Source organism: Diceros bicornis, chromosome 7, assembly GCF_020826845.1.
Source record: "Diceros bicornis minor isolate mBicDic1 chromosome 7, mDicBic1.mat.cur, whole genome shotgun sequence".
NCBI classification, from domain to species: Eukaryota; Metazoa; Chordata; class Mammalia; order Perissodactyla; family Rhinocerotidae; genus Diceros; species Diceros bicornis.
Window position 1 is genome coordinate 34094680 of NC_080746.1, and position 1153433 is coordinate 35248112.

Below are 1153433 nucleotides of genomic sequence, written 5' to 3' on the forward strand. Positions count from 1 at the left end.
TAGATAGCCATATATTTAATATGGTTATTTAGAAATAACCAATGTTAGTTAATAGCAGGGTTGATATCAAGTTCACTTTATAAGATGTGATTTTACCTTTGAGACTTTCAAAATGGCAGAAGGAATATGAGTTCATTGAAGATAAAAACAAGAAAACACAGATAGGCAAAAAGGTAATAATTATTCACTGTTTTGTCACATAGAGATAAAAGCACAGCTATTTACCAGTGGGGGATCCTACTATTCACCTCCAGATTTTTCAGAACAAGAAGCTGTCAGCATGCTTTTGGTGGCATCGCTTTTGAGGTTCCCTGTTACTGTGGTGGTGTTTCTGTAACCACTGCTAATTAGCTCAAGACTGTTTTTCTGTATTGGCTAGGCAGCCATATTTTCACTTCCTGCCTCCACCAGTCACTACCATTCACTCATCCTCAGGTGAAAGCGAATCATTGTCAGCTGTGCGTTTGGTAAGGCAAGGACTGCTTTGTCTTCCAGGGACATGCTGAAGTTTTAAAACCCAGCTGGAGCCTCCAAAAAGGTGGAAGAACACTAAAGGAAGTGGAACACTGGAAAAAAGAGTCAGGTCAGTAAACAGGGTAGATACGGGTAATTCTGGGCTTTCACTGTGGGTAGTGAGTGGGTTACCCAGAGCCTAAAGCCTCCCAAAGCTGACGCTCGAGCAGGTTTAATGGAGAGGTGCGTGGCAAAGTCATCGGTCTCCACCCGCGTCTCACCTAGCACAGTATTGTGCACATACTCTGAGGTTAATGGAACACTTAGATTGACGAGGATAATGGCACTTTTAAAGATACTGTATATATTTATAAATAACCACAGTGAAGGCTAGGGAGCTGTTGGCCTCAGTATCAGCGTTACTGGGGGAAATGGATTTCTGAACCAGGTCCTTGGACCAAACTAATGATCAGAGTCACATCAAGTGTGACAGTGGCATAGCAAGAATTTAACTCTTTTTATTTTTTCCCAGCTCTGTTAGGATTCTCTCTGGCCAGAAAGTGTGGCAGGACAGCTGCATACCCTGTAGGGAACCCAGGAGTGAGGGAAAAGCCAGGCCCAGGTCGGCTGCATCTGTTCCTGCCCTATGCAGCTATCTCTCTTCCGCTGTTTCTGAATTCTTGGCCAGTAAATTGGGAAAATACAGCAGGGTGTTTATGTGTACGTGGTCTCTTCCTGCCAATATGTAACTCACCTGCTGTTATCATTTTACCTTTTCACTGTTTAAAACAATACAAATAACACAGGTTTATTTAAGGAAAACAAACAAACCAGGGAACATGGATTAGCAAAAAGAAAAATAAATTATGGTGACTCAAATTAAAGATAGTGATAGAAGTATATTTTCACAAATGGAATCATCTTGTATGTACTGTTTATATTCTGCTTTCTCTCTTAGTGTAGACTGAGAATATCTTATCCCTAGCATCATATTTGAATTGCACTCAAAACCGAGTGCTGTTTCTTCTTTATGCTGTTCTCTAACCAATAGTACCCCCTGTAAAATTTTATTTTCCCGTTGAGGCAGTCATAATTCCCTTTCCTGTGCCATGAAAGGCAATAACACTCACTGTCCTCAAGATCCAACAAAACAGTGTTCGAGAAAGAATGGGGTCCTCTAGAAATGAGTTCCTGTGGGAACCGCACAGAAAGGGTAAGCAGAAGTACGGAGGGAAATAGAATGCTAAAAGACTCAGTTCTTTCTGCAGCAGAAAAGAGGGGCAGAGAAAAGAGACTGGGCTTTTCATGGGGTAGTGAAGTTTATTCAAATTTCAGACAACGCAAAAGCTGTGGAGAGTGAACCCAGTGCAGAGGAGCACGCGGAGATTTTCCTCTCTGTCTAGGAGAATACTGGGTCACCAACCAGAAGCTAATGAACACTTATGGATGGTTATGGTGGAATAGTGTGTTCAGAGAGGTCGTTTCTTTCGTAATCCCATGACAGATGTTTTACTTTCAAACTTCTAAAATTATACAGGTAATACATATTAATTTGAGAATAGAGAAATATAATGAAGGTAATCATTATTCTATATGCTGTCCATTTACAATTACACTACATTGCTTTTTCAAAATTGGGATCATGTTGTGTATTCGATTTTTTAGCCTTTCTCACCTTATCAATACATTTTTTTCAGCTGCATATGACTCAGTTTTCTATTTGATCTGAAACAAGATAATTAAGAGAAGGGCCATAAACTCCAGCTGTAGCCATACCTCCAGCTGCCCTGGTTCCTTAACTTACTGAGTCTTGATTGTTCAATTCTGCCTTCAATTCTGTGAGATAACCCAGGACCCTTTCAATAAAATCTTCCTTTTATTTAATCTAGGAAGTCACTTTTTGGTGTTTGATACCAAGAAAACATTAAGCAATATACACAAGAATTATGGGAAAGATAAAGAAAAACAGAGGAAGACACTCAGATCTAGTAAAAAGTGTTGCTCTCTGTGGGGCAAGTCGAAGTTAAAAAAACAAAATAAAAAACGAACCGGTATCCAAAACTGCATGAAAAAGCGAGAGAAACTTACAGAGAAATGGAACACATTTAAAAAGAGAATTAGATCTTGTGGCAGCAGGGAAAGATATTAGAAATTGAGGAGGCTGCAATTTCATTAACTTGGTAAGTGCTATCCAGAGTTTAAAAAATCTGAAAAAAAAAGCATACGGCAAGATTTTAGGGAGGAGTATATGGCCTAGGATTGTCTAAGGACATAAGTGTGAGAAGAACTGAACGATAGTAACCCTGGACTAGAAACACTGAGGATTCTCCGGCTGGCGAAACCTCTAACATGAGACAACATTGATTGGATGAAATGCCAGGGAAGAGGCAGGGCATTGGCCAGTATAGCAAAAAAGAAGAGGAGAATGAGAGTTGTTTCCTCAAAAAGATTTTTTTAAACCTTTCTGTATTTTGCAAATATTCTAAATTAAGCATGAACAAGCAGGAGGTTCTGTTTTGTTTGAGATAAAGTACACACTTCTTATTAAAATTTAAAAGCTCACTAAAAAAATTAGTTGACAATTGCCACTTCAGAAGGAAGATCTTGTAAACCTCATCAGCTCTTCTTAGATGACTCGTCACGTTTCTCACTTAATTTTTCTCTCCATTTTGTTGAAGAAACAGGGAGACCATTTTGAATTAAACTAATATTTATATGCATAAAAAATTGGATGCATTAAATCTCTAGGGTGAGTCCATCTTTTCCTAAGATAAAAAAAATTTTCAGGGGGAAAAGAGACCATATGTGGATTCTTTTACAATGTGTCTATGGGCTGGAACCCTAAATTTGTCCATTATACTGTCCTCAAATTCAGGTCTTGAGTGACTACCTATGGTTGGTCTGTGTCCTATTCTATCAAGTTTCAAGCTTGCCACTGTATTTACTGCCAATCAACGTTCAGAGTTTGCTAGGGTACTAATGGATCTTGATCAGCGATATCGATTCTTCAAACTCCTCAGCCATTATATTGTATACTTTTAGAAATAGGTATTCATCTTTCCTAGTTGGCATAGAGGACAGCACATTCACAGACAATAATGAGTCAAGAAGCTAAAATAGACTTCTGACTGTTAGTCTGCTTTTCAGATGCAATTACTATTATTGGGCTCAATTCCACTGGTAGGATAGAGAGTTATGTGAGTTTTGGAATAGCAGTTGAATAGAAAGTTACAAGTCTGCGGAGTTTACATTTGCTTACGTTTTTCCTCTAAGATGTAGAATGGACAATAATGAGAGTAATGAATCTAGTGACTTCCTTTGAACACGTTCACTTTGAACTGGAGAGAAGAGAGATGAATGGTCACTGGCGCCTCTTTGAAGGCCCATGCTAGGGAAAAGGGATAGGAGGTGGAAAGAGGGGCGGGAAAGGGAGAAGTAGAAGGATGGAGAGATGATTTCTTTTCTTTTTCCAGGCAGGGTTTCCCCAGTTAAACATGAGAAAAAGAAAAGGAACTTTAATTCTCACGAGCAATATTATTTGTAGCTTGAGTTAATTAAAGCCATATGAGAAATTGACTATGCTGTATAAACATTTTTTAGTATGGTTTTGTGGATTTTCTTTTACTTTACAGTTTATGTTGCATTTAAAAGTTCCAACCTTGTCTCGCTGAGGTAAAGGGAAAAGATGATTTTCCATGCTTTCAAGCTTTATGATTTAAAACCGTGCAAGTCAAATCTGCCAGCAGATCCGAGGGCCTCATTTAGGAATCAAGAGGTTATGTCAAAGCTCGGAGACTGTTAAGTGCAAGAACAGATTTCAAGGCAAGAAGCAAGGTGGAAACTGAGTAAAAAGAGACGTTTTTCCTCAGAATAGAGTTGGGATGCCCAGAACTCCTTTTTGTCAGATGCTAGTGTCCAATTGACTGTGTTCCGTTGTACACAGAATTACTTTTAGAGTAGATTTATGGCCTTGTGTGAGGTTGCTTCTGTGGATGATCTCTGGGAAGAGGTAGCATGGTCGTCTCTAAATTTATGTCCACATCCTTGTTTAGCTCCTCAGCTTGTATGAGAACGTCAACACCACCCACAACACAGTTAATTATTAGTATACTTTGCTCTATACGTAATTGGCATCAGAAAGGAACTCTCCCTCAAATGTTGGTCAAACAGTATAACCTTAAACCTGTCGTTGCCAGATAGCTACCCAAAACTCTGAGGATGTGCCATACATCCATTTATGTAGAACATAAAATCCTTCTGTGGTTTATTATTTCATCAAAGAATAGGTTCCCAGACAGTATCGTTGGCTTCCTATAGAACTGTTTTTACTGAATTATGCTTTCCTGAGGGTGCTGGCTGTGTGTTATGTAGGTTGGCATAACTGGATCACATGTGTTCTTTCCGAATAAAAGCTAATAACTGGTTAGCTTGATTGGTTCAGGTCTTTTGCCCCAATCTCTTTTGCCATTCGAGGAAAGGGATACTGAACCAAGCTATTCTGACCCAAGTATGTGGGGTCGGCATCATTTCAAACTCTGATGAGTCATGGAGCTCTTCAAATACTTACACTTTTCTCTGGATTTAGGACCCAGGCTGTCCTTTCCAATCCACAGGTATGCTGCACCTCCTCCCTTCAGCGATCTCTCATCCCTGGGCAAAGAAGGCTGCTAAGAAAAGTTATCAAGACTTGGAAATAAGGCAAGGATGACTATATGCTATTTCAATATCATTCTGGAGTGTTGTCCAAGAGGCTCACCAAAGGATTATCTAATTCTCTAGGGAAATATACTTTTGTTTGGTTTACTATTTATTATTGATTGGAGCCTGAATTCTGTATAGTTAGAAGACTGATAAATTACAAATGATTTTTACCAGTAGAAATTAAAAGCATTCTTTCCAGTAGAAGAAAAATAAATCCAGAGATTTTTAATTGCCCTATAGGACATAAAATAGTTTTTTTTTTTAATAATTTTATTTATTTATTTTTTTCCCCCCAAAGCCCCAGTAGATAGTTGTGTGTCATAGCTGCACATCCTTCTAGTTGCTGTATGTGGGACGCGGCCTCAGCATGGTCAGAGAAGTGGTGTGTCGGTGCGCGCCCGGGATCTGAACCCCGGCCGACAGCAGCGGAGCGCACTCACTTAACCGCTAAGCCACGGGGCCGGCCCAGGACATAAGATAGTTTTTATCAAACTTGTTTCATCACTCCTTTCCTGACTGACTGTATAAACCTCTGTTCTGCAAATGCTCTTTGAGCCAGCTTTACCATCCTGCTGGTTCCATCATGAATGAGGTAAACAAATCTTTGACACATGGTCACTATGTATTTGAATGAGAGTTGTATTTTTAACATTTGAAAATTACACTTTTGGGCCAGCCCCGGTGGCCTAGTGGTTAAGCTCTGCGCGCTCCGCTTCAGTGGCCTGGATTTGGTTCCGGGGCACAGATCTACACCACTCGTCTATCAGTGGCCATGCTGTGATGGTGGCTCACATACAAAATGGAGGAAGATTGGCAATGGATGTTAGCTCAGGGTGAATCTTCCAAAGCGACAAAAAAAAAAAAAATTACACTTTGACAAAGCCTTTCTTTATTTGCTCTGTGAGGTCCATCTTACACTATTTCAGGGTTTCCTTTGTTTCTCTTCTAAAGAACTCTCTGTTCTTGGATCCCTGAAAGCCGTATTCTTGCTTCTGATGATTTTTATGAAAGGCAGAATGATGTCATGAGCAGAGAATCAATTTTAGAGTCAGACAGATTTGAGCTGAAATCATAGCTTCCTGACATACTAGCTTTGCAACTTGGAACAGACCACTTAACTTCTCTGGTCATATTTTTCTTTAAGATAGAATGAATCACATGTGTTGCAACAATTAAATTTCTCAGTTTATTAATTTGTAAAGTGAAGAAGTCAAATTGGTTAATTTCTGAAGTCCTCTTCAGTTCTAAAAGTCTCTGATTTCGACATTTAAGAGCTTCTTATTCTCATTTAACTTTTAAGAGTCAGAAGTTTAAATGTGGAATGTTCCTTTCTCCTGGGTCAATAGTTGGTTATAGAATAGCAACAGTAGGTTGAGCAGGGAAAACTCAAATATCCTCCACAAAGCAGGCTCATAAATTCCCAGGATGCCCAGTCACCAGGCCATCTCCAGGTAACTTTCAGTTCTACTCATTAAAATACCAGTTGCTTCCTTAGAGTTTAAATCTAAGTATCTAACAATTATTACAACTGGTGCCAAAGTCCACTGAAAAAAATACCAGATGAGGCTAGTTTATTCCTGGGACCATGATACCATCTTCACAGACAGACCTTGGCAGATGGTGCTGTTTCAGGGAATTATACAAAAATGAGACTCTCTAACAAGAAATTATTTTTCTCTATTCCTCTGGGCTCATAAAACTAATTTTAAGATTTCCTTATATAAAACTCTAAAAATAGGGCATGTTTCGTCATGTTCATGAGCTTAAAGTCTGTCTCCATATTAATTTTTTACAGTAATACCAAAATATGTTTTAATGATGCTCTTTTATGGATAGTGGCATAGTGTTATCCTGATAACATTTCTGACCTTAGCTAACCTGGTTTAATTTTCTGAAGTAATTTTGAAATTATATTGCAAAGCAGAATAATAATTATAATAATAACCTAAATATTTCCAAAGACTTAATTATATTACCACAAAAGCTGATGATTTCCTGGTTCTAAGGCATATGTGAATGATACATCCATTCTCACATTTTACTGGTTTGCTTAACTAGACAGAAGTTAAACTCTTATATAGCAAAATCATGAAGGGATATTTGTGAAACAAGTAACAGATCCCACTCACAGTCGAGGGGAGAAGATTACACAGGAGTGTGAATACCTGGAGATAGGGATTACTGGGCGCCATTTAAGAGTCAGCTCACCACAATTCACAAAAAGTGTCACAAAGCTTTACCTATGATTAAATTACAGAGACACAATATTTTCCAATGAAATCATTCTGTGTCTAAAATTTAAGAGTACTTTCTCTGGTATTTCAGCTTAACTGAGCATACAACTCAGCAACTATATTAACTTGGATTCTGTTCTCTTCCCCACATTTATTTGTTTAGCTGTAAATATCATAGGAAGTAATTTTTTTATTCCAAAATTCTATCTGAAGACTTTTTTTTTTTTTTGTGAGGAAGATTAGCCCTGAGCTAAATTCTGTGACCATCTCCCTCTGTTTTGTATATGGAGTGCTGCCACAGCATGGCTTGATGAGTGGTGCGTAGGTCTGTGCCCAGGATTCAAACCTGCGAACCCTGGGCCGCCGAAGTGGAGTGCACAAACTTAACCACTATGCCACCGAGCCAGCCCCCAAGACTTGTTTTAATAGCTCCATTTTTTCAGTGGCAATAGCTTTAAATAGATATATTAACTCTCGTCTATTATTATCAACTCATCTGTACTGGGGTTTGTGCCAATGGAAATACTATTCTCAGATTTGTTCTGCCCTGCATTTTCCCTCCCAAAGATAAATGAAAAATCAATTTTACTTTTAAAAGCTGTCTTGGGGATTTTACATTTCATGAAGTCCTCGTGCATATGGTTAAGTTGGCTCATTTATGATGGTATTTGAATCAACTGTTGAATGAAAGATGCTGTTTTATACTTCTATCCAGAAAATGATTTCCGTGGAGAGGAGTCTAAAATTTTCTTATAGCAGGATAATCCCCAAACTTTGTCCTTTTTATTTAATCACATAACAAATCTAAGTATTTTAGGATATTAGTAGGGTGTACTATGGACTGGGGAATAATAGCCATGAGAACTTGGGGGCTGAGGGTAGCACCTAAGGGGAATCATGATCTATCTTACGAAAAAGTCTCTGTAGAGACAGAATTGTGGAATCAAGAAAGCACAGAATGTCACAGCTGGAAACTTTTATGTCTTCTAGCCCAGCCCTGGGTTTTTTATTCAAAGTTTTATGTGAACAATTTGATGGCTTATAGTTCACTGCAGAAGATCCACTGAAAAGCATTCGATGTAGTAGAGAGGAAGTCAAATTGGTTAATCTTCAATCAAGAGAAGTGTGTGCGTTTCTCTCTTTTTTTTTTTTTTGAGAAATGGTAAGATTTCAGCCATTTCACAATCAGATCTTGCTTTGTTGTTATATGACTTCCACTGAGTTAAGCTAGCAGCACGTAAGTTTTAAATAAGAGCTTTATATTTAAACCAGAAAGTATATATATCACATCATATTTAAAATAGTTATTATAAAACATTTATTTCAACTATTTGCCCATTTCTTAATTTCCAAACATTTTCTAAAAAATATTTTACCTTAAGTAAATGTGATGCACAAGTGTGATACTAAGAATAGCTTGTAATATTTTCTATGTTTACATTCCCTACCCCATAGATTATAGTTCCTTCTCACTTATCCCTAAGAGTTCCATTCAAATAGGGGGGAAACAACCTAGTATTCCAGATTCTATAGTTTGGAAGGGACTGAAAGGAAGCAATCCAGAAAAGCACAAAACTTTGAGTTTTTTAAATTTAGTTTTTATTGATTTTTAAAAATTACAATGATAATATAGGTATGTTGAAAAAAATTGAGGATTTTTAACTTTATATTGTTAAATGGTAAAGACTTCCCCTCCTGCTCTTGTCCTCCCCACTAACACTGTCAGCAGTTTGGTGTGTGTCTTCCTAGTCATTTTATGTGCACGTAGATATATGTAAAATGTAGCTTTAAAAAATTAGGTTATTTCTGCAGACTGTTCTGCATGTTTTTCCCAAATTCAATAACATACTTTGTTGGTAGATAAAGAGCTCGCTCATTCTTTGAAATGATGACATATTGTTCCATGGTATGGATGTGCCATCGTTGAGCTAACTCCTTTTCCCAGTCATTGATGGATATTCAGGATGTCTCCAGTTTTCATCTACTATATTGTATGTGAGTTTCTTTTCATTTAATGTAATCTGCCTTACAAATAATCCAAGAGTATTCAGTAGGTAACTTCACATTACTCTAGTTGAAAAGAAAATTAATCTGTCAAAAAAATATTTCTTGACTAACTGCCATGTGCTGATAAAGCACATTGCTAAGTATTTGGGAATCAAAGATGTATAGTATAGAGGTTTACCCTTAAGGAGCTTATAATGTAATATAGTGCTTTAGAGAGTGATGCGCCCAAGGTCTTGAACCTAATTATTCTAATCTCATGCTTTGATTTAGGGTTGCTATACAGTGCTGTCTTCCTGAACATATTATTTAAGTGGATAAAAATTAATAATCACAGATTAGTTATCTATTGCTATTTACCACATTACCACAAATTTAGCAGTTTAAAACAACACACATTTATTATTCACAGTCTGTGGCTCAGGAATCTGCACATGGCTTACCTGGGTCCTTGGCTTCCAGGTCTCTCATGAGGCTGCAGTCAAGATATCAACCAGGGGTCTCATCTGAGGCTTGAATGAGGAAGGATCTGGTTCTGAGTTCATGTGTTTGTTATGTCAATGCAAATAATTCATTATCTACATATAAATCAAAATTAGGGTGAGTTTATTATGAGCCAGATCTGAGGACTAGCCAGGGGCCTTCCTTCCCCAAGGAAGGAAGGACACCAAAGAAGTGGTGTGTACAGAGTGGTTTTATACCATCTTGGAACAAAGAGCATACATCACATATGATAGGAATGTCCCTTTTACAATTGTCACGAGATGCTTAGCTGGCACAGCAGAAGGCGAGTGGACACAAGGTGAGCATAACAGGTCAGTAATTAATCCTTAGTTTAGGGAGAGATACTTATCCTTAAGGAAATGCTGATATGGGGGAGGTTACATTCCTATCTTTAGGGGAATCATTCTTGTCTTTGGGACATAGTAAATATTTAAAGCAGACGTACAGTGCATGCTCAACAGGCCACATCAGGCCCTTTTGGGAAAAAAAGGTCAGGCTGAATTAGTTTTAAACCAAATGTCTTCCTCATATGCTCCAATATATACTTTTGCTTTTCATTTATTTATCAGTTAGCAGGATTCAGTTTCTTGTGACCTGTCAGACTGAGCGACTCATCTCCTTTCTGGATGTTGGTTGGAGGTTGCCCTCAAGTCTTTGCCACATGCGCCTCTCCATATGGTGGCCAATGAAGGGTAGCAGAACATTCAGCCTCCCCAAATATGCCACTTTGACATAAGGATTATTTTGAGCCAAAGGCAATTGAGAAGAAGCAGATGCAAGAAAAGCCCTCTACCCTTTTCCTATTTGCCTAAAAGCAGGACACAAATTTGTCAAGTTGTCAGTCCTCCTCTCTCTACCAGGAAGGACAGAAGTTAATCACCAAAGACAACTCTAGACCCTTATCAGCCCAGAGATGGCACCAGAGGAACCTACATAACAAACATTATCAACTAGCCCTCATCTTCCGTTAGTTCCCTGTGTATTTACCTTCCCACAATTTGCCACTCCTAGAAACTCAAATTCCTTTTCCTTTGTCTTGTCACTTCTCTAAAAATTTATTATTCTTTTGTTAAGATGCTATACAAGCCCAAATTCTAAGCACTCCTTGAGTTACTCATCCTTGAGTGCTCCCATGTGTATGCAGGATGCATGTGTTAATAAACTACTGTTTGTTTTTCTTTTGTTAATCTGTCTTTCATCAGTCTAATTTATAGGGCCCCAGCTGAAGAACATAGAAGGGTAGAAGGAAAAAGTTTTTTTCCTCCTCTGCACTTATGTCATGAAAGCCCGCACAGGAGAATCAATAAAAAATGTCTGTTAGTAAGACAGAAATTATAGTCTTATGTAAAAAAATCACAAAATGATATCCTCTTATCTTTGCTGCTTTTTATTGTTTAGAAACAAGTCACAGGTCCTGCTCTTACTCAAGGGGAGGGGATTACACAGGCGCATAAATACCGGGAGGTGAGGATCACCAGGGAGGATTGTATTTTAGTTTGCTCACCGCAATACACAAACACAAAGTGTCACAAAGCTTTACTTCTAATTAAATTCTAGAAATACAAATAACGCGCATAATAGTTGTTCAGAAACTAGAGAAAGCCCTGTACCAAAACAGATGAAAAACTATTTGTTGACTCAGCTCAAATTGCTTTACCTCTCTGGACTTATTTCCATATCTGTAAAAATAGATAATTGGACTAGAGGACACTCAGTGTCCTAAACCTCTATGGTTGCAAAAATCACTTAACTACTGAGCCTCAGTTTTCATAGCTATATCATTTATGATTATTTATTTATTTTTTATAATTTTATTTATTTATTTTTTCCCCCAAAGCCCCAGTAGATAGTTGTATGTCATAGCTGCACATCCTTCCAGTTGCTGTATGTGGGACGCGGCCTCAGTGTGGCCAGAGAAGCGGCGCGTTAGTGTGCGCCGGGATCCGAACCGGGACCGCCAGCAGCAGAGTGCGCGCAGGTACCCGCCAAGCCACGGGACCAGCCCTTATTTATGATTATTAACTTTCAGGGTGAATTCAATGTCAGAGAATCTGCAAATAGAAGGAACTTATCAGCTTTGAGATGTTCTCATTCCCAGAAGCCGTTAAAAATATTCACAATGTAACTAACAATAATTTGTTTGTGATATGTAGGATACTGACTTAAGACTCTGTTTCAGTGCCTCCTACTCTTTGTAAAATACAAAAACTGATCTCTGGGCAGTGGAAAACCATTTCAATACAGGCTGCTGGCCTGGATCTGTGGGTACCGTTTAAGAGTTCTGTGCCATCTGAGAATGGAGACAAAAAAGTAGTTCAGTGTTTTCTGTTTCACCCAGAAAAAAGAACCTCTCTGATACAGGTACCCAGATGCTTCCAAACTAAGCGTACAGAAAATGGGTCCCAGTGAAATTTAAGGGGCTGTACATAAGCAGAATCATAATCAGGAGATTCAGTATAAACCAGTATAAACCAGAACATTTGAATTAGAAAGGCAGCAAAGACAAAGAGCGCGCTTTGCATTGGCATGTTCTGAAGAGTGAGGAACATTAGATTCTATGAAAACAGAGGAGACTGCTCACACAGTGTTTGAATAAGCAAGTGGAACAAAGTCTGCCTAAAAAGGGAGCAAAAACAAGTCGAAATTATCCTACTAGGGCGTTTCAACACATTTTTTTGGATGCATTCTTAAACTTGGAGCTGATGGGAAAGAATGTGTAAAAATAATTTCTAAGAAACAAATTCCACTTTCAAGTCATCATTCTTTTAAAAATTGCCTCTTTTTCTGCATGTTACTTTCCGGAAAGTCAGATTGACCTTCCCATCATGTCAATCAAAGCAATTCCACCTTGAATTTTAGATTTAATTGCATTCTCCTTGTTATATTTCCTTAGTCACACCTCTGGATAATAAATCTGCAATCTCTTACTGTGTGTTAGTTTTGGAACTTCCTTTCTCTTTTTTCCCCTGAGTTCTGCCATCCTGATTTATTGAAAGCTATTTGAAATGACATCTTGAACTTTTGCAGTTGAAGACTGATTCTGCCTGAGTCTTCTCTGGGTGTCAGGAGAAGCCCATTCTCCCTGCGGGACTAAAGAAGTAGTAAGGAGAGCAGAGGGGAATTTCCTTTGCCTGGCTTGCAGAGCCCTGCCTAGACTGGACCCTCACAGGGGCAATACTTTCCCGAAGTCAGCTGGGGCTGACTGACTCTGATGCTATCTTGATGTCTCCAGATCCAAGGCAGCTCTATTGCATCAGGAAGCTGTAAGGAAGCAGTATTCCCATGAGAAGTTTCACGAATCTGAACAGCTCCAAGCACTCCCACAGAACAGGTGGCTTTTAACCTGTATAGGTCCACATGGGCTCATTAGAGTCAGATTTTGGCATTTCATGGGTATGCTCCCAAAGAGACAAACAATTGGTTTTGGAAGGGTAAATCCAGTGTTTAAGGTTCTGATTTACAACGAGAAAAACACCAGAATTTTAGATTTAGAACAGAACTTTGGAGTTCAGTGCTTCTCAGACTTTCCATGCATGTTGTTAAAAGTTAAACTGAGGCATATTAAAAATTTTAAGAGTTTATTTGAACATAGATTAATTCCAATCAAGCAGTGTCAAACCAGAAGTGGTTAGGAGTGCTCCACCAACAGGAGCTCGGGGAAGGACTTTTACAGAGAAAAGGTGGGAAGCAAAGTAAGGAAATTATTGATTGGCCGCAGCTTAAAGCCTAGTTAGCTGTTTGTGATTGGTTGTCCTTAGCGTTTTGATTTAGAAACTTGGAGGCATTTACAGGCTTAGATTTTGCTTTGCTTAGTGTAGGCTGCTACAGTATTAGAGTCACATCAGTCTAATGGCCTCCTGGTTTAATTAATTTAACAACCTGAATCACTCATGGATCTTGTTAATATGCAGATTCTAATACAATAGGTCGGGGTGAGGCCCAACATTCTTCAGCATTTCTAGCAGGATCTAGGCTGACTACGCTTGGAATAGCAAGGGTCTAGTTTAACCCCTCATTTTATAAGTAGATGGGGGTTAAAGGTGGTTAAGCAAGTTGCCTACAGTCAGGCAGATAGTTAGCAATAGAGCCAGGACTAAAAGCCAGATTTATTGATTCTCAGTTAAACACTCTTTGCCAAATATTTTATAACACCCTTTCTTCCCTCGTAACATCCCCAATACTTAGCATCATTAAGTCTCAATATATATGGATTTTAAAGGTACCCAACTTACCACCTATGCTAGAGGACGTAAGTCTTAATCTTTGGAGAATTTTACTTCAATAACATTTTTTTTTTCTTGGAAGGTAGAAGTGAGTTTTTATTTTTTCCTTAACCAAAAGGTGCTTGATTATTTCAGAATCCCTTAGTTAATATGAAACGTAGGAAAAAAGTTTGAGAAAAGAAACTATATACCACATCCATATAAGTGAGATGTTCAACAAACCACACAGCTGAAAAAAAATCCGTATTTTATATCTAGGCCTCCTTCTTCTACATGAACATTAATACATAAGCAACACAAAGAATAGTGAAATGAGAATGTGGGGGATCACAATTGGCCACCCCAAAATGTGTCTCTTTGGCTTGATAATTTTTAAGGGCAAAAGACGCTGAAAGAAACTTTGACCTTCCCCCTAACTACCTAAAAGAATTTAAGATAAAAGGCCTGTCCCTGGGACAGGCCATCACCATAGATAACTCTGGGTATGGTACACTGCGAGGATCCTTGCTAAGCCCATTTTTATCAATGTTCTCTCTCTCAGGTCACATTGTCTATAAATGGCCAAGCAAACATTTGTTTATCAAACATTTATTGTTCCATCTCCATGTGAATTGCCTTCCTCCTCTTTGAAGTCTCAAACCACTACCCCCAACATCCTCCTTTGTCTTCAGCTGAAGATGGTATTTAAGGTAGTGGCTTCAGTCATTTTGGCGAGTTACTCAGTCTTCCTGGGTTTCTCCCATGTATACATGTCACTAACTTGTTTGGTTTTCTCCTGTTTTTCTGTCGCATGTCAATTTCTTAGACCAGCCAGAAAGACCTAAAGAGTAGAGGAATAGTTCTTCCTCCCCTACAAAAACAGTTAGAAAGAGAGGACTGGAAAGACACGGGCAAAGTTGTGAACTAGGAGATTGCTCTGTCCATCTCAGGAGCAAATATACACACAGAGCAGAAAGGCTTTGAAAAGCGTATATTTGAATGGCAGATCTAAAGCAGAAGTAGGGAAAGATAAAATAGAGCTCCTTATCCTGACATGGAATCATATGTCAACTCTTAGAATCAACAGAGTTGGTGTGAATTTGGCTTGAGTGTGCTTGTTGTCTAAAAATCCAGCAATTTAACTATTTGCATATTGAGCATTGCCCAGAAGCAGGGCTGAAAGTTCTTTTCAGAAAGAGACGTCTCCCTTTCTCCCACACAGGGCCCAGTATAATTTCTAGAAAGGAGTATACATTGATAAAGTGTTGAAAGTGATTTTCTGGGTTAAGATCTGCATTACAACAAATATGGATTCAACCAGAAACATAAGCCTTAAATTGCTTACTCTTTTTTTGTAACCACGTTTCCTTTCGCTGCTGCCTAGATTGTTACACAAGCAAATAAATCCTTTTAATTGGCCCGCTTCTGGGGCAAACAGCTCACCCCAGTAAGTAATCATGTGGAAGAGTGGAGGCTGCAGAGGTGGGGTGCATCCTGCTGAACAATCTTTGCTTTTATTTTACCAACTGATTTTAAAAGGCAGCATTGTAACTTGGCATTAAATATTTAAGAATGATATTAAGGTAAGATTGATTCATTTAACAGACATAATGGAGTGGAGAAGCTGCATGGAGTGGCTAAAGGGCTTCACAGTGGGAAATCTATGCCAGCAGGCTTCAATCCGCACCTGGTAATGGCCGTGAATAGGCTCGCAGTCTTGCTATTTAAATAAATTGATGTGCAATTCATCTGCTGTTTAGAGCCATTGGAAATGCACTGCACTAACTCTATTCCTTGGCAAGCATCCCAATTAAGTGCCTGGGTCATTTATCAGAGTGCCAAGTATAGTTCAAGTGGCTACCAAGCTTTTACCACTTACGAAAATGGCAACTTGTTCTGAAAGGGTCTATAGGGGGATGTGGGGAACGGCAGGGTGTAGTGGAAAAGAAGCCGGACTCAGACAACTGCAGTTCAAGTCCTGATTTCTCCACTAGCCGCGTATATCATTGAATCTCTCCAAAGTTGTTTCTTTACCTCTATAATGGGAAGAATAATATGCCTGCTTTACTTACTTGTGAGGCACAAAAGAATGTAATGAAAGGGAAAGCACGTTTCAGTTTAAAAAGTGCTGTTCAAATTATGAGTTATCACTAACAGCATAGCTCTGGCAGGGGCACCATCAGCGCCCGCCATTTATTTTCCCTAGTGTTCTACACTGTTCCCTCGCCTCCCTTTTCTGGTCTTGGTCAGACAATCTCAGACCTGGGAGGAGAATAAATGTGTCAACCTTTTAAAAGGCTCACACCTTACGGAATACATAGGTTTGTATTTCTTGGTGCTAAAATGTTCAGACTAGTCTTGTAGTTTTATTAGCCACTTCTTGGTGATATATAAATCAATAAGAGAGCACTTCAAAAGCACTTAAAATAGGTATGATCATAAAGAGCAGCTAACTAATTTGAGAATTTTATTTATTTTATGATAAAATTTTTAATAGATTTCTGTTGATTCCAGTTATTTTGAAACATGCCATTTTTTCTTCTGTCTTGCTCAGTTGGATGTGTTTGGTGGCTTGGTTCTAGAATATGCAAATATGATTTATGCTTTTTAATTTTAGAGAAATATAACTCAGAACAAATTAAGTCTGTGCTTCGCATTGAAATGGGAGGTCTGAAAACAAAGTGCTTACTTTTCAATCATGAATTGTTTCCCATTGAAAATTTTGAAACACGCGATAAGATGGGTTATAACTATTTGTGGTCCATGTTTCTCTGCCAATTCAATTAAATGAAGTACACAGTAGCCCACTAAAAGTCCATTGATAGAGTTTGTATATTAAGAATTGTGTTGACTTAAGTTGTTTACCATGCTGACTCCTTTGTTGTCTGCTTTTCTAATTATCTTGTTTATATTATTAAATACAATGATTAATAAGATGGTTGAGGGCTGGCCCGGTGGTGCAAGCAGTTAAGTGCATGCGCTCCGCTGTGGTGGCCCGGGATTCGTTGGTTTGGATCCCTGGCGCGCACCGATGCACCGCTTGTCAAGCCATGCTGTGGTGGTGTCCCATATAAAGTGGAGGAAGGTGGGCACGGATGTTAGCCCAGGGCCAGTCTTCCTCAGCAAAAAGAGGAGGATTGGCAGATGTTAGCACAGGGCTGATCTTCCTCACACACACACAAAATATATATATAAGGTGGTTGACTATAGTTTGCTGAGTATCACTTAATCATTAATGTCTAATATACTTCAACATTCTCTGTGATTAAACCTGATGGCTGACTTAGTCAAATGAAGATATTTCCATTAAGGGCAAGCAGTGCAACAATAATTCAACTACACCCGTTGGGACCCTGTGCAGCGTCTCCTTTATGTAGCAAGGTGATATTTTCCAACCCCCCTCACTATACTCTGGCAATTGCCATTATATGGGCTATAATTCAACCATCTACTCAGCCTTCCACTATTGATTTTTATCTTTCCTGGCTAACTGTCACCAGATAATGATTTCAACAAGAATCTAGTTGGTATTGAGTTCTTTTTGCTTAGGAACCAGCACGGGCAAAGATGCATTGGTTATATTGATAAAGTTTAGTGAAAAAACAGCTGGCCACTCCTTTCCCAGATTAACGTGGAATGGAATTTCTAATGTTTTTCAGTTAAACATTCTTCACAAGACACTAAGAAAGAAATAGTGGTAGTAGCTGATTAGGGAGATAGCAAGACATTGCTAAAACAGACTGCCGCCTACCTGGATTTTTGATATGATAGTCAAATCTCTGACTAATCTTTTATGTAATAATCCAGTAGAATTCACTATTCTCTTCTTTAACTCAACTCCTCCCTTTCCCCATACAGTATTGTGATTTTGTAGTCGTATTTTTGTTAAACTATAGTCTTCAAAATATGTAAAATCGTGCCACTCATACAAGTATAAAATGAACACATTCCAAGATTTTAATTAACTTGTTAATTAATGGGAAAACCATTTAAATGTTGTGACTCATGTAAGGGAGAATCCGAAGAACAGACCTGTATGAGCAATCAGGAATGATGAAATAAATTTGACCCTTTTCTGAGTTAGAAGCCTGTGAGATGGTAGACAGTAAGGAAGAGTCAAGCAGTTTATCAGGAATATTGTCTCCAAGCTATAGTTTCTGTAACTGAAAACCCCCAAGGAAACATATGACATTTGGAAGCATGAGTATTTGCCACTGAGGCTTTAAGCATACAGCGCAGAGCCTGCTGTGGAGTTCTGTCCTCAGACACAGGACTTGTGGTCCCAGGTGGCTAGGGAACCCACCGCCATGTAGCTGTGCCCATTCAGTAGCTTTCGTGGCTTCATAAATCACAGAATACATTTCATCTTAAATTTTAATTTTATTTGCCCTCACAGAGCAATAAAGTCAATAAAAGTGAGGTTCATTTACCCTTAAATAATTAAAATCTTGGTTTTTAATAGCTATTAGATATCGAGATAGTCAATTGAATCCATTTTTAAAATACATTAAAACCTCTATTTTCATGAAATAGAAGGATACTTTAGCTGCTCAAAGGAAAAGAGTCTGTCAGATGTTACAGACCAAGTCTACCCTGCAATTCCTAACCATCTGATCATTCAAATAGCATTGCAGCATATGTATGTACATTAAGTAGATACATATAGCAAATTCTTCTAACCTATTGTACTTTTCTGGAACTAATGATATACTATAGGCATCTTAACTTAAGCTCCAGTCTTAGGTACATGTGTGCTGTCTCTAAAGCTGGGTTTTGTGAGAGAAAGATTTCCAAAGTGAGAACATTTCCAAGTGGACAGAGGTATGGAGAAGAAGAGGGCTTAGAATTTGAGGAATGTCTGTTGGAATCAGACATTGTAATCTTATAAAACAGCTAGTACCACTACAGTGACTTCAAGGACCACTGCCCTCTTCAGGGCATAAACACTTCAAAAATTGCATTGCCTTGTCTTCCCTTCTAAATTTAAAAATAGGTAAAAAAAAAAGCTTAAAATTTATCAAAATCTTTCCCAGTCCATTAAAAAAAAAAGACTTAACTCTGTATTGAGTCATCTATGTTAATGGAATCATCCAGTTTTTGATATAGGACTATTATAAAAATTTTATAATTGGGGCAATCTGTAACTTATAATGTTCAATATTGAGATTTTAACAAAAAGTCACCTGTTTCACACTATTTGAATGAATTCATATAATGTATCAAGGAAATAATTTTTGGTGAAAATTGATTATTTTGAAATGTGCAACCTAAAATTACCATTAAAGGAAATTAATTTATAGTGTGCTCATATAAGCTTGTTGAAATAGATATTTTCAGCTCAGGTAATTACCCAATGTGATGAATGTTGATAAAAATATAATATTAAAAAATTACAAATGAGTTCTGTTGTCTCCATTACTTATTTCCTACAAATAGCTTGACTGAGCAGACCTGGCTAAGTAGTTTTTTCAAATTAGTAATTGTACGTACAGATTTCAAAACAATTGAAATCAGTGATACCTTCTATACAGTCCCAGTTACTTAAGCTCTCTGTATGCTTTGTTTCCTCATTCATAATAACTGATGCTTTTCTCATTGGGCTGCTGTGAGGATTAAATAAATCAATACATGTAAAATTGAGGTCCTGGCATGCACTAAAAACCCAATAAATAACTTTTATTATGATTATCATCACTATTTGTATTATTGGCTGCTCCATTCAAGTCTACTTGTGCACTGGCCTCACCTGGATTGTGCTTATTCCTCCATACCTTCCCTCTTCCTCTCTGTCCATGGAACAAGTGTCATCCTCTCAAGATTCTTTCCTGAGTCGTGAAACCTTCCCTGAGCCAAGGCTGCCCTCTAATGGTTCTGCAAGTTGTACTTCGACAACTCCAAGGGGCACCCTTTACACTGTGATCATCATACTTAGAGAATTATTATGACAATATTCTAACAGATATCACAAAGTATCTTAAGGAAGGATGCTTATGTCAATTTGTACAAAGTCAACTTTTGGGCTAGTGGAGGTGCAATTATTATTCACCATTGAGCTTTCATTAATTCCCAAGCGTAGTGTAGTAGACAGAAAGTTAGATTTGGCGTGCATGTTCCTTGAGGATGAGAAAGTAGGTGGCCAAGAAATATTTGTTAAGTGACTAAGATTAAGTGACCTTTAATGCAAGAACCAAGCTGCATCAATTTCAGTATGGATTTTATGATAGACGATCTTAAATCCTGTTGGTTGTCTCACTCAACGCTGTGTGTGAAGACTTGGTCTGCAGCTGTAGGAATTAGATAGCCTCCACAAAATGAGACCTATACCACCTCTTTGTGTGTCAGCTTTCTCATTTTAAAATTGGGCTAAGAGCACTAGTCCTGCCTAATTCTGAAAATCAAAAAAGATCATGTTTCGGAAAGTGACTCGTAAGTGTAAGAATATTATTATATTTTGTTCCAAATGCCTTGGGAGAAATTCTCCCAATTTCTTTTTCTTATGTGCTTTGCATCTGCCCTCCTTCTACTTCTTTCTTGAAGGCCTACATGGGGCACAAGTTGGGTGAGTGACAGCTCTAGCTTCCTGTTCATGATGTCAAAGTAGCTGTTAATAAAAGCTGCATCTCAGGAAAGAGCTTGATCAGATTCTCAGTCTATTGGAGCCCACCGAGAGGGGGTTGGAGGTAGGTGAGCCATCCAAACAAGTGAAGCTGAGAAGCCTGATGAGAGAGCAGGATTGAAGAGGTCAGTGGGAAGTGGGCCCTGAAGTGATTCCTGAGCCGAGGAGCCACCCCTGTGGGGGCCATTTTTCTGGTTATCTGGCTATTTCTGTAACTGTAGACTCGAGTGTGCTGGGAGCTCTTGGAGGCATAGCCCTGAGCGGACACAATGCATGAGATTTAAGATCCTGAAGACTACAATTCAAACTGACACTTGAGAAATCTTAACATTTGGCTCTCGGATTAAAAGAGACAACTTGTTCCTTTTCACAAACACATGGTATCCTAGACTAAAGACTGAGCAATCCTGAATTTAGTAAGCAAGGCCTAAGTGGAACATAAGCTGATGCTTTAATAGAATGAGAATGGATGCTCCCAGCTCCCATAAACATTAATTTTTCCCAGCTCATGTGCACCTTTTCTTGGGGATGAAATCAATCTTCTTGAAATGAGGAAATGAACTGTGTCACTAGCCCTCAGAGTTATGAGCGAAAAATATGGCGGATGTTCAGTCTCACATAGGTACAGCAAATAATTCAGCATATTGAAAATGTCGTGTTGACCCCTCAGAAGATTTTAGCCTATATTTACCAAAAATCTTACTAAATTTGAATTCTTTAAGTTTTCAACTTATCCTGTCTGTTTTTAAGATTCTCTTTTTTAGAATGCGGGAATAGTTAGTGATTTCTATGCCTTTAAAATTTTTTTTAAACAAAATCGTAGATCTTTATAGCCAGAAGGGAGCTTGGACACCATGTAGTCAAATCCCTTCAATTTAAAGGTGAGAGACTGAGGCTCAGAGAGGTGAAATGATTGCCCAAGGTCACAGAGCAGAACGCTATAGAGCTGAGACCTAAATCAAGTTTTTCTCCTTCTCTTTCCTCTACACGACACTATTAAAAAAAAAGAAAATGAATAAATAAGGCAGTTTCTACTCATCAGTGTCAACTTAAAGGTTTTGTAAAAACCTTTTTGTGGAACTCGGCTGCATATGATATAATGATTAAGAGCATGGGTTGATATCTCACCTTGTCTCCATTCCAGCTTTTTCAACTCTGTGACTTTGGGCAAATTACTTAATTTTTATAAATTTCAGTTTCCTCATTTGTAAAAAGCGGAAAATGACAGTCCATATCTCACTTAATCCACACAATTATATGATGAGGTAATGCGTGTAAAGTGTATAGCACAAAGCCAGACACATATTGAATGCTTAGTAAATATTAGCTATTATTTTTATGTTTACATCTGAAAAACAAAATTTTTTGAGGACACATTTTGTGGTTAGATCCTTCCACAGTGGAAAAATGTTACAATCAATGGTCCTTGGGCTCAAAGTAATTTTGGAATCCTGATGAGCTAATTGATGTCAGTTTAAAAGTCAAACATTACATTTACATTGAAAGAAATCCTTCAATTTCCTTTAGAAAGATCTGCCCTCCCAGGATTTTTTACATCAGGCAATCAATTTCTGTTATTTTCCAATTGGAAAGCAAGTATAAGAGCTTTATCCAAGGGGAGGAAATAGTCAAACCGACTTCCCAGCCTTTGCCTGTGGTGTTCCCTCAGCTTGGAATGCTGTTCTCTTTCCTGCCCGTCCATATTCTACTCATCTGTCATAGTCTTGGCTCACATGCAGCAGGGACCATGCGCTAGCTTTCTGTGCTTGCCTCTCGAACAGCACTGATCACTGTTGTTAATAAGTTTCAACTTGGATGTTGCTTCTTCCAGGTTGTCTTTGGCCTCCCTCCCACTCCTAGGTTAGATCTCAACTCTCTGCACCACAGCACCCTATACTTTCCCCATCACAGAAGTTGGAGAGGTGACATGATGTTGTGGCTACAACATAGGCCCTACCCCCAGATTGCCTGGGTTCAAATCTTGGCTCTGCCATTTCCTGGGTATTTGATTTTGAATAGGTTACACACCCTTTCCGTTCCTGTTTTACCCTTTCTAAAATGGGGCTTTAAATAGTTCCCATCTCATGTGGTCAGTGTGAGGTTAAATAGGCTAATTCATTTAAGGACCAAAAAACGGTTAGTCAGCCATTATTATAATCTCATAGTATCATGACTGTCCTTTTACTTGTCAGTTTGTCCTGCCGGATTATGAACTCCATAAAGTCTGTACTCTTGATTGTCTCATCATTATTTTCTCTAAGGCCAAGCAAAAATATTCGTTGATAGAATGGAAGTGAAGATTGGGAGATCTTGAAGGACAGGAATTATATTTTTTTCGACTGTATACAGTCAGTGCCTAATACAGGCCTGGCTCATAATGGATACTCAATAAATGTTTGATGAATGCATATTCTTTCTAAAGCCTCTCCAATATCTTCTCCTTGCCAAGCCCAGGAATTAATTGCTAATTCCTTTGTGCTCCTGGATTCTTGCAGCACTTAGCTGGTTCCTTTCCTGTAGCACTTATGCATGACTGCCCTGCATTATACTTGTTTGCACTTTTATTTCCCTGACCAGTTTTTGAATTCCTTAAAGATGAGGCCCTGTGTTCCTACTGTATTTTTTTAAAGCAGTTAGCAGTGTGTAAGTGCCAAAGGCATGTTTGCTGCAAAATGAAACTAAAGTACAATGACTTTGGTCAAGGGTGATCTGGAGCATGCTGAGAATTTTATTGATCACTGAGTCCCTGCTTCCATCCTGATTTCTCTTCAAAAAGTTTTTTTAAAATGAGTTTCCTAGAAAAAAAAAGAAAGAACTTATTTTTAAAAAAGTGCCAACTAGTCATTCTCACAAAAAATTTTAGGAGGAGTCTTTTTCTATTTACTCCTAACTCCATATTCTATTATTTAGAACTACCTATTGTTGTTTCTTATTTTCTTCTTCAAGCTGTAGTATGCTTTGGATCTTATTTAAAAGGGAACATGTACTTCATCTTAATTTAAGCTACTGAACTTGCTGGAGGCACCGGGTTAGCTCGTTATAATATGGACATTGAGATGAAGTTGAATCAGCAACATCTCAGAAATGCATGTTGTAGCTGAACACAGCATCTGGTGTTGACTGTGTTTTTATTTCATAGCACACATGTCAGGACTAGAGCACATATTCTTTCCTTGGTTTGTTAATTCTGCCAAAATGTCATTCTTGTTCAAGTGTCTACAGAGGCCCACAGTAGATGTTAAAAATGTGGCCTCATGGAAAATTGCTGCTAATATGATTTAGCTTTTGAAACCAAGATACTTTTCTTTATAAGCATCTTGGTTTTTGTCATACCTCAGCATGACTACTTCTATGTGTGTGTGCCTTTCATAAAGGAACTAATTTGTTGAAATATTGTCACACAACTAGTAATTAGGCATTAAGATTATCCCCAAATTCTGCCAGGGCACTAAGGGTCACATAGGTTTATAGACACCTAGCTAATGAGTCAGACTCATTTAAAAAAATTCATTTGTCATGCTTATTAGAATGAAACTATATTCTTTTATTACCCAGTACAAATCCTTTGCACATCAAGCCCAGAGCATAAAATTAAAATTGCATGAAACTTTCATCTCCTTCTTCATTAATCATGCTAGATAATTATACACAGGTGTCAGCCTCTATCTAATGGCAGATGCTTTCTGACCCCCAGTATGATGCTGAATATTTGCTGTGTATACGTTAAAGGGAGTGAGATGTGTACAACACAAACCATACTCCTTTCATTATACCATGAGCTGAAAATTCTACCTGCATTATACCTAGGGATAACTTTAATTAGGAATATCTGACAGCTAATCCAAGAATAATGAATTTAAGAGTTTAAATGAACAAAAGGATAAAAAAGTGTAAAAATAGGTTAAATTAATTTTTACTAAATTAAATATTCATTTAGATAATGTTTCGAGACTTTCGTTTGAATCTCTTTGTTTAGCTTCCCTAATATGTTACATGAAATAAATAGCCAATAGTCATCACTCTAGAATTCTATAATCACTTGATATTGCATCTAGTAAAATATGCAGCACATAATGCCCTTTGAAAAGTGTTAATTAGTGACTGTTAACAGAGTCTCGTGCAATCGAGGATAGTCTGATATGAGAATAAGTCTTCAATCCATTGACTTACCTTTGGTATAACTTTAAATGTCTGTTCTCATTTAAGTTTCAATCAGCTGCCCCCCAAAAGAGTAAAGCCTCTGCTAGGGTATAGTGTACCATATGAGTTATGCTCATATGTGTTTCATTTACTCTGTTTTGTTTTTCTGGAAATGCCAAAAAATAGAACCTTCTTACTGGCATCAAAGACAAATCAAGAACTCCAGATATTTAGGCTAATATGACAGCAATGTTTTTAGAAAAGAAAACAAAAATCAAAATGTTAACCTAGTCAGTGAGTTTAGAATGGATCAGCAAAATTTATTGTTATTATTTTAATTTCACAGATATCCAGTGTGCTAGATATATGGTGTAGAAACTAGCCTTATCGTAAACAACATAAATTGTCTCATTACACCGTAGTTTAAGAATTGTTTACTGAAGATTAGCTATTTGTAGATCATTATGCTGGGTCCTGGAGATACAAACATGAAGGAGAATTCCGGATCTCAAGGATCTCATGGGCTGCTGGGGAAGAGAGATTAGCAAACCAGTAATTACAACAATGTGATTTGCATGGGGTGCTACAGGTACTCAGAAAAGAGGCTCCCAATCATGACAGGGGCGCTCAGGGAAGAATTCCCTGGCAGAGTGTCCCAGAGGAAAGTCTGAAAGAACAAGTTAGTTCAACATGAGAAGACAGGAGGGAATGGAATTCCAGAAAGAGGGAACAGCATAGATAAAGGCAGGAAGACTTGGAATAGAACAGCTTATTCTTGTGTGGTTATGGCTTTGGGGTAGAGTATATGCTGAGGAGTAGCAAGAGATGAGGCTGGAGAGGGCAAGGACAAGATCATGAAGAGTCTCGTGTGTAGTGTCACACTAAGGAGTTTGGATTAATTTTTGAAAGAAACCCAAAGGCATTGAACCATTTCAGACAGGCTAGTGACATGGTACAGTTTGATTTTTGTGTTAGAAAACCTGCTCTGATAACAGCAAGGAAGTTAGACCAGAGAGGCCGGGCTAGGTGGTTTTTATAGTATTTCAGACAAGAAATGACACAGTCCCGAACCAACACAGTGCAATGGAATGAAAAAGAGAGAAAAGATTAGAGATAATAAGATTCAACAGAACTTAGTTATATGTACCCATATTAACAGGAAATTTGACCAAAGTCAGGTTGGGTCAATACATGAGATGTTTTTCTGCCTGTATCTGTGTCTCCTCTCCCTTGTTTCCCATCAAGCAGGGTTGTTTATGTCCTAGTTGCCTCAGGGAGGTATGGGCCAAAGAGAGAGTAGAAGTAGCCAACATACTTTTTGGTCGTTGATTTTCAAAAGCCTAAGTTTTAGGAGAATTTGGAGGAATTTTCCAATTTGGCAAAAAGGAGTAGACTGCATGGGAATAATGGCTTGTTGTTAAAAAAAGAAAAAAAAAAAAGAATTTCCTCTGGATTAAAAAGGGATCCCTCTTTCACAGAAAGGAAGAGATCAGAAGAACTGAGCTGAGTGGTGCTGGCTCTGGATCCCTCATGAGGTGGCAGTCAAGATGTCAGCCTGTGCTGCAGTTGTGATAGCTTGACTGAGGTGGAAAATCCACTTCTATGTTCCCTGCTCACGGAGATGGCAAGATCAGAGAGAGAAATGGTCGCAGGATGCATTCCAGCAGATAGAACTAAGAGCAGTTTTGAGACAAGATGTCTGTGCTCCCAGTGTGGCCCAGAAGCAACAGAGATGCACAGAAGCTGAGGGGATCTCGTCAACAAGGACAGTAAATATTGTGGAAGAAATGGTTAAACTGATGTCCCAATAAATAGAGAATATGCACCACCCCATTGTTTGACAATGCTTAAGCCCTTAGAAACCTTGAGATGATCTTGAAGGAAACCCCTAAAACGAATAAGGTTGAGTTTACCACTAGCTCTGTGAAATGGGAATGGGAGCTCCAAATAAAAATTAGAATGCTTTATAGAAAAGAAAGAAAGTTCTACTTCTCCCCTACCTGAGTTTGTAAACTGAGCTTTAGATTTATTACATATATTTTTGGGGGTTTGAAAAAATTATATTTCTTACTTTCTTTTTTGGGTTTCTCTGGAAAAGAGAGTAGCAGGAAGCATGAGTAAATGGAGAAAAGACTGAAGGCAAAATTAGGTAGAAATAAGAAAAATGAGAAGGAAATAATAGTGTGAAGAAGATTCTTTAGTGAAGACCAAGAGTATTATAAAGTTTTTCTCATTTGACAAATTTTTTGGTCTTTCTCTAAATAACCCACCAGATCAATATAAAATACTTTGTATTTTATCCTCTCCAGAGATTTTGGAAATAACAGTACTTTTTGTGTGTGTGTGTGTTATCAATCTCTGTCCAGAACTTTTTCTTTATTAGTGAACAATTCGTGATAAAAAGAGAATCTTCTCATTGTCTATCTGTCTTCCTTCTCAGTGATGCTGTCTGCTTTGGGCAGGGCCATGTGTCACCAAGCAGGCACAGGGGAGGCGGTGGCACTTCGCATTATCAGCAGTGATTAGGGCTTCCTGGGATTGCTGCAACTGTGGGGTCAGAGTTATATACACTACAAACAGTGCTTTGGGGGATCCTATTACATGTTCTTTAGTGTCATCATTGCCTTCTCATAGTCTGACTTTGCTGCAAACGATAACTTCAGTTTGTATAAATCCTTTAAAACCTGGGGGTAAATTCTCTTGGTCTGCTTCTGTCATCTCTTTCTCTCCTGTTTTCCTTCAGATTTAAATTCTTTATCTTCAAAATCATTTATGAAGATTTTATTTTGTCTGTGATACTCCCAAAGACACTGCTGAGGGTACCTTCTTAGTTCTGGAACTTCCATAAACTGGTGGCTTTGGTTGTACTGTTTATAGAGAGAGTGGGACACAGCCAGGCTGGTGAACACCCACGTATATTGAGCATTTTATTTGCAAGATCTGGGACCATATGCGCTGCTTCTTCAACCAACTTTAGGAAAGCTTTGCATGTTTAAATGCAGTTCTTCTGTCCACTGTTGTTGCATGATTCTGGCTTTTCATTAGACCCTTGATTATCTTTGTTTGAAAACTCTCCTTGTACCCACAGAGGAGCATATGATAAACAAAAATAAAACATTTTTCAGTTAGTTTGAAATGTAAATTCACTATTGATTCAGATCTTATAGTTGATGGAAAACTCTTACAGCTTTACAGACTTTTTAAAAACATAGTTCTGGGGGCTGGCCCTGTGGCCTAGTGGTTAAGTTTGGTGTGCAGCCTGGGTTTGGTTCCCAGGAGAGTACCTACACCACTCATTGGTGGCCATGCTGTGGTGGAAACCCACATGAATAATAGAGGAAGATTGGCACAGATGTTAGCTCAGGGTGATCTTCCTCAGGAAAAAAAAAAAACTCATAACCTATTTGTGTTTCCAACTTCCTCAGTGGTTTTACAGATTTTTTTTCTGCAGAATTCTGGAGTTTCGTCTGAAGACCCTGAGTACCAAGTTCAAAGAAGGAGGAGATGGTCATTCATTCATTCATTCCATGAATGAATATTTATTGAGCATCTCCTGTGTACCAGGTGCTGTTGTGGGAACCTAGGATACATGCTGAACAAGGTAGGTCAGGTACTGGCCCCCTCGGAGCTTACATTGTTGTGAGAGAGAGGGATAATATACAATGGGGTTAAGTGATATAATGCACGTAAAGCACTTACCACAGGGCCTGGCACATAATAAGTGCCCAATAACCATTATTATTATTATTATTATTATTATTCATTATGACTGCAGTTGGTATCAGATGGATGCAGTTGGACCATCCCTTTGGGCATTCACTCTGCTGCCTTTGGGGTCGGGCTTTACTTTTAAATAAGTAAAGAAAGTTGCATTTTTGTTGTTGCACTTTTAGATAAGGTCACTAAGTCCATCAACCTCAGGAACTATCTTGGTGTCTGGCATCAGGGGAATCTGTTTTGGAGGAAGTCCTGGCCTGCCTGTGTACCCTGAGTCTAAATCGAAGGAGATATTGCCAGTAATCACTTCCCATTGCCCTGCAGCCATATTTCCGTCTTCTAGAATGCATCATTCAAACTTTTTTCTTCACTTTCTCTCCACCATTAGTGTGATATGTCAAAACAAGATGCAGCATATCAATCACTTCTTGGAGGAATTCAATAGCAGTTTTTGTGAGTAATGAAAATGATTACCAGGTTGATAGCGAATTTACTATTGACAATCTGATATGACAGTTGTCTCACACGCTAGCAAGTGTTAAATGAAGCTGAAAAGAAAACTGAGATGCCGGTATAAGTAGCAATGGAGGCTAGAGTTTACTCCTAAGGCTGAAACTTATGATCAAACATTTCTCACCCTGATAAGTACCTAAGGATCTAGATGGGAAAATATTTACTAAGACATTCTAGAATACAGACCAGAGCCCAGAGCCTAAATCTCTTAGTCACGGGTGTTAATATTAAGGATAAGATACCCTGTAGAGTTTATCTGATATCTCAACTTGCATCTCTGTTTTACTTTTGATTTTATTAATTTAGTTTTTCATTCAATAATTAAGACCTTTAAATTAAAAAAAAAAGTGTGGGGACCATTGTAAGATATTCATTTTTTATATGGCCAAGAATGAACATTTAAAAAACTTTTTATCTATTATCATTATTATTTAATAAAAGAGAGGATATTTTAAATACTCAAAAGGTTAGAAGGGCATAATCTCAGAATAAAAGATAGTTCTACAAATGAATAAAATTAGTTTTATTAAAAACTCTCTATACTGTCTTTATTTTTCTCATTTTCTAAGCACCCTGAGACAAGCTGTCACAGATTGGTATTAGTCAATTGTTATTCTTTAGTGATTTCGTTCAAACCTATTGTGCCTTCCTCGCATGCATTGTGAGGTCCAATACCACAGCAAATCATTCTCGTTCTCCCTGCCGGTGCCCACCTGCACTGGCCTTAGAGTAAAGGCTCAGTGAGATTGTAATAGATTACAGTGCACTATAAGAACATTCTACTACTGAGAGCTGTGTGAAGTTGGAAAGCATTATTTGTGTGTCAATAAGTTGTACGTTATTAGAGGTCGTCAAGCAGAGGCTGAATGACTTGTCAGGGAGAGTTATAAATGGCATTTTTCTTAACCTGGATTGTCTAGAAAACAGATCCTGAGGCAAGAGTGCTAATGCTTTATTTGGGAGATGCCAAACCTAGGGCAAGAGAGTGAGGAAAAAGACAAGGGAGGAGAGGAAGGCTGTGAAGTAATGAGAAGTCAGGTCCTATTTCACAACAGACCACGAAGAGATGCAGTAGAGCCTTAGTAGGTGCCTCGTTTTTGCATAAGGAAATTTTCAGGATGGACTTTAAAGAGAAACTGTGTCTAGATTGTTGGAGCAAAAAATAGAGGAATGATAGGTCAAAGTTTGCTCCATGGGTTAACTCTGCTGCACTTCTGAGTTTTAGCCTCTGGAACCTTCAAAAGCTGCTCTTTGTCAGATCCAATGCCCCGTGTGTGGTGTTTTGTCTAAATCTGGAAGTGGTAGAAAGAGCCAGAAACTCCATGTGTGGGGTTATTCAGCCATGTTGCTTTGAGGTGGCCAAAGGTAGGAAGGAGCCACGATTCCTATGGCAAGTGGCTTGTTGGTCCCAGGTGGAGGAACTCGGTGGGCATGAGCAGTGATGGCCGAGGTAGACAGGACAGCTGAGGGTCTGGGAGACAGGGATCTCCAAGGGAACCTGGCGGGGGGGGGCGTGGTATATAAAATTTGTGTCCAACGTAGTAGTCATGTACAGAAAGTTGAACTAGACCATGCTTTGCAATGTCTGTTACAAGTACCTTGTATACAAGATAATTTTAGTGGACTTTGATTGAGTAAATTTTAAATGTTAGGTGTTCGTTTTAATGCATATTAGGATAAAATAACTAGTACTTTAACATAATAATATTATATATTAGAGTATATTATATTCAAAACAATATAAATTTTTCCTTGAACATAAACTTTTTAAAATAAAAATTAGAGTCAATTTATAGAAACATAAGTAAATCAGAATGCAGGTTATATACAGATGTGACAAAAGTTGCTGTATAATGATTGAAGTTAAAAAATAGTGGACCAGATGATTCTTCTAATTCCAGTGTCCACGATCTGATGAATGCCTACACAATCTTGTCCTAGTGATAATAAGAGCTGCAAGGATGTCGAAAACATGGGGACCCTGTTCTCCAGTGTGTGAATTGCTTTGGCTTGGATCTGATTTTAGAACTCTACCCTTTTTCTCAATAAAACTCTGCTAGCCTCCCAGTTTGGTTTTATAGTGCCCCATTTTCTTCTTTCATTAAATATTTATTTTCTCCAGTCTCCTAAAGTGGAAAAAAAAGTAAACCTAGTAGTTATTTGTAGGGGTACTTATTCTCTCTCTCCACACTGAAGCATTACCACTAACCAAGATAATTCATCTTCATCCTTCATTAGAGTGTGTTATTCACTGAAGTGGTTTACAGCCAAATAGAGTGGCTGGCCTTGCAGATTCTGTTTGGCGTGGTACTGAATCAAATGTGTTCTTGATATCTAGATAAATCATGCCTTAGATTTTCTTTGTTGAATTTGTGTTAATTTCCCAAACTAACTGGCAAAAGAGATGAAACTTTACTAAAAAACATATTATATGGACACTCTAATTCAGATGGTTTCTCATTAAATACATCTTACCCTTAAATACATAAATGAATAATTAAAAGATTTTATTCTTCTCAACAAAACTAAAAGCCAAAATGTGTGAAAAGATGAGGGCGTATCTTTGATGGTAGCGCTTGTAAAAGTCGTATAGGAGAGTAAAATGGAGGCAGAAGAGCACTGCCAGGATAGACCTGTTAAAAATCAGCAAGAACTGGATCTGGGACTTTTTTGCCAAGCTGTACCCTTCCCTACAGACTGTAGCCAGTGCTTCTTGATATAATTTTAAAAATGATTTCAGGGTCCCATCCCAGTTTCTTTACAGGTGATTCTAATTTATTGCTTAATGAAATTTTGACAGAAAATTCTCTTGATGACAATGCTGTAAGGTAGCAATAACAGCTACTATTTATTAAAGCACCCATGTGTTAGGCACCGATACTATACACATTCTATGCATTATTTCATCTAGCTCTCATCATGACCCCATGAAATGGATATTTGTATTTTCATTTTAGAAAAAGAAAAGTAAGGCTAATTAACTTGTCTGAGATGGCAAAATTGGGATTTGAATTTGGTTTGTCTGTTTGCAAAGCCTGCACTTTTCTTTTTTTTTTTTTTGTGAGGAGATCAGCCCTGTGCTAACATCCGCCAATCCTCCTCTTTTTTTGCTGAGGAAGACTGGCCCTGGGCTAACATCTGTGCCCACCTTCCTCCACTTTATATGGGACGCCGCCACAGCGTGGCTTGCCAAGCAGTGCGTCGGTGCGCGCCCGGGATCCGAACCAGCGAAACCCGGGCCGCCGCAGCAGAGCGCGCGCACTTAACCGCTTGCGCCACTGGGCCGGCCCCGCAAAGCCTGCACTTTTAATGATTATGCTGTTCCCACAAAGGCTATAGCCAGAGGAAAGCAAGAGCAGAATAGATCAACTTGAGATGTATCACCCTGGTCATTGCCTAAAGTAAGCAAGAGATTGAATAGTGAATAATAAATAAATAAAATGATAAGAAATGGATGTTGCCAATCCAGGGTGACCTTCCCTTTGAAAGATGACCTGGATAAGAGTTCTGTAGTCTGGGTAACCTTTCTCTTTCCCCTCATCTCATTCTTCTTGGATGGGAAAGAATATTTAAGGAATCACTAATAACCTACCGATAGTTACTCGCTTTCTGTTTTAAATAGTCAAATCTGTCATGATGGATAAAATGTTAGGAAGACATAGCTCCAAAGAAAACTTGGATCCAGAAATTACAGCTGGACACCATCTTTCTCCACCTCTTTGCACAGGAATGTACGAATGACTTGAGCTTCTAAGCTTTTATGAGAGTGAATGGAGATCATTTCAATTTTTGACAAAAAGATATGGGATCAGAGTCCCAGGAAGGAGAGATGGAAAGAGCAGTAACTCTGAGAATGAATCCTAAGACAAGACAGTGATATTCATAGACCCAAATTAAGATCAGTAGATCCTGATATTTCAGCATCTTGGTCGTAATAATGGGAAAGGTAAATGGAAGTAATTACTGCACAGGCTGGAACTGGAGACACTTATGTGTTTTGTGAATTGGAAAGATGAGAAGTGGGAATATATAATCATCACTCTGTTTCTATGCCTTGGGTTTAGTTGGCTTACCTGAAGCTCTGATCACACTAGCTGGTAAATAGATTTAGGGAAGACCAGTAATAAATAATAATGTGCAAATTTTGACGCTGTGGAATTCCTCCATCTGAGAAGGTGGCTCTATTATTGACCCAGCAGAAACATGGTTCTAAAAAGCAGAGGAGATATGGGATTAGTCTGACACTCAGGTAGGCCACATTCGTCTATAAAAGTGAGGGTCTGAATCTCAGCACCACAACTGGGACTTTACTGCACCTTTCTCCTGGAGGTTGAATGTAAGGGTATGGAGGAAGCCCCACAGATTCTGGTAACAAGATGCCAGATACTTTTCTTTTATAATACTAGGTTATGGTTAATCCATAGACTTAGGCTTACTGAATGCAGTGTTTCTCAGAGTATAGTCCTTGACCTAACTGTACCAGAATCTCCTGGGGTGTTTATTAAAATTATGGATTTCTCGATCCCAGCTTTGGAGGTTTGGCCAGAAATTTTCAGTTGTAAGAGTACCTTAGGTCGGATTCCCCAGCAAACAGACTCTGAAACAAAGTTTTGTGTTAGAAGTTTATTGGAGGATTGCTTTCAGGTACAGCATTTGTATGGGAGCAAGGGAGGCAGAATTGGGTATTGTAACAGAAACCTCAGCCAATCCTGCAGGGAATTTTGGAGATAGGGCCCTTCAGATTTGCCATGAACTGAGGCAAAGGGACCAGGCCTTAGCATTTTTGCATTGAACAATTATTGAATAAGGGCTGGGGAGGGAGTGTAACTTTGAGTGGCGCATTTTCCTTTAGCTAAGAAGGATTGTAATCATCTACATCAGTAGCCAACACTCCTGGCATCTAGAGGAAAGAGTGCCTCAGTCTACAGCAAACACAATAGTCCATCCCTTGCACACTTGGGTATATTTGTGTCGTCTAGTAAGTTCTAGTAAGGTAAAACTTCCCCCAGGATTCTGATTTGTCTGTTTTCTGGCGAAACTTGTAAGGAGAAGGATAGTGAGATGAATTATAGCCTCAGCTACTGAAACTACTCTTAAGATTGCAATGAGCACCTATTGTCTTCCTTCTCAACCTTCCATTCTACATTTCTCTCACCTTGGCTAGCATCTCTGTTGGCCTAGAAGTATTACTTGGTGGAGTGATCCAGCCTCTTATCCCTGAGGGGTCTGAGTCTCTGGTCACTATATTCATCTCAGGCTCTGATTGTGCGCTTGTTCATTTACCATCAAAATTAGGAAGGGAAGAACCAGAAGATGCTCTGATGGATGACCTGGGTGCCAAATAATTCTTTCCTGCTCCTAATGTGTAGTAATAGCAGCCATACCTTTTCCTGAGGATCAGGGTCAGTTAAGCCTGCAGATATGGTGACTCATTTCTTTTCCATCCAGTCCCTGGGATGAGGAAAATGAAATAACTGGGCATCAGCCATAGCTTAAAGTTTAATGAGACTTTTACTGTGTCTTCTATTGTAAGCTTTTCTCTTCTAGGAAACCAGGTTTTCTAGAATTACAAGCTTTAAAAGTTCAAGGTCAGCTTCTATCTTTTGGTTCCCAGACCTATGTATTCTACTTATTAGGGACATAGTACCATATAATGGTCATTAATGTAGAGTGAATACTACCTTCCATACTTTGGTGCCTCTCAGGGTGCTATCTCTAAGCTAGTATCTCAGCTGCATCTTCAAAAATTTCTTCTGCTCTCTCAGGCAGACAGCTATTGGGTGGTGTAGCAAGTGAAAGAACCAGTAGGCCCCATCATTATGTGCCCACTGTTACACCTCCTTTGCTTTAATGTTGGTCCTTTAGTCTGGGGCAATATTTTGCAGTACAATATATTGGTGGTTCTAACACCCTGTAAGCCTGCAGATAGTGATGCTTGCTGAGGTCCTGCTGGCAGGATAGGCAAACTCATATCTGGAATATGTGTCATTTCCAGTCAAGATGAATTACTGTCCCTTAATGAGTAGAAAAGGTCCATCGAGTGGCTACCTGATCTCAGGATATGGTACTGTATCAGGGCCTCAATATTGGTCTCTGTTTCTCACAGGTTGGACATTCGGCAGTGGTTATAGCTAGGTCAAGCCTTGGTGAGAGGGAAATCATGCTGCTGGGCTCACAGTCTCCATCTCTTTAACAACTGCAGTGGGGTAGCTGATGATAGAGTCTGGCGGATGCCAACTGGTTGAGTAATTTGATCTACTTGATTGTTCTCTTTTTCAAGGTGGTTGCTCTCCAGTGGGCATTACCATGCAATACAATGAGTATCACATTTTTGTAACCACTCTTCTAGGTTCATTCACAAGCTTTTCCCTAGACCTCTTAACTCTGATCCTCATTTTTTTTCCTTCCATGCCCCTGTCAACCCATTCACCACTGCCCATAAGTTAATATATATTCTTACCTAGGCCACTTTTATTCCAACAAAGTAGTTGACTAGGTACATCCCCAAAGCTCTACCCATTGAAAGGATTTCCCTCACTGCTATCTTTCAGGTCACCCCTGAATGGGGCCGTAACACAGCAGACATCCACTTCCAGATTGCACACACATATTGAGCAGGCCCATTTGTGAACTAGATTTTTTCTTCTCCCTCAGTTGGTTATAAAGGCATCTTTTCCACCTTCCCTCCACAGCCATAGGTGTGAGCTGATGGAGAGACACAAATATAATAGTGGTAGATGACATGGAAGTCTGTACCACCCACTTATGCAGCTTACTTGCACCCTCTGGCCTTATTTGTGCTCAGTATGTCCCCTAAATTTATTGTTCCCTCTTGTGATATATTGCTATTATGTCCACCTATAACTTGGTGTATCTGACTATACATAACTTATGACGGGCAGCTCTAGATGCACGGTCTTTTGATTTCCCAAGCGAATGCTACATTTACATTTCCACTAGAGTTCAGTAAGATGGCAGATGTTTTTGAAAGATGTATATTTCTTTGCTGCAGATTGCAAGTCCTGGTACCAGATCCCTAGAGGATCTATACTGTGATTCTTCTATTAGAGCTTGCTATATGTTTCACAAAGCATCTTTTCCCACTAGATAACCACTAGTGCCATAGGATCTACCATGAATTGTGGCCCAAGTAGTAGGACTGTTTGCACCTCATGCAGAGCTGTTTCTTGCTCTGAGTCCATTCAGAGCTATATGCCTCTATGTCACTTGGAAAATGGGTCAGAGCAGTATTCCCAAGTGTGGAATATGCTGTCTCTAGAACATGCAGACGCCTGCCAGGTGATTGAGCTTCTTACCTGGTAATGGGAGTTCTGAGGTATAATAATTTTTCCTTTATTCTTTTTTTAAATTTTATTTATTGTTATTATTATTATTTTTTAATTTTTTGCTTATTGCAGTAACATTGGTTTATAACATTGTATAAATTTCAGATGTACATCATTATACTTCTATTTCTGCATAGATTACATCATGTTCACCACCCAAATGCTAATTACAACCCATCACCACACACATGTGCCGAATTATCCCTTTCGCCCTCCTCCCTCCCCCCCTTCCCCTCTGGTAACCACCAATCCAATCTCTGTGTCTATGTGTTTGTTTATTGTTGTTATTATCTACTACTTAATGAAGGAAATCATATGGTATTTGACCTTCTCCCTCTGACTTATTTCACTTTGCATAATACCCTCAACGTCCATCCTTGTTGTCACAAATGGCTGGATTTCATCGTTTCTTATGGCTGAGTAGTATTCCATTGTGTATATATACCACATCTTCTTTATCCATTCGTCCCTCGATGGGCACTTAGGTTGCTTCCAAGTCTTGGCTATTGTGAATAATGCTGCAATGATCACAGGGGTGCATGTATCTTTATGCATTGGTGTTTTCAATTCTTTGGATAAATACCCAGCAGTGGAATAGCTGGATCATATGGTAGTTCTATGCTTGATTTTTTGAGGAATCTCCATACTGTTTTCCATAGTGGCTGCACCAGTTTGCACTCCCACCAGCAGTGTATGAGAGTTCCCTTCTCTCCACATCCTCTCCAACACATGTTGTGTCCTGTCTTGTTAAATATAGCCATTCTGACAGGCGTGAGGTGATATCTCATTGTAGTTTTGATTTGCGTTTCCCTGATAGTTAATGATTTTGAACACCTTTTCATGTGTCTGTTGGCCATCTGTATATCTTCTTTGGAGAAATGTCTGTTCAGGTCTTTTGCCCATTTTTTAATTGGGTTGTTAGTTTTTTTGTTGTTGAGATGCATGAGTTCTTTATATATTTTGGAGATTAACCCCTTATCAGATGTACGGTTTGCGAATATTGTCTCCCACTTGTTAGGTTGTCTTTTCGTTTTGTTGATGGTTTCCTTTGCTGTGCAGAAGATTTTTAGTTTGATGTAGTCCCATTTGTTTATTTTTTCTATTGTTTCTCTTGCCTGGTCAGACATGGTGCTTGAAAATATGTTGCTAAGATCGATGTTGAAGAGCGTACTGCCTATGTTTTCTTCTAGAAGTTTCATAGTTTCAGGTCTTACATTCAAGTTTTTAATCCATTTGGAGTTAATTTTTGTGTACGGTGTAAGGTAAGGGTCTACTTTCATTTTTTTGCATGTGGCTATCCAGTTTTCCCAACACCATTTGTTGAAAAGACCTTCTTTTCTCCATTGTATGTTCTTGGCTCCTTTGTCAAAGATTAGCTGTCCATAGATGTGTGGGTATATTTCTGGGCTTTCGATTCTATTCCATTGATCTGTGTGTCTGTTTTTGTGCCAGTACCATGCTGTTTTTGTTACTATAGCTTTGTAGTATATTTTGAAATCAGGCAGTGTAATACCTCCAACTTTGTTCTTTTTTCTCAGGATTCCTTTAGCTATTCGGGGTCTTTTGTTGTTCCATATAAATTTTAGGATTCTTTGTTCTATTTCCGTGAAAATTGTTGTTGGAACTTTAACAGGGATGGCATTGAATCTATAGATTGCTTTAGGAAGTATGGACATCTTAACTATGTTAATTCTTCCAATCCAAGAGCACGGAATGTCTTTCCATTTCTTTGTGTCTTCTTCAATTTCTTTCAGCAATGTTTTATAGTTTTTGGTGTACAGATCTTTCACCTCTTTGGTTAAGTTTATTCCCAGGTATTTTATTCTTTTTGTTGCAATTGTAAATGGGATTGTATTCTTAATTTCTCTTTCTGCTACTTCGTTGTTAGTGTATAGAAATGCCACTGATTTTTGTATGTTAATTTTGTATCCTGCAACTTTACCGTATTCGTTTATTACTTCTAAAAGTTTTCTGGTGGATTCTTTAGGGTTTTCTATATATAAAATCATGTCATCTGCAAATAGTGACAGTTTCACTTCTTCTTTTGCAATTTGGATCGCTTTTATTTCTTTTTCTTGCCTGATTGCTCTGGCTAGGACTTCCAGTACTATGTTAAATAGGAGTGGTGACAGTGGGCATCCTTATTTGGTTCCTGTTCTTAGAGGGATAGCTTTCGGTTTGTCACCATTGAGGATGATATTAGCCGTGGGATTGTCATATATGGTCTTTATTATGTTGAGGTACTTTCCTTCTATACCCATTTTATTCAGAGTTTTTATCATAAATGGATGCTGGATCTTGTCAAATGCTTTCTCTGCATCTATTGAGATGATCATGTGATTTTTATTCTTCATTTTATTAATGTGGTGTATTACGATGATTGATTTGAGAATGTTGAACCATCCCTGCATACCAGGAATAAATCCCACTTGATCATAGCGTATAATCTTTTTAACGTATTGTTGTATGCGATTTGCTCGTATTTTGTTGAGGATTTTTGCATCGATGTTCATCAGTGATATTGGCCTGTAGTTTTCTTTTTTTGTGTTGTCCTTGTCTGGTTTTGGTATCAGGGTAATGTCAGCTTCATAGAATGAGTTAGGGAGCTTCCCCCCCTCCTCAATTTTTTGGAAGAGTTGAGAAGGATAGGTATTAAGTCTTCTTTGAATGTTTGGTAGAATTCACCAGGGAAGCTGTCTGGTCCTGGATTTTTATTTTTGATTACTGTTTCGATCTCCTTACTGGTGATTGGTCTGTTCTAATTCTCTATTTCTTCTTGATCTAGTTTTGGAAGGTTGTATGATTCTAAGAATTTATCCATTTCTTCCAGATTGTCGAATTGGTTGGCATATAGCTTTTCATAGTATTCTCTGATAATCTTTTGTATTTCTGAGGTGTCTGTTGTAATTTCTCCTCTTTCATTTCTGATTTTACCTATTTGTGCCTTCTCTCTTTTTTTCTTGGTGAGTCTAGCTAAAGGTTTGTCATTTTGTTGATCTTTTCAAAGAACCAGCTCTTGGTTTTATTAATTTTTTCTATTGTTATTTTAGTCTCTATTTCATTTATTTCTGCTCTGATGTTTATTATTTCCCTTCTTCTACTGATTTTGGGCTTTGTTTGTTCTTCTTTTTCCAGTTCCTCTAGGTGCATTGTTAGATTGTTTATTTGAGATTTTTCTTGTTTGTTGAGATAGGCCTGTATTGCTATAAACTTCCCTCTCAGAACCACTTTTGCTGTATTCCATAAATTCTGGCATGTCGTATTTTCATTTTCATTTGTCTCCAAGTATTTTTTGATTTCTTCTTTGATGTCTTCGTTGACCCAGTCGTTGTTCAGTAGCATTTTGTTTAATCTCCACGTATTTGTGGCTTTTCTGATTTTCTTCCTATAGTTGATTTCCAGTTTCATACCGTTGTGGTCAGAAAAGATGCTTGGTATTATTTCAATGTTCTCAAATTTATGGAGACTTGTTTTGTGGCCTAATATGTGATCAATCCTGGAGAATGTTCCATGTGCATTTGAAAAGAACGTGTATTCTTTGGTTTTTGGCTGGAATGCTCTGTATATATCTACTAGGTCCATCTGTTCTAGTGTGTCATTTTAGGCCAACGTTTCCTTATTGTTCTTCTGTTTGGAGGATCTATCCGTTGGTGTAAGTGGAGTGTTAAAGTCTCCTACTCTTATTGTGTTACTGTCTATTTCTGTTTTTATGTCTGTTAATAATTGCTTTATATATTTAGGTGCACCTACATTGGGTGCATAGATATTTACAAGTGTTATATCCTCTTGTTGGATTGTTCCCTTGATCATTATGTAATGCCCTTCTTTGTCTCCTTTTACAGTTTTTGTTTCAAAGTCTATTTTGTCTGATATGAGTATTGCTACCCCAGCTTTCTTTTCATTGCCATTTGCTTGGAGTATCTTTTTCCATCCCTTCACTTTCAGTTTGTGAGTGTCTTTAGGTCTGAAGTGTGTCTCTTGTATGCAGCATATATATGGGTCTTGGTGTTTTATCCAGTCAGCCACCCTATGCCTTTTAATTGGAGCGTTTAGTCCATTGACGTTTAAAGTAGCTATTGATAAGTATGTACTTACTGCCATTTTTTAACTTTTTTTTTTCAGTGTTTTAGTAGTCCTTGTCTGTTCCTTTCTCCTTCTGTACAGAATTGATGGTCTCTTTAGTTTGACCTCTGTCTGAAAGCTCTACTCTTTAACTCCCCTCCTCCCTCATTTTATGTTTTTGATATCGTATGTAACTTCTTTTTTGTGCATTTGTATCCATTACCCTCTTATCATGGAAATAGATAATTTTTCCTATTTGTGGTCTTCTCTTTTCCCTTTAAATCAGTCCCTTTAACATTTCTTGTAGCACTGGTTTCTTGGTGACAAACTCCTCTAATTTTTGCTTGTCTGGAAAATTTTTTTTTATCCTTCCTTTTTGAATGATAACCTTGCTGGATAGAGTATTCTTGGCTGTAAGTTTTTTCCTTTTAGCACTTTAAATATATCATGCCATTCTCTTCTAGCCTGTAAGCTTTCTGCTGAGAAGTCAGCTGATAGCCTTATGGGGTTTCCTTTGTGTGTAACTTGACATTCTCTTGCGGCTTTTAGGATTCTCTCTTTATCTTTAATTTTGGACATTTTGATTATGATGTGTCTTGGTGTGGGCCTCTTTGGGTTTATCTTGTTTGGGGTTCTCTGTGATTCCTGTACCTGGATGTCTGTTTCCTTCCTTAGGTTAGGGAAGTTTTCATCTATTATTTTTTGAAATAGATTCTCTGCCCCCCCTTCTCACTCTTCTCCTTCCAGGACACCTATAACACGGATGTTAGTGCGCTTGATGTTGTCCCAGAGGTCCCTTAGACTGTCCTCACTCTTTTTAATTCTTTTCTCTTTTACCTGTTCACCTTGGGTAATTTCGTCTAGTCTTTCGTCCAGCTCACCGATCCGTTCTTCTGTATCTTCTACTCTGCTTTTGAGTCCCTCTAATGAATTTTTCATTTCCAGTATTGTATTCTTCATTTCTGATTGGTTCTCTTTTATATCTTCCATTTCTTTGTTGACATTCTCACTGAGTTCATCTATTCTTCTCCCCAGATCAGTGAGCATTCTTAACACTCTTAGTTTGAACTCTCTGTGGGGTAGGTTGCTCATTTCTGTTTCACTTAGTTCCTTTTCTGGGGTTTTGTCCTGTTGCCTTACTTGGGCTGTATTCTTTTGCCTCCTCATTTTGCCTCTTTCCCTGTGCTTGTGTCTACTTATCAGGTAGGTCAGCTATGTCTCCTGCTCTTGGATAGGTGATCTTATGTAAGTGATGCCTTAGGAGGCTTCCAGTGTGCTTCCCTCAGTTCTCAATGTTCCAGGGGTGACCCCTATGTGTCCTTCTGTTGTGGCTTGTTTGCTCTCCCTGTAGGCGCCCAGGGAGGTTGAGTTATGCTTCTGGCCAGCTGTTGTAATGCTCAGCTGCTTGTAGTTGTTGTGGGCCCTTCAGTCTCTTTATCAGGTGTGGGGAGCCCCAGCACAGTTGGCTGCAAGTTCTACTAGCACATTTGTGTTGCAGTATTTCTTTTAAGTGAGTAGGCCTCCAGCGTGGCAGGTTGTTAGGCTCAGGGCCTTACAATTGCTGTAAGCCTCCAGGCTTTAGGTCTCTTGTCAGCTCTCTGAGGATTGCAGCTGGGTGGGGCTGGCCTCAGGCACGGGAGCACCCAATTGTTACACACTTTGTAGGGTGGGGCAAACCCCCTATGTGGGTCTTTGAGAAGCACAAGTGTTCTGCAGCTGACAAGCCCTGCCGCCCACAGGTCCACACACACAATCAACACAGTCCTGCCCCGTGTGCGTGCCCCGACCTCCTGAAGTGGACCCCGTCTCTCCACGGCGGGAGCCCCACACTCTCCACCCCCGCCCCACACTCTCCACCTGCTCCTTGTGCACGCCCTGCCCCACAGAAGTGGGCTCGGTTGCCAGGCTGCAGAGAATCCAGTCACCAATCTATGGAGGCCCACCAGTTGCCTGAAGGCTTGTTGTTGGGTGGGGCCAGTCTCTAGGGTGGGCTGCCTGCCCTGGCTGAGCTGGATTAAATCGTTGCTCTAGTGGGTGGGGCAAACCTGGGCTAGCAGGCCTCAGGGAGAACTCCAATGGCGTCTGTGTCAGCACGCCCACACCAGGCCACAACAACAGCCGCCGCCAATGTCCCAGTCCTTGGAGAGGTCTCACCTCTCACGGAGATGCACTCAGGGCCTATCAGGTGAGTCTCTTTTCACCCAAGCACTGTGCACCTTTCTTTCTGGTGATTTTAGGATGCTTTCTGAAACTGGTGAGTTTGCACGTGGGCCCTTTAAGAGCCGATTTTAATTTTTTTTGTGAACCAGCTTTTCTGGGGGTACTCCCCAATGTTTTAGTAGCAGGTTAAGTCTGATATTATGCCACTCATCTCGATTGTGCTGGGTCCACAAAAGGCCCACAGCGGGGCGCTCCCCGGCTCAGGGCCCCGCGCCTCCAGGGAGGCTGCATACCTGTGGGCTGCTCCCAGGCAGTCGTGAAGCTGGCAGCTCGCGAAGGCTGCGTTTTTTCTCTCCAGAAGGGAGTTTGTGACTCTTCCACCTCAATTGGGATTGTCCTTTGTTGCAAGAGTGCCTCTTATCCAGTTTTCAGTTCTCCTTCAGGGGTAATTTTTCCATGAGTAGTTGTAAATTGGCTGTGTCTGCAGGAGGAGTTGAGCTCAGAGTCTGCTTACGCTGCCATCTTGACTTCTCTCCTCTGCTCACTCCTTTAGATCTCTGAGAAGGTAACTTCTTCTCCAGGGTGGAAAGCCTTGTTCTTGATACAGTTCAATTCCTGAATCCTATGAGGAAAGAGTCTTTCTTTTAAGATTTTGTTTCCCTGGAGTCCATGCGTATGTCTTTTCCTATTTAAACGTTAACCATGTCCTACCCACAGACAGGCAGGGAGAAGCCCATAATCTGATCCTCTTTTCCTTATTCTTGAGGGGATGTCATGGCATGCCCCAGACCACTGGATCCCTGAAAAGTTCACAAAGGTGGGCCCCTAAATCTTCATAGAGTTTATCTTCCTTATCCTGGAGTACATGCTTCTTACCAAGGCCTTTGTCATAGTTGCCACTTCTTGCTCATCTGGTCCAATTATCATGATCTCATCAACATAATGCACCAATTAAATATTCTGTATAATGTGCAAATGGTCCAGGCCCTTTGAATTATATTATTGCAGAAGATGGGAGAGTTAACATAGCCCTTGGGCACCACCGTAAATGTATTTTGTTGTTCATCTCATGAGAATTCAGAGTGCTTCTGATTCTTCTTCTTGATAAGAATGGAAAAAATGGCATTGGCCAGATCAAGGGCAACACACAATGTTGCTAGGGCTATGCTGATCTGCTGAAGCAGAAATAACATATTTGGCAAAGCAGCTGCAATTGAGACTACTACTTTTTGAGTTTGCATGATTTGCTGCCATTTGCTAGCATCCAAAGATATAACCTTGAGTCAGGCAACTCCCTTTGGCTGAGGGAAATGCCTGGAGAGGGACTCAGCTGTGAGTTATTAGCAGCCAATACTCCTAGCAGCCGGAAGAATGAGTGTGTCCATCCAGAAGGTGAGATCTGGGGAAAATACCACAGAATACACTACAAACAGGCTCTTTTCGTGATTCTTATATGCAATGAAGTTTGAGTACTCTCTTTAGGGAAGGCGTCCTGTGTTCTTTAGCTATGACTCTAAAATCTATTTCTTTTGGAGCACTGGAAAATGCCCAGTTTTGGTTTATATTCCCTTTTCACTTTATTTTAGTCATTAGTTTGTGTCTCTGTGTTTTTGAAAAGTATAAAATTGTCATTTTAGAACTGTTTTCTTTGTTTCAAACTTTAGTCATAGTTTTATTCATTAGAACTGTCCCGGAGTTAAAAGTGAGTATATGAAATAGACAAATGGGTATTTCCTATTTTCAAATTTTCAGTATTTCCTATTTCCTATTCCTACATAGTGATTCTCACCCTTACACACACACACACACACACACACACACACACACACGCCCCAAGCAGGAATGCTTCATGTACCATCGCGCTATATTTACATTTCATTGTTTTTGTAAACCACATGTAGTCTAGATAAAACAAAATGAGAGGATTCAAAAAGTGCTACAAGACCTTTTTCTGGTTGTGGACAACTATTGCTATATGTAACAGTACAGATTTAGATCCTACCAGCTAGATCTTGTAAAGGACAACTCTGCATAGCATAGCGGTTATTAACATGCACCTTGGATCTAGATTTTCAGGGTTATGGGTGCTAACTATAGCTCTACTTTTTTTTTTTCTTTTCCACTCAAAATAGCTTTTCAGAAGCAAGTAAGCAAAAAAAAACAAAGACAATTTTTGGAATTAACTTTGAGTCATCTCTAATTTAAATAGAAAAATATCAGCTATTTATAAACATCTTAAATTATTATTAGTAACACATTGATTGTGATGTAGTGCACACCCGATCATGACATACCAAAGTGAGGAAACACCACTACTGAAAACTACTGCCTTAGTGCAAACTTTCCAAATTAGGCTATATATCAGAATAATCTGGAGTGCTTAGATAGTCCAGATTCCACGTCCTCTCCTTTCCCATGAAATCAAGATATAGAATAGTTCTATCACTCCCAAGTTTCCCCATGTTTTTTTATAGTCAACTCCTCCCCACAGGCCCAGATCCTGGCAACTGCTGATTTGTTGTCTGTTCCTATAGTTTTGTCTTTTCCAGAATATCATATAAAAAAATATAAATACATAGCCTTTTGAGCCTGGTTTCTTTTACTTAACACAATGCATTTGAGATTCATCCATGTTGTTATATGTGTCAGTAGTTCATTCCTTTTTATTACTGTGTAGTATTCCATTGTACGGTTGTACCACCTATTTTCCAGTGAAGGGCATTTGGGCTGTTTCCAGTTTTGGGTGATTAAGAGTAAAGTTACTATAAACATTTGTGTTTGGGATTTTGTGTGAAGATAAGTTCTTATTTACCTGGGTAAATACCTAGGGATGGGATTGCTGGGTCATATGGTAAATATAGATTTAACCTTATAAAAAACTGCCAAACTATTTTCCAAAGTGGTTTTACCATTTTGCATGCTGCCTCTGGCCTGAGCAATGTGGGAGAATTTTAGTTGTCCTGTGTCCTTGTCATCATTTGGTGGTGTTCCTATTTTAATTTTTTCAATTCTAATAGATGTGTAGTGGTATTTCATGTTGGTTTTAATTTACATTTTTCTTACAACTAGATTTTTAATGCATAGTTAGGTTTTAGTATCTGACTCTAAATCCTCAGTCTGCCACTTTCTAGTTGTCACCTTCAATAGGTTATTCAATTTCTCTAAGCTTCAGTTTCCTCAAATAGACAAAAATATTCTCTATCTCACAGGACTGATATGCAGTTAAACGTAAGAATGTATGTAAAAGACTAAGTATAATGTCTGAAATATAATAGATATTCAATAAATGTGGGTGCTCATGAGTCTTCTCAACTAATTCTGTTGTTCTCAAAATTCCAGGTTTAAAAAAAACACCTTCAGATACCGTAAAATACACCTGAAGCCAGGAAGACCCAGCTGACCATTTGGTCACGTCCTGATAAATTTTCCAGGCCACTAGCTACACAGGTACATGTTACCCAGTAGACCCCCAAAGTTTCAAGTCTAGAAGAAGACACTTGCAGCCTATCTGAGTGAGTTTATATTTTACCTGAAGCCTTACATTGTCTTTGTTCTTGTCTTGCTGGATAATGAAAGATGCGTTAATGGTACCCATTACCAGGTGTGAATTTGATTTACAGCTCTTGGTTGCTTTCTCTGGCAGTCACCATGCCATAGGAAAGTCCACACACAGCAATTTAAAGACAATTTAGAGTGAAATAGTTCTTTGCAATTTAGGCATTTAATTAGGGATTTTAAAGCTTAATTAAAAAGTTAAATCATTTGTCTTTATTTCTGAAACTGTGCTATTGTAGATGGTTCAAGTATGTAAAATAAAACATAATAAGATATGTATTTCCTTGTCTGAAGTTAGAGCGTCGTTCATACGTAACAGCGCAGCTCCATAAAACATATTTGAGAAGATACAACAAACTTGAAATATAGAGCCATTAAATATTGAAAGGAACTTCTGGTCTGTGAAGTTGTTTTTCTCTTTCGTTTCGTGGTCCTTCCAACATCTGATTTTTTCCTCCAAAAATGTAAATGATGATAAAAAAGATTTAAGTATATTACCTACAATTCTATCCAAAATGTGTACAAAGAAACTACAATGAAACTTCTCATCAATCTTTCGTTATTTCGCCCAGGAAAGAAACTGTACTGCTTGTTTCTGAGTAATCAGAAACATCCTTCAGGTGCATAAATGTACTTTCTAATTTTTAAGGAACTGTACCTGGGCCTCCCACTAACCTAGGCCCTGGACCTCTCCGTCTGTAATATTCTTGGCTCATCTCTCCCTTTCCTCATGTTCTAGGGATTTGATCTGTTATTTTTTCTTCTATAGCTGCCTTGATTTTGTGGAGTGTCTTTTGCCTTAAGATAGGCAAATGCACGTGGGATCAAATACCTGGATTGTAAAAATCTTGCTATTGTATGAAATTGGGACATATTGGAAGATCTGTGGTATCTAAATGTTCCTAAATTTGATGGGTCATATGATAAGCAATGGTTATGTCATGTTATATCTGGATAAGACCAAGATAGCAGATACCAACTGACAGTCTATACTGGAAAGAGCTGGAAGGAGCCAGGAGTGAGGGCAGTGTTCTGAGATGACTTAGATTATATATGTGTGGTCAGCACCTGTGATTGTGGAATATCCACCCCCATCCCTGTATAGGTATATTGTGGGCTAATGGAGGATGAATATAAAGAAAATGCATATAAACCTTTCTTATTGGATGATGATGATATTAGGATTTAGGGAATGGTATGGAAAATATCTGTAAATTGTGGAAGTTAGATTTTGATGGGAATAAGGGATTCTGGAACTTGATGAGACTAACCCCACCTTATGGCTATAGAAGATGTTGGTTCCTACACTGGTGTGAATGTCCTCAGATAAATAAAAGTGATCACAATCTAAGATTGGGTTGACTGGCCTACAATAGATATTACCTGGGCCTTGGTGTCTGTACTACAGGAGGGGTGTGCCTGGGGGACGGCTAATGGTTAAACACAGTTTCTTTACTTCTCGCTTCTAAGGAACCCTGCAAACAGGCCCTTTGTGTTTATAGTGGATCCTGTGGAGAGCCACACAGAGTCCCCCTTCAGGACTGAGCCACTCATTCTCCCAGCTTTGGGGATTGTTAGTGGCTGATGTCTCTCAGCTGACTCCTTTCTGGGACTTGCCCTCAGCAGAATAGAGCCTCCTCACTCAAGGTCACAGCCTTCCCTAGGGGCAGTCTGCATCCAATGACTGGTCAATGCAGGGGTATAAAGTCGTGTTCTCCCATCTCCCTCAGGACAACTGTGAAGGATCATCCCAACTCCACAGTGCTCCGTAGGATTGGCTGAGGCTACAAAATCTGGGGTTTAGTACATCTTCACTAAAGAATGAAGGCTTAAATAAGAATACCAAACCTACTGGCTGTAATAAAGCGTTAAGCTAGTGTCCATCTTTTAGACTTGGAGAGTTATTTCAGAATAATAATACATACCTTTTTTTTTGAGTACTTATAATTGCTTTTCATGTATTAACTCATTTAATCTCATAAGATCCCTATAAGATAGGTACTTGTATTTGAGGATGAGGTGATTTCGGCTCCATTGTGTTTATCTTCTTATCTTTGGTGGACTTTCTATCAAAAATTTGTTAATGAAAAACTCCTAGAATGTGAGAGTTGCTTTTTCTATTGCAGAATAAGTGTTAATCTACATTGTTGGTTTTATAATCATTCATAATTATAAATCTAGAAAGTAGCAGAGTCACAGTAAAATAATCTCTGGGTTATTTTAGGGAAAACTCCCATGACCTGGTTATTCTCTTGCTGCTTCTCCAGGGCTGGCCTAGCCAAATATCCTTGGTTTAGTCTTGCTTATTCCAGTGCTATTATGCCCGACACACCTGTAGGTATACTCTGTTTGGGGCAGACACTCATAAAGTTTTTCTCGAGATATTTCTTAAATGAAAAATTATTGAATTGACTTGTTTGTTGTTGTGGATGTTTGCTGGACAACTGCTTTCTCTCTTGCTTTTATTATTTTGCTCCTGTCTACACTTTCTTCACTCCTTCTCTCTCTCGTCATCCTCACTTTCTGTTCTCACCTCCTTCCCTCCCCACTTGTGCAGGTACTGTCTTCATCTTGGTCTCCTTCAGCTTAGCTTTTCTAATTTTTCACATTTTTCTACCTATTTTCTTTTTCACCTGCTTTGATCCTTCATTCATGCATTCATTCCATATTTTAATTAACAGTATCACCGTCTTCTGGAAAGAAACGTCGAATTGTTGCCAATATCTTTCTTTCCTTTGTACTAAGAGCCAAAACTTTGGAATCAGTTCTAGATTCAAATGCCAATTCTCATTCTTCTACTAATCCTTATAGAAAGTGCTTTATTAAGAGATCAAGTTGGAGGGGTGGATCCAATATCAATGGTCTCAAATGCCTAAACAAAGATTAAAAATTTCACTTTGCAAGTAGAATTAATTTTATGGTCATCAAAGCATGAATTTCTTTACCACTCTGAGCTCTTTGAAGGTATGGTCTGTGTCTTATTCAGTTTGTATATTTGTATCTCCAGTGCTCTGCACTTTGCCTAGCATAAGGTAGGACCTTAATAAGTGTTTGCTGAATGAAAGTAGTAGGGATCCATTGGAAGTTTTTAAACAAAGGGATGACACGGTCAGAGGTATAATTGGAAAGTGAATTTGTTGGTTGTATTTAGGTTGGAAGAGACTGAAGTTGAGGTTTGAGGAACCACAGAGAGAGAGAGAGTAGAGAAAATGGGCATAAATTATTTTGTTAGAGAAGTTTGACTCTGAATGGATGAAGAGAATGTAATATGGCTGTCACTGTTGTGGTAGTAGATCTTTTAAGAAATAGAAGAGATTTATGTATGCTTGAAATCAGTGAGGAAATTGCTTAAACATACATAAGAGTGAGACTGAAGGTAGAAAAGAGAGTGGGGAAAAGGTATCAAGTAAGTTCCTAGAGGAGGTGGGATGGATGGAGTTAAGGACACAGGTGGGGAGTTAGCCTTGAAAATGAATAGGCACATGTCTTCTGTGGAAAAAAGAAAAGTTAAAGTAGGTTAGAAAAAATGTTAAAGGGTGTGTGCGTGTGTGTGTGTGTGTGTATGCGTATGTAGAGGCTGGCGGGGGGGAGCATTGGAAGTTGAGATGATTGGCGTCAAATGGCCTAGTTCAGTGGTTCTTACCACTGGCTGCACATGAGAATCACTTGGGGAGTTTTAAAAAAATACTGATAAGTAGATTCCATGCGAGGCCAATTAAATCACAGTCTCTAGGAGCGGAGCTCAGACCCCAGTGTTTTTAAACTCTCCCGAGGTGAGTCTAATGTGCAGCCACAGTTGAAAGTTACTGGCCTTTATCTTCTTAGTAACACGGCAACAACGCTGTGAGCCGTGCTGTGAGCAAGGGAAATGGTGTGAGAATAAGACAAAGTTTAGAAGAGGAATAACTGAAGTGACTGGGAAAACCCAACAGAAAGTTAATAAACTATACTGAAAATGTTCTGAGGAGTCCAGGAGGCCCAAATGATATCAAGTAGTTTGAAACTTAGAAGATCCAACCAGTGTGGCATTGTGATGCTCTGTAGCAAAGCTTGGCAGCTAAGGAGTGGGGAAAATGAACATTAGGGTCATTCAGGTTAGATAATTGGCATTGTTAATAGTTCCCAAATCATGCTAGGCATCAGGATAACCCAAGAATCTTTGGAAAAATATAAATTCCAGGACTGCACCTCCAGTGAGCCTCTTTCAGTAGATCAGTAGGTCTGGATTGGGGCTGTCAATCTGTATTTTTAAGCAGCACTCTTGGTAAGTGTGGCAGCCACTACAGACCAGAGTTTGGGAACTACTGAAATGGAGGGTAGGCAGAATGTCAAGGAAGAAGAGGGGAAATTCTGTGATTACAGTGCATGCATGGCTGAAATATTAGACCCTGAGATTTATCAGAGTAGGGAGGCAAATAGAGTCAGAAGGGCATAGAAGAATAAGAAGCTGAGGAGGAGGTAAAGAGGTACAATGGGGCACTGCAATGGATTGGATGTTTGTGTATCCTCCAAATTCATATGTTGGAATCTTAACCCCAATGTAATGGTGTTAGGAGGTGCAGCCTTTGGAAGGCAATTAGTCATGAGGATGGAGTCTTCGTGAATGGGATTAGGGCCCTTATAAAAGGGACCCCAGATCGCTCTTTCATCTTCTTTCCACCATATGAGGGTAAAATGAGAAGTCAGCAGTCTGCAACCTGGAAGAGGGCTTTCCAGAACCAGACAATGCCAGCACCCTGATCTTGGACTTCCAACCTCCAGAACAGTGAGAAGTAGATTTCTGTATTTTATAAGCTACTCAGCCTATAGTATTTTGTTATAGAAGCCCAAACTGACTAAGGCAGGTACAGAACAGGATTTCCGGCAGAACAGAAAGGGAGGATTTTGAGACAATGAGGTATTCTGGCAAAAACAGTGTGTTGAGACTGGTCAGAGAGGGGAAACTCAAAGTGTCTGATCTTGGATTTTATCTTATATGTGCTTGTTTCAAACCTTCCCCCTCCTGCCTGAGATAGAAAAAGGAACCCAAGAAAACAGAGGTGGGCACAGTATTAGTTTTCTAGGGCTGTTGTAACAACAAATACCACAGACTGGGTGGCTTAAACCACAAAAATTTATTTCCTTACAGTTCTGGATGGTAGAAGTCCAAGAGCAAGGTATTAACAGGATTGGTTTCTTCTAAGGCCTCTCTCTTTGGCTTGTAGACGGCCATCTCCTCGTGATGTCTTCACATGGTCTTCCTTCTGTGTGCATTGTTTGTGTCCTAAATTCCTCTTCTTGTAAGGACATCAATCATATTGGATTAGGACCCACTCACACGACCTCATTTTCCTCAATTACCTCTTCAAAGGCCTTATCTCCAAAAACAGTCACATTTTGAGGTACTGGGGGTTAGGACTTCAACATATTAATTTTGGGGTGTATTAGTCTGCTTGGGCTGCTATAACAAAATACCACAGACTGAGAAGCTTAAACAACTGAAATTTATTTCTCATAGTTCTGGAGACTGGGAAGTCCAAGATCAAGGTGTTCACCAATTTGGTTTCTGGTGAGAACTCTGCTCCTTGTTTATAGATGGCTACCTTCTTGCTGTGTCCTCACGTGGTTGGGACAGGGGGCGGTGACAGAAAGAGAAAGAGGGAGAGAGGGAGGGAGAGAGAGCTTTCTGGTGTCTCTTCTTATAGGGACACTAATCCTATCAGATTAGGGCACCACCCTTAAGGCCTCATTTAACCTTGATTACTTCCTTAGAGACCCCATCTCCAAATACAGTCACACTGGGAGTTAGGGCTTCAACATATGAATTTTAGGGGGACACAAACATTCAGTCCATAACATGGGGGGACACAATTCAGCTCATAACAGGCACCAAAGCTAGGCATATGGTACTGAAACTCTCTGCTAAAAGAAAAGAAAAACACAAATATGCCTTTTTGTTGGCTGTTTAGAAATTGAGACAAATCTTTCAATAGTCTCACAGCTCAAGCTTTGTTTAGAGATGCTGTGAGCATGCGCTAAACAAACTTTCCCAAGAAGTTCTGCCCTCGTTGCTAGTTCTTGACCTAAGGTACTAGGTCCTTCTCTAGCAGGCACCACTGTCTGTGTGCACTGTCTTCTAACTGCATGAGGAAAGCGAGCCTGGCTTGATATACAAACCAATTTCCTTTTTGAATCTGCATGGGGAAATAAATTTGGGTCATTTAGCATCATGATGTTTAGAATTCAAATGACAATTTTTATAGAGAAAATCTAACATGTTATTTATTGATTGGATAGTCTTATCAAAACTGCCTAACAATAAGTATAAGAAAGGAAGAGAGATTTTGGGGATCTGAGCTAACAGTGGTTTTTAGTGACTTGGGTTTGATGTTAGTTATTCTCCTGTTTGTTTCCTGAATACCAAAAGAGGATATTCTCATTATCACCTTGCAGAGTTTGTCCCAGAAGCCTCCTGGAACCACAGCTGTGTAGAAACTTGATGTAGGCCCAGAGGTGCCATGGTTTTATTTTAAAAGCTTCCTTTTTTTTTTTTTTTTTAAACAACTCTATTGGAGTATAATCTGCATGTCATAAAATTCACTCATTTTAAGTGTACAATGCAGTGAATTTTAGTGATTTTACTGAGTTGTGCAGCCATCACCACAATGCAGTTTTAGAACATATCCATCACCCCAGTAAGATCCCTCCTGCCCTTTTACAGGTAATCCCCATTCCTACCCCCAGCCCCAGGCAATACTAAACTGCTTTTTCTCTCTGTAGATTTACCTAAGGCTTTTTTTTTTTTTTGTGAGGAAGATCAGCCCTGAGCTAACATCCATGCTAATCCTCCTCTTTTTGCTGAGGAAGACCTGCTCTGAGCTAACATCTATTGCCAATCCTCCTCCTTCTTTTTCCCTTTTTCTCCCCAAAGCCCCAGTAGATAGTTGTATGTCATAGTTGCACATCCTTCTAGCTGCTGTATGTGGGACGCGGCCTCAGCATGGCCAGAGATGCCGTGCGTCGTGCGCACCCGAGATCCAAACCTGGGCTGCCAGTAGCGGAGCACGTGCACTTAACCGCTAAGCCATGGGGCTGGCCCTACCTAAGGCTTTTATTGCTTTTCCTCCCCGGGTCCTGTAGTCGCATGCTGTAATGACTGAAGGCTAAATTCTCCTAGAATTGTTTTATAGCCTACAAAGGGTATATCTGAAGCTCAGCATGTGCCTTCTAATTCAAGCAAGGCACTGTAGAGGATACACGTGCTGGGGAGATCCCTCCTATTTTGAATGTAAACTGTGTTATTTTACTGGGATTCACACAAATCTGGTGGGGGCAGGCCTGCCAGGCATCTTCTGCAAGAAATGAGAACTCATCCTAGAAAAAAGAGCTTCTGCGATCATCACAATGTCTGCCTCTCACATGTCTCCTGCCTCAGTTTCCCCATGCACCCACCTAAAACTAGATTACCTCGATTATTTGAATAACATAATAGGAGTATTAAAATATAAAGTTATTAACATTCTACCTTCTATCCAACACCCTTTGTCCCGTTATTTTGTTAAATGCTGCGCAATTCAAAATTCTACTTTCTGCACATATGTCAGTAAAATAAAAACTAATTGATGGCTCTTTATTCAAATCCCCTAAGTTAGGTTTATAGGTTAATTCTAGTTGTAATGATTTTCAAAGTGAATTTAGTCATCAGGTCAATTTAATAATATTGGCAAAAAGTCTACTAGTCAACTTTATTCTGATATATTCCTCCTTTTGCTAAAGGTTAAGTCATGCATTTACTTAACCTAATAGCTTGTCCATAGTTTTATAGATAATTACTACTTTAGACATCCTTGATGCAGTCAGGACTGTCAGATGATGTAAAGCAAGTGTGCCAAATCTACGTGTTAAAAGTGAATTATCACTACTTCTTTCTAAGGACTGACAACCTTTTATTATTTCTAATTTCTACAAGGGGACAAATGGGTAGTCTAAGAAAATTGATTTCATTACTTTGGAAATGGAAGCCTATTATTTTCATTCCAGTAATTTCAACAAATGGTCATCACATTTAAATATTTTTTTCAAAGTGAGTCCTTTCCATCTATCCCTTTATGTTCTTCACTGAAAGCGAAAGCTGTAGTTTATTGCAAGTATGATATGTGAAAAGCCAGAGGTAACGCTGTGGTTCAAAAGGACACGAGCTTTTCCTTACTGTATAATTGAGACATGAAATAGTAAACATGAATCACGCATTTAATTGTATGCTGTCAAAATGAGACTGAAAATGTTACTTAAAATGTTCCTTTATCCATGCTCAAAGCACTTTTAAGGGACTGAGGCCACACACAGTGTATAATCTTTTATCTTTCTTTTTCTGCTTTCCACACAAGTTAATTATATTCATGTACCTTTTCCACACTATTTATTAGAATGTTTCTGATTATACCATCCACATTAGCATTCATAGCTCACAAAACCAAGATACGTACAATAATTATAGGGGAAAAAAAAACTCATGTGAAAATGAATGCAGAGATTGGAGTAATGCATCTACAGGCCAAGGAATGCCAAAAATTGCCAGCAAACGACCAGAAGCTAGGAGACAGGCATGGAAGAGATTCTCCCTTGCAGCCCTCAGAAGGAACCAATTCTGCTGACACATCGATCTCAGACTTTTTGCCTCTGAAACTGTGAGACACTAAATTTCTGTTGTCATCCAGTTGTGGTACTTTTTTATGGCACCCCTAACAAATTAATACACAAGGCTTTTATTAACCTCTCTCTGCCACATACATATATACGTAAAGTTTAAGTATGAGTTTCCTCATACATAAAGTGATAGCGATAATAGTATTTACCTTCTAGGTTTTTGTGAAAATTAAATGAGTTAATGAATATAAAGTGCTTAGAATTATGCCTGCTACATAGAGACAAAGGGCAGACACTACTGGTTGAATCAACAAGTATTCCTGTTTCCTTCTCCTTTGCCAAATACTAAATAGCAACCTGTTTGTAAGATGGGTTTTCTTCTTTCTTGAAGATCAATAATTCCCTACTGATGTAAGGGAACAGAAAACAAATTTTTTTGGCTTAGTAAGCTGGAAGTCACAGATTACAAGAAAGAAGGTAGAGCAAATCAAAATGGCCAGTTTCAGAAGGTTAGAGTTTTTGTTTTTTTCCCAGGAGGTTAGGGTTTAAAAAAAAAGACTAATGATTCAAAGGGCATCAGAGGCCAAATGTCAATATTTTTAGAAAAAGAGAGCAGAGTTGTTAGATGCATAGGTGTGAGCCAAAGGATGAAATGCTTTAGATACCCCCATCCTTCATCCCCTATGACCATGGTGCCTTTGGATCAAGATATTGGTCTTTATAAAGCTGTTTTAAAATGAAAATGTTACATTACGGTGCTTAACTATTTCTGAATTAGCATACCAGTTTATCTTATTAATATAAAGTTGAGTAGGCCTTGGAGAATGAAATACTACTTGGGTAAATTTTGACAAGAGGGAGATCAGTAGTCAAGATGATGTGGGGAACAAGTTCCCAGTGATGTCGCAATTGGTAGGAATGGAGGAAGGATTAGGCAATCTGGGGGAAAACTGGGCAGTTGGGGACAGCAGACGGAGTGAAGTTGTGAGGTTGGAGGAAAAGGAAAAGAGAGAAAACATGTATTACGGTGAATGCTTTTTATAAGTTCTGTTATCTGGGATAAATTAATTTCTTTGAGACTCAGTGTACTAGTTTCCTGGGGCTACTGTAACAAACTACCACAGACTAGGTGGCTGAAAACAACAAAACTGTATTCTCTCACAATTCTAGAGGCTGCCAGTCTGAAATCAAGGAATTGGCAGGGCCATGCTCTCTCTGAAGGCTCGAGGGAGGATCTTTCCTTGTCTCTACCTAGCTTCTGGTGGTTGCCAGCAATCCTTGGTGTTCCTTGGCTTGTAGACGTGTTACTCTAGTTTCTGCCTGCATCGTCACCATGGCATACTACTCTCTGTGTATCTGAATCCAAATTTCCCTCTTCTTATAAGGACACTAATCATTGGATTAGGGCCCACTTTAATCCAGTACGACATCATCTTAACTTGATGACACGTGCAAAGACGTTATTTCCAACTAAGGTCACATTCACAGATTCTTGGTACATATGAATTTTGGGGGATCACTATTCAACTCAGTATAGTCGGTTTCTTCACTATAACAGTGAAGGATTATAGTATATACTCTTGTTTCAGTTTCCTCATCTGTAAAATGAGGAAAGTAACAGTTTCTACTCTAAGGTTATCGTGAGAAGATGTTTGTTGTTTTTTTTGTTTTGGAAGATTCGCCCTGAGCTAAAACCTGTTGCCAATCTTCTTCTCCTTTCTTCTCCTTTTCCCCAAAGCCCCAGTGCACGGCCATATATGTGATAGTAGTAGGTTCTTCTAGTTCTTCTGTGCGAGCTGCCACCACAGCATGATGACTGAGAGATGAGTGCTATGGTTCTGCGCCTGGGAACCGAACCCAGGTAGCCAAAACGGAGTGCGCTGAACCCCAACTACTAGGCCATCAGGGCTGGCTCTGTTTGGTGTTCTTTGACTTTCCATTTTATCTTCCATGCAATACCCTGATTTCCTTTGGAGGAATTATTGCTTCCTCAGTGAATTAAGTTTATTAAGTTTAGTGGCTTGGTAATCATGGGCCCACCCCTCCCTAGCTGAAGGACATATATGTGACCAACAAATACCAACTGGATGGACTCTTTGGAAGTCCAATCCTGATCACAAGAATAAAAAGACTAAAAATGGATGGAATCTGTAGTATGGTGCTAAAGGCACACATTTTAGAGACAAGCCATCTACATATGAATCCTGACTCTATCACTTACCAACTATGTGACTGGGAATTATCTAGCCTCACGGTGCCTCAGTTTCCCCATGTGTGAAATGAGAACGATAATAGTGCCTATTTCATCCAGTGCCAGCTACTGTCCTCGGCATTAGGTATGCATCAGTGAATAAAATATACATTGTTTCTGCCTACATGGAGCTTTCACACTTTGAGAGAGAGAGATGCCAAACAGAAAAATGAATATTTATTACAAATTGTGATACGTATATATGTGCTATAAAAATGCTTAAAATAGTACCTAGTACATAGCAACATGTAAGTGTGAGCATTTACTCGTTTATTTTAATAGCAGTGTTTTGACTACACATTATCCTTGTAGTTTCTGATTCCTAGCTCTCTGGAGATGTCTTAGCTCCTGCTCATTTCTGAGCTTGGTTTTCTGCCCTTCTTGTTGATGCTGAGAATTCCACTATACTTCCACTGAATTTCCATTTGCTTAATTTAGCCAGAGGTGGTTTCCATTACTTATAGCCTGAGAACTCTAACTGATACAGAACATCATAGGGTTGTTATAAAGATTAAATAAGATTGTGTACATTAAGCATGTACATGCTCAATCAATATTAATTAATTTGGGGAGAGGCGACCTGGGTATACTAAAAGTGGAAAGAATAGAGTCAGGTGAGAGTGAGATGATAAACAGAAGCAAATGGAAAAACATTAGCAAATGAATTTGGTGAAAGGAAGACCAGGAGGACTGGCATGATGGTAAAGGAGGGCTAGCTTTCATTTACAGGGTCAAAAGTTTGAGAGTGGTTGACAAGTCAATCTGAGAAACACACAGAACTGATGACCTGAATGGAATACATTAAAGATACTGTTTTACTGTTGACAATATTGTCCCAGAAGATTTAACCTAGTATATGCAGTCCTGTAAAGAAGCAAATCCTTTCTTCTTTTTTTTGTATCACCTGAGAAAGCATTTTATAAAAAAACTTTTGAAGACAATGGTGTTTGTTCTTGGCATAAAGGACTACAAAAGGAAAACTAATAAAGAATGGTAGAGCCATTTGTTTGACACCAATCCGTGTAGACTCATTATTCTAAGGTGCAAAGGTATACGTGTTAAGCCCAGGAGGAAAGGTAATATTGTGCTGATGGATGCAATATTATAAATACACACATGCATATTCATATGTTGCCAATTATTCTTTTGAAGCTGTGTAAATTATGCATTTGAAAACTAAGAACTGAAAACATGATACATATGGAAAACTCTTCATCATTCTGAGATAAAAACTGAATGAAATAGAATTACTGCAAAAGCTCTTTTCCTGTCAAGTTTCCTCTATTCCATTTCTAATCATCAAATTCTACTCAGTCTTTTTAACTACCCCCATAGCGCAATTATCCTTTAGGCATAAGGAAACAGGAAATATTCCAACTCTTATTTGCTCCCAGTGCCAAGCTCAGACTTGACTTTTGAAGATAAGCTCTTATCCTGAGTTAAAGAGCTGAAACAATAGTCAGCTCCAATGCTTTCCACGACGCCATCAGCTAATCAACATTCATTCATTCATTCCACAAGTGTTTATCAAGTCTACGCTGTTTTTGCCTGGTGCTGTCCTTGGTGCTGGGCAAAAAGGGCGAATAAATGTAGTTACTGTCCATATAGAGCTCTCAAGCTAGTGAGGAAAACAGTAAAAAGAGAAACAAAGGAATATATATTTTCAGATTGTGGTGTGTGCTATGAAGAAAATATGCAGGAGGTGACTAGAGATGTGGGGAACAGGTGCGGGGTAGTGCTGGAGAGTGTGGACCTATTTAGATGGGGTCTACTGGGAGATAAGGCCTTCTCTGTAAATTGGAGTATGCAGATACGAGTGAGACGTGGCCCCAGGCCTCGGGAAGATCATTGTCAGGCACTGAGCAGGCAATTATGGTACCTATGGCTGGGGTGCTGAGATCGGAGCATCTGCATTTGTTTAGGCTGCTCTTGTGGCACCTGATGCTGGAGCAATAGTATTTCTCAAGTTGGTGGCTCCTGCCCATTGTTTGTTTTTTTACAGTTCTCTGGTCCTCCTGTTTTGATGAGGGGACTAGTTGATTCTAGCAGTGTCAGGAGAAGGTTGGCACTTAGTTTCTCTGTTCCCCAAAATGCCATGTTTCTTAAAGGGGCCCTGTCTTGACTGGAGACCTTGCAGCCAGTGAATCGAGTTCTTTGAGGGTTTTGACACTTTCCTCATCTGTCCTTTCTAGTGTCATTTGTCTTCTGTCTCCTCCTTGTCCTGTCCTGGGCTCCACAGATAATGAACCATAAGCTTTCCTGTGGGTTTTTCTTAGGTGTTCCAGGCATGACGTGACCTTCTTGTCCCCTGAACTCTCACATCCATTTAGCCTCTTCCCCATGCCAGTGCTCTGTTGGCTCTATTTCTCTCCATAACACTCCCCCCCCCCCCAAAAAAGGGAAATTATCATTAGACAGAAAGTACTAAGTTAGTTATTATTGAAAAATTATGGCAAAGGACACAGAAAGCACTTCCAGAAACTGAGTCAAGGCTCTAATGTACAATTCGGGCATCTGGGGGCGAGCATCAGGAAGCATTCTCTCCAGTGCACCCCCATCCTGCACAGAGGGATCCTAACTGGTAGGCTGTTTATGCTTGATCCTAGATCTCTGGCTTAATTCTACAGCACTAGCAGAGGCCTTATCTAGGGTGAGCAACAAGCCCATGGGGATGCTGAGGGGTGGCAGGAGGAGTAGAAAGGGACATTGTTATGAGATGTCTTAGGTTGGGCATCCTGGAGGCAGAGATTCAAGTATGGGATTTATTGTGGGAGAGCTCTTCAGAAAGGACCTGTTAGGGGGAGAGCAAAGGAGAAAAGGTGGGAGAAAAGAGTTGAGCAAGGATGTGGTCTCAGGTCGACTGTAGCCTTGGTCTGAACCTGGGGTTGGGGATGGGGACCGAGACACAGACACTTCACTGAAGAACTGACCCCTTTGAGGCATGGAGCTGGCTTTTGTACCACAACATAAGTCAGTCATTGGTTGTGAGATAACCCCATATACCATAAGGTAGGAGGATGTTAAATTCTCAGAATGGTAGCTTCATCACCTGGGGGCAGTTCTTCAATACTTATAGCAGCTGGTGATGGGAGTACAGGTCTGGTAAAGGGATCCGAGGGGGTTGTGCCACCTAACGTTGACCTCATGGAGGCTTAAAAGTTGGTACAATCTTTAAAAATAATTGTAATTTCATAGATTGTGGTACATTGCAAGTGACTCTCAGTAACTCTCTTGTATCCTCCCTCCCCTTTTATGGCTCTGATAGTTAAACTTTAGACAGAGGCAAAAGGAACTTTAAGTCTAAAATTTTGTTGGAGGCGATCATTGAGAGGATGTGACTGCCAGGTCCTGGGACGTGACCCTTGACCTGGACCCTAGAAATCAGTAGCTCCTCACCCCTCCCCTGTCCTTGGAATGTGCGTTCTGCCCACTGTTCCCATAGCTGGAGCTGTTTTCGAGGAGGCAGACTTGAGACAGCAATGTGTTGTTGAGACCATCTGAACAGTATATGTGACTGAACCAAATTAAGGCCTCTATATAAACTCTTAAGATTCTGGTAGGTGGGTGTGGAAATCTACTGCCCTGCAGCTGCCCAAGACAAGCCTTGTGTGTAAGTTTCCTTGACTATTAGAACTGCCACCTAACAATCTGGAGTGGTCTTCTTTTTTTGGTCACTCTGTGCGTTTTCTGTATGGGAAGTCAGTTTAGATTTCAGTCAGGAAGTTCCTGAGGTTTCAAACCGATAATTGGAGAGCCAGCCAGGCGATTGAAGAAGGTCTTGGCAGAGAGGCGTTGGCAAGGGAAATCCCAAGTTGACCTTAGGTCCCTATGTGGGGAGGGGTGGCCTGTATGTTGGATGCTGTGGACTGCTGCGTGAGAACGGGGATTCCTTGAAAACACTGGCTACTTTAATACACTTGTTTGAGGAACTATATATAATGTGCCAAAAGAGAGAAACAAATGGCTGCTACAGTGGGCTGGCCTCTACTGTGGGTAGTTCGGCTGGCTACCAATGCCCAGCTAGAGGCTGAAGCTTGAGTTAGAAAGCTGGAAGAAGAGGTTAGAAAATGACATGCAGTTGTCCACTACTCTGCTAGCTTCAGGCTGGCAGACAAGATGAGAGAGCAGGATAATGAACTGGAGACCTTAGCGTGCCATTTTGCAAAGCTAGGAGGGTACAAGCAGCCTCAGATTAAGGTCAGAGCCCTGTGACAAAGCCTGATTGGGATGCTTAGAGGTGGAATCCCTGGGAAAGTGGAGAACGATTGGGATGCTTAGAGGTGGAATCCCTGGGAAAGTGGAGAACCAAGAGGAAGATGTTATGGTGGTTGACAACGAGACAGATGAAAGGCCCTGTCCCATATGAGCCCTAATACAAAGGAAAACAAAAGCACGGCAACAACAACCCCAGCCAGCGGGGTAGCCCCCAATTCAGGAAACGTTCACCATGAGAGAATATACTCCTGCTAAGCTTATTGATGTAGCAGCCAGGTTCCAGCAAAAGGCCAAGGAGAGTATCCAGGCATGGTTGGTGCAGCTGTGGGATATGGTGGGGTGATGACATTTCTCTGTCTGGGCAGGAGGCAGAAAAAGTGAGCAACCTCACCACACACCCTGCCCTCTGGCAGTGCCCGCATGGTGTTCAGAGAATTCAAGGTACTCACTCTGTTATAGATTGAATTATTCTAGCCTGCAGGAAGGCTTGGCCCAATGAGCGGGATATCCCTGGGCATGTGGGACCCTGGAAATCTATAGAGGAGGTACAACAAATTCTTAGAGAGTTGGGAATGAGACAGGAAATGTATGTCCCTGACTTTGCAGGCCCCTATTGGGCCACATTTGCTCCAGGAATGAAAGCCAAGATACTCCAGTCTGCCCCCCAACACCTGGTATGGGACATTGATATCCATGCTGAGCCCAGTCATGGGACAAGACACTTATGATGTTGGGCAATCCAGTGCTGATCTGGGTCAAACTAACAAATCCCAGGAATGGGCACAAGCCATGATGAAGACCTGAAACAGAGAAGGAACTCAAAAAGCCAAAAGGCTATCCCAGTCAGTTATAAAGGGTCTGATAAAAGTAACCTGGAAGCAAATGTGGTTTGATCTCATTGCTGCTGGGACCCCACCTGAAAAGACAAACCAGCAACCCAATGCTGTGTTGCTCAGCCTATGGAAAGTCTTAAAACCTGAACAACCTATTCAACCGCAAGAACATGAAAGACGTGCAAGACTTTGTAGGGATTTTGGGGTTTTGGCAGACTTTTATTCTCCATGTGACACAGTGCCTCCATCCCTTAGACCACCTCATAAAAAAAGGGCACATATGGGATTGGGGATCAGAGCAAGAAGCCACGTTTGAGAAAGCAAAAATACTAGTGAAGCAGATCAAAGCTCGGGGCATCTTGCAAGCAGGACTACCATTTGAATTAAATGTGTCTGTGACTTCATCAGTATGGGTTGGGCACTGTGGCAGAGACCATAGAAGGAGAGCATACCCCTAGGATTTTGGTCCCAGCTCTAGAAAGGGGCAGAAACCCAATATACTCAATTTACTGGGGCAACAGCTCCTACCAATGTACACAGCACTCCTCCAGGTAGAACCTTTCATGAAGAAACAGCATATAATGGTAAGAACTTCCCTTCCTATCAAGGAGTGGGTTGAAAATATGTTCCATTGACCTAACACTACCGTGGTTTAAACTCCACTTTGACTAGGTGACATGGCTGTTTGCATCAGAGGAACACCCTGTCGCCAGCCCACTGTCTCTAGAAATGCGAAGGCTACTAGGCCCTGTAGGATATGTAGATCTTCCAAATGCCCCCACCTCTATTCCTGTGGCAGCCTCTGTGGCCTGTAGAGAGGCAATGGGGAAAATTCCCGCTGATGCCTGGTATACAGATGAGTCTAGTCAAGACAGCCCACCTACATGGACTGCAGTCACTATTCTGCCCAACAGTGACACCACCTGGATGAAAATAGAAATGAACTGCAGCAGCCAATGGGCTGAACTCAGAGTGGTTTGGCTGGTGATCACTCAGGAGCCCTGGCCATTAACGCTTTGCACTGGCAGTTGGACTGTTCTAAAGGGAGTAACCCTATGGCTTGGACAATGGAAGCAGAGGCATGGATGATCATGAATAAGCCCTTATGGGGTCAGGATATATGGAAAGACATTTAGGTTTGCTTGCAAGGTTTGTTCTCACTGTTTTCCTCCTCCCAGTTCATAAGGCACTGATGCCCTAGCTCAGGTATAAGCCCTAGTAATTGACCCTTCAGTAGATACAGCAAATTGGATACATAGAAAGAACAGCCACCATAGCACCTCGGTGGGATGGTGTATTGCTAAGGATGCCAGATTGTCCTTGAGATACAGTGACTTGCTTAATGCAGTAACAGAATGTTCTGTGTGTTCTAAACAACACCCAAGGCAACTGTCAAAGGAGTCTGGGGCCAAACGCCAGAGTTCCCAACTGGTGAGTGATTGGCAAATCGATTATATTGACTCCTTCCCTGTGAGTGAGGGTTCTAAATATACCTTGGTTTGTGTGGACACCACATCTGGCCTAACTCAAGCTTTCCCCTGTCACCGTGCAAAGCAGGCTGCCACCATTAGGGGATTAGAGAAACTGAGTACCACATATGGATACGTATACTCATAGAATAGACAGTGATTTCAAAGGTCACGATATGCAAGACTGGGCAAAAGAACATACCATTGAATGGAGGTTGCATTTCTCCTATAACCTGAAAGCGGCAAGTTTAATAGAAAGAAAAAATGGAATATTAAAGCAGCAGATTAAATTACTAACAGGTAAAACCACATTGGCTGGGTGGACTAAAGTACTATCCCAGGCTTTAATACATTTGAATGATCAACCAGTAAGGCCTGTTGCCCCCCATGCCAGACTGGGACCCCTGCTGAGACACCAAACACTGTGAAGGTATATAAAAGTATAGAAGTCACGGGAGACAGCCATTGCCCCAACTCTCAGCATGCATCAATGTGCTGTGCTCCTGAGAACAAGTCCCATCACTTCTGGGAAAGGCATTGCCTACTGGAATTTGCAATGGGACATCTCACTGGGATGGATGAGTTACTTCGCACCCCTGGGTGAGGGGGAACTACTCACTCTTCACTGACATTTTGCTGTCCTGCTGCAAGCTGGACCTATTGAAACACACTATACCTGGAATGGAACATGCTCCATTAAAAGAGCGGAAAAGATGGAAGTCTTGATCTGGCATATCCTGCCCGCTAGTCCATCTCCTCATGCATGGTAATGCTCTCTCCCTGGGCCAACTTGTATGGTATACACAACCAGGTCAGGTTCTTAAAGCTGCAGCCACATTAGCATCTAGGGATCAGGCCACAAGTGTAAATCTTATAGAAGGGGAAGGCCTTCCCATACATGTTCCACCCAAATATCTGTCTTTTTTACCTTAAACTTCTGCTTCTCCTGTGTTGTCTGATCACAGGATGGGCACATTCTGTTTTCTACTGGTACAATCACTTGGCTGCCATCTTTGTTCCTTCCATGGGCCTGGAGGACATTACAGCACAAATAGAAGCCTAAATTCACCCAATAAACCCTAAATAATAGCCGGCAAAGCCTATCTTTACTGAACACTGAGTTGTCTCTAATGAGAAAAGGTGTCCTCTAAAATAGGATGGCCTTGGATGTTATGACTGCCTCACAAGGAGGTATCTGTGCCATTATCTAAACAGAATGTAGTATGTTCACACCTCATGAGTCTGCTAATGTATCATCTTTATTAAATCACATGAGGACACAAATGAATGCCCTGAGTGATCCAACCCCCAGGTTAAAGAACTTAATAAACCAGTGGTTCAGATCATGGGGTTCTATACGGAAAAAATATTTATTTTGGGAATCATTATCTTAATCTATGTTTTCTCTTACATATATATATATTGTTGCTGTGGTATCTGCCTCCAATGCATCCAGATAGCCACCAAATGAGCCATCTCCATGCTAATGAAACCCCTTGCTGACTGGTCAGAGCACAGTGTGGAGGAGGAGAGCATATAAGATTATAAGAGCTGGTCATGAGGGGCAGAGTGTTGGAGGGGGTCATTGAGAGGACGTGACTGCCAGTTGACCTGCAAGCTGAACTCAGGCAATAAGAGGCCCTTCACCCCTTCCCTGTTCTTGGAATGTATGTTCTGCTCGCCATTCCTATAGCCAGAGCTATTTTCAAGGATGCAACCTTGGGAGAGCAATGTGTTGTTGAGGCTATCTGGATGGTATATGTGACTGAACCCAGTTAATTCTTCTATATAAACTTTTAAGATTCTAGTGGGCTGGTGCAGAAATCGGACACCCAAGATGAGCCTCATCAGCAAGTTCCCTTACTTACTAAACCTGCTACCTACCAATCTGTAGTGCTCTGCTTCTTTCCTCGGTCTCTCCTTGCCCTCCATGTATATAGGGGGTCAGTTTCAGATTTCACCCAGGAACCTCCCTAAGTTTCAAACCAACAGATATCAAGTCTGTCTCTTCACTACATTCAAGTTCAAGATCTAATATCTAAAGCTGCATAAAGAGGAAGGACCCACAAGAAAGTAGATGGATGGGCAGCAATGGAACATAAACAAAAGAAAAGTACTCTCTGGGGAAGGTTGCCCTACACTAGGAACTTCATTTGTCCCCTTCTGTGTCAGGTAAATCTGTGATATGAGAAAGAACAAGTTCTCTTTCTCTGATTCCACCCATAAGTACTGGCCTCCATTAACCTACTCCCTTGGCTCTGATCCCATGCTCACCAAAAGCAATCACATGACTGTAACTTGGTTTCTCAAATAGATCTGCCTGTGGCAAGAGAATGCTTTGTTATACCGACAGACACACTTCAGATGAACATAACAGCTATGTTTCTCGCTGAAAATGAACAAATTGGATCCCTGCTTGGACTTCAGTAAGTTGTGGGTTTGGTTTGCAGGAGTCATTTTCCCTGCACCTAATCAATCTTGTGACAAGGTCATAATAACTGTACGGCACATTCAAAGCTCAGAATTAGAACCAGAGCTAAGGTGACCTCCCCCAGTTTCCCTGACTTCCTTCTAGTGCACCTCTTTTTAGCTTTAACACATAGATGCTTGGAGGATGATGGATAAGTCTTTGGATCTTTGAGTGTTTGTGAGGAAGACAGAATTTAACTCTGGTCTTTATGAATGTGCATGTCAGAGAAGAACTCCAACTTCATAAAGGATGGAAAGGAGTAAACTTGCCACCACTCCATAGATGATTAGATAATGGATGAGAGTAAGACAGTTTAAATCTCAGCACTGGAAAGAATTATCCTATTCCCTTGCCTCCAAGTCCTACAGGCAGAGGCAATGAGCCCAGATGGATGCTATGCATGTGGTAGGTTGCATTGTCCTTGAAGTTTGGCAGACTCAGCAATAATGTGCATGGATTCTCAGGGCCCATAGAGGACTGCCTTTCCAAACAGTGCATACTCCAGAGAAATAGGAGAGAGGAAGGAATTCCAAGAAAGGGACTAGGTGTGCAAATCCTGTGAAGCAGAGTTAGCATCTGCCAGTTTAGCTTCAGCAGAGGGTCTCTCAGAGGAGTCAAAAAGACACTGCCAGAGAGAAAGCTTGTGATCAGATTCCAAAGGATTATACTCAGCTAAAGGGTTCTACTTTTCCAAAGGGGGCTAGATGATCACTCTATGGAATCTTAAAAGCAGATTCTAGGGTCCTTTTACTCTAATCTCATTATATAGAGAGGAAATGGGCACAGGAGATGCTTAATAGTGCTATGATCATATAAGTCAATTGATTAGTAGCAGAACAGGAAGTAATTCTAATTTCTGAAACATAATAATTGGCTAATTTGTATTAGCTATTATTTTCAACAACACAACTTTTCCAAAATAAGTGTCCAAAGTCCACCTAGTTAAAGATTTAGAATTTGAGACTCTGTAGAGGTTCTGGGAAATGGAGATGTTTATTCCCCGTCTCCTTGACTCTATTCCTAAGTTCCAAGACTGACTATATGTCTCTCCTGAGGCAGGCGGCACTCAGGCTTGTATGGACTTGTGTGGCTAATGCTTTGGGCAAAGAGAATTGAATAGGCTTCCCCAACCCCGGTCTTCCATGGCCACATAGAAAGCAGTGATGGTAGCTGAGTGCTGAGGGCTAGGAAGGCAGAAGATGAGTATGCTGGATCTCCTGACCCCAAGAGGCAGCTGACAGCCTATCTTTCCACCATTGGCTCACTAGATGAGAAGCCACTTTGCCAAGTCTCACCACCTATAAGATTCCAACACCAGACCTGAGTCATAATGAGAATAACACCTGTCCATCTGAGTGGCATCCCAACCAGAGAGTGTAGAATTAGAGTCAACAATCAGAATACAGCCCAGTGAAATAGGACTACAAGAGAATCAAAAGAACAGAGAAAAAGGAGCTCAGAGACACAATCTTCTAGTATTCTCTTCATATCCACTGGAATATGAGGAATCTGATCACAAGAAATGTCCCATCAACAATGGGACTAATTTCTTGCCTGTCTGCCCCAATAGAGTGTAATCTCCATTATGTTAGGGACCTGTCTCTATGGTCACCACTGTACCTCCCCCAGGCATTAAGTGTAATGCTCGGCACATGGTAGGCAATCAATAAAATGTGATGAGTAAGTAAACAAATGAAGAACCATCACTTCCCCTTTATTTTTCCCAGTTTTATTGAGATATAGTCGACATACATCACTGTATAAGTTTTAGTTGTATAGCGTAATGATTTGACTTAAAATGATTATGCAATAAGATTAGTTAGCATCCATCATCTTGTATAGACACAATAAAAAGAAAAAGCAGGGGCCTGCCCAGTGGCGTACCAGTGAAGTGTGCACAGGCTCTGTTGCGTGGACTGGGGTTCGCAGGTTCGGATCCTGGGGGCGCACCAATGCACCGCTTGTCAAGCCATGCTGTGGCGGCGTCCCATACAAAGTAGAGGAAGATGGGCACAGATGTTAGCCCAGGGCTAATCTTCCTCAGCAAAAAAGAGGAGGATTGGCATCGAATGTTAGGTCAGGGCTAATCTTCCTCAAAAGAAAAAAAAAAGGAAAAGCAAAAAAAGAAAAAAATTTCTTCTCCATGCAATGAGAAGTCTTAGGATTTACTCTCTTAACAACTTTCATATATATCATACAGCAGTGTTAACTATAGTCATCATATTGCACATACATCTTTAGTACTTGTTTATTTTATAACTGGAAGTTTGTACCTTTTAACCGCCTTCCTCCAATTTCCCCTCCCCCACTCCTACCTCTAGTAACCACAAATCTGATCTCTTTTTCTATGAGTTTTTTTTCCCCTAGATTCAACATACAAGTGAGATCATATAGTATTTGCCTTTCTCTGTCTGACTTATTTCACTTAGCATAATACCCTCAAGGTCCATCTATATTGTTGCAAAAAGCAGGATTTCCTTCTATTTCATGGGTGAATAATATTCCTTTGTATATACATACTACATCTTCTTTATCTGTTCATCTATCTACGGACACAAGTTGTTTCCATGTCTTGGCTATTGTAAATAATGCTGCCATGAACACGGAGATGCAAATATCTTTTTAGTTAGTGTTTTCGTTTCCTTTGGATATATTCCCTGAAGTGGAATTGCTAGATCATATGGTAGTTCTATTTTTAATATTTTGAGGAACGTCCATACTGTTTTCCATAGAGGCTGTGCCAGTTTACAATCCCACCAACAGTGTGAAATGTTTCCCCTTTCTCCACATCCTCGCCAGCATTTGTTTTCTCTTGTCTTTGCATGTACCTGCTGGTTATTTGTATATCTTCTTTGGGAAAATATCTATTCAGGTCTTTTGCCCATTTTTAAATTGAATTATTTTTTTTGCTATTGAGTTGTATAAGTCTTTTTGTATATTTTGAATATTAACCCCTTATCAGATTTATGGTTTGCAAATATTTTTTCCCATTGCTAGGTTTACTTTTCACTTTGTTGATTGTTCCTTTTGCTGTATGGAAGCTTTTAATTTTGACATAGTTCTACTTGTTTATTTTTTATTTTGATAGTTGCGCTTTAGGTATCATATCCAGAAAATCATTGCCAAGACCCATGTCAAGGAGATTTTTTTACTATGTTTTCTTCCAGGAGTTTCATAGTTTCAGGTCTCACATTTAAATCTTTAATCCATTTAGAGTTAACTTTTGTGAGTCTATCACTTTCTGTTGGCAACACTCTCTGCTGCTGTTGGATTCCCAAGGGGAAGGGGAGGGAAATCCCAACTCACCAGGTCTCGGGATGACGCGGGCCCACAGACACAGAAGACCGAACTTGATGCAAACGCAAGAGGTTTATTGAGCGGAGCTCCGGGTCGACTCGTGTCCCTCGCAGGAGACAGAGGGGTCGACCCCGAGCCTTAGGGGGCAAGTTCTTTTATAGGATTTGGGAGCATAAAGCGGAAAAAGGTTGGCGCGGTTTTACATGATTGGTTAATTCAAAACATTCAGACAGTTACATTTTATGGCGCGAATTGCTACGGCGCGAAACAGCTATCAAGGTGCACACACATGTCCCCACCTGGCCCCCCTCCACCCCGACCCTCCCAAACTTATCCCTCTGTAGCACTCCCTTGTTCTCAATTTTCTCTGAACAGTTTAGGGTGAGTCTTCCGCGAACAGAGTCAGTTGGGATCGATAGACTCTATTCATAGAAGACTCGCCCCAACTGCCCCTTAAGGTGTTAACATATTAAATTTTTAACATAATTTACATCCTTCACTGCCTCCAGTGTCTGCTTGTATTTCTTTTAAAACATCCACCGTCTATCCTGTGAGAGCTTTTTCTCCTTCTACAGTGAGTTTTCCCAGAAAATAATTCTAACATTTTAGAATTCACTGCCAATGTTCATGTTTTCTTAGACAAACTCTAAGAATCACTGACAAAATTTGTAGAAATTCCACTTGTCAACCTGAATGCCCCAAGGTTATCTTTTTTGTAGAGGAGATTAGCAAAGCTTGGGAAATCTGTGCAAAATCTCCATTACAAATAAACTGGGTCTGACCAGAGGGACCAGAAAAGCCCAGGAGGAACCTACAGGAATTTTAAGAAAGTTTAGCTGTCATGTCTATTTTCTAAGTAGATGAGACGTAGACATGGAGCCATTTTCTCAACATGCCAGAGAGAGGGCAGAATATAGCCCAGTTTGATCAGATCAATAATCACATTTAAAATTATATAGAAAGTAAACTTTTGGTTTCGAGGCAAAACTTTAAGAAGAAACGAAATGTAAGCTTTTGAGAAAGAAATAAGAAACAAATAGAGACACAGGCCTTGGCAATCAGAGCCTTGGATGTTTAAGTAGCAGCATGTATCTCTGTCAACTTTACTACCCTTAAGAAATTCCTGTCTTTTTACTATGATTTCAGCCTTTTTGGGAATCTGGTTCTCCATTATTGCTGTTTTGATTTGGCCACAATCTCTATTAGAGGTCTTTAGGACCTACAATTTAAAGTCCGAGTGAATTAAAATTAAATTTGGGATTAGTTTTTGGAGCAATTTCAGAATGTGAGACTTAGATCCATCTAATATTTATTGAGTATTTACTAGGTGCCAGGCATCTGCTTGGAACTGGGAATAAAAGGGTGAACAAAACAGACACAGTCCTTGCCCTTTCAGAATTTATAATTTAGTAAGAATAAGACGCACCAACTCACAATGATGTACTGTGATGTGGTCTGCGGCAGTGAAAGTGCAGGGTTCTGTGAGATCACAATGGAGGGTAGGAATGACAGCCTAGTGAAAGAGGATTATGAATTGACGTGAAGGAGGAGGGATACACCTGAGGCAGAGACATAAAGAGAGACATTATGCATAGAAATGCAGAGGAAAAAGTGGCATGTTTGGGGAACGGGTCCAAGAGATTGGATGGCTACGCCACTACGTGTTATGGAGGCTGGGCTCTGTACAAAAACACGAGGTGGGGGCGGACGTAGAAATCCAGTCAACACTCCCCTCACCAAGCCTTGCACCCTGGCATGAGGCTGCATCTGCTCTGAGAAAGGGCTGTTTTTTCTAATTTGCAGCAAAGTGTTATTTGGGCTAGCTGTGGTCCTGTGAAGGGGTAGGTTGTGGCCAGATTATGAAGGGCTTTGTAAATTGTCGACCTGAGTCCTGAGAGCAGTGTGTGTGTTTGCGCGCACCGGCGGCGGGGAGGCGGGGGGAGCTCCGGTAGCTTAAGCAGGAGAGTGACAGATGAGATATGCATTTTAGAAAGACTACTTATTAGACTGTGGAGGGCAATTTAGGGGTAGGAAGGCAGGGAGATGGGTGAGGAGACTATAGTAATAATCCAGAGAGACATAAGGGAGACTTAAACTGCGGTGGGGGTGGTATGGAGAGAAGTGATTGGTGATTGATTGGGATTTGAAGCACTGGAAAAGGTGAAGGGATAAGTACTATGTCCAAGATCTGTCCTTGAGCAACTGAATTGACTGTGCTGTTTCTGGAGGTGGGAGAGCAGGTTGAATGGAGAAACATCGACTTCAGTTTTGGACATGACTGAATTTTCCGTGTCTATGGTGCATCCAAGTGGAGAGGCTCACAGGAAGTTGGATATGTGAGTTTGCAGCGCAGGAAAAGATTGGGCTGCATAGATACATATTAAGGTGTTATTAAAATGTAGATGAAAAATTCATGGGCATAGATGAGAATACCCAGGGGGAGTATGTAAAGTTAAAAAAGAAGTGGAAACAGAATGGAATCCTGAGAGACTCTAATACTTAAAAGATGGATAGAGAAAGAATTGCCTGGAAAGGAGACTGAAAAATAGTAGCCAGAGATGCTTCTAGAATAGACTTCCAGCACAGTGTGTTGTTATTGAAGTCAAGAAACTGCAAGGTTTAGGGAGGAGGAAGTTTAAGGAGATAAAGACCAAAACATGTTTCTAAGAATTATTAGTCAGTGGAATTTTGGAAACAATGGTAAGTGGAGTGGATTGGAATGGGAAGACGAAGCAGGAAGAGTTAGGAGGGCATTGCAAATGCAGTGTAACGGGAAACGAGTAGTCAGACTGTTTTAATGCGGAAACTTAACTATTGGATTTATTTCCTTTTTCTTCTCTTTCCTTCTCAGGATTCTACCTGAGAAGGAAGGAAGGCTTCCAAACCACTGAAAGGAAAAGGATGACTACTCCCTTGAAAAGAATGGAATGAAAATATTTTTTTCTTTCAGGGAAATTTTGAAGATTAAGTCATCCCTCCCCTCAAGGAAAAGTTAAGCAAGTTTTTGGTTTCCAGTGATTTTTGCTTTGATTTTCATGGGCCATTGAGATCTACTCAAAGAAGAAGAGGAGACTAGGGCTTTTTGGGGGATGAGGATAAAAGAGAATATAGGGAAGAGAATAAGAAAGTAGAAAGGTGATGGGCAGATGGACACAGGAAAACAATTTCAAGGAGGCTCTGTTCCTCTGGTGAGTCAGGTGAATGATCCTAGAGGTCCCCTGCTAAGACGATTGTTCCTGTGCCCAGGAGTGTTAGGTTGCTGAATCATCACCAGTGATATCACCCCAGGGCCAGCACTCAGGCCTGTGTTTGCTGCTCCTCGGTCTCCTTGCAGAGGACCATCCTCAAAGGTTGCAGCAGCACTGCAGTCTGCCCAGGTGTGTGAGGTTTTGCCCATCCTCATACAACGATGCCCACCCTTCCTGCCCCAAGAAACCCATAAACCCAATGAAGGCACCTACTTCTCTAGCAGGGATGTGATGGAGATACATTCCTGAACCTGTATAGGTAAGGGTGGGAGGCAGCTGCTGCACACAATAAATTGGAGACACCTGAGCTGGGACATTTTTCGGTGATCACTGCAGTGTGAAGAAAGCATGATGTAAGGAAGGGCTGCCTAAAGACCTTGTAGGGGAACTGAAAGGCAAGTATGGATTAGAGATAAATTATGAAGGAAGAATAGGGCACAATGATTGATAAGACATCTGGGCTGAAGGAGAGAGGTCTCTAAGACAACTCCTTAATTTCAGTCCTGTGTGATTAGAAAAATATTTTAGAAAAATCAAAGCTGGAAATTTCTCTTTGTGCTTTTTGTGCCTTTGTGCCTTTTGGGAGGTATGTTGTCAGGGACAAAGAGGAAATTTGAGCTCCCTTGGAACCCAGTTATTTGGAGCATCCTTCCTATTATTTAGATGGTAGGAGAAAACTCTAGGCAGTGCATTGTTGTAAGCGTTTATATTTAACTTTTGCCCTTGCTTCCTTCCACTCACCAACTGCATCTGAAAAGAGATGAGGACAGGCTTCCAATACCCATTGCACACTGATATACTTCCTTGTTAATGGACTGAGTACCGGCTTGCACAGGGAACACCAGATTTTGAAACCCCAGTGGGAATGCAACAACCCACATTTTATAGAAGCAGAATAAAGTAGTGGTTAGTAGTAGTTAAAAGTGTGGCTTTCTCAACAGACTTAAACTCTGACCCCAGCTCTGCAGTGTAACTGGCTTGAGGCCTCAGCAAACCATTCAATGTCTCTAAGACTGTTTCTTCATTTGTAAATAAGGTTGTTGAGAGGATTAAATATGACAGTGTATGTAAGGTGTTTAGCACTCTTCCTGGCTTATAGCAAAGGATTAGTAAATATTAGTTATTAATTATGAACTGCTTTAATATAGTGTTTATTAATAATCTAGGGGTCCTCATCCCATTAGAATCTTCAAGCCCATCATGTCAGTACTTGGTTTTGGATTTGCCCACTATCTTCTCTCTGTCTTTTCTTGAATTAAAGGTATTTTTCTTTTAAATTACAAATTCAATAATATTTGTTGAGCTCTTATTATATACTAAATATAGATAATGTGCTGAGGAATATTTTAGAATCCTATATTTACTTTATCTCATTCAAGCTTCAAACTACTCCCTCCAGTTGGTATTATCATGGGCATCTTACACCTGAGAATCATAGAAGCTAAGAGAAATTAAGTGGCTTGACCAACGTTATAAAGATAGCAAGTGGCAGAGCTGGGATTCGATACAATCTGTCTGATACCAAGTCCCGCTATACCAAGTTGACTTTGTTGATGTCACTGTAGGAGATAAATAGGGAGAAACCTAAGTTTCTTCTTAAGTTTGGCTAAGTGATGTTTGAATACTTTCAAAAAAATTCCAAGTTATTTTGACATCATGTGGCGATAGTTTTAGTCACAAAGAGTTGTGCTTTGAAAATGGCTTTCAAATTTTGACTTTGGTTCGTTAGATTAGATTACCGTTGTGAGAATAGCTTTCCGTCCATCTCTACTTCTCAGGGATTTGCAATTTTGTGCAGGTATCTATCCTGGCTCCACAAAGCCATATGCTTTGGGGGAAGCTGACTCTGCCCCAGCTCCAGAGGTTGGCCTGGTTAGTCTAACGGGGAAATTCTCCTCTCTTTGCTGGTGAATGGTTCAGCAGTCAGGGGATGTAACCCCATTTTGGCTGAGACTTGAGGAGACATTTGGCTCTCCAAGACCCAGAAAATAAATTAAAAAATAAATACATCACGAAGAAAACAGGGTTTAGAGCAAAGCTTGGCAAAAATTGTAAATGACATGTATAAAAAATTTTTTTGAGTGTTTTTGTGCATTGTCTTTTTATCTGATCTCTTTCAATAGCATAAGTCACTGATATCATTTGTAAATTAAAATACAATTGATATGTTGAATATAAATCTATTACAAAAAATAATTCCAAACTTCATCATCAGTTTGGAATTTGTTCTGTATTTTTCTCCTTTTAATGGGAATTTGTTGAAAGATTATGGTAAGTCCTTGGCCCCTCATCTCATCTGGATCGTGTTCTCAGCTTTTAGGTCAAGCATGGTCATTGCTTGGGCTCAAAGGTAGAGATGACAATCCTTTGTTCAGATGCAAACTGTCTTCTGTCTGGGGAATAGTAACTGTGAGGACTCTGTTAATAAAACTCTCTAGTTTAGCCTGTTATTGTGGAATGATTTTTTTCATGGAGCACTTATTCTCAACATTCAAGAAATCAGTAACATTGTCATTTTAATAGCTTCTTTTTATGGCAGATACCATAAGCATATTTCCTTCCCCTTCTAGCGCACTGCCTATTATGCAGATACAACTTTAACCAAGCGAAGTTGTAAGAGGTATAAATAAATAATTTTGCATTTTCCTCATAGGACAAATGACTAAATGCTAATTTGGAACCTGGCAAACTTGGCTTGCTTGTTAGAAAATTTTAGAATAATGTGCCCCCTTACTGCAATTCATGCCATATATTCTATTTTATATGGCAAATCCCCAAATGAATAAATGAATTGTGCTTCTCCTAATGCTATTTTCTGGAAGACAGGAAGCTTATGCATGGCAGAGGCAGAAATTTAGTGTTGCTTCCACTGACTGAATCCTATTTTTCATTTATATATTCCTACCATCCCAGGTTGAAATGATGTTGTGTCTACAAGTTTGTCTATATGATGACCCAAGATATCACCTCTGATGTTTCATGAACTATTTTATTGCATGAGATTTAAAGTGCCTGTATTTTTAGTAAGTACAGACAGACATGGGTATTGATGGATGCTGAGAATTTCGTGCATAATAAGATACCTGCTTTAAATTCACTCTCTAGAGTGAGAGGATTTATGTTATTCTCTGATTCGTTTAAAATTATTTCAAACATTGAAGGACTAATTAGCATTCAAAAGCTGAATAGCACAAAGTGGAAATCTCTAAAACTCCTACTTTTGGTCCAAAATTATTTTTCAACAAAGATTTGCTGAGCACCAATTATGTGTCAGGCACTGATCTAGGCACTGGGATAACAACAGTGGAAAGAACAAAGCCCATGTTCTCATGTAGCTTATAGTTTAGTCTGAAGAGAAAGATAATACATTAATAAACTCATAAATGTATTACATGTCATGTGTGCTTTGGAAAAGGTAGACAATTAGAGATGCAGTTGTGGGAGGGTGGTGTTAATTTATATGGACTAGTCAGAGAAGGCCTTTATAATAAGGAGACATGTAAGGTGAGCAGCAAGAAGTGGATTTGGCAATTGAGAGACCGGTGACTGGAAGAACTATCTACGTGCAGGACCGAGCGTCAGCTAGTATGCAGATATGGCTGGACCAGTCTTTTTTACCACTAATTGGTCCCTGTTCCATACTAATTAAATGTTTTGAAAATCCTTCCTATCCATGATGGTATTAAAAAAAGGAGCCAAAGGGGCCAGCCTGGTGGCGCAAGCGGTTAACTGCGTGCGCTCCGCTGCGGAGGCCCGGGGTTCTCCGGTTGGGATCCCGGGCGCGCACCGACGCGCTGCTTGGCGAGCCATGCTGTGGCGGCATCCCATATAAAGTGGAGGAAGATGGGCATGGATGTTAGCTCAGGGCCAATCTTCCTCAGCAAAAAAAAAAAAAGAGGAGGATTGGTATCAGGTGTTAGTTCAGGGCTCATCCCCCCCCCCCAAAAAAAGAGCAAAAGATAATACAATTTTTTGACAAGACTATTTCTGTAGAAGGACACAGTGAGACAGGTGCTAAATTCTTCAAGGAACAAGGGAAATGAGCTGGAGGGGTGGATGTGAATGCATCAAGGAGGGACAGGTGGTAGTGTGGTTTAATGGCTTGAGCTTCAAAATAGCTGAAGTGTTTCAGGAAGGAGGCAGAGATAATGGTCCTCGGGTGGCAATAAGGAATAAAGTGGAGAGCTCACCACCTCCAGACCCAGTGAAATAAGTGGTGTGGGAGAGAAATGATGCCGCTTGAGTTGGCTACATGCAAAGCAACATCCTTAGAGGAGAGCAGATTTCAGTTAGATAGGAGTAGAGGGAATACTCAGAGAAGAAGTCAAGGATAAAGAGTATTTTGTCAATGACAGGTAGAGAGCCTCAGAGGGTATAGTAGAAGGTCAGAGAGGTCAGTGAGCGGTGGAATCTTCAGTCAGATTAAGGGAATATACAGACTAATATGTGAATAAGAGCCCAGGTAATGGGAGATCAACTAAGGGGTACTCAGTGATGTACGGCAGGGTGTGATGTTTCCTGAAGGCTTGTAGCATTGATTGTGGGGAAGATGGAAAGCAGTATATTTCTGGGCAAGGCATAGCTCCCCGGGTTCCTGGTTCAGTCACAGCAATGGTGGAGTGGAGGCAGTGGACGCACTGTTTCATCTGTAGGATGCGTGACTGCGGGCACTGTCTGTGAGCTCTGTCTAATGCCGTATAGCGAGCACATCATAACGGATTAATCAGATAAATACCATGGCCCTGCTTCAACTATACATCTGATATCAAAACATCTGACTCAAAATGGAAAACTTCCACTAATTATCCAGATGGTTTTGAAATATTCAGATAGTTTCATTATGTTGGACAAAACCTTTGCACAACTACCTGGAAATTTAACTTTGGTCTGATGTGCTTGATGTTTTAAAGACTTGCCTTTGCCTGTTTTGGTTAAAATTGCATATGCCTGATATTCTGTAGATGTTAGATCACTGCTTTACAAAGGAGGGGAGGAAGATCCTATATGAACTTAATTCCCGGATGTGATTAAAACTCTAAATTTTTAAAAATGGATCAACATAGAAATTCTGGAAGAGTTGATCCTCAGGAACCACCTTTTCTGGACATTAATCAGAAGTTGATTATTTAGCACCTTTGTGTGATAAATCAGGTTCGAGCATTTGGGGAAAAGGAGAATGAGCATCCTATAGTAGAAGAGTCACTAGGCTGGATTTTACCCCAATAGTGCTGTGTAGTGGCTTCTCAGGCTAAACAATCACTGCACAGATTAGGAAACGGATGTGGCCAAGGCCACAAATCACATTAGTGGCACATGTGGGACCGGATCCCTAAGCCTTGGATTCTTGAATGTTGTGTTCCCTTGACATCTGGAGCAACAATCTCTCTGGAGCTTGTTCAAACATCTTCCATCTGCCTGTTGGTTCACAACCTCGGGAATTTCCTGGGTGAAATCTGAAATTGGCCCCCATACATGGAAGGCAAGGAGAGACTGAAGAAAGAGGCAGACCACTTCAGATTGGTAGGTGGCAGGTTTAATAAGCAAGGGAACTCACACATGAGGCTTGTCTTGGTTGGCCGCAAGATAGGTAGATCTCTGCACCCACCTACCAGAATCTTAAAAGTTTATGTAGACGCCTTAACCAGGTTCGGTCACATATACCATCCAGATGGTCTCAACAACACCCCACTCTTTCAAGGCTACCTCCTTGAAACCAGTTCCAGCTATGGGAACAGTGGGCAAAATGCACATTCCAAGGACAGGGGAGGGGTGAGGAGCCTCTGACTGCCCAGATCCAATTCTAGGATCAATTGGCTGTCATGTCCTCTCGATGACCTCCTCCAATGTTGCCTTCAAGCTATTTCTGTTACCTCACAGGAGTGAAACCATGGAGGATGAGAAGGCCAAGCCTTGGGGCACGCTGGAGAGTCTGTCAACAGATTTGGGTCCCTCTCCTCCTAATAAACTCTGCTCTGAGGAGTAGAATGAGAGTCAGCAAATTGAGGAATAAGTTGGCACTTGCTTAGTAGATATTATATTTCTTTCCTCCTTAGCTTCCTCAAGTGTCAAACGAATGGATAGGAGCAGATAATCTCCAAGCTTCTTTTAACCCAAACTGTAGATAATCCTATGAAAATCTTAGGAGTCCAGAAAAGATCTTCAGTCTTGCAAATGTTGGACCAATAAGCATCTCTGAAATATTTTACTGAAAATGGGTTTTTAGTTGCAGCCTATGAGGAAAATAATTGTCAAACTGTTATACACATTTGCTGGGATTTTATTAATACATAGGTATCAATGCAATCAGTTCATATGAACCTTAGGAATAAGAATAACACATCCCCTATGGGTTTAACTTTTTAGTTTTATTCCACGAAGGAGACAAAGGCAGTTTACTTTTTCTGCAATTACTGTAGGTGGAAAGCTATCAATAAAATCTCGTGCTTTCCCCAGTGGTTATGCAATCCTAATAATTAAATCTACACATCTGCTGAATAACAGCAGATTCAAAGTCTAGCAATTTATATGGAAGAAAACAGATGTCATTCTGGTGTAATCTCTTCACTTTCACCATGAGTGCTGTGAACACTGCACACCCAGCAGTGATTAATCTATCAAAATACTCTACTCCATTTACTCCATTTTATTACATCCTGTGTCACAGGAGATGGAGCAGCTGTTTCTGGATAGAAGGCAAAGAACTGGTACAAAATAAAGCATTCTCTGAATAGGTGCAGCGAACCAATGTTCCTGAATTATTAGAAAAGAGAGATCAAGTGCCTACAATGGGGTGATTTTCAGAAACTCCTGTGGAACTTGTGTCTCAATCAACAGCATAAGTGGTGAATGACTTGAACCATACAATGGATAGGTGCATTTTCCCTTCACAGGAAAATACTTTTCAATGGAATCCCCTCCTTCGGAGTTGAAAAACCAAGTTAGTACCCTTTGTTAAACACAGCAATTTGGTTTAAAGACAGGTTCTTTCCAGTTACCATAAAATGAAACCCCACCTTAAGGGGAAAATACAACATGCAAGATCATCCCAAATTCTGGAAACTTATGTTGAGAGGTTTAGATAGAAAAAAGTAGGGTTTGTTATTCTAGTGAAATTTGTTTGATTATGAAAAATGTAACGAAAAAAGACATTGAAAGTTTGTTGGGATGAGTTACCAAATGGATTTTCATTGCTGCAAATGAGATACAGATTAGAGAGAAGGTAGATAAATTTTTTAAATTATACATATTTTTAACACCTTCTTAGGAGGAAAAACCATATTTCACTAGACAAGCAACTCAAACTTTGGTAGGCATAAGAATTCCTTGGAGTGCTAAAACTCCCAGAGACTCTGATTCAGTGAATCTGGGATGAGGTTCAGGAATCTGAACTTTTAAGATACCTGCTGGTTAATTCTGATGCAGGTCGTCCTTGGACAATTCTGAGAAATACTCTCTAGATAATTGTTCAGATAAACGTTTATTGTTACTAAGCATCATGTAGTATGTATAAATAGTAGTCACTCAACATATGTTTGCTGAATGCATGGAAGAAGTAAGAATTCTATCTTTGGAGTTGAACATCTGTGTTTGGTCTCCAGTTCTTCCTTTTGCTAGCTCTTTCTTTTTGGGCTGCATCTTTATTCTCTCTCAGCCTCAGTTTCCTTATCTGTAAAATGAATATACACATACCCACCTTCCAGGGTTGTTTTGAGGGTTTATGATTAATGATTAAACTCTTGGAAATATTTATCTACACTTGCTGCCTTCAATTCCTTTCCTTTCATTCTCTCTTAAACTCACTCATATCAGGTTTCTGTCCCCACTACACCATCAAAACTGTTCTTGTTGGGGTCACAAATGACCTTCACATTGCCAAATCCAATGGTAAAGTTTCCAGCTTCATCTTATTTGACCTGTTAGAAGAATTTACAAAATTGCTCATGCCTTCCTCTTCAATAGAATTTCTTAACATATGTTCTGGGAGCTGCCTTTTCATGATTTTTCTCCTATCTTGCTTTTTCTTTCTTCTTAATCTCGTTTGCTTACTCCTCCTTTTGTTCCTGATCTATTAATTTGGAGCGCTCCAGGGCTCAATCCTTGGTCAACTTTTTTGTCTACATTCACTCTCTGGCTTTATATACCACATCTGATGACTACCAAATTTATATCTCCAGTCTAGACTTTTCTCCTGAACAGACCAGAATCATACATCAAACTGGCTAATCAAATCATACATCTCCACTTTGATATCTACTAGACCTCTTGAATTTAGCATGGCTATAACTGAATAACTGATTCTCCTCCACTCCCCCAAACCTGCTCCACCTATGACCTTCTTTTTTATTGTGGTAACATTGGTTTATAACATTATATACATTTTGGATGTACATCATTATATTTCAATTTCTGTGTAGATTACATCATGTTCACTACCCAAAGACTAATCACAATCCATTACCATACACATGTACCTAATCACCCCTTTTACTCTGCTCCCTCCCCACTTTCTCTCTGGTAATTACCAATCCAATCTTTGTCTCTATGTGATTGTTTGTTGTTGTTTTTATCTTCTACTTATGAGTGAGATCAAATACCAAATATTTGGTATTTGACTTTCTCCCTCTGACTTGTTTCGCTTAGCATAATACCCTCAAGTCCGTCCATATTGTCCCAAATGGCCAGATTTCATCCTTTTTTTTTTATCACTGAATAGTATTCCATTGTGTATATATACCACATCTTCTGTATCCATTCATCCCTTGTTGGGCATCTAGGTTGCTTCCAAGTCTTGGCTATTGTGAATACTGCTGCAATGAACACAGAGGTGCATATATCTTTATGCATTCATGTTTTCACATTCTTTGGATAAATACCCAGCAGTGGAATAGCTGGATCCTATGGTAGTTCTCTTCTTAATTATTTGAGGAATCTCCATACTGTTTTCCATAGTGGCTGCAGGAGTTTGCACTCCCACCAGCAGTGTATGAGAGTTCCCTTCTCTCCACATCCTCTCCAACACTTGTTGTTTCCTGTCTCGTTAATTATACCCATTCTGACTGGCATGAGGTGATATCTCTTTGTAGTTTTGATTTGCATTTCCCTGATAATTAGTGATGTTGAACATCTTTTCTTGTGTCTGTTGGCCATCTGTACAGCTTCTTTGGAGAAATGTCTGTTCAGATCTTTTGCCCAGTTTTTAACTGGGTTGTTAGTTTTTCTGTTGTTGAGATGTATGTGTTCTTTGCATATTTTGGATATTAGCCCCTTATCAGATATGTGGTTTGCAAATATCTTCTCCCAATTGTTAGGTTGTCTTTTCATTTTGTTGATGGTTTCCTTTGCTGTGCAGAAGCTTTTTAGTTTGATGTAGTCCCATTTGTTTATTTTTTCCATCTTTTTCCTTGCCCAATTCGACACAGTACTTGAAAATATGTTACTAAGACCAACGTTGAAGAGCATACTGCCTGTGTTTTCTTCTAGAAGTTTCATGATTTCAGGTCTTACATTCAAGTTTTTAATCTGTTCTGAGTTAATTTTTGTGTGTGGTGTAAGATAATGGTCTACTTTCATTTTTATGCTCGTGGCTGTCCAATTTTCCCAACACCATTCATTGAAGAGACTTTCCTTTCTCCATTGTATATTCTTGGCTCCCTTGTCGAAAATTAGCTGTCTGTAGATGTGTGGATTTATTTCTGGGCTCTCGATTCTGTTCCATTGATCTGTTTGTTTTTGTGCCAGTACCATGCTGTTTTGTTTACTACAGCTTTGTAGTATATTTTGAAGTCAGAGCACGATACCTCCAGCTTTGTTCTTTTTTCTCAGTATTGCTTTTGCTATTGGGGGTCTTTTGTTTTTCCATATAAATTTTAGGATTCTTTGTTCTATTTCTGTGAAAAACGTCACTGGAACTTTGATAGAGATTGCATTGAATCTGTAGATTGCTTTAGGAAGTATGGACATTTTAACTATGTTAATTCTTCCAATCCAAGAGCACGGAATATCTTTCCACTTCTTTGTGTCTTCTTCTATTTCTTTCAACAATGTTTTATAGTTTTCTGTTTACAGGTCTTTCACCTCTCTGGTTAAGTTTATTCCTAGGTATTTTATTCTTTTTGTTGTGATTGTAAATGGGATTGTATTCTTAATTTCTCTTTCTCCTGCTTTGTTAGTGTACAGAAATGCCACTGATATTTGTATGTTGATTTTGTATCCTGCAACTTTATTGTATTCATTTATTGTTTCTAAAAGTTTTTTGGTTGATTCTTTAGGGTTTTCTATATATAAAATCATGTCATCTGCAAATAGTGACAGTTTCACTTCTTCCTTTCCAATGTGGATCCTTTTTATTTCTTTTTCTTGCCTGATTGCTCTGGCTAGGACTGCCAATACTACGTTAAATAACAGTGGCAAAATTGGGTGTCCTTGCCTGGTTCCTGTTCTTAGAGGAATAGCTTTCAGTTTTTCTCCATTGAGAATGATATTAGCTGTGGGTTTCTCATATATAGCCTTTATTATGTTGAGGTACTTTCCTTCTATACCCATTTTATTCAGGGTTTTTGTTGTAAATGGATGCTGTATCTTGTCAAATGCTTTCTCTGCATATATTGAGATGATTATGTGATTTTTATTCTTTAATTTGTTAATGTGGTGTATCACATTGACTGATTTGCAGATGTTGAACCATCCTTGCATCCCTGGAATAAATTCCGCTTGATCATGGTGTATGATCTTTTTAATGTATTGTTGTATTCAATTTGCTAGTATTTTGTTGAGGATTTTTACATTGATGTTCATCAGTGATATTGACCTGTAATATTCTTTTTTAGTGTTGTCCTTGTCTGGTTTTTGTTTCAAGGTAATGTTGGCCTCATAGAATGAGTTAGGAAGCTTCCCGTACTGTTCAATTTTTTGGAAGAGTTTGATAAGGATAGGTATTAAGTCTTCTTTGAATGTTTGGCAGAATTCACCAGGGAAGCCATCTGGGCTTGGACTTTTATTTTTTGGGAGGTTTTTGCTGTTTCAATCTCCTTACTGGTGTTTGGTATGTTCAAATTGTCTGTTTCTTCTTGATTCAGTTTGAAAGGTTGTATAATTCTAAGAATTTGTCCATTTCTCCTAGATTAACCAATTTGTTGGCATATAGCTTTTTGTAGTATTCTCTTATTATCCTTTGTAATTCTGAGGTGTCTCTTGTAATTTCTCCTCTTTCATTTGTGATTTTATTTATTTGAGCACTCTCTCTTTTTTTCTTGGTGAGTCTAGCTAAAGGCTTCTCAATTTTGTTTATCCTTTCAAAAAGCCAGCTCTTAATTTCATTGATTTTGTTCTATTTTTGGTCTTTATTTCATTTATTTCTGCTCTGATTTTTAGTATTTCCTTGCTTCTACTGATTTTGGGCTCTGTTCTTTTTCTAGTTCCTTTAGGTGCACTGTTAGATTATTTGAGATTTTTCTTGTTTGTTGAGGTAGGCCTATATTGCTATAAACTTCCTTCTTAGAACTGCTTTTATTGTATCCCATAAATCTTGGTATGCCATATTTTCATTTTCATTTATCTCCAGGTATTTTTTGATTTCTCCTCTGATTTCTTCGTTGACCCAATCGTTGTTCAGTGGAATTTTGTTTAATCACCACATATTTGTGGCTTTTCTGATTTTCTTCCTGTAGTTTATTTCTAGTTTCATATTGCTGTGGTCAGAAAAGATGCTTGGTATTATTTCAGTCTTCTTAAATTTATTGAGACTTGTTTTGTGGCCTAATATGTGATCTATCCTGGAGAATGTTCCATGTGCATTTGAAAAGAATGTATATTCTGCAGCTTTGGGATGGAATGTTCTATATGTATCTACTAAATGCAGCCGGTCTAATGTGTCATTTAAGGCCAATGTTTCCTTATTGATCTTCTGTTTGGATGATATCCATTGGTGTAAGTGGAGTGTTCAAGTCCCCTAGTATTATTGTGTTAGTCTATTTCTGCTTTTATGTCTGTTAATAATTGCTTTTTGTATTTAGGAGCTCCTAGGTCAGGTGCATAGATATTTACAAGTGTTATATCCTCTTGTTGGATTGTTCCCTTGATCATTATGTAGTGCCCTTCTTTGTCTCTGTATAGCCTAAGTATATAGCAATATATATTAAGTTGATGGTCTCTTTAGTTTCACCTCTTGCTAAAAGCTCTACTCTTTTACTCCCCTCCTCCCACATTTTATGTTTTTGATATCATATCTAACCTCTTTGTGTGTGTGTGTGTGTGTGTGTGTGTGTATCTGTTATCCTCTTATCAAGGAAATAGATAATTTTAGTACTTTGTCTTTTGACCTTCATATTAGCTTCATAGGTGGTTGATCTGCTACCTTTATTGTATATTTGCCTTTACCAGTGATTTTATTGCTTCTTTTAAAAAATAAATTTCTTATTTCTATCTGTGGTCTTCTCTTTTCCACTTAAATAAGTCCCTTTAGCATTTCCTGTAAAGCTGGTTTCTTGGTGATAAACTCCTTTAGTTTTCACTTGTTTGGGAAACTCTTTATCTCTCCTTCCATTCTGAATGATAACCTTGCCAGGTAGAGTATTCTTGGCTGTAGGTTTTTTCCTTTCAGCACTTTAAATATATAGTGCCACTCTCTTCTAGCCTGTAAGGTTTCTGCTGTGAAGTCAGCTGATAGCCTATGAGGTTTCCTTTGTATGTAACTTGTTGCCTTTCTCTTGCAGCTTTTAGGATTCTCTCTTTATCTTTAATTCTTGACATTTTAATCATAATGTGTCATAATGTTGGCCTCTTTGGGTTTATCTTGTTTGGTGCTCTCTGTGCTTCCTGTACCTGGATATCTGTTTCCTTCCTTAGGTTAGGAAAGTTTTCAGCTATTATTTTTTAAATTAGATTCTCTGCCCTTTTGTCTCTCTCTTCTCCTTCTGGGACACATTTAACACAGATGTTATTAGTGCACTTGATGTTGTCCCAGAGGTCCCTTAGACTGTCCTTGTTCTTTTTAATTCTTTTTTCTTTTATCTGTTCAGCTTGGGTGATTTCCTCTGGTCTTTTGTCCAGCGTGCTGATCCATTCTTCTGTATCATTTACTCTGCTATTGAGTCCCTCTAGTGAATTTTTCATTTCCAGCATTGTATTCTTCATTTCTGATTGGTTCTTTTTTATATTTTCCAGTTCTTTATTGAGGTTCTCACTGAGTTCACCCATTCTTCTCCCAAGATCAGTGAGCATCCCTATGATTCTTTGAACTCTTTGTCAAATAGATTGTTTATTTCTGTTTTGTTTAGTTCTCTTTTGCGTTTTGTCCTGTTCCCTTACTTGGAACGTATTCCTTTGTTTTCTCATTTTGCCTCTTTCTCTGTGCTTATATCTATGTATTAGGTAGATCAGCTAAGTCTCCCAATCTTGGAGAGATGGCCTTATGTAAGATATGCCTTATGAGGCCCAGCAGTGTGCTACCCTCTTGTCACCAATTCCAAATGTTCCAGGAGTGTCCCCTGTGTGGGCTCCGTGTGTCTTTATGTTATGGCAGAGTTTCTCTTGCTGCAGCTGCCCAGGGAGTTGAGGCTGTCACCCTGGCCAGCTGGTTGTAATGCTTAGCTGCATGTGGCTGCAATGGTCCTTTCAGTCACTTTATTGGGCATGGGGATCCCCAGTACAGTTGGCTGCAAGGTCTAATAGCACATTCTTGTTGCAGTTTTTCTGTTAAGTGAGTAGGCCCTCAGCGAGGCTGGTTGCTAGGCTCAGGGACTTAATTGCTACAGGCCTCTGGCCTGCAAGTCTGTTGTCAGCTTTCTCGGGGTTGCAGCTGAATGGGGCTGGCCTCAGGCATAGGAGCACCCAATGGTTTCAGGCTTTGGAAGGTGGGGCTGATCCCCTAAGTGGCTGTTTGAGTAGCACAAGTCTACTGCAATTGACACGCCCCACCGCCCACAGGGCCACACACCCTGTCAACATAGTCCTGCCTGTGCCCGTGCCCCAACCCCACTGAAGTGGACTCAGTCACCCTGCTGTAGAGGCCCCCCATACTCTACCAATGCAGGCTGCCCCTTGCGCACACCCTGCCCCACAGAGGCTGACTCGCTTACCTGGCTGCAGAGCTTCCAGGCACCCATCCTATGCAGGCCCACAAGTTGCCTGAGGGCTTGCTGTTGGGTGGCTGAGCTGGATTAAATTGGGGCTCTAGTGGGTGGGGCAGACCTCTGTGCTACAGGCCAGGGGAAGAACTCCAAAGGTATCTTCCCGTGTCTGTGTCAGCACACCTGTACTAGGTCACAATAATGACTGCTGCCAATGTCTCAGTCACTGGAGAGGTCTCACTTCTCACTGAGATACACCCACAGCCTATCAGGTGAGTCTCTTTTCACCAAAGGACTGTGCACCTTTCTTTATGATGATTTTAGGTTGCTTTGCAAAATGGGTGAATTTGTACATGGACCCTTTAAGAGCAAGTTTTTTTTTTTTTTTTTCCCCTTTATGTCTGATAGCTTTTCTGGAGGTATTCCCCATTGTAGTTAACAGCCAGCAAAGCCAGGTATTATGACACTTGTCTCAGTTGTGCTGAGTCCAAAAGCTGCTTATTGTGGTAACGCTCCCCTGCTTAGGTCCCCTACTCCTCCAGGGAAGGTTTCATACCTTAAGGTTGCTCCCGGCCAGCCATGAAATGTCGCAGTTAGAAGGTGGCTTTTTTCTCTCCAGAAAGGAATTTCTGCCTCTTCCACCTCAGTCAGCACTGTCCCTTGTTGTAGGGGTTCTTTTTATCCAGTTTTCATTTCTTTCTTAGGGGTAATTGTTCCAAGAGTAGTTGTAAATTCATTGTGTCTGTGGGAGGAGGTGAGTTCAGAGTCTACCTACCCTGCCATCTTGACACCATCTATATGACCTTCTTCATTTCAGCTGATGACAACCTTATCTTTCCATTTGTTAAGGACAAAAAACCTTGGAGTCATGCTGATGCCTCTTTTTATCTGACACCCCAAATCCAACCCATCAGGAAATCCTTATGGCTCTTCCATTTCTCCTCATCTCCACTGTTATCATTGTGATGTGAACCACCATGATATTTTGCCTGAAATACTGGAAAAGCCTACTTAATTTCCCTGCTTCCACCTTTTCCTCCCTACAATCTATTCTTTACAAGGCAACTAGAACAATCCTTTTAAAATGTGAGTCTGATCATATTATTCTTCTGCTTCAAACCATCCAATGGCTCCACATCTCACTCAGAGAAAAAGCCAAGTTCTCACAATGATCTACCAGGCTCTATGTTATGGTCCCCATTTTCCCCTCTAACCTTATCTCCTCATCTCTACTCCCCTCCATCCAAACTGGCCTCTTTGCCGTTCCTGAAACTAATATAACTGCACTGACTATTCCATCTCCGTGGAGCACTCTTATGGCTTTCTCCCTAACTTTCTTCAAGTCTTTGTTCAAAAGTCATCATTTTAGTGAGACCTCCCCTGATCGCCCTACATAAAACTGCAAGCTTTACCTTCTCCCTAACTCTATCTCCCTCCCTGTTTTATTTTTATGTATAGCATGTATCACTTCCTATACTATGTTCAATACTTATTATTTCTATTGTTGGTTGATAGTTGAAACTGAGATAGTCTTTGTAAAATAAAGACAATTTGAAAATAATTTCATTTGAGGTATAACCAATATACCTCTTTCTTCAAATTGATCCTAATAGGTGACATAAAGAAAGGGCTTACAATGTGCTAAATGTTGTGCTTTACATATACTACCTTGTTTAATACTTATAAATGACCATCAAGAATTATAATTATATTTATAATATTATAAATTATAATTATTATTATCTCTATTTTGCATGTAAGGGACATGATGAATAGAGAGGTCAAGTGACTTACTCAAGGTTCCACAGCTATTAAGCTTTAGGGCTGGGACTCAAGCAGGGAGCCTTCTCCGGACTCTGTTTTGACAATGCCCTGGGTAAATAATCACTTGGAGTCGCACAATCACTCAGTGACTGGTTGTGCTCAAAATACAGGTTGCTTGATGGCTTAAAATTACTTTTAAACAGATGTGTGTCAGATGTGGTCAGCCTTGATTCACTTTTCAGATGGTCTTTACAATCCTCCTCTTTCCTCTGTTCCTAAGACTTAGCTCTTAGATTGCTAAGTATTTATCTCTGTTTCTTACATTTTTGACTGCTAGAGGCTAATCAAGTGCATGCCCTATCTGAGAAAAATTTTTATAAGTATGTGTTATAGGCCTATTGGGTCCTTCAGCTTGGTCCATTTTCATTTCTTCTATAGAAATAACAGCTTGGCCTCAAACACGCTTTCAAGGAGACCCAGATGGTGAATAGTAATTTTAATAGATCCATTGTTCAATTTTAAAAAGACATCAGTCTGGTCATTAATGAAAACCAGGAAATTGCTTTACTGTAGTGAAGTACTGTCAAAAGACCATTTATAAATTGTAAGGGTATTACTTTTTCAATTAAATTTAAATATGATAATGAATGAAGAGAAAGGTGCACCAGCTCATAATTATAGGAACTTGTATAAACACAAAGGTGAGCAAAACATGAAAATTATCAAAGTACTTATAATTTCTATGAGCAGGAACCTCAAGAGCTCAATGTAAAGCGTCAATACCAAATGACTGCTATTATATTTTAACCTAGTTTGCTTGGGTTATTTTTAATCTTTTGACTTGTATTGCGGAGGTATGTTATCTACTAGAGACCAAATCTTTTATTGAGTTCAGATTCTGATTGAGGTCATCAGTGATTACGGGAGGACTCATAAATAACATTCCCCATATTCTGAGTTGAGATTAGGATTTTGAGAGTCCATTAATAATGGTTATTTTTTATATTCACTATAGTTGGATAAAAACAAGGTTAGACTGACCTGAGGAAGACAGAAAAAAAAAGTATATGCACTGACTTTTGGATAACCTGTAGAAAGTTAACTGAAAAACTATGGTCAAAGAGCTGAAAACAGCAAATCATTTGCTATAAAAACTCCAGACTTCTTTTGGTTTTTAGTTTCACACATATGTGCGACAATGCTTTAGTTTTTAGAAATTATTTTGGAACTTGAAATCATTTATGTGAGCATGTAATTATACTCTGCAATGTGACATAAGATATCTGATGGCTCTTTTTATTGATGTATTAATATATGTAAACTTTTCAGGCAGTTATTTTCTTTTGGCAGATTATTCAGTGTTGTCTGCAAAATGGAGGCCTTAGTGAACTCCAGAACATGAATTCATAGATAAAACTGGGCCCTAATAAGAGTTATATATATTACCGTTCAGCAGGTAATGTTGTTGCCCACCTACATTTGTTCTCCTTTTCCTCCTTTTTAATTGAACCTTAGTTTGGGTATCCACCTCAGTCTTCTACTTCAGGGAAAGTTAACTCTATTCTAGTGCAGGTATGTTCTTATTAGTTTAAGCTATTTAGCCTATGGGCTTCCTTTGAAGACTACTAGTGACTCAAAGGTTGATACATGACTTATTTTGATCAATCAGATTGTAGGAAAGGATGTATATTCCACAAGTGTAGGAGAGGTCTTTCTTTCTCTTTCCTGTTCAGTATGAACAAGAAAGTGAAGTTAAATGGCCAAAGATCGCCAACTTGGAATCATGAGAAATAACTCTTAGGATAAAGCTGACACTGAAGATGGTTGAGTGGAGGGAAAGAAAGAACCTGGATCCTTGATAACAGAATTGATCTGTCTGATTGAACTGGACAAATAGCACTCATACCTCTAGGTACCCATACCTCTATCTCATTAATGGTAGGTAATCAATGTCCTAATTGTTTCAACCAGTTTGAGGTTATACTTCATGCTATATTTGCAACTTGTTTTAGTCAACTCTGGCTGCTATAACAAAACACTGTAGACTGGGTGGCTTAAACAATAGATATTTACTTCTCACAGTTCTGGAAGCTGGGAAGTCCAAGGTCAAGATGCCAGCAGATTCAGCTCTTTAGGAAGAGGGCCATTATTCCGGCTTGTAGATGGCTGCCTTCTTACTGTATCCTCACATGGTGGGAGAGGAAGCTCTGGTGTCTCTTCCTCTTCTTATAAGGGCACTAATTCTATCACGGAGGATCTACTCTTCATGACTTCATCTAAACCTAATTACCTCCTAAATGTCCCACCTCAAATAGTGGCACCTTGGGGGTTAGGGTTTTAACATATGAATTTTGGAGGGACACATTCAGTCCATCACATTCTGTCCCTGGACCCCCAAAATTTGTGTCCTTCTTACATGAAAAATACATTCATTCTATCTCCACAGCTCTAAAAGTCTCAATTTATAGCATCAACTCTAAAGTCTCAAGTCCAAAGTCCAAAGTATCATCTAAATATCTCTAAAGCAAATAGGAGTGAGACTCAGGGATGATTCATCCTGAGGGAAAGTTCCTCTCCAGCTGTGAACCTGTGAAACCAGAGAAGTTATGCACTCCCAAAATGCGGGTATAGGACAGGGATGGGGTAGGAATTATCATTCTCAAAGGGAGAAATCTGAAGGAAGAAAGGGGTGACAGGTCTCAAGCAAGTCCAAAAGCTAGCAATGCAAAAACCATAGATCTTAAGGCTGGAGAACAAGCCTCTTTGGTTCAATACTCTGCCTTTGGACCCAATGAGGTGGCAGTACTCCCTCTGAATTTCTGCCTGGTGGGGGTCATGCCCCCAAGACTCTGCTGGGCTGGGGTCAAGCCCCTAAGGCTCTAGGCAAGCCTGCCCCCACCACTCTGGAGCAGCTGCCTTCTGGCCTGTTGAAATTGAGATGATGGCTTCACCCTTGGAAACTAAGGAGGGAGTCCTGATAGTCTTTGAGTTGCCTTTGGGGTTATTCTTCCCTTGTCTTGAGAAATAGTGCATATTTACAGCTGAATAGCTCTATGATTTTGTCCTCTAGGATCTAAGAAGTCCAACAGCTTTTCTTCATGCTATAGACTGAATATTTGTGTCTCTAAAATTTATATGTTGAAACCTAATCCCTAGTGTGATGGTATTTGGAGATGGGGCCTTTGGGGGGTGATTAAGTCATGATGGTGGAGCCCTCATGATGAGATTAGTTTCCTTACAAAAGAGACCCCACAGAGCTCCCTCACCCCTTCTGCTATGTGAGATTATAGTGAAAAGACAGCTGTCTATGAACCGGGCAGTGGACCCTCATCAGACCCTGAATCTGCCAGTGATTTGGTCTTAGACTTTCCAGCCTCTAGAACTATGAGAAATAAATTTCTGTTGTTTATAAAAAACCCAGACTATGGTTTTCTTTTCTAACAGGCCAAACTGATTAAGACACTTCATTTTGTCCCATTTATGTCTCCTTCAGTTCAAACTGGCAGTGTTTCCACTGGGATGGCTGATTAGGTTCACACCCATACTAATCTTCTTATCAAATGATTGTTTAGCCACACTCTTGGTATTCTCTGCAATATGGATAGATTGAGAGTTTTCCAAATCTTTAAGTTTTGGTTTCATTTTGCTTAACAATTCCTTCTTAAATTCATTTCTCTCTTCTTGCATTTTACTATAAGCAGTCAGGAGGAAACAAGCCACTCCTTCAACATTTTACTTAGAAATCTACTCAGCTAAATATCTAATTTTATCACTTAAAAGTTCTGCCTTCCAAAAAACACTAAAACATGAACACAATTCAGCCAAGTCCTTTGCCACTTTATAACAAGGATCGCCTTCCCTCCACTGTCCAATTATATGTTCCTCATTTCCATCTGAGACCTCACCAGAATGGCTTTTACTGTCCATATTTCTGCCAACAGTCTCTTCATGATTATTTATGTATTCTCTAAGAAAATGGAAACTTTCTATACAGTTTTCCTCTTTTCTTTCTGAGCTTTCACCAGAATCACCTTTAACAGTTCCCTCACAGCAATCTCTACATTTTCTAGCACGTCTCTCAAAACTCGTCAGCCACTACCCGCCAATTCTAGAGCTACTTCTACATTTCTCGGTATTTGTTACAGTAGCACCCCAATTCTCAGTACCAATTTCTGTCTTGCTCTGCTTGGACTTCTATAACAAAATGCCAGAGACTTAAACAATAGACATTTATTTTCTCACAACTCTGGACACTGGAAGCCTGAGAGCAGGGTGCCAGCATAGCTGGGTTCTGGTGAAGGTCTTATTCATGACTTGCAGATACCATCTTCCCACTGTGTGCTCGCATGGCCTTTCCTCAGTACGTGTGTATGGAGAGAGAGAGAGGGAGATCCTCCTCTCCTTATAAGGGCACTAATCTCATCACAGAGCCTCCACCCTCATGACCTCATCTAAACATAGTTACCTCCCAAAGACCCCACTTCCCAATACCATCACATTGGGAGTTAGGACTTCAACATGAATTTTGAGAAGACGCAAACATTCAATCCATAACACAACTAAAACATAACTGTTGCATACTAAAACTTGCATGTAAAAGTTATAATTAATATCTCCCTGGCCAAAAAAGATCTATTTATAGTTGGTTTGAATTCTTATTCCTCAGTTTATGGTAGCCTGAAGCATTTCCTCTAGATTTCTGCAAATATCCAGAGGCCTAATATTGTTGCTTTTCTGGATAAACAGCCTTCTGGTTAAGCAAATACATAGTGTTTACTGTACCATATCGATCCACATATGAAATATCAGGCCTCTTTGGGCTTTCCACAAAAGAATCCATTTACCTCAAGTAATCGTGAGCAACATGGATTTTAATAAAGCTTTTGTAGAAGGGATGGAGAAGGGGGTTACATTACAGCAATGCAAACAACTTTCACAAATATTTTAGTTTTTGACAGGCAGTGTTTGTTCTTGGGAGATGTGTGGTAAGTATGTGCAGGTGTGGTTTGAGTGCATGTACGTGTGTGTGTGAGTTTATGTGTGTGAGTGTATGTAAGTACGTAGTGCTTGGTCCAGTAGTCACACACTGGAAAAAATTGGGCAGATTAAACAGGTTCATATGCAGTTCACTAATAGACAGCTTGAGAATGTGACCTGATTTGGAGGGTTTTTTATTTAGCATGGGCTGCCATATGAAAATACCATACACTGGGTGGCTTAAATGACAGATATTTATTTATTTAGTTCTGGATGCTGGGAAGTCCAAGGTGCCAGCTGATTTAGTTACTGGCAAGAGTGCTTTTCCTGAGTTGCAGATAGCCACCTTCTCACTGTATCCTCACATGGTGGAGAAAGAGAGCTCTGGTCTTTTTTCCTCTTCTTATGAGGACACTAATCCCATCATGGGGTCTTCACCTTCATGATCTCATCTAAACCTAATTACCTCCCAAAGCACCAACCTCCAAACACCATAACATTGAAGATTAGGGTTTTAACATACAAATTTTGAGAGGACGCAAACATTCAGTCCATAACAGAAGGCTTATGATTTGATTTGAGACTTGGAGTTCCAAAGCCCCACCACCATTGCCTGCGTGACCTGAGATGTCATAGCCATCATCCATCATCCTGTTGGAAGGTCCTCCATCCTCCCACATTAGTACAGACTGCATTAAAAAGACTTGGGAAAGAGTTCTGCATGGGTGTGGAAGAAGGGAGTGGGGAATGGATCCTGTAGCAAGATCAATCCTTACTTGCAAGAAGGGAGTTTCCTGGAAGGTAGAAGGAGCTCTGCATGGGAGAGTTTAGATGAAGGAAACGCTTGGGCGGGAGGCAAAAAGCTAGGAGCAGAAAATAGTTTGTATCTTTATAGGCTTGCCTAGGGGTTTTGTAGAGAACAAAAGGGCAGAGTGCTGCACTCTGACCTCTCTAGCTAGCACTTGCGGAGAGGAAGTGGTGTCCACATAAGAGTCAGGGTCCAAGAGTTCCAGATGAGGAGCAACAGCAGATGAGTGGTGGTCCATGGCCGAGTAAGGAGAGACTGCTGCCCCAGAGGAGCTTCTGAATGGACAACGTGGGAGAGACTTAAGGAAAGCTTCACTTTTCAGAGCATTTTAGAGGAAGCTGACCCTTGAAATGGAGAGTAGGGGTGGGGATGGATATCAATGCTTGTGTTACATTTATACGTAATCTGGGTGTGACAGTGTTTCCTCCCATTTTTAGTACTGAAGGAGAGAATCTTTGCTAACCTACATAGGATAATTTTTACTGTGATCAACATTCAGAGTCTTCTTTGTACCCTTCAAAGAATGGAAGGGAAACTTCAAGTCATCGCAATTGTAATGCAAGTCCTTCCCTTCGAAAACTGCACATCTCACAGGAGTTATTACAAAATTGAGTGCCACCTAAGCTTTGCTGAGAAGCACACTGAGGACTCCTACACTAGACCACGGTTCTGCAAACCTTTTTTTGCAAAGGACCAAATAGGAAATATTTTAGGCTTTGTGAACCGTATAGTCTCTGCTGCAACTACTCAATCCTGCTGATGTAGCAGGAAGTAGCCACAGACAATATATAAATAAATGAGTATGGCCATATTCCAATAAAACTTTATTTATGGACACTGACATCTAAATTTCATGTCACATGACGTTGTTCTTAAAATTTTTTCCCAACCATTTAAAAATGTAAAAACTATTTTTAGCTTGTGGGCCACACAAAAACAGGTGGCAGGCTGGACTTGGCATGAGGGCCATAGTTTGCTGACTCCTGTGCTAGACATAGCAGGCAACAAAGGGTGCCGGGCCTCTCCCCTGTGAAGAAGGGTGAATGACAGTCTCTTAATATCAGTTCAGCCTCTTCACCTTTGAGAGCAGTTTCTCGTAACTAAATCACCTGTAGAGTACATCATTCTTACAAAGACAAGCATTAATTTTCCTCTGAGAAAATGCAGGCTGGTCTGGTAATGAGGAAAGGATGTTTTTCCCATCAGCTTGGGTTTTTGTGTTTTGTCCTTTGTGAACAACAGACCACCCCATTATTATGCTGAGAAGCATTTTGCACTTTCTTGCCAGACCTGAAACTTGGCTGAGTCACAAGAACAATCATGCTGGTTGTCACTGGCTGTTCTTTTTGGTGCGAGGAAGAATGGTGCCAACTACGATTAAATTATTTTGATTCTTGGCCTCCCACTGATGGAGACAATGAGAGGTGGTTCTTGCCAATTCATCCCACCACATATATAAAATTGTTTTTAACAAAAATAGCATTATATTGCACAGTTGCTTTGTAGCCTGTTTAGGAAAAAAACCACATGACAATGTAGCCAACATTTTCCCATATCATCAATAGCGTTATTTTAAACAGCCATGCACTATTTCATCATAAGTTGCAAATAATTTGACCAAATTCTCCAATGCTGCCTTTTAAGTAGTTGCCAATATTTTAATATCACAAAAAATTGTGTAATTAAAATTCTTTTAGATAAATCTTTGTGCAGCTTCATGATCATTTTTCTAGGATGAGTACCCAGAAATGGAACTGCTTGAGTAAGCCTATATTGAAGGCTTTTGATGTGTCACAAAAATACACTCCAAAAAGAGTCACCTCAATCAATTTATATTTTCAACAATACATGTAAGTATCAATTTCTCTTTACTCTTGACATTAAAAATTTGATTTGCTGGGAAAGCACAATGATTTAAATAAAACTTTATATACGTATACATAACTTTCCCAATATTGTGAATATTTAATGAGGCAGGGATATTGTCTTCTTGATTGTTTATTTTCAATTCCTAGCACAATGCCTGGCATATAGTACATATTCAATAAATACAGGTTGAATTAAAAACAAGAGAAAGAAAATAGACAATATCGCCAATACTTAGACGTATACTTCTTATACTTTACTCAATTTTTCAGACTGGTTACTTTCTTACAAAATATGATCTGATTAAATTTATGAGATCTGCTTTCCCAAAGCCATGCTTGCTAGTGTACTTTTTCTAAATATAGCCTAAAATGTAGAAGAAAAATGAAATGATTGTAGTACATGGTTTTGAATCTCTGAGTTCGATCTTCAGAGGAAACCTTTTGTTTCTATGACCTTTATACTGCTGATACCCTCCTTTCTCTCCCTCTTTCTCTGTTTAAAGTCCAATTATGTAGTTGATTGGATCAGGGATATACATCTTTTATTTGGGCTGTGTGTATATCCAAATACTTAGAAACCTTTTCAGTTTTTGGATACAGTCATTCACCATATAATGCATATCAGTCAGCAATGGACCATATAAATGACAGTGGTCCCATAAGATTAGTATCATATAGCCTAGGTGTGTACTAGCCTATACCATCTATGTTTGTGTAAGTACACTCTATGATGTTTTCACAACAACAAAATTGCCTAATGATGCATTTCTCAGAATGTATCCCTGTTGTTTTGTGACATATGATTGTACTTACACAGGTTGAATTAACAGCAAAAATAAAGGACCTTGGACAAGACATAAATGGAAATATCCTTGTTGTTGATTGAGTGTAATTAGGATTTTGCTCTCAAATGTAGTTGCAGCTGTGCATTAAAATAAAGACATGCCTGCAAGGGCAAGATTCTCTCTTTAGATTGATACTCTACTGCTACTTTATTGTCTCAGTTGACTTATAGACCCTGTAGTGTTGAGTAAAATAATTGTCTATTTACACAGGCAAAGCAATTTCTGACTCTGAGGTCACCTGCAGTTTATAGAAAAGAAATTTTTTGAAGCTTTACAGAAACAGCACTCGAGAGAGAGCCATAAGAAAGAATAACAGATTCTCTAGGCAGAACAATTCGAGGAATCCCCTACCTCCATTATGAGTTTTGTAGACTTGAAATGTTCATCTCTCTAAAAGAGGCATCACTGTTTTGTTCACTGATGTACTGCAAGCATAAAGAACAGTGCTTGATCTTTTCTGACCACAGTGGTATGAAACTAGAATTAATAATAGGAGGAAAGCTGGAAATTCACAAGTATGTGGAAATTAAATAACACAGTCCTGGACAACCAATGGGTCAAGGAAGAAATCAAAAGGGAAATCAAAAAATATCTTGAAACAAATAAAAATGGAAACACAACATACCAAACCTATGAGATGCTGCAAAAGCAGTACTCAGAGGGAGGTTTATAGCTACAAAAGCCTACATTAAGAGAAAAGAAAGATCTCAAATAAACAACAAAACTTTACACCACAAGCAACTAGAAAATAAGAACAAACTAAGCCCAAAGTTAGCAGAACAAAGGAAATAACAAAGATCAGAGCAGAAATAAATGAAATAGAGATCAGAAGAACAGTAGAAAAGATCAAAAAAACTAAGTTGGTTTTTTAAAAAGATAAACAAAATTGACAAATATTCAGCTAGATTAAGAAAAAAGAGAGATGACTCAAAGTAAAATCAGAAGTGAAGGAGGAGACATTATAGCTGATACTATAGAAATACAAATAAGAGACTACTATGAACAGTTGTATGCCAACAAATTGCTTAACCTAGAAGAAATGGATAAATTCCCGGAAACATCCAACCGACTGAGACTGAATCAGGAAGAAATAGAAAATCTAAACACCCAGTAACGAGGAAGGAGATTGAATCAGCAATCAAAAAGCATCCAACAAAGGAAAGTCCAGGACCCGATGGTTTCACTGGTGAATTCTACCAAACATTTAAGAAGAATCAGCCAATGCTTATCAAACTCTTCCAAAAAATTAAAGAAGAGAGAACACTCCCAAACTTATTTTATGAGGCCAAATAAGGACACTATAAGAAAAGAAAAATACAGGCCAATATTTCTGATGAATATAGATGCAAAAATTCTCAAGAAAATACTAGCAAACTGAATTCAACAGCACATTAAAAGGATCATACACCACGATCTAGTGAGATTTATCCCTGAGATATAAGGATGGTTCAATACATGTAAATCAATAAATGTGATACATCATATTAATAGAATAAAAGATAAAATTCAAATGATCATCTCAAGAGATGCAGAGAAAGCATTTGACAAAATAAAACATCTTTTCATGATCAAAACTCTCAACAAATTGGGTATAGAAGGAACATACCTCAACATAAAAAGACCATATACAAGAAGCCCACAGCTAACATCATACTCAACAGTAAAAAGTTGAAAACTTTTCCTCTAAGATCAGAGACAAGACAGGGTGCCCACTCTCACAACTTCTATTCAACAAGGTACTGGAAGTTCTAGTCAGAGCAGTCAGGCAAGAAAAAGAAATAAAAGGCATCCAAATTGAAAAGGAAGAAGTAAAATTATCTGTGTTAGCAGGTTATATGATCTTATATATATAGAAAATCCTAAAGACTCCACCAAAAAACTATTAGAACTAATCAACAAATTCAGTCAAGTTGCAGGATACAAAATCAATATACAGAAGTTAGTTGTATTTCTATACACTAACAATGAACTATGTGAAAAAAATAAACAACCTATTTGTTTTAGCATCAAAAACAGCATCAAAAACAATAAAATAGGAATAAATTTAACTAAGAAAGTGAAAGATCTGTACACTGAAAACTATAAGACATTGATAAAGGAAATAGAAAAAGACACAAATAAATGGAGAGATATCCTGTATTCATGGATTGGAAGAACTAATATTGTTAAAATGTCCATACTACCCAAAGCCATCTATAAATTCAATGCAATGCCAACCAAAATTCCAATGGCATGTTTTTTTTCCTTTTGGTGAGGGAGATTGTCCCTGAGCTAACATCTGTGGCAATCTTCCTCTATTTTGTATGTGGGACGCCACCCCTGTGTGGCCTGATGAGCAGTGTGTAGGTCCACGCCCAGAATCCGAACCCTAGGCCGCCAAAGCAGAACGTGCAAACTTAACCACTATACCACCGGGCTGGCCCTCCCAATGGCATATTTAACATAAATAGAAAAAACAATCCTAAAATTTGTATAGTACCACAAAAGACCCCAAATATCCAAAGCAATTTTCAGGAAAAAGAACAAAGCCAGAGGCATCACACTCTCTGATTTCAACCTATACTACAAAGCAATAGTATTCAAAACAGTATGGGACTGGCATAAAAATAGGCACATATGAATGGAACAGAATCAAGAACCCAGAAATAAACCCTCGTATATAGGTCAACTAATATTTGACAAGGGAGCCAAGAATACTCAATGGGGAATAGATAGTCTCTTCAGTAAATGGTGCTGAGAGAACTGGATAACCACATAGGGAGATGTTGGGCAAAGGGTACAAACTTCCAATTATAAGATGAGTAAGTTTTGAGGATCCTATGTGGCATGGTGATTATAGTTAACAATACTGCATCATATGCTTGAAAGTTGCTGAGAGAGTAGATCTTAAATGTTCTCATCACAAAAAAGAAGTGGTAATTGTGTAAGGTGATGGAGGTGTTAGCTAAGGCTGTGGTGGTATTCATTTTGCAATATATGTGTATCAAATCAACGCATTGTGCACCTTAAACTTATACAACGTTTTATCTCAATAATAAAAAAATGAAGAGTACCTGACACAACACAAAAGCTCAGTGAATATTTGTTGACTGAGGAAGAGTCCTTTATGATTTGCCTTCTTTAATCTGCCAATCAATCAACATTTTCTGAGCATTTACAAAATTCTTGGTGCTATGGATTTACACAATTTCTGTCTTCAAAGAGCTTATAGTCTAATTGGAGAGAAAAAAACCCAACACATGTGAGTTTCCCAGTTGAAATTTTATCAATATCTTAGCAGTCACAAATAACCATCTTTACAATCAAAACAACGAATTGGGGTTCAGTCCCCTCTAAGAGAAACCCCTTAGAAATACAAAGTAAAAATTCTGTGATAACGAGTGTCTGGGTTCCTTTCATCCAATTTACTTCTCCCTCATTCCTTGTTTCATACTACCACAACTGACTCTAATATGCCTTTCCCTAGATTAAAATCTTTCAATAGCTCCCATTCACTACAGGACAAAATTCAAATTCCGTAGGATGGCTGTGATAGATCAATGATGGCTACAAAGGCTTTGGCATTTCTCTCATTGAGAGGTGGGGTCTATGTCTCTTCCACTTGGGTCTGGGCAGGATTTATAGCTGCTTTGACCAATAGATATGGCAGAAGTGATGCTTTGCCAGTTTGTAGGCCCAGACCTTAAGAGATTGTCAGCTTCCACATTTTGTCTCATGGAGCATGCACTTTTGGAATGTGAGCAACAGTTTAAGAAGTTAAACTATCCTGCTGTAGACAGTATGTGGAGAAATCCTGAAACCATCAGGAGAGGGAGAGTGGCCCAACTGAGCATTGCTTTCCAGCCTTTCCCACCAAGGCACCGGATATATAAAAGAAGCTGCCTTGGGTTTTCTAGTCCAGCCTGGCTACCAGCTGGATGTCATCAAGTGACCTCATTCAATACCACGTGGAACAGGAGAGTCAACCAATTGAGGCTTGCGCATTTTGTAACTCATAGATTGTGAGCATTATGAAATGACTTTGGTTTCAAGCCATGAAGTTTGGAGTGGTTGGTTACACAGAAATAGACAACCATAATAGTTTATCAAGTTTTTATATCTTAACACCAATCTCTTTCTTCATCACATTTTCCTCTACTTTAAAAAAATTAATAGGCTTTATTAATTTTTTGAGTAGTTTTCAGTTAACAGAAAAATTGAGCTAAAAATACCGAGAGCCCCTATATAACCCTTATCCCCACTAATTTCTCCTATTTTTAATATCCTGTATTAGTGTGGTACATTTGTTACAATCAACAAGCCAATATTGATACATTATTATTAACTAAATTCTGTAGTTTATGTTAGGGTTCACTCTTTGTGTTGTACATTCTATAGGTTTTGACAAATGTAAAATGACATGTATCCACTGTTAAAATGTTATACAGATAGCCTCATTGTCCTAAAAATCCCCTGTGATCCTTCTCCCCACAACTGTTGTCAACCACTGATATTTTTACTGTCTCCATAGTTTTGCCTTTTCTGGAATGTCATATAGGTGGAATAATACAGCATGTAGCCTTTTCAGATAGGCTTTTTTCACTGAGAAATATGTATTTAAAATTCCTCCACGTCTTTGAGTGGCTTGATAGCTCATTCCCTTTTATCATCTGCACAACATCCCATTGTATGGATGTACCACTATTTGTTTACCCATTCACCTACTGAAGGACATCTTGGTTGCTTCCAAGTTTTGGCAATTATGAATAAAGCTGCTATAAACATTCATGTGGAGCTTTTGTGTGGATGTAAGTTTTCAACTCATTTGGATAAATACCAAGGAGTGTGATTGCTGGATCGTATGGTAATATTATGGTTAGTTTTGTAAGAAACTGCCATACTGTCTTCCAAAGCAGCTATATCATTTTTCATTCCCGCCAACAATGCATGAGAGTTTCTGTTGCTCCTCATCCTCACCAACATTTGGTGTTGTCAGTGTTCTGGATTATGGCCATTCTAATAGGCGTGTATTGGTATCTCGTTGTTTCAATTTGAATTCCCTAATGATGTATGATGTTGAGCATCTTTTTCATACGCTTATTTGCTGTCTGTTTATCTTTTTCTGTTCAGAGACTTTGCCCATTTTTAAATTGGGTTGCTTGTTTTCTTACTGTTGAATTTTTTGGGGGGGGGAGGGGAGAAGGAAGAGTAGCCCTGAGCTAACATCTGTTGCCAATCTTCCTCTTTTTGTTGAGGAAGATTGGCCCTGAGCTAACATCTGTGCCCATCTTCCTCTACTTTATATGTGGGACGCCTGACACAACATGGCTTGACGAGCGGTGCATAAGTCCACACCCAGGATCTGAACCTGTGAACCCCGAGTCGCTGAAGCGGAGCGCACGAACTTAACCACTGTGTCACTGGGCTGGCCCCTTTTATTGTTGAATTTTAAGAGTTCTTTGTATATTTTGGATACTAGTTCTTTATCTGAACTTTATGTGTTTTGCAAAAATTTTATCCCATTTCCCTTCGCCTTTAACCTTTATTCTCCTTCAAACACACACCTGTTATACTCAAATCACAGAAAAATCACTTGCTTCCTCTGCATATCAGGCTCTCTCTTATTTGCATACCTTTGCACAGGCTATTCTCCTGCTGTCTGCATTCAAGCTAGAGGAAACTTTACTTATACTTGAAGTATAACATATCCCATGTGAAACCTTCTTGTATTCCAGGCAAATTTAGTGCCTCCATTCTCTGTGCTCACAAATCACTCTGTATATACCTCAATTAAAACACTTAGCACATTGTATTCTAACTCTGGTTTATGATTCTGTCAACCCAAATAAATCATGGGCATCTCAAGGACAGGAGCCGTGTCTTTTACATCTTTATATGGTTCTCCAGAGCTCCATGTAAGAAAAAAGACACGTAATAGACACTAATTATGTGAAGGAATACCCAGAATAAATCTGGGTAGTGAGGTGTGGTAGGAGAGATCACGAGTTACTCTACTAAGCATTTTGTGATAGAAGCCGTAGGCTTCAGGGTTGAAGAATGAAGAATAACATTTGGCTAGAAATGAATGACAAAGTTCTGAAAAACTTTAGAAAACATCTATTTTCAGCAAAATTTTTCATTTTGGAATTTTCTTTTGTTTCACCACAATAATCAATCAAGTATACCTTTATGTTACAAAAATTTCAGAAAATATAGAAAAAATAAAGAGAAAATAAAATTATCTGTAATCCCACCACTTAGAAACAATAATGATTAATGTTGTTGTCAATTCATCCAGACTTTTTCTAATTATATATTTACAATGTTCTTTCTGTAATGAAGAAAATTTGTTCTAAAATAATATTATATTAAACTATTTTGCTGAGAGAAGAAGACTCATATGCTTAAAAAATTAGTATCTGATTCCTATTGCTCTAGTTCAATTTTCCTTTTGCCACAAAATTCACGCTTAGAAACTTCACTGCATAACATCATAGACTTTAGATTGTTGCTTTCTATTACTTTGCTTCTTTGTAATACAACCTCCTCAGTAGTATTGACTATAAAATGAACTGGTTTCACATAAGAAACAAAACAAGCGGGAGGAAATTGCAAATTCACTGGAGAATAGTGTATCATCAAAATACTATTCCCCTTATTCCATAGGAAGATATACAAAGGCAATTATTTTATTTGACGGTTAAGAATGAGTATATAATATGTTGCATTTTTTAAACCAGTGAGTGATGTCTTATAATGAAGACTATATCTAAGTATTCAGTGAATTACAAAATTTTGCTGTGATAGCCTGTAAGATGACCCTCAAATGTTCCCCAGCTGCTAGAAGTCACACTCCTGTGTAATCTTCACTCCTTGAGTGTGGGTTGGATATATCGACTCACATTTAATAAGTAAAATATAACAGAGGTGATGGGATGTCACTTCAAAGTTTCTGAGTTCCAAAAGACTGTGGCTTCCATCTTGGGAGCATTCTCTCTCACTTTCTTGGGTCACTAGCTCTGAGGGAAGCCAGCTGCTATGTTGTGAGACATGCTGTGGAGAGGTCCAGGTGGTGAGGGGTCGAAGGCTGCCAATAACTATGTGAGTGAGCTTGGAAGTGGATCAATTGATTGTGCTTTCTATACTGCTTAATAACACGTTATTTTCATTTAAGCTTACATTATTGTTCAGAGTCAGCTCTTGCCATGGCAGTAATTGAGTGCTCTGACTAAAGAAAAGGGAAGAGAGAGCCTGGTTAGAAGTTCTGGGTGGTATAGGTCACCTCCTAAGAGACTGTACGTAACCAACTCACCAGTGGCCACTCTTTGCAGCAACTAGTCCCATTTAGGAAGTCTTATATTCTAATATTGGTCTCCTAGAGGTCATAACTTTCCACCAGATCGCTGTCTTTAGTTTAGGCTCAAGGAATAATGGAAAATTTCCACAATTCAAATGAAAAACCAAAAGTTTTAAGTGCGTGATAAATTCATTTTATGTTAAAACTGGTCCATTCTGATGTGAGGCTATTTATAGTCTTTATTATTCCACTTTGCTTGAATATTTATCACTTTGCTGCAAAAATATTAATGTGTTTGATTATAGGTCTTCCCAGACCCTGTTGGAGATGTTACATAATTACAGTAAAAGCATTACATTATGTTTCTAATATCTGAAAAAATATGAATTCCGTAAAACATCTAGTCCTAAATTTTTGGACACTGGATTGTGGACCTCTATTGGTTTCTTTTGGGGTATCATGTCTCGGCTTGAAGTGCAAGACTGAGAACTAGAATCATAAGAAGATAGGAAGATCCAGCTTTCAGGAGTTGAAAGGGCTTATTTTCTCTCCCACTCCAATCTATCTCTTCCATTCTCCAAATGTGGACGTACTGAAATGCACATGATAATAATAGGACTTTTAGAACATATGGTGTTGGGATTGGCTCTTTCTGAACCAAAGCTGTGCTTGACGTCAGGTGGAGCTGGGGGGAATGAGATTAGGTTTAGGGCATCATTCAGAAACAATTCTGCCATTGGAACAAAACACTGCATTCCTGGAGTTTGTCCAAGACTTTTTATGTTGTCTTTTTCTTCTCCTCCTACTTCCCGAAGCAGAGATATGCTGCCTGCTAGTCCATTGTCCCCAAGGTTAATTCATTATAAGTCAAAGAAAATTCCTTGCTTTCCTTTACTCTTGTGGTCCAAGCATTAGAAATATAGACTCACTTCTGATTGGCTGAATTATTAATCCAGCTCTTGAGACATTAAATCTGAAACTAATATCTGGGCAGTCTCTAATTCAATGACTCAAAATCATACATAGAAAACTATCAGCTTAATAGCTGATATTTCAAAGGGATCATGACAACATCTTTAGAAAGTTATTTTAGCTTTCGAACCTCAATTTTTCCATCTGTAAAATGGTGCAAATAATAATAATCCTCCTTGAAGTTGTTTCAAAGATTGAATGAATTAATATATGTAAGACACTTGGAATAATACCTCACACATATAAGTGATAATGAATCTCCTTTCTTACACCTTCCAAACTTGTCTGATTTGTCCTTAGCCTAAATTTACTTATACCTTCTTCTTATATCATGGGCAGCCATTGCTGCCCTCCATCATTGCTATTATGGTTACAGCAAATAAGTCCTTTTTTCCAACTGAACTTTCTCTTGCTCTGAGCTAATTTTCTCTTGCCTTATTTCAGTTCTCTTTTTAGTTCAGTGCTTCTTGTATTTAAGTACACTTACCTTGTCTTGTCCAAGGTGTCCTGGATCAAACTTTATTACCAAAAGTATTTCCATTTTAAATCTTATTTCTAATTGTAGAATATAGGCTTTTTCTTCCTATTTTTTTAAAAAAAGGACTTTATATCATTAGTAAGCAGCAATTTGTTGATAATGTTTTGGTGGTGAAAGGACTTTTTTTGAGGTCCCTTAAGTCATATGTTATTGTCCCAATGGGTAAGGTTAGCTCTGACTAGGGAATAGCCCTGGGTTTTTGACCATTTAACTCACATGATTGCTCTTTGTATTTGTGACCCATACTCTTTTACAGGGTTTCACATATGTAATCACATGTGATCCTTACAACACAGAAAAATGGGTATTGCCATCATCTCTGCTTCTTGGATGAAGAAACTGAGGACAGATTGAATAATTTGTCTAAACTAAGCCACTAAGACATAGAATGTGGAGCCCTCCAGCCTTATGACTCCAAATCCTGGATCGTGCATCTCTTTCTCAATTCTCTTTCCAAAAAACGATAAATGTTGATAAATGCCAATTACCCAAAGCACAAAGAGGTTGTGGTGTACTATGTACCTTGAAATAAAGTTATAAAGACTTTTGCAAAAATCATCCTAAGTAAATTTCTATATTAGAAAGTTATAGTAATTCCCATCCCATTTAAGCCATCATGGGAGGAGGACATTTTTTTGTTATGAAGAATGAAACCCCCGTGACAACATAAAGCAAGTTGATAAAACACAGACCTGATAGCTCCATTCATAAATCCCAGTCTTTTGGTAAACTTTTTTCAATGTGAGGGGAAGAAGAGTTTTACATTTCTTAAAGAATCATTTTTCAAATTTATATTATTGACTTTTCTTCTAGTCACAAAACAAGTCTAAGAAACATCTCATAAAACAGAATTTATGTATGTAGATATACTACGGAGTTTTGCCTCCTTTGCCTATGCTCAGAGGCAAAGGTATCTTAAAATTGTTAACAAGAATTTACAGACCTCCGGCCCTGAGCAACTCCATCAAATGATCCAGCCCAACAGTGCATCGCCCTGGTGAAATAAGGTAGCTGATCAATGGAGCATTTTGCTTTATACCCAGCTAGTGTTTTACGGATGGCTCAAATAGACTGCTTTTGCTGTTACTGTGTTATAAAATCTTTACTGAAGGACACTCAAAATTCCATCTGGGATGCAGCTTTGGAAACAGAGAATGAAGGTTTTACCAACGTGGAGAGACTTGATGTTGTGGATGTGACATCCAAAATGAACTAATTGAAATGTGTAAAACTCACATGTTATTCGGGGTCACTGTGCTGTAATTTTTGCTCACTAAGCTATCTCCCTAACTCAATTATTGATTCTTTGAGGACAGGTACTGGGTCTCATTGATCCCTGTATTCACAGATCCTATAATGGAGTGAATATTTAGGAAGCACTTGTTGAATGGTTATAGTCCAAAAAAACTCCATGATTTGATAAAGCTTCTTATTTTATTGTTAAAAGTGATGTAGTATTACTTCTTTTTACAGCAAAAAATGCAAAATAGGGGTCTGAGGAGGGCAAGGCAAGAGACAGATATTGATCTGAGGTATATGCAGGATTCTGTTGGGTCACAGAGAAGTATTTTACCCAGCTTGGGCAGAAAGGGGAGAGAGAGTGTGTGTGTGTGTGTGTGTGTGTATGTGTGTTTTGCCTTTTGAAGGAAGTGATACCAGAGATGAGTTTTGAAGGATATAGAGTCATTAGCCAGGTATAGAAAGTAGAAAGGTATTTCTCATGGTAGGGACACCACAAACAAAGAGGTATGACACAGCACAATAAATGGGGAGGGGCCCTCTGTCCCTGTGTATGCTTCCTTTAGGTTTCTCTCCCTTCCTTCCCCTTTATATTATTTTCTAATCTATTCATCTAATCTTCAAACACTTGTATGTACTTTATCTCAAACATTTTCCCAATCTTCCTTATTTTTATAGTTTTATTTTTATCATAATTCATATTTTTAATCCTTAATTCCCTCTGTTACATTTTGCTTTTTATTTGATGGGTTTTAGCTTATAACAATAACCTTCTATGTCCTTTACTTTCATGGCTTTTGATCCACTAATCCTGTTGACCTTTATCTTTAATTTCACCTATTTTATCTTATTGTTTAAAAACTCTTAATCTCTTATCTTTCTTTGCATTCATGGGCTCGTTCTTAATTTCTACTTTTTACTTTTCCCCTACCCCACTCTCAGTTTCAGTTTTAATCTTTCCTAACTTTTTAATCTATTCCCTATTTTTTTAAAATTGTTTCTGCTTATCTTTCATTGTCCTCCTTTTGTTTCGTTTGCTTTCATCAGGGCAGCAGGAAGCGTAGCCACAAGGGAGGCCGCAAGGACAGACTCATTGCTGGGGAGGCTGGCAGCTTTCTCGCCAGCTGTGGTGACCCCACCCCAAAACCTGCTGCACTTCCTCCCACTCCCCCAGCCCTCCATCCTGTGCATCTTCTTCTTGGTAAATCCAGACATCTCGCCTTTCAGCAAACACCAGACTGAAGTCCCAAACCCACTGATGTTCATCCACTGATTACTTCACTTGAAGTGATCATTTTCCATGAACTAAAATGTATGTGAACATTGTTCAATGTAACATCTCTAAATGCAAAGTTCTCTCTCACCTGTCCAGCAGTAAAATTCTCATCTACTGTGAGCTGTACCTCATCCTCGGGCCCCTTGTTAAAATGTGAAGCCCTCCTCAGTGGGAGAATGGAGTGTGTGCTCTACGGCTGTGCTCTTTGGGCTTCAGAGAGGGATACCCAGAGGTGAAGGCAGCTGTGTCATCCTGAGTGTTGCAGAATGAAGTCTTCCACCCACTGCTCCTGGGCCCTGCATTTGCTCCCAGTCTAATGCATTGCCCCACCATGTGCTGGGGGCTGGAGTAGAGAGAGGAAAGGAATAAAAGAGAAAGCAAATGCATTCTTATTGACAGGAGTCTAACTTCCTATGCCTCTCCTACATTTGTCATTTTTGCTTTTATAAAAGGCTTTTTCTTTGTAAAGTCAGCTTTCTTTGAATTCTTTGAATCTTAAGAGGTTCTGGATTGAAACTAAACAAATGTCAAACTGTTTTCGGTATTGTGCGGCAGAAGTTTTGTAAGTCTGATCTAAAAAGGTGATCTACGCCTAGTTACTTGCACAGGTTCATGTTAATAATATAATGCTCTTTATACTTGTCTACAAATTCATATTAATAGTATGGTGCTGTTCATACTAATTTCTGATGTAAATAATGACTTCATTATAAAAATGAATCAAGAACAGATATAAAATTACCAGTGGCTTATTTAAAATACTATCTGTGTTAGTTTCCCAGGGCTGCTGTAACAAATGATCACAAACTGGGTGGCTTAATTTATTCTCACAGGAGGCCAGATGTCTAAAATCAAGTGGTGGCAGGGTGGGTTCCTTTCAAAGGATCTGGGAAAGAATCCATTCCATGCCTCTCCCCTGGCTTCTGGTGGCCTCAGGAGTTCTTTGGCTTATATGGCATGACTGCAATCTCTACTGTTTTCACACGGCCTTCCTGTCTGTATCTCTCTGTATCTCAAATCTCCTGGTCTTTTTTCTTATATGGACACTTGTAATTGAGTTTAGAGCCCACCCTAGATCCAGGACGATCTCATCTCAAGATCCCTAACTTAATTACAGCTGCAAAGACCTTTTTCCCAAATAAATCCACCATTACATGTTCTAGGGCTTAGGACTTGAATATGTCTTTTGGGGTGCCAGTATTCAACTCAATACACTGTCAGTCATAACTTGCTTCATTTTTTTCTTTGCTGATGTTGCTAAGCAGGGGTGAATAAATGATACATAGGATATGCTCTCAAATAATATTTCTTATTACTGGTCTAAACAAAGTTTTATATTATAAGGAAGTAAAACCCAAACAAGCTGGCTTAAATAAAAACAGATTTATTGTAATAAAATGAGAGGTTTGGTGGACACCTAAGGATAGGAAGGCACCACCGGCCTCAAAATTACTAGAACAGGGAATGGAAAGTAGGCAACTGAGGTACTGCCTTCCCTTTCTCTGGGGCTGAATTATCGTTCTTGTACTGCTTCTATCTGCTTTTCTCTATATGTGTCTTAGTTAGCTTGGGCTGCCACACCAAAATACCACAGACTTGGTGGCTTAAACAGCAGATGTTTATTTCTCATGGTTCTGAAGGCTGGAAGTCCAAGATCAAGGTGCCAGCAGATTCGGTCTTCAGGAAGAGGGGCCTCTATCTGGCTTGCAGATGGCCAACTTCTCGCTGAATCCACACAGGCAGAGAGAGGCAGGGCCCTGCTCTCTCTTCCACTTCTTATAAGGACACTAATCCCATTATGGGGGCCCCAGTCTCATGACCTCATCTAAACCTAATTGTCTCTCAAAGGCCCCACCTCCAAATACCATCACACTGGGGGTTAAGGCTTCAACATAGTAATTTGAGGGGACACAAATATTCAGTCTATAACAGTGCGGCAACTACAATCTCTTGTCTCTTCTGATTGGCCTTTTCTAATTGCCTACAGTTTCTAGGCCATGGTAACTTCTCGTATTTGGCTTTGACCTTCCTTAGTGATGACTCCATTCTTGTCTGACCTTCTAGTTCTTCTTACCATCGTTAGCTACAACTCTTTCTTCTGTGTCTCAATATTCCTCGAGAGGAATATGATTGCCCCATGCATTTTTCAAGATTATATAAACTGGAAATGTTGCCCAGCCTCTAGATGGGCCCCCTTCAGATTAGATGTTCAATCCTGGCACCATCAGCAATGGCTGGGGACATAACGAGAGGGCAGCATCATGTCATATGGTCAGCTGGACACTTAGCAGGGAACTGGGTAGGATTAGGTTCCCTGAGAAGATGACCAAGGAGGGGATATCCAACATAGTTAGTTTCTGGTTTAAACAGGATATCAAGCTCAGATAAGAAAACTTGGAAAATATAAACAAATGCAAAGAAGAAATTAAAATTGCCACAGCTCCACATTTTAGTGATAACTATTTCATCATGTACTTTCCATTTCTTTTCTATTTGTGCATATTTATTTATATTTTGAATATTTTGTTATGAAATATACTACATACAGAAGAGCTTATAACATATATGTACAATTAAGAAATAATAATTTAAAGAATATCTGTATACCTACTATCTTGCTTAAGAAATAGAATGTTAGCAATGTTTTTGAAGTGTCGTCTTCACTTTTACCCAATTATTCTCCTTCTCCACCCCTCAGAAATAGCCACATGCTGACTTTTGCATCAATCACTCCCTCATTTTTTTTCAGCTTTATTGAGATATTATTGACATATAACATATGTAAGTTTAAGATGTACAATGTGATGATTTGATACACATATATGTTCCCCTATTTTCTTTATAGTATCACCACATTTGTGTGATTACTCAAGAAAATATGATTTTGCTTGTCTTTGAACTTTATATAATGGACTATATTACATGTAATATTCTGAAACTTGTTTTTCTCACTCATCAGTACAATTTCTAATTTTTTATTTTGAAATTCACCAATACAGTTTAAAAATTCATTCATGTTGATGAGTATAGCTTTAGTTTATTTCTGTTCACTGCTATATAGTATTCCATTTCCTTAATAATCCACAATTTATCTAATCTCCTGTCCATGGTCATTTCAGTATTCCAACTATTTTACTATTTTTAAAAATACTGCTGGAAATATCTTGGTACATGTTTCTTGCTTCCCATGTATAAAAGTCTCTCTCTGAGTGTTTCTCAACCATTGTTGACTATGACCCACAATAAGAAATACCCGTTGCATATTGACTCTGTACAAAAACATATATGCACACACGCACTCCTCAAATACACATACACTTTAGTGAAACGGTAATTACCCTTCCTTCTTGCAATATAATCTATTTTCTTTTCTCATTCATTTTGTTCTAGTGAAATCTAGTCTATTTTATTTTTTAAAAAAGCTGGTTTTGACCTACAAGATCTGTGGTTTTTCACACTGTAGCACTTATCAGATTCAACTGGAGGCTTGTTAAAACACAAATTGCTGGGAGTTATTCCCAAGTTTCTACCCCAGCAGCTCTTCCGTGGGGCCCAAGAATTTGTAATTCTAACAAGGTTTCAGGTGATGCTGATGCTGCTGATCCAGAGACCACGCGTGGGGAACCATTGAACTATATTGATTTTGCAATTTACTTATTAACCCACAATCTTCAAGTTTACGTACTTTAGAGTGAAATTGCTGGGTCATAGTGTAGATACATATCAATACTAGATATGATTGTTTTTCAAAGTAGTTGTACCGATTTACTCTCCCATCAGTACAATATAGGAATTTTCATTGATCCATATACTTTCCAACACTTGGTATTGTCAGATATTGTACTTTCGCTAATTTGGTATGGAATTCTGTCACATTATGATTTTATTTTGCGTTTCCTTAATTATTGCTGATGTTGAGCTTCTGTTAAATGTTTACTGGTCATTCATGTTTGCTCTTATGTGAAATGCTTGTTCACGGTTTCACTCATTTTTCTATTAGGTTATGTCTTACTGATTGGTACATATATTCTAAGTATTAATTCTTTGTGAGTTATGCATATTGCAATCCTGTATGTAATTTGATTTTTAACTATCATATTGTGTTTTCAAGAACAAAAGGTCTTAATTTTAAATTAATTCTTTTATGGTTAGTGCTTTTTTGTGTCATTTAAGAAATCCATATATATTTCAAAGTCACAGAGATAATCTATATTTTCTTCTAAAAGTTATAGATTTGTAAAGTGACAGAACTTCAGAGAAGGCTCTTATGCCAAAACCAGATAAACTTGATAAAACTTGACAGGCAAAAAGTGGGACTTGGCACTCAGGGTATCTGAGTAGGTGCACTTGAAAATCTTGAATCCCTAAATTCTGAATCCTTTGGCTGCAAAAGTGGCTCACCCATCCCTGTGGAAGATACAGCCCCTTTCTTTGCTTGAAGACTACACAAGTGCCTCAAATGAGGCCGATACATTGTGTGACAGTCCCTCTCCTCCTCAAGACCTGACCTCACTTCTCTTGGCCACCAGACAACCAATAATGTCAAATTTTAGCATAAACCAACTAGAAAAGTGCTGGGACTGCTAAAGGAGAGAGATTATACACCAAAAGAACTACGGTACTTGGTTAACAAGAACTGGCACTAATGAGGAGTTAACCCTGAGGGTGCTGGATCAATAGGGGCAGAATACAAAGCTGGCTAAGAGGAGAATATCAATATAGAAGCACTCTGCTGTAACACGGGATTTAACATCCTGGCTTGGGCCCTGGGTGATTGCTTTAGCATGTTGCTAACATGGCTCTTTAATGCTTGGAAAAGGTGATAATTCTCATAAACGAAATAGAGATGCCAGAACTGCCATGGATAACTGTGGAGGAAACAATCAAAAGGCTCAGAGCAATGGGCATGCTCAGTTGGGCTCATTAGGTGACAGTTTTTCTTGAGAGGGCCCAAACCTCACTCCATTTTCCAAGGTGATAAGGAATGTGCTAGTGAGGGGGTCAATACATTGTTGAAAGGCTCAGGAATGTTTCATATTGTAGGAGATGCTATTATAGTAGTGGGCTCCTTAATAACAAGGTGGGTGATAGGACCCTGGAATAGCAGAGGACAGATGGCAACACTTCATTTTCACAATGAAGGTGGGCCTAATTACCATCATGGGCAGCAAGAATCTAGGGGGTCCTGACTCAAGGGATATATGGAGATGACTCAGAGAACATGGTTTACCTAGAGGGAAGATATGGGGGCAGCCAACAAGGGTACTGCTTAATGCATATAACCAAAAGGATCAAGAAGGGATGAATAGACAGCCCAGGTCAGCCTTCCCAAAGGTAAACCATGACTCTTTGACCAATTTCCAGACATGAGCCAGTTCTCACACTCAGAACCACAGGGTAAATGAGTCAGCATATCCCATGAAGAAGGACTCTAGAATATCATGACAAGTGTGTATATGTGATTCTCGCAGTTCTCCCAAAGGGATCTACTTATCTACTTAGGTAACTGTATACTGGGGAAAGGGGAATAGTTTTGAAAGCTTTGGTATACAGGATCTTAGTCAATGCTAAGACCTGGGGATTCAAATCACTCCCATGATAGTCTTGTTATAGTGAGTAGAGGCATCATGTTTTGTTTCTCATAAATGGGTTTTAGCTGGATTTTAAACATATCCAGTCTCACAATTTTGTTTTTTAACTGTTAAGTCTAGTACATTTATATTTATTATGAGTATTAATATATTTGCATTTATTTTTACCATTCATTTAGTACTTTCTATTTAGTTCTGTTTTTTATCCTGATTTTCTATTTTTTCTTCTTTTCTTGCATTTTTTTCTCAATCAAGTAATTGTTTCTCCCTCATCCCATTTTTTTTTCCCCTAAACTATTTTGGAAGCTATAAACTCTACACATGGTTTCATCAGTTAGCCTAGACATTTTAGTATGCGTATATTAAAATGTCTAAATAATTTTACTTTCTTTCCAAAAAAACTTAGAATATTTTGCCTTGTCTTTCCCTCCCAAATTGCACATTTTTCCCACTAGGATTTTAGTTCTATGTTTTTAAAGCTCACTATCAATGTTCATTTAGATTTATCCACATATTTAAAAATTTTCTGAGCCAGCCCTGATGGTCTAGTGGTTAAAGTTTGGTGCTCTCAATGCTTTGGCAGCCCGAGTTTGTTTCCTGGTGGTGGAACCCGTCTGTCAGTTGCCGTGCTGTGGCGGCGGTTCACATAGAAGAACTAGAAGAACTTACAACTAGGATATACAACCATGCACTGGGGCTTTGGGGAGGAAAAAAAAAGAGGCAGATTGGCAACAGATGTTAGCTGGGGGCAAATCCTTCCCCCCCAAAAAATGCATTAAAAAAAATTTATCTTTCTTCATTACTTTGCTATTTTAAACCTCCTTTCTAGAATTATTTTCTCTCTTTTAGCAGTACACATTTCAAAAGTTTCTTTAGAGATGATCTGTTGGTAGTAAATTCTCTGTTTCGTACAGAAATGTTGGTTCTTGCTCTTGAACCATATATTTGCTGAGTATCCAATCCCGTGCATATGTGTGTGCACACACGCTTGTGCACACATACACACACTATTTTTTTTTTTGTGAGGAGATCAGCCTTGTGCTAACATCTGCCAATCCTCCTCTTTTTTTTTTTTGGTGAGGAAGACTGGCCGTGGGCTAACCTCCGTGCCCATCTTCCTCCACTTGATATGGGACGCTGCCACAGCATGGCTTGTGAAGCAGTGTGTCGGTGCGCGCCTGGCATCCAAACCTGCGAACCAGGGGCGGCCACAGCGGACCGCTTGCACTTAACCGCTTGCGCCACCGGGCCAGCCCCCGCACACGGTTTTTTAATCCTGCATTTTTACTTAGGATAATGATGTGATATGAATATTACATAAGCTCCCAAATAATCTCAAATATGATTTAGTGGCTGTTTAATATTCTGTTGTATGGGTAAACTATAATTTATTTAAATCATCTCCAAATATTTATTATGTAGGTAGTTTCCAACCTTTTATTATTATAATTAATACTGTAGCAAACATTCTTGTACATAAATCTTTGTCCTCATTTCAGAACGTTTCTTTAGGGAATATTACTAGAAGTAGAATTTCTGGGTCAGAATATTTTAGCCTTATAAATTTAATTTAATTTTATTCCTTCCCCCATTGTGCACCTGCAACTGAGGCTCTGGAATTACTGTTTAAATTAAAATTTTTACTTACATCAAAGTAAAACCTGCACATGATTAAAAAATCAAATAGTACGGAAGGATTTAAAATGAGAAGGAATAGACTCCTGATCTTTACCTCCCCTTTCTATGCCCACTGGAAGGGCTTTTAACTCTTTTAGTTATAATTCTGCTAGCTACATCAACACTTCAAAATAGCTTGCGTGTTATATTTCAGCACTGTTTCATTTCTTTCCACTTTGTAAATGAAGATTTTAGCACCGTCACACTTTTCTCCCTCTCTTCTTTTTCTGACCATCTCTTACTTTCTGCTTGCTATAAATCAACATTTATACTTTCAAGATTAATAAGCTATACATTTTGTTTTGTAACCACATCCAAAATATTCTAGAAGCTGATTCTAAATGTTGAAAACAGTAAGATTTACTTGGTAATGACTATGTAAATGTTGCTCACTGTAGAGCTAAGCAGTATGCTATGATTACACTGCTTTCTCTTGGTTTTCTGCCTCTTTCTCTGTCCCTTCCTTCTCAGGTTTTTTCATTGCTTTTACCCTATATCTAAATATTGGGAGACCCCAGAGTTTGTTTCTGAGTCTTCCATCCATTCTCCTCTTCACCTGACTTTCTCCCTAGGCAATTCCATCCTTTACTATAGATTTAATCCTGTCCAAATGCTAATGAATGTCAAGTGTATCTCTTTAGCCTTTATCTCATCATGAGCTCTAGACTTGACATATTGGATTTTTACTAGTCATTTTCAACATAATGTGTCTAAATGCAGTTTTTGATTTTATTCTGAAACTATTCCTCACCCTCTATTTCTCTCTTCAGTGAATAGTATCACTCTTCACTTGGTTGATAAAGGCGAAAACTAGTAGTAGTTATCTTTGATGTCTCCTTTTTCCTCACCTACATATCTATTACACCAACAAAATATACGCTGTCTGTCTACATCTCTCTTTACACTGCTACCACTACCATTTATTACCCACACTATTGCAATAGCCTTCTAACTGGTAGAGGCTTTTTAAAATCCGATTTCCATACTGCAGAATTCTCTTCTTAAAATATAAAATCAGATCATGCAATTCTATTGATTTAAGACCTCCACTGCCTTTTTAGGCTAATATTCAAACTCCATTTTTTTTTTTCAGGGAAAGATTCACCCTAAGCTAACATCTGTTGCCAATCTTCTTCCTTTTTTCTTCCTTTCCGCCCCCCCAAAGCCCCAGTACATAGTTGTGTATAGTTGTAAGTTCTTCTGGTTCTTCTGTGTGAACCCCCACAACAGCATGGCTACTGACAGACAAGTTGTGTGGTTCCAGGCTGGGAACTGAACCTGGGCTGCCAAAGCAGAGCACGTTGAACTTTAACCGCTAGACCATCAGGGCTGGCTCAGCTAATACCCAATCTCTTTATGATGGTGTACAAGATCTTCCCTCCCTGCCTATCCCTCTGGCTTTATCTCTTGCCACCTTCCCTCAGCTATATTTCCTATCTGAATATTTTTCTAAACAGATGTGAAGTGAAAATTGTGGGAAAAATTATTTGAGACATTTCTTCCAAAAAGACAAAGGGATGATAAGGAATTGTTAACAGGAAACTAGTGAACTCAATCATTTACTTCATTATATTTACCCATTGTTACTTGCTGTGTTAGGTTTCTCTAAAGACGAATTGGGCAGAACCTTAGGGAGATCATCATCTGGTGTGGAAGACAGACATTCAAAAGTTGTAGCATATTGTGAAAATTGCTAGAATTAGGTGTGAACTTCTAAAAAGGTGAAGAAACTATTATTTTTTCTGTTTATTAGTTTCAAAGTAAACTAGAAAAAAAAGAAAAGTGTGGGAAATCAGCAGGCATATTTTGAGCAATTGACTCTTTGTGCTATCCATGAGATTCCTATGTTAGAGAGGAGGAAAATTTGAGGCGGATCCTGAAAGTACAGGTAAGTGTTCACTGGCAAGAAAAAAGAAGGCAATCTCATTCATGGAGGAGACATAGCAGTTGTCAAGGTATCAAGGTGAAGAAATTTGAATATTTTTGGAGTACTCGAAGTTGCTGGTAATGCTGAATTGCTTTAGAAAGACTCAGAGTTTTTTTCTTTAAATAACTGGCTAGCTAGCAAAATCATCAAATGGGGTAAGGAAGGCAAGAGAAAGAGTAATTTTGCTGGGAAAAATAGTTTTCAATATATAGAGTCTGAGGTAGTTGAGTGCCAGACCTACATATCTGGCGATGTACAATACGTGGAAATACGGGTCTGGAGCTCAGGAGAGAGTTCTCAGTTGGAGAAACAGATTCATGAAACTTCAACATATTTTAATGCTTTGCTGTTATTCAGAATTGGAATATAGTCGCCTTATATAGAATGATTTTCTAGTATATAAGTATTCTCAAAAAGTTATTTTTTCATTTTTTCCATTTCATTATCTTTTGATTTATGGAGAAATAGAGAGAGAGAGAGAACAAACTGTTGAGGTCAATCATAAATTTCTCTTTGTTAGGCATTCATGCCTTTGGCTAAGGGGGGTTTCTGAAATAATTGGAAAAAAGCTTCCATTTCTTCTCAGAAGTTCCTCTTCCCCTCAGAGTTTTATTCCAATGACAGATAATTGCAGGAGGAACGTTTTTCACTATAAGTGCTGTAGCTAACCATAAATGCTAAAACACTATAAAAGTGATTGGAAAATGTAGTGGAGCACTTTGACTTTCCTTGGACCTGGACTCCTTATAAAACATCACAGAAATTATAGCATTACAGAACACTAGAACATCCAAGTATCTTTGAAATAAATCCTTCTAAAGGCTTCCAATTATACCTGGAATCAAATTCAAAACTTCTTACCCCAGTCTATACGACCCTACATGATCTAAATCCTACTTAACTTTTTGGTCTCATTTCCTGCCATGGTTATCATAGCTCACATGCTATTTTTCCCCCCTGAACTATACCAAGATTGTTCCTGCCTCAGAGACTTTGTACTTGAAGTTCCTCTTGTTAAGAATGCTTTCTCTTGCCTCTTACAATGGGCTAGATCCTCATCAGTTTCAGCTCAAATGTCACCTCTTCACAGCAGCCTTCTTTCCCCTCATATCTAAAGCATATCTCTCATCTTGCATTCACACAGCACTCTAGTTTATTACAAATGTCACTCTCCAAAAAATTATCTTATTTATTTAATTATACACTTGTTTATTTTTGTGTTGTCCCAGCACCAAGATCATTGCCTGGTTAACGCTCAATAAACATTTGTGGATTTATTGAATAGATAAATGAATGAATGAATCCTCGGGGTACTAGCTCACCTGAGAAAAATCCAGGTATACCCGGAACCTGTCTTGTGATCAGGAGTATGAGGCTACCTAGACAGTGTTCAAAGGAACTCTTGCAATGACAGAGAACTTAGAAACACAACCCTCTGTCTTCATCCATCAGTGGGATCACACAGCTGCTCAAGGAAATGAATGAAAGCTAAAATAACCAAAGGAAAAACCAGTACAACTTACAGGCAACACTGAGTGCTCACCACATACCTAGCTCTGTGCTGAGTACTTCACACTCAGTGCATTACTCATTTCAACCTCACACCACCAGGTGAGATAGGGACTATTAAGTCTACTTTACATATGAAAAACCAGGCTGAAAGAGGGTCAGTAATTTGCCAAATGCTACTCATTTCTAATTGAGAAATAACTGGGAATTCAACTTAGGTGGGCTTTATTCCATAACACTAGAGTATTCTGCATTAATTTATTGAGAAAACCCAAGACAGAAATTGTACTATGAGGCTTACAGAGATCCAATGCCTTTCAATTCTACCTTTTAGAAAATCATTTTTGCATCAGTTTATTGCCTGATCCTTTAGCTCCTGAGCTCTAAAATGGATATTCTTTTTTTTTTGAAGAACAATAAAAACTGCTTTCTAGACAGTTGGCTAGTCAAAAATTACACCCATCCTCATATTAGCATGCCAACAAACTTATTCTGCTTAAATCTCTTCTGAAGATCCTTACAAACCAGGTTTCAGGGACTGTAGTGGAGGAGACCTGGGTTCTAGTATCTGCTCACCCAGTAACCCCACATCTGATTTGCTTCTCTGGACATTGGTTACATTGGTCCTTTGCTGCCAGCTTAGAGGACTCTTCAGATAGTCTCGTAGTGGGTTCTACAGCTGTCTTTCCCTAAGTAGACTGTGAGCTCCGTGAAAGTAGGAACTTCAAGACTAGATGGATCTCTGACATTTCAGATATAGAAAAGATCATAAAAGATGGTAGACAAGGCTTTTAACCATGATGCCAGGCCTTAGTAAAGTGAGAAAATTGGATTAGACCTTTAGATTAGACCCAGAGTCCTTTTAAATTAATATTTTATATAATTCTAAAATAATATTATATATAATTTATATATATAAGAAAATAAGGATTTGGAAAATTATGGGAGTTGAATTTTTGTGATACTTAAATTGAGTGTCATTAATTTACTTCACTTTACATTTGACTTGTGAGCCCACCACTGACATATGCAATGTGGAAAGACTGCTGCTATGTATTGCGGGCATGGTGGGGGAAGACTATCCTCTACCCTCTCTGGGTCCTTCTGGCTGGGGTACAAATTAAATTGACATGAGACAGAATAACAGGAGAAAATCAAACAAAGCTTTCTAACATGTATACACGGGAAAGACCTAGGAAAAACTAGGTAACTCCCCAAAATGACGGAGGTTCTCATTTTAAATACTACCTCCAGCTAAAGACAAAGGAGGATGTTGGGAGTGGGAAGAGTCAGCTATGGGAGACTACCAGAGAAGCACAGTAAACAAGAGTAAGGTTACTATGCAGATTTAAGTCCTTGCCTTCCGCATTGATAAGAGTTTCTAGAGATAAGGTCATCCCCCCTTCTTCCTGGTACAGAGAGGGAGATACCTTTACAGATGGAGATTTCTCTTACAAATGTAAATGTCTCTTACAAAGGGTCAATTCTACTTTTCAGAGCTTCTCCCATGTCTGCAGTTTTTAAAAGTAATAATCCTTGTGCCAAAGAGACACATTTTGGGGTGGCCAATTCTGATCCCCTACGTGAGTTAATGAAGAATATCACTTTTGATGAACTTGGATTTAAGCCAAGCTTTACTATTTGCAACTTTGCGTCTTTGGGAAGGATATTTAATGTCTGTAACCCTTAGTTTCCTTGTATATAAAGTGGAGACAATAATAATTTTTATGGTATTTAGGTATAAAACACGTAGCACATAAATATGCTCTTAATATATTTTATTTCTCTTTTCTTCTCCTCTTCTGAGCTCTAATTTGACCTTGCCTGCCCCCTAAAGTTGCTGTTTAGTAGCAGGGCATGGTAAAAATTATTAATCATTCTCTATAATCCAGTTTCCTTTCTTCTTTTTATTGATAGAACCCCCCGAGTTTTTCGTGGCATATATCCACCAAGATAGAGCTTGCCATTTCCAGCATTGCTTACAACTAGGTGTTGCATGTGACTGCTCTGGGCCAGTGGTATGAGAGTGGAACTGATGTGAACAACCTCTGGGTCATGTCCTCAAAATAAAGCTGCAAAACCTCCACTTTCTCTTTCCCCTTCCCACAGGCTAGAATGCAGACATGGTGATAATGAATCAGCTTGGACCTGTGGAGTTGGGGATGGCAGAGAAACAAGATAGAAGGAACCTGGGTTGTTGGATGATCACATGAAGCAGGGCCTCTCTATCCCTTGGACTGACCATCAGCTTAGATCTTTATGTGAGAAAAATATACCTTTCCTCTTATTGAAAGTACTGTTATTTTGCTCTCTGCGAAAGCAATCAAACTAATATCCTAATTTGTATTAGTATTAACTGTATAAAATTGCTGATATGGTAGGTCAACAGCGTATGAAGTAGATAACCACCCCAGGCCCCAAATACTGTAGAAACTGGAAATTTCAGAAAAGTCAAAATTCTAAGAAGAAAGCTAAGTAGAACTAGTAGAGGAGAAACCCCTTGATATAAACTAATAGAAGTTGCTATAGAAATTAGCATAATGTCTCTATCCAGTAGAGAAAGTAGGTACCTGATCTTTATGTGGACTATTACAGCATCCTGGGTCCCTGTCCTATACTCATGTCTACAAATATTATAAATAATTTTTTATAGAATTTTTTTATTTTTTAGATTATAAGCATCAGGCCTAGGACTGATGCTGGGCTATTGGAAAAGAAGCCCTTTTCTCCATGTCGGAATTGCTAAATAAATAGATGTACTATGGATTAAATAGTTCTTGAGGTCACCATTTGAAGAAAATAGACAATTTTGCCCCCCATGGGACATTTGGGAGTCTCTGGACACATTTTTGTCATCACAGTTTGGGAGGGGGTGCCGCTGGTATCTGGCAGGTAGAGGTCAGGGATGCTGCTGAATATCCTCACAGGACAGCTCCCACAGTAAAGAATTATCCACCCCAAAGTGTCAGTAGTGGTAATGTTGGGAAACCTTGAAATAAAGCAGAGGATTGCACGGAAAAGAGATGGAGGAACGTCCTAGCAATAGCTGCTCACCATCTAGATCCAGCTGTTCTCAAATCCTGGATCCTTTAGTTACACAAACCAGTAAATATTATCAGTCCCTTCCCTTTTCCCCACATAAGTCAGTGTAAATTTGGTTCTGTCGCTTGAAATCAAAAGAGTTCTGAGAAATTTTCTTGACCTAATCCTTCGCGAATGGTTTTCTCATTCTAATTTTGGTTGCTCTAAGGTCTGTCTATCTCCTCAAGTAGAGAATTTTGTTGGGTGGATGGTCAGTTGTGATCCTCTGGAGAATATCTGAGAAGGAGATTTTTACTCTGGTTGGTGGATGAGTCTCTCTTGATTGTCTTAAACATGAGTCCGTTCACTAACCACTAATCATTGCTGATGGGTCTATCAAATAGGAATCAATGAGAACATACCCTGAGGGACTGAAGCTTAAAAATATGATGGAAGCTCCTGGCACAAGGAAACTGGAATCTGTGGAAATTGCTGGCTTTTAAGTGTGAGGAGAGTGTTATGAACTGAATTGTGTCCCCTCAAAAGATGTTGAAGTCCTAATCCACAGTATCTGTGAATGTGACCTTATTTGGAAATAGCGTCTTTGCAGATGATCAAATTAAGATGAGGTCACTAGAGTGGGCTCTAATCCACTGTGACTCTGTCCTTATAGAAAGGGGCAATTTGGACACAGAGATAGATACACACACAGGGAGAACGCCACGTGAAGTTGAAGGCAGGGATGGTGTGATGCATGTACCAGCAAACGAACACCAAAGATTGTCAGCAAACCACCAGAAGCTAGGAAAGAGGCACAGAACAAATTCTCCCGCACAGTCCTCAAAAGAAACCAACCCTACTGACACCTTGACCTTGAACTTGTAGCCTTCAGGACTGTGAGACAATAAATGCCTGTTGCTTAAGCCACTCAGTTTGTGGTACTTTGTTAAGCCAGCCCTATCAATCTAATACAGAGAAATTTTAGAGGGAAATTCTATTTTCTCACATCTAAGAAGACACTAGCACTTAGCTCCTCTGAAAATGAAGACTTCAGTTATGCTGCATACCAAGTGAACTTGAACCAGTTATGGAGAACTAAGGAAGGTTTATTATGACCACATATTAGAAGTAGATATTAGTAGTTAATTTTTTGCATATTTAGATATATTTCTTAGGTTTTGGCACACTCAAAAGGTCATTACATATTTTCCTTTTTCTCTTCATCTCTGCTATAATCATATGCTACACTTTATTGTTTGAAAATTTTAGCTACTACATGAGAATCATTCAAAAAGGAGTTGCCAATTTAATTTATATTATATGTTTGTACTTGGAAAGGCCATAAAATACGTAGACTGAAACTATATTCAGTTTGTTAGATTGGTAAGTTTCCCTTTTTAAGTTAAAAATCTTGAATCAGTCAGATAAAAACTACTGTTACTGCTGAAATAACTTTTTTGTTTGGGAATTGTTGAATCCTCCTTCATAGTGAGTGTTCAAGCTTTGGCCGATATGTCAATTAGCGATTTTATTTCCTCTCAGTTCCACATTCACTCTCAAACCTTGCTCTGCAACTGGCTCTGGGATAATGGATGGAATTCCTTAAACCATTTCTCCTTTACGGTGAGCGTGATGTTAAGCTTCCTCAGTAGAGGGCGCTACAGGGATGTTGCAGGAGGACGAGGCATCTCTTACCGAATCCAGAGGCTGCAGTGCGTGGTCAGCCATGTGAGTGTGAGGATATCCGGTGGTGCCCTGCCCCAGACATAGAGCTGGAACACATGGTCCCTCTGACATTGTAGTCCTAGTCCAGCCCTGACAATCACCTTTTTGTGCCTCTCCCAACATGGACACCACGTGCCCAGGCCTCCTGCACACAGTGGCCCCTTGACTCCCTCTGTACGCATGCAGCCCACTGGCTGGAGCTGTTCTGTATCCCCAGAAGGTTACTTCCTACTTGCCCAGTTGCTATGGACTAGCTCTGGTTTAGGCAACACAGAGAACTTTTCTGCCATCCATTGGGTTGCAACTATACCTTCTCCAACAAAGTCTGAACCCGCTCCTTGGGGAGGGTACCTCCCATCCAGGTTTGTCCTTTCTTGGCTATTTTCTATCAGTCCTAGGGTATCCTATAGAGTTTTCTTTATATCTTATAGCATCTCTTTTATCATTGATTAAGGATTCTTTTAAACAAAATCTCTTTATATTATGTTATGGTTTCTGTCTCCTGTTTGGACCCAGATTGAAACAGTTGTAAAACCAAATTTTGAGGATGCTATAGAGGGTATTCAAGCATTAGATTCTTTGGAGAAAGAGTTGCTTTGAATGATCTTTTCTAATTTCTGCTAAAACCAAGCATATATATTTTTTTCTGAGTCTTCCCTTTTAAATAATGGGACGAATCTTGCTTTGAGAGAAGCATGGCTGGCAATTGATAATAGCTTTGTTTACTGTGGCCACAGCAATCATCTGCACTAATGGTAATTAATCTGAGAGAATTAGAGGATTGATCTATTTAATGAACCTACAGGTAACTGAATTTCTTTACTAATGACATCAGGGAAATTAGGCCTGTTAACATTTAAAACAGTTTAATGGACATGAACATCCTTTAAAAGAATAAAATCTTATATTTTCATCAATTCCCTTACATCTGAAATGGATGTTTTAGTTTACCACTTTCTTCTAATTACTAGAGCCTTGTCTACACACACGATGTGAGTAAATTGGCATAGGACTTATTTGTTCACTTTAGCCTCCTTCAAAACAGTAGAAGTATGGAAGCTGACTTTAAGTTAACTGAGTTGCTACTGTGTGCCAGGTGACTGTGTATTTTATTTGATGCTTGTATCAGTTATCTATTGCTATAATAATGCTGCATAACATGATCCCCCCCAAAACAGTGGATTAAAACAATAATCAAATATTTGAGTCACAGGTCTATTCATTGCTGCTTTTGGCTGGACTCAGCAAGATGTGGTCTTGGCTGATTTTGGGCATCTATCTGGGAATTGACTAGCTGTTGGATGACCTAGAATAGATTTATCTATGGTTACTCAGCTCTGTTCCATTTGTTTTTCTTTCTTCTAAAAGGTACTGAGCATGTTCTTAGGGTGATGACAGAGAACAAGAATGAGAGCAAGTGGAAAGATGTAAGTGCTTTTCCAGTTTACTTTTGTGTCGTGTATACTAACATCCTATTGGTCAAAGCAAGTTATACAGTGTATTAGTTTGCTAAGGCTGCCATAGGATACCACCGATTGGGTGCCTTAAAAAAAATAAATTAAATTTCTTACAGTTCTGGAGGCTAGAAGTCCAAGCTCAAGGTGGCGGCAGCTTTGGTTTCTTCTGAGGCCTCTCTCCTTGGCTTGCAGCTGGCCACCTTCTTGCTGTGTCCTCACATGGTCTTTCCTCTGTGTGCTTGCATCCCTTGTGTCTCTCCGTGTGTCCAAATTTCCTCTTATAAAGACACCAGTCAGACTGGATAGGGCTCGCCTAATCACTTCTTTAAAGACCTTATTTCCAAATACAGTCACAATTTGAGATATTGGTGGCTAGAGTTTTGACACGTGAATTTTTGGGAGGAAGACACAGTTCAGCCCATAACACATGACCAAGCCCAGAGTAAAAGTGGGAAATCATGGATACAAGGAGATGCAAGGGATTGGGCCATTTCCCCCCTCCATCTACCATAATGTTTACAAAAACCTCTCATGAGGGAAAATGAAGGTCAGCTGGATGTGAGTCCCCACATGTTCATGTTTTTTCTTTTTTTTTTTAATAATTTTATTTATTTATTTATTTTTCCCCCAAAGCCCCAGTAGATAGTTGTATGTTGCACATCCTTCTAGTTGCTGTATGTGGGACGCGGCCTCAGCATGGCCGGAGATGCAGTGCGTCAGTGCGCGCCCAGGATCCGAACCCGGGCTGCCAGGAGCGGAGCATGCGCACTTAACCACTAAGCCACAGGGCCGGCCCTCATGTTTTTTCTTATATGAAAACATTAATTAACTGAAATGAGGGTCAAGAGAAATCTTTTTTATTTTTAATTTTCCCATATTTGAGTTAGAGGCAACCTATTATATAGTGGCTACGAGTATGAGCTCTTGGCAATAGCCTGCCTGAATCTAAATCTCACCTTCAACACTTACTGGCTATTATACCTTGGGCAAGTTACTTAACCCTTGGGTATCATACCTTTCTGTAACATGAGAATAAGAGTACTACCAACTGCACAGCATTATTAGGGATTAAATTTCTTAATATATGTAAAGCTTAGACCACTGCCAGGTATATTCTAAACACTATAAACTGTTTGCTATAACAATAACAACCACAACAATCATTATAACCTTTTATGATTTAATGTGTGAGATCTATTAAATATAACATAATTCTTCTTTGATTAAGGTGACATTACCTGATGATCAGAGGATGAGCAAGCTAAATAGTTGGGTTAACAGCATATCACATATTAACTGGTACTCTGCTGCAGGGAATCAAATACTCCACTAAGAAATTCTCAAGTATTGATTAATTTGTGTTTTTTATAAAGTTGTGATATTTCAAATCTCAATTTTCTGTATAACTATCTGTTCATGAAGGGATAGGCCTATAGTGTCAATCAACTATTTGGCTTATTTCCATAGCTTCAAACTGATTTTTCAACTGTTAGTTTCTCTTGTTTCTAAACAATTTAACATACTGAGGTTAGATTCAGATTCAGAAAAACATCGATTTCATAATGTTACTCCTCTACTCAAGTCTTCAGTGGCTCTCGAGGACCTAAAGGATAATCTCCAACTCCTTATTGTAGCGTGCAAGACAGCCCATAGAATGATTGCCTCGTTTCCCACAGTTCCCTGTCATGACTTGCACATTTTTGTCACCATTATTTTGCTAACAGCTTTTTCCCAACATGCATTTCTCCTTCCCTTTTCTCCACTTAAGGAATCTTTTCCTTATGTTAACATTGGGATTTGGTGCCTGTGGGTGTGTCTTTTTTTTTTAAGCTTCAGTGCATGGTTGTGTATCATAGTTGTTAGTTTAATTCTTTATGTGAGCTGGCACCATAGTATGACATCTGACAGACAGACGGGAGGTGTGGTTCCACGACCGGGCAATGAACCCGGGCTGCAGTGGCAAGAGTGCCAAATCTTAACTGCTAGACCACCAGGGCTGGCTCTGTGTCTGTCTTTTGATTCATCAGTTTTGCACATTATCTATTGATTTTCTGTTAGGGAAGATAAAAATTTGATTTCTAATATAGATTTTTTATAATTATTGGTTAAATTAATAATCAGTTATTAAGTCTTTATACTATGCTTATACAAATGCTACTCACAGTTGACTGTTATAGTGTACTATGGTTATTCTTCCTTTCCCTTAAGGTAATAATAATTTCCTTGCTTGTTCATTTGCATAGTTTTCTTTGTACTCATCACTAATTCTTCTCGTACCTTTTAAGAGCTTCTTGGTATAATTTTCCACAAAGTCAATCCCTTCTGATCCTTGATCAATCCCAATTTATTTTTCCCTCTGAAACAAGCACTCGATTCTCTTGTCTGGGTGCATTGTTCCCCATTCTTGCTGCACAGTTTTCATCTTAGGATCTCTTTTTGTTGTCATTCTTGAAATTCCCTTTGCTATTCTCCTAGGTAGAGTCCTGGTCACCGAGATTCTGAATAATTTGTTTGTTTCTCTGTGCGTCTTTAGCATGAAGGTTGAGGGTGAATAAAATTTCCTGTAACACTGAGGATCCTTGGTTGCTAAATTCTAGTCAAAGAAGATTTTACTGCAGTAAATTTTAATATATTTCAAAAATTGTGAACACAACCTTCATTTAACAAGAGGACATTAGCTGAAACTGAGTTTTAAACATCTCATTAAAAAAAGGAATTTGGTACTTGTAATTCTTCAGAGTCTTTAGGTGAAAGGGGTAACTTCTGTTTTCTGTAACCCTTTGTCCTCACATTACATAACTTTCCTCTTGGTAGAAGATGAGATAGATTCTGTATTTACTTTAATGACTAGTGGCTAAAAGAAGCAATCATAAAGTCCAATGAACAAAGGAAAGATTATTGTGGGACAATTTCCTCTCCAGATCATTTAAACAGATTAATAAAAAGAATATTTAGTACCTCCAGTTGTATCACCTTAGCCATGGATGGGCTGACTTTAACTTTTTATGATAGTATAAAATTCATTTTTCACCTTTAAGTCCCCTTAAGTTGTCCCCATTGTACGATGAAATAGCTGAGGGATGAAATGTGTTCAGAATCAGTATTTGCGCGTGTATGCATTGTATGAGGAAAGAGGAAATAAACGAGGTGCTTCTAAATGGTTTAAGTGCCTTACCATTATTTCTTACCTTTTGTCAGTTTTCAAAAGCAGACCTCTGAGGGAAATGCGGGTTTGGGAAACAAGTATGGGAAACGAGTTTCTGTTTCTGAATCAATCAGTGTTATTTTATCTTTTGTGTGATGTTGCCAGAGATATTTTTATTCTATAAAGAAATCTTTAAAGCAAAACTTTGAGGAAGCAATTCACATTTTTTCTATCTCGCGGTCTGCTGCATGATCAGTAGCATTTTGCAAGTTTTTCTCCCTCCCTCCCTCCTTCTCTTCTTCCCTGCCTTCCTCCCTCCCCCACTCTACCCTTTCTTTTCACTTGACAAATATTTGTTGAAGTTCTACTAGGTGCCAGGTAATAGTCTATGTGTTAGGGATATAATGGAGAGCAAAACAAAGCCATTGATTCCAGGATGTTTATATTCAATTAGAGGCAGGGTGGAGGATTAGGGTGGTCAAGGTTGGCAGAGGTCCACCAATTTCCTTGAAAGCAAAAATACTAATGGCCATGATCTGAACACTGAGCTGAAAACATTCATCTGACAACTGAGAAATTCTTTGAGGTTTCTCCTTCTTTGGCTTAGATGGCATTAAAATATCCCCATTTTCCTGTGGACTCCGAGGGATAACGCTGGGCCTTCCGACCTCCTGCCCTATATGATTTTGAATGGATCATCTCACACTCAGTATAATTATAGAGGGGCTTATCATCTTTCCCCCAAACTGGCATTTCTTCCAGAGTCCCTTATTTTTGCCAATTCTCCCTGTCACTAAGATTTGAAGTTCCTGGCAGTTTCACTGGAATCATCCTTGATCCTTTATTTGCCTTTCATTATTCACTTCCATTTATTCACCAAATCCCGATTATTCTTCTTTCATTTGTCTACTCCTTATCTAGCTCTTCACATCTGCAGTATCTCTATAAGAGCCTTTTAGTTGGTATGTCTTTGTATCCAATTGGCCTCCTCCTACCACTGAAAGCTAGCACAAATTCTCCTGCCTGAAGAAATTATCCAATTCTACTTAAGTTTAATCTTATGATCCCATCACTAGATTGTATTCCTTCAGTTGTGACTTCAAGCAATCCCAGGGATTTTGTCTCTTAATATTTGTCAACTCAAACATTGACATATGTTCATCTATCTTCCTAGTAACCATAACTCTGACCTCATGCCCAAGATCAGCCTGATCTCCAAACTTTCTGACTGTCTGATATGCCTAAAGATTTCAGTTTGGCTCCTGCTTTCTTAGCTTAGCATTAACTATTACCTCTAATCTTATCCTATGACAGTGTAAGCTGCGTGTCTTACAGGCAGATATGCTTTGTGAGCCTATAGAGTATAGAGTATGCACTCAAAGGGCTTGCCACTATGGGAGGTTGAGAAGTGATTCTGGATGGCTCAGTCCTTAAATGAATTGCAGAGTTGCAGAAATAAGAATGAATGTTGTAGTGGTAGCTGCAATTCAAAGAGTAGTCTCCTCCTAGGAATAGTGTAGAAGGCACTGATGGCTGTGAGCTGATCTTTACAATGTGCCTGCCCCACAGAAAAAAAAACCATTTACTCATGAGTTTATTTATTTACCCAGAATATACTATGTGCCAAGCAGTGTGATAGAGGCTTGAGTTACAAGACAAATAAGATCTAATCTCTTCTTTGTTTTTGCTGAGAAAGATTCGCCCTGAGCTAACCTCTGCTGCCAATCTTCCTCTTTTTTTTTTGTTTGAGAAAGATTAGCCCTAAGCTAACATCTGTGCCAATCTTCCTCTATTTTGTATGTGGATTGCCGCCACAGCGTGGCTGACGAGTGGTGTATGCCTGTGCCTGGGACCTGAACTCACGCACCCGGGCCGCCAAAGTGGAGTGAGCCGAACTTAACTACTACGCCACGGGGCTGGCCCCTAATCTCTTAAGTAGCCTAATATCTAGGAGAAGAAAGGAGAGACATGTATATTAAACTACATACATAATTAAAATATATACTTCAAAAGATTGTTTTGAAGAGTAAATGAATAGATGTATTTAGAGGGCTTAAAATAGTCCCTGGCAAATAGAACACACTATATATATGTTTGCTATTAATTTTATGATGAGCTTTAATTATGTTCAAGTGTTAGGGCACTATGGCGTTTCCTTTGTATATAAAGCCTATTTGTCCATTCACAGGCTCTCATGAGGCTCCAACTAGGACTTTACACTACTGATTCCATGTTCATTCATTCAAAAAATGCTTATTTAGCATCTTTTACATGCTAAGACTGTGCTAGGCACAAGGGAAAAAAAGAAAAATAAGACAAGGTCCTCAGCTTCAAGGTGTTCACATTTGTATTTGTCTGGCGTTTGAGTAACGGAAGCTTATGAATAATTGGACTCACTACACTCCTTGATTTTTTCTGCCAATGACAAATAAATGTGGACATTTGGATTTTGTTCAAAGTAAAGAAAAATGCAGTCAGATTACTAGGGAATGTCCTGGGCCTGTACACATTTGGTTATGTGTTCTGCGCTATCTACATTCACAGGATTGCAGCAGGATAAACCAAGTTCCAATGTAACACTAAGCTCCAGAAGAGGCAGATCATCAAGAGGGGATGTATTTTCAATTATCACAGGCTTTATTATTAAGTATATTTTTCAAAATCCTTGGAAAATTGGTGACCCATAGATGGCTAATTTTAATTAAGTAGGATATCCTAACTTAATTCATAAGATATAGGAGAAAGCATGAGACCTAAAATCAGAAGATGAAGAGTCAATCCTAGTTTTATCACTTTCTAGCCATGCAGATTTGAGTAAATCATTTAACCTCTTCATTGGTGAAGTAATATGAATAAATACCTTATAGGGTTGATGAGGGGATTGCAAGAGATATTATACTCAAGAACTCTACTAAAATAGCTGGGACATAGTAAATGTTAGTCATATTTTAAATGGGGGTGGCTGTATATGTACACATGTATATGTAGCCAGGCTGTGTGTATGTATGTATATATGACCCTTTTTTATTCGTATTACTTCACCTGATTCCACAGAGGATTTCAGAGTACTATTTCCTTTGATATGTCACAAACTTTTTACATTTTTCTTTATGTTGGCTATCAGTGGAGGCTACGTTTACTTTGTCCTCTATGACTTAAGTTACATGAGAAAGCCATGTTCACGTGTATTCTGTGGATACACAATAAATTCATAAAGGGCGTGAATTCTTGGATACAGTGAGGTGTCCAGCATACTGGGAAATTCCAGCGGTTTCTAAATAACTCTTCTGGGCTGGATATTAATATGCTTCAGCTTCTTAGAGGTCAGTCATCTATTACAACAATGGCCATGGGGTATTCCTTCATCTCTATTTTATGCAAGCTTACTTAATACCCTTGCAACAGCAAATTGTCATGTGACATGCCATAGGAGAGATTTGATATCAATTTGTCAAGCGTGATTTAGGAATAATGAAATCTTTTGCCCAAGATGTGGTGGTGGGGATGGTGAGCGATAAATGAGGTGTTTATGCTAGAGGTTCCTTCTAACTCCCCTTATTCCTTGACTTACTAAACAAGGACGTTTCCTCTGTGAATTATATTGAAGGCTGGTTCTTCCCTTAGTGGCTGTAGGACTCCCATCAAAATAATTTAATGACGAAAATGAAACTGATCTAATTGAATTCAGTATGAACTAAGAGTCATCACCTTAGGGTGGGTTTAGCCCTTAGCACTTAATATTCTGCCCAGCAGTTCAGCTTTGTGACAAAGCCAGAGCTGTTGTCATTGTGGGCTTTAAGCTTAGGAAGACTTTTTCTCTTTAATACAGAGAATGAGAAGTCAGGCATGTGCCTGGAATTGAGATAAATGTAGGCACTCACCTTGACCACTTAGGAGCTTTGAAAGCCTGACAACTCATCAGCAAGTGAAAATCAACTCAGCAGGTCTCAATAAAGCTGATTTCGAAAGCTAAAAGTCAATTTTTGGCTTTCCCTTCAAAGGTTCCTGTTCCTTATTTAAAGAACTAAACCAAACCCAAACTCTCACCCTATTCTCCTTAGGAAGTAGTTTTAATGAGTATCAGTAGGTTTCCCAAGTCTCTGACATGGAGTTTACCTCAAACTGATTTTTAAAAATTGGGTTGGAAGCTCTAAGGACAGAATTCCCTAACTCACCCTGCTGTGAAATACTATGTTCACCTCCCCATTGTCTGCTCCTGCTTCATTTAACCAATGATGTTTTAAAGGCTAAGATTCAGTCTTCTATTTCATTTCACGGGGTCTCTGAAAGACAATCTAATGTTAAAATTGGCCTATTATCTAGACTGGTTTAATTTGTGCCTTAAAATGACTTTGCAAATAAGTTTTGATTAAAAAGTTACACGAGTGATGCATTTTCAGTATCACAAAGCAAAACCTATTTAAAGAAGTTATTCCTGCATACCAGATTGAGCAGAAGCCTTAATTCTCCCCGGTAACTATGTAGGCGAAAAGAAATTAGGAGCCTGGTGAATAAACAGGAAGCCATAAAAATCACAGACATCTTTGCTATCTGTCTTGTTTTTCCATCGAATGGATTGTGCAGTCAAAAATTACAACTGCAATCGAATGTAAAGTATTTTAAGAATGAATACACACATCTTTTTTTTTCTGAAATAACTATTAACAACCAAGAAACATATGCTTCAGTGAATACTTTTAGTTGAATCATAAACTACATTTCCAGCAACTGTCTTTCGAAGCCAGTTGAGACAACTACACAAGAGGATGTTAAAGCAAATCAAGCTCTCACAGAGCCCATCTGTGTCTTCCCAGTGAGTCTCTAGCTACTTCTTTTCTCCAAAGTTACTCTGAGCTGAACAGTTGCTGCCTTGTTAAGGGAGGCCCTATTCTTTTCTTCCAAATGTGCGACATAGTCCTCTAAAAATTAAGGAGAAAATTAAGACCCTTCTTTGCTCTTTTGAAACTGGGTGTAGGGAATGTAGTTCACCATGGAGAAGTTGCTGGAGATAATGAATTTTGCAAAAACTTAATTTTTCATATTATTGGATGTTTGCTATTTGCAGTATTTGATCCATCCTATGTTAGGAGGCCTAGGGAGGTGAGGCACCTCCAGCTGTCAATGACAACAGAGAAAATGAAACTGAACAAAGGGGGTCGAGTTGGTGTTGGATGCTGGGGGTGGATGAAGAGGAAATAAGAAGCCTCTGCAGCACACCAAAGCCTAGTATCCAAAGTTAAAGCCGAGTCTGGAGGCAGGTGCGGCAAGGTATCAATTCAGCACAGCAGGGCCAAGGTCAAGGAATTGAGTCCTAGAAGAAAGCGAAGATTAAAATCTGTCGGGGAGTAGGAAAATACTTGTTCACTCTAAATCCATTCACTTGTGCCGTTATGATGGGGTGTCTTCTGAAGATCCCAGGCCCTGCCTTTGCAAGATGAGTGGACTTCCTGCCATATTGGAGGTCTAGGGCTCTTAATTATAAAATTTTAAAAGACAGAAGGACCACTTGCTTGAAAGTGCAGGGGAGGGAATTAATATAATTCAGCATGGAAGCTAGTAAAAAAAACCAAGATTTTAATTTTAGTGCAAATATCTATGCTAATTCATATATATAGAAAGTGAGTAATCCTTACAATTAAGAAAATTATATAAAATGGTTAAAAGCTGAGACATCCCTACAAGGCTGCCCCTGACATTTGCATGGGTAAAGGTACAAATAGAAGTAATGCCTGTGACTTGTGACTCCCTTACCTTCTTCCTGCTGATTTTTGAACCCTGGATCTGCTCCAGGCTTGGAGATCTAAGCTTTATCCACAACCCTACCCTTGGCCAACAGTAGCCGCCTGGAATTCTTCCCATGCCTAGAGGTGCACACATCAGCACTGTGGTCTGTGCTTGGGAGAATGGAGCTGGGGCAGGAAGTGTGCAGGCCCTGGAAGTAGATTTGAGGATATCTGGGCCAGTAAGTTCAGGGTTAGGAGCACTTGGAGTATGGTTTAGAATGGAAGAGTGGAAGGGGATTGTGGGGGTTAGGAGGGTGAAGGGGGTGGGTGAAAGGCTGGGGGTAGGGCTCCAGGTGGGTATATTCACTTGGCCCTATAGACTTCTTGTCCCAAGAGGCGGGGGGCAGCTGGACAAGGGCCAGAGAGGGGCTTTCTGAAGGCTGGGGCCTAGAACAAAGGTTACAATTGCCAGGGTCTGTGGTTGGAACCGCCTCCTTATGAATATCTCATTGTTAACAGATAACTTGGCAAAGGCAGTCTTTCACCATCTGGCCTCCTCTCCAGTGTCATCTTCCTAATATCCATCTCATCTCAATCTCCAGTGACCTTAAAATTCTTGTTTTTCCACCAAAACATATGGCTTTCATTCTTTATATCATTTTCCATGCTGTTCCCTCTCTGGAAAAAACCTCTTTATGCCCAAAAATCTCTCAACAACTCTTGAAAACCCAACTCACATGTCACAAATTCTGTGAAAGCTTTCCTGGCTTCCTCAGAAGGAGTTAATTGCATCCTCCCTTTGGTGCCATAGTCCTTTGTTTGTGTCATTATTATTATAGCACATACACTGTATTTTAATTATTTCTTTGTCCCCTACCTCCCTCTTTCCTGGCTCCTTGAGTCTTCAGTATCAAGACTGAAGTACTGTCTTGATAGTATTGAGTACTTAATACTCAATAAAATTTGTTGAGTTGATTAGTTCATTGGACTGACCCTTCTATCCCAACAGGATGTATATTTAAGATTTCCTGCCTAAAGTGTGTCTTGCCTCAATTTTTATCCCCCCCACCACACAAGTTGGCATCTTGTTTCCTAACTTCCATACCTTTCCTAGACTCACTCTGATATCTATTTTCTGCCTTGTTCCTGCATTCATTTTAGATTCCCAGCCAAGTTTTTGACTTGTTGATTAATATGACTTTGCTATTTGTGTTTTCATGAGAAATGAGAGATAGGATTAAACTGATAAAGTCCAGCCAGCTAACGGAAGAAATTTGAATGGTCTGGCTAATGGATACATTATAATAGGTAAGTAACATGGTGAAGAGGTGTTTTAGAAAGGTTGATTTGACTGATTGGTCTTGGCATTAGTTAAGGCACAAAAGGATACAGGTAGATAGATACTTTGCAGAGTTGCTTTTGGTGGCTGAGAAGAAAAGTCCCCTCTCAGAAACAATTTCAGAGCTGATGGGGCTTGATCATGTAACGATTATCCATTCCTACACCCTTACTTAATAGCTGAGAAAACTAAAGCACCATGTTGACAAGAGTAGATAGTGACTGAGCCACAATTAAGACCCAGGCCAATTTATTCCCAGTTATTTATCTTTCAATTCTTTAGTGCTGTCTGCTTTCAATTGTATTTATACCCTTTCTCTAATTTAATACATTGATTCTAATATTTTTTTGACCAAGCTTGAAACTACATGCACAGTTCACTTGTTTAGTTATCATTTTATTAACATTAACGGTGAGGCCAAGGACAGGCATTGTGCTAGGCCCTGAGAATACAAAGATAAATAAGAACTTTCTTCGCTAAAGAAGCTCATAGTCTGGTGAGGGAGATAATCACACAATGGTAGGAGGGATGGTGCCTAACTCGGCTTGGAAGACGGGCAGTGAGACAGGTTTCCGTGAGAATATGATGTCAGATCTAGGCCTTAAAGGATGCTTACACTTTTGGCACTGAAGGAAATAGACAAGATGAGGTAGCTGTGAGGTAGCTCATGAGGGGAATAATTGACTTAAGTTATCTGAGTCTCAGTTTCATCTCCTGTTAAATGACGATGATAATACTTACTGGCTAGGGTTCTTATAGGGATTAAGTGGGATAAAGTTTGTGAAATCCTCTTCTTATGAATACCTTTCCTTTCCAGAGAAAGGCATTCTCTGCTCAGAGGGCATTGTGACTGAAACTATCAGGCAAATATTTCTCAGGCTCTTCTCAGTCACTCTCCTCTCCCTGCCAAGTTCTGATCCACATAAGAAACAGGAAATAAACATGGAAGTTAGGAACAAAGTAAAATATCAGCTTTACTATGGGTAAAATTGGATTAGAAAGCTCTGTTGCAGAAGAGCTGGAAAACTGCGATTTCTTTTCAGATTCAGAGCCTGAAAAGTGTTATATTTAAATTGTAATGGAAATCAGCTAAAGATAATACGATGAAATGGAAACAATCAGGCAGGACAGCTAGGGATGTATATGCACATTTTGGAATGAATTGGCTACTTGGTAGTTGTGGTATTTTGTAGTACTGTAAACAAATATTTCATTTTGTCTCCCTGTTGGGGCCCACCTTGAGGGAGTTTTATACATTTCTGTCCTGGTAAACTTAGGAGTGAGCATATGACTGGTATTCACGATGAAGTGTGGTGGAAGTGGCAAGTGTTACTTGCTGGCAGAAGATTTAAAAGCCTGTGTGTGGTTTTCTGTGTCTCTCTTCCTTCTGCCACCAGGACAAGCAATAGTCCAGACAGAGGCTGCTTGGGTCCTGGAGCAAAGCTGATACGGAGCAAAGCAGTGGCTAACCCCCAAGAGACATGCACCTTGAGCAGAAATAAAACTGTGTGTTATGAGCCACTAAGATTATTGGGTTATTTGTTATTGCAGCAAAACCTAACCTGGCCTTTCTGACCAGTAGTTGTTAAATCATGCCGTGTAAACTATTATTTAACCCAACGGGTCAAGTTTCTTTGTTAAATCTGTAGTTGTCTAGATTTTGTGTTTTTGGAGACAGTTCCATATAAAGTTGTTTAATTCCTTTATAGCTTGTTTTTGAGATTTTGCACATCAGGGATTTTTGCATGGCTGCCCCTCCTTCATCAAAACAAGAAACCATCATGAGAATGAACATTTAATTTTTTTCTACTTTTTCTAGTTTTTTGCAATATAGTTTTCATAGTTTTCTGTATGTGAATGTTCTACCCTAATGTGCAACACACAAATTTGTGATATTTATCTTATAGATTAGTCTTTGCCTGTGACCTGTCACTGACCAAGGGCAAGGATCACATCTGCAATGTGCCGTGTCCTTGTCTATGTTATAGCAAAATAACTACTAGAAAACGAAAAGTGTAGTTAAATGACAAATTTAGCATCCAGTGATTTTTAAAAATAAGTTCTGATTTTGGAATTTTGACTATAATTGCCCTATTTATAGTACAATATAGGCGTTTAATATAAATTTGTGGAATTAGTAAATAATGATGATACAGAACAGCTGTTATAACCAGATTAGATTAAAGAAGAATAGAGACAAGATCAGCCTTATCATCTTCAGACACAAAAGAAGCAAAATTTTGAATCACTTCTGTAGTTTACAATATTGGCAGCCACAGAGCCTTTTTGTTGGTAAGTCAGTCTCACCCTCCAACCAATAGCAGCCATTGAGCATCAACTGTTCAATATGCTGTAAATAAATGCAAAAGAAACAGGAAGGGCAGATTTTATTCTTGACGAAATTAAATCCAAGATAAGATCACTTACATGCAAGGAATGTGATCATTTGCAAATGGCATAAGTACTGCAAACAATATACAGGAAGTTGCTGGCAGGATTCAGAATTAATGGTAAGAAGTGCTAAATGGGAAAAGGATTAATATGATATTACAAAATAAATGAAAAACGACCTAAGCTGGCCTGTGCATTGTCACTACATTCAAATTATAGCTGAAAGACTGCCTTGCTATAATTAGGGAAAATCCCAATGGAAATTAGCAGACTCGGTATAATGTAAATGTTTTTTAATGACTATGGAGATCTTGTAAGTGGTATTCTCATTAATGATGCTAACTGTGTAGACTAACGCTTCTTGTCACATTCGACAAGATCAAAGTTCTGCAAGGATTGTTTCATTTAAATTTCAGTCTGTGAGGAATAAGAAGGCAATACAATTAAGTACCACACACCCTGATGTAGGCATAAGTGCCGTTAGCTACTACACTTATAAATCACTCTCAAAGAAGAACCTTCTTTTACCTTGCAAAGTTTGCACAGTTTGGAGCAGTGCTGTCTGATGGAACTTTCCATGATGATGGAAATGTCCTTTATCTGTGCTGTCCATCGCAGGAGCCACTAGCCACATGTGGCCATTGAGCAATTGAAAAGTAGCTAGTGCAACTGAACAACTGATTTTTAAATTTTATTTAATTTTAATTAATTAAAATTTAATTTTAAATAACCACATGTGGTACCAGCCTACTGTATTGGACAGTGTAGTCTAGAGATGTCTCTTCTAAAAGTTTTAGATTAAGAGAATTGCCCACATGTCCTATGTCATTTTTCCAAATCAGTTCTGCCAAAGAAGGCAGATTTAAAAGAAAACCAGACCTTATTTGTCTAAGTGAAAAATACTACCAGCCATATTTTCAAGTGCATCCCATGTCCCAAACATGGTTAAATAATTTCCATAGATTCTTACATTTAATTCTTAAAATAACCCTATTCTGGTGCTATTAGTTAGGTAGCATGATTTTCATATATCTAGACATCCCCATCGCAGGCCTCAGGATCCTATTCCTTCTCTATGAAGGCTCTTGCTTTGTCATAGGAGACTTGCCTGGGCTGACAACCCAGCTTTCTCTGAGGCTCTGCCTCTCTTTCAAGTCCTGTGACTGATTTTCTTTTTATCTCTCCTCTGGCAGCAGGAGATGAGTGTCTCTTTAAATGCTGCTCTCTGACTCTCACACTTTGCTTTAAATTGTTGGTGAATAGATTTGAGCCTGTCATGTTCTTTCTTCGGTGAATTGGTGGCACTTAAGAACAGTCACCAAATTTCATAGTCCGTATAGTTACTGTTTCTCCTTGACTTCTCAAACCCAAGATATTGTACAAGCCGGCCCTTCTCTTTTGCCTGTATCCCTTCCCAGTCCAGAAAAGATGGAGGTCTTAGCAGTTGCGCCTTTAGAGCATGCCATGAACTATAAATACAACCCCTATACCACTGATAGGCCCTCATTGCCATCCAGCCAGTGAGTGAGCCCCTCCAGAATCCCAGCCACAAAGTCTGCTTCTTAGAACCACTTCCACTACCAGTTATGTTGGGTCAAATTACCTTGAAGTAGAACCTGAGCTGGAGATCATTGTTCAAGTGATTCATTGAAGGAGGAGGTAAGTAAGGAAAACAGGATCGGGCAGGGGGAAAACTAAGCAAAAATGCTGTCTCAGCTGGAGACTGACTTCAGTCTTCACTCTCAGGAAAGCTCTGGCACACATATTGTACCATCGAGTTTGTCCCACCTTGAGTTAAGAGGGCTGGCCTTCTATATTCCCTTGCTTTCCCCTTGTCCCTGGCAATAAGTCAGGTCTGCAGTGGGGGGATGTGTTCCTTCTCTGGTGAAGATATCAGTTGTGATTTTTTCTCAGCCAACACTCACAGTAGCTGGGGTTGAGTTGGGGTGTGTATGTGTATAGTAAGTAATAAAAGTTTTCTGGGAAGGACACCAACAGCATCCACTATAGTAGGAATGGCACAGGCTCATAAGCTTCCTTGGGAGGGTCTTCAGCAAAATAAGTTGAAGCCTTAATTAACTAGGGGCTGAGAACTAAATGCTGCCTGCACAGCACGATTCTTTACACCTCATTGCATGGCCATGTTCATTCAGTCATTCATTCCAGAGATGATTAGGGAGACCCATTATGTTGTAGGACTAACCTGTGCTCCAGGAATAGAGAAATGATTAAGTTTACAGATCGTGAGCAATGGACTTGAAAGTAGATGATTATAGGAAAATGTGAATAGGTATTATTGAAGTGACGTGAACCTGTGCAAGCAGAGAAGGGAGAGACTAGGAGTGGGGAATTCAAAAAAAGTTCGTGGAGAAGTTGAACTAGGAATTGAGAGATGATGAGGAGTTTGTCAGGTGAATTTCCCAAGTTATATAGCAATCAACTACCTCGATACTAATATGTAAATAATTGTTTTTTCATTCTAGTAGTACTGTAATTCTAAACAAATGGTTTTGGATTTAGGGGAATGCTTGGATTAAGATCTTACAAAGGCCATAGGATATGATCCACCATCCCATTCCAGAGATCTGTGTTTGACCCTCTGATCCTATAATGTGTGTTCCTTTATTGACTCAAACATAGAGAAGATTATTCAGCTTCTATTCACTCAGTATTAGTATTGAAAGGCACACCAAGTGAACCGAAGGCCATTTCACACGAGAATTTCATGCTTATAACTTACATAGGTGGGTGGGTAATGCCTCAGCTTCCCATCAAATGGAGGTAATTGGAACAATAGACATTTATTTTCTCGTGAATCTGGTTCCATGGATTTAGCTGAGAGGTAACAGGATTCCAGTGTGATAGATTTTTCTCTTGAGAGTTTGAGCTGGAAGTTTGTCACAGGATAAAGGAAAACTATTATCAGTCCATTTAAAAAAAATCAAGTTGTGAGATTGAATATAAAACAGCTTCTATAGCGGTGTGCTTTGCGAGTTCCGTCTGCAATCAGTTATTTGTCATTCTCAAAGATTTTCCATCTTCCATTTCATTAACAGATAGCTGATTGGATTTGTTCATTAAATGGGCAAAGTCAAAGTCCATCTTTTGAAAGTTGTTAGAGTTAATTGGGGAGTACGTCAAGGCTTGAATCTGGTAACTCAACTTTGAAAATGAACAACTTTGTCTACCGGATGTTGTTCTTTGTAGAGCAAACAGATGAATACAAATGGTAAAGCAAAATTACATATTTTCTTCCTTCTGTTTCTGGAGTACCTGATACTCTTTATCTCCTTTTCTTTTAACTTATTTACTTGTTTTAATGAGACTGGGCTCCTAGTACTGACTCAGGGACACATAGATAAAGGCATTTTAAACATTATTATGATCACAACGCTGTTCTTTCAATAATAGGATAACACTGATATATGCTAACTGGCAAAACAGTAAGGAATTTTCTGCCAGCTTTCTGAAGTGTTGGAGTGATCCTTTACAGTTTCAGCTAAATCACCACTGATGAGAAAACACCTTAGGAGAACAAGCTGCTATCTTGCAAGGCATGAAATATTGTACTTTGACCCAATGACTATATGTGCTGCCTCCTTCAAGTTGAAAGTCTTAAGTCTTTAGTATCTGGAAATGGGAAATTATACTTTTCACCACTTCACCTAATGACCCTTCCTCCATCTTTTGCTTCCCTTTTCAGGGCCCTTGGGATCTAACTAAGTGGCCATTCCTTCTAAGTCTTATTTGCTGGTTCCTCCTCATCTTCCTAACATTTAAATCTTGTGGTGCCTGACAGCTACGAAATCCTTTGCTCTCTTCTCTCCTCTAGATACACTCAATCCCAAGGTAATCTCATTTAGTCCCATAGTTTTTAAAGTCTCCCAAATATTGATGATCTACAAATACACATTTTTAGCTCTGATGTCTAGACCTCTCTTGAGCACTAGAATTTATATCCAACTGCCCCTTTGATAACTACCCCTTTCTACTGGAATATTTATCAGTCATTTCAAACTTAGCATGTCTAAAATTGAACTCTTAATTCTTTACCTCTCTAAACAATCTACCTTCCCAGTCCTTATCTAGTTGATGGCACACCCTTCACCTAGTTGCTCAAGATAAAAATCTAAGAGTTATCCTTGATTGCTCTCTTTTCCTCACACTTTTCGTATAATTCATGAGCATTCCTGGTTCTATCTTGAAAATATATCTGCCATGTAACTTCTTTTCACAACTCCAGTCTAGTCTCCATTACTTCTCACCTTGACTACTCTAACAGCCTTTTCTGTGCTTCCACATTTGCCTCCATCCTCTACAATCTATTTTTCACAGAACAACCAGAGTAATTCCTTGGAAGTGTAACTCTGACTATATCACTTCTTTTCTCAAACTCCTTATAACAGGATGTTAAGAAATGTTTTGGCTGAGACTTTAAGGCAATAGCCATCAGATTACAAAGGGAGGTAGAAGACAGAGCCCCTTTAGGCATTTTGAAATAGACAGCCAAAAGCATTGACATGATTCTAAAATATATTATCTACATCGGGAGTGGAAAAAGTTCACTGAGACAAGAGGAAGACTCATGAAGAGGACTTCTGAAGAGGCATAATCTGGAGAGAACCTGGCTATGCGTCCTACCTCCAATTATCTAATGAGAGTACTTCAATAAGACTATTCAGAAATCTTAATATGTGATGCCTGCAGAATGAGTAAAGTGGTATAGTCTTTTTTTTTTTTTTAACTCCCACCTGAGAAATTTAAGGGGCTAGAGTTGGGCAGGCTAGCTGCTGATGCTGGAGGGAAGCTCACTGCATTGGGTTTGTTCCATGCAGGCAGAGTTGAACAGGACAAAGGATTTGTGTGTGTATTATGTGGATCAGATGTAGATCATGTAAGAGAGAATGCTGTCCTTAAGCTGTTTTAAATTCTGCCCAACAGCATTACTGTGAATAATAACGAGATTGAGCAGGAAATGACTAGGCAAAGGAAAATACATCTCCTACAACACAGAAATTGGAGTTAAATATACCTAGTGTGTTCTCTGAAAAACTCATGGAAGTTGCAATGAGATAAAGAATTAGGTTTAAACACCTGCTAAGCTCAGAGTGCAGCATGGATCTTACATTAGTTCTAGTTAAGTAAGAAGTTTTCTTGATCTTCTAATTTTTCCTTCTGGATCCCACCTCTATGACCTGGTAGGGTCAGAAGCTTAGGTTATAAAGAAATGGGAGGGGGGCTGGATTGGTGGTGGAAGTGGTTAAGTGCGCGTGCTCCGCTGCGGCGGCCGGGGTTTGCCGGTTCGGATTCCAGGCGCGCACAGACGCACCGCTTGGTAAGCCATGCTGTGGCGGCGTCCCATGTAAAGTAGAGGAAGATGGGCACGGATGTTAGCCGTCTTCCTCAACAAAAAAATAGAGCAAGATTGGCATTTGATGTTAGCTCAGGGCTGGTCTTCCTCAAAAAAAAAAAAAAAAAAGGGAGGGGAGGGGGAGTAAAAACTTAGGTCAGGAGAAGGGAGAAAAAGAACTATAATAACTTTCTTGGACCACAGATTTCTAATTTACAGACGTCCTCAACTGAAGATGAACAAGAATTTTAACTTTATTAATTATTACTATTAATCCACCTTTACTGAGATATAATTGACATATAAGATATACGTTTAAGGTGTACAATGTGGTGATTTGATACACTTATACATAATGAAATGGTTACCACAATAGGATTAGTTAACACTTCTATTAGCTCACAAGATAACCTTTTTTTTGTGGTGAGAACATTTAAGGTACACCTCTTAGCAACTTTCAAGTATGTAATGCATATTGTTAACTATAGTCATCATGCTGTACATTAGATCCTAGAATTTATTAATCTTATAACTAAAAGTTTGTACCTCTTGACCAATATCTCCCCATTTCCCCTACCCCGCAGCCCCTAGCAAACATCTTTCTACTTTATTTCTATGAGTTCAGCTTTTTGTAGATTATGTGTAAGTGATATCATACAATATTTGTCTTCCTCTATCTAACTTATTTCACTCAGAATAATGCCCTCAAGGTCCATCCACAATGTCAAAAAATCAGAATTTCCTTCTATCTCATGGTTAAATAATATTCCATTGTGTGTATATACCACATCTTCTTTATCCGTTCATCCATCCACCAGCACTTACGTTGTTTCCATATCTTGGCTATTGTGCATAATGCTACAATGAACATGAGAGTGCAGATATCTCTTTGAGATACTTAATTTGTTTCCTTCAGATATATACCCAGAAGTGGGGTTGCTGGATCATATGGTAATTCTATTTTTCCTTTTTTGAGGAACTTCCGTACTTTTTTCCATAGTGGCTATACCAATTTGCATTCCCACCAACAGCGCACGAAGTTTCCCCTTTCTCTGCACCCTCGCCAACACGTTATCTCTTGTCTTTTTGATGATAGCCATGGCTATGTGAGGATATTTCTCATTGTGGTTTTGATTTACATCTCCTTGATGAGTGATGTTGAGCATCTTTTCATGTACCTGTTGGCCATCTGTGTGTCTTTAGAAAAATGTCTATTCGGGGCCAGCCCCGTGGCTTAGCGGTTAAGAGCGTGTGCTCCGCTACTGGCGGCCCAGGTTCAGATCCCAGGCGCGCACTGACGCACCACTTCTCTGGCCATGCTGAGGCCGTGTCCCACATACAGCAACTAGAAGGATGTGCAACTGTGGCGTACAACTATCTACTGGGGCTTTGGGGGAAAAAAAGGAGGAGGATTGGCAATAGATGTTAGCTCAGAGCCAGTCCTCCTCAGCAAAAAGAGGAGGATTAGCATGGATGTTAGCTCAGGGCTGATCTTCCTCACAAAAAACAAACAAACAAAAAAAAACAACAACAAAAAAGAAAAGTGTCTATTCAGAGCCTCTGCCATTTTTTTAATTGGGTTGTTTGTTGTTATGCTGTTGAGTTGTATGTGTTCCTTATATATTTTGGATATTAACCCCTTATCAGATAGATGCTTTGCAAATCTTTTCTCCTGTTCCATAGGTTGCCTTATCATTTTGTTGGTTGTTTCTTTTATTGTGAGGAATCTTTTTAGTTTGATGTAGTCCCATTTGTTTATTGTTGATTGTGCTTTTGGTGTCATATCCAAAATATTGTAGGAAAAACCAATGTCAAGGAGCTTTTTCCTTATGTTTTGTTCTAGGAGTTTTATGGTATTAGGTCTTATGTTTAAGCCTTTGGTCCATTTCAAGTTAATTTTGTAAGTGGTATAAGATGGGATTCAATTCTCCTGCATGTGAATATCTGGTTTTCCCAGCACCGTTTTTTGAGGAGACTATCCATTCCCCATTGAGTATTCTTGGCTCCCTTGTCAAATATTAGTTGATTGTATATGCAAGGGTTTATTTCTGGGCTCTTCATTCTGTTACATTGCTCTATGTGTCTATTATTATGCCAGTACTATACTGTTTTGATACTACAGCTTTGTATTATAGTTGGAAATCAGGAAGTGTGTTACCTCCGGCTTTGTTCTTTCTGAAAATTGCTTTAGCTTTTTGGGGTCTTTTGTGATTCCATACAAATTTTAGGATTGTTTTTTCTATTCCTGGGAAAATTGTCATTGGAATTTTGATAGGGATGGCATTAAATCTATAGACGGCTTTGGATAGTATGGATATTTTAACAATATTAATTCTTTGGATCCGTGAACACAGGATATCCTTCCATTTATTTGTGTCTTCAATATATTTCATCAAAGTCTTATAGTTTTCTGTGTACAGATCATTCACTTTTTTGGTTAAATTTATTCCTAAGTATTTTATTCCTTTTGATCTATTGTAAATAAACTTGTTTTTTTTTATTTCATTTTCAGATAATTTGGTGTTAATATACAGAAATGCAACTGATTTCTATATATGAATTTTGTATCCTGCAACTTTACTGAATTTGCTGATTAGTTCTCACAGTTTTTTGGTGGAATCTTTAGGATTTTGTCTATATAAGATCATGTCTACCAACATAGATGATTTTACTTCTTCAATTCTGATTTGGATGTCTTTTATTTCTTTTTCTTGCCTAATTGCTCTGGCTAGGACTTCCAGTACTATGTTGAATAGGATTGATGAGAGTGAGCGCCCTTGTCTTATTCCTATCTTAGAGGAAAAGCTTTTAAACTTTGGCCATTGAGTATGTTGTTAGCTGTGGGCTTGTCATATATGGCTTTTTTAATGTTGAGATATGTTCCTTCTATACCCAATTTATTGAGAGTTTTTATCATGAAAGGGAGTTTTATTTTGTCAAATGCTTTTTATGCATCTATTGACATAATCATATGATTTTTATCTTTCATTGTTGATGTGGTGTATCACATTTACTGATTTGCATATGTTGAGCCATCCTTGCATCCCAGGAATAAATTCTGCTTGATCATAGTGTATGATCCTTTTAATGTACTGTTGAATTCAGTTTGCTAGTATTTTGTTGAGGATTTTTTCATCTATATTCATTAGGGATATTGGCCTTTAGTTTTCTTTTTTTGTAGTATCCTTATCTGGCTTTGATATCAGGGTAATGCTGGCTCCATAAAAATGAGTTTGAGAGTATTCCCTCCCCTTCAATTTTTTGGAAGATTTTGAGAAGGATTGGTGTTGATTCTTCTTTAAATGTTTGGTAAAATTTACCAGTGAAGCCATCTTGTTCTGGGCTTTTCATTGTTGGGAGGTTTCTTTTTACTGATTCAATCTCCTTACTCATCATTTGTCTGTTCAGATTTTCTATTTCTTCATAACTCAGTTTTGGTAGTTGTATGTTTCTAGGAGTTCATATATTTCTTTTTGTTATACACTTTGTTAGTGTATAATTGTTAGTAGTTGTCTCATATAATTTTTGTATATTTGTCATATCAGTTGTAATGTCTCTTCTTTCATTTCTGATTTTGTTTGTCTTTTCTCTTTTTCTCTTAGTCTACCTACATATTTGTCAATTTTGCTTCTCTTTTTAAAAAAACTCATAGTTTTATTGATCTTTTCTGTTGTTTTCCTGGTCTCCATTTCATGTTTTTAGCTCTGATCTTTGTTATTTTCTTTCTTTTGCTACCTTTGGGCTTAGTTTGCTCTTCTTTTTTAGTTCCTTGAGGTGAAAAGTTATGTTGTTTATTTGAGATCTTTCTTTTTTCTTAGTATCGGTATTTATTGGTATAAACTTTCCTCTTAGTAACGCTTTTGCAGAATACCACAGGTTTGGTATGTTGTGTTTCCATTTTTGTTTCAATGTGTTTTGCTTTCTTCTTTGAAACATTGGTTGTATGGAGTGTGTTGTTTAATTTTCACATATTTGTGAATTTTTCAGCTTTCTTCCTGTTATTGATTTCTAGTTTCATACTGTCATGGTTGGAAAAGATACTTGATATGATCTTAAATTTTCTAAAATTTGTTTTCAGACCTAACATGATATCCTGAATAATATTCCATCTGCAATTGAGAAGAATGTGTATTCTGCTGCTGTTGGATGGAATATTTTGTGTATGTCTGTTGGGTCCATTTGGTCTAAAGTATAGTTCAATGTCTCCTTATTGATGATGTATCATCATATGATGATCTATCCATTGTTGAAAGTAGGGTATTGACGTCCCCTGCTGTTATTGTATTGTCTATTTCTCTCTTCAGATCTGTTAGTATTTGCTTAATATAGTTAAGTGCTCCAATGTTGAGTGCATATGTGTTTATGACTGTTATATCCTTTTGGTGAATTGACCTCTTTATCATTATATAATGATCTTTGTCTCTTGTTACAGCTTTTGAGTTATTTTGTCTGATATAATATAGCTCCCCCTGCTCCTCCTGGTATTCGTTGAATGAAATGTCTTTTTTCATCCCTTCATTTTGAGCCTATGTGCGTCCTTAAAGCTAAAGTGAGTCTCTTTTAGGAAGCATATAGTTGGATCTTGTTATTTTATCAATATAGTCACTCTATTGTTTTTGATTAGAGAATTTGATCCATTTATGTTTAGAGTAATTACAAGCATACCTCGTTTTTATTGAGCTTTGCTTTATTGCACTTCACACATATTGCATTTTTTACAAGACCCTCCGCCAGCAAAAAGATGATTACTTACTGAAGGCTTGGATGATGGTTAGCATTTTTTAGCAATACAGTAATTTTAATTAAGGTGTGTACATTCTTACTGTTATTATTTGTTTTGCTGAGGAAGATTTGCCATGAGCTAACATCTGTGCCAGTCTTCCTCTATTTTGTATGTGGGTTGCCGCCACAGCATGGCTTGATGAGTGGTGTAGGTCTGCATCTGGGATCCGAACCCACAAACCTGGGCCACTGAAGTGGAGCACACAGAAGTCTAACCACTCTGGCATGGGACTGGCCCCATACATTTTGCTTTTTAGACATAATGCTATTGCACACTTAATAGACTACAGCATAGTGTAAACATAACTTTTATATGCACTGTATATAACCTGCAAAAAATTTGTATGACTTGCATTATTGTGATATTCACTTTATTGCAGTGGTCTGGAACTGAACCCACAATATATTTGAGGTATGCCTATATTGATAGGTAAAAGTATATTAATGCCATCTTATTAATTGTTTTATGGGTGTTTTGTAGTTCCCTTGTTCCTTTCTTCCTCTCTTGCTGCTTTCCTTTGTGAATTGATGACTTTCAATAATGGTATGCTTTGATTCTCTTCTTTGATCTTTTTCATATCTACAGTATGTTTTGGCTTTGTGGTTACCATGAGGCTTACATAAAACATCTTATAGATAAAACAGTCTATTTTACACTGATACAATTTATATTGCATACTAAATCTCTACTCCTTTAGACCCCCCTTTTATGTGTTCATGTCACCAATTTACCTCTTTTTATATTGTATATTCATTAACAAGTTACTGTAGTTATTTTGAATACTTTTTTCTCTTAACATTTTTACCACAGTTAGGTGGTTAAGGCACTACCATAGTAGGATATTAGAGTATTCTGAATTAGACCATATACTTACCTTTGCTTGTGTATAGTGTATTTTCATGTTACTAGTTAGCCTCCATTCATTTCAGCTTTAAGAACTCCTTTCAGAGTTCCTCGTAAGGCAAGTTTAGTGGTGATGAACTCTCTCAGCTTTTGTTTGTCTAGGAATGTCTTTATTGCTCTTTCATTTCTGAAGGGCAACACTACTGGATAAAGTACTCTTGGTTTGCAGTTTTTTTCTTTCAGCACTTTGAATATATCATCTCCCTCTCTCCTAGTCTGTAAAGCTTCTGCTGAGAAATCCACTGATAGCCCTAAGGGGATTCCTTGTAAGTAATGTGCTTCTTTTCTCTTGCTGCTTTTAAGATTCTCTCTTTGATTTTTTACAGATTTATTGTAATGTGTCTTGGAGAGGATCTCATTAAGTTGATTTTATTTTGTGACCTATAAGCTTCGTGCAAATGGATGTCCAAGTCTCACGGATTTGGGAAGTTCTAAGCCATTATTTCTTTAAATAAACTTTCTGCCCCCTTCTCCCTCTCTTCTCCTTCTGGAATCTCAATAATTTAAAAATTAGTTCTTTTGATGTTATCTCATAGATTGTGTAGGATTTCTTCACTCTTTTTCTTTTTTTTTATTTTTGTTCCTCTGATTGGAAAATTACAGTTGATCTGTCTTTGAGCTCACTTATTCTTTTGACATAGTTTTATTGTAATATGTTTTGGAGAAGATCTTTTTGAGTTGAATTTTTAGGGGGACTTATGAGCTTCCTGAAGTTTGATGAACTATCCTCTAGATTCAACAATTATCAATATTTTGCCATGCTTGCTTAGTCTATTCCTTTCTTTTAAAGATTTTTTTTTAGAGCAGTTTTAGTTTCACAGAAAAATTAAGAAGAAGGGACAGAGATTTCCCATTTACAGCCTGCTCCTACAAATGAATAACCTCCCTTTTATCAATATCCCCCACCAGAGTGGTGTATTGATTATAATTGATTACCCAACCTTGACACATCATAATCATCCAAAGATCGTAGTTTACATTAGGATTCACTCTTGGTGTTGTACATTCTATAGGTTTGGACAAATGTATAATGACATGTATCCATGATTATAGTATCATACAGAATATTTTTATCACTGCCAAAATCCTCTGTTCTCTATCTATTCATCCCTTCCTCCCCGCCCCAACTCCTGTCAACCACTGATATTTTTATTTGTCTCCACAGTTTCACCTTTTCAGAATGTCATGTAGTTGGAATCGTACAGTTGATAGCCTTTTTATATTAGCTTCTTTCACTTAGCAATATGCACTTAAGTTTCCTCCATGTGTTTCATGGCTTCATAGCCATTTCTTTTTAGTGCTGAATAACATTCCATAGTCTGGATATGTCTGGAAACTAGATACCACAGTTTATTTATTCTTTCACCTACTGAAGGACATCTTGGTTGCTTCCAAGTTTTGGCAACTACGAATAAAGCTGCTATAAACATCCCTGTGCAGATATTTGTGTGAACATATGTTTTCAGCTCCTTAGGGTAAATATCAAGGAGTGCAATTGTTGGGTCATAAGGTAAGAGTATGTTTAGTTTTGTAAGAAACCACCAAAGTGTCTTCTAAGTGGCCGTGCCATTTTGCATTCCTACCAAGAATGAACGAGAGTTCTCCTTGCTCCACTTCCTCCACAGCATTGGTGTTGTCAGTGTTCCAGAATTTGGCCATTCTAATAGGTGTGTAGTGGTATTGCATTGTCGTTTTGACTTGCATTTTCCTGATGATATATGATGTGAAGCATCTTTTCATATGCTTTTTTGCTGTCTGTATATCTTCTTACGTATTGTGTCTGTTAAGGTCATTGACTCATTTTTAAATTGAGTTCTTTGTTTTCTTATTGTTGAGTTTTAAGGGTTCTTTGTATATTTTGGATAACAGTCCTTTATCAGATGTATGTTTTGCAAATATTTTCTCTCAGTCTGTGGCTTGTCTTTTTATTATCTTGACATTGTCTTTCACAGAGCAGAGTTTTTAATTTTGATGAAATCCAGCTTATAAGCTATTTCTTTCATGGATCATGCCTTTGGTGTTGTATCAAAAGTCATCACCAAATCCAAGGTCATCTAGGTTTTCTCTTATGTTATCTTCTAGGAATTTATACTTTTGTGTTCTATATTTAGGTCTATGATCCATTTTGAGTTAATTTCTATGAAGGGTGTAAGATCTGTATCTAGATTCTTTCTTTCTTTCTTTTTTTTTTGCATGTGGATATCTAGTTTTTCCAGCATCATTTATTGAAAAGACTATCTTTGCTCCATTATATTGCTTTTGCTCCTTTGTCAAATATCAGTTGACTATATTTATGTGAATCTATTTCTGGGCTCTGTATTCTGTTCCATTGATCTATTTGTCTGTTCTTTCACCAATACCTTATTGTCTTGATTACTATACCTTTGTAGTAATTCTTGAAGTCAGGTAGTGTCAGTCCTCCAAGTTCGTTATTCTTCAATATTGTATTGGCTCTTCTGGTCTTTTGCCTCTCTATATAAACTTTAGAAGCAGTTTGTCAATATACACAAAATAATTTGCTGGGATTTTGACTGAGATTGCATTGAATCAAAAGATAAAATTGGGATGAACTGACATCTTGACAATATTGAGTCTTCCTGTCGATGAACATTAAATAACTCTCCATTTATTTAGTTCTTTGATTTTGTTCATCAGAGTTTTGTAGTTTTCCTCATATAGATCATATACATATTTTGTTAGATTTATACCTAAATATTTCATCTTTTTGAATGTTAATGTAAATGGTGTTGTGTTTTTAATTTCAAATTTCACTTGTTTATTGCTGGCATATAGAAATGTGATTGATTTTGAATATTAACCTTGTATCCTGCAACCTTGCTATAATTACTTATTAATTCCAGGAGTTTTTTTGTTGATTATTTTAGATTTTCTACATAGACAATCATGTCATGTACAAAGACCAATTTATTACTTCCTTTCCACTATGTATGCCTTTTATTTCTTTTTGTTGTTTTATTGCATTAGCTAGGACCTCCAGTACAATGTTGAAAAGGCATGCTGAGAGGGGACATCCTTGCCTTGTTCTCAATCTTAGGAGAAGGTTCTAGTTTCTTACCATTAAGTATGATGTTAACTGTAGATTTTTTGTAAATATTCTTTATCAAGTTGAGGAAGATACTCTCTATTCCTAGTTTACTGAGGGTTTTTATAATAAATAGTGTTGGATTTTGTCAAATGTTATTTCTACATCTACTGATAGGATCATGTGATTTTTCTTTTTTAGCCTGTTGATGTGATGAATTACATGAATTAATTTTTGAATATTAAATCAGCCTTGCATCCCTGGGATAAATCCTGCTTGGCCATGCTGTATAATTATCTTCATACATTGTTCAGTCTATTTGCTAATAATTTGTTAAAGATTTTTGCATCTATGTTCATGAAAGATATTGGTCTCTACTTTTCTTTTCTTGTAATGTCTTTGTCTGGTTTTGGTATCAGGGTAATGCTGGTCTCAGAATGAATTCAGAAATATTTCCTCGGCTTCTATCCTCTGAAGGAGATTGTAGATAATTGGTAAAATTTTTTCCTTATATGTTTGGTAGAATTCACCAATGAACCCATGTAAACCCAGTGCTTTCTGTTTTGGAAAGTTGTAAATTATTGATTCAATATCTTTAATAGATATAGTCCTCTTCAGATTGTCTGTTTCTTTTTGTAAGAGCTTTAGAAAATTGCGGTTTTCAAAGAATTGGTCCATTTCATCTGGGTTATCAAATTTGTGGGCATAGAGTTGTTTATAGTATTCCTTTATTATTCTTTTAATGTTTGTAGGATCTATAGTGATGTCCCCTCTTTCATTTCTGATGTTAATAATTGTGTCCTCTCTCTTTTTTTCCTTAGTTATCCTGACTAAAGGCTTATTGATTTTATTGATCTTTTCAAAGAACCAGCTTTTGGTTTTGTTGATTTTCTCTATTGAATTCCTGTTTCTAATTTCATTGATTTCTGCTCTAATTCTTATTATTTCTTTTCTTCTGCTTACTTTGGATTTATTTTGCTTTTCTTTTTTCTAGTTTCCTGAGGTGAAAACTTAGATTATTGCTTTTAGATATTTCTTTTAATATATGCACTCAATGCTATAAATTTCTTTCTAAGAATTGCTTTTGCTGCATCCCACAGATTTTAATAGTTTATGTTTTCATTTAGTTAAAATATTTTTAAATATCTTGAGATTTTCTCTTTGATGTATATGTTATTTAGAAGGGTATTATTTAATATCCATATATTTTAGAGTTTTTCAGTTTTCTTTCTGTTATTTTTTTCTAGTTTAATTCCATTGTAGTCTGAGAGCAGACACTGTATTATTTCTAATCTTTAAAATTTGTTTAGGTGTGTTTTATGGCCCAAAATGTGGTCTATCTTGGTGAATGTGCCATGTGAGTTGAGAAGAATGAGTATTCTGCTGTTACTGGATGAAGTAATCTGTAAGTGTCATTTATATCTGGTTGATTGATGGTGTTGTTGAGTTTAACTATGTCCTTGCTGATTTTCTGCTTGCTAGATATATCCATTTCTGATAGAGGGGTATTGAAGTCTCCAACTATGATAGTAGATTCATCTATTCCTTCTTGTACTTCTATTAGTTTTTGCCCATTGTAGTTTCATGCTGTGTTAGGGACACATCTATTCCTTTTAAAAAACTTCTTTCTCTTTTTATTTTCTTCCTTCCTTCCCTCCTTCCTTCCTTCCTTTCTTAATGTCCTTATTTCGTTCTTTCCTCTTTCTTATTCTCTGTAATGTTTTAAAATAAATCCCTTCTATTTTGTTTTATATCTTTTTCTAAAAAATTATCTAAAACAACTATAATACATTATTGCATCTAACAAAATTAGTATATCATATTCTATCTAGTCTATATCCCATTTTCCCTGGTTGTTTAACAAATGTCATTTATTATGCATGATTTATTTGAATCAGAATTCAAACAAGGTCTTTGCATTTTATTACATTTCTTAAGTTTCATTTAAAGAGGAATCTCCACTCTTCCTCTCCTTTTTTTCCCCATGTTATTGATTTACGCAGTAAACTGGATCGTTGTCCTAAAGAGTGTCGCACATCCTGGATTTGGCCAATTACTTCCTTGTAGTCTCATAAAACAGATTTTTCTATTTCCTATGTTTTTTGCAAATGATAGTTAGATATAGAAATTGATTAAATTCAGGATTCAGGGTTTTTTAAAATCGAGAATGCTTCGTAGTAGTATTATATATTTCATATTACATCATATCAGGTGGTCAGCAATGTATGATTGTCCCACTTTTAGTGACGCTAAAATTAATTAGTAGATTCAGGTGGTGGTAATCCAATGTCAGATTCCTCATCCACCATTCATGTAATGATTTGTTTTAGCATGCATTGATAAATGTTTGCCTGGATCAATATTTCATTGGGAGTTGGAAAATGGTGAGTTTCCAAATCTTATTTAGTTTCCATGTTCCATTGGGAACATTTTCAAGATGAATCTGTGTCCATTTATCATGACCCCATTTGTCTTTTTAACTTATTTTCATTCTGGCACTACTAGATGATGCAGACTTATCCTGTACAACTCTTGCCCCAGACCTTAAATCAACTATTTCTTCAAGGATCCGTGGTTCCCTTTAATGGATAACAGGGGCTGTCTCAGCCCAGGTTCCCTAGCGAATAGATTTTGGTGCAATCTCAGGGCAGCATGAGTAAGGAAAATAGAAAGTGAGGCAGGAAAGAATGGGAAGCAAGGTAAGGTAATGTGTCCTCGGCTCACTGCTTTATGCTAAGCTTTGATGGAGCCACATCCTTGTCAGATACATTTACATGGCCATGTGGGATGTCTCCAGATAGGCTATATGAAGAAATCTTGCTTTGGAGCATCCCTAGGAGAGAAAAGAGGAGATTAAGTTTATCTGTCTGGCTCTATCTATCTATTATTTCCCATTGGTCAAAGTTCACTCGCAAGGAATTAGCTTTTTGTACTTCTGTTCTGCATCATCCAATACTTTTAGGAGCTGGTTGAGAAGCCAGATCCTATGCCCTGCACTGTGAGATTTTATCTGCATACAGAAGTTGTGAGCAGGACCTGAACCCTCGAAGTAAGCCTGGTTGGCCTGACTTTGAGAATGGCAGCCAAAGGGTGTTGCCCAGTGCTCTAGGGCAAAGTATTGGTTGGTCCCATGCAGTGGAATTGAGTGGACCTGAAGGGAATTAGTTAGCTGGATGGCAGCTGAGGTGGAGCAAGCATCCCATGGTCTGGGAGGCAGAGGAGGCTAAGGGAGCCAAGAGAGGTACATAAAATATGTTTGATATAGAAATTTATGATAATTTAAAAATATAATTTTATTTATTTATTTATTTATTTATTTATTTATTTATTTATTTGTGAGGAAGATCAGCCCTGAGCTAACATCCGTGCTAATCCTCCTCTTCCTCCTCTTTTTGCTGAGGAAGACCGGCTCTGAGCTAACATCTATTGCCAATCCTCGTCCTTTATTCCCCACCGCCCCCCCCCCCCCCAAAGCCCCAGTAGATAGTTGTACGTCATAGTTGCACATCCTTCTAGTTGCTGTATGTGGGACGGGCCCTCAGCATGGCCGGAGAAGCAGTGCGTCGGTGCTCGCCCGGGATTCGAACCCGGGCTGCCAGTAGCGGAGCGTGCGCACTTAACTGCTAAGTCACGGGGCCGGCCCTAAAATATGATTTTAAACATCGAGATTTACTTCTTCAATCTGAAAAGATCCATGCTTTATCAAAAAGATATTATTCTTAGAAAGTAAAACCTAGGCTGTATGAGGTAGGATACTGCTAGAGAGCACACATCACTTTCATCACATTCCATTAGCTGGAATTCAGTTATTTTTCTGTACCTAAGTTAAAGAGAGGCTGGGAAATGTGATTTAGCTGTATTCCTGGGGAGAGGAGAAAACAAGTTTGGTGAGCCAGTTTCTGCCATATAGACAATGTTTAGCATTGGAATATTTCTAAAGTATTGTGATGATGTTCTCTTAAGTAGTTATCGGTTCTTGTTAAGGTTAATTTGTAATATGCCACAGAGATCACTGATGAGGGGATCTGGATGTTTGGCCAGATGTAGGATTTTTCTGGTAATTGTCATGGATTTAATTCAAAATTAGAAAATAGATGAGTAAAGATAGGAAATTGGCCATCTCAGAATATTTGTGTTATGCTACAGGTGAGTCACATGATGATAAAACTTGGGTTTCTAACTTCTTTTACTGAACCTTTAAAATTCAGGTCAAGAAGATATTGCTACTTTTCTATAATGTTTACAATTCCAGTGTAAACAATGATTAATTTGCTTATTAAAACTGTAGTTCAATTTTATGTGGTGGGAGCAACCAGCTACTTAGTGAATTTTATTTTGATCCATTTAATGTAGTTCCATGTAAAAATTTATTCTTGCATAATTATGAATCACTAATATATATTTTACAAAGATATGACTCAGTATTATTACTGTTACATAAATATTGGGGAAAAAGCAGAACACACTAAAGTGGCATGTTATAATTTTTTTCTGAGAACAAAAGTTTCTTTTATTAAAAGCATAGAAAGATAAATTAGGTTTTATTTGGTGTAAGTTTCCTTTTTGCATAAAAAGTTATCTTAAAAGAAAATGTTCCAATATTTTATTATAAGTGGTAAAGATTAAGACACAGAGATATATCCGTGTTCCCTATTAAAAGGTTTTAGTGATAATTCACAGGTGACTGTTCCTGCCAAGGAATCTAAAGCAGAGGGCTTTTCAAGTTTTTATTACGGAAAATATTAAACTTCCACAAATGTTGAGAATAGTATAATAAATGTCTACTAACCTATCACTCAGCTTCGACAATAATCAACATTCTTCGATTCTTGTTTCATAGCCAACCCTGGTGGTCTAGTGGTTAAGATTCAGCGCTCTCACCGCCACAGCCTGGGTTCATTTCCTGGGCAGGGAACCACACCACTCGTCTGTCGGTTGTCATGCTGTGGCGGCTGCATGTTGCTGTGATGCTGAAAACTATGCCACCAGTATTTCAAATACCAGCAGGGTCACCCAAGGTGGACAGGTTTCAGGGGACCTTCCAGACTAAAACAGACTAGGATGAAGGACCTGGCCACCCACTTCTGGAAAAAATTGGCCATGAAAACCCTATGAATAGCAGCGCAGTGTTGTCTGATACAGTGCCAGAAGGTGGGAGGATGGCACAAAAAGACTGGGCAGAGTTCCACTTTCCTGTACACAGGGTGATTAGGAGTCAGAACTGACTTGACAGCACTAACAACAAACATTTTTTAATATATTGTACTCCTCGTATTTTTCTTGAATATTTTAAGGCAAATTCTAGACATAATATCATTTTACTTGTACGTGCTTCAATATGTACCTATAGCTGATAAGGACTTAAAAAAATAACTATTAGTACTATTATCATTCTCTCTTCTCTTTCTTATACTCAGTCCATATTCAAATTTTCCCCATAGGGAAAAGGTTCTAAAGGTGTCTTTTTCTTAGTTGGTTTGTTTGAATCAGGATTCCAAGGTCATATGTTACATTTTGCTGATATTGCTCCTTGGTCTATTTTAATGCTATAACAGTTCACTTCCCCACTTTATATCCACATGCCATTTATTTGGGAAAAAACTTAGTCTTTTGTTCTGTTAGAATATCCCATATTCAGGATTTAGCTGATTCCTTCCTGTGGTATTATTTAACTTCTATTCTCCAGCACTTCCTGCTAAATAGCAATTAGGCCTCAAGTTTTGATAAATTCAGGTTCACGATAAAGTTTTAAAAGCAAGAATATTAAAGAGGTCACGCTGTGTACACCCTATTCTATCATATCAGGATGTGCTTAATGTCCATGTGCCTCCCTTTCAGGGATGGTAAGATCAGTGAGTTCAGATAATGGCAGCCTGATATTTCTACTGAAATGTTCTTCATCAGTGTTTTACCTAATGGTTTTAACATAAAATGGTAATCTTCGCCCAAGTAAATATTTATTATTTTTTAATTCTATCATTCCTTTTGCATTTATTAGCTGTGATTCTTTTATAAAGTAGAGCTATCTTTCATCAACTATTTGATTATCCTGAAACACAGTCCTTACAGGAAAGGTAGGATAAATACTTCTTTCCTTTTATATATATAATATATATATATTTATATATATATGTATTTTTTTTTTTTTGCTGAGGAATATTTACCCTAAGCTAACATCTGTTGCCAATCTTCCTCTTTTTTCGCTCAAGAAAGATTAGCCCTGAGCTAACATCTGTGCCAATCTTCCTCTATTTTGTATCTGGGTTGCCACACCACAGCATGGCTGATGAGTGGCATAGGTCCACTCCTGGGATCTGAGCGCCCACGATCCCTGGCCACTGAAGCAGAGCATGCTGAACCTTTAACCACTATGTCACGGGGCCGGCCCCTTTTTTATATTTTTATAACAATTCTCAGAATGATGAATCTTGAAATCAGCAAACATAACCAGTGATTTTTGTGTGTATTAGTATGAAAATATGGATTTTTAGATCTTGCATGTGCTTCAATCCATAGCTGTCTGTTTTCTTGTTGAGCTCAAGTTATCCCATCTTTGCTAGTGGGAGGAGTTTAAGTTGTCCTTTTGTCATGACCACGGTGTTTTTATAGACATAATAATAAGTCCCAGGCTCCTCTTGTACATTTTCTACCTGAGACCTTAAAACAGCTATTTCTCCAAGAAAGTCCTGATTCCTTTTAGTGGTAAATGGTATTTGGAGACCACAATTTGCACATTATTTATTCATTACTTGTATTATTTGTCCATTAATGGTGTTCATTGTTCTTCTAGGCCTTGGTAGTGAACAAAGCTAAAAAATAGGTCCTTTTTAAGAAAAGGTTAAATAAATTATGAATTCACACTGATATTTTAATTTTTTTTAATTATTATTATTTTTTGTGAGGAAGATCAGCCGTGAGCTAACATCCGTGCCAATCCTCCCCTTTTTGCTGATGAAGCCCGGCCCTGGGCTAACATCTGTGCCTATCTTCCTCCACTTTATATGGGATGCCGCCACAGCATGGCCTGACAAGTGGTGCATTGGTGCGTGCCTGGGATCCGAACCCGGGCCACCAGCAGCGGAGCGCGTGCACTTAACTGCTACGCCACGGGGCAGGCCCCCATACTGATATTTTTAAATCAAAGATTACAGATTTTATTTAACTTAAAAAATTTTATATATGTCCCTCTTTTCTCTTATCCTGAAAATTTACTCTTTTAATACTTTTAACATTTATACATTAGCTAGTTCAAAAATAATTCTACTAGTTATGCTACTCATGAGAAGACCAATGAATGTAGTTTAAGGTATTTTTTGGTGTGAGTGTATGTGTTTTGTCATTGGGATGTATGTCCCAGCCCATTCCCTTGGGAATGTACTGTCAAAATACTGACTTGAAATGCTTATTTATGTATTTATAATTCTTCTAAAAAGAAAAACATTTACTTATCAACCATCCGGTTAATATACAGCTAGGTTAGTTATTTTCTGTTTATTCTCGGTTTTTGGAGGTTGCTTTGTTTTTCCCTTTTGGTTTAATTTTTAAATTAATGTAAAACATTTATGTATTTCCAAAGTCAAAACTATGAAATAAGTACATTGAGAAAGAGCTTGCTTGTATCTTTGTTACCATATCCATTCTTTCCCTCTTCAATAGGTAACAATTTTTATTAGCCTTTAGTTTATTCTTCCATTATATCTTTTAGAGAATATTATCAAATACGTTTGTATTTTTCCCACTTCTTATACAAAAAGAAGCATATATTCACTGTTATACACCTTGTTTATTCACTTAACATTGCATATTTTTACTAGTCTATCTTAGGGATGGATCCTGAGACATGGGATTGTTAGGTCAAAGCGTAAATCCATACAAAATTTTACTATTATCACCAAATTCCCTTCAATAGCATTGCATCATTTTTTTTTTTTTTTTTTGTGAGGAGGATCAGCCCTGAGCTAACATCCATGCTAATCTTCCTCTTTTTGCTGAGGAAGACCGGCTCTGAGCTAACATCTATTGCCCATCCTCTTCCTTTTTTTTTCCCCCAAAGCCCCAGTAGATAGTTGTACATCATAGTTGCACATCCTTCTTGTTGCTGTATGTGGGACGCAGCCTCAGCATGGCCGGAGAAGCGGTGCGTCCATGCGCACCCGGGATCCGAAGCCGGGCTGCCAGTAGCGGATCGTGCTTACTTAACCACTAAGCCATGGGGCCGGCCCGCATCATTTTTTGTTTGAGAAGATTTTGAAAATAAGGGTTCCCTATTGAATTGGAACTCTAAGGTTTGGGTTCCCAGGTGATTTGGATGATCATCCAGGCTTGGGAAGCCTGTTCTAAAGGAAATTTTTAAGGCCAACATAAAATTAGATCCAATTAATTGCTCACTTGATATGTGCTAGGCATTGTACCAGGCACTGGGTGAGAGAAATCCTAACATAAATGTAATATAGTCTCCCTTGGAGGATCTCATAGCCTAGACAGTGGAGGAGAAACACTCATGAACAAATCATGGTAACATCATGTGATTGCTAGATAATAAAGATGTACAGTGGTACCAAGGGAGCACAGGAATTAAATAACTCTATGATAATCGTACCTGAGATAGATTGGGACAGACTATTCCTAATAAAAGCAGAAGTATGCGTTTAACAAACTCTTTACAAAACATGTTTAATGAAGTCTCCTTTCCTGAGAAGAAATAAATCATGAGTCTAACTCTGAATTTATTCCATTTGTACTTGCTTCTTTGCTTGGTTTATTCTTTGGCATAGCTTCCAATTTTCAAGTTGGAACTACCATGGACATCTATGGAGATTTTTGAACCTAAAATCGTAGCAGCATGCAGAGTCCTAACATAATGATATTTTCAGCATGAAAAAACTACCATAATCTTGAGCATACTGTGGTCTGCATGAAATAAATAACGCCGTTCATGTAGTTGACAGGAGAGAAGATAAAAGTCAATAAAAAGAGAATTATTTATTAAAAAGATCTAATGTTACAAGAACAGTACACAGAACTATTATCTGACTGTGCCTTCCACATGGTATATACCATTATATATAGTATATATACAGATTATATACAATATATTTAGCAGTTTGACATGGGGTCCACGGTACCTTCATTTGGGTATGCAAAACATTCGCTTTCATGAAATTTTTAATTACGAGGAGTGTTTTTTCTTCATAGTTAAATTGACATTATACAAAAATACAGTCTCTTTAGTGATTTCAGACTGTGTGGTTACTATCCCATCCAAGAAAAAGCTCACTTAGTACTGCAGCTGAAAAATAATGTACCTTGATGAGGAATGCTGTTTTGATTTCCACAAAGTAACAAGTATGTAATACATAAGTACATAAACATTTAAAACTTGTTTTTTTAAATAGGTTTATGACACAAAATACATAGTCTATGCATGTTGAGTAAAAACAGCTCATATTTCTGATTCCTGTAAGAATACAACATCAGACTATTTACACATTCTATATGTAAATATTCTGTCAGATATGCACCATCCATCAGCTAGTTAGAAATATTGGTTAATTTGAATTTGCCATATATTGACTTTATATTTTATGGGTTTTTTTTTTCACAAGAGTGTCAGTAGTAACTTAATTCTTAAAGTCCTTTGTTATGTCTAGTATAAAAAACCATGGAAAATGAAGAGAATGGTTTGATTCATCAAATATGAAGTAAAAACTATTGTCCATTCTTTATTATTCTTGCTGTATTTTTTCCAGATGCACAATATTCTCCTGCAAGCTACGCCATACTCAGGAGAACTCATATTTTGCCTGCTAAACAGTTAGCATCGCTCTAATTGCAAAGTACAGCTTCTCCCACCAAAAGAGGTGCTCAAGGAAGGCCACTTGGTGGTTATTACTCACAGGCTCCAATATTCACCATCTGTAGTAATTTACTATGATCTGTTAACTAAAATAGGCTTTAAATCCCTTCTTGTTTGTTTAGGGGTGTCTTGGACATAATTCCCCCCAAGGAGAATGAGTAACCAACATAAATAGTTGTACTGTGGCTCTGAAACCAATCTTTTAGTATGTTCAGAACAGAAACTCCAATTGCCTCTCTGATTCTACAGTGAGTAACCTCTAGAGCCAGCAGTTTGAGCTCAGTATTGCTTCATTTTGCTTGCTGTTAAAGATACAAGTAGAATTAATAGGTTTAGATTTTATAAAAGAAAAGAAACTAGTTTTTGTTCCCATACCAATATCACCTGTAAAAGTGTAGTTTCTTCAGGCTCGTTTTTGGCATATAACTTTGCAATAACTATCCCTCCAGGCATCTTGACTGTAAGGGAAACTCTGGCACATTCTCAGTTTGGTTAGAACTTTTGTAAGATATCAAGTAGAAAACTTTCACCTCACTTTCCAACAGCTATCTAGAATCACTTAGGTTCGAATTGACTCTTTAAAATAGCAAATGGGGATCACCTCCCAAGCAATGTATGGTTGGTTAGACTAGCTGAGCTCTTGTACTGAGGCCATGTTTCCACAGCTTAATTAAAAAAAATCAGTTTATCCAAGAGGTCCTGTTTATTTTAATAGTTCATAAGATTTTATAAGTGGGATGTGATTCATGGAACTGTTTTAAAAAATCGAAATTTGTTATGCTTGAACCATTTTAATTCACAGATTATCTGTATGCATAATTATTTGCACAAAAAATTTTTATTGTCCTTAAAATTTTTTGCAATTAGAAGAAAGGCTTGGACTTAATTCAACATCTGTTTTGGCAGTAGGTGGGGAAATGGGAAAGTTCTGTCTCATATTCATTTCGTTTTCAAGTTAGCACCCTTGGCAGCATGTCAGTGTCTGCAGTTTTTAGTGATCATATATTTTTTGTGACTTTAAACTCTCCTTTGTTATTAAAAATAAACATTTACTATATTTGCAGCTAGATAACATAGTACTTGATGAAAAACAATAGCACTTAAATTCATTTGGACTCACTTTCTATTCACCTTGTGCTAATGTAAATGGCTTATTCCCTACCTTAATAATTTGCTCCAGGGAGGCATATAAAATAGCACATTGACAAATTTTGCTATTTCACTATGCAATCATACAATATTTTTTGACAAAATTTTTGTGTACTTATTCTATAATGGATCACATAACTGAAGTATTTTTTTCATATCTCCTGCTGGTTTGTCAATTGGAACAGTCAGCCAAAGGGAAAATGAAAAACAGTAGACTCGGAGTCTTAAGCAAACTTTTCATTCTCAATTTTGTATTTATGTTTGAAACAGATCAGCTAGAGACCACTTACTTAACAAATGGATGGCACACACTCAGGGTCATCAGATATAAAATCAAATTCCAACATATTAAAAAAGTAAAGAATACATTTGACAGAAATTACCTTTGCTTACAAAAATTCATTACATACAATCTGCATATTTTTTATTGGACCAAGAACTGTCCTCTCCATTTACAAAAACCAAAGAGAAACCTGATAGGTAAGTAATATTCTCCCTAACTTCCTGTAAGTGCATCATGTGTAATCCCAAATTTCTAAAGCTCATCTCAGGGTCCTGGGTCTCCACTCACACTACACTCTATTTACCGCTGTTATCAAGCTAAAGCAAAGAAAAGCAAATTAAGTCTGCAGTTTTCACCAAGAGGTTGAAGGAATCATCAATGCCAAAAGCAACGTTACTGATGATGAAGACGTGGAGAGAGTGTGGAGGGTCGACTGAGCACTAGTGATTTTCCCACCTGTGAAAAACAAAAGCATTAAATGGAGCAAATTATTTTGGTTTTGCCTGAGCTAGGAAAGAGTGGTTTTTAGGTATGTAAGACAAATGAGAACAAGGTTGGTCCTATTTCTGATGAGCGTGTCCCTCGTACTGATGACACAAGACATTGTCTGGGGTTCCCAAAAGTTATATGGAGGGCAGAAGTACATATATGGAATACTATGTTAAAAAGGGTATGTCACATCTAACGAACACATCTAATCAGGACATTCAGCCTAGTTTTCACCAATGATGCATTGATGGAAAACATGTCAAATTCCATGTATGAAAAATAAAATAATTTCTATAGTGTGTAGTCCAGGACATGCAGTAAAAATAATTTGTAAAAGTTTTTGGCAATGGGTATTCATAATTTAAATACTGTAGTCAATTTTTCAATTTAATAATAATAAAATCTTATTTATTTTATTATATTTACTTATGGGTCCTTGAATGATTTGACTGTTTCAGTTGGGCAGGCTCACATTCCAGATTCTCATGCCAAACTTGGCAAAAGACAGCCATCTTTCGTTACTCTTACCTACACCCAGGAGAAGTTCTTTCTTCTTGACACCAAACATTGTATGCAGTTAATCTATTAGGCTGGTTGTTTGATTAAATTCACTGATCTGAAATGATTAGTTTGAAGTAGTTGTGATAGGTCCACATAATCACAAACTAAGTACTACCCTTAGATCTAACTTCAGGAACGATTCTTCAAGCCAGAAGTCTTCTGAAGTATCATCATCATGATTGATATTTGACACATCCTTACTATATGCCGTGCACTGTACTAAGCCCTTTACACATATTATCTTATTTGATCCTCACAACATTCCTATGCGATAAGTACTATTATTTATCCCTCTGCTGCAGATGAGGGAACTGGGGCTTAGAAAGATTACAAAACTTGCTTAAAGTCATTGAGCTAGGGATTAGTGGAAATGGATGCTCTTATGTATTGTCTCTTTTAAAATAATGATTGACCTTGACTAAAACCGTAATGATAAAATAATAATAAAACATACCACCCAAGTTTTGAAATCATCCCTCTGTCGAGTTATCCTCTCTGGCCAGATTGAGTGTAATGGGATTCTGGGCATGACTTTTGATACCAAAATAGAGTCTAAATTTATTTTCCAGATGCTTATTTATAAGCTGAAGAATCATTTGTTTGGTAAACCACACATACATACACACAAAGCAGCAAATCTTCTTCCCTTTGAAAATTTTTATACCGCTACGGCAATAATAAAACCTATTAATCAACATATTGGAGAATGTTACATATATTTCAACTTGTACAAAATGGGGTTATTATAAAGTGCATGGCCACATGTGAACTATAAGAAAGGCATGATGACAGAAGCCTCACTGAACTGGTATATGCATGCTTGCTAAATAAAAACTGCAAAAACATCCTTTCTATTTATTTGAGAGTGGCTGAGTCCTTGTTAAATCAACTTACATGACACTTTTACAAAAACATCTCACTTTCAGAATGCTAAGTAGGATCTACATTTCAAATTCCACATAGAAACCACAAAGCAAAAACATTATTTTGTTATAGCAAAACAAAACACAAGCAGCAACAACATTAGACTAAGTTCTAGTCCCAGCTTTAAAACTAACTAGCTATTTGACTTTAGCAAGTCATTCAACCTCTTAGCCTTCTTGGTTTTTGGAAAATAAGAATGAAACCAATTGTTGCTCACGTTTTATGGGTCTAAGATAGACAATACTATGAGATTTCACTTTATCAAAGCTCAGGAAATGAATTGCACTGGCAAAGTGTTATTAACTAAGCATAAAAGTTGACAATTTTTTTTAATGGAATATAAGTTACAAGTTAATTAAAATATAAATGGGAGAATCAAGGTCTTGATAAACACTTTCAAGCTCGGGGCTGATATTACCCAGATGATACTTTAGAATGTGATTGTGTTACAGTTGAAAGGAACCTTGGAGGGTCAAAGAATAATAAAAAACTTATAGGGTTGCTGCAAGGATAAAATAAGATAATATATGGAAAACACCTAAAACACCAAGAACACGATCAGGGCTCAGTAAAGGGTCTTCGTATTATTATTAGAAATTTGAGACTTATGAGGTAATCAAAGAGGAGAGTTGTCATCTTTTTCACTTTTCAGAAATAATCTTTAGTCTTTCATGGTGCTCTTGAAAATTTAACACGCACATCTGAACAGTTCAATTGTGAACTAATCAATGTAGAGACATCATTACTTTTCTTGCTCTAGAAACTGTATTTCTATAAATGAATCATAAAGTGTATTGAGGTTTAGTGTGGCCACAATGTATTTAAATTCTTAAGTCTTTTCACCTGAATTTCTGAAAAAGTCAGGTTCCCTGAATCTTATGGTTTTTATTTTTAATGTTTCATTTTGAAATAATTTTAGATGTACCAAAAAGTTGTAACAATAGAACAAAAAATTTATCCAGATTCCTTAAATGTTTATGTTTTACATTCTTGCTTTGTTATTCTCTCTATGAATATATACATTTTTCCTAAGCTATTTGAAAGTAAGTTGCAGACATGATATACCTTTAACACTAAATACTTTAATGTATAGTTCCTAAAAATAAGACATTTTCTTATATAATCACAGTACAATTTTTAAAAACAGGAAATTAATGTTGATATAACATTATCTAATCTACAGACATTAGTCATATTTTATCAGTTGTCCCAATAACATTCTTTATCTCATCTTTTTTTATGCCATAATTTGCTTACCAAGTATTATGTCAGTAGATTTTCCTCAAAGTTTTAGTCTTATTACCTTCTCCACTATATTTGCCTTCTATCTCACTTTGTGTCATCAAAAAAAAAAATCATAAGCAATGCCTCTGGTCTTAATCCAAGTTGATAAATGTAATATAATATACATATTGGATATATACATTATATATGAATATAATAGAACCTACAGGATGCCATTAGATTCTTCCCTTTAGGTTGACAATTCTGCCTTGGAGTGATTACTCAATAAATAATGCTCATTATTACCCATTAATGCACATTAAATATTTTCTATAGAAGACTTTAAGGAAAATTGCCTAATACTTTCTTAATGAGAGATTTGCACATTTAACTAAATCTTTTGCTTCCTTTTTTGACAACCTCAATGAAATAGTTACTTTCTTCCAAATTTGTAAAACCTCTCTTCCTTTAATTAGTTTTTAATTAATTTCCCTTGTAATTAGTAATAATGATGGTAGTAGTGAAGATATGTGGCCTTGGAGACAAGCAAACCTGGGTTTGAATCCTGGTTCTTTCACTTAGTGTGATCTTAGGCAAGTTACTTAAATTTTCTCTGTAAGACAGGAATAATGCCACCTACCTCATATGATTGTTATAAAGAGTAAACAAACTGATGTATGTAAAGCACTTACGACATATAGTAAGAGCTCAGAAAAAGCTAGAAATTATTAATATTGCTAATAATGACAAAGATGCTTGAAAAGTTTTGGGGGTCTAATATACGGCATGGTGATTATAGTTAATAATACTGTATCATATGCTTGAAAGTTGCTAAGAGAATAGATTTTACATGTTCTCACCACAAAAAAGAAACGGCAGTTATGGGATATGATGGAGGTGTTAGCTAACACTATGGTGGTAATCATTTTGCTGTGTATCAGGTGTATCAAGTCAACATGTTGTACACCTTCAACTTACATAGTGTTATATCTCTATATTTCAATAAAGCCAGAAAAAAAACAAAACCAAAAATCCAATGATGCTCAATACAATTTATAATCTATTTTGAAATCAATAAATATGATCAGATTTTAATTTTAAAAAGCATTCCCTTTACACTTTCCTGTCCTTCACTCTCCATTAGCTAATAATAAAGGCAATTAAGACAATAGAGAAGTAGGTATGTTAAACTAGTGGATTGCCAGTTTAAAAGCAATGTTGCAAAGCCCAAATGGCCACCAAGGTACTACTTGAGACCATAATAGGCAAGCAAATTTCACAAATAAGGACATTTTAATGAAAATGTTAACTCCTTTCCACATTTGTAGAAATTCTGCAACTGTGGGCAGACCACCATGGTTTGTATAATCGGAGGATGATATAGCAATCAGAGTTAGAAAAGAGACCCTTCAAAATCTCTGAGCCATGCAATCCATCATATTAATTTTCATGAGGTTTACACCATCTTGACATTATTGACAAAATTAAGCCTATTATGTCAAAACTCACCTGAATATGATGGTACCCTGATTTGGGAACTAGCTGTTCCATCCCCTCCTTCACTATATGCTCGAACTTCAATAATATAGACTCCAGCATCGGGGAGTGGTACTACTGCTTGAGGTTTCTGCGTTTCAATAACTTGACTGTTGCTGTGACCTTCTTGCCTATAAAAAACCTGGAATAATAACAGAGGTTTAAACAATTGATATTCAATTGAGGATTCCAAATGTTTATTGACTGCCTACTGTATGTCACATTCTGAGCTAAGTACAGGGAGCTTACAGCTTAGACAGATATGTCAGCAAATGCAATATGTGTTATATGCAGCGATCGAGGTAAATGTAAAGTGCTATGGAAGCACAGAGGAGAGAGTTTAGCTCTGTCCTTGATTTTAGGGAAGGCTTTTCAGAGGAGGTGAATCTGTGTTAAGTATTTAAAGATGAGTAGAGTTCACCATTTGGAGAAGGGGAGGAGAAGAATTCTAGGAAGACATAAGCGAAGATTAAAAAATAAATCTAAGCAATAAGAAACCCAGCATTAGGGTCTGGAGTGGAGAGAAGACATATGGGGATAGTGGGAAATGAGGCTACAGAGAGGTCAGACCACTGAAAGTCTTTTATTCCTGCTTCTTGAAATGAATAGTATCCTGAGGGAGTACTCAAAGCTGTCATCTTCAAACTGTTTGAAAGGAGTGAAGGGAAAATTTGCTAAATATATCAATAATAAATCTTTTTTTTTTTTTTGTGAGGAAGATTAGCTCTGAGCTAATATCCAATGCCAATCTTCCTCTTTTTGCTGGGCCCTGGGCTAACATCCATGCCCATCTTCCTCTACTTTATATGGGACGCCACCACAGCATGGCTTGACAAGTGGTGTGTTGGTCCACACTGGGAATCCGGACCTGCGAACCCCGGGCCGCTGAAGCAGAGTCCGTGAACTTAACTGCTATGCCACCGGGCCGGCGCCAGTAAATCCTTTACAAGGTAGGAAATGGCCAAAAATTTAAAATTTTATTAATTATTTTTGTTTTTACTTTTGAGTTTGCTTTTTGGTGAACTGGCATTTGGATACACTGAGTAGCAAAGTTAAGGCTTTTTTTTGACATCTGTTCACAGTACTAGAATTGAACATGTATTCATGGCAAACAGAGTTTCAGAACTACAAATTAGGACACAGAATTATCCTGTGTTTACATGTCATAAAACTCAGGTAAAAAGGTTATGTGATTTATATAAGATCATATGGCTAGTTAGGGAAGAAATTATATTGGAAGATCATATTCTGTTGATCAGTTCAGAGCTATTTCACTATATTATGCTGTTTCTGCTCATTTGCCTCCAATAAATCTTTTTTTTTTTGTATAATAGTCAAGTCGCAGCAGTTAAGATATTTTTTTTTTTTTTTGTGAGGAGATCAGCCCTGAGCTAACATCCGCCAATCCTCCTCTTTTTTTTTTTTTTTTTTTGCTGAGGAAGACGGCCCTGGGCTAACATCTGTGCCTATCTTCCTCCACTTTATATGGGACGCCGCCACAGCATGGCTTACCAAGCAGTGCATCTGTGCGCGCCCGGGATCCGAACCAGCGAACCCCGGGCCGCCGCAGCGGAGCGCGCGCACTTAACCGCTTGCGCCACCGGGCCCGCCCCTAAGATATTTTTAAATGAATTTTTATTCAGTTTCATTGTTTTTGTGCTTTTTCATAATTGTTGGTATTATCATATGATTGCTTTGCATAATGGGAAGAACAATGGTCTTACAGTCATACAGATCTGGATACAAAACAATCTCCTACGAAACGAAACAAAAAACAATCTCTTACACACTTCTCTCTGGGTAAATTTGGGCAAGTTACTAACCTTTCTAAACCTCAAGTGCCTGTAGTGTATAGTAGAGATAATTATATCTATTTCATGGTTTTGTTAGGAGAATGAAATGAGAAAGATGCATATAAAATACCTTAGCATGGTAAGCTTGATAAGAGAAAGCTATTTCTTCTGTTGCCTTCATTGTTCACTGCCAGTGGTCAGTTTTCAATTGCACCATAAAAGATGGACTGCCTTGGGAAGCTAGACAAAAGTTTATAATACTGTTTTCTTATAAAATATGTGTTTTGAGCTTGAACTAACCTATATACAAGAAAAAAAACTTTAGAAAAGCATTCTTTTCATATATTGAAGTCTGCCTGTACTTGATCCTCCCCTCTGCATTCTGGTAATGTATGCTCCCTCCATTTCACTTCCTTTGTCTTTCATGGATTTAAATTTACTTCCGGGTCTTGGGAGAGAAGTAACTTCTCTTTAAAAGTATATAACATATGCAATAATTGTATCTACTGAAATCCTTACAGGGAAGGAAGCCATAGCCTCAATGTGGTTGCAAAGTAATAAGAGCATCATCAAATATTTATTGGACATCTGATGTGGTCCAGGCACAATACTGGAGATTCATCAGAGAATAAGACCACATGGTTCCTGCCCTCGTGGCACTTACAGTCTGATAGTGGAGACAGATAACAATGAAATTAAGTGTGATATATACTGCAATAGGAAACACATTTGGTGGTATAGCCATGCACTGAGTGGGTACTTAGGGTTTAGGGAATCAGGAACAGTTCTTGGAGGATGCCTATACCAGGTTCTTTTGGCTTAAAAAAATGACAATTGTATCAGAATTTATGCTTCTCGTTTTGACTGTAGCAGTATAATGAATTAGAATTCTGATCATCTACATGAGGTAATTAGAAAGCAAATTTATAGCAATGGGAAAGTATGTAAATTGGTGAGGATTGGCAGGGGAGTGACTATTTTAGAGGACATTGTTATTATGGTTCAATAAATTACAATTCTTATAACAAAGAAAAAGTGCAGCCAGTAATGCATATCTAATGTTGCTGTGAAATCTAGAGTTGAAGAAAAATTTGTGGACCAGTTGAGATTTAGGAACAAAAGGTAAAGGCAGGGAAAACAATCAGTTAATGGTAGCAAAAGGAGTTTGAAATTAACTGTGGCTTTTACCAATACAGCCAGGAAGCTGTAGAGCTGTGATTTGGTAAGTAGGTATACTAAATGAAAAGATACATTAAATTAATGGTTAGTCTTAGGTGCTTTAGAGAATTTTGTCTCATTTTAAAATCCAGATTTAGAAAAAATGAATGAGAATGAGAAATATGAGAAGGTTAAGAAGTTATCAAGACATGTCAGATATAGTTATTGATAGTAGGGAGGGAATACTTTGACAATCTGGACATTTCTAGATTGACAGTTGCTATGACAGCTATCTTTGGGCATAAAGGAAATTGTCTAATGTATTGTCAAGACTATTCTCAAATTCTACTTAAAGAACTGAAAGCAGTAGGTTATCCAAAGAGGTGATCCTAAACAAAATTAATGCAGTACTGCTATTCTCAAAGGCATGATCTGGAAATGGCTAGTCTATATGTCTGATGGTAACAGAATGATGAGGTAAGTGTGTGTAAATATATAGCAGGATAAATTTTTGCAGGTTTCACCCACAAGTGCCACTGAGAAAGATGAATCCTATTAAAAGGAAGGGCTATTCAGCAGCTGAGCATCTTAAGAATAGTCTATGGGGACAACAGAGGATGAGAAATCTAAAGCCCTAATGGTAATGGCTGGGTAAGGAGGAGTCAGCAAGATGAAGAGAAGCTGGATGAAAAGAAGCTGGGAAGCACAAGTACCAGTGAGAAGCCACTGGGCTATAGGGTGGCTGAAAGCACTTTTAAGAATAGGACTTTCTAATGGGCAATTTTCAGATGTTTGCTTGTATGGTGTGCCTTTCACTCTATCACCCTCTGCCAACATTTCCATAAAGTCTGATATAAATAAATAAATAAATAAATATATATATATATATATATTTTTACATTATATAAGCCATTTTTGTTTTAATTTTTGAAAAATATTTTGAAAAAGTTTAAGCATAATCAAATGTGGAGAGGATAGTAAAGCCATTATATATGAATCTTTTTATTTGTAGGAATCACAGGAAGGAGATTGAGTCCCATATTTGGAGTGAATATAAGATGAAGGAACAGCTGCAAGATAAAGGAAATCAGTGAGACTAGAATGGCCAGAGACTAGGCTCCCTGAGATGCTGGTGAAATATAGGGATTGGCTTCAAAATCCCACACTGTGTGGAATACAATATCAGTCCAAGTATACATATATCTCAGGAGTCTGGAAGGCCCTAACTGCTATCTAAGTTGAATAAACAAACAAAAACTTCTGTCTATATTGATGGATCATATACTATCTGGTAAACTTTGAGCCTGATTCCCCCCAACTCTTCTTGGCTCTGTAAATGGGCAGAAAGTAGTGGTTCGGGGGGAGGTGGACAGTGAAGGGGTTGTGTCTCTAGGAAAGGATATTTTCTAGATGTCGACTAGAAAAACAAGACCCTGTTTTTTTGGATGTAGCCTGAGGCCCTTGTCCTGAATTCCTTCCGCCTGTTGTGTCTTTTCTGAAGGGACAAAAGTTTCTCCTGGTGGGGGAGAAGATATTTGCACAAGTGAAAGCATAGCCACTTGGCATTTAGTACTGATTTTCCCTTTCACTCGGGCATCAATCTGTACTGGGAGAATAAAGTGGGGATAAGATGGCTATTTTACCTGATAATCTTCATAAACTTCTTTCACAGAATAAAGAAAAAAAATTCTCCATTCTCAAGATCACTAAGAATAATTATGGCTGAATATACCTTAGTCCACAGTTTTGTTATTGGTATTTCTTTAAGAATGCCAATTACAGATGTATAACATGTTCCAAAGTTACTAAAGACTTTAGATACAGACCCCCAACTAGGGGTTTTAAAAAAATGAAGTTTTCTTTATTTAAAAACCTTTATTTGGGAAAAATGTCAAGTTAGGAAAATTTTTATTTGAAGTTTTTGTTCCACTTTCCTAAAAATTTATAAATAATATATTAAAATATGTGGCTGATTCTGAACTGGAAAACGTAAAAAAAAAAAAAAAAGAAAGTGTCACACATTAATTGACCTGAAGAAGTCATAAACAAGCTAAATAAACTTCAAAATTTGATTCAACTTTTCAAATGAGGAGTTATTTGAGTGGGAATAATTTGTAGCTATGTCTGTAAGAGACAACTCTTCTCCAAACTTTTTCTTGTTCTTCATGCTTCTATTCTTACTTGTTAATGAAAGCTATGATGTTTTGAAATTATTATTATTAAATCTAGACTTCTTAATCAAAATCCCAAGAAGGCCAGGATCTCTTGGATAGTCTCAAAAAGCGGTGAGAAATTTCACTACTAGGTAATGCTTAACAGTTATCTGAACGAATTCAGTTTTAATGCGTTACCTATGACAAAACCATATATGGCTCAATTCCATCCTTCTTTCACTGCATTCTTGCTCACTTTCCAGGTCCCTCATAAGATTTTGTGATGAGGAGATCTACCTTTTCCTCTTAACACCTTTGCACAAAATTTATCTTATCATCATATCTTTCTCTGGTAATATCCTTATGTACGTTGCTGACATCTCAATCTCTGAAATCAAGTAAGGAAGTAAGATCCAAGCTGTCTTAGAAAATGGATCAGTTGAATGTTAAATTCTGCTGTTTTATCTTATTATTCTATTTCTGTGGTTTATTTTTTGAAAATGAGTTGTATCCTGTATACAGTATCTTAACTATAAAATGGAAGAATCTAGTGGATTACTTATGGATCAAGTCTATGGTACAAATCCATTTTTCTCCATATTTATCACTTTCCAATCATTTTCACAATCTGGAAGACTTCTAGATGAAGACTTTTCTGAATTCATCTACCTTAAACTGGACTTGAATGCAAAAGGTGGAATACACAATCACTGCATTTTAAACCTCAGGCTTTGACTCCAAGTTTCCAGCCTCAAACCTACATACCACATATATTTCTAGTAGTCCCTTTTGTTTATAAAAGTAAGGTAACTTGGCAAAGACAAATGGTGAAAATAAATTTACTTCTGTTTTTGATATTCCACTTAATTGTGGAAGTTCTCCTTTGCCCTAATTAGCAGGACAATCTCTACCCCAGATTTTCCAAGAATCCCAGGGGGCAAATTCAGTCTTAATGGGTCAGGCCTAACTCAAATTACCTTGTAGAAAGAGAAATAATTAGTGTGCTACAGGTCTCTACTTCTGTTAGTCTTTTGTGACTGCCACACACTACTGTGCTTAAGAAGAGGTGGCCCACCATTACACTGGTGCCAGTCTCGGTCTGGCGGTAGTTATTTGGGATGTAGAAGGAATGGCAGAGGAAGTCTTCTCCCTCTGAGTACCATGCCCAGCTCTGGCCACACATTTGTGTGAACCTCCCTCCAGATGGTACAGCTCTTTCACTGCAATGCAGATCTTTGCCTAGGCCATGGTAGTTCTCTTCAAAGTCATGCTCAGAAAAGGGGGCTCTTAGCTTGTGTTCTCTGGATTACATCTAGTTAGTTTGTATTTGTATTGTTTCTAATCACATTCCTGTCCCACTGTGCCTGTGTCAGGAGGAGCTTTCATCCTTAGCCACCTGCCCTGTGAAAACCAGACCTTCCTGGGAGAATCCAGGCTCTAAGCCCCAGTCATCAGTCTGAAGTCCTTTTTCACTCATGGGGCCTTTGGTGCCATTCCTGCCAGTAGCTCTCTCATTGGGGATTAGCTCATCCATCAGAGGTTCTAACAAAGTTTAGAGGCAAAAGAACAGACTTTGAGGTCTCACTCCACTTGTTATCAGCAGACTTCTTTCTCAGGAACCAGCTCTTCCTTTTCAGGGACATAAGGAGGTACAGCCATTTCAAGAAAATAAAAGAAATAAAATCCTCTGTCAGTGTGAGCCTACTTGTCATTATTTATACAACTAAGATGGACCATGCTAGTGATTCTTCTCCCAGCAAGAAGGCATTCCAAGGTGACTTGTGCTGTCTTACTCAGAAGCTAGTGCTCTTTTCCCACTACATCACAACAAATGGGAAGGCCATGCTGGAAAAAACACACATCTGAGAATATACACTTATGAGCAATTGCATGACATACTTCTAGCTGGGTCAAAATTAATTAATTTATTCATGCATTCTAGAAGCATTGGAGATAAAGTGATGAGTAAGACAGAGTCCTTGCCTTCAATCACATATAGTCTGGTTGGGGAGATTTTCATGTATAAAGAGGAGGAGCACTGACAGAGATAGGAGGGGCAGTTGTGAGCAAAGAGAAGTGTCACTTCACCTGGGAACTCTATTCCCAACCTCACATGTTCTCCAGGTCATATGGTATTTCTCTTCTCACCTGAGAGGTATCTAGAGTTGAATGGCTGTTCCAGATGGCCATATGCTTTCATCTAGCTCTTTCTTGTGTTCTATTTGCCTCTCCAGTTTGGGAGATTGCTTGCCATATTTCTAATGATATTAGATTGGTTCTTGGATAGTAGATCACCATTTCTGGCCATATTGCTACCCTTAATCATTGAAGGGTATATTTGCCTTAGAGAACCAGTTGTGAGGACATGGTCTTTTGGGGAAGGGTATGGAAAGAAGAAGGCTAAGAGAAGAGTATAGAAAATGGCTCACCTGCCCTCCCCCAAAAGATCAAATTCAATATTCATAAAGATTAGGACAGATTTTAGTGTGTGTGTTTGAGTATGAGGGTGTCTGTGATCCATGCTAATTACAATCTGTAATAAATGCCACAGTCTGTGTCTTAAAATATTCTTAATGGGAATTACTTACCTTAAACACATATATATTCCATTTACAACTTCGTCAGTTTTTAGCTTCAGAATTTTAGCACTTTGTATACAAAATGCTGTGTTACCATCTTTGATAGTTGAAAAGCCATCTAAATGATGCTTTTTAGTCTAAATATTATCATTGAAATATTTAAAAATTCTGCTATAAATAATATTCAACTAATGATTCTATGTGGAGTTTAACACAATAAATAGAATCTGACGTATGGAACGAGAATTTGAAATTCAGCCAATTCAATACATAGACCATATATATTTTAAAGTCAGAGACAAAGTTGTTTTTCCAAAAAAAAACTGTCTAAATGTTTTCATATTTCCAGATTTCTTTCTGGCACATAGCAGGATGACCATACATGAAAGGTATTTTGGAGCTTGCTGTTTCTCTCCATGGACTCTTTCCTATCCAGCGTGCTGGCCCCAGCGTTTTTCCTTCTGTTTCTTTGCTAATAGAAAGTCTTTCTACTCAAACTAAGTCATCCAATCTTTACCATCTGCCAGCACAGTTTGTCTGCTGGGAGAGAATTCCGGGACTCTCTGCCTGAGTTCTGCTGGTCCTAACACTGTGCTTCATGGAGCCATCTTCACCTTGTATTCAAATTGATGTTGCTTTTCCTACCCATTCCCTTCCTTTGCCTTGTGCAGTTGAAACTGATTTTAATTGCCTTGGCTTCCCCACTGCAGGAAGTCTCTTTCTAAGATACAGATAGAAAATGATTGAGAAAAAACAGGTATGTTAATAGATCTTTTTATGCCTTACTAGTTGTACATCCACAAGATAACAATTTTCGAGATGAGTGTCTATCCAAGAGAGTGAAGAGACACTGACCTTGTAGCCCATGACTTCAGATTCGTTGGCTAATGGTCTGACAGGTTCCCAGCCCAGAGAAAGCTCAGAGCCTTGCTGCTCCCACCTGAGGTTGCTAGGTGCTTGACTGGGGGCTGCAAGATAAAAAGTGAAAGTGAACTGACAAGGAGTCTTAAACACATTACTTCACTGAAATCCTTTTGAGCATTTCAATCTTTTCTTGTGTTTAGTAGTTGGCTGGCACCATAAGGCTTCCTTCCAGCTAGAGTCAGATAAGGAGGGTTTTGCTCCAGGAGTGTCATTTTAATAGCTACTCTACTGAGCTTTTGAGCCTGAATCCTTTTATCTCTCTTCTGTGTCAAAATCGCTTAGCCCTGTTTCACAGGAAGATAACCTTTATCTACTGTGAATGCAAAATTTTCTGAGCTAGTTTTGGAATTCAGATCTAAGCATTGAAGCAAGACTATGAATCAAAACTCCCCTTCAACTCTGCTTGTTATGTACCTCACGTGGCTTTCAGAAATGTTAAAAGATGTTTCCCTTTTGTCTGAAACAAACAAAAAGCCCAGGTCACTTACGGGATTTCTTGGTGGTTGCACTCACTTCGCTGCTAGGTGGCCCATATCCAGCTCCATTATAAGCCCTCACTGTGAAGTGATATAACGTATTTCCTTCTAATCCTGTCAGGATGACAGATGACTCATTCCCCCTCGTTTTGACTGTTTCTGCTGCATCTTCTTGTTCCATGTCTTTCCGATAACCAACCTGTCAACAAATTATCACAGGACAGATTAATTTTAAAGTTTCCCTGTGCTTGTGATTGTTGGAACTTTTTTCTTTTTTTGGATGTTTCTCAAACCCATCCCTAGGAAATCACCTCTGTATCATCCAATTAACGGGTCCCACTAACGAGGCCAAAATCATAGTCATAGTCGTTGCCCGGTTTGCATCTGTGTGAATTGCAGCACCACGGCAGCACTCAGCAAAGCAGCAAAAGTTGCTACCTTGTACCCTGGTAGCATGAAGAACATTAAGGAAGAGTCATTCAAAGAAATGGAAGAAGTGCTCTTCTCTCATGGGTCATCAGAATCATTTACCATTCAAAGCCGTGGAGCTTTGAATGAGATATTTGAAAAAAAGGCATGAACAATATTTCCTTCTGGGCCCCACATAAAGGTGAATCACACAGGCTGTATGAGTCCAATAAAGAGGCGACAGAACATTCACAATACCTTGGACAGGTCTAAATGCAGAGGAATGGCATTGCTAGGACATGAGAGGAAATTAGAAAGGAAGAGCTTTTTGTCAAAGCACAATTTGTGCATTGAGATGATCTTTCCTGGTTATGAGCTCATGGGGATAGTCTTATACCAATCTTGATCCCTTTGTGACGCTCAGTAATTGTTTCTGGGTACCTGAAGCTTAACCCTATTCAGACACTAGAACTTAACCATGCATATATGCATAAAAGAGTGGGGTTTTTTTCCCTCTACTTATTTGCTGTGGTAAGAGTAATGGAAGAGTAGTTCTTTTTTCCCCAATTAATCACTGGGGTGAAGGAAGTGGATCACTGCACCCATTTCATCCTTTTGCAAGTGCTTTGTCTACTGTAGAGGCTAGAAAGCCAAATGCCACATTTTGCAGATTCTCTTTCAGCTAAGGTTGCTGCTACACAATGTGGGCAGTGAGCAGTTTGTTTTGAACTTGAGATATTTTGGAGCATGCCTAGGACTGCCTTTTCTTGTTGTGACCGTGGGAGGTCATTATAGGCTCTTATCTCTCAGGAAAATCATTTGAGTCACCACGTCATATTAAAAGGCCTCTACCAGCCTAGATACTGGCTGAAGGCAAAGGGAATAAGAAATGAGTACAGGAGGAAGGAAGTTACAAACTGTAACTGCAGCTTTATGAAATGAAGACTGTAATAGCCATATTTTCTTCCTTGTACTGTTTTGTATATAAATATTAAATAACGTGGACCTCTTCCTTTCTTCTGATATTTGATAGAGAGTGTTGTAGGTAGCTGGTAGGTAGCTTTCTAACGCATTTCACTAAGGGAGGAATAAACTTTTACCACCAGATGGACAGACTGACTACTGGAATTTTCTTTGGCTCTCCTTTTTAGGGAGATGGTGAGAACATTCTCATTTGTATAAGAGAGATTTGCACTATGTCAGTATGAAACATAGTTGTTGCTAATTGTTGCTTTTGGGGAGTTGTTGAATGGGGAAAAGAATGTGTATAGATGTTGAATAACCAATGGGATATGATACATTAGTGCTCAACTTCCATTTCCCCCTCATTCTAGTGTGTCTTCCTGTACTGAAGAAGATGGAAGGATAAAAACCATATTTCCAAGACTCCCTTGCAGTTAGGGCTCTGAATATGTTTAAGGTTTAGCCAGTCAGATGCACATGCCTGATATTAGAAAGTAAAGTGAGATGGAGGTTGATCTTTCACTGCTTCTGCTTTTTTGCTGGTAAGCATAGTAATGGAGTCATTACTTTTCCTTCTTTCTCCCCTGGTGTAGGCATTAATAAATGACTCGTCTAACCATTAGCTTCATGGGAGTCAAGAAGCAGGGCACAGGGCATCCGTCTTGTTGGTGCAAATCATAGCAAGCATGTTGGGACTCTGGAACTGGCAACAGTCGCAGAGGCCTCCAGACCACACCAGCTTCCTGAATGTAGCGCCATCCGGACCACGGCAGTGGAGTGTGCTTCTGGGGCTGGTGGCTTCCTCCTTTTAGAAGACATCAGTGTCTTCCTTTGTGGCTTGGTCCTATAGTTTGGCTTTAATAGTCATTCTTGAAAGAGCGCTCTGGAGTCTGTTAATTTAACTCAATGATTTTGTAACCATTTAATACCTATACTAGAACACTTCTTACTTAGACTAGTTAGAGTAATTCAGCTCTTTGCAACTGAACTCTGTGTGATACATCTACACAGATCTCTAATCTATATATTTTTACAAAAGGCTAATAAGATGATCAAATGCATATTTCTCATTCTCTTCACAGATTTGAACTGGCATTTAGCTGAGTAACTGAACTTCAGATATTGTTTGATTAAGCTGGAATCCTCTAATACTGTCTTTTATATGATGCTGGCCTGATTATTCTCAATTCCAAAAACTAACTTATCTTGCTTAGTCTCTAAGCATATTTATAATTGAAGAATTCTAATTTATTTTTAAACCACAAATTTGGCTGAGATGTTGCTGGATGAACAAACACGTATCTTTCCTTTCCAGTGATATATCTGATTTCCAGTTCTGTTTCAATTTTCTTTAATTGGCTAGGTTATTTTAACTTAATTAAATATATATGTATTTGAGGGAGTTGAGTGTGATTAAATTCAACAAATTACAGATTTTGATACAAATATAGATTTCAATACAAAATCTAGACTTCTAAATATTGAATGTTTAATGTTCTGATTTCCACGAAATTAAACATCCTAAGTAAGAGATACAATGTTTCCTAAGTAATTGAATGTAAGAAAAAACAAATTCTAGCTGCACCAGCTAAAATCTAGAGGGAAATCTAAGAAATCCACACATTATTTCTTTTTCTAGCGGGTAAAAAAAAAAGAACAGGAGGAGTTGTTACTTTCACAGTGAAGTGATAATTATTTACTTTTTCGTGTGTGTGTGAGGAAGATCAGCCCTGAGCTAACATGCATGCCAATCCTCTTCTTTTTGCTGAGGAACACTGGCCCTGAGCTAACATCCGTGCTGATCTTCCTCCACTTTATGTGGGACACCGCCACAGCATGGCCTGACAAGCGGTGCAACAGTGCCCGCCTGGGATCCGAACCCGGGCCGCCAGCAAAGGAGCATGCGCACTTAACTGCTACACCACGGGACTGGCCCCTATTTACTATTTTTTTTGATGAGGAAGAGGGTAAAACAAAACAAAACAAAAAACAGAACAAATATTTGGAGTTTAATATAGTCTTCTTTAGTGTTTCTTAAATTGGAATTGAGATAATATAGTATTCACAAGTTACACACACTTTCTAAAGTTGAAACTTCCTCTTCATTCAATTTCTTTCCCCACGATTTAATTTCTATACTGACGATAGATTTCATAACCCATAAACTTTGAACTGTATATGAGATCACCTGAAAAGAGGTTAAAAACCTTAAAAAAGATACAAATATCTAAAACTGGAAGGGTAGATAACCTACTGTTTTATCACCTTCACACAATTTTTTTGTGTGTGTGTTTGTATCCCTTTCTATATTTTTATTGCATTTATTTGATATAATTATGTACCTCTAATTTTATGTTCTACTTTTATTCTCTAACATTATTGTTACGTATAAATATTTTTCCATTTTTTAAAGTAATATTCTATCATATGCCTTGTGTACCAAATATTATTTAACCATTGTTCTATCGTGGAACATTTGGGTAGCTTCTAACTTTTGCTCTTTTAATTAAACTGTTGCCATCAATATCTTCATATTTATTGTTTTCCACATATTGGATTAGTTTCCCAGAATACAATCCCAGACAGGAGATTATGGGGTTCAAAGTTATGAAAATTTTTATGATTTTTAATACAAAAGTGCCACACTAGTTTTCAAATAGTTTGTACTAATTTTCATTTCCAGTGAAAGTGCATGAGTCTAAGAGATATGCCACACTGTTGCAAGATCTAGGCACATCATGACTTTGGAGACAGAAGGCTTATATTTTATTCTTACTTTTGATATCTGTAAGCTGCATATAATAGTAGAAGTTACTTAACCACTGAAATCTCTATATCCTTGTTAAGGAAACAGGTAAAATACTACTTACCTCAGTTTTATGAATCATCTTCAGGCAGCTGCCCTATTGTCACTCAACTACTCGAACTATCCTGTTTCTTGATGTTTTAATATTTCTGATTTTTGTTATTTGTAAGCCTATGAGTTTCCTGTGTTTTGTTATATTGCTTTGTTTTGATTTTCTCATTTTGTATTTCAAAATTATTTTCATTTAAAATGATAAGGATATATAATACTACAAGTAGCAGGCAAGAAGCATGAATTCTGAGTCAGCCAATAGCTGTAAGAGTTTAAATTTGAACTTAAATCTATAGGATAGCTTTTCTTAGTTGATCTCCCATTTTGTCCAAAGTTTATTCTCCAGGATAATGATAATTTTAACTATGCAGATGGTATATTTGATTGTCTGGCGTGATGATTCTAAGATCTTCTGTCACACACAATTCAGCTCCCTTCCATGAAGTTACAGGATCTAAAACCCATGATTGCTGCCATATACAGTTGATGGTTACTTGATGAGTTGTGAACTTTTCGCTACTTCTCAGTCTTCATTCAGTCATATATAAATTGAAGAAGTCTTCCTAATTTTTATCTTCTCCTATTCAATTTTTGTTGCCTGTTAGATTTTAAAAATACAACTCTTTTCTTAGCTCCTGTATTCACTTATTTCTATATCTTTAATTGTGCTCAATGATCACTGCTTGTTCAGTGTTGTGCTCCTTGAATTTAACAAACACAGCTCTATTTTCTGCTGTTATTTAATGCTGCAAAAGAGAAATCTGATTTTTGCACCATTGAAAGCAACTTATTCTTTCTGCTTGGGAGCTTAGAGTTTCTTTTTTCTGTTTTTAATAATCAAAATATGTATTGAAATGTAAATATTTTACTAGGTCTTGAGTTCTTAAAAATTATTAATTCAATTATTCATTAAAACATTTTTTTTGAATATGTATTATTTACCAAGCACTGTGCCTGCAGGCAACTGGGGATTAATGGTGAGTCAAAAAAGACACAGCATAGGCAGAACACAGAGGAATTTTAGGGCAGTGAAACCATTCTATACAATACTACAATGGTACACACATGGCATTATACGCTTGTCAAAACCCTTAGAATGTACAACACTAAGAGTGAACCCTAATTTAAACTCTGAACTTTGAGTGATAATGGTATGTCAATGTAGGTTCATCGATTGTGGCAAATGTACCACTCTGGTAGGGGATGTAGATAGTGGAGAATGTGGTAAGTGTGTGGGGACAGGGCGTATGTGGGAATTTTCTGTTCAATTTTGCTGTGGACCTACAACTGCTCTTAAGAAAAGGTTTAGTAATTGTAAAAAATAATAGCCAAAATAGACATTAAATGAATAACCATACAAAAGTAAAATTGCAGTTCTGACAGGCTACCTATTGCTAGGGATCTACAATGTGGGATAGGACTCAGTGGAGAGAGGCTGGTTAGGGAAGGCTTCACTAAGACAGGGACAGTTGAGCTTTGGCAGAGAGAAAAGTAGCAGCTAAGCAGGCAAAGAGGGAGGGAAGGCAGAGGAAAGGTGTGTGCCGTCTGGAGAGGAGAACAGTGTACATGTGGGCCTGGAACAAGTCCAGTAGGCTGATGTGCAGGTTGAGGGGGAGCGTGGCTCAATCTGATGCTAGAGAAAAAGGATGGAGCCAGAGCTTGTAGTTGGCCGTGTTAATGAGTTAGGAACAATTGCAAAACAGTGAAGGATTTTAAGCAGCGGTGAGAGTGGGAGTGTATATGTGACTTGATCAAATTTGTGTTTTGAAATGATACATACAGCAGTCAAAAGTTTTTTGTTTTTTTCAAGTACATAAATCAGATCACTCCTTTGCTAAAAACCCTCCATAGTGTACTTGGAATAAACTCCAAACTCATCTTATATCTCACCTCACATTGTTCGCCATCTTCCAGCAAAACGGGCGTCAAACATTCAATCATATTCCTGATTTAAGCCTTTGAATTGCTGGTGCCCTCTGCCTGGAAGCGCTTTTCACAGCTCTTTTTCTCCAAATGGCTATACCCTTTTCATCCAAGTTTCAGCTTAATGGAGAAGCCTCCTTTGGCTGCTTCTCTACAGAAACCCTCCCTCCTTTTGTCATCCTCTTTTATATAAGTCTGAGTTTTATTATTATAATATTACTTGTAATTATCACTATAGGAAATAATGCTCATTTGTCTGTTTGTTTGCTTTATGTTGGCATCCAGGAACTCTAGAATTTGTTGTAGTGAATAAATGGTTGCAATATGGAGAACAGATCGGAGAGGGGCTAGAGTAGATACAGAGAAATTAGGAGGCATTGCTGGGGTCTAGGTAAGGAATGAGGGTAGCTGGACCAGGGTTGTATAGTGGACAAGGTGATGGGAATGGAGTCAAGAAATATTTAGAAGTCAAAATCACCAGACTTTGGTGATATAGATTAGTTATGGGTATGACAAAGAAGGAGTTGTTAAGACTTTAATATTTCCTGAAACTCTCTGGGATTTCTCTATTTTAAATGTAGGGATGTTTTTAGGTTACTTTGTTTTTGGATTGATGTTTACTTTGGATTTTTTTATTTGTTGTCGTTATTGCTTTTGCTCCTTATGTTCTGTCATCTCGGCAGATATATATTGTTTATGGACCAAATTTCTTTTGCCCTTCATGTCTGCCATCTTCTCTCTCACCTTAAAATAAAAATTCCTTCTTCGTTTACTTTGCATTCTAGGATTACTTCTTGAGTTTGTACTCTGAAGCACTGGTTTAAATATTTAGAAGTACCAAATTTGCATTTTACTGCTTCTAATGAATATTTTATTTTAGTTACTTTGGTTTTGATTGTATTGCATTCTTTTCACATCCTGGATTTCTCTTTAAATATAGAAGAAATATTCTCTTTTTTCTCATTGATACCTAGACCCATATGTTAAAATTTTTCTTCTGATTTACAAGAAAGTCTTTTATAGTGGAAGGAATTCATACTGAGCCTCATCATCTGTTTTCTTCTTTCAAAGATTTTTCTTCTACCATTTGTTTCCTTCTTTTAAAGAGTTTTATTCTGTTTAATCATCCTTGGGTCTTACCTAACTGATCTTTAATGGTGTTCTGAAAGGAGTTGAATGTTTATTTGAATGGGGAGACATTCATCTCTAGACTGTGCCTCCAGACCAGTGGCCTATGCTGTGCAGGTAGACGCCATATTATTGGTTGTTAGTACAAACCTCCACTTATATTCTCTAAGCAAAACAAAGAAATCTACCCAGGCCTGAGCTGAGAGACAAAGCTTCATGTGCATGACTGCAGTTTGCTTCAGTGAAGAAAAAGATAAAGGAGGAAGAGGCCAGAGGCTATTTCATTGCTTACTTGAACCTAGAAAATGGGATTTTGAGGCTGGGTCATTGCACAAAGATGAAAAGAAAGAAAAACCTAGAAAATGCTACCAATAATTTTGTCTCATACTGCTTATTGTGATTGCACGAAGGATTCTCTCTTTTCTCATGGTTTCATGGTTACTTTAAGGGAAATTAAGAAAAGCTGGTTTTTTGGGCCGGCCCTGTGGCTTAGCGGTTGAGTGCGCGCGCTCCACTGCTGGCGGCCCGGGTTCGGATCCCGGGTGCGCACCAAGGCACCACTTCTCCGGCCATGCTGAGGCCGCGTCCCACATGCAGCAACTAGAAGGACGTGCAACTATGACGTACAACTATCTACTGGGGCTTTGGGGGGAGGGGGGAAGGAGGAGGATTGGCAATAGATGTCAGCTCAGAGCCGGTCTTCCTCAGCAAAAAGAGGAGGATTAGCATGGATGTTAGCTCGGGGCTGGTCTTCCTCACAAAAAAAAAAAAAAAAAAGAAAAGCTTGTTGTGGGCTTCCATTCACTTCACTGCCATTCTTAAATTCAAAAGTTGTAACTAATGTAAACTGAAGGTTAGAAGGCAGACATTTCACTACTAGTCTGCTTTCTCTAGTAAGCAGACTCTTTCCTCATCTTCAGATAAATTTTGAAACACTATGACCTTTTCCCTAATAATGCTTAAAATGCCTTTCACGTTCTTCTTTTCTTATGTAACATCGAAGTTCAGCCATATGGTTCTACTGAAAGTTTCAAAATCCTATACGTGGGGAGCACATTTCCCAGGGAAGATGAATTTGTTTCTCTCAGGAAAGTGTTTGCCTCAATTTAGTTGATCTCCAGCTCCCTAATCTCCTGAGTTTAGCACTAGGTATGGTTATTAAATGGACAATTCACAATCAATACTCAGAGATATGCTGGCAATCAGTATTATTAGATTGCATGCATATGAGTTGCTTTGTGCCCAGAGGTAATTTTACTATAAAGGATGCAATTTAATGAATCAAATAAGATAAATAAACAACGCTGAGTTAAACTTTTGAATATTTATGAGGCAGTTCAACAGTGATTAGAGGATATGAGGTGGGGAAGTTTAAAATGCACCAGGAACATAATAATGGATATAATTTACTGAATAAATTTGTATTTATTTTTCCTAGAAGCTGTCACTATTATCTAAAGAAAATATACTAAACAAGACCAGCTATAGATGTAATTGAATTTATTCTTAATACATGTAGCTCAGTGTAGGTCTTTTAAAAATGTTAGTTCCCTTCCTTTCTTGACCTTCTTTACTCAAATGTTTTAAAATACAGCATATCAAATAGAGAAAATCCTGTGAGTATTTTATTATAACTAGTGTGCTTAAACATGTTTTGTGAGATGTGCTGTAAACATAGCAGTCTCTTAATACATACGAATTAAATGAAAGAATAAAAGTTTTGATATGAAAGTTAATTCTTTTCTTTTTTTTTTGTGAGGAAGATCAGCCCTGAGCTAACATCCATGCCAATCCTCCTCTTTTTTGCTGAGGAAGACCAGCCCTGGGCTAACATTTGTGCCCATCTTCCTCCACTTTATATGGTTTACTCTATATAAGGTGCTAGGAATGCAGAGTTTTGGAGATGTATGGTTTTAATGTATATATTAGAAAAGACAAAAAAACAAAAATCAGTGATATATCCATCCTAAGGGGTTTGAAAAGGAACAGTAGATTTTTTTTTTTTTTTGCTGAGGAAGATTCCCCCTGAGCTAACATCTGTGCCAATCTTCCTCTATTTTGTATGTGGGTCGCTGCCACAGCATGGCTGCTGATGAGTGGTGTAGGTCTGTGCCTGGGATCCAAACCTGTAAACCTGGGCCACTGAAGAGGAGCGTGCCCAACTTAACCACTAGACCACGGGGCCAGCCCCAAGAACAGTACATTTTAAACCCAAATACACTGGAAAGAAGGATATAATAAAGATAGGAGCAACACTTAATGAATTTAAAAACAAACTATTGGAATAAAGAAAATAATAAAGCCAAAGTTAATTCTTTGAAAAGACCAAATAATTTGTAAATCTCTTTTGATCACTTTTGATCAAAAGAGAGAGAGAGACAGAGAGAAGAGGGAGAAGGAGAGGATATACAAATTATTGATAGAAAGAAAATAACACCACAGATCTTAGAGAGATTAAAAAGACAAGGATAGAAATGGTGGCTGAGTAAAATGGTCATGCAAATCCTATCCTAGATGAGAAATAGAAAAATCTTGGCAAGCTTCTGAGAGCAGACAGAAGCTGGGACAGTTTACTCTTGAAAAGCTGAAATGGCAACAGGTAAGTTTGTCGTTTTTATGTTTGAGAATAAGACTATGGTGCAGAAGACTGCAGCCTTACCAGCTGGAGTAGCAAAGGACAAAGTTTAGTGTAGAAAAAGCAGTTGGAAAGCTAAGAGGGAGATTGAAAATAAGAAAACTACAGAAATGATAAGACCCCACACTGGAGTATAAACTCTGTTGAAATTCTTGGCTGGATGATAAATTATGCTTGCCTAGGAAGAAACACTGGGAGACCTGGTAAAAATGTTGGCAGCGGCCAAGAGAAATCTACCCTTAAAAGAGCCGCATTGGGTGGTGTGTGGGATCAGAATTGGCCACCCCAAAATGTATCTCTTTGGTTAAGGACGAGAGACTCTGAAAGAAACTTTGACCTTCCCCCTAACTAAACTTCCCCCTAAAAGAATTTATGATAGAAGGCCTGTCCCCAGCACAGGCCATCACCATTGATAACTCTGGGTATTGACAGACTCTGAGGGTCTTCGCTAAGCCCATTCTTATCAAAGTTCTGCCTACCAAACATTTGCTTTCCATTTCCATGTAAATTGCCTTCTTCCCCTTTGAAGTCTCAAACTACTACAATGATCATGGATTAGGAAACTTAATATTGCAAGTGGATAATTCTCCCAAAATTGTTCTGTATGGTTGTTCCCAAACTGGAAACAACCCTGGGGCCTATCAATTGTAGAATAATAAATAAATAGTGAGATACTCATACAATGTAGTTTAGGGGAAAGCATGTAACAATATGAATGAATCTTACCAATATAATGTTGAGTAAAAAAAAACAAGACATAAAAAACTCCATATGACTCCAAAAACTAGCAAAACCAATCAGAAGTCAGGATACTGTTGTTGGGGGAGGTAAGAATAAGGATAGTGACTGTAGGAGACACAAAGTGGGTCTCTGTTTTTAGTAATGTTTTGTTTCATGACCTAGATTGTGTTTCATGGGTGTGTTTACTTTGTGGTAATTCATTGAGCTGTACATTTATGATTTACATACTTTTCTGTATGTAGATTAAAAAAAAAAGTCTTGCCCTTTTGAAAATAGGTCTCAGCCATTCAATAATTAGCAACTAGTCAATTAGTAATTGGCATTTTTATAATGCTAAGTATGTCATTTGTAAAGCTTCCTTTTTCTTTTCTGTTCAAGGACTTGATAAAAATCTCTCTATTTCTTAGTATAGAAAGCAAGACCATGTCTGTACCTATCTGTTCAACACTCACTGAGTTAGTACCTCTATGTCACAAGTACATTGTCAGGTGCTTAAGATGTAAACCCAGCCATCAAAAAGAGGAAGATTTTCTTGCAATTTGGTAATTCTCAAATAAGTTATTCTAAGAGAATGCCAATAAAAATGTTCCAAGTGTTTGTAAAATTAAATGGGTTGATATCTGCATTTGTGATTTCATTTTGTGCATGGATGCTCTGTGTATACAAATGTGTGTTATATAATAGAGAGTGAGACTATGGATGAACATATGATGAGCTCAGATTGGCTGGGTTTAGGAATGAGAAAACTCCTGTTTAGAGGTGGTACAGTAAATTCACATTTGTGTCAAAGAGTGAAAAAATGGGAAATACTTCTGAATATGATAAAAGATATCATCAATACTCTTTTGGTTCTTTATGTGGATAAAACAATATATTCAGGCAAATATTCTAATATTCTTGAAAATAAAATGGTTTATGTAAGAGTTTTAGTAGGATAAAATTTAAAAAGTGCTTTGGGTTAGAGAATTTCCTCCATGAAACATTGTATCTAGAAGCAAATGGAACAGAAACACAGTAAACTGAGTAATTAATTGCTTTCTAAAAGAACTCTATAGAGTTGCCTTTCAATAGGACAGCAGAAGGAACAAATGAAGCAACTGAGATGTTACTCTTTCAATTTCCTTTTGATCTCCTGATTTTTGAAAAACATAAATAGTTTTAGTTAGCTTCCCGGTCTATGAAAATAACCCAAGAAGAAAATCTAATGATAGTGATATGAAAGCTATTTGATTTAAATCAGAGTCTGCAGAATTTCAGAAAAGGAAAGGCAGAATTGCCATCTTATTTTCTTCTTACTGTTTAGTTTTTTATATTTTTATTTTTATATAGTCATCATAAAAAGCCAAAGAGAATCTGTCAAATAGCTGCTACCCACACCCCGTATGGAAAATAAAACAGCCTTTGTTCTAGCCTTCTGGTGACTGGCTTCATTTTGGCTTCTTTTCCCCCTTTAATTTATATCTGAAATTCCATTTTTCACACACGCATACACCCTCCCACCTCCCGCTATACAAATTAAATGCAATCTGCCTGGTATGAGTTATTGTTAGACAACAGTGAGGCCCATTTGTTTTTGTCTCCTGCTCTGATGATTAGAGTCAGATCATAAAATAAAGAACAATCACAATCTTGTTCCTTCCCCTTTTAAGAAATCCTCACAACAACTTATTTTATAGATCAAAACACAATTGGTGTCTTTTCAGTGCAGTCAATAAGTGGAAATGGCTTTAGTGACATGTTTAAAACGAACTTCTGAGTTAGTAGCCTCTGGAAGGTCTAAAATAAACGCATGCAAGTCTTGAACATAGCCCATGAAGAGGAGTTGCTAGAGGTGCCTTTTAGTGAGAAATGTAAAATGGGGCAAGTTGTTTTGTCTTTCGTTCCTCTTAATAATAAGCACAGAAAAGTTCGGAATTGAAACTAGGACACCGTGTGCTTGTCCCCATGTTACAAAGATACATTGTGGCTTATTATTGAAATGATTCCAGCCAATAAAAAGATACAAATACAGTTAATAATACTGTTATAAAAAGACCACAATAAATACAAGCACCATAAACTTGGCAATCATGGGGGACTTGGTCCTAAAGGCAGGATATCCAACATAATATTTAAAAAAAATTATGTCTAGTGAAAAAATTTTCCTTTTTATTTTATTCATTAAATAAATACTTTTTTGATTAATTATTTTAGTTAGGATAATTGAGGACATTTTAGGGACCGAAGCATCTATTCATGCAAACAGAAACTTATACCCATATAGGGCATCGGCATGGTTTTATTCTCACTAATGTTTCTTCAGAGGATTGGGATGCTAAGGAATCCTGGGGTAATTATAGACATGGGAATTGTATTATTGCAATGTCTTTCTCTCTCTCTTTTGTTTAAATTTCCCATAAACATCCCTCAATATTAGATTGTGAACTTTTTGAGGGCAGGGACTAGATCCTATTAAGTTTTGTATTTCCACTGCCTAGCACAGGGCCTGATACTTAATAAATGCTTGTTAAGTGAAGGAATGAAAAAAATGAATCATCAAACATTCCATTATCACACAGTTTCTTTCATTGTTCCTCCCTATCTGGGGAAATCAGAGAAAAGGTGATGAAATTTAGCCTTGTCCTTCTTTACTCCCCTTTCTTGCCCAACTAGCATCTGCTCTAATCTCGTATGCACATAAAAATCCTGATGTTCTCAGAAAAGCTTGAGAGGCTCTGCTCTAGGATTCAGGAATTACCATTCACAGGACACTGAATGCTGGTGGGTTCATAAATTCAAAACTGAACCTAATAATTTACTTTCATGGGCCAATGACAGGGATGGTAATCCAGATGGGACAGTCATGGTTATTCATGAATGGAAGTCATTCAATAAATATAGCCCATTTTCAATTTTCAATCATGCTGCATGTCATAAGCTAGAAATTTCACATATCTCAATGTCAATGCTTTTTACATTTAGTCTCTGCTGCTATGAAATCTCAAGCTACTTCCATGTAAGTAACCAAAATTCTCAAATGGGTGGGCCTAGGCAATGTCAACAAAATTGTTCAAATATTTGTAAAATACAATTAAATGGATTGGTGTCTACATTTGTGATTTCATATTCTTTCTTGTTCTCTAAGATGGTCTTTTTTGTGAGGTAACCCTAGATTTGTAGAAGGCAGACTTAAAAGCTTGTTGAAAAGAAAATACCACATTTTTTTTTCTTTTCACAGCAGAGTTCTAATCTAGCCTAACTGTGACATTTAGAAATGCCCATATGTGGACTCAGAAATTAAAAGAGATGACATTACTAAAATGTCCTGAAGCCCCTTACCATTAGTCATTTTCTGGTGGACTAGGGGCTGTCATCATTCTGACTCCGTCTTTATGCATAGTTATTCCTACCATCTCAATTGCCATGACCATTCTATTAGGTAGAGAAATTAGTGAAGTTAATAACAAAAATTGGTCAGCTTAATTTGAATTAATTGGTTAATGTATTTGAAAGTGTTAACTTAGTTGCAAATGAACATAGTTTGAGTCAAAATACTTGGTTCATTATTTCTTAAACCAATTAAGTTGTAATGGAGGCTTCCTTGCAAAAGACAAAAATGTGAAATATAAGTAGATTATTGACAGATGCTATCAGGGAAAGCCTCCTACTGAGATCCTTACTGCTGCATTATAGCACTGGCTACATCATCAAAAAAGAATATCAAGATAAGTTAAGCAAAAGGGGTTACCAGGAGTTAGGTCAAGACCTTAGACTAGGATTAAAAAACCAAAAACAAAAGAAAGAAATTGAAATAGAGTCTCCCTTTCTAGACTGTGAACTTTATAAGGGCAGGGACTCTGTCTATTTTACTTATTGTTTTACCCATGCACTGCACCAAAACATAGCAGGTATTCAATAAATATTAGGTGAATAAATAAATGAGTGAATAATAAATGATAAATGAGATTCAGACGAAACACACAAAAAGTCAGATCAGGGACATCTGAGATCTGAATTTGACTGCCATTCCAGGTCACAATCAGAGTCAGGCTGCAAGTCAATTGAGGAACAGTCAGAGTGAGAACTGGGGAGGGAGAACACAATGATAGGGACTTGGGTGTGGGGAGATCAGGTAAAGATATAAGCACCTTAAGGACTTCACTGCCCTTGATGATGTCTATCTTCTCCCGAAATGACACTTGCTCAAGGGTACCCTCCCATGAATAGTAGAAGAGAAAATATAAAGATTTCAGAGTCAAGGGAGCCACATATGGTTTCAAGTTTGATTCTTTATGAAGGAGAATGCACTGAGGTGTTATCATTAGTTAATGCCACACTATGTATTCCAGAGATACAGTTTGTCAATATCAAAATGGCAGGTGAGTATGTACTTGACAGGAACCATATCTGAGAAGGAAATAAATCTGTACATATGATTTCAGAAATGATTCCTTATTTCTCATGTACCTCCCCCATTATTCTTGGTATATCAAGGGAAATTTGCCATATAAAAGTCTCATCTTGACTTCTTTTAACTGCTTTTGTCTGAGGCTAAAGGAGTTTTCTGCAGTGGTTAATTAGACTCACTTATTATAACCTTTGACTGGTACAAAAATATATTCAGATGTTGTCTGACTCTTAACCATTTCTGATAACAACATTGGAGAGTTGTGATTCTTCTGTATGTCAAAACAACTTGGTATCCTGATAAGAGACTTAGATGATTCCACAGCAAATAAAGGTGTTGCTGGGCTGAGAGCTCTGAATTGAGGTTCTGTCTTCCAAAATTGTTGCCACAAATCACTCTTTAGGTAGAAGTAGTATTCTTAGGAGTATTAGAGGTCTGCAACCTGAAGTAACTAAATTGACAACATGAGGGATATTGATTACTTATTTGATTAGGGAAGTTTTCTGAAGACCACCAGTAGCCTCTAAACCCAATAGGCACTTTTCTGCCTTGATCTCACTTGATCTCTTAGCAGTTTTAAACATAATTGACCATTTCCTTCTTTTTGATCAGCTCTTTTAGTTTCTTTGATACCTCTCATATTTGGTTTTCCCTTTACCAAACTGATCTCTCTTTGCCAGTCTCTTTGCTGATTCTTCCTCTTCAGCTGAACTTCTAAACACTGAGTGTGCCTCCTTTCCTCTTTTCTCCTCTGGGAATTTTGTCCTTAGGTGCTTTCATTTCATAGCATGGCTTTAAATACCACCTCTGTGACTGCCACCTTTATGTCGTCAACCCTGATCTCTTATTTAGACCCCACATTCACATATTCTATTGCTTATCTGACTTATCCTCTTAGATTTCTAAGAGGCATCTCAAATTTAATTCAGCCAAAACAGAACTCTTTATTTCCCACGTTCAAATCTGTTCTTTGTCTAGTTTTCCCCATTTTTGGGTGAATGGCACTACCATTCATCCATTTAACCAAAGCAGTGATGTAGATTTCATCATTTGCCTTCCTTCCACATCTGATCAGCCAGCAAATCCTACCAGACCTGCCTTATGAAATATGTCTACTTCTCTCCTACTCCACTGCATTCACCCTAGTCTAAGTCACCATCACTTCTTGCTTGGATTTTTGCAATAACCTCCTAACTTCCACTCCTGAACTTTCTCCCCTCCCCCTTTCATTCTTCACATTAGAGCAACCAGTGATGTTTTTAAAAAAATGTAAATCAGACATTGTCACTCTCCTCCTTAAATTGCCCCACTGGCTCTCCACTGCTTTTGAAATAAAATACAAACTCTTTCTATAATCTATATATCCCAACATAATCTTGTCTCTGCCCACCTAACTCTCTGATTACTTTTAATTCCACTCACACCACTGCTCACTAAGGTCCAGTGGCTCGACTTCCTTCTGTTAAGGAAACAGGTTTGTTCCACCTTTGAACTTTCATATGAATTGTTATCTAAGTTTATTCTACTCACTTGTTTGCTTGTTTATTTTTTTATTTGTCTTATTAGGGTGCAACATTCATAAAAACAGAACTTTTTCTATCTTATTCACACATTTCAATTCAGGAAAAACAAGAGAGGTAGTCAAAAACACTGTTTTTGCTATTTTAAAAATGGCACATAGTGACTATAGTAACTAGCTCTTTCAGACATTGCAAGTAAAGCTAAAATTATGGCTAGAAAAATGACTCATAGGACCAATATGATAAATACACAAAATTTGAAACCAATCTCATTGGCTTCAGTGACAAAAAAATACTTTTTTATTGTCACCATGCTCAGAATTCTACCATTAGTAAATACAGCTAGGATTTTGGTTAGGATAGAATTGAAGAGGGAGATAATGACGAGATGAAATATTAAGCTGTACTACATTTTAGTAATATTCAAGTATATTTTGGAGAGATATTTTACTAAGTGAAAAAAAGAAGAAATAAAAAAAGGTAAAGAGAAGAGAAGTAAGTTCCAGGGTGGGTAAGGTGAAGGGCAGAGGAAGAGCTCTCCTTAAAGATGAAGAGTGCAGGAAAGAGAGGGTAGGAGAGATGCTGATACACTTTACTTACATCATATTTATTTTTAAATCTACCTGCAAGTATCCAGTTATGAGATAGTATAAATTAAAAATAGCCTTTGCGACTATATTTTACTTAAAATAACAGTTAATATCATATTTGACCACTGAATTATACAAAGTTTTAATTATTTTCTGATTATAAAAAGCATACATTTGGGGCCAGCCTCGTGGCTTAGCGGTTAAGTGCACACGCTCCACTACTGGCAGCCGGGGTTCGGATCCCAGGCGCGCACCGACGCACCACTTGTCCGGCCATGCTGAGGCGGCATCCTACATACAGCAACTAGAAGGATGTGCAACTCTGATATGCAACGGGGAGAAAAACGGGGCTTTGGGGAGAAAAACGGGGAAAAAAAAAGGGAGGAGGATTGGCAATAGACGTTAGCTCAGGGCCGGTCTTCCTCAGCAAAAAGAGGAGGATTGGCATGGACGTTAGCTCAGGGCTGATCTTCCTTGCAACAACAACAACAACAACAAAAAGGCATACATTTAATTTTCCCATTAATAAGATATTGATTTTTTTGGGTAACAAGATGCCATATTTTTTAAACTACAACTTAGAAAACACTATAAAATACTATAAAATAGTATAAATGCTACTTTGTCCGTGGATTCTGTCCTGTTTCTGTGTGTAAAAACAGTAGTGGAATTTGTGTTGATTTATTTTAATTAAAATATGTGGTCATTGTGATGATTGTTCCAGAATTTGATTTATTTCTATTAACGTTCTATCCCTAAGGATATTCTATCTTAGCTTGTGATAAGCTGTCATTTTTAATGAATTAGATTTAGCAAAAATATTGTGCTCTGACACTCTTGAGTGATCTTGATCTTGATCTCCAGTCAAGGCTTGATCACCAGCATTCCATAAAACCCCTCTCACCAAGGTCACTAGGGTCTCTGCATTGCCATATCCCTTGGGCAATCTCAGGCCCCATCTTTCTGAATTTCTTAGCAACATTTGACTCAGTAAAACACTCCATCTTCTTTTTTTTCCTTAGTGAGGAAGATGAGCCTTGAGCTAACATCTGTTGCCAATCCTCCTCTTTTTGCTGAGGAAGATTGGCCCTGGGCTAACATCTGTGCCCATCTTCCTCTACTTTATACGAGATGTCTGCCACAGCATGGCTTGATAAGTGGTGTGTAGGTCCGCGCCTGGGATCTGAACCTGCAAACTCCGGGCCGCTGAAGCAGAAAGCGCAAACTTAACCACTGTGCCTCTGGGCCGGCCTCAAAACTCTCCACCTTAAATTCTTCTCTTGGCTTCTGAATCTCTTCAGCGTCTCCCTTAGTTTCTTTGGCCAGATGCTCTTCCTTTCTTGAGTTCCAAATGGTAAGGCACTATAGGGCTCAATTCTCAGACATCTACTTTACCAACACTCAGTGATCTCAGCCAGAAACCATTATATGCTGATGATTCCTCAGAGTTATAGCCCATCTCTAACCTTTGTCTTAACACAAGACCTACTTGACGACTGTTTTTGGAAATAAAAAGGCTTATAAAATTTGACACATCTAAACCAGAATCCTTGATTTTTTTCTCTAAAACCTACTCTTCTCTGAGTTTCTCGTCTTCTGAATGACAATACCATTCACCCAGTTTCTTGGGTCAAAAAGCTCTGGAATATCTTTGCCTCCTCTCTTTTTCATAGTCCACATCCAATTCATTATCAAATTCTGTCATCCTTCCATTCAAAATATATCTTAAAAGACCCACTTCTCATCAACTCTGCTGCAACTGCTCTAGTCAAAAGCAACTTCATTATCACCTCGGTTGGAATAAGTGCCTCTCCACTGTTCTCCCTGAGGTCCTCTCTAGAGTCTATACTCTACCCTTGAGACCAAGAGAGGCTTTTAAAATATAAGTAAGTTAGATCCTTATTTGATTCTCCATGTTCAAAATCCTTTACGGTCTTCTCCTTATACTTAAGATAAAATCCAAATTCCTTTCCATAGTTCACAAGACCCCATATAACCTTGTCCTTATCCTGGCGATCTTTTCATCAACCTGCCACTACCCTCTCTGTTCACTGCTATTTGGCCCAAATCGCTCCCTTTCTGTTCTTTGAACAAGGCCACATGCTCTTACTTCAGAGCCTTTGAGTTTGCTGTTCTCTCTGCCTCTCTCTCTCTCTCATTTGGTCATGTTTTTACTCAAACGTCACAACCTCAGAAAGGGTGATTTCTCAAACCTCTATAAATAGCAGACTCCCTCACTCTCTATATTCTGGTCTAGTTTTATTTTTCTACAGAGGATTTATCATCAATTTAAATTATTTCACCCACTTATTTGTTAGCTTGTTTATTGTTTGCCTTCCCTACTACAATATAAGCTCCGCGAGGATAGAAACTTTGTTTTGCTCGTTGCTTTATCCCTATCATCTAGCTCAGTGTCTGATACTTAGTAGGCCTTCAATAAATATTTGTTGAATGAATGAATAAGTGATTTATATTTAGGAAGAGAAGAATTGTGCACAAATCTAAATCTTATGTGATCTCTGCAGGACCTCATAGAAAGCTGTTATTACAGGTGAATCATGGTGGGAATGTGAATGCCATGCTTTAGGGCAGGCAGAAAAAAGGTTGAGGGTGACTGGCTGTGTGAGAGGAGCAGCACTTGAGATGTAAGAGCCTGGGTCCTCATTTTTCTGTACACTAGAATATACTTTGTGGCTTTCTACAAGTATGAACACCAGATGTTCTACTTCAGAGGTCCAGGTGGATCTGTACTTAGGTGATTCTTGTGGGGAGGTAACTTTTCAGATAAGGCAGCACCCCTCAGTGGAGGGCAATTCTCCAGAGGAGAAGCCGAGAACCATTAGAAGCCAACACTCATGGCAGCTGGGGGATGGTGCACTGGCCCAGTGAAGGGAAGCTGGGCAGGCCACCTTAGTATCTTCTACAGTGATATTAAAAGGGGCTGATTGTGAAGCACAGCTATTTGTTCATTCAACAAATATTCATTGTAGCTATCATGGGCCGAGCACTACCAGTCCCAGGATTTCTTGGCGGACAGACACGGTCCCTGCAGCATGGATACGGATAAAAAGAGATTTTAATAAAATAAACATGCAATCATGATGACACATACTGAATTATCACCAAATAATAAATTGAAGCAAGATTGTATAAATAAATTCATTATATTGTATAGGTAGTGGTTTTCTATAAATGGTCCTTGCTATAACTCTTAGAAAGATTGTATAAACTCTTTATTACAGTTATCATTATCTAATGCTAGCTGTATATTAATCAAATAGTTCTCAGCCATTATTGGAAAACTCAAATAGAATAAAGAAATGTGTGTTTAGCTTAGAAACTATGTTGGGTACAAATCCTATACTTGATCATTGTTCAAAAATCAAGATGATATTTTTCTTTGTGAGAGTTGAAACAGAGGGAAGTAAGAATTACAAAGTTTAAAGGCAACTAAGATCTTGGGTTGTATGTTAGTTCTTTTTTGTCTTTTATAACTTACTCCCCTAATTCCTATCCCTAACTGGCAAAGGCAAGAACAAGAGCTGTATGAGAATTAGGGATCTTGTTTTTGTGGAATATTCAAGTTCACAGACTGTCTACAATCCTCTTGTCCATGTGGAGGCTAAAATTTCATTGAAGTCAATGAATTGTTATAAAATGTTCACTTTTTTTTTTTTTTTTTGTGAGGAGATCAGCCCTGTGCTAACATCCGCCAATCCTCTTCTTTTTTTGCCGAGGAAGACGGCCCTGGGCTAACATCCGTGCCCATCCTCCTCCACTTTATGTGGGACGCCGCCACAGCATGGCTTGCCAAAGCAGTGCGTCGGTGCGCGCCCGGGATCCGAACCAGCGAACCCCGGGCCGCCGCAGCAGAGCGCGCGCACCCAACCGCTTGCGCCACCGGGCCGGCCCCTAAAATGTTCATTTTTATAAGGCTGGCATAACTGTGTTTAAAAATAGCAAAATTTAAGGGACAAAAAATTCATTTGAGTAAATAGGTACAAATCACTAAGTTCTAAGCAAATTTGAGAAGTTCATTTAGGAGGTAAGATCTGCCAATATAATATAGTAGGAAAACCTATTTTATACATTAAATTATTAGAGGGAAATACACAAAAACATTTTTAACCACCAATAAATTGGATACCAGTAAATATCTACCTATACCTTCTGATTTTTATCTAAAGGGCCATTTTCATCTCTTTTTAACAAATCTTTGCATGGTGCTATGGAAACTACTATACTGAAAAATAAGCCAGCTAATGAGCAACATAATACGTGTCAGTAAAATAGTATATTTCTTACTGTCTTTGCTATACAGCAAAATTTCAAAGGAATATAATTCTGTTGAAATGTCACCAAACCATCTCTTTAGGAGAATGCAATGCCAGCAGAAATAACAAGGCTTATTTTCAATAATTCTGTTCATACCTCAAATCCCTGTGGTCTTCCTAGACTCTCTTTAATATGTTTCCATGCAATAAGAATCTCTGACACAGACATACTTGTAGCCTTGACATCTGTGGGAGCAGCACTGGGTTCTGTATGAAGGAAAATGGAAATAATAAACTGCAATGATAACAAGTTATGTCTATCAAAGCATTGCACCTGAATATGTCAGGTATTATTTCCTTCTACCTTATTTTTGAAATGAAGCACTGTGGTAGCTATGAAAAACACAACAATATCAAAAGATGATCTTTTGGATTTCTATATTTGAGTCAAGTCTCATCAATACCCTACCAATGAAAAATGACAAATCTAGCAAGACAAGCAAAGAAGATCTTTATCCTTGGATTAACTGGGATGTTTCTGGAGAAGTTAAGTTGTCTGACTTAAATTGTCTTCCAGTCTAGCACAATGATCAAAAGAATGGACTAGGGAATCAGTCTTGGCTTTTTTTGTTGCTGCCATTGTTTTCTGCCTTCAAAAAATTTATTTGCTTATTTAGCTTTAGGCAAATTGCTTCACCCCTTCCTAAACCCCAGTTCCCTGGTGTATAATATGGGCATAATAAGAGTACTTATCTCATAGATTTTTAAGATTAGTTTTAATTGGAATAATACATATCAAATATTTAGCACAGTGCTTGGCACTTGGCATTCATTCACCAAATATCACTTATTATTATTATTTTGTTTTATGTTTTTTATCCTGTGCAGGCACAAATAGAGTCTAAATTCCATTAGTTTTTTTTTTTTGTTCCAACCACAAAGCTACATTTCCATGATTTTATAAGGAATATGTTATGAATCATGATATTTAAAAGGTGTGTGTTGACTTTTAAGACAGGTATGGACCGAAAAGGAAAGTCCCGGAAGGTCTTGGTGCTATTGCTCAAAGCCACCTTTTCATTTGTTCCTATGCTCAGTGACCTTTCTCACTATTTTTTCAAATACACCATGTCTGCCTGGCATCCATCAAGAGGTGCACTTTATTTGAGGTTGCACTCTGTGTGAGGAACAAAATATTCCCAGCTTTGACATTGCTGAATCATAAATACTGTGTCACAAACACACGTTAAATGAAATGGCAGAATAAAGGCCATATATTAGTTCAAACATTTCTGTACAAAGTCGATTTAAAAAACCCCTACCCCATAAACATTGTAGAGACTTTGATACTAACCCCTCATCACTGACTGGTAAGAGTTCAGATTAATCTGTTGAAAATGTTTTTTTAGATTCAGGGAACAGTATGGCAAAGACAGAGTTCTAAATAAGATTTTTGAAAGTTAATATTAGGGATATTAAAGGAATCATAACTATTTTCTGAGATCTTTCCTTTTCTAATGAAAGGTGGTCACACATCTATCTGGAAAGCCTTTGTATATTATTAATTGAAAAATATCAGTCTAAAACATCTACCCTTGTTGCTGTAAAGAAGCCCACAAAAGACTTTTTCAAAGGTGCATGTTTGCACTGAGCAATGATTTTCTTTTGGTAAAGCTTTCATTAAAATCACATGCTATAATTGTGTTAACTCAAAGTGCCTTGGCAAATTCACATTAATCTTTACACAGAAGCTGATATTAATTCCTGCCATAGTGTAAATCGTAATTTCTCATTCTGCCACCCTTTGAATATCTTTTATTATTTTCTTTTGCTCAGTGGTTTCCCTCACCTCAATTTCCAGCTCATTATTTGTGCATCTACCCAATCAAAAAAAAATTCTGGGAAAAACTTCTATTTCATTCTGGAATTCTGATCAGCAGACCTGCAACAAAAAAATTTTTTTCATTGCTATTTAATAGGAGTTAAAATTCTTGATTTTGCAAGTAAATGAAAGGAAATACTGATATTCTTCAGGTGTGTGCAACCTGGTCTCCAGGATTTAGGATATGATTTATTTCAATGGGAGCCACGCTTTGAGTATCGTTTGCTATTTGGGAGCACTTCTGCTTTTCTTTTAAATGCATGCATTCCAGAGATTTGTGTGTGCCAAATTGTGTGCCAAACGCCTTCTTTCAGCTTTTATATTATTGAAGCAATTACATCTTTGTCAAAGAAGATTGCAGGGGTATAAATAATTTCAGAAACACAAAATATGTGGTTGGATGGCAGCCTTTCTCTCTCTTTTTATCTCTAGAGAAAGAAATGATTTCTCTATCAGCTTTCTGTAGCACTACACAAGTTTAAATACATCTGAAATAGAAATAAGAAAGTTGAAAAAAGACAGAAAAGTATTCAGAAATCTGCTTCCTAAACAAGCACCCTAATTTCTATTTAAAAGCTCTGAGGATTTTAAATCAAGGTCAGACCCAAGCTGACGTCTCAGAGTTGCGCTCTTGGAGGCTGCACATTATAGTGGCATCTAACTGAAGAAAGGTAAACGAATCAAACAAGAACTGAAGAGTCATTTTTTATTGGTTTCACCTTCTGGATGTAAATAGTATCAGAAATAGACCCATGCTGACCTGAACTGAAAATTTCAGCATGTAAAAAAAGTGACCTCCATCAGTTTATTTCCAGAAGTTTCAGTAGGTACTGTTTATAGCCGAGTGAACATTTTCATGTGGATCAAAAAGTTTGTCTGCAGGCAAGAGTACCCAACTGGATCACAGAATGTCTGGTTTGGATTGGAACTAGTTGTTCTATTTGGACATCCCATTGTAACTGAGTGATGGAAGGTCACAACTAGAAAGAATTTTAGAAAGTCATTTGGTTCAAAGGTCACAAATGAATGGCCAGTGGGTCTTCAGCCATGTTTAGTTTGCCCACATAATATATTAATTTATTCCAACATTTCATATAAAAATAAGAATTTCCAATTTATCTTGGAAAAAAACCAGTTATACCAACTCTGAATTCTTCGGTGTTGGTAGATGAGAATTAGCCCTTGGCCCCATTAGTCAGAGCATAGGCATTTCAGTTTGCCAGAGTCCCTACCACTCCCTATTGTCTCACACTGGAACTACTTCACTTGTTTATATTTCTTACCTGACCTGTATAGGCTTTTGAGTTATAGACCTGTGTTTTAAATCCATGCCCTCATTTTGCAGATGCAAAAAGTGACATATGTAAAAGTTGATTTATCCAAACTGCTTCTGGCTCTGAAAGAGCCCCAACTGGAACTCAGGTCTCAAGTGCTCTTTCCTGTGTTGTTTTTAAATTAGCACCAACCACTGGCTCATTCTCCATCTCTTAGTTTGGGGGCACACAAGAGATTTTACAAGGAACATATATAGTTCATTCTCTTGCTGCTCAATTACCTCCAAATAACTGACAGAGGGAGAGAAGGAATAAGATTAAAAACAAAGAAACAAACAAACAAAAAAACCCAAAATAGATGAGGGGTACAACCAAAGGTAATAATTACTGTTTATTGAGAATTTGCTATGTGCCAAGCCCTAATCAAAATTCTTTATATGTATTAATTAATCTTTCTAACAACCCTGCTATCACTATCACCATTTTCCTGATGAAGAAATCGAGGAGCAGAGATGTTAAGCAACTTACCCAAGGTCACACAGCTGCTGGAGGGTGGAGAGAAGATTTGAACAAGGCAGTCAGGTCCTAACCACCATGGAATTGTGCTTCTGTGCACAATTTTATCTGTCTTTACAGACCTGGTGCTGTTCCCTTTGCTTTTGCTCTCCCTTCTCCTTGCCCCACCATACTTAACTTTTCTCGAGAATATTGACATTGGAATCTTCACTTGGGCTCTCTACTCTAAGTCTTGCTCCAAATCACCTAGACCCCCATCATCTCCTATTTAACCCCACCACAGGCTTACTATTAACTCCTTTTATTCCTGTGTCATGGAATTTTTGATAGTTTTGAACCATAGCTGCACTGCTCCTCATAGATCCTGTCATATTCAGGCATCTCTGAAACTCTCCTGATCCATAAATCACAGGATGTTTCCTGCCACTCTCACTTCTGTCTATTACACTCAGGTAATTTGATGAAAATTCAGGGACTCATTTCTGAGATTGTACAAGCGTTATGTCTAATAGACTCAAAGACTTAAAAAGATCTCTTTTTTCTTTTACTCATGATGATATTAATTAGACCATGGATAACTCTTTCACTCCAATCTTGGCATTTGAAGTGGACAGACTGATTGATAGATTTCAGTTTCTGTTAGATTAAAAATTTTGAACAGCATTACCATGTTCATGAATTTAGATGATACATTTGTATTAAGTGACCCAGCAGCTGGAGTTTTCAAGTAATATGGGGGGATGTGCTTGTAATATTGATTATACGTCTGACTTTCCAGGTGGGGTGAGCAATAGCATTAATCAAAGGAGAGTTTAATAAACTCTTTGGGAGAAGGGTTATGGTTTCATTATTTAAAAATTCAGTGAAGACAGCTGTAGTTGAACTTTTACAGGCACTAATCCAAATGGATCATCCGGCAAAGACAGGAAATTATTCCTTGTATTTTACAACTAATATGCCAATTTATTAATTTTCAAGTTCACATAAATCCCACTGAGCTCAGTTGCAGCGAAGGACTGATCTGGAGAATAACACCTCGTGAATGTCGGGTTTTAATTTAAACTGTGGTAGCTCCATTTGCAAGGGGATAATTGCATATCATTTTCTGCAAATGAGGAGAGGCTTTTTGGTTTTAATAAAAATAAAAGCAGCACCATTTTTACATACAAGGCAAAAGCCAAAAAAACTGGAAAAGACTAAAGTGCATTGCAAGTAAACAAATCTTTCAACCTATAATAAAGCTATATTGAATTTCCCTCTATTTTTCTACTAGATGTAATTGAATGCTCAGATTCTTGCTCTTTCCAAAGCTATAGTAACAAGAACTAAGTGGAAAATGGATATAAGTTTCACTAATAAGTAGCTCTAGGCAGAGGGAAATGAAAGCTGATTTGATCTTTCATCTTGAAAAAAAATCACTTTTTATCACTTCTACCATGGGCTTTAAAATCACTTATGTTGGAAATTTGCTATTCTTTAAAAAAATTAGAATTGTTTCCAAAACGAGGGTGTTGTATAGGATTATACCATATCCTAGAGACCTGAAGTCAGTCAGGGTTAGAATGAACATAATTCTTGCTTGGTTCAAAGGGTATAGATAATTGATATATGTACAAGGTGTATGGAAGTACTGGCAGGCAAATATCTCTCGTTCCACGCTTACGTCAGATGCTGCTTGGCACTGACAGAGCCATTTCAGGGTCACTTCTGCTGTGGAAGCCTTGAAAGGTTTCAAAGGCTCAAGGGTGTTGGCAGAAAAACCATTTGGAGTTTTTCTGACAGTACTCGAGGGCAACAGTCAACCTCAGAGTCGCAAAAGTCAAGGTCATTTCCCAAGTGATTTACTAAGTATCAATATTTGTAAATGATGAATTCTTTTAATAACAGATCACATTCAAGGTTTTCCCTACAATAATGTAATTCTCACTCACATTTCAATAGGCTTTCTTGAGAGGAAAAGAAAAGGATGAAGGGTATGGGGAATGCACACAAGCACTTGTGGAAATGTGCTGTGGATGCGAATGTCACCATCATTGATGTGCCAGTGGCAAATGGGTTGAGCAATAGTACTGGAAGATGCGCCTTGAAGTCTTTGTGTTCTGTGTTTCCCTCCAAATGTGAATTCTGGTGGCTGCATTTGATATAGCATCTGGCACATTTTTCTTCATGGCTTGGGGTCAGCTGTGAAAACCTAGATTCTCCATGGTACTCTAGGTTTGTAGCTAGTATTCTCGATGTGAAGAGGAATAACTGTGCCCATAAATAAAGATAGAAATCCAGTCCCACTCCTCTTGTTCTTTATTTTATCTAAGAATACAGAGAGATTTTGAGACAATAAACAGGTGGGCTAGGTTAATGGAAGAACAAAGAAACAGAATTTGTCTTACTGAGAAATGCAGTCTCAATCAGATGAGTTGGGCTTTGGGCAAGAGTCTGATGATAAAGGCACACTGTGAATCTGCACAAGTGTCCACAGGCAAAGAAGAGAGGAACCTGCACTGACATGAGTACAATATATTATTTTATCAGCTTATTACAGGCCTTGACTCTTTGTTTAAAATGATTCAATCTTGAAAATGTTCACTGCTTTTCAAGAAAAGCAATTTGCCAAGTGACTAAAAAGGGATGTTGATTTCCCTCTTTTTATTAGATAGCAAAAGTTGATCTATTATTACTGCCTATTCTGGGACAACTAAAATTTAAAAGACTATTTTAGAATATAGAATAAATTGACAAAATTTCAGTTTTAGGTTTTTAATGGCTTCCAGAGATGCTCAAGTTCTAGACTTTCATTTTTAAAGTGGAAGAAGGTAAGCCTCAGAGAGGTGAATAAACTGCCCAAGATCTTTCAGTTATTGTGAGCAGATTGGAACTCATGCTCTGCTCACTCCAGGCAAATGCTCTTCATTTGCATGGTCCGGCCTTTCCTGGTTGACACAATTTAATGATGCTAAACTTTACTCATATTTACACACAAAGCTCCAAATTAGTAAATTTAATTAGTGAGCAAATGCCAAATATATGTTTGCATTTTGTCATCAGAACAAAGGCAGATTCTGTTCAGATTTAATTTTCTTGGTATCTTTCATATTTCAGTCTACCAAAATAAATGAAGTGTTATAGGAAATACGTTATAGCAACAACTTCAGTGTCTTTGAAAGAAAATATGCATATTTCTTATCTAGCTTGAAAGAGAAATCTCCAAAGGCAAGCCATTTCAAGTTTAAGGAAACACAGTATAAACAACTCATGGTGGCTGCTATAATTTAATTTCAAAGCAAAGGTCGACAAGGAACATGCAAATCTGGATTTCTTAAAGGCAGCCTTGGTGTTACCATACAAAGCATGTTCACGAACCTCTCCAATTCATCTCATGTGACCTTTGGGGCTATGTGCTTGATAATTAGGTTGAAGAAATTTTAAAGAAACAAGAATATGCACTTCCTGAATAAAACATATACTTCAAAATAGATTTTTGGAGTAATAAATAATACAAAATATTATTATTATTATATACAATAATGTAATACAATAACAAAATATTATTATTATATACATTCCTGGTGAGACAGTATATGATAGAGGTTAAAAGCACGAACTTTGTAGTCATATAGACCTGGGTTCAAATCCCAGCTCTGTCACTTACTATAGTTACTTAGAACTCTGGCACTTGTTGATGTGAATTTAAGCATGTTACTTAACCTCTCTGAGCCTTAGTTTCCTGAAAAGTAGATTGAGGCTTGAGATTCTTACCTCATATTTGGTTGTAAGAGTTAATATAAGTAATATGGTACACTGGTTATATCTGAAAACACATCATCAACTTGAGATGCTAAGTTCATGGGTATGTTATCAGAACATCTAGGAGTCCTTTTCATTAGTTGATTCTTCATTTTCCTGGTCATTCTTAGACTAGGATAAATTTTCTGCTTCTGCTTCAAAATTTGGCTCTGTGTTATAAAAATACAAGGCAGCTTATATTGAAAAACTGCATCTGAGATAAATCAAACACTACCTTTGTCCTTCAATATTCAAATGACATTATTTATTTCTCCCTACGAAGCTCACAGTACCAAAAAGATTAATAATTCTCTTCAGTTATTCAAGTCACACATGTGGGCACAAAGGAAGTAAAAGGGTCAGTTTAGATTGACAATGCTTATTTGGAAAGTCAAATGAGTCTCGTCTTTGGTGGAACATTTTCTAAGTCATTTGTCCAATTCAGGGAATGTGAGGCATAGTTTTTGTTAGCAGGGCCAATCAAAATTCTGCGCTTGAATAGAAGAAGGACTAAGAGGAAAAGGTAACTTTAGGAGTTAGATCTATCATGCTTTCTCTCAGAAAATTGCATTTTTGTATTAAAATTTGAAAGAACCAAGGATTTTGATGTAGGAAGCTGACTTAGCACTTCAACACTACCACTTATTTACTGTAACCCTGAATAAGTCACAGTTTTACAGTTTACTCATCTGTAAAATGGGTATATTGCCTACTATAATTCTCAATATATATTGATAATTAAATAAGGTTAGGCATATGAAGGCAGAGTGCTACAAAAAAAAATCAAGGATTTAATGATTAGACAGACCTGGGTTTAATTCTCAGTTATAAGCTGTGTAACCTCTAGCAAATTCCTTAACTTTTCTGAACTTTGATTTCTCTTTCTCTACAATGGGGCTAATAATGCCTATTAGATGAAATTGTCATAAGGATTTAATGATGTCACGTGTGAAAATCTTCCAAAAGAAAGCCCTGCCGAATACTTGTTTAACAGTACGATGTTTTGTGCATGAAGTTAGAAATAAATATTTATTGGTCATGTAAATGGAGTGTTCATTTAAATTTATTTCACATAAATTTAAATTTACTGGGTTAAAATATAAAATTGTCTAAATATCAAACCAAAAAGGATTGGTTAAATATCTATCCAGAGAATAGAGTACACTACAGGCATTAATAATATTATTATCATGGAAAGATACCTGTGATATATTGTTAGGGAGTGAAGAACATAAAGCAACATATATGGAATGATCAATTTTTTTTTAATGAAAAATTATTTGAAAAAAAATTGGAAAAATATATCTGAAAGACGTGGTGGGACTATGGGTGAGTTTTATTATCTTTTTTGGCATATCTGTATTTTCTAATATATATACAGTAATGTCTCATTCATATAACAAAATAAAATATTAAAATATTGAATAAAAATAATAGGGATAAAGAAACTGACCTCCTTCAGCTGAACAGATGACCACAATTTGACTAAAAGGTCCATCCCCTTTATTGTTATAAACGCCAACTTTCACTTCAAAGGGAGTAAGAGGAGGGACACTTTCATCTCTATAAATGAATTGTGAAGCCTCAGAGGATGTCACCATTTTTTCCTTCCAGCCACGTGTTCCATTGGGCCTGAAAGCCACGATGTAGCCAAAGCCTTCGCCATTCTGAAACTCTTCAGATACTGGCTAAAGAAGAAAAATGCAATTAATTATCAGCATAATAACTGATTAAGAAAATACACTTCTTCCAATTCTTTAAATTTTTAAAATTATGGATGACTAGAGAAAAGGAGACTCTCAAATCTTAAAATTTCCAATACATTGGAAGCTAACATAGCACAATCAAAACTTGGCAGTCTTTGGGAACTTAAGAGGCTTTAAACATAGATTAAAAATTAAATGATATCAGTTTGTATTTAAGAAAAGTATCAAGAGTATTGAAAACTCTTGAAGTGAAACAAATTTGCTCCAATTAGTCATGTATATGAAACAAAGGTCCTTGGATTCTACACCAGAATTTAACATGTTGGGGAAAACTGTCATATGGTCTGGTGGTCAGGGAAATCTCATCACTGGTAATGTTTTGCAGAGCCCTTTGCACAGAAAATCTAGGAGATATTAATGTAAGACCGTTCTCCTAGTGTTTTTGTCAATTGCTTTGTGCTTTACTAACATATGAAAAAATTGGAGTATAGTATTTGTTCAAGAAACTTCTTATACTATATTGCTTACATTTAAATTTGTTAAATGGGCATCAATTGCAAACTATGGAACAGAGTAATTGTGATTGACTAGTTAGTCAATGGAGCAGTTACCAGCCACTGCCTAGCACAGTGCTTGACACATAGTAGACACCCAATAAATATTTGCTAATTGTTTTTTCTTTTGAGTTTTGATTTGAGGAAAAACTGCATATTGAGTGGAGGAAAGGAGACAAAGCCTATTATATCAAAGTCCTATAGACCGGATGTTTGTATCCTCTCCAAGTTCCTGTGACACAATCCTAACCTGCAATGTGATGCTATTAGGAGATAGGTCTTTGGTAGGTGATTTGGTTATGAGGGCAGAGCTCTCATGAATGAGATTAGTGCCCTTAGAAATCCCAGAAAGCTCTCCCACTCCTCTGCACTTGAGGACAGAGAGAGAAGACGGCCGTCTGTGAAGCAGGAAGCAGGCCCTCACCAGACCCAAATTTGTTGGTGCCTTGATTTTAGATTTCCAGCCTCCAGAATTGTGAGAAATAAATCTCTGTCGTTTATAAGCCACCCAGTCTAGGGTATTTTTGTTATAGCAGCCCGAGTTGGCTAAGATACAAAGCTGATAGGGAAGGCAATTCCATTTAGAGAGATTTGATCTCAGTGAAGGTCAGGTATTGGGAAGTTAATAACTCTGCAGAAATCAAAAACAAGACATAACATTTTATTGAAGAAGAAGGGAGTGGACAGAATAACAGGAGAGAAGATGTGCTCATGGAAAATTTCTTACTGGGAAAAGATTTTTTTCTGTACCTTTTATCATTGTTCTTAGAGATTATTAGGGATTTGTTCAGTTTTCTCCGATAGACATTTCCATTTCTATTCCGTTTCCATAATCTAAAACATAATTCTGTGAGCTACATAGCTATACTTGATGTTAAGGTAATTTAACATCAAAAAAATAAAGTAGCTTCATGGAAAATAAATATACCTCTCACACACCTTATCCCTCCACTGCTTTCCTTTAATGGAAGAAACTTTGGAGATCATATGGTCAGGGAGACATAACTCAAGGTTTGTAATCAAAGTCCCAATTCTATTGCTTACCAGGAAAAGGTTTTAAACTGTGCCTCAATGTCATTATTTGTAAAACAAGGAAAATTATCCCCACTCATAGGATTGTTTTAGGGGATAAATGAGATAACCCAGGCACTGTGTCACAAACTCAGAGGAGGTCAGTTGGTCAATTCCTTCCTTCCCAATGGTTTTAGCCTCCAATTAAGTCAAAGGTGCTACTTAATAGTGAAATAATAAAATATCAAACTAAGCCAAAAACAATCTGAAGTAATTTGTGGGAAGATATGTTTTAATTATTCAAGCTTTATTCTGCAACAGCCTGTATGACAGGAAGGAATACCTGAGACTTGGAGGAAAGTCAACTGTGGCCTGGTATGAAGATGAGAAAGGTTTCTGTCGGCAGTATTCATCTGAGTAATGCATGTCAAGTGTTTCTTAATCTCATTTAAACAGAAATTACTCAATGTCTCTGCTTCAAATACAGATACTAAACGTGTAGCCTTATTTTCTAAGGAATCAACAAGTTCTGACATCTGATCAAAGGCTGTCTTACCTCCCAGGCGATGACTAACTCATGCCTTCTTCCACTTCTTCCACTGACGTTGGTGGGTGCTGTCTTTGGAACTGTGGATAAAAATGGGCCAAGAGCGAGGACAACAAATAGATGTGTAATTTAAGTGTCCTTACATCACAACCCTACTCAGGTTGGGTAAAATCCCGCAATAAACAAATCAAAGTTTGTTTGAAGTTAGAGTGGCCATATTCAATATTAAAACAAAATGTTTGCGACTGATACCCTACTTTTAAATCTGTGTGGGAGAGTTTGATGGATTTTTCACAGTCGCATACTGCATCCCCAAACTAGTCCCCCTGTAAATGTGCTGTGGTAGTAAAGTCTAAATCACAATTAACACTACAGTTAAGGACATCTACTAATGGTTAGCTAAATTTTGTCCTGCAAATTATCTCCACCTTTCTAGTGATGGGGCTCTCTTCTGTGGTCTTAGGGCTTGCAGAGCCCCTGGAAAATCCACAGGTTGCCATTGGCATTACTGCTTTACCAGAATGCCCCGGAAGCTCCAGTTTAAAGAAATCTGAGTAACAGTTCCATGGAGTGAGGACCTATTTAAATAAATAAACATTTAAAAAAACTATCAAGAATGAATCTCTCTGCAAACTGCAAACTATATAGGCAATCAGTGAAACTTTTTCAAATGAATAACTATTAAAAGAATAAATGTGTCAAAGGAATAAATTTCCCCTTCACTGCACCAAACCACAAAATCTGCAGCTGAAAAGGAACATTTTCAAATGAAGAACTGTTAAATGAAGAAAACTATTAAAAGAAATCATTTTCCAGGCCATGAGCCTGCATTAGCAATTTTACACTTCAGCGTTGCCTTTGTATCCCGGCACATAGCTTTTAAACGATGTTGATATACTCATAAACAATAAATTCACTCTTCATATATTACCTACTTAGATGAAAGGCTATTAATTACTGGTAGATAGTCACACAGCATTTTATATACCAGAAAAACTGATGCAGAATTTATATTCTACTAGAAAGGAAAAAAAATTCTCCTTGGACCAGGGAGGTGGGAGAGAAAAGTCTGTGAATATATAATTGGCTCCATTGAAATAAATGAACTTTATTCGCCACAGTCCAAATTTCAGTGTCCTTGGGCACTTTTCTCCATGAACATGAGTTCTTGTCTTGCTCATGTACATGCAGAAGGATATATACAGCACTAGCTACCAATCTTTCTTCTTTCACAGTTACATACATATTAAAGATTATTCATATGTGGAGTTCACTTTAATGAACTCCCTAGAATTATGTGAAATTGGATACCCCTTTGTCTCTCTTGCAAGAAATTACAAGGAATTCAACTGAGAAAAAATGATGGTATTAGAGCAACAACTCTGAATGTGTCCTAATTTATATGAACAGGAGGCAAGTTATTTATTAACTTGAGTTTTTTTATTAGTAGTCATAGTTATTGCTACATATAATGAGCTGTGACATAACAGTGTGCCTTGACACCATGTCTCAAAACCACTGTTATATAGTACTAGCTCAAAATTAATTTTGTTCTGTGGTATGAGTAAGGCACACAGCAAGGCTGGTTTAACTGTATGTGTACAGGGGCAGGGATATAAGGTTCCATATACTCCTCCAGTGACTAATATCAGAGTTCTAAATATTAAGATCATCAAGGCATGATCAAACAGTGGAAGCAAGTTAATTTATTGATATTATGCTATATGGCTTCTCTTAGTACCATTTTTTTTGTTAAAAAAAGTGTACACACACACACATATGCTTCACATTCATCTCTGACAACTAATAGTTAAAGAACATTATGAGTATTATCCACTAGAGCCACCTTCTTCTCTATTACATTGGAATTACTAAGTTTATACCCTAAATTTAGGATTTTGAATCCTCTTCTTTGAGGATACTCTCCCTCTGATCATAGGTTTTGTAGAAACAATAGTCATTGAAGATCCGTTTCTATTTTATTCAGCCCTGAGATATGATCCAAAAAAAGGACGCTTGGAACCTCTAGCTTAGAGTTGGAGAGTAGGCTATAGGCTCTCTAGTGAGCATCTCTTGAAGCCCATTTAAAAGATGAGTAGAATAAAGTACAAGCAACTATTTGAAGTCAAATCTTTCTTCTGAAGCTTTGATAGTGTTGTTTCATAGTCTATTAATGCTTTTATTTTTCAGAAAACGTATTTATATTTTTCAAAAGTTTTAACTTTTTGGGTGAAAAATTTGGTGAAAATTTCCACTTTGAGGAACGAAGAAAGTAAAATAAGACTTTCTATGATTTTATTTGTTTCTATGTGGGTAATTTCCACATTGAATTATCCATAAATTACCCAGATTCTGTAAAATCTCTTTTATTATTTGAAATCAGTTTTGAAGTTTTCTTTTTCCTGCTACTTTCTTTTCGAGAGAAGATAGCTCACACTCAACATAATATAAAGAAATAAGTTCCTCCTTTTCTCACTCTACTTCCAATTTTAATGCATAATAAATAACATAGAAACATTATAGTTCATTGTGTTTTAGTAGTATATGTGAATAAGCACCAACTATTCTTAAATAAAAAAAAGTTTTGCAAATATAATAGTAACTACTAATAGAAAACTTAAGGCTTACAGACATGGAAACAATTCATCCATTGATGGAAGAATAGATAAAGAGAATGTGATATATATATATATAGATATATATATATATATATCACACACACATATACACACACGCACACACACACGCACAATGGAATATTATTCAGTCATAAGAAAGAAGAAAATCCTGCCATTTGTGACAACATGGGTGAACCTTGAAGGCCTTATGCTATGTGAAGTAAGCCAGACAAAGACAAATACTCTATGATCTCACTTATATGTGGAATCTAAAAAAAGGAACTTATAGAAACAGAGAACAGATTGGTCGTCGCCAGAGGTGGAGGATGGGGGTTGGGGGAAATAAGTGAAGATAGTCAAAAGGTACAAATTTCCAGTTAAAGATAAATAAGTTCCGGGGATGTACGGTATGGTATGGTGACTATAGTTAACAATACTGTATTGTATATTTGAAAGCTGCTAAGTAAGTGGATCTTAAATGTTCTCATTACACGGGCTGGCCCAGTGGTGTAGCGGTTAAGTTTGTGTGTTCCACATCCGAGGCCTGGGGTTTGCCGGTTCGGATCCTGGGTGTGGACCTACTCACCGCTCATCAATCCATGCTGAGGTGGCGTCCCACGTAGAAGAACTAGAAAGACCTACAACTAGGGTATACAACTATGTACTGTGGCTTTGGGGAGAAAAAAGAAAAAAGAGGAAGATTGGCAACAGATGTTAGCTCAGGGCCAATCTTCCTCAAAAAAAAAAAAAGAAACAAGGAAAGAAAATAATTAATGCACAGCATTTAGTGCAGTGTTTTTTAAAAAAAATTCTCATTACAAGGAAAAATAATTGTAAATATGTGAGGCGATGGATGTTAACTAAACTTATTGCGGTAATCATTTTGATGTGAAATCATTATGCTGCACACCTTAAACTAATACAATGTTATATGTCAATTATATCTCAACAAAACTGGAAAAACAAACAAAAAAGAAAACTTAAGACTAATAGTTGCAGCTCAAGCATTGTGTTTTGCTGTCAGGATCACAATGTTTGAATTGGATACTCTAATTTTAATTGGCTTAAATTTCCTAATTAGATGCAGATGATTAGTGGAACCATGCTTATTCATTTCCTTTTCAAGTTGGTGACACACAATTATTATCTCTGCAGTCAACACTTCGGAGTGCACTGATTTTAATTATATCCTTTTATTTATAAAACAACATATTCATGATATGTAGAGATTTGACTTAATCTTTCAGAGCCCTTCTGGTATAAAAGTTCTATAATTCTTGTTAGGAGCATAAAATTAATATAATCAAACGTTAATAAATGCTTTCATTGAGTTCAGAGAAATACATATTTGCTTAAAAACCAAATATATTCTCAGTATATTTAATGAAAACCTGATTTAGAATTGAGCAGTTAGACACTTTTTTCCCTCAGTCGGCTACTAACAAATGTCGTGAGTTTATTAGCTTAAAGAATCAAGTTTACATGCATGGTTAGCGAGTTAAACTCTGATTCTTCTGAAGTTCTTTGTGAGCAATGCTCTTTCATGAACAGATAATGTAATTAATACTTTTCCCACAAGCTGCAAATGCCTAGCTGTTTTAATGCCTTATCTGGCATGTTGAAATGTGGTCTATTGTCTCTTTTCACCTTATACATTGGAAATATTGTTGTAAACGTTCAGAGTGACCAAAACATTGTGTACTACTTTAGTTTAAGCATGTGTGAACTTAAGCAGGATCTCAAAGAGCTCTTTCTAAGTGTAATGGTTTGAGCAAAGTCAATCACACTAACGACATTCTTTAATTAGCATTCAACTAAACAAAAGAAGACAGCATGAAATCATTTATCAATCTCTCTTTTTTCCCTGAAAAATTTTCAGTATCTATTACAGTAGATGTTTACATGGCTCACTAAATAATACAGCTTTAGTAGAGACCTAGGAGAAGCCATGTGATTTAGGAGCTTAATGGTAATCCAGCAATGGGTTTGGAAAGAAAGGTACAGAAGAATGGGAAGAAGGAAGGGAGGTTGTTTACACAGTAAAGGTGAGAGTCAAGAAGAAAATTTAAAAAGTATTTTTTTCCAACCTGAATTGAAGTATGTAGCACACAAATATTTCAGTTAACTGGTTATCATTTAAGGTCACTTTATTGAAAGAGTTAAATTTAAAGAATTTCCAAAATAGAAAATCCCAGTGGTGTTTCCTAAAGAGTTCAAATAATGCTCTTATTTCTTTCAATAGCATAGATGAGGTGATGTGCACAAATGTTATGTGTTGTTGTGGAAGCGAGAAAGATCTAGGCTTGAATCCCAGTTCTACCATTCCAGTTGGTTGGTTGAAAATATTTCTTAACCTCTTTGTCCTTCAGGTGCCTCAGGGAGATAGTAATAATACCTAAATTTTAGGGTTATTTTCATAATTATTTATCACAGTGCCTGGAGCTATAATTTATAAATATTACCTAATGTTATTATCTAGCCAGCCTTGCTGGTCTAGTGGGTAAGAATCAGCATCCTTACCACCACGGTCCAGGTTTGTGTCCCCATCAGGGAACCACATCACCATCTGTCAGTTGTCATGCTGTGGTAGCTGCATGCTGCTGTGATGCTGAAAGTTATGCTACCTGCCATTTCAAATCCCAGCAGGGTCACCCATGGTGGACAGGTTTCAGCAGAGCTTCTAGACTAAGGTAGAATAGGGAGAAGGACCTGGCCACTGGAGCACTGTCTGATATAGTGCTAGAAGTTGAGTGCATGGCGCAAAAAGACTGGGCAGGGTTCTGCTCTTCGGTACGCAGGCTTGCTAGGAGTCAGAATCAACTTGAGGGCACTAACAAAATGTTATTATCTACTTAGATTTGAAAAAGAGAAAGTGGTGAAGTCTTCTATGATAAACACTAAAAGTTCAGTATGAGCCTATACACATGTGATCTTGAAATAGACCATCCTTTTGGAAATCTGGATAATATTGATAGTACCATGGGGATTATGCTTTCAGTTTTGGCTCATCTTGTTTTAATTTGGAAATCTGGGCAATATGCTAATTTTGATTTGCAGAAAAGGTTGCTAGGATATTTCAGGAAATATAAAATTTCATTGATTTACAAAACTTCTCATGAATGACAACAGTCAAGAACTCAGGAGGCGCGTGTATACAATAAATGGTGTTTACCTCAACTCACATTCTCTTAACTTATTTATACAGGACCACAAGGAAGTAGAAGCAGAGGATGGGTAAAATAATCTTTGAATGAGATTTGTTGATGCATGTGGCAAAAACAGGACAAGGAAAGGGCAAGAGGAAGAAGGGAGCAGGGGAGGGAGATAATAACTCGGAAGGCATCATCGTTGGTCTGGGGTCTGGGTTAGAGTTCCAACTCTGTCGCTTACTTACTTGGTGACCTTGTGCAAGTTTTTAAAACTCTCTAGTTTTATTTTCTCATCTGTAAAATGGGGATAAACATTCCTTGCTTTAGAGAGTTGATATGAGAATTAAATGATATAATGAAGGGCAAGTGTTTAGCACAAGGCCTGGAATGTGGTTCGTGATTTATGACTGGTATATGGTATTACAGGGACTAGGAAGTTAGGAAAAGTTGAACTTGAGTGTCTCACATTTACTCCTGGGTTGATAACCTCTCATTGTCCATTTATCTTTCATGCTTCAATCTTCTGCTGTTCTTCCAACACTTTCCTATTTATCCGAAAAGAACATGCCTAACAATTAGCCAGGTCTCTTTCAGAAAGGCGCTTGTTAACGTTACCATCTCTGCTTGCAAAGTGCCTCAGAAACTGAAGATCTATTTCTTGTATATATTTTGTAGAAAAGACTTCCTGGACAAAAGTGGTTTCATGATTTAAAAGTACTGTCTGCTATATGAGCCATACTGTTATTTTCTTTTTACCTAATTATTGAGATTTGGTCTTAGAGGTCTGTTGCTTGCCATAATTTTGCCTTCTCTTAATGTTACTGAGAACCATTTCTTTAATAATACCATTAAATTACTCATCGGGTTGAAGAAAGCTATAATGTTCATTTAACAGTATTTTCTTTTAGAATTTCCAAATTATTTCAGCTGAATGCTTTATATTTTCTATGTAATATTTTCTTAGAAACATAGACTAGAGAGACCTTTAAAAACTCCATAGCCTTATGCTTTTTCTCTGCACACATCAGTACCTGACAACTGTAGTTTTCTAACTGCCTCCTAAAAATAATTCTGCCTGAGTCCTATTTGGTCTGGCCTTCAAACCTCATTAAATGCCATTTACAAGGCCAATCCACATATCCTCAGAAAAAACTAATTCAGCCTCATCTTATATTACAATGGTATTTTATTGTGTTCTTTCCATAACGTTTAAACTCAATGGAATTTCTTAAGTAATTATCATGGACAAGAATGGTGAAGATGAAAGTATGAACAAAATGAGATCCTTTCAGAAGGAGGAAGAAGATGTACAACGAAAGAGGCTGTAATAAATGAGTCTTTCCTGGACTTGGGATGAGCCACATGATGCTAAAGCGAGGTTGGCTAAATGAACCATAGAACTGCTAAAAAATAGACCCGTCATAACCCTTTCCCGCTATCCCCTTCAGCCCACGTACATAGGATTTTAGTACGAGGAATGTTTTGGAAGAAGATTGTCAGCTTAATAGACGGATGTGCTGTGGCATCTCCCTCCACCTCCAGATGTCAGTAGAAGAGAAAGGAGTGTCATTTTCCTCTCCAGCTGAGTGAGAAGGGGAGAATACAACTGTTGCAGAGAGTACGGATGCTTACATCTCACATCCTGGCTGGATGCTGTTGAGCTTCAGAATTTGTACGATGGCTCAGGCCCACCCTATGCCACCAGAGCAGCGACTAACATAGTTCTTGACAACACTCTGTATATCTAGAATTTGGCAAGACAGGAACGTGAAATGATTACTGTTGGCCAAGTGGACACTATGGGAGGTAGGCTTGAAAAAGCTTTTTGGGATCACACCAATAAGGCTGCCTGCAGGGGGATGGGAGAGTCTCCAAAGACCCCAGTGCACCCTGCAAGAGAAAGAGAAAGAAGCAGCATGTGCCCAAACGCCATCACACGGAGCACTCAGCACCCACGTGGGAACCACAGATCGTACCACTGAAGTAGTTTTTCCTCTTCTTCTAATCTGCCCTGGGAAGTGCCCAGAGTAGCAGTTGGAAGGTGGGGGAAGGAAGTGGAAAGAAGGAAGAAAAGACAGATCATAGCCCTTGGGTCAAGCCTGTGCTGGAATGGGGGAAGAGAAACACGGAATTGGGAGTGGGATTAAAGTTTTTATTCAAATGAAAATGGAATTTTTTAATACCTGAGAATGAAACTGCCTTAGTACCTAAAAGTGCATTGGATATAGTCGGGGCTAAAGCCAGAGATCAGATGGAGCATATTGGAGAGCAATGGTGGGAGAAAAAGCTACTTTATAATTAAACTCTACAGAGTTCAGTCGGTTAGTAAACCAATTACATGACTAGGATATAGCCCAGAAAGTTCTAAGGCTAGGAAAGATTTTCATCTGATTGTCTACTCAATACTCATATTTATCTGATTGAGCGTTAATCTCTTAAATGCAGAGAAAATATTTTTCCTTGTGTGGCCAGAAATATATGTGTGACATTTTCTATTTCAGAGTCAGAAGAGAATGTCAGGGCAGAGTACAATGTACTAAGCAACAGGAAAGCTGTTTGAACGTGGAGCAAATTTTTTTAAGCATAATCTTTCATTTGACGCTTCTTTTCCTTTGCTCCTTTTGCCTTATCTATGCTATAAGAACCAAAGAAAATGGCTACATGTTGGGACAATATCACAATCCACTTACAGAATGAGACCTGGCTAGCTAAGAAAAGCAGCATGGAAAACCAGACGTGGAGGGGAAGGGTGACTTAGAGGAGAGGTGTGCCCTGTACTGCGCACTGCACTCTGAAAGGTTCTCTTGACTCCCAAACAGCTCAGGTGAGATGAGTGGCAGGGCTTGATGGTATACTCTGCAGCAGAGACTTCTCACTGGGAGAGCATTTTGAGGGAGCCAGATGCAAGGCAAGAGACTGGATGCTCTAAATATATTGATAAACATATGTTTAACCTGAAAATGTTTCCTCAATATGAGAAAAGTAACTTGTGTGTGATTACTATTGTTTAAATTTCCATTTAATAAAGTAATAACTCACTTAATGATAATAATAATAAATGGCTAATATTAAGCATTTACCATGTGCCAGGCACTTTGCTAAGCTATTTACATGCATTGTCTTATTTAATACAATGATCCAAAGGAGTAGGTAGTTGCGTTATCCCCATTTTATAAGTGAGACAATTGACCTTTGAAACAATGTATATATCTTACCTATGTTCACTGCTAGTAAGTGGCAGAGAAGAACATTAATCCAGATCTAACTCCAAAAGTTAAACTCTTAATTCAGATAGAAGGTAGAACCTTCTTTTTTATATAGATAATTTTTATTATTTAATTTTTATAACTCATCATAATTTGAAAAAAAAGAAACTGCAAATATTGACATTTATACCAAGAGCTTTGATAATAACAGAAATTTTATACTACAGAGAAGACCAAATCTTTCTAAATTACAGGTTATATAATTAACTCTATCTTCTCTCCTTTTCATTTATCTTTCAACAATTATTGTTATAAATATGTAACTTACAGAACATTAAAGTTCAATTAAATCAGAGAATTGCTATTGCTGTATTCATTTCTATATATTTTTCAATTTCTACCATAGTGTAGAAATCAAATTCATTTCCTGAAATCTGATTCTCTCTCTCCAGTGTCATCTTTTTAAATGATAGAGAAATAATTTCCATTTTCAAACCCAAATTTATATACTAGTTTGATGATGTAACACATTTTCAAAATTAAACACAGGGATATGTCTATTTCTCTATCTATCTATCTATCTATCTATCTATCTATCTATCTATCATCAACTAAAACTTGTAAGAAAATAAATGGATAAATATAAATGTACATTAAAGTAAAAATATATATTTGTATTACTATTTTGACATCCTAATAATAAGAACTCAGACTGAACCAATTTATCTTTTATTTATTGACTACTAAGAGTGTTTTGATAACTGGAAAATTCAAAACATACCCTTGAGGAAAATTCAAAATATACCCCAGAAGGAATTGCAAAGAAAAATTAACTGTTTTTGGTGTGTGGGAATGGAGGTAAACGCTTTACTAAAACTGCTTTGGGATTTAGAGTATTCTAATAAATAGAAAAATTTTAAAGGGACATAAACCTTTTAACTCAATATCCCAAATGCGAGACCTTTTCTCTTCCAAGAAGCTCCATTGATTTTCAAAGTTTACTTGGTCCATTAGAAGAGCATCATTTTTAAAAACGAGGACATGTGCTTAGAGGCAGAGTGTGTCACTTGAGAGGACGTCTCAGGATATTGGTGTCCCTTTTAATCTGTGCTGCCTGACAAAACAGGCACAAAACTCAACACTTGGTTCAACACAATTAGTGGCTCTAGCTCTCTGTGGTACCAAAGCACAAGAAACGTAAAGTAGGCAGTACAAGCCTTGCTCAACTCGCTTTCAAAAGAGAGTATTTGATGCATTTTTTATGCTACTTCTCTTCTCTTCCATAAGATTTTAATGGACTAAATTATGTTATGTGTATAGAACTCATGATAAAATGGAGAGACAGGCACTATATATTTGAAGTAGCTGCAGAAATAGATGAGAGAGAAGTCTTTTAAAATGCATCATCTGAATACAATTTAGCCTGAAAAGTAGAAGTGTTTTTGCTAAAATGCTTTTTAATAGCACAAGGAGATTTATACTATAAAAAGTCTAAAAGGATTATTCATCCCAAACGGATTATTTCTTTTCAAAATGAATATTTATAGAGAGCCTCTGAATTAGGCAGTAATCTTTGCCTTTGTTTAAACACAATTAACAATATGCAAAATAAGGCAAGGCTTTTTAGAAAATATGTGAGCATGAGTACTATTATTGGCAGTCATTTCAATATCTGCACAGTGAGTATATAAATTGAGGAACGACTAACCTGTTATGCTCTTAATTAATGAACACCTGTACACAATGAAAGCATGGCTGATTTTATGAATGCATGAAAATCCAACTAGGCAATTAATGTTCAATTTAAAATTCTAAATATCGAAAAAGTAGCAAAAAAAACAACTCATATTAGGCAAATCACAAAAGAAGAAAAGTTGGATGTTCTGTGAATGAATCTTTTCCAACATATTTGGGCTACTTTATCTTCTATTTTCTTGGTTGCTTATTTGTTATACGGAACAAATTTGAACATTTTTTATATGATTATTCACACTTAATGCAATAAGTTGACCATTTGGGATTCTTTTTTTTCTTTCTTTTTTTTTTTTTTTTTTAAAGGACCAGACCTGGTGTGTTTTAGAGAAAGAATCAACTCTCTTGATAGTTTATTTTGATTGTTATAAACTTTGTTCAATTTGTAAGAAGTCACAAAGCACGTTTTTTGGTCCAATTCTACAACTGGAATACAAAACAGACACTGTTAATTCTCTGTCTTCTATGTACACATATTTCTGACCTAGGTCCTGATACGGGTATGGGCATATAAAGGAAAGAAAAGAAATATTCCCTTTCAACAAAGACATACGAGTACCAGTACCAGACACTGTTCTAGGTGCTGAAGATAGAACAGTGAACAAACAAGACAAAATCCTCATTCTCAGTGCACTTATATTCTAAAGATTATTGAGATTCATATGTTATCATTGAGTGTAAAGACACAAAAATTCTTTTTTTCCCCTCCCTGTATCTGCCATCTCCCCCCACATTTTTCTATTGTTTTCTGATTGTTCTCATTGACATTATTGACATTTGTGTTTGCCTAAGCTAGTACCTTACTAGATACATTTTTATATGCAATTTTATAAGAACATAAAAGATAAATCTCAATAAGATTTTGTCCAAGGTAATCAAGGCTAAAAAAATTTCTTTATATTGCTTGTTCTGGGTGATAGGCAAGATATCTTAAAATTTGTTTTTAAATAAACCTGTTAATTTCCCTTATGTAGTCATTAGAAACATTTTATCAGAGAAACATCACTCTAAAAGACTAGAATACTGCTGTATTTTCTAAATCAGGAAGCACATGGGTATTTATTTTACACATAGATTCAAGAAGGCAGTCGATCCAGGAAAGACTATGTTTGTCTTTGCCAAGTGTAATTTATACCGGGTTAGATGGTGAAGGGCAACATAAAGAGTTCTAAGGAAGTACACTGTAATTAAAGGTAACTGTTATCACCGGAGAAAAAGAGAGTGACCCAATCTATTCTGAATTTTATGGACTTGCTATATTGAATGAGCATGTAATTAGAAGAAAAAGTTAACTATTTCAATTTCATGATAACTTGAAGATGGGTGCAAGGGTTGGGAGGAAATTGAAGCATCTAAACACTTGTATTTGTGGAAACAAGGAGAAAAAAGATCCGAAAACAAATAAAGTAAAAGAATTATTTTCAAGGAAATGATTTTACGATGTCTAGTAAATGAATCAGGAAAAATTATACTAAAGCACGCAATCATATTTAGTTCAACTTGCTTTCGAAGTGATTAGAGGCATACCAAATAGCATTCTGATTCTCCAAATTCTTACCTGCTTCATTTGTGCGGATCATTCGAGATGGGGTGCTTGGATCTCCAGTCCCAATTCGATTGGTGGCCACCACTCTAAATTCATATTCCACCCAAGGGTTCAGGTCCACTGCCATGGCTGACTCCATGTCCCCTGTTATGATTTCTGGAACTATGGAAAGGAAGGAGATTTCACATCATTAGGAGGACTGGAAAATGATTACGAATGGCAATCAAGGCTAACATAGGCACTGATAGAACCAGCAGGCTGATGCATACTTCCCTGTAATACATGGTCATCGCATCACCTGTGGTCTCACTAGTAAAATGAAAAGCAATCTTTAAGGAAGTAAGCATTTGCACATGTCAAAGTTTGTTGTAGTTAGAATCCTTTCTTCTCATCTTTATACGTTAATTGCCGTAACATAACTTGCCATTATCTACACTAAAAATCATGTTGTCAACCCTTCTGCCCCACATAAGAGCCCAACTAATGCTGTAATTTAAGCAGCTATTTCTTCCAAAATTTCTAGGAAAGTTTCTTGAGCAGTTTGGCTCTCCAAGTTCTGGCAAACAAGCCTAGCCACTCGGCAGTTCCAAACAGCAGATTAAGAATACATCTCTCTAATTTAAAAACTGCCGTTTGTGGTTTCTAAGCGGAAGCTCTGAACTCCCCATGGAGTGACTTTTGTATTACATTTAGATTTTATTAAAGCATAAAATTTTCAATAAAATTACCACATAGTGAAATATTTTTTGCATAGCATATATGCTCTATTTGGGACTGCTGCCTAGGAAATATTTCTGGAAGGATATTTGTTACAGGGAAGAAAATGGAGAAAGAGGAAAACTTGCCTTATGATGTGCAAAGATACTCTGAATTTATACCAGTCCTGGATTTCTTTAAGCATGGTGGGGCAGTGGGAGGCTCTTAATTTGGTGACTAGGTGCAGTTTTACTATGGCAAGGTGGGATTAAATGTATCTTGGATTTTCCAAAAAAATCTCTTTCGAAAAGTATCAAGAGAATGTTACCAAATACCCAGCTCTGTGAAAGGTGAATGATCAGAGCACAGGCATGTGGGCTGCCTAACATATCTCACAGCACTGCAGAGCTGTGATTTTTTTAAGGAGAGTAATGAAGATCTGGAAAAAAGTCTGTCCTCTCTTCTGCACTAGCCAGTGAGCAATATCCTTGGAGTCTAGGAGGTAGGGGAAAAAAGGCCACTGTTCAGTCCATGGCTTGGTGAAATGCAGAGCTAAGCCTGCCAAATACAAAGGTGGGAAAAAAAGATCCCTAGACACTCAGCTCTCCCTAAGCCCCAACCTACACTGTGTTACCAATACATGCCTTGAGTCCTCCAGGCTTTACTTCATTGTTTCATTTACTTGTGTTTATGTCAGTCACCTCAAGCAACTCCATACTTGTAGGTCATCCTTCATCCCCTTTATTCTGATCCCCATTGAATTCTGCACATTTCCTTTTCTGCCCCAGTTCTTAGCTCTCCCTAGTCCTTGAAAGTCTTCTACTGTGATCTTTGGAAATCATAATCTATCATTAGCAAAATCCCCTATTTGCTCATTCTTCTTTCTGAATATTCTTCTAACTTTTTACTCTAATGGAAACCTGAAGCCCCTGTGAGAAAACTTTACCCCTCTCAAGGGGTGCCCTCTTAAGATATTGTAGAGAAGAGGAACCAATCCGTCTCAGTTGTGTCTCTTTTTCTCCCTGCAAAATTGTCTCTAATGGATTCTTTTTCTATTATCGTACAAGCATGTAGGTATTCTTCCCACCAAAAACAAAACAAACTCAAAATTTCCTTTCCATCTAGACTTCATCCAGTTTCGTGTTTCTTTTACGGCAAAACTTCTTGAGGGTTGTTATACTATTACTTGATGTCTCCAATTATTTTCCTTCTGTTCTCTCTTGAATCCACTCCAATCAGGCTCTTACCTCCAGCATTCTGTCATAACTGCTCCTGTCCAAGATCACCAGTGGTCTCTATCACTAAACCTTATGGTCAGGCCTCTGTTCCTCATCTTACTTGACCATCCTTTGACACAGATGATCGTTCTCTTCTCTTTGAAATACTTTTCAAAATATAATTTCTGTTTCTCTCCACCTGACTATGCCTTATCGGTCTCCATTGCTGGTTTGTTTTCATCTTCCAGATGCACCCTCATTCTACTAATTTCCATTTTCTCACTCCATGGTAATCTTATCCAGTCTCATGGTTTTAAATACCCTCTATATGCTGATGACTCCAATATATTCAGCCACGAACCCCTTGCCTAGGCTCCAGACTCATATGTACACTGGCTTATTATATTTTTCCTTTTGGATAGGGTCCTCAACCTTACATTTCCCAACCTCCCTAATGTACTTCTACAGTATTCCTTATTAAGTGAATGACAGTTCCATTCTTACAGATGTTGTAGCAATAAATCTTGGGGTCATCAGAGATTCCTTTCTTTCTCTTTTGTCTTACTCCAACCTATAAGCAAATTATGACATGTCTGTTGATTTTTCCACCTCTCTTTGTAACAAATTTCTTAAAAGAGTTATCTATATTAACTTTTCTCCCATTTTCTCTTGAACCCATTCTTGTCAGACTTTATTCCCTACCATTTTGCTAAAACTGCTATTGTCAAATCACCAATGACCTCCATGTTGCTAAAATCAATGATCAAGTCTCAGTCCTCATCTTACTTGACATTTCAGCAGCTTTTGACATAGTTGATTACTCTCTTTTCCTCCATAGATTTTATTCTTTTGTCTTCCATGATATCACATTGTCTTGGTTTTCCTTTCAACTAAATGTTTGCTTCCTCTCTGTGTGCGTTGGCTGGTTCCTCTTCTTCACAACTTTTTACTATTGGGTGCCCTAGGGCTCGATTTTCATGTTTTTCTTTGCTTTATACTTATATCCTTGCAGGTGACATGCAATCTTGTGGTTTTAAATGCAATTTACATGCCAATAATTTCCTAATTTATCTCTTTATCCTAAATCTCTGTCTTAAACTTCAGACTCGTGTATCCAATTGCCTACTTATCTCCATTTGTATGTCTAATGTATGTATTAAACTATCTCCTAAATTGAACTCCTCTTCCACCCCTACCCCAAATCTGTTCCAACCACATAGGCTTCTCCATGTGAATTGAAAGTAACTCACTCCATCCTTGAGTTGGTCAGGTCAAAAATCTTGTAGTCATCCTTGAATTATTTTTCTCTTACTCTCCTCACATCCAGTTTTTCAGGAAACGTATGGGCTCTATCTTCCAAATATTTCTGAATTCTGACCATTTTTACCACCTCCACTTCTGTCATCCTGAAGCACCACCTCTCAATTATAATAGCTTCCTAACTAGTTTATGTGACTCTCCCATATGCTATTTTCAACATAGTTTGAGTAAATATATTAAAAGATAAGACTTAGAATATCAATCCTTCAATGTCTCTTCACTTCTCTCAGGAAGAAAGCCCAAGTCCTACATGACTTTGTCCTGCCAATCTCTCCAAATTCATCTTATACCATTTTCCCTAAAGCTCACTCTGCTCCTGCCTCACTGGTCTTCTAATGTTCTTGCATATAATGCTTCTAATGCCTTTGCATTGTTGCTCCTTATACCTGGGCTGCTTTCCGCTCCTTACTGGCACAGCTAAATCCACACCTCCTTCAAATGTTCACTCAAATGTACCTTCTCAATGAAGCTCATCCTGACTATTTTATTTAAAATTGCAACGTGTCTGCTATGGACTGAACTGTGTCCCCCGTCTTCCCAAATTCATATGCTGAAGCCCTAACTCCGAGTGTGATTGTATTTGAAGATGGGGCCTCTAAGGAAGTAATTAAGGTTAAATGAGGCTCTGATCTGATAGGATTAGTGTCCTTATAAGAAGGGACACCAGAGACCTCGCTTCCTCTCTTTCTGCCATTATAAGGACATAGGGAGAAGGCTGCTATCTGCAAGTCAGGAGAGTTCTCACCAGGAACAGAATTGAATTGGCTGGCAACTAGCTCTTGGAATTGCCAGCCTCCAGAACTGTGAGAAAATATGGTTCTGCTTTTTAAGCTACCAAGTTTATGGTATTTTGTTATGACAGCTTGAGCAGACTAATACACTGCCCCTACCATAGTACTTCTGACCCTTCTTATAATATAATATGTCTTTATTTTTTTATTCATTAACTTCCAAGGTACTATATAATTTACCTATTTATTATGTTCTTTCTTTATTGTTTGTCCTCATTCATGAGAATGCAGTCTTCACAAGGGTAGGGATTTTTGGTTTTGCTTTGTTCACTCATGTATCCCAGGTGCCTAGAACACTACCTGGAAGGTGCTTGATAAATTTTTAATGAATGAATGAAAAGGGAGTTTAAACTGCCAGGTGTGATCAAAATTGGCATAATTTCTGTTTTGATCTTGATGTATTTCAGGCTTTATGTTAAAAAACAAAATTAGTATCAAATATAAAAATATACTTCCTCCCAGGCTACATATATCTATATCTTCTTAGCCATAATTATTAGTTTTAAAGACTCTTTTCTCCACCCCACATCCTCTCCACCATCCTTAATTCTAATCCTTCTTTTTTTTTTTTGTGAAGAAGATCAGCCCTGAGCTAACATCTGTGCTAATCCTCCTCTTTTTTTTTTTGCTGAGGAAGACCAGCTCTGAGCTAACATCCATCACCAATCCCCATCCTTTTTCTCCCCAAAGCCCCAGTAGATAGTTGTATGTCATAGTTGCACATCCTTCTAGTTGCTGTATGTGGGACGCAGCCTCAGCATGGCCAGGGAAGAGGTGCATTGGTGCGTGCCCAGGATCCGAACCCGGGCCACCAGTAGTGGAGCGCACGCACTTAACCGCTAAGCCATGGGGCCGGCCCCTAATCCTTCTTTAAAAAGGGGAAAAAAAACAAAAAACAAAACAGGTTTAGAAATTCTAAATTCATTGCTAGTTGTAAGGGCTATAAAATAATTGTAAAAGGCATGAGTCAAAGGTATTAATATTTTTGGTGAAATAACATGTAATATGAAATAAATTAGAAACAAACTTTTTTATAAAATTAGGATTTAGATTTCAAATGCAATATTGTGGAGATTAACGATAATGGAGAATGTATACCAAAGTAACTATTTTTAAAGCCTTGCAGGTATCTTTTTATAAAGATATTCTTTCTGAAGCTAAAGGGGACAGGTTGGTTCCAAAGAAAACATGCTGCTTCAGAGAGGACACACAGCAACTAAAGACAGTGGAGGACTTCATATCAATTCAGGGAGAGAAACTTGTTAAAATGCCTTTCCTAGTAAAAGAATTGCATCTAAGAATTTAATTAAATAATTAAAAGTAAACTACGCAAATAAGCCTGACTAGTCGACAAATTTAATCAACCAATCAATCAATGGAAAACATATCCACAGATAAAAGACATGTCCACTGATAGAAGAATAGTTAAGAAACACATTTGAATTAAGTAAACAATGCCCAATCAATTCAATGATTATAGGTGATTTGGTATTCCTAGGCAGACACAGCAAGAAACTAGGTCCGCTAATACTGCTCAATAATATGAAGAAGAAAGTCAGATTTCCAAATCAAACGCAGTTTGTATGAACCGAAAATGGGTCTGCAAGTGAAATTATCTGTTCCTATGGTTGTTTTCCTACTTTCTTCAAAATGAATAAATTAGTACCATTCACAGTGACCTGATTTGAGCCTGATGTTTGTGTTGGCAATATTGACAAGTTAATTCCAGTTGTGCTCAGCTAGAAGGTCCATGTGGAACTCATAACTTCATTTGTCAAAAATGAGGAACTCACTGCTCTTTGTATTCATGTTGGTGTATAAAGGAATCTTAAGTGCTTTCTAAATACTAGCTTATGAGTTGTATTACCTTTCCCAGAAATTTCAAACTCCAGACACATCTATTTTTTTCTAATAGATATTTCTGCATTAGAGCCAGTCTTTACTGAAATTGATGTAGATGAAGGAGCAAAAGGTCTGGGCTGTCACACTAAGGATAAGATGGGAGCACTGGAGTGGAGGTTATAAGAATTTGTGTCCTTTCCAGAATTATCTACTGGACTTAGAAATTCCCACAATGTCTTGGGTCTGTAGAGATGTCACAGGGTTAAAATGGAGCCAGGAACGAGGCTAATACCTACAATTATATATATTACAAAATAAATATGTAGACATGTATAGTATACTGCAATGACAATCGAACTGAATTCTATAATTAATATAGGAAGCTAATATCAAGAAAAACCTGAATTATAGTTTACATGCAGAAGAATATATTTCCTCTCCCCTAAATTGTAAATTTGTACAGGAAAAAAAAGTTTCTGCTCAAATTTATTTTATTTAAGCAACAAAATGGACCACTCTACTCCTGCAACATACTGCTTAATTGCATTTTATGGTTATTGCACTCAGATATTTTAATGGTTTTATATTTCACTTCTAAACAGGTAAATTGATTTTATATTTAAATAGAAAATAAAACAAAATCACAAATCCCTACTTGGTAAGGAAAACTGCTTCCGAAGATTACATTTTATAGACATTGCACACTTTTCAAATACCAGCATGTTAAACAAGTATCCAATAACGATCAAGTGAGTGTAATTTCACATATCCCTGCAGACAGCTACATTTGGAGAGTAGGGGCAGTTTAGTTATAACTTGAAAAGAAAACCATCAGAGAAGAAAATGATTTATAAAATAATGCAACTATAATGCAAACATCATAGAAGTAGGTATTAAAATGCAGCATTGCTTTAAATAATGTAATTTTATGTTAGATTTTCTTTTTATAAATAAAACAGATGTGTGACTCTAAAGGGGCAGCACAAGGAACTGGAGTAATGAAACAGTTCTTTCTCTGATTGTCTTGGTGGTTGCTTGAATCTACACAAGAAAATTTCATAGAATTTTATAAAGAAAAATTGCATATAAAAACTGGTAAAATCTGAATATGATCTGTAGTTTAGTTAATAGTATTGTACCAATGTCAGTTTTCTGATTTGATAATTGTACTATTGTTATGTAAAATGTTTATCACTGGGGGAAGCTGAGGGATGGGTTCACAGGAAATCTTTGTCCTATTTTTGCTACGTCTATGTGAGTCTAAAGTTATTTCAATAAACAAACAAATATAAATGATGTGGTCCCTCCTCAGGAATTGAAAAGAGAAGAAAGCAAGGTAGCTTTATAAAAAGAAGCAAACAATGGTTAACTTTATAATAAATAGCAAAGTTTCCAGAATCCAAGCTGATCCTACTGAGAGTGTTAGCAAAGATACCTCCTGACGTAGGAAGCTGCTCTGTTTGTATCTGATGTTGCCTTAGAGCCGTTTACCTGTTTTCACTGTTTGCCAGCCCAGGGAGAATGGGCTGCGAGCCTGCAGGTTGTAGGAGGAGACTGGGCTGTGGTTGTCAGCTGCTGGACTCCAGGAGAGCGTAGCTGTGCTGTCGGTGATCTCTTCAACGATCACTATCCCTGGTGGGCCCGGGGGACCTATAGGCAGAAGGGAATGGATAAAGTGAAGCACAAGCCACGATGAGGAGCCATGAGAAATTGTATTTCTAATAAGGATCCAATCAAACTATGTAATTGTCCAATGAAATACATATTTAGTAAAAAAAAATTGACAGTAAAGAGTGATGAGATGCAAGCTGGTTTCCATGATTTCTGAGGGTAACAACTATAGATTTAATTTTTTTCTAACACTTTTTGCTTGGAGGCAACTACCAATTAGCATTATATTTTATAGGAAAAGAAAAAATATTTAGAAACAAACACAAGAATATGAATGTCACTATCAACTACGGCTGTTGAAATCAATCACAGCTTACAGAGGCAGCAACAGAGAGTGATAGGCAATGCTGTCAGGAACAAGAATGATCCCATCATTACTAAAAAGCTATAGATGTATTGGCCTAATTTTCATGTTTGGGAAACCTGCAATGTACAAATACTGTGATGTGACTGTCAAGTACTTAAACTCTAACAGAGGAGATATGAAAGGCTCTGAAATAATGATAGTTCAGACCAAGAAAGGGTATATACTAGAAGTGAGGCATGAAAAAATTTTGTGGGGAGTTAAAAGGATGATGTGATTAGATTATTACTATTATTAATAGTGGTCAGGGTGGGAGGGTGGTGAATCAGAGACTATTTCTCTTTTGATCACGAAAAATTGGTATAGAATAGTGATGATCAATCTATAGCATGTAGACTCTAGCTTCAAGAAACAACTATGATCTGATATGAGGAGAAATATACCTTTGTATATTACTTCTAAAATAGTGATTTCTAATAACATTTAAAAATATGTAGAGTGTTTATATTTTAGTGGCTAAAAAGCAATGTCAGTTTTCTTATTAACATTCTTTTATTCCCTAATATGGACAATTCAAGATGCAAAGATGCTATTATTTTCAATGAAAAAATCCCATCTTTATTATTGTAAGTTATTTTCTGAGTTAGTCCTTATGTAGCAAGTTACTCTCTGAACTTGGTCTGAGCAGTAAGGGCTGACCTAGACTGTAAGAAGCTAAGACATGGTGGAGTGTCGAAGAGATAGAGACAGTTAGTAAAGACCTCAGGGTACAGAATTTAAACAAGGAAGAGATAATGAGATGGAGATAGAATTAAAAACCCTCTCCAGGCAAATGGCATTTTTATGAAATGAGAAATGAGCACTGTTATCAAGACTGAGAAGAACCAGTAGCAGATAGCAGAGAGCAAAGATATAGAAGACAGGGACTATTCCATCAGGAGGGTGACAAAAGATTGAGACTGTGGGCAAAAGTGTAGATGATAAGCATGAGAAGAAGTGGCAGCTTTTTCTCTCAGAGAAATGAAGGAAGAAACAATGATTAGAGAGAGAAAGCTTTTGAGAAGGCAAGAAGGGATGTTGAGAGAGCTCATTTGGTAAGATTCTCATTTTTTCACTTTCACAAACAAGAAAAAAAACCTACAAAAAGTAAAGGTGATTGGGTGAGAATGGGACTGAGCTAGAGCAGAATGGTAAAGGTCTGGAATAAGCACATGATAAAAGAGGAAAGATATGAAGAAGAGTGAAATATAAATGTTTTGGAATAGTATTGGAGTTCAAGTGTGGTTCAATGGCACCATTTTGAAGTGGAACTGACCAACTCAGCAAGATTAAGATAGAAAACCAGGACCAGGGCCAGAGAAAGTAGTTAATTGAATCCCTTCAGATTTAGGAGTTTGTAAATTTGGTATGGCTTATTATCAAAGATGCCAGTGGTATGAATGACCATAGTGTCAAGATGGACTAGGGAGTCAAGTGAAGCAGAAAGGTGCTGACAGACTAGAATAAGAGAAAGGAGTCAAGGAAACCAGATTATTATGAGGGGAAGATACAAGAATAAGAACTTGCTTTGTGAGGAGAAAATTGCAGAATTTGTGATTTAAGTGTAGGATACTTTTGAGTGAGAATTTGCTTGTATCCATCTGGAGTGAAGTGGAGAATATGAATTTTAGGGTTGACAAGGTCAAAGACTTAAGGAAGAATATGTTTGATGTGTCACCAATGTGAATGTTCAAAGCAGTAAAATAGTGGCTAAGGATGAGGTGAGGAAAATAAATGAGATTCAGGTGTTGAAGAAGATATCTAGCAAGTTGTTAGACTTTGGTGACAGGGATATGGAGGAGCAACTATAATGATGATAATATAACAATGATAAGAATATTAACTGTAATAATAATACTAATAGCTACCATATCCTCACTGTACTGTATTAAGGACTGTATTAAGTATTTTGCAAACATTAAGCTGTTCATTTGTTTCTATGTCACTGTGAGGTGGGCATTATTATCCTTGTTTCATAGAGGATGTAATGGAATCTCAAAGAGATTTAGTCAATAAATAATAAGCAAAATTACTTAGTTAATAACCATATTATATGTTAGGTGCTATGCTAGGCAGTGGGTATCAGAGAGTCCATTCTAATGAGGAGAAGTTATTTGCCCAAGTCACTCTGCTAGTGAACAGCACAGCTGAGATTTCAATTCAGAGCTAATTGTTAACCCTGATTTGTCTAAGGAAGCAAGGCGTATACAGATCCTTCCTCCTTTCAATGTTAATGTAGGGAGTAGTTTCAATTGAAGGAAGGAAAGAAAGAGAAAAAGTACGCATTAGGGAAAGCCACATTTAAATTATGTGGTAGAGATAGAGATGGCATTTGAAAAAAGAGTTTAGAACTTTGTGTAGCCTGTGTATGATGGCCACCAACCCTCCCCTTCCTCCCTGGACATGCAGGCCATTCCCTCACCGAAAGGTGGAGCCTATTCTTTCACTTTCTTGAATCTGGGCTGGCCTGTGGCTATTTCACCTAAAAGACAATGGTAGAAGTGACACAGCATGACTTTTGAGGAGAGGTCATAGAAGCATTGCAGCTTCATCCCAGATTTCCTGGAATTCTTATGGGAAAATCCAGCTGCCTAGTTAGAAATCTGATTAAACTGAGGCTGCCATTCTGTGAGGAAGTCCAAGCTAGCCATTTGGAGAGGCTAGTGGAGAGAGGGAGATCCAAGCTGCCCCCGGCTATTCCAGGCATCCCAGCCCAGGCACCGGACACGTGAGTGATGAAGCCTTCAAGTGACTCCAGCTTCAGCCACTAAGGGACTCGTGTGCACGAGAGATCCCAAGTAAGAGCCTGGCTGTGCCTGTCAGCTGCCAAAACCATGAGAGCAAATACTACATTGATATTTTAAGTAACTAAGTTTTGGGGCAGCAATGAATAATCGGGACAGACTTCAAAATAGTTTGGTTTGACAGTTTGTTCATAGATAAGGAGTTTGTCAGGAGCATCTTCAAGATGCTATGAAAAAAAGACTTGAAATGTAGCTAATGTATTCAAATAGGAATAATTATCAACATATTCATTTTTTTAAGCTCTTTTATTTTATTTCATTTATTCTCTTCCATTTCATCCATTCTATTTATTCACCTCTTCAAAAAGCATTTATTAACAACCATGTGTGACGTGTGATAGAAGATTTTGTGGAAAATAACTGTTAACTTGAATAAAATAATTTGCTTTTCTGAGTATTAAAGCTCTATGAAAATGTTTAAGTTAGTTCTCTTAAAGAAAGGTAAATTTCTTTCAATAATAGGTAATAATTACTCTAAATAATTTTTTAAAACTTCAGCTGGAACAGAAAATGGAATTTACAACATAATTAATAAATCCCCAAGTATTTTTCTCTATGTGTGGCTATTTTCCCAATTATGGTCCTTAGCAAAATAATCAGTGACAGTGAACAAGATTTATCCACCCAGGATACTGATTGTGGCTGTGCAATTACTTATAATTACAAACCATTGTAAATAACTAATTGTCTAATAATTATGTAATGCGTAAATCACAAAATCTTATGATAAAATATTAGGCAGCCATTAAACTGCCTAATATTTAAGACTATTTAATGATATGGGAAATGTTCACAATATAAGTGAAAAAAGTAGAATGCAACATTTTATGTAAATATGAATGTCTAAATAGTAATTTGCCAAATATGTAAAGGAAAAGACTGGAAAGAAATGCATTAAAGTATACATGGTGGTTATTGCTTGGAGGTGAGGATGTGGATGATTTAAATTTTATTCTTTATTCTTGTTTGGATTTTCCAATTCTGTACAATAAGCTTGTATTACTTCTACAATTATTTTAAAAGTTCATTAATTTAAAGAAAGCCTCCATATTGTCATATGCCTGTACTATTGTGAGTATACCCTATTTAACTAAATGTTTACTGAATGCAATTCAGTATTGTGTTATTAGTGCAATTAGTATGTGTGAAGCACTGTGCCGAGTGTGGGAGACGGGGGCGAGAAAGGTTTATAGGAGGGTAAGATAGGGTCCAGTCCCAGATGTGTTCAAGTCCAGTGGCAAAGACAGATCTTTTACAAAAAAATAAATGCCAGGCAGTGATAATGTTATGTTCAAGCGCTTTGAGAGTACATTTTACATCTCATTATAGCACTTATTACATTGAGTATAATTATTTTTCTATAATTTCCACTAGTTTGAATATTCAACATGGTACTTGGCATATATTAGGCCCTCAATAAATATTGGTAGAAGAAGAGATGGAAGGAAGAAGGGAGGATAAAAAAAAGGAAGAAGAAAGAAAAGGAAGGACATAAGTTATGTTTTGAGTTTGGAATGTTGTGTAACAATTAACAAGTAAAAGACTGTTTTAAAATAAAGTAATTATCATATAAGACAAAGATCCAATATGATAGCCTCTTTTTTGTTAAATAAAGTATATTTGAGCCAACAGTTTTTTTCAGTCAAGTTTAGTGTGGGGTGGTAATAAAAATGAGAGAATAGCTCTATGAATGAAGACAATAAACCCTTTCATATGATTTAATAATAGGGCTCATTCTTATTAGAAACTTAGAGTATTAAAGCCTATGGATAGATACTTTTTCAGATCCCTGTAAATCTGAAAGATTTTTACGAATATACTATCGTAAAACTCTTCTGAAAAATCAGTGATGTGATTTACCTTTTAAGACAGATTAAATACAATTTTCAACCATAATAAAAGTGAAAATGAGATTTACGGTTATTATATTAGTATTGGTTTATTGATGCTCTATTTATGGAGAAAATATATTTTTAAACACTCTGTACTGAATGCTGGCTGCAATTAGCTTCTTGTATATATTTAGGAGTGAATTACATTAATATTATATTAATGCAATCAATATCTGTTTTTAAGGTCTGTTAATGATGGTCATGTTTTCGTCATCCTTTGACTTTTTTTTTAAATGAGCCCTTCTCTTCAAAGGCTTTTATAGCTAAGTTACACAAGATATCTTTGAAAATAGATTAATAACAGATAAACATCTCAGAGATGACAAATGTGTGACAGTAGCTAGTGTCTGAATATAGATGCCACTCACTTAGCAGAAATCTCATTAATTTTATGCTTAGCTGTAATGATTCAGTGTCAGATGAGCAGGAATCTGGAAAGTCCCCCTCCTCTACTCTCCCCGTGATAGTGCTATTATATAGGATCACTAAAATAAATATTTTATTTGAAAATAGACAATCACGGGCCGGCCTGTGGCTTAGCAGTTAAGTGCATGCGCTCCACTACTGGCGGCCTGGGTTCGGATCCCGGGCGCGCACCAATGCACCGCTTCTCTGGCCACGCCGAGGCCGCGTGCCACATACAGCAACTAGAAGGATGTGCAACTATGACGTACAACTATCTACTGGGGCTTTGGGGAAAAAAAGGAAAAAAAAAAAGGAGGAGGATTGGCAATAGATGTTAGCTGAGAGCCGGTCTTCCTCAGCAAAAAGACGAGGATTAGCATGGATGTTAGCTCAGGGCTGATCTTCCTCACAAAAAATAAATAAATAAATAAAATAAAAAACTGTTAAAAAAAATAGACAATCTCAAAGAATGGACACAGTCTCTTCATATCTTCATGGTGAGGACTGCTGAGCAAATGACAGAGCACAAAAGCCCCTAGCAGATGCCATGTTCTCATGAATTCAATCTATCCTCAATCAAAGGCTCGCCAGGATTGCTATTAGATTGCTCTCAGATCTACTTGTTCGGTTGACCTAACGTTCAGTTAGAAAAATTTTCTTCTCTGGAGAAGACTGACTTTTAAAGCTGAAGAGCAAATAAAAAATATACATCTCCTTGCAAACTCTAAAGCTATTATTGTTATGCTGGTGACATGAAACAAGGACCTAAGACTTCAAGTAATAGTTAAGCAATGTTACAGTCTTGAAATTTTTAAATTAACTGCAGTCATCTAGTTCAGCCCTATTATTTTTCAAGTGAGGAAGGAGTACTTGAGACAGGAAAACTCCTCCTCAAAAACAGAGTCCAAGGGTCCTCTTGCTTTGAGGGGAACAGGAGTTGAAGCAGAGGTTGGCTTTAGTCTTGACAACCAGTGGAGGGGTGTTTCCTGTTCAGAGCAAATTCTGACAAACTAATGTGCTAACAAACAGGAAGTCGTGTACTGACTTTCCGTGAAATTATTGCCCATTCTCTTTTTAGACAACAGCTAGTGGTGTCAGGCTTTAGAGTTCTTGTGGTGTGACTGTCCAGCCCTTCTTAAGGAATAATTCTTAAAAAACATCCTCCTAATGCTAAGACTGACTCCCCATGCAGAACAACTTTTCTGGCTCTTTCTCACCCAGACAGCGTCACGTTCTCTGCCTGATTCTGATACCTACTGATTCAACAAATATCCCTATAGTTATATGTTATTTTTTACATTTTAAATCTATTGTTTGTTTTTATTTTTATTTGGCTTTGGGCACTTTTCTGCTATTTTTCCTCACATAGAAGTTTTAAGTGAAAAATTAAACCTGTTGGGATTTAAAACATTAAACAGGTATTTGCTTTAAATTGTTTAAAACCAAAATGAATAATCTGATACCAACTATGCCATGGTATCTTAAGTCAGTTCTCTTCTTAAGCCCATAAATATTGCTTGGAGACAGACACTATTTACTTCTAAAGATGTAGAAATATGCTACAAAAAAAAGGAAAGCAGGCATGGCAATCACTCATGGGAGCAAAGTCCTGATCATGCCTTTCTAATACCGAGTGGAGAGGAGATTCAGCTACTGTCTGGAAGATTAGACTAATGCAGAGAAACAAACTCAATAATTCAGGTGGCAAAGAGTATTTTTTATTTTTATCATGTAGTTTAATTATATGCAACCAACCATCCAGTACAAGGATCATTTTGCATAGACCCAATTTAAAAGACCATATACAAATAACAACAAAACCTTTCATTAAAAAGTAGTAGTCAATAATGTGAGTAGATTTTCTGAATTAATCACATATTAAAACCTATTAGTAACTGGTTGCTGAGGTTTTCATCTTTAGAATAGAATTATGAAGAATCCTGGTATACCCTTATTTAGGAAGTATGGTGTTATTGGGAGTATATTTATTTTTACACAAGAAAATGTCTCCTGACATACTCTTAGCATGCTGGGCTGGCAAACTTCATATAGCATTGCGTCTTTCCTTCTTTACCTTCTCCTCAGATACTTCCTTACCATCATTATGTTCCTCATGAAGTCTAGAGGGTGTTCTTAGATTTCTTTCGTATTCACTAAACTAGTTTAAATGACTTTTTCCTACTGTTCTCAATCCCATGAGAAGAACTAACTCTTTTTTACCAGGTACAGTTAAAGATGAAAATGAGAGACAAACAGTTCTAATTTTTTTTTTCAAAAACAACTTTGTTTTCAATTAATTTGGTAAAGCTCATCCTTTATTATATCTATCCATCTATCATATCATTATCTTTATTATCTATCATCTATCTGTCTGTCTACCTATCATCTATCTATCTATCTATCTATCTATCTATCATCATTTATGTAACCCTGTCTCTCAGAATGAAATTCTTTTCCCTCCTCACATGGCCTACTTAGGACCTATTTAGACTTCCAGTTTCAAATCTCTTTGCTCAAATTTCATTTCCTTGGAGGAGACTTCTCTGACTGCCCTGCCTAGGCAAAATCACTCGATTATATGCATTCAAAGTACCATGTAACTCTCACTCTGGTTGAAATCACAGTTGAAGCTTTCTACTTATTTATGTGACTTTTTATTAATGGTGGCTTTCCTCTTTGGATTTTAGGTACGGGGGGCTGGAATTGTGCTTGTAATTTGCTCACTATTGTATTCCCAGTGCGAGTACAGTTCTTGACACAAACTGTGTTATCAGAATAGATTTGTGATAAATGATTGCATAAATAATTTTTATTAACTTAACAGGCTAGCATAGCTGTTGAATTACTTTTGTACACATTTTCACCTTTGACCAATCAAAATATGAGAAAGAATAATACATCTTTACAAAATCACAGCACTGTTCTGGAAAAACTCTTACCATATATTAAAAAATAAGATTCTAATTATGTTACATTCTCATCTTTGTTACATGCTATTAATTAGATGCTCATCTGATCACACCGAGTTTCTAAACGACAGCAACAAAAAACAGGCTATTAGTGTCTCTCAGACTTGGATGAACAATGAAATCTCTGGCATGATTGTAAAAAAAAAAAAAAAAAAAAAGTGCATTCCAGGGCTATACTCAATAGCTACTGAATTTCAATTTCTGTGACTGGAGCCTCAAAATCATATTTTGTACGAGATGCCTAGGAAATTTTTATGCACCCTATATTTCAAGAAAAACTGGTCTAAAGAAAGGAGATTTGGATAAAGAGTCAGAAGAATCTTATTCCAGTTCTGACTTGTATGTAAGAGATTTCTGTAAGTTTCTGAACCCTGGGCAAGCTTCCGAACTTCGTTGAGTCTCAATTTCCTTACATTTTATAAAGGGGATGATATATCAATCTTATATCATTATTGTGAAGATTACATGGGGTAATGTATGTAAAAATTACTTTGTAAATAGCTACACTAGCTCTGGCTAGGCCTCTCAGTAACTCAGTAACTTTGACAATGTCATATGATCTCACAATGTTTCATTTTTTACTGATAAAAATAAGAACCTATGAGCCACATTTGGTTTTATCAAAATAAATAAGGATAGATGTCAAAATGATTTGAAAAAGAAAAAAATGTATTGTTATTGGTAGATTCAATAAACACTCTGTATCTTCTGGGAAGCTTATAATGTAAAATGGAAAAAAAGTATAATGCTGAAATGATAATGATTTAATGCCCACCTATCAGGTAGAAGGTTTCATGCCAGATGATACTTACTTTCTCTCTAATCTTTACAGCACATCTGGTATTGAGACCTTCTTTCCACAAATGAGAAGACTGAGTCTCAGAAAGTCCAGGTGACTCACTCAAGGTCACACAATATTCCAATAGTGGATCTGTGGGTTCAAGTCTGGTTCTTAGTTGCATATGTATCTGAGTTTTAACTCCATGCTATTCATTACTGCACAACACTACTTCACATAATTCAGCGTATACAGAAAATGTAGATTTCAGAAGATTAAAAATTATTATGAGCTGGGGCAAAAAATTTTTTTATTGATGAAAATGGATTTAGAGGTAGAAAATGTATGCTAGAGATGAAGTGAACTTTGTAGTTGACTCCGTAATATTTGTTCCACCTGTCCCAAGGTGGCATAGGGAATTAACTCCTCATTATATGAGTGGCCCTGATTAGTCTATGCCCTTCTTGGCAATCTCTCCTGCCTCTGCTAGTGATTGGTTCAGGAAGCTAGGTCTAAGCCCATCAGATCATGGCAATCTTCCTACGATAGGTGCTGGTTCAGGAGTAAGCACATGGTCTAAACTGGCAAAACCAGATGAAGGGATGGACATTTATAGAGATATGCTAGTTCTTTCTCCTGTTGTATATGAACAAGAAAGCATTTAGCCTCTACTGTTCTTGGTAGTCAGCCTATGACTACAATGAGCTGTAGGGTAAGGCTAACGTTGTAGAGGACAGAGTGAAGAGACGGAACCAACTTGGGTCCTTGCAAAAAACTTGAGACATCAAATCAACCAATTAAAAAAATCTAGTTTCCTGTCAAGAGAGCCAACAAATTTCCTTATTATTTAATCCTATTTGAGTTAGGCTTTATATTACTTGCAACTGGGAACACTGTAGGATACAAATAATAGCTGAGAACTCCCTTCATTTATGAAGGATTAAAACTGGAATAATTTCTCATCTGTGCCAAGACTGGTTATATTAGGATAAAGAGCCCAAAAAGAGGATCTCCAACAATATCTAATTACCCTTTGGAATTGAAAAATGACAAGTCAATTGGGAAAACTGACAGAACAGCTCGTGAACTAGAAGAAAACAGCCAGATAGGTAAACACACAATGCAATAAAATTATAAAAATGATTTAAAAATTTACCTATAGGAGAATGAAATAATCACATTTAGATAGAGACTTGAGACTTATTAAAGACATACTATTATAATCAATGTATTCCTATGACAATAAAGTTTAACAAAGTTTTGAGAATCAGAGAAAAATTTTAGAGCAAAATTGAAAAATCCCATTTTACAAAGTTACTATTAAATTTTCTATGTGGTTTTCATTGCTGCATCGATTTAAAAAAAAAAAGAAGCCTGGAAGGGTTGGAGAAACTACCCTGTGAGAACAAAAACAAAAAGCTAAACTTGACGTCTTTGAATGATGAAGGCTGACTAGATGCCATGAGACCCAGGTTCTCATGTAGGGGCTGCCATTTTCCAGAAGGGTGACTTAGGAATTCTCTTCATGTCTCCAGGACACAGAACGTTCTTTAGATACTGAGGCTGGAAGAATAGGTTTTTCAGTGAAGATTCCAAGAAAACAGTTCTTCTGGGCTAGTACTTAAAGACGGAATAGGTAACCTTTTTTTTTGGTGGCAAAAAGGATAAGTAAACAAATACACCAAAAGATTGGAAAATATAAGGCATTTTTGAAGAGAGGGAAAGCAAAAGAAAATTTAAGTTTGATCAGAGTAGCAGGAGTCTATAAAGGTGAGGAAAAAGAGGTTGAGGGAAGACCTTGAACACCAGGACAATAAGTTTGAACTTTGTTTTGTAGGTAGTGGAGAGCCAGGAAATGTTTTTAAATGGAAAGTTGACCAACACATTAGATGTTTTAAAGGAAGAGTGAAGAGTGGTAATGAGGGGGCCAGCCCCATAGCACAGTGGTTAAATTCGACACGCTCTGCTTGGGCAGCCTAGGGTTCGCGGGTTCAGATCCTGGGCATGGACCTACACCACTTGTCAACCATGCTGTGGCAGTGACCCACATACAAAATAGAGGAAGGTTGGCACAGATGTTAGCTCAGGGCTAATCTTGCTCAAGCAAAAACAGAGGAATATTGGTAACAGATGTTAGCTCAGAGCAAATCTTCCTCACCAAAAAAAAAAAAAAAAAAAGAGTGGGAATGAAATATTATTCCAGAATTTTATGCTTGGATAAATTGGAAGAAAAATGGTGGAATAAAGGGAAAACCTGGAGAAGGATCTCAGAATTTTTCTTTTCAATTTAGTGCAATTAATCTCAATTGAAATAAATTCTGATGATAACAGTCAAGTGCAGAGGTAAGAAGATGCTAGTTTGGAGCCTGAAGAGAGTTGAAAAGGTCTAGAATAGTCATTGTGAACAATGGGATGGGGAATCAATAACAGTTGAACAGTAATATTGCTAAACAACATTGAGAACTTATATGAAGTGAAAAACATGATTTTAAAGAGGCTGAGTCAACATTGTTCCATTAGATTCTTTATGCCCTATGTTTGCTCATAACCAGAAACAGAGATGATTGAGTTTAAAAGCTGACATGATAGGTATCAAGGAAGTCATGAGCTTCAGGTAGAAATTGAATTAGATATAGCTGGTGACCATACAGATTAAGTGGAGTCCATGTGAAACTCAGGGAAAGACTCAATAATTGTGGAGAGGCATCTCTTGCAGTAGAATAAAGCTGTGGTCAAAGGTTTCATGTCCCAAGTTATAGATCAAGATATACGTGACAGTGCTCCCAGGACATAAGTTGGGGCCCCTACAGTTGCAAATAGGGCAAGATAATAAGGCGCTGGCTCTCATCTGGCCAATGTATCAATTGAGAGTTCAAAGACTCCTCTCTTGGAGATAAAATCTTAGTGGACACATAAACCTTTTCTTTAGCACTCCTATTTAATTTCTTTCTTACATACGCCATGTAGCCAGAATCCGGCATACAAATCATTCTTTGCTATTTATTTCCATTTACTTTTTAACATTTAGATCAACATGTAAGAATGGCTGTGTGTGTGTATACTGCAAAGAATAGGGTGGAGTGGAAGGTGAGATAAAGTCATGAGAAAATGCTGAAGGACTTATACAGATGGGAGTGCCAAGCTTCAAAGAACTGTTTTGTGATTGCAGCCATAGGAAATCCTTTCCCACCACACTACTCTCAAATATTTCTTCCTCTTATTTCACTGTGTCCATTTCTCTGCTTTATTGACGTTATATAACATGACAACATAGTTAATATTAAATGCCTATGATTATTGTTTATTCAATTAATACTCCATATGCTGTCCATTCTTTCCTATTTATCTGATTTTTAAAAATGTAGTTACTGTCTATGGGGGAAAAGATTACATATTCATTCATTCATACATTTAATAGTTTCCTCAACAACACTGAGGAAATATCTACTGTGTGCCAGACTCTGAGAATAAGGCAGTAAACCAGATAAGGAAGGTACCTGTCCTTGTGAGTTTTACTTTCTAGGGAAGAGAAGACAGTCAATGAACAAATGAATGAGATAACTTCAGATAGTAATAAATGCAATGAAGAAAATAAAGTGGAGTGAAAACTGGGTAGAGGAGAGGCAGGACACATTAGGTAAGGAGCTGAGAAATAAATGATAAGAAAGAGCCAACCAGCCACATAAATATTATGGGCAAGAGTTTTCCAGGCAGACAACATCAATGAAAAAATTCCTAAGTGTTGACGAATTTGGCATATTTGTGGAACAGAAAGGATGCTGATGTGGTTCAAGCAAAGTAAAGGAAGAAGATAGAGGAGGGTGATGATGTTGGAAAGGTCAGTAGGTGCTAGGTAGTAGAGAGATTTAGAGGCAATGGTATTGAATTTGGATTTTATTCTGAGTGTGATGGGAAGCCATTGGATAAATGAGAAAAGTCAAAGGAAAGAAGCCATTGAAAACCATAGAGCAAAAGTGCAATGGAAGCCCTAGGAAGCTGTAGGAAGATTTGGGGGAAAGTCTATTTAAATCATTAAAAATACATGAGTATTTTTTTTTGCAATAAGATTTTGGTAGCAAATATAAATTGTGATGATTCAGTAAATTACGTTTCCTGTGTTGTTTTATTGTGTCACTGTTGCTTTGTAGAAGCTGTCAGTGTGGTTTCAGTGACAGTGGTAGTCTCAGAGGATGCTGTGCATACTGGTCTCTTGCAATCTTATTGAGAGTGTGATTCTTCAGCTTCCATTGTAAGCAAACCCTCCCCCCCCCCAAAAAAAACAAAAAACAAAACACCAACCACACCACTTCTTCCCCACCCTAGTCTTATAAAATTGGAATTTGATGACATTTATTCTGGTAGGTATAATTTGTGAACATGTAGTTGTCATTGGAACTCTGACTCCTTTGGGTTAAATGGGGTAGACAGAGCTATGTGATTGGTTCAGACCAGTGAGTAGTGAGCTAAAAGGACTTGTGCCATTTTTGGCTGAAGCATTTAATTACCAATGTGAGACTTTCCACAACACTATGTTTAAAATGTCTGCTTAAAGAATTCTTGTGTTGTTTTTTAGAAAAATACAAGCACATCTTGGTCAATTATGACAAACTTCAGGTGAAAGGTAAATTAACCAACAATTCCAGGTAGTTAAGTAGGCATAAATATTTAATGTAGTTTTACATGAGTTGAAGTTGCACACACTGTATATATTCCAATATAAAAGTAATGCTGTCCATCCATCGAAGGTGATCTTTCTGAAATGGAAAATAGATATTTGAGGGTCTATTTACAAACTGGCAAGAATAATTAAAAATTATCAGCTTGTTTATTCAAAACCTCAAGCTACCCTGAAATTAATTTATTAAGCTGGTATTACATAAATTCTAAGAACAGATGAGTTAAAGAAATCCTGTAGGAAAATACCACATGGGGTGTTAAAATATGCAAGGTACCATGTTTCTGCAAAGCGTTCTATAAATCCAATATTGGGTGTATTGAATATGACTCACTACAACTCTGCAATGCAAATTAAGATAGAAAATAACGTATGACTAAATGGGACTTTTAAATTTGTTCAGTTTCACTATTCATTTATGAATAATTTATAGATATTCTTGTGACTTACTTTTCAAAATATATCACGAAGTGAGTTTGGAATTATTATTTCCAATGATGCATTAGGGTAGCACATTTATAAAGCCATTCTGTTTAAGACAGGTGTGCCCTTGACAATAGTATGGACTAAACTGTAAGTAGGGAACTTTCTTTAATATGTTTTTTTCTGAAGTGTAAATTAGCACTTATTCTCATTTATTTAGTTTTTCCTTCATGATTTTCTTTGATACCAGCAACATGTTCTACAAGATGTCTATTTGAGACTAGGGACAGATTTCATGGTCATGGAAATGAACAAACGTTGACAAACATGTATCTAATGACTAGGGTCATTAATTTCATATTTTAACTAACTGAGCAAATCAATAGTCCCCTAAGGACTTAAAAAAGAATGAGTATTACTCCCTAAGTGCTTAACTTATTGGGCAATGGTTGAGATATAACGGAGAAAGAACTGTTTTAGTGGTTTCTTGATGGCTGCTGGCTTGTACTCTGAGGATTTTTGTTATACAACTCTAAGAAGACATTTACCATTATGCAGTGGACCATGAGAGCTCGGCACAGACTGAAAGATGACTGCTGTCATATGGTGACAGCGAACTTGGTACAATCCCGACGCCACCATTTAATTCATTTGGAGAAATGGAGACAGTGGGCTCTTGCAGAAGCACTTAAATAGAGCAGTCCTGGAGGGTGGGTAATTTGTAACAGATGTTCCAATAATGGATGGATTACAGGGAGAGTGTCTGCAATGCAGACTATCATTCAGTAGGGTATGATCGACGCTGCTTATTAGCTTGACTTAACATTCTATGAGCTGAGGGTATAAGACAAATACGTGAACTTTGATTTACTGATACATGCAGATCAAGTGATAAAATATCTTTGAAACAGTGATTAGCTATTTCAAATGAAGTTTACTAATAACAATTCTATTTCTTGAGTTGGCACAAAAGAAATAATTACATGAACCAATAACCTCCTGAACACAACATGTCATTCAAACAGATTGTTTTATGCCATAGTTTTCTGTGATTAATGAGCACTTAAATTAACCAGATCAGAATGCTGACAAATGAGAAAGCGGACACTTTGGTATAGATGATTAACTTCTGTGGTTTACAAAAAATTTCCTTTGCTTGAAATTTTGTACTTTTGACCTAGAATGTTTTAAAATCTAAGACCTAATTCCAGGGGAATTTGAAAACCATTTATACCATTTGGTTTCAATTTTTTAAAATCTAAGTCTTTATTTCACAAGTGCTTCCAAATCCTTTAGTGTCCTTGGTGGTGTTTATAAAGGCTTGCTACTCTTTATTTTAATTTTTGCATTGCGTCATTGCCAACTAAACTGAAGTTTGGCAAAGTTCTATGTAAACATTCATAGAATGCATATTTATGTTTTAAAAATATTGAATACTGTGGTTTAAATCAATTTTATAATACATATTTGGTGCTCATTTTATGTGATATCAAGCTGGTGACTGTATATTAGAGATATAGATAGTGATGAATGTCACTGACATGAAAGTAGTACTCTTAGAACTATGACCTCGCTGTTGTAGCCTCATTTACACATCTTTCGTAGAATGAAATATATTTTGTGTATTTAACTTTTTTTTTTTTTTTACTCCGTCTTATCCTCTTAGTGACTGTGTAACTGTACTTAAAGCCCTTCAGCATCTATTTCACATATGGGAAATTCCCTTGCACACTAAGATTGCTATTGTATTTTGCTCAAGGATGGATTCCTTCACAATGGAATCTCAATGCATATAAATATGTGTTAATGTAAGCAACCCACTTCAGGAAAATGATGCAAGATTTCATTGGCTCAGTTAACCGAATATACTGAGATGGCCCTGATGATGTTTCACAGTTTATCCTGCTGAAAGTAAACTGGCAGAGAACACAATTAAGCCTATCAACACACCAATTTGACCCTGAAGGAGGAGACGCAGTCAAAATGCTCCCAATCACGTTTAGAATGTATTAGCAAATTGTAATTGAACAAGATGGGCAAAACAATCACAATATTATTGAATATTTCAGTCAATGGATAATCAGATAGAATCACCTGTTGGATAAATGTATACAATTTTCCTGCCCATCCATACCATGAAGAACAATGATTCATCTCCTTAATCTTAAAGATGAGGGAAATGAAAATTCTTCCTCCAGTTAAGAATATCAATAACAACGTCTACCATTTACTGAGAAGCATTCTACCATTTTAAATCTCATTTCATTCTCCTATTAAACCTGCAAATTAGATATTATTATCCCCATTTTACAAAAGAAGAATCCAAAAGAGGTAATATGATTTGCCTATGGTTATCCAGCTAGCATCAGAGTGAGATTCAAATCTGGGCCTGGGTTATTTTTATAATGCTACACTATATGGGCTGGGTAAACTGGTTACTATCACTGCCATTTTAAACAGCTTGCATCATTTTTAAATTGGGCTATTGAAGTTCAACTAATGTTTGCTGAGCACCAGCTATAAACTACGTCCAGTGCTAAGCACTCTGGTTGCCCAAAGATCTTGCTTTTCCAAATGCAGCACAAATACAGCAGACCTTTTTGCACATCTTGAATTTATGCAATTTATTTTCTCATTGCAATAAATAACCTTGCAACTGTCACTTTTATAGCTCAGCTTTTCAACACCTGTCCACTTTGAATCTTGTAGAGGTTATTTTCTATTTTAACAAACTGTTTTTATCAAGCTAGGAATTATTTTTTTTCCCTTTCCCCCTCAGTTTTTAGGTACCTCGGCAATGATCCAGAAATTTCCAAAGGTAAAATCTACTGATACACTCAGTCAACAACAAAGGGTAAAGACCCATGCCAATCTTTACATATAATGTGTCAAATTAGATTTTCTCCATACATACTAAACAATAAGGTCTACACACTTTAGTTTTGAAAAATGAAAAAGGGAAACATCTATTTGAAAGATTTTGACCAAGAATGACTCACTTCTGTTTTTTTTTGTCTTGGCATGAACTGACGTCATCTGGTGTTCAGTTTTTTCCCTACTCTTTCACCTCAGTTGCTCTAACTCATTAGAGAGCTAATTGCCTTTGCAAGTCCAAATTAAGGAGTACTTAGTGAAATGGAGACATTACCTTTGCCAGGTGTTTGGGAGGACAAAATTCAATCTTCGGTAAAAGTCAGCAAAAGTTTCTTCTGATCAATGCTAGCCTCCTCTCTGTTCAATCTGCATGGATTTTGTGTTGTTCAATGAAAAATCATTCAGAGACCAGGCTACATGTTGTATGGTGTTACAAAATCAAGAAAAGAATTAAGAATCGAGTATTTTGGAACATAGACTGAAATAAAACAAGATTTTGGGATAGAGACTAAAGTGGTCTTACCAATTTTCCATTGTCTTCCTTGGAGATGTGACCAGTCATTGGGTTGACATTCAGCAGAACTTTTGCTTGGAACTTGGGTTCTTGGTGACCACATTTGGATTCTCAAAAAAGGGCCATGTAGTATGTATACATCCTACAAGACTGTGTATTCTAGGCTTCATATGAAAACAAATTACTACTCAGTATTCAAAAGACATGCTAAAACAATCTAGGTAACAGTCACAGAAAACAGAATGTATTTAGGAAAATTAAAAGGTCAGGTTTTAGAAAGGATTGGTGGTTGATTTAGGCTGTGTCTATACAAACTATATGAAAAGTGAGTAGGTAGGATGATTTTTCCAAACAATTAAAACAAACAAATGAACAGACAGATAAAATGTATTTCCAATAATTTGCCTAAGTAAATATTGGTGAGTTTAAGGATATTCTTCTGAATATCAAAGACCATTTTTTGTTTTGTGTTGTTTTGTTTTCATAACTCTTATCACAATTCATCCATAAGTAGGTAGGAAACAATGAGTATCAAGGGTTTGAAAGAATAGCAGCAGTAGTTGGAATGAAGGTCAGATGCTTTTTAAAGGAATTGGGAGTTTTGTCCTTGTCTCATAATTATGAAGATCAGAAGAAAGTTTAAATTGAGAGAAAGAGAAGAGGTTACGCAGAAAGAGGTCTATTATTTATTGATGCTTAACATTCCTGGTGGTATTTTGTCCAGAAGTGATTCCATTCTATCAAAATCTACAGTGTCTAGGTAAGAAGTCCCACAAGATGTCCTGAGAAAATAGTCATTAGAATTTGATATTTTATATGATTGGCAAGACATGGGGGTCAGAAGAAGTTCAGACTTGTCAGTACGGTTAGTGATCATTTGGACCGAGATATAAGATAGAAAGTGTTGATTAATAATGTTGAGTCTCCTGGTCATGTGGTCAAAGATTAGGTACTTGAGAGGATTAGAGAAAGTGAGGCCTATCCTTAGAGGCAGATGGGAGTGGCTATCTTCTGTTCTCCTTCTTGGCTTAGTAAAGGACTACATGTTCTTTAATCCAGCCCATATATCATCTGCTTGATAAAAATTCTCTGACTTCTAGGCAGAGCTTGTCACTGTATCCCCTTGTTTCTTATAGCCCTCACTTCCTTCCTTTCTTCCTTCCTTCCTTCCTTTCTCTTCCTCCCTCCCTTCTTCCCTCCCTCCCTCCCTTCCTTCCTTCCTTCTTCTTTGCCGTTCCCTTCCCTTCTCTTTCTTCCCTCCTTCCTTCTACAAATATTTATTAATATTTGTCAGGAACTATAGTGTGCCAGGAACTAAGTAGGTTCAGGGGATACAATGATGAATAAAATAGAAACAGTCTGGCAATTGATGATGGAAGGCAGTTGAGTAATTTAAAATGCTTGCTTTGAAGTTAGTCTGCCTGGACTCTACTTACTATTCTTCTGCTTATTAGGGTGACATTGGACAAGTCCTAAACCTCTCTGAGCCTTATCTGCAAATTGAAACTAAAAATAGTACCCCTCTCATGTCATTTTTATATGATATTCTAAATGGACAAGGTGAAATAATTGATATGGAGTCTTTAGCTCAGTGCCTTGAATATAGGAAGAACTTAATAAATGTTAGCTGTTTTTATTATTGGTAATGGAGCTTACAATCAGAGAGCAAAATGTGCTGCTCATACATCTGTAACGGCACTACTTATATTATATTGTAAAAAGATGTGTTCCTCCATGGCAGGAACATAAGTTGTTCACGGTTAGCTGGTTTTTAGCACAGTGCCTGCCACGTATTATGTGGTCTACAAATGTTTGATGAATAAGTATTGAATGAATGAATGAAGGGTGAGTGAGGTTAAAGTTAAGCAATCTGCCCAAAGTCATAGACCTAGTAAGACTTGTGGGGATGTGAAATGGTCTGACTTAAAGCCTATGCTTTTCTTAAGATACTGCGCACTACCTTTCATACATTATCTCTTGTCAATATCTCCATCTGCTGTAATGTGGTTATTACACCCATCATTCCACTGAATTTGCCCTTGCCAAGGTCATCAATTACTTTCAAATTGCTCAATCCAGTGGTGTATATTTGTTCTTATTTTACTTGCATTTGACATTGTTGCCTACTTTCTCCTCCCTGAAATTCTGTTTGTCCCTATGACTTGATTTCCTTGGCTTTCCTCCTAGTATCTCTCTGTCTTTGGCAGCTACTTCCCAATCTCCTTTGTAGATTCCTTCTCCTCTTCAACATTAGTGTTTCTGGAGGTTCTATCTTGAGCCTTTTTCCATTTTCCTTCTTCACACACTAATTTCATTTCCATCTGATCGTGCTCAAATCTACATCATAACTCCAATGTTTCTCTTCTGAGCTCCATAGCCACAAATCTATTTGATTTCTGGATATTTCTCTCTTGAGAGCCTTATCTTAAAAGTTATTCCTTTACCCCCAATGCACTTCTCTCCTTATCTTCCAGATTACATGAAAAGCATAATCATTCTTCATTAGGGTGACCACACAATTTATCATCTAAACCAGGACAATTTTGAGAATGAAGGGGCCTCATTAATAATTACTCTGGCACTCCAAGTATAACCTGAAACTGTCTTGGTCTAACCAGAATGTATGGTTTCCCTCCCATTGACCACTCAATTAAGCATTACAACTGGCATTGATCCTTGCCTCCTCTTTCCCATTTTTCATAGCCAGCGAGCCACCAAGTTCAGTAGATTCTGTCTCCTTCTTATTTTTTGAATATGAACATTTCTTTCCATCTCCATTTTCATTGCTTTTTTTTCAAACTCTTCATTTTTCTTGTCAGGATTACTGCTATGGCCTCCCATTTGGTCTACTAGCAAGTCACCAGTCTCATTCTCCTCTAAAACACCCTCTGCAGTTTTCAGAATGATCTTCTTAGAGTGCATATCTAATCACGTCCCTTTCGTGCTTTGGTCCTTTGATGGATACCCATAAATTTTAGCATGAAAATTAAGCTCTTTCCCATGGCATTAGAAGGTACTTATACCCAATTCCATCTCACCACTTCTCCCCCTTGCACGCTAGCACTGTCCTGGCACATAGTAGGCACTCACTAAGCAATGAATGAAATCAGCTTTTAAAATATAACCCCACACACCAATAACTTATCTCAACAAGTTTACATAAATGTGAAGTGATAGTAAATGTCATTTTTATATCAGGATGGATGTGTAAGTAAAATAAGTCTGTGGGATAAAATACATAGTGAAATGTGATCACCCTACAATTTGTGACTCAAAAATATATATAACATAAAATCCAGTTGATTAGAATTTTTCTCAAAATGGAAGAGTTAAGTCAAAGTACTTGTTTGAAAATAGCAAATTGTTCCCATCAGGAAACCTGAGAAAGTCTGTCAATTGACTAAAATATCAGTGCCTAAAAGAAAACATGGCTTCTAGCAGGCACTCAATATTTGTGGAGTGAATAAAATACGAGAAATTTAGTCTCCATCAATTGGTTGTCGGTATACAATGACTATTCCTTTGTTTTTTATTTGCAGATGCATACACACATAGATACAGAGAGATATATATTGCTTCAATCATTTTGGCCAGTCAGGTCACTTCAGTCAACTATCATTTCAATGATCCAATGATCCATTCTCTGCACGGTGTGGTGCAGAGAATCCACACGATTGACCAAAAAATGTTACCTTTTAGTCAGTTGTTAAAGAGTTCCAGAGATTATCAAACAACTATATGAAAAGTATAAGAGAAAAGAAAAGAAAAGAAACTAAATTGTTATTCAGTATCTAAAAGAAATTTTGTAGATGTCAATCAAACTAGTTAATGTAGAAAAAAGTCTAAGCTAGGAAAGCAAGGGATTGGTATAAGTTATTTAAATAATCTTATCCAATAGTAGTGATACTAATGATCTAAAATTTCCACAATGATGCAGGGGATTCCAATAAAGCACTGTATGAATGAGATTAGATTTTCTTAAAGAGGGAGGACATTTTATATCTCTATTTTAAAGATTTTTTTTTAATATTGTAAAAGCAAATATATTAACTGAATAACTTCTATTCTGCTCTAAAACATAAAACATTTGCAAATTTACTTACTATTAATATTAATTAAGGTTAAAATTACACTGAAAACATTTGTCATTGTCCTTTGATCCCCAAATACCAGCATATTGGCAAATCTGGCTTTGCTTTTTGTGACTACTGGCTCTTTTTCCTTTTCACTAAAGACTCTTTTGAGTTCCAGACATTACTCCACTCTATGAAAACTTGTGCAGTCTCCTTGTGTAAGTTACTTCATATCAGATCAATGGTGGGAAAGAAAAACTAAGCAAATTCCATCTTCCAAAAGATATTCCTGTCAAATATTTGTGCATTTCAAAGATTGGACACTTTCTGAAGTTGGCAGATGCTAAAGATAGACATTTATATCAATTTGGCATCTATAGGGTTCACAAGGCTAGTGGTGTGAGAGATATAAAGATAGAACACATTAATACTGCTTTAATTCTCAAATCAACAAATATTAGAAATATGTTTAAGGTTTACACTGAGCTTGAGTTTCCCTTTGTATTTGGGAAAAGGGTAGTACTTGCATTCTTCCAACGGCAAAAGGCAGAAAATTCTCAAACTTCTCTCTCTTGCTGGTGAGAATCACTGAAAATTACAGCTTGGAGAGAATTTGGAGAGTATTTAATCAAAAGTTCTTAATTGGTATCCATCAGGTAGTAACTGGTAGCTTTAGATTATTTTCAACTATTTGAAAACAAAATAAAACAAAACAAAACAGATAACACTTCACAACTACCTAAAATGCAAACTCTTTTCGCTGTTGGTTGGAATTAAGTTACCTGGTTTAAGTAATTAAGTAACACCAGCCACCTCATGAGGATAAGAGGTTTTGGTGGGAATTAAAATAGAAATGTGAATTAATGATTACTTCAATACAATAAAGAAAATCTTTCAAAACGTAAGCGTCAGGGAGTAGAATAATAAAAAAGACCTTTTGCGTAAAAAGCTGGTAAAACCTCTCAGGGTTTTAACATATGTGTGAAATATGCTAATTTTACAGAGGAGAAAACTGAAATTTAGACAACTTTGTTGTAATCGATCCCTTTCCCTTATTGAAGTCCTTTTGTGCATGTAGATTGATGCATAATTTAATAGCTGTGCAGGGCTGGTCTCATGGGTGTGTTACCTGTGTAGTCACAGAGCCCCTACCTTAGAAGGTCCCCATACTTGGATTAATGTTTTGCTGTCACTGTCTTGAAATTCTTATCCAGTTTTGACCAAAGGGGCTCTGCATTTTCTTTTTGCACGAGGTCCCACATATTATGTAGCCAGTCTTATAGCTATGCTTATGTTTTTTCCTGATATTACATTATTTCCCCTACAAGACTGAAAGTTATCCAGGGAGCTTTCTTCTTTGGTGTTTCTCACCCCACTCCCAAAGGTGCCTCTCACACTAGTGGACTAGTGGACGTAGGGCCACACAGAGGGCTGAGACTTTGGCGTCTTCACCTTTTGATTCCAAATGCCAAGCCCAGTGCTTGATATAGAGCAGGGGTCGAATGAATGGCTGAGTGAATAAATGAATAGCAAATTATCAACAAATACCTGCTGACTTCTTTAACTGACAAAACACTCGAACTTTTAATAGTTTTAGATTTGCAGTGAAAAGTGACTAGGTGGATTGGGAGAGATTAAAGGTAAAATATTCAAGGAAAAAAATCTTTCTTGGAAAGAATAATGGAATTGACTTGATGGATAGTTTAGAGCAAGTAAGACTGAAAGACAGGTTGAATTCCAAGTTGAACAAGAAGTGGTGGGTGGGAGGAGGAATGAATGGTTAAAAGCAGTTAGATGTCTTTCAACAGGTTACATACTGAGGTGGAGTCTTTCTTCTCGTATTCAACTCAATATACATCAGCTTCATCTTGTAAGTTGTAATTCCAGAAATGAAAATTGTCTAAGTTTGGGGAAAGGAGGGCATACAGGCTGTGCATTTAGAAGGAACCAAGAGATTATTGATTTTTCTTTGACCATCCCAAGAGTTCCTTGATCTACTGTTATGCATTAAGAAGCACAGCAATACAAATAAAAAAACTTTTATGAAGAACTGAATTTTTTATTGTTTCCTCTGCCTCTGTGCAGAATAGACGGAACTCATGCTTTGGTTCCCAGTTACCTTAGCTTACCTAAACACATTTATTCTTTAAACCATGATAGTCTCCTATCCTTATATTTGCTTTGGGAAACATATTTCTAACATGCATTTTTATAAAATAAAATAACAAAAAACTTACACTCCTTTCTCTGGAGTCTTTTATATTGTGTTCTATCACTTCTCCTGTTGCTTGGGAAAATCAGTTCTTTACAAACTATATATCCCCCTTGGTGAGGTTATCTCTTAATGGTCTATCTCCTTTACCCTGGATAAAATAATATAGTTTTATCCATCTCTAAAGAGGTTCCCTATAGCATTGTCTAGCCTTACTTTCCTTATTGTTGCTACATCACACTTGAATAAGTGACTTAAATTGTGCACAGATGTCCAGGTGTGGCTTTAATTTCCTTTTATTCCAGCAAAATAATTTCTTTTAACATATTCATTACTTCTACTATGTTTCTCCAAATTATGCATGGTGCTGTTATAATGCTGGTTCATTGAATATTAAGTGTGTGAGAGCAGCGATTTTATGCTTCAGATGATTATTTATGGGAAAATTCAATTTTTAGAGGATGATAATAATGGTGGAATAGAGGTGGTGAATAATAGCATTGAAATTCACAAGCGAAATAAAGCAACAGTAGAAAAAAGCATTTGGGGGAAAAGATAGTTTTAAAGTAGTGAAGGAGAAGAGAAGCAGGGAGCATTTCTTGTCAGGAATACTCAGATTCTAAACAGGCAATAGTGGGCTCCAATTTAGTGTGCTTGTGGGTACAGGTATAGAAGTGCAAGATTTGCTGAGATGCACAAAAGAATTTTGTAGACTATCTGGAATGGGAAAGGACAAGATAAAAAAGTAGCTTCCATCAATCTAGGAGAATATAGATTTTTAGCCCCTTAAATCTCCACTGGAAGTAGAATTGCAGGGTTATAAAAACATATTCCTTGCTACCCAAGAATGTTCCTCATGCTCAACATTGAGCAAAGAGAACTGCTGAGACAATTCAATGGTGGTATTCTATAAGCAGATGGCTGGTGGAATTGTCTTTACTGTTCCCATTTTTATGTGACACACACTTGAATAAGAGGGCCTTATGGATTCTGCTGTTGGAATTGTAGCCTTCACTGGAAAAACTCCATCTAGAGTGCTCATCTTTGAGCCTGTACAGTCAGAAAGCCCCGCATTTACAAACCAACAAATGGAGGAGTGGGAGAAGGAAGAATGGCAGGGTAAAACTATTTTGACTTTGATTTCACAAGCCAACATTAAAAACAGAAATGTTCAAGCATCCAAGTTCCTTCAATTACCCAGAGCTGTCAACTTAAAAAAATAATAGTAAAAATAAAAAAGAAAACCAGAACCATTAGTTCAATTTTTAAATCTAAGACCAACCAGACAGAAGAAGCAAGCTATTTTTACTAATTTTAGAAAAGTAATGCAAATATGTAATAGAAAATTGGTGACTTGATCAAACTCACTTCAAATGAAAGCTTGAGCTGAATGTTACATGAATATTCAGACAATAGCAACCTGTTTGAAATTGCTATTGAGTATAATTCCAAAATTTATGCATTTTATCACCTCCTAGGCATAAAGCCAAAGGTGAAAAGAGCAGAACATGAAAAGGCTGAACTTGAATTATGTTCTAAATCTTGTTGAGTTTAATTTTACTTACAAAGCAGAAAGTTAGTTTGCCAGTTAAATTTGCCCCTCACAGCCCTGTAAAAATACCTACTTTCTTGTCATCAGCCTCCAAATTGTGTTATTCATTTGGAAAGCTTCAATTTTAGGAGCATCATTCTAAATTACTAGGCAAGTGCTACACATAATAATAAATAATAAATACACATAATCTAAAACAGACCGTAGCAAGAGAAGAAAGCAATTTTCTATAAATTTGACTGCAGTGTGGGTTTGCAGTTCCATGAGCCTTGTAACTTCAAAAGGCATAAAGGAGAATTTTTAGCTAAAAGGAATATCATGAGAGAATGAGCACTTTAAAAAGTTGATTTTTTTAAATAGGGTAATACAGATATACATTCTAGATATAAATTTGGAGAAAAGTTCAAATAACCTTCTGAACAGAAACAAACACACAAGAAATGAACAAGCTGCCACTCACCCAGATACACACTTGTTTCAAAACATTTTACTCGGACCAATGATGGACGAACTACCAAAAATCAATAAACCTTTAATGATACGTACAACTAAAACAAAGAGGTGATGAAACTTACTATATGCCTCATATTTCCTGCTCAAGATTTTTATAATATTCATGAATATGAAAACATTCCAAGTGGTTAAAAGACATGTTAATCGAAAATAGATGTTTTTGCTATGGATTGTGTAATTTTTATTTGCAGAGATTGTGCAAGGGTCTTAGCATGCAATACTCACAACCACTCAAAATGTAATTGAGATCAAAAAGGGAAAGGCACTAGGTGGGATTCTGGTAATGTTCTAATTCTTGTCTTGAATGGTAGTTTCATGGTGTGTTCACTTGTGAGTTTTCATTGAGTTGTACACCTGTACACTTGTGATTTGTGAAATTTTCTGTAGGTGTATTGTATCTCAATAGAAAGCTAAAAGAAAAGAAAGAAAAAAAGGAAAGAAAAGAGAGAAAGAAAGAGTGAGAGAGAAAGAAAGAAAAAAGAAAATGCGTGCTAGAAGCTGCATTTCCCATACTGAGGAATAATGTACTAAAAGAAATTGGTGCTGTAGTCATTTACTTAATTCAAATAAGACATAGGTTTATAGGGTCACAGAATTTGGTGGCCTGGTTCATAGCTGGAAACCACTTAACTGTCATTTCTGCACAGAGAAACTGTGTTGACATTTTCAGACTTTAAAAAAATCCCTAGGGGTCACTTAGTTACAAATGCCACCATATTACGCACACAGTTTTCCTGTTTTTGGAAGCAGAATTTAGAAGTTAGTGGAGGAAAAAATAATGCCTGGGGGTTCCGCTATCTTTGCATTTGAAAAACACATATACACACAAACAAATTTTACCTCTAGTCCCAAGGTCTTTGTGGCTCAACTGTTCAAAATTTCTGTTTGGCATTAAGTTGGTTAAACACTCAGTGACCACTTATTATTACAGGTGTTTTAGACCCTGAAGTTGGATCTGTAGGTTTTGTCTGTTACTAAGGAGCAGTTTTCCATGTAATCTTTTCAAAGGCAAAAGGTTAAGCAAAAATGACATATATTGTAAAACTGCAAGTAAAATGCACAGTACTGATGTGCTCAAAGTCCATGCATTTAAATTCCTTTGTATGATAATTTATGGTGATCATGTCTTCAGACTGCACTATTAGCATACTCACCCCTAACAAGAAGTTCTGCCTCATCTGACACACTGTCTGCTGTGGTCTGTACCCTGCAGCCATATCTCCCAGCATGCATCAGAAGGATGTTCCTGATCATTAAATCTGCAGAGGATGCTTGCTGAAAGAGGGATGAAGTGCCAGTTTAAAATGGTGCAAATCTGCCTAGTTCAAGGTGGTTTAAGGGGAACTTTGCATATTCAGTCAAAGGGCCCAAATTTGGCCTTACAATTTCTATGACAACAATTCAGATATCAAACATGCCCTATTTTAAGGAACACATGGAAGTTATGTTTTCAACAACTATTAATAAAGGATTTAAACATTTAATATTGCATATAATGATCTAGCAGCTACAATATTTAAGAAATATTTAAATATGCACAAATTCATATCTTTAAAAGTATAGGAAAAATAATCAGTGAGCAAAGATTACTGCTTTGCTATTCAGAAACAGGCCTATTTTTGTGGGAAGAAAATAGTATTGAAAGGAAGAGCAGCTTGTGGAAATTAATTATGAGAAGATAGCAGTCAAAAGATTATCTTGTGTGGCTTTATTAAATGGTTCCTTTTCTAAGTACACTGTGGGCAACAGTATGAGACAGTGCTAGGTGAGAGATTGCCGGTCCCAAAGCCATGTGTCTTTACTTAACAAAGATTTATTCCTTCCATAACTACCACCATCAGGGAGTAGAGTCAGCCTGAATCTCTGTTAATCAATGCAGTTACAAAACACAAAGGAGGTACAAATCTAGTTCTTCTTGGGGGCAAGATGATTAGAACATTGTTGAAGAAACAACTGTAGTTAGGAGATCAATAAGTACCAGGGAGAATATCTTTTAGATGTCTTGGTTCATGGGATCAGTGATGATCTTACACTTTAGAATGACTGAGACAGACCTTTCATTACTTAATCTTGTCTTTTGTTTACTCTATCAGGAAAGATAGATTTCCTTTTTCATGAATATGTAATGATCTGGTATTTACAACAAGTCATGAGATATTTTTTCAGATAGTGACATAGAAAAACTCCAACATGCTTTTCAGTCTCCATGCTGTAATCAAAAACAATTGGCTGGAATGAGAGTAGATGCATGCAGCTTGAAATGACATCCTCAAAGAACTCAACACTTCTCTCCAACGGCAGTTGAGCACATGAGAGAAAGTTTAATATACGCCGTAGAAAAGCATCCCAGATCAGAGACCTGTTATTTTTGGATGGAATGGGTGAATTACTTTAAAAAAACGATGCATTTGTCCTTAGAAGGCAGCAGCCTGATGATTATTTAAGAATTTAGTTGTTTACCTTTATTTCAAAATAAACCAATGGGTTATACGAAAATCACGAAAGTGAGAGAAGTTTCCAGAAATCCTTTGGATTCTTTTTTTTCCTTACCATTCATAGAAAGGAAGTGAAGTCATTGGAAGTTTTTACCTCTCAAATGATGTGTGTTTCTTTAAATTAATTACTTAACTGTCTATTATATTTTAGACTATTTCTTTTTTTATTTCTTTCTTATTAGTCTTATGATAGGAACTTCTAAGGGTATTGAAGTTTTCTTTCATGAAATAATTGTTAAGACATGGTCTGGTTTAGTCATTTACAAGGGAATGCTTCATGGTGAGAATGCATTAAAATGTCATAACAATTATTTCAAGGAATGTGATATTTGTCCAGTGAATGTCCTACACTGCTAATTTCTTTAGGATAAATTGTTACTCTTAAATTTTGTTTTCTCATTTCTACTAGACTAGGTACTCACATCTTTCAAATCCAAAAACAAAAATTATGCTTTAAAACCCTTTGATTTAATATGGGAGAACAAAAACAAACTGTAAACATTATAAGCCATAATTCAGTTTCAAATCAATATAATTGAATACTGTGTAAATGAACTTCAATATATGTATCACTTTATGTAGCATGGGTCCATCCTAGGTGTTGAAAATCTCCGTTTCCCCCTGGATTTCGAAGAAGCTCTCCTAATGGGATACTCAATTAAATTAATCAGGAATCAAGGTGCACACTCTGGGCCCAGAATGGTGCCTAGGTCTAGTGGAAAAGCCAAGGCAAGGCTCAGAAAATCAGAGAGGACTTTATTATTTCCAGAAATAACGCTTCTAAAAGACTGTCCATGGTGTTTTTTGTTTTGCTGTTTTTTCATTTGCTTGTTTGTTTTTCAATATCACAAACTGATTGCTGGTAGTTCAACAGCAGAAAAAGTAATGATTATAAGTCATTTTTCAGGTTCACATTTTTGAAAAATTATTTTGTCAAACCACATTCCTGTGATTAAATAATTGTTTGTCTTATTTTCCAGAACTTTTTCTTCCCAAATACTTATTTCTTTTTGTCCTGGACAAAAGTATCCAAATTTTTGTCCTTTCTGTTGAATTATGGTGAAAGAAAACCTTAATGGGATCAGGAAGAGACTTTACTAAAAATCACATAAAAGCCCAAGGAATTCAGGAGAATGAGGTATAGATTATCTTTCCTATGCTGCCCTTTACTTGCTTCCTGCAATTAATAGTGTGCAATGCTCTATAAACTAGCTGAAGCTCCCTCATCATCTGTCAGGAATAAAATGTCTGCAGCCTATTGCATATCTATCAATGCCAAGACTATTTGGGAAGTTGAAACTGTCTCACTTTAGGCCCATCCCTTCACTTTTGGATTATATCTACATTATATTTTTACAATTCCAAACAGGGAAGATTAAAAGTAAAATGAATGGATTGTGAACACTAAGCCTCAATTACCCTTTCAAGAGATTTACTGATCTTTCAAAAGAAGTAATGAGAAGAAAGAACTCATGTGGGAGCCCATTACACTTAATCTCAGCACCACACACTACAGTATGCAGTTCCCGAGAGAGAACCTCCACAATTGAGTGCACTTATAGTGAAATGGTTACTCACAGCAGATGCTTGCTTTCTTAAGCTTAAACGTCATTTTCACTTTTTTTCTCTTAGGAGTTATTGTTTCTTTTCTTTCTTTCTTTTTTTTTTTTTTTTGTGAGGAAGATCAGCCCTGAGCTAACATCCATGCTAATCCTCCTCTTTTTGCTGAGGAAGACCGGCTCTCAGCTAACATCTATTGCCAATCCTCCTCCTTTTTTTTCCCCAGAGCCCCAGTAGATAGTTGTATGTCATAGCTGCACATCCTTCTAGTTGCTGTATGTGGGACGTAGCCTCAGCATGGCTGGAGAAGCGGTGCATCAATGCGTGCCCGGGATCCGAATCCCGGGCCGCCAGTAGCAGAGTGCACACGCTTAACTGCTAAGCCACGGGGTCAGCCCATCTTTTCTTGTTTTCTTTGACACTTGCTTTGTATTCTGTCTGTTTTTTGCTACTTTCTTTGGCTTTATGAAAAAATTGTGTAACATGTTGCTTCAAATGAACTTATCCACAACCAGTGCTTAACACCTACCGCTGTGCATGTCACATGGGGGGCTCAATAAATACTTGCTGAATGGATGAATAATTGAAGGCTCTTTAAGAAAGAGGCTGTTATGTTCACTCTCTGTGAGAGCAATGTGACTAAGTCATTTACATTCCTTCTTACATCACATAGTCTCATTAGAGCAGTCGCTAGATTATTATAACCTTTATTTATGACTTTCAAATAATAAAGGAAATGTCATCCTTCCACTTAAGTCCAGCTCTTTATTTGTTTTCACTTTGACTAAATGTCCTGCTCATCCAACATAAGACTCCCTAAAAATGGAAGCTAATTTAACTTTGCTGTTCAAAGTGTCCGCTGACTCTTATTGCCTTGAAGATAAAGTCCAATCTCCTTATTTCAGTGTAGAAGGCCCCTCAGAGCATGATTCTACCTCCTACAACTGAATCCCTTATTCCTACAACACTAGCCTCACATTTCCCCGTACATGGGAATACTCCCCATACATGGGAACAACTCTGCCTGTTGTTCTGTTGCAGATGCTCTTCTTCTTTTGCCAGGAAAGATACTTTTAGACATAGCTCAAATGCCTTCTCCTTGGTAAAGCGTTTCTGGATACTCTTTAGGCTTCTTTGGTTCTGCCACTGTTTAGTTATGCTTCAATAGCACTTCAATAGCTCACTTCTCTGAACTAGCACTTGACATTCTTGGAATTCTCCTCCAAGGTCCACTAGGGGCATTCCTAGAGCTGAGCTAGGTAACTAGTGCAGCTGATGATCATCAGGTGAGCTAATGAATGCATGAATGGCTTGCTCCCTTCCTTCTTTGTGCCTGACAATACATCCTTCTCCCCCTCTTTTTTTCTCTTAAAAACATTATAAAGGGAAAGACTATGTAGGAAAACAGTGGAAAAGAATACTTAAAAAGTATATACAGGTTTTGGAATGACACAGAGTTGAGTGAACCCCTGCTCTATCACTTATTAAATTTTGAACTTGGGAAAATTGCCACTCACAGCTTCTCTCATAGCTTCAATGTGATAATGCAAGTAAAGCCCATAGCAATGTGTCTGGCACATAGTAAGTGTTTGAGAAATGTTATCTGTTAAAGGGCACCATAATTGCACTCTTAGCCAAGAGGAATATTTCCTTAATTAGTATTCACTCCTTCAACAAACTCAATATCAACGTTTTCCATAGCTATAGTAAGTTCCCTGATAAATACTCAGCTTTATTTTAGATATTTGTATTCCCCCTTTCTCTCTTATAGAAAATCATTGCACTCATAATAAGAAGACCTGAATTCCAGCCTTATTTTCAGTACCATCCTCACCCTGCAACCCTGGAAAGTCAATTTACTGGGATAATAACAGCTGCACTGTCTCTCTCATGAGTATTGAGGGAAATCAGGTGAAACAATGCACATACATGAACTACTGGGAAATACTTCAAAAGTGTAAAGTACTTGTAAAGCATTTTTTCAGCAGGATTTAGCAGAATGCTGTGCACATAGTAAGCACTCTGAGAATGTTTGGGGAATGAATCATCTAAACAACAAGGTAACTTAAATTGAGTGTTTTCATAAACAGTAGACTCATCCTGAATGACTCAGTCAGAAGCTTGTAGGTATGGGAGTTTCCATGCCCTCATTTAGGGTTTATTTAACTTTCTCAAGGGGCTCACATAGGGCACTTCCAGCATCCCCAGCCTCCAACAAACAGACATAGAAACCATTCCTCTCTATAAAGCAAAGTAATGACATGTAAATTCTATCAGATGCAATTTTTTAAATCTTTTCTAACAAAAACTGTATATCAGCTATAAGACATGGAATATTAGATATGATTAATGTTCTTGATATAAAATCTTGGATAGTTAAAAGATTTTCCTGGTAACAGTATTTCTTTTTCTCAGACAATAATTTGTTTAAAGTTCCTTACCATGATAAGGAAATAATATACATATACATTTTTTCTTTTTATAGCTGTTTTTCCTTAAACATTTATATAATAAGATTTATATTCTTGATGAATGTGTTTTAGTAAATTTTTTAAGAAAGAAGCTGGTAGTAATTTGCATGCTTAAATAATTGGACATATTATGTGAAATAGAAATATTAATTGCTACCAGTGAAGAAAATGCTAGAAGATTTTACTTCACTACTAGTGAAGAAAATTCTAGAAAAAATACTACTTGACGAAAACATTTGTGTCTGTTATGGTGAACTATTAAATGTATCCAATACATTGAAGACTAAAAATGGGTAAAAATGGCTCTAATATCCCAATACTGGGACCTTGGTATTTAATTGCCAACACATATTCTAATAAGATATTTTTAAGTACTAAGAAAAATGCAGGAACAGTTTTACTTGGTGACATAGATTAAAGAGAAAAAAAATGAGTCGGTGACTCAATGATGAACTCAGAATGGCTAGATATCGAGATTGGATCATTTAGTATCATAAACACAAAGCCATGAATTCATGGTATCAGTCCACTATCTTGGTTGAAATGAAGATTAGGCATTATGAAACAGCTTAAAGCAAGAATATACAGTACTAATTACAATTAAATTTTAGTATAATGAATTTAAAAATAAAAATGTTAATTATACTTATTTCCTAGATGACAAAATTGGATATATCAAGAATACAGAAAGAATGACAAAACGCCATGTGTATCACCTTAGTGTTCCTCCTTTCCCAAGTAGACATACAGGATGATGGGGTGTGAATATTTAAGATGTCAGTGGATGCCAGACTTAGGTGGTATGTTTGTGCCCTGATTCGTGAAAGACGTCTTAACGTCTTGAATGACCCTTAACAGGGACTGGCTATATAACTTGTGAGTCCTAGGGTAAAATAAAAATGAGAGGCCCCTTGTTCAAAAATTATTAAGAATTTCAAAATCATGACAGTCAATACACTAAGCACAAGTTCCTTCTCAGTGTGGGGCCCTGTGTGACTACACAGGTCACACATCCATGAAGTTGGTCCTGTTGAACTCTCCAGTCCGCACTGATATTGCCTCTGATCTCCTAGAACATGTATGCACATTCTAGGCAATGGTGCTCTTTGGAATAAATATTGTGGAGTTGGCATACATCTCTTTGTAAATTGTAAAATGCCTATCCTTTCCTAACTTAATGTCTGTGCCTTCTCTTTTGTTCCTTATTGACTTGCAGTCTTTTTTTCAATGCTTGTTGGCACGAAAAAATAGAAATAGCATAGATTATATCTTCTTAAGGCTTGTATTAAGAAACACAGGGATAAACTTTGTTTTATATTAAATATTTGGTATGGGTCTATCCAGATATTAGTATATTTATGGGTTATTCTGTCCAAATATTTTTTTTATTACTTTTTTCTTGCATCTCCAATGCAAACACAAAGCTCACTGACACATCTCTGTCAACTTCAATCTGTTTACTTTACACTCAGTTTGTAGGTGACAAACAAGGAGACAACATCTCATGCTTTGAAAAATGGAGATGGAGACTCCCTCTAAACTTTACAGTCCTAGAGCTGAAAGGGACCAAAGAGGGACTTTCATTCTGACTTAGAAGCTGGCAGTTTTGTAATGGCAGACTTAGAAGCTGTCAATGGCAGACCAGTTTTCTTTAAGAGAATTCTAGGTAAGATTGGTATTTAAACTCACATCATTATTATTATGAGAAAATCCTTTCTAGTGTTTGTATGATAAATCAACTTTCTCATGAAAGCTCTTCAATAATAATATTTTATAATCTGAATAACACCTGATCCATAGGTTGGGTTAATGAGGCAACACTGGTAGGTAAAACAATCATGGGAGAAAATAAATGGTTTTCCTTAGAATGAATTACACCATTGTCTAGTAATGGAAGAATCTTACTACCTTTCACTAAGTCTATGCTTCTTAAGTTACCTCTTACTGATGTTACATAAAGATGAAAGAACTAGTCAGAAAAAATTTTCTTCATTCATGCATTAGCTTGTGCTTTGTACACAGCTAGTAAGGGCATGACCACCAGGAAAACTCTAGAATAATAACATTTTACAGTAGCTACACATTTTATTTTATGAGAGCTCATAGCACATACACAGTTATAAAACTGTTCATTCATTCATCAACCATTTGTTAGAGTGTCTATTTTGTCCCAACAGAAAATTGAAAATATTTGGCACCTTTGAAGTTATGCCCTTCACCTTTACTCATAGAAAATATGACTGAGCTTCAACCCAACCTACGGATTCTTCTCAACACAGTGTTTCAGTTGACTGGAGTTGGCACAGGAACTAAAATATATTTGTCATGTCTGATCTACACATGCTACAAGATAAAATATAAATTTCACCTTTGAGAAACTCACAATGCAATGTGAGAGGTAGACAACTAGCTATAATGCAATGTGTTGTGTAAAAATAGATAATATTACAAAAAGTCATTGCAGAAGACATTGATTTTAGTTGGAAAGAAAAAAACCAATCATCTGGCTTAACCATTTGCTATAGTGGTTGAGAAAACTGAGGGCTAAAGAGTATAGGTGACTTGTCCAAGGGCAAGATAACTGTGGAGCCAGAAGTAGAGCCTTGGGCACCTGACTCTCAGTCAAGTGTTGTTTCCATCCTACTATTCTGCCTATGAAACCAATCCTTGTTCTGCTTAAACCTGGAGGTAATTTGATTCACTAGTACTAATTAAAGCAAAATTTGGCAAGTGTATCAAAATAAAATGGTTTTATTGTATAGTAACAACCATAAAACTATTATTAGAAATTAGTTCTCTAAATAAACCATGGAATTATTCAGAGAGCTCATGCTTTAATGACTGCTTTTCATCAGCTGTATCTAGACATGAAATGCTGCATCTCCCTTTGAAAGGCCAAAATCACCTTTCTGATAACATGGGTAACCCATTAACCTCATTTGCTCATGCCATCATTAACCTTTTCTGTGACTGTTAACCCAGCATTAAGAGAATCCTCTATGTGACATATTTTCTTTTAGCCATGTGCAGTTTATAGTCACACAGTTTTAGTTGAGGAAGAACTGACCAAATTTGTCTTCTTAACCTAAGTGCATAATTTGGATGGACCAGTATTTGACCTATATATCAACGTTTCTGTTTTCTCTTTTCTAGTGTGGCCATATTTTCAATTTATCTTTTAAGGTTAACACTATTTTGTTACACCATCGTATACAGGCTTCTAGGGTCAATTGAGTTTTATTCTGCCACTAATTTTACATTGCAGAATAGTCAGTGTCTGTACAAAAGTCTAGTTATGGGGAGAGTGCTCAGACACCTGTCTACAGAATTTCTATTCCTTCCCTGAAATCAGTAAAGTCCAGCCAGGCAGAATATAGTAGCTCTCAACTCACTCATCAGTTAGGACAAGTATTTATCCTGTATTGTCATCAAGTCCCAAAGTCTTGGAAATGTAGTAGACCACTCTGCGTTTCAGTGATTTTTGCATAGAACTCGAAGAATGAGTCCAGAACAAGGCTAGTTTTTTGGTGGGCATCTGTTTTACTCAGGCCTCTTAGATCCAAGTAATTTATCACCCTGGGTCTGGGGCATGTTGGGGAGAGAGAGAGGCTAATTCTGCATTTAGAAGACCAAACGAGAAGAAATCTACCTTCTCTAATCTACGGCTTCTGTTTCTCTCCTTCCCTTGTCATTGGTTAATGACTCATATGTATGTGATCTTGCCTATTACTCCTTCTGGGGCATTGAGTCGACCTCTGCCTTTTGATCTCCAATCTCTCTCTAGAGTACAATACCTGTCAATAATTGGAATGGAGCTTTAATGCTCCATATGAATTAAATTTAATATCTTCAGATTTCCTTCACTTCTGCCCTGCTAGTGTTTATTTTTTCCTATTAGTTATCCTTTCCCCCTTCCAACAAGGTGAACTAAACATTGCACTATGAGGTGTTTAAAATTTGTTTCAGGGGCCAATGGTGAGACATACTCTATTGTATGATGGCTAAACATGGCACTATACTATAGTGAATCTCTCACAATCTGTTTTATACTACATTGGTTGCTATGCTTTATGGTGACACTACTTTCATAAAATGTTGCTCAAAGAATCTATTAGGCCTAGGATTTAGCTTCTTGTTCACTATGGTAGGTTAAGGATGGCCACACATATTTTGCTACTTGTTCTATTGAGAGGTGAAGTCTAATTTCCTAGGCCTTGAATATGGACTGGCCTTGTGACTTTTTGACTAATAGAATATGGCAAGAAATGATGTCTTGGAAATTCTGTGACTAGATCATGAGAAGACTTGCAAATTTTCCATGGCACCCTGGAACATTTGAGGGAGAAGCCAGCTGTAATTTAAAAAGTTAGACTATCCTGAGGCTGTCACCCTATAAAAAAGACCAAGCTATTTATGTGGAAAGACTTCACGGAGAAAGAGAGAAGTCTACATATTCCCAGTTGTTTTAACCATTCTAGCCCATATTCCCCTTCTAACCATTCCTGTCAATAAGGGAACCATATTGGGCATTCTGGACCCGGCAGAAGTACAGTGAACTAGGGAATCCATCTAACAGTCAGAACTGAGACTCAAGTCATATAACACCCACTGGGCTATCTGAGTCATCTCTAGCCACTTGGCTACCCCACCAGAAGTCTCAGCCATTGTGGAAGGGATTTAAGCCATCCTTGTGTTTCAAGACATCTTCACTGTTACCTGTCTGATTTCTTGACCCACAAAATTGTGAGCAGAGCAAAATGGTTATTGTTTTACACCACTAAGTTTTGGAGTGGGTTGTTGTACAGCAGCGAATAACTATAAAATAATTTGGTACCTAGAAGGGGGTTGCTGCTGTAACTAAAGCCTAAACTTGTGGCATTGCTTTGGGGTTATGGTGCAGAGGCTGGAAAGCTATGAGGACAGTATTAATGAAAACTGGAAGGATCTCAAGGAGACTATTGATAAGGGCTTGAGGAACAGTGAGGGAATGGTTATTGGAGACTGGAGAATTAGAGACTGGAGAAAAGGTGATCTTTTATGTAGTGTTGGCAAGTTTGGTAACACTGCCACCTAAGATAATGCAAACAACACATTATCCACAGAGGACAAATTTTGAATTTGCCTAAGGAGATTTTCAGGAAGAAAACTGAAAGTACACAGAGAGATGAGTTGAAAAGAGAGAATTGCTCATTTCTCAATCAGAATATAAAGGAAATCTAAAGGACCCAGGACTTTAGATTTAAAAACAGAACTACTCCTCATCTTTAGTCTCGCCAAGTGGTAAATGACTAGCAAAGTAAGAAATGGCCTCAGCAAACATCAAATCCAGGGTGCTACCAAATAAAGTATGTCCCAGGGTAAAGATCCCAAGAGTGTGGCTATCAGACCATTTGCTTACACTGGAACATTAAGGGCATTTTCTCATAGCAACCAGACCCTCAGTCCAAGATAGGGAAGAACCCCAAAAAATTGTTAATGGAGGATGGGAAAACATCAAGGAGATTGTAATTGGACGCTGGAGAAAAGTACCTGAGTTATGAACTGGCAGAAAAATTAGCAAAACCCTTGCCTGTGGTAATGTGGAAGATAGAAAGAGTTCCTATTGAACTTATGGATCTGATGAAGGAGTTTATAGGAAGAACGAAAGTGTTAAAAGTATTGACTACTGACTGACTTCTTTTAGCGGTCTGTGATAATGTATGAGAGGAGTGACCTGAGCTGAAAAAGGACCTCCATTTTTAGGAAGAATTTAGAGAAAATATTTCCAACCCAGAACTTGCTGGGTTGAAAAATAGACATTTCTCATTTCATCTTCTTGAGCTATAAAAGAACTGAAAAAAAAGAAAAGGCTCTGTATCCACTGGGTAAATACCACGTAAAGGCAATTTTGAAACCATATTTTGATCTTGTGGGTATCAACCATATTAGCACTTTATTCTTACAAATAAAGATGACATTCAGTTCACTACTATACCCAGTTCCTAGCACAATGTAGGCACATAGAAGCCTTTTCACATATATGAAAGAATATGGTTTGCTATAGAATAAGTGTGTTGACAGAAATTTTAAAAGAAAAAAAATGAGCAAGAATGGTGGAGAAACTTTTATATCTAACCTTTTTGCAAAAACATAATATTCCAAATGGAATAATTAATTTTATGTAAGAATTTCTAAAGATGAATTTGCCAGTTACATACCTGGCTGTTTCAAGTTTTTCCTTAAAATTCAAATCTTTCAGGTATTCACACTTTATTTGCAATATTAGTAAATATTTTAACAAGTGCAATTTTCAACAAGCAGCTGTATTATTTCAGCTATGTGCTTCACGGCCAAATACTGAGTATTCTTTTGCCAAGCCTAATTTCATAGTTACTAATGCTTAGGAACAAGTTTCTGAATGAAAAAGTACCTCACCGCACAAGAAGCAAATTTGGGTCACAGCATCCATTTAAGCACTGTCTTTCACAGTCATGAAGATTCTCATCAACATCAAAAATACTTAGAATTTAGGGAATTCAAACACATCAATGTCAGAAAAGACTAACTATTCAAACTACTGCTTAGATTGTGGGCTACAACAGCAATCTTCCAATGAAGATTCAAACAGGAGAAGAATAGTTCAGTTAAAAGAAAAGGTCAAATTGAATAAATGTGTCAATCAAAAGCCAACTAAGAAAAGTTCAAGGTCACAGACTCAGTCAAATTCAACTGACATTTTGAAAGCGCCGTCAAGACACTTTGCCACTGAAAACTCATTTTTAATAACAAGGCTTTGCAATTTTATGAAATAGAATTCACTAATTATTGAACATATAAAAATCAGAGTTTACTCAAACTGGGATTGAAAATCATCAGAGGCCATTATTTACTACTTCTCCTCACTCTTCTGTAACTATATAATACACCTTCAGATATTTCAAGGAACATTGACAAGATTCTTCAAAGCTGCACATCTTTGAATTGACAGCAACAGCAATGATCATATATGCCCATATATTTTGTCCTAAGATTTAATATTGGTAGGGCTTGAATATTGCATTATATGTGGAATTTGTGTGCATGTGTGTACTGGTCATATAAAATAAGGGATACCGATCTCTTACCCAGAAAAAAGGACATTGTTCCATTCTACGAAATTATTATTGCTCTTAGAGGAAATCTGTATTTAGCTTTAAAGAAACCTTTGATCATTTATCGAGATATTATGTATACTATGTATTCTTAGCCATAAGGAAGAATTCTGATTTGAGATTATTTTTCCAGTTGGAAAAATAATCCATCTGCATTAAGAATTTTACAGTTCTAAGGACATCATGAGACTTTGAAATATCTTCCATGAATCAAGCAGGTATACAATATTTAACAGAGAAAAACGTGACTTTGGAGCTACCAATGATTCCTTCAAAAAAATGGTTAGTGTTCACTAAAAATTTTAAAAATGACTTTACTGTTATTGGATGTCATATCTGGAGAGTTTCTTGGGTTTTAGTCTTTGAATATCACCTTAGAAAAATCTTGGAACCTTAGAATTAGATAGGAACATTAGGAGTCATTTACTCTAACTTCTTCACTTTGAAGATGAGAACTCAGAGAGGTGACATGACTCATCCAAGGTCATACAGCTAAATAGGGACAAAGTTGAGCCACACCGAAAACTCTTGACACCCTCTTCCCGCCCAATCTAGTAATCTTTTACTATACAATGATGTCACCCAGTAGTGTACGTTGATATTATATCATTTCTGTGAAAAAGTCTGGTAGCATCTATTTAAATTAGAAATAATTTTATTCTTTTACCTTGCGATCCATTCTTGGGAATCTATCCTACGGAAAGAAAATTGTTAATATAAATGGCTACAAATGTTTAGAGATGTTTTCTGTAGCATTGTTCATAAATCTTTCAAAACAAGAAACAAAGTTAATATTTATTAATAGGAAAATGGCTAAATTAATTAAGGTATAGTCATACCATGGACTATTATGTACCTATTGAAAAGAATCAGGTGACATGGAAGAATTTTCAAGATTATTGAATGAGAGTAATGAGATGCAGAAAATGTATGCAAAATATGTTTTAATTTTTTTAAATAATGACAAAAATATCCTTGTATATACATAAATCTGCCTAGGATTACAGTAGGACAGAGGAAAATATAGGACATATATTAGGATATTAACAAGCTTAAGTAGGTGTGGTAAGTGTCATTATGGGAAGACAAAAGTAGGGGAAAAGTATCCTAATAAAAGCAGGATGCATGATATGCTCTGACTTGTGTAACATGTGCGCCTGTGTGTGCTTGAAGAGATGCATGAAAACATGATTACAAAAGTTAAAGGTGATTATCTTAAGGTAATGTGATTCTAAGGGATTTTTACTCTCATCTTGTATTATTTATATAAGTAGAAACAAATCTAATTTAATTTGGTGAAAAAATGAAAAGCTGACTTAGATTTAGACCTGAAAGATATGGTTACTATGGAGAAGCACCAAGCTAAGTGTTTATCATCAACTGCAGATATTATGAACTAATCAGTTTGTGTGGCTAAAATGATCCATGCTTGATAAACAGCTCTTCCTACACTGTGTCCAACTGAAGATTCTCTTTCTATTTATACCTGCAGATGGTCATTTAGAACTGAGTCTCTTTATGATTCTGCCTCTCTGACTTATGTGGTCTTCTTGGGGCATCTGTTAAAGAGTCTTCATATTTCCTTTTGCTGACTATCAGAGTGGTCTAGCACTATGATTGCATGTTAGCAATCTGTAGCTGCATTCTGTTAGTCTTCACATGATATGTGGTTCTTCATATATTCTTTTAAAGTCTTTCGGCAAATGTCATATTTTAGTTAATCTTGGGGAAGCTGCTACAACCTTCTCTTGCTATTATCTGTTCTCCATGCCTGCTTAATCCAGCACAATTGTGTAAACGCTAGCAACTGTATTCCAGATCTCAAAAGCATGTTACCTTGCTTTTAACATTAAGAACTACTAGTGAGTAACATTGATGACAATAAATGTAAAGCTTATGATGGTAGATCTGAGACCTGAATCGCTGGTCAAGAACTTCTAGACACATGGAAGATGACATTTTATAACCGCTTTCTAGATCTTCAGATTTTACTAGAGCTCGATGTCACTGGGATGTTCCAAGCTGATAGACTTAGTCTTTATTTTTGGCTTAGTCAAGCGCATTGTACTATGTGTCAACTACCTAGAAATACTCAGCTATAGTTCTTTAAACTTATCTTGGTTGCACATGGGATTTCTATGCAGACCCATATACAATCTATATTTGAATTATCTTTTGGTATATTAAACCATACAGTTGAATTCATTTGTCAAGTCCTTTCGATTTCATTTGAGATTATAATGATGACTAGATAGGAAATTCTTAGAGGGTTTTCTGAAGGACTTTGATGGGATTCATGGTATTCTTTAGCATTACTAGCTAAAAATCAACCTCATGGAAAATTAATTTTATGCCATTATGTTCACAGGTAGAACTTTCACCTTTGAGTCCAAGGACTTCAACAAAACTGTCTAATGTGAACTATACTCATTATAAACTTTGTCAAAGTTTTGCATGTCTTAATCAATATACCTTAGTCATCTTTGTTGTTATCTTCAAATGTCTTTTGGAAACTCCTAAAATCTTTTGAATTCTCAAGGCTAACATTTACTTAAGGAACACAGTCACATCCTACAATCTGTATTCCTTTATTGTACCTTAAAGCCACAGTTATAAGCACAGTAATCTATATAAATAAGCTTCATAGGGAACAGAATTATTGCATGTAGAAGTTGAAAAGGATGTGAATTTGGACTAGTTAATTTTTTCATCTCTACTATTTTCCTTAGATTATTTTACCATTATCACGGCTTTATATAATAAACTCAATTTAATTCTAGATTGTGAACAGTTTCATAAATATTCTATTCTCTCCAACAGTTTAAGCCACAGCAAAATCAACGATAACACAAATAATAATACCACCATTCATTAATGAGAAACAACTAGAACATGCTGGCTAAGAGAACCTACAAATCCACTTTGGGTATGAAATATTCAGCATATTTCAAGTTTGTTTTAGATATATCTATAATCTCTTTTCAGCAGGTCATTAATAAATATATCTCCTTCTGTTTCTATCAAAATATAACTAAAGCACAGAAATCATTAGAACCAATTTTTGGAAGAGACATTTAATTTTTTGGAAGAGACATTTAACATGAATTATTTTAGGATAGATGAGGTAGCAAATATTATAATTGTCTTCAGAATATGCTATTTATCTGAAATACCAATTCATTCATTCATTTTTTTAATTAAAAAAATTAATATTTCTCTGTTAATTTCTTTCTTCTACCTGCTGCTAATTTTCTATTAACAAGTAAAGTGATTAAAATTTCCTAATATTTTAAAAAAGAGAACCCAAACCATATAAAATGGAAAAATGACTCTGTGTAACCAGACCAAGTGCTTTGATTGGCTTAATTTAATTCAATAAAAAAGTCTCAATTCAGATAGCTACTGATTAATTTAGTTAGAGCAGTTGACCTAGTTTGTGTTGCTAGGGACAGCACATATTGAGTTTTAGGGTTGTGCAAATGATTATTTTTCCAAATGCTCATTCTTTCCCCTATGTAACACCACATGTCTAATCTAGCTTTTAGTTTAGTCTTAAAAATGATACCATAACTGAAGTTAAGGGTCATTTGGCACTGATAATTAAGTGTTTAGACTGTGTGGTAGATTGCGGCAGTAATGGCCCAAAAGTTCTTCATGCCTTCCTTGATCCATACCCTTGTGTTACCTCCTACCACACTCACTGTGCCTCTCTATGTGACTTGCACTGGTCAATGACACATTAACAAACATGAAACATACAGATGCTTGCAATGTGCCTGTGCATTGGAGATCACTATGTTGGAACTTCTGTGACAACCACGTGGCATAGCGTGGGCTAGCCTACTGTAGGGTGAGAGACCACTTAGAACAGAGACATACCATCCTATCTGCAGCCTCCCCAAACAACTCCTAGTTGACCTAATAGCTGACTGCAGATGCATTAATAAGCCCAGTTGATACCAGCAGAAAAGCCAACCAAGTTCAGCTTAAATTACTGACCCATAGAATTGGATCATAAATTTTGTGGAGTTTATTTTGCAGCAAAAGCTAACTGAAACAGAAATGAGAACCACAATTGAATGGGACGTTTGTGAATCCTGGGATGAAGGTTGCAAGTTAGAGAAATATAAAAACTTGTGGCCAGAGAACAGATGGTGGTAGGTTGTAAAAAGGGCCACAATACTTTGCAGTTCCTCCCAGCAGGACTTTCTCCACTCTTTGAATCTGGTATGGCCTTATGTTTTAACCAATAGAATGTGACAGAAGTGACATTGAGCAAGTTCTGAGCCTAGGCTGAAGGGATCATGAGGCTTCTGATCTTAGAACCCTGAGACTCCACGTGAACAAGTCTGAGCTAGCCCGATGGATGATGAGAAACACGTGGCCCATTTGTTTCTGTAGCCCCAGCCAATAACCAGCTGATCCCCAACATTGGTGCCTCAAAGTTGGCTGGCAGCTGACTGCAGATGCATGAGTGAGCCTTGCTGAGACCAGCAGATGGACTCCAGCTGAGTCCAACTCAAATTGCCAACCCACAGAATCATGAACTAAATAAATGGTGGTTAGAAGCCACTAAGTTTTTGGGTGGTTTGTTTTGCCCCCAAAACTCACTGATACAGACTATATTTGTTGAATGGTCACCTCTATATGCATGTTTAGGATAACTACTCCTTAATTCCTCTCTATAGTTATTCATAGGAAATAAAAGGAGAAATGCAAAAGGTATTCATCGAGGGCCAGCCCCAGTGGCCTAGTGGTTAAGTGTGGTGTGCTCTGCCTTGGTGGCTCGGGTTTGGTTCCCAGCTGTGGACCTATACCACTCATCTAGCAGTGGCCACGCTGTGATGGCAGGTCACATACGAAATAGAGGAAGATTGGCAACAGATGTTACCTCAGGGCAAATCTTCCTCAGCAAAAAAAAAAAAAAAAAAGGTATTCATTGATATTTAAACTGTGAAATTTTCTCCTCTCTAAAGATATTTATATCTCCACATCTAAAATATATGTTAAAAAACAGACCAATAGATTATTCTAGTCAGAATTTTGGTATGAGACCAAATTTAGTTGGAAACAGCAACGTGGGCAAAACCCAAAAAAAGTTAGCTAAGAAAAAATGATCCTTAATTTCTTCTGCCTGATTATTCTTAAAGGCAAATAGAAACATTCTTATTGAAATGCCTGCATCTCTAACATTGGCTAAAGTTATTTTGAATACTAGAGACATTGCAGTAGCCTGTTCAGAAGCCTTACTGATGTCATGGGCACAGTGAGCAAAGCATGTCACAGGTCCCTTACTTCAGGGAAAGCCCAAGGTGTTTCGGTATTCTCTACCACTTAAGAGCCGGATAATGGCAATTAGAGTGCCAGTTTCAGAAATGCTTTTAGGAAATATTGTCACTATATTTAATAAGTACTTTAAAACAAGTTCTGTCAATAACCTATATTTATTTGTGGGGCTATCAGCAGTTAAAAAGGATAAAATATAGTGTTTTATAGTTTCCATCAGGCTTCTTGTTATGAAATCCTTGAACTGTTTAGTAGAATGTTGTATCTTCACGATGAATGTATTCTAAATTATTCTAGCGAATTTTGCTTCAAAATAGTTAATTCTTTTGGTTTAACAGATGTGTAAGGTGTATAATGAGAAAGCTTGATTTTACGGTAATTTAAAAATTATCAGTTAGATTATTACCTTACTTTATAGTAGTTGATTAAATAACCTTTAGTAATGAACTTAACTGAATTCAGTTGAACATTAATTCTGAGAACAAGTCTTTCTGCCAATGACATACTTGGTTAATAATTCAAATTTCTCCTCTAGAGTTCATTTCTTTCAACAGTATAATATCTCAATACTATAACAGTTACCACATTAAAGAGTTGTTTAAAAATCTTTCTAGAGTAAGAGTTCTAGAAGGGAAAGATCACACTTTATTCAACCGTATATTCCCTGCCCTGATATAGTGCTATACACATTACAGGTAACCATTAAGTTTTTGTAAAGTGAATAAATGTATTAAAAATTTTCCTGATATTGGTTTTTATTTTTTCTTTTTTGGTGTGATAGTTCAGCAGATGAACTAGGAAGTGAGAAACTGACTACATATAAGAGTATAAAGTTCTATTTGTTTATATAATAATTAATTTAACAAAAACTTTATTTAGCAAATAATCTGCCAGGCATGATGTTACATGCTGGCAAAGGTTAGCAAGATAGGTATGATTCCTGTCCTCAAATATATATAACGTAGTAAAGGAATAAATGTGGAAGGAAGCAGAAATTCTGATTTTAGCTCCTGTTTTCCTTAACTGCATTGCATTCTTAGAACTGCTTCTAGAATAACAAGCAGCTTTCTGAAAAAATCACATAGGGCTTCTCAGGGAATTATCTCAATGACCCTGAATATTGAATCTTAACATTGTAATAATTTCTTTTTTATACATCCCATAGAAAGCTTCAAGCAACATATAAATTTATGTAAAACACATATGCTAAGCAACATACAATTTATCCCTGGATTTAATTTGGAAAAATCTGGCAGCTTTACTTTTGCTAGGAATATGTAACTTGCTATAATTGGAACCAAGAATAATCATGGCCATTTACTTAATGTTCACAGGTCGTATGAGAAGCTTTCTTTAAAATAGAATTACCGGGCCGGCCCCGTGGCTTAGCGGTTAAGTGTGCGCGCTCCGCTGCTGGCGGCCTGGCTTCGGATCCCAGGCGCGCACCGACGCACTGCTTCTCCGGCCACGCTGAGGCCGCGTCCCACATACAGCAACTAGAAGGATGTGCAGCTATGACATACAACTATCTACTGGGGCTTTGGGGGGAAAATAAATAAATAAATAAAATTTAAAAAAATAGAATTACTATAGTAATAGATGAGGGTTGCTTTAACTGTACGATCACCATTTGTTATTGGGATTTGGTAGACAAAACCTCAGTGTCTTTCTTATTTTCCTCATGCTCAGTCTCTACCTGGAATGTCTTTTCTCCTTCTGCTTCCTTTCCCTGCTTTGCCTGCAGTACTTCTTATTCTTCCTTAAGAATAGGCTCAGGTATTATTTGGTTTAGGAAGTCTGTTCTGCTTCCACGGGTTGGAGGGTGTGTAACGTGGACTGAGTTCCCCGAGCATATGTCTTCCACTGCTCTTGCCACATATCGGTTTATATGTCTGTTCTTCTGTAAGACTCTAAGCTCCTCAAAGGTGGTGTTCTATCTCAGTTATATTGATATGCCTCCCGTAGAATGTTTGTTATTGATTACTACAGAATCCTCAGTTCCCTGACAGGTGCCTAGTGTATAGGTGCTCAATAAGTCTTTGTGGAACTGAGATAAATTCAGAATTCATCTATTGTACACTGATACTCTATAGAGCCATTAATTATTCATTGAAGGTAATGGTGTCACGCCTTCCAAATTCTCTAACTTGATCTTTTCCACTTCCCTTATATAAGGGATATCAGATGAAAAAAACGAAATGAATAATAATAGCTCAATAGTTATTTCTAAAATTTCCTATTGCTCCTTTTCCAAGAGAGAAAATATCTTTGAGAGGCTACCCACTGAGTTCTTAATTCCAGACTTCTAAAGTTCACTTTTATATGGTAATATGAAAAAATAGTCCATGAAAGAAACTAGAGGATTTTGAAAAGCTAACAACATCATAACAGTTAGGTCCCCTTTAGAATTTAATACAAAACAGATGCAGAAAGAGAAGTTGCTAAATAAAGGTAGAATTTCAAAGATGTCTTGAAAATAATGGCCTCTCAAAAACCCAACTCTTTGAAAATTACTTTGAGAAATAATACAGGAGTCAGTCTAAAATACAATACTTACATATCAATAGTATTTAAAATGTAAAACTGAAGGATGTTTGCTTATAAAAATCCTAAACCTTATGTGGTATTAGAGAATAAGGGGAGCCTTTTATTTACCAAGGCTTTTAAAAACTAAAAAGAAGAATCTTCTTTTATATATCATTCCTTCAAGGTAAAAATTCTAGTATTAAAGTCCTCATTATACTATGCATTTCATCACTCTGCAGGTTAAATTATATCCCATGGATACGTAGGTGTATAGAGGGCATTCTTTTCAAAATAACAAAAAGCCTATAAAACATATCAACATTGCTGCAACATGGTAACTAGAATCCAACTGTATATATCTCTTTTATTAAGAACTCCTGTGATTATTATTTCCAGAGAAAACAACTGCTTTTAGCACAATATCAAAAATATTTAAATTTTCATGTGAAGTAAAATGAGTAAAACTATTGATCACTGACATTCTCTATAATTATAATAGAAGTTAGAAACTTTCCTCAGTTAACAAAAAATATAAAAAAAGCTATTTAGATATTATAGTCAATATTTGTTTCTAAATGACCTACTCTAAATGGCTAGTTTTTAGTTCATATACTCCTACCGTCACTGATTCCTTTAGCTACTTTACAAATATTTACTTAGTTTTTAACGTGCACCTGGTACTGTGTTGAGGTCAAAAAATAAGCATGTTCCTTCTGGAAATGTAAAAGCTTGAAGGGAAAGATCTAAGCAATATTTACGGTAGATTTGGATACTTGCTCTGGTGAAGGAGTGGGAAAGGTATAAGGAAAGCACTGGGAGTACTGGGGGTGAGGAAAAGGAGGAATCTGAAACCCTACCAGCTATCTGACTTGAAAACTGGATTTTGGTGGCCAAAAACTCACGTGAAACCAGCAATGCCATAAGTAATGTACTCAGAAAGAACAGATATGATTTTAAATGTCTCAAATGTGGAAACAATATTTTCACCAGAAGAATAGTTGAGACCTTTGTACTCTACATTCTTGGCCTCATCTTCAGCAGTAAAAGCAACGTAACATATTGCATCTCATACGCATTTTGAGAGAATCTTCAAAAGACTAAAAAGGGAAGTTGATAAAAATGAGTTCACACACTATAAAGTGAAACAATTACAGCAGCCAGAAGAGTGAGCCTGAATTAATGGGAAAATACACCCACAGAACATCTGAAGAGGCAAGTGTAGTAGGATATTTTAAGATGTTTTTCAATCCATTCTCAGCAACTTTCATGGGAGAATTTTAACAATTTGGTGATTTGATCTTACAGAGCACATAATTTTAATGTTTTAATAGTGATCAAATAAGTAAAGTAAAAATAGGCCTGAGTCATCCAGCTAAAGAGGTGAGACTGCAGAGAAGAAACACAATCTCTTTATGTTTTTGATTTTCAAAATGCCACAGTGAAAAATTACAGCTAGTTTTAGTTCTTCATACCTTTGCTTTGAAACATCAAACCAGATTTGGAATATCATTTACAGCGATGATGTTTTAAGCTCAAAGAAGCTTAAATGATAATGGTGGCTGTGTCATAAATGTGCTTGTGTTGCTCAGAACCTCAGTAGTGAGGCCCTTCACCCCTCTTCCTTCCTGGGACTCAATTTCTTCTTTTTATCTAACTTGCCTGACTTACAATGTTGTGTGAGAATCAAACGAAATAATACATACAAGAGAGGAAGGGCAAAGTTCTTTTCATGATGTAAAATTCTATTTATATCTTTTAGCCTATGTCTTAATCGGATAATGAAACTGTTTCAAATTTATTCTGAAATGATTAACTAATGTTGAAGAATCTGATTTGTAGGGTTGCCTTTAAAAAATATATATATATAACAGAAACATATTTTTGGTAAAGGAATAGGAGATTACTCATGATAGTAAAGTTTACAAGTACTAGAAAAAAGAACTTGTATAGTGTAAATATAACCACATAATCATAGTATAAACTTTATAGGAGGGTGTGATTTTGGATGAATATATGAAAATCTTACCAGCAATGAGAATAATTGACCCACAAATTATAAAATGGATGAAGGATATTTATCTTCATTATTTACAAGATAATATAATTTAACGTTAAACTTATTGGAAAAGTAGGAAATTTAAAATGTTATCTCCCCAAATAGTTCTAGATCTGCTCTAGGTTTGATAAAAGATATTGGGAGACCGTGTTGTATTGGTGTTCAGAACTAGTTTGGATAATAACTTTCCTATACAATGATTGTTTAAATTTGGGAAAGTTGTGTACTTTTCTGAATTTCTTTTTCTTCTTCTGTCATAAGAAAAACCCCCAAGCAAAAACAAAACCAATTCTTGCATCATAGGGTATTTGAGAAGTAAATGAAATAACAACATTTGGAAAGTTTAGCGTGTTGCGAAGTATCTAGCAGGCATTCAATGGATGAGAGCTATTATTATAATTTTTTTTTATTACTCATACCTGTTTCCAGTGCTTTCTCAGTGATGGCATTTGCCATTATGTCTGTCTTAGGTCAGAGTTTCAGAGAAACAGACTCTGAGATGGAGACTTCACTGAAAAATGCCATTGAGATCAACATTTGTGGGGAAAATGAAGAAAGTAGAGTTGAGCAGAGGGGATGTTTAACTGTGATGCAGTCACAACAAAGACCTCAGCTTATCCCATAGAGAACTCAGGAGCTGAAATGACCCTTCAGAATTGTTTTACTTTGAGGCAAGGGACTCGGCCTTTATAACTATCCCTATGCACTCATCACCCTTACCGTTGGGCCTCTGCTGGAGGGTGGGGCATAACTTGGGCCAAACAAGTCTGTTTGGCTGAGGGTAATCCCCAGAAAGGGACTTAGCTGAGAGCTGTCAGCCCCCAACACTCTCAGTGGCTTAGGAAAGGAGTGCCTCAGTCTTGAAAGGGAATTCTGGGTAACACACCATGGCATCTACTACAGTGGCCTATGGTATCCTCATTAATAATTGACACAATTAGTTATCCTTCCTAATTCAATTTACTTGAACAGGCCCATGAATCAATATGAATAATGAAAGAGAGAGGAGCACAAGAAAACAAGAGGGAGACAGAGGTATTTGAAAAAATTGTCAAGATTTGTATAGCAGCCTTTCAAGAAATAAATAAAAACAAATACTGATTTTGTGCCAAACTGGAGTACTGAGAAAAGATGAGTATAGGCTCTGGAGATAATTTAGGTGCTCATTTCAGCTTCTTGACCTGAACATTTGCTACAAATGGAAAGCTACAATTTTATAACTGAAAGAGTGGGCTTGATATTATGCATTTATTTACTTATTCATTCTTAACTGTTTAGCACATATATAATTTATTTATAAAGATTTTTGCAGTCTTATAAGCCTTTGTCAGACTGGGATGGGGAAGTAATTCTAGAGTCAAGATCCACTGATTATTCTTCAACATACAATTGCAAAATAGTAGAATTTTAGAGTAACAATGAATAAATACAATGGAAATTCTAAACTGAAGCTCAAAATATTTGGAGTATTATTTTGAATGAAAATTTATATTTGAAGTTTGTTATGCATATTAGAAAGACTAAGAAGTCTAAGTAATTCACTGTTGAAAATCACAGAATTAGGTGAGAATTTGGTTTAATAAACATCACTGAAATAAGATAGATGTCGTGGTCAAAGGTAAAAACAATAACAACGGTTGCAAAACCTATAGGGGTCTACCAATGGTCAGATTTCCAAAGACACAGGTGCTTTATTCCAGATTAAATTCATCCTTTGGTTGGATTAAAAACAACCGCCCAAGGAGAATGTAGTATTATAGAAATCCAATCTGCATTAATATATGCATGGAATGGAAAAATAACTTTGGAGAAAAACAAAACTTCCCAAAGGGGAAAAATATGGAGTCCTAGACATAGAAGCACTTCTTAATTTCTGGAGTTAGTGAGCTAAAAACATATTTAATTTCTGGAGTTTACAATCTAGGAAAGTAAATTCTATTAAGAGGTAAGGAGTGTTTTCACTTTCTCATTCCCCACTTTTCCCAGTCCAATAACCTGGAACATCCCAGCTGGCTCTGAAGAGAATCTCTGGGAAGGATGGTACTTTTGTCCTCTCAGAGATGACAGAACAGAGGCTATTGATCTGATTTTTCCCAGCATGGCTGACACTAAAATTGCCTTTCTCTATCAAGAAGCTTTATTTTCCTCTCTCCCTCTCTCTCAAAAAAAAAAACAAAAAAATAAACCTGCAGTTCTGCACTGGAAAACATTGCAGAGAAACTAGTAACTGTTCCTATCACCCATCATGTTATATAATGGTATCATAAAGATAAAACAGCTGTCAAAAATGGAGGCTTTAAATGGACAAAAAAAGCTCTGTATCCTTACCATAACACCATATTCAGAAGGTTTGTTTTGGTGGACTATATTTAAATCAATAAAGTGAGGCCTGTGACTTGGATAGCTAAGCCTGTCTCTTTATATGTGATAAGTTTGGGGGGCCTTACCGGATTTTACTACATTTGACAAACTACAGAAAGTGAAGTAGGGGCCTGGCCCGGTGGCGTGATGATTAAGTTCGTGAGCTCTGCTTTGGCAGCCTGTGGTTCACCTGTTCGGATCCCAGGCACAGACATACACACCGCTCATCAAGTCATGCTGTGGTGGTGTCCCACATACAAAATAGAGGAAGATTGGCATGGATGTTAGCTCAACAACAATCTTCCTCAGCCAAAAAGAGGAAGATTGGCAACAGATGCTCAGGACCAATCTTCCTCACCAAAAAAAAAAAAAAGAACAAGAAGAAATACACTTCAAATTTTGCTTTGTAGGATCATCTGCCAATTAGAGTAAAAATGGAGGTGGATAATCAATATAACGTCACTATCCAGCTGTGACCCTGATGGTATTGTGGTCCACAGATTACTCAGATGACACCACCAGGAATTAAGGAAGGATTTCCTAATAATAGACTATCTTAGACGTCGCCTAAGGTGGTCATCTTTCATTCAGTTCTAAACCGTGGTAAAGTGAATGTCCAATGTTGCGTAAAACGTAAAAAAATCAAGGAAAATAAACTATTCTAACAACAGGTTTTAACAGAATTTTATGCAATATTTAATTATGTTAAAACCTCTGAGATAATGTAGTAGTTGGCTAAGCTGAGAAAATTCTTTATATCAAGTTTTTATTTTTTTTTTTTAACAATGACTGGCTGTTTTGTGGATATCTACAGTACAAAGTAATCAAAAGTAAAAACGCATATTAGTCTCTGCTTTTAGGGACCTCAAAGTTTAGCTTATTTCATTAATACATAAAGTGTTATAGAATCACAGATTTTATTGGCTTATTTTGGCTGTGTTCATATAACTACATGAAACATATACATGTACTAAAAAAGATGGACATTCTTTTTTTTGCTATGGAAACTACTACTACTTTGAGAAGATAGTGGGTGGAAGGACATTCTCTAATGCAGACAAGCAGGAAGAATGGACATGGTACACTTTCCTGGAATAGTTTGAAAATTCTGAGGCCTTTGAGGGTAACCTTTCTCCTTTTTAGCTCCCAAGTTTTGGCTGGTGGTTACTCTATTATTCTGTCCTATTAAAATGACAAAGTGACTTCTTTGTTAAGTCAGGTGAAAGACTGGGAGAGAACTGTTGTAGAGCAAATATGTGGCAGTCAAAAGATTACAGCAGAGAACAGAAAGTTGGTGGATTACTAGGTTGCCAGGATTCAGAGCAAGACAGAGACCCAGGAGGCAAGAAATTGAGTGATGAGGAAGGACAAGCCCTTTGCCAGCAGGGAGAGGGTAGGGCACAGAGTCCACGAGGCCATATTACTTGAAAGTACAAATATTGCTAGTGAGCAGAGTGAGCCAAAGAGAACATGTGCCTTTGGTAGAGCTACTGATCCTCTGCCCTTTTGTACACTTCCTGATTAGTTATGAAGTGCCTCCAAGTCTTACACCTGCTAATATGAAGAAGAGGATGCAGTAGATGCTTGGGAGGTCCTCAGAGCTTTGTGCCTTAGTAAACTCTGGCAGTCTTTTCCAATGATTTCATTTACTTTTATAATATTTATCCATCAGCATTAAGATTCATCCATCAGGAAAGAAAATGACGCCAGTAGAGCACTTACTGTCTTCTATTCTGAGATTTTTACTCCTTAGGAAATAGATGCTAATTCCTAAAAAAATAAACTAGGAACAGAAGTAACCATAGTAGGAAGACTGACATAGGCTAGAACGTTTCAGCTACCGTAAAATCCTTAAGGTACTAAGAAGTTTATATTCTGGCCCCTTTTTATCTACCTAACACTCCACAAAAACCACGTGTATGAATCAGGAATGTTGCTTTATGATTCCAATGCTTGGTATACAGATTATTGTAATTACTTCTACCTTCCAACTTTCCAACATTCAGATCTGGTTGGTAATGGTATGAACTACTTCAGAGGAGTGAGTTCCTCATTACTAAAAGGCTTACAGCCAACACTAAGGATACTGATGGAGAATCCATGTATCATCCTAGGACAAACTCAGTAATCTCCAAGATCCCTCACAACCCTGAGATACAATATCTTTTCCCATCTTAGGTTGCCTTCTCTTTCTTCTTTTCCTATCCTAATGCTACCCACCCTCTGAGTCTAGGTCAGGTAGCACCTTCTCCCTAAATAATATTTCTTTATACAGTTGTTATGAGGAATTGATGAGCTATTGCGTATATAATTTTTAGCTGAGTACTTGGCATACAGTAGGTGCTCAGTTATTTCCTTTTCTTGCCTTCCTCCACAATGATAAAAACTCACATTAATCTCTATCTTTTCTGGCCTTCAATAATATTTGGCTGTAATAAAAAATTAGTAAGATTTTGGTTTTATTTTTCTTGAATTACTTAATGTTCTACATAATCTTTACATTTATTAAAGACTAGAACCAAATCTTCCCTTTATTTCCCACAGTTTACAGACAAGGACTGAACACATAATGGTCAATTAATATGGAGAGGGTAAGCTTTATAAAGGAGAATCAACACAATGCAGTTTGAAAATCACACTGTAATCTTGTAACCACAATTTAGTATTCATGTGGCCTATAAAGTCTTAGGCGCAGTTTCCACATTAAAAAATGTGGTCAAATATCCCTACTCTGCCTTCCTGAGTGTACTCTTATAATCAGAGAATTGGGTATATATGAAGGACCATTCAAACAGTGCATTTTGATTTGATTGCCCATTTCATTGCAATTTAGCATATTTGGAGAGTTCACAATGGAAAGGGCAACTCTTCTTTAGCTGACCATCTTGATGACAAATGTTTGGTTTTTTTCCTCTGCCAGAAAACAGAGCAAATTGCAGGCTTGTATGATATTCAGTGTAGCTTGTTTATGCATTGTAAGGATTAAAACCAACTTACATCTTGAGTGAATAATTAGGGATTTCAAGTCTCTGGAAAACAATGGATCACCACAGTCCTTCATTAAGACTGTAGTTTTGGGGCCACACGGCCACACTCAGGTGCTGTTCAGACATCCTGAGAGTATTAAGACGTTCTCACAAAACTCTGACCAAAGAAACAATTGTGTTAAAACACAATTGTAAATGCTTTATTTGATGAACAGGATGGTTATCTAAGGCCAAAGCTTATAATGGTCGACTCCTCATTGTAACCTCTGCTTAACCAGTGTAGAATGGATGTGAAGTCCACAAACTGTTCAATACTTATTTTACATAGCTGTCAGAATTATCTTCCTAAAAATCAAATCTGAATCACATGGCTCCTTGCTGCATTCCAAATGCAACCCAAATTCCACAGCTTGGAAATCAGTGCCTTTTACAACGAGGCCTCTGCTGCTTTCCTTTAAATTTATTCAACAAATATTGACTTATTGTCTACTATGTGCTCTCACTGTGCTGTCAGGATCAGTGGTTCCACACTGTTCCTGAAACAGCTCTAAACTCTTCTGCCTTTCTGTCTTTGCTTCACCTGCTCGCTCTGTCTGAAACACAGTTTCTTCTCCTAGCCACCTGGGAGAATCCTACTTATCCAGGTCCAGGTCAAAACCAACTCCTCCTGCCAGCCGTATGCACAGAGTTCTCTGCTGATAGCACTGTTATAGCAGATCACTAGCCCATCCTGCTGTCTCTCTTCTTAAACTGTGCTGTCTTAGGGGTGAAGCGCCATGTCTTTTATTTTGGATCCCCCACAGCGCTTAGCTTGTAAAACTGAATTGAAATTAAAATCTTAAGAATAGCCTCACTAATTTGCCACCTTCAGTTAATTCATATCATTGCCAAAAAAGTGATTTGGGTGAATTAGATCAAACATTTATGGACTAATTGATTGCTTGGACCCTTTCAACAGTGACTTCAGTAATGGATTCACCTCAAATCAGTCCAATTGCTGAGTTTGTAAAACATGGCCTCAGTAAAGAGGGCAGGAGGAACAGAAGCATTTTCATTATAGATGTTTTAATTTAAATTTCAAAGCCATAGCCATTACTTTTTTAACCTGATGTGATTATACATTTATCTATTCACTCTCTTAAAATGCAGTCCAAAAGCACTATTTTATTTAAAACATAACAACGTGCATTGTACACAGATGTTATAAAAGCGACACATAAAAATTTGCCTAGAGCTTTCTCTACAAACCAATGGCTGTGTATAAAAGACACCAGTACAACTAGCTGAAAAGTAAAGAACTTAATTAAGCTGTATTTGGAATCCACAAGATGCTAAATATCAACACCATTGTTATCTTTTTTTATTTCCCCAGAGATTTGATTGATTCATTTGACACTATACAGTGCTAATATGCTTAAAAAGTATACCCCCACTTTCTCTTCTGTATCACCCCAATTTGATCACCCACTGGTGGGTTAGGTCCCAGGGCAGTTAATTTAGAGAGTACTCCAGGTAAAGGCACGCTCTATTCCTGCGTAAGTCTCTGAATCCCGTTTGGCTTTCTTCCTCTGCTGAGCCAGCTTAGACGTTAAGGTCCCTTCAGTGGGTCTCCTTTGAAACTCAAGAATAGGCCACAGATAACCCCACTTGGCTCTCAAACAGAAGGTATCCACAAGTTTGGAGGCCTTCCCAAATCTCCTTTCTTTGTAACACTTTCATTCCTCCCTCTAAAACATTATTTCTCAGACATATTATTTCACAAGGAGAAGGGCCGAAGGGAGATAGAATGTTTTTCTTTTTTCTCTCTGCCTTTTTAATGTCATAAAATGGAATTCTCTCCAGTGTATGTCCTTGAAGCCAGCCAGGACCCAATTGTTGTTTGAGGTAATTGGGAGAAAGGGGATAGACAATTTCTTTTACACTTTGCAGTTTTGAAGCTTCCAAATATTTTCAAGTGTACACATATTTCTATTTATTATTCTCAATATACAAAAAGTGGTAAGTCCTACATTACCTTTAAAGCTAAATGTTTTTCTCACTTCTCAATACGATAATTTGCTTTATTCCTCTATTCTGTAGTTAATTATCACTGTCTACAATCCACAGCCTAATTTTAACATAGCTTGTAACAATACGGGTTTGCATGGTGTAATGAGTCAATTCTGTACTTCTCAAGGGCACGAACAGCACATACATAAAGAGGGATGTAGCAGGTATTATTAACTGCCAACCTTACAAAAAGGATTAAAGGTATCTATTGATACAAATGAATGACATCAAACTAAAGTGGTAATGTCTAAGAGATAAAACAATAATTCATATAATTTTACCAAGACCATTAATTTCTCTATTGGTATTTTAAAGTAGAGAGGGGACTACTTAACTTATATGAAGAAAAACCAATATTCATTTTAGACATATTTTTACTTTATATACCTAATCACTCAAAATGAATGTTTACAGATAATCTTAAGAAGATATATTTTGATGGTATATTTTTTGTTTTCAAATGTGATATTTTTGTATCACATTTTTTTGGTTCTGTTTTATGACTTTCATGCCACAAAATTTGATCACAATTTTGAAGGAATTATCAACCCAAGGGAAAGGAAAAAGGAAAGTCACAAATTAGAGGAAAATGACTTTAATTTAACGTGATCTAAATATTTTGCATATAACATAACCATTAGTAATTAAAGTTAATTTGTTTAGTGAGAGGTGAACAATGCAATTGGTATGTAATTGTTTCTTATAGTGTCTTCCATTAATTGCAAAGTAAACCAAGATGAAAGAAATAATTTGGAATAAGATATTTAACTTTGGTTACATTGGAAAATGCAACCAAGAGAGCTCATCATTACTCTTCTACTAATATAAATTTATAAAATTCTATTATGAGAAGGGATCTTAGAAATCATGTGGTCCAACTTGTTCGCTTTACTTCTTTCTGAGATTAATGCCCAGGCAAGTCAAGCGACTGGCTTTTTGTTACACAGTTAATTAGAGATTGAGCTGGGACTTGATTCAGAAAACTCCTGACTTTAGATCTAAGACTTTTTTTCACTATATCATGTTACCTTTAAAATAAAATTCAATCCAAACTGAGTTTTATATGTTTGGGCTCACTACAGCTGTGGTTTCCCAGTGCTTTCCAAAGTGTCTGAAGAAGAATAAACTAATATTAATACATGGGTAGCAGCATTTTAAATTGGATTTGTAGGCATAAATTGTATTTGGATCCATCTCTTTAGCTAATATAGAAGGGATATTCCAGCCAAAATCTCTCTCTGCCACACTAGTTCCATCCCTTTCTCTCTCTTCCTCTGTCATTATGTTACTCTGTTACGTTAACAACACAGTGGGGGAAGGAGGTCTTTTTTCATTTCTCTATTGAATCAACACACTGTGATGGTTCTATAGGATTTGGTTCAAAAGATTCCCCACTCCATTTAGTTAATTGCCCGTAGATACATAAACTTAAAGAAGATATTACAAAGAAAAGATGTGGTGGACAAAAAATGGGTATGTTTATGAATCTTTATCTAAGGCTAATACGTATTTTTGACTATGAGTTGCATATTTAAGCTCTATAGCTTGTGAGAAATTAAAGAATCTCCAAAAATTAGTATTTCTTAAGAAGTAGGACAGGTAAGCTTATTTCATTTATTTATTGTATCATAATTACTGTTAAGAATGCTTGAAATAACACCAGCCACTTTATGTAGCAACATAACTTTTGAGAAGCAATGTGTAAATATTGCCAATATTAATCAAGTAAATAAAAGTGACAAAAAAACCAGATCTTCATAATGAGGTAGTACCAAATTTTTGCTAGGGGTTTTTAAATAATTACTGTCAGTTTGACATAAACATAAAATAATGAAAGTAATTGTTTGAATGAAATAGATTTTTTTCATATTTTTCCTTAGCATTTCATAGATAAAGTTTTTACATTTGAGTCTAAATTTCTAAAATTATTATTACTCAAAAAATAAAAGCATATTAACTTACGGCCCTGATGCTTTCAAAATGTCCACCTTCTTTCTCGAAATCAATAGGCTGTCCTTTTAGTGTCCAGTAGAAAGTGACATCCAGACTAGCATCGTGAATTGCTTTGCAATTAAGGACGATGCTTTCTCCCACTGTTAACTCTGTTCTTTTAGGAGTAAGTTCTATTCTTGTAGGTTCTATAGAAATAAAAAATACATTAATCAACATGAACAACATGCAGTATTTCCCTACGTTCTGTATTTTAAATAACAGAGAAAAACTTAAACAAGGAATTCATGCAATACAGTTGCTCCAGAAACACATCTGTAAATAAACTACTATTATTAATTTAAATATTACCTTTTTGTATACTAGGGCATTTTACTATGCTTTTGTAGGGAACTGAGGATTTTAAAGTCCCTGTTCCTGTTAAGTCAACTTGGACAAAAAAAGACGAGAGACTACATAACTAGAAACAGTATTTGGCATTCTGGAAGGAGGAAAATTAGAAAAAAAGAAGCTGTAGCCTCCCTGTCCACCTTCAAGGATCATCAAGTATAAGTACAAAAATCTTTACAATAAAAAATGCTCCATATCCAAAGAGGAAGAATTCAGGTGAGTTCACTTCTTTAAAGGTTATGGGAAGCACCTCCCCTCAAATTATCATCTTAAAAGAGATAGAAAGATACTGTTGCTACTATACCACCTTTTATTTGCTTTACAGGCTACAAAACCCTCTTATGAGTAGAAGAGGAGTAGAAGAGGCACCACTGGCTGATTATAAAATATCACTTTTCGTAGATTGTGGATGATTTAATTGAGATCTAAAAAGAAAGGCAAAAGATTGAGTGGAAATGTTTTTTGAGAAAAAATATTTATGTTTAATTACTTAATGATTCAGTTACGTTTTTAAAAAATAGATACATTTTTACTGGGTTTAGAGCAACTTTGAGCCAATAAAGGCCAGTATTGGTTGTATGTCTAAGAGTTATTTAAGCTAGTGGTCAGAGAGCTGCAATATGATGTGTTTTTTTGAATACAGTAGGGTGACGATGGAGACAGGATTTTGATTTTGTCCTTTTTCCTAATTAGGTTCCTGATTGTAGATACCTCAAGGAGACTGACACAAATGATTAAAAATTAGCCTAATTTTCCTATTCTAGCTCTGTTGTTGGCAATAGCATAGTCTGATGAAGCACCATTCTTAACCACTGATAAGATCCTTTCATCTGCAACATCCTTCTAAGTCATCATTGAGAGGAAAGTGCATTACCAGGAAAGGAATGCCACTGTACGTATCAATATTCTAGAAGTCAGATATTCTTTTTGGCATTCTAAGTTTTGGCTTCATCAGAGACAACACATAATCACAGCATACCGTAGTTTAGTCTTTGTGAGAATTGGAATGTTCTGAGTAACTAAATATTCCATTTAACTTGTAATTAACAGAAAACGTTTTTGTGATTATTAAAGAAAAAAAGGTCTGTGCATCCAGCATTACCTCGTTGTGAAAAAGATTGTTTAGCACACAGAAGGAATAAGACATGGACTAGAAGACTGACTTGGATTCCAGTAATGTATGCTATAAATGAAGATATATTTTAAATTACGTTTCTTCCTTCCGTTGAAGTTTGCCTCTTTTCTAAAATATCAGAGTGGTGGCTATTTTAATTACATTTCTATTTCTAAAGAAAGAGCAAAATTAACATTTCTGTATTTTTATGGCCAAATATGAGTCACTATATAATACATGCACAAATGGAAAAAAATAATTAAGAATATAGTTCAGTTGTGAAAAATATTCCTTTGCCAGTTAAAGAGACTGCCTAAGATATGAGATTTTCTTAGTGCTAAACAATGACGTGTAGTCTCAAAAGAATGTTCTAGGCTTAAATCTAGTTCTCTTTAGAAGTGAAAAACTAAGAGAAACATTTAAGCAGCAATGTTTATAATACTCAAAAATTCCATTGATGCAAACATCAAAGAGCGTCTCTGGTATCAGATTATCTGATGCACACTCTGACATTGCACATTCATGGTGTCCTTCTGCTACTCCTTTCTGCCCGAAATCCCCAATTGAAGTGGTAACAAAGGAATATTACTGATTGATGCTAAAATTAATCTTGGTAGAGGAAAAATATTTTTATACTGCTGGCATACTTTTAAATTTTGAGACATCAACTAAAACTTGAGAAAATTTTCTTTAGCCTCTCACATATTTTGTTCAAAGCAAAATATTTACAGTTCTACCAACAAGGTGTTCCTTCCTTTATGGTCCCCTAAATAATGGAAAGGGACAATTTGGCTGTGTTACTTCTATGTTTGCAATGTATTTTATCAACAGAAGCATGAGCACACATACGTGCAAGCACACACATGCATAGTACATTTATTCGCTTTCTGATAAGGTCATGAAACTGTGCTCATAAAACATTTAGCCACATTTTCTTACCTTTGACAGATACTGAAGCTACGATTTCAGCAGAACCAAAGACATTTTCCCCTTGGCAAATGTATTTTCCCTCATCTGATTTAGAAGCATTTAAGATCCGTAGACTCCCGTCTGGAAGAATAGCTATTCTGAAAATTATTAAAAAAGGTTTTTTTCCTGTTTTACTGCAAATCAGCTAAGTGGTAAGAAATTGATGAAGTCTGAAACCACTTCCAAGGTAATAATAAATAAGAGAAAGGATCACTGTGAAAATATGCAGTCATCTTAGAAATGTTTTACCTTTCCAGAAACTGTGCAATAAACTCGCTTAATATCATCTTATATTTAAGAAGGATAGAGTTACAGGTTATTTTTCTTTTGACACTTTTTGATAGTTAATTTTAAGACTTGTGGAAAAAGGTGACCCTGAATTTGGTTATTAAAACTTATACTATAATATCACCCAGTGATATTTTAATATTAAGCTTGGGTATTTCACCTCAAACCAAGAGTGACCTCAAAAATCAAATATAAAAAGAAACAGCATAAAAACAGAGGAGGACAAGTTCAGAACATAAAATTAATTGTATACAGCCAAGAGATGATTTATGGTGATTTCTCCACAGTGCCATCCGTGCAGCAAGGGTATGAAAATGAGACCGACACTTCTGCTGCTCACATTGCACTTTTTAAACATAAAAACATGATATCTGAGTTTGCATTTGCGCTCTTTTGAGACCTTTGTAAAAAGTGGACCTTGAGTCTTGTATAAAGGTGAAAGATTAAAGCATTATTAAAAATTTTTAGAAGTTCAGTGAAAATGAGGTTGACATTTGGGATTACCGTATTCTCCTGTGCTTTCAACATTCCAGAAAGATACAGATTTCAAATTTAATTAGTACTTTTGTCCTTTTCTCCCTTCCATATTCCTGAAATAGAACCCATTATATATATTTCACCAGTGTGTCTACCTACTCAAGCAACCTGAAACATAATAGAAGCGGCTGTGGTGGTTTTATTTGATATGTGCTGGGGTTTAGACTGACTTCTTTTAGGAAAGAGGAAGCAACAGGCTGTGCTGTTTTGGGTAAGAAATCAGTAACCCCACTGAACTTAAAATCCTAAAATTGGATCCTACTAGTGCTGAAAAGAATAGTTTGTTCCATGGCAATACGATAATATTAAACTATTTAATATACAAGAATAATGACTAAATCTGTTGAGTGAACATCCTTTATGTTATTTTAAAACTTGTATTGAATCTTGCCAGTCACCCCCAGAACTGATGGTTATTGAGAGCATTGAACGTCATAACAATTGAATTAGATTCTAGGCTGCTGAATATTGCTTATGAATTGATGCTTACCTGTTTTCATCAATAAAGATACCAGTTTAAAAACATGATACTGTTTTCAATATGGATAAAATTCAACTTACAACGTGTAAGAAGGGAGACAAATTTAGAAGCAAGCCAAACTAGGAGTAGAGAATTTGATTTTGTAGTTTATCTCTGGGAGGGATAAACTTGAGACATTTGGAAAACACAGTGCCTTTAAAAGTTATATAATCCTTTCAAGATGGTTAATGAAAAATTCTGTTCATTATTTGTATAGCGCTCAGTTTCTATAAAAATGGTATATAATATGTTTATTTCATTTCAAATCCAAAGATACACATGCTACAAAAAGATATATTTGAAAGCAAAAATTACACTTTTTGTAAACAAATAGGCATTCTCTTGCGAGAATGACAAACTTTATTGAAATTTATCTAGAGTACTATAATTTGTGCAGATTGTTAATATCTTGAAAATATCTGGATTTTCCTAGCTGGCATAAATTCTATCCTAGCAGGTGAGAAGTTTGGCTTAAAAGTTCACCTCTTTTAAAGAAATAATGTATCTTAGATACTGGCAGTATTTCAGCTCTTGATTTAAGGTAAGTCCTATCTCACTGACAGGAGACAATGTATTATACCCTTCTTTTAAAGATAGTTTATGAACACCCCTGTATGTTAGGCCCCTGAGACACTTGGGGGATGAAGAATTTTGAATACCATGATTTTTTTTATCTGTCAGGTGGCAGTGTCATTTAACCAAAAGCCTGTCTACTGATGCAAATTGCAAATTTTTATCAGATGAGCTATTTTTTTTTTTGATTTAGAAAAGAAAAAATAGATTAGACAATGAATGTGATTTACATTATAATGTCTGGCTATTGCACACATCATTACTTAGAAAATTGAATATTGAATTAATATTTCCTTGCAATTTCCAGCCTCTTTATCTGTCTTCTCCCCTCTGCTATTACCATGTGACTCCTACATTTGGAATTTTCAATTTGGACATTACTTCGGCTGAGACATCTTTGAGGTGAAGTTCTGTTGGAGGTAGGGAGAGATTTTAGAAATGCAAACCAGCATTCTAGCATTCAGTATCAAGTCATGCTTACTATATTCTGGTCTCTAGACTTCTCCATGAGTTTTTGCCTAGAACTGGAGACGTCTTGGTTCTCATCTTGCACTTGATTACTGGATCTCTGCCTTGTTATCCTGCCCAGTACCATAGCCTACCTAGGATAGCGCAGTGCTTACCCCTATCTTGCAAGGATTCATTGCTAGCTTCTTGACGCCTATCCTGATTTCCAAATTTCAGGACCATTTTCTGGAACCTCCATTTCCATGTTTGGCTTACCTCTCAAATACCACACAACCTGGTTTAGATCTTTCCGAGTACTCTTCTTGCCTGGGAGTACCACCTATTTACCGGCTGCCATATTATTTAGAGATCATGCTCTGACTTCCAGATCAGATTTCTTTCTGCTGTTATATCATAGTGGATATCGTATTATAGAATCACTAATAACTAATCAAGACTATGTATGTGCTTTAAAGTCAGAAAGGTTAGATTCAAATCACTGCCATTGACTAGTATGTGTGTGATCTTAAACAAAGTTACTTAATCTCTTTCTTTATATGTAAAACTATCATAATTATATCTAACTAGTTCTTTAAAAGTATTAACTAGATAATGTATGTAAGTTATTGTATTTTAGTGGTATGTGCAGACGTTAATTGAAAATTTATTCAAAAATTTAAATAAAATTTGTGACAAATTTTAAAAAGGAAAAAGTAGAGAGTGCCAGGGAAAGTTCTTAACTATGCAAACCTTAACTATTTAGCATGTTTGATAGGTCTTTTCTGGGGGGGGTAATATTTGAACTGAGAACTGAGTGATGAGAGGGAGTTAACTAGGTACAGTGTGGAAAAGCAGAAGGAATAGCATTTGCGAAGGCCTTGAGGTGGGAAGGACCACAAAACCTTGAAGAACCAAATGGCCAGTTATAATGGCAGCATATAAAGGGAAGCGGGGAGTGGCCCAAGCTGAGACTGGGGAGGTAGACAGGGAGTAAAATTATGTAGGACCTAGTATACCATGAGAAACATCTCGTCTTTATCTTAAGGTCAATAGGAAGCTGCCAATTTTTTAAACAACTTTATTGAGGTATCATAGGCATATAATAAGCTCATATGTTCAAAGTATATACTTTGAAAAGTTCTCACAAATGGATGCAGTCATGAACCCATTACCACAGGCAAGATAGTCAACATATACATCACCCTCAAAGCATCTCTGGGTTCCTTTCTCTCCTGCTAGCCTCTTCCCACCCCACCCCTATCACCAGGCAACTACTGATCTGCTTTCTGTCACTACAGTAAGTTTTCACTTTTACATAATTTTATATAAATGGAATCATAACATCATATGCTCCTTTTTGTTTAGTTTATTTCACTCAGCATAACTAAGTTAACATAAAGTTGAGATTCATCTGTGTTGTTGCAATGATCAGTAATCCTTTCCTTTTTATCACTAAATAGTATTCCATCGTGTGTGTATACCACAACTTGTTTATCCATTGACCTTTGGTGGACATCTGGGCAATTTTCAGCTTGGATCTATTACAAATAAAGCTGCTATTAACATTTATGTAGAAGTATTGTATGGATACAGTATTTGTTTTTATTTCTTTGGGATAAATACTTAAGGACTGTGATGGCTGGATCATCTGGTTTATGTTTATGTTTAATGTTTAATTTTTTACGAAGCTGCTGGGCCGGCCCCGTGGCTTAGCGGTTAAGTGCGCGCGCTCCGCTGCTGGCAGCCTGGGTTCGGATCCCAGGCGCGCACCGACGCACCGCTTCTCCAGCCATGCTGAGGCCGCGTCCCACATACAGCAACTAGAAGGATGTGCAGCTATGACATACAACTATCTACTGGGGCTTTGGGGGCAAAAAAAAAAGCTGCTCTACTATTTCCATGCGGCTGTACCACTTTACATTCCTAGCAGCATTGTATGCGAGTTCATGCAACACTTGATATGGTCGGTTTTTTTAATGTAAGCTATTATAATAAGTAGGTACCAGAATCTCATTGTGGTTTTAAGTTGCATTTCCTTAATGACTAATGATGTTGAGCATCTTTTCATGTGCTTACTTCCCATCTGTATATCTTCTTTGGTAAGGTGATTGTTTGAATATTTTACCGATTTTTTATGGAGTTGTTTTCTTATCGAGGTTTAAGAGTTCTTTTTATGTTCTAGATATAACTCCGTTTTCAGGTATGACATTTGCAAAAATATTTTCTACCAGTATGTGCATTTCTTAGCATTTTTCCAACAGCAGACGTTCTTAATGTTGATGAAGTCCAGTTTATCAATTTTATTTGATACTGTGTGCTTTTGTTGTTGTGCTAAGAAATCTTTACCTAACCTAAGGTCACAAAGATTTTCTGTTTTCTTCTGGAAATTTTATAGTTTTAAGTTTATGTCTATGATTCATTTTGAGTTACTTTTTGTTTATGTTGTGAGGTTTGAATCTAACTTATTTATTTACTATTGTCTTTTGTTTTTGTTTTTGCCTCAGGATGTCCAATTGCCCCAGCACCATTTTTGAAAAGGCTATCCTTTCTCTATTGAATTGTTTTTTTCCTTTTGTCAAAAGTCAGTTGAGCAATTTTGTGTGGGTCTATTTTTGAGTTCCCTATTCTGTTCCATTGATCTATATGTCTATCCCTATGCCAATACCACATTATCTAGATTACTGTAGCTATGTAGTAATCCTTAAGATCAGGAAGAGTCAACTCCTTTAACTTCATTATTCTTTGTTAAAATTGTTTTGTTAAGAATTTTGCATTGATTTTCTCAAGAAATATTGGTCTGTAATTTTATTTTCTTTTAATGCATTTGTCTGATTTTCTTTTCAGAGTAAAGCTAGTCTCATAAAATGAATTAGGAGATAGTCCCTCCTCTTCAAATCTCTGAAAGACTTTGTGTAGAGTTGACATTATTTCTTATCCTTAAATGTTTGGTAGAATTCTTCAGTAAAGCCATCTAGTCCTGGAGTTTTCTTTGCGGGAAACTTTTAAGCTGCAAATTCAATTTTTGCAATAGATATAGGGCATTCAGATCGTCTACTTCTTGAATGAGCTCAGAAAGCATTTTTAAGCTGGGGAATGTATTTGTAAGAAAGAAATTTCCTTTATTATTTACATAAATGAAATTTTTTTCTTGGCTTTTGATTCTTTAGTTCTGGCTTAGCCACGGATAAAATATTTAGTCTGATGAGGTTACAATCTAAGAAGAAGTTAATTCTAGTATATTATCACCTCTCTTGGATATATTCAGGCAAATTCAGGTTTTATTATTATCAGATACTGTAAAATTCAATAGCGCATTCAAAGATGCCACATTTCTTCTCACAAGTTTTTCTCATTTTCTTATCCTGGCCCTGTTTCTATTTGGTTACACTATATGAAATTTCCAATATTTGGCTTTTTTTATCCAACAGAAATGGAAGTTTGATTTGTTTCAATCTAATGGTTATATAAGACTTTTGTACACCAGTACTTTTGCAGCACTACAGAAGGAGGGAGATTCTGCTTATGTCAGGAGTGATGTGACACATCTGTTCCGTGGAAGTCTTCTCTGCTATCTCTGATTGCTTTTTTCCTCAACTGGCCCAATATCTGATGCTCATGATTTAATTGTTATGTAGTTGGTGGTTGGCTGTCTCAAGTAACATCAGCAAATGACTTTGGATCTTTTGGATGCCATCCACTGAAAGTCACTTTAATAATATTAATATTTAATAATTAAAGTCTCTTTAATATGTCACCATCCTTCAGAGAATCAGGTGGAAGTGGTTCTCCAGTTACCAAGAGAGAAAAAAGTGGAATATGACAAACTACACAAAGACTTTTAAAGTTGCCACATGGAAATGGTAACACAACACTTCTACTGACATTTCATTGGCCAAGCAAGGCATATGGCCTCAAATGACCTCAAAACAGCAGAGGAGCACAACCCTACCATGTGTTCGGAAGAAAAACTAGAAATATCTGGTCAATAGCACTAATGATTACTGTATTTCTTGTGCTATGACAAACAAGGCAGAGATGTAAAGGAAATTTTAAGGCACAATCTCTGTCCATAAAGTTTTAACAATTTAACTGTTCACACAAGGACTACAGAACAATAAAATTATGTGTCTGGCTACGATTCTCGTGTAGTTCAGAACAGGAGAAGACTGATAAAAGCTGGAAGAGTTCAGTAGCAAGAGGACAAGGTTTGATATCTATCTTAAAAGATGGATATATAGAAGGAAGTGGAAAAAGTTTTTTAGAAAAAAGGAACAAATAAGCAAAGGAGGAAAAATCAGAAGTGGGCATGATATGTTTATAGAAGGGAAGAGTTGAAGCAAACCAGAGTAGTGGTTTTGCTTTTAGGAAAAATAGCTAATAAGGTTTACAGAAGCATGATGGCAACTGTGCTGCTGGTAGTCACTCATCAATAGCAAAAAGAAGAGGTGCCACTCTCCTGTGGTGGAAGAGGGAATGGGCCTGAGGGTTTTGCTGCAGTACATTGACAAGGGGTTTGTGATCCAGAGAACAGGTTGGATCATGAAGCTGACATAAATATCGATACCCTTTGCTTTTGGCTCTACTTAGTTTCTCTGAACAGGACACACTCTCCTTTGAAATGAGAACCCCTACAGATTTTTTACACCAATTATAGGGTGAGGATGTGGCTATAAATCAGGTCAGAGGAAAGAACCCAGGCCAGAAAGAGAGCAGCTATGCAGAGGCTTTTCTCACCTCAAAGCTAAGAGCCCTAGTTTGACGGAATCTGGGTTGAGCATGTAAGTCATCTTCACACTACAGGACCTCTTGCAATATCCCCCAAAAGAGCACGGACATACAAGATTTCACACTGAAGGAACTTCAGACTCTACCTCTACCTCAGTTCCCTGTTTTCGTAAATGAAATAGTTACCCTTTGACTAGGAAAGACAATTATACCTGCAATTATGATTAAAGGAGAAAGGTGCTAAATGGAGATGTACGTTTCTAGAGAAAGTGATATCTAAGCTGAGAACTGACAGAGTGGTAGGAATTAGTCCACTGAATGGCTGGAAGCTGGGCAAAGAGTGAAGTGCTTTCAGTTAGATTTACCAACTACTTATTGAATGGCTTCTGTATTCCAGGCACTGTGGAAAGCATCAGGGATACAGTGATGACTAAGTCCCAGTTCCTACCCTTAGGAACCACAGGGAATAGAGGGAGCATCAGACAAGTAAGCAGGAAATTAACATTCAGTGTAATAAATTCTGGAAAGGAATAAGTACAGGGAATTATTTGGAATATGTAGGAGGGGCAGCTCACCAGCCTGGGGGATCCGAGCCTGGTTAGGGAAGGCATCTCAGAGGACGTGGCATCTCATTTGAGGGTTGAAAATTAGTAAGTCTTACCCTTATCCTGGTTTGGGAGGGGGATAGGTAAAATGACATACGATAAGCCTATTGATTTTTTTTCCTAATTGCTCTTCTGCACTCTATTCTTTCACTTCTTTCATTCAAATTGCACATTGCCTCTAGATTTACATTCCTAGATCATATTGATAATCACTCTCTTGTGTGAATTTTTTATGGTTCCCTATGGCCTACAAAATAACATAGTCCTTAGTAGAACCATTGAAAGTCTTCACCAAATGGCCATAATTTCCATCATTTTCTGATCTCCCACCCTGTCCTCTGCAGGTCTCCAAACTGTCTTATAAAGCATTCTCAATATATGAGTTTTATTTTATTTATAATTATGTATGCATCACGCACACACACACACACTCATACAGTACTACACTAATATACTAGGTACACTGTACAGACAATAATTGGAAATTATAATTATAATTAAAAGCAAATATATTATGCCATTTTCTCCTTTCCCTCCTCCCATCCCCTAATGGATCTCTTGCACATCTCTGAATTGTTCAAGCCTCTATTTGGAGACCTGTGCTCTAGTCATATAAGGCCACATACCTTTAAATGGTCAGACTCCTACCCATTTATCACTGCTCAAATATACAATCTCCCTGAAAGCCTCCTTAATCTTCTTTGGTTAGAATTATTCCTGCCTTCTTTTTTGCCTCCTCAGAACTCCATCATAGCATTTGTCACATTTTTCCTTAGTACACAACAGCCAGGGTATTTTATCCATTGAGCACCATGATTTCAGCATTTTCAAGGGCCTACATAAGGATTTGAAACCTGAAAAAAAATTATTGGCTCGAGTAATCAAAAATAACTACAGTATTGAAAACAATACAATGTAACATTGTAACAGCCAACCACAACTTATCTCTTCATTGTTATATAAAAAAGAGTTACCATCATAACAAAGTAGTAAAAAATTTACTATTACATTAACACTTTCAATGATAAAGTTATAAAAATTATTTAAAAATACTTTATAGCAAAAAGTACATTTCATATAGGATATAGGTATATTTTATTATTTTTGATAAAATATGGGATGAGACCTTTAAAAAAAAGAGAGCCTAGGATCTATGATGGTCTTAAAATGGTTCTGCTAGTAATAAACATTTATTAATCATGGTTTATGTGTCAGGCATCATACTAATCTTCCACATTATTTCACGTAATGCTTCTAACCACTCTGTGAGCTGAGTATTGTCAGTTTCATTTACTGATGAGAAAACTGTGGTTCATCATCATTTACTACTTTATTCAAGGCTATTCAGCAAGTGGCAGAGCCCTGATTTCAGCCAGGCTCTTTGATTTATTTGTTTGCCTGTCAGTAACTCCCTAACTAATTTGTAACCTCCTTCACTTATTGCCTTCATACACTCTACAATAACTGGTACTCAATAAATGGGGACTGAATTAAACTGAATACAAGTTTAACCAATTTATTTTATAGATGAAGAAATTGAGGTCCAGAGCTCATCAAATCACTTTTAAAAAAACTGACATGGCCTATAGTTTATTTTGATAACATTTATTAAGACCGTACTATTTGCAGGCCCTATACGAAGTTCTTTTCATACATTACCTTATTTTAATTCTTACAAAGACTCCGGGATATATTATCACCCTCATTTGACAAAGGAAGAGGAAGAAAATAAGGCACAGAGGACTGAAGTAACTCCCAGGATTTTAGATAGGCCTGCTGGATTCCAAAATTTGTACTACACTGTCAGTACTATACATTGACCCAAGGTAAACATCAAAAGAAAGCTTTGCATAAGATCACACGCTTAGTGGCAGCTCTGACCTACAATAGACGTTGACAGAAGTGGAAACTCAAGGGTAACAAGAGAAGACACATGTTTCCTATAGATGATGGAAATGAGAGAAATTTATACTCCTTGACTTGATCAGTAAGATTTTAAAAGCTAAGGGCAATACATACTCAAGGAGGGCTGTGCAGTCACCATGCTCTTCCCTTCAGATGCAGTTTAGCTGGAAGGAAGAAGTGAGGTGACCCAGAAAGACATGTATGACAGCCTTTAGAAAGCGAGAGAGAAAGCTTAAGCACAGAAGTTACTTTAATTAATGGACCTCGTCCTTGGCTCTCAGCATCACTGCCAGCATCCTGAAGAAATTGCAGAACCTTTTGTGCTGAGCCACTGAATAATTTCAGACCCTCCAGGCTCTGAAGGAAGGGTGAGAAGGAGGCTGCCTCTGTGTCAGAGCTAATTATCAGAAGCTGCTTGCCATTAAAAAAACAAAACAAAACAAAACCCCAAACACATAGTTGTGTTGTCCTCTTTCTGAAAGATATCTCTACCAAGGATTCGTCATAGGCACATCAAACTTAACACATACAGAACTACATCCAATCTTTTTCCTCAAATTGGCTTCTCACAACAATGTTTCTTATTTTACATGAATTTGTATGGAAAATTCTGAGTGTGCATGTACCTATTTTCAGGGAGACAATACGTAACTTTCCTCAGATTCTCAAGGGAGTCTGTGATGAAAACAAAGAACCACCATAGAGTCTTGTATTCTATAGATGAAGTAACTGTGCCCAGAGAAGGAAAACCTAGAGTATTTCTGTTTTAAAGCTCAGGACATAATTCAGGCTATTAACTCAGAAGTCATTATTTACTTTTCTTTTCCCTTAAAAAATTGGTCAAGCTGGACCTATTGCACATTTTAAGTAACTCTTAAACCCATTCCCTTGTTTTTGGCTTATTGGAGAGTGTAAATGCAGTGGGTAACAGACATGAAGTGGTTTTACTTTTTCTAGTCACTGTCTTTAACTATGTTCCGTCTAATCCATTTTTCCACTTCCTTCAAACATCCAAGAAGGTCCCATAGCTTTTAGCTAACTTTGAGTTGTTACAAAGGTAAAATTTCTCTTCGATTTCCTGCTCTTCACTTCCCCTCCCTGTTCAGCACTGACAAGTGACTCGGACCCAGGATCCTGCAGCTACAAGGAGAATGGAGAATGGTCTCTCTTCACACATTTTTCCTTCTTTCTTCCCAGTTCTTTTTCTCCTCTGTGTGTCAGAGGAGGGAGGAGAGAGATCCTAAGGGACCAGTGTCTCTTACTTATCCAACTTCTGTTGTGGTCTTTACTGGGACTTTGCTGCCACTCTGGGTAAAGCTGCTGTCCACTGAGCCGTTGCTGAGCAGCCTCCAAAGACTGGCTCTCATGAGCACATCAATGAGTCTTCGGGGCCTCCTTACTGCAGAGTTCCCTGATGTAGCCTCCTCTTCAGGCACAGCCTCTTCCAACTTTCTGTCAGCTCTCAACATGTGGCATTTTGCTCATGGAGCCCAGAAAGCTCTATGCTTGCCTACCATCTCCAAGGTCCATTCAACCCAGGGCAATCCCACATACTCTTGCCTTTCTAAATGGTGGGAATGTAAGTTTCTTTCCTGCCACTCCCCTTGCTGCTGTGTCATCTCTCTCCAATTATCTTTGCCCTGCTATTCAAACAGGGACAGAAGCCAACCAGCAAATCTGTTGCCTAAGCAAATGTTTCGTCAAAGAATATGATACCAGTTTTATAATTTCTGTGAGTGAGTCCTTGGAGCCTTCTCTTCACTTGAATTTGGAAGTGGGAAGGGTAAGAAAAAGCCTGCAAAGAATGCCTTCTCTTCTCTCTAATATTCTTTTATACAAACAGGGGTGAGGAGGGGTGAGGGGTGTCGATGGGGAAGGTAATGCTATGCTGGGATGATATTTCGACAAGCAGAACTGGCTCAGCTACCTAGGCTCTGGAGAAGCTATCTGGTTCCTAAATTTTTAGAAGTCTCTTCAGAATATTAGATGCCTAACGCAGCTTTGAGCCTCAGGCTTAACATGTAATTATCACTTTGTCTTATTACTTCAAACTTATTTGAAGCTCTCATCAGAATTCATCCATGTTACAGCAATTCTGCTTCCTTGGCCTTCAGTATCAGGCCACTCCCTGTTTTAATACATTGGTCTCACTGCCTTCATAGTGTGGCATATGATGCTGTTACCAACTGACTTAATTCCCATCTATGTCTCCACACATCATTCAGGACAAAATCCAAACTCCTTAGCATGATATATAATAACCTTCATAATCCTAATCTCTGTCTGCCTTCCCAATCTCATCTCAAACTCCCAGCTGCTTTCTCACATCTACACCCAACCTATCTTAATTCGTAATGAACTACTTGTCATTCTGTTTTCCCATGAGTCTGTTTTCCCATGAACTTGAATCTTTGCAAATAGTTCTCCTCCACCTGAGTGAGGCTTTTCCTGCTTCCCAGCCTCATATCTGTCTGGTAGATTACTTATTATTCTCTAACATTTTTGTTGTTGATGCTCAAATAACATCTAAGTGATGTTCCCTGATCCTCAGTTACTATCTTCCTACTCACATGTCATTATTCCTCTTTCCTCTTATACTTCTAGTGCATTCCTCAGAATCCCATATCTCAGGATATTATTTTATAAATGTTTTTCCTAGAATGAAAGTTATTTGAGGTAGGAAATGAGCATCATCATGACACAATAAGCAGTTAACAAATGGTGGTTAAACAGTGCTCAAATTCCTTATCACAGTATCTGATTAATCACCACATTTCAGTGTAAGTTAATTTATCAGACATTTTTTTCCATGAGGTCCATGATGAGAGCTCTGGCTATGTAACTATGGTAGGGAGGCAAAGAGTGAAATGTAGAAGGGGACAGTAGAAGGCATTTTGAGTTAACTTCATTTGATAGGATTGAAATTCCTGTCTTTATTTTCACTGTAAAAATATTTTTCATTCTTTTCATTGACTTAGGTACATTTCTTAGTGCTACCATGTGTCTAGTAGCATGAATGTGTCAGTTTTTTCTTTATTGACAATACAAAACTAATAAAAACTTAATGGACATTATTCCTTTGAACCATACTTTGAAAAACACTATTTATTAGCTAGATATAAACCTGTGTATTTATAACATTTTCATTCTACTTTATATTAAAGTTATTTCTTCCTTCTAGGCTCTTGAATGGTTTGGTAAAAACCTGCTTCAACTAGATGCATTTCTTCATTTTCCCCTGGAAGCATTTGGTTAGCACTGATGAGAAATTGATCTTACAAAGAGAGAGAAATTAAAATCAAACACAATAAAGCTAGGTAAATGCTTTTGGAGTGACTGTGCACTGGATTCTAAACTTTTCCACTGAGATGGTTCTAAAACTGAAAGATGCTATGGAATTGGATATAACCCCAAACTGAGAACTTTTTTAGTAAAAAACAGAGTTAAGATGGCATTGAATCATTTATCCGGTAGTTTTTCACAGTGTTCTGAACTGAATAATCTGTCATTTCACATTAACTTGGACATGAAACGTGCCAGTATTTATTAATGCAGACTAAAAAGGAAAAGGACAGGTATTTATAAAGAGTTGAAATCTTTATTACTCCTTGAATTTGTTGTGAGTTTTTGCGTTTTCTTTTCAATCTGCTGTCTGTATAAATATCTAAGTCTCATAGGAAATGGGGATAAATTATTGCTCTTCTGAAACCTCTAAGTTCACAGAGAGAGCATCCAGGGCAAAGTTATGAATTTTTGATATCCCACCTGGGATGGATTTTAGTCCATTTTAAATTAAACTGACCTAATTAGAAAGCTTGACCGTGGCTAAGCTCTTTAATATTAAAAGAATGCACTTTATTATTTTTTTATGAGTTCTTTCTTAGAGAGCAATTCTTCCACTATTTAGCTCAAGTTGCTTTTTGAACAGAGTCAAATCAACATCAGTTAATTCATTTTTATGTATGGTAATGTAGGGTAAGGTAAAGTACATTAGGCAGTTAGTACAAAACCCCACCTCTGATCTCATCTGTTAATTGACTTTTATTTTCATTCTATACCTCATCTCCCTCATCTATAAAATGAAGAGTGTGGGCTAGATTTCTAAGACACTTTTCACCTATTTACCCATAACTCCAAAGTTTTTTCTCAGTCTCAAGCCACACTCCATGATTTCTTTTCTCTCTTGGAGTAAGCCCCAAGCCCCAGAGACTCTGTCTGCATTCTGTATTCTTTTTTTTGGAAGCTGCCTTGAAGTTTCTTTCTCCTCAAGATCTGTCTCAGAACAAGACATGTTCCCAGTTTCAGACTTCCAATTTTCACCCAACCATAGACACGCAGGGGACTGTCCTCTTCTGGGGATGACATGTAAGAATATAAAACATTGCTCTGTGCCCTTGAGATACTCACTGATCTCTTTTTCACTTATGTGAAACACCGTGGCAACTAACAAGACTCAAGAACTAATTTGGGTGGTAGGGAATAACTATAAGTATTTGAGGAATTTTAAGTGAGTATTGACTAGAGAATATGAAGAAATCAAACATAAGTTAAATTTTCAGTTGAGTTTAGGGCTTACGCACTGTCACAAATAGAAAAGTTTGGAGAAATAGTAAGCTATTGTCTGGATAATCCAATCAGAAAACTATATTATCCCAACCATCTTAATTTTTTAAACACAAGTCTACTATAACTGCATCATTTGTGCATTTGATTTCTTTTAATAAAAAGTGGTAAAGTGCCAAAAAAAAGTCACACACAAGTTTTTTATTTTAGACAGACTCTGCTACTTACAGACTTTGCTACTCACAGGCAAGAAATGCAAGAAATTTTATATCTCTAAATAATCCATTTGTAAAATGAGAGATAATAATATTTATCTGCTTATAGTAAGAATTAGAAATGTATAAAGTGGCTCTCACTATGCTGAGGCTAGTAGAAAGCGTTCAGTTGACATTTGTTTTTTAGCTTAAAAATAGTAATAGCTACTATTTGTGGAGTATCTCCTGTGGCCAGGCACTGTGCTATATTCTCTTACCTTGGAAAGTTGGAGAGGTCTTTAAAGTAACATTAATCTAAGATCTCAATGATGAGAAGAAGACAGCCATTCAGAATCTGGGAGAAGATTATTCTTGTCAGAGGAAATCGTGAGTACAAGGCCCTGACACCAGAATGAGTTTGGGCCTAGGGACAGAGAGACAGCCAGTGTGAATGGAGTACTGGGCGAGCCTAAGTGTGGTAGATATTTATATTGATGGAAAAATTTAAGTGGATTAGCTGGACAATTAAATCTAACTTACTATGGAAGAAAAAGAAAAACGTCATGTTTTGTTTTTGGTGAGAATAATCTGAGTTGTGAATACAGATCTAATTACTTTAAACAGTATTCACTTTAGGAGACAAAATTGGGGACATTCATATCTTTGAAAGTAATAATGTTTTAGTATCACAAAATTGGCTGAAGTAATATGAATCATTTTTTAAAAAAATTTCATAGTCCTGATCAAGTGTTTTAGTTGGAAGATGACCATTTCAAAGCATATCTTTTAGCATCTTTAAACAAGGCAGTTCAGTTTTTCTTGTTATTTTTAGGGATCAATCTTGACACCTCTGAACTCAGAGAAAGCTAAGCTACCAATTGAATTTCATGATGTTGTACTAACAAATGCTTTTTACTCTTTCATTTACTTAGATATTTATTGAGCATTTACCATGTGTCAGCCATTGTTTCATGCTTTGTTCTCCACAGAGGAGGTGAAACAATTTTTTCAAATTTTTACAAAATTTTCAATGACATCTTTCTGTTCCTTGAATTAAAAAATGCAGCACACTAATGTCAGCCACAAGGCTTTGGGTCCAGAATGCTCCCTTACTCCATTGTTGCTATCTTCCCTTTGGATAGTTAACTGATACCTTATCCTTCAGTTCTCAATTTAAGTGTCTCCTCCTCTGAGAGGCCCTCACTGATTGCCTAAGCCCTTGTCTAGATCTGTTTCTTTTTTTATACACATGCATATGATCAGATTTATTTCCTTCAGAAAGAAAAGTAAACTGATGAACTCAATTTGTTATTATTAATTAATTAGTGTGATATTTATTAGATGCCTGCTTCCCCATTATAATATAAGCTTCTGGAGGGAACTTCCAAGTCTATTTAAGGCCATGATTGTATTCCTCATGTCTAACACGAGGACTGGCTCAGATTAAATGCCAACACAGTATTGAGTGAATAAATAAATGCATGAATTAATGAATTTTCTCAAGAAAGTCTCTCTTATTTTGCCATGCTTTAAATGTAGTATATCAGTCATTTCAATGTTTTTGTCTATTGCTATTAAAATGAAGCTTAAGAAACACTGAAAACTGAAAGGCTTGTTTTTAAATAACATCTGTCTTTTACACATAGAGTATGTCTTAATCACACTCTGAGAGCACAATAAAAGAAGATTAAGTACATTATTAACTTAATATTATTTCCTCTTGACTCGTTTTCATGAATATCTACCTTAGTATACTGTTTTAATTGAGATTTAGAGGCAGAGGCTAGAATTTGGGGCAGGCAATGCCACTTTAAAAGGGTTGAAAATGACATGAATTTACACTGAAGTACAATTAGGAACTCCTCTATGAAACACAGAATAGGAAGAAAAGCTAGGAATTAAGACACTTGGAGTCTAAGTCTTCTTCTGCCCATTGGTTGTGTGCCATTAAGCAAGTCATTTCACTTAGAGGCAATTTCTTTCACCTATAAAATGGGGGAGTTAGTCTAGGTGGTTTCTAAGGTCTCCGTCAGTTCTGAACATCGCAATTCTACAACTAAGAAAACTCATTCATGGACAAAGGTCTTTGTTTTTAATTTAGATATCTGAACAAACATGGATCCATCAGGAAAGCCGATCTTTCAAGATACCATTAGGCAAGTGTACACAAATTTAGGTCATTGACACAATCTAGTAACTACTTCCTTTTACTGCCCGTTCTGGATTAGATATGGTGATAAATGCAACTCAAAGGAAGGAGGACAAAATTGTTTTTCACTAATTCTAAAATATTCTTAAATTTTTGCTTAAATGAGGCTTCGGGAGGGCATGGGTTAATTAAAGGAAGTGTTCTTGGCATAATTACCAAGGATCAGTGAGTAATAGCCTAAGTTAGAATCAACTCCTTATATGGAGGCTAAATATAGTTACAATGGACAACGATAACCTTGAGCAATATGAAATGAACAACAGAGTTATTTCCATATTATCCTGAAGCACAAAGTGCCTTTTAGTGGAATATGCTTCTTTAAAATTTAGGACTGGTAATTAGATGTTTACATGGAACATTTTCACATGCCTGGGGTAGCCATCATCTACTAAAATATTATTATTGTAAGGTTTGTAATAATGTCTGGTCAGATGAAGCCTGATTCTCTAATTGGTTTCATAGTCTTCAGCAGTGCTGCCAGAATATCAAGTCTTGGTGACATCTTATTTTAAAAAAAGTTTTCATTTTTTTTCCTCAAAAAATCATGCTGTAATTTTTTGCTTCTTTTCATGTATCGTATATCATTTTGTAGTAGAGGAATTAATGAAATTGGAAATGCTACTTTTGATTTGGTAGGACTGATGAGATAGACTTGAATCACCAAGCAGCTACTGATAGTCATTTAGCAGGTAAGTTAGAACAAAGATTTAAGGGCCAGTGATTGCCATAGTAACAAGCCAAGGAGACACTGACACCTTTACGAAGCAGTGTAATGTAATGATACAGACTTGCAAGCGAAGGCTCAGGAGTTAGGAAAATCTGGGTTCAAATCCTTCCCTAGTCACTTCAGTCTGTGATGCAGGCATGTTTCTTAACTTCTTCGAGTATCTGTTTTGTGGATATAATAGTATCATCTCTCTCAAAGGATTGCCTTAAGGAGAGAGAGTACAAATGGATTAGCACCATGTCTAACACTCAAAAAACATTCAACAAATGTTGGCTATCGTTTATAAAGGAATTGTAGAATATTAAAATTGCGTGGAACTTTACACATTCACCCTCATGCTCACAGTAGGAGTTACTTTTATTGCTTATCCGATAGAGGATCATTCAACTTCAGTGTGTAAACACTTTAAGGGACGGGGAACTCACTATGTTGAAAGTAACCCATTTAATTGTTGAAGAGCTTTGTTGGAACTTTCTTAATAATAAGTCTAAAAATGGACTTCAATTAGTTAATAATAACATTTTCATATATCTATTTCGTTACAGATCACAAAGCACTTTTGGTACATTATGTCATTTGATACAACAACATTATAAGGGAGGTATGGTCCATTCATTTACCCATTCATTCACTCATTCATTCATTCACTAAATATTTGTTGAGAGCCTCCTATGTGCCAGGTACTAATCTAGGTGCTGGGGAGTTATGGCTTCTTAACAGACGACAGGGCCAAGTTGTAGGAGGCTGATACTTACCCACTTTAGTACAGTGGAGGCAGAATTGGCACCAAGATCTTTAGAATCTTATTTTAGTGTACTTCTACCAGATTATTTACAACATTAATTATTGTTTCCCATAGATGAGAACCCAAGTCTCTGATTTCTTCACAATATCTTCCATGTTGTCTCTCCTTATTTTAATTAATAAACTTTTTTAGAGCAGTTTTAGGTTCACAGAGAAAGTGAGTGGAAAGTATAGAGAGTTCTCATACACACACCACCTTCCCCCACACTATTAAAATCCCCCACCAGAGTGGTACATTGTTACAATTGATGAACCTTGACACAGCGTTATCACCCAAAGTCCATTGTTTACATTAGGGTTCACTTTGGCTGTTGTACATTCTATGGGTTTTGACAAACGTATAATCACAAGTATCTGCCACTGCAGTATTGTACAGATGAGTTTTACTGTTGTAAAAATCCTCTGTCCTCTGCCTATTCATCTCTCCCTTTCCCCTAACCTCTAACAACCACTAATTTTCTTACTATCTTTATAGTTTTGCCTTTTCCAGAATGTCATGTAGTTGGAATCACACATTATGTAGCCTTTTCATTTGCTCTCATTGCCTCTTTAAATTTCTCCTATTCTTGCTGTCTCAACCTAGTCCTGACCTTCATCACCTCATTCTTTATCTCACCTCCCTTGCATCTTCCTACTGTTCTGCTTTTATAAGGTTGCTCCTTGGCTGAAACCCATTAGCTGGAAACTAAGATTTCTTGAAAAATTATAAAATAAAATTGTACATTTATACAATATTTTGTGACTTTATGACAATTTCATGTATGATATCTCACTTGATTCTTAAAAATGTGGTAGATTAGAGATTATCAGATCCTTTGCAAAGTCGTTGAAAAATTAAGTGACTTGTGCAAGCAAGTAATTAGATGATTCAAACCCGCCAAAATCTTCTGGCTGAATTCTATGCTCTTGCCACTATTTCTGTTGGTTTTCTGTTACATTTTTACAAAAATCATATTAGATATGGATTACTAAATTATCCAATTATTTTTATTTTTATCCAAGGTATTATCATTTTCTTCCATGTCTTTTACATGAATGAAACAAATACGTAGTGCTAGTGTTATAATATATAATACAATGAACTACAGAAAATAAGAATAGGGAAATTGATAATTTTGACATTTATTTTGAGACCTCTCTGATTTCCCATTTATACTATGCTCTCCACGTTTTCTTTACTTCAGCTAGTTATAAGTAAAGTACGGATTTTTCCATTTAATTTGAAATTTATTCATGAGCTCAGTGTGATATGAGGATTGGTATATAGAATAAAGAAGATATATTTCCCACTTTTAATAAGATTATATTTTAATGTAGAGCAGAGATATAGCAAATAATCTAAAGGCATAATGAGAGTCAAAGAATTGAGAAATACAGAATCACCTTAAAAATATACATTATTAATTAGATATTTTGTCCTATCCTTCTATTCATCCTGTTGTTATCAGAAGTAGATTTTTAGCTTTGTGTATGTCATCAGTGCCAAGTGTTGGACATAGAGAACCATACAAACTTCATCTCTATATCTATCTCATGATTTAAAATTGAGTAAGGATCTATTAACATCCATAGCAATGAGCAGAGCAATCTACAAGGGTAGCTTAACAAAAGTAGGCTAGTTCTAGCCCTAGAGGTTCTTCCACACTTAGTCTTGTGGTTAGGAGTGTGGACTTGAGTTAGACAGCATTTTGACCTTGCGTGACTAATGTAACTTCTCTAAGCCTCAGTTGTTTCATCTGTAAAAAAGAATGATAATAAAAACTCTCATTTTATTTGGAGAAATAAATGACATAAGGCGTATGAAATACTTTTTGCAGTGTCTGATGCATAATAATAAATAGCAATTATTATGGCTGTTTTCACTTGGAAAACTCCTTTGTGATAATGGAAGGTCCTAGGGAGGCAAACAATTCCAAGCAGAGAAGACTAAATTAGAGACAAGGAAGTAATCTGTGAGCTGGAGAGGAGATTTTTGGTTAGAGGGTAAGTAAATTAACTTGGGTAAAGAAACAAGGCCAGGGGGAATAAGATGAGTGGGGTAGGCAGTAGGCCAGGAGATTGATTTCAAGACCTCTGCTATTTAAAATAAACTCTAAAGCGATAATGCAAGAAGTTGTATACTGTATTTGTTGACTTTGGGGCAATAGTTGCTTGATAAGTACTAGCATTAATGATGCCCAGCGGACTTCTTTCTCCAAGACATATGTTTATATGTATCTGTATCTTTATCCAGATCATCTATATCTGTAAATATATTATTGCTTTGTTAGATAAAACATTCATTTAAACCACTAACCTTGCAATGAGAGTCCTCCATAATGAGTGGAACAATATGAAAAATACAAACAATTTAAACAATTATAAATGTAATAAAATGGGTAATCTTTATGAGACTTCGTTTGTATCCCAGTTCCTTGTTTTTATTAGCTATTGTTTCAATCTTAATTTAAGATTCTTCAAATTAATTTTAACAAAGGATGTGTCTAGTTAAACGCTAAGCTAGAAATCTATTTTTTGTTTTGAACTTGTCAAAAATAACAAAATTTAGTACAGAAATTTTGGAAGATAATTTTTGCTAAATGCTCTACAAACAATGTTGGTTTTAAACTTAATACACTAGCACATTTCTCAGGTTGTAGGAGGCATGAAGGTAATAACGAACTAGTGCCTTATTTACACTCCTTTGGCTTCTCTAAGTGAGAATAAAACTTCATTTGGCATTCTAGAAAGAAACTGAGGTAGCTGGTACTCTGACTTGCAAAGCAGGTTAAGTACCATCTATCTCTCTCTTCTGATGAAAGATGTATTATTTAGCAACTGGAGAAAAAAGGCCATTACCAAGCAACATGCATTATATTCAAAGATATTATTACTATTAATATCAAGGGTGAAAAGGCATTTGTTCTATTAGCAAGCAATAAATGAAATAGTATATTTGAACCCTTCAGTTCTCTCATTTGTTTCTGTCACATTTCTGATGTTCATGGCTGTGACTGTGATTCTCCCTCTGGGCTGATGATAAACCTAAGTTTCTCTCTCTCTCTCCCTCTCTTTCCTCTCTCAATGAAGCTCCATTTCTACTGGAAGTCTTAAACAATTATCTTTCTTCATCTCTTAGGAATATGCATGTTGTGGTAAAGTGAGTGCAGTGCAGAGTACTTAAAAAACACTGCCTGAAGTAATAGTGCCCCATGGGAACTGCCTATCACTCCAGATTATGTCTGTCTGAGAGAGGTTTTTTGAACCCAAGAAATATACAAATATTCGCCAAGTTTACTAGAATAAGCAATAACTAGTATGTGCTATACTGTCAACCCATTATCTTTAGAAAGGAAACTTAATGACCTTTGTCACACAGATGTCTTCTACAATAACAACAACAAAAAAATAAAAAGAAAAAAACAGCCAAATGGCAGTAGAAGTATAAAAAGCCATACACATATGGACAGTCTACAATTTAGCTGATCTAGCAGTAATAGAGGGATTTTGGTGGAAGGTAGATATTTTAAATAATAAGTAAAAATTTTGTTGTGTTATGTCAAAGGTACATAAACCATTTGTGTATACTTTGAAAAAAATTATGAAGTGAACGCCTCTGTAACCATCATGCAGGTCAGGAGCTACAGTGTCGCCAGTACTTCTAAAACCCACTGCATGGTCCACCATGATCACAACCCCACCCACCATTCTGACTTTAGTGATAATCATTCTCTGGCTTCTCTTTTAGTTTTAACATCTATATATGCATTCCTCAACAATATGGTTTAGTTTTGCCCATTTTTGAACTTTAAAGAATCACACTATATACTTTTTCGTGTCTTGCTCTTTTCATTCAACGTTATGTTAATGTGATTCATCTATATTGTAAGATGTAGCTGTAGTTCATTAATTTACATTGTTGAGTAACATTCCATTATCTGAATATACTATAATTTATTTATAATTTCATTGTTGATGGACATTTGTGTCATCTTCAGTTTTTGCTATAACACATGGCTCTACTGTGAACACTGTTGTATGTGTCTCCTGATGCACATAGGCAAGAGATTAGCTAGGTATTTACATAGGAGTAGAATAGAAAAATTCTTGGGTATGCATATTCTTGCTACATAATGCCAAATTGTTTCCAAAGTGCTTGTGAAAATATACAATCTCTCCAGCAGGTATAAGATTTCTCTCTGCTCCTTTAAAATTTGGGATTGTCAGATTATGAAAATTTTTCTCAATTTGGAGGATGTGTAAGGATGTCATAGTATGTTTTTTTCTTTTTTTTTTAATTTTCATTTCCCTGATACTAATCAAGTTGAGCACTTTTTCCCATTGGAGTTCCTCTTTTGGGAAAAGCCTGTTAAGGACTTTCACCAATTGTTCTAATCTGTTTGTTTTTATTTTGTTTTGTTTTTTGTTTGATCACAAATCTTGATACTAGATAAGTTTAGCTATGTGGTTGGAATATGTTGTTCCACTCCAAGGTTTGTCTTGACACTCTCTTTAAGGTGTATTTTGAAGAACAAAATTTCATAATTTTAATACAGATCTTAAAAAAATCAGTCGTCCGGAAGGGTTGCTTTTTCTCCCTTTTTTGTCTTCTTTTTTAAAGAAATGGTTCCTTACTTCAAGGTCATGAAGATAGTCTCCTACATTATCTTTTAAAATTTTACATATTTAGGGCTTTAATCCACCTGAATGTATTTTTCAATACGATGTGGCAGGGGTAAAAAATTTTTTCACATGGTTTTTCAATTTTCCACTGATCTGCAATGTCACCTCTCTCTTAAGTATCCATAAATATGTGGATCTGTTTTTGGTCTGTAAGACAACTTGTGTCAGGATTTCATTATCTAAATTCTATAAATTTATAAGAATAAGACTGTATTATAGTTGTCATCATATTTTACAAGGCAAGTTCTCCACATTGTTCTTTTTCTTCATGTTAATATTTACAATTCTTGATTTTTTGTACTTTTGTATAATTTTTGGAATTTGCTTGTCAAGTTCCACAAAAGTTAAAGCCAAAATCCATGACCAGTGTTAAAACGCTGCTGAGCTATTGATTGGAACTGTTATTTTTACAAAATTGAGTTTTTCAGTTTATGGACATGGTATATCTCACACTTTTTTGGAACTTCTTTAATGCCTCTGAAAAAAATTTTATTATTTTCCTTCAGTGAAATATTGCCTATTTTAATTAGATTTATTCCTGGGTTCTGGATTTTATTTTATTCTATATTAAAAGCATCTCTTTAAAGTATTTTTATTTTGCAACCATTTGCTTTTATTACTATATAGAACTACAACCATGTTGAACTCTCTTATTTCTAGAAATTTATCTACGTATTCTGTGATTTTTCAAAATATGCAATTATATAATACATGAATAATGAGAGTTTTGTTTTTTCCTCATTCAATCTTTATACTTTGTTAGCAATATGTTATTACAAAGACTTTATTATTTAAAAAAATTCCTGCTTCTGGGGGCCGGCCCCGTGGCTTAGTGGTTAAGTGTGTGCGCTCTGCTACTGGCGGCCTGGGTTCCGATCCCAGGCACGCACCGACGCACCGCTTCTCTGGCCATGCTGAGGCTGCGGCCCCCATACAGCAACTAGAAGGATGTGCAACTATGACATACAACTATCTACTGGGGCTTTGGGGAAAAAAAAGGAGGAGGATTGGCAATAGATGTTAGCTCAGAGCTGGTCTTCCTCAGCAAAAGGAGGAGGATTAGCATGGACATTAGCTCAGGGCTGATCTTCCTCACCAAAAAAAAAAAAAAAATCCTGCTTTAACTAATATGCATATTAAGAAACAAATGGTAACATTTACTTAAGAAATATAGTAAAATTGCTATGTTTAAAATATAATCAAATTACTAAGTGGTGCTTAGTTTAGTAGCAGATAAACATTTCAATTTTAGGTAGACATGTACCTGACAAATTTGAAACCTACATGCACTAGAATACTTTATTGCTTGCTATTCTTTTTCATATTTGACCAAAAGTTAGCATAAAATAATATAATTTACATGTTACTATCAAATTATTGGTTAGCTTCATAAAATACTTAAATATTTTGATGATAGAAAATACAGTGACATTTGACATCAGATAAAATATTTTGGGGGGGCCGGCCCCGTGGCTTAGCTGTTAAGTGCGCATGCTCCACTACTGGTGGCCCGGGTTTGGATCCCAGGCGTGCACCGACGCACCCTTGTCTGCCACGCTGACGTGGTATCCCACATACAGCAACTAGAAGGACGTGCAACTATAACATACAACTATCTACTGGGGCTTTGGGGAGAAAAATGGAAAAAAAAGGAGGAGAATTGGCAATAGATGTTAGCTCAGGGCCGGTCTTCCTCAGCAAACAGAGGAGGATTGGCGTGGATGTTAGCTCAGGGCTGATCTTCCTCACAAGAAAAACAAAAATTTTGGCATAGTTTTACTTCTGCAAAGACTTTTTACACTCACTAAAATTTTGTGCCCATTTTTCAGGTGGGAAGCTGAGGTATTTATCAGTCAAGGAAGAAGAAAGGCTAGTATTCATGCTATTTGATTAAATAAATGGAATTTTGGAAATTTAAAATGAATACATTATTACTAAAGATGTTACATAAGTTTTTGTTTAAAATGAGTACTTTTTAAAGTACTTGTAAGCCAGGAAAATAACATTATTATTATTCAAGTAGTCATGAGTAATATTTAACCTAGTCTGCAATTCTGAGAAAATGATTGATTTTTAACTGATAGCGCAGATTTACTATCTAATAATGTTAATGGTACAATCCTGTGACAACAGAAAGTGGTAACATTATAAAAATCATGTAAATGATTTTGCTGATTAGAGTTTGATTATTTGAAATTCGAGTTGGTTCTAATTTTAGAATGTTTGCTATGTTTCTCTGGCCCCTTATTGTTTCTCATAAATCAGATGAAATGGAAAATTACATTTTTATTACTTCTTTTTGTGCTCATTTTTATGAGAATATTTTTTGCAGTTAAGCCATTAAAAATTCATATTTTATGGATAAAAACAATCTATGATGTTTTCTTCATGATAGCAATCTCATTCTTTGAGAAGGGCATGCATATGCAGAATGGTGCAATAAATCCTTAGTCTCTGTGTGAGCTTTGGCAAATTATTAACTTTCTGAACCTTAGTTTCCTCATCTGTAAAACAGAAACATTATAACCTACTTTGAAGGGTTTTGTATTATAGATGATGTTACTCATATAGAGTAGTCATTTAAAAATAGTCATTGATTAATAATTATAATAATAATAAAAATGATTGAACATTAATTTAAAGACAGTACAAAACCTTCTGACAGCTATTTATAAGTATTGAAGGTATTCAGATGCATTTAGGAGAAGGGACTAAAAATGCAATTTCCATTGGGGGGAAATCACAGGGAACGATGAGTCAATTTTTTTCAATTAATAGATATATATTGATCATACACTAGGTATCTTCATCAGAGCTCCATCAGCCTAACTAGATCACCCTTCACTTGCATATTGAGATTAGGTTCACTTCTTCTGTGCACACAGATGAGCGCTTTTTATTTAGCGTTTTTCTTGTGTGTGTTGGGGTGGGGAGCAGGGGTTATATATTTTTTGTTTTTGGTTTCAGCAGTAAATGAATTGGAAAATGCTTGGAACAGGGAGTCAGAAGACCTGAATTCCAGGTCTGACTCTGCCAGTAATTAGCCTTCCAGCTTTAAACAGATTACTTTAAGACATTGGTATCTCTGCTTCTAATAATGCTATCTTGTTAACTTCAAAGAATACAATAAGCCTTATTGCATGAGCTTCACCTAAAAAAACAGAAATAGCTGAAAAGAAGCCTTTGTGGTTAAGGAGGAGAAGGAGACAAATGAGTAGCTGTAAAAGTCACAACAATTTAGGCGGGTGGCCAAGTCACAGCCAGGGCAGAGTGTGGTGGACCCCTGACTGGTGATTTCACTTAGAGGGTCAAGGCTAAAGATTGCTCATTTCCTCCAGGAATGAAATTGTGGCTAAAGGAGATGTGGTTAAAGTCATATTGTGAAGGTTTAAGAGTTTCAGAAAAACTAGCAGACAGGATCAGGAGAGAATTCTGACTGAAAGATATTAAACAGAGCTGAGGCCAGAGGACTGGCTTTAACGACCTGTCAAGAACTTTTCATGTAGGAATAAAGACATGTTATACCCAGGAAGCTAAGAGACACCCAAACCTATTATAATGGGGCTGAAGACATTTCAAAATACTCTAGATATACAAAAAAATATAAGTAGCAGTCAATCTTCTGGAAAAAGAATACTCATGTACCTCTGAGTTGAGGAAAGCATTTCTATCTAAATTGCCCAAGACTATTTAACAAATCTGGGAAATAGGCATAGCTGGAACAGATTTAAGGACCTGGTGTGAGAATAAAAGCGAAGAAACTAAGTTGGTAATATCTGCCTAAATTAATGTGGGGAAACCACTTAGAACTGTACAAATGTTGATACCAGGTAGCTTGTCCAGTCAGGAATAAACCTGGTTTAAGCAGCATTTGTAAAAAGGGGTCTCATTAGATGCCTTGTGCTTTGGGCTCAAAAATCTTCACTACAATAGTCAACTAGGGACTATTGGTCCTCATAATCTCAGTTTCAAGCAAACAACCCTCTGACCACCATATATTATCCGTCTAGCTCCATCCTTCTAAAATTCCCACACTCTTTCAACTCCATAGAGATCTACAATACATTGATACTACCACCTTTTCACGCGCCCTGCCACCCTTATTTCCTCACATCCCACGTCTCCCAACTTAAATTTTATGTTCAATCATTGCCATCAATTTTTTTATAAACATACTCTTGTCCTTCTCTCATTTTATTGTACCCCATACACAAATCTCACTTCTGGTTAAATCCAATTAACCACTAATCCTTGCCTTTCTTTGCCCACTATATTGAACGTAATTGGAGTAAAACACACAAACTTGCCAACTGATGTCACTTTAAATCCATGATGCTCCATCTTAAGTGGGCCCTTCCTTAAAGCTATCTGGTCCTTATTTTTCTATATGATTATTTCAAAACATTTTTTTCTCCACGTTCCAAAACATCGTTCTGTAGCCTCACCCTAACCTAATGAACTTTACTATTTCATATTACTCCTTCTTTCTGGATCCTCAGGTCTGCCTTCCTTCCTGTTACTGTGTCTGCACTGTCCCGCTCTTAGTCAGCAGCATAGACCGCATTCCCTTCACTTCGCCTCTCTCCTCGATTCAAGGACAGTAGTCTGGCAGTACTCCTCTCTCTTGCATTATCAGTGTTCTCCTCTCCACTGGTTCTTTGTCAGTCTACAAACATTGTTATTTCTCCTATTTAAAAAAATGCCAAAACAAAAACCCTCTCAATTCCACTTGTTTCTTTTGCAGCTTCCCTATTTTTCTGCCTCTCTTTGCAGCAGAACTCCTCAAATTAGTGTTCTGTATTTTCCATCTCCTATTTCTTTCCTCTCCTTCTCTTAAACTCATTAAAATGAGTCTTTCCTCCAACTATGCCACTAAAACTGCTACTGGCAAGGTCACTAACAAATTCCATGTTATTAAATCCAATGTGGAACTCTCCTTTTTCATCCTACTTGCTGTGTCATCATTTGACCCAGTGATTACTCCCTGCTCTTTGACATCTTTCTTTCACTTTGTTTCCAGGGCATGATGTATTCTCAGTTTTCTTCCTACCTCTTTGGCTGCCTATTTTCAGTCTTCTTTATCAGTTTCTCCTCATCTCCTTGAACTCTAAATGTTGGAATTCCCAAGGGTTCAGTTCTTGGAGATCTCTTTTTTTTTTTCTTTAATAACATCTTTATTGACATGTAGTACACAGCACATATTTAAAGTGTACGCTTAGATTCATTTTTTCTTTTCTTTTTTTTTTAAATTTTTTGTTTATTGCAGTAACATTGGTTTATAACTTTGTATAAATTTCAGGTGTACATCATTATACTTCTATTTCTGCATAGATTACATCATGTTCACCACCCAAATACTAATTACAACCCATCACCACACACATGTGCTGAATTATCCCTTTCGCCCTCCTCCCTTCCCCCTTCCCCTCTGTCTTTTCTATCTACATTCTCCTGGTATGATTTCCTCTGGGACCATTGCTCTAAAGACAATCTATTTGCAGATAAATTCCAAATGTGTATATCCAGACTGGACCTCTCCTCTGAAGTCTAGTCTCATATGTCCATCTGTCTACCAGACCTCTCCACTCGCATGGCTAATGGACACCCCCAATTTAACATGTGCAAAACTGGGCTCTTGATTCTTTCCAAAGCCTGTTCCTGCTGCTGTCTTACTCGTTTAGTAAAATGGCCGTATCATTCTTCCCCTTTCTCAGCTAAAGTGGATGTGAACTCCTTTCTTCCCTTTTATCCCACATAAAATCCCTGAGCAAATCTTACTGGCTGGTTGTACATTCAAAATAAATCTGAAATTTGACTACTTCTCTTTACCTCTGCTACTACCACCTTGGACCAAATCTCCGTAATCTTTGGGTTACTACAATAGTGTCCTTCTGGGTCTTCCTGCTTCTACCCTTCTCAGAAGCTTCTCAGGGCCACCTTTCTTAGCCCATGTACCTAAACACATGATCCTCTCTACCCAGGCTTCTCTATCCCATTCCATCCCTATTTTATTTTTTTCCTTAGCACTTATTATAATAAAATATGCTCTATGTTTAACTTTGTTTTGTTGAGTGTCTGCCTGCCTCAACTTGTTCATATGCAAACTAGAACGCAAGCTCAGTGAGGATGAGGATTTTTGTCTCTCGCTCACTGCTGTTTTCCCAGTGCCCAAGATAGTGCCCGGAACACAGTATGCACGATACATTTATAAGGAACTCCACTGACACTGTGGAATGAGAATAAGGTACATTTATATATACAAGTATAATTACATACAACAGCTATATTCATTATAAAATGCATATCTTAGTCAGTTCAGACTGTTATAACAAATTACCCTAGACTGGGTGGCTTAAATCACAGACATTTATTTTTCAAAGCTCTGGAGGCTGGGAAGTCCAAGATCAAGGTGCCTGCACATTTGGTTCTTGGTGAGGGCTCTCTTTCTGGCTTGCAGATGGCTGCCCTTTCACTGTGTTCTCACATCGTGGAGAGAGAGCTCTGGTTTTGCTTCCTCTTTTTATAAGGACACTAACCCCATCATGGGGCCCCATCCTCATGACCTCATCTAAACCTGATTATCTCCCAAAGGCCTCACCTCCAAATACCATCACGTTGCAAGTTAGGGCTTTGACGCATGAATTTTGAGGAGGACACAAACATTCAGTCCATAACAATGCAATTCTGTTTTAATGTCCAGTTTTTTCTTACAAAAGATAAGAGAAAAGCCTTAGCCAAGTGCAGCCAGGGAATTAAGTCTTGTTTTATTAATTGTTCTTCTGCTTATGTTGGTCACATTCTGCTGATTTTCTGAGTATTCCATGTGCACAGAGACTGACCATATAATTTGTAATCCAAATTAGGACAATTTTGAGAGAGTACAATAATTTTGAGAAAAAATAACTAAAGTTACAGAATTTTTGAAATATTTATGGATTGATTGACAAATTGTTTATTTTACATTGGGTGGACCTACAAAATAATTCTATTTAAAAGCCATTTTCAAAAATAAAATTCTTTCAAAAATCAGACATAGCCTATGGCCATATACATTAAAGCAAAATCTAAAAAATCGTAATATTGATTTTATGGAAATTTAAAAATAGCCTAAGCAGAGTAATAATTCTGGGTACATATTCATATACGTTACTTAGCTTTTTGACTACGTAGGTGTCTAATGCTTTGTCACTTGTATTTTTCTGAAGAATACATGTTTTCAATTCTTGACATCTTAAATTGACCTTTTTCTGTAGACCATAACATATTTAATTGAGAAAATACTCTCTCTGTGAGTGCTAAGTTACCTGAGAAGCTCAAAGTGCATTTTGCTACATGGAAGAGTTCCTCAATTCTATTGGGGGTGATATTAAAATGTATAAATATTGAAGACTAAATATTTTCATAATACTGGTTTTTTTCTCCACTCCAAGTACTTTTTTCTTCTGTTTAGATTAGTAGAATATCATGGTTTGTTTGGATTAAAGTCTACATTATATGTGCACTAGATAAAATTCCAAAGACTTCTACCCCATAGGATTCTTAATTTATAGTGAATATTGCTTATAACATGACACTGCTACAACCAAATGTATAATTTAACATAATTTCAAAAGCAAATACTTTACCTTCAATTTTGAAATTTTAAACTGAATTACAGTAGCATTCACAATGGTGTCAGATATTTCATCTTCAACAGAAAGGATCACCAAGAGCTAGACTTTGATTCCGTGATGTGGGTGAAAGATACTGATTCATTATTCAAATAAACTTAACTGATATGAAATTTTTATCATATTGTTATAAAACTGGCATCATTTAACTGTTTGCAAGGTTCTGCTGCTGCTAATGGAGACAACACATTAGCAGCTGTTGCTTAACTTTTTGTACTTGCACAAGAAAACATGGAATAGAAAATTAGTGGAATTAATGTAGAAGAATAGACATTTATCTAAATGAGAAGTGATGCTTCACAGAGTAATATGTACGTGCAAAGTCAGCAGCTTCACATGTTAAATTGTCATCTTTGGACACAATCTTCCTAAAGTCTATTAATTTGTGAAGTGACGCCGATGTCTCATCAGCACATTTTTGTCTCCTGGTTTTCGAGTGCTCAGCAGCCCTTTTGGTAAATATCAACAAATATTTTGTACAATGTACATGTTCATCATCAACTTTCTTAAGAAACAGAAATTCAGTATTTAATTTTTCATTATTTCTTTTTTTTAGCTCATTGCTGCCAAAAGATTTGTTACTAAATAAAAAAGCATCACCAATCAAATGAATAAATAAATATATTTACACTATAAAATAAGTGATAAAACTACCATCTCAAGAGTATTCAGACTGCTCTCTATAGACTACAACAGGAGTGCCTAGCCTCTATTTCCCACACATGGTTCAGATACATCTGATCCATAATTTTCTAGGTTTCCCAGTGGTTCTGCTACTTGCAGGCCTGAGAGCTCCATGCATCTCACAGATGGCACATCAGGCCAGTACACCAAGAGGCAGGCAAGGGCAGCAGTCCCCAAAAGGACTCACACACTGAGATTAAAGGGAGTTAGCTAATCTCAGTCACCCTGTTTGGGGCCTGCAAACTTTGCTTTTATTTGTGAATGCTCTGCATATCATTCTTGAAAGGGATATATTCAAGTCTGGAGAGGAAGGGAAAAGAGAAAGAAGTCATTACTATTTGTCTTTCAGATTTAAGCATGAATTAAATTACAAACTGTTCGTGGTACATGCGCCTAGCATACTATTCAATGAAAGCACGGCATTTAGCCCTCAGCATCTCTTGAGAAGTTGTATCATCTTCCTCATCAATAGATGAAGATTTGGGGGCTCAGAGACAATAAATGGCATGTACAAGATCAACAACTAAGTGGCAGGGCTTGGATTAGAACCCAGGCAGGTCTCTGAAAGCTACGAAGATATAGCGTTCAGAGTTTATTAAAAACAAAGGGATAAAAGTTATAATTTAAAAAATCATGAGTATTTGGATAAGATATTATTGAAAACAGAAATGCCAGAGCCTATGAATAAGTTAAAAAGTTACTAGAATTGGCTCTTTCCAGAAGAGAGAAAGAAAGAGATGAAGGTTTAAAAAAGCTGTAATTTGGAAAGTCTTTTTTTATAGGAAATTGATTTAAAAAAATGCAATGGGACGTTTTCAGCATAACAAACACATACCTTCTTCCCTCCAGGTTTTAAACAATTAAGAAATATACACTAGGAGCCAGATGAGGACCTAAATGTCAGCAATCAGCTTTCTTTCTAGAAAGCATGATTATGATCATGGCAAAGCTTCCCATCTCCCACCACAAGTTGAAGTTAACACCCAGTCCCTGGAGAACGACAGATCTTTATAAGTTCAGGGCAGGGTTTGGTGCCCAAATTCTATTACTCATTTTCCTCTCTGGGCTTCAGGTGAAGAGTATGAAGGCAAAAAATAGAGTGAAAAGGACCAAAGAAAACCAATATAATATAATATAATATAATATAATATAATATAATATAATATAATATAATATAATATAATAATTATTTTTTCTCAAAAAATAATAAGCTTCCTAGCAGAGCTGGATTGGAGAATATGGTAACATGTAAGCACAAAGCAGGGCTTCTGAGCAGAATTGACTCAGTCACAGATTGAGATGCAGAGCCAGCTGATTCCGGTTTAACTCAAGAGGGCTAGGACGTAGATGCCAAACTCATTAAACCTAAGGGTGCAGAACTGAGGCAAGTCACCAGGAGACATGAGAAGTCACATATGAACAATGACCTTTAACACGTTAACCAGTGCATGTCTGGCTCTCATTAGTCTCAAAAATCAGATAAGCCACTCCTCATCTCCTGAAGAGGGTACAGAAAAAAACCAGAAGTGCTCACCCCTTTCCCTCATGAGAGTGAATGGCGTTAAAGGCAGCGGAAACAGTGTAAGCCAGATACATAGAGATATGGAACTGCCTGGAGTATGAGGGAGCTCCAGCAGCCCTGTCTTACTCCAGAGTTAATTCTGAGATGGGCTGGCAAAAGATGAAGATGAAAAGATGGGCCAGATCAGAGAGAATCTTGTTTGTCATGCTAAAGAGTTTGGATTTTATCCTACATAAAGGGAGAGATGAGGAGACTTTTAAAGACACGATCACATTTACATTTTAAATCTAGTTGTATTCTAGCAGAGAGATCATTTAAGAGGTGACTGAGGGCTGGCCCTGTGGCTTAGAGGTTAAGTGCCCGAACTTCGCTGCTGGCAGCCCAGTTTTGGATCCCGGGCGTGCACCTACGCACCGCTTCTCCGGCCACGCTGAGGCCGTGTCCCACATACAGCAACTAGAAGGATGTGCAGCTATGACATACAACTATCTACTGGGGCTTTGGGGGAAAAAAATAAATAAATAAAATTATTAAAAAAAAAAATAGGTTACTGAAATAGCCTGGCAAAAGATGAGGAAGACCTAGACAATAGGCAATGGTAAGAATGGAGACTGTATCTTATATTTTATTTTGCACATTGTTTAGTGTAGCATCTTGTATAGAGCTGACATTTGATAAATTTCTATTAATATATTTTCATATATTGTCCACAACATTTAAAACTCAACTTGCCTAATCATTTATATCCCTTTATATTAGCCTAAAGGTAAAAATATATTGGAAAAAAATGAATTTATCTTGCATGTAAAATGGACAAACAGACTTTTTCTAGCTGTATCACCATATTTTCAACAATGAATATGATTTACTTACTGAGGAGAGTAATTACAAATTCTGTGACATGTTTATTTTGAACTGCAAAATTTGTTACAGACTGACATAAATCTTATTTCATTTGTCACTAAAAACCTGAGATCCAAGAGTAAAGAACAAAACTTCATATAGTGAGAGAATGTTTCCTAAGAGAAACTAGCAAACTGTTTCTATAATTATAGTTTTAGCCCTCCTTATAATAAAAATAATAGATAAAACATAAAGTATATTTAAATCTTTTTTTTGTGTGTATATACTCCTGCTTACAAAATTTAGAATAAATATTTATTACAATATATATAACAATTAAAATGTACATAGAAGAAAATAAAGATCTTAGATAATTCCCCACCCAGATCTAATCACTGTCTACCTTTCGGGCTATTTTCTTCTAGTATCTAATGAAAGGTACTTATATGAGAAAAACTGTAACAGAGTCACTCTTAACCAAGCCCTGAATTTAAAACCTTTAAACATTATTATTAGCTATGCCTTCACAAGGAACCAAAAATCCCTTTGGTGGGTTACAAAATGTCCATGTTTTTATCTGTACTGCTGTATGCACTATGTTTACAGTAAAGCTAAAGGACATTTCTACCTTTTTACATAAGGATTAGGTCTTATGATGCTTGTGCTAAAATATCTCATGTGTTAAAATAAAACTCTTCTACTCCATGGTGTCTATTCTGATACTGGCCAATAATTTAACTAGCAAATCATGACTGTTAGGGAAAGGCTATTAATGGAGCTATTTGGGGACAATCACAGAACTGTCTTACAGATGAAAGCCCTTAAGGCCTCTCACAGTTTGTGATCAGGTTACCTTCAGTTCCCTTGTCTCTTGAGTCTGTCTATTGAGAGAACCTAACCCTGTTTGCTTAGAATGGCAGGATTCTTGAGACCCAAATCCCAAGAGTGCCTGGAATTTCAGACCATGTAGCCAAAAGCAAGTCAATAAGCCTTCCTGTATCTCTGTTTCATCAGTAAGATGATAGTAACGGCTCAGAGAACTAAAAGAAAAACAATGATGGCAAAGCACTTTGCAAATACAAGTTCTTAATTGACTGGTCATTAAGGCAATCTATTAGGCAATGATGACTCCCTAGAGGCTCCTGTCAAGTCACACTCTCCATCTAAATACAAACTGTGTGTTCACACATGCTGCTTATGTGCCACACAAACACCTCCCAGCATGAGTTACTCTTTAGAAGCTTAAACCCATCAGTATTCACTGAATTGAGATTAGTAGTCAAAGAGCAAACGGGCCAGAGGTCTGAAAATGCTATCCCAGTGCATGCCAAAAACACAACTTTCTTCAATAAGAACACATGTGATTTGTGAAAAATAGCCTTGTTGTCCCGAATGGTAACAATGACAAAGATAATATTTATTTGATGTTAAGTGCCAGATTATTTGCCAAGTGCTTTACAGGCATAATTTCATTTATTCTTCACAAGAACTCTATGAAGTAGGTACTGTTATCTCCATTTTTATGTATATCAACAATGGGACATCAGGAGGTTGTTACTTGCCCATGATCACACAGCAGTTAGTTGAGTTTGTTACCAACCTCCTGACTGCAGGTTGGTAACAAAATAGAATTTAAAAATGATGCCTCCTATGGGAGGGTCTCCAATTCATTGTGTGAAGTTGACAGCATAACACTGACACCCAAACTTGACAAAGACAGCATGAAAGTGGACGGTATGGACCAATTTCAGTTAGAGAGAGAGAGCAAGAGAGAGAGAGATGTCACTGGCAAATTGAGTTCTGCAGAACAGTCAAGTTTTTAAACATCATAACCTAGCAGAGGGCTTTACTATGAAATACAACAATAAGGTACCTTTATAATTCTTCACTTTAAATGGCTAAAGGAAAAAAAATATCATACTACCACCTAGATCAGCATTTCCCAATTGTATTTTGTGGATGACATCTAGATTGTTTAGCAGGTATTCTTAGAAAGGAGTCTCTGGGATTAAATGTGTTAAGAATTCATGCTACATCTCCCTTTTGAGAGTTGTACAGCAAATGCATATATTAAGTGCTCCAAGAAGTTCTGATATAAGAAGTCTGTTTACTCTTTAACCAGGTGTTTTTAAATTTGTTTCACTACAAAATGCATTGTTTTCTCAGACCACATATTAATATTCTGAGAAACGGGTTTATGAAACATTGATCTAGGAAGATGCTAAAATAGTATTTAGTAAAATCCTGTATTCATTAATGATTGAACCTGAATTGGCCATTTAGACAGATGTTGGTTTAAAACTTCAATAGAAATTGTTTATAGAGAATCATTAGAGAGAATGATGTAAAAAAAATGCCGCCTTTCTTAGCAAAATAAAACAAGAAATATACAAGATAAGCACAAAAATGAGAATCAGCTTGATAATAAAAGCCTTTGGACTATTTGTAGTTTTTCCCCATCATGCCTTGATGAAAAAGAAAAGCTAGAATCATACTATCTGATTTTTTCCTATTGATATCCCTTGTAGCATCATTCTGACTTCATGGGGTCCCTTTCCTTTGAAAACTTTGACTTATGCATGGGCAAATATGACCTCCTAATTCTTTTTGCCCTAGTAGAGACAGCCCCAAACGTTTTTATTTTTAATTAGAAAAAAGACAAAAAGGAAATGCATTAAAGGAATGGGTGCCAGCTCCCCTACAATCTGGTGTAGAAGAATATAGTGGGAACCCTGAGGTTCATTGCCATCATCCTCTCCTTCTTTTGGAATCAGAGAGGTCTTATTCCAGGAACTGCACATTGTCATTCTGTCCAGGGGTGACTGCAGACCTGCAGAGAGGGACTATTTAATGTCTGATCCAAGAGAAAATGAGACCTCTTCTTTTTCCTTGCATAACTAGACTTTGCCCTATGAATTCCATTTTTCTGTTTCTAGCTCATATTCACCCATGGCTAAAGCTGGCTGGAAGGAAGATCTTGTCTCCTGCTCAGGGACTGGCATTTAGTGTTTTCAGGCTTCAACCAGCTTCAGAATACGCTTCAAATATATTTAACACTCAGATAATAACGGGGAGGAGGGTGACATTTCCTTACAGATGTTGTCAAGGAAACGTGCTTCATTGTGCGACACATTTTCAAATATAACTGGGAGAAACATAAAACTAGGATGGAATCATTCACACATAATATTACGGTGTACATATATAACAATTTTCAGTTTACCATAAATAACACACATACTATCTAACTTAATCATTTAAATAACCCTGTCAGATTGGCATTTTTAATACCATTTTATTCATCTATGTAATAAATATTGATTTAGAGGCTACTCTGTGCCAGGCACTTTGATAAGCAGTGGGGATACAAAATTAATAGATATTACTTGTTCTCAAGACATTTCACTCTGAGATGAGGAGTACACAACTAGGACAAAATTCCTTAAGGGCTAGATAGAGATAAGCAGTTATCCTGTCCCTGAGACTGTGCTAAAGGCCGCTCCCTCTGCAAGCCACTATTAACAGGGGTCAAAAGAACAGCCCTGTACTCCCGGTAGGACAGCCCTTCTGCTGGCCATGAAGCAGAGTCCAGAAGGAGCCCCAGATCTCTGTGTGTTCCTGCAAAGCCACCCCACCTCTTATGGCCCTCAAAATAAGCAGTCTCACTAGTATGGTCTGCCTTGGAACCCTCAGGATTAGGAGAATCTCATTTTGCCCTCTTTCCCTGCTCCTTCAGTCACTGCAATAATGCCAAGACTCCCAGGTCCTCCCTTACTCCCTGGACTCTAAGCCCCACGTGGCTCTCTATCTTGCCCTTCTTGACCCCCAATTCCATCCGTCTCTAATTTCTAAAACCCTTACATGTGCCCTCTGGGAATGAAGAGCCGATCATCAACACACTTTCTTATATCTTCGGTCTTTCTCCCAATTTCTCCTTCACCATTTTGCTCCAGTGGAAACCTGGTTCTCCTCTCCTGACACTACTTCCCTTGCAGACTTCTGATGTGGAGTTTGTTTCCCTTACATCAATACTCCTGTCACAAGGATGGTAGATGTGGAGTCAGGGACTTCCTGGTTTCTCATTGCTCCTCCCAGCATGTCTCACTTTCTGCTCACTGAAACACCCAGCTTTGCCTTTTATGTCGTCAGACCCTATCTCCACTGATCTTTTGTTTTAGAGTTATAGAGCAGAGCCTCTGCTTTTCACTTTCATTTCTTGAAAATTTTAGCTCCTAGCTAATTTCTTTTTCTAACACTACTTCTGTCTTAATTCTTCGTAATTTTAAAACCGGGAAGATAACTATTCTACTTCTCTGGCCTCTTGGTTTCTTCTCTCCTCTGCACCAATGATCTTGTCCTCTGACTCACCTCAGCTCTTCACACCGGGTCATACCTTGTCATTGCTAATAATTGAAACCCTTCCATAAAGTCAACTACAAATATCCTGCTCTTGAACCTCAACTCCATCCTTCTAGCTTACCTTCTTCGGTACCCTGACTCCAACGAGACTTCCATCTCACCAGGACCAACTATGCATTAATCTCGTCTGTCTTAGTCTGTTCAGGTTGCTAGAACAAAATACCACAGACTGGACAGTTTATAAGCAGCAGAAATTTATTTCTCACAGTTCTGGAGGCTGGAAGCTTGAGATCAAGGTGGCAGCATGACAGAGTGATGGCTCTTTTCCAGCTTGCAGACTTCTCATTGTACCCTTATGTGGCATAAGGGGCAAAAGGGCTCTCTTGGGCCTTTTTCATAAGGGCAGTAATCACTCCCAAAGGCCCCACCTCCTAATACCATCACATTGGGCATTAGAATTTCAACATACGAATTTAGGGGGGACACAACCGTTCAGACCACAGCACTATCCTTTGCCATCTCTTTACCTGGCTTAAAATCCGTGGTCAGTTATTATAATCACCTCTTTCCATGTACCCTCTTCTCTCTCTTCTTCCTCTTTAGATTCAAAGACCCAAACATTATTAGACGCACCTCTCCACCTCCTTTATACCTGCATCCATGCAGCTAAACACATTTGGAGAAAAGACACAACATCATGCTGACTTATTTCTCTTAAAATTCCTTAGCACTAACTCAGGTGAACTCTTAACGCTGCCTGGAAATCACTGGTGTTTATTCTTCTGCTTTCTTAGGCAGTAATTCATACCAACTGCTTTCTGCTCAAACTTCCTGCTCCACTCCCCACTCCTCACTCGTTAAGTGACTACCTTGCTTGGTAGGTAACTGAAACAACAGAAGTAGTAAGTAGAGAACTTCCAATAAGTTCCCACCACCACAATTACCCACTTACTGATATTTGTACTCATGTCCTGCTTCTCCTCTTTCTCTGGTAAACTATCATAACTCCTAGCTGAGGCCACTCTACAGTGCACTAGATTAGTGAGTGAGCATGTACTCAAGAGCATTGCTCCAGCAATTCTCTTCTCTCTCTGTGTAACCATTGGTTTCTTCCCCTCACTAAGCAAAAGTCCTTGAAAAAAAATCTATTACTCGATGTCTCCAGAAATTCTTCTCTCGTTCTGTCTTGAGACTATTCCAATTATACTTTTGCCTCTGACACTTACCATAACTGCTCCTGTCAAGGTTACCATTGAATTAGATGTTACTAAAATTTTATGGTCAATTCTCTGTCCTCACCTTACTTGACCTACCATCATCACTGACACAGGGATCGCTTTCTTCTCTTTGAAATACTTTTTTTTCCATGACTTCTGCTGCTTTTTTCTCCTACCTAAGTGGCTGTGCCTAATCAGTTTCCTTTTCTGATTCTTTTTTTATTGCCAAGACCTCAAAATTTTGAAGTGCTCTACTTCTACAAATTCTTTCCTACCAATACTTACTCCATGATGAGCTAATCCAGGCTCATGGCTTTAATTACAATTTACAGGTTGATGAATGCAAATCTCTAGCCTTACTTCATCCCTGTTCCCATCTCATATATCCATATGTATAGGGTTCTCCCTTTCATTCCCCAGGCTCCCAAATTTACATTTGCTGCAAGCTTTCCCATTCAGTAAGGGCCAATTCCATTCTTCCATTTCTTCCAATTTTTCAGGTCAACATCCTAGAGTCATCCTGTACTCCTTTCTTTCCTTCACACTCCAATTCCAATCAATCAAAACATTCTGTCATTTCTATCTTTAAAACATGTCCAGAATCACACCACTTCTCACTACCTCTCCTACTACACACTCTGGTCCAAGCCATTCTTTTGCTTGCCTAAATTTAGACAATAGCATCCTAACCTATCTCCCTGCTTCTACCATTACACACTACAGCTGCTCATTCTTACACAGTAGTCATAACAATCCTTTAAAAAATAAGACAGGTCATGCTCCTCTCTACAGCCTCTCCAAAGGCTTCTAATCTCACTTATAGTGACAACCAAAGTCCTTCAGTGACCTGTAAGAGCCTACATATTCTGGCCTCTTACTGTCTCTGTAACCACTTCTCCTATCACACTTCCCCTCACTCACTCAACATCAGTCACACACATCTCTTTGCTGTTTCTCAAATGAGCAGGACTTTTCTGATCACATTATGTGAATTATAAACCCTTACCCTACTTTCTGTCACTCTTTATCTCATTCACCTTTCTTTATTTTCTCTTCATTGTACTTAACACAATCTGACAAATTACATAGTTTTTAAAAATTTTATCTGGATTCTCCAATGAAATATAAATTATTTGATGCAGGGACTTTGCTTTGTTCACTGCTGTTCCCAGCACTGAGAAAAGAGCCTGTCTGATAGTAGGCACTCCATAAATATTTATTGAATGAATGAATAATAACTCAAGAATGTTTATCAGCACCATTCTTTTTCCTTGTGCCAGACCTATATATCCAATTGCCTACAGGATTTTTACAGGTGTGTATTCCAAAGGCACCCATAAATCAAATTCCTTCCTAGCCTGCTCATTTTCTTATCTCTCTTATTTTATTCTCTTTTCTATTTCTATCTTAGCTAATGGCGCCCCAATCCAATCTGAACCTACATGACTCTCTCTCCCTCAATCTCACTTTCCATTATCCAGTTCATCAACCAACTTCTGTTAATTCTACCTCTTCAATATCCCTCAAGTCAGTCTTTTATTTTTCAAGTTCACTGCCAGTGTCAATGTTTAGGGACCTATTATTTCTCACCTAGATATTTATAATACCCTTTTAACTGGTTTCTCTGGCTCTCTTCCCACCTCTTTCAAATCCATCCTTCAGACTGTTGGCAGAATGACAACTACAAGTACAGGTACCGCTTTACTCTCCTTACTCTCATATCATCCTTGGCATCCTTTTGTTAAAGTACTTTTCTCAGTGTATTTCAATTAATTGTTTCCTGATTGCATTTTCCCATCAACCTGATAATGCACTGTAATAAACTGGAACAGAGGCTCATAGTGATAAAGTGACTTGCCTAAGTTTCCCAGTAAGTGATAGATTCTAGGTTTGTGATTTCTACTCCAAGACACTTCGTTCGTGTGTGTATATATATATATATATATATTTTTTTTTTTACATGATTAAGATTTTATTTAAGTAACATGAAATCGATAAATTGAGATAGTATTTAACCAGAAAAAAAATCCTCATCTTTTGATTTAATCATCTGGATATTTCAGATTAGAATTTATTTATTATGTAATTATTTGCATTCTTCCCTGTGAGAGTTCCAGTATTTAAAATAGTACTTGGCACATAGTTGGTGCTCAATAAATATGTTTTTTAAATGAATAAATAAACAAGTGAATAGTTTCTGATATGTTTCCAGTTTGAAACAAAATTCACATCTGAAACTCTGAATTTACTGACTCACACCAGGAATTTCACATTATAAGCCTCCCGTACAAGTACAGCAGCCTGAATGTTAAACTAGAAATTTAATTTTTATTTTGTATAACTTCCCTGTGTTGAGATAGTGCTTTATATATAAAAGCAAAATGGAGAGTAGGAAAAATCTTTAGTACAATATAAAGATCCACTATTCCAAATCTTTTATATGTCATATATTTTTATGTCATTGCACCTGGAATAAACATTTTAGTTAAAATATATATTTCATATATATATATTTACATCTGTTTAAGTAAATGCATATATTTTAGTAAAAAATATTAATTTGATCAAAATATCTGGATTCATTTACAATTTCTTCACTTTTCCTTGTAGGTATAGACATGGAGTTATATCACCATAGGCCCTTCTTGGTATGCAACCCAATAAAGAATGGAAAGGGGAAAAAATATATTATTTTTTCTCTTTTTTCCCAATTGTTTGGTTTATTGTGTATTGCTCTATTTTTTTTTTTTTAACTTTAGGAAACCAGTCCCATGTTTATTTTCATGCTCTTTATAACTGAAAGATGTTGACATAAATCTCTCCTGGTTTAAAATATACATATTTTGTTTGTTTAAACAAGTGATCATCTCTTAGCTTTGTTTAGAAGGAAATTTAAAAGAGCTGAAAACATACCTGTGACTGTCCAGGTAGTAGAAAAAGTATTAATTTATATGTTATTTTTTGATATAATTTATCATTAGATTGATTAGTAATAATAAAAATAACTCAGAAAAATTGAAAGAAGACTGTGAATCTAAGTTAGTTATTTTCTCTCCAAAATTGAAGATATAAACCTCAATAGAAGTAGGGCAAAGTTCATTTTTTTTTTTCAAAGTAAATTAGGAGAAAAGGAAAAGAATCAGCATAAATCAGACTTTTGGCAGGCTCTAAATCCAAATACAGATGAATAAGTGATCTTTAAAAAAGATGAGAAAATGCCACTGTCATAGGAGTGATATATGAAGAAATTTTATTTCCATTTATATTGAATGGAAGAATTGAAATGGCATGACTTGAATATCATATTCAAGGGCAAGATATCTCAAATTCTCAAGGCCAGTATTACCATGACGGCTGTTATTTTGTACCTTTACTTTGACAATCCTGGGTTTAATCTGATCTTTATTGAGCCATGTATGATTTAGCCACATCTGTTTTCCTAATTCAACAAAACACTATTCTAAAGTTTAGACAACATTGAATGATCTATAGATGGAGAGTATCGTTTTTATATGCCCTGAACATAGCACTGAAATTCCAGATAATGTTGACAAATAATGTCACGCACCAGTATTCAATAAATTGTAAGCAGGAATGAGGCCCGACCTAACTCAGAGAACAGCAAAGGTATATCTAACAAAGTAGATGATGGGCCATTATTTACAATCAGCCTGTAAGTTGTGATTGAAACCAAATGGAAACAAGAGATCATAAACTCAAATGAGAGATGAAAAAATTATGAAACAATACCAGCAACTGCAAGTGTGACAATAGCCATATTTATTAGTTAGGAAAGAGCCCAGTGAAATTATAATCAATGTTAGAAAACAGTAGAAAGGTTAGTGTTCATGAGCAATTTTATTCTTTCTTAAGATATTGAGCCATATTTGCCTGTCCTGGGCAAGTAGTAGATGTTTAATAAATATGTTACTTGTTTAATAAAGAAAATTAGCAATGGAAGGCAGTTAGAAAAATGATCAAGCCTAGGCCACACAACATTATAGTAAGAAGCACAGTTGTTTTATCTGGGAGATTTAAATAGTATAATTCTTTTTTTAAAAATATATTTAACATAACATGAGAAGTTATATCCAACATGGGAATATAAATATTCCTCATTACAACTTGAACCATGTTGTCTCTTTATGTCTTTAATGTCCCTAGAGAAAATATAGTATTTAGTTTTTGCAATAAACATAAAAAATGAAGCAATTACTCAGCTAATTAATTAAACCAATATATATTGAGAATTCTTTGTGTGTCAGACACTGTATAAGCAGTAACTAGGAAGAGATGAGTAGGTTGGAGGGGAAACATAGACAAATAATTGCAATAGCCTCAAATTTGGAATAGTGTAGAAGATAATAAAATACTATTGAAATACAGTGGGAGGGGCAACTCACTTTGCTTGTGTTGGGTAGATGGACTCAAGGCCACGGGAAAGCTTTCCTGGAGAATGATCATTTAAGTTGGATCTTGAAAGTTAAGTCAAAGTTAGGCAAAACAGCAAGTGTTGGTAAGGGCATTTCAGGCTGATGGATGATCTGAATGTGCAGTTTTCTTCCACAAACATTTTCTGAGCAGCTTCAATGTACTATGCATCAGTTACATGTAAAGGATACAAAGATGAACAACAGATGACCCCTGACTTATAGGAATCTCTAGTTCAGTGAAGGCAATTGACCGACAAACAGATATTTTTAATAAAATAACAAAACTACAATTTATCACTTAGTAGACATTAGCCATAAGCCAAGCATTGGCATAGGCACTTTATATTCATTACCTCATTTAAATCTCCACCACCCACTTCGTAATTTGTGAAACTGAGGTTTGGAAAAATTAATTTTCTCAAGAATAAACAGCCAGTAAGATGTGGAGGCTGAATTTTATCAAGTTAATACCATCCTTTAAGGGGAACACAGAAGGAAAAGAGATTCTCTAAACAGATTATGCAGGGTTTATAGTCTGCCCTTCCAAGTGCATATTTCACTTATTTTGGCAAAAACAGAGTTTAAAGGGAAAAGTTGGGGCCAGCCCCATGGCGTAGTGGTTAAGTGAGTGCGCTCCACTGCTGGAGGCCCGGGTTCGGATCCCAGGCGCGCACAGACGCACCGCTTGCCAGGCCATGCTGTGGTGGCGTCCCGCATAAAGTGGAGGAAAATGGGTACGGATGTTAGCCCAGGGCCAGTCTTCCTCAGCAAAAAGAGCAGGATTGGCATGGATGTTAGCTCAGGGCTGATCTTCCTCACAAAAAAAAAAAAAAAAAAAGAGGGAGAGAGAGAAAAGTCATGCTCAGTAAGTTCATTTTTGAAGGTAATTGAATTGCTGGAAGTAGCTATAAGCCCTTCTTCTCTATTAACTGTGAAAAGACACATTTCCTTTATCTTTTTGTTTGATATATTTAGGGAGTTTAAAAATATGTACTACTTGTATCTTTAGCAGCTTTTATCTCATTTTTCCATTTAGCTTTTCTTATTTCTACCCTGGCAATCCTTTGTTATTTTCTGACATTTTACTCTCTGGACCAATTTCGCTTTTGTCAGTCTTCCCATCTATGAATCCTTCTTTGGTATCATTAAAAAATAATCAAAATCAAATGACATTATAAATTGAATTTGAGGGAGACCCATCTTTGAAATTAGATACAAAATTGTATCATTCAATTTTTAACTCCAGTTATCAGCAAATAGCTGATTACACGCCCTTGGTAACCTCCCAATGGAACTAATATCAGTAATAAAGGGCCAAATCATCTCTCCTCTCCCAGATTACACGGGAAAGGGGGTCAGGCCCGTTGCTGCTGAGAACACAGAGTAGCTTAATAAATGTGTACTGAGGGAACGAGTGAAGGAGAGGCCTCGTGACCACATTCATAACTTTACATGATTCTTGGTGAATTGCATCAGGGTCAAATTACTCATCTTGGGTCCAATAAGCCCTAATAAATATGTTCTCTATGTAAAAGTGTGATTATATTTTCTTTGTAGTTGTCTGTGTTGCTAGAGATAAACAGGGAGTCTGGGTTTTTCACCTTTTCATTGTACCACTTTCATTGGCATTAGTAGAGTAGAATCTCTATGAAAAACTATATTTTCAAGGGAAGAAAAATTAAATATGCTAGACTGAATCTGACAACAAACCAAAGTGAATCCCATTAGCCAGCTGGACCTCCTAAATGGAACAGTTGATCCTCTGATGTTGGCAATTTTTTCTTTATCTTTTGATGACAGTACATTTTGTGCAGAGAATATCTAAAAACTGACAGCCTGTGTGAAGGGTGACAGGGGTTGAACCAGGGCCATCAACTGCATATGTAAGTTGCTATTCAACATTAATGTCATTGCCAATGTCTGTGCATAAACCTCAGTGTATATAATTTCTTTTAATCTATATGGCCATTTTTGAGAAAAAGGATTTCCAAATATCTTTGTTGTCCATTTTGTAATGTAATTAAAATTAATAATAAAATACACTGTTCTATTATTTTATAAAAGTAATTAAATAATTTACACTACATAATTAAAGTCTACAATAACCTTATAGAGAAATTAATACTAAAAATTAGAAAATATGAGTTGCTTCTATATTTGCAAAGCATAAATTGAAAGCACTAGTTTTGCTCCATATTGAAAGTAAAAATTGGGGTATTCGTAAATATTAGGGTTATCAAAGCAGGTAGTTTGTTTTCAAGGAAAATCCTTACTTTGAAAAATGGTTCTCTTTCTTCAGTGTTAGAATCTTTCGGTGCATTAACAATAGCACGTTACGTGGTTTCAGTTGTAAAAAGTGCATGTGAAACATTTGGGAATTTTATTCCTTAGTTACTCAAAATTTAAGTATAATGTTGCATGATACTCTCAAAAGATATATGTGATTCATCCAAATTGCTAAAACGTCTTCACTAGCAAGTTTATTTTAAGAATGTGCATAGTGGACCAATCCATGAAATCTCTATGTAAAAATAAACTATGAATGTCAAAAAATATATTTTAAAAATTCTAAAATTTCAGAGAAAACATTAAATAGGAAAGAGCAGCTGATTCTATTTCCTCAACTATTAGTACAATTACTACTCCTACTGCCCCCACTATTAACACCTCCCCCATCACTACTAGCACCTACCACATGTTGTGCTTTTAATATGTGCCAGGAGGCTCGATATGAGATGTGTTACATCCGTTACCACTTTTTATTTAATTCTCACAATAATTCTATTAAGTGAGTGTCTTGGTCCGTTGGGGATGCTATAACAAAATACTATATATTGAGTGGCTTATAAACAGCAGAAATTTATTCTCACAGTTCTGGAGGCTAGAATTTCAAGCTCAGGGTGACAGCATGGTCAGGTTCTAGTGAAGGCTGACTTCCAGGTTGCAGACGGTTGACTTCTTCTATCCCCACATGGCAGAAGGGATGAGCTAGTCTTTCACGAGGGCTCCACCTTCATGACCTAGTCACTTCCCATGGGCTCCACCTTTTAAGATCATCAATTTAGGCATTAGGTTTTCAAAATATTAATTTGAGGGGGGATGTGAACATTCTGACCATGGCAGTGAGTGTTATTTTTAAAGGTGAGGAAACAGGTCCAGGAGTTAGGAAAAGAAGGCATGGTTACAGAGTCATTAGAAAGCTGAGTAAGCATCGATCTCGGCCCTCAAAGACCTCTCAGTCTAACTGGTGAAGCTGTCTAGTGATGTCAACCAGGGCACAACTAGGAACTTTGATGGAGGCCTAATTTACTACGTGTGATTTGGTTTTTCCTTTCTTCAATGTTTAGTGTTCTTCTTGTCTCAAGGCCTCTTCTGAGAAATGAATCTGTTATGATTTATTGCCTTCTCTCTAAACTCACTGCTTGTATACGTTAGTCCCTCTGCTTGACATCCCTCCCTCCCCTTTGTCTCTGCCTGTCTTTTTTTTTGTGTGTGTGAGGAAGATCAGCCCTGAGCTAACATCCAATGCCAGTCCTCCTCTATGTTGCTGAGGAAGACTGGCTCTGGGCTAACATCCGTGCCCATCTTCCTCTACTTTACATGTCCGCCACAGCATGGCTTGACAAGCGGTGCATTGGCGCGCAACCAGGATCCGAACCTGCTAACCCCTGGCCACCACAGCGGAGCGCGCACACTTAACCGCTGCACCACCGGGCGGGCCCCTTAACTGCCTTTTCAGGCTGAATTAAATGCTCCTTCGAAGGTCACCAGAATACTCTGTACATACTTCCATCATGACACTTACCACCATTGTGTTGAAATAATCTCTCTGTCTCTCTTTTCCCAAGCTCACTCATCTGGACTATCAAGCAGGAATGTAATTTTAGTTTTTTTAGATCCGCATAGCTAAGCACATTGTTATGGCATGTTTGTTTCTTGAAACATTTTCATTTTTTGGCTTTCTTGTGAAACATGCTTTTTGTTCTCTCCTCCAATATTTCTGATCATTCTTTCTCTGTTTCCACTTTTAGTCTTTGGTCTTTGTTCCCTTCTCATGTATGCTCTCTCTTGAGACAATCTCTTCTACCTGCCTTGCTTCAACTACTATCTACACGCCAAAGAGTCCAGCCCAGTGTTTTTGTCTTGGTTGCCCATTAACATAGCCATTTGGATAACTCACAGATATCTTAACCCTAACATGTCCAAAACTTAAATATTGATCTTCTTCCTCACCCCATCCCAGATTCATTCTTCCTCCCATATCCACATCTCAGTAAAGGGTACACCTCTCCACCAAATTGTTCAATCCCTCATGACACACTTCATGTCAACTCCGTGTCAAGCCATGTTGCGCTTGCCTCCATCATATTCCTCAAATCCTGCTTTCCTTCCCTCTCTACCACAGGCACCATCTTTAGTCTCCTGAAGTACTAACATAGCCTTTTAATTAGTGATTCTGTGTCCACTCTTGCTTCTTTCCAACTCATTCCACACAAAAGTCTAAGTAAAATTCTTAAACTATAAATAAGGTCGGGTGACTCCCACGTTTAATTCTCTCACTATTGTCCTGAGTATAAAATAAAAGTTATTTAACATATTCAGTTTGAATTTGAGTGTAACTGCTTAGGTCATTCTGCTCTCAGTTTTCATCTTGATAACTAGTATCACATTAAAAATGATAAATAGCATACAATTCTAACTCCAAAGGCATCGCTTTTACATATTTGCCTGAAAGTCTTTATAGAACATGGAAGATAAGCATACCTCCAAATCAGTCAAAAATAAGTTACAAAAAGCCTATTTAAATTGTTCAGTTCTCCCCCACCAAAACTGTACTTCCTATAGATGGTGTCACATCTTTATCTCTCCACCCCACAAACAGTAACCTTTCTCACCTTCTTCAGATTATTTCTTCTGCTCTCCTTCACACACATCCACTTCAAAATCTTATCTAGTAGCATACCTCTTCAACAATGAAAAAGCTTACAAATTGTAAGCCCAAACAAATGACTCCCTGTGGGTCTTCCAGCACAGCTCTAGAAGCACCTTAGTTCTCCCAGCCATAGCTGCCCTGCACAGTCCTGCTTGATAAGACCTCACTTGTTTCATCTTTTGCCACTAGACACTTTGACTCTTGCTCACCATGACTAACTCCTTTCCACGTCACTGCCTTTACACATATTGTCCCCTTTGCCTGGAATGTTCTTCCTCCTACTCTTTGCATTACTCATATATTAAATTCTATTCTGGTTTGTTCTTTTATAGTTTTATTATAAGGTACATGAGGGCAGAGACTCTGTTGTGTTTGCAGCTCTATCTCTAGTACCTAACATAGTGTCTAGAATATGGTTGCCATTCAAAAAACTGTCTTGAATAAATATATGAATGAATAAGATAATTAATAAAGGAATAAAATGGATAAAACATACAATACAATATTTTGAATGACTATGACTCAGAGATGTCTGCATTTTAAGCTTTATTTTTAATTGTCTTCCTTAAGGAAAATGCAGATATCAATGGGAAAATGTAGATTTAGTTTGGATGTGTATGTCTTTGGTATTTCTTCTTTTTTTTAATTTTTTTTTTTTTGAGAAGAAAGGTTACTTACTTATTCCACTTACGTATATCCTTCATCATTAGCCCTGGTCTGAACCAATGGGGCATCATCTGTGAAAATTAGAATTTACATTCAATTCATGATATCCCTTCTAGATTCTTATTTTGGAAAGTTGTACTAATCAGGTAAATATAGATATATAAATTTGTACATATATTTAGATTTCAGAAGTGGAATATAGGATTCTTTCTGTTATATCCTAATTGTAGGTGTCATATGTGATTATGAGAAAAGTGTGTGGATTTGAACTGTGGTATTTTCTTCAGTAATATGATAATCCTCTGTGATATGCAACTTTATGGTTTTTAACTGTTTATTTTTGGGGGAAGTTTTTTCACTGGTAATTTAAATGCCTGTAGAGGAGCCAAAAGAACTTCTGTAGCTCCCAAGAAAATCAGAAAATATTCATGCTCAGAGAGCTATATATTTATGTCACTCTTTGGAAGGCCTAATGAAAATGGGCCTTAGCAACACTGCCAAGCAACTGCAGTTTTATCTGTGATTGCAATCTTTTCTCAGTGTTCAAAAGGATTTTGATTTGATGAGTGCCTGTGCATAAGTGTAAAAATGGAACCATAGGAAAATGGTTGTAGAATGGCAAATGATTTTTATGGATTGGGACTTTTATCAGTCCATTGGTCAGGATTAAGACAAATCTACATTGAAAATACATCTTGTGAGTTTCTGTCAAATTTCTAGCTGTGAATAGAAAAGAAGCCACCCAATAGGAGGTATAGCCTCTTTATAATGGCACGGCTCTCCATCAGCATATTCTGTGACACCGTCCATCCACCCATCCATACATACATGCATTTATTTACTTATTTGTTCCTTTGCAGATATTTTCTAAGAACCTACTCTATTCTAGGAACTGTGCAAGTTACTAGGACATAATAACAAACAAGGAAGACATAATTCTTGGTCCTGGATTCCCTGATGCTTATAGTCTACTGGAGAAAACATAAGTCTTAAACAAATTGTTACACAAATATTAATTAATTCAAATTGTAGCAAGTAGTATAACGGATAATTAGAGAATCTTATTAGAGTGTATGATGAGAGGGGGTTCTAATCCAGTCTGATGCAAATTCAAAGAATTTTTCCCTGGACAAGTAATATTTTAGGTGAGACCTGGTAGCCAAAGAGGAGTTAGTTAGGTAAAAGAGGGTAGGGTAGAAGTGGGGGTGGAGAGAAAGTATTCCAGAAAGAGGGGACAACACTTAAAACATCCCCTTGGGCCAGAAAGGAACGTGATGTCATGATGGGTTCGTTGTCATTCCAAGCTTCTAGAAGATACCCATATTCCTTGACTCCAGGCCCCTTTCCTCTATTTTCAAAACCAGCAAAGTTGTATCTCTCTGTGCCTTTTTTCTGTAGTCACATCATCCTCTAACTCTCCTATTCTGCCTCTCCCTTCTACTTTTAAAGACACTTGTGATTATACTGGGCCCACAGGGATAAACCAAGGAAATCTTCCCTAATTTAAGGTTAGCTGAGTAGCAATCTCATTCCCATCTGCAACATTTTGCCATGTAAAGTAACATACCCACAGATTCCAGGGATTGGGACGCGGTTATCTTTGGGGGGCCATTTTCCTGCCTACCACAATCATGAAAGATCTATAGGAAGGAGAATCAACTCGAGTTACCGATAGATGTGTTAAAAGATAAAGATGAAAGTATAAAGAATGACTTTTAAATTTCTGGTTTAAACGTATGGAAATATGGTGCTTTTGTTTACTAAGATATCAAGAATTGAGGAAGAGTCGGTTTAGGAATGAAGTTGAGGTTGTGAGTTCTGGTTTGGGCTTGTTAAAGTGAGACAGCCAGCCAAGTGGAGATGTTGAACAGGCAATTGGATATGTGAGTCTGGAGCTCACAGCAGATGTTTAGATTGGAGAAACAAATTTTGAGACTGATGGATAGATGATAATTGATGCAAAAGGGATTGCCTGCAGAGAGATATAAGAGAAGAAAGCCTAGGACTGAGAGTGGCCATTATTCCTACCCTAATAAACTCTATGAACATTAAGAGTCATCTAGCTTTCTACTTCCTTGACTCCAGGTAGGATTTCAGGTAAAACATTTTAGAAAAATGGTTACTCATCTTGATTTTAATAGTTTCCAGGGAGTGAAACTTCTGCCACAATTCATACAAATCTTTCCTGCTCTACAATTATATGACTAACCTTTCATATAAGGTGGGCACCTTGATCTTCCAAGCAAAATAACATAGCAAACTATGATGAACACCAGGGGATTGCCAAACAGGAAATTATGACTGCTTTCAAGGTAGGACTGTTATCACCGCTTCTAAAATCTGGAAAGGATGTCTGCATAAATGAGGTGGGTAGAACACATTTCCCACTTATTCTCTATCTTGTCTTATCTTCAAGTCTCAGCAGCAGCAACACTTAACTAGCTGTTTAGAGCAGTGGTTTCCCAGGCCAGCAGCATTAGTAATCATCTGGGAACCTGTTAGAGATGCAAATTCTTGGGCCCCACTCCAGACCTACAGAATAGAAATTCTGGCAGTGGGGCCCAGAAATCTGTACTTGAACAAGACCTCCAAGTGAATCCTATGAACACTAAAGTTTGAGAACCACTGGTTTACAGTATAAGAGCCACTTTATTAGCATGTGAAGAACTCTGGGTTATAATCTCTATTCAAGTGAGCAGTTTATTGGTACATAGTGTCGTTTCTTAACCTGGACACGTCTCTTGCCTGGGTTCCGTAGACATGGGTTTCTTTACATGATTCCCTACTGTTTCAATCACATTCTCAACTTTACTGCTATTTCTTTCAGAACTCTTGAAGAGTGAGGATTTGGCTTGTATTACAAGTACTGTTGTTGCATTCAGACAAAATCCCAATATAATACACTGTACTGATGCGCCCAAATTAATTGCTTTTCCTACCAGGGCTCAGAGACAGGAGTCTTTCTGAACTGGCTCTTGTCAGATATCTCTTTAAAAATTTCCCCAGTGGCCTCCCCTTGCCTCTCATCTTTATTTCTTTTATACTTTTTCATTTCATGCTGTTTACCTTTCTCTGTTCTCTGACTTCTCTGCCAGGTTCTATAATAATTTTATTGACACATATTTGCAAGCCTTTGGCCTTGTATTTAGTTTATATAAGATAGCTCTTACCTAGAGAAAAAAAGAATATTTTGAATATAGTAGGAAAGGGGGGTGCTAATTCTACCTTCGCCAATTTTTAAATGTTCAGTTTTCAGTAGTATGGGCTTCAGAGTCAGAATATCTGGGCTCAAATCCTACCTCTATCACTTGCTTTACGTGTGGCCTTAACCATTTTAGCAATTCTGAGCCTCAGTTTCTGTATCTTTAATATGGAGACAATAATAGCACTGATCTCAGAGAGTTCCTGAAAATATTAGACAAGATATTGTACATAAAGTTCTTAGCACAGTACCTAGTATACAGTAAACACTCAATAAATATTGGCTATTATTATAAAGAGGGCAATGGATTTTTGGTTTATGTCTGACTCCATTTGGGCTGCTATAACAAAATACCACAGACTGGGTGGCTTATAAACAACAGATATTTATTTCTAAAACTTCTGGAGACTGGAAATTCAAGATCAGGGTGCCTACATGTTCAGCTGAGAGCCTCTTCGGGGTTGCAGCATTCTCTCTGTGTCCTCACATAGCAGAAAGATGCCTAGAGAGCTCTCTGGGGCATCATCTTTTAAAGAGCATTAATCCCATTCATGAGTGCTCTGATCCTTATGGCCTAATCACTCCCAAAGGCCCCACCTCCTAATGCCATTGGGCATTAGGTTTTCACTATATGAATTTGTGAGAGGACACAACCATTTGGACTATACCAGTTTTTAAGTCTACTGTGGTATGTCCTAAAGACATTCTCCTTTATGACTTAATAGCTCTTCACTGCTGATTCAAATTAAGCTGGTGATGACATAGTAATTTCCAGACATTAATTTTTTTCTGTCATTTGGCATCATAGCAAATACTTGTAAAACTACCATAACCCTAGTGAGTGCTAATAAATATTGATTAACTCAATCTTATTTAGAAATACTTTTCTAACCTAATCAGTTTACAATCTACTGAACCTCTTTAATTGCATTTCAATTACTTATTGTTATTAATTTTGAGTATTAATACTCTTAAAGATAGATATGTTCTTCTGCCTAATATATTTCTGTCCCTCAAAGCATCTTGAGTTGCATAATTTGTTTTGATTACCCATTCTAGATTAGAGTATGAAAACTATCTCCATTTGCCTTAGGAATTTGGCTAATAGTATAATAAAAAATTTAGGGGAGAATTTTTAAATTATCAATGATGATTAATTTCAATTTTTAAATGAACTATTGGTACTTGAATCAGTTAAATGGCATCAAAAAGTGTTTGGCACTAAAGTGCCTTACATTACGTTACATTTGTGATTAGCATGACAAGTCACTATATTCATATTTATTCCATCTAGGAGGTTAAGATGTATTATTTATGAATTTGATTCCTTTCTCTGCATGAAATATTAAGGCTAGATATATACAGATGCAAAAGGAAGTGCTGATTTTCATCTAACAGTAATAGGAAAACCTAGTGGCAAAAACATTTCATGTTTAAAGGGTAGAAATTGTGATAGACTGATTTATTTATACTGTTTCACAAATTTTAAAGCTGGATAGTTAGTTCTGTCAAACTTCTGAAATATGAGAAAAAGATGAGTACATTCTTAGGAAAAAACAACCCAGGGCAAGAGTTGGAGATTCTACTTTTAGTCTTCAACTATGCTAGAGGCTAAATTAAGGGATGGGGCTCATAAAAGTTATTCACAAATGCCACAATAAACCCTCGGCTGTCTAGGAGTGTATTAACTGGTTTGTGGATTAAACAGAGTAACAAATAAGACCACATTAGCTTTAAAAAGTGACCAAGTAGAGAAATATATATATACTTTCTAGAAAGTATCTATGGATAGTATCCATATAAAAATCCATAGATACTACATTGTATGTACTGCACATGGGTTACTTCCCTTCTTTTGGCTGTCAGAGTTGCCCAGTGAAATAGCACCTTTTCTCTATGTAACAACCCTTGGACACAGACCACTCGGCACTAGGAAGGTGGGCAAGTGTGTGAAGAAGGAAAGGGAAAGCAAAAAACCACAAGCCATGACTACATCTCTGCTTATCTCATTCCTCATCTAACACTAGGGTTGGGGGTAGTGGGGAGAGGAGCTTATTGAAGCAACAGTAGTCTGTTTTAAGTAAATATCATATTTTGTCACAGGAGCTGGAGGGTAGAACAAGTGGGAGGAGATATTCCATTTCCAAAGTGTTAAAATGCAAAAAAATGTAAGTATAAGAATCAAAATATGTAGGAATATACTTCTGGGAAACAATTTACATGATGTTTTGGTCCTTAAACTATTACTTTGCAATCAAGTCTATATTTTTGAATAATAAAAACTTTACTTCTCTCCTGCTCCACGTGCAAACCAATAGCAAATCAATCAACGCTATCTTCAAAATATATCCATAATTTTTCCCTGGATATTGCAAAAACCTCCAAACTGATCACCTACTTCCATCATTTCCTCGAATCTATTCTCCACACAGTAAGGTGATTTAATATGAGTATGATAATGTCAAATCTTCAAACACATTGAGGAAAAAATCCAAAGTCCTTCTGTAACCTAACTATAAGGCCCTCTATGTTTTCCTACCACTGCCTCTTGGCTCTGACTTCCCCTCTGACACCTCTCACCTCACTTGCTACCCTATCAGAGTGGCCCCCTTGCTGGTCTTCAAACACCTAAATACATATTCTTGGGGCTTCACACTAGTTTTCCCCTCTGCCTATGAGCATCTTCCCCAGATAGTCACAAGGCTCACTTCTCATTTTACACAGATCTACGGTCAAATGTGACGTCTTCAGATTATCCTTCCCTGATCATCCTGTCTAAAGTAGCACTCCTCCATCATTCTCCATCCCTTTAATCTGCTTTATTTTTCTTCATAATACTTTCCTCCATTTGGCTTACTATATTTTTCATGTGTTTAATGTCTGTCTTCTCTCACTAGAATGTAATCTCCTTGGAGAGAAAACAAGATTGTCTGTTTCTTTCATGATTATGTCCCTGCACTTAAATCAGTGTCTGGTGCACTGTAGGTACTCAAAAAATAATTTGTTGAAGAAAATGCTAAACAAATATCTGTAGAATTACATGTTTGTTAAAAACACTAGATGGTATTATAACAAAATAAGCTTAAAATAAATTTATTTTATATTACATTATGGCTAATTATTTTTTTAAATAGTCATTTGTAGATATCTATACCTTTCTTTGTCCCTCATTATCCTGATTAGTGTAGAATTGACCATATTTAACAAGAATGATGTAAAAATAAGGTCAAGCCATCACCTCCAAGCCTGTTTACATAAAATCTACAAAATATACTTGAAGATAAACACTGTTTTCACATTATTTCCAGTGTTCTTAAATTCTGATTTTCCTCTTTCCCAAAATCTATGGTTTATAATCATAGATATTCCAGTATTGAAAACCAGACTGAGCCCTGGATTAAATGGGTCATGATTCTTCTGCCAAATCACATATCTTCCATTTCTCTCCTTTTCCTGACTACACTAATCCAGCTTGAACTCCTTTGAGGTGATTAAAATCCTCTGAAACATGGAATTGGAGGAAGAAAAAGAGTCATTGCTTAAACAGACTATTGACACTTTGATCAGTTTAAGTGCAATCAAAAGAACCAACTGGTATTCTCTTATACTTATACTGGTGGTGTAAATTTGATCAACTTCTCTGCAGAGCAACTTGTCAATAGGTATAAAAACCCACAATCACATCCATATTGTTAGATGCAGAAGTTCCAATTCTAAGGGAATAATTGGACAAAAAAGGCAAAGATGTATGCTTAATTATGTCCATCTGAAAATGGCTTAAATAGTGAACAGTAAAAAATAAATCACATTTAAAAATAGAGGACTGGTTAAATAAGTAATAGTACAGCCATGAAAGGAGACACTATACAGTCATTAAAATTTTGCTGTGGTTACATAAATTAATATGGAAAATGACCCTTGATATATGTTAGGTGAAAAACATACAGAACTGAATATAGAGTACACTCTGGTTGTAAATACATGGATATTCATATCTTCAAACTAAAATACTTCATTTTGTAAAAAAAAAAATCAAAGTGTTAATAACACTAATATGCAGAGCTCTCCTGTATTTTATTTGCTTAATTCAAGGCAGTTTAATGATCACTACCCTCATGACAATCTTTAGCCATAAACGCATTAAGGGTGTGGAAGGATTTCACCTAGCCTGAACTAGAGATAAAATTTAGATATGTCAACTTTATCTTTGATCTTTTCTCATCTACCTGTGTCTTCTCTAGCTTCATGGTTTTCTTTTCCTTTCCATTCGCAGAATCAGTCCTTACAGCAAGAAATCTGCTGTTATATATTCTTCCATAAATTCTTCTAAAATTGTTTATTATATGGATATTGCCTCAGAATCTGGGTAAGGTTGTTCTGTTATATTTTATTCATTCCAAAATTACTTTTTTAGGAAATGCTGAAGTGAAAAATACTCTAAAGAATGATTCCTTTAGGAAGTATTTTTGCATAATCAATCTTGGACATCTTAGTAAGAACTGTTTTGTTTGTCTGGTTACTGGTGAAGAGAAGAAGTTGTACTTTTCCAAGTAGTAATTTACATGTAAATAGCAATCACCAAATAGCAACAAGAGCATAACAATAATCTTGCAGCTGTTTGCATATCATTTGCTTCTTAGGGACCCCCAAGGAGAAACGTAAATGAATAACCATAGACAAATGGATCAATTTTCTTTTGCTGTAGTAATAGGTGTTTCTAACTTAACCTGTTTCCAGCGGAGAATAGAGCGATACTATGTTTATGCTACTGGACAATTCCAAATCAAGCCAAATAAGAGTTTAGAATAATATCTTCTGAAGGTGTTTTGTGTCTCTTGTTTTTCACAAGAGATCACTCTGTAGACATATGTGTTACGTGGTGAGTGAAATTCAGAGAATGTCTGGAATAATTCTTTATTTTGAACCAGTCTTTTTAAAAGGAGACTAAAAGCTCACACTCTGATGTGGTTAATGTACAAAATTTCTCTGGTTTATCAAACAGAAATTTAAAATGGCACAGCCATTTGTGACAGCATGGATGGACATTGAGGGTATAATGCAAAGTGAAATAAGTCAGAGGGAGAAGGTCAAATACCGTATGATTTCCTTCATTAAGTAGTAGATAATAACAACAATAAACAAACACATAGGGACAGAGATTGGATTGGTGGTTACCAGAGGGGAAGGGGGGAGGGAGGAGGGTGAAAGGGATAATGCGGTACATGTGTGTGGTGATGGGTTGTAATTAGTATTTTGGTGGTGAACATGATGTAATCTATGCAGAAATAGAAGTACAATGATGTACACCTGAAATTTTTACAATGTTATAAACCAATGTTACTGCAATAAACAAAAATTAAAAATAAAATAAAATAAAATAAAATAAAATGGCACAGGTTTTCAACTTTTTTCTAGGTAAACAATGTAATTTGAAAAATATAAATAGCATATGTGAATAAGGCTCTGTAGTTACCAAAAGCTATTTCTGTGTCCATTTTATGATTTTAAAAATAGAAGTTCTTAACAATTGTACATAAGAAGCATTTAAACCAAGATGGATATTCTTGAAGAAAAAAAACACATTCAACAAACTAAAATGGCTTATTGTATTCCAAAGCCTTTGACTATAGTCAATTCTGTCAACCTTTGTATGGTCAGGTAATTTTGCAAACCATAATATATGACACCAATATAAAATCAGCTTCCAAAATTAAAAAGATGTATTAGTTAAAATTCAAAGCAATTACAAATCCTCATTAACTCAGCACAGCTGAAGACAATAGATAAGTGTGAAATGCTGCCTGGTTTCACATCAATTCCCTGTTATTGAATAGTTTGTACCCAGTAATTTATTATTGACTCAGTCATTTGCATTTTATATCAATGGCATTTCCTTATGTCTATCACCAAATAATAACAGATAGGCATGGTTAAAATATACTAGAGTCTAATAAGCAGTATTGTCTTTACATTGACTTTTACAGCCTTTTCTATCTTTGTTTTGTATTGATCAATAGAAATTCAGAATCATAGTGGAGGTCAGCAACTTTTATTCTGCTATAGTGAGTAGCAGTCTAGTCCAATGTTAGTAAGGGAATCTCTTGCAATCCCTCAAAAGCCTACATTCAGAAATATTATTACATAAGTAAATTTAAAGTAGTTATTTTGAAAAGCACATGATATTCTCAGAAGTAATACAAATTTTAAAGGTAGCAACCATATTATCTCATATCATAGCTTTGACACGTTAGATATTACCTTCAATTTTGACAAACCTCTGTAAATTAGGTATTATTATGCCCATTACATGGATGGGGAAAAATGTCCCTGAGATTCAGCAAGTTAGATATATTTTCCCAGTTTGTATTGAATCTGCAATAGTATTCTGTTATACAGCCCAAATCAATATCACAGAGAGAGTCAGGTTCTCATACGTAGCATAATGAAACACACAGCCCAAGATACATTATATATTAATGCTTGAGTGGAGAGGCACTCTATTCAATTAACTCATTCATTCACTTATCCAATTGAATAATATTCACTTATTGAAAAACTAATAGATGTTTTGTTATGTAAAGTATAGATGCAATAAAATAGTGTGTTGAAATAGAATGCCATTCTTAAAAAAAATGTCCTGCAAAAGTTACTGAACTGATTTTTCAATAATAATTTTAGACTCTGGGTACTCATAAATCCTGTTTCTCAACCATGGTAATCATAGTGGCAGCAATTATACCTGGCACAAAGAGATTTTCAGATGATAGAGAATATTTTATTAGAGGGACATACTGGTAGTGACCCTGGCGCAAAGAGATTAATGTTTGTTGAGCACATGTTATGCAGTAGATATTTTAGACACACTATTTCACGTAATCCTTTCAGAAACACTATTTTGCAATAGATAGTATCAGGTCAGGGAACTTCATAAGTTTTGTGTTTTGGTCTTTTTCTTCTCATGACAGAATTCTATGATATAAATAAGACAGTAGAATCATAACACATAGTGGTTGGAAAGAGCACTATTTATCTCCTTCATTTTGCAAGACAAGTGATGGAAGTTCAGGGAAGTGACTTACTCAAAGTCATAAAGCAAATCAGTGGTCATGCCACATCAAGACCTAGTAGAACCCACGCCCTGGACCCTCACCGAAAAAATGCTTAAGGCAATGGTACATAGTGATTCTAATAGGCACACTGTGTTCTTGCCTAAAATCTCTTTGAAGAAGTAAGACAGCAGTTCCTTCTGCTGAGAGAAAACAAGCATGTGCTTATCTTAGAATCTTCTTACTTTTTTTTTGTGAATACAAGCCCAGACAAGCAAGTAGTGCTGACCGTGCGACTTTGATGGACACATTTACCGGCTGGAAAAAAAGTCAAGGAAGCTGAGAATTTCCTCACCTGCCACCTGTGATGTGCTTTCAAGGCAGGCAATTCAGTTTGCTCTATTATCCCAAAAGAGCTTCTTGGAAGCTGTTATCTAGTATTTCATTCACTTTGCTATATGCCAATGCTTTCTCTTTACAGTTACCTTAAATCTTATATTTTACTTTCTATCAACTATTCACACTTGCCAGAAGAAATGTGCAAAATCCATATGTAAAATAATATAAGACTTGCCTTCCAAAGATGAGATTCATCAAGAATAATAAAATAAGAATAATAAAAATATGGATATCATTTTCCTATTATATAGAGAAAAGCAAACTTGTAAAAGGCAATTATACTTTCAACTTGGCTCTCAGAAGCTATTTTTGTTCATACTCAGAAACATAAATGGGTTTACTCTCTCTTTTCTCTGGTAACAAAGTTTATAACAAATTTTTCTTTTTACTTTTAATTCCCTCTGGTATTCAAGCTAGTGACCAGTGATATCTGAATATATTATGTTTGCACTGTTCCAAGTTCAATTTATAACCATCAAACTTATTTTTTATTTTATGGGAAATCTCTCATGCTTCACAGGGTGTTTTACAAGTTGCAATTACATATCATAAATATAGGGGTGACTTCTTTTCATTTAAATGGTTCGTTGATAACATTGGTTTCTCTCCCAGCAAGGTAAAATGTAGAATGTGCTTTCTCTTTTACATAAAACTGCTGTTGGTTGAATGAATTATGGATGAATTCTGCTGACCCAGCAGGCAGGAGGACTAGTGCTCTTACATTGTTTCCTCTGCTTGCTGGTACTGATGGACGCCATATGTAACTTTTTGATATAAAAATAATCCATGCCTGGAGTCCAAGATTGGGCCAGATGCCAGGAGGGTTTGTTATACTGGCTGAGGGACCATCTTAGGGCACTAGAAGACTGGAACATCAAGCAGAAGTTGTTCTCTTTCAAAAGTGGTAATGGCTTCAGACAGATCCATCCAGCACATTCTCTCCTTCATCTCTCTTGTGGCCATTGGCCTGAATTTTTCATATGAATGGCTTGACGTAATATGTGGATGTAGAACCAGATTTTTCTCCATGTAAATCTCACTGGCCCACATATGAATAGATTTTTTGGCTTCTGAGTTTCAAAACAAAAATACTTTATAATTTTATCTTAAAGCAATGTCCAATTTTCCATTTAAATAATGGTTTTAAATCATGTATAAGGAAAGAGATAGAAAATCTTTCAAGTCTCACTAAAATTAAATGATTAAGAATCATATTATAATTTTAAAATATTGGTCTTTTACAAAAAATATTATTGGTATTAAAGTGACTTTTTACAGGTTCGTGGCATTTTTGGGAAAAGAAACAAGGCAAAGCATCCTATTTCTCTGGCCCCAATCCCTCCGTTACATTTACATCTGCTGGACACCATCATTCGTTAGATCTGCCATATCGTCCAGAAATAACATGTCTCAAAACATACTTCTCAACTTCTCCTCCCAAAGTAGTTCTCTCTCAAGGCTTCTTATTTCTTTTTGTTATTCAATCATTACATATATATCATTATATATATAATGGCAGATACCCTTGCACATATAGTATTCACTCAGTAAATGTTTTCTGCCACTGGTTGTGATGGAAGCAGCATATGAATAATATCTTACTCTTCAATTAGCCCTAATACATGATTGGAATAAAAAGACAGCTTGTAATTTCTGCATAGATAAAGCATGGCAGTAACTAAAGCCATTTTGCTAATAAACTGACCTGGACTTTGACTGAGATTTTCATGATGAAAACAGGTTTGTGCCATATTAATCAGAGCTTTCTTTCTTTCTTTAAATTTATTGCAGTCTACCATATTCCCTTAGTCCTACTTTGAGATTTGACTGCTGGAGAAGAAGTCCTCGAGAAACTGACTGGTGCTGGAGGCTGGGGATGTGAGTGCTGTCCAGTAATAGAGATGCAATATCCAGGGAGCTTCCAAGCCAGTCAGGATGGCGGGTGGAGAGGACTGGGTTCTTGGAAGGTGGGCCAGAAGGGTGGGTGACCCTCATCTGTCTTTGTAAAATCAAGATAACATTAGTATTTACTTTATAGAGTAGTTGTGAGGATTAAGTGAATTAATTTATAAAGTACTAAGCATAGTGCCTGGCACACAGCAAGTGCTTATTATTTATTTGTGGAATGAATGAGTGAGATGAAACATAAACTTAGCATTGAAGGATGAGAGGGAATTTGCTAAGTGTTGAAAAGAGGGATAGTCCACTAAATAGTTGGAGCAGAGCATTTTTCAAAGACTGGCAAGTAAACTCTGAGCAGAAGGAAGGAACTGCTGTAAGATGGGGGCTGAAAAGTCAGATTGGTCCTAGGTTTGCAGAACTTTTACATGCTACACTAAACAGTTTCAACAATGGGCAATGAGGGAGCTGCTGATGGTTTCTAGTGATAATCCATCAAATTAAAATTCTATTAAAAAAAGATAAAATAAAAATTTAACATGTGAGAGGATTTTTTAAAACATGAAGTTACTTAAGATGGCGATTAAGGAAAATATTTAAAAACTCCCTGCCACAAACTATTTTGACTATCTCATAAAACTGACACTTTGGGATATGATCTCAATACAGATAAATAAAACTGGACTGATATCAGCAACTGTGTATCACTGCCAGATCAGTTGCAGCCTGCAGATCTAGGATTAATGATTACGAATTGCCAAAATCTTCCCTTGAGTTTACACACAAAAATAATCTTAATCAAGACAAAAAGTTTTATCTGAATATTAAGTTTTCAAATTTTGATGTTGTCTCACAAATATAACAATGTCTACTTTTGATCTGATATCATGGACTACAACCTAGTACTTTTGCTTTAAATTGGTAAAATATAAAACCTTAGATGCATACCCAAAGAACAAACACTCTTCCTTATCCTTCAACGTTTTAATGGAAGAATAGGGTAGATACCATATGGACAGCAGTTCCAGCCAGATCAAGAACACACAGATCCAAGAGACACTGAATGGTAGATATTGTGCCTCAACTGGCTCTACTTGAAAATTCGGGAAGTATGGAGACGGTAAGTCTCAGAAATCTACATATGTGACATTCACTTGGTGACAACACAATGCTACTCATATGCTAAAAATTTAAAAAAAATTAAATCACCCAAATTTTACATAAATGGAGACTTTTAAACTTTTTGCATAGAAGCAAAATCTGGGTAACCAATGTAATTTTTATTTGAGGTAAAAGTAATTTGAAATATTTATAATGATGTCAAATTTGCAAAAAATTGTGTTAAGGACTGTAGCATATGAGTAGCATTGTGTTGTCACCAAGTGAATGTCACATATGTAGATTTTCTGTAAGGACAGAAAATTTGTTTTCTGATAAGAACATGTCCTATTTGGATATTTGGGGGTGATAGTGAATTATATGTTTCATAAGGGCATTTTTTCCCTCCCTTAATTACATTATTTTGCATTCAGCTTAAAATTGTGTCACAACCATTAATTTGAAACTTTCACTTCTTTATCTCTAGACTTAATTGTGCCATTTGATCAATCTCAAAATGAGTTGAATGGTTTCAAGTAAAGAAAGATGTGCCCCGCCTGTTGCCATCCTCTCATGTTTTTATCACCCTAGTTGTGAGGAATGAAAATGTGATTGCCAAAATTTCATAAAATTGTAGCAAGTATCCTACCATACTTCTACGTAGATATCAAAAATTTTCAGTTCCAACACTAGACTAATTTAGAAGGAACTAAGACAATGCAGGGATACTTGCTGTATTTGTGGTGTCTGGTAATATGTCACACCAATTCATATTTTAAAATAGAATTTCTTCACTTTTCATGCATTTATATCTCTGTTATTCATTGCATCAGTGTGTTTATCATCAGTGACATGCAGTAACAAACAAACGCTAAATCTCAGTATCTAAAAACCACAAGGCGCCTTTTCCCCCCTTGCTCCTGAACATGTTCACTGAAGGTCAGCTAGAGGTTCTGTTCTTCATTGTCTTCAACCTCATGACCTAGGCTGTTGGAGTGGCTCCTGTCTGTTTTGGTAGCAGAGGGCACAAGAACATGGCAAAGCAGTCTCTGGCTATTAAGGTTCCTCCCCAGAAGTGACACAGTCACCTTCTACTCACATTTCACTGGCCGAAGCAAGACACATGGCCATACCTAATTTCAAGTCAGCAGGGAGGTGCAGTCCCACCATGTGCTGAAGATAGAGAGCTGGAATATTTATGAACATTCAGAATGACTACCACAGCAGGGAAAGGCAGCATTTTAGGAAATATTTCTCTATATAACTTTGTATAAAAAAATGAGAGAGGGGGCCGGCCCGGTGGCGCAAGCGGTTAAGTGCGCGCGCTCCGCTGTGGCGGCCTGGGGTTCGCTGGTTCGGATCCCGGGCGCGCACCGACACACTGCTTGGCAAAGCCATGCTGTGGCGGCGTCCCATATAAAGTGGAGGAAGATGGCCACAGATGTTAGCCCAGGGCCGTCTTCCTCAGCAAAAAAAAAAAAAGAGGAGGATTGGCGGATGTTAGCACAGGGCTGATCTCCTCACAAAAAAAAAAAAAAAATGAGAGAAAGAAATAAGGTAAGAAACTACTTAATTCATAAATAAAAGACATTGCAAGAAAGAAAGAGATAATGAAATAACATTGCAGGAGGTAAACAGAAATATTATTATTGTCTCTTCTGTTTGAGAGATAATGAATAATAGAAGGAGGTTGGGGATGCTCAACTCTCAACTTTTCATTCTGAGGGCTGCTTCAGGGACAAATACATATCTCTCTGCCATGCCTCTGGATTACAAAGATAACTTGGCTGACTGATACACGCCTTTCAACCTTTTTGTCTTGTCTGTTTGCGATGTGACCTCATCAGTCTGTTTCATTCAATCTCTCTGTCCTTGTAATTTTGTCACTTTCTAAAGTGAATTGTTAACTGGATAATGTAACTGAAACGGAAAATGGCATCAGTTTTTAAAGAGTATCTACATGATCCAACAAAATGGGTAAATGGAAAAAGATTAGTCTAAACTTTCCTCTCCCCCGCCCAAATATCTGATCTTAGGTATCATTTATTATCAGTCTTGATATTGACAGGTCTCACATTTAAATCTAATGCGTTTCTCGCTCTCTCTCCCTTGATACACGTATATAACCATGTTCCGTTACAGAGAAATTTAGGGTTACAAATTTACTTTGGCTTTACATTTTTCACATTGACACTTTGGGAAGAGTTATATTCTAGTGAAGGATATGGTTTGAAATTCCCTCTTTAATTCAATACTCGATGGACTGCTGCACTTTCAGGAGCATACACACAAATACTGAAAGATAATAAAATGGCATCATTGATACTACCAGAGACTAAACATTTCAGATAAAACATCCCAGACTGAAGCGACATCAATCCCACATTTCACTGTCATTGTGGTAAATGGTTCCCCTGGCCCTGAGCCTTCTATCAGTCTCTGATTCTGAAGATGCAATCAGGGCAACCAGATTTGTCATTGGACATTTAATTAAATACGGAGCCCTTCAAGGTACTATTTATAAACAAATATACGTCATTTTTCTCCTACTGTAGAAAATTACAGTCTTTATTATGGATTACAAATTAAAGAGTATTTTGTTGTACATTATATGGTTTATGAATAGATTGTTCTGTGTTTTTCTTTCTCTAATGTATTTTATAATATCTAGTGAGGAATCTCATATCTAAGCTCACATTCTTATTATGAACCGAAATACATTTTGTTTTTTAAAAATTCAGAAAATAATTTAAGCATGAATCAGAAAAAATAGCAATCCTATGTTATTGAAAAATATCAATTTGGATAGAATTCCTTATAATTACACTTTTTTAAAATGCTACACTTATCTTCAGGGGTGTTCATATTCAGGTAATGTTCCTTTGTAAACTGATTTCTTTAATATAATTTACTTGAATGCTAAAAATTCAACATTATTTCTTAGATTTGTAGGATTTATAGAGAAAATTCTGCTCTGCCTTTCTATTTAGACAGCTAGAATATCAAATGAATGAGCTGACTCTAAAGCTGAAGCCAAATATGAGATGAATTCCTTAGATCCTATCATGAAGGTGAATGAAGCGGATCTTTACATTTTTCCTTCTGCCCTGCATGAGTAAGTTGTATCCTTGCTGTTTTTTTTTTTCCTGAGGAAGACCAGCCCTGAGCTAACATCTGTTGCCAATCCTCTTTTTGCTGAGGAAGATTGGCCTTGGGCTAACATCCATGCCCATCTTCCTCTACTTTATATGGGACACTACCACCGCATGGCTTGACAAGAGGTACGTAGGTCTGCGCCCGGGATCCGAACCTGCGAACCCCGGGCTGCTGAAGCAGAGTGCGTGACCTTAACTGCTACGCTATTAGGCCGACCCTGTGTCCTTGCTGTTTTTTGCCTTTCATTCTGAATCCTCATTTGAGCAGTAAAATCTTTCTGAAGTATAAGTTGAAATATAGAGTATCACTTTTTCTCTCCTATCTACAAAAAATTACTGAGGAGAGGTTAGTTAGTATTTTTTTTTTTTAATTAGAAAGAAAAAATAATAGGAGGGAATATGGCCAGGGGCAGTTCTATTGCCTAAGGGAAGAAGTAATGGCTTGGGTGGGCCCCAGCACTGTCTACCTCAGGAATGCCCCAAATACCATCATCTAAGTGATCTAATTTCTTCTTTGGGGATCCTTAAAAAGCAAATAATTTTAGTATTAGATGTGATTTAATTTTGTAGACTTTTCTTTAGTGATGAGAGAAAATCATAGTAACATGAAAGTACAGGACGCTGGAGATAAGAATTTGGCCAAGGGTGTTGGAATATCATTATAAGGGGGAAAAAGTCTTTCTCCATAAAGAGTTTGCATTTTTTCTAGAGCCAGTTCTGACAATGATAAATTTGTGCAAAAATCATAGAGCTAATATGCTGCCAAATGACTCTGGTCCTCCACCTTGCAATGGATCATCATTAAAAAATATTGAACTTTAATATGTGCTGGATATAACGGTGAGAAAAGGTACATTGTCTGCACTCTTACAGAGTTTATAGACTAGTTGTGGGGTCAGTCACTTTTCATATAAGGTAATATAAAAATTAATTAATCAAATGCTAAAATTGCTACAAAAAAAAAATATGAGATGTTATGAGAATATGTAACAGACGAGTCAAGGAGAGCATATGTGAGAATATATGAAAGAGACTCAAGGAGAAACTGTCTCAAAGCTGAACTTTTGTACCCAGGCTGCTTGTTTTTTCACAGGATCTTGACATAACACAAGAAACACTGCACATATAAAGAATTGAAATAATATATGGTTTTATTATTTCATTGGAGCTTTATGATAGAAATATGTGTCTCGCCCATTCTTTTCATTCTTCTTGCCAACTACCTTGTCCAGCACAAATCTAAATTATTGCATCAGCTTCTTACCTCCAATCTCTTTCCACTTCTCTCCTATCCCACACATGGCTGTCTGGTGATGTCTTTGTAAAACCACTTGTGTACCGTATATTATGTATTCCTTTACTGTATATCACTAATCCCATTGATTTCTATCCAAGCTTAAGAATATTTGTTAGCCAATCCTGAAAATCCTATAATATATCCCTATTCTCTATAAGATCAAACGCAGTCCTGGCCTTCAGAGGTCTCCCTAGTGTGAACTCAATCTCTTTTTCTAATCTTTGCACTCCTTTATTCCTGTAGAAATCTTCCACTATAGTCAAGCCAATCTGCTCAGAATGCCCTTTACTTACTTAGGTCTTTTCTTTATAAGTAAAGATCTCCCCAGTATTCTGTTTAGGTAAATCCTACTCAGCTGTCCAGGTTTCACCCAAAACAAACTTTGCTTCCTATAAACTACGTAATATTACTTTTTTTGAATAGTTGGATATTAAAAGCACACACACACACATATACATGCATATATATGTGTATATATATACACTTACATGTTAAAAAATATATATATATAGATTAGGTCTTTGAAAATGAAGACTTTCTTTTACTTTTATGAACTCTATGATTTTATATTTAAATTTTTCATAAGAATTTGTTAATTGATGAACTCGTGGTAATAAAGAGAAAAAGAAGTGCAATTATCAACTATCTGATGATAGAATCACACTTCAACCTACCTATATAATAAAGTGTTTTCTCATGTATTTGTTTTAGTTAGCCTTCAATTTAGTTCTCAAAATTGGTTGTCAATATGGTTCTCAAACATTCGATTTTACTGTAATTTGGTCTGATTTTAGCTACCACCAATATGTTTAGGTAAAAAATGATAAAACTATACTTGCGGCATCTGGAAACAAGTCTTTGTTCAATAATCCAGTGCACTCTGGGATTTGTTGGAATTGTCATAATTAGTGTATTTTAATATCGTTTATACCATGAAATTTTTTCATTAAGTCTATTGACCTCATGCTAAGAAAGAAATTATTTTTAATAAATAAGAATTTATCTACTAGTTGTCAGAAACTCTTATATTTTACACTAGGGGTCTTTATTTTCCTCAAAATCCACAGGATACCTGGCACGAAGGAAATAAAACTCTAATTTACTGACAAGTGTGTAAGCAAGGCAGGAGTGAGGGAAAAGTGGTCTTGGGGATACTTTTATTAGGCTAAGTTTATATTAGTCTACTTTATTAATATTTAAGTTATGTTCAGAAAATAATAAATCTAAATCCACTAAATCTACTTTCCAAATCTATTAAGTCTGATAAGTCTCAGTGAATGTTTTTATTTTTTGAACTTTTAGACTTAGGTATAAATAGATATGACAGAAGTTAGTATGTCCCAAGTGTCAAAATATTAAATTGCTTTCAGAGTTGACTGACCTCCAGAGGTGGTCAGAGACTCTCTTGAAGGTAGGATGTTATACAGAATATTTCAGGTGCTTCTGACAACAGTAGGCTATTGATTTCACGTTGTCCAGGCGGGGACACTGTTTTATTTAAGTACCGTATCACCTTATGATGTTCTCTATTAGAGACAGAGAGGCCGTTATTATTTTCTCTTCTCTTCCCCAGAAACAGACAATTTAAGTTAATTTCATAGGCAAATAGACAAATACCAATTGTCAAATATGGATAGTCTTATCATCTTCCAAACAAATACATTTTATTCTTACATTTCAAGGCAGCGATGGACCCCATTTTTACTGTGTTATATGATGGTTTTACCCAAACAACGTACAATTTAAACTGTAAGTTTACTTTATAAAGGGATTCTAGCAGATATGCCACTGTTTCAATATTGAAGAGTTTTCTTCATCTCCCCTTTTTTTCCTTTCTTCCTTATTCCCCTCCAGACACTTCTTTCCCCCCACTGTCACATGTCCCAAACTTGAGGAAAGGGAATTTTTGGTAAGGATTTAGAAAAAGATAAAATTTTGCATCACACAGTCTAGCTATCTCTTCAGCAAATCCCTCTCCCTTTTTCATGGACACCCAGTTAGATGGCATATTCTAATTAAGAATACAATTTATACAATGCTGTGCCACTTGATGGCCCTCATTCTCTGATTTCCTGGCAGTTAGGTATGGCTAAGTGGCCCGTGAGCGGATGTGACCGCTGTCATTCCAGGCCTATTCAAACTTCCCATGCCATTTCTTTTTTTGTAGCTTGATGCAAAGATGGCAGCTGCACAACTTGCAAGGGACCTGAGCTCCTGAATCACTATTTGTGGGAGAGCCACCTTCTGATCAGCAACACCAGTTCACACTTTACAGGAGCAAAAATCATGTTCATTTATGGTAAGCCCTGTGGTTTGAGGCCTAATCTCTTACATAGCTAGTGTTCCATTAAATGATACACTTTGTTAGCATACTTGAACATCGAAATTCTACTATAAAAGTGGGCAATGTTGTAAGAGAAAAGATTGTTTGACATAGAGGTGTTTCCTTTTGAAGAATTTGCATGTCTTAAAGATTTGCCTTTAAGCATCAGGATTTGCTATTGTGTGGATACTTAGGCACTGCCTGGAAACATGAAGATGTGGCTGTGGGGATTTTCGTCTTGAATTGGGACATACTGAGAGGCTGAGGGGCTGAGAGGATGAGACCTAGTGGGTGAGTACAATGAAGAGGAGGAAAAAAGAAGAAGAAAGCTCCAAAAGCAAAGGCAACAAAAGCAAAAATAAACCCCAAGTAGAACTACATAAAACTAACAATCTTCTGCCCAGCAAAGGAAACCACTGAAAAAATGAAAAGCCAGCCTACTGAATGGGAGAAAATATTGCAAATCATGTATCTGATAAGGGGTTAATATCAAAAATATATAAAGAACTCATACAACTCAATAGCCAAAAAACCCTAAACAATCCAATTAGGAAATAGGCAGAGGATCTGAATAGACGTTTTTCCAAAGATGACATACAGATGGCCAATGGGTACATGAAGAGGTGCTCAATATCACTAATCATCAGGGAAATGCAAATCAAAACCACAACCTCACACCTGTTAGAATGGCTATTATTGAAAAGATAAGAAAGAACAAGCGTTGACAAGAATGTAGGGAAAAAAGAACACACACTGCTGGTGAAAATGTAAATTGGTGCAGCCACTATGTAAAACAGTATGCAGGTTCCTCAAAAAATTAAAAATAGAACTACTATATGATCCAGCAATTCCACTTTTGGGTATTTATTTGAAGAAAATGAAAACACTAATTCAAAAAGATTTATGTGTCCCCATGTTCATTGCAGCATTATTTACAATAGCCAAGATATGGAAACAACTTAAATGTCCATCCATGGTTGAATGGATAAAGAAGATGTAATATATATAAATACAATGGAATGCTATTTAGCCACAAAAAGAATGAAATCTTGCTATTTTTGACAACATAGATGGACATTGAGAGTATTATGCTAAGTGAACTAAGTCAGACAGAGAAAGACAAACACTGCGTGGTCTCACTTATATGTGGAATCTAAAAAAAAACCCCAAAAATGAAAAAATCAAGCTCATAGATACAAAGAACAGATGGGTGGTTGCCAAAGATGGGGGGTGGGGAGTGTGCAAAATGGGTGAAGGGCGTCAAAAGGTACAAACTTCCAGTTACTAAATAAATAAGTCATGGGGATGTAATGTACAGCTTGGTGACTATAGTTAATAAAACTGTATTCCATATTTGAAAGTTGCTAAGAGAGTAGATCTTAAAAGTACTCATCACAAGAAAAAAAATTTTTTTGTAACTATGTAAGATCATTTAACAATGTATACAAATGTCAAATCATTCCTTGTACACCTGAAACTAACATAATGTTATATGTCAATTACACCTCAATAAAAACAAAAATCAGAAAAAAAAAAGAAGAAAAAGAAAGAAGGAAGGAGGCCAGGAGGTAGAGACTAAGCTTCTGGATACTCATCAAAGGCAGATTCAGAACAATAGGCAATTCACTGGGAAAAGTGTTATGTGTGTGGTCATTTTACAGTATGACTTTTCTTTCTGGTAAAGGTTTGTACCCATAGACTCTTCAGAATTTACGGGCATATTTGAGGAAATACATATGCCAATATGACACTTTGAGCTCTGTTGCTATGTGGTATACAAGTTGTTCCAAAAGACAATCATCCAAAGAATTCTTTGATTTGCTGTAAATCTCACAGAAGTCAGCATTTGCCTCTTGCTTGCCAACGAAGCACTGTGTCTCTGGCCACACACGTGTAACATAATCTCCGCTTACAATCTCAGCTCGTGCATCTCTCCTGGAAGCGTCTACGAAAACCTAGGTTTTCTCTTGCATGGAATCGTCTTTATGACAAGGATGTAATAGAAGTAGCAGGAGTCTGAAGTCGAATAACCCGAGTTCCAATCCTGTCTCTTCCCTTTAAGAGCAGAGTAACCCTGGGCAAGCTTATGAAACCCTTTTGGCTTAAGCAACCCCTTTGGAGAAGTTAACCCCTAAGTGTTAGTTTCTTCAATTGCACACTATGTATTATAAAACCTGCCTTTCTGGTTGTGATGAGGATGATATCTGGCCAAATTAGTGCAAAATACAAAGAATGTGTTACATCAAGGTGCATTCTTCACTACCCTGCCTTTATTACTGGAGTACTGCAGCATGCATCCTTCTCTGATTCTTATCACCCATGTCAAGTAGCATCTCTCCTCCTAATTCATGTGATATATACCATGAAGATTCTAGGATGCAAGTATGGTGAAGAACATTTGCATAGGACAAAAAGGCTAGAGAAACATGTGATATGTTTGTAGAAGTATACCATAGATCTCTTAATTAGAAAGAAGTAATACCACCAGGTTCAGGCACAAAACTAGCAGAGAGGTAAGATGTAATAATGGAGGGATCCACCTATCCAGATAGATACTATCACCTGCCTATTCTTCTCAAAGGAAAACACCTAAGGTCAGTATCTGTCTGTCTGTCTGTCTATCTACCTACCCAATCTATTTATCTAAAGTCAACTGTTTTTTCACCTAAGGATTATTCCTGTTAATACTTTGCTATATTTACCCTCATATGTATATGAAATTATATGTATAGTTTTTTATTCTGCTTCTTTCATATAAGCTTATGTTATGAAAAAATTCCTATGAAGTCAGGTGAACAATGTGAAAAAAAGGTAAAACTACCAGGCATTATGGTGTTTGAGACAACAGGGTGTTGGAAATTTTTTGGCAAACTCAGAGCTCATGACCTGCTGAAACAAAAAAGCCACTATTTAGATCTGTCAGTTGTGGCCATGCTGTATCTTGTAACGGTTCAAAAGAAAGTGGAAATCTCAAATTTTATGTAAAAATTTCCTGATTTTTAAATGTTATTTAAATTTTTTCCAAAAACAACGTAAAGACCAAACAAAATGTCTGAGAGATCCTTCACCTTGTCAGTTAACCATCTCTGCTTTAAATGTACTTCAAAAACATGAATTTAATGGTTGAATAATCACATAATTTTATTTAATCATCTCCTTATTCTTAGATATTGAGTTGTTTCATTTTTTCCTATAATAAATAATGCTTCAATAAACATTATTGAAATAAACGCTGGTGTGTGCTCTCAAAGATCAAGTCCTAGAGGTAAAATGTTGGGTCACATATAAATGGATGTTACCAATTCCAGCAATGTTCTAACAATGTAATTTCCTAGTAACAGGATAATGGGCCTGTCTCAATGCCATTTTCATTAGCACCTAAGTACTAACATTTTAAAAACTGTTTGCTAGTTTGATAAATGTAAACTGGCATCTACTTTTTTCCTGAATAATAATAAGGATGAGATTTGTTTTTAGGTGTATATATTCACGATTTTTTATTTCTTCTCTTTTGAATTACCTGTTCATGTGCTTTACTTGTTTTTCTTTCAAAGTGTTAGTGTTTTCCTTTTCAATTTGTATAAACTTTCTATATTTTTAGGGTAAATATTTTCCAAGCTTTTACCTTAGCCATCAAAATAAAGTCCAAACTCCTTAGCATGACATTTAAGTACCTCAAATTGTGTTCCTGCCCATCTCGCAACTCTCAGATCTCCTCAGCTCAAACTTGCCCCATCACATCCTGTTCCCCAGTCCCCCTCCAGCTTCTGTGCCTTGGCAACTTCTGTTTCAGTTTTTGACTGAAATGCCTTCTCTCCCTTGTCTGTATGGTGAATTCCTACTCAGACAAGGCTACATGATGTTCTCAAAAGTTACAGGTTTTTTAGGCAACTTAGTATTGAATTTGAGTTTTGCTGCTAACTAGTCTTACCACTTGGTTCCAGCTATGCACCCTCATCTCAGTTTCCATATCTGCAAAATGAGTATAACCAATCCTAACTTTCCTCAATGGGGGTCAGGATTAAATTAGATGATATATGCAGAGTGTCTAGTACAGTACTTGTTTTCTAGTGAGTACTCAACAAAAGATATTATATGTGACTATTTGTTCTGGAACTTCCTGCTCCTATATCTGACTATACGATGGTGCCTGAAAGCTACTCTTTTTTTACATGACGTTTTCTACCTTGTCTCTCAGAGTTTTGTGTTTGTTTTGTTGTAAGTAATGTGTGAGAAACAGATAATTTGATGATTTCCAGTGCTATTTGACAAAATAGAATCAAATGTAAAATAAATTCTGTGACTTTGTAAAGAGTTTCACAATTTCTATTTACTTCGTAAATTCAATCTTTATATTCCTCTGCTATAAGTCAAAGATCTCTGTTAACTCTTTCAGATATGTTAGAGAAAATCATCTTTAGCCTATGGAAGTTGCTAAGTGTGAGTCAAGGGCTCCTTATGGCACAAACACCCTTCTAGTAGAAATTTCTCCCAAACTGAAGAGAATGGTGTAATAATAGCTTCCAGGTTCCTTGTAGCATCTGCAAGCACTGCTGGGTAGAATGTAAGTAATTAAAACAGACTCTACTCTTCAACCACTCACTGACTGGAACAAAGCAGGATTTACAGGATTATGGCTATTCCTTCCAAAGGTGAGTAAGTTCACAGATGAAACACGCAGCTCTGAGTGCGGAATAGTGTTGTTAAAAATGAGACTTCAAAGTAAAAGGAAATAGCTACATCCAACTTCACCTCATCGAGGCAAGGTTAGGGAGCTGTAAACACTTGGAATACATTTTTTCTGGTTTAACAAGAAAAATGTAGTAAGTGCTCAAATTCCCATTACAAGGTTGTCACAGCAAAATTAGTACATGATGCGCTCCAAGACACAGATTGTTCAGAATTACCAACGCATGAAATCAGAATTAGGCAGGATGCTGGAATCAGGAGGAAAGCTGGCAAAGACTCATTTGCAGCTACTGAAGTGTCAATAAAAATATTAATATTTTTAACAGAATTTTCTCTTAAGTAAAGTCTAAAGGCAATAAGAATGTACCCATGCTAATTACTCTTTACTTATCGATTGTAATCATTTCTAACATTTAAAAAATATTTCACCTCAAAAATAAAATGTGGATTAAAACACTGTACACTGTATATCCTGAAAATGAGTTGAAGACATCTGATTCAGTGACTTTATATTCTAATTCATTTAATCTGAAGTTAGAACTGGAAGTCCAAGTGTATTATTTTAGAGATAAGAGGATTGGCCTCTAGAAAAGTGAAACAAATTAATTGTCAAGGAGGTTGTAGGGGAAATTCTTACACTGGGTAAGAGTAAAATGACCTTTAAACAAAGATTCAAGTGTTCTATGTCTTGTCCAAAATCACACAGCTAGTTAGAGATAGAATCCATGTCTCTTAATTAATCACACATCTGGTGCTAATGTTGAGATTGCTGGTAATTTAGAAGAGAGAAAAGTCATATAGTATGACCAAAGATCACTAACACTAATTAAAAATCTCTCCTTTCCTGAGTAACCTTTTTTTATCCCATAAGATAAATAAAATATATAGTAAAAACATACATTTTAGTAATATCTTTTATTAAAACTCTTCTTTTAAATATTTGCTATCAATGATCAGATTCTTGATACACCCCATTATTTTTTTCAGTTTTTGACCTCTTTACCACATTTGGCATTGTTTTACCTCTTTTCTTCTTGAAGCTCTCTGTTTTTGACCTCTGGAAAACTGCATTTTCAGGACTTTCTCCCACCTCCCTTTTTCCACAGCCTGTTTTCTGTTTCTTCATCTTCTGTCCTTTCCAAAAATGCAGGCATTTCTCCAAACTCTGCTCTATGCTTTGTAGTCTATGTGCATCTGAGCATGTCTAGGTCAATTATGTTCAAGTCTCTCAGGCTTTAACCAGAGATTCTGTTTTGAATCCCTAGTTGGTGATCAGATATTTCAAGATGGAATTCTTGCTCCAACCTGTCCCCAGCAAATCCCAAATGACTTATCATATCCCCCCTCAAAACAGCAACTCCCTCCAGTTGTGCTCTCTCTCTATAAAGAGCAGAATTCATCCATTTAACTCACTTTTTCATAATTATCGTTATTATTATCATTATTACTGTCATTAGTTGTTTATTTTTTAGCAGGCAGTAGGTGAGTAGCAGTCATTGTATTTGGTCCTAGTTATAAAGAAATTCAGTGATATACAGTGATGGCCCTTTCAGCAGCTTGGAGAAGGCAAGGAGAATGGATCATGAAGGATAAGTAGGAATTTCTCAGGAGAAAGAGTAAGGATCAAACAGAGGGAGCCATATGACCAAAGACAATGGAATCCAAAGAGTTGCAATAAATTCAGTGAACATAAGAAATTCTGTATCATTGAAGCATAAAAGATATATGGCTCAGTGGTGATAGACAAGGCTAGAAAAGTGGATTGTTCCTCACTTCAGAAATATAAATTCATGTTAATAACATACTTCTATGGCAAATGCCTTCTTCCCCATGTTTGTTTAACAGTGAAAGACCCCAAAGTGTTTTCCTGTCACTGGTGTTTTCCACTAATCTTTCATAAATGCTACTTTGCAAGCTCCTCTTTTACTCACATATACCGATAAACCAAGCTTACATACTGTAGCTTAGTTTCAATCATCATCAGGGCCATTCAAATCCATCTGTCCTTATCCTATATTCTATTCATGTGAAATTCTTCCATCCTCACTGTTATAGGACACCCTTTTTTATTTCCATTTCATGTATTAGATTATTTTATTTCCATTATCTGAAATGTCTTCTCCTTTTCCTCTGCCAAACCAAGTCCTACCTCTCATTCCCAGGACTGGTTGAAGTCCCACATTTTCCATGACATCTTTTGGATGACTTGTAGATGGCTTAACAGTGTTGTTATAAGCAAACTGGGGAATCAATCCTGCTCATAATTTAGACTCTCTTGTCCTAGGAAAATGTCTAAATTTAAGCAAATTGAGGTAAAGCAAATTTAGGTAAAGCAAATTACAGAGATTAACAACCCAGTAGCTGGACTTTTCCTCTTCTCATCTGCCAAGTCTTGTAATTGCCCGCCAAGTTCTGGGGAAGAAAAAGGCTGTTCTGAATATGCAGAAGTTATTATACAAGTAACACAAGCCAAGAGGAAGGGTGAAATATTATTTTTCTTTATACAATGTTTTCCTATATTACTGTATTTTTGGCTTGACTCATTAATATGATTAACTAATTCATGAAATAAACAAAGATTGGTTGGGTATCTACCAGGTACAGCAAAAGCGAATAGTCTACAGACGCTAGCCTCAAAGAGTCTCTAGAGTAGAGGAGGAAAAGATAAATAATTAAGCATTTGATGATAATATAAAAAGATAGGTGGTATGGTAGAAGTGTGTAGAGGACCTATCCACGTGGAAAGGAGGGGCTTGGTCAGGGAAAGCCTTCCAGAGGGATGAGGCCCAAGAAGAGTCCTATGTGCTCAGTATTTTTCTGGACACTGTGGGGACCTTAAGTCAGAATAGGCATTTCAAAGTGCAAACACAAAAACACAAGACCTCAAACAAAAGTGCTTCAGATCCCAATGCAGAATTCATATTGTATTGGGTTAGAAACAATATTATTGGAACTAGTTTCCTAGCTTTGGAACCCACAGCCAATTAAAAATCAGCTATGAGCTAAAAAAAAAAAAGATCAAAGGCTTTTCAGTGATGGAAAAGAAAATCCTCACATTGTAAGTCCCAGGAAAATAGTTTGTTCCTTCATTTATTCCACAAAAACAAAAACAAAAGAAATTACTGAGTGGCTACTAGATGTGGAAGATTATGTTAAATAAAGGGGATAAAAAATGGAAAATACAATTTAGTGAGATAATCAGATAACTTGGTAGACACAATGTGATAAGCGCTGTGAACAAATATGGGCCAAGTATCCTGGGAGCACAGAGGAGGTAGTGATTAATTCTTTAGATGGGAGAGACATCGCAGAGAAGGTAATTGGCAACTGTAAATTGAATGATTTTAGTAGAGAGAGAAGTGAAGGCCATTCTAGGCAGAGAGAGAGAGAGTAAGCACAAACTAGAAAGAATAAACATTCAGAAACATTAAAGTACATGTAATATTTGAAGAATGGCAATGTGATGTGCAGTGCTTTATAAGATGGCTTAAATCCTTTTGGAATAAAGCAGGATATAATCAACCAACTAATTAAATATAAGTAAGTATGCTAATAAAGGTCCCAAATAGTAGGGTAGGCTGATCTTATGCTAGTAGCTACTTAGTCACATAGATCAAGTGTCAAGGCCAATTTTAGGGTATGGAAAAGAATACCAGACTAGGAGTCAGAAATCCTAGTCCTTGTCTAGGGTGTCCAACCATCCCAGTTTGCTTGGGATGTGGGAGTTCAGTTCTATAATTGGCATGGTTTGGGACCAACTAAGATGGTTGGTCACTTTAACTTTGCCATCAGCTTGCCACAGTCGCTTGACCTCTCTAGGCTCCATTGGGTTTGTGTTTGTTTGTTTTAACTGTAATCAAAGTAAGTAAAATAAATTTTCTGTAGAAATTCTTCCAGGTCTGTAATAAATTATTTACAACACTGGCTGCAAACATTCTCCTCTCTATCTTCATTCTGTTCTACAATGTGACTTTGCAGTCCCTCCCCACTTACCTCTTCCCCACTCTGAATCCGGGCTGGTTCTATGACTTGCTTTGACCAACAGAATGCAGCAGAAGTGATGCTGAACCAGTTCTGAGGTTAGACTTTAAGAAACCTTGCAAGCTCTCCATTCATTCTCTTGGAACTCTGCGCACCACCAGGTGAGCAAACCTAGCTAGTCTGCTGGAAAATGACAGAATATGTGGACCAGAGTTAAGTCAGCCCAGCTGTGCTGGACAGATCAGACAGATGTGATGAGAGATGTGTAAGAAACCAACTAAGATCAGCAAAACTGACTCAACCTGCAGGTGAGTGCAGACAAATGAGGGAGCCCACCAGAAAAACCACACTGCTGACCCAAAAAACTGCTGAGCAATTAAACGGTTACCATTTGAAGCCACTGAGTTTAGGGATGGTTTGTTACACAGTAACAGATAGATCTAAAAGAGAATTTCTAAACTCAAAGTAAAGGAGGTGCCAAGGTACACTAATCTGATTGGAAATGGATGATATTCCAGCAAGGAGAACTGTAGGGACAAGGGTTGGGACTAATGTTTCTTACTTAGAGTAAATCTAACACACCAAGAAACAGACAAACACAACACAACACAAAAAGCTGTTGGGAATATAGGAATCCTAGTCAGAAGAGGGATCTCTTATCTGAAAACATCATATCCTTGGAATCCTAATATTATTCATATTTTGTAAGGATACTGCAAGTCAGGGATAATGATAGATATTCATACCTATATAATACAAGTAATCGCTACTCGATGTCATCTTTGAATAATATTGTACTCACTTTATAGTCTAATGACACATAACCTCTTTGCTTATAATAGCTATAATTCATGCTGAGATGTCTCTGGGTAATTGGACACAAGTTTTAAAACCGCAGTAGTCTCTTTATACTTAAATAAACATTAATGCTAACAGACCAGAAAGAGCATATGCAGCCCATTTATAGAAGATGACTTTTAGCTCATAGAGCTAATCTATCAGCTAACTCATCTTATTGAATGTGAGTAATTGTGACAATGGGACAAATGGAAGATTTTTTTAAAATGCTCTCCAATTAAATTTCTCTTAAAATGCCCTTCGATAGTCACAATTTCAATTGACCTGCTATTGAAGGAAAACACATGGGAATAACAGAGTGTAATTTTTTCTTCAATATGTAGAATGTACATTCTGTCTCATTACATGAAAAATGAATGGCTTTTTTTAATAACACCTTGTGACAATGCATGAATCTCTCAGTCCCTAAAAATTTCAGTAACACTACATTTATTATTTTTAGAGAACTTTTTATCTCAAGATTGCTAAATGATTTCCAAATGAATGTTAAATCTAGACATCATCTTTCATTCCCTCTACTGCACTCTTCCTTTTGATCTCAGTAGTATCAAAATTTGATTTATCTCATCACATTATTCATTTGCCTGTCATTCAAGCCTTTTATGATTTCTTCTCCTTTCAGTCAATTGCCAGGAATAACTTCTTTTATTCTGTGTGGGTTTTTTTTTCACTTTCACTAACATTCTTCCACATCGGCGTAATGACACTGCACTCAGAAAACCTCTTCTTTTTAACTCTAACCTCCTTTATTCTCATGGAAAATAAACCTCTTTCTCATTATATAGGGGCAGTGTGGCATTCTGGGAAAGACACTTGGCTGAAATTTAGGAGAGGCAGGTTCATGAATTTGGGCAAATCATTTTACCTGTCTGATCCTTGGTTTTATTTTCTGTAAAATGAGTAAGTTGGACCGAATGAACATATGCTTCCTTAATACTGTGGAAAGCTCTGAGGGGCCTTATGATATATTAGAATTATACAGGTATTTCCTGCCCCAGAGTGGCTTAAGGAAAAGTAAATTTCTATGCTATCTCAATGGTCAAGGGAAAATAATCTACCTTTTTTTTGAGCTAAAATTTGTTGACCTCCATATCCTTAAAGAATGCAGAGAGGTGTAGAAAGACAAAGGAGGGTAAGAGTAAATAAAGGCTTGGGGAAAGCTGAGTTTCTCTGCTCGGGAAACAGCATTGAGGACATTGTTCCTCCCTGGCCACTGTGTTTACTTTAGCAGCTTCAAGACGCTTTTTGCATCAATTCTGCAATTTTTATTTGCCTTCAAATACACATGGAACTAAATTTACTTTCTCCCTTCTCTCTCCATGTGGTTGGGAAAGAGTTACAGGGCAAGTGATGGGGAATTATTGCTCTGAGAGACTAGTAAAAGTTTTAGAGCAGACTAATATACTGATAGAAAATGACTTTCTAGGTAGATTAATTTTACATGGTAGGATGTGTGGCCTACATTTTAGTATAGGTGAACTTGGAAACCGGATTTAAGTCAATAGGCTGAGATAGTCCAAGAGTGATGTGGTAGTTAGATTTAAAGGTTTTGGTGACCAATAAGGGCTTGGAGAGCAATTGTTCAAAGACGACTATTATTTCAAGCCTGTGGACTATAGAAGAATGGTAGCAATAGCGACAGAGCTCCAGGTAGAAGGGAGATCAGGTTTCAAGGGGTGAGACTAGGGAGATGTCTACACATTAGGCAATGTCAAGAGCTCCAAGTGAAAGGACCACCCCAGAATAAAGGTGTACATCAGTCGATGTGTGAATAATGGGTGTTGAACATGAGCCATGTGCTGTGTTAAGCATGTTGAAAGCATCGTCTCTTTTAATTCTTGCAAAAACTATAAAATAGGTAAGATTATCCTCTCTTTCTTATAAACAAGGCTCACAAAGATTAAATAACTTGCTTGGGATCACACAGCAAGCCATCAGTCTAACAAGTGGACTGGCTACATAATTTGTGGGGTGCAGTACAAAATAAAAACATGAGACCCTCTGTCCAAAAAATTATTAAGAATTTCAATGTGGTGACGGAAAGACACTAAGCCAAGCATGGAACCCTTCTAATTATGGTGCTCTGTGCAAAATGCCTATGAAGGCAGCCCTGTCTACCAATAATTAATCCCAGGCCTATTGGGCTCATAGCTGGTACTCTTGACCTCTACCTTATATCTGGGTTCTTGTTGAATGGGGAGCAGAACCATTTTGATGGGAGTTTAAAACAGTTATTATGACTAGAGATAAAGATATTGACAACAGCTCTTTGCTAAAAAATAATTGAGACATATTATCTGATGAAAAGTTTAAATATATCACCAAGAGCACACATGCGGATAAAAACTAAAATATTTTTGTTTTCTCTCACAGGCTTGAGAAGCCATCAGAAATACTTCCCGGAAGTTAAAAACACAAAGGCTTACATGTTAACCTGGTCTGAGCTTAAATTTAAGACTAAATTATTGATTGTGGGGAATGTGTGCCGAAAAAGTAATATCACATTTGTCAAACTTCACTTCAAACATCATCTTGCCCTATAAGATTCAAATAGAGACACTTACTTAAGATCAGGTTTTTTTGTTTGTTTTTTTGTGAAGAAGACTAGCCCTGAGCTAACATCTGTTGTCAATCCTCCTCTTTTTTGCTGAGGAAGATTGGCCCTGGGCTAATATCTGTGCCCATCTTCCTCTACTTTATATGGGATGCTGCCACAGCATGGCTCGATGTGTGGTGCGTAGGTCCATGCCGGGGATCAAAACCTGCGAACCCTGGCGAACCTGCGAACTCTGCCAAAGCAGAGCACGCGAACTTAACACTATGCCACCGGGCCAGCTCCTTAAGATCAGTTTTTAAAAAAGAAAGACAAATTTGAAATTAACTATGCAGAATGAACCCATGCACATTACAGATGTATTTGCATGTGTAGCATGAATATCAACTGTGATGTGTATGATGTTGCCTTTAGTCCTGCACTTCTAGATGCCGGGAAACTAAATGTGGGAGTGCATTCCATGGTTCCAAACATATTATAAATTCTCAATGAAGAACAATTATAGTAAGATTTCTAGACTTTTCCAATCCCAAAACACATTCTAGGTTTTTGTTGGCAACTCAGTGTAAACGAAGACAATTTGTAATTTCAGAAAGAAACATTTGAGAGTATATATCCATTTTCTAATTTGGAATCTTGCTTTTTATTTCATATTCTCTTAGTTTATTAGTTCTTTGTGGAATATTGTCATCTAACAAGCAATGTGGAGAAATCATGCTACAATATGGATGCTTTGCTAAAATATTCAGATCTCCGAGTGAAAGTGTTTAAGATTTGCTTACTTTCACTAATTTTTAAGTATATTTGCCAAAAGGGATTTTAAAAAATAATGATTTCCAAATATAAGTCTTGACTTACACTAGTGTTTCTATTTATGCAAGGTGAGTAATAAATTTTCATAAAAAGTATGTCTTCAAACATGAAACCAAATAATAAAGAATTTTTTCTTCTTTTTTTCCTTTCTCCTTTCCTCCCTCCCTCTTCTCCCTCCTTCCTTCCTTCCTTCCTTCTTTCCTTCCCTCCTGTCTGTCTTTCTCACTGTGTGTCTTTCTCTCTCTCTGTCTCTTTGTCTATCTCTGTATCTCTTTGGTGTGGGTCATGGGGAAGCTGGAGGTGAGGGATACCACCTAAAAGAGAGGTGCATCAGGACCTGGATACTATATCACCTTCCCTCCTCCCAACACAGGTCTTTACTTTAGTGGTGAGGAGAATAACTTTATGATTTAAACATTTCATAAAACTAAACTTAAGAGTTAAAGTGTTTAAAAACAGATTGATTCTTTAAAAATCAAGCATAACGAGAAAACTAACATAGATTTGAAAAATGCCACTTTAAGTTAAATGATTATTTATGCAGCAGATGTGGGAGGGGCAGATGGATTGGATTAAAGTCATGTGCTCAATATGATTCAGAGTGGAGTATGAGTAGTGATCCAGTTGCAATCAGGAGGAGAAACAAGAAGACACACAATGTGATGCAGAGGTGGAGAAAGGAGAAAGGTTGCAGTCAAGGTAAAACCTGCATCTTTCAGAAGTGATCAACCAATACAAGCTATAGTCTAGAGAGCACCTGAGGAAAGACAGGGCTACCAGCAGCTAGGCCAGGTCTGTGAGGTCTGAACTAGGGGTAAGAAAGAGCCATTCCTGTTGTCCTATGAAACACCATGGGTTTTGGGTAAACCCTGCAGTACTGCAAAACGTGTGGCTGGTCAGGTACTCAGCTGAAAGATGGTCATTGGGGACGAAGGAGACAGATACTGTATATCACTGATGAAGAGGCTCAAATACACATGAAAGACCCATAAAATGAGGCAGGAAGATGGGACTTAGCCTTTTCCTTCAAACATGACTGTGTTCCCCGAGAACTGCATGATGGAAGAAACCAGAGTGAGTGGGAGTCCTGGGAAACCCAGAAATTATGTCATTTACAGCCTCTATGTTAAAGAGCACATCTTGTTTTAGTTTCATTTTAAGCTTTAGGGCCCCTAACCAACTTCAAGAGAAAGGAAGTTGGAAATCACTGCAGTAAAATCTGATGCACAGGTGCATGGATGTGTACTAGATCCCCTCCGTCCCCTCTTCCCAGCACACGCATATACACAAGGAGGACAATCACATAAAATTTTAAGCGTTGATCTCAGTATGGGGGAAGAACACAGTCCTACTCCACACACATGATTTATACAGATATAACAGCTCTAATGCGGTATGCCACCCTCTAAATTTTTAAAACAATTTTACAATAGTGTTTAAAACCAAATAGGGACAGTTTGGAGAGCAAAGCTACATCAAAAGGTTTAGTTAAAATGATTTACTTGTGGGTTTTAAACAGCATTAAGTGGTTTGTGAAAAGTGTTCTGATTTGTGCTTAATATGGATGGTGCTTAAAAGTCTGGGCAGCGGAAAGGTACACCCCTAGAGACACATTCACCAGGAAAATGCAGGCCTTAAATACAGCTGGGTGTTTGCTTCCAAGACTGCCTTTCTGCATATTAGCATTTAAACCACCCACAGAGGCCTTGCAGATGCTTCACTGGGTAAATGAGGTGGAGATGAGAAAGCTCACATCTCAAGGCTGCTGCTTTTAATTTAGTGATAGTCCTAAAAACTGGGTTGACCAGAGAATCTGATTTGTAACTAGCATGAAAAAAGCTATCTTGGAAATCCAACTCCATTTAGTTAATTTTCTTAAATTACATAAACAAAGGGAACTGACTCTACTTCTGCTTACAACTTTCTGATTCGATTCCATGCTATTTTAATTCAACCATATAAGAGAGAAGCCTCAGATCTTCATGTGAATAATACGAATAGTCATAATACTATCACTTCCTTTATTATAATATCTTTCTCCAAAGACGCTCAGAGTGGTAAATGATGCTGTCTCCTCTAATTCTCATAATATCCTTAATAATTTAGCTTGAACTATTACCATATTCACTCACATTTGGGAGGCTGAGTCACGGAGACATAAAAGGTGAGCGCTGCAAAGGATTTGGGCACATATGTTGTTCCAGCACATTCATTTAAAAGTATATATTAATTTCTATGATGTGCAGGTCACCATTCTAGACTCTGAGGTTACTGAATAAAAGACAACCAAGGCCCCTGCCTTATGGAGATTCTATTCTTGAGAGAGAGAAAGATAATGAATGAGTAAATAAAAAATAGAGAAACAAGAACATTTCAGAGTGTGATAAGTGATTTGAAGAGCGCAAGATGAGGTGATGTGAGAGGGATAATTGGGATGGATTCTACTACAGATAAAGGGTCAAGAATATCTCTGAAAAGGTAACATTCAATCTAAGATCTAGATATCGAGGAGACAATAGTGCTACACTCTTGGGCAGTAGTGTTTCAAGCTGAGGAAATAGAAGGTGCCTTGCCCTGAGGCAGGAATGAATCTAGTTTGTGCACAGAACAGGAAGAAGGATGGTGGGGTTGGACCTTTATAATTAAGAGGAAGGGGAGTAACAAGATGAGGAGAAAGAAGGCCACAGTCAGCTCATACAGAGTCTCACATCATGGCGTGAAGTTTTATTTTTATTCTAAATAGAGGAGGAAGCCATTGGAAAGTTTCAAAATGTAAACTGACACGATTCAAGATACATTTTAAATGAAAGCCCTGGTTGTTGGATAGAGAATGCCATATGGAGACAAGGGTTGATAAAGAGAGGCTAGTTCGGGGCCGGCCTGGTGACTTAATGGTTAAGTGCGCGTACTCCGCTACTGGCGGCCTGGGTTTGGATCCCGGGCACGCACCAATGCACCGCTTCTCCCACCATGCTGCGATGCACCGCTTCTCTGACCATGCTGAGGCCACGTCTCACATACAGCAACTAGAAGGATGTGCAACTATGACATACAACTATCTACTGGGGCTTTGGGGAAAAAAAAAAAAGGAGGAGGATTGGCAATAAACGTTAGGTCAGAGCTGGTCTTCCTCAGCAAAAAGAGGAGGATTAGCATGGATGTTAGCTCAGGGCTGATCTTCCTCACCAAAAAAAAAAAAAAAAAAAAAAGAGAGAGGCTAGTTCAGAGGCTATAAGAGAGGATAGGCTAGATAATACAATGTAGATTATGTGGGTAGCTGGGGAGATGAAACTACGTTGAGTAATTCAAAATATTTTATTTCTGTGGCATAAAATGATAATGAGTGGCTGTGTAAAAATGTGAATAAACAATAGATGATAAATTAAGGACAAAATAAATGAATCAGATTTCACCTCTTTTTAAAGATGGGATTCAAAGATGAAAAGTCAGGATCCACTCTTTTCCAGAAGTTGAGGATACTGCCTGGCCTACTTGAACATGACCACCACTGCTGTCTTCAATAATATCGATAGTAGGCGGATGGTTGCTGTGGACTGAGTGTCTCCCACGTGCTAGACACCGCTTAAGGCAAAAATCTTAGCATCTCACAAAAATACTCTTAGTTACCACTGGTCTCATCTTACAAATGAGAGAACTGAGGAGCAGAAAGGTAGTCAGGCAAGCTCAGTATATGAGAGATATTATTTGTTTGTCAAGTGTTTATGAGCATAAGCTGAGGCTAGATTTCCTAGATGTGAAGCCTGCCACTCCCTTTACTAACTGAGTGACTGTGATCAAAATGGGAATGATTCGAAAACCAACCTTGCGGAGTGAACGAGCTTATATGTGTGATGCTTTCAGACATTCCTGGCCTGCTGTAAACCCATAATAAATGTTATTGATTATTGTTATTATTGCTTAAATCATGCATCTAATAAATGATGATGTTCACTTCTATTTAGTTTTTTATTTTCAATAATGATTATACCAACAAATAATGAATACAATGAAAAAATTGGGGTCAGACCAAACATCTTACAAATAAACAAGTAATTTTTTCAGGTTTCTTTGCTTACCAATAACTATCATAAAATGGGAGGCCAAAGATTTCCTAAATAGTATTTCAATTTTCTTTTTTTTTAGTGAATTTTAAAGTGTATATGTCAACTAGTATCTTATAGTAGATGTTAATAGAAATGCTTCAAAATATGCATATATAAACGATTCATTTCAACAGAGGAACCAGTAGTACAGAAAACAAAAGTATAGATAGACCAAAAATATTCCACATATTTTTCTACAAAAGCACAAACAATACCATAATCAGGTCTATACTCAGACATTCTCACACTGTCTGCCTTTATTCCATTTTTACTCACTTGTACACACACACACCCCACAAAATATCGAAACACCTTTAAAAGAAATAACATCTACAAATCACTAAGTAATACAGTTTGGCATACAATGAGAGTTTAGTAAGTGGTACCCATCAGTGTTGTTAGTTATCTCAGTCCAATGACACTGCTTGTGTGCAGGGATGAAGTGTGCAAAAAGTCTCTGAATTGCTGTGGGAAAATCCCAAACGCAAGCCAGTTGTTGTCTCTATAATTGCTTTGCATGGATTCTAAAGAAGAATGCTCCTCTGGCATCAGAAAAGAGAGAATAAGCAAATAGCTTATAGAATACAGGGCCTTGGGTGTAATATAGTTTGGGAAAAGTTATCATTTATGGGTAAATTCAAGTCTATGTTTTAACTAAATGTAGATTTTAAAATTAGGACATTACTAATCCCAGAAACATGCTATTTGTCCCTCCCTGAACAATTCCAAGGCCTCCCTCCCCTTTGATACTGTTGTAAAGTTCTCACTCTTTGTTTTGGTGTACAGAAATGCATATTTATTTTTGTTTTATTTTGTGTTTAGAAATCTACTTAAGTCTCTAAACAATTCAAATATTTTATATAGATTATTTTGGACTTTCTATGCATACTATTAAATATTTTGCCAATAATTAAACTTGTTTTCACTTCCCAATTCTCATACGTTGTCTTGTCTTCCTGTGCTGGCTAGGACTTGTATTGAAATGCTGAATTGAAATGGCTATAGCAGGAACTCTTGTCTAGTTCCCAGTCTCAAAGGAACTACTTCTAAGATTTGCCACTCGAAATTTGTTTATTTAATTTATTTATTTATACCTTTAGAGGTTTAGGAAGTTCCTTTTCTCCCCTCTAGGTGTTAAAAGATTTTTTTTTAAATTAAAAATGTGTTCTATCTTATCGAAAGCTTTTTCTGTCCTGTTGAGATGATCTCATCATTTTTCCTGCTTAATTTTAAGTGGTAAATTATATTAATTGATTTTCTTTCTTTCTTTTTTTTCTGCTGAGGAAGATTGGCCCTGGGCTAACATCCATGCCCATCTTCCTTTACTTTATATGTGGGACCCCTGCCACAGCATGGCTTGATTTCCCATGATAAACCAACTTGGTTTCCTGTGTGCAACCCAACTTGGTTATGTAGTATCTTTTTTAGATTCTGTTGTTTTCTATTTGCAAATGTTTTATTTAGAATTTTTACGTCCATGCTCATGAGAGTGATTGGTTTGTATTTTTACTTCTCATGCTCTTCTTGTCAGACTTAGTTACTAAGGTTATTTTCCTTCTTTTCTATACTATGACATAGCTGTGTAAGATTGGAATAATTTGTTCTTATTTTGTTTGGTAAAACTTTCCAGTAAAAGCATCTAGGCCTGGAGGTTTTTTTTGTGTATGTGTGTGAATGTTTTTAACTATTAATGTAATAGTTAGTGGACTATTTAGACTTTCCAGTTCTTCTTGAGTCAGTTTAGGAAATTATGTCTTATTTATCCATTTTATATAAGTATTCAACTTTGTTGACATTCAATGAGTCTTCAAATTTTTTTATTATCTTTTCAATTTGTCTGCAGAATCTATGCTTATGTTTCCATTTTTCTCTTAATGTTGGTTTTTTAATGTCTTCTCTCATTTTTTTGGATCACTAGAGATGTGCCACTTTTCTTAGTCTTTTGAAGGGACCAATATTTGGCTTTATCAATCTTTCAATTGTGTTTGATATTTGTTTGTAATTTAATTAATTTTTGCTTTTATTATTTTCTTGTTTACTCTCTGTAAGTTTAGTTTCATGTTCTTTTCCTAACTTCTTAAGATAGATGCATAGCTTTTTCATTTTCGGCTTTCTTCTTTTCTGATATAAGCATTTAAAGCCACAAATTTTCCTTTGTTCTGAAATACAAGAGAGATGTGTTAAATTCTCCTACTATAAAAGTGGGTTCACCTATTTTTTCTTAAAGAACTTTTAATTTTTATTTCACATATTTTGAGGCAATGTTATGAGATATGTACAGATTTAAAATTATGTGTGCTTGATCAGTTTAAGCTTTTATTATATAGTGACTATATGCTTCTTTTATAGTCTATTTTTCTGATATTGATATAGTTAAATAAGTTTTTTGGGGAGTTAGTATTTAACTGATATATCTTTTCCCACTCTTTAACTTCCAATCTTCCTATTTCCTTATACTTTAAGCATAATTCTTGTAAACAGTTGATTACTAGATTTTTATTTCAGTTCAGTATTTATTAATATCTTAATGTTTGAGTTTATGTTTACTAAGTTATTTCATGCTTTCTATTTGTCCCTCATTTGCAATACGTGTGTGTATTTTTTCTTCTCTGTTTTTTGATTAGTTAATTGTTTTCATTACATTTATTTCCTCATCTTGTTTGGAAACAGCCCACTATTTCAGTCCTTTTATTCATTGTACTAGAAATTTAAACAGGCTTAAATTTAGGAAATTTTAAAATTAATTAATGTAGTCACTCATTTCCAAATAACTTAAGCATCTTGGGACACTTTAACTCCAAATACCCTCTCATGTTATTGTTTTCAAGTTTTTGATTTTTTTTTTCTAGTCTGGTGAGATTAAAAAATATTACTGTTTTATATGACAATTTTTATTTTTCTTTACTACATATGGATACTTTCATTCTTTGCTGTACCTCAAGTGCCTTGGTTTACTTCCTGTTGGGGGCTATCTTAAAATTAAATTCTCACATTGAACTTTTCAGGCCACCTGGTTGATATAAATTAGGGTTGCTGGTCCTTAGTTACCAAACCTAAGTGGAGTATTTCCCCTCTTCCTTCAGAACTTGTGTCCATAAACACTCAAGACTGATAATTTTCCTTATGGTTTTCTGAGTTTGTTGATTTATATCAAGTTCACCTTTGATGTTGGAGAGGTAGCCATTTGTGGGCCTGCTCTTACAGGATGCATGCTCTAGCCTTTGTCTTCTTCCTCCTCTGCCCAGCAACATGTAAAAACCAATTCTCAATGTCAGTAAATGCCCTTGAAGTGAAAACCAGTTTCTGCGCATGGTTTTACTGCCAGAGTAAACAAAGCTCAGGTCTTGGCTTTAGCATTTCCTGATGACTTTCTTGCCAGCTCATTGATAAAATCAAGAAATTTAGATAATATATATGTATCTATTTTGTTTTTAAGTGATCATTTAAATTTTTTCTTTTGCGAAGATTGGTGCAATATTTAGGGTGTATTTTTCTGTTACATAAAACTTAAATATTGTTTTTAAAATTACATAATAAAAGTAGATGCCCCAAAATAGATGTGAACTAAGTCTTTCAAAGACTACCCTTTCGCTTTAAATTAAATGTAAACTCAATCTGTCTTTCCAAGTTCTCAATTTGTCCTCAGCTATCCAATCTTTTCAGCTTATCTCCATTTCTACACATAATATAAACTCTGGCCAAATAATAGTATTTACTTTTCACAAAAGTGTCCCGGATTCATGACTATGCTTCTGCAAATTCTGCTCTCTTTTTAAAATATACTCTACCTCTACGTGTCAAAAGCTATTCAAGGACGATTTCAAATGGCAGTTCATCCAAGAAGTTTCCCCTCATCTTCCATCCAGATTTTGTTTTCTCCTTTTCTTAACTCTCCAAGTTTGTTGTGGAGAATAGAATAGATGTGGAATAGATCAAGAATTGGTTTTTGGATTCAAAGAGAATTGGACTCTCTTTCTTACTCTGTAGTCAGATGTGTGTGTGATCTTAGGCAATCTCTCTGTAACTCAATTACTTTACTTAAAACAGGAATGATTATATCTTTCTTACAATATTATCTTAATTTAAGGATTGAAATAAAGTAATGCATATGTAAAATAGCCAGTGCTCAGTAAAGGGTAGTTAGTTTTATTGTTATCTTAATTCTTCTGTTAAAAATACCTAAATAATATCTATTAAGTATCCTATGTTAATAATCCTATATTATTATTACCTTAAATATCCTGTGTTATAGATTAGTTTTATTGCCCATTAGACAGGTGCCTCTTTAGGGGGTGAGATTCTTTTTTACTTGCCTTGGTATGAACTAGCATAGTGTCTTACATTCAGTAATGTTGAATACAGTTTTGTTTTCACTGAAATAAATGGAATAGAACAGTGTGTAGACGATATGGCATTAGAGAAAGGAGATATGGAGCTACAATTTACAATTGGAAAGAGAGAAACAAAAATAAATTGGTACTCTGAAACCTCAAGATACAACTAAGAACATAGTAGTCATCTTATATTTTTATATCTATCATCTATCTATCTATCTATCTATCTATCTATCTATCTATCTATCTTCATAAATAACTCTGTTACTTGAGCAAAGAGAAATAAGCATGCTAATGATAAAATTGGTTTAGGTTATCTTTTATGGAAATGATCTGCAAGTTGTTTTTCATTGTTGTCAAGGTTACTAGGGCTATGTTCTAATTTGTAACCAGCCCTCTAATACCCGTGATGAATAAACCATAGTTAAATTAGATCGTGATTTATGCAAAAACTGAAAAGAAGTGACTGTGAAATTCTCACAGGAAGCTAAAAATCTCTGTCATAAAATACTTTTTTCTAAACATCCTCAGAATCCTCTCTCTTCACTATTTTATAGTCACTGAAGAGTCGCTTGGGGAGGTAGTAGGATCAGTCAGTACCATGTACTTAGATGCTTGAATTCCAAAGTATTTTAGATGTGGTTTGTAATAAGGAAAAATTAAGCTGAAAGCTGTAGTCTAGGGGGCTTTTGGAAAAGAAAAGCCTTTAAGCAATTAATGGCTTGTTCAAGTTGTGTCTATGTGGAGAGCATAACCAGGCAACTTGTGGAGCAATTTATAGTAACTGGGGTAAATGAACCATATTTAGAAGTAGAATTTATGAACTATTTGCTAAACTGGTAATTAGCTAGAGATGTAATGCCACAAACTGAAGGTGTTCATAGTAGAACAGAGCCAGACTTATTTTGTTGTCATTTACAGCTTAAATTAATTGACTTCCTCAGTGTCATCTCCTTTGGGAGTTGAGACCTGTCTTGTTATATTTAACAATTAAAAAAAAAGTAGAAACAAGACAAACTGGTGGTGAGATCAGGAAACAAAGTTTGAAGACCTTTGAAGAGAAGCTTTTAGATTTTCCAAAACCTTAAATTTGGTAAATATTAGGAACAAATAATTTGAGGCTTTCTAACATGCATGTTTTCTGTGTTTAAACGGATGTCAGTTTGAAGATTTGTTGATCATTGTTATATCATTTAAACATACTGCTGAAAATGGAATCACTTGAAAATGTGAGAATTCTTTTGGTTTTCCATTCCCATTCAACTATTTGGCATGGTGCAAGCACATTGTTACTCAATAAATTTGAATTATTTTGAGTTATTCATTGTCTAAGAGGCACCAAATTTATAAACATCAAATACTCCTGAAAACAGTGTAGATCTACAATGGAAAAAAATATTAAAGTACAGCTCGGAAGCATCATGATAATGTCATCTTTAGAATACTTTGTCTATAACATTTGATCAATTGATCAATGTGTCACTGAAAAGAAAGAAAAATAAATATTTTTTGTAATTGGATTGTCAATCAATACCGATGTGATCTAGTTTACCATAAAGTAAGATGGAGAAAGAGAAAAATAAAGGCAAGATGAAATTTTGCCACTGTGTCTCTTAGTTTTCAGTTTGGCCCATGACTTCTATTGAAAGGAAAATTAGATTCAAATGAAGTTCTTTATTTGGAGGATTTTCTGAACATGTATGAGGAGTGTGTGTGTGTGTGTGTATGTATGTGTGTGTGCATGAAAACTGCCTGTGAAGTTGATTATGCACCTTTTGAGTATAGACCGGGAAGCAGAATCCTTATCAGAAACATCACAGATACTAAGAAGGAATTCCATCACAATTCTCCATGTAGATTGAAATGCAACATCACTGCTAAACAACTTTATTGTTAAGATTATCATAGAATCATTGACTAGGACCAGACTTGGTTTTAAAGGTCAGCTTTGCAGATGACCTTGAACAAGTAACTTAATCTCTTAGGTTTAAATTTCAAAATTTGTATATCAGAGACGACAATATCTAAATACAATCATAAAAAAAAAGAGATGACAATATCTAAATTAGAGGGTTGTCAATTGGCACATATTGAGAACTAAATTAAAAGTTAGAAGTTGACAAATTATTTATCTAATTTCCCACTAACTACAGCTCCTTGATAACTGTATCTGCTGGAGCCTTTCCAAAGGTGAGAAAGCATAAAAAGAGAGTCCTTTCCTTTGAGTCAGAATTTCAAATGTTTTTGAGGTTGACCAGCATGCTACAAGGAAGGGGAGGAGAGAGAATGGGAAAGTTTGAGTAAAGCTTACAAGGTGAGAAAATGAAGAACCTGTTTTGGGGAATTGTGAGTGTCCCGTATGGCTTGAAGTTAGAATGCTTTGTATAGTTTTCTGGGGCAGAGGGCAGAAATGTGTAGAGACACATGGAGAGAGAAAGATAGTTGAACAGGTAATGAGGCAGGTATAGACTCTGAACTCCATGTTGGTAGGTACCCTGTATGTTATTCATAGCTCCATTCCTGGCACCAAGCATTATAGCATATAGGCACTTACAAATATTAGGTAGAACTGTATGAAATTCTTTCTATTCACTCATTTTTAACAAAAATGGTAGTTTCACATGTTCAACTTAATATTTGTTAGATGGATTGATGAATAAATGCATAAAAATTATGGAGATCCTCATGTATACTCACGAATTATGGTTGTATTCAATAGAAGATTCAGATCAGTAGTTTCAGCAGGGGAATCACATAGTCAAAGTTGTGCTTTGGAAAGATTCCTCTATTTATAGGGGGAAGCATGGTTTATATGGGGAGGGAGAATGGAGGGAAATGAGAAGCACAATTTAGGGTGTTTCTTACCCGAGAGATTTTAAGTGCCTAATCTTAGGCATTGGCAAAAGAAAAAAGAAAAGAAAAGAAAGGAAAAGAAAAGAAAAGAAAAGAAAAGAAAAGAAAAGAAAAGAAAAAAGAAAACCCAGGGAAGAATGGTTATCCTAACACTTAAATTAGTTTGAAAATCTAATTTTCTGCTGAATGAAGGTTTGTTCAATTGGCTTGTTGATTGAAAGGATGGGTACAATAAGAGAGGGATGTATTCACACAGAATTAAAACTGAATTTCTAGGGCAAATCACATCATTTTTTCTGTTATACATCTCTTAAAAACTAGGGCAAGCAATTTGAATTATTTTCAAAACCAAGCAGTTGGGGGCCGGCTCCTTGGCTTAGCGGTTGAGTGTGTGCGCTCCGCTACTGGTGGCCCGGGTTTGGATCCCGGGTGCGCACCGACACACCGCTTCTCTGGCCATGCTGAGGCCGCGTCCCACATACAGCAACTAGAAGGATGTGCAACTATGACATACAACTATCTACTGGGGCTTTGGGGGTAAAAAAAAAAGGAGGAGGATCGGCAATAGATGTTAACTCAGAGCCAGTCTTCCTCAGCAAAAAAAAAAACAGGATTAGCATGGATGTTAGCTCAGGGCTGATCTTCCTCACAAAAAAAACAAGCAGTTGGTCTCTTTGAAGATGTAAAAAATAAAGCATTATGGATGAGAGTGTCCTAACCCCACAGTATATTTTATTTATTTATATACATACATATGCATATGTATGTATTATATGTATGTATATATAATTATTATTATACTTCTGTTGTAGTTACTCTTGGCACCTATCCTTTTTACATTTCCTTGACATCTTGTTACCAAATTTATGACTATTATTTAGCTTTTATGCACAATAGGTCTCTGTGTTTTACACTGTTTTGTGCTCCCATGTTCACAGGCCTGGTTTTATCTATTGTTAATGTTTTTAGTGTCCCTTGTCTCCCCCTGCTATTTCTGTCAGTGCCCCAGAGTTACTTCCTCAAACATTAATCTTGACACCAGTCAGGTGCACAAACCTATGTCGAACGTCCAGAGTCTACTAGGGCTCTAATGCAACTCAACTAGACTGAAGCAAGATGTTTGTTGATTCCCATCCTGTCATCTTTATGAGTATATAGAGGTAAATTGACTCCTGGAAAGTTTGAAACAGTATGTATTCCTTCCTTTGCTGGAAGAAATACACAGAATTATATAATTTCCAGAATCCATGGATTTCAATATTCTTCCTTTATATCACTATTTATTGACATTTTTTATTTATGAATCACTTCAAATCTTGGGAGTTATATCTTCTCTTGTCCTATTACTGGATTCATAATCTCCAAACTTATTTTGGATTAGTGTTGATGAGGTCAAGTAGGGATAGTAACATCTTGTCACTTTAAAGAATGGCTTCTATGTAGTAAAGGTTTTCAAGTCAACCTCTGTAGTGAGGCTCAGTTGCTGAATTTAGTAGTTATAGGTATAAAGATAGAGGTTAGTGGAAGATTCCTCCTATTGGCTTCTTATATTGACTTTTTTGAGTTTCAGAGGCCTAGGCTTGAATAAGCCATTGATCATTTCTTAATTGAGCTCATTTTTACTTGAAGGGGTGATTCTTCCTAGAGACCAAGAATTTGTTCATCTATATTTATAATTACAATGTTCATCATACATTGCTGCTATGACTGCATTTGGTTTTTCTCCCCTTTTGTTTTTTCACTAGTATTTATTGAAAGTGGTGAAGGTTAACCAACAGAGTCTTGTGCAGTTAGTTTTCAATGAAACCAGGAAGTCAGCATCCTAACCTCACCATAGTAAATGTAAGGCCATTTCCTCCTCATCCCCTTAAGCTCAGTGGACCTGTGGAACAGCAAGTCACCACTCCTGAGTGATAAAACATTGTATACTGTAAGCAGTTCATAGGCATTAAATCTTATGAAATCAGCTATCAACCTTCTCTTTCCTTAGATAAATAATGTCATTTTGATTATTGCCTTTGAAAGCACAGATTTTAATTTACAAACAAAGTTAACTGGTATATTCTTGATATATGAATGCTCATTTTCTGTCATTATACAATTTCTTAGACACTGAAAAAACCCAAGATACCTAGGGTCTGTGTTGTTTTATGTTCTTAATATGTAAAAGACATTGTCAAAGAGGAAACAACAAAACAGCTTGTTCATTAGCAAACACAGCATGTAGGTGGAAACAAAGGGACAGAAACTAGACCCTAATTATACCCATGAATTCTTCTTCTTCCTTAGAAAAAGTAAGAAGACCCCATTTTCCCCTCAGTAACAGTGTCCTTTAGGGCTTGCACTAAGAATATATTTTTCCATATGTCTGTAACTCAGTATGTGAGCCTGATCTTGTTGCCTAATAAACACAACATGAATTCCCACTAGAAGTCAACTAATGGGTACTTCAAATGCAATTTTCTGTGTGTGTTAAATGAGTAAGTTGAAAATTTTGCTGCTCTGAAGCTCCTTTGGTGAGCAGGGTTGTATTACAAGGGGTTTTGGACAAGTTTTTGCTTAGATTACAGTCTCATAAAAGAAAAATTATACTATAATACTGCCCCTCCATAGGATAGTTTTTATTTTTTGGATGCAGAATTTCTTTAGCACCTATTTGAATTATAGTCCGTTATCTCTGTAACTGGTACCCCCACTGTCTGCCTAAAAATGAAAACTGGCACTTAAAGTAGTTTGAAATTTCAATAATTGTGAATAATTTAAAAACATAAATGGCATATTCTATGGGTTTCAATAACAGTTTATATATGTGCAGATGGAAAGGAAACAAAATAAACTGTACCTTTACTAAGAACTATGTATTCTTCATTTTAGCCAAGATTGTCTTTGTCTGCAAAAAGTACAGGAAATTGAAGATGTAATAATGAAGGCTTAATATTTGTGCACTGCTGGAGTGCTTCTGGGTGATTATATTTTAACAAAAGTTAATGGCCAACTAATGGAAATAATGAGCTGAAGTGAAAATCCAGTATGGGTTTGATGAGCAGAACATTCTGAATGAAAGTATAGTGGAGGAGAAAATCCCTATGGAACATTTTATGTCTTAGTACTCCTGGAACTTATAAGTTTTAGTATGAAAATGGACATGACTGATAAAGGAACCTAAATGCATATGTGCTAGTGATCTTTAAAAGCCATGGGGCGAAACCTAGAGATTCCTTTAAAAAAACAGTACATGCACCCCTGTGTTCATTGCAGCGTTATTCACAATAGCCAAGACTTGGAAGCAACCTAAGTGCCCATCAAGGGACAAATGGATAAAGAAACTGTGGTATAGATACACAATGGAATACTACTCAGCCATAAGAAATGATGAAATCCAGCCATTTGTGACAACATGGATGGACATTGAGGGTATAATGCAAAGTGAAATAAGTCAGAGGGAGAAGGTCAAATACCGTATGATTTCCTTCATTAAATAGTAGATAATAACAACAATAAACAAACACATAGGGACAGAGATTGGATTGGTGGTTTCCAGGGGGGAGTGGGGGAGGGAGGGGGGTGAAGGGGATGGTTTGGTACATGTGTGTGGTGATGGGTTGTAGTTGGTGTTTTGGTGGTGAACATGATGTAATCTGTGCAGAAGTGGAGGTGTAGTGATGTACACCTGAAATTTTTACAATGTTGTAAACCAATGTTACTGCAATAAACAAAAAATTAAAAAAAAAAAAACAGTAAAAAAATCTTTGAAAGCCTTCTTCTCTATTTCCATCAACTCTCCATATGTACTGACCTATTTGCACATGGCCTATAATGCTGAGCAAGTAAATATTTAGCCTACCAGTACAAAAACTATCCTAAAGATACTGAACGAGGAGTAAGTAAGGTTGGTGAGAATGGCCGTGCCAGGAATAGATGATGAGAAATGGGGGTTTGGGGCTCAGGTGGGCAAAGAATGTCAATTTAGGGACATACATTAATGAATAACAAATTTATCACACAGAGGACCTAGAAGACTCCTTTAATCCCAGATAATAAGTTAACTCTTAAGTACTCTTTCCCTTAATTACTAGAGAAAGAAAAAGAGAGTGGTAAAAGTTTCCAGAATTAATAATAAAATAAATTGATGCCAGTAATCAAAGATTCAAAGGTGCAAAGGATAGCATCATTGTCACCACCACCTCCACCACCAGCAGCAGCAGCATCATTATCATCACAAGTAATAGTCACTGAGCACTTATTAAATGCCGTACATCGGCCCGTGTAGTTTACATACAAAATGTCATTCAGTTCTCACAACCCAATGAGATTACACTTTTGGATTCCAATTTTATAAGAAAGGATATAAATTAAGTAACTTTTTCAAACCTTATAGTCTGCAGGATAAGCAGAGCAACTAAGTCCTCTTTTGTACACTGGGTTATACTGTTACCCACAGTGTTAAAGTGCTTTGTAAATTATAAGTGCTATAGACTTACAAGCAGTCATCATTGTTATTAGCAATAATATGATTTCCTGTGTGAGTAGCAGCTCATATCGAACATTCTGTGATATAAACAACAAACTACTATAAACAACTCACAAGCTCTAATACAATCCATTTTCTTCTGTACTTTATGTGTATAATTTAGGACCAAATAAATGAAATACTTTGTAATATATAAGCAGGCAGCTTATTTATTAATCAAATTTCTTCTAAAAGTCATATTATGTTCTAGTTATTACGTATCGAACTTTAAACTTCAGGATAATGATTTATGTATTTGTTTAGTGAAACAGATAATTACAAAAAAAGGCTGTGTTTTGAAGACCCCCCTCCCAAAGCAAACAAACAAAAAAATCAAACCTAGAAGATTCAATCAAAATTTTGCACAAAAAGATAAGCCAATGAGTTATTTGGCCCTCTGCTGATAAAACGAATGATCGACTACTAACCTTCAGTTATTATAACATTGCGTTTACAGTTTAGAGTTAAATTACAGTTAACTCTAGGTTCAACTTCAATTTTTTGAGTGTCTGACATGTTTCCAGATGATTAGATAACTTTTCTGCAACTAAAATTTTTCATTACACTTTTATGTCATTGCTCTGGACATAATTTTATGCTTTGAAAGTGTTATATTTCTCACATTTAAATGTTTCTCTTATAAGACACTATTACTTTAACTCCTTTTCCCCAATATAATAAATACTAGTTTTTATTTGCCCATATACGAAACTGCCATTTGCTGTTTCAATCTTCAATTTGGAATGAACCCAAAGTAACTGGGAAAATTATGAATGAAAGCCAAGGTTAATTAATTTAACTTTTTTTTTTCAGTTGTTGTAGGTTGGATGAATGGGTAACATATTTGATGTAGATCACATGAATGATGACTATATTTATATCCCAATAAAATGAACCATGATTTGAATGTGTAGCCCCAATGTGAAATATATAACACAAACATTTCAAAGCTTTAACAGTTTTCTTTCACCTCCCTTTCAACTTAAATTTATATTTACAACTCCTATCAAATAGTTAGTGTGCTTTATAAAGAGAGAGAAGTAATGTAAAATATCTGTTAGAAAATAAGTTGTCATATATTACTAAATACTATTTTAAAGAATGTATAATATATACATTTGAGAATCTAAATTTCAAGTTTGTATTCATATTTTTATTTTTTTACTTTATTTCTTTTTGTGAGGAAGATCAGCCCTGTGCTAACATCTGCCAATCCTCCTTTTTTTTTTTTTTTTTTGCTGAGGAAGACTGGCCCTGGGCTAACATCCATGCCCACCTTCCTCCACTTTATATGGGACGCCGCCACAGCATGGCTTGCCAAGTGGTGCGTCGGTGTGCGCCCGGGATCCGAACCGGTGAACTCCGGGCCGCAGCAGTGGAGTGCGCGCACTTAACCGCTTGTGCCACCGGGCCGGCCCCCATTCATATTTTTAGAATGTAGTTTTCCAAATATCTGTGTGTGTCTTCTTACACTGCTTTGCGGAATTATTTCTATCGTTATTTAAAATCCTAGCTTCTTATTTTAGTATTTCAATGGTTGTGTTTTTTATATCCAGCTATATTATATTCTTCATGAAACCTGGGACTGGCCAATAGGGTAACAGGCTGTACATCAGTAACAACGGTATTTTGCAAGCGTGCCTATTGATTTTAAGAGTAAAAGTGCACTATATCTTTCAGCTTTGTTATTTTATTAAACCAATTTACAAATCTAAACATGTAGATTAGCGTAGGCAAAATGCTAAGTAAATGTGCTCAAGTCTTGCTTTTACTTGAATAAATAAAAACACATTTCAGCCTCTTTCTTAAATAGCACTTTGACCAGAGATATTGACGTCTGGAAAAACATCTGAGTTTGAGGTCAGTGTACTGTCTCACTAACCTGAGGGGATAGCAGTGAAGAGAAAGGGGGGCAAGAAAACTGGAAAATTCACAAACTGTATTTTTCAATTTCTGGAAAATAAAAAAGTTTATTATGTTTGTATTTGTTGAATAGAAAACTCATAACCTGTTCCTCTCCCAATACTTTTGCTTTGACAAAAGAGATGTCACCTAATTTTTTAAAACTCAATGTGATGTCTATGAACAGTTGATGAGGAACATTCTATGTGAACTGAAATGAATAGGACAAGGTTCATGCGCCATCCACAAACATAAAACAAAGTAATGCTATTTCCATTTGAAATGGCTTGCACTGATATGGCATACATATTTTGATGATATTATAAAAATTTTTAATGTATTGAGAAAAGGTGATAACAAAGCAATGTAAATTATTTGTTCTTACTATACAAAAAAATAATTTTCTTCTGCTTTAATAAGGTTTGTGTCTGGTGGTTTTTTTTTTCCCCCTATTTCTATGAACAACAATCTGAAAAAATTCAATTCAACCATATTCAACACTTATCTTGCAGTTTATGGTTTGCCCTGCCCCCCACCGTACACTCACTAAGAAAAAGAAATTCTCTTTCAAAACAAGATGTCCAACGTGACCCATGTCAATTCCAGGTGATCACCTTTTCCAGGCAGCATAGATCCTTGGCTCTAAACTGAACCCAATCATTCCACAAATTATTTCATCTAAGATAGACAATTTAAATCAGCATTTCTCAGACTTGAACGGGAAACAAAAATATTCTAAAGAAGTTTTTCAAATATTTCAAAATTACTTAAAGAAATAGTCAAATAGACCCCTAATGCTGACTTAAATTATTTTAACTATATGGTTACTTAGATCTTGACAAACATAAAACAAAGCATAAACTCCTTATCCCTTTTGATCAAATGAAAAACAAAACTCTAAAACAACATCTGCAACATTATTTTAACATAACCGAGGATAATATTTTGTCGAAGCTGAATCACCAATTGCAACACCAAAATAGTCATGATTGATAGAGCACGGAACTTTCAAGCTTGGCATACAGACTGTCATGTGATGATTTAATTCACAGACTGTCATGTGATGATTTAATTCTCTCTGTTTTTCCCAATTTGCACTCCTGTGATGTCCTTTGGCTTTACTTACCAAAGACAAATCTTTACACATTAAATATTCCTCTGCACATTTCTCATTTGCCTGTGGTAATCAAAGTAATCTTACATTATTTTGCATCAACATGATTGCAAACAAAAAGGCAAACACAGGCACAAATTTCACTTGGAAGTATTCCATCATAAAGTGATTATCCAGAAGATCCAGAATATGTTTATATTATCTTTAATATTAACATTGAAATGAGAACACAACTACTAAAAATTATCATACATAACTTGTGGATCCCCAAATCTGCAGACCCGAAATGAAAACCAAAAATAACTAGCTTAATGAAAGTGTTTGCTTTCTTCATAACCTGGTGAAATTCCCAACTGGTGTTCAAACACCACGGAGGCAAAGAAGTCTGACCATAGTGAAATAGAACTTTGAGTTCTTTTTTAATCACATAGACAAAACCATATTTCAATCAGTTCATGAGATGTGTCTCACAATTATTGCAAAACTCTTTCTTGTATACTTTGTGTGTATCATCTACAACTTCAAAAAAGTCTGACATTAAGAGTTTGAATTATGAAATAGACTTCTAACCTTTTGTTCTCTCTAACCGCTTTGTCTCCCTTCTTCCAAGAGATGGTAGGTTTTGGAGAGCCTTGGGGTTTGCACTCCATGACGACTTCTCGGCCTTTGGTAACAATTATTGTTTTCTTTAGATGATTCAGTGCAAAAGTGGGAGCTGAAGCTATGAAAAAGAAAATATTAGTTCTACCAGAGCAATGACAATCACCCCTAATGGGTGATTCATCAAGATTTTGCAACTTTTTCTTCTGGGATACATTTCTAATAAAATCACAGAATATCTACATAGAATATAAAAGAACATAGAATGTAAAAGGCACTGACTTGAAATTTAATTTATTATTAATTAATTAATTATTATTAATTTATAATTAATTATTATTATTAATTTATTATTAATTAATAAATATATTATTGGTTATTCCTTCCATTAGCAGGTGATAGTTTCATACAATGTGGGGCCCACCGACAAAGGCTGTTTCAAAAAAATCACATGCTTTAATTATGATTATCAACTTTAATCATGAAATACTAATGAGCACCTTGGGCAAACAGTAAAGGGGCTGGCCAAGGAATTCTATTTTGGGCTTCCTTTGGAAAAATGGAGATTACCCATGGAGATGGCAATCCTGCATCATCCATTTCCTGTCTATGAGTTTTAACTTAATGTATATTTTAGTTCAATATTATATAAAATTGAATATATTTTTTAAAGAAATACATTTTTAAGAAATTGAATTATTTAAATCTCAATTAAAATTTTTATTTAATTGGTTGTAATTATTCACCTAGTATGATTATTCAATAATATTAATATTGTGTTTACTAGATTTTTACGAAGATACTTTTGATTACAGCTCCCCAAGTAATTCCAGTGGTCAGCTGTGGCTGAGAACACTGAACAGAGAATACATGACACAGAGACTAATACAAATTAAAATCATAAAAAGACTTTTTAATCTAAAAGAGAATTTGAAAGATATGTCTACAAGTCTACTATAACTGAGACATTTATTTATACCAATGTGACCATTTCATGGATATTTTATAAATATTTTATGTCTATTATATAGCAGTATAATGCTTGGCACAACAACATTAAAAGATATGTATGCAACATAAAACAGATATGTATGCAACTGAAATGGGTTAAGAAATTGAAAGAAAAGTGAAGAAACTTTTGTGGCGATTACAGGCAACATTTTTGGTTGCCTACTGAGAATGGAAGTTACAAGATGTAATTTTGAACATATGTGTAGTGAATGAGAAAAGGACACCTTTGATAGTGTTTCTGGGTAAACTATTAACTAGGTGAAGGTTGAATCAGCTTTTTAACTCAGAATTATTGGCATGTGAGCTGACAAGAAAGTACATTAATATTTGACTGGTTAGGCTTTAGGAGATTGAAATGTAAACTCCTGTATCTATTTTGGATGGATTTGTTACAATGTGGAGACATTTCAAGTGCAAGAATTCATAATTCAGTAAGTTCCCAGATTCCTGAGATCTTGGATGTTTCTGTTGATGTCATGCTTTGGAAATTTAAGGGGGGAGGAGAAAGTACACTTGGGCCCTTGTCGACTTTTGGGAGACAATGAGTTAAGATCACTTAAGTATCTCTCTTTGTGTTACAAACATCCTAGACCCAAAGTTTAGGAAATCATCAGAGTGGGAAAAGGCAAAATCCACTCCAGTGGCCCAAATAAGCTCAATCTGGATAGCCTACTCCACTGGATGGAATCTTTCCTGTAGTATCTATCTACCTATCTACCTATCTATCTATCTATCTATCTATCTATCTATCTGCTGAGGAAGATTTGCTCTGAGCTAACATCTGCTGTCAATCTTCCTCTCTTTGTATGTGAGCCACCACCACAGCATGGCTGCTGACAGACAAGTGGTGTATGTGCCCACCCGGGGAACTGAACCCAGGCGGCCAAAGTGTGGTGCACCAAACTTAACCACTAGGCCACAGGGGCAGGCCTTCCTGTACTATTTAAATAGTGAAGTAGTGCCAGTGTCCTGGTTATATTCTTATCAAGGGTGTATCCCTATGAGACTGCTGGGCCTGGCCTTAGAAAGGCTTTCCCTTGTGTGCAAGGATGATAATGGTTGCTTCTCCATGATTAGAGGTGCTTTACCTTGAAGTCCTGCCTTGCAGGAGCCACACACCTACTGGCATGTAAGGGCTGCTTGGGAAAATATCACGCATTGCTATAGGAACAGAGAGAGGCTGCTGGAAATCTACATTCTGATCCCCTACCCTCAAGATGTGCCTTCTTGAAAGTTAACATATGTTTCTTATGTGATTTTTTTAATACCATAGAAAAAATATTGTATAAACCTGTTAAGATTAAAACTAAAGTTAAAAAAAAAACCTTACAAAACACGTTATGGGACAAATTGTACACAATGTAAACTGGTTCCCTAAAGCTTAAAAAACATATATATCAGCAAGACATAGGATTTCCTGTCAAGCTACAAAATTGGTTTTTACAATCACATCATAAAAACTTCAGTGTAGTAAGAATTAGAGCATGAAAAGAAACAACACTTTTTCCTATTTATTTACTTAGAAATTGCATACCTAGAATCTTCAGCTCAGCACTTGCATAAATGGTTCCATATTTATTTTCAGCCAAACACTGATACATTCCAGCATCTGATTGATTCACATTGTTGATCATCAATACTCCATTAACCATCTCAACCCTACTCTGTAATGGAATAAAAAAAATTAGACATAGAAAGTGAAAACATCATACAGATTTTGCAGTTTCTCTCTCCTAGACGAAGGAAAAAAAGCCTCCACTTAGCGCAGTTGAGTGTTATTTGACAACTTAGCAACACAAATTTATGTTCATTATTTTAACATGTCTTTTGTGAATTATAACTCTTTCTTGGGCAGAAAGGAAATTATAACTATATTTTCCTGTACTTATGCGTCTTAGTTTTAGTTTTGTTTTTAAACTGAGCTGCTTTTGTCTGTATGCTAGTTGAGCTTGTGAAGTATGATCAACGGATGATACTTTTCTTTGAATTCATTTTACAGATGAGAAGCAGGGTCACACATGGTGCAAAGGGGCTGTAGACACGTGGGATCAAGGTTAGAAATAGCCCAGGTCATAATAAGAATCCCTCTACTTTATTGGTCTGGTCAGGAGTTGGCCTTTTCTCTCACTTCCCAATAAATCAAAACAAATAAAATACCACCCTGCAACTGGATTCTGTTTAAAATTATTGGTCAGCAAATATAAACTTCGTTATCAGACAAAACTTAATATGGAAGTCAGAAAATTGACCGTGTACAAATGGAGGTAAACTGAGGCCAAGAGCACATTTCAAAAACAAATTTTAAATTTAAAATGTTGTTAAACACACCAGGTGTCTTGTCTACTTAATGCAAAGTAATTTATTCTTTTATTTTTAGTGAGCAGTGCTTTATCTATCAACAGAGACGCCAAATAATTTGACATCATTTTCAAAAGAAACCCATTCACTGCAGACGTATTATCTGCCAGCAGAATTTACTTTACTTGGATGCTGGGAGTAGAAAATAAGACCAAGAGGGTTTATCTGGTATCCCAGGAGAATTGGAGAGAAAGAGGCAATGCATCAGTGTCTCAGGATTACCCCCACCATCAGGCTTCTTTAACAGCTCTATTGTTCTTTTTATTTCTGTCCATCTTTTTGTGTAATTGCATTTTGTTTTGGCCTAATTGGTTTTAGGAGAAGGGAATTTAGGAGCTGGATGGGACTGTAGGGATGATCTGGTCCAATCTCTTCATTTTACAAAGAAGCAAACTGAAGCCCAGAGAGGTAAATGACAGAGAAGAGGCCCATTGGTAGTGGCAGGACCTGGGCAGAACCAGTGTTTGGAATTTCAACTTTATATACACTTCCCCTCCATTTTGGTCATAAATAGTGAACTATTCCCCATCTGCCCCGCTTCCTGCAAAGGCCACAACAAGGGAAAGGGTTAGCTAAAATTATTACTATTATTCTGAAATTAAATAGTAATTGATTTATGTTCAAATCCAGTACATATTAATTTGTTTTAAAAACATGCAGTAGATTTACTAAAAAGATATTTAAATCTATTGGTAGCATGATGTTACAGAAAGAATCTGCCCAGGACACAAAGACTAGGATTCTATTCCAATCTCATCTCTTGCTAGATATGCGATCTTGGGGAAACCACTTGGGGTTAACGTGATCATCTGCAAAGTGCCAGCAACAAGCCAGATAATATCTAAAAGTCAGCTAGCAAAGGCAATGAGACTATGATAATCATTGATATTTCCCTATAAATTTATAGGATTTAATAAAATTCAAAGAAACAATGTATTACTCAAAATTAATGAGGTAATTGAAATAAAAATAAAGTTTTGTTTATATATTTGTTATATTTCTTCCTCCAAATATATCATAAGGCATAAGTAGGAAATGGCTTTCAATAAGACTAAGGGAGGATAATTTGTCCTGTGTGAAATCCTGCTAAAATTGCACTGGAACAGGTTCATAGTTACCAACATACCTGAGGCAAGAGGGGCACTCCATTCTTCAGCCAGCGGTATGTGGGTCTGGGTTTTCCAGAAGCCTTACATTCCCATCGGAGAGGGCTCCCGCTGTCTAACTGAGTATCATTCAGTTTTTCTACCCAGTGTGGGTAAGCTGTAAGAGTTTGAGCATTAAAGAAGGGTGATTTCATTTCTCAAACACTTTACCAAGTTCAAAATTCATATGGAAATATTCATTGCATTAAAATTTTTTAAAATCAATTCATGTAACTATGGGTGTTTGGAAGAAGCACAGCATTGCATTGCACAGAACTCTATTTCCTGTGTAAAAAAATACAGAAGTGATGATATTTTGATAATTTGACACACTTTTGTAAGCTAAGTGAAGTATATCTTATTGTTTTACTTTACAGCAAGTGGCTTTTACATTTACAGCAAGTGGCTAGATTCTCCCCAAAGCATCAGAACTTGTTTAGTAGGAAGTCAGGTACTTAGAGGCATCATCTCCTTCAACTATTGGGGCAATGTTAGCACAGGTTGAAATAATACAACGTGCCCATTTATTGAATAACTGTTCTGCTTTTTTTTTTCCTAATAGAACCTGAATGGCTTCAGAAAAATAATTTGTAAATTCAAATTTCACTTGGTAAAATTTTTCTGTATTTACAAAATAGCATTCTTCAAATATATTTTTTAGAAAAATATTTCAAAATTACAACAGAGAAAAAATCCTATATCAAGAAAGATAATATTGTAATTGCATGAAAACTATAAGACACAGGTTAAAGTGTCTTTCCTCCTTTGGCTGATTTTTAAAATAAAAAACACTGAAAACAAGTGACTCTTTGTCCAAAAATATTCTCTTTGAAAGAACTGAAGCAATAAATACAAAAAAATATTGAACTGAATTGATAATTTCTCTCTAGCAACTTTTTTGGCACAAAACTATAAAATATTTTACTTTGTGCTGGTGAGGACTTTGATCATTGATTCATTCACCTCATACTATTTGTCCTTGCTCAATCTTAGAGGCTCTTAGGGGTACAGGAACACCTATGGCCTACATTTAAGGAGTTTATGCCATGGTAGAGGAGGTTTAAAGTCAATGTCACAGGAAAGGGTAGCATAAGAAAGGAAAGAAAATGTGCGGAAGGAAACTGCACAGGAATATCAGAATAGTGGGTCTGAAGCGACAGCAGATGTCCAAACCTAAGCCAGTTCAGAAGGGAGGAGAAAGAGCAAGAGAGAAAGAATGCTCATTTATTAAAAGCTAGTCCTAGACACTGAGCTATATTATCAACTGATCCCTGTAACAATGATCTTGAAAACAAACAGATTTCATTTTATGAATCAGGAAACTTAGGCTTGGAAATGTTGAAGGAATTTAACCACGATCACACAGTTATTAAGGGATAGAAACCACTTTCAAAGTCAGATATTTCTGACTCCAGGGAGCACACATTTCTCCCATCCCACTCTGGCAGATTCAAAAACGAATTGGAAGCATTTGCTGTATTCCTAGTGTGTTTTACCTTCTCCTTGTTTCTAAATGGGAATTTTGTTTTTACTAGCTTATTGGTCTTCCAGCCAATATATACATATACTGAAGATATATATGGATATATATATATATATATATATATATATATATATATATCCAGTCTGGTCTTTAAGGAGACTTATCTTGGCATAGTCAGGATTTGCAGAACTATGAATACACTCTGTGATTCAACTTCAAGTCTAGTAGCTATCATTCAAAAATCTTAACCTTGATGAGCTTCAAATATTGATCCTGATTTTTGTGCCTAGCTTCTGAAATCAGTCTCTTTGTAGTTACACATCACATATGCTAAAAATACTGATAGAAATGGTGAGATACAAAAGCAATATTAAACTCTACTTTCTCATTTGGGCTTTCTGTAAACTTTCCTTCTCTACTTTGCCAGACTACTTCATCTCACGCATGACCCCTGTAATCCAAGTACAAGGGCTTGCTGTCTCACAAGCTCACCCTGCATCTTCTTCAAATTGTTCAATCCATGTGGAATGTCCTATTTCTCTTCTCTGTATCTTTTAATTCCACTCATAATTAAAGGTTTAGCCTAAATTGTATAGGTTTGTTAATCCTCACCTTAAAAGGGTGTCATCTGCACCTTCACTGGACACACATAGTTCTTATTCACTTGGAAAATAGTCACATAGTAGTTGTTACCTTTCTTCTGTTGCTGACTTAAACTGTTATTGAATTTTTTAGTTGTTTATGGTATGACACTCCAGCTAGATAGCGAGATCATCAAGGGTAGAGTTGACTTGACATATATATTTACTTTAGACACAACACTGACCCACATATAATAGTTGATTACAGGATATTGGTTAGTTCGATTTGATATGTCTCTTAACGTATTACAACTGGTGCTGTGATATGCAGCTTGTGGGAGTTAAAAAGAAATTGAAAAGAGATCTTAAAAAGTTACTTAAATGAAAAATTAGAAAAAAAGAACTATTGAAATAAAAACAGATTGCATCATCTAGAAAAGAAAAAAACTAGAAACCAAAATAATGCTTATTCAAACATCATTTGGATTACTCTATAAAACTGCCCTAATTTAGAGTCCTGATTCCAAAATGAATTTGTCATAGGAATCAACAAGTAATTGACAAAATTAAAAAGAAATAATTCCTGCTTTCTTTTCATCTTCAAATATGTATTGGCACCACTATTGGCACAATGCTTAGTACTGAGAATACAAAGATAACACAATGCCACAATGTTTGTTTGCTATTAGCTCAAAATCTAGGAATAAGACAGACATGCAATTAAAATATTATTTAAATTCACTCCACCAACAATTCTACAAATAAAAATGGCCTATCACACTAGCTCCAGAATTTTAAAAAAATAGCTAGCCACTTCTTTTATCTAGCTTTTGTCAGGCTACCTAGTGTAGTGTGTAAAAAATTTGAACGACATATGGCACTTTAAACCCAGAAGCTGTTATGCTCTCACCAGATGCACTGTATAATGGCAACTACTTATGTAATACACTTGAGCTTCAGATCAGTCTCCAGGTTACATTTTTTAAAACACTAAACAGATGTGCATAAGGAAATTCTTGCCTATTTTCTCTTGTCATTAGAAATTCTGAAAATCTCTATTGACAAATGCTAATTATTATTAGCCTCCTTCGTTACTCCTGTACTCTTAAGTGTTGCAGAGTCAACATATTTTATCCACGTACATCATTTTCAATATTAGGACTCTCAGCTGTGGGCCAGTGAGAGGCAACATGGTATATTGGAAAGATTATAAAGTTGGGGGTAAATGTAGGTTCAAATCCCAGGGCTACCATGACCTTGTTCTAATATACGATCAGGAATGAGTTATTTAACTTTAATGAGTCTCATCTGCAAGCTGTAGATGGTAATTCCTATTTCAATGGGCTACTATGATGATTGCATACAACAAATGTTGGTTACTTTCCCCCCCTCAATCCATTGCCCATGCATTAACTTGAACTTCATTTTCTATCAACTGTGAATGTATATATGGTACCATTTTCATAACAATAGAACTTAAGGCTAGAAATTTTCTCCAAATAAATAGGATTGAAAAAATTTTCTTTGTGTATGAAATTGTTAATCAGGAATCCAAAATTTTATATTATTTCTTATAGGAAAGCTTTAATATATTTTAGTAGCTAAAACATCTTTAAAAATCGTGCCCGATATAGAAAAACAGCTTTGAAGAAAAGAAAAATAGAGAGTAAGAACTAATGGCAAGGATTTTAATGTATCAAACAGTTTTCTCTAACATAATAAAAGATGAGTAAATAGGAATTAACTACTCTTCATCCCATGCCTTAGCTCAGGTCCTCAACATTTTACTGAGAGGTAGCATCCTATAGTTGGAGATAGAATTTTGGTGTCATAGCCAGTTCTAAGTTGGAATCTGGTTCTACTGCTTATGATTAATGAGACGTTCAGTAACAAGCTTCTTAACTTTTCTAGGCCTTAGTTTCCCCATCTGTCAAGTGGGAATACTAATTCCTATGGGTTATTGTGAGTTAATATATGTAAATCACCTAGTAGTACAGTAGTGTCTAAAACATAAGCTCTTGGCAACTATTCATTCCCTTTAGTCTCTCCTGACTTTCATCTACTCTTTACAGTGTGCTTTGAAGAACGGTGTGCATACATAAGCATGAATCTTTATAACAGTATAGAGTTAAAATAAAAATTATCAACTGCATGCTGAACATAATTCTTAGTGCTGGAAAAATAGGAAAAATAACAAAGCAAAAAAATTGTCTTGAAAGAGCTCATACTCAAACTGCAGACTTTGGAAGCCATTAAAATTAATGAGGATATTGTCCAGAGACTTTACAAAAATAAGGAAATCTGTAATACTACACTGCACTGAAAAGAAAACTGTATTCCTTATTGGATATTTAGTACAATGAAATGTAATTTTCTTTTAAGCATCTTGGTTACACGTATATTTTAATACTGATATATTTCTAGTCTAAGTTGTAAATATAAACTATTCAGCGATCATAGTGACAGTGCCCTTACTTCACAGGGTGACAAACTGCTAGATGGTGGGGCACATGATATATATTTAAACTCATAGATCACACATCTTTATACAATAAGATTTTTTTGTACACAAAATACCCCCTATTATACATAAAAGTGTTTAAAATTATTTGGCTTCCTTCTTCCTCCTTCCCTCCTCCATTCTTTCTTATTTTTGTTTTCTCCTTCTTTCATTCTTTCTTTTCTTTTTGATAGGGAACTTTAACAAGCAAGATTTGACTTACATTGGAAATATAAAGATTAAAAATTTTGTGTAACTAGTTAAAACAAGGTTTTTTGGATTAATCATCAAAAACTAGAGGGAAATAATAATTAGAAATAATAATAAATATAAAAATAATAAGAAATAATCAAAGAAATTATTTCACCTATAAAACTATTCTATATTATAAACAAAAGGCATATTCAATAGAATAATTATACAGTTTAATATGAGGTTCAAAATATTACCAAAATTTTCTGTCTTAATTTTTGGCTAGTTTAAATTTTTTTCCTTTTTAGGAGTACTATTTTTCAAATCTATTTGTTTATGTTATATTAGACATGTAAGTTTACTTTAATTTTTATTTATTTAACTCCCATGGACCTCTTTATTTATGTTGTATCATTTGTTGTATTATGTTTACAATACATTCTGAGTTATAAAAAATAAAATATGTGGCTTAAATTTATGCCTATCACCTACAGTTTTATTGTGCTTCACTTTATTGCACTTCTCACATAGTATGCATTTTACAAACTGAAGGTTTATGGCAATCCTGCATCAAGCAAGTCTATTGGCTCCATTTTTCCAACAGCATTTGCTCACTTCATGTCTCTGTGTTACATCTTGGTAATTCTTGCAATATTTAAAATGTTTTCATTATTATTATATTTGCTGTGGCTTTCTGTGATCAATCATCTTTGATGTTACTATTGTAATTGTTTTGGGGCACCACAAACTGAGTCCATATAAAACGGTGAACTTCATCAATAAATGTGTGCGTTCTGACTGTTCCACTGACTAGTTGTTCCCCCATCTCTCTCCCTCTCCTCAGGCCTCCCTATTCCCTGAGACACAATGATATTGAAAGTAGGCCAATTAATAACCTTACAATGGCCTCTAAGTGTTCAAGTCAAAGGAAGACTCAAACGTCTCTCATTTTAAATTAAAAATTAGAAATGATTAAGCTTAGTGAGGAAGGTATGTTGAAAGCTGACATAGGCTGAGAGCTAGGCTTCTTGTACCAAACAGTTAGCCAAGTTGTAAATGCAAAAGAAAAGTTCTTGAAGGAAATTAAATGTGCTACTCCAGTCAACACACAAATGATAAGAAAGTGAAACAGCCTTATTATTGATACAGAGAAAGTTTTAGAGGTCTGGATAGAAGATCAAACCAGCCACAACATTCCCTTAAGCCAAAGCCTAATCCAGAGCAAGGCCCTAACTCTTCAGTTCTGTGAAGGCTGAGAGAGGTGAAGGCGCTACAGAAGAAAAGTCTGAAGCTAGTAAAGGTTGTTTCATGAGGTTTAAGGAAAGAAGCCATCTCCTTAACTTAAAAGTGCAAGGTGAAGCAGCAAGGGCTGATGTAGAAGCTGCAGCAAGTTATCCAGAAGATCTGGCTGAGATGATTAATAACAGTGGCTACACTAAAGAGCAGATTTTTCAATGTAGATGAAACAGCCTTATATTGGAAGAAGATGCCATCTAGGACTTTCATGGCTGAGAGGAGAAGTCAGTGCCTGGCTTCAAAGCTTCAAAGGGCAGGCTGGCTCTCTTGTTAGGCGCTAACGCAGCTGCCGACTTTAAGTTGAAACCAATGCTCATTTATCATTTTGAAAATTCTAGTACCCTTAAGAATTACGCTAAATCTACTCTGGCTGTGTTCTATAAATGGGGTAACAAATCTTGGGTGACAGTACATCTGTTTACAGCATGGTTTACTGAATATTTTAAGCCCACTATTGAGACCTATTGCTCAGAAAAAAAGATTCTTTTCAAAATATTACTGCTCCTTGACAATTCATCTGGTCACTCACGAGCTCTGATGGAGATGAACAACAAGATTAATGTTGTTTTCATGCCTGCTAACATAACATCCATTCTGCAGCCCATGGGTCAAGGTGTAATTTCAACTTTCAAGTATTATTATTTAAGTAATACATTTTGTAAGGTTATAGCTGCCATAGATAGTGATTTCTCTGATGGATCTGAGCATAGTAATTTGAAAACCTTCTGTGAAGAATTCACCATTCTAGATGCCGTTAAGAACATTGGTGATTCATGGGAAGAGGTCAAAATATCAACATTAACAGGAATTTGGAAGAAGTTGATTTCATTCCTCATGGATGACTTTGAGGGTTTCAAGACTTCAGTGGAGGAAATAACTGCAGATGTGGTGGAAAAAGCAAGAGAACTAGAATTAGAAGTAGAGCCTGCATATGTATGTGACTGAGTTGCTGCAATTTCATGATAAAACTTTAATGGATGAGCAGCTGCTTAGTATGGATGAGCAAAGAAAGTGGTTTCGTGAGATGGAATCTATTCCTGGTGAAGATACTGTGAAGAATGTTGAAATGACAACAAAGGATTTAGATTATTACATAAACTTAGTTGATAAAGCAGTGGCAGGGTTTGATAGAATAGACTCCAATTTTGAAAGAAGTTCTACACTGTGTAAAATGCTATCAAATAGGATCACATGCTACAGAGAATTGTTCATGAAAGCAAGAGTCAATCGATGTGGAAAACTTCATTGTTGTCTTATTTTAGGAAATTTCCACAGTCACCCTAACTTTCAGCAACCACCACCCTGAGCAGTCAGCAGTCATCAACATAGAGGCAAGACCCTCCACCGGCAAAAAGATTCTGACTCGCTGAAGGCCCAGATGATGGTTAGCATTTTTTAGCAATAAAGGATTTTTTAATTAAGGTATGTACATTGTTTTTCTAGACATAATGCTACTGCACACTTAATAGACTCCAGTATAGTGTAAGCGTAACTTTTATATGCACTGGGAAACAAAAAAATTCATGTGACTTACTCGATTGTGATATTTGCTTTGTTGTGGTGGTGTGGAACTTAGCCTGCAATATCTCCAAGGTATGCCTGTATATTAGCATTCATTTCATAATAATTTGACAAAAAATGAGACTAGAAAAGTTGTCTTAGAAACTTGGTTCATCTTTTGAGTCTAACAACTGAACATGTAAAACATTTCCATAATTACACTTCCAAGAAGAAAATGGCCACAGGAAAGACTTTATGTTTTCAATGTTCTCTGAATATTGACCATTTGGATAAAAAGTGTCATCCTCTACTTGTTCCAACAGGTAAAGCTCAGGTTACAGACTTCCAACAGGAATTCCTTCCACTGAGAGAAGAAGATTCTCCATACATACCACAGATACAGTGAAACCTTCATGCATCACGCTATTCTGTATCTACTGATAGTCAGGTGGAAATGTTAACAAAGATTCTTTCTACATTTTACAGAATTTGAAGGGTGAGGAGGAAAGCTCTCAGGTCAAACACAGCAATTTTAAAAGTTAAAAAGTTGGGTGATGTAATAACCAAGATACTTCTGGAAGTAAAATATGTCACAACCAAGATATGTATGTAACATATGTAACAACCAAGATACTTCTGGAAGTAAAATAGGACACTGTTCATATTTGCCCAAGTGCAACAGACATAAACTGGAACCATCCAGGGCAAATCAAGAGCAGGGCAAGAAACCAGCCTAATCATGGGGTGCAGTGAAAGGCCACATCCTCCCCAGATACCTTCCCAAACTGTCAGACGTATGTGCCAAAGTGGCTAGCTGGCCGTTTTTTGTTTTTTTTCTAGTCAATAATCTTGATTACTTTGTATTCAAAGTGATGCAAGCTTCAGTCAGCTTTGTCCTTACCCAGCTGGCCTACAGTGTACATCTACTTGTGCATGACAAGGGGAGCCCACAGTCCAGTAACATACCCTCTCACCAGAAGGTATACCAGTAATATGGAGTGAAAGCAATTTTTTCCTACTTCTGTGGCAACAATCATTACTGCCTATGAATCAAGTAGCTGGGGTGAAGAGGGGGGCGAGTAGAGTAGTGCCACATAGGAGCTTCTGTCCCAGACTGTAAATCTAATTCTTATTTAGGTGTGGGCCATTCTTCATGACACAGAGAGATTTGGGACTTTTCCCAAATAGCCTTAAGAGTAACAGGCACTCCTTGCATTTTTTGTGGTTTTCAATAGCAAAGTTCTGGTTGAACACTTGTCTTTCAGTATGAGATTTTTATCTGTAAAGAGGGACTAGTAATACTTCACACTGTTGCTGTGAAGATAAACTGACATAATGTATCTGAATGTTAATCATTGTTCATTGGGGTACAGGAGCGACAATTTTCTTCTATGGCTAAAGAATTGACTTAATGATGTAAGGAACTTTGAACAGTTTGCTTTGTGGATTTTATCCAAATATAATATCTATGGCCTAAAAATAAGCAAACCAGTGCTGGTGCTTCAGTCTTAACTTCTAAATGACTTTATGTCTCTTTCTTCCAGGATGCTTTCCCCTGTGTAGCATTTACGGTACAGATCCTCTGGAAAATTTCCCCTGAATCATTCCAGTAGAGTGCAGTAGACTGTGCTCCTATCATCCTTCACATATGCCATTATCACAGCAGACAGCATGCTCCACTCTAATGTGGGGTTTGCTTTTCATCTAATCCAATAGACCACGAGTTCCTTCAAAGATCTATTGCTAGCATATAGAGCAGTAATAGGTACTTAATAAACAGTAATTGAATCAATGAATGGATGAATAAAATGTGCATGGCATAGTCATTTTGGCTGTAGTGCTGAATTTCTAAAGGAGTTAGAGATAAAGAAAGAAAAACAGGTTGAATTCAGATATTAATATTTCAAATACTCTTTAAGAGTCCCTGTGAAGGACATTAAGCTTTTTAGGAGAACTGATCTTGAGATACAGCGACAGTGGTAGTTGCTAGGCAAATTCAGCAGAATATGCAATTTGGATAATTTCATATTGGCAGCATCCGTATTTGCTTATATCAATACTCTGGATTATTGTATTCCTCTCTCTCTTTTTTTTTTTTTTTGTGAGGGAGATCAGCCCTGAGCTAACATCCATGCTAATCCTCCTCTTCTTGCTGAGGAAGACTGGCTCTGAGCTAACATCTATTGCCAATCCTCCTCCTTTTTTCTCCCAAAGCCCCAGTAGATAGTTGTATGTCATAGCTGCACATCCTTCTAGTTGCTGTACATGGGACACGGCCTCAGCATGGCCGGAGAAGCGGTGCGTCGGTGCGCGTCCGGGATCCGAACCCGGGCCACCAGTAGCAGAGCGTGCGCACTTAACCGCTAAGCCACGGGGCTGGCCCTGTATTCCTCTCTTTTTTAGTGTCCTCATCTGGGAAATGAGAATACTATCACTCACTCATTATGTATAATGTGTATTGTACAGGCAAATATGAAAAGTAGATACAATATGTGATCTTTAGAAGTAAAAATGGGATTGTAGATATTTTTGAAGTAGATTTTCCCAATTCTTACACACAACCTGGTTGGCTTTTTGGCATTTTGGGACAACATAAACGCTTGCAGGCTGCAGAGGCTATTTATCATACAATATTAATTTAGGCCAGGGGTCAGCAAAATTTTTCTGTAGAGGGCCAGATAGCAAATATTTTAGGCTTTGCAAGTCAGCTGATCTCTGTCACAACTGCTTAATTCTGCCATAGCAGTGCAAAAGCTGACATAGACAATATTAAACAAATGGGTGTGGCTGTGTTCCAACAAAATTTTATTTATAAAAAAAAAAGGCAGCCGGGCAGGATTCTGTTCACGGGCAATAGACTGCAACTCCTGACTCAGGCTAAGGGCAAGAATAAGTTAACAAAGGTTACAAGATTTTTTACTTACCTGAGGATGGATTTGGTGCCAGGAAAAGATCTCATTTTTTAGGATATCAACTCTCTATGCTGTTCAAAGAACCTGATAATTCCCTGCTTATCTTTACTTTAAAGTATTTCTGTGCGTAGGGTAATTTTACATGATGATTTACCACACAAAAGAAGTATGATTATAAATTATTACTTGGTTTTTATGTACCTAACAAACAATATTTAGTTCAAATTAATTTGCATTTTCAGTTTGACTTTTGGGACTAGAGCATCATGCTTTGCTGAGAACACTTACTGTATACTTGTAATTGTCCACGAAAGGAATTTTTTCCACGAGAGTTTTCAGCTCTGCACTCATATGTGCCTGCATCGTCCAGCTGCACATTGGGTATTTCCAGCACTGCTTGAGATTTCCGCAGACGTGCCTTACTAGGAATATAACCATTAACCTTCATCCATGTGATTGTTGGAACTGGGCTACAATAAGGAGCAAAAATACCATTAATACAATTTCCACTATTAGGAACATAGATTCTGTTATTTGGTATTTAAGCACTTAATAGGCTGAGTGTAATACAGTGTAATCACAATTAAGAACCATATGCTGGGTGATATACTTCACTTTCCATATAGATTGTCTGGTAAGTAGTTAGTTAGATTACAAGGAAGATAGTTTCTCTTTCTTGCATATTTCAGGAAAAAAATTCAGAGACAATATTTTATACATTTTAATACGTTATACTTTATTTTTAAAACTTTCTAAGATTGTTTAAATGGCAAAAGTAACTTGGTGAAATTACAAAAAGTAATGTATGTTTGTTGCAAGGAGTAGAACAAAAGAGCCATGAACTAAATGAATTAAGAACTCTTTTTGCCCCCACCCCTGCAAATATCTTCTTTCTGCAACAAAAATACAGTTTGCATGTAATCTCGCACCTCATCTCTATGATGCATACATATATACTCATATAATGATTTAATTTTGGTTTGTTTAAAACAATGTAAGTCTCATATACTTTATTATTTTTTTTTTTTGTGAGAAAGATCAACCCTAAGCTAACATCCATGCCAGTCCTCCTCTTTTTGCTGCGCAAGACTGGCCCTGAGCTAATATTCATGCCCATCTTCCTCCATTTTATGTGGAACACCGCCACAGCATGGCCTGACAAGCGGTGCATCTGTGCGCGCCTGGGATCCGAACCTGGGCCACCAGCAGTGGAGTGCATGCACTTAATCACTATGCAATGGGGCCGGCTTCTATACCTGGTATTTTATTATTAAAAGATCAAATCCAAGATCAACTCCTGATATTCTGGTTAACGGCTACATATTATTCCATTGTATAGATGTATGAAAATTTCACTAACCATCTCCTACAGGTAGACATTAGCGTAGTAGTCTCATTTTTTTGCCACTCAGAAACAATATTGCTGTAAACAACCTTGCACATGTATCATATACTATTGCTTTTATTTTCTGCAGCAGACATTCACAAAAGCGGAATTGATGGATCAAAGAGCATGAACATTTTTCACTTTAATAAGTACTTCCCGATTGTTTTTCAATAATATAGAAGCAGTTTCCACCCCTATCAGTAATATACGAGACTGCTCCCCCATATTCTTGCCGCCACTATTTTATGTGATCAATCTGTTTAATTTTTGTCAGTACTGAAAGGTAAGAAATGGCATTTTGTTGCTACTTTAATTAATATTTCTCTGAACTCAAAGAAGATTTAACATCTTTTCATAATTTTATTAGCTATTTTCATCTGCTTTTCTGTGAATTGTTTGCTTCTGTTATTTTTCTGATTTTTTCTTTGCGTGTTTGCATTGTTTAAATTAATTTCTTAGAATTCTTTTTGTATTAGAGCCATTAAGATTTTGTTTCTCAGAAAAATTCTTTCTTAGTGTATTGTTAGTGTTTGATGGTATCTTTGATACAATTTTATAAACATTTTTGGGAGAAACAAACATATCTACAGTTTCCTTCATGACTTCTGAATTTTTGTTTGTTTATAAAATTTTCTGCAAACCCAAGTTTATGACCATATTTTCTTCAGTATTTCTGGTAGCAATTTTTTAAATTATTTTTAAACAGTTGGATCTTTAATCCATCTGGATTATATTCATATTTTTGGTGTGAGATAGAGAATGCAACTAATTATTTCAGCATCATTAAAAGTAAACTCCTTTTCCCACAATATTTGGAAGGTTGTCTTTGTCTTATAATTGGTTCTCACATCCTTGAATCTGTTTCAGCCTTCTCAGTTCTGTTCCGCTGATTTATTTATTACTATCTATATTTAATGCACTTTATTTTCTGGACCCAGTCTACTTTTTCAGTTTGATTTCTCATTACTTCCTTCCACATCTCGTGACCCAGAAACACATCTCTGTGTGTTTCCAATCATATCTGTTAAAATCCTACTAATCCTTTGAGACCTGTCCTAAATGCCTCTCCTTCAGAAAAGTCTCTCCTTATTTGTGTAGTCTGCTGGGATTTTTTTCTTTTAAATAACAAAGTGCTTTGTGTATTTTACTCACATCTCCTGTAACATTCTACCACAGATTACAATTGCTAAGTGTAGGATATTTTTCCACTAATTTTCCTTTTAGGAGTGATAGTAATGCACACTATTATAAACAATGCTATGATAAACACCTTGTGTATTTTAAAAAATTTTTTTATTGTGGTAATATTGGATGTATAACATTATATAAATTTCAGGTATACATCATTGTATTTCGATTTCTGTGTAGACTGTATCATGTTGGCCACCCAAAGACTAATTACCATCCATCACCGTACCCATGTGCCCTATCATCCATTTGCTCTCCCCCAGTGCCTTTCTCTCTGGTAATCACCAATCTAATCTCTATATCTATGTGTTTGTTTGTTGTTGTTGTTTTGTTGTTTTTATCTTTCATTTATGAGTGAAATCATATGGTGTTTGACTTTCTCTGTCTGACTTATTTTGCTTAGCATAATACCCTCAAGGTCCATCCATGTTGTTGCAAATGGCAAGATTTCATCTTTTTTTATGGCTAAGTCGTATTTCATTGTGTATATATACCACACCTTCTTTATCCTTTCAGTGTGTATTTTTGAGCACCTTTCTGATTTGTTCCTTAGAAATAAAAGAGAATTGAGATTGCTGGATTAGAGTTGACAATTTCTGCTTGTTTTTTTAGGTACATATATCCAACATCCAAAAAGACGGAACCTTGCATTTTGGAATAATCCTTACGTTGGCAAGGCATATAATTCTTTTAATATGTATGAGAATTGATTTGTGATTTTTTTATTTAAAATTTTTGCATCTTAATTCAAAGGTAAGATTGTAGCTTATTAGGTTGTCGGTTTGCATTTGTTCTTATTTGTTAGTGAGTCAGTGGCTGGTTTGTTTGCAAGCTAGCCTTGACAGCTTTGCTTTCATAGTGATGGATGACAGCTTTGTAAACATGCCAGAATATTCCCATCTCCTATTCTGTATCAGCTTAAGTAATAGAGAAATTATGTATTCTTTAGAACAATGATAGGACTCTCACAAAAAGTTGCCTGGGTATACAACCATCAATGGAGTTAGGTTTTGACAGTCTTTTCAATTACATCTGTTTTCTTTAATTGTATTATATTTAAATTTCTGCTTGAGTCAATTTTGGCAACTCATGTTCCCCTAGCAAATCAACTATTTCATCCATAATTTCAATGTTTTAGCAGTAAGTTATATAAATAGTAATTGTTTAAAGTTTTAAAAAATTTTTCAATCGTTAAGTGGTCACACATTGTAATAACAGACTTCCTGAGGATACAAGTAGCTCTGCAACTATAATTCTTTAACATCTTATTTCTTTAGTTCTAGCAAATGTAAAACGTGGTGAAAATATTACTACCTATTTCAGAGACTAATTGTGAACACTATGATTTAAAGTGCCTGGCACAGAACAAGCAGGCCAAAAAAAGTGTTTGCAATGATATGATGATGATGTTTGTATCTTCTTTATAATTTCAATGATATGAGTATATGTTTTCTCTATTTTCTCTGTACTTTTTTTAGCAGTGCACGTTAGTTAGGAGCATGAGCCTTCAGGAAATCCAGTTTAGTTTCAAATACAATTTGGACACAAAGATTCTATGTGACCTTGGGAAAGTTACCTAAGTTCTGTGAATTTGGTTTTCCCACCTGTAAAATGGGGATAATTATTTGTTCTTTCAAAAAGCCAGTATCTTGAGGGCAGTGACACCATTTCTCTTGCTCAGCAGTATGTCATACAGTGCTGGGCACATAGTTAGTACTAATAAATGTTTACTAAATAGAAGAATAAATGATTCTCATAATATTGCTTTGAGGATTAAGTAAGCTAAATTTTTGTAAATTACTTAACAAAATATACGGCAAATAAATATTAGCTACAATGATATTTAAATGATTAGCTTTTTCAGAGATTTGTTTATTTTATTGGTCTTTAAAATAAGCATTTTGGATTTTTATTACTGTTTGTTGAATCAATCTTTGTAGCTAAATATAGGATCAATTTCTGTGAAAGTTACATGTCTATTGGGAAAAGGTAAATTTTATTTGTGATAAAAGTTTAAAAATTAGCCTTTAGATAGTTTTTAATCCTGTAACTCAGATATTATTTTACTGTCTTTCATAATTTAACTTTTTATCAAATCAAGTCTTCTATGAAACATTTGTGCACTAATTTTTTTTAAACTCAATAGATAAAAGCAAAGCCACTCTGCTTGAAGTAGGAACAAGGGTCCTAGAGTTTACCTGTTTATCCCTCCACTTCACAGAGCATAGTAGAACATTACTGCTCTATAGACTTTTCATTTTTTGTCTGAATTGATCTGTCAGATTGAGAGAGGTGTGCTAAATTTCCCGCTATTACCATTATTCCTAGTATTTTTTTGAATTAAAAAAAATTATTATGCATTTTGATTAATTTTTTCTCTGCAAATAAATGTTCATGAAAGTTAATACATTTTAAGAGCTTTAATCTTTATCAAAATAAGATGATCCTCTTTCTAATGTAGTGATATTTTTACTTTAAATAATCTTTTATCCTAATTATCCTCTTCTTTTTTACTTTTTCTTTTGTGTGTGTGTGTGTGGTGTGTCACTTTGTTATGATCTGATTCCCCTAAATGGTAAATGGTTAGATGTAACTTTAGACTCGATTTGCAAATATTTGTCTTTTAACCATAGAATTTGACTTTTTAATTTTGTTTTTCCAATTGATAATAATTATTCTTATTAGCCATTTTGGAATTATGAAATGCAGGAAAACACATAATTTCATATGAAATGTTAATAGCAATAAAGTTTGGAATAAAAATGATCATCGATTAAAAAATGAACAAGAAGATATGAGTATAAAAGTGTGCAGATTAAAAATAAAATAGAAATTAACAAATAAAAATATAAATATATAAATATAAAATGTAATGAATGGATTAAACATCAAATCAGACATAGCTCAATAGAATATTTTCCAAAAGTGATGGATAGAGTTCCTTATACAGAATGACGCATCAATCGACAAGGAGATAGAACATATGGAATTATGGACATTAGTTAATAGACATATTATATAAACCTAGAGAGTATAACTTGATTCTAATCAAAGATCCAGATAGAGAAAGAAAAAAAGAGAGAGAGTGACTGAGAAAGAGAAAGAGAGAGAGATTGAGACTAGAGAGAGAGCGGAGACTATGTAATGTCTAAAGAGAAAATAACATAAAAATTTCCAAAATGATGAAGGACATGAATTCACAAATACAGGAAATATAACATATACTAAGCATGGCTAAGACCACAGAACACTAATGACATATATTAGGAGTAGTCAGAGAAGGGAGACAGATCATCTACAAAAGAACAATGATTTGAATGTTCACTGGCTTTCCAACAGCAACAACGCAAGCAGAAGATGTTGGAATAGTTATGTTCAATGTGCGTAGAGGGGCAAAAAAGAAAACTATAAACCTAGAGTTTTGTATCTAGTAAATTGTCTTTTAGGAGTAAAAAGGAAATGAATATTTTAACAGATCTACAAAAACTGAACAAGTTTATCACCAACAGACTATCATTGAAGGACATACACATTTTAGAAAAATAAAAATGCCTCCAGAAAGGAAAGTTAAGATGCAAAAAGAATGGTAATAAAAAAAAAACTATACAAATAATAATAATAACAACAACAATAACAACAACACTGTGGGCATATAAAAAGGGATGGAATTATAATACTGATCAAAAAGAGCATGTAATTAAAGAGAAATGAATAGAATTAATATGCCCGAAAGTGCTTTTATTTTGAGGAAGGGTGGTTAAGATATTGATGAACTTTAGACTTTAAGTAAGCATAGTAAAATTAATAGGGAAACCATTAAAAGAATAGTAAAAGAAAATATAGTTTTCCAAATAAATAGGGAGTGTAGCGAAGACTGGGAAGCTTAGCTCTTCCTAAAATCTATTTCTATTTTCTCCTGGGCACATATTTGCTCTTTTTCTATGCAAATAGGCATGACCATGATGCTGATTTCTGGCCATGAAATGTAGTGGAATTGTCTCAAGAAATCTGTGACTCTTCCACTCAGTGTTTCTCTGTTGGCAGGGTGAATATCAATGCCGAGGGCAAATTTGGAAGTCAGGGTTGAACAGTAGAGACTAGGTCTTTAAATGACTGTGTAGAGTGTTAAACGACTACTTCACCAATGCCAATAAATAATGATCTTTTTGGATACTGTATGAATGAGATATAAATATTTATCTTGCTAAGATCCTAATTTTTGAAGGTTTATTTGTTATACCTGCTAGCATTAATTTACTAACATAGAAATCAGTATATGGAAATGAATAACTGCGATAAAAAAATCATAAAATATTTGGAACAGTTGGGACCAAAGGAGTGAGAATCTGACACTGGAGAATGAGAGGATGAAGACCCTGTTATGCAGCGGCAAAACATTTGATAAAATTTTCATTTTTGATAACTTGGAAAGGTAATCCAAATGCTAACAGAGCATTGTGAAGGAGTTGGAATGTTAAAAGGGTGTGGGGATTGTCACTAGCTTCATTATCACAGTATTAGAAAAAAAGAGATGAGCTCAAGAAAATATTGGCTAGATTGTCAGCAGAATTAAGGAGAACAGAAAGACTGCAAAACGTGAGACCTTGATCAGTATAGCAGATTAATTGCAAAAAAGGCCTCAATTCTCCATCATTGTCTATATCCACATTCTTTGCCATCTAACCTTGTAGATCTTATCATTAGAAGACAGAATCTGTTAACCAATGCTTTGAATCTGGGTTGCCTTGTGACTTGCTTCGGCCATTAGAACGTAGCTTTAAGAGGATTTGTGGCTTCTTGGACCCCTGCCTTTGCCATGAGAACAAGTTGAAGTTAGCCTGCTGGAGAATGAGGGATCACGTGGAACAGAGCCATATCATCCAGGCTGAGGACATTCCACACCAGCCAGCCTCCAATGGATCCTACAGATGACATATTTAGGAGTTAGCTCAGCTGAGATCAGCGCAATCTGAGCCAAATCAGCAGAACCACACAGCCAATCAGTCTTGTGATAAATAATAAATAATTGCTGATTTAAATTGCTAAGCTTTGGGGTGGTTTGTTATGCAGCATTATTGTGGCAATAAATATGCAATACAGTTGGAAAATCTAACTTTTTCTAGATCCCAGATGATAAAAAATAAAAATAAAAAGATAAAGTAACAAGGGCCCATTAAAAATCAGTTTCATGACCAAGCTAAGGGTTTTGGTCTTCCCAAACAAACCTGATGGCCTCAAGGTAGCTGCCATTACACTGAGAAGAGGCATGGGGACTTAACTATTTCTAGGGAATAACTTTGAATGAAGTTACTAGTACATGGAATTGAGTAGAAGCAAATAGGTCAGAAGCCAATTGGATTTTGAGATGACCGCATTGCCAAAGAAACCAAGAGTCTGAATTTAAAACAACAAAACTGAGTATTTGAGCCTTAAAATAAATTTTAGCCTTCCAAACGTAGACCAAAAGGAATTTGAGCTACAAAATCTGTACAGCCCCCAAGGAGAGAATACTCCTCATATTTCAATTGTGGCCATGGAGTAAAACAAAAAGGAAAAATGTCAGAGAGTGGAGCCAAGATACTCTGAGAGGTAGACAAGTAACCTCCTTCCAAAGAGTGATATCAGTGTCTAAAAAGAACCCCTTCACTTTACGCCACGCACACGGCAGAGGGGCTTTACAATGAATGACTTTGCAGGAGAAGTTCGTATTTGTGATGGAGCAGTGACTAGTTTGGGTCTCCCATTTTTCTCTTTTCTGAATGGAATATTTTTTTCTGTGGATAATCAATTCCTGTTCCACCATTGTAGGAGAACACACAACTTATCTTTTAAGTACATATGTTACAGAATTGGGATGATCCATATCTGGACCTGATGGAGATCTGGAAATCTTGGACTTGAGCGGATGCAGAGACCAGATGGGATTTGGTTTGTCTCTCTTGCAGAGGCATGGGGGGTGAGTGCATTCAATGTGTGGGAAGAATTGAAATGTTCTTCAGAAGAATAGACTGGCTAAGTGTCCAAAAACCACATTTCTCTTTCTTCCTAAGGACATAATTAGATCTCATTTTCCAGCACCCCTTAGGTAAGGGCATGTGATCGATTTCTGGCCAATAGAATATGGAAAGAGTGATGTACCAAATATCATCCAAGTACCAAACCTTCCACCCGATCCTTTATTTTCACTTTCCTCCCATCTGCTGGATAGATGTTAATGCTGATGGTACCTCTTGTAGAAAAATATATAGGAAAATGTTTTTATGTCCTTGTACAGAAGGATTAATTTTTCAAACAATATGTAAAACATTGCTACCCATAAAAAATTATTGCTACATTTGACTGTATTAATATTAACAATTTATTTTCATTAAAAGATACAACCTGGGAGAAGTTATTTGCCACACAAATAATTGACAAAGACTAATAGATTAAATAAAGAACTACAAATCTATAAGAAAAACCACTCATAAAAATGAGCAAAAGACAAAAGAGGAAATGTAAATGATCAAGAAACATAGGAAAGTGCATTCGATCTTGTTGATAATCAGGAAATTACAAATTTAGACCACAATGAAATTCCATTTCATGCCTAACAGATTGGTGAAATATACAACGCTGACAAACCTGATAACACTAATTGTAGGCATGGATGTTAATTAATAAGAAGTCTTATACATTGATAGTGGGGTTTTATATTGTACAACCACTTTGGAAAACTATTGGAATCAACTTATGAGTGAGAATAGTTACATATTCTACAATCTGGAAGATCACTAATGTAACAGAAGGAAATAGAATCACTAATTACAATCCTCAGAGAAACTCTTGCACATGTCCACAAAGAATATGTACAAAACTTTTATAGCAATATATATATATATATTTTGTTTTTTTTGAGGAAGATTAGTCCTGAGCTAACATCTGTTGTCAATCCTCCTCTTTTTTGCTGAGGAAGATTGGCCCCGGGCTAACATCTGTGCCCATCTTCCTCTGCTTTATATGTGACGCTACTACAGCATGGCTTGACAAGTGGTGCATAGGTCCACACCCGGGATCCAAACCTGTGAACACTGGGCCAACTAAGCAGAGCATGTAAACTTAATCGCTAGGCCACCGGGCTGGCCCCCTATAGCAATACTTTAAAATAAACATTTTTTGAGATATAATTTACAAAAAATAAAATGAGTCCATTTAAGTGTACAGTTTGAAGAATCTTGACAAATGTATTTGCCTATGTAACCATCACCCCAATTAGGTTAATCGGAATATAGAATGTTTCTTTCACCCCAAAAAGTTTCCTCATGCCCCTTCCCCATCACCCTCACCCCTGTCTCAGGCAATCAATAATCTGACTTCCATAATTTAGGATTGCTTTTGTCCTTTTTAGACTGTTAAGTAAATTGAATCATATAGCTTGTAGTCTTTTTTGTCTGGCTTATTTCTCTCAGTATAAAATTTATAAGATTTATCTATGTTGTTGTGTGTATCAATAGTTCATTCCTTTTAATTGTTGAGTAGTATTCTAATATATGGATAAGCCACAAATTGTTTATCCAGTAACCTGTAGACTACTGGACATTTTGTTTGTTTTCAGTTTTAAGCTATTATGAATAAAAGTGCTTTGTACATTCATATATAAAATGTTTTGGACACATTTTTATTTCTCTTGGGTAAGTAACTAGAAGTAGAATTCTTGGGTTATATGCTAAGGTAAATGTTTAACTGTATAAAAAAACTGCCAAACTATTTTCCATGGTAATTATATAATTTTATACTTCCACCAGCAATGTACGAAATTTCCAGCTGTTCTACATTCTTGAAAATACTTGGTATTGTCAATGTTTTAAATTTTATTTAACATGAATATCTACATGTTACAACACTATTTGTTCAAAATATTACTTTATCCCCATTGAATTACTTGGCATTTTGGTGACAAACTAATTAACCTTATATGTGTGGGTCTATTTATGGACTCTCTTCTGTTCCATTAATCTGTAAACTTGTCTTATGCTAATTCCTCATTTTCTTTACAGAAAATCTTGAAATCATTAATGTTTGTTCTTTTTCTACCAAATTGTTTTGGCTAGTCTATGTCTGAATTTTAATGTAAATTTTAGAAGTAGTTTGCTAATTTCTATAAAAATAAAAGCCTCTTGGGACTTTGACTGGATTATGTTGAATTCATACATCAATTTGGGGTGAACTGACATCTGAACACTACTGATTCTTATCATCCATCCATATAGTACATTTCTTCATTTATTTAGCTATTCTTTGATATCTCTCAGCAATATTACATGAGTTCTCAGTGTACAGGTCTTGTGCATATTTTGTTTAGTTCACCTCTAAATATTAATTTTAGTAATTTTTTGTAGATTTCTTAAGATGGTATACGTATACATCTATGGCATCTGCAGAGTCAGTTGTATTTCTTCCTTTCCCATCTCTAAGGCATTTTATTTTTTTTATGCCTTATTTTACTGTCTAGGATCCCCGTTAAATGTTGAACAGGAGTGGTGAGAGAAAAAAAAAGGGAAATGTTTCAGTTTTTACCATTTAGTTTGATGTTGAATATTTTTTGTTTGTAGATTTTTTCTTTTCTAGCTGAGAAAGCTTCCCTCTAAGCCCACATTATTGAGAATTTCATTACGTATGTTGAACTCCATCATATGCCTTTCCTGCATTTACTAAGATGAATGTAAGATTCTTCTCTTTTATTTTATTCATGTGACAAATTACATTAATTGATTTTTTTTTTCTTTTGGTGAGAATGATTTGCCCTGAGCTAACATGTGTGCCAGTCTTCCTCTATTTTGCATGTGGGTCGACACCACAGCATGGCCACCGATGAGTGGTTTAGCTCCTCACCCAGGAACTGAACCCAGGCCACTGAAGCGGAGTGCACTGAACTTAACTACCAGGGCACAGGGCTGGCCCCTACATTAATTGATTTTTAAAAGTTAAACCAACTTTGCATTCCTGAGGTAAACCCCACTTGGTCACAGTGTATTATTTCTTCCTTATGTGTTTGACAGAATTCATCAGTGAAGCTATCCTGGTCTGAAGTTTTTGTAGTGGGAATATTTTTAATTGCAAATTCAATTTCATTAATAAATATGGGACAATTCAGATTTTTCTATTTTTTCTTGTGCCAGTTACAGAAATTCTGTCTTTTAAGGAGTTTATTTGGCTTAGTTGTAAAATTAAATGCTGTTAATAACATTCCCTTCCTGTCATTTTAATGTTTTAGGATGGAAATATAGTAATGTTTACTCTTTCATGCTTGATGTTGATGATTTGAATTTTATCTCTTCTTTTTGATGTTTATCAATTTTATTAATGTTTTCTTAAAAACCAGCTTTGGATTTCATTTTTTCCTGATTGTCTGTCCATATTCAATTTTATTGATTTCTATTTAATCTTTTTTTCCTTCTATTACTTTGACTTAAAATCGATTGACTTTTCTCATTGTTTAAGGTAAAAATTTAGATCATTGACTTTCAAGTTTCCCTTTTTAAAATATATAAATTTACATCTAAACACATATAAATAATTAACTACATTACGCACATGTTGTGTTTTCATTATTATTCAGTTCAAAATGTTTTCTAATTTTCCTTCTTACTTCTTCTTTGACGATCTGGTTATTTAGTTGTGTTTTGAAATTCCAAATATTTGGTGATTTTTCAAGTATCCCTTTGTTATTGATGTATAACTTATTTTTTTTTGTAATTAAAGAATATAATTTCTAAATGTTCAATCCTTTAGTAAAAAGTGATATTTGTTTTATGGCCCAGTATATGGTTTATCTTTGTGAACATTCCACGTGTAGATAAAAAAAAATGTGTATTCTGTAGTCGGTGGTTGTAGTGTTCCTTAAATATCAATTAGGTCAAGCCGGTTAATAATTGTGTTCAAGTCTTCTTTACTTTACTGATTTTCTGTTTTTTTTGTTGTTATAATCAATAAACTACTGGAGAAGAATGTCACTTTACTGATTTTCTGTCCTGCTGTTCTCTCTTTTTTTCTTTTTTTGGTGAGGAAGATTAGCCCTGAGCTAACATCTGATGCCAATCCTCTTCTTTTTGCTGAGGAAGATTGGCCCAGGGCTAACATCCGTGCCCATCTTCCTCTACTTTATACGGGACGCTGCCACAGCATGGCTTGACAAGCGGTGCGTCAGTGCGCACCCAGAATCCGAACCCGTGAACCCCGGGCCACCAAAGCGGAGTGCGTGCACTTAACCGCCATGCCACTGGGCCAGCCCCTGTCCTACTGTTCTTGTAACTGATCAATTACTAGGGAAGAGCATAAAATCTCCAGCTGTAATTGTGAATTTGTCAATTTCGCATTTAAGTACTATCAGAATTTGCTTCATATATTTGAAAGCTTTGTTATTAGGTGCATATGCTTTTGGGATTTCTAATGTCTTCTTGAGAAATTAATCTTATTATGAAATGCCCATCTTTATCTTAGGTAACATTACTTGAGCTAAAGTATCCTTTGCCTGATATTGCAATAGTCACTTCAACTTTCTTATGATTAGTGTTTGCGTGGTATATCTTTCTTTTGATCCTCTTGTTTTTACCATACATGTATGTTACATATATATCACATTTAAAGTGGAATTGTTGCAAATAAGATTATAGGGTCTTTCTTCATCATCCAGTCTGGCAATGTCTGCCTTTGGTATGTTTTTGTGAATTTACGTTCAACATAATTATCTGTCGTTGGGTTTAATTCTAGCATTATAATATTAGTTTTCTCTCTATCCCATCAGTTCTTTGTTCCTTTTTTGCCCTCTTTAATTGCCTTATTTTCTATTAATTAATTTTTTTATAGAATTTCACTGAAGTCCTCTATTGGTTTATCAGCTACAGCCCTTTGTTCTTTTTATGTGTGTATGGTCATCCCAAGGTTTACAACTATGCTTTCATGTCTCCTTTCCCATCCTTCGTGCTATTCTTATCCTACACGGTATTTCTACATACTTTATAAACCCTCCAAAACATTGTTATAATTTTTCTTTAGAGAAAAAAATGGAAATTAGAAATTTTAGAAATTTTTTTTTTTGCCAGTTGCCAATTACTTTTATTTTTTTTTACTTTTTTTTTTTTTAGAAATTTTAGAAATTAAAAAGAGCAAATATATTTTATATTTACACACATATAAAAATTTTTTTTTACTCTTTATTCCTTTGTGAGGATTGGACTTTCCAAAAGTATTAGTTTTGTTTCAGCCTAAAGAAGTTCCTTTAACATTTCTAATTGTACTGTATATGACAACAAATTATTCAGGGTTTTTTTTTCCTTTTTTTTTTTTTGCTTGATAATGTCTCTATTTCGCTTTCATGTTTGAAGAATATTTTCACTGGATAAATAACCCTAGGCAGACTATTTCTTTAATATTTTCCTTTTATCATTGTTTTTCAGCAATTAGATTATGGTGTGCCTTGATGTATTTTTCTTTGTGTTTATCTTGTTTGTGTTTCATTGAGCTTTGGGGCTCTGCATAGTTATGTTTTCAATAATGTGATAAGTTTTGGCTGTAATCTTCAAATTTTTTTTTTTGTCTATGCCTATCTTCTGGAACTAAACTTTCTTGTATGCTAGATGTTGTTTCATAGATCTCTTAGGCAGAATTCAATTTTTTTCTCTCTATATACTATAGTTTATATAGTTTCTATTGCTCTGTCTTCAAGTTCATTTGTCTTTTCCTCTGCATTGTCTAACCTGCTATTAAGCCAATTAAGTAAATTTTTCATTTTAGTCATGATATTTTTTCATTCTTAAAGTTCCATTTTTAAAATAGTTTCCATTTTTCCCTTGATTATGTTGATGTTTTCATTTAAACAACAGAACATATTTATAAGAGCTGTTTTAAAATACTTTTTTGTTAATCTACCATCTCTGATACTTCTGGGTGCGTATTTATTGACTGATTTTTCTCCTATTTATAGTTCATTTTTTTTTTTTTTTTGCTTCTTCACATTTCCAGCAATTTTTATGAGAGGCTATACATTGTCAGGTGCCTGAATTTTGTTTTTGTCCTTACAAGTGGTGAATTTAGTTCTGGCATGCAGCAAATTTACTTGTAGTTCAGCTTAATCCTCCTGAGGCTTGTTTATAATCTTTGTTAGGGTGGGTTCAGTGTAGCCTTTATTTTATGGCTAGGTTAACCCTGGTCCTAAGACCCAGTCCTTTTTAGGGTCTCTACTGAATGACCCATTTGTTCAATAAGGTTTTATCATGCTGGTTGTTTGGAGTTTGAATTTCTTCTGACTCAGTATTTTTTCAACTTCCTGGTGTTTTTTCCTTCTCCAAGAGTTTTTTTTAGGGTATGAAGACTCACTCTGCATACACAGCTTACTATTTGGTCTTATACTCAATGAAATGCCAATGCAGATTTCAGGAAGTCATTCTGTGTGTAGCTCCCCCCTTCTGTTATTCTGCCCTATACATTTCAGTCACCTCAGCCTCTCTGCTATGCCTTCTCTGTCTTTTCAGCTCACTGAGACTGTTGTGCTCTTCTTGGGTTCCTCCTCCCTGGGTCAGCTTGTAGTAAATGCCTCCTGGCAGAAAGCTGGAATGATGGTCAACTTTACCTTGTTTGTTTTCATTCTCTGAGGGATTACACTCCTGTACTATCTGTTACCCAATAAATAAAAACAATTGTCCCTTATATTTTGTTCAGTTTTTTAGAGTTGAGGCCTAGTATGATACCAACTTTTCTGCTATGCTTTGTAGTAGAAGTCCAGAGTTGTTTTAATAGAAAAAAAATAAATCTGGTAACAATCCAATCCCATTAACAGAAGGATGGATAAATATGTTTTATGTATTTATACATTAGATTCCTATTTATTAGATAAAATGAATAAACTACAACTACTCTCAACACTGTGAAAAAATCTATGTTAGAAACAAAGGTTGAGGAAACAAAAGCAAGTCACAAAAAACTACATATGTTCTAATATGATTTTAGAAATGTTTACAAACGAAGCAAAAATAAAGAATATATTTTTGGAGTTATATCCATATGTCATGTGATAATTTTGTTAAAACAAGTCACAAGGATGATAAACACATACTTTAGGTTGTTGGTTCCTCTTGGGGGAAAATAGGCAGGTGGGATTACTGAAGACCACAAAACGTTATTGTTACTTTTGGTACTGTTTTCATTCTTAAGTTGGTTGGTGGGTTCACAAACATTCTTTTGTAGTAATCATATTACACTAAAAATTGTATAGACTAAAAGTTTTTGATATTTTCATTCCTCACTCATATATTCTCAGAGAAAATTGTCATCCTTTGCCAAATGTAAATTTGGTAGATAAATAAACGTTATTTTAACATCTAAATTTCTTTTCTATTCATTTTATCATCATCAGGTTTTATAATCACTATTTTCTTATGTGATAGTATCTCCTGTAAAGCTATGCTTTTTCTTAAAAAATAGATATACATCTAAAAGAATTTATGTAAAGTCATTCATATCTTCCCACTGGCCTATATAGTAGCAGTGGCTTCAATTCTATCTTGGAGGACAAATGATTTCTGGTACTTTACATTAAGTTTCTTCATCCCTACATTCTCTGCCAATTATTTAATCTACACATAAATAGTTTAATGTAGTGGAGAAGTCCCATTGAAAAGACAGCCTAGTTATTTCCTATAAGAATAATCACTTCTTGATATTACTTTCTTACATCTAGATTTCTACATTTTCCCCTCAGTAAAATACAAAATTACTGAACTAAACACTTATTTTGCATGGAATCTTTTTCTTCTTCTTTCTTTTAAGTTTTTTGGGCTTACTAAATGAAATTATAGCGGACGTTTAATTATTTATCTAAGAATACACTATCTCAAATGGTCATGACCAAAGTTAAAATTGCTATTCTTCACTTTTCTAAATTTTTAATGTCTTAATTTTCAGGGATCTATTCATTGACTCCCTGACTCCTGCTTGAACCATTTTAAGCTCCTTTATTTACTTAACTGTAATAAAATCTTAATTCCTATATATCCCTCATTCAATCTCCAAGGGAGAGGAACCCAGTATAAATTAAAAAAGAAACCATGACATGGAAGGCAAGACTGTGGGACAGGGATGAGTAGATCCAGGATATGAGATTTCAGGGGGTATGAGACAATACTTCTGGTAACAGAGAGATAAAATTGTACTTTGAGGGCATAAGAAGAGAGGAGATCTAGCAAGGAAAAAAATCAAGAGAACTTTAGTAGTAAGAGTGATTATGGTCAAACGGCATGGTGAGCTGTCTCAAGTATGTTCACTAACTCCTTCAGTAAAACTTCTCTGAGTCCTCACTAGGTGCCAGGCCTGTATTAGAAGTGAGGATCAACAAAAAAGAATGATATAATGCCTTAAGGAATTTATGACTTAATTAGAAAGACAAATGAACCAAATGATTCAAATACAGAAGAGAATATAGTCAAGGAGACTGTTTATGTTAGACTGGAAGGTGAGGGGAGGCAGCCCAGAAGAGATGACATGTGAGGTGAGCCTTGAAGAATAAGGAAAATTTATGCAGGCAGCAAAAGTATGTTCTTGGCAAGGAAATCCGTGTGCATGAACACAGAGAAATATAAGATAGCATGACAGACTGGTAGAACTTCACATAGCTTGGCGTGCGACATTGCACGATGTGTGCAGGCAAGCACTGGTAAGTTGATGAGAAGTGCATATTTTCCCTTCAAAAAGAAAGATATCTTCAAATTATGAAAGTTTTAATGCTGTTTACTTCCAATATTTTCTTTCTTGTATCCTCAAAATTAGTATTCTAAAATTTTTGCCTCTAAGTTGTTATAAGCTGTGGAATGTGAAAATTTTGAAAAGCATAGATGGAGTGGCTGAAAACTTATTTAGAAAGTTTTTTGTATGCAATGACATATACAAGATATTATTAAATGAAATAGTGCTTCTGAGCCTACCGGCAGTGCTAACTTTTTACAGGAATTTTGCATACTCCATTTTCATTGATGTTGTTCATGACAATTAAGGGGAAATCAATTTTTGCTGTTTCCAAATGACTTATTTGTAACCAAGGATGATTCATTTATTTGTAGGCATGTGGGATTTAAAAAAATTGTCGGAGAGTATAGTAAGATTTTAATCTACTTAATGTTTTAATATTATTCAAAGCAAATTTCTTTTGAATAATGACCTAAAAGTGGGGTTGTGGCTTAAAAAGAGGACTGATTTTAGCTACACTGAAAGGGTGAGTAGAAATGGCAGCTTTGATGGTAAGGCAGAGCACAGTCATATTTTTCCCTATTTTAGTCTGTTGAAATTATATCTGTTCAACTACATAGTTGATTTTCATGCAGAATAAGCAACGCAACTTAAAGAAGATAAAGGAGCTTTCTTCAAGCTAATGTTATACTGAGGATGGCACTATTCATTTGGCTCAAAAATATCTCTGTTAATAGCAGTAAAAGACTATGTGAAGCCACACTGAAATTCTGACACAAGCTTTTTGTTATGCGCTGTTGAAGTGACAGGATAAATGTAGTTCTAGAAAGTAAGGTAAGTGTTGGATGAACTTTGGCCATTGTTGAAGTCATTAAAGATATTTTTTAAAGATCATTTTTATACATATGATAAGGTAATGTGTAGAATCTGTCAAGGCAGAAGGAATACTTAGCTGTAAAAATTTAACGATTTCAAAGGAAAGTACTCCCCAACTGCAAATCACCATTCATAGACAAATTGTAGGTCTGTCTAACGGAGCTTCCTATTTTCCTTGCATAAGTCACAAGTGAGATATGAATTTTACATCTGATGTGAAAATATATACAGTTATGGCTCCTTTGTGACTTGCACAGAAAAGAAGGAAACATTGTATATCTTTGATAGAAACTGAAAGAACCAAGTTTTATAACTTTTCTCTAAGAAAGCACATAAAAAGCCATCATAAAAAAGGCTATTGAGCCAAAGGTATTTTTTTTTTTACCTTTTACAATCCTGTATCTCAAAAAAAAAGAACAAAACTCAACCGCTAATGTGCTAATGTGGGTGATCACTGTGAGCTACACAACATGCAAAATTTTTGAAGACAAAACTTTTCTTTGTAAAAGTTGGGAAACTTTCAGGGGCAGTGAGCGCGATGCCTGGATCTTGCTTGAGAGGATCTCATCCTTGAGGCAAGAGAGCAGTGTCTCAGCTGCCAAATAATTGGACTAATTGGCATTTAGGGAGAAGAAATCGACTGCCTCTAACTTTAAGTATAAGCTTTAGATCTCGCTGCTTTCTGATTCCTGACTAGTGTATTAACTCATAGCCTTCCCATGGTATTATTTCTGCTTGGGACCTAAGAGACACAGATCAGAATACGTCATCTCACCATTTTTAATTATCTTAGGCAAAGAATCAAATTTAGGTAAAGAATTTGGGAGTTTCTGTGAAATTATAGCCTGGTATTGCTTTTATGATTTTACCATTGTTTTATAAAATTTACTAATTTTCCTTCCATTTAAAATAAGTAATGTAACAGTGAAAGCAGTCAATTCTGAGGCCAGCCCATGCCCCAAACATAGGCAATTGGATGCCTTCCTTTTCCACATGTAGTTCTGATCAGATGCTTCTTATCCTCCAAATCAGAGGGGACCCTTGACTCCAGCCAAACGATGAGGACTCAGAAGAATCATATGCCAAGCTATCTTTGCCAAGGAACAACACCACTAGGTTTGCAGGTAGCTGAAGGAAGTTTCTGGAATGATGCTATATTTATTCATTAAACAATTGTACATGATATACCTACTATGTGCTAGGCTTTGTAATATAGTTTGAGGTTAAAATGGTGAACGTGATAGATATGAAGCTTTCATACAATTACTTAGATAATGACTTAAAGAATAATAGGCATGATTTAGAGGAAGTAGAGGGAGAGGAGCACCCAATCTAGTATGGTGGGTGACAGAGAATATTTCCTTAAGTAACATGAAGTTCAGACTTGAAGAATGAGTAGGAGTTATCCAGGCAGAGACAAAAATCTTCAAGGAAGAGCTAACAGCATGTGCTGCTTCATGGGGGTAAGAGAGAAAATGATGTATTTAAGGAACTGAAAAAAATTCAGTATGGTTGGTGCTTGGTTGGCAGTAGCTAGTGACACGGCTGAAGAGGTAGGCAGGGTTGAGTATGAAGTGCCATAAAAATAATTTTAAAGAGTTTGACTTTTCCCACTGGTTACCGAAAATCATTGAAGTACTTTAAGCAGAAGTACGATGTTCATTTAAACTTAGGACAGGGGTCCACAAACTATTTTTTTTAAAGAAAGAGATGGTAAACATTTTAGGCTTGTGGGCCAAATGGTCTTTGTTGTAAGTATTCAACTCTGCCATTGTAGTGTGAAAGCAGACATAGGTGATACATAAATGAATTGGCATGACTGTGCCTCAATAAAACTTTGTTTATGAAGAAAGGTGATCAGACCATGATTCATAGTTTGCCAACCCCTGGTTCAGGATATTCTGTATGCAGTAAGTAGAATCCATAGAAAATTAGCAACATTAGAAGTAGGGAGAAAAATTAGGAGGCTGATGAAGAAATCTATATGAAAGGTGACTCTGATGTAGACAAAGTAATGGGGTGGGAATAAGAAGTGGGTATTTAAGATATTTAAGAGGTAGAAATAATAGAATTTGATGCTAGGTCAAGTATGAATGAGAAAAAAGGAGGTGGCCATGTTAGTTTCTGGGTTTGTGGCTTGTATAACTGAATGACAACAAGAGAGAATATTAATTGGGCTGTTACATGTGCCACACAGTGTTCAAAGCACTTTGTATATATTAACTCATTGAATTTATTTATTCATTTCTCCCTCCCTCCTTTCCTTCCTTCATATTGTGTTAAGAACACTGAACATGAGATCTACTCTCAACAAATTTTTAGCTGTCCAATGGAGTATGGTTAACTATCAGCACAATGTTGTACAGCAGATCTCTAGAACTTAATTGTCTTGCGTAACTGAAATTTTATGCATATGAATAACAACTCCTCATTTCCACCCCCCCCCCAGCCCCTGGCAACCACCACTCTACTCCCTGCTTTTATGTGCTTGACTATTTTATAGACCTCATGTAAGTGGTATCAAGCAGTATTTGGCCTTTGGTGACTGGTTTTTCACTTAATACAGTGTTCTCAAGGTTCATCCACACAGCAGGATTTTCTTCTTTTTAAGGATGAATGATATTCCATGATATGCATATACCACATTTTCCTTATTCATTCATTTATCAATGCATATTTAGATAGTTTCAAATCTTGGCTATTGTAAATAAATACTACAATGAATATGGGAGTGCAAAAATTTCTTTGAGATCCTGATTTCATCTTTTTGGATAAATACCCAGAAGTGGGATTGTGGGATTGCTGGATCATATGGTAATTTTATTTTTAACTTTTTGAGTAACTCCATACTATTTCCCATAACGGCTGAACCATTTTACATTCCCATAACAATGTATGAGGGTTCCAGTTTCTCCACATTCTCACCAACGCTGATCTTTTTTTTTTATAATAGCCATTCTAACAGGTGTAGGGTGCTATCTCATTGCGGTTTTGATTTGTATTTCCCCGACAATTAGTGATGTTGAACATCTTTTCATATACGTCTTGGCCATTTGTACGTCTCCTTTGGAAAAATGTCTTTTCAAGTCCTTTGCCCATTTTTTATTCAGATTATTTATTTATTTTTGCTATTGAGTTAAAGGAGTGCCTTATATATTTTGATATAACCCCTTATCATAAATATGGTTTGCATATATTTTCTCCCATGCTGTAGATTGCATTTTCACTGTTAATTGTTTCCTTTGCTGTGCATAAGCTTTTAAGATTGATGTAGTCCCACTCATCAATTTTTGCTTTTGTTGCCTGTGGTTTTGGTGTCATATCCAAAAAATCATTGCCAAATCAATGTCATGAAGATTTTCTCCTATGTTTTCTTCTAGGAGTCTTATAGTTTCAGGTCTTACATTTAAGTCTTTGATCCATTTTGAGTTGACTTTTGTGTATGATGTAAGATATGGGTCCAATTTATTCTTTTGCGTGTTGATATCCAGTTTTCCCAGCACGATTTGTTGAAGAGACTATCCTTTCTCCATTGTGTAGCTTGGCACCCTTGTCTAAGATTAATTGATCATATATGTGTGGGTTTATTTCTGGGCTCTCTATTCTGTTCCTTTGGTTTATATATCTGTCTTTATGCCAGAACCATTCTCTTCCCATTAGTGTAGCTTTGTTAGATAGTTTGAAATCAGGAAGTGTGATGCCTCTAGCTTTGGTCTTCTTTATCAGGTCTGTTTTGGCTGTTTGAGGTCCTTTGTGGTTCCATATGAATTTTAGAATTGTTTTTTCTATTTATGTAAAAAATATCCTTGGAATTTTCATAGAGATTGCATTGAATTTGTAGATTTCTTTGAGAAATATGGACATTTTAACAATATTAAGTCTACTAATCTATAACACAGGATTTGTGTCTTCCTTAATTTCCTTCATAAATGTTTTGTAGTTTTCAGTGTATAAGTCTTTCACTTCCTTAATTGAGTTTATTCCCAAGCATTTTATGCTTTTTGGTACTATTGCAAATGGGATTATTTTCTTAATTTCCTTATCAGATTATTTGTTGTTAGTTTATAGAAATGCAACTGATTTTTGAGTGTTGATTTTGTATCCTGCAGCTTTACTGAATTCATTTATTAGTTCTAACAGTTGTTTTTCCTGTGTATATGTGGCTTTTTTTTAGGGTTTTCTACACATAAGATCACGTCATCTGCAAACAGATAATTCTACGTCTTCCTATTCGATTTAGATGCCTTTTATTTATATTTCTTGCCTAATTTCTCCGGGAATTCCAGTACTATGTTGAATAGAAGTGTCAAAAGTGGGCTTCCTTGCTTTGTTTCTGATTTTAGAGGAAAAGCTTTCAGTTTTTCACCACTGAGCGTGATGTTATCTGTGGGCTTTTCAAATACAGCCTCTATTATGTTAGACTAATTTCCTTCTATTCCTAGTTTGTGGAGAGTTTTTATCATGAAAAGATGTTGAATTTCGTCAAATGCTTTTTCTGCATCTAATGAGATGAATATGTGGTTTTTATCCTTTTACTCTGTTAATGTAGTGTATCATAATAGTTGATTTTCATGTTTGACCATCCTTGCATTCCAAAGATTAATCTTATTTGGTCAATCCTTTTAATATGCTGTTCAATTTGTTTGCTAAAATTCTGTTGATAAAGTTTGCATCTGTCTTCATCAGGGATATTGGCCTGTGGGTTTTTTTTCTTGTAGTGTCTTTGCCTGGCTTTGGTATCAGAGTAATTTCAGCCTCATAAATTAAGTATGGAAGTGTTCCCTTTTCTTCAATTATTTGGAAGAGTTTGAGAAGAATTTGCATTAATTCTTCTTTAAATGTTTGGTAAAATTCACCAGTGAAGCCATCTGGTTTCTTTGTTTAGAGGCTATTGATTACTGATTCAATCTCCTTACTAGTTATAGATCTGTTCAGATATTTTTTTCTTCATTATTCTTGCTAGGTTGTATGTTTTTAGAAATATATCCATTTCTCCTGGGTTATCGAATGTTTCAGCGTATAATTGTTCATAGTAGCCTTTAATGATCCTTTTTATGTCTGTGGCATCAGTTGTAATGTCTCTTCTTTCATTTCTGATTTTATTTATTTGAATCTTCTCTCTTCTTTTCTTAGTCTAGCTATTGGTTTGTCAATTTTGTTTATCTTTTCAAAAAGCCAACTTTTGGTTTCACTGATTTTTTCCCAATGATTTTCTATTCTCTATTTCACTTATCTCTACTCTAATCTTTATTATTTCCTTCACTCTACTAATTACGGGTTTCATTTGTTTTACTTTTTCTAGTTTTTCAGGTGTAAAATTAGTTTGTTTGAGATCTTTCTTCTTTTTTAACGTTGGCATTTATCACCATAAACTTCCTTCTCAGTATTCCTTTTGCTGCATCTCGTAAGTTTTCATATGCTGTATCTTTGTTCTCATTAGTCTCAAGATATTTTCAAATTTCTCTATTTTTTTCTTTTACCAATCAGTTGTTTTGAGTATGTTGTTTAATTTCCACACATTTGTGAATCTTCCAGTTTTCCTTTTGCTCTTGATTTCTAGTTTCATTCTATTGTGGTTAGAAATGATAGTTGGTATTATTTCAATCTTCTTAAATTTGTTAAGAATTGCTTTGTGGTCTAATATGTGATCTATCCTAGAGAATGTTCCATGTGAGCTTAATAAGAATATATATTCTGCTACTGTTGGGTAGAATGTTGTGTATATGTCTGTTACATCCATTTGGTCAACAGTGTTGTTCAAGTCTGCTGTTGCTTTGTTGATTTTTCTGTCTGGATGTTCTATCTATCATTAAAAGTGGGGTATTGAAGTATCCTATAGTATTGTATTGCTTTATATTTGTTCCTTCAGTTCTGTCAATGTTTGCTTTATATATTTAGATGCCCTGATATTGGGTGCATACATATTTATAATTGTTGTATCTTTCTGGTGAATTGACCCTTTTATCATTATATAATGTCTGTCTTTATCTCTTGTGACAGATTTTGACATATAGTCTGTTTTGTCTGATATAAGTATAGTCCCTCCCCCCCACTTTCTTTTGGTTACTGTTTGCATGGAATGTCTTTTTCCATCTTTTCACTTTCAGCCTGTGTATGTACTTAAATCTAAAGAGAATGTCTTGTAGATAGAATATAGCCAGATCTTGGATTTTTTTTTTTTTCCAATCAATTCGAGTACTGTATGCCTTTTTTGGTTGTTTTTTTTTTTTTTTGGTGAGGAAGATTGGTCCTGAGCTAACATCTGTTGCCAATCTTCCTCTTTTTGCTTGAGGAAGATTGTTGCTGAGCTAACATCAGTGCCAATATTCCTCTATTTTTTGTATGTGGGATGCCACCACAGCATGGCTTGATGAGCGGTGTGTAGGTCCACACCCGGGATCCAAATCTATCAACCCCGGGCTGCCAAAGTGGAGTGCATGAATTTAACCACTACCCCACCCGGCTGGTCCTACTCTATGTCTTTTGATTGTGGAGTTTAATCCATTTAAATGTAAAATAGCTATTGATAAGAAAGACTTACTATTGCAATTTTATTAATTATTTTTGTCTGTCTTGTAGTTCTTTTTTTTTTTCTTTCTTTGATATCGTCCCTTGTGATTCATTGATTTTTTTGTGTTGATACGCTTTGATTTCCTTCTCTTTGTCTTCTGTGTATTTTTTATAGGTATTTTCTTTGTGGTTACCATGGGGCTTACATAAACAACTTATAGTTATAAGAGTCTATTTTAAGCTAGTCACAACTTAACTTTAATTGCATACAAAATCTCTAGACTTATTTCCCCCCCACACACTTGTGTTATTGATGTTAGAACTTATATCATTTTATGTTGTGTATCTATTAACAGTTTTGTATAGTTATAGTTATCTTTTAATATTTTGTGTTTTAACTTTTATACTAAAATTAAAAGTAATTTACCTAGAACCTCCACAGTATTACAGTATTCTGTATTTGGAAGTTTTGGGCCATTATTTCATTGAATAAACTTTCTGCACTTTTTTCTCTATCTTCTTTCTGAGACTTCTAGAATGCATATATTGGTCTACTTGATGGTTTCCCATAAGTTACTTAAGCTTTCCTGACTCTTTTTCATTCTTTTTTCTTTTTGCTCTTTTGACTGAATAATTCCCAATAATTTGTCTTTGAGTTCAGATACTTTTTTCTGCTTTATCTATTCTGCTGTTGAGAACTTCTAGTGATTTTTTTCAGTTCAATTCTTGTATTCCTCAGCTCCATGATTTAGTTCTGTCTGGTACGTTTTTATATTTTTGATCTCTTCTTGAATTGTCCCTTTTTTCATGCATTGCTCTCCTGACTTCATTGAGCATCTTTATGCTTGTTATTTTGTATTTTCTGTCAGGTAAATAATAAACCTTTTTCTTAATAGAGTCAATTTCTGGAGACTTATCTTGTTTCTTTGTTTGAAACATATTTCCTCATTTCTTCATTTTCCTTAACTCTTTGTATTAGTGTCTTCACAGTAGACCAAACAGCCACATCTCCCAGTCTTCACAGACTGGTCTCATGCAGGTGAGGATCCACACCAATAAACTCAGCAAGAGATTTTGCGGGCTCTCAAACCTTTGTGCTGGTTCAAACCACCGTATTTGTTCTCAGTTGCTCCTTTGCATGTAGAGTATGCTGAGTCCTGTCAGTGCTCTGAGACAGGGAAGACAGAAGCCAGTGCCTCTGAAACCCCCAGAAAATCAGAATGTTGCATGTATGGTCCAGGACTTTACTTCTTTCCCCCGGGGGAAGCTAGAAGCTGTGTTTTTGTCCCCCCCACACTCGCTTTGCACTGTCAGGAGGTGGAGCTGTGGCATGAGTTAGCTTTCTAGTTCAAACTACAGTCTTTGTTCTCAGTGGCCCCCAGGTGACGAGAGTATGCTGTGTCCCATTATCTCTTTGAGAGAGGTGACATAGAAGCCAGTGCCTCAAGAAATCCCCAGAAATATGGTGGATTTATGGGACATATGGACAGCTGGGATCTGAGGGTTTCCTCCCAATTGTATGGTGCTGTGTCAGAAGTAGGGCTTAGGAAGAGAGAGTCTTAAATATTCCTACTTGCCTTGATGTGGCTGGTTTTGCTCTTGTCCAGGATGCAGGAGCCGCTCAAGTAGTTTCTGGATGTCTCACAAAGGGTGTGGTTCTATGTATTGTTGTTGAATCAGTGTGCCTGTGGGAGGAAGGAAGGTCCAGGGCTTTCTACTCTGCCATCTTCCTGCCATCACTATCCTGAATTTATTTTTTATAACAATTCTACGAAGTACAAATTACCATTGTGTCTAACTTACATATGAAGTACAGAGCAGGTAAGGAACTTTAGAGTGAATTCTCTTATGATGGAAGAAATGTGGTTATATGCAAATGCAGAAGAGAAAAATCCAGTAGAGCAAAAGACATTGAAAATGTTGGAAAAGTTGACAATCAAGAGACTATACAGAAGGAAGTCAAGATGGCGGCGTAGGCAGACTCTGAACTCACCTCCTCCCGCCGACACAGCCAATTTACAACTACTCATGGAAAAATTACCCCTGAGACAGAACTGAAAACTGGATAAGAGGAACTCCTGCAACAACGGACAATCCTAATTGAGGTTGAAGAGGCAGAGACTCACTTCTGGAGAGGAAAAACGCTGCCTTCACAAGCCGCCAGCTTCACGGCCGCCGGGAGCAGCTCACAGGTACGCAGCCCTCCCTGGAGGCGCGGGGCCCTGAGCCGGGGAGCGCCCCGCTGTGGGCATTTTGTGGACCCAGCACAATAGAGACGAGTGGCATAATATCTGACTTTGCCTGCTACTAAAACATTGGGGGGTACCCCCAGAAAAGCTGGTTCACAAAGAAATTAAAACTGGCTCTTAAAGGGCCCACACGCAAACTTACCCGTTTCAGAAAGCAACCTAAAATCACCAGAAAGAAAAGTGCACAGTGCTGTGGTGAAAAGAGACTCACCTAATACGCCCTGTATGCATCTCAGTGAGGGGTGACACCTCTCCAGGGACTAGGACAGTGGCGGCGGCCATTGTTGTGGCCTGGTGTGGGCGTGCTGACACAGACGCCATTGGAGTTCTCCCTGAGGCCTGCTAGCCCAGGGTCTGCCCCACCTGCTAGAGCACCGATTTAATCCAGCTCAGCCAGGGCAGGCAGCCCACCCTAGAGACTGGCTCCACTGAGCAACAAGCCCTCAGGCAAATTGTGGGCCTGCATAGATTGGTGACTGGATTCTCTGCAGCCTGGCAACTGAGCCGACTTCAGTGGAGCAAGACATGCAGAAGGAACAGGTGGAGAGTGTGGGGCAGTGGCGGAGTGTGTGGGGCTCCCGCCGTGGAGAGACTGGGTCTGCTTGGGGAGGTTGGGGCGCTCACATGGGGCAGGACTGTGTTGACTGTGTGTGTGGACCTGTGGGTGGCAGGGCTTGTGAGCTGCAGAAGACTTGTGCTTCTCAAAGACCCACATAGGGGGTTTGCCCCACCTTCCAAAGCCTGAAACAATTGGGTGCTCCTGTGCCTGAAGCCAGCCCCACCCAGCTGCAATCCTCAGAGAGCTGACAAGAGACCTAAAGGCTGGAGGCTTATAGCAATTGTAAGGCCCTGAGCCTAACAACCTGCCACGCTGGGGGCCTACTCACTTAAAAGAAATACTGCAACACAAATGTGGTATTAGAACTTGCAGCCAACTGTGCTGGGGCTCCCCACACCTGATAAGGAGACTGAAGGGCCCACAATAACTACAAGCAGCTGAGCATTACAACAGCTGGCCAGGATCATAACTCGGCCTCCCTGGGTGCCTACAGGGAGAGCAAACAGGCCACAACAGAAGGACACACGTAGCCCACATAGGGGTCACCCTTGGAACATTGAGAACTGAGGGAAGCACACTGCAGGCCTCCTAAGCCGTCACTTACATAAGGTCACCTATCCAAGAGCAGGAGACGTAGCTGACCTACCTAATACGTAGACACAAGCACAGGGAAAGAGGCAAAATGAGGAGGCAAAGGAATATATTCCAAATAAGGGAACAGGACAAAACCCCAGAAAAAGAACTAAGGGAAACAGAAATGAGCAACCTACCCAACAGAGAGTTCAAACAAAGAGTGTTAAGGATGCTCACTGATCTGGGGAGAAGAATAGATGAACTCAGTGAGAATGTCAACAAAGAAATGGAAGATATAAAAAAGAACCAATCAGAAATGAAGAATACAATACTGGAAATGAAAAATTCATTAGAGGGACTCAAAAGCAGAGTAGAGGATACAGAAGAATGGATCTGCGAGCTGGACGAAAGACTAGAAGAAATTACCCAAGCTGAACAGGTAAAAGAGAAAAGAATTAAAAAGAGTGAGGACAGTCTAAGGGACCTCTGGGACAACATCAAGCGCACTAACATCCATGTTATAGGTGTCCCAGAAGGAGAAGAGTGAGACAAGGGGGCAGAGAATCTATTTCAAGAAATAATAGATGAAAACTTCCCTAACCTAAGGAAGGAAACAGGTACAGGTACCTGTACCTGTTACACGTACATCCAGGTACAGGAAGCACAGAGAGCCCCAAAGAAGATAAACCCAAAGAGGCCCACACTGAGACACATCATAATCAAAATGTCCAGAATTAAAGATAAAGAGAGAATCCTAAAAGCCGCAAGAGAAAGTCAAGTTACATACAAAAGAAACCCGATAAGGCTGTCAGCTGACTTCTCAGCAGAAACCTTACAGGCTAGGAGAGAGTGGCACGATATATTTAAAGTGCTAAAAGGAAAAAACTTACAGCCAAGAATACTCTACCCAGCAAGGTTATCATTCAAAATGGAAGGAGAGATAAAAAATTTCCCAGAGAAGCAAAAATTAAAGGAATTTGTCACCAAGAAACCAGTGCTACAAGAAATGTTAAAGGGACTGATTTAAGGGGAAAAGAGAAGACCACAAATAGGAAAAATTATCTATTTCCATGATAAGAACGTAATGGATACAAATGCACAAAAAAGAGGTTAGATATGATATCAAAAACATAAAAGGAGGGAGGAGGGGAGTTAAAGAGTAGAGCTTTCCGACGGAGGTCAAACTAAAGAGACCATCAATTCTGTATAGAAGAAGAAAGGAACAGAGAAGGACTACTAAAACACTGAGAAAAAAAAAAGTTAAAAAATGGCAGTAAGTACATACTTATCAATAGCTACTTTAAACGTCAATGGACTAAATGCTCCAATTAAAAGGCATAGGGTGGCTGAATGGATAGAAAAACAAGACCCATATATATGCTGCATACAAGAGACACACTTCAGACCTAAAGACACTCACAAACTGAAAGTGAAGGGATGGAAAAAGATACTCCATGCAAACGGCAATGAAAAGAAAGCTGGGGTAGCAGTACTCATATCAGACAAAATAGACTTTAAAACAAAAACTGTAAAAAGAGACAAAGAAGTGCATTACATAATGATCAAGGGAACAATCCAACAAGAGGATATAACAGTTGTAAATATCTACGCACCAGATGTAGGTGCACCTAAATATATAAAGCAATTATTAACAGACATAAAAACAGAAATAGACAGTAACGCAATAATAGTAGGGGACTTTAACACTCCACTTACACCAATAGATAGATCATCCAAACAGAAGATTAATAAGGAAACATTGGCCTTAAATGACACAGTTGAAAAGATGGACCTAGTAGATATATGTAGAGCATTCCATCCAAAAACCGAAGAATACATGTTCTTTTCAAATGCACATGGAACATTCTCCAGGATTGATCACATATTAGGCCACAAAACAAATCTACATAAATTTAAGAAGATTGAAATAATACCAAGTATCTTTTCTGACCACAATGGTATGAAACTAGAAAGCAACTATAGGAAGAAAATCAGAAAAGCCATAAATACGTGGAGATTAAACAAAATGCTACTGAACAATGACTGGGTCAATGAAGAAATCAAAGAAGAAATCAAAAAATACCTGGAGACAAATGAAAATGAAAATACGATATGCCAGAATTTATGGGATACAGCAAAAGCGGTTCTAAGGGAAGTTTATAGCCATACAGGCCTATCGCAACAAACAAGAAAAATCTCAAATAAACAATCTAACAATGCACCTAATGGAACTGGAAAAAGAAGAACAAACAAAGCCCAAAATCAGTAGAAGAAGGGAAATAATAAAAATCAGAGCAGAAATAAATGAAATAGAGACCAAAAAAACAATAGAAAAAATTAATAAAACCAAGAGCTGGTTCTTTGAAAAGATCAACAAAATTGACAAACCTTTAGCTAGACTCACCAAGAAAAAAAGAGAGAAGGCACAAATAAGTAAAATCAGAAATGAAAGAGGAGAAATTACAACAGACACCTCAGAAATACAAAAGATTATCAGAGAATACTATGAAAAGCTATATACCAACAAATTCAACAATCTGGAAGAAATGGGTAAATTCTTAGAATCATACAACCTTCCAAAACTGGATCAAGAAGAAGTAGAGAATTTGAATAGACCAATCATCAGTAAGGAGATCGAAACAGTAATCACAAACCTCCCCAAAAATAAAAGTCCAGGACCAGACAGCTTCCCTGGTGAATTCTACCAAACATTCAAAGAAGACTTAATACCTATCCTTCTCAAACTCTTCCAAAAAATTGAGGGGGGGGGGAAGCTCCCTAACTCATTCTACGAAGCTGACATTACCCTGATACCAAAACCAGACAAGGACAACACAAAAAAAGAAAATTACAGGCCAATGTCACTGATGAACATCGATGCAAAAATCCTCAACAAAATACTAGCAAATCGCATACAACAATACGTTAAAAAGATTATACACCATGATCAAGTGGGATTTATTCCAGGTATGCAGGGATGGTTCAACATTCGCAAATAAATCCACATAATACACCACACTAATAAAATGAAGAATAAAAATCACATGATCATCTCAATAGATGCAGAGAAAGCATTTGACAAGATACAGCATCCATTTATGATAAAAACTCTGAATAAAATGGGTATAGAAGGAAAGTACCTCAACATAATAAAGACCATATATGACAAACCCACAACTAAGATCATCCTCACTGGTGAAAAACTGAAAGCTATCCCTCTAAGAACAGGAACCAGACAAGGATGCCCACTGTCACCACTCCTATTTAACATAGTACTGGAAGTCCTAGCCAGAGCAATCAGGCAAGAGAAAGAAATAAAAGGGATCCAAATTGGAAAGGAAGAAGTGAAACTGTCACTATTTGCAGATGACATGATTTTATATATAGAAAACCCCAAAGAATCCACCAGAAAACTTTTAGAAGTAATAAAGGAATATGGTAAAGTTGCAGGATACAAAATCAACATACAAAAATCAGTTGCATTTCTGTACACTAACAACGAAGTAGCAGAAAGAGAAATTAAGAATACCATCCCATTTACAATTGCAACAAAAAGAATAAAATAGCTGGGAATAAAATTAACCAAAGAGGTGAAAGATCTGTACACGGAAAACTATAAAACATTGCTGAAAGAAATTGAAGAAGACACAAAGAAATGGAAAGACATTCTGTGCTCTTGGATTGGAAGAATTAACATAGTTAAGATGTCCATACTTCCTAAAGCCATCTATAGATTCAATGCAATCCCTATCAAAGTTCCAACAACATTTTTCACAGAAACAGAACAAAGAATCCTAAAATTTATTTATTTATTTTTTATTTATTTATTTATTTTTTAATTTTTTGTTTATTGCAGTAACATTGGTTTATAACATTTTAAAAATTTCAGGTGTACATCATTGTACTTCTATTTCTGCATAGATTACATCATGTTCACCACCAAAATTCTAATTACAACCCATCACCACACACATGTACCGAATTATCCCTTTTACCCTCCTCCCTCCCCCCTTCCCCTCTGGTAACCACCAATCCAATCTCTGTCCCTATGTGTTTGTTTATTGTTGTTATTATCTACTACTTAATGAAGGAAATCATGCGGTATTTGACCTTCTCCCTCTGACTTATTTCACTTTGCATTATACCCTCAATGTCCATCCATGGTGTCACAAATGGCTGGATTTCATCGTTTCTTATGGCTGAGTAGTATTCCATTGCGTATATATACCACATCTTCTTTATCCATTCGTCTCTTGATGGGCACTTAGCTTGCTTCCAAGTCTTGGCTATTGTGAATAACGCTGCAATGAACACATGGGTGCATGTACCTTTACAAATTGGTGTTTTCAAGTTCTTTGGATAAATACCCAGCAGTGGGATGGCTGGATCATATGGTAGTTCTATCCTTGATTTTTTGAGGAATCTCCATACTGTTTTCCATAGTGGCTGCACCAGTTTGCACTCCCACCAGCAGTGTATGAGAGTTCCCTTCTCTCCACATCCTCTCCAACACATGTTGTTTCCTGTCTTGTTAATTATAGCCATTCTGACGGGCGTGAGGTGATATCTCATTGTAGTTTTGATTTGCATTTCCCTGATAGTTAATGATTTTGAACATCTTTTCACGTGTCTGTTGGCCATCTGTATATCTTCTTTGGAGAAATGTCTGTTCAGGTCCTTTGCCCATTTTTTAATTGGGTTGGTAGTTTTTTTGTTGGTAAGATGCATGAGTTCTCTATATATTTTGGAGTTTAAGCCCTTATCAGAAGTATGGTTTGCAAATATCTTCTCCCAATTGTTAGGTTGTCTTTTCGTTTTGTTGATGGTTTCCTTTGCTGTGCAGAAGCTTTTTAGTTTGATGTAGTCCCATTTGTTTATTTTTTCTATTGTTTCTCTTGCCCGGTCAGACGTGGTGTTTGAGAAGATGTTGCTAAGACTGATGTCGAAGAGCGTACTGCCTATGTTTTCTTCTAGAAGTTTCACAGTTTCAGGTCTTACATTCACGTCTTTAATCCATTTGGAGTTAATTTTTGTGTATGGTGTAAGGTAAGGGTCTACTTTCATTTTTTTGCATGTGGCTATCCAGTTTTCCCAACACCATTTGTTGAAGAGACTTTCTTTTCTCCGTTGTATGTTCTTGGCTCCTTTGTCAAAGATTAGCTGTCCATAGATGTGTGGGTTTATTTCTGGGCTTTCGATTCTATTCCATTGATCTGTGTGTCTGTTTCTGTGCCAGTACCATGCTGTTTTGGTTACTATAGCTTTGTAGTATATTTTGAAATCAGGGAGTGTGATACCTCCAGCTTTGTTCTTTTTTCTCAGGATTCCTTTAGCTATTCGGGGTCTTTTGTTGTTCCATATAAATTTTAGGATTCTTTGTTCTATTTCTGTGAGAAATGTTGTTGGAACGTTGATAGGGATTGCATTGAATCTATAGATGGCTTTAGGAAGTATGGACATCTTAACTATGTTAATTCTTCCAATCCAAGAGCACGGAATATCTTTCCATTTCTTTGTGTCTTCTTCAATTTCTTTCAGAAATGTTTTATAGTTTTCGGTGTACAGATCTTTCACTTCTTTGGTTAATTTTATTCCTAGGTATTTTATTCTTTTTGTTGCAATTGTAAATGGGATGGTATTCTTAATTTCTCTTTCTGCTACTTCGTTGTTAGTGTACAGAAATGCAACTGATTTTTGTATGTTGATTTTGTATCCTGCAACTTTACCATATTCCTTTATTACTTCTAAAAGTTTTCTGGTGGATTCTTTGGGGTTTTCTATATATAAAATCATGTCATCTGCAAATAGTGACAGTTTCACTTCTTCCTTTCCAATTTGGATCCCTTTTATTTCTTTCTCTTGCCTGATTGCTCTGGCTAGGACTTCCAGTACTATGTTAAATAGGAGTGGTGACAGTGGGCATCCTTGTCTGGTTCCTGTTCTTAGAGGGATAGCTTTCAGTTTTTCACCAGTGAGGATGATCTTAGTTGTGGGTTTGTCATATATGGTCTTTATTATGTTGAGATACTTTCCTTCTAGACACAAAGAAATGGAAAGACATTCTGTGCTCTTGCATTGGAAGAATTAACATAGTTAAGATGTCCATACTTCCTAAAGCCATCTATAGATTCAATGCAATCCCTATCAACGTTCCAACAACATTTCTCACAGAAATAGAACAAAGAATCCTAAAATTTATATGGAACAACAAAGACCCCGAATAGCTAAAGGAATCCTGAGAAAAAAGAACAAAGCTGGAGGTATCACACTCCCTGATTTCAAAATATACTACAAAGCTATAGTAACCAAAACAGCATGGTACTGGCACAGAAACAGACACACAGATCAATGGAATAGAATCGAAAGCCCAGAAATAAACCCACACATCTATGGACAGCTAATCTTTGACAAAGGCTCCAAGAACATACAACGGAGAAAAGAAAGTCTCTTCAACAAATGGTGTTGGGAAAACTGGATAGCCACATGCAAAAAAATGAAAGTAGACCCTTACCTTACACCATACACAAAAATTAACTCCAAATGGATTAAAGACGTGAATGGAAGACCTGAAACTATGAAACTTCTAGAAGAAAACATAGGCAGTACGCTCTTCGACAGCGGTCTTAGCAACATATTTTCAAGCACCATGTCTGACCGGGCAAGAGAAACAATAGAAAAAATAAACAAATGGGACTACATCAAACTAAAAAGCTTCTGCACAGCAAAGGAAACCATCAACAAAATGAAAAGACCACCTAACAATTGGGAGAAGATATTTGCAAACTATACATCTGATAAGGGCTTAATCTCCAAAATATATAAAGAACTCATGCATCTCAACAACAAAAAAAACTAACAACCCAATTAAAAAATGGGCAAAGGACCTGAACAGACATTTCTCCAAAGAAGATATACAGATGGCCAACAGACACGTGAAAAGATGTTCAAAATCATTAACTATCAGGTAAATGCGAATCAAAACTACAATGAGATATCACCTCACACCCGTCAGAATGGCTATAATTAACAAGACAGGAAACAACATGTGTTGGAGAGGATGTGGAGAGAAGGGAACTCTCATACACTGCTGGTGGGAGTGCAAACTGGTGCAGCCACTATGGAAAACAGTATGGAGTTCCTCAAAAAATCAAGGATAGAACTACCATATGATCCAGCTATTCCACTGCTGGGTATTTATCCAAAGAACTTGAAAACACCATTGCATAAAGATACATGCACCCCTGTGTTCATTGCAGCGTTATTCACAATAGCCAAGACTTGGAAGCAACCTAAGTGCCCATCAAGGGACAAATGGATAAAGAAGATGTGGTATATATACGCAATGGAATACTACTCAGCCATAAGAAACGATGAAATCCAGCCATTTGTGACAACATGGATGGACATTGAGAGTATTATGCAAAGCGAAATAAGTCAGAGGGAGAAGGCCAAATACCGTATGATTTCCTTCATTAAGCAGTAGATAATAACAACAATAAACAAATACATAGAGACAGAGAAAAAAAAAGAGACTATATGAAGCAAGCAGAAGGAGATAAGATGCAGAATGAAGGTAGATTTGCATTAGAGATAAGGATGCCTTCTTTGTTGTTGTTCTAAAAAGAGGTAAGGAAAAGGGGTCTGTAGAGAGATTGGGAGGTTTGTAGGTTTGGAGTCAAGGAGTGAAGCCATTTTCTATCTAACAGTTTCAATTATCTCTGTAAAATAGCATCTGATATTGCCTGCTAAAGCAGAATATGGAAGTTTGAGGACAGTGGTGAGTGTTGGAATTAGCCACTACAAAGACATAGCAGGCTAGAGGGCGGCACTGAGATCCTAACTAAGGCTAGGGACAATACATTTATAGTGGGACGATGCTGTAGAGGTCTCTGCTTTCTTCAGTAGTTCTAAACAGCTTGAGTAGAGGCACACAGACATTGAATGATTAGATTCAGTGAGAATTTGAAGAATGGATATAATGAAAGAACATTGTGGTGAGAGAGCTAAAGATCATGAGAGAGAGTGACAAAAGCAGTGCACCATGTTCCCTAGTTCATAAAAAGTAAGAGATGAAGACAGAGGTCCTAACAAAAAAGAAGAAATTAGAGACGGTAGGTAATAAGGTAATTTTGATGTGGCTGAAGACTGAATGAGGTTGCTAATCATATAGTAAAATATTTGTAAAGATGGGATGTCATAGAAAGTGTTATGATTTTATTATTTCATAGGCAATGTAATTCCACATATGGATATATCTTGACAATAAACATTCTCTCTTATTTTACCCTCTACTGTGCTCTCATTTTCCACTGTAATTTTCCACTTTCTGCCAGAAAAGATGTCTTGTTTCCCAGCACCCCTCCCAAATATGATGTTTATAGTTTGGAACATTGCAAAGTCTGCTTGTCTGGGTTTATTACAATGTATTGCCTTTAAAATTTTGTATATGCTTTGTAGAAAATAGATATGTTGGATTAAAATTTACATGGAAAAAGGATCTGCTGTATAGAAAGACCACAAAGCCTATGATCACCCACTCTCTATATTAACTTCCTACTTAATTTCATCCTGTTTTCATCTACGCAGAGAATTTTATTAAATTATATAGCCTTTTAGAATATCACAAAGCAATAGACATTTTATTAAAAGAAAAGGTTACATAAAATTTTAGAACTGTATTCTGCTGTCAAAATAATGAAACTGAACCTGGAAACCAACCAAAAATATTCATTCATTAAAAATTCATATTTGTAGATTAAAGTGAGAAAGAAATTTCATTCTTTTATATTGATTATATCTAGTCTTATACTCAAGGACTATGTAAGGATCATATGAAACAACATTTTAGTAAAGCTACTTGTGAACTATTCCCCTAAATGTGGGCAGCTATAAGAAAAGAAATTCAGTATTTAAAAACAACATTTAGAGACAAATGGAGATCATCAGAAATTTTCATGACAAATTCATGCAGTAATTCTGTTTTGGTGCAGTAATGCTGGTATAACAAACAGTTGGACTGTTTTGGCTGTCAGACAGTCAAAGGACTGGCAGACAGTCCTGTCTTAATACTCCTTAAACTTTCATTTTTGATGAATATATAATCATAATAAATCCATAGGATTAGACTTATCCTTGTTGTAAGATTCTCAGTAATTGTTATTCCAAATAGTACATTGCTCACCAAGAGGAAACCTGAAGCTACTTAATATATTTTTTTGCTAATTAATTTTGCAAAAGTATAAGAAACATAATGCTTTTTCTCTCTAGAACATTTCAAGTTATTTTTATTTATCACCCAGTCATTTTGAGTCATTTCCTGTTTTGGCTAGTGGTAAGGGATAAGTTTGAAGTTGAAAATAATACTTAAAGTAGTGCATAGTAAAATAAAATTTAATTCCTTAGTATAATAAAACTAAATCTTCATTAATATAACTAAATGCTATAGTAGAAAAAATAGCATTTAGAATGTTCGAATTGATAACCTGATTTGCTGTGTCTAATGATGTTACAATAACATTCTCAGAATGAATGCCCTCTCAGAATCTTCATGGGGCAAATGTGTCAAAATAAAGTTATATTTCTCACTCTCCTCCATCCTTCAAGTTCCTGAAACATTGTTTCAAGTTGAATTGAGTACACGGTTAGGTGCATTAGAAATTATGTGATATTAAAGCATATGGTTCATATGTTCATGGTTGATCCTATGAGTTCTGTCATTAACAACAGAAGAAAGTAAAATCTCTGCTTTCCGGCGTGTCTTTTCATCAGTAAATCAGAGACATATTAACATGGATGCTGGCAGCCAGGAGAGTTTTATGTAAAGCTAGTATCTATATATTCTATGCAGTGGAAAATAGAGTAAATGGTACTGAGATGAGGATTCTAGACCCAGTTTTGTAATTTTAGATGCGATTCTCGGCAGTTATTTAATTTCTCTCTAGGCCTTACTTTGTGAAAAGATTGCATTTGGGAAGTGTGGTTTTCCAACTCTTGAGTCATCTCTGACTCTTGGACTATAAAACTATATAGCTATTATTAATTGAGCTTTTACTTTGTTCTCAGACTTTTATTTGGTATATCATTTAATTTTCACCAAAGCCTAAGAAGTATGTTTTATTTCCGCAATTTTACAGGTAAGTAATCTGACAAGGAAATTAAGCAATCCTCTAGTTAGAAAGCAAAGAAAGATGACTCTGAAGCCACTATTCATGTACACGTTCAATATACATATTCATGTATATTATGTCTTTGGCTTTTTAGAGTATATATCAACAAGAGATGTAGAGAAGTGGACAATGAGGCATACAGAATGTATGGCATATTGTAGTATTTGTACACAGTACATTATATAAATCTGTGGTATAGCTTAATCTCTCAGGTAGTTAACATGCCATGCTAGTGATATAGTATGCTAATGAGAAGGCTATGGCTTTCACCTACTTTTAGGATAGTAAATTCTGTTCTCTACTATAGTCACATTTATGACTACAGTATTTTTTTGCACTAACCACCTAATTCTTTACCATTAGGTGGTTAGTGCAAAAGTGTACCAAACATGACAATTTGATTATATTGGTACAAATTAATTCTATCTATTTCTCCCTATCCTCACCCATAGTGAGTCCAGAGCATAGCACACTATAGTTCCAAGTACAGCACAGAACAGTTCGTGAAGGTTAACACTTATTCAGCTTATATTTATGGAGCACAATGTTTTGAATGAATTTACATTCAAGTTAAGTACAGAACAAATCTTAATACTCTACTTTTTAAAATAGAAGACATAAGCAGATATTGAACAATTTATTAACAGACAATATTAGTCACTATTTTATTGTACAGATAGAGTGAAAGGGCTGTAAAGATTTAGTCCCAATCTTTACATGTTTAAATTTACATTATTTATTAAAAACTTTTTTTAACTAAAAAAAGCCCACAAAAGCCAAGAGGCAAAAATAGCCCATTCTTCATTTCATATAAGGGGGAGATTACTCCATCATCTATCTCAGCTATGGAGGAACAGAGGTTCAAATTTGACTTTCAGTGTCATTTTCTCAAGTTGTATTGATATGTGCATTCCATTTGCATTTTTATAATTGTCTTACTTACAGATTTTAAAGTCACTGAGGCTCTTTTTAAGCAGAGAAGATTCCAGCCCATATTGTAATTAAAACCAGAATATGGCTCAAGCTATTTTCTTTGACCATTTTTTCTTACATCCAGATCAAATGGATCTTATAGCAATAGTTATTAATCTATGGAAACTAATGATGGAGCAATATTTATCTATTTCATATATAGGTTTTTTTTCCCCTAAATACTTGACTTTTGGTATTTATGTTTTACAAATTTTTTTGCCTCTTGGCATTCTCTAAGACCAGTATGTCAAATTTGATGCTAAAATAATGACATAAAATATTTTAAATCTTAACAGCAGCTAGAGTAAAATATCACCCTTGACTTAATATGTAAAGTCAGCTCTATAAAATAGCCTTTAAACTCATGGGGAAAAAAAGAAGGGTTTTGACCTGAAAGAATGTTTGGGAAAGATAAAACTGACAAGAAATTCCCAACTATGGAAGTGGATTTACAGGTTCAGAGTTTCTTTGGATTACAAAGGCATATATATATATATAAATATATATATATACATATACATAAATTATATATATATATATAAAGGCACATATATATATATATTACTAAGGCATATATATACATATTACTAATGCATATATATATATAATAACCAGAAAGCCAGAGAGAGACTTTTTTATAATCCATTTTCAGTTGAAACCTAGAAAGGTGAATGGCAGCACAAACCTCTATAAATAGAGGTTTATAGAATGCTAGCATTCCTGGTTTAGGAAAAGCTTTAGAAATGAACTGTGACTTGGAGAGTATATCAAAAAGACTCAGAACACTAGAGCATAGGCAAATGCTTTATCAAATAAACACTGCTTCACAAATGTTCCAGAGAACTAGGGTGAAAGAGGAAATTAACATGTAATTGACAGGTCTTTACATATTGATTCTCTTAGTGAAATCTAATAGCAATTTTATAAAGTAGGTATTGTTATTTCTACTTTACAGATTTTGAAAATGAGACTCAAAGAAGGTAACTCATCTGATGTCATGTAGCTGGTAAATGATTGAGTTGATATTTGAAATTAGATATCTCAAACTACCAAGGCTTTGTTCTTGTCCTGCCACTTGGAACTAAAAATACACCTTATTCAACTATAGAAAAGTTATAGGCTTCTATGAATTTAATCTGGCAGAATATTTTTTTTGAGGATTGTAGGTTAAATTTAAAAATTACCTTTGCCTTTACTTCTTCTGTTTTAAATTCTTTCTGAGGAAGGATTTGGTCAAAGAACCGTCCTATTACATTTCTATTGCCAGAATTTGTACATAATTTCTTCTAATAAAGACAGGTAAAATATGCTATATCTCATATGGAGACTGCTTTATTTCTGCCTTCTTGGTATAATAAAGATGGTTAGGGTAACTTTACTTTTGACCTTTCATTTACTTCTTACTGAGTAACTAAAAATGACTGAGGAGGAAACATCTAAAAGCTAGAAAAAATATATGAAAAAATAGATCTCAAAATATTGGCCATCAGGTTGTGAAGGACAATGATCCCTGAAATAAGATAAATAAGTTAAATGAGTCATACAACTGCCTCAGCTTGCTCCCTGGACAAAGTTTCCAAGCTTCCAAAGTTTCCATAGGGAGGGAAGACTCAGGCAAAACCCGGCTATCTTTCCGGGTTGAGGAGACAGATCTGGGAGTCTGCGGAAGCTAAGGCAGCTAGAGTTCACAGTACTTGAAAGAGGAGAGCTGCATAGAGAGAGAATGTTAGAGATCTTCAGAAGATCTCCCTTGAGTATTCAGTTTAGTACTCATGAGCCAGGAATAGTTCCTACCCTAACAGCCAAAGTGGAGAATCTCATAATTCGGGCACCATTGGCTAGAGTATTAAGAAAAGTCTTGCTTCAGTGGTGGGGAAGAATTAACCTTAAACTAAATGCTGCTCAGGTCTTATCTAAAAAAGCTTAAAAGAAAGACCTGAAAGAATCAAATTGTTTCCAAGTAACTTAACCATAACTCAGAATAAAGGTCAAGAATACAAAAATACCCGACATCTAGCAATGTAAAATTCAAATACCTGGCATCAAATAAAAAAATTGCCAGGTATACAGAGAATCAGAAAAATATAACTCTTAATGAGGAGAAAAAAATTGATCAACTGAAACCGGCACGAAAAGGACATATATGATAGAAATAGTAGAGAAGAACATTAAAACAGTTATTGCAACTATATTACGTATGTTCAAGGACCTATAGGAAATATTTAACATGTTATTTAGGGAAAAATGAAGCCTGATGTGCATACAAAGACTTGTAAACAAATGTTAGAAGTTTTATTGGTAATAGATGAAACCTGGAAGCAACCCAAATGTCCATCAACAGGTAAATATATGAACACATTGTGATATAGGCATAAAATAGAAAACTACTCAACAACATAAAGGAATGAACTATTGACACACCCAGCAACTTGTGTGAATCTCAAGATAATTATTCTAAGTGAAAAAACCCAGACAAAACAAGAGTGCATATTGTATGATTCCAGTTACATAGGACTCTAGAAAAATGCAAACTAATCTATAATGACATAACAGAGCTCAGATCAGTGGTTTCCTGGGGTTGGGAATGCATGGACGGGAAGAAGGGAAAGATTACAACTGTATGTGCAGAAATGTTTATGGGTACTGAATATGTGATTTTGTGGCTATGTGATAGTTTCACGGATGTATACATATGTTAAAACGTATCATATTTCACACTTTAAACTTTTTATTGCATGCCAATTATACTTCAATAAAGCTTTTAAAAAGCAGCCTGAAGAAATACTTCAGCAGTACAGTTAATTTACATAATTGGACTTCTGAATTAATAGATTTTATTTTCTCTACACATTTAAGTCACTGAAAATATATTAGAATATTTATTTTTCCATTATACTCCTTTAATCCCCAAACAAAAGCAAAACAAGAACCTAATGGGGCAATCATCTTATGATATCACTCTTTATGTTTCTTCTATTTTCTGTTATTTGTAACATATAGTCAATAAAACACAGAGACTCAAGAAATAATGAAAACAGTGGGCAAAGAGATTCTCCTGGACCAGCTTACTTTATATTTCAATCACCTTCAATTTTAAAAGGTGTTTGTGTGTGGAATGTCAAAGATGACACGGTGGGAAGTAACTGAGACTGTTGATGCTAGAATAACTTTTGTTAACTTAATAAGATAGAAATATCCAATCAAGGGGGCTGGCCCAATGGTATAGTGGTTAAGTTCGCGAGCTCTGCTTCCGCGGCCTGGGGCTCACAGGTTTAAATTCCGGGCGCAGACTGATGCACTGCTCATCAAACCGCGCTGTGGCAGCATCCCATATACAAAATGGAGGAAGATGGGCACAGATGTTATCTCAGGGCCAATCTTCCTCAGCTAAAAGAGAAGGATTGGCAAGAGATGTTAGCTCAGGGCCAATCTTCTTCAGCAAAAAGAGGAGGATTGGCAAGAGATGTTAGCTCAGGGCCAGTCTTCCTCACCAAAAAAAAAAAAAAAATACAATCAACAAACATTTTTCTAATAGCTTTCCAATGCTACAGGGGAGATATTTTGTTTATCAACTCAGAGTTTAAAAATTAAATTGCATATAAACGGAGGAAGAACATGTCATCACTCAGGTTCTGACTGACTTGATCACTACGTTAGGATTTAACATATGCCACCTTAGCCTTAATTACTCTAATTCATCACATTTAAGATACTTCTAATTGTGAGGCACACCATTATTTTAAGAATCACTAAGAAAACATTGACAACTAAACCATGACACACCATCAATTGTAATATACATCTGGATGTCATAAATGTTAAAATAAAAAGAAAATATGTGCTTTGAATGTATTATATCTATGCTTTCTTTCAATAGAACGTGGCTAAATGTAATGGAATTATATGAAGATGTCCTTCCTCTATTTGTCTGTGTAGCAAACACTGATGTGTGCTATTCTTTCAGAAATGTTGAGAAGGCTACATTTCTCTGTAGGGATGTATAAAAAAAGTGACCTGATTTCATAATGCACCGTCCTTTGAGAAAATGGCCATAAATAAGACATTCTAAAAGTTGTAACTAGATTGATTTGATCCCCAAAAGAAAAGAAAAGTAGGGAATAGAAATGACCAAAAGTACTTATCATTTGCCTTTTATACTATAAAACAGTATCTGACACACGTCCGCGTTGACTATCGTTTTTGTATCTATTGGCTATTAGCTAAAATTATTCTTCAGGCTAAAAATATTATTATAAAGATTTGACATGGAAACTATTCCGTGCTTTATAGCTACCGACAAAAACAGTGACAGGAACAGAAGGTAGGTGCTGCTATATTACTTTGCAAATAAAAAAGGATAAAGGAAAAACAGGATGACAGATATTTAGTGTATGTCTTAACATTTTGTGTCTTGAGAAATTCTTTCTGTGGATTTAACTATTTATTCACATACATATATGTACATACACCCACTTACATGTTTCACTTGTACAGGCAATGTATTCTATCTAATTGCAGCAAACGATAGCATGTACATGTGACTCTACCATTAAAAATCAAGCACACAGCCAGAGACAATGAATGCAAAAAGTACCAAATCAAAAAAAAAAAAAAAAAAAGAAATTAAGCCTTCTACTTTACTGTCATATGAAATAGAAAATGTTCAGATAGAATGAAGAATCAAAAAATGATTTAACTAAGGCAACAATGCATGAACTATAAAACAATTCAGAACAACTTTGTGCATTGTGCATGCAGATACATTTCACTTAATTGCATACTTTTAAAGTACTATTAGATTCACAACATAGAAGTGAAGAATATGAAGTTGCAATGTTTTAACTTCACAGTAATTTTTTTACAATAAATATTATTGCAGGGGTAAATAAAAACTAGCAAACGTTACCTTTAAGATAAAGGCATAGGAGACGGTTTTGAAAAATACAATTCACTTAATAGCCTTTTCCCTTTGATTTTACCTCCCCACTTCACCTCATCTCAGTGGCACCTGTTTCCAAGTTTTATGACACCCTAAAAGAAATACTCCAAAGACAAAGATGGACTTATGTCTCTGGTTACTCATTTGGTAAGAACAAGAGAGTGAACAAATAAACTTTATATGTGGTCTTCTGTGTCCTGGGTGTCATAGGCATCAGAGATATAGGGGAAAGTTTTCTCTTTATCTGGCAAAAAAGACTAAAGACATATAGATATGATGCATCCTCTGAATTTCAGGATAAATTCTGACTTGAAAAGAATAAGACTTACACCAGAATTGATGGGATTAGGTATTCATAGAAATATTTCTGATACTAGACCCTAGAATATACATTCTAAATATGTGACTAATGAGGCTAAAGTGCCCCCCTAAAAACCCAAAGGAAACCACCAACTTAAATATGTAATTAATAAAAGAAAAACTGTGCCTTTGGAAATTGTTATACATAGTCATGAAGTATTGTAATGCTAAAAACTTTTGTGTTATAAGAAATACTCAACTTTTAATTTTACAATCTAAAGGCCTATGCATGTGTGGTCTCAGGCTTAGAATTCTTTAATATATTAGTGTATTTCTGCTTCTCCTTGAGCATATTACACACCAGTTATGTTGATGAGTGATTTAATTCAGTCAATGAATGTTCACTTTGCACCAAGTGGGAATGAATTTAAGAGATATTTATGGTGATTAAACAGATGAAGATGAAAAGGAAGAAAGAGTGAAAGATAATTTAAGAGCTTATACTTTTTTTTTCTTTTGTGAGGAAGATCAGCCCTGAGCTAACATCCATGCTAATCCTCCTCTTTTTGCTGAGGAAGACTGGCTCTGAGCTAACATCTATTGCCAATCCTCCTCCTTTTTTCCCCCAAAGCCCCAGTAGATAGTTGTATGTCATAGCTGCACATCCTTCTAGTTGCTGTATGTGGGACATGGCCTCAGCATGGCCGGAGAAGTGATGCATCAGTGCACGCCAGGGATCCGAACCCGGGCTGCCAGTAGCGGAGCACGCGCACTTAACCGCTAAGCCACGGGGCCAGCCCAAGAGTTTATACTTTGAGTGACTACCTTGGTGGTCACCTCCAGTGACAGTAAAAACTCCTTATGTGGTCGGCCTGTGGCATAGTGGTTAAGTTTGGTGTGCTCCACTTAGGCGGCCAGGGTTTGTGGATTTGGATCCCCGGGGGTGGACCTACACCACTCATCAGCCATGCTGTGGTGGCGACCCACATACAAAATAGCAGAAGATTGGCACAGGTGTTAGCTCAAGGCAAATCTTCCTCAGCAAAGAAAAGAAAAAAAACCCTCCTTATATAGGTAGATGAGGAGTGGGTGTGGAAGCTGTATTTGAGCTGGAGTTCTAGGAATCCAGTCTGGACTCACCGGCTATGGAACAAAGCATTGAAGAATATAAAGTAGACGAAATTAAGAGGTGAAGCTGGAATTAACAACCAAATTAAAAGTACAAAAGAAGTAGTAGGCTAAATGGAATAGGAAGTGATAGGAAAATCAGGGTAGAGCCCTAGGAACTGCAGAAAACAGAACAGATAAAGTGCATGTAGCAGAGCTGATAAAAAGCAGCACTTGAACAAATTCGTAAAGCTGGTGGAACTTCAGTGTGATGACTTTTTTTTAAAGGACATCTCTAGTCTTATTTGCAGCAGAAATAAGAGAGGCAAACTGGTTCAGTAGTAATAGACTTTAACTACGGTTGTGGCAGATAGAATAGCAAGGAAGAATTGGACTTGAGGGATTTTTAAATGGCTGACAGATTGAAACAGAAGGTTTGAGGGTTTAAACATCAGTGCTAATGCCCAGGGTTTGAGGTGGGATACTTGGCTATTAGAATTAGGGAGTGGAAGATGTCAAGGAAGGCATATCATGTTAGTAAGTCATACTTGATCATGACATATTCAAATTTTCAGTTACTGACATGAAAAATACAAAATTTAAAAATCTATAAAATACTAATGGCATGCATATTACCAATGCTTGGTACCTAAATTACCAACTTAGTATCAAATCATTCTAAGAACTATATATGTAAACATCTTAACATTCTAAATTCATCTTTAGCTAGTGGACAAACTTTGATGCTGCTCTAGCTCAAATACCAATGTGACAAGAATAAACACATGACAAGTAGGCTTAATTCATAGCACAATGAATCACTAAGACACATACCACTCTTAAGAGTCTGTGTACTGTGACAGCTTTAAAAATGGAGTGTTGTCATCAAACATATCAACCAAAATGAGACCTCAAATAAAGGTACTCCAGCATATTTGTTGTTACATAAACAAACTTTGAAAGCAGTAACATGTGTATTAAATCATCATTAGAAGAGTTAACCATTGGGCATAAAATTTAAATTTCTAGTAGAACACTCAGTGGGAATTTGTGAGTGATTGATTACATAAAACTTATAGAAATCCAAGACTGGAAGTAGTTCAAAATAAGGAAACTGAGGTCAGAAGGATAAAGAATTTGCCTAAATTTATTCCTATTTTTTATCTATTGAGAAAAACACAGAAATGTGGTTAGAATTAAAGTGCCATATGGAAATCACCCAGCACAAGGTAGATGTTCAGTTTTAAGTATATTGAGACTTTTGACAACTTTTTGGTTAATATTTCTTCTACTTTTGCTTCACTAAAGGCTTGCTCAATTATCAAGATTACGTATTATGCAAATTTTTTGGAGGGTGTGGGATAGAAGTTAGAAACTCTTGATGGATATACTGATTCCTTATGTCCTGTCTATGAATGTTAACAGCCAACCAGTTTCTGATTTCACAGTCAATATCCAGTGGAACAAGTTATTCTACGAAACTCCAGGGAGATTCACTCAAAATAAAGCTGTTGAATGAGTCTAAACTAATTCAAGTAAAAATCTCAGTCATTTTGGGTTATCTCTTGCTTTATACCTTTGGTGGCTTGTCCTATATACTAATATTCTTAATTCTCAATCACTGAGATACTTAAGTGCATCCAGAAAAATATTTGCTACAATAAAGTGGAAATTACTCTTAGCAACTGAAAAGTGGTATGGTAAGTTGAGAAGAGCATTAGTTTTAGAATCAGGAGACCTGGTTCTGCCTCTATAGCTTGCTAGCTGTGAGGTCTTGTGCAAGTACGCAGTTTTCTGGTGAGGCAGATTAAGTGGTCCTAAGACAGCCCTGGAAAAGTTAGAAATATGATGCCAGTTAACTGTGACTCCAAATTTGAATAATAAATTGGTCTTGTTTCCCTAGAAATAGAAAACACCTCTGAGTGCAAAAGTAAATAAGTAAATAAACCCTCCCTTCCATAGTTGGCATTATGGAAGAATGTTGAAAATATAAAGAACATCAAATGAAGAAGCAACAAACCATTAGCTTGGCCAGCATGCCCACATGTCCTGGTCTAGCCCTTCCCTGTGGAGTCCCAGTGACCCATCCACAAATTGATATGAGGCTACGTGATCTTTAAGGATCTTTCAGCACCTCTCTCCTTTGGGTACCACCTGAGATGAGGATGCATCCTTGATCTCAACAATACTGAAGCAACCAATAGCTCACAGGGTAATTTTCTTGACTCCATAATGTACCACTTTCCTGTGATAGCTAAACATTTATTGATTCCTAGACTCAGTGACTAACTCCTATCCCCAGATCTTCTGTCAAGCGAACGATTAAGTAATTTGATTTTAGTTTGATAGACAAATACCACACAACTCCAATTTCTTTTTAATTCCTACAGCTCTTAGTGACTGGCAGTTCCAAATAAACACTATTAATAAATCATCAATCTGTAACTAAAGAGAAGGTTCTTTCAGGAATGTTTGCCAGTTATAGACTGTGGGAAGTCTCTGAGGAATATTTGTCATTCTCACGGTTACAATGGGACATAAGAGCAGCCATTTGAGACAGGTTGGCTAAAGACTGAGGAAAAGAAAATATAAACTACAGCAAAAATGACTTTATGACTTGACAACTGGTGCTTTCTTATTTGCAATAAACATATAAAAAGAGAAAAGAATTACTTAATGTTCTGGTTCCCTAATAGGCATTTGATGGAGTGTAACAAAAGATAATTTGTAAATGCTATCTGAAAGAGAGATAAGCAGGAACTAAAAAGGGCAGGAAATTGAATGTGTACTTCCCTCCCACCTCACCACCAGGTTTCAGATGAGTCTGGAAAGGTCATTCACATAATTATTACAGTACTGGTGCAAGGCCTTTTGAGCACAGCTGATCTGATTGTGTGTTAATGGCTGCAAAAGCAAGATAAGGAACATGTAAAGTAAAGGAAAAAAAAATCTGCCTGCAACATTATTAGCTTGCAGGATTGTCATAAGAGATAAACTGATGTTGCATTATAGCATATGGCTTTTTTATTACAGAATAACCCCAAGTTTGCCCTCGTGCACAGGGTCACTTAAGCATCAGTGACCAAATTTTACTTCTTTGTTGTTGGTGGCTATGTGACATATCTCATGATCTTTCTGGGGTCTACAAAAGGTCACATGGTGAAATGAAACCTGCCAGAAAAGTATAGCTAATGTAACATGGTCAGAATTTTCAGGGCCAAGACATGTGAAAGGCACCTGAAGACTTCTGTCTGACGAAACCAAGGCAATAACATATCTCCTGTTACAAAAGATTGACCACATTTCTCATACCTGAATTCAATTCAGTAAGCATATTCAGCACCTGCTGCATGTAAAAATATTCTAGGGATCCAAAAATTTAGCACAGTAAAGAAGACAGATACACATAGCTGGCCCAATGGAGCAGGCTAAATGGTGAAATATATAGCTATATGGTGGTCATATAGCTCTAAAGGTAAGAGATTGGTTCTCGAGTAAAGCAGGCAGGATTTAACAGAGAAGTAGCATTTGACCTAAGCCTAAAACTGAAGAGATTGTGAGCGTGGGATATTTTAGATTGAGGGAAAAGAGCTACAGGACCAGAGAAGCAGGAAAGCATGTGTGGATGAGGTATAGGAAGGGGTGTGGTTGATTAAGAGATAGGGATGAGTTTGAACATGTAAAGTGGCACCTGTACTAGTTATTAAATTACCATCTCTCAGCTCTACCCTTCTGACTCTGTTTTGTGATGTGAGGGCTGACTCTGTAAGCCACATTTCTGCACTGCGCTGGAGGGAGACTGCAAGACTTGAAGGGACACACTCCTGCTTTGCGCCCTGTCTGCTGGAGATTCCTGTAAATGGTACTTCAGTAAGGCGTCTTTCCCAAAGCAGCAAAGGAATCTAGTTTGAGTTTTTCCAACACTTGTAGGACAAGCTTCATTGAGCCCCAACTCAGAAACACCAGTACCAGCCAGACGGCTGGTATCTGCTTCTCAGAGGTCTGGGTCCCAGAGGGGTACCTCTGAGCTTCTAATTTTTAATAATTCCAACGCTTCCTAGAGATGGTCACTGCTTTCTGCAGTTACTAACTCTTCATCCTTTAAAGTTTTTATCTTACTCTGTGTCACCTAGTTAACTACTTGTATAGACTAGACTTAAAATCTGAGCGCAACCAGTTGAAAATATCACCAACTTTCAATTACATAACACGTTTAGAGAGAATCATTGAAAGGATATATTTATTAGGGCCCTAAGGGATTTCTTATTTGATTGTCCTTTGACCACTTATCTCTCATTTCCTTTCAAGAGTATTGTGTCCACTGTTTAAAAGAGGACCTGGGAAATATCAAAGATAACCCTCCTTCACTTATTAAAGTCTCTGGGCTGAATGCTGAGCAAGAAAAGGCAACACTCTTCATTTCTCCTCCCTGCATATGCCATCAACCACTTTAAAATGTTATGTAATAACGTGGTTGCCAAATGGCAGCTAAAGTCTGCCTGGGTCTCTAGCCTTCTACTCTTAATATTCAGCCTGAGTGGACAGATGAGCGGCCAGGGAAAGATGTTTAAAATTTTCTTTTCCAGCCCTGATCCAGACCATTTCTCTCCTTTCAAGAAACACTCCATCTAAATTATTAGAAGACAAATGAGTATTATTATATTCTTACAGCAGTCTGGGGAAAGAGCTCCTACAGCCACTGCTGATAACCCATTTTCCCTGTAACAACTTCTTTTTCATCAAGAACTTCTACTCTATGCCCAATCTAATTCTGCTAGTTTAATCCCATACTGTTGAATTTCACCCTCTTCCCACCTTGTTGAAACTGGAGAACAGCTTGTGAGCAATCTCTTGATAATAACCTTCCATATGTCTAAAACAGCCTTTTCTTCCCAAAGTAATTAATTCCTCTCCTTCTCTCGTCCCCCCTTTATTTTTTACACTTTGCTGTGTTTCCCAAGCTTTTACACACCTTTGTTTCCCTATGGATCCTCTTTAAGCATTTCCTATTTTTCTGGGGAGATAATACCTTTGCAGAATTAACCAGTACCAAGCATAGCATGTCACAGTCACTGCATGGATAAGTTCTGTACTCAGTATTGTATAATTTTATTTGCAGAGAGATTTCTAGGAGTGTAACTAGTACACTTCTGTTGTATTCTGCTGCAGCAGCCAAAGAGAAACCATTTGATTTTTGCTAAATTCAGATTTAAGTAGAGGTTTCTTTAGAAGAAAATTTGCAGTGTATAGCTTTCCTATTGACTTTGTACTTAACTTCAAATTAGGCTAGTTGGTAAACTTGTGTGACATTAAGAGAGAGTGAAATTCGATAACCTAAAATCATTTGTCTTCTGCTATTTTCCTTTAAGAATACAGAAAAAGTATCAGCTTATATATTTTTAAATTATCTGTGTAACTGTGGCTGCATTAATTTACTGCATTAATTTAATTTATTAAGAACTGAGCACCTGTAGGGACAGATTATATAGAGGTAAATGTACTTTTCAAGAGGAGTAAAAACGTAGTTTGTGAGCAATGGAACAGTATTCTGACATTTTGAATGCATTATTCTTTAACGATCAAAGAAATTCCCCAATTTGGCCTATCAAAGGTTCACGATCTTGTCATGAGTCAGAGAAAATTCAAAAGCAAGAAAATATGCTGTTATTGTCATTTAGTTTCAGTTTAAAGTTGGAACAAAAAGATGGGCAGTAAATCTCTCTAGAGATAAAAGTTGTCTGTGGGAGGACTCCTTATGTCCTGCTGCTTATGTAATGCTGTGTGCTGCTGCTTATGTAATGACTAAGACTGGACTCCAGGCTGTGTGATGCTAGACCCAACTAAATATATGAAGATAGAATGGCATCTTTGAGAACAGGGACTGTGGAAATCCCTGGAAGCTAGTACAGTGCCTGGCACATAGTTCTTAAAACCTCCAGACTTGTGTTCAGTTCTAGGTCCTTTCAAGATACTTTAGCCCATTTACATTTATAAGACGGTCTATGCAAAGCCCATTCCTTGCTTTTTGGCTCCTCTGCATTAAAGAATGAATCATTTTTCCTTGAGAGAGGAGGTGTATCTAGGAATGCATTTGATTCAATTAATAACATGATAAAAACGGTGATTTCTAGCAGGAAATCTGGATTATCCCAGTAACTCTGGGAGGAGGTAAGGTTTGAAACAGCAAGATTTTGTGCTTATGATCTTCTTGTTTGCCCTTCAAATATCATTATTGCATCAAATATCATTCTATGTGATATATATTTTTCACTCCGTTCTTTAGCCTAGTATTTAAGTATGGTAAATCTCTCTCATTCTGAACCTCACTCTACCACTCAAAGGAAACAAACCAACCAACAAACTCTTCTTGAGGGTCAATAGATTAAGAGAAGTATTTTGGATTGCTTTTGTTAAATAGTAACTATGACTTGGACATGATAATAAGCTTTCAGAATAAAATCAAAAGAGAAGGAGAAATCGTAGGTCTAAGAGAGAGAGAGACTTGATGGAGCGAGGCACGAATAGGCAGGAAATTGTGGGGACAAGAATACAAGTGTAAATTTGGGCATAAATGGGAAATGATGAGTGGGCAAGAGGTAGGAGCGTGGAGTGAATATGGGCGGATTTGTTTGGGATTATAAGAGTTAGTCGAGAGGCTGTATGCATAAAGAAGCTATTATTTATTATTTATCATCTGTTAATTATAAAGAATTGATTGAATTAAGTAGACACAGTATTTCTGAGTTCATTCATTCCTTCAGCAAACATTTCCTGAGTGCTGTCTATGTGCCAGGCACTGTGGCAGGCTCTAGGAATATACAAGGGAGGAATGCAGTCATGATTTCTACCTTCATGGGGCTTAAATCTTAATGATGGGGACTTGCTGTCTATTCTGTTTGCCTCCCTTGCCTGTCTTCCTCCTCCTCCCCAAGACTGTTTTGCTTGGCGTACTGCTGACTACATCCTCTGGACTTGCAAGCCAGCTTCAGGTTGCCTTCAGCCATGAGAGCCACCAGAGGAGACCAGAAAGAATGTGGAAATAGAAGTCAGGATGTGAATTTCCTGATTCTTTCCTCGGCTGTTCTGTTAATGCATCTCTTCATGGCTACAGAGACTACAGCTCCTATTGGGCGGACCCTGACCCACTCCATATCTCCAGCTCTCCCTGGTTCTGGTGACACTATCTCCTCCTCCTTGCTCATTCAGGCTTAAGGGTGGGAATAACTGCTTGCATCACTAGTCTACAAATGCCTCAGTTTCTTTCTTTGGTCCTCTTAACCCTGCTCACGGATCTTCAACTTGTGCCATTACTAAACTCTTTTGAACCATCTTGAACCATCTGAGTTGGATCCTGTTTCTAGCTGGATTCCTGACCAATACAGAGAATTGTTTTTTTAAGTAGAGAAACACATATGTAAATAATTTAAAACCATATTAAGGATTAGGAAGAAAAAATACAAGCATTTAGACAGAGAATAATGGGTGTGAGTTAGATAAAGTTGTCACTAATGGCCTTTTTAGAGGATGATATTTAATTTGAGGGCAGAGGATAAATGAGAGTGAGCACGGAAAGAATGGGGAAGAGTGTTGCTGATGAAGGGAACAGCAAGTGCAAAAGGCATGTAAAAAAGAGCTTGATAGCACTACGCCAGAATTTGGTCATAATACTCTATGAGGAACATTTGGTTCAAACACTGTATGTGGACAGACTGAGGGGAAAATTCAGCTTGAGTGGCAATGTCCTGATAGATATCTAGTGACAGGTACTCAAGTTCTTGGACAAAGGCCCACCAGAGAACCATATACTTGTTAAAGTGGGAAGCAGCTCAGGTGAGCTGTAGGAACTAAGCAGATGCTCAGGTATTAATTTGAAATTGCTGTGATCATTTTGGGACACAGTGATGATCTACTCCACAGGATAATGTGCTATAAAGGAAGATATTATTTCTTTGATCTTGTTTACTTTCATCAGAGTGGTAGGTTTGTCTCTAGGTAGAAGTAGATCTCCTATTAACATTTTTTTTTCATAATTGTGACACTTCATAGAAAGAATATCAAACGAGCAACAGAGATGTTCTTGACAGGCTGTGGGTCTTCTTCATCTTCCTTTTATTAATTTATTTTTGGGAGGGGCATGGGAGAGGGAGTAGCGAAGAAGGAGTGGAGAAGTTAAAGAAAATAAAATATTAAAAGAACATAATTTGACTGTTGAATCCTACCTAGAATGAAAGGAACCTTAAGGATCAACATACTAAGCATATTTCAAGACTTCCAGAAGTAAACATATCTAACTTACTAAATAAACGTGCCTGGGGAAATATCTCATATTGGTTTTTTGTCTGTAAATTCAGTTCTCTAATTTGTTTTACAATATGACCCCCCTTTGTTTGTGGTTTTAGTGAAAATTCTGGCATTTAAGAATTATTTAATTGCAGGATATACTAAAACCTTTAGCATAAAGCCAAAGTATACTATTTTTGTATTTATCAGAATTGAGCTGCTTACTCAGGACATTTTCAGGCATACTTGACACCACAACATGGGAAAATGGTGGAAAACAAGACTTTTAAGGTATTATTTAATCTTGTGCATTTAACTAATACAGTGGTCCCTTGGTATTCAAGGGAGATTAGTTCCAGGACTCATCATGGATACCAAAATCTGAGGATGCTCAAGTCCCTTAATTGGCTTTCCATATCCACAGGGTCGACTATATCTTTGGGTTTGGAAGGCTTCCTCAGGTATCTGCCTAAATCCCTCCTAGATGAATTTTAAGTACTTGAAATATATTTCTATTTATAGGCATCTTTTGCTTAAAAGATGGACCACACAACAATTTATTTTGTTTTTGGTCTATTATGATCGTGCTCCTACTTAGATTTAAGCAAAATTGCACATATATGTTATCTCAATCAGTCTTGAAATTAGAAAACATGGTGTTTACTATGTTCATGCCCTAAACTTCCTCTTATTAGCTGAATTTTTCATATTTACTAATATTTTCCTCACCCATAGGCTAAGTCTACTTTAAGCACATTTGTATAGCACGTTTTATCTCTAAGTACTTTATAGTCATGCGCTGGGCGTTAGCTCACCACAACTGAAGTTAAATGATTAGCAACTCTGATAGAGATGCATTTACGCAAATTATAATTATAGAGTCTAGAAAGGACCCTGAGGTCTTATCACCCTAAAAAAACAAAACAACACTCTGTTTAAAATAAATCATAATACTCTAATCAAATATAATCAAAATTCCATGCCTGCCTCTATGCCCAATACTCGTAAACATCATTGACAAGTGATTATATATCACGGGATTTAAACCCTCAGAAATAGACTCATTAAGCATAGCAGACATTAGAGTGTGATATAAATCCTCTCTCTGATTTGGGGAATGATTACATGTTGTACATATTGACAGCTGGTGCTATCATGTTATCATTTCAGGAGATACTGAAGTAATCAATTTGCTCACTACAACTGTCATTGTTATGATTTTTATACTGTTGTCTTATTATATCTTATCAGAATTTATATCCTATACATGAGGAGCAGATAGCACCTTATCCTTTTATCCTCTTTTTATTTTCATCATTGCTGAATGAAATTTAAGAATGATACTGAAATTTTAAGACACGTAAACAAAGAGATGTAAAGCTCTTCTTTTACTTAAAGAAGTTTCCTTTATGTTAAAATGGTAAAATTGTATACATTATTGTTCATAGAAATGACTAGAAAGATAATTATAATTGGTTACTTCATCAATTCCCATTTGCCCTTCTTTTAAAAAACGAATAGCTACCGAGGAGCTTCTGGGAAAATGAAACCTCGCAAAATAAGTCATCCAAAAATAAGCTATGTCACATTTTAATAAACAATTGTGTCTAATTATGGAAGAATATGTACTTACTTGCCAAGCGCAAAGCATTCCATCTTAACAGTTGTTCCCTTAGCAGCTGTAACCGTGAAAGGAAAATGGACCTCAATTTTCGGCTCATATTCTCCCATCACACCTGGGAAATAAAGAATAGTCTTTAAGCACAAAATGAAAGTCACAATTTCTTTCCAATCCTGGAGATGTTACACTGAAAAGCACTGTGGTTTGATTGTTAATGTCTGTTTGATGACTGCTAAATTTTTGATGCATTGAAATAAATACACTTAGGCTCAATCATTATGATGAAATCCTAGTGGTCCCTTAAGGATTGGATTGCCTGTATGTTCAATATCATTTAAGATAAAAATTATTGAAATTGTTAATCAACACTGGTAGTTTAGTTACTGATTATATTCTAGAGGAAATAAATAACTATGAACATTTCTCATGGTAAATAATTGTGTTGATTTAAAAAAATATACAAGTATAGGTATTAGAACTTTCTTTATCATTGTCATATAAATGAATACTTATTTATTAAGTCAACACACATTTTTTAAATCTCCATAATATGTAAGCATTTTGCTAGGCATTGTGGGAGTTACAAAGATAAATCCGCCATGAACTATGCTCTCAAGCACTCAACAAGTATATTCTTAAAGGAAGAAACAACATATACTCAAGTATAGGGGAAGAGCCATACAACAAAATAACTGTAATGCAAGATAGGAAGTGATGAATGTCATGAATGAGGTACCCCTAAAGTATTACGTGCATTTAAGGGGGTTATAAGAATAGTTAGGATTTGGATAAATAGGGAAAAGATAGCAGAGAAAGTAAATGGAACTGTAGGAACAAAGTCAAAGAGATGGGAAACCACCAGAAATAAGAATATTGGTTTTTCTGGCATGTTGGTATGTGAAGGGAAATGATATTAGGCAAATTTGTAAATACAAATGGAGTCCAAAAAACAGAGGGCTTTGATTATCAGAATAAGACAGTCAAACTTAAATCTGTAAGTAATTTGGACCCATTGGGGTTTTGAATAGAGGACTGGCATTTTGCTCAGATGTATATACTGGAATTGGAGCAGAGACTGATAAATCAATTACATTACTGTATGACACAACGTAGAAGTAATAAAGGCCTGGACTTGAATTATGGTAGTGAAAAAAGAGAAAAGGCACTAGATGGGAAAAACCAAGAAAGAATTGAACTTGGTACACAATGATGGTGCTGGGGATAAGGATGTGGGCCTCGTGAATAATAACACTAAGGAGGAGTTAGGGTAGTTTCCAGCCAGGGGGAAATTGGGCTACATCAATGAAAGAAAAAAGAACACAGCTACAGTGGGAAAGCTGATGACTTTCATTTTAGGAGTATTGAGTTTGATACCTATATGATATTCAAAAGAAAGTGGCCAGATATCGCAAAGACAGAATGAAGCTCAAGATGAGTTCTGGACTGGTGATACACACTTAGTGTCCTCATTTGGAGGCAGCAGTTGAAGCCATGATGTTGGGTGGGCTTTCACCTATCAAAACATAACGCACTAGATGAGGACTGGTGAGTTCCAGGGCTAGTGCCCTCAGGCAGCCGTGGAGCTAATTTCCTCCCCAAAATAATTTTTAGGAGATCCCTGTGTGTAAAGCACCACAGAGGACACAGTTATGATTTAGCACAGACACTTCTTTGAGGAGCTTGTGTGTGTGTCTGGGGGTGTCTATGTTTATGCCCATATGTGTACATATAGGTCTGTGTGTGATTCCTTTGTGCATGTGTGAGGGATAAGAGAGAAGAGAAAAGGAAAAAACCCAGACAGAGTAAAATAAATGCTATACGATATGAAGGCAAGATGCACTGGACGTGCAAAGGGAGAAAAGGTTACCTTTGGCAAAGAAAACCTTTGTGTTCATTTTTTGTCTATTTATTATTATTGATTTGAGCTGAGCCTTGAAGGAAGAATGTGGATAACTTTAGATAGAAAGTGTTTAAGTTCACTGAGAACAGGAAGATTATCTTTCCTCTTTTTGCTAGTTTTTTCGCAAAGCAATCATAGAGAAACTATTACTGATGTTTTCATCAAAGAGATTGGGCTTCTGGATCTGGCTCTGCTAACTAGACTGTACCATCTCTGACACGTTAGTGACCTCTGTGTCTCATTTTTCTAATCTATAAACTGAGGGAATAGAAGAGAATTACAATTAATGTAATGTCCTGCTCTAACAGGCTAACTCCCTGGATTGCTTCCCAGTTTAATGCTTGCTGTGCACCAAGAGTCTGACAAATAGCAAGTGAATTGAGTGGTTAGTACTATTATATCATTCAAAACAGATGTTTAAGGACTTTGTCTCTATCTCTTGCTCAGTAATGTTTTTCTCTTCTACTTCTTTTTTTATATCCTCCTCCTGACCTCCCCCGCAAACTTTCCAACTTCCTTTCTTTTATTTCCTCGTGTCTTCTTTTTTCCTTATATCTCTCCTGAACAGCAAGATTTGGCCTGCTAGTGGTACCTGGCTGAGTGTATCCAATGATGAGAAGTTTATCTTCAATGCCCTCCGGTAAGCTCCCATATGAGGACTCCCAGGCACCCTGTTCAGTGGCTACCTTTGACTGCCTACCTGAAGCAGTCCCTGAAGTCAGCTTCTGATCTCCCCATCCACTCTTAACATTGATTCTGTAGTATTCTTGTTCCTTGTCTGCCTGTTAATACGATGATTTAATAATGCATGATTTATCACGAGGCTTATTAAACTTAAGCTTATTAAACTTAATATCCTTACTTCCACGGGTTCCCGTGAGTCCTGGCAGTTGCTGAGTGCTGTGGAGTGGTGCAGAAGGGCAGTGAAAGTCAGGTTGAATTTAGAAAATATTTCTATATAATCATTTCCAGTAAATTCCTTAAAGAGGTCGCAGAAGAAAGGGACTTGAATCTCCAAATCTCTAGTAATTTGTGTTGATTTCCTATCCTAAATAAAAATTCCCTTTAGAGTCCACTTTTATATTAATACTTTTGTATTTTTTTACTAAAGAGGGTCCTATAATTGTACGTTTCAGGTCCTTTAAAACCTGGATAATACCAAAGTATTACTGAAGTTATTGGCTAATAGGAGCAATATCCATGTATTCTCTCTCTTCTCTTCCAGGTAAAGTTTGTGAATTGCAAGGAAGACATTCTTTTATAGCTTTAATCCTTAAGAACGACTCAAAGGATGGGCACTCCTGGTAGTATTTGGGAGGTAATTTTGTCCAGCTAGGGCCTTCTGGTGTTTCTTAAATGATTCCTCTTTGGCCCAAGACATTATTAAGCCTCACTGCAGGGCCCAAGAAGTTTGCTAATATGTGAACTAGATATTAAAATTAAAATTAAAATGTTTGAATAAGAGGCTTCAAATTCTATTACCTAATTTGAGCTGTACTGTAAGAAATAAAAAGTTCTTTTTAATTTTACTCTGATAGTGATGATATAAGAACAGATGGGAAAGCTCTTTAGATATGTCTTGCTCTTTAACAATTTATTACATTCGGGAACTAAGTTTTGTTTTATATTTCATTGGATAATTATGTTAGAGCTAAAGTTCAACTTAGCTTATATAATTTACTCTCTTTCTTTTAAAGATGAGAGAGCTAAGAGTCAAAGGGTAGGGGCATTGGCCCAAGGTCCTGTAGAAAGCTGTTGGTGGAAATGGGGCAAAAATAGGAGTTTTCTGACCTTAAGTCTGTGGCTATTTTCTTGACATCACTCTGTTGAGGGATTTCAATCACAGCGTATAACAGTTCAGGCACACCACATGTACTACATAAATCATTGATTGCCTGCCATTGCTACTTGGTTTATTTCAGCTGCAATTTTTAATATCTCAAGTCATATGCAGCTTAGCTTGTAATTTCTTTTGTTGGGTGGGGTATGATTATGAAAGGAAAGGGAAAAAGTCTTATAAGACACATAGCTAAAGATCAAAATATTAGGCTTATCTCTTCAGTCAAGGTAGCTCTTTTATTTTTTGATGGCCCCTAGTATTAAGCTAAATCTGCTCAAGAGACACTGCACTGCATCTTCATCTCTTTCCCCACACCCATCTCTTCTGGCTTAGTTGGCTGCCTTACTTTGGAATTACATGCCATTAAAAGATGACCTCAAATTACCCTAATTACTAATAAACAGAAGCCTTCCAGCTGAGAGCACATTACTCTCTTTCTGTCTTCACGGTTGTTGATTTTCTTATTTATTCCAATTAGTTACAAAGAGCTAGAGTGCTTTTCCATAAGTGGAATGCAACTTGGAGCAGTGTTTCTCCAAGTACATTGCCGAAGAGAGAGCCAGTGACAATCAGAAAAATCTGGAAAACTTACTAAAATTTCAGGCTACAGCGTTCAACTCCAAGCCTAGTGATAAATTACCGTTGAAGGTGGAGCTACAGACTCTCTATTTTAATGATTTTCCTAGGTCATTTTACGTACATTAAAGAAATTCGAAGTTCGACCTGCCTTAATTATGATTTTTATCATGTTGTCACATTGCATTCATTGATGACTTGCCCTAACAGTAGGACAAATTCTATTCAAATATAGGTACTAGTACTCATACCAGAGCTGGTTTTTTTTTTTTTTTTTTGATTGTCTGGAGATCAGTTCTGATTGGTCAATGTCCACATGATAGTAGTTGTTAAATATTTTAAATGACATTTATGTCTGACACTCATGGTAACACTCATTTCTAGGGTCAAGAATTCATGTCCAGTAAACCTTAAAAAATTGGCATAGCTAATGAGTTAAAAGGTTTGGCCAATCATTTTCTTATGTCCAAATAAAGGATATTTACATTTTTGTCTTCAACACCTTTGCCAATTGTACTCAACATCTGTTTCTTGTTTTCCAAGAATAGCAGCTATATTCTCAGTGCTTCTTTTGGGAAATGCCTCCTTCATCTTCTCTAACCTTGAGTTGAACAGGAGCCACTATCTTCTTATAGGTTCTGCTTTCTTGGCTGTGGTTATTAGCTTATTATGGGCATCTGATCCAACCTTGGCCAGTTAGATTACCCCATTGCTCTTGTACACAATGTTTGATTCATGGATGGGCAGCTGAGGTTGGGATTTTTGAACTAGAAAGTTCAAATTTTAGTTTCTCTTTGGTGGCAAAAAGGACCCTGCGTGTCTGAGAGCCACTGGAGCATCCACTAGTTGAAGGAGGTAATCTATCATTGAAGAGGATTAAGCCAATTTAGATAGAATTAAGCTAATGCAGATAGAGAAGAGATGGAAAGAGAGAGTACAGGTAGCATGTCACTTCTACTTGGGATTTAGCATTTTGCCCTTCTCTCAGTTAAATAAAATGAATTCCCTATTTTGCTTATTTCAAGTTGGGTTTCTCAGTTGCAGCCAAAAGAGTTCTTACTGATACCTCATCGGGCTCAGCATAACCAGTGGTGACCCAATGTTGTGTTGTATCTCATAACCTATCCAGATTCTGAGTCTATCATATTCTAGATTAGGCAAAGGACAAGATGGAGTAGTGGTGGGATAGGGGCCAAGACAATTCAATATGTATGATTTGTCCTATTTTTAAACATCATACCTTTTAGTAGAGAATATAAATTCTTGTAGAGAATATAAAACCGTATTATATATATCCTAACAAAAGAGAATAAATGAAATTAGAAAAGTACAGATAAAGTTCTAAGGGAGTTGAGAAGGAGAGATTATTGACTAGGAAAATGAGGGAACTGCTTTAAGTGGCTTGTGACAATAGGATTGGAGTTGAAGATGTGATGGTGGAGGTTTAGCGACTCTCAGGTGGAAGGGAAAGTGTTAGTAAAGACATGAAAATGAGAGCCAGCCCTGATGGCCTAATGGTTAAAGGTCTGTGCGCTCTGCTTCGGAGGCCAGGGTTCGGTTCCCAGGCATGGAACCACACCACTCATCTGTCGGTAGCCATACTGTGGCGGCAGCTCACATGGAAGAACCAGAAGAACTTACAACTATACACAACCATGTATTGGGGCTTTGGTGGGAAAAAAGAAGAAAAAAGGAGGAAGATTGGCGACAGATGTTAGCTTAGGTTGAATCTTCCTCTGAAAATAAAAAAAGACACGAAAGTGAAATTCTATCTGGAATTTTATCAGAAATTTAATTTTATTGCATTGAGTATGAAAGAATAGTGAGAGAGAAATTTCAAATGTAAGTAGGAGCTAGATGGTAAATAATATTTAGGAATGTTATATTTTATTATTCATTTATTAAGATGCCACAGCAGTGGCTTGATAAATTTGCATGAGCACTCACTTGGAAAAATAGTTTTAACATCAACAGGCACCTGATTTTATTTAGAGATAGTACCTGGAGTTAATATTACACACACTCAATGTTATCAGTGACTACATATTGGTAAATTGAACAGAATAAGTGTAATGAAGTTGTACCTAGGATAAGCATCAAAATGAACCGAACTGAACTATAGCTTGCACATTAAATGATTTGCATAGTTTAATGCATTGAAATTTCTTAATAAAATGCCTTGGGGATTTCCTTTTATTTTATCAGAAATATATCTGGTATCAGAGTTCCCTACATTATTTTTATTTTATACTTCTTGAGTTTCAATAGATGTTTCATTTGTAACTTTTTTTATTGTCTTTAGGAATCTGAATATAAATATATAGTTATTGTGCTATGCAAGCCCCCTAGTAAGGAAATGGAAGCTCAAATAAATAACAACAACAACAAATAATAATAATAATAATGATAGAAATGAGAGAAGAGAGAAAGGAAATGACTAAATAGTTCACATTATGATTACAAATGTCACGCTGGGTGTGAGACATGTCAGTGTACTCATCCTTTCAGGACATATTGAATATCAACCTGTGATTCCTAGATAAATGATGCAAATCCCAACTCTAGCCCTGGCTCTGCTGAAACACTGAGGCAAGCACAGAACCTCTTTAGATTCATTTTCTAGTGTATAACGAGAATGCTAATGTTACTGAGGGTTTAGAAATCTATTGGTATGTTAGGGAACATATATTGCACATTAATATATCCCTCTTTACATACTGTTTTCAAATAAATTAAAAGTTATTGTTTTTGGAAATTTTAATCATTTAGAAAAGTGTCCAGATGCCTCCTTTTCAATTCCCCAATAAGCCCCTGATAAGTAACAATTTCAGAAGCCTAGATAGATAGAACACATATAGTTTTCTTACCCCAAAAAGTGTATACTACCCTGATTCATAGTTTTTTTAGATGAATCATTGTTATGTAAATAAAAGGATTGAAGGATCTCTTGACAAGAGGAAATAAATGACTTGTGTTATCTTCAAATAAATGCACCATTATGAGTATTATTTATCTAGAGAGATTGAGAAGAGTTAGAGAGGTTTAATATTAGGAGATGTTTTTCATCACTATTATATATATTCTGAAAAATCAGAGAAACCAATAGATTTTTTTCCCCTTCCCAAGCATCTAGAATAAATTGATCAAGGGGCTGCCTCACACTGTAATTGCTTTCCTCTGATTACTGAATTTTAAGACGTATTTTCTTCTCCTGTTCTTGCCATTGTGATTTAGGGAGATATACCCATCTCTCTCTGCCATCATCGGAGGGCTTATTCTGTGTGCATCAATAACTTGTAAAAAGAACTTATAAAAAAAAAAGAAAGCAACTATGTATTTTTCTGAACAAACATTATAAGCTCTCTGAGCATTAAAATAATAGGCTAGATAGAGAAAACTTGAAAAATTTGATGGCAAAGGGATGAATTTTCATTTTGAGTAAGAATTATGTTGAAAAGTTTTCCTTTTTTAGAAAAGTAAATATGTTTACTATTTTCATAAATTTCTCTTCACAAATAAAATTACAGAACCTTCTCTGTAAATATATCTACATAACGAAAAACACATATAGTTTTATAATAAGTCCATTATTTAAAACTCTTACGGGTTAACTTTTTTTACTTAAGTTTTCTTTGACTTTGTGAAGTGTATGTGTGTGTGTCTGTCTATCTGTCTGCCTATGTGTGTGCCTTTTGAATATGAGAAAAATTCAGTACCTGCTAAAAATTTTGGTACTTTGGCTTTTATTATATGCCTCCAAGACCTATGTGCTTATAACAACAGTTCAGCTATTGAATGAACTAGGATCCTCATTTCTACAGCCAGGGACTCTGTTTTTGTTAATTTTTTTTTTGCTGAGAAAGCTTAGCCTTGAGTCAACATCTGTTGCCAATCTTCCTCTTTTTTTTGCTTGAAGAAGATTACCTTTGAGCTAACATCTGTGCCAATCTTCCTCCACTTTACATGTGGGTCGCTGCCACATAGTGTCTGACGAGTGGTGTAGGTCTGCACCCAGGATCTGAATCCGTGAACCTGACTGCCAAAGCAGAGTGCGCTGAACTTAACCACTATGCCATGGGGCCAGCCCCAGCGACTCTCTTTAAAAGCTAGTTTGACTGGGCCCAGTAATAATGGGCAAACAACTATTTTGACTCAAAAGGAAATTAAATAAAAATACAATGGTTCTGAATGACATTAACATCCAATCCAATAATTAAATGCTTTAAACGTCTCTAAATAATTCTATGGAAATTTTCCTCCCTAATCAGAGTTGGTTCTTCTCAATTTTGATTTAATTAGAAACTAAATTTCTATATAATTCATTCAAATATGTATTTCTACCAGAACATTTTTTTCCTTTAAAGAGAGAAAGTAAAATGCCCAGAAATATGGTGGACTTTTCTCACTGTATTAAACGCATTAACCATAAATTGTTATGTCCACAGTCCTTTGTACAAGAAACTAAAAGCATGCAGTGAGATACAAATAAGATAAAGGTGAGGCAAGGCAAACTGAAGTTATGAGGGGGCAGTTTCTACACACACACCATCTGGAAGGTAGGGAGGATATATTCGAATGGCAGGGTAAGACTAAGCCAATTAGAGAGTAGAAATGCGCTGTGTATAATAGCTGAGTCACATTATTGGGGAAGAAGTAAAGGGAATAGCCATAGATCCTGTTGCTCAGATTCCTGGAAGTATGTGGATTCAGTTATCTTCCAATCTCAGTTCTCATGAAGTCATGTCATATTATAGACCCTAATCTTGAGTTTCTCTAATATCTCCTTTCTTTTTTTAGGTCATATATTTCCTAAAAACAAAAGTCTCTTTATCAGGTTCATTTGAGTGAACTTTTGTTCCTTGCAACTACCTAGAACACTCACCCACGTTGCCTTTTATTTCTAAATTTTTAACATTCTTCAGAGAGATTGTTCCTTCCAGAAAATTTCTTACCCATAGCTATCTATTCATACAGTGATCACCAAGGAGTCAAGGGACTTAAAATATCCTGGAGGAATTAGTTCTGCCAGCTCAGTTGATTGGCTGCCTGGTTGCATAACTCTAGGAGAAAATGTGACAAATGGGTTGTTTTAAACTATTGTTAAAAGTTTATTTTTACCCTTTAATCTGCACAGATTGTTTTCTCACTTTAGTCTTGTTATTGAGAATGCCAGCATTCCTGCTGTTAGCACTCACATTTGAGATACTAAACATACCAGGCCCTGATTTGCTGTAAACAACTCACCACATATTTTATTTTATAGAGTCTTAGTGATTTCAAAGGCTCTATGGATGATATGGTTCAAAAGATACATGTTTCCAGAGGGGGAATGTCGATTATCACAGGTTCATCACAGGGCTTTACGTGCATTAAAGACTCTGGATATAAAGAGAGAGAATAAACACTGGCTGAACACCTGCTATAAGCCTGGTGCTGTGTTAAGTGGATGCAACTAAATTGTCATTTAAATCCTTCAAATACAGCAAGGTAGATACAGTTATCCGTATTATTTTAAATAAGAGAAAACTGATTATTGGAGAGGTTAAGCAACTTCCTCAACATCACTAGCTATTAAATGACAAGTAAGGGGTTCAAATCTAGGACTACATCAATTCCGAAGCCAACTTCTCCACATTATTCTATGCTGTTCCCCAGGAAAAGTCCCTGCTGTTTGCAAAGCAGAATTCGTTTTGTCAATTCCTGTTTTGTGGACAACTAAATTCTACCTCAAATATTACCTTTTTTTTTTTTTTTTTTTGGTAAAGAAGATCAGCCTTGAGCTAACATCCATGCCAATCCTCCTCTTTTTGCTGAGCAAGACTGGCCCTGAGCTAACATCCGTGCTGATCTTCCTCCACTTTATATGGGACGCCGCCACAGCATGGCCAGACAAGCGGTGCGTCGGTGTGCACAGGGGATCCGAACCCCGGGCCCACCAGCAGCGGAGCACGTGCACTTAAAGGCTATGCCACGGGGCCAGCCCCTTCAAATATTACTTTTTCAGGAAAGTTTTTCCTGACCTTCTACTCCCTGCTCCTTCCTACCCAACCAGGTTAATCTGTCTCTTTCTTTCTCTCTTTTTAGATATATATGAAAAGAAAGAGTACTATAATATATACATTTACATTATATATATTATGGTACTCTGTTTATATAATACATATATATATATCATACCCTGTTTCTATATTTATATATTATACTACTCTTTTCTTTTCTTGTAAAACTAATCATGATTATAAGAGATTGTTTAATCTCACCTCACTTGTATTCCTTTGCTCAATATCTGTTTCTCTTCTATTCTATAAGCTCTACCAGGACAGGGACCACATTGTTTTTTCCCTTTCTATTCTCAAACAGTGCCTGATACAAAGTCAGTGCTCAAGAATATTTGATACCAGAATTAACGAATCTGTTTGTCATAAACTATGTGGAAGATGTGTGCCAGGTGACATAGGAGCTGAGAATATTTTATTTTTATGTATTTCAACGCTTATGCTCTTTTTGATTTTGAGGAAAATTGAAAGTAATTTTCTAATCTGCAATCATAAAATCTATATTTTTGTTTTAAATTACTGTGATATGGTCATATGAGAAAAAAATATTTTGGGAATGAATAAAGTGATAAAGTCTCTCCATTTCTCCATAATCAATCAATTGCCAAGTTCCTGATTTGCTTTCTATAATATCTTTCCCATCCACTCCTTTTCTTCCATGCTGATCGTCTTTAATTTAGATTCCCTTTTATCCAGATCATTAGCTTTGGCAATGTGGAGATCCTTGGTGGCATGGGTGGTGGTCATTAAAGCCTTATAGGATTAGATAAAACAGAAAATAGGAGAGAAATTTGAGACATGGTTTAGACAAGTCTTGGGAGAAGTCTTGCTATAAAGGAAAGCAGAGAAAATAAGATGGGAGCTGGAGAGGGGTATTGAATCAAGAAAGCGTTGCTTTTAAGATAGTAAACGTTCTAATATGTTTACTGATGAGAAGGATTCAGTATGGAGGGAACAGATGGTAAGAGAGGGGATAACTGCAGAAGGAAACTCCTTAAATTAGGTAAGAGGGCGTGGGATCCAGTGCACAGAACTGCCAGGAACAGTTCATTAGTCATAATAAGAGGTAAGGTATCATAAATGGATACAGATACAGGGAAGATGTTATATTTGTTGCTGGAAAAATAAATAAAATCATAAATTTAAGGAAAAACCTGTGTTCAAAGTTATGTATTTTTTTCTATCCAGTCAGCTGCATAGATACAATCATAAAGTGAATGGGACAAAGGCTGAGGTTGGGTTAGAGATCTCTGCCAAATGAACAGAGTATAGTAAAGAGATTGGGGAGATACAGAGATGAGAGTGTATAGAGAAAAATGTTTATAATGGATGATTTTGTAATCTAAGCTAGAAATGGAAGGCGCTTGAGGACATGAGGGTGTGATGGACCCTGAAACAGTGGCTTGATCAAAGATTGGGCACCCTGAGAGGTTGAAGAATTGTTTGAGTGGAATGTGCTAAACAGAATTACCTGGACAGAAAGAAGACTATGGGCAGAGAGCTGTTTACTTAAAATTGAGATTTTGATGAAGGCAGAATAATTAATAAGGGCAAAATTCAGCCTATTACTTTTGTAAAGGTTGGCTAAGGTAGGATAGGGCACAGGTTCATGGGAAGCAAGGAGGTCCAGAAACTGAGAGGTCAGGACATTGAACGGATCACTGGTGTAAATATAGACGTTACCAAGACAGAATAACATCTTCTGTAAATAAGGAAGACTGAACTAGAAGGATGAGAGATTGTTACAATAGAGTTGACTGCAACCACCGAAAAGCATACCGTGGATCCTTTCTCTTAATTTACTAATGTCTCATTTGTTAGTTTTCCATTCAAAGACTTCAGTGTTCCAGTTTTAAGTTATCTTTTCAACTTTACCTCTCATTCTTCCCCTTTATGCATCCAATATTCTATTTAACAGAAATGCTTGCTATTTTCAAAATATACTTTATCCTTAACTAATTATGAGCCTTCGCATGCTGTTGGTCTTTATCTAAAAATACCTTACTATCATCCCATGCACACTAAAACTCAGTTTATTAATAAACTTCGCTTCAAATTGTATCTCATTAAGAAGACGAAGAAGGAGAAGGAGAAGTAGAGGAAGAGGAGGAGGAGGAGGAGGAGGAAGAAGAAGAAAGAACACAAAAAACCAGCTCTCCTCCTGGTAAAAAAACAAAAACAAGAAACTTTTGTAATTCCCCCAGCAAGAAATCTTATCCTCTACTTCTGGATTACCATGCTGTTTTATTTCTTATGATACTAATTGTGTTCTACCCCGTATTACGGTTATTTATGTACAGCTATTCCGATTATCTTACTGGTCAAAACCGTCATCATCAAATCTGAACTCTCCTATCTAGCTCAATCCTACTCGCAATTCTCCTTTAGTCTGTCTTCATTTCCAATGTCCCATTTCCAACATACCCTTTGAACTCCCAGGTTATTATAAGCAAACTCATCTTTTTGTACAACTGTTTTAATTCCTCATTCTATCTGCTTCTCAAAAAAGAAACTTGAATTTTCCTATATCATATTCCTTTGATTTTCATTAGTCGATAGATTAGTGCTGTGGCTTGCTGTCAATCCATTCTCTAAAACGTCATTTAAGACTACAGATCAACATTAGAAAGTGCTGCTCTGTCCTTCCTACTACTACTGGAGTTATTGTCCTGAAAGCAAGCAAGCAAATAAACAAACAACAAAAATAACAACAAAAACTTTTTAATAGCTAATTCCCTGCTTAAAGGACTCTGTTGACTCAATAATGTTTTTGAAATAAAATCTGAACCCCATAGCATAGCATTCTATTCAAAGCCCTTCACAATTTGGTCCTTACCTCTCTATTTAGTCTTATATTTAGCGACACCTCTCCTCGCAAATCTTACACTGTAGCCACACAACACTTTTCTCGACTTCCCAAACTAAACACGCCACCTTACAAATACATGCTTTTTGCCTTTCTGTAATTTTTTTAACCTTTTCCTCTATTTAATAAATTACCATTCAGCTTTAAAGATCACACTCAAATTTCATCTTCACATCTTTAGAAGAATTAATTTCACTCCATTCTTTGTTTTCACAATAGTCAGTTCAAATCATTATTTTAGCGCATATCTCATTGCATTTTAATGATGTTTACTTCTCTATATTCCTCATTGCATTGTGGTTTCTAGCAAAGAGGAAACAAAGTTTCTTCTTCTTTGTACCTGCAGTGCCTGAATGTAAATTGATTAACTTCTATCTGGCTACATGTCACTCTTTGGGTTAGCCTGGATTCCAGGATCCATAAGTTTCTCTCATTGAATACTTGATTTCTTTTTCTTAAGAAAATTTTGATCTGCTACCTTGTATTGGTTCTGATAAACATTTTCTTTACCTCCCATTTGAAGTTTGAGAGAGTTTCATGGGTATATCAAGGAATTTCATAATATTCTTTCTAGTATTTCTTGTGCATGTCTCTTTGTATTTCCATAGACATAATTTTAATTCAAACTTTCACTAACTTGACCTTGATCACTGGTATACTTGACCCCTTAGAAAAGACATAGAATATCTTTTCTATTGAATCCATTCTGTACAATGACTACCACTTGATCTTTGTAAAATAGCATTATCATCATTTATTCTCATTTCTTAAAAAATCAGTCATTTACCATTGCCTTATTGATGAAATTCAAACTCCTTATTTTGGCATATAAAACTCTAAAAATTGGGGCCAGGCAGGCGGCACAAATGTTAAGTGCACGCGTTACACTTCGGTGGCCCGGGGTTCACAGCTTCGGATCCTGGGCATGCACTGATGCGCTGCTTGTCACGCCATACTGTGGCGGCATACCATATAAAGTAGAGACAGATGGGCACAGATGTTAGCCCAGGGCCAATCTTCCTCAGCAAAAAAGAGGATTGGCATCAGATGTTAGCTCAGGGCTGGTCTTCCTCCCCCCCCAAAAAAAACCCTAAAAATCTGCTTAAAAGCTAACTTTTCAACCTTAGTTTCCACTTGACCATAATAAGCCCACTGCTCTGGTTAGACTGTCTGAAATGGCACTTATTCATTCATTCATTTGTTATATTGAAATTATCAACCTATATATCCACTCAAATACTCTCCATTAACAAGGTTGGATAAAATTTCTTTTGCTCAAGAATACCTTCTACAACCACAGTAGCCCACAATGATGGATCCATACTATAAATTCTTATAGCATTTACCATTTACACTTCTCATCTCTACTTAGTCATGTTTTATTTAATGTTTTGTGTTTGCATGTCTTGTTTCTCTAATGAGATAAATAATTTATTGGTAGCTAGAGCCACGTCTTACACTTAGTTTTGGCTCATACAGGCTAAGATTGTGGAAGGTTCATGCACGTAGGTAGTCCTAGTCTACTACAAGCCAAGTGATAGGGGCTAGTTACTGAGCACCAATTATATATTCAACATAGAATGACAACAAATCTTCAAATTCATTCAAGAATTTATCATTACTCAGGATTGAGAAACATCATAAAGCTTCCAGAATTTCCCCCAAATCCTCATAGATAATTTCAGATTTCAATATCATTTGGGGAGAAAAATTAGATTTATCAGTTTTTGATTGTGTATGGATGTATACATGTATATATAACAAAAAAGATATAATATTTTAAAAATGGATTAACCCCTTAATATATTGTAGAACTGTTTATTCTTTGGTCATTAAATAGATTTAATTTAGGTCTTTAACACTGATGAAATGGAGATTCTGTCTTAAGCCTGTTAATGATGAGGAATAAATCACAATGTATTTGAGTTTTCACATCTTTCTTTTCACGAAAGAATCTATTTGTCTTGGTGATATACAACAATAGGACTACACTAATAGTTTTCTTTATTATCCTTCTTTGTTGAACATATTATCCAGTATTAAGCTAAAATAAGGAACAAAAAGAATTTGATCACCAAATAAATGTAATTAGTGAATATAAATGTTCACATTAATAAGCAACAGCAATTAGGAACTGGTATTTAATAGACTATAAAAAATACACTTTTTCTTCCTTTGAAAAAGAAGGAAGTGAGTCAGAAGAGGATTCATAACAATTCAAAGGGTATCCTCCTTTGCAAGTTGTCCTACTTCTATGTGGATGTGAGTTAATGTTTTCAGAAGAGAACCAGAAGCAGGACTCTACCTATAGTAGGAGTAAGTGTTCACTGCAAACACACTGGCTATACAAATGTTGAATTTCGAACACTGAAAAGTCTTGGGAGATCTGTTTTTTCTTTTTTTTCTAAGTTACTCATCACCTTATCCCAGCTTGACAAATCTGTTCCACAGGCTTAAACAGGTTTAGTGAAATCAAGGTTTGGGGAAATAAGCAATATACTGACAGAGGCAAACATGGTCTGTAAGGTTTTGTTTCTTACTTAGAGTTGTATTATGATTTTTTTATATTGCTGGTAATTAGATGTTTGAATGTTTTTTTTTATAGCTTATAACCCTCTCCTCCCTTGCTTTTGTCACTTTTTTATAAGATTTCTAAAGTTGTAGAGATAAATTGAAACCTAAAATTACAGTTAGAGGCCTAGTATGACACATCAGGTCAAGCACTATTCACTGTTACATGTATAATGATAATATAGTAATGAAAATAACACTCAAATCCTTATATGGGGTTTACTATATACCCGCATACCTTTTTAAGTCCTTTAGATGTGTCTACTCTAATCCTCACAACCCTTTGAATTGATCTACTAATCATCTTTATTTTACCTCTGAGGAAACTGAATCAGAAAGGTTGAAAACTTGTCCAGTCATGCCCATTAAATACCACAGCCAGGATTTGGATTCAGTAAGTCTGGCTCCAGAGTCCATCCTCTTCTCTACAATGCTGAATAATGAATGAATCGTATTCCATGCGTTCCACAGTAAATCAGTGCTTTGGAGGCAAAGACACTTCTTCCATAGAAAATTGTAAGTAATGGTTTGGTTGCTATTTAATTCACAAAATACTACCGAGTTCATAACAAGTGATTTATGGTACTAACATGGAGATTTAGGGTTCTAATTCCTAGAAACAAAGATCTTTATGGTTAAGAACGAAGGAGAAAATAAATCACCTGTCTTCCCTACATGTGCTTCCTTCACAGATGCAGAGCCAGCCTTGGACAAAAACTTGAAAGATAGGTTTTTTTTTCATATTCCACTTCTTTTCATTTACCTTTCCTCCCTAGTTTCTTTGTGTATGTTTTACCTCTGTCTATAATGCCAGCCCAGAATTGGGGCAATTGACAAACTCCTTTTCTTTTTCAATACTGCACTGTAATGTCAACCCCACTCTGCAAATGCTCCTGATGGCCCTATAGACTTAGTTCCTGTCCTCTTTGCTCCCCTGACATATGATACCTCTTTATTTTACTCTGCACATTGTGATGTGACTTCTTTTAACACAACCATCACCTTGTCTAGCTTCTCTTTTAGATCATGAGTTCTTTGAGGGTCAAAGGATGTGTTATTCCTCTTGAACCCCTAACACCAGAAAAACTGTAAACCGTTTCAGATTCTTTACATGCATAATTATTCCAATCTTTAGGACAATCTCAAGGCAGATATAATCACTGTTATATGAATCAAGAAACCAAGCTTTAGAAAGGGTGGGTCGCATAGTTAAAATGAGGCAGAACTGGGATTACAAAATAATTAAGTCTGCCTCAAAAGCCCTCTGCTTGACTCAACTGATATATATATATATATATATATATATATATATATATATATATATATATATAATTTTAAATGTGACACTAAATTCCCTCCTATTACCCTTCACAATCCTATCCAACTCTCTTCCCATTTAACCCATACTCCTTTCTCTCTGGGAAGTTGTCTCAGTAAGATATTAAAAGCAAAAAGATACGATTTAACTAATATACACTAAAGTGAAAATTATTGACTTCTATTTCTTTCTGTTGCATTTTATTTTTTAAAATAGAATTATTATTCACCTAAATGACTGTTTAATTGGGGAGTTTTAGCCTGAGTGGTGTAAGTATGTTGCCATAGGGGAGGGAGAGGTTATAGACAGTGGGTCTGCTGCACTCGCCAGATCTGCCTGAGAGTCCATTTCTGAGTTTAGAGTCTCTAAATTGTTCCCACTGTTTTTTTTTTTTTTTAACTTTTTTTTTCACTCACTTATGAGTTTCAAATTCTTTGAAAGCTTCTTGAGGATATGTCTTTTGTTTAAACAAAGGCAAAGGCAGAAGGGTCTGCGGCAGTGACCAACTTGTGGCAGGCAACTATTTATACGTATGAATCATTTGCAAGTTGGCCATCTATAACATTTATACTACATGTATTTGATCATCATGAGGTCAGGATGATAGCGAGGTATTTATTTATGCTGGCTTTAATTTATTTATTAAACCAATGAGTAATAGAAATATTCTTTAGGATTCTGGATTTAGCACATTCTTCATTTTCTTTTTCTTTATAATTAATTTTTTTTAACATTCTGACATTTTAAAAGAAAACCTATATTTAAAGGAAAAAAGTGTGGTGTAATATTAAGTAGACCCTAATAATTATTAAGAAAATTAGGCTATGTATTCTCTTGACAGATATTTTGACAGATAATTAACACCCTATATAGCAGACAACCTTACATTCTCTATAGATGAATTCTGTCATTCCCAAAGATCAGGATAACCCCAATTTTACTTATATAGGTTACCCTTACACTCTATCTAATTTTATAAATTTGATGGATTCTCTTTTTCTTGATGAATTGAGAAAAAAATCCTCACAATATCTATTCCAATGAAATTGAGAAGAAGCAAATATTGCTTCTATGATAGGCATGCTATTCCTACTGAGGCTCATCTCTAACCACACCCTTTAAATTTGATTTTAGGTAATATTGATAAAGTAACTCAAAATCCCAGTTTGGTATTGATATCATAAGGATGCATAATGATCTAGTAGATAAACACTCGCTGCGAGTTAGAGCTGGAGTTCCACATGTCCCACCAACTATGACCGTGGGTGAGTCCCTGAACCAGCTGGTAACTGAGCAATAAAGTATAACATTTAGGAGTGTGCTCTTCAGAGTCATACAAACATAGGTAAGAGGACCTGTTACTTGTCTAAACGGCAGATTCTTTAACTATAAAAAAAAAGATAAGCTCAAAATGCTGTTTTGTTGTGAGGACAACTAAATGAGAGAATGTATGAAATGCTTTCAGCCCAGGGCTGGTGCATAGGAAAAACATTTATCATTATCAAGCCTCCACTTAGGCAGCTGCTATCTCCCCTCCACAGCACTGAGAGACAACGGTTATAAAATTGTAAGATGAATCATTGAGTTTTAAGTATTTAGAATAATGGCAAGATTATATGCATATAAGTAAATTGTCTCCCAGTATGTATACTCTGAAGAACACAACACTCATTTGAATATATGAGTTTCAGTACATTTGTTAAAAAAAATCAGTCTTGTTATTTATGATAAATTTGCAAATATCTCATTGGGGTGAACTGTGGAAGGAACACTTCTGAATATTACAAATACTTTCCAGAAGAAGTAGTTTTAGGACCCTCAATATCCTGGATGTAATTTTTAGCATTGAATAATAAAAGTGATCACAAAATAAGAATATAATTCAATACAGAAGAATATAAATAAGGATATAAATTCAATATCCTTGCAGGATAAGGGAAATCTTAAAATATTCACCACAGAGTTACTCAGCTTTAGACAAATTAACTGAGACAAAATGTGAGAATTAGTTTAGGAGAAAAAACGGAAGGAAATCATTTTAAATGATTCATAGCGAGACTTAAGGTTATTTTTAAATACTTTATTGGACGCTAAGAGAAAAGTCCGGTAGATCATATTAAGAATAGCAGTGCAAGGCAAGATAAGGAAAAGCAGCAACCACAGGAAAACGGGTACTTTATTAATAATAGAAAGATTGTCTAAACAAAGTGAAAAGGCCTGTGGCACTTTTGGTAGCTCAATTACAATGGCACTCCTCCAAAAGCAGCATATTAATCTAAATTTCAATAATTACCTTAAAGGTGATCTAAAACTATGATTTAAAAATATTCCAGAGGCAACTGACCAATTGCAGAAATACTATGATGTTTGATGATCATTATAAAGTCACAGTTGCTAATTGAGATAAAATAAAATGTCAGACATTCCCTAACCTCATCGAATGTAAAAATTCCTAGGGATGTGGTCAAAAATAAATATCTCTAATCTCCACTTCAAGCCTATTGAATCAGAATATTTAATGGAAAAACCTAGGAATCTGAATTTTTAGCAAGATTCTCCTTAATATGATTCTGTATAGTCTTTCGTCCACCTTTTGTTTGGAAATCCTGTTTGGTATAAAAAAGAGCTTTAAAAATATGAAGAGGTATGTAACATTAAAAAAAAAAAACACTTGGGAAGTAATGATTACTGCAGTGGTTCTCAACTGCACTGAATATATGAAATATCTGGGAAGTGCTATGGAAAATGCAGATTCCTGGGATTCACAGAGTGAGGACAACTTGCACACACATCTTAAACTACCTCTTTCTTCCAATCCTCTCTCTGAAGGAATACCAGGAACAGAAGGGCCCCACTGGTGAAGTCCAGGTGGTGTATTTGAAGACCCAGGTTCTCCTGAGAACTCCCAGGGAAAGAGTGTGTCTAGGACTTGATTCCTTTCAGAAATTTCCTGAAGGATGCAGCCTTTAGAGGCTGGTAAACATTCTTAAACACACTGCACAGTCTGCTAGCTGAGTGTGGTTCTGGGAGGGCCTGATGACTCACTGGACCTGGGAGAAGAAATGCTCTGTACTCTTAGTGAGAGAGATCATTTGGATTTAATTATTCCTAGTACTTTCACTTGGGAGAGGGCTGCTGGGGTCCTCTGGGGAGATAGCAGAGCAGACACATTCCATGTGTCTTGACAAAGATTTGTTGATAATTTATTCACTTTACAACATTTCTGGAGTTAAAAAATACTGATTTCTAGGACCATTTCAGAAATTCTGATTAGGTAGATCTTGGGCATGGCTCAATATTTCCATTTTTTTACAAGCACTCTAGATTATTCTCATGTAATTTTTGAGAACCACCCTATTAAATGCTGGCCTATCAGATGTAATGTTATAGAGTTCTAAAAGCTTTTGAGAAATTTTATTATTAAATGTTATTTTAAATCAAAAAAAGAGTGAATTGAAATAATGTGGAGGAATAATGTTTTGTCATGGTCAGTGAAATACCTTAGGTATGGGAAGCAACATGTTGGCAAAATGGAATAGTGCTCAGGTGTTGAGCTGGGGCTGGCATTTGTTGATTATTTCATAAAGTATCTTAATATGGGAATAATAAAATCTCCAAACTTTCAGGTGATACTGAGCTCTACTGTGTAGTGAAATATCAAACTGGCAAATATAATTTCCATGAAGATATCATAAGGCTGTGTGGGTGGGTATTATAAAAGTGGCAGATGAATTTCAATACGGACAAACATATGGAAATAATTTTAGAATAAAATCCAAACTATACTTATTACATGGTAGATTTTATTCCTGTTTATTGTCACTAACTAGCTATATCATCCTAGGCAACTCATTCAAATTCTTGCAGACAGAGCTAGGCGTTAAGAGAGCACCTCAAAAAGAGAGAACAGGAACAAAAGGAATGGATTCAAAAGTTTCTGGAGTAGGTTTTGGATGAAGAATTATTGAAGGTAAGCGATGCAATACAAAACTTCTCCCAATGCCACAACCCCCCACCTCTATTAAACCTCAATTCTAGACAGAGGAGTTGGAATTTACACAGTAAGCAAGAACAGCAGCAATAAACAGTACAGAATAGAAAGTAGTTCCTAACAGCAACAACCCCCACACTAGTGAGATGCAGTGGGAAATGTGTCATAAATACTGTGTTAATAGCTAACCTTTACTAAAGCTTACTATGTAACAGGCACTGTTCTAATTGCTTTGCATGTGTGATTACATTCAATCCTCACAACAACCCTATGAGACTAGTATTCATGCTATCACCATGTTCAGATGAATAAATTGAAGCACAGACAGGTTAAGTCTCTTGGCCAAGGATAAAGTAGGTGGTAAATCAAACCCAACTTTGTGACTGACTTACTTTAAACAAAATTAATCAAAATAGATTCTAGTTTAAATCTCTGTAATGGTGCCACTCTCATGAATTTGCTTTTTGTAAGCTTCCTTGATTGATGGTACAGGAGATGATGTTAGAGCTAGTTCACTGGCATTGTACCTGCAGCGTCTGTTTTCTTCTACAGTCTAGAATGTGGCAATGCTCTTGAAAGTGAGTTTTGGATAGGAATACTATTCACCTTATGTGAACTGTAGAAAAGGCAGTTGAAAGCCACCAAGCTGGGCAAAAGGTAAAATATGTTACAATTAGAAGTGAAAAGAGGGGGATGGATGAGGATGACATTGCAAATGTAGAATTCACAGGGCTTGCCAAACCAATGGAATATAGATGTGGTCATGAGATTAGAAGGATTCTAATTGACCCAGAAATATTTATATTAGATGTTTAGGAGAAAGATGATCTCACTAACAACATAGATATCAGCTGGAGAACTTAGTTTGTGGGAAGACTCTAAACTGGAAATAGAGAAATAGAAGTTCCCACTAAAGAAAAAGAAATATAGAAGGTACTCAGGAGTAGAATCCTTGAAAAACACCTACATTTAGAAGGATAAACCTCCCTAAATCCTTTTTGGAACAATGCCAAGTGTAAACAAGCCAGACAAGGGGTGAATAGATACATCCAGATGGATAGCTAAATGAATGACTGATTTAGGGGTAGATTAAGAAGAGGCGGTGAAAGATTCAGATGAAACTGTTTGGGAGAGTCTACTGCCAGTTAAGTCAAGAAGAGAAAATGTTTTCAGGTTTAAACATAGATTGCAGAAAGGTCAAGAATGATGAAGGCTGAGAAAACGCTGGCATATTTGATTAACAGATACTTGACTAATTTTCAGAAAACACCTTGAGTCACTGGTGTGGTGAGGGTCAATGTCAGATTGCAGATTAATAACTGAAGAGAGGAAGTATAGTGATGGAGACAGTGTCGACTAGTCTGACAACAGAAAAGAAAGTCAGATTAAAATACCTGAACATACATTTTCCACCTTCGTAAAAACCTCGTAGTTCATATTCCTTTCTTATATTAAGAATGATATATTTACTGTTACAATCCCAGTTATCAAAAGATTACCTCCTTTGGGATTTTAGTTCCTGGCAATAACAAGTTTGCATGTAGGAAATCAGGAAGAAGCCTGAGTTAGATACATATTTAACAAATTTATCTTATTATTTGTAAGCACTTATTAAATAATTCTTAAAAGTTTCTAAGACATATTAAGAGAGTTAATAAAATGATGCACATTGTTTTTCTTGATAAAAATCTTATCTCCATAGATAGAAGTTCAAATTGCTTTTATAAATCTGCTTGAGGAGAAATTGAATTGTATGAAATGACCGATTATCAAGGACATCTGAGCAAACAAAGTATTCAATTTATTTAGAAATCATCCAATGATTTCTTGATGTTTTTATTTAATTCGCATCATATCAAGATGATAAGCTTTCCAGAGAGACACATAGCAAAATAAATAAAAGATCAACAAAAGCCAAATAAGTTGCTATATTCCAGCAGAGTTTGACATCGTCTTAATATTATTCAGCTTTCTTTGCATAGATAAATATACCCAAATGGAAGTGTTCTTTTCACAAGTTTTCCAAGTCCCCTTGGAAATATTCATAAATTGAAAATTCTGAATAAAAATTAGGAGAAGAAAAAGTCTCTTGGGTTTAGAGTCGGACATTCAATACCCAAGAAGCAGAACTTAGAGGAGAAAATGAAAAAATTAAGAATACCCAAGCCATTTCAATTGCTGTATTCCTTTGTGATCAACAGACTGATCAGAAAATAAGAGACACTTTGTTGCATCTCACTGAGATCCCTCAAACCGAATTTTAGGGATCAGAAAGAGACAATAAACAAGATCCATTCTGTCTGCTTCATCCGGGGCAAAGCACACAGAGAGGAGTGGGGTGGAACAGGGGTACATTTAAATTGATGTTTATTCTGTCAAATGTTATTTCTGATCCAATGACTTGAATCTTAGGTGCTGAATAACCAGCAGAATGCTGTTTAACAGCCAGTAGTTCTCTGAGGTTGGAGGCTGATTTCAAGCTACCAAGAAGGGAAGAGAGGCACACAATCAGCTCTTACAAGCAGGAACAAGCCAGCTCCAACACTACTAGAGTAACCATGAATATCCCAAACACAAGTAAAAAAAAAAAATTTGGTCCAGATTTCTGTTTGGTCTTTGGAAGAGTTTTCTATGTTTGCTGCAACAAAATACCACAACTTGGTTATTTAAAATGACACACATTTATTCTCTTACAGTTCTGGAGATCCGAAGTTCAAAATCAGTTTCACTGGGCCTAAATCAAGGTGGCCTCCCTTGAGGGCAGAGGCACCTTCCTTTTGGAGGGTCTAAAGAGAACCCATTTCCTTGTCTTTTCCACATCTAGAGCTGCATTCCTTGCATTCTTAACTATGGCTCCTTCCTTCGTCTTTAAATCTCTACTTTTATCATCACATTGCCTTCCCCTCTTCTGCAGTCAGATCTCCCTCTGCCTCTCTCTTAAAGGAACACTTGTGACTACATTTAGAGCTGACCCTAATCAACCAGAGAAATCCAGGGTAATGTCCCTATATCAAGATCTTAGCTTAATCACATCTACAAAGTCCCTTTACCATATAAGGTAACATTAAAAGTTTCCAGGAATTAGGATGTGGACATCTTGGAGGCCATTATTCATCCTGTTACAGTCTTCAGGGACATGCCATTTTTAATATTTTTCCATTGTTTTTAGGACCTGCATTATTCAGTAGTAATTTAATGGGGTTGAGTCATGGATTATATAATTAGATAATTCTGTGCATAATTTCCTTGTTGACACAATTCTTGCCTTAAAAATAAACATATTGTTTACACACACATTCTCAGCTGATGACTTTGCCTGTAGTTCATTTAAGAAAAAAGCCATCAGACTTTCCACCACCAAATAGTAGGTTATCTGCATCTACAGTCTTTTTGCTTTTCTCCCCACTATGACAACGGATGAATTCTCTAGCAAAGGCCAATCTTTCTGCATGTCTGAATCTATTCCCACTTACTTTCTCAAGTTACTTCTTCAAGTATTCTCTCTACTGTATTATCCAGCTCTAGTGATGAGAAAAGAACACATGGACTTTTTTTTCTTTCTTTTCTTTTTTTATTATCCTCTCTGTAGCACTATGGAGCCATTATAGCCCCAGGGAAGGTGCTTGGGAGAACACTGCCTTAGGAAGGAGAGGGATATTGTAAGAGAAGATCCCATCTGGACTGGAAGAGGAGTGAAGAGCCTGGTCCTGTACCTAGTGGATTGTGGGAAGATGCTTATGCCTCCCATGTAGTAATTAAATGTAAGTGTTGGTTAAATAAAAGTAAAATAAGCTAAAAAAAAAAAGTTCCTTGAGAACTGGGATGGTAACTCAAATGAAAGTATGAAATTTCCATACTTAAGACAGAGACAGTGAGATCTTGAAGGGAGACTACAGGCAATAGCGTTGGTGGGGAGAGTCAGAGGTGTGTTGAGGGAGAGATATGGCGGTTGTAGAAATGAAAGCTTGGCAAAAGAGGGATGTAGTTAAAGGGGAGGTGTTTAACAAATTTGCTGTGTTATGTGGAATGCAAGCACTTCGTTCATTACCCTCCAAACCATTAGTGTCATATAGGTTAGATGTTCCTATTTGGGGTTACCATAGCAACACATGCCTGTGCATCTATCATAGCGATGCATTGTAATTATCTGTCTTTCTCACTAGCCCGTGAGCTCCTCAAAAACCTTATATATGTATCTGTATATATGTCACAGAACCTAACACACAATAAATGAAACATACTGACTGACTGAATAGATAAATGATAGAGTCTTAATTTATAAGAAAAATAAGTCTTCCACATTAGGGCATTTGAATTTTTATCCGTATTAGATGGAATTCCTTTCTGTAAGCAAATGTTCTAAGGCTGTGAAAATTGTCTATACTATCACCTATGTTTCAGACACTCGTTGTGCACCAACTCAAGTGATCTTGGCCAGAATTTTAACTCCTGCAACTCCCACTGCAACAAGGTCTGTGCAGGTGCAACCAGTATCACACAGTTGCAACTTGAGGGCAACTGTGCACAGGAGTTACCTGCCTGTGGAGCCACCCTCGGGGAATGGGAGCTGGAAGCCCATCCAAATGTCCACCAAGGAGACTATTCTGAGTGCTGTGGGCCTGTGGGATCCAGCTCCAGCTGCCTGTAGAAGTGGTCATCTCTATGATACAACCCTCTTCACCCTGTTTCACTCCTCAACTCCACCTCATCCCACACTCCTGCTCTCTGGTATAAACTTCAAATAAACTACCTACAAGAAAATTGTGTTTCAAGCTTTGCTTTAGGAGAACCCCAGCTAAGACAATAAATTCTACAATAGTTTACACATAAAATTTTATTTGTACTTGAAAGAAAATAATGTGCCTATGCATATAGCCTCTAGTATTTTTAGAAAGGTCTACTTTTTTGTTTTTAGAGAAGTGTAAAAGCACAACGTTCTTGAAATGATTTTTATAGCTAACTCTATGGTCACAGCAGATTAAACATAATTTTTATATTCAAACCCCTGCAGAGGTGTTTGCCAAGTTTGCAGAAATATGCATTATAATGCCTGTCTCTGCACTGAGAGGTTTGTAAAACCTGGCAGGAATTGCAGCTAACTGTGGTACAATAAATGGATTCATCCACAATCACATTCTATTTTTATTTTCAGACTAAATGTTTAATATATGCCACCTACTTGGCAAAACATTCAGGAATATGTCCTTCTCATGAACACTTGTTTCAATTATTTTTTTTTGAAGAGAGATCAAATAGTGATATGAAAGTTTTTGATTTAAAAATGATTCCAGTCTAGCCTATGCATTTCTTGGAATAATATTAAAAGTTTCCTGTTTTTCACACATTATCCTGGTATGAATTCTGTAATCATTCAATAAGCTCAGTAATTTCTAGTAGAAACTGTTAACTTAGAATTGCATGTGAATGTCAAGTCTGAGAAGCCTGGAAGTTGTTGCGGGTTCCCCTGTCTGTAGAATTGGTTCCCTTCTGAGGTGGGGGTGGAGGGATGGCTGGGGAAGGTGTGTTGATAGTCAGCTCTGCTTTGATGTGAAGACAAGGAACTGGCTGTCAGGCTATGGACACCCATATGCCGGAATGAGAAGGGTTTGCATTGTGTGCCACCATTCACGTTAAAAACTTTAGCTTTCCTGGAAAGTTCATTCACATTGTTAAGAGACAAGCCCTTTGGTCCTTTTGCATGTGAGGATAGGGAAGAGAAGGGATTCCAATATTTCACTGAAACAGATGTTCAACATTCATACCTTCAGTCTCCCTTTGTTCAGTCCCATTTCTTATGCCCACCCTTAGCTAACTTTGATTTCAGAGCTTCTTCAGGCTTCCACTGGGCGGTCTTGAGTCCCTTCTTTAGACACTTAAACTTATTCTATGTTTTAGTTTGTCCACCTGTTTAATCTTTTAACTCACATCCTTCTTTATTCCTCCAGAAATATATCAAAATGTCTCATTTGTTAGTGAAATGCTTCCTCTCCTTCAGCATTCTCATTGATGATATGCATTTCTTCTTGTAGGGTCTCAGAAGGGGGAAAGGCAACAAACACCTGCATTCAGTCCACCATCTTGAACTGCACGCCCACTTCCTACTGAAACACTCATTTCCTTTGGCTTCCTTGACATTGCACTACTGTTTTTCCTATTAGCTCTCTGACCTCTCCTTCCCACTATCTTTTGTAGGATTTTCATTCTTTATCCTTCCAATGCAATTTGGATTACTCAAGGCTTGGTCCTAAGCTAACTTTTCTTCATTTCATACTCTTTTCATGGGCATTCTTAACCACACCAATGTTTTCATTTACCATTTGCATTGTGATGACTCATGTTTATATTTAAACACTATTATTGAAGCTATTATATTTGTACAGCAGAATTTTAAGAGAAACCACATCCAAAATGTATCACAATCTTATTTTCCTTGTTATATTCAATTTAAGTCTCGCTTATGAAAAACACATATAGGAGAGCAAACATATCTAAAAATAACTTAAAAACTTGTAACAATATGATACCGAATGATAATTATATAGTTATAATTTGTAAATGTCTCCTGATTTTCAGCTTTTACAGTTAGTTTATGGGAAAGTTTAGAACATGTGGTTGTATTTGCAGGAGAGAACGTCAGAGAAAAGTGGCAGACAAAAGGACATAAAAGTAGCATAGAAAGGCTGAAGAAAAAAGGAGGAATAAAAATATCTTCATTTCATATCATAGGAAGTTAGGAATTATTTTCAAGAGCTAAGAGAACAGTAGAGATTTAAGTACATTATCAAAGTTAAAAAGGTATGCAACAGAAAACTATTACATAAATATAAAATAGAGGCTAGAAGAAGCATATGTATATTTATCATATGAGGGGGTCAACAGTTGTTGTCTAAATTTGATTAAAGAAGAAGCATAGATATTTTCTAGCATTATATGAGAAGCTCATGAAGAAAAAAAGGAAAAGTTAGGAAATTGGCTTTAGGGAGTGGGATTTGATGGGAGGGAGGGCTGTGGGCTTTTTTTTCTCATCAGTACATTAGGGGCCCGTCCCGTGGCGTAGCGGTTAAACGCACATGCTCTGCTGCTGGCGGCCCAGCTTCGGATCCCGGGTGCGCACCGACACACCACTTGTCAGGCCATGCTGTGGTGGCATCCCACATAAAGTGGAGGAAGATGGGCACAGATGTTAGCCCAGGGCCAGTCTTCCTCAGCAAAAAGAGGAGCATTGGCAGATGTTAGCACAAGGCTGATCTTCCTCACACAAAAAAATAAATAAGTAAATAAACATTAGTGGACAAATAACCGTCAAGGAAACAATGACCTTAAATAATCTACAGAAAGAAGAAATGTGAATTTTCTAACTTCTCTCATAAAATCTTAAATAAGACTGTCATTGAATGATGTAACTGAAATTTAGCAAATGTTTTCCACCTGTTTCTTTTGAACCTAAATGTTAACTTTAAAATAGCAATTTCCTTTTGCTTATTTGTATTGCTTTATTGAACCTTTCATATAGTACTGCTCAAATAATGATTCTTTGAAAATATAGATGTTCGTAAAAGAAAAAATTATTCAACAATTTTAACAGCTTCAGTAAACTCAACTAATATGATGACTAAAAAATATTTATTAGTTTAGTGACGTAGTATTGGTTATGTAAGAAATAATGACTAACAGTGTAATGTTCTGAAAAGACCAGAGGAAATGAAAATCAAGGGTCAAAGATGGAGGGATTGGTTCTAATAGGAGAATAGTATCTCAACTGAAATAGGATGAGGGAAAAAAAGTGTGGATGGAGATGTAGATTTGAATTTTATTAGTAGGAAGATGCATTTGATACTTATATAGTTTTTGTGAAGTGGTAGTGGTGGAGAAGTCCAGTTTAAGGAAAGCAGAGAGGCTTCCAAAAACTTTTGGGAGAATTACAGATTAACCATTCACAAAAACTTAGTAGGATTGAGTGGCAATGTTGATTTCCCATTTGGATCTGATGATCATGAATCCATGGCAGCTGTAACTCTCTACTAGCTCTCAGATTCTCAAGTCAGTCACAGATTAAAGGTATGGTAAGTTGGGGTTTTGCCAAACAAGAGCAATAGAAGACAGAGGGGCAAGGAAGTTTAAATAGTAGTAAAAACTTGTTCTAATTATTCTTGAACTATTTGACCATGGAAGCTAGAAGGTAAAGTTAAGTGATACAATTGGACCATGAAATAAAAGAAGTGCAAGAGGCTGTTGAACATGGGTACCAAATTTTTAAATTACTAGTGAAGGTGGTATCAGTTTTGGATTCCGACTTATACATGTGCTACTGTCCCTTGTCATGGTTAATGTAATGTTTAGGTCTATTGTGTGAAAAGAAGGCAGAAGAGCCTCCGCAGCCTCAGGCACTATCCAAATGTAAAATATTATTACATAAATGGATAGTGTAAGTGGAACTAGTTATTGGTTAGTCAGCAAAATGTTACAATTTTCAGACAAAGATGCTTTAAATTCTCAAGGAATTAATGACAAAATGCTCAGAGATTTTATGGAAATGGCTTGTAGAGAATTGCTTCAACTCTGAGATTTTGCCTAGACAAATTTTAAAAATGCATATCTGTTTTCCTTTTTTCTTTTCACTCTTCTAGACATTCTTCTATAATCCTGAAGTTGGCATACTATATACACTATCATGGCTTTAACCGTAGGGATGAAATACACAACGACTGTAGATTAAATTTCTTTCTCTAGCCTAACCCTCTCTTATGCATATTAGGCATATATACCTGAATACCTACTGCATATTTCCACATAGATTTCCCATGGATATTTCATCTTATCATATCCAAAGCTGAATTCCTCACATTCATCAACTCCTCAATCTATTCCTTCATCTATGTTATCTCATCTCATGAAGAGAATCATCACCAACTCAGTGAACTATGACAAAGCTTCCTCCTACCCTAGAGCTCCACGTTGAATTAATCATCATATCCTGGTAATTCTACCTCCTTAATATCCCAGGTATGTTTCCTGCCCACGAATGCTATTACCACTGCTTTCATTCTGTCCCTCATCACCTCCTGAATAGTTAGTTTCAATAGCCTCTGAATTGTTCTCCCAATTTATATTCTTGTTTCCCATCTATTCCTCCATGCCATTGCCCAGCTGTGTAACCTTTGGTAGGGCCTTCATCTCTCTAATATTGGCTTCCTCACCTCTAAAATAGATATTGCATTTATACTCTCTACCTGATAGGATTATTACTACTATATGTATATATATGCATATATGCAAATATTATATATACTATGAAGTCTAAATATATAAGATAAGAAACTAAGTGGTAAGCAAAAATCTTGTGGTATAACTCTGACCACACATTCCAGCAACATACATTCTAAAACTAAGCATATAAAAGAGTAGTGTTGAAATAGATTATTTTTTAAGCTTCACAATCAATCAGGATTCTCAAGCTCACTTCTTAATAATGCCTTCATAGATTTTTTATTGCATGAGAGAACAAGCCACATATCATATATCAGCTGTAATATAGCACTTGACTTCTTTAATGAAACGCTTAACTCTAAACGCCTATAACTACAAATGAGGTGTTTAAATTTGAAGATATTTAGATAGATGGCAATACCTATAATCATAGAATCATCATTTCTGCCTGAATTGCACTTAAAAGTTAAAGTTCCAACTGCTCCTATTATTGGAAAAGTAATAATAACAATAATAACTATACACTGAAGTATTAAAACCTGAACATTCAATTCGAAGCTAGCTAAAATAAAAAGGTAATGAAAAGTGAACCTCTAAAATACTTGTGATTCGTACACATATGCTATACAGAGGCACTAAAAAGCAAAGAAAAGAAGTATGGAGTCTTCATTACAGTTCATCTTCTCAGATTCTCTCCCTTTTTGGCATTAGAGTAACATTGTGCTTAGTATTTCTCATCCATAGGTCATCACTTTCCTATGTCAAAATTTTTATCCTAAGGTATGCATAATCAGACTAAAAATGTAGAGTTTCTAAATATAGCAAATACCTTTTTATTTTATTTGTGCTAGGTTTAAGTGCTTAGAAAAACACTAATACATCTTTATTTTTCACATCTGAGGTGGCTGATCATTTCACTCTGTGCCATGCAACTTACCATCATTACGCAGAGTGAGTGGTGTTGGAGGACTAAGTACTCGAGCATTTGTCACTGTGTTTTTCACCAGACAAATATAGCTGCCCACATCTGATGTTTGGACTTTAGAAATATAAAGGTTGCCTGTCTCCTGGGAAATGAACCGCCGGCTGTCTTCCGCCACAAAGGAAGGGAACTCGTTAAATACCCAGCTATAGATGATCTCTGAAAATACACAAAATTCAATTGTTGAAAGACACAAATTATTTTACTAACAGTTAAAGCTCAAACAGCAAAGCCTTTACTAAGTGTTAGATATATTGCAAGCCATACGTATTTGATCCAGATATCTGTATAATTTAGTATTTTATCTTCAAAGGACTGTTATTAATAACTACAGGAAGAGCTGAATATTTCTTAAGGATACTTAGCCTTTATCCATCCATCCATCCATCCATTCATCCATTCACCCATCCATCCATTCAATTCCAATGTGTGTTGAATGTGTATTAGATGATCGGCACTATGATAGCACTGAAATTAAAAAGATAAGAGAGACAGTTTCCCATTCCCAAAGATCAGTCTAATGAGAGAGATTTGCCCAAGCCTATGATGCAATGTGGAATAAAGAAATGGAGATGTATATTCTATTGCAAGGAGGGTATGGGAGAGGGGCAGTCATGTCGATCAGCAAAAACTTCTTAAGAGACACCTGAGCTACATTCATATACTCATTTGTTCAACAAATTCGGGTTGAGAGTCAGTTCTCACGGAGCTTTCATGATAGTGGGAATAAATAAGAATACACAAACAAATAAGTATATGTCAAGTGGCAATAAGTGCTATGAAGAAAACAAAGACATGTTAAGAGAGCTAGGGAGTGACAGGGCTGAGCAGGGCATGTGAATTTATATTTTAAAAGCTCTCTCTGACTGCTGAGTAGAGAAGAGACAGTGTTGAGGACAAAAAAGGGACCAGGGAGAGGGGAGCAGGAGGAATAATGTCCACTAGCCTAAGAAGCTATTTGCAAAATAGCCATGAAAGATATAAATAATATGCACTAGAATGATGGTGGTAGTGACAGCAGTGGTGAAGTGGTGAGAGTGACTGGTTCTGGTAAAAACGTGGTAGTAGAGTTGACAGGAGTTGCTGATGGACTGATTATGAAACGTGAGAAAGAGAAGAGTCAAGGAGTAAGATTTTGGACCTGAGTAACTGAACAACTAGAAGAATATATTTGCCTTTGCTTAAATGGGAAGACCACAGAAAGAGCAGTTCTTTGGAGATGTGGTGGTGTAAAACCAGGAGTTTAATTTTGACAGATTAAATTTGACATACCATCTGGTGCTCAATTAAAGAAATTGAGAAGGCAGTTTTATCTTTGAATATGGAGGCCAAGGCAGAAATTTATGCTTTGTTATTGTAAATTTGAGAGTCTTAGAAGATGAGTTGGAGCTAGCCAGGTGAAGAGTGTATGGGGTGCTGAAGGTATTCCAATCAGAGGAAACAAATGAGGAAGGTCATTCAGACAAGAAGTTGAATGGTACGAGTGGACCACTACCAACGGTTTTGTGTTATTGGAGTAAAAAATCCAAGAAAAGGAGTAGTAAGAGAAAATGTTGGAGAGATTGGAGATAAATCCAAATTACTAAACACAGATTAGTATGGTGCATATGTTATAATAAGGAGCTTGTGCTCTATCCTATATGTAGTGTGGCACCACTGGACATTTTCCAGCAAAGAGTTGACATAGATATGTACATTAGTTGGTTATTCTAGTGATTCTGATTTAAGTAAGAGCAAGGTTGCAGGAGAGAACAATAGACGATATTTCATACTGAAGATAAGGGCTGAAGAAATCTGAATCAGAACCATGACCATAATAATAATAAGAAGTACATTAGTCCAAGAAATATATCATAGGTAAGACAAAGGAAGAGACAAACAGTCCAGGAACACTGGACTTATCTCCCTGCGGGGCTGGGAAGAGGATGGCACAAGAAGTTCAGGACGGAGATATACGAAATCAAACTGGTTTAAAGATAATTGGTTCACTTTCAGGACATTTGAGTTTGAAGCGTGTGAGGCAAATCCAGGTAAGGAGCTCCAGCAGTTGGGAAATATGTGGTTGAAGTCCGGGAAAAGCAATCTGTGGTGAAGGTTAAATTTGCGAGTAGTCATTATATTGGTATAATTGATTCCATTTAAGTAGATGAGACTGACTGGGGAGAGTGGACATGGTGATAAGATAGTTCTCTGGGAAGTACAAATGTCTAAACAAACGTAAGAAAATGTTCAAAGGGTGAGAGAGAAGGAACTGTTGGAAAGATTCAAGGAGAATAAAGAAAATGTAGTGTCAGGCGCCCATAGCTTAACCATTTCAAAAAATTAAATAATGTCAAATAAGGTAAAAGGCCCAATAAAATAAAGAAAAATGTTCCTTAAGATTGGCATGTGAGATATCACTGAATGGCATCTTTAATAGATGAATGAGGATCAAAATCAGATTGTGATTGAGTAAATAGAAGATGAGGCATTGGAAGCATTGCGTGTAGGTTAATAGCATTCAAATCTCAATAGGCATTAGAATTACCTATGATATGGTTGAAAGAGCATGTTCCAAGGTCCCCTTTCCCCAGAGTTATTTGTGTAGTATAACTAGTTCCTTGAGTTTTTAAAAAGTTCACCATGTTATTCTAATCTACAGTGAGGCTTGGGAAGTCCTATTTTATGCCTTTTTCTACTTCCTTCCTTCCTTCCTTCCTTCCTTGCTTCCAACTTCCTTCCTAACTTCCTTCCTAACTTCCTTCCTCCCTAACTTCCTCCCTTCCTCCCTCCCACTCTCCCTCCCTTCTTTCTTTCTTTTTCTCTTATCTTTCTCTCCGTCCACCTATACCTATCTATCTACCATGGCTGGTTAAAAATATATTCATCACTCTGGCCCTCCCAGTTTCCAATGGGGAACCTGGCGTTTAGTCAGCCTTTCTGGATACTCAAGCAGAGACTTGAAGACTATCCATCTATATTAAAAGTCAATGTAACTCATTACAAAAATTATATATGGATCAATTAACTTTGAATAGAATCCCCCACCCCAATCTATTATTATTATTTAATTTTTTATCTTAATTGAATTTACAACCAATATAATGTTTCCAGTAAAGATAAATCATTAATTTTCATGAATATGTGTTTAAGAAAGGTGATGCCATAGGCTAACTCATGAGAAGGATCAGAAACATTTTCATAGATATCATCACAGACAGGTGTATCGTGTACAAACAACTGATGAACATTAAAAATTATATTTCCTCTGTCCAAAAATCCTCTCCTCCCGTGTTTTCTTCACTTAGTTCAGTTAATTGGGACTTCCAGAGGCAGTATAGTCAACTTGGCTACTTACAGAAGGTTTAAATTGATCCAGATTTTAACTAACTCTTTGAGGTTTGGTTTTCTTATTCAAAAAATGAGAATAATATTATCTATTTCATAAGCTTTCAAATAAGTTAATATAACCAGGAACTTAACACTTAACAAGTATTTATAGCATATGAAAAATAACATTTCTGTTATTCCCTTTCCCTTAAAATTGTTTGGTTAGGAGCTCCTTCTATGTTTTCCATTCAAATATAAGGAAAACAGTAAAGAGGATCTAAAAGAACACTGAAAGAATTTTGGGTTCTTAAATATTATTTTGATCTGTTTTCCATAGAAAACTTCGATGATGAGTTGATTCTAACCAAGATTTAGCCAATATTTATTACTTCTAAGGCATATATTATAGTTCTAGCAGATATCGGAGAATTTTGAAATGTTATAATGCATTAGCTTATAATTATAGTACACATACACAATATCGAAAACTTTCAAATATTTTAACAAATGTTTTACAAAGCGAACTCTGTTTTATAGCTACAGTTACCACTTGGCAGTCTTTAGTCCCTTTGATATTTTATTAAGAATTTATTAATATTATCCATGTGGCTTTACTCAAAGAAAACCCATAGAGTATAATTGAAGTACTTGATTCTCTTCTCACACTGCTCAACTACACTGTAAATTGAAGGACTTCTCACATTTAACAATATGAATTCTTCCAAGTGTTACAATGAGAGTTTCATTTGTTGTTCACACATCACTCACAGACATTTTGATATTTTTGCAGTTTTATTTTAGGTTAGATTTTACTGAAGTTACCTCAACGTTTGGTTTGTATTACTTGAAATTTGGGAGAAAAGAAAGCAGTGAACAATTAAATTAAAGGTTATCGTTCATTGAAATACTATTTCTTTTACACTGAGAGTGTTTGTTTAGTCAATGTTTTGTAAAATATTTTTAGAATAGAAAAAAATTTTACACAAAATTTATTTATACAAAATTGGCATTTTCTCAAATTTTACAAGTAATTGAATATTTGGGGGTTCAAAAATGCTTATTTAGTTTTTAAAATAAGTTTTCAGTTTTACATAGCAAAGCATTTCATAATTCCAAAAAGGATAAAAAGTAGAAAAGTGTATACAATAGAAAAGCTGACAACCTGAGTTTGGATTGGATTTTCTACCTGTTCCAAAAATAAAAGTATTGTGTTGGGCTAAATATCTTTTAAGATAGCTGTTCACTTTCTCCTATAAGGTTTTTCACTCTCTATAAGCATTTATTTAATATTTTTTTCAAACTTTTCTCTACTATCATAAAAAACAAGCATTAATTATATTTTTAGTAAAATGTCAGAGTCTGAAGATTATAAAATAACTCAGGGAGGTAGTAAAACATAGTTGGCTTTGGGGTCCTAGTCTTTAGCTTCATATACCATTTTGTTTCATACCAATTAGTATTCGATCTTTAAAAATATTTTAATACAAGCTTATTTATTAAGTATTCAAATTTTAATATTGTTATTCATTTCCGAAGCCTATTGAGACTAGTTGGTCAATTGTGATTTTCCCATTTTTCTCAAGTTCTCTTTTAATAGTATGTTTAGCTGAGACAATTAAAAATGTTTTAGAACTTCTTGATATGATTCTTCAGTGAGTACTCCTTGTTTTAGCAGATGATGACTACTTTCTGAGATATCCTGTGTGTCCTAGGTTGTGAGTCTCCCTCAAGGATGCTTTTGCATCAGCTTCTACCACAAGCCCCACTTGGGATCTATCTACTTGGGATCAATTTTTATGTTGAATTTTATTACTGCACTCTTTGTACTACGTGAGAATGTACATTTGGCTTACAAACCCATGTGCTGGGTCAGCTTGAGGTTTTGGCTTCTCATGGGAGATTTTTTGTCTTTTTCCCTGAGTCAGTGAAAGTCATTCAAGTTCACTGAGGACATAGCTCATTATGGGCCTGGCTTGGAGCAGACATTACTATTCTAACTTCCCCTCTCAGGTAGACCCAAAGACTTGTCCTTTATCTCAGCCTGAGCATTTATCCTCAGGTTCTTGGATTTTAGAATCTATTTCCACGACATATAAAGGATCCACCTGACTGCCAAGATCTCCTCAGGATTAACACTATTACCAGATTTAAGTTAGGATTTTAGCCCTGGATTCTTGTTTGTTTCTGATATCTGAGGATTTCCTTTTCTTTTTTGTGAGTTTAGCTGTATATTAAAATTTTCATTATTTTACTTATCATGTCTAGATTTTGGTAGTAGAAAAGTTTTTAGGTTGGCTCTATCTGTCTGTTGTCCTAATTGAATGTCCGGGTTTTATGGCTTCATGCATTGCAGACTTTCAACACAGTTGCTATAATTGATTCAGTGTCACGAAACAGACTATCTTCTCTTCACTCTTCTGACAAATAAGATGATTATTTAAATGATATATTTCCACATCTGCAGGGCATAAAAACAAGAGTACTCATATGGGCAATGATGCTCATTTCTCATAACTGTAGTGCCGTTAATATAAAAATTGTGAAAAAAGGGAATGAAATTTTATACTGGACTCTCTGAAGTCCTTGAAAACAATTTCAATGTGTAATCATATAAGATTCATTTCAATATTATTTAATATAACTACAAATTAGAAAATAACCATTCTTCTTTCTCATAATGTGTGTACATGTTAGAAGCTTTGGGTCAAAGGATTTAGAGAGAACACAATGGATATAGTGTCTGACTTGTTCACTACCCAATTAATAATGCAACTCTTCTAGAGAGCCTGTTTTCTTTATCTTTCTCAGCTATAAAAACAAAAACCTAGAAATCAGAAGCTTTTTTATTTTTATGATATACTTGATTTTACGGTTTATGGTAAAATTTTCAGTTAATGAGCTGTATTTAGCAAAATCCCTGATTTTATCCTTTTCTGGTTATTCCGTGTAATGTGAGATTTAATGTTATATCTGTCAAATAACTACAAATATAATTTGTTCTTTATTGTAAAAATATAATTTTTTTTAATTTTTTAAGTTTTTTACTTATAATTTGATATATTTTTGCATAAATTTTTACTGGATGCTGCTTAGTAAAGTATATGCCATAAGCATTTCAATTTTTACTAATTTCACTATAATCACATTTGTTTTCACAATTCCATCATCTATTATGACACCTCTCCCTCCTTTTTTTGATGAATTAGTTGATGTGAAGATACTTGAATAGGGGAATTTAGTAAGTTACTGGAACAAACAATTTGGCTTTAAAAATTGGCACTACAATTACTTTGTTTTTAGAAAATTTGCAGCTGATGCTACCATTTTGGATTTTAGAATTAACAACATCATGAAGGAAATTAATTATCCATTACTTATTACTTATCCATTATCCATTACGACTGAACATAAGGGGATACAATCTGAAATTAGTAGGAAATATCTTTTTCCATTGCTAATTTATACCTTCATTGTGATAGAAAATGTCATTATTAGCCACATCAAGTATTCTTAGCAGGGCAGAGACTAAATTTACTTTCTTGCCGCTATATCCATAGAACCCAACAGGATGCCTGGCATGTAGTTGCTCAATAAATATTTGAGGAACAAATGAATAGTTAGGATAAAAATTATCTATATATGTATTTTTATACCTCTCTCTAAATTTTAAGAACAAGAGTGGATTTTTTTCACATTTTAAACTTCATACCAAATTTTCTAAGGTGTACATAGACTTATTTGGACCTTGCGCATATGAGTCAAAGATGATGCTTGAAGTTGGGCTAAATACAGACACTAAGAAATAATGTTGGCAGTTTTAAGAATCTAGAAAGTACTGTCAATGAACAAAAGAGAAAAGATCATGTTTACAAAGTTACTATGAAATATTTTCATGATTTATTCTACTCGGCACATTGGACAGAGGTTGAAGGGGCATTAAATTTTAACCTCTCTGTCAGGTTAACAGCCTCCATGGATGGTCAGTCATTTCGCCTCTACTCGAACGTGTTCACTGACACTTTAGTGAGGAAGCTGATCTGGCAGCTCAGGTTATTAAATGGATCATATATAAGGATCATTTTGGCTGCTAGATTTAGGATGGGGACTGAGATCAAGACAACTAAAAGTATCAACAAGTGGTGATAAATTATTATATGCAAAGCACTGTTTAGGATATTAAGGAGATGTAAGGTGGGGCTGGTGAAGGAACTAACTTGAGAGTTTACTATGAGTCACACACTTTACACGTTTTTCCACTTAGTACTCCCCCACCCCCCACACACAGATTAGAAGGCAGCATCGTGAGTGAATAAGACCGTGCACTTTGGAATCTCAAAGACCAGAGTTTCAGAGATGGATGCATGATCTAGCAACTATATACCTTTGGGCAAGCTATTTAAGTTTACTAAAGCTTTAGTATTCTCATCTGTAAAATGCAATTAATGGAGGAAATTGTAGGTTAAATGAGATATTACATGTAAGGTTAGTACTGCAGAACTAGATGTAGTTATTATTATCAATATTATCATAATCATCTTTAACATCAAAGATCTAAACCTGAAACAGGTGAAGGGACCAGTGGAAAATTACAGCTAATAAGTACCAGAGAAAAAACTAAAACTTGTCTGATTCATTCTAAGCCCATATTTTACCATTATATCATACTGCTTCAATTATTAGATTCTAATCTTGCTGAGCCTCAATTTCAGTATCCATAAAATGGGATAGTAAAGTCTATATGATATGGTTGTGCTAAGGATTAGATAAGCCACTTAAATGTGAGTGTTCAACATGCAGGAACTGCTCTATAAGGATAGGTGTGGGCTCGGGATAAATGACCTAGTATAACGCAGGATTTGGTACAATGCAGATTCACCTTGAACCTTGTCCACTTGGATTTAATTTCTACACGTGTCAAAAGTTTCACCTATAAAACATATCCAGAAGCAAAGATCCTGGGAGTAACTGTAGAACAAAGCTGTCTGACACTTGGTTAATGCTGAGAGAATCAAGACATTTTTTAAATATTGTGAAGAATGCAAGAAAGAACATTTGTTCTATGTTTTAAAAATGAAATTACCTTAATACAAAGGCAGGCTGTATTATTACATTAAATTTCAGTTATCTTGGATGAACAAAACAAAGCACTAATTCTCCTTTTTTTTCAAGTTTTTGAGACATGTATTTTCATTATGTTCATTACTAGAGCCAGAAGCAGCAGAATTCTGCTTTAAAATTGTAATATGTTACCAAGACAAAATAAAATTTTATGTGCATATAATTCAAAACATCTTTAAGAAAACGAAAGATAAAGAAAAGAATATTTATAACAGAAACACTAGTAACTGACATTCTCTCATGATCTTCAACTCAAATGACTCTGAGTAAGTGAATTCCAAGTTCTAGAGTTTAAGTGATTAGACCAACTGGATGACAGTGGCTATTTTTATTTTCTCTGTGGAATGCTTCACACCACAGAGGACATTTTTTTATCCCAGGAGTCCTGTGTCTAGATATAAAGGTCATTGCTAACTCTTTTCAAAATGCAACCTAAATTTCTTGCTTTGCTAAGGGGTTTTAAAGTTATTTTTATTGAATTGTAAACTTCATCAGGTCAAGGACCAGCATTTACTTAACAGCGTGCAATAGTCAGTGGTGCAAGTTCAACTTAGGCTTCGAATTTTGCATTAAAATTCATTCACTCAAGACTTCCCACAATTTATTGTTAAAGCCCAGAAATCCCAGCTGTTAATCAACAATAGAATATATATACCTTAGAATCTTGCCAGGGAACACGACCTTGATGTGCTTATCAAAGTTATGAAGAGCTTAACTTAAAGAGACGATATGTGTGGAGAATTACTGGAAGACTGCAGTCCATCCATTAGACACGACCAAGGAAATCTAAAACTTTATCCTCCTCAAGTCAGAACATGAGACGGCTTAATAATAATAACAACAACAACAGTGAACATTTATTGTCTTAGGTCAATTTCCTAGAAAGGGGAGAAGGGGATTCTTTTGAATGTAATTTATTGATAGAGTGTTCCCAGGAGAAGAAATTAAGGGAAACAGGAGAGGGTAAGGAAAAAAAAAAAAAAAAAAAAACTAAGCAAAGATGTGGTCCCTGCCAGAGATTAGTTTAAGACTAATCCCACTTGGGGCTCTGGAACACACATTTCATTGCATTTTGGCAAGTATGGCAAAGGAAGGTAAAGAGATTCAGCCTTTCGTACGCTCCTCCCCTGCATCAGTTGGTTTTTGGCTGTTGGCTGGCGAAGGTGAGATGCAGTAAGGGCAGGGAACACAATTTCGGGAACACAATTTCCTATGTAAGAGAAATTCTCTGGAGAAGGAGCAGCTGCTGGATAGATGCATTAACCAGGTGGGGGAGATCTGGGTGTGGCACCAATAGGATCTGATAAACTTGTACAGCACTTAGTATGTACCAGACAGTGTGCTCTATATTAATTTATTTAACCCCTGCAAGGATAGGTGAGCCCATTTTACAGACGAGAAAACTAAGATACAGAGATCAATAACTTAACCAAGAATTATTATTGAGCACAGATCTTTGTTTGATAAAAGAAAAACCTGATTACTAGTGGTTTCAAGTATTTATTAGATTGAGTTATATATGTTATGGGGTCCAATTTTGCCAATTAAAACTTTGATGCTTTAAACAGCAAATAATCAGAGCAATGTTTAAATCGCACTCACCAGTCAAAAGCAGATTGCTGGATAATCTTATCAACCATCGAGTCACAATCTAATTAAACTGTGTTACAAAGCCACACAAGTTTTAACTATGTAGAATGGTGAGAATGTGTCCTGCTGGCAGAGAGACCTACTGTAAAACAGCAGCACAGTGTGCCCGAAATGCACATGTTCATAGGGGTAAAAGCAATATTATTGCATGATCACAAAGTGGATACTTAGTCCTCATCTCCTCTTACATTAGGATTTATAGAGTTTTCCAAATATTTAACGAAAAATTGTCCCATACATAAATAATCCAGTATTATCTGATATTAACAGGAGTCTGCAAGATGGCAGTCCTTGATGAGTAGAAAGCATTAATCTTGGGCCACATTCCAAAGGCAGGAAAATAAAAATCTTGGTTAGCAAAATAAAGTTTTCTCATTTTTCTGTGTTTTATTTAGTAAAATATCTTTTAACCAAAAGATCTTTGTCATTTGTATGTAACTAAAATAATTAAATTTCAATTTAGCTGTATGTATTGAAAGCAGAAGAAAATTCTTAAGGTAAGTATTCAAAGCATTCAACATTTTTCATTGACAGTGAATTTTTAAAAGATATCTTTACTTCTTTTAATTTTATGCTATGTAAATTTTATGGTTTAAATTTGAAGATTTATTGCAGGGTAAATATTAACAGAAACAAATACGAGTTTTATAAATGATTCCCCTTCTAGGTAGGTGAGTCACAGAGGACAAAATCCTCTACAGTTATAATTTGCCTAAATTTTGCATGTTAAATGTAGAACCCTGGTTGCTTTTGCATTACATTTATCATATAGGTGTAGTAGAGAATCTTCAGGTAAGATAAATTATTATAACGAGATTTTTCTGCCGCTCAACTTCTTCTTACACTCAATGTAATTTTTCAAGAACATTCTTTGTGCTTTTATGGCTTAACTAATGCTCATTAATCCTTCATGCAAATCTTTAATGAAGGTAATTTATTTGTCACATTGCCGTGCACCATATAGAAATAGCGGATATTGTCCATTTATCAAGAGGCACTGAAATGGTTTATTTTCTGCTCTGGGGGTTTGTCCCTATGGCTCACCTGCTTCAGAAAAAAAATCCTACTCATAAAATACATATTTATCTCTGTTGATATGTAATCACTGTAACAAATCTTCAAATTTCTATTCATACGAATTCACAAAGCAGGAAACTTTTGGCTAGGCCTTTTTTAGTTCATCTTTTTGGAAAAAATAGAAAAGCTGATATGAGTTATACTAATATAGACGGTACAAGAACTATTTAGAATCTATTCTCTTTCTAATTCTACAAGGGATTTTTCCTGCAAAAATCAGATGATTTTTCATTTTTATAATTCTGTTTGCATCTTAACCTCCAAATAGCTAATCTCTTCTAATTATTATCAAAATATGTCTGTGAACTAAACATTATGACAAAGTCCAGCATCGAATAATAGTGGGTTTGAGCAATCAAAGAACACATAAGAAAGAAGGAATATGCCTTTAAAATGGACATATTTAAGGTAAGTAAGAGTAGCCATAATTTTGAGCCTAATATTCGTGTCAGATATTAATGTTAGATATTCAGGATGTGTGGCATGCATATACTATGGAAATAAAAGGTTTGAATGGAAAAAATACATTGGTTCTCTCTGAGTCGATTATTTTTCCATATTTCCCCTTTCTTTTTTATTTATCTGCCCAGAAGTTTTCTAGACTTCGGTTTCCTAAACCAGCTGTTTTTTGGGCAGTTCCCATACTGCCTTCAACACTTTTTCTAATTCCTGGATACAAAAGAGATTTACTTAAAAGCAAAACGTGTTCACACTTCTTTGTTGAGTATTGATTACTTAGATGTGTTCTCTATATTCTCCACGAGTGTGGGCTCTGTAATGTATTTTTCCCCCCATTCTTCTCTTCCTAGTTTGTTGGTTAATTAATAATTCTGGTGATTGACTCAGTGATATTTTCCAAAATCACAAAACTACTAAGGAACCATAATAACTGAAATTAAAATACTATAATTTTCTTGGAACCCAAGAGGGTTAAATGGTATTATATTTTTAGAAATAGGAAAACTGTATGTCTGTAGGGATTACTGCAAATTTCAAGGATGATTAGCTGGCATTTAATCCCGTCCAAAATGTCCATAAGACGTGGTTTTGGCCAAAAGGTCCTTGACATCTGGTCATATTTGGTTCTGTCTAAAATGTCCATGTAGACATTTGGCCCACCCCAAAAAGTTCTTGATATTTGGTCCTGTCCAAAACCATTTGGCATGGACCAAATATGTTCATGGGCATTACGGATAAGACCAAATTATCAAGGACCTTTTTGGGGTGGACCAAATGTCCTGCAAGTTCAGGGATACAAATCAGTTGTTTGGTGGATCAATTTACTCAGAAACCACTGATTTAGGAGCTTACTGTTAAAGGCGAAAATGGGAGATTCTGATTTATAGAGATCACCTGAAGAAACTGTGACTGCAAATAAATTGCATAAATGGAAATCAAGAAATATCAGGATACATCATATCAGAAAACGGGCAGAGCAGGAAGATCAATTTTTTTATTGATAGTATTTATCCCTTATTTTTAGTGGAAAGAAAAGCTTTAAATATTGGTGATACTAACACAAATCATATATAGTAGAGTGAAATGAGATGTGCATTAGGTACCACCTTACCATTCCAATTGAGACCTCTGTGCAAGAACTGAGCCACGTGGGGCTCAACTCAGTGACCACATGTGTAGGTGTGAGGTAAAAAACGGAAAATCTCATGGACTTTACACCAATGCAAAAATATGCCTGAATCTTTGCACTATGACCTAGCAGCTGTGCAGTTTTCAGCTAATTACCTGACTTCTTCAGTTCTGTTTATTCATCTGTAAAATATTTATAATAATACCTAGTTCATAAGATTTGGGGACAAATTTCAGAAAAAGTGTTAACATAATTTCAGGACTATAGTAAGTGTTCATAAATGGTCTTTATTATCTAAAATGTTAACATAAATATATAAAACTTTTGCTATGTTTACTTTCTTTGCAGAATCAATCTAGTAGTCACTCTAAAAACCTCATAAAACATTTCCCATTACTTAAAAATATATTTATGCATAAAAGAGGGGGTTTGACTTTGCATGTCAGTAACATGTCCATATGCTATTCTTGTTCCAATGTATCATGTAACAACATATAAATTATGCAGAATTAAAATATATGTACACTTTATACATTTTATATATATGTTGTACTGTAATATTCTCATCTCATATCAAATTAGAGTTTAGGAGTAGTTTTATTCTATTCATGTCACATACCTACCAATAGACCTTAAGTGACTCTCTTTTGAAACTCCTTCATGGAATTTCAAACCTATCACAGTCTGCTCTGCTCTTATACCTCAACCCATCTCTTTCTTAACATCCAATATTATCTCCCACTCTTCATAATCAACAATGCTTCATCTTAGATGGGGTGATTCTTAAAGTGATATGTCTCTTACAATGTTATTTCCCTGGACTAGAATGCATTCCCATCTTCCCTCTGCCACGTCACATGCCTAGACACAAGCCAAGTGCAGGCGCCGTTTTCTTGAGGAAGGTTTCAGGAGTCACTTTAATTTACAATGAACTCTTCTGAAATTCTATAGATATATCATTAACTTGTGTCCTGATTTGCTTGGAACAGTGACAATTCATACCATTTTTCCCAGCAAGATTATTAATAGTCCCCCCTTTCACTCTCAAAAATGTTCCAGTTTGGATATCAAATAAATTATACTGTCTCCCTACTCCCTACTCGTCATCCACACAACACACTCCTCTTGTATTGGCACTGACAATGTTCTATCATTGTTCTCTGTTCTATGTGGATATATCATATTCCTTACCAGATTACATATTCACCTAGAGCAAGGGCTGTGTCATATGCTTACTGTATAAATGTGGCATCCATTTAAAAAAATAAAATTATTTAAATTAACTTATATTTAGAAACTTTAAAAAGAATGTGATGTTGCCACTAAAGATAGTTAGGGAATCTTGAATTGCCCCAAAGTACATATCATTGCTCTAGTTGTCTAAAATAGTTTCTAACTCATGACAGTGTCCTGTAAGCAGTTTATAAATCCCTTTTGGATGAGGAATGCAATGTTTTGTTGTTTAATCATTAGTGAAATAAGATGTTTGTTTTCTTATATTATTTCTTCAACCCTTGGTAATAAACCACAGTCTTGTAAATCCTATAAGACCCATGATTTTGCCCCCAGCTATCTCTTTAACCTTAACACTGTCTTCCCTTTTGTCAATCTACCCCAGTCATACTGGCCTTTCGATGTTAATTTTCAACTTAACACATATGCCTGAATATTTACCTTAGCCTGAAATATTCTTCCCCCAGATATTTGCATGGCTCACTACTTAACTTCTTTTAGGCCTCTGCTCAAATGACTTGCTCGGGGAGGTCCTCCCTGACCAACTCACCTAAACCAGCCCTATCCATACTCTGTGTGTGTATAAATATATATTTGCTTCTTATTGATTGTCTTCTGCACCACAATGTGAGTTTTCTCAGGGCCGGAACCTTACCTATTTCATGTACCACCCATACGCTCAGTCTCTCAGTATTGTGAAAAGTGGGGCACACCACAAATAATTGTTGAATGGATAGAGAATGAACGCAATAGTAAAAATGTTTCATACTATCTGTCATAACATAAATATTTTGGAAATTAAGACATTGAGTAGAGTTTTCCCATTTTTAAGCTAATAAATAAAATAATTAAAATTATTTATGTGGAAGTTTTTTCAGAATTCCTGGGAATACATGTATTCTATTATATATGTAGATACGTTGTGATGAGGACATGAGGCTTGAACAAATATCAGTATTCTAGCTGGTGAGTTTTATGGGGCTAATTAGGTTGGCAAAAAGTAAACAGAATTTATAAAAGCAACAATATGACGATTAGCAGCTTTCACAAATGTTGGAAGTGGAAGAGAAAAGGAAGGAAACAGGAATTTTAACTGATCAATTAGGAGAACCTATTAGCACAATTCAAAGTTATATTTTTTTTGGCTTATTTATTTCATTTGAGTTTACTGACTCAAAGTTTGTGCGAAAGTTTGTTAATAAAAGCCATGTCATCCTTGTTTTCTTATTAGTTCGTTTGCTATCACACCACCATTTTGAGATTTTGCTTCTTTGCACAGTTTTTGCATTTATTGCTTTTAACTCAGCCTGAACTTTCCCTTTAATTACAAAGAAATGCCATCAAAATGAATGCTTTAATCTACCTGGGGAAAACACATACTTTCCAGTGGTGGATCTTTGCTGTAGAATGGCAGCAATATTGCATTGATTTTATTAACTCTCTAATGAAGTCCTCAGATAGGATTGCCACAATTTTAAAACACAGCATGATAGCTCAGCTTTACAACTGGACAAGCACACTCCTATACCAATATTTCCGTCAATGACTGTGTCAGGGGAAAAATGAAAATGCATATGTGGAAGGTGACCAAGGAGATCCTAATAATGTTGACATTGTTGTAATACTATGCCTAAATGAATACTTTATGACCAGAGAATGTGCTAGTATCTTTATGAGAACACCAGAGTGCTGGCCTATATGGGGCCATTCCAATTTTAATAACTTTGAAACACCATACTCTTATTTGCTCATCTCCTATGGCTTTCTTTTCCAATTTTACTTTTGTCAAATAGTAGGTCATTAGTTTATTGACTATCTTTATTTTTGAGAGTGAGTACTCTCTAGTAATACTAATATTTTGAGGATCTAAAAACTAAAGAGTACAAATTATATAAACTTATTGCTGATATAAAATATTATCTTAAAGTGATAAGCTTTCTATTGTCTAGATCAAGGTTTCTCAATTTCAGCACTTTTGACATTTGGGGAAAGAAAAGTGTTGTAAGAAACAGTCCTGTGCATTGTAGGATGTTTATTAGCATCTCTGGCCTCTACTCTGTCCCCACTAGATGCCAATAGCATCTTATTCCTCTCCACCATCCTCACCTCCATTATGACAATCAAAAATGTCTCTAGACATTGCCAAATGTTCTCTGGGAGGAAATCATCCCTGTTTGAGAATCACTATCTAGATTAACCTAGAAGTGATATATTCTGGTTAACCAGCCATTTGAGTTATTCGGAAATTATTATATTTCTCTATATATTTCATTTTATAAATAGATGAAAGCTAACTGTTTTAATTTCACCTTTCATTTTATTTTTAAGGACAGAGTACTATACCTCCTTCATGACTTTAGTTCCATAAAACACATATATAGAATAGGTACTCAGTACAGTTTGCTGAATTGTGTTAGAATTGGGACCCCATAATATTCATAGCATAAAACTATAAGGAATATTATTTACTTTTGGTTTAATGAATCAAAATACATCATTTTGATAATGTCTCATGCCATTTTTTTTCCCTATTGTCTAAATAATTTTTTTAAGTGTCAAAGGCTGGGTTGAGTATATATTGACACAATGACACAACATGGACACTATCAGATTGCCATTTTTATCTTCCTTATATAAAAGTGGATGAGGTGTGGAAGAAAGTCCAGTTACATGAGCTTTCCAGTTGTTTGATTCTGAATAAATAAATTGCCTTGCAAACATACAGACTTGTGAGTTACATGCGAAATCTGAAACCATGCATTTAATTTACTTCTTTTTACTCCGTCATTTGAGGTTACTTTTTCCCACATTTTTAAAATAATGAAATATGTATTTTCAGAACTTATTTGATTGTATTAAAAATGAAGCCCATACAAATTAATTCAAGATAATGGAAACAAAATGCAAATTTATAGTAGACATAATGTAGGAGGAGGAAACAATTTGCACGAATATTTAAGGTACTGGGGTCTGAGCTAAATAGAGAAGAAAGGAATTGGTCTCTTATATTGTTAAAGAAACTTCCAGATTATTAAATCACTATCTTAAGGCATTTTATTGGCATGGCTTACAAGACTCCACATTTTTTACGTTATTTTTAAAGTATAGAAATTAGTCTAGAAACACTGGATGATTGGCAAATCAGTTCAATAAAAAGTAGTCTATTCTGGGCAAAGCTACACAAAAGTCAGTGTTTACCAAGAGTAATAAATTGTAAGAACTCACATTCTAGAGTGAGTCAAATCATGTACATGGTATTTCAGATACAAGGCAAATAATTTATTTCAGCTAGATTATTGGTTTTTAATTTTTTTAACCTTGCCTTCACTGCTTATTCTCTATGTAACCTTGGGCAAGTTACTGAATGTTCCTCAGTCTTTGTTGCTCTGTTTTAAAAATGGAGATATGTTTTCCTTCATATTTTTCTGTAAAGATTAAACAGATGTGACTTAAGCAAAGTACATAGCTTGATGCTTGGTGTCTAGAAAGCGTCCACTAAATGAAATCATATTCAATTTAGATTATCTTTTAGCTAGAGAAGATTTTTGAGACAGGACCAATCTATATATAAGGACAAAAATTCTAAGCTTGTCCTAATTCAATTGGCATTGAATTAATAATCTATTTTCTCCCATCTGACTTGGCTTAAAATAATTCAGGGCTATTGCCAGCTTCACTTCCCATCATATGCCTTGATTCCAAAAAAAGATACAAGATCTGATTGTTCCAAAGAATGAAATTTTCTCTTACACGCCACATAGTAAATGTGTTAGTACCCGTAAATATATTAAGCACTTACTATGTGCTAGATGTTTTGCTAAGCGTTCTCTATTACTTATGATAATGTATTTTATAGAATTGAAACTAAGGATTGGTAAACTTAGGTGGTTTTTTCCCTTACAAGACAGCGAGAAAGTGGCATAGGTATACTTGCAACCAGAGTCCTAGGAAGTAACTGAAACTGTGAAGACTTCCCTGAAATAGGGAGCCACTTGGCCTATGTTACCGTGGATTCAGAAATGAAGTATTAGCACAGAAACTATATTAGCACAAATCACACCCCCTCCTCCATAAAACCATTCAAAATCTGAGTTCTTTGTTGATTTTTTTTGTTGGATCCCATTCTTAGAAAAAATAAACATTATTTATTTTAAAAGCTTTAGAGCCCATTTGCATGATATGAACACTATCCCAAAACAGAAAGCAGGCCTCTATACCTTTAATAATAGGTTTTCGGAAATTTTCATTTTCTCTTATTAAACACAAGGAAAGATATAAAATGTAACGATGTGTATTTTTAATGCAGGCTAAACCTTCTATAGTTTACTGCTGCCTGGTTCAATTTCTAGATTAAAGACAGTCTATTAGTTAAACTTCAGACTGAAGCGTTGTAACATTTAGGAGATTCGGTTTCCCTGGGAAAAGTAGTGCTGCTATTATAGTACTTTCCCATCCTCCTGACCTGTTTGTCAAGCTTCAGGCTGCAGCTGCACACAGGCTCTGAAAGAGCTCATGTCCTAAGGGAAAAGCTAAGTTCTCAAGTACATTTAAAAAAAATAGCCTATAGTTTTCCCTTATCTTTTCCCCTTCTGTCTTTCTCTCGTGTCCAATATAGAGGCACCGAAATGGTACCCAGAATGATCCTTGTTGACATAACCCTGGACCACAGCCCGGGAACACACATCCCTGAAGCACAGTCCTGTCACTGCTGTCCGTTCTGCCTGCATCGGGACTGTGTTAATTGGGTGAGGTCAGCCAGTGCTCTCTCTCCAGACTTTCATTCTCCCTGAGAGAAGAATGGTTCCAATGAATGATCTGCCATGTCTAAGGGCACTCATTTTCGATGCTTGTTAGCTTAATGCCTCTTTGCAATATGTAAGAACAGCGTAAGGGAAAGCGTTTATATCACTAACCTCCGGACTGGCTTTGCAAAGCAGTCTTGGGACTGCAGCTCTTAGCAGCTGACTTGTCCTCGCCCCGTCGTACATGGGCATATTCTAACTAGAGTCACAGTGCTTATTATATTTTTAAGGGTCTAAAGAAATTCTGCTTAACAAGATGTAAAAAAAAAAGAACTCATTTGAAACGGCTATCGAATATAAAAATAAATTCAGAAAGATCATAGAACTAGCTAAAGAATCCTCTTTTTCCCTTTTCCCCTAGTCTTTTCATCTGAAAAATAAAATAATAATATGAAGATATATTTTATATGTATTGTGTTAATTTGATTAATCCATGCATAAGCTTAGCCCCGTGCCTCTCATGTGATAAGAATTCTATAAATATTGTTTTCTTCTGTTTGTTTGTTAATGAAAGAATGTGTTTCTATAACATATCCCTGCCTCGCTTATGCTTAATGTTTTAAGGAAAACCCCACACTTAAGACGATGGACTTCCACACCAACCAAGACTGTTTTGCCTGTTTGTGTGATGAGACAATAATGACAATGGTGCTTAAGATTTTACTTTCTTCATCTTCTTAGTCACATCTGGCTGCTTGAACCCCAGAGACTATTATCCTCCATATGCCTTGACCTTCACTGGGATGCCAACCCACCACGGGCTAGAGAGAGAGAAGGCTATGATATCTGATATTGTTTGGGCTTTTTAATAAGGTTCACATATAACTCTTTCACTGTTATGGGAAAGTCTGGATTTCTTCTCCTTTGGTTCAAAAATGCTGCTTGCAGCTAAGCACTTAACAGCAGGCAGTGTCTTTTTGAAGAAAGGAAAAGAAAAACTTGAAGCCATTTGGAGGATTAATTGGACAATGCTCGCCTAGTTCCTATTCTTCTTTGAAGAAAAAAAAAAGCAAGCAATACATAGTCTTAGACCTTTACTAAACTAAACCCCTGAAAGAAAACTAACTGGATGTTTGCTTAGGCAACATGCTAACTGTATTTTAAGAGAATCAGTCAATGGGCAGGTGGATGTTTATTTTTGCACGCCTTGATATTTATCCTCCTTGGTAAAGATTTCTTTTTTTTAACCTCCACAAATGTCTTAAGCAGGAAGTAAAAATAATGACTGTACCTTCTGAACATTGAACAGAGACTGGAGCTGTGAAGTTGGAGCCCTTCTACCTGGCAAAGTGTCTTTCTTGAAGTAGGTTTGATGAAGGAATAAGAATCTTTATTCCTGATGGAAGGACAAAATGAAACTAGAGAAGGACAGTCAGAGCACATGTGAGGGAAAGGCAATGAATACCTTTACAAAACTAAAAGAGAGCTGAGTTCCAGCAAGGCAGGATGAGAGAGGGGCCGGGAACATATCCGCTCTTCCTGCTCCCCACACACCCTCCTCCTCTGGATTAACGAAGTCCAACGATTTGAAGTTCAGAGGTTTGGCAAGGAGTAATACTAAATAGAGTAGACTAAGAAGAGAGCTTCACAACTAGTGCACAGATGACCAGATGAGGCTAACTTACATCGTTGCACTCTGTTTGGAGGGCATTTTGACAATACTTACCAACCAACTCACTGCTTATTCTTTTACAAGGAAATCCCACCTCTAGGAATTTAGTATAAAGAAATAATTTAAAATATACACAGATATATATTAATGTTCATTGAAAGCTATTTACAATAACAATAAGTCTTTTAAAAGCTCAAATATCAAACATCGGGGTAGAGATTAAATAAACTGTATTATTTTTCTAGAATACTATGCAGTCATTAAAATAAGACTGGAGATTAAATAATTTTTGAAATGCAATGATGTTTCTAATATATTGCTTATTGAAAAAATTGAATCCCTAATGTCCTAAAGAATGTATCATATACAATAAATTAACTTCTATTCATTTAGAACTGTACTATGTACCATTCTTGGAAGAACTGAGAAAACAGGCACTCAAATCATCTTCTGTAGGGCTTAATTTCCTTGTGGAACCCTGGTTGAGAAAGGCTAGCTTTAATACATTACTTCCAGGTCATATGTTTATAGAATCTGAAGAATATCAGGCTGTTACTGATTTATTAATCTCCTTATACCTTATAAAATAAAGATATAGATATAGATGTAAATATACATATATGTGAAGATAAATATGGGTTGGAGATGTAGTTTCTCCTTTCTTGATATTATTACTTTTGTAACATAAACACTTGTATTTTTTCAGAATAACCCGAATTATATATTATGCAATTATATATTATTGCATATACATATATTGCATATATATTATATATATCCCTAATTTATTTTTCAATTTCATCATAGATTATTGTCAATTCTTTTTGAACCATTGTATGTATAATAATTATTTCTTCTACTTTAAAAGGAATGGAGGTAGGGAGGAAAGTGGTAATAATAATTTAGATAATGTTTATATGGGATAAATATAACAATTATATCCTGATGGCTTATATCATGTGTGCATGATTCTCTAATATAAATTTGGATTTTTACCAATCATCAGTTGGTATTTAAGCTGACAGATGTCCTAATGAATATGTGTAGTTGGTTAAAATTCCAAATGATTCTGTCTAGAGACCACATAGATATAGCTAAACTCTCTGGGTTAAGAAATAGATTCTCAAATAAAAGAAAAAGGAAAGAAATATAACCACTGTTATTTGTATGATCATTTCAATGGCATCACCATTAGTCATCCTCTATTTGTGTTTTTTTCCAGATAGAAATTGAAGGAATCTTAACTCTGAAAGGAAGAAAATATGTGTGTTATAAAGACTCCATATTTACAGAAAAGAAAAATGTATATGTCATTCCAAAAGGAAGCAAACAATATATACTAGCATTAAAATTATGTATACCTTTTCAAGTATAGAATGATAGCACCATAACAAGAATAGGACCAAGATTTTCACATAGCTGCACAGATATAAATGCTAAAAGCAAGTTGCATTCATGGAGAAAATGAAGATTATGTATATACCTGCAATATGAAAATAAAAAATCACACGAAGATATATATTCTTCACCCAAAGATTTATATGCCAATGCTCATAGCAGATTTATTCATAGTAGCCTAAACTTTAGAACAGTCCATCATCATCAACTGGTGAATGTATAAACAAACTGGTATATTGAGACAACGGAATATTATTCAATCAAAAGGAACTAATTACTGATTCGGTAACATGGGTAAACCTCAAAAACATTATGCTAAGTGAAAGAAGCCAGGATCAAGAGATGACATGCTGTATGCTTTTCTTTACAAGAATTTCTGGAGAAGAAAAAGTTTCAGGACAGAAAGCAGATCAGTGGATGCCAGGGGTGGGAGTTGGGGGAGGAAAATTTATTGGGAAGAAGCATTAGGGAACTTCTGATGATGAAAATGTTCTACTGGTTTTGGTTACAGGACTCTATTCTTTATTATTTTTTTTGAGGAACATTAATTAGCCCTGAGCTAACATCTGTTGCCAATACTCCTCTCTTTTGCTGAGGAAGACCGGCCTGGGGGTCACATCCGTGCCCATCTTCCTCCACCCTACATGGGACGCTGCCACAGCATGTCTTGACAAGCAGTGCGTCAGTCCACGCCGGGGATCCAGACCTGTGAATCCTGGGCCACTGAAGCAGAGAGCGCGAACTTAACAGCTACACCACCAGGCCGGCCCCTATTCCTTATTCTTAAAGCTCATTGAATTGTACACAAAATTGCTGATATTCTTTATATGTTGATTACACCTTTGTAAAGCTAGTTAAAAATAATCCATATTAACTCCTATCAGGCTGTCAGCGGATTTCTCAACAGAAACTTTACAGGCTAGGAGAGACTGGAATGATATATTCAAAATACTGAAAGTCAAAAACTTTCAGCCAAGAATACTCTATCCAGCAAAAATATCTTTCAAATATGATGGAGAAATAGTAACTTTCTCAGATAAACAAAAGCTAAGGGAGTTCATGGCCTCGAGACCCCCCACTACAAGAAATACTCAAGAAGGCCCTCAGGCCTGAAAAAGAGAAGGGAAAAGGAATACAAAGCTTGAAGCAAGGAGAAAAATATGTAGACAAAATCAGAAAAATAGTAGATCTTTACCAGAATAGGTTAGCAACCACTTAAATACCAAAATTAAAGATCAAAGGAAGGAAATCACCAAAAATAAATATAACCTCATCACTGTAAACATACACCCACAACACAAGATAGAACAAGTTGTAACAAGAATGATTTAGAAGGGGAACAGAAAAGAGATTGAATTGTCTTAGTATAAGGAAATAAGAGGCCATCAGAAAATGGACTATCTCATACACAAGATTTTTTATACAAACCTCAAGGTAACCACTAACCAAATAATCAAAACAAAATCACATATGATAAACAAAGAGAAAACTAGAAGAGTCATTAGACAGAACAACCAAACTGAATCGGCGGTCCGAAACACATGGGACAAGAAACAAAGGAAATGCAAAAGAATTGGAAAATAAGTGACAAAACAGCAATGTTAAGCCCTCATATATCAACAATTACCCTAAATGTAAATGGATTGAACTCTCCAATCAAAAGATACAGAGTGGCAGGATGGATTAAAAAGCAAGACCCAACAATAGGCTGCCTTCAGGAAACACATCTTAGCACTAAAGACAAGCACAGGCTCAGAGTGAAAGGATGGAAGACAATACTCCAAGCTAATGGCAAACAAAAGAAAACAGGTGTTGCCACATTCATATCAGGCAAAGTATACTTCAAGATAAAACAGGTTAAGAAAGACAAAGAAGGGCAATATATAATGATAAAAGGGACACTCCACCAAGAAGATATATCAATTATAAATATATATGCACCCAACATAGGCGCACCAAAGTACATAAAGCAACTAGTAACAAACCTAAAAGGAGATATTACCAACAACACACAATGATAGTAGGGGATCTTAACACCCCACTTACACAAATAGATAGATCATCCAGACAAAAAGTCAATAAACAAACAGTGGACTTAAATGAAAAACTGGAGGAGATGGACATAGTAGACATATACAGAGCACTCCATCCAAAAACAGCTGACGACACATACTTTTCAAGTGTGCATGGAACATTCTCAAGGATAGATCATAGGTTGGGAAACAAAGCAAGCCTCAATAAATTTAAGAAGATTGAAATCATAACAAGCATCTTTTCAGACCATAATGCTACGAAACTGGAAATCAACTACAAGAAAAAACTGGGAAAGTGACAAAGAAATCGAGATTAAACAACATGCTACTGAACAACCAATGGATTATTGATGAAATTAAAGGAGAAATCAAAAAATATCTGGAAACAAATGAAAATGAAAATATGCCATACCAAGTCATATGGGATGCAGCAAAAGCAGTCCTGAGAGGGAAACTCATAGTGATACAAGCCCACCTTAACAAACAAGAAAAAGCCCAAATAAGCAACCTTAAATTACACCTAATAGAACTAGAAAAAGAAGAATAAACAAACCCCCAAGTCAGCAGAAGGAGAGAAATAATAAAAACCAGGGCAGAAATAAATGAAATTGAGACCAAAAAAAAAAAAAACCAAAACAGTAGAAAGGATTAATGAAACAAAGAGCTGATTCTTTGAGAAGATAAACAAAATTGACAAACCCTTAGCCAGACTTACTAAGAAAACAAGAGAAAAGGCTCAAATAAATAAAATTAGAAACGAAAGAGGAGAAATTACAATGGATACCACGGAAATACAAAGGCTTATAAGAGAATACTATGAGAAATTAATGCCAACAAATTGGACAATCTAGAAGAAATGGATAAATTCTGAGACTCATACAACCTCCCAAAACTGAACCAAGAAGAAATGAAGAATCTGAATAGACTAATCACAAGTAAGGAGATTGAAATAGTAATCAAAAACCTCCCAAAAAATAAAAGTCCAGGACCAGATGGCTTCTCCGGTGAGTTTTACCAAACATTCAAAGAACATTTAATATCCATCCTTCTCAAACTATTCTAAAAAATAGAGGAAGATGGAACACTTCCTAACTCATTCTACGAGACCAACATCACCTTGATACCAAAGCCAGACAATGACATACAAAGAAGGAAAATTACAGGCCAATATCACTGATGAACATAGATGCAAAAATCCTCAACAAAATATTGGGAAACTGAATACGGCAATACATTAAAAAGATCATACACCATGATCAAGTGGGATTTATACCAGGGACGCAGGGATGGTTCAACATCCACAAATCAATCAAAATGATACACCACATCAACAAAACAAAGAATAAAAACCACATGGTCATCTCAATAGATGCAGAGAAGGCATTTGACAAGATACAAGATCCATTTATGATAAAAACTCTTAACAAAATGGGTATATAAGGAAAGTACCTCAACATAATAAAGGCCATATATGACAAACCCACAGTCAACATGATACTCAAAAGGGAAATGCTGAAAGCCATTCCTCTGAGAAAAGGAACGAGACAAGGCTGCCCACTCTCACCACTCTTATTCAACATAGGTACTGGAGGGTTTTGGCCTGAGCAATTAGGCAAGAAAAAGGAATAAAAGGAATTCAAATAGGCAACGAAGAAGTGAAACTCTCACTATTTGCAGACAACATGATTTTATATATAGAAAACTCTAAAGAATCCATTGGAAAACTATTAGAAATAATCAACAACTACAGCAAAGTCGCAGGGTACAAAATCAATCTACAAAAATCAGTTGCATTTCTGTATGCTAATAACAAACTAACAGAAAGAGAGCTCAAAAAGATACTACCATTTGCAATTGCATCAAAAAGAATAAAATATCTAGGAATAAATCTTACCAAGGAGTTGAAAGACCTATACAATGAAAACTACAAGACATTATTGAAAGAAATCGATGATGACATAAAGAAATGGAAAGACATCCCATGCACATGGATTGGAAGAATAAACATAGTTACAATGTCTATATTACCTAAAGCAATCTACAGTTTCAATGCACTCTCAATCAGAATCCTAATGACATTCTTCAAGGAAATAGAAAACAGAATACTAAAATTCATATGGGGCAACAAAAGACCCTGAATAGCTAAAGAAATCCTAAGAAAAAAGAACAAAGCTGGAGGCATCACAATCCCTGACTTCATAACATAATACAAAGCAATAGTAATCAAAACAGCATGATACTGGTACAAAAACAGACACACAGATCAATGGAACAGAATTGAAACCCAGAAATAAAACCACACATACATGGACAGTTAATTTTCAACAAAGGAACTAAGAACATGCAATGGAGAAAGGAAAGTCTCTTCAATAAATGGTGTTGGGAAAACTGGACAGCCACACGCAAAAGAATGAAAGTGGACCATCTGCTATCACCATTCACAAAAATTAACTCAAAATGGATCAAAGACCTAAAGATGAGACCTGAAACTATAAAATTCATAGAAGAAAATATAGGCAACACACTATATGACATTAGTCATAAAGGAATCTTTTTGGATGCCATGCCTACTCAGACTAGGGAAATTAAAGAAAAAACAAGCAAGTGGGACTTTATCAGATTAAAGAGCTTCTACACCACAAATGAAACCAGAATCAAAATGAACAGACCACCCAACAGCTGGGAGAAAATATTTGCAAAACTATGTCTGACAAGGGGTTAATCTCCATAATATATAAAGAACACACACAACTGAACAACAAAAAACCAAAAAACCCAGTCAAAAAATGGGCAGAGGAAATGAACAGACACTTCTCCAAAGAAGATATACAGATGGCCAATAGGCACATGAAAAGATGTTCAACATCATTAATCATCAGGGAAATGCAAATCAAAACAACACTGAGATATCAACCTCATGCCCATTAGAATGGCTATAATCACCAAGACAAAAAACAACAAATGTTGGAGAGGATGTGGAGAAACAGGAACCCTCATACACAGCTGGTGGGAATGCAAACTGGTGCAGCCTCTATGGAAAACGGTATGGAGATTCCTCAAAGAATTAAAAATAGAGATGCCCTATGATCCAGCTATCCCACTACTGGGAATCTATCCAATGAACCTGGAGTCAACAATCCAAAGAGGCTTATGCACCCCTATGTTCATTGCAGCATTATTCACCATAGCCAAGAAGTGGAAGCAACCCAAGTGTCCCTCGACTGATGATTGGATCAAGAAGATGTGGTATATATATACAATGGACTACTACTCAGCCATAAAAACAGACAAAATTGTCCCATTTGCAACAATATGGATGGACCTGGAGGGTATTATGTTAAGTGAAATAAGCCAGAAAGAGAAAGACAAACACCGTATGATCTCACTCATATGTGGAATATAAACCAACACACAGACAGAGAAAATGTATTGTGGTTACCAGGGGCAATGGGGGTGGGTGGTGGGCACAAGGGGTGAAGGGAGACACGTATATGGTGATGGACAAACAAAAATGTACAACCAAAAATTTCACAATGTTATAAACTATTAAAACATCAATAAAAAATAATAATCCATATTTAATAAGTGATACCAAATAAAGAGCAAAAAGTATTAATGACTCAAATATTAATTTTCCAATTGAGATCATTAATTAAACTTCCTAAATGAAGAAAACATTTTCTATTTATTTCTATTTCTCTACAGTAAGACGTACATTAAGCATGATTAAATAACAAGTAAATAGAATTTTTCTAACCCCAGAACCCAAGAGTTAAATACTTATGCTATACTTATGCTAACATCCATGTTAATCCTCCTCTTTTTTTGCTGAGGAAGACTGGCTCTGAGCTAACATCTATTGCCAATCCTCCTCCTTTTTTTTTCCCCAAAGCCCCAGTAGATAGTTGTATGTCATAGTTGCACATCCTTCTAGTTGCTGTATGTGGGACGCAGCCTCAGCATGGCCGGAGAAGCAGTGCGTCCGTGCGTGCCCGGGATCCGAACCCCGGGCCACCAGTAGCGGAGCACGCGCACTTAACCGCTAAGCCACGGGGCTGGCCCGTATGCTATACTTCTTTTAAAGACTCGGTCAAGAGCCAATACATTCTCTGTTCAGCTTAAGTTTAAGCTATTTTGAATTATGTTTCTGTCATGTGCAACCAAAAAATGCTAAATAGTGTATATTTATTTCCTGCCCCATCCTAACATAGATATTGTAAAAAGAGGGAAGGGTCATGAAGAATTAGTGGGAAAATGACCTTTTCAAGAGAGCCTCTTAAATAAATAGGCCTAGGAAGAGAATTTTCGTTTGCTGCCTGATTCTTTATGAACTATGAGCTGGAAATGGATTTCACATATTTAAATAGTTGGGAAAAAACCCACCAGATGAATTAAAAGTATATGGAATTCAAATGCAACTGTCCATAAATAATGCTTTAATACAACACAGGCTTCTTCCTTTATTTTTGTATTGTCTATGGCTACTTTGAGGCTCCAGAGGCAGGCTGAGTAGCTGTGATGGAGACTATATGGTCCACAAAGCCAAAAATATTTACTATTGTCTATTTACAGGAAAAGTTTGCTGACCTCTGATTGAGACGAATTTAACTTCTATGAGATTGTTCTTAGCTCAGTGAGTTAAATACAATATGGACAACGAACAGTAAAATTTCTCAGAGAAGAAAACAAAGAACTGGACTCTGGTATGGTTGATTCCATTATTTTCCGTGCTAATCAATCTTCATTTAAAGCCAACACTGCTATTTACTTTCCTTGGCTTTTCTTTTTTGAATCAATGTGACCACTGTTTCTCTCAAAGACCTATTGTACTATTTAATTACCTGAAAAGAAGTTTGGGAAAAATGATACATATATATTATTTTAAAGTAATATATAAGTTCAGGGCTCTTATTAATCCCATTTTTCAAGGATAGAAACTGAGTCTAGGGTAAGTTTTAGTCCTTGCCCTCCGAACCAACACTCTAGCAAATGGTATAATCAGGAATCACACTGAGCTACCTGACTCCATTATGTGTGTGTTTCTTTTACCATCTTCCCTTATTGGGTCAGAGTTAATGAGAAAATATGATTTCTTTGGTACATCACAGCACGTGAGAAGAAAGGAGTATTAATTTTTTCAGAAAATGTGAGGTCTTTTAATTTATAAGCTCATTAATTCAATCTGACTTGGCTGCATTTTACTATACTTATTTCACCGGTTGTTCGATTGCCGTGCTTAAATCAAGTGAAAGTGTGGATTCACATCAACACAAGGTGAAAGTACTCATTATTCCAGGTACTGTGAGCCAATAACCAAAGGAGTGAGCAGCTTGCTTTCTTGGCCCACACTCTTCTGTGTATCTTGGCCCACACTCTTCTGTGTAGAGTATCTCATAAAGAGGAAAAACAATAGACTGTATAATTAAAGGAATTGGGAATATATGGTCAAATCAGATTAAACACCCGAAAATAATTAAAGAAACCCTAGCTGCTCTATGTAGAAATCCCAAACAAATGTAAGAAGTAAAAAAAAGGGTTATTGCAAGGTTCTAAATCTTTTCTCTTCTGCTGTGTCAGAATATTTTAAAACAAACCCCAAGTTGAAGCGTTTGCTTTGTGATATTTGGCTTTCCATGTATACATTTTGTCAGATACAGCTAAAAAACCAAATACTCCAAAACACATTGAGTTTTCCTTTCCAGTGACATCCAGAGAACATATTATGACACAGTGCAGCTCAAGTAAGAAAAGAATAAAAGCATGTATTTTAAAACTGATTTGCGAGGAATTTAAAAGAATGTCAAAATGTACCTGTTGACAAACACCAAGTTCAGAAACTATCAAGCAACCAGTTAAAGCTCTTGTTACAAATACCTCACCGGATAGCAAAGTTTAGGTAGAAAGAGTTATTTTCTATGTAATTTAAGGGTATAAAATCTGTATTTTTTTTTTATTCACATAGGAAAACATGCATAATAAAAAATAAATAATTTCTTTATTTCTCTCTCATTTTATTCAAGGTACTTGTATTCTTACCTATCCCGTCTGGCTTCTAAAAAATTGTTGAGACAGAGACATGAGCACTGCATTATTCTACTTGGTAAAAATATTAAAATTTTTACATACACACTATTTGCTTCCACATGTTGTTTAGATACTTGATTTTGGCAGTGCTGAATATTCGATTTAGTTAACAATTTAGTCGTCAATAAAAATAATTGATGAAACTGTTTATTTATTTGAATTGGTGTAATAAACATATGAACAGTGGCCTATGTATACCCAAAGTAGGAGTTTTCAATAAAATTTAGGAACGATGTTATGGAAGGATCATATGATATAGTCAAGAGGACATTGCACTTGGAATTACACAGGCCTGAATCTCTGTCATTTTATTTATTAGATGTGGGACTTTAGACAGATTTCTCTCTGAGCTTCAATATCCCCCTTTATAAAATGGAGGTAGCAATAATAAACTTATAAAGCAGAGATAAAGATGAAATAAGATACTGTATAAAAAATGTAAAATATTGGTTTCCTTTCCTTCTCTTTAGCCTAATGACATGGCTGACCCTAGTCAGAACTTAACAATAGACATCTCTGTGTCCAAATAATGTAACTGAAGTCCACTTGATTATAAGACTTTTTTAGGGAAGAAAAATCATAATCACATGACGATAATGACAAATTAATTGATCATTTAAAAAATTAGTCCCAATCCAAATACTCTTCCTTTTTTTAGCACTAGCATTTATCTTTTTTGCATCTTGCCGATCTCTTCTGCACCAGTTATTTATAATAAGTGAGATTACAATGCTAATATATTGAAAGGTGAAACTACAAATCTTGCAAAAATTGTGGATTTCATGAACTTAATAAAGGCAAATTTGGAGAATGGCTCCAATCATTAGAGCATAGCTACTAACAAATGAAGATTTGATCAAGTGGCGAGAAACTGCAAGAATGTGGACCTTACATGGTTCAACATATAGTGATTTAAAATCAAATAACTAAGACAGGACTTGCCAAATTGCTGAACTCCTCAAATAGTTTTGGGACAATTACTTTTTGTGATCTTGATACAAAAGTTAAATAGGAAGCACGGGATGCCATGCTATCTTACTATTTTGTAGCAAAAAGGGTGGCAAAAAGACTTGAGTTTTTTTTTTTTTCTCATGGTTGCAGTTATTACAAAATTTTTAAGTTATAAGATTTAAATCTGGCAATGTATAATTTCATTTTTTAAGAAAAAACATCAGCCAAAATATTTTATTTTCATGCCTATGAAATTTTGGTTCCCATTTTATATAGACCTGCTCTAAGGGAATAATTTCTGGTACCAGCTCTCCGAGGATAAAGAGGCCCCCTGAAGATAGCAGTGATACCTGGTGCCCTTTCACTTCATGTCAGGGTTAATTTTTCCTTTCATTAATCCCTTTCCCATCTCAACCTCTCAGATTCACATTTCCAAGTGCCACTCATCTTCCAGTTGCCTTGTTGTCAGTTTGACGTCAACTAATCCCTGCCAGCTGGTTATTAACATTAGCAGATAATGATTTAAGGTGTCATCTCTCTCACAAGCCTTTGCTTTCTAAAGAGGATTCTTAAAGATAGATCTTCAAGATAAAATTATATGTAATGCTTACTATCCTCCAAGCATTGGGCTAAGAGCTTTACATAAACTCTCTCTTAATTCTTAAATAATTCTGTGAGGTAGTTTTTATTATTTCTTCTCTACAAGTAAGATAAGGTTTAATTTCACAAACAAAGCCAACAGTACTTGTCAGAGCCAGGATGGGAATTCCTGGCTGTCTGAGTTCAAACCTCAGGGGAAATATTACGGTATATTGTAGTATACTATTTGGAAGCAGAGACTATCTAGTATTCTGGGATTACACTGTTTAGGGGACCACCTACTTGTATTCTCTGGATTTGTTTACTTATATAGCATCTGGTTCTACAATTGATTTGAGGCTGTAGCAAATCTGTCTACCTGCCTTAAATTGAAGTTGAGGTAGAAATAATTTCTATCTAACAAAAAAATTTTTTTTTCTTTAATTGAAATTGTCTCAGCTGAAGTGTTACAGCTTGGATACAAGAACTGAAGTTCTTCTTAGCTGTATCCTAACCAATACTTCACAGAGAAAGAGTCTCAGGGCCACAGGGAATGAGAGGTTGCTGAGTTTTAGCATCTGGGACAAGACCAGGGCCTTTAGTCCTCTGCTGTCTATTGCTGTTTTATTTTTCTAAATTGAATAAATTATGTTTTAGAGGGTTTATAAGGAGAAAGTGTTAAAGGGACAACCAAGTGCATTATGTTCCTCTTTGTTGTATGCTCAGGCATAGACTTTGTTATAGCTCATTACTTCATAAATTCAGCTATATTCTATGATGGCTTGATATATATCTAGGAATAAAATAAGTTTAGTCTGTAAATATTCACATAATGCCCTTAATTCAGTTTCCTTGGTGCTTCCTATATAACCAATTATTATGGTTTTTTTCTTCTTCAATTTGAGACCCAGTATACACTCAGCACTAGTATTCCCCATGGGTGACATGAGTGTCACTACAATTCTGTAATTAAAGGAGTGATGGTAGAGAGACTATTTGACTTGGAGAGCATGTTTGAGAGAGCTGGATCTGTGTCTATGGTTTTGAATTTGTAGGGAGCCAAATATATAAATGACTGGGGATGTATTTTGCCTGGGACTAAATCCCACATAACTTCACAGGATCACCAAGGCGAAACGATACTAGGCTAGTAGAATTGAGAATAAGCTATGGGTCTCGACAGTAGAATAAGGAAAGTGACAAAAGTTTTTTGAAATATGTTTCTTATATTTTCTGCTTTTTCTCTGGCTTTATGTACTCTGGTGTCTCTCCTATTGAATGTCAAGGTTGTAGGGAGAGGGCTTGCAACTTTTATACTCTTTTTTTGCCTTGTCTCAGGACCTATTAGAGTTCTCTCCAAAGAACCGAGATGCCAAATAATAATTCTGGCTATCTTCTCTTGAGGATATAAGCTTTTCTCTTTCACAACCATGGAGCCTCTGATGTTCCTGGGCATCTAGAGGGTGCGTTAACTTTTGAGGCTTCTAGATTTTGTATGTTTGAGAACTACAGCAATACAATCCTTAAACAGTCAATGAATCTTCTGCATCTAAGCAGTTAACTTAATCCTCATAACCATTTGGAGGTAAAAAATATAAGCTGTAGATATTAGTAATTTCAGTGTAGATTTGAGATCCGCTTAAACCATGCCACATAAATGCACCAGTTCCGCCAGTAATTGGCAGCTATTTAAACTGGTTGGCATCATAGAGAAAAAACAACTAGCTTTATTTTTTTTTCCCACAGTGTTTACTGTAAAAAAGAAATATATGATGTTCACACTGTAAACACTTGCTCTGAGAGATCCCAATCAACCTTATAATTACTCCTGATACAACTATGCTAATTATGCTTAATATAGTCTCCTGCTCAGATCCCTTTCCCAGACTTCAGACTTATATATCAATATTCTGTCATACCTATAGGTATCTAACACTGGGTATATCTACAACTCAACTAATCTTATTCTGTCCTAAACCAACTGTATTTCTTAGTTAATAGGAAATAGTCACAGATCCTTAAACTTGAGTTCCTTTTATTCCTCAAATTCTGTTGACTAATAAATGAATGGATCAATTAATCACCAAGGGCAATCATATTTAAAGTGATCAAAATGATTTTAAGTAGGCATATTGAAATATAACGATGTACAGCTGAAATTTACACAGTTATAAACCAATGTGACCTCAATAAAATAATAAAAAAAAGATTTTATGTGTAATTTCTAAAATAACAAATAAAATATATAATTTTGAAATGAGTAGAAGGTAAAAATGCAATTCAAAACTCTTTATTAATAAAAAAGACAGTGAAAGTGAATAGAGGGCAAATGACTCACAGAAAAAGCAGGGTAACTAGTACAAAATAAGATGTAAAAATAAATAAAAATAGGTTAAACTCAGTTAAAACATAGTAGGCACTCAATAAACATTTGCTGAATGAAAAGATAAGTAGAATGTTTGATGTAATAAAATAAGCATTATTTTTGAGAAGTCGATAACACCATTGTTAAAAAAGATTTGTTTGTATTCATGTTATAAAAGTTTTAGTGTAGCTTTAGCGAAAATGCACATTATATTGTATAAAATATATCAAAAATTGAAATCTTTGGTCCATCATTTACTAAGTGTAAGAGCTTAAATGTTTCACTTAATCTTTCTGAAGCTTAGATTTCTCATCAGTACAAGAGGGATGACAATAATCTTTAACTCTCAGATATTTTGCAGAGATGACATGGTATAGTAAACGTGAAAATGTGATTGTTATATTGTAAAATGATATATACATATATATTTTTAAACTACCACCTAATCGTTTGTAGAAGAATTTTAAGTCCTACTTCAAGGTAAGCTTCTGAGATAATGTTTCTGCACATAATAGGACTAAAACATATTTAAAAATAAATAGTAGTATTGATGTCTTTATTTAAAAGTAACTATGGAAATAACCTTAACCTCTAAACCATAAAATAATTCTACATATGGTTATAGGTTTTATTAGGCTTATTTTTCATTTTCACAGAGCTTTTCTTTACAGTATAACCCTGAATTTCAAAATTACTAAACTGACAGAATCATTTTGAGCAGATGTGCTTAAAACTCTAGGAAAATATAATTATTTCCTGGTGGATAAATAACTGTTTCAGTATTCAATCAAGATGTTTTCATTCTCAAATGATACTGACAGGGAGTAACACTGATCTCTTGAGAAGTACAGTCGCTTGCAGCATAACGACATTTTGGTCAATGATGGACTGCATATATGACAGTGGTCCCATAAGATTAGTACTATATAGCCTAGCTGTGTAGTGGAAGGTACCATCTAGGTTTGTGAAAGTATACTCTGTGATGTTCACACAAAGACAAAATTGCCTAATGATGTATTTCTCAGAACATATCCCCTTCATTAAGTGACACGTGATTGTAAACAGGGAAATTTAGCAAATAAGTCAATTTTAGCTTTTGCTTTTATTTACAGAAAAAAATGTGCATTGTACATCCATTTGAGGTAATGAAAAAAAGGAACTTCGGACTATTTCTGAGTATTATTGAATCTTCTCTGATGTATAAACTGTTTATAATTTCATATAGTTACCACTGAACCATAGTAGCTGTTATACTTTGAAATAGTAATACTTGATGATGATATTAAGTGACCCAAATATCTGTCATAAATATGAGTTATGATAAACTAATAGCAGGAAGCTGATAGGAACTGTCTATAGCCCTGTAAAACTCAATTATTAGAATCAGCACATTTATTCAGTTATTTAACATGAATTTATGAATATCTACTAACTGTCAAGTACTGTGCTAAGCATAGGGGATATGAATAGGATATGGCAAATTTTGTACCCTTAAAGAACATATAACCTACTAAGGGAGATAAAAATATTAGTAAACTTTCACTTCCAACACTTTACTTGACATAATGAAATTCTGATAAAATAAAATTATAAACTAATTATGATTGAAAGGAGGAAGTAAGACAAGAGGGAGAACAAAATAGAATCAAACATCAATTAAACAGGTATGCTATGGTGATCTACATGACTATTTGGATGAGACAAAAATCTGGGTCTGAGATTTGTAGTATACGTCAAGTTATTTACTTGTTTCACAATACACAATCTCATCCCACCAAAACAAAGGCAGTTGTTGAGATCATAGCTAATGGGTGCCAGAGCAGGGACTCACACCAAGGCCGCTCTCAGTGAGTAGCCCGGGCTTATTCTTTCTACACTTACCCTGCCTCATCAGCAAGAATTTTTTATTTCCCCAAGACATTTTCAAAGTTCTTCTTTTAATTGATCAAGCAAGGCACTAGAATTAAATCACTATTTCTCAATATCATTGTCATCTCAACTAAAAAATCCAATTCTCCAGGTTTCAGTTTGTTCCCTTGGCCAAAAATATAAAGTGTCACACTTTATTCTTCCATACTGATGATGTGAATCACATTTCATTTATCTATTCTACAATTCAGATCATTATGAGAAAAGGTAAATAGTAAGAGAAGTTTTCTTACTACATAGCTGATCTATTTTTCCCTGTTCTTGTTTGTTATTTTCTTCTCAAAGTTTCTGATAGCCATGCATGGGCTAAAAACCTTGACTAATTTTATTTATTTATGAATGTTATGCATTTGTCATTCAACAAATATTTTTTGAGCTCTGACTCTATGCCAAGCACTGTTCTAGGCATGAGGTACAGCATTGAACAAAAACTACAGAAATTATGTCCTCATGGAATTTACATTCTAATTGAAGGAGACGGTAACCAAAGAAGTCAATTTGTACAGTATATAGAAAGTGATAAGTGTTATGGAGCATAATAAAGCAAAGGAAAGGAATTGTGGGGGTGCATATTAGAAAAAGGAAGATCAGGAAAGGTATTACTAAGAAGGTGAAATTTGAAGAAACTCATGACAATGTGGGAGTGAGCCATCCATATACCTGGAATAAGAGTGATCTAGGCACAGGGAACAGCAACTCTAAAGGCTTTGAGCCAGTAGCATGTCTCCTTACTTGAGGAACATCAAGGAGGCCAACATGACTACATACAAGAAAGCAGGAGGAAGAGTAGTAGATGAGGTCAGAGAGAACACATGGAGCCAATGGTGAGAGCTCTCTAAGCCATGTAAGAACTTTGTCTTTGACTTTGAATGAGGTGGTGTATTAGTCTTTTTGAAGTGCCATAGCAAAATACCATAGACTGGGTGGCTTAAACTATAGAAATTTATTTTCTCACAGCACTGGAGGCTGGAAGTCTGAGATCTGGGTGCCAGCATAATCAGTTTCTGGTGAGAGCTCCCTTTGTGACTTGCAGACTGCCACTTTCTCACTATATTCTCACATGTGGGAGAGAAAGAGCTCTCTGCTGCCTCTTCTTATAAGGGCACTAATCCCATCACGAGGGCCCTACCCTCACGAACTCATCTAAACCTAATTACCTCCCAAAGGGCCCATCTCCAAATACTATCACACTGGGGGTTGGGGCTTCAATTTATGAATTTTGGAGTAACTCAATTCAGTCCTTAGCAGATGGGGAGTTTTTGGAGAGTTTTGGGGAGGGGCATAACATGATACAACTTGATTTTTAGAATCACTCTGGCTATTATGTTGAGAATAGATTGGAAAAAAGGTAAAGGCAAAACAAGGAAGATTAGCTAAGAGGATACTGTAATAATCTGGGTAAGAGATGATGGTGGTTTATTCTAGAGACCTAGCAGTGGAGGGTGTGAAAAGTGGTCAGATTTTGTAGAAAGTTTTGTGTAGGGCCAATAAAATTGCTGATGGCTTTGTGTGGGGTGTGAGAAAAAGTAAAAAGTAAGAATGACTCTAAGGCCTGGTGAATTGTAAGAAAAGGAATTACCGTTAACTGAGGTGGAAAGAATGCCGGTGGGGCAGGTTTGGAGGAGATATAAGCAAGAGTTCAGTTTTGGACACGGTTAGGTTAAGCTTGAGGTGCCTTTTAGCCATTCAGATGGAAATGTCGAGAAGTCAGTTGGATATAGGAGCTAGAGTTCTGGTTGGAGCCATACATTTGGAAGCTGTCAGTATTTAAAGCCTAACTGTCAGGTGAAATCTAAGAGAGTGAGGGTATATTGAGGAAAGAAGTTCAAAGACTGACACTTGGGGGACTGCGACATTAAGAGTTTGAGGAGATGAGGCAAACTCAGTAAGGGAGATTAAGAAGTAAGGTAAGAGGAAAACGAGAGTGTGGAATCCTGCAAGAAAGTGTTTTATGGAGGAAGGAGTGACCAACTTGAGGACTAAAAATCATCCAAACGTCTACCAAGTAAGGAATGGAGAAGCAGAATGGGGTATGTCTGTACAATGGAATACCATTCAGCAATATAAGGAAACAAACTACTGATACGTGCCACAACACGGATGAAACTTGGAAACATTAAGCTAAGTAAAAGAAACCAAACACACACACACACAGACTGCATATTGTATGATTTCATTAAAATAAAATTTCTAGGAAAGGCAAAGGTATAGAGACAGAAAATAGATCAGTGATTACATGGGGACATGGGTGGGAATACCTTGATGAAATGACGGAAGGATTCTGAGACTGGATTTGGGGGATGGCGGCACAACTGTATAAAGGTACTAAAACTCAGTGAACTGTTCACTTAAAATGAGTGAATTTTCTGGGATATAAACCGCATTCAATAAATCTGTTAAAAAGAGAGAGAGACAGAGAAAGGGGGACAGAGACAGAGAGAGAGTCAGATAGACAGAATTGGAGGAGCGGAATTGGATGGAGTAGGTACAGACAAAGCTTTTGAAGAGTTATGCTATGAATAGGAGCATAAAAATAAGGTAGTAGCTGAAAGAAGACATGAGTCAAGAGGTTTGCTCTAAGTGCAGGAAAGGTTAGGGTTGCATGGTGTAGGGAAAGATCCAGAAGAAAGTAAACAATCTCTGGTAAAGATGCAGAAGGGAGAAAGGAGAATTACTGAAGTGATTTCTTTAAGTAGACAAAAAAAGATTAACTGCAGTGCACAAGTTGAGGGATTGCCTTTAGAAGCACAACAATGCATCTCTGCTAAAAAAGGGAAGTTAGAGTGTGTCAATACAGATGCTAATGCGTGTGTGATTTGGTGATGAAGGCTTGTGGAAGTTATCTTTTAATTGTTTTGCTTTTCACAATGAAATAGGATGCATGGTTATCAGAATTTGTCACCCCAAAATATAACTCTTTGGCATAAAGACTACTTTAGGTTGATTATTTTTAAGAAACAGCCGACATAGAGAAGCTCTGCAAACCAAGCAGAAGTCACACTTTGTAAAAGACATGTACATTTGTAAGGGAAATCTCCATTTGTAAGAGTGTCTCCCAGGGAGAGGGGGATAACCTTATCTCTAGAAACTCTTATCAATGCAGAAGACAATGATTTAAATCTGCATAACAACTTTACCCTTGTTTACTGTGCTTTTCCTGGTAACCTCCCATAACTGACTCCTCCAACCCTAACATCTTCTTTTGTCTTTCATTGAGGATCATATTTAAGGTGGTGGCTTTGGCCTTTTTGGTGAGTTACTCAGTTTTCCAGGGTCTCTCCCATGCATAAGGAAGAACACATATTATTAAACTTCTGTTTGACTTTTTTCTGTTAAACTATCTCATGTCACTTTAATTCTTAGACCGGCCAGAAGAATTTAGAGAAGGGTAGAGGAAGATTTTTTCTCCCCAGCAGTTATAAGCTGAGAGCGAGGATGGGAGAAAAATTGAAGGATGGGAGACACATTGAAGATTTGACAAAATTATGGTAAAAGGATGAGGTGTTTTTTTTTGAAATTTCTGGTCAGCATTAAAGTGAACTTGAGATTCATAGTTTGGATTTTAAATTCATATTAGTCTGCATAACTCTATCTTTTTACAGTCAGATTAAGCTGAGTAGGTTCAGGCATGCAGTAGGCTGAAAGTTGGATTTAAAATAAGGATTAAAGGATAAATTTTGTCAACTGTCAAGTGTGAGGAAGCGAAAGACAGATGAAGAAATTGAAGCCGTATGCAAGAAAATAATAACAGTTGAAGGAGAAAAGCAAGAATCAAAGGAGGAGAAATAGGGTGAAAAGGAGGTAGGATCAATGATTTGTAGATTTCAATGAGGTTATAGGATTCCTGAAATCAAGGTCCAAGAAGGATTGAGCAGAAGATAGTAGATGCTAGTCAGAGAATAGAATGTTTGCAAGTGTGGTAATTGAGAGATTATAGCTATTGGTAATAACAGGTCAAGGGGCTGAGATTGGTTGTAAAACAAGACCATTGGAATAAAGAAATGAAAGGAATTGTCAACACAAGTAATCCATAATCAATCTATAAATCAAAATTGGGGTGAATTTATTATATGAGCCAGTTTTGAAGACTATAGCCTCTGAGAGAACCTTCACCAAGGAAGGAAGCACTCCAGAGAAGTGGGGTGTACAGCGTGGTTATATACCATCTTGGAACAAGGAACGTACATCAAACATGACAGGAATATCTCTTTTACTATAGTCACAAGATGTTTTGCTAGCACAGTAAGTCAGTGGTCAGGAAATGAGCATAGCAGATCAGTAATTAATCCTTAGTTTCTGGAAATAAATGCTTATCCTTAAAGAAATGCTGATATGTGTGTGTTGGGGGGCATACATCCCTACCTTTAAGGGCATCATTATTGGCTTTGGGACATTGTAAATGTTTAAAGCAGATGCACAATGCATGCTCAACAGGCCACGCTAGGCCTTTCTGGAAAAACAAGGTCAGGCCAAATGAGTTTTAAACCAAATGGCTTCCTCATATACCACAGTATACTAACTTTTCTTATTGCTTTTCATTTATTCATCAGAATGAAGAAGACAGGATGCTGTAAGGGACCTACTGAAATTACCCAATATTAAGACTGGAGTAGTACCGAAGAAACTGACAGTGAGCCAGGAGGTAGAATTTTCAGGAAATAAAGGGGAATGAGCTGGAAGTGTGTAAATGTCTGCAACAAGGAAGTGTAGAACTTCTGATGGCTTGAAATTCAAAACTGAGGGTTTGTAAGGAAGAAGAAGGGAGAATGGGCAATGAGGAGAAAGGAGGATATCTGTTCCAATTTCCTTCTGAATAGCGCATACAATTTGGGAGAATAAACAGATGTAACTTTAAAGGGCTACAGGAGAAGCCATGTCTTTCAGGGATATCCAAATTGCAACTGGAGCCAGAATATAAAAGGAATGTTCTACAAGAAAGCTAAAGATATATAAGATTTGGCTGATCAGGGGATAACTATCCATCTGGTAAGTGTTAGACGTTGGCCTGAATGCTGAGCTACTCCTGTTATTTTGGGCCATGCACATGTCCCCTAAAACTTTGTGATGCTAACACTGATGTCTGAGTGGATCATTTGACATAGTACTCCAAAATGAGTGCCTAGTAGAATACAACCTCTCTTACCATCTTAAATCATGAGTCTAATATTTCTTTTGACATATATACAATAGCAATCATCTGGCTGTACTCTCATTGCTCTCAATCAGAGATCACATTTTCATTTATTTAATCAATGAATACATATTCTTATCTCATGCTTATCATATATGCAACTCATTATACTGTTTTTTTCCCATTAGAAATCTTATCTATATAGTTTTCTCTGCCAATTGGATAATTTGCCTATGTGTAATCTTGCAGTTTTGCTTCCCATATCATCCTCTCCCATTTCACTTTTTTTACACGTGTTCCAAAAACCTTGCAATATAGATTATATCTCAGAAAATCTTGCTTTTTTGCCCTCAGAGGTCACTACATGTTGTTAACTCCTCTAAGTCTGATGATGAACACTTTCATCCTCTACAGAGCCTGTTGCTTTCTTCTCCTCCTTCTTTTTATCTCTAACAATTATTCATGTAATTACTGCTCTTCAAACTTTCTAATAACCCAACATTAGACATAACATATATTAATGCTATAGGATTCTCCTAAACTTACTAATTTTTTTTGTCTTATCCATAAAAATAAAGTTAAAACACATGTTGCCTTGAAACAATCTAAATCTGTAATCACATGCAGGTAAGACTAGATATACAGCCAGCCCAGGTGATCTAGTGGTTAAGATTCGGCACTCTTGCCACTGCAGCCTGGGTTTGTTTCCTGGTCAGGGAACCACAACACCTGTTTGTCAGTTGTCATACGTGGTAGCTTTGTGTTGCTGTGATGCTGAAAGCTATGCCACTGGTATTTCTAATACCAGCAGGGTCACCCATGGTGGACAGTTTTCAGTGGAGCTTCCACACTAAGACAGACTAGGAAGAAGGATCTGGCCACCCACTACGGGAAAACACTGTATGAATAGCAGCAGAGCATTGTCTGGTATAGTGCCAGAAGGTCAGAGGATGATGTAAAAACACCTGGCAGGGTTCTGCTCTGCTGTACACAGGGTCATTAGGAATCAAAACTGACTCGATGGCACTAACAAGACAAGACTAGATATATTTACTGTAAAGTCCTCAAATTGCTCATGGGAGGATTGGAGTGACTGAATTCACATATAGGAATTAAGTGGGTACAACTCGGAAAATAGATCTAATAGTGATTATTATCTGAGTTTCAAAGCAAAACGTTTTCAAAAATATTTTCCTGTTGAAACATTGTTTTAAATTGAAGGAAAAATAAACTAAGTTAAAAGGAGGATCAGATAAAAGTGAGAAACTTTAAAAAAGTTGATTGAAGTCTTTTTGTAATTTATGGTAAGAATTATCTATGGTAGAACAAAATTGAGGTCCATTCCTACACTAATAATACAACATAGAAACAAGTATGGCTTTCACACTAAACGAAGTAGAAAAATTGATCAAGATACCAGGATCCTGAATTCTGTTTCCAGTTGTTAACTCTAAGGTCTATGTTATTTCTGAGATAGAAATAGATATTTGATTCTTTCTCTCTCTTTTTAATTGATACTGACTACTCTTAAATCATATTATAGAAAACTATACTGAGGTACTCATCTCAAATCAAGGGACTCAAACAGAATGAGTATAATTAACAGTGAGCTGGCAAAAGGGAATATAATTAACCTGAGCACAGTTTACTATTCTGTTACTCCAAACCTCGTGAAGTACTTACCTATTACTATGACTTTTACAAACAAGAGCTCAAGCAGCCAAAAAATAATAAGTAAATTATAGTTTTATTTGAAACTTGAAAAAAAATTTCTTAACCGTTTTTGTTCCAGTGTGACAAACAACACCATAAACAACCCAGTTTCCGGCTTATCTTCTGAGACAAGATGCACATTGGTATTCAGTGGACTCAACTCTGACACTCCAAATAATTTTTAAAAGTTTTTACTCTCTCTTAGCTTATCACTTTGCTTGTGCTCCAGGTAATATATTCCTCACTGGTGGCAGGCAGAGACAGAACCACGACAGTTAACAGTTAGGACGACAATAAAACAGTCTTATCATAGGAGCTCACTCTCCTGTCCACTGATATTTAGAGTATATGATCTTTAATTAGTCATCTTGTACTCTGAAACATTTCAAGAAAACCATGCACATTTCATCTGGAATGTTCCCCAGTCAATACACCGTCTAAAAGAATGAGCATATAGTAAAAGAGAGCAGCAGCAATATAGAATGGGATCCTACTGTACCTGGTGAATGAGGCGGAGGAGAGCACATCAGAACAACCCCCTGGCCTTCCCTCACCGAGACTGCACTTCTTGTCCGGCCACTAAAATTTCCCAGATCTGTCAACATAACACAGCATTTAGGTGCAAGGCAAAAAGGGGTTTAAAGAATTACTACTTTTGTAACTTGTACTTACTTTTCTCTCATTATCCAAAGTTTCTTTTTATTTGTTAAGTAGTGATAGGAGGGCCTTAAAAATAAATTTATATTATCCAATTTTAAATACCATGTTGTCAGATTATATGCACACTCTTTATTTCTATTTATAGTGCATACAACTTGCCAGTGTAGGAAGAAATTAGACAATACATTTATAACACTTTAAATAGGTCTTTTATTTCTTTATAATATTTCCTACGTATTGATTTTTCTACTACCAATAAAACCCATTCATGCAGAGCGAGAAGAGAAATAGAAGTGGTTAGGGGTGCCTGGTGTCTAACCTGCTGCCTCATTATATTTCATGCTATGAATGGTGGGTAAAAACAAGCACGAATTTGCCAAATTAGAGAGACTTGTGTGCTGTAGCAAAATATAATGAGGATATAAAGTGTTCTTTTTCTATAAATGTGAGTGAAAAAGTCACGTTACTTTCATTTTGTAGAAGCCTGGAATGGCCTGTACGGATTAATTATACTCATCCATTTTGATTACTTGGGAGTATTCTAGCTATTGAAACACTTATATATATGAAGGATTACAGCATTGATTGATTGGGGTTCAATTGTCTTCCCTTAAATTATGTTGCATTTACACAATTTGAAAATACTTTCCTAAAAATAAAGTGGCCTAAAAAAGAATGATGCGTATTATTTGTGTCTCTATTACTGTCTATTAATCTATTCATAGTTCAGTACCTATGTCATTTTCCCCTTTCCTTGGCTAGTTTGATCAAAGACATGATTTTTAGAATAGTTTGTTGGAAACGATAGGAGTTCAATAATTTTATAAATAAACATTGTCCCAGAATTCTCATTCTGTAAAATCATGTTCCCATGGTGAGAAATGCTTCTTGAAAATGTTCTGCCTTTACTTCCCTTATTCACCAATTGTAAAAGAGATTTTTTGAAACTTTTCACTTTTTCATGCTCAAATAGTATATTTCATAGTAATACAATGTAGATCTTCAAATTTAACATTTGTTAATCTGACAAACGATGAAAGTAAGCAGTCAAGAAAATATATTGAATGGATACGAAGGAGATAAATCAATAACTTTAATATTCTAAGACGGATCCTATACTTTTCTCTTTTGAAAGACTGGTATCAATTTACTTATTTGCTAAATTGACAATCAAATTTTCTTAAATACATTCAAAATCATAAAGGACTAACAAACAGTGAAGGCATAATGCCAAATAGACAGTCAGGGAGGTATTCGTTATTGAAGAAAGTGTTTAGAACTGAACACGTAATTCTGTGTTTCATTATAAACAGTTAAGCATTTCACAAAGTGGGCGAGACAAAAGAGAAAGAACTGTCTCAGTTCTACTTTTTTTCGGTGGTTTGAAAACATACACACTACCTTCTAGTAAAAATCAAGTTCATTCATTCAAATATAGGTGACTCACAGCTTTAAATTTATATGCATTGATCCTTAGGGATAGAAGCTGTCTTTTTTCCAAAAAATGATCTCAATAGGAAAACAAAGCATGGCAAGGTTTCTAATTCACCATCCTTTGACTCTATAAGAAACAGCACAGGAACCACACAGTGAGGCAGTGGTGGCTGTAGGGCTGTAACATCTCCTTAGGGATTATATTGTTTTTACTTTCCTCTTTTCATCCTCACTGAGTTTATAAACTCTGGAAGGTTATTTAGATATCAATTTATTTTAACTGAATTTCTTAAATGGTTTCTGAAAAGTATATATGTAGCTTCCAACACATTTACTACAAGTTCATATTATGCTTATTATGACATTTCAAATCAAATTATTATAGTTAAAAGAATATTTTAAAAGAAAACAGTCCTAAATTAATGCCTATTTCTGAGAAATTGAAGTACAGGCATGGCCTAGAAATTAGACACAAAAAAGAAAGAAAATTATAGAATAATTATGACCTGAATTGTGTTTTGAGATCACAACGACCCAAAAGATAACACTCAGCTGTAACTGTAATTTTATTTACAAAATAAATTATAATTTATTTTGTATCAGTTGTTAATACAGGTACAATTCAACATTTCCTCATGGAATTGTCTCTATGTCATTATTTCCTAGGAACTATAGCACCAGCAGTACAAAGATAAATTGATTTTTTTCAACTGTGAATAAATTGTTTTTTTCTTTCATAAAGACGTATAGAGAAATACTAAAAAATCTGCACTTTCATGGAGAGTGTACTTTTCTCATTTAAATCCTTCCTTCTAGAAAAAAAGAAAAGTGAAACAATGTTATTTATGATGTAAAAGTGGTCTTGTGTCAGGCAAGATTCTGGTTGATCTGAGGCAGAAGGATTTATGTGAAAAAATTCTTGGTTGGACTGGGGATGGCAGCTAGAGAGAAGAGTCTGAGCGAAAATACAGCTGTTTGTTTTTATCCCATTGTAAACAGAAAGTAGTTTCTTTGGAGGTACTCATCAGAGAACTTAGTTTGAGGGCTGATCACATTATTTTCCTAGATTATACATTCTATATATCAAGGAGAGAAATAAAAAAAATGAATAAGAACTTTCATAGGTGAGGTTTTGGTTATTTTATTGCCACTTACACAAGGTAAAAAATGCATGTTCATATGTTCTATTTTTGACCTTTAAGGGAAAAATGAGCAAAACTAAAAATCTCAATACAAGGACTCGAAAATTTAGGTGCAAATTATGAACTGAAATCAACCTCTTTTTGGACAAATAGCACATGGACAAATAGACAATAGACTGGAGGAGAAAGTTTACCATCACGGATCACAAGGCCTCAGGCCTTGTATTTTTCTCTGACCCTTTTTTCAAGTTCAGAAGCTCGTGCAGAGTTTAATAGTAGAGCTTTAACTTGAACTGCAACTTACAGAATAATTACACCTATTCTTCCCAGATTAAACATGCAAAGAAAAAGAGGTATACAATAAATGAATTAGCACACATTTGATCCTGTCCAAAACATTCATAAGACATTTGGTCCACGCCAAAAGTTCCTTAATCTTTAGTCCTGTTCAAAATCATTTAGCACGGACCAAACATGCTCACGGATGTTTTGGACAGGACCAAATGTCAAGGACCTTTTGGCGTGGACCAAATATCTTATGGACAAAATGTCTTATGGACGTTTAGGACAGGACCAAATGTCCTGCAAGGTCAGTATATACCATGTGCATTGGCCATGTAGCACTTCATGCTATTGCTCTAAATGTGAGCTACAAACACATGCACACCAACACACACACACACATTTTGGGTTGTTTCCTTCCTTCCCTCCTTCCTCCAGCCTGCCTGCCTGCCTCCCTGACTTCTTTCCTTTATTTTATTCCCTGCTTTATTTCACAAAGGATTCGAGGCAGCTTAAAATATATATGTATATATTACAGAAACATAAAATAGGTAATTAACAAATTCCAGGTGTATGGAATGGTACAGGTATGGTAAGAATCCTGTGGGGTAAAATAAGCACTTAAGAATATATTTCATATACTTTTGTAAATTATTGGAAGTTGGCCACAAATTTGACTCTAACCTTAAGAGGGCCAAAGCAAAGATGGATATGTTCCCAGTCTTAGAATTCATGGTTATTGTAAGATCAAAACTTTCCAGTAACTCAGAAGTACAGTGTTACGGGATGCTAAGGTCCAAGAGGGATTTCTCCTGCAAGACTTCATCAAGATCACACTGGGTGGTATAGTGGGCTAAGCAACTTCACGAACAAATTAGGAAAGCTTTCCATCCACTGAGACAACTTAAGTAGCTATAGTGTGAGCTACACACACACAAACACACACACACACAAATGAAAAATTATTTCAAAAACCATTCTCTAGAAAGGTGAATTATCTTAAAGTGTTAATGAGAGACAGGTTGCAGAAAACTGGCAAGAAAAAAAATACATAAGAGGTTCTGGACACTGATCTTATGATCTAAAGTATATTAAATACAACAGATTGGTTAGCAACTGGGGAGCGGTGAGGGAGAAGGGTCAAGGCAAGAGGATAAATCTTATACAATTAGGAATGAAGTGCTGAGGTTCACCTGTCTCGTGGGCTTTCATTTCCTAGTCTTAAATCTGTTCTGAGTAGGTGGCAATGTCCAGCTTGCGGGAGCTCTATTTAGAAGAATGAACGGGAATGGAGTGCTCATTTTGAATTGCACTTGGTTATACATTCATCCTGTAGGTGGTGCTAGTAAGTTTTAGACTGTCGATGCTCCAGGAATTCTCAATTAATTCTCTAATGTTAAAAGTGCTGTGAATACAGAGATAATTCATTATGAATTCTAAACTTCATAAAATTGAGTTTGAATTTTTACAAAAAGTAAAACCATTGAAAAAGGCAAACCACTTTAGACTAGGTGTAAGAGACTTGAGTTCTATTATTTACTAATGTTTGGGTATCGGATTCATATACAAGATTCCTCATCTGAGGAACTAAGATGGTTGCTCTTTCTGAGGGGTCTCATGGCTTTAACTTCTACAATTTCTATAAAAATGTTAGGTTTTCTACTATTGACTTGGTATTTGCTGCTTCACTTGCAAAGTGATTGCATATTGAAATCTTGCATCAATTTTACTTGTTACTGTTGTTCCTGTTATTATCATCAGGATTAGTCACATCGTTGTCAGATTTTTTGTGTCCCATGTAAATATCCTGTAATAAAAATTGGTCAGACCTCATTCAGAAGCTATCTTTGATCTTCTAAAATGTTAAGAAAAATAAAATGAACTGGAGGAATAATAATAACACTAGCTACTAGCATACCTACTCTATGCCAGGCATCCTGAAAATTAAATATTAATTTCTCTGTTTTAAAGATTACCAAATGTACGTGACAAGCAAATAAAAACTTAGCTATGGTCACACAGTTAATAAGTAGTGAGTTGGCAAATCAAACTCAATGTGGTTGTTTTAAAAAAATGTATTAGGACAAAAGCAATTCAGCATTTGGAAGTTAGACCAACTTGGTTTTAGGAATTTAGAAATAATCTTCATAAGGATCTCTGATTAAAAATCATTTTCTGACAGATTAAAGGCATAGAGATGAGAAAATATTAGTAAAGAATGGAAAAGATAATTCTTACTTTTATTTTGAAAGAGAATTAAATTAGCATTTTTCAACACATAGCCATTAGTCTGCATGTAAAGGCTTCCATAAGACACTCTAGAAAAGCAAGATTTTTAATAACATAGCTTTTAAAATAAAAATTTGAGGAGCCGGCCCGGTGGCGCAAGGGGTTAAGTGCGCGCGCTCCGCTGCGGCGGCCCGGGGTTCACTGGTTCGGATCCCAGGCACGCACCGATGCACTGCCTGGTAAGCCATGCTGTGGTGGTGTCCCATATAAAGTGGAGGAAGATGGGCACAGATGTTAGCCCAGGGCTAGTCTTCCCCAGCAAAAAAAAGAAGAGGATTGGCAGATGTTAGCACAGGGCTGATCTCCTCACAAAAAAAATAAAAAATAAATAAATAAAATAAAAATTTGATTGTTGAATGGTACCTTGACTGAAAGCCATAGAAATGTGGAGCTTTGTGGTGTTTTATTGACAAGCGTGAGCTCATGAGCCTGTGATCAATTTGTAAGCATATAGGGCAGGCCTCAATAAGCCCACTTATTGATGAGGACACTGGCGTTCACTGAGGTTAAGTAACAAGAATAAAAACTCACAGCCGGTAAGGATCTGAGCCTTCAAGATGACGAATTCAGTTTTAGAACTGGCATGTTTTTAATCTAGAGTTATTCTGATACTTTTAATTCAGAATGTTTTGATCAATGCGGTTATTTCTTTAAACCTTTTCCTATTACATCAGTTAAAGCAATATTCCAATTCTTTAAAATATTTGTTATAAGTCACCTATGAATGGGACATCATATCACCTTTTAAAAATGTTAATTATTTAATAAAATTATTCTTTTGAGAATATCAGTTGAGCTAATTAGAGATATCTCAAATATACACTCCCATCTATTACATGAAGATAACAATTGAATTAAGATACAGCTGGAGATGTGGTGGGGTATATCTACAAGAGATAATGATAAGTTATAATGATACTGTCTTCATTATCCTTTTTTCTTTGGTTATGTACAGCAGGTCAGATGAGTAATCTCTTGCTATAGATTACCATTTTCACTTTACACATTATCAGATACGAATCATCCATTGAAAAGGTTCACTGGTTAAGAGGAAACCAAAGACCGTATGTTTGCCTCGAAAGAGACAATTTTAACTACATTATAAGTAAAACAGTAAATTGTAATTGCTTTTATAAAAAGATAAATTATCCAAAGAGTGTGATAAAAATTTTTGATCTTAAGTCTTTTCTTTGGAATCTTGACATGTTACAAAAAGCTACTTTAACTGCAAATGATATATGTGGTGAAATAATCTCAAATGCGAAAGTTGTATAGTTGAACTAATGTGATGATCGTCTGTGAACCCTGGCAGAGGTTTTATACTTTTGACTTAACTTTCTACACTCTGGATGAGCAATTACATAAATAATCCTTACTTGCTTGCTTCTAAATTCAGATTTTTTTCCCCAAACTCAGATGAATCTTAATTCAGTAAAATCTCAGGAAATTGTAATGCTGAGCTTTGGAAAGAAAAATATAACAGAAATAATACAGCGTGTATAGAGATTTTGAGTATTATAGATCCATAGAGATGGGGGAAGGATGTCATTTAGTAAAATCAGCAAGTCATTTAGTACATCGATTCCTAAAACTCATAGACGTTTTTATTGTCTCCCAAGATTTTGGGCCCAACTATCCTTTTCAGCTAGTTTACATTTTATAATATTTCATTAGATAATTACTTCCTTGCCTACAACCATGACTCGTTACCCTTTTCTCCCTCCATTTTGTTCCCCTGGTACAACATCAATCTTGGTTAAATTGAACTATCTACCTACTCTTGTTTGGGCAAGGGAATGAGGATGGAGAAAAACATCAACAATGATGACTAGTTTTGCTCTACACTCATGAGCATGAACCTCTGGCAGGTCCTTAGTGCTAGCTGGTAATCCTAGTACATTTATGGAGCCCATTCTCTCTCAATCCTCTAGACAATACTTTACATCTACTCTCTTTCAACACAACCTCCAGCCCCTTCCTCTACTTATTCCCTCCTACTTCCTAGAGAAAATAGAGGTAATCTAAAAACCAGTTATATACATTCCACCTGTGGGAGACACTGCAATGGATGTCTCAGATTCCCCTTCAATGAAAGACTTGTCCCAACTGTTGGGAACTCTATTGACAGACAGCTTTCAGCTCTCAGTCCCTTCAGGGACTGCTGTTGCTACAGAGAATAAGCTCACCCAAGGTTATATCCCTTTCTTGCATAGCACACAGCCAACAATTGCTTAACTAGTGAGGATAATGACCTGACCACCTTGGCCACCAACTCCAGACAACCCTGACAAGCCATTCTAGCTTGAGAGATCCTCCTTGGTGTCATCTGGGGCTGTTGTTGGGCCCTCATCACAGCTCAAATTATTCTCCTTCCCAAGCCTCCTCCTTTCCCCACCCTTCCAGTAAGTGGATTTCAAGGGTACTTTTTAATAACCATCATCCACACTAAACTCCATCTCACCGAGTCTGTTTCCCAGGGAAATCAACCTATAACACCACCACAATAGCTATCAATTTATCTGTATCTGTATTGCTTTCCATCTTCTTATCCTAAATGAATTGTCTATGATCCAAAGACCCACCTCTCCATCCTGCATCATCAATAGAATTCAAATATACTGGTATTTATTCAAAGTTTAAAAAAAAAAAAGGAAGAAAAAAATGTATCTTTTTGACCCCATTTCTCCATCTAGGTACCAACCCATTTTTGCTCTCCCCCTTTCCAAAAAAACTTCCATTCTCTCTTAAGCTTCTCAAATCAGGCTCCTCTCCCTACCACTACCCAAAATGCTACTGTGAAAGTAACCAAAGACCTCACATTGTTAAATTTATTAATCAATTACTCAGTTATCAACTACATGACCTATAATCAATATTTGATAGAGTTGATCACATCCTTCTTCTGAAAACAATTTCTTCACTTGGATTTCTCCTCCTTCACTGTGCCTTTCTCTTCACTTTCATTAGCTTATTCCTCCTCATCTCCGCAATGTCTAAACATTTCAGGGCCCCAGATTACACCTTGGACCTTTTCATTCTCAATCCACATCATTCCCAAGGTTATCTTTTCTAGCCCTTGTATTTAAAAATCATGTATACACTAAGGGATTACCAAATTTATTCATGCCTGGACACATCCCTTTAATGGCAATGTGCATGCGTGCACACACACGTACACACACAGAATTTACTTGACATTTCCATTTGGATGTCTAATAGGCAATGCAAACATAAAATATCCTAATGGGACTCTCATTTCCACCTGCCAACATGCCATTGTCAAAATATTTCCCAGCAGAATAAATGATCATTCCATTCTTCCAGTTATTAAGACAAAATGCCAAAACCATCTGTGATTCCAGTATGTCTCACACTCCACATAATATTCATGAGCAAATCCTATTGATACTATTTCATAATGTATCCAGATCCAACACTACCTAACCTCCTCTACAGCTTTCATCCAGGCATCTCTCATCTCGATTTTTGTGATATCATCTTACTGGTCTTCCTGCTTCTTCCTTTGCTATCTTCCAGTCTATTATCAGCACAGGAGCCAGAGTTGGTTCTTTTAAAATGGAGTTAGATCATATGCCCTAAATGGCTTTCTATCTTACTCAGAGGAAATGTCAAACTACTTGCAATGGCGTACAGACTCTAGATCATCTAGATTTTGTTGCCTCTTTGATGTCATCTCTCTCTCTCTCTCTTTTTTTTTTTGTTGAGGAAGATTGGCCCTGAGCTAACTATTGCCAATCTTCCTCTCTTTTTTTTTTTTTTTTTTGCTTGAGGAAGATTGTTGCTGAGCTAACATCTGTGCCAATCTTCTTCTGTTTTGTATGTGGGTCACCGCCACAGCATGGCTGACAAGTGGTGTAGGTCTGTGCCCAGGATCCAAACCTGTAAATCTGGGCTGCTGGAGCGGAGCACGCTGAACTTAACCACTACACCACGGGGCTGGCCCCTTTGATGTCATCTCCTACTGTATTTATCTTCCCTCCCTCCATTCTAGCACACTAGCTTCCTTGTGTTTTATCAAACATATCATGTGTTGTCCTGCTTCAGAGCCTTTCTACTTGCTGCTTCCTCCAACTAGAATGCTTCCCCTCACCCCAGATATAATAATGGCTGTCACCTTTACCTCCTTCAGGTCTTTATTTGAATGTCACGTCCATGGAGAGATCTTCCCTGGAAATCTTATCAAAAACTGGACCCCATCACCCACTACACATTCCTTATCCCTCAACCCTAATTAACTTTTCTCTTTGGTACTTATCTTCCAACAAGCGATTATTTATTTGTCTTGTCTCTTGTGTCCCCTACACGTAGAATTTACAGTCTCCGAGAACAGGGATTTTTGTTTGCTATGTGCGTTGCAATATTCCCAGACTCTTGCCCTAGCTGTTGTCTCTGTCCAGAATACTGTTCCTCCTGGGTATTTGTGTGATCTCTCTAACTTTGCACAGGTCTCTGGTGGAGTGTCACCTTTGCAGAGAGGACTTCCTTGATCTATAGATTCTTCCTTTCCATTCTCCCAATTTCTATTCCCTTTATTCTGATTCCTTTTCTAGCATAACATTTATTACCACCTGACACATTATATAATGAGTTTTAAAATGTACTGTCTTCCCCAACCTGTTAGAATGTAATCTTCTAGAAAACAGACACCGTTTTGTCACTGCTTAAAATAAGGCTTAGTGCATTATTCTATAGTACCTGATAAATAATCAACAAATAAGTAATTGAATCAATAAAACAATTGCATCGTTATCTTCAGCATATATTTATACTTGATGAATTTTAGTTTTGAAATTTCTAAATGTTGAGATGTTTTCCAAATATTATGCCGTTATATCTTTTCAAAATTATAATCCTATGCGATCCAAAGTTCCCAGTAAATACTGAGCCTGACAGATGACACTGAAACATATATGCATTGTAACGCTATTTCTAGAGCAGAATTTTCACTCAAGATTAATTATTTTAATAGTAAAGAGGTCTTATGTATATCATTTCAATCCTTAGGTGAGATGGAAGGTAGATGATAGGCAAATTTTTATAAAAGAAATTTCTCTTTGTTAGTCATGTAATAATTCCCAAAATATTAAGGTTTCTGGATACAAGTGATTATAATACTTTTTTATGACATCTGAATATATTCCCAGCAAAACCTCTTATGCATGGCAGTCTATACAACCAAATTCTGAAAATCATTTTTACTATAGTCAATGATAAAAGTGAAAACAGTTCTGAAGAGTATATATTCAATTAATTTGCTCAAAATTATTTTAACAGAACATTGTACTTCCATAGCTTACTTAAATATAAACTAAGTTACTAACTGAACATTAAATATTAAAACTATATTTAAAAATATTGCTATTAAAAATAAGGGCTTCAAAGACAAAAGACCTAAGTTCAAATTCTAGTACCACTATTTATTAACAGTCGCCTTGGGCAAATTATTTTACTTCACTATGCTTGACTTCCTAGCCAAGATGAAATAATTATACATGTGTTATAAGATTACGCTGACAAATTCTTTGACATATAAAAATATCTTGCCCACATAACCGGCCAATAATAAGCACTCAATAAATATTATTTCCCTCTAAAAATTTCAGAGACATATATCTTATCAACTTCTAATTATAAACCTAAATAATTTTCATTTTTTTCTAAATACTTTGAGTTGACAGAAGGAAAGATTCTCAAATTATAATATTTGGGGACCATCTACAAAATTATAGAAATTAAAAGAAGATATAAAATACATTCAATAAAAGAGGCAGTTGAGTGGAGTCGTTACAAGCAGAGCGGCAAACTTAAACAAGCTACTTCACCCCTTACATCTCAGCTTCCTTATGTGTAAAATGAAGATAAAAACATTTATCTCATACAGTTTTTTAAGACTTAAATATAATAATGTATATAAAGCAGTTAGTACAACACATGGCACAGCATAATAAATGGAAGCAATTATTATCCTCTTTATTATTAATGTTATAAAAAATTGCTGTGAAAATCATGAGACACTATTCTATTCTTAACTCTTCTACTAGTCAGCTATGCAATTTTTGACAAAAGTTTAACTTTCCTGTGTTCACTTCTTTATCTATAAATGAGGGGTTTTGATGGCTCTAGAGAAACAAACCCACATGCCTGTATAGTTACAAGTATACGATCATGGTGGGAACTAAGGTAAATTGGAGAAAGTATGCCTCATATGAAGGCATTTGCCTCTGTTTAGTAAACAGTGTGCAGGCCATAGGAAACACTTGTTTCTAACTTCAAGATATCATTCAGAACCTTTTTTTTTTTTGATGAGGAAGATTGGCCCTGAGCTAACATCTGTCGCCAATCCTCCTCTTTTTGCTGAGGAAGATTGGCCCTGGGCTAACATCCCTGCCATCTTCCTCTACTTTATATGGGACGCCGCCACAGCATGGCTTGACAAGTGGTGTGTTGGTGCCCACCTGGGATCTGAAGCTGCGAACCCTGGGTTGCTGCAGCAGAGCGCCCGTACATAACTGCTATGCCACGGGGCCGGCCCCCACAACCTATTTTTAATGTGTAATTATGTATTATCTATCATTTAGAACTTATTTCAATCTGTAAGCATATTTATAAAATAAATATGTATATAAAACAAAAATATATATGAAAGAATATTCCTAATACCCATCACTACAATGAATAGCAAATGAAACAGATTTTATATTTTGTATCTATATTTTAATAATTGACTTGATAAACTGAAATAGGAAAATATTATCAACACAAAAATGTATACCGTTTATTTACAAGGTTATATTTTTTTCTGTAGTTTTATGATGATTGATCTAATGAAAAGGAACAAAAAAAGTTGCTGAAATAAATATTCTCCTATTATAATTGAGGAAATGTGTCATACCTTTCTTCTAAATCGTATGTTAGAAGACTTTATATGCGAGTCAAAATTAATTATATTTTTAAAGCCTTTTATATAGTGTCTGACACATATAATATGTATTTTAAAATAAAGTAAAATATATAGTATTTTAATGTGTATATATATATACACACACACATTTTGCAGCTCCAATCTTTGAAGTGTAGCAGATAAGAATAAGAGGGATTATTCCAAGGTTATATTTTTGGGGAAATGACAGGCCACTGGACATTCTGATTTCCTTCCTCATTTGTGGAATATAGAGAAAACTAGAATGCAATAACACCTCCAAGCCACCAGATGTTTCTATGTAGTTTGAAGAACTATATGAGAAGTTAAGCTTTACAGAAATGTCTGCTTTTCTGCTTTGGGTGAACTTGGTGGCTCCGTCTGATTTTAAAATTCTAATTTATTTCTATTAATATCTGGAATTTCTAGGATACTATCCTGTTTTTATAGAGAAACTCCCCTCTGGTGTGTATCTTTCCACGCCTCCAAGACAATTTTTAGCTCCACTAGCTCCTACTTAGAACAGCTCCTCTGAACAATACAATTACTTCTTTTCCATATATCTAATAAAAAAATATAATTAACCGGTGAGTAGATTTTTCAAACAATTTCTCTGACTCTGAGTCTAAAATTATACTTTTGAATCTAAGCACTATAATATTTTAGTGAAGCAATAGGTTTTCCCCTCCCAAATCCAACCCAGTCCCAAATTGCATGAGAATGCCTGTATTGGTCTCTGTTGATTTTTACTTTGGTTATACCAGTACTTTCCATAATTAACTAATATGTGTGTTTGAGTGTTTTGCTCTGCCAAATTTTTTTCAACTGCTGTGTGCATTATAGAACATTTAGAACAGTCCTGGCCCCCTGATCAAATGTTTTAAGATGTAAATTGCTTGCTTTCTTGACTCCCTTAGCTCATCTGCTGTTGTACAGTTAAATCAAGTACCACAGATTTGCATTTTTTTATTTTACAAGCTATAACCTTAACAGTTCTACATGAATAATTTATATCCTGTGTAATTAAAAAAAAATTAGGGAACTGCTTTATTTCATAACTCAGCTGACTAGTGATCAATTTTGAATGTATCTTAGATCTCTGCTACAAACCTCATGCTTTGCCTTAGAGTAAATCTCTCCTCTCTGCCCTTTTAGCAGTTTTTTCTTTTCTAGCATTCATTTATTTCAGAAAGTTTTAATTTGTGATCTTCGTTTAAGCTGAACTAATATGTAAAGTGGTCTTTGGATAACACTCATATTTGAGGGAGGATTCAGTTTATTGTGTACAGCAACTCACATATCTTACAGCATGTCAATCGTGAAAAAGAAAAATAGCAAGTTATTTCAGGTCAGAAATCAGGTCGTTGGCAGTGTATCACCAATGCTCGTTAGTCCAGTGCCTGGTATTCAACAATTATTGGTTGAATGAAGAGTGAATAAATGATACACATTTAAAAAATCAGTTGCTACAAGTTGACCTGTGTAAATTTCAAACTCTCTTCTCTTCCTATATGATTTATCTCCATGAAAATAGAAAGGAGTTTTTTAAAAAGCAGAAAACAAATTTAAATCATTTATTGAAAACATATTACTTCTCTGTGGAAATTTCCATCAATTATATGAAGAAATTCTTCATAGAATGAAATTGGTTTTCATACTGAGCATCAGTTCAGTATGCTAGTCGTCTTTTGATTTTTGTTTTCATTTTGTGCTTGCTCTAGCTCTTTTGCACCAAAGTACAAGAAAAGAGTTTGCAGAAATTTTGTAGGGCTGATATGTCTATTTGCTAATGGTACATTTTTCTGTAAAATGGCTGTGGCATACGCATTGCCCTTATTGCTGAAAGGCATCCCACATGATCTAGTTCATGGCTAGGCAGACATTTTTTGTATAGGGTCAGATGGTAAATATTTGAGACTTTGCAAGCCAAAAGGCAAAATTGAGGATATTATATAGGTACTGTCATAATTTTCATGTTACAAAGTACTATCTTTTGAATTTTCCAACCATTTAAAAATGTCAAAATAAATCATTAGCTTGTGGGCCATACAAAAACACAGATTTAGTCCGTGGGCCATAGTTGGCTGACCCCTGGTCTAGTCCATTGAAATTAAGAGAGATAGGAAGGCTTAATAGATAATGTTCTATTACCAAAGAGTCAATGACTTGTCTACACAGCCTGTTCAAGTCATTTTAGAGGAATTGGATATTTGCAAAGTAGAAGAGCTTGACCTCTAGAATCAGAAAGGCATGGATTTGAATTCTCTCTCTTCTGCTTATTACCCTTGTAACCTTGGACAATCTTCTTTGGGCCTCAGTTTCCTCACTTGTGTAATAGGAATAATAATACTTCAAAAGTATTATCAGGGGAACAATGCCTGCAATTTATCCAGCAACAGGCCTCAGCTTACAGTGAATCCTCAGTAAATCATAGCTATTATTACTTTATATGAAGAGGTAGCATATAAATCCTTTTATCCAGCATCTAGTGCCATGTTTACTAAAAAGCAGTTAAGTTTTCTATTTCATTCATTCATTTTCACTCATTCAACAAATATTCATTGCATGCCTACAATGTGTCAGGCATCATGCTAGGTGCTTAATAAATGTTGTTGAGTGAATAAACCTTGCGTGGTGAGCTGAGTTTAGATTTTGGAAAAAGTAAACCATTTTATGTTCTTGAATAGGGAAGATATACCAATACGAGTTCTGAGAAATACTGTGATTATCTTAGCAGCTTATAGTTCAAATGGCATCTCAGATCAAATCTTTAAAAGATATGGAGAATTGAGGGAATATAATGATGATGATGATGATAGTTAACATTTATCAAACACTCACTACCTGTCAACCATTATACTAAGGGCTTTATATACATAAATATATATATAAATATAAAATATTTATATATATAAATATATATTCAAAGGTTCACATTTTTAATATTTCCATTATTGACTGTATCTTCTATCAATATAAAATTACTAGATCCTTTCTTGCTCAGAGCCTTCACTCTTATTTTGTCTGCCTGTATTGCTGCTATTTCTCACCAACCTGTCCCTCAACACTCATGCATGTACACACAAACGAGCAAGCACACACACATATGCTAGTATACGTGTACTGAATTTTTAATTTTTTAGATGTTAACTTAAATATCACTTCTTCAGCCATGACTCCACACAAACCCTCTCTCTCAATATTATATGCTTACACACTATTTCTCTCTGCCTTTATCTTAACTGTAAATAACTTTGTGCAATTATTTGTTAAGTACTGGCCCCTCCAATAAGCTTCAGAATGGCAAGTACCAAGTGTGGGTTATTTAGTGCTATATCCCCAGCATCTGAAAGAACACCTAGCACATAATGAGAACTCAATGAATGAACATTTGTCGTTTTGTTTGCACTTTATCTCACATTACTATTAACCATCTCTGATGTATTTTTTTATTGGAATATAGTTTGCCTATTCTTTTGTAAATAATCTGTTCATATTGGTTTTTATGTGTGTAACTGGAGATATAACCTGCATATATATGTCTAGAAAAATTTTAATAATCTGATATTCTTTGAATTTTGATAGAGTAATTTAATGCATTTACATTTATTGTCACAGCTAATATGTCTGATCTTATTTCGTCATTTTATGTGTGATTTCTATTTGTAAGCTTTCATACTGATTCCTTTTTTCTGTTCTTTTTAAAGTAGAATACATTTTCTTTGTCTTAACTTTGTTATAATATATATGCATACACATATACAGTTATAATATATTTGTCTGGCTAGCTCTCTTATCTATGTATTTTCCATATTCTTTTAAAATCTCCTTATGTTTTTCAAAAGAAAATATAATTTCATTTTTATTAATAAACAACTGTGTGACAACTTTTTAATCTCTCTATTCAAAATGAGAAACTCAGCAGGCTTTTAAATCATTTCTACTCATTTCCTTTTTTCAACAATATTAATATAATCTGCTTTAGAGCCAAAAGGGTTTTTATTAAGCTATTGTGGTTTGTATTAGGTGTCTCTGCTTTCAACATTTTTTGACATTGTTCTTCCCTTAAGTAAGTTTTTTAATTAACTAGCTTTGAATAGAAATATTTAGCTCTTCACAGCAAAACTTCAACATTTTTCAATTTTAAGTTGTGATTTTTCTCTTGATCTTCAAGTACGTATATGTGGTACATCTCAAAACGGTTCACAACTGAGGTATCTTTTGGCGCATTCAGATATGAGTATCAGCTTCTCTGATTTATATTTCTTTGATTATAATTTCCCTGAACACTGGGACATTACTCATTATCATTTAGCATTTAGTGCACAGAAGAGAAGACCGGGGTCAACTGGATTTTGTTTTCAATTTTTAAATGAAATATTTCTTCATCAATGCCATTAAAAATTGCCACAATATGTCAAATTATAGATCTTCGTTATTTTCTACAGAATATTGTGAACCCAATATGATCTACACATTCAGCTCTTCTCTCAACTTAAAAAGTTTCTCTCATTTGTCTTTGATAATTGCTTCAGTTTCAGTTTTGATTTTTCTTTTGGTTCTTAGGTTAGCTCTCTCTTCTTATCTTTTATTTTCTCTTTTCATTTTCATTTTCTTGTCCTTCTCTTCAGTCTGCAGCTTTAATTCTGTCAGTTCACTCCTCACCATTTTTTTCTCCTTTTCATAAATGGCATGTTTTAGCATTCTATTGTGATTGCTAAACCATTTTATTTAAAAAAATGTTTCATGGTTTTTATAGTAGTTATTTTCTTTCTTTCCTCTTCAGATTATTCATATTTATTTTATCTTTCCTTTGTTTGATAGTTCTTTTCCTGTAAGACCCATAATTGTTAATGTTTTCAATTCTCTATTCTTTTTTAAAGAGATATTTCCACTCTTGATATTTGCCAGCAGATAGGGTACATTAATTTTTCATTTCATTTACTCTGCAGATCAAGTCTCCTTTTTAGGTTGCTTATTATAGGAAAGGCGATATTTACTTTGTCCAATTCCAAGATCTAGCAGACATTCATCTTGGGTAGCTCTGTTGGACTAAGGTGAGATCTTCTCTTATCTCAGCTGCCTACTTCTGACACTGAACTGATTGGGAGCAGCAAAAATGACAATTCTTAATATCTAATGTTATCAAGGTTCTTAATATTTTTATGTCCCACCGTAACCACTTCATCCATTAGGATTGTATAATTCAGATGCAACATGTCTCCTCTAAGCCTACTCCTGTTTTCTACTCTATAGATTTATGGAAGATGCTGTCTACAAACTATTGTAAACTTTTGGGTTAGGTAGAGAAAAATATTCTGACGATTTTGGACAGCAGTACCTACATAGTAATATTATGTCATGGAAAAGGGACAGCATGTCTACCCCTCTTGTTTTCAGTAAGCAGGATTACTCTGCTTAATGAGATAAAATTTAGGTGTTCCTAAATCCAGCACCATGTTGCTTATATTTCATATAAATTTATCTACACTTTGACATTAGGTTTTCAGATTATTATGGTATTAGAGTTATAGCTAGCATTTGTGATTTTCTGCATAATTATTGACATTTTCCTAGTTAGGTGAGAAAAATTTTTCAAGGAATAGCTAGCAAACAGTCATTTTCAACATTTGTGTCTGTTTATAAATGTTCAGTTTTCTAGAGTTATTGATCCAAGTGCTGTGAATTTATGCTTTTTCTTGCTGCCAGTACCTCTCATAATACAATGGGAATTCTTTTATTTCCCCCAGTTTTAGTTACATTTTTGCAGGTGGCAAACACAAAGAAAACTTGTGAAGAAAACAGCCTATAATATTTGAAACTCCCTAGTGGTTTCTTTAGGTTTTGGATAGCCAAAGCTATTCATAGCACATTCATGACTCTGCACCTTTACAGGCCTCCAGACCAAATGTAGATTAACAATATTGAAATTAAACTCTGATACTTTGATGATTGATGTTGCTGAGTCTAAAACTTTGTTTTCTTGAAAATGAGATTAAGAAAGATCACCTTGGTAAATACTGAAAAGTTTCCTGACGAATGAAGCATCTGTTTGAAATGTGAAATATGCCACCATGAGAACTAAATCTGGACTCCAGGAAAACTTCCACACCACCTAATAGGTGGTGGGTGGAAATGGTCGGTACAACCGTCACTATAGCAACAGCAGTAGGAAGAGGTAATTTTGTTTTCATCTCGCTTAATAACAGAATGCCACCGGCTGGCATTAAAGATACCAGCAACTCCCTCCTGTAAAAAATCCTGGCAAGGCAATGGCAACAGCTGTACAAACACCAGAAAACAAGGAGAAGTATCTCTCTCCTGATCCTCAGCTCCAAACGTTTAAACTACGTAAAGCCAGACACAATGTTTTTGGAAATGTATTATCTGCTTTAGCCAAGTAAATTACAAAATCTTTATATATACATATGTTTGTATACACACACACATAGAGAGAGAGACGTGCCAAAACAAAGTGATGTTGGATAGCTCAATGTGAAGGAATGGAAAGAATGATACTAATTTTATTATCAGCACATATACTAGCATATTGTCATTTTCGTGGAGATGAACCATCAGATTCCAGCTAATTGTGAACCCAAAAGAATCTGGTGCTTGCCCACGTCTCCCTGTGTCCTTACTACAACACTCTGCCGACAACACTGGAGCACTAGCTGGTGAGAGACTACTGTTTCTTCGTTATCATTGCCTTCTCTGTGTCTACAACCCTGTATGGCATATAGTGGGTGTTCAATAAATGTTGAATAAGGGACTATATTAGTGTGATGCTATCAATAAGCAAAGTAAATGTTATTGTTGCTAAATTTTCTTAACTTAAGGTTCAGACAGAGGAGAGAGAACAAATTTCAGCATCTTTCTTGATGTGGTTGAAATTTCTCAGCTTTTATTTGCACATTCGCTTAAGTTTTAGGTTGTAATGTTATACTAATCTCATAGTAATGTCAAATAAGGGTGATTGCTATTTTCATTAGGGTGTCTTGATGTGTGGTTAGGGCAGAAAAGTGGCACCTTGGTATTCCTTGCCCATATTGGAGATGCCACCATGAAAAAATGAGACTTAAAGGTCTTCTGATATTCAAGAGTTCTCCTATTAAAAGTGAAAATCCCGGGGCCAGCCCGGTGGCGCAAGCGGTTAAGCGCGCGCGCTCCGCTGTGGCGGCCCCGGGGTTTGCTGGTTCGGATCCCGGGCGCGCACCGACGCACTGCTTGGCAAGCCATGCTGTGGCGGCGTCCCATATAAAGTGGAGGAAGATGGGCACAGATGTTAGCCCAGGGCCGTCTTCCTCAGCAAAAAAAGAGGAGAATTGGCGGATGTTAGCACAGGGCTGATCTCCTCAGAAAAAAAAAAAAAAAAAAAAAAAAAGTGAAAATCCCTGTGAAGTGGTTAATTTTCATCTTCTAATGTTGAGCCCAATCCACAACACCTCCAGTAAATTGCCAAGACTCCCAGCTGAAAAGACTCTTTTCTGCCTTTGAACAGGGCACTTAATGCCCATTCCTTATATTTAGCACTTATGTTGCTCTTAGAATAAACTTTTTATTTTAGAACAGTTTGAGATTTATAGAAAAGTTGAGAAGCTAATAAAAACGTTCCCATATATTCCACACCCCGTTTCCTCTATTATTAATACCTTACATAGGTATGGTACACTCATCACCATTAATGAGCCAATATTTATACATTATTATTACTTGAAGTCCACAATTTTTTCAGATTTCCTTAGTTTTTACCTAATGTACTGTTCTGTTCCAAGATTCCATCCAGGACACCACATTACATTGTTGTCATGTCTCCTTATGCTCCTCTTGCTTGTGAGAGTTTCTCAGACTTTCCTTGTTTGAGTATACATATTACCACCACGACTTATTACTGCTGATGTTGACTTTGATCTCCTGGTTGAAGTAGTGTTTGTCAGGCTTCTCCTCTAGAAAGTTACTCCTTTCCCACTCACTCCCTTTCCATACCATACCCTTTGGAAGGAAGTCCCTAAGTGCAGCCCATACTTAAGCAGTGGGTAGTTATGCTCCATCTCTGTGAGGGTGGAGTATCATAATAAAATACTTGGAATTCTGTGTGGGAGGTTTGTCTATTCTCCACCATTTATTAATAAGCTCAATAAATTATATATATCAATATGGACTTATAGATATTTATCTTATACTTTGGATTAAAATCCATTACTCCTTTATTTTGTTGCTCAAAGTATTAGAGTTTTTGCAATTGGGAGTTCTTTCAGTTGGCTCCTATATCTAATTGAGGTACCCCATCATTGTGGGGTTGTTTTTGTTTTTGAGCACTTTCCTACTTTCTTGCACTTGTATTGTCTTTTATTCCTATATTCAATTTTTCATGTCAAATATATTGTACATTGAGAGAAGAACAAAGACTATATTTTTGTGATTCCCTTCACATGATAGGTGAGCAATAATTATTTGTTCAGTTATGATGCTCCATGCTAAGTGAAATGTTAAGTTTATGAGAAAACACATGTGACCACTTAATTGTGGTCTTTAATTGTAGTCATTGTATGTGGCAATGGAAAAGAGTTACAAAGGTGAAGATCAATGAATTAGTACGTGGAATGTGATTTGGAAACATATTTTTAAAATGAGGTATTTTTTTTGTTGCAAAAGACTAATCTCAGTACTATGTTGGAAGTATAAAATGTCCAGTGAAAATTGCCAACATGTCAATGTTTTGAGCTTGATGGAACTTTTTTAAGATAGAGAGGAAAATAAAACCTGTTTGCAAGTTGAGAGTTTCAAATTTTATGTCAATGTTTTACTGCTTATATATTCTTTTCCCAAAGGATATATATATATATATATCCTTTGGGAAAAGAATGAGAATATGATGGAAACCCATGCTGACATCACCCAGGCTTTCTTCTTTTAGAGAATATAATGTATGCAGGCTATACCACTGTCCATATGTTTATATTCAGATGGCATTTCAAATAGTACCCACTTGTTCTCTCAAGTTGTTACATAGAAGGGATCTTTGCTGGACAACAAATTTCTTTTTACCTGCTTTCTATTCTTGTAAAATTCTACAGAAATCAGTTAATGATGTTGACTGAAGGTGATGATGACAACAAGGATGATGGTAATGATAGCTAAATACATTGAATGCTTGTTTTTGTCAATGACAGTGTTAAGCTTTTTACATGAATTATCCTCTCAACAACCCAAAAACGTAAGCACCTTTCCCTGGTAAATAAATGATGTAGTGGAAATGTAGAGACATTAAATAACTTGCCCTGGGTCACACAGCTAATGTGCGATGGAGGCAGGATTCAAACACAGGGCCATCTGACTCCAGAGAACCTGTGCTCAACTTTACCATAATTCCTCACCTCTCTGCATTTTGGTTTTTGAGAGTACTAGAGGTAACGTCCTTTAGATATTTCTTTCCTTTGTCTCTCTGTTCTCTCCACAGGGTTTCTTTCCTAGGATGTTGCCTGTTGCTGACAGCTCACAACTAAGAATGAATCAAAGCCTAACAAATGTGATTCAGCTTCAGGCTCTTTGATCTTAGAAATAAAAATAAGCCTATTCTAGCTCTCTTTCATGATGCCCCAGATGTTTCCTTGATGGGCGCCCTGCCAGGTTGTCACCAGTGCCATGGGCTGATGAGGCAGCCTGCTGTTGTCAGTTGACTGTCGATCTTTTTTAACTTCTCAGTCTCTGGGCTCTTTTGAGGCATCTAAGTTAACGTATTGTTACAGAAACATCAAAATTTCAACCTTGTCAAGTAGTGTTAATTGAAAAGAAAAATGAAAACATTGCAGCTGTGCATTCCTCCCCCTTAGCAATTCAGGAAAATAGAAGAGTAAGCATCTATCTCTTATCATATAACAGATTAATGCATGAACTGATGATAATGATACTTAACATCTAATGAGCATGAGTATGTGCCAGGCACTGTGCTCTTTGCTTTATACGCATTATCTCCTTTAGTCCTAAGAGGAGCCCTATGAGGGAGGAGGTATTTTGAACCTCTTTTTAAAAAGGAGAAAACTGAACGTCCTTAGGATGCTCATCTGGTAAATTACAGAGCTGGGATTCCAATAAAATTTATTTGACTCTTACCCATGCTCTTAGTCATTATGCAACAGGTTTTCACTGCTGCAATAACAGTTTTAAAGGATTTATAAATCTCAGTTCACATTTTGATAATTTCCATCTGTGCCAATCTTCATAAATGATTCTCTCTTTTGTCCCATTAGCAGAGACCATAGCATTGGTCAAACCCACGGTGGGAGCCTTGGCAGCTGTATTACTGACTGTCTGGAGGAAAACAGGATGAGAGAATGTGGAGATGCATGTCCAATTCATATAAATGTCAAATAAATAAAATATTTGATGTTTTAATCACACATTAATTTGTAATATTTGGTATAATAAAAATCGTATATATATATATATAAAAAACACATAATTACTAGTTACAAAAAACTTAAATGAACACCCACGAACCAAAAACTAAATTTAAGAAACAAAACTTTACTAGTATGATTAGGCTTTTTTATTCCTTTCCCTTCCTATCCCTTTGTACCCCTGTTGCCCTAGTAATAATAAATATTTTTAATTTTGTGCTTATCATTCCTTCCTTTAAAAAATTTCCTCACATGCTTATTATAAGATATATTTTTAATTTTGAATTTTATAAAACTAATATGAAGTCAATTGCAACTTGCTTGCTTTCAACACTTTGTAAGGTTTATTCAGGCTGTTGCATTATTTGAGTTCATTAACTTTCAATGACACAAAATCTTCCATTTCTGAACGTACTATACTTTTCCTGTTGATGGGCATTTTTGTCATTACTAGTTTTTTTGTTAATACAACCAGTGCTGCTATAAACAATCTTTTACATGCTCCTCATATACAAGAGTCAGATACTCTTTGGAATATGTCTTCAGGAGTGAAATGCTGGGTTTCAGGGTTTTCCAAGTACAAATTTACAATATAGTACTAAATTGTTTTCCCAAATAATGTCACCAATGGTTGTATAAGAGTTCTCAATAACCAGCACTTCTCCAATATTTGACACTATGAGATTTCTAAATTTTTAACAAGTTATTGGGCATAAAATAATATACAATACGGAGTTAATTTGAATCTTTCTAATTATTAAGTTTGAGCATCTTTACCTATTTTTAGCCACATGTATTCCCTCGTAAGTGAATATTTATTAATATGTATTTACTATTTTATCTATTTCATAAAATCTATATGTATATATTTATATATTGATTTGTAGAAGTATTTTCTATATCCTGATTACTAATCATGTGTCAGCTATATATGTTCAAATATGTTTTCTCAGATTTTGGCTTGGATTTATACTGTTTTATGATGTTGAATTTTGAATAACAGAAGTTTTTAATTTTAATGCAATTGAATACCCAATATTTTAAAGTGAGAGATTATAGTTTAGATTTTAGTTCAAGGTCATAAAAATATTTCCTTATATATTTTCTGAAAGTTTTATACTTTTGACTTTTATATTTAATTCTTAAATTTACCACAATTTATTTTTGTAGATGAACATGTTAATTTTTTAACGTATGTGCTCATTTTCCTAGTGCTCTTTTCTTTGCAAGTTTGGTAGAACTGACTTAAAATCATAATGGCTTGATATTTTCTTTGTAGGGACACTTTAAACTGATGATTAATTTTTAATGTTCATAGTTCTACTTAAGACTTCATTTCTCCTTGAGTCCGTTTTAAAAGATTTTACTTTTCTAGAAATTTTAACAAAATTTTCAAACATGTTAACAAATTTATCCATTGTATATTCTCTTCTTTTAATTCTCCATTAGACTTGGAGTTATATCTTTTTTTTTTTTTTGTTACTTCAAAGACTTTATTTATTTATTTTTTTTAATTTTTTGTTTATTGCAGTAACATTGGTTTATAACATTGTAAAAATTTCAGGTGTACATCATTGTACTTCTATTTCTGCATAGATTACATCATGTTCACCACCAAAATACTAATTACAACCCATCACCACACACATGTACCACATTATCCCTTTCACCCTCCTCCCTCCCCCCTTCCCCTCTGGTAACCACCAATCCAATCTCTGTCCCTATGTGTTTGTTTATTGTTGTTATTATCTACTACTTAATGAAGGAAATCATACGGTATTTGACCTTCTCCCTCTGACTTATTTCACTTTGCATTATGCCCTCAATGTCCATCCATGTTGTCACAAATGGCTGGATTTCATCGTTTCTTATGGCTGAGTAGTATTCCATTGTGTATATATACCACAGCTTCTTTATCCATTCGTCCCTTGATGGGCACTTAGGTTGCTTCCAAGTCTTGGCTATTGTGAATAACGCTGCAATGAACACAGGGGTGTATGTACCTTTGCAAATTGGTGTTTTCAAGTTCTTTGGATAAATACCCAGCAGTGGAATAGCTGGATCATATGGTAGTTCTATCCTTGATTTTTTGAGGAATCTCCATACTGTTTTCCATAGAGGCTGGACCAGTTTGCACTCCCACCAGCAGTGTATGAGAGTTCCCTTCTCTCCACATCCTCTCCAACACATGTTGTTTCCTGTCTTGTTAATTATAGCCATTCTGACGGGCGTGAGGTGATATCCATTGTAGTTTTGATTTGCATTTCCCTGATAGTTAGTGATTTTGAACATCTTTTCATGTGTCTGTTGGCCATCTGTATATCTTCTTTGGAGAAATGTCTGTTCAGATCTTTTGCCCATTTTTTAATTGGGTTGTTAGTTTTCTTGTTGTTGAGATGCATGAGTTCTTTATATATTTTGGAGATAAAGCCCTTATCAGAAGTATGGTTTGCAAATATCTTCTCCCAATTGTTAGGTTGTCTTTTGGTTTTGTTGATGGTTTCCTTTGCTGTGCAGAAGCTTTTTAGTTTGATGTAGTCCCATTTGTTTATTTTTTCTATTGTTTCTCTTGCCAAAGACTTTTTGTTTTTATAGCAGTTTTAGATTTGCAATACAATTGAGAGGATGGTGCAAAGATTTTCTGTATACCCCTGTCCCCCACCCCCCCACATACACACATGCATAATAGCATCTCTGATTATTAACCTCACTCACCAGAATGGTACTTTTTTTTTTTTCTTTAACAAGAATGAACCTACATTGACACATCATAATCACCCAAAGTCCATAGTTTACATTAGGGTTCACCTTTGGTGTTAAATATTCTGTGGGTTTGGACAAATGTATAATGACATATATCCATCATTGTCATTTTATACAGAATATTTTCACTGCCCTAAAAATCCTCTGTTCTCTGACTATTCATTCCCGTCCTCCTCCAGCAATCACACCGTAGTTTTGCCTTTTCCAAAATATAATATAGTTGGGATCATACAGTATGTAGCCTTTTCAGGTTGGTTTCTTTTACTTAGTAATACACATTTAAGGTTCCCCGATATCTTTTCATGGCTTGATAGCTCATTACTTTTTAGTGATGAATGATATTTCATTTTCTGGACATACTACAGTTTATTTACCTATTCACTTACTTAAGGACGCCTTGGTTGCTTCCAAGATTTGGCAATTATAAATAAAGCTGTTATAAACATCCATATGCAGGTTTTTGTGTAGACTTAAGTTTTCAACTCCTTTGGGTAAATGCCAAGGAGCACGATTGCTGAATCATTTTGTAAGAGTATGTTTGGTTTTCTAAGAAACCGCGAAACTGTCTTCCAAAGTAGTTCTACCATTTTTCATTCTTACCAGCAATATATGAGAGTTCCTGTAGCTACATGTCCTTGCCAGCATTTGGCATTGTCAGTGTTCTAGACTTTGGCCATTCTAATAGGTGGGTAGTGGAATCTTATTGCTTTATATACCTTTTTTTTTATATTAATATCATATATCTTGCTTTATCTCTTTTTTATTCACTAATCTTGCTAGAAGTTTATGTATTTTATTAATTCAAAAAATTATGTTACCATTATTATTTTGTACAGTAATGTACATTTAGCTGATTATCAGTTTACCAATTTCTTGCTCACCGTTTCTTCCTGCATCGCAGATCTTCCTTCTGAGATTATTTTCTTTTTTCCCAAAATATATTCTTAATCCTTCCGTTAGTGTAAAACTATTGGTGGTAAACCCTTCTCAGGTTTTGTTTAGTTGAAAATATTTTTTTAACCTCCTATTCTTGACGGATAATTTTTCCCAGCACACAACTCTAGGTTGACAGTTATTTTTTGTCTAGCATCTTGAGGATTTCATCCGTATTCTGCTTTCTATTGTTGCTGTTGAAGAGTCTAGTTGTCATTCTTTTGTAAGTGCTTTGTCTTTTATTTTCTGTTTTTAAGGTCTTTCTAATACATGTTCTGCAGTTTCACTATAGTGTGTCTAGGTGTGAATTTCTTTCTTTTTTTTTTAAAGATTTTATTTTTATTTATTTTTTCCCCCCAAAGCCCCAGTAGATAGTTGTATGTCACAGCTGCACATCCTTCTAGTTGCTGTATGTGGGACTCGGCCTCAGGATGGACAGAGAAGTGGTGCCTCGGTGCGCGCCCGGGATCCGAACCCGGGCCACCAGCATCGGAGCGCGTGCACTTAACCACCAAGCCACGGGGCCGGCCCTGAATTTCTTTCTTATTCATGCTGTTCAGTATATATAGCACCTCTGATACTCTGCTATTTGTGAAATCATAATTTTCATGAGTTTTGGAAAATTCTCAGCCATTGTATTTTCAAGTATCTGTTCTTTCATTATAATTTCTATCCTCTTCTGCTTCAGTAATGGCTATTCTACATTTTAACCAATTAACCTAATGTATTTCATTAAAATAGTTATAAGTGATTCTTTTTCAAACCTCTGGTTAATTTGGATAGTGTCTTGATTCTTGTTTACTTTTATTATAATGCTATTTTCTTTAAACATTTAATACATAGTTATTTTATATTCTATATCTAAAAATTATATTTAAGTTTTAGAGGTAAAAATCTAATATTTTTCCTGTTTGGTCTTTTATTCATTTTAACATTTTCTTCTATGATTGGAGATATTTGATTGTTACCTTATATATAGTTCATGTTTACTTAGGAATCTGAAGGCCTATAATCAGGATGCTTTCCTCTGGAGAGAATTTTCATTTGCTTCTGTCAGGAGACAGGAGGTACTCCTGTCTTGGGGTCATTTAATTCCCCTTCCAAGATGTCTTAATGCAAAAGGTCAAAGCAGAGTCACTTCAATTGTAGATTTTACCCAAACACTAACCTTTACCAATAATTCAAAAGATACAAGCAATATACTGCAGAGAATCAATACTTTTTTTCTGGAAAAGTATGAGTGCATCAGACACAGTTCCCATTAATATTATCTTTTTTTTCTTCAGTAAGACATTTTGGTGTCCGACTAACAGACTGAGTCTGAAAAGCGAGTAGAAGCATTGTTCTTAAAGGAATCTGATTCATTTTGAGGGCTCTCCAGTTTTATATTACATTATTCAGATAGAAAATACTGACTTTTCTCATTCTCCAGAGAGCAGTTTCATTTATAATAAGTAATCTAGAAAGACCAGGTACATTTTGATTGATCACAGACTTTTTTGTTTATTTGTTTTGTTTTTTGTTTTTGATAGAGACTCTCCATTATCTTTCTAAGCATGTTTACAAGAAAACTAAGGCCAAGTCGATCATCTCCTTGTACAAAAACCAGTGAGTTATGGGTTGAAAATAACTTTCTCAAAGTTATTTTCAGAATTATTCAGAAAGTCTTGCTGCAAAGCCAAAGCCGAAGTCTTGAACATATTACTGATTGCAGCATCTACCTTCAAGTCATATCTCCTTTATTGGGTGCTTATTGCTCATGGTTCTTGTTTTCAGCAAAGTCTTTCTTCATTCCTTTTTTTTGGGGGGGAGTTGAGTGGGTTGGGGGCAGTGACATCTTAGAGATTTATCCTTCATGCAAGTCAAGCATTAATTATGTCCATTTTTATTCAGGTAAAATTACTGTATAACATTATATAAGTTTCAAGTGTACTACATTATAGTTCGACACCTGTATACACTACGAAGTGATCACCACCAAAAATGTAGTTACTGTCCATCACCATACAAGTGATCCCCTTCACCCAGTTTACCTGTTGTCACACCGCCTTCCACTATGGTAACCACCAATCTGTTCTCTGTAACTATGAGTTTGTTTTTGTTTTGTTTTATTTGTTTGTTTTGTTTTTTTAGATTCCACGTATGAGTGAAGTCATATGATATTTGTCTTTCTCCACCTGACTTATTTCACTCAGCGTAATACCTTCAAGGTCCATCTGTGTAGTCACAAATACCTAGATTTCATCTTTTTTTTATGGCTAAGTAGTATTTCATTGTATATATATACATACAATGAAATATATATATATACACACAATAAATATATATTTATATTTACACCTTCTTTATCCATTCATCCATCGACAAACACTTAGGTTGTTTCCATAGTTTTGCTATTGCAAATAATGCTGCACTGAATATAGGAGTGCATATATCTTTTCAAATTGGTGCTTTCATATTCTTTGGATAAACACCCAGAAGTGGAATAGCTGGATCATATGGTAGTTCTATTCTTAATTTTTTGAGGAATCTCCATAGCATTTTTCATAGTGGCTGCGCCAATTTACATTCCCACAAACAGTGCACAAGGGTTCTCTTTTCTCCACATCCTCTCCAACACTTGTTATTTCTTGTCTTTTTGATAATTGCCATTCTAACAGGTGTGAGATGATATCTCATTGTGGTTTTGATTTGAATTTCCCTAATAATTAATGGTGTTGAACATCTCTTCATGTGCCTATTGGTCATCTGTATGTCTTCTTTGGAGCTGGCTCTGTGGTGTAACGGATAGCACATTGGACTTCTATCCAATCCTAGTGCACGTCTTCTTCAGAAAAATGTCTATTTGGTTCCTCTGCCCATTTTTTAATTGGGTAATTTTTTTTGTTGTTCTTGAGTTGTATGAGTTCTTTATATATTTTGGATATTAAACCCTTGTCAAATATATGATTCGCAAATATCTTCTCCCATTCAGTAGGTTGCCTTTTTGCTTTGATGATGGTTTCCTTCACTGTGAGGAAGCTTTTTAGTTTGATGTAGTCCTATTTGTTTACTTCTGCTTTTGTTTCCCTTGCCTTTGGAGTCAGATCCACAAAAACATCACTAAGACCTATGTCGAGGACCTTCCACCTGTGTTTTCTTCTAGGAATTTTACAGTTTCAGGTCTTACATTTTGAGTTAATTTTTGTGTATGTTGTGAGATAGTGGTCTAGTCTTGTTCTTTTGCATGTGGCTGTCCACTTTTTTCAACACCATTTATTGAAGAGATTGTCTTTTCTCCACTGTATGTTCTTGACTCCTTTGTCATAAATTAATTGCCCATATATGTGTGGGTTTATTTCTAGGCTCTCAATTCAATTCCATTGATCCATATGTTTGTTTTTATGCCAATACCACACTGTTTTATTACTATAGCTATGTAGTATTGTTTGAAATCAGGGAGTATGATACCTTCAGCTTTGTTCTTCTTTCTCAAAGTTGCTCTGGCTATTTGGGATCTTTTGTGGTTCCATACAAGTTTTAGAATTATTTGTTCCAGTTCTGTGAAAAATGTCATTGGAATTTTGATAGAGATTGCATTGAATCCCTAGATTGCATTGGGTAGTATGGACGTTTTAACAATATTAATTCCTCCTATCCAAGAGCAAGGAATATCTTTCCATTTGTGTCTTTTCCAATTTCTTTTATCAGTGCCTTATAGTTTTCAGTGTTCAGGTCTTTTACCTCCTTGGTCAAATTTATTCCTAGGTATTTTATTCTTTTTGATGCAATTATAAATGGGATGGTTTTCTTGATTTTTCTTTCTGATAGTTCTTTATTAGTCTATAGAAACACCACAGATTACTGTCTATTGCTTTTGTATACTGCAACTTTACTAAATTTATCAAGTAGTTCTAACGGTATTTGGTGGAGTCTTTAAGGTTTTCTATATATAGTATTATCTGCAAATAGTGACAATTTTACTTCCTTTCCAATTTGAGTGCCTTTTATTTCTTTTTCTTGTCTAATTACTATGACTAGAACTTCTAATACTATTTTGAATATAAGTGGTGAGAGTAGGCATCCTTGTCTTCTTCCTGATCTTAGAGGAAAATCTTGCAGCTTTTCACCATTGAGTATGATGTTAGCTGTGGGTTTGTCATATATGGCCTTTATTAAGTTGAGGTATATTCCCTCTATATCCACTTTGTTGAGACATTTTATCATATGTGGATGTTGAATTTTGTCAAATCTTTTTTTCTGCATCTATTGAGATGATCATATGATTTTTATCTTTCATTTTGTTAATATAATCACACTGATTGATTCGCAGATGAACCATCCTTGCATCCCTGGAATAAATCTCACTTGATCATTGTGTATAATCCTTTTAAGGTATTGTTGAACTAGGTTTGCTAATATTTTGTTGAGAATTTTTCCATCTATCTTCATCTGGGATATCGGCCTATAATTTTCTTTGTTTGTGGTGTCCTTGTCTGGTTTTGGTGTCAGGGTAATGCTGACCTCATAAAATGAGTTTGGAAGCTTTCCCTCCTCTTTGATTTTTTTTTGGAAGAGTTTGAGAAGAATAAGTATTAAATCTTTGAATGTTTGGTAGAATTCATCAATGAAGCTGTCTGGTCCTGGACTTTTGTCTTTTGGGAGGTTTTTGATGCTCATTCAATCTCCTTACTAATAATTAGTCTATTCAGATTTTCTATTTCTTCATAATTCAGTCTTGTAAGATTGCAAATTTCTAGGAATTTATCCATTTCTTCTAGGTTGTCCAACTTGTTGGCATATAATTGCTCATAGTAGTCTCCTATGATCTTTTGTATTTCTGTGGTAAAAGTTGTAGCTTCCCCTTTTTCATTTCTGATTTTATTTATTTGAACCCTCTCTCTTTTTTTCTTGGTGAATCTAACTAAAGGTTTGCCATTTTTATTTATCTTTACTAAAAATCAGCTCTTAGTTTCATTGATCTTTCCTATTGTCTTTTTAGTCTCCATTTCATTTATTTCTTTTCTGACCTTTATTATTTCCTTCCTTCTTCTAACTTTGGGCTTTGTTTGTTCTTCTTTTTCTAGTTCCTTTAGATGTAACATTAAATCGTTTATTTGGGATTTCTTTTGTTTCTTGAGGTAGGCTTGTATTGCTAGGAACTTCTCTCTTAGAACTGCTTTTGCTGCATCCTGTAGATTTCGGTATGTTGTATTTCTGTTTTCATTTGTTTCTAGGTATTTTTTTAGTTCTTCTTTGATTTCTTCTATGACCCAGTCGTTGTTCAGCAACATGTTATTTAATCTCCACATATTTGTAGTTTTTCCAGTTTTCTTCTTGTAATTGATTTCTAGAATCATACTATTGTGGTCAGAAAAGATGTTTGATATTATTTCAATCTTCTTGAATTTATGAAGATTTGTTTTGTGGCTTACCATGCGATCTATCCTGGAGAATGTTCCATCTGCACTTGAGAAGAATGTATATTCTGTTGTTTTTGGATGAAATGTTCTGTATATATCTATTTAGTCCATGTGGTCAAATGTGTCATTTAAGACTGATGTTTCCTTATTAATTTTCTGTCCGGAAGATCTATCCATTGATGTAAGTAGGGTGTTAAAGTCCCCTATTATTGTTGTATTGCATCTATTTTTCCCTTAGGTCTGTTAATATTTGCTTTTTATATTTTGATGTTCCTATGTTTGGTGCATATATATTTATAAATGTAATGTCTCCCTGCTGGATTGACCCCTTTATCATTATTTACTGCCCCTCTTTACCTTGTATCACCATATTTATTTTAAAGCCTATCTTGTCTGATATGAGTATAACAACACCAGCTGTCTTTTTGTTTCCATTTGCATGGAATATCTTTTTCTTTCCCTTTACTTTCAGTCTGAGTGTGCCCTTAGTTCTGACATGAGTCTCTTGTAGGTAGTATATAGATATGTCTTGTTCTTTTTCCATTCAGCCACTCTATGTCTTTTGAGAATTTAGTTCATTTACATTTAAAGTAACTATTGATAGATACATACTTATTGGCATTTTGTTAATTGTTTTCTGGCTGTTTTTGTAATTCCTTTCTGTTTGTTTCTTCTTGTTTTTCTTTCCTTGTGGTTTGATGACTTTGTTTAGTGTTATGCTTAGATTCCTTTCTCATTTTATTTTGTGTATGTACTATTAATTTTTGCTTTGTGGTTACCATGAAGTTCACATATATCCTCTTATGTATATTACAGTTTAGTTTAAGTTGATAGCAACTTAAATTTGAATACATTCTAGTGCTCTACATTTTTGCCCCCCCATTTCATGTTTTCGATGTCCCTTTTTACATCTTTTTATTTTATTTATTCTTTAACTAATTATTGTAGTTTCAGTTAATGTTATTACTTTTATCTTTTAACCTTTTTACTAGCTTTACATGTGATTATTTACTTTTTTTTTGTTATTAATTAGTTCTCTTTTTTATTTAGCTTAGAGAAACCCTTTTAATATAACTTGTAATGCCTCTTTCATAGTGATGAACTCTGTTAGCTTTTGGTTGTCTGGAAAATTCTTTATCACTCCTTTAAATGTGAATGATAACTTTGCTACGTAGAGCATCCTTGGTTGGAAGGTTTTTCCTTTCATCACTGTGAATATGTCATGACACTCCCTTCTGGCCTGCAAAGATTCTTCTGAGAAATCTACTGATAGCCTTATGGGTTTTCCCTTATACATAAAAATTTATTTTTCTCTTGCTGCTTACTATTCTCTTTTTATCTTTACCTTTAACATTTTAATTATAATGTGTCTTGATGTGGCTCTCTTTGGGTTCATTTTGTTTGGAACTCTCTAGGCTTCTTGGACCTAGATGTCTGTTTCCTTTCCTAAATTAGGATAGTTTTCAGCCATTATTTCTTCAAATAAGTTTTCTGCCCCGTTGTCTCTCTCATCTCCTTCTGGAACCCCTATGATGCCAAGATTGTTCTGCTTGATGTTATCCCAGAAGTCCCTTAAGTTGTCTTTCTCTAACTTTCTTTTTCTTTTTGTTGCTCTGTGTGGGTGATTTCCATTGCTTTATCTTGCAGTTTGCTGATCTGCTCTTCTACATCATCTAGTCTGCTCTTGAACCCCTCTAGTGTATCTTTCAGTTCAGTTTTAACTTCTATTTGGTATTTTCTTATATTTTCTATCTCTTTGTTGAAGTTCTCATTGTTCATCCATTCTTCTCCTGAATTCAGTGAGCATCTTTATGACCATTACTTCAAATTCTTTACCTGGTAGATTATTTATCTCCATATCATTAAGGTCTTTTTCTGAGGTTTTTTCTTTTTCTTTCATTTGGAATATATTTCTTTGTTTCCTCATTTTGCTTGACTCTCTATGTGTGTCTCTTTGAATTAGGCAAAACAGTTACCTCTCTTAGTCTTAAAGGAGTGGCTTTGTATAGGTGCTGATCCTTCTTGTTCAACCTTGCCCTAGTTCTTGGTTGTCTCTCAGACATCTGTGATTATCTAAACAACCTGATTTATTCTTGATATGCCTCTGTTGTTGAGGGTGTCAGTGTTCCCAGGGCAGGGATCTCATTTAGCACCTGGTTTCAGGTTGATTAGAAGCCAGAATCTCTGACAGCAACTTTTAAAGTATGCAAATACATACAGTCCTGTGGGGCCACAACTGCAATCCTTGCTGGCCTCCAGCCTAGGAGATCTGGAGGTGTCCCCTGGGTGACTGTTGCCAAAATTGGGGCTCCAGACAAGTGCATAAGCTCCTTTCTGGGAGGTCTCATTGGGCAGTAGCAAGGCCAAGGGAGTGCGTAATTCCTTGCTTATGTTCCTTGGGAGCACCTCCTTAGCCTCTAAATGAGCGGGAAACCTGAAGTCTGCCCCTCAGGCTGAAGCTCCAGGCTAAGTTAATAAGCATTTTTCACAGGAAGACTGGAGATGTGTTTTAGTGACTGTCTTTGTAGTGCCCTGGTGGTGTTGGCCTACCTAGAACTCTTTCCAATTGTTACAGTCCTGTGGTGTTCAGGAACACCAGCACCCTTTGGTCCCACGGCCAGGAGTTCAGGAGTCATCCCCTATGCAGATTGCTGTACCCACTGGCTTTAGCAAGGCAGCTGGAGAAAGTATGGGGTGGGGCATGCTCCTTGCTTCAGAAAGGCAGTGGGAAAATGTTTTGACTGTGTGCACCCACAGGCTTCACCAATGCAGCAGGACACCGCCTTGTTTGTGTGCATGCACTGGCCTTAAGCCGGAGAGGGAGAATGCTGTGACCGCTGGTGCCTGCCAGCCCCAGCCAGATGGCGGGGGAGTGTTGCAACGGCCCATACTTGCAGACTTTAGCTAGAGAATGGCACAGTGCCACACTGCTTGCCCCCGCCTGTCCTAGCCTGGCAAAGGAGGGTGCCACATCCGAACTCCTCCGCCTGTGCTGGCAGGTTAGATAGAGAGTGCAGTAACGGTGTCCACCAGCACCTTTACCTCTGCGGAACGTTGCAGCTGTGCTCGCCCCTCCAGCGGACACTTTTAGGCCAGCTAATAAATCTCCTTCAAATAGAGTTTAGGCGTTTTTCAAACTTCTGTCTTCTCACTGGGTCTTGGGCTGAGTGAGACCACATGCAAGCTTTTTAAAAGGGGGATCTCAGTTTCCTATAGCACTCTGGGACCCTTGAACATCAGCCTTGCTGGTTTTCTAAGCCACATGTTTTGGGAGTTCGTCTCTCCAGTGCAGAGCCCAGGTGTTGGGATGCCAGATGTGAGGAACCAACCCCTCACTCTTTCAGGGGAAGCATCTGTCTGGCAAGATCCCTCCCTGTCATGCATCCCTGCACTGGGGATGGGGTCCCTTGAGAGGCTGAATCTCTGCCTTTCCTGCCTCTATCAACGTGGTCCTCTTTATCCTTTGCTGTGGAGCCCAGTTCATCTAGTTTTCAGATCCTTTTCAGAGGGAAATGATCCATATGTAGGTATATATTTGTAGTGTCTGTGGGAAGAGGTGAGCTCAGGATCTTTCTACTCCCTCATCTTGCCAGCATTAATTATATTTTATGAAGAATACAGTGGTTTTGTAATAGGAGAGCTCTCCGGGAGTGTCTAGAGCACTTATTGATGAAAACTCATATCTAAAATATAAACTGTGACTATTAAGGGTGTCATCTATGTATGCAGTCACTTCACAGTTAAAATTACCTTCAACAATGGACTTTATTAGCATTTTGTTTAGGGGCCTCACAGTCTCTCAGTTGTCTTTGCTAAAATAAGCTAAGTCATTCCTGATGGCTTTGTGTCGGGTTGTATGCCCATCTACAATTTTGGTGCTGAACTGTACTATCTGAGCTTATATGTCAGGGTTCTGTCGTCCTCATTGAGGCTCAGCAGAGCCGTGATAAACTCGGTGTTACGTTTGATCACCAGTAATAGCTGAGACTGTGATCTACGGTGATGAACAAGATGAGATAGGAGGAACTTACTGGGAAACTGTGGAATGTTATCAGACAATGCTGTACATCTCTCAGATAGTAGTCTGCTGAATGAACTGCAAAGTCTGCAATACATGGCTAGAGGAGGATCAGCCTTTGCTACAAATCACAGTAATGACCAAAAACCTAGCACCAGCAGCTTCTGTACGAGTAAAAACTCATTGCTTCAGGGCAGATTTAGTTTATACGCAGTACTTACCAAGCAAGCTTTCCTCTTTATTTTCTTTTAAAAATAATGACATTGTAATCAGTATATCCTACCTGAGGAGTCAAGTCTTTTTTTTTTAAACAGCACTTAAATCCCTTTTGACATAATGCACACTATTGATATGGGAACAATGATGCTGTAATTCATAATAATGGATTTCAATGAATTTTAAAAAAGCATAACTAATGTAAAATCAAAGTGACTTTCCTTAGGAAATGCGCCATGAGCTCTCCCACGTAAAAACAGTAAATAACACTTATATAAATCATTTTATAAGGACCTAAAAACATTCTCCTTTTGGGTTATAATTTTTAAAAGTTTGGAGCAGAAATTTTGTTTTGTGTCATCATTATAGTTTAACTGTTGAAATTTAAAAGTGGTCTCGTATATTGTGGTTCCTATTTTACAGTGTCAGTAGTGTGTAGATCAAACGTGTCTTCCAGAGGCTTTTGTTTCCAGACTACCTTCAGCGCAAAGGAGATCTCCCTCATCATACCCACAGCAGTTCCAAGAACACAGCCATGTTCATGCTGCTGCACAATCTGTCAGAATTTCAGCTGTCACAGATGTGTGCTAAATACTTACTGCCAGTTTTAATTAAAACTAGCTTGCAACTCTTAAAGTCAATTAATATCTTCCTAGTTGGCCTTAATTTTCTCACTGAATAGCTTCTAATGAAGCATGACAATTTTGGGTGGACTTTATATGCTTTGTTTCAAAGAGTGACACTTGTCTTCTTTTAATATTAAAAAAGTCATAAATTTTCCCTGTGCTCCCTAAGAAATAGATGGTTGAAGTGGTAACTGTAATTTTTTACCATCTCTGAAATAACATTTTCTATACTTAAACAGAGATGATAATTCTATTATTCCTAATATCGTATAATAATGCCCTTGGATTCTTTTTTTTTTTTTGTGAGGAGATCAGCCCTGAGCTAACATCCGCCAATCCTCCTCTTTTTTTGCTGAGGAAGACGGCCCTGGGCTAACATCGGTGCCTATCTTCCTCCACTTTATATGGGACGCCGCCACAGCATGGCTTACCAAGCAGTACTTCGGTGCGCGCCCGGGATCCGAACCAGCGAACCCCGGGCCGCCGCAGCGGAGCGCGCGCACTTAACCGCTTGCGCCACCGGGCCGGCCCCATGCCCTTGGATTCTTGACTGAGAAGGTGATTTAAACAAGGGATTGTTTGTCAGGACCCGAGAACAACATTTTGCAAAAGTCAAAACCAATTCCTAATATTATACAAGATGTTGCTTCTATAGTTTTTCTCATAAGCTCTCATTTGCAGGTATTTCTGTAAAATGGAGCAAGCAGCTCAAATGTTATTCTCTTCAGTCATGCTTCTGGCATGAAGAAAGGATTTCGTCAACTCTGAAAACACTGAACCTTATTTTAATCGATGTTAGGTCACTTATGGTGCCAGTCTTGTGTGGTGTTGTGTTTTTTTTTTTTCTGTTTTATTGACCATAAGTGAAAATAACATGAATGGAGTGAAAGAGAGTGATTTTTCTTTGTATTTAATTTTCTTATTTGGTGAGTATTATTGCAGAAACAACTGTTAGCTATATATATCTCTGTAAATTTTTTAACTTATTCTTAGAGGAAAAGTGAGCCAATAGAGCAATGACAATATTAATGCCTTGTCTCATCTATTTATATTTTAAGTTAATAGTTTTCCATGATTGAAAATATTTTAAATTGCTTCAATGATCATATCTGATATTAATAAACACACACTACGCAAATGTGGTGAGATGTAATATATAACCAAGTATAATTTACTTCTTCAACTGGTCATGAACCTTAATTTAAGAACAGTGAAAAGAAGAAGAGCAAAATTGGCTGGCCAGTAGGAAACCTATATCATATTGAAAGAAGTTCTTACATATTGCAGTCAGTTTTGGTTTGGTTTACTTTTTATCCACACAAATGTCAAGTAGTTAAGTAAATAAATATTGCTTCTTCTGAAAGCGAGTGTACAGTTACCAGTGCTTGCTGCTATCATCTGCAGCACTGTGGAGCCGATAAGAGCACAGACTTCTGCCGGATGTACTGAGTGTAGATCCCAGATCCCATACTTACTAGATCTTGAGCCAGTTTCTTAACCTCTCTCATCTATGTAATTCACTCTAAGATATAATTTCTACCAGCTTATGTAAAGTTGTCATAAGCATGACAAGGAATGATGTCTTCATAGTATTTACATACGGCTAGCACACAAATAAACTCAATAAGTGGTGGCTAGTAGTATTTTTAAAATTAGGACATACAGCTACAAGTTTAAAAAAAAAAAAAAGTAAAAAATTCCTGCCAAATCTGTGTGTGAAAATAATATTGATAGAAGTTTCTTAAATCTGTAGTATCTAAGTTTCTGGATGGTTTCAGGTTTCATCTGATGTTTATCTGTCCTGTCCAATTTCAAAATTCCCCACACCCCCTAAAAGCTACCAGTGTACTCTCTGGTCTAGTAACGTATTTCATCAGTACCAAAGAAAACTGAATTTTATAAGGACACAGCAGAAGAGCTTTCACACAATGTTTTTTTAACTTTCTGCTTATGAAGACTTCCTTGCTCTTGCATTTAGCTAGGTCTCTGCTTTTTCCCGTGGTTTTATTAGAAATCATCATCACCAGCACCTTCTGGAAGTATTATCACAAATAATCACGACCAAAATATTGGTTTGAGGCAGAAAGGTATTTCTTTGAGTACGTTGTGGTTTTTCGATCATTTTTTCCTTGTTCTTTTACAATGCATACTGTTATTTACTGTATACATGTCATCACTAGCTTGCGTTGTTGTTTAGAATTTGAAAAATTCTCAATTGCATGATAATAATTCATCCCTGCTTTTGAGTCTTTCCCCCCATGTCATTAGTAGCATTCTCGTACAGTAAAATCAGCTCATCTATCTTTTACAGCGAAACACAGAGGAGAGGCAGTGTAAAAGAAAAAGCAGAAAGCAGACAAGAATAGGAGTTAGGAGATCTGACTTTAATCTCAGAGCTCTCACCAGTTAGTTCTGTCATCTTAGAAAAGACTTAATTTCTTAGATCTAAGTTTGTTTACCTCTAAAATAGGGGGTTGGAAGAAATAATCTCAAAGTTCCTTTTCGCTTTATGATTCTAAATGCCATCATATTTTGGTACAGTATAATGTATACTGCTTATTTAACAGAAAATAACAGGTGTGGAACTTGTGGAACTTCTTAATAAGTAGTTATTAACGTAGACTGCATTGAAGTAGACTGCTCAAGATGAAGTTCATTACCATGCAGTGTCACAGAATGCTACCCTCAAAGTAATAAAACGGAAGATGAGAGTTTCGTGAATATTCTAGAAACTCTTGATGGCAATCAATTAAATAAATTCATATTTTACTGACATGAAAACAGTACACATTATTTATAAATTCAGTAGGCAATATGAACACATTTAATAGTCCTGAGACGAGTTTAATAAATAGGTGGATTGAAAGTCTGAAAGACATTGCAGATACTGCACTGTATAAACTTGCACACCACTATGGCATGTAATTTGAAGCAATTAAGCAAGATTCAGGCATGTGAAAAGTGCCTTCTCTATATTGGTAAAGTAACACTGTCCTCACGTAAAAAACTAATTAAAGATCATTAAAAGATAAACATAAAAATTAACTCATTTTGAATGGTTGATTAGAAACACAAACGTAAAATTATCTTGTATTTAGATTTTTTAAATGCTGTGGAATCCACAGAAAGTAATTTGCCATTTAGGAGCAGAGAAATTGGTTTTGATAAGTTCAAAAGGCAGAATAAATCAGCAGAACTAGTATCCACTTGGGCGCATGATTGTTCATCCAGTGGACCTGAATTCAGAAATAAAATTTCCAGTGGCTTTGAAAGACTAGATTTTTATTCTCAGTGAGGTCCAGCTGAGTAGTTCAATTAGAGATAGATAAGTCCACTGGTAAAATGACCTATTTAAACTATTGCTTATCCTTCATGAAGCATGAGCATTTTCCGTTGTAAAGAATTTCAGAGTCAATGAGAATAAAGTTCCTTTCTGCATTATAAAAGAAGGAAAACACTTTTCAGGTTAACTTCCAAAGGGTATTAAAAAATCCATATTAATGAAAATATGGAAAGAGAATTTTATTCCATGAACCTTTCAACTCTATTTAAAAACATCTCTAATACCATGGCATCTAATTATCACTCCTACAGCTCTTTTTTTTCCCTAGGAGTTCAAAGCAATTTACATAGTTAACTCACTTTAACAAAGAAAATCATTTAACAGGATAAAAGAAACTGAGGCACATAAAAGGTAAAAAGTTTGGTCACTATTATAAAATTGGTGATGAAGGAATGAAATTTATCCCTTGGTGTAGGAATAAGGTGATGAGGTTCAATCATATTCTTCCTCTTAAATTCTGTGTGATTGTGGAAAATTACTTCATGTCTCTAAGCCTCATTAATTCCGTGTAAAAGTGAATAATCTTCCCTGTTAAGATTGCTACAAGGTTTGGGGGTATTGAAATAATATATATTAGAAAGTTTGCTAAGTTATAAAGTACTACATTTATAAAATATTTTATTTTTAATCCTTCTACTACAGTCTCTCAAGGAGGATCAATTATTCATCTGATACCTGGATCCAGAAGCTTGAATGCCTCATGCTTATTGTATGGTACAATTTATAGACATTTTTTTTTAATTTTATTTATTTATTTTTTCCCCCAAAGCTCCAGTAGATAGTTGTATGTCATAGCTGCTCATCCTTCTAGTTGCTGTATGTGGGACGCGGCCTCAGCATGGCTGGACAAGCGGTGCGTCGCTGCGCGCCCGGGATCCGAACCCGGGCTGCCAGCAGCGGAGCGCACACACTTAACCTCTAAGCCACGGGGCTGGCCCTTGTACGGTACAATTTAAATGTACATGTTTTCAGACCGTTTCCCTATTATACTTCTTAATGCAGCTGGGACCACAGCTTTAAGTATATAGTATGGTTGGATTTTGAGTATGAAGCTGAATAGGGCTCACATGCTGCCTGGAGAAAGGAGAGAACCACGTACTCTGTGGACGAGGCACAGACAATCACTGAGGAGGACCAAGAGGCAGGATTAGAACAAAATAGATCATTTGATATCAGGGGCAAGTATAAAGGCCTTGTTAGAGGACAGAGCAAGAGGTCAGAAACTGAGGGTACCAATACCAGGTCAGGAAAGACTGCAAAACAAGCTGATGCAATGGATCCCAGATGTAGGCCCTGAACAACTTAGAGGCCGGGAGATTTTCTATGGATGTTGGTTGCATAGCACAGGGATAGCTCAGCTCAGTTAAAGGCATAGAATAGGCTAGACAATAGCAACTCTGCATTTTAAAACCAGAGAAGGCTATCAAAACTTCTTAGCTTTCTTTCAATGAGGGATGATATGGAGTCTTTCACTATTCATAATTTGTGAGGATGCTACATTATCTATGTCTAACCTGTAGGGGTGGAAGGGAGTAGGGTTAGCTGAAATCAAATAAAAATATACGAAAATTTGTTATCTATTTTTCTGAGGTGAAAAATCACTTTGCAAATATTATATATTAGTATATAGAAACATACAAAGATCTCTGTATAACAGTGCTTGTTAATATAGAACTAAGCTAATATTTTTAACATTTATTTAAAACATGAGGAGGCTGCTTCTTTCATTCATTCAACAGATGTGTACTGAGTGTCTACTATGTGCCAGGCACGTACTCAAGAAAACTAGGTCTGAGTAGAGCCTTTTAGGAGACAATTTGGAATGAGTTATTACAAATGTGTTGAGTACTAGATACAGCATGTTTTGGGAATGTATAAAATTATGAGAGAGATCAGAGAAGTATGTATATCTGAGGAAGCTGACGCTTGGCAGGAGCTGTATTATAAGAATATAGCGCAGTTAGAACTAGGAGTACACACACCTCAGCCACATTTTATAGTTTTTAATCCCTTATTGCTATGGGAAAATTTATTTCTCTTACTTGGTAGTAATAAAAGAAGCATATAGATATAATCAAACAAAAGAAAATCGATAGTTTGATAGCTACTTTGCTCCACTTCACATGCAGAAAGTCCTCTAATAATTAACTTTCAATATACGAATAAATTTAGATTCAAACAAATCTATGAACTAAATCAAAATCAAATCAATATATGAAAAGAAAAAGTATTCTCAGTAATTATTTTTGAGTGGCAATGATATTATTATTCTGAGGCTAATATGCATGATATGGGATAAAGTAAGTGAATAATTAGGACATATTCTAATTCTGCCATCCCTGGTAGAAGTTAGGACCAAGAATCTCAATGTGGAAGAGAGGAGACAACAGATGTTGTTCAGAAAAGGTTGAGTAAAAAGCACTATAATCCTGGGTTTGGATTGTAAGTATCAGTATGATCTACTCCTGAGATATTTTATTCTTTCTAATGCTGCAGTAGTGAGCACTTTTAGTAACCTGACTGTGTGCTTGATATATCATTTCTCAGTAAAAGAAAGCTGAGCCTCTAGGAGAAAGGATCAACTTTAAACGTGGGGCTTGTCACACTGGATGGTCACCATTAGGCTCATATTGAAAGACTCTGGGAGCCAACTTGAAGGGACTTCCCCTAGCCAAAAGAGGAAAATTTGAGCTTCAAAAAAGATACTGATTGCAATTGGCTGAACTCTATCAATATGTTTAAATTCCTTTGTTATCAAAAAACTAATTGTTTATCTTCAAAGAATGAAAGAGAACCAATTTATTAACTTAGAAACCGGTAACTAAGGCAAAGAATCAAGCATTTATCCTACTTTTTCTTTATGAATTCTACCACTAGTTAATGGAATATCAAATAAGGAGAAAGTGTCTCTTTATTAGAGCATTCCACCTAACAAATAAAAAATAAATGATAGATTTAGAATATTATCATTTTGCAAACCCAATGCATTAATGGATGTAGACATTGTCCATCAATAGCTATTAACATCATAAAAACAAAGACAACAAAACATTGTCTACCTTCTGAGGAAAGAATGCACCACCATCATAAAGGGATCAAACCTGAGTTTGATCAAGCCTCTGGACGCAGCTGCCAATTTGTGGGAAATACACAAGAATTAGTAATATGTTGAACTGCACTATGAATGTGCAATCAGAAAATTCCAGATTGTGGGAAGTTCTACATGTCAAATTACCTAAATTTTTCAACAGATGAGTTGTAAGGAAAGGAAAAAGAAGAGAGAACTAAAAAAACATATTTTTTTTAAAGATGTGCAAAACCAAACTATAGGGATGAACACATGGATGATAAAACTAAATTAACTCAAGAATTTAACTACTTAGATTCACAGTAACAGTTATGTTTAGAGAGAAAGGTTTGAGATTGGGATGAGGCATAGCTTCTGGAATCACTGGCAAAGGTCTAGTTCTTGTCCTGGGTGGTAGTTACAAGGGTGTTCACTTTATAACTAACTCATCAAATCATAAAGTTCTTTGTTGTCTTTTGTGCCTGTGTTTTAGTTTATAGGTTTAAAAATAAACCACCAAATTGACATAGCCTATTACCAAAATATGCTATTAAGCTTGGCTACATTATATGATTTGTTGCTTGTAATTACTCTCATTTTTTAGGTGTTTTATGAAAATGTTTCATCTCAAACATGCAGTAATTTAAAAATGGACAGAGTGTTAAGATTGCTAGTAAGAGCCATATGATAGACATAAAGGTAGAGGTAGTATCTTTAAGTTCAATGTTTTGAGAAACTGGGACGTGTTACTTATGCAATGTCACCTTGGACTTACCATACTTTTTCAGTACTGGTAATAACCTGCTTATTAGTGGAAGACTGTCTGTAACCAAAAGTCATGACTCCACCAGATAGCCCTGACTCTATGAATCACCCCCACTCTTACTCAAAATGAAATCTACTAATAATAGCTTACAGATCCCATCTTCAGAGAACTGAGGGTCAGGACTATTCTTTTTCTTTTTTTTCTGTAAGATATCTTCAATTGTGATATATTTACTTATATTTGTTTAGCAAACTCAGCTGTCTTTAGGGCATGAGGCAAGAAACTTTCCTTTAAATAGGTGTTTAATATTTTAATATTACAGGTCATGGCTCTGTTTGTTTTATGTATTTTCATTAAATGTTGTGCCTTTGGAGTCAGAATAGAAATTTATAAGTCAAACACATACTATATTAGTTTTATTCGAAATGAAAAATAACTCAGATGGATGAACTCAGTCACTAAGTATATTTACATTAAAGCTGACAAAGAAAAGCTAAGTTTCAAGTTATTTTTTCATTCTATAGTGTATTGGTGTATCAACAGGTTTTACCGGTAAATACTAACATGACTTGCTATAAAGATGGGTGGAAACTTTGGTTATAACAAAATATTCTGTTTGATGTATTTCAAAACTATTACTGTTTTTGTGACTGTGTGAAGAACAGGCTAATGGGAAGTAAAAGAAGACAGTACGCGTTAAATGTGTCCTTTAAAATTTACCTTATCTTACTGTGCATAACCATAGTTTCAATTTTATTTGTCTGTAAGTACTATGTATCTTTATTTGTTAAATAAATAACATATTAAATAATTCTTTTAATAATATTAATCTCTCCTCTCTCATAGCAACATTATATTTATATTTAAATATATAAAGAATAGAATTTATACATCACGGCCAGATCAGAGATATATCTATTATGTTACTGTGTATGCCAACCAAACTAATTTCAATCACTAAGTTTAGTCAGAAGTAAACATCGTGTATTTAGACATAAACCTCTTGATGAGAAAATCAACTCCACATTTTAACAAGAATTTTTTCCAGTTTTTTTTTTTTTTTTTTTTGCATTTGTGGACAAATTGAAAGCTGCCCCAGAAAAAAAAAAAAGGCAACGAATCCACAAAAACTTTCATCATATTTTCCCTTCCTTCAACTTTAATGAAGTTTTCCAGACCATAAATGTATATAAAGCATGTTTCTCAGTGCCTGACATTAAGCACCAGCTGGATAGTTGCAGCTACAAGAGAATTGCTTCTATATTTGTTATTATCAAAATCCAAATTCCAGCTCTTAACACCAGGTTGACGATCCATTTTGAAAGAAGAAAATCCTTTTTTCTAAGTTAACAGCAATTAAGACCAGAAATTATTTGTAATTTAAGCAATCCAGATCCAGGCTGGCCAGCATTAGGATCATCTGAATAATGAATATATTAACCAGAGTCTGTACTTGAATCAATCTACATTGCTCCTTACGGAATTGTAGAACTCTGATTTTTAAAATCTCTACTAGTTACAAATTTAGTAAGTTCACAGTGTTCTGTAAATTGAAAACTGCCCTCCTTTGTACTCATATTTTCTTCAAGAACTTAATCCTATTATTTAGGGTTTAGAGATTATATTCCTCTTAGTTCTGTTATCAAGGGGTCAATAAAATGGCACATAATGTTAAATTTTTTGGTAGTTTCTTAAACTCAAAAATTTTAAGACTGCTTTGATCCTTATCATTAGTAAATTGCTACATACAAATAAATTAGACATTGCTCTCTGTGTTCCCATGTTTTAAAGGCAATCCAGGCTACTTCTAACTACAGTAAGGTCAGGCCCTAAAAAGGAATGCAGTTGGCCATTAGGAACCTAAATGATCATTGCAAATATCTTCACTTCCAATTTATATGTTCTTGCTATGATACTGAAAAGATTGAAAAACAGATAAAAACTTGTCAACTATAATAAAATCTTTGAATTTCTTCTAAAGGTATATGAGGTTAACCCATAAGTCACTTCTCTTTCCATACTTACAGGGGGAGAAAGTATGATACAAGTTTTGATAGATTCATTTCATTTTTTTCCTAAAGCAGATTTCAATTTGTCTGTAGTTATGAAGAAAAGCTGAGAGGAAACTTCCCATTTGAAAAGTAAATTCAATTTTTTTGACCTAGAGATCAGTGTCTAAATTCCTGATGGTAGACCGTTTACCTCTAACTAAACCTAGTGATTGAAATTATTAGTTTGGTTGGCTTACACAGTAACAATAAATATATTTCTGATTTTGCCATTATGTATAAATACTATTCTTTTTATCAGTGTAGCCATATTTTATCACTTCTAGTTAAAATTTAAAACATACAAATTACATTAGTAATATTCAAATGTGGCCTCCTCAAACAGAAGGCCTTCCTATCTTATTATTTGGATTTCCTCATTATTGTTAATTACATATTGAAGGTCTCTGGCTGGGGGTGAGGGGTAAGGAGTGGAAGAGTGAGGTGATCATGGTGGCTTGGAAATTATTGTTTTTTCCTTGGACAAGGTTACCTCTCACAGTTGAATTATTAACCTGGAGGTTAAATGATTATACTTTTTGCTATTGGTTGAAAAAAAACCCTACCTCTCGACTTCTTGCTACATTTGTGCAATCAAATTTATTTAGAGAGCAATTAAACATTTTCCTGCTTCTGAATATAGGCACAGTATATATCCCAAATCACAAAGCCATTTATTATGCTATTTCCAGTTCCACTGGCAAAATCACGTATTGGTGTGTCTACCACTGAGAGTGGTGCCTTCCAATTAGGTGGCATGGCAGGGAGCAAGAGTAAATCAGCATTTCCATTTGCAGATAGCATCCTTAAGCTGACAGTGCTACTCAATATTTTGCATCAGCCAGGAGGCTAAAATTGCTCAAAACTTTCTGGAAAATTTTAATTGTGACATTTTAAAATAGATCCCTAAGGGAGTAGTTACCCTTTTCTAATCATCTTTGCCAAATAGATCTGAATTTAATACCTTAAATGCAGAAGCAAACTGAATAGAGATAAAGTCTATGAAAATCAACGAGTTACAGTCTAAGCTACACCCAGTTCTATCCAGATCATTTGATTATATGTTATCAATTTCTTGCCTGTCAGGAACATTGGCTCTGTCAGGAAATAGCAGTTGGTGATTGTGTTTTCCGGTGTGTGGTTTGAAGAAATGAATAGATTTCAGCTGTGTATTTATAACGAATGTTGTTGTTCTAAGGAAGAGAATTAGATAGTAATTTTGGCAGATGAGAAGAGATTTAGGATGTAGATGGTTGAAAAGGTCATTTTTTTGCTAAAGTTCTTATATAAGCCATCAAAGTTTAAGATTATGCCAATTTCATATGAAATAAAACTCAGGAACTCTTTCTTGTAAAATATATTAAAATTTTAAAATTTTATTTATAACTATCTAGTACCCAGCATCTATAGAAGAAAGAGCAAAGTCTTTGCAATAAGTTCAGGATTGAAATTTTCCCTCTGGATTTTGACAAATCACAATTTCTCAGGGTTTCATTTTCCTCTCTATAACCAGTATGACAATATCTGCCTCACTGAATTTACAGATCCAGATATGAAAATGTATGTGAAAACAACTTACAAACATTTAAAGGCTTAAACCTATCAAAAAGTATGGAGAAAATTAACCTCTTAAATTTGCCTAAAACTTGATGTTTTATTAGATAAAATAAGTTTTCAAAATAGCCCTGGTGGTCTAGTGTTTAAGATTTTGTGCTCTCACCACCGTGGCCCAGGTTTGTTTCCTGATCAGGGAACCATACCACTTGTCTGTCGGTTGTCATACTGTGGTGGCCACATGTTGCTGTGATGCTGAAAACTATGCCACCAGTATTTCAAATACCAGCAGGGTAACCCAGGGTGGACAGGTTTCATAGTTTCCAGACTAAGACAGACTGGGAGGAAGGACCTGGCCACCCACTGCCGAAAAACTTGGTCTTGAAAACCCTGTGATTATCAATAGAGCATTGTATGGTATAGTAGCAAAAGGTGAGAGGATGGCACGAAAAGACCGAGCAGGGTTCTGCTCTGCTGTACACAGGGTCTCTAGGAATCGGAATCCACTCGATGGGCACTAACAACAAAAGTTTTCAAAATAGTAAGTTTGAGATGTTGTATAGGTAAATAAAAAAAGTGGTGTTCAATAAGAGGTTGTTGTAGGCTGATTGTTGGTCACAGGACCCACACTCTGAGAGTCCCATGTCATTTGGTGTTGAAATCACTGCAATTGCCTGTTGGCATTTTTTAATCTACTCTTCTTCCCCAATCATCTTTTATAGTGCTCAGACTAGCATCCCTAAAACATGATTTCATCATCTCTCTCACTTATTTAAAAACGTATAAGTATCCCCTCTTGTTTATCTGCTCAAGTACAGACTCAAGAGATTACAGATCAGCCAAAATTCCCTTCATTTTTCCTATCAATATTTATCTCCCTGACTCCTCAGCATAAACCCTTACATGCCCCAATACAGTTGATCTCCTTCTCCATCTCTCACTATGCTGCTTACCACTTCCTGTGATGAACACTCTCTGTTCATCCCCTTTCTCCTCTGTTAGCGTGTTTCTGCAAACTTCACACTAACTGCACTTTTCAATGCTGTGAACTGACTTGGAATCATCTTGGTCTAAATCCTGTTTCAGTATGTGAACATTCTACAAACTTTAGCATAGATTTTGAAATCAAAGACCTAAGTTTAAATCCCATTTCTATACTTATTATCTAGGAGAACCTAGGCAAGCCTAAGACTATCTTTATCAAAATAGAATCAGTACTTCTTATCTTTAAAAACTAGTTTGAAAACTTAAACAACCCTTGTACAAAAAGCACTGAGCACAGTGCCTGGTACATAATAAATTTTCAATAAATGTTGTCCTCAGTTGTGATTATGATTGTTATTGTCACATATTTTCTTACAGGCTGCTTTGTTCTGTGATTGTTTCAGGTACATTTCTCATGTGTTACCTCTTGTATACCACGTCTAGTACATCTTGGGTGATTTCCTTTTTCTCCATGTGGTAGGCAGAATAACATTCCCCCAACATTGTCCATGTTTGAATCCTGGAATTTGTGAATATGCTAGGTTACGTGGAGAAAGGGAATTAAAGTTGTATATGTGTATGTAAAGTTGTATATGTGTATGTAAAGTTGTATATGCTGCTTCCTTGCTATGCTAAAAGAAAAAGAGTATTAAGGGTGAAAAAGACAAGAGAAGTCTCTTTTTACAGCTCTTGGATATAGAAAACAGTGATCCTGACTGAAAGATGTAACAAGTTTATTGCATTTTTTTAAAAGAGAATCAGTTGAAAGAACACAAGCTTTGGAGTCACCGAGATCAGGGTTGGAATCCCAGGTTTATTTCTAATATCTATGTGACTCTTTGGGATTGAAACCTTCTTCAATATATTCCATGTGACAGTTGCATTGCGTCATGTAGTTTCTACCCACCTAAAATTGTAAAAGTCCCGGAATATCTCCGCAATTTCCAGTGGCCCATGAATCTCTGTCCCCCAATCAACCATAATCCTTTACACAGATGTTACAGGAAGTTGTGGTGGGGGTTGATGAATACTGCACTAACATGTGCCTCTGGGGAAGAGACATGTCCACAGGGGAGGGGAGCCCAGTGAACTGAAATATAACCTGGCCTTAAGACCCGTGGCCTGAACCCAGCAGGTCCCAGCTCCCTGTGAGCTTCCTCCACAAACGGCCACAGCAGCAAATCAATAGTCCTGACCGATTCACACAACTGTAGAAAATTACTCAATTCATTTTAGCACTAGTTCCTGGACCTCAGTTCTGATGGTGGTGCTGAGTGGCTCAGAGGCACAAGATGCATGTATGAGCACCAAGCGTCTAAGAAACTTAAATCCACCAAGGATGGCAGGCACCCTGAGTTTCGGGAAGACTTTAAACAAACGATGAAAAAGAACTTAGACTTCCTTGAACCTCAGTTTTCTCAGTAGCAAATTATAATAAAATGGTTTTCCTGCAGGGTCATACTGAGAATTAAAATTATATATGTTAAGCACCTAATAATGAGCCAAGCACAATGTAGGTAATTCATAAAAGATAATCTTTAATTTTAAATGGAGCAAATACTAATAACCCAGAAGAAGGAACCACTACTTCTGTACCCTTATAAAATGTGCAAAGGAAATTGTTGAGCTCTGTCATTCCCTAAATTTTTTGAATAGGCAAAAAAAGGACATTTTATTGGTTTTCTATACTCAGAAGTGCACTTCAGAGCAAGATCACTCCTGACAAGCCACTGGAAACCACCCAAATAGCCTGTGAGATCACATTACTTCTTATTACAAATTACATCATCAGAACATTTCAGAACCTAGAGTACCCACTCTCACGTATCCCTAGGTGCTGCTAATGTGTGAAATTACTGAACTATGACAGTATAATATAAAAGCCAGTAGCAAATTCTCAAGAAAAACTATTGCATTTAAAAATATATATAAATAGGAACAGTAGTAGTTCCACTATGGTGTGGTGCAGGAAAAAAGAGAAAACAAAATGAATCCATATGGCTATTGTCTTAAATCATCAAAATATAATTAAAACAAGTGAATTCAAAGCAGGCTACAGCTATATATAAGCCCAGATTTAATGAGTTGTGGAAATTCAATAAACTAAACAAATCACACATTACTATTAATTAATGGGCTGTAAAAGATTTCCAGGTGGTTTAGGCAAATAAAAATTTTTATTTTATATTTTAGAAGAAAAGTTTTTGGTAATTATGAGATAAAACTACTTATCTAAAAATTCTGATATTTCTGCTTCATTGTAAATGATTATTCAGATTACTTAAAATACATTTTTCTCAATTCCTTATATAAAATTATATTCATAAATCATTTATCAATTATTTTATATCAGGTTATATTAATCTTGACATATAAATGTTATTATATTTATAAACTATAAATCATAAAGTTTTTCTCCTGGTAAAATGAAATAATTTGATTAGGGGCTATATTATTATAATTAACATAGTATGTATATCTCATAAATATATAGAGAAGTCATTTGAATACCTCTTCCACTATCTGGCATTCTTTTTTTAATCCAACATACACTTATTATGTCCCAGTGAAAGTTTTTTATTCTTAAGGACTCAAACATTTTGTCCCAACCTTTCAGGCATTTATATTCTTACAGTGGAGACATAATAATTAGATAATATGACAATTGCAACAATACAGCAATGTATAATATGCTATTGAAGCATAGAGGGAAGGAGGATACAGGAGAAGGTGTAAAAGTAAGGTGGCATTTGAAGCAAATCTTGGAGAAATAAAAGTTCTCAACACAGATAAAGAGATGAAAGACACCTATTATAATACCTGGCATAAAACAGGTATTTTATTAATATTGTTATATAGATCAAGGCAGAGGCAACTGATTCCTCTTCTTGTAACTGATATTCACTTATTAATTTAAAGCATGTTTATTGTATACCAATGATTACAATTATTCTTAAGGATTCACAAATATTATTGCAATGTTTGAAGCACTTACGTCTCTTAGTGGAGGTAAACAATAGTTGTGGCACATGAAACTGCTTCAAGAGAAGAGTTTACACTTTCATATGTTTATATGCGAATCACTATATTATAAACACAGAAAAAATTCTATTGCCTTCTTTCATTAGTTTGCTAATGTATTGATGTGATATCTAATTCCTGAAAACGTTCGGGCAAAGAGTTTCATTATGACACACATTAAAAGAAAAGAAGTAAATTTTTAAAATTAATTAGTTAGGGAGTTCAGAGTTGGCCTCTTTGAGGATAATCACATCGGAGCTGAGATGTGAAGAGAAAGAGGGAGACTTGGGAAGATCCAGGGAAGGAGCATTCCAGGCAGCAAGGATAACGAGATGGAGCAAGCGGCATTGTGGAATCAAGGAAAGGCTATGAGGGGCTGGAGCATAGTACCAGAAGGGAGCCAAGAGTAATAATATCATCCAGGGAGAGTGCACAGAATGAGGTCAGAAGAGGGCTAAGGATGAAATATTAAGTTTAAATGGGTGGGCAGATACCATTAGAGAATCAGGGGCCAGAAAAGAAGGCACAAAAGCATGAGCAATAAGAGACAGGGTAGTATCTATTTCATTGTAAGTGTTCAATAAATATCTAGTAAAAGGATACATTTCTTTCTCTAGTAAAGGGAACAAAACAATATATAAATAACTATAATATCCTGAATATTAATAAGTTTACGTTCAAAAATATTAACATTTTTATACAGATGGTATTTTTAATAATATTTGCCAGGCACTGTTTAGAGCACTTGGGATATATTAGTGAGCAAAACAAAGATTCCTGACCCCATGGATATCAAGAACCAGGCTCACAAATCTCTCCGCATTTATTTCTTGCATCAAGCTTGTGAGATTGATATGAACATTATCCCTATTTTACAGATGAGAAAACAATCTTTAACTTGCCCCAAATGTTCCTCCTAGGAGCTTGCATTTGAACCCAGATTTTTGGGCTTCAAGCACATAAACAGAGTACAAAGAATTGGTCACTATGGAGAGGTCACAACATTCTGGGAAGAATAAGGAAAAATTTTATGGAAAATATAGCATGTGGTTTATAACTTGGAGAGTGAGATGTCAACAGCCATAGAAGTAAGAAGGCAGTCCAGGTCAGCGTATCTGTATGAGGCAGAGAGAAGGGATATTACGGATGGCCTGTAGTAAATAATGATTGTGCATCAAAAGTGGGAGATGACGTCTAGAAAAATGGGTTGAGTCCAGATGTGGAGTTCCTTAATTTTTATTAGTACTCAGTGGAATATGATAGTTTGGGAACACAAGGGGTGGTCTGAGATGGATGGTGGTGATAAGAACATTTTGGAAGCTATCACAATGGTCCAGGTAAAAAGTACACTAAAGACTTCAGCTAGGGTGGTTGTACTTTGGTAAGGAAAGAATGCATGTGTGAAAATTACTTGGAGATTGATTGGATATGGAGGAGTAATAAAAGATAATGAAGAGGGGCAATCAGAGATGTTCCCAAGTTTTCCAGTGTGGTATCATTGGTACAATTTACAAGAGAGAAATTCAGAAGCGTGAAAGATTTTTATGGAAAGAGGATGAAGAATTGGAATTGTGGTGCTGAAGGAGATATTCAACAAACAATTTGGCCCTAGATATTAGAAATAAAATCAGAAAGAAAGACATGGATTTAGGAGATATGAATTTATCCTGTATAAGGATAATAGTTGAAAATGAGACAGTGTCTGGGATAGTTTATGGAGAGAGGAGAAAACAAGAGAGAGGGAGAGAAAGAGAAGAAGTTACCTAGAACTTGGGAATGCTTATACATGGTGAAAAAACAGGAACAGGGACAGAAACAAAGAAAACAGATATAGAATAAGATACAGCGTATCAGGGATGAATGACCTTAAAGAATGTGATACATAAAAGTAAAGTCTCTTAAACTGATGAGGCACATATAGGTGAACTGCTGATCTATGGATGAAGTAGTATTAAGATATCTGAGAATCACATCAAAGGAAATAGGGTAGGGCTATAAATGACATTGTCTGGCAGTGGGTAAATCAAATCACAGCCAATATTTCTACAGTGGCTCTCTCTGCAAAGGCGTAATTTTAGGTGATCACGGATTTTTAGTAAGCCTCAAATGGAATGAAGGTAAATTTTTTGTAAATTTTGGCATTAACATGTGAGTATAATTCAAAGAAGGATCTATCTTCTATATAATGTAGACATTGAGAGCTTATTTCAGGAATAACTGCTCAATTTAGATATGGTTAGGAGACTTTGATGTTGTTAAAAATTAATCGAGTGTAAAAGAAGGAGAAAGATGAAGCTAGAACACCTATGACTTTTACTGTTGAAGAGCAAAAGCCACTTCAAATTACTTTTTCAGTAGACTATATGGTTTACTATGTGTGCCTTCCTACCCCTTAAGTTATTATTGTAAATCCCACTATCCATCCACTGCCTAACTTTTAAAAAAGCAAATTTTTTTCTAGTTTCTTACCATATGCTCACTTCTTGACATCCCATATACTAACCTTGACCTTATTCCTCTAATGGAAATACTATCTTTATATTCAACTGTGCCCTCTCAATTGACAAACACAGTTTCTTTATCCTTGTTACCTGCTAATAAATGGACTGAATTTGATGTGGTTAGCAAACCCTGTTACTTGAGAATCTCTCCTCTATTGTTTTCCATAATTAAATTACTCAGTTTTTCTACCTTCCACTCTTAGTACTTAGTACTTCTAAGAAGTACTTCTTTGACTTAGTACTTCTAAGATGAGCAAAATGTCTGCTTTGTCCCATTTCACTCATTATATTAGGCTCCACTTTGATGAAAGAAAAGCAACTAACCTATTTTCTATTTTACCCTTCACTAGGAGAGAGGTCATAAATAGGATTGATACATTATCTCAAACACAATGAAGGGCCCCTAGCTAACAAAACCCTCAATTTTCTTTCTTATGCTAATATTGATTCCTAATTTTTCTTAGGATTAATATTTTATAATAAAGTAGTACAAGTTTATGGCCTAGATGAATATTCAGTCTTTTTAGTGTAAGCAAAGCCACTTCTTAACCAAACACACACATCCACACACACATCCACACATCAACCTTTGGAATTTATCATCATTAAGGTAAATTGAATCATCAGGTTACATGCCTTTATTATGCCACTGTGAAAAACCAGCTCATTTATTAAATGAGGTCCTGGGGGGTGGAAATTTCTCTAACAAGCTATTATATTTGTGTAAGAGTGGAATGTCCCCTGAGCTGCTTTTCTCTAAGATCTTTGTAAAGCTAACGATTTGAATCATCTATTTGGCCTTGTTTTTCCTGTCATTAGCATTTACTAGTGTCTCACCATTTGAAAAGTTATATATGATTAGCAATTAATCAATAATTATTTTCTAAACTAAGTAATGGAATACATTTCTAATTTCATTTTAAAAGAAAGATAATCAGGAAAGTTAAATTTTAGTACAGGATTGTGTTAAAACATACATGAGCTTTTTGTTCTTTTTTTTTCCCTGTGTGCAAGGCAGTAAATTTTGGGAATGAGATAAGCCTACAAAAACTGTATAATCTATGAATAAGAAAAGCAATTCTATTTTATAGTTTTATATGGAGATAATTTGTCTCCATGGTAGAGGCCAGGGGGGAAAAAAGAACATCTGTTATAAGCAAAGGTGAAGGCTATCATCTTGTGGCAGAGGAGTTTCAATGGACCCTGGGCAAGGGTAAGTATTTCTAGTTCAAAAAGACCATGTAAAATGTATGTATTGAAATATTTTATTTGTCCTTAGCTAATTATGCTGAAATGTGTTTGGCAATATCAAAGAAAACCTCATATTCAAAATGATGCAGAGGTGCCAGGGTTGCAAAGATAAACAAGATTAGGTTGACAGTTAATTTTTATGTTTTATATTTAAATACTCCTTTAGCCTTATCCATATTTACGATGCCATCCAGATTATGTTAGAAAAAATAATGTAAGTAGGTGTAATAAGATTAATATTATAAATTTTATATTACTAGTACTTCCAAAATATGGGAACTCAAATCATAAAATTAGAACTGCAGTTAAAACTCAATTCCAAAACATTAATTTTGATAGTAGAAAAATACTTCTTAGTACTACTAGCTATTCAACTGATTTTAGTTTAGGTCCACAATAGTGGCAGTAGCTATAAACTTTAGGTGGTACAAAATAGTTCGAACTAAAGTAGGGTACTTGAATATCCCTCATTTCTAAGGCTAGGCCTCCTTCTAAGGTGAGTACAATTGTTACAGGCTGAATTGAGCTTATTTTGAAAGATACATCCTTGTAGACCACATTACTGAGACCTCCACAGTTTCCATGTATCTTCTGAATCAATCAATCAATATCTTCTGATGATATTCACAGTCAAATTGCATGAATTTTACTTATTTTGCCTCTCTTACAATTAGGGCTATTTTGAGGTTCACCTGCACATTAATAAAAACCAATATGAAGTTGTCAACGTAATATGAAAGTATGCATAACCTGATTAATTAGAAAAAACAACATTAGAGTAAAAGCAGTTGGCATGCATGTTCTCTGTGTGGCTTTCTTTTGGCACAATCGATTTGAAGAGATAAGCCCCTGGGATGAAACAAACCAAAAAGTAGTCTTGTGTGAATACACTGAAGTATAAGTTAAAAGCAAGGATGATATGAATGTGCGTAAGTACATCAGCGGTATCACATAGAAGAAGTTCAAGTCTTAATCTGAGCTGTGTGGCCACATGTAGTATATGACCTTTATCATTTCAGTGTTCTGATCTCAAAATTAGAGGTTGTGAGAGCACTCAGCAGAAGCTTAGGATTGTTCCTATGATTTAATAAGGTGTCATATGCAAAAACTCTACAAAGTACATTAGGGGAATATTATTCCTTTTATTTCATTAAGAGATCTGGATCTAGAGTCAGATAACATGAGACTTGAATTTCAGTTTCATCTCTTAGTAACCATGTCACCTTTGGAAGTGAGTTACCTCCTTCAGTTTCCTAATTTTCAACATGTTTAAATGTGGATAATGCCCACCTTATGGGGTTTTTGTTTGTGATTGAACATGAGAGTATATGCAAAAAGCTTACCCCAGTTCTGACACATAATAATCATTTAATAAATCTTAGCAATTATTATTAGCATTGTCATTAAATACTATTAATGTTTATATCATTAAATGGAAATACTATATAAATGTTTAACATTTAAAATAAATTGTTCAAATTGATAAATACAGTGATTTTCATTATAGTGTTTATTTTATGAACAAAGATAGCCTTGCTTTTTTTTAGTCTCTAAAAGTGGGTGAATAAACTAAGATCAAAAATATTTGGAGAATATTTTAAGAAATAACTTTGGAAACAATCTCTAAAATACAAAATATCACAAAATTAAACAAATAAAAACACTGCCACAGAATGTCCTCTACAGGAAAGATATAATCCCATTTATCTATCAAAAGTGTTTTAAAAAAATCAGGATTAGTAAAACATTGATAATTTTTTCTTTCTTGTGCTCTTATAATGGAATTAAAAAAATAATAATTGTAAGTCAAGTTTTCTAGATCTGCTTGCATATTGGTGCACAGGGACTCAGAAATATTGTATAATAAACATGCTAGTTCCATCCCAGCAATTGTGTTATTATTTTGTGAATTTAATGACTATTTATGAAATTTCATGAATTATAATTTAAATAAGTCTGTTACAGCTGTGATTTCTTAGGTGGATGATTTACTATGTTTATGAAAACAATTGATATTAATGACCTCATTTGATGTTCTTTACTGACATATTATAGACATATTTTTGGTTATTTTGTTCTGACAGATGTGATCCTTTTAAAATGCTATTTAATTTTCTATGAACAATTTAGGGAAGATAGTTTTCTAAATCCTTCTACCTATGAAGAGTTGGGAGGTAAGCACTTTTTTTTTTCTTATAGTAGGCCGAAAAACAAGATGTTTCAAAAACTTACTGAAAAAGTAAACTATTATTTCTAGATCTTTAGACATGAGTTATAGCAGTGGCATGGGTAGACACCTTAAGTGTTGACAACTGAAATAGAATAACATTTGCACATACATTCTCAAAGAACTGAACAGCAGGATTTTTTACTTAGTTTGATAAATTCTATCACTATATCCTGACTCTATACTTGCAACTCAATGAAGCTATGGAGTGAATAGGAAACTTTCATTGCTACCAGGATCAATAGAGAGATGGTGCTAGAATTCTAAAATCATGTTTAGAAAGAAAAGTCAGAGAGCTTTCTTCTGTATGCAATCACAGACATATCAAAAATTACCTTAAAAAAGATAACTTGACCATATTTCTCTAGGCTACCTTAGTTTGTTTTAGACATCTATTATAATATGCAATATATTACCAATAGTGTGCAAAATAATATGTAAAGATATTATTATTAACTTTAAAATGGATATTAATACCTATTTTGATATTAATATTAATTAAATCCATTAATACCCTTATAGATATTAACATCCATTTTAAATTTAGTAATAATCTCACTAACTACTATGTAGAGCTTTATATTTATAAAATGTTTCTGCTTAAATTGTCTTATTTATTTTGACTCTCTGTTGCAATCGTTAGAGACAAATGTATATGTAACTCCTAAGGAATCATTCCTCTCACAAGTCTTAGAGGGAAATTCTTTTTGAGCATAGTGGTGCTGGAGGGTATTCACTCATTCACTTACTCATTCTGCAAACAATGTCTGAGTGCTGACTATGTACTTGAATGTTAGCAGTTGGGTATTAATCTAAAAAAAATAAATGAGGCATGAAATCTGCCCTCAATGAATTTGGTCTTATAGAGCCAGTTGTGTGCTCAAGCTTGGAAGGGCTGTTGAGAACCCAAGATGACTGTCATAAATAGTTGCAATGCAAATAACAAGAAACAAATATAATAAGGAACGTATGGCAGAGAGAGACAGAGGCAAAAACAGACAGAGACAGACAGAGACAGACAGAGGCTGGTTGTTGAACAGGAGCCCAGCAGACAGGGAGAACACCACAAGTAAAGATTTGATATCATAAATAAGAATAAAATGTTTTGAGGACAGTATATAGTTCAGTATAGCCTATAATAGAGAGAAATCTGGAAAAGTAGGCAGAGTCTAAAGAATAAATGTCCTTGAGGTTATTTGTAGGAGTTTGCACTTTATTCTGAAATGGATTGGAAGACTTTAAGTATTTTAAGAAAGATAGGCTGATCACATTAGTGTTTCTTGGGTAGGAGGAAAAGCGGAGAAGATAAAGAATAGTAACTCTTTGTCTAAATAAATCCATGTTAGCATAAAAACAGACACATGGACAAATGGAACAGAATAGAAAGCCCAGAAATAAACCCAGACATATATGGTCAATTAATTTACGACAAAGGAGCCAAAAATATACAATGGGGAAAAGATATTATCTTCAGTAAACGGTGTTGAGGGGGCTGGCCTGGTGGCATAGTGGTTACCTTCAGCACACTCTGCTTCAGCAGCCCAGGTTCAAGTGTTCAGATCCCAAGCACGGACTTACACCACTCATCAAGCCATACTGTGGTTGCAACCCACATATGAAATAGAAGAAGATAGGCACAGATGTTAGCTCAGGGTCATTCTTCCTCAAGCAAAAATAGGAAGATTGGCAACAGGTGTTAGCACAGGCCCAATCTTCCTCACCAAAAAATAAATAAATGGTGTTGGGAAAACTGAACAGCCACATGCAAAAGAATAAAACTGGACCAATATCTTACACCATACACAAAAATTAACTAAAAATAGATTAAAGACTTGAACACAAGACTTGAAAGCATAAAACTTGTAGAAGAAAACACAGGCAATAAGCTCCATGACATAGGTCTTCACAATGAGTTTTTTGAATGTGACAACAAAAGCAAACGTGACAAAAGCAAAAATAAACAAGTGAGACTACATTAAACTAAAAAGCTTCTGCACAGCAAAGGAAACCATCAACAAGATGAAAAGGCAACCTACAGAAGGGGAGAAAACTTGAAAAGACATAGGCACCCCCCTGTTCTTTGCAGCATTATTTACAATAGCCAAGATGTGGAAACAACCTAAATGTCCATCGATGGATGCATGGATAAAGACATTATATATATATACACAATGGAATATTATTCAGCCATAAAAAGAACGAAATCTTCTCATTTGTGACAACATGGATGGACCTTGAGGGCACTATGCTAAGAAAAATAAGTTGGACAGAAAAAGACAAATCCTGTATGATCTCACTTATATGTGGAATCTAAAACAAAAACAAAACAAAAAACCGAGGTCATGGATACAGAGAACAGACTGGTGATTGCCAGAGGCAGTGGTTGGGAGGTGAAAAAAATGGGTGAAGGGGGTCAAAAGGTACAAATTTCCAGTTATATAACTAATCATTTATTATAGTTATTATAAACTATACTAAACTAAGCATGAGAATGTAATGTACAGCATGGTGACTATAGTTGGTAATACTATATTGTATATTTGAATGTTGGTAGTAGAGTAGATCCTAAAAGTTCTCAACATAAGAAAAAAATTTCTTTTGTAACTATGCAAGATGATGGATGTTAACTAGACTTATTGTGGTGATAATTTCGCAATATATACAAATTTTGAATCATTATGTTGTACACCTGAAACTAATATAATGTTATATATCAATTACACTTTAATTTAAAAATAATAAATAAAATTTTAAAAATCATTTTAAAAAGGCAAAAACATAAATAAATATATTCATGTCCACAGAGATAGACTTAATGAAGTGGTTACTATGCCCTGACTAACTCCATACTTGCCCCTTAAGTCCCACAGAATGGACACAATATAATCCTGGCGTAGAGAAGTCATCTTGGTCCCATCTTAGTCTAAACTTAGACTGTAAGGACCATAAATATACTTCAGAGGTGAAATCTTATCCAACTTATAGACTAGGTTAAATGGCCAATGTCTGAGGATATCCTTTTTTTTTTTTTTTTAAATGATTCACACCAAACAGCAACAGTCTTCCCTCCTTTTTTTTTTTTTTTTTTTTTTGTGAGGGAGATCAGCCCTGAGCTAACATCCATGCTAATCCTCCTCTTTTTGCTGAGGAATACCTGCTCTGAGCTAATATCTATTGCCAATCCTCCTCCTTTTATTTTTTCCCCCAAAGCCCCAGTAGATAGTTGTATGTCATAGTTGCACATCCTTCTAGTTGCTGTATGTGGGACGCCGCCTCAGCATGGCCAGAGAAGCAGCGCATCGGGGCGCGCCCGGGATCCGGACCGGGCCGCCAGCAGCGGAGCACACACACAACCGTTAAGCCACCGGGCCGGCCCCAGAGGATATCCTAAACAAAGTTGTGAAAGAGTTTTGTTGACATGACATGAGCCTCCTACACAGACTTGTACAGCATCATTTACAATTTGAACAAGGCTATATTGCAATGAGTTGAAGGGGCTTTTAATTTAAAAAACTCCTATTTCAGATACACAGGTAGACCTGTTAGAAATTATAATAAGAAACCCCATGTGAACTCCCAGAATTTGCCCAAAGTACTAAAGTTGACTCAAAACGAAAATAAAAAACAAAAGAAGAAACAAAAACACTGCGGAAAGCTCACATAGAAACTGGCACCATGAATTCATAGGTGCTGAGGCCCTTCTGCGCAACGCACAGCTCATTAGCTGGTCTTGATTAGACGTTTCCTCTTAGTTCCTCTCCTTTTCATTCTTTGGAATGGGAAAAATATCAGTTAAACCTAACCACCATGTGATTCTTCTACTGGCTGTTACAAATTTATGACAAAAGTGGTTTCTACTTCATTGAGATAATGGTTGTATTTTATTTAAAAAAAATTCAGGATTCTAGAGGATATGAGATGAGAATTAGTGTTGAAAGTATCCAAAAATATTTATAGGATTTTATAGCTCCCTGGCTGGTTTTAAGATCCTTTACCTAGTTTAAGTTTGCAGGTCAAGATGTGGTCTAAACTCTAATTTTTTTTCTAGATCAAAATGGTATGTACAACACTGAGTATCTTCTATATGGCGGAATATTTCCCTGGAAGAAGATTAAAATCTAGAGGAAATCTGTACATTACTTGAAAAGGAGAAGTTCATTTGGCTAATTAGACTCTCTCTGTTTTGTATTTTCAGCATCTTCCTCTACACTGACTCCCTTCTTTCTACCAGCAAATCCCACCATGTTTCACTGCCGTGTCATGTCAACAAAACGTTGTTATACATCCTCATTTCTGTTATGGCCAAAATCAGAATCCAGTATAATACCTTATACTTAAATGCCTTGGGTTCTGATTTCCATCTCTATTGCTACTGAAACTGATTTTTAAAGGTCTCAAAATCTAAAAGTCTTTTCTGAGTGCTACTTACAGCCTTGGACGCTAGTGACAATTTCCACCTTAAAACCTGAAGGTCACATGTATTTCACTCTTTTTTATTAGATCTCTTCTGCACTGCTTGGATCATTCCTTTCTTGTCTCCTTCAGTAACTCCTTTCTTTCTACCTTTCACTATCTTTCTACTAGAGAAATGCATATATTCTTAAAGGTTAGTCCTCAGTGTTCTTTTCTTTCTAGTACAATTTCTCTTGATGAAACATCCCTATGGTTTCATTGAGTCTCTCAATGTGTTTTGGGGACAGTTCCCAAGTGCATACCTGAGCACCAATCAATATTTTCTCCTGAAAGTAAGACTAAAATTACCGCAAACTGAAATTATTTTACTCTCCCAGAAACTTGCTTCTCTTCTCTGTGTGACTTTATTATATAACAGCATTATAAATTGTTCAATTGAATTGATCAAAGCTCGGAATCTTGAAGTCATTCTAACTCCTCCATATGTTTTCACTTCCACCCCCATCCATCTAATCAGTTGCAAATTCTCATTTATTTTGGAGCCTCCCACACCTATCTATTCTATTATATCCAATATATCACAGGATTCAAGGCCTTTTTACCTAGATTAGTGAAGTGACCTCCTAACTTTGACTTCTCTTAACAGAGTTCTCTTGGATATATATTCTTAGAGCAGCTCTCTGATTATCTCTGCCCTCTGTACACTTATAGGGTAAATTACAAACTTCTGCGCCATGATGGTAAGCCATGAGGGATTTATGCAGGAACAACGTGGTCAAAATTGTGTTTTACATAGATCACTTCAGAAAACAGTACAGAGGAATTTTAGTGGGGTTGGGGGAGGGTGGAGAAGAGAGATGTTAAGGAGGAGAAAAAGTGGGTAGAAGTTCCAGGTAGGCAATTTTTCTGGTAGTTCAGGGGGAGATAATGACTGTATGAACTAAGGAAATTGATATGGAATTGAGGGATTTGTACTAATTTTGGTAGCCTCAAGCTCTATGAGGATATGCATTGCTCATTATAGGCTCCCTAACATCTAGATCAATGCCCAAGACAGAGTAGAGATTAAGTAAATGTTTCATGAATAAAATAACTATAGATATGCTAAATAAAAAATGCAATTCAGGTTTAGGGTAGCACAAAGCAGATTATAAGAATGAAGTTTGAAGTTAGATCTAAGTTGGAGCTGCTGTTTTCCCATTTACTAGCTGTGTGACTTTGGGAAAATAACTTGACATTCTTGATCTTCATTTTTCTTTTCCATTTAAAATTAGGTCAATAAGAACTCCTTTCATACGGCTGACGTGAGGATTAAAGGGGTGATGATGCATTAAATACATTTAATAGTTTGCTTGGCTGTTAAGTGCTCAATAACTATTGCAGCTTATTCTTGTGTTATTGTTATTAAATATACGTACATACAAACATATATATATAATACATACATATACACATCTATACATATACATATACACATCTATACATCCATATCTAGCTCTATCTACACCATCCATCCATCCATCCATCCATCAATATACATGAAGAGCAGCAATGTTTAGCACGTGGTGTGAAAATGCAATTAAGGCATAAGAACTCCATGGGCAATACATGTTCCTCTCTGACTTGTCCCTCAAAGACAGGGTTTTTGTGGGATAAAATAATCTTGGACAGTACTCATATTCCATATCTGCCCCTTTGTTTATATTTTTTTGGTTTATATTAGTATCTTCGTATTCCCCATGGTTATAAATTATTCTGAGATGGAGCTGCTATTTTATCAAGTAAACCTGGCACCAGAGAGATTTAACACTCCATTGTATTTTGTAGGGTGACACATGGTAACTAGATTTATTGTGGTGATCATTTTGTAATGTATATAAATATTGAATCACTATGACGTACATCTGAAACTGATAGGATATTGTATGTCATTTATTCTTCAATATTAAAAAAAACCTCCATTGTACTTTTATGCCTTGGAATGTTTTGCCCTGGGAAAGATCTCTAAAGACCTTTCTTTGGATTAAGGATTAAGGAGCAATGAATTAAGTAAATGTGCTTGAGCAGTAAGGTTCAGAGGATTTATACACTCCTTGATGCTGGTCTTTCCGGTTACTTCACACAACATGAGTGAAGAACTGCTTTTCTGTATTTCTAAAAACAAGAAGAGAAACACTGAGATCAAATGTACTCTGGGTCAAGCCAGGCAAGTGAGGCCATTTTGCTGGAGGTCGTCTATCACATATGGACAGAATTATTCATGTTTTCCATAAATAATCAAAGTACGTGTTTGGATAAACTTAAATAAAATATTTGCAAATTTATAAGTTGCATAACAGAATTAAGGACTGAGGACAAGGTGCCACAGATTTCAATTTTGATGCACTCAATAACTTTCCTTTAAAGTATAAAATCGTGTATTTTTAAATTAAAAAAAAAATTTTCTGTGATCTCTATCAAAAAATCCATACTATAGTTTGTCAAGGAGTCATACACTCACAGTTTTTATATCTATTATGATCAGAATAGTTGTCCTTTTAATTTTTTTTTTCCCCCAAAGCCCCAGTAGATAGTTGTATGTCATAGTTGCACAGGCTTCTAGTTGCTGTACGCGGGACGTGGCTTCAGCAAGGCTGGAGAAGCGGTGCATCGGTGCGCGCCAGGGATCCGAACCCCGGGCCACCAGCAGCCGAGCGCGCGCACTTAACCGCTAAGCCACAGGGCCGGCCCAGAATAGTTGTCCTTTTAAAGGCAGATTTAAACCCTATTTTTTGAGTAATGATTTTATAAAAAAAAGTTTTTTTAATAGAATACAAAATTACAAACTGATATTATTTTGTAATAAAATTTGATAATTTTACAAATAAAATCATCCATGCCAATGTGACTCGTTCATATTAATATTCAAATGATTTAATAAAGTTATGAAGGACAAAGTCTCATAGACTAATGAAATAAAGCTTTGGATATACTGTGGAGTTAGCAATTATTCAAATAATTTCATTAGATGCTAAACACTAGTAAAATGTGGTTTTAAAGTCTAAGGTCAATTTTACTTTAGGAGAAAAAGTTATGAAAAAGCTAAAGAAGCAATTTCTGAGTTTCATATGAAAATGAAAGGTTAAATTAAAGGGCTAAAATACGAAGTCTATAAAAATCATATAATCTCCCAAAGAGTTAAGGAGGTTATTTTAATCAACAGCTTCAAAGAAAACTAATGGAATATTCTGGATCTAAATCATCTAAATGCCCTAAAAAGCAATATGTTCGAATTTAGATATGAACTATCAATTTACCAGTGATGGCGTATAAAGATATTTTTGAAGCACGAGACAGCATGAGGAGATTTTATTCTTGATTCATTTTATGTTTGACTTGCTGGTATGAATTACTTCTAAGAATCCAGACTTTGGAGAGATTGCTATGAGCTTTGGATTTTTGAAGGATATTTGAGAAGTGTGCAGTGTCACGTTATCTATTCCAAATTCTCATCATCATATTAATAAGCTAATCGAGTGACAGTCTTCTATCGTGTATTCTTGCTTGTCACTGAAGAGAAATCACTATACTAGATGAGCAAATTATCCTCATGACGAACATAAGCTACAGAAAGAAAATATACTTTGTCAAAAATAATCTTATTGATAACCAGTAACAATCATCACTAGCAATAATATTCCAACTTTATGTTTATTTATGTCCTTCTTTCTGAACTTAAAAAGCAGTTCACAGACATGACTTCTCCACCTCATTAATTTTTACTATACCCTTGTGAAGAATATATTTATTAATGCTAAAGTACATTATTAACATTAACAAAGCTGAGCCATGTTTATAAATATTCATTTAGGAAGAACTTAAAATGAAAGATTCTCACAGGTAGACATTCAGACATGTGAGGGGTAGGTTAAAAGAGGAAGATGAGCAAGTGTGCAGCAGCTGCTCAAATCCATTAGCTGCTTAAATGAAAATTGAAAAAAAGATTTATAATGAATAAAGTGAATATCTTCATGATTAAATTCAAGTTAAATGTAAAAAATTGGTTTGATTTTATGTCAGGCTAATTAAATTTGCTATTGAATTGACATAGGGATGTTATCGAGATCTCTATATAAAGCCTCAAATGAGAAATTTCTATGAGAATTAAATGTTAAGAAAAGATTTTCTTCTCTTAAGGAACTCAGGGGAAATTAGAGTCCTTTAAATATTTGTATTTCCCATTTTTCTCTGACCACTAGGAGTCACAGGGAAATATTTATGTCTTGACCACAATAATTATGAGACTTTATGACCTAAGGATCTTGAACTCTTATGAAATTTATTTTTTCTGGTGCTGTATTTATTTATTTACGCATTTATCTTTTATGATACATGATTTTATATAGCAAGTTAAATAAATCACCTTTGAAATGAGGTTAAGACAAAACATATCAGTAAAATAAAATAATTATCATATAAATATACATTTGCTATTTTGAATTGTTGATATGTTGGGTAACAAGAGAACTGGAACAAAACTTTAAAAGAAATTAGATTTGTTTTACACTCACTTAATTTTACACCCTTTGTTAATGCTACACCACCAGGTAAAGCTGTCACCACTCCTTTATCACCATTCTCTTCAAAAGCCAGAATCAATGACGATATTATCAGCTTTTGATAATGGCCACAGTCATCTTTGTCCTGTCTCAAATTCATTTAGAAAATTTTGCTTTCCAAGTTCTAACCACAGATCATCCAATAACAATAAATTTATGAGGAAAAACATAGCAACTCGTATGTTGGTTGTGAGCATGAAATTACTTAATGAATTTAAATGACTTAGAGCATTGTCTGCCACATAAGTAAGCATTCAATACACATAAGCTACTAATGTGAACTCAAGACTTTAAAAAAATTGTTTTTTAAAACCTCTTTCCTAAACTGGTTTAGCAATACTAATGTTATCCTACCCACCACTAGAACTTATTTGGGACAGTCTTATATGCATCTCTAGGACGTAGATTTTAGTCTCCAGAACATTATGCATTATGGCCAATGAAAAGTAGCTGGACCACCCCCCTAGCAAAGAACTAGGGGGATCACGATGTTATTAGAATATTTTAAAATATATTTCTGGTTAATAAGAGGACAAAGAATCTAGCATTAAGAAGTTGCAATAAATAGCCAAATTGTGACAATATGTATATGTATATGAATAAGTTGACTCTGCAAAACACTCATGTGATTCTAATGATACTCAAAATCAGAAAGATTAATATAATGTGTATGTGTACATATACAATATATATGGAATTTTCATGCAAAAGGAAGATGACTCTAATAGGATATATTTAAATTTTATTATCATTAATAAATATGGGATTTTTAGCATATGGGTATCTTGATTCTTCAGTTAAATATGTATCTATTAATAAAATATAGATCAATACTTTTTTCTATGAATATAATTAGGGGAGACCCATCTAATGTTTATTTAACACTGTCCAATAAGTCTTAGAATCACATCATTTTAAGCAATGACGTCATATTCCAAAAGGCAAAAGCCTATGTAAAAGCTATAGATTTAAAGTGTCATTGATATAATATAAATAATGTTCAAATTATAAAAAAGGCCAAGTCTGTTAAAAAGGTCTCACATTTGAATAGAGCAAACAAAATTCAATTGGTTTATAACTCAGAAACTGACTCTGGACTGGGTAATATGATATTCCTTACTATTTGATTAGAAGACCACAATTTTTCTACAGTACTAACATAGTGTAGAAAAACATACCTGATAAAGCTACTGTGTGGCATACGATAAAATTAAGGTATAAAAGGTAAAAATGTTTATTTAATAAAATTATTGTAAACTGAGTAAAGCATAAAAGTATGTCTCAAGAATAAGTACAAGGCAGAGTTTAGTTATAAACATTAATCAAAAATTTTGTAATAATTTTCATAATTTGTATATTTGTCTCCTTTTATGACATTTAAAACATTTAACAGACTCAGGTATTAGATATAAACATTCAATTTGATTAAATAGGTTTTAATAATTATCTAAATTTACTAAACATTTAGTTTTGAAATATTAGTTGTGTAATGAATATTTAAATTTTTACGTAAATAGTGGCTGATGGATATAAAGGATTAATGATTTCAACTTTAAAATGTGTAAAGAGTAATGAGTGTTCCTCTATCCTCAAAAGCCCTTTGGACATTAAACATTCTATGAACAATAAATAGGGAGTTCATTCTCTATCTATCTGTGAGGCTGGACACAGGAAATCATGATGTAAAGAAAAGTTGCCAACAAGTTTTTAATCTCACTTTACCTTCATATCCTTTCATTTCCTTTTAGAAGCCTCTTTTCTTTTTTCTCCCCAACTTGTACCTCATTTTCTCCCCCTAATCACAAAACTACCTTGATTCCTAGAATCCCATAGCACCCATGCCCACACCCAGGTAGACTGGAAAGCAAGTTGATCTAGACTTCACTCTTTCTCTCTACCACCTATATTTGCATTTTTTCCCAAAGATCACCAGGAAACAAGATAAAACTAAACCTAAAGGACTCCATTTTTTATATCATCACTGTAGACATAATGGCATCTAGGTGGAGGAGTAATTTTGAGGCAAAAGTGGCCTTCGTTATGTAAGTGGTTGACTGCTTCACCCAGGCACCTTATGGGCTCTTATGCATATGTATGGCCTCCAGAACAGTGTTGAGTCAGGTGGATGGGAACGGGAAGAGACAGGGTCATAAGATGCTACCAATGAATGCATATGTATGTCTACCCATAATGTTTAAGTTAAAAATAAAGCAAATATTTCTCTAAACTAAATTCAGGACAGCTCGATGCTGAATAGATTAGGTAGGTAGGTAGGTAGATAGATAGATAGATAGATAGATAGATAGATAGATAGATAGATAGATAGATAGATGATAGATAAATGATAGATAGAGCCTCCTTTGTCCAGTCATTGAACTATAAATGCTGGTGCCAATGTGCTCATTCCAGGTGGGGGTGAGTAGTTGACAACTGTGACTGGTCTTTGCAGGAATCCTAGGAAGGCACAGTCATACAAACACCAAAGATCTTCCAGTAAAGAAATTTCTGCTCTGAAGCATGTAGAAAACTTTGCGTACTTTGCCGCCACTGCTGATTTTGGGGAGAAACAATTGATATACAGGCTATTGCTAATTGGTATACTTGTGTCAGGTAGTATAGGCCAAAAAGAAAGGGATAAGCCACCAATATTTGTACATCATGTTCTCTGGATTTGCTGTATCTGTCTTGAAAAGACTGCTCTACTGAACAGAGGAGCCATTAGGAGAGTTATTTACTCTGTTAATTAAGTGACTTTTTTAATGTGTGCACTGAAAAGTATCAGGTTCTGTGAGATACCACGTAATATTTTCTAAAATCAAGGAAGTATATTTAGGCTACTATCTTGGTATATCTGCTGTCTGTAAAGAACCTATCTGAACTCTTTAGCCAAATCTACTTTAAACGATAACATCTAGATTTTTCTAGGACCCAGCTCAATATTCTCCAAACTGTATCCATTATCATTCCTTTATTCTTTCCTTTTCTTTTTCACACTCCAATAATAGGGTGTCTAGATTCTGGGTTAAGTAGAAATAATATGTGAGAAAGATTATATAGAAAAAAAATGAATTATTCCATTCTTCAGGGTGTAATTTTAACCTAAAAATCATTTTGTGATAAATTATATAGCCAATATAGTTAAGTATGAATTATTAACATGATGATTCCTGGCCCGCCTATCTATTTTTCAGAGATTGTAATCCTCAAGAATTTAAATTCAAGTAGGGTTACTTATTAAGAAATAATACTAAGATTTTTTCACCCAGTAGCCTAGCCTCAATTTGGTGTAATCCCTCATTATAAGTGAAATAATTTCAAGAGTTTTAAGAAATAAATACATTTAATTAATTAGGTATAAGATCTATTTTAGAAAATGTATACATTCTAGTATACATACGGAATCTTTTCTCTAATTAAAAAATTGAGACATCTGGGAGGGAAGTTATAGTCAGATTCTGAAATATTAGCATTTCAGAGGCATTTCTTTAGTTACTTGACTATAAGCAGAATTTTTAGAACATGCTATCTTATGTCCAGAAGAATATACAGCAAATAGTGACTACAATAGACAGTAGAAGAATAAAAGCAGCTAAGTGGATATTTTAAAAAGCAGACAGAAAGAATTAGAAATCTATTTTTTTACTAGATTTCAAAAGATATTTGAATTCTAAAACTTTGTTTCCATGAGTAGGATTTTTAACCTCTCAGACTAGTATGTTGAGCTTATTTGAAGAGGGCAAACATTTCAGGGAATTTCAAAACATCTCGGGAAGAAACACATTGTTTGCATAGTTCTAATCCTTACCAAGGTTTTACCTCTATTTTTAAATTTGAGGTCTTAAGCTTTGACCTAAGTAAACTGGAAAATTACATATACACATTCTGTATACATATATGGAACAAAACGTATACTTTACTCACAGGCAAACTGAAGTATGGCTTCTCTACTAAGAATACTTCCAAAAGTGTTGGCTGCTAAACACTGATAATGACCAGAATCCTTTGCTTCACTTGGATTGCTTATAATGAAGGTCCCATCTATCAAACTGTAGCGATAATCACTTTCCAAATCTATCTCTGTTCCATTTCGAAGCCATCTTAGGAAAAATCAGAAGACAAATATGTAAAAATTACTTGAGACATTATAATACTCCCTGGGAGTGTCAGAATCTCATTGAAGAGAATTTTTAAGACAAGCAAAACGATGAATAGTAGTGAACTTCTACCTGTAATTGGGAACTGGGTTGCCACGAACTTCACAATTCAGTGCTACTTTCTTCTCATCAGAATCAGTTGGGAAAATTATATCATCTGGTTCTTGCACAAAAACTGGCCCATAGTCCACACTTTCTGTAAGGACCAAAAAGGACACACTTTAAAATATCTCAAAATATCAAGACATTTTGTTTATTTATCCATTATGTTTGTGTTCAAAATTCTTGCTCTTTCCTTGTAATCATTAGGCAAATTACCAAAAGTAGGATGTAGCTAGCAAATTACATTGATTTAGTAAATTGCAGAGACCTAAATGAAATTTTTTTGCGTGATTGACTAAGACTGCTTTTAAAAATACGATATATATAACAGAAAAACAAACATCTCAAATATTGGTATTGCACACTTTTAAATATATATCTTTGTATTCATCTAAAGTAGAGCTAAGGAAAATAATATTAAACACATTTTTTTTAAAAACATAAAACTTTGTAAAATCTTATAATGTTAAAAATAATATACAATAAAGCAAAAGCCATGTATTAAGATTGTGTTACTACTTGGGTACTACAGATATGAAAATATTGGTCCTCATGCATTCTTCATATATTCCTTTCTTCATTCATTCAATCAAGTACTATTTAGTGCTAACGATGCTGGAGTGTAAGGGAAAAATGATGTAATCAAATAAATACGTTCTCATGGAATAAATGAGTCACGTCCTCAAAAAAGTCAAATAACTGTATAAAAATATCAAAACTGCAATTAAGTGTTCACCAGTAGATAAATAAAGTAATAAGGAGATCAGAAGAGAAAAGGCATAAAAGGAAGGCAAGAGGGAAGAGAACTTCAACTTATTAAGTGCCTACTATATGCCACATACTAGATTTTGTCTCATTTAATTAGTTAACACTCAGAGAAATCCTATGATAAGGGTAATTTTAAACTAATGAAAATTTCTTGGAAAAGTAGAAATAAAAATAGGCCTCAAATATCAGCTTGGACTTCAGAAGTTTTAAGATAATTCTGCAGGAGAAATGATGAGTAAACGTGCTGGGGGAGTATAAGTCATGTTAGCCGGCAGTAGTGTAAGAATTTAAAGAATTATATGTATACCTAGGATCTATAGCATCCTGAATTGTGAATTTTGGAAAAATTAAAACATTTTGCTTTATTTTTATTAATCATGAATTTGATTACATTATAACCTTAGATCAAGATTCTCAACCTTGGCACAAATGACATTTTGGGATAGCTTTTCTTTGTTATGAGAGCTGTCCTGTGCATTGTAAGATGTTTACCATCATCCCTGGCCTCTACCCACTAGATTCCAGTAGCATACCTCCCCAAAGAGTGATGATCAAAAAGGTCTCCAGACATTGTTAAACATCCCCTCGGGTCAAAATCACCCTTGTTTAAAACCACTGCCTTAGAAAAATGAAGAGGGAAGATTTTAGGAAAGACATATTTCCAAGTTTGTACTAAACAGTTGGAGGTTTACATCCTCTGTGGATAACCACAAGAAAATATCAGGAAAAAAATGCAAGAATGAATGCCCCAGGAAACTCAAACTTAAAAAAATTATTACTGAAAAAGATGTATACTTCTATATTTAGAATAATGGATTTAGCGTAAATTGATTTGCTTTCTTTAATCATATTATATGTCCATTCTTTTGGGCAAAGAAAAACAAAAGTGTTCACAGTATTCTAAATATTCAGCCAATAAAAACTGAGCACTCACAATGAGCAGGCACTGACAAGTATTTTTTTTTGAGTCCTAGGTAACATAGCTGAAGTTCTTTTTCTTAAACTACAGCAAAAAAATGTTACATGAAAATAAGTGAAATGTGTTTCCCCATACCAAATTACGAAGTAAGTGATTTGGTAAATAAACAGCTAGAGCAAATTATTGACAAAACATTGTATTTGTTGTTGCACCAAAATGGATTTATAAAAATTTGGAAAAGCACATGAAATCTTCTCAAATTCCCCATTAGAATTAAACTGAACAATCAAGTCATGAAAAAAATAATCCCTCTGGTCTTTACACATTAAAAATACAGGTACATCTCACTTTATTGTGCTTTGCTTTATTGTGCTTCACAGATATTGCATTTTTTACAAATCGAAGGTTTGTGGCAACCCTGTGTCGAACAAGTCTATTGCTGCCATTTTTCCTAAAGCATTTGCTCACTTTGTGTCTCTGTGTCGCATTTTGGTAATTCTTGCAATATTTCAAAGTTTTTTGTTATTATTATATTTGTTATGATGGTATGTGATCAGTGATCTTCAAAGTTCCTATTGTAATTGTTTTGGGACTCTATGAACTGCGCCCATATAAGATGGCAAACTTAATAAATGTTGTGTGTATTCTGATTGCTCCACCAACCTGCTGTTCCCCCATCTCTCTCCCTCTTCTCGGGCCTCCCTATTTCCCAAGACACAACAATATTGAAATTAGCCCCATTAATAATCCTTCAATGGCCTCTAAGCATTCAAGTGAAAGGAAGAGTCACATGTCTCTTGCTTTAATCAAAAGCTAGAAATGATTAAGCTTAGTGAGGAAGACATGTTGAAAGCTGAGATAGGCTGAAACCTAGGCCTCTTGCACCAGTTAGCAAAATTGTGAATGCAAAGGAAAAGTTTTGAAGAAAATTAAAAGTGCTACTTCAGGGAAGACACGAATGATAAGAAAGTGAAATAGCCTTATTGCTAATATGGAGAAAGTTCTAGTGGTCTGAATAGAAGATCAAACCAAGCACTACATACCCCTAAGACAAAGCCTAATCCAGAGCAAGGCTCTAACTCTCTTCAATCCCATGAAGGCTGAGACAGGTGAGGAAGCTGCAGAAGAAAAGTTTGAAGCTAGTAGAGGTTGTTTCATGAGGTTTATGGAAAGAAGCCATGTCCGTAAGTTGAAAGTGCAAGGAAAGCAGCAAGGGCTGATGTAGAAACTGCAGCACGTTATCCAGAAGATCCTGCTAACATAATTAATGAAGGTGGCTACACCAAGCAACAGATTTTCAATGTAGATGAAACAGCATTATATTGGAAGAAGATACCATCTAGGACTTTTATAGCTAGAGAGGAGAAGTCAATGCCTGGATTCAAAGCTTCAAAGGACAGGCTGACTCTTGTTAGGGGCTAATACAGCTGGTGACTTTAAGTTGAAGCCAATATGCATTTACCATTCTGAAAATTCTAGGGCCCTTAGTAATTACGCTAAATCTACTATGCCTGTGTTCTATAAATAGAACAACAAAGCCTACATGACAGCATATCTATTTATAATATTGTTGACTAAATATTTTAAGCCCACTGTTGAGACACACAGCTCAGAAAAAAAGATCCCTTTCAAAATATTACTTCTTATTGACAGTGCACCTGGTCACCCAAGAACTCTGATGGAGATGTATAATGAGATTAACGTTGTTTTCATGCTGCTAACATAACATCCATTCTGCAGCCCATGGATCAAGGAGTAATTTCGACTTTCATGTTTTATTATCTAAGAATTGCATTTTGTAAGGTTATAGCTGCCTTAGTGATTCCTCTGATGGATCTGGGCAAAGTAAACTGAAAACCTTCTGGAATGGATTCACCTTTCTAGATGCTATTCAGAACATTTGTGAATCACGGGGAGAGGTCAAAATATCAACATAAGTTTGGCAGAAGTCGATTCCAATCCTCGTGGATGACTTTGAAGGGTTCAAGACTTCAGTGGAGGAAGTAACTGCAGATATGGTAGAAATGGCAAGAGAACTAGAATTAGAAGTGGAACCTGAAGATGTGACTGAATTGCTGCAATTGCATGACAAAACTTTAACTGATGAGGAGTTGCTTCTTATGGATGAGCAAGGACAGTGGTTTCTTGACAGAACCTCTCCTAGTGTAGATGCTGTGAAGATTGTTGAAATGACAACGAAGGCTTTAGAATATTACATCAACTTAATTGATAAAGCAGCTGCAAGGCTTGAGAGTATTGACTCTAATTTTGAAAGAAGTTCTACTGTGGGTAAAATGCTATCAAACAACATCATATGCTACAGAGAAATCATTTGTGAAAGGAAGAGTCAATCGATGTGGCAAACTTCATTACTGTCTTATTTTAAGAAACTGGCACAGCCACCCCAACCTTCAGCAACCACCACCCTGATCAGTCAGCAGTCATCAACATCGAGGCAAGACTCTCTACCAGCAAAAAGATTATGACTCGCTGAAGTCTCAGATGATGGTTAGCATTTTTTGGCAATAAAGTAATTTTTAATTAAGGTATGTACATTGTTTTGTTAGACATAATGCTATTGCACACTGAATAGACTGCAGTATAGTGTAAACATAATTTTTATATGCACTGGGAAACAAAAAAAATCATGTGACTTTCTTTATTGCAATGTTTGTTTTATTGGTGGTCTGGAACCAAACCCACAATATCACCAAGATATGCCTGTGTGATTATTTAAATTAATATCATAAACACCTATGATGCATAAATTAACTTGTAATAAATATACATATTTTTATATATTATAAAACTCTTGTGTATTAAAGTCAGACACATGGGTTCAAATTCTAGTACCTTCATTTTCTAGCCTTTAGCCAACTATTTTTATTCTTTGCTGCTCCATTTATTAATTGTGAATAATAACGTCTGCCTTACAGTACTATTACGAGTTTTGATTGACATTACATTCGTAAATACTTAGTACATCACAAGTACTCAATGTTATAATTAATAATAATAATAATAACTAACATTTACTTGTGATATAATTACTACATGCCAGGCATTATACTAAATAATTTACATGCAATATACCATGTAACACTCACAACAACCATGTAACTAGAATTAATCCCATTTTATAGATGACAAAACTGAAGCTGAAATCAATTAATTATTTATGTAGTTATATAGCGAATAAATGACAAACCTGGGATACAAATGCAGGGCTGTTGGAATCTAGAAGCTGATTACTACTACCACTATGATTACTACTCCTAATGCTATTACTTATTATAATAAGAACAGTAATTATTATATTTATGTTATGACATTTATAAAGCACTTTCATATATATTATTATTTAATTTTCTGAACTGAGCATTATAATTATTTCTAATTCAAGATGAAAACTCTGAGGTTCTGAGAGGAGACTTCTGCAAAATTAGCCGCATAGTAAATAGTTGATTTTAACTAAGTTTCTGTAGTTCCAAATCTTATGTTCTGAAATTTGTCAAAACAGATCAAGAAAAAGAAAGGGTTGTCAGGCTAGGAAAAAGCAGAAGGGGAAGATTTGCAAAAATAAGGTACTAGATTGAACAACGTGTATTCTATTATTTCTGCGTATACTTTGTTAGATATCTCTTCGTTGTTCATTGTCACTTCCAAAAGCATCTTAGCATGTGCTCACCTGAGCTCACTCGCTTGCTTGCTCTCTCTCTCCTTTTACTCTTAGAAATAAGATTTATTATAAGGAGTGAACAGATTCTCTGATCTCTGAATCTCTGATTCTCAGATCTCTGAACAGATTCGTTTTCAAACGCCATATCAAAAAGGTATTATTATAGGTGAACTCAGACAGATGATTCGATTCATTCTCCTGCAGTAGTGAACTTGGATTAATAATGAAGATGCATTGTGTAAAGCAATGTCCTTACTTTTGCAATTTGGGGCTTGATGGAATCTGTAACTTGTGGAGACAGACTTCAAAACATACGACACTAAATCATTACAAAGGTCTTGATAACCAATAAATCAAAATCTTTAATCAGGTAAAACCGTTGAGTTATTTGTGTAACCGGCAGATGCCATCAAACACGACGTTAATTTCTCCTAGGAGTTATGTTTTTGAGTGTTTTTTTGTTTTTCTTTATCAGACTGTTTATTAACAGACTACAAAATATCTGTAGTTGGCTGAATCTACAGTGTTAGAGGTTATTGTCTATGAAATATGAGATTCGTACATCAAGAGGGTCCTTTCTTCAGGAGAGGATTGTTTCAACTTAGAAATGATCTGGTGATTCTCTGCTACAAAGAATGATGAAATAAGATACTTTCTCAAATAAGATACTTTCTCTCACTTCCTCCAAGTTTACTTCTTAAATTTTCTCAGTTTTGTTTGTTAATCACAGTTCACATAGTTTATTATTCATAGTTCTTCTTATTGTGAGATTAAACACTTATTGTGTCTCCTCACTGTGGTTTTGATTTTTAAGTTTCTTATTTGTTCTCAATAAAAAGATCACATGTGCTATATTCCTTGTTACTGGTTAAGAACATCTGTTTATTGTCTTTATAATTGAAAGACAACTTAGCTAGGTATCAAATTAGGCGTTCACTATTAATTTCACTAATGACTTTGTAGATATTCTTACACTGTCTGATCACATTGAACATTACCATGGTGATGTCTGAGACCAACCTGACTTTCTTAAGTGACTAGATTTCATGCCTGGACTCTTTTCTCATCCTTGAATTTCAAAAGTTTTACTGGATATGTCTTGCTGTTAGTCATTTTGTATAACTTGCAGATTCAAGACTTTCTTTTTCAAGATTTCCTCTTCATTTGTTCTGTTCTCTTCATACCACTTCAGCATACCCTGTTTTTTTTTTTTTTTTAATGTCTTCTCTATTATCTCTGTAACAACTTTTCTATCTTTATTCTTTTCCTATTTGTTTGACTTTTTCAAATTTGGTTGCTATGTTCCTGTCTTTTCAGTTGCCCTGTTAGTGCCAATAATAAGGGTTTCAACTCTTTAATGGTTTTATTTTTCTCTTCCATTTGTTTCCTGGGCTCTTATACTTACTTCGTATCATTTTCTGTTATCTTACCATATCTACTTTGATTTCATGTTTTGGTTCTTTAAACTGTTCTTAGCAATGTTACTGTCAGTCACTACTTCAGGGGGAAGGCAGTTGTCATATCCTGAGGACACATTTTCAGGTTATGGAGGGGCCCATATCTGAGGAACTGAAATCTCTACCTGACCAACAGCCAACAAGAAACTGAGGCCTATTAACGATCACATGAGTGAGTTTTTAAGTGGAACCTCCCTCAGTCAAGCCTTCTAATGAAAATGCAGCTACAATCAACAGCTTGACTGAAATCTCATGAGAGAATTTAAACAATAACCACCCACCTAAATCACTACCAGATTCCAGACCCACAGTCTCTGTGAGAAAATAAAAATTGTTTTAAGTTGCTAAGTTTTGAGGTAATGTTTACATAGGAATAGATAATTAATAAACTATTTTTTCTCTCCCTTTTGACTTGTAAGGGACGAGTTTAAGAAAAACTATAACTATGAAATCTATTAACTTTCCAGGAAAAACAAAGGATAAAAGTATCATTTACAAATAATGATACTTGGGAGAATGAAAATGCTTGATTTAAGTTTCATTGTAATGCTATCATGGAGTGATAACTTTTTAGAGTTAGAAAGATAATCTTCCATTCATTTCAAGCATCCTTTCTAAAAATCACTGGGATATTTATCCAGTCTTAGCTTGACCACTTCTTGTAATACATGAAGTCTTGACAAATTACTGTTTATTTTACTGTTTACGTTTGTCTTAAAATGAAAAACATAAGTTTGTGTCCTAGATGAGGACAGCTTTTTACTCAATTCTGCTCTATAATAATATATTTACTCAAGATTTTGCTACAATTGTATTGATTAGCACATTAATAATAGCTTGCTTAATTTACAGAAATTGCCATCAAGATTAGAATGCGAAGACTCTACTAAGAATATCTTATGTTCTGCTGATAGAATAGTATGGAGAATAAGAAATTAAGCAAAATGGGTTTTGTTTAACTTTCAACTTAAATTTACTAAAATAAAGCTAATTTTATATAACCAATAAACTGGCCTTCAATCATTTCAACTATAATCAATTAATAAATGAGGAAGTATATCTTAAGCACCTACTTATCTGCAAGACCAAAATGATCAGCTACAGTGGAACTTCTATGTCATCATTAGTACAATGTTATATTTGATAGATTTTATCTATTCATGTGTGACAGAAACTGGCTAGATGCTCACTAATCCCATTTACTCTTCTAAGGAACACTGGAACACTTTCTTAGCCTTTGTTATGATTGGACTGGGATTCCAATGTAATTTGTTTTTGGACTGAATTGATGTACGTGAAATCCAGGACTAATCACAAAAATTATGCACAGTTCTCCATCCTCTCTCCATTTGTCAACTAGCTGAAAGTGAATGAACAGTAGATGCCAGTGAGGCCCTAATAGATAGCAAAGATATCAGATGGACCAAATACGGTTCCCAAACTCTCCACATGGAGAGCTACTCATTGAACAACCAAGCAGAAGGTGATGTGAATAAGTAACGCGTATTTTGTTAAGAAATTATTTGCCATAACATCCATAATTTCTTATCTTGATTACATTTAAAAGGAAAATAATTTTCAAGCTTTTAAAGAAGATATAATTTGATTAACAAACAATATTCACTGAAGTACATATCTTCAGTGAAGATAATGATGAAGTACCTATCATCATTACATGATAGAGCCCTGCTTGTTGTCTTCCTCCCTAGTTCAGGCCCTTGATTACTATTAGTTAAGTATATTCCCAGGCCAAGGGCCTATGACAGGAGATATTCAACCATTCAACCTTATGTCTAGCTTTATCAATTATAGTACTTCAGTTTTATAATTGGTATTCTACTTAATCCTTGAGCACAAGTCCTTCTTCATGTGCCCAAAACTGAAAATGTGTTTTCATCCTGTGTCTCTATCCCTAAATCCTATTTGGTAACCCTTCTAGAAGATCCAGTGCTATTATTTAGACTGTGGTTCTTGTTTTGTGTTTTCATATGGTTGACTTTCACTGTACAGTCATGTAATCAAGAGTCTGACTCCATTTCTGATCTTTGACCCCTGATGGCTTTCAAGATCCACCAGTCACATTTTACCTTTTGCCTCACCTTAGGGAAAGCTGATAAGCCAGGCTGAAAAGCTGATAAGCACCCCTCCCTTGACTCAGGTGGGAAAGTTCACACCACACAAACCTTAGCCCACGTAGAAACTCTCACCCTAATGCTACTCCCCAACCACAATAAAAACCAAAGCTACCCATTCCTTCCCATTCCTTGCTCAAGCCATTTTCAGGCCAGCCTATCCTGCTTTCATCAGAAAGTCTCATTATGTGAATAATAAATCTTTTCATACCCTTTTGGTATATGTATAACATTATTAGTCTCTGCATTTGAACCAGTTTGGGGATGTGGGTGTATTGATCCAGCCCTCTGCAGGGTAACCACATAGCAAGTTAGGGCTCAGTCATCTTGGTAGAGGACAGAGCCTTCTTTGAGGAAAACATATATTCTTCCCAATAGATTTGCATCCATGGAAACAATAGATCTTCAAACAGTTAAGTAAAATGTGGAAGGTAGACATGTGAGAAAGCTAGCTCCTGATTTTCTCTGGATAGCTTTCTCTTAGGTTTATATGAGGAAAACAAGATATGCTGGGGGACCATCCAGATTATTGGGAGACATGGTCTCAGCTATGGGGGCAAGCCAGGGGCTAGATTTGGAGGCAATTATATAGAATGACATAAATTGCAGATGTTTAAATTATACTTATAAATCTTAAAATCTATTTATATATGTATTTCTCTTTCTCCTTTTCCCTTCTGTTATCCCTGAGCCTTAGTAACAATCCCATCCATTCTTGTCTCAGCAAGCCCAGGAAAACTATATAGAATTGAGGAAAAAGTGCTGCACATCCATGTTTAGGTGAGTGGCTCTTGAATTCTTCTAATAACAAATATTCTATAATTCTCTTTTTATGATTCTTAAATTAATGGATATTCTAACCTACCTATATGCAAAATTTTTAATTTAATGAAAAGACAAATAAAAGAGAAGTAACATAGTAAAATAGTATTAAATTCAATATGTAAAGTCTCAGGAACAATTATAATAGAAGACATAAAGACCTAATCAAAGTTGTTTTTGTTCATATAATCGCCATGAATGTAGCAGCTACATTCATGCAAACTACTCCAAGTGTGGTATTGATGACTCAAATATCGTGAGTGGCATTGGTGTTAAGTGATATGATTTTATAAATGGTCAACAACTCCTGGTAAAGTTCTTAACAAAATTAAATATAATCTTGCAGTAATTTACACCGTTTTGCATTGACATATCCATTATATTTCAAAAATACCTTGTATGTAATATAACACAGAGTTTAGATTCTTGTCCCAGAAAATTATAAAGAGAATTTTCACTCATGTGAATGTCTCAAGGGACACTTAAGAGTCCTGTGAATTATAAATATAGGTCTTTAGCATTCCTGGTCTCCACTCTCTAAATTAAAGTAGCATCCTTGAATTACTGAGACAACCAAAACTACTCCACAAATTTCTGGAACACTTCTGAGGGGGAAGTGCTACCCCTTCTTAGAATCAAACTAGAGCAATAAACAAGAAACAATTGTTGCCTAAAGTTAGCATGGCGTTGGCAGCAGTCTTCCACAAGAGATGCCGGAACAGGAAGAGAAAGTTCTGTAAAATGATCATTCTGGGGTCCAGCTGCCTTTCTCCCAGTGGAGCTTCCTGAAGCACTGGTATGTTATTTTGTTTACGGAGACAATAGTTTCCCTTGTAGAGTCCTGTCCTAGGATCAAGCTGATATCTTGCCCTCTCTAACCCCTTTTTGAAATTTCTGCCACTTATTGATAGACTACCCAGATACTAACATTCTTCCTGCCAAGATGTTTTAAGTATCACCTAATCTGAGACTACAACTAGGTTGTCTAAGGAAGCCTTGCTTCTTGGCATTGGATCATTATGTTTTCAATTGTTTTCTGCATCATGACCAGACATTATCATGCCTCCCTAGACTCTAAACTTGTCTTTCAGACTTAAATCCTTTTTAAACAATTACTTCTGTGCCTGTTTTTCTCCAAGATTAGGTCTAATGCCAGACCCCAACCCTCTCCACCTGCGGTTAGCTCTAATTTATGGACTTGTCTAGCTTATTCATGTAATGTGGCCTAAGCTTATTACTAATATAATATAGAGTTAATATCAACTTATCATGTCCAGGACAATTAAAATAAATGTACTTTTAATGATCATTAATATGTTTTATGTGATAATTTCCATAAGTTTTAAAATGTTTAATTAGAAATTGCATTTTATGGTTACCTTCACAATTACAGTGTGAGAAAAACTTTTCACACCATGTGAGCATCTAAGATGGATTCTTAAAGAAAATATCCAAACCTTCCTTTAACTTTAATTTGCCTTTCAACATTGAAATTAAGTTTCTTTATAAAAGTTAAACTAGTATAAACTGTCATTATACAGCTTTCAAGGGTTCCTAAGAATTGAAGAGCATTACTTATTAAAAAGCATTGTGATGAATGTTTCATGGGTAATGGCATTACATTGTGCACACAATATAAATTGAGTCTAACAGATTTTTTTCGTCATTTTCTAAGGTAGCTATAAAAGAGAGGTCGGATGATTCAGAGAGGCTATCACTTATGAGAATGATCAAAGTGTACCAACCTCATATAACGTTCAGAAGATGCTAAACCACTAGGCCACCTTGTCACCAGAGGGAATACATTGCTTTTTCCTCCTTTTCATTTGTAATCCAAAATATAAAGTTTAGTTAAAAAATATTCAGGCACATATTTTATCATGGTGTAGAAATTCAGCCCAAATTCAGATTTCAAATTCCTCAATTAGATGCCTCCTTATTTAACAATATTTGTTAAGCTGCAAGAGGATAAAGAGGAGTATATGAGATGGTCTTTGCTCAAATGGCATACTAAACGTTAAACTGGAGAGAAAAGCATACTAATATAAAACAATAACAATAGTTCTAAAAATTTAGAATACAATAAAAGAATAAAATCATAAAGTTTCAATGAATGGTCATGAAATTATAAGGCTTTTGTTAGAACATGATCTCTAAATCAGATCACTGTCTGATTATATAAGAGTATAACATCCAAGTGAAATACTTTTTTTCCCAGAGGGAATTCTTATTCTCCTAAAAGATCAATTCAATTTTGTACTTGGCCCTCCGAAATGATTTATCAGCAAAGGGTATTTTGAGGAAACAATACAAAATTATCAACACAGAAATCACTTTGAGTCATGACGCCATTACCCACATGCCACATCAAATCTGGAAATAAGCCAAGTCAACAATGAAATTCACCCAAAGGTACTGAGGATATGAGGCAACAAATTTGGTTGGTTGCAAGAATCTTCCAAATGTCAGAAGCCAGTGGTAGAAACTCCAAAGGCTGGGTAGACTCAGAGTGTTATGTTAATTTGTAGGTTGTGTTTACCATTGAGGAAATTAAAGAGATCCAAAATTATATGCTTAAATTTAGTAAGAAATAATTTGCTTCAATTGCTTCTAAGAACCACCCTTTTTCCACCTGAAGTAGCATTTATAGTCTCTGAATATCATGAATAGGCTTCCCTGGTAAAAGTCTGAGCTTTCTAGTCGGAATCACTTTTAATCCATACTGCCTCTGTGCAAGGAAGATAAAACATCTTAACCTAACCATCTCATCACAAATACAAGAATGAAATGCACCCTACCCTTAATTAAATTTACTCCTACTAAAACCACCACCACAACAAAAAGAGATGAAGTCAACGACCAATTTATTGGCTCTTCGTTTATGAAAGGAGGAACAGGTATAGTGTCAGCAGTGGTTAATAATCCTTGTGCACATTGCAAAATCCAAAACAGTACATGTTTTGCAGGTGTTTGAGGTGCTGACTTATAGGGCTTTCAATTAACCTATATTACCATGAGAATTTCCAATTTAAACCTTAGTCAGTTTTTAAAATCAATTAAATGACATCCTTATGTTCAAACAACTACTTTAGAGTAATTACTAACAACTCAGATTTTTAAAAACTAGATAATACCTCTTGGTGTGTGGAATATTTGCACTGATACAATTTGAAGTGATTATAGTCATTACCCAAAATAACAGTATCAGGTTGAAAGCAAAATTGTTTCTGAGGACTTCTCTGTTTGCCCCACTCCAATGAGCAACATTCTCCTTTCCAGGTATTGCTCCATTTCTCTTCTCCTCTTTACGAGGCTAGCTCAAAAATTTTCATTCATCCACTGTCTCCACTCCCTCACCTCAATCAAGTATCAGTGACTGACTATTGTACTCTTCTTGAAGCCATCTTGTTTGCTTTCTCTTGCTCTGGCTAGCTCTCACTTTTGGACGTCAGCTGCCATGCTGTGACCTATGCTATGGAGAGGCCCACTGAAAATGGCCTCCAGCCAACAGCCCATGAGTAATTGAGGCACTCAATCCAACGACCCTCAGCAACTGAATCCTACCAACAATCATGGGAGGTAAGTGAGCTTACAAGTGGATCTGTATCCATTTGAGCCTTGGGATGAGACTACAGTCCCATCTTATGAAAGACACAGAGCCAGAGGACCCAGTTAAGCCACATCTGAGTTCCTGACCCACAGAGACTGTGAGATAATAAGCATATAACTTTTGTTCATTTTGTTGATGTCCTCACCAGACTTCTAATTTTCTATGGACGATTCTTTTTACAATCTCATGATTTTAAGGTTTTCTTCATAAGTTTCATGTATTTCAATTGTCTGTGGCATCTTGTGATCATCACAACAGGTTGGTATTATTTTCTAGGCAGCTAATCCAAACAGTCAGTCAAGATTTGTTTATTCAGGTCCTGATTATGCATTCTTCTTTGGAATGGAAGTCAGATGGAAGCCAGAGCCTTTTGTAACCCAACCTTGGAAGTCCCATTCCGTTACTTTTTCCGTAATCTATTCTTTCGAAGCAGGTTGCTAGTTCAGTCCAGGGTGAAGGAGAAAGGATTACACTATAAATACCAGGAGGTAGGAATCATTGTGAACCATTTTAGATTCTACCTATTATAGGTGTCATCATATTAGTTTCAGATTTTTTATTTTAAGAAATAAAATATCACAGTTGAGGTCATCTATCATCCCTATTCTGGTACCACTTCTCTGTTCTCTTTCTCCCTTTGTCCTCAGAGGTAAGCACTATAATCAACTTGCTGTCTCAAGTTCACGTTTTTAAAATTGTACCACATATATGTATCTATAAATAATATATATTATTGTGATTTAAAAATTTTTTACATAAATGATATCATATTGTGTGTAATATTCTATAGATTTTCTTGTTCACTATTATATTTTGAAGTATACTCATTTTGTTTCATAAATATATATCTATTCACTTTAACAGTTTTAATTTTTCAACGCATGAAAAACTACAATTTATGTATCTATTCCCCTTCTAATAGATATCTGAGTTATATCCAATTTTTTGCTATTAAACATATATTGCAGTGAACACACTTTTATGTTTCCTTGTGTATCTGTGGGAATGTTTCTCCAGGTGATATATACAGGGGTGGAATTGCATTCCCGAATTGCTCTGCAATCTGGATTTTTACATTTCTCAGAAAAATCTTAGCTCTATGTGGTATACTTCTGGACTTAACTCTGAGCAGGAGTGGGATGACTTTCTATTCAGGCTCTGTTCATTTTCTCATTTTTCACAAGAGCATCTCAACCCCAGCTTTATTCTCTGTTAAGGCTAAAGGGCTTATATGTCCCTTATGTGTCAGGCTTTTGTCAGAGTGAACAAACTCAAAGTCACATCTAGCCAAGATCTATCATATGCTTAGAGGAGAAAACAATAGTTATGGAAGATTACTTGGAAAATACTCAGACTACCCATTCTCCTGATGTTCTAAATATGGACTAAACTAGAGCAGCAAAGGACTTAAATTATATCAAACTGGTGCCCAGCCTAGAGCCTTGCTACTTAAAGTATGTTCCACAAACCAGCAGCATCAGCATCACCTGGGAGGTTTTTATAAATGCTGACTATCTGGCCCTACTCCTGATCTATTGAAATGGAATCTATTTTAACAAAGTTCCCAAGTGATTGTATGTATAGTAAAGAGTAAGGAGCACAGTTTTAGATAATTACTTCTCATTTTGTTGCTGATGCTTTGGTTTCATCTGCCTTTATTGAAGCTAATGAAACACACTGCTATGTACACAATAAGAAAAATGTTGAGGTCACTGGCCATTACATCAATAATAAACTCTTAATGAGGACTCTCCAGAAAAATTTGTCTGATCTTAGTGTCAGAAATAGTTGTGTTTCTACTGAATAACTATTTCATTTTAATCTTTGAAACAGTGGGAAATATGTAACTGACCAGAGTCTCTTTTTCCTTGACTGTTAATTATCCCAAATGGGACTAGCCTACAGCAAGTATATAGGCATTTACAGTAGACCCTCTGAATTAATCTCAAGTCTGGCAATATTTTATGTCCCAATAGTTCTTGTTTTCATCATTTTCATGTGTTTTAATTCATACTTTCTAGCTGTATTTTATTTATCATTGTGAGCTATGTTAACTTACATTTGGAACAAGAGAACAAAGGAGTAGAACACTAGTTGGTGCCAAATTATATCAAATATAAGAGTTTCCCATAGTTTTGATCACTGAATACATTATACCTTCATGTCATCTCATAAAATAATGATGCTTAAAGAACAAAAATCCCGACACATCTCTGTCTGTTGAATATGACACTAGAGTTAATGTAATGGGAATTTTTTTGAAGACTTTATTTTTTTAAGAGCAGCTTTAGGTTTACAACAAAACTGAGAGGAAGGTACAGATTTCTCATATACTCCCCATCCCCACATGTATATCCTTCCCTATTATTGACATCACTCATAAGAATGGTACAGTTTTTACCAAAGATGAACCTACATTGACACATCAATAATCAACCAAAGTCCATAGTTTAAATAATGTTGTACATTCTACAAATCTGAACAAATATATAATGACATGTATCCATCATTATGATATCATTCAGAATATTTTCACTGCCCTAAAAATCCTCTGTCCTCTGCCTATTCATCTCTCCCTCAATTCCCCCATCCATAGCTACCACTGATCTTTTTACTGTCTTCATAGTTTTTCCTTTTCCAGAAAGTCATATAATTGAATCACACAGTATGTAGCCTATTCAGATTGGTTTCTTTCACTTGGTAATACGCATTTAAGTTTCCTCCATGTCTTTTCATGGCTTGATAGCTCATTTCTTTTTATTGCTGAATAATATTCCTTTGTCTGGATGTATCACAGTTCATCTATTCATTCATCTACTGAAGGACATCTTGGTTGCTTCCAATTTTGGCAATTATGAATAAAGCTGCTATAAACATCTATGTGTAGGTCTTTATGTAGACATAAGTTTTCAATTCCTTTGGATAAATAACCAAGGAGCACAATTACTGGATCATATGGTAACAGTATGTTTAGTTTTGTGAGAAACCACCAAACTGTCTTCCAAAGTGGCTATATCATTTTGAATTCCCACCAGCAATTTACAAGAGCTCCACATCTTCACCGGCCTTTGGTGTTTTCAGTGTTCTGGATTTTTGCATTCCAATAGGTTTGTGGTGGTATCTCATTGTTGTTTTAATATTCATTTCCCTGATGACATATGATGTGTCCATCTATTCATATGATTATTTGCCATTTGTGTATCTTCTTTGGTGAGGTGTCTGTTAAGGTCTTTGGCCCATTTTTTAATTGAGTTGTCTGTTTTCTTATGTTGAGTTATAAAAGTTCTTTGTATATTTTGGATAACAATTTTTTATCAGATGTGCCTTTTGTAAATATTTTCTCCTAGTCTGTGGCTTGCCTTCTAATTCTCTTGACAGTTTCTTTCACAGAAGACATTACAGGAATTTTAAAACTTATACTAAGTATAAGTATTTTGAAAAATAAAACATTTTAAGGAGATAACACCAAGCTTAAATAAAATTTAAATGCCAACACTGTGAGATGATGCTTCACATGGCAACAACTGACATAATCATGAGGCATAAGTTTGCTTGTGCTTGGCACTACAACCTAATTTGACATTTCTAGAATCTTTCCAAGTATTATAGTTCTTACAAAATGTTTCCTGAATGTTTAGTCCTTTGTCAAGGACTGAAATGTAGCCCAAAGTTTATTGGACTTAAAAGCAGTATATATGTGAATGAAAATTGGCTGTGCTACTTATTAGCAATGTGACCTTGTCAAAGATATTTATCTGCCCCAGAGTTTCCATTTCCATAGAAGACAGTAAGAATACCCACTTCACAAATTTGTTGAGAGAATTATTGAGATAGTCTATACAAAACAGCCTTGCACAGAGTCTGGTAATAATCAGGTGCTAGTGCTTCTGTCTGGCTGTTAATTAACCTTGTATTGTTTTGTTAATATACCCAAATATAACAGAGTTAGAGAACATCTAGAAAATGTTGTTCAAACAATAATGTTAATAGTAGTCCTTAGTTTAACAGGTATCTTAGTGTTGGAAATTTAGATTATGTCTTATTTTCCACTCACAAATAATGCTATATGTATACTTATATCTCTGTGTACATTCCTTATTATTTCCTTATGCAGAATACATTTCTAGAAATGAAACCATGGGATTGAAGGATATTACTGTTTTGAAGCTCTTGATATTCATCATCAAACTGTCCTTCAGAAAATTTATATTTTTACTTTCAGTCTATGAATTTATTTAGTCTTGATCCTAAATCCAGATTGGTATCAGGGGGCCGGCCCCATGGCGTAGCGGTTAAGTGCACTCCTTCTGCTGCTGGCGGCCCGGGTTAGGGTCCCGGGCGCGCACCGACGCACCACTTATCAGGCCATGCTGTGACGGGGACCCATATAAAGTGGAGGAAGATATGGGCACGGATGTTAGCCCAGGGCCAGTCTTCCTCAACAAAAAGAGGAAGATTGGCATGGATGTTAGCTCAGGGCTAATCTTCCTCACAAACACACTAAATAAATAAATAAAACTTAAAAATAAAAGATTAGTATCAGTATAATTAAATAATAATTACATGCATAAGAAATTTTTGAAAGATATATGGAACAGAAGACTAAATTATGACCAAGGTAGCCTTAACATTTTCCTCAGTCTGACTAAACTTTAGACAGGTTTCTTCCTGACTGTAGTCCCTTCACCTCCCTTTTCTTAGAGAATTTACTTTAGAAAATTTGGAATTATAAATTCTTTCTTTGCCCCTGGGAGATGTAAATCTTCTCCCAGTCTCTCACCAGTTTTACAACCCAGGAATGTCTTTCTCAGGGACCTGGTAGCTATTCCTTTGAAATGTAACCTCTAAGGAAGAGAGGGCCCCTATCTTACAGTTTCTGTGAGAGAATAAGAGCCTAACTTTGATAAGCACCAATTAGTAAACACAGACGGCTAAAGGAGAGCAAAGTAAGCCACCTCAAAATATGCTGCTTAGGCACATATTGGTTATTTTGAATTAAAGTTATTCAAGAAACAGCTGATGTAAGGACACTCTGACCCTCCCTTGTCCCCCTGAAAGCAGGAAATAAATCTCCCATGTAAAAAGTACCCTCCCTGTAACAGGAGGGTAGAAGGTATTCTTATCACCGGCAATAGGGAATTTAGGGCCCAGAAATCTGTATAAAGAAATCTTGTTACTTCTTCACTAATTTACTACCCCCAGCCCAAATCCCTTTGTGTGTTTTCAATTCTTCACAAATTTATTGTTTCCTTGTCTAAAGGTATAAAGCTGCCTGCTTTGGTCATTTCTTTGAGTATCATATTTTTATGGGCTCCTGTATGAATGAAATTAAATTCGTTTTTCTCCTGTTAATCTGTCTTATATTAATTTATTAGGCCAGCCAAAAAAAACTAGAAGGGAGAAGGTAAAATTTGCCTCCTTTCCATGGCCTAATCAACTGACCAACTTCTTTCTTAACGTCCTTCACTTTTCCAGATCTTAAGGACTCTCTTGCTTTCTGTTTTAGAGAAGTTGAGTTTAACCTCTCTCCCCTATTGCAATAGCCTTGAATAAGTCTTGACTGTTTAACTCCAACAGGTGCAATTTTCCTTTGACACTTACCATCTTGTTTGAAGGCATCTGAGGAATGATAAAGATTGATGGGAGAATAATAATGTTGAGCTGCCCCTTGCCAGTTTGGTGAAGAAACACTCAGTGTTCCTAACAAAGGACTGCTGTATCGTGGTCTGGTCTTCGAACCAAAGAGGGATGAAGATGAACTCTTCTTAATTCTTAGCAAAGTAGCATATGAAGTAGGGAGATCAGGAAGAGCTCCAGAATACTCTATAAAAGAAAAACAATAATAAAAAATGAATTTTGAGAAGACTTTTATTTTTTCCTATGAAAATTATTCCTTATGAAGACATTGTTGAAAACCTCCTTTGGAGCTGCAATCAAATGCAAACTACACTGAGAGTAGAAAAAATAAAATGATACTTTTATATTTTTACATATTTTTTGGAACTTCTACTAGTTATAATGCTGGGGTTCTGCAAGGAAGAAAAAAGACATGAAGTAAGAAAGGAAAGAAAAGAAAAGGAGGAAGGAAGGAAGGAGGAAAAGCAGAAAGACATCTAACAGTTTAAGCATTTATTTTCTTTGTCAGGAATATGTGGGAATTAAAATTTGTTTGCATTAATATTAAAATATCCATTCACATACGTTAAATAGGTTTCTCTTTTATTATTAAAAAAATGGGAAAAATGAAAAAACCCAACATTTTCGATTACATTCTATAAATACATACCGGATTTTCATCACCTAAAATTTATTGGATAACAGGAAATGTGTCTAACACAGCATATATATTTTGATTAGGCTGCAAGTTATGCCTTATGTTCCTGAAAAGCAGTCAAATTCACTATGGAACATAAACAATTTTGGATAGAATTTGTTTTGTAGATTTTGTTATATAATCTATACAACTATATTATCAAGTAGGGTTACTATTCTGAAATTCCTATCTTTATTGATTGTTGAGAAATGTCTTGCTCATATTTTACTTTAATTCCCAAGGTTTTTTGTTATAAAAGATATGCATAGTGCCTGAAGTAGATTGTACTAATTCTCCTTTATGCCCACAGGAGAGAGTCAGTTTAGTGTATAGAGCAAATGTTTAAAAATACAAACTAATTATGATGAATTCTAAAGAACAATTAGGAATTGGAATTTTTTTTCTATGTCTAATAATCAAATTCTACAATTTCTTGATCTTGGAAATACTTTTAAAAATCAGACATTTTTGTTCAGGGTATCTGACATTTGAACTTAATGGATGCTAACTTAATTTCAGATAAAAAATAATTTACCTTTGTGAGTAAGCTTTTTCACAATTAAAACTATTTAGAATGATTATACTGCCTCATAGAGATATTTTGGAATACAAGAAGCATTTCTGTGAGTTGAAGATAACACTTTAGGTGTTAAGCATCGATTAAGTTTAACATTTTCTGTTCTGTGAAATTGTAAATATGATTTCTCTGAAACTCAAAAAAGTGTATTTTTAGATATTCTCCACATTTAAAATGAGCATGATATGTGTAGTCCAAGCCTACCAGTAGCTGTTAAGAGATTCACGTCCTTTAGTCTTTATGATTAACCACAAGTCTAGTGAAGGTGGATCAATTTTAACTGAAAATAGCTCACCTCTCCAGGGCAAACTACATGAGAACAGATTATGGGTAGACATAAAATCTCCTTTAAAACCTTGAGCTAAATGCAAGTTTGGGCACCTAGAGGTGTAAGGTAATGAAAAGAGAATGGGTTTTCCTTTAAGGTGGTTTGTAGTTTAGTCTCTGAAACTATTCATTTCTTAGTGCAGTCTGTTGCTTTGTGTTTTAGCTGCCTAGCCCACTGATGTCTAAAAAGAAAAAAAGAACTATCCCAAGCTAGCATTAAAAATTAAAATAGAATATGAGAATGTGGTTTATAGTTCTTAAAGCTAGATAAGGATAATAGTGGAAAACTAGAAGGTCCATGATGAGGTTCAAAAAAGCCAGGATCATCATCATGGTTATAAATCTTATATATATTTTAACAAAATGCATACTGTCCAAGTGGTACAGTAATTGGTTTATGCCACTCCATATAAATCGAGATGAGCCAAATGCTAATTTGGCTGTGGGCTGCACACCAAGTCTTCATTTGTTATGTAATCAATTGCCTCTGTTGTACTGGAGATTCCTTTTTCATCAATTAAAGTGAACCCAAACCTGTTACTGGAAATCTGACAATTTATTCATTCATTGATGTATTCAGCAAACTTGTAATCAGAACTTTGTAGGGGCTAATTGCTAGGGATACAAAGGTGAACAAGATATTGCACCAGCCTTCAAGGAGCTTAAGATCTAGTGGAGGAGAAAGGCAACTGTGATTGCAACTTCAATCCGATGTGATATAAAAGTAACTTCAGAGACCTATGGGCTCCCTCCCATGGAAGGGGAATCCTCTCATTCAGCCTAGGGCCATCAGAAAATGCTTTCCATATGAAACTCTATCTAAATTGAGTCCTAAAAGCCCATTAGTAATTAGCTCAGCAAAGCTCTGAGTAGGGAAGGAAAGATATTTTAGGCAAATGGAAGAAAATATATGTAGACCTAGAAAGGACAGGCAGCATGGCATGCCTGGTAGATTAAAATAGTCAGGAGCTCAGAGAATGAGCAAGAGAGGTGAGAGGAGAGGTAAAGCTGGATAAGTAAGCAAGAGACCAAAGATGAAATGCCTAGTAAAATGGTATGACTTTGAAACGGGGAGCAATATAAGTTTTAGAAAGATCACTCTGGCTGCAGTACCATTTGGAATAAGACAAAAGGAGAAAAAGACTACTAAAGCTGTAATAAAGGCAAAGATTAGTCAAGAATGAGGAGATGATTATCTGAATGGGAATAAAATAAATAAGATTACTGATTGATTATGTTGGAGGCAAAGAAGAGAAAGTAAGAAACAGGGTGATCTGTGCTACTAGAAGATGGATAAGAATGGGAGGAAAAGGCATGTGCTTGACGTAAAAGCTCAAGAATTCAGTTTTAGGCAGGTAGAGGGCTTGAGGTGCTTCTAGGGCATTCATGTTGATTATAAGATTCTGTAAACATAAGGAAGATGCAGACTTATGAGAGATTATTAAATGCTAACCAAATAGGTGGTTATTAAAACTATGAGCATTGATGAGTTTGCCAAGGAAATATGTAAAATGAGAAATCGAGTGTTGGAAATGGAACTCTGAGGAGCATTAGCATTCATGAGAAAAGCAGAGGCAGTGGAACCTGGAAAGGAAAGAGGAAAAGCAGGAAAATGTGATGTCACTGAAGGGAAGGGAATGGAGTCTTCCAATGCAGGTGACAGAGCGGTTGACAGTGTGAAAGATCAGTGGAGAGAGGCTGGCCCTGCAGAAAGGAGGTGCCTAGCAGTGTCAAAGCTGCCTGACTGCTCCACATACAATGCACCGTAGACGTGAAAGTAGGGTCAAAGTCAGGAAGTGTAGAGGACTTTCTAAGCTCTGGAGTGAGTCTGGAACCTCTACACCACCATTTCCATTGCATTAGACATACAGACCCTGGCCTTAGCCTGTGGCCTCCATCAGTCTCCTGGTGTGAGTGTAACTGACTATCAATCCAGCGAGGTCTCCCTCTATCAGGGGCATTTTTAACTCTTCTACCTGAGGCTCTCCTAGCTGCCCAGCCCCTTTTTCAGATATCTTTAGTATCTCCACTCCTCAATCCTAGTTCTAGGGCTCCTTAGCTCTGGAAAATAGATATATTAGCATAAATAAATGGGAAAATGATGTTTCCATTATAGGATTTTGGTTAACCTCCAACTTTGGGAGTCTGAATCGATTTAACACATGCAGAGCTCTATTGAGGGTGAAAAATACTGCATTTCCTTCCTCAGTTTAAATTCAAGTATTTGCATTTCTGTCCATCTCAACTTATTTCACCTCTTTCTCTCTAGAATCTCAACTTCAAGACTTAAAAGCTACCAATATTAATACCCTTTCACTGTCCTGCACCCTTTTCCTTTCCTCAATTCCCTCCCTATCCAGTTTAGTTCATGGTTCATTATTTTACTTACTCTCTTCAATGTACCTTCAACCACACTGCCCCTTACCCTCTATTGATTTCCAGGCTAAACTCTCTGCCCAATTTAAATCCAACTATCAACATACTCTGTTCCTGAATGCAGCTGGAGAAGAACACAGAATCATGCTTAAAGGTGTCAGTTCATGATATTAACCGCAAATGAGATTTTCAAGCTTCCCGGCAATACTGCCACATTTCCCTAGTCCGGTCACTATCCCACTCTCCTCGATGAACAATTTACATCTTATCCTCTGTCTTCAAGCTCCGTACCTTCTTGCTCTTCCCGATGTTGGTGCTTCTTATTTCATTGAGAAAATAGAAGCAATCCGAAGAGAGAGTCTCTCACATACTCCTACCGCCTGAATGTACACCCATATACTCGGCCTTGCTTTCACTGCTATGCTATGAATAAATTGTCTGTGCATCTATTGAAGGCCAGCTCCTCCACTTGTGGGCATTGAATCTCATTCCATCCTATCTTGACTGCTCAAGGACAAATTTCTAGAAAACCCCCTCTATTTCTCCTTCAGCATCAATTTTTGTCTCTCTAGTAGATCATTCCCATAACTATATAAAAATTCTTCTAGGGCCGGCCCCGTGGCTTGGTGGTTAAGTGCGCGCGCTCTGATGCTGGTGGCCCGGGTTCGGATCCCGGGCACGCACCGAGGCACCACTTCTCCGTCCATCCTGGGGCCGAGTCCCACATGCAGCAGCTGGAAGGATGTGCAGCTATGACATACAACTATCTACTGGGGCTTTGGGGGGAAAAATAAATAAATAAAATCTTTAAAAATTCTTCTAATCTTTAAAACAAGCTATCTTGACCTTACTATTCTTTCCACCTATTTTTGTTTACAGCAAGACTTCTTGAAAAGAGCTATCAATGGTCACTGTATTCAGTCCCTCTCCTCCCATTCTCTCCTCAGCCTATTCCAAGTAGTTTTGATTACACCACTCCACAGCAATGACTCTCTTCACGGTTAACAATGACTAGGTCATCGCTATACCTAAGGATCAATTTTTACTATACTAAACCTATTAGGAGTATTCAATTTGGTTAACCATTCCTTTTTCCTTTAAATATTTTCTTCATGTGATTCCAGGATATTACAATCTCATGTTTTTATTTCCATTTCATTGGCTACTCATTATTTCCCCTTTGATAATTCTTCTTTGTCTCCTCAACTTCTAAATGTTGGTGTACTCTAGAAAAAATTCTCAATTTAGACTATCCCTTCAATGATCTTATTCATTAACATCAGCTCCCTCCCAGATGAATTCCACCTTTACTCTAGTCTCAGTTACTTGGACCCAGCTCTAAGTCTTTGATATTCCAGTATTTTCCTATGCTCATTTTATCTCTTCCTTCTAGTTAACAACCTCTTTACTCACTCTCCTTTTGTGTTTCTGCCTCAGATCCTAAAAATTTCCTGACCTCTGTCGCTGAAAGTCATCTTCTGAGATAGAAAATTTGGTAAATCTTATTCAGGATTCAGAGCCTGTTTTTAGCCATCACTTCAAGGGCTGTCATTTAAGAAATAGGAGGGTAGGTTGCATCTAAATTCTGGCCTCAAGATTTCAGAGGTTCAGTGAAATATAAATGCTAAGTGACACTCTGATGTGTTCTGGACTGGATTCCTTCTACATATAACTCCTTGCTTTCTTTCAGCAACTCAAACATCATTTTCTCCCTAATTGACTCCTTCTCATTCAGCATTCATTAACTTTTTTTCAACAAATCTTTACTGAATTTCTACTACATGTTAGGAACTGGGGATACGATTGTGAGTAAATCACAAATGGTTCCTGCCTTCATGGAATTTACAATCTGGGAGCATTGATAGAAGATTACAAATTGGTAAAGTATTAGTAGAGGAACATTAAATAAACAAACAAGATTACTCTAGAAATATATAAAACTAATAACTATGATACATATAATGAAGAAAAAGGAAAGCAGAGAAAGCAGAGTGCCTTGAGAAGAAACTTGCCGACATCTTATTTTTTTACTTTGTTGCCATCATGACTCAGTTCCTAGGAACAGAAACTCTTATCTCGGCTCTGATGCATACATCTTCCTCCTACACCTTGGTCACTCATTTTATTCATTGAGAATTTGTCATGAGAGCAGCTCTGTCAGTAAACCTGTTTGCAATACAGGCTCCAAAGTTAGATGGTCTGTATTTAAATCTGGACTATACCTTATAGTAGCTCTGTGGCGTTGGGCAAGATAGGAATAGCTTTGTGCCTCAGTTTCCTTGCTTTTAGAATGGGGATAACAATAGTACATCCTTCATAGGCTGTTGTAGAGATCAAATAAATTAATACACATAAAGCACTTAGAACTTTGCCGGGTTCAGAGTAAGAACACAATAAATGATAACTATCTTATTTTTTATGGTTATCTTCACTTTAGTTATTACCCTATACTACTCTCTGGTAGATATAACTGAATACTGGACTTATGCCTTCCAGATTTAATTGGGTTACAAAATGAAAAAATAAATACCAAATTTTAATACTTATTCTGAGAAATTAAAGGAGTGGAAAATGGAAGAGGAATAGTTACATCCTTATTTTCCTGACATTTGTATTCCCATTAGTAAATTTTTAGAAAAAATTTTGGCCACTGATGGAAACGATAGATCTACAGAAAACTCAATGTCTATATATTCCTGTGTTTCTATTGGCTATAGCAAGACCTACCCATCTTTTCTCCATATTCCTGTCTGGGGTTTGGAAGGAAAAGGGATTCATAATTCCTTTTCAGAGAAATCTTCATCAGTTGCTCAAACTTTTAATGAATATCTATGCTGAAGATGTCAGCAGAATCTAGTTACACGTTAATCATTTTTTATTCTATTTTCTCACTTCTCATAGATCAGACCTTAGGGAATGTGCATTACAGTTATTTCTAAAGTGGTCTAGAGATTTTGCGATAAAACTCAATTAACCTGGTGCTCTCACACCATGAAATTCCAGCTGGAGGTTGGGTAGGAGTAAATATTAATGCCTTCATTAAATATTTCCTAATCAAATGACCCTGGGACCACTGATCTTATATTATTTAATAAAATTGTAGTTTATTAAGTCAGAATGACACTGCTACCACTTGCAATCTTAGAACTAATAGCAATGCTTTTTCATTACTTAAAAGGTCACTTTATGACATAACATTGTCATTGAATGTAAATAAGATTCATGAAATAATGGATTAGAATTAGTAGAACTAGAATTTCTTATGGCAATATTTATGAATAAATAAAGATAAAAATGTCAACATGGTAAAGGATACATTTTAAAATATTTAACCTCTTACCATATTTAAAATTTCCTGAATTTTCCAGTACCAAGTAAACTTCAGAATTTTATCTCTGTCCCTAAGTGAAAAACATGTTTACAAGGAGCTTTAAAGCTCTTAAAATATTGATGATAAAACTAAAACATCACTATTGGATTCTTTATTTGAATCCTTTCTGCCAATTTCCCACATAAGGCTATTAATTTTTATAGCCAAAGAAGGGTAAGTAACACCAAAAATTTATGAAATGACAGGTCTTTGTATAGATTCATTTATTCTCTGTAGTTCGTTTGATTTTAAATATTTATTTAAGCTCTTAAATAAAAAATAAATATAAATAAGCTATAGCACCAAATGATAGATGATGCTCTGAGGAATATTAATGCTTAATCACTGACTCATGAGTCAGGGGAGCAAAGAGTGGCCCCGTATATTGATGACACAGTGTACAGAAAAAGCAGAAGTCATACAATATCCAAGCCTGCAGTGTGACTCAATTTGGCATCAAAGTCAGCATAAAGAAATTTGATATCTGACCTTTTTCACAGTAATTGCTAAGGCTGTCCTCTCTTTGATGAGAATTAATGTTAATGGTGCAACTTTAGCCTGCTACTGTTTTATGAAGCTTGCAAGGATGGATGTAACACCTCAGCGAAGCCAGTCGTGTGAAGCATATTTAGAAATGGTTAATAATTTATAAGTAATGTGCATCATTTCAATTTGGTTGTCTGCATCTATGGCAGAGGAGAGTTTGCAACAGCCCGAGTCAGATGGACTCTAGGTCTTAACTCAGCACTTTCTTCAAGAAATGTATTATGTGTAAACTTTGCAGTATTTTAGCTGCAGGAGCGAGAAAGGATGTGCAGAGGATGAAATTCACCTTTTTTAAAGCACCAAAGTCAGGCATCTAAACTGTAGTATTTCTAAGACAAGGAAAAATTTTAACAGCACTGCATTTCTAGTTTTCTTTGCATAAGATTGAAAAATAGATACACTTACAGGGTAAACAGAAACATAGCTCTAAATTATTTCTACTACTCCTTTTCAGGTACAATGTTTACATTTGAAGTGGTAATAATTTAAGATTTAGAGAACTTTATCTTTTTAGTTTTATGTACAGACAGATCATGAAAGTTGCTACAGCTTAATCAGGGTATTATATATGCTTTTATTGCAAAAAAAAAAAGAGAGAGCTTCTTACAGTTCTGTTTTGTATATTTTTTCACTTTTGTTAAAAGTTTTTAATAATCTATAGTATTTAGATGATATTCCTTTAAATTACCAAAAGCATAAAGTGTGATTGCATTAAATTGATAATTCCGTCCTAATATGAATGCTGTTTTCTAATCACTGAGGAAATTAGTAAGGGCAGGAGCTAGTTGTGAAATATAACCAAATTAATTTAGTGATTAAAGAATTCCCTCTTGTTTTGGATAATTAAAAGTTTCAGCGAAGTTTTAACTCTGTAATGATTATATTAGCTTTTATTTTCCTAGTGTCTTAGTGTTTAAGATAGATCAGATAGAATTTGATGATAAATCAAATAAAGCTGACATTGTTTAGCAATAAATGTTGTGATTAAAAAATAATTAAATAAAATGTCTTTTCCCCCCAATTCTAGAAAATATTCTGTGGGAAAATTATGCTTTCTTTATAGGTAGTGATATAAAAAATAAATATGTGTGTTTCACTATGTTTTGTGTTTCCAACGGTGCAGTATAGACCCTAGAATCTATAAAATGTGGATGCATTCAGTTCATTGTAGATTTAGGAAGGGGATTCAAGATGGCTAATTACATTACAGGAATTATAGACAGCTAAGAATTATCTTGAAATGTGTGGGCTACATAGGCACACATAATGCGATACAGGATTTAACATATATTTAATATACACAAAATGATCAGCTTATGTAGCCCAAACTGAAAGGTAATTACGGAAATACAAAAAGCAATAAAACATAAAACCTTTGCCTTCAAAGAGTTCTAATAAACAAAGGGAAGAATAATGTAAACTTCAGGGAAACCATTTTATAATTATGGAATTTGAACAAAACTGAGTCTGACACTGATAGCCACTCAAATATATAGTCATAGTTTTAGAGAAAAGGTCTTCACAGGGTTTAGTTCTTTTCAAATACGGGATGTGTGGGATAATTTTTACACTTGCATAGGCTGGAAGACATACAGCAGTAAGAGGGTACAATGCCACCCTCTCGCATTGAGAAAATAAAAGTTTCTCTCAAGCCTGGTGGAATCCTCACTCCATGTGGGCACTCGCTTGGGCAGATGTGTGGCTCTGGAAGGAAGGTGATAGGGTCCAAGCAAGCTGCACCTTCCCACTTGGGTGAGTGCATTCGCTCCTGCTTTGTGCTTCTGCATTGAGCAAATCAATTTCCTCATATTTTACCATTAAAGAAATCTCCATTTTCTTTAGCTGTCGGTTGCCATCTTTCCAGTGATCTGTCCAGTGATCCAGTCTCATTGTGATGCTCAAGCCACAAACCACAATATTAAAAGAGAGAGTGAAATAGGTGCATAACAGGATTACTGTTCAATCTAACTTGCGTGGGAAGATCTAGGAAGAAGTAATTGATACCAATCAAACAGGGCTTAGGGCTTGGGATGGAATTTGAATTGAGCTTCGGTCATATCTCACAAATGGAAAATAAGCATTGTGGAAATATGTTTGTGACTTTTATTTTGCTACTTTAGCACATGAAAAGTTGCTTAGGAATCCCTTCAAGAGGCGTTGGTTATCGATGTCCTCGAATGATCTTATTATAAGGCAATTTTTCTTCAAAGGCAGTCCTACAGCTTTGACCCTAGTAACTGCATGCTAGTAAGGCACATACGGGAATAAATCGGAAACTGTGCAACTAACGTCAATTTCTTCAAAGAAGACATCAAAAGACAATTTCTCAATGACATTTTAGGAAAGTTAGGAGAATTCTCATTTAACAGAAGAAATATCTGCAAACCATTTAAATTCACTCCTCTGCTGTTATTGCGGTATTCTAGCCTAAACTGACAGCTCATTTGGTCCAGTTACTCAGTTAAATACTGATGAAGCCATCGAGCAGGCGAAAATGTTGTAGCCTGACTCAGAATGTCACTCTCATCGTCAGAGCCTCCGCAATTGCCTCATCTGCGATACTTACTCAATATCTAGCCTCTGTTTCCAGAAAGCAACTCCCAACTGTGCAACTGTTCTCAGGTACTTACAGATCACAAACTCCACCACTTGCCAACTCGAAAGACTTACCTACATATGAATTAACTTTCAAAGGACTAGGCATCTGGGACCTTTCTAGATCTGTGACAGTGTTTAGCACAGTTGCCATTTATTCCTTTTGGTGTTGCCTTCAGGGTAAGCTGGGTCCTTTCCCTTATGGAATAAGTTATGGGGTTCAGGTTCAAAGGAATAGTGGTATCTTAAATTTTCTGTTAATTCTAATTTTATACTTTCTGATTATAAAAGAAATATATGCTTGCTGTAGGCTCAAAATCATCTCTGATCTTGCTATCCAGTGGTAGTAACTTTGGCAAAAACAAACTGATTTTTCTCATTTGATTTATAGACAAATATATCAACAGATGTAGGCAGATGTTTTTGTCTTGTTTGAAGGAAACTGGGATCAGTTTATATATGCAATCTTCAAATTTTTATTTAATATTATATTGTGATTATTTAATCCTGTTACAAATGTTTTTCAAAAGCATTTTATTGGCTATATAATATTCCAATGATGTGTTTTGTTATAATTTATTTAACCATGTCCCTGTAATCAGATTAATTTATCTGTCATATATAATGCTGCAGGAATATCCTTGTACATAAATATTTGTGTGACTAATAACTTCCTTAGAAAAGCGTCAGAGCAGTGGAGTTTCTGAATATGAAAATAGCTCTTGCTAAATTTTTTTTTTTCTGGGACTTTTTGACTTGATTATACGCTCCCTAGCATCATGACACAGCAATAATTTTTAAACATTTAATTATGATAATTTGTTTACCATTTTATTAGATGATTGCTAATGTTCATTATCTTTTTAAATATGATAGTTCAAATCTCATTTCACCATTGCTTGGATTTGCATTTTGATTATTAGTCATATGCTTCATTTTCTATGTACATAGTTCCACACTGAATTATAGATAAAATCGTTTTCCTTTGTTTCCTATTTAGTTGTGATTTCTTTTTCTAGACTCTGAAAAGCACTTTGTACACTATGATATTATGAATTCCATTTACTCTAGTGTTACTTTTAATTTGATAGTGTACTATAGAGAGAAGACTTACATTTTAATGTAGTCATGTACATTTCATGTATATTTATTATTTTCGTTATGGTTTTGTTTAATTTGCCTTTTGAATTTACTTGTGATCACTTTAAAAATCTAGATTTAGAAATATTAGTCAGATTGACCCTAATAGCAATACATGTATTTACTCTTCTCTTTGCCATTTTCAAATGATAATTTAAAAGGAAATTCATAATAGCCTAAGATGATGAAGTTTTATTTCGTATTTATTCAGAGGCCGGGGACAAAGGATTTTTGAATAGTATTGTAAAGTTCAAAATATTTTTAGAATATCTAAGAAGTGATATCAATTTCTTTTATTCTTATATCAAGTACAGAATTGCCTGAGGTCAAGAGGATTGATTCACCATGGGAGGGAGAAAGTCAGTGAATCTTTAATTCAAATTAATAAAGAATAAATTTAAGCCAAACCCACAGGCTAAAAAATGCTGTTTAAGCTGCTCTCTCTAAGAAGAGCCTTTCGAGACTAGCGTGGCTCCATGTGGTTCTATGGTAAAGGGAAAACTGCTTCACAAAACAATGCTTGAAAGGCTGTGTTATTAGTGGCATCTTACATGCTGTCAAAATATTTCTTTTTAAAATTTTATTTGAAATTTTCATTAAGTCCACTTAACACCTTCGTGCTGAACACACTTTATTGTGGCTACAAGTTTAATTTCATGACAGTGCAAAAAAACTGACTTTTTGGTGACATTTTTCTTCTTTTTTTAAATGAAACAGTTGGTCAGTGGCTAAGGCTCAATGACATTTATCGGCTACCTAATTAAAATGTAGACACTTTTATAATAATTGCAAATGTGACCTTCATTTGTGTATTTTTGCTAGCTATCACGTTTAGCCAAATGTCACAAAGAACCCTAATCCATTCTTTCCCATAATGTTTAATTATATCATATTGAAAATGTTCATTCTTCAGTTACCATGGTTTATGCAATCATACTGCTTCCCTGGAGAGTGGGGAGCTCCAATACCCTAATGAGCAGTGATTGCAAGGCTGTGTCTACAAGCTGCCAAAACAACTAGCTGAAAAGTGAAAATTCATCCAATTAACGAGTTGGTTTGCCTATATGATGCCAAACAATAGCTCTGATTTGTTTTTCTCTGTACAAATAAGGGATTCATAGACATGGGCTTGACCGTTTTGGCGCTCTGTAAAAATTGCACAGATATCTCCTGTCACCTTCAGATCTTTATATCTAATTGCCTGGGTGAAATTTCCCCTTGAAGGTTCCACAGATATCTGCAACTTCAACCCAAACTCTGTACTTTCCAAGTTCTTTCTTCTCCATACCCATAAGCACTGCTCTAGCTAACTCTCTCTTCTCCTAAATTCTCCCCAGATCTTTCCAATCTATGCTCCACAACTCCATGAAAGCAATATTTCTAACACAGAAATCTGACATGGTACATGCCTGCCTAGAATGCTGCCATCATTTCTTAAACCTTCACGGCACAGTAAACTCTTCTTCTGAGAGACAAGGCCCTTCTCATCTATTTGTCCAAATTCATATCTTCTCTTCCCTATTTTCCTTCTGTCAAATTTTAATCAATTATTAATAAATCACCTATGGTTTCTTAAATTAATCAGGCCATGTTTCCTTTTCAGCCTTTGTACTTGTTATTTCCCTAATGCTGCTATGTGTTAATTATGAAACAGTGAATATTTTATAAAAATGTAATTTTGGAGATGTTCCATTTATACATAACTAATTACAGTTATTTATAGAATTAAAGATTCATAAACCATTTTATCTTAGTTTACAAAATATAATTTTAATTCAAAGATAGAATAAAATATATTTAATATATTAATTTATTTTTTATTATATTCTTTTAAAAATATTTTAGTCCTCTCATATTAAGAGATTTTATCTATATTAAGCAAATATTATGGAGTTGATGTAAAGAACTTTACTTTCTTGAAAGATCTTCCTGTGTAGTTCTAGGATTATAAACATAAAATTAAATCTATCATAATATCAAAGTGTCTACTTTATTAAGACTTTTTTGGAACCCTAAAAATGAGTCTTAATGTAATACTAATGTTTGAGTAAACCCACATAATTGGGAGAATTGATATGTTAGGTTTAATTTTAGAGTTCAGAATGTATTTTTGAAGAGCAATAAAGTGGTCTAACAATCTAACTTTTTTAGATAAGTTATAGTATTCCCAAATATTGCATTACTGCTTAGTAGAACAAGTAGGCTAAGTTTAAATTTTTCACTAGAAATAGTGATATTTTGCAAAAGAGGGCAGGCATTTGATCAATCCATTTTCTTTTGGTCAGTTTATCAAATATCTTTTCCCAAATGAATGTATTTACCCTATTGTAAACAAAACTAAATTCTTAGCTATATTTAATTTTGTTAATTATTCTGATTCAGTAAAGTGTAGCTGTATGAAGACTATCAGCCTTTTGGTAATACTATAAAAGTAGATATTTGGGGGCATTTTTTACTCAGTTGTTTTCTAATGTGTGCTGCTATGAAATTTTCATGAGTGAAGAAAAAAGATTTCAAACTCCAGCTAAGAGTTTACACAGTTTCTCTTCTCAAGCAAGGAAACATGTTACATTGTAGCTGGAAACTACTGTGGTGGGACCTGATGGGTGGAAGACAATTGACTTAAGAGTAAAATTTTTAAAAGTATGTAATATTTCAAATGCTGAAAAAGTATCTCCCCAAATACAACAATAAGAAGTAAAATTTTCGAATTTCCTCAAATCTGGAAGGACTCTTATACAGTTTTTGGAAGCAAAGGAAGGTAAATGATGATTATCCAGTTGCCTATTATTTCTACACTATACAATATTTTATTGACAGTTTTTTCATTCAGTGTTCTGTATTCTTTAATTTGTGCGTAAAATTATTTCTAAAGAATAATTTCCAACTCCTCAAAATTATTTTCCTTGAGTTCAAATCCCAAGTCTGTCGTTCATTATCTGCCTGACATTGGGTGAATTATCTCTCTAATCTTTTATTAAATCAGGATAATATTAACTACTTCATGATGGCTGTTCTAAAGATCCAGATAATATGTTATGAATTGTCAAGTACATTGGTACAAAATATGAAATCTACAAATTATATCATGATCATTATTTTCATTATTGTTATTAAACCTAGTAGAACTATAACAGCTTGAAATTAACATCAGTGTGATATGCATCTTCTGATTCTTCAAAGTAATGTGGAACTATTTCTTATAATTATTTTTGCTTTCTTAGGACGGTAGAGATTCTCAGGTTAATTAGCAATATCTGGAAGAGGTATTAAGTTTTATATCATAATATTAAAGAAAATATTTTGAAAGAAAATATTAAGCCACTAGATTTTGGAGGGCATTTAATTGAACTTTTTGTCAGAAAGTGATCTAATATACACCATTCAAAGATCTCCACTGATGAAATCTGAAATTGAGCTCCCTTAATAAAAGTTTTCTCCACGTCTAAAAGAATGGGTTTTTCAGAAATAAAAGATGAAAAAATACACATGACAGAATTGAATTATTTTCTATCTCTACCAGGAGAAATTTAATCTGGCCAAGAGGTGGCTGAATAAAAATTTTAATAACTACATTTTCTAGTGATAGCTATCATATGCATTTTCTCACAGGACTCCTTAGCAGAATCTGCATAAGCGTTTGAGTTCTCAACAGCTGCAATAATGTAAAAAGTTGAATTAACCCCCCATAGGGCCTTCCATGGCACCTTGTATGTGATCAGTACTGAATGAGTATTGTTGAACAGAAAAGAAATCTAAAAGCTAAAAGAATGATTGATTTTCTATAATTTCTCAGTACAAAAGGGAATAAAATTAAAATGATAATTTGCTCATGAGCTATACAATGAATTAAAGAAATATTCCTATGGATGTACCAGAATTTATATATCCAAATAACTCATGTCTTTTAAAGCATTCACTTCTATTAGTTCTACTGGCTTTTATTGCCAAAAACAGTTTTTGATATCTATTTTGAAATAGGGTCCATGGTGTTATGAGTTTATGACTATAAGTTATTAAAAAGTAGCTTTATTTACAATAATAAAAAGCAATGAAACTTGATGAGTGAATAATATTCACTAAAGGAGAAATTCAGAGAGAAAGATACTGAGGTTAGGAGAACCGAAAATAAGTTATACTAGGAAACTGTAAAAACTTTCCATATCATGGAGATACAGAAAGACAGACTGTAAGAACCCGAAGAGAGACCTGGGAGATAAAACAAGGGAGAGTTATGGAGGGTTGTGTATTCTTTTGACCGCGGAAGTGAGGTGAGCCAAGAACACAGAGGGAGATTAACCAAGTTATGTTAAGATTTCAGTAAAGGCTGTATAATTTAGACACTATTCTTTTTTTTTTTTTTTTTTTTTTTTTTTTTTTTTGTGAGGAGATCAGCCCTGAGCTAACATCCGCCAATCCTCCTCTTTTTTTGCTGAGGAAGACGGCCCTGGGCTAACATCGGTGCCTATCTTCCTCCACTTTATATGGGACGCCGCCACAGCATGGCCCACCAAGCAGTACTTCGGTGCGCGCCCGGGATCCGAACCAGCGAACCCCGGGCCGCCGCAGCGGAGCGCGCGCACTTAACCGCTTGCGCCACCGGGCCGGCCCCTTAGACACTATTCTTAATTGCCCCAGTATTATAATGCCATTTTAATCAAAGAAGGAGCCACATTAAAATGAGGTAAATAGTAATTGGAATCAGATCTGCATACGGTCTAGTTATCTCCACGTTTTGGCAAGTGTTGAGGAGAAATTCTTTAGGAACTTAGGCCGTATAGAATGAGGTCATGAGTGAGAATTAGAGTCATGTATTAAAGGCTTAATTATAGGTATGACACACATCTGATTTATTTTTCTACTGGCTTTAGTCAAAGTTAGTGGAGACAAATCATATACTTGTATATCTACATTGCCTTGACTCATACTTAGTAACATATTTTTCTTAGTGGAATTGCAAATTGTGAAACAGGTCTGTTTTTTTTTTGTTTGTTTTTTTCCTTCAGCTTACTAGCAATTACAATTCCTTAATTAGAAGGGTCAACTCTATGCCACAATGCGATGTTGAATCATTTCTTGGTCATTTTTTTTTTCTGATAAAAACTACTTTCTGTTTGGAACTATAGCCTGAAGTCATAACCTCAAATATAATCTCATTGCTAAAAATACAAGTTTAACATTACACCTTATAAGTGACATGTTTAGAAAAAGTCATCTTACATGGTAAAATAAAAAGCTTTTTAACATGGAAAATAAGTATCATAACATAGTTTGTGAAGTCTTGAACTGAGCCTAATTTCATGATTACTATCTTTTTAAAGGAATAAAACTCTGGTTTCTACTAAATGTAACACATTATCTCCTCTTTTTAAAGTGCATTTATGAACATTCTTCAATTTATGCCGCACTCTTCTTATCTTCTTGATTTCTTCCCTGGTTACAGTGATCATTCTTTAAAAATCAACATTCATATGAGTTTTTTAGAAGCAAATGAAAAACTACTATCACTCCATAATATATAAAATATATACATGAACACATTTAATAATCACCACCAAATCAGCAGGTTCGTATTCTTACATCTACATGTTTTCCAAGAAGCAAGTTATTTAAATAAGGATTTGCCTATCGATTAATAAACAGATTGTTTCTAAATTTTCCAGCATTCTGAAATATCCTATCGATTAATATACAGATTGTTTCTCAATTTTTCAGCATTCTGAAATAAACTGTATGAAAGTTCTTAATTTAGATCTGTTGGCGACTTTCAGGGGTTCTGTGACCCCCTAAAATCATCTGTAAAAGATTATGCATGTGTGCATTTGAGGAGAGATGAGGCTATTTGGGCCCATAGCTTTTACCAGGTTTTTACAGAAGTCAGGGACACACAAACACAGGTACTTAGTTGTTTATAGATATGTAATGCTCTTGAATGTTCAAAGTATGTTGATTCCATTGAAATCCATGAAAGTTGACTGAGTATCTCCTGGGTGCCAGGAGCTCTGTTCAGTGCTCTAACTGAGTGCAGTTGCAGGAGCATGCAAATAGGCACAGGAGAGGGTAAACATGTACATATATTCACTGTAATACAGGACAGGGCAAAACAAATATGATAAAGGACGTGCAAAATGAGAAGGAGTTAAACAAGATATTCATGACTCTTCATGCTAACTTCAATATGTCACTTGGCACGGGAGGAAGTTTTTTCACTTCTCAATCTTAGAAAGCTTTTATTAAAGATTAAAGTACAAATATTACAGTTGCATCTTAAAACAAGTGGCACATTGAGTCAAATATGTCAAGAACTTATGGAAATTTTACAAAATCTAAGTGTCAGCTAATCTTTTATCCCAGCATCTAGGTAGATCTCTTACAGCAAGTACTCATTAAAAAGATATACCTATTGAGCACCAAATGTATGTGAAACCTTTTTGGAGATAACAAAAAGAGATGGCCCATGTCTTCAGGCAATTTACAATCTATTTTAGTCCTGAATACTATTTGACAGTTAAAAAATATTATATAAACTAAAATATTCCCTCAAGAAGACACACTTATGCCAGACTAAGACAAAATTTTGAATTTTCGGAAGTAAATGCAAAGATATTTAACGTGGTTGATTAGCATCTTCTAATATATTTTCATAAAATTTGATGGACATCTAAAATATTATATATTCAAATTTCCTAAGATGTTACCTGTGTTTCCAAAAGCTTCCTTCCTAAGCCTAACATTCAAGGTCATCTATATATTAAATCTATCTTATTCACCAAGGATTATCTCTCATGTACTCCAACCACGCCCTTAACACATTTTCCTTGAAGTTGCACTATTTTTTTTTTATTTGTTTTATTGCTGTAACATTGGTTTATAACATTGTATAAATTTCAGGTGTACATCATTATACTTCTATTTCTGCATAGGTTACATCATGTTCTCATGTTCACCACCCAAATACTAATTATGATCCATCACCACACACATGTTCCTAATTATCCCTTTTGCCCTCCTCCCTCCCCTCTTCCCCTCTGGTGACCACCAAGACAATCTCAAATACCGACAACATGGCACAGTGTGTGCCTCAATATCATACCGACAACATGGCACAGTGTGTGCCTCAATATCATAAAAACAAACAAACCAAAAGCCCCACAACTTCAGAGAGCATCAATTTTACTCAAAGATTTAAGCACAAAAGTTAACCAAAGTATTATTTTTATGTTATAATAGAAGCAGATATATTACGACATAGAAATGCAAACTGGTCTTAAAATTTTAAGATTGCTCATTAGATTTCAGAGTTAATCCTTGTAGTGAGTTCCTGTAGGCTGCACGCTGTGATCTCTCCTTGGTGTGGGTTCAATCTCATTGCTCTGTTGAGAATTTTGTGAAGCAATTTGGGAGTCCCAGTCTTAAGATCCAACTCACCCACTTTTGTTTAACTCGATATTTATTCACACAGTTCTAATTTAAAATGTCTTTACAATGCCTTTCCTTTCTATCCAATTAAATTCAACATTCTCCTCTAAGACTGAATCTAATCATCCCCACTTGAAATCTTTTATTATTAGCCATATTCTTCTCTTACCTTGAACTTCTTCAGCATTGACGAATAATATATATTATCACACATCTGTTCATATGCTTATTAATTTATAAAATGTTAATAATATATATTCCATAAAAAGAAAAGGGGACTGCATATATATGGCATAATTAATCCTCCCCCTACCCCAAAAAGGAACAAAAACTATAACAGGAAGACCTGAAGATAACAATAAAAGAAAGTACCAGCAGTTTATCTGCAAGGTAAGAGACAGGCAGCGTTGTCAAAATATTTTTTTTTTTTTTGCTCAGGAAGATTCACTCTAAGCTAACTTCTATGGCAGTCTTCCTCTATTTTGTATGTGGGTCACTGCCACAGCATGGCTGTTGAATGGTGCAGGTCTGCACTTGGGGTCTGGGCCCGCCAACCCAGGCTGCCAAAGCAGAGTGCGTGGAACTTTAACCACTCGGCCACAGCGGGTCCCCTGTCAAAAACATTTCAAGGATCATGGCAGTCCCTCTAATATCCATGTCCAGACAATTTCTGTCTTGAACAACCACTCTTTCCCTCCCCACACGTATACTTCAAGCAACTATGGGCAATTTGAATGCGGGGAGGGAAGGATGGATGTACCATGAAAACATGTTCTAGGATGTAATGAGGGTCTTGAATATAAGTGTGGCAGCTGGGCTGCCTGCTGCAGGAACAAGGGAGCAGATAAAGGGGTTGTGGTGCATTGTGGCCTCTGAGAGGTCATAGTTCTGCATAGTTCACTTTTTTTGGCCTTGTGCAGGGATTTTGTTCTCTGCCACATATTGATATAATAAGAATTTCCTTTGAGTAGTAAACTAAGTTTACACATAGCTGTAAGATTTTGGTAAGTTACTTATCCTTTCTATGCCTTCGTTTTGTCGTCTGTACAGTAGGAATCATAACCCTGTTTCTCATGAGGTTGCTGTGAGAATTTGAAGAAATAATACATGTAAGAACTCGAACCAGAAATAATGCTTGGCATACAGAAAGCAGGCAATATATCTCAGCTATCATTGCATATTATTATTCTAAACCAAGCTGGGAATTTACCAGTCTACTGGAAAGTTAACTTTGAATCAGATTTTGATCACACATTCTAAGGAAATGTGACCAAAAGATGATTGCCAGTTTATTTGGCTCCATAAGAAGGAGAATTTGGAAGTCCTAGTGTTGTCTTCATAAGACAGTTTAGTTTACACCTACTCCAACTGACACCAATCCAAAATTCTGTTTCTCACCTCTAAATTCCGCCTGAATTAGAGAAAAAATGAAAAAATACCTTGCTCAGAGTGATATACACAATTATTTTATCCCTTCTGTTGGCCTAAAGTCTACAGATTAAGAAATACAAAAATCATTTACAAAAACAAACTGTCTTTTTTTTTCTGAATGTGTATAGGTTTATAGAATTAAAATATTCACAATGCAATATTAAAATGACTATAGATTAATGAAATGCTTTAAGAAGTTGGATTAAGTGACTAGAAGATAATGGATATTTTCTTTTTATTTTCTCATGAGGCATGAAATGGTTTTGTTTTGTTTTGTTTCTTAAAAACGCATTTATAGTCTCTCCTATTCACCTGGATATTGAGAAAAATGACATATCTGCCTATCCAGAATAATTTGAGACTGAGTCAAAAGAAAGTAATAAAATTAATTTCCAAACCCTTTTATAAATTTGTCAAATAGAGAATTAATACCATTGATATTAATTTCAAGGAAGTTCAAAAAATAGTGAAATTTTTATTAATTTAGTTGCTTTTGAACTTACCATTCTTCAACTCTATGCCAAAATTATAATTATAATAATAAATTTAATTGTTTTTCAATTTATTACCTACTCTTGGAGAAGTTCTCAGGTTACACAATAAAATAACAGGTTGCTTTCTCAATTAAGCCCTTAATCTATAGTGAACTTTAGCTTGGCTTCCTCTTTCTGACACATGATCACAGTAACTACAAATGTAACTATGTATATTAAGAGGAGATCAATTTATTTATACAGCATTAAACAGAACAGTTATTTTTCTCCACAATTTAATGGGGCATAATAAGATCAAGCCATTCCCAGAGAAGAGTCACACAAACTTTTATCCATCTAATCCAATGTATATTAGTTTTTAAAAATAATACAATGGTTAAGAAGAGCCTGGCAGACACTCAGAAATATGGATTTTTTTAAGCATACAAATAATAAAATACTTTAATTAACTGTGGATTTAGAATAAGACAGTCATGGACCCACACCTAATCATTGCTCGAACTGATCAACATGATAATATTTCTCAGTATTTAATAGACTCAGCTAAAGGAATCTGAAAACCTGTGCGGTGCATTCATTCAGGACATAGTCAAAGATTATTCTTACAAATCCATCACTGATAAGTTTCTCACCTTTGATTTCAGTAGTTTATGAAAGAGATATTCTAATAGAGGGCCAGATTGATCCAGCCATGGCCCAAGGTTGGAACACTGCCTTAGGCAAGATGCTTTGGTTTGCAAGGAAGAAAAAAATTCCAGCTCAAGCTGAATTAACCAATAAAGCCATATATGGTTATAAAATTTAAGTACCAGAGATGGAGCTTTTGTAAGGGTAAGCTTATAGGGCTGCTAACAACGTCACAGAAAACCCAGTTACTGTTTTTTCTCTGTATTTGATGAGGCTGTCAGTTAGCAAATTGCTTTCACATATAGTATTATATATAATCTGTATAACAACTGTGTACAGAGTGATTATGTATACCTGTACATATGCATGTGAAAGCAATCCGTGAACTATAAAATGTGATATAAATGTGAGATGGTATAATTAACGTTACTATTGTTACTCAATTTGAAATGTTTTGGCAGTAAAAATCAACTCTGCTACACCTGAGGTTTCCTCAGCATTCAAAGAAGAGACATTTGAAGTTCTCAATTTAGAAACATACCCTTGGCAACCTCACATTTACTACTCTAATAGAACAAAATTGTCAAAAACAAATTTTTTTTTGTATCTTCTCTTGAGAAGTAACACTTTTTGATTGAACTTGCAAAAAAATTGCTGTCAAATCTCTAAAAAGTAATTTTCAGTAGTGGGAAAGTTCAGTGGCAAATTATAAATTTCAAATGTGTCATTTTGAAATTGAGGCCTTAGTGTGACATCATTTATTTCCTTGATTTTGCATTTATACATTCATAATTTATTTTGTCAGACCACTTCATTTAGTATTATAGTGGAGCAGAATTTACCCAAAATGTATGTCTTTAACTTGAGGATTATTTTGGGCTGATTATTTTTAAGAACAAAAGGGAAGAAACTTTGGCCTTCCCTCTAACTCTATGAAAGAATTTAAGATAGAAGGCCTGTTCCAGGAAGGAGCTATGACAATAGATAACTATAGTATAATATGAACTAGGTGTGGTAGACTAAAAGGAAGCTAGCAAGGCCTATTGGATCCAAGTCCTCTCCATGTCCCATCCTCTGTGCAAGCAGGGCAAACGTTTGTTTACCAAACATCTGCGTTTCCCTCTCCATGTGAATTGCCTTCCTCCCTTTGAAGTCCCAAACCACTACCTCCAGCATCCTCCTTTATCTTTGGCTGAAGATGGTGTTTAAGGTGGTGGCTTTGGCCATTTTGGGATTAAACTTTGTTTGCTTTTCTCCTTTTATTCTGTCTCATGTTAACTTAATTCTTAGACCAGCCAGAAGAACCTAGAACAGTAGTGGAAAATTTCTTCATCCCCTACAGTATTAAGTTTTATGGTTAAATGTAAAAAAACAAAACAAAACAAAACAAAAGCAAACAAAACTGAATGTGAGAAAAGGGCTTTTTTTTCCGTGGAGAAGAGATGCAGAATATTTCTAACCATGTGCAAAAATTTAAATATCCATGGGCATTATGTAAATGTGCTAAAGGACATGAACTTCAAAATATATTCTTGCTTTACTGTAAACCTTACCTTTCTTGAATATAAAATTGTCAAAAAATATAAATATTGCAGTGAATGTAATATTCATTGCAATAAAAATCTGCTCAATTTAACGTCTTTAAAGTTGCAAGAACAATCATCAACATTTGGCTACCTGGGAAGTAGAATGGTATTTGTTTCACTGAAGGAGAACATTCTAAAAGTAAATAAAATGAAAAAACTCAACACAATATTTTGTCTATAAATGAAAGAGAGTCATCTTTCCAAAAGAATACAATTCCTGGAGAAAGAAAGTTTGCTTATACCTTGTCTTCATAATGGGGGTATGACACAGAGCTGTGCTTCTACCTGAGCTGTACTAGTTACTGGAAAGAAGTCAAAGTAGTTTCCTTATAAGTATGTCCAGTTAAAATAATGTGATACTATTTTTAGTGGGCACTTTCGATTTTGTTTTAATTGGTCATTGAGTTTCCTATAGCAAGATATACAGATACATCCTTCCTCATACCCTATAAAGAAGCATTTTCCACTTGAATTGATGGGCTTCTGACCAGTAGAGGGCACTGCTGTCTATTTATCCAAGCCCCACTTGGACATTAAAACTTGAAAATAAAAGTTAACAGAACAAATACTTTGTGGATCATCATAACAAAGAAATTGGAGTCATAAAGGAAAAAGAAGAGAGAGAAAGGGAAAGGACATTAAGAATAACATTTTACTTTTAAATAACAATATTAATATATATTTTAATCTCAGTAAGAACTGTATAAAAATCATTGCTAGCCACTTTCTTTTCCCCAAAAATGGTCTGAGAGAATTAAAATACATTTGATAATTATAGGAAAAAAATGTTTTTAGAAAGAATTTTTTTCTATAAATGGCTTGTAAAAATTGGGCATTAATTTTGAAACTGAATTTCTTTAAAACTAAATATCCCTACCTACTGAGAAGCTTTCCCTGACGTTTCTACCTCTCTTAGGAGAGTTAGTTTCTTTCTCCTCTGTGCTCTCAAAGGATGCTGTACACGTGGCTCTTGTAGCTCATATAGTTGCATGCATGCTCTGGGGATCTACTGAATTGTGGCTTTTATGAGGTAAGAATCCTTTTCTCATTATTCTACCAATGCTTGGCACAGGGTGTTTGCTCAATAAAAATGTATTGAATAAATGACCAAGTGGCTAACTAGTGAAAATGAAAATCATTTCAAGAGAAGTTGTTACCTAGAATACTAAGTTATCAATAAAATATAAATTCTATGAAGATATGATTAAGTGAACTTTTGAATTTTCTCCAAATTATGCTAAGTATAGACAGATGTAAATGATTCACTATCAATATAAACTCTGATATCTTTATTTATTTCATCTTTATTTAGGATTGTAAAGGAGTTTTTCCTTTCCTTCTGTCTTGATTTTTTTTTAAGAAATGAGAATGCCAAAGAAAAAAATAATTGAGAAGCAATCAAGAACACCCTTCCAGTGAAAATGTCCTTTAAAATAGATTATGCTTAACATTATTAACTACCATAATGCAAAGCAACAATTCAAGATTCTACTTGTAAAATCCACATATATAAGATATATATACATGTATAGAGGTATATAGATCTATTTATCTATCCATACCTGTATCTATTATTACATACTTATAAGTTATGCATATGCCCGAAGGAAACTACTCTCAAAACCTATGAATGCATCAAAATAATAATCTAAAAAATATTCTTAAAATTATTTTAAAAATAATTCTTTTTCTTGTTTTTTCCTCTCATATGATTTATCTATGTTTTTAAAGTTGTTGTTTTATTGTTTGATAAAAACTCTTGGGTAGATGAAACATAGTCACTATATGCTTTTATGTCCAAAGTGACATAAAGAGTCATTCCGAATAGTCTGACAAACAAATATTTAATCAACCTAACCAGTTATTCCCAGGAAATCTACATCTCAGAGGTTTTACATCATTCCGCATGGCTTTCCATTGTTAAAGGACAATAAAAAAATCATAAATGAAAATGGCCATATTTAAAAAGCAAGATGTTTTACTTTCTAATGTCATTGGAAATGGGAGACTATGCTAGCAGAAAATATAAAAATGTTATCACTCAAGGGCAAGTCTTTTTACAGCCAAACATTATGTTGGTGGCACAGTAAAACCATGCAGTGTGGCCACAATAACGATCAGTTTGGGTTGACTTAGCTATAGAACATCTGCAGAGATTTAAAGGATTGGTCACAATTTCCCTCCGATGGCTGTGCAGCATGGGTAATTTATTTCGGGTCTATAGATGTGATCCAAGCTAAAGCGATACTTTCAAGTGATAGTAAAATAAATACTTTCAAGTGATAGTAAAATAAATCCCCAAATAAAATTTCTTTAAAATGCAGCCAAATTACCAGGAAATAGATACTTGGGTTATTGGTATTTTTTAAAGAAAGTTACTTTCTTTATTTTATATTTGATTATAATGGCTTTAATGTAGTAGAAGAACCTATATCTGGAAAGCAGATTTATTATAGGTAGACAGAACAGACTCATGTTCCTGATAGAACTGAAATCCTGCTCATTTATAGAGAGGAATGGCATTACAAAACATGTGAAGTTATAAGGAAGAGTGATACAAAGAAGTAAATGCAAGGAACAAGAGGACAGAAAAAAATGATCACCAAGGAGTGCGCACCCCAATCTCCTTTTGAGACAGTTAGGGAGACAATTAAGGCTTCATAGCTTTCATGGAGGGATACAAGGTGTTCTGTTGTTTACTAATTTCCATAACACAGAACAAATTTCTTTACTTCTCTTATCAATTTGCTGAAGAATTTGGCCTGGGTCACTAAGATTTTTTTTTAGCTATAGGATTTCATGCAACATGGAAACCTTTAGAAACAAAAGGGGAAAAATCAGATTAATTACATTTTTTTGGCAAACCAAATTTAGTTTTAACATCAGAAGACAGTTTGAAGTTCTTCAAAACTAACCATTTAAAAATCCCCAGATACGTTGCTATTTTCCATCATTGTGATGAGTGCTATGAATAATAATATAAAAACTTGACTAATCAAAAATAATGCAGGAGAGTAGAAATACAGTAAAACAAATAGCAAGATAGATGGTAGAATTATTTAGTTGTTACATTAAATGTAAGCAGATTAATCAGTTGAACTAAGTGACAAGGACTGAAAGTCTGAATTAAAGAAATAAAAACCGACAAAAAGAACCATACCCCACTACATACTAATATACTTAATTCTGAAGGATTGAATATTTTCCCTCTGATCTCATGTTGTTCATTCCCACCAAGTCTATTCAACATAGGGCAATGAAAAGCAATAAAAGTTATAAAGGAAGAAGTGAAACTTTCATTATGCATAGATGCTATAATTGTATAGAAAATCTTAAAGAATCTAAAATATATTATAATAATTAATAAGTGAACTTGTCAAGGTTGCTAAATACAAGGCTAATATACAAAAAATGTACAGTTAAGATTCATATGCCATATTAAATGTATACATATATATGTATATATGTATCATTTCTCAATAGAAACTTTAAAAATAATTTTTACTATAAGAAAAGATGCTCCAATTTAAGACTGAGATGCCATTTCTCACCTATAAGATTGAAGCAATTTAAAAACTTAGCAACACAGTAGTGAAGTTGTGGGGAAACAGATATCCTCACATATTAATGGTGGGATTTCAAAATGATTAGACAATATAGACAGAAATTTGGCAAAAATCTAGCAAAACATTGGCCTTTTTGACTATATAGACTTCCTTCTAAGAATTTATCCCAAATATATAACTCCATAAATCTGACACAGAATGTGAACTAGTTTATTACTGCACCATTATTTATAATAGCAAATATTGGAAATGACCTAAATGCCCATTCATAGGAAACTTGTTGGAAAGACTATGGTCCATCCACATACTAGAGTTTTATGCAACTGGGAAAAAAAAGAACAAAAAAATTTTCTGTGAACCAATATGGAATTATTTCCAGGATATATTATTAAGTGATAAGAAACAAAATGAAGAAGTGTATTCATGATATGCCAATTTTGCTTAAGAAATAAAGAAAAAATACACAGATGTACACACATTTTTCTTGCTTTTTAAAGAAACAAAAAATATTAAATCATAAACTAATGAAAATGTTCACTTATGATGATGTGTGAACCATGTGGAACAAATAGATACAAGAAAGAGACTTCTTGGAATGTATGTTTTTATAACTTTGACTTTTGAACCATGTAAATATTTTACATTTTTTAAAAAGTAAAATTATATTTTAAAAAAGGTTACAGCACCCTAATATTGTGCACTTACAGAAACATATTAAATTAACTCAAGATCAAATTTATAGTGTAATCACACAGAAATTACAGAATGAATTCAAGTTAACTTTTAATAAAAGTTCTCTGACTGCGAACACTCAGTGGATTATGTTCCAGGAACAAACACAGCTGCAAAAGAAACCTTGAACTTTACTGAATAAATTTGCCTTTGTTAGTGGTATTGATATTATGATTCTTAATATACTTTATCTTGTAAGGTAAATAAAATAAGTTAATATACTGATTTTTGAGACCCCAAATTCTCAATATAAGAAAGAAGAGATCAAATAATAGAATGTGAGAAGGTGAGGAAGAACCAAAATTCATTGGATTTAATTAAAGGTAAGAATTAGTAATTAAAAAAAAATAACTATAATTATGAATTCCCTAGTTTTAGTTTTAAATCTCCAGTATCAATGAGCACACCTAACACTCAGATCTTGGTATCTAAATACTTTTTTCACTAAAACTAGGAATCCTTGGAGGAATGGCAAATACCAAGTTTGGGGCAGGGAAATTAAAAGCTGAGCCTAGAATATTTTGTTGTCTCACAATTCAAGGAAATAATGCAAGAATAGAGAAGACAAAAGGACAAAAGTGCCAGTTCGAAGAGGTTTCCAATAACCACCTTGTCATAATTTAAGCATCAAAAAGAACATTGCAAGTAATGTATAATTTCACATTGAATAAATAAAAATCCATAAGTCCATATATTTTTAATTTAAGAAACAAAAGTGTGGGAAAGGAAAGCACTTTTTCTTGTTGTTGTTGAGGAAGATTGGCCCTGAACTAACATCTGTTGGCAATCTTCCTCTTTTTACTGAGGAAGATTGGCTCTGAGCTAACATCTGTGCCCATCTTCCTCCATTTTGTATGTGGGAGGCCACTACAGCATGGCTTGATGAGCAGTGCATCAGTCCACACCTGGGATTCGCACCTGTAAAACTCAGGCCACCAAAGTAGAGCGTGTGAACTTAACCACTACACCACTGGGCCAGCCCCATGCATTTCTCTCTCTTTTTTTTTTTTTACAGAGGAATACCAGGCTATAAGTGTGGAAGGAAGATAGAATTAGAAAATTTCTATTTTGTGTTCCCTAATGTAATAATTTATTCAGGCAAAGACCATCAATGGATGCTAAAACCATTATAAGAAATTGTGATGGAGCAGTATATTCACATAGTTTCAAGATATCACTCCACACATTACTTATCAATATCAAAGAAAAAATATATCTTTAGAATGTATAATCTGGCAAATCTCATCTTATCCCATAGGATAAGGCTGACATCATAAGCTCTTTCATATGATAAATAGGAATTATGCATCATTGCTGGTGTAATATTTTTTGTGTGTGTGTGAAGAAGATTGGCCCTGAGCTATCACCTGTTTCCCATGTTCCCCACTTTGCTTAAGGAAGTTTGTCTCTGAGCTAACATCTGTGCCAGTCTTCCTCTATTTTGTATATGAGATGCTGCCACAGCATGGCTTGATGTGCAGTGCATAGGTCCACGCTCGGTATCTGAACCAGCGAACCCCGGGCCGCCAAAGTTGAGTGTGTGAACTCAACCACTATGCCACTGGGCTGGCCCCACCTGTGTAATAGTTTTACTAAAATATTTAATATATTCAAGAGGAAACCATCACACAAATCCAAATTCTGAGACACAAGACAATTTTCTTGGATTTTGTAAAAATGTAAATGTCATGAAAGATAAATCAAAGGGCATTATAGACAAAAGGAGTTTTGAGAGAGGATGCCAAAGGTACTGCGTGATACTCTATTGGGACAATTAGAGATATTCGAATAAGGATTGTACATTAGATAACATTATTGTACCACTGTTCAATATCTTCGGTATTACAATGCTGTTGTGATCATATAGGAAACTGTCCTTGTTCTTAGGAGACATGTTGAAGTGTCATCATATCACCCACCTGTTTTCAAATGGCTCAGGAAAAAAGTTCATGTGTATGTAGGTATGTATGTGTGTGTGTATGTATGTGTGCATCTATGATCTATCTACACATATTCATCTATGTAGATAGAGAGACAAAGCAAATGTAGAAAAATGTTAATAACCAGTGAAATTAAAGGAGGAGTTGACAAACTTTTTCTCTTAAGGGACAGATAGTAAACATTTTACCCTTTGTGACCCATATGGTCTCTGTTACAACTTCTCAACTCTGTTATTGTAGTGCAAAAGCAGCCATAGACAATACATAAATGAATGTGCATAGCTGTTTTCCAATAAAAATTTATTTTCAAAAACAGGTAACAAATTGAAATTGTCCATGGAACTGCAGACCCCTGATCTAAGTGAGTATTTATACAGATATTTTACTTCTCTGCAGGTTTGAAAAATACTCAAAATAAAAAACATAAGGGAAAAAAACAGTATTCTGTTGGAACAAAAATTATTTACTTGATGTTATTTGCTATAAAAGCGGAAATGACAACTGTACTTGATAAGAAGTTATGTAGACTTTAATTGCTGTGATGTCATTCCCCTTCTCAGCAAGATAAAGAGAAGAAGTTTAGAGGCTATTTAGATCCAGGCCATTAGAAACAAACAAAAAGTACCATTAGCCAGAGAGAACAAAGATTTCTAAATATTAAACTGCACATTCCCTGATCCTGTTATTTTTGCTTATAAACTTATTAAGTTACAAATAATGAGTGATAATAGAAAGAAGCCTTTCCAGAGAAATGTAATTATTTGAATATCAAACTTGGACATGTTCTACTTTAACCACTAATCTTATAAAATATTCATGCTGTAGGAAAATAAATTTTATTACTTACACTGTATGTGAACTCACTAACCTTGTGATACTTAACACACCACAGTACATACTATATGGGCATTAGCTTTCTCCTCGAAGACTTGTTTGAAATTAAGTTGCCTCAGCAGATGTGATTTAAACACAAAGCAAATGCTTGTTCCATTGCTGTTCTAGTCTCTCTCTCTCTCTGATTTAATGGTTATCACTTGGTTTTAGTTTTGCAGGTGATTTCTATATCCTTTATCTTGCTTATCAGTATTTTTAATGCAATTTTATACAATGAGTGTGTATTATACACTTACATCTATGTGTGTAATTAAATATATATAGAGAGATAGATGTATATTTTGTCACCTACTACCGACAAAAGCCTTGTGAAATTTCCCAGGGAACACCTACATCTGACTGAATAGTGGGAAAAGGGGGGGAATGCTTCAGAGGATGGCAAGCCACCGAAAGAATCTAGGGACACATGAAGACATTAAGGGATAAGCAAGTGTCCAAAGAATAGGAAGGATGCCCAAAACACAATTTCTCTTTTAAAACAGAAATAGTTGGAATCTCAGATAGACTAGAGGAGGTCATAGTGCTTTTTTTCAGAAAATGGAAATGTTCTTGAGTACACTGGAGTCATTATTTATGAACAGAAAGAATTAATTATGCAGGTTTTAAAAACACCTCAGTTACAACAGGCATAATTTGGGCATGAAGAAAATGTGTTTTAAAGCATGTTAACCCCAATGGAACAGATAAATCTGACAGGAAACAATGAAATCAGAAGTTAGATAACAGTGATGGCGATATTAACAAAAGACTTAGGGCAATATAGAGTAATGTTTGGCAGGTAATGTGGTCTCAGCCTAGTGAAAAAGTAACTCAAACTGCATCCTCTTTGGTAAAGGGTAGTATTTAAAACTGTATATTATTTTTCAACATAAAATAATGATTTATTGTAGGAATGTGGAAGATAAAATAGAGGTATTCATAATCCTTCCAGACCCAGAGCACAATTGTTATCATCTAATACAATTCACCCCCGCATTTATTTACTTAGGAAATCATATAAACTCATAAAATTTTGTATCTTGTTTTTTTGGCATGATATTCTAAGCATTTTATTCAAAAGGCCTGCTAACGGGAATGGAATTGGTCATTCATTCAAAATACATTTTTTGAAGATCTTCTCTGCGTTAGGGACATTGGTGGCCTCATATTCTGGAGATAAATATATTTGCAGTCTGTTGAAGCCAATATCCTAAAGTATCTTGTGGAACTGCCTCTAGTTTTAATGAAATAATTATTTACCATCTGGCATAAAGCTATGAAGTTACAAATTTCTACAAATATATTTACCTAACAGATAAATCATAATAGAATAATATGTTGTCAGTGGAAACTACTATATTATTTGCGATAGCATTTGATTGCCAGGGGAAATATTCATGTTCTCTAATCACAGATGATATTCAAGATGCTAGTAAAATTATTCAAAGTAATAAAAACCTAGGAGCCTAGAGGTTGCTTTTTGACAGACATAAATGTACCTTAACTATTTTACTTTAATATTATGTAGTTTTTAACTCTGGGCCACTCTCATTTAATATAACCAGAAAGGACACAAGTTCATGTCCTTGACATCTGATTACTTATAGATAAGTAGACATCAGTCATTCTCAAACTCTCCTACTCCATATCCTTCATGAGGCTTCTCTATCACTTATATGTCATCCAAAAAAAGAAAGCATAGTCTCTTCTCTAAGTATCATTGACACTTATAGAAAATTTCAGAATTCCTTAGATCCTCTATTTGTCACAGGATCAGGTGATCTGAGAGGCTAAAAAGTTAAATAAGCCTGGCAGATCCCAATAAAATATGATAAAATTCACTAACACAAAGAAATGTAGAAAGATAATTAAAATAGTATTTTGAGTTTTTAATCCTCTCTATAAAATCAACTTCTAGTACTTAAACTATAGATTAGCCTGAATAAGATATAAAATACAGTTTTGTCCTAAATTTGCCTCTACTAAAGAAGTGGCAAATGTTCCCAGTGATTAAATCTCGGTGTGGGACACCTGACACTGATGGCATCAAAATGATGTCAGGTGGTGCAGGGACTTTTGAGTAAATACTATAGTGGGAATTTTCTTCTTTCTCTTTAATCCTGATTGTTTTAAGGAAAAAGTTTTCATGTATTTTATGTCCTTAAAACAACTGTTCCTCAGTCTTTCTAAGAGAGAAGCTGGCCTCAGGCTCAGTTTGCTAGGGGAAAAGGTCTATCTGAAACCTAATAACATTTTAAATTATATTTTTACGGTTATCTTCTATATCTGACAAGTGAAAAAATGATATACTTTTTAAAATTAATATAAATAAATTCAAGTAAAAATGTATCAATTCAGAGAAAAAATTAAGTCAATATAGTAAATGTCATATGTGAAAATGACAAAAATCAGAAATTGTGTTATATTATGGGGTACAGAGGCATGGAAAGTCATAGCAGTGGTACACGTATGAATACAACACTGGCCTAGGCCTGAGCTGTTCAATAAAGTAGCCACTAGTCACATGTGCCTACCGGGCACTTGAAATATTGCTGGTCCAAATTGAGATGGTCTATAAATATAAAATACATTCCTGATTTCAAAGATAAATATTTTTATATTAGTTACATGTTATAATAAGATATTTTGAATATATTAAATAAATGAATATTGTATTAAAATTAATTTCATCTGTTCTTTAGATTTTTAATACGGTTGACTACAAGAAAATGTAAAATTACACAAGTCACTCATATTGTACTTCTACTGGACAGCACTAGCCTAGACAGTGACTCCTTAGCATTCTAAGAACTCCACAGTTTTTTTCAATCTTTTGTTCTATTAGTTTTGTCTTACTCATCAATTAGATACTCTATACTTTTAAAAAAGGTTTTATACACCTAGGCCTTTATTTAAAACATTGGTCCTCAAGATTTTCTGTTCATAGAGTCTGTAAAGGAATGTTTTAAAAAAGCATGTATACCATCAAACATCTGCAGTTTGGTATCTGAAATTTGTCAACATAAATTTAAATAATTGCTAATGATATATTTCCAGCACACTATCGTATCATTCTTTTGAAAGAACCAATAGAACCTACTATAGTGGCTATTAGAAACATGTCATAATTCGTTGAAAAATATGCTCTCGGCTGTACCATTTTGCATTTCCACCAGCAATGAATGAGAGTTCCTGCTACTCCACATCCTAGCTAGCATTTGGTGTTGTCCATGTTTTGGATTTCTACCATTCTAATAGGTGCATAGTGGTATTTCATTGTTGTTTTATTTTTCAATTCACTAAGGACATTTGATGTTGACTATGTTTTCATATTGTTATTTGCCATCTTTTTATCTTCTTTGGTGAGGTATCTGTTCAGCTTTTGCCTATTTTTTAATTGGGTTATTTGTTTTCTCACTATTGAGTTTTAAGAATTCTTTGTAGACTTTGGATAACAGATTTTATCAGGTATAATTTTGCAAATATTTTCTCTCAGTCTGTGGCTTGTCTTTTCATTCTACTGTCAGTATCTTTCATATCTTTTTCCCACATTGTTATTGTTATATAGTATCTCGTATGAGAATTAGGGACCTTAAGAGAATTTTACTAGATTATTTCTAAGCTGTCTTCCAACTCTTAACACCTTAAGAAGTATATTTTTCAAATGGCATTTTGACATTACAACTTATCACGAAGTGTGATAATACAAACAAAAGCTAGCAACTCATGGACATGTAAAAGCATTCAATAGCCTGAGTTTTTCAAGATTTTGTTTTATGTTAGGAAAACAAAATGAAAACCATCATCCCTCCCCCATGTGTTAATCCATTACTAGATCCTAGCATGCAATTAACTATAAGGTACAAAAGTTGACTAACAAGAACAGTCTGGGTTAAAGGAAGTCTATGGTTTGAGAGCTTGTTAATTTTTCACGTTGTCATTATTAAACTGTGAGAGACAAGAATACTATGAATAAAATCAGATTGCCCTATTTAGTTTCTTGAATGTCTTTGTCAGTGAGGAAGTATTGGCTCTACCTAAGAACTTCAGAATGGGAATGTAAAGATAACTTGTGAAATAGAGGTTAGCAGAATGATCATATTCAATTGTTGGTTTTTCTAAGATCTCTCCCTACACTGTTTTATAGTCCCTTCTAAGTGTGCGATTGAGGGCCACGTGTATAGGCACATCAATTTTGTATTATTTGCATAGATTAGCGTAGCCTTTCCACAGGCAATTTTCTATTATTTTCATGCCAATATAAATGCCAAATACTATTCAAGTAAGAAGAAGCTTAAAGAAAGGTAGATTGCATCTTGTCACTAATCGAAGCACAATGAGTGAGCTGAAGATATTTCTCAGCTCAGATCAAAGTTGTCCCGTTAAATAAACACACAAAGAATGGTCTGTTCACCAGACTTGCTGTGGTTAAGACTTTTGAACATTTACACAGCAGCTTAGGTAAATTTCAGCATTGTCATCCATTCTCAAGGTATTTAAACTTTATAGTTTTGCAGATCTTATAGAAGTACTTTCATTAACTCCTTCAAGCATATTCTTTTGTATAAGAAAAAAATGATGCTCAAATCATCAATTATACAAGTATGATTTTTTTTCTCATGAAAGAGATGCTTGGAATTATTTAATCTGTGTATTATATAAAAAGAAGAAATAATAACTCTAGTAATTTTAAAATTTAATGTAGTCAAAAGGCAAATAGAAAGAGTCTTTTTCTGAGATGTATATGACTGAGAAAACATCCACGAACACCAAACTTTCTGGCAATAACGTTTTTCTATTACTTATCACATGTGCATTAGTTTCGTAAGGCTGTGGTAACAAATTATCACAAACTGGATGGCTTAAAAAATCCCAAATCAAGATGTCAGCAGGACTATGTTCTCTGTGAAGGCTCCAGGGCAGAATCCATCCCATGCCTTTCTCTTAACTTCTGGTGTTGTTGACAATCCTTGATGTTCCTTGGTATTTACACGCCTCACTCAAATCTTTTCCTCCATCTTCACATGGTTTTCTTCCTGTGTTTCACTGTCTATGTCTCTGCTTTCTTTTCTTACAAGGACATATTGGGGGGGCTTTGGACAAGATGGCGGCGTAAGCAGACTCGGAACTCACCTCCTCCCGTGGACACAGCCAATTTACAACTACTCGTGGAAAATTACCCCTGAGACAGAACTGAAAACGGGATAAGAGGAACTCCTGCAACAATTGACAATCCTAACTGAGGTAGAAGAGGCAGAGACTGCCTTCTGGAGAGAAAAAACGCCGTCTTCACAAGCTGCCAGCGTCAGGGTCGCTGGGAGCCGCCCACAGGTACGCAGCCCTCCCTGGAGGCGCGGGGCCATGAGCTGGGGAGCGGCCCCGCTGCGGGCATTTTGTGGACCCAGCACAATCGACACCAGCGGCATAATATCTGACTGTGCCTGCTACTAAAGCATTGGGGAGTACCTCTAGAAAACCCGGTTCACAAAGAAACTAAAACCGGCTCTTAAACTCACCCGTTTCAGAAAGCATCCTAAAATCACCACAAAGAAAGGTGCACAGTGCTTTGGTGACAAGAGACTCACCTAATAGGCCCTGAGTGCATCTCGGTGAGGGGTGAGACCTCTCCAGAGACTGGGACATTGGCGGCGGCCATTATTGTGGCCTGGTGTGAGCGTGCTGACACAGATGCCATTGGAGTTCTCCCTGAGGCCTGCTAGCCCAGGGTCTGCCCCACCCGCTAGAGCACTGATTTAATCCAGCTCAGCCAGGGCAGGCAGCCCACCCTAGAGACCGGCCCCACCCCACAACAAGCCCTCAGGCAACTTGTGGGCCTGCATAGATTGGTGACTGGATTCTCTGCAGCCTGGCAACTGAGCCAACTCGAGCGGGCAGGGTGTGCACAAGGAGCGGGTGGAGAGTGTGGGGCGGTGGCAGAGTGTGTGGAGCTCCCGTTTTGGAGAGACTGGGTCCGCTTGGGGAAGTCGGGGTGCGCACATGGGGCAGGACTGTGTTGACTGTGTGTGTGGACCTGTGGGCGGCAGGGCTTATCAGCTGCAGAAGACTTGTGCTTCTCAAAGACCCACATAGGAGGTTTGCCCCACCTTCCAAAGCCTGAAACAATTGGGTGCTCCTGTGCCTGAGGCCAGCCCTACCCAGCTGCAATCCTCAGAGAGCTGACAAGAGACCGAATAGGGTAGAGGCTTACAGCAATTGTAAGGCCCTGAGCCTAACAACCTGCCACACTAGGGGCGTACTCACTTAAAAGAAATACTGCAACACGAATGTGGTATTAGAACTTGCAGCCAACTGTGCTGGGGCTCCCCACACCTGATAAAGAGACTGAAGGGCCCACAACAACTACAAGCAGCTGAGCATTACAACAGCTGGCCAGTAGCATAACTCGGCCTCCCTGGGCGCCTACAGGGAGAGCAAACAGGCCACAACAGAAGGACACACGTAGCCCACATAGGGGTCACCCCTGGAACATTGAGAACTGAGGGAAGCACACTGGAAGCCTCCTAAGGCATCACTTACATAAGGTCACCTATCCAAGAGCAGGAGACGTAGCTGACCTACCTAATACGTAGACACAAGCACAGGGAAAGAGGCAAAATGAGGAGGCAAAAGAATACATTCCAAGTAAGGGAACAGGACAAAACGCCAGAAAAGGAACTAAGTGAAACAGAAATGAGCAACGTACCCGACAGAGAGTTCAAACTAAGAGTGTTAAGGATGCTCACTGATCTGGGGAGAAGAATCGATGAACTCAGTGAGAATGTCAACAAAGAAATGGAAGATATAAAAAAGAATCAATCAGAAATGAAGAATACAATACTGGAAATGAAAAATTCATTAGAGGGACTCAAAAGCAGAGTAGAGGATACAGAAGAACGGATCTGTGAGCTGGATGAAAGACTAGAAGAAATTACCCAAGGTGAACAGGTAAAAGAGAAAAGAATTAAAAAGAGTGAGGACAGTCTAAGGGACCTCTGGGACAACATCAAGCACACTAACATCTGTGTTATAGGTGTCCCAGAAGGAGAAGAGCGAGACAAGGGGGCAGAGAATCTATTTCAAGAAATAATAGATGAAAACTTCCCTAACCTAAGGAAGGAAATAGACATCCAGGTACAGGAATCACAGAGAGCCCCAAACAAGATAAACACAAAGAGGCCCACACCAAGACACATCATAATCAAAATGTCCAGAGTTAAAGATAAAGAGAGAATCCTAAAAGCCGCAAGAGAATGTCAAGTTACATACAAAGGAAACCCCATAAGGCTATCAGCTGACTTCTCAGCAGAAACCTTACAGGCTAGAAGAGAATGGCACAATATATTTAAAGTGCTAAAAGGAAAAAACTTACAGCCAAGAATACTCTACCAAGGAAGGTTGTCATTCAAAATGGAAGGAGAGATCAAAATTTTCCCAGATAAGCAAAAATTAAAGGAGTTTGTCACCAAGAAACCAGTGCTACAAGAAATGTTAAAGGGACTGATTTAAGGGGAAAAGAGAAGACCACAAATAGGAAAAATTATCTATTTCCATGATTAGAACGTAATGGATACAAATGCACAAAAAAGAGGTTAGATATGATATCAAAAACATAAAAGGAGGGAGGAGAGGAGTTAAAGATTACGGCTTTCAGACAGAGAACAAACTAAAGTGACCATCAATTCTGTATAGAAGAAGAAAGGAACAGAGAAGGACTACTAAAACACTGAGAAAAAAAAAAAGTTAAAAAATGGCAGTAAGTACATACTTATCAATAGCTACTTTAAACGTCAATGGACTAAATGCTCCAATTAAAAGGCATAGGGTGGCTGACTGGATAAAAAAACAAGACCCATATATATGCTGCATACAAGAGACACACTTCAGACCTAAGGACACTCACAAACTAAAAGTGAAGGGATGGAAAAAGATACTCCACGCAAATGGCAATGAAAAGAAAGCTGGGGTAGCAGTACTCATATCAGACAAAATAGACTTTAAAACAAAAACCGTAAAAAGAGACAAAGAAGGGCATTACATAATGATCAAGGGAACAATCCAACAAGAGGATATAACACTTGTAAATATCTACGCACTGGATGTAGGTGCACCTAAATATATAAAGCAATTATTAACAGACATAAAAACAGAAATAGACAGTAACACAATAAGAGTAGGGGACTTGAACTCCACTTACACCAACGGATAGATCATCCAAACAGAAGATCAATAAGGAAACATTGGCCTTAAACGACACACTAGAACAGATGGACCTAGTAGATATAGACAGAGCATTCCATCCAAAAACTGAAGAATACACGTTCTTTTCAAATGCACGTGGAACATTCTCCAGGATTGATCACATATTAGGCCACAAAACAAGTCTCCATAAATTTAAGAAGATTGAAATAATACCAAGCATCTTTCCTGACCACAATGGTATGAAACTAGAAATCAACTAGAGGAAGAAAATCAGAAAAGCCACAAATACATGGAGATTAAACAAAATGCTACTGAACAACGACTGGGTTAACAAAGAAATCAAAGAAGAAATCAAAAAAACCTGGAGACAAATGAAAATGAAAATACGACATGCCAGAATTTATGGGACACAGCAAAAGCGGTTCTAAGAGGGAAGTTTATAGCGATACAGGCCTATCTCAACAAACAAGAAAAATCTCACATAAACAATCTAACAATGTACCTAATGGAACTGGAAAAAGAAGAACAAACAAAGCCCCAAATCAGTAGAAGAAGGGAAATAATAAAAATCAGAGCAGAAATAAATGAAATAGAGACCAAAAAAACAATAGAAAAAATTAATAAAACCAAGAGCTGGTTCTTTGAAAAGATCAACAAAGTTGACAAACTTTTAGCTAGACTCAGCAAGAAAAAAAGAAAGAAGGCACAAATAAGTAAAATCAGAAATGAAAGAGGCGAGGTTACAACAGACACCTCGGAAATACAAAAGATTATAAAAGAATACTATGAAAAGCTATATGCCAACCAATTTGACAATCTGGAAGAAATGGATAAATTCTCAGAATCATACAACCTTCCAAAACTGGATCAAGAAGAAGTAGAGAATTTGAATAGACCAATCACCAGTAAGGAGATCGAAACAGTAATCACAAACCTCCCCAAAAATAAAAGTCCAGGACCAGACGGCTTCCCTGGTGAATTCTACCAAACATTCAAAGAAGACTTAATACCTATCCTTCTCAAACTCTTCCAAAAAATTGAGGAGGGGGGGAAGCTCCCTAACTCATTCTACGAAGCTGACATTACCCTGATACCAAAACCAGACAAGGACAACACAAAAAAAGAAAATTACAGGCCAATATCACTGATGAACATCGATGCAAAAATCCTCAACAAAATACTAGCAAATTGCATACAACAACACGTTAAAAAGATTATACACCATGATCAAGTGGGATTTATTCCAGGTATGCAGGGATGGTTTAACATTCGCAAATCAATCAACGTAATACACCACATTAATAAAATGAAGAATAAAAATCACATGATCATCTCAATAGATGCAGAGAAAGCATTTGACAAGATACAGCATCCATTTATGATAAAAACTCTGAATAAAATGGGTATAGAAGGAAAGTACCTCAACATAATAAAGACCATATATGACAAACCCACAGCTAATATCATCCTCAATGGTGAAAAACTGAAAGCTATCCCTCTAAGAACAGGAACCAGACAAGGATGCCCACTGTCACCACTCCTGTTTAACATAGTACTGGAAGTCCTAGCCAGAGCAATCAGGCAAGAGAAAGAAATAAAAGAGATCCAAATTGGAAAGGAAGAAGTGAAACTGTCACTATTTGCAGATGACATGATTATATATAGAGAGAACCCTAAAGAATCCACCAGAAAACTTTTAGAAGTAATAAAGGAATAGGGTAAAGTTGCAGGATACAAAATCAACATACAAAAATCAGTTGCATTTCTGTACACTAACAACGAAGTAGCAGAAAGAGAAATTAAGAATACCATCCCATTTACAATTGCAACAAAAAGAATAAAATATCTAGGAATAAACTTAACCAAAGAGGTGAAAGATCTGTACACCGAAAAATATAAAACATTGCTGAAAGAAATTCAAGAAGACACAAAGAAATGGAAAGACATTCTGTGCTCTTGGATTGGAAGAATTAACAAAATTAAGATGTCCATACTTCCTAAAGCCATATATAGATTCAATGCAATCCCTATAAAATTTCCAACAACATTTTTCACAGAAATAGAACAAAGAATCCTAAAATTTATTTGGCACAACAAAAGACCCCGAATAGCTAAAGGAATCCTGAGAAAAGAGAACAAAGCTGGAGGTATCACACTCCCTGATTTCAAAATATACTACAAAGCTATAATAACCCAAACAGCATGGTACTGGCACAAAAACAGACACACAGATCCTTGGAATAGAATTGAAAGCCCAGAAACAAACCCACACATCTATGGATAGCTAATCTTTGACAAAGGAGCCAAGAACATACAATGGGGAAAAGAAAGTCTCTTCAACAAATGGTGTTGGGAAAACTGGATAGCCACATGCAAAAAAATGAAAGTAGACCCTTACCTTACACCATACACAAAAATTAACTCCAAATGGATTAAAGACTTGAATGTAAGACCTGAAACTGTGAAACTTCTAGAAGAAAACATAGGCAGCACGTTCTTCGACATCAGTCTTAGCAACATCTTTTCAAACACCACGTCTGACTGGGCAAGAGAAACAATAGAAAAAACAAACAAATGGGACTACATCAAACTAAAAAGCTTCTGCACAGCAAAGGAAACCATCAACGAAACGAAAAGACAACCTAACAATTGGGAGAAGATATTTGCAAACCATACTTCTGATAAGGGCTTAATCTCCAAAATATATAAAGAACTCATGCATCTCACCAACAAAAAAACTACCAACCCAATTAACAAATGGGCAAAAGACCTAAACAGACATTTCTCCAAAGAAGATATACAGATGGCCAACAGACACATGAAAAGATGTTCAAAATCACTAACTATCAGGGAAATGCAAATCAAAATTACAATGAGATATCACCTCACGCCTGTCAGAATGGCGATGATTAACAAGACAGGAAACAACATGTGTTGGAGAGGATGTGGAGAGAAGGGAACTCTCATACACTGCTGGTGGGAGTGCAAACTGGTGCAGCCACTATGGAAAACAGTATGGAGATTCCTCAAAAAATCAAGGATAGAACTACCATATGATCCAGCTATTCCACTGTTGGGTATTTATCCAAAGAACTTGAAAACACCAATTTGTAAAGGTACATGCACCCCTGTGTTCATTGCAGCGTTATTCACAATAGCCAAGACTTGGAAGCAACCTAAGTGCCCATCAAGGGATGAATGCATAAAGAAGATGTGGTATATATACACAATGGAATACTACTCAGCCATAAGAAACGATGAAATCCAGCCATTTGTGACAACATGGATGGACATTGAGGGTATAATGCAAAGTGAAATAAGTCAGAGCGAGAAGGTCAAATACCGTATGATTTCCTTCATTAAGTAGTAGATAATAACAACAGTAAAGAAACACATAGGGATAGAGATTGGATTGGTGGTTACCAGAGGGGAAGGGGGGAGGGAGGAGGGTGAAAGGGTAATTCGGTACATGTGTGTGGTGATGGGTTGTAATTAGTATTTGGGTGGTGAACATGATGTAATCTATGCAGAAATAGAAGTACAATGATGTACACCTGAAATTTTTACAATGTTATAAACCAATGTTACTGCATTAAACAAAAAAATTAAAAAAAGAAAACAAAAAGGACATATTGGATTAGGGCCTAACCTAATTGAGTATGACCTCATCTTAACATGATAACATCTGCAAAGATCCTATTTCCAAATAAGGTCACATTCTGAGATTCCAAGAAGGACATAAATTTTGGGGTGATATTATTCAACCCAGTACAAAATATAATCTATGAACTTTGGGTACAGATCAATCTGAATTTAAGTTCCAACTCTACTTCATAGCTATGTAATCTAAGACAAGTTATTTAACCTTTCTGATTATATATCGGTGTTTTTATATATAAAAGAATGATAATACTTACTTTGCCAGGTTGTTGTAAAGTTTAGAAATAATATTTGTAAATTGTCAAATAAGTATATGATACACAGAAGCCTCTAAAAATGTCAGCTATTATTATTTTTATAATCATTATTGTTATATAGAATCATAGCAGCTGCCTTCTATTATAAATACTTAATTGTTAAAGTAGAATTCTAGAAAGCAAATACAACTCTTTACCGAAACATGTGGAGAATTTCCTAAGTGTCACACTATTGCTTTGAAGTTAAAATATAATCATTTTTCCTTCAGCCTTGCTAACAGCATACTTCTCAGAGTTCAGCCAACTTTGTGGGAGGTAGGTGGGAACATGGTGTCCTCAGGGTTGATCCTGATGAGAGTACACTATAGACTGCTTTACACCACGACACAAGAACTATTCTACCCTTGCCTTTATTCTTTTTATAAATGTCAGTTTTTGTTTCTGTGATCAACCAATCAATTGTTATTTATCATCTACTATATGTAAAGTATTATGCAAGGTAATATGAATGACACAGAAATATTATATGATCATACTCACAAGGAACTTATAGTTTATTTGAGAAAGAAGACTAACATATAAAATAGCAACCATACTTAGGCAAATTAATTGTAATTTTAATAAGAAATCTTCTTTAACAAATATTTTTCAAATTCTTCTATTGGGCCGGTTAGTATACTGAGCACCAGGTACATAAAGATGACTGAAATGATTCCTTCCACAAGGTGCTCTTAGACGAGTGAAAGAGACAAAAGAGTGAACAGATCATTTCCATAGAATGTTGCAAGTTTAGGGATAAACTTAGACAGCGTATTGTATAACAGAGAAGGCAACGTAGATCAAAACAGGGGGGTGCCAAGGCTTCTGGGAGAAAGTGGCACTGAATTGATTATTGAAAGATTAGCAGCAGATAGTCCATTAGAGAAAGAACAGACGACAGGATAAGAAATTTTGAGGAAGAGGGAATAGTATTTGTGAGAAAATGTTCAGGGGCAAAAAATTTGTGAGTTTTTTGAAGTTATTCATAGCTCAGATTGGTAGAATTAAAAGGCACTGTTGAGAAAGTTCATGAAATGAGTCGAGTAAAAAGCAGGACCAGATCCTGAAGTGTTTTTAATATATTAGGATTTGATTCCATATTATCTGTGTGGACAAACAGAATTGCAATAGAGTTCCAAGAGAATTTTTTGAGGGCTAGAGAACTGAGGAAATTATCATTTGTTGGCTCCATACTTTATGTAGATACAAGATGCTTTTATATACATTATTCCATGCAATCCATATGGCAAATAAGCAAGGTACATATTAACTCCATTCTGCAGAGGAGAAAACTGGGTCAAAGACGTTAGGACATTTGCCCAAGATCACACCACAGGTAAATGACAATGACTGATTTGTTCAAATGATGACATCATGAGGGGTGTATGTGTAACGGGGGAACATAAGTATTATGAGAAAAGGCTTAGAAGAAATTCTTAGAATGAAATTCATATGAGATATTTGTAGGATCAGTGAAATAACTGATGAAGCTACTGAAATAAAATGTGGATATACAGAGTGCAGTCAGAATATGAAGGCATATAACCATAAGCCCAGGAACAGATTTGAAAAGGCTGAAAATTGAGAATGGTGAAGATTTCTTAGGAAGGTAGTGAAATTATTAAAATAAATTTTGGATCAATTTCATTTGACTGAGATAAATGAACACAAGAACTTAGAAAGGAAGTCATTACTGTACCAATTCAGGTAGTGATGACCCCAAATCTGGAGTCAGATTAGGAGTGGTACAGGTAGGAGATTTGTTGGCAGTGGGAATAAAACAGAATTTGTTACAAAGAAAGAAACAAACCGTAAAAGTGAAAAAATATCCAATTTTAAAATTGGCTGACTATTGGAACATGTAGAAAGATTAAAATATTTTAAGCCATGTGGGACTAAGAATAGGAATATAAGTGACAGGAGCTTTGCTTAAGGAATCTGAGCTGGTGAGGCTTACAGGTGGTGTGGTGAGATGATACATTCGGTTTTAGATACACTGAGTTGGAGATGACAGTGAAATATCCAAACAGCGTATCCAACAGTCTCTAGATATTGCTCATGAATCAGAATACATTATTAAAGTGAACGTGCAGTAGTGAGGGAAAAAAATGCACCTGTGATTGTGTCTCCTTTCTTTCTTAGATCATTTTTCGAGGAGTTGGAAATGTTAACATACAGGATCAGTTCTAAATAAATGGGTAGTTTCAAGTGTCAGAAGGAGTCTGATTTATTTTTCTTAAGGATTGGTTAAAAGAAAAAGTATTTGAAATAAATAAAGATTTCTTCCTGTGTGCTGTGTTGCTGAAATGTCACAAATATGCTAATTCTGAGGTCCTATTTTGAAGGTGTATATGAAAGTAGTTCGGGGCCGTGGGCTATACGCAGATTACCTATTTGGTGACTTCAAAGAATGATTTCAAAACAACACTAATATACACATGAATACTGACTCTCTTCAAGTCACATAATTAATAACAGCCATGGTTATTTTACATTACACTTTTTCTTGTTGCTATATTCCTAAATTAAGAATTGTTTGTATCAAAATCCAGATTCTATGTTGATAGTGGGGGAGGATCTGTGTGGGGAAGGGGAGGTACAGGGAACAAATAGAAACTCTCTGTACCTTTAGCTCAATTTTACTGTGAACATAAAACTTCTAAAAAATAAAGTCTGCTTAAATAAACAAAAAAATTATAATACTTATAACTGACACTACAATTACTCTTAAGGAGGTAATTGTCTCTGTCTAGGAAAATAATTTTATAAACTATTTCGGAGTAGAAGTTGTGACCCTGAGACATGGGTTAAGGAAAATCAGGAAATGAAAGAAAGAGAGACCTAAGCTGCTCAATTATAAATGAACAGAATTTAGAAGTGAGGAGAGAAGAGTCAAAAAAGGTGTGAGAAAGAAGGGACTGGTGTGGGTGAGCTACATGGCGGTGTGGCTAAAGAGCCTTTAAGACTAGACGTGTATATTCTCTGTTGAAGTTGTTTGTGTTCCGGAAGTGTTCAAGATCTCCATCTTTCCTCCCACCTTACCACATCCAGGGATGATATTTAAAATATTTAACAACTCGTATGGCATGGGCAACCACCAGTAAAGATGGCCTCACTGATCAGTCAGGGTGGGCAACAGCTGTAAAAACCAGTCTGACCTTACCAGTGCGTGTCACCTAAATAATGGCGCAGAGCCTATCTCCACAAATGCCTTTATTAGGAGAGTTTTTTTGCTTGTTTGTTTTCTAAGTGAAAAATTGGGCTGAAATTCATACTTTCTTGAAACTGAATGGTGCTGAGATGGCATATGTGGGACTACGAGGTGATAAATGAACTGAAGTAGCATAAGTAGAAGCCAAAGGAGATCCTGAGAATGCAAGTTCTCGTGAATCTGCTGAATCTTGGAGAGGCTGCAGGAGTCTACAGGGCAGAGAAAGTGAAGTTCAGGTGTATCTTTTTCAGATCTTAAGCGACAGGTAGAAGTGGCTGACATGTGGATCATATTCTATGTCTTTATGCAAGATACTTCAGCAATTTCTTTCTCGATGTTTGCACACACACAAAAAGTGTATTACAAAAAGCAAGTGCCAAGGGAAATACTGCTTAAAGTGTTATAAATCTATCAGCGGCTCTCAAAGTCTGTCTACCCATTGACTGTTACCTTTTGTTGAGGCTCTGTAATAGACAATTATGTGGGATAATTATGTGGGACATTTTGCACATTTCTTGGTTTCCTCCAGATTTTAGTCAAAATAAATAAATTTAAAGCCGACTTTCTGTAGGCCAGACAACTACAGACTCTCTTTTTTTCATTTCCTGGATGATCCTCTTCTGTATATTCTTCTGTTCTTCATGTTGCCCCATACTTCACTGTCTGAATTTTCTTCTCTTGAAGCCTGAAATTGTGTGACCATGGCAAGGCTAAGATTTGATTCCAAGATTTTTAATTTACTTCAAATATGGTAGGTAGTTTTTTTGTCAGATGAGGCTTTTTTAAAATTCTGAAGTGGCAACAGTTTTACAAAACCACGGGACTTGTGTTTGTAGAGATAGTCAATTATAAGATCAGAAGTCCAGTAAAGTACTTTATTCTTGTAGGACAATATACATAGCAAACCCAAACTTAACCATGGATTTTAAATAATTATATTAATAAGAATATTGAATATATTTAGTGTTTGGGTCAAGAGAAGAAATTAAAAAATGAAATTGTGATATTTAGCTCATTTATGGTTTCTTTGTTAGATGATTTATTTTAATCTCTAATGTGCCAAGAACCCAACATTCCAAGAACATCTGACATTATGCGTGTATAATTTAATCTATACTCGCTTATCTATTGATCTGTTGATCAATTTATCTGTTAATTCATTCAGTTATTCATTCAGATATTCAGATAGGTTGCTAATGATGTTTAACTGGCAATTTAAATCTATCTACAGCGTGACAAGAGAAAAGGTCAGTTCAGTGGTGTGCTAGGTATGTCTTAAGTAACTGCATAGAGAAGTGGGTAAGATATTTGCAATGAATCAGCCTCATACAACTCCCTGACAAACAACTTAAAGCAATTCCCCAATAAAGATTGTCATCAAGATCACCTTTAAATGTGTGAAATAGAAAATCTTAATATATTCCTGGGGGCAGGGTGGGGGAAATTATATGTATGTGGCAACTATATATCCATCCACTTTGCTTACCAGGAAAATTCAAAAATATTTATGCCAGTAATTGAAATGCAGCCTGTACTATTTTATAATAGGGCAGAAAGTGTTTAGATAGTAATAACTTAATATGCAACTGTAAGGATGTGGGGATGCAGGGATTATAAACAATGTCGTACGAGAAATGTTTTACCATCCGATTTACAAAGGGAGAAATAGGTAAATTCCTCTTAGGGTGAAAGCAGACATTTTTGAAAAGTCCAAGAGAAGTTATTATATTAAATTTTGTATATTCCATATTTCCTATTTAAATGCACATTTCTCTTTTGGGGAGAAGACATTAAATTAATGAGGAAAACTATTATCTTGTTCCCAAAGCTTGGTCATGCAAGCTTTAAGTTATTGTGAGAGACAAACATCTCACTTCTTTAACACTATAAGAGGTGTGGTTAATAGTTAAGTTGGTTAATTAATTGACAGGCCAAGGGAATTTTGTCTAGAACAGCTTTAATGCAAACTTTGATAGTCCAAAAAGTTCAATTTTGCTTTCTAACTGCATTTCTAGAAGCAGAAACAGATGCTCCAGGCTAAAGATTGCTCACAAAAGATTCTAATGAGATGAAAAGTATGAATATAAATTGCACCTTATCTCTGATGCTTTAAGAGGGAATTTTCTCAGAGATTTTGTTTAGAAGATACTGTTCCTGTGATGAGCATAAATGCTCACACAATTTCACTTATTGCAAGCGATAGTTCTATTTCCTTTGTCTGTTAAGAAATAGCTATATAGTATATTTAGTTAGATTTTCACAATAGTAGTCTTTCTTTTGGGGAAAACATAATATATTATCAATTTTTTTTCTTTTTTCACTGATAGAAGAGGTAAGAGTAGCTCTTAGCTACTAGGTAGAATAGGGCACATTCAATTCTCTCAAACTTCAGTCGCATGATTCCTGGAGCCCACATGAGATTGTGTAGAAATATCTCCACCTGATAGAGTTATGATTTTGTTACTACAGCTGCTTACTGGTTTGTGCTCTACCACTAAACTGGAATAGCAGTTAAGGTATAAAGTAGATAAGGTATAAAGACTATAACCACTGAAATTCTCTTCCCCCACTTTCAAAGAAACTTTTCTCATTTAGAAGTAAGACAGATGTTAAATATTATGTTAAAATCACTAAATATTTTATAGTAAAGAGACTCAGAATATTAGTACAGAAAGGAAAATATCTCAAAGTATATCATTTCAATAGAGATTTACACTTACTGTGGAGATTAAATTATTTCTATGCAAATTAAGAGATTTGCATTTCTCTGGGTACAGGCTAACTTACTCTAATTGGGATGCCAGAATTGAAGTTTATTTTTTTCTTATGTATCTATCCAAAGGTGGGCAGGCTTTTTGAGGCTGAGTGTGCTATCCTTGACTTTTGACTTTCACTTGTGCATCCATGGCAAGTGGTCTAGTTTCCACCATCTCCCAGCCAGTAGGAAGAAGAAAGGGAGCAGGGAAGTCAGCATCCTGTGGTTTTAAGGTCAAGAACTAGTAGTGATATTCACGTCCTGTCAGCCAGAACATAGTTATATGGCTACACTTAGCTATGAGGGAGACTGGGTGTGGTTACAGCCTCTAAGCCAATTCCTACTGGGAATTGTCATAAAATAATATATAACTAAAATATACTTGCTTTGGATGAAAAAAGATGCATGTTACATAAAAAGACAGTTGGAAGTATAAGCTGATTGTCCTTTGTACACACTTGTGAAGGTTCTGTTGGATGTAGAAGGGTGGTGTTTGGCCCAAACAGCCTTTTACATTCTTTCAAAATGTTTAGGGAATTTTGAAAGATCTAGTTTCAAACTGGTAGTATTCCAGGATGAGAAATAGGAAATTTATCTGAAATGGTAGGATTGGGCCACTAAAGTGTCAGGTGCTCTACTTAAATATTTTAATACCAGCTAATCTTTATTGAGTGCATACAGTTTGCCTTGCACTGTTCTACACACTTTCCATGTAGAAACTAACTTAATCCTTGTAAGGACCTTTTGAAGTAGGTACTGTTGTTATCATATTAGAGATGAGGAAATTGAAACTCAGTGGAGCTAAGTAGTTTCACATGAAATGCTTCATAAGTGAAGTTGATGAAGCATATAGGAATAAGATCTGTTAATTATGAGGTAGCATTAAAGAAAGAAAAAAGTGAGAATGGGGCAGTAAGACAAAAGATTCCAGTTTAGTATAGGAGCCTTGGCAAAAACATAGACAGAACGTGGTAAATAGCAGAGTTGGCTGTCAAGCTGAGTAGAGCAAGTGTGATTCATAAGCCATGAAAAGAGGTAGCAAGGCAAAGATCAGGATGGGGTCAGAGTCACTCTTCTTCAAGAGAGGAAAGTTTCCAAGATTAAGCCATAATTATTCTTTTAAATTAAAACTTAAATATTTCCAGAGAACCTTGACTAGGTAGTGGTCACTTTTGAGCTTAAAAAAGGCAAGACCTCATAATCTTTCAAAATTCAACTCAAAGTGCCTTTCTGACGATGCTTCCCTGATCATTTTTTTCACCTCCACCGGTGGAAGACTTCGTCATTGCCTCTTCTCTCTTACCTCTATAATTTCAATATAGTCCCATTCTTTCACTTACCACACGTTATTATATTTGTTTATGTAAATGCTTCCTTAAGCACTCCTTAAAAGCAGTGCTCGTGTCTTTAATTTGTTCTACTTGTGCCTAACAAAGTACTGAACCTTCTGGATAAATGTTCATGGAATTGAATTAAGTGTCTTCATGGCATAGAGGAAGGAGGCTTGACTAAGGTTGGCACGAAGAAAGATAGCAAATATTTGAAACGTATGGTGCTGCTCCTTTTTGGTACCCACAGCAGTAGACATCAAAGAGTAATCATCATATTTTTTTTTGAGCTAAGCCTAGAGAATTCTTTTTAACACTGGTAGGTGCTGCCTATCAATAGAAGCTGACATAAAATGAAAGCTATTTCACAGGGCAGCCACATAGGTTAGCACTGCAAAAATTGCTCAGCTGAGCATGGCAGTACTACATTCCATTCTTAGCCAAAGGGTCTCAATTCAAGCTAAGAACACAAATATACTCTTGAAGGAGGTCTGTAGAAAACAGAATATTGGGGCTTTAGAAAAGAAGAGAAAAGAAACTCGGGATAAAAATGTTTGTTGATATTTCCGGGAGGATTATAGAAGTTTAGAGTCAGTTTATATGAACTCTAGTAAAAATTTATTTTTCTTTCTTCCCCTAACATTTAGGAAGTTGCACTTTCTTTTATTTAATTCTCTTTCACCACTATTAATTAGGAAATTTATGAGAGTAAGCAGGGCGATGACCAGCAATCTATGCTCATCGGGGAACCATTTCCAGGCCAGGAACATGCATTTTGGGTCTGCCAATATAAACACTCAATGAAGGAAATTTGCTGAAATGCCGAGCAAGACTTATGTGTGTTTTTTCCCACCTTCTGCGTACAAGATCAATGATGACAATCAATCAACAACTTGGAAGGATTGATCTTTGTAATTGTGAAATTGAATGGTAAGGGAAATGAAGGAATAGAAGGTAGAAATAAGACCTCCCCTAAAGTTTTGGAATTTAGTTCTTAAAACAGCTTTTGCATTGGCAGATAGGTCAACTGTTCTTCACTTTCCCCACATTGAGGGACTTATTTTGTGCTAGAAGAGTTTCAGTCTTTCTGAGTGTAGTGTTAGCATCTCCATATTACACTTATAGCTGTTTTGAGCGACTCCAAGATTATTTAAAGAGAACACTATCCACTGTGTGTCCTGCTTCCATAAGGAATTTGTTACTCTCTTAATCTGCTGGTTTTGTTTGTCTCAGTTTTATAATCTTTGTAAATCAAAGCAGCTTTGTTTTGAAGAGTGGTTAATGCTTACGTCTCCTCTGTGAAAAAGAGGTCAGTTGTATATAAGCAGCAGAACTGGCAGTTAGTCACTTTGTTCCAAAGGTATTTAAATGAGCCTGAATGTTCTGGTCTGTAGGTACTATCCTGGCGATCAGACATTGCTTTTATTAACTCAGAGGTGTTTGGAAGTGTTGTGACCTCCCAGCCCCAAATTGCAACATGTGGATTTTTCTTTTTCAGAGGTGAAAACTTTCATATTACATGCTAGGTTTGACCAAGGTACAAAAGTCAGGGTAAAAAAAATCGTTCACATTTGTGTGTTTCAGTTTTAGTGCTATTCAACTTTCTGTATCACTATGCTGTATGTGTTTGAGCAATGGAATGAGAAGAATGATATAAGAAAATATCTGTTGCAGTGGAAGGCTTTAATATTTACCTGGATTGAGGCAAGAATCTCTTAAGCTTTTATTGAGTTATTAAAATTACTTCCCCCTATCATCTGCAAGTTTATACCTTAATTTATAATTTTACAAATGACTAACAAATGGGTTTGACTTTTTTGGAGCTGCTAGGTAGCCATTTGTATTAGAAGCTCCCATGCAGAATGTTACTGGATGGCATCCATCCCCCACAATTACTAAGAGCCCACTCATGGGCTCTCTACTAAACAGAAGGGTGTCCTACATGTAGAAAGCATCCATTACATAACTAATATGTACCAGGCCCTACCAAGAATTTATACGCTTTTTACATAATTCTGCCTTATAGGCAAAGAAACCAAGGTTTAGAGAGGTTAAGTAACTTGCTCAGGTATACACAGCTTCCATGGGACAGATAATTCAGGATAAGCAAGTTGTTTCCACTGTTACATGCTCTCTCCCAAGAACTTACAATTTAATGAGGAAGACAAATAGCAAAATTATACATCCTAATATCCGAACATTAGATTCATCGTTTGTAATACTAGGATAAATCTATCCCACACGTTTGTCATGAAGATTAAATAAAAAATGTGTATGAAGAGGATGATTTATATTTGTTATGTAGCATACATAATCAGGCACAGGATTTTAAAATGCCACATCTAATGTACAAATTCTTGACATAATTGGGATTCTTCATTGTTCTTTCAAAATGATGTATCTCTTTCCTCACTATACTGTTAATGAGCAAACCAATGAATTTTTCCTACCCTTCCTTTTTTTTTTTTTTGTGAGGAGATCAGCCCTGAGCTAACATCCGCCAATCCTCCTCCTTTTTTGCTGAGGAAGACGGCCCTGGGCTAACATCGGTGCCCATCTTCCTCCACTTTATATGGGACGCCGCCACAGCATGGCTTACCAAGCAGTGCGTCGGTGCGCGCCCGGGATCCGACCCAGCAAACCCCGGGCCGCCGCAGCGGAGCCCGCGCACTTAACCGCTTGCGCCACCGGGCCGGCCCCATCCTACCCTTCCTTTTAAGGTACCTCATAGCAAATGCTGAAGGTAACTGTCTAATTCTAACTACTTAAAGCACATTGTACATTACTGAGTTTAGCCACACAACCTAGTATAAAAATGGCAGTAGCTAAGGTTCTCTGCAAGATTGTGAGTTTTCTGAAGGCAGTAGCTCTTTCTTATGCATCTGGTTGCTCCAATCCATTAGCAAAGTGTCTGAAACATTGAATGGGAGTGTGCCCAATATATCAATATTTCTCATAATTATTTATATAGACAGAATCAACTAGATTATAGTAACTAGAAGTATTCTCAAGGCAAAAATTTCAGCAGAAGGAACACAAACCAGTAATGACAGATTCTGGGCTCTAGTCTAAATTTCTTATCTCAACACAGCTGCTGACTTGCTATGGGATCTTGTACAAGTAACTAATACTTTCTTGAAATTATAGTTTATTGATCTATAAAATAAGTAGAAAAATATCTCCTTAGGTATTTCAAATAAAACTATAAATAACAGAATTAAGATATTTTAGAGCTAGAAAAGAGCCAAGAGATCTCTTCCTTCCTACCACAACCTCATTTAAAGCTAACTGTCATCCAAAAATGAGTTGACAAAATAGAGCAAATTATTAGTTATTGAACCAAGATTTTTTGTTTTCCATCCCAGTCCTATATTTACTGTATTATCCTATCAGAAAAAAAAATTACATGTTAACTAAGTACAATCTGATATACCTCATATTTGGAACACACCGTAGAATTGACAAAACAATTGCATAATTGCCAATCACCCTACAGGACAAGCATTGTCATTCTGACATTTTACAGGAGAGAACACAGACTCAGTAAACTTAGAATGACTTAGCCAAAGTCACATCTCACAGGGGCCGAGCTAAGACTTGAACTCATCATCCTGTCTTTACACTTCCTTCAACATTGAGTAGCTGCTAAAGTACTCGCCGAATGCCACGGTTGTGTTATGCTCTAATTAAATGAACTAATCTTTATATTGTTTCCATAATATGTGGTAGTTACATTTCTCTTTTTTTCTTTTATAGATCCTAATTTTTTCTATTGAAAGTATTATTTTCCTTACTTGTAAACCATGAAATTAAGCTATTTTTCTCCTGCTTGGTCAAATGTTGCACCCTTAGTGGAGGAGACTATGGGGGATTCATAAACAGAATAGATGGCTCAGCCTTACCAGGCACACTTTTGCAAAATTCATTTAATGGAATATATAACAGTTTCTAATACCAGACAGTCCCATAGCAGCAGGACACAATATGTAAGTACAATAGAAAGAAAATACTTAACCTGCCTTAAGGTAGATAAAACTTGTGAAATTCTCATTTATGAAACTTTATAAGTTGGGCAGGACAAGAAGTAGAAAGCTTTTGAAGGGCTTATTTTTAAGCCATGAATTAAGTCTAAGAGGTGAAATCTCCTGGTAGGTTAGGTTTAGGATGAATTTGTCTTCTAGTGGCCGAGTTCATCGAACAAAGTAAGCGGCTGTTCAGATACTTGGTAAAAGAGTAAGAATGTTTGGTTACACATGTCGGTGAGGTGACAGCTTGAACAGCTGGGAAACTACATGTGGATTTGGTTTCTCTAAAACAAACTCTGGCAAAGCAGAAATATTCCCTCTAAGTTTCAAGCAAGCTTATGCAGCCTGTATTACCTTAAGGCACACTAAGCGGATAAGGAAACAGAGGAGGTTTTCATAATATATAGAATCCTAGTATTTAGTGATATAAAAAGAAAAAAAATTAGCAACCGACTTGGGCAAAATATAATACTGTAGTTACCTATAAAAAGAAACAGGTTACTCTGACTATTGAATGGTAACTTCTAACATATTGAAAATAGTGATTTACATAAGTTTTTCTGATAGATATAAAACTATTATAATTGTTGTTGCTCTAATTAGAGTTTCAACAGTAATTTAAACTATTTTACATGATGTTATTGCTTGAATAGTTTCTCTGTGGATGTTATCCTACAAATGTGGGTGGGCATCACCCAATCAGTTGAAGGCTTTAAGAGCAAAGATTGAGGTTTCCTGAAGAAGGAATTCTCAAGACTGAAACGTAGAAACTCTGCCTGGGTTTTCAGCCTGCTGCCCTATGGAATTCTTACTCCAGACCAACATCATCTCTTGCCTGTATTCCCAGTCTCCTGACCTGACCTACAAATTTTGGACTTGCTAGTTCCCATAATCACATGAGACAATTCTTTAAAATAAATCTCTCTCTCTCTTTATATATAAATAAATATATATATATATAATCTCTCTCTCTTTATATATATATTTGCTATAAAACACACACACACATATATAAAAAATACTAGTTCTGTTTCCCTGGAGAACCCCAATTAATATACTCTTCTACCCTTATTTCCCCAGACCTATAAGTTTTTAATCTATTAAATTGTAAACTGCTTCAAATCCTTATGGAAGAAAGTGGATAATGCATTAATAAGTAAAATAAATAGTAATCTAACACAAACAAATATTCCAGGCAATAATACTCTATTGAAATTGCAAAGACTAAGATAATATCCTGGGATGAAATGTTTTTAGCAAATGTGAAATTCAAGCTGGAAACAATAAAATAGATAGAGTTTGAATAGGCAAAAAATAAAATAATAAGAAGTAAAGAGCGTCGCAGGTGAGCAGAAAACAGAGCAGGGAATCGGGATTCCCAGCGCAGTTACCATATCCAGCAAGGCGAGACCAGGCCACTCTCCATGGGTTGATGGCTTCTTTGGCAGGGGTGTCAGGGAAGATGAACTATTATTAATCCTAGACATTTGTGTTTCTTGAGCTAAAAAAAATTTCAAATTCACTGCAGTGTTTGGTACATATCTAGCAAACATTTGCTGCCACTTCTGCTGAGGCAGGTTGTGCGCTGCTCGCGACGCCTGTTGAGGGCACGGCCAGTGGCTGAAATCAGCCTGCGTCTGCTCGCCAAGCTGTAACTGCAAGCCGCGGGAGGGAAGGGAGCTGCCTTCTGATCCACACAAAGCTCTCAAGGCGCCAGAGGCAGCCCCGACACAAATATGCTCTCCAGCTTCTCTCTTTTACTTCAAAAATGGAGAGCTCCATTCCTATTCTATTCGTTTGACTTTCTCAAAACATGCAATAAATCTTATTTATATGATACCTTGGCAATGCTACTCTAATGCATAAACCTTAACAAGCAAGTTCGCCTTTTATTGAACAGCACGATAGCGATTAGTAAGATGGTGTCTCAGTCCTTTCGAGTTGCTATAACAAAATACCACAAACTGGGTGTCTTATAAACAACAGAAATTTATTTCTCACCATTCTGGAGGCTACAAGTCCGAGATCAGGGTGCCAGCATAGTCCCGTGGGCGTCCTCTTTTGAGTCTCCGTCTTCTGGTTGTATTCTCACGTGGCAGAAGGGGTGAGCTAGTTCTCTGGGGTCTCTTTTATTAACAGACTAATCCCATTCGTGAGGGCTCTGCTCTCATGACCTAATTATCTCCCAGAGGCCCCACCTCCTAATAACATCATGTTAGGCATTAGGATTTCAATATGTGTACTTCAGTGGTACACAAATATTCAGCCCATAGCAAGGGGTAAATTCTTTCCATGTAACTACTCCGGGGTTTAGATTATACTAACTTTTCTAACTTTTTCAGTACATTTTATCTGCCATTCCCATACCTCTTTAGAGAAGGAAAAACTTTGGTTCTTCTTTTTCATATTTATATGCCTAGTGAAGAACAGAAAACTAAACAAAATCCTTTCTTTTTCTGTTCTTTGAAAAACATTTTTGCTTTATGATTGGTATTATTCTTTCTCAAAGTCATTAAATACAACTAAATTATATTATCTTCAAACTTTTGGAAATAATCTTATAGTATTGAGGGCGTATTTATCACCAAGTGTTGGTAAATTAGTAAGGAAAATAGCATTTGCCAATGCCTAAAATATAAAGATCAATATATTTTAACCTACAGACCACACACCAAGGTTACGGTCACATTTAACACATCCAGTTGCTTATGCCAGCTGAAGTTTTTAAAAGCTCCCTGCCTAGACTTAATACTTCAATTCAATTTACCTATACATTTTGAGTGCTTACTGTGTACCAGACTCCATAGTAAAACTGATGCATCCCTACAAAAATCTCTTTGAACAGAAGGAACATGAAGACAAAGTCATGCAGTCTTGACTTGGTAAGCAGATGCAGGCTGGATGTTAGATGCCATTCTCTCTGTTAGAGGACACTTTTGAGCAAACCTCCCCACCTTTCCATTCTTCCTAGTAATATAGTCCATACTCAGGACAAATTGGAATCCCAGCATCTTTCAGAGAGAGATGTGTTTTATTTATGTATTCATTCAAAATGAATGAATATTTTAGTATTTATGTTTTCCAAGCTATATTTGCTTGATCTTTGTTTAAAATGATGTAAATGTAAATCTGAGATGTAAAAGATTCCCCCAAACAGTTTTGAAGTGAAATTTTATGTTACTATCCACCCTTTCCCTACCACTTCTTCAAAGTAAAAAACAGATTCTATCTAGTATATATACACAAACATATATAATATATAATTAATATATCAAATATATATGTTTAATAATTGACTGAATCATTATCATTTTCACTACTTAGTGATACGAAACATGTTGATAAAGGTACCACTTGTGATTTCCAAGAGGGATAGCTTTTAAACTTCACATTATTTATGTGAACTTCCAAGTTTATGTGCTATAAACGAACTTTTAATGTCAATGGAGTAATAACAATTATGCAATGTGTAAGAAAAGTGGTAAGAAAAATGTGTGGGGAATAACTATAATGACAGTGAAATCCAAATGAGAGCGAGGAACAGAGAAGAAGGTCATAAAATTAAAAGACAAAAGTTTAATAGGCTCCAGGAGACTAAAAATGTTTTGAACTCTTAATCTATCATCTATTTTTATTATATCTGAATCTTGTAAAGCAGCCAGTTCCTTACACACACATTATACTATTTATTCTCATGCATGTACCAAATGTAGGCTAGAGAAGATTCTAATAAATTTAATATATAAGATAATATGTTTATAAGATAATTAAAATTATATTATAATATATACATATTTGTTGCTTTTGTATAAGTACATCTTTTTTCCTCAGATCCTGCCCTTTGGGGTTATTTTTTCTGCTTTGAATGCTCTCCTTCAATGATATCTTCACTGGGCTAATTCCAATTCATCCTTTAGGTCTCAGCTGAGACATCAAATCTGGGAGCTCTCTTGGATCGATGGAATTAATCTGCTAGGGCTGTCATAACAAAATACGACAGACTGGGTGGCTTGAACAATAAAAATTTATTTTCTCACAGTTCTGGAGACTAGAAGTCCAAGATCAAAGTGTCGGCAGGTTTGATTTCTTCGGAGATCTCTCTCCTTAGCTTGTAGACGGCTGCTTCCTTGCTGTGTCATCATATGGTCTTTTTCTCTGTGTTTGTGCATCCCTGATGTCTCTCTGTGTGTTCAAATTTCCTTTTCTTATAAGGATATCAGTCAGAATGGATTAGGGTCAGCCTAATGGCCTCATTTTAACTTACCACGTCTTTAAAGGCCCTATCTCCAAATACAGTCACATTCTGAGAAAATGAGGGTTAGGACTTCAACATATGAGTTTTGAGGGTATACAATTCAGCCAATGACACCATCCAAAGTGATTTTGTTGCCTCTTTTTCTGTGATCTTGTAGTATGTCTATATTTTCTGAGAATATCACATAGACATTTTCTATTTAGTTCTATGGTCTTCTTTGTTTCCTCAACTAAATTTGAAGGCAAGAACTCTGTATATTTCATTGTGCATCACTATTTCAGAGACTTTAAACTATAAATATATAGTTCATAGTAGTCATAACACATCATTGATGGTAAGATATTTGATTTTATGGATGTTAAAATGTGAAAAAATATGCATGTTGCAATTGATGAAATATTGCATCTACTGCTCTATCCTCAGAGCTTAGTTGAGTAGTTAATTTATATTAGGGAATCGAGAAATAGTTTTTGAATGCAAGGATTAATTTTCATAACAGGTATGTAAAGTGAGAAATTTGGAATTACACCAATTTTAAATAGTATAAATCATATTTCATAGAAGATAGGTATGCAAATTACACAGTGGCTTGGAAAAGACCCAAAGATCAAAACCCAGGTGCTTGGATTATTTTTTCAATTTACTTTCTGCTATGGTCTGAATTTCTGTGTCTCCCCAAAATTCATATGTTGAAATTCTAACCCCCAAAGGTGATGGTATTAGTAGGTGAGGCCTCTGGGAGGTTATTAGGTCATGAGGATGGAGCCCTCATAAGGATTAGTACTCTTATAAAAAAGACCCCACAGAGCTCCTCAGCCCCTTCAGCCAAGTGAGGATACAACGAGAAGGCCCAGAAGAGGCCCCTCACCTCACCATGCCGGCACCCTGATCTCGAACTTCCAGTCTCCAGAACTGTAAGAAATAAATTTCTGTTGTTTATAAGCTACACAGTCTGTGGTAGTTTGTTACAGCAGCCCAAATGGACTAAGACACCTTCCCTATATTTCAGAGCTAGTAGTTAGCAAAACAGAGACCAGAAATAAAGACTTCCAATTCTGAGTCTAGATATCTTTCCACTCTATTAAGCTACCTGGAATGTGCAGTTCATGCTCTACCTTTTCCTTCGAATTCACTAGTCAGAAATAAAGTCTTGTATGACATCATGGTTAAAATATATACACAGCAACACTCATGTAACACTTATATTCCACTTTGGATTATAATTATCCTTCAACTAGAGGATAACTAAAGGAGCTCCAGGAGAACAGAAAGTATGAATATTGTAAGTCATTATAGTGAGTTGATTGAGCAGATGGGAAAGGACTTCATGGTCAGAGCAGAATTTGAGTTGGACTTTAAAAAATTCATTGGAGGAATGTGTGTGTGTGAGTGTACATGTGTGTGTTTGTGTGTGTGTTGGAGGGTCATTGAAAGATTTTTTCCTTTTTGACAAAAACAAAAATATGGGAGTGCACAATGTGAAGACTATCCTGAAACTTGAGGACCAGAAGCATGATTAGTCAAAATACAAAGCCTGATGGTATCAGTGGGCTTGAGAGTGTTGCTGTGGAATTCCTTAATTTCACAAAGTTCTATTAAATTCTTGTACATTTTGGCATCACTGATGACAAACTTTATAATTCCCCACTGATGATGCATTTGTTTATTGAGGATGGTGCTGGGAAGAATTAGGTAATTGGTAAATTTTTGCATTTTTAGTAGATTAGGAAGGTTTGATGCCAGCAGTTATTATCACCTAGAACTGTGTTGTACACTAGACACTAGTCACGTATAGCTATAGAGCACTTAAAATGTGGCTAGTCTGAATCGAGATGCATTTTAAGTGTAAAATCTCACTAGATTTTGAAGACTTGGTAAGATAAAAATAGTTAAAATATCTAATATATTCTCCATGGATTACATGTCAAAATAATAATATTTGGGTATGTTGGTTTAAATAAAATATATTATTAAATTAACTTCACGTGTTTATTTTTTTTAATGTGGCTACTAGAAGATTTAAAATTCCCTATGTGGCTTACATTACCTAATTGTACAGCATTGAGCTAGAAGACTATTCAAAATATGAGACACTGGTAGAAAAACATATGATCAAATATTTCTCTAAGATCTGTCACATACACACATACACACTAGTGCAGTGCATATAATAAAGTAAAATATTTGTTAGTCATCAATGACAATGTATCCCTCTTTTATTGTTTTCACACTATAAGTATTATGATCATGATTGCATATGCATGGTTAACTGGTATAGTCCCTTGAGCTTAAAACAAGTAATAAAGTTTCCCCTGCTCGGTCTTGAATGAAAGAAAACTATCTTACATAAACCTGATCAAACACATGAGATACAGCCATGTAATACAGTTTTTTTAAAATGCTCTCTTGACCCAGTTTTCAAGCCCTGGCTAGAGGCCAGTCAGTTCCCTTTCTTGTGTAGCTGATTAAATCCACATCCCAACCGTTTCCCTTATCAGACTTTTACACTCTGGGCCACTTTGCACCAGCCCTAATCACTCCAGAGCCAGGTACCACACAACTAGAAATAGCTTCTATGCTCCAGAACCTGCTGAAATTAGTCAAATTAGCCAACTCCCAGGAAGCCCCAAGAAACCTAGCCTATCTGACCCCATTTGCCATATATAAGCTGCCCCCTACAGCTCCAGCCGCCTGTCACACTGTAAATAACAGAGTCTGCCTTTCGTCTGCCCAGTGTCAATGTGTTGTATCCCATCATCAAAAATATCTTTAAATCTTATAAAACAAGCCCATCTAGTATTTTCAGTAGTTAAAAGAAAATAAAAGAGAGAAAGAAAGAAAGCAAGGAAGGAAGAAAAAAAGAAAAAGACAAGGAAAGAAAAAAAATTAAAGAGAGGAAAAGAAAAGAATTTAAAAAAGTAAGCTATTCAAGAAGGCTTTCCATTTATACAAGAATTCGGTGTATTACATTTTAATCATATAAATATTTAATTATTCTTACTAAGTATCAATGATGACCTTGGCATATCAGTCCTAACACATACTTAGCATGAAATGGTTTTGTGAGTTAATGAATTCAATCTTTACTGCTCAGTCTTATGGCCCACAACATTCATAGGGGAATTTAACCAAAATTGTGAAATAGTGTAATCTATGAGCAGATGTACAAAATAAACATATAGTTCCCGCTTTATGTGAAGGATTTACTTGGTGTCTCAATTTTCACTATTGAGAAAAGATGTTAAGACAGTATGCAAGTAAAGGAGAAACAACCAAAAACAGCTGGAGGAACCATGCCATTGTTTACTTTCTCTGTTTTATAAGGAGGAGAATTCTTATACAACCCCTCATTGGAACAGCCTTTTCAGGAGACAGTTTGTTAACCTGGCATATCCCATAATGTAAACTGTTCTATAAAGCAAGCTCCATAAGGAGAAGATCTTTGAACAATGCCTGATGCATAGTAGGTGCCAGTGAATACATGTTGAATGAATGAATGAATCCTAAATGTTGACAGGTTAATTCTCTTTATATCATAACATAATGGACTAGAAAGCTATTAAAGAGACTATAGTATAGATAGCTGTTTTTTTTTTAACTGCATATAAGAATTAGGGATTATTGATGCCCAGAAGGCAGCAGGCAAAAAATCAGTGTAATAATAAACAATGTAAATAGGAACACATCCTTCTTGGCTGGGGACCATCAGAAACCACTAGGTACAGAAAACAAAATCAATGCCTTTAGAAATCTCTTTTTAAAGCAAATTGGGAATCTGATGATTGAAAACAGTACTACTATAGCATCTCGCATTTTTGTAAATAGGCATTTTGGAGACAACGCCAGTGTTTCTCCAGTTTGGAAAGAGATTGCTGAGACAACACTTCATGAAAATGGGTCCGTTCATTGCTTCAACTACTGTCTTTATTCCATTTCTATTTCTTTTCTAGTTATCTTTTGATTTTTCCCAAGTTGGCCTCCAAACCATGTAAAGGGCAACCTTCTAGGACTTTCTGGAGGAAATATCAGGATCCATAAGACATGGTCAAACCAGCAGGAGGGTCTACAGGAAATGACTACATTGACCCCTTTCACTGTTCCAGGACCATCTCTAGACCATGTGCTTTTTATCATATGTTTAAAAAAATTCTTGCGAGTTCTCTCTTCACTGTTTTTATGCTTGACTTACCCAACCAAATATATCAGTAAAATGCCAAAGCTTTTAATTCTATACACCTAATAAGCATATGTTAAAGAAATGCTTCATCAAAATGGGTTATTGCACTAACCTCTTAACTGGTCTCTTTTCTCTTTCTTACTAAAGTCAATCTTGCATAGTTTTCCTCATGTCAGATTAATTTTCTTAAATTATTTTCATCATGTCCTTTTCTTCCTAAATTATGTTTTCAGCGACTCCCACTTTCCAAAGATCAACTTCTAAATTCCTTACCTGACTGTGTGAAAGCCCAATATACCCTTAATTCTCTAAGCACTCCATGCAAATAGTGCTGCCAAGTCTTAGCTGTGCCTTTTCTTGCACCCCTCTCTAGCTGAATCCTGCCTATCTCCGATTCAACTAATTCTCACCTCCTCCGTGGAACCTTTCCACCTCAGCCTCCAATGATCACTCTGTTCTGAAATTGAGGATAAGTTTTAGAACTGTACCATGTACTCAGTTATTACATTGTCTTGTTTTCTGGTTTAATTTATTTTTCGGTCTGTGTTTTGTCTCCTGATCATCGCCAATAACTGTACACTTCTTTTTATCTGCCCTCTGATCACCCTTAATATCACTCCAGCTCACTAGCTCCACTATTTCCATCCCAATAATTCCTTAATCTTAAAAGGGCCTCAATGCAGTTTTTCATTATCCACTGTTCCCCACATTTCTTTTCTTTGCTCTTTGCTGTAACAACTTCCTTGTGTATATCCTTAAATTTTTTCCTGACACGCCTTTTTTCCCTTGCCTGATAAAACTTAGACAATTGTTGAATTCAAATATTTGCCTGCTCCATACCTATATTCCAGTAAATAAAAATTCTAGAAAATAAAATTACAAAGACTATGCTGACTTTAAAATTATGATCTTAAATCTCAAATGGACATTAATATAGATTTTATCTAATGATGGGCACCAGTAATTCTTCCTATCGCTCTACCATATACTCTACTTTTCCCCTCGAGAGGTGGAGTTTATTTTTCCTTCTGTTGAATCTGGACTGGTCTTGTGCTGTACTTAACCAATAGAATGTGGTGGAAGTGATTTGGTGCCAATTTGTGGTCTAGCCTCTAAGAGGCTTCCAAGAATGCTAAGGGAGCACAGTTGGGTAGGGAGTATCCATCCTAGCCTGGGGTATTAGGGAAGGTTTCTTGGAAAGGAGGACTTCACCTAAGGTCAGAATTAATTTGTAAATAAAATTCGGAGTAAGGTAGTGAGGATAGTGGTACTAGAAGGAATAAATACTCCCGTTTTTAACAAAACAACATTAGTCGACTCTTTACATTAAAAGAGTTCTTTCTGATAGAGCACTACCATCTTCCCAACTTCAAGGAACTTTGAGGTCCCAAAATGAGGGTTTAAAGCCCAGGGTGAAGTATTTGCATTTTGAAGGCTATACCAATGATTGGAGCCATCCTAAAAACAAGAAATAAGATTTCTTGTTTTGCAGGTAGTATGATTTCCAACTGCATGACAAAGAGAGTTAACTAATGAGATTCTTCACAGTATAAAGAGTATAACAAAAGGTGAAATCCCACATCTATTTTAGAATGCTATAATTGTTTTAGAATGATATAATTGTTATAAATGTATAATTGTTTTCCCCCCTCCAGTTTGCTTAGATATTTACGAGTTTTGAAGACATGACTTAATACTCACTTGGCAATGAAGAACAAATTACAATTAAACAATAATAATTAATATGGTCATTTGTTTATTATTACAAAAGAGGGAGGTGACCTATTGAAGACTCCAATACCTCAAGCATAAACATAAATTTGGCTCTATATATATTATTACTACTTGTTGAATGCATGATTTTGTAAATATCTAGTTCAATAGTAGACTACTGGCAGCTCTAAGGAGGCACGAAACAGTCTGTGTTTCCATGAGTGGTTTTGTATTAACTAAAACCAAAAGGGGAAAACCAGGGAGTGGTGAACTGGAGTTACAGGCTAGCTTCAGATCATTGTTGACTTTCATCCAATATCGTCTTTAACAGATTTTTACTTAGAGAATCAATAAAGGATCCTTTATATTTTCTCTTGGTACAGCAAAACCAGTCAGATAAAAGTGTGCTTGCATCAAAGGTTTAGAATTTGCTACCTAGATTCCTTAATATACTCTGTCTTCTCCTGGAGGATCTAACCTCCCTCTGCTGTACTCAGAAGCCAATTTGAGCAGAAGCCTGAGCGCTTCTGAGGAATAGAACACAGCAGCAAGCTCATCTTTATTTAATTCTGTTTAATGAACAGTTACTGAGAATCTACCATTAGCCCGTCGTTGGATAGTGGATCTGTGCTAGATGTAGGGGATACATGGAGACAAAGCAAGATCTTCATCCCCTAGTTCCTAACAGCTTAAGTGCAGATGCATACAGATAGATATGCTAAATCAACACAATGTGGTAAATGTTAGTTTAACAGTTTGAACTGAATTTTCCTTCCTGCTCAATCTCAATGCCCTCTATGAAGCCTCTCCTGCCTATTTGCCCAAGCTAGAATTAGTCTCATCCTCCTTAATACCCATATGCAAGTTTACATCTTATTTATTAACCTTTCATATATATTTTATGGAAAGCCATAAAAGTTTCTGTCTGTCCACTGCAGTGGAGGTTCTTTCAGGAGTAGGAATGTGTCTTTTTCACCATTGAATCTCCCATTACTTAGCACACAACAGGAGGTGCTCCAACTAATGTTAGAATCACCCTACTGAAGATCCAAGTGGTTTGGCTTAAGAACCCATGCTCCTTAAGACAAAAAGTTATGTTGCTCCTTAAGGCATGACCCTGGATGCCACTTAGCCTGTATCCTCTAGTTATGTGTTTAGTTCTGGCTCTCTTGTATTCTGACCACATTTCTTTCTTCTTCTGCCTGAGGTAGACCTTGATTACTGATACCTATCCAGTTCCTCAGACCTCAAACTTTTTCTCTTCCCTTCAATCAAGTCTTACATCTAAGACCAAATTAGTATCCCCTCTGATCTCAGTGACTCATGGTCACTATGAATTCTCTTGTAGGGTCAACTGTCTCTTCTACCCTGGGGATCTGATCTGAAGAACTCAAAACACCCAACCAGCTTCCTTTCATGACACTTTTGCTCTACATCACTATTAGGCAGCTATCAAAGGAAAACAATGCCATTGCTTTTTTAAAATCACCTCCTTTCTGGAGGATTTGTTGTTAGTGCCGTCAAGCTGATTCCGACTCCTAGCAACCATGTGTACAGCAGAGTAGAACTCTGCCCAGTCTTTTTGCACCATCCTCACCCCTTCCCGTGCTATATCAGACAATGCTCCGCTGCTATTCATAGGGTTTTTTTCAGAAGTAGCCCAATTTTTTCAGAAGTGGGTGGCCAGGTCCTTCTTCCTAGTCTGTTTTAGTCTGGAAGCTCCACGGAAACCTGTCCACCATGGGTGACCCTGCTAGTGTTTGAAATCCCAGTGGCATAGCTTTCAGCATCACAGCAACATGCAGCCACCACAGTATGACAACTGACAGATGAGTGGTGTGGTTCCCCAACCAAGAAACAAACTCAAGCCATGGCGGCGCCTAATCTTAACCACTAGACAACTAGGACTGGCTTTCTGTAAGACAAACTCTGACAAATTTAGAAACATCAAGTAGATTTGTATATTGTAATTGATAACTACTAAAACAAAAAAGTTGCTCTTGTCTTTGCTACTGGTCTAACAACTCTCTCAGAATATAGTACATTTGGTTAACTTATCTGTATTTTACTAGAGTTGCAGTATTTGCAGAGTTCGGGCTCTAATCTCAAAGTCTTAGGTAAAATTTATTCTTAAAATCTTTTAAATAGTTCATACATATTGTATATATGATTTGTATATAATACCTTGGGTAGTAACATGTATGCATAAATAAAAACGTTATTTTATATCATATTTGTGTTCAGAAAGGTTTTATTCTTAAGAACTACTGGAAAAAAATGTACCAAAATACCAACTTGCTGACTCTTTCTATTCATAGCCATCATCTTTGTTTACAAACAAGTTTATCAATTCTCTTAAAATTACCTTAGTTAATGTTTCTGTATAGCTTTTAATTTATTATTCAATTTTGGAAAACATTTAGCATCATGTGGCTAGTGTACAATGGCTTTAATTTCTCTTGTCAGTGGAGGGAAAAATTTTTAAATCTCTCTCTCATATACGATCAGATTCCACTGTGTGTTTAACATACATTGAAAACTATATTTTTCAATGTATTTGCAAATATACTCCTTTTTAAATATCTGTTTTCCTCACTGGTTCTAATATACAGGAGACATAATTCTTAAATGTTTTCACTTCTGATTCTATTGATCTGGAATGAATAAAATGATTGACTTAGTTGATTGTCAGAGCTGGATTAGCATAGTGGTTAAATAATCAAACTGAATGGGTTTGAAACCTTGGACAAATGACAAACTCTCTGTGACAGTTTTTTCATAGGTAAAATAGAGATAACGATTGTATGGATGATTGTGGAAATTCAATGAGTAAAACACTTAGAACTGTGCTTGACAAGTAGTAAGTATTACATAAGCATCAGCTAGTATTTTATTTTAAATGGATAAAAACACAAGTGGTCTAAATTGGACATCATTCTTAAATGACGTCATAGTGTTGTATTTTATATTAATTCATATGTCTGGCATCATTTAGCCTTCTCAGTCAATATCAATAAATCCATATATTTTTTCATTTTTTCCAAAAATAATTTTAGTGGAAAGTTTGAAAAATGTGTAATGTCTCTTAATTGATTTCTTCCACTGAAGGACAGTAATAACTTAAATTCAACCTGGAAACAGGAAAATTTAGTTTCCAGGAACATTTGATACACCCAGCACTAAAGCAATTTTCAAGAATGAAACAACTGTGCAGATTATAGTCAATGACAGAGTTTGGGTTTTTGACATGCTCTATTTTGTCATAGCAGAAGCAAAAGAGCTTCTAAAAGTTAGAATCAGACCCACTGTTGTTTATTTACATGACAATATTCTAATAACACACTAGCAGCAACATGCCCTGGAATGTTATAGATATTTATAAAAACAAATGTTGTTGAGTTTGTAAAACAAAGAACAGATCAAAATAGTATCCATTTTTTTAATGTAAATTATTTTCAAGTTTGTTTTCATACAAATTTTTATTATTCTTGCCTTTAAAGCTATATTGTAATTCACAGAATTTTGTCTCAAATACATTTTTTGATTAAGTGGAAAAACGATATACTTGGAGTAGGGAGGGGGTTGTTGTTCAATAGTGGTTACATCATTGTCCACAGTCTCATATTTTTCTAAATGTCTAAAATAATAGCCTATGTGTAAATCTTGCCTTCTTCACTCACTAATTGTATGACCTTGAACAAATAACTTAATCTGTCAGTGTCTCATTATTGCCATTTGCAAAATGGAGACAGTGTTTCCCATCTTTCAGGAATTGTTGTGAGGATTAAATAAATTGATATATTAAAATACTTAGAATATTGCCGGAAGTAAGGTAAGCAGTAAGTATCAATGCTTATTATCACATAAAGAGTTTAGCTCCAAGCAAATAGTCCAGAATAAATCTTGAGGGAATTGCTCTATTTTTTGCTGAAGAAAATTTATGGTACTTTCTGTGAGTTATCAAACTCTTGTTTCAGGCGCTAAATGTCGACTCTACAAATAAAAGATAAAACAACACTGAGGTAAACATAACATAGTCTGTAGATTATAAGAAAATTTCTTAATATATAAAATATTCTGCTCTTAATTGTCAACTCTGACACATGCACAAAAAGGATACACTACATGTCAGAGCTCCCAGACAAGTAACTTCCCATTTTGCTTCTATTTCCTTCTACTATGTCAGGACTCCTTGGGGAGGAAATGAGGATCCTTTTCAGTTTACCCCCGAGTATACTTATAAGTGATTAAGCAAGTGGTGGTAGCAGTGGCCCCAGAGATGAAGGACGAGGCTTGAAGTGCCACCGACATCATGTCTAAAAAGGAAGAATGTTTAGAAAGAGCTTCACATTTCCTTGAAACTCACAGAGTCTGCCCTGGATTGATTTATTTACCTATTCTGAACTAGCTTGTATCTTTAAAAAAAACTAATGGAGAGGATTTGTAGATTGCCTCCCAATCATCAGATTTGAAAAGCCACATCATTACAGAAGGCCTGGTCATCAAAATCCTCAGTATGAGTTTGTGTTTAACACAGCTTGTACGTATTTACTATTGGACCATCCAAAATGGCAGAAAAGCAAGGCACAACTAATGACCTGAGAGGAAATTGCTAAATGGTGGAGCCTGAAGACACCCAGACATACTAGGGGGACTTGTTTTACATAATGCATATGTTTCTGAAATATAAGAACTACGTATCTTTTTTTAATTAATGAATCAAATTTATTGACCATAGTGAGTTTTGAATAAATGTATTCCTTTCCTCTTTATTTTTCCAAGAAATTAAGGGAAGAAAAAGTTATAAAGGAAAAGATTAAAATGATGAAATACTTAATTATTTAATTGTGATTTTTATAGAACACTTGTTTTGGATCAAAGGACTGCCCACAGTACATAAATATTATCCAAAATTATTATTATTATTTTTTGTGAGGAAGATCAGCCCTGAGCTAACATCCATGCCAATCCTTCTCTTTTTGCTGAGGAGGACTGGTCCTGGGCTAACATCCGTGCCCACCTTCCTCCACTTTATACGGAACGCAGCCACAGCATGGCTTGATGAGTGGTGCGTTGGTGCGCGCCCAGGATCTGAACTCAGGTTGCCAGCAGTGGAGCGCTTGCACTTAATCCCTACACCACGGGGCAGGCCCTCAAAATTATTTTTTAAAAACCGAAGTTTGATATAATTAAAAAAGGAAAATCCTTCTCATTGACATGCTAAAAGTATATCTTCGTAGGGACACTTTGAAAATGGCTCTCTAGCATAGTTTCCTTGCAAAGACTATCTGGCATAGCTTTCAAATGATATCTCCCCTCTCCATTTTAAAAAATTCAGTACCTACACAGGATTTCACTTCATCTCATTTTTGCTTTCCATTCTCTGCAATTCAAGCAGCATCTCTCATACAAATCTCCGTGATTCTCACGCCAAGTGTGAAGAGTATGGCAACACTGTTTCCTGAGGCCAGCCAGAGGATGAGGAAAGGTGAAAGACAAGTTTCTCATCAACGTGCGTAGGTAATTAGGCAACTAGAAAATTCAGATGTTTCTCCCCCTTTGCTGAACCACTTCAAATCTCTACAATAGACTTTCAGTTTGTTTCTACATGATCAGTTCTACTTAATCTTGAAAGCATACATTAAAAACAGCACTGGCCTGATGCATGGAATCCTTTATCACTTGATGTACAATGCAAATTCCATCTTAATTCAATACAATTAGCCTTAATGAGCCCTTTGTGGTCTCTCCTAATAGGCAACATATATAAAGCTTGTAATTACAATGACCTACTTTTGTCATCAAATAGCCAGATAAGATACCACAAGATGACATCCACTCCTCTAGCCTCGCTTGTATTTTTGTAGTATTTTTAATATGTTGTTATTCAGCTTATTGGATTCAATGAATATTTATGGTGCATTTACCAATCACTAGCTGGAAGATAATACCTTTCATGGTTAAGTATAAGTCCTCTGAGCTAGCAAGCCTGGGTTCAAACCCCAGCTCAGATATTCACTAGCTATGAGACTTGGCCAAGTTCTCCGTACCTCTCTTTTTCATTTGAAAATTGGGGATAATGATAGTACATGTTGTTGCAGGATTGTGAAGACTGAATTAATTAACACTTGTAATGGCTTAGAATAATGTTGGCAGCAAGTGTTCAAAGAGTGTTAGTTATAATTGTCAGGTGAAAAGCCGGCAGTGGTGTTTCCGTATGGAAAATATAAAAATGAATAAGTACTACAAGGAACTGATGATCTGCCAGGGAATCTGGAGAAACGTGAAATGCAGATATGATGGATGTCTTTCTCTGCTTTGTAATTTAAACAGGTGCTCTAAAATAGATTGTGACATTGTTAAGAGCTAAAAGAAGGGAAGAGAAAATCCAGTTGAGAGAATTTTGAAAAATAAGGAAAGAGAGAGAGAGAGAGAGAGAATATTTTGCATAGGTCCTGAAGAATAAACAGAATTTCAACAGGCAGAAGGCAGAACACCTTCCAGGCACTGGAAAGGACACCTGTTCACATGAATGGCTGGGCTGGTCCAGTTTACAACACGTTGAAGGGCAGACAATGTTCCAGGTTGATTGAAGAGCAAAGTGTGTGTAAGAAGGTAGAGCAAGATAAACCTGGAAAGATATTCTGGGGCACAAACACCAAGAATTCAGACTGTTAGAATTAACATTCTGGACTGAATTTGGTGCATATTTAAGCTTTGAATTTAGAATGACATGGGCTGGAATTCTGGCTCCACCATTTGATTGATCCAGTGGTCTGCAGAAAGTCACTTAAACTGGTTGAATCTCAGTTTCATCATTTGTATAAAGAAGATTATAAGATCTATCTCATAAAATTATTGAAATAAAATATGTGTATGTATGTATACACACACATGATATTTATTGCACCTTTAACTTGCCAGGCATTGTTAGAGATGTTGTAAGCACAGAGATAAATACTAAAGACAAAAACCTTGCCCACTTGAAATTCATAATGGCAACAGAGGGGTGAAGAATACATAACGGAAAATATACATAACGGAAAATATACAGCGTATTGGTTGGTGGCAGTGCTATGGAAAAAAAGGAACAGGGCACAAATGCAGGATAGGTGTGGTGACGAAAATCTGTGGAAATTTTCTTGTGTTTGTTTTTATTTTGTCAGGGAAATGGGAAGCAGAGTCATCAGCTGTGAATGAAGATAGGGATAGAGGAGTTGGAGGTTGGATGACAGAGGAAAAGGCATGAAATGATTGTGTAGGAGAATGGGAGAGGGAAAAGACTAGAATATAGTGTGCTTGCCTGGAAGCACTAAAGGGCCCCTTGAGGTTGGGGTCTTACAGTCAAGTGAGACCAGATAGCATACTTTTACTTTTTCTTCCAGTCACGTTCATCTGTCCAGGCGGAAGCATGGAGCAGATTGAGAGAGGGTGTTGGTCAGTGTGGGATTTTTTCCCGGGTGGGATCTATAATGAAGGGAGACAAGTATAGTGGAGTTGAGGTGTTTTCAAGGGACTGATTATATGAGGGGTCATGGTGTTTCTAGATAAAGAAGCGAGTGAGGGCATGGATGAACCGTGAAAAGTGCTAGGAACAATGGATTCCAGCAGAGTCAAAGATTGTTGGAATTGAAACACTAGAGTGTATGGTTTGGAAAAAAATAGAAAAGTGTTGTTAGAAAGTGATTAAAGTTATTGGTTATGACAACATCTAGGGTATGACAATGGGAATGAGTATCTAGGGAAATCTGGAGGACAAGATGATTAAAAGAAAGAACAAGGTACTAATACGGCTGGATATTGCAAAGATTAGTATGTGGATTCACGTTCCCTCATACTTTAAAAAGACTAGGGCTGATCTGAACTTCCTTAAATTTCTAATCCCTTGTCTCAAAATCTTGCTTCATCTTCATATTTTCTCTCGTCTTCACTTTTGCTCCATTATAGGAAACATATTTTACATTTGTATATATTTTACCTCTACGAATACATTTTTACACAAGTTTTCAATATATCCTCACACAATTTTCTTAGGAAAAAGTGACCTTAAATAAGACTCTCTATTGTGATCTTTTTTTTTTTTTTGTGAAGAAGATTAGTCCTGAGCTAACAGCCGTTGCCAGTCCTCTGCTTTTTGCTGAGGAAGACTGGCCCTGGGCTAACATCCATGCCCATCTTCCTCCACTTTATATGGGACATCGCCACAGCATGGCTTGAGGAGCAATGTGTCGTCCACTCCCGGGATCCGAACCTGCGAACCCTGGGCCGTGGAGGCCAAGCATGGGAACTTAACCACTACGCCACCTAGTCGGCCCCTGTGATCTTTTTTTTTTTTAATTTTTTTTTGTGTGTGTGTGAGGAAGATTCACCCTGAGCTAACATCAGTTGCCAATTTTCCTTTTTTTATTTTGTATGAGGAAGATTAGCCCCGAGCCAATATCTGTGCCAATCTTCCTCCAGTTTGTATGTGGGATGCCTCCACAGCGTGGCTGATGAGTGGAGTAGGTCTGCGCCCAGGCTCTGAACCTGTGAACCTGGGGCCGCTGAAGTGGAGTGTGCCTAACTTTAACCACACAGCCACGGGGCTGGCCCCTCTGTTGTGATCTTAATCCCATTCCCTACTCTCTGCCTTGCAACTTTATCAATTGTTTCCTTTTTTTTCTTGAGTGAAAATATGTTCATTTCTATTATGGGTGAAAACATTTGAGGAGGATGATGTTCATATAACCAATACATTGATAGTGTAGCAGATAGAAGGTTGAGTCCTGGCCTTGCTACTGTAGGACCTTGGGCAAGTTACTTAATGCATAAGAACCTTAACTTCCTATACAGCTGTTGTAGAATTAAAGATGTTAATGTTTGTGACACTTAGCACAGTGTCTGGTATGTAGTAAGAAGTCAGTGAAAGGGAATTAAAATTATTTTTAGTCACTATGCTAACTCTCTATAACATTTGATGCTACAGACTACCATCCTCATATTTTATTCCTCTCAAGCCTCTGACCAGTCCAGAGACGTGCTCCGAGCTTCTGTCTTAGTCTTTTTTCCCTTTGCACTTTCTCTTTCCCTCAGCTTTACACATATTCATATAGCTACAAGAAGCATCTCCAAGCCAATGATTCTCAAATTTCTCTTCCAGGTTTCAAACACGTTCTACCCATCTGCATTTGGTCCTGGACTGGCTGTATATCAGAATCACTAAAGAAATCTTCTAAGCATCTTGGACCCTCTCCCAGATCAGAATTTCTGAGAACAGAATCTGTTATACTGGTGCTAAGACAGATTTAGAAACTAACATTATATATTATGAACAAAGTAGTTTATCAAAAAGTGCATTTTTGTTTTTGTTTTTTGTGTCTTTTCCCATTGCTCCTAGAACAGTGTCTAACACATACTAAGTGATTAATAAACGTTTATTGCTTGAATAAATGAATGAATGAATATAACATAGAAGACAATGGAAAAGGCTTAGAAGAACAGTCATGAAGAATGAGAATATTAACAGGAAATAAATGAAATGGCTCCTGAAGATTCATGATGACTCCTAAATATTATTTGTTGGCATGACCAAATGGAGGTCCATTAAGAGAGTTAAATGATATTCTTTAGCAAAGTTTGGCATTTCAGAGTGAGAGAATTAATTAAATGCAGCAAATAAAACATAAGGGTGGAAATTATCAATGAAGGACAGCAGAACAAGGTGGTAAATGTTCCAGGGTGGTCCTGAGTATTGACTAGTCATGCCTGAATTGGATCAATGCAACTCAAACCACTTTTTCCAAATACAATCTTCTTTGAATAATAAGGTGTTTAAATTTCAGAATCATTTTGAATACTTTTTAGAAGAACTGTGTTCAGAATAATATTTAAAGTACTTATGCTCCATGTAAATTACGACACTTTTTTTTTTCCTGTGCATGCATTTGAAGAACACCTAGATTTTGGTATTACACATTTTTCTATCATCTTGCTATCATTCGTTTTTGGAACCAGATTGTGGATACATCCATATGTTACCTCTGATTTATCTGCATTTAATTGAACAAATGTTGCTTAAAAAGTGTTGATTAAAAAACGTTTGATTCAGAACACCTGTTTAATTAAAAAATAAAACAAAAAAACACATACCTCTCTTCCTCATCCAAAAGACACAATGGAAAAATGGTACTCTTATTTTTTTATATATCATTTTTTATATTTCTAAGATCATTGTATTGGTAGTGCACACCCATAATCCCTGCCAGTGACTTCCCTACCTTTTTTTTTGTAAGCAGATACAGTTCTTCTGCAAATTTATTATGACATTTTAACTAGTTAGAAATAAACAATGTGTGTATAATTATTATTAATCTATAATAGATACCAGTCATTCCCTTAATCTTCTACATTCAGGAGAATAGTGACAACTGAGGATTTACTCGCACTCTAGAAAGTTCAACAGACATAGAAAGGTTAAAAAATAAAACTACAAATAGTACAGGCTTGCAAGTGCTATTACAAAAGGACAGAAAAATAATTGGAAAGCCATCTAAAAGTATTAAATACAGATGTACAATTTGTGGGTTCCAATTCTACAGGGTAATAAGCAAAGGGAAAAACAATTGGAAGACGGAATGCTGAACTTTAATTTCACCAATGCTACAAAATAAAAAAAAAAAGTACAAAAATGAAAGCCATGTTGATTCACTTAGTTGCTCCCCTGGTATGCTTCTTGAGTGTGGAACTACATCTGAGATATTTTCTCTATTTTCTCCAACGCACATTGCACTTAGAACAATGTTGGAAGATAAAATATTTCTGTTTTTAAAAATTGTTGAAGGAGTGAATATCCAAAACACAATCTTAGTCTTTCTACTAGCATATTCTTGGGATATATTCTTCCTTTAGAGTTAGAAGACCTGACATAAACTGTATAAAACAAAGCCCCTAAAAATATTGAGATCTAGACTTATCCCTGTAAAGAGAGGGTTGCAGTATTGATTCTGTGAGCACTCAGGGTGGGGGATTCATTATAATCTGTAAGGGATGCATGTAGTTTGAGAAGAGAATGTATAAAGAGGAACAGGAAAGAGGTTGAAGCTGATGAGTCCAGTTGGATGTGTCAAGGTAAAGTGGCCTGTGGGACTTGCATGGGAACAGTTTGGAAGGCAGATGTCAAATACCAGCATCCAGACAAGGGTCTGGCTAAAGATAGAGAGAGGAAGATAAGTTCACTCTAGACACTGAGGAGAAATGGCAGAGGAATAGGAGACAAAGAAGCCAGAATATCATTGAAGCCACAGGAGGCTTCCAGAGAGGAGAGAATTTTCAGAAGAAAGTGCCATCAGTTTAAAATGCCACAGTAAAGTCTAGGAAGAAGTGGAGAGAAAATTGGATAGTGTCTCAATCAGTTAATATTTTTAAATAACTTTCCATGGATATAGTGCTTTACTAAGCATTGTTACAGGCTCACAAGGGATAGACAAAATAGTTGCTTTAATTGTGAATAGAGTTCACAATTAAAAGGAAAAATGAAAAAATACAAAATTTTAATGATTGCAATATAATGTTAAATTCTAAGATACAGAGTATAAATTCTAACATACCTTCTCACGGCCATTTTGCCAATGAAAATCTTCAAAACAACAGGTTTCTTTGAAATTAGATGGCTAAAGCCATATGTAGGCGCCTAAAACGTTATGATTATTTAGGAAATTAATTCCTTTACTCATGCTAACAATGTATTTTTCTCTATTTCTAACAATAAAAAATAATTTATATAGGTCAATAGTTCTGTCATTTAAATATATCTTTGCTTGACAAAATCCACTTTTCCAACACATTAGACATTAATTTTATTTTAAGAGGTAGGGCTAAATCATGGATATGCAGAATAAAGAAATCATGATTCAAGTATATCATCCATATAAATATATGTATGCATATAATATAGATATTAAAATCTATCAAATAGTTTAGATCTTCCCAGTCTGAAGATACAATTTACACCATGTTATAATTGATAATCCAAAATTCCTGCTCCTGCCTTCTGTTCATGCACTCTTCCTTGCAAGATCACCCAGGCATTTTGGGGAGTATGCAATGAGGCTCTTGAAACTATATGGACATAAACCAGACTTTGGGGTGCACCCTGTTCTTCTGTTCTTGCTCTGGCTCCATGGACAACATTCACAGCCTGATCAAATGTTGAAGGAACCTCACTATTGTCACTACTAAAGAAAGCCACAGATGAGTCAACCTCTTCGTGCCCTCAAGTTGCCAATCTTTATAGTGTTGGAAAGTTCTAGATTCATGTGGTGGTGGTAAGGATGGCCTTATCCTTGCCTCTGTCAGCTGGATATAGAGGGATTCTCCTGCTGATTTTATGTAAAGTTTCTCTAAAAAAATCCCCAGCTGTTCCAACTACTGACTTGCACCATCTAATCACTAAATCCCAAGATCCACTCTATTCCATTCTGTTTTATTCAGGCTCCTCTCTCCTCAAAGCTCTTTCCTTCTCTCTGCTGTTACAAAATCAAGTCTCCTATGCAAATCAATTAGTTAATATTCCTGAACAATTACTATATGTCAGGAATCATTCTAAGAGCTTTATACTATCTCATTCATTCCTAATAATAAACTGTTAGGTATCATTATTATCTCCATTTTGCAGGTGAGAAAACCAAGACATAAAAAGATTAGTTAATGGTAGAGCCTGTATTCAAATGGAGGCTTTCAGATTCCACAACCCTTGCTCGTCACCATTCTCAACAGTGCCTCTCACTACTAAAAATAATCCCTAGGACTGAGGCAGCTTGAAGGAGGCTCTCTACATGAGCTGTAGCTCAACCAGACTAAACAGTTTGATACATTAATAGTATGTATAGTTATATTTTAATCCAACAAATAATAATCTCTTCTCAATTAGGCAGAGTATAGTGAACATGACATGAGATTTATGAATTAAATGGTACTTGGCTCTTGACTTGAACGTCACTATTCCTTTGGTGTGACTTTGGCCCATTTACTGTAACTCCCTGAGTCCCCATTTCTTTGTCTGCAAAAAGGGATGATAGTGCCGATCTTTAAAATAGGCACTATTCTTCTTTGAGTAAATAAGATAATGTATGTAAAGCAACCAGCATAATACACAGAGTGCTTGGAAGGCAGCCACTTAGTACTAATTTCTTTCTTCTTCCCCTATCTAGAAAATAAGAAAGGTAAACCATCAGATACTATGCTTTGCTAGGTAGATTCCTTTAGTAACGTAGAGCTCAAGATGATGAAGATGGTCCTACTTAAGATTCCAAATATTGTACGTAATAAAACAATTTTTATAAGCTACCAGTAAAAATGAAAACTTAAATCCATGCTGTGCTAGTTGTGATATCAATTGTTTTTTCCTCTGGAGCAAGTATGCTCAGGTGATCTGTAGAACATAAAAAGAATCTAAAATAATAAGTCCCTTTGATAAAATACTACAGAGCTACTGCTACCAAGGGCTCTATAATTTATGTCATCATTTTTCTGTAGCTATATTAAAATGTATATTGTTTTACTTAATAATATTAGTACCATGATTATATTTGAAGTTCAGAAGTACAAATATAATTTTCATATGGATGATATAATGCCTAATTCTTAAACTCTAAGATTAAATGGAAATATGCCCCCAAAGATTTTTGGGTCAGCTATAATACAAGTTATTCTATGTCTCGGGGAAATTTCGGTGTCATGCATGGTCCTAATTCTGATCACAAAATGTCAGTATTCTATTAAAAATATTTGACTCATATCAAGTACAGAGTAGCTATTTTTTTGCTTAGCTATGCAGATAATTCAATTCTCCAGCTTTTGTTCCTTTACAATATATGGAGACAGCAAGAATCCTTTTTTCTGTAATGCATTCTCTAAATGAAGGGAGAAAATGGATTGTTTACTTTCTACAATAAAATGCCCTGGGTTTGGCTGTGTTCAAACTCAAAGTACAGGTATTTGAATTGTTTTCCTATTTCTGGAATGTGTAGTTTATGCCTTTGAATGAAAGAGATGAAATATTAATAGTTAACAGTACATTGGCTTCCATATTTCTATCTGTGGACATATATACACATTTATGATACAGAAAACAATTTTCACTCCAACGATTTGTTCTTCAGTTCAGCCCAGCCCAGACTTTATGTGGAAGATGGGTTCAAAAAGTATCTCTTGAAAAGATAAATAAGCGAATATAGAATATTCGCTCTGTAAAGAATATCTTGTATTAAAGTAAAATTGTTTTATTATATGTTTGCTGAATTCTAAGGAAAAGTAAATACATTAAGAGATATAGATAGGATTGAACCATGGAATAACAATACAACCATCTCCACTTGTGAACATGTTACTATTTTTAAAAAAAGAATATACTATGGGAATTATAAAAGAGAAAACAAGAGATTTGTCAATATCATCTATCTCCGTGGAATTGCTTTGGTCAACGTTACCATTTTTTACACAAAAGTCTATTAAAAGTTGATTTTTTTAAAAAAAATCAAGGTTTATTTATAAAATGGAAGAATAATTGAAAAATAGTTTTTGAAAAGACCTCATTGGGAATTTTAGAAGTTATTATGTAGAATATATCCAACTAGGATTGCCAGATTTCAGAAATAAAGGACTATTTCATATAAGTATATCACATGAAATATATGGGCCATATGAATACTAAAAATAAAAAATAACCTTTTATCTGAAATTCAAATTCAACTGGGAATCTTATATTTTACGTAACAACACTAAATTCTAACTTATCTTTTACTTGTGTTCCAAACACGTTTTAATAAATCAACTTATAAACAAAATGTACTTTTAAAAGATTTTTTACTTATTTAAAATTATTAATCCCTCTCTTTTCTTCTCTTGTCCTTTGTTAAACATATCTATTCCTCCTTTAAAAATCCAGAATTCTTAGCTAATTTTGGAATATGCTCTTAATCTTCTAACAGTGAATGTGTTTTAACATCATTATGTTCCCCAGAGTGTGAGATTGCTGCTCTAGAAAAAGTGTCACAGTTGGGATGTAGGTAATTGTTATCAACCCTTATATACATACATCTAGAACGGGGGGCTCTGAGGTAGGTGTTATGCTCCCCTTACATGCACTGTTCAGTTTCACCATCCTCCCTTCCTCTTCAACAGATTCACAAACGACATCTCTCTCTCTCCCCACTCCCCCCCAACCGCCCCACCCCTTTGCTAGAGCAGTGTGCTTGTGGTAGTTTTATGAGAGTGAATAGAAACAAGTGTGTAGGAAGTTTGGGTTTTCTTGCATCTTTGCACGTTAGAGTAGGGACGCCAGTGAACGAATGGGGCAAGCCTCCATGGAGGAGTGCACGTGAGATTCTTGCCACAGAGTAGGGGTGCCGGGCAGTGATGATGACAAAAACAGCAACATTGGTGGCCCTAGAATGAGGCTACAGAAAGTGTCCTGACTGTATATGGAAAAGTGTCAGCCAAGGAAGTGCTGTTGCATTTATGAGCGAGCTCAGGGATAAAATCAGCCATCTCTGCCTACAAAGTACATTCTTTGTTTTTAGAAGAAACAAATACTAGTAGCACAATAAAAGTAGACTATGGGAGAGAATATTTCTAGAAGAGGAAAGAAGGCAGAGTGACTTGTGTAAAGATATGGTAAATGCAGAAATATCAATTGTACTTTTGTCACTGATACAAATGTAAAACAAACATCAAGAAAACTTCTCAGCAATCAACTTTTGTTAGCTCTTTTTCTAATATATAAGGCTAAACCTAAAGACTCTTTTCTAATCCCCTTCCTCAGCAAAAAACCCAAAGGGAGTGACTTCATTTCTATATCCTTTCCTTAATAAAAATCCAGCTAATCCAAACTCAGTGATGTGTAATACATCATAATAAGTCCTTTTCAAATTTCCATTAAAATTTACCTCAAACAAAAAAGCATTATTTGCTTATTAGAAACCTGTTAATTTGCAATCGTCCTGGTTTAATTGAAATATTGCCCAATTTAGGAATGTCCGATTTACGAACTACTTTCCAGAAACACATCTATTGTTCCAGTGAGGTTTATATACACAATTACGCACATGTGTATGTATGTTTGTGTGTCTTATTTTCACGAGTATAATTACATGGATGTGCATATATAGAGTGTTTACATAATCCTTGAATAATTTAAATATTTAGAATTTGGACAGAAAATAGACTAAAACTTTTAACATCAAAGTCCACTGAAAAACTTAGGGCAAAATCTTGGCATTATTGAACCTAAATTTTAGTGATATTGTTCACTTTTTTTTAACTTATCAGCAATCATGCAGTTGTTGGGTGATAGTTCTTAAGATGTGTATCATCAGGATCTCATGTTCATTCAAAGAAACACATTTTGATGAGAACAAAATTTTCATCATAGTCCCATAAACAGAATTTGAAGGGGTCATTTTTATAAATAAAGTAGCCAAATGCATGATCTTCTTTGGTTAATTCATAGATCAGAAAGTCAATCTTTCAAAATTTATCATTCCTTTGAATCACTGAGGCAGGAAGACTTCTTTGCTAGAAGAGTCCACAGGAAATATTTCGTCATTGCAGGCCCAGGCTGGAAGATTGCTACAGTCTAGCAAGGGAAGAGTCATTTACCTCCTGGGTTTCAGTTCCAGTTCCGCCATTTGCCAGCTGATTGATCGTGGACAAGTTACTTAACTTCTCTAAGTTTCAATTTTCTCATAAATAAAAGGGTGATAAAATTTTACTTTTTCTCATAGAGTTGTTTTAGGTTTTAAATGATTTAACATTTGTAAAATACTTCAGTAGTGCCAGGCACGTGGTAAGTGCTATGTAAGTGTTTGTAAATTTTATTGTTTCACTAAAAAAAGGGAAGAAATAAGTCATAGCTTCTTGAAAACAAATCAGGTATTGAATGCAATAAAATCAGAACCAGCAAAAAATTAAAATCCATTAGCATTACAGTCATGAAGCATGTATTCATACGTTTGTAGATGCAGGTTCTGTTATGACGTGCTAGGCTCTTTTCACATACATTATCTAATTCAACTCTTTCAACAACTCTGTGAGAATATATTATCATTAATTTACAGATGGAAAAAAAATATCAGAAGCTTTGAGAGATAAAGGGAATTTCTCTGGGTAATAACAGCTGAAAAATGGTAGACCTGAATTCAAACCCAGTCCCACCAACTTTAATCTCAGTACTCTTTCCATTATGTAAGGGATACTGGGGTATTATGGGAAGGGTTTAGATTTACTCTGCCAGAAGCTCATGAAAAGTTATTACATTTAAATCAGTACAACTATGAAGAGCACAACTTGAGTTTTGTTTTTTCTCTCATGTAAGTAGTAATAAGTATCATTTTAAAGAATCTACTATTGTACAAGATGCTTTACATATATTGTCAACTTCACAACTCAAAGTAGGTATCATTTACACTCACAAATGAAAGTATTTGGCTGAGAGAGATTAAGTAATTTACCCAAGTACATCCTAATAATAAATTATCTGGCTAGATGAGAATCAAACCCAGGTGCATTGAGCTCATTCCACTAAATCTCATTACCTTTTATTTAAATACCTCTAGGTAAATGAGCCTGATTTATTAATCAAAAATCTCAGTTGACATCTTCTATGTGATATTACAAATCATTCTTACTTTTTCTCCCATAAAAGTTTGAAAGGCATCAATACTTACACTACAATACTATACTGAATTTCTGTAGTTTCTCCAAAATTTTAAGATATAGGATTACAGAAAACCATTGACAAGACTAATTTACAAACTAGTAATTCTGTTTTCTGAATTTGATTTTGAAAATGGGAAGGAGTCAAAGAAAAACGAAATAGAATAATAAAAGGAGGAGTAATAGGGAGCACTAAGAAATTTCTGAAAAGCAAATATTCTTAGACTAACTTGCAAAACTTGGGAGGTCAGAGAGAAGATAGGAATTCCAAAACATCTAGGGGGCTGTCCCTCTTTCATTACCACTCAGCCCAAACAATAATTCTGGGTTGAAACCCAAATTCTGGGCACAAGTGGGTAATGTATAATCACAAAAAGGCTATGGATTATGACCTTAGACTGACTTGAGACGCAACCTCAGATCTGCCAGTTCTTAATAAGAGCAATTTGTTGATCCACTCTTATTTTTTTCTTTTGTGAGGAAGACTGGCCCTGAGCTAACATCCATGACCATCTTCCTCTACCTTATATGGGACGCCGTCACAGTGTGGCTCGACAAGCGGTGCGTTGGTGTGCGCCCGGGAGCGAACCCCGGGCCGCCGCAGCGGAGCGCGTGCACTTTACCGCTTGCGCCACCGGGCCGGCCCCTTGTTGATCCACTCTGAAATGCTATGGGATCAGAAAGGGCTTCCTGGAGGAAGAAATGTTTGTTCTATGTTAGGAAGAATAGATGTGGCTTTTAAAACAGCAAAAGACTACCTAGACCTGTGATTCCTGAATGCCATAGCAGCTACATCAGAATTTCTTCAGATAATTGTTAAAACCAGATTCTCAGACAGCACCTTGACATTATGTATATTTAATAAGTGTCTTAAGGGATTCTAATGAACAGCCAATTTAAGTTAAGCTTAGGCACATTGAGTGTCCCAGAGAGGAAAAATTACAAATATGTAAAAGAATTCCTTGTAAACAGAATGTTACCATTAGAAGACCAAGCTTATGGTCACAAAGAGGATGATGTGGCTAATAAGATTAGCTAAGTAAGTAATTTGCATGTTATTTTTGGAGACATTTAGAAACATTGAAATGTTTAATTGGGAGAGGATGGCAAGAACAGTTTTGTGTTTGAAAAACATTACCAATAGAGGCTTGAGGAGGGTGGATTTAAATAGGGGGGAGAAATGGAGACAGAAAGATTAGTAGAAGGCTCTTGCCATAATCTAACAGAGTAAATTTTAAACTGTGTGGAACGGACAGGCATAGCATAAGGAAAAAGGAGAAGTGGCACACTTAGGAGATAACTCGGGTTTGACAGAACTTGTGACTCTGAATAAAAGAAAAGACAGGGATTGGTCAAAATGACCAGAGTTTTTCAGCCTCATTGACTGCAAGAATATTGGTGACTCTGGTAAAGGGAGGCTGTGACACTTCTTTCTTTAGCTTCAAGTATAGAGACATTCATCAAAGAGTAAGGGAGAAAAGCAGGTTTAGAAGATAAACGAAGAAGGATATAATATTTAGTTATATTTAATTGCTTGGCAATGCTTAAGCCTTAACAAATCAGAGATTTGCTTTTTTCTGATATCTAATTGGAATTTTGAAAGCATCTTATTATAAACAATATGTACAAAAGGGAAAGTTAATGCATCTGTCAACTTTTATATTTACTTTGGTCTTTCAATCTTCCAGTTTAATGTTTATTGATTGACTGTGACGTTATTAAATCGTATGAATACGTTTGTACGTGTCATGCAAATGTCAAATGTATGTATTTAAAGGGTTTAAATTATTAAACAGGTAAAATTATTTAAGACATCTCTATGTATGTGCATGTGAAAACTATAATAACTCAACTGCAAGGATTAATCTCTATTTTCTTAAGAGGTCTGAAAATTTAAGTTGTACGGCAGTATTCATTTTTCATAGTGGCAATATTTTCCCTGTATTTCACATAGTAGGAAAAAATGTTAATTTTATACCAAGCCAGGGAACATCTCCCTACAGTTATTCATCAAGAACAGTGGTCTAGGTCATAATTTTTTCTCTAGCTTTTAAAGTTTGCCCTCTGAAGGTTGCTCACTTCCATATTTAAAGTTTTTTAAAGAAAAGGTATAGAAAGATTTGGTGACAAACCAAGTATATTAATAATAACTCTAGACCTATACAGGGCACACATTTTAAGGATTCTCTTAAGGGCTCGTGGAAGTGCTTTATATCTTCTAAAGTACTTATATATGTCATTATTTTATTAATAATGACAAAAACCATAGGCTTCCCATTTTGGCCAAAATGGGGACATTTCTAAAACTTTCTTTAATATGCACCAAACAAATATTATAATACAGAATATTTTAGATAAAATTGCTGAGAAATATTAGGGGAGTACTATAAGGTTTTAACAAGGAGAATAAATGTTTCCTGGCATCTCTCACATAGTCATATTTCACACTCAGGTTAATGAAGATCGAGCTTGATTCTTCATTTTCTTCCAAGTGATTAGCTTTCCCATTGAAGACAACAAAGCCAAATGTAAATTTTATGCCAGTCCTATGAAAAACAGAGAGACTATGTAACTAGCTCTAAATTATTCACTTAATTATAGAGCCAAGGCTAAGACCTGGCATTTTGTTTCTTAGTTCATTATTATCTTTTCTCTAGTGTATTTCATTTTCATCTGGAATTCCTACACAACTAAATGTGTAGGTTATTCAGGATTTTTAATTTTTAATAATCTTGGAAGGAAAATTAATTTAGATACTCAAGTGGGCTATGGTTTTTTGAAATTGTAATCCTTAATTGTTATTTTAGTTTATCTTCATTTAAGACAATAAGTGAAAGTGAAAATACTTATGCTTTACAGCAAAACCTATCACTTTGGCCTTTATCACATTTCACATATGAGGCTTAAATACCATTTATGTTCTACAGTGCATTTAAAATCAGTAAGGTTGAAGATAAATTTTACTTGACCAATAGAAAAAAAAATGACTGTAAACTGGCTCTGAATGTGCATCATGTAGTTTTCATCTTCTGACAGAGCTGTATTTCAGAAGATAACAGAGAGGAGGAATTTATGGCAGGTGCATTACTACTTAGGAACTAATCTCATCCACATGGCTGTTAATGTGAAATATGGATTTTAATAATCCTGGCTCTGTGAGTTGTGTGATCCTGCCTGGTGGGGATGTGATTAGCCACAGCCTGCAAGATTAATTGAGATATATAGCACACGATTGCATCTAGTGAATTTCAAGCTACTCTGATTATGCTAGAGTTTGCGTAGTTAATACTGTATCTTAATAGTTAAAAAAACACACAGCAAATAAATCAATATTCTATTATGACAAGAAGGAAAACTCTTCTTTCCTTAGGTTGTTAAACAGGTCACTTAAACAGAGTGTGAAAGTCTTCCAGAGAGAGGGAAACTTTTAAACAATGCAGACAGATAGAAAGATAGATAGAGGCTAGAAGAGAGAACTTATAAAATTTTTGAAACTCACTGCATCATTATGTATATTATTTAAAATAGAATTATACTCAGGAAAAAATAGTTTCTGACATCAACACATACAAATTTAGGATAGGAGAATTTTAAATCAAGAGGTTTAATTAATGATGAGATGATTTTTTTGTTGTTATTTTGCAAAAATCGATAGGGATAGTGACTTACTCCTTTAAATAATGGATAGTTTTCCATGGTATTTCCAAACATTGATATATCTGCCAAATAAAAGAGCAATAAAGCTACTCAATCACCATCTATTAGGTTTTAATTCTTATTAGATAATAATTACTTATTTCGAATGAATTAAAATAAATGCACAAGTGAAGACTATTGCATGTCTAATGTAGTAATGAAAATATTTTAATAAAAGTAAAATTGCTGAGATGTGAGATCAAGTTCCAACAACGTTTTTCATAAAGCTCTAGATAACATATGCAAGTGTAAACTCTATTGTTATTATTTCACTAATTCCCTAAATATTTATATTGTTCTTTTCTCTTTTGATCTTCTTTTTTTTCATTATGCACAGTTCTGGATGATAACATATGCTTTTATGCTTTTTGTGCCTTTAAATTTCAACCAAATCTAAATCTCCAGACTTAATATTTCAGCTCCATTATTCACATTTCCCAGTTCGTAGGATGAATTTCCACCTATATACATTTGTGAAACCCAACCTATTGTCCACACAACCAAATTTATTCCTCCTCCTATATCTACTCTGTTAATCTGTGGCAGTTCTAACCATCCAGTCATAAAAGGAACTTTGCTATTGTCTTTAACTTTCTTTATCTTAATTCCTATGTGCAACAGAGCTCAATTACTAAATATTTAATAAATAATTAATATGTTTCCCTCAAAAATCTTCTCTTTGGAAAAGCTTTGATGACATCCCTCTCCACCCTCACTAAGGTGGAATTTGACTGACCTTTCAAAGCACTTTGCTTTAGTTTGGCAGTTCTATTATTCTAATTAAAAAGCTGGCTTTTCCAATTCATCAACTCTGCTCTGCTTTCCGCATTCTGTTTTCAAGCCAAACTACACTTCTCCCCATGCCCTAAATAAGTCCTCTCCCTTACAACCTCTAAACATACTAATTTATGACTCCACTAGTAACTGCATTCCTTTTTGTCTAGGTATCTATCACGGAAAATGAAATGCTCTAGAACAAGCAAACTTTCTTAAAGTCAAGAAATGGGGCCATATGCTTTTTTAAGTGAATTAAGATCCTTATAACCTATCAACTATAGAATGAATATATTCAAGACTGTAGGAGTTTAAGTACACACATTAAGTAAACACCTCTATAGTTGTATTGTTGAGTTGATCAGAAGCATGGAGTCGTTTCCAAAGGAAGAAAGAATGAAAATTTCAGGAATCTTCAGTTGGTAATGGTGAAAGATAAGCTTGGCTATAATTAGAATTCAAAAAATTTCAACACCTCTTCTCAGATCACATCTGGCCTCACTGACCGCATTCTAGGACACCAGAAATGGAGGGAATCCCTATAACTTGAAGGACACATAAAGGAAGTACTATCTTATGTAAGCGATAACGAGGCATAAAATTCTAGGAAGGAAGACAGAATAAAAATATAAATGTGCTCAAAAGAGATTTCTGCACATTGCTGAATGATAACTCTAGAGTGGACAGATAATGGAACCCGGGATATTTGAAGATACAGCTCACTTTTTGTGATTGATTAATTGTCTTTTCACTAAATAAACCATAGGTACTGTTAAAAGTAGAATCGTCACCTAAATTGAACTAAATCTTATTAAAATGACCTATCTTATTTGGAAATGATTACTGGAATAATTAGAAACTCTATAAGTCCAAGAATTTCTAGGCAATATATACACATTTTAAAGGAAAGAAATACATTATCTTCTGATCAAGACTCAGTCACTATTCACAAAGAGAGAAGTCTTCTCTTGGGAATAACTTTTGCATTTAATTTTTTTTACTCCTCTTTTTTACATCTCTGAAACCAGATATATTTCATCTTCAGAAGAAGCATGGCTTCCAGACAATAGCATATCGCTACAGGAATATATAGACTGTGTATAAATAGTGGGATATTTAATATTTTAAATATAGTAGGTATATGGTAAATATCTCTTTACTAATTGGAATTTAGGATAAAATCTGGTTCTCCTTCTTTTGTTTTATAACTACTTAGTATATTGAGAATGTTTACTGATCAAATTTGACAGTAGAAAAGAAGACAGAGCATTTTCTGTTTCTTTTTTTTTTTTTTTTTTGATTTTTATTGATATTTTAATGGTTTCTAACATTGTGAAATTTTGGGTTGTACATTTTTGTTTGTCCATCACCCCATATATGACTCCCTTCACCCCTTGTGCCCACCCCCCACCCCCACTTCCCGGGTAACCACAGTCCAGTTTTCTCTGTCCATGTGTTGGTTTATATTCCACATATGAGTGAGATCATACAGTGTTTGTCTTTCTCTTTCTGGCTTATTTCACTTAACATAATACGCTCCAGGCCCATCCATGTTGTTGCAAATGGGACGATTTTGTCTTTTTTTATGGCTGAGTAGTATTCCATTGTATATATATATACCACATTTTCTTAATCCAATCGTCAGTCGAGGGACACTTAGGTTGCTTCCACCTCTTGGCTATGGTGAATAATGCTGCAATGAACATAGGGGTGCATAAGCCTCTTTGGATTGTTGATTTCAGGTGCGTTGGATAGATTCCCAGTAGTGGGATGGCTGGATCATAGGGCATCTCTATTTTTAATTCTTTGAGGAATCTCCATACCGTTTTCCATAGAGGCTGCACCAATTTGCATTCCCACCAGCTGTGTATGAGGGTTCCTGTTTCTCCACATCCTCTCCAACATTTGTTGTTTTTTGTCTTGGTGATTATAGCCATTCTAACGGGCGTGAGGTGGTATCTTAGTGTTGTTTTGATTTGCATTTCCCTGATGATTAGTGATGTTGAGCATCTTTTCATGTGCCTATTGGCCATCTGTATATCTTCCTTGGAGAAGTGTCTGTTCATTTCCTCTGCCCATTTTTTGATCGGGTTGTTTGTTTTTTTGTTGTTCAATTGTGTGAGTTCTTTATATATTATGGAGATCAACCCCTTGTCAGATGTATGTTTTGCAAATATTCTCTCCCAGCTGGTTGGTTGTTTGTTCATCTTGATTCTGATTTCATTTGTCTTATAAAAGCTCTTTAGTCTGATAAAGTCCCACTTGTTTATTTTTTCTTTAGTTTCCCTAGTCTGGGTAGGCATGTCATCCGAAAAGATTCCTTTAAACCCAATGTCAAATAGTGTGTTGCCTATATTTTCTTCTATGAGTTTTATAGTTTCAGGTCTCACCTTCAGGTCTTTGATCCATTTTGAGTTAATTTTTGTGAATGGCGATAGCACATGGTCCACTTTCATTCTTTTGCATGTGGATGTCCAGTTTTCCCAACACCATTTATTGAAGAGACTTTCCTTTCTCCATTGCATGTCCTTAGCACCTTTGTCGAAAATTAGCTGTCCGTATATGTGTGGTTTTATTTCTGGGCTTTCAATTCTGTTCCATTGATCTGTGTGTCTGTTTTTGTACCAGTACCATGCTGTTTTGATTACTATTGCTTTGTAGTATGTTTTGAAGTCAGGAATTGTGATGCCTCCTGCTTTGTTCTTTTTCTTTAGGATTTCTTTAGCTATTCAGGGTCTTTTGTTGCCCCATATAAATTTTAGTATTCTTTTTTCTATTTCTGTGAAGAATGTCATTGGGATTCTGATTGGGATTGCATTGAATCTGTAGATTGCTTTAGGTAATATAGACATTTTAACTATGTTTATTCTTCCAATCCACGTGCATGGGATATCTTTCCATTTCTTTATGTCATCGTGGATTTCCCTCAATAATGTCTTGTAGTTCTCATTGTATAGGTCCTTCACCTCCTTGGTAAGATTTATTCCTAGGTATTTTATTCTTTTTGATGCAATTGTAAATGGTATTATCTTTTTGAGCTCTCTTTCTGTTAGTTCATTATTAGCATATAGAAATGCAACTGATTTTTGTAGATTGATTTTGTACCCTGCAACTTTGCTGTAGTTGTTGATTGTTTCTAACAGTTTTCCAACAGATTCTTTAGGGTTTTCTATATATACAATCATGTCATCTGCAAATAGTGAGAGTTTCACTTCTTCGTTACCTATTTGGATTCCTTTTATTCCTTTTTCTTGCCTAATTGCTCTCGCCAAAACCTCCAGTACTATGTTGAACAGGAGTGGTGAGAGTGGGCAGCCCTGCCTCGTTCCTGTTCTCAGAGGAATGGCTTTCAGTCTTTCCCCATTGAGTATGATGCTAGCTGTGGGTTTGTCATATATGGCCTTTATTATGTTGAGGTACTTTCCTTCTATTCCCATTTTATTGAGAGTTTTTATCATAAATGGATGTTGTATCTTGTCAAATGCCTTCTCTGCGTCTATTGAGATGATCATGTGGTTTTTATTCTTTGTTTTGTTGATGTGATGTATCACGTTGATTGATTTGCGGATGTTGAACCATCCCTGCGTCTCTGGTATAAATCCCACTTGATCATGGTGTATGATCTTTTTAATATATTGTTGTATTCGGTTTGCCAATATTTTGTTGAGGATTTTTGCATCAATGTTCATCAGCGATATTGGCCTGTAATTTTCTTTCTTTGTATTGTCTTTGTCTGGTTTCGGTATCAGGGTGATGTTGGCCTCATAGAATGATTCAGGAAGTGTTCCATCTTCCTCTATTTTTTGGAATAGTTTGAGGAGGATGGGTATTAAATCTTCTTTGAATGTTTGGTAAAATTCACTGGAGAAGCCATCTGGTCCTGGACTTTTATTTTTTGGGAGGTTTTTGATTACTATTTCAATCTCTTTACTTGTGATTGGTCTATTCAGATTCTCCATTTCTTCTTGGTTCAATTTTGGGAGGTTGTATAAGTCTAAGAATTTATCCATTTCTTCTAGATTGTCCAATTTGTTGGCATATAATTTCTCATAGTATTCTCTTATAATCCTCTGTATTTCCATGGTATCCGTTGTAATTTCTCCTCTTTCATTTCTAATTTTATTTACTTGAGCCTTTTCTCTTTTTTTCTTAGTTAGCCTGGCTAAGGGTTTGTCTATTTTGTTTATCTTCTCGAAGAACCAACTCTTTGTTTCATTAATCCTTTCTACTGTTTTTTTGGTCTCAATATCATTTATTTCTGCTCTGATTTTTATTATTTCTCTCCTTCTGCTGGCTTTGGGCTTTGTTTGTTCTTCTTTTTCTAGTTCTGTTAGGTGTAATTTAAGGTTGCCTATTAGGGCTTTTTCTTGTTTGTTAAGGTGGGCTTGTATCGCTATGAGTTTCCCTCTCAGGACCACTTTTGCTGCGTCCCATATGGTTTGATATGGCATGTTATCATTTTCATTTGTTTCCAGATAGTTTTTGATTTCTCCTTTAATTTCATCAATGATCCATTGGTTGTTCAGTAGCATGTTGTTTAATCTCCACATTTTTGTCACTTTCCCAGTTTTTTTTTCCTGGTTCATTTCCAGTTTCATAGCCTTATGGTCTGAAAAGATGCTTGTTATGATTTCAATCTTCTTAAATTTATTGAGGCTTGCTTTGTTTCCCAACATATGGTCTATCCTAGAGAATGTTCCATGCGCGCTTGAGAAGAATGTGTAGTCAGCTGTTTTTGGGTGGAGTGCTCTGTATATGTCTACTAGGTCCATCTCGTCCAGTTTTTCATTTAAGTCTAATATTTCTTTATTAACTTTTTGTCTGGATGATCTATCCATTGCTGTAAGTGGGGTGTTAAGATCCCCTACTATTATTGTGTTGTTGTTGATTTCTCCTTTTAGGTTTGTTAATAGTTGTTTTATGTACATTGGTGCTCCTATGTTGGGTGCATATATATTTATAAGTGATATGTCTTCTTGATGGAGTGTCCCTTTTATCATTATATATTTCCCTTCTTTGTCTTTCTTAACCTGTTTTATCTTGAAGTCTACTTTGTCTGATATGAGTATGGCAACACCTGCTTTCTTTTGTTTGCCATTAGCTTGGAGTATTGTCTTCCATCCTTTCACTCTGAGCCTGTGCTTGTCTTTAGTGCTAAGATGTGTTTCCTGAAGGCAGCATATTGTTGGGTCTTGCTTTTTAATCCATCCTGCCACTCTGTATCTTTTGATTGGAGAGTTCAATCCATTTACATTTAGGGTAATTATTGAAATATGAGGGTTGAATGTTGCTGTTTTGTCACTTATTTTCTGGTTCTATTGCATTTCCTTTGTTTCTTGTCCCATTTGTTTTGGACTGCCAATTCAGTTTGGTTGTTCTGTCTTATGATTCTTCTAGTTTTCTCTTTGTTTATCATATGTGGTTTTAATTTGATTATTTGTTTAGTGGTTACCTTGAGGTTTGGGCGAAAAATCTTCTGTATGAGATAGTCCATTATCTGATAGCCTCCTATTTCCTTATACTAAGTCAATTCAGTCACTTTCCTCTTCCCCTTCTAAGTTGCTCTTGTTATACCTTATTCTATCTTGTGTTGTGGCTGTGTGTTTACAGTGATGAGGTTAAATTTATTTTTGGTGAATTTCTTCCTTTGATCTTTGAGTTTAGTATTTAAGTGGTTGCTAACCTATTCCGGTAAAGATCTACTATTTCTCTGATTTTGTCTACCTACTTTTCTCCTTACTCCAAGCTTTGTGTTCCCTTTCTCTTCTTGTTTTCAGGCCTGAGGGCCTTCTTGAGTATTTCTTGTAGTGGCGGTCTCGTGGCCATGAACTCCCTTAGCTTTTGTTTATCTGGGAGAGTTACTATTTCTCCATCATATTTGAAGGATATTTTTGCTGGATAGAGTATTCTTGGCTGAAAGTTTTTGTCTTTTAGTATTTTGAATATATCATTCCAGTCTCTTCTAGCCTGAAAAGTTTCTGTTGAGAACTCCGCTGAGAGCCTGATGGGAGTTCCTTTGTACGTTATTTTTTGTTTTTGTCTAGCTGCCCTTAATATTGTTTCTTTGTCGTTGACCCTGGCTAGCCTTACCACTAGGTGTCGTGGTGAAGGCCTTTGTCTGTTAATATATATAGGAGTTCTGTTGGCTTCGCTTACTGGTATTTCCTGCTCCTTCCCCAGATTTGGGAAATTTTCAGCTATTATTTCCTTGAATAGTCTCTCTGTTCCTCTTTCCCTCTCCTCTCCCTCAGGAATACCTATAATTCTTATGTTACATTTTCTAATAGAGTCCGATATTTCTCGGAGTCTTTCTTCATTTCTTTTTAGTCTTAGTTCTCTCTCTTCTTCCATCTGGAGTATATCTGTATTCCTATCCTCTAAAGTACTAATTCTTTCCTCCATATTGTCAGCTCTGTTCTTTAAAGATTCCAGATTCTCCTTTATCTCCTCCATTGTGTTCTTCATCTCCATCAGCCCTGATAGGTTTTTCTTTATGATTTCAATCTCTTTTGTGAAGAAACTCCTAATCTCATTTAATTGTTTGTCTGTGTTGTCTCGTATTTCGTTGAGTGTTTTTATGATAGCTATTTTGAAATCTCTGTCATTTAGTTTATGGATTTCTGTGTCTTCGGGGTTGATTTCTGGGTGCTTGTCATTTTGTTTCTGGTCTGGTGATTTCATATATTTTTGCATTGTGGTTCCTGTGTTGGTTTTGATTTTCCTCATCCTGGAAGTCTCTGGTTGCAATTTCCACCTGCCGCCACTGTGTGGTGGTAAAGGGCTGTGTAGTCTAAGCCCCCTGCGCTCTGCCCCAGTTTTTCTGCTGCGATCCGCAGTTTTGTTTTGTTTTGTTTTGTTTCTTTTCCCCACTGCGATCCACGGGTCCAGTCCAGTTTATTCAGGTCTGCCTCGGACCGCTAGATCTGGTCGATCTGCAGACTCCGGGTTGCGGGGAGGGGGGAGCTCTCTCTTTTGCCCTCTGGGTCCCTGACGTGGGAGGCTTCTCGTTTGCCCCTCTTTATCCACTCTCTGGGTTGCTCAGATGTTGATGGTAGCCCTGTGGCTCCTCTGAGCCCTCTGTGCGGGAGTTTCCCACTGGCTGAGAGAGCCCGAAGAGCTACAGTTTCCCGCCGAGGGCCGCCCCTCCCCCCTCTCTGGGAGCTGCGCGGACCGGATCGCTGATCTGATGGGGAGGGAGCGGAGTTCTCCTTACCTCTCCCCACTTCCTCCGGGGGCCCAGCACGTTCCGCTCTCAGATGTGCGGCAGTGTGGATCCCTCCGCTCCAGCTTTTGACTGTCTGGGATTCCGTTGTTGGTCTGTGGCTGTTACTTTTGTTGTATTTTGTGGGGGAAGAATTCACGGGAAAGCTCACTCCGCCATGATGCTGACGTCACTCTCCATTTTCTGTTTCTTAATACATATTTTTATCTCGATAGACAACAACAGGCCTCAATTTGTTCCATTTGTCACCTTGATCCAGAAACTATGCTATTCTGAATTGTACAGGGTGCAACTTAGGTCTACCCATCAAAGTCACTTTTTAATACCCTAGGAAGAAATCAAAAGCCACTCTGGCTTCTCATTTTCTCTTTCCAATTCATATCAATTTCATAATTATCTGATGTAACATAGCATTTCTTAAGTTCCTATGTGGATACCAAGTGCTTTGTCTGTCTGGGAAATTTGAAGCAAACAGGATAGAACTCCAAGTTATGAGCGGGTTTCGTTACTGGGAGCCATAAAAGTATATAGAGATACATATATTCCTATAATGGTGCTTCTGCAGTTCACTACAGTCCTCTATAGGTCTACCAGAACTTGTTCAGGATCATTTATTTCCATTCTCTCTCTATTTACAATCCTGCACATGGATAATATCATACATGATCATTTCTAGAAATAAAATCTCAATGTTGCTCTAATCCAATGACAATGAAAGAGTTCCAGTAGAATTTAACAAATGCCTGATACTTGTGTTAAATGAATAGTTAAATTAATTAATGACCAATACCTCTATATGTTGAAGTCCTATCAATGTAAGCATTACATGGAATTTATAGACTGTGTAATTAAATGTGGATAAGACTTTTGGAATCAAACAGATCTGCATTTTAATTATGACTTGACCATTTTGTAGCTGTATCAATCTAAGTATGATTCTTAAACTCTTTGAGCCTCAGATTGCCTCATCTTCAAAATAGAAATAATAATGCCTATCTTATGCAATTATTGTAAAGATTAAATTTAAAGAACTTAGTTCAGTATTTCGTAGATCCTAAGCACTCAATAAATGACAAGTATACTTATTATATATTAGCACTCTTCACAGGACACTTGCCCAAAACATTATCAAGATAAAAAGATAATTTGAAAGTGATATATATATCACTCTAGTCCATGTAAGCACTGAAAGAAACTTAATAAAAATCATCCTCTAAATATATGTAATTTGTGCCATTATGATTTATTTGTTCTATCTTGGTCAGAAAACACAAGCAAACTCATTCCTTTGACATTTATTTGGTTTTCTATGAACCCAGCCAATAAATTAATATTTAAAAATCAAATAAAGATTAGAAAATATAAAATCATTAACATTTTTAAAGGGTTTAAAAATACGAGTTATAGGTCTTCTGTTTGACGTTGACGTTTTCATTTAGTGTATAGAAGAAAACTCTTCTTGTATCCTTTTAAAGGATCCTCTACCTCTTTATATGATATTTATAAACTGCTTCATTGCATTGAAGTTTCTTTATTTTAAAAGGAAAGACAGCACACTTCATACTTACACATTACGTACTTCATTGACTCAATTTCATTTCCAGAGGTCATCACACAAACAAAAATGAACAAGAGTATTTCTTCTTTCCTGTACAGGTGGTACAGGTACTTTTAGCCTTAGTGAACAGCTTCTCAAGCCAATGTTTCAAAACTTGAATAGGAAAAAGCTGGATCTTCTGGAGAATTCATGAATTAACCTGAATGTTAACAGATCAAACAGCTTGGATATAAAGACAGAAGGATGGATTTGAATACTTAAATATCCTGAAAAATTATTGGTAAATAGTGCTTACACACTGCTGGTTTGAATATAATCCAGACAATTTTGAAATGTTTATTGTTGAAGACAGCAAATGTCAGGGGAATGAGTCAGTATGTCTCTAGTTTTCAATTAGAAAAAGACAATCTAAAATATTATAATAAAAATCATTATGACAATGATAATTATATCACAATTCCATAATAATTTTATAATGATATTAATAAATGTCATTTTTTAATTTATAGGATCTTTTCCATTGAAGTAATTTATGACATTTTAGCATCTGATATTGTATTGCAAGTAAGTTGAAAATGGGAAGCTGAGGTACAAGCCTGAGGTACAAGGCTGAGGTACAAGTCTTGTTGCTGGCAAGGCTAGTAATGGAAAAATGATACTTCATATTCCTGAATTTTTCATTATTGTTAGTCTTTGCTGCCCATCTGAAATATGTACCTTATAACATATGGTTGGGTAGTTGTAGCAGCATTTATAATGAATTGGGGCTGCAAGTAACTTTTGCATGATAAAAATGGATAATTAGTCTTATTCCACCTGCATTCTCATAACACGTTGTCCTTGAAAAGATCACAATTTTGTGAACTTTTATAAATAAGAAGTTAATAGGAGCATGCCATTATCTATTAATAGCTGTATCTCTATTACTAAAAAACCAAAACTCAAAAAACGCAGTAAATACATGGGGAAAGTGACTTTGTTCATATCACAAATTAAGTGGTATCAAGCAACTCTGGCATGCTTTTTAACAGCATAATCAGACACAGCTGTCTGAAGAAATCAGGAGTGAAATAGCGCAATATGAACAAAGCAATTTCAAAAGCCACGTCAAAGGGAAAGAGTCAAAGCAATAGCATCTATTAATCATCTTTATAGTTACTCTGCTTAGCAAACTCTATACTATTCAAAGAACAATTCTAGACAGTGAAGAATTTTTTTAAATTATTTGTCTTGGTTCACAGTAATACATATTTATTATAGGAAGAATATAAACAAAAATGAAAATGAAACATTTTCTATTTCTACTGGAGGTAACCATATCATGTTTTAAAGACATTCAGGACCTATGCATGCATATTTAAAGCAGAATAGATCACATATTATGTACAGATTGAGAATATGAAATCAAGTTTGTAATGCTTTAGTCTTCATAAGCAAAATTATTTTTACTTTGTTTCATTAAAAATTTCTAGTATGCATATCACTTTGAAAAGAGTTGGATATTTGGGAATGAGTTGGAGTTCCTATTCCACAAAAGCCACTTATTTTTTATCATCTATTGAAAAAATAGATGGTCCTATCAATGATCTCTAACTACAGTATTCAAAAATAACTAAATTTTTTTTCTCAAAACTCAGCTCTGTGAGATGACTTCCCAGGTTCTGTCTCTTCTACTTTATTTTCTCTTCCGTTCTTTATTCACTCATGAAGTTCATTTGCACTATTTGTGTCTATGTTTGGTTGATTTTTATATGTATTTTCTGTTTACCTTCTGGAGTAGACTATGACTTTCCTTTTGATTTCTATATGTCCTTCACTGACTCAGTGTATAGGTACGGCATTTACAAATGCTTGTAGAAAAAATGAAACAAATGTGTGAATGAATACATATTTTTCAAGAAGATAAGGTAAAATAATCCTTAAATAGGCATTTCATGTCTTAGTTATAAAAATTTTTATTTTGATATCATCACAGTCGCTATTATTTGCTTCCCAAGTAACCACCTTCCCTATGCCTTCTTCCCTTCGCCTTACTGTGGAAGCTGAAAAATGCCACACACTCCTTTTTTTAGGGGTACCCAAATGGGAGGATTATCACAAACCATTTTGAACGCTTACCCTCAAACCACTCCCACTCTCTGCCTTTTGGCAAAGTTGGTCTCCAGTATAGTCTGAAAAATGGCAGGTAATTGCTATTCTGCCTTCCTGTATAGATAGGGCCAGGACAGTAACCATTTGACATAGAATATTTCTTCTTTCTCATTATACACCTTTCACTACTGCTCAGCCAGCAGTCATTGCATTTCAAGCCAAAATTGGGCATTTGAATGTTTTAGAAATGCAAAGCATAAGAAGAAAAACCAAACAAAGCTACAAAGCTATTTGGTATTTCAATTAGCCATTCTAATATCTTTCAATCTAACTTGTATAGCTAAGTGAGATAAAAATGAGAGACATTGAACAAAATCATGTAATATAAGTTTACTACATAAGCTTGCATTGTCTGAAACCTAATTTTGTTCATATTCTGCATTGATTAGAATTTTCAGTAAATAAAATGCTGAACTTTTTGATTTTCCTAAATATATTTATGTTTTGTGAATGTTACATTTCATACTCCGGATTGGTAAACTCACTTTCACATATCAAGATGTGTAGTCATAGATATAATTATGAATGGAAGTTACCCAATATTCCAGTTTGAGAGATTACTCATTTTGCTTCCCATACTATAATTATAAACATTCAGTCTCAAGGAACACCTGCTCTACTAAAGCATTATATTTTTATAATATTTTAGAAGAAAGAAAGAAACAGATTTTTCTCTGAGTGAATCAGGCAACTCTTTTGGATTAGTTTTACTTGCTTTGGTAAGATTTAGTAGTGCTGCATTTTTTTCATGGCTATACCTGTGGAGGCATGGAAGCCAATAAGATAATCAAGTTGGTTGGAAGTAGAATAATCATTTATTCATGTCTTCATGTATTTATATATTCATTCATTCCTTTAACCAATATGTGCCAGGCCACCGTGTTAGGGATTGGGAATATGTTCACTTTGGAAAGACGTGCAATACCTAAGTGCTATAAAGCAATTGTATAATGCTGTGACACCTGAGCAAAAGGGCCCGACTATGCAGTGCACTAGAAATAGAGTAGCTGGATTTGTGGAAAAGAGCTCTACAGGCTACAGGGACAAGAGAAAGAGAAAGGTGGGCATGTACTCTACAGGGAGTGGATAATAACATGTTTAAAGCTCTTCAACTGGATCCTGCAATCTAACCGCGGTAAGTTTACTTGCACTTTCCACTTAGCTGAAGTAGAAACACTCTTGAAAGGAGAAATTTTAAAAATAGACAATTTATTTAGGTCTAGTATTGTGTTGGGAACATTAACGGCATGACTTCTACCTTTTATAACGATTTCATCTTACAGAGGAGAAAAATAAGAATATTATTCATTCATTGACTTTTGCAACTACAAGCAGATCTCATTTTCATCCATAATGAAATCTTGAAATCTTACATAAAAGCCCAATGTATAAAATTTGAGGACAAATTTGAGGCATGTATGTTATAAAGGAAGTTCTTTTCCTCTAAACAAAAAATAATGATAAAATCTCTCACTATAATATATATATTTTTGCATTTTTAAACAAGATTACTTGAATTTTAATTTTTAAAACATTAGAAATACAGATTAAACATGAAGTATAATTAATGAATGATACTTTTATATAATAAATTTTACCTCAAATTTTAGTTCTCTCAGTCAATTTGAAAATGGCATTTCTTAGAAAATACTAAATTTAAAACGACTTGCTTAGAGTGATTTTGTAAAGGATTTTGTAAGGAAATCATCAGGAACCAAGAGGAAATGTTTTATTACATATTTCCAGAACTTGATGAGGAGGAAATTGAACCACTTCCCTTTATAAAAGAGTGATCTACCTTTATCAACAGTTTTATGTCTCTATTAACTTCTCTTTGTATTTGACTCAGAAAAAAAATTGTTGTTTTACTTTTGCTTTGGTACTCACAACAGTAGCTCCCCCTTTAAAAATTCTCTTCAACACTGTTTCAAGTATTTTGTACATTTTTGTGTGTGTTCCTATCCTTTGAACACTGTTTATACAACTTAATTTTAATGAGTATCCAACTGAGATTAAAAGATTCACTGCATTGCCATACAGAATAATTTTATCTTTATCTTGATTGTAGTATCACAAGAATCAGCAATTTCATTTTCCACTAATTTTATCACGTGTGGGAAAATGTAATAAATCATTTAGTTAATTGTAAAAACATTTCCATATAAATAAAACAAAATGGAACTGTTAGTTTGTCAGGAAACACCATCATGTAATTACTAAAACAATGTGTTCAAAGGGAATAGCTGGTATAGGAAAGGCATTCTAGAAGTGTTAACATATAATGTGTGAATGTGCAGGTAGTGTGAAAGTCACGAATTGCCTTTGTCACAACATGTACATAAAATACAGTCAGTAAATCCATTTGACCCAAGAAGGAGATGAATAAACTGACAACATTGTGAATGCTAATGATAATACACTTATGCACTCAAAATAAATATAGTTTATTAAAAAGTGATTCTAGGGATAAAAATCTCAGAGGACAGTTTTAGAAAATTGTATTTAGTGAGTATTTGCAGTTTACTGCTTTCTCCTTATTTGTTCATTTTAAAGAACTAGATTATAAAAATTACTCTTAATTGAGTTCTCTTCTCTTTTATTTTTTCTGTTTAATTGCTGAAAAAGTAACATACTTTAGAAACCTCCTAGATTTCAGTGGCCACTGCAACAGTGATCAAAAAGCACAGAAATTATGTAGTAAAAATCTAATTATTTCATCCCAGAAGTTTAAAAGATATGAAAACATAAAATGCCCTTGTGCATAGAGTCAAAAAACAATCAGTGAAACAACGGTGATGATGGTTAATGTTGCAATGTTGCATTTATTTTTTGCAAAAGCAAAAAATAAAAAGCATTTTTGCTTTTTATGAAAAACAAATCAGTTGCATAGCTGAAGAGATTATCATAAGAGAACTTGGCGAGTACAAAACAAGGAGTATGTAAGATTATAATAAACATCCTCATGATTTCTATTCCACATAATATGACTGATTGTTTTGTTTTGTAAACTGTTTATTTTAGATTAGTTTCAGATTTTCTGAAAAATTACTAAGATAATACAGAGAGTTCCATATACCCCACACCTAGTTTCTCCTATTATTGATATCTTATATTAGTAAGGTATATTTGTCACAATTAAGGAACCAATATTGCTAGATTATTATTAAATAAAGTTCAAATTTCCCTAGTTTTTTTTTTTTTTGGTGAGGAAAATCGCCCCTGATCAAACATCTGCCAATCCTCTTCTTTTTTGCTGAGGAAGACTGGCCATGGGCTAACATCCATACCCATCTTCCTCCAGTTCATATGGGATGCCACCACATCATGGCTTGACAAGCAGTGCATCAGTGCGCGCCTGGGATCCAAACCGGCAAACCCCGGGCCACCACAGCAGAGCGTGCGCACCCAACCGCTTGTGCCACTGCGCTGGCCCCCAGATTTCCCTAGTATTTTTTAATGTGCTTTTTCTGTTCCAGGATCCCGTACAGAATACCGTATTACATTATTCCTCACACCTCCCGAGGCTTCTCTTGCCTGTGATAGTTTCTCAGCTACTCCTTATTTTTGACGATTTTGACAGTTTTCAGGAGTACTGATCAGGTATTTTGTAGAATGACTTGGATTTGTTTCATGTTTTTCTCGTGATTAATCTGGGTTTAGGGTTTTGGGGAGGAAGACCACAGAGAGAAGGTGCCATTCTCATCACAACATATCAAGGGTACATGGAATCAACACGACTTACTGTTGATGTTGACCTCGATCAATGGACTGAAGTAGTATTTTCAGATTCTCTACTGTAAGTTACTCCTTTTATTTTCTCCCTTTCCATACTCTTTGGAAGAAAGTCACTATGCACAGTCCACACTCAAACAGTACAGAGTTTTGCTCCACCTCAAGAGCAGAAGATGTACATAAATTATCTGAATTCTTTTGTGCAGACTTATCACTTCTCCCCCATTTACTTATCTGTTCAATCATTTATTCATATCAATATGGACTCAAGGATATTTATTTTACACTTTGGATATTAATTCAATACTACTTCATTTTATTGCTCAAAGTGTTCCAGTTTTGGCCATTGGGAGCTCTTTCAGTTCGCTCTTGTGTCCCTTTGACATATCCCAGTCACTGTGGGTTTGTTTTTTTCTGGAGCCTTTTCCTCACTCCAACATTACACAATGCTCCAGAACCATGGATTATTGGTTTTTTTAAAAAAAGAGGTGAAAACAGATGGATATATACATAAAATGCTGGATTCAGGTCAGCCTCCTTCTCTTGCCTCATATTCATCTTTTTCTGTTTTAGAATAAGCATCGATGTATGGGGTAGTGGGAAAATTCTGTAGAAAAATTCTATTTGAATACTAAATGTTAAGCGAATTATTTTTAAATAAATAAATAAAATAGACGCTAACATCTACATGGTGATTACCATGTGCAAGCGTTATTTTAAAACATTTACATGTATTAATTCATTTAATCCTCACAGCACTCCTATAAGATAAGTGTTGTTACTAATAGCCATTTGACAGAAGATGAAACAGAAGCACAGGGAAATCAAGTAATTTGCATAAGGTTATAGGAATTGGTAGAGACAAGATTTGAGCTCAGGCAATCTTCTTCCAGTGTGCTCTTAAACACTACAATACAGTGTCCTTTTCTAAACCTAATGGGCTTTTATAAAATATATAGAATATATATTTCATAAAAAAGCATGAAATTATTTAAAAGGAAACTTCTGCTACTTACGGACTCATTGCTAAAACCGAATGAATGTCTAGCACATTCCCCATGTCTCTTCCGAGTTTTAGCCTTTTATGGTCAACAGCCGAGTGTCCTTCACGTAGGTCTATTTCAGTCACTTGAAAATATACACTGTACAAACATCACTTACCATTCTTACCTCACCTATGGATCTGCTTTCTGTCCTGAATTCCCCATATCTATAAATGAATCCATTATCCTTCCAACCACTCAAACCAGAAAACCAGAGGTTATTTCCAACCTCTCCTTTTTCCTTACTCCATCTAATCTATCGATAATCAATAATTCAGTCTAGAAAGTTTGCTTATTTTTCATACTAGACTCTTGAATTTATGTCTATCATCTTTCTGCATAATTCAGATCGAGATCATGCCTTGGTGGGATTCCTACTACAAATTCCTCATAAATTGAGTTCATCTAATTCTAGTCTTCATTTTTCTAATCTGCTGCCAGACTGTGGAAAAATATAGGTCTTTGAGTCACACAGAACAGGGTATAAATCTGATTCCAAAATGTCAAAATTATTGAATCTTAGCAAATTAGTTAACCTTCCTAAATCTCAATATTCACATCAGTAAAATGGGAGATTTTAATATTACCTACAAGGGTAGTTTTGAGATATGATTACTATGTATAAATCATCTAGTCTGGTGCCTAACATATATCAGAAACTCAAAAAGTGGTACCTATATATTTTAGTTAAAATAAAACCTAACGTGACACTCCCTTGCTTGAAAATTTAGTATGACCCATTATCTATAGAAGGGGTCAGCAAACTTTTTCTGTAGAAGGCTAGATAATAACTTTTGCTTTTGTGAGCCATACAGTCTCTGTCGCAAACTACCCAACTTTGTCGTTGAAGTGTGAAAGCAGCCATTAACAACACCAAGCGAATGGGTTTGCCTGTGTTCCAATAAAACTGTATTTACCAAATAATGGCAATAAGCTAAATTTAGCCTGATGGCCATAGTTTGCCAATCCCTGATCTATACAATCCAAGTCCCTTAGAATGGCATTTATAGATCCTTATTGTGATATAGTACATGCTGGTTTTTTTTCCTGGCTTCCTCTCTCTTTTCTTCTCTTCTCATATTTTACTTTCCAGTAACACTAAACTACTTGTGCTTCTCTGCAACATTATTTCTTCACGCCTCACATGTCTGCTTATGCAGCTCCTTCTATCTTGATCATTTTTCGTATCCCAGATTTAAGTTCTGTGTGTTTATTCATCATGCACCAGCTGACTTCATCTCACTCAGAAAGCCTTTTAGGGATTTTAGGTACACACAGATATTTATGCCTGTCTGCTTCAACAACAGGGATTGTATCATATTCATTTTCCTACCTTTAGAACCTGACTCAATAAATATTGTTGAGCTAAACCAAACTTTCATGTTGTCAAATATTATCCATTCCAAAAAACCGTTATGTGTTACAGTTGCTTAAATCAAAGCAATAATCTAGTTTATCAAAATCCTATCAACATCTTGGTATTTTTAATTAAGAAATAAAATTCTTTTCTTGTCAACTAATAATTTGGACATTATGTGTGCAAAGACTCCATGTTTTCTGCTCTTCTCTGTTGTCCCAGTTCCACTAGCCTTTTCTCCATCCTTGAAGGTACCATGTTTCGCCATCCGCTGGGCCTTTGTGCCCTCTGCCTGGTATACTTCATTTCATAACCTTTACCTTGTCAACTCCTGCTCATATTTCAACCTCAACTCAAACATCTCTTACTTTTAAACACTTATAGTTATCATAGGTTGTACCTTTTGTACCATGTATTGTAATAACATGTAGGTAATAAGTAAATGTGTTGAATAAATAATTGAATGATCCAATTTTCCTTGTAATGTTTGTCATAATTTTATTAAAATTGAAATAATTCAGCTATTTTCCATGCAGCAATATTATTTAGAGACTGTTATTTCCTCTTTAATGTCAAAAGTAAGTCTTATACCTATTTATGTTTTCAGTGCTGTGAACACACACACACAAGTCAATTTTTTTGTTTGATGACTACATTACTTTTCAAAAATAGCTAGAAGTACATATTTATCCTTTATTTCAGAAATGTTTCTTCAAGTGCTTGCTTATGTGATTACTAAACTTCAAAACATTTATTTTCTTCATATTTTTTTATTAATTTTTTTTGTGTGTGAGGAAGATTGTCCCTGAGCTAACATCTGTGCCGACTTCCTCTATTTTGTATGTGGGACACCGCCACAGCATGGTTTGACGAGCAGTGTGTAGGTCTGTGCCTGGGATCCGAACCCGCAAACCCTGGGCTGCCAAAGTGGAGCACATGAACCCAACCACTATGCCACTGGGCCTGTTCCTATTTTCTTCATATTTTTATATGTAGTTCCTATCTATAGATTCACCTTTGAAATATCCTTCTCCTTCTTCCATGCCCCAAACCACTGACTCTGTGATATTGGCCTAGTCCCCACAATCAGGATTCATTAGATTTAATTACTTCTCCTAGGTATAATAATTACCCAACTAAATATTACATAAAAGTGTAGTTTTCTAAGGGACACTAATAGGTGTTTTGGAATAAAAAATAAGGTGTAGTGAGGGTTCTATGGTCAATGACATTCAGTGTTAAATGAGGTAAAAGATTTTTCCTTACTATAAGAGTCTTTAATATATTAATGTGTTTTTTGAATTGCCAAAAAAAGATCATATTTCCCAAACTTATTTGACCATGGAATCATTTTACTGACCACATATTTTTTTAGGACTTTTATCTTTCTACCTTTTATATATAATAGTTTACATGACCGGCCCCTTACTTAGCATTAAACTACTTAAAAGTAGGATTACACTATGTTATTTACCCCTATCTCACCTGTTACAAGATTTTCTAAATAATTCACATTCAAATAAATTTTGCATTCTTTAGTTGAATTGAAATAGTCCAGGAATTTTTTTCAAAATAAATTTCTACTAGATTTTTTTGTTATTTTGATTTCCTGTATATTACAACTATTCTGTTTCCTTTTACATATCCATATAAAGTATGGATTCTTCAAGAAATAACCATGGTGAATATATGACAACCTGAATCCACTGCTGATTTATAAAACAAATAAGCAGTTTAATAACAAATCAAAATATCATTTAAATTCATTTTATAGCTCCCAGAAATCCTGAAAAGAATCCAAGTAGCTAGAGGATTATTGAAAGCTATATTTCACAATGCTGCTGACCAAAGGTATACTTCTGAATATTAAATACAGGCACAGAGATTGATGCAAATAGGACTAGGAATATAACTTAGGCTTCTACTGTGTCACAGAACAGAACCAGCACTTGATTTTACTTTTACCTTTGTTGAAATACAATATGTTACATCAAGACTTATTATTAAGACTTTTGCAAGTAACTAAATCTATTTTATGAGAAACGTACATGTATATCAAGGCAGCAGAATCTTATGTTCCCTATAATCTGTGTCTCTGGTGGTATCAATTATCCCTGAGCTACCTAAATGTAGTATTCATTTTCATAAAGCCCAAGAAAGAACATCATGAAGTCACTACTATGTAACTTGAGTAATTAGAATGAGCTACAGCCCATAAAGTACGGCTAAGTGAGCATTTTGAAAATTCAGTGTGTGCCTTCTGGTCGTGACCTTTAAGATGCACCATAAGATTAGAACTATGACATTTAAAGTTGGGTAAGTAGCAACTTAATTATCTAGAAAATTACTTCAAAACTACTTTTTTATCGTTTTTAAGAAGACTTTACATACAACGGGGAAAATTCTATGAGGTTATTAAGGTATTTTATGTTTACAAAGAATAGTGTATTGTCAGGCATCTAATTACTTAGTAAATTACAGTTCTAATACACTGAGTGGTATCATATTGACCTTGTTAATATAATATTTAGTATCTCTGTGAGTTGAGGGGTTCTTGGCTGCAATTCCTCATCTAGGAAGGTCGGTTATAGTACCCAACTAATAAGAGTGTGCCAAAAAACTGTGCAGAATTTGAATTGTAGATATAAGTACATTAACCTTCAAGAGCTCTTCCTCCGTAAAACTGTGGAGGAGTCTATGAAGACGGTGACCTAAACACAGCTCTTCACATAGACTAACATTGCCAGTTTATTTATTTCTCCTGAGTGAAATGGTTTCTGAGTTCTTGGGTTCTGTGCGAGTCTGGGCAGAAATAATTGGTGTAAGGATTACTCACCTCTGAGCTGGGTGAAAGCAGGCCAATGTCTGAGCTGTGGAGTTAAGACCCTAGGAAGAATTTGGCTGGCTGAGATGAGGGTTAACATTTGTCCCAGGCTACCAAAAAGGGTCTAAATCAATGAGCTGGGTCCTCTAGTTTTCTGAAGTAGGAGAGTTTAAAATTTCCAAATAGGAAAGCAGCAGGCCACATGATCTGCAATACTGGCCACAGGAAGAAAGAATCCACATGTTCCCTTCACTAATGGATGTGCTGACATCCACAGTCCCCAAGAACACACACCAGAGCCCCAAAGAACCAACAAAATAGTAACAACCTCTCTGAATTGGGAAGAAGGAAATTACTCGTATTATGTATTACAGTGAAACAGTGTACATGAGAGCAAAAAGAAAGTTTGAAGGAAATTTCAAAAACAGCATCTGCAAAGAAGGACTTGTGGGCTAGAAAAACATAATTTTCTAACTGAAAAATTCTGTGGTTGTTTTAAAAGGAGAGGATATTAGTTTATTATTGGCTTAGAAGAGCAAGTTCAAGAAGTATATCAAAGCACCAAGATAGAAAACAAAGGAAAACAATAAGAAACTCAGAGGAATTGTCTTCCAGCAATGTATAAATATATATATTTCTAAAATGAATCAAAATAGAGAATTTCAGACAAACAGACACTAAGATAATTCATCCCCAGCAGGCCCACTATAAGAAATACTAAAGAAATTTCTTCAGACAGAATGAAAATGATCCTAAACAGAAATCAGAGCTGTAGGAAGAAATAAAGAGCTATGGATAAATAGATGGGCAAATCTATTGAAATAATGACAGTACAAAACAATCATAACACTTGGAGATTAAAAGATATGTACACAAAATGAAATATACTGAAAGAATGGTATATATATACAGGTGGACTAAATGAAGAGAAAACGTTCCAGAGTTTTCACATTGTTCAGGTTGTGATAACAGTACTGATTCATATTAGGCTTTAATAAGTCAAGGATGCCTGTTTTACGTTCTAGGTTATCCCTAAAAGAACAGTAAAACAATGCATAAAAAACTGTGAAGTGAGAAAACATGGAATGATAAAAAAAAAATACTTCAAAAGAATTTAAGTAAAGAGAAGGAAAAGAAATATACAACAGGAAGGACAAACGGTAAAACAGAAAAAGAGTTGATTTAAACCTAAATATTTTAGGACTTATATTAGATTAAACATAAAAAATTTAAAAGACAAAGATTGCCAACCTGGAAAAACAAAATGAAATACAATTATATACTGCTTACAAGAGATACATCTAATATAGTAATACAGAGAGCTTGAAAATAAAAGCATGAAATGATTAAAGAATGAATTGAAGTGTATACCATGTCAACACTAAACAAAGAGACTTACTAACATCAGAAAGTAGACTTCAAGTAAGAAATATTCCTAGCTATAAACAGGGACCTTTCATTAAATGGTCATTGAGTAAAAACATGTAATAAATCTAAATTAGTGTTTATCTAATAATATATTATCAAATATACAAGCAAAAAAGTGACAACAATAAAAGAAACAGATGAATCGAGAACAATAGTGGAATGTTTTTTAACACTTTCTGTCTTACCTGATAGAACAAGGAAATAGAAACAAACAAAATCAGAAGAGATATAGATTTGAACAGCACTTTAAAACAACAGAAGCTAAGTCACATAAATGGAAGACTGTATCCAGCAACTGCAGAATACATATTACTTTCATATACATATGAAATATTTATTAAAACTTTTCACATACTTGATGATAAAAGATTAAAATAATATGTATCCCTGAAAATAGTGAGTACTGCCCTATTTTAATAGAAGAAAAAAAATAAATTGGACTACAAAACTAGGAATTTTTGTCATCAAAAGATGCTATTATGACAGTGAAAATGCAAGTCATATAGTCAAAAAGATATGACTAGTCACACGGATGATATTTTTAATGCATGAAATTGACATAGGAATTATATCCTATATGGGGATACCTTATTTTATTGTGCTTCACTTTATTGCGCTCCACAAACACCATATTTTTTACAAGACCCTCTGCCAGCAAAAAGATATGACTCAATGAAGGTTCAGACAATGGTTACCATTTTTTAGCAATAAACTATTTTTTTTTTAATTTTTTGTTTATTGCAGTAACATTGGTTCATAACATTGTAAAAATTTCAGGTGTACATCATTGTACTTCTATTTCTGCATAGATTACATCATGTTCACCACCAAAATACTAATTACAACCCATCACCACACACATGTACCAAATTATCCCTTTCACCCACCTCCCTCCCCCCTTCCCCTCTGGTAACCACCAATCCAATCTCTGTCCCTATGTGTTTGTTTATTGTTGCTATTATCTACTACTTAATGAAGGAAATCATATGGTATTTGACCTTCTCCCTCTAACTTATTTCACTTTGCATTATACCCTCAATGTCCATCCATGTTGTCACAAATGGCTGGATTTCATCGTTTCTTATGGCTGAGTAGTATTCCATTGTGTATATATACCACAGCTTCTTTATCCATTCGTCCCTTGATGGGCACTTAGGTTGATTCCAAGTCTTGGCTATTGTGAATAACGCTGCAATGAACACAGGGGTGCATGCACCTTTGCAAATTGGTGTTTTCAAGTTCTTTGGGTAAATACCCAACAGTGGAATAGCTGGATCATATGGTAGTTCTATCCTTGATTTTTTGAGGAATCTCCATACTGTTTTCCATAGTGGCTGCACCAGTTTGCACTCCCACCAGCAGTGTATGAGAGTTCCCTTCTCTCCACATCCTCTCCAACACATGTTGTTTCCTGTCTTGTTAATTATAGCCATATTGACGGGCGTGAGGTGATATCTCATTGTAATTTTGATTTGCATTTCCCTGATAGTTAGTGATTTTGAACATCTTTTCATGTGTCTGTTGGCCATCTGTATATCTTCTTTGGAGAAATGTCTGTTCAGGTCTTTTGCCCATTTTTTAATTGGGTTGTTAGTTTTGTTGTTGTTGAGATGCATGAGTTCTTTATATATTTTGGAGATTAAGCCCTTATCAGATGTATGGTTTGCAAATATCTTCTCCCAATTGTTAGGTTGTCTTTTCGTTTCGTTGATGGTTTCCTTTGCTGTGCAGAAGCTTTTTAGTTTGATGTAGTCCCATTTGTTTATTTTTTCTATTGTTTCTCTTGCCCGGTCAGACGTAGTGTTTGAGAAGATGTTGCTAAGACCGATGTGGAAGAGCGTACTGCCTATGTTTTCTTCTAGAAGTTTCACAGTTTCAGGTCTTACATTCAAGTCTTTAATCCATTTGGAGTTAATTTTTGTGTATGGTGTAAGGTAAGGGTCTACTTTCATTTTTTTGCATGTGGCTGTCCAGTTTTCCCAACACCATTTGTTGAAGAGACTTTCTTTTCCCCATTGTATGTTCTTGGCTCCTTTGTCAAAGATTAGCTGTCCATAGATGTGTGGGTTTATTTCTGGGCTTTCGATTCTATTCCATTGATCTGTGTGTCTGTTTTTGTGCCAGTACCATGCTGTTTTGGTTATTATAGCTTTGTAGTATATTTTGAAATCAGGGAGTGTGATACCTCCAGCTTTGTTCTTTTTTCTCAGGATTCCTTTAGCTATTTGGGGTCTTTTGTTGTTCCATATAAATTTTAGGATTCTTTGTTCTATTTCTGTGAAAAATGTTGTTGGAACTTTGATAGGGATTGCATTGAATCTATAAATGGCTTTAGGAAGTATGGACATCTTAACTATGTTAATTCTTCCAATCCAAGAGCACAGAATATCTTTCCATCTCTTTGTGTCTTCTTCAATTTCTTTCAGAAATGTTTTATAGTTTTCGGTGTACAGATCTTTCACCTCTTTGGTTAAGTTTATTCCTAGGTATTTTATTCTTTTTGTTGCAATTGTAAATGGGATGGTATTCTTAATTTCTCTTTCTGCTACTTCGGTGTTAGTGTACAGAAATGCAACTGATTTTTGTATGTTGATTTTGTATCCTGCAACTTTACCATATTCGTTTATTACTTCTAAAAGTTTTCTGGTGGATTCTTTAGGGTTTTTCTATATATAAAATCATGTCGTCTGCAAATAGTGACAGTTTTACTTCTTCCTTTCCAATTTGGATCCCTTTTATTTCTTTCTCTTGCCTGATTGCTCTGGCTAGGACTTCCAGTACTATGTTAAATAGGAGTGGTGACAGTGGGCATCCTTGTCTGGTTCCTGTTCTTAGAGGGATAGCTTTCAGTTTTTCACCATTGAGAATGATATTAGCTGTGGGTTTCTCATATGTGGTCTTTATTATGTTGAGGCACTTTCCTTCTATACCCATTTTATTCAGAGTTTTTATCATAAATGGATGCTGTATCTTGTCAAATGCTTTCTCTGCATCTATTGAGATGATCATGTGATTTTTATTCTTCATTTTATTAACGTGGTGTATTATGTTGATTGATTTGCGAATGTTAAACCATCCCTGCATACCTGGAATAAATCCCACTTGATCATGGTGTATAATCTTTTTAACGTATTGTTGTATGCGATTTGCTAGTATTTTGTTGAGGATTTTTGCATCGATGTTCATCAGTGATATTGGCCTGTAATTTTCTTTTTTTGTGTTGTCCTTGTCTGGTTTTGGTATCAGGGTAATGTCAGCTTCGTAGAATGAGTTAGGGAGCTTCCCCCCCTCCTCAATTTTGTGGAAGAGTTTGAGAAGGATAGGTATTAAGTCTTCTTTGAATGTTTGGTAGAATTCACCAGGGAAGCCGTCTGGTCCTGGACTTTTATTTTTGGGGAGGTTTGTGATTACTGTTTCGATCTCCTTACTGGTGATTGGTCTTTTCAAATTCTCTACTTCTTCTTGATCCAGTTTTGGAAGGTTGTATGATTCTAAGAATTTATCCATTTCTTCCAGATTGTCAAATTGGTTGGCATATAGCTTTTCATAGTATTCTCTTATAATCTTTTGTATTTCTGAGGTGTCTGTTGTAACTTCTCCTCTTTCATTTCTGATTTTACTTATTTGTGCCTTCTCTCTTTTTTTCTTGGTGAATCTAGCTAAAGGTTTGTCAATTTTGTTGATCTTTTCAAAGAACCAGCTCTTGGTTTTATTAATTTTTTCTATTGTTTTTTTGGTCTCTATTTCATTTATTTCTGCTGTGATTTTTATTATTTCCCTTCTTCTACTGATTTGGGGCTTTGTTTGTTCTTCTTTTTCCAGTTCCTTTAGGTGCATTGTTAGATTGTTTATGTGAGATTTTTCTTGTTTGTTGAGATAGGCCTGTATCGCTATAAACTTCCCTCTTAGAACCGCTTTTGCTGTATCCCATAAATTCTGGCATGTCGTATTTTCATTTTCATTTGTCTCCAGGTATTTTTTGATTTCTTCTTTGATTTCTTCATTAACCCAGTCGTTGTTCAGTAGCATTTTGTTTAATCTCCATGTATTTGTGGTTTTTCTGATTTTCTTCCTATAGTTGATTCCTAGTTTCATACTGTTGTGTTCAGAAAAGATGCTTGGTATTATTTCAATCTTCTTAAATTTATGGAGACTTGTTTTGTGGCCTAATATGTGATCAATCCTGGAGAATGTTCCATGTGCATTTGAGAAGAACGTGTATTCTTCGGTTTTTGGATGGAATGCTCTGGATATATCTACTAGGTACATCTGTTCTAGTGTGTCGTTTAAGGCCAATGTTTCCTTATTGATCTTCGGTTTGGATGATCTATCCGTTGGTGTAAGTGGAGTGTTCAAGTCCCCTACTATTATTGTGTTACTGTCTATTTCTGTTTTTATGTCTGTTAATAATTGCTTTATATATTTAGGTGCACCTACATTAAGTGCGTGGATATTTACAAGTGTTATATCCTCTTGTTGGATTGTTCCCTTGATCATTATGTAATGCCCTTCTTTGTCTCTTTTTACAGTTTTTGTTTTAAAGTCTATTTTGTCTGATATGAGTACTGCTACCCCAGCTTTCTTTTCATTGCCATTTGCATGGAGTATCTTTTTCCATCCCTTCACTTTCAGTTTGTGAGTGTCTTTAGGTCTGAAGTGTGTCTCTTGTATGCAGCATATATATGGGTCTTGTTTTTTTATCCAGTCAGCCACCCTATGCCTTTTAATTGGAGCATTTAGTCCATTGACGTTTAAAGTAGCTATTGATAAGTATGTACTTACTGCCATTTTTTAACTTTTTTTTTTTTCTCAGTGTTTTAGTAGTCCTTCTCTGTTTCTTTCTTCTTCTATACAGAATTGATGGTCAGTTTAGTTTGACCTTTGTCTGAAAGCTGTACTCTTTAACTCCCCTCCTCCCTCCTTTTATGTTTTTGATATCATATCTAACCTCTTTTTTGTGCATTTGTATCCATTACGTTCTAATCATGGAAATAGATAATTTTTCCTATTTGTGGTCTTCTCTTTTCCCCTTAAATCAGTCCCTTTAACATTTCTTGTAGCACTGGTTTCTTGGTGACAAACTCCTTTAACTTTTGCTTATCTGGGAAAATTTTGATCTCTCCTTCCATTTTGAATGACAACCTTGCTGGGTAGAGTATTCTTGGCTGTAAGTTTTTTCCTTTTAGCAATTTAAATATATTGTGCCATTCTCTTCTAGCCTGTAAGGTTTCTGCTGAGAAGTCAGCTGATAGCCTTATGGGGTTTCCTTTGTATGTAACTTGACATTCTCTTGCGGCTTTTCGGATTCTCTCTTTATCTTAAATCTGGACATTTTGACTATGATGTGTCTTGGTGTGGGCCTCTTTGTGTTTATCTTGTTTGAGGCTCTCTGTGCTTCCTGTACCTGGATGTCTGTTTCCTTCCTTAGGTTAGGGAAGTTTTCATCTATTATTTCTTGAAATAGATTCTCTGCCCCCTTGTCTTGCTCTTCTCCTTCCGGGACACCTATAACACGGATGTTAGTGTGCTTGATGTTGTCCCAGAGGTCCCTTAGACTGTCCTCACTCTTTTTAATTCTTTTCTCTTTTACCTGTTCAGCTTGGGTAATTTCTTCTAGTCTTTCGTCCAGCTCACAGATCCGTTCTTCTGTATCCTCTACTCTGCTTTTGAGTCCCTCTAATGAATTTTTCATTTCCAGTATTGTATTCTTCATTTCTGCTTGGTTCTTTTTTATATCTTCCATTTCTTTGTTGACATTCTCACTGAGTTCATCTATTCTTCTCCCCAGATCAGTGAGCATCCTTAACACTCTTAGTTTGAACTCTCTGTCAGGTAGGTTGCTCATTTCTGTTTCACTTAGTTCCTTTTCTGGGGTTTTGTCCTGTTCCCTTACTTGGAATGTATTTTTTTGCCTCCTCATTTTGCCTCTTTCCCTGTGCTTGTGTCTATGCATTAGGTAGGTCAGCTACGTCTCCTGTTCTTGGATAGGTGACCTTATGTAAGTGATGCCTTAGGAGGCTTCCAATGTGCTTCCCTCAGTTCTCAATGTTCCAGGGGTGACCCCTATGTGGGCTACGTGTGTCCTTCTGTTGTGGCCTGTTAGCTCTCCCTGTAGGCGCCCAGGGAGGCTGAGTTATGCTTCTGGCCAGCTGTTGTAATGCTCAGCTGCTTGTAGTTGTTGTGGGCCCTTCAGTCTCTTTATCAGGTGTGGGGAGCCCCAGCACAGTTGGCTGCAAGTTCTAATACCACATTAGTGTTGCAGTATTTCTATTAAGTGAGTAGGCCCCCAGGGTGGCAGGTTGTTAGGCTGAGGGCCTTACAATTACTGTAAGCCTCTAGCCTATTAGGTCTCCTGTCAGCTCTCTGAGGATTGCAGCTGGGTGGGGCTGGCCTCAGGCACGGGAGCACCCAATTGTTTCAGGCTTTGGAAGGTGGGGCAAACCCCCTATGTGGGTCTTTGAGAAGCACAAGTCTTCTGCAGCTCACAAGCCCTGCCGCCTACAGGTCCACACACACAGTCAACACAGTCTTGCCCCGTGTGAGCGCCCCGACCTCCCCAAGTGGACCCAGTCTCTCCACAGTGGGAGCCCCACACACTCCGCCACCGCCCCACACTCGCCACCGGCTCCTTGTGCACACCCTGCCCCGCTCAAGTCTGCTCAGTTGCCAGGCTGCAGAGAATCCAGTCACCAATCTATGCAGGCCCACACGTTGCCTGAGGGCTTGTTGTTGGTTGGGGCCAGTCTCTAGGGTGGGCTGCCTGCCCTGGCTGAGCTGGATTACATCCGTGCTCTAGTGGGTGGGGCAGACCCTGGGCTAGCAGGCCTCAGGGAGAACTCCAATGACGTCTGTGTCAGCACGCCCACCCCAGGCCACCACAATGGCCGCCACCAATGTCCCAGTCCCTGGAGAGGTCTCACCCCTCACCGAGATGCACTCAGGGCCTATCAGGTGAGTCTCTTTTCACCACAGCACTGTGCACCTTTCCTTCTGGTGATTTTAGTTTGCTTTCTGAAACGGGTGAGTTTGCACGTGGGCCCTTTAAGAGCCAGTTTTAGTTTCTTTGTGAACTGGGTTTTCTGGGGGTACTCCCCAATGCTTTAGTAGCAGGTACAGTCAGATATTATGCCACTCATCTCGATTGTGCTGGGTCCACAAAATGCCCACAGCGGGGGCGCTCCCCTGCTCAGGACCCCACGCCTCCAGTGAGGGCTGCGTACCTGTGGGTGGCTCCCAGCGGCCGTGAAGCTGGCAGCTTGTGAAGGCGGTATTTTTCCTCTCCAGAAGGGAGTCTGTGCCTCTTCTACCTCAGTTAAGATTGTCCGTTGTTGCAGGAATTCCTCTTATCCAGTTTCAGTTCTGTCTCAGGGGTAATTTTTCCACGAGTAGTAGTAAATTGGCTGTGTGCACGGGAGGAGGTGAGTTCAGAGTCTGCCTATGCCGCCATCTTGACTCCCAACTATTTTTTAATTAAGGTATAAACATTGTTTTTTTAGACATAATGCTATTGCACACTTAATAGATTATAGTATAGTGTACACATAACTTTTATATGCCCTGGGAAACCAAAAAATTTGTGTGACTCACTTTATCGTGATATTCGCTTTATTGCAGTGGTCTCGAATCGAACCTATAATATCTCCAGGATATGACAGTTTATATATAACAAAGACTTCTAAGTCAATAAGAAAAAGACAGACAATTCAACAAGAAAGTAGACAACATTATTATTATTGTTTTTCTATTTGTATCTCCTTGCATCATCTGAATTTTCTATTCTATGTGTGTGGTTGTTGTATTATTTGGTGCATAGATACTCATGTTTTTAACATAACTTTTGAACTGTGGCTATTAGCAATATAAAATGGCATTCTTTGTGGCATCCTTTAATGCTTTTTGGCCTGAATTCTACTTTGTCTAATATGAGGATTGTTTCCCTACTGTTTCCATTTGCCTGATACATTTTTGCCATTCATTTATTTATTTATTTATTTATTTATTTTTTTTTGTGAGGAGATCAGCCCTGAGCTAACATCCGCCAATCCTCCTCTTTTTTTTGCTGAGGAAGACGGCCCTGGGCTAACATCGGTGCCTATCTTCCTCCACTTTATATGGGACGCCGCCACAGCATGGCTTACCAAGCAGTGCGTCGGTGCGCGCCCGGGATCCGAACCAGCGAACCCCGGGCCGCCGCAGCGGAGCGCGCGCACTTAACCGCTTGCACCACCGGGCCGGCCCCTGCCATTCATTTATTTTAAGCTTCTTGGAATGATTGTGCTTTAAATGTGTTTCTTGTATATAGCACAGATTTGAGTTTCATTTTATCAGCGGATCTGAAAATCATTTTATTTTAAAAGAAGAGTTAAACCTATTCATATTTATTGATAGGACTAATATGTTTGAGTTTAACTCTTGTCATTTTTTTTTCTTTCTTTTTTGGTGAGGAAGATTAGACCTGAGCTAACATCTGTTGCCAATCCTCCTTTGTTTGCTGAGGAAGATCAGCCCTGGGCTAACATGCGTGCACATCTTCCTCCACTGTATATGTTGGATGCCTGTCACAACATGGCTTGATAAGCCATGCGCATGTCTACACCTGGGATCCAAACCCTTGAACCCTGGGCTGATGAAGAGGAGCACACGAACTTAACCACTATGCCACCAGACTGGCCCCAATTCTGTAATGTTTTGATATAATTATTATGTATATTATATTTCATTTACTGTGTTTCTCAATTTATTGTGTCTTAAAATTTCTTTTGGCATAGCATGTTTGTTTCATTGATTATCTTTGTATTTATACCTTATAATCTCTAAATTCCTGCCTCTGCTTTTTTTCCCCATATGTAACATTTTACTGTCTGGTTTTCATTTTTAGGTGGTATCTTTTAACTCACATCTATTAGCTACACAACATTTAATTAATTATCTTATTCTATTTTCACTTTTCTCTCTCTCTTCCCCTTTCATTTTGTAGTTGAATACCTTCTGCTTTGCCAGAACATAAAATTTGCATGCTGTTCATCCACTTATACCCTCACCCTTCTTTTAGGCTTATTTCTAGAATTAAATATGTTAATGCTCATCAGCAGTTCTCTTGCTGAAATGTTTCCAGTTATATTTTAGCTGGATGAAGCTCATCACATAATAGATTCTTCAGAAGCAGCTTCTGCATTAGTGTTCCCTGGTTTTTCGCATGTTGATTTCTTGAGACTCTTGGTCCCTGAAGATAAATTTGCCTGGACACAAAATCCTCGACTCACACTTTCTTTTCTTGGGTTTCTTGAAATTGCTGCTCCACTATTTCCTTGCTACAGCCAATCTAAAATTTCTTACTGTAATAAGTAATTTGATCATTTTTCCTAGAGATGCTAAGGATATTTTTCTTTATGTTTAAAGGTTAATAGTTTTACCAAGATACGCCTTGGAGTTAATTGTTTCAACTCAGGTACGCAGTGTGGCCTTTCAATATATAGATTTTCAGAGGCAATTGTTTTGGAAGTGGGTAGCCAGGTCCTTTTCTTTAGTCTGTCTTAGTCTGGAAGCTCTGTTGAAACCTGTCCACCGTGGGTGACCCTGCTGGTATTTGAAATATCGGTGGTATAGCTTTCAGCATAACAGGAGCACACAGCTGCCACAGTATGACAATGACAGAGGGGTGGTGTGGTTCTCTGATCAGGAAAGAACCACTGACAGCCAGGGCTGACCATCAAGGAATAGGTGTTTTTTAAATATGTGTTGCAATGGTTCTCTTGTGCAGCCAGATAGAAGAATCACCCATCTCTAGATTCCATAATCCCTCTTTGTCACAGTTTCTAACCTAAGGTTTTTTAGCCTGTATTTTAACTTCTCCATTTATGAAAATCTCATTGCTGGATAACCGTGGTAGCTAAGTTCTTTTTTAGAAAAGATATATTCAAAAGTAAATTGAATAATAAGGAAATCAACCAGACTTGAATATTTTTATAATGTATGTGTCCAGTAATATAACTTATCCAACAATTATTTATATATTGTGTACCTATTCTGTGGGAGGTAGGCAAATGTACCCAAATAACAATAACAGAAATAAGAAAGTATAACTACCAAAAAACATATAAAGGCAAAAAGCTATGAAGGTGTGACAGAGAAAGAAAGTACTTTAGCAGAAGGATTGTAGTTGGCAATCTGGTTATAGGAGAGTAACAAGGAGAATCCATATTTCGGTAACATGAAGGGCGAAAACAGAAACAGGAAAGTATTTGGTGTGTTTGGGAACAATATTGCCCAAATGTGAACTTTTGGTAATTGCAAGTTCATCATGCAGTTGATAATAAATGCCTTTTCCAAAACAGCCAGCAAACAAATCAAACTCACTACAAATATGTTTACTCACACACACACACACACACTACACACACATTTATACCTAAATCACCAAACCCATCCCATTTCTGAGAAATAAGAGTGTGGAATAAATTAACACAGCTTTGAAAAAGTAAAGGAACATATTTTTAAGAAATGTAATCTAGATTACAGCATAGTCTTTGAGGTCTCTTTTTGTTTAGGTGAATTTCTGAATAATACGTTCAGAGCAAGAAAGAGACAGAGTTAAGATATCTTTATGGCAAAAGTAACTAGAGCAGTATGGCATTACAGGTTGACAAGTGCCCCCCAAAATATAACCATCGTGTATTAAATAAATAAAAATAAATGCTATAAGTTGGACTAGTTGTTTCAGAAGTCAGTGTCCTCAAAACTGCTCACACAATGGAAGGTGTTCCACTGTTAGGCATGTACTTGCCCTTTGGATCAGAAGGACATTCATCACATTGATGCTTCTAGCAGCAAATACAATCTCAGTTGCCCATTGTAAAAACTGTTCCCATAAACATGTAAAGAAACTCGCTCCACTACGCTCACCATTGTGGCTTTACATCTCTGAGCCAAGCTTGAACAGAGAAGATAATTAAAGAAATGAAGACATTTTTTCCTCTTTCTGAGCAATGGTCAATAAAACATAAATGATTTTGGAACTCAATAAGCACATCTTGGCCTAACACTCTAGGTGGCTTAGTATCAATTTACTGTTGTGCAACATTACAAAACACATTTTTATCTCACAAAAACTTGTTCTGCTGGAGGTTTTTATATTTAAATTTATTAAAAAATAAAAGAACATTGCCAGGAGATAGAAACTTAAACAAATTTTCAGCTTGATAATGAGTTTGAGTTTCTAAAAGTGTACTCACAAGTCTCATATACATATTTTAAAGACCTAATATCACTCTCGCATGTTAGTGAAAAGCTTTAAGCAGTGTGATTAGCATACAACAAGATCCCATGGCCATAAGATTTTACATACTGCAGAATTCCTTAATTTATAGCACTTTTATTTAAGTAATAAATTTTTCCTTTGTAATGATTTGTGTTTAAGACTTTGGTGTATAGATTCATTTTTCACAGTGGCAAGTTCAAGAACTTACTAATTTTTTTCTTAAGTTCTTTTTTCCTAACAACCACAAAGTTATGAAAAAAAATGCATTGCTTCTGCAAAGTAATGCAGATTCAAAGTCTGCAGTATATAAAATTTTATAGGCAGAAGCCCTTGTAATTTTATGGCAGCAGGCTCCGCACACGTGCCAGCACAGCTTACACCAACTGTAGCGATCTGGTGAAGGGCCTACGAGACAGAAATATATTTCTTGGAAAAATTCTGTAACTTGACAAAAAGTGTATAAGATATTTATTTCTGTATCAGTTTTAGCTTTTCAGCAGAAGGCAGCTTCAGAATTTTTACCTTCTCTATTGTTCCATTGTGATACTTGATATTTTTGTTTTAATATTATGTCTCTTTGTATTAATGTAATTATTAATAATTATTAATTAATTCAACCACCATCTCTTAAGTCTTGACCATATTCTGGGCACTAGTGGTGCAAAGAAAGCTGACTAAAATACAGTAGCTGTTGTATAAGAACCCATAGTCTAGCATGAGAATTAGGTGATTAAATAGTGATTATAAACCACAAAAATAACTAACGGTAAGTAATCATTTAGTATTTATTATATGCTGGACAGTGTGTTAAGAGTTTTACGTATTTATTATTCCATTTAAAAATCACAACATCCTGGGAGGCAGAAGTGAGACAAGAGTAGCATCTTCAAACACTGTCAGAGCTCTGAGAGATGTGCTGAAAATTATTATTAATAATTATATCTATAAAGAGCTTTACATTTTTCAGAGTATTTTCCCATATGTCACTTAATCTTACACAGCCTTGTGTGGTAAGAAATCAGATATAATTATTTCCACTTTGCAAGGAGTTGAAATGACACACTTAAGTTTCCATAACTAGTATTTGGCAGAGTTGCAATTTAGTATCCAGGGGCTATGTACCTTCTACAGTTTTCCTTCCACTGTTTTATACAACTTTAACTTTAAAAAATTTCCATTTGCATTAATCTGTTTCTATTTTTATTGGTAGTTGCTTTTTGTTTACTCTTCTATTCAAATCCATTTGTGACGTTAGGATGATGTGGGCTAATTTTATTCCCTTCTTACAGATGACTTCCCTAGTTATAGGATAAAAAAATCCTCAGAAATCTACAAAAAGCCATCACTACTAACTCAATATTGGTGGATGAAAATTCTAACTTAGGGTTAAGGGTTTGTTCTCTATTAAAATGAGTATCTTAAAAGATTGCACCTATCAAACACTTGCTAGTCAGTAACCTCTCAGAGTATTTTAGGGCATGAAGCAAATTTGACTCCAGCAATTAATTAGTAGGACGGACAATAGAGATAACCACCCACAGCAAAGGACTCTGCAGAGCCATCCACAGCAAACAGAGGTCAGTTTGAAGGGGTTGTGTATCTTGGCAGCAGGGCAAAACATGAGGAGAGTTAAGTAACCAGTCGAACGGTAATAACAAACAGAAGAAACATCATATAGTATCTTAGTGCTTTATACAAATCGTTACCACAACTCTATGCAGTCATTATTACTATTATTTTTCTTTTACAAGGCAGTATAGGATAGGTGGTATATGCTGGCCATCTGGCTCTAGAGCCTGTGCTTCTAATCATTATGTTATGCTGCCCATGAAATAAGACTTTAATGTTTTTCAATTTTTGATGGGGCTGTTCCTGGAAAGTTTATCAAATGTTCATCATCCTTCTGAGTTATATAGCTGTAGTTATAGCTAGAAACATAGCAAGCTATCAAATGGGATCTTTCCTGTTATTCTAGAACTTTAGCTAAAGCTATAAGCCAAAGATAAAGGGCTATAATTGCTCACATTCTATGCTCGGGGGCCACTCTCAGCTGAGATCAGCTACCATTCTGGAGGGCTTCCTGAGCAGCCTCAGGAAGGCCCAATCTCAGAAATTGGGCCCTACCACAAACCACCAGGCCCTGAGCCCACTCCTACCACCACCCACTAGGTCAACATAAAAGAAGGACTAGAAGAGGCAAATTTAAACCTTGTAGAGAGCAGTATTTGTGAAAAGAGGTTATTCCTTCCCCTTTCTGTTTTGGAATTGTTTTTCCTCTCCATAGCTGAGGGACAGGGGTCACAAAAGAATAGTAAAGACTTGACAAGCCTACAAGAAGAAGCTAGAATTTCATTTTTTTAATGAAGTCTGCTGAGTCAAAGGGCTTGATGACTCTTCCCTGTGATGCTACTGGAAAAGTAAAGAAAGAATTGGAGAGAGATGACATGGAGGGGTCAGTCAGGTTGCAAGGGTGCAGGAATATTCCACTAGAATTCACGGAAGATGGATCTCAGGCATATTCTCTCGCTTGTGCAGAGTAGGTGAGATTGTAAGGCTTTGCTTGGACTGCTCGTGCCTGCGGTGCATATCAGAGGAATGAAGCTCACTGCCCCTCTGGTGGACAAACCTCTCAGGGGATTGCCAAAGCCCACAGGAGAAGTGTGGGAGAGCCCACCATACATAGCAGCCAGCACTCATCTATGATGAGCCCACAGACCAGACAATGAGTGAGATTAGTAAATCAAGCCTAACAAGACAAGAATGCCAGTTTATGACAGAGATACTTGTCTTTCCCTTTTCCTTCCTCCCTGCCCTAATACCAGAAGCAGCAGCACATATAGGGCAGAGAGAAGGAAGTTTCAGTAAAGTACAGACCACGGACAGGTGTAACAGGTGCTTGAGAGGTAGCAGAGTAGAGTTTTGAAACAGATATGAGATTAAAGATTTAAAATAAACAGCACTGAATCATTATAATCAGAAAGGGACTGTTATAAAATAGAATAAAAACAAGTGACAAGAAGCTATGGAATCCGATTACATTGTCACTTAGAGTATTGCTGATCAGCAAGAAAGGGATTGTGAGAGCACATCTAGAGAATGGTTACCAGGAAATTAACATTTTTCATGCGTACACCTTCAAAGTGGAGAGTTCTCAATAAACCAGGTGTGTGTGTGTCTATATGAGTGTATAAATGATTTCATACACAGATATATAATATTTCTTTAACTTGGAGAGGCAATATTACTCCTCTAAACTTAAAGTTTCTTTTCTGCCCTAATATATTACTATTACCAATAAGCATCTGAAATTCTCAGAAGTAATTTTTTTTATTCCAAAAATATAATAAATTAATTCTGAAGAGTTCCGTGGAATACCTTGGAGGTGGGACAAAAGCTAAGCAATGCATTTATAATATTTTCAGCAAGGTACTTTCCTGACAGCATTTTTTATGTCTTCAATAAAATAAGAATTCAGGAGTGTGTATGACTCTTTCACATAGTAAGTTTCTCCACTTCTGTTTGTTTAGACATTACTTTAAAAATCTTTGCTAATTCTTGTTTTCACACATCACGTGACCTTGGATATTTTTTATAATGGTACAATATGCAACTGTTCCACTAACATATACACACACACATTCACTGATGTTTCACATCGGTGTAGTTGTATGCATGAATGTCTCTATGGATTCTCACCTTGTTTTTCAATAAGTTCAATAATTGATGTTAATAAAATCACTAATTATTTATTCATTTAGCCACAAATATATATAATCTATGATGCATGTCAGGCACAGTGCTGGGCACTGGAATTACCACAATGAGCAAGATAAACACAGTCTCTGTGTGCACAAATTTCCAATTTGTTGGGAAAGTCAGGTATGTAAACATATGTCCTGTCATACAGTATGAAAAGTAGAGGTAAACACACGGTGAAAAACAGAGACTCTTAATCTAGATGGTAAGCGCCCCTCCACCTCAAAAGAAAGAGCAAGCAAGAGAATGACATTTAAGATGGGAGCTAAAAGAAGCATAATGGAGTTAAAGCTAGCCAGGAGAGTGGAAGAGTGCTCCAGAATAAGGGAAATAATAGCAACAGCAATTATACAGTGGCCACTATATGCCAGGCAGGATTCTAAGCACCTTACGTGCATGAACCATAAAGTAGGTGCTATTTAATTACCCCGTTAGGTAGAAGGAAAAAGAGGCACAGTGAGATCAAAGCTTGCCCAAGTAGCAAAGTTAGAAGGTGGCACAGCCAGGACTCAAACCTACAGATAGGATCCAAGGACTATGCTCTTCACCACTCTGCAGTGCCACCTTGCCCCCCCGGCCCTCAGAAACCCAAGAGCTTGTGATGTTCTTGTGGGATCTTCCTGACTCAGTCTGGCTGTGGCAGAGGAAAAGGGGGTGAGAATCACTGGGGTATAGGGATAGAAGAACCTAGATGAGGAAGGCTATTAGATACTGGTGGGTTGGCTTTTACCCCACAGATATGCAAACCTTCTATGCAGAGTAAGCTCATGTGTCTTCAATCTAATCCCCTGGCTGCAGTAGGGACATCAGATTAGGTGAGTGATAAGGCTGGTGTTGAGACATCCTTAAGAGGTCTTTGCAGTAATCAAGGTGAGAAATGTTGGTGGACTGATCTAGGAATGGAGACAAATGGATGACTCCTAGTTTTTCAGGGATACCAAAGTGTTATAATTTTTCTATAGAGATTTCTCTAAAGAGCATAGTAGAAAGTAAAAACTTGCGTTCAGTCATGATTCTATTGTAGCAGCCTCAGTTCTGTTGCCTACCTTACTCTGTCTGTTGGGTTACATTTGAATTTGCAGCAGGGAGATTCCATAACCTTAGAATAATTCCTATTAACTTAATACATAAATAGAGGGCAATGGGATGGAAGAAAATATTTGACAATACCTCTCATAGAGGATTGTTTTTAAATGACAACTAGAATACCAGAAAAAGAGCTGAAGATATTTACAAAATACTTTTAAAAGTCTAATTTTCACAAACATAGCACATAAAACAATATATCTATCCTCACAGACATGATTTTAAAGAACTTAAAAGAATGAAGTTTAAGAACCTCTCCTTAAATTTTCAAAGCTACTTTAGACTTTAGTTGTGGACGTCCCAAAACTCCTGCTGGAATTAAGCAACTAAATATTTCATTATTGCATATAACCGATACATTAAATATATGAACGGGGTGGTGAAGGAGGATATGGCATTCTCTCTGCCACCAGTTTTAGAGACTAGTTTAAAGAAATGATTTAGGCTTAAACTTTCTGTTAAGGAGGTAGGTTAGAATCACAGAAATTTTAGAACTGGGTAAGATATAGGGACGAGATATTTCAGTGGAGCTAAATCGTAAAAGTGTCATGAGATTAGTTATAGGTCTTTACCAACAGCAGGCTATTAATAAGTTTTTCCATTATTTGCACTTTTAAAAACATAAACTAAATAGGCTTATCCTTCTATCATTTTCACTCTCATTGACCTTTGTATATGCACAAATTTTCCTTGCCCCTTGGAAGTCTATCATGCTTATGAATATCATCTAGAATATATGTTATAGCCAAGGAAAAAAAAAAAAGCCAAGAACTGCTAACCTACGGCATCCATATTCAGTTAGAAATGAGAAATAGCAGGGTTGTAAAAAGTTAAGGCGACTCTAATGGTCTAAGTAGCAGTAAGCGGACTAGAATCAATTTTCTGGTCTCCATTTCAGAACTCAAACACTTAAAACTTTTTCTTACCTAAGATTTATACTAGTCTTGTTTTCCTTGATTATAGCAAAAGTAACACATATGAAAGATACATATAGCCTTCATATGTATCTTTTAACTGACTAAGAAAGCATTTTCAAACCATATCATGTTAGTAACAAAATTATAGAAGTTGGCAGGACTGAAGATGCTCTGTAAAACTAGACAAAATAAGAGTATAAACATTTTTTAAAGGAAAATATAAATATATGCATCAAATTCCACAAGAAATAGAAAACGTACATTCTAAAATTGTAATCTCTATGGTGATAGAAAATTAGCTTTTTCCTCCACTTGGAACATTTTAAAATTGATAATAAATCATGCAACATGAACTAAGTTGAAAAAATTTACTTGGATCTTATGTGTTATCTTTAATAATAGCACCCTGTAAGACAATAGTTGTATGATAGCCTGAGAGTATAAAAATATGGTAATGATAATTAACGCAGTATGGTATTTTTCTGGTTAAAACCCCATTTGCAACGTGGCGAAAAACCAGCTTCTTCCAGAATCTCCTGGTTTTAGCACCACCTTTGAGTGGCTTAAGATCTGGCCCTGCCACAACCATCTACAAGGGTTACTCTTCCCCAGGGTATCGCTCAGCACCTTTCTTCCAGTAGATGTGAAGGATACAGGCACTACTGCTCCAGGACTGACATCCACTGGGTCTCTCCTGCTGCTGCCTGAGGCCCCAGATGTCAGATGCTCAATTAACTGACTAATTGAGCTCTCTCATCAGATTAACAGTAGAGTAGAATACATTCCTGGGTTTCCTTTTTTCTCCACAGTCACCCCACAGTTACTCTGGGTCTGGACACTCTTAATAGTTTTGTCCTACTTAGCAGTCTCTTTATTTCTCTTTTTCTTTAGGTCAAGGATGGTAAATTGGCTTTATCTGAAATGGCAATGCAATTGAATTACAAATGGCTGGAGTGCTGTGTGGATTCTGGTTGGGACAATATTCAGGTTCAGTGGAAAAGGTTATATACTAGGATCTGCCAAGGGCTATCACACTGGGCATTTGCTCTTTCTATTTTAAGCAACATCAGAGCAATTATAATTACAAAACCCAACAGCCAAAATGTTAATAGTTTTCAGTTTTATTCATTTCAAGTCACATTTGTTGGGGACTCACTATGGGTCAGGCACCAGGCCTAGCACCAGGAATACAATGAACACAGCTAAAATGTGATTTGACTTCAAATAAATCTGCACCAAACTTGATATCAGCTACTGATATGTGTACAAATAAGAAACTTTTATTAAAAAAATTTCCACAAGATTATATTTTATAAATGCATTTACTTTTATTTTAGGAAACTCTGGAAAGATGAAAGTGGTGCCAAGAAAGCTGATTATTTACTAAAATCCACTAATTCTACTTTAAAATAAAGACAATAAAACAAAAAAAGATGCAGGAAAATAGAGGTACATAAAATATTGAAAATAGATAATTGCACACAATTAAAAATGCTATCATGCTGACCACCGGTTTTTGGGTTTTTGTCTTTTTGGTGAGGAAGATTGGCCTTGAGCTAACATCTGTTGCTAATCGTCCTCTTTTTTTGGCTTGTGGAAGATTGTCCCAGAGCTAACACCTGTGCCATTCTTCCTCTGTTTTGTATGTGGGAGGCTGCCACAGCATGGCTTGATGAGCGGTGTGTAGGTCTGCGCCCAGGATCCAAACCCGCGAACCCCGGGCCACCAAGTGGAGCGTGTGAACTTAACCACTATCCACCAGGCCAGCCACTCACCACTGGTTTTTAAAAAACAAATTATGATTCACAAATAAAACATGTTAAACTTATAAGAGAATACAATTTACAATTTTCAGGGGACTGAGACTTTTCCCCCTTTTTCTGAGTGTTTCAAATCCTAGTGGCATCACAACATTTAATTATTACAATACTAATTGTTATTATTATTGTAATAATTATTAAATAATAATTCTATTATTATAATTGATTAGTAATTATTCAGAGATATCAATATAAAAATCAAATAAAACCTCTACATTTTCAAAGAAAAAACTCAACTAATTATAAAAAATTTAAAAACACGCCTATCATATCATAATGAAATTCAATCTTAATATCCCTAGAACTTGAATGCTGCAATCCAAGGCCTGCATTTTCACTAATCATGCATCCACATCACTAAGGCTTCTCTCCAAGCCCCATCAAGGTGCATGGAGACTCATTAAAACTGTTTAGGGGCCTGTCAGAAGCCCTCTTTCTGTGCTACTGTGGCAGCATGAACCTAATGCAAGGCTTGATGTTTTTTAATTTGCTCTTGATTCCCAAAACATGAAAAGGATTCACTGTGCTTCCCTTTTCCAGAAGCAAGAGGAAGCAGCGTCCAGCTCAGGATCCAAACTCACCTGCGAGGAAATCTCTCTCTAGTTCGTTTTCAGTCTTCTCTGCCCTACTCTCTAGCTAGGAGTCAACAAAAATAGACCAAATGTACTGGTTGTGCCCTTTTGCATCTCCAATCAACATCCTATTTTTGACTTGAACCATACCTTAAAAGTCAAGAATTTGATGATTTTGCGCACTGTTATGAGGTAAAGTCTTCACTCCCAATGACCAAAAAGAATGATTAGAAAGCAAAAAGATTGTGTAAAGAGCAATAAAAATAATCCACTGTCTAGCTAGTGTTTTGTTTTATATAGTGATACATTATACTCTCAATGCTCAGTTAATCAAATTGGAAATTGCGTTTGAGGATTCTATTCTCATTATACTTTTATTAATGCACTTTGGTCCCCCAAAAAGTCCTATCTTGCTCTCTGGTTACCTATGTCCTCTCTCTCACAATGCTTATTATTTTTCAAAAATGTTCAGCATGTGCATGCACATGCTTTCTCACTTTCTTAACTCTAGGTCACATCAAAATTTTTCAGTCTTGAATTTCATACATTTCTTTTGTTAGAACATAGCAAGGCAAATTATGCAAATTAGCATCCTTTGTTGTGTTAAATTCTCAGTACATACATTATATTTTCTTTCTTTTTTTTGTGAGGAAAATCAGCCCTGAGCTAACATCTACCAATCCTCCTTTTTTTTTTTTTTTTTGCTGAGGAAGACTGGCCCTTGGCTAACATTCGTGCCTATCTTCCTCCACTTTATATGGGACGCCGTCACAGCATGGCTTGACAAGCGGTGCTTCTGTGCGCACCCGGGATCTGAACCAGCAAACCCCGGGCCACCACAGTGGAGTGCACACTTAACCGCTTGCGCCACCGGGCTGGCCCTGCATATTTTCTTGACTTGAAAATAAAAGTTTGACCTTCTATTCACATTTTTACACTTCTAAAATCAGTATCTTTCTTATAACCAAACTATATATTTAATGGAGTATCTCTTTAAATATTTTTTCTAAAAAATTGTTATTAAATTATCCTGCATCTTGAAATTGAAGACAGAATATGAATCTCTCATGAAAAAGTGACTAATATTACTGGGAAAGGTATTCTGTGGTACCTATGACATTTGACATTTCACATTATACTAGGTAATCAAAATTTAAAATATGCACATTATATTGTCTACTAAAGAATAAATTAAAAATTAATAAAGTGCCCTGCAAGGTCCATAAACTTAAACAAGGACAAGAATTCCTTCAAATTATATAAATGGAGGAAAAAGTGGCATCTCAGAGTTACCTTCTTAAGTTACAATAAATGTGAGCATCAACCGAGCAAAAATTTCTCAATTTATAATCAGTATAATAAATAGTTACAGTGGTCCAAACAAAGTTTTTGTTCCTTAAGCATCCATAACTGTTCTAATTAATCTAATTAATCTAAATTAATCTAATATGAGAGAACATTATAATCTTAATGTAATAAAGTGCTGTCCTAAAACAGTGGCTGTAGCCAAAATGCCAATGATACCTGAGACTCCTAATACAAGAATTATTGAAAATGCTGTTACTGAGAATGCTGCCCCAGGCTCTCACCTCACCCTTGTCCTTGAAGCACAGCCTTCTCTGGACCCTGCAGATATCTATATTCTGCTGATAGACAAATAAAAACTTATCACAGCCTAGAACATGTATAAATTCACTCTGGACACTTGAGGTAGGAAAGGCAGAGTCTTGGTGGTGGTGGTTGTTACTGGACCATTAAGTGGGAACTTGGAAAACACAAAACATATAAACAATATTGTAGTTGTTGTTAAGTATAGTTGAAATGTCTTCATATCCTTATAAGTTTGAAAACTATTGGAGACATTTGTTCAAAGCGCATTTTCTCACATCCAGATAAGATGACTAACCCAATGATAGATTAAAAACTGAACGATCTGTCTTAATAGACTTCTGTTGCTTACAAATTATTATGCTGTCCAATACAGCAGCCACTAGCTATAAACGACTATTGGGTGTTTGAAATGTTGCTAGTCTGAACGTAAGATGTACACACCACATTTCGAATACTCAATACCAAAAAAAATGTAAAATATCCCACTAATAATGTTATATTGATTACATCAGATTACATCATAAAATGATAATATTTTGAGTATATTAGACTACATAGCATATATTATTAAATTAATTTCACTTGTGTCTTTTCAATTTATTTTTTAATGTAACTCCTAGAAAATTTAAAACTGCCTGTATTGTTCATATTACAGCTTTCTATTGAACTACACTAGTCTATATGAATAATATACTTTGCATTGCTAAAAGACAACTCGAATTACAACATCCCATATACAAACAGACATGTGAACCAACAATTTTTTTATATAATGTTATCTAGTTAGTGTTTTTTTTTTATATAATATTTTGTTAAATGCTACATTATATCCTCAGTATTCATTTAGTCAAAATCAGAAAACATAACATTTCTAGATAAGGGAGGTTTTGTCCTCCAGAGCAGTGCTTCTCAAATTATAATGTGTATGCATGTGGGTAGCTTTTTAAAATGCAGATTCTGAGGCAGTAACTTTGGGTGGAGCCTGAGAGCCTCATTTCTAACAGGTGCCCTGGTGATACTGATGCTGTTGGTCCGGGGGCTACACTCTGAGTTTGCAAATTTCTAGATTACAGGTGTTCCAACGTACTTGAGTTCCCAAAATTAGAAAATAATGGTGAAAATACACACACTGAAGCATTTGAGCTTATAAGCTAATAGTTTATTACTATTATTACTGTATTTAGCTTCAAACATTTAACTTATTTCTTTAAAAATATTTTCTGAATGTAAGCGCCTGTTTTCTCTAACAATGTAAGAAAATAAGGAAAAGCATAAATGAGGAAAGAGCACACTGTCACTTTACCAAGTAATAACCATCATTGCGTTTTTATGTATTTGTGTCTAGTATTGTTTTAATAAAATTTTGATAACTTTATAAATACTGTTTTGCAAGAGTTTTTTTTATCTTCTTATGTTGTATACATTGCCCCATTTCCTGATATTCTTGTCTACACAATGTTTAATGGCTACTTATTATTCTATCATGTGAATATACCAAATATTCTTAATTAATCTCTACTTATCAGTCACTTGCATTGTTTCCAATTTTGTATTGTTATCAATAATGTTGTGATGAACAATTTTGCCATTTCTTTGAAATATTTTCAGTGCTCAATGAAGCAAATACTTTAGTGCTTATAAGTATATAGTTCAGAAGAGCAAACCTCATTAATAGTAAATTATGAAAGAGAACATTGATTTATATAAATCTAATTTCTCCATTAAAATTTGAATTACTTAGATAATGCCTATAAACTTTAAAGTATTACTTGCTCTGAAAACAGGAAAAAAACATATGAACAAATAATCAGTTTGACCTATTGCTCTCATGATAGTCTATCTATATGTGTGATATTTTATTATTGAACTTAGATTCTTCATGAATTAAAAATAGATATGTTCTCATAATAGACCTTCCAAGTTTAAAGTCTTGGATCCTGGAGTACATATTCTAGTTTCCTGAAAAAAATGCAGATATATCATACATCTATATAATAATTGTAAGGGAAACAGCACACTCTGGTCTATAATAAATGTTTCAAAAATACCAAAAACAACCCCAATTATTAAATTATCATTTACTCTTGACAAGTACTCATGAATTGTACCACTGTACACATGTGCTTTCCACTAATTACTGATAACTTCAAGGAAGTTTAAAATTAACATGATCCTTCTGTAAGGCACTTTACTAAATTCTTGTTTTAATTAAATTACTGATTTGCAGCAAAAATACATATTAGAAAATATAGTTTAAACTTTTCTATGATTAAGTCTTGGGAGATTTTCTGTGCTGTAGAGGGAAGAACATAAAATTTATTATCAGATTTAGTTTAAATACCATCCCAACTATTTCTGTGCTTTGGACTTTGGGCAAGTTATTTAGCCTCTCTGATCCTGTTACTTTATCTATAAATTGGAGTTGCTACTACTCATATTACAGGATTATAGGAATAAAATGTAATGCACTTAAATGGTTGAGAATAGAGTCTGACAAATAATGGACATCACTCTGTCCTGAATAAAATATTATACCAATATTTTCATATCATTATTTTCATTTTACCAAGGAAGAGTGGAAGGATAATCAATGTATTTTTCCAGATGCTAGTGAAGTTATTTTCAGGTCTCCTGTTTAGCAAGGAAATTAATTTTCCAAATAAAACCTTACATGATATACTGATATAGAAAACATGACCAAAAAATGAGATATAACCATTGAAGGGTAGAGACGAAGAGAACAACTAGTGAGTGAGGCTCTATTCACTGAGCTTGTATTTCCACTGTAGCTACTATTGAGGCATCTCAGCAGAATTTGGAATTCCAAAGAATACAATGAGTATTTTAGATGTGGGATAACTATTTATCCTAGTGTCTCAAGCCTTAAACCTAAGAGTTATCCTCTATTCCACAATTTCCTTCACTTCCAACAAGTCAAGCTGGTTCTACCATGAAAATAAAACCTTAATCCATTAATTTCTTTTCATGACCCCATCACCATCCTAATTCAGGTAATTATCATCTTTTAGACTATAGTCTAAATAGTCTTTCTCTGTTTTGTAACAAATTTATTGAGGTGTAATGGACATACAATAAAACTACACATATTTAAAATGTATAATTTGATAAATTTTTATATATGTTTACATCTGTGAAACCATCACCATAATGAAGACAGTGAACATATCTGTTATCCCTAAAAGTTTCCTTGTCCCATTTATAATCCCTCTTGGCCCCACCTCCCAACATCTCCATGCAATCAATGTTCTGCTTCCTGTCACTGCAGATTAGTTTGCACTTCTCAAATTTACACAAATAGAATCAAACAGTACTACTCTTTTAGTCGGATTCGTTCACTTAGTATGATTATTTGCAGATTCTTCAGTGTTGTTGTGTGTATCAAGTCATTCCTTTTTATTGCAGAGTAGTATTCCATTGTATGAAGATACCACAATTTGTTTATCCACTCTCCTGCTCCTTGACATTTAAGTAGTTTCCAGGTTGGAAGTATTACAAATAAAGCTGCCATGAACGTTTATGTACAAGCGTTTACATGAACATATGCTTTCTTTTCTTGTAGGTAAATATTAGGAGTAAAACCACTGGATCCTGTGGTAGGTGTATGTTTCACATTTTAAGAAACTGCCAAACTCTTTTCCACAGTGGTTGTACTATTTTACTTTCCTACAGCAGAGCATGAGAGTTTAAGTTCCTCCACTTCGCCATCACTTGACGTAGTCAGTCTTTTAAATTTTAACCATTCTAATAGGTTTGTAGTAGGATCTCATTGTGGTTTTAATTTTGCATTTTCCTAATGACAAATGATGTTAAGCATCTTTTTGTGTGTTGTTTGTCATCTGTATATTTTCTTTGATGAAATATGTATTCAAATCTTTTGTCCACCCCACTATTTTAGAATATTGAGTTGTTCATTTTCTTCTGAGTCTTGAGAGTTCTTTACGTACTCTGGATACAAGTCTTTTATCAGATATACGCTTGTAAATGTGTTCTCGCAATCTGTTCCTTGAATATTCACTCCCTTAACAGTATCTTTGAGAGAGGAGACTCAATTCTGAAATTCCAACTTATTATTATTATTTTGTGAATCATGCCTTTGGTGTTGTATTTAAGAACTCTTTGACTAACCCAAGGTCACAAGGATTTTCTCTTATTTTTTCTTTTTGAAGTTCTATAGTTTTACGTTTTATGTATAGATCTATGATATATCTTAAGTGAATTTTTGTATACGGAATGAGGTATGGATCAAATTCATGTGTTTGCCTATGGATATCTAATTGTTTTAGCACAATTTGTCAAAAAGAATGTCCTTCCTCCACTGAATTGCCTTTGCACCTTTGTAAAAAGTCAGTTGCCCATGTATGTGTGGGTCATAATTTTCTTGTTTAATACAATAACAGAAAAGTCTCATAATTACTAGATTTGGTGATTGTGATGGTTACTTTTATGTGTCAATTTGGCTAAGATATGGTACTCAGATAATTGGTCAAACACATTCTGGATGTTGTGGTGACAATATTTTTTTAGTTTAGATTAAAGGTAAATCAGTAGACTTTGACTAAAGATGATTACCCTCCATAACTGTGAGTGGGCTTCATCCAATCAGTCAAAGGCATTAAGAGAAAACAGACTAAGGTCCTGAGACGAAGAAGCAATTCTGCCTCCTGACTGCCTTCAGACTACAGCTGCAACATCAACTCTTCCCTGTGTCTTCAGTCTGCTGGCCTTTCCTGCAGATTTTGGAATTGCCAGCCTCCATCATCTCCCGCATACATATATATATATGCAAATCCTATGGGTTCTGTTTCTCTGGAGAACTCTGACTAATAATATAGTGATATACAGTCTCCTTATATTACTTAGGACACTGTTTGCAGATACCAAATCTAATCAAACTAGCTTAAACAAAAAAATTACGTTTAAAAGAGTGTCTCGTGGTACCCAAAGATAGGAAATGCAGTGGGCTTCGGGAACAACTGGAGCCAGGGATTCAAATGCCATTGGAGTGCTCTTTATACTTCTTATGACTCTCTTGTTTTCTTTAGTTTTCTCTCCTTCTCTTTTTTTTTTTTCTCTCTCTCTCACGCAGAAAGATTGACTTTCTCTGCTTCTCAGAAATATCCAAATGGCAGGAATATGGCTGTTGAGAGTCCCTGAGATTTACATTTTTTATTCCAAGTAGTGAATGATCAAATATTTTCCTTCCTTAATCCTGTAAATCCCATGAATGAGTCTCATTGGCCAGCTCGGGTTAGGTGCCCAGCCCTAGGTCAATGTGGCTAGGAGTGGGGACAAAACATAAAATGGATGTTCATGCTGCAACCATGTAGGTGATGTGCAGAATGAGACTGATCCTAAAGGAAGAGGATTCTGGACAGGCAAATAGTATTCACTATATTTATTTTCAGAATAATCTGAAAAGCTAAAGTGATGCAAGAGTAAATAATGTATTATAAACTCTCTAATTTTGACAGCTTGCTAAAAATATCAGCTCTGTCTGCCTGAGACATTAAAATCTAATAAGAATATAAAATTTCAGGTCAATCTGATCATCCAGAGAGACTATACAAAATGTTCCTCCATCCAAATCAGACTTTTGGGTTTGATTCCATTCAGTTGTTCTGTATGAGAGCGGACTTGATTTCATTTTGCATTATCAATCCCTTAAAAGTTTTGCAGGAGCTAATGTAGAGCTCATATTCTCTCACCACTCTATATAAATTGACACACTCTCCCTCCTCATCTCCTTATCTGGCTTTGCTCTTCTTCAGATTATTTGTCCCAACTTGGAATAAAAGAAAACACAGAAAATAACAAATAAATACTCCAAGTTGGGACAAATAATCTGAAGAAGAGCAAAGCCAGATAAGGAGATGAGGAGGGAGAGTGTGTCAATTTATATAGAGTGGTGAGAGAATATGAGCTCTACATTAGCTCCTGCAAAACTTTTAAGGTTTTCTGTGTTTTCTTTTGTTTTATGTATGTGCACTCGTATTTCAGAATGTAAACTCCACAAGGGCTGGGGCTTTGCTGTTTTGTTTACAGCTTAACTTAAAAAAAGTGCTTGGTGCAAATTAGGGATTCAAAAAACTTTTTTAATAATGAAATATAAATTATGATCATTTATTTTTCAGCATTGTTTGAGAAGCATATAAATGCATTCACAAATATAGGATTCCTTATCGAAAGGTTCTGAGTGCTGATGCAAGGCTAAATTGAGGGGCTGGTGCTTTTATAATACATTCTGAAAGGGTGTAGTCATCTTAACTCATCTCATCCTTCAAAATCAGTAAGCTAGCACTCACACTGACAAATTTTCCTTGAATTTTTCATGTAGTCCTGCTCAATGTGACAAGTGTGACAGAACAGATATACTCAGTGAGTGATCAAACAGATGTTTCATTTGTATTACCATTCATTATACTATGTCATAATTGACAGCACAACCATGCAACTTGTCAAGTACCTAGAAACTATTCTAGGTCTCTTTTTAAAAGAACTCATGGTTAAAAAAAAATTCCTATGAAACACACCGGAAAGCTAAAAACATTTTTCTAAAAGAAATTGTCATTACTGGGTAGCGTGAAAGGATTTCAATCTAAGATGGAACCTAAGGATATGAAATGGAGACTTTCACATATGTTCCCTCAGAAAAATGGAACTTAAGAACAGAGATACTGATTTCCTTTAAATGCCTGATTTATAGAAGACAGAGACTTATCTCCTGACCAGTGAACATCCACCAAGAATCTCTCCCCATACTTGAGCCAATGAACTTCCTGCTTGGACTCTGGCTGGACTTCCTCCTCTTTGCACCCTTTGCGCATAAATACAGCCCACTCCAAACCCTCAATGGACTCGCCCGTGGCTTGCTACAGTATGTATTTCCCAAATTGCAATTGCTCTGTTATTCCCATATAAAATCAATTTCTGGTCATTTGAGCTTGCCTCAGTTTACCACCTCATTTAGGTTGACAGAAGTATTAAGCAGTGGGGTACAGCTATTTTTCAGGTTACAATGATACGAAAAAAATTTTGTCACTCTCTGGAAAGCAAGCATGGATATCTTGGAGACAGTTCAGTGGAATTACCATGCAGCCCCTGCCTCATGCTTATTTCCAGTCCCCAGGTCATCCAGGAATTAGATATGAAAAACCCCCTAAATAGATGAAGGTATACATTTTTACAGGTATGTTATACCACTCACTATATCTATTACATGCTTTTGGTGATATTAATGATGTTTTTTCCACATCTCTGGAAAGATTTTCCCTTTACAATGTCCCCCACTCCCAATAACTCTCACAGTGGGCGTTAGAGGTATTTATTTATTTATTTTTGTAATTTACAATAAAGGTTTGGTAGGGCCTTCTGTGTGGACTTTGTTGGGGGTTTGTGTTTTTTCATCAAGTTAGTTGTACTTATTGTATATTTATTTGGGGGTGTTTCTTTTTTGATCTTTAACTTTTTTTGAAGGAGTATGTTTTTCAATCCACAAACTTAATTGTGCACGAAATATTTACTTTGAAAAATCATCCTTAAATCATATTAAATTAAATTAGATGCTGAACTCCTATCCTTCTAAAATGGCCGAGAACTGTTGTACTGGGTATTTTGGAAGCTCTCTATATAATCAGAGAGGATTACAAGTTGCCCAAAAACCCAGGGAAGGGCTCTTGCTCTCCAACTCCAACAAATAGGAGGTCATTGCTGATCTCCTATTTCTGTGGTCCCTTGAAGCCATGTTTTTCTTGGCTTCTTGTCTTCTGTGTCTTCTGTGGAGCACAGGCATCTTTGCTGAGGCTGAAAATTTCTGGCAGTAGGGTCTAGCTTACCTGGGTATCCTGCACAACTGCACCCTCTGAGATTTTACCAGCTCCCTCTTGTAGTCCATAGACCAAGGTATGGGTCCTGGCCAATCTAGCAACTTGCAACTTTCTCACTTCCCAATCCCCAGGAATCTGTCCCTTCTCAAATGTTTTTTTGTGTGTGTATGTGAGGAAGATTAGCCCTGAGCTAACATCTCATGCCAATCCTCCTCTTTTTTTTTTTTTTTTTTGCTGAGGAAGATTGGCCCTGGGCTAACATCCATGCCCATCTTCCTCTACTTTATATGGGACGCTGCCACAGCATGGCTTGACAGCGGTGTGTCATCCACACCCAGGATCTGAACCTGCGAACCCTGGAGCCCGCAAACTTAACCACTATGCCACTGGGCCAGCACCTCAAATGGTGTTTTACAGGACAGTCATTCAGCTTTCCTCCTAGTTGTGACACTTCACATCATCTTCTCTATGACCTTAAATTTGTAGACAGGAGGAGCTTTTGTCTTTCAGCATTTTCTACTTTGTGTTCTGTAAAATTTCCTGAAAGAAGGAAATATAAAAGGCCTAGCTATCTGTTTCGAATTGAAAGAGGAGAGATAGTATAAAAAATACAAATTAATATTCCAAAAGTTTAACTGGACACACTTGTTTTTATCTATTGTCTTTTTCATACTTCACATTTCACTTTTAAATGATAAAGAGGTTATAGCAGGATAAAGAGGTAGGATGGAAGACAAGAATAAGTTTATTCATGACTCCAAATAAATTTGTTTTTTACTTCATTTGGCTATGCAGAGGCCCCACAGCAAACCTCTGTAATATTTTTTTTTAATTAATGGATGAAACAAGACTGATAATTCAATAGACTCCTAGGCCAAGTGAATGTTATAGTGCTCAAGATCAGTTCGAGTGAGTGATTGACCTTGCAACTGCTTGCTTCCAAAGAGATTCAGACTTTTGCGAGAAGACTATGAACCTGGAGCCTTGATGGGATGGACAACTAGCTTGGAAAGAAGCATGCAAAAGAACTTTCCTGGGAGGAAGGACTCCCAAACGAATCCACATAATTAATTTTTTAAGCTATAGAATCTCTATTTAAGGTCTCTAAATAAATGCTTGAGATTTTTTTCTGCAATCCAGCTTCCAAGATTTATTTGATAAAATTAATTTCCTTCTAGCCCAAACAAGCATTATAGACAATGTCATTAATGTTCAGACCTTTTCAATCTGTAATGGGTATCACTTTAGGCAGGAATTTGTTTACAGAACAAGCGGTTTAATATATAAAACTAAGATTTTCATTTTTACTCACCCAATCCAGTCACTTCACCGGTAGATCTCTATTAAAAAATTTGAGAGGCCGGCCCAGCGGTACAAGTGGTTGGGTGTGCGCGCTCCGCTGTGGCGGCCCGGGGTTCGCTGGTTTGGATCCCGGGTGCGCACCAACACACCGCTTGTCAAGCCACACTGTGGCGGCGTCCCATATAAAGTGGAGGAAGATGGGCACAGATGTTAGCCCAGGGCCAGTCCTCCTCAGCAAAAAAAGAGGAGGATTGGCAGATGTTAGCTCAGGGCAGATCTTTCTCACACAAAAAAAATTTGATCCAATTGAAACTCGCAACGTTTTAATACCATTCCTGTAGCACCACACCATATACCATTTGGTTCTCCTAATTGCCTCCACCCCTGTCTCTTTTACATTATCAGAACTCCTCAATGGAACTCCACCTTTACCAAACTCCACCCAAGCTTGTTCTGTAGAATGCCAATAACCTGTGTATGAATCTGACAGAGTCCTTAACAAGCCGCTTCCTTAGGAAGAAGAAGCTACCAATCCAAAATTCTACCACTATTCAGATTTGTCCACCATATATTTTAGCTCCATAAGCTAAACAATGCTAATACATTAGTATCTGTGGACACATGCTATCTTAATGCGAAAAAACTAAAAAGCTATACTTACCACCAGGCCGAGTGCTTTCTGAAACCCTTAGCAATGACCCAGAATTCACTCTTTAGAAGGGGTGGGACAGTTTTTTGAAAAGGTGAAGTCCCAGCTCTGATAACTTTCCTTTTGAGCTTTCACCTGACTTGTTTACATGACAGTGAAGTATTTTTAGGACTATCAAAGAGTGAAAAATCCTTTAACACCCTTTTGTTTTGTTTTGTATTTAACTTGATGGATTTATTATTATTTTTTAATGGAAATAACAGTAGTTTGATTTAACTGACTTGATTGACTGACTGCTTTGGCACTATTTAGACAAAGAGGGATATATCATTTAACTAGCAGTTTAGAAGCAGCTTAACAATCCACTGCAGAAATGACATTTAAAAAAAAAAGCCTTGTGAGATCACCCCCTGCTCATAATGAGGAATCGAATATCCTGAATGAAATTCTCAAAGTCCAGCCTGACTACAGCAAAGATCTAATAAGATCTGTGCTCTCCTAGGAGCTCATTTAATTAACTCAAGCATTGCTTTCAAGTACACGTTATGGTGTTGCTTGTAAATTCACAGATATTACATGTAAATTATAAGACATTTCAGAGGAGAGTTTGGTGACAGTCCAATCTACATTTCTTTCTTGGCTATAAGCATTTTTTTTTTCCTTCTCACATTTTATATTAGCATTGATAGATACAGATTGAGGGCTTTTGTTTTCCTAGCTATTGTCCCCAAGATATACATTTGTTCCTTTAAAATATGGTAATTCCTTCTGTAAATATAACTGATTTAAGGTTGAAATCTTGGGGAAAGAGGGAAGCTATAAGCACATAAAACTTTTACTAGTTGACTCAAATTCTGGATGGATAAATTGGACTCTTAAGTGAAACAGGTTTTTCTCCCAAGAGCCAGAAATATTTTGCCTAAGGGGGACCAATGAGATAAACAAGCTTATAAAAAAAAAGTCTTGCTTTTAACATACGATATATTTTGAGAAAATAAACGAGACAATTTTCCTTTGTTCTACAGTTTAGTGGTACAAATCTAATCTGTCTCTTTATGAGGGCATTCACTGAATAACTTGAGCAAATTAGTAAAAGAAATCTTTTCGCTCACCTTCTATGTAATATACATCCCTATCTGTTGATATTGCCCTGTTTTTCAAAGGCGTCACCAATGGAACGGAACCCGAACCCATGAATTCAGAGTTAAAGTATAAATAAACATATTGGTTTCTTCTTTGCTTTTTCTAATTTTTATCCTGATGAAGTTCACTTAATTCAGCAAATGTTGAGCTCACTCCAAGGTTTATATCCTCCAAATAATCCCTTTCCCAATGAGCTCCTTTTCAGAGAAATTTAATACAATTGGTCCAAATCTAAAGGTTTCTTATCTAAAACTCTTAGCGGTAGATGTGTTTTAGGATTTGAGATTTTTTAGATTTTTTAGAAAGGTAATACTGAACATAGTATATCGATGAATATCCCCAGTGGAGTGTTCCATAATACACAAATTAATATATACTTATACAACAGTGTATACATAATACACTTTATACTCAGGCATATTAATATTTTGGCAATACACATGCATATTTGTACTAAATGGATTAAATAAATCCTATAAATTACTTGTCAGTTCTGTTCAGATTTTGTCACCAAATGACTTAGGAAAGTTTCACTTTTTAGAGCTTTTTGAACTTTATTATCAGGGACAAGTGACTATAGACTTGTAATGAATCACTGTGGTACACAGAATTCTCAGATGGCCTCAAAGAATCCCTCTCTCTGGTGTACATGCCCTCCTCTTGAATGTGGGCAGGGCCTGTTAATATGATGAGATGTCAGTCTCTTGATTAGATTATGTTAAATGACAAAGGTGATGGAGCAGTCAGTCATTCCTGTGATTATGTTACATTGTATAAGACTCTATCATAGGCTCCTGGAGAGAGACTGTCTTGCTGGCTTTGAAGGGGTAAGCTGTCGTGTTGTGAGAGGGCCACCTGGCTAGGACCTGAGGGCAGCCTCTGGCAAGTGAGAGCGACCCTGCCTGAAAGCCAGCAAGAAAATGGAGACCTCAGTCTTACAACTGCAGGGAACTGAATTCTGCCTAACCTAAATGGCCTTGGAAGAGGATCCCAAACTTCAAATGAGAAATGAGACTGCAGCCCCTGCTGACATGTTAATTTCAGCCTGGTGAGACTGAGCAGAGGAACCAGCTAACCTGTGCCTGGACTTCAGGTCCACAGAAACTGTGTGATAATACGTTTGTGTTGTTCTAAGCTACAACGTTTGTAGTTTTTTTGTTATCAATAGAAAAATAATACAATCAGTGAATTGTATTCATTTCCAATTCAAAGCTTCTTTCAGATTCTTAACTGCACTTTAATCCATTTACTATAGTTCTTATTAAGTCATTGTCTCGGTCCTATGAAAAAGTAGAAAAAAAGATACTTTGATGAGGATTTTTAAGTTAATTTTATAGTTGACTATCATGTTAAAAAAAGTTTATATATAAAACAGAGTGGATGGAGTTAAAAAAGAAGAAGCTCTGATAAGAGCATATGAGAGAAGTGACTCAGTTTTAGTTTATATAACACTTCATTTTATTTTAACTACAAGGGTTTTTGGAACAATTCTGTTCTCAAAGATGAAACACAAATCTGATCAAAATAAAACACACAATATTTTACAATTTGGAATATCATTCATGAAAGTCTAATAGCTAAAACACTTTATATCTGTCACTTCAATTCTTACTAGGGGCATGAAAAGAGCTTGTTCTACAACATTAAATTTAAATGTGCTTTGGATCAAATTGCCTACCTGCAGCTGAGAATTTCTATTAGAGTTTCCAGGTGAACTGGTTTTAGGGGAGATATTGTTCTTTTTTAAATTACTTCACCTTTTCTACTCTCCATATTTTAACTCCTCAACATCTCCTCTTTCTGAACTATCCAATTACTATGAGCAATCAATATTTAACAGACTGATTTAAGAAGTTATCTTATAAAAATTACTGAATTTATGATAATTGTTTATGGCATTTCTGTTTTACTTTCAAATTTCAGACTTCATCAGCTGAGATATACATGATCATTTATTCACCTATACAATATTGGTATTTTACGTAAGCAACTTTTCTTTTTTAAGGAGGGCAGATCCCATCTTGATTATAAATGCTAAATAATAATTTTGACACAAATAATCCATAACTAATCTATAAATCAAATTTGGGGCGAGTTTATTATGAGCCAAATTTGAGGACCATATAGCCCGAGGCCTTCCTTCCCCAAGGAAGGAAGGGCACCAAAGAAGTGGAGTGTACAGAGTGGTTATATACCATCAAAGAGCATGTATCATATATGATTGCAATGTCCCTTTTACAATAGTCACATGATTGCCCTGCCGGCACAGGATGGAAACAGCAGGTATCAGGTCTGCTATCTCAGATGGGCACAGCAGGTAGCAGGTCTGTTGTCTCAAATTGGGTGGTCACAGGATGAGCACAGCAATCAAATCCTAGTCTAGGGAGAAATGCTTATCTTTAAGGAAATGCCAATGTGCGGGAAGTTGCATCCTTATCTTAAGAGTGTTTGTTCTTGTCTTTGGGACATGGTCAATGCTTAAAGCAGATATACAATGCATGTTCAAAGGCCACAGTCAAGCCCTTTTGGAAAAACAAGGTCAGGCCAAATTAGTTTTACACTAAATGGCTTCCTCATATACTCCAATATGTCCTATTGCTTGCCATTTATTTAACAATAAGTAAATTCCTTAAAGTTCACTTCTTGAGTTAAAGCATATTTTGAGAATTAAATCAAGAAAATAAGAAGGTTCCTCTTTTTCTCCCCATTCAGTGTCTTTCCTGAAGGTAGAAACTTGGTTCCTTCAAAGCTTAAGTAGGGAGGAGTAGATAAGAATATTACCTTAACTGTGCTTTAGGCCTTTTACAGGCAAAGACCTTCCCTACATCATAAGCAGGACTGACAACTCTCCCAGACACACTCCATCTTTCCATTTGGTGTTCTCCAAGGGCCCAGCATCAACCAGGATGTGACAAAGTGATTTCCCTTGAGGCAAAGTCAGAACCAGGTCTCTAAACAGCCTATGGTAATATTTCTCTAAAAAGTACCAAGAAATGATTGCGATGAGGCCATGCCTCAAGGAATCTGTGAGGCAAGCAAATTGATGACCATTTTGTCTCCTTGCTCCAAATACATTTTGAAGAAAATATTCATTCTCCTTACTTATTAACAACATTTTTTTTGAGAACCAACTTTTGGAGTGAGAATACTGTGAAAATGTTATTTATAAAGACAGGTCATTATTATAAGTGTCTCTGAACAATAGAAGACAGCCTGAGCTGAATTGGCTGAAAATATTAAGGCAGAGTTTCCAGAGAAGAGAGAAGCTGGATAAGAAGGACTGGAATCCCACTTTGGGCTGAAAGGCTGTTACCTGGAACCCATGGGTGTCACTTCCCCATGCCATGGGCACTCCCGATTGAATATGTTAACATTTCAAGCCGTCACCCTAAGGCAGAGCACAGTGACCAATTCTCCATAAAGAGGTATTATGAAGATTATCTCTGCTGTCCACACAACTGCTGAAGAGTGCAGAGCTGTCTCCTTCCTCTCTTCCACTGTTATTTTCCCTTCCCTGGCTTGTAGAGGTGGGGGGAGGCAGAAGGCAAAAAATAAATCTGCTTCTTTTCCCTTTTTATAATCTTAGGGTAAACTATCTGCCAATGAGAGGAATTAGGAACCCCTCTGCAAGTATTTTTCAAATCTCATTGTTTATGCCAATTACTCTACTCATCAAATGGCACAGGAGGTTCTCAAATATATATTTGCTAAATGAATGAAATATCTGATTCCCAAACCCATGTTCTCACTATATTCACAGCTGTGAAAAAAATACGTAACACTTTGGAGTACTTTCTATGTCCTATACATATTCTCCTTAAATGGATTGCTTTATTATCCTTATTTTATCCAAGATCCCACAGCTTTAAACTCAGATAATTTGATTTCAGAGCTAGAACTTTTAACTACTACCAGGTACTGTCTCATTTGTAGTGGAAGGATCACCCAAGAGATGGCCACTTAAAATTCAGGTAAGGAGAGGTGGTATAAACTCAGAAAAAGTAAATAAATACTGTTTCTTATAACTAAGAAAAATTTTATCCCAGAAAGTGGCCTTGTTTTTTATCTAAGGAAAGATTGAATTAAAGGAAAATGAGTAGTCTAGCCACTTGTGGCAACATGGATGGACATTGAGGGTATTATGCAAAGTGACATAAGTCAGAGGAAGAAGGTCAAATACCATATGATTTCCTTCTTTAAGTAGTAGATAATAACAATGATAAACAAACACATAGAGACAGAGATTGGATTGGTGGTTACCAGAGGGGAAGGGGGGAGGGAGGAGGGCAAAAGGGATAATTCGGCACATGTGTGTAGTGATGGGTAGTAATTAGTATTTGGGTGGTGAACATGTTGTAATCTATGCAGAAATAGAAGTATAATGATGTACACCTGAAATTTATACAATGTTATAAACCAATGTTACTGCAATAAACAAAAAATTAAAAAAAAAAAGAAAATGAGTATTCTAGATGAAATCTATAATTAGGACACAAACATCGGTAGTGTTCTTACAGCGCTATCTGGGTGAGAGTAGCCTGGTCCACTAAAGCCTGGATCTTATTCATGCAGCACAGATGTTAGTATAATAGAGATCAATGCATTATATTACCTTAGCTTGATGTAATCAACCATTCAGATGAATGAACTAGAGCCACTTGATTAGAGTTCATGCTTACCAAATATCCCTCTGAAAAATATTTGACTTCCCCCTAGATTAGCTGATAAGAAAACATTGACCCTGAACATGAGTAGCCTGTTTGATAGTTATATTTCTCACTGTAAATTAATTCATTGTTATCATGGTTTTTATACTTCTCTTGTGGCTCTGTAATACTGAGTTTCAACTTGAGTAAAAATGTTCCATACCAAAAACTTTATTATAGAAATAACTTTCATTTTTCAGACTGGCATATAACTCACCATTTAATTAAAAAATACTCTTTATATTCTTGGCATGTTCCAAATGCAAGGAAAAAAATGCATTTCAGGTAGATTACAAGTCTTCTTGATATGAAAGAGAATTCTGATATACACATATGTATTCCAGAAATCATTCTGATGGGAATGAAAAATAGTATAGGTTTGCTAAGGTATACTCATTTGTAAAAAGGTTGAAAACGTATCTTGTAATCAAGTAGTGATAACCAACACAAAGTTTTGGCAATACTTCGGATAACTCTTGAGTAAATAGAACCAGAGCTCCAGACTGTTCCCTGCAAAATCTCTTTATTTGCTCTATAGAAAAAAAAATCCTTAATTTTTCATTAAAAGTTGCCTTTAGAGTGAGCCTTCTTCTTAAAGATATTAAATTCCTTTCCTGATGGAGGTAAAATATTTGACCCATGGCTTTGCTTTTTTCATTTTTTCTCTTTTAAGCAATAAATATCTTGTAACATTCTACTATTCATGTGAAACCAAAGTAAATTTACAACATGTACTGCAGTTTTGGTAGTTCTGCGCTTCACAAAGAAACATTTTTCTTTCAGTATCTATTCATTATACATGTACTTCTGTGTCCATTTCTATATGTAAAACACTTTAGAAGTTTATTCTAGAGAAAATAAAGTTGTAATGTTGATATTTTTATATTTATAATACTCAGTCAATATATTCACATATTCCGAATTTTCTTCCAATAACAATTCCACCTTAATCCTGTTTCCCTTGTCTCAGAATTCTAGAAGGAATCCTCATTAATTTTGACCAGGAGCAAACTAAATGATTGAATAAATATATACAGGATATTTTAATAGGTTTAAATTAATAGAAGTTTAATTTGGAAAATACTTTTATGAAAAGATGGGAAATTATCTTTGTGAGGAAGACTTTTTTTGGGTGGAGTAAGAGATATTGATAAAAGACTTCACACTTTTTAAAAAAAATACATTCTTTTGTTCAGTCTTTGTCAAATAGTCCTATTACTTATTAGTTTAATGAAAAATATTAATGTTTTTTATTGGTTCATTTATTTATTCAAGAAAGGTGCTTTGAGTATCTATTATGTGATGGAAAATATACCTGAAGGAGAATTACAGAGATAAATAAGATATAGTATTCTTCTTCAAAGAGCTCTCAGAATATTAGAGAAGGAAGACATATAAACAAACAAGTACATGACAAGTATTTCTGTCCTAAATAGCAATCCTATTAAACAGTCAACTAGGGGTGTGTGTGAGCAGATCCACTGACACTGACGTGGAAAATACTTCCTTCATTTTTTGCATGCTACTTTTTGGTTGATCCTTGCATTTTGTATTCTGATCGAGTATAGCAAGACCATTACTATAAAGACATTTGTCACTCTTGCTGAAGAGCGTGGAAAGCATCAATATAGATAGAATGAGTTTCCCACTCCAACTGACAGTAAAAAGGAATACCAAGTTCACTGCATATGCATATTAAGGTAAATGTAATTCCTCTGATAGAAAACAGGTATTAATCCACTTTGCTATCAAGCTCCTTCATTTTTGATATGCTTTTCCAATTTTTCTTTCAGGCAGTGATTGTACACAGATATGAGCTGCCCAACAAAATAAACAAAACAGAGCAAATGCTTTCAACTGCAAATAACTCCAGCTCCTTGCCAAGTATTGCCCAGATCAAAAATCAATACTGAGAAATGGACTCCGCAAGAACAAATTAACCGCACTAGTGACTTGGACTTGTTCTGCAAACTTTTGTTCTGCTGTTGTTTAACCCTTATTGTGATAGCGATCCAGTCAAGGAATAGATTATATATTTGACTGATTCTTTGATTAGCAGACTTCATAGTATGTAAAACCACAGTGTAGTATAAATATCAGAAAATCCATATGCTTTTATCTCAAAATCTTTTTTGTTGTTGCCATTTTGTTTATTTGTAACGTCAAAGTTTCTGAGACAAACTTTCTGGAATATATTTAAACTGCAAAGCAGAATATTATCTTCAAGAACCTGAGGATGCATGACAGTCCACTCATAATTAGATGAAAGAAAATAAATCGTTTAAAAGGAATTTTGTTGTGTAATTTTCTTTGGTCTCTACCCTCTAGTATCACACAAAAAATGAACATATTTAATAATCTTACTAAACTAGGGAACTGTCCTAATATATCAGTAACTTATAGTGCTTTGCTCAGTTATTTTATTAGTGAATATTTAATAAATATTGGCTGAAATAAACTTAGTTGATAAACAAGCAAAATTGTTATAAATGGCAAATTCTAACTGCTTTCTTGTCTAATATTTATGACATATTTTTGAAGATTTTTCACAATATTGATAAGAATCTGTGATGGAAAAATTTTAAAAAGTTCGAATTCTAATGTTAATAATGTCAAGTTTTGTCCATTTGAATTACTATAGATAGGAAGAATAATTTATAGCACATTAATTATTAAGCTTGAGATTCTTTTTTAAATTATGAGTTGTACAGTGATACAAGGCAGAATGTGGGTCTATCCTTTCCTTCCTTAACTTTTCCTACCCTTTCTTCTTCAACTCTTCCCAGATCTGAATGAGTGCAATGTAAATGCAATATAAGAAAGAAACAAATACCTTGCCAATTGCAGGCATCTAAGAAAAAACAGAGAGAGAGAGAAAGAAAAAAAAAAACTAGTTCAGTTTCCTTCCTCTTAAATGTGTTCAGAATTCTCAACTGGAACTCATGACAAAATGAGCAGTGGCTCATGTTTCATTTGGGAATGATGGGGAAGAAAAATATACAGTACTAACTTCTACTCTTTTTTTATATGCTAGAGAAAGTCTTTTCTGGGAATGGTATTCAGAGATTTAGTTGGGATATGAGCACATGTCTGAAGGCAAACATATGAATTTATTTATAGCTTTATATGTGAAGCTATATGTTTTTATGTACAGAAATATTTTCTATGTGTGTGTGTGAGGAAGATCAGCCCTGAGCTAACATTCGATGCCAATCCTCCTCTTTTTTGCTGAGGAAGATTGGCCCTAGGCTAACATCCATGTTCATCTTCCTCTGCTTTATATGGAATGCCACCACAGTATGGCTTGACGAGCGGTGCATCGGTTTGCACCGGGGATCCGAACGTGCAAACCCCAGGCCACTGAAGTGGAGTGCGTGCACTTAACCACTGTGCCACTAGGCAAGCCCCTGTACGGAAATATTTATATCTTTCATTCAAAAACATTTTTAAAAGCAAAATTGTGTATACGTATAGAATATGGGCTTTGCATGAGACACAAATCTCTGAAATATTGAGAAAATTATTTGTATTTTAAAATTAGTGAAATATAGAGACCATATATAAAAAGTTAATATTGTTCTTTTTAACGTTATTTTAATTAATTTTTTTAAACTGTAAATATTTAAATTCAAATACATAAAGTGTTATTTAAAAATATTAACATTATGTCACTGGAGAAACTCAGTTCCATTCAAAGGGCCATAGAGATGGCACCTATGTACAATTTGTGGGGGTCACAGTCACAAATTACTCCAATTGTGCTTAGCATATATCTGGCACATAGTAAGAGTTCAGATAGAGGTAGCTATCATATGATTATAATTATTATTAACATTAAGAAGCCTGGATAATCTATACCTATTCCTTATGTCTTGTGCCTTGCAATTTGTTAAATATATATATTTTTTTAAAACAATAAATAAAAAGAACATTCATATTGAATGTTTGTATATATCACTCATTGTTCTAAATGATACATGTGTACTGACTCATTTAATGCTTAGTAACTCTACGAAGTAAGCACAGTTGTCATCCTTATGTGAAATGAAACCCAAAGTAGTCCAGAAGAATATATTGCTGAATTTCAAGTGCTGGAAACAGAACCCTATCCCAGCTAATACGGCTACAGATCCACGCTCTTAATCACCATAAGGTATTGCCTCTTTATAGATCTGTATTCCTATCTCTTAATCTATCTATCATCTATCTAACTACCTACCTATATCTATCAAATATCTGTATGTACATACATTGTACACAGATGTGTGAACACACACATACACACACATATATTTATATGTAAATACATACATATTCATTCCAGTTCCCTATTATTATTATTTCCCACATGCTTGCTTCAGTTTCCTAAAATGAATGACTGGGAATAATAAACTATTTTTTGCTCCCATAGGATTATTTGAGTTTTACATGAGATAATGCATTTAAAAAGCTTAATCCAGGATTTGGCACATATGAAGTGCTGAAAGTAAGAAAATTTCTACTGCAAATGACAGCCATCCAACTTGGACTGGCTTAAAAAGAAAAAAGAGAAGCAGCAGCCGAATTTATTGGCTCATGTAACAAAATTACAGAATACCGGTATAGAATCCGTCACTTGGGGACAATGAAGACATGGAACCTGGATACTCTCTGGACTCCCATTATCTCTCTGAGTCTTGTCTCTTTCTGTATCAGCACCATCCTTTACAATTACGTAAAGCACACCAAATGGGGTTTTTCCAGCACAGGGGGGAACACAACCAGGGGCTACTCAAGACTGGCATTCTTCCATTCTTTTAGGCAGAACAAAATCTTCCCCATCAGCTTCACTTAAAAAAGTCCCAGAGTAGGATTCTGAATACTGTAACTTGGGTTTCTTGTCCATCATGAGCTCAACTATTATGTCCAAAGAAATGAGGTCACATGACAATTCCTGTGATCAGAGGAGCTAGGTATAGCGACTAGCAACCTTCAACTGAACCACAGAGTTGGGATGAGTGAGGAGTAATTCTCTCAAAGATGGAAAGTAATGACAAGCAAAATAATAAATGTTAGCTGTTGTTGTTAATGTGAATTTAATAAAGGCTCAAGTTGGGGGGGTGGTTAGGAGTTAAGTGAGGAGTTAAGGGGGGGTGAGGAAAGCCTGTTCATCTAGTTGACCTTGAGATCAAATTTGTCCTGGTTTCAGTTGAGGTTGGGTGCCCCATAGTGGCAGTTACCTCCTCAGCTTAAATATTGATGGAAATATTTTTGGTCCTGTGACTGGCTGGGACTTGGGCGATAGTGACACTGACACCACAAATCTCTCTCCTAGCAGGCATCCCTTTCACAGGCCAGATCCCAGGTAACTGTCAAGGTGTTACAGGTTCATTGACTGCATTTCTACATCCCAAGATGAGTTTATTGCAATTTCCTCCCATGAACTCCAGGACACGTTCTCTTTTTTTGTTTTTTGTGAGGAAGATCAGCCCTGAGGTAACATCCGTGCTAATCCTCCTATTTTTGCTGAGGAAGACCGGCTCTGAGCTAACATCTACTGCCAATCCTCCTCCTTTCCCCACCCCCCCCAAAGCCCCAGTAGATAGTTGTATGTCATAGTTGTACATCCTTCTAGTTGCTGTATGTGGGACACCGCCTCAGCATGGCCAGAGAAGTGGTGTGTCGCCGGGATCCGAATCCTACAGTAGCGGAGTGTGCGCACTTAACAGCTAAGCCACGGAGCTGGCCCAGACACGTCCTCTTTTTTAAATTCCTCCTCTCCCCACTCTCCATACACAGGTAAGAATTTAGCCTGCCCCTTTTAAGAACCAGGCCAGGGAGGACTGGAATCAATCCACAATTTAGTAACTAGAATTCAGTTGTCATGGACCTGTACAGGTTGCTTTTCTTATAGCTATACCATTATTAACAGATTGACTTTTGTTTGTTCATGTAGTTCTTGGCCCTTATGTTCTACTCAGTACTTTGGCCCAATCACTCAGTCTATAGTCTTTTTCTCCTCATCTTTTTAAGTAATCTTGATAGCTGGATTACTGAAAGTTTAATGGTTACATCCTGACAGTTTGCATACTCCATTTTTTGGAAAAAGATTTCAAGTTTTCTGAAATCAAGTTCTTCACTCCCACCTATTTCTCCTTACTTTTTCCCCCAACTTTCAGGACTGGGACACTCATTTCCTAACTCCCTGGGTCCTTGTCTGGGAATTGTTCTCAGCTGAATAGATGGATGTAGGGTAGCCCACTTCCAATGACTGCTATATACAAGAGTTCAAAGATTCAGCCTTGTCCCTCAATTTGAGACAAATCTAAGGAGGCTCCCAGCTCTGGAGCTTTCTGTGGGTCCAGTTGAAGTCTCTGTTGCAATTGTTACAGCATTTCAACATTTCCTCTCTGTCCAATCCTGCCTCCTTCACTCTTTTACAGGTGTTGTTTTCAACAGCACTTCCCAAGAAAACTCCAACATGCAAATTCCCATCTTACTGAGTTTGTCCAGTGTGGGTAGACTAAGAGAACATTCATATATATAGAAATACTTAAATTTTAACTCCTTAAAGTCATTAAAATCTTTTACACAATTAATTTATTGAAACGTATTCATTTGTCAATAAGTACCCATCAAGTGTTAGACACAATACTAGATCTTTGGGACACAATGCAGTCCCAAAGATCTTGATCTTCAAAAAACTCATTTTTAGTATCATTATATTCAAATGAGATTATGAATTATAAGGTAAAAAGTGTGACTCACTTCAGACCTCTTTCTTAAAAAATCCAGGGCTCTGTCCATTAACTTTCTGTCAGAGTTCATGAGATGAGAAAGGTAAGACAGGGGAACAAAAAACTAAAGCAAGTCTTGCATTTATATGTGGGTGCCTCTCACTCCATCAGTTGTGAGAATCAGTGTGATCCTGGTCTTATTAGGCAAAAATAGTTACAGTAACACCAAGGTAGGCAAGTAAAGGAGACCAAATCTTTGAGAAAAACAATTTTGTTCTTATAGACATGGCCAAAACCAATATTAAAAATAAATTAAAAATAAAAACAATTTATAAGAGCCCCCTTAACTCTTAACATGAAAGGTAGGCCAAGCAAAGGAAATGCAGAGAGGCTGGCCCAGGGACATAAGAGGATAAGAACCAGAGCCATGCATGTTAAATAATATCCTTTGAATAATTAGTATATAAGGCATAATTTAAGTGCATATGTGATATGAGTATATAAGTAATAATGAATCATAATAAGTAATAATAGCCAAAAGTTAGAAAACGTACAGAAAAGACATACAGCAGTTAATTTTAGAGTAACAATACAGCTAATAGTTACAAATTATTGAGCAACTTTTGTGTTCTTGCCACTATGATGTCAACATATTCAAAATAGATTATTTTTGAGAAATAACAGAAAAGTACAAAGAATAATATGAGAAACACATGTTTTCCCATTACCAGAAAAAATAATTGCTATTTTTTTATTATGTATCAGTCTTCCCTGTATCTAAGCTTTTTCTTTTTAAATAATTCTTTGGTAAAATTGACACATATTTTCCTTTATCAACCACTGCAGTTCCTCTTCCAAGATATCTACTATCACTAGTTGATGCGCGTTCTTCCAATTCATCCTTTATGTATACATGTCCATAAATGCTATGTCGTATCAGTTTGCTGGTGTTTATTCAATTTACATAAATATTATATAAACAAAATAAATAGATTTGTATAAATATTATATAAATATACGACACTCTGCAGCTTCCTTTTTTCTTCAACATTATGAGGCTGTGCTTCATCCATGTTGATCTATACAGATCTACTGTATTCATTTTAATGCTATAGAGAATTCTATATGGCTAAATATTCATGTGATTTACCATATTTTATCTACCCATATCCAGTTGGTAGTGGTTTAAGTTATGTCCAAAATTTTGCTACTATAAATGTATCAGTTAGAGTTTGGACAGGATCAGATAGGACATTTAAGTAGATTATTACTATTTTTAAATAATGGGACAATTTGCCAAAGAGTTAGCAGACTTCAGGAAAACCATCAAAGCGATAGTGCAATATTCTGCAGATAGCAACAGTGGGGAGTCATTTACCTTTTAACCTACCGGGTTACTGTGCTGGAACATGCAGCTGCGTGAAGAGAGTTGCCGAATGGAGTTGTGGCCTTTAGTAGAAAAATACAGACAACCACCAGTGACCTGTCCAGGAGGAAACTAGGGAACTAATACACTAATTTCACTTTCCTTTGTTCTCAGATCTTCTACCTGTGTCTCTGATAGCCTCAACCTAACAAGAAGCTGGAGGAAAAGAAAGGCCAAAGGCTCCGCCTCCCAGAACAGAGACAGGACGGGACAGAGAAAGGTGGAGAGGGGATCTGGACAAGCAAATAGAAAAACAAAAGTGCTCTAATTAACAATCTCCTTGCGTGCTTGTGGCAAAACATGTCTAAAAATCTTGGTAGATGTTAGAGAAGGTGCTTTTTCAATTTTATTAGGTATTTATTATTAGTGAGGCCACCTATCTCCCCCAAATAGCTACAATACTGAAAATATAAAAATAGCATTTCCATTCTTTTTTATTCTTAGATGAATTATGAAGTGTTCCATTGGCAAATGTGTGTCTGTTTTCCTAACTCAGGAATTTATAGAACATAAAAAATGCATTTCTATTTATATACTTTTCAAGTTTAGCTCTTTTCTAAGTATGAAATGTATTCAAGAGGATAAAAATAAATTTTAATTGAATTTTATCCACTTTAAAGGGCTTCTGAATATTTTTTTAAGTTTATTTTCCATTGAAAAGCAGTCAAAGAAAGCAGACAAAAGCTTTTTCTTGTTTCAAAATACTGTTTTAGCACACCACTTGGGACATTCTTTTTTCCTGGGTTTTATATTATATAGAAAGTGACTGTAACAAAATGAAAGCTGTGAACCCCTAAGTGCCGGCTTGAAAACAGTAACAAAACTGACATAAACATACAAATATATAAACATAATTTATTTACCAGCCATGAGGTTGCCATTTTCCCTAGGGATGCTGTTATTTAAAGGACATTTTTCCCGTCTTCTCTTTACTTTGTTTTCACAGCTATACACATAACTGATAAATAAATTTGTAAAAATAAAGATGCTACCACATCCCTGGGATTTAGATTCTTTGCAGAGGTTACATCTCAGAAAACAAAAACTTTCCTGAACTCAGAAGTTGGCAGGCAGAAAGTTAGGGAAGATAGTAATAACAAGCACTAGGCTAAATTCCAATACTACTTCTACTGCTGTGATTTCTAGTTTTAGCATATACCATTTACTGAGTTCCTACTCTACGCTATCCAGGCTGTTTAAAAATACATTATCTCTAATCTGAAATGCACTGTAAAATTTTGGTAGTATTATCTTCATCTTAAAGAAGAAACTAAGCCTCAAAGAATTTAAGTGACTTGCACAAGGATAAATCTAGTATTTAATGCTAAATCTAGTGTTTAGTGGGGATGTGCTGATCTCTGCGATTGTTGAGTTTATTGCTTTCGATTCTCATAAAACTCTGATTTTCACATTATACATTGACATACATAAGCCGCATTTTAAATATTTCCTCATTAGAAAAATACTGGAAATTAAAAAGGAAAAAAAAAGTTCCCTGAAACCCCACACTTAAAACAAATTATAACAAGTAAGAAGTAAAAGTCTTCTTGTCTTTACAATCAACTTATGGCCCTTCTGCACTTGCATTCAGGAACCATTATGAATAGTGTGGTAAACAAACCTTATTTGTTTCTGCAAATCTATACAGACATTTATATATATTCTGTCTTCTATCCTTCTATTTTCTAAATGCATTGTGATGATTAAATCCTACCTTCATTACACTGGTGAGAGTCGAAGATTTCAACTTGCATAGCATGCTCCTTCTAGGCAGTAGCGTGGGGCAGGCAGGTGTTTGAGGGTAGTAGTGACAACAGGAGTCACTTCCCACCAGGAGAGCTATTATCTTGGCTGCCTGTCTTCTGTTCTTGGCCAATACTGACTGTGGGAAAATGTTAGGTGGAGTAACAAGGAAGTGACTGGGCAGAGTTCCTCATCCCTAGGAATATATTAAAAAATGGAAGGTGTTTGACAGAGGGACGGTGCTTTAAGATACTTATCTGAGAAGCAATATATAGATTAGACTGAGTAAGAGAAACTAGAGACAGAGGAAATAGACAGGAAACTGCAATAATCCAAGTGAGACATAACGACAGCTTCTATGAGCTGAGTGGTTGTCATCTTGAAGATAAAGTGAAGACAGTGAGAAATAGTTTGGCAATAGAATCAAGAAGACATTGCAGTTGATCAGCTGTAGATGTACAAGAGAAAGAGACATCAAACATCACTAAAAATATTCCAAAATTTGAGAAATGGGCTTTGATGAATGTGGTTATCAGGAGAGAAGCAGATGTGGGAGAGGTTTGGAGTCTATTAAATCTGATTTGCTAAATGTATACCTAGTGTTATGGGCTGAATTGTTTCCCCAAAAATTCATATATGGAGGTCCTAACCCTTAGTACCTCAAGAATGACTGCACTTGGAAGTAGGGTCTTTAAGGAACAATTAAGTTTAAATGAGGTCATTAGGATGGGCCCTAATCCAGTATGACCGGTGTCTTTATAAGGAGAGGAGCTTAGGACACTGACAAATACAGAGGGAAGACTATGTGAAGATGCAGAGAGAAGACAGTCATCTACAAACCAAGGACAGAGGCTTCAGAAGAAACCAACCCCATCGACACCTTGATCTCAGACTTCCAGCCTCCAGAATCGTGAGAAAATAATTTTTTGTTAAGACACTCACTCTGTTATGGCAACCCTAGCAAACTCAAACGTCCAGCTAAAACTGCTCAGAAGATAGTTACGGGTTAGAAATTAATGTGTGGAAAGGACTTGGGAAAAGAGTTTAATCTGGAAATTCTGTGAATGGTGATGACACCTGAAGCCAAGAAATCCCCATGGAAACACTATAACATGAAAAGGCAGCGTTTGTTAGTGCAAGGGCTTTAAATTATAATTCTACAGTAATAACTACTACCACTAATTTGTGTTTTTAAAGCTCACATCAATCTCTGAGTTAAATAATATTTTTTATCATTTCTGAAAAAGGAGGTAAGGCGAGATTAAATTGCTTGTCCAAAATAACATTACTGGTATTAGAACCTGGGTGTAAATCCAGGCAATCTGGCCCTTGCTCCCACACTCTCAAACATACTAGACTATTTCTGTAATATTTATTTAGAAAATATTTATCTATTTACTTCTCTTTGAGTGAATTCTGCAGTTGTCACAATACCAAATATTAACATCACCTTTTTCTGCTTAACATGAATGTTAGGACACCCTAATTTATTCACACTTCTAATTAGATAGAATCGAGTACTAAATATCAGGTCCAATATTAGAATACAAGTGAAATATTTCAGTGTCTCTCCTTCATGTGCACAAAATAATTAAAAATAGCATTCATGGTGGCCACCACATTCAATCTTTCTTCTCCAACTTTCCACTGAAATCCCTCTAACAATAATCAATGCTCTCAGGATTTCCAAATCCAATGATGCCTTCCTGATTTTATCTAATTGGACTTCTCAGTGGTATTTGCACTGATGAATACTATATCTTCTTAAACGTCTTTCATCCTCTGACTTTCATCTCCTTCCTTTCTTCCTCCCTAGCCATTTCTTCTCACTAATAATTGTGGGCATTCTTCTGCCAATTGTCCTTTAAGTATAGACATTAATCAGGTTTTGACCTTAGCCCTCCAACTCTTTCTTGAGCATTGCAAACTACCTTCTAAGAACATGTCATTGTCTATTTAAAACTCCCCACACTCCAGCCTCCCACCTCTGTTATATCCTGCAAATCACTACCTGATTAACTTTCTAAAATACAAATCTGATGATTCCATCTTTGCTGAAAGCTCTCTGTTGTCTGTATTGAGACAAAGTGTATGCCAACCTCTTGAGCAATGTCAAAAATCTTTCCTGGATCTGGGCCTCACCTTCCTCTTAAGCCTCACCTGTAGCCTCTTCAGCATATGTGCCTTCTTCTCACATGCTGAAATACTTATCTCCCAAATGGGTCATGCTCTCCCATGACTGTGTGCATTAGATGCTTCTTGAATAGCTTGTTTTGCTCATTCTTCCTCACAATATTTCAAAAGATCTAAACTTTGTATTCTAAATGAAATCTTTTCAAAAATACCCTTCCATCACTGCTTTCTTCCCATCCAAGAGAAAGCAGTGGGCATTTCCTCTGTGGTTTATAGCACCAAGGATATATCCCTATTAGAAAGTTTTCTTTTCTGGGTGGTAATTGGTTTTGCTATTATTGTTGTTTTGTCTTCTGCACCACACTTAACTTCTTGTGGGAAAAGAGGATGTCTTCTTCACCTTTCAGTAGCAAGTACCTAGAACATGGCCTTGCTTGTGGAAGCTACTTGAATATGTATTGCAAGACTAAACTACACTGGGTAATTTTCCATGTTTGAGTAAATATGTAGTACAATCCTGCTATTCATTTTCCATCAAGAAATGCTTCTTTTTTAGGCCTGAAAATTAGTGGAAATATTTCTACTTTATAATATATTTCTAAGTATGCTATTACTGTGGAATGCAGACATAAGCAGGAGCAAAGTCACTATGTGCCAGTTTTAAATAGAATAGTTTGTGTTCATGAAATGTACCGAATAGACAATTCTAGGAATAGGAGTCTATTCTTGTCAGGTTCATTATACACTAAAAAATGGTCACTGAGAAATTGAAGGGTTCTCTCCCCACTTTTTTAAAGAATCCGTAGCCATTTACTTGAGCAGAGTACTTTCTGGAGATTTCATATTGGAGCTGGTTCCCAATTCCACCAAGGTTTGACTCATACGTTATTTACAGTCCTAAGGACATACAAATTCTGAACTACCCGGGGAGAGGTACATCTTCTTAGCATGCAATCAGTTACATTTCCATTAAGGTTAACAATACAAAAATTATTTTTGCAATATACCATTTGTCTCAGAACTAAAAGAAGGTGGCCATTTTTGCAGTTCCCTAGAAGATACCTTAAATGAGTATGCATATTAGTGATAGTGTAAATAAAATTCTTCTTAATACAGGGAAATTTAATAATTGAAAGACCCAATAACTTTTTGAATCTGAAAATTTAGTGCCCAGCAAGGCAGAGCAGCATCCCTGAGACTTTTCCCTGTATTTAGTGGGAGCATTAAGAATTATTAAATCCCAAGTCCTTTTAATCCACAGCCTCCTAATTTAGCTGTTAATAATAATATTGTTAAATATCTGTACAAAAATAATTTTAATTTTAAAAAGTTCTCTACTTTCAGTTTTGCAAAGCTGAAAGTGCCAAGTCCAGATGCCTGGGCACTAGCATAGAAATTAATTTTAGGGGCTGGTAGAGAAGGAGAGAGATGTCAAGAGTAGAGGAACCCCAAGCAGATCCAATCCACAGATATCTGTGCAATTCTGGGCCTTTGGGGTCATTCTAAATTAGTTTTCCACCTTGGCCAAGTGTTCCCACCCCTGTGCCTTAGCTGTGACATGGGAAAGATGACACGTTTTCCCTAAGAGTAATCACAGAGTTCTAGGCCCAATTCAGTTGAAGTAAAGCTAACAAGTTACTTGCATAATTACAAAAACTATGACTGCATTTACAATATATTATTTTATCCTAATTATTCAATATAAATATTCATTTAGCTACATATGTACATACTTTATATGCCGTTACATTATGTATAGTGTAATATATAATATATATATAAAATATATGTATATTTTATATGCCATTACATTAAGTGCTAAATCATAAAATTAGACACATATGAAGATCATAATAAGATGATTTGTGCAATCAGACAAATCTTAGTTTGTATTTCAGATAGGCCTGTTACTTAATACTGCCTAGCAATGTCACATTACTAATTATAAAAAAGTAAATATAACTGAATTAAAGGAAATAAATATGGACAGAACATAATAAACTTTTCAAGTCTGTAATAAAAAATAGATAGGTTTGATTCTCCTTATAGTGTTATAATTATATAATTATTAAAAATGCTTTTATTGAAAAATCTTTATTACACTTGATTCAGTCCTTCTTTACTAACTCATCCATTCTGTACTTTGCTAATGCTGTTATTATACGTGCTGATATTACCCTACACATAAGTAAGTGGCTCGTTACATGGTTCTAAAACATATCCAAGCTATTGTAGGTAAGAAGAATATTCTTTCATCCATTCCTGTCTTCTTTTCTTATTGAAATCAACTATTGCAATAATTCCATGTCCCACTTTCTCTCTGGATATTTAGTATAGTGTTAAATCTCAAACTCTTATCTTCCACATACATAACAAAAGCTAAAATTTTATTTCACTATTCTGAAAAGCACTCAATCTGTTTCCTCCCCTGCTGGCTTTGTATGATTAATTTTATGGGAACGAAAATCAGCGATTCTGCAGGATAAATTAGCGAAAATATTTTGTGCTTTTAATCAGGATAAATAACCCAACTCTACCTTTTTATGATATGAAAAATAAAGGCTTTTAGATTTAATAGGTGCATTGATGCTGAGGTAGGAGATTGGGTAGGGAAAATAACAGTCCACAGTGCTTTTCAACGTACAGGAACAGGAAATAATAAAACGAATTTATCTCCAAAATAGCAAATTGCTTCTTAGCAAATGGTCCACGAGGGTGCAATAAAAACCACATTAAAGAATCTTCGACGTGGTAAATAATTAAGAGATTGGTCAAGGACTTGATATAAAGTTTCTGCTGTCTAATTTAAAAATTACTAAGACCCAGGAGTATACCTCTGGATATGGGAATTGGCTACTCTATATTATGTAACTGAAGTAAAGTACCAACTCCAACACATAGAATTAATAGTTAAATATTAACAGCAGATCTGAATTGTGACTAAGAAACAGGAAGATTCTGTGTTGAGAAAATTCATTTTTTTTTTTTATCATTTGTGACCATAAACATTAATTGTGTGAGATAGGGAATGAGGCATGATGACGGTGACGTGTGTGTAGAGAAAGACAGCTAATGTAATTATCTGAGTCACCAATAAAACCATAGTAAGAAAATTAAAGCAAACCATGTTCACATGGTTAAAACAAATCAAATAGTGAAAGGGAAGGTGTACAGGGGGAAGTCTTCTTCATACCCCCACCACCCTGATGTCCTGTCACTCCTTCCCCAGGAGGAATCACTGTTAGCAGTTTTTTTTAAGGATCTTTCCAGCAATATTCTAGACATATATATGTACATCCAAAAAGCAAAGCACAATGTCTTGAGACTTATCTTCAATACAACCAAATATTTTAGGGATTATTATTTTCATCAGTATAAAACTATCTTCTTTATTTTTAATGAATTATTTGAATGTACTATAATTTAATGATTTACCTATTGATGCACATTTAAATTGTTTGTGTTTTTCAGTCTTGAATGGAAAATATGAATTATAATCATGTCTTCCCAATCTCCCACAGTGTAGATGTGTATATATCAATTCATTTCAATTAAATTAAAGCCCATTTGAAAATGTCTATGGGAACATTTTTATTTAACAATAACATGAACATTAAAGTTGGGGATTTTATATCAAATACTACTATATTTAAATTTAATCAAAATCATTCACACCTTTAATATTTATGCATCTGAAAAGATAAATACAAAGTGACAAGAAATGATTGGGAAACTCATTCTATATTTTTCCCAGCACGTAGCTGAATAATTATGTCAACAAAATATTTACATAAACTTTATGTTATTATAATAATTATGTCTACTAAAAATTATATGTAAATCCAAAATTGTTAACAGATGTTTTGATAATTTGAGAAAGTAATTTTTAATAATTAAATAACTTTGGTCTTTTAATGACACAGAGAATCCACAGTATACGATGTAGATGGTGTTATAGAGATCCTCAAAACTCCTCGTTTTAAACGTGAAGGCATAAGACATTTAACGTAGATAATGGAAGAGTTGTTCCTAGAAATAAGATTTCTTGACTCCCAGATGGTGATTCTGTCCAGTTGGTTGTTCTGGCAAAAGTCATATCTATGGATAAAATATTGTCTTTGAAAATACATGCTCTCCAATAAAATGAAAGACCTCTCTTATCCTTGTTAATGCTAGATTAATCTCTCAATAACAACTCACTTCATAAAATTACATATTTTAAAAATTCTATGTAAGAGAGATTTCATTTATCATAATATAATTTATTCATAATTTAAAAATAAGCCTTACTCATTCTTTTAGCAAAGATTAAATAAAGTACATATTAAGCTTTTAAGATATAGAAATTTAAAAAATATATTTAATTATCAATAATAGAGTTTGGGAACTGAAAAGAATCTTGGAGTTCTGCTTCTTGTCTTTATTTTGTGAAGAAAAAAGCTAAGATTCAGACAGGTAAAATGTTCAGCTAAAGACAAATATGTTGTTGGGGAAAGAAAGAAAATATTCTGAATTCTTGAACACTCTCCTCAATATAGTCTAGTAGGCAACTTATATTTTTCTATTCTCCCTCTGATAATGTTTACCATTTGATTTTGTTATTTTGTGAGGTTTATCTAGCTTTAGTTTTTAACTTTTAATGAGTATAAATCCTATAGATTTTTATCAATATATGTAAGAAAACTTTTCTCCCTATACACTGTATTTGTATTTTATGTAAATATATATATAATATATTAATATATATTTCCATTACATTTGTATGCATATATGTGTATATATGTGTAATAAAATTATACGTGAGTAACTTAAAGGATTGTCTCAGCAATCTGGACATTGTTTGATTCATCAGATTTAGTGTCTATTTATTAAATGACTAAAAAACTTTTTAAATTATTTTCTTTTCCCTTTAAATTAATCTAAAATTTTATGAATTTTAATTTTTGTACTTTTCTGTCTTAAAAATAAGAACTATCCATTTCTGAACAGTATACGCACTCAAACAAGTTGCCCAGAGAAATCAAAAGCCTTCATATTCTCATCGACTTAACTCAACAATCAATAAAATGGAAACTGTTTAAGGGCCAGGATGCTGGAGGTGTTACAGATCCTACAGACCTTAAATTGGCTCTGCCCTTATACTATTTTCAACTGGTGATCAACTCACTGAGTTAAAAACTCCTAGTTTGCACCTTTTTCTTTCTCTTAGCCTTCTTTTAACTACTTCAACAATAATGTTAAAGATTTTTTTAAAAAATAAAAACATTATTTAAAATAAGTTATTATTTAAAACAAATCACCTATTTTTAACTTCTCATTTTCTTGCCTAGTTCTTATCCAGCTGAATAATGACCTGATACACCAACTACTCCCTTTCTCTGTGCCCTTGTGTGTGTAAACACATTGAAATAAAATGTTTTCTTTATTTTAAAAGATGAGCTGAGGTACTGACAAGAAATAAAAATATGCATTTCAAAAATTTGTTTTACTCAAGATTCAGATCCCTAAAATGCCCAATTTGCTTAATCTGCCAAGCACAGCTTTAAGAAGAAATAAGTATACTAAGATGGCTGCACTTGTTTGAAAGATTGCAAATCTCTACTTGTTTCAATCTATTTCAACTTAATAACAAGCATCTGATATTCACTACTTACCCCTTCAAATGTTACATAAAGATAGAGTAAAACCACTATGTAGAGATGCCTTACAGTCTAGTCAGCCAATATCAATATAATAAGTTTAAAGATTTAAACTAAAAATTATATATTAACTAGCAGTGTAATTTGCATAAAACCAGCTCTGCATTGTCCAGTCTCATCACAATATCACATTTAAAGAAATATTACGCAGGGAGAAAAAAAGGAATTGGAATTCATTTGACTCTTAGACAAAATGTTTTAGGAAACCATCTAAGAGTGAGTACTTGCATAATGCCCAGCCTTAGGGTCCTAAAAACTGTTCTTCATTGCCATAACATCACTCTAAATGATTCTCACATACTCTGCAGCAGCTCCCTGACAAACTCTTTCCTCCTCTAAAGCTTTAAAAACCTTTTGCAAAAATTAGTCTAGAGGGCTTTCCACACTCCACCCCAAGGAAGTCAATTGGCCAGGGGCCTATTTGCTTAAAGAACTGAAGAATTTTACATATAGGTGATACTTGAAGATAAGACTCCACAGATGCCACAAATTATCTTGAATTATGAAAAAAGAATTTGTCCCCAAAGGAGAGATATATGGTATCTATGCTCGGTCTGCAGACCAATTAGTTAGTGTTTTTCAGAGTGAAGAGCAAATTTAAGTGCAGCATGGTAAAATTGACATTTTCTGGCTTAGCCTCAATGAGCCAATAACAGGGTCTTTATTGGAGGTCCACACGGGTTTAAATTCTAGTTCTGCTATTTAGTAGCTATGTAACCTACAGAAAGTTAGTTATCCTTGCTGTATCCTCTTTTTTTCTCAAAAAAAAAAAATGGGGATAGTAAATACTAATCACTAAGTGTTATTTTGAGGGATGAAATAAATGTGTGTATTTCAAGGTGAAGCTAATGTAGATAACATGCTCAGCATAAGACACGGCAGTAGTAAGACTCTGTTATCAACTGGTAGAAAGAGAAGGATTGAAACAATGAATCAAATGAAAATGGTTTATCACTATGGGTACCATGAGCGTCTGATAATTGACAGAGTTGTGCCGTGGGGCCCATAACATAAGCAAAACACAAGAAGAGGAAACTGTTTCCCATCACTGCAGGGCAGTGACTCAGGTATCAGAATAGAAAGAGGCTATTAGTGCAGACAGCTGCTTGATGATTTCAGGAATGGTAGAGGAGGCACAAACCAAAGTTTAGAAGAAAAGGGTAGTCATGGCCATTGGAGAGAGCTTGAATGATACCTCAGTGGAGTCTCTTGGGATCTGGAGAAGTTTGGGCTGTTTTTCTTGAGTCAGTAATGTAGTGCTTTGTCAGATGTATCTTTATTTTATTGTTATGAAAACTGTTATTGGTGAGATATTTTTAAGTAGTTGCCTAATCTATTGAAGTTAGATTATTGACTATGATGAGCTCAGTGGGTATTCTGAACTTATTGAGGTATAAAATGGAAATTTTTTTGTCATTTATTCATTCATTCATTTATTCTAATTACTGTCTTCGCTTAAGCTATCTCTCTCATATGTTGTCTGACATCTTGGGATTCCTGAGTATTTTCAAGTATAAAAAGTCTGGTCAAGTTGTAAACTTCAAGTCCATTTCCGAAATAATGGTCATCTTCTAATCGCCAGGGCCAGCTAAGCCTTGGCCTTAGACCCTAGGACTGAGAGAGTCTTCTCTTTTACTCTCCTTCTGACCATCCCTTCAAGGTTCAGATTCTCTGGAAGAAAGCAGGGAAGAGGTTGAAGGAAAAATGATAACTATCTTTTAACTGATTGATGCTAATATAGCCTTCTCTAACTGTTGATATCTTCAAAGAGGCAAGCACAGAATTCCTGGGTATCTTATGGGATCCACATGAGCTTCCTTCAGAGGGGTTTATAGGAGCTTCCTGAATGACTGGTTTCCTGATGTGGGAAGTCAGCTTTGCCTTGACTACTTCTGAGTTTTCTCTTTTCACTTCCAACCCTTGAGGTTCACTACATAGAATCTTCCTGCTGGATCACTCACCCAGATATAGTCTTACCGGATAGTGGCCTGCACAGTGGCTCACATGCGGCTCCTTTCTGAATGTGCCTCTGCCTTGTCTGACGGTGGAAGCATAGGCTGACTCATTATAGACCCTTTTCTCTGTTCAGCCACTTCTTTCTATTTCTCTGAAAATCCTACTTAAATAAATTTAGAGATGATAAGCAAATTGATTATGAAATTATAGATATAGCAAGGAGAATGAGAGGCTATCTTCTCTTCTTGCAGCCATGACTAAAAATCATGAATGATACTTTTAGTGAGACCACCCTTACTTCATTTGAATATACTTTTCCCATAAATCCTGCACCCCTGATGACTTATCTCCCAGCTAATTCCATTGATATATTAATATTTTACTATATAAGCTGGGGAGAAGGATGTTGAGGTGATAGTGGGGTAATAGGGTCATTTGGGCCACTTCTTAATAGATCCTAGGGAAATGTCCAACTCAAAAGAGTGAATTCCTTGAATAATGGATCCTTTTTTGGAATTTAGAGGAACATTGTTATTAAACTTTCCAACTTTGGAACTCTAGCCCAGGTAGAGACAATAGGAAAAATCTCTCATTCAACACACTAGTAAAATATCATTGTTTTAAATTACTTATTTCTTAAGTTCCCCAAGTAAAGCAACAGTCCAAATGCCTTCATAAATTCAATCTCTTGCACTATGTTCATAGAAACTACTGTTTTCTATGGTTCTGTGGTCAAAAACAAAAAAAATTTAAAAGGTGATTACTATTTGGGTCTCTTACTCTCCTAACAGTAATAGACTGTGTTCTTTTCATTACTAGGTCTGTACTTTTCTGGCATAGTCCTAACATATTTATTATTCAATCTGTGAGTATTTAGTACGACGAATTTCAGGAGCAGTTAATACTTTTAAGAATTTGACTTTTTGTTTGTTTTAGTATTCAATTTGTACTTGTGAGTATGTGCTGAGTCCATCGGATTTTTTCTAACAATGCTCTCTCAAGTAAGCGCCACTAACTCAATTATCTTAACAGTAAATTGTCTACAAATTAACTAGTCACAGTTTTTACTTGTTTTGGCTTTTGTAAACAGCTTTGCTTCTAAAGTATAAGGGTAGGCCATTATTCAGATGCAATTCCATTTCACTGACAAAGTAGAAAAAAAAATGAAACAAAAGTAATTGATACCAACGCATTTTAACCTTTCTCCATGCCCTTTATTATCTCTCTAAATATTTTCTTACCTATAAGGATTATTTCTGAACAGTTATATATAATTGTTGTAAATATACTCTCTCTCTTTTTATCTACATATATATGTATGCATATATATAAAGTATTTAGCTCTTCTGTTTCTGGGCCCATATAAATGTGTGTAGATAGATATAATTCAAATTTTTATGCAGATCTCCTGTTTCTATTTTGGTTAAATTAGTAACATTTATATTCAGAATATTCATATTTACGGTGCATTGTGAGCAAGCTGGAGACTAGTCTAATATTATTATAAACCATTGATGCTGATTGAATCACACACCAATATCTTAAGAATCACAGCTGTTTAATTTTAAAATAGTAGCATAATTTTCCAAGTACTAGAAACAGCGAGGTTATGTTTTCATTAAATCTAGAATTACTTTTCATTCCAAGCAATGTTGTCTTTTAAAAATAGTTAAAGAAGTAAAATGCTATGCAGAGGTAATGAGACTTCTAGATGGGTCAAATGTTTACCCTAAACTATTAATACTAAGTTTCCTAGTTACTTTGTAGATGATAATGATGTTGATAAACTATAAAGGAATAAATTAGGCTTTAATTTGTCTGCAATTTGAACCAAGTCAATGATGAAAAGCATACACTGATTGCTACTTTTAAGGCTGTAGGAAAAGTAAAGGCAATGAAAGAATTATGACTTTTGCCTGATCAGATCCGAAAGTTAACTCAAGCCAATCCAGATTGCACCAGATTTGTCAGTGCCCTGTTTATATCCTCTCAGGCCTTACCATTTCAGTTCCTGTCCGGCCTAGATGTCAAATGCCAACAAGTGCATGAAGGCTTTTGCTGGCCTCCAATTGTGTTCCTAGGGCAGTGCTTGGTAATTAATGTCACCTCAGCTGACTTTAATGACTGACAGGAGTTGGTGTATAATCACCTCATGCTTGCCTCTCCAATGAATTCTGAGGAATGTGTGCTTTCCAAAATTCCCCAGTGAAATTATGCTCCTGTACACACAGTGGTAACTTAATAACACTTTCTTCCCCCGTATTTATTGACTACCTTCCCTGACTGTCCCACATCTACTTTCTCCTATTGGGAACATGGAATCACCTCCCAAATAAACTATCTAAACCACTTAGACTGGAATTCTTTCCTCAAAGTCTTCTTTTGGAAGAACCCAAATTAAGATATTGTTATTAAATAGCTAACATATAAGAGCAGAGATATATGCCCTAAAATTATAAAAAAAAAAAATCAGTGAAACCATTTAGTATACTTGAAGTACAAAAATGTATAGTGTATTACAAAATATTAAGGAAATTTTCATTTATGAAAACATAATGTTAAACATATATTATCATTCTAATATGCTAGTGAAAATTAATAAAGAATTGTTCAAAGATAAACTAAACTATAAAATTAAAGAAAATTTAATCATGAAAATTAAAAATCAAGTAATAGTTAATCTTTAAAAATAATAAAAATGCACTCTCAAAAAAATAAAATCTGTCAATGGTGTTATTTTCCAGTTCTGAGGGTATTTTTGTGCAAAAATCATCAGCAGCTCTAAACTGTCTTTCTAACTATATTTTTCTACAACTCTGTTTTCAATTAATCCTTTCTCTTGGTTGATCATTTTGAAGTGCTCTTTTTAAATAATTTTCATTTTTAGCAGGAACTGTGATTTATTTTTTAAATCCAGTGTTTTTTTCCCCCTCACTTTACAAAGCATATTTTTCCATTTTATGACCTTAATCAAATTTGATACCACCAAAGTTGTATTTTACTTGTTAAGCAAGTCTTTAACTAGGGTAGGAATTATTCTTGTAATAGAAGCTGCATCAGTCAAGTTTTCCTCAAGAAAACAAAAGCTACTCTAGACGGTCCTAATGCAAATGCTCAATATAGGAAAGTGGAAGCTTTTTTTTTTTTGAGGAGATTTGCCCTGAGCTAACATCTGTGCCAATCCTCCTCTACGTTGTATGTGGTTCGCTGCCACAGCATGCCACTGATGAGTGGTGTAGGTCCCTGCCCAGAAACTGAACCTGGGCCACCAAAGCGGAGCACGCTGAACTTAACCACTAGGTCACAGGGCTGGCCTGGAAGCATTTTTTTAAATGACAGAAGGGTTGGGGAAGTAAGGCCAGGGGCATAGCTGCTAGATTTGGGTGATTCGGGGGAGCTGTGGTAAATCTCAGCAATCTGGAGAGTGAGAGCCACCAATTTTTGCTGTCTACAACACAGGAGGATCTCAGGAGATTGTCTTGTACCCATGAATCTGCCTACAACTGACCTCTCCTTCTCTCTTGTGTTCCAAATCTTGTACAAGAGCTTTTCCTTGGCAGATTCTGCCCTGGAACTATATTAGGAAAAGAGTAATGTAAATGTCCTTCCAGCATTATTCGTTGCAATGCTAAGAAGGCTGTGAAACACTGTGTGATGATGATGAGTTGTAGGACATTATCTGAGATGCAGATAATGTGGGACAGAAATGGTCCTTTATTGATCATCATTTTCTTCATCCTCCTGAGCACTGTGGAATTACTGAAGCTTTCTAAATAAATGTATACTTTTTCAACTTGAAATTTTAATATGCCATAGTACTTTCCAGGTGTCTCCTAAGATGTAAATATTTCAGGCTTTAGATTATGTATGTTTTGCTCTAACACAACTATTGTATTTTTTGTACTAGAAAATAGCATAACAGGGGCCGGCCCGGCCAAGCGGTTAAGTGCGTGCGCTCGCTGCGGTGGCCCGGGGTTCACTGGTTTGGATCTCAGGCGCGCAGCGATGCACTGCTTGGCAAGCCATGCTGTGCCGGTGTCTCATATAAACTGGAGGAAGATGGGCATGGCTGTTAGCCCAGGGCCAGTCTTCCTCAGCAATAAAAGAGGAAGATTGGCAGATGTTAGCACAGGGCTGATTTCCTCACCAAAAAAAAAAAAAAAAAAAGAAAGAATATAGTATAACATACTAAAAAGTTTAAAAATTAAATGAAGAAAACAAGCATTGCAATTGCTAGGATTACTTTAGCCTGGAAGGGTGAGGCCAGCCTTCTTGAAGGAGGTGACATTTACTCTGGACTTGAAAGACAGACAGGATTTGGGGACACAGAGATGGAAACAAGAGGCATTTCAGCTGTATCAAACTGAAAGAACAAGGCAAAAGTCTACAAATATTCTTAACGCTGCTGCTAAAATAGTCTTTCTAAAGTGTCATTCTAATCATATCATTCTGTGATGTTAAAAACATTCAATAGTTTCTCATGTCCCAACAAATTCCTTATAAACTCCTCACCAGGTCTGAGGCACTGCACTGTGTAGACCCAACCAACCTTTCCATTGTCAGGTCTTGTTAATCTCATACACAAAAATTATGTTTCCGTTGGGCTGAATTAATCCCTATACATAGAGCAAGCCTCAGTCTCACTCTGTGCCCACGTGTTTGCTTAGATGGCTCTTTCTGCCTGCAACTTCCACTACCTCCGGCAACTCTACATTCCACATAACAAACCCCTGTGCTTCCTTCTCAGCCTGCTTCAAAATTCTATGAAGTCTGCTTCTCCGTGTCTCTATATTTTTCTCTGTTTTGAATGCCCCTTTCGTATTCTTAGGATGCTTATTAATTCCGAATTTGATTATGTTATTTGTAACTATATCTTACCCTCACCATGAGCTCATATGATACTTGATATAAAGATCATATATTACCCATCTTTGCACTCCCTACCTCACCATGCAACATATATAAAACTGCCTTGTATGGAACAGCTTCTCACTAATATCTTTTGAACTGAATATATGTTATCATAAAGGGAGTCCATAGTTTTATTACTTTGCCTGAAGGAAAGCAATGGAATGTATGTAAAGTGGGAGGTCTTTATAAGATTTAATGATGTACCTCTATAGTAATTTACTATTAATAGCTGTTAAGTCTCTGGGGGATATGAAAATGATTCTCAATGTATAGATAAAATATATCTATGCTTTTAATGTATTTGGGCCATGAATTAAGAAATAACTTGGTGGAATCTTTAAATTAGTGTGAATTTATATTTCCTTGCTCTATATTGAATCTCACAGAATAAGTATAAATTAAAGGGTAATATAATATGATAGGAAAGAGCTAGTATTGCTAGAGCCTCTACTGGGGAAGGAGGAATTATGCTACTGGTGATGTTTCTGTTCTATTTAGTTTCATGACTCTCCAAAGAATGCTCTTTCTCTGAAACACAATTGCTTTGAGCCTTAGTTACTATAAGAGGAATAAAAGTACTGTTCCACTTAATTCACTCATGGCATCCACCTGCTCTCTTCCATTAAATTATTCCCAAGCATTTGGCAAAGAAGTCAAATAAGAAATAGATTTTGAATAAACATCAGATCACTGGGAAATTCAATAAGCAGATGAGTGTGAAAGAAAAAGGCATTTAGGAGTCCATTTCCTTTCCCTCATGATGGTTTTAATAAATAGGTATCCATTCATTAATTCTGGAAAAATTATTTAATTCTCCTACCATGTGTCAGACACTGGACTAGATGTTAGGGAGAATAAAATGACAATTATTACAGGATAGACAAAACAGAACTCTCAGGTAACTGAAACAGCATGGTGCTCTTGTCAAATGAAAATAACACCATGATCTCAGCACCAGTAGGCGTGGGTTTGAACTGTTTTTTAATATTTTTCTTTTAGTGGTGATGGATTTCTAAACCATCTCCCTGTTCTCTCTCCGTAACTGATGAACTGTATTTACACAGATGATGGGCTATATTTACATAAGGATCACATTTGTGTGTACGGAACAAGGTAGCACTATCAGTATCACATTAGCCCAATAGCCTAATAACACTGCTGCCTATAGCAGGATGCTTCTCAGAGATGGAGTTCACCATCTTGTGCCTTCTTAACTATAACAAATGTTAGAGATATTTGTTGAAAATGAGAAAAGATAACTATTATTGATTTATAACTCTGTGTAACTATTTAGTGTCTTTTAGACTGCATTAACTAAAGCAAAAACCTGCTCCGGCAATGTGTGGTCAAAGGCTATTTGTTCTTTTCCTCAAATCCCTTCGTTCCCCCCTTCACGACTCACTACCTCATCTACCAACTTTACTTGAGAAGATTTTGTAAATGACAGTATACTATAGTTTTAAAAACCATTGTGCAGAAAGGGTATATCAAGGTCAAAATATATAAATAGAGGTGAAACATCAATCAATTCTTATTGAACACTATTAGGGTAAAAACAATAATTTATCATCTGACAAGGAAAATTAACACTCACCTAGAAACTCATATAGATTATCTGTATCGAGCTCAAAAGGCGAATGCAACTTGCAAGTTATAAGTAGACGTGAAATGACTATTTAGTCAACCAGGAGGAAAGCTTGTACAGAAAGTACTGCTTAAATGTTAGCAGTGAGCCTATTTAAGGCTGAAGTAAATAGAATAATCTTTTAAAAGGGAAAGTACTTTTACTTTTTAAAAGTTTTACCTTTATAAGGATCAAAACAACTATCCTAAAGCAACTACTTTATGTAAGGTACTAGGCTAGACAAAGAATACACAGAGGAGCACAAGGAAACTGTCTTAAGCTCCCAGTCTTGTCAAGCATACAAGACACGCTATGCTCATTATACTATCGTAAGGAGAATAAGATAATTGAAAGACAATGTTAATAAATGTCTTTCATTTATTATGAAATGAGAGTTCAGAAAATTACCATAAAATTTCCCTTTTGACTTTTCTTTAGTTCTTAATTTAATATATTGAGATAGACTTTTATCTTTTGATCAATAGATTTAACAATTGAAGACAGAATATCAGCCTCTTACCTTTAATTTGAAAGTTTGAGTTAACACTGTGTCATTCATTCTTTGTTTTATTAACCTTCCTGGAACCCTATTTTACAAAAAGAACTCCAGTTACTTAAATGGATGTTTTTTTAGAAACTAAGCTTTTGATGGTTATAGAGATAAATAAAATATGCATCGCAACCTCAGTTTATAAATCAGATTCTTCATATTATGCAAATAACCACAGATATAGATATCATAATGCACAGTTTTTATCTTGTTTCATTCTCAGCTAAACATTCCATCTCTCCACCATTTCTTTTTGATAAAAGTAGTCTAGATTTCTTTTATGTAACTATTCCTCCCGTTTCTCAATCCATAAGATGTTTGTAGGGCTGACCTCAGCGCTTGGGTCTATGGGTAAGGACAGGGTTCTCCATTCTCTGATTCACAGTGATTCATCTGGGGAGAAAGATAGATGACCCAAAATAGGCTAATGTGATCATGAATTTTGTTGGAACCATTGTTGAAATAATTGAAGAAAAGAACTCTATCTTCTAAACAGAATTTAAGGTTGGAGAGACTGGTGGGATTTAATGTCATCCCATCGGAGACAGAAGGACTGAAAGTCGAGCCCACTCAAAGCAAAGAAAAACTAAGTCAAAGATAAAGACGGAGTACCTTGACTACATAATTTGATGCCTCAGATCCAGTTGAGCCTCATTACTAGTCCTCAAACTTCACACTTACTGAGACCAATAACCTCCCATCTTTGTTGTATAAAACTATTCTGAGTAGAATTTTTGTCACTTGCAGCTGAAAGAACCCTGACCAATACAATTTTAATCAGCAATTATGTACCAAGAACATTTGTAACTCAGAAAAGAGTGAATACTCCAGTAAAGCGAGATTATCAGGCAAGGCGTGATCAAGTGGAGGTAACATTTGAACTGGAGCTTAAAGAATGAACAGATTTTACTCCTATATATAGCAAAAGAGGCACATTCCAGCCTGAAGGAAAGAGTCAGGGAAGCAGGGGAAGTGTTTAACAGAATGGTAAGTGGTTCTGATCGGATTAGGCAAAGAAGAATAGGAGTTAAAGCTAGAGGACTGGGTTGGACTTCAATAACAGTGGAAGTTTATATTTGGAGAGCCATTAAAAATTTTGAAACAGAGCATTAAGTTGTATACATCTGGATTCATTTGGCATTTAGTTTTCTTAGCCTTGCAATAAAAAGGTGAAACAGAACACCATGGGGGAAAAATCAATTATAAGTTAGCAAAAGTCATGTGTATAACCTTTCCAGGGAACTGGCCTTTTCATTGAATAATCAATGCTGTAACACCTGTTCCCAAATCTAAGAACACAATGAAATTTAGATTACCATCTCTCTGTTAATTAGCATTCTACTAAAAATAGTGCTTAGAGAAGTTGGGTCAGCATCTATTCCTGAAACATCCTTTCATTGAAAGAGTGGTTGATATTATTCCACAGCTCAATTAAATGTACAGGAGGCATCACAAAGTACCCAAAAAACACATCAGTTGAAAATGCAATCTCTAAATCTTCCCCAGATAAGATAATTAGAATTTTCTACTTTGTTGATGAATACAGAATAAATCTTTTTTTAGTGTGTTGGAACAACCATGTTTCTCATGATCTATTTAGACCAGAACAGTCGTTTCCATTATGAATTCAGTAGAGAACCGAAGGCCTTCTTCTCTTTAGTCATACTGTATGGTTTTAATTTCATTAAACCAAATTGATTGCAAGCTTGTTTACATTTAAGACAGCAGGATGTCGTAAATTTTATTTTAACTGGTTGGAATATATGATCCAACAAATTTAGGGGAAAAAAGTCTCCTGCTGTTGCAAACATACACTTATTAACTTAACTTGCTGAATCCCACATGCCAATGAAAAGTTATGTAAATGAAGCAGGATTTCCACATATCCCGGAACTAGGCAATAGAAATAAGATTTGTTCAATGAGCACCTTGGTAGGGGAGAAAAGTACAACAGAACACTCTTAAAAAGATTCATTTTGTAAGTGTCTGTACTGAATTAGGTGTAAAACACCCAACTGTGTGTACTTCTGAAGTGTTCCGGATAACATGAGTCAGGTTTTATTCATCATGTTAAAGAAATCAGTCAGCTATTCAGGAAATGGCAGAGGATAATAACTTTCAAATGCTGAGTGGATAGCAACACCTAGAGAGAAAATGTCATCAATATTTCCATTTACTTAAAGAAAGTCACGCCATACATAGAACCATGCCATACAATTCTATATACTAATTCACTGATAAATATTCTATAATATTTTCGTTAGATATATTTGGGCAATGATAAGCATATTGGGAAGATGATTTTGCATGCCTAACTAATCAATTTTTCTAATTTTCAGGATAACTTGCATATTGTAAGAAAGATAACTAATATAGCAATAATACATTGTGATCATAAATGTTATGATTTTTGTCGTTTTATATAACCATTGCAATAAATAAGAAAAGATTGGTATTTATTTGCCTGAACCAAGCCTTCTAAATAAGAATATAGAGCAGTATAAAAAAACATTATTCCCCAAATTATAAGCAAATTTTAATCAATAAATACTTATTTGACCATAAAATACCGCTTTTAGTATTATGACTATATGATACTCATTGTTCTTAAAATGAAAAAATGCCCTCATTACTTGGAGACTTTTTGATAATTTTGGCATCTTTTTCTACACTTACATATAGATAGTCATCAATTTGTAATGCCATTTTTTTTCATAGATAGCTTAAAATTTACAATCAACCTCTCTTAATCAGTCCAAGACACTGACTTTGCTTCTTTGTTTGTTTGACTGTAGCATTTAAGCCATCTCTTGATCCCAGGCATATTGAACATCATGTTCCCTCTGACTGGCCTGCTCTTTTCTGCTCTATCTGGTCAACTTAAACTTTAGGACCTCAACTTAAATGTAATTTTTTTTGGGTAGTCTTTCAATATTAGCCATGATTGAACAATGGTTCCAACTCTTTGTATACTCCATAGAACTGTTTACTCTTATCATAGCCCTTACACTATGATAAACTTGTTTTTTTAAACTGAGATATAATTGTCATGTAATATTGCGTAAGTTTAAGATGTGCAACATGTTGTTGGATACATTTATATATTGCAATAAATGTCTTTTTAATTGTCTGATCTCGACCTCCAAACTCTGCTCCTTAAAAGTAGAAACTATACCTCTTTCGTGTCTCTCTTGGCTAGCACAATGCCTTGTACAAATTAGGCATTCAAATGTTTACTGAACGAATTCACTAGAAGAAAATTTAAAGGAAGAATTTAGAGAAAAATAATTCTAAGTATAGTTAGATACTTAAATTTCTCTAACCTTAATAAGTTTTTATTATCTTTCTATGTCTATCGGCATACACTTAGTATTGTCTTTGATGAATTCACCATTTTTTTAACTTGATAACTCATAAGCTCAGGATGTGCCTTCTGGTTCTTGAGTATTCTCTATGTCTGTCTGCAGAATGAAAAGCACCATGAGATTGTGTGCTGAGAGGCTAGCTTTCCATTACTTGGCATTTCCATGCCCACAGTTTGATATGCTACATATAGCTCTCTTGGGATTTCTGCTGTACTAACTGCTCAGCCATCAGTCTTTAAAACTAGGCATGTAGTTAACTATTTTAAGCACAGAAAGCTTTATTTATTCACTTTATGTTTTGTGTGGCAAAAGCTCAAAGGAAATAAAGGGTCTTTAAAACTCTTCACTCAGAAGGCAAAATATTTCTGAAATTTCAAAAAAAGGGTGTAAGATTTTTGCAATATTGTAATAAAATAGCTTATACTGGCAAAGAATGTATATGTTTACTTTTCATTTAATTGTAAGATATTTTGAGGTAAAGATACAGAAGAAATTACAAAATACTATAAAAGAGATTGTAGAGCTTATGGATAAGATAAACAATGCGCATACTACAGAGTGGGAATGATTATACTTAGCCTTGAGGACAGACCTAATGCTTAAAAGTGGTGTGGCTCTAAAGCGAAATAATTCTTCTCAGCTGTTAACCAATATTATCCTGCAGATTCGCTTTCAGCATTTGCAAAAAGATTATGAACATTTATGTGTAATGCAAAAACATTTAATTAATTTATAAATTAAAATTTCTCAGAGCCCTGAACTGATCTAAGCTTTATTTCTTAGTATTTTATCTATTACAGGCCTGTAAAACCTGAGAAAATATTTTTTTTGAATATAAAACTCATTCTAATGAAAAACCAAATCATTTATTGGGCATTTTAGGCCAACTTCATGGAGTTTAGAAATTAAAATAGTTTATTTTTTGAGTAATTTATTTAAATTTCATTTTGATGCAAAGAAGTATAATAATAAGAAAAAATACTCTCCTATTGTTAAAAACAAACAGAGTTTCTGTTTGGGAAGATGGAAATGTTACGGAGATGGATGATGATGAAGGTTGCATGGCATTGTGAGAGTGCTTAATGCCACTGAATTTTACATTTAAAAAGGTGTAAAACGGTGAATTTCATGTTACGTATATTCAACCACAATAAAACAACTTCAGAAAATACCAAAGATGTACATTACTTATCATGATGTTTAATTTGTTTCTGATGTAGATATAAATGTATTTTTCACAAAATCAAAATTAAATTTTTATATTTCTGTTAATATAGGCTATAATGATCTATTAGCATTACTTTAGGGTCAATAGAAATTGTTGCTAAAATCTAAATAGTCTCGTGATCTTTTTGCTTTGATCAAGCAAAAGACATTGCTTTTAAGAATTTTGAGGACCAGTTTTTGTCATACTGAATGAGACAAATGGGATAATATTACTACAAACATTCTATCTACGATTCTGCACTTTTTGGTTTTTCCATTTGATGATATTAACATAGATTCTCAAATGATTTCATAAGTCTTAACTAAAATGTCTATTAAGATTTTTTTTTTCCATTGGATAATCTAGGTACTGTAGATACCCATCCGGAATGCAGTCAGACTCATCGATTATCAGACTCTAGCATCATGCACTATGGTAGGGTTAACCAAATAATTTATTATCCAAACAGATATTTTGAGAGTGAAAGGAGGAGTTATTAATAATTACTTTGGTATAATATACACAAACAGGAGCAGTCACAAGTAAACCAGAATGTATGGTCATATTTCTGGGCCATATTTTAGAAGAACTGATGACAGGCTTAGTCACTTTAGTTTTCTTTAGTAAATCACTATGATTGAAAAATAATAATAACAACATATATTGACAGAAACTTTATGCTGAAGATAGAGATTTTAAGATATTATCCATTTCTGCTTTTGCTAGGTGTCAAAGAACTATTAAATATGGCATCTGCCTTCATGGAGATTACAGAGCAGACAAAGATTAGACACATAAAAAAAGTGAGTGAAGAATCAAAAAGGCCAATATATTTGTAAAATGATTGGCACATGAAATCACTGCTCAGAAGCTCAAAGAAATGAAACCACTTCCACTCATTATGTTCCTACATTCAATTAGTTTACAATACAACAATTTCATGGAGACAATTCAGTTATCAACATTTGTTCTTGGTATTCTAAATTGACCTTTGCCACATTTAGGTTATTGTCTGAGACACCATATCAGAAGCTGTAATTACAAATAAATATGATTTAGACTCTGTTGTTGAGTAATTTGTTCTCTAGTACAGAACACAGAAAAGTAAGCCAATAATGAACAAAGGGTGCGATAAATTCTGTAATAAAATTATGTATAGGGTACATTTGGAAGAACTGCTAGATTTGACATATCTTTCCTCTCAACATTCATTTTACCAGAGTGAAAGTGGCTTCATTTTACAAATTTATTTATTCATGCTTCCTTCGGTTTGTATTCATGTGTGAAGTCCCTTTATCTGCCCTATGGCTAATGTACAACATTAGGGAGGTGAAAAGTTGATCTCAATACTCTTCAGCACATCAGGAAAAAGTCTTCTAGAGCTATAGGGATCCTAGGTCCATTTCCTAGGTTGTCAGTGACGAAATAAGAGAGTTAAAATACTTCTTTCTAAGGATAATTTGACATGTGTATTTACTGAAATTTATTGTTCAATTTTCTGTCTAGTCTATAGCTCAGCTTTATGGAAAATTCTTGAGTCTTCAGGAAGATAATGAATAAATTATGTACGTTTTGTAAGTCAAAAATCACATAAAGAACATCTGCACCAAATATTTATTGAAAATGTAGCATTATCCTCCTTAGAATTGTACTTCATTGATAAAGAAATATGCCCATCAACCTCCCCTGCCCCAAATAATAATTTGCGTTGCAGCTAGGATGTTTTTCTGAAATACAGATCTGATCTAATCATGTTATTCTTCTTAATTTCTTCCATTGTTCTCAGGATAAAATTTAGACTCCTTAGCATATGTTATAAGGTCCTTCCCCCTCACACCTTGAGTTATAGCCATAGCAAACTATAGCCTTCCAAAGAGCCATGTACTTTACTTCTAGCCTCTGCTCTCCTTGAAAAGTACTTTACCCTCTTCATCTGCCTCCCCAGTATTCATCCTTTAAATCTCAGTTTTTATCACTTCCTCCAACAATCTGTTCTTCAAATTCTTTCCCCCAATTCCAGGTTAGATTTTTTCCTAGGTTTTCCTATAGTAATGTCTTACTAGCTATTAAGCTTTATAGCTTTATAAAGCTATAAACAGCTTTGTAATATCCTGTTATCTGTATTCTCTACTAGATTGTAAACCACACAAAGGTAAACAAAATTAGTAATAATAATTTTATTACTAGACAATCATCATAACATCATGAAGGACATGCTATTTTATACCCACATTATAAATGAGGAAACTGAGGTTTAAGGAGGTTAAGTTCAAAGTCACATAGAGAGCAATTGGGAAGGTTATTTTTAGAATCAAGCAGTCTGATAACAGAGCCTAGACTATTTACTATGCTTAATGACTTATTTTATTTGTCATTTTATCTCTAAAGTCTGGCACATTAGTGATTGGCAGGTGTTGGGGAGATAAGAGAGGGAACAGGGCATAGCCATGAAAGGGTAGTAAGAAGAATCCTTGAGGTGAAGGGATAATTCTGTATCTTGACTGCGATGGTGGTTAACACAAATCTGTACATGTCATAAAATTGCATAGAACTAAGCATACCTACACACACACACATACACACAAATGAATTCATATAAAACAGGTAAAATCTGAATAAAGTCTGTGGATTTTGCCAACATCAATCTCATGGTTGTGATATTACCCTACAGTTAAGCAAGAGGTTACCCTTAGGGGGAATGGGGGGAAAGGCCCTCTCCATATTATTTTTTGCAATTTCTTGTGAATCTATAATTATTTCAAAATAAAAGTCCCAAAACAAAATAAAAATAAATGAATAAAGCAAGTCAGTCTCAATAGTTGGACTTTATTATTCAGAAGCAGGAATATCACAAGTCATCCTAAAAGAGGTAGGAAAGTTGTGGATTATCTCCCATAAAAGCATTACTAATAAATGTGTCACATTTAGTTAAACATTATTCTTCATATTAAGACTATAACTAAGTGAACTTGAGGTTAAAGTCTAATTTTGTGACTTTGAAAGAAATCTATTAATAAGACTTAAAAATATTATTTCAGTGGTAAAATACTTAACTAGTTTAGAGAAGTCCAAAAATCAAAAGGAAAATAGAGCGAAATAACGTTTTAATGAACCAGATCCTTCTATTTGTGTAATAGAACAAATATAAATACTAGTTTCATGTATTTATGATAACTTGATTATCAAGTAGTTAGTCTTGGTAAGTTGTACTTTATTAAATCCTCTTAGGAAAGAAAAATTCAAAGAAAAGACTTAAATATCAACTTGTTCTTGGGAAATTACATAAAGATTTTAAGCGTAGAGATAAAAAGGATACTTCTTTATAGGGTGGTACTTTGTGTTGATATTGGCTACCATGTTGTTTATCACTAATATCAAGTGAAGCATAAGAAAAAAAAATTAGTGAAGCAACAGACTGGTGAAAATAGGATAGTTTCCCATCATTTCCACAGTTCCATTCTCACAAGGTAGATTTTTCTAACTTAGCATTTAAGCTCCTCGGCTACGAGCCAAGGCCTGCACCTCTGGCCACAGAAACAGCCAGTCAAGTTCAGGGAATTGGGTGATGCACAGTCGATACTGGCTTCCTTTCCAACCCCAGTCTATAACCCCTCTCATTCCCTAATGCTAAGAATTACTAATCCAACTCAGTGCATTTTTCTTCCCTTAAATAGCCAGGGAATTCAGGTCATCCTCTCTCAAGTCACTGAGACAGCACTTGCTAGGAGCCAGAACATTGAATTGGCTATTTGCTGCTCCCACCATCCTTCTACTCACACTACACTAAAAAAGGGAAAAGCAAGGATAAAAGCTTGAACTTGATAAAAAACATAAATAAGTTTATATTTCACTTTATATTGTTTTTTCCACTGTTATGGACTTATTCCAAAAACTGAGGGATGATCGTGTTTACATGGCAAAAGTAAATAATAAATGAAAATACTTGATATAGATATTTAGAAATGATATATAAAAACAAACACATAAAGAACATAATGCTTATATGAAAATATGAAATTATGTCTGGTCATATATTTGTTTTTTTTTTTTAATTGTGGTAACATTGGTTTATAACATTATATAAATTTCAGGTGTATGTCGTTATATCTCGATTTCTGTATAGATTACTTCATGTTCACCACCCAAAAACTAATTGCAATCCAGCACCACACACGTGTGCCTAATTATCCCTTTCACCCCCGCTCCCCCTTTCCCTCTGGTAACCACCAATCCAATCTCTGTCTCTATGTGATTGTTTGTTGCTGTTTTTATCTTCTACTTATTAATGAGATCATATGGTATTTGACTTTCTCCCTCTGACTTATTTCAGTTAGTATAATACCCTCAAGGTCCACCCATGTTGTCACAAATGGCTGGATTTCATCATTTCTTATGGCTGAGTAGTATTCCATTGTGTATATATACCACATCTTCTTTATTCATTCATTCCTTGATGGGCACCTGGGTTGCTTCCAAGCCTTGGCTATCGTGAACAATGCTGCAATGAACACAGGGGTGCGTGTATCTTTATGCATTTGTGTTTTCACATTCTTTGGATAAATGGTTACATATTTGGATAAAAGACCATCATAGGAAAACTGCTCTACCTAAATTTTTTAATTTGCAAGTAATTTGTTTCCACCAACACAAAATAAAGTAATATTTCAAACACATATGAAATGTTATTGCTGGTCATCTGTAAATATAATTCACATGCTTTGTAGCTATAACAGATTTTTATAATTATTCTATAGTTATAACAATGTAGAAAACAAAATTCAAGCAACATTTTTTGGCTCTTATTCCTACATTTTTAGCAAAATCTAGAGATTTAAATAAAACCTATAGATCTACAATTAACCAAACATAATATAAAGTAAAAATCAACAACTTAGTGTCAGCCCTCCAACTTTGTTCTTCTCCTTCAATATTGTGTGGGTTATTCTGGGCATTCTTTTAAATTATTTGATACTAGAACAAAAGTATAATTTTCAATCCCTTTCGTTCCCTTTCCTCAATATTCTTTTTCTCTTTCTTCCTTGTCAGTTATCCTTACTGCCTGGTTCTTGTTTGTCTGTCTTTATTCTTGCTTTACTTTTTGCAATCTCCTTCTGTGGCTTTCTGCTGTTCTTATTGATGCTGCCTGTGAGCATCATGGCTCTGGACTAACGACCTTGAGCCAGAACTCTGGCTCTACGCTGCTATTCAGCTTCCAAACTTCCAAGAGTCTAGTCAGCTCTGACACCCACCGTTTCCTTGGATTCCAAACTTACATTGCATTTCTTTTTTTTTTTTTCTTTTCTTTTTTTTGGCTTGGTTTTATCTTACATTGCATTTCTAACCCCACTTCTTGTCTTGTCCATGGGTCCAGTGCTCCCAGCTCTTCATCTACTCCTCTTTATAGCACTCTTGTGTCAACCTCATGAGAGCATTAATATCTCCAAGGCAAGAATTTTGTCTTATGCATTTTGATCTGTATCTGGCAGAGTGCCTTTCAAATAACAGACACTTAATAAATAGTTGTTAAATAATCTGAAATAAGGCATGGCTGACTGAATGCACGGAATGCATGTTGACAAAATTATGATTTATTGGATAAATATCTGGCAAAATTACAATGCTTATGTTTTGAGAAAATAAAGGGTGTCTTTCATTCTGTAAAGGCTGCATTTGAGAGCCCGGCTACTACACTGTCAGTTTGTAAAGACTCAGGATCCTCCAGATCAAAAGTGTTCAAAAAGCCTAAGAAGGGGCCGGCCCCGTGGCTTAGCGGTTAAGTGCGTGCGCTCCGCTACTGGCGGCCCGGGTGCAGATCCCGGGCGCGCACCGAGGCACCGCTTCTCCGGCCATGCTGAGGCCGCGTCCCACATACAGCAACTAGAAGGATGTGCAACTATGACATACAACTATCTACTGGGGCTTTGGGGAAAAAAAAAGGAGGCGGATTGGCAATAGGTATTAGCTCAGAGCTGGTCTTCCTCAGCAAAAAGAGGAGGATTAGCATGGATGTTAGCTCAGGGCTGATCTTCCTCACAAAAAAAAAAAAAAAAAGGCCTAAGAAGACAATATGAGTTTAATGACTATATACCAAAAAGGACGTTGAATTTACTAACAAGAAAATTCAACAGAGTATTTACATAGTACAGATGGTGTGATTTTTAAGATTTCATAACATATTAAGTTTTTATCTTGTGCATCCACCACCTAAATGTTGATGCTGTCTTTTAGGCATTTTGTATTTAATATCTGTAAACCTCATAGCAACTCTGCTAGGAATATGTTGGTATTTTCACTCTATGGATGAGGAGGAAGATGGTATCAGAGGTATTAAATTACTAGCCTTGCGTCCACAACTGGTAAGTGGGAGAGTCTTTCCAACACAGGTTTACCTGGGTTCAAACTCCCAAAGCCCATGCTCTTTCTACCACATCTGGCTCCAAGTAGAAAGAACACTAGCCTGGAGGTCAGGAAACCTGGCTTTGAATCTAAGTTGTGCAATTTAGTTGCTTTCTGACTTTGAACATTCTGTTTGACAATTATGAGCTACGGTTTCCTCAGATGGTAAGTCTAAATAATATGATCTATTTCACAGGGTTTCTACAGGGACTAAGAAAATTTTAGTGCAAGTGCCTGCCACATATTAGTTGCTGATCTTTGAATGTTGTGGCACTGGTAAATCCTTGAAAATGCAAAATGCACTAGTGGATATGGACGACAACCCCTGTTAACTCTGCCTTTTCCTCTCCCATATGGAATAAATTCCACAAAGTACCTCTGTTAAGGTAAGGTGATAGAAGTCTGTTATCTATATTTGTAAAGAGTTTGAGGTGTTTTTCTCAGTCTTTGCTTAAAGTTATAGCACAATAAGATATAAAACTGCCATTCTGGACCATCGGCTACAAACACAACTTTCTTGTCTATAATTTTGCTTCCTGGTCAAATGGAGCTATTAGAATAATGCCAGAGAAAGGAAGCAGGTTATCTCTTTGTAGTGAAGACTACGCATATTTCCTTCCACCCTTTTCAACTGCTTGAGTTGATTATACTATATATGAATCAGGAAAGAGCTGAAATTGGCAGATTCATAGCTATTGAATAGGACTACTGACTTAGTAGTCATAAAGTAAATATAGTTTTACTTGAAAAGAAATTGAACACAAGTCCATTTTCCGCTGTATTTTTACTCTCAACCACAGACCCTATTAATAGCATGCTTAGAGAATCTGAACCAACTTCTATTATACATTTAACTTTTCTAAACTGCCAGATAAATACAAGAAGCATTGTGATAAATTCTATGTCTTTAGTAAGATTTATCTCCCTTGAGTCAACTTGATAAATTACAGCTGTATATATTTTACTCAGATGAATTATATCTGTTTTTGAGATCTCTAAATACTGGTGAGTTTAAACAGCTTTTGGAATGTATCTGTTACTGAACTGACTATACTACTGAAATGCAATATAGCATAGCTCAGTATTCTTTTGATATAGTTATTATGGGTTAGAGAACTCCTGTGATAATAAACGCTGGATATGAAGAGGTGGCTGTTTAAATTACAATGTTCATGAGAGGTAAATATTCGAGTAGAATTTCTGATGTATGAAGGTACTACAGTATCTATTGGAAAATGACCACCTGCACTGTGTTTGCTGGTACCCTGAAAAGTAAGGATTTAAAATAGATTGCATCACCTTAAAAAAAGCAGTGAAGAACCTTAGTTTTTGATCATTCACCAAAGAACCATGGAAGTTCAACCAGTAATAAGCAGTTCCAATCATGTGGTTGTGCATGCACACTTGTGCACTTACAATTGTGTGCCCACCGCCTGTTTTTCCCTAGCCACAGAGTTCTGCTTCCTTATTGCTCTCTTTAACAACTGTTTCTACGTTGTTTCTCAAACCATTGCTTCCCCCATCCCTGCTACACACTTACCTTGGGAAAACCTCTTAGACCTGCTCCCATTACGTGGAACATTTGATGAAAACCATCTAAGATAAGCCCACTGCCTTTCACTGTAACTCTCCGTCTACCTTTATTATTATATTAACTCTCCATCTCCATTATTTCCTAACATGTGGCCACTGGAATCCCTGCTTTGTTTAATGTCAGGAGTTATCACACATTTCCTAGTAGTCTGATTTACCTCTTCTCCGGAACTATACTTTACTTTCACCTGATAATAAAACAAGTGCCACTGTCCTTTCTCACAGAGACTCACTTCCCAAAGTAATGGTCCCACCTCTTAAATACCAGTTTATTTCAAAACCTCCCACTGTGTTTAAATTTGCCTTCAGTCCTTGAATCTGACTACAACACTACCTGGTAAAATAAAATGTGTTCTGGGAATCATTTCTATCCTCCTCCATAAATTTGGCATTTAGATCTCATTATTCCTCATCATGGTATCTATGTCCAAAACTGGTCTTAAATTTTGGTGTGGGACTGAAAATCAATACCTGGGTGAGAAATAATACCAGTTCCAAAGAATAGGACGTATCAGGATCAGAGTCAGACCATTACATCTGTGAAATTTTCAGATTCAAGAAGTCCTTTACGTGAGTCCCATAGTCTTAATATTTTAGAGTTAGTTGAAAAGAAGAGATTTAATATTTGTTTAATGCTTTTGAGTGTCAATTATCATGCTCAGTGCTTTGTGTACATTAGAAAGCAAAGTTAAGTGTTTGGGCTTTAGAGTAAGATTACCTAAGCTCTTGCACTTACTACCTTTGTAGCACTGAATGAGTAACCAAATCTCAATTTCCTCATTTGTATTAAATAGATAAGGGTATGATTTGCCTTATAAATATGAGTATTAAATAATATAACACATCTGAGTTACTTCACACAGTGCCTGGCACATAGGACGTGATGTGTAATTGTTAACAGTTATCTCAGTCTTTCCAGTAACCCCAAGAAAAGGAAAATGGCACTCAGTAAAATTGAAGACCTTGAAGAAAGAATGACAACTAGTAATCAGTGAAGCCAGACATTAATACTGGTTTTTCTATTTTCAAAGCCCAAGTTCTTTCCACTACAATCTTCTACCCAGTATAGACATCACCGCTATAATAGCTCTGAGAGATGGTGATATACATCTTGTCTCAACAATCCAAAGTTCTTAAGTGAATGGCTTTGACAATCTGTCCCTAAATTCTACCTGCTGCATCAGCTTGAACCAAGATAGAAGTATCAACCAATTCCGATTTACTCCCCCTTCCCCTAATTCCTAATTTTCTACTTGAGTCCTCTTGAACTTCCATATGTTCCACAGTCCCCTAAATACAATGATGACTAGATTAAGCACCAGCTACAACCTTATGAAAGGAGAAAGAGCTTAGATAGGCAGGGTCTTTCTGATCTGTACAGATGTTATTGGTAATCACGGGTATTAGTGAAGCCCTTAGTCAGATGCTCAGTCTAATTGTTTACCACTCATCTCTTTGGGCCTATGTGTTCCTGTCTCTCTGCCCTGTGTTTGTGTTCTTTTCTCAAATACAAAGAGAATAGATTCTTCATCACGTACCGTTCCAGGTAAATCAGTGATAGACTGTCCACCTGACATGTTCCGGAGCTAATCACTAGCTAATCACTTACAACCAACGACTGCCTTCTCTGATCCCATTTTATTACAAGATTCCTTTTCCTATATCCCATTGTCAGACCTAATCTGTAGCAAGATGCTTATTGAGACCTGATTGATATTTGGATGACAACTGATCACTTGATTCCTTTCTGCTATTATGGCACATGAAAAACATCAGCTTTGAAGTTAGGCAGAACTTGATTTAAATAGCTTTCTACAAGATTTGAACATGCGTAAGTCACATATTGATCTTCCTAAGATTGTGAGGATTACATGATATGAGGTATGTGAAGTAACTACTATGCGTCTAGCATGTAGCACATCTTTAACGACGCCTGGCATTATTGAAGATATACAATGCACAACTATGCCTTTCTTATACACCCCCCTTTTTGAGTGCTTGTCTTGGTGTGGATCTTTTAGCAGTGATATTTATATTTTATTTTGCCCTAATCTAATCTTGAAGTTTTAGAATCTTGCATGATCTTGTCAGCATTCATGGACTCTTGATTTCTCCTTTCTCTGGCATAGGCTTATCCCAATCTTGTCTGAGCCAGTGTTCAATTATGATTTGATGATCTCCAATCCTGGATTAAGTACTCTGGAGTCTAATTTATTGCTAACAATAGAAGGATCATCAGTATTCTTTGGGTACAATCCCAGAGCTAGATGCATAATATCTAAGGAGTAACCTTGGGAAATCTTGGGATTGTAGCGGCATTAAAGGTACACATATACAGAGGTAATGAATAGCCCATCAGAAATCAGTATTTCTGGAACATGCAATATTTTTTAATATTCATTTCTATACAAAGTTCTGTGTCCAAAACATTGTCTTCCACAAAAGTATTCCAAAATTCTTACTAAAACACTTTAATTGCATTGACTGAAATTTCTATATTAGATTCTCACGTAGAAAGCACATTCTTAACGTTTCCTGGTGAACATATTTTTTTTAGCTTCTAATCTAAAAAGATATATGCTTCTACTGAAACAAAAATAGCTATTACATATTCCACTTAAATGCTGTGTGCTTTGGTGCTCCCTGTTCTTCTAAAAATCTTCCACATATCTTTATTTCTTTACAGAGAGGTGAGCCATTTGAGGGGAAGAAAAAGCCAAAGACTTCAAAGTCACAAAGAATAGAGGCCTTAAAGATAGATATCAGTATTGTAACACAAGGCCGGTTTACACAACTATAAGTATGAATAAGCAAAGGGCAAAAGGACAAAAATTTGAATTCTACTTGGATTTTTATACATTGATTGATCCAAAAGAATCTATTCTAAGCTATTTGCAGCATCTGTCATACCAATGCCAATTCCAGGAAGAAAGGTGGACATTTGGGAAAAATCACGTGAAACTAGCATAGGAAGGTGAAAGACAGGCTTAAGAAATTGAGCTGCATATTTATCAATGAGAAAGGAGAATAACATTAAAACTAATTTTAACAGGTCATATTGCAATATTTACTCCCATTGAAAGACTATAATATTCCTACAGTTCTATGATCTCCATTTAACGAATATTCATAGCAATTACCTTGAGACTTAAAATTTACGTAGAAGCACATCATCCCTGTCATAATAATCTGCATACATATATGCATTAAAAAATGAGAAGCTTAGTTGGGTAAATTTACTGCCTGTAGTAGTCTGCTAAGGCTACTGTAACGAAGGACCACAAACTGGGTGGTTTAAATAACAGAAATTTAGTGTCTCACAGTTCTGGAGGCTAGAAGTCTGAAATCAAAGTGTCAACTGGGTTGGTTCCTTCTGAGGGCTGTGAGAGAAGCATCTGTTCCAGACCTCTCTTTTGGTTTGCAGATAGCTATCTTCTCTCTCTTCACACTGTCTTCCCTCGATGTGTATCTGTTTCTGTGTCCAAATTTCCTCTTTTTATAAGGACATCAGCTGTATTGGGGTTAGGACCCACTCTAATGAACTCATTTTAACTTGATTAACTCTGTAAACACCCTATTTCAAATTAAGGTCACATTCTGAGATACCGAGGGTTAGGACTCCAATATAGCTTTTCTGGGGGACACAGTCCAAGCTATGCAACTTAGCTGTTATGTGTGGCAACATGGATTCATTAAACATTTTATTTAAGATGACTGTTTTCAGCAGATGATACAATAGGTTTATAGTATAGAGGAAATTCTGAGTTCAAAAACACTGTGACCTTTTGATATTATTTTTTAACCTTGCAGAAACTCTTCCCCAGACTTTCCCACAGTTTGGTGGTACCTAGATCATGTGTTGTTCTACCTTACTCAGATACAGTCCATTTGCATGAGTTTTTTTTTTTTTCACTGTAATATCATTAACATATGGATAGGGCTTTCACCTGGGGTAACCAAAAATGGTGCCTGAGCAGTACAATCTCCACTGGACCTTCTGCTCCTTATGTTAGAACTTCAGCTGTGCTCTTGGCTAGCCTCACTCTTGAGATCAATGAGTGTAAATACTGTACTTTCCCCTTAAATATCTCCCTTGAATCCTAAGTTAACAAATTCTATTTCTATCAAATAAAATTATTTCTATTATTCAACAAAAATATATTTCTCTTCTGATTAATGTCACTTGATAAAATAAATAATCATAACAAAAACTTGAGGTGAATGTACAAAATCAGACCTTTAAATTTATTATACATAATATACATTCCTATAAGAATTTGTCTCTATCTCATGGTAATTTTCTTGTCTACATCTCTTCATTTATCTACATGATTGGTATCTATTACTGGATTCTTGAGAACTTGTACTTTATCTGATAAATTTGGAATTTCCATAATATAATTATTTATATATATCTATTTATATGTGATATTCAAAATATTATTAGTATATATGTTAAACAGCTATTCATTTTATAGATATAAGCTAGTCTGTAATGTGATATGATTAAAAAGGTACAGGACATGTTCCTTATCCTTGAGCAAATTAACTTTAAGTGTAGAAGTGTGATGTTTACATATAAATGTGAATATCATATGCGGAATTGCCAAATGGTGAGAGAGAAAGTTGCACAGCAGTTCAGAGAGGAAGCCAACACCGTCCTGGGGAGATCAAAAAGAATTCGCGGGAGAAGATGGAACCGATTAGTCTCAGAGTAGGATGAAACTTAAGGCAAGAGAACTCTTTGGATGTGGTGGTAGCAAAGAAGGAGAAATACGCATTACTTGTTTAGCAAAGTTTGTTTTGGCAAAGAGCTTATGTATAATAGATTTGGGAAATTTGTGGTGGAAATTCCAGTGGAGTACTTTGAATTTCAGGTACATTTGGATTCTTTTCTTACTAGCAAGGAGCATTCCCGAGCAAGTTTAGAAGAAGGCATTTTGAGGACATTTTCTATTATTAATCTGTAGAAGGTACATGAGGGGCAACAAACATTGGCAGGAGGTGATAACAGCCAGGTAGAGAGCAAAGGAGGTGAACAGTTTCTTGGTGGTCAACAATGATCAACTGGATCAAAAAAACCTTCGAGCTTTTAGGAAATACGCCATCTGGTTGTTTTTTATTTTGTTTTTCATTTCTATGCTAAATAGTAGAATTTTTCTTTAATATGTAGAACTGGGAAAAGAAAGGAGAAGCTAAAATTCCCTATTAGAGAGCATAACTTATTCTCAAATGCAACTAAGACTTTCTCATTGAGCTTATTTTAATGGTCTCTGTTTTGCCCCCCTTTTTATCAGGCAACAAAGAGAAATGAGACAGGGAATAAAAATTCTGTCTTGGTTTTCTACAACTTAGATAATATACCATTTTCATCATCTTGCTGATGAGATAGAGAAGCTTACTTCAAATAAGCGAAATGTTTCAATATTGGTGGAAAACTCTGTCTATGAGACTGTTTGAAAAATCTGGCTTCTGCTTATCTCCCTCTTGAGCTGCTGGGAGTTGCAGAAGGCTGGCTGAGAATTCCAGAGGAAGGTACTCCAGTCCTCCTGAGTTGACCACTCATGGCGCTGGTGAGGAGGGAGAGTTCGCCCTGGGCAGCTGGGGTAGACACGGAGCAACTGGATCCTTAGCCCACCCGTGCTTGAAGGGGACAAAGTTAGTCCCTGGCCTCTCCCTTATCTACTACAATTTATATCTAATTAACGTGAAGTATGATAATGATTATGCAAATCATTAAATGTGCTACATTAATTTTGTGGTAAGTAGCTTTAGCTCTCACAAGATTCCATTTCAGGAGGGGACATGAACTTTCTATGTTGGTCTTATTGTGCTCACATAGAAAGTAATTTGTTAATACTTTTAAAACTTAGAGAAATTATCTTTTTCTTATCAGTTCTTAAAAGTCAATCTTAAGTCCTGCCATCATCAGCAAGATTTTTTTTCTCCCTAATTTTGAAGTAGTATAACTCTTATTGAGTTTCCTTGTTAATCATCTATTTTATTGATTTCTAAATGATTTTTTAAATCTGTCATTTGTTTCCATATGGATTTGAAGCTTTTGACAAAGTGTCTGTGCTTAGTAAATCAAATACTGATATGAAAATAAAATATGTTGTAAAATAAATATAGTATGTTATAAAATATGTTGTAAAAAACCAAGAAATTCTTGTCTGATTGAGGCATTGAAGATGGCTACCCAAGGATTGTGAGAAACATTTGCACGTAGGACTGGGGCTGGATGCAAGTACATTAACGTTGGTATTTGGCAGAGGGAAATTTAATATGAGATTTGAAATGTTTATACATAATTAGTATAACTTATCTTTCTTTACTTCAAAATATGTACTGCAATATCATCTGTGTCCTTTAGGACAGAACACTGTGTTTGGAAATAACACCAAAATAACCTCAAATTGAAATGTTACTTAATAGGCAACAGGCATCTGTAAAGCATTTCAGTTCTTGTTATAAGATCTTATAGATATAACATGTACAATAATAGACAAATCACTAACAGGTCAAAATCCATTTCTTACATGGGTGAATCAATGTTAAAAACCTGTGAGAAAACTGTTTTTTTGTAAAGTTACATGTCAATATGCAGCCTATGGAACGTGGAGGCATTTTTTTTAAATCAATTCAGTAAAATGATTAAAGAGAGTTTCCATGGTTATCTGAAAAAAGTCCAATTTTCTCAATGCCTCTAGAATGTAGATGTCTTATTAAATAAAAAAATCTTGGGCCGGCCCAGTGGAGAGGCGGTTAGGTTTGCGTGCTCTGCTTTGGGGGCCCGAGGTTCACAGGTTCGGATCCTGGGCGGGGACCAAGGCATCGCTTGTCAAACCATGCTGTGGTGGTGTCCCATATAAAGTAGAGGAAGATGGGCACAGATGTTAGCCCAGGGCCAATCTTCCTCAACAAAAAGAGGAGAATTGGCAATGGATGGTAGCTCAGGGCTAATCTTCCTCACACACACAAAAATCTCCAAGTGCCCAATTGAAAGTTAAAGATGTTTATTTTAGACACAGTCTATATTATGAGGATACAATGTTCTGCTGCTTTGAAAACCACTAACCATCTATCTGAGCATTTCATAAATAGATTTAAAGAAGTGCAACTATGACTCATAATTTTAATTTTCTTAAATGTTACCTCTCATAACTTAATCATATCCAATTTCCCTAATCTTAGCTGATTAATAAAGGACATTATTAAAGACGTGTATATCACAGGCATAGTTTTGAGTTTTATAGCATTTTAAAAATTGACTTCAACTAACATTTATCATGGATGAAAATGAAATATATCATTGGTTGTCAGTAAAAATGATGTTTTTCATGTACATTAAAATATGAATTGTTCCCTACTGTGAAAGTTTTAAAGTTCTACAGTAATATTAGCAATATTTTATGATCACATATAACACGATTATGTGAAGTATCACCTAGACATGTCCTTTCCTGCTCCCCTGGGTTATCAACTGTCCCTTCCCATCCGAGTGCTAAATGGGAAGTGCTGGACTTTTAGCCCACACCTGAGAAAAACTAAGCTGTATTTTGGATTCTAAATTAAAAAGAAGCACCTTTCCAAAGAGCACACTTTTCTAATCTTTCACTACGGTACTAAAGAGGCAGAATGCTTCTGCCACACACACGCAAGATATGAAAAGGGCCTGCAGAATAGGAGTAGCATGGATTGAGTTTTAGAGAGCAATAATTGGATAGTCTAAAATTGTGATTCTTGACATAGCTCCCCGCAATAAGAAGGGAGGTCTGGAAGAAAGGGAGACTGGCATCATGTTCCCTATATGGACTCTTGCAACCAAGAGAATCTCCAGACGTATCCTAATGGCTCACAATTGTGAGTGAATCCCAGGAAGAGATGGCTGATTGCCATAGCAAGGAGAAAGACATCAACGATGGTTTCCTATTGCTGAAGTGTTGAGGTGGCCTAGGGAGGAATCATGAGGCCAGAGACCCAGAGAACAAAGGAAAGATGCTAGGGCATTCACCGGGTTGCCACTCCCCTGTCCCCACCCCAAGAAGCCATCCAGAAGTGAAAAATCCCTTACAAAGCTGTGGGGCAGGTCACCTACTGAGGATATAGGGCAAAGGTGGTCATTCCTCCATAGAATACCTGGTACCGGGAGGCTATGGAGGAGGTGGTTAGCTGGGCACTTGAGGAAGACCTAATGTGCCACACAGAAGAGCTGGTATAAGATGTTGTCTGAACTGAGAAGGCCAAACACCTGAGAATAAGCAGCTGATACAACCGTGCCAGAAAACAGACTGGATGAGGATCCTGGTAGTTGGTAATTGATTACCAGTGGGTAATTGAGCACAAACTAAGCAAACAACCTCTGGTTTCCCTCAGAGAGTCCGAAACATAAACAGAGACTCTACTCCCTTGAAGCTTCCTCACTGCCCTCCTTTGGGTGAGCTTGGAGACTTTCAGATGTTTAGAGTCAGCAACAGGAAGGAGAAGAAATAGACATAGTTGAATTTTCCAAACCTCTATTCTACATGAGACTATTCAAGCCTGAAGTTACTGAAAAAATTCCTGGGGTGGACTAAATTTAACTGATTTGGTTAGACTCAATCACTCGCTACATGGCAAGACTGAGGTTTCAGAACCAAAAATAGTTCACAGAGCTCAAGTTTTATATTTGCTTATATCTGGCAATAGATATTCAATTATATGTGTTACTCAAATGAATCATACTATTCGTATTTTTTTATATGTCCTTTGATAACAATAGGAGATCTTCTAGATCAGAAATCATTTCTTAATTCTAATGCATCATGTAGTTGAGGTCTGAAAGAGAATACTTTACTGTGTATATTATCTAAAAATTGAGATATATAAAGAAAACTTCTCTCAAGAACTAAGTGCTATTTATTTTTCCTGCCAATTATTGGTTGAATAAAACTTCTTGTATATAACAGAATCAATAATAGACCAGAGCATGTAATAATTTTTCAATTATATTAGCTTTATACACAGGACCATTTCAATTCAATCTAATTCATTGTGATTTTAAGATTTGTCTATTTATGAAAATTTGAATCTTTTTTGTCTGATGGACATCTTTAGTTTTACAGTTTGGCAAACAGAAGTCCCTAGATATTGATGAAATGGTGCTTCTCCAACACAGAAAAGTAAATTACGTTCTGTAAATTCATGGATATAGTCAACTTCTAGTATTCCAGCAGGGAAATTCTGAATAAATAGTTGGCTATTCACTAACACTAAAATCCAATTGGAACAAGTCCTTCCTTCCCCTTGCGTGTTTATTTAATATCCATCTCCATGGTTCCTAAGTCTACTACTGAGCATGCTAATTTGAATTCTGAATCAAAGACATACAAGAAAACCTTTTTTTGCTTTAAGTTGATTTGCTTCAAACTTCTTTAGAATCACGCCTATTAAAGTTTATGAGCTTTCCCAAAATCCATGATTTTTGGTGGGTGCATATGAGATGTTAAAATATATTGGTTGAATGAATGTATATTAAATGAAAGATTCATACAAAAGCTGGACCTTGGTAGTTTGCTGTGATCTTTTGTCCACATTACATTTATGAGAACATAAATCTATACTTCCTTCTGAGCTTCCAGGAGAACCTCCTTGATCCTACTGTTCTAACTGTAGGATAGTCTGTGATTGAATTCAGTCCCTTGACTAGGATTCCAGGTGCCTTGAACTGACGATACCCTAAACCTATCTTTCAGTACAAGGCAGCATTTCTAAGGAAGTGGGTGATCTCTGGAAATTTTAGAAAAGCCCCGAAGTGGCTCCAAAAGTTAAACAAAGGATTCTGATATAATTTATTAACAGCCTCCTTGACCTATCCTGCAAAAGCTGTAATTTTGATTGCAATGCCTGGGTCCTGGACAGAATCTTCACAAATGTAAGACCCTAAAGATTAACTAGGTCCTTTAGATCAGTGCTTCTAAAACTTTAAAGTATATTTGAGTTAGAATCTTGTTAGAATGCAGATTCTGAGTCTGAAGATTGGGGGTAAGCTCCTAAGTGATACTGATGGGGCTGGGCCAGGATGCATGCTTTGAGTAACAAGGTTTTAAAAGGCTTAAGACCCTTTTCAGGGATGTAATGCACCACATTGAAGTTCAGTATTTATCAGTTTTGCTGATAAAAACCACAATGTCTTCTACAACTAATAGTATATATACAGTGTAGTATGTGTTTGGAAGAAAAAAGAGGAATTCAGCGAAACTTTAGAAATTGACGTTCACAGCATCACGGACACAGCCTCTGTGTTATTAGTTATTCTTTTTTAGAAGAAGATTTTGGAGAAAAGCATTGGCAATTCCTGCATCTAGCATCTACTCTACGGCTTATCATATGCTCCTGACCCCTGCTGCGTATTTAATTTTGCTCTTCTATAGATTGCTTTTCAAAATTACACTCTACCTTCTATTTTCACTAATGTTTTAAGTTAATACTTGTTTAAGAGACATGTTTGAGAGTTTTAGATTATTTTCATATTGAATTTACTTATTTTAAAACAAAGAACAAGTCATTTATGTGAGGAAATCATTGATACTGAGGAAACATCTACAAATATTTTCACTTAATATTAATTTAATGTCTTGCGACTTGATGAAAATGCTAATAGAAATAGTCTATATTATCACCTATGTGTCTTATCAAAAATCCCCTGGAAAGTGAGGATAACCAGGTTAGAGTCTTTTTGAAAGAGATGAAAACACCACCTTTTACATTGTTGGGCTGAGTTTAACTGTGACCACTTACCGGGTTGTACTGATCTAAAGTGCTAATATTAACAGCAGTGTGGCAAGCCATCGTTAACCACCTACGGCTTTGTGCTGGGCAAAATTGATGCTACCTATTGCGTCGTAACTAAAGCACTTCTTTTCACAGTTGCGCTCCAAGTTAAGAGCTCGTATTGATAGAACAGGCCAAGGCAAACCTAATACCCCACTATATCCCATTATATGGTGGGTGGATTGCAATAGTTAACCTTTACCTGCTCCTCAAGAGCAGTGCCCTTCTTAACAGTGCACAGGTGAAGAACAACTGCATGATCTGAATTGAGCTTACATAAGAATCTGAACACAAAGAAACAGACCAAGGCTACCTTCTGAGTGCAAGCTTTGTCCAGATATCAGCAACATCCCCTAGACAGGCAGAGTATTAAAGCCCCACTTGTCTGCATTAGCTGCAGCTTTTCACACTACTGCACTTAATGAGAAAAGCTACCAACCAAAGCGCTCCACTCAGGAAAGCTGTTCCCAGTCAAAGGCTTGCAGCAAATAAAATAAACACTACCTACCACAAAGCTAGAAGAGTGGACAAGCCTAGGTCATGTAAGTTTGAAGCTAAAATGCTTCTTCACAATAAAGTAAGATTGTCTGCTGAATCCAATGAAAAGTATGCTATGACACTGGATATACGATGCATAAAAATAGAGACTATTCTGGGTAGATAACAATCAGGCCTGCCTAGTAATTACAATCATCAGATGCTTCTACTGGAAATTCTGGTTAAAGTGCACCAACGCTGGAGAGAGAAATAGTTTAGTCACTCCACAATCTTTGTATATAAAAAAGAGGATGCACTTTACCTGTGTTCCCTTGGCAAAGGCAAACATTAAGTTAACGAGTATACTGGAGTATACTCCAGTGACTGACCTCATCTTGGCGCTATGCTAGGACTAGGAGAGAGATTCTGAAAAACACTCAAAAGTAGGGATGGATATAATCCAAACCATGGGAATCTGGCAGAAGTTGCATATTCTGGTCCAGATCTTCTGTAAACGTAAATGAGAGAGAAGAATGCATGAGGTTGAAAACAATAATACAGAACAGATTTTAGATGGTGGGATTTTGTTGATGGGAAGAACAAAGCAAACTAAAAATATGTTAAAACATCATCTTTGTTTTGTCCATATCTAAAAAATCTTCTCTATTATTAAAATTTCTTCAAATAGAATTATTTCGCTTTTGCAACCACAGAAATATTACTCTTTCTTATGATGAAGATAGTAGAGATAAGAGAAAGAAAGAAATGCTATTCTAGCATTCTTTTATGGCCACATACTTTTAATAAAGGCAATTAAATGTTGGAGCTGCACTGACAGGGGTCCCCAGTGTGTGACAGAATCACTTAAAGAATCAGTAAACAACTGACAGTCCCTTTCATACTAGTGACAAGGGTTTACATTCAATTTTTATGTCTTATGTGCCTTGTTGGCCTGTAACATAAAGATGTCTTTTGATTATGTATCTTTCAGGCATTCTAGCAATCAAGGAGATATTACAAGAGAAGATCAAAAATCTTCATGCTCTTAATCCATAAATCCCTAAAATATGCATTTGGGTTTTGGGGTTATAATGGAGGAGAAAACATTCTCTACTGATACAAGAAAATCCAGGGCCAGAAATTAGGAGATACCTAAGTTAATTGTAAAGCCAGTCTTGGAAAGAAAACAAAATTATTTACTCATTTTTTTAAGCTTAATTTTCAAATGCCTATGTTGTCATATTCTAAATGTTGTCAGCCCTATCCCCATTGACTCTCACACTGCACATGCAATCCATTGGAAAATGTTGTTGGCTGTAACTTTAAAATATATCCAGAAACTGACTATCACCACCTCCTCTCTTATGATGCTGTTCCAAGCCACAATCATTTCTTACCTGGACTACTGTATTAGCCTCCTTACTGTTCCCTTCTTGCCTCCTAGAGTTCCTTTTAAAACATAAATTTAATCATGTGCTTCCTTTGACAAAATTCTGCAAAGGCTCCATATTTCAATCAGAGTAAAAGCTGGACTCTTTACAGTGACTTAAATGCCCTACACCATCAGGTATGGACACAGTCCTCCTTCTTTCTCATTTTGCGTTTTAGCTGACCAGGCCAAGGTGGCCAAGAGTCTATAGAGGATTCCTAGACTCTAAGAGACTGAGAAGCCGCAGCCACTAGGTAAAAGGAGCCTAGGTCTCTGAATGTTCTCCTCCCCCTTTATAAACCACCACCAACAACACTAATGGGATGGAAACCTGAGTGAAAAATAAACTTGATATGGTTAAGTCATTGAGATATTTTGTGGTTGTTTCAGTAGTTAGCCTACCCTGAATAAAGCACCATGATATATCAAGGTAATACAAGATATTTTGAAAGAGAGTATATGATTTGTTGCAAATGAACTGTGCATGCTATACATTCAATGGATTTAAAAAAGGGCAATATCACTCTGGGTTGGATGGATTAGGAGAAGCTTCATCTGAATGACAGTCAAGGTTCTTGAAGACTGAATAAGGGTTGAATAGATAGAACAAAAGAGAAAAGTACATGTCAGGGAAAAGGACTGGGATCTTCTAAGTGGTAGATGTGGGAATGTATATGACATATTTGGTAGACAGTCAAAAGACTATTCTTGATGAAGCTAAGGAAAACTAGAGAAATCAGGGAAGAGTCAGGGATAAGAGCAAAAACCTAAGGGCGATAGCTGCAACCAGGAAAAACGTCCAGGAAATAAGTGTTATTTATTCTTCCATACTAAATCTGCAACAAATTCAGTTGTACCTTAGGATTTGTTATCAATAGCAACTGTATTCCCACAAAAATATCAATTTCAAGCAACATCTCTTTAACAGCGGCCTCCTATCCTTCCAATTGACTTGCTCTGGAACCCTTGGCACAAGAATTTTTGGCCTCTACTTTATCAAACCTATCCATTTTTCACTATACATGTCCTCATTCTCCTCTTTTCCCAGCATTAATTCCATAGTCTTGGGGACCTCCATTCCCTTGTGGCCCTCAATCCCACCCCGTTGTACTTACCCGTCAGATTTCCAGCCCCAGTTAATTCCAATAACTGCTATTGTTATTTCTGCCTACTGATGTAACAACCAGCTGGAAAATACTAGAGAAAGCTACACAACTGGACTGATTGATTTTCCTCTACATTCCAAAATTTAACTTCAGATTGATTGTCAAACACATTTATATGGTAGGTTCCCCCCTCTCTAAAATGACTATTGTAACTATTTTTTCAGTCTTCTCAAATTGCCCATGTGCTTTTTCTCCACATTGAGTTTCTACTTTACCGACAGTCTCTACTCATAATTAATTAGAAGCAATTTCATCTCACATCACATCTGCAAACCCATGTGATTCTACCAGTATCCTGTTTTCATTCCTTTACAACTTAAGAGAAGTCCTTATTCTTACTTTATGCCAAATCTTCTAATTTTGTGTTGGATTCATTCTGTTTTCTTTATCAAGGATTTTACCCCAGTACTTTTTCACTTCCTCTTCTGCATTTTCATCAGTTTCCCCCCTTTCTACTAGATTATGCCCATTAACACAAAAATATAATCTTGTTCTACTTCAATTTTTTAAAAACCAAAGCAAAACAAAAAGTATCGTTCACGTGACATTCCCCTGCAGGTAGCCTCACATTCTTGCACTTTTTTTCTTTTTCTTTTCTTTCTTTCCTTTTTTGGGTTGCCCTACAACCCAAACTTTCTAATGAGAACCTCTACTTATCAGGTCCAGTTCTTCACCTCCATTTCACTCTCTTATCAACTCCAGCCTGACTTCTTCCCATGTCATCAAGCCCAAATGGGCACATCTCTCTCTCCATCATATTTGTCATGATAGTAGCATTTAATACACTGACCTCTTCATTTTCAGGTCATTTTCTTTTTTTTGGTTTCTCTGATTTATACTCTCCTGGCTTTCTTCCTACTTCACTAGCTATTTCTTCCTGAGTTTCTATCTCTGCCCTTTCTGCTCACATTTTTAACCTTACTTTCAGGTTTTACTAGAACTTCTCTCTCTCATCTACTGACTCCTCTCCAGGTAATCGCATCCAGTTTCATGGCTTTAAAGACAAAGACATGCCAATGACTCTGAGCTTTATACCTCCAGCCCTCACTTCCCTGAGACTCCAGATCTGTATATCCAACCACCTAACCAACCCTCTTATGGCGGCATCACAACCGTAAGACATTCCAAACAGAGCCATGAGATTTTCTTCTAAGTTTCATATGCTCACAGTCTTCACAATTTTAGTAAAAAGAAATTAGTAAACAATTTTAGTATACTCAGCTACTCAAGGCGAAACCTTATGAGTCATCCTATTTTCTCTTTCTTTTTAATTCCCATATCCATCTATAAAATTTAAACCAAATCTGCCTACCTTTCTTCATCTCTATTGATGGAGATGTTATTATTTCACTATTCCATTATATTAAGCAATTTTTAAGAGTTAATATACTAGTATTTTTGTTTGTATAATGCCTTATTTCAGGCATTTGTCAGCAAGGTTTTGGCCCTCTCTATAATTTTTCCCCTTTCCCTTTCCCTGCTTTCTTTTACCCTTATCCCTGACTTCATCCCGAGCCCCCCAGACTCTCTTTAACCCATCACTCTTTCAATTTCCATATCCCTTGTCATCTTCTTATCTCTCTGTCCCCTACCCCTTACCAAATAAAAAGATTTGGCTCAGTAATGTGGAAAGAACATTCTGAAATAAGCGCATCTCTGGGGGAAAGGGGAAAGGATAGATCATGAGCAGGGCTCCCACCCTGCCGGAGTTAACAGGAGATTAAATCAGATTTGGTGGCCAGTGAGGACTTCCTTAGCAGAAGAAATATACCAAGTTCCTCTTGAGGGCCCCAAACAGGGCAGGAAGGCCTGAGCCAACGTTGGGAAGCTCCATCAGGGGCAGCAACTCAGAGTGATCCCTGAGCATCATGGACTGAAATCAAAGGGAGCACAGAGTCATCAGCGGCTCATAATTTGCATTACAATGATAACGTATTCTTTGCATTTATAGTTTTATTAGTTTCCGTTTTACCTCATGTTTTGTCATATGCTTATAATATTTTTATTTGAAGTATAGTAAAATTTATTTTTATAGGCATTTTGAGAAATGAATTTTGAACACCTTTTTCTTAATGTATACCATGCATTATGTATGCTAAAACACCAGTATTCCTGGTGTTATGGTATTTTACAAAATAAATAGTATGGTATTTTACAGACTAAATGATCAATAAGATGATTGGCACTTGCCTGCTTCTATAACGATCTCAAGCCACTCTCCTCTTAGCTCACTGTACTCTTTCCATGTTTGCCTCCTTTTTGTTTCTTAGTCTAAACTCTTTCCTGCTCAGCCTTTGCACTTGCTGTTCCCTCTGTCTGGAATGTTCTTGCCATGATTCTTTGCATAGTCGCTACATTGCATCCTTTAGGTTTCATTTAAATGCCACCTCCCTAGTTTAAGCAGTACTCCCCAGACACCATCACTACTCCATTACACTTTGAAATATGTTTATTTTTGTTGTTTGTTTCTGTATTTATTCATTTTGAATCAAAAACCTGAACTCAGCATTATCTGCATTTTATCCCACATCCTTGTATTTTTTCTTCCTATTTCAAAGGAAATTACATCCCTCCCATTACTTTCCAGCTTTCAAAGAAATATTCCTCTTATTCTACTTTTTCTGTTTCTCCCTTTCCACTCTTTCCCCTTTGCTCTTGCTCTCTCTTTCTTTCTCCAATGGGTCCTTTGCTGATTTCATGCTTGCTCGGCTATTCTAGTTTGGGAAACAAATGAAACAAATCATTAAATAAATTTGATTCCATGAGCCCCTTAATATTACTTCTATTTTTTCTTTCTTTCTTTTTTTTTTTTTTTTTACTAACATACACCTACACACACAATTTATACCTAGGTCTGAGGGTTCCTTCTCAGACTCACATTCAATAACATTTATTTGACACGTATTTCAATTATGTCAGACATATGTTGTATGTTCTGAGAAATATTGTCCTAATCTTAACCTCACCACTTACGAATTAATTATTATCATTTCCATTTTAGAGTTGAGGAAATTCAAGGTAGTTTAGTTTCCTGTACAAAGTCACACAACTAGTAAACAGCAATTCCAAGGTTTAAACCCAGGGTTTCTAATACAAATCTCGGCTCCCTTTCATTAATTTCTGAGGTCATTCATGATTTTCTCATATCTGTATCCAGCAGTCTTTTCTCTTTTATTTTTTTAATTTTCTTAACTTACATAATCATTAATCAATGATCTTTTCTTTTCCACTTTTTTTCCCCTCACTTCCTTCACTGGATCCCCTCCCATGGAAATATAGATCTGTATGTCTCTGCTCATGATATTCCCCTTCACATAGATGATCTTCCCTCCTCCATACCTCAAATTTATCTTTCAAGCACTGGCTATAGACCCACTACTGCAGTGAATCTCTCCGTAATTGCTTTTCTATAAAACCCCCTTCTTTATCATTTATAGAGTGTGTAGATTCTCTACAGAGAATCTGTTTATCTTGTATTTTTCTTGTATTTTTCACCTTTTTGTCTTGTTTATCTTATATTTTTCACCTTTATTTTCCTTCTTATTAACTTTCCCCCAGCTCCAAGAATATTTTAAAAATATTATGAGGACAGGCAGCTTGTTTGATATTTCTGTCAACATGTGTCCCATTACTTTTATCTCAGTGCTGGAGACATGGTATTTATGTCATATATGCTTGACTGGTAAGTAATAATGATTAATACTTAAGTTGATATTAACATGAAAGGGTGTATGTTTTAATTATTTCTTTCTACTTAAATATCTTTTCTTCAAATATTTTTAAAATGTAATGATTTTTTAATATATATGAATTAATATGTGAGAAATTCACTATAGATAACATATTCCCACAGTCACCTCTGGTTCACTTTCTACTACAACATTTCTTCAAGGGGATATGACTATTTTAATATTCTAAATATACATGTGCTTTATTTCTGATTCTTCTTCTAAAGAAGTAATTTTTTTCTGGTTTTGGTGGTTTAGAATTTTGAATACATGAATACTGAATGATCAGGGTAAAACTTATTGAATTCTAAGTTGAAATTAATCAAAAGACTTAAATATGCACATACTTCCAAATTATTGCACTTCTGCATCTTATTCATGGTGATTTCCTCTGAAATTGCAAAATCACAGGTGGTATGACTATGTTTGGTATATTCTGATTCTGTTCTTCAGGCAGACAGTGTTTATAAGCATTTCTCTCCCCAAAAGTATACTCATTTTAAATCTGCCCCTTCAAAGTCATTTCTTAGATTAAGACACTATGTTAACATTTTGATCTACCACTGCTTTAGTTTCACCAACATGTTCCGCATTCTGTCAATGCCATTTTCTACCCTGCAATTATGGCCCCAAACAGCACACCATCTATAAAGATACACACAATGTTGCTTTTTTAATTTCTAGGGGGAAAAAAGTCAAACCTAAGCATACTTGAGGGAAAACTATAATTACTTCATGTAATTAATTACTTTTCCATAACAGCAACTATGACAATTACTTATGCTAAGAAAGTCTAATCACATTACACAAAGTTGTTCCAGCTACTCAGCTCCCAACGCAGGCAGGAATACTGCTACCATGCTGGTCCATACTGAGACCTGTTTCACTGTGTCATATTGATGTGGTGTTTACCATCCTAGATTTTCCTAATTTTCGAAGGTAAACAGAGGTCAGCCATTAGCCAGATGTCAACTGCTGGGTATCCATAGGTCCTCTAGCTTTAGAAATCTTCCTTTATCTTTAATATATTAAATCAAATGGCTTAGAGACCTACACCACAAAGTGTAGAAAGTTCACATTCTCCTACCAACACCACCTGCTCTCTGCCAATGTCTCTGAGAGCTCACTGGGGATTTAACGTCTCTTTATTATGTCTTGGTTCCCAAAGTTCTAGTTCCCTCAAATTCCTAATTTCATCCATGAACATTTTCTTTTCTTTTTCTTTGTCCTAAAATGACATAAACATGGAACACAGAGCTTTTGCCTTGACTTCTGCAAAATACCATTTCATAAAGTGATCGCATATGGTACATAATCTTGAGCTGGGCCAGTGGGGAAGGGGGAGCAATCTCGGGACTTTCTCACTGGCTAAGTATCTTCCTCAGGTTCTTGCCTTCTTGCTCTGTTGCTCCTCTCTGCTTCTTCCTCCTCTAATTCGGCTATAAGAAAATTAAAAAATGCCTTCCACTTTATTAAGCAGACTCATTCAGCTCTTTTTGTCTCTCAGCTTGGCCCATTTTGGCCAAGCTTTAGGCACGCCCTTTTGAAGACCAAAATAGTCCATCAAAGCATTTTGCTAACAAATGGCATTTATTTTGTTAAGAGAAAATTATGCTACCAGTTTTTAAATTGATCTTTATTTTTTTAATTCTCTCTACAGTTTTCCTTTAGCAAAAGCTTTATAACACCTGCAAATGATTTCCAACTTGAGAACATACACCCTCTCCTACACGCACATTTCAAATTCTTTGAATGATATTTCAAAAGAGATAGAGCATACCATCTAATGGGACTACACATATGATTACCCAGACTGATTACAGAAAGAGTGGCTCCGCATTGGTGTCAAGTGGTATCAAACTGTGGGTTTTGCTCCCAGGTATCCTGTAACTGAATCTGGTTCCTCTTCTTTTCAGGGCCTTAGCTCTCTATACCCCATTCAATCTGCTATTGAATTTCTGTCTCCTTTATGGGAGACATTGTTTCTTTCAGGCAGTTCCCTTTCTACATTACTCTGTTTAGGTCCTCAGAATGAGTACTTTCTTCCAAAAAAGAAAATCCTCCCTGTAATGTCAGCAAGTGGAGGTGTGTCTCCGAGACCTATTCTACATGGAGATGCTGTGCAGGCTAGGCTCCTTCTATAGTTGCCTCACTTTCTAGAGTCAGAGGCACATCAAGACTACTATCCATACTACAAAACCTCTCCAGTTCTGAGACACTATTTCTTAATAGTCAATGTAATCTTGTTTGTGATACTATCTGTTTTGCAATATATGATATGAACTTCATAAATTGTTAACTTGAACTCTGATCGAACTTATTTACCAAGAAAAAGTTGATTAATGAAACTTGTGCACATCGCTAGATTATTGTTAATGGTTCTCCGCCTAGGTGATGAAGATATATAATATTCTGGACAGAGTTCCATGTCTAGCACCTTATGGTGCCCTGAATTTGAGTATTATATTTTATTTTGGTGTCTTTCTTAAAATCTTATGCCTTGTTAAGCAGCTTTCTTAGATGATTGGCTCTTCCCTCCAAATTTAAAGAAAGTTAGTCAACATGTGGGTAATCATTACTACCAACCACATACACTTTGTGAACATGTACTATATGCAGAAACATTTACTATGTAACAGAGATTCAAATAAAACATAAGTCATATTTTCTGCCCTCCAGGAGCTTACATTATAGCAATAATATTAATAAGAAGAATAAAAATAACTGACAGTTCAGGCATTGTACTAATTGCTGTATAAGGATTATTTCACTAAATCTATGTAAGATGATGAGCCAAGAACTATGGACATTTCAGGCTGGAGAACACAATACAAAGAAAGTACCCAGATTGAAATAGATTTAGCATATTTAAAGAGAGTGTGAATACACTGCTTTCATTGGAGCAGCTTTTATTTAGAGAAAGACTAAAATATATACTCAGAGAGGTGACTAGGGCCCTTGGCCATTATGCTGAGAAGTTGAAGATTTATCATCTCACTAATGGTGAACACTAATGTTTATTTTATATCTGATTGAGTTTAAGAGGTGATGATGATGTAGCCAAGACTGGCTTTACGTGGGTTAATCAGCCAGCAGATTTCAGGATGGGCTGAAAGAGCAAAGGACTGATGGCATGGAAACCAGATGGAAATTAGAAGACTGGACACCAGGTGATTTGGGACTGGACTTAATTAAATGAATAGAAATAGAAAAGATGGAATAAATAATGTGAGATACTATAATAGAAGAAATGAACTAACTTGATATCTGATTGAATTCAGAGGAAGGAAAATGGAAAGGAAGGAAATGATGAACAATGTATTTTACAACCACATCTTGTCTTTGCCACTGTCGTTCACCTGCCTCACCTCGGAAATCTTAAATTCCAATAACTCACTTAATATATCAGTGGTTCATATGGGATAAAATCCAAATTCTTTGTCATGGATTACCAAGTTCTTTAGATATGATCTTCATGATCTTACGCATGATTACTTTTCCAGTCTTTACTCCTCCCATTTTAGTGAACAGATATGTTTAAGGGTCTACAATGCATTCAACTTTGTAGTAGAGTAGTTGTTCTCAATCCTTTTGCTTTTAGGACTCATTTACAGTTTGAAAAATTATTGACGTTCTCAAAGAATGATTCTTTTTTTTTTTTGAGGAAAATCAGCCCTGAGCTAATATCCATGCCAATCCTCCTCTTTTTTTTGCTGAGGAAGATCGGCCCTGAGCTAACATCTATTGCCAATCCTCCTCCTTTTTTTCCCTTTTTTTCTCCCCAAAGCCCCAGTAGATAGTTGATAGTTGCACATCCTTCTAGCTGCTGCATGTGGGACACCACCCCAGCGTGGCTGGCCAAGCGGTGCGTCGGTGTACGCCCAGGATCCGAACCCGGGCCACCAGTAGCAGAGCGCACGCACTTAACTGCTAAGCCACAGGGTCGGCCCCTAAAGAATGATTCTTTAGGTCAGTTATACTATCTACTTTTTTACTATATTAAAAATCAAAATTAAGAAATTATAAAAATGTATTTATTTTAAAACAGCTATAATAAAACCGCAACGAATTTTGTTACTGGCAACAAATATTGTCAGTCATTTCCCAAGAAGTGGCAGACCCACTTAGCTCATTTTTCAGAAATTATCTGGTAAGTATACACGCTTAAATAACAGTTTGTCAGTCTTTCTTTCAAATAAAAACAATGTTCCATGAAAAAGTGATTGGCTAGTTTGTCTCACAATTCAAACAACAGCACAATCATAAACAAAACCACAGTGACTTTCCCTGAGGCAAGCACTGTACTTCTGAATGCAGCAGAGGTACTTTAGGCATATTTTCTATTTTGTCACACAAATTATTAAAAGATGTGTATTCAAGAGTTTTGTTTAAGAAAATTAATATTTTTGTGGTTCTCTCAAGGACATTTTTGAGTGAGACTAGATTTTCAATTTTATTTAATACTGTTTGGTGCCACTGCCTTGACTGGCAGTTTTCTCACCATTGCTTTTGCTCCATTAGCGAAAATATCAAGGCAGTGAAAAAGGCCCACATGTTTATATTATGATGAAAATAGTTTTGACACCACGGACCCTCTGAAGTGTCTCCAAGATTCTGCAATCTGTGGCCCACACTTTGAGAAGGCCTATACTGGGATATAGTAGTAATGAAGGCCAATGGGACTGAAGCATGGCAAGCTAGGAGGAAAGGGGTGCAATTCTTTTTCAAGTAGGAGAATATTAAGGCGATTATAGGACTGAAAGTGCGTGACCTAGTAACTTACCATATATTTTTCCCCAAAAGAGAGAACAAAGCTGAATAACTTAAATATTCTATTTTAAAGTTAATAGTTGCAAATAGAAAAATTAGATTGAGGAACTCGGTATAGAACATTTGGTGTAGAAATCATATCTTTTTTACTAATGCTTCAATACTTATGAATAATTCTCTGATGTATTTCACAAGATTCATTTTATGATTATGGCTATTATTCATAGCCAATAGTAAATAAACACAGTGGAAACCTTTGGGAATTAATTCATTGTTATAAAAGTCTTCAAGAATACAGAATCACCTTTAAATATTTTAGAAGCAACAATTGAAGGGTTGTCCAAACCCTTGAATATATGTTTATGGTAATTATCATATGATATTCCCATAGGCTATGCTAAACATTCTATTTTGTTTTATTTTATTTATCACTCTAAGAATAGATTGTTCTATGTACTCTCTCAAAGAGAAAAAACCACTCATGCTTTCTAATGAAATGAAAATGATAACATTCTATAACAAACTACTATATTCACATAAGTTATAGCAAAATGCATAGTAGAAACATAAATGTCATAACGTCTGCACATTAACCTAGTAAAAACATCTCTTTGTTCTGGATTCCATGCTTTCTCCAAACATTAAGATTAATTGTTTGTAATCTGCCAGTCATATACTCTCAATTTATTTTCCTAAAAGTGAAGAGTCCATTTAGAGTATATGGTTATGGCATATGAGTGCTTGGGGGTAAGGAGGGGAATTGGGCAAGAATCTCCACAATGTGGCAAAGGATATAAGCGGGCAGATCTAGGGCTCCTTGTGCAAAATGCTGGTGCATTTCTCTTTGTTTTAAGGCACTTTTTTACTTTCTGCCTATTCACATATGTTCAATACCTCACCACCCACCTCCTCACCTTAAGCCTTGTCTTTTTCCGAAGTCTTTTGACATGAATTGCTTAATAAATGTGCCAGAAGAGTCCAAGAAAGATCTCTAATGGAACTATGATTACTATAAGGTATGTTCTATATCATAGAGACTCCTGGGCAATTTTCTTCCTTTGGTGTAGTTCAAGATTTGTTCATCAGTCCAAATGTCTGTAACCTCTGTGAACGAAGACTGTAGAATGGTCTTTATCTCTGGTTTACCAACAGTGTCTCACCAACATTGCCTGACTCAGAGTAGCACTCAATACATTTTTATTGAAAGAATAATATCGATGACAGGTTACCAGGAGGCTTATATGTCAATACGGAAAGAATATCCAACTATACATAATAAGTTTCTGATAGGGACTGAAAAGTTTTATTTATCTACCATTTCTGCCTTTAAACTTCTTCTGCCAGATTTCCCTTCCCCTGCCCTGGATGACATTCTCCATGGGTCCCCAGCTTTCCATACACTTTAAGGTATTAGAAACAAGGCATCTTTTGGCATTTGTGACTAATTTTTTGTATACTAATATATCCAGCCTTGCCAAGACCAAAACTTCAGTCTCTCATCCCTCCTCTCCCCAGATTAGGTTTGCCCCACGGCTAGAGGACCTGGTAAGGTAAAAGAGGTGGGTTTTATTTTTTTTAATTTCTCTCCTTCCTTCTCCTGATGAATCTTTCAGATGTTATTGGAAAGATAAAGGCCAAAAGTCTTAGTTGATTTCATTGACTGGCACTGTTGTGAATATGGTCAACAAGGCTATTTTCATGGCAGATGCCCACATGCTGATTCTCTAGTGGGTAAATATGATGGTTCTTTGGAGGCTCCTTATAATGCACCATGCTGTCCATTTCCTGGAAATGGCAATTTACTCTCTGACTGACATCGTATGCTGATGCCACCTTCCCAGTTCTAACCTGTGGGAGTCTACCCTCCTCTTCTTTTTCTGAGGTCATCTCCTCCTGTCAGATGGCATTGGCTAGAATCCATTAAGAGGGCTCAAGCCTGGCTACCTCTGCAGGATGAACCTCTGTCCCTCAGAAAGTTCATGAACCTTTGCCCTTCTGAATGCTAGTAACTTAGCGTATCCTCTGTGACCTTTTAATCTCATTCAGCCTTCAAGAATAAATATTATCAACTTCATGTCTTTAAGAAACAAGAGTTAGTTTCTATGCCCTTCTACTACCGTGTCACCCACCCTCAAACTCTTGGGAATGCATGTCAGGCTTTCCCAAGACTTTTCTAGCATGTTCTTCTCCATCACTCTCTCGTAATGGACATCTGAGTTTCTTAAGTTAGCAAGTATTTAGCAGTGGAGTGAGAGGCAAGTCTCTTCCTGCAGACACTCCAATTGCCACAAGGGGTTCCTCTGGAGCTTGCTCTCTTGGCTTGAGGGAAGTATCCTCTCTTTCCCCTTGGTGATAGCAAGAGAAAACTCAGTCCACTTCTATCAGATTTATATAGTCTGAAGACTTCTTTTTTATACTTCTATTAACTGGCTTTAAATTTCTAATTGTCTTATTGTTTAGGCTGAACTATATTTCACATCTTTTAGTAAATAACACCTGGATGTGTATAGCACCATTCTTTCAAATGTTAGAACACTTATTGTCTATTGTTTTCAACTTTGAGGCTTTATTAAAAGTTCTGAGATGATTGGAAAACAATACTATATTATGGAGGAGGATTTAAAACAATGTAGCCTAAGCCATCGTGTCACAGAGAAGGAAATGATGACTTGCCCAAAGTCCCATAATTCATGGCAAAGTTGAAATTAGTACATAGCCCTTCTAATTCTAGGCTATTTTCCCACACATATGCTATTTTGCTTTCTGAAAGGAATCATTTCTGGAAGCTTATTAGGAAACTATATTTAAAACAAGCTTCTGACCAAACAGAATAGCTTCACAGAATGGAATCATCTGAATTCACGAAAAGACGTTTGTATAATCAGATCTATTTTATTACTTAAAAAAATAAATCTCCTTGGATGGAATCCAAAACAGATTAGGTTCTTGACAATTTATGCTCCATAGTGAAAAAACAGATTCTAGTGTATTAATTTTTCTCCCCAATTCATTGCATTTTATTTGACTATATCAACTGTTTATTTCTTAAATTCAATATTCCATCATATTTTGCTATCTTTAATTTCAAACTAATCTACTTTTTTTGTCTTTATTTCTATTGCTGGCTCCACTCTTCTCCCACATGCTGGCTCAAAACAGCAGACAGAAGCATCTTTTATTCTCTGCTCTTTTATTCTCATATCCAATAAATGTCAACTCCATTGGAGGTATCCATATATTGTTTCTAACCTCCAACTCATTCTTTCCATTCTCAGTTCTTCTACTTATAACCATTCTCTCATTTGGTAATCCTCCATTATTAAAGATCCTCTGTTATTAAAAATATGATAAAAATAAAATAAAAAACTTGTAACTGTTCATTAAAATCTAATTTACAGAATCATAGTTCTAAGGATTAGAGGAAAAAGCATTTATATCATCTGATTGAGCAAGCCCTTTGATGCTAAAATTATCTTTACATAATGGTCATTTAGTTCATGCTTGAACTTTCTTTATAGAGAACTGACAGACTCTCTTGAGATAGAGTCGATTCTACCACTGAGCAACTCTAGCTGCTTAGAATGATCTTCTTTTTAGACAAATTAATTCTACCTCTTGCTTTTCTGTACTTTGACTGGTTTCTCCCTTTGGATTTTTCAGAATAAGTCTAAGCTGCTTATATATGCCAAACGTTTAGTTACTTAAAGATAGCAGTTGTATGTAGTATTAACCTTTGGAAATTCTGTCTTTTGAGCTGAGATTCCTGCTTATTTGCCATGTGACAATTCTTCCTTGTCATGGGAAATAATAGGCTGATACATCTCACTGAGAGATCAGGATACTGAAAATGATATTTATAAATGATGCATTAAGAAAAAAAGTCTTTATTTTTATTTTTTCAAAGTCTTTATATCTTGTTTTATGCTATGAACAATTATAGTTGCTTGTTATTAGACAACATACAAAGGCCAGCTCTCAATGTCCCAAATAAAGACAATCTGCACTTGAAAATCATTATTGTTAATCTGGATATAAAAGAGGCAGGCCAAAGCACTCTATAAAATATGACCAAGATTTATACCCAGAATTTAACTGCAGAGCACCTTTTTGCCTGCTCTCCCTAAGATATTTGTATATTGGAGTTCTGAATATTTTACTCATTGGTTTACAAAAAACAATTAATTCAGGAAAAACCTGGCAAGAAAGAGGAAGTTTCCTCTGAATCCTTGATCGACAATTCCCTTAAACATTAGTTGAATCTTTGATTTAGTTCTAGTTCCTTTTATCATTTCTATTATAATATGGTTTCAAGTTTTTCCGCATCACTTTGCTTTCCCTCCACCAAATACATTCTTGTTTACCTATATTTCCATGATATGATCGAGCCTGGAACTGAACATAATATCACAGTCATTGTTAGCGTGATAGACGCAATGTAGATCTAATCTCTCCCTTATTTTAGACCTTGTTTACACAGCTGAAGACCATGGTAGCTCATTTCTGGTTAGCACATACCACTGCTGACTCATAATGAAATTGATAAATAGCCACTGAATATCTTCAGGTCTGACTCATTATTGCCATCTTTTCTCTCCCAGACTTTTCAATAGCAACCTACCTACTCTCCCTGCTAAGATTCTTGCCCACGCTCTACAATCTACTTTCCGTAAATCATCTGGCATGACCTTTTAACATGTTATCAAGTTACATCTCTCCTCTGTTTAAATTGGGATCTGGTCATTGCCTATCTATTTCACCCCTTATCTCTCTTTTTGTCAGTCAGTCTACTCTCTTCATCCATTTAGATTCTCCTTCTTTTCTTCTATATTGGTTCTTCTTCAAACACAGTGAGTCTGTTCCCTCTTGAGACTTTGACATTTCCCTTCCTCTGCTGCCAAAACGCTTTCTCCAGATATTCACATGGCTTGCTTTTCCACATTCATCAGGTCTTTCCTTAGAGATCTATTCAGAGTGACCTTTCTTGATCACCCTATGTAAAGTAACACCTCGTTACTCCATCACCATACACATCACTTACTATCTGTTTATTCTACTTAATTTCTTTATGGGAATTGTCCCTATCGGAACTTGTATTATTTCTTATCTTGCTAAGTTGTCCATCTTTTCTCCTAGAATGTCAGTTCCTCAAGGACACAGATCTTGTCTGTCTTGTTCACTGCTGTATCCTTAGTGATATATAGAACAATAAGTAGAAGGTACTGAATTAACATTTGTTAAATTAACAGATAAACAAATTGGACTAAAAGATATTTGGAATTTATTAGGCCACTGGGACTGGGAATGAGAATATTTTAAAAAATGCCTTTTATCTCTGTAATCTCTATCCCCAATACACAATATCTTTGACAAGTTATACATGCTATGCCCACTTGGACCTTTTTATCCACAGCTATCATATTTTTTAGAACACAGACTGAACCATAAATGAAACAAATGCTGCATCTTGAGTTCTACTGAATTCCATTTTAAAAAACAGTCAATTTCTTCAGAGTTATGCTGGAACAAATATAGATCCAGGGGCCAGGCTGAAACAGTTCTTTCTCAATTTAGGCATTAAATGAAAATAGCTCTAGGCCAGCAAAGGCATTGTCAGCTGGTGCATCTCTCCGAATTACGACAGAGAAGCAAATAGAGAGGCATATAAGCCAGGTGTCCTCTTAGGGACTTTTGGAATCTCTTGAAGCAAAATCTGTCAGACTTATGTCCTGAGTAGAAATGGGTGACGTAAGGCGTGAGAAGCCTGATCAAAGGCACTGACGATTCAAACATTTTACCTTTTTCTTTTCTTTTTCTTTTCACTTTTTTCTTTTTCTTTCTTCCTCCCTGTCTCTCTTCCTCTCTCCCTTCTTTTCTTTCCTTCTTTCTTTCTTTTAAATTTTTTACTGGCTATTTTCACAATCCCCTTACCTAATCTAAGATAATTGCTACTTCTTTAACCCAGGACATCAGGATGTCCAAAGAAGCCTCAGCTTAGTTCTTGGTATTGGAAACCACCCAAATGATCAGGTTAGAAAATCCAAAATTATTCATCCTTTTTGGATGTTTTCTGACCAGAAATTGCTATAACCAGAAACATAGCTTATGCTTCTCTTAACGGAAGAAAAGAATCAAACAATTAACTATTTCCTTTCATTCATTTCAAAAATAGATACACATACTTATAGAAAGTATTGTGCTAGGTCTTGTGTATGAAACTTCAAATAGAACAGGCATTGTCTCTGGTTTTGTTTTTTTTTTTTTTTGTGAGGAAGATCAGCCCTGAGCTAACATCTGCCAATCGTCCTCTTTTTGCTGAGGAAGACTGGCCCTGGGCTAACATCCATGCCCATCTTCCTCCACTTTATATGGGACGCCGCCACAGCGTGGCTTGACAAGTGGTGCGGCAGTGCGCGCCCGGGAGTCAGTGCGCGCCCAGGATCCGAACCGGCGAACCCCGGACTGCTGCAGCGGAGTGCACGCATTTAACCGCTTGCGCCACTGGGCCGGCCCATTGTCTGTGTTTTTATAGAGCAGATGTTCTTGTGTGTTTTATTTAAGCATACAAAAATCATAATTGAAAAATATGCATGTAATAAAAAGGAAAAGATCATCACTTAAAACCATATTTATCTCCGATCTGGACCATTTGGATGGTTCTACCATACTCTAAATCCACAGTGAGGTTAAGATCATGCTGTAAGCACAGTCACCATCATAAACACAACATTATGAATAACTAAGTTCTGTGACAAATTTCAGTGTTAAAGCTACAGTGAGAATTAGAATGGAAAGTATTTTTTTTAAATGCTAGAAAAGAAACATAATGCGGTTGACGCTTGATTAAATAAATATCACCAAATAAAGAAGTTGACAAAATTTCAAGAAATCTGTAGTTAACTTGATGGTTAGCAAAATAAGATTTTCCCAAAGAGCTAAAGTAAACAGAAGAGAATATACAGCACTTAACCCTTTTTCATTCTCACAACTAGTTTTATATTGTTTATTTTACACATGACATATTTTCAGCATTTGAGTCCTAATAAATCCATAAAATTTATTTGAAGTCAAGGAGAGCAGGAATTTTTCCCTGCATTTCTTCTGCATCTCAATTGTGTCCAGCTTCCTTGAGTACTCAATGAACTGTCTCTCCATTTTATATGCGGAATAGACCTGTATTTGAACAATGAGATATCGAAAAGTAGCTATTTTGTTGCTGACAAATTACTACATAGTGACAGCTCCCCAGAAGCTCATGCTAAGCAATAAAACAATCTTTACCATAAATAGACATATTTCACAGCGCTATTATTGTGGTAGAAATTTATCTCTGCTTAAAAAATGATACTGTGAACATTTGTCCACAAGTTTTCATGGACACAATACAATACGAATACTTTGAGCATTATTTTATAATAACAAAGAGAATCAACATACATGATTAATTTTCTGTCAGCAAAGATTCATCATTGTTGAAAATAATAATTCCAGTAAGAGTCAGTCCAGTTTAAGAAGCATGAGATAACTTTCATGGCACTTTCTAGATTATGAAACACTTTGATGTATATTGCTTATTCCTTAGCCAATACTCAAGTGGAAACATTTTAAATAATTTTCTTATGTAAGAGAAGTAAGATTTAGCTGTCCTAATAAATTAGTTAATTCTCTCTTTAATCTCCAAAGCACTGAGAATACATATTTACTCTCATTTCTCTAGGATGCTGAATCTGGGTCTCTTTAGTCAATGGTTTAATTTTTATATTACTCCAGGAATTGCTGACTATTATAGATACCTTTTAACATTTTCTTTGCCCTTAAGATAAAAACAACAAACAAATTCACTAAATCAGGTGACCTGCTGACAAGGAGAAATTAAATCGTCTTCTGATTAATTACATGTCTAAAACCACCAAGTGCACAGCTGATAAAAGTCAACTTGGGTTCCTGCACTGACGTAGGCTCCATTATCATCATGACTTCTGGGGCAACTAAAACAATGTGCATATACATAATTTCAAAATGATTACGGAAGACCCATAATCCATTTCTCTTTTTCAACTGCAGTAAGCCAGTCAGACTTAATATTATTAGGCACCTGTTTTCTGTAACATTTCTGTTTTCATTTTCCTTTTAAAGTTCTTAGGGAGCACTAGCTGGCAGTGACAAAGTTCTGTGCTATTTACCACGCTGCCACCAAGAAGAAGGAGAGTATTTGTATAAGCTTATCAATGACAGACATTCTCTGTGCAATAGTATATCATCCTCTTGGCAGAAAGAACAAACTGTCACCTTTCCAATAAAATAGATTTAACTCAATGCAGGAGAATGGGGTCAAAGGAAAGGGAAAAATGTCCTTTCTTTGGTTATTTTTAGAGGAATACAGCTTACTCAGAAGCATCTGAAGCAATTCAGGAGAAAGTAACTAGATGTACTTATGTAGAAAGGAGGTCAGCGTAGCTCTGAGCAACTGGATTTCCTCTCTTATCTCACCTTCATGTTGAAAGCATTGCTACAGGAGGCAGCCTTCTCATTTTTCTTCCACTAGTTACCATCTCTGTGACATTGGGCCTGTGAGAGAACCACCTTAAACCTCTTTCTATTGAGAACAAGCAATATTTTACTTGCCCAAGTACAAGGAATTGGACCACACAATCTCCAAATTATTTTTAATTCTAAGATTTATAAATTCACTTGGGGAAATATTTTTTTTCAGTTTATAAGAGATATAAATATATCTAGTTTTAATAAATCTAATTAAATAATCTTAAGTCTGTAACTTTGATAAAAATATACAAGCTGATTTGGGATGTTGAAAAATACATGCTGGGACTGAGGAGCGCAAAAAAATGCTCTTTCAAAAACCGTCAACCAAATGAGCATAAGTTAATGAGTCAAAGAATAGCTCCTTCCTAGCGTATTCTAATAACAAATACTAATAATTAATATTTGTATATGATATATTTCACATGCACTATCTCCCCTAATCTAGTGTCCTATCACGCTGTTCTATTACCTTTCATGGAAAGAAACCTATTTCTAACAAATATTAATCGTAATACATTTCTCCAATTGTTAAATATTTAAAAATAAATTAGAATAATTACTACCCACATTCCAAAAGGAGTATGATAATTATGAAACCCATTGGATAGGCTATTCAGAGCAGGATAATTTAAACCCTTTAGTTTTTGTTGTTGCTATTTATTTGTTTAAATATGGAGATTGAATGAAAAGCAATTTACAAGCACCCTAGAAATGTCAGTAAAGTTGCTTAAAATTCAAAGCAGATAAATCCTGAACTACATTTTCTCCCCCAGTCGCTACCTATACACATATTTGGAGGATAATATATCCTTGAAGAGTCATTTTTAAAGAAAACAATAACATGGATTTTGGCACAGTAGAGGTTGAAATATTGATGCTTTTTGTCACACATACATTCACAACTAAGCTATCGTAATTATGATTCCTCCCCCTAACAATTACACACACATTCTATCATGAAAAACTTAGATTTTATTGAAGTTAATTTCATATTGACAAAAATAATTTTACTGATTTTTAAAGTTTTTTTAAGCTCAGATAATTAGGTTAATGACAGTGCTCTCTCTATCACTGTATCTGAAGTGAAGATACAGAGAAATATTCCAGCTTCTTTACTGTTAACTAAAATAGGTTTGTTATTATTTGCATGCAAAACATTCATAGATATAAATAGATATATGGTAGAGCTCAAAAATGGGCATGGATATCTCTTATTGCTATATGCATACTTTATTTAAACCACTTTATTGAAGTATGATTGATACATAATAAGCTGTACATATTTAATGTATACAAATTGATGAGTTTGGAGTAAGTATACATCTGTGAAACCATCACCACACTCTGTGGCATAAACATATCCAACACCTCCAAAAGGTCCTCCTGCCCTCTTTATTGTTTATTATTATTATTATTTTGTGATAAGAACACTTAAAATAAAATCGACCCTCAGAGCAAATTTTTAAGTATACCACTTATATTAAGAATCTAAAATAGTCAAACTCACAGAAGCAGAGAGTAGAATGGTGGTTGCCAGGGACTGAAGAGAGGGGGAAATGAGGACGTATTAGTCAAAGCGTACAAAGTCTCAGTTATGCAAGATGCATACGTCCTAGAGATCTACAGTACAGCATAGTGCTGACAGTTAATAATACTGTATTGCATATTCTCTACAGAGTGCTTTTGCAGCTACTCTCTTCAAGAGGTTGAAACTACTTTTCTACCCCTTGAATCTGGTCTTTGCCTGTGTGGTTTGCTTTGGTCAATGAGACAGTAGCAAACATGACACAGAGGCTTGAAAAGTGCTTGCAAATTGGGGTTTGTCCTTTCTCTTGCTTCATCTGAGAACCCTGAAGCCACAATCATGTGAAAGAGCCTGGGCTAGACTACTGGATGATCAGAGACGTGACCAAGTCATTCCCGTTGCCTTTGCTGGTAGGAGCCAATCACCAGCAGTGTGAGTAAGGCCAGATTACACCATTCAACCCCACCTCTTCAAACCTCATGGGGCTGTGAGATCAGCTGAGCTTGTCCAAACCAGAACTACCAAGAATTGTGAGGAAGAATATGGGGTTTTTTGTTGATTTTAAGGTAGTAAATTTGAGGATGGTTTGTTATGCAGCAAAAGCTAACTAGTGTGATATATAGTCAACATGTATATTATGTATTATGTGGATTGAATTTCCATAAACAGTAGCTTCTCCAGCCTTAAAATACACATCCACAAAAGTACAGACACACACTCCTTCCTGAATTTCCATCTTTTCCAAGTTATCTGCCATTTTTTGTCTTTCTCTTCCTGAGTTCAACTTCTCAGAAAACAAAATTTACGTAATTGTCTAAATTCCTCCTCCATTAACCATTTCAACTCACTGTCACAAGATTGATGTTTCCACTACTTCATTAAAGGTAACTATTATTATCATTAAAAAGAAAACTTTTTAGTACTGATGTCATGCAACCTTCCCACAACATTGACACTGCTGACCACCTCCCTTCTGGAGATGCTCTGTTATCACTCCTTCCTAAAGTTTCCCCAAACTCATAACTCACCTTCCATTCTTTTCAACCTTTACTTTCTCTTGCCCCTTAAAAGCACATGAGTCTCAAAATTTCTTCCTTGCCTTATGACTCATCATTATATACATAATCCTTGTGTGATTATTTCCCTTCCCAGAGCCTCAAATTCATCCATGCTATAATGAATCCCAAATTGACTTTTAGCTCAGTCATCTTTCCTACACTTTAGACATTTTCATCTGAGTGTGTTACAGATATCTGAAGCTCAACATCTACATTATTGAGCTCAGTATTTCCCCACTGCAAATCTACACCTCCTATTTTATTCAGTATTCAAGTAAATGGTAATATCATCTACCCCATAAGCAAAATGAGAAGCCTATTTCCTCTAATACAAAATATTTTATTTACCAAGTCCTATATATTTTATTGCCAAAATACATTTGAATCTCTCAACTTTTGTTGATGCCCTTCGCTACTGTCTTATTTTAGGGCTTAGTCATATTTTGTCCAGATCAAGCATACAGAACGTTATGCATAGTCCACTTTGTTCTCATAAACCCACAACCAGTTTCCTCTATTATTAACATCTTAATTAATATGGTACATTTGTCACAAATGATGGACCAATATTGATATTTTATTTTTAACTAAAGTACATATTTTATCCAGGTTTCCTTAGTTTTTATATAATGTTTTTTTCTATTGCAGGATCCTATTCAGGGTAACACATTACATTTAGTTGTCATGTCTCCTTAGCCTCCTCTTTCTGTGATGGTTTCTCCAATATTCCAAGTTTTTGATGATCTTGAAAATTTTGAAAAACACCAGCTAGGTGTTTTATAGAATGCTCCTCAGTTTGGATTTGTCTGATATTTTTCTCATGATTAGATTGGGGTTATTGTTTGTAGGGAGGAAAACCACAGAGGTGAGGCGCAGTTCTCATCACATCATATCAAGGGTAACCACTATCACTGCTGATGTTGACCTTGATCTTCACCTGGTTGAGGTAGCATTTATCAGATTCCCTCACTGTAAAGTTACTCTTTTTATCCCCTTTTCCATTCTGTTCTCTTTAGAAACAAGTCACTATGCACAGCCTACACTTAAGAAGGGGGAAGTTACCCTAGACCTCCTTGAGAACAGAGTATCTACATAAATTATTTGAAATTCATCTACATGGGAAATTTGTCTATTCTTTTCATCCATTTAGTCATTCAATCACTTATTTATATTGACATGGACTTATGGGTATTTATTTTTTTCTTTGGGTTATAACTCAATACTTTATTTTTTGGCACAAATTGTCTAGTTTGGGCCATTGGGAACTCTTTCATTTGGTTCCCGTGTCCCTTTGACATACTCTCCTCATTATGTTTCTTTAGTGTTTATTGGTTGGTTTGTTTTAGCACTTCCTTACTTTCTGGCAGTACAAGATACTCTAGGCTGATCAAGTATATTTCCTGCTCTGGTCCTAGAATCAATCATTTCTCCAAACAGCCCTAATTCCTTTAATTAGAGAATGGTATTAGAAACCAAGAGCTTGGCACTTTATGGACTGGTTTCTACTGGAGAACATTGCTTCTAGGCCTTCTCAGACGACAGGGCAAGGAAATATGTGTGTGTATACCTAGCCATGCATATATGTGTATCTATAAATGTTTTTTATATGTAACCATCTGTATCTATATATTTTTTTAATTTTTTGTTTATTGCAGTAACATTGGTTTATAACATTGTAAAAATTTCAAGTGTACATCATTATACTTCTATTTCTGCATAGCTTACATCACGTTCACCAAGACAGGAAACAACATATGTTGGAGAGGATGTGGAGAGAAGGGAACTCTCATACACTGCTGGTGGGAGTGCAAACTGGTGCAGCCACTATGGAAAACAGTATGGAGATTCCTCAAAAAATCAAGGATAGAACTACCATATGATCCAGCTATTCCACTGTTGGGTATTTATCCAAAGAACTTGAAAACACCAATTTGTAAAGGTACATGCATCCCTGTATTCATTGCAGCGTTATTCACAATAGCCAAGACTTGGAAGCAACCTAAGTGCCCATCAAGGGACGAATGGATAAAGAAGATGTGGTATATATACACAATGGAATACTACTCTGTATCTATATTAAGCTAAACATAAGTTCGTACTGAAGTCTGCAACTCTAATCCATTACCACATGGTTCATTCTAGTCTTCTTCTCTTGTTTATCTGTAACTTCCCATCCTAACAGTGAGAAAGCTGGCTTCCACCATCCACCATCCATTGACTTAATTGTTCGATTCCACATATAGTGGTTTTAGAATTGCTAACATGGGGAAATGATGTTATTAACTAGAGTACAGTTCTTAAGTATAGTTTCTTTGCCTTTAATCTTGCAGATTCACTCCTGAAATCACCCAGTTCAGTAAATTTTTTCACCCACTCCCCTAAGCGAGATTGCTTCATATATTTATAATACAGTTAGATTCTATGTCATCTTCTGCATTCCATCCTGGGGTCTTCTAACCTCCTTAATTATTTTTTTAAATTTGCATACATTAAGGTTTATGCTGTGTTATAAACTTCCGTTGGTTTTGATAAATGCATAATGTCATGCATCCACCATTATGGTATCATACAGAGTAGTTTCATCACCCTCAAAACATGCCTTAAGTTTCATTGATCTGTTCGATCATCCCCTGACCCCAACTCATGGCAATCACCGAGCTGTACAGTCTCTATATTTTTTCCTTTTTCAGAAGATCACATAAATGTAATCATACAGTATGTAGCCTGATCAGACTGTCTTCTTTCACTTAGCAATATGCATATAGGATTCATACATGTGTTTGCATGAATTGACAGTTCATTTTTCTTGATCGCTGAAAAGTATTGCATTATATGGAATTTCCATAGTTTGTTTATTCAGTCACTTATTAAAGAGCACCTTGATTATTTCCAGTTTTTGGTGATTATTAATAAAGCTACTACCAACATTTATGTGCATGTTTTTTTGTGAGCATAACTTATAAATGCTAGGTAAATGCCTAGAAGTCCAACTACTTGATCATACCGTAAGACTGTGTTTAGCTTTGTAAACATTGTCAGACTGTCTTCCAAAGTGGCCATACCATTTTGCATTCCTACCAGCAGTAAATGAACATTCTTGTTTTTTTCATCCTGACTAGCCATTTTTTTTCCTAGATCTTAACCATTCCGACATGTATAGTGTTATCTCATTTTTGTTTTAATTATAGGTCCATTTTCAAAATAAGGTTGTATTTCCCTGTGAAGGTTATCAACCTTCCATTGCTCTCAATAGCCAGTATTTAAATTTAGTGTCGTGTAAGAGTTCTTCTATATTTCCTAAACACACCAAGATAATCCATCCATTAAAAAATGAATAAACAAAACAAACAGGGAATACAGTCTGGGTCTTCTCTCATTTCTTCAATCAGTTTTGCTGGTTCAAACAGCAGCAACAACATAAAATGTGCTCATGATCTATAGCTTAATTACCCTCATTTTCTGTAACACTAATCAACTCACTGTGCCAAATAGGTTCTATAATGTTATACTCATAGACGAATAAAGGCAATAACTAGAGAAAACCAAAGGACAAAATACCAAATAATAGAATAGTCAAGTAAATATTGTATTAATAAGTAAATATTGTAAGTATTAATTAGTATTACCAAGTAATAAGAATAGAACAGGGGCTGTACCTCCAGCATAATTTGTTAAAATAAGAAGGTGAAGGTGAGTGAAGGTTTTTGAATATAATTATTCTTCATAACTGATCCTTGCAAATATCTAATCAATTTTATTTTAAACAGATATCTACAGCAGAGAAGAAATTAATCTGTTTTATAAAATAACATATACGTGCTTCATATTAAGCGCAGAAGATTAAAAATAAATTCCATGTGAAAATTAGAAATGTTTTTTGTTTTCAACTTTTTTTTGGCTTTGTCTATAATACAGTTATGTGTTGCTTAACAACAGGGATACTTCTGAGAAATGCATCCTTAGTTGATTTCATCGTTGTGCGAACATTATAGAGTGTACTTACACAAACCTAGATAGTAGAGTCTACTGCATACCTAGGCTATATGGTACTAATCTTATGGGACCACTGTCGTACATGTGGTCTGTCACTGACTGAAACATCATTATGTAGTGATTTGAACAGCATCTTATCTCCAAATTCAGCCTCATTATTTATATCTTTCAACGTTTCCTTTTACTCCATGGAAAAAACAGCATCTTGATTCCCTTATGATCTGGAAATCTAATGATCATTGACCCCACCCACCTCAGGCTGAGTGTTTTCATCTTCCCACAACCACAGTATAATCTCTCCTTTGAAATGTCTGTTTATTTGAGAGGATAGTGTTGGCCAGTACAAGAAAATAAAACTTTGGAGTGATGTTACAGACTACCACTCTCCCTCCACCTAGCATTGTCAGATTAATAAATAAAAACATTATTTATTAATAAATAAAAACCAGTTTAATTTAAATTTTAGATAAAACAAAATAAAATAGTGCATGAAACATCATAGAACCAAAACAATTATTTACTGTTTATTTGGAATTCAAACTTAACTGGGCACACTTTATTTCACCTTGCAAGCCAACTTCCATTCTCTCCAGTTAGCCTATGAGTTCAAGAGGAGAATGACACTGAGAAGGTCAAAGAGCAGTAGACTAGATCAGCAGGGAGGATGGTAGTACTGCGCAGAAAGAACCTAACATTTGAAGACTCTTTATTTCTTTTTTTAAGTAACCATAATATTGGCGGACCAGGGTTTTTGTTTAACTTTACATGTCTCTGAAACTATTCACCTACTTTATCATGTTTTCAGAGATGTCTCTACCAACATTTTATGGAGGTCTCATACCTTACATGTCACTTCTTAAACCTGTTTTTTCTGTAAGCACTTGTGGTCAACACATAATAATAATAACTAACTAATAATTGTTTGTTTTGTTGCTTTTGAAGTTAATTACTGGTATCTCAACAAAGAAGAGGCTTTTATGTATCTTTTAAAAGAATTTAGATGCACGTAAATACGTTATGGTTATTACATTTAAACATATAGCATTCCTTTATATTACCAAAATACTAAATTTGTCTCTATATGAAGACAGTCCTTTCAATTTCAAACAAAGTTTTTGAGCACAATCTAAGCTGAGTATTCCTTCTTTGGTTTTAAAGAGGACTTGTCCATCATACATAGTTGAAGTCACACAGACAGCACTTAATAATACAATATAGCCACTGAGTTAAATCTAATCAAGCTGTAAATGTTACATATGTAAGCATCTAAATCCTCTCCACAATTTAATTTCTAGACATTCTTAAATTAAAACAAAAAAGCTTCTGGCATATTAATTTTTAGCGTTATGCTAATATTACTCCAAACAACATAAACTACTTTTGCAGATTAAAAGATGGCATTTTAGATTCACGGTATAGAATAATAGAATTGATCAAAACAAAATCAGAGAAGCTGAGACAACCAAGAACATATATTGTGTTAAAGTTGCTTTTAAGTGATTTTGTGCGTGTTTGTGTGTATAATAAAGCCAGCATGATTCTGCTTTTATATGGGGAAATTTAGAATTGTAATGAGACATTTTTATAATTACCTGCTATAATTGATAAGTATATATATTACCAAATCTTCTGAGGATTAACAATGGTTTAGATTGTAAATGAAAGTCAATGAGGTGGGGTGGATACTCATTTTATTAACACTTATATAGCATTTTTCTAAATACTTTTTTATACTGAATTGTATATGACTTTTTGCCATGCTAGCAGAGGTTTAATGGTTGTTTTCTCTTCCTTTTGTTGAAAAGTATGAATACTGATATAAATTTAAATGAATACCTGAGGATATTTTGTAATGAGACCTTTACATATTATTGTTATTGGATATTTAAGGCAGGATTTTTACCTGAAAGACACCCAGAGACTGACAGAAACAGAACTAATTTCCAAGAGGAAGCCATCCTTGGTCACTAGGATCTCCTGTGTCCCCGTGTGTTTAGCAGTTCTGACGTTTCTTCATTAAATAATGCCCTGTTGAGATAAATAAAAGTTTTCAAAAAGAGAAAATAAACAAAAAAGCAAACAAACAGAAGCCAACTCAAAAATCTCATAATAAAATGATAAATAACTCTAGTGCAAAGGTCAGATTGATATATACTTAGATATTGACAACAATAATAAAATTTCCATTAGAATTCATTTAATGCACAACACAAAAACTTCAGAGATCTGATAAACTTTCCCTATCATATTTATTTATATTGAATACTCCTTTACAGATAATAAAAACATCAGGTTCTAATGGGGATGATTTTTCCTCACAGGGAATGTAAAATAGCTATATTTATTACATTAGACAAATTATTAGACTAGAAAAACAGGGTAGAGGAACCAGTTACATTAATATACATTCTGGTCTAGAACATAACTAATGATCAGTTAGCCAAGTGACTTTACACATTGTGCCTATAGCTCATCTAAACCTCCACAGGGAATTTTTCCCATTTAATTATTAATGTCAACTGCCTTTGTTTATAACTCCTATGATTATCTGTACTGTGTCATAGTTCCTTTCTTTGGTGAGTTATTTCTCTCAGCATCTTTTGCTAGCCAGAACCTAAGGGAAATAAGGATTTTCATGAATATTTAACGTTTTTTGTCTAATGCCATTTTTATAACAATAACCAGAATAGCACATTAATATGCTTTGCTTCTTTTATTTTTCATGAAAGACACAATAAACATAAAAAAATATAAAATTCTAGCGTGAAACTTCCTGCAGGAACTTGACAAATGTGCATTAGAAATTGCTACAATAGACAAGTAACTTCTCAGTTTTCAAGTGTCAGTTAGTGGTATCCTTCTTGGCCAAAAGCAATTAAGTTGAAAAATAATTGTACACTCTGTTAATGATTTTTAAATAACAATTGCTTCTTGGCAACTGGTTCTTCCCTATAGACTTAGCTGTTCAGGTTGTCTTTGTTTTTTTAAGAAGCATCTTAAAAGTATAGACAAGGACTTTTCCCCTTAGCTGGGTCATAATTTAACAGTCATACCCAAAGAGGGAAATCTCTTGGTAGCAAGTCTTCTACCTGAATAATGTTAGTTCCATTTTATTTATGTTTTTAAACCTAAGCCTTGGTTATCAATTTTAATTACATCGTTAGGAATCACCAATGGGGAAGAAAGTTAATAAGAGTTAATAATGGTTGATTTATAGCCTCCTCCTTCAAAAAAGACACTTTCATCATCTTTTTTTCTTCCAAGTAAATATCAGAAATAAATACAATTTGAAGCACAAAAAATGACCTTAAATCACTAATTTTTACAGTTTAAAACATTTTTATTATTTATACACTGCTTTTACCAGAAAGGAAGAGAAGAATATCAGCCCTTCACACATAAAAATTAGAGAGACTTAAAGTTGCCGGAACTACAATTATAATTCACAGGAACTGAATATTCAAATTAGTGAATGTTCAAATCATGATAAAATTGGGCTTTCTCAGATTTTGAGTTCTGAGATGTTAATATAGTTTTGCTTAGCTTGTTTTGATGAGCTTCTGCTCACTCTATGCCCCCAAAAGGGGTATTTCCCTTCTCTATTTACAACGTTCTCTGTTGTCTTCAACATTCATCATCAACAAATGCAAACGGTATCAGAGCACTTATGTGCTGTACACTGGGAATGTCAAAGAGAAAACACACGTGCATGCATGCACATGCACATATACACAGAGGTTAACCATAGACTATGAGATAAATAAGCAGAATACTCTAAGTATAATATAAATATAGAGCTACCAAAAGGGGAATTGATTCATAAGGATGGCTGGAGTCAGGAATAGTAGAGAAGGATCTTCAGTAGAATTTCAAGAAGACATTGGTCTTAGACAATTATCTTACTTTTGAGGGAGATTAACCATGAAAACATCGATAAATAAGACAATGTCAGAGAGTGATACATATTATGAAGAAATTCACCGAGTAAAGGGACAATGAGTGATCAGAGGACATAAAGAGGTCCTTTAGCAGGGGTTCATGGAAGGTATTTCTGATAAGATGATATTTATGCTCAGTATTCATGTTTTCAACATGCCATTATGAAATAATCCTTATATATGTATTCCAGGCACATTTTTTCCATTCTCAAATCTAAATAGTACATTGAATTTTATTACTAAAAGAATTCTATCTTATGTTAAAATCTCTCCAAATAAAAAGAAGAAACGTGCATGTGTGTGTGTGTGTATGTGTGTTCATTTGCAAGCATCAATGCTTGGTCCTTGGAGTTTAAACACAAAAAATAATAATTCTTCAAAAGCCATTCTTTTTAAGATATCTAAATTACATCCTTCCTTTTTACTTTCCTTCTTCCTTCTCGTTCTCTCTCTCAAGTAAAAAGTAAATGAAATAATCTTTAGGATTCTGAAATATGTAAACTTTTTTATATGCCTCTCTTGAAAACAAAATTATTCCATGACTAATAAAATCCCTGTATCAAAGTAATAAAGTAATGCAATTAATCAGACATATATTAAGTTCCTACTACATGCCAGATTATAATCAGTTAATAAATTTTGTTAATGCATATCAGGACATATTTTTAGAAATACCTTAATGGAGACTGACACTTGTACATTAAACTCATGCATCAAGAGATTAAAAAGCCGTAAATACTAATTTGGAAACCACTAATAAGATACATTAAAAAAACGCATATTTTAAAAAAAGCTTATTTCAATGCTTAGAATATATACTTATTATCACCTGTTATCACCTCTGATATTCAGAGAAAAATGTTTCAAATAACATCATATCACTTTGTAGTTTTTTCCTGAATTATTGAAAATATTTGCAAGTAAAGTAAAATAAGTACATCTTTGTGTTAGAATTGAGTCATAAGTTATAAATAATAAATGCAGTTGATTGCATAGATGGTACTTAAAAGCATCACGCCTTAATTGGAGTCTGAAATTGGATTGCTAAACATATGTTACATAAAAAAATCAAGTGATAGTATGTTGCCATCTGAATACAAGTTAGTTTTTCTTCTTCAAGATGCATATAGGAAACTTCCTTGTTAATGATGTGTGTATGTCAGTGTGTAAAGGTAGCGAGATTGACAGAGAGACAGAGAGACTTCTACTATTGCTTGCTGGTCTCTCTTCAGTTCTATAGCAAGGACTTCCTACAGTTTGGCCCTCTGTAGGTTATTCACACAGCAATCAGAATTGTATTTTAAAACATAAATCAGGCTACATCATTTCCTTGTTTTCAGTGGTTTATTCTTAAAATAAAATCCAATTTCCTTCTATAGTCTACAAGACCATATATGATCGGGTCCCTGCCTAACCTTCTGATTTCATCTTCTAGCACTCTAGATTCCATTCTCACCACACTGACTTTCTTGCTGCTCCTCAAATATGCCAAGTACTCATTGTTTCCTTTGCCTGGACTCATCCGTCATTAGTTCTTTCCAGATGGTATAGTTTTAAAACATTGAAGACTCTGCTCCTTAGGCCTTTTTTGATCACTCTCCATAAAAGAGCATGCCCCCACAGGGCTAGCCCAGTGGGGTAGTGGTTGAGTTCAGTGCGCCCTGCTTCGGCGGCCTGGGGTTTGTGGGTTCAGATCAGGGCGTGGACCTAGAGCACTGATCAAACCATGCTGTGGTAGTGACCCACATACAAAATAGAGGAAGACTGACACAAGTGCTAGCTCAGGGACAATCTTCCTCAAGCAAAAAGAGGAAGATTGGCAACAGATGTTGGCTAAGGGCTAATCCTCTCACCAAATAAAAAAAAGAAAAGTAGCAAGCCCCATTTCCTGTCAGCCCTGTCACTGGTTTACCTTACATTGTCCCTGCCTTATTTTTCTTCTTAGCAATTATCAGTGCTTGATGTCATGCTATTTATTTATTTATTTTTTAATTATCTTTTTCTCCTACTAGGATGAAAGCAAGAATTTTTGTCTTGCTCATCTTTGTAGACCCAGCATCTAGAACAGTACTTGCCTGATTTTAGTAGGTATTCAATCAATATTTTTGAACAATAATTATCAAAGAAACTGGAGTCTATGGTAGGTAAATTATTTGGCACGAGATAATATAAAAAGATAAAAAAATCACTACCCCTTAAATTTCCATAATACTAGCACCAGCTACCATTTATGAAATTCTATGTGCCAGGCATTGTGTCATGCACGTTACCTACACAACCTCTATTAATGAGTTTGACATCTCTTATTGATGAAGATAACTTGCCCAAGAACACACAGCTAATAAAAGGCAGAACTAGGCTAAGAATAATATTGGCCTTTAAGCTGTATCACTACTTACAGAACTCCAGAGCAATCTCTACAAAAGTCTCTAGAAGCCCGCTTATCTAAAACAATTGGGACTGGTGCTGAGTTAATAAAAATCATTTTAAAAATCATACATACATTAAATGTTGTCAACTAACCAATGCAATTTAACTGTATATTCTTTGGCCAATATCATTATACAGGAATGAGATCTTTTTTTCTGATTATCAATATTCTGGTGGAAAATCCTTTCCTTTATCGCAACATCATATGCATATTTACTACATAAATCCTGCTTCTCATGTATCACATACAATTTTTAATTTCTTTAAAGTGGTGTAAGAACATGTGAAGCAGTCTGATAACAGCATCCTAGAAGGTTTTCATTATTTTCGCACAGTTGTCTCACACACATAATATTGTAGCATTTCCTAATCCACTCATTTTACTGAGTTTGTCCAAGACTATTAGCTTTTGGTTTTTTGTTTGTTTGTTTTTTCATAGAGCCAAATGCTCTCACTCTTGGTGCACTCATATGTCCTTGATCTGCATAATGTTTACTTGAATTACCTAATTATGTCAACATGTATAACTTACACAGATGGCACAAATACAACTGAATCTTGGTAGGTATGCAACTTACATAGCGGCAGTGAGTAAACAAGAGATGAGCCTACTTAACCATCAGCATCTAACTTGTTCTGAATTATTTTTATTTATATAGATAATAAAGGATGTTAGTTACTTGGCAAATTAGAACAGTGGAGGTTGAGTAAGTGTTTCTACTCTGATTAGCATGTGACAGGGCTACCATACGAGGGACTTGGAGGTGAAAGTAGTAAAATGATCAAATATCTCTTTTTCTGTGTGCCTTATTCTCCATCTCAACCATGACTCTTTGCTAAGACTGGAACTAGTGGCACTTTTGCTTGGAAGATACCTGTCAAGAGCTAAGAATGGCCAGGACTGGGCTCACAGAAAAGGAACGTACAATAAGCCTTTGTAGGGAGTTGTACTCTAGATATCCCCAAAGTTTTCTAACCCAATGCACCTGGACAAAACAATAGATAATAAAATGCAACAGAAGATCAAGTACACACAAAAAAGAATGTGTGTTTGTCTTGTTATGTTTTCTACTATGTATCCCCTTAAGGACCAAGCAGCAGGGTCAGGAAGTGGAGAGACAGAATTCTTGCTTTCAAACATAACTAGAGTGAGTTATGACATTGTGAATATCATGAATCACAAGAAAATAAATTACACTTTTGTGTCCTGGACAAAGTACTATAGGTTGTAGATGGAAAGTTGAGCTCATAGTATTTACATATTTTGGAGATATTCTTTAACATGGTTTTCTACAGTGTGTATGTAAGCATAGTTCTGGCCTATTTTTCTCATCAATTTTACCCTAAGAACTTCTTTTGACCTCAACAGAACCTGCCCTTCTGGAAAACGGAAAAGCAAAGATTTAAGAAAGAGCAGCACTAGTCTTCTAAGACTTCTAGTCAACTTTGTAATTATATTTAAAACACAAGAGTAGAGAAAAACATGGCTCAAAATTATTTAAAACCACATAGTGCACTTAATGGAGATGGGAACCAGAACAAAAGATATCAACTCTAGGAATCTGGTGCCAGAAATATTCCACGATTCCCATTACCTGGTGATTGACTTAGGAAAGTGTGAAGACAGAACCACACATAGCTCACTGCACCTACCACCAGCCTCCATGTAAATTCTGACGTGATTTGTGTTGTGTTGGGATCCTGAGTACCATTCCATGGCCAGGTGACAGAAGATTTCCCTTTCTGGTAATTTGGGAACTAGACACATGAGAAAACTTCCTTCTTAAGATAATACAAAATACAGCATAAACTATTTTTAAATGCCTCAATAAACTATTTAGGCCATTTACCAAATCCTAATAAATTCCCAGCTGATGTTCACGGCTTCTCTGAGAGAGTGGGACCAAGACCAAAGCCTAGGGCCGATGTGAGGGGGTGTTCAAATAGGACACTCCATATACTTAGGATCCCAAAGGGCTTCAAATCATAGGTAGGGTGGGTGAACTAGAAATATCTTTTCAGAGTGATGATCTACCCAGAGATTAGTAAAAGAAATTATTCAGTCTTAAACATGAGACCGGATGGAGAGAAAAAAGAAAATCTCATAGTGAAAAATTCGTAGTCAATATTCACAAAATATACAGAAAACAAAGCCCTAGGAGTAAGGGTAAACAGAAACAATAAAAGTCATAATCAGACTTGCAAAGACTTCAGATAGTTGACTTTTCAGACATAGGTTATAAAACAAATATATTTGATCTCTTCTTAAACATAAAGGAATTGGCATTGTGAGAAAAAGAAACAGAGATGAAGAAATTATTTAGAACGCAGCTCAAGAAGGCAAATAGATAAAAATATGAAAGGAAGGTAAACAGAACGGGGGTTATAGTAAGACCGTCTTATATGTCTAATCAGATTTCCATAAGCAGAAAGAGAATGGGTTCAAGCAATATGTGAAGAGACAGATAATTGCTAAAATTTTCCAGAACTGATGAAATTTCCCAATTTTAAGATTTAGGAAGACCAGAAAAACCCAAGAAGAATGAAGACCTAGGCAAATCATAGTGAAAATGCTGAACACCAAAGACAAAAGAATAGCCGGAGAGAAAAAGAGGCATTAATTATAAAAATAGAAAAATCAGACTCTCAGTTGACTTAATGATAGCAGTAATGGAATCCAAAAAGATTGGAATAATGTGCCGGTTAAGAAATAACTGTCAATCTATAATTCTAAAAATAGTGAGAATTTCTTTAAAGGACAAGAGTTAAATAAAACTCTTTCCACTCAGTCAAAAACTGAGAGGTCAATTATATCTTAATAAAGTTGGAAAAAAAACTGAGTTTATCAAAAATAAATCTTGAGTGAGAAAAATGATAAATGACATTCATCAGATAGAAGGAAAAAAGTAACTGCAGAGGGAAGCTCTGAAATGAATAAAGAGAACACAACAGAAATTAATTCATCTAACGTTTACTACATGCCAGGAACTAAGAGCTTTACCTATGGGAACTCATTTAACACACAGAATTCTATGAGATAAATCTATTATTCTCATTTTAAAGATAAGAAATCTGAGGTATAAAGAGGTTAAGTAAATTTTCTAAGACTGCACAGCAATTGAGTAAACTTGAGATTTAAATCTAGGCAGTCTGGGTGCAGAGTCCACGACTTTAAACAACACATTATACTGCCTTAAAAAAGAGTGATAAAAAATACAGTATGAGGATAAATTTAAGAAAATATCATCTCAATGAAACAACAATTTTTTTTTTTCCTTTTACCCCACAAGACATGATTGTCCTGTGGGCTAAAAGGTAAGGCAACTGTCAAATTAAAATTCATGAAAATAGTAGCATATAAATCAGGAGAGAAGTGACTGAAGTTAAATAGTTCAACAGTCTATGTATATCCAGAAAAAAAAGGAAGACATAAACTTCAGATTTTTACAAAGTATCTATATTGAATCTTCTAAGTTAACCACTGAAAAAATAGAAATTGTCAGAAAACAAATCTATATTCATTGTAAAATTTAGCATCTCCCGCTCTTTGATAATGAGGAGAAATTATACATTTAAAACTCTTTTACACAGAATTTAGCACATACACAACTTTCCACATGTCCTATAAAACAAAAACTTAAATTTTTAAATCTAATATTAGAGGCTTTCCACAGTTTGATTCAAACTACACATCTTGTCTAATCTTCTACTACTCCACTTCAGACATTTTGGAACCCAGCTAACTGAAATAATTTTTCATTTGCAAACCTAATTTCTGCTGTATATCTTCCAGGAAATACTCACACTCACAGTCATCAGCATAAAATTCCTTATTTCAAAATATTTACTTGTGGAAGGAACAAAAGAAATTATTAAGTTGCTTAATTAAGGGCAAGTGCAAAAGTCTTAATTCAAGAATGGATTTGGGACATTCAAGCTGCAGAGAGAAGGCCAGCATGGCTGGAAGCTAACGCCCAGGAGGGAGCAGTAGAAAATCGAGTCTGTGAGTTGCAAAGGGCCTGATCTTAAAGCATTCATAGGCCAGAGGAAGGAGTTTGCATTTTATTATAAACATTATCATAATAAAAATAAACTATTCCTATCACATAACTCAATTTCTAAAGTTTTAAAATACTTTCCAATAATATCTAATTTTACCGTATAAAGTACACAGGAACAAATGACACTCCATTTTTACAGACTGGACAAACAGATGTGAAAGTGATGGGACTTGACCACTGCCTCACATAATTCAAAGTCAGCATCGGGATTAACTCTCCTGTCTCTTGATTCCTGGTCTAGAGAGCACAATAATATCTGCAAGTTACCTGGTCCATTTTCTACTGATGAGAAAATGTATTCTAAATTCAGAGTTGCTGGAGAATTTAAGAGACTCATTTGTATATATTTTAGGAGAGGTTCTTCTGAAAAGAGTGGAATAACATGACTTGAAGCCTGGCTTCTTGGAATAAGAGGGTCTCAGTAAAGGGAAAAATGTGTGAATAATGAAAAAGGAGACCTGGGTTCCACATGTGCAAGTAAGTTAACTAAGTTCTGTGTGAAAGAGTTTTAAATGTATAATTTCAGGTGTGTATACTCTTCATTACCAAACAGCAGGAGGTGGTAAAGATTTAAGATGAGTATAAATTTGCTTTCTGAAGAATTCAAGTTAGTCTCTGAGAGGGAGGTCTGATGGCTTGACAGGTAGAACAATGCAAGAAGACATTGGGGAAACCCAAAGGATCTTGAGTCTGAAGATTTCCTTTGTATGATAACGTGATAGGAATAAGATTTTAGAGACCTGGTCTCTAGCAAGAGAGATGGAACCCATATTCATCCTAGAATTTCATTTTCTTTCAATTTATTTAAATACGGAAACAAGGATCTTTTGAAGACATTTAAATTGGAGTAATTGTGCTGACTTTGTCTTGGTTCAATTGGATTTTTAATGATTTACTTAAAATTTAACCTATATCTCCTCAGAAAATTGGCATTTTGAATCGTTATTTTCATCTGGCAGTTGATACCATAGGGCTAAAATGCATTTAAACAATGTCTTGTTATAGGCACATGGTTAAACCGGGAATTGTAGATAATTTCAAGGCAATGTTCAAAACAGCTAATAGCAATCCCCTCAGGAATCATTTTCCATATTAAACCCTTTTGCTTGAAATATTCATATTCTCTAAAGACAAGGAGAATAGGGCTGATAAAAGACAAAAAACTAAAGAAGACAAACAAAAACGTGGGACCACATCCTATATAAATATATAGTATTGTTATAAAATATTAGGCAGCTCCCCTGGTGGAATTTTACTAGCAATATGACAAGAATCTGTAAGTGTGGTCTTCTATATTGTTGACAAAGGAGTTATAAAGAAATCGCAATGAATGAAAAAGAGATATGACAGGGATGTGCAGTGGATGTTTTTTACCTCAAACTTTAATCTAAATGAATACTATGGATTTTTTTTTCTTTTCACACAGTAAACACTGGGAGGCAATTTGAGCAAGTCAATAGGGACTAGTAAGGAAAGTGAGGATACCTAAATTCTGGGCAAAGCCAAGTCCCTGATAAACTGCCTCTCTCTGTCTTAGCTTGTTCAATCTGTGTCATGGCGGAAACAGCCTTTCCTCACTCACAGTGACAAGTTACCTGGTTTCGTTAAATCCTTTGAAGCCTCACAGGTAAAAAGTCTAAAAACCTAAAACGAGCACTAGTAGTTTCCCCACGTTGTTTCCCTTAATCAGTTAAATGGCTTCGAAAACTCTTAATTTTCAGTTTCTTATTTCAGAATCAAGCATTCAAAACAGTTCACCGAGTCGCAAATATAGCCAAGTTATAAAAGACAAGATGTACTTCAACTAATTGTACTCCTCACCACCAAATAATTCAGGTGAGAATTTTTACAAGTGCTGAGAACCTGTCAAGACGAGAGATTCAGAAGCCATCCAGGACAGCACTCTATCTGATAGGGATCCCAAGGATCTGGTATCATTTCAGTTTCTCTCAAATGAGTAAAAATGGCTTATCTTAGTCTGGCAACTGAGAGAATTGGAAAGCGTAAGATCAAGTCACGTAATAGTCACTTTCATATAGCATTAAGTTGCTAGGCTTAGCATTTATGACATTTATAGCTACTCTAGGCTATTCCAAATTCTTAAAATGCACTAAATCAAGATATGTTTCACATTTAAGGCTAATAATAATTTGCATCTTTTTACATTTCAACTAGCCAACAAGATAGCACTTTACTGTTAGAGGAAAACATCCTTAAACTGATTTTTCATACACATGAAGTCAAGAAATTAGGGAAGGGAAAAATTAAGCAGATTGTTTGATTTCATAATCTAAAGTAAGTAGCAGATCATATATTATAGCTGATTTTTATACTCTTTTTGTTTTGAAATAATTATAGATTCACAGGTAATTGCAAAAAAAAAAAGCACAGAAAAGTCCTGAGCAACTTTTACCTCTCCTCCTCCAGTGCTGGCATCTTAAATAACTATAGAACTGTATAAAAACCATGACCTCAGTATTGGTACAATCTACAGAGCTTATTCAGATTTCATCACTTTACATGCACTCGTGTGTGTGTGTGTGTGTGTGTGCATGTGTGTAGTTCTATGCAATGTTATCCTACATGTAAATTTGTACATGTAACTACTACCCCAATCAAGATGCAGGACTGTTTCATCACCACAAGTCTTCCTCATGCCTCTCTTTATAGCCTACCTCCCTCTCTCTGAAGCCTAATCCCCAGAAATCGCTAATCTGTTTTCCATCTGTATAATTACATTATTTCAAGAATGTTATATAAATAGAATCATGGAGCAGGATAAACATTTGAGATTGGCTTAACACTCAGCATACTTCCCTTGAGGTTCACCTAAGTTGTTGCACATACTCTTTTTCGTCGTTGAGTTGCAACCCATGGTATGGATTTATCATAATTTGCTTAACCATTCATCCATTGATGAACATTTGAGTTTTCTCCAGTTTTGGGATATTGTAAATAAAACAACCATTAACATTTTTGTACATGTTTGTAAATGAGCATAGCTTTTTAATTTCTCTGGGAGAAGTGAGCAGGAGTGCAACTGCTGGGTCATCTGTTAAATCCATTTTTAGTTTTTTCAAAAAGCTACCAAACTAATTTTCTAGAATGGTCATACCATTTTAAAATCTCAACAGAAATGCTGAGTGATCCATTTCTCTGCATCCTTACCAACTTTTGGTTTTAGCATTATTTTTCATTTTAGCCATTCTCATTGATGTATAGTGATATCTCATAAGGAATTTGCATTTCTTTAATGGGTAATGATGTTGAACAACTTTTTATGTGCTTATTTTCCATCTATATATCCTCTTCAGTGAAATGTCTGTGTCTTTTACTCATTTTCTGACTAGGTTGTTTATATTTTTACTTTTGAATTTTAAAAGTTCTTTATATATGCTAGATACAGGTCTTTTGTCAGATATGTTGTTTACAAATATTTCTCCTAGCCCATAGCTTGTCTTTTCATCCTCTTAACAGAGTCTTTTACAAACCAAAACCATGTTGATTAGCTTCAATTTATTAATTGTTCCTTTTGTGGATTGTGCTTTTAGTGTCAACTCTAAGAATTCTTCCCCTAATCCTAAGTCCCAAAGGATGTCCAATTGTGCCAGCACCATTTGTTGAAAAGGTTATCCTTCTTCATTGAATTGCTTTTGCACCTTTTCCAAAAAACAGTTTGGCATATTTTTGTAAGTCTATTTCAATATTCTATTTCTCTTCCACTGACCTATGTGCCTATCCCTCTGCCATACTGTCTTGATTAGTGTAGCTATATATTAAACGCTAACATTAGGAAGAGTGATTATGCCCACTTTATTCTTTTCAAATTTGTTTTAGCTATTCTAGCTCCTGTGACTTTCCATATAAATTATGGAGCAAGCTTTTCTGTCTACAAGAAATTTGTGGGGATTGTGATAGGAATTATGTTAGACTCACAGATCGGTTTGGGGAGAATTGACATTTTCACCATGTTGATTCTTCCTGTCAATGAAGTTATCTCTCTCTTATTTACATTTTCTTTGATTTCTTCTTTAATATCTTTCATCATATTTTGTAATTTTCAGCATACCATTCATGATATGTTTTGTTAGATTTATAAGTATTTCATTTTGTTTTGTATAAATGGCTTTGGGATTTCTTAGCCTCCATAATTATTTGAGCCAATTCCTTATTCTGTCTCTCTTTGTCTCTGTCTTCCTGTCTGTCTGTCTGTCTCTCTCTCTCTCTATATATATACATACATCTCGTATTGGTTCTGTTTCTTTGAAGAACACTGGCTAATACAATAGTCATCAAATAGTAACTTTTCTTATATTCATTGTAATGTGTCATTCACTCTAAATATGTTGTGTGAACTGAATGTATGTTCATTGGACCTAATTGATTTGTGCCAATTTCACTCTTCTCTCCTTATGCAAACTCTGCTTCTTAAAAAGCAATATCTGAAATACATCATTCTTTAAAGTTAGATTAGATATGTGTTTTATGAATCCAAGTTTCTTGATATTATCCATAAATTTGCAACTCTTTCTGATACTTAAAAAGTAAGCTATAGATTTTTCCAATCCCCAACCCATCTCCACGAGCAGATAACAATTTTATTATATTCTCAGCATAGTATCTACATAATCTGCAGCAATAAGTCTACATTGTATAAATAGCACATTTAATTTATGTGTTTAAATATACACATTTTAATAGCTGATGATCTCCATTTATTTTATATTATATTCAGAAAAGCAACATTGAATAAATATATATTGTTTATATAAGTTCATTGTGCACTGATATTTTTAGACCTCTGTGATTGGCTTATAGGATTTTTTTGTGTGTGTGTGTTTGAGGAAGATCAGCCCTGAGCTAACATCCATGCTAATCCTCCTCTTTTTGCCGAGGAAGACCGGCGCTGAGCTAACATCTATTGCCAATTCTCTTCCTTTTTTTTCCCTTTTTCTCCCCAAAGCCCCAGTAGATAGTTGTATGTCATAGTTGCACATCCTTCTAGTTGCTGTATGTGGGACGCAGCCTCAGCATGGCCGGAGAAGTGGTGCGTCGGTGCACGCCCGGGATCCGAACCTGGGCTGCCAGTAGTGGAGCGCGCGCACTTAACCGCTAAGCCATGGGGTCGGCCGGCTTATAGAATTTTTAAAATGCTCCCAGTCCATAAGAAATGTCATACAAGATTAAAAATGTAATTCCAGCAAAATTAGAGCTTAACAAATTTGATATTAGGAGTACAAAAAGGTGTGATGGTCAGCATGGCCATCCATCAGGAAGACCCACTTGACAGATATCTTGACTGTTTTACAGAATCATACCGTGAAAATAGAAAGTATGAGAAATAGGTGACCACTGTAAATTGGGCAGTGACCTAAATATAGGATATACTATATAATACTAATGGAGAATACATTTTGCTGTTCCTTTGGTATTGTTCAATTGCAAGATGTACTTTATTTCAAAAGTCTATGAACTATATATTTCAACTTTTAAATGGTGAGAAATATGATTTGGTAGAGTCAAACCAAGGTTGCAATTACTCAGGAAAGAGAACTAGTTAAAGTTGCAGGTGAAATTTCAGACAGAAAGAATTCTATTCCTGGAATGTATAATAGAACAAACATCTCAAGTCCTGGAAAAGTTTAAATAGGACTGACCAAAAAAGACATATCACACATGTCACACATGAGGCCATCAATTGCAAAGGGGAACCTAGTAGCTTTTATGCGGCAGCCATAGAGATATGCTGCTCTTAATTCCAATAAAGGAAGAATTTTCTGTTCAACTTCAAGGAGAGCAGTTAGCTGACAGCCTGTAGATGTTAGCACCTTCAGTATCTGCCTCAGTGTTTGAGCTGAGGCCATGTGCCTCCTGGGAAGCTCTTAGCCAGTGACTGAACATGATGCGGGAATAAGGGCCCGGCCATTTGTACCTAATGAGAGACTCTTTTAATGGGAAATATTTGGTCTGGAGTTACGTGTTGGGTTGGCTAAGGTCATTGGTTCCCAATGAAAGGCAATTTTGTCCCCCAAAGGACATTGTGACTTTTCATTGTCACAACTGGGAATACGCTACTGTTATGTAGTGGTAAAAGCCAGGGATGCTGGTAAATATCATAAAACTCATAGGACATCCCTCCACAACAAAGAATTATCGAGCCCAAAATTTCAATAATGCTGATGATGAGAAACCCTGACCCAGGCTTCATCATATCTGATCAGGATCTGAGGATCTCCCTGCCCAATCCTGCTTCTTCTTTCTTTTCACAGGTGTCAGACCTGCATTGTAGTTCGAGCTTTCCTACTGCATTGTGCTCCATCTCCAACTTGTCTTTCCAGATGTTAACTCCCCTTTGCATTTCTAATTCAGTCTAAGAGTCTGATTTCTGGAAGGTCCAAATTCACTCTTTACTAAACATTTATTGATCATCAGCAATGTACCAGTTCTAGGTGCTAAGATAGAAATGTAAACAGGATATGAACTGTACCTCAAGGAACTCATGCTTTAGCAGATAGAAAATTTCATAGCACAAAATATAATAAATATTATATAAAAAATGCAATGGAACTTCCATGCTACTGGAACGTGCAGGCATGCGTGTAGTGCATGTCAGAAAATTTAGTCAGTAAGTAGTTCATTGTTAACATGTAGTCCTTAAATCTTTCAGTTTAGGGACAGAGCTATTCTTAGAGCACAGAATTGGCATGAATCTTCAAAGGAGATCAGGCAGCATCTGTGAGCAGATGAGGGGTAGAGGTGTAAGAAGGTAGGGAGATCCTGACATAGTACTACACATAAATAGGCATTGCTTTTGCTTAAAAACAAAACTAAATATTTCTTTTTAAAATAGATTTACTGGCTCTCCTTGGGCTACAGAATGAAATTCATGCTGCTTCATGTGCTTTTCAAGATCCTTCCAAATCAGCTATAATTTGTCTTTCCAGACTTACCTTTTATATCCCCATACACCCTAGATTTTCATTCATTCCTCATTGGGCATCTGAGCATCTATCTGTATACCAAGGTTCTGTGCTAGGCAGTGTTGATTTAAAAGTGAGCAAGATGGACACAGCCCCTACGTTAATGTTGCTTATAGCCATTGAGCACTACTTGCCCCTTTCCAAGCTTACTATGCTTCTTCTTTGTCCATGCTCCTTCCCACAGCTAAACTTCTTTTAGATCTCCTTAGTCTGATGACCTCTTCACTATGTTTCAAATCTCGTATCCTTCAAAATTTTTTCCTTGACCTCCACATTAATCTAACACTTGGTTGTACTTTTGTAGCCCCTTGTTTATATCCCTGTGCTTGCCTATGTTACAGTAGTCTAGCAACTAAGAATTTGTCTCTTGATCTAAACTTGTGGACATCTTGAAGATATAAGCCATATCTTGTCTATACTTTCTTCCCAGGCACCCAGCAAAGTGCCTGCCATAGTTAAACACTCAATAAATGATCACATTTGATGGATTTATCATTAAATTGTCAACAAAGCAAACAGTTACAAAAATCCTAATGTCAAACATGCATTGTGGGAAGTTTTTTTTCTTTATTTGGGTCTTGACAACTCTACACATGCTTAATCATCATTAGTTCTTGGGCATTTCTGTATGCTATGCTTACTCCTTTATTTGCCCAATACAGAAGCTTCTTACTCTACAGACATCTTGTCTATGTAATTTTTTTTTCCTAGCATCCATCAAAACAGGCCACTTCAGTCAAGGGCAAAGCACGCTGAGGAGGAGAGCGCTTGTGGGACTGGCTCACTTTTTCTCAGATGAATTGGGAGAATGAAGAATCTGTAATCAAGGCAAATTCTTCAGCTTTGAATATACTATGTGTAATTACTTCAACACTTTTACAAAAGGAAAAGCATCTAAGATTTAAGATATATTACAAATATGAGAATACTGGATCAAACTACTATATAAGCTTAATTAATGATTCCAATAGTGAGGCCATAGGTGAGAAAAAATGATAGAAATGTATGGTACAAACTTTTATATTTGACACATTTCCTACAAGCTTTTATAAAGCTTTGACTACTTTCTGTAAAATGATTATAGCATGGGAGGCGTTTGTAATATTAGAGAAAGAACAAGAGATTTTGAGAAAATAGACAAAGTTATAAATCTCAGCTAGGTGCCTAGTTAGTTGTATAATATTGTTCAAGACTTTTAACCACTCTAACACTTAGCTTCTATAATTAATAAATGGTAATACTCGATACATTTTTATGATAATGAAATGAGATAAATGAAAAGAGCTAATAATATAATAGGCATTTGATTAGTGTTTATGGATTCTGATCTAGCTTTCTGTTTCTAAACTTAAGTTTTAGGTATAAACAGTAATGTTTACAGAGGATTTACGCCAAAAGCTCAAAAACAATGTATGATACAACCATAAGTTGGGCTGCAAGGGAGACAATGAAAACACTTGGTCTCTACTTCAAATGTAACGTTTCAGATTAATAGAAATTTATAGCCTTAGAATATTGTTCTTTTAATTTTGCCAGATGATGTTTAACAGTAAAATTATGTCATAAACAGTCTCATAATAACATTTACATCTTAATTAGCAACATAAAATTGTGTTTCACTTTGCAATGAACTATAACATCATGATAAAACTTAATTTCAAATTTATCAATTCAGAATTTATGATATTTAGACTAGCCCTGCAATGAAGTTCAAGTTATCTATGAATTAGACTAGTATATATCCTAATGCTCTTCTACTGTAGGTACTGTGATGCTGGACAAGTCATGAGACAGTTTTTCACCTCTAAAATGGCATTATAATACCTTATTCATAAAGTTGTAGACAGGATTAAATAAAACTATGCATGTGGTGGTGCTTTGGAAGTAAAGTAAATATAAGAGGTCGTCTTTACTATATTCAGAAACTTGGGATTAAAGGAAAGGAGGAGAGTGATTACTGGCTACATACCTCATCCCGACATCGTATCAGTTAGGTCTGCTGCCTGGCGGCCTGTGCCCTAGTGTGTGTGGCCTCCCCCATGGCCCACAAGACATCCCAAAAGGATTCTTTCGGGTTAACCTAGATTTACCTCCTCCAGAAGAAGACTGGCCAAACAGTATATTTCTGAAAGCAAAATAAATCACTCCTTTGGCATCAGGAAAATTTAGACACATTAATATTTCTTTTACAAATTATGGTTGCAATTATAAATATCTGAAGTTAAATTAATTTTATTCTGAACCTGTATACTTTTAGAACAAGATTAATTGTTCTTAGAAACAAGGGGTACAATGAGACAGGCAAACAGTTAACTTGACAATGTGACTGCAAAGCAAAACAGCTATCGCCGCAGATACTGAGAGCAGCACTCACTGTTCTAAAACAGTTATGGTGGTTTAAATGCTGGTAATTTTGTTCTTAGCCATTTTCCACTTGAATCGCTTCAATACGTTTTTAAAACCGCCACACTGAATGATATTAATGGTGCAACAAATTGACTAGTATTATAGGAATGTATCTATTATTTTTATGGGCATATTTAATTGTACGTGTTTCTTAGGTTTCTAATTAAAACCAGCAATAAAAATGATGTCTTCGTGTTTAAGCCTCCATTTTTAGACTTAAACATACCTCATAATTAGCACTAATATACAGATAGTTCAGAAAGATATAATGCTAACACATTAAAGTGGATTGGAAATCCTATTATTAGTCCTATTATTAATACAGACCCTTGTTAGCAGGAAAAAAAATCAAATAAATAAACTACTATATATGGAATATGTGCTGCTTCAGTTTCTTTCACAAATTTCCTGATGTTATAGACTAAGTGTCAGAGACATCAGGACATAAACGGTGGCATGATCCCAAAAGGAAGAGTTTATCAGTTCCACTGTATTTAATACTACATTGAGCACTGCACATTTTAAATACCGTCTCAAGAATTTACTACAGATTTAAAGTGTAAGAGGTAAAAATCCATACACTTCTGCAGGCTGGTGTGACAATTCACCAAATAATGATCTCTAACTAGTTTTACTCAGTATTAGGCAGCTACCAATTAGAGGACTGAATTCTCGGAGTCTCTAAGGGCAGTTCCACACTTCACATTTTCAGTGGCAAATTGTATTTGACATTTAATTTAAAACCTAAGACACCATAACATGAAATCTTCTAGGCCATTAACGATAAAACATTAGGGTATCCTCCCACTTCCTTGTTGCCTGAGGCTACCTCTCATATTTCCCAGAAGGCTGTGTCATTGCTGCAGCATCATGCCCATAGGGTGGTGTATTCCTAATACACGTATAATGTGAACACTGGACATGGTTCTTAGATGTTTAGTTACACACCTCCTATAGCTGCTTGTCCTCCTAGGACAACATGAGCTCTGTAGGCAATAAGCTATTAATCAAATTTGTTATTGAGTGGTGGTAGTGGTGGTAGTGATTATGTTTTATGTTTAAAGAGAATAAAAATGCATAGACAATTTCAAAAAAGAAGAGAGGAGTGCTTGATCATAAGAACACCCTGCTTTATTCGTAATTATCATCTGTTATATCCAACAGGAGCCTGATTTTCCTTTGAATTTCTTCTTTAGTCACTAGATATTTATGGTTGTGATATAGTTGAAATATGGGATTTGAAATGAGACAGATGTGGGTTCAATACCTACTATAATATCTACTAATTGTGAAGCCTTCAGGATTTTATTTAACCTCTTTAAGACCATTTCTTTTCTTGTGCAAATAAGGATACATATAATTCTTTTAATGTTTTTGAAAATCCTGTATTAATAACACCATCTCAAGATAGATTTATGAACCTAAGATCATACCTTCCTAAGCAGCACAGGATAGTATTTAAGAGTTCATGCTGTGGTGTTAGACAACCCAGGTTTCAATTTCAACTCTGCTCTTATCTAGTAAACTAAACCTTGAACAACTTATGTAAAAACTCTAACTTTGAGCTGCGGTAGCCACTAGCCATATGTGGCTATTGAGCTCTTGAAATCTGGTTAGTACATATTGAGATATTCTATAAGTGTAAAACACACACTGGATTTCAAAGACAGTATAATAAAAGGAATGTAAACCATTGCAGTAATTTGTTTTTACATTTATCATACGTTAAGATGATTATATTTTGGATTACATATATTGAATTTTACTATATGTTTCATTATGAGTAATTTCACTTGTTTCTTTTTACTTTTTAAAAAAATGTGATTACTAGAAAATAAATTAAAATTAATAAAATAAATTAAATTTAAAAAATTTAAAATTACACATACGGCTTGCTTTTGTGGCTTACTTTGTGTTTCTACCAGACAGTGCATTTCTAAGCCTTATTTTTCTCATTTGTAAAACAGAATTTATAATAATATCTTCTCCAAAGAGTTTCTATGGGTATTAATGACATCATGTATAAAAAACAATTATTCCAGTGCTTAGAACACAGTAGCTATTAGTGTCATATCCCATAGTTCTTCTCTTCCTCCTCCATGTGGGAGGGAGAGCAAGTTTCCCTAACTGGAGGTCCTGCTTGCTGCATTTTTCTGGTTCACATCCTTAGAACAGGAAGCACAAGGTTTTCCTTGTTACAAGTCACTCTATAAATTTAACATTTTATTGAGTGAATTTATTTATCAGTCTACCATTCTTTAGTTTCAAGATTTCTGAGAACAGAGAATATGACTTAAGCATCTTAATATCTCCAGGACAGGGCTTTGTATTTTTAGGTATTATGGGATAACTAATATTTACATATTTATTGTTACAGATTTTAGAATTCCTAAATATTTGCTGAAAGGAACATTGGTATTTAAAACTAACAATAACAAGTTATCAATTCCAGTAAAAAGAGTTGCTTATGATTTGAAGGCTGATAGTCTATTGTATCTATTTACATAATGCCCCCCAAACACTGAAAATAAATTGATAAATTATATCACGTTAGCTTCTGAGGCTGAAAGAAAGACATTACAGAGAGTCACTGTAGTTAAATTCTTACCAATAAAATGATTCATTTAGATTCTCTCAATCTCTCTCTCTCTCTGGCCCTCCACACACACACACACACACACACACACACACACACACACTAGCCCCTGTTTCCCCGCATACCATCTAATCTATAACTTAGCTTAGAATGTGGCCGATAATACTATTTTTGAAAGGTTCAGTAACTGACTGACAAACTACCAACACATAAGTATACTAAAGCTGCCCTAATTAGAATTTATCTAATTGATTTTTTTCTTCTACACTCTAAAGAAAAAAAAAGAAAAAGGAAAAGGAGGAGTCAAATAAGAAGCACGATTTTAGTGAATTAAAAACAATTCTAAAATGCACGCTATGCTCAGTGGGTTTAATTCAACCTACCACATCTGAAAGGGTTTTTATTCCAAAGGAAAACTGAATATAATCTAGAAGGTTGGGAGAGGGACAAAGGGAGAGAGAGAGAATAGTATTTTCACAAAGATTTTGTAACATTTCTCACCACCTGTAAAATATCTCTAATTTGCTGCCTATTCTATTTCTATTACAACTTCCTAGTTCAGCCCAACCTCACTTCTCACCAGATCAGTGATTCTTAATCTAGTTGTACCTTAGAATCATCTGGGGAACTTTTAAGATAGTCCCATGACCAGGCCTTATGCCAGACCAAATGAATCAGAATCTCTGAGAGTGGAGCTCCCTAGGTGATTCAAATGGGATCCGGAGTAGATTTTGGCAACAATACATTGAGGGCCCATCTTTTTTTCTTCTATAGCACGAAAGGAGGAGAAAATGGAATTAACATGTGGCTCAGTATTAGTAGCTCAAACTCAAAAAAAGCTAAGGCTAAAGTTGAATTTTTCTACGTTATCTCCTTCTTTCTCATCCTCCATCTCTAACACATTCATAAATCCTACAAAGTTTTCTTCATGTTAGCCTGGCACACCATTGCTACAATAATAGCCTACTCTTAGCTATCATACTCTTTTTGCCTGGACCACAGGAAGTTTCTAATATCTGGTCTTCCAATATTGCCACTCATCTCCCTTCAGTTTGCTGTTCACACTACATTCAGAGTAATATCTTCAAAATTCAAATATATTCACATCATCAAACTCATAAAATCCCTTTAATGGCTTTTGCATTGATGTAGACCATATTTGCCATCATGGCCTATGATATTCTGTCACATGGCCTCCAACTACTTCCCAAGTCTCAACACACACCAGTCTTTGTTTTATTCACTCCTCTCCAGTGCCTTAGCCTTCTTTCACTTCTGTGAACACAACTGGCTCCCTTTCAACATACTACATTTTTGCCTTGCTTAAATCTGGAATGCTTTCATTTCTAGTCAAATTTATATTGTAGATGACTTATCATTACTCAGGGAAGCTCTCCCAGACCACTCCAATATGGGAAAGATTACTTTATTACATGCTCATAGAACTTTACTCTTCCCCTGTAGAATGGTAATCCCAATCTGGTATTATATATTTATTAGTGTGATTACTGGGATGATATCCCAATTATATAACTTGGACAGTAAGATAAAACAATATTTAATTAACATGTAAATAAAAAATTCAAATATATCCCTCATTCTCTAAATCAATGACTACACATATATGTGTATATGTGTGTTTGTTCGTGAACTACCATTTACTAAGTGATTATTTGTAGCAAAAATTGTTCATCAAATCATTCTAACTATGCCCAAATTATTTGCTGATTTCTAGAAAGCATGTTTATGATCTTTTGTCTAAATCAGCTGTCATGAGCGAAGTAAAATTCCTTTCTAAGCCATGATTTGACATAAGAAATCATATAAAGCTCTTTGAATGATAATTGCACTAGAATGATAGTCATTAGGTGATAATATCAATAAGCAGAGAATTTTTCTTTGTATCAACAATAGTATGCATGATACTAAATCCTCTTAGCTATTGCCAAATTAATAGCAATTATATCGAATTTGTTTTTAACCCTTATAATATTATATGAGATTTTAAAAAGTATATTCAATACCTATATTATTGACTAAGTTACAAAAATCATTAATGGACATCTTACCTAATTAAGTTCAACCTAATCCTTCAGGCCAGATATGTGAGGTAGAGCAGTGTGACAGTTAGCTCTCTTTATACTCACAAGTTTATTTTGTTATTGGCCAAGAAGACAGACATTTGATGGGTTTTAACAAACTCATTGCATTGAAGGGTAGAAATTAATAGAAATGGTGAAAAGGGAGACTTCTCCGCCTCCCCAGTTCTAATCTCCTCTAAATCAAACCTTAGGGAGCTTAATGTGCACAGAGCCTGACGTGCTTCCTAGAACCACAGCTGCTCCCATTAACACCAGACCCCTTTCTCTCTTGGTCTCTTCAGGTCCTCTGAAAGCTAATATTCCAGGAAGCTATAGTTTCCCTGAAATGAAGGTAGTGGTGAGGGTGCTGGCTGGCAATGGCTGCCCATAGACATTTGGGGTTACATGAGCTCCGACTTGTGGCCATTGGGGTTCCAGTGCCCTCACCAGTAACCAGGGGAATCTTTCCTGCTGTGTCTCCACTATGTTGGCCTGAGTGTAAGTATATGGGTGGAGTTGTGCTAGCTTTTAGGCTGACAGGCACCAGCCTGCTGCTCCTTTGGTGTCTCCTTCTACCACTCCTCGGAGTAAGGCAGGACACCAGGGAGTGGGATGTCTGTCTTACTTTGCCTTCTTTGGCTCTAATAATAGAGCCAAGGGGGTAGGATTTTGGGGGGACTGGGTGGTATTTGTACTGACCAATCACAATAGAAGTGGGTAGAACTGTAGCTGGGTACTGGAGACGTGATTCTGCGCCTTGTGTTAACGCTTTAGCTGCTGGACGGCAGAGGGTCAGGGAAGGAGGATGCAGTACCCCTTGGGACAGCAGCTCTTTATCCACTTTACCAATTTGTATGTAAGTATCAACTAGTTTATCCTTATTGGAGCGTATCCCACTTAAATATAAGCCCTGTGTAATTATTCCTTTGATTCCAGCCTCCTACCTGAGAGTAAATTCCATGAGGTTCAGGGCTATAGCTAGTTTGGCTCCTCTTTTCTTGCACATGGCCTAGTTTAAAGCTGTATCACACAGCAGATCTGCAATAAATATTTGTTATTACGTGAATCAATGAGAGAAAATCATAATCATTCCCATAAAATCTGGCCTTTCCTTCATGGTTTCATGCTAAAGTGACAAAATCATTTTACCATGTGAAATTAGACTGGCACTAGCCTACAGTTTTTCATTACAGACTGATTTCAAAAGGATGATTAGAAATGCTGAAAAATATGCCTTTAGTATTTATATTCTTCTAAGAGGAGGGAAAGTATAACTATGCAGGGGCAGATCAAGGAGTTGGTGGACCTGAAATTTATACAATTTCGAGGCCTTCTTTAGAAAAAGAATATACAATCATGAACATATAATTAGGTACAACTAAATGTTTACATGGACAGAGAAAAATGTCACAACACATTGCAAATGTATAAAGACTGACAAATACCAAAACCATCAAAATCCAGAAAAATAACATAATGCTTTTATTAAATGTCTGATACTCCTTTAATAATTTTTAAATATATTTAAGTATTTTTTGTGTGTTTATAGGAAACTCCAATTATGTAAATATCGAATCTCTTTGCTTATTGCTTGTGTATAACATTTTCTAATCCTGTTTTACTTTTTTGCTTTCATTTTCTTTGCTGTTTCTATACTCCATGGTAATTATGGTGCTTTCCACATTGTCCATTCTACATTGTTCTTTTTCATTGTTTTGACTTTTTTCTCCTGTACTGAGTTCTACAAGTTCATTTTAATATACTGTTGCCTCCCCATCAGTTTCTTGAGTTCTTGCATTTCAAATTTTTTGTTATTCCTTCATTGAAACAACTGTTTTATCTTTTCTAGGTCGTGGTAAAATGTTTGGTCTGAATTTTCTGTTTCATTGCATTATTATTCTAGCAAATGTCTCTTTAGTGTTTTCGTATTGGTTCTTTTTGAACTTCTATATCGCTCACCAAAGAGTGAGTTGGATTTCCTGGCTCCATCATTTCCAGGAATTTCCTCCCAGGAGTGCATGTTTTGTTGCCTTTTCTGCAATCTGCAGCTCTGGCCTCTTTGGCCATTCTCTGTGGGTCTTTGTTGCACCTTCTTCCTATGCAGCTTCTGCTTGATCTCTTCCTACTCCCACTAGATCCTGTGAATCTTCTTTGATGTAAATTATGGGATTTTCCAATTCTGGGTTTGCATTATGCCTTCATGAAAGTGTATTTTTACTGGCATTTCCTGGGCAGTTGTACAGTCATTCTGTTCACTTTCCCTTTCAGACTTCTGTTGTACTTCACTCCACATGGCTTTTATGAGAGTCATATCTGCTCTTGGCAGACCAGTCTGTGAATGATTTATGCCTTTGAATTTCAGTGAAAATAGAGAGTTATTTTGTTTTCTATTTACCTTGTTGCTTTTGTATGATATGTAGAAAAAGAGGGAAATTACTATGTCTCTCTGCTATGTTCAGACTGGAAGTCTTGGGATTAAGTTTTCCTCTACATTCTTTTGTATGGTTAAATTTGTTACAACTGATCAAAACATATTTTTGTAATTTTAAAGAAACTCTATTTTAAAGGCACGATATCATTGATTTTAAGACAGCAATTGCATAAAGGGATTGAAAGGATATTTAACTAGGGATAGTATTCATATTTTTTCTGTGTATACTCTGTTAGTTTCTTGAAAGGAACGCAAGATTAGTCAGAAGCCACTCAGGAAACCCTAAGGGTTAGGAGCATTGGCTCTGCTGAATAAATGTTAGCTAGATTATAATCCTAGGGGGAAATCTCAGGGCAAAGTAGTCATAAACTAAAGAACAATCAATAGATAAACCAGTGAGCAGGAGAGGCATTTAGCCTGAAAGCAAACAATCAGCTATTTCAGACACACCACCCTTCCCAGGAGAGACAGGTGGCTTTACTCTTAGTTAAAAGGGCAATGGATCTCAGGAGACATTTGACATGTTAAAAGGCTTACAATGAGCACATAGGTAATTGGGTACTTTGTGTTTTTCCTGCACATGCTTAATTACAAATGCACAGCCTGTTTGTTTAATCAGACCCAATTGTGGAAATGGTGTAAAGGTTTCTCCCTGTGACTAAAACATCAGAGCAGTTTCGTGATTTTGGAAATAGCAATTGCAGCAGCAGTGTGTTTCTCTGTATGTCAGCTGAATTTTACAGGCTGTGAATTCACACAGCATCAAGTTCACCTTGGGATGGCAATAATGCAACCATGATGAATACGTAGGTGTCTGTTGTGAAAAAACAAGAGTAAACACAGATTTACAGTTTACCACATATAATGTCATGCCTTGGATGTAGTAGGTGCTAAGTAAAGTTCATTGATTTGTCTTAATAAAGTATCTATATCTCAAATAATCAATGATTATGACTTGGGGCAATTTGCTGAAGTTTCTCACTTGTTGATCAGCTCTAATCTAGGGAGATATGCCCCCAAACTATCCATGCATCACTGTTGCTGAAGCCACAAGCAATCCAGAAACCTCTGCACCCCTTTTGAGCTATTCTTGCATAAACCATTTCATCTCTTTGTAAACCCAGTTCCGGACTTCTCTGCTTTCAGATTTCAGTAAAAAGCATGATTTCAGAAATGAAGTCATCTAATGAATTGAATGAGGTATTTTGGTCAGTTCTCAGTATCAAAGGAGACCACACAGCAGCTGGCAGGTCTTGGTCCCCACAGTCTGCTATATAAGTCAGTGGGGAGAGCACTATTTTGAAGCATTTGAAAGGAAACCACACTATGTATTTCTTTTCTTCTTTCACCACATTTCTTTCTTTTTATATATTTTTGTTTCTTATTATTAAATCAAGTTATTGGCATAGCAGAACCAGAGACTCTACTGAGTATTAGCAGACCAACAAGCGCCACTGTAGCCTTACACTTAGCTGCTTAAAGAGAATCTGAAAGTGTCTTTGTTTTACTTGCAAGTCTAATGAGCTGAGTTAAGTCTTCACCTCAAAGGAAAAATGTTATTTATATTAAAAAACATTAAACAATAAAAATATAATGGCTTTAAAAGTAGTCTTGCTTTAATATAATTAAGGTAGATCCATTCTTTTGCTTTCCTCATGCTAGTGACTTTTGTGCTTGTCAGTGCAATCAAATTAATAATCACCCTCTTCCTATTCTAATTACTGGAAAAAAAAAAACAAACAGAAAAAAAAATACCAAGTCAGTCATTTTGTTTCTGATCAGAAATTTATACTCAAGTCTCTATCGACTTCACTCACTTTTTCCTGGCTACTAAAACCACATTCTTTCTTTTGCCCTCTTTAAGTGGACCCACTACTCCACTCGGCATTCTCTCAAACATTTGTACCTTGTAGCTCCTACTGTAATTCTCCTCATGCCAATTCAGGAATACCCTCTGTCACCTCATTTGTATCATCTTACCCAAGTCTATTCATCCTTTAAATGGTCGCAGATCAACCTAATTCAAAGTGAATTATGCTTCCTCAAAACCCCTATACTACTTATCAGGTCCACGTATTTAGCACATCAATTACAGTTTGTACATTGTTATCTTTTCATGTGTGCATCAAAAGCTCCTTGGGAATAGTGACTATTGTACTTAGTAGGTACTTAAAAGATAATCAAAACTTCTAAAGATATAACAGCATTGGAAGTCTCTCTAAACAAGCTAGGGATTTTTTTAAATTAAAAGCTGACCCACAGGGGGCCGGCCCGGTGGCACAAGCGGTTAAGTGCGCGTGCTCCGCTGCGGCGGCCCAGGGTTCGCTGGTTCGGATCCCGGGCGCGCACCGACGCACTGCTTGGCAAGCCATGCTGTGGCGGCGTCCCATATAAAGTGGAGGAAGATGGGCACAGATGTTAGCCCAGGGCCGTCTTCCTCAGCACAAAAAGAGGAGGATTGGCGGATGTTAGCACAGGGCTGATCTCCTCACAAAAAAAAAAAAAAAAAAAATAGTTGACCCACAAATTCACATTTGGCCTTCATTTCCTGATTCATCAACTAGTGTTCTCACTTTTGTTTTCATCCTGCTATAACTTTTATAACATGTTGCTAATAGATAGACAAGATCTTCCTCATGCAAAAAAGCACAAGCTTCCCTTATAAATCAAGTTTTTATGACAAATGGCAATAACAAAATATGACACCCTATACTGTATCTATTATATATAATTTCCATGGCTACTGAGACATATCAACTAATATTCCTTTCATGTTTGCCCTATATCCTAAATGATTCAAATAAGACTATTTCTTTGGAAGTTTTCACTTTTCTTTATGAAGGCCTGATTAATATGTTCTGAAAGCTGTCTGATCATAAAATTTTAATGACTGAAATTAGGATAAGAAGATGAAAGAATTTTAGTATATTTATAGTTTACTATATTTTTATGGAAAGTATCTACAGGTATAAATACAGCTAATTGATACAGGTATTATCTCATGATTTACCTGCACAAATACCACAGAAGGCTTCAACGGTCTCTCACTACTCAGTAGTTTTTGAGATTTGATTTTAATTTCATAAACTAGATGAAAACGATGTGAAAAACATATATACACAAAGATATAAACCCAAATCCTAAATAAGAAATAAGGATGTCATTATACCTTTAATTTAAAATGGTCATCTTATGGAACTATAAAACAAACTTGCATAATCAGAAGCCTAAAGAGCCTATACTCAGGGCATCTTCCACAAATAGCCACCTGACAAACCTTGGTCAAAGCACAGTCAGGAATGATCCAGACCCAAGGATGTGGCTTACCATTTTCTACTTGTTGCTATGACATTTAGGATCATAAATTATCTGTAACCAAAGAAGATTTTGGAGAATTATTTTTATTCAATATTTTTACATTAAAATTATCAAGGAAAGGCCCTAATTGCCTTATTTTCTTTAATTTTTTCTGTTTCTTGTCATCTCTTCCAGTTCTAACAAAACAAGTCCTTCATCTGTGGCTCAGTAGGGCTCTGGAGAAAAGGGGTTATGGCAGAAGAAGTCTGGGCTATTCAGAGAATATTAGTCTTTTGTAAATTAATGACTGTCTGTCCTTGTCTCACTTTCAAACTAAATCTTGGCAAACAACAGCATGAATTCAACAAAAAACATTTAACATTTGTTGAGTCTATCTTATTCCACATCTATTCTATTTTTGCTAAACTATGCTTCCTAGATATACACTAAGAAGTGTTCTAGGTAGGCACTGAACACAAAAATAAGGAGCATTCTGTTTTCAAAAGTTCATAATGTAGACAATAATTTACTGATATGTTCAAATACAGTGTAATAAGAGCAATGATATGAGTAAGCCCAGTGCACGTGAGTAATAATGCAGAAAGGAGGAGGAGTGACAATGGCTGAATGTTGTAGGATTTGAAAGATCAGAAAGACTTTACAAGGCAGAGGAAAGAAAGTCATTTAAGGTACTAAAAAGATAAAAAAATATAAAAGTGTGAAAGAACGTAGGTAATTGTATATGGTTTGGTATTGCTGGAACATAATGTGATAGAAAAAAGGAGAGAAGTTTTGATTATGGCCAGATCATGAATGGGTGTCTTGGACTTCATTAGAGTTTATTGTGTTAGCAGGAAGAGGTCATTGAATGGTCTTAAGTGGGATTGTGACTTAATCAGATTCATGTAGAAGGGTAATTCTTATAAATGATAAAGTAGAAGGGGCAGGGATTAGCAACAAGGAGAGGAGTTAAGAGACTACTACATTAGTACTCAACTATTTTAAAGAATATCAATAAAGAAAGATAATGCCAGTTTTTAAAATATGAATGCCCCTAACTAATTAGCAGCTGGAGAGTATGACTTAAAAATTCTTCTTTTCATTATTATTACATTAATCATATGATCCTTTGACTATATAAAAGCAGAAAACCCAAACAATTTGAAAATATGGGTAATAACTTTATAAAGCGTTAAATAACTCAGTTACATTTTTCAAACGATGTAGCTTTTTCAGTGAATTTCTCTAGAGAATTTCCTTTATTACTAAAAGTGTCTTTTTCTTCCTTCTTCAAACTACCTTTACATAAACCCAAATAAAACTTTACTAGAATATCATTACCTGTCCTAGTACTGTACTAGCCCCTAGCATATTTGAAAACAATGTTTAATATTCTATTTTCCAGTCTTGTTATTAAAATAACCACTTAGTTTCTGATATTTCAAATCACATTGGGTGGCCTCAATTAATGATGAAAATTCAGTAATTTGGTAAAAATAATCCACTTTTAATATCTGCTATTTCCATGACTATAATAGCTATAATTTAGCAGGGGATGATGTTTTGAGTATAGATTTGCTCTAATCAAAATTTCCTATTAGATTTAATTCAAAAAAGTATTTGTATAATTTCATGAAAGCTTATATGAGTTAGGCTGAGCACCCCAACCAGTGACTGAAGTCCTATAACAATAGAGTTGCTCTATGTAATATAAGACAATGACCACCTACATAGATGTTTTCTACTGGTGTCTACTGCACAGTGAACAATTCATTTTATTATTTAAGCAGACAAAATTCTTTCTCTATGCAGTGTTCATATCTTCTCCTTCTGCTGCCTCCAATTCTTAAGATAAAACAACAAACTCCTCCACTATGTGTCAGTTTCCCAAGGGTGACCTGAGCCTCTATAGCCCCATGGTTGACAGTGTCACCAAAGACTACTTTCTATTCTTTCTCCTCATTATCCAAGTTCCTAATCTTCATATCCTGAGTATCATGGGACTACTCACAGAAGGAAACTTACTACAAAGATAGAGAGATAGCAAATATTTCTACATGTTAAGCATATTGCTTGTTCTTCCTAGTAACAGAGAAACTCATCCCAAGCCAATTCATAGGGAAATATATTTGAATGAATTTTGTGGTAAAACAACTGTGAGGTACCATGAAAGGAAAGCAAAACACAAGGAGAAAATTGATTATTGACACTTCCAGGAGTTCTTGCACAAGTTAGGGAAGACTATAGCCACCCATAGCCATCTATAGCAACAAGAGCAACAGATATACTGTAGATTCAGTGCTTAATGAGCAAGAAGGAGGACTCTGGTGACGGTGATAAATAGCAAGCTAAATTAAATCAAACTTTATTCATGAAAGGTGCTCTTATTTGCTAGCTTGAATACTTCTCCTCTAAAGGAAACAGTGATTCACCTTTTTATTCATCATTTGAACTCTTTACATATTGAATGGAATTAGTATTACATTGATTTTCTTTGTAAATGATAAATAAAATTAAAATAAATCCTCTGAAATTTATGTGGTTCTTTTTTTTTTTCAGAGCTTGCAGGGCATTTTCACATAAATTATTCTGTATCAAACTTAAAACGAAGCTTATGAGTTAGGTATGAGAGGCAACGCCTCAATTGTGTACATGCAGAAACTTAATCTCAGAAAAATTAGAGACACACATCTAGCAAGTTAAGTGGAGAGTCCAATGTCTGGAAACTGAGTGGGCTTTGAAGGAATGATGTCATCCACCCTCAACCACATCTTTTCTCCAGCTCCATTCACGCTATCAAATCTAAATATAAATGACATAGTTGTAGGAAGGAGGAGAAGGAGGAGGAGGGGGATAGGATTCAGCATTCCACAAAAGAAATCTTGCTGGACTTAGAAGTCTTGGGTTTTAGTTCTAGTTTTAGTTTAAAGGATATAATGGATTTGAAAGAACTATGTAAATTGTATATTACCACAAAATTGAAAGTTATTGTTCTGATCATGAGTCATTTACCTCCTCAGTGCATCCTGCTTTAATTAATATTTATTTGATGGCTTAAAGCTGTATATGTACAGGTCCCCAGTTGGTATTTTTGAACTATATAAGCCATCTCCACATCTCCATGTTGTTGTCCATAAGCTGTTTATTTTGGTACAAGGAGAATATTTTTGCTCTCCTTTTAGATTTCAAAATATAAACTGAGGAAAAAGCAGAAAGGTGTATGTATCCATACCTCTGCCTTCACTCATATCCCTTCCCCACGCCATCTCTTTATCAGTGAGATCGCTCATTCTTTTCTTCTTTATCAAGCAATAAGAGTTGTTGCTACATAAACATTGATTCCTCAGCACCAGATATATTGAATGGCCTGGGAAGAGCTGAAAACCTTCAAATCTTGCTTCAAACTCTTTCAATTGGTGAGGGAAAGTTAGAAGTATACTTGGAGAATTAAGTTGGCTTTAATAAAGAGTTTAAGCAACATCTTTTCTACATTGTTTTCCTCAATCATTCTGGCAAGGAGTTCCCTTTCTCTTTTGTGTAAGCATTCTGATTGTGCATAACTCATGTAAGTTCACCTTAGCGTCATTGGCAGGGGTTGGGGGTGGGGACTGGAAAAGGAATAAAGATGAGGAATAATAGTTTATTAAAAGCAGTTATCTAGAAGAGACCAAATACATTTAGTGTTACTAATTTCTTCTACTGTGTTTAGATATTTTCTAAGTTATTTAAAAGTTTAAAGAATTCTCACTTTACATTTATGGTATTTTAATATCAGTATTTTACTCCAAATGTAAATATTCTGAAAGAGAACCAAACATAAATGCTTTAACATTCAATTCACCAAATACTCTTCTGGTTGTATTGAATTCTCATGTGCTGTAACAGCCAGGGCAAGCATAAAATAAATGCTATACAGAAACATTTAAAGATTCTGGTTCAGTGAACTGGCACAAAAGGTTGCTGCAGAAATGGCAGACATGTAATCTAAAGCAGCTAAGGGAGCATGAATGTGGAAAGAGAAATAGAGTAAATTATTTATTGACTACCTATTTAAAGTCTGGAATTCTCCAGTTCTTTGGGGGTGAAACATATTAAATGCATGGTCTCTGACAGAAAAACTTGCAGTCTAGTTAGGGTGAGAATTAGGGCATATCAACTCTATTGGCAGCACAAAATGCTGTGTTTTTTCCTGTATACTACAGGATTGTGTTCCTGGACTAGTTTGAATAACGACTGAATAGGAAATTTATATTTTCATTAGGTAAAACAAGCAGAAGTTTATCCACTCATGAATAAAATCTAGCTTAATATTTAGCATTATTAATCAATAACTGTTTGTAATAGATACAAAAAGTAGATGTATTACTGTGAACATATATTACAAGCAAGAAAATAATTAGAAAGAAGGAAAATGACACATTCAATTCACCTTAAAAAACGATTTGTTTTTGTTTATTTAAAAAATTCAAATAAATTATACAAAATATGCACAAACCATAAAAATAAAGTAAAACACAACATAAAATAAAAATAAAATAAAAATAAAAAGATCTCTGCTATCCAGAAATCTCTAACATTTTAGGGAATAGTCATTCATTTATGCATGCATTCAACAAATACTTATTGTTGCCATGTGGTAGACACCTTAGGAACAGAAACACACACATGCCTGCCTTCACAGATCTTAAAGTATAGTGTAGTATAGAGGTATTAATCAAATAATCACATTTTAAAAAGTAAAACTGGTTCTGTGACAAATTCTTGGGAGAGCAGCATGATGCTAATAATGAGAGTATTGAGTAAAAATAAGCACAGTATCAAGACCTAGCAGGGAGATTTAGGAAGTCTTCTCTAAGAAAGTTAGCTCAAGCTGAGAACATAAGGATGAGTAGAAATTAATTAAGTGAAACAGTAATGAAAGAGAATTTAAGATGCAGACAACAATAACTACAATACCAAGAAGTCTCCAAGAACAAAGGGCAACTGACAAGACCGGTTTAATCAGGCAGAGCCAGGTGTTAGATGAAGTTGGAGATAGGGTAACTGGTGGACCAAGTTATGGGTTTCTGTGTTTATTCTAAGAGCTAGGGAACTCGAGTGAAAGGTTGCAGATAGGATCGGGATATGCTTAGATTTGTGTTTTCAAAAGTTCACTCTAGATTGAGTATGAAGAACAAATTGAAAAGGTGGAGATTGGCAGAGTGGATGCATTTAAATCAGTTTTAATTTAGAAGACTAGTTCACTAGTGTAGATGAAAGACAACAGAAATTTGAAGTGAAGTGTTGCAGTGGAAGTGGGCAAAGCAGACAGTTTTAGAGACATTATGTAGGCATAATTATTAGAATTGGGTGAGAAATTAAATATGAGATGAAGGGAGAGAGAAGAAGAGAGTAAGAATGATTTCAAATTTTCTCAATTAAAACAACATGGAAGGCAGTGCCAGTGCCATTTACTTCAATTAAAAAACAATGGAAGAATACCATAAACCTATAATATGCTTGACCAAATACTTAATATATCCATTGTTGCCATATTGCCCTGGAGAAAAATTATTTTTGCAATGAAAAATATTTAATCTTACTGTTATTACTTTCCCTTGTTAGTAAAAAGTTTCCATTACTGTAGTCACTGCAGTTATATGAATAATTTAGGATCAAGGAATTTTTGAAAAGCTTTTGAAGATCTTGTTGATGGTTTGTCTCTAGTTGTTTTGGCTCTTAAAGTCTCAGAAGCTTTAGTGGTTCTATACCTCTGGATTTACTGTTTTTTCTGCTGATAAACATTTTATACAGGTGCCTCCTCTTTTTTCTATTAAACACTACCTAGTCAGCAAAAATGCATTGAATCCTCTAGAAAACAGCTCATAAGGCAGTGGTCTGGCTCTTAACAATCCTTCTTCCCTCTAAATGGCACCTATTGGTCACATTTAATGACATGAACCTAAGTTACTGTTGTTAATTCAGCTGTACATGCCTGACTCAACTTAAGCAAATCAGATTTAGTCTACTGGAAATTTGAAACCTGTAACACACACACACACACACACACATACACACACACATGCAGATATGGAACAATTAGAGCTGAGTCACATTAATTACAAAATTCTAAAAGAAGCTCCATAATTGATAATTGTTGAAATACCCTGAATTGACTCTAATTCATTCCCTTCTAAGTTGTTGGTAGTTATTCAACCCTTCCCTTGATCTAATGTACTATTCTTCATATCCTCCAGCAACCTTCCTTTACAACCAAAAAATATTGTTCGCTGTTACAAGTTCTATAATGGTTATGAGAGTTGCATGTAAAATATAACATGTTTCCTGCCCTCAAGGAAATCACAGTTTAATAGTCGGAAAAAATCATGTAACTTAACACTTACACAAAAGTTAGGTGGCCTCAATAGAAATACGTGTCAATTTACATGTAAGACAGGTCAGAGATGGGATAGCAGGTGAGAAAATGCTTCACGTAGGAAGTGACGTTATCATTAGCTTACAGAAGACAATTAGGTAGAAATTGGAACTCAGAGTGGAAAGATTAGTCAGAGGGAGATAGGTAAGAAAATACTCAGATGTGAAGAAGCAGAAAATAGATTTGGAATTGCAATTATCTTGGAATGGCTGAGAAGTCTGGGAGAAAAATAGAATGAGAGTTCTGTGAAAATAAACCTTGAGTGATGAGCAGGCACCAGATTGCAGAGAATCTTGTAGAGCTTGCCAAGAGTTTCAGACTGCATCCTATAAAACATGGAGACACACTGAAGGATGTTAGGTAAAGGATTCACGTGATTAGTTTTACAATGCAGGCAAAGAGAGGCGATGGGGGAAGATCTATGGCATTTTCTGGGGACTATTGCAGGGATACAGGCAAGAGGTGATGAGGGTCAAAGGCAATAACAGAGAAAAGATAGAAAAGGGAGTTTGATATAAAAGATGCTGAGATGGAAAATTTGATAGAGCTTGGTGACTGATTATATTATTTGTGGGTAAAGAGAAGAGTGTGAGATACCTCTCATATTTCTGACTTTATACTTAACCTCCTTGCATTTGATTACTTTATCTTTAAAATGGAGATTAAAAACTGTCTATAAGGTGTTGTGAGGAATAAATTTAGATAACATTTGCAGAGAATCTATCACTGTGTGTGGCACATAGGAGAAATTCAAACAGATACAGCTTCCTTCCTTCTTTTCTTCTACTTACCAGATGTTTTAAAATAATCAGAGAAATACTCTTAATGTCAATCCTAATTAGTACCAATTCAGTTTTCATTGTATAAACTGCTAATTATATCACTTGTTGGGATTAAAACAAATCCCTTACAAAATGTCATCTAACATACATATCTCACAGATTAATTTTTATGTGCATTCCAAATGAAATAGAAAAAAATACAGGTTCTCACATCTTTTAATATCAAAAATTTTGCACATGGGATTAAATTTTATTAAAAGTAAAATAGCCTGATATGAATTTTTTAAATCCAAGATTGAGTTAAAACTGAAACTTTTTTCATACTATTTTAAAAACAAGCCTATTTTTAAAATTCTCCTATCAACTACATCAATAGCAAAGAAAGTAATCTGAATTTCCAAGTGACTGTCTCATAGGTGTCATTGACCTGATGTTATCAATTTGGATGACAGAGATGTGTGTGTGCATGTGTGTTTGTGTGTGTGTGTGTGTGAAATTCTTATGCTTTATTTTGTTGACCATTACACTTTTCAAAAAGACAAAACTGAAGACAATAGAACATATTATTTACCACAGAGACTAGAATATCTGTATGGAGTTGGCCTTCTATTACCATACAACTTGAGCCAAATATTAATTTTAATTGACCAAAGTTATAAGGAAAATATTCACCAAAATAAAATAAGCTCTGTTGATTTAAGAAAATTCAATTGCTTAAAATTTGGATAAGAAAATAGACTATTACAATGGTAAAAATGATTTTCCATGGCTATGTCTTGCTGGTTACATACCTCACTCTAAGAATACAAAACAAATGGGATGTATAATTTATGCATTGCTAAATTGAACATTTTCTCAACAATTAGTACTTTCCTTTTATTCTGTCACTTATGATGTCATATCTTGTGTCACATTATTCTGTCACATATGATGTCACATTCATACCATAATCAGTAATATGTGAGTCACTTTCTCTTATAGGGCAAGTGGCCAGAAAAACCTAGCTGACCAGAAAACGTTCAGTTTAGCAAGGGATATAGATCTGATCTTGTTCTTTCAGTTTTATAAAAACATTAGATATACGATTATGTTGGCTTAAGATATATGTATGCTCCCCTACAATGTAGATAAAAATATATAGTTATGTGTCACTTAACGATAGGGATATGTTCTGAAAAGTACGTTGTTACGTGATTTCGTTGTTGTGCAAACACCATACTTACACAAACCTAGATAGTATAGCCTACTATACACCTGGGCTATATGGTACTAACCTTATGGGACCACCATCATATATGTGTCCATCCTTGACCAAAATGTTATGCAGCACGACTGTATATATTTTAAAGTGTAGCTAGGAGTGACATCAGCATCACGGCCACCTGAGACACTCCCTTTGTCTCTCCCCTTCAATCTACAACTAGTAGAACATTCATAATTTAGCCAAGGTTCCTCTGCTCAGCACACAGGATGCTGGAGGGATCCATGCATCTGTACATCTGAAGGTGGGTAGACTGGAATGCATAAAGAAGATGGAATGAGGGAACAGCAGAGGTGGTGCCTGTGACCCTGCCCCTACCACCTCACAGCAGCTGAACCCACAGCCCTAATGAACTCAATAGCAATGGTGGAGGCAGGACCTGCGATCCCAGCCCCGTGGCAGCATCGGTGCCCACGACTCCGCTCTCCTCTCAGCAGCAGTGGTGCCTGCACCCCCTGGTAGCAGTAGCAGAGGCAGTGCATGTGATTCCGGCCCCCCTTGGCTGCCAAGAACCAGGTGGTAGCAGTGATGGGGCACATGATGCCAGTCTCTTCAGCTGCAGCAGTGCCTGTGACCCCAGCCCTCCTGCTTGCAGTGGCCAGTGCCTGAAAATCTGACAACCTCAGACATAGCAGAAAAGCCTGCGACCCTGGCTGTCCCCCATTTTTCTTCTCCCCCTGCTGTGGTAGCAATATCCCTGAGCCAGGCAACCTTGGATGCAGTGTAGGTGCCTGCCATCCCAATGACCCAAGTGACAATGTCCACGACGGCAGCCACACCAGCAGCAGCAAGGCAACAGTGACCCCAGAGGCACAAGCAGTGATGCCAGTGACCTTGGAGGCACAAGCATTGGCAACACCTCTGACTGAGGCAGTGGAGGGTGGAAAATGCTTGCTCTCAAATATAGCCAGAGGCAGTGCAGTTAAGAGAAACCAAAAACTTGTGCTATAGCACCACCTACTGGAAAACAAAAGCAAGGCCTTTAATTACCAATCTGTTGAATTGTTAGAATCAAAGTAAACAAAAGTTTACGTAAATAAGAAATATTTTCTTTACTTAAAATGTACTCCAAGAGAAACAACTCATCAAGCACCATGAAAAATCATGGTAACATGGTATCGCAAAAGAACATTCTCCAGAAACCAAAGTTAAGTCACAAAAGATTGTGATCTAATTGATAGAGAACTCAAAATGTTTGTCATGAATAAACTCAATGAGCTACAAGAAAACTCAGAAAGGCAGTTCAATGAACTCAGGAATAAAATTAATGAACAGAAGGAGTACTTCACCAAAGAGATTGAAACTCTAAAAAAAATCAAACAGAAATTCTGGAGCTAAAGAAATCAATAAATGAGATGAAGAATGCACTAGAAAGCACTGGAAATAGAGCAGACCATATGGAAGAGAGAATTAGTGAGCTCGAAGATAGAAATCTAGAAATGATTCAGATGCAAAAGGAGAACTAAGATTTAAAAAAATGAAGCAATTCTATGAGAAATAGCCAACTCAATTAAAAGCAACATAAGGATAATGGGTATCCCAGAGGAGAAGAGAGAGAGAAAGGAAAAGAGAGCTTATTTAAAGAGATAATACTGAGAACTTCCCAAACCTGAGGAAGGAACTGGATACAAAGTATATGAAGTGAATAGAACTCCTAATTATCTGAATGCAAAAAGACGTTCTCCAAGGCACATTATATTAAAACTGTCAAAAGTCAATGATAAAGAAAGAATTTTAAAGTCAGCCAGGGGAAAAAAGACAGTAACCTACAAAGGTACCCTCATTACATTATCAGCAGATTTCTCAGCAGAAATTCTCCAGTCCAGGAGAGAGTTGAATGACATATTCAAAATATTGAAAGATAGAAACTGCCAACAAAGAATACTCAATCCAGCAAAGTTATCCGTCAGATATGAAGAAGAAATAAAGACTTTCCCAACAAACAAAAGCTGAGGTTGTTCACCACTAGACCTACCTTACAAGAAATGTTGAAAGGAGCTCTCCTATCTGAATCAAAAAGGCAAAAGTACACAAAACTTTGAACAAGGTGATAAACAGGCAGACAGAATAAGAAAATTGAAACTCTATTTTAGAATATGGCGTTAAACACTTAATTATAACATAAAGGTTAAAGGGGAAAAAACATTAAAAATAACTATGGCTACTCAATTTGGTAGCAAAGTGACAACAGAAAAAGGAATAATTCGTGACAAGAAAAACATGAAAAGGGAAGAGGAACAGGATAGAACCTGTATAACCAAATGAAGATACCGTGCTATCAGCAGAAAAAGGACTATTTTATCAATGAAACATTTTATAAAAACCTCATGGTAACCACAAAACAAAAATCTAGAGCAGAGACACAAAACATAAAAACAGAAGAAATTGAGATAAACATCATAGAAAACCACCAAACTAAAATGGCAAACAGAAGCACAAGAGAAAAGAAACAATAGAGATGTAGAACAATCAGAAAACAAAAAATAAAATGGTAATAATACGTCCTCGTATATCAATAATTATCCTAAATGTAAATGGACAGAACTCACCAATCAAAAGGCACAGAGTGTCTGGATGGATTAAAAAAACAAGACCCAACTATATGCTGCCTTCAGGAAATTCATTTTAGTTTTAAAGATGAGCATACGCTCAAAGTAAAGGAGTGGAAGATGATATTCCAAGCAAATGACAGCCAAAAGAAAGCAGGTGTAGCTATACTTATATCAGACAAAATAGACTTTAAGCCAAAAAAGACAACAAGAGACAAAGATGGACATTACATAATGATAAAGGGAATGATCCATAAAGAAGACATAACAGTTATTAATATGTATGCTCCCAACATAGGAGAACAAAATTATATAAAGCAATTATTAACAGACCTAAAGGGAGAAATTGATAGCAATACAATAATAGCAGGGAATTTTAACACCTCACTTATATCGATGGATAGATCATCCAGACAGTTAGTCAACAAGGAAACATTGGCCATAAATGACACAAATAGACCAGATGGACTTAATAGGTATATACAGTACATTCCATCTAAAAACAACAGAATACACTTTCTTCCCAAATGCACATGGAACATTCTCAAGGACAGACCATATGTTGGGACAGAAAACAAGTCTCAATAAATTTAGGAAGATTGAAATCATATCAAACATCTTTTCTAACTGCAATGGTATGAAATTAGAAATCAACTACAAGATGAAAGAGGGCAAATGTCACAAATATGTGGAGATTAAACAACACGCTACTAAACGACTATTGAGCCAACAAAGAAATCAAAGAAGAAATAAAATAATACCTGGGGACAAATGAAAATATAATATACCAAAGTCTATGGGATGCAGCAACAGCAGTACTAAGAGGGAAATTTATAGCAAAACAGGTCTACCTCAAAAAATAAGAAAATTCTCAAATAAGCAACCTAACCATACACCTAAAGGAACTAGAAAAAGAAGAACAAATGAAGCCCACTGTCAGTAGAAGGAAAGAAATAACAAAAATCAAAGCAAAAATAAATGAAATAGAGACTAAAAAGACAATAGAAAAGATCAATGAAACTAAGAGCTGTTTCTTTGAAAAGATAAACAAAATTGATAAACCTTTAGCTACACTCACTAAAAAAAAGAGGGAGAAGGCTCAAATAAATAAAATTAGAAATGACAGAGAAGTTAAAATGGATACCACAGAAATAAAAAGGATCATAAGAGACTACTATGACCAACTATATGCCAATAAATTGGGCAACCTAGAAAAAAAGGATACATTCTTAGAATAATATAACCTTCCAAAATGGAATCATGAAGAAATAGAAAATCTGCATAGACTGGTCACTAGTGAGGAGATTAAAACAGTAATCAAAAACCACCCTGAAAACAAAAGTTTAGGACCAGTTAGATTCACTGGTGGATTCACTGGTCTAATAAACATTCAAAAAAATTTAATACCTATCCTACTCAAACTCTTCCAAATAATTGAAGATGAGAAAATGCTTCCTAACTCATTTTATGAGGCCAACATTAACCTGATACCAAAATCAGACAAGGACAACACACAAAAGGAAAATTACAGGCCAATATCTCTGATGAATACACATGCAAAAATCCTCAACAAAATAGCATCTAACTGAATACAACAATATATTAAAAGGATCACATACCATGATCAAGTGGGATTATTTCCAGAGATGTGAGAATGGCTCAATATTTGCAAATCAATCAAAGTGAACACCGCATTAACAAAAGGAAGGATAAAAACCATACCATCATCTCAATAGATGCAAAAACAGTTTTTGACAAGATTCGACAGTCACTTCTGATAAAAACTCTCAATAAGATGGGTATAGGAGAAAAGTACCTCGACAGTCACTTCTGATAAAAACTCTCAATAAGATGGGTATAGGAGAAAAGTACCTCAACATAATAAAGGCCAAATGTTACAAACTCACAGCTAACACTATACTCAATGGTGAAAAACTTGAAAGCTTTTAAGATCAGGAACAAGACAAGGATGCCCACTCTCATCACTTTTATTCAACATAGTACCAGAAGTCCTGGCCAGAGCAATTAGGCAGGAAAAAGAAAAAAAAGTTATCCAAATTGGAAAAGAAGAGTGAATGCTGTCACTGCTTGTGGATGACGTGATTTTATATATAGAAAATCCACCAAAACCTATTAGAAATAATACATGAATACAGTAAAGTTGCTGAGTATGAAATCAATATACAAGAATCTGTTGCATTTCTATACACTAGCAACAAACTACCAAAAAATTTCAATAAAGAAAACAATTCCATTTATAATCCCAGAAAAATAATAAAAAACCTAGGAAGAAATTTAACCAAGGAGGTGAAAAACCTGTACACTGAAAACTTTAAGACATTATTGACAGAAATTGAAGAAGACACAAAGAAATGGAAGGACATTCTGTGCTCATGAATTGGAAGAATTAACATTGTTAAAATGTCCATATTACCTAAAGCTGTCTACAGATTCAGTGCAATTGCTATCAAAATCCCAATGGCATTTTTCACAGATATAGGAAAAAAAATCCTAAAGTTTGCATGGGACCACAAAAGACTCCAAATTGCGGGCCGGCCCGGGGCTTAGCGGTTGAGTGTGCGTGCTCTGCTGCTGGCGGCCCGGGTTCAGATCCCAGGTGTGCACTGACACACCGCTTGTCCGGCCATGCTGAGGCCACTTCCCACATACAGCAACTAGAAGGATGTGCAGCTATGACATACAACTATCTACTGGGGCTTTGGGGGAAAAAATATAAATAAATAAAATTATAAGACTCCTAATAGCTAAAGCAATCTCGAGAAAAAAGAACAAAAATGGAATATCACATTCCCTGATTTCCAACTATTCTACACAGCTATAGTAATCCAAACAGTATGTATTGGCAGAAAAACAGATACACAGGTCAATGGAACAGAAGTGAGAGCCCAGAAATAAACCCATACATACATGGACATCTAATTTACGACAAAGAACATACAATGGAGAAAGGAACGTCTCTTCAATAAATAGTGCTGGGAAAATTGGAAAACCACATGCGAAACAATGAAACTAGACCACTATCTTATATTGTACACAAAATTTATCTCAAAATGGATTAAAATGGGGCCAGCCTGGTGGCATAGTGGTTAGGTTCACGTGCTCCGCTTCAGCAGTCTGGGATTTGCGGGTTAGGAGCCCAGGCGCAGAGCTACGCACCATCTATCAAGCCATGCTGTGGCAGGCGTCCCACATAAAATAGAGAAAGATGGGCACAGATATTAGTTCAGGGCCAATCTTTCTCATCAAAGAAAGAAAGAAAGAAAGTCTTAAAAAAAATGATTAAAGACTTGAATGTAAGACATGAAACCATAAAATACATAGAAGAAAATATAGGCAATAAGCTCCTTAACATCAGTCTTAGTGATGTTTTTGTAGTTTGACTCCAACAGCAAGGGAAACAAAGGCAAAATTAGACAAATAGGCCTACATCGAACTAAAAAGCTTCTGCCCAGAAAAGGAAAGCATCAGGAAATGAAAAGGCAACTTACAAAAGGGGAGAAGTTATTTGAAACCATGTATATGATGAGAGGTTACTACCCTGAATACCTGAAGAACTCAGCAACAACAACAAAAAACAGCAAAAAAGAAAACAAACCAATTAAAAAATCGACAGAGAATCTGAACAGAATTTTTTCCAAAGAAGACATACACCTTGCCAACAGGCAGATGAAAAAATATTCAACTAATTATTAGGGAAATGCAAATCAAAACCACAATGAGATATCACCTAACACCGTTCAGAATGACCATTATCAATATGTATATTGATATATATAAAGGAATACTACTCAGCCATAAAAAAGATTAAATCTTGCCATTTGCAGCAACACATATGGATCTTGAGGGTATTATGCTAAGTGAAATATGTCACATGGAGAAAGACAAACACCATATGATTTTACTCATATGTGGAATATAAAAACAAAACCAAACAAATGAACAAAGAAAACGAAAAACTTATAGATACAGACAACAGATTGATGGTTACCAGAGGGGAAGGGGGTTGAGTGTTGGGCAAAATGGGTAAAGGGGGTCAATGGTACAGTGACGGATGGAAACTAGACTTTTGGTGGTGAGTATGCTGTAGTATATATGAATGTCAAATTATAATATTGTATGCCTGAAACTTACATAATGTTATAAACCAATGTTTCTTCAATAAAAAAATTTAAAACACAAATGAAGTGTAGCTAGCAATTATCCATTTTATGTAAGGAAAATAGTAATTAATATAAAGAATACCTACTATATAACCAGCTAATTTTAAAGTTTCATCTTTTGTTTATAGAGCTTTTAACACATCATTATATAGAGAAAATGCATGCATTTGTGGCCTAATACTGATCCCTAATATGCAAATCACAATTCTAATAGACTGATTACAGGAGGTGAAGACTAATGCTAAGCTTTCATATTTTTAAAAATGTTTTCACTTTGGACTTTAGAAAATGCACTAGTTTTCTTTGAATGAATTTTATGACCTATTAGCTATTTCCTATTATAAATAAAATATGACTATCAATATACAAGAGAAATATAATGATGAAAAACATACAGAATATCTTGGTAATTTAAGTGAGTGTTGACCTTACAGTACAAAAATGTATTTTTCCTCTGAATCCCAGAGCTCAACAGATTTCAATAAAACAAGGTTATTTTTCTCTAATAGGAAATCAACTAAATCCATTTAGGCTGTGAATTTCAGTTCTAATATTGCATATATTTTATCAAAAATTATCTAAACTGCAAGAATTTTTACTGCTGTTAAATTTTTTGCTTTGGCTGGGCCCACATTTAGCATGTTAACCTCTCCTCATTGCTTCTTTTATGAAAAATACATAAAATAATTGGCTCCACAAGTATGTATAAACATAACAATTGAAGCAAAAGAGTTTTTAAGATAAGTACAGTTTTCTAAAGTTTTGTTCAGTTATTTGGTTTCTATTCTGCTTAGTCTGTTTGATAATACCTAATTTATTTTTGAAATGTTATATTTTTAAAAATGTAAACATTTAGAGGCTGGCCTAGGGGTTAAGTTTGCACATTCCGCTCCAGTGGCCCGGGGTTCGTAGGTTCAGATCCTGGATGCGGACCCACACACTGCTTATCAAGCCATGCTGTGGCAGGCGTCCCACATAAAATAGAGGAAGATGGGCACAGATGTTAGCTCAGTGCCAATCTTCCTCAGCAAAAAGAGGAGGATTTGCAACAGATGTTAGCTCAAGGCTAATCTTCCTCACACACAAAAGAAGTAAACATTTCTACTATAAAACTTACACATGTTCATGTTTAAAAAAAGGTAGAGGGGCCGGCCCCATGGCTTAGCAGTTAAGTGCGCGCGCTCCGCTACTGGCGGCCCGGGTTCGGATCCCAGGTGCGCACCTACGCACCGCTTGTCCGGCCATGTTGAGGCGGCGTCCCACATACAGCAACTAGAAGGATGTGCAACTATGACATTCAACTATCTACTGGGGCTTTGGGGAGAAAAGGGGGAAAAAAAAGGAGGAAGATTGGCAATAGATGTTAGCTCAGGGCCGGTCTTCCTCAGCAAAAAGAGGAGGATTGGCATGGATGTTAGCTCAGGGCTGACCTTCCTCACACACACAAAAAAAAAGGTACAAATGAAAATGTAGTGTCTTCCTTCCTGTCACTACAGCTGGTTCCACCCTCCATAGTCCCACTTATTCCAAGGAATCATTTTCAAAAGTTTTTAGTGTATCTTTCCAACAAATTTCATTGCATATATAAACATATATACACGCGCACATATTATGCATGAGTGTGTATATGCACTTTTGTGAAGCACATACAACTCTTACTGTAACTACTATATTGCATCCATTAGTTTTTCCATTACAAATATTGTAGACATGTTTTAAATATCAGTAATCTTAGAAGCAAAATGTCTAGGTCTAAAGAAACGTGTAGTTTTAGTTTGATGGTTTTTTCTATTGCCCTCAAGAAGGTTATACCAATTTATAGTCTCACCAAGAGTGTGTGGGAGTCCTTTTTTCCCCCCATACTTATACCACTAGAGAAATCTTTAGGGGCCGGCCCAGTGGCGTAGCGGTTAAGTGCACGCACTTGGCTTTGACTGCCCAGGGTTTGCGGGTTCGGATCCCGGGTGCGCACTGATGCACCTCTTGTCAAGCCATGCTGTGGCGGCATCCCGTATAAAGTAGAGGAAGATGGGCACAGATGTTAGCCCAGGGCCAATCTTCCTCAGCAAAAAGAGGAGGGTCAGCATCGGAAGTTAGCTCAGGGCCTATCTTCCTCACACACACACAAAAAAATAGAGAAATCTTTAAAGCCAATACATCAAAAAGCATATCTCATTGTTGCATTTATTTCTTTATAAACATGGTTGGGTAGAGTTCATACACTTGCTGCCTATGTATCTTCTTTTTTGTCAGCACTCTCTGCTCATGTTCTTTGACTATTTTCCTACAATAATTATAAAAGCTAAAATGTACTGAGTGCATAGTATGTGCCAAGCACTGTTCTATATAATATGCAGTTATAAACTCATTTAAGTCTCACAACAAAATAGGTATTATTTTAATCTCCATTTTAAAAAATGTGGAGGCAAAGAGAGGCGAAGTAAATTGTACATAGGGTCATAGAACTGATAACAGATGGAGCCAGGATTTGAACCCAAGCCCAGAGTTTCTGTGTTTACTTGCTGGGCAGTGTTGTCTTTCGTTATAAGTTGTTTAAATTTTGCTTATTACCTTGAGAATACCTTTTCTATATTAAGAAAATTAATTCATGAAATTAACATATAAGATAAACATATTAAGGAAATTAGCCCTGTATTAAGTGATCTATAATAAATTTTCTATTTTTTTTCCCCATTAGTCTTTTGACTTTTTGCTGCTACTTACCTGTTTGCATGAAGGGGTATTATTCATATGTAAATAAAAATCTCTAGGACATTATACTATTTTATTAATTTACGAAATTTCAAAAAATTCAACCAAATATTTTGTATCAGAGTCTAAAAATTGTTTTGATCAGTTCTGCATTAAAATGATTCAACATAATTTTCTTTTCTTTTTCTTTTTGCTAATTTAACCTACATCCTTAACTCTTCTCAGTGAACAGAGGGGACAATCTGTCATTCCTATTTTGGATCTTCATAAAGATCTCTATTAAATTTTTCTTAATTTATTCTTTTATTAAATGCTACCTCTTTAATATTTATCCACAAAATTTATTTCAGACCTGTCTTCAGTTCCTAGCAAACTCTGAAAACGAACAAATGGACAAACAAAATAACAATACTTAAGTGAGGATCTTGGGAATGTAGGACTGAGCTCAAAGAACACTTTTTATTAATGTGAGCGTAAACTTCTGAAATATATACAAGCGTTCATTTTTCTAAGTGTAATACTGTCTAATGATTTACATTCAATTATTGTGCTTGGTTCTAAGTAATTTTACCTCACATCATATAACTGTAAACATTTTCCACATATTTCCATATTTTTCTAGTAGGCTCTGTTTTTTTGCCACTTCATTTTTATACTTATGTATTTATATTTAAAATTTTACCTTGTGTATATTTGAACTTAAGTCATGGGTTGACATAAAAGCCTACTTGTTTTAAAATTTATAGTTTTATGTATTTTTAAACTGAATGTCAGCTATTTTATTTAAAATTAGAAAATATTTTAAAATGTTTTGCAGGTAACTGGGGAAGAAGAAAAGAAGGCACTTAACATATACAGTAGACATGAACCTAGGTATTGTGTGTGTTGTAATTCCATTAATTATTCAAAAAGGTTGTGAAGCAAATATTATTCTCATTTTACAACAGAGGAAGCAAAGGTCAATGAGATCAATAAACTCTCCAGTGACATACTTAGGCAGCCATACAGCCAGGATTCACACTATGGTCTGCTTTGGCTCCAGTGCTCATGTTTTCTCTGCAACAGTATAGCATTTTCTACATTAGCTCTAAAACATAACTCTGTCTAAACACTGAACACATATTTTGGACAAGAGTTTGTGTTGAATATGAAAATATGACTTTATTAGACTACATTAACTCGCATTTTAGTAGAATTTATGTTGCTCTATAATAAAGTGAATAAAAGAAAAGCAAAAACAAAGATTTACTTTATCAAAGTACCTTTGGGCTACTTTATAAGCCATTCATACACTTCTCCACTCATTCATTTATGTAATAGTTATTTACTTTGAATTTACTATGTCCAAGAAAATACTACGGGATTTAAGACGTAGCCCCTATCCCACTGAAAACTGGAAGGATGTTGAAAGGAAACACTTTGAAATGTAAAATATATTTACACTTGATGAAAAAATATGGCAAGTGAAAAATGAGTCATGATTGTAATATTATATTTTCATTGTCAATATTTAAAAAAATACAGAACAGAATAAGGGAAAAATTAAAACATCCCATATCCAAGTGCTCAGATATAAAAATATTAATATTGTGTTGCATTTCCTTCTAGAATAGTCTCAAAATATATTATTTACATAGTTTAGATCAGTGTTTGGTTAACTACATATCATAACTTATTTGTTGGTCAAGAAATCACTTTAATGAATCACAACTTAAATTCTTTAAAAAATTAATTTAAAACAGAAGAAAAAAAGAAAATATCCATATGCATTATATGTAGCAGGATGACTATTGCTTTGAAAACCATATGAGAGTCATATGTACAATATATTTCTTACTGGAGGTGAGAATCAAAACATTTGAACAACATTGATTTAAATCACTTCAGGTGTTGGATGTTATATTCTGCTTTTCCACATAAATAACATTTTAAATCTCCTTAAATATTTTTAATAAAACAATATTCTATGGCCATGGAATATCTCCTCAGGTTGCTCTACTGTGGTGTTATCAATTACTCCATTCTTGGGCATTTTGGTTGTTGTCATTTTCGCTACAATGAATAATCCAGTGATTTTTCTAGATTTTCCATTTGTTTTCTTCAAATAATTTCCTAGAATCACTATTATGAAGTGAAGAGATTGTAACTTTAAAGTGGGTTTATAACTACTGTTTATTTAATTATATTTATTCACTGCATTAAAATTTATATTTTTACAAATAAAATATATTACAGATAATTTGGAAGAGAAAACAACATTTTAATCTTCCTGCATAAACACTATGACTAGTTTTTTTTCTCATGGATTTAATTACATTTTCAATGACCATTATTTAAAACAAATTATCTGTCTAAAACAAATAGCAACATGTAATGGTAAGAATAAACTGGAGGCAGTGGGGTACGTGGAAATGTGGACACAAGAGAGGGGCATGAACCAGCCTTCATTTCAAAAAGATGAAGGTTTTATGTATAAAAATCTGCATAACATACACATTTTAAAGGGAGACAATATGATCACAAGAATGAGGAATAACTGCCTCGTGCCACTATTTCCAGAGAAGCATTTTTCCTTTTTAAAATATATTCAGAAACATTGCAATACTTATTTTCAGGAAACTTTCATTTTTCACCCAGATCCTGAACAATGCTCTTGACTGCTTTGCTGACCAAGGAATGATGAGCATAAGGACAGCCCATGCCACTCAGATTCATGGATCAAAAAGTCCAAGATCAGCCACCAGTAGCAAATGTTAAAGCTGTCAAAACTACTCAGAGCAACAAGCCGGAATGTATTACGCGCAGCCTAAGGTGAGAGATTACCTCCTGTTTAGTCAAGCAGCTCAAACACAGAAGCAGAAGCCACTGTACCTGATCCTTTATGACTTTAAAAAGTAAAAAAAAACACACACACACTAGTAAACACACACAGTATTTGGACTTGGTGATGAGCTAGCCCTTGGCCTGGAGAGTGTCACTCATTTATGGCCCAATGGCCACGAGCCTGGTAAAAGACTCCTAGCCGATCAGGCTCAGGAAATCCTAAGTGTGGAGGAGAGGCAGATCCTTCAGCAGTGCAATGAGGCCTGTACTCTCACTGACTTGGAGCAATGCAAAGGTTTTATATAGTTTTTTTAAAAAACCCAAATGGAGAAGTCCATATTATTTAGGGAGGAGGGGAGCATGCAATTGATCTATCTTCCAGCCTCTAAACCTTGCATATGTAAAGAAACAAATAGGCAGCTAGGAAGACCACAAAATCTCACAAAGGCTGGATTTGTCTTGTGTAGCAACCCTCTGCAGCTTTCTAACATCACTGTTTGAGTCTACTGCCTAACTGCCCAGAGTGAATTATTCAAAAGTTAAGTTGAAAAAAATCCCTCTAGCTCTCAAAAATTCTTTTTTCTCCATATCATACTAGCTTCTAAACTTAGCATCCTCTTTCTCCCTTCTGAAAAGACTAATCAGAGCAGGACAGTGAGAGGTACTGATAATCAATGCCCTTATATCCTCAAATTGCACAGCTAATTTCTACAATTAGAGATTAATATGCTCTCAATGTTTGTGTTCTCCCAAAATTCATGTTGAAATCCTAACCCCCAATGTGATAGTATCAAGAGATGGGGCCTCAGGGAAGTGATTAGGTCATAAGGGCTGAGCCTTCATGATTGAGATTAATGTCCTTATAAAAGAGATCTTGCAGAGCTCCCTAGCCCCTTTCATACCATGCAAGGATAGGACGAGAATTTGGCGATCTGTAACCCAGAAGAGGGTTCTCACCAGAACCGGACCATGCTGGCACCATGATCTTGGACTTCCAGCCTCCAGAACTGTGAGAAATAAATTTCTGCTTATAAGTCACCCAGTCTGTTTTGTTATAGCAGCCTGAATGGACTAAGACAGATGGATTGCTTTGTGTTGGCATGTATTTCTTTTAAATGTTAAAACCTTAATAGGATACCATATAAAAACAGCTAGTAGCTATCCAGTCTGTAATGTGAATTAATTAAATCAAAGGCTTCCTTACAAACAGCTGGTTCCAGAACTATTGAGGAAAATGGGAGATACAATGGGAGAAAAGAAAGAAAAAATATTGGAGCACAAATGAGTCTGGATAGGATGCCATCCTGGTAGACTCACAGCCAATCAGAAGTCAGTAAAGGGAGAACTAGGATCTGAGATAAGAATTTATTAAGTGGCTGCAAAATATTCAGAGACTATTTTATTCATTCTTGCCTCCTTCCTTGTTTCCTACATTCTCTCCTTCTTTCCTTTTTTCTTAGAATTTTGAGAGCAATAGACTACACTCTCTGCACTCAAGGAGTTCATGGCTGATTAAGGAAAGCAGCATCAAAGGCAACTAACTATAATCCAATCTCAATGTCAGGGGAACCCTTAGCAACAAGTGGTTAAGCTTGCAGAGTCAGCAACGAAAGGTATCACAAAGCAGAGAATCTTTCATATGGAGGTTGAAGAATGCCTTCCTAACAATTTATTTGATCTCACAGTAACTTCCTGCTCAAAATACAAAGTTCTGTTCAAAGTATAGACTCCCATACAAAACAAAAAGTGTAGAAATATTGATGCAGGCTACTGAATTGTTAATGGGTCCCAAATTGCATAACCATCTTTTAGTTTCTTTTAGACCACAGGAGAGAAAAACTACTTGTCTAAACTTAGGAGTGCTAGGATTATCATCAAAATATTGGGTTTTGGCAAAACTCTTCTTTCCAAAAAAAATATTGGTTGGTCATTTTAAAATTACTTGAAACCTGTTCAGCCCCTCTTCACTATAGATTTATCATTCAAACCCATTAGCCTGAATGTGGGTGAAGAAAAACTTGTAAGCCAAACGCAGCCAATAGTGCAATTAACACATAAATATAAAGCAAAGAATGAATGCAGAAAAGGAACATATAAATCACCCTATTAAACTAAAGATTTTGTTACAAATACATTGTAATTCAAACCATATTTCTTAGTTAATTTAAATCAATTCAGTTCATATTTATTGAACACTGATTAACTAAAATGGATCATACTAAGTAAAGTAGAAGTTTTTTTAGAAGGATGAATGAAGCACAATTTCTTGCCATCACAGAGGAGTATACATAAGATAAAGGATGCATATTACATATAAGATATATGTATATCATATGTACTATATTATTAAAATATATGTATATATGGTGAGGGATATATCTGGATCTATTTATCTATTTATCAATTATCTATTATATGCGAGGCACAGTATTATTAGCAGCTGGAAAAAACAAAATAAAATATCCAGTTTCTGTTCTTCAGTAGTTTACAGTTTAGCAAAGGTGAAAGACAAATCAATAATCATGTGCTGTAACTGATGTTGCCCTAAGCCACATCAAGGGAAGCTCTTGGATTTCAAACTCCCAGAATCCTGGAAGGCTTCCTGGAGGTGATTAGATTATGTTTGAACTGAGCTTTGTAGGATGAATAGCTATTGGGTAGCTAAGAAAGGGATGAGCATTGGAGGCTGAGGATCCTACCATAACTTTACAGAAAAATGGTCCTCTTTTACCTGGGTAAATTGTTGTCTTTTCTGGGAACAAACTTATTCATGCTTGTGTAGCAATGAATAAAAATGAATCACTGAACTTTGGCAAACAGAAGGAGTGACAGGATTCAGGTTGTGCTCACATTCTAGTACTTAGTATCTGCAAACATTGTAGGCATGGATGACAAAATACCCCGAGGAAGTGAAGGGTAAGAGGGAAGAAGGATGGAGAGTTACACAGGGGAAAGATTATGAAGGAATATGTACATCATAATCCTGGCGAGAACCATATTTGTAAATTCCAGGTGAAAATTAAAGAAGACTTGAATAAAAGTATTAAAAGTAAAGAAGATAGGCTAGATAATAGACATCTGGAATGTGAAACCGACCGTGTTAAGTAACTTTTCAATACAAAAGGTCAGGAAAAGGGATCCCAAGGTGACTCCCAATTTCCCATGCTTGCCATCACAGTACACTCTGATGTCATTCACTGAAATGTGGACTGACGGTTGAGGAAACAATTTTGGGAAGGAAATGATGCATTAAATAATGGGCAGAGGAATTTGAAGTGCCTTTGGCAAATATAGGTGGAGATGCAAAGTATAACATATACATGTCTTTTTTTCGCCTCCAGGAGGGTGGATGGATTGGGGAGGTCAGGGGCCTAGAGTAGAACTGTGCTTTTGTTCAAGAGAAATAACTGGTACCATGTTAAAGATACAAGAAAGAATGGCTGTATTTGAAAAACCAAGGTTGAAAAGAAATAAAAATGAGGTAAAACTAAGAACACTAGAGTGTGTACTATTTTTTACTCTTTGCAACATAGACTGCTTATGAAAACCATCAAACTTGGTTGTTAGCAATGGACGGCAAAATATAATTGAATTGCCAGTTGCATAGATAGAAAACACAGAGGCAAGATTAATTAAAGTTATGAGAGAACATGGTGTTACAAGATGGGAGGAGTAGATACATGTGCAGTTTGTGAATTGAACTATGCATGGGCAATTTCAGAATAGCCATCAGTGTTGTACGCACTGATACTTCCAAACCAGGTATTCCTGGCTGACCACCATACTATTAGTACAATCATTTACACTGATGAATGATGGGAAGGAAGAGAACAGAATAATAACTAAGTGCCTATTCATCAGGCCTTATACCTGTTTTCTTGTTAAATACTGAAAGTACTTCAAGGGAAGGGTTATTTGTCTCCATTTTATAGATGAGGGTATTATCTCCAAGAACTTGAATGGCATACCCAAAGTCAAAGAGCTAGAGATAACCAGATGTGTCTTATTTCTAATGCAGAATGATAGCATTCTCTTAGAAATAACACACTAAACATGTTTGCTGAGTGGGTGATTGAATGAATGACTGAATCATTGATTCCCTTGGTAATCAGAATATCTTTTACCTGCCTATAATCCAGAATTTTTTGTTGATCTAGGAGTGGGCCCCATTGCTGTTGAAGATGCAAATCATTTATTTTGCAACAGCAGCCTTTTGCTGGATGTCAGGAGAGAGTCAATTATTTCTCAAAGGCTGCATCTACATTTCAGATTTACTTAGCTGGGAACTGATTCATTGAGGAAGTAAGATTTCAAGTATTTTTTACATTAAATGTTAGTTCAACAAATCTAGGGTTATTTAAACCTATTCTGAGTGATTTACATTAATTTCAATGTTTTCTCCCTTCATAATTGACTTGACCTGGACCTCATTCATTTCATGAAGTAACAGAACAATCATTACTTGAAAAGCAAATTGCTGAGGAGAAGCTTGTCACTGAGTGCTCCAATTACAATCCATCTGAAAAACAGATTCAAGAGAGTATTTCTACTTTCAATTCTATGAACAGCATAGGAAAACTGAATATATATACACACACAAACACAAACACATGAACATACGCATGCACACACAAACGGGAGAATATATATATTATATGTATAATATATATGCATGTATAACACATATATATAAAGCATTTTAATAGTGCACAAAAATCTCTAAAGTCATTTTCTTCCAAAAGCCACACAGATTAGCATACAGAGAAAAGGCACCATAATTTGGCTTTGCTATAATTATAAATTTATGCAACATTTTGGTGGAAATTTGTTAATATCTAAAACACGTAAATGAACATACTTTTGATGATCAAGTTCAGTTCAGTAATCTACACAAAAAGAGTAGCATAAATGTAAAAAACATACGCAACTGAGAATAAATTCATTAACGTTGTTTGTATGAACACAATTTTGTAAATAACAAAAACATGCTTAAGTAAATAACAAATTGTGGTACTTACATACCGTAGAATACTATGTTACCATTAAAAATAATGATAGGCACTGGTACAGCATAATATCCCAAATATATTCTTAGATGAAATAGAAAGCAAGTTTACCAGAATATATATGAAAAAAGAAATGAATGAATGAATAAAACAAAGAAAGAAAGATTGAATGAATGAAAGATTGAATGAAAGAAAGAGAAAAAATTTATATATGCTCTTTTTGTGTATGTATAAACATTTTCCAGAAAAAATTCAAAGAACTTTGAAAGTAAACATAAGAGTTGTGAAAAGGGCATTTTCTTTTCCCATTTTAAACTCTTAAGGTTTCTTCATTTGTTTATCTTTAATTACAATGAATGTGTATTAGTTTTATAATATTTTTTAAAAGTTACCATCAATATTAATCAAGTGACTTAAAAGGGAAGTTAGTGTATATGTGCATATGCTTCAAGTTACTATCATTGCAGATGAACTAACTCAGGCTTTTCACATAAAATCAAACAAAAAAAATCCTTGATTTTTTGTGACAGTTTGATCTGCAGAAATATTAATAAATTTAACCAGTAATGCTATTCGCCTCTTGGAATTTGCCATAAAGGAACACACCCAAAAAATAGTGTTCTTCAACTCACCGAGGACATTAGGTCACAAATTTTTTTTTTTTTATGATCACTAGAAGTTTTGGTTTTAGTGGCCTTCCAATTAAAACAAACAAAACCCATGGCTTAACCCAGTGGCTCTTTTGCAGCTGGATGAAAACAAATACCCATAAGACATAGTTTTGGATATCTGTACTCTTTCCTTCACCAATTCCTGTGCCTCTTGGAAGATCTTTAGGAGCCATAGCAATCTATCTAGTTTGGGTCTCTTGAATTAAACCGATAACTTTGACAAATTAAGCCTTTGATTTCCCCCCACTATTACTGTGCTACCCTCTAAGAAAATCAATGCTTCCATATGAAGAGGGCACAGTGTTTCTAAAGCTGAGAGATTTTTCATCCCCTTTAGATAAAGCACAATTTGCAATGCAGTTGATACATCCCAAATTGCAGACAATTTTTACAACAAACCTTTATTCAATTATTACAATTTAAGTACACTAGCATTGCCACAAAACTTTTTTGCTTATTAATACACTCACAAATTCTTCAGAAATTTGTGTTCTAATTGGCTTTGAATAGAGTTCCTATAATCACATATAAATACTTAAATGTGGGCAATTGATAGTGGTCAGTACTTCTGCGTAAAAGGCACCATTTCCCTGGGGTCAAGATGCATATTCAGCCTCTTAAGGCCTTGTTATATTCTGTATCCTTTGAGGAGAGGAGGAAAGAGAGAATGGTGGAGGCCTCTTTGCGTTTTATGAACCTTGGCCAAGAGGTGGCACACACCCCTCCACTCATTCCTTCCACTGGTGAAACTAATCAAATCATCACACCTGTGAGAGGAATAGGAAATACAGTCCCTGGTTCAACTACCGTCTCATAGGTGAAACTTAATACTATTGAAGATGAGAACAGATTTTGGTGTTCAGCTAGTCATCTGTGCCACAGAGTATATGTTCTCTTATAATGGTATTTGAATAAACGAAAGAGGCTTCTTTTTTAAGAGGTTCAATATTTGAGTGAATGTTTTTATATGTTCTATTCTACTCATTCTTTCATCATGCTAGGATGATGAAAGCTCAACATGCTAGAATATTTTTTTGTAAAATATTCTAGAGTTTTCATTTTAATAATATTTTTATTTCCAGAGTTTTTATTTTCATTAATAATTTTATTTCCTATGTTCCTCTGGTTATAAAAAAGAAATACTAATTAATAATTTTTTTAAATATCCAGTAAAATAAAAGAATTATGAGGATGCTTAGTAGAATATCAGTGCTCAATCACAGTTACAAGATAAAATCCAATACACTGTGTATTGTAAGGTACACACTAAACTAAAACATTATCTGTTGTTTATTTGAAATTCAAATTTAAGTAGGAGTCCTGCATTTTCGTTTGCTAAATCTGAAACCCTATTCTTAAGGGTATATTGGTAATATTCCAAATGAATGTATGAGTAATTGATAACATTTGAATGTATTTTGCCTCTGTTTCTTTTGTTATTCAAAAAAATCCATTTCTATATTCATTGCCCTATGTTCACTTTTCTCCAACTCCCAGATCCCCACTTCACTGGAAGCTGAAATCCAGAACTTGACATGGTGAAATATCTGGCATCAGCCCGTTTTGCCATTCTTATTCAAAGTCAAAAATAAGCACATTAAAGAGAATAGTAGTCACACATACTCTTGGCTTAGCCTACTTTATTAGATGTCTAACTTTTTCTATCACAGCTAAGCCATAAAGAAGAAAGTAGGATTTTGATTATGTTGTAATATGAATTTCATAGGAAAAAAATAAAAACAGAAAGAATGTGATCTGAAAAATATAACTGTCTGATTAATAGATTAATACAAAAGATTATAAAAACTTCATTGTATTCTAGGAGTTTTATGGTTTCAGGTCTTACGTTTAAGTCTTTAATCTATTTGTTAATTTTTGCAAATGGTTAACATAGGGGTCTAGTTTCACTTATTTGCATGTGAATATCCAATTTTTCCAGCACTATTTATTGAAGAGATTATCTTCTCTCCATTGAGTATTCTTGGGATCAGAATGTGGGGGATCAGAATTTGCTACCCAAAATATGTCTCTCTGGCGTGATTATTATTGTTATTATTTTTTTGGTGAAGATTAGCCCTGAGCTAACATCTGTGGCCAATCCTCCTCTTTTTTTTGCTAAGGAAGATTGGCTCTGGGCTGACATCCATGCCCTTCTTCCTCTACTTTATATGTGGGATGCCTGCCACAGCATGGCTTGATGAGCAGTGCACAGGTCAGCGCCCTGGTCTGAACCTGCAAACCCCGGGCTGCCAAAGAGGAACATGCCAGCTTAACCACTATACCACCGGGCCAGCCTCAGAATGATTATTTTTAAGAACAAAAGACTCAGAAAAAAGCTTTGACTTTCCCCCTAACTGCCTAAAAGAATTAAAAATTGAAGGCCTGTCCCAGAAAGGAGCTATTACCATAGACAACTCTGGGTATAGTAGACTGAGAGGAACCTTGCTAGGCCCATTTTTATCAAAGTTCTCTCTCAGGTCACATTGTCTATAGATGGCCCAACAAACATTTGTTTACCAAACATTTGCTTTTCCATCTCCATGCAAATTGCCTTCCTCCCCTTTGAAGACCCAAACCACTACCCCCAACATCCTCCTTTGTCTTTAGCTGAAGATGGTACTTAAAATGGTGGCTTCAATCATTTTGGCTAGTCACTCAGTTTTCCTGGGTTTCTCCCGTGTATACATATTATTAAACTTTGTTTGTTTTTCTCCTATTATTCTGTCTTATGTCAATTTAATTCTTAGACCGGGCAGAAGAACCTAGAGGGTAGAGGAATAGTTCTTCCTCCCCTACAACCATATACGCATGGGTTTATTTCTGGGCTCTTGACTCTGTTTCATTTGTCTATATGTCTGGTTTTATGCCAGTGCCATATGTTTTGATCACTACAGCTTTGTAATAAAGTTTGAAATGAGAAAGTGACGCCTCCAGGTTTCTTTCTTAGAATTGCTTTGGCTATTCAGGGTCTTTTGTGGTTCCAAACCACAAAAGATTTTAGGACTTTTTTTCTATTTCTGTAAAAAATGACATTGGAATCTTGATAGGAATTGCATTGAATCTATAGATGGCTTTAGGTAGTGTGGGTATTTTAACAATATTAATTCTTCCAATCAATGATCATGGGATAATTTTCTATTTATATGCGTTTTCTTCAGTTTCTTTCATCAACGTCTTATAGTTTTCAGTGTACAGATCTTTTACCTTTTTGGTTAAGTTTATTCTTAAGTATTTTATCATTTTGATGCTATTATAAATTATATTGCTTTCTTTATTTCTTTTTCAGATAATTTATTATTAGTGTATAGAAATGCTACTGATTTTTACAAGAAAACAGCGAAAAAGCTCTTTGACATTCATCTTGGTAATGATTTTTTGGATATGACACCTAAAGCACAAGCAACAAAAGCAAATATAAACAAGCGACATCACATCAAACTAAAAAGCTTCTGCACAGCAAAAGAATCAATCAACAAAATAAAAAGACAACCTAAGGAAATAGAGAAAATATTTGCAAACCCCATATCTGATAAAAGGTTAATATCCAAAATATATAAGAAACTCATACAACTCAAGAGCAAAACAACCAAATAATTCAAGTAAAAAATGGGCAAAAGAGCTGAATAAACATTTTTCGAAAGAAGACATACAGATGGCCAACAGGTAAATGAAAAGGTGCTCAACATCACTAATCTTCAGGGAAATGCAAACTACAACCACAATGAAATATCACCTCACACCAGTTAGAATGGCAGCTATCAAAAAGACAAGAGACAACTAATGCTGATGAGGATGTGGAGAAAACGGAAACCTTATACACTGTTGGTAGGAATGTAAATTGGAACAGCCATTATAGAAAACATTATGGAGGTTCCTCAAAAAATTAAAAATAGAACTACCACACGATCCAGCAATTCCACTTCTGGGTATATATCTGAATAAAATGAAATCACTATTTTGAAGAGATATGTGCACCCTATTGTTCATTGCAGCATAATTTACAATAGCCAAGGCATGGAAACAACCTGAGTGTCCATTGACAAATAAATGGAATAAGAAAGTGTGGTATATATATATATATATACACAATGGAATATTATTCAGCCATAAAAAGAAAGAAATCCTGCCATTTGTGACAACGTGGCTGAGCACATTATGCTAAGTGAAATAAATCAGAAAGAGAAAGATAAATACTGTATGACCTCATTTTTATATGAAATCTAAAAAATACGTTAACTCATAGAAACAGAACAGATTGGTGGTTGCTAGAGGTGGTGAGTGGAGGAGAGGATGGGTGAATGTGGTCAAATGTACAAACTTCTAGTTATAAGATAAATAAGTTCTGGGGATGTAATGTACAACATAGTGCCTATAGTTAATGATACTTGTATTATAAATTTGAAAGGTTTTAAGATAGTAAATCTTAAAAGTTCTCATCACATGAGAGGTGAAGGAGTTGAACTAAACTTATTGTGGTAACCATTTCACAATGTATACATATACCAAATCATCATGTTGTACACCCTACACTTATACACTGTTATATGTCAATTATCTCTCAATAAAACTGAAAAAATTTTTTTGTCAACAAGAGGAAATATGACAAATGTGTCAAATAAATATCAGGATTGAGTTGACTCAACTTTTTCTACAGAGATTAATTAGCTGTTAGACTAAAAAACTCTTATCAATGACTTATGAAAGGATTTGATATGACAACATTGATACTAGGTTTAAGACTTTTGTTAAAAACTCAAGACAAATACAAATTACCAGGTAGTCGTCCAAGTTAAAATTTTGGAATATTGGGTGTTAACCATCTTAGTAAAAATAGAATTCAAACCAGCATTGAAAATTTTAGATGTGCTATTATAGACCAAAAATATCTTTTGCCTGACAAAATGATATTGATAGGGAAGAAAGGCATGAAGTCCATACCAGTTTAAGACAACAAGGGAATTTATTGGCTTGTGTGATTGCAAAGAATAGAGGTAGGACTAGCTCTAATCATGGCATCATTGGAAGTGTGCTATATCAAGGAAAGCTCCATCTCTTAGCTCTATTCATTCTAACATGTCAGTTTCATCCCAAAATTAGTTCACCTGATAACAAAAATGGCTGCAGTGGTTTCAGACCTCACACACTCTCACTGTAACATCCACCGCAAGGAAAATTATTTTTCTTTTACTTCCCTCCAAGGTGAAAAGAAACATTTTTCCCCAGAACCCATAAAACTCCTGACACTTCATTGTTTCCTACTGTGTTATGTATTCATTCCTAAACCCATCACTGGAGACAGAGCTATGAAGTACAATGGGTGGCTTCAGAAAATCAGAGCCAACTTTTATATCTTTGGCAGGAAGTCAAGTTTGTTCAGATCCCATGTCTGAATACTATGGAAGGGAAGTTTTCCAAAGGAAAATCTGTAAAAAGGGGAGAGTGGTGCTAGTTAAGAGAAGGGTAGCAGAGGAAGTTAACATAATGAGACTTACTCATCTGTGAGTAGGATGAATTAGAATGAGGAAATATAGGTAAGAAACAATTGCAATAACTAAGACTGAAGGTAATAAAAGCTTTGACCAAGAAGTTAACTGTGGTAATGAGATAAACAGATACTGGAGGTCTAAAACTATAACAACAACAAATGGCACATTGACTCTACCCTGAACTGCAATAAAGCTATTAAGAGCTGTAAAAAGAAAATGCAGTATACATTATGCTTTATTATAAAAACTAATCCTGCTTAAAGAGCATAATTTTAAGAGGAACTAGAGAAAAGCAACAAAAATGGCAAAAAGACATGGAAAACGAAACCTATTGTCTCAACTCTAAACCCACTATGGCTGTATAGGGATCCATTATAAAGGCATTATAAGAGCAGCAAGTATAAAATGACCAAGACCATGAACTTGAATGCACAGTCACTAGCAATGTAGAAAATCCAAGCTTTATAGAATAATATAACATGGTCTTTGTGTTCTAGCTGTTATCTCTCTCTCTGAATTGCTGGGTGAATGGGGTATATAGAATACTTGCTAATTCCAGAAAGCATCTTATCTAATGAGATAGGTACATAGTAAGTGGCTTATTTATAGCAAAAATGAAACATATGAAGGCATGATTTAAATAAAGAGATTTTATATATATATATATCATATAACACATATGATAATTTTAATATACTAAAACCCTGGATCGGTCAATAATTTTACATTTTTATTATATCTAAAAAATTTTAAATTGCAATGCTTATCTTTGTATTAATTAGAATTAATTATAACAAACTATGAGCAAGCACCTGACATCTTTTTTTTTATTTATTTTTTTTATTTTTTTATTTTTTCTGAGGAGATCAGCCCTGAGCTAACATCCACCAATCCTCCTCTTTTTTTTGCTGAGGAAGACGGCCCTGGGCTAACATCTGTGCCCATCTTCCTCCACTTTATATGGGACGCCGCCACAGCATGGCTTGCCAAGCAGTGCGTCGGTGCGCACCCGGGATCCGAACCAGCGAACCCCGGGCCGCCGCAGCGGAGCGCGCGCACTTAACCGCTTGCGCCACCGGGCCGGCCCCAGCACCTGACATCTTTTTAAATGAGTGAAAAAAATTATCAGGTATTTGTTCTTTCACTTTTAAAAACAGGCTTTTATTTACAATCCCTAGTTCCCTAAGGTTGACATGAATATCACAGGAAGAAAAGATAAATATAAAGTACTGGAAAATCAAATAACACCTTTACCTGGTGACCGGGCCCATCAACTCTGTTAGCCTGCATTAGTTCAGCCATAATATGTAGCATGTGAATTCATCATAGTCATCTGTGTAACCTAATTCTGACAGACTATCTCAGAATAAAAGACTGAAAAGATTTGTGTAAGAATTCTATTTTCCACAGTAAACTTTTTTTTTTTCTTTTTTCCAGAATCCCCAAAGTGTTTTTCTTTAAGCTATTAAAGTTACATCAACTTCTTGGGACTCCATTACCAGAAAGTAACAAGATTTTCTTCATATTTTAAACTCAAGATCTAAAGAATGTTAATGTATCACGAAGCGATTATTTATTCCAATTAAGATAGAGGGTATACAGTTCAAAGGATTTAGCATTGCTCTACAGATTAAGAAGAACTTCATTTAGTCCTCGGTTTGCCACATGGAGTTGATTACTTCTAAATTTGATAGAATCCTATAGAGTGAGTCTCATCAGTTCCAGGGGAGAATTCTAAAGCTCTGACTTGAATGTCTCAGAATGGTGCTACATCAAAATTAAATGAATGTGTAGGCACATTGGTAGATTTTAACAACACCCTGCGATATTTTTTTCTTGTAATAAATAACCGCTAGGAAATTTATAAAAATCTGTAGCCACCAATATTAGAATGAGTATAAAATTTAATATGGTTGTATACATTGTTTTTGAAATTTATTTAAATTATATTATTTAATATATTAATTTATTTAAATTAAATTTATTTAAATTAAATTATATTTAGTAAATCTATTTACTACATATATTTAGTAAATCTTACTAAAATCTTATAGAAATATAAGTATTATATTATAATCTATGATCACAATGATGAGAGGTACAAATTATGCGTAAGAAAAGTGAATCTTTTATCTCCCTATTTGTTAAAAAAATATATAGTGTAGATTATTATTTGTTAATTGAATGCATAAACTCATGATAATATATATATGAGAGCCCTGGATTTGGAGTTAGACAACATTGGCTGGAGCTACTGTTCATAATGGCAAAAAGTGAAAGATTATTGATACTCAATAACCACATCTATAAAATGAAAATACCAATAATGTCATTTACTAGGGTTGTTTGTTGAATGCATCGAAAGAACTTAAATGAAAGTATTCTCTACAATACTCTAGCGATTCCTAAGGTTAATTGTTACTATCATTGCTCTGACTTTATTTTTGAACCAGTGACTCAGACTAACTTTGATTCTATCATATTCTTTAAACTATTTTGTCTTCCTAAAGGAAAAAACAAATCTAACTATCTCAGACAATCTTTATTCAACTCATATATCATCAAAAGTGTAACTACAAATATAAGTGAAAAATCAAACTGGAAAAAATTTAAAAACTGGACTCTGACTATCATATTTCTATAGCACTAATGACCTTCCTTAGAGGCATATTTTTTCTAAAGATTTTAGCATATATATATGGTATATTAATTATCAAAAGAAGCCAGAAAAATAAATAGACTGTTGAAGTAGGTACAAACATGGATTCCTGAGCAATGAAGAATGTCCTACTAGTTTAGAGGTCTGAAAAGAACATGAATGGGATACTAGGGGCAAGGAGGTGTACAGAGGAGATAAATGATATACCTATGAGTATGATCACAAAATATGCGGATCTTTGTTTTTTATGGTAATGCTCACCAGAAAGAATTACTCAAAGATAAGACTTGCAACAATGAATGGGCGTGACCCGCACCACAGATGTCAGCCAGCTTTTTTCTTCAGCCAACTCAACTCCAAGTGTGCACGATGGGCCCAAGAACAGAGTGTCCATGTTGGCAAGAATATCACGAGCCTGATAGGAATGACGGACCCACTCAACAAAGACGGTGGAGCTCGCGTCACTGCTGAATGTAAGACTCGCCAACAACAGAGACCATAAGTGAGCCTTCAGTATGACACAGCTCCTTGAAGGGACAAAGTCTCAAGTTGGTTGCACAAGACCTCGTCTACATAGAAGGTGCAGGTGTTCCTCTCTAGCAGCTTCAATACTTATTCAGGATATGAATTCATCTTTCCTACCTGTGGTGCCCCTGCCTGTACCGTCACCGAAGGGTTTACAGAATACCTGACCTATTGATGTCTAATCCCACATGACAATGCCTTAGTCCAAAGGGCTTATTTTCAAAGAAAGCAGCTATTACCTTGGGCACATGAACACAAAATGCACTGGTAATACTATGTTCCTTATTAAGACAGCCAGCCTCATAGATAATGAATTGGCCTACAAAAGTCTAAGTTAAGTTGCCAACTCAAAGGGAATTCTCAAATTCTCAGCACAATTGAAATGCTGTCAACTAATCATTGATTAATATGATCAGAATAACATATTGGGTCTTGGAAACATGGGATACAGGTAGAATTGATTCTTTCTACCTTAACTTCCAGTGTCCTTTTTGCATAGTTTTTGTGCCCCCTATCCTGGCTCCCTCGGACTTTGCTGTATTAAAGGCCTGGTTACTAGAGGAGAAAGACTTCCACCGGGAGTTATAATAAGGATTCCTCTGAACATGAAGCTGCAAGTATAACCAATTGACTTTGGGTTCCTTGTGATAGTAAGCCAGTGGTCACATTACTATGAGGAGTTAGGCTTGCTGCTTTGGAGACAGAACAATAGGGGTAGGAAAGAGAATGTCTGGAACCCGGGGGATTCATTAGAGCAATGCTTGGTGCTGCTCTGCCTCGTCCACTTAACCAGCACATGGAATTGCAGCAACCGTTGCCTGGCAAAGGCAGGGCTACTAAAGTCTCAGACCTCTCAAGAGTAAAGGTCTGGGGCCACTCCACTAGTAAAGTGTATAGACTAGCCAAAGTACTGGCCAAAGGTGAGGGGAATCTAGAAGAGTGGCAGAAAAGAGAGACAATGAATATTGAGAATGGTGTCAGGCAGACCAGATGAAGCAACAGAGGCAGTAGCTTGCTTCACTGATCCTTGTTACTTAAATCTTTCAGAGATTGAGGCAAGCTGACACTTTGAGAGAGACAATTAATGACAGAATTTTACCGCTGATCTTCCCTGCTCTGCTCAGAAAAGAAATGAGGGTATATTGTTCTCACAGTTATGGAGGCCCCATATAATAATATGAAAGCTAGATATGCAGGGCAATAGTGTATCTCTGTGGTGCTAGGATTGGAATGTATCATTCTTCCCACATTTACCACTTCAGATCTTCAAGGCTTATCAGTGTTTTCTTTTAGCTGCCACTGTGGTGATTTGGTCTGTGTGGGCTCTCATATACTCCATACAAGGACAACTTCAGAACTCCTTGCCTCATGCTTGCATCTCCCACCCAGGGGATTCCCTAAACTTCACTCGATGGGACTCTGCTTGGTACTCAGATATGCACAACCTAGAAGTAGTCTGATGTTAACATCTAGTAAAGCAAAACTTTGATCAATGAGAGATGGAAAACCATGGATAAATTCTTCTACCCTTCTCACCCCATAATAGTCTGCCCTACATGAACTGAGAAGCAGTATACTTGAATTCTATGGGAGGCACCTTAAGTGATGAAACAATCAGCTAGCAGCAGTCACCTTGCTAAAATATTGCCTCCTTCCTAACCTACTGTACTCTCCTGTCCCCTACTCCTGCTCCCTGGGATTGCACTACCTAATAAAGCAATAGCAATTAAGCACTCTGACTCAAACTATGCTTTCTGGGGAATTCAGGCTAAGATAAAAATCTTTTTGAATTGCATGGTATTTCTAAGAATTCACGAGAAGAGTGCACTGAAAGTGTATTTTGAAGATTGAAGAACTGTGAATAGCAATGGCACTGATATTCTCTACCACATGATTATGTATGGACTTTATGTTCAGAACAGCATTCTGCTTGTAAATAGATTATTTTTATTTCTCTCATTTTATTAATTTATGTAATAAAGCGCAAATTGTGAGCACCTAAATTGTGCTTCTATTGTTGATCAAAATCTGTGAATGATGGTCAAATTTAGTACCTATTTTTTATACTAATTTTTTTTAAGATTAATTAATATCACAGGATGACTTATTACTATTTGAAAAGTTATAAGGATACTAAATATAATTTCCCAATACATTTTTGAAAGAAAAACTTAGTAATTCTCTTTCTATGCAGTCTATCATATTATCAAGTAAGAAATCTAAGAAGTAGTGAAATAATATGTCTGAATTCTGGGAGTGAACATGTCCAGAATAATAAGATTTAAATACAGGTTAAACTTTGAAATTCAAGAGCAAGACACTTGTTTCAATCCCCTCATACCATACAAAATCATCTATCTTCCATTTTTTTAGGTTTTTCTATTTTAAATTCAATCCCTCTCTCGGTCTTTCGGTCTCTTGTTCACTCTTTCATCTCTTACGCTCCCACATTGTCTCTGGCAGAGGGCCTGCAGGAGAAATATGACATCAGAATCTTCCTGAATTCCTTCTGTGGTTGTATCATTTTTTGGCAGACTCCATGTTACAGAATAGATGTCTTGCTCCATAATTCATATAAATATTACCTTAGTTGGATCCTTGTGTTAAAATAATACATGTCATAAAGTATGTATAGACTCTATAATATTGCAGGGAATTCAAGTGGGACCAAACTATCTCGGGTGATAAGGCTTCATTAATCATAGGTGTCAGCATTAGTAAATAAAAAAACATTCCCTAAAGCCAGGAACCACTAGAGAGAGTGAAATGTTAAAAGATATGTATGACAAAATCAGATACTCTTAAGAGTAAGCCTGGTGCTGTAAAATATTAAATTGTTCTCTAAATCTTTAGAGGGATAATATTTCATTGTTTTAACAGCTTCACTTTGTCATGTTTACATGCTTACACACCAGAATAAATAATACTCTATTGCATTTGAGAGCTGATTTTTATCCAGTTATGCGACTCTCTGGAGTAATAAAAACTCACCTAAACGTCATTTAACCTACTTCTTGCCTAAGTTAACTGTAGTTTTAGCAAGTAGCATACAAAGAATAGCTATTTGATTGGCAACTACATGCTCCAAGGCGAATGTCTCTAAATTCAGAGAAATCCAAGCTAAAAGAAAGTAGTCAATTGCACCAATGCATTAAAGGAGAAAGAAAAAGGAAAAGCTAAGGTATTTATTTTTAAGACAAAAGAGTAAATAAAGTATTTTTACCTTTGACAAGCCATAGAGTAGGCTCTTTATGGCTTTCTGCTCTTGTTTGATAAAAATTGTATCATATGGTATTTTGTAGAGGTTTACAAATGGTATTGTAACATTTTTGTTTGTTTTCTATAATAAAGCATCGTTAGACTTCTAGTCTTCAGAATAATGCTCATTTTCCCTTGTTTATCAATATCTTTCAACCAATTCTCACACACCTTTTTTGTTAATAACATTTCTGATCCTCCAAGGAAAAGCAATCTCTCCTGACACGGCATTTAGCAATAGTTAGAATGTGTGGAGTTTTGGTAACATGACTGAATAGATTCTCACCAATCTTATTTCTTCTTGCAGTGCACACATAGAAACTGCTTTTCCACAGTTCTGTGTAATTAAATTGGTACTCTGTGACTAGTTCTGGACAATAGAATGTGGAAGGTAGTAACTTGTTCTACTTTGTCCTGGTTCCTAAAATTTCCTTTAAGATTCTTGGCTGGGGACATAACCTCCATCCTTATGACTATAAGTGAAGGATTTGAGATGCCAAAGCCACACAGTAGAAGGATCTTGAAGTGCGGAATCACCAGTAGATGAAAGGTTCCCAGGAGAGATCCCTCATCAGCATCAGACAGTTGAGTAAGAAAAAATAAATAAGAAATAATCTTTCATTTGGTTAAACCACTGAAATTTGAAAACTGTTCATTGTAGCAGGTAATGGTAAATACCCTCATTATTATAAGGTCAAGTACAGAGATCCTGAAGGTCAAATATAGTTATCAGGTCTACAATAGGAGTGCAAATTGATGTGTGAAGCTCCTCATCTAATTTCTATCATTTCGTATACATTCACCTAATGACGCTCCATTGAACAAGCATGGGATTTTTGACTCTGATTGATGGGTTCTTTAACAATCTCAGCATGTGAACTATGAAGAATAATAATCCTTACTGGGACTTGAAACCAAGCTTCTTCTCTAATCTCCAACTATAGAAATCCACTTGACGTTACTTTGTCTCCCAGGAGGCAACATGTTACCTTCGTCTTCCACTACCATTCTGTGCAGTTGTCTACCTAGTGCTTCAATTTCCAGCTATTTGTGAAAATAGAGATGTTTATTATTGTGTGGGAAGAGTTGTTTTTAACAAACAGTATGAGGATACACTGAAAATGATGATATCCTGAAAACAGGCTATATTTTTTTCAATGAAAGAAAAACAAAAAAGAAGAGCTATTAGGCATTTTGGAGACATTGTGTGTGGAGATAGCATACAAAAAAGTTATACAAAACATATCTGAAGCAAGCTAAAATATGAAATGATTATAATAATTAATGGAGTTTAGAGAGAAGCCATTTGACTGAAAAGCTATAAACATTATACACAGAAGGATAGGGATAAGGACATTGGAACTAGAGAGAAAAAAATAAAATCCTAGCACACTACTTGCTCTGCAGTAAAATAAATAAATAAATAAATAAATAAATAAATAAATAAATAAATAAATTTATGTAAATCTTGTTTTTGTTTTTAACATTTTAGAATTAACCTATAACACACAGAAGACAAGAATATTATCAAATTATAAGTGCTTTTAACCTGGTTGATATAGAAGTAAAAATATAGTTGCAAAAGTTCAGAAATAAAATGGAGGAGTAGAGATGGAGACAAGAGTGGTGGTGCTAATATATTTATATTTATAGAGAGAATAATCAAGTGATATTGTGGAGAAATAAAAAGTCAATAGACGTAGGGGGACACTGGTAGAAGGATATTGGAAATAATGTAAGGAGTTTACAGCTTTATCTCTCATAGCTAAGAGTTAACAGATAATGTCTAGAATTAATACAAGAAATAGTGACATAACTATGCTATTTACCATTATTGAGATAAACAAGAGAAGAAAATAAACAATAAATCTATTTACTTCTGGAAATAGAGCTGCAACTAAGGGGAGGTTTGACAATAGACTTGTGTTGTTTTCTTTTTTTTTTTTTTTGGCTGGGAAGGCTTCACCCTGAGCTAACATCTGTTGCCAATCTTCTTGTCTTTTTTTTCTCCCTCCCCAAAGTACTGGTACATAGTTGTACGTTCTAGTTGTAAGTCCTTCTAATTCTTTTATGTGAGCCACTACCAGAGCATGGCTACTGAAAGATGAGTGGTGTGGTTCCATGCCCTGGAACTGAACCCAGGCTGCCGAAGTGGAACACACTGAACTTTAACCACTAGACCATCAGGGCTGGCTCTAGACTTCTGCTATTTATTATTGCTTTTAGTGTTTATTTTTTTTTAACTATATGCATTTTTTTCTTTCTTTTTTTAATGAGACATAGAAATGGCAAGAGAAGAGAGAGAAGAAAGAAGACTTAAAATAAAGCAGTACTCATAAGAAAGCACTGATCAGAAAGCAGGCTGCCTGACAAGACAAAACATGGCATCTTTAGAGGCTTCCAACTACTTCTGAGTGAGGATAGAAACACAGTTGAACAGACAGTTAGTGTGGGGTAGATTTTCTCCCACTATTTCACAACACTTGAGTGAGTCCTCTTGGTTAATGAGTGAATGGGAGAGCAGAAATTTTTTTTAACTCATTAAAAGTTGTCTTCCGGGCCCAGCCCGGTGGCACAGTGGTTAAGTGCGCGTGTTTCGCTTTGGCGACCCGGGGTTCACAGGTTTGGATCCTGGGTGCACACTGACGCACCGCTTGTCAAGCCACGCTGTGGTGGCATCCCATATAAAGTAGAAGAGGATGGGCACGGATATTAGCCCAGGGCCTATCTTCCTCAGCAATAAAGAGGAGGAGTGGCCTCAGATGTTAGCTCAGGGCTAATCTTCCTCACACACACAAAAAAAATTAGAAAAGAAAAAAAATGTTGCCTTCCTCTATATATTTTGTTATAAAAAGCTGGTTTTTGGAGAAGCAGTAGGCAAATTTTCATAGGAGCCAAGGAGTATCCTGGTTGGAAAGAGATTAAGACATTCTTGATGTTTCATGTTATTAGATTTTGATTTCCTGAAGGTTGGAGATGACCCAAGTGATATCTACTGGCAGGAAAGTCTATTAAGCACATCAAAAGGAAAAGCAACGTGAGGGAAGAAGAAGAAATCTTCAAGAGAATGCTTTTGGCAAAGAATTTCATTCGCCTTTCAAAAGCATAAGAGTTTTAATTTATAATCTCTTCAATAGGGACACCTGGCTACCCAAGTTATGGGTGAATATTTGCCTCTCTCCTGCAATCATCTAACATTTATTGACTGACAAGATCTTGGAATTAGATAATAAGCATCTTGTGTGTGGTCATTTTTCTGCAGGCATCTGCTATATTAAATCACTTGTCACAGTGCAGAGACCATGAATAGGAATGGTTCCAAGTATTCTGTAATTTCCCTCTGTTGAATAGTTCCCCATACTGGATCCCTCTCCCTCTGATTGTCTTCAGATTCTCACTTACATCCTACCATTTTGTTAATCCATCAACTTTTGCTGTATAGTCATTTCATCTTACATAGTGGACATATGGCAGAAACACTCAACTCTCCATTTGAGCATGGAGAACCAAACCAAATGTCTTGGTGATCTGCCTAAGCTAAGAAGAACTGAGGCACTTTCTTGATCTTGCTGTCAACATCTGCTCTGCTACCATTTCCACTCTAATGTGGCCACCTCATGTTGTTGTAGTGTGTTTGTTAAGGCTGACTCTTCACAGAATTTCAGATGGAAAAACAGACACAGGTCCTTTGTGCCCTTGGCTTCCCTAAACTTATCTAGGGAATCTATAATGTAGCTCCCCAATCTATAAGCCTTCTTTCCTATCATTCTACGGTCAATGAAGAATTATGTTTTTTAAATATCTTCTCTGTATATTAAGAAAATAGTCCTATGTGTCCCATTCCTTCTCCACTCTATAATTTTTGGTTAACCTCTGCATTCTGAGTTTCAAAGATCTCTATTGATGATTAAAGTAATATCTTTGAAATTAAAACAACAACAGCACAAAAATCAACCGTCCTGTTTGGGCATTTGAAAGTCATAGTTTTTAAGACGTTTTTTAAATCGACACTTTTTTTTTTTACTTTTTATTTTCACTGAGTTCCTTTGCGTTCTTCTGTTCTAATTCTATACATAGTTAACAGAAAAAATTTATCATCATTTTAATTTACATTAAATAACAAAAACAAAGTTGATATAATGCTCAGTGTAAGACAACCAATTTGGTCCAGACATATGTGAAAGAGATGACAACAGGTATTTTTAAAAAATACTATTAACTGAATTGGGCTTATGTAAGCAGGAAAGACCAAATAAACTATAGGTATTAAATAAAACACTCCTTAAAAATATTATACTGTAACAATAAACTTTTGGAGAAACAGACGTTAGTTGTTGTGATCAGTAGTAGGGTGACTGAACCCAAAAGATTCTATTAATTATAAGGCTAAGATTTAGAATCAGAGACAAAACAATTTGTGTAATTATTAGTCCATGATTACAAAGAAAGAAAGAATGTTTATAGTTTTTCAAATCTAAGTAAATAAAAAATGATTGTTTTATTGCCTACTATGGGTAAATACATGGAGTTAACTACTCATTAACCCTCTATGATTACGGAGTTCAAAGAAAGAACACTGAGCAATTTCATGGTTGTATAGATGTCCAAAGTATAATTTGGACACAATAATATTAAGACAGAAACTCAGTTTTGGGTTTTTTTTTTTTCTTTTCAAATTTATTTCAATCATTGTGATTACACAAGGAAAAAAATCTCAAATATTGCTTTCATATCTTGTTTCTTAGCTGAATTTTTTTAAACTAGCAAACAGTATTTTTTAGAACAGTTTTAGGTTCACAGCAAAGTTGAATAGAAAGTATAGAGAGTTCTTGTATGCCCCCTGTCCCTACACATGCAAAACTTCCCCCATTATCAACATCCCACACCACACAGTGGTACATTTGTTACAATCGGTGAACATACATTGACACATTATCACCTGAAGTCTATAGTTTATATTGTGGCTCACTTGTCGTGTTGTACCTTCTATGGATTTTCACAAATGTATAATGGCATATATCCACCATTATAATATCATACTGAATACTTTCACTGCCCTAAAAATCCTCTGTGCTATTCCTAGTCATACCTCCTACCCCTCCCAGCCCCTGGCAACCACTGATCTTTTTACTGTCTCCATAGTTTTGTCGTTTTCAGAATATCATACAGTTGGAATCATATAGTATATAGTCTTTGCAGATTGGCTTTTTTCACTTAGTAATAAGCATTTAAGTTTCCTCCATGTCTTTTCATGGCTTGATAGCTGATTTCTTTTTAAAACTGAATAATATTCCATTGTCTGGAGGTATGATGGTTTATTTATCCATTTACCTACTGAAGGACAGCTTGGTTGCTTCCAAATTTTGGAAATTATGAATAAAGCTGCCATAAGTATCTGTGTGCAGGTTTTTATGTTAGCATAACTTTTCAATTCATTTGGGTAAATGCCAAGGAGCACCATTACTGATTGTATTGTAAGAATATGCTTAAGTCTTGTAAGAAATTCCTAAACTGTCCTCAAAAGTGGCAGTACTGGGACTTGCCTGGTGGCATAGTGGTTAAGTTTGTGTGCTCCGCTTTGGCAGCCTGGGGTTTGTAGGTTTGGATCCCAGGCACAGACCAACATACGACTTGTCAAGCCATGCTGTGGCAGTGTTCCATATAAAGTGGAGGAAGATGGGCATGGATGTTAAGCCAGGGCCAGGCTTCTTCAGCAAAAATAGGAGGATTGGCAATGGATGCTAGCTCAGAGCTAATCTTCCTCACACACACAGAAAAAGTGACAGAACCATTTTGTATTCCACTAGCAATGAATGACAGTTTCTGTTGGTCCACATGCTTGCTAGCATTTGGTATTGTCTGGACTTTGGATTTGGGCCATTCTAATAACTGCGTAGTGGTATCTTATGGCTGATTTAATTTGCAAGTCCCTAATAACATAGAATGCTGAATATCTTTTTATATGCTTACTTGACATGCATACATCTTCTTTGGTCAGGTGCCTGTTCAAGACTTTTACTCATTTTTTAATTGAGTTGTATATTTTCTTATTATTGAGTTTTCAGAGTTTTTATCATATTTTGGGTAACCCTCCTTTATCAGATATGTCTTTTGTAAGTTTTTCTCCCGATCTGTGACTTATCTTCTCATTCTCTTGACATTGTTTTAAGGAAGCTCAGCTTATCAAATATTTTTTTCATTTTTTCCCTGGCCTTTGGCATTGTATCTAAAAAGCCATTGTCATATCCAGTGTCATCTAGTTTTTCTCCTATGTTATCTTCTAAGAGTTTTATAGTTTTCCATCTTACATTCAAGTCAATAATAATAACAACAAAAAGTAACAGACTAACAATCCACATACTAAAGTAACTCTTTAGGTGGTTACTAGGGGTAGGGAGGTGGGGGAAATGGGGAGATATTGGTCAAAGGGTATAAGTTTTCAGTTACGTAGAATGAATAAATTCTAGAGATCTAATGTATAGCATGGTGATTACAGTCAATAACACTGTATCCTGTAATGGAAATTTGCTAAGAGAGTAGATCTCAGGTCCTTTCACCACAAAAAAAAAAAAAAAAAGATAACTGTGAGAAGATGGACATGTTAATTAGATTGACTGTAGTAATCATTTCACTATGTCTATGTACATCAAAACATCATGTTGTACATCTTAAAGATATAAAATTTTTATTTAAAAAAATAAATTAATTCTTCTCATCTTTTTGAAACTTACATTTACGTATATCTGTTACTATTCAGTTATTATAGAATCATGCAATAAATACAGATTCTAAATGATATTGACGGTTCAAAAACTAACAATAAAGGGCTAGCTATAATTTCTTTATCACTTAAAGCAGAAGAGAATTGATTTGTTGTTCTTTGCAGCTTTAAAAATATGTACCTTCTCTGTGATAAACTAAGAAATTTTTAATTAAAAGTGATATTTCTGTTAATTATGTGCTTAATAGGCATCATCTTTTATTATATCATTTTTCTCAGTATTTAAAAGGAAGTAGAAGGTAAGGTGTAATAATTCATATTCAAATTACATTTTATAATATAATTTTCACAATAATAATATTTATATTTGGATTAAATTTTACTATATTTTCAGTTCACATGGAAATTAATGGTACCTTTTTATTGACATTTTATTCTCCTTAAAAACTTCCAAGTTTCCCTTTTCCCTTACATGAAGTCATCTAGAATTTCTGACTCAATATATTATCTTAAGAATGTCAAATCTTACCAATATATCAATTTATTCATTTAATTCACATAATTTTTATTGAGCACTGACTATGTTCTCAACACACAAGATTTAAGGATATTGAATGTCTTCCTGTATAAATGATCATTTCAGAGGAAACAGAGAAATATAATATAGTGGCAGTATAGAGAACAACAGCTATAATAGGGTTAGCTACAGACCATACTTGTGGCACAGAGAAACTAATTAAAGCTCTTGGAGGAGTTAGGAAGATAAGTATTTGAGCTGAGTCTTGAAAAACAAATATAGTTATTCAGGTGGAGAAGAGGTGAGATAGGTTGTCAACACTTGGAGGAGGAAATCATTGGGGAGCTGGAAGCAATCATCAGGGCCAGCTCCCGGAGTCTTTTATGCCAATGTAATGAATTTGCAGGCAATACCGACTGATTAATTTGTTTTAATATTTTACACAGTGGAATAATAACATCAGCTTTGCATTTTAAAAGATTTCTCACATAATCCAAATACATTCATTTAAGTTCAATGTATTGTTCACTAGTGCTGAGTGCTAGAGATACAATAGTGAAAAAGGCAAAAGGACTCTAATTGGGGGAAAAATAGAACATGAGCAAAGATTAGAGAGCTCAGAAGATGGAGCAATTTAAGATACTTTCTGTAAAACTTGATCATCAGAAGGATGACCAAGACAAAAAAAGACAAATATTTAGAAATTAATGGTGGCAAGGTTTGGTTAGCATAAGATGTTGATAATTGTGATATAATATAAAAGCACAGAGAAAAATAACATTTTACAGATGGAAATGGACATTCAAAAAGGCACAAGATGGTAGTGATTCAAAAAGACGGTAGAATAAAAAGTTTCAGCTCTTGTCTCCACAGAAACACCAATGTAACAGTTGTCCAAGGATGAAAATACCTTCATGAGAGTTCTAGAACCCAGGAGAGAAGTTATACCATCCCAGTGGAGCACAGAAACATGAAATTAAGCATCAAAGAAAATAAAAACAGTTTTCACTTTACCCACATCACCCCTCACCAGAGCTGGCACAGCGCAGCACCAAGAGACATCCCCTCAGCCTGCAAGTTCTCCTGTGGAGGAAAGAGGGAGTGAAGTGAACATTTAACTTCCTCAGGCTTTTGGGGTGCTACCTGAGAAGGCTGCTTGCTTAAGTTGTGCCACACACCATGAAGGAATTGGCACCGCTAGATTGCCTGGGGCTAATTAAGAACAAAGAAGAGAAGGAGAGGCTCTCAATAACCAGTTCACAGATCTCAACCTAAATGTCCATTGACAGATAAACGAATAAAGAAAATGCAGTATATACAAGTAAATAGTATTCAGCCTTAAAAAAGAAAGAAATACTACCATTTGGGACAATAGGGATGAATCTGGAGGGCATTATACTAAGTGAAATTAAGCCAGACAAAGGACAAATACTACGTGATACCAGTTATATGAGGAATCTAAAATGGAAATAGAAAGAAGAATGATGGTTGCCAGGGGACTGGCAGGAGAGGACTGGAAAGTATTAGTCAAAGGGTACAAAGTTTCAGTTAGACAAGATGAATAAGTTCTAGTGGTCTGTGCTACAGCATAGAGCCTATTGTTAACAGTACTGTATTGTATACTTGAAATTTTGCTAAGAGAGTAGATCTTACATTCTTATTATAAAAACAAAAAGTAAGTAAAGAGAGTGAGAGGAAACTTTTGCAGGTGAAAAATATATTTGTGGTGATGATTTCACAAGTGTATACTTATCTTCAAATTAACCGAATTGTAGACTTTAATTATGTATAGCTTCAATTATACTGCAATAAAGTTGTTTTAAAAAAAGGCACGAGAATATCTGATTATTGAACACACAGTGGCAAGAAGTTTTGAATGCAAATGGCCAGTAGAAACAAAGCATTACTGCAATATTTGTAGAAAATAATACCCAGCAGATATGGGACTGAGAAAGAAGACATGATGTAGGCATAATTTCCAACCCAGTCTCTTCATCATAGACTGCAGTAAGCAGAGTGAGAGTAGCACACATTCTTCTCACAGGTTTGAAGAACCCATGCAAATGAATTTTATAGTTGCCTTAGTTTCACAATGTCCCTGATCAACTCTTTTTGAGCCAAAAATCATCCCCTACTTTCCACAAAGCATACTTTCAGAATCTAGTGGAGTAAAAGATGCCCTGATGTTGTACTAACACTGTTGATCATTAGGTAAGTCACAGGAATAACCTCACTGCAATGACATATCGGGTCATAAATGGGAGTTGGGCAGAGTCACTAGGGGTCAGTTTGAAGGTAGAAAACAATAGGCAGTACTTTATAAATGAGAAGTTATGAATTTGGATGGTAACAGAGATTAGACACACTAGACGTTAGAAAAACAGGTTGTAAAGCAAGGGCAGGAGAATAAACATATAGTGAATCTCAAGAATAAGTAAAGTTCAAGAATCAGGTAAAATTAATAGCAAATGCTTATATAATACTTATAATCATGCCAGGCATTATTGTATATGTTTTCAGCATATTAAATCATTTAAGCCTTACAACAATCCTACGAGCTTTATAGTTGTGATACGTCTATTTCACAGAGGAGGAAACTGATGCCCAGAGAGGTCAAATAACCTGCAAAAGATGGCACTGAACATGTGTAAAACAGATAGTCTTTACCAGGCCAACATCTGATACCGATTGGCAGTTCTACAGAAGAGAAGGTTCACCATTTCAAGGAGTGAAAATGGCATAGTAAAAGCATGGAGAAGATAAAAACAGGTGAGCAGGAGAGAGCAAGTCTTTAAACTTGTGTAGAGCACATTTTATACCAACAGGCACAGTTTCCTAAACAACACATATTTTATCATATAATTAATGTGTGCTAGAAAAATCATGGCTCCAACCTATAGCCAAGGTCAAAGATATTCCAAATCTGATTAGAGTTGAGTAGTAACATCCTTAAATGTCATTTATTATCTATACTTTATACTTTAGGCTGTATTTCTCCTTTTAGCCAAATAAAAGTTTTGTGTCCTGTAATAAAGGTTTCTGCTTGCTTTTTGCCTCTAGGAATTAACTCATTCTAATAGATCTTTATCCAGTTCTGATAAATAAGGTAAACTGAACTGGACGAAAAAAAAGTGAATGGCTGTGTAGATTTAAAGCAGCAGAGAACTAAAATATTCCACAGACTATTCATTCAGATTTTTTTTTCCTGTATCTCAAATTATATACACCTGTTAACGGAGGTAATAATTAATAAAATTTCTAGTTTGTAGATTTAATTAGGTAGGATATTATTATATATTTTTTTGAGAAACAGAGCCTATTCCGTTTCTTAAAATTTTAAGAGAAGACAATATACAACACACTAAAAGTGATATTTTAAAAATATTGTTATGCCAAGTGGCATGTTGAGTATTATATACTTTTAGATTTAAAATTTAAAGGCAAGAAAAGTACAATCATTACTTATTTCTAATTAGATTCTTTAAATTGCATCTACCTTCAAAATTGACTCCAAAGAAAAATCATCCATCTTCCTACTTTCAACATGTTTCCATTTTTTAAGCCCTGCTATATGTTACCCAGAGTGAAATGAAATCAAATAAAACCAATCAAAGAGTTTTTCTGTTTCATAAATCTAGTATATGATCTTTATGGTTACTCAGAATAGAAGTTGTAAATGGACAAAAATAACTTCAAAATTTAAATTATTGAATTATTTCTTATTATCTTTTCTGATAAATAATATTTTATTATGAAATTTTAAAAAGTATATAAAGCATCCTGAACTTCATAAATTAAAAGTCGTTTGTTTTCATTCTTATCAATATTCATATCCTTAAACCGTTCTTAAAAAGAAGGATTAATGAAACCGGAAGAGTATAACTAGTTGAACTCTTCATGCTCTACCTTCCGCAGAAACCAAAAAAGCCATACGAATTTTAATCCATTGTTTTACATTTTAATATACGCCATTAGCATTAGTGTTCATTATGATGAATGGGTACTATTCTCTTTCTGTATCCATTCAAACAACTTAGTGTTTAGGGGCTAAAAGAAATCCCAAACACAATTTAAAACCAACCAAAAGGAATTTAAAACATTAGATAGGAAATATTTTCAGTTTAGATGAATAATGATAATGATAATGTATGGATTAAATCGCTTGCTCTGTGAAATATAAAGGTTTCTATTAAATAGACACATTGAAATACATAACTATTTCTTAAAAGCAGGAAATGCCACTCTATGGGCTGAAGCAAGCCATGTAACTTTCCTAAAATATAGTTTATCTTCAAACAAATTAGTAATGATTTTGAATTTTCAAAATAATTTACTACCTTCACTATGCAATTTATATGTTGTCTTTGGATTAACAACCATTTCAGAAAAGATGATACATATATCACACTGTTGAAAGTGCCTATTTTGGAGAAAGGGGAGGAGGGAAGAAAGGAAATTGTAGCAGGTGGACTCCAAGATGACCCCCCAATGATCCTCTCCTCCTGATATTCATACCCTTTTGTAATCTCTTCCCTTTGAGTGTGGGCTGGACTAGAAACTTGCTTTGAACCTGTGGAATACGGCAGAATAATAAGATGCTACTTCTATACGGAGATGGCAAGAGATTGTAACTCATTTTGCTAGTAGACTCTTTTGCTGGTTTTGATGAAGCAAGTTATCATGTTGAGGAGACCCACGTGGCAAGAAAATGAGAATGGACTCCAGCCAATGGCCCTCAGTCCAACAACCCAGAAAGAACTGAACCTGCCAACAACCATAGAAGTGAGCTTAGAAGTGGGTCATTTCCAGTTGAGTCTTCAGATGAGACCCCAGTCCTGGCTGACACATTGTTTACAGCCTTGTGACAGACTCTGAAGCAGAGGGCATAGCTCTGCCATACCCAGACTCTTGACTCTTTGAAACTTTGAGATAATAATTGTGTTATTTTAAGCCACTGCATTTGTGGTAATTTGTTATGTAGCAATAGATAATAAATACAGGAAGGATATTTGAAACACTTGTTAGGTACACTAGACTTGAATTCATAATCTTTTCTGAGGCAAAGAACTATTTCCAATCAAACTTATGGAATATGGCTCTATAGTATTCATTTACTTTTTTATTCTACATCAGCAGGAGTTTTTTTCTCAGTATATTGTTGTAGCTCAAATATTTAGCAATTATAGTTAAAATTTTTCTTACTTTATGTAAAACAAAATACAAATCTTTCTTGATATCTCATTTTCTCATTATTTTTGTTAAATTTTGTTTTGGTAAACTTCTAACTATAGTTTTCTAAATTTCTCTCTCTCCTTCTCTCTCTCTCTCTCTACATATATACATGTATACATTATATTCATATATCTCTCTCTATATATGTAATATATATAATTATATATAATAAACAACATATAATTGTTTATATACATATATATGTAAAGCATTACAATTATATGATTTCTGTTTCTATATGTGAAATTTTATCCATTTATTACTATTTTAGGCTTAGAGTGTTAAAAATGTTAAAGGTCAGAACAAAAATATTAAAATAAAAGTGCTCATGTAATAAAATAATAAAATAAGTTTATAATTGATTAGCTATAGATTGAAAAACAATACTGAATTCAGCACAGAACACAAGTTTATTACAAAACCAAATTTTTTCATCACAGTCAGAAAAGAGCTATATAGAATCTGCAATAAGAAAGACACAAATTCTAAGAACTAACAAACAACTTCAAACACATAAATGGTCCATGGTTCAATTCCACTACCTTTCTTTCTTTCTTTTTTTTTTAAAGGATATTCTCTTTGTTTTTATTGTGGGGACTGCTTTGAGGTACCAGTATAAGTTTATTCTTTTTTTGTGTGTGTGTGAGGAAGATTGGCCATGAGTTAACATCCATTGCCAATCTTCCTCTTTTTGTTGAGGAAGATTGGCCCTAAGCTAACATCTGTGCCCATCTTCCTCTATTTTGTATATGGGACGCCGCCACAGCATGGCTTGATGAGCAGTGCATAGGTACACACCTGGGGTCTGAACCTGTGAACCCCAGGTCGCTGAGGCAGAGCGTGCAAACTTAAGCACTATGCCACTGGGCTGGCCCCTCTACTACCTTTCTTATATCACATTCCAAAAGTTATTTTACAAAGATATTCATTAAAAAATAAATAAATAAAAAGTAGCTTGCTAAAAATGAGAAACAGAAAATGTAAACTTAATACAGTTTAAATCACGATGGAGTTATATTTTCCAATGTGCACATATTTAAAAACGTTTATTGAATTACTGTTCTCAAGAAGAGAATATCTATAAAAACATTTAAAGAAGAAAGTTATGTGGCAAATGCAGAGAAATTTTTCCTATGGAGGATCATTTAATAACAACAACAAAAAAATTGAGGGTCTCAATTTTGTAATATTAATAAACCTTTCTGTAATAAAAGAATTATAAAATAATGAAAATTTTTTATGGTTCAATTTATATCTTACTATATTTTAATCTTAGGATATTTACAAAACATTTTTTCAAAATTACATCAATTTAATATATAGTGCACTCAAAGTGATTCAGTCCATGGAAAGGATACTACGGAAGAAGGAAGTAAGAAGAAGATTTAAAAAATAAATATGACAGGAGAGATAGTATAAGGAAAGAGATTCTAGCAAAAATAATTAAAGAGAGACACAGTCATAGAGTGGCGTACATATATCTCATCCGGGAAGCTGGAAAAGAACAAAATGACATAAATTCAACATTGAACAAAGTAGTTGGGGATCATAGACATTCACATGTCGTTTGAGGCTATTTACAATCCTTTAACAGGATCAGTTGATTAAATATGAGTTATCATTCTTCAGCTGCTAAAATCCTTAAAAAGTCAGAAATTTCAATCTGAATGAACTTAGAGTCGATTAAAAAGAAAACGAGCTGAGCTACAGCAGCAGCAAACAAAGAAATTGGGAAACTTGGGCCCCAAACTGACCAGTCCTTAGAGAAATCAGTTGAAAATTAAAAATGTTTTTTGATACATATGCCAATTAGCTTTAAAGACTAAATTGTAAAGGAAGTTGACCAAAATGTTTAAATAATAAAGTGCGTGTCAAATTTTGTGCACTATAATTTTCTCTCACATATCTAGGTGACATATGTTATAACTCATGAAATTATTTTCTAAAAGATTTTTTCTAAATATACTATATGCTAAATTATATTTTTATTACTTTAGAAATAAAAATATATTTCCATTAAAGAAAATTCGAGGAAGTTTGAAATTTTGGATAAGATTTTAATATAATATTAATATTGAGATGGACCAAAGTATGCTCTAAATTTTAATACAGTGAGAAAGTAGATAGAAAGATAAACAGTTTTTTGATTTTTCTTTTTTTTAATTGGGCTTTCCACATAGTTTGCCTATAGGCAGAAAGTGCCCTGTTGAGACTGACTCAAGTATCTTATCTCCTTGGCAGTAAATTCCTTTTTTGACTGTAACCACCTTTGTTACTTAGTCAGCATCCCAGAATCCCATCAGCTCTGGGACACTGATATTATCTGGTTGTATAGCCGGCAAGACAGTACCTCAGTCCAGTGACCAAAAGGAAAAGTATAGGGGACCTGACTGGGCCACCAATCAAGCTTTCGTATATGCATGCTGCTTAGTTTTCCATTCCAAATTTCTTTCTTTTTTTTTTTTTAAGATTTTATTTATTTATTTTATTTCCCCCCAAAGCCCCAGTACCTAGCTGTATGTCATAGCTGCACATCCTTCTAGTTGCTGTATGTGGGACGCGGCCTCAGCATGGTCAGAGAAGTGGTGCGTTGGTGCGCGCCCAGGATCCGAACCCGGGTCGCCAGCAGCGGAGCTCACGCACTTAACCGCTAAGCCACGGGGCTGGCCCTCCATTCCAAATTTCTTAAGTATCTAATTGTGCTGGGAGATTTTGGGAGAGGTCAAACAAAGGACATATATTTTAATCTGGTACTGACAGAATAAGTACGATTTCACCAGGAAGAGGATAGTGTATGCAAAATGATAGTCTTAAGAACGCAAGAAATTTTGTGTAAAGAAACTTTATGAACATCCTAAAAAGTTTGGATTTTTTATTTTTGATTATAGAATCCATTAAGCAGAGACTAATATAATCAGAATTTTTTGTTTGGCTTGGCAAATTAACGTATCATTGCTCAGTACAGAACATAGATTGATAGATTGGAATGGGGAGACACCATTACACAGGGACTAGTTGGAAGCCAAGAAAAAATGAATGCCTTCACTCAAGCCTATACTATAACAACTGGACTAACAGAAAGATTAGATCTGAGAACTATTACTTATATAGAATCACTGAGTGTAGAGACTGCATGCCATCACTAAGGGAAAGGAGGTATTTAAAGATATCACAAAAAGTTTATGGCTTAAAAGAGTGTAGGGTGACAAAGTTAAGAAATACAAACCAGTTGGGGTGGAAGAAAGAGGAAAAATAATTTATTTTGCGATGTTATATTTGAAGTCTTTGTGGTATACATCATTAGAGATGTCTAATAGGAAGTTAGATACATCCTTATGAAAATTAAAAAAAAAATTTTGATTAGCAAAAATTATTTAAGATTTATCAATATACAGCCCAGGGATTCTCAATACTGGCCTCATATTAAAATCATTTGGGGACTTTTAAAAACAAATGCAGTGTGGAAGGTTGGACATTCAAGACTAATTAAGTCAGAATCTCCTTAGGTTTAGGTCCTACAATGTGTACTTTTTAAGTTTTCCCTGTGGTTCTAATCAGTAGCTAGTATTGAGAACCATTGCTAAGAGCCAGTGAACAATATATAAGTGGATTAATTCAGGAGTAGAGCTTTCTCAAGTTGTTACTTAGTGAGACAGTGCGGCATTGTGGAAAGAGCTATGAATTTCAAATCAGAAAAAACTTTTGAGATTTGGGTATGTAACGTACTAGCAGTGTTGTAGGGAGAAAATCAGTCAACTCACGTGTGTATATCGATAGCTAAGCTATTTACTTCACAAATTTATTTTGAGAATTAAATATTTAAAACCATTTTCAAAAATATATTCTAATGTAATATTAAATAAATATATATTCTAAGTATTTTCAAGTATGTATATGTATGTACACACATTTTAAACACATATTTGCAATATATATGTATTTTAGACATTGAAACAGTTTATACACATTAGTTATAGTATTAAAGGAATTTGTTTTCAGAAATAAGTTGTTGTATGATGATGTTTCTATCTACTTTCAATATATGGATATCTCTGGACTGCAAATTTTCAATGTAAACTTGGTCACTGCAAAGAAAATTTCATAGGTAGTATTACACAAACACAACTAAAAGCAGGGAACAGAGAGAAAAATATTTTCAAAGACTGGGCTAAGCAAGGCGCAAAACATGGCATAATCATAGAAATATGGCATCAGGTGACAGAGAGGTAAGCTTGTAATAATGTGAAGCAGACTACACAAAATTTGCAATAAATGCCAAGACAAGAAGGGGCGAAGAGGAGATAAAGGAGGTGCCATTATGATAAACTACTCATGTGCAAAATCAGAATCTAGGGGTGAGTATTATAGCATTTTCAAGGTAATCTTCATTCCTGGAAAATGATGAGCCAGCCATTATTTTAGCAAATCCACAACCTCACACTACATGCTTAATTTCTAAATTTTTCTTCTCTTTTAGTTGCTTTGACTTTGTGTCTTCATGGAGCCTTGTAAGAGAAATCATCAAGATGCAGTGGAGAAACTGTGCCACGGAGTTTGACGAACTTGGATTTGTCTTATGACCATGGAGACTGAGGCTCAATTCCCTTACCTGTGGAATATAACACTATTTTGTTGCTTGGTTATTGTGAAATTTCAAAAAGATAACATATGTAAAATTCTTATTTCAGTCTCTATGGCACAGTAGAGATTTAATCCATTCAACAAACATGCATTAAATGTTTACTGTGTTTTAGGTACTGTGATAGTGGGGGATACTATGGCAAATAAAGAGAGACACAGTTCCTGCCAGAATTGCAGGAATTTATAATCTTTCTGAGAAAAGGAACAATTGAACAAGCAGTAATTATAGAGTACTTAATGTCATGATAGGAGAAATACAGGGTGCTATAGAAGAACATAATAATTATTACTAACACACAGCATGTATTTCCAGGCACTGATCTAAGTGCATTTTGTGCCTTAAATTGTATAATCCTCAGAAAAACCCCATGAAGTAGGTAATCCTCCCCATTTATGGGTAGAAGAATGAGGTAGAGAGATGTTAAACTTGCCCAAGGTGGCACGGCTTTTAAATTGCAGAGTTGGGGTTAAGAGTAGTCTGTACTCTTAGCCTCTTAGCTAATCATCCTTTCCACTGATGAAATGACTAATTTAGACAAGCAAAGGAGCTTCCTGTAGAAGTGAAACCTGAGAGACAGATAGTATGTAGCCAAGCAGAAAGGAGAGAGGTGGGAGTATTATTCAGACAGGAAATACATGAAAGTAAAAATTGACTTTATTTCTAACAAGTTTAAAATATACCTGTGATTCCAAATTCAGGATATGCAGATTGCTTATATTGTTTGATTGGGTTTAGAATACATTTTATATTTTGGAAGTATGTGGATACTTTATGGAGGTATAAAATATTATTGTGAGTTATTATTGTGTTACTTTTTTTTTTGCAGTTTAAGGATGTTATTTATTATAATTTTTTTGACATTTTTGTTAGCAATATTACTGTAAATATAAAATGAACTTCTTGTCACCGTGTTTCCAAAAAATACATTTGAAGGATTTGTAAAATGAGACTGGGAGCTCTCTGCAATTTTAGCAAGCCCCATCTTGAGAGTATGTATAGTTATTATTTTCAACTGAGACATAATATATCAATGATAGCTCTTTCTGGCATGCCAACAGTCCTTGACTTATGGAAACTTGAAGCAACAAATTAGATCTACCCAACCTTTTACTTATCTCAAATTCTGCCATGTTCTGTACTTGTGAAAGTGTTTTAAAAAATGTTCAGCTGTAAACTTAACTGGGCTATAATTTTAATGATAAAAAACCTAAACCCTTGATTTTCCTTCTATATTTAAATTTTAAATTAAAAATTTAAGCATATTTCCAAGACTGAGCTTATATATTGTGGTTCTTCTTCAGATTTATACCTATAATTTGAACTCCCTCTTTCTCATAAGTCAATTTGGGTGCCTCCTATGGGCAAAGAGCTGAAGTGAGCATTATTTGTGGCTGATACAGAAAAGATACAAACCCTCAAATATGTGTTATACAAAGTGGTAAATGAAAAGACTTTTAAAATGTTCTACTTGGAAAATAAACCAGTGGAGAGAAAGAGTACGAAAATGAAATAAGTGGAAGACATATTGCCTTTTCATTTTCTCACCTCTAACAAAGTAAATACATAAAGAAGTTTGGATGGGTAGATTTAAGAGTACAAATGAACGATCATGTTGGAAAGAGGAGGAATATTATTTTGAGTGAGGTAGGGAAAAGGAGGAGGGTACGCATGAATATAGAGATAAACATTTGAATGTTGAGACCTCATTGAGGCTCCCACCATTGTAATTTCTTGAGAGTGGGACCCAGAGGTGGGAAAAATGGTTGGGAGCTTGGATGAAAAATTTGGAAAAGCTTGTGTGGAGAAAATAAAGTAAATTGAAAAGAGATAAATAAAATAATTGCTGAGTAGTAATTAATTTTAAAGTTTATAAATCTCATGTAAATAGCATGGTATTAATGCTGAGAAAGCCAAAGAATAAACATCAAAATAAGCAAAAGTAATTTTGAATTTCACATTCCTCTTCTGTCCATTTATCCAAATTATCACAAATAGATGGCAGTGATAGTCATAAAAGTTATTATTAAAAATGCCAAAAAATATTTATATGAAATGGTTTCTAGCAATAAACATTCAGTTCAGCCTCTCCAAAATCTCACGAAAATATTTATGAGAATACAAGAAAAGATGAAAACTCACACGTTCATTTAAAATAAAATTAATATACAACCTGGAAGATAGAAAGAATGTGGCTGGAAAGTAGGCAAGCATATATTGCAATGGTTATATAGTTTACTCTGGGTAACCATCCATCAGATAAACTAGTAATTATGGCTATCTGAGACAGCAAGCATTCACAGTGTTGACTCAGAGATAGATTTCTTGGGAATAGGGTGGGGGATATTTACCGGCAATTCATTACATTCTCTGATCGGACTTAAGTCCTCATGAACAGTGTTCTCCGTTCAGATAGAGACAGGATGGGCTCTAATACAGAGTTCATGTTGGGCATTGTAGTAGCTCATACATTCCATTGGTTAAGATAATCAGGATAGAAGAAGTTCCCACATAAGTCCAGTAAGGACTCACAGGATGGACGCATGGTTGCCTATCAGACTCTAGAGAGTGAACTAATAGCTATGCATATGATTTTTTGTCACCAGTGTATCTGAGAGGAGAACTTACTCAACATGCATATTGAGCATGGCTAAAGGCAATCCACTCTCATTGTCTCTCTCTCTACAACTGAATACAGATAGAGCAGCTCTCATAACAAAGGTGAAGAGATAAAATTAATAATAAAATGATTATTAAAAATATTTCAACACAAAGAGCATGTGTGGAACATTATCTTGAAGACTCAAGGGGTAAACATACCTTGGAAATTTATTTGTAACAAGAATCAAAAGAAATTTTAGAAATCTTCCATTTCCCATCCTCATATAATGCTAAAATGCATGGTGCTTTTAAAATATGAGCAAAAAGCCACGAGAAGAAAACAACCTGAGAAAAATTCAAAATACAATGAGATATAAAGCCATCAATATAAGTTAAAGGAAAAGGAAGAGACAAGGAGGCATTTTAATAAGAATAAGAAAGAAATAACAACATTGAAATATACAATGGTATATATTTTAATATTTAAGAACAGAATTAACTCTAATAAGTATTATAAATGAAAAGATGGAAACCCTGTCCAATACTGCAGAACAAATGCAGCATTTTAAATGAGAAAAAACTTGATGATAAATATGGAGGAAATAGAATTGAGATAAACACTAAGAATTAAAGAATTGGGCGAGGAAAAATGCAGACAGTGAACATTTTCCTTTAATGAACTACCTATAGATAATTATTAAAGTTAAAAAAAACTAAGAAAAGGGCCGGCCCCGTGGCTTAGCGGTTAAGTGCGTGCGCTCCGATGCAGGCTGCCCGGGTTCGGATCCCGGGCGCGCACAGATGCACTGCTTCTCCGGCCATGCTGAGGCCGCGTCCCACATACAGCAACTAGAAGAATGTGCAACTATGACATACAACTATCGCCTGGGGCTTTAGGGGAAAAATAAATAAATGAAAAATGAAAAAAAAAAAAGAAAACATTATAGTGCAAAACAGGAAAAAAGAGAAGAATTGATAATTTTTAATTACATGCTATCACTGACATTGTTTCAATCACAAAATGCAGGTCATATGATTTTTGTCTCACTATTGTTTTTAAATTGTCTACAACAATGTTGTCTATTTTTGCCTTCACCCAAAGTGTATCACTTATACTGCCCTTGCCCTTGGAATGTTACTAGAAAACATAAAACTTTTAGTGAGAAAAAAATGTAATATCTGTTAAAGAACATTAAAAAAATCTGAATACATGGGAATATAATCTTTGTTCACGGGCAAGATGAGTTAATATTATAAAAATATCAATTATCCATAAATTAGTAGATAAATTCAGTGCAACTCCAATTAAAAATTTTGGCAAAATGTTTGAGAAACTTGAAATCTTATCCTAAAATTACATGGAAGAATACAGTTCCATGAACACCTAAGTCAATTTTTAAAAAGAAGTATAAAGTTGGGATGGGCTTGTAGGGCTCACCTTGTAGAAAAGGAATATGTAACAAAGCCAGAACAACTAAAAAATTTTTAAAAGATTAATATTGAAACAGGAACAAGGAGATCAATGACATTGAATGCAGGAGTAACTAAAGAGTACAGATGAGAAGACAACTTGTACAAGGATTAGACAGTTATGATTAAGTGATATCACAAATTAGCAATTAAATAAAAGAACTGTTTAGAAGACACTACTCCTAAAACTAGCTCTCTAGGGGAAAAATAAAACTGGATCCTAATATTACACAATATATAAAGGAGAACTCCAAATGAATTAAAGTCCTCAATATAAAGGATAAATTACAAAGAAAATAGTAAGAAATGTAAGAGAACATTTTTGTTACATTTTTTACAAGTAAAAAGTACTGTGCAAGACAAGAAAAACCACAAATATAGGACCCAAATAATTTGGATTTAGCTACATCAAAATTAAACCTTTCTTTTCAATTAAATTACTTTGATTAATTTACTCAAATATGTATATGATCCAGTAATCCCCTCCTGAGTGAAGAATAGAGAGAAAATCTTGTGTAGAGCCATAACTTGGTGTGTCTGAAAATACTCAGCGATGCATTGCTTTTGGTATTGTGGAGATAGAGTAAACCTAGGTATCCATCACTAGGAGATGATGAATGCATGCTGAGAAATTATCTAGCAGTTGGGTGCCAGGTAATCACAGAGCGATAAAAATATATTGTAAATTAAACTTATATTTGATTTTTTTAAAAAAGAATGAGTTCTATGATATAATATTAATTATGAAATTTGAACTCTAACCCTCACCCTAATCCTAGCTCTAAAACAACAAAACAAAGAATGCATGCATACGTATAGAAAAGTATATCAAATACACTAGGTTGGGTGCCAATGAAGGTTATGGAGGATGAAAGAAAACATAATAAAATAAAAACAAGAGAGAGTCTTCTCATGGGTCAGTCATGATACTGTTTTGTGGACTGAGGAGTACAGTATCTCAATTTTCAATAATTAGAGCCACAAATGAGAAAATAATAAAGTAAGAAAAAATGAGAGAGACTTCTCACAATAAAGAATTTCCTGAATGCAAGAGTCCACAGAGCTCCTTTTATAATGAACTAAAACCGATCCACACTAGGCACATCCTCATGAAATTCTGGGATACCAGCTAAAGCAAAAAGCTTTGGAGGAGGGATGGGGGATCAAACACGTCACAAACAAAGGATAAACATAAGACTGTCACTATAATTCTTAACAGAAGAATGGAGTGACCTTCAAAATTCAGAGGGAAATAATTTCTAAATTAAGATTCTATACTTAGCCAAACTATCAAGAATGAGAAGAATAAAGATACTATCAGAGAGCTAACTTACGGTAGAGATAATATTATGTGTTCAACAAACGTAATTCATTTTCCTGCATTTGTATAGGAAATCTATACGTCTCATTCCTCCTTGCAGTTGAGTAAGGACACATAATTGGATTCTGGCCAATGGGATGCACTGGCAGTGAGGTACATGTCACTTCACAGCCTAGATATAAAATCCCTGTGTTAAAAAAAAAATTTAAACGCCCTTATGTGATCAGCCAAGCTGTCTCTTCTCCTTTTGCAGTGACTTTGGAGTCTCTAATTGCAGTGGCACAGACAGAGGGAGCATAGGTCCCTTAATGACTGTTTGGAACAGAGCCCTGAAGTCCCCCAACCCTTTCATGCTTTAGACTATGGCAGGAACAATGAACTTTTATTATGATATTGTAAGATTTAGGGATTCATTTTTTTAGTTCAGGGTAGCCAAGCCTACTCTAATGAATAAAGTCTAAAAAATTTACCTCCTTTTGCATTCTTTCTCAGAAAGCTATATAAGAAGAAACCACACTGAAATGAAAGAAAGATGATCACATCAAGAAATAATACAACACGGAGTTCTGAAAAATGGATGTCAAATATATGAGAGAGGTAAAGTGAATTTCCAGGATAATAAAAAATCCAGAAGGCTCCAGGAGTGGTGCTTACCCCCAAAATAACTCTTTTATTTAATAAATATGTACTGATTTTCTACTATGTACTAAGTAATAGTCTAGAAACTAGTCATACAGCATTGAACACAACAGAATGAAATATATGGAACAATACAATGCATGAAGCTTAAATTCTAGAAATAATGGACTAATATATTACTTGGAACTAAGAAGTTAAATACAATGAAATTAATAGATTAAATACATGTATAATTTACTATGTAAATATTAAAAAATACATATTACATAGTAAGTACTTGATATGTTCGACATCATTGTATTATCTCGTAGAGTTTAGAGAAATATTTTTTCTTTAAGTAAAAACAATAATTTAAGCACAATTATAAGGCAATGAAAGTTGACTGCAGTGTCAGAGAGACAATAGGAAGCTGTGAGGATTGAGAGCGACTGAAGAGCACAGACCAGCCTGAGAAGAAAAACAGATAAACGAACAAAGTGTCTATTAGCCAGATTCCATGTTGGGCCACAAATTAACTACTTCTGGACAACACTCCTTCTGCAGTTTACTAAACATCCCGACTTGTCTTACATAATGTACATTCATATTTCTTTTATCTTGCATACATTTTTCTGCATGTTTTTCATTCCTCAAGCTGCATCATGATTTATTTTTAAGAACTTCTAACAAAATATTTGAGTATCTTAAGCATGGCTCTGTGTTTATTCCCAAATATTCCAAAAAAAAAAAAAATAAAGCAAAACTATGTAAATGCAAATTTTACTATAATGAAATAGTAAACTACTACAGCTGTCATGGTCACTGCTATCGGCGTTGTCATCTAGGAGTCGTGACTTTTGAAGTAAAATGAGTTAATGATCTATGTCTAGTAGTAACAATTTATTTAATTATTTCTTAAACAATATTATGACATATTGCCCATAGGCTACTATTTGTTTTGTTCAGGAAAATAAAAACCTTCCATACTCCGATCCAGCTTTCTCACATGAATCTAAATTTATATAGTTTCAATTTCCACATCAAATCTATAGGTTAGTAATAGTAAAACTATATATAAACTTCAGTCAGGGTTTAAAACACTCAAGAGTATATGATTGGATTTCAATGCTTATAACCTAAAGAAATAGCCATCTTTTCTGTTATATTTCAAGAGACCAAGAAGTCATAGCCACAATACATAGAGAATTTAGATATATTTTTTTAATGCTCACCTTGACCTATAAGTATATTTAAATCTATATGCTAATTTTGACGTATGTGGTCATACTGAATACCATGAAAATAGACCATTGATGGAAATGCTTGAGGGGTAGATTTGTGATTTAAAATGAAAAGCTAGCATCTCTTCTATATCAATTACTTTCAACGCAGAAATGTGCTCATTTATCCCCAATTCCCCCAAATGGAACAGCTGTTTAGTTTTATAAAATGAGCACACTTTAAAAAAATTGTGATTATGCTCAAAGGCGGAATATCATCCTCCCCAAATGTATATGCTGAATACAGAAATCACTAACGGAGAGTCCAAGGAATGCTGAGAGCACTTCTGCTGGGTAAGCCACAATGTTTTCTCCAAGTTTTTCAACAGCAGCATCTGTCTGCTACAATGAGGAGGCAAATTACAAACCTGGTTAAAGAAATTATTAAAGAGAGCATTTAAATTGCACTATGTTCATCCAATATTATAATTGTTGAGGATACAGTATAGTTTTACTTTTCATTTAATTGCATTTTAGTGGGCAGAATCATTTTTATGTTCAGAAAAATCAATAATCTACTTTTATTTTAAAAGCTGCTATTTAAAGTATGTAATTACACACTAAGATCAGGTTCTGAATAGAGTACAAAATTACTTCTTTGATTATTCTGTGTTTAAATATTTAGATTTATTTACAGAATATGAAGTAATTTCTAATATCACAAATAAGAAGTTTACCTTCATTTCAGATGCCATAGGTATTTTCACTCATACAAATATTATAAATCATGCAAAGCAATCTATAATATATTAAATGCTATTATTTTTCTCTTTACAGTTATTAAGGATTGCTTCTGTTTCAGGTACTCTATGCTCATTATATAATGCACTAGCTTGGAATATCAGACTTTTTTTGGGGGGGCAGAGATTGGCCCTGAGCTAACATCTGCCAATCCTCCTCTTTTTGCTGAGGAAGACTGGCCCTGGGCTAACATCCATGCCCATCTTCCTTCACTTTATGTGGGATGCCACCACAGCATGGCTTGACAAGCGGTGCGTTGGTGCGCGCCCGGGATCCGAACCTGCAAGCCCCGGGCCACCGCAGCGGAGCTTACACACTTAACTGCTTACGCCACCCGGCCAGCCCCTATCAGACTTTTTTTAAGTATAATAAATCTAATTCTTCATTGAAAGCCAGATTCCTCATTCATTCTTTTAATGCATTTTTTGTTGGAGTTTCTTCCCATGCTCTTGCGGTCCCAATCTCTAAACCAAGGTTTCATCAATGAAGCAGCATGTAGTAAGTGACAATTATAAGTTTCAGGTAGCAGCAATGGGGTGGGCATATTCAGCGCTACTGAGATTACTTGGAAGACGTTAACTCTATCTTCTCTTCAGTGAGTAACAATGACATTATTACAATCCTGTTCTTTAAAAAGAAGAAAATATTTCAAATATTTATGCTCTGCTGATCACAATATTAGTTGAGCCTAGTAAAAATCGACCTACAGTAGTGAAAACCTGGTGAGATAATGTTTCTTCCAGGGTACATCAATATAATGCTTATTTGTGTCAGTTAAAGAGCTGAAGATGTATCTCTTGAAATTTTGCTAACTTGTGGAGTATTTCAAAAATGTCAAAAAAGAAATGCTATTGTTTCTTCCTCATTTTCTAACGGAACATAATACAAATTTCTATCACTTTACAGTCCCACTAGCAGAGTACGAGAATTTGTTTTTCATTTTTTTAGAATTCACTGTTCTAGGTTGTGTGGTATACAATATCCGAAAATCATTGTTTTATATATTTTGTATAGCTTTTCAGTGTTTCAGGTAGGAGAGTAAATCTAATTGGTTGTGACATTTTGGCCAGAAATAGTTATCTTTTACTCTACCTTCTAAATATTTTAACCTTCATAAATTTTATCTAATCTCTTGACTTAGACTTTAAGCTTTATAAAAATAATTCCTTACTTTTAGTGTTCCTCATGTGTCTGTTTGCTAAAATATTGCTAATGTTTGGAGAGAGTAAATATGTCTTTCCTGAAAGAGTGGAAGGGAGAATAGAATGTCTAAAGACGTAATACAAAAAAATGTTACTTCTCAAAAAATCATGGCAAATATGATTTCTACTACAAATATGTATTTTACCATAAATTTATGTTTTAAATAATTTCCATTGCTTTACATTAAAAGTTTCATATTTTTCCTGATTTTGTGTATTCCGATTTTGCACCACATCTTTTAATTTGGAATACAGCTGCATTCTGTGTTTTTAAGCTCTAGTCCTACATATCCAACTGTCCAATGAATATTTCTACTTTGATGCACTAACACCACTTTGCACCAAACAAAACTAAATCCATCATCTTCTTCCTTTAATATAACCCCCATCCTAATTTCTCTCTTTCTAGTAATACTACCTCCTTTTTATTTTTGAAATGATTTAAGACAACTCTGAGTCCATATCTCACTCACATCTCATTCTTTAACTTCCTTAATTGCCCTTCTCACATCTCCAAAATATGTTTATATCTTTTTGTTATCAGTTTTCATGAAAATCTTTATTAATACTTCTTTTCTAAGACACATCACCACTGTAGATATCTACACACATATATTTCATTGTTTCTGTCTCTACCATAACTTAAGCTCAATTAGGGTACAGACTGTTTCTTGTTCATTGCTCTGTCTGAACACAGTGACCAGTACATCATTAGGATAGAAAAAAAATTGCTGAAGGCTTGAATTCATCATCTTCTTTCATGCCTTATTTTGTAATATCTCTTGAATCAAAAATATCCTTTTTATTCCTTCATCTACCATAATTCAGGCTAATACCATTTAAAAATATACTCACTTCCTCACATATTCTTCTAGTTCAATTTTAATTGCATATTCCAATAATATCGATACTTCTAAAATGCCATTCCTATCATGTTACTCTTACTGCTTAAAAAGTTTCAAATGTTCCCAAACACCTAGGGAACAGAGTCACCATTCATTCAATTTGCATCCCCAAAACCATAATCTGGTTTCATTCTAACTTCTCAATAATGCCTAGTGACAAAAATGCATTTTCCACTCCCTCCACGATTATTTATCAGTTTGGTCAATTTTATATTTTTAATATCTATCAAATTTAATTGTTTCTCTCCATCTTCTTTGCCATCAGCTTGTTCAAGCAAACATCATTTCTTCCTTGATTACCCCAAGCACCTCCCTGTTACCTCATATTCACTGGGATGTATTTTCCTTAATTCCCCTAGAGGTTCTTAGAAACAAACAGACAAAAACACAGAGATATTTCCCTTGTTAAAAACCCTTTAGTAGTTCACCATTGTCTTCAGGGTAAGTCTCTGCAACACAGCTTGACTTACAAGGTTTATCATATCTGGTCTCCAAATACCTCTCTAGCCACATTATTCAATAGCCTCTGTCTTATGTATTCTACCTCAGATGACATGAGACTTCTCACACTTCCTTCTCACAGTACATTATGTACTCAACTCCTAGACGTGCAAATACAATCACCACTGTCTAATAAGTTATCCACCCACAACCCAAGCTTTATTTGGTCAATCCCTCAGAGACTTCAGGTCTTCCTTTTACTAACTTTCTGTTGGAATTATTCACTGCTCCAAGGCTATATGTTCCCATATAGCCTTCTGATGGTTTTCAAACTCAAGTATGGACACACCTGTGTGTTTGCAAATATGTTTCAAGGAGTATGTAGTATTGGCACAGGAAGCCTTAAGGAAATCAGCTTTCAGAACCTCAGCTTACAGGTACACTTTTTACTAAATTTGGTCCACATGACAACACATGGATAATGGAGACGTCGATTTTCCTTTACCATTTCCCAATTTCACAATTAACTTTCTCTTACATTCACCTTTTTCTTTCTTTATAAAAGAAGTACATTACCTCTCATTGCCTTGAGTCTTTTCTATTGCACATAAACTCGTGTGTGAGCCCTTGGTGTAAGCCGAAAAATCATTAAAAATGATTTTTGAACATAGATCTCTATCTGATTTTTAACAAATAACACTGAAGGATTTCAAAGAATTAAGTAGTATTTATATTTCAAAACTCCTTTTTTCCATCTACATATTTATGTAAATAATTCTTGTCAGCACTTAAATCTATTAAAAAATAAGGATAGAATTAATAGTGAAACTTGTCTTTTTCTTGGAATAATTAATATTCATCCACAGATACTGAAACTAGTTAAACAAAGCCTCATTCATCTCCTTAAGAGATCCATTGTAAATAATATTTTCTTATTAATAATTTATTGCAATTTTAATACATTTATATATTTTTGACTAGTTAGGTACTAATATCATTAAAATGATTACTCAATTCATTAATACTAACATTTAGAGTCTAATGGTTACAGGAAATTTAAATGAAGAGTTACTTAGAACTAAGACAAAATAATCAATAGAAGAACTTCAAGAATAAAATATATTACATTTGTTTAAGTGAAAATTTGAGTTCAAGGAGAAAAATAAGTTATTTACAATTTATGACTGTTAGAGATAAGCTTGATCATTTATTTTTTTAATAGATGGTGGTTATCAAGTTGCTAATATATTTGAATTCCATTGGCCATATTTACTAATATACTATTACAATTTCACTTAATAATAGCAATATTTACAATCTATGGAAATTATAGCTCTTGAAGCTATTCAAAATTATGATAAAAAATCATATTTCAATTTAAACATATCCAAGGAAGTATACAATTTTACAAAATTTTTTAATGGGCTTGTTTAATTTTTGCCTCCTCTGCAAAACAGTAAGACTATTAGGGACAGGTGTAATGAATTTTTATTCCTCTGCCTTTTACTCCCACACAGTTGTGTTTTTTTCCTCCAAGTACTGAAATCCTATTCATTCTTAAAGAGACACATCAAATCTGACTTCCTTTTTAAAATACCTCTGATCACTCCAGGTAAAATAATAGCTTCCCCCTTTAAATTCTATTGATCTATTTGTGTTATTTATGCATAATATAATGTCTATTTTTGTCTCATAAGAGTTGCATATTTTATTATTTGTATACACATTGACATATACATGCACCTATTCATTCTCTCATACTATTAATATTATCCACTAATCTCAAATAACTGGAAATCTACAGAAAATTTATTATCCCATATTGATTAAAATTTAAGCTCCATTAGAGCAAGGGCCTTGCCTGTCTTCTTTTCCATCCTATCAAAAGTACCTATCATGTTGCCTGACATGCAGGAGATATTCAAACATTTGTTGAATATGTAAAATAAGCCAATGGCTACTTTTTTTTTTTGGTAAGGAAGATTCGCCTTGAGCTAACATCCATACCAATCCTCCTCTATTTTGCATATGGGATGCCTCCACAGCATGGCTGACGAGAAGAGTCTGCACCAGGAATTGAAACCTGTGAACCTGGGCCGCTGAAGTGGAGCACGCAGAACTTTAACCACTCAGCCACGGGGCCAGTCCCAGCCAATACTTTTATTAAAATATTTAAATTAAAATATCTAGCAATGCTCCTTGAGGATATGCCCTAAACTTTAGTTTCATCAACTTTAAAATAATAACAAGCAATTCAGTGGTGATATTGCCATACATTAATAATTAGGGGTGTCGATTCATTCACTTGATGTGGTTTGGTAGCATTTTTTTCAGTAGGTGTTAAAACAAAACTTAGACCTTCAATTTCAAAAGCTAAAAGAACAAACATTTGGAAAGGCAGCATAAGAAAATGGAAGCGCCAGAGAAACCTACACTTTTTTGAGACGAACTCTTTTGTCACAATACTCAATTAAAGCTGTCATTTTGTCTCCTAAATCCCTTGCTTAGAAACATGACAGAAAGGTTTCAGCTTAGTCCTGGAGATTGATTTAGATAGCTCTGTGCATAAGGGAATAATTTATTCTCTTAATAATTTTCTACGAGGTGTCCTTACTACTGCAAATGTGCTTCATTTTTGGATACTTAACATTCATTCATATTCCAGAAATTACAATCAAAGGTAATAGATGGGCAATATTTTTCTTCAGTTTTTGTCAGGATGAACCATGTAAAACTATTTCCTGGTTCCTCTGTGGAGCACTTAATCTGTAGGTGGCTTGATGATCCTTTAATGTGTACCTGCAGTTGAATTTTCTTTTTTCACTTTCCTTTTAGTTTTAGAAAAGTCTGCATCGAACTTAACACGATTGTTTCAAAAGTTTTGAAATAAAAGATTTTCAGAAACTATCTGAATGAAAAAGGTTAAGAAGAAAAGTCAGTAATGGAAAAGTCGTCTTTAGAATGGAAAATGAAAAATTATGTTTAGAAACTATGGAATTGACTTTCTGCATTAAATGGACTTCTAAAACAAAAAGACCTCTGTGTTGACAGAGTCCCTGGTCGTCATAGCAACATAGCTCTGGCTATGAGCAATGGGCAAAGCCAAAACCATCCTTTGAGAATTAAAGGAAAAAAAACAAACTACAGGCCCCCAAAAGAGGCTATAGGACAAATAGAAAAAGATCGTATGTTTACAAAGCAAAGCAATATGATGCCTAAAATAAATAACATCAAAATTTCCTCTAGTAGTTTGGAATACTGTATCCACATTTGGATAATATTTCATGTATTTTTTCATGTTTTCTTGCTATCAGTAATTTTGAAGAGGAAAATAAAATGTTGCCCCACCCCCATACTTTCCTCTGTGGCTGCTTTTGTTAGCAAATACAAGAGTCTCTGCAAAAGTCAGTCAGATAAGAAAGGAAGGTTAAATTGACTTCAGTATTAAATCCAGTGGCCTTCCTGTCTGTGTTCTTGAGTTCCTGTTGCATGACGCTATTGACCACGCCTTCCCTCTTGAAATTCCTCCCTTGATTTCAGCAACTGTTCTCTTCTGATTATTTCCCCCAGTTTCTGCCCCACCCCTACTTGTTTTTTCCTTTTTTTTTTTTTGACTGTTTATTTCTTATGCTTTTCTTTAAACCCTGGATATTTTAACAAAAATCTTTATTACTCATGCAGTCTTCTCTTCTAGATTACTATCTTTTATTTCTTCTTGCCTACTGCAAGTGAAAATTGTATATACTATCTCAGTTATTTCAATATCTAAAGGTGTTTGGGATTGGGAACTAAAACTTTTGAATTTTGTTTCTACCAACTCTTACTCCTGGTGGCTTCTTTTCTTAAGGGCCAGGGAATCTTTAATTTTGAGGTCCTATTTCATTGATATTTGTGAAAAAATTTAGGGTCAAATTTGGAGTTACTTTTCTCTAGAAAGGATTTGCGTTTCCTTCTGCTTGAGCCAAAGATTGCTATTAACCTGGGACCATTTGAGCACTTTCCAGGTTGCTGGTTTACCCTAAGTGTCTCAGGTTCGGCAAATCTACCCATCACTTGCCAAAATTTAGATTTTTTGTGCATAGTATTTGTCCTCAAAAACTAACCAGACAAAGAAATAAAACGTCACTGTGTTTGCTTAATGCTTACTACTCTGTCCTGTGATGTCAACTGTGTTTTTTGTTTGTTTGTTTATTCGGGGAGGGGAAGGGGGCCTAGCCTTCCTGTCAGGGCACCGATATGTTTTATAAAAGGTATAGTTTTGTTCCAGATTATCCTTCAGAGTCGTCAGTCCACAATAGTGCCAAATGGAAGTCTGGTTATCTTCTTGTCTAATGTCTCACATTAATTTTTAATTGTATCAGGTAGTTCTATAGAGTGAAACAACTATGGTAATTCCCTTTTGTGTGTTTTTTTTATTTTCTAGTTTGGAATCTTTACATTTTTTATATTCTACTTATGTTTTTCTCCTCCTCTCTCTACTTGGTATATTTTGACTGTTTGATGTAGTTTTTTTTTCATTATGCTGTCCTCGGAAACTCTGTTCAGACACCTCTTTTGGGCAGATATACTGTGAGAAATTTCTTGTGTTATCTATACATCCTAGCCCGGTAAGCTAAGTTTTACAGCTGGGTGTTTCATATTATCTGTCTTTCTATAGCCTGAGTCAAGGTCAGCGTACTAAAGCAACTGAAGAAATACACAAACTTTTAACAGAATAATTGACCTCTTTTGCCTTTTCTGAGAAGTTCCTAGCTGTCCTACACTAGGATTCACACTGCTTGAAGGTATACCCGGTTCCCAAAGGGGAATACTCAAGGCTTCTTCAATTCACTGGGTAATCCTGCAATCTTCACTTGTATCAGACACAGTCGTTTCCCATTGCTCACTTTCCCTATTTCTCGCATTTCTTCCCCACAGCCATTCTTACAACACGCCATTACAAAAGAAGGAGCTAAGGACATAAGCTTAGTTAACTTCTCTCCCTGTTTGGTGTAGTCAAAATAATTTTCAAGATTTTGTGGCTTCATTTTGCTTCAGGATCTTCTGTTTATCTCTTTCTCACAAGTTTTGAAATTTCTTGCATGAGCTTTAGGTTATAATTGTATTTGGTACTGTTATTAAAACTTTTTCACTGGTTTCTATTGTTTTTTGTTTTTTTTAGATATTAGATAAAAGGAATTTTGTAATAAAGATTCAGTCTTCCACTTCTTAACCCAGACATTCATCTTTTAATGATTTGTCTCTACCACTGGAAATTTACAGGAAGTGATTTCAATGATAAATTAAAGGAACTACTTCAAGTATTTTTCCCAGTCACTGTTCTCAGTTCTCTGAGTTTCCTCCCTTTCTCCAAAGCTGTCCTTTTTCACATTGGTACAAAATTTCTTTTTATTGCTGCTTTTATATGTTCTAATCCAAATAAGAAAAAAAATTAGAGGCACCATATTCTGAATCTGGAAGTGCTATACAAAGTGACTGACAGCACATCATACCAGCTTCAAATCCAGGCCCTAACAGGTCTTAGCTTTATCACGTTGGCAAAGTTACATGATATTTCTTACTTTTACTTATAAAAAAGGGAAATTAATGATTACCTATCAGGATTGATTTATAAATTGCATGATAAAATATATATAAATTTTTAGCAACACTCCCTGGTGTAAAATATATGCCTGATAATTTAAGATTTATACTCATATACTCATAGTATAAGATTTATACTCATTTTGTTTTTTTGGCTTCCTATAATTATCACTTCATTTGTCCAGCTACTGCTATTGGCATGATTTATTGGGGTCCATTATTACAGCAGTCTACCGTAATACTTAAGGAAGTTCCACTATCTGGAAATTACTTTAAAACTTTTCTCTAGGCCGGCCCCGTGGCTTAGTGGTTAAGTGCGCGTGCTCTGCTACTGGCGGCCCGGGTTCGGATCCCGGGCGCCCACCGGTGCACCGCTTCTCTGGCCATGCTGAGGCTGCATCCCACATACAGCAACTAGAAGAATGTGCAGCTATGACATACAACTATCTACTGGGGCTTTGGGGGAAAAATAAATAAATAAACTAAAAAAAAAAAAGAATTCAATTAAAAAAAAAAACTTTTCTCTAAACATAAACCTCATTTTTTTTTTCATCAGAGAAGATTCAGTTTGGCATAGAACTTTGGACTAAGAGTTGACAAATTCAGACAATTAGTCCTGACAGCCACTGAGTGAATTTCAAAAATAATAATTATATTATTTTTTGGTGAATTATTAATTATATTATTATATTTTTATTATTATTAATTATTTTACAGTTTACAATTTGTTTTCTAACTTATTCTATATCAATTATTTAAATCAACAAATGTCTTTGGTCTTAGGTTTCATCATTTGAAATTCAAAGGATTTGGAATTACATAATCTCTAAAGTGCCATTTAATTCTAAAATTCTTTAAAAAATTGATACTTAATATTATATAATTGCATTCGAATTTTACTGTGAAGTTTTAGCACATAGCAATTTTTAATTTGAAGCAAATTCTGCAGATAATTAAAAGGCATATTCAGAAGGAAATTGATTCTGTTTGTCTGGTAGGGTGCCATTTATTGAATTACCTTTTGAAGGTAAATTGAAGCAGTCTAGTGACTTAAAAGAATGATGTGTCATCTAAACTGCAAAATTTATTACATAGAATGATTAAAACATAGGAAGATTATGGCACCCAAATTAATTCAGTTCAAATTTAAAAACTGAATATGTACAGTATATTAGGTTTTTATCTTGGTACTATGTCTAAAAGATGAATAAAATATTATTCATAGATATCTTACATCAAATGCAAGTCTAATTTCATTTCTTATATCTATTACCTAGTCCTTCAGACAGAACAGCATAATAATTATGCCATCATGATGTTTTTTTTAAACATTTATTTGTTTGTTTATTTATTTATTTTTGAGGAGATTGGCCCTGAGCTAACATCTGTTGCCAATCTTCCTCTTTTTCTTTTTTCTCCCCGAAGCCCCAGTACATAGTTGTATATCCTAGTTGTAGGTCCTTCTAGTTCTTCTATGTGGGACGCCGCCTCAGCATGGCTTGATGAGCAGTGAGTAGGTCCACACCCAGGATTGGAACCGGTGAACCCCGGGCTGCCGAAGCGGAATGTGGGAATGCAACTGCTATGCCACTGGGCTGGCCCCTATAATGCTTTTTAATATATAAAAATAATTTCAACTAAGAAAAGAAAAACCCTGGTATGTGATAAAATCTGATGTGTAGTAGTTACTAATACATTTGCCATTTGATAAAATATGTTTGGAATTTTTGAGACTTGAAGATCTATTTAAGAGAAATTTCTAAATAGAACTGTTTACCATTGCATAGCCTAAGAATTTTACATCTTAAATATTTTGGTAGACTCTTGTAGATTTTTAGCCCTCAGTTTCTTAGAGTACGCTAACCTGAATTCCATCTTACACTTTTTTATAATGTAACATGGAACTACCTTTATTTACTTTATTCCATTTGAATGCTCTGCTCTTACTCAATTTTATTCTGAGGCAATATTGGGCTGGAAACAACTAGTTGCTCCAATAAGTATTGGTTCCGGGCCATTGCATTTGGATAATAATTTACTTACTTTTTAATTTTCTTATCATTTCCCTTGATTTTAAGCTGTGATCTCAGGTCTCACTGAGAAGAACATACTTACTACATTCCCTACAAGCAACGCCTTCCATAAATTAATGCTACTTTATTGAGTGGGTAGGGAAAACAGTTACAATTCTCTAAGACTATGTTAGAGAATATACATAGTGTATGCCAATGACTTCCCTGTTCCTTTTACACTTATTTTCTCTGCTCTACTGAGTTCATTCATGATAGAATAACCTTTATTATCTAGGTATAGTCAATCCTCATTATTTGCAGATTCTGTATTTCAGAACGGCCTACTCACTAAAATTTATTTGAAACCCTAAAATCAATACTCAAAATACTTTCTGATCATGTGTAGATGTGTGAAGAGTGGTAAAAATTGGAGTCACCCCATGAGCATGTCCCAAAGTGATGCTTTGCCTTCTTGTTTCAACTCTCATACAGAGACAAACAGAGGATGGGGATGGTAGTGCAGTGCAGTGCAAGAAGCAACAGGTCTGGGGCCAGTTGGGTGGTATTTGAATCCCAACTCTGGCAGCTGTTACTGAGGAGGCCTTGGGCAAGTCACTAACACTTATGAACTTCATTTTCTCTTTAGAAAATTAACAAATAGAATCTGCTAGAATGTATTGTATGTAGAGTTTAAGATTATAATCTATGTGATATATATATATTTCCCCTAGGAGCAATGGTTCAATATTCACTAATTCAGTGTTTGTGGTGACTTTATAAAATATTACTGGGGACAATGAGAATTGACTGTATATACATACATATATATACACATAAACACATATCACATATATACATATTACATATACACATATATGTGTATTATATACTACCTCTATTTAATATGTTATATTTATAACATATATTACATATATATATTTCCAATATGTATTACATATATATATTTCCAATATATATGTAATACTTTTTGTCTGTAAGAAATATTCATTCTCTAATTTTCTGCAAGAATTACTATTAAAAAATCTGTCAAGGAAAAATTAAAGCTATTCTAAGTATAACATTGCAAGTTTTACATCATCTGCCTTGAACTCTCTCCTAGGATCATCTCTGTAATTCTACCTACCTACTGGATACCTTCACTTGAATATCTTATGAGTACTCCATGATTTTCATTATCTAAAACAAGACTTCAGACCCTGCCAAATTTTTAAGCATTGTTTATTCTTCAACAAGCTTAATAGTTTAGTCTCTTCCTAGATATCTAAACTATAAAACTTAGCATCGTGCTTAATATCATGGAAAATAAGGATGGACATAAATAGCCTTGAGACTGGGTCCTGGCCCTTCCACTTACTGGCAGTGTGACTTTGGGCCAGTTACATAAACTTTCTAATCATTAGTATCCTCATCTACTATCTATAGTATTGATAATAGAAGTACCAAATTTAGAGTTTTGTTTTTTGTGATTGTACATGTGTTTACGTGAGTATTAATTCAATAATATGTATAAGAAACTATAGAGTACCAAAGACATACTGAATCTTACCATTATTTTCAAATATACTGTTGGTGGGAATGCAAATTGGTGCAAGCACTGTGTAAAACAGCATGGAAGTTCCTCAAAAAATTGAAAATATAACTACCATATGATCCAACACTTCCAAACTCCGCCTCTGAGTATTTACCTGAAGAATACAAAAACACTAACTCGAAAAGATATGTGCACCCCCATGTTCACTGAAGCACTATTTACAATAGCCAAGATATGGAAATAACCTAAGTGTCCATTGATGGATCAACGGATAAAGAATTTGTGGGGGGTGTGTGTGTGTGTGTGTGTGTGTGTGTGTGTGTGTGTATATATATATATATAGTGGAATATTATTCAGCCATAAAAAATAATGAAATCTTACCATTTGCAACAAGATGGATGGATCCTGAGGGCATTATGCTAAGTGAAATATGTCAGACAGAGAAAGATAAATACCATATGATCTCTCTTATATGTGGACTCTTAAAAAAAAAAACAAGCTAATGGATACAGAGAACAGATTGGTGGTTGCAAGAGGCAGGGGGTAGGGCCTGGGAGATATGGGTGAGCTAGTTTTTTTCTTTTTAGTTTAAATAAATTGAATAAAATTTAAAAAAAATTCCTGTATCTCTCTAAAAAGTCTGCCTACACACCAGTCTGCATTTCACTCCGGTTTAGTACATAGTTTCTCTTAGAAATATTTGCTTCTATTGTGCTTAGGATACAGCAGAATAAGAACTACTGCTGTATAACAAAGAGCATACCAGTGGAATCAAGATACTTGAATTTAACCTTGGTCTGCCTTCCGCTATCTCGGATGTTTAACTTTATATACAACAGTACATACAATGCCTGCCACGTTGTATGCATTCAGATGGCCACTGACTGAATGGATAAAGTTAATTTTCCATATCTCAGTTTCTTAATCTATCAGAAATAGATTTTGTTTAAAGATTGCTGTGTGAATAAATTAGATAATGAATATAAATGAAATATCTAGAGTAGCTGAGGGTGACTAACTAGTTATTAACTGGTAATCATTCTTGTTGTTATTATCTAAATTTTCATTAATAGCATTGGTGATTTCCTCACATATTACTTGGAATGGAGGCAGGTTTAAGGATAGAACAAAGGAGAGGCTTCCTAGGGTGCTACCTTTGGAGGTAGTTGAGCTACATTAAAAATACATTAGTTAATTGTTGATATCTCATGCTGAAATCAGTCTGTATTCAAACAATTCAAATATTTTCTGTCTTGAATCACTAGCCTTCATTGCAATGCTCTCAGTTAATTTATTTCTTAGTTAATTTATTGTGCAATTATTTATTGAGCACCTGCTCTGTTCTTGACTTTACACTAGATACTGGGAATGTAGTGTGGAACAAAGTAGTAAGGGTTCTTACCCTCAGGGATCTTGCTGCCTAGTGGGAAGTACAGATATTAAATGATAGATCAACTAATTAAATGTAAAATTTTAGACTATACTAAGTACTACAGGGGTATAATATACAGAGTTCTATGAAAGGGTAAAAATACAAATAAGAGAGGTTGTCTTTGCCAAGGACACACAGCAAGTGAGTAACGGAGTTTTCATCTCAATGCTATGACTCCAGTAGTCACATTCTTTCCCACATTAGGCTCCTTTCCTTTACACTTTTAAATTTAAATTTTAATATTAAGTTTTTAAATAAAATTCTGGATTTTTTACCTAACATGGAATTATTTCTCTCTGTTATGACCATTTTTTGTACAAGTGTCTTCTTTATATTAACATAGTATTATTATACCTTGATTTTTCTTGTAATACTTGTTTGCATGGTGAGATTCATTTTAAATTCAAATATATAAAAAAGTAATTGTATATCCACTCTATTAGATGAAGTGTTTCCCAAATAATTTTACTCAAAAGTAGACACATTTATTAAATTGATTACTAAAAAGAAAGCAATCACCATGAAAAGACATGGAGAAATCTTAAATGTATATTACTAAGTGTAAGAAGCAAATCTGAAAAGGCTATGTAATATATGATTCCAGCTAGATGACATTCTGGAAAAGGCAAAACTATGGAGACAGTGAAAAGATCAGTGTTTGCCAGAGATTGGGGGTGGGAGAAAGGGATGAATAGGTGGAGTGCAGAGGAATTTTCGGGCAGTGAAAATACTCTGTATGATACTATAATGATGGATTCATGTCATTGTGCATTTGTCCAAACCCACAGAATGTACAACGCCATGAGTGGTCTCTAATATAAAAATGAACTTTGAGCAATTATGACCTGTAAGTTTAGGTTCATTCATTGTAACAAATGTCCCAATCTGGTGGGGGATGTTGATAATGAGGAAAGCTATGCATGTGTCACAGCAGGTAGTCTATGAGAAGTCTTTGTTCCTTCCCCTTAATCTTGCTGTGAACCTAAAATTGTTCTAAAAAATAAAGTCTTTAAAAAAAGAAAGCAGTCATTTTTAGTAGTTAAATATATGAAAGAGTAACATTTCAGATTTTGAACATTTCTAAGACAAATCTCCTTTTGGTTAACTGAAGCATCATGATCAACTCTTTTCAGTAATTGTTTTTCCCCAAGCCCTAAAACTGTTTTACAATACTCTTGACAAACTTTACAGGCTGATTTAAATGTGTTATCATGAGGTATGTTCACTTGAAATATCTTACTACAATTACAGAATCCTGATAACTTAAAAAATATATAGGAAAATGCACTGAATTAGAAGTTCTTACAATATAATTGACCCAATATTAAATCTGTCTCTACATATAAATGGATTTTAAACTTGGTCAGTTATGTTTTTCTCTGCATCACTTTTTTGATCAATAAAATATTAATGATTCTTATTGTCCCTTCCAGATTTCTAATCTTAAAATCTCCAAATTTGGCTAATAGTATTTTCTGGAGCAAGAATACATCCAGAGCCTTGTGTAGGCCTCTCCCACACTGACTCTGAACTTGACCAACATGACTTACTTTGGGCAATTGGACTTGAGCTCAAGTGACACCAGTAGAAGTTTGATAAGTGCTTGGGAGATAGCCTTCTGGAATGTTGCTACCACCAAAGGAGGAAGCCCAGTGTGGCCACCTTGAGAGAGAGAGGAGAGACAGAGAGAGAAAGAGAGAGAAACCCAGATATACCAGCTGTCCCAGATGAGCTAATTCTTGGTTGCCCTTACAGCTGAAGGCAACCACAGGTGTGAGTCCACGTGGAAACTGCAGAAGAACTTGAACTAACTCACAGAATTGTGAGAAATTATAAATTATTGGTTTAAGCCACTAAATTTTGAGGTGATTTGTCATACAGGAAAGGCTAACTGAAATAAGCAATTACACACAAATTTAGAAAATCCCTCAAGTATTATTTGATCATATTGGAAAAGGCATTTTAAATATTGTTATTAATTTTCAGACCATGCAAATATTATAAGTTTTGAGGAAGCAATTAAAGTTCTTTAGCATTTTTTCCCCCAGGGAAACAGATTGCAGAGGAAAATCAAAATTCAATAATTTCTATTTGGCTAATGGCTTCTATTTAAGTCAGCATTACCATTAATGTTCAAGATCATTATCCGTGAACTTTCTGTGCAATTAGGAAAATTCACAAATGTTCAATATAATTCTGAAATCTGAAAACTCATTAAAACGTCTATTGAGCAATTGGAAGCTCCTTGAAGGCACAGGCAAGTTTTTGTTCCTTTTTATGTCCACTAGTATAATGTCAAGCTCATGCTAGGTAGTGAGGGATTATGGTATCAAATAACGAGGATAAGTCTCTACCCTAGGAACTTTCATGTGCAGAATTTCATGAAACCAAAGAATGCAAGTTCCTAGAGTAGAGGCTCACTCTTGATAGTCACAAAATAATTGTAGTTATATCAGATTTTAATATGATTATTTTTAATTAGATAAATGACATAATGTTTATAAAACTGGAAGCTTTCTAGGCTTACTGGTTTCTATTTTGTTTTTTTTTTTTACTATTTCTTTATGAGTTCCTTTAAAAACTTGTGATAAATTGCACATATGCATGATGTACTCATTAGCTATTAGCAGTAGAACATTACAGATTTTAGTCCTTCATAGTTGATGTCAACTAAACTTCTTGTTTATTAATGTAGTCAAACAAATTTCTGCTTTTTTGCAGCAGGTAGTATACATAGAAATTTTCTTGATCATTTCTTGGGTCTTTTGTAGTAATACATTGTAGAATTCTGTGCGATGCTTTCCAGTTAACTTTTTCATACAAAGGATGACTTTTGAAAGCCCCTCATCTTTTGCATATTTACTGCTTCTCTAATTTACTGCTTCTCTAACATTAGAGAAGAATTAAAATTTGTTAATACAAATTTTAACAAACAAAATTTGTTAAATTTTGAAATTTAACAAATTTCAAAAAATACAAAAAAAGTGAATTTATTATTATAAAACTATTTGTACAAAAATGTATAAAATTATTATAAAATAATTTATTCAAGCAGCTCATGTTGATTGTCTCTGTGATAATGAGCTGATACTTAACATTGCAATTTCCACAGTATTTTTTAGTGCTTTGCTCATAGTGATTAATCTTCACAGAAACCCTTGAATTAGGAAATTTATTATTCCTATTTTACAAATGAAGAAACTATGGGACAGGGAATTTATATAGCCTCCTCAAGATTATATGGCTGTTAAGTAGTAGAGCTAGATATTGAACCCAGGCAACTTGGGTTGTATCGTCGTCTTCTGTTTTTAGCCTTGTGCTAAACGCTCAGAGATGTAGAAGAGAATGGCAAGATACAGTTTTTAAGTTTAAAGTGTCAGGGAGACAAACAGCTGAGAAGTGCTTGACAAATATGTAAAATGGCATACATGAAAGAAAGCATTGTTTAACACTAAGTTGTGTGGTAGACAATAAGCATAGCAAATTATTCCTTTTTTTTTTTTTTGTGAGGAAGATCAGCCCTGAGCTAACATCCATGCTAATCCTCCTCTTCTTTTTTGCTGAGGAAGACTGGCTCTGAGCTAACATCTACTGCCAATCCTCCTCCTTCTTTTTTTTTCCCCCAAAGCCCCAGTAGATAATTGTATGTCATAGTTACACATCCTTCTAGTTGCTGTATGTGGGAGGCGGCCTCAGCATGGCCGGAGAAGCGGTGCGTCGGTGCGTGCCTGGGATCCAAACCCAGGCCACCAGTAGTGGAGCGCGAGCACTTAACCGCTAAGCCACAGGGCTGGCCCTGCAAATTATTCTTATTAGAACTAAGCAACAGCATTTCTTTTACATATGTGAACATCAATCCCTACAACAATCCTGTAGAGGTATATATAAATATCACCTTTTAATAAGTGAAGAAATTGAAGTTCAGAGTTTAAATAATTTACCCAGGACTAAACAGTAAGTGATGATGCTGACGTCTAAGCCTCGTGTCTGTGTGGCTCAGAGTGTGTTCTCCCTTTGTTACAGCACATGGAAGAGAGTCACATTAATAATAATTGGGCCTGGGGAAAGAGGGGCTGGGACTTTCACTTGGGCTTAAAATGTGGGGAAGTTTGTAATAGATTCAAAAGAGAAAGAAGGACACTGCAGAAAAGCAGGGAGAGACTCCCTGGATAAAGTAGCCTTTGGAAGTCAGGCTGAAGAGTAGAGATGGGTACTGGAAATTTTTGAAGGGGTGAATGAGGGTCAATTAGATTTTTTTTTTCCTGAGGAAGATTCATCCTGAGCTAACATCTCTGCCAATCTTCCTCTATTTTGTCTGTGGGTCATCACCACAGCGTGGCTGTCGACGAGTGGTGTAGGTCCATGCCTGGGAACTGAACCTGGGCTGCTGAAGCGGAGTGTGCCGAACTTAGCCACAAGGCCACGGGGCCAGCTCCTCAATTAGATTTTTTAAGAGTAGACTAGCCTATATTATATTGACTATCTTTAAGCAAGGAAGTCAGCTAAGAGACTGTAGCCTAGCGAATTAATCGGCAAGACAGAAATCTTTGGCGACAGAAATAGAAATGTAAGGAAAGATACAGACATAATAAATTATATTCATCCTCATGAAACCTTACTTCAATAAAGCTCTTTTCAAATGTACATTTATATTGTATATAGACCAGATTGGCTGACTGAATATAAAAGTGCAAGAGAATAATAAAAACCAGATTATTTCAAGATTGATTTTAGATCTCTATTGCATACAAGCTGTTAGTTTCACTGACTGAGATAGAGAAATTGGAAGGAGAAAATAATTTGTGGGTTAAAGTGATAATGAAATCAATGATAAATTTATTGAAATTGAGGTGATATTGAGATAACCAAATGAAAAAATATAAAAAAGGTAGTTAGGGACATTTGACCAGATCCAGGAAAGCAGACAGAACCTTAATGATGTGATCAACAGCACATTCTCCAAAGTTGCGGTCTTAAGAAAAAATGACACAGAAGGAGAATAATAAGCAACAAACCTTCAGAAATGCCCACAGTTAAAATGTGGGAAGAAGAGAAGTCAACAAAGAAAACCGAATAAGAGGAATCTGACAGGCAGGGAGGAAAGCCTCGATAGGGTACCATCTTAAGAATCAGACACACGAGGATTTTACAAATCCAAGGAAGTATTTTAAAGGTAGAGGAAAATTCCTCAAGCTGCATATTAACTAAACAATATTACTTTCTCTGAAAATGGAAATAAAGGATTGAATGAATGAAGAATGGAGGACACTGTCTATTTCCTTAGTTAACAGCTCTCATTCTTCATGCAGCAATATCCTGATTCTTTGAAAGGAAAAAATGAGGACAACAGATGTAACATAAAGAATCAAAGAAAAATTATCTTTTACATTTGGGAAATACAGATTAATATGTAAAGATGTACCTACATGCCCAGGGCTAAGCAAGTGCTTAATAAATGTTTGCTACTAAAGATATGACATAAAGTGAAGAAACTTGAGTTATCTTTTGAGCAGACAGAATTTGTTCATTAAGAAATGGAGACTATTTATTGAGCAAGTACTATCTTCTACGCACAAGGACCACTTTGAAAAGTTGTGAGGGAAATATAAAGTAGTATTTATTATAAATTTATTGCCATTAATGTTATGACTAACACTTACCTCATTAGCTGCAGGAACTCAATAGTAAAATAAAGAAAAAATATATATATATACTATTTTCACCCTGTAGGGTGGAAAACTAAGCCATGAATTGTAATGCAACTTAACCAATTATTTCTGATTAAGTTCTTGATCATATCAATATTCAGACACATATAGAAAATGAAGAAAAAAACTGTATTAACTATCCAGTGTCAACATGGTGATATTTTTGCTTTACGAATATTTAAAAAAAAAAAGAGAGACTAAATTTGACCATGTGTAAAGCAAAATAATCTTAAAAGATCATATTACAGATCCTAAAGATATACCTAAACTTTAAAAACACACACACATACACACATACGCACACACATACTCCTCAGAAAGGGATAAAACTGAAGTTTCTCCCCCTTTATTTCAAGATACTCTGAATTTCTAGGCAATTTATCAAAATTATTCAAATGACCCAAACTTCCCACTTTCTTTTTTCTGTACTTTTTAAATCTTGGACATAAGTTCATCCTCAGTGACATTCCATCTTTTAGGTTAAATATTCAATAAAATAGAAAATAGAATCAAAGGATTAAAATAGGTAAGGATTTTTAAATGAGCCAAATTTTTCAAGTGTAAATATTAAACAAAACAATATATATGTGTATATAGATGCATACATATATACACAAACCAAATAGGGTTTGGATGGATGTGTGTATCTATAGCTATATCTACACTCAGCCTTTTGAAGTGTTGACTCAGGGAAAATAAGGTCAAGGTGCTGCATCTAGACAGCACACTTACATTTTCTCTCCCTCTGACATAATGTGGAGACAAGTAAACAGTAAATTTCATACCTGCTGTAAAAGAAATGTAGGATAGATAATCATTGAAGAAATGTATGTTAGGTTTTTTTCACATCCTTTTTTTCTCACTAACAAGTGCACAGAAAGTATAAACACAGTAAGATCAGGCATTTCAGCTCTTCAGTTTTTCCCATACAAGTGCCATCCTTTATAATTACGAAAAGTGCTTGCTAATTAAGCATCACAATATCACTTAAGCCTGTGTATTTTGTTTCTTTATTCTTTTCTTCATTTTCACTACTGTTTTCTGACAAAAAGTAACTTCTGACTTGATATAACTTCACAAGAAATTTTCCATAGTGAATAAACAAAGTGTTTTCAATAAAGTTATTTGAATCCAAGTAGAAAAGGTTGTAAATAGTCACTCTCTTTCATGTTCCAAATTGGAAAAACTTGAATATCACTGTCAGTTTTATCTGTTTCAGACTGAGAAAAATTAATGATCCATACACAAGTACTCTAAGTACAATATTTAGGTCACCAGACAATGACTCACTTCCTAGAAAACCACCTAAGATTACTTTGTTTCTAATTTTTTAATCGATGTAGCACTGACTCAAGGAAGCCTCTCTCTACATACTTACATGCATAAACAGACACACGCTGTAATTGGAAGAGCCAATTTCCATTTGACCCATTGCTATTAAACATTTATAAATTCATAATTTTCAAGCCTCTTACAAATGAGAAGTGACATCTATTTGCATTTTTCTTGGAGATCTGGTTTTGACTGTCAGCAAAAACTGACTTGTGACATGGCAAACTTTTTGTCAAAATGCTGTCAAAATGTACACAGGCTACCCACTATTAAAAACATCAATGATTATATATTTACATAATAAACCATCAATAATAAAAATTTGTTTGAGATTATGCAATGTTTTTCTGAATAATTCACCACAATTAAATACCGAGATAAAAAGGATAAAGGGCAGGAGCTAATCGTTCTTCAATAACTTGTAACTCAGATCACCCGTGTTAGGATCAAATATTTCCATGTTTTCATTTGTTTGAGCAATTTGATGAGTAGATGCAGACGTTCTTTTATCCAGCAAGCCACTAGGGACTTCAATCCTTGCCCTTCTTTCTTCCATTTATGACCTTTGTCTATTTTTTTCATTTTCAAAGCACTTGCACACTCACTCAATTCTTTTGTGAATTATTTTATCAGTTTATTCAACTATGTTTGAACACTTGCTACATTATTGGCACAATCTGAGATATCATAACTAAAAATGTAGGGAAGTCTTAACTTCTTACATGAGCAATAAGACGTGTAAGACTGGTCAATCATAACGCCATCACATGGATCAACCATTTCCCAGGAATGTTACCCTTCCCACCACCTCAACCTCTGACTATTCTCAAGGAGTGATAACTTGTACTACTTTGTTCAGAGACTTGGTCCCAGGCCCACAGATTTCTCATCACTACTGGTTATATTTTCTTCCCTCTGCTTCCTTTTACCTTTACCACAGAGGCTTGAAATGCAGGGGTTTTGCTTTTTTCCTCTTTTTCAGAGGTGAGGGCAGGTGAGGGGAAAGAAACCAAAGCTTAGATTTTACAAACTCAAAAAACAATTTTGAACGTCTTTGGTCTAACCTCTATTTTAGGTGTCACAGTTATGTACACATACACACGCAAGCACATATTGACCTAGAGTCACATCAAATAATAGAGATTAAAATAAAAGAGAATGACAGAAGAGTCCATTGAGCTCTGTCCCCCAATATCCACCAAAATTCTGACTCTTCGATTGACATGGGTACACTTAAACAATAACCCCCACAGCAATAGGTAGGCTAAATGAGTCCAACACTTGCCATGAAAAAAAATGCTAGCAAGGTATGTAGACAAATAACTATAATATAAGAAAAAATGTAAAAATTCCATCAAAGAAGTAGGAGAGCAATTCTACTTAGGATGATCATGAAATAACCCTAGAGGAGATAGTAGCTGACTCAGGATTTGATGGAGAGACTGCACAGAGTCTTTTTCTGAAATCAACTCCCCACTCAAACCAGAAGGCAAAATAGGGAGGCAGGCTAGTCCAAGAGTCAATTTGATAGTCCATTTGGGCTGGGCATTGATGGACAAGTATGTGGGGTCAGATGTTAGCAGAAATTAAATATGACTTTAAAGATCTTAATCTTTTCTTGGCAATGTTTATTAAAAAAAAATCAGAGAGTTCTGAGCCAGGGTGTAAGATTATCAGTGTTTTAGAGTTACTAATATGGTCAAGATTCCTCCCACTGATACCCAAAGGTTTGATTCACTCCAATTACACAATTTAATTTCTTAGGAATACAATCTGAATGGCTCAACTCGTATTTTGTGCCAAGTTCTGATTAGTTACTTTGGCTCACCTGAATCCAATCATCAGCGGCAAAGGGAAGAAGGAGATGTTAGTTTAAGGAAGCCCTTTAAGTAGGAGCTAATAATTTGGCAATTTCACATTGGAGGAATTATAGGCTATGCCAGAATATTATTCACATGTTCACTGCAAGGAGCAAAAGACAATGTTAGATGCTACATATTAGTGTGGGAGAGTTTCATAGTTAACATATGTCAGAAAGTTCTAGGGAAGACCTACACAGAAATTAGGGCAAAATAGACTTTTCTTCATGCTAGAGATCATTTTGTTGTTTGTATAAAGTTCTGGTTTAAAAAACGCAGAGGAGGGGCCAGCCCTCAAGCACAGCGGTTAAGTGTGTGCGGTCTGCTTTGGCGGCCCAGGGTTCGCAGGTTCCCACCCCAGGCCCACACAGACACACCGCTAGTCAAGCCATGCTGTGATGGTGTCCCATATAAAATAGAGGAAGATGGGCACGGATGTTAGCCCAGGGCCAATCTTCCTTAGCAAAAAGAGGAGGATTGGTAACGGATGTTACCTCAGGGCCAATCTTCCTCACAAAAAAAAAAAAAAAGAGGTTAAGAAGAGATAACTAGACTGAGTTGTCCTAACCAGAAACTACTCTCAATATCTTGATGCCCTTTGGGGAGAGCCAGTGAGAAGCACAGTTCATAAATTGATTGCTAAACATAAAGCACCAGCGATATACAACTTAAAATAAGTTGTCAAATGCAAAATGTTGTCTTATTTGTTCTGCCATAATATCTAAATAGTAGAAGAGGCTGCAAGGGATTCATCACAATCTGTGTTTTTCTCTTCTTACGGAGCATACAGCTAACTGCATTTCCCAGCGTCTTTTGCAGTTAGGTATGGTGATCATGTGATTGAATTCTAGCCAATGGAATGTGACTTCCAGGCCTAGACATCTCGTTCTACTCTCAACCTTGCTCCTGCATGCTCTTTCCCCTTTTGCTGATCTTTCCAAGATTCTCACTTCACTTTACCAAAAACAAAGCATGAAGAATAAGAATAAGAATGTTTTATTCGCAGGTTTGAACAACTCAGCCTAACTGGTGAGTTATCTGTCCAAATAGCTATTCAACAAACAATTCTGAACATCTATGCAGAAAGTACAGTAGATTAGAAAAACTAAGTTGCCTACTCATGTTAGGTATAATGGTATATAAATATTCTCTTAATAACATTTTTAAAGAAAGAAAGAAATTTCTCAATTACAGGGGCTCAAACCAAGAAAAGAAGACATTGTGTTTTATGTTCAAACAAAAGCGTTTAGATTTTAAATGTTAGTAATAATTTCAGTTGTCATTTTAGTTGCAGAAGAAGTCATTAACTTAATAAGGAAATTTCAACAGAAAAACATACCCCTTTTAACTCAGCAGTGTCCCAATAAACCTAATTCACTAAAAATTAGCTGCTGTAATTTATAAGAGCACTTATCAAGATGAATCACTTCTAGATGTAATTATCCTCATTTATTGCAAGTTATGGAAAAATATGAAGGAAACATTTTTTTAACTGAAGGAAATATGTTGGAGTGAATTAAATCCTCAGCATAACAACACATACACACACACACACACACACACACACACAAATTCATTGCTGTATTCAATCATTTTAATGTTTTAACATTTGCTGTTTTTCTAATTTATTTGAATTATCTATATTGTTTTATATATTTTATTTTTCATTCCACCCGTATCTGCATTGATCTAGCTGTTTTGTGTATATTTTAAATTCCATTCCAAATGCAAATGTAATTCCTTGTATACACTGATTTAAGAATCTTAATTGTTGGACAGGGGCAAGATGCATGTATCTTATCAATACTTAAATACATATAAATACATATCTACATTTAGATACAAATACGCAGTGTTACTACATGTTAAATACTTGGCACATTTGAATACATATATTTAAAAATGGAGACTGTAAATTTTATCTTACCATTTCTTTAAATTTAAGGTGCATATTCAATCCCTATATCCTCACTATATTTGGTAGCCTATACATCTATATGTACTAGCTCTAACCTGACTCATCTCATCGCCTTTAACTATCTGTGCTATAGCCACATTGGTCTTTTATTTCCTTGAGTGCATAAAACTTGTTTTGGCCTTTGCACTTTTAACACAAGCTTATTTCTCTCCCTTGGACATTCCTTATGCAAATTTTTACATGCTTAATCTTTCTCATCATTTAGGTCACTCTATGTAAAATATAGATTTTTTGCATATCATTGTTTATTCCATTTTCTGCTTATATTTTTATTCCATAGTGCTCATTACAATCACAAATAATTTATCTTATGACATGTATTTGTCTATTGTTTATTTTACTCACTACCTACCACCAGTTTCTGTGAAGTTCCAATAAAATCAAAGCCCTCGCAGACTATATTTTGATGTTCTGCATAAGAGTTAACATATCTCTGAAACATGACAGTTAACGCATAATGTTGATTTGCTATAAAACAAATGCCAGAGGCATATGGATATTTTTATTTATATACATAAAAAATTTCTGGATTGATACACAAAAATTAATGAGTAGTTAACTGTGGCATTCAGTGGGAGACCTCAATGAATAAGGAATCAGGGCTTTGGAGGAAAACATATCAGAGTATATTTTTTAGATATTTTGATGTTTTGTAAAGTATGCTAACGTATAAGGTATTCAGAAATTAAATAAAGAAAATGAATATTTTAAAAGTTATACATTTGTGTGTGAGAGAGAGAGAGAGACGAGAGAGAGAGGGAGAAGAAGAGGAATAGGAGAAAACAAGAAAATAAAAGATTGGTGAGAAGATACCTGAGAATCCTTTAGGGGACATAGAATAATGTGGTTAGGAGCTCAGGTTCTGAAATCAGACTGCCAGGTCCCAATTCCTGCCCAACAATTATCGACTGTGAGACATTAAGTATGTGACAGATTCTCTTTTTACTTTAGTATCTTCATTGGTAAAATGGAGATAATATTAATACTTCCTTATGTTAGACTTAAACCTGTAATAAATATCAATAAATGTTCTCATTTATTATTCAAAAATCTTCATTTTATAAAACAATTCCTGAAATAGGAAATAAATTATTATTTAGTATTATCATTATGTCCCATTAAATGTTTTTTGAATCAATTAGAATTTGTGAAGTTGAGATGCATCTCAAGTGGACCCAGAATAAATCTTTTCTTCTTTTTTTTTTTTGTGAGGAAGATTAGCCCTGAGCTAACATCTGCTTCCAATCCTCCTCTTTTTGTTGAGGAAGATTGGCCCTGGGCTAAGAACCGTGCCCATCTTCCTCCACTTCATACGGGACGCCACAACATCATGGCTTGATAAGCGGTGAGTAGGTCTGCGCCTGGGATCTGAACCTGTGAACCCCGGGCCGCTGAAGCGGAGCACACAAACTTAACTGCTATGCCACTGGGACGGCCCCTAGGAGAAATCATTTTTATTTGATTATTAATCTTCTAACTTGACTAAATCTTTACTTGTTAATTAATTAAATGTGGCACTAAAATAATGGTTTATATGCATTTGATATATAAACACTCTTACGCTAAGCAACAAAAACAAGATGTCTTACTATATATGGAACATTATCTCATCTATAAAAAAATACAAAAAATTAAATAGGAAGTACATCAGTATTGTAATAGTGATTGCCTCACAGTGGTGGAAATTTGGGAGGTTTTATAATTTTCTGTAGACCTTCTAATCTTTCAAATTCATTACTTTGGTTATAGTTTATGGTCAGCTAAAAAATGAGAAAGATATATAAAATGAGAAATAATGTTTAAGCATTTTATATTGTTACAATCAATTGTATATAATTTAATCAAATTGTTTTTGATTAGTTTCCACAATTAACTTTATCATAAAACATGTATTTATTAAACAAAATAGAGTAACGTATGAAATCAAATTTTAGATGATTATGTAAAGGAAAAACCATCCTAGAAACACACAGCAACAAACCCACCTGTAATTCCCATACTAGCCCTTGCTAACTGTGACTTTAAGAAAATCACATATTTTTATCATTGAAGATCATCAACGTTTATCTGGCATGGTCTGAGTGAATACTTTTTGCTATGTAAAGTACTAGATCCCTGGGCTTGAATAACCTTTTAAAATTTTTATTTTCAATTATTTACTTAAAGAATTGGTGAAACTTGTAGAGGGGAAACTCAGGCTTCGCTTTTGGACATTGTAAATGTGAAATACCTGTTAGGCATCCAAATGATGAAGTTGAGAAAGAAGCTGGATGTAGAAGATGAAGCTCAATGGGCAGATCGGTGCAAAAGAAGCAAATTTGGAAATCTCCAGCATATCAATGGAATTAACACCCTGAAGACAGAGAAAACCTCTGAGGGAGAGGTTGTAAGTAGAGAGGATGCGGTCCCAGGATGAAGTTTTCAGACAATTGAAGTTGAGAACATGAAGGAGAACTTGCAAAGAAGAAAGAGGAGGGACTAATGAGGTGGAAAGAAAAAGAACATGGGAGTCAAGGGTACTGTTATGAGAATTATTGTGAGGAGATAATAAAATGTTCAATTTGACAATACTTTGTAAATAGAATGTGATAGACAAAAAATTACTATTTCCTTCATTAAATAAGGTAGACACATGTTGCCAGAAGTGATCTGGAGCTGATAGTCCAGTTTTTTTTTGGTTAATGGATCAGGTGAACTAAATCTAACAAGGTGATATTTGTCAATGATAAACACAATTAGGAGAAGAACACCCAATCACTATAAAAGAATAGATACAAGATGGGAGAATTGTACCTTAGCATAACATCCTGAACAAATATTGTGAAGTGACTAAGATTCAAAAGTAAAGTAAGCTGTGCAAGATGTCAGAAAACTAGTTAGTGGTCAGGATTATCAAGGTAGTTATAGCCAAGACCACAATGTCCAATCGGTCTCGCTGTGAACCTCAACACAAGTAATGTAATCTCTCTGGGTCTCCATCCATAGTACCTACCTCATAGTGTTCTCTGTGGGAGTAATTAAAGTAATGGTCTCAAAGCGCTCATCACAATCCCCAGCACAGTGCTCAATATGTAGTAACCGAGATCACTGCCACCACTACAGTCAATAGGGATTCAAATCAGGGGTCTCTGATTCTAACTGACCTGTTCTTACTCCTTTAGATAGTAAGACCTTTGGTAACATTGCTATAGAAGGAGTTCATGTATTAGTTGGATCGCAAGACCTTAGAGAACATGTTCAACCCTGAAATATCCGTGAAAATTTGATGAAATTATGAATCATTTTAGTTGAAGTCTATTTTTCCCTAACAACTATAAAATCTTGTACTGTAATTCTGAATATTTCTATGTCTGTCAGAGAAATTTTCGATTTGTGTATTCCCCATATATGTCCTCATATAAATTGCATTGCCCATATGTACATGACATAACACGAGAATAAATGAACCATTCAAGCCTCTCCAAGTACACTATTTCCAAATAAAGGATGGTGTACACCAATATACAAGAAACAGTGTAGGTTTGGGAACAGACAGAACTAGCCCAAACTTCAAGTACTGCATTTTATTGGTTGTACACTATAGTCAAGTTATTTGACCGATCTGAGACTTAGTGTTCTCCCAATTTGTCAGAGTAGATGATGCTCACCAAATATTTAATATTTTCTCTTACATTTCAGGTTAAGCAGATCCATGTGATGAGCTTGGGCAAAAGTGTTGTGAACTGAAGAGACACATCATTTCTAAGCTAAAGCATAGAGAGAGTGGGTGTGAGTTTCAGTGTGAGCTCTCTGTGTGTTCTCTTCCCTATCCTTGCTATTGTAGAGGCCCCCTATTGAGATAGTAAAACCACAAAAGTTCCAGAAGACTTAATCCCTAAATTACCTCATGGGCAACACTTGAGGAGTCACCTAGACCACAGCAGAATTTTCTTGAGCAAGAAATAAACTTTTATTACTCTTAAATCAATGATTTGGAGATTATTTATTAATATGGTATTGACAAATGTACTTCTCATCTATAAAAAGATGACAGTTCTGTGGGGTTGCTGTAAGTATAGAGACAATGTTCATGAATAGCCTAGCAAAATAAGTATGTGCAAAAAATGTTAATTATGAATATTGTTATTAAGAAAGAAGTTAAGTCTTTGTAGCTCACGTCATAGGGGAATTGTCAAACTGCCTTTCATATAATGAAAGGAAGAATATATTTGTCTTTCCAATATCACATTGCAATATTCTCTTTATAAGCATCATTTCTAACTTTAAAAGATGACATTGATGCTAAAAGATAATCTAGAATCGATTACATCAATAAATTTTTTAGATTTAAGCCACATCACTTTCAAGCATTTTGTCTACTTGGTTGGGATTATATTTTTTGTTAAGAGATATATCAATTATAGTCCTGAAATTGAACATGAGATTAAATTTTAAATAATACATACCAAATACTCTCGATTACTGTCTCTGCTGAGAAATTAAGTATAGTGTTCATTTGAATTAAGAAATATTTCTTAAATTATCAAAACAACACTCCTAGTATAAATGGGGGCTTTCTAAATATGTACACCATTTCCACAGCAATTTGGGGGCACCTGTTATATGGGAACATGCTTCTGAAAATGAATAATAAAAACAAACACAGCAGTTAAAGATAAGTCATTTTATCTCTCCAGTTACTATCAGTAGATTTTAAAATTCCTATTGGTAAAAAGAAGGTATTAAAAATGATTATGATTAGAGAAGTCATGACTTATGCTGCAATAAACTTGCCATATGTTATTTCTTAACACAGACTTCAAAAGGTGTCAGAAAACTTGAATTATAATAAAAACTTCTGAGCATAGCAAGGAGAATTAAAAGCTATGCATCTTACTTTCTGTTTCATAGAACTAGAGGAAATGATTTAAATGATTTAGCTTCTTTACCTGCAATATACAATATAATGTGATACACCATTTCATAAAACAAAAACCTCCAAACCTCAACTCACTAAGGTAGATTTACTATGCTAAATTAAGCATGGAATATAGCCAGTTTTTGTACATCATTTTAGAAATGGCAAAATATTTCCAAAAGAATGAATGCTATCCATTGTTTTATCAGAAATATGACGGATGACAAACAAAACACTGACGTCGCATCAAAATGCATTTTTCAAATTTTCTCTTAGAGAGGATATGAAGGCTGTGAAGCCAAATGCACCATATACTCCTAATCCTGCTTCATTCATTACCTTCTTTAATGAGCTAATTAAAGGATAAAACAAATTAAATCATTTGTCTCTTCACCTAAGATTGTGTATGTCTGGGTCTGGAACTGTAATTTTTATGATAGGTATGGCATTGAGCGCATTGTAGCACTGAATATATAATAAACAATAGTAATAATGACACCAGTATCTTCTGACAAGTCCTATTTGATCTGCTTCCCTGATTTTTGAAAAAGACTCAGTTCTCTTAGCCCATAAAACACACTTAGTAAAACACAATCTGTTTTAGGTAAGTCACAAAGCAACAGCATCCCTGTACCATCAAGCATAGGGGAATTTATAATCAATGATAAATTCTAACTCCCTCCTTTTAAAAATTACTTCAAGAAACCACCTATACCATAAATCACATTTGTTAGCATCCATCAACTCCCCTGTATAGACTGAATTCACTTAAGATATTTTCTATCTTCAGAATTATACAAGTTAGAAAAGTCTCCTCTCAGCATCTTGAGTACTATTATATCATTCTATTTAATAATAGTACTCATTGAAGTCAAATATTAGACTTGATGACTTCAGCAATACCTATCAGGCAAGATCAGAGATATACATGAGGATGCCCTTCATGTATTAAATCAAAAGAAAACATAAATATATTTAATACTAAGCATATCTTTATAGATGCAAACACAACTTCATTTACCTTAAACAATATGATTATAATGATAATGGAATCTGAAACTCAAAACATAATGTGCACACACACACACATTTTCTATTTTACCAAATAAACTAAAAGGAAAATTACAATTATTGACTTTCCTTTGTACCTTTTAAATCAGTCATTAGCAATATTATTGATATTTTCAACATCTTTTCTTAACCTCCCCATCACATTTTTGTTCTAAATAAAACCTGGTTTTCCTCACAGGACCTTGCTTTCTGTGTTGCACTCTCAAGTGGTCATCTTTTCTCTACAATACTCTTCAGAGCTCTGGGCTGGGAGGTGAGGTAAATGTCCTTTTTGCACGTCATTGCTGCTTCTGGAACTTGAGTCTTCCATTCTCTCTACAAAGCCCTAGCTTTGAATGAAGGTCAATCTACACTGCAACTAAACTTCCTTCTGATAGTCATCTATACCTCTGGAGTCACTACCCTCATTCTTTGAAAATTTGACATCTAGATACTGTCTCCTCCCTCCCACAGGAATCTGGACATCCTTGGTGATATCAGTATCAAGAGAGCAGTCATTCCAATACCCTTGCCTTTCAGTTCCATAACCTCCATTACTCTAATAATCTAGTTATTTACCATACTTCAGGCAACTACTCTGTGTTATATATTACATCATGTCATTACCTAGAACCTCATTCACTTCATCATAGTAATTTTACACACCCCACTCTCCAACCTCTACCTTCTATTTTCTGGCTCACTCATTCTAGTACCCTGATTCCAGCAAACCCTCTCTAACCTATTGACCCTAGCAGCTTTCCACTCTCCCTCTCCCTCTCCTGTTCTCATTCTTTCTTCACCCAACTTAGATATTATGGCTCTTTGTATAAACACTCCCTTGCATACATTCTCAATATATTCCTTATTTCTCCCATCTGACAGAGCCTCAGCTCTGGTTAAATCCCCTCCCTTGTTACTCTTTTCTGTATCTGAACAACTGACAGTATCTAGAGATAAAATATAGACAAAATCCTACATCCACCTTCTTATTGTGTATCTGTTCATTTTCTCCTCCGAATTTGCTCTCTCCACTCATGTTTTTCCTATGGAGGAAATAAACAGCACATGCAGTTTTTAGCTTCTCAGACCAAAATCCTTGCGAGCATCCTCGACTTCCTTTTTTCTCTCATATCCCGCATCATATATCTGGACTCATACTACATTTCACTTCCTCCAATATCACCTTGCTCCAACCACAATCCACTCTCGCTTGAATTATTGCAATAGTCTTACATCATGCCTTTATCCCCCTACAGTCTATTTTCCATGCTGCCGCCAGATTGATTCTTTAAAAATCTATACCAGAACATGTCTTTCTTCTGCTCTAATACTCCAAGACTTCAATCTCACTCAAACTAAAAGTCCCTTAAATGGTCTACAAGACCCTGAATGACCCAATTCTACCCGTCCACCCAATATTCAGGTTCTAGTCGCTGGTCCTTGCTGCCTCTCTCAGCTCCACATCTAACCTTGCCACTTGAAGTGTGTTCCTCTGATTAGCAGCATTGCCATCACCAGGGAGCTGGTTATGAATGCTGATACTCAGGCCCCACAGTATATTCCATAAAAGAGAATCTTCATTTAGAAAAGATGATTTTCTATGCAATTCTTACTCACATTAAAGTTTGAAAAGCACAGATGTAGGCATTACTTGTGTAAGGACAAATAACCAATTAAAAATGAGGCTTAATTCCCCCTATTGAAAATAAGGGAAGAGATTTCCCTCTTTTTTTAAGAACATTTACCTTAGAAAACTTGAGAGAGATCTCGAGTCCAGAAGGCGGCGTAAGCAGACTCGGAACTCACCTCCTCCCGTGGACACAGCCAATTTACAACTACTCGTGGAAAAATTACCCCGGAGACAGAACTGAAAACTGGATGAGAGGAACTCCTGCAACAACGGACAATCCTAACTGAGGTGGAAGAGGCAGAGACTCCCTTCTGGAGAGAAAAAACGCCGCCTTCACAAGCCGCCAGCTTCACGGCCGCCGGGAGCAGCTCACAGGTCCGCAGCCTCCCTGGAGGCGCGGGGCCCTGAGCCGGGGAGCGCCCCCGCTGTGGGCATATTGTGGACCCAGCACAATCCAGACCAGCGGCATAATATCTGACTGTGCCTGCTACTAAAACACTGGGGAGTACCTCTAGAAAACCCGGTTCACAAAGAAACTAAAACCGGCTCTTAAAGGGCCCGCGCGCAAACTTACCCGTTTCAGAAAGCAAACTAAAATCACCAGAAGGAAAGGTGCACAGTGCTGTGGTGAAAAGAGACTCACCTGATAGGCCCTGAGTGCATCTCGGTGAGGGGTGAGACCTCTCCAGGGACTGGGACATTGGCGGCGGCCATTGTGGTGGCCTGGTGTGGGCGTGCTGACACAGACGCCATTGGAGTTCTCCCTGAGGCCTGCTAACCCAGGGTCTGCCCCACTCACTAGAGCATGGATGTAATCCAGCTCAGCCAGGGCAGGCAGCCCACCCTAAAGACTGGCCCCACCCCACAACAAGCCCTCAGGCAACGTGTGGGCCTGCATAGATTGGTGACTGGATTCTATGCAGCCTGGCAACTGAGCCAACTTGAGTGGGGCAGGGTGTGCACAAGGAGCCAGTGGAGAGTGTGGGGCGGTGGCGGAGTGTGTGGGGCTCCCGCCGTGGAGAGACTGGGTCCACTTGGGGCGGTAGGGGCACGCACACGGGTCAGGACTGTGTTGACTGTGTGTGTGGACCTGTGGGCGGCAGGGCTTGTCAGCTGCAGAAGACTTGTGCTTCTCAAAGACCCACATAGGGGGTTTGCCCCACCTTCCGAAGCCTGAAACAATTGGGTGCTCCTGTGCCTGAGGCCAGCCTCACCCAGCTGCAATCCTCAGAGAGCTGACAAGACACCTAATAGGCTAGAGGCTTACAGCAATTGTAAGGCCCTCAGCCTAACAACCTGCACCCTGGGGGCCTACTCACTTAAAAGAAATACTGCAACACAAATGTGGTGTTAGAACTTGCAGCCAACTGTGCTGGGGCTCCCCACACCTGATAAAGAGACTGAAGGGCCCACAACAACTACAAGCAGCTGAGCATTACAACAGCTGGCCTGGAGCATAACTCGGCCTCCCTGAGTGCCTATAGGGAGAGCAAACAGGCCACAACAGAAGGACACATGTAGCCCACATAGGGGTCAGCCCTGGAACATTGAGAACTGAGGGAAGCACACTGGAAGCCTCCTAAGGCATCAGTTACATAAGGTCACCTATCCAAGAGCAGGAGACGTAGCTGACCTACCTAATACGTAGACACAAGCACAGGGAAAGAGGCAAAATGAGGAGGCAAAAGAATATATTCCAAGTAAGGGAACAGGACAAAACCCCAGAAAAGGAACTAAGTGAAACAGAAATGAGCAACCTACCTGACAGAGAGTTCAAACTAAGAGTGTTAAGGATGCTCACTGATCTGGGGAGAAGAATCGATGAACTCAGTGAGAATGTCAACAAAGAAATGGAAGATATAAAAAAGAACCAATCAGAAATGAAGAATACAATACTGGAAATGAAAAATTCATTAGAGGGACTCAAAAGCAGAGTAGAGGATACAGAAGAACGGATCTGTGAGCTGGACGAAAGACTAGTAGAAATTACCCAAGGTGAATAGGTAAAAGAGAAAAGAATTAAAAAGAGTGAGGACAGTCTAAGGGACCTCTGGGACAACATCAAGGGCACTAACATCCATGTTATAGGTGTCCCGGAAGGAGAAGAGCAAGACAAGGGGGCAGAGAATCTATTTCAAGAAATAATAGATGAAAACTTCCCTAACCTAAGGAAGGAAACAGACATCCAGGTACAGGAAGCACAGAGAGCCCCAAACAAGATAAACCCAAAGAGGCCCACACCAAGACACATCATAATCAAAATGTCCAGAATTAAAGATAAAGAGAGAATCCTAAAAGCCGCAAGAGAATGTCAAGTTACATACAAAGGAAACCCCATAAGGCTATCAGCTGACTTCTCAGCAGAAACCTTACAGGCTAGAAGAGAATGGCACAATATATTTAAAGTGCTAAAAGGAAAAAACTTACAGCCAAGAATACTCTACCCAGCAAGGTTACCATTCAAAATGGAAGGAGAGATCAAAATTTTCCCAGACAAGCAAAAATTAAAGGAGTTTGTCACCAAGAAACCAGTGCTACAAGAAATGTTAAAGGGACTGATTTAAGGGGAAAAGAGAAGACCACAAATAGGAAAAATTATCTATTTCCATGATAAGAATGTAATGGATACAAACACACAAAAAAGAGGTTAGATATGATATCAAAAACATAAAAGGAGGGAGGAGGGGAGTTAAACAGTAGAGCTTTCAGACAGAGGCCAAACTAAGGTGACCATCAATTCTGCATAGAAGAAGAAAGAAACAGAGAAGGACTACTAAAACACTGAGAAAAAAAAAGTTAAAAAATGGCAGTAAGTACATACTTATCAATAGCTACTTTAAATATCAATGGACTAAATGCTCCAATTAAAAGGCATAGGGTGGCTGACTGGATAAAAAAACAAGACCCATATATATGCTGCATACAAGAGACACACTTCAGACCTAAAGACACTCACAAACTGAAAGTGAAGGGACGGAAAAAGATACTCCACGCAAATGGCAATGAAAAGAAAGCTGGGGTAGCAGTACTCATATCAGACAAAATAGACTTTAAAACAAAAACTGTAAAAAGAGACAAAGAAGGGCATTACATAGTGATCAAGGGAACAATCCAACAAGAGGATATCACACTTGTAAATATCTACGCACCCAATGTAGGTGCACCTAAATATATAAAGCAATTATTAACAGACATAAAAACAGAAATAGACAGTAACACAATAATAGTAGGGGACTTGAACACTCCACTTACACCAACGGATAGATCATCCAAACAGAAGATCTATAAGGAAACATTCGCCTTAAACGACACACTAGAACAGATGTACCTAGTAGATATATACAGAGCATTCCATCCAAAAACCGAAGAATACACGTTCTTCTCAAATGCACATGGAACATTCTCCAGGATTGATCACATATTAGGCCACAAAACAAGTCTCCATAAATTTAAGAAGATTGAAATAATACCAAGCATCTTTTCTGACCACAACAGTATGAAACTAGAAATCAACTATAGGAAGAAAATCAGAAAAGCCACAAATACGTGGAGATTAAACAAAATGCTACTGAACAACGACTGGGTTAATGAAGAAATCAAAGGAGAAATCAAAAAATACCTGGAGACAAATCAAAATGAAAATACGACATGCCAAAACTTATGGGATACAGCTAAAGCGGTTCTAAGAGGGAAGTTTATAGTGATACAGGCCTATCTCAACAAACAAGAAAAATCTCAAATAAACAATCTAACAATACACCTAAAGGAACTGGAAAAAGAAGAACAAACAAAGCCCCAAATCAGTAGAAGAAGGGAAATAATAAAAATCACAGCAGAAATAAATGAAATAGAGACCAAAAAAACAATAGAAAAAATTAATAAAACCAAGAGCTGGTTCTTTGAAAAGATCAACAAAATTGACAAACCTTTAGCTAGACTCACCAAGAAAAAAAGAAAGAAGGCACAAATAAGTAAAATCAGAAATGAAAGAGGAGAGGTTACAACAGACACCTCAGAAATACAAAAGATTATAAGAGAATACTATGAAAAGCTATATGCCAACCAATTTGACAATCTGGAAGAAATGGATAAATTCTTAGAATTATACAACCTTCTAAAACTGGATCAAGAAGAAGTAGAGAATTTGAATAGACCAATCACCAGTAAGGAGATCAAAACAGTAATCACAAACCTCCCCAAAAATAAAAGTCCAGGTACCAGATGGTTTCCCTGGTGAATTCTACCAAACATTCAAAGAAGACTTAATACCTATCCTTCTCAAACTCTTCCAAAAAATTGAGGAGGGGGGGAAGCTCCCTAACTCATTCTACGAAGCTGACATTACCCTAATACCAAAACCAGACAAGGACAACACAAAAAAAAGAAAATTACAGGCCAATATCATTGATGAACATCGATGCAAAAATCCTCAACAAAATACTAGCAAATCACATACAACAATATGTTAAAAAGATTATACACCATGATCAAGTGGGATTTATTCCAGGTATGCAGGGATGGTTTAACATTCGCAAATCAATCAACGTAATACACCACATTAATAAAATGAAGAATAAAAATCACATGATCATCTCAATAGATGCAGAGAAAGCATTTGACAAGATACAGCATCCATTTATGATAAAAACTCTGAATAAAATGGGTATAGAAGGAAAGTACCTCCACATAATAAAGACCATATGTGACAAACCCACAGCTAATATCATCCTCAATGGTGAAAAACTGAAAGCTATCCCTCTAAGAACAGGAACCAGACAAGGATGCCCACTGTCACCATTCCTATTTGACATAGTACTGGAAGTCCTAGCCAGAGCAATCAGGCAAGAGAAAGAAATAAAAGGGATCCAAATTGGAAAGGAAGAAGTGAAACTCTCACTATTTGCAGATGACATGATTTTATACATAGAAAACCCTAAAGAATCCACCAGAAAACTTTTAGGAGTAATAAACGAATATGGTAAAGTTGCAGGATACAAAATCAACATACAGAAATCAGTTGCATTTCTGTACACTAACAACGAAGTAGCAGAAAGAGAAATTAAGAATACTATCCCATTTACAATTGCAACAAAAAGAATAAAATACCTAGGGATAAAGTTAACCAAAGAGGTGAACGATCTGTACACCGAAAACTGTAAAACATTTCTGAAAGAAATTGAAGAAGACACAAAGAAATGCAAAGATATTCCGTGCTCTTGGATTGGAAGCATTAACATAGTTAAGATGTCCATACTTCCTAAAGCCATCTATAGATTCAATGCAATCCCTATCAAACTTCCAACAACATTTTTCACAGAAATAGAACAAAGAATCCTATAATTAATATGGAACAACAAAAGACCCTGAATAGCTAAAGGAATCCTGAGAAAAAAGAACAAAGCTGGAGGTATCATCCTCCCTGATTTCAAAATATACTACAAAGCTATAATAACCAAAACAGCATGGTACTGGCACAAAAACAGACACACAGATCAATGGAATAGAATCGAAAGCCCAGAAATAAACCCACACATCTATGGACAGCTAATCTTTGACAAAGGAGCCAAGAACATACAACGAGGAAAAGAAAGTCTCTTCAACAAATGGTGTTGGGAAAACTGGATAGCCACATGCAAAAAAATGAAAGTAGACCCTTACCTTACACCATACACAAAAGTTAACTCCAAATGGATTAAAGACTTAAATGTACGACCTGAAGCTGTGAAACTTCTAGAAGAAAACATAGGCAGTACGCTCTTCGACATCAGTCTTAGCAACATCTTTTCAAACACCATGTCCGAATGGGCAAGAGAAACAATAGAAAAAATAAACAAATGGGTCTACATCAAACTAAAAAGCTTCTGCACAGCAAAGGAAACCATCAACAAAACGAAAAGACAACCTAACAATTGGGAGAAGATATTTGCAAACCATACATCTGATAAGGGCTTAATCTCCAAAATATATAAAGAACTCATGCATCTCAACAACAAAAGAACTACCAACCCAATTAAAAAATGGGCAAAAGACCTGAACAGACATTTCTCCAAAGAAGATATACAGATGGCCAACAGACACATGAAAAGATGTTCAAAATCACTAACTATCAGGGAAATGCAAATCAAAACTACAATGAGATATCACCTCACGCCTGTCAGAATGGCTATAATTAACAAGACAGGAAACAACATGTGTTGGAGAGGATGTGGAGAGAAGGGAACTCTCATACACTGCTGGTGGGAGTGCAAACTGGTGCAGCCACTATGGAAAACAGTATGGAGATTCCTCAAAAAAGCAAGGATAGGAGTGACGTCAGCATCATGGCGGAGTGAGCTTTCCCGTGAATTCTTCCCCCACAAAATACAACAAAAGTAACAGCCACAGACAAACAACGGAATCCCAGACAGTCAAAAGCTGGAGCGGAGGGATCCACACTGCCGCACATCTGAGAGCGGAACGTGCTGGGCCCCCGGAGGAAGTGGGGAGAGGTAAGGAGAACTCCGCTCCCTCCCCATCAGATCAGCGATCCGGTCCGCGCGGCTCCCAGAGAGGGGGGAGGGGCGGCCCTCGGCGGGAAACTGCAGCTCTTCGGGCGCTCTCAACCAGTGGGAAACTCCCGCACAGAGGGCTCAGAGGAGCCACAGGGCTACCATCAACATCTGAGCAACCCAGAGAGCGGATAAAGAGGGGCAAACGAGAAGCCTCCCACGTCAGGGACCCAGAGGGCAAAAGAGAGAGCTCCCCCCTCCCCACAACCCGGAGTCTGCAGCTCGACCAGATCTAGCGGTCCGAGGCAGACCTGAATAAATTGGACTGGACCCGTGGATCGCAGTGGGGAAAAGAAACAAAACAAAACAAAACAAAACTGCGGATCGCAGCAGAAAAACTGGGGCAGAGCGCAGGGGGCTTAGACTACACAGCCCTTCACCACCACACAGTGGCGGCAGGTGGAAAGTGCAACCAGAGACTTCCAGGATGAGGAAAACCAAAACCAACACAGGAACCACAATGCAAAAATATATGAAATCACCAGACCAGAAACAAAATGACAAGCAACCAGAAATCAACCCCGAAGACACAGAAATCCATAAACTAAACGACAGAGATTTCAAAATAGCTATCATAAAAACACTCAACGAAATACGAGACAACACAGACAAACAATTCAATGAGATTAGGAGTTTCTTCACAAAAGAGATTGAAATCATAAAGAAAAACCTATCAGGGCTGATGGAGATGAAGAACACAATGGAGGAGATAAAGGAGAATCTGGAATCTTTAAAGAACAGAGCGGACAATATGGAGGAAAGAATTAGTACTTTAGAGGATAGGAATACAGATATACTCCAGATGGAAGAAGAGAGAGAACTAAGACTAAAAAGAAATGAAGAAAGACTCCGAGAAATATCGGACTCTATTAGAAAATGTAACATAAGAATTATAGGTATTCCTGAGGGAGAGGAGAGGGAAAGAGGAACAGAGAGCCTATTCAAGGAAATAATAGCTGAAAATTTCCCAAATCTGGGGAAGGAGCAGGAAATACCAGTAAGCGAAGCCAACAGGACTCCTATATATATTAACAGACAAAGGCCTTCACCACGACACCTAGTGGTAAGGCTAGCCAGGGTCAACGACAAAGAAACAATATTAAGGGCAGCTAGACAAAAACAAAAAATAACGTACAAAGGAACTCCCATCAGGCTCTCAGCGGATTTCTCAACAGAAACTTTTCAGGCTAGAAGAGACTGGAATGATATATTCAAAATACTAAAAGACAAAAACTTTCAGCCAAGAATACTCTATCCAGCAAAAATATCCTTCAAATATGATGGAGAAATAGTAACTCTCCCAGATAAACAAAAGCTAAGGGAGTTCATGGCCACGAGACCGCCACTACAAGAAATACTCAAGAAGGCCCTCAGGCCCGAAAACAAGAAGAGAAAGGGAACACAAAGCTTGGAGTAAGGAGAAAAGTAGGCAGACAAAATCAGAGAAATAGTAGATCTTTACCGGAATAGGTTAGCAACCACTTAAATACTAAACTCAAAGATCAAAGGAAGAAATTCACCAAAAATAAATTTAACCTCATCACTGTAAACACACAGCCACAACACAAGATAGAATAAGGTATAACAAGAGCAACTTAGAAGGGGAAGAGGAAAGTGACTGAATTGACTTAGTATAAGGAAATAGGAGGCTATCAGATAATGGACTATCTCATACAGAAGATTTTTTGCCCAAACCTCAAGGTAACCACTAAACAAATAATCAAATTAAAACCACATATGATAAACAAAGAGAAAACTAGAAGAATCATAAGACAGAACAACCAAACTGAATTGGCAGTCCAAAACAAATGGGACAAGAAACAAAGGAAATGCAAAAGAACCAGAAAATAAGTGACAAAACAGCAACATTCAACCCTCATATTTCAATAATTACCCTAAATGTAAATGGATTGAACTCTCCAATCAAAAGATACAGAGTGGCAGGATGGATTAAAAAGCAAGACCCAACAATATGCTGCCTTCAGGAAACACATCTTAGCACTAAAGACAAGCACAGGCTCAGAGTGAAAGGATGGAAGACAATACTCCAAGCTAATGGCAAACAAAAGAAAGCAGGTGTTGCCATACTCATATCAGACAAAGTAGACTTCAAGATAAAACAGGTTAAGAAAGACAAAGAAGGGAAATATATAATGATAAAAGGGACACTCCATCAAGAAGACATATCACTTATAAATATATATGCACCCAACATAGGAGCACCAATGTACATAAAACAACTATTAACAAACCTAAAAGGAGAAATCAACAACAACACAATAATAGTAGGGGATCTTAACACCCCACTTACAGCAATGGATAGATCATCCAGACAAAAAGTTAATAAAGAAATATTAGACTTAAATGAAAAACTGGACGAGATGGACCTAGTAGACATATACAGAGCACTCCACCCAAAAACAGCTGACTACACATTCTTCTCAAGCGCGCATGGAACATTCTCTAGGATAGACCATATGTTGGGAAACAAAGCAAGCCTCAATAAATTTAAGAGGATTGAAATCATAACAAGCATCTTTTCAGACCATAAGGCTATGAAACTGGAAATGAACCAGGAAAAAAAAACTGGGAAAGTGACAAAAATGTGGAGATTAAACAACATGCTACTGAACAACCAATGGATCATTGATGAAATTAAAGGAGAAATCAAAAACTATCTGGAAACAAACGAAAATGATAACATGCCATATCAAACCATATGGGATGCAGCAAAAGCGGTCCTGAGAGGGAAACTCATAGCGATACAAGCCCACCTTAACAAACAAGAAAAAGCCCTAATAGGCAACCTTAAATTACACCTAACAGAACTAGAAAAAGAAGAACAAACAAAGCCCAAAGCCAGCAGAAGGAGAGAAATAATAAAAATCAGAGCAGAAATAAATGATATTGAGACCAAAAAAACAGTAGAAAGGATTAATGAAACAAAGAGTTGGTTCTTCGAGAAGATAAACAAAATAGACAAACCCTTAGCCAGGCTAACTAAGAAAAAAAGAGAAAAGGCTCAAGTAAATAAAATTAGAAATGAAAGAGGAGAAATTACAACGGATACCATGGAAATACAGAGGATTATAAGAGAATACTATGAGAAATTATATGCCAACAAATCGGACAATCTAGAAGAAATGGATAAATTCTTAGACTTATACAACCTCCCAAAATTGAACCAAGAAGAAATGGAGAATCTGAATAGACCAATCACAAGTAAAGAGATTGAAATAGTAATCAAAAACCTCCCAAAAAATAAAAGTCCAGGACCAGATGGCTTCTCCAGTGAATTTTACCAAACATTCAAAGAAGATTTAATACCCATCCTCCTCAAACTATTCCAAAAAATAGAGGAAGATGGAACACTTCCTGAATCATTCTACGAGGCCAACATCACCCTGATACCGAAACCAGACAAAGACAATACAAAGAAAGAAAATTACAGGCCAATATCGCTGATGAACATTGATGCAAAAATCCTCAACAAAATATTGGCAAACCGAATACAACAATATATTAAAAAGATCATACACCATGATCAAGTGGGATTTATACCAGAGACGCAGGGATGGTTCAACATCCGCAAATCAATCAACGTGATACATCACATCAACAAAACAAAGAATAAAAACCACATGATCATCTCAATAGACGCAGAGAAGGCATTTGACAAGATACAACATCCATTTATGATAAAAACTCTCAATAAATTGGGAATAGAAGGAAAGTACCTCAACATAATAAAGGCCATATATGACAAACCCACAGCTAACATCATACTCAACGGGGAAAGACTGAAAGCCATTCCTCTGAGAACAGGAACGAGGCAGGGCTGCCCACTCTCACCACTCCTGTTCAACATAGTACTGGAGGTTTTGGCCAGAGCAATTAGGCAAGAAAAAGGAATAAAAGGAATCCAAATAGGTAACGAAGAAGTGAAACTCTCACTATTTGCAGATGACATGATTGTATATATAGAAAACCCTAAAGAATCTGTTGGAAAACTGTTAGAAACAATCAACAACTACAGCAAAGTTGCAGGGTACAAAATCAATCTACAAAAATCAGTTGCATTTCTATATGCTAATAATGAACTAACAGAAAGAGAGCTCAAAAAGATAATACCATTTACAATTGCATCAAAAAGAATAAAATACCTAGGAATAAATCTTACCAAGGAGGTGAAGGACCTATACAATGAGAACTACAAGACATTATTGAGGGAAATCAACGATGACATAAAGAAATGGAAAGATATCCCATGCACGTGGATTGGAAGAATAAACATAGTTAAAATGTCTATATTACCTAAAGCAATCTACAGATTCAATGCAATCCCAATCAGAATCCCAATGACATTCTTCACAGAAATAGAAAAAAGAATACTAAAATTTATATGGGGCAACAAAAGACCCCGAATAGCTAAAGAAATCCTAAAGAAAAAGAACAAAGCAGGAGGCATCACAATTCCTGACTTCAAAACATACTACAAAGCAATAGTAATCAAAACAGCATGGTACTGGTACAAAAACAGACACACAGATCAATGGAACAGAATTGAAAGCCCAGAAATAAAACCACACATATACGGACAGCTAATTTTCGACAAAGGTGCTAAGGACATGCAATGGAGAAAGGAAAGTCTCTTCAATAAATGGTGTTGGGAAAACTGGACATCCACATGCAAAAGAATGAAAGTGGACCATGTGCTATCGCCATACACAAAAATTAACTCAAAATGGATCAAAGACCTGAAGGTGAGACCTGAAACTATAAAACTCATAGAAGAAAATATAGGCAACACACTATTTGACATTGGGTTTAAAGGAATCTTTTCGGATGACATGCCTACCCAGACTAGGGAAACTAAAGAAAAAATAAACAAGTGGGACTTTATCAGACTAAAGAGCTTTTATAAGACAAATGAAATCAGAATCAAGATGAACAAACAACCAACCAGCTGGGAGAGAATATTTGCAAAACATACATCTGACAAGGGGTTGATCTCCATAATATATAAAGAACTCACACAATTGAACAACAAAAAAACAAACAACCCGATCAAAAAATGGGCAGAGGAAATGAACAGACACTTCTCCAAGGAAGATATACAGATGGCCAATAGGCACATGAAAAGATGCTCAACATCACTAATCATCAGGGAAATGCAAATCAAAACAACACTAAGATACCACCTCACGCCCGTTAGAATGGCTATAATCACCAAGACAAAAAACAACAAATGTTGGAGAGGATGTGGAGAAACAGGAACCCTCATACACAGCTGGTGGGAATGCAAATTGGTGCAGCCTCTATGGAAAACGGTATGGAGATTCCTCAAAGAATTAAAAATAGAGATGCCCTATGATCCAGCCATCCCACTACTGGGAATCTATCCAACGCACCTGAAATCAACAATCCAAAGAGGCTTATGCACCCCTATGTTCATTGCAGCATTATTCACCATAGCCAAGAAGTGGAAGCAACCTGAGTGTCCCTCGACTGACGATTGGATTAAGAAAATGTGGTATATATATACAATGGAATACTACTCAGCCATAAAAAAAGACAAAATCGTCCCATTTGCAACAACATGGATGGGCCTGGAGCGTATTATGTTAAGTGAAATAAGCCAGAAAGAGAAAGACAAACACTGTATGATCTCACTCATATGTGGAATATAAACAAACACATGGACAGAGAAAACTGGACTGTGGTTACCCGGGAAGTGGGGGTGGGGGGTGGGGGATGGGCACAAGGGGTGAAGGGAGTCATATATGGGGTGAAGGACAAACAAAAATGTACAACCCAAAATCTCACAATGTTAGAAACCATTAAAATATCAATAAAAATGTAAAAAAAAAAAAAAAAAAATACACAATGGGTTCCAAAGCTTTTATATAAAAATATGAATGTGTAATACCTCAATGATAATTATATATTAACTACATGTTGAGATGATAATTCTTTGGAGATGTTGGGTTAAATAAAATATATTAAGATAAAAAAAAAAAAAAAAAAAAAAAAAAAAAAAAGCAAGGATAGAACTACCATATGATCCAGCTATTCCACTGTTGGGTATTTATCCAAAGAACTTGAAAACACCAATTTGTAAAGGTGCATGCACCCCTGTGTTCATTGCAGCGTTATTCACAATAGCCAAGACTTGAAAGCAACCTAAGTGCCCATCAAGGGACGAATGGATAAAGAAGCTGTGGTATATATACACAATGGAATACTACTCAGCCACAAGAAACGATGAAATCCAGCCATTTGTGACAACATGGATGGACATTGAGGGCATAATGCAAAGTGAAATAAGTCAGAGGGAGAAGGTCAAATACCGTATGATTTCCTTCATTAAGTAGTAGATAATAACAACAATAAACAAACACATAGGGACAGAGATTGGATTGTTGGTTACCAGAGGGGAAGCGGGGAGGGAGGAGGGTGAAAGGGATAATTTGGCACATGTGTGTGGTGATGGGTTGTAATTAGTATTTGGGTGGTGAACATGATGTAATCTATGCAGAAGTAGAAGTATAATGATGTACACCTGAAATTTTTACAATGTTGTAAACCAATTTTACTGCAATAAACAAAAAATTTAAAAAAAAAAGGAAAAAAAAGAAAACTTGAAAATGTAAGTACTTTCTCTGTCTCTTCGAAATGTATATGAATCTTTTTAGAAACTAAAGACTTTTGTCAGCTTTATTATCTAGCAATGTCTTTCTCAAGGACCCAGCCATCTCTTTGAAATGTAAAATCAAAGAAGATAGTGCCCTTATCTCCCAGTTTCTGTAGGAGAATAGGCACCTAACTTCAGTGGGCACCTTGCTCCAAGTTGCAAAACCTACTGTCATAAAGATAGCAGAATTTTGCTTTTCCTCTGGATAAAGCCAGTAAGCCAATACAGAAGGTCACCCCCGTTACTACGTAAAGTTGGGATGAACTATGTATGACAAAAAGTGCTGTCAAGTTCTCTCGCTTGAGGACTAGTTATTGTTTATCTTGAAAACACGTTATATAATGAGTTGTATTTGCTTGGCTGTAAAAGTGGTCAGATTTCTTTCTGTCTTTGCAGTCTCTTAGCTGATTACCCGTGATGCAACATCACATTCTAGTTGAATGCTTATTCAATAATAAAAGTGTTTTCTTTCTCTACTATCTTTGTGGAGAAGACTTCTGGGTTGGGAAAAGATTTTGTTTTTAATTATATTTTCCCAGTGTTTGCAAGTTCTAACTTGGAAGTTCAGGAGGATGCACTCATTAGTCTGCAAAAATCTAAAAATTATCCTTTGCTTACACTACTTTTAGCATACTGGTATCCTTAAGTTCCTTAAACATTGTACACACTTTAAAATGCTGTTTTCTCTGCTGCAAACTCATCCCCAAAATGAGTCTCACTTACTTAAGAAATTTGTCAACTTACCGGAGATTTCTTCATCATTGGTGTATTAAAAACCCCTCTCTATTCCCTTTGCTCCTAAATTCTCTATGTTTCTAAATATCTAAAATAATATAAATTTTTTGTTTTGTTTTTCAATCATCAGAATGTAAACTCTGTTAGGACAGAAATATTCTTTATTCCCATTTCCATCTATCTCAGTACCTAGAACAGTACCCTTTACATGATATGTGTGCAATGAATATTTGTAGACTAAATTAGGGAGTAAGTTGTCATTCATATGAATGTGTTAATGATCCTAATCAAATGCTTAAAAATATTTAGTTTTTCACTTCAAAAAAGAAAAGCTATCAAACCAATTAATCTAGGTTGTATATTATGGTGATTTTAATGATTGCTATTACTCAAATTATTACTGCAGAGTAAAATATTAGAAACAAATTAAACCTTTCTTGTTCTCCTTTCAAATTTCTGTTCATGATTCCTTCTTTTGTCTCCTATCCTACTCGAGATTTTCACCTCTCACTGTCTTGATTGCTCTGATGACCTCAATCAAAAGGCAATTACCTACTGAGGGTGGAAGGTAATTATTCCTATCAAGTAGAGATTGAACACACCTGAATAGACAGCTGCAGTTCTTTTCAGGATGACATTATTACTACAAAATTTGACTCTGGAAATTTGTGATGCATGTAAAGTCTGTGATAAGTTGTTGATTTATTTGCAAGATTCATAGGACAGCTATTTTTTCCACTGAAAGCCATTTCTAAAAGGCAAAGTAAATAAATGAGTGAACTGGATATGGAGAAACCAGAAGATTTACTCAAATTTCTAAACTAGACTTACAAAGCAAAGTGCATTCTAACCTAATTTTATTGGCCTAAGAAAATCTTACAGAAATGTCACCAAAATATATATCTATAAAGCTCATAAAATTTTGAAACATGCAAGGCACTGTCACCCAGAAATGGAAAATAAAATTGGTCATAAAAATGGCAAATTATTTTCACACTTCAACATTGTCATAAGCCAATATCATGCAACATAAAGCACATTATTTAAAAATTTGAATGTACTAGAATTTTTTGAATTGAAATCAGTTCCATTTGGGCAGTTTCTACGATAATCACTTACGACAGGGAAAGAGAGAAGATGCTTTTGCTCCTGAATTCTGTTCCTGTTCTTACAGCTTCCTTCAACAATAAGGATATAGAGTACAGTCTCTTCCTTCCCAGTTCCCTTAGTAGCTTCTTCACGGTGAAATCAGAGCATTGGTCATTAAATTACTGTTAAAATTCTTCATTACTAGAAATTATGTTCTAATTATTTATTTCATCTCTGTTCCTCAATAGCACATATACTCTGTAAAGGGATCTGAGGCATGTAGTTCACCCCAGTATCCCCAGAGCTTACAACAGTGCCTAGCACATAGTAGGCACTCTTTAAATATTTATTAGGGAAAAGAATTCAATGAATAATATACAGCTGGGATCATACCCTGACTGTAAAAGAAAGCTCTTCTTATACTGCTTTTGAGTGTTCTTTCTGATAGAAAGAATCTTTCTGATGAAATGAATAAACTATAATTTTCAAACAATAAAGGAGGGAGGTAGGAAAGAATGAGGAGAAGGCATCTGAAAGAGGAGGCCTGCTGTCCACACTTCCCAGAAGTGAAATTTCTGTAACAGTGCAATTGGGGAGCAGCGCTGCTTTTATATACAAAAAATGGCAAGAACACTGAGAATTGCCTTAATTCTTTGACCCCATGAAACTCAAGTTGGAAATGGAAAATACTACCAGAATCTTATTTCAAATGGAGAAAAGCTCTATCTTGCCTACATTTTCTCTTGGAACTGTAGGACTTGACAGTTACCAGTTAAGTAGCAATTTCTTTTAAGCTGCCTTTGATTGACTGCTTTCAACACAGTACTTTTTTCACTATTATCTTATTTAATCCTCTCCACAACTCAATTATGTAAGCATTATTATGCTGCTTTTTAGACAAGAATTCTGAAGCTTAGGAGGGTTCTATACATTGTTTAAGTTCTGGAAGAGCCAGGATTTGAGCTCTAGAACCTTGTTCTGTTTATTAAAACACTAGAGTCTTTTGATGGGTATGGCATCATGCGTGTAAACTGTGATTTATTACCATTAACATGGAAATACATTGTTTTGCACTTCAAGTTAAAATTTCTAAAGTCTCAGTGTATGCATGCACACTGAAAAAAATTCACATTTATCTAAAGTGTGACACACACTTGATACAACCTTTTGGGGACAATTTTTTCCCCATTTTTTTTTTTACTTACTTTTTTCCAAATACTTTTCACTGAAGTAATACCTTTCTGTCGAAGGAAACTGGGTGACTGGTTACACAAGATTCACTGAAGAGGGTTTTTGAAACAAACCAAGGCAAAAGTTAATGGAATCATGGTTTTGCATTTATAATTAAATAGATTTGTGCTAAATCACCTCTATCTGCCAGCATTGGACACACTTCCCTAGCACTTTGTATTTACCCTGACTATAGCACTTATCCTGCTCTGTTTTAATTTGTCTCCTTCATTAGACTATTAGTGTCTTGTGGGCAGAGTCTCCATCTTGCTCACTAACATACACTCAGTACAGATCACTATGCTTGGTGCATAGTGTTTGCTGAATATTTATTGAATTAATAAAATTAATTAACAAGCCTCTATGAGTTATATAGAGTTATGAGTTATACATATTGCACATATTATATAATATATATGTGTATATATTATATATATTGAGTGGAATTTACTGAGAAGTAATTCATTGGAATATAAGAATAACAGGAATTTATACAACTGCTTAATTGTCAAGGGAAATATCACAATAGAAAGATCCTGAAACAAGAATTGCCAACCCACTGCCAACTTAAACTTCCCCATAAACTTACATCACTTCCTGTAGCCTCCCCTCATTCTACCCTCATTGCACAACCCAATCTACTGTAAGTGAAAGATACTATTTAAAAACTGGGCATGATGCATACCATTCGTTAGCTACAGTCCATATAACTCTGGTTTAGTATTGTCCCTAATTTTATTGCTGTCAGGCTCTGTATTTAACATTTCCAGCCCTAATAAGCTAAAACAATCAATTAGCCCTTCTAGGCACAGCATGGTTTCAACATTCATTTGGAGTTAGAGGATAAAAGCAGAAGTAACCACTTAACCCAGAAATAAAGAAATGCAATAATTTGTAAAATAATTTTTTTTTAGTGATATAAAATAAACCTTTCAACTTCTGAGAAACTCAGTTTGTTTCATTATCCTTTCAGCCAACAAACAAGCATACTCTAAGTTCTAGAAAATGAGTGAGGGCACTACATAAAGTGACATGGTCTGTTCATATCACCAAAGGGTGCAATTCACATCCACTGCAGTTTGCAGAGCATCCCTGGGGCTGTGCAGTGCAGCTGCTCTGACATAGAAGGTGATGGTGTCAGGATCTCTGCTGTATGTAGTGGATGAGATTTTCTGAGAAAAAGCAGACAGGGAAATAGAAATAAATTTTGTTGTTTGTTTACTATGGTACTTGCTTAGTGGCTATGTAGACACTCTGCATTCCTTATCATGTACAATCTTCACTTTTTACAGTTGAGGACACTGAGTTTTGGAAGGAATAACTAAATTGTCATAGCTTACTAACTGGCAAAGCATATGTTAATCTGTATGATTCATCTGCCTCCATAGCCTGAAATGTTTTACAATTCACATAGGTAATTTTGGAACAATTAAAGGGCCTCTATGTCATGCAATTGGATATGAACATCACACAGAGGCGATCGGGAGATGTAAGAAGTCTTATTAAGGATTATGACACGATTGTGTAAATATTTTAGAAAAGTAATTGGGAAGAGTAAGTAGAACAGGTATTGGGTGAAATTTGCTGAAGAGGCCCAGGGGCCTCAAAATGTCAACTATACTTGTATCTTGGGAAGAAAGAAACCCCAAGGAATTCTTTCTACAGTCAGTTGACGTGACTTCCAAAACCAAGTGCATCAAGTTAGTCTCAATAATCAGGAATCATTGTCTGTATCAAAAGCCTCTAATAAGAAAATTAATTTTGGCTGAAGATCAAATAATCCAAACAAATGCTCTCTACGTGGAAAATTCAGAGGTGAGAAGCAGACAGAAAAGCAGAAATAGCTGAATGTCTAAGCATCAGAAGGATGCCCCAACTCCCAGAACTATTTGAATACCAAGGAAAGGATTGTTGCATCCTTCCTTAGGACTGCTAGCATGTATCTCTTCCTCCAAACCTAAAAGATACTAGTGCAAACCTTTCTGGCATGCATTGTAAGATTTGTATTTTAGGTGGTCATGAGGAGAAGAGAGGAGAAATATTTACAAAATCTTTCATAGTTCCTTTTTTTGTAACCTTGTGAGACCTGCAAATAGTTTTTTCCATTCATAACCAGTAAACATTTGCAGTATGAATCGCCCCTATAGACACCACGTCTGAGCTTTTAACACAGCTCTTTCTAGATCTTTAATGGCTTGATGTCAGCTTGAGGTTTATTGCCTTTTCTTACCTATGGATCTAGTTAAACATACAAGCAAGCAAACAAAAAAACATTGCACAATTTCTTTTCCACACAGAGTAAGACTAGCTCCACTCCTTTTTGTAAATTGTTTCCAGATTGGTTCTTTAATATTTTTTCTTTTCATTCAGAAACAAGAAACTTTATTTTGAGCAATGTGTTCATTCCAATAGGCTTCTTTCAATGTTCTTCCCTAATATTCTGGTTGAAGTCATATAGAAATTGTAAGTATAATCTTGGATTAACCTTTGCAGGACTGACTTTTCTAGAAGTATTATAACCAGCAAGAATACAAGAGCAGGGCATCAGATACCTTAAAAACCCTCAACAGTTTAATCTTTAAATTACTTCTGTGACCAAGGCTATATTTTCATAAATCTGAAAAAAATGTTGCCCATATCAGCATAACTTAAAGTTTACAAGAGTAACCACCAGAGATCACTGCTTCAAGACAAAGGTTTTCTAATGATACCACAGTTGAATATGTCTCATCCCACTCAGCTGAATGTTTCATCTCATGAAAACAAGAATAATAAAGTCTATTAAGTCTAACAATACGTAGTCTAGGTTTTAGTATTCAAAGAATATGATTTATAATTTGTCTTTATTGAAGATTAAAAGTAATAAATGAAAATTCCACTCGTGGCACTATGAATTTGCAAAAGAATGGAAATAAAGAGTCGCTGCCTTCAGAGTACCTATAATTGAATATACAATAGATTCTTCAACTCTACCTTTGATCTTCCTAGATAATAATAAAACAGTATAAAATGGTAGGAACAGTTAAGTACTTCAACTCAACAGTAGGAATAATAAAGACTATTAAGATCCATTTACAAATAAACTTTACACTGTAAGGAAATATTTTCTATGCATTTCTAGGAGAAACAACATTAATGTTAAGTTGATTGTATTTATATTGCAGACTGTATTTTGTTGGATGATAAGTGTAGATTGAAATAGTCACTCATGTCATTATTTTCCATTTGGAATTTCTACCCTGGTTATAACCACTGGCAAATAAAAAATGTGTTTTAATAATCTGTACTTTCAACAAATCAAGCTTTGCCTGCTAAACCTATGAATGTGTTTAATTACTTTGCATATTATCACTCTAAAATTAGACTAGGTCTACCTAATGTAAAAACAACTTACTGAAAAGAACAGAAACACAAAATATAATTAAGCTGCTATTCAACATATCAGACGAAAATTGCTTTTAATTTTACTGTAATTGAAAAAATAATTTTAAAATATAGTTTATCAAACATTTTGTCTGTTAAGATAACAGTGTTTAGAGTCAACACACATTTATTGTTAGATTCTAGGTTGGATACATAGATGACTAGGTCAGTCTCTGCCTTTTGGGATTTAAAGTCTCATAAGCACATACTTTCAATAAAATGCAGCAAGTGCAATACAGGAGTAGAATTAAAATGTTCCTTTTTCATGCAAAGGAATATATAATATAAAAAATATTATCTATAATCACCAATGGACTGATTATCAGGTTCTCCAAAATAAAAAAATAAATAAAGCCGTGATTTGTAGCATTTATCAGTCTCCATGGTATAAATACTCCCACCATGGCTGATTTCAAGCTTCCAATGTGATGTCATTGAACTTGGAATTGAAAAGAGATGCACGCAGAAATGTGAAATTAGATATGTGCTGGCTCCAGCACACCATTGTCTATTATGCTCTGTAGTCCCTGATTTTGTTTTAATAGAACTTAGGTTTTTGAAAGAAATAAACATTACTGACAAAATCAAGAGCAGAATTAATTGACTTTTTAAGTTGGGGCATGTCACTCAATTTCTATGGATCCCATATTCTTACTTCATAATATTCCTTTGACGTCTCCCTACCATTCTAGAGTGTTAAAGAATTATGTGACTGACAATAATGGGAAGGGCTGATTGCACAACTATTTGTTAACTAGCTAACATATCAATGGTGCCAGCTTATACAGAATTTATTTCTTCCTATGCCTTGTTGACACAATGCATGAAAGCAAATATTTTGAGAATTACAATATTGAATTGTCAATTTTATTTGAGGTTTTTGAAAAATAATATAGTCCAGACATTTACAACATTGAGCCAAAGACAATTAAAATTCACTGACAATACCAGCTTCTAATAACTTCCTTTCCCTGCTACGATAAAATTAAATATTCCCAATCTGGTTATCCCTAAGATTGCCTAACATCCTTTCCTCTGTCACTCTGCTCCAAACACAGAGGCCTCCTTGCCATTCCTTGAGAACATCAAGTTTACTCTAGTCTCAGGGTTTTGGACACTCACCTTTCTGCTTAGAAGACTTTTCCCCAGATAGCCACACTTCCTTTTCCCTCCAAAACTTCAAGTCTCTGCTCGAACGTCATCTTAACCAAGAGAACCTGCCAAAATGCTCCTTCTACATCTCTCCCATTCTCTACCCGCCTCACCCTGCTCTGTTTTTCTTCCTAGCACTTATCTACTCCATGACATGCTCTATACGTATTTGTTCATTGCTGGACTTTGAAAAGTTAAGAATTTTGTTTTCTTTTCTACTGAACTTCCAAGTCACAGTGCTTAGAAGAGTTTCTGGCCCTCAAGAGGCACTCATTAAATACACACGCACACCTACCCTTTTACTGGAGGCAGAGGAAGAGCATCACTGGCACACACTCTGTTGAAACTTTTCTAGAGGGTATGGTCAATTTAAATTGAATATATTCACACAGTTACACTGTTACTACAGTATAAAAATGAGTATTTTTTATTATTCTTTTAGTGTTTGTTCAGCTGGAGTTAATGTGTTATAAGACATAGCTGGACAGAAAGATAATATATAACAGCTTTCCTGGTCAAGGATGGGAGGGGAGAAGAAGGCAGAAATTCTCTTCAAAAATCAACTAATACTGACATACTTGGGATCACTAAAGCTCCTTTTCTTTTATATCTATTTGTTGAGTAAACAGAAGATCCAGTTATTTGTATTAAATTTGTTTTCTAGCTCAAAAGCTTAGTTTTTGGCTGCCCATAAGTAGATTTGTGAGAGATATGTTGACGTTTAATTTATGCACAGCCAAAAAATCAATTTATTCTAGACAGAAATATTGGTTTTGGCAGAATAGTTGAGATTATAAATACAAGAATGTTTCCTTGCAGATGGAGAAGTCTCTTACTGGGTTACTTTTACCAACTTTATAAGCATTTTATATGAGAATCATGGATTAGATGTAGATTTGTCAGTACAATACAGACTTATGAGAAAAAAAATTAGCCTTCAAAATAGGATTACTGATATTTCATCCTTGCTGAATGCCGTAGTAAGAGCGTCATATTATGTTACCCTTTGTCTTCTTTTTCTGTTTTTCTGTGACTAAGTCTCTTGCTTTGAGGTTGGTTTTCTGCTGTGCATTAATCTTCCTTTTCCTTGTCCTCTTTAAAGTTATACCTTCCCCATTAATATTTGACTCTAAATATTTTCTCCAGGATGCTTTGATGTAGATTAATTTGCCTGCAGAGAAAGCAGAGGCAGATGCTTCTCTGACTTCTGAGTTATCACTTTCAAGAACAGTGAAATAAAAGGTTAACAAGGTGCAAACAGATAAGCTATGTCGTTGGTCTTAGAATCCATCTGCTACCACAGTTTATAATAAAGTAAGTCATAAAGCCAAATGGGCAATTTGTTGTTGCTATCTACCTGCTGGTTTACTTTAGGTAATAAAAATAATTAAATTAGTTACACTCATCTCATTCTGATTACTTGTTGATAATCTTCTAATACAAATTTAAACATACTGATTTATCTGCAGAAAAGGGCAACAATAATACAGCCTAACTTATGGGTTAAAACAATTATTCTATGAATAGAGAAATTGATAGAGAATGCACTATGATGTACTGAAGACCAGGATTGTGTTCATGCTGACTCTAATATAGTGACACTGGGACTTTTATATGGCTTCTTCTAGGCTCAGTTTCTTCCTCTGAAAAATGGGATTAAAATAACATCTATTTTGGGGCCAGGCCAGTGGCGTGGCAGTTAAGTTCGTGTGCTCAGCTTCTCTGGTGGCCCAAGGTTTGCAGACTCGGATCCCAGGCACAGACCTGCGCACCGCTTACTAAGCCATACTGTGGCGGCATCCCATATAAAGTGGAGGAAGATGGGCACGGATGTTAGCCCAGGGCCAATCTTCCTCAGCAAAGAGAGGAGGATTGGCAACAGATGTAGCTCAGGGCTAATCTACCTCACAAAAAAATAAATAAATAAACAAACATCTATTTCGTAGAATCATTGTGAGGATTAGATGAAATAAAATATGAATAATTTTTAGCACAGTAGCTGGCACACAGTACTGTATATAACATGTTAGATGATGACGATGATGATGAAGGTGGGAGTGATGATAAAATGGTGAAACTGATTACAGTGCTAAATATTATTCATTCTTTAAAATCAGCCTTCAAAATTAGCTATTAGAGTGAAGGCTGATTAGAAACTACACAGATTTTGAATAACTTGAAGGTAGGATCTTTCTACATATTCCCTAGAATTATCATAGTAGTTGTGGATGGTATGGAGAACATATTTTATAAATGTTGAGTGGCACTTGGAGGTCAGAAAGTCTCCATCCATCTTTGTTTTACCCCATCCCTCACCAATGTACGAGACAATGCGTTACTCAGAATTACATTACAGTGTTCTAAGAAGTCTGAAAACTTTCTGACATTTTTGTCTTCTGAAGAAGGTCCAGATAACACCTTTTCTACTATGTACAAATCATACAGGTAAATGTTATACATGTATGAGACATTCTAATATAACAAAATAATTTCAAATTATATTATTATTTTTTTTGGTGAGCAAGATTGGCCCTGAGCTAACGTCTGTTGCCAGTCCTCCTCTTTTTGCTTGAGGAAAATGGTCCCTGAGCTAATATCTTTGCCAGTCTTCCTCTACTTTTCGTATATGCAAGACGAGTGGTGTGTAGGTCCGTGCCTGGGATTCAAACTTGCAAACCCCAGGCCACTGAAGCAGAGTGCGTGAACTTAAGCACTATGCCACTGGGCGAGCCCCACAAATTATAATATTTAATAGTCTCATTTCTCCAATAATTTGTTTTTATTGTGGTATGCATCTTAAGGTATCAAAGTAATACAAAGTAACACATCTAGTCTATGTGTTACTAGTCTGGCCCAGAGGTCAGAGTTAAGAGTCTATATTTGGCAGACAAATGTCTTACATAACATTCAAAATAGGATTACGTGTGTTGTTTTTTTTGTTTGTTTTTAGAAAAAGATTCGCCCTGAGCTAGCATCTGTTGCCAATCTTCCTCAATTTTTTTTCCTCCCCAAAGACCCAGTACATGGTTGTATACGCTAGTTGTAAGTTGTTCCAGTTCTTCTATGTGGGCCGCCACCACAGCAATGGCAACTGACAGACAGGTGGTGTGGTTCTGTGACCAGCAAGCGAGCCCGGGCCGCCAAAGTGGTAAGCGCCAAACTTTAACCACTAGGCTATCAGAGCTGGCTTGGATTGTGTGTACTCTTAATTCCCCTGATACATGTGGATTCTGAAGATTGTTTCACCAATGAACCATATCTAAGATATGAAACTGGTGTTCCATAGGTTTACAATGTGATTGTGGTGCTCAGCACAGTGATTTGTAAACAGCTGACTGCTCTAAATCCTTGTTGGAGGATCTAGAATCTGGCAAGGGCAAACATACTAATTCGTTGGACTCTAAATTACAGGAATAGGGGTAATCTGAAATAGAAACATTTAAATGAAAGGGATCTCATGGGTGGTACTTCTCCTTGAGCTCATCTCCACACAACACAAAAGCCTGGGAACTATGCTAAAAAGAGTAGGTACTCCTCTTTTCTTACTTATCTCATCTTTGGCTTCTCCAACCAAAAATTATAGCTAAATATTGTATATATTTCAACAGTTAAGGAGAAATCCAGCTATTAAAAATAAGAGAAATGTAGAAATAAATTTATATTACCAATACAGATTTATTGAAAGTTTAACATGTATTGCTATATAAATCAAACCATTTGTTCTGAGTGAAATAGTAGAATTCATTAAGGATAGTGAAAAGGAAGACTTTTTTATTAAAGTTTAGATAATCTCTGTAAAATGTATAGCTCAATATCTTGAAATAAATTTTGGCAATCTGCTTGCTTTCTATTACCATATACTATGGTTTGGAAACTTCTAAGATTAGGTTGTTAAAGGAGAGTGCATAAAACTGCTGATTCACTACTTTTCTAATAATAAACTGTGATGAGTAACTATAAATGATTATCAGGGAATAGAGTGAGCAATAGCTATAATGAACACAGAGGGGGTACATTTCCAAAATCGCATGTGCCATATGTACCCACAAAACCAATTATGCAGGTAATGTACACATCACTCATGCCATGTTTTGCAAATCAGCAAACTTTTAAAGTTCCTTCTAATGAAAAGTTTGCTGATTGTTACCCAGGGAAAATTAAGGAGAATTTGAGTAGTACTTTCTGGAGAAATTTACGGCTGTTTAGTTCCCTCTCTCTCTCTCTGATTTTGAGTCTCTTTCCTTTTAATCATCAAGAAAAATATTTGTAAAGAAATTACATTTAGAAGCCTTTTGTTCCATAGTTAGGACTAATGTCAGGCATCTGGTATATTAGTTAGAGCAATCTTTCATGGCTCCAGCAATATTGATCCAGCTTGCCAGCCTTTCACGAAGAAAAGGAAAGGCATATTCACTTTATTCCTACAAGTTGATTCTTAGCACTATTTTCACCTATTGCTTTAACTCTGCCAGTTCTTCCATAAACTCTAAAGGAACTTCCCACGTTTTTATAAATTGAGACAAATAAAACAAGGCCACATGGTATGTGGATTGAATTTAAATTTTAGTTGTCTCATTTTCTAGCTAGGAATCTCTGAGATACAACCAAAGCAGAGTTGACTACTTCTTCCTATAATCCCCCACTATAAATGTGATTTTATTAGGACATTTATCACCCTTTTTGTTATTATCTGCTTATAAATGTGTTCTGCAAACTAGGCCTTCAGCAAGGATATAACTTTATTAATTATGATGTCCCAGCACAACACCTTATAACTCCTAGGAAATTAATAAATATTTGATGAGTGAATAAGTCTCTTTCATCATAAAAAAATATTACCATGAAATTATTTTCTAAGAATTGAGTGGGATGACATGTGAAAGTATCAAGCTCAGGACTTGGGATATAGTAAGTGCTCAATAAATGATAGTTAATTTCTTAAAGACAGTTTTTTAGGCTTACCCAATATCACTCCTTTTTTCTTCTATTAAGTAGCCATGTTATTCTCACAAATTATCTTCCATTTCTGGTTCACTTGTTAGGTCATTTTACTACACTAGTAAAACATAATCCACACTTGATGGCTGCAATGGCCTCTCCAAGCAATTCATTCAGTCATGCACTTCTGTCATTTTAACAACTGTTATTACACTACTTTCCTGTTCTTATTCTACCCAATCTTGCATCCTTCATAGACCTCTTCTTTCCTTCATCATGGGAATATACCTCTCCATATAAAATAAAAGCGCCAATCTAGATTAATTGATGATTTATTTTGTCTGTTTACAGGCCAACCGAACTCTGACTTAAAAAATCTGATCAGAATAACATTTATCCCAGTGCCATTTGAAGATAATGACTAAAGATTGTTTCTGAATACAAGTAATGAGAATTATTGGAAACATCAACTATATTATTTCAACAAATAAGAATGACAAATAATCAGACTCTGGACAACCGAATAATGCAGTATTACTGAAATCAGAAAGCACATTAAAGAGAATCACAGAATTGGCCTACTCTTCAGGACCTCAGATGATGCTTTACCAAGAAAGGAACTTGGCCAGGGATCTATTTCACAGATTATTACAGGAATGGTTGTCTCTATCTCTTTCTTTCTCTCTCTCTCTCTTTTTTTCTCTCTTTCATATACATATATATGATTAAAAATTATTCAAATAGCTCATTGCTATGTTTAAAATAGTTAACTAATTTGTGCAGAAGAATTTCAAATAATTTATGTAGATACGCTGTTCTGAACGAGGTGGGTCATGACTGCCCAATCCTTAAGATTAGTGTGTGCATAATGACTGTTTTCCTAACAGTATAGAATGGAAAGGAAGAAAAAAGACTAACTTTATATATGGAGAAACCTCTGCCAGTTGATGAATGTCAGCATCAATTGTGGTAAGTCATATTGATGGTATGTATTCTTGATATGATGTGATTGTTGAGAAGTGTACTTTACCTCTATGATCTTCCTCTCCAAAATCTGTAACTCTGTTCATATCATGAGAAAAGCATCAGACAAATCTCAATTCAGGGATATTCTACAAAACACCTGACCAATACTCCTCAAACTGTCAAGGTCATCAACAACTAGGAAAGATGAAGAAACTGTCATAACCTTGACAGCCTGGTCTTTGCCATCAGATTTATGGGGTTAAATATTGACTCTGTATCATCTTGGCTATTAGATTTAAGGCAAGTTGTGAACATTTTTGAGGTGCTCAGTTTTCTCATCTATAAAGTTGGAATGACAACACCTAAGCCAAAGGGTTCTCATTAAATGGGATAATGTAGGCAAAAGATCTAGCAAATGTCTAGAATGTTGGAAGCACTAAATAGATACTGGTTCTCTTCTTCTTTCTCCTTTAATTTACCACCAAGAGCTTAATCCATTCTAAAGTGCTAAAGGGTGACATCACATTCCTGATAGTTAGCTACTATTTTATCCTGTTTTTTCTCCATATTAAACTTAAACAGGAAAGATGCCTTATCTTTTTAGTGTTGGCCTGTTTTTCTATAGCAGCCTTAAATATATGTTGAATTTATGAAAGAAGCAGTTTCCTTGAAAATGTTTTCCTCCAATTAAAATATTTTCACAGTTTTGTTTTACTATTTACTCTTTGGGTTCATATATACCATTCTCGGATGATAGTAATAGTAACTTCTTTTTCCCCTAGTTAACTTTAAATGTCTTATACTTTAATTAATTCCAAAAGAAAACATTACATTTATTAACACTGACAAAATTTTAAGGATACTGACTGATTGCAGTTTATGAAGACAGGTTATGGTTTTACAACCACAGCATAAATGATACTGCTGGATATTTACTAGGTTTGTAAAATGGCGAAGAGTCACAATCATCTGGACTATAGATAAACAGAATATTCCTATATTTTATTTAGAAACAAAAATTACCTTAAGGATTGCAAGCCCTTTAGGTATTTCGCAAAATTTTTATTTCCTCCTTATGTTTTATTTTAGAAAAGTTTGACCTCTCTTATTGTGCTTATCTTTAAAAATTAGCACAAATAATCACTAGTTTAAAAATTATCTCATACCACAGTGACTCACAAACCATGAGAAAGCTAGCTGGAATAGCAGAAAGATGAAGTTATTCTATAATTTTAGGCTAGTGTTTATTTTATATTTTGGAGGATGACAATTTTAATGTGAATCACAGGTAATTCTTTTGTTGTAATGTTACAAAGATACATTAAATCTTCATAATAAAATAGTTTTTACGCTTCTTTCTTCAAACCATTTTGCAGAGGAATTATGAAAAACAAACATAAAATATTTCTAACCAAATTTTCCCTTGCTTGCTGTTGACTTTAATTTTGTTCAGCCAAAAATATACACAAGTTGATATTCAATAATACTAAATTGACTACAATTTCCCTTTCTCCTGAGGGCTATGCTTCATTATCCACTTACACCCATCGTTTGTGCATAAAGAGGGTATTTTCTATATTGGCAAAGATAGAGAAGGCACAAAACTTCCCTAATGTAATTTCAGCTAATTAAAGACTCGTTAAGAAAGAAATAGAAATGCGAATTTGCCTGAGAACTCGCTTAAGTAATTTTAATTTTTAATCGTTTTATTCTCTCACTAATTAAACAGTTTGATGGGTACCTATAGGCTGTTTACCTAATTTTCTGTATTTTATCCTACAATTTAGTGTGTGCTCACTAATCAAATCATGATAGTTTCTGAAGGCATTCAGATTTTTTCCCACATTGTTTTGATTCTAAGTACAACGCTTGTATAATTCATGTAAATTTGCTACAGAATTTTATATACTTCCTTTCAGTTCTACAAAAAAATGGAATTCTGGGGAACCTCAATATTTAAGGAATAGGTAAGATGGAGGAAGACAAACCAGTGAAAAGGAAAACAAATGAATGGTAAATGACAGAAAAGGACAATTAGAAGAGAAAGGTAAGATGACGCAGTTAAAAATCATGGGCTGAAGTCTTAGAACACTTAGGTTTGAATCCCAGTTCTGCTACTTAAAAGCTGTGTGACCTTGACTGATTAACCTAGCTCTCTGAACCTTGGTTCCTCCAACTATAAAGAGGTTATAATACTACTTACCTTAAATAGTTGTGAGGATTAATAATACCAAACATAACACATTTACCACAGAGCCTGGCACATGATTGAGGCTGCCAACTACCTTTGGATCTCTCTTTAGTTAACCACCAACCTACTGGCTTTTACTCTAATCCAGGTTTGTCTTATCTTCATATATACTCCTTCTTCCCCACTTCCTAAAGTATACTTCTGCAACATCAAACTTGTCACCTTTCCATGTTTATGAGTTTCTGTCTTTGCTATTTCTGTAACTACTTACTAAATTTTCCTTCCAGTTGGAGATTTTTATTACTGGGTAATTCCTGCTCTTCTTTTGACACTTAGCTGGAACATTCCTCCTTGATGAAGCTTTTCTTGAATTATCCAGGAAGAATTTATTATTTTATTTCTGGGTTCCTATAGCAATTTATTTAAACCACTGAAATTGGGTGCAATTTTCTGTTTGCACATGTGTCTCCCCTGATAAATCATCTTATTCATCCTAGTATTCTTATTTCTATGTGCTATTTTTAAAGCCAATGCTCAATAAAAGTTTGTTGTTTTATAATGAATTAAATATAACTATTTCTCTTCTGTTTTGTAATGGTTAGGCATGTCCTGTTGTTTTGTCTTTAAAATTAGATATGGAATGATTAATTGAATTAAAAAATCTACCTTTATCCTTTCTTTTATACTTATCCTTTAAAAATTGAGAATGGGTAGTAAACTTTGAATACTGCTCTTCTTGTTCATGGTAGATTTGCCTTTCACCATAAACACAAAAAGAAAGATAATTTTTAGGTGGCCTATGAAATTATACATTTTTATGAGGAAACAGACTATCAGTATTTGAAATGCCATTAGTGGAGGTTTTATTAGGTGCCTTGGGGGCCTAATAAGAGTATCTGGAAGTCATTCATTTAGGTCAGCAGGATCATTGGCAATGCAGATGGTAGTGAAAATCAATATCATCTGATGGGCTGCATGAAAGAGGTTAGCTTTATCTGTCAACACTGGAGATATTTCAGCAGAAAAACGTGCATTGTTATCGTGTAATGTTTTGGATTTTTAACTCCCTCTAAATCATATAAAGGAGGGTTGGCATTTTATCAATCTAAATAAGAAGAGAGGGGGAGCCATCTTTCTCCCTCCTCTTTTTGGTATTCCTCTTCCATTGACAACAATAGTAGCAACAACCACAACTCCTTGAGAAATCTACCCTTTACATGCGTACAGTAACTATAATAGTTGCCATTTATTGAGCACATTATGTCATGGGATCTATGCTAAGAACATCATATATTATTTCATTTGTTCCTCATAATAACCCTGAGGACATCATTTAAATTTTATCTGCCGTAAGAGAAAAACTAGGTCTTAGTGAGATCAAAGTTCCACATAGCTAGTAAGTATTTAACTGGGGATTTGAAACGTGTTCTGCCCTGTTACACAGTATATAATATAAACCATTTCAGCATTGTGTACATTTCATTTTATACAACATTTTCTATGCATTGTTTCATTTTACCCTTATAAGAATTCTGTTATATTCTTGAGATATGTTTTTCTTGTTTGGGGGGTAGTGCACAGGTGGGAAAGTCATGCTGATAATCAGGATATGATTTACATAAATATTCTGGCTCTGGTACTCATATGCCTAATATTAGTGATGAGGGTCCTAGGGGAACATGGAAACTTGCTCAAAAATGGTCCTATGAGATCAGAAGAAGACAATTTGGGACCAGATGCCTTATACTAAATCCTCACTAATTTCTTTCCAAAGTTTAACTATAAATAATATCTCTACTTAACATTTAGAGAAAACTGAGGCTTAACATTCCAGCTTCATTTTTCTGTATTATAAATTGTGGATAATAATTTTACTGTCTTGCCAATTACATAGGTTGCTGGGAGAATCAATTTCAGGACTGCAAGTAAAAGTATATTATGAACGACACACGGTTTTAAATGTCTTAGAAGGGGTGTGTGTGTACACATATATGATGTAATCAGAGCTTCTCAGCTACTATGTGGTAGCACCAAGACATGAAGCCCATGCTTTTCATTCCCAGGTATTAGTTTGTTCATTCTGCAAGTATTCTTTGAAGACCCAAAAGTGTTTCCACGTTATGCTAAGTTCTGGAAACTTGAATTAGAAAGGTGACAAAGAAGATGGAAGCTAATGGATGGATTTGTGATACATTTAAGAGTTAGAATGAAAATGACATTTATTCTAGCATTTACAAATACTCATGCTAGTTTTATGATTAATGGTAGAAGAGCCATATTTGAAAATCAATTTTTGTTTTTAAATCACGGTTATACTTGTTCTCAACAGGTTTCATACATGATGCTTACTTCATATTCTACATTATAGAAGAAATTCTAAAAACTTTGAGATTTAGAAATTCTTTTAAGGACTTAAACTACAGATAGACCTAATAGTACAAAAGGCATTATTTACCTTGGTTGGAGTAAGCTATTAAATAATTTCTTTTAAGAGATAATTTATTTAAAATGCCTTTTTCATTTTCCAGAATAAACAAATATTATTTATTTCAAAAATTAGAAGTATAAATAAACTAAAATCAAAACATTGAAAAATATAAAATTTTTTTTCATTTATCATTTTAAAACTAACTGTAATACTATTTCAATTTTCAACACAATGTTAATGTTAGCTTAAGAATGATTACTTGTTCATTAAATGCTTATGTTAGTATCAAGATTACAATTTACTATATTATGGATACTTCATTACAATGTAGTTATTTCGAGAAAACTGACATCAAAAATGATTAGAGGGCTGGCTCAGTGGCATAGCAGTTAAGTTCACGTGCTCCACTTCAGCGGCCGGGGGTTCACAGATTCGGATCCTGGGCGCGGACCGACGCACCGCTTGTCAAGCCAGGCTGTGGCAGTGTTCCATATAAAGTAGAGGAAGATGGGTACGGTTGTTAGCCCAGGGCCAATCTTCCTCAGGAAAAAGAGGAGGATTGGCAACGATGTTAGCTCAGGGCTAATCTTCCCTACACACACACACAAAGTGGTTCAGGATCCAGCCCTAATGGCCTAATGGTTAAAGTTCAGTGCTCTCACTATTTTGGTGGCCTGGGTTTGGTTACTGGTTGCAGAACCATACCACTTGTCTGTCAGTAGCTATGCTGTGGTGGTGGCTCACATAGAAGAACTAGAAGGACTTAGAACTAGAATATACAACTATGTACTAGGGTTTGGGGGAGAAAAAAAAAGAAGCAGATTGGCAACAGATGTTAGCTCACAGTGACACTTTCTCAGCAAAAAAAAAAAAAAGATTCAGATATCTGAAAATATAATCAGGGAGTGTTGAAACTTATTGGCAATTGTTTCACTTTATTTAAAACACACAAACAAATAACACAGGAAAAATAATCTCAGAAACACTGAATTTAGTAGAATGTAAGCTCTATTCTTAAATTACGCATATCAGAGCACCTAAATATATAAATCAAATATTAATGGATCTGAAGAAAGAAATAGAAAACAATATAACACTAGGGGACTTCACTACTCTACATTCAACAATGGATAGATCAGTCAGACAGAAAATCAATAAGGAAACATTGGCCTTAACACATTAGACCAAATGGACTTAATGTATATATATAGAACATTCCATCCAAAAGCAACAAAATTCACATTCTTCTCAAGTGCACATGGAACATTTTCCAGGATACATCATATTTTAGACCAGAAACAAGTCTTACTAAATTTATGATGATTGAAATCATATCAAGCATCTTTTCTGACCACAATGGTATGAAACTAGAAATGAATTACAAGACGAAAACTAGAAAATTCACAAATATGTGGAGAATACACAACATGCTCCTGAACAACTAATGGGTCAAAGAAGAAATCAAAAGAGAAATAAAAAAATATCTTGAGACAAATGAAAATGGAAATACAATATATCAAAACTTACGGGATGCATTAAAATCAATTCTAAAAGGGAAGTGCATAGCATAAACACCTACATTAAGAAAAAGGAAAAATCTCAAATAAATAGCATAACTTTACACCTCAAGGAACTATAAAAAGAAGAATAAACTAAGGCCAAAGTTAGCAGAAGGAAGGAAATAATAAAGATCAAAGCAGATTAAATGAAATAGACTAAAAAGACAACAGGAAAGATCAATGAAATTAAGAGCTAGTTTTCCTAAAAGAATAACAAAACAGAGATACTTTTAGGTAGACTTACCAAGAAAAAAGAAAAGAGAAAGGACTCAAATAAATGAAATTAGAAATGACAGAGGAGATGTTACAACTGATACCACACAAATATAAAAGATCATAAGAGAATAATATGAACAATCATACTCCAACACATTGGATAATCTAGAAGAAGTGGATAAATTCTTGGAAACATACAAACTATCAAGACTGAATCATGATAAAATAGGAAATTTGAACAGACTGATTACTAGTACAAAGACTGTTCGATAATCAAAAATTCCCAACAAACAAGAGTCCGGGACCAGATGGTTTCACTGGTAAATTTTACAAAACATTTAAGGAAGAATTAATACTAATCCTTCTCAAATTATTCCAAAAAATAGATGAGGAGGGAATACTTCCATACTCATTATACAAGGGCAGCATTACCTGGATCCCAAAGCCAGACAAGGACACTATAAGAAAAGAAAATTACAGGTCAATATCCCAGATACTGAAAATCCTCAACAAAATATTAACAAACCAAATTCCACAAGACATTAAAAGGATGATACACCATGATCAAGTGGGATTTATTCCAAGGCTGCAATGATGCTTCAACATCTGCAAATCAGTCAGTGTGATACACCACATTAACAAAATGAAGGATAAAACTATATGATCCTTTCAATAGACACAGAGGCATCTGACAAATTTTAACATCCTTTCATAACAAAAACTCAACAAAGTGGGTATATAGGGAACACACTGTAACATAATAAAGGCCACATATGACAACTCACAGCTAACATCAATGATGAAATGCTGAAAACTTTTCCTCTAAGATCAGGATCAAAACAAGTGTGCCCACTCTAGTCACTTTTATTAAACATAGTACTGGAAGTCCTAGCCAGAGCAATTAGGCACAAAAAAAGGAAACTAAAGGCATGCAAATTGGAAAGAAGAAGTAAAACTGTCACTATTTGCAAATGACATGATATTATATATAGAAAACCTAAAGACTCCACCAGAAAACTGTTAGAACTAATAAACAAATTCAGTAAAGCTGTACAATACAAAATCAACATACAAAAATCAGTAGCATTTTATACATTAACAACAAAATATCAGAAAGAGAAATTAAGAAAACAATACCATTTATAATTCTATCAAAAAGAATAAAATATCTAGGAATATATTGAACAAAGAAAGTGAAAAATCTCTACACTGAACACTATAAGACACTGATGAAAGAAATTGAAAAAGACACAAATAAATGAAAAGATATTCCATGCTCATGGATTGGAAGAATTAATACTGTTAAAATGTCCCTACTACCCAAAGCAATATACAGCTTCTAGAAGAAAACATAGGTTATTACTCCTTGATATGGGTCTCGGCAATGATTTTTTTGGATTTGACACCAAAAGCAAAGGTAATAAAAGCAAAAATAAACACATGGGACTATATCAAACTATAAAGCTTCTGCACAGCAAAGAAAACCATCAACAAAATGAAACGGCAGCTTACCAAATGGGAGAAAATATTTTCACATCATATATCTGATAAGGTATTAATATCCAAAATATATAAATATATAACTCATACAATTCAATAGCAAAAAATCAAAACTAAACTAAACAGAAAAAATAATACAATTAAAAAATGGGCAGAGGATCTGAATAAACATTTTTCCAAAGAAGATATATAGATGGCCAACAGATACATGAAAAGGTGCTCAACATCACTAATCATCAGGGAAATGCAAATCAAAACCACAAAGAGATATCACCTCACACCTGTTAGAATAGCTATTATCAAAAAGACAAGAAATAGCAAGTGTTGGCAAGGACATGGAGAAAGAGGAACGCTTGTGCACTGTTGGTGGGAATGTAACTGGTACAGCCACTATGGAAAACAGTATGGAGACTTATCGAGAAATTAAAAATAAAACTACCGTATAATCCAGTAATCCTACTTCTAGGCATATATCTAAAGGAAATGAAACCATTACTTTGAAGAGATATCTGTACTCCCATGTACACTGAAGCATTATTCACAATAGCCACGATATGGAAACAATCTAAGTGTCTGCTATCAGATGAATGGATCAAGAATATGAGGTATATATATATACAGCAGAATATTATTCAGCCTTAAATAGGAAGGTAATCCTGCCATTTGTGACAACATGAATGAACCTGGAGAGTTAAGTGAAATAAACCAGGCAGAGAAAGACAAATACCAGATGGTTTCACTTATATGTGGAATCTAATCAAATGACAAAACAAAAAAATCAAACTCACAGAAACAGAGAGTAGAAAAGTAGTTGCTAGTGGCTGGGGTTGAGGGAAATAGGGAGAGGTTGGTAAAAGGATACACATTTTCAGTTATAAGATAAATTAGGTCTGAGGATCTAATATACAACATTGTGATTATAGTCGCTAACACTATACTGTATAATTGAAATTTGCTAAGACAGTAAAACTTAAATATTCTCACCAAAAAAAAAAAAGATAAATACGTGAGCTGATGGATGTGTTAATTCAATGGGTGGAATCCTTTCACAGTGTAAACATAAACCAAAGCATCATGTTGTACACTTTAAACATTTTATAATTTTGTCAACCATACCTCAATAAAGCTGAAAAAAAAATTACTCATACCTCATTAGTGTATAGACAAATAGATAAAAAAATTCTAAGCTTGATACAATACGGTAAGGATCTGATATAAGATTATTTTAATCTTGTGAGTCAAAACATAACATTATTTTAACATATTTTATGTCTGTCATCAACTCATTATAACGTAAAAGATATATTTGTTTTCAAATAAATTTCTTTTTTATTATAAATAACAATGTCTTTCTTTTGAAAACAAAGTTTCTACTTCCTTTTTCCATGTTTTGGCAAGGATTTTATTTTAAGTGTAAAATCATTCAACAATGTTTATCAGACATTTACTATATGTCAGGCACTGTGTTATACGTTAGCATTAATGAGATAATTAAGGTATGCTTCAGCATCTGATATTTAGGACTGGACAGTCTAAGATTTAAGAATCATGATAATAACTGGCTTGAAAATTAAATTTTAACTTAAATCCAAAAGTAATCAAACTTTCAGATTCAATTAAAGAAAGGGCCCATTCTGGTTAATATGATTTTTATTAATTAAGAAATCATTAAGGAATAACTAAATGAATCCTGCACCATAACTTTCCAAATTAATTTAAATCTCTAATCATATTCTGTTCCTACTGCTTGGGGCAAATTCCAGGTTCTGATTCATATCTGCCTGCATTTTGACATTTCATATCCCATTAGTCATTCCACTACTTTCTTTCCAAATGTTATTATGCCTATCTACAATGTATCACAACTTCATTTGTATGTTTAAGTGTGTGAGTGTGTGTGTGTGTGTGTGTGTGTGTGTGATGCAGAATTACATGACGGTAATGTCTATACTAGGCTGATTCCAATCTATAAAGAAAAAAATATCATCTATTTGCTTTACTCAATACTGTGTTTTTTCTGCAAGGTTAAAGTTATAGGACTCAATAATCCAGAATGGGCTATGGTTGAATCATTACGTGAACTTCATTATACACAATATAGGTCCAAGTAGGATTTTTCTTGAAGGTATTTCTACCATCCATTCCATTGAGAAGGGGGTTTAACTTGGGGTAGAAAATAAGGACTGGCAAGGTAGGTATAAAACTGGCTTAAGGATAAATTTTTCCATGTGAGTCTTAGTGATTTGGTCTGCATTCCACCACAATTCATACCCAGAGCACTTCATTTGGCGGTTGTGGTGTGTGTGTGTGCGCGATGGAGGTAGGTTGAGAAGTAAACTTGCTCCTGTCATAGAAAGGGGTTGAGAACTAGACAAATTTGTGTGTTTATAAGTGATCCTAACTTGAGATTTAGACCTAAAGAACTTTGCACAACAAAGCTATATCTCATGGTAACAGTAGTAAAAGTTTTGTGTTTTTCCTTTCGCTCATTCAGAGCTTTAAGTGCATACTTACAATGTGGCAGTAGTTTCCTCATTGGTCTCATTATGAGCAGCAATCTGATTTCAACAGGCTTGTCCTGGTCAGCAGGACAAATCAGTTCATATTTATTGTTTGCCTATCATTCTAGGAACTGAAGATACACTTGTGAACAAAATGGACACCGAAACTGCTCTCAAGTAGCTTACAAGTGTGCCAAGTGCTGTGAAAGAGAAATATAGGAGCTGTGAAAGCATCTTTCAGGAGACCAAACCTCATCTGAGGAATGAGGGCAAGTTTCTCTAACGCTATTTAGGCAAAGATGTGAAAGAGAATCAGGAGTTGGAAAGACGGAGACAAGTTTCTCAATCCTAGCTGCATACTGGAATCACCTGGGATATCAAAAAAAAAAAAAAAATACTGATACATGGGACTCCCCTCCAGATACTATTATTTAACGGGTCTTGAGTGCTGCTTGGCTGAGATTTTTTACATCTCCCTCATTGATTCCAATGTGCAGCCAAGGTAAAGAACCATACTTTGTTCCAGGCAGTGGCAATAGCATGCGAAAGGCCAAGGACTGAAGAGAGCTGATGTGCTGAAGTACCTAAAAATATTTCAGCTTGGGGCCAAGGAGAAGAGAGGGGAAGCACGGAAGATGGAGCCAGAGGATCCTTGGCAGTGGGGGCAGCTATGCAGCTGGGTAGTATGAGGCCCAGAAAAAAGATGCAGAACCTTCAGTTGGGTGGAGAAGGGGCATTTCTGCTGAAGGGGTGGACAGTTCATGATTACCAGGTGTCAGGTTAATAGCTGAACTAATTCTAGCCAGTTAGTACTAACTTTCTGTAGGTGATTATATGCTGTTACTCACAATAAGTGGTTTGAAATCCATTTAAAAGGTAAAGTATAGTTAATGGAAATGGTTTCTAATAATGAAATGAGATTTATGAAATTTTCATCTATTTAACCCTAGGTGATTTGAAACTAAATTTCTTCTCATTCCAGTATGGTAACAAAGTATTTCTTGCAAAAATAAAATAATGTAGCCTTGAGTACACAATGACACATGTACTGATAACAGAAAATGCAGTAAAACATAGGTCTTAACTGGAGAATAATGAAAGTCTGGGAGAATTCTTAAGGGACAGTCACAATGTTGATTAGTTGTGACATTTTCTTATGATTTATGCTTTTCACAAGATAAACAAATCTGTAAAAAATAAGTTTATATTATTTATTCTCCCTGCTATTCACAGCTTAGATGAGGAGAGACTTTGTGGCTAAGAAGAAAAGATACAGACTGAAGGAGCATATACGGCTAGCTGGACAAAAGATTTGTAGATGATTAAAGTTTCAATGAAATGAACAGCAAAAGTTAAATAAATGGAATCTTCCCAAGAAATAGCATCAGAAATCTGGGGGAAAAAAACAAACCATGAATATGGAGAAATAAATGGCCAAATCAGGTGATTGTGAATAAATGTTATTGTTTAAGTGGCAATAAGAAGATATTTAAACTTGGGGAGAGACGCCTTACAATAGCGGACATTTGTTGGTTGTGAAGGGGTACAGAATGGTCCTCCCCAAGATGTGCCAGTTTGGAATCTGGAATATTTTGAGCTAAAGGCAATTGACACCCTGCAGGCTCAAGAGAAACTTTACTTCTCCCTTAAAGAATTTAAATTGAGGGCCTTGCCCATAATTATGACTAGAAATAACTTTTTATGACCTATCTGTATGGCAGGGCCAACCTCTAATACTGAATATCTGCTCTAATTATTGTCCTGTGAATTATCCTCCTCCTCTCTGAAGCCTCAAGCCCCTATTCCTTTCCTTAGCTCAAGATGGCATGAAAACCTCATTTTACCTTTCTGTCTCTGAACCACCCATGTATGTGAAAGCTTTGACCCTCTCATGTATGTGGGCTTCCTGTACATACAAAATTAAATTTGATTTTCTCTTGTTAATCTGCCTCATGTCAATTTAATTCTTAGACCAGCCAGAAGAATCTAGAAAGGTAGAGGAAAATTTCTTCCTTCCCCACAGTTGGTATAACTGGCAAGATAAATTTCCTGGGCTGGACTCTGCTCCCTCTGAGGCTGCTACAGCTGAAAGATCCTGGGAAATCTGACAAGTGCCGGCAGAAGGTAAGAGTTCTTGCCTTGTCAGTCTCCTGGATCTCTGCCTGCTGCAGGGTCTATTGGAAGTGAGAGTGGTAAGAGTCTTTTAAAATCTTTCCTAAATTGAAATTAGCAGGAGGAAAACATTTGTAAAATTAGTTTCTTGGGCAAAAGTGACTCTTGTAAAGATTTGGGATGAGTACTCTTGTTTTCTGTTGATCCTGTTCCTCCCAGAGATGGTCAGTGATTTCTTTTTGTCTCTGCCAGTTGAAGGATGCATATGCATCCAGCAGGCAGCCAAGTAGGCTGTGGATCCGAGCTGAGGGAATCTAAACACTCTGTTTTGCTCAAAAGGGGGGAAAACACGTGATTCCCTGCGTTCTGGAACTGCTGTTCAAAAACAGGGCCCCTCATAGTTATTGTCTGTTCTTCTTTAGGCTAACTCTGGGAGTGAACTTTTTGGATGTTGGGAGGGCAGCATCCTTTGCACTCTTTTTGGGAGATGCCTCTGTGTCTATGGTTAAACCATAAAAAGGCTTATTGGTTTGAGTCACTATTAAGATCCTGCTCACCAATGGCCAGACAATGGGTCCTTTGAATTGAAAAAAATTCTAAATTAGAAAAAAGTTTTAGAGAGCTCTCATATTGGTATAATGGCTGGCTATTGAGGCTCACTTAATAAGACGGAAGGACAGAAATTAGGACAAAAATCAAAGTCCACTCAGACACCTTTCTATTTGCCTTCAAACATTTGGAGATATTGTACAGAAAAAAAAAAAAAAGAAAAGAAAAGAAAAAAAATCAGGACATTGGAATTACAATTGTCCAGCACTTAAGAAGAAAAAAGAGAAAAAAAAAGAAATCACAGCTAGACTTAGAGACTCCCTAACAAGATAAAAGAACAAAAATTTGGACTTAAAAAACCAATGTAAAACCCCTTTCTGAAAAGCCAGGCCCATCTGCCTGTTTTAGCTTCCCCTTTCCTACAAGATTTACAGAGAGAACTCCAGCCTAATCTCTAAGACTATACAGGTTTCTCATGTAAATGATGAAGGCCAGAAAATGAATTTTGCAGAAACACCTGGGACATGTAGTAGGGTTAGCTTTGCTGGACTCTATAATCAGACTCTGCCAGCTTCAGGCCTTCCTACACATTGTCTTTTGCTGATATATCCTAGATGCTCACCCAGGGAATTCATGTCCCTGGGACAACAGCAGATCTTTTGAATTATAAAGCCTTTTTACCTTTACTTCCAGAAGATCCTACCAAAGGTAGAAAAGACTTAGTAAAATCAATGGCCATTCTGTAGTGCCCAGTCAAGAAAGGAAAATAAAATTTCACATCATCCCTTCCTTTCCAGATCCAGGACCCTCTCTCTCCCAGGGATAGCTGGTCCCTTCTTGCTTGTCTCATTTTGTGTCTTAAGGGCTTGACTTAGCTTTCTGCTGCCTGGGACATACAGGCTATTGGTTCTTTTCTTTGGCTATCTTTGGGGGTGAATCTAGATCTTGGGAAGGTAGTAATCTTGAAGGATACCTCTTGAATCTATGGAGTTGTTTAATACTTCCAGAAATATTTACCATTTGTCTTGGCTGAAAAGCGTTAAGATACTTAGAAGGATTTTTTTAGTAGTTCTATGGTCAAAAATTGGCCAAACTGGAAGCTGATACTCAGAGCCTGGTATGAATTTTTTATAGGCCTTCTTTAAGTTAAAATAAAACTATCTGCCTAGAGGGAAAGAAGAAAGTTAGGGATAATATAATTGGACAGGTAGATCAACCTATGATGTTGTTTAAGTTCAACCCACTTTCTGAGGAATTGCCAGCAAGTGTCCTTATCTTACAAATCTTTACAAAACTGGAAACGCAGTTCTAGAGGCAATTCAGATTCCACCCATTTCCTTTCACCAATCCCCCAAACCTCCCCTATTTGTCTCAAAAGGCTTGTAATCTCTTTGGGAACTCTCATCTAGACCATCCCCAATTCCTAAGATTGAAGGGAAGAAGAGGCAAATGTCTATAGAAGCACCATTGCCCACAATCTAGCTTCTTAAGTATCTTCTCCAGAAATATTAGTAGAAAAAAGCTTTAGCCGTCTAAGCAAGTATCCTTAAGTTTTTCCATGTGTGAGAAACACAGTTTGGATCCAACTGGTTTTTGTTTTTTTTTTTTTATAAACCAGTGACTTTTGCATTATCATGCCTGTCTCATGGTTAAAATTTTAAAATGAAACTATTTAAGGTCTCTGCTTGCATCTCTCTGTGTATCTATGTATGCCTGTGGATGTACATTATGCATGCATGATATTTTTCTACCTCCGTATGGTAAAATTTCTCAAAGAGCTCTACCTAATTGGCTTAAAGTGCTTATATAAATTATTTCTAAATGTAGTAGACACTACTCAAATATTTTTCAAGTTAACATGATATAAAATAATCTTTGGTAAATAAAAGCTTGTTTAAATTTGTTGCCTTAATTAAAAAAAGCATGTCTTCAGAGTTATCAGCATTGAACATAATGCAAATATGCAAATTTTATCCTACCTGGGTCATAGTCAAATAAGATCATGTTATCTCTGTTATAAAATTTAACAGCAAAAAAAATAACAAGATGATAGGTAATAGCTTTAATGCTTCATGAAATTTTCGTGAATAATCTAAATATGATTGTTAAGAACAAATGTTCTTATTATATAAAATACATAAATGTTAAGGAAATAAGAAATTTTAGGTGAAATAATTACATTTTATAGTATGTGTACTTAAAAATAACTTCCAAAATCTTTTTGGGAACTTGAAATCTTAGAGTTTTGCTAAGTTAAATGATGGGAATTCATTGAATGTTTAGATCATTTCCAAATAAGATAAAAATGCTAACACATTAATTGCTAAACAAGTCTAAATTTATCTACTTTTGAATTCTTATTACAGAGAAACTAAAAGATAAATTTGAGTCTGTTAGTAAACATCTTGTACTTTATTGAAAGATTGTACTAAAAAGAAACAAATTTTTCTACAAATTATGAAATGAATTCATAAATTTGATGATCTAAAGAATGCTGGTATGGCATACAGTTCACAATTGCATACTTCTTACTTTTTACTGGAAATTAAAGTTTCTGAGGATTAAAAATTCTAGTTAATATGTGCAATTAAAACTACTAAAATAATAAGGGAAACATCTTAGTATAAAATGTGTGCTTTCAGTAAAAAATAAGGGGGGAGCATAGGACAAAATCTGAATGTAAAAAATAAGATATAGAAGGTTTATGGAAAAGGAACCCTGAGAAAAGAGTTTTATGCATAGGCAAGCTGGCTAAGATTAAAATGAACTTAATTAAGTAACTGAGTTTTAATATCAAAAGTAAGCTGGTGCAAAATTAGAATTTGGCTCTCGCTGTTAAAAGGACAGGGTTTTCTTGAGCTGTTAGTCTGTTCTTGATAAGGAGATTATGAAAAGTTTTTATTTACCTTTGAGTAGTCTGCCTAAAATGAAGGGCTTTTATGTTTTAGCAAAATAATTTCCTGTGTTGTTTTTATCAGGTCTTGAATTACAAGAGCTAAGATTTTTCTTACAACCATTTAAATTTGTGTCTTTGCCTGAAAGTCTTTAATTGGCACCATGGTTAAATGGACAACTAAGTATTATTTCAAAGTGACCTATAATCCTATTTGACCAAGTATTTTAAAACATTTTGATATTTTTGACAAATTTCCCACTATTCAATTTGAAATGAAGTCTTTTTGACCTGGAACTAACTTTGAGGTTTTCCAGAGAGCCCCTGGAATGCCTCAAAAGATTTATTTTCTCTTCTCATAAAAAGAGAGGTGTTAAACTAATTAGGCTAATTTTGTATGTTAAATTACATGGGAAATGTCAAATAAATGATGATAAATCTTCTTTGGTTATATTGTATGGGTGAATATTATTAATATAAATGTTCTAGAAATTATATGAAAATCCTAAAAATTTGATATTTGCTGGTATAACATTATCAATCATAATTCTAGTTATCTTAAGATGTTGTATGTCACAGAAATAACTAAATTTCTTTGTCAATTGCATTAAAATATTAATTCTCTTGTTATTTATAGATAATTATTGTTTTACTCTGATGCTTTCACAAAATTCTTCATCTTCAAAAAGATTCACTGAAAGGACTTTTTGACAAGTATAGGTTTCTGATAAACTTTCAGATTACACCATTGAACTGGTTAAGAAATTATAGGAGTCATAGAAAAACTGATGGCTTCGTAATACTGCTAACAAAAGATCAAGATCAACAAAAAATTAATTACATAGGACTGAATAAACATAAATATGATTATAATTTTTATGACTTTTGTTTGAGATACTAGATTTTTTTAATTCTTCATTTTCCAAATATAAAGAAATTTTTTTTATCCTAAACTAACTATGACTACAGAAATTGGTAAATTATACCTTTGGAAGCAGAATTGAAATATTTTTCTTTTTCTCCTTACCTGATCCCTCCAGAATTCAGAAATTTAGTGCGTATTCTTATTTTCATGGCAACACAGTTATTTGCATAAGTCCAATAAGAATCTGTTCTCCCTGTAGCAGGATACAATTAGAAATTGGTTATATTACAAAGGCTTTGATTAGAATGTCCTATTTGAGAGAGAATGTGCCTACACTCAGATATGACCAGACGGCTCTAAGGAACCGAGATTGATTTTATGGAGCCAATAAAGCCCCTAGGATATATCAGCCTGGTACTTTGCTTATAGGGTTCCCAGCAGCCTTACTAGGTGAGTAAGGAAGATCACTTTCTGGCAGGTACAGGAATCTCACATTATTTTGGGAATCTCAAGAAGAGAGAAATTCACCCAAATCCTTAGGTATTGCTGGTGTGTCTGATGGCAAGTCCTTGGCTTGGTTTTCCGGCCTCAACAGGCCTTTAACAGTTCAATCTGGAGATTCCTTACGAAAAGTTGCAGCAAAGCTGACTGAAAAGAACCTATATGATCAGTCACTATTCTTGCTGCACTTGTGAAAATAACAGGCCAAATTTCTTAAAACTAGCCTTATTTTACAAACAAATTAGTTTTACTTTGATTATCTTTGATAGAAATGGGGGTTATTTTAGACAGAAAAATTATGTTTCCATAGAAACTATAATAAACCTTTGTGGATATTAGATTCTTGTGCTGTTCATTGTTTTTTACCATTTTCTTTACTATCTGTAAACTGAACTGGATCCTGAATTCTTCTGGCACCCTCCAATGCCTGGATACAACCCTCTAAACTAATGTATCCAATTTTCCCCCACCTTTTGACTTGGAATCATTAAGAACTAAAACTGCCCCTTTTCCTAAAGCCCTGAAAACTGAAGCTGAACAATTTGATATAAATTTCAGAGAAATCACCACAGTGGGTTACGTATGGACAATCTTTGTATTTGTTGGTGTATGGGCCACTCAGAAATATTCAGAGACATTCAGACTACAAACTAGGAAAGTCTGCCAGACTGCCACTGCCTGCCGTCACTCTATCCGAAAATGCTTTGAGCTGGATATCTAGAAATTTCCTCCGTTGGCTGCCTTCAGAACTCAGAAACTGGGATGATAATCTCTTCCAATCACTAACAATTGTTTTTCTTTTGTTTCTATAGAAATGCCTCTTACAGTCTAGCTTTGGGAGCCACCATACATCATCACCTCCTAAAATTGGACATAACCATTTAATTGGACTGATCTATTCTCTCAACTGAGAGACTGGTTCAATGAGATGGGACAATCTACCAACCCAACCTCTGGAATGTAAAACATATCATAAAGTTTCAAAGATGGGACTGAAGGGGTTCAGAACAGGCTGCCCCAAGATAGGCCACTTTGGCATGTGGAATATTTTGAGCTAAAGGTAATCAACACCCTGTGGGCTCAAGAGAAACTTTTACTTCTCCCTTTAAGAATTTAAATTGGGGGCCTTGTCCATATAAGAGTTATAACCAGAAACAGCTTTTTATGACTTATTTGTACAGCAGAGCAAACCTCTAATTACCGAACATCTGCTCTTCTTATCATCTTGTGAATTATCTTCCTCCCCTCTGAAGTCTCAGGACTTTATTCCATTCCTTAGCTCAAGATAGCATATATACTTCATTTTACCTTTTTGTCTATGAACTTCTCATGTATGTGGGGTTCCCATTTGTACAAATTTAAATTTGATTTTCTGCTGTTAATCTGTCTCATTACAATGTAATACTTAGACGAGCCTAGAGCCTAGAAGGGTAGAGGAAAATTTCTTCCTCCCCACCAGTTGCTTATCAGCAACTGTTTCCCAATGTCTGGCTCCTACTAAATACCAAGAATTTTATTCACTTAGATATCTTTTCCCCACACTTCCTAAGTGCTTCAGAGGAAATTGACATTACCCAAGTTCCAGAGGTGGGCTCTGCTCTAGTGAAGACCAATAAGGGCAATGCTATCCACCTTTCCATAGAATTTGGTTTAGAAAAAGGGGCTTGAGTCGATCAATACACACCATTAGTCCTTGTGATCAGAGATTTGTTCAGGGGCAGCCACATGACCTTCACCAAAGGGAATCGTGCTGAAGATTCCAGGTCACGAAGTTCCATAAAAGTCTTTTAAAATAGCTACACCAGAGATATTTGTACTCTTCATGTGGACGTGGAGCTTAGAAGTGCTATAGCCATTTTGAAAACATGTAGAAGCCTGTGTAAGGATGAAGCTGACTATGTAGAATGTACAGCAGGGATCTCTCATGACATCTTTGAGTTAAAGCTCTTTTTAACTTTTTTTTTCATTCTTTTATCCAATAAACTGACATTTTTATAATGTCTCAAAAAAGCAAACATATAGTAAAGGGGAAAGGCAAGTCAAGATTATGATAATGTTGAATCAGGTTTCTTTGCTTAAGATAATTAAAATAGTACAATGAAAACTTGTTGGACACAAATCTATCATGGGTAATGGGAATAAAGAAGTTTCTCATGATACTTTCAGGTTATAGAACTTGGATACAGTTCTTCTCAACACCATGAAATAGTTCTATCATTGTTCATATTATGCTGGAATAGATCCTCACTTTTCTGTTGTCCTGAGCCCCTTGATTGGGGGGTGAAATTCACTTAGGTACATTCCCATTTTGCAATCAAATATCAATCAGATTTAGAAAAGTATATTGGAAAATTCCTGAGTGTTTGCAGAAAGTATTATTATGTTAAAGGAAATACATTTGTATTTTTACAACTTCAACCAGTTTTCCCAAATTGTTTAAAAGTGAAGGATGCCACCCAGGGATGCATTATTTACAGGAGTTGTGAAGGCATTAGGAAAACTGGCTGGAAGTGCTGCATTTGCATTAAAGCACAGCTTTACTGCCATAGAACCGGCGCCTGTCTTGAAATGGAAATTGTTAATAAATCTAGCACTTTATAGCTTTGCCTTGTAAAAAGCTTTTTGAGGGGAGGAGGGATCATTTTCCCTTGATGGAACAGCGCTATCATCGTGCAGCTACAGCAAATGGAAGAATGACTAGGGAATCAGCAACGCACTAGTAATGTCTCAGATTGATGTGTTTTATCACCCATGGAACTTGGATGAAATCCTCTGGTCTTTTTAACACTCTTTCTTGGAGGCTGAACTTCAGATTTCCTCTTTTATGTGAAAGGAATTTAAAGAGACTTTAGAGTCTGGGTGCATCAACCATGGCAGTGCTGTACCCAGCAGTCTTGACATCTGCACAGGCCTTCTGTGTCCCTGGTACCTTCCCTGCCACTGTTGGAAATGTGCCATTATCATCAGATGATCCTACATGTGGAAAAGCCCAGGGTAACGCAGCTTCTGCCTTGTTAAGTCAAGCATTTCCAAATACTGTACATTAAAAATTATAGGGGCCATGAAAAATTACAAAAATATATGAAGTAACTATAGGTACTCCTGCCCAGTAAAATAGAAATATAATTTCTAGAAATATGTAGACTTAATATACAAAAAAAGCTTTTCAATAAATATATGCGAATTCAGTAAGTACCAACTGTGGACAGGTAATAATTCCCTTGAATAACTTGTTTGCTACCTATGATATCATTGATCTTACATAAAATCACTCAATATCTAAATCTGGCAAAAAATGAGAATTTAACTTGAGATAAATGACAGTCTGTGCCCAAATATTTTCTATGTAATACAAAGAAAAAACAATTTCTAAAATATTTTGTGTTTCATTTTTTTTTTCTGTTCAGCACATGATCACAGACATATGGGATCAGACTGTCAGACAAAAAATAAAGCTAGTTACTCATTTCTTCAGGTCTTTTGGTTCCTATTGCTTTGAGGGCATTAAATATTCATATACAAAAGAGACTAATGATGAGAATGACTTCATTTCTGTATAAATATCTTTAATGAAATAAGTTATTTACCAACACTAGTGAGATATGCTTTGCCTGGTTCCTCTGACTTATGCGAGAATGGAATGAGTATTACTGAATCCTGTTAGAAGCTAAAGACCCTCCCAAAATAAGAAAACTTTGAAGGACAGTGAAGAAACCAGTATTATTTGTGTTATCTCTAGATCACCTGTCTCTGATTGTCTCCTGTCAAATTTAGCAGTAGAGTGGTGGTTCCTAACATTTACTTAAAAACAAAAGTCTCTTTAATAATATTTCCCCTTTCCCTCTGCATCCTCATCTCTCTATGCCTTCCCATGAGCTTGAATCTAGCAGATTTCCATCTAACAGGTTTCATTTTTAGGTAATAATTATTTTCTGTAGAAGCTAAAAATCAAGGGGGCTGTTTACCATTCAATCTCTTCAATGGCTGTGTCTATGCTTCCTCTGGGGGCACGACTACTCTCCCAACTTTTGCCACATGTTCTGAAAAGGAGCTATATTCTCTCCTGGCCCCAGTCATTAATTCAAGAGAACACTTGAATCAAGTTTAGTCGATCACAGTACTCTCACAGCGAGGATGTATATATGGTTTCTCTAAGGATTTGAAAATTTTGAAGACAGTTTTTAACACAATTCTAATGTCAAAAGTTTGAAGTTTCCTTTTCATTTTACAGAGATACTAAGATTCACAGTCTTAAGGCAGTTGGAACTCTTCCTCCTGACTTAGGGACATATCAGATGAAGGTGCATGGGTCATTTTCAAGCTATAGGAGCCCCCATTACCCAGGTGAGTTGTTGAGTCCCTTGTTCTGCCCCTTCTCTTCAAAATAATTGCTATAATCAGTTATTATTTCTAATATGTTGGGCCTGAAAAATGTTGAGAACCACCGCCCTAAAGCTAAAGAAATAAGCTTGAAGAAAACCATTAAAATCATAGGATTCATAAATAATACAAGTCATAGGAAGTTTCTATTCAAGAAATTTGACTGTGCTTTTGTGCCTGTGAAAAATGGGAACACTATACCACATACATTAAAATTACACAGAAAAAAAAGTAGAAACATCATTAGCTCCTTTGTAACCGACAAAGGTCAAATATTTCTTCAAATTATCATCTTGGCAACACAGACTTTTATGTTTTTCAGGAGCAATATTTATTTTTTAACTATGCACACACACATTGTGTATATGTACCCACACACACATATATATGCCCCTACACACGCACATATATATACCCACACATATAATTTTTATTTCCACATATTCTGAGACGAGGTGATTTTTATCAGTTTATAAAAAAATTTTAGAGTAGCTCATGCTGAGTTAGTAATATGCACATAACTGGTAGTGTTTTCTCTGGGTCAGGTATGACATTCAATCATTAATATCTTCTTTCACGTCATATTGATTATTTTCTACTCAGTCTCAACTGGCACTTAAACTGAAACACTAATTTGATTTGACATCTCAATTGAGAAAGTTATTGAACCAGAAATCAATCACCCACTGATAACTACTTAAAGGTCCTCTACTCCTCACTATTATCACTACCTAACACTCACCACAGATTCTTTTTATTATTAAGTTTTCAGTTGGAGATAATATAAAAAAATGAGAAGACTTGTGGCATGATCTCAAATTCATTATGGTTATTCATATGATTCATTAATTCATGTAATAAATATTTAAGTATCTAATAGATGTCAAGCATTGTTTTTGGTACTGGAGACACAATAAAAAAAAAAAAAGAAGAAGAAGAACGAAAGAAGATCCCTTGCTCTTAAGAAGGTAAGTTCCAGTCAGGCAAGATGGTCAGAGGCAGGTAATAAAGAATAAATTAAGAAACTCTTTGTTAGAAGGTCACAAGTACTAAGAAGAAAATTAATAGACAATGGGAATAGAGTGGGCTGAGTGCTATTTTACATGTTTATTTAATTGGATATCATGTGCAGAAGACTATATTTAAAAAAAACCTCTTCATTTCACGTGAAACCAATGCCATTGATAGTGCCTTGCTATTATCTTGTTTTATTAATTGTTTATTCACTTTTATCCCCTTTCTCTGTCACTGTATTAGCGTCTCATTCCATCTCATCTAAAAGCAACTATTCTAATGTACTCAGTGCACATAATACAGTTTGCATATGTTCTTATAAACTATTTTTGATAAAATTAATTAATCGTTGTGAAAGTATAGATCTCATTTTCTTTCTCACTTTTGTTTTCACTTAGTCCTAGGCTTTTCTACGTGTATATCTAGTCACCTGCTTATAAGTTCAGCACATTATAGCAGAGATTTCATTCACCATATTTTACTCATCCTTTCTAGAGGTGCTACTTGACATAAGATAGTAAACCAAGGGTCCTCGGATGAGGGGGTAAACTACATATTTAAAGCCTATGCAAAATTATGTTTTTTTCTATTACTGTTCTTTGAATTATAGATTCTCAAGATTGGAATTAAATTTTATCATCATCTAGTATAATCCATTCTTCAGTGTTTGCATTCCCTCTACAGAAGCCAAGCTGATACATGTGAATAGAATCCTTAAACACATCCAATGACACTGACTGGGAGATAGCCCAATGCAGATTTGGACAATTATAACTATTAATAAATTCTTTTTTCTTATTAGAGGAATAAATCAGGAGAAAAATGAAAATGGATAGGATGACTGCCAAAGGAGTGTCTAAATAAGTAGAGATGCTAACATGAAATAGCTTTAGAAAAATAGAAATGTATTAACTGGGAAGTTCAGCAGGAAACAGAACCCAGAGTGAAAATAGAAATCTCTGAAGTCTGTGAGTCTAAGTATTGTAAGAGTAGGGTTCCCACAAATTTTAAGAACAACATAGGGGAGAAAATTATGTAATCTCCAAAGCCAAAGAGAAGTTAGAAATATTTATCGTTCTTAGATTTGTATCTGGAAAATATTATATGTGTTTTCAAGAGAACAAATGGAAATGTGACTTGTAGAAGGTAAAGCATTTAAGTTGTGCTGCAAAAAGTGTAGAAATTATTTTAGTGGAGAAGTTGGTTTCCTTTAGCCAGCCAGAGAAAATAAAAAGTGCAGAGTCCGCTCTAACACTCAGCAAGGAACTAATCTATACTTCTCTGTTCCCATATTGTTTTTCTTAAGCACCAGACAGATAGCTCCAGGCACTTCCTGGAGAGGAAAAATTTGTAACACTCCAGTTGTCACTACTAAGTATTCTCATATTTCTAAGTAGAAGTTGTGAGAGTAGAAATGAGGTTATGATATGTCAACGTCAGGGACTGGTTTATAGAAAGCCTAAATTATGAAAATTAATTAATGTTTATGATAGAAAGTGAGCCTTATGATTTTTAGAATAAGTTGAGAATAGAGAAAGCAAAATAGAAGCTGCTAAGAATAAGGAATACCAAACAATACAAACAAAATTTTAGAAAAATTAAAGCTTTGAGAAAGATGAAAAAAGAAATAATAGAAAACAGTTGGGAGCATTCTCTACTAAACATAATTCTACAAAATATCACCAGTAATAAGACAAGGTATTTTGTGACACGGTGAAAGTAAGCAAAAACAAAACCAATCCATAAGCATGTTGGAATATAAGAAAAAGACAATAGTACTATACTACTTTAAAAAAACAATCCCTACTCCCAACAAATATGAGTGACACATTTTTTCAACAATGACAACTCTAGCCCCGCTTCATTCCTCATACCTCCTAGACAGCAAATGCTTTGAGATATTCAGTCATCAAATCGTCCTGTTTCCTGCCAGATCCTCATCGAAAACAGATCCCCCACTTCCTTAAGCCCTTCCTAAATCACTCAGCAAAAGCCCATACCTTATGTCAAACCCATCCTAACTCCTTCTTAGCGAGACACCCCATAGTTCACTGTGGTGTATGGTCTCCTTTGCTGTAATAGATCAGTAAATCTAACTTTGTTCAGTACTAGCTAAGTCATGCAGAATGAGCTGTCAGTGTATACCATGGGAACAGGAAGGATTTTAAACTGTTGGCAGCCTCTGATATGATATGGAAATACAGGAATTAATGACTACAATCACAGTGTTATTTTTGGAATGTTCATCAAAGAAGGGGCAACATTTTCAGCTCAGCACCTAATTTCTTTCTCCTTTGTGCTCACATTAGGGGTTACTGGGTAGATGATTGCGGTTGGGGTAATTGGGAGAAACCATAATTGCCAATATTATTCACTGTGCTGGAAATTACTTCTTGCCATACGGCACAGGTAAAGGATTCTGATCACAACATGGGCAGATAATCCCTGATAAAGTGGGTCAACCATGCATTGACTAGAATGGCATTATTGAACATCTGAGATAGCATGCCTGAAAGACAAAAATGAACTATATGTAAATTCATTTTTAAACACTTTTACTTCTCTCTACCAAGAGAACACCGTGTCACTGATAGGGGTACTCCTTCAACCTGGTCCCAGAAGGAGAAATCACATGGAGCAGATCCTCATTGACCCATATTTTAGAGCGGAACCTCAGCTAACTGTGGTCCTCAGATAACATAAGCAAGAAATGCCTTTCTATTGTTAAAAGCCCCTGATATTTTGGGGTTGTTTTTTATAACAGCAGAAGATAACCGATACATTGGGTCTCTGGAACAAAAGCTACTTTGGAAGCAAAATATGGGGTCAACATTCTCCATATGCAACACTCAGATCACTACTTTTATAATCATACAATAAAATCTGCTTCTTTATGATTCATCCCATCTCCCTGAACATTTATCTCTCTCCCCATCTACAAATCTTCTGGTTTCTTCAATACGTTCATGATGTCCTTGGCAGACAGATCATTTTCATTTTCTCTAACTCAAATCCAGCCACAATACTGGATACTTTTATAATCCTTGTAGATAATCCATTTGTGGTAGATTAAATATGGCTATAATTTTTTATCTTCTCTTATTAAGAGCTGGATTATATTTTCACTCCTTAAATCAAGGCTAGTCTTCTGACTTGATATGACGAATAGAATGTGGTGGAAGTTATTTCGTGTGAATTCTACTACGTAGATGTCAGTAAGTCTTGTAGCTTCCAACTTCACCAGCTTGGAACATTGCCCTAAGACCACAATATAAGGAAGCCAGTCTAGCCTATTGGTGGGAGAAAACAAGACTTTCCAGATAAAAACCAACACCATCAGACATGTGAGAAATAGTAAATGGTTGTTGGTTTAAGCCACTACATTTTGGAGTTGTTTGTTACAAAACAATAGTTAACAAAAATATCCAACAATCTGATTCGCTGTTCTTTAATAACCTCATTCTCAATAATGTTCTCTTCTCAATAACTTCTCTTGGCTATATTCTAAAGCTTATTATCATCTAGACCGTTCTCTCTCTGATAACTTCAGGTCAAATATTTCACTCCTTCTATTATAACTTACTATTTTCCCTTTTTCTCTCACACTTCAATCACTTGATCTCTCCATTTTCCCCAGGTCTAGTTTCCTTTGATTCCTCTTCTTGCCTGTCCAGTCTGGAAACCAAGGTTGAGAATCTGAATCACACTCCCACAAGTATCTTGGCTGTTCCACGGCCACTTTCCCACCAAAATTTTCAACATATGTTAACAGAATCAATTGGCCTTCTTCATTCTTCCAGAGTTTTCTATTATATTTGATGGCACCACTATCCACCCAATCACCTAAGCATGGGGGTCACAAAGGATCTCTCTTTCTCTCATTACCTTTTTACATCAGCAATCAGATATGCAAATTTTCTGTTATTTTACACACTGGGAAACTGAGACTAAGAGAGATTAATTGACTTGTGCAGAACTTCACGGGCAATAAATGTTAGAGACAAGATTTGGATATATCTGATGTCAAAGGCTTTTTGCTTTATACTTAAACTGATTTTTTTCTTACATTTTAATATTATCTGGGAAGGAAAATAGATTTGAAATTAGAAATAGATATGCTGAAAATAGCAGACATTTTTCCAGCTCTGAAATTGGACCTTTGACTGTTGGTCATTAGTCGAAGAGAATTAGAGCTTGGAGTGTGTTAAATTCTACTACATCATTTACCAGTTAGTGAATTGTAAATGACTTTCTGATCTGTTTCTAGAGTCTTCTTTTGAAAAAGCAGTGAAATATTTTGATAACTTCCTTTATTATTTCGTGCTTATGTTTCTGGGTTATATGAATGATATTTAAAGTTGAATTTAAAAAGTAATACACATGTAAAACACACATTTGATTTGATATCAGATATTTGTCATTTTTTAGAAGAAGTATGGTGATAAACTTCCCGAGACTTGTAAAGGGAAAACAGCACTTGTGAATTTTTAAGGAGTATAATGTAATGAAAGTATAAATTGATATTTTTATGTTAACAAAATATGGAAATATTAATAAAAGGAGAAAATCTGTATATGTTTTATTTCCATTTTTATGCTAGGTTTTTCTAATTAAGAATAATGAAAAATATCTATTAACTTCAATTAAATAAAAATGGGAAAACTTGAGAGACTGAGCATATTATATGTGGTAGCCAGCCTCCAAGACCTCCAAGTCTCTTAAGGACCACCTCTTCTTATTCTCTAACTACCTTTCGTTTCTTTTCTTCTCTTTATCTTTCTGTTTTCAGTAGTCTATCCAGTTTTGTACCCTAGTGGTTAGGTTTTTCTGGATCTAGAACCTCTAATTAAAATCTGAATCCTTTGGTTTTACCTCCTTGCTTTATTTGACATTGTCTGACTCCTCACTGCCAATTTTTATCTCAACTGGGCTGTCTCTTAGACATTATGAAACTTGGTAGCGATAATCATCCTTTACTGATAGAGGAAACTGATATGTAGCCTGCAGAAAAATCCAAATGACAGCCCGGACCTCAATTTATCGAGGGGAAATTTCTCTGTAAATACTAGGTACCTATTATGAGAAGGAGATTTCTAGAAAATTTCTACCAAGTATCTCACACATTTAACCTCTGCTTTTTTGTGTGCCAAATCTTCATCTGTATTCCTACTCCATGGTAAGGTGGCAGGGGTCTGCAGATAGCGCTTTCCTATTCTTAGAAACCTTAGGTCCAGGGAGAGAACTCGTTTCCCACCAGCTACTCTTTACAGTCAAGAAATATTACTTGACACCCACATTATGCCAAGCACATAGCTGCTCCTTGGAATCATGGAGGATAAGTTTAAATCATCCTCTAGGAAGGAGTCATTAAACATAAAGATTTTCTATCTAGGTGCATCTTTTAAATTTTTAAACTAGGGTGAAAAATCACTCATGTTTCAGTTATGTAAGATAAATAAGTTCTAGATATCTAATGTACAGCATGATGACTATGGTTAACAATACTGTATTCTATATTTGAAATTTGCTAAGAGGGTAGGTCTTAAGTATTCTTACCACAAAAACAAAAACAAAAAAGATAACTATGTGAGGTGATTGATATGTTAACTAGCTTGACTGTGGTGCTCTTTTCACAATCTATACATATATCAAAACATCATTTTGTACACCTTAAATATATATAATATCTTTTTGTCAATTTTACCCCAGTAAAGCTGGAAAAAACATGTAAAACATTTAGTATCACTCTCTACCAATATGTTAGATATTGGTAATAGAAGCATATGATAAAATTTTCTGACTTTGTAAACTTGTAGCCCAAGGGTAAGAAAGAAATGTAAACAGATATAGTATAATATAATCTTGTGTTATAATAGAGACATAGACTACTGATGGATATTGAAGAGAAACTGAATAATTTTGCAATAATATTTTATTATTTCTTGCATTGTATACATTCCTAATTATTATTTTATGCTTATTTTCTTTTCACATGACTTCTGAATTCCCAGGATAAAAGATATTTACCCAAACATGGACAATCATAGTTTACTTGTTTAATATTTTTTAAAACAACTCAATTAAAATGTATACAACAGCCCATGTTTAGATGGCATGTTTTACATAATTGGTAAAAAATATTTTATGCCTTAAGTGACCTTGTGCTTTGTAATCTTAGATGTGAAAGTGTTTGATAGAGGATTTTATACGTAAATCTAAGCATAACACGTATATAATATTAACTAGAGATTTTAAATCAGAGTGTCTCAAGTCATAGAATGAAAAAAAAATGCTTGAGAAATGTCCTATTCTATAGCTTCATTAAGCCTTGATTTCCAGACAAAGTTTCTCTCTTTTTCAAATGGATCTTAAAATTGCAAGCCTGCTAATGATTACTGATGAGTCTCTGTCCAGATATGAAAACATCCCAGCTCTTCCCCTCTCCAAGAGGTCCTCCACAGTGCCAGGTGACTGGCATATTTACTGCCTTCCTCTAGATTGTTTTAATGTTTTAAATTTTGATGTTTATCTTTTTTATATTTTGTTATTCAGCGGCATATGTGTCATACTATACATTATTAGTTTCATTTTCTTTGTATTACAGTTTATATAGTGCCACAGTCATTTCTTTCTTTAAATACATACCTTTTGATTCTAGTAAAAATGACCTAAGGGCTATCAAAACAGGACAACTAGAATATTTTTAAATAGCCAATAAATAGTAAAGTGGAAACTTGTATACATGTAAGATCAAAACTAAAATATAATCTTGTGGATTAAATTTACTTCAGTAGCCACTATAAGTTTGTGAAGTGATGTGAACTGCTCTGCAGTAAAATGAGTTTATCATAAGCATGTAAAGCGCAGCTTCTTTCAGCTATTTTCCATATTCAGAGTTGACGTATTTTTTCCTAGTCTACCTTATATCGATTCTCTTTCTCTCCCTGTATACCGTCAATAACTCTTTCTGTGAGGTCTTATTCTTTCTTACTGGGTTTGGTACTTCACAATCAAACATGTATACACAAACGTGTACATGCAAAGACATAAACTGGCACCACGGAAAATGGATAGGAGGCTTGTAATATTTAGGTGCCTAAAGAAAAGAGGATTGTATCTAAGACCACAGAAATTATACTTCATGTTGTTACACATTTTTCTTTTGGTGAGAGTCGGTTTTTTTATATGAAATGTATGTTAACAAACAGCATTATTAAGAAAAGCTAAAAATAGCATGTGCTAGAACATAAAAGGCACACAAGCGCAAAACAAAATTTGGGAACACTCTGAGAACTAAAGGTCTGATTCTTGTACCCAGGGTAATCTTGGTTCTCTTTTCCTCTTTTCGTATTAGATATCAAAGTAAAGGTATAACTCCATCAATTAAATTTAATCTCATTTTAATTTTCCACTAAGAAATTAGTCCATCTAGTTCTCACCTCAATATTACTGGAATCATGTAAGATCATTGAACAGTTACAATAGCTTATTTGTATATTTCTCTAACCATCAGTTCTGACTTACTCTGAGTAATTACTCACACATTTATTGCAATAAATATAAGCCATTAATACATGTGTGTATGTGTGTTTATACATATTTATATTCATATATAATTATTTTAGGGACAAGTATGTACATATATATCAAGTAAATACATGTATATTTAAATCATATTCATATAATTATGTTATATGTAATTTTAAAACCTGTACATTTTTAAAATGGATATAATTTGAATATAGAGTGATAGATGCTATATTTTAAAATATATCTCACAATTAATCTTTACTAGTTAATTTTTCTTATCTCTATCAACAAAGATTTCTTCACTAGGTAAGGATTTACATGTAGTATAGAAAACATGCATTTTTTCCCTCAAAAAACAAACAAATGAGCAAAACTAGAAACCTAATGAGTCAAGCTGCCTCCCCTCAACAGAGAGCTACAGAGCCAATTACTCTGAGCAGCGCAAGCCCATCCTGATGTGGAACAGTTCCCTGCCTCTGTGACAGCTGCTGGAAATCAAGCGCCACTGATGCCCTTAAGGCCTGTTCTCCCAAATACTGGAGGAGAATGGGCAGAAAACAAACACCCACTGGCACTATTCCTTTATTATCCTTTGCCATTATTTAAATTTCATAATATTCTAGTCTTTTCAAAAGTTCATCTGGGCCAGCCCCGTGGCTTAGCGGTTAAGTGAGCGCGCTCCGCTACTGGCAGCCCGGGTTCGGATCCCGGGCAGGCACCGACGCACCGCTTCTCCGGCCATGCTGAGGCCGCGTCCCACATACAGCAACTAGAAGGATGTGCAACTATGACGTGCAACTATCTACTGGGGCTTTAGGGAAAAAACAAAAAAAAGGAGGAAGATTGGCAATAGATGTTAGCTCAGAGCCAGTCTTCCCCAGCAACAAGAGGAGGATTACCATGGATGTTAGCTCAGGGCTGATCTTCCTCACAAAACAACAACAACAACAACAACAAAAAGTGTCTAAAAAAAAAAAAAAGTTCAGCAACTTATTTCAGCTTCACCACAAGAGTCCTGTACAAACTAGCCCTGACCAAATTTAACCAATTATAAGCAATGACAATATCCCTCACCCTTACCCATGCTTGACTCTAGAGGCCACCTATCCCGTTTCTGTACTTTATTGCCAACTCTCTGATCCAAAGGATGTTTATTAGATGTGACAATTAATAAATGTGATTTATGTTTACACAAAAACAAAGAACTTCAAAGATAGCAGAACTTTTGATGGTATTTCTATTATATCATATAGCACAAACACTTGAATTTCTCAACACTGCAAAGTTTTATCTTTTGAAGGTAGGTCTGCATTTTGGAAGCATTCAATACTTCTTCAGAGTCAAGCATGGCAAATAAGGTATGAATAATTTCATTAATATCATGTTTAGTCAAAACTGAAATGTGACTACAAATTTTTTCTTTGTGGCCTAAAATCTGATCCTTAAATGTGTCCCCATCAATCCAAAAGTAGATTTTCAAAAATGTTTACTGCAATGATGACATTCCTAAGAATTAATCAGAAGATAATTTATTGTGTACTTGCACTTGATTCCTAGCTTTCTCAAATTCACATAGTTTGTGGCAGAGCTAGAACTAAAACTAGATTTTCCTGACTCCTAGGTTTTTTTTAATTTTGCCGCATGTTTTGATTCCTCCAAATAATCTAAGTTAAATTTTTTTTTAATTTTTCTCATCGACCTTAAATGCCTTCGCTTGTTTAAGCAAACATCTCAAGACCGTCACAACTGCTATCTAGATTCTCTCTCCACCTGGAAGATTCAGGTCCCAATTACATCCTTGGGAAAATCCACTTTGTCTAAATTGGGCATGTGTTATATGAACTCACAGCACTTTTAATTTTTTCTTTCATAGCACATCTCACAATGGTAACTAATTATTTACAAAATTATCTATAAAATATCTGCTTCTTCCTAGATTGTAAGTTCCAAAAGGAAGACATCTTAATTTTCTTGCGCACAGATATATCTCTAGCACCCAACATAGTGCCTGGCAGATACAAGTAACTCAATAATTATTTGTTGAGTAAAATAAGAAATTCCCATATATTTTGGATAATGGAAAAAAGAGAACAGACTATGGGATTTTTAGGAAATCTGAATTTTTATCTCTTTTCTAACATTATCTAGGTGTGTTTTTGTAAACAAATCCAAATTTCTCAACTGTATTTTGAGATAATTTATCCAAATGTTTACTAAAATGTTTATAAGACATTTTATATTCAGAATGTATCTGGCAAATAAATATTAACTGAGAGTAACTTATAATTATACTACAATTTGGCAGCAAATAAGCTGCCATTCTCTGGACAAACAGTTAATATTCCCAGTTGCTGTTGGGAAACCAGTACAAATAAGATTCAATATAAAGTCAGGACTAGGAGCGCCTGCATTGGCGTCTGACAGACATGGACTTTGATCAAGACTGCCTTGAAGTTCCCCTCAGCTTGACTAAATAGTACACAGGTTTCCTCCTCACTATAGGTCCCTGAACTCCGTTTTCTTAGAACATTTACTTTAGAAAACTTACAATTGTAAATTACGTCTCTGCCCATTTGAAATGTATATAAATCTTCTCCTAGTCTCTTGTCAGTTTTATGACCCACAGAATGTCTTTGTCAAGGACTGGGAATCAACTCTCTGAAATGTAATCATCAAGGAAGATAGCATCCCTATTTCCCAGCCTCTATGGGAGGGTAGGATCCTAACTTTGATAGGTGCGAATTAGCGAATACAGATGGCCTAATCACTGAGAAAAAGCTTTGTAAACCCAAGAATAACTCAATGTGCTCAACGCATCCCATTGATCAAAATGCCCTCCCATACTTTTCTACTAGCTCACTGAGCGCTTAAAAACTCTCCTGTGTTTTGTTTCAGTAGAGTTGAGTTCAGACTTTCTCCTCTATTGCAATAGCCTTAAATGAAGCTTTCCTTGCCTGTTTAACTTCATCCAGTGTAATTTTTGCTTTGACAACTCAAATCTCATGTAAGGGATTTGGTAACTATGAGATCTGGAACGAGTTATTTTGCACACTAAGTGCTTACTTTCTGACTGATACAATGGGAAAGTATGCACTCAGCACTAGTATGAGAATTATATGTGTAAAGTCCTCAACACAAACCTTGCGTGACGTATTATAAGCACTGCTTAATTATTAATTAATTAAATAAAGCACATCAAATAATTATCAGTATATGATCTTCTATTATGTAATTGATTGTTTCAGGATATGAACATAAAGCTAATGTTCTCAAAATGATTTTAAAGTTAAAATAACTGTGGACATTTAAAACTAATGTGGAGCTATCTTTTCTTCAGGCTCAGAGTTCTGAGTAGCATACTCAAGGGTTTTCCTGAATGATCCAATAAATATTAAGTTCTTACACATATTCTGAAATAATTGATAAAAGGAATGTGGGAATAGTAAAATAGGATAAAATAACAAAATTAATTATTTTTCTGACCATCTGATTTGGGCAAATATTGACATTGAGATTCTAGTTTCTTCAAGGATGATAGTCACATCAAAATCCATTGAAGAATAGGATCTTGAAAGATAAGGTCCATAATGTCTATGGCAAACTACTGTCAGAGAATATCATCAGCCTTAATTTAATAGAGGTATTCAGAAAATTGAACCCCAGGAACTGGGATAGTGCTTTATTGCCAAGTCTATTAATTTTTATCTCAGTGTCATGACAATAGACTCTGAAATCTTCATATTGCGTCTAATTGCCTAAAATAGGTTACAGTCTATGATATTCATAGTTGGGTACTGATGTTCTTAATTCATTCAATTTTGTCTTTAAATTCCAATATTAAGTGTTCTCCCTCTCCCTCCCTTCTCAATTTTTTGACAGAGTATACTCTGAAATATTCTCCGTTGGATAATGCTAACTTATTGCTTCTTTAGAAATTGCTGATTTTACTACATTTTCCATAACTGTACACCTGTGTTACACAAACAGCAACATGTATCAGATTCATATTTCCAGATAAGCACTGTCTTTCTTTCTGCCTGCTATTATACTTGATCACTATATGCTAATGTACTTTCCATAAAATGCTCTCCCTACACTGGTAAGAAAAATGGAAGAAAGCACTATGTTCTCTTAACATTATCAGTTCCAAGTTCAAGATCAAACTCTTCCTTTCACAGTCATAGAATCTAATGCCAGGCAAAGCTGTAATTATAGTCTTTTTTAATGTTCTTTTTTAAAATGTTTTAAACCATTTAAACTTCATGAATAGTTGTTTTTAAATTTTCCAGTTTAGTACAGTCAATGCAGACCATTTTCTACCATAATTGTGAATTGTTTGTAAGTGGTCTGCAAACCACTTGCACAGTGAACTGACAGCAGCCCATGTGTTGAGTGACAAGACAGGTTCTGTAAAACAGCAAATGTATTATACTGCTTATTTGTCTCCCCACTGTGCTGAAAATTTCAGGTGATTAAATCCTTAAAATGTATTTTAGAATTGGATGATTAAATCTTGTTAGGTAATTTTAAACCTTTAGAGGCATAATACCATAAAAAGCATTTTAATATCTTTGATTTTATTCTATCAAAAACAAATTATTTTTCAGTATAAATATCTCTCAGCTTACTATGGGTCCTATCTGTCGATATCACAATATGACAGCATTCAGACACTTGTTATCTGCAAAGGCAGTGTCTCTGCTATTTGTCACTAAGTAACATTCAGAAACAATTTCTCTTTTTCTATTATCATGCAAAATGTGTTCAGGACAAGAAATACACACAGAGAAAATTACTCCTCTGGTGAGATATTTTGACACAAAAAATCTTTCCTCGTCAAAGATGAAAAGCACCTTGTCACTCACTTCTAATTACTGCCTGATTTCTGTCAATGTAGAGAGATGCCAACTCCCTGTGGCGAAGTCACAGAGGCATTTATCAACATGCAGAGTTAGAATCGGCCTGTGAGCAGTGTTCGTGGAGCTCAGCCGGGTCTGGGTTGATACACACTGATAGAGGTGATCTTTAATTATAACTATTAATCTTCTTTAAAGTTGAAGAAAGGACATTTTGTCTTTTTGTATGAATATTTGCTATTCCATCTTTGGTATCAGTGGACACATTCCTGTCCCAGCCTTCTCTGATATGCCTAAGGCATTAAAGTGTAATGATTATCAACATTCCCATTGCAAGAATCAATCTGAAGAGTTGTAAACTTATTAAACATTCAAATAAAGTATTTCCTGTCCTGTGATTGTGATTAATATCCATAACCAAATGAGTTGGGCAGGAATGGAGAGGTGTGAAGGTTGAGCTGAGCAGATGCAAAATCATTAACCATGTGTGAAAATCACTTCTTTTGAAGAATTATAATTCCAGCCACTCACTTGCAACAAATTTTCCAGGCAGGGCATTATGAAACAGAGACAGGAAAATAATCATTAGTGAGCAAACCAGCAACAATATTAAGGCTTTCAGTAATTCGCCTTTGTATTGAAGCCAGTTTATATGGAGAATCTGTTAATAATAAGGGTGGATGAAATGCTGGGACCTCAGGGCTTTCCTCTGGCAACTTTAAGTTTATGATGCCGTTGCTAAAACCTTCTGTAACACCCTTTCCCCCAGGCCAATGCTGATAGAAAAGAATTCCTAAGGAAAAGCATCCACAATATATTACCAGAGGAGTACGAGAGAAAAATTGCTTACATTCTCTACCATTCTCTCATTGCTATTTGCATTGATCCGTTATTTTTATTTCAAGTCAATTCTGCTACACTTGATTGGCTGCTTCTCAAAAAGACTGCAATGTATTCATACAGTAACCCTTTATTGAGGGACTGTTATGTGTCAGACACCATACTAGGCACTGGGAACACTAAAACGAATTGGAAACAATCTGTGTCCTTCAGGAGCTAAAGTTATTCCATATATCTCATTTATTTAGAAACATAATATCAAAGTTAGAGTTCAGATCATAACCAACTGCTGATACCAGGAGGGCACTTATTAGAACATTTGAAATGAAATAAAATGGATTGGCAAGGTCATTCAGTATATCCCCAGCTTTAATACTGGACTACCTCTAAACTTCTCTAAAATTGTTTTCTCTTTTCTCAACATGCTCTCCGAGGTAGTCTGGTAGAGTAGAAAATCCACAAAGTCTTAGTCAGAAGGCCTAGAGGCCTTCTGACTCTAGGTTACTGATGACCCCTATTTTTTTAATTCTTCTCAGAGGATCATGGAAAAGTTTGCCTGCATTTAAGTTGTCCCAAGTTGTCTTTCAAAAAGCTTTAAAATGTACTATATATACTAAATGTACCTTATAGCAATCTCCAATTTCATCTCACCTTCAAGAATTTCTTCAGGGCCGGCCCAGTGGCTTAGCGGTTAAGTGCTCGTGCTCCACTATTGGTGGCCCAGGTTCGGATCCCGGGCGCTCACCGACGCACCGCTTGTCAGGCCATGCTGAGGCCATGTCCCACATACAGCAACTAGGAGGATATGCAACAATGACATACAACTATCTACTGGAGCTTTGGGGAAAAAAAAAAAGGAGGAGGATTGGCAATAGATGTTAGCTCAGAGCCAGTCTTCCTCAGCAAAAAGAGGAGAATTAGCACGGATGTTAGCTCAGGGCTGATCTTCCTCACAAAACAAAACAAAACAAAACAAAACAAAACAAAACAAAGCAAAACAAAAGAATTTCTTCAGAACCTTTGGACTTGTCTGAATCAAAACTAGAACCCCTAGAATTTTAATTGATGACCATTTACATTGAAAAAATGTCCACAGCCTGTAATAAAGTAGAATGCTGAGTGGCAGAGTATCACCATATTTAAGAGATTCACTAATGTATTTTAAATAGTATGTTAAGTACTTATCCACTCATGCTTGTGCATATTCATGTACATATACAACTATATTAACTGAGCATTTATTATACTTAGGGGATATAATAGTGGACTGAGAGAAAGTCTAATTAATTATTTGTCCACAAGAAATCCATAGCTAATGGAGGCAACATAATATTAATCCCATTATTGATTGATGTCCTAGAATTTGCTATTATTGCTAAAAATCATATCAATGTATATTGCATATTAGCTTGGATGTTCATCTGGACTGACAGAAGGTCATACTGTCAAATAGGCCACAATACACATATTCATCAACCAACTAAACAACTGAGGAACAACCTTCACATGGTTAGGCATTTATCTTTAAAGCAATTACCTATAAACAAGAATACCTTAACCACTGTATTGACAGATGTCAATAATAGATTCAGACTGATAGTGAACCCAAACACAGATATGATGTGGGTAATCAAAAACAAAGTTTATTTATCTAAATCTTAGAGAAAAGAGTCAACAAAATCAGGATACACAGCAGACAAATCAACCAAGTTCTCCAGTGACAGAGTTACAAATGTCCTGGTAATTCCTAACTGTCCTTCCTATTGGAACAGAGTTGCAGATGAAAAGGCTGAATGAGTGAGGCACCCCTCTTTTGACTTAGTCTTAAATACACAAGGCTAAAACTGACCATGATTCAATCTTTTGGGGATAGTATATGCTGGAGACCACAGCAATTAGATTGCCTGCACTCCATAAGGCTCACAGTTATAAAATATGATATAACTGCTATGTACAGTAAAACATATGCATAGACGAGAACAGAATCACCATTCACCACTCAGCCTTTGGGACAAACACATACCTGAATTTCATTTTGTAGAACTAAAACAAGGATGAGGTACCCAGAATTCCCTGAGTCATTCTATTTTTGAAAAATTATATATTCTACTAATAATTTGTAGAACATAAGTGAAAATGAACTAATTTTTCATCAGTTTGAAAGAGAAACCAAAGATTTAGAAAAAGAGAGTGACTCCTATGGGGTCAAAGCAGGAAATAATAGCATGCTTTTGTGCCTCGTCCCTGTCCTGTCCAACAAGCTGGAAATAGGAGCAAAAATAATGGTGGAGAGAAATGCTACTGTGGGCCTTAGATAGTGCCTGCTCATTGCCATGGTCTGTAGGGCTTATAGGGAATCTTCAAGTTTACTGAGGGCGTGGGGATGGGCAGTGGCTGGCTGGTGATGGCACAGAAGGAAGGAATTGCAGGAGATTCACAGCCCAGATCTCAGGGGCTTTGTGGTATGAGAGAGAGCCTGAAGTGGCTCTTCCAGTCAGGGAGGGGAGATGTTCATCACCACTCATCGACAGAGTCAATACAACACCCCCTGAGCTGTGCCAGGTGTTGACACTTGGCAACCAAGAACAGAGATGATGCTGACAGGTGGGAGAAGACACTTCAACCCCAAGGACCGCACAAAGACCAGAGCTTTCCTTCCCTCTTCTCACCATCATAAGGATATGTAAGTTCCCATCTGCGCCCAGGCACATCTTGGAAAGGAGTGGTGGAGGAAGATGCCACCTGCCCAGGGAGATAACACTCTGTTAGGGAGTTCTGTGAACTAAATGAATGGTTACTCACACTGAAATTGTGGAAAGTAGAGAAGACTGAGTTTTACTTAGCAAGATTAATTTTTTTCTTGTTTTCTTTGTTCTGACTTTAAGAATACGGGCTTCAAAGCAACATGAAATCAGTTTTTGAAAACAAAAGAAACTAAAATTTTGGTATATTTGGCTTAAGATTCAATTTCTATCTTTCTGCATAAGTTTTTGTTGCTATTATGTAAATTATAAGAGCTAAGTCAGAAAAATAAATATATTATGGAAAAGAAAAGGGGCAGTAAAAGCCATCTCAACTGCATTGATACTCTAAAAATACCTGTCTGTGCATGAGACAGCCAATTTAAAGAATGAAATACTTCAGCTATAATAGGCATCATAAATAGATCACATTTATTTCCAGATTGCCTTTTCAATGCTGTAAGGGCACTCCACAGCTTTTCAGAAAGGCAGGCTCTGTGGCAATACGCCAGGCTCTTCCAATATTACTCGGGTCTATTCATATTCCTGGATATTCACACAGCTATCATGTACAAATCTGACACATTGAAGAATTCTGAACTTTCTAGTTTCATTTAATGCTGGGCATTTAATGTCTCAATCTGTGTTGTACATGGCACATATCCCTCTCTATTAATGGCATTTGTCCTGTCAATGTCATCTGCTTTAGATTTCAATTTCCTAGGCAGGAGCGAAGTCTATTTGGCAGGAGAGTAAAAAGAAATGTTATAACCCTTCAGTACATTCTAATCAGGTTCTAGCTACAGTGGATATTTAACTCTACATTTTCAAACTCAACTTATGCTCCATTGGAGATCTGAGCTTCCTTGGCAGATGCCTAGTCTATTTGGCAGGAGAACAAAAGAGATGGCTGTAATCTTTTGGCATTTCTGCTCAGATGATAGCCTCAGCAACACTGAATGCCATATTTTCAAACTTGATTTATATAGCACTTCATTGGAGAACCTGGAATGTTGCATTCAATTTGGAAGCTAGCCATGCAGAGAAATATAGGTAAATTGAGGCCAAATTAGAAATGATTATATTTGTGTTTACTTGTTTATACCATATTTTATTTCAGAAAATACTGATGCTTATTTTATATACAAGCTACAATAAAAGATAATAAATTAAATGCAGGAGTAAGTATTTTAAAATGAAAAAAAATAAGATACAAGCATATGAGGAATTGTGTACCACAATAACTATATTGCTTTTGAGTTAGACTAGCCTGAATTTAAATATCAGCTCCATCCATCAGAACTTGCATAATCTTGGAAGGAAAAGTTGTCCAAACTCTCTAAGCATTAGTGCTCCACAAAATGGAGCCAATAATTCTGACCTGTAGTTTTGTGACTGAGATAATGTATGCAAAACACTTAGGATAGTAATTGGTTTAGTCTAGTATTAGTCACAATACAGTTCAATAATTAGTAGTATAACAGGAAGTTAAAATGAGACTCTATCTGTCTTGGTTTAAGGAGAAGACCCGAGACAGTAAATAGATGGCAAATATTGCATTTTCCAAAGTGAAGTGATAGTTCACCTATGCTGGATTTTCAAACCACTTAACTCACCGTGAGCTGAGCATATATCATCAGCCTTTACAAGATGTTGGCGAGGCCAAGAGAAAAGTTAGAGACCAGAGAGAGGATTTCATCAGAAGAGACACAAATGTGTTGGAGTACTCTCCAATCTGTCTTCAAAGAAGGTAGTGGTGGTTTTCCCTTTACATTAAGACTTTCAAGTGAGGCTTTAAAAGACCACTAGGAGGGTTTAATATGTAGTCATTGGAGCCTGTAGGTCAGAGCAGACTGTTTCTGACTTACATCTGAAAAAATGAAGGCGTAAACGGCTATATTAAGGAGTCTGTGACAGTGGAACACAGGCTAAGAATGATAAATAATTTCATTCCCACTAAAATGAACCAAAGGCATATATTTTCCATAGATCACATGGACCACTTTCAAGTAGATCACCTATAAGAGCAAGGTTGCCTGGGGTTATAAGACAACAATTTCTTTGGAGGGTTAATTTGCCAGGAGTAGTGAGTAGAGCTCAGCTGATATAGACTGGTAGCACTGACAGTACAAATTTAGGAGCTGAGGAATTGTAAGTGGCCACCTAGAATAAATAAATTTATCTTTGTTAAGAGAACTGTAGGTGAGAAATCTCAAGAAACTGGGAATTGGGGAGAAGAGGGAGGTCGCTGAAGAACATTCAAAATTCCTATAAATATTTAGCATCAAATACATGTCAAGCACTGGAATCAGTACCAGCTCATGACATTACCAGTCAAATAATATCTTTCCCAGACTTCACCTCTCTACCCTTTCCCTACTTCAAACATGGAGGAGACTGAGCCTGCTTAACGGGTAGAGGATGGAAATGCACAAAATGCAGAATTAGAGAAAAAATCTAAAAACATTCTTTTCTCCTATTTATTGGCTTCCTACCTGGAATAGACTCTTCCTGAAGAAGAAAGTAATTTTAGCTGTTATACAATACTAAATATTTTAGTTGTTTAAGTAAGACTGTTTTGTGCTCTTTAATCATTTAAGAAAGTCTTTGAGTATCATCCCAGAAAGTTCTCTCATACACCTTCTCAGTCATCCCGTAGCCCAATCCTCAGAGATAGCTACTGTTCTGATTTTTTCCCACCATAGATGATATTTGCCTGTTTGAGAACCTTATACAGAATCATATGGTGTATACTCCTTTAAGTAAGGTTTCTGTCATGCAGCAAAATGTTTTTGAGATTCATCCATACTGTTACATGATCAGTAGTTTATTCCTTTTTATTGCTGAGTAGAATTCCTTTGTATAGCTCAGTTTGTTTATCCATTCACCTGTTATGGACACCAGGACTATTTCTAGTTTTAGGCTATTATGAATAAACCTACTATGGTTATTCTTGTACATGTATTTTTGTGGGTAAAAGTTTCATTTGTCTTGGGTAAATACCTAGGAGTGGAATTGCTAGGTCATAGGGTAGATCTACATTTAGTTTTATAAGAAATTCTAAGAACTTTTTCCAAAGTGGTTGGACCATTTTACACTCTTGCTAAGAATGAATGAGAGCTCTGTCATCTCAAAATCTTTGCCAACATTTGATATTGTCAGATTTCTATGTGTGTGTATGTGTGTGTTTTAATTTTAGACATTCAGGTAGGTATGTACGTGTACATATTTGTTTACACAGCAATTTTTGAAAAGTGAAAAGCAGATGCTAGGAAAATGAGATCACATCGATCACACAGGCTGAAATACATTATTGTTAAAGCTGTTTTATGATATCAAAAAATAAACACTCATAATTACTGCTGGAAGATAGCTCACCATCAAAATACGCAAAATAGACCTTTACATGGACCTCAGCAGGATAATTTCAAAAAAATATTCCTTTATATTTATTTATTTTTTCAACTTTCTATTGCCTTCATTCTAATTACATATACAGGCAGGCTCTGAGAACATTATGCTCACATCTAAAACTAAAAGAAAATGAAAACTTTTGCTCATGTTAGAATAGCCACTTCCTAAACTCTAAGACAACAGCCAGAGGAAGTTGATGGATTATTCTAGAATGCTAGCTTCCAGAATAAAGGTGTATACTTGCTTTGTCACATAATTATCCATTTAACTGTCCCTTGATCCACTTATCTACCTTACATGCCACCATATCCTGTTCTTAAATGAGGTTATTGCAAGCTTTTCAGTTAATTTTATATAACCACCTTTAAAAGCTCATTCCTCAAGGAAGCAAACTTCCCTTTCCTCAGCATGTCCAGATGGCCTCAACCAGACCTGCTGCCACTCCAAGTGTTCAATACTCCCAAATGATCCATTACTCCACGGTGTATCTATAATAAATAAAGGTTAAAAGATCACAAAAACAAGACCATATGCCCAAACATGTTGCGTGCACTTTGGCAGTGGGAATGTAAGGACCAAGTGAGATTATATCCAGTTTGCCAAGAAACTGGATCAAAACTAGGAAAAAAAAAAAAAAAAAGGAGAGAGAGAGAGATTCTGTTCTATTCTATTTGGCCAGGGAGCCAAATAGCATTTCCCTTAAGGGTGGTAGGGAGAAGAGTAGCCAATCTACCCATATCTCTGCCACATATACTCCCTGCCAGAAAAATAAAAAGTCTGCAGGTGGACTATGGAGGAGTATTGTAAGATTAGGTTTCTCATGGGCATATACATTAATTCCATCAGGAGAGCCTCCCCTTGTTCAAGTCTTGGCTTTTTAAAACTGTCTTCTCAGGAGGTTTTCATGATCACCATCCCAAATTCAGGCCTCTTTATTCCTGTTCACTTTTCTCTATAACACTTATAACTTTCTAATAGCCATGTAATTTATGTATCCATTTGTTTATTTACTGAACTCACTCACTAGAATATAAGCTTTGTTATGGTAGGGATTTTGTTGCTTGTTTTGTTATTTGCTTTGCTGACCTGTGGCACTTGGTGCTTAGTATATATCTGTGGAATGCAGGTATAAACGAATGAATGTGTAAAGTCTGCTTATGCACCAACTGGGTCACATTGCAGGAGACAAATTTATGTCAGCGCTATGCACACTCTAGGGAATCTTCTAGAGCTAAAATTAATAATATTAAAAGACATATATCTTACATAGACACTGTCAACCAGCAAATCAATATGCTTAAGATCCTCTGGAACAAGGTAGAGCATGGTTAACCAGTGGCAGATGGGTATGAAGGATCTTGGGTCACCTATGCAGAAGATGGACTGAGTAAGACAAAATAAGAAGTGGGGAAAAATGTTAGAAGGTAGTCTATAAATAGAAGTTTCTCCAACAGAAGCTAGCAGGCTTAAAAGTTAACCGTTTCTTGAATCTAGATTGAAGATCAGTCAAATTACTTGGGCTTCCCTCAAAAGCAGAGAGCATCATCTCAATAGAGTTCTTCAGATTAGATCAAGAGTGCTCAAACCACATGGTAGTAGTAGAGTTTTCACTGTGCTCTAGGCCTTGAAGTTTGAACCAGTCACACTTCAAGAACTCTTCAGGAGAATGTTCTAATATGTTTTAGGAAGACAGATTAATAGCGGTGATCCTTTTGTGAAATTATTTAAGTTTAGTGTTAGGACAGTCATGGGCCACATAATGATCTTTCGGTCAACGACAGACCACATACATGACAGTGGTCACATAGCCTAGGTGTGTGGTAGGCTATACTATCTAGGTGTATGTAAGTACAATCTATGACGTTTGCACAACGATGAAATCACCTAATGACACATTTCTCAGAATGTGCCCCTGTCGTTAAGCACCCATGACTATGACCTAATGAATTATTTTTATTAAATAAATAACATGGTTATTTAGTAATGATAATTCAAATATATAAAGAAATACATTTCTCAACAAATTCTTCTGCATTTGTTCGAAAACTGAAGCATAGTATTTTGCCTGCAATAAACTCCACACTTTGACCACATTCTCCATATAACTGATTGTCAATAGCAGAGGGATGCAATAGTGGAGGGATGCTTTTCAGCAAACAAAAATTAGCACACTGTGATGGGAAGAAATGATGGTTTAGCAAGAGTTCCACTGACAGAAACAACTCCTACCCACCTCAGATCCAAAAATAATTGAGGATTATATCATGGTAGAGTTGAAATTTAGTTACAAGAAATTGCAAATTAATAAATACTAAATACACTGCTTACCCTGGTTACACATCTTCTTAATTTCTTCTCCCATTTTCTGAGTCACATAAAGTGTGAAATAAATTGATCTCAATTTAGACTCATGCGCAGGGGGATTGAAATGCTCACCCATCTAAGAAAAGTGACTATGATTTATGCTTTTTCTTATTATATATAAGAAAATAAAGGAAATTTAGTAGTTATTATTTTTTTCAATACATAGTTTGCATTCAATTACACTGATTACTTTTATTCCTAGTGAAAGGGGAATCTAAGCATTGAGATCCATGTGTATCCCTTATTCTCTTTGTTTGGAATTTGCAACACTTCTCAAGCCCCATCTCCTTCTTGTACCCCTGATGAGGACACCCTTTTCATGCTACTAAAGAAAAACAAACAGCAGGGATATTCCTAGAATCCACCACTGGCCATGTGACAGGACCATTTCAATAGTCTAGTGACATAGCCCGGAGAATAACTAGAATTATGATAGAACATGAAACTCTGAGAGAAAGGACTATTTGAAGGAATCAGGAATAAGGGATAATAAGCTAGAGATGTAAAAAGTCTGGCAGGACGTGATACCACCTGCCTCATACATTTGATGTAATGAATAAATGAGATAATGCGTACAAAATGGTTAGCACAGTGTCCGGTACATAGCAATCACTCAATGACCTTTAGCTATATTTCATAAAAAAATACAATTTGAATCATTGTATCTTTACTTCTTAAAGAAATTAACAAAAACCAAATGATGAAAGTTATAGGAATAAAATATCTACCCCAATATAAATAGCAATTTCTTACACAAAAATGAAAAGAATAATCTTGTTATCTATTTAGAGAAATGCTGAAGTTTGAGGCTATCATAGAGCATCTTCAAGGGTCAAGTTAGTAGATATCTTTGATGACATGTGAAAGTTTTTTTTGAGTTCAGAGGTACTATGATTCTAGGACATAAAGATCCTATTCAAAATTTACAGTTTTTTACTTGGAATATGGACTCAAAATTCCATAAAAAAGACACATTCAGATAATCCTTATGTACCTATCCACAATATGATTTATCAATAATAAAATATCAATTCACAGAAGACATAAAGCAGCCTAAATTTGAACTACATGTTCAGGCAAAATAAAATAATTTAATCATTCCATGCAACAAAAATCTGCTGGAAAACAAATAATTACAAAACGTATGTCAGAACTCAGAAGTTGTGATTTAGAGACGACTAGTATTTTCCTTTATCTGCTGCAATGCTGACTTATAATAATGTTCTGCTTTGCAAAACACTTATTTAAGAGAGCAATTTTAGAATGTGGCTAGCTTTAGTTACTCCAAAACTATCATAGCATCCACATTTTATAAAGTTATGAAAAATATAGAAGTGGGGATATCAATTGAGTCGATCTGAATTACTCCAAAATTCCCAACATTATGATTCATCCATATTTTTCCTGATGGTAAATATAAAACCATTTACCCAGAACAAATGATAATTCTAGTGTCATTAACAATATACTAATTTCAACATTGTCTTCACTAAAAGCAAACGGAGACATATCCTTCACAGAAATTTGTCTTCTGAACCATCTTAACCTCTGAGATACGTATCATATTACCAGTGAATAATCCTGTTTCCTGAATATCTGGGGTGCTGGGGAAGTGATAAAATAATTTTACCAATACTTACTCTTCTTCTAAAGTTCATCTATATTCACAGTGCTTTGCTAACTGGATAAAGTATATATAAGTCAAACTAAAAGTGTGAAAGAGAAGTCAGATCATAAAAAGGGGTGGGGTTTCAAGTCAAATAATGAGGTAGGACTTAAGACCTGTAACTCCCGGTAAATGTATTCAGGAATGTCTTTAATGTTTCTAACTTTTCCTCAATTATTTCCAGAGAATTACTTTAATTTTATTTAAATTATAGATGCTTTTCCCAATATGCCTTCTATTGTGCAAGCACAGTCAAAAGTTTCTTCCTGTTTTCTAGTCAAGATAGCTAATAAAAATTGCTTTGGGTATGATATTAATATGCGTGTATGCGCATGTGTTTATTTCTGTTTCCTAATATCTAAACAATATTAAGTATTCTCATGACAGGCTTCCATTTTCAGGTGATTTTAAAATAGGACACAATTTTGATGATTGAGACAAAATTGATTCACATATTGATATTTTATTCTATAAATATAAAAAACACCAATAGCTCCAAATGGGTCAGTATGCTTTAAATTTATATTGTTTAGGGATGTTATAGCTTCATAGCTTTCCTTAATTTCTCCCAGATATATAATTACATTAGTATGTTTCAGTGTATCCAGTAGAAATATTCCCAGAGAGTGTTATCATTGATGCACATCCAGTGGTGGAATCAAAGATGAATAAGACATGGTCTTTTCATGAATAAATATAAAATCCAAAAGAAGACATAGGCATGGACACAAATGATTAAAATACAAAACAGAAAGTAATAACAGCAGCATAACAAAAAGACATAGAAAAGTGCTATGTAATTTAAAAAGAGGGAGGGATTTTCTATTAAAGAATCAAGAGAAATGCCATTTGAACTAATGTTTGAAGGATAGCAATATCGCAATTGACTGATAAATATTACCTTTTTCAATTCAAATAAATATTTCCTGATCCTGCACAGTTTAGATGTTTGTGCCAAACATGTGCTCAAACTTTCTGATAAGGCTCTGTAAAGGAAAACAAAGTAATAATTATAGCACAATACTTGAATATATTGATTCTGTGGGTTCACTGACCTGTGAGAGGTGGCTGATTTACCTCTAAGAGGCAGGATCTGCAAAGTCCTCTGGCAGGAGGAGGGAGGGCAGGGCTGCCACCGGCCTTAATGAGCTTTTCTAAGAATTAGGAAGACACCCATCGAGGGAGATAATAGCCCTAATTTATTTGGCAAGAGGAGCATGGAGGGGATTTCAGGCTCCAATTTCCTCCTTGGCCAGGAACTTTATGCAGTGAATAATGTGATCAACTGTATATGATGACCTTGAGATGGTGGGATAATTCATCAACTAGAATAAGAAGAATGAAGAGAAGGGAAAGAAAGAAGAAAGGGAGGGAGGAAGAAAGGGAGGAAGGAAGGAAGGAAGGGAGAAAATAATACAATCAGCACCAAATCTGTTTCCTCTCATCACCCTAATATAGATGAATTCCTTAAAGTATGATGGTCCTCATCTAGAGAAATATTTTTTGAGAAACTCTGTTGACAAATATTTCACATCTTTTTAAAAAAATAAGTAAATAAAAACTTCTCTATATGAGGGGAAGGGGTTGTTCTAAAGCTCTAAATCGTCTCAAAAAATTGGAGAGTACCCGGGCAGGGACCACAGCAAGAAAAAGCTAGATCAGCAGGAGACACAATCCAGAGCCACACTATTTTCTCAGAAATGCTTGTTTCTGCTAGGAAATGGCAGTGGTGGCAACTGCTGTCCTCTCCATTCCTGTTACAAATCTGTGTCCCTGTCTAATTCTTCAGTCACAAATGCACTTTGCCCTGATGGGGTTCAACTCCTTACTGGAGTTATGACTAACGCCAGCAGGAAAAATTCTGTGAGAGAACTCACACCTCTCTGACCACATGAGTGGAAAACTCAGTAATCTTCTCTCTTGGGTCTGTAGAGTAGTCACAACCCATGTGAGTGTAAATAACAAGGGCTAATAGGCCCGGAGACATCAAGGCCTTCCTGGCACAGCACAGGCTGAGCATTTGTGAGAAACCGAGAAGGGAGGGAAGTGTTTGCAGTGCCACATAGACATTTTTGAAAATAAATTAGCTCACAATTTTTGCATTCCATCTTCAAAATTAATTCAATTCCCTTTCTGTTTGATCATCAATTAAGCAGAATTATTGCCCTTCTTTTCAGTATCTCTGTGACAAGCTAATAAGCTATATTTAATATAGAAAGTGAACATTTAAAGGCAATCTTCACATGAGTAAGACATACTATCAAGGAAAAAGTCAAATATGGAATTATTTCTATGCTATCATTATAACGCTGTGAAATTTTTTTTGCCCTTGGACAAGAACTGAAGGAAAGCACAAAACTTAAAATGTGTTATGCTACCGTGGTATGATTGGAGGTAAACAATTTTTTGTCTTTATTTTGTTCCTTCAATATTTTGATATATGCATTAATATATCTAATTAATCTCCAACGTATCTTTTGTTTTGAAGGTCTTTATTTAAGTATTTGAGGTTTTATTCTCAGTTACTATTACCCTTGGGAACAATACAGTAAATTTTTAATATTTTTATATCAAAGAGGCTAGGAAAAAATATACAAAATGGAAAATATATTTTACAGTTATTCTGAAGAGAATTAAATAATAATTTACATATGGATAGCAGCAAAAGTATACAACTTACACTTGAATAGAACCAAGCTTTGAAAGTTTCTTCCAAGTATATTATTCTTACTATATATTTTATGTGACAGAAAGGCATAGGCTTTAACGTCCTGTAGACATAAGGTCAACTCTTGAATTTTTCCCATTTTGGTTGTGTGACTTTGAACACATTACTTCTCTTAATCTCCAATTCCTTATATATAAAATGGGGGTAATCATACCTTCATCACTGATTTGCTTTGAGGTTTAAGAATTGAGAACAATGGTTCAATCCACCACAAGAATAAGGGTGTGTGTAATCATGAGTTTTGGTTTGGACATATTTAAGTTGCTTTTGAGATACTCTTGTAGAGAAGCAAAGCTGGCAACGGGGTAGTTCAGAGGAAAGCATAAAGGAAAAAGACATCATCCTAATGAGTAATTCAGTTCAGTTTATGCCACTAAAAAGATAATATATCATTCACAACAATGCATACTTAATTAGTAAGAAAATATTGAGTGCTAGTATATGAGCAATAATATCCCCACATTTTCGGACTTCTCATGTGATTCCTGTCTGATGTTTTATTTGAAATATCAAATACTCACGTAGGTATGTATGTATGCAAGTGATTTATTCTCCTGCTTTGCAAGAATCTTAAATTTCCCTGCTGAGGAATCCAACACTTGGAATCAATACATGCTATAGGTATTAGTTCAACTATGAGTCTGAGAGATTCTCTCAAAGACTCCGTATCTAGGAGTCCTGACTATGCCCACTGCTACTCTCTGCTCCATCAGAGGTCTTTCAGATATGGAAAATCATGCATTTTTAACTTCTTTCTTGTCTATCCAATAAAAAGTCCAGAAAAGTCTTATCTTGTAAGGGCAGTGACTTAAAATACACTATGATCTTGAGAAACAAGTAATTACACAGATTTAAAAGAGACTTTGAACCCATTTTCTATTTCTCCTACACATACTTTTCTTGATTTTTGAATGCCCCAATAGCTGGGTGTCCAGAGTCATTTCACCACTTGTCCATGTATATCACCAAGCAGTGCATTGCTCATGTCAGTGTTTTCTGCATTGGAGATCACTTAAGATCTTTGATTTCAATTTTCTTATTACTCTATAACTATTTTATATTTTTGGCTCTTGTCATTTGCTTTGTTCCATCAAATGTATTTATCTCCACTTGTATTTTTCAGAATGACAGGTGTGCCGAAAAATTTCATATCTATTTTTCAAAAGATTGATTTTTTTAATGTAACGGCGATAAACATTAGTATGAAGATTCTCTCCTGGATGAGAATTTTTGAAAAATTAAACAACATGAGACAATTTTTATTAAGGGGAGTTCTGAGTGAACCACTTTTAACATCTTTAGTCAAGACTTGAAATAATTTGGGGATCAAAATGCTTTTTTCTTCTGTTTTTGGTTAACTAAAGGTTGAGGCAGACAAAGTGAAAGAGAATTTTTCCTAAATACATTTCTTGAAAGGTTTTACACACTTCTCTCATATTCTTTAACAGTAAGGCATTAAATTATTGTTGCACAAAGTCTTAGCTGACAAAGTTCTTAGAAAGCATGAGACGACACAGCTTCCCTGTGCTGTAGATGCTCTACCGCAAGCTTACTTATGCACTTTGAAGGTGAGGAGATGAGTGTCCGGAATATATTTAATCACAAAAGAATTATCTTTTTGAGAAGTTTGCCAAATAAATTTATCAGGGATTATCTCTATATGAGAAAGCTGTTTTTTATAAATAGTCACATTTTATTTTTTAAGTTTATAGTTTTGAATGTTGGATTTTCTTGAAGTAATACTTTTACAAACATAGATGTGGCTTAGCCTGGTGCCTCTAAATATTTCCCCTGTAACACTTAGCGCAGTCTACTGTAATTGCACATTTACTTGACCTGTTCCATTGCCGTCTCCAACACATTATTTGACTCATGATATTTGATTGAGCTAGATGAAATTCCTGTTTTAGTAGGTTGAAATGTGAACAATTCTTTTAATGAATAACCAATCATTATAGGTTTTCCCATTTTAGTAATATAAGATTATTAGAATATGCTGTATGAAAGTTTTTTCTCTTCATACAGCTTAAATTATGCCGAGTTTGAATTCACGAGCTAGGCAGATAGACAGATAGTATAGAAACAGAGATAGAGATAGGGGATAATAATATAAACTTTTCAAATTACCTTAAACCCACGTGCAAGGATTCCTACTAAAATTATTCTAAATAATATTCTAAATTTCAAATCTAGTTTAACGCACAAAATCAAAGACTCTCAGTGTTGGAAGTGACCTTGGATATCATGTCCATTTTCCAAGTGCAGAATACTTCTTACTATGAAACATTCACTGACATCCCATAATTAAAATTGTCAGAATCTTTTTATCATACTGAGCAGAAATATCTTGCTGATTGCTAGCCTCGGTTCAGAGTCCTTTTGGAGCAAGGCATATCTGTTCTAATCACTCTTCCACATGACAGTCCTTTTAAACAAGTGAGAACATGCATATTGTGTCTAAGTCTCCTCTTCTCCAGACTACATATTATCAATTTATTTTTCCTTTGTTCAGGTGATAGAGACTTATCATCTCCTGCTCACTTTTCACCCAGCCACCTCTAGGTTGCTAATGCCTCTCTTCCAGAAGGGAGTCTGACCAGAACAGAGCACAGTGACATCAAAGCAGCCTCCATTCTGGATAGTATTTCCCACTAACATTTTTAGTAGCCACATTTCACTACTATTGAATTGTAGCAATCTAATACATCCTTTTCATTTTATTTTTTATTTTGTCTTTTGTTTGTTTTGTATATTGCTTAGGTTTTTCTCTGCTGACAAATGGCCCTCAATGGAACCATTTTCTATACAGACTCAGTAAATACTGTTACTGATATCATAGCTGGAACAAAAACTTAAACTTATTTGGTTCTAATTTATTTTATCGACAATTTTTTTATCTCTAAAAATAAAAATAAATAGTATAATAATTGAGTTCGGACACTAAAATCTAGCTAATTCTTAGATGACATGAAAAAGACACAATTTGAAATTTCACAAAAGTTAACAATTTTTTAAAATAATCACCCTAATTTGTTTTAGATTACAAGTAAAAACCTTAGTGTTTCACTATATATCATTATAGCATTGATTAAAATCTCCTATCCCCTACTTCCTCTCCCACACAGGTGTGTCAAAACATAGTTGTAAGAGATAGTTTGTGGAAGCCCACAAGTCAAACTACACTCACTAGATAGTGATCTTTAAAATATTTTTAAATTCTACAAAATTTTATTTATTAGCAGCAAGTAGAAAATTCTCTTCTGATATTTACCATTATTTTTCAATGCCTTTCCTGATACTAACAAACATTTTTAAAATATGGAAAAGATCAGCATAACAAATTATCATAACTGGTATATTTCAACATATATTAGATAGCCTATTTGTTAAAGCAGGGCGAGGTGTTCTTGAAGCAAATATAAATTATCACTTTTATTATTTTTATAATTTGGAATTGCAATCTGCATTAATGTAGTGATTTCTATTTGGAAACTAGTTATACCAGAAATTTCCTTACTTCTTTTGTTCTTTCACAGTAGTTTTCTTAAATCACGGTGTTTCATTTAATTTTTCTTGAATTCCAGATATAGAAGACTGGACTAAAGGTATATTTCATAAAGATCTGTATTTCTGGAAATGTGACTGATCTATGGTCTTTAGGACAAAGATGTTCTTGTAAGACTAAATCTAAGCTTTTAGAATTTCTTTCTCATTTTCTCTTATTTTTCACTGTTTGTAGATAAAGTACTTCCCTTTCACAAAGAGCACAAGGCATGTGACCTATGGGGCATAGTTCATCCCACTAAATCCCACAGTGATCCAGTATGGTGGATATTCTGATTATTCTAATTTTATGAGTGTGGAACCTGAGACTATAGGTTTGCTCCATATCATACTGTTTTTTGTTTTTTTTTTTGGTGAGGAAGATTAGCCCTGAGCTAACATCTGTTGCCAATCCTCCTCTTTTTGCTGAGGAAGATTGGCCCTGACCTAACATCTGTGCCCATCTTCCTCTACTTTACATGTGGTACGCCTGCCACATCATGGCTCAATAAGAGGTGTGTAAGTCCATGCCTGGGATCCAAACCTGTGAACCCCGGGCTGCCGAAGCAGAGCTCGTGAACTCAACTACTATGCCACCGGGCTGGCCCCATCATAGTGTTTTGAAGAAGCAGAGTTAGGACTCACGTGCTTTCTGATGACAAATGTCCTATCATTCCACACTTCCAGACTGCCTCTAAGTTTTAATGCATCAAAAAATCAAGCTATGAAACTATACTATAGAAACAATACCAAATGAGATTATGAATTTAAATTGTTTGGATGTGCATGCATTTTATCTGATAACAAATTCTACCTGTTTTATTTTGAGATAAATTGTATTTTGTTTTGAAATATATAAATATATCTATTACAATTCAATATTCAATGTTTTATTTATCATCAGTGTATTTAAATAAAAAAATTCCAGGAGTTAAATGATTTCAGTTAGCTATAGGTGTTTATTATAGTAAGAATCATTTCATTTCACAGGGAAGCATCTCCTCCAGTTATAAAATGACATTGGATTCTAACTTCACCTCTTGTTAGATTTTTATTAATTTACAAAAGGTATAACACGCGAATATGATAATAATGCCTCTTTTCAAATGTTTTACAATACAGCAACTATTTCAACCACCCAACCAGTTAGACGTCTTCAATGAATTATTGTCTAACCAGGCAGGTCAAATTGGGGGAAACTTAGAGAAGAAGCAGAAGTAAGCAAAAAAGTTTACTCAAAATATTGAAAATTTGGAGCCTGAAAATAAAATTTCTAAGAAAAGAAATGGAATTATATCTTGTAGTTGTGAATATGTTCAATGTAGACTTATGCAATCAAGTTATCATAGCTTTTGCAAACAATTATTTACTTTTATATAATTATTACTAAGATTGTTAATATTGGTAACACTGCTTTAGAGAAAAATCTCACTGTATTTGCCCTCTTTGCTTTTTCTCCTCCCATTTCCTCTCAAAGGCACTCAAACCAGGCATTCACTCCCACCATAACTGTCACTCCACTGCCAAAGCTCTTGGCAAAGTAACAATGGAATCAAAATAAATAGAAAGTCAATACTAAGTTCTGATCTTAGCAGACCTATGGCAGCTTTTGTCATGGCTGTTCACTTCCTCTTTTTGAAAAGCTATCTTTACAAGGCATCTGAATCACCATTCTTCAGTTTTTCCTTCAATTTCTGCAGCTGCTCCTTCCCAGGCTCTTTTGCTAATTCTCCTTATCTTCGTAACCTATGTTTTAGTCCATATAATTCTTTCTTTCCCTGTCTTCTCGTAGATTATTGGCATGAAACACCATTGCAGACTCTCAATTTTCTATCTCCAGCCAATTCAGCTTTCTTAAACTCCAAATGCCTATGTCCAACCTCCTATTTTTTGCTTTTACTTGTATGTCAAATAGGCATCTCACACTCTGAAAATGAACTCCTCAATCTCCCCATCTGAAACCTGCCATCTTCTCAATCTCCATAAGCAGAAATTCCCTCTTTTAAGTTGCCCAGGCAACTCCTACCATCCAGTTACTCAGGCACAAAACACTGGTAACATCCTTTACACTTTTTGGTTTCTTCCATGTCATATCTAATCTATCAACAAATGCTTAAAACATAAATTAAATCATGACATTGCTCAGTTCAAATCACTCCAAGAGCTTCCCACCACATAGAGAGGAAAAGCTAAATTCTTCACAATACCTCACATTGACTTGTTTGATTTTTTTGTCCCACCAGCTCTCTGATTTCATTTGTTCCACTCTCCCTCCCACTCATTCTTCTCCAGCATACTAACCTCCCAGAACACATCGAAACACTCCTGCCTCAGGGCATCTCTATCTGCTGTCCCTTCTGCCACCAGAAAAGCCATATGGCTAGCACCCTTACTTTCTTCATGTCTCAGAGCAAACATTCCCTCAGCAGAAAAATCTTCCCACAATCACCCAGAAACAAACAAATAAATTAAAAACACCAGCCAACCCCAACATTGTCTATCCCTTTAACTTTGATTTATTTCTTCCAAAATATTTATCACTTCAAAATATTTTACATTTTTAGATGTTCATTCATTCAATGCCTCTCTTTCCACACTAGAAAGGTAATTTCAAAAGAGTAGAGATTTTTTTTTTTTAATTTTATCCAAGATTGTATTCCTAGGTCATTCATAATAGGCACATCATATATATCTGTGAATGAATGAAACACTTAAAATTGATAAAACATTAATAAATATTTTAGAAAATTGGGAAATAGAAAATGTTATAGTAATTCTCATAGATTATTTGTATAACACATTTCATAACAACAGTTGATACAATTTACAAAAATATAAACAAATGATAGGCAAATATGGCTGGCCCAGTGGTGGAGTGGTTAAGTGCGTGTGCTCTGCTTCAGCGGCCCTAGGTTTGGCAGGTTCGGATCTCAGGCGCGCACAGCTGCACTGCTTGTCAAAGCACGCTGTGGCGGCGTCCTATATAAAGTAGAGGAAGATAGGCACGTATGTTAGCCCAGGGCCAATCTTCCTCGGCAAAAAGAGGAGGGTTGGCATCGGATGTTAGCTCCGGGCTGATCTTCCTCACACACACACAAATAATAATAATAGGCAAATAAAATAAATGAATATATATAAAAATGAAGAGAAAATAATAAGAAAACAAAATGGAAGATATCATAAAACCCAGGATAGCTCATTGGCTACACTTTGGCTGTCATTTGGATTAAATCTCCTAGCAGCCAAACAGAAGGAAATACTACAAATAGCATTAATTACAGAATTCATGAGATTCAAATAACCGACTTTCCCCATCTTCACCAAACAATAACAATAGCAACAAAATAAAATTGGAAAAATAAAGTTATTCAGGAGGTGAACAATTGTTCTTTGTAGTAGGAAAAGAGAGACATTCCCCACCCCTACTCCAGCCCAACCCCCTCACAGAATACTCTCAGACATGGTAGATAACATGCCCAACTCATTCCTGTATTTGAATATGATTGATTCTTATGTCCCTTAATACAAATCAATATCAAATATCAAAAGGCAATTCAGTACAAACAATTTTATAAAAGAAAAAATAATGACATTCAAGTATACAGTGTCTGGTCAGGCTCATTGAAAAGATAAATTTTAGAATTTTTAGGTCAAACATTTTCAAATGACTTAAGATATCTTATATGTTATATAGTAGATATTTTGCTGTGTTATAACTTTGAAGATGCTTTGTGTTAACAACAGTGTAAAATTAACACTTACTTATACTAATGTAAGTTGAAGGGGCTATTTCCAAAAAAAATAGAAAAAACAATTTCCTATATTAATTTTTATAGACAAATAAGTTTACAGATTTAATTTAAACTAAAGCATATAACATGGCATATAATACTCTGAAATATGAATACTATAGTTTAATAATTATTCCAACTTTATTTATTTTTTTTTTCCAGTGAAATGCGGGGGTTTTATATATGATAGCAGATAGTATTCATACATTCCAACTTTAATATGATAGTAGTCATTTAATTAGTAAAGAAAACAAAATTTAGTGTAATTTTATTCTTTTTTGTTTTCTTTAATTTGACTTTTTATAGAACTCAGAAATAATTCTTTCCATTACACTTTAGATATTCTTAAAAATATTTTTCATACATCTTCGTCTTTATTCTTTGAAAAGCCTCAAGTAGAAAAAACAAGATATTTTTGAAAAAGTGTGTAACTCACTATTTTTACTGTAATATTTATAACAATTTAAATTCTGTGTGAAATACACATTTCAAAATTCTCTTCTAAGATTATACTTATTCTCATTTCTCATATAGCTAAATATTAGGAACAGATTAAATACACTGCCCCTTCTCAAAACAAATTACAGAGGAAAATTATTCAAAAACTTACACTATGATTTCCCTTCCAACTCCAAAAGGTATTAACAAATGCTCTGTAAGTATCCTCATATGATTTTAAAATTATTCTCCTTAGGGACTAAGTTAAAGTAACTAAGTCCACTTAATGTTTATGTATAAACAAAAAGCATACAAAATACAATGATTTGAATATTTAGTTATAACTTAAGACTTTGTATTTCTTGTAAAAATCTGTACCCCTAAGAATGCTTCCCTCTTACTACATCATTGTCATATTGTGCTTCTTTCTATACTGACTATCTGAACAGTCTAGTTCTTATTCCTGTCTAATTGTTTAGTTCATTGACATGAATAAAATTGTGAAATAAATGGGAAAAATAGCCTTTCTTTCACAATATAGGTAATAGGAGTGGGGATATAAGACAAATTATAAAATAAATATTAGTTAAGGCATTCCACAACCGTTTCTGTCCTGCCTGGAATACCTGTGTGAGGCCATGCCATTCAAGCAACTCTGAGTGCACCAACTATACTCAGGATTTTCATTCAAGATATGAGCACATTACAAAAAAGTGAAACATTCTGTTAAACAATTTATTTTGACTATTTTATACCTAATAGTTAATTTGATTGATGTTTTTGATAGAACTGTCCTAGTGTTTAATACAGTAGATACCATAATTTAGTTCATGTCTGTTGAATTTATTAGTTTGTGCAGACATACTTCTGCGATAAAATGAAGGACAGAATCAGCCTAAAAGCAAAAGTTACTTTTAGGCCAAGTCTAAGGTTAGGGGGAAAAGGCTTACACAGTCACAAAGGAAATTTGTTGTAGGATTCGGTGTGTTTTCAGAGAATCTGACCATATTGTAATTATACCTCAGTACCAGATGCTGTTAATGTCCCAATTAATCCCTGGGTCCACCTACAGCCACAGGGGACAATTCTTGTACTCACTGACATTTTCTCTCCTCAAGACTCTGCATTGCATGGCTGCTTCTCTGCCTCAAGTTCTTCTCTAGCACCATAGAAGCTTTTTCAGCCAACACAGGGCAGCCCAAAATGGCCCCAGGATTTCATGCTCTAAAAGTCAACCCTCAACCAATGAGACCAATGAGGCTCCAGAGAACTTGTGTTTTGATAGGTAGGATTGAGAGATTGAAGAGTAGAGTTCTCCCAGTGCGGCAGAAGAGAGCTGTGGTTAAAAATTTAGACTGTAGATCCAGATTGCATAGGTTTGAAACCCCCTCAACTACTTACTCTTTGATCTCTTAACTGCTTTGATTTACCTTAGGGTTATTAATAACTCTGAATTAGAAAGTTGTTGTGAGGACAGCTTCTGATATTTAGTAAGTGAACAATGAATTTTAGCTATTACTCTTATTATAGGTTTTACTAATTTGACCTAGAAGTAGTCGTCGAAACAGCTCTGGTGCAATTGAATATGATTTCCAAAGAAAATATTTCTTAGAAATACAGTGACTATCCATTATTGCTTCATATGTATCCGCCATTTGGCTTTGCTAATATGAAGTTGATGACCAGAAAGTCACACAACACCTATTCAAATCAGGAATACAGAAACAATGTGTGTTAAAACTATATTTAATACTTCGTTAAAAGAAAATAATCCTGCTCATATAAATCTTTAAATTCAAAGACAATGTTTGCAAGACTAATATGACAACACAAACACGTGAATAATTTTTCAATCAAAATAGTAGTTTCACATTGACACTTAGAATCATGATTTATTGAGTTGGAACTATTGGCACTTTTTGTGGAATTTAGTGTTTTGTGCTCTGATCCTTAGTTTTAGGTGCTGTTCTACTTTTCCACAAACGAAAGAAATGTATTTTGTATTGCCATGATATTTCTTATCTGAGACTTTTAGTTTTCAAGATTCTAGAGTTCTATTATTTATCTAAATTCCTCATGCTCTTTCTTCCGTTCTGCCTCCTTTCCTGTTCATTTCTTACCCATAGTCTGAGTAATCATTGCGTGCCTCCAAGAGCCAGAACTGGGAAGCAGGGTTGAAGCAAACACTGGTTGGGCTTGGTATAAGCGCAAAGGGCGTGAATAAGTCTACCATAGCAGAAATGGCATTGAGAGTAGTTCAGATCTGTACTATGGACTTTGGTTTTTTAGGTGTTGGTGATACACAGGTGCCTCACTCTTTCAAATAGGACATGCTGACGCTTCTTCAAACTACATAGATAACTTTCACTAAAAACTTTCTCATTCATAAGCACATAACCATAATTATCTCTGAGTGCTTTAGAAGAAAAATGGTCAGTATCCAGAAGCTCTGGATAAGTATATCAAAGACTTTAAAACTCTAGTAGGCTGTGGAATTGAGTTTTTTAGAAGGTAAGAAACTGGTTCAGGTAATAGCTTTTAAATGTTTTCTTTATGTTTCCTTGAAATGGAATATGTCTAGCAGATTTCTAGATGAAATTTCTGATGAAAGCTATGAGTAGGTTGGTGATGGGAAATAGATACATTCAATTCTTAGATCATTTGTGACTGCATTAATCAGTAATTATACGATACCGCTGAAATTTCTTAGACTAGCCCTGTTCAATACAGATATCTGATTCACAAACTCAAGCCACATATGTAATTTTAAAGGAAAAAGAAACAGGTAAAGTTTATTTTAAAAATACGTTTTATAAACCTAATATATCAAAAATGTCATTTCAACATGTAATCAAAATAAAATTATTAATAAGATATTTTACTTTTTTTTAATACTGAGTCTTGGATATCTGTGTTGTATTTTATTTTCACAACGCATTTCAATTTATACTAGCTACATTTCAAGTGCTCAGTAACCACATGTGGCTAGTACCCACCTTTATTGGACAGAACGACCTTGGCTCAGCCCAATATTTTCTTTACAGTAATCTCTCAGCTGTTTGCTACTTATGAATTACTAATAAGTTGCTTTGCATGTAGAATTATTTAATAGGTTTCTTACAGTTTCTTCTGGCTGATGCCATGAGGCTGCCAACTCTCAATTCATAGAATGGTCCTGTGTCTATTTCTAGAGGCCCACCTATCTTCTCCCAGTCTGTTCTTAATGTCATGAATTGTGAAGCCAGACTATCATGTCTATTAGAATTGCTTTTAAAGATGCTTATGTGGTTGTGAGTGAGAGCCTGAGAAGTTCTAAGAGCAAAGGGCATGACTTTTATCACTCAAGCCTTGTCTATACTGGCCTTTTTTGCTTTTGTTTATTTCCCATCTCTTGATTTCCTTCTCAATAGTTTGTACTTTCTAATAAAATGACACAATACGACAATGCACATGATATGTGTGTGTGTGTGCCAGAGAGAGAGAGAGCACAAACTTGATGAGTTTATGATCACTGTTTTTACCCATAGCTTTGGGAGTACAGTAGTCCCCCCTCATTCATGATTTTGCTTTCCACAGTTTCAGTTACCTGCAGTCAACTGAAATCTAAAAATATTAAATGGAGAATTCCAGAAATAAACAATAAGTTTTAAATTGCACACCACCCTGAGTAGCATGATGATATTTCATGCTCTCCCACTCCGCTCTGCCTCACCTGGGACGTGAATCATCCCTTTGTCCAGCATATCCGTGCTGTGTACTCTATCTGCCCCTTAGTCACTTAGTAGCTGTCTTGGTTATCAGATCAACTGTCTTAGTATCGCAGTGCTTGCATTCAAGTAACCCTTATTTACATAATAATGGCCCCAAAGTGCAACAGTAGTCATGCTGGCAATTCGGATATGCCAAAGAGAAGCCATAAAGTGTTTCCTTTAAATGAAAAGGTGAAAGTTCTTGACTTAATAAGGAAAGAAAAGAAATCATATGCTGAGATTGCTAAGATCTATCGTAACTTTTATTACAGTATATTTATATAACTGTTCTATTTTATTATTGTTAATCTCTTACCGTGCCTAATTTATAAATTAAACTTTGCCATAGATATGTAGTAGAGGAAAAAACATAGTATACATTGGGTTCAGTACTATTTGTGGTTTCAGGCATCCACTGGGAACCTTGGAATGTATCTTCCACAGATAAGGAGGGACTACTGTATAGGATTTTTTATCTTCTACCTAAACAGGTCATCATGAGGATAATAATGTGACAATCTGTTATCATTAACTCTGTTGGAGTGTTCTGAAGACATTAGAGTGGTTTAAATGACCTGGAAAACTCAGTCTACAGAAAAGTCTTTTGTACTCATCTCTGTTATTTCCACTGCTACGCATCACTGAAATCTTAGAACAGTATGATTTGCTACAGTGACATATAAACACAAAGGTCATTTTTCATCTTCTTTTTGATCCCAAATAAATCTCAAATACCCTTTAAAACTTTCCATTCCACATGTTAGCCTAATATCAAATATTTTAAATATTAAAATATTATTAAAAGTTATATTCAGGAAGTAACGATGAATTATTTAATTAAGTATTGATCTGTTTGAGAAGTGCATAAGTAGTAGGAAGTTCAGAATAATATAGACATGGCCTATAAATTAAGTCTATGAGGTGATGGTTAAGCTAAGTCTTGCAGATTTCCACCATTCCACAAAGCAGAAAGAAAAAATGAGTATTTATAAATAAGTCCTATAGGCAACCCCAAATCTTAAGCTTCTTCACGTTCCTGAAACCTATCTATTCCATCTTACCTGTAAGCATAGCCTCCAAAATCACCTAAATCACGTGATCAAAAACTTTACCAAAAGTTTTGTTTCTTTTTTTCCCTATCCTCAACGTGTCAGAAGCAAATTAAGTAAGAAAAAAATTGCTTGAAAAGCAAATATATCAACTTGCCTAATGTAGTGTTAAAGTAAAAGCATAATTTTTTTTTAAATGACTTTCGCAATCATGGTAATAGAATAGAATTGACTAAATACAAGATCTGGTCCCACTATGTGCAATTTAAAAGCTACCAGAGTAGTTTTGTGGGCAATTCATTATGTCTTCCATTCATGAACTAACTGCTAAAAAGCATATAGAGATACCACTTTCTAAGTTACAACACAAGAAAATATAGATATTTTAACTTAATTTCCAAAGGAAAAAGAAATTCTTAGGCTAAGTGAAGTATATCATTCATGAAATAACATTCCACTTCTTGAAATACAGCTATTGCCTCTTAAAGTTTACTAAGGCAAAATACTGTCACTTGGAAACCATTTACAGTGCAATTTTTACTGCTAATAGTCTAATTAGTTAACTCCCCATACACTAGCTGTAGGGATTTTCTACTTCCTAAGTTTGACATATTATCCTTGAGGATGGTAGATCATCATTTGAAGATTACTTAACATCTGTAGAGGTATGATTGTCAACTTGCCTTATTTACACTTTAACTCTCTCTATCACAATCGCCATAGAAAAGTAAGCGGAAAACTTAAATCTGGAGGAATAATTTGTAAATGAAATTAATTTCTCTATGTAATATAAAAATTTGTCTTTGTAACAATGAATATCAGCTATATCAATCATTACTTCTCCTTTTTTTTGTACGAATATTAAGAATGCATTATCTGTAAAGTTATATGGAGGGTACAGATTAGTATAAGATTAAAGAATCTAGCTTTAAAAATATTGTATGGGAAAGAAGAGCAGATAAACAGATAATGTTGGTATCAGTCAGTATGTGGCACGTTTCTTTCATTTCATACAAAAGGAGACTGAGAAAAATTGTGGAAACAGTAGCATTTGACCTTGATCGTTAACATGAAAATAAGGAAAACTGGGGTATAGGGCATGTCAACTAGGATTAATAATAATAACAGTGGAATTAGGGAAGGGCAGCAAAATGCATAGTTAGGGATAATGCGTATCAAGAATACGTGGAACGTAAATTTCTTTGTGGATAACAGTTGTATCAGTTAGCCATTGCTGCACAACAAACCATCCCCAAACTCAGGGTTTTAAAACAACAATGATTTATTATCATTTTCTTATCTTGGGTGGCTGAGGGTCAATCAATTCAGGCTAAGCTTAGCTGGGATGGGTCTCCTGGGATGGCTCTACTCTACATATATCTCTTCCTCCTTATTCTCGTGGTGATGGAAAAAGAGCAACAGGTTTAGTGAAAATATGCAATGTATCATAAGGCCTAACAAGAGGGTTGGTATACTATTACTTTTGTCTCATTCTATTGACCAAAGTCAGTCACATGGCTAAGCCCAAAGTCATAGGGCAGGTAAATATATTTTATTTGTATATTAAGAAGAACTGGAAAGTCACACTCCAATAATACAGATATAGAGAGAGCTGAAGAATTAAAGACAATATTGCAATCTACCACGCTGGTAAAACGCAAACTTGGAAAGTTACTCTACAGCAGATCTGTAAAAGTACTCATTGTCAACATAGGGGTCTGTTTTTTATTTTACAAGCAAAAGACAGCTATTCAAGTTTGGGCACCAAGATGTTTCATCATAATCTTATTTTCTTTCTTTTAAATTGTAGTCACAACTGTCATTTTGTTCATTCATAGATTGGTTTTCATGTTTAACTTCTTTCTGTTGAGGTAATGAAATCACTACCAATATATTCTTCTCAATCTCTAAAATTCTGCCTTTTAAGTTTAGGTTTTAAATCTAACTAGAGTTATTTATTTATTTTTTGCATGGCATGTTGAGAGATCTGATTTTATTTATTTATTTTTCTTACGGATAACTTATTTTACTGGACCAACTTATGGAATTGTCCATTCTTTCTCCACTAATCTGCAGTATCACATCTCACATCACTTGTATACTAAATATTTATAGAGATATAGAACGTTTTCTGTGCTCTCTATTTTATACGAGAGGTCTACCTCAGGAGTCTACCCTGTTCCATCAACCACTATCTTAATTATTTGGGAAGTTACACCAAAACAAAACTACTTAAGGGACAATTAAGACTTTTTGAAGTAGAGTCTTCCCATCTATGAACATGATATAGCTCTATGTTTTTATGCATTTCTTTAGGCTTTTGTTTATATTTGTTACATATGTGTGTGTGTCTATTTTTTGTTTGTTTTTCTTTAGGCTTCTTGTTTATATGTCAAGGTTAGGTCAAAAACATAAAAAGAAAAATCATGGTATTTCAAGCAGAAAGGAATTTAGATAGTAGGTGCTTATAAACTGTTAGAAGAGCTGAAGGAACAAACGTCAAGAAAGACCTAAATTTCAATTAACTGCTAACTTTCAAAGAGTTAGAAATTACAAAAATTATAAATAACTGCCAGTAATGATCATAGCTTCCAGCACTGAGACATGATACTAAGAAAAGCATCTGGGGCCACTGTAGCTGGAAGAACAATCGCAAGGCTTCTGCTTCTTTTATATCTTCCATATCTCATGTTTCTCATTGAGTGGCACCTAATCCTGAATCTTGCTGGCAGATCTTCTGTGCAATGCAGTTATTAGGCCTCCAGATCCTCTAATGTGTTGGAGAGGACAAGAATGAGGGAATAGTGCTATGTGCCAAATCAAAACCCAGCAGAGTAGTATATAGTCACTGTTTTGATTATGAATGGGAGCTTTTTTCTGTTTTTCTTTTTTCTCTATTTTCTAATAGTTTATGACAGATGTTTCACTTTTCTGTGTTAATCTTATATTCCACAACAGCCCCAGGATGCAAATACTATTGATGCCAAGAAAAGGGGCTATATCTATTTTTTTCTTCTTGCCCCTCCCCTCTTTTCCTCCCTCCCTCCATCTTTCTCTTTTTTTCTTTACTTTCCTTTTTTCCCTCTTCCTTTCATTCATTCTTTTCCTGCTTTCCTCTCTCCTTTCCTCCCTGCCTCTCTTCTATCTTTTCTTCCTTTCTCCTTCTTTCCTTCCTTCTTTCCTTTCTTTCTTTACTTTTTAAAAAAATCTCAGACTATCAATAAAGTTTTGCTCTACTCAGTGGTTAAATAGTATGGTACTCATTCTATCACAATAGCAATTATGTTAAACACCTTCCAGATCCCAAACTCAAATATATCTGTGAGTGTGTGTGTGTTGAATGGATAGACAGATAGACAGATAGACAGATAGACGGATAGATAGATAGATAGATAGATAGATAGATAGATAGATAGATCGACATGTTTAATTTCATCTTCCCACACCCTTGTGAATCGAGATATTATCCAATTTTTAAAGTTGAAGGAAACCTGAAGTTTATAACAATTAAGCCCAAGTTTCTACAGCTAACAGATTTATAGCAGAGATTCAATCTTGGGTCTGCCTTATTCCTAAGCCTGTAATCTTTCCATTTGTCAAAATCTCCTCAGTATATGCAGCAAATGTGATCATTTTTAGGGAAAAGCCTATATCTTATTAATCATTTTTCTGTTTTAGATTCTCCCTTTGTACTAGGCTTAGTACAGAGAGACTAACTGAAGTTCAGACATCTACTTGTGGAGATAGAGCTCCTCATATATTTTGTAGGATAGTCTTGAGGCGTTCAGATAGCTGAGCACTCAGGCTAAAGGTTTCCATTGCTGGTATGTAAGCAGGATGGGACAGAAACTCTCTTGTATTCAAAAATTGCTCCAGAAAAATATCGTGGTTTTTGTTTTCCATGCTCAATCTCCTTGGCATTTAAAGGTATAGGAAAGCACTGCACAGCCTAAATGTCAGTATTTTCTTTGTTTTTATGAATTCTTTCCATAATAGAACTATTCAGTAAAAGTTATTTACTGGGTAATTACTATGTATGAGGTATTTTGCATACATTCACATTACTTGAAGAGCTTAATGTTTACAATTTGTGAATGCTCTGCATCATGCTAGCAAAGGTCTATGCACTATAACACCTAGGTAGTCTATCATATTATTACACTGAACTTTATTACTGTTTTTTGTCCCTTTTTGCTCCGGGAAAACCCAGTTTCTTTTCAAATCCTTAGGAACTCCAACTTAAGAAATATTAATTCACCAACATGTCTTCTATGAATAAGCTGATATTGAGGATAATCCCTTGGTAGCCAACTCAAGCCACCGCCCCCCCACCTCTACAACTGGCAGATAGAGATAAATGCTATCTAAGAAGTTCATACAACTTCAAATTATACAATATTTCATGCCAACTGATAAATTACTTATTTAAGTTATTCTATTTTGTTTCACATATATAGGTATTTTTGTATACTTTATATAACATTTTATTTTCCTATAAAATATTTCAAAACAATCTTCCAAAAGACAAAAAACTACAAATATAGTTAAAATTGAATAAACTAATTTTCACAAATGGCAAAATACAGATATTTGAGACGTAAACATCTCAAAAGGAATTAAGATTTTATCAATGAATAACAATTTTGGAAGGAACTATTCCATCTCCATTCCTGACCAATGGAGATTGGACATTCCCGTTGATTTGGACATACAACCCCTGACGGACTTTTGTGAACATTCCAATTGTTAGCAAATTCTCTCTAATATTCAGCCAAAACTATCTCCATGGAACTTCCCCATTATTTTAAGTTGTAAATTTTGGATGCTACACTGTAAACATGATAATGAGGAGCAGTGTTAACACACACAATACATATGTAGCAACTAACATTATGTGAAAAAGTTTTTTTCTTTCAAATTTCTATGCAATTTTCAAGACCACTAAGGAAGAAAATTAAATTTCCCACCTTTGAAATTGAGAGAACATCCCACTCTATTTTTATCAGCTGTAGTACTCTATAGTTGCATACATTGATACTAAGGAGTAGAGGTGTTTTTTTAATTAGGAGATAAGAATTCTGCAAATTCTGAAAATCTATAAACATAAAGCCACTCAGGCTCTTCTCTAATGGAATGAAGCTCTTTCTCTTGGAACTGAGCCAATGCCCACTGGATAGAGTTGTGTAAGTTATTGAGTGAAACATTTCATTCTGAGAGGCTGAACTCAGGACCCCTTTTAATATATGCTGCCTCTTATTATGGCAAGAATTTAGTTGATTGTGTCAAGATGAAACCATCAGTGTCTACCCTCAATGTTTTTAGTAGATGTAGTGACAGATTAGGTGCAATTTTATGAATGAAATGGGGCTTTATTTAAAGTGACACTGTTAATCCAGTCTCATCGGATTTATCAATTCTAATTCACTTATGTCTTTTTGGAGTGCTCAGTTTGTCTCCTTTGTTTCAATTGTTTCCTATTCTACCAATATGCTTTTCAATTAGTTGAGCAGAGCATAACAAGAGTGACATACCTAGAGTGAACTATGCTCTGCCCAACAGCTTCCACAGGCTCCCTGTTAAATAACCTCCACATCCTCAACTAGAAACCTGGATTTATTAAGAGGTTGACAGAAAGTCTCTTCTCGAAAATTAATTAGAATTCTGTTGAACTACTTAAATGTAATACAGTTCAGCTGGTAATTGGTAGGATGCACCAGTTCACAGGTGCCAAAGACATTTACTCTATTCTATTTCCATCTGCTGATACATATACCATAAATTTAAATTACATATCAATCATCCATCTGGAAGTGAGCCTTAGATCCTATACTGTGGTCGGTTGTCTGTCTTTGAAAATGTCATAAGCACCATAAATGAATGGTTTCTAACACTGAAAAATTCAATTAACATGTCTGCATAAAATTGATCTCTGGTATTCACAGATATCACAGAAGCAGCAAGTTAACATAGAGTTTGATTTGTTAGGGGGCGCCAAAGATGAACAGCTGAGGACAAAATGCTTGTTATACAGGAGATAACATCTTCTAAGATGTGTACATGTAATTTGTAGACAGAACACAAATTGTTATTTAATTTTATTTTGTATATGTAACCTATTCTGAGATCATTCTTGTCATAACAAACAGAAATATGATTTGGTTGAAATTTGGCTGAAAAATCTGTCTAGAATTAGAATATAGCAATGGATTCTAATTTATGGTGAACTCATTCTTTTCCATGGTTTGGGGTTTCACTATCAGAGACTTTCTATCCACTCCCTTATCTTTTCTTTCCCCTTGTTTTCCAGTCTCTGGGAAAACATAAAATTTATGGCTGATTTTCTCCACAAAATTAATGTAAGGATACCTTATGCAGTTAAGATTTTCAATAAAAATGATAAGCTCGTATGATTTAATGGAATGAATGAAAGACAACTGAAATGTAAAATTTTCTGCAATGACCTCCCAGAATTTGGGAGTGACTAGTAGAAAGTAAAATTACACTGGTCAAACTTTTACACTCTCCGACAGAACTGCTCTCAAGTTCAGATTTAGTCACTTTCCTCCTTTAACTCTAATTTTCAAGTCTGAAGAAACTGAATGCATAGGATAGGCTGAGGAAAACGCTTTCCAATATTTTGAATCAATTAACTTGAAGTAACCTGACAAATGAAAGGATAGATATATGGCAGCCTTGAAATTGAGTATGATATTGCCAATATTTTATAAATGATTAGGAAATAAGGATAAATAATTCTATATCCAAAATGGATTGACCTCCTTGGTTGATTATTTAAAAATACATCATAAGTATTGTGGTTAAGTAGCACACAGTGGATTTAATTTGAGATAATCTGTTGACGTCCACATAGTCGTGAATATAAAACATATGTCTAACCATATATTCTAAAATATTTTAATGTATTCATTTTAAAGGCCTATTATTAAATTATGCAATGGTCACTTTTACTCGAAATAGATGCAATTAATATTTAATGATTTCAGTTGTTGTATAAGTATATAAGAATATGGAGCTGCTGAGAAAACAGGATAAAAGTCACTTTCATCTGGGAGATTCCCTAATTAAGGTGGGGATGGCTCAACCTTTCTGCCCATGACTTCCTGCTTATATAACTTAAGCATTGTCTTCAAATTTAAGCCATCAAACAGCAGAAAAGCCATCCACTAGCACATTATATGCTGTTTGAGGAAAATATCATGAAACAGGAGACTACATCGGGGCTTGTTTCTCTTATTGTTTTCAGCAATTTAAAACAATCTTCATGTACTTGCCTAAAACCAAAAATTTAGTAAGAAAATATTTCACTATTTTTCACATTAATATTTTCAGAATATTGATAGTGTTTTTGTTACTGACAAAAATCAAGATTTTTTTTTCAATTTAAATATAAAACACATTCATTTTGAGTACATAAAATATTAAGCTTTAACATATTGAGCTGTCATTAAGGAGATCCATAAATGATATGCACAGGTTTTATGCTTTTTTTTCCTTCAACATTCCTTTTAATTTTAAAGGCAGATTAATAAAAGATGAACTGTACCTGCTTTCTGAAAACAGGGTCCAAATTATGAACTTCAAAAAGGAACTGGTTTCTGTAAAGATAGCCTTTCGCAATAGTCATGCAAAAATGATGCTTAGTAGATCTTGAATGGCAGTAAATGACAATCGTTTAACATCACCTGTTAAGAAAAGACATACACTTTTGTGATTACAAGTGATCTTTCTTTTAATTTTCCATTGTTTGAACAAAATCTACTTTTCTCATTAAATATTTTATATTAAGACTCTATTTATACAGGAAATTACTATGCTGTTTACCCATATCAACACACACTTATATCACTTCTAATTAAATATATTTAGTTGTTGCTTTTTTAGATTTAAATTTTCCTTTGTAACTCACATTTAATAATAAACACAAAAGAATATCACTATAACTAAATTTTCAAGAATTTCAAGCTTAAAACATTTAACACATCATCCAGACAGAAAATCGATAAGAAAGCATTGAACTTAAACTACATATTAGACCAGATGGGCTCAACAGATATTTATAGACTATTCCACCCAACAGCAGCAGAATACACATTATTTTCATGGACACATGAAACATTTTCCAGGGGAGAAATTTGTTGGGCAACAAAACAAGTCATAATAAGTTTAAGAAGATTGAAGTCATATAAAATGTCTTTTCCAGTCATAATACTTTGAAACTAGAAATCATTAACAAGAAGAAAACTGGAAAATTCACAAATATTTGGAGATTATACGACTTGCTCTTCAACAACCAATGGATCCAAAAAGAAATCAAAAGAGAAATGAAAAAATATCTTAAGACAAATCTGAATGGAAATACAACATACCAAAACTTATGGGATGTAGTCCTAAAAGGGAAGTGCACAGCAAAATATGCCTATATTAAGAAAAAAGAAAGATGTCAAATAAACAACTTAACTTTACACCTCAAGGAACTAGGAAAAAAGACAAAAAACAAAGTCTCAAATTTGTAGAAGTACGGAAATAACAAAGATCAGAGTGGAATTAAATGAAATAGAGACTAAAAAGAGAATAGAAAAAAACAATGAAACTAAGAGCTGGTTTTTTGAAAAGACAAATGAAGCAGATAAAACTTTAGCTAGAATTACCAAGGAAAAAAAACGGGACTCAAATAAATAAAATTAGAAATAAAAGAGGAGACATTACAACTGATACTACACAAATATAAAGGATAATAAGTGACTACAGTGAACAATTATACACTAACAAATTGGACAACCTAGATGAAATGGATAAATTCCTAGAAACATACAACTTACCAAGACTGAATCAAGAAGAAATAGAAAATATTAACAGATCAATTCCTAGTAAAGACATTGAATCAGCAATCAAAAACTTCCCAACAAACAAAAATCTAGGACCAAATGGCTTCACTGGTGAATTTTACCAAACATTTAAAGAATTAATACCAATCCTATTCAAACTATTCCAAAAAATAGAAGAGGAAGGAATACTTCAAAACTCATTTTATGAGGACAGCATTACCCTGATACCAAAAGCAGACAAGGACAGCACAAGAAAAGAAAATTATAGGCCAATATTCCTGATGAACATAGATGCAAAAAGTGCCAACAAAATGTTAACAAACAGAATTCAACAACACATACAAAGGATCATACACCATGACCAAGCGAGAATTATTCTAGGGATGCAAGGATTGTTCAACATCCACAAATCAATAAACGTGATACACCACATTAACAAAATGAAGGATAAAAGTCATATGATCATCTTAATAGATGCAGAAAAAGCATTTGAAAAAAACTCAACATGCATTCATGATAAACACTCTTAACAAACTGAATATAAGAGGGAATGTACCTCAACATAATAAAGGTCCAATATGACAAACCCACAGCTAATATCATATTCAATGATGAAAAGCTGAAAGCTTTTCCTCTAAGATAAGGAACAAACAAAGATGCCACTCTTGCCATATTTCTTCAATGTAGTACAGGAAGTCCTAGCCAGAGCAATTAGACAAGAGAAAGAAATAAAAGGCATCCAAATCAGAAAGAAAGAAGTAACAGTGTCTCTATTTGTAGATGACATGATTTTATATATAGAAAACCCTAAAGACACCACAAAAAATCTCAGTAATTAACAAATTCAGTAAATTTGTAGGATATAAAAAATCAACATGTAAAAATCACTTGCATTTCTAAACACTAGTAACGAATTATCAGAAAGAGAAATTAAGAAACAATCCCATTTATGGATTAATCAAAAAGAATAAAGTACCTAAGAATAAATTTAACCAAGGAAGTGAATAATCTGTACACTGAAAACTATAAGATATTGATGAATGAAATTGAAGAAAATGCAAACAAATGGAAATACTCATGGATGAGAAGAATTAATACTGTTAAAACATCAATACTACCAATAGCAATCTACAGCTTCAATGCAATCTTTATCAAAATTCCAATAGCATTTTTCAAAGAAATAGAACAGACATACCCAAAACTTGTATGGAACCACAAAAACTCTGTATAGCCAAATGAATCTTGAAAAAGAAAAACAAAGATGGAAGCATCACACTTCTTGATTTCTAACTATATTACAAAGCTATAGTAATCAAAACAGTAAGGTACTGGCATAAACACAGACATGTAGATCAGTAGTGGGAGAGAATAGAGACCTCAGAAATAAACCTATGCATCTATGGTCAATTAATTTATGACAAAGGACCCAAGAATATACAATGGAAAAGGACAGTATCTTCAATAAATGGTGTTGGGAAAACACAGCCACACACAAAGAATGAAACTTAACCACTATCTTCCACCATACACAAAAATTAACTCAAAATCAATTAAAGACTTGAATGTAAGACCTGAAACCATAAAACTCCTAGAAGAAAACATAGGCAGTAAGCTCTTCCACATAAGTCTTGGTGATGATTTTTTGAATCTGACACCAAAAGCAAAAGCAACAAAAGGAAAAATAAAAAAGTGGGACTACATCACACTAAAAAGTTTCTGCACAACAAAGGAAACCATCAACAAAATGAAAAGGCAACCTACTGAATGGGAGACAATATTTGCACATCATATATCCGATAAGTGACTAACATCCAAAATATATAAAGAACTCATACAACTCAATAGCAAAAAAGCAAACAATGCAATTAAAAAATGGGTAGAAGATCTGAACAGATATTTTTTCAAAGAAGACATACAAATGGCCAACAAGTACGTGAAAAGATACCCAACCTCATTAACCATCAGGGAAACGCAAATCAAAACCACAATATCAGATATCACCTCATACCTGTTAGAATGGCTATTATCAAAAAGACAAGAAATAACAAGTGTTAGCAAGGATGTGGAGAAACGGGAACCTTTGAGCACTGTTGGTAGGAATGTAAATTGGTGCAGCAACTATGGAAAACAATATGGAAGTTCCTCAAAAAATTAAAAATAGAACTACCGTATGATCCAGCAATTCCTCTTCTGGATATTTACCTGAAGAAAATGAAAACACTAACTCAAAAAGATATATGCACCGTCATGTTCATTGCAGCATTATTTACAATAGCCAAGATACGGAAACAACCTAAATGTCCATCGATGGACAAAAATTTGTGGTATATAAATACAACGGAATATTATTCAGCCATAAGGAAGGATGAAATCTTGCTATTCGTGACAACACAGATGGACCTCGAGGGCATTATGCTAAGTGAAATAAGTCAGACAAAAAATGATAAATATCACATGATCTCTCTTATATGTGGAATATATATTAAAAAAAAACAAGCTCATAGGCAGGTATGGGAGATGGGAGAAATGAGTGAAGAAGGTCAAAAGGTAAAAAGAAAAATAAATACAGTTCATTACTGAACAACATCTATAACAAAAAATAAATTAATTAATTAATGTCCTGTGTTCTGCTATACAAACTGAGGAGATCATAAAAAGGATAATGCCATTATCCTTGTTGTTTTGTCGTCAAGAAGTTCTACTTTTAAATTTCAAACAAGCTACTCTCCTCCATACTCAAAAAACGTACCATCACTTAAAATAGGTGTGTTCTAATAATGGAAATGTTAAAAAAAAAATGACTATTGAATAAAAGAAAATGAATGGTTATACTTTGGATAAGCTAGAATTTATTTTTCTGAGTGATACTTTGTGAAAATAGTAAAGGACTCCAGCAAGTTAGTGGCTGAAATTATAGTAGTGAAATTAAAAACAACGCAGAAGGAAAATAATATGAGGCATATGCAACCACATTTATTCACAAAATAACTCTGTCCTTGGGAAAGTGAATGTAATATGTTGCTTGAAAAAAAACACTGAAAGTAGTGATGTATAATATCTCTATAGAGCTTTGATGCTTAACTCATTCTCAACTGGCTTATTAAAAGGGTTTGTGATAAAATAAACAAATACATACATACATACAAACATACATACGTAAAAGTAGCTGAGCTCTAGAAAGGTTGAATTCTCAAACCTAACAAATCTTTCACCCCAAGGTCAGTGCCTTAATTGAAAAAGTGTGTGGTGCCGGCCCCCTGGCTTAGCGGTTAAGTGCAAGCGTTCCGCTACTGACGGCCTGGGTTCGGATCCCGGGCGTGCACCAACGCACTGCTTGTCCAGCCATGCTGAGGCAGCGTCCCACATACAGCAACTAGAAGGATGTGCAACTATGACATACAACTATCTACTGGGGCTTTGGGGAGAAAAAGGGAAAAAAAGGAGGAGGACTGGCAATAGATGTTAACTCAGGGCCGGTCTTCCTCAGCCAAAAGAGGAGGATTGGCATGGATGTTAGCTCAGGGCTGACCTTTCTCACACACACACACACACGCACAAAAACCTAAATCTTAAAAAAAAAAAAAAAAAAAAGAAAAGATGTGTGATGCTGAGACTTGTCATAGCAACATCTGGCTAAAACACTCAAAAATATTGAATTCCGTATACCCTCTGGGCCTCCCAATGGGGACTCCTCCTGGTAAAGATGTAGATAGCACATCCAAGATCAGACATAATCATTACCAGAGAGTGGTAAGTGAATTGGATCAGTAGATCCCATCATCATGTGTCTACTTGTGCACCACCTTTCCTGAAAAATATGTCTGGCGATTCTATGCAATGTTATCTGCAAGCCAAGAAGAGATGCCTCAAAAGAAATCAAACCTGGCAATACCTTGATCTTGGACTTCCAGCCTCCAAAATTGTGAGAAAATAAATTTCTGTTGTTTAAGTCACCCAGCTTGTGGTATTTTGTTATGGAGGCTCTAGCAAACTACTACATCCGGGGACGAGGAGATCTGGAGAATAGACATATGGGCTTTACATATGGGGTTGGGAATTCTATCATCCACTAATGAACAGACACTAAACAAACCAAAACACGGAAGGACTTGGCCAACTAACCAAAACAAGTCTCTGTCATCAGCCATTCTAGTATTACCATGTGGACTCATGAACAGACTGGCCATCTTGGCAGAATAGAGGTTGGACATGGGCCCAATAACACGGAAGCCCACTCAATAAAGCTGATCCAACCACTCCACCATAGAATATCCAACCTGCCAGCAATAGAGACCTACACTGAGCCCACTCTCTGCCCTCCACCGGTGTGGTCCTATCCCACGAGGACTTCAACTAGCCACTTCGTGGCAAGTTGAATACATTTGCATCAACACATATTTTAGGTATGGGTTTCTCTTTCTTGCCCACAGGTCTTCAGCCAGCACCACTTTCAAAGAAGTTACCAAGTATTTGATCCACAGACACAGGCTTTACATAACACTGCATAGGACCAATGGACACACTTAACATAAAGGAGGTACATCAACGGACACATAGACATGGGATTCCCTGGTTTGAACACATACTCGGTACCCAGCAGCTCAATGGGATTTTTGCTAACACTATTTCAATATATTTGTCTCCTCTATCTTAAAAAAATATATATACTCTTTCTGTATTAGTCAATGTTCCCCAGAGGAACAGAACCAGTAGACTATATATATTTACTGCAAGGAATTGGCTAACATGAAATTTGAGTGTTAAGTCCCAAGATCTGGAGTTAGCAAGCTGGAGACCCAGGAGAGATGGTGCTATAATTCCAGTCTCATTCTGAAGGCCTGAGAACCAGGAGAGCCAATGGTAGAGCAATGGTCTAGCTCCAGTCTGAAGACTGGCAGGCTCAAGACACAGGAAGAGCCAATGTTTCGGGTCAAGTTTGAAGGCAGGAAAAAACTGATGTCCCAACTTAAAGGCAGTTGGGAAGAAGGATTTCCATCTTACTCACAAGAAAGTCAGTCTTTTTTTCTATTCAGGCCTTCGATTGATTGGATGGGGCTCACCCACACTAGAGAGGGCAATCTGTTTTACTCAGCCTATGGATTCAAATGTTAATCTCATTCAGAAATACCTTCACAGACATACCCAGAATAATGTTTGACCAGATGTCTGGGCACCCCTTCGCCCAGTCGAGTTGACCATAAAACTAAGCATTACGCTTTTGTCCTATTTAATCTTGCACAACACCACCACACTCCTCAAAACAGATATCTATACTTACTGTCTTCATTTTCACACCTCACATTCATTCCTTTTTCCATTAATATCTACTTTCATTTTCAATATTCAATTTTTCTTTCTTCAGCCTTAGCTGGATCATACTCCTCTACCAGGCTCTTAAGTGTGGGATTCATCAAAGTGTGACGCTGGTTTTCTTTAATCCCTCCTCTGTAATCTCTTCCTAGGCAACCCATGACTTCAGTACACCACCTACACACAAACAACTTCCAAATTTATTACTCTTTTTTCCTCTGGATTTCTCAGTCATGACAAAATTAACATGTCTAAAATTGAAATCAGGAACTATATCTGCTTCTCTTCATCAATTAACAATAATCATATCCTCTTCTGGTGTTCTCAATCTCAGTGAATGATTCCACCATCTTCCCAGCCGCGAAAGCCACAAATTGTAAGGCCATCTCTGATACCTCATTCCTCACCCATGAATTCAATTATTTACCAAATCATGTTTATTTGATCCCTGCGTATGTTTCAGATCTGTCTTCTCCATTTCCATTACCACAATTGTTTAAATGAGCCTATTTTCTGCACTTGCCATTGAATTGGTCTCCCTGCATTCCACCGTTGGCCCACTTTAAAATGTTCTTCATGCTGTAGCCAAAATGATAGTTCAAATTACAAATCAGAGAAATGGCTGGATATGAATATTTTTTCTTATTCATATGTTTCTGTACTTTATATGTATGCATACAACTAATTGACCTCAATAATACACATAATTTTTTTTTTTTTTTTTTTGTGAGGAGATCAGCCCTGAGCTAACATCCGCCAATCCTCCTCTTTTTTTTTTTTTTTGCTGAGGAAGACGGCCCTGGGCTAACATCTGTGCCCATCTTCCTCCACTTTATATGGGACGCCGCCACAGCATGGCTTACCAAGCAGTGCGTCTGTGCGTGCCCGGGATCCGAACCAGCGAACCCCGGGCCGCCGCAGCGGAGCGCGCGCACTTAACCGCTTGCGCCACCGGGCCGGCCCCATACTCATAATTTTTATTGTCTCATTACGTGCTATTCACTGTGCTAGTTACTGGAAATTCAAAAGTGAACAAGATAAAGATCTGCCCTTAAGCAGATCCAGTGAGAGAGCAAGACTGAGAAACAGCCAATTTCAGTGTCATGCGATAAGTGCTATAATAGAGGTCAGCCTGGCACTATGGAATCACAGGGAGGGCACCAGCTCATTATTGAGCATTCACGGAAGGCTTTCAGGAGGAGGTGACTTCCAAGCTGGAAAAAACAGAACTGAATCAGGCATGGATGCCCATAGTTGTGGTCAGGGAGATGAGTTGAGACAGGTGGCTAGGGATCTTGTTTGCTACATTAAAGAACTTAAACTTGTTTTCCAAATTGTTGTGAGAATTAAAAATAGTCCCTTGAATAAATACCAATGATATCACCAGTTTGCATACTTATATACATATTAAGTATTGCAGTTTACAAAACAGTTTCAAATATATTAGGCTATTTAAGATTCAACCTGGTTTTACTGAGGTAAAATGGATTTTTTTCAGAGAGCCTATAGCACACAGAAGATCACAGAGTGAGTAACTGTCAGTATCTAGAACATCACAGTCCAATCCACTTTTTCTATAAACAGGATATAAAATTCTGTCATTTCTAAATGACTTATTGATGGAATACTGTGTAGAAGACTGCTCAGATATTCATTTGATGCCAAATATTCTTTTCTTATTTGTCTTTTCAAGGATATTTAAAACGTTAACTTTTAATGTAAGTGTTGATTATATTGTAGTCAACCATTTATGATACGCAGTCAATTTTTAATGATACCAGGTGGATCATCCTAATTCCAGATTAACTACATCCCACTGACGCAATTTCTTCCCCACCCTGCTGCCACCTGTCTGGTACCAAACCCGCTCAGCTGTGGAAACTGACAGCTGGTTCTTCAGGGGGGAGTGGTGGGAGTAGGAGTCAGGTGAAAAAGACTCATTAGCAATGAAATGGAAAAAATATGCAGACTTCCCTGCGGACATTTTGGATGACGCATAGTTCTTTTTTCCAAGCCTTCTCTCTCTCTCTGATTGCCCAATTGAGACTTAATTGCAAAAAAAAAAAAAAAAAAAAACATTTAATTCTCAAAACTGTTAAAAATTACTATGATGTGATGCCATCACATTTAATCAATTTATTTGTATTTCCTCAACACCAGTTGAGGTTTCCATTTTGACACGAATCACAGCATAAGGGCCAAAAGAAAAATACTCTGATATTTTGGCTTTTTGGGCATGTCCAGGGATATTGCATTAGAAAGAACCCTGAATTAGGGATTGGCCTACTGAATTCTAGTCACTCATTAGCAACACAAAATCATATAGTTCTTTTAACTTCTCTGGACACCAGATTGCATATGAAAAAAACAGAATTTAAAGAGCACAGTGATTGAATAATGCTTAATTATAGATTTTTCTATTCCTTTCCTGTTTCCTTTCGCTTTATTTACTTGAAGTTATTAACAGATTACTTATCTCTCTCAAGTATCTCTCTTATATTTGTGAATTTTTATACTGTTGAAAGATCTTTCCCTTATGCACATGGATATTTGAAATAATAAAGACAAATTTAAGACAAATAATAAACTCAAATTTTCAAATATGGAGTTTTCAGAAAAGTACAAACAGACACAACTCAGTTATCATGAAACTAAAAATACAAACTTTTTACAAAAGTTTCTCATATGCTATAGCGTTAAAGTATTAGTGATTGAAACATTTATAGGAAGTTTTCTTATAGTAAGTTAATTGTTCTAGAATGTCTAGTAAACGCTTTTCCTACAGTGGAAAGTTAATTACGTTTAGCTAAAGAAATTTTCCCATTTCTAAGACTAATGGTAGCAATACTAAAATGATAAGAAAGAAGCTTAATATACAAAAAAAGAGCTATCACTGCATAGTGGCTCCCTGATAGTAAATAGTAGTGTAGGCCTTTTAGGACCTTGGTTCTCAAGAGTATGTCCAAATGTTAGTGGACACACTGATGTGCCAAGAACAACCCTGAAAACACCAAGACAGAATGGCAGAGTTTCAAAAATAAACTTTCCTAAAACCACATCTTACCTTTTATCAATTGAACTCCTTTCTCACATATGTGCACTTGTCTTCTGACCTGTCTCATTTCCTGACAGCCTGAAGCTCTGCCATTAGTAGCAGGCACTAAAAGTCACACTGTTACATCTGTCACTATTAGTTAAGAATACCATCCAACTTCAAGATAACTAGAATTTTTCTCTTTTAGTCTTTTTTGGCTGCCTCAGTGAGGGGTCAAAGGGCTGCCTGTAGCAAATAGCCAAGCGCAGAATTGGTTGTTGAAATATTTCATTTCACAAAACCATGAACTCCCAGACCAACTTTGTTACTGCCATTTGTTACACATTTACCACGTCTTCCATCCTGAAAAACTCTCATTTCCCCTAAGTCCAATGTCATGGAACAAAACTGCTTTTCAGACACTACAGCAAAAATCTTCACAAAGAAGAGAGCAGGCTGAAGTCAGTTTTTATAGACTTCATTCTCTTAGGGTGCTGAGAATTTGTGAGAGCAACTAAAGCCAAAAAAGGTCTTTCCTATCTTTCTACCACTGGCACTGCAGCTGTTAGCACTTCTGGTGTCAAGGTGCAAATGTCATGAAGGTACTGTCAGTGAAGTAACACCCATGAAAAACTGCCTGGCAGTCTGGCTGGCTGCCAGGGCCCGTAATCATCTCGTTATGCACTGCTTGGAGCTGGACTTCTGTTATCACTGTTCCCTCCATTTGCTCTTAATTGAAGCAGATGGATTTGCTTCACATCAATGCAATAAAAGGGTATTTTTTGACTCCATTTAAAAGTGTAATTTCAAAATTGAAGACTAACTGAGGCGCTTAGAATATTATGGTTCAGCTTTCTTTCATTCACAAACATATGTGTCATCGAAGGAAATGGCTTGAATTACAATTTGTTCCCCAATTCCCCACCCAGAGTCATCACTGGAGAAGAGAGTACATTTGAAAACTTCTTCAAATAGGTGAGAAATGTACAACATTTAAATGTTTATTTCAATAACTCTATGAATTCTAATTAAAGAAAATTGCCCAGATACAAGTAGAAATGATTAATCAATGAAGTGATTTCTTAGTCTTTGAGAAATTCTAGAATTTACTGCAAAAATGTATAAAGAATTTTATCATATCTTGTCTTTCCTAAAACTCTCTGATTTGATTTCAGTACAATGCCATAACAGCTAAGAGGCAGTAGGAAGATGTCTTTCTCCAGTGATGAAACTCCAGGGATGAGACTCCAGGGATTTGAATATCGACAAACTGTTTGACATCATCAATTACTTTATGATTTGCAGTTATCATCAGCTTTAATCTTGGATACGGTAACTTACTAACCTATTTGTCAGCATCTACAGAAGGATGCCCTTGGCCTTGGAGTAAAGCTTGAGGACACTTTCCCTGGGGACATCTGCCACCAGAGCACATAATCAGAAAGTAGGAATGGCCCCTCTAGAAAAAAATGGCATATGTTCCCTTTATCCTAATTAAAAGGTCAAATATCACAGGCATTACTGTCCCAAGTCCACACTTTATATTTATATACATGTGTACACACATTCCCACGAGGTATGCAAATCCATTTACTCCTCTATCATTTGTATTATTCTATCAAAATTGCTTTGCTAAGTTTACAGTAGCCTTCTGATTAAAAGATATAATTATGAAAAAAATCACTGGCTTGCCGAATATGTTCAGTCAGGGAAGGTCCCTTCACTATCTAATTATCAACATCAGTGGACTATTTCTAGGATTTATCCTCCAAATCGCTAAGTGTCTAATCAATATACCCCTAAGGACATCTTATAGGCCCCTCAACCTGATTATTTTCACATCACCTCATAACTTTTACTTTTTCAATACTACCTATATTTCCTTGGTTTTTTCATCCATGCATTTCCTTGGCAAAAGTGAAATAAAACATAAAGCATCAGGAGCCGCCCCCGTGTCTTAGTGGTTAAGTGCGCGCCCTCTGCTGCTGGTGGCCTGGGTTTGGATCCCGGGCGCGCACCGACGCACCGCTTGTCAGGCCATGCTGAGGCGGCGTCCCACATACAGCAACTAGAAGGATGTGCAGCTATGACATACAACTATCTGCTGGGGCTTTGGGGAGAAAAAGGGGAAAAAAAGGAGGAGGATTCGCAATAGATGTTAGCTCAGGGCCCGTCTTCCTCAGCAAAAAGAGGAGGATTGGCATGGATGTTAGCTCAGGGCTGATCTTCCTCACAAAAAAAATAAAAAATAAAAAGGTAAAGCATAATTTTCCTTGACATTTATTTTTTTTTATCTCAACTATCCCCATTTAATAATTTACCATATTCTGCTATTATAACTCAGAAGTAGATGCCAAATCTGGACCCTCTTTTCCATCTTCAATACTCAAGTTCAGCCTGCAGCTTTTCTCACTTGGGCAATAGCAGTGGCCTCCTAACAGTTTTTCCTGTCCCTCTTCCTCTCACTATCTCGATTTGTCCTGTCCTTTAAGCTAGAACCTGTTTGCTTCTTTACCAACAAAGCTAGAGTGCCACACTTATGAACAGAGGCATTTGTAGGCTTCCCTTTGCCAAAAATAATGTTCAGAAACCTTAGCCTGAGGCTAATTACAATCTATTTCTTTTCCAATTTCATTATATGATAGTCTCCCCATGCTCACTGAACTACTCACCAGACCAAACGCTTTCATTCTTGCACGATGTAAAGTGTGCTCTTCACTCTGCCTGGAATAGACATCAACATCTTCCCCACCCTTTATCACCTTGCTACTCAGAGTGTGGTCTGCAGAACAGCAGCAGCAGGATTCCCTGGGAGATTGTTAGAAATGCAGAATCTTGGCCCATCGCAGGCTACTGAATCAGAATCTCCAATTCTGCAAATCCCCACCGTTTATTATACGCCATAAATATTATTTCTTCCGTGAAGCCACTCAAAGTCTTTTTTATCTTCCCCTATATTCTTTTCACATCCTACTACGGTGCACATCGTAAAGCATTACAGATATTTTAATGACACTTGGACACCTCCTCCCCCTTCTCTTCTTCCTCCTCTCATCTCTCCTTTTCTCCTCCTCCTTCCTTTCTCCTTTTCCTACTCTTCTCCACTTCTGTTGTTAATTAATAGCAGCAGCAATAGTAGTTGTTGTATTAACATATTCCTCTGGCTGTGTGACAATCAATTAATCAGATTTTTCCTTCCAACCTGAATTTCTTTCCAATCTTGCTCCAGTGAAGGCTGAGTTTTCTCTTTCCTTTGCCCAGAAATTAAATACTTTTTCTTGCTATTTGATGATGAAAGTAAAACTAGCCTTTACAAACACAGTCACCACTGAACCAGTAAAAGTAGTTATTTGGAATGAGCTGCTGTTTATCCCACTATACATGGTATGACATATCCATATTCATGAAATGAATGAAACAGCAATTCAAAATTCTTCTTGTGGTAGAATAATAGGATGTATTCTTTCTAAAAACTATATCCGTATAATTGTAAGATTTTTTTAGAACAGGAATTGTAGATTGCTAAAATATTTCAATTGCTTAAAATATTTTATAGAACATACATGTACACACACTCCACTTGAACTAGCCATAAATAATTAGTTTCGTTAATTAAATAGATGACTTCAGAAAATTTATGTGACATGACTTTTCATATATGTTATACCACTGAGAAGCTGTACACACATTCAAAGCTAGCATTGTTCAATCTATTAAATATTAGTTGACTACCTATTTCTGACCCCTTTGGGGCTAATATGGGTTCACTTCTACTTTCTGATTCATGTACTCAGATACCTAAGAGCAAGACAGTCCTCACTAGTCTTCTTTATTTGGAGCCTAGCATAGGCTCAATACGGACAAATTCTTTAGAGTCCATAGAGTTTGACCTATGACTAAGGCTAAAGTGATATAAAATGATGGCACATTTTTGCAAACACAGTATTTACTAATCCAGATGTAAATTATTAGATTAAATCTTTGCTTTTCAGTTGTCTTGATTATTAAAGACACAGTTTAAATGAACTTTATGTTGTGTTTATAATTAAGAAATACAAAATTACTGAATATGAATTTTATGTGAATGAATCCTTCTTGTAAAAGAGACAAATTTTTCTTTGAAAATGTATACTTTGAGGTGAAGTAAGATGCTTTATATTATATACAGGTCTGTGTTCTGTGATAAATTAAATTTACTTAAGCAAGAAGGATCCTTGTAAAATCCTAAAGAAATCTTTTTGTCCTGTCATTCAATAGGTGAGAATTTTCCTGCTGTTTCAATGTTAGCACCTTCTTAGCACATTTTTAGCTGTCTATAGAGGTCTTGATTCTAGAATAAATTAGTGGATGAATGTGTTGATCTTAGAAATTAAAGATTCAAATGAAAAATGGATTAATAAGAGCATCTTTAAAACCAAAGAAGTAAAGATCTGTTTCAAACTACAAATAATTCAAGCTAAAAATAGGTCACAATAATTTACATATTTCAAGATAATTTGCTTTTACTCCTAAATCATGACCTATATTTGTGAAATTATTTTCCTAGTGTAATCCCATATGCTGATTGTTAAACCTTATTTGGTTTATATTTGATTTCCATTCATTGAGCTTAGTATCCTGGAGAAAATAGCAGTTTTGTCTTTCTACAAAAACAACAATGAGAAAAAAACCTTGAAACCTTGCATAATGTGATGATACCTAAGAGAAAGGCTTATCTATCTATAGAAAATTGGGTGTGGTGTTATTCCAAACAGTTCTGGATACTCCTCTTCTTCATCTCTTCCTTCTGCTCTCTTTCTACTAAAACCACTCTCCTTTTTACCAGCCTATCAAGAGAATGACTACATTCATTAAAATCTTGTCTCCTTTTTTTTAATAGAAGACCTGCAATCACATCTCCATTTTTCTGAAAGCTTTTGCCTTTAATTGTTGAAGGACTTGGAACAAATATCTTAATTTCTTTGAATTCCTTTGTTTTTTCCTACTTATCATGTAGGATTTCTTTGAGAATATAAAAACGATGGCTAAAATTTATTGAATACTTACTAAATGCTGTAGAGTGTTGTTAGCACTTCACGTACACTATTTGAACTATGCCTTACAACAATCCCATGTAGAAAGGCTAAATAATTTGTCAACAACATATAATTCAATGTAGGCAGACTGAGTAGTGCCCATTTTTTTAAACTTTCCAGGCTATATTTTATTGTCTTCTGTTAAATGAGAAGAAAGGATATAATAGTAGAAACCGTTAAGTATCATATGGAGGAAAAAATGTATTTCCTGAAGCTTTTGCATTGTGTGAAACACTATCTATATTTAATGTTTACGACAATCCCCTGAAGAAGTCATCTTCATGATCTTTAACATATAAGGGATCTAAGGCTCATAGAGGGTCTATAAGTTACCTCAGGTCAAACCACAAGTATGTGGCAGGATCATTTTCAAAAAAGCATACATTGTCTTGCATCCAAGAGCATCATATTATATCTCTTTTTGCTCTCAAGCATCGCCATTCGATTGCAATTTTTTTCTTTTTCTTTTTTTTTTGTGAGGAGAGCAGCCCTGTGCTAACATCTACCAATCCTCCTCTTTTTTTGCTGAGGGAGACTAGCCCTGGGCTAACATCCGTGCCCGTCTTCTCCACTTTACATGGGATGCCGCCACAGCATGGCTTGCCAAGTGGTGTGTCAGTGAGTGCCCGGGATCCGAACCGGTGAACCCTGGGCTGCCGCAGCGGAGCGCACGCACTTAACCGCTTGCGCCACTGGGCCGGCCCCTTGATTGCAATTTTTGAGGGAGCAAATAATATATATGCCATTGTTATGTATTATTTAATTTGCTGTTTTTGTTTTGTTTTTGTTTGTTGGATTAAAAATATGTACTCAAATTTCACTGGAACAGATTTTTCTCTACTACATTTCTAAGACTTTATTTCAAATGATGCAGGCCTGATAACAGTCAAAGAATGAATTGGTGGCCTCCTGAAATTTCTCACCAAACTAAAAGGCGGTGGCAGTCAACAAAACAGCCATCTGTTGTTATGTCTTCAGAAAAGTGGTTTAAGAGGTATGCAAGTGTGAAGAGAATGTTCCAAGTTAAATCTCAAGATAATAAACAGGACTAGGAAATAATTTTCAGATAAAGAGAGGAAACTAAGAGAAAATATTTCTTACTCTTTCTTTGGGTTTTGAGAATGGTCAGAAAGCTATAGGTACTGGCATGTTACATGTACAACTAAGAATATGGTCAATTTTAACACTGGAACTTACTAGTATGAAGAATAAGGTATAATTTCCTTAAAATTACAATGCTATCGATTACAAGAGTTAGACTTTTTGAAAAGGCCTATGTTTTAAGAGCTACTTAAAAATAAATTTATCATTAGATCACTTTTGTACTCTTGGAAAAGATCAAAATAAGAATGTTTTGTTTTTTATAAAAACTGAACCCAAGGGACAAATTTGAGAATGGTAGTGTAATGAGCTATTTGGTCCCTCTCCCTAGCGAAACAACCATAATTGGTGAAAAATATTTTTTAAAAATTTTACATCTCTGGACATTGTCCTAAGAGCATACAGCAAATGAACAAACATTTATTCAAGGAAATCTACTAAATCTGGGTTAGAAGTGCCCGAATCTATGGTCCATGACTTGCTCCTTCATTCCATGCCCTTTTCCCCCACTGTAGTGAAAAGCTCCACTCTGGTGGGTATGGCCAAGAAGTTGGGATCCCTTAACTCCTAGGAACTAGTTGAAAGTTAAGGTATCTCAATCTCCAACTCATTTTATGAGGTCAACACAGCCATCCTGAGACCAAAATCTGGCAATGTCGTTATTAAGAAAAAAAAAATAGCTTTCGTAAATATGGACACAAAATTCTTTGACAAAAAATTAGCAAAGCAAATCTGGCAATATATAAAAAATATAGTATATTATTAGACAGTGGGAAAGAATGCTAGATGAGTTTCCCACTTAAAAACTAATCAAACTAATCATATTAACAGAATAAAGGAGAAAAAAAAGGCATATGCTCTTATTAATAGAAGCAGAAACAAATGTTTGACGAAATTCAACCAACAGAGAATTAACAAATTGTGATATATTTTCACAAACAAAAACAAAGACTTCTGATACATACAATAGAATGAACAAATTTCAAACAATATTTTAAGGAAAATTTCAAGATGCAAAAGTATATACTCCATGATATCATTTATATTAATTTCAAAAACAGGCAAAACCCATCTACAGTGATGTAAATTAGGAAACGGTTGCCTATTTGTAGTGCAAATTGAATGAAAGTATCACAAGGGTACTTCTCAGGTTATGGAAGTATTCTACATTTTGATTGCGATGATGGTTACACAGGTTTACATATTTTTCAATATTCATTAAAATGTACACTTATGACAAATGAATTTAACCGTATGTGACATATATCAATACAAACAAAACGGCAAAGGGCAAAAAAAGGTAACCTGTATAATGAAAATTTCTCTAATGTAATAATTAACATCGTAATTCATTATATGGCTATGTCATTATTTAAGACTGCCTTGCTGTTGCACATTCATCTTGCATCATATTTTTTAAGATTTTAAATTATGCTGTTATAAATATCTTCCTGAAAACAAACACATTTGTTTATAGTTTAGAATATTTCCTTGGGAATTTGTTTCTAAGTTGAAAAATTTTAAATCTCTTGATGCACATTACCAAATTGTTTTAGAAAATTAATATGTTGATGTATGATTTTGCTATATGTTTTTAATCAGCATCACGTGTCTCACTCTAGATATATACTTATACATATAATATACATATACATATGTGTGCATGTATTCACAACTTTTGACGTATAATTGACATGCACTAAACTGTACATATTTAAAGTGTATAATTTTATGAGTTTTGTCATACGTGTACACCCATGAAACCACCACCTCAATCAAGTTAATAAACATTTCCAATGCCCTTAAAAGTTTCCTTATGCTTCTTTGTAATCCTTCCCTCCAATGTCATTACCAGGTAACTGCTGATCCACTTTTTATAACTACAGATTACTTCGCATTTTCTAGCTTTTTATATAATGGAATCATTTACTATGCTCTTTTTTGTCTGTCTTTACTCCACATAATGATTTTGAGACTAATGTATTTCTGAATAGAATTACATAAAACAAGTGTTTGCTGAGTATTATTATATAAAACAATTGATTGCTAGCATTAGACAATAGCCAATGTAGGATTCTTTAGAGAGGTGAGTACACAAAATGAGTACCACCTTCATCTATGTCTTGAGATATTTCTGGGGCTTTAGTGTAGGAAGGTAGAGCCCAAACAAGCAACAGTGGTCTTGATAAGTTAAGGAGACAAAGCTTACAGGTTGGGGCTGCTATAGAAGCAACTGGAAGTGATGGAGCAGGGTCCTGAATAAAGGGGAATTGTGTATAAAGTATACCAATATTTGTACGGAAATAATTCTTGGATCTTTTGGCCAATTTCTGGACTGCAAAGCACAGGGAGAAACTGTGAAAGTTCTTACAGGCAGCAGCTGCTGGGAGGCTGAGAGCAAGTGAAGAATCTGTGGTCTCCCAGTATTGGGAAGACACTAGTCTTCTGGCTCAGCCAGAATGCAGAGATTGCAGTGGACACCCTGTTCTTTCCACTGGAACCCCACAAAGTCCATGCAACTTGGAGTAAGAGCCATGACGTAAGAATAAAAGCTTTGCTTTAAGATTAAGGAAAAAACAAATACAGATCCATCTAATCAAAGCAAAAACTAGGCCTCTTCAGCATCAAGGTACCTGCTAAAACAAAGTACAACATGTTTCATAGGAAGAATACAGTAATCAGAATCTCAACAACATATATCACTTATAACAAAGCGAAACAGCAACAGCTAGATACTTACAGAAACAGGAAAAAGTGACTGATAAAAAGTGATAAAATAGTTTATAGATGCATACACATAAATGATCCAGATATTGGAGTTAGCAGAAAGTAATTTCAAAATAACTGAGAGTAACATATTAAATAAAGAGAAAAATATGGAAAATAGATGAAAGATAAAGTATCTTAACAGAGAATTATGATATATAAAAAATAAAATCTATATTTTAGTGTGGTAAAATATAATATCAAGAATTATTACCTTATTGCATCAGCTTAACAGCTGACTCAAAAAGCCAAACATAATATTAGTGAAATTGAAGAGAAGTCAATTGAAACTAAGCAAATTTAAGCTGGGAGGGAATAATAAGAATGAGGACAGAGCATAAATGAGATCATGTAGTCACATGGGCAAAAATCCTAACCTAAGTATAATAGGAATTCCAGAAGGAAAGGAGAGATTGTGACAAAATCAATATTTAAAAAAATAGTGGATGGGCAACTGTGACATACAACTGTATACTGGGGCTTTGGGGAGAAACAGGGACAAAAAGGAGGAGGATTGGCAATAGATGTTAGCTCAGGGCCGGTCTTTCTCAGCAAAAAAAAAAGAGGAGGATTGGCATGGATGTTAGCTCAGGGCAGATGTTCCACCAAAAAAAAAAAAAAATAGTGGATGGTGGATGGACATTTCTCTGAATACTTATACTCATTTGTATTTCCTCTTTGGGCAATTGTTCAATTGTGCTCTTTGTCCACTTTCTTCTTGTACTTTAATATTTTCTTTTCTATTTATAAAAGCTCCATGTTTTATTATTATCAATTTTATAGTATCTCTAGCCTCAGAAATCAATTCTAAAACATAAATAAGAAGTTATCATGCCCTTTTATAAAATTTTCAAAGGCTCTCAGTTTTTTATATAGTAAACCCAAACTCATCTCAATATCGTTTGTGAAAACTTCCCTAAATATCCTTAGTAAAGTTAGTAAATCATTCACTTCTTATCTTTTGGAAGCACTTGTAGTATTCCTATATTGACAACAAATATGTCAGTTTTGCTCATTGGTCTGTTTCTTCCACTCTAAAGTGAGCTCTTCAACAGCTCTTTACTTGTAGATTCTCTGTAAATCTTTCTTGAACAGATAGAACACAGGAAATATATAATAAAAATGGAGCAAGAAGTTATAATTTACACTTGGTACTAAAAGAAACAGAAAAGAAGCAAAGGCTGCAGAGTACAATTTGGATAGTCTCCATTATTCTAACAGTAAATTAGCTTTTCATTTGGATGTTACTTTCTTTCAGAAGAGTTTGATGCATTTTAAGTTGATGCAGCAGTGCATGTTATTAAAGCCAGGAATCATAAATTATTCCTTAAATCATTGAGTCTTGGGAAAATAGAAAGCCAATGAATCACATACCATTTGAACATTGATTTAGTTTCTGCATAAGCTTATTCTGGCTTTGGTGTATGTGTTTGGCTCCAGCAGGTCTGCATACTTTCTAATTTGCTTGAAAACTGCGTGAAAATATTCCCATGGCCATCTTGTAAAATATGACAGCCTGACATTTCCTTTAATTACAAGATCTGATCTGTTTAATAGCACAAAATTGGCCTCCAACTTGACAGGCCTCGCCTTTAAAATCAATGGTTAGACTCTAGGGCACCAGCTTGGTCATCAAGATCAATATTAGAAAAAATATAGCTTGTCAAGACCTCTCAGCCTTTTATTGATTCAAATAGGGAGTAGCTCACAGAGTGAATAATGATATCAGAGCTATGATCCAACAAGCAGAAGCCTCTTACATTAATTTCAGCATAGGCAGATGACTCTGTGATAAATGACACAAGCATAATATAATTATCCAAATACTGTAGTTAGATAAAGCAGAATGTTTTCAGGGGGAAAATATACATATATATATTTAGAATACATTTCTTTAGATTTTTCAGTAAGTGAACAAAGAAACAAAAGCCTTACCTTGGTCTTATTAGAAACAAAACAAAATAAAAGCAAAAAACACTGAAAAGTTATCTTATCATTACCAAAGACTAGAAGGGAAAGCACCACTAAAAGAAAAGGAGAAAAATTCCCATGAGAAGAAAAATAAGTTGCTATTTTCTCTTGAACAATTTATTTATTTAAATGAAAATGTGCCCACGTTTTAGGAAGAATATTTAACTAGAAATCAGTGTTCCTCAATTCTAGTGATGGAAAATTATATTGTTACACAAGTCACCTAACTTATGTAGGCCTTGATTTCCTACTCTGTCATTTGAAAGACTAGGAAGATATCATCTAAGTAGTATTCTAAAACTCAGAAACAAAAGCACATAACAGCTAACAATTAGTTACTTTCATATTTTATTAGTAATTGAGAAGTCTGTATAGTTGTTTTAATTTCACTTCTAATTTGAATGTTAACAGAAGGTTTGAAAGTAGGTTACACCAACGGGAAATTGAAGCCATATCCAAGAGGATGTTTCATCATGCTAAAAAAAAATATTTTAAAAAATTAGAAAGTTTCAAAAATTTCAAAAGTTTAAAGATTTTGTCCTTAACACTACCGAACTGTATGCTTGAAAACGGTTAAGATGATCAATTTTATGTTATGTGTATTTTACCAAAATTAAAACTTTTTTAAAACATGGAAAAACAGTTTAAAGGTTTTAGTTTAGTTTATATCTAAAAGTTAGAGAAGTATACATCAACAATTCAGACTCTAGAATAATAACTTGGAAACATCTTTACATTGTCACCTAACTACTACACTAACAATGATAGCTTATTGGGTGTCTACAATTTATTGGGCACCTATGGTAAGTATTTTATTTCCTTTATTTACATATCTCAGATACCTTTTTATTTACTTCATGTTTATATGCCTCATGTATTTACCTTGTTTTTATATCCTTTCCCTCATTTGTTGTTTGGATGCATGACAACCATAAAAAGTAAGTATTATTCTACATATGAGAAAAATGAAACTCGTATTTGATAAGTAAATTCCTCAATGTCCAGAGATAATAAATGCCATAGCTTGGATTTTAAATCATTTGTCTGACACTTAAATTGAACTTTTCCTACTGTGATACACGCTGCTTATCTTAAAGACCTAAAGTGTAGTTTTCCTCTATAATTTAAGTTACATCGCTTCCCAGAAAAATGTGGTAGCTTTGGATAAAATTTTAACATTTAAAATACTACGAAATTTCAGTTTTTCAGTAAATCTTCCTCATAGTTATAGAAATCTATCAAAGATAAAACCCTTTTGAACAAAAATGGCACAATTTTGAATTTCCTATTTAGTAAGCTAAGATGGCAATGCTGACTACTACTAACACTACTGTGGATTTTAAATTTACCATTTCATTTTACCAAAAGGAAAATATTTTTCTCAATTATTTGAAAGACTATATATAATAAGTGTAAAGGTAGGACATTTTTAATATATAACATCAGTGAAAAATTGACCTAGAATTTCTTTCCTTATTTCCATAAACTTTAAGCATCAATAACCCAGAAACTAAAGTCTCAAATTCTTTTTGTTTCATTTAAGTAAAACTTCACAAACAGCCAACTCTTGCTGTTTGTGAAACTCTAACAGATGTTATTGAATGTCTCTTGTGTTAGAAAAACATACAAAGAATAGAGACTGCCTTTTGCTCCTAACACTTTGAAATTTACTGAGTGATTTATTTACTTATTCATTTATTTTTATCTCATAATTCATTCAGAGAGACAAAGCCTTGTTAAGGCGATGTTCTGGTTGCTGTGTTTTATTTTGCTTTTGTCTAAAAGTAACAACTTGATTGCTCCTAAAGTCATGTACTTCTTTCATTCTGAAACGGTTATGGTTAGAATCATCTCCTGAATCAAACTCCAGCACTATTCTCTAAAGTGGTATTCTTCAGGATTACTGGATGGGCATGGGAAAGTCAAACCATATCTGAAATACTATTAACCTATCTATGGGCTTACAGATAGATCTATTAGCAACCATTGTTGAGCATTACATCTTTCTTTTCCACACCAAGATACTTGCCCCAGTCAAGTATGATCACAGAAGTAGGCAGTCAAAATTATTTCCTCAGCTTTCTCTGAGCAAAGGCCTATGAACAACACAGTGAAGGTGACCAAGCCTCAGGAGTGATGCTACTAATTCTGACAGCAAGACGTGTGGCCAACAGTTCATCTATTCTCAGTGGACAGCAAGGAATCTCTGGCCCAAAGGCACAACACTGAAACGTATTTCAAAGCATCCTGCTCTCATGGTAGTTGAGCTATTTTCCAAACCCTAACTAGTGAGTCTGAGTTTAAAAATTTTATTGTGAGTCAGCTGCAATGAGGATTGTGATAGTACCATGAAAATGTGAACAATTCACAGAATAATTCTTAAATTATTTTCAGAATAGAGAAGGACACTTTTGCAGGGAGTTTGGAATTAGTCCTAAACTGTTTGTTTAAAGAAATGTGAACTTTTTTGTACCCTCAACTGGCAAAGTAAGACAAATTGATTTATATGTGAATGATTTTAATCCGATTAGTTTCCTTATACAAAGTGTGATAAGAGAATGTTTTTGATGGAAGGGTTTAGAAGTTCAAAGAGGTAACTCTGGAATATGGGACTGTTAAGGTAGGCTAGGTCTGTGGAGATCAGTTCATGTACAATGCAGGATAGAAGCATTAAATTATTGCAGGTAGGACAGACAGTGAGAGAAGTCCTGTGTGAAAGAAGTTCTTGCACTTCAAAGACAAACAATTTATATCGCAAATATCCTAGGCTCAGTTTTTTCTCCTTATCCCTTCCCCCCCAATTCAAGACCAACTGTCATTTAGCTTTAAATCATTTTAGATGTTGTGATTTAGATGTTTGTGATTTCCATGTATAAGGTACATGGGGAAAGGGGACTTTATCTGTGTTGACACAGGCATTGACCCAGGAGAAACTTCTGAGGGGCAACAAATAGGTGAAGGCTGTTTAAGAGGAGGGATATTTTAAGCCATTTATAAGTATACATAAATATGCTGCTTTAGAAAGTATGGTGTTACCAGAGGGTGAGTGTAACCTTCAGAGAACAAATTATCTTGATGCCCTTAACATAAATATGCATAGTCACCTTGTTGTCTTTTTCAAACTTGAAGTATAGAAATTCTGCTACGATCACTAAGGAGACGTGCCCCACCCCAGAGCAGTAATCATTAGTACTGATAAGTACTTCTCAAGCACTTTGAACATAGATTACAGGAGGGAGTACAGCACTGAAGTTTTTTGAGTAAAGAAAGTAGAAGGTACAGCTGGCATTTAGCGCCATGTAATTGAACTACAGCGATGGTAGTTTGGGTCAAGATTTTCTATTTCTTTCCTCCAGTTTTAATCTCATGTGTTATTTCCTATCTTTGGTAGGTCACAAGGTAGATATAATTATGCTGTTATTTAATCATTTGCATTAAATTGCTTTGAAGATAAATGTGTTTCAAATTTGTAATACTAATTAATATTTGTACAGTGATCCACTATTTCAAATCATGCGTTCTGATTCTAAGTTGTTTTTTATATTGCACTGCTATCTATTCAGGACATTTTATAAATAGAGACAAGTAGAGTTCAGTGCTTACAAAAATTATGAGCATGTCAGCCATTTCAACATATATATATACATATATGTTGTAACACAATGTTTTCTTAACATTTTAAAATTTAACATTTAAAATTAACTTTCTTCTAAAATCAGTAAGTATTGAGGAGCATATGGACTCTAATATGAGGTCAATAGGGTTCTGGTGAATAAATATATAAATTATACTGGATGTCAAGAGGACATGGTTTTCATCACTGCAAAACATAGCATAATTGGGGGGCTGGCCCGGTGGTATAGCACTTAAGTGTGCGTGCTCTTCTGCAGTGGCCTGGGGTTCGGATCCTGGGTGCACACTGATGCACCACTTGTCAAACCATGCTGTGGCAGTGTCCCATATAAAATGGAGGAAGATGGGTATGGATGTTAGCCCAGGGCCAGTCTTCCTCAGCAAAAAAAGAGAAAGATTGGTGACAGATGTTAGCTCAGGGCTAATCTTCCTCACACACACACACAAAAAAAGCATAATTCATAAAAATTTAAAATATTGTTTATATAACTTTGTGTTTTATCTCTTAAGAGCTATGAAACATCCTGACAATTGCTATTTATATATTATACTACATACATATATACACACACATATATATGTATATTTGGTATATTATATATATCCTCATATAAACATATATGTATATATATGTGTATATAGATATAGATATATATACATTGCTATATACCTATTTCTTCAAATATAAATCAAATATTGTATAACCTATATTATAGTAAATATTAAATAATAAATTTGTGTTTATATGAATTATAATAGCATTCACAAGAAAATTCATTCCCAGTGTCACAGCTATGAGTATTCCTGTTTGAAAATCACAATGAAGTCTGGTGTTCCATTCTGGTTTGAGAAGCTTCTAAATACCAAAAAGAATCTTTTTGACCTTTTTTTGGGGTACATTTCTCAAGTATAAGATTACAAATTGTTTTTTTTAAATCACCATTGAGGTATATTTCACATACCATAATATTAACCCGTTTAAAATGTATAGTTCAGCCATTTTTAGTATATTCTCAGAGTTTTGCAACAAAAAGTAATTTTAGAGAATTTTCACTGCTTCAGAAAGAAACCATGTATCATTTAGCAGTCAATTCCTTCCTCTAAGTTATCTAATTCATTGGTATATAATTGTTAATAGTATTCTCTTATTATCTTTTTATTTCTGTAAGGTCAGAAAGGATGCCTTTTCTTACATTCATCATTTTACTAAAGTGAGTCTTCTCTATTTTCATTTTGGTCATTCTAGCTAAAAGTTTCACCATTTTGATGATCTTTTCAAAAAACCAACTTTTTGTTACACTGTGTTGTTTTCATATTCCCTATTTCATTTTTTTTATCTTTAATATTTATTATTTCTTTCCTTCTGCTTACTTTGCATTTAATTTGTTCTTTCTCTAGTCTATTAAGGCAGAAGGTGAGTTTATTAATTTATCTTTCCTCTTTTTTAATATAGGCAATTATACCTATAAATTTCCCTCTGAAGACTGCTACAATTGTTATAAGTTTTCATATGTTGTGTTTTTCTTTACATTTACTTCAAAGTATTTTCTAATTTCCATTATGATTTTTTTTCCTTTGGCCTATAGGTTCTTTAGGAGTGTGCTGTTTATTTTCTAAATATTTGTCACTTTCTTAAATTATTTTCTCTTATTGATTCCTAAGTTAATTGCATTGTGTTTGAAATCATACTTTGTATGCTTCCAATCATTTTAAGTTTATTGAGGATTGTTTTATGGCTTACCTTATGGTCCATCCAGGAAAATGTTCCATATGCACCTGAGAAAAATATGCATTTTTCTGTTGTTTGGTGGAGTATTCTATAGATGCCTGTCTAGTCTAGTTAGTTTATAGCATTGCTCAAGTCTTCTACTTTCTTAGTTATCTTTTATCTAGATGTTCTATAGATTATTAAAAGTGAGGTGTAAAGTCTCTGACTATTACTGTTAAATTGTCTATTTCTCCCCTCAGTTCTACTTTTTGCTTCACGTATGTTGGGGCTCTGTTAGATGCAAAAGTTTGTAATCATCATATCTTCCTGAGGGATTGACACTATTTTCATTATCAAATGTCCCCTTTTGTCTCCAGCAAAAGTCTGTTATATTCTAGTTAGTCTGATATAAGTATAGCCACTCTAACTCTCTTTTAATTATATCTACATAGTGTATCTTTTTCCATCATTTTATTGTCAACTTGCTTATGTCTTTGAAACTAAACTGTGTCTCTTGTAAATAGCATACAGTTGGACTCTGTTTTTTCATCCATTCTGTCAATTTATGCTTTTTGATTGGGGTATTTAACCCATTTACATTTAACGTAATTACTCATAATGTAGGATTTTAATCTTCATTTGCTATTTCTTTCTATATGTTTTATGTCTTTTTTTCTCTGTTCCTTCATTCTTGCCTTCTTTTGTGTCAAATACATATTTCTTTTGTTAAATGGCTTTAATAGAAAAAGAAGTATCTATATTTCTTAGTTCATGAAACTAATATGTCCCCAAAAAGGGATGCAAAGATAAATTTTCCAAAGTTGAATCTTATTTTTTGCTCAATAAAGAATCTCTTTAAAGACATTTTTACAATGTAAAGTAAGAAATAATTTGCAGTGTAATTTTAACTTCCCTTACATCCAAATCACCACCACCATCTTATGTATCTGTTTCATAAATCTCAATGCTCTTTGGGTTTTCTTAGAGTGGAGCATATTCATTTAAAAATTTTTTCTGTGTATCAGGAAACTATTGAAGGTGATGAATATTTATTACTTTGATTGTGGTGGTGGCATCACGGGTATATGCGTATGACCAAACTCATCAAATTGTACACGTTAAATATGTGTAGTTTTTTATATATCGATTATACCTCAAAAAAGCTGTAAAATAAAATGTTGTTTATCATTCAGTTCAGCTCATCAACCTTTGATTAAGGGCCTGCTAGGAGGAGTCAAGCAGGAAGGGCTAAGCGTCAGGGAGGCTGATTTAAAGTCTTTTGTTTACTAAATCCAAAATCTGTGCTTCCTCAGGTACATTTTCTATTGGCTGTACTTTTTTCCACATACATGTGAAAAAATTTCCTCTTTCTATGTTTCATATTTTTTTGTTGTTGTTGAAAACCAGACATTTTAGATAATATATTGTACCAACTTTGGTATCAGGTCCTTCCATCCCCTCCTTCCAAGCTTTGTTGTGGTAGTGTTCTGGGGTTGTTGATGTTGGGTTTTTTTTTTTGGTCATTGTGGTTGTTGTTTTTATTCATACTGATTATTTTTTAGTATTTTCCTGGAATAAATCTGTGGATTCTGTTTCCTGTAGTGTGTAACCATTGAGTTCTCTGCTACTCTGCTATCTTCTTTTTTTAGCGTTCTTGTTTTTATTTTTATTTTATGTTATTTTATTTTTTTGAGGAAGATTGGCCTTGAGCTAACATCCATTACCAATTTTCCTCTTCTTACTGAGGAAGATTTAGCCTTGAGCTAACATCTGTGCCCATCCTCCTCTATTTTGTAGTGGGATGCCGCCACAGCATGGCTTGATGATCGGTGCATAGGTCTGTGCTTGGGATCTGAACCCGCGAACTCCAGGCTGTTGAAGCAGACTGTGCAAACTTAACCACTACACCACCAAGCTGGCCCTTGTTTTTATTTTTAAAATTAACTTTATAGGATCCCCATTTCAGTCAGTAATAATTTAATTGTTAGCAAACGATTAGTCAGAAGATTTCCTTAAATGCCTTGTGTGTATGTCTTCCATTCTTTGCCAGGGACATCAGTTTAAAAGACAGTCTTTGTTTTTACCTCTTGCTTGCTCAGGACCTCTAACATCAGCCAGAGGTTAGTGACTGGTGCCTTCTCTTTTCCAAGATATTTCCAGGGCATACACATAGCTTTGAACATGCATGTAGCCTTTTACAAACACAGGAATGTGTTGGGGCTTTTCAAATTCCCCTATGGTAGTCTACTTCTCTGGGATGCCTTTTAAATTCCTTGACAGGCATTGGTTTGCACAAACTGAAATCAATTTTTTTTTACTCCAACCAAATGTCTACTTTTTATTGAGAGTACAGAAGCAAAATTGAAGGATGTTTCCCAGACACCCAAAGCAGGCCCCTGTCTCCATGCTGGTGTGTGTGTGTGTATGTGTGTGTGTAAGGGGGTAGTGATCTATGGAGCTGGATGTGACAAATGGAGGCCCAATCCCCCAGAGACGGGATGAGGGAGACAGCAGAGCTTGGAAAGACCAGATGCTTGAGAACAGTCCTTGGAGGCCATGTTGAGCTCAGCTGCCAGGAACAACAGGTGCTTTGGGCTCAGGCAATCACTGGGGGCTGCTGTACCTACTGTGGTGGACTTTCCGGAGGGGCTGCTATAGCCATGGGCACATTCTCACCTGGGTTCAGGTACAGCCGAGTATAGCAGAAGGTGGCATGGAAGCCTAGGAAGGTGGACAAGGAAGTGATGCCCAGCTCCAGGACAGAGAAAAGCAGCAGTAGCACCGAGAGACTCTTTCAGGCAACTAGGCATACCTGCTGTTGGCAGCCAGCTCCACCACAAAGGTACATACCCCAAGGCCAGCACAGACGGAGCTGATCAGGCTCAGCCCTGTGCTGACCTTCATCCCAGGAATTGTACTATTTGCCATGGTGATCAGAGTGGCTACTCCTGCAATGAACAAAAGCACTCCTCTGGTCAGTGGGTACCAGAAAGTTGTGGGAAACTCCACCAAGTTTGGGGCAGTAATCAGGATACCTCCACAGCTGACATGAAGCAAGCCAGCAATGATCTGTAATGCTCCCAAGATGGTTGGCTGTCCCCAGAAGAGGATTTCCTCCCTGCTGGGGTGGGCATTCTCCAGGGTCTCAGGCTGTAAGAATTGCTCCACTGGGCTCCGCCATGGCACGCCTGGAGTTTCAGGGGGACAGACCATCACTGGCTATTGCTCCTGGCTTGTCACCACTGATGAGCTGGCTTCTTAAGGTAGATATGCTGTGCCAGGCTGTTTCAAGCTTGCTGGAGGGAGTTGGAGCCTGGGTCTTGGCCAGGTCTCAGCCTTAGGCAGTGGAGATGTTGCCAGCAGTATGCTATTTTTTGGTAGTAATGCTCTTGGAGTAGGCTTCTCCTAGCACAGCTGAAGTGAGCCAAATAAATAGCCACCACTCTTTGAGATTACAGATTTCTCAGGGAGATGCAAGTTTGGAAAAATATTGACTATGCTCTGTGGGTAGGGCTTTTCACAGACCTGTAAATGTGGTTAGATCTCTTCATCATCTGCAATGCTGCTGGCTTTTGGTTACTGTGCCAATGAGCTGGGGAGGGACGTGGGATGGGAATGGCCCCAATATGAAATATCACAAGACCCCACTATCTTACTGAGGTTCTGTAGTTTCTCTTAGATAGAGTTTTCAGTTAGTTCTGTGGCTTTGACTAATTGCCAGAATTCTGAAATGGTTGATTTCCCCCATATTTTCACTGCTTTATTGGGAAAACGAGTTGACTGAGGTCCACAGTCCACCATTCCAGAATTCAATGTCAACATCTCTCTTTTAAACTGTCACTCTAGAGTCAGTGCCTCTTATCCTAATAATGATCACCTTTTTTTCTTTTTGGACTTCTATCTACTTGGCACCTCTTGAAATCCCTTGCTATTCCTGCTCCTAGTTCTGCATAAGTAAGTTATCTCTTTACTCATCTCAATTTCCACATCCCCCCATCTTCACTCCTTTTCTTTAATTCTTTACACATAGGTGCTCTATTTTTCTTTGATTTCACTAAGTCTCTTTTCCTTTTGTCTTCCAAATTTAGTCTTACCTTGACCTACTGCATTTTCACCTTTCACTGATTACTACCTATCAAGGGCTCTGCTTGATAAGTACCTGTTAATGTGGCAACTCTGTTTTTAACCTTGAAAGCTTTCATAATTTTTCTCTTATATTTATAGTATCACTTTGCCTGTTCACTCCTATTAACTGAGATGCCCATGTCCATGTAGATAATTCTTTTCTTTTTACCAGACTGAAAATGTTAGCCCTATACCAAAGTTAAATTATATTAGGAATGTTTCCACCAACCTTTTAACTTTAAGAGTCTGACATTTTTGGAAGCACCTTCCCGTCCATATCAGCAAATGTACCAACAATGGAAGTTAACCATCAGCTTTCCTGGTTCAAACATTGTAATGGTTTGAAAAGCAACAGTAGCATTGATCCACTTTGCAAAATCACAGCATGATTCAGAATTTAAGTATTGCCACTTATTTGCATTCTTTCTTCTCACCTGCTTTCTTCTTTGTATGAATAAATCTTCAGAACAGATGGTGGAAGATGATCAATAAAAGGCGTTGTTAGCCTCGGTGTGAATCCACTATGCTCAGTCAAAATGCATTGCTTAGCCACCTGTTTACTTATTCCATTCCAAACAACTTTCTCCTGTTTTAGGCACTTTCTGGTAGAACAGCTAAATTCTATTTTCTTATGGATTAAAGAACAGAGAAGTTATTTACTTCCTAATAGCTGCTTTTACAATATAGTATACAGCCATACATTGCACATGTAGCTATAATTTGTACAAATTGTATACTTTTAATATAATGTCACTTTTATTTTAATGAATCATGTTATTTATATTTCTCATGCTTGTTTGAAGATTCATGTTTTTAGAAAGTAAATTTTTGAAAAGTAAAATAAATGAATTTTTAACTAATGTAAGAAAAACTGGGCCAAAAGTAGCTAGAAGACAAGCAGTTACTACAAGATATAGTATGTTAAATGCAATTTATTAACTATTTGACTGTATATGTTATGGAATAAGTGTTTGCATCTCCCCAAAATTCTTATGTTGAAGGCCTAACCTCCATTGTGATGATACCTAAAGATGGAGACTTTGGGAGATAATTGGGACTAGATTAGATCATGAAATGAGGCCCTTATGAAAGGATTAATGGTGTTATAAGAAGAGGAAAAGAGAGAGAGAGAAAAACCCACACCAAAGAAAGCCCATGTGAGAACACAGTGAGAAGGTGACCATCTGCAAGCCAGGAAGAGAGTTCTCACAAGGAAGTGAATCAGCCAACACCTTGATCTTGAACTTCCTACCCTCCAGAACCCTGAGAAGAGTATTTTGTGATGGCGGCAGGAGCAAACTAAGACAGTATGATTTTTATAGATGTCATTAATCTAATGTCTTAAAAATATAGTTTGAGTAAATCTCATTATTGCAAAATATCATTCTTGATAAACATTAAGCAAGAAGTTACATTTGAAAACTTACACTATAAATTCTTAATTGAATAAATAAAGTGATAAACAGAAATGCAGTGGATTTATCCAAATACTTTTTACTCAGAAATATCCTAGTTTTAATAAAATAATCTCTCCAAATTTTATAATATGTTCACTCTACTTGCTAAATAAATTATAGAAACACATTTTAGGTCCTATTACTTTCATAATGTTCAATAGTTAAGAATTAGTTTACACATTTGGACTCAGAGCTGTGTTTAACTGTGTATACAAATCAGCAGGTATGTGTTATAAGACACACCTAATGGTGTGTGTTATAAGAAAGCATAGAATATGTTAGATAGAACATCAAGTACAGAATAGTTATGCTAAGATAATAGTATCCTATAAAAAATTATATACCAAATTATCAAAGTTACTGAATCTATTATGATCTTTAATGAAACAAGCAGAAGTTGGAGAACTTTCACCAAGCCAGTGTTTTATCAGTGATTACTATAAGTAGTTAAATATAGAAATTAAATACTTAATATAAGAAGGATCTTTATAGCAGAGGAGAGATAGTCTATGACAAGTTTGTAGGAGCTGTACCTTTCAGTTCCGTTGACTGAGAAAGTACCTTGTGACCTTTTTGGAAATGGAGTCTTATTACCTCCTACATAAAATAGACCTCCAGCACCTAGAAAAGGAGTCCACTTCTTCCCTATCTGATCCATCCCAACTTACAAATGATGTAATACCTCTTCCTGTAGTGAAAGTGGACTTAAAAAAAGAAATGTAAACTCTTTTGTTTTTTATTGTGTTACCTACAGAGTTCTTTGGTGAGGCTACCCATGGAAAGTTTCTGATAACTTTGAATTGTTTTGGAGAGTCCTAGTGTTTACCCAATCATGTGAGGCTTCAACTTTCTGATCATATATACACAAAAATTTTAGCAAAAGTAGAGGAATGATTATCTTTAGAGTTACAAGGACAAGCACTTGTATTCAGTCTCTGTTATTTACAAGGCGTGTTTCCTAAATTGTGCAAACCTCTGTATCTTCAGCTTTAAAACAAGGATAATAATAGCAATTTTCCCTGGAATTATGTGAGGATCAAATACATTAAATAAGGTGCCAAGAACTCAATAAGTATCCAGGAAATGGAGGTTTTAGTTTTAAATATGAAGGACAATTAGTTCAGGAGTATTGAAAAATATCCAGTTTATTTTTATTAACAGACGGTCATTAAACAATTCTAAAGAAAGGGTGATATCATCAAAACAGTGATTAGAAATGCTTCTATACTTTAAAAGTAATTAGTGATATATCTCCACAAGGAAACTATAATCATGCATGTGAGAAAATATTAGATGCTAAGCCAAGATGCCTATAGAAAAAAAGCTATACCATTCGTAACCATGAATCACAGTTTTATGAAAGCTAAGAGAAAACATATTCATTTCAAAATGTAGTTTTCCATCAATTCATTCATGACCATGTAAAATTTAAAAATAGATCTGTTACAATGATTGACATGTAACATTTCCCTTGTTGAGAAATGTCCTTGAACATTTGGGAAATACATATCAAGAGATAAAGTTGGTTCAGGCAGATTAAAAGAAAAGGATTTTAGTGATTCAAAGAAAGGCATGACTAGGTACAGAAAGCACATTTAAAGAAAAAAAGTTCCAGATAACTGAAGCATAATGGCCATAATTTGGAGAAGACTGAATGTATAGGATAAGACAAGAATATTTCAAAAGTTCCAAAATAAGAAAGTTAGGAAAACCAAATATTTTTAGTTGAGCATATTGGAGCCTCTCCAAATGAATAAATGTTTGTCAGTGAAGAAGAAGAGGAAAAGGGTATTAAGTAGATAAATAGCAATGTCTACCATCTTATCTCCCAATAATGTAATCTGCCTCCTGAGATGATGAGAATGTTACAATGTGCAGTATGTGTATGTATACCATGCATATCAACAGAATAAAAATAAAAAGGGGGCTATTTCTTCCCTAGTCAAATAATCTACTCCTAGTTCATCCTAATTAGTAGAAATTTTGTGAAAATTTAAATAGCTTCAATATAAAATAAAGACACAAAATACTAATGGATCATAAATAATGGCAAAGAAATAGCTTGATACAATTGTAGAGGAGGGAAGAGACTTAATAGATACTGAATCTCTATTAGGTCAGACAATATGTTACGTGCTTTCATGCACACTATCACCTCACAGTAACTCTAAGATCTTGATGCCATTATGTCCATCATATAGATGAGGAATTGAGAATCAGAAAATGAGTAAGTTTTCTAAGAAAAAATGGTAGTGAGTGGCAGAACTAGGAATACAATCTAGATCTGACTGTGGAAATGCCACTCTTTCGTGATGCCTCCAATAAGGCTCTGGGAACAAAATACAGAACTCCAAATCTCAGTACAGGTGTTTCTCTGCTCTGGAGATTATAGATAAGGATAAGTGATATACATTTAGTTCGTTTTTCCTAACTTTGTGTTTGTAAACTAGTGAAATTCTGACCTAAATGTGTCAGCTCCTTAAACAACCCAGTTAAGGATTCTTATTATTGTATATGTAATTTTTCAAAATAAAGCATATTTTATTTAAGCAAGTGTGACTTAATGAAACTTGTTTTTAATAGGCCCTTTGAAGTGAGTTTAGCTTTCATGTAAAGTGTGACTTGACAGGCGTAGAGACACAATTCTTCTATCTACTATAGATAAGGAAACTTGGCAATGACACTACACTAATCAAAACAGAGCTACATTAAAGCTGTAGTCATCATCCATGGTAATTATAAAGTGTGATAAATGAGATTCAAGCAAATTATGTATCTTGAAATTGACACACAATAACAACGAGATCAATTACTTCATTGTAGAGTAAAAAATGATACCAAATACTGTGATAAAGGTCTAATCTAAAGGCTATCATTTAAAAGACATGAAGTTATTACATTCTTTTAATATCAATAGATGAACATCATGATGAAATTACATCATTTTCAAAACCACAAAACCATTTGAACGTTCTAGAAAACTTTTTGCAGAAATGCTTAGAGTTGACTTCTAACTGGCTAAATTTCAGTAAGTATCCTAATTGGCTGGCTCCAGATATGTTTTAATGATAATATAATTTTGTAAAAAAAGAAAGAAAAAACTGCTTATATATAGCAAACAATTTGCTTTCATATATTCCACCAGCTAATTACCCATAATCATTTGGCTCATTTGCCTACGTACATTTTTGCTTATGCTTGGAATGTCAGCAAGGAAAAATACAAAGAAAACAGATTTTTCCTGTTCATTTTACCATGTAAGCGTAGACATCTGCAGCATAGTGCTGACAAAACACACTGAACATACTAAAATGAATAGGAAGATCAAAGGCCACGGAGAATGAAGAATTAAACGAGAAGAGAGTATGGGAACAATTCTCCACTTCCTCTTCCTCTTCTTCCTCCTCCTCCTCGTTCTCCTCCCCTTTGTCTTCCTCCTCCCCCTCCTCCTCCCTCCCCCTCCCCTCCTCCTCCTTCTTTTTTTCCCTCTCTTCTTTTGTCTCCTCCCTCCTCCTTCTTCTCCTTCTCCTCCTCTTTCTTCTTCACATTTATACTTTATATTATTATTATACTTTACTTTAGCTGTTGAAGAGATGTGAGTTATTGGCATTAAAATAGTTCTTAAAAGAATAATAAGTTTCTGACATAATAGTATGGAGCTTTATTTTCATTAGTTTGCAGTGAGTATACATTTTCAAAGACAGAGAAACACATAATGATATAATCTACTCACCATCATTCCTTCAGAGTAAACTATTAATTCTTCCAAGTAATTCTTGGACATTGAATCATATAAGCATAGCTCTATTTTAATGTGCTGGTCCTCCCTGGTCACAGGTAATCCACTTGTAGTGGAAAGGAATTATTTAACCATATAACTTGGATAAGCAATATCCATCTCTAAGGATAGCAGTTTCTCAGCTTAACTGTAACATGTTGGTCTTTGTGAAGAATGACAGGGAAGGGTATTTGAGTAATGGAAGATAGTATAAGTAGAACTAAACCTAGAAGGCACTATTTTTCCTAGATAAAGCTACATTAAATTTTCTTTTTTTTACACTTCTTAAAACATTTTTTAAATGCCTAACTGAGCCATCTCTAGCTCTTCTGCTCAATGTTCAGAAACACAAATAGTAATATTACTTTATCGCTAAAAAATGCAATGCATTCCTTAATTGAGTGCATAAAATAGAATAAAATATAAATTTCAACAAGTTCAATCACTTGCCTAAGTGTACTGCTTATAGTACCCAGAGTTTTTACATAGCTTCTCCTTTAAATGTTTCCAATGAAAGAGAGCTGATCACCTGGCTGTCTCAAACGATAGCCTTTTAACTATTTAAAGACAGTTATCATGTCTTCCCAAAGCGGCAATACATAAATTACTCTAAAATTTAAAATTATTATTGAAAGAGATGTCTTTGATGTATTCCAAATTCCGAAAACAGCACAACCAACCTTAATACAGGTTCTAGAAGATTATTAAAATATAGCTTTTTAAGATTTGCAAGTTTTGATAATGTCATTTATTTTTTAAACAGTCCAAGAGGAGTATCACATTTTTATTTTAGAGAATTTAGCTTAAATCTTTTGGTATACCACAGATAGTAAGAGGTTTTTTGTATTTTATTCTAAAAGGGTTTATCATTTTGTTTGCTTGAACATACGAATCGAGATGTACCGTGAAATAACTTATTTTTACGAATTGCTTTATTTAGATCTAGAAACAAATAAAGTGTCCTTGTAGCAAAGATTTGCAAATATTAGGCTTATTTTCTTATTATGTTCGATAATATCTATTTGACCTAAAATTTCAGGGAATTCGAGAGCATTGATAGCCTATCAAGTTTAAAGTATTTCCCAGAGGATTAGATCAATTTAAATAACAATTTAAACCTTAAATCTGTCACTGCACTCATGAGGTAGACTAATATGTCACTTGAATTCTCTTCATCTGTCTTGGAAATCACTCCCAGGTGAACAGCTGCACTATAGTTTGTCTAGTTGAAAATATTGCTGAGGTTGGCCTTACCTCACTCCCAGCATTTCTATTTCTGTAGGTTTACTTCCCTAGCAACTCAGCATAATAGGTGAGTTGGAAATGAGGGAACAAGGATCTTGAGTAGTAGGAGCAGATAGATCGGGTGTAGGAAAAAGTTGTATGTGCTATACAGATTCAGGAGAGCAGAACTGAAATAGAACAATAAGCTCCTCCCTCCTTTTTATAATGACAAGATTTTGCCATATCTGCTCCTCTCAGACAGTAATAATAGAAAGTAAGAAGGAATGGTGATCATATTAAAATTAAACGGAAAAATATGAAGACTCTGGTACCCTGTTTTCTCTGCTTTTCATATGTATCTAAGATCACCATGAACCCCCACTGTTTGTGCACAGCTTCCTACTACAGTATATCCTTCAGGCTGACCACTGCCATTTCCTAAATTCTAGTTCTCTACTAGACCACAATACAAAGTCATCCTCAACTCTTTGTATCTTTTTTCTTTACCTCGAATTCACATCTCTACTCCATTCTCTGCTTATTTAAATCTTTCAGATTTAGTAACTTGGCCTTTCTTTACTGAATCTCCCACTCGAAATTAATGGTTCCCTACCTTGGTAGGCATCAAAAGAAGGGCACACATGCAAATAGGAGGCATTGTTTCCTTCTCCTTGGCATGCCAAAAGCTTTCTGCTACACCCAGATACCCCGTGGTTGATGGAAAGAGTGGGATGAGAAGAAAAACTCTAAGAAAACCATAATTTACCCAATAATCATTGTTTTAAAATAGAGATTTTTAAAAGCTGAAAGAAATGAAATAACTTAATTGGCAGGTGTTAATTTCCCCCAGACCTCTCTCCTTAGTAGGGTAGAGGTGCAAGAACAAGATTATGTTAGCTATAGAAAATAAACTATATTTAAAATAACTTGACTCCACAGTGAAAATCTGAGAACATATTATATGCCTACCTGGAAGACTGAAAAAAGTACAAAAAGACATTTACATTTATTTTTTACATTCACATTTATTTTTTATTTGTTATGATTTTCTAGATTTTCCAAAGTAACTACAAAAAATTTTTATTTTAGAAAAGTTTATAAAATAAATAGGGATTCATATATAATGATTCAAATAGGAAGTATTTGAAATAATAATCCTAACTTGCTGGATTTATAGAAAAGTGAACCAAAAACCAAGACAAGAGCATTCTTGTTCCAACCTCAGAAATGTTAGTATATTCGTCTTTGATATCCATATCTATCTATCTATCTATCTATCTAACTATCTCTCTCTCTCTCTCTCTCTCTCTCTATCTCTCTACTTATCTGTCTACCTAATCTACAGCAGCATGTGTTCAAAGTGGAGTAAAAGGTAGCTGGAAACAGAGTCATTACCAAACGCTTTGTGAAAAAGTGACTTTTATTTAGTAATTGTACCTTATTTTGGCATAAACTACAGGCAATATGGATTTTCAAACTGAAGTTGTTAGTACTTCCCTTTAGAGAGTGACAAAAAAACACATCAAGGGCACATTACAAACGCGACACTGTGCTAAGCCTTAGTGATGCAAAGATTAATCCGCTATAGCCCCTTTCTCAGCCAGCTCAGTCTTGTGGGGAAGACAGGCATACAAATAACTAACTAGAACTTACTAGGGAAATATTCTATGGTCATAGTGTCATATATTATATAATTTTATATATATATAAAATTAATATATCAAAAATTAATATATCTATAGATTATATTCACTAATATACAATTGCTAATTATCTGTGATGTGAAAAGAATTGACCTACAAAGATATTTATGGAAAGGAAGCTGAAATCAAGGTCCTAACTAGATTACTGGAATGCAAAGTAAAATGAAAAATTTTCAAAATTGGAGCAATAGACCTGGTGCTACAGATATAATTATTATGGACAGAAAAAAAGTGTTTACATTTTATTTATAAATAATTAAAAATAAACATTTGTTAAAACAGAACTCTACAACTGTTAAAATACACACTGCTGTGTACGTGTGCCTGTGTGTCTGTGTGTAAATTATGTTATGTTCATCATTTGTTAATAACATTGCTCTAGAATTTGGGGGGAACTAAAATTCCAATAAGTTCAATAAACAGTTGTGCCTTTATTAAGTGACTAATCTGGTGTTCAGTGCTAGAATGACAAAGACTAGGAGATCACTTAATAAAAGAATTATAAATCACTTTAAATCTTGTCATACACACAGAGTTAACTGCAAGCATGTAGACACACATTTATATTAGTTATATTATCTCAGTAACATTATTATTATGCTAAAGTTTATTTTGATGACCAGATGCATATGTGTGAAAGAGAAATGCATGTGCAAACACACACACAAATATGATATATATGTCTAAAGCAGCCTTGGAAAGTTGATCTACTCTTCTGTATTGCTATAAAGGATGCTTCTCTTAAATCCATTGTAGATAAGGGTGTCAGTTATGCTTTTTAAAGATTTCTTAGTAATTAATTCCAAAGCTTAATATCCTTTCTTTGCCCTCAACCACGCACACATAGTTGAACCTAAATCACTTGTTTTACTTGTTAAGGCAGTTAGACAATTCTAAAAAAGAAACGTTACAATTTTTTATACTATAACATTTTATTTCCTATAGCAATACCATGAGTGTGATACTTGCACTACTTAGCACAATGCTAGTCATGAACCAGCAAAAATTTGGTGTGGGTGTTTTACTGAGTAGTGCAGTGTTATGGACTAATTAGAAATTTAACCATTGAATCTGACTATATTTATGTATTCCTTGAGACACTGAATTCAGGCTTGATGAGAATGATGTCAGCAAAACAATGGAATAAGAGTTTTCTAACATTATCCCCCTAAATAACACTGATTTTGACAATAACCCATAGACAAGATGCCTTTGGGGAAGACTAGGAGTTCAGCAAGGAAGTTTCAGCACACTATTCAAGTAAAAAGAAAAATCTGAGATGGACACATTGAAGAGGGTAAGACGAACAGTTTCACTTTACCTGTACCACTCTTTCCTCAAGGCAGCACTCCTCAGTGCCAAGAGAGACCTTCTGGGCCCATGATTTCTCCCATGGGGGAAATGAGAGCATGAGAGTGAGCACCCAGTTTCCCCAGCTGTGTGAGATGCTGCCAAAGAGGCCCATTTCTTTCTTACTCCATTCAGAATACTGAGGTGTTCTGCACAACAAAGGGCAGAGAGGAGCTGGGAGAACAGCAGCACAGGCTCTCAGAGGTCATCCAAGGGACACAGATCCTACTAAATGCTTGGCAGAGTCCATCAGGAAGCCCGTCCATGATGCCACTAGGGGTGCTTCACCTGTGCATCCCCATAACAGGCCAATGGGCACCTCCAGCACTCTGTGTAACTCACCCACACATGCCCCCATCCTGTGGTCAGCTCCCAGTGTGCATCCCCAAGGGCTGCAAGTGTGAGCCTTTGCAGATGGCTAGTGAGTACATGCAGAAAATTGGCCCAGGTCTGCAAGATTGGGAGAAAGCGTTATAGTTTGACGTGGTCCCACTTGTTTATTTTTGCTTTTGTTGCCTGGAACTGAAGAATACAATGAATGAAATGAAAAATGCTATAAAGACCATCAAAAGCAGTCTTGTACAAACATAAGAAAGATCTGCAAAGTCAAAGATCATCATTTGAAATTATCCAGTCAGAAGAGAACAAAGAAAAAAGAATGAAAAAGAGTGAAGAAAGACTACGTGAATTATGGGAAACCATTAAATGAAACAATCTACATATTATTAAAATTGAAGAAGAAGAAGAGAGGGAGATAGAGGCAGCAAGCTTATTCAAAGAAATAATAGCTGACAACTCCCCAAATCTATGGAGAGATTTGGACATCAAAGTTCATGAAACTCATAGGTCCCCAAAAAGATTCAACCTCAAAAGATCTTCTCCAAGACACATAATAATAAACTCATAAAATCAAAGACAAAGAGAGAATTTAAAAACAACAAGGGAAAAAAAAATCTTCACATACAAGGAAAGCCTCTTAAGGCTGTCAGTGAATTTCTTAGAAGAAACCTTGCAGGACAGGAGAAAGAAGGATGATATATTCAAAGTGCTGAAAGAAAATAAAAACCTCCAACAAAGAACACTGTATCTGTCAAAGCTGTCCTTCAGAAACGAGGAGAGATAAAGACTTTCCCATACAAACAAAAGCTAATAGAATTCATTACCACTAGATCTGCCTTATAGGAAACACTGAAAAGAGTTCTTCAAGTTGAAATGAAAGGACTCTAATTAGTAACATGAAAACATGAAAACAAAAAGGCATTGGTAAAATTAGGATATAATTAAATTCAGAATACTGTAATACCGTAATATAGTGGTGTGTTAATCCCTTAATTCTAGTATATAGATTAAAAGACAAAAGTATTAAAAATAGCTATAGTTAGAACAATTTCTTAATGGATACACAATGTAAACAAATGTAAATTATAACATCAAAAACATAAAACATGGGGTAGAGTAAAAAGATAGAGTTTTTGTACACAATTGAAATAAGTTATCAGCTTAAAACAGACTGTTATAACTACAAGATTCTTTATGTAAGTCTTATGATAACCACAAAGCAAAAACCTACAGTAGATATACAAACAAAAGAAAAAGACTAGGGAATTAAAGCATACCACTATGGAAAATAATCAATTCACAAATGAAGACAGCAGGAGAGGAAGAAATGAACAAAGGAACTACAAAATAGCCAGAAAACAATTAATAAGATGACATTAAACCTTACCCATAAATACTTTAAATGTAAATGGATTAAATTCTCCAGTCAAAAGGCACAGAGTGGCTGGATGTATAAAGAAAACAAGACCCAACCATATGCTGCCTATAAGAGACTACCTTCAGCTTTAAGGACACATACAGAGTGAAAGTGATGGGATGGTAAAAGATATTCCATGCAAATGGAACCCAAAAGAAACAAGGGGTAGCTATATTTACATTGGACAAACAGACTTTAAGCCAAAGAATGTAATGACAGACAAAGAAGGTCATTATATAAAGGTAAAGAAGTCAATCAATCAAGAGGATATAACAATTGTAAATATATATGCACCTAAATTCAGAGCACCTGAATATATTAAGCAAATACTAACAGATTTGAAGGGAGAAACAGACAACAATACAATATAAGGGACTTCAATACTGCACTATCAAAAAAGATAAATTATTCAGACAGAAAATCATTATGGAAACATTGGATTCGAACTATACTTTAGACTAAATGGACCTAAAACACATATACAGAACATTGTACCCAACAGCGGCAGAATACACATTTATTTTAAGCACATATGTAACATTCCCAGGATAGATCATATGTGAGGTCACAAAATGTCTTAACAAATTTAACAATATTGAAATCATACCAAGTATCTTTTCTGACCACACTGGTATGAATCTAGTAATCAATAACAGGAGGAAAACTGGAAAATTCACAGCATGTGGAAGTCAAATACACTTCTGAACAACCAATGAGTTAAAAGAAATCAAAAGTAAAATCAAAAAATATTTTGAAAACAACAAAAATGAAAACAAAACATACCAAAATTTGTGGGATGCAGCAAAATCAGTCCTAAGAGGGAAGTTTATAGTGATATATGTCTATATTAAAAAAAAAGTAAGATTTCAAATGAACAATCTAACTTTACACCCAAAGGAACTAGAAAAACAAGAACAGACTAAGCTCAAGGTTAGTAAGAAGAAGGAAATAACAAAAATCAAAGCAGAAATACACGAAATAGAGACCAGGAAAACAATAAAAAAGATCAGCAAAAATAAGAACTGTTTTTTTGAAAAGATGAAAGAAACTGACAAACTTTTGGTTAGACTAAGAAAAAAGAGACAAAACAAATAAATAATATCAGAAATGAAACAGGACAAATTGGAACTGACACCACAAAAATATAAAGATCATAAGAGACTAATATGAAAAATACGCCAACAAATTGGATAATCTAGAAGAAATGGATAAATTCCTAGAAATACACAACCTACTAAGAATGAATCATGAAGAAACAGAAAATCTGAACAGACCAGTAATGAATAAGGGGATTGAATCAGAAATCAAAAACCTCTCAACAAAGAAAAGTCCAGGTCCTGATGGCTTTACTGGTGAATTCTACCAAATATCTATAGAAGAATTAATACCAATCCTTCTCAAACTCTTCCAAAAAACAGAAGAGAGGGGAACACTCCTAAACTCATTTTATGAGGATAGCATTACACTGACACCAAAGCCAGACAAGAACACTATGAGAAAAGAAAATTACAGGCCAATATTCCTGATGTATATAGATGCAAAAATTTTCAACAAAATACAAGCAAACAGAATTCAAACGCACTTCAAAAAGGATCATATGCCATGTTCAAATTGGACTTATTTGTAGGTTGCAAGGGCATTTCAGCATATGCAAATCAATCGATGTGATACACCACTTTAACAGAATGAAGGATAACCATCTCAATAGACGCAGCAAAAGCATTTGACAAAATTCAACATCTTTCATGATAAAAACTCTCAACAAATTGGGTATAGAAAGAATGTACCTCAATATAATAAAGTTCATATATGAAAAGCCAATACCTAACATCATACTCAACAGTAAAAAGCTGAAAGATTTTCCTCTAAGATAAAGAACACGACAAAGGTGCCCACTCTTGCCACTCCTATCCAGCATAGTACTAGAAGTCCTAGCCAGAGCAATTAGGCAAGAAAAAGAAATAAATATATTCGAATCAGAAAAGAAGAAGTAAAATTGTGCCTACACATGATATGATCTTATATATATATAGAAAATCCTAAAGACTCCACCAAGAAACTGTTAAAACTAATAAAAGAATTCAGTAAAGTTACAGGATACTAAATCAATATACAAAATACAGTTGCATTCCTATATGCTAACAATGAACTACTGGAAAGAGAAATTAAGAAAACAATCCCATTTACAATAGCATCAAAAACAATAAAAAATATTTAGAAACAAATTTAGTCAAGGAGCTAAAAGACCTGTACACTAAAAACTACAAGACTTTGAGAGAAGAAATTGAGGAAGACACAAGTAAATGAAAAGATATGTCATGTTCATAGATTGAAAGAATTAATATTATGTCCATCATATCCACAGGAATGTAAAGATTCAATGCAATCCCTATCAAAATTACAAAGGTATTTTTAAAGAAACAGAAACAAAAATCCTAAAATTCATATGGAATCACAAAGGATCCCGAATAGCTAAAGCAATCTTGAGAAAAAAGAACAAACTGGAGGTATCACACTTTCTAATTTCAAACTATATTACAAAGCTATATTACAAAGCTATAGTATTCAAAACAGTATGATACTGGCATATAAACAGACACATAGACCAATTGAAGAGAATACAGAGCCCGGATATAAACTCACACATATACTTTCAACTAATCTTTGACAAAGGTGCCAAGAATACAATGGGGAAAGTACAGTCTCTGTGATAAATGGGGTTGGCAAAATTGGATATCCATATGCTAAAGAATAAAATTGGACCACTCAAAAATTAACTCAAAATGTATTAAAGACTTAAATATAATCATACAACCTTAAAACTCCTGGAAAAATAGAAAAAAGCTTCTTGACATTGATCTTGGCAATAATTTTTTGGACGTGATATCAAAAGCACAGGCAACAAAAGCAAAGACAAACATGTAGGACTACATCAAATTAAAAAGCCTTAGCACAGCAAAGGAAACCATCAACAAAATGAAAAATCAATCTCTAAAACGGGAGAAAATATTTGCAAACCACATATCTAATAAGAGGGTAATATCCAAGATATACGTATAAAAAACTTATAAAACTCTACAGTAAAAAATCAAATAATCCTATTAAAAAATGGGCAAATGTCCTGAATAGACATTTTTCCAGAAAAGACATACAAATGGCAAAAAGGTACATGAAAAGGTGCTCTACACCACTAATCATCAGGGAAACGCAAGTCAAAACCACAGTAAGATATCACTTCCCACATATTAGGATGGCTTTTTTCAAAAAGACAATAGATAACAGATAAGTGTCAGTGAGGATGTCAAGATAAGGGATCTGTTGGTGGAAATGTAAATTGGTATGGCCACTATGAAAAACATTATGGAGCTCTCTAAAAAAAGTAAAAATAGAACTACCATATGATCCAGCAATCCCACTTCTGCATACATACGTGAAGGAAACAAAATCAGAATCTCAAAGAGATATCTGCACTCTCATTTTCACTGCACTTTGTTTCAGCATGATTCACAATAACTAAGATATGGAAACAATCGAAGTATTCATCAACAGATGAATGGATAAAGAAGATGAAGATATATATATACTGCATATATATATATATTTATATATATATACTGCATATATATATATTTATATATATACTGCATATATATATTAATATATATTTATATATATACTGCATATATATATATATTTATATATATTTATATATAATGGAATATTATTCAGCCATGAGAAAGAAAGAATTCCTGCCATTTGATTTGCAACAATGTGGATGAACCTAGAGGAATCTATGCTAAATGAAGTGAAATTAATCAGACAGAGAAAGACAAATACTGTATGATCTCATTTATATATGGAATCTAAAACAAAAAAAAAGGTCAAACCAAACTCATAGAAACAGAGAGTTAAATCAGTTACCAGGGGCTGGGTGTTGGGGAAGATGGGGAGATGCTGGTGAAAGTGTACAAGCCTTCAGTTATAAGATGAATAAGTTCTGAGGATCTAATGTACCTCATAGTGACTATGATAAATAATACTGCATTATGTACTTGAAATTTGCTTTTTAGTGGTAATATATTGACATGATAATTGTTGAAACTATGAAATAAATACTTTAAGGCAAAGAGTGAGTGAGAAAGTAGATCACTCTTTCCAATAGCAGTGGTCAGTTCATGAGAACTTAGAGGAGGTAGTTATGGCAGGCACCATAGGTTGACTAACGAAATGACTATTTCCAACATGCTCTTCTTGTCTTCCTTCCACAGGGCATGTTGAATTGAAATTAACCATGTGATATATTCATGGCCAACTAGACATAGATATGTATGTTGTAAGAGTCAGAAAGGCTTTATTTTTATTTTTTTAAGTAAAATGGAAAAATCATGCCTTCCTCCTGTTTGCTTGGAGATGTGATGCCCAAGACTGCAGCCACCTAACAGCCATTAGGGAAAGCTCCCACAAATTCCATAGATGTTTTCCCACAGCCCTGGCATTACTAAGAGGTATCAGAGTACCAGCAACAATCTACATGTGTTTCCTTCATGTAAGGAAAAGTGACACCTTCTTATTTAAGTTACTATTAGCTAGATTTCACTTTACTTGCAGCTGAAATCATTCCTAACTGATACAATAATCAGACTGGTGACTTTTCCATGTGTTAATTTCCCACACAATCAGTCCAGATTTGTCCCAGGATCTAATCCCTGACCTCAAAGGATAAGGGTGTCACTTTTGTTTTTTAATCTATTCTTTTTCTTGATTGTAGAATATGACTGAATTTCTATAGTTGAAGCTAAAAAAAAGTTGTCATTTACACAAAAGAAGTGATAGAAAATTTCTATCAAGATAATTAACTGAAACTTGTGTTCTAAAAATTAATTCTAATTGAAATAAAATGGAATATCACAAATTTGCAAAATCTGTGAAATATTAGTGAATAACTTTCCTCAGACTGTTTATACTTTCCTCTGCAATAGAAAAAAAATATTTTTTCCATTTGATGAAAGATATTCCATTTATTTTAGTAGCCCATTTGAAAAAATACTTCCTTAGGAAAATTTCACTGTGAAGGAAGTTATGTGCTATATAATTTTAAAGACACATGCTATCATCCCTAAAATAATATTATATGTAGAACAATTTATTTCAATAAATATTTCATTCATATTATGTGTCCATGAATTAACTAAAATCTGAGAAAACTCTCTGCCCTTAATGAAGCCACAATATAATAGAGAAGCAAACAAATAAAAAATTGCAATGCCTTGTAAAAGAGCAAAATCCACAAATGATTATGCTAGATCTGGAGATGAGACAAGCAGGAAGCATCAGGGAATGCACTTTCAAAGGAAATGTCCGAACTGCCTTGATGAGGATAAGTAAGAGTTCACCAGAAGAATCTTCAGAAGGAACAATATTCATAAAGGAATTAATGAAACCATGAAAAGGCATATTATAGATGTATTTTTTATTTTTTATGTTTTCATTGTTTCCAAAGGTTCCAGAAAGTAGGAGGGTGGTTGAGAGAAAAAAAATCAGCTGAGAGATGGGATGATGGGACCTGACAAAATATAGGACTTAGACTGACTTTCAATTTAATTATATGAATTTAATTATTATTCAGAACACGGATATTTCCTAGGATTTACAGGTGTCTGCAGGTGCTTAGAACGTTGATGTACCCAAATGGATATTACAATGATGCTAATGATTACACAATTATAAAATATTGTTGAAATTGTGCAACACATAGTGATACAACTGGTTAACATTCAATTACAGACATAACTATTTCAATGAGTCTATAATGTTTACTAACTTGACAAAATAAAAACAATTATAGGACTTTGGATAGTAGATATACACTTTTTTTTTTTTTTTAAGTCTCACTTGTTCTACGTCCTTGCCAACACTTGATATTATTAGATTTTGCCATTTTTGCCACTTTGATGGATGTAAACAGAATCCCTTTTTTTTTTTAATAACTTTATTTATTCATTTTTTTACCCCCAAAGCCCCAGTAGATAGTTGTATGTCATAGCTGCACATCCTTCCAGTCGCTGTATGTGGGACACGGCCTCAGCATGGCCAGAGAAGTGGTGTGTCGGTGCGCGCCCGGGATCCGAACCCAGGCCGCCAGCAGCGGAGCGCACGCACCTAATCGCTAAGCCCACAGGGCCGGCCCAGATATACACTTTAAATGAACAAAGACATTCTCATCATAATTTTGCACGTTTTTTTTTAACTTGGGTTCTGCACACATTAATTTTTTTATTTAAAAAGCTTGATATCTAACATTTAAGAAAGATCTTTGAACACAAATGCAGACGATTTTCACAAAGAATATTGACAACTTAGAATTTCAGAGAAAAGCCTATTATCTCTGTCATATGGAAAGGCAAAGTTGACATTATTTATATTCTAGTAAAATTCAGTAGAATTTTATTATATATTTAGGTATTCTGAATTATGGCTCACTTGACAATGTTTTTTTTTTTTACCTTATTAAAAATGAGAGTCTAAATGTAACGACCCTGAACTAAGGATGGATAGTAAATAATTGTATTCATTACTTATTTTTCATATCAAGGTGGAAAGCCTGAGGCAGAAAAGATCAGCATGCTTCTTACCCAGGTAATGAATATGTCAAGATCCACTGCAAACACAGATGCGAAGCAAGTATCTGAGTTAGAAAGAAAGCCCGGTAGAAATGTGTGGGAAGCATTTATCTGTTTTTTTTAAATATGATTTTCAAAGTTGCACTGTATTTTCCCCATATTATTTATTTAATTTGTCTTTCCAAATATTTATCATTTGACTTTCCCTGTGATATCCAATCACATTCCAACATTCATTTACAGCAGGATTCTCAGAGTAGCAAGTATAAACAGACCAAAAACTAACATAACAACCTAGCTTTGTCTCCAGGGCTACCACACTAGTCAAGATTACAGTTAACTTGACCTTAACTGATCTAATAGTGTCCTAGTTGATCTCCTTTCTTTCTACAGTTGTCACCCTACAATCTATTCTCTACCAAGCAGCTGGAATGATTTAATGTGTGTGTACACACGCACACATGCATATGTGTTCACGGATCAGATTATGTTACTTGTCTAAATGCCTGGCATTACATACAACTTAGAATACATTTTCTCACGGTTTACAAGGCTCCATGTGATGTGACACCTTTTGTCTCTAGGAAATTCTTTTCATTCATCTTTTATTCACTTGTCCTTCCCAAATCTGAAAATCGCTTTCATGCTTTCTAGAAAATTTCTAGCCGCCATCACTTTAAATAAACACTCTGATCATGCTCTCTCTCTCTCTTTTCTTTCTGAATTCAGGATTTTAAAATTCTATTTAGATTCAATTTAATTTAGAAGGTAGATCTTTTAATTCTATTCATTATGTCTCCTAGCCTATCTTTGAGATTTTCTTTTTCTGTGCTTATTCTGATTAATATCTTCAAATTTATCTTCAATTTATTAGTTGTATTCCTAGGTTGTTAATCTAGTGTTTGATACAGAAATTGATTTTAAAATTTTAGTGATTACCTAGAAATTCTACTTGATTTTTTTCTCCAATCTGCCTGTCTTTTTCCTTTGTTCATTTCCTTGACTACATATTTTATTTTTAATCATATTAAACATATATTCAAGATGATTAATTATTAACTAGTAGTTGTTCATTACTTGGAGATCTAATTTGTTCACAAGTTATTTCTCCTGACTTCATGAATAGTCACCTGTTTCATGGTGTTTGTTTTTACTATTAAATCTAGATTGTGGACTCAAAGCTGGCTTATTTCTTATTCATATCTCTGGAACCTCTATGGTTGAGGGTACATTCTTCCAGAGAGGATCTCTCTAATCCCAAATCACTTTAAATTAATTTAACAGGTTGGAATTTCCTAGACTATCAAGATAGTGTAAAAATGAGAGAAACTCAAACCCATAAGAGAGTAGATCCATGGTTACAAAATCTCAGGGTCGAGATTTTCGTTTGTTCATTTGTTTTTTTCTACCTAGATACCAGGTTAGGAAGACATGTTTTCATACTGTCTTCCTTGTTGGCAACTGAATTTTTCTAGTCAACCCTTTCACTGAATGCATATCTTTTTTACTTTCTTACCTTTGTGTGGGGTTCAGTTTCAATTCTCCACCTTAGGCAGACCCACAACCATCTCCTATGATCCCTTGGTTCAATGCTTTTCATAATATGAAACACCATTTTAATTTAGATAGCCCTCCCTTATCTCTCATTAATTTTATCAATTGTTAAAGGTTTATTTCATATACGTGAAAATTTGTAAAATTCTATTTATTTGTTTGTTTTGGGGGATCCATCTTCTTCATCCTAATTTAAACCTCATAAGGAAAGATATCCTTTCATCTTCCATATTTATATCCCAAGTGCTTAGCTCAGGGCCTAAAATAGAGTAGGCACAAAAATATGATTTGTAAATATATTAATGAATACTTTTGTAAATGTTTTCTATTTTTTGAATTAACCTATCTATTTTACAATTAAAGAAAACTATATTACCTTTTAAAAATAACTGATTTGGTAGGTTTATTTTCCGTTTCTGAGCAGATTTTTAAGAACAGACTTATTATGTATTGTTGCCTGGAAACATAAGAATCTGTCTCCCCTTTTATTCCTATGAGGCAGATATTTTAGCCATCAAACTCACCTTCTGTACCTTCTGGTGAAAGCAATGAACTATGTGTAATTACTGACAATACATGCTTTTGTGCAAAATACGTGCTTTCAATTGGGAATAGGCATCATCATAAAATTGCACAATACTATTGGGAAGATTGAAAGAATAATTTTAAAAATTTTAAACTTCAGTATCATAAGTAATCATGAACTTGAAAAATACTAGATGATAACATGAACTTATTCAATTATTAAGATATCTTTTAAAGTTTACTGAAGTATAAAAATCTCACATGAAGGAATGGTTTAATGACAACCATTATCAGCTCAATGAAATACAAAGCTGCACCAACAAGCAAGTTAAACTAATTTGCAAATGTCAAGCATGTCCCTTTAAATTGGTTCATTAACTCACTTTTGGAGAGCAGTGTCAAGAACTAGGAGTTACTGGCATTCCTCATTAGCAGATCTCCTGGACAGGGTAAATAGGTTTAGACAGAACTGGATTGATTAGTCTGCCTTAGAATTCAGTGCAGCATAGCAAGTTCCAACTGTTTTTCCTCTGGTGGATAAGAGTGAAACATTTCCAGCAATCTAGATTTCTAATGAGAACCAGAATGTGTCTCAGCCAATCATCAAACTGAGGTTCACTAGCTGAGACACACATGTATTTCAATGTGGCTTTCACTCCTGATTTTAGGGACAATAGAAAGAGTTTGTTGAAGAATGCAAAAAAGGAGGCAGTTAGTATAATCGTTTCACAGAAAAATTAAATATAGCTAATATAGAAAAGCATTAAGAGGAAATATTGAAGAAACAAAACACCAAATTGCTAAATGTTGGAGTGGCAAGAATATAGTATTTTGGGAGGTGGGTGTTTTTAGAGTGAGATTAAATCTACTGGATTCTTCACTTTAATATATTGATATTTTTACTTGCCATCGTACCTAAAGCCCTGATTTTTCTGTGAAAGAGCTGAGACAAGATTGGGATGGAATCCAAGTTATAAGGGAGGAATCCATTATATTGACAGGAACTTACTAATCCCAAGAATATGGTGAAACTAGTGAAAGTGACATGTGCAACACGCTTTTTGGCATGTAATATGTCTTTGAGATACATTTGCGTAATATATATTTAAGATAGATTACTATATAAAATTATATTAATTAATGGTCATGAGTGAGTACGTCATACTTCTTAATTTTGGCTGAGACATTTACTAGTTAGAATGATTATGGATAGATATTAAACTTTTGTCTCTTCATATTGTAAAGTGGGCATAATATTGCTTTTGTGATACGGCTCTTCTAAAAATAATGAGAGTAAGATATACAAAGTATATATTAAAGTGCTTATGACAACAGAGATATTCAGTATTGTAGCTTTTTATCATCATCATCATCATCATCACCATCTTCTTTATCATTTTATACCAAACTTGCTCTCAAGAACACAAGATTTTGGAATAGTTTGTTATAAAAATCTCCTAAATTTCTATAAAATGTCTTACTTTATAGGAAACAGGCCACAGTGAGAAAAAAAGTGGATTTTGGAATAGGACAAATGGACTTTCACATTCATTGTTTTTAGATTGATATTTAATCCCCTATATCTTCATCATTATATCTGTTAAACATATGTGTAACTCACAGCGTTGTTGTAAATGAATTACATTAAGTAAAAGCCTGTGCCCAGTGCTAGCATATAATGAGCACACAATAAGTATTATATTCAATTATACCCCTAAACCTTCCAAGTATTTTCATCTTATAACAATAGATTCTCATTCTGCTAAAGGAAGCACTGACACCATATAAAGGAACGATTTGTGAGTCAATATTGGAGCCAACCAGATTCCTGAGTCTGAACACAAAGCTTTGCCTTCGGTCTTTGTGTGTAAAGAACTTATATGAAATATCACATATTTGCACCCATGTTCAAGTCCATACCTGTCTCTATGAAAAACTGACCTCAATAATCTTAACTTCCTTTCTTTCTAAATCATTTGTGGATTTACCTGACTCTGCATTCTGGTGTAGTGGATCCAGGGACTTTTTGGAAACCCTTTCCTGGTTTTATAAATATTTCTGTAGTGGAAACTAGTCAACTTTTGGCTTTGTGTCCATTACAGTTGCTAAAATTGCTTTATTTTTTAATATACTAAGTCACTGTGATACATGTGGGGCCTATATTTAAAATAGGAATCAAAGAAGCCAAACTTCCTTTTAGTTATACATCAGTACTTCCTCTTTGACTGGAGGAGTTATAAATACAGTTCTGTACTGCAAATAGGAAAATACTATATATTTGAAATGAGAGGGTAAAAAAGGAAACATGTCTTCTCTTGTCATGAACTACAAACACAATGTCCCAGAAAGAAAACAACAGAGTCAGCACAATTCAAGAAATAAAACAACAGGCTGTCACTGGTCTTTACATAGCAGTGTGGTAATGATATAGTGAGCAAGGCTTCTAAAGGAAGCATTCCAGGCACAGCAAGCCTCAATGGTGTGAGTGCATGTATTGCAGAGGATAGATCTAGCATCAAAGCCCAGGAAATGACAATATGAAATATAGGCATCCAAATATAGACATATGAAGCTAGAGCATTAGTATTCAAATGCTATGAATGCCGTACATAGAAGCAAACAATGCCAGTGGTTATTTCAGGATAGAGAAAATACAACTGGTTAACAAGTACATGGAAAAACATCTGGACTAAAATTTTAAAAACTGATACCTCTCCTAGGGTACAAGGACGGCATCTAATTCAAATCGTCTCCCTGAAGCACCTAGGACAACACAAGGCATGTTATTTCATCTATAAAATTAGCAAAGACTTTCAAGATGATGACATGTATGTTGCTACAGTAAATGAAATCCTTCATACTTTAGCCATAAAGGTTTAAACAAGTAAATGAAACTGGAAAGAAATCAGAATGTATGTGTAAGAATGTTTAAAAAGTTGGTATCATTTATTCTAACAATTATAGTTTTTTGGCTCTCTTTTTTTGCAATAATCTTAATTATAAAACAATTATAAGCAAAGATCTTGATTACAGTGCTATTTCTTTATAGGAAGATATTAGGGATACCTAAAGTATTTTATAAAAATGGAATGATGAGCCAGCCCTGTGGCTTAGTGGTTAGGTGCGCGGGCTCCGCTACTGGCGGCCTGGGTTCGGATCCCGGGGGGCGCACTGATGCACCGCTTCTCTGGCCATGCTGAGGCCACATCCCACATACAGCAACTAGTAGGATGTGCAACTATGACATACAACTATCTACTGGGGCTTTGGGGAAAAAAAAGGAGGAGGATTAGCAATAGATATCAGCTCAGAGCCGGTCTTCCTCAGCAAAAAGAGGAGGATTAGCATGGATGTTAGCTCAGGGCTGATCTTCCTCACACACACACACACACACAAATGGAATGATTAACTTATGTCATTCAACTGGATAGAAATAATAGTCCTTAAAATAATATTTATGAAGAGTATACATATGCATATATGCATATATAGTCCAATAGAGATTTCTTAGCGAGTACTTCTATTTTTACCACCACTACAATTAACACTACTACTATTGGTATACTACTAGATGTTATTTACTAAGCAGTCAAAATATCTCAGACATTCTTCAATTTATATTTAATATTGCATATAATTCTCATGAGGACCTTATAAGGTATGTCTCACTTCAAAGATAAGGAAAAGTAATTTGCCCAGCAGTCACAAAGCAAATGGTGAAGCTGAGATTTGAATCTACAGAATTAAATTCTTTTAACTTATTTCTAGAAAGATAGAGATACTAGCCAAAATTCAAACTGATAAACTGTAATTATAAGTATTCATTTATCATTTTATCAATAAACGTTTGAATATTTTGATATATAAATGTGTTTTGTTATGTGCTTTTGTGATTTCAAGACTTATGAAATCCAAATAAACAGTTAAAAATCTGGGCATATTTAATTTTTTTCTACCTGTTAATTTCTTAAAGATATCTCGACTGAATACAGCAAATATTTTAAGTCTGAAACAAAATAAACATTGTACCTGTGTTAGGATTTCAGTGTGAAACAAAATATACTCAACAAGATAATTGAGGAAAGTAAAATCATCGAATATTTAAGATGTGAGTAGTGTTTTTGTTTTGTTTTGTTTTGCCTTTAACAGAAACAGACAAGGTTGAGAAAGAATCTGGGGCTGGCAAAAGCTGGGAGCCAGAGAGCCTTTTGTGCTCAAAGGCTTGAAGGGCAAGAGGAGGAAGCAATTACCGGAACTCAGAGCAAATAGATACAGCTCTAAGTGAGCACCAAAAGATCAGTGCCACTTGGTAGAGGAACAAAGCCAATCTGCAGCAGATCAATAAATACAGAAGCAGAAGAATAAATACCCACAAATTCACACTTCTTCCCATCTTTTCCCTGCTGATGCCTTGTGTGTGAACACAACAGGATCCAATGGGCCAAAGAATTCCCTTGATGGAATTCATCAAGTCAGCTTCCTAGGGCAAGAGCAGGACAAAGAAGACCAGAGTGGATCAGCCTATAGCAGACTATTTGCAAAAATGACTTCAATTATTCCACATCTACGACCTTTCAATGTGACTCTGCTTCATCTCCTATCAAGAGGATGGGCCTTGTGAAATTTTCTTTTGTCAAACAAAATGCAGAAGTAGTAGTGTGCCAGTTCTGAGCCTAAGCCTCAAGAAGCTTTTCACACTTGTACTTGTTCTTTTAGCACTCTGCTCAGCAACCATGTGTGCACCCACATGCTAACCTGCTGGGTGATAAGAGACCACGTGGCCAAAGAACAGTAAGCTTAGTTGGTCCAGTCAAGGCCAAAGGTATGTCAGTCCAGCCAAGAGCAACAAATCAACCCACCCTATTCCTGACCGCCCACAGCTGCATGAAGAATCCAGCTGACCCGTAAATTCATGAGCAACAATAAACGGTTGCTGTTTTAAGTTACTTAGTGTTGGAGTGGTTTGGTATGGAGCAATAACTAATTAATACAATATCCTCGTTAATGTATTTACTCATTCAAAAAGTATCTAATAGCCATGTGTTATGAGCAAGCACTGTACTAAGCACTGCATAGACATAATGATTAAATATGAATAATATAATTTAATTATAGTACAACGTGTAAGTAAAATGCATTGTGTTTTAACCACACAGAAAAGGAAAGACTAATTTAGGGGGTGGAAATATATTTAAAGAAGGAGGACAAGGGCAAAATGGGTAAAAAGCACGAAAGTGAAAGATGTTTGTTGACTGAGTTTTTGGTTGTCAACTAACTTGGCTTTTCCATAGGATTTATGAGAGGGAATGGTATTTCATTAAGCTAAGTCTTAATGATTTTTTTCCATTCATGATATATTAGTAAATGTTTTATAACTAACTATGGCATAAACATAAATCTATAGATATACATTTACGTCCTCTATATATAAATATAGAGGATCAAGTGTATGTCTTAAAAAAATATATAAAACTCTGGATGTTTGCATAATTTGTACTTCCATATTATAAAATATTCATAATATTATGGTGTACTATGATCTATTCATAAGTGATTGTGATAATACTACTACTATTGATAATGAATAATAATAATAATACATAGTATTTATTGAGCATTGCTGGTACTGTGCTAAGAGTTTTGAAGGCATTTTCTCATGTTACTTGGGAGACGGTATCTTCTCCATTTACTGAAATGGAAAATGGGGTTTTGAGAGACAAATACCTTTTTCCAGGTCTCACGGTTTGAAGTAGTGAGCTGGCATTAGAATACTCACACACACACACAGACACACACACACATACATACACACAATATGTATTCAAATGTATTATATGTAGTAGTTTTTATTTATATACTAATCTCTAGATGAGGATTGTGACCTCATTATTGTGGAACCATAAAAAAAGTAAATCAAGTTATTTTTACCTCTATAATATTTGCATTAATTAATTCAACAGATATTAACTATTAATTGAACATTTATTATGTGGTAGGAATTTCAAGTTTGCTTAAATGCATAAGCCTGAGGTTTGTTGCACTTAGGTCTCAAAAAGTTTGTAAAAACAAGACAGATTCTTAGTCTCTCTGCCCATTTGCATTATTGTAGGCAAATTCTACAGGATAAGCTACTGAACGAAGAAATGAGACAAAATAAATTATACCATCTAAATTCAACACTTACTAAATTCAAGATTCTGTCTTCTGTTAAAAAGAAATAAGTAATTCAGTATTCAAGAATTTTAACAAACATTTTAGAGGAGTTAGAAAAAAAGTGAGTTGAGGTTAACTTTTGTTACCATGAGATCATAAATTCACACTAAGGATGTGCTTTAACAAGAGAGAAAAATAACACAAAATAAATAAAATAACTCATAAGGCAGCGGGAATTACTATTTCTATATTATTATAAGACTTCAAATGTAAATGGATAAAATAGCACTGTCCAATAGAACTTTTTGTGATGATGGAAATGTTTGGTATCTGCACTGTCCAGTATGCAAGCCACTAGCTATGTCGGCTACTGAACAGTTGAAGTGTGGTTAGTGTTACTAAGAAATTACATTTTTTATTTTATTTTATCTAAATTCATTTGAATATGAATATATAATATAATATAAATATAAATAACTATACATCGCTAAGGGTCAACATAGTTATAGAGGATCAAAAGAAAAAGTTTCCAGGAACTATTTTTATACTAGTAAATGACAAAATTAAACAAAAATGATTAAGTTATATACTTTGTATGCTTTGACGGTTATTTGACTATTCAGAAAATCATAAAGCATAAGCAGAATTAGATTTTTAATGAAGTGCGGGTATTTTCCAAATTCAATCATGTTTATAAATGACAATGAATGAATGAAATAATACATAAAACAAATTAGGAATTTCCCAGTTATCTTAAATTCCTTCAAAAAAAAAGTACCAAATTAGAATTTTAAGCCAGAAAGATATAGAGAGAAGTTCAGAAACAATTTATTTCTATAGACCAAACGTGTGACATCTTAGCTAGGAAAAGGCAGAATTTCTTTTCTAGTCAGATCTGCTTTCACTTCAGTATGAAGCAGGAGAGAGACAAACACCAGGAAGAAGCAAAAATCAATAATTTTAATTTCCCAAGAAAAATGGTTCTGTACAAATAAATCTGACTCCTCCATTTGGGATACACTAGAGAAGCAGCTCTGGTGTTCAATGACATTTAACATTTTGTTTAAGTGAACTGGCGTTTTGTGTTGAAAATCATCTACCAGGTGGTAAAGAAAATTAATTTTGTTTCTTCTTTGCTCTCAACGTGCACATGAATGACTTTGGAGAATAAAATCAGGTAGGTGGTAGCCTTTGAAATCTCCAAACAACAATCAGTGCAGAAGCCCCTTCTGTTTTAGGTTTTCCCCTCAGTCTATCTAGGACCACGCCCCTCAAAACTCCAGGACTCCCAGATCTGACCACTGGTTCCCCTTATCGCTGGAGCCATTTTTCTCTCCACAGTTGGAGCCATTTTTCTTTCCACAGTTCTCTTAGCTATTAAGGCAAGGGCATCTTCATGGCATAATTACTTCCATTTACATTGTGTAAATTTAAAATCATTTAGACATGCTTTCAATGTCTATTTTAGAAATCTAACATAAACTTACTCTCTCGATGTAAATTTACTCATTTTATTTCAACAGGAAATTTTATAAAGAATATATTTTTCAAATGTTGTTGTAAATTTCTTCCTCTTAAAATGTTAATAATGAGGACATAATCACTGACAAGGAAACAATAGAATATTTCTGCTGATATTAACTTGAATTTTACCTGGTTTATGTTGAAAAATAAATATTTATATTAAATATATATAGACACACATATATATAAATATAAAATATCACAATTTAGGAATTAAAGGAACTATTTCTTTCTGCAGTCACATTGAAATGGCATAAACATTTGTTTTATTTGAAGTAGATTAATACTTCCTTTCATGTAAGTCACATGGTACAGATTAATTTCTAAGATTATCTGCCTTTCCCAATAGTTTCCATGTTAGGTAACAGACTATATCTGAATGAGAAGAAATGATTGAAATCACATTTAATTTAGGTGAAATATAATTAAGTAAAAAAATAGTATGTCTCTGAGATTAAAAGGGAAGTTTGCATTAGTCATCTTTTTGTAAGACCTTAATGGCAAAATTTCCAAGTTGACAAATCAGTGAATTGTGATTTGCAGTTTAAAAAGTAAAATCACTGTTGGTGTAAATAATGCACTGTTTGGCGTAAGATGATTACGCCAGACACAACTGAGGCAGCATAGGGCAGTGTGTAAAAGCATACATGCCAAAACCAACTTATCTGAGCTTGAAATGTGACACAGTCAGTTTTGTGACCTTGAGAAATACACTTAGGTTCTCTGTACCTCAGGTTTCTTATGTGTAAATGGACTAATAATAACACCTACCTCATCAAGTTGGAGTGAGAATAAAAAAGTTTTCATGGATAAGCCTTGGAGAATTGACTGGAACATGATAAGTAATATATGTTTTATAGTAGTTTTAAAGTATGACCACAGAGTCTTCGATACACCTATGTTCAATGGAGCTTAACTCTCCTTGAATGAGAGCTGTTACTTAGTCACTTGGTTATAACAACAGAATGTGGTGGAAATGATTGAGTGTAACTTCCAAGGGTAGATCATAAAAGACATTGAGTTACCATCTTTCTCTCTCGTATCACTCACTCTTTCCCACTTTCTGGGGAAAGCTGCTGCTACACTATTAGGACGTTAAAGCAAGCCTAAGGAAAGCCTCCTGGCAATAGGCTGTGAGGCCCTGACGTCACTTGCTGATAGCCATGTGAGTGAGCCATCTTGGAAGTGAATCTTCAGCTCCAGTCAAGCCTCTGGATCACTGCAGCCCCAGCCAACACCTTGACTACAATTTCATGAGAAACCCTTTGTCGGAAATACATAACTAAGTCTCTCCCAACTAAATACTCTCAGAAACTGTGAGATAATAAATATATGCCGTTCTAGGCTGCTATGTTTTGAGGTAATTTGTTACCCCAACTTAGGTAATCAATACAAGTGTTAGCTATTAATATTAGTCTATACTGCATTTAAAACATTATTCTAAAAATGAATAAATTTTATTAATGTTAACTGTTTCTGGTGTTTTCTAACAACTAAAAAGTAGAACTAAAGTTTGTTAGGATGAAAACATTAATACAATAATAATTAAAGTATACTATTTTGTTTACTAAATGTCTTTTTATCAAAATAAATATTTAAAACAAATAGAAAAGGCATTTTTTCCACTAATGTTTTAAATAATTTTAGGAAGTATTAATTGCTCCCACTTCAGAATTCATAAGTCTGATTAAATTAACTTTTTTATATCATAAGGTACAAATTAACTTTATTATAATATAAAATGATTTTTGCTATACAACAACTTAAGTCATTTCAGAAATGGAAAATATAAAACTAGATAAATTCAGGCAGTTTATACCTCATTCATCCATTCATCTAACAAATATCTATCATGTTCCAAACATAGTTCTATACACTGAAGATGTAATGGTGAGGAAGACAAACATGACCCCTTGCCTCATGGAGCTTACAGTCTAGAAGAGTATGCTGGTAGATTGTCATCTTAATGATACACAAAAAACTTTTACCAGATCTCTGGCGCTATGTTGAATATGAAAATGCACTCTGTGTGGAGTCCCTGTCTCATAGAGATAATTAATACTTTGGATAGGACCGAGCCACAATGGTTGTATTGGTGGCATCTATCAGATTGGATATGGATTTAGTATTATTTCTTTTTAAATATATGAAAGTCAGCTTACAGGCATAATATTAGGAATGCTGAAAAAGACTCTCTGCCCCTAAATTCTTACTGTATTTCCATCTTAATTCATGAAATCCTATTAATAGAAAAAATCTTGTGTTTCAAAAATTAAGATGAATCTGGATAGATGGGGGGAGAGGTCTTATGTAGACTTATATTTACACTCAAGAGAAAAGACTGACCCGATACCTTTAGACTGCCACCTTGATGGGATGAGCGAGGGAGGTGATAGATCAAGGACACTGTTACTGAAAGGCTCAAGAGTAGGTCCCCATTGATAATGCCTGTGGTAAGAAGGTGCTGAAAAAAAATTGATTCACAACTTTTCAGAATCATAGCAAAATAGGGAGGAGAGTTGTGCTTACATAGAAAGACTGTATAGATTAATTTGGAAGGATTTGTTGTGAACACATACTCTTATTGATAAAATATTTTAAATACTCTAATGTGTTATTAAAACTATTTACATACATGTATTGCTAAATAAACACATGTCAAAGCATGATATTAAAATATGGGATAGGTCATTTGGAGGCCTGGAAGAGAAGTAGTGGCATCAGTACAGAGTGCCAAAGCAAAGGACTGGCAAGTAAACAAAGAGATTGACAGAGATGTAGACCAAAACCTTGAAGAGTTTTATATAATGCTAGTCTACAACATTTAAGCATTTATTTATCAAGACTACCCTTTTCTTTTGCATTTCTTGCCAGATAAAGAGCTTGATATTTCAGAAGAAAGACATAGCCACTACCCAATTTAAACAATCATATATTATCATTTATAAAATTGAATCTTCTATGAGAATCAATTTGCTCATCTATGTCTAATTTTTGTAGGATTGTTTTGCTCTAGGAGACACAATGTTCATGAAAAATAATCCTTCCATAGGAGTTGGTTTATAATATATTACTTCTCTGATATATCTGCAATTATATCCTACATATACTTATATTTCAAATAGTGCACTCTCCTAGATAGATTAATAGGTTTCAGTATCGAAAGAAATCATGTCCAATGGAAGTTCAGTCAATATCTATGCTAATATGAGGACATCTCTGGACACATGTAGGAAAACCCCCACTCTTACTATGAGAAAGGTAAAATGGGTTTAAGAAATGCCTTTCCCTCCACACACGCAGTGCAAGATCCTCCCTTGTTTGCAAATATATATGCTTAGAAGAAAAACCGTGGGCAGTTCTATAAGCAATTCAGTGTTAACTGCCAAGTGACAAACAGATCAACTCTTTTAAGTACGCTATTTTTCAAGTCAACTTTGTATTTATAGTTTGCTTTTTTTTAGTCCCCACAACTGAAAACAAAATCAGGGAATGGAAAATAATATTTCAGGTTTACATCATTAAAAATTATTACCTAAAGTGATAAAACATAGCATAAATGTAACCTAGGAGGTGATTATTAAATATTCTATTTTAAAAACCAAGAGGGGCCAGCCTGGTGGCATAGTGGTTAAGTTCGCGCACTCCACTTTGGCGACCCGGGGTTCACAGGTTTGGATGCTGGATGCGGACCTACGCACGGCTCATCAAGCCATGCTGTGGCGGCAACCCACACACAAAATAGAGGAAGATGGGCACAGATGTTAGCTCAGAGCTAATCTTCCTCAGCAAAAAGAGGAAGACTGGCAATGGATGTTAGCTCAGGGCCGATCTCCCTCACCAAAAAAAAAAAAAAAAAAGCCAAGAAAATGAGAGAGACAAATGGGTTTAACAAAGGACACTCAGTAAGTCTCTAGGAGAGATGGAAATAAGACCACAGCACTAGGCATCTCTCTGGTGCTCAACATTGTGGTGCTTTGGCGTTTTGACAGGATGATTAACTTTGACAGGTTAAATTAACACAAACATAAAACAGAGGAAATCTATCCTTACTTGTCTCTCTGCCAGGAAATACAAGCCTTTAATTGCTGTGATCCAGCTCTTCAGCATAAAACCAGTCAAATGCTTACATCAAGAGATTGATTTTGCAGAGCAAGACTCTACTCTGATTTTAGGGTCATTGGAGATTAGCATCCTTTTCACAACAGAGTTTTCTCTTAAATTCAATCCAGGTTAAATGTAGATACAAGTAAATGCCATGGCTTGTTTAGACATATGCTTTAAAAGTAATTAGACCTGCATGAGACCAACGCTGTAAAAGGAATTAGCCAACTACACTTTATTTTTTATCTATATGCTTTTTCTGTAAAGACAAATGGGTAGATCTACCCATATATTTGTTCAAAAATGTATCTGATGTGTATTGATCCAATCATTCGCCATTGATTATAGACTGCAAGACATTTTGGTTTCCACTTTAAAGTTACCATGACTTCTTTCTTCTTTACATAAAATACAAGAAATAAACCTTCGCAAGAGGCCTTGTTTTCAATGGAATAATAATAGTATTCTCTCAGTATCTTTTCAATGGCCTGCTTTAATAATTTTTAATTACCTTGGAAATAGTCTCATTATCCTGATTGTGATCCTTGAAAATGGTTAAAATCTTTTGGCAAGTCTTGATTTGCTTATTCCTGGCTTTGTTTTTCTAGATTCTCCAACTCCTTGGTTCTACGTTCCAGCCTCAGATATTGGCTTCTAGGCACCTTTCTTTAACTCAAATAGCTACTCTTTATTCTGAGTTTGCCAAAGTGTCCTAAATACATCATGTGCATTGTCTTTATATCCCTTTACATCTCTTAGCTGAGGAAATTGAAGGTCAAAGACATTAAAGAATTTGCCTAACACCAAATATCTAGAAAACAACAGAGTGGAGATTTAAATCCGGAATTTCCAGACACCTTAGCTAAATGAGAAATATTGCTGCTGTGTGTACACCCATATTCTTGGTTCAACATGCACCCATACAGGACTGGGCCCTTTGCATCTGGCTCCATGTTTTAGATTAGAGAGGCCTCGACAGGGGCAGCCATATCTACCCTCTCTGTGGCAGACATGTTTTAGATATAAAAAATGCTAGAATTGGGGCCTGCCTGGTGGCGCAAGCGGTTAAGGGCGCACACTCCGCTTCGGCAGCCTGGAGTTCAAGGGTTCAGATCCAAGGCGTGCACCAATGCATCGCTTGTCAAGCCATGCTGTGGCAGCATCCCATATAAAGCAGAGGAAGATGGGCACGGATGTTAGCTCAGGGCCAATCTTCCTCAGCAAAAAAAGAGGAGCATTGGCATCAGATGTTAGCTCAAGGCTGATCTTCCTCACAAAAAAAAAAAAAAGGCTAGAATTTAGAGTAAAAACAACTATATATGAATCCTTGTTCTGAATAGGAGCAGAGTAGTAGCATATGCCCTTTTAGTTGTACAGAAGTACACTTGTTAAGGAGTTATGCTGAAAATGCAAATATAAACCTTAGAATATGAGGCTTGAGGCTTCTACGAAATATAATACCACTGGCGTGGTGTGTATGTGTGTATGAGAGAGAGAGAGACATAGAGACAGAGAGAGAGAGGAAGAGAGTGAGAGAGAATGTATATCTGAAGCTCACAGCTGAGTCCATACACTTTAATGTATTAGTACATTAGAATGTTAAACAAATGAGAGCCAATGAAATGGATGCTAATTCATTTATTAATGTTTCCCATTGATTTTATGGGCAGCTGATAGCAGTTTTATGTCCTTTCATCAAAAAGAAGATGGAGCCTATTTAAATGTTTTAATTGTTGGGGTTAGAAATAGATTTGCTTTTATCAGATCAATATTGCTTTGACCAAGTATCAATTAAACCGACAAGGCTTCTACTATTGAATGAAGGAAGGGGTTTAATTAAATTCCATTCTCTAGCTTTCATAACGAGAGAGAAGGATCAGCATTTGTTGTAGTTTGAAGTGCACATGGATTGTAACTTAGAAATCAAAAATATAAGTCTTTAGGAAGACTGAATTTTACATTCAAGGCATAAAATGAAAAAAGAGGATGATGTTTTCTATTTTCTATTCTACATATTTCTAAAAGTAATTCCATCATTTACTTCTGCTGTATCTTAAAAAGAAACTAATAAATTCAAGTGGTTATTTGTTGTATTATTAGAACTAGTTGGAAATTTAGTTTATCTATGAATAATCGTATCAGTAGGAATTCTATCATCAATAGCCAATGCCTTACTTCAGTTCTCAATCATCCTGAGGACTATTTCAATCCTCGCTAGTTGGCCTCTTCTTAGCAGTGTCACATTCTCTATATTCTTCTCCATAACGCTACCCAATGAAAGGCTCTAGGAGTCGAGTCTTATCCTTTATTCCCCACCCCTTTCTTAAGCCTTCTATTATTTTCCACTATTCAAAGAATGCAGCTCAATTTTTCCTTAATATTAAATATAAGACCCTTTTTGATCTGCCTTTGTCCCTCATCCTAGATGTCCCACACTGAACTAACTTCGGTTCTGTAAAAATACTATGTGACTCCTGTCTTCATTGTTATTAGCGCTTGCCCGTATTCTTCTGTCTCTCTCCTGAAAGGGCTACTCCCACATTTGTCTGGCAAAGTATCATACATTCATCAAGAAACAGCTTAACCACCATCTCTTTCCTAAATTTATTTTCATACTTCCTCTACTTCTACTTTCCTCTGTCCAAAGTTAGTCACTAATCCTCTGTTCTCCTTGTGTAATGCATATCTATATCGTAAAACACAGTATGCTATATTGTCATGATCTGTTTACGTATTTGTTTCCATCACTGAAATTCAAATTCAGTAATGTACAGTATTCAACAGTAGCCTCATATTCATCTTTCTGTCACTTGTGCCAAACTTAGAGCTTAGTATATAGTAGACACTCAATAGCTGCTCACTGAACAAATGAGATTTTATTATTTTAAAGCCTACTTCACTCAGTAAACTAGTAAAGTGTATTATGGAGGGAAAAGCTGAAGTACCATTGTTCTTCTAACAGAGGATTTGTTTTGCAAGATATAAATATTTGAATTCAAATGTGAGTAGGGTGGGAGTGGATCAAGAGAGCCAAGTTCCACCTAAATTACTAAAAATTACAACACAAAGTCAAGCAGTAATTTATTTTCAACATTACAGAGGGAGAGCCCTTCAAGCAAGATACCAAATATTTCAACCTTCTTTCTGCAAACTGCAACACTTCTGATCATTTTGCCTAGAGCTTCAATCATTCCAATTTTCTGACGTGTTGTCTTTCCCAGTTTTATTGTCCTTAGGCTACATTATGCACTAAGTCAAGTAATTAGAGTGCCAAATAATAGGGCCACAGTCCCAAATTAACTTTCAATATTATCATCCTGTTGCCAGTGGCAAAAGCAATGATAACAATGATAAATCTATACATTCCCTTGCTAAACACCTATTAAAATAAATGTTTCAGTAAAAATCGTATTTGGACTCAGTTCTACAATATGCACCATTTTTTCCTGTTTTTCTAGAGTTACATGAAAGAAAAACATTTTTTTGTCCAATGTTACTCTCGCTCCAAATTTCTAAATGGTTTTCTCTATACACTTTACTCTTTCAAGTATCCTTCAAACTAATATTTTTATTTGTTTTTAATTTCTTTGTAAATGGCAAAGTCAATGTACCATTTTAATTAACTGAGAATACTCTAAGTTTTAAGTGTTTACCTCAATTCATTTAACCTCATCAAATAAATTCATTCAGGAGATTTTGCTTCCTTCATGTATTTTAGTAGTTAACATTAATAATCTTTGCAATAAAAGTTTCCTAGGAATCTTCACCACACTTAAGGCTTTACAGAAACACAAAATAACTTGATGATAAATTTTTCAACTAATAATATTACTTACCGTGTCATATTAAAATTTAACATTCCCAAAATGAAGATAAATTAATATTCATTTTCCAGAAAAAGAAACAAGAATGGCAAATTTTATTTTACTGTGGAAATTGTCCTTGAATAGTATGTTATATTTTATCCACACAAAAATAATTTCTTAGCTTATGAAACTGCTTATAAAATTTGAAAAAATAATAGTAAGAGAGGGTTTCTAAAGCTTTAGCTTTAGGTATAAATTTCTCAAAAACCTCTTGAATATTGAGTACTGTCTAAAGGTAGGTTTCCCCAAACTATGTGGTATCATTATACATAAGCCATCATCTTCAAGTGGTATCACCATGAAGTAGGCCAAGTGTGTCTTCCTTTATCTCTGCTTTTGCTTTTAGAATTTCCTCTGCTCCAGTGCTCAGTGAATTCTCATTATCACCCCAAAAATATAGCACCTCACACAATTATCCATCCACTGGTAGCCAAACTTGTCTACCTCCATGTTTCTCATAATACCTATGTTTATAGATTCATATACTATAGATGTTTTTATCTTAAGATTACACTTAATTAATTTCAATAAAATGAGAAGATACTTAAACATAAAATAAAGTATTTAAAAGGTTGAGCAATGTCCAAACAAATTTGCGTGTAAATTATTTAGCCTGTAAATTCTAACAATGTACTTAGGAAGAAAGGCAGGAATAACTAAATAATGTCTTCTTATGTGAAATTTAGAACAATCATTGTTCTTTGTTGCCCTAGTTAGAGAAATAGATATCTGAGCAAGAGTTACGCTATTTTAAAACTGGAGATCATAGTTAGGGTATATTTTTATTTAAATATATAAATGATATTTTTCCCTTACAATCCCTGTACTCTCAAGGAGAGGGCTCAATATAAGTCTACCAGCAAAATACAATCAGAGCTATAAGCAGGATATCAATAAAACCTAAACATACATTGATTACGTGATTTGGTGTATTCTGTTAATCTCAAATACATACAGGATTGTTGCTTTGGATAACAACAAAGGTAGCATTTGGTTAATTTTCATAAGATGAGTGAAATAAAATAAATTTTCCCTTTTCTCCTTTTTCCTCTAAGGCAAGATCTGTAAATTATCCTTATCTTTGTACAATTTTCCTAAATGTTCAGAGAATAGTATGTATATGTCATTATCAGAATTAATTCCCTGGAAAAATTAGTTAGAGAAAACTAATATTTTCACAACATACTAAGGTGTACTGCACACAATATATTCATATAAAATATTAGGTATATTAGTGTAAGATTTCTAAACCTTGTTTTTGATTATAAATAAGATTTGGAGACAGTAAAATTCAATTGGTACACACAAATCATTAATCATTAGACATCATGAAACTTCTTGGAAAGATACTTCTCTGTGCCCCATGATAGAGGTAATGAACTGAGAAGCAAGGTAGTGTCAGCAATTATGTTTACTAGTGATGGCATTACATGAAAAAATCTTATATGGGAAAGAGAATAGAAGATACACAAAAGCCATCTGATATATCTGCCTGTCCTCAAAATTACCTCCCAATTTTCGGAAATCCAAATTATTAACATCAGTTTACAAAGGACTTCTTAAGATGATAGGGCTTTTCACTGATTTAATTTAAGTTTGGGATTTAACATTAATGGCTTAACGTTAGTCAGGGATCATATAGGCTTCTGTATTTCATGTAATCAAACTCAGAGCATCCAATAAAATTCATTCTGAGGCAAGGAGAAAAAAAAAAGTTATAATACATGAGTCCATCCATCTTTCTTTCCTTTCTTAATACATTTCACACTAAGAAGTGTTTATTAAGAATCAACAGTATAGTAGCTCTGTGCTAGGATTTGCAGGAGCAAGAAAAGAAGTATAAGTCACTACTGTTACCCAGAACTCCCTCAAATCTGTATGAAGAAAGGCATGCACAATTTTAAGCAATAGAATTCAATTTAATATTCTTTAGTGAAAAGAGGCTCCAAAAAAACACAGCAGAGTAAAATATGGCTTCTCTTAACACACATTCAAATAATTGATATAAACTTCACTTGGTATGCATTTATGGTACTGTCACTCACATGTACGTACAAGATGTGATGAACTGCAAAAGAGAAAAGCAGAAAAAAAAGAGAGGATTATAAGCAATAAATGCTTTTTTGGTCTTGAAGATAAGGAGGTTAATTATGCCAAAATTTTGGAAGAAGCTTTATAGAGCAGGCTGAATTTAAGCTGTGCCTTGAAGAATAAGTGCAAGTTAGAGAAGAAATAATGGGAAGAAGTATTCCTAGAAGATGATTACTCAATAATAATTATTATTAATTTTATTTTTATCATAATAATTATCATAATATTCACAAAAGTAAAACAAAATTTTTAAGTTTATTCCAAGTTTTATAGTAAGGGTTTCATATAGATTGTTTTATTTATTCATCATGAAATCCTTCTAAGTTCTATTTTATCTCTATTTTAAAAAGGGGGAAATAGGCTTGGAGATAAAGCACCTTTCCTAAGGCCATAGAGTTATGAAGTGTCAGAGGCAAAAGTCATATCTAGATGCTCTGTCTCCAAAGGCCATACTTTCAAATACCATAATTGACTTCCTGCTTAAAAGAAAATGTAGCCATGGGCCCTCCAGGACCAGTTCCACTGACTCCATCTTATCCACAGAGTAATTAAGAGTCGTTTTTCAGGAACTGAGACCCCTTGTCCAGTGCGGGCCAGTTGAGACCACCAACCCTTCAACTGAGCCTGCGCAAATGCCCGAGAAATGACCTTTCTGATGTTAAAGGGCTGAAAACTCGACCCTCAAATGATACTAACACCATCATTCTGTGAACATGTGGCCTATGAAGAGTCATGAAGCTTGACTACTCTTGTGCAGATCATCAATTACCTCACTTCTCCTTACTTCCGATTATCTATCTCCACACTTCAGAGTGCCCTGCCCTGCGTGCCATAAATTGTGCTCCAAGCCCTGGATAGGGGAGACAGATCTGAGAGAATATGCCATTGTCTCCTTGCAGATCAATCTAGCAATAAAGCTGATTTCATTTCCCAAAAGCTGATGCCATAATAACTGGCTTTTTTATGCACATCGGGCAAGAGAATCTCAATTTTATGCAGTAATAAAAATATTGAGAGGTGGAAATGTCATGAAGAATTTCAGGAACCATATGATCATCAATGTGATTTAAGCATATGGTTCACATTTGAAAATAAATCCTAGTTTTAGAAGATAAATCAGATTTTAGACCAAGAGGGTATTCCTAGAGAAGCCTTGAGTGGGTGGAGTGCCCCTGGTATTGATGGAGGGCTGTTGAACATCAACTTCGCACCTTATGATTTAGCCTAGGAAGGCTCTATAGTATGAGAATTTAGAGTTTTAGAGTCCTACCTCAGATAGATTGTCCTGAGATATTCCTCCCACAAATAATGTGTCATGATAAAATTACATACTTCAGAGAGGCCACTCTAGATGTAGCTAGCAAAGAATATGTTAAATTCAAATATACCTGCCACTCTACCTATGAAGGGGAGCAAAATATGTCACTCCAAAATTTGCCTTGTCAACATAAGGATTATCTTGAGCTGATTATTTTTAAGAAACGGCAGACATAAGAGAATATTTGAAAACTGAGCAGAAGTTACTCTGCTGAAAGAGAAATTTACATTTTATAAGGAAAATCTCCATTTGTAAGGGTGTCTCCCTCCTTGTAGCAAAAAGTGGGGAATGACTAAATCTTCAGAAATTCTTATCAATGGAGAGGAGAACTGACTTAAATATGCATAACAACCATACTCTTCTTTACTGTGCTTTGCCCAGTAACCTCCCATTACTGGCTTCCTTCTCTCCCAATGTCTTCTTTTGTCTTTAGCTGGAGATGGTAATTAAGGTGGTGGCTTGGCCATTTCAAGGAGTTACTCAGTTTTCCTGGGTATCTCCCATGTATACAGGAGGTATACATGTTATTAAATTTCTGTTTGTTTTTTCCTATTAATCTGTCTTTTTATTATGGGGTCTGAACCAAAAACCTAGGAGGGTAGAGAGAAAATTATTTTTCCTCCCCTACATCTATCTTCAAAGAATTTAGTTATGATGATATTTGTTATTAAAACTACACTTCAGAATGACACACTTGTATGTATCAGAGCCTGACTTCTCAACTCCAAGACAAAGTCACTTAAAATATCAATTTCCTTGTTTATATAATGATAAATAAATGGCAAGCAATAGGATATATTGGAGCATATGAGGAAGCCATTTGGTGTAAAACTAATTTGGCCAGAGCTTGTTTTTCCAAAAGGGCCTGTCGCCTTTAAACATGTATTGTATATCTGCTTTACCTTGTCCCAAAGATAAGAACAAATGCCCTTAAGATAAGGATGCAACTTCCCCCACATTGGCATTTCCTTAAGTATAAGCATTTCTCCGTAGGCTAGGATTTGATTGCTGTGCTGATCTTGTGACCACCCAATTCAAGACAACAGACCTGCTACCTGCCATGTCCATCAATCGCTGTGCCGACAGGGCAATCTTGCGACTATTGTAAGAGGGACATTGTAATCATATGTGATAATGCTCTTTGATGGTATATAACCATTCTGTACACCCCACTTCTTTGGTGCCCCTCCTTCTTCCTTCAGGAAGGAAGGCTCCAGGCTATATGGTCCTCACATCTGGCTCATAATAAACTCACCCCAATTTTGATTTATAGATTGATTATGGATTATTTGCATTAAAAATAAAATGAGTTACTAAAATGTTTTAACCAAGTATTGTGGCAAAAGCATTTACCTTTATTCCAAAGATTTTAATGGTTTAGTATGATATTTCCTATTGTGATATTTTAGAGGTTACTTACAGCTTTTGGTAATATCTATATAAATGAGACACATTAAATATAAAACTGCTAATATGTATATATCAGATATAATAGCTTCAATTAAACCTTTTAAAGAATAAATATTTCAATACATTAAATCCAATAAACAGAGGCTACTGAATTGGTATTTCTATTTTGTTGCCATCATAAAGATATTGTCTATTGAGCATTACATATTTTAATTAAAAAATCTCAATTGAGTATCCTGAATCAACTCTAAGACTCAATTCAACTTTCTTATTACTTATCATTTTACCCAAGATTGATGGGACACACGATAAGTAACTGTTAGGGAACAAACTGGCCACATCAACATATGTGTTTTTATATTGATTATTTTCTCTGAAAGAAATTTTGACCTCCCCCCACCATCACTAACTGCCTAAAATCATTTAACTTTAGGTATGGATAGACTGGGAGGGTCCTTGCTAAGCCCACTCTTATCAAAGCTCTGAAAACCAAGTAAAAGTAGAAGTTACCCTTTGTAAGAGACACTTACATTTATAAGGGAAATCTCCATTTGTAAAGGTATCTGCCTCTCTGTACCAGGAAGAAGGAGAGATGACCTTATCTCTAAAAACTCTTATCAGTGTGGAAGACAAGACCTTAAATCTGCATACCTTGTTTACTGTGCTTTCTGGTAATCTCCCATAGCTGACTCCCCCCACCCCCAACATCCTCCTTTGTCTACCTGAATACGCTATTTAAAGTGAAAACCTCCACCATTTGTCAAATTACCCAGTGGGTCTCTCCTATGTATATATGTTATAAAGCTTTGTTTGATTTTCTCCTGCTGTTCGATCTCATGTCAATTTAATTTGTAGCCCAGCCAGAAAGGACCCAGAGCAGGTAGAGGATAGTCTTCCTCCCCTTCATAATATTCTGAAAGTTCATTTATTTGCATTATTAGTTCACTTCTAAATATTCTAGAACTTTTAATATGCACTTTTTTGCTGACTACATTTTTTACAGGTTGAATATAATTGCATGGTGGATTTTAAGATAAATAGAAGCTTCAATAACTCAAATAGGTGTTATTTTTATAATCTCTTTAAGTTTAGCCTTTAAAGAAAAATTCAGCCTGAGTAATTCTAAATGCCTGCATAATACAATTCAATTAATTGGCTTTATTCTTATTTTACAGACAATGCAACTGATTTAGATTGCTCAAGGACATATAGTTAGTAATTGTGAAAAGGTAAATAGAACCCTCAAGATCATCTAATAGTACCATACTCCTTCCTCCACACCGATTCCCTAAAGATAAGAAAACTATGCATATGGAATAAGATGTTTAATGCTAATTTTTAGCTGCGTATATATTTTTTTAAAAGTAATTACATGGGCCTAGTTTTAAGACAAAGCATAGTTATATTTAGCAACATTTAAAAGAAGAGATAAAAATTTATTTTTGATTATGTAATCACAAACATAGAAAATCCAAGAGAGTTTTTATGTTAATACATTATTATTATAATGTTGACTTTATCTTTTTTATATCTTAGCAATAAGCTCCTAGGAATAGAAATATGAAAAATATTCTATTCTCCATAGATACAAAGCTCTAAAGCTTTAACAAAAAAGGCATTGGACATATGTGAAAAACGCTAAATAAATTTAATTGAGAGTCTAAAAACAAGGTACAAGCAAATGGAAATCCATTACACACTCTCATATTCCTGGTTAAAAATACTTGAAACATAAAAATATGTTGATCCCTCCAAAATTAATAGATGCATTTTAAGGCAATTCATACACACAAACACACACACATACACACATTCACACACATGCACACATATAAGCAAATTAAATGCTTATGTGAAAAATAGATTAATAAAAAGTGTCAAGAAAATCTAGAATCTGTATTTGCAATAATTGTAACTCTGTCTATACAAAGATAAACATAATTGATTATATGAAAATTTAAAACATTTGCATGATGAAAAATGCCAACAAAGTCAATAGAGAAGCAATATATCTAGAAAATATTTTCACTTCAGGTACCAGACAAAGGACTAATATTTATATTATGCAAAAAAGACTAACAAATTGACAAGAAAAAAAGCATAAGTGAAAAATGAACAAAGTTTATGAATAGATAGTTTACAGAACAAGAAATCTAAAATGCCAAAAACATATGAAAGGATGCTCAAGTTCACTAGTAGCCTAGAAAATGAAAATCATAATAATAATGAGATATTATTTTATACCACATGAGTCTGGAAGAAATAAACCAAAACTATAACATGTATTGTTCTCAGAAATGGAGAGTGAAGGGTACTCTTATTCGATGTTACTAGAAATGTACAATGTCATAGTAATTTCAAAAGCAATTTTGGAACCCTCTATTATATTTTAGAATGTACATAACGCACACAAATACACAGAGACACATATATTCTTTTCAACTAAGACTCAACAGTTCTTATCTTTGGAATCTATAACAGGGAAATAAAAGCACTATAGTTCAGAGAAAACACGTCAAAATAAAGAATGTTCATAGTGGAGAAATATATGACTTATCTGTGCCATATACCAGTAAAGAGTGAATTAGAGCTACACCAGCTCACCACTGCAGATAAGTATCAATGAGTAATCAAGACACAAAGAAAGTACAATTAGTATGATCTCATTTTTTAAGCAAAAAATGATGATGTTCCAAAAACTAGCATATGTATATTAAAATTAGTATTTCTGTATAACTGTACCAACATATGTGTGTATAGGATTTTAGCAGTATGAGCACAGAGGAAAAATGTTAGATTGCTAACATGGAACAGTGGGGACATGAACACAAAAAAGCATGGATATGTGATTATATTTATTATATTCATGAAAATATATGTATGGACATGTAATTTGTTTGCATAGCAAACGCAGTAACACAAACATATTTTATTTAATCTATACCTACAAAGTATACACATGCAATAATATATGCATGGACTATATGTGATAACGTGTACAGTCACTCATACTATTTATCATGTTAAATTCTTTTTAAAAACAACTTGTTATATCATAAGTTGAAAATAATATTATGCTTTTCCAAAAATTTTTCTTCTCTTATTAACATATTGCTCTCTAGCCATTGATATTTAATTTCTGAAGATAAAAACATTAATTTTTTGAAAAAAAAAAGAATTAGTATCCTTTTGGACATGGTTCATTTTAAAATCTGAAGTCTACATGAGAGCATGCTTTTGGTAATTAGAAAACACATTTCATATTCCAGTGTCTGTTCTACTTAATAATAAACTGTTAAAAATATGCTGTGTTGAGTTGTCTGAACATAAATACAAGATGTTTAACATTGTGTTCACATGAACTTGATTTCAACATTTAGTGAGAATTTCCATTTTAGATGTTTAGGAGAAGACAGACATTTAGTTAGAATTTCCATTTTAGATCTTTAGGAGAAGACAGACATTATGGTATAGCAAAAAGAATGTGGGATTTAACCTTGGTAAGTTTCCATTCTATTCCTGTAGGACCTTTGATGAGTCAACCTCTCACGTCTTTCAGGTGTAAAGCAAGCCTCTTTCAAAGGCTTGATTAAAAAAAATGAGGCGATGAACCTTGTGATTATTTTGTAGATATTATAGCACTACAGATTTTCACTTTCGTTTATATTTTTCCAAAACAATTGAATTCTCCATTATTTTACAACACTTCTTTTAAAGCTCTGTTCCTTAGGTCACTTATTTATACTACTCCTGTGGAGACATATATACAGTAGTTAAGATGATAATTAGAAGATAGTCTTCAAGTAACTCCCCTTAGGTTCAGAAATGAGTACAATTATTCAATTAGTTACCTGAAAGTTAAACTTGCTAAGACAGAATCCAAAAAGTATAACCATTTTAATACTAGAAATAAGCGTACAAAAGACTTAATGACTTTGGTTCATAAAAAGAAATCAAATAAAATCCATAATGTCCTTTAAATTGGCTGCATCAGTCCCTGTAAAATGCCCTCATCCTGAAATTACAGCTTCTTTTAACATATATATTTAGGAATTGGTAGTTTGGCAAAAAAGTAAAAAGATTATTATTTTTAATGTAGTTTGCGGACACATCTTTATTCTCCACTCGTCTATAGTTAGGTTGTGCAACTTCCAACAAGGCTTTAACCTGTGATCGGTCACTTCTTTGTATGTAAAATGGCATTCTACCTGTTCTTTCTGTCTCGCTTTATACATGTGACATACTTTTTTGAGAAAATATTTGCGAAAATTCTCTGAAACCAATAGAGTTATTTGTTCAAAATCTAACAAAGGAAGAATAGAAATAAATTTGTACAGTTCTCCCAGATCTTGCTCCCACTGCCTTTCTTCTAAACCTTCTGAACCTTCTTTAACATGCGTATCAGTCCCCAAGAATAATGCAGACCAGAATTTGAATCTGGCTCTGCCATTTAATATCTGAGTAACTTTGGGCAAATAGTTTGATTTTTTAAAGTTTAAATTTCTTCACACACGTAATAGTGATAATAATATTCTGTCATATAGGGTTGTTGTGGGCACTAAATTAGATAATATGAATAAAGCATCAGATTGTCTAGTAGACAGTAAATAGTGAGTGTTCACATATTATTTTTGTCAGTATCCTCATTATCACTATCAGAATTATCCTTTTTCGTTAAGATAATTATAACATCTATTTCCTAGAAGTCTTTTCAATCATACATGGAATAAGTACTGTTTTTTTCTGTGCAGCAGCTTTTCACTTGCTTTATGTATTTCCTAAAGATTTTGAAGGAAAGTTCATGTGTTAATGTAGGTTAAATGTTATTATAAATCACAGGAACACATAGAAGGTAACCCTAAAATAATAATATGACTTTTTACATAGTTTATGAAATCAGTTTCATTAATTTATGTTCCATATTTATATTATTTATGTAAGCCTTATGTTGTAATTTTTATTGCTCTATCTTAAGTTTAACAGAAGTTACTGAAATAAATTATTTGCTTACAAGAAGACTTGGTATAAATATATTTTTGATGTATTATATAGTTCCTTTCCATTGGTTATGCACACATTATACTTTTTTAAAGTATCATTTTTTCTAGCATTTTATTATAACATCTTCTATTAATATCCCCTGAACCTTGTGAAATAATTGCAATTAAAATAACTCAAAGATTTTACAGTCCAGTTGGCATCTGTGGTCAAATGAAACATAACCATATATATAGTTTATATAGTCTATTAAATATAAAATACGTTTATATTTATATGTCATTTGCTCTCAAACAATGCTGAACTCAAGTATAATAGCTCTTCACTCAATAGTTTCATAGATGGCTTCTGGCAGTTCTATCACACATAGCTGCAGGGACCTTTCAATTTCAAAGGAACACTCATTTCTCTATGAAATTGTAAAGTAAGACCAGAGAAAGCCTTTATTTATAAAAATCTAAATGGTTGACATTTGTATACTCTATAAACGATCTAGATGTCCAGATGTATAACAAATACACCTAAGCCATAGATAATTGGTCCCTCAATGTCCAGATCGGTTAAAACTCCGTGAAACTAGCTCTTCATTACATGTTTTTTTCTGTTTTTTGATTTTTAGCAAAAACTAAGGAAACACTGAGCATGTTTCCTAAGTGTAAATGTTCTTTAAAGAAACTCTAAAGGAACAATATACTGCCTGTCATTCTTGGATATAAGCATTTCTTATACAATTATCTTTCACCTCAAAAATCCTACATAGGTTTACACAATCAGAATATATGGATGTCAACCATAAGAGTCCTTATCTTCAGGAACAACTGTGGCTGAAGTATACCAGTGATTTACTTAACCACACTGGAGAAATGAAAGAACCACCAACAGATATCACACACAAATAAAAATTTCAGTGACTATAATCTTATTTTGTAAAAATGTACAACTTTTTGGGTACATATTTATTACTTAGACTTCAGATTGGTAACCAGCTCTTCATTAATCACAGACTAACAAGGGATGTACATTTTTGCCGAGGTTTCTTAATTTCCTGAAGATCTTTTTGCAGTTTTTTAATTTCATATCGCAAAAGGCTAGGTATTTTAACTTCACATAAACTGTCATCTCATATTTGTGCCTCTAGTGTATTTATGTACCTTATTTGTTGAGCACATAAGTCATATATTATTAATCACCCTAAAGTCTTTAAACAGAATTTATATTGAGTAAAAACTTTCTTTAATTTTTGAATTGCAAAACATTAATTCCAAATATTCACGGTAACGTTCCTTTAAAATTTTTTTTTAATTCCCCCCAAATACTATCGTATACGCTCAATTACTTTTGATCAACTGTTTCATTTTCTGGCTATATTTTTTAAAATAATTCCCCCAAATCATTAGACTCACTTCTGGCATTAATATTCAGTGCATTTTTCACCTAACAAATATTCAATGTTCAATTTTGCTCAAGTGATGCATGAATGACTCTCTCTACAAACTTTGCTAACATTGCCCTTAATTCCCTTCTTTTATTCTTTCTTGTTGAGTCAGTATCTTAGTTTTTTTCACATAGTTTAACATTGCAAAACCTCATTAAGAAAACATCATCTTGTTCAAAATAGTACATTATTCAATGAAAATAGAATTCTCAGCCTAATTGAATGCTCTATTTTTCTTCAACAAAAATATTAGGGCCTCTGCATCCATCCTTCTTACATAATGATTTTCTAGGCTCACTTTTCATTAACTATATTTTACTATTTGTTGATATTGGGATAATTTGAGAAAAATGTATCATGTCAATGATATTCACTGAGCAAATTTATAGTTAAATAACTAAAGCATACATTATTATAGACATCCATTCTTTTAAACTGCGCCTTATGCATATCAAAATAAGTGATACACTGAGATGATCTTTTGTTTTCATGAAACTAAGATTATTAAAATTGGAACATAAAAATTATCTATTCAAAGTATCAACTTAAAAATTTAACTTCAGTAATAGGAATCTGGAGCAAATATAATTCATATTATTCTACTATTGCCTTTAGAAATAGCAAAAAATAAAATTAGCAGAATCTACCAAAGGAATAGCTTCATTGTATGTGAAGATAGATTTTACCATTTCAAAAAATTTCTCATTATTTATTTTTCCAAATAGGTCAAAAACAAAAGGAAGAAACTATATTTCTCATAATAAATAATTCTCAGTTAAGTTACCATTATACATTTGGGCATGATCTTATACTTAAGTTCACAGAATTTACCCAATTCCAACAAACTGATATATCACTGGAATATTCATGCTATTAATGCATATAAATATATATATTTCCAAGAATATACTTATTTGTTTTTCCTTCTTTCAAATATCCATTCCTCTCCACCTCACCTCTGCAGGGTAAAATCCTCCATGAAGTCATCTTCAACTAACCCAGCCCATCAAAATCCTTTCTTCATATGGTCTAATATAGCATTATTTGAATATTAATATTAGTCACCACTATTTTAAACTATGAATATGCCATCATGTTTTATTGTAATATGTTAAGAAGTGAAGGAAAAGGTTAAGAAAAATCATAGATATTATTTTGAACTTAGATACAAGTTATTCTCTAAAAATAATTTGAGAGGCCAGCTCAGTGGTATACTGGCTAAGTTTGCTCACTCCACTTTGGTGGCCCAGGGCTCACAGGTTCTGATCCCAGGCGTGGCCTACACACGTCTCATTAAGCCATGCTGTGGCAGTGTCCCACACACAAAATAGAGGAGGATTGGCATGGATGTTAGTTCAGGGCCAGTCTTCCTCAAGCAAAACAAGGAAGATTGGCAACAGATGTTAGCTCAAGGCCAACCCTCCTCACCAAAAAAAAATAAAAATAAAAAATAATAATAATTTAGTAATATATGATATGAGTGTATATAAATACATATGAATGCATATAGTCTATGTATGTTACTGCACATATGTATATATATATATGTATAATATGTTTGTGTTAATGAGTTTTTATATAGACAATATTGTAGAATCTACAGATGAATTATTATATTTAATGAATTTTAGCAAAGTTACCAAATGCAAAGTAAATACATAAAATTGATTACATTTATAAACACCAGGTACAATGGGTGGATAAATCAGGAATATATCTATCAGAGAATATATACTGTAAACAAATACAGAAAGAGGTCATTTTCAGAGATAGGAAAATGCAGTAATCTAAAAGTGACAATCTCGAATTGATCTTTAGTTTTAATAAAATTAAATGAAAAAGTATTAACAGATGGAACTTGTCAAGTTAATATTGAAATGCATATGGAAGTGCAAAGAATCAAAAAACATATTTTTAAAAAGTCATTATGGCTGTATAATATTGACATAAGAATCAATGAATAAATCAATGGATTATATAAGGGAACCCATAAACAGAACTCTAGTAAAATGTGAAAGTCAAAACAAGAAAATTTAAGACAGCATTTTTACCTCATCAAGATAAGCATTTTTATCCGAACAAGAAGCAAAATGTGGAAATCATAAAGGAAAATATTGATAAATTGGGAGAAATTATTTGCAGTATACAAGTCTCTAAAGGATTAGTACACAGCCTATATAAAGGAGTTATGAATCCAGTAAAATCCAGTAGAAAATGTGCTAAAAAGTTTAACTGGTGCTTCACAGAAGAAAAAAATATGAATAGCCAAAATCCTATGAAAGAACAACCAAACTGATTAGAAATCAGAGATTTAAACTTTAAACCACAATTCACACTCTCTAAATTAGAAAAATAGTGTTAAAAAGTTTAATATCAAGTGCTTGTGAGATGACAGGTCTAGAGAGATGTTTATAACCGTTGTTGGGAGTGTTAAATTTGTACCATTGATTCACATGAGACAATAGAACCACCCCCCCAAACCAGTTTGGGTTGGGAATTTGGTCATTTACAAAAGAAAGACTCTTGATTGGTAAAATAGGACTATTAAAGAATAGTTTCAGCTTCACTAATTATTAGGGAAATGCAAATAATGAGACACCACCTCACACATTTTAGGATGCTGATTATCAAAAAAACAAGAAATAACAAGTGCTGTAGGGGATGTGGAGAAAAGGAAAGACTCATACGCTGTTGGTGGAAATGTAAATTGGTCCAGCCACTATGGAAAACAGTATGGAGATTCCTCAAAAAATTAAGAGTAGAACTACCATATGATTCAGCTATTCCACTTCTGGGTATTTATCGAAGAATACAAAAACACTAATTCAAAAGATATACGCACCTCTGTGTTCACTGCAGCATTATTTATAATAGTCATGATATAGAAACAACCTAAGTGTCCATCAATGAGTAAATAAAGAAGATGTGGTAAATATATATATATTGAATACTATTCAGCCATTAAAAAGAATGAAATATTGCCATTTGTGACAACATGGATGGACCTTGAGGGTATTATGCTAAATGAAATAAGTCAGATGGAGAAAGACAAAAACCATATAATTGCACTCATATGTGGAATCTAAATAAACAAAATGAATGAACAAACAAAACAAAAACAAACTCATAGATACAGAGAACAGATTAGCAGTTAACAGAGGAGAAGGAAGTTGAGAGGTGGGTGATATGGGTGAAAAGGGTCACTTGTATAGTGATGAATGGTAACTAGAATTTTGGTGGTGACCACTTTGTAGTATATACAGATGCCAAATTATAATGTTGTACCCCTGAAACTTAAACGATGTTACATGCCAATTTTACCTCAATTAAAAAAAAAAGAGTAATTTTAGGGAGAAATTGCAGGAAAAGGGAAAAGCTTTAGAATTTTTGGATATGTGCTTTTTTTTAACAATCTGCTGGAGATATTCACTAACTAACTGAAAATTGAGGAGTGAAACTCAAAAATGATATCTGGCCTGGATAAATGAGTTATAGTTGAAGTTTGGGAAGATGATCAAATTGACAAGAAGGATGTATATGAAAAAACAAGAGATTCATGAACGGCCCTCTGAAAATAAGTATCATTAAATTATCAGTGGAAGAAGAGGTGAAAGGGAACAGAGCAAGGAATAAAGAGAGATAAAATGGAGACTCAGGTGAGAGTTGGGTCTCAGAAGCCAAGGAAGAATCTTAAAGAACATGAGGACTGAAGTCCCCAATGAAGATGCCATTTGAAACTAATGGCAAACTAATTTTCATAAAGAATTCTGCATTAACTTGGATCCGGGAAATTATTATTTGCTTTTTTTTTACGTAGGTTCATATTAAGCCTTTATTTATCATATTTACCCCTATCATTGTTCTTCATGGTAAGATACAAGAGCTTATTCATGTAGCCATGGATGTAAGAAAGCTTTCCAACCATCATTTCTGCATTTTATGAAAAAAAAAAAAATACTATCATGATATTTTGAAAAACTCTTCATTAATTTTTAACTTTCTTACTTCATTCTTTGCATTAAGCATTTATGCTAAATGTTTATATATTCACATAAAATAAAGAAGGTACTGATTACTCATACTTGATAATTGGGTTAGGTGTAGCCCTATAAAGTACTAATTTTGAAACAGATACTTAGGCAAGCCAGAGAACCAAACTCAATATTTTTTGTATTTAGAAATATATTTACTCAACATATTAACATCTACACTTATTGTGTAAATTACTAGTTAAATTGAGTATGGGTGTTGCTCATTTTAAAAAGTGATATGGAAGATACTATTTCAATAACCGACTAGCTAGTTAACTGATGTCGCATTTCCCATTTTTTGTAAGCATTTAAAACAACTCTGCTTGAATTGATTTACCTGTTTCCCTCAAATACATGCCCTCCACATACAGGTAACCTGGAAACACTGTTATCTTATGTTGATCTGATGGAGTAAAGACCACATCTCTTCTCCTATATTAAATCATTTATAAACATTTACATCATACAGATGGAAAGAAAATTGAGATAATAAATAAAAAATAATAACCCATTTTCTTTCAAATTCCTATATGACTTTCATTATTCATTTCCAATACAGAGAACTTTAAAGGACAATACATAGTTGAATAGTAATAGATTATTCTTTTTTCTGGAGGGGTATACCTGACTGCTAGGTTATTTTGGTATCAGCACAATTATTATAATTTCTAATCTTAGTAAAATTTTAATTTTAGAAAGTAGCTATCCACAGTTATTTTTTCTCAATCAAAACTTTTACTCTGCGGAAATCTGTAATACTCAAAATTATACCATATGAACAAATTCCAATATCTTCAATGCTGTCTTCTTCAGATGATACTGTTCACAATAGAATCTTACATTTTTAAGAGATATAAAGAAAATTAGTATTGTTCTAGAATATAAGAAACTTGGACCCTAGAGAGGTTAGTGACTTGTCCTAAATGACACCATCAACTATTTAGTGTCTGAGCTATGATTAGAACTCAAGATAACTGACTTGATTATAGTACTTGCTACTCTAACACACAATCTTCTATAAATAACTGTTTCAACTAAAAGATAAATGCGAATTCTTGAGAAAAACAACACTTACCTTACACAAACACATCAGAATAAAATTTTACAAAATGACCATGAACTTAAATAAAAAGAAGCAGCAAACATCTTGCATCTCCTTAGATTTTTAAGGTTACATCTGGTTTCTTTGGAATGGACACTGTTGTCAAACTTATATCAAGTGACTTTCCCCAGTGCTATTTTAAATTTATCAATGAATTAAGAATTTATTACTCTAAAGCATTTTCAAGATTTAATATCCTTTATGTATTTCCTGGCATTGCATTGAGTATTGGACATTAATCAACATCCAATGAATTTATAATGTCAAGTAATGACTACAGGATTCCAACGTTAAAAGAAGGAACTTGTTCCAACGCAATCTCTGCTAAGTGCAATAGGTTTGCCACGCAGGCAGTGCAGAAGCAAGTTAATTGATTATTGGAGCATGGGAGACATCACTACTTAGAGCTTCATCACCTAATGACTATATTAATGCCAAGATGATGTAAATATGTTTATTCAATTAGGTTATGACAAAAATGCAAAACAGTGCTTGGGATGTCTTCATTGAGAACCAACTAGCAATCCCAATGGGGTCCATCCTCAAATCCTCCAACAGTAGACAGCAGAAATTAATGTTTTGCCCTAACATATGACAAACTCAGATATAACCCTTCTCAGGATGCCATATCTGCAAAAATCTGTCTAACTATAGAGACAGTGGAAAAAAAGGCCTCTATTTGTAGCTTATTACTAATGGAAATGTAGTTGATATTGAATATGTTTGCAATGTTCTTTTACCAACACTAAAAGAAGTTGTATCTTTGTAAAAATTTGAATACAGAGGCGGTATCCCATAGCAGACAGTGTGAATTCTCCTATTTGGGTTTAAATCCCAGATACCCATATGTTAGATGTAAGATATTAGACAAGTTTTTGCCTCAGTTTCCTCAACTGTAAAAGGGGAATAATAAAAGTCCCCACTTTGGAGAATATCTTGAATTTTGAATAACACAATCTTCTTAAATGACTTAGAACATTTCTGGCATATAGTTTGTGCTTGATGAGTTACTGCCATTACTATATGTATTAAATCTGGAAGCTCTCCTTCTGGATATTAAATTCTGTCTTTTTTGCCAAAATACATTAATTATTAACTCATAACAGTTATTGAATTCCTACATATCAGATACAATACTAGACACCTACATCTCTCAGCAAAGTCTTGCTATATTAGTTTTCAGGTCAGTGAAATGTAGCAGGGCATAGTAGGACTGCGTCCTCTTATTTGAAGTGAAGGAAGGCAGGAAATTAGCATAAACTGTGTGTGTGTGATATGTCAGACTTTGGCGTAGGTTCTTCACATGCATCATGTTATTTTCTCCTCACAAAAATCAACTTTACAAATGAAGAAATGAAGGCAGAAAACTGAAACAAACTATATTTCTAAATGTAAGAAAGGAGTCAAATGTGTACCTCAATTTTCTAAGTCTAAATCTCTTGCTTTTTTTTCTTTTTTGTTACACTGTCTTTCTCCTACTTTTAACATTCATTGTGATAATAAATGTTAATAACTCCATAAAATTATCCAAAGAAGTTTTAAAAATTTCTCTGTACTATATAAGAGGGCAAGGCACATAGAAAATTGTGTATAAATATTTGATTATACTATTAAGATATTTCATTTTGACATTCTGACATCACTTTTTAGTAAAGATATAAACCTCACCAAGACTAATCCTCAACAAAAGTAACATTTTACAAATTTTCAGCCAAAAATTAAGCTGCAAATCAGGGCCAGCCTGGTGGCGCAAGCGGTTAAGCACACATGCTCTGCTGAGGCAGCCTGGGGTTCGCCAGTTCGGATCCCGGGCACGCACCGATGCACTGCTTGGCAAGCCATGCTGTGGTGGCGTCCCATATAAAGTGGAGGAAGATGGGCATGGATGTTATCCCAGGGCCAGTCTTCCTCAGCAAAAAAAAAAAAAAAAGGAGGAGGATTGGCAGATGTTAGCACACGGCTGATCTCACCAAAAAAAAAAAAAAAAAAAATTAAGTTGCGAATCAACAGCATACATATTAATACTGTATTGGTCACACTTTGGCTCTAATTCTAAGCTGCTGCTTTATAGATTCTTTTTTGTATTGTATGTGTAAAGAAACTAGCCCATGATTAGCAATTCTCTCTGCTTTTGTCAAATATTGCTTTTTGTTGCTGTGATACTTAACTTCACAGTCTGAATATTTTTTATACTCAGAGAAGAACTAGTCAGTTTATAAAAAATCAGATTGGGGTGGTTTGTCTTTCCTAGCATTTCTATGCTAAGCCTCATTTCATAAAGATATTTTTAAAATACAGTGATTTTACACTTGAGTTTACTATTTGGCAGCTGTTTGAATATACTACCATAATCATCCTTCACATAGTTTTTGGAGGCATTTATAAGGACAATCATAGCTTCAATTTTGATATCGTGGCTGCATCCCAGAAACTCCTGACCGGTATTACTTGCACGGCAATTCTGTTT

At 35.6% G+C, this 1153433-nt stretch overlaps 1 protein-coding gene across 4 annotated transcripts; it reads right to left on the bottom strand.

The window, feature by feature from the left end:
- Positions 1-161228: 161228 nt before the first annotated feature.
- CNTN5 (contactin 5) lies at positions 161229-973970 on the bottom strand. Of its 4 annotated transcripts, none has more exons than XM_058545362.1 (25): positions 973849-973970; positions 867311-867466; positions 849836-849960; positions 627046-627267; positions 608028-608151; positions 607723-607898; positions 537423-537518; positions 494307-494510; positions 463057-463159; positions 407891-408072; positions 397120-397256; positions 395170-395299; positions 392595-392745; positions 290779-290906; positions 288348-288523; positions 256619-256739; positions 229258-229416; positions 221913-222062; positions 209639-209709; positions 207265-207499; positions 198517-198626; positions 176946-177132; positions 176389-176501; positions 167824-167992; positions 161229-163572 (listed from the first exon to the last, which is right to left on the bottom strand). In XM_058545362.1, exons 3-25 carry the CDS (start codon positions 849888-849890, stop codon positions 163469-163471), a joined length of 3303 nt encoding a protein of 1100 aa, XP_058401345.1. In that variant the 5' UTR covers positions 849891-849960; positions 867311-867466; positions 973849-973970; the 3' UTR covers positions 161229-163468. The 4 variants fall into 4 exon arrangements, with proteins under 4 accessions (XP_058401345.1, XP_058401344.1, XP_058401343.1 ...); XM_058545361.1 differs by lacking the exon at positions 867311-867466 and adding an exon at positions 924749-924801; XM_058545360.1 differs by lacking the exon at positions 867311-867466.
- Between the last annotated feature and the right edge of the window lie 179463 nt (positions 973971-1153433).

Excerpts from the sequence above, each read along its gene's own strand:
- CNTN5 (XM_058545359.1), bottom strand. The coding sequence starts at position 662,999 with ATGTCCCAGTCTCTGGAGAGGTCTCACCCCTCACCGAGATGCACTCAG. Across the intron at positions 198,627-207,264 it reads CATCTGTTCAGCTGAAGGAG|AACCCAGTGCTGCTCCCACA; the intron begins GTCAGTTTCTTT and ends TCCTTCATACAG. Across the intron at positions 163,573-167,823 it reads CAGGGTACCATCATATTCAG|GTGGGAAAATCACTAGTGCT; the intron begins GTGAGTTTTGAC and ends TGTTTTTCACAG.